The 1,115,278-nt window shown below is 44.7% G+C and overlaps 4 protein-coding genes across 5 annotated transcripts; 1 reads left to right on the forward strand and 3 right to left on the reverse strand.

Moving 5' to 3' along the window:
* Nucleotides 1-696: 696 nt before the first annotated feature.
* On the reverse strand, nt 697-18,362 carry LANCL1 (LanC like glutathione S-transferase 1). Its single transcript, XM_084289683.1, has 9 exons — nt 18,246-18,362; nt 17,264-17,381; nt 9,634-9,841; nt 5,738-5,873; nt 5,222-5,368; nt 3,340-3,522; nt 2,676-2,852; nt 2,317-2,389; nt 697-1,475 (listed from the first exon to the last, which is right to left on the reverse strand). Exons 1-9 carry the CDS (start codon nt 18,327-18,329, stop codon nt 1,399-1,401), a joined length of 1,203 nt encoding a protein of 400 aa, XP_084145809.1. The 5' UTR covers nt 18,330-18,362; the 3' UTR covers nt 697-1,398.
* A 21,289-nt stretch (nt 18,363-39,651) lies between these two features.
* On the forward strand, nt 39,652-128,089 carry CPS1 (carbamoyl-phosphate synthase 1; the record flags this gene model as incomplete). Its single annotated transcript, XM_084289676.1, has 38 exons — nt 39,652-39,774; nt 47,767-47,876; nt 51,953-52,097; nt 53,185-53,274; nt 53,936-53,992; nt 56,384-56,476; nt 60,543-60,632; nt 61,632-61,760; nt 62,168-62,274; nt 62,626-62,767; nt 64,906-64,983; nt 66,411-66,509; nt 67,187-67,282; nt 70,782-70,971; nt 71,535-71,692; nt 72,457-72,585; nt 75,170-75,314; nt 75,688-75,898; nt 78,553-78,751; nt 80,941-81,117; nt 84,845-84,963; nt 93,647-93,788; nt 95,628-95,693; nt 96,256-96,319; nt 99,248-99,429; nt 104,800-104,994; nt 105,531-105,598; nt 107,694-107,769; nt 110,727-110,804; nt 111,779-111,886; nt 113,026-113,115; nt 114,533-114,703; nt 117,303-117,377; nt 120,303-120,401; nt 124,913-124,972; nt 125,938-126,050; nt 126,613-126,742; nt 127,991-128,089. The coding sequence occupies 38 exons, from the start codon at nt 39,652-39,654 to the stop codon at nt 128,087-128,089; spliced, it is 4,503 nt and encodes a 1,500-aa protein (XP_084145802.1).
* A 181,640-nt stretch (nt 128,090-309,729) lies between these two features.
* On the reverse strand, nt 309,730-871,264 carry ERBB4 (erb-b2 receptor tyrosine kinase 4; the record flags this gene model as incomplete). Its single annotated transcript, XM_084289162.1, has 27 exons — nt 309,730-310,166; nt 312,298-312,595; nt 329,400-329,570; nt 331,235-331,332; nt 334,051-334,197; nt 336,114-336,189; nt 338,910-339,065; nt 401,295-401,480; nt 419,900-419,998; nt 421,134-421,256; nt 423,914-424,046; nt 441,003-441,077; nt 447,149-447,303; nt 448,801-448,894; nt 451,317-451,449; nt 460,601-460,800; nt 462,246-462,336; nt 463,296-463,369; nt 467,785-467,911; nt 469,598-469,711; nt 471,277-471,418; nt 475,117-475,235; nt 482,229-482,294; nt 501,031-501,165; nt 588,328-588,514; nt 667,360-667,511; nt 871,174-871,264. The coding sequence occupies 27 exons, from the start codon at nt 871,262-871,264 to the stop codon at nt 309,730-309,732; spliced, it is 3,879 nt and encodes a 1,292-aa protein (XP_084145288.1).
* A 96,614-nt stretch (nt 871,265-967,878) lies between these two features.
* IKZF2 (IKAROS family zinc finger 2) lies at nt 967,879-1,074,318 on the reverse strand (the record flags this gene model as incomplete). 2 transcript variants are annotated; one of them, XM_084288924.1, is made up of 8 exons in its annotated part: nt 1,074,190-1,074,318; nt 1,071,536-1,071,584; nt 1,070,705-1,070,809; nt 1,015,924-1,016,190; nt 1,005,639-1,005,806; nt 982,081-982,218; nt 974,529-974,672; nt 967,879-968,603 (listed from the first exon to the last, which is right to left on the reverse strand). In XM_084288924.1, exons 2-8 carry the CDS (start codon nt 1,071,567-1,071,569, stop codon nt 967,879-967,881), a joined length of 1,581 nt encoding a protein of 526 aa, XP_084145050.1. In that variant the 5' UTR covers nt 1,071,570-1,071,584; nt 1,074,190-1,074,318. The 2 variants fall into 2 exon arrangements, with proteins under 2 accessions (XP_084145050.1, XP_084145049.1); XM_084288923.1 differs by lacking the exon at nt 1,074,190-1,074,318 and having other exon boundaries at nt 1,070,705-1,070,812.
* Between the last annotated feature and the right edge of the window lie 40,960 nt (nt 1,074,319-1,115,278).

A 1,115,278-nucleotide genomic window follows, 5' to 3' on the forward strand; every position in this document is an offset into this window, starting at 1 on the left:
AGTGCACTACGCTGGCTGGAGAGGGCTCGGCCTGCTGCTGCTGCATGCCCCTCTGTAGCCACTCACCTGCTTGTCAGTGCCCTCAGGCACTCACCAACTGCACCCTTGAAAGATCAAACCCACGTCCACCCCTGTGCGGGCCATGGAGCTGCCATCAAACAGCACAAGGGAGTGAAGTGGAGTCAGTAAGGTGCCCTGTGCTCAGTACTTGGGTCATGCTTGGTGCTAAGAACATGATTGAAGGGGTCAGGTCCCCAACTGCTGCAAATTAGCGTAGCATCAGCAAAGGACAAGGAAGCATATTTACCCCTTGCGAGTATACGGTGTGCTGACAGGTCAAGCCTATTTAACCTAGGGCGGATTTTCCAGTTGGATGGGTACACTTTGCATACTGAACTCCAGGAAGCAGTAACAAGTGACTCAAATTAACCAGGTTCAGGAAAGCTTATTAAAAGAAAGCCTTGAAACAACAGCTACACAGGCAACAGGCTAAACACTGAGAGGACTCAGTGGAATACATTTCTTTTCCTATGCTGCTGCTGGCAGCCACCTGTAATATTCACATACAGTTTTAAATAAGGACTGCAAAATAAGTTTTCAAAGCTAAGCAGCAGCAACCACAGCAGCAAGCAGTCTTAGCTTACTTAAATTGGAGTTTTCCATTAAATGATCAATGGACTTCTGCAAGACAGCAAGTAAGCACAAAAACTAGTGGATTATTTATTCGTCTGTCACTGGAAAAAAATGCACAAAGGAGCTATACATAATAGCCTTTGCCTATAAAGCACAGGTGTAAATTTTGGACGAAGCTTTGGCTTGTCAGTTCCAGCTGCGCCACTTGCAATCTGACATTAAAAAAAACATATATAAAGACTCCACAGCCCGTCATACTCACTTCTTATGGAGCAGCCCAGCTCCTAAACTACCTACTCCATGGATAGTCAGAAAGAAAACACTTAAAAGCATATTGCAGGGCAATGGTCTCAGTATTTCATCTTTTGTTTTCCAAAGGCAAACATCCTGCAACTATTTGTCAGCACAAAAGAAAAAAAAATAAATTAAATAGGCAAAGTTACATTCAATATAAATCTTTCTCCCAGAAAATGGGATACAGAAAATAGCAAAACTTTGTAGCCAACAAAATACTGTACATTTTCCCCCAGCTCCCGACTGCAGCCCCACATTTTCAAGAGACACCAGCAAACCCTGCATTCTGTGTTTTAAACTGAAACAACGCAATGAGATGACTGGAAATATTAGAGAACTTAGCGTGCCCTCTGAGGGATGGGTGGATGTTCGGTTAGGTAAACAACAATGAGTTTGGAAGGAGGAGAAAGCAGCGCTGAACTGCTCTTCCTAGTGCAGAAGGATTCAGGCAAAGAGCTGCCAAGCTCAGGTTTAGAGTTCAAATGCCGGGAACTTGGCCTTGGTTGGCACCAGCAGGTCAGCAAGAAAGTAAATGGTTCCAGCCATTCCTGAGAAGAAAAAAACAGGCAATGAGCTTCGGGAGATTCTGTATGAGCACCAATGCTATTGGTTATCCAGGGTGTGAATGAGTCAGGAAGACGGAAGAAAGGGAAATGTTTTCAGAAGGACCTAAAATAATTTCCAAAGTTTCCCAAGCAGCTTATGTACTTCTGTAGGTAGAGCCACCTACATTTAACATAAATCAAATGTTAAAAAACACCTGGGAAAACATGATGGGTCTCCCCACTTCCAGCCCCATCCCTTCTGGCTTTGCCTGGCTTAAGAATCTGAACATCTTTGCAAAACTTTGGACCCTGTGATATCCTCACTGATGCAGCTGCCCTTGTTTGCTGGCCTGCAGCGAAGCTGGGGAGACTTAGGTTACCTGGGGAACCAGTTCTTTCAGCCTTTAGCAGGAGTGACAAAGTGCTACAGGAGCCAAAAAGGCCTAAAAATGCAGCCTCACTTGTTCTTCACTCATGTTTGAAATAGAACTAGAAAGCCCATGGAGAATTTTCATCCTTAAAAAGGCACAGAGGAGAGATTGCCTGAGAAGCCAGGCTACCATAAGGCAGACTTTGACCTGCATCCATTAATGAATTCCCCTTGACATATGCATGCAGAATCTGTGCAGGAGGCCCAAGGGGACAAGATGCTCCCTCTAGCTGGAGCTCCTGGCCTGTCTTACAAGAATCTGCTTCTGGGAAAGAGTAAAATCAGTGAACACAATTTCCCTCCCATTCTTTATCGAGTTTTGCAAAGCCCTCAGTGGATCATGCATTCAGTTTTTTTCTGTGCAGGACTGGCTCAGGCCCAGGAGCAAAACACAAGCTCAGAAAAGGAGGTTACCTTCAAAGAGTGAGAACGGCGTATCTGGAGTCCGACACCCGTGCTGACCATAGCTTAAACACCACTCGGCAAACTGGGAAAAGAGGAACAAAAAGCGTATAAATTTTCCTGGAGATGTGTCGTAAAACAAATACCACCCTCATCTTCACATTAACCCTTTGCAGAACAAGGCTTCTGCAGGACATTCCTTCTGTGCAGGCTGTCAGGCAATGACTGCACTGCTCGAGGACTATGCTGGTGGAACTGGTCAGAGCTAGCTGCACCTCTGCCATGCTGGAAATGAGGTTTCAGAGGAAAAGGCCATGATGTAAAATATGCAAAAGAGAATAATCCTCTCCCTTCCTCACGCAGGCTCTCACCTTGCAGGCCCTGTACAAGTATTTCATGTTCTGAGTGAGGTTGTACAGTGCTAGGAAACCATAGGCATTGCCGGCCGTCCCGTGACAGAGCCCGTAGCCCTTCTTCAGTAACCCGTACTGCCAGATCACTTCTGCACACTGCAGGGCATCATTTAGGTACTGCTGCTCCCCAAACACCTGTAGAGACACAAAATATTCCCCCACGCTGAGGCAATTTCCTCCACACAGAGAGAGCAGCCCTGTGTGAGCGGGGTGGCCTGGGTTAATTAGCTCCTCTCCTGCCTACCAGTGTGACTTTACTGCCTGTTTTGGAGGATGTTTGGATGTGATGGATGGAGCTGTGTGACTGTTACTTACCACTCAATTAGCTACCACCATCAGCCACCTGCAACGGGACACCCTGCAAGACTGATGGGTTATTTTCAGAAATAAATTTAAAAACGTTAACTTAATAATTTTTAAAACAATTTAATTATAAAAATAATTAACAAAAATGAAGTCTTTAAAACATGAACTGGGTCAGTCAGTGGGCCCTGCGGGGTGATGATGTTATTTCTTTGTAAGAAGCCATCCTGCTTTCAGGCAGGAGGGTCTCGCATGTTTTCTGCATGATGAAATTCCACATTTAGGGGCCCCCAAAGGATCTTTGCAAGATTTCCGGTACCTTGTAGGCCTGGAGAAGCATGTAGATAACACCCGGTGCCCCATGGCACCAGTGGACGAGCAGGTCTCTGGTATCATCGATGCAGGGAGGGTAATTGCCCGATGGGAACTTGAGCTGGCAGACGTAATCCACACTGGGTTTGACTGCATTGTGCAGCTTTACTTGGCTCACTCCCAGGCCAGGCTAAAAGAGAGAAAGTGTTAAATCCGGGAGACCTTTCTGTCTCTCCCTAAAAGGTCCAAAATCCACTTAAAAGATAGAAACAAAGCCACCTATGTCCCTTCTTGCTCCTTGTAAATGACGTGTTTTCTTTAGCCCAGACTTTCACGTGTCCCAGGTACCTGCCTGGCCCCAGGCTGCCCTTCAGCAGGGACTCGTTCCCAGATACCTCGTGTATCCCCAAAACAAAGACTTCTCCAAGAGTGTAATGCAGCCCTCAAAGCAAGAGAAGAAAAGTCTTTTCCTGAAGATAAGGAAGAATAGTCTCAGGTACCCAGCTTTGGAGTAAAGAGGTAAATTGTATAAAATAAATTGTATAAAAACAGCAGGAAGGGTGAATACAAGGAATGATTCCAAGCACCTCAGCTCAGAGCTGCTGGGCCACCCCTCCAGAGGGGTGATGTTGTGTTTTCACAGATGTTTCTAGGTAATTGCAAGGCCTCAGATGAGAGCAAGGGAGGGGCTTCGGTTTCCCCTCCAAATGACACTGCCTGGTACGAAAACTGCACAGCTCTGACCTCCTGTGGCAGGCTGCAAGGAGGACTCCAATCTAGGGATCACGCTGTTCCCAGGCTGATGCCTTGGAAATAAGAAGTCAATACTTGTGCTGTAAAAGCACTGGAGACAGGAGTCCAACATCCTCCTCTGTGTGCCCCTTGTCTGCTTCCCCCAAGGGTTTCTGTACGTTATGCTCAGCTCGTCTAGGCTCCTTGTGCTTCACACAGCACGGCATTTTATGGGAGACTCAGACTTTACAATTTTTAAAACAGCCTAAAACTCAGTGCAAATCTGAGCGCACAGCAGCACACTGCTGTCTTCCTTGCCCCCAGTCAGCTGTTCTTTACTCCTGGGCAATAATCACCTCCCATCCTCTTCTGCAAAGCTCCTTCTGCTTCAAAAGCACCAACCACCCCTTACTCTCTGAGTCATGTTAGAGACTTAAATTCACAGGAACTCCGCTCCTGCATACAGGCATTAACTTTGAGGCTCCTACTTCAAACGTGAAAAAAAGCTCAAGCCCTGGTGAATTTTTTCCACCTGCTGTGAGTTAGGTCTAAAAAAATATACTCCAAACCCCCCACACCTATATCTATGAACCTTGCTATGTTAAAATAATTTGCATTGCTCAGTGGGCACTCTTAATGCTTTGAAGATGCAATGTTGTTTATTGCTGTTATTACAGAGCTTAAGCACTGTAAATTTATGCACAAGGTGACCCACACAGGGGAATTATCACGCTGATTTCAGAGCTAGGGCAGGGAAGATTCCCAGAACTCTGCTGAGTTGTATAAAACTGTAAGAAAGGCAGCTTCAAAGCAAAAAGGCACCGCAGCTCCCAGCTGCTTTATGGAAGTAAAAAGTCCCACAACTTTAACATTTAGATAGAAGGCCTGACCTTGGAAGGCATTTCCCACTGTTCTTCTATGCATATGATCTCTTTCACCATGTTTTTGTTACAGGTTATTGTTCTGTAACGATCTGAGATTGCTCCAAGTAACCAACTCAACAAAATAACGCAGAAAGCCCCCAGATACCAACAAAGGGAAATACATTATAAAGATGTCTTGCCTAGCCTGACACCGCCCTGAGCCTATTCAGAAGCCCCTCCTTGTAGGAAAGTGAAACAAGTGCTACCAGCCTCTCCCCTCCAAGTGCCTCTTACCTGCATGAGATAGTAGTAAATGCCAGCCAAGCCGTGGGCTGCCCCGACGTAGTACTCCTGGTACCACTCGTACATCAGCGGGCTCTTAGTAGTAAAATTCCTCCTTTTGGCCAAGCTCTCTCCAGAGGCCACAACTGCTTCGCAGACCTGTGGGTGGGAAGAGATGTGGGTGAGGGAAATGCTGCTGTCTTGGAGCCAGCACAATGGGTATCCTGATAAAAAACAAAGCTGCTTTACTCCCCTGGTGCAGTGGGGAGCACGGTTGAAGGAGTGAGAGTGATGTCAATTCAGTCCGGGCATTTACATAGAGAGAGGGGGGGAGGAGGGGGATGTACTGCTGCTTCTCTTAAAAAGAACAGCAGGAGGGAAACCTCAAGGTGGTTTCTCACTTGTTGCCAGAATTGTCTGCATCTGGCACTGATTTTTTACCTGCTCAAAGGTGAGTGGGATGGGAAGAGACAGCTAACGAATCAGCAGGTGGCTAATTCAGCCTCTGCTGTTGAGAAGCCGCAGTACCTGCTGGATGTGACTTTGAGGGATCTTTTCCTCTCCGAAGTGCTTGTTCACAAAAAGCAGTGCATACAGGTAGCCCATGCGGCCATACAGCAGTTCGTCTGGCACTCGGGGGTCAACCTTGTGTAGGTGGAGCAAACTATAAAGAAAAATTCACGAGGGTGATCAGAGGACAATCAAAGCCATGTACTCAAGTTGTAAGACTGGAACTAAAAACAAACAAACACCAAAAAAAACACAACACAAAACAAAACAGTTTGTCCCCCACTCCTGCCCACGCCCTGAGATCTGTCAGACAAGTCCCCGTGTCTCAGCATCCCAGTTATGCAGGGTACAAAATCTCTCCTTCTCCTCTGCTTTTTGTTTGGCTTAATGCTTTAGTCTGTTTAGTTCCCTGCAATGCTGCATGCTGGCAAGTCAGGCTAGTGCTGCAGGTATGTGAGAAAAGCTCACCCCTTATTCTCCAAAGTCCTGACAGCAAAGCCTCTTTACTGCCATGCCTGCAGGGCTCCAGAGCTACGCTGTCAGTGGCGGGAGCTAGAAATCTAGGTAAGAGGTGGGGAGAAGCACCTGGACATGCTGTTTAACATCAAGCTTCTGTAGGACACGGAAGAAGCCTTCTCTAGGAAGAGTTAAACAACAGTGGGCAGCTCAGGGGAGCGTGAGTGCTGTGGGCTGCCTGTGGGGCAGCCCCACGATGACAACTGCTGGGTTGGCACCAGGCTTTAGCCCACAGCTGCAGAGTGGGAGCTCTGCTGGAGTCTGAAACTTTCTGAGCCATTTCAGTTATGGTGTTGCGAAGCTGGTGATATTCCCGTTGTGCTAATGGTGACAGAGCTCTTCAGGATGGTACTCCATAGTCCAATTCACTCTCAGCACAAATCTTCCTTTTTGCCCCTCTGCACACTGCCCTCAGGGCTGGAGGTCCTGCCGTGTCAGAGCAGCAGGCAGGGCTGGGACTGGTTCTGGCTTTATTTTCCTGTTCGTCTCCAAGAAATGATGGCAGAGAAATGATGGCACTCCGAAAAACGCCATCACTTTTGAAACACCACCAAAAGCAGCTCCAAGGCTGCTTCTTCAGCTGATTCCTGCTACAGCTGCAAGAGGGAAAGGGCTAAAACAGGAGAGCACTGTGTGCAGGGTTTCCCCATCACAGCAGCGTGAGGAACAGAAGATGCACTTTGGCAGCCCTTGCTCCCAGGCAGAACGAGGTGCTGCGAGGGGAAGAGGCAAGCAAATGTCCCAGGTACCCTCAGAGCAGAGAGAGGACACTGGGCTCTGTCTCCTTTTGGCAGGAGGGTTTCCCTTGGCACTGGACTCAAAGTGAGCAGAGATATCAGAGGAGAAAGGAGAGAACAACATCTCGAGGTGGATTGGCCCTGTCTCCTCTTGCATCGCTCCCTGGGGAGGTTTCTTACGGATTAAACCCAAGAGACAGCTTTTGCACACGAGGCTAGGAATAACCAGGGGCCTGGCAAGCCTGTCTGGCAGGGATCCTGCTCCCAGCTGCGTGGGCTGAAGGGAAAGCCCTGCTGCTTCCCCATGTCCTCTGTCCCCACATCCAAGGAAAGCAGATAACAAGGAGGGCTTCCAAGGAGGAAGGCGGCGCTTCAGCAGACAGGCAGTGCCCAGCAGCAGGCTGGCAGGAACAGATGCTGGCTGGTGATGATGCTCAGCTCCGAGGATGTCAGGAAAATGTCAGGTGCAACAGCAGCAATGGGTGGCTGGATAAAAAGTAACACCCATGCTAAGGATTTTCAGCAGTGTGGATGTAAAATCTCCTCTTACTGAGGAAATCTGGAGCAGCTGGAGCTACTGTTCTTGCTCCCTTCACGTTTCTGCTTCTAGCTGCCTTCCCAGCCAGGGCCATCAGGGGAGAAGCTTGCCAGCAGTTGCTGTCCTTTTAGATCCACGGGGCAGGGCTGCACAGCATGTGTGCAGTGAGATACCCAGGCTGCTGCTGTACAGACTACAGTCCGAACGTGTTTCTCAGGTGTGAGGGGGATAAAAAAAAAAAAAAAAAAGGGCCCTGAAAGAAAGAGCCACTGCTCGCAGATCAGGCTGTTATCTCAACTGCCAGAAATCACTAGTGTCTGGTCAGAGGGAAAGTGAGGCAGCTGCAAAGCAAGAGGGGGGATTTATAAGCCACTGGCTCTAAAAGCACACCGCTGACCTGCTGAATTGGGGGGGACAGCAGGGAAAAGAGCTCCTGGAACACAGCTCCGATTTTCACACGGTCTCGGAAAATGGGCTGCCCTGAAACGTTACTCTCCTGAGCATAAAAGCACATTTCTTGGTCACAAACTCATTTAGGCAAGAGCAAGGCAGAAAAGTAAGCTCCTGTCTTTCCCACTGCAGGGAGAACCTGGCTGGTGAATTCTCTCCTCAGCACCTGAAGATGAGGCGCTTTAAAAGGCAGAACACAATGGAGAGAGGCTCTCCTTCCCCACAGCGGTAACAGAAGGCCACTTTCCAGGCACTGCATAACTTAGCAACCCTTCTGTAACTAAACAGCATATTCAAAACCCACTGAAGAGCTTTGATCAAGGGAACTACTTCTCAAAGAGAAATACTCTCTTTTTAAAGGTAGCATGGTCAGGCTAACTGCTCTGGGAATTGGTGGTAGAGCAAGGACAGCGTAAATGTTCCTTCAAAAATGCCACAATTTTCTCTTTCTTCCTCTCAGATGTATGAAGAAACCCATTTTCAAGGCTCTGCCCTCATTATGCCATTAGATGGCAGTGCAGGATTAATCACCAGTTTCCATTCTGCCACAACACTGTAAGCAGAACAGCAGGAATATGTGAGGGGGAGATTACAGCAAGAAAGATCACGGATTTTCCATAACTTGGGGCTCATGTACTGACCACAACTGGCTGCTAATAGTTGGCAGATCAGTTGCCTTGTTAGCAAATACATTAATCACAGTGAGATTCATCACTTGGACACAGTCTTAAGGAAAATCCAAAGCACAGAGTATTTTAAGAATAAAAAAGGGAGATCTGTCTTCAGACTGACCACATCTGTGTAAATGAGAAGCTATTCTTAGTTGAAGGAGTGGGAACGGGGTGCTCAAGTCATACTGGACCCTCAGATAGCCATTCCTGACGTTTTTAATCCGTATCATGCATGATGTGCTCATGGCTGTTTTAAGGACATTCAGCGTCATTCTGAAGTGCCTGGGTTTTGTCTTGTTTGTGTGCTGACCACTCATGAACAGCACCTCTGTGCAGGGCTGTTTCTCACCCTCTCAAACTTATCTCCCTTAAGCAAGAAAAGCTTGCAACTGCAATCTCCTCCTCTCTTTTTCTTTCCTTCCTCTGCCATTTGCTGATCTGATTGTAGGACTGCTTCTATGTCCTGTTTTTTCTTAAGTATCCAACAAAAATACATCTGAAAACAGTTGAAGGAAGGCAGGAAATAGAAATAAATGAATCATAACCAGCTGCATTCAGCAGTTGAAAAGGATGCTGTCAATCGTAGGTCTAAGTCAAAGCCAATTAACAAATAGTAAGTGGAAGCAAGTGACACATTTCTCCTTTTCCTCAAAATGGCAGTAAAACTAAATTTAATAAGGGTTCCAAAAAAATCCCAAACCTCCCGTTAGTTTTATTTATTTATTTTTTAATTTGGGCAATTTTTTCCCAGTGTTACCTGAATTATTTCTGAAGTGGCAATGCCAGCTAAGCACTATCCTTGCTCCCCTACCTGCAGCCCCAGCCAGGCAAGCTTCTTCAGGGCAGACGTTTGCGTTGCCTTGCTATGTGAATGGATTCCCTGCCTCTAAGACTGCCAAAATCTACTCAGGCTTGGAGGAGAGGGCCTGGAACAAGCCCAGACCAGTTCTACAAGCAAGTGCAGGATGAACGTCAGGTCGAAGACATAACCAGGCATTTTACCGAGTGATGCAGTCTTCTGACTGCTTCTGGTTCTGCAGTTTGTGGTAGACGACAGCAGCCACTGCCAGAGGCCCGGCATCGCCACACAGGAACGTGATGGATCGTTTCGTCAGGCAGCTCAGGCTCTTCTTCACGTACTCCTGGGCCACCTGGAGGTAGGCTGGGTCTCCGTACACATCGTAGAGGTGCAAGTACAGCAAGGCAATGCCTGCGGAAGGAACACTAAGATTGTAACCCTCAGAAAAGTTTGCATCTTGGTTGTTTTAACACTAAAAGCCTGGCCCTCAGCCTCATCTTAGGCATAACCCCCGGCGGCAGCATCCACACCTTCTTTTCCTGCTTTGTGCCTCATGCAACTCGTGAGTGGGCTGCAAGTGGAGACAAACAGCAGTGTCTGACCCAGGAAGGCCTGGAGGACAGCAGAGCCTCTGAAACACAGGTTACATGCTGTTTTAGTAGTTGGGAGCAGAAGAGGAGACCTAGGCAAAGCCACCTAAACCTACAAACTGTGCCTGGGACTGTGGTGCAATACAGTGAAATTAAAACAAAACAAGCCACCAGAACAGCAGAAAACATCAGGCAAGACAGGACTTGTGGCAGAGTGGTGCTGAGCTGTTTGCCTGTCTCAGCTGCTCCTTCCCATGCCAGGAGGTGAAGGGCTGGGTCCCTTAGCTTGGATCTGATTAAAGTGACACATCATCAGCACTGAGAAGCATCCTATTGGGCTCTATTTTTTTTAATTTTATTATTATTATTATTATTTTTTCCCTTCCCACTGGGAAGCATGAGCAAGACTGCTACACATCTGTGGAGACCAGCTGCTGATGAGCAGGTCCCAAGCCCTACTAGAGGGGCTGGTGCATCCTACAAAAGAGAAGAGGCTGCACATTGTTGTCAAGAGTAGCCCTGGTCTGAAAAAGATAAGCTACCTGGAACGCTGGAAATGGCTGCGTGGTCTTCCCTGGATGTTTTGAGTGGGGTGGGCAGTTACAGAAAGAGCTCTGCTACTAAGAAGTCGCAGCAATTGCTGTCCCTGGGCTCTGCCTGCCCTGCCTTCATCCAGCTCTTGAAGCTTTTAGTATGTAGCTGCATTTGAAAGGTCTGCCACGTTCAAACATCCTTCTGATCTGGAAAGCATCCTCAAACATGCACTGGAGAAAGCTACTGGTCTGTATCCCTCTGAGAAAGGCTCCTTTCTCTCCTCACCAGCAACTATTTCTGTGAAGCCACAGATTCTGTGTTTAAGCCTAAATTAATTGAGCCAACCTCTGCAGATTTTGGTGTTGCAAGAGGGGTAGGGTAGGAAGAAACATGCTGCACAATTACTTTCTACGGTACCGAGGACAATTTTAAATTTAGATCACTTTCTCATTTTGCACAGGTAATCTCCAAAGCTTCGTGCTACAGACAATTCAATTTCACATGTATATTAAGGGCAAATTTCCATTTCCCGCTGAAGTTAATAACCTTGTCCTCTCTCAAAGCAGTTTCGTGTCAGTATTTCCAGGGAGAGAAGCCCAGCTGCATGGTACCATCACTCAGCTTTATAAGGACGTGGACACGAAGCCTTGCTTTAAGGAGAACCCTCCTCCTTCAGCCAGCAAATGCAAAGCAACTCTCCTTGATTTATTTAGCACCTAGCACAGCCTCTAGGCTCTTAATAGGCCTGATAGCTGTCTGAGCACAACTTGCACTCTTGAGTTATCTGCTTTAATATACAACTTTTTGCTTTCTAAGTAGCTTCTATTCCCACCGCCATCATACCACCCTAATTACGTACGTAACCCACACCAAGAATGATGCTAGGACCGAATTCTGAGAAAGTAAATGTCTCACCATTGTTTTCCTCTGACTTCCTCGCCTCTCCTCTTTTAAACATTTCTCATCCTCCTTCCCTCCCAGCCCAAGCATTCTCTAACAATCGCTCTTTTGGAAAAGACTCCAAAAAACATTCATCTACGTTAAGGGATGGGAGTAAAAGCTTTGCTTGCCCAAATCATTTGTCTTTCCTTCTTCTTTAAAAAAGAAAAGCTGTCAAACTGCATCTAAAGACAATTTTCTCAACTCATGCCTCAAGGAACTCATGCTCCCAGGACGATCAGCAGGGCACGAGGCAGTGCTACCTGCGAGCCCACAAGTAGGGAAAACCAGCAGAGAGCAGAAGCACGCACAAAACCATGGTATTTACAGATGCACGTAGAAGGATACCAAACGCAGCCACCTGTGTGGGAAATGTTGCACACTGACCTGCCTGCCAAGATGCAGATGGTCATTTCAGAGGCAGTGCGGTTTGCAGACAGAGTTTCCCCTGATGGAATTGGCTCAAGTAAGCTGTGCTGCTCTGCAGAAGTTAACCCACAACTCTGCCTCAAGCCCTCTCCGCTACCTTCCTCACCCCAGCTGTGAGGTTTGTAGGGTTGGCAGGCTTACATGATGGGTTTTTGGTATGCTTTCTGTGCCATACACACATCGCATCCTTGATCATCGCATCCCTGTAGACAGTGGATCTGCTCCACTACCATGCACCTTGGAGGTCTGTGCTCAGTGTCACAGCTGGAAGTGCCTGTGACCTGTTTTTGTGACCTCTGAGACCCCCGATTGTTCCCAGCAGAATTGCCACACTGCAGCTGTCATCTGCTGCTATTGCCAAAAATTTATGGGCTTTGTTCTGTGTTATCATTAGTCTTTCCTCTCTCTAGTTTCTCCAGACTACATTTTTTTCTCCTTGCAGTGTAAGGCCTTGCTGCATACCCACAAGTGACAGAGAATGCATCAGACATCACTTGGTGGTGCAGGACAGCGGTGAACATGTGAGTTATTGACAGCACATCCTTTTAGCAGGGCTCTGATCACCAAAACTGCCATCCCTAGGGTGCAGGGAGCCAATGCACTGGAGAAAGAATGACCGAGACACCTGCTGGCTGCAGAGAATCACAAGGCAAAAATCAGTTTTGTATCTCACATCAAAGCCTCTTTATTTAACATCTTCACTAGGACTGTAAGCAGCATCTCCCTCCTCTCGCCATCCGGTATCAGCAGATGTAGAGGGTTGCTTTGTGTTAAAGGCTTCTTTTGGGGAGGCATAGGAGGAGACTTAAACGCACACAGTGGGAACAGATGTGTTTGCATCAATCACCTAATGCTGATGGTCCTGATTTTAGAAGCCATTGCCTCCAGCAGAGCAGACATTGCTGTAGACAGAAGACAAGTTCTTGCTGGAGAGCTAAAGTGCTGCAACAGGCTGAAAAAAAAAATCTCTCTCTACCATATGACCATTCTGTTGGTCAAAACGAAGTAAAGCTCTGTCTGGACTTGCCCCCAGGCTCCTTCTGTTGGGTTGCACCACCACTGCCAACCGTTCTGCTGGCAGGAGACAGCAGTGAGACAAAGCTTCCCCCTCGTGCTGGATGAAGGTGAGAAGGAAGCACTGCTGGGTGTCAGCTCTGCTGCAGTCCCCTTGTTGACAACAGCAGGGGGACGCCCATGAGACTGCTCTGTACGTGCCTCCTTCCCTTTGTGGGGAAGCTGCTGCCCGTTCAGGTGCTGGACAACACCAGCAGCTGACCCAGCGTGGGCCTTTCCCAGAGGTCCCCAGGTTGGTACAGGAGGAGATTTCTGGGTCACTCAGCCAGGCAGTACCCTTAAAGCAGGATGTCAAATCTAGAGGGAAGAAGCACAACATGATCTCTGCACGGAGCAAGAAAGCCTGATGGTTTGTAGTGGGAAACCTGATGACATTTTAATGAGTCAGGCATGGGGTAAAAGTTACGGAGGGGGTGGAAAAGCTCTACTGCCCAGCTCAAAGGATAATGAGCATCTTTTCTGGTGCAGAGGTGTGGGATGTCATTTCACACTCACAAATTCATGTCAAAGGCGTGTTGAATGGGAAAATGAGCTGTCTTCTATAGAGGGTCTATTGTCCTGTGTTTGAAACTGCCTGGGGGCTCACAGGTGCATTTTATTGCAGCTTGCCTTCCTAGTGTGTTGTGGGATATGGGGTGTCTCTCAGGATGCCTCAGATTCTCCGACAAGAAAACCTGGTAATAACGCTTTTGTAAAACTTACTTTTCTCCTTCTGAGAAAAAATCAAAAAAATAAACAACCCAGCCCAAACCGAAATACCCTTTACCTCATCACCAAATCCTAGAAGAGGCTGGGTTAGAAGAGACATACAGAGGTCATCTGATCCAACACCCGGAATTAAAGCCAACTTCAAAATTACACCTCATTGCTCAGAGCCTTGCCCAGTCTAACACTTAGCATCTCCAAGAATGGAGACTGCACAAAAACTGCCCACCAGGCACCTGGCAGGATGTGGCTTATGAGGGGGACACAAAGCATTTTCTCTCCTCAAATGTAGCCCCACTGCATTTTACTCTGTAGGGATTGTCTGAGCATTTCTGTTTTTCTCAACAGAGCTGTAAAGGGATGCAAGTTCTCCGGGTTATGAGGTTAAAACTAGGATATCACATTGAAGTGAACAAAAGGCATTTTCCCAGAACCTCTCTTGAACTGGTACAGTCAGAATTTCTACTCGTTCTTAAGTGGCTTTTCTTTCATCTGGCGTGTCCTTTGAAGAGTCCTTTCAAAAGGCAGCTCAGCCCTTCTCTGCTCCACTTGCCCAGAGGCCAGCTGAAAGCTGCGGCAGGGGCAAGCCACCTGGACTCACTGGTTTGGTTCAAAGGCCCTCAAGCTCTTAAAGCCATGACTAGTACATGGCTCAGGAAGGGAATGCTTGCATGGGAAACAAATCCCAAAAGCACTGGCAAAATGGGCGGGCAGGAGAATCTCTCCCTTCCACAGCATTTCAGAGGGCAGACCACCCCATCATCTTGGGACATCAACAGCCAACAGGGAGCAGACTCAAGAGCTTCCCAGCTTTTGCAGTCAGCAAAGAGGTGCCAGCAGTGAAGTCAGACTTGTTCCATTTCTTTTCCACCATCTGTCCTGCCAGTCTAGCTGGTCTTTCAAGCACAGCCTCCTGCGCTACAAGGAGACCACCACATACCTGTAACTCTTAGGCATCATCATGTTTGACAACAGGCAAGAGCAGCATACTTCTGCAAGGATTTGAACCGCTTCTGATTCAAAACTAACTTCGGGCAGTTTACCTTCCCTCGGTCAATACTTTGGTACCAGTGAAACAGATTAAGACCGCAAAAACTTTTGCAGCAGTCTAGCTAAGCTGATTATAAGAGAAAACAACACAACAGCTGAGCCTGCTCTACAGCCAGGCACGTACCAGGCTTTGCCTACAGGGCCCTGATCTCTCCGGGGAACTGAATGAAACCGTAACAAGCAGATTCAAACGTGTTTTGAGGGCATTCAGCTGTACACTGCATAATCTGGATCCAAAGTGCACTGTCACTGCCTCTGAGCTGAAAATGCAAGTCCTACCTTCCCTCCGCTCCAACTTCACGTGCCAAGAAGCTGTGGCTGTGTGGGGGAACAGGGCTCTCAAGTGTGTTGGGAAAGAAATAGGCACCAAAGCAAAATGCCAGCATATGCTGTGTATTACAGGGTGTAATGTAGTACGCTCAAGTATGTTACATTTCACACAGAGTTTACGCTAAGAGAGGCACATTTCAAATCTCCCTTATTAGCGGCCACAAGAGTGCGGGTTGATTTCAGACTGCTGGGCAATGATTTACATGAGAAGATACTCAACAAGCCTCTTCTACTTAAGCAATTAAGGGAAAAAGCTGCTGTCTTGGCCCAATTAATTTGCTCTCTGGAAACCAGCACTGAATAAATTAATATAGCTAGGATTAGAAAAGAAAGGAGGATGACTCACATACAGCGTAATATCTGCAAACTTCACTTCTCTGGCTGTGACCCGCAGGAAATCTGTCCACAGGCTTTTTCTAATCCTATTAGCCAAGGCAAGAATGTTGTATGCCCAATGAGGAATGATCCCAGGGAGGAAAAAAAAAAGAGAAATGCCTCTCAAGAAACCGCTTTCCAAAATAATAAAAAAAATAAATTAAAAAAAAAAAAAAAGAGAGCAGAAATCCTACCAGAACTCAGCCACTGTCACTTTCCAACATGAGGCTCCTTAAGGCCACCCTATGAAAAGGGAAGTGTTTACCTTCCCCTGCAGACTTCCAGCTGGCTGTCCTGCTTTACCTCCTGAATTCCTCTGGCCAGAGGTAGACTGCTGCCAAGCCAAGCAGCATCATCATACCTGAAGGCCATCATCACATCCAGAGTGCTCTTCACACAAAGGGAGCTGAGGGAAGGCTGAACTCCTCTCTCCCAGATTAAGCTCAGCCAGTACTGAACAGAAATTCACACACAGCAGCAGCAAAGTGCTGCCAAGCAGCAAATGAAAAGAAAAAAAAAAAAAAAAAAAAAAGAAAAACACGCAATAGTCTTCTCCCACGCTGGAATTCAACAGCGGCATGGTAGCATTTCTTATGAACTGTGTTGGAGTGGTCTTACTGCTTGTTTACCTTACCAAAATTTTCAAGCAGCCATTTCTGGCACTGCTTTCACCAAGCTGCAACATTAGCTTAGCATCAACACAATGATCACTGTTCTTCTAGCAAAATGTTGGCATCAAGTTCCATTGCATCTAAGCACAAACCAGCCATGCCCAGATTACAGCATGGAAAATTGCCATTTAGGATCACAATGTATTGAGGAAAATAAAGAAAAAAGCCATGACAGCAAAAAAAAATAATAAATCCTTCAGCAGTCACAAAAGTAACTGCACCTATCCCAAGATCCCTCCCTAGAGCCTGGCACAGCGCAGAAAGAAGCGCCTTGAAAGCTGACAAAGCACACAGCAGAATCCAAAAGCCAAAAAGGATGAGGCAGAGAAATGTGTCCTCCCTGCCTCCAGGGGGTAGGAATAGGGTGGGGAAGGTAGGGCACGCTCCTAAAGTAGGAAGAACAGGTTGAAAATGCACCACGGGAAAAAGACAAACTCCTGGAAGCTTAGGATAGAAGGGTTTGTGCGAAGAAGGCTTCCATTCATAGTTATATTTGCATTTCTGCTCCCTCTAACAGCTCCTAGAGCAGAACAAGCCCTGGCTGAGTGGAGGGACACTACCTGGGGAGAAGGAATAGTGCAATTTGACAATCAAACATCGTCACAAGATAAAACTCAGCCCAAGCCAAAAAGATGGACTGGACATTAGTTCAGGCTCTAAGGTCATGCCTGCCACTCTGCAAGAAGCCCTTACAGGAAAATGGCCTGCTATGCACATAGGCGTACTTCACAGAGTAGTAGTTATAAACACCCTCAGCACAGCCATATTTGGAGCCAGTCTCTTCGAAGGCTCCAATATTTGCTCTCAAGAAGATGCATCTCAATCCTCTCGCTTTATTTGTTGCAGAAGTGTGGCACTGTTACTCAAGATCTAGTCTTACTTACCTTGCAATGCTATGGTCCTCCCTTTGCAGTTTGAGTTCTGCTGCCAAAAAAAGGTGAGTCACTGAACGACAACCCCTTGGTTTAACAGATTAAACCATCATGCGGGAGAAGTGCCATTCACGATACAAATCTGCTGTCGTCAAACTACAAAGAAACAGGGGCTGACTTAGCCTAACCTTGAGGACAGTTTCAGAGGGGTTGAGCTCCCTTCTGAGCAGATGGCTGATTTTTGTGCCCAGGGGGCCACCCTACCTGTCCAGCCAGTGTAAGCCGTGCAGTCATGGGGGTCAGCACACTTGAGGCCCCTCTCCATCTGCTGGAGCAGCTCCCTTATTTTGTTGTTCAGACGCTGCGTGAACTCAGGCGTCAGCTGTGCAGAATCAAGAAACACCAGAGAAAGGCAACATCAGCACACCGGGAAGGTCTTGGTAAATGGCTGAACGCGTGTGAAAGCGCCTGGGGGCACACACCAGGAATTTTCTCCAGCTGCTGGCAGCATTCACCTCCTAGCAAATATCCAAGAAGTCTTTGCCAGCAACTGCTACCCCACCACCACCAGGGCCATGCCCTGCCCTGAGGCTGCAGTGCCAGCACCTGTAAGGCCTCAAAGCCATGCTGGAGGAAGATAATTTCTTGTCCTGGCTTTAAACCACGGCCAGAGATGGGCAGGTTGGAAGCTATCTTAGAAGTCCTGGGCACCTTCTTCTTTCTGGAAAGCTCTGCTGGGATAGGATTGTCAGGTCTTTAACCTCTCAGGAACAGCTGGGCCACCACACCAGAAAGAGCAAAAAACCTGCAAAGGGTTTCTGTGACCTCAGGTTTTGCCAGTGCCACAGGAGATGCTCCGATAACCATCCACCTTGGAGGAGGACACAGCGGCCGAGCTCTCACCTTACCACGGGCATACGAGGACCACGACACCACACACCCTCACCCGCTGCCACCCCCTGCCACACAGCCCCTCGGTACAAAACACAGTCACCGAGATCACCCCAAAACCTTTTATTTTGCTTTAAAAAAAAGACCAGAAAGCCCACTTCTTTTTTTGCTGTTGCTTAAGAAAGCCCACCCTGGGAGCCCCCCCAGGGCACCCCCCAGCCTGAGGGGCCTCTCCCCGCAGCCCCCGCCAGGCGCGGGGCCGCGCTGGGAGGGACTCGGCGGGCGGCCGGGGCAAAGCGGCAACCCCCGGCCGCTCCCCCCCCTCACCCAGCCCGGTCACCGCGGCCCCACTCACCCGCCCGGCGGCATCGAAGTAGCCGGTGGCCAGGGATTTATCGTAGTCCGCGTAGGGGTTGGGCAGAGCCCGCTGCGCCATCATGGTGCCCGCCGCTCGCTGCCCGCCCCGCCCAAATGGCGGCGGCCGCCGGGAGGCTGCAGGAGGCCGGGCCGGGGAACGCCGCCCCACAGCGCCCAGCCCCAGTCCCAGCCCTATAGCGAGGTGTGGGGCTTGGGTCGTGGTCTGAGTCCCCGTGTGGGGCCGGATCGCAGGGTTTTAGGGGTCCTCTGAGGCTTTGGGAGCCATTTTGGCTGGCTCTGAGGGACGTAGGACGGGGGAGTTTGTGGGTGCCTTGCTGCTGGCTCTGGGGGGTTTTAAGGATCCTCTGGGACTCCCTGCAAATGTTCCTGTGGGGTTTGGGAACTCTGTGAGGTTTAGGGGATGCCTTTTTGCTGGAGCTGTGTGATTTCAGGGCCCTGTCTACCTGGTTGCCTGGAGTTTGTAGGTGCTGTGTGGTTTAGGACACCGTTTGGCTGGCCCTGTGGTGTTTAGGGGGCCCTGTGAGGCTTAGGCTGTGTGGTAGCTGCATGAGGTTAAGGGTCCTGGTGGGGTTTAGGGATCCCATGTGTTGGGCCCTGTGGGGTTTGCAATTCCTGTGGGGCTTGAGGCTCCTTTCAGTTAATGCCAAGGGACTCTGAGGGCCCTGTGAGGGTTTGGGAGCCATTTTGTGTCTCTGAGGGATGTGGGGAGTTCATGGGCACCTTGCACCTGTCCCTGTGGCGCTTAGGGGCTCTGTGGGACTGAGGGGTTCCCTGCAGCAGTTCCTGTGGGGTTTGAGGTATATTTTGATTGTTTCAGTGGAGTCTGGGGACCCTGGGGGGTTTGGGCAATACCTTTTTGCTGGACCTGTGTGATTTGGGGGCAGTGTCTATTTAGCTGTGTAGGGCTTGCAGCTGCTGTGAGGTTTGGGGCACCTTTTGGCTGGCCCCAAGGGGTTTAGGGGGTTCCACTGGGTTTAGGGATCCCCTTTTGTCTGGACCTGTGTATTTTGTGGGTATTATGTTGCGTATCCTGTGGCATTTAGGGGGTCTTGTGAGGCTTATAGCTGCATGAGGTTACGAGGCCCGGTGGGGTTTAGGGGCCCCATGTGGCTGTCCCTGTGGGGCTTGGGGTTCTTGTGGGGTTTAGGGAATCCCTTGTGGCTGGCTCTGTGGTATATGGGGCCTGTTGTAACTGATCCTGGTATTTAGGGGACTCTTGGGGGGCTTAGAGGCCCTGCGTGGCTGGCCCTGTGGATTTTGCAGGCCTTGTGAGATTTGGGGCTCCTTTTGGCTGACCCTGAGTGGTTTAGGGGCCCTACAGGGCTTAGAGCCCCCATGTGGCTGCCCCTGTAGGGTTTCGGGCTCCTTTTGGCTGGCTCTGAGGAGTTTGGGGGCCCAGAGAGTCAGGCCTTGTGGCATTTAGGAGTCCCTGTAGTGTTTAGGCTGCATAGGCAGCTGCATGAGGGGGTCCTGTGGGGTTTGCATGCCCTACTGGGTTTTAGGGGCCCAGTGGGGTTTAGGATTCCATTATGGCTGTCCCTGTGGGACTTGCAGGCCTTGTGGAATTTAGAGGCCCCTTGTGGCTGGCCCTGCAAGATTTATAGGCCTCCTGTGACTCCGTCTTTGAAGCTTGAGCCCTGTGGGGTTTCAGGGGCCCCAGTGGGGTTTTGGGCCCCACATAGTTAACGCAATGGAGCTGGAGGCCCTGTGGATGTGGTGCCTGCCTGGTGCAGGTGGTGGCAGAGAGTCTGCCCCAGGAGCACGCGTTGGGCCCTGCTTCCCTCTAGCAGCAGCACTTTACCCGGCTGTGAGGCCTGACACAGCACAGATCTGCACTTGCTGCTCACCTCCAGTGCCGCTGCTTTTTGCCTGTGCCAGCTGAGCTGCTTCAGCTCTGTGACAGAAGGGTAGGTGACCATGACTTCCAGCCCTGAGCAGTGCCACCTGGCCTGCTTTTTATCCCAAATGCCCCATAGCAGCAGTGTCCTGGTGTTTGGGGTCTCCCTGCAGCCCTCCTGTGATGTGTCCCCCTGTGTACCAGCTGTGTAAAGCAGAAGTCTGTGGGACGGTGTTCATTAGCCTGAATTGGGCTAAGTTGCCCTTACATGCTGTGTTTCTGATTCTGTCTGGGGTCATGCTATGCCCCATTCCCTTTTTAACCCCGCAGGCCTTTGGCACAGTGTGGGAGCCCTGCTTAGGATCTGGCTTGCTGAAGTGCACAACTTGTTGGGGGCTTCTAGAGAGGTCTAAGTGCAGTGGCATGCTCCGGTGTGGGAGCTGAACCCATCTGGGTGGGTTGGGGGAAAACATCTGCTTTAAGAATTTTCCTTTCGGTGGTGGTCAGGAACACCCATGGGAATTCATTAGGTGGTTGCATTCATGTTTGGGGCAACTGCTTTATGTTAGGGATTCTGGTTTTCTGACCATAAGCCTGCTTATTTTATTTGTAAAATCAGAGCTCAAAGAAAAAAAAATAAATTGCAGGGAATGTTGAGAAACAAGCACAAAATAATGTGGGGCCAGGCTCATAGCCTGTGTTAGTCTTCCATCTGCAGGTCAAAATTATATTTCCAATTATATTTCCTACCTTCCTTCCCCCAGGCACATTTCAATATAAACTTCTAGTGTAAAGTATGCTACTTCAGCTTTAGAATCTTTTTGTCTTTGATTCCTTCCGTATTTTCTTTTCTCTTCAGATCACTTCAAGAAAAAGATGCTTCTCCCCTACTATACTGCCTGTTCTCCTCACCACCACCCCCAAAGAATTTTGTTTCAGTGTTGTTTTCTAAACGTCTGTGGTCGCTTTGGGCTTTGATGGAGTTCTTGCCCAGGATACATCCAGAGCATCTCACTGTTGCTGTCACCTGGAGCCCAGGTAAGTGACTCTTAGTAACTTGTCTGTGCAGAACAGGACAGGAAAGAAGCAAATGAGCCGGTGAGGGAATCTGTTCCCGTGTTCTCACTGCAATTTCAGTCTTTTTGGGGTGTTTGGGTGTGGAGGGGGGGGACTTTCTTGTTGCATCTGTAAAAGATTATGCTGGATTCACTGGGAAAAAGTGATGAGAGGAAATATGTTCAGAACACATCTAGAAACTACTTTTGTGTGGAAGCAGCTGTCAGAGTAGACAGAGGAAATGGAAAGAAAACAGGCTTCAGTTGGTCTTCCTTGCAGTCCCATCCCAAAGTTGTTCTTAGAAAAAGTCTCTGTTCCTGAAGTGACTTGCAATCGGTGGCTGAAAAGATGTCCCAGAATCTTTCTACAAGTGAGAAAAGAACAGTGTGTAATATTTCCTTGTCCACTGCAACAGCTAAAATACAAATCTTTACCACATTTTAGCAGCATAAGGGTCCTGGCTGTTGGTGGTCCCTACTAGCCTGGTAGCATGCCTGTGGGTCCTGTAGTTACGTGACTAAAATTCATATTTCATGGCTCTCCCTGAAGAAAGCATCAGGATGCCTGAGTGTGTTCCTTCCTTATCCCGCGATGATGCAAATTCCAAGCCTTTGCAGTTGCTCCAGCTGCCTGCGGACTGCCTGGCGCCCTGCCTGAGGACTTGCTGGCCCACCTCCTGCCAGAGTGGAAGTGGCTCCTCCTGGGGGCTCTGCTGGTAGGGTAGGGTTTGTAACCTCACCTACAGCTCATCTCCGGTCAGCAGGTGCCAGCTTGGGCAGAGTAGATGCAGACTCGCACGTGGCCTTTCCAAAACGGTGCTTTGGCATCTACCCCTCCTGTCAGGGTCAGGCTGACCTCAGACAGCGGCCTCCCTGCTGTGGAGCAGATGGGCTTGGCGTGGTAACCCCGTAACAATAATGCAAGGCTTGCTTGTTCTGGTTTTGCTACTGTGTGCTGGATGTGAGGGAGTGCTGCGAGCAAGGATAACTTGTCCTTCGGGGCCTCCTGAGACAGAAAAGGGGATTTGGGAAGCTGCATGTGGAAGTGCCTCACAGAGGTCTGTGTATTTGGGGGGGGTATCACAGAAAACTGCCGAGATGAAGCACTTGGGTGGTGGGAGAACATTCACCTGCTGAAAATCACCCCGGGGATGTCTCGGGGCTTTAGGAGAACTGCACTACAAAATTTTGTAGTTAAGGGATGGGATCAAGGTTGTATTCATCCCTCCATCTATGTTTTTTTTTTTTTTTTCATTTTTGTATTGGCTCCTTTGTGCTCAAGCTTCAGACAGTACGTGGTAACATCACAAAGCTTCCCATCTGCATTGATCAGCCTCTCTTACACATTATTTATTAAGCATCATGGATAAAGTTACTACATAATTAGGCTTGGAGTCCAAAGTGTACAAAGAAAGATATGAAAGATCAAAACCAGAGATGTCCTTTTCTTCCTTAAAAATTACAATAAAGAATATCGGACATTGTTTTCTGTGCATAAATACTGTGTATAAAACAGTGATAATTCTAGAAAAATTCTATTCTTTAATACTAGAGTTCTGGCTCACTGTATTTGATCTCAGTAAAAACCTCAAAATTATGTGAAGAGACTGAAAATTGTAATGCCATTCTGAAGCTGAAAAGAGTTGCTTTTGGAAGGTAAAGCAAGTATTGTATCTTGGCTTTGTGATGACAAAATTTTTCACTTTAGAAAGACATCCAGAAGGGGGAAAACTATATTTTATTCTGTTAGTTCGTTCTTTCCGAGTACACTGTAAGCATGATTGCAGATAGCATTGATTATTTTGTTTTAGCAGCTTCTGTAAAGAGATCAAAGCTTGAGTATCGGTCAGAGAAGCTGAGTGAAGCTAGTTGATTATATTGATAGTATATCTGGGGCAAACCCCGCCATATCCTGCCCCCATTTATTGGGGCCAGATGGTAAGCTGAGAATTTGGTTTTAAAAAACAATCCTGTCTCTGTGCACACACAGTGGTGGGCTTTGAGCAGTGATTATCATCCAGAAAAGAGACCTCAGAGATGTAGTAGGTGGTTCTGCTGCTCAGCAGAAAGTCAGTTCTTATTAGGAAGGGAAAAGAGAACAAATCTGAGAGCGGTGTTATGTGTGTCGGCGGCTCACCTGCTTCTGAAATACCGCATTTACTTCTCATCTCAAAATGCATGGCAGAACTAGAAGAGAGGTGCAAATTACAGAACTGAGCAGGCCAAAAATAAGCTGTGTGGAATGGCTTTATGTACACAGAGTAAGTAGCTGTGCTTAGGGCTGTTCAGACTGGAAGAGACATCTCAAGAGGGGTCTAGGAGATGTCTGTGGGCTTTGAACAGTGTTGCAGACCTAATGGGGAAAGGTGGCAGGCTGGCTTTCAAAGCTGACAGACGTCAGCTGAAATGACGGGGCAGCCTTCCAAGGTGAAGATTATTCACGTTGTTAAGCCGTGGCAGGTTGTTCAGTAAAAAGATACCTCTGTGCCCATGCACAGGAGGTCCTGAGCCACGGAGTTAGGGGGTATTGCTGTGTGCCTTCACTGTCCTGTTCCCTGAGCATCTGGCGTGGAAGCTGCTCTGGGAGAGTTTCGGTATGCCTGATGCTGTGTGCTTGTATTTTGCTTTACGTGTTAGAGCAGGTAATAGCCTGAGGGCCCTGTAACGTCTCCGTGCCAGCAGCAGCCGCCTCTCAGTCCAGCTACAACACATCCCTCATCGCAGTGTGGGCAGCTGCTACCTGCGGTGCCGTGGCTATGCCCTGCTCTTCGGGGGCTCAGCCACTAGGTGCCCCTGTCCCCCAAGCAGGAAACCGGAGGAGACTTTGCAGCAGGAAAGCAGCTGCTTCGTGTGGCTGTTTTCGCAGTGAGCAACGAGTGGAGATGAGTGGTTCTGTGCATCGAGCCACGGCTCTTCGGAGATCGCAGGTTGTGATGCTCCGGGACATTTTGTCGTTTGTCATTTCCACCTCTCTGAGGCATCAGCCTGCAGCGCACCCTTCGGCTGCGGTGGGAACCCATCCTTTCTTGGTTAAGGAGAGAGTTTGGAGAGCAGACCTGGGTGAGAAGAGATCAGGAAGGGCTACGTGTGGGCAGAAGCAAGGAGAAGCAGGCAGAAAGCTGCCAAGAGCTGGATTGAGCTCTCTGTTTTGGTGGTGAGGTCAAAGCCAAATACATCTGGAAGGCAGTGAGTCTTGCTGTGGCTTTAATCAACTCTGCTCCCCGGACAGAACTGACATCACATCAGATTTATTTTGCTTTGCTGTAATGACTCACACGGTTCTGCATCAGGCACTTGCATCTTCAGTGATGTCTTCAAAGTTCAGTGTCAGGATTGGGTGTGATCACCGATGAAAACATGGTGTGGATATGGCTCACTGCTTAGCCTGACTCTGTATTTGACATCTGTCTGTACCCGTGCTCACCTTTGCACGTCTGGAGGGTGAGCAGTGCACGAGCATGACTATTGTCTTGTTTGCTTAGCTGTATGGACAGTTTAGGGTGGCAGTGACCAGGGTCTTCACGACATTGAGCAATAAAATTAAGCTTGGCAGGTGACCTAAGGTCTCTGAGTAGTGCTAAAAGCCCCTGGTGTTTCATTTGGTGCACTATGAAGGTACCTGATACCTTATACCTTGTAAAATAGTGCATTGCTCACAGTGTGCAAAGAATTTGGGAGTCATGTTTTTAATGAACCTTCAATATGGAGTGCCTGCCTCCCGGGACACCCTGGCAATGTTGCAGGGCCCTCTCTGATGCAGCAATTCTTCGGCACCCGTGCCAGTATCTTGATGTTCATTCTCCACAGCCACCACTAGGGCAGTAGGTTTGCCTGGACGTGTCCTGATCAGTAAATTTGTGCTCTGCTGGGGTTGTGTCCAGGGAAGGAGCTGCCCCTGACCAAAGCACTGCTGAAATGCCAGCATGACTGTGACGTGACCTTGGAGAACGTGGCCATACCTCAGCTGTGCTGTAACCCCGTGTGGTTTTTTCTCCTCACGACAAGCAAGCTGCTGGGCTGAGGCTTTCAGGGGCCTGGTCCTGGCTGGCACGCGGCCATCCCAGCTGCCTGCAGCTCGGCCCCGAGCCGTGCTGCCTGTGCCAGGGTGCAGCACCAGCGGGACATCTGCTGATGGGTCACTGCCTGGAACACAGGGACAGGGATTACTCTGTGCTGGAGAGCTGCTTGCTGCTCGTCTTTTATGTATTTTGCTATGTTTTTGTATTCCGACAGGCTTTTCAAAGCTAAGCTTTTAAGGATTGAAAATATTTGGCAGCTCATAACATTGCTTGAAGCAAAGGGGCAGTTTCCTTGCAAAGTTTCCATCCTCATGGCTTTCAACCTGACACAAGTAATGTTTCATCTCAGTTCACTTGCTTGTGGCCTCTTCTTACGATGGAGATGAATCGAAATGAACTGCTTGTGGTGTAGGTGGACATGTAGTAATGAAGATATTTCTCCTTTAGGATTTCTGCATCCCTCCCAAGGTGTTTTCAAATCAGCAAGCTAACAAGAAACCTGGTGCATATGGACGTACTCTTCCCAAAGAAGGCTCCTGGATTCAGGGGGCAGCAGAGCTCAGATTTTGGACCCTTAAAATGTGAGCCCGTCTGCAGGTTATCGTTCGTTCACTTGACTAGGTTGGTTGATATCATTTCCTTTTGGAATGAGGAAGGTACAGCGACGTGGTCCTTTGCTGGCAGGCTTGGAGCAATCTGATGGAATCATCCCATGCGTGTTATTTTAGGCACATATAGGGCGGGAAAAGGGAGTGTGCAACACCACAGCAATTCCAGTGTGGTGGGTCTGAAAGCTGATGACTGTCACAACGTGAAGAATTTCTCAGTCCTTAGTTTTCTTGGGTGATTTTTAGTTGTTATTTATTTGCCCGTTGGAGAAGCCTAAAATAAAAGTTGCATTGTGACATTTCTGGGGGGATGCAAGCGAGGAAAGCGGGAAATTCATCTCACTTCCCCTCCTGGCCATCTGTGAAATGGGGGAGAATATCTGTTAGCTGACTGGCAGGATGGATGAAGATGTTGTTAGGGACCTTTACTGGGGATCTCTGTGGCTAATGTTAGTAAAATGGATGTGACCCCTACTGAAGGAATGTAGTTTGAGGTTTAGCACATCTTTAGCTGCATCTTATGTATCCCATTTCCCTAGAAAACGCAGAACTAGCTGCAGAAGGCAGTCTGAATGGGCTGAAGTAGAGGTATATTCACAGCTGATGCTGGGCTGGATGCTCAAGCACAACTCTTCATGCTTCTTCTGAAATCCTTGGGATTTTTTTTTCCCTCTGGGTTCTTGCTACTGAAGCAGCAGCCCTCCCCGCTTCTCCCACCCAGTTACTGCATCTTCTTGTGCCTACGAAATCTCCGTGTGTCTGTTGTAGGAAACTCATGGAGGGATGACTGTGGTAAACACAAAACTAGAAGCATTTGGGGTGTACCAGCACTGCTGTTCTACTTGCTGAATCACACAGGTAAGTGTGTTAGGGGCAGAGCTCTGATGAAAAGTGTGTTTTGCCAGGACAAGGTGTTGTGGCAAGGATCAGGAGAGGAGCAGGGCTGGGGCAAAGCCAGGAACTGGGATGAGCGGAGTTGCTAAGCTTCATGCAGATCAGCAGAGGAAAAAGTTTGGGTCTTTTCCAAGGTCATTCTGAGCCTGGCTTGAGACCAATTTCTTCTGTTTTTGATGCTGGAAATCAGACCCATGCTGCCCGAAACAAGCTTCCAGATTCTTCAAAGCATGCTCCTGGGGGTGCTACAGCTGCCGGGGGGTTGTGAGAGGTGGAAGAGAAGGATAGAGAGGATTGGGTTGACTGGAAAAGTTAAATGTGATTGCAGGAGTGTGTCACTGGCTGACTCCCTGACTGGAACAGGAAAGAGCTAACACTCATGTAAAGCACTCCTGCAGCTGGTGTTCCTGATGACATTGTTACCCACACTGCCTAGTGCCTGTTGCAGTCTTTCCCCCGTGTCCTTTCTAAATATTGTGTGCTTAGTTCAGATGCTGATTTCTGTTCCCTGGACTTGTTGCTCGCAGGCAATTTGCTATTCAAGTGCTCCCACTTCTGAGGGATCCACATTTTTCAGCCTTCATTTCCTTCCTTTATTTCCCAGAAATCACAAACTGAGGCTCTTCCTAACCGTGTAGCCTGTGTAAGCCAGTCCTGATCTTTGCTGAGGTCTCACAAGCACACACTGTCGTTGAGACCTCTGGGGTTGGACTAACGAGATGAAAACTTTCTGCGTACATTTAGCTCTTGTGGATTTTGTCACCTTACTGCATTGGATGTGGTAGCTGATGATTGCTTTGGCTATAATGGGTTGTAGCATGGTGGAATCCATAGGAAGTGGAAATAAATTAATGAAATCGATTTTATTTATGGCAGTAGATAAACATGAAAATCTGAGTATTTAGATGACTTAAATCAATACAGGAAAGTGAATGTGCTACTTTGGTTCTGCTTTCCTTTACAATTTGATTGCTTATTTGCTAATATCTGCTAGTGGTTTAATTGCACCAGTTCGTGAAGTTAACTAGCTGAACACTTGACTCCTGTGTTCAGAGCTCTCAACTGAAGTAGGCATGGACCAGCAGTTTCAGTCAGTGTGAATTTGATATATTCACACCACAGCTTTGACTCTCACGAGGTGGAACGAATCCCAGACTTCTTTAGCTTTTGGTTTTTTCCTGCTAGTACCGTACCGTGTTGATACTGTCGGGAGTGGCTGTGTAAGGAGTTCAGGTGGCTGTTGGGGGAGCATTCACAGGTGGGCCTCTTCGATGTCTCCAGCTCTGTGGAAGGAGTTGCTGTGCTCTTGTGTGGGGAGCTCTGTGTGCTCGGAGGGAGAAGAGGCACTGTGCTGCTTCAGCCTTATGAGTTGGGACTGGCGTTTCCTGGTTTTGCTCTGTGATCATCTGCTTTGTCTGTCCTGAAGGTGAACGCGACGACGTGGTTGAGTATTTCAGATCCTGCCTGCCTCAAATGAACAAAGACCTAGGACCCTGCTGCCTTTGGGTATAAAAGGGGTTTCTTCCCATGGGGTGGTTAATTTAAATCCTGCTGAACATTTCTTAGTGCCAGAGTGAAAGGAGTGACAAGGACGCCCCAGTGTCTCTTGTCCCCATGGATGATGATGCCATTACACAATTCATTCCCTTACCCTTAAAATTTCTTCATTATTATAAAGATATATTAAAGATATATTAAAAAAGAATAAATTATTATAAAGATATTAGCTGAATAGACAGAATTGGGGTTCTTGGGTTAAAGTCCTGAAAGCTTGCTTGAGAGCATCAGTTATTTTTTCAAACTTCTTTGCTCTTCTGCTCTTAAAAAACATTTTCCAGTTTGTCAAAATCGTGTTCCTTCTCTGCTAAATGGCATTATAGATCCGTATCGCCTAAGTTTGCTGTCCTGTTTAAAGAGAGCCAACCTCGAGCAAATGTATCTGCTTAGTGCTTATCTATCTGTAAGTTGAAGCAAATGCTTCTATGCATAGCCCTGTGTGCAGCATTTGAAGCTTTTTATCCATTTTTTCCTCCCCCAGGGTAACCATAGGAAGGGGGAGGGAGTAGAAACAAGAAGAATTAAAAAAAAATCAGTCAAACAAACAAACAAAAAAAAAAAAAAAAAGAATTTTGCAAATCCTTCCAGTCTGGGGCACCAGGCATGAAGCAACAAGGCAAGTGCTGATTGATCAGGGATGCTGTATATATGGTGAGAGGCCAAGGCCACGTTAAATAACACCTATGAAATGTTAACTTCTGCTCCTACCAAACCCAGGAACATCCAGCACTGCCTGGATGCTAAAGGGGGTAAAAGGGAGGAAAAAAAAAAAAAAAAAGATATGAAACTAGGCCGGAGAGATGATGTGTATTTCCTTTTCAAAGAGTAACTATTTCTAAAAGGGAAGATTAAATGACTCTTAAGCCGTTCAACTTTGGGAAGAAACTTTTTGTGGAGAGCTTTCTGTACCTTCTCACATGACATTTGTTGCAGTAAAAGAAATGTGAAAACCTATTAATAGCAGAGTATTTCCTGCTTAGGATGAGTTAGATTAAATAAGGCTGGGAGACAGAACTGTTACCCAAATATTCAAGGTATTAGCCCAGCCATAGTGACTGGACACGTGTTCCACTGTTTCAGTGGAGCTGATGTTTTCCTGAGCCTAGCTTTATGCCCGGCCTGTCAATATGAGCTGGGACCAGCAAGCATGTTGTTTTGGGAGTGGTTTTGTTTTTGTTTTAGCATAGGGACTAGGTAGCAATATAACTGTCCTAGCAGTAGCAGTACTCATGAATTGGATTTCAGAGCTGGTCACGAAGCCCTGTTGTTCCAGGAAACGTGTCCGTCTGTGACCTTCTGATCTGGTGCTTCTCTCTTCTGATGGATGCTTGCTTGCTCTTCTCAATTCCTGGCTTCCCTCTTGGGTCCTCCAGAGTCCTGAGGTCCCAGCCCCAGGAGCTAGTGAAGGGCCTTGCCAACATCCTCTGTAGGTGTCCACCGTGAGGTAGTACTGAGCGGTCTGTCCCACATCAAAACGTCCATGAAAACAATTTGGTCAGAAAAGTTTTGCTTTCAGTGAAGTTCTATTTAATCGGGGAAAAACGATTATCAAGTCAAAAAAAAAAAAAAAAAAAAAAAAAAAAAAAAACCAACACAAAACTGTCCCGTGTTGTCCCACAGCGTGTGCTGGTGTGAATGCAAGTACAAAATTTTGAGTGCATAAATTAGCAGCTAAGGGACTGTTTACATTGTGGCCTTTATTCTAGATAAAAATCTATTTATTTACAGTCTAATCAAGGGCATGGCAGTTTTGTTTTCCTTTCCTGGAGCAAACACCGGGGTATGATAACCTATCAAATATTCACCTCTGATGGGACAGCCACAGAAGGCAGCGAGCGTAGCACGGATCTTGAGCAAATGTAGCTAATCTTGCGTTGTAAGGTCATGTTATTTTTAAACTGGGTGAAGAATGAGTAGTGCAGGGGAGACGGTGTTTGTGCAGCCCTTTTGATTTGTTCCTATTTCTTAAAGCCAGTTTGGCCTTTTTAGTGATCCGTGGGAACAAGCCGGTGGAGTGGCTGAGTCTCTGTAACCACAAGGGAAAAGGGATGACTCCGAATCCTAGCCCTCATCTGTAAAAAATGTCTTTTTACAAAATGTCAAGGAAGGACAAATCTTGTGGGCTCCAAACATCATCCAGTAAGTTGAGTTCAGCTCTGGACTGAAGTCAGATGCTGCAGGACTCCTGTCTGGGTGGCTGTAGGGCTCCTGGGGCTGGGCTCCCTTAGTTGTATTGCCATGAAAATAAGAGTTGTGTTTGAGGTGTGGTGCTCAGCCGGGCGCTGGGAGCAAACTGAACTTTGTATGGTCATTATTACCTTCTCTTCTGGATGCCCTCACTTTTAGCAAAGTAAGGGTTTTCTGAAGCTGGCCTTTTGGAATAATTTCAGACGCTCTAAGGGTTTTCTTTATTTTTTTTCCAAGTCAGCTGATCTAAAAGGAGCTGCTAATCCCAGTGGCAATGGAATTCGACCCATTTTCAAGACTTTGATTCTTTTTCTCTTGCTGAAGATAAGAGCCTTATCTTCTGAGTTTGGGTGAGGCATAGACTCCATATTCCAGACAGCAGATCAGCACGCCCTGAGATACTCAAGCCTGAAAGAAAAGTTCAATCTCCTTGAAAATGGATTTTCTCTAACCTGAGAATAGATATAACAGTCTTGTTGTCGAGCATTATATAAACCTTCCCGGTCAGAAGCTGTCTGGATCACAGCTTGTATGCAAAATTTGGAAAAGAAGAGAGGTGCCATGGTGGGTGCAGTTAACAAGAAATTTACCCTTTATTGTTTTGTAAAAGCTGTCTCTTTATGTGATTTTGGTTTGAGATTTTCAATTATTTTGTCACAGTTTTGTTTTTCCTTTTACAAAGTCAGAAGTCTTTGTTGTTGTTTAAAAGCATCACGTAAGATGTTAAGTGAAAGTGTCACAGGGCCCTGGTGATCAATGACTGTGTCCTGAATCCCTTTCCTATTTGCAGCTGCCCCTGGATACTTTGGTTATTTGGAGGCACGTTTCCTTCATGTTGTGAAACCGTGCATTGGCCATGAGAGTACGTTTCCAGAGCTGTTTACCTTGCAGACCTAGGTTACTACCCGCTGCCAGCTAGGCCAAACCAGTGTTTTTGAAGAGAAGTGGAACTGCATTCCAGGTTGGTTCTGATGCTTTTTGACACGTCAGTTTAAATAAAAATAAAAATAAAAATCTTCATTGATTTCTTAACTTGCTTTTTTGGTTTCTATTTTGTAAACAAAAAATGGAAGGAAAAATTTAATTTAAAAGGAAAATTATGTTTCTCCATTAGAAAAGAAAAGAAGTTCAGCAGAAGTTCAAGTAACTGCTTGTCCAAAATCTGATTTTAATGAAATGTGACAGTTCCCTTTTAAACATTTGTTGTTGTTGCTCTGTTTCTTTGGGTTCCCAAACTTTCAGTCAGAACAAGAAATATGGTTTGAGTTACAGTTGCTGTGTTTTCCATCCAAAAGTATGAAGGTATCCCTGTTTTCCTCAGACTAAGGCATCTGAGGCAAAGACCTATGAGGAAAAACAAGCTGAATTTTGCACTGGATCTCAAACACTTGCCAACCTGAGCTTCGTGCATCTTATTGAGAGAATAATTGCACGTTGTGTTTTCCATTAATGTAAGTTGTCTCAAGGCTCGGCTCTGTAAGTTCTCCTTCACTCAGACACGCATGTTGTTGTCAGTGAGAACTGCAGGATTGGGATTTAGGAATAAGATTTCTTTGTGCTATTAAAACTGGATTTTGCGCTCTTTCATATTGAGTATTCCCTTCTGCATTGAGCTGTTATGCTTCAGTAGGATTCCTGCCATTTCTCGTGCAAGGTCTGCTCAGCAGAGACGGGTGGTCGGAATCTGTCCTTGCAGGGAAAAGCATAAAATAAAAGGAATATGAAAACAAGGGGAAAAGGTGGGAGTCAGTTCTGCTGGTGAACTTGTACAAGCCAGTTACAGCTGTCAATAAAAGCTTTACATCTTTGTCTTTGGAAGCAGGTAAACTGCCCTTTTGTTCTCTCCATATTTAGCTGTCTTTCGCTAGTAAATACAGGTGATAGGAAATAAATGAGAGTAAAGGTATAAAAAGGCAAACAAAAATTAAACACCTGATCATGTAACTGATCTGAACTTGCTATCGTTATGATGGCTAGGAGTAAGATTTTTCCAGATGGTTCTCCCTAACAATTTTTACTCAACCATGTTATTTAGTAGCTGCTTTTCTTCAACAGGAGGGCCTTTCTCAGAGACACTCAACTGAAAAGAGCAGAACAGATTTTTTGAAACTCTCACGAAGTAAAACACTTGTTGTGAGGAAACAATGAAGTGGACTTGTGGAGGACTGCAGAGGGTGGTGCCCTGATGCATTTTAATCTGGTGGGTGAAAAGCTGTGTTTAAAAGTTTACGGTTAAATGCTGCTGTGCTTACAAAGTCGTACATGACTTTAAAGACTAGACCTGGTGAAGGCAGCATGCTTATTCGTAAAGTAAGACATCAGCTGCCCTGTCAGGCTGATGTGTTATTGATTAACAGATCAGAGGGATCACAGAAATTTTTGAGGAATAACAGAAATGTGCTGTAAAGCACCAAGGCCATCACTATGCAGGCAAAGTCCAGAAAAAAGAAAAAGCAACATCTCATTTGTTCATTTTTACTTTGTGTCGTGTTCCTGTAAGTGGGAAGTATCTGGGGAAACTGAATACCTGCAGACAGGGAGGGAGACTTTTCCTCTGACTCACAGGACCATTTAGTTGGGACAGACCTCTAATATCATCTAGTCCAACCATGAAGTGTGCTCAAGGGAAAGAAGCTTTCAATGCCCATAAAAAATAAAATAAAATGTGGTGGTCCGGAGGGTCCCATCAAGTAGCTGGGAGAAGGTTATTCGTGCAGAGAAACCGCAGAAGGAAGCAGAGAGCAAAAATCCAGGTCTCGGGCTGAAAGGACTAGGGAGAGGACAGGGCAGTTTGCAGCAGCACAACAACAGAATGGGGTAGCTGGAAAACAACCCGCAAGCAAGAGTGCAGCTGGAAGGACATGGTGGGAAGCCAGGTGTAGGGGCAGTCCCTTTTTAATTCCTGTTCTCGATTTCCTTAATGCCTGGAATTGTTTCCAACTAAAAAATATAAATCATCATGGTTTCTGTAAATTCCTGTTTGTTTTTTTTTAATCAATTTAGAGTTAATTTGGTTGTCTTTAGGAAGCTCAGGGAAGAGTAAAGTTTCAAGAGAGTCCTAGGTTATTTGGGCTGTTGTTGCATCCACTCTCTGCTCTGCTGAAACTGGAATAGTGCAAGGAAGGCTCACACTTTACCCAAATGCAGTCAGGTCAATGGTAGGATAATAAGTAAAAGAAAGGTCAACAATCAGCAATGTTTGGCTTTTTGGATAACTGTCATTCTCTCCATCTCTGAGGAACAAGCAGGTGGAATTTTAATAAGCTTTGTTTGGCTTGTTACTAAGTTAGGCAAGCGAAGGCAATGGTTATCAATTTTTTATGCCACATGAAGGCACTCTGAAACAATAAGAGAGCACACAGGCTTCAGTGTGTGCTGGTTGCTCAAGATGCCACTGAAATGGAAGAGGAATTGCTACAGCCAGACTTTCATCTCTCTTTTTAATCTGTGTGTATTAACTTCTGTCGAAGGACCAGTTGTCAGGAGCTGTCGGGTCCTAGGTGTTGCAGAGGCCTGATGCTTCCACAAAACTTGAATCACCATGTGCTAGTTCTAGCCAGTCATTCTGTGCAGGCAGAGGATATAGTTGGTATTTCTAGCTGTGCAGAGATCCTGAACGAGTATATAAAATCGTCAGCTTCTGCTAATGCAGGATTTTCGTCTAGAAAAAAAAGAGGATCTGGCAAGACTTGAATGTGCAATCATTTGAAATGTAACTTTTTTTTTTTTTTTAATTAATCTTCTATGCTGTGGTTGGAACTGTCCCAAAATTCTTTCTCACATCTACAAACCATTTTTACCTCTTCTATGAGGGCATAAGTTCTCTAATACCAAACTGATACTGAATGGCTGGACTTCAGGAAAAAGGAAAAACATCAGGTGAGTTGGGAAGGGTGAATCAGAATGCAGCTCCCAGATCTGAAGGTTTTCTTTTGATCTACTGTGAACTTCTGCCATTAAATTTTAAGATGATATTTTCCCCAGACCTCGTCTGAAAAAAAATAAAAATAAAAAAAAAACCTACATGGGGGAGAAACATTCTGGCTGTGGCTTAAATAACAGAAGTCAGGAGAGCCAAGGGGTAGGGCTTGTACTCGATTCTTATTCCTTTCAGCTTCTCTTCATACACTCAGGTGAAGATCAGCCCTAGTTTTTGAAATTCTTGGCTTGTGGCACTTTGCATCACAATTACTGTGGTTTTTAAACATTGTGGGTTGTGCTTGAAATGCCTCATTTGATCTGAGATCGACTGAGAGCAGCAGATCTGCAAGTGTGACTGAGCACGCTTTCTCTCCTGCAGCAGTCCAAGAGGAACAGGTGACAAGGGATGTCTGGATGCTCTTAGTTCGTTTGTAAGGGAACAAGATCATTTTAGGTTAGTTCCCCCCTCTGCTATACCAAAAATAAAAAGTTGTGGTTTCTGAGGTAACGGGTTTGATAGAGCTGTCAGCAGTATGTTGTGGGGGAAAAAAATGTTACCCATCTTAAACTTAGTGTTGCATCCACTGCACCGATCTTGTTTGATAAACACCTGATAAGAAAATGGATGGGAACGTTAGCATAATTCCCGTGCTTCTGTAACTTTTCCTCCAAGTTCCTTGGGAAGCAATTGGACCTTCCCTTGAAATGGAAGGCAGCATTTCCAAATCACTTTGAGGGCTTTTCTGCTAGCTGAGGGAAGGAGAGCATTTGTCTTGCTCCCTGTGGCAGCAGAGAATTTCAGTTTTGCTGCCACCTTCAACTACTCTGCTTTTCCCCTCACGATTTCTGGAGTGTGTTTTAGTCAGGGCAAGGCAGGGCGGTCAGAAATCAGACGTGGCCTGACAGATGGCTGGGGAGATTTTCAAAAGCATCTGAAGGACACTTGGAAAAAAACTCCCGTCTGATCTCAGCTGCAAGGAGGGAAGTCCAAGCAATTCCTGTGGGCTGCTTTTTCCACTGATCCCAATCCAGGGGAGATCTGTGCCACCGGAGCTCTGCTGAGTTGGAGGCAGTTACCTGGGACTTGCACTGGTGTGGAGCTGGGCCAGCGTGCCTACAAATGAGCTCTGGTCTCCTGTCTTTCAGTGAGAACAGAACGGGTTGGGGGTTTATTTATTTACTTACTTTACAGAGAACTTGGGAAGGACAGTCTTGTTATTGTGATGGCTGTAAAAGTTGACATGGATGTGTGGATGGATCTGTTACTGGGTTCTGCGAAGGCAGCTAGAAATTGCTAACCGTGGGTGGGGAGTGTGTGGTAATTGCTGGGCCAGGTACGGTCTGGAGAGTCTCAGCTTTTTTCCCCTTCTGTCACGGACTTGAAAAGTTGCTCAAAATTTAGGAATTCATAGAATTACCCTGCCTTCGTTTTCAGAGTCGTAATCCAAATTTGTCCTTTCAGCATTAGGAATCTCCATGCATTTGGAGAACTTCCTCTGAGTTCTTCCAGAAGAAAGCAGTGGGCTGTCCCTGCACATCGCTGTGGTGCTGGCTGTGCAGAAGTGTCTTGCTGCTCTTCTGCTCATGGGTTTGCTGCAAAGCACCACGCCGACGTGGAATAAAACAGTGATAAGCCACAGCAAGGGATGTCCCCTGATGGGCACAAAAATTACAGAGGGCAAGCTACTCCTGTTTCCCATTGCCAACATCTGCCAACGTGATGCCAGGCCTGATGTGATCTGCTGCTACTTCTGCTGCAGGGAGCGTTGCAAAATGGCAGGCTTGCAGCATTTCCCTCCGTGGAGGGCTGTTTAATTTGGCCTGGTGATACGTTCTTCCCTTTCCTTTACCAGACACTTCCTACTCCCCAGGAGATAAGCACGTGCAGCATGGAAGTCCTGCAGAGCTTGATGGCTTCTAGCAGAGCCTCCCAGCTGGGACAAGCAGCTTCAGGAGCTCCCTTTTTTTGGGGTGCCACCTAAGCAGGACCTCAAATACTGTCTGAGCACTTCTTTTCTGAAAATCAGGCAGTTGGTTTTAAGCCTCTGAAAGCGTAGGCACTTAGTTTTCTTTGAATATCTTAGCCTTGGGGATTTACAAAGCTACAGACCATTGACTTTGATTTTACGGTACAGTGGTACTGTATGATGAATTTCATTTCTGGTGTTTTTCACTTGTAAACAGTAAGAAAAAACCTTCATTTTAATGAGCACTTTCCTCTCTCTGCCCTATTCCCTATCTGTGTAGGATATAGAACAAGTGAATTTGAAACAAAATGCAGTCTGCCTTTCTCTAAACAGCTATGCCAAATAAATCCAATGGTTAGGAAGCCTAACTTTTGTTTACTTTTTAATGTAATTTCCTAGCATCCGAGCTGTTCTTGTCTGAGTGATCATCTGCCTTCATGGCTTTACATTCCTGGCTTCTCTGATATGTGTCCTTCCTCCACAGCCCCTGTCCAAGCTTCATTTCCTGAAGAGATGATACAAATTCAAGTCATGTACTGGCAGGCAAGTTTAAAGCCTATGTGCTCTGGTTGCATTTCCAGTAAAACCATTGGTCCCTGTTTTCCTTTCTCCACTCATCTATGTGGTTTTTTGTTTGTTTGTTTTTGTTTGTTTGTTTGTTTGTTTGTTTTTACCATCAGCTCAACCTCTACAGAAGGTATCTGTTAAATGCAGCACATATTTAAGATCTGTAGCCACAGAAGGCCTGCTTGTACATTGACAGGCTTTTCTGAACTGAGGTTTCTGTCGGGAATACCTAATACGTAAACTGTTGACTCTAAGGCCAGTAAATTAATCTCTTTTTTAGTGCGCTGGCATGGCTTGCATGTTTTTTCCTGGTTTTGGTAGAAGTTCCTTTTGCCTTGCGTTGGTGGTGGAAGCTTTGGAACGTGGTTCTTGCACTGAAGGAATAACCTTTCTGATCTCAGAAGGTCTGAGGTGGGCTTTATCAATCAATTCTCATACAACATGGTTGATGAAAGGGAAAAACAGCAGGGTAGAACCCATAGCAGTAGGGAATGTGGCATCCTTGCTGTGGAGGTGATAAAGGGAAGTATTTTTTTTGGCTGTTCCCCCATACAGCACTTCATCTATAATATATGGCTGCCACAAGAGATCTGAGCGTGTACTGCAGATCCCTGACATATTGAACCCAGTTCATGATGTGGTCTTACAGCTGTTTTCACCTGCCAAAAGGTGCTGCTGTGCCCTTTTTCTGCTCACTCCCGTCCCTCTGTTTCATGAACGGCCTCACAACAAAAGGAAGGGGCTTTTTAGCTCGATCTGTCTGCCTCGTGCACCCGCATTAAAGCTCCTGTGGTGGAAGGAGAAGAAAGTGAGGATTTGACAGTCAGGGTGTTTAAACTAGTAGCGTGGGCTGATTCTGGCTCAAATCCACGTGTACTGGTGCTCAGTGTGACTTCTCTGCTGGTAAAAAGGGAGTGCAGGATTAGTGTTTGGTATCGCCATAACAAAGGGCAGTGATCGTAACCTTCCAAACACCGTGTGTAGCAGCATAAAGCCGACGTAACGTGAATTGTGGTTTTAAAAGAAAACTAGTTTCTGACTTGCATGTGTGAATGCACGTGTGTTTGGATATTAAGCTGACTTCTCTTGTGCGGGGTGTTGTTGCAGTCCATTCACTTACAGCTGTACCTCTGCTCTTTGTACATCCATTCTCCCAAGTCTGTCTCCAACCTGGATCACTACAGGCTAGAGCCAGGCACGTAGAGGACTATTTAGCAAAAAAACAATTCCCCGTAGATCTTTGCTAAAGAAATAAATTCCATGTTTCCATGTCTCTCAAGCTTCTTCTATGAGTCGGAACGTTTGTCAGGTATCTTCCTGTTGGAATAAAGTTTCTTTCCTAAACCATGCTCTGGTCCCCAGGAAACGTTGTTGGCTTGCTTCTCTCAGCTCTGCACACTTGTGAAGCTCATGGTAAATCTGAAGTCTTCTACAGTCTGTCTTCAACTATATTCTGTCCATCTCTTTCCATCGTCTGGATTCAGGCTTTTCCTATGCTTTTCTCGTCCAAGTCTCCAGTATGCTCTCCATCACAGAGGGCACCCATGCCCACGGTCCTCTCTCTGTCTCTTATTCTGTGTGCCATGGTGCAGCTTGGTGCTGTAACGAGCTGTGCAGGAAATGCTTTCAAGTGATGCTGGCATCAGCTCAGGCTAATCTCAACTGTGTTCAGAGAAGTCCTAGTTGGTACTGTTAGTGATGAAAAAAGGTTTCCTAAATCCTTAAAGCAGTATATGTCTGGCTGAAAATAAAATGCAAAAGAAAAAGGTTTTTTTTTTCTTTTTTTTTTTTTCTCTGTGCTAATTGAAGCTTCAATCAGTCGGGTTTCAGAAGGTGGTGCTCCATTTTAGTTCATAAAGAATAATAATGTGCATGCTTCTCCCCTAGCCTTTGTCTTCATTAGGCGTTTTCCTCTCTGGCTAACGATGACCATGATTCTGAAGACTGCAGTGTAGGGTTGTAGGAACTGTGATAGTTACAAAGGCCTGTGGTCAGCTAGGAGATGGAACATTTTGCCTTATTTCAGCTATTGTCCAGTAGCATTTTGCCAAAAGGTGTTTTTCCTGTTGCAGCTGTTTGTTTTTCCCATTGATGTCTTTTTCATTTTCTTGGGGAGAGGGGGCAGTACTTTGGGACCTGCGCTGGGGCTGCAGGTGACTGTGTAGTCAGAATAAAAAGACTCCAGCTTTCTGCAGGACTTAGTCCTCCTGTTCTCCACCTTCCAGTACAAGAACTGGACAGCCCCAGCCTGTCCCACTAGCTAACGGTGGACCCCAGCTCACATGTTGGAAGCACACTATGGAGAGAGACTCCGAATTTGCACAGACCACGGGCTGTTACAGGTTCTTGGTCTCTTACCAAGATGTAAGGTGTGAGTTCTGGTGCGTGAGGACTGTCTTCATTGCTGTGGGTGCAGTTTCTCAGCAAGCTTTGCTGTCTTCCAGTAGGTGAAGCTTGTACCTGGCCTATGACGCAACCCCTGCTCACAGACAGACCTAAAGAAAAGTGTTGCAAGGGCTCTAAGCGAGCACCCCTCCAAGGAGGGGCAGGAGGAGGTGGGTCTACAGCAGAGACTTTTAATGGCAGAATAAATGGGAAGGTGGAGGTCAGTGCTGTTCGGTCAGTCCAGCACAGCAGCTCTCTCTGTTCTCTTCCCCGCATTCTGCAGGAGCATATTATCTGCACTAAATCTTGAAGAAACACATACAGGTGGACTTTTTTTTACTCTTTTGTTTTCCCAAAACTTCAGCTACCCATCAGCAACTCTCAAGATGACAAGAATTTTGACAGCTTGCAAAGTGGTGAAGACTTTGAAAGGCAGGTTGGAGTTTTGCAAAGTGTCTGCTGATCACTGGAGTTTCTCAAGGACTGGTACCAGGTTGTTGAGCATCAAGGTAACAGTAACTGCTAACAGGGAGCTACTGTGGTCTGATAGAGGTGTTTGGCATGCCGAGAGATAGCTCGCTGCAGATAACAGGGTTTACCTAGGCATGTAAAACTAAACTGAAGGAGATTTGTCTGAACCTGAAGCAAGGGGTTTGCTTGGCTAAACAGTTCTATTAGATAAGCCAACACTTTTGTGTAGTCTGGAATGAAAATTATAGGGTAAATAGCACCAAAAGGTGGAAGTTCAAGGTTTCGGTTAATTATTATATAGTATTTTCTCTACAAACACCCCACCTTTCTATAGGACTGATAGCTAACAGAGCAATTCTTTCATCCCATGTCATCATGAATCAATGAGGTATTTAAAAGCAAGCGTCACTTGAAGCATGTGAGCAATCCCAATGGGTCTGTGTGGGATCCATTGTCAGTGTATTGCAAACCAAGCTGGCTCAGCTTAATCAGAGAGGTAGATGGCTCTTTTTGGACACATCATGGTATCAGCCCTTGATTTTAGGGGCTTGAACCCCTCGGTTCACATCCCCACTTTCTTCAAATGCAAAAGCTGCATTTGAGCAGCTTTGCTAGTGCAACGCAGGCGGGTGCAGCCTGGCACAGGGGGGAGCTAGGACTTTGCCAGTTCCACAGGACTTGAGGTGCTTTGGCTCTTTGCATGGAAAAGGGGCTCTTGCACGTTGCTGTTTGTGGATCACCGGTGTAATAGGATTAACAACGTGAGGAGTGATGTTTCAGTGGGTAGTGGGGAAAAGCTCTGGGAGATTTGGGCTGTGGATACCCAGAGGGTGCCACCTTAGCTGGCTGGTGGAGTAGAGGACTGATTAATATCACTTCTGTCCACTGAGGACTCAGGTTTCTCTTGTTTATCCCATGGCCACTGATTTGCAATAAAAAGTTCTCTGAGCTCCTGGCAAAAGACCCATTATTTCTTAAACAAAAATTGGCTGCAGAGAAAAACTGAATTGGGAAGGAGGCATCCCTGTTCTTATCTCTTTTTTCCAGTGTGTGAGTTCTCAGTTCAATTTTGCCTCGTGCTTTTAAAGACAGAGGCTGTTTTGTGACTGGTGTACTTGTTACTGGACCCTTCTTCCCCTCCCAAAGAGTGCACAGCAGTCGTGAAACTGTTGCCTCGTTCACCATCTTAAAGCACAGCTTGGTAATCTTCCCCTTCCTCTGAATTCAGATCTGGCTGAGGAGGATGTTTTTCCTCCTTGTGATTACAACAGGAGTCCTGTTTGGGAACTGTAAAGCCACCGTGGGTACCAGTCTCCCCTGCCACACTATTTGAAGGTGAAGTAGGTCTCTGACATGGGAAGCAAGTTCTTCTGCAGTTCCTTGGGCTGCTGGAGCTATGTTGATTTGACAAAAACACGTTAAGATAATTCAGTCCCTCATGTGGGGCAGTTCCATTTCTTACATCAGCTCTTCCAGGGCAGATGCCAGCTTCTGTGCCATTTTGAAATCTCAGCACTGAGCTCAAAAATGTCTGTTGGTGTGACAGAGCAACACACTTCCAGCCACCTCTCCTCTCTGGGCTTTTTGCTTCAAATTGGAATGCGCCAGGAGAAAATGGAGACACTTCTACTGCCAGTGTTGCTGGATAAGAGGAACTGTGTATGCACTGAGAGGTGCTGTTGGCAAAAATCAGTGTCTGAAGTATAGGAGGCCAGGTTTCCTACTTTGTAGCTTGGTTTATCCCTGCTGACAGAGTAGAGCATCAGTATGCTGATGTTGTGCCTCTCAGAACAGGTGTCCATGCGGATGCACTTAAGTCCCTGCAGATACACAAGGGTTTTAGACACTGTCTAGCCATCTAAGCAGGACTGAAGAGCTCTGCTGGAAGGCCATCCCTGCTTGTCTCTTGCCTTTGATAGCTATCTCGCTGCTTGGAGCTGCTTCAGTCACTTCTGCCGTGTTCTGTAGAGTGCAGCAGCTGGAAGTCCTGTGATGCAGAGAGAGGTGAGTTCAAAGGCACTTCAGCCTGTGGCTGTAACAGTCTGTTACAGGAAGAGGTGTCTTCTGCTGGTAAAGCTGTGTAGCCCCTGGTTAGGATTGCTGGTTCAGATTTTGATGAGATACCATCTTTATACATCCCAGGATAATCCTGGCAGGAATCTGTAGCGGGCTGGATCTGATGTGTTTTTCTACTGATGGATTAGGACGTGAAGTTTGGATTTGGCATCTTAAATGACAGATTGATACGTTAGGTGGATGCTTTGTCGCTCATTCAAGGACTGCACAGTGACAGACCCACAAGGTCATACCTCGTAATGCTGAGGCGCCCAGTTAAGAAGTTTCAGGCTCATGGAAAATTGCTGCCCAACTCTGATGGAGTTACAGCACCAGCTGGTCTAGCATCTACCTAATTCTGTGCTCGTGAAGTGAGTGCTCAAAGCCAACACCACCAATTTCAGTGGCGAGGAGAATGAATATATGTTTTAAAACCAAAAGACAAGGCCAATGAAACCCTTGGGAGCTACTTAACCTCAGTGCCAGTGATAGCAAATGCCCTCCCCAGAAGCATGAGACTGAATGGGGTCCATTTGTATTTCACAGCGTGTGACAGGACCTACTGCAGGGTATCCAAAACCTAACGTGCACTACAAGTGCTGAGTCCAGTGGAGTACCTGCACAGTGGCTGGCTGTGGTGCTAGCCAGCCAGCCCCAGAGGTGTCTTTCTGACATTCTGTGCCTTGGCATTGACCCTGGGGAAAGCTGTTTCCATATCGGACTTGATTTTTTGAGTTTAATGCTTAAAGGAGTTTGTGCCGCCCAAGTGGATGCTTGAACTCACAGAAAGCAACGGGGTTGACAAGTAGTTTAATCTGAGAGCTCAGTTCTTATTTCTAACTCCACCTTTGCCAGGGGCCACACGTGTGTTTGAATTCAGCATCTGGTACACAAACTGTTGAACCTTTCCTGCTCGGGGCTTTTCTTTAAGGCAGTGCCAGGCTCATACACCTCCTTCTATGGCACGTACAGAAGCAGAAGTCAGAGACTCTCTAATATACATATGCAAGCAGTAAAGCAGCAGGCCTGAGGGAGAGTTTAAGGATAAGTGGTCCTAAAAGGCCGACCTGTTGCCTAAGTTTGCCTAGGAGCAAGGTGGCTGGCTGGGCTTGTGGCACAAGGGGCTGGGTTTGGTGTTCAGCCATCATTAAGGGTAATGGATAGAGGTAAGAAATTTGGAGAAGGTTTGAAATGCAGAGTAATTAGGGTGTGTGGGCTAATGGCAGTATAGGTAATGATCCTATTCTTGCATTATTGTAGGCTTAAATGAGTGTTTAGTTGCCTTTGATTGCTCTTTCTCAGTAGGCTATTCTAGGGAGCAAAATAAATGCAATGAAAACATATTTCTGATCTATGTATGAGCTAAGTAGAGTATTAGAGAACGTGAGGGAGAGGTGGTAGCTTTAGTAGAGTGCCTAATATTTATTCTCCCAGGTCTGTTTTCTGTCCGGTTAAGCTCAGCGTATGTGAGGAAACATCACTGTACATGAGCAGTCTGAGGTACGGGGACTCAGAGGTTCCTATTCCCCTGCTGCGTCCCATCCGTCAGTTCTGCAGGAGAGATGGAGCATCCATGGGTGGAAGGGGGCACGGGGAGCAGAGCTGAGACCCCTGTGGGCTCTCGGTAGGGCTGCTTAGCATCACTGGTTTCAAGGTAATCACGCTTCTTTGTAATTCAGTAATGGGCAGAGAGACCGTAGCTCGAAGCTCGTATCATTTAATGCTCATCTGAGGCCCGTGTAGTTATATGGGGGTGTAAAGAGCGGTAGGAGCAATAAATAGGTGGCTTGTAACAGTATAGCTGGCTCAGTAAGGAGGGGATTGGGAGAGCTATAAAAAAGAAAAAAAAAAACACACACACACACCAGGAGCAAGCTAAAAATATAGCTAGAAATGAGAGAGAGCAAATTTTTGAGCACTGGCTTTAGAAACTATTTTAGATGAGTGTAAAAGGATGCTTCAAATACGTTCTGAGGCAGGTGGAAAGTAACTGAGAAAATGACTGGGAAGCAGAGAGGTGGGTGAGGAGGTAAAAGATCACTCGTAATTCTGCTCCTCTCCCTTTGGAGGTGAAAGTGAAGGGCTGTGTGTGAAGTGGGGCCCATTCCTCCAGAGATGGGGAGAAAAGGGGGATGCTCATTTCCTCAGGTGCTTCACGACTTCCACTAGCTGCCTTGCCCATCTTGGTTCCCCTTCCCCCTCTGATTTTTGTCAGGACCAACTATCCGTGGCATTGTTGTGAACAGCCTTAAGAAGTTTTAAGAGTTCAAATTGTAGGAAAGGAGACTTTTCTGCCCTGGTGTCTTTGGGGTGGTTCTGGTGTTGCTTTCTCTTTGACACGGACAGTGATGGAGCTAATCCAAAGCTTCTCCCTGAATGTAGCCTGAGTGTGAATCATCTTGGGGATATACAAGACCTTGAATTGGTTCTTTATTCATTTTTTTTTGTTCCTTTCTACTTGTTAATTTTAGCTAGAAGCAAATGTGATAATATGTATTTAAAGGAGAAAAAAAAAATGCTGGCAAAGGAAGCCAACTGTTAGCAACGTCCAGCTGGATCTCCAGCCTGTGGTGACAGTACACACAAGAAGACATTTCTCTAGCTAAGGCTGTTGCTGGTTATTTGGTCTGGAGAGAGTGCAACACAACCCTGGCCCCAGCCCTCTGCTGTGCTGGGAATCGGGTGGCTTTGGGCTGCTTCTGCACTTGTTGATCCACTGCCCATTATGCAGCCAGCCTGATCTGTGCACCGAGAAGTGTGCCAGAGGGGTTGTGCTGGGTGGAATTGCGGCCTGCCTGAGGAAGGAAGGAGGCATTTCCCCTGCCACACACCAGTGCCCTCTGTTCCGGGGATCCATCTTCTGCAGCAGCCCAGCGTGCAGGGCTCAGCTTGGCCTTGCCGTGACAAGCTGAGGGATTTCTTTGGAGAGGAAAAACTTGACTTCTTTGACTGTTTACTCTGTGAGGCAAGTGTGAAAGAAAGAATATTACCTGCTTGCTTCCCAGAACAGGCGTTTATGGCAGACACGCTTCAAAAAGCAAATCACACTGCAGAACTTTTTGGATTCAGCAGATCTTTATCATCTATTTTGGAGATGGGAAGGGCTGCTAGAGCAGGGCACCCACCAGAACTAAATTCATTTATTTGTTTATTTTTAACTGCCACAGTGCTTTTACCTTGTGTGTGAAGTGCTTAGTGAAGTGGGACCTGAGCCAGTGAACTCTTCAAGCTGCTTTGGAAAGATGCACCAAATCTTGCAGCAGTCCCCCTTTCTGTTAGCCACCTTTGTTCTTCAAGGGCTCTGCAGCCTCTCTGGAGAACAGGGACCTCTGCTGAGTTCCAGCCTCTGGTGTGTAGGGAAGAAATGGGATTGCAGTGGGGCTGTGCGTGGAGGAAACATTTAAGCTGGGACTACAGCAGAGATCTGTGTTAGACGACATAGGGATGCTTCTGAGGAGTGGAGACAAAACGACCCCGAGGCAACTCTGGAATATTTGTTTATTTCTTGCCTTTTTTTGTTTGTTTGTTTGGTTTGGTTTGGTTTCAAATGAAAATCTCTCCAGCTAATCCCTGATGGAGCCAATTGGCCTTTTTTATAGCCTGTAAATCACTTTTCACATTAAAAACAAAACTGAAAAGACAAGGTAGGCTGGCAGCTGAGGGATACGGTAACACCTCTGCTGGATATGTAGGCAAGAATAATTGCTTCAGAAATGCTCAACAAACAAACTAAGCTCTTAATTAAGAATAATAAATCAAGGAGAGGGGGGATCCATCTGAACATCTATCCCTTCTGTAGCTGAACTTGCAGGCAGGTTATGGTAGCTCAGGGACATCCCTCTGCATTACTTGAACACGGTGTAGGGGCTGTGATAGTACAGCGGGGCTTCTGTTCGGCAGAAATGATTTCTCTGCTGGTCTGGTGCAGAGAAGGGCAGGAGGTCTGCGGGAGATTCCTGCGAACTGCCACGATAAGGGCGAGACTCGAAGGTCATGGTAATTGTGCTGGATTTTAGCCCTCAGGAGCTAGATGAGTTTTAGATTTCCTGGCTATTCCCCCATTGTTGAGGATCCTGCCAGGCTGTGTTTGCAGCTGTGGCTGCTTCACGCGATGACCCGACTGGCTCTGGGTGGTGGGACTTGCCTGAAACCGGAGCTGATATTTGGGTGGGCTTCAAATACTTGCTCTGCTGAGGGGAAGGATCTGTCTCTTGAAGCCAAGGCTGAGGGAAGCTGGTTCTTACAGTCGCTCTCCCGTGTTTGTAATGTGGGCTGGATTTTGAGCAGGCTTCAGAAGGGGCAGAAGTCCCATCCAAAGCTCAGTCTGAGGCACTCGGGTGCTTTTCCTTCGTAACACCTTCAGTGTGTGGCAGCTTTCTGTGGTGAGAGGCTTTTAAAGAGATTAGGGGGCTGGCCAAACTGTAACTCTTATTTGGGCTAGATCTAGGGCCATCAAAATTGTATAAATAACTGTGGGAGGATCGTGGTGTTGCTGACTGTCCCATCCAATCATACGAGAAGGCTCAGAAAGTGATGGCTAAACGTTTTGAGAATGACTCTATGTTTGACGTTAATGAGGAAAAAATGCAAGGCTAAAACCATCCCAGATGCACAGAATTCAATTACTTGGCAGTGTAGTTTGATTCTTTTTTAGTGTATTTTGCAGTACATTAGTAACTGATCTGTGCAGTATTTATAACTGCAGAAGAGCTGGAGATGAATGTTTGCTGTGATTGTTACAAAATGTTCAATGCTGGGGCTGAAATGTCTCCTTGCTGAGATTGTTCAGCTGATTTACAGCTAATGGAAAGTAGCTCTCCTGCTCCTTTCTACAGCAAACTGAACCTGATTCTTTTTAATAAGATCCCAACATAAGGAGTTCTGTTTTTAACAACAACAACAAAATAGCTACAAAAAAAGAAACCCAGACACACCCTGAATATGCAGGTAAGAGCTACTGCCTGGTGGACAAACTTGGTGGATGATCGAGGAGATTGAGCCCCTCCTTCCCTGGCTGGTGCTTGCTGGAGGGGGGAAAAAAATAAAAATAAATAAATAAAAGTGATCTACAGAGCTGGTTTCAGTAACTTGCTGCCTCACAGCATTTATTTTAAATTCAGGCACTGTACCTGTGTCTCCTTGCATGACAGGGAACCTGATGCTGATCAGCAAAAAGCAAAAGCTGCTCCTGCCTTCAGCTTCCAACAGCACTGCTAATTTTGTTAGGGTTACCAAATTCTGGCAGATTATCCCATCAGAACCCAGCATCCCTGCTTCTTGGTTGGGACTCCGCTCTGCTAAACGCTCTTTGAAAGTGTTGCTGCTTATGGGAAGCTTTCCTCTAGGCTGCTCGTTAGGTAGCTCCCTCTGCCAGGACAATTTAATCCTGTCCCTGAGGTAACTGGGACCGTGAGCGTCTGATCTGGGAGCTCCTCTCTTCCCGTGTCCTACAGCAGGATGGACTTGTATCATGAATTTTGCCTCCTGACACCAGTCCGCCTATGCATGCACTGCTTTTTGATGGCTTAGCTGTATGGTTACAACAAAAGTTAAAAGTAGAAACCCATGGCTGGATGAGAACCAGTGTACTCAGCAGCTAGCCTTGAGCAAACACTGAGGAGAGGCAACTCTTTTCCTACAGAGTTAAAATATTGGTTAATTGCAAGATATGCTGAATAAAATGAACAAAGCGATGTGGAAAGAGCCAGGGTTATCCAGTAGTAAAAGGAACACATGCTTTGCTCATGGTGAGGTTTGCCAGCTTCCTTGCCACCTCTAGGAGCACAATGTTTAAGTGTTAGAAAGAAAAAGAGCATTAGACCAGTAAAAGAGACAGTACCTTGGCGGCTGGGAATGGGAGAGGGGCAAAAATACCCAGAGCACAAGGCAGGAAAGGCAGGTGTCCTCGGTGTGACTTGTGTAAACATCAAGCCTTTTCCTCCTGTGTTTGAGTCTCTTCATGTGCCTTTCTCTAGGCGCAGACAGCGAACTTGGTGCTGAAAGATGGAACGAAGATGAAGGGCTATTCTTTTGGCTATCCATCCTCCACAGCAGGGGAAGTCGTATTCAACACTGGTATTTCTGGGTAAGGCAAAAGCAATTGAGAAATAAGGAAGAAAACTGTTTTGGGAGCTTGTACAAGTGTGCAAGGGGTAGTTGGTGCGGATGCTTTTCTCCAGATCATAGGGTCCCAATCCAAGGAAATGATGTGCTGTGCAGAAAACACCGTGCTCTAGGGATGCAGAGAGGGAGCCAGTTACCAGAATGACTTCAGGCATCATCACGTTTGTGCTGATGGGCAGCTTGAAGGACTCGTATAGCTAACTGTGACAGTGAGGTGTGGAGAGATCTGCTCGTCTCCCCACAAAATGCAGCCCCTGCTGAGTCAGAGCAGAGCTGCTGCTGAGTGACACAGAACCAGGACAGCAAGAACCTTCATCTGATGTGTCGTTGTTCTCCCTCCCATTTCCAGATCGAGAGTAAAGGTTTGAAGTATCTGCAGCCTCCTGAGTGATGTGACACGGCCTCTGAGTGCAAAGTTCTTAACTCCTAATGTTCCTAAATTGGGTTCTCACATGTGAACCATCCTTCTTGGTGTGTGGGGGCTCAAAGCACGGCTGAGGATGTGTTCGAGCCCTCTGCCCTTCCCAGGGATAGGGGAGGATCAGGTTTGTTGCTAACCTGGCATGGCTGCGTGTCCTCTCAAGTGACAGAAGCTGATAGCTGGCTTAGGATTGCAACCCAGGGCTGCAAAGTTGAACTGCTTGAGCAGAGAAAAAGCTGCCCAGAGGATTGAGGCTGTGGGTTAGGAGAGGGATATGTTCCGGGGAGGTGACACAGCTCTGAAGCTGCTGGTGCTTGAGCTTTTTCTGCAGCTATCCATAGCTGTCTTTGCCTGCAGACTTTCATAATGGTCTTTGCCCAGCTGCCTTGTATTCCCCAAATTCTGCTCTCCTTTGGAGAAAACAGTGCTCACAGGATGAGTTTTAAATGATCTCATTGGTGAGGATGTTAAATTGCTGCAGAGGGGAATCTGTTTGCAAAGTTTTGCATTAGGAGGCAATTATTTAAGTATTTTGACAGCACTAATTACTTGCTGTGTTAATATACCTGCCAACAAACAACTGTTTAATATAGATCAGAGTGATGGAGGGCACCCGAGTTCTCTTCTCTGTGATGGATTATGGGCAATAAATCTTGTCACATCACAAAAGTCAAGGAGGACCTGATGGATTAATTTCCCCTCCACATGTTTCTGTGGCAGCAGAAGCTGTTTGCTCATTTCCTAGTGATTTGGAGAGGATGCCTGTGAAAGGAGAGATCTCTTCTGGGCTGGGGAGCATATGGGGATGGAGAGAAGATTCGAAACATCAGGCTGTGTCTTCAGAGCGCTCTCCAAGAATGTGAACTCGGTTGGCTTAGAGAAGAGGAGGATAAGAGCTTGAGCATTGCTGTAGATCGTAAAAGTGACAGGATTTGCTACCAGCCATGGCATTGCTGGCCAGTGAAAGAAACCCTCCAGCTCTGCCTCGTGGTCTTGAGCACAGCGATCAGGACCTCACGTATCTGAAGGACCCCACTGCCTCTCCTCCCCTTAGCAGGAGGCCTATGGGAAGGAGGTGCTGCACTAGGGCTGGGGCCTTTTGCAGGCTGTCTGGGCTCGTAGCAATTAGCGCAGCCAGCAGGAGGCTAGCGCAGGGGTGGTTTTTTAGGTCTCAGACCACTGCTTTCTGTGAACTGGGCGTTTCTAGACCCTGAGCAGGGGCAGTGTGAGCTCTGTGTGCAGACAACCAGTGTGCTGCTCTGCACCTCGTCTGCTTGGCTGGACTCCCACATCCTGATCCGTGCCAGAACGGGGAGCCTAAGCACTTGGTGTACACCCAGCTTTCAGGGCTGAAGTAGCTAAAGCTGGCAGATTTTGTCAGATTGTTGTCAGATTACCCTAGAAGAGAGGCCAGAGAGCGATGTTTTTGGGGTGCAATGTTGAATTTTCATTAGAAGAGCACGAGGATGAACTTCTCAGAAAGGTTTGAAATAACAAATCCTAGCATTTAGAATGGGGCAGAGAGAGGAAGGGGGGAGGTTTTCAGTTACGGGTTGCAATTCTTCCCTCAAAATGTTACCGTGCTTGTATCAGCTCAGTAACTGCATTTGCCTCCAACGTGCCTGTGTGTGTGCCTCACAGGATGCTCTGGTGAGAGCACTGATTGATGGGAGTTTACTGAAGTCAGGCAGGGCCGTGGGCAGGCACAGCAGGGGTTGGACCTTGCAGCATCTTTGGAGCTCCTGCTCCCATCTGCTCCTCTCTGCCCCACGAGCGTTGTGCCTGCTTAAAGGGCATTTTGTCTTAACGCAGAGCTGCGCCTTCACAGCCTAGCTAAACCCAGTGGCTCTCTGTCCTTGTTTGCTGATTACAAATAACATGCAAAGGTTAATTACATTGCCTTTGTCATTACCAGAGGCTTTGGGAAGCATAACCAATTGACTTGGAAGGAAGGAGATGCTAAATGTGCACGTTGTGCGCTTGCTGCAGTTCTGTGATCGCGCTGCACTTTGTGTGGCTGTTCACCTGCAGCAGGAGGTATAGATCTGAACAGCAAGGGAGGCCTACCTGGAAATACCTCATGGCCATTGTTGATTCGATGTGTCATTCCTTAGAGCTGGCTGCTGTGCTGCGTTGTCTGTATCTGCCTGCAGCCACTCCGGGTTTTGTGAAGAGTTTCCCAGTGTTTGACAATTAATCTGCTGGCAGTAAGTCTGAAGCACCATAAAAATGTCTCTTGTGACTTGCTGATATCTGGTAGACGGCTGGAGTTGCCAGTTATGTATTGTTTAAACAGTGATGGCAGTAATAAATTATGTTTTGTATGGGTCAGATTAATTCTGCAGTGTCTTGATGCATTTGGCTTAATATCTATATGGATAAGTTCATCTGTTGCTAAATTACAGCTGCTTTTGAGTTGAAAGACAGCAAATGCTTAACAGATTGGTGCAACAGTATGCTAGAGTGTAAGGGAGAAAGTGAAAGGCTGCTCACTTTGAAGCTGCAGAATTAGGAGCACGAGTAAGTAGAACGTATTTACCCTGTTTGGGGTTGGAAGTGAGCCAGGATCAACTGGATCCACTGATCAAGAGCTGATCCAGTAGACTATGCGAAAATTGTAGGTTTGATCCTCCATTAAATTCCAAAGATCTTAGGTTCAGTCCTCCATTGCAGGAGGACGTTCCACTGCACTTGCAGATCTGTCCTTGCTGGGAACAGTGCTCAGGTGGGTGCTGGAATGGAGTCGCAGTCTCTGGGGCTTCTTCCTCTGGCTAAAGGTGAGGGCTTTGGGGCTATGGGACCAGCATGGGCTGCTGAACCCCAAAGCATTGTCTTCAGCCTGCCTTTTTTCAGAGAGACACAAACTGCCTTCAAAGCACATAGGGATCTGGTCAGGTGGTACGTGGGGTGTCCTGCAGATGGGATCCAGGAGTTCGCCTGGAAGGGATGGCAGGCCTCTGTGCTGGGAGAAGCTGCAGAATTGGTGCCCTGGCAGAGCTTGCTGGCAGAACAGGTAGGAGGAAAGAACCCAGAGAAGTAGTAAGGAATCATAAGGATGATTGTAGCTGCTTCCCTGAGCCCAGAGAAAAAGGTAGATGTTAATTAATCTACCTGTTCCCTCACGGAAAGGGCAGTTACAGCCCCAGACATCTGAAGACTACAGGCTGGGGAAGGGAGCAAGACTGGGCAAACAGCTGTGTTGTCAGCTGGCTTTTCAGTTTGAGCTTTCTACCCTTACTGAGAGGGAAGTTCTTACACCACGTGGAAGGAAGGGATGGTGATGATGGGTGCCCAGGGAATGGCCAAGCCCCAGCTGTCATCTGTGGTTCAAGTGATACGTCAAATCGTAAGGGGTCTGAGTTGAACAGCTCTCGTGCTTTTCTTCAGTGAAGCAGGAGAAGCAAAAGCCTTTCCTTGTTCTCTGTGTTGAATGCTTAATTGCAGATAGCAAGGATGAGGTGTATTCACAAATGTGCTTGCTACGAAGGATGTTTTCACATAACTACTGGTTTTGCCTTTTGTCACATGGGAAATCAGAGCTGTCCTCTCACTGCCTCTTTTATTTTCTGTTCAACTTCAGAACAACGTACTTTTTCTTCTGTTGCTTCTTCACCTAGATACACCAAAGCCTTGACAGACCCCAGCTACAAAGGACAGATTCTTACTCTGGCTAACCCCATTGTTGGGAACAGTGGGGTGCCTGACACAGCTGCCGTGGACGAAATGGGCCTCAGGAGGTTTCTGGAGTCCGATGGAGTCAAGGTAATGGTGGCAACACAGGAGCTGAGCAGAGGACAGTGCTAGCAGCCTGAGTGTGTGTGAATGTGTGTGTGTGTGCAAGAACTTACTGGCACTTCATAGAAGTTAAAAGGAGGCAGTAATACTCAACCTTTCTCTTTCTTCCTCTGGGTGTTGTCTTCTGGAGAAATGGTGGCAAAAGGTAATCACTGTGCTTTCTGCACCTGGCTATGCGCTGTCTGGAAGTGGTGCCTTTCCCCTCGGTGGTACACATGACACAGTTTTTCTGAACTGCTCCCCTTGTTTACTTTTTTTTCTTCACATTCCTATCTGCTTCATATTTGTCTGGGTTTGGCCAGGACTGGTTTCCACAGGGAGAGCAAATGCTGTTGAGAATGAGAAGTTTCTCTGTGCAGAAACTCTCTTCTATATGCCTGTTCTGCCACAAACAGGGGAGGTGACAGCTGTGTGAAGAAGGCTGCCCTTACTAGTGCAGGAACTAGTTTGTGTTTTGGCAACAGGGCACATAGGCTAAGACCAGGACTGTGTCCGTGCTGTTGTGGCAGTACTGAAAAATGAAATAAAACCCATGTAATTGCAGAGCCAGTGAAATGTTTTATCTGTCCTGAGGTGAAATGACTCCTTTATAAACTATCTAACTCCACTGGAAAATGAAGTTGACTTTTGAAATGAAATGTCACTAAGAAAGTGAAAAGCTTTCTTAAACAAAAAAATGAATCAAAATGGAACATTCTGTCTTGTCTTAAACTTTCATTTTCTTTCTAACAAGAACTGTTTTCTCCATTCAATGCAATTTGCAGCTTTAGTCAATTGGAAGCCACACTATTCTATGGATTTCATAAGTAAAATGGTCTGGGTACATTAATGACAAACTGCTGATGTCTTTACCCCTCTGCCTGATATCTCTTCTGTGCTCTCCCACTGTGCAGTATCAGGTTTGCTGTCTTCTCGTTCTGTCAGAGCAGCCACGCCGAGTCTGCCTGGCGTTGTGTCTCATGTGATACGGTTTGCAGCAGATGAATGTACCAGAAGGCACAGGGCTAGTCCAGAGTCATTCTTCAGTGCAAAATTCCATTTCTTCTCTCTGCAGGTTTCAGGTTTGCTGGTGCTGGATTACAGCAATGAGTACAGTCACTGGCAGGCTACAAGGAGTCTTGGGGAGTGGTTGCAGGAAGAAAAGGTGAGAAATAGTGGGATAGCTACATGAAGAGAACAGGCCTGCGTGTCTGGGAACAGGGGAAAGAACAACCAGCTTTGAGTTGCTAACCACTTTTCTCTTGAGATGTCTTCACCAGTCTGTACTGCACTTGTTCTGTGTTCCTTAGTTCTCATTCTTTGGGGATGTTTGGTTCTTATTAAAAAAGATCCATGTTAGATTATATTCCAGCATCTCATCAGATGTTTCTGTAGTGCTGCTCCTAGTGACTGCCACAGTGCTAACCTCAAGAGCTGTTAGCTGCAGGAACCCCTCTGACATGAAGTGGCGGGAGTCGAGGATATGCCAGTAGAGTGCAACTGACCTGTAGCAGCTGGGAGGGTTAGGTGCTCAGGAGGAAGGCAAAACGTGGCTCAGAAATGAGACCAATATTTGCCAGATAAGCTGTTTATTTTGAGCTCTCTAATGCAGAAACTAGAAGTCTTAAAGAACCAAGCTATTTATGAGTGGGGTGTGGGGAGGAAAGGTGAAGAACTGCAAGTGGGGCAGCCTTGGCAACAGAGCTGCTAAGAGCCAAAGCCCTTTACCAACAAGCATGTTCTTCTCAGCAAAGTGATCTGGCTGTTGGCTTCACGTGCCTTAGCTGCTTGTTCTCTAACTTATACTTACCTTGTGATTTCTTCAGGTGCCTGCTCTCTATGGGATTGATACCAGAATGCTGTCCAAATTAATTCGTGACAAGGTATGATCCCCTTTCCTCGACCCAGTTCCATTAACCTTGCCGTTTTCTGGGACGTTTTTCTAACAGCGCAGCAAACCTGAGGTAGCAATGCTACTGCTGGGTTGCCTTGACCTCAGGTGCTGCTCAGATCCTCATCCCCTTTGGAAGACTAAAGGTTCTGGGTTTCCTATTCCACATGAGTGAACCAGCACGTGCTGATGTACATGAAACTCCTTTGGTAGTGGTGTCAAACACAACAGGCTGTTGTGTCACTTGCCTGTTGCCTCAGGTAGTAACAGAGATGGCAACAAATCTGTGACATCTTGTGCATATTGGTTCATAGACAGCACCAGCTTTGGTCAGTGGAAACTTTCCAGTTCCTCAGAGACTTAAGGAGTGGCTACGTTAATCTAACCTGGATTCCTAACACAGGCTGGTTTTCTTTGACTGAAACCTTTCATTATTTTTAATAGCCATTACTTTTCTCTGCTTTCTGAGAGCTGACAATTGAAGGACATCAGCAAGATTACATTACTGAATGAAAGGTAGTGTTAAGGTACTTTCACATCTGCTCAAACGGTGATCAAAGCCATTCCGAAGGTAAATTGTTGTGCCTCGGAGGCTTTTCTTTTCTAATGGATTATTTGAAGCTGCTCTATTCTTCAGTTGACCAGTCTGCAATCTGTAGTGCAAGCCCACTCCCCCATTCATTCCACAACCAAAATACGAATGATCCAGCCTGAATAGAGGAATATTTGTAGAAATTAATTCTTATGGGAAGATAAGGGTTTGTCCTGCTCTTACAGACAGCAGACAAGTGCAGTTTAATGCAATGGGAAATGGCAATACATTTTTCTGCTTTCTTGAGACATTTCGTTTAATGGATCAGTGTTCCTTTCATCCAAAGTAAATACACTTTCAGTATTTATCCAGTAGCTTATCAGACAGTGTAGAGCAGTAATGCCCATTATACTGGGACTGAGTGGTATAGGTTTATGGCTTTTAAAATAGTGGATAATGTAGCTTTGTCTCCTAGACTTCTTAGTCAGACTGGGAGGAAAAAAAAACAAGAAACACAACACTTTATAAACAGACATGGAATGAAATATTAATTGGGGGAGAGAATGGGGCTTTACTGTGATAAATGCAGAAATGACCAATGACTTGTTAAAGCAACTCTAAAGATAAATTCAGGGCAGCATTTGGCTGAGTAATCCAGTGGCAAGGTAAGACAGAGTTCCTATTTGTAAGTAAGGCTTTAGGGCTTTGTCATCAGCTTTTATGGGACTGGCTACTCAGTGGCACTTGGCAGTTTCTGTGGCTCCCAAGAACCCGACTTATTTAAGGTGATGCTGACTTGTTCAGCTCTGCTGCACACAAAGCATTCTGGAGCACCTTGTGGTGTAAGGTGCAACCTCAAGGTGAGGAAGGATGTCAGTCGCTGTTAAGATCTGTCTTCAAAACTTACCCTTAATAGTGCACATGGCAATGCACGATGATGACACTTCCCTGTCTCTAAAGAAGATGACAAGGATACTTCAGGTGTGGCCGACCATGGAAGTATCTCAAGGAAGTATCAGTAGAGCCAGTGAGCAGTCCCAGCCTTCACAGGGCAAGCTGAACGTTGTGTTTTATCTTGATAGTGTCATGTGTTGAGAGTTATCACAAAACGTTGACTTCCTCTGCTTCACCATCCCCTTCCATCCTTGGAAAGTTCTGAATTGCACCCCCTGTCCCCATGCTGCAAAGAGTTTAGCCCTAGGTTAATCCCACTTATTCCAGGAGTGGAGCAAAGCCAAAATGGGGATTTTTTCCACCGAACTTTAATGAACAGAGCACAGAGTAGGATATGCTGCTGGCAGATCAAGGGTGTCCTAGCTTCTGTGAGGTGATAACAGCAGTAAAGAGCAGAGCTTGCTGGAGGTGATTTTTTTTTTTTTTTTTTTTTTTTAACAGATTATTCAGCGAACAGCTGTGCTGACCTGCCTCCCACACAGCGTTGCTTTACAGCTCTGCTGCCTTATAGCTATCCACAGTATGTGGCTGAAGACCTCACAGTGGGTGTCTAAAACCAAAAAGCTGCAAACTGCCTTGGGGATTACTCCCAGATCTTATTTGGGGATCTGAAACCTGATCCTCTTGGAAGGCAACCTGTTTTACTGTCATTAGACAGCTTGCCAAGCTGTTCACAGATTTTACTGGTGGCACTGCCTCTCCCTCAGAAGAAGGATGTTGAGACTTGTTTTTAATACTAGGAAGGGATCATAACTTCTGAAGATGCTGGAAGTGGCTATAAGCTGTCAAGAAACCATCTCTAAACAGCTGTTCAGGTTGCTGTGCCTGTCAGCACCTTGCCCCAGTGTTCACAGTTTCTTTACTTGTGCTTCTTTGTTTACTGGTGTATTTCCACAGGGCACAGTACTTGGGAAGATTGAATTTGAAGGTCAACCCACAGAGTTTGCAGACCCAAATAAGCAGAACTTAATTGCAGAAGTTTCAACAAAGGTGAGAACTTCCTTTAGTCCTAGGTCTGTACACTCCAGGTATTAACTGCTCCCCATTTGCTCTGGGGATCACCCAGTTTTTCTAAATAATCTCGGGACCTCTTTTAAACCATTCACCTTTCTAGAGCTTTGGAAGGCTGTGAACTCAACATGGGCCTTGTATGGTCCCTGTGGCTTACTAGGTGCTGTGCTGAAGCTGTAAAATAGGCTACGTTGAGCTGGATGTACTCTGAACAGTGCTCGGATCAGGGGATTGTCTGTTCCAAAGACAGGAAGTCTTTGAAACAAAGAAGTATTGGGGATACAGTTAGAGCTGGTGTGGGTGGCTCACTTTCAAAAAAATAACCAAAAGAACAGTTGCTTTACTTGAATGAATTTCAGGAAAGCTCACATTTGATAACTTAGGCTCAGGCTTAATTCTGTTGAGGTGATTCCAGAAGGTATTTGTAGGCCTCAAAAAGAGACCAGCGTAGGAGTTCCCTGGCTCTAATATTGCTGGCATTAGCTGCTTTTTGTGTGTCTGTGGACTGAACAGCAGCTATGTTTGTACTCCTGTTAGCAGGGCATGCAAACTGTGCTCAACCACAAGAGAAGAGCACTGTAACTCACCAGGTCATAGTAAACCAGGCTTACACTAAAAATGGTAACCATTCTTCTACCAATGCAAGGGCCAGTGTCTTGAGTCATGGACCCTTTGGGGTTTTAGTTATAGGATATAGTGCCATAGGGGCATTGACTGAGATGACAACTGAGCATGAGTCCCATTTGCAAATTCCATGCTTACTGCGATGCTTGCAATTCCTTTAAGATCAGGGAGGCTGTGGAAGAGCTCTGCAAATAATTACTTGTGTACGATTCCTCACACAACCTGGTGTGTGAGTGGCATGGGTGGGAAATGGAAGCGCAAGCCTGAAGCCAGGCTTGGATTTCCAATTGTAACAGGTTACCTGAAATGCTACTGGAATGCATAGGCAGCCTTGCAAGTCAGGGATCTCGCCAACTTCTGCTATGCTTCCACTGTGTTTTGAATTAGTCCTTGTTGCTACACAGAAGGATGGCAGTTGCTTCTTGAGGTGTTTGTGATCTGCAATTGCAAGATGCAGGTGAAGTCATTTTGAGCAGTAACTCAGCAATAGGTAAGGTTGCTGGTGCTAAACTCCGCAATTACTAAGACAGAATTGCTCTGAAGATGCTGAAAATGGCTTCTAAAAGGGCGATATAATAAGATTAATGGAGCTTCGGTGATCTCGTTATGTTTATAACTTCATTTTGTAGGCTTAAAAAGCAACATCACAAATGAAGCTGACAATGAAGTAAGCTGTTCAGTGTTGGTAGTTAGTGGCCAGGATAATCTATCTGTTTCTAAACAGCTATTTTTGTGTTAATTCGAATACAGTAAGACCTGCTCATCAATTGCACCTTTGGAGTGATTTTAATCATTTATTTTTTCTTCCTGTCCCCCACATCCTTAGGTATTAGTGATAGAGATTCTATAGACTAACACTACTTCTACAGGGCAGGGAGTGTAGAAAATTGCCAATGTTTCGCGGGAACTTTTGTTGGAGATTTATTTTGGTGCCTGTGATGTTCGGGGTCCTGGACCATATGAGAGGTATATAAATGCTCGAAACTGATAGGTCACTTCTATCTAAACATAGAGTCCCATGTAGTTTTTTGCTGTCACCACTGTTGTCAGCAGTTTCTCTTCTCCCTGACTGCTGACTCAGAACCTTCCTGCATCATCCTCAGACTGGGAGGCTTCTTATAGGTTGTGCTGTGACCACACGAGGGAAATCCTCTGGCTTTTAACAGTTCCCTGATTGAGCTTCTGGTCTAGCTTCTCTGTAGACATACTCTTGACCAGATGGAGGGGTCAGTGCTCTGCAGTACAGAGGAAGAGTAAGTGAGAGAAGTGGGGGAAGGCTTGTGAAGACAGCAGCACCTAAAATCAGTTGGGAAAGGTGTTAACAAATCATAGCCTAATTAATTGGACAGGGCGAAGTTTTGAGGAGGAGGCAATTAAAATAACTCAAAGAAGTTTTGTTCCACAATTCTCCCTGGCCCTTAGAACAGCCAAGGAGAACATTTGAGGGAGATCTCTGGTTCGTAATGTTTCACAGATTTTTTTAGTAGGGGTGTTGTGAGGAACTGAGGCGTCCCCAAAAGCCCTTCTAAAAAGGTGGGTGAGTTTTTCTTAAGGGACTCTGACACATAGCACAAAGTTAATTTCTGTGAAAACTGGGTGCATCGATTCTCTTGAGACTGTTGAACTCCACTTCCTAGAAGCTTGAAGGGCAGCAGGTAGAAGACCCTTGCAGTTGCTTTGCAGCAATGCAGTTCCACCAGCCTGTGCACGAAGAATCTGCTTGTGTACTCCTGACTGAAGGTACTGTCATACCTCTCAAGACCAAGTTTCAATAGCAGATTCACTGTGCTCGTTCTCAAAAAAGGGATTGTGAGGCACTTTGCCATTGCTTTATGTGGTGTGAGCTATGAGATGTTCTGATACAAAATCCCTTTTCAGTGTTGCAGAGCAGGAGTCACGACATCAGTGGTAACACTGCTGGCTCTGTGCTGATTCTTGTCCCGTTTAAAGGAGGAGTACAGACCAACTGCTGGCTCTTGAGCGGCAGCTAGAAACCTTGCAGTGAAGGGAGATGGCTTCTCGCAGCCCAGCTCTTTCACCTCTGCTCCTGAAACGGCAGGCAGTCACTCCTGATGATGATCTGAGACGTCCTCACACAGGACATGCTCTTGCTTACATCATTAAAAATCTATTCTTGTTTTGTTTTCTTTTGAGTAGAAAACAATTCAAACAAGAACTTAATTAGGATAACAGAAAGGGAAGGACTGTATTATTCTGCTAAAACTTCATTTTATGCTCCCTGTAGAGGGGATGTTTTTTCCTTCTGGCTGGTCCTAATCTTCCTTGAAAAGATTGTTTGTCACCAGTACCACGGCATATTGGGAATGGATTTTAGCATCTCTTCATAAAGGGGCCCAGCTGTGAAATTTGAATGCCAGGGAAGCCGATTAAAAGGGAGTTGTTTAGCTTACAAAAAAAAAAAAAAAGCGGTGTATTGCACAAGAGAAAGGACACTTTATCTAAAGTACACTTACGAATATCAACTTTCAGAGTTTGCTTTTAGAAAGCAGAAGCCCACCTTATGTGGTTATTGATGAGCGGCATCCCATGCTGGCACTAACTGCAGTTACATAACCAGTAAGATAATTCAGCAAGCTTCAGAAAGAAGCCATCCATAAAGAGCCCTATATCAGTGCCAGAGCCATCTCTTAATGTCTCCGTGTTGCAGTATCAAGATTCATAAAATAGACAGTGGTTTGGCTCCACCATCTTCCATCCTGGTGGCAACCAGGAAGGATAAGTGGGTGTACTGAAATGGTCCAGAGGCAGGGGATGTGCAGGGACAATTTACTTTGCGGGATGGGAACAGCAGCTGGAAGAGAAGGTGCCAGAAGTGTAGAACTGTGCACAACTGCTGGTGCCACATGAACATACGTGATGCTCAGTGGCACCCATCGCAGGTCTATCACAGACTGTATCACATCCAGCCACACTGGGCTTCGGTCCTGCTGTGACTGGAAGCTCAGGGTTGTGTTTAATGTGAGGGAGCCATAGCTGGTTGGCGTGAAGCAGCCTTGCTCCACTGGCATCAGCAAGATGACTTCCCTTCAGCTGGAAACCTCTCCCCATGTGTCTGGCAATTCTCTTGGGCTGCAATGATCTGTGAGAGTTGACATGCTGCTTCACTGCTAATGAGGTGAAACACTGGAAAAAAGGTTGTCATTAGCTATGGAAACAAGTGGTTTCTTAGGGATTGCTGTTACTGCTGTAATCAACGGTATATAAAATGGTGTTGTAACTTTTATTTTAACAAAAAAATGAAGTGTTAACATCTGTGGTACTTCTGGAGATTTCTCTGTAAGTTGACTGTGAAGCACCAGTTGCTGCACGTTGGTGAAGAGTTATTTTGCTGGCCACCTTCCCTGTGTTTTGGGGGGCAGGAGGTGATCTGTCACTTACAGCACGGCCTTTCTTTTTGTAGGAAGTCAAGGTATATGGCAGAGGGAATCCAATTAAAGTTGTAGCAGTTGACTGTGGGTTGAAGTACAATGTTATTCGTCTGCTGGTAAAGGTAGGTCAGTGCTTTATATCCTTCTCTCCTGTTCTGCTTGGTAAGAACCTTGCCTGTACTCGGTAGCCTTCTTTTCAGCTGTACACATTCATACCAGTAGCAGTTTCCCTCCTAAAATGAGGTACAGGTGTTTTTGTTTTTAGGATGATTTTTATGGACTGTGAGATGTTTTCTGAAATTGATGCATGGTATTGAGGGGGGTGAGGAAGAGGAATTGTGCAGCAACCTTTCGGCCTTGAAGAATTCCAAAAGGTGATCTTTAGAGAAGCTGTGGTGCCAACATGGCCGAAAATGAATAAATGGGAAAAATTTTGCAGTGAGAGTGGTTGGTGAATGGCTGAAACAGGGAACCAGAGAAGTTGTGGAATGTCTGTCCCCGAAGATGCTGAAAACTGCCCTACAGTGGAAGTCCCTGCTTTGAGCAGGAATTGGACCAGATGATCTCCTGAGCTCCCTCCAGCCAAAGGGATTCTTTAATTCTAGGATTCTTTGAAAATCTTTTCCTGTTGTTAGCACTGAGATGGAGCAGTCCTTACTTCTCTAGCCATACTGGAGGAACGAAGGTGGTGTCCTCTCATTCTCAAGATGCACAAGGTTCACGTGTTTCAGTTTTCTGGTTAATGTGTATGTTCATCCCCTTATAGGCATTCAGGACTATTGCTGGCATGTTGAAGAGGCTGAGATCCCTGTGTTAGCAGTTAGGATGAATACATTGTGTGACAGTGAATGTATTACTTGTGTATATACACACCTATTATGCATTCAATTACTAACTTTCAATCTCATTAGTGAATTTCAGAAATACTTGGCAAACACTGAGGTGGCTCAAAGATGAAAAATCCTAGCAGGCTTGTGGAAATAATCTGGACATAATTAATGATAGCCTTGTTATCGTTCCTGACAAGGGAACGGCTGAAATCCCAGTTCAGCCTCCAGACATGCATTCATTTGTTCCTTTGCTCCGCTCATTGCTTGTCTTTCCCTCTGATTTTCTCCCAGCGGGGTGCTGAGGTACATCTGGTTCCATGGGACCATGATTTTACCAGCATGGACTATGATGGGCTCGTAATTTCTGGAGGTCCAGGGGATCCGATGAAGGCCCAGGAGGTGATTCAGAACGTCAGAAAGGTAGAGTATGATAGCCACAGGCCATTTTTTCATGTTTATTTGTCATCTTTTCCTAGTTGTCTGAGTTTGGTCCTTCAGCACCTTTGTGACCTTGTGAAGGAATAGCCTTGATTTCACAGTGCTCCCATTTGAAATAATGTCATGTGTTAATATAAAGCACCCCTGCTCATTCCCCTTGAGTAGACCGAGACAGCAAGCTGTGCTCTGAGCTTTTTCCCTGAGGAGAGGAGGAATCTGTCCTTTGTAGGCTGTTGCCAGCCTTGCATTCCACCTGTCCCCTCCCCAGCTCCCAAACTCTGTGTGGCTGCTGTGAGGGAACTGCAGCAGGGCTAGGAGCATAGCATGGGTTATGCTGGAATTGCTGAACAGTGACACTCCAATAGCTTTTGAAAACCTTTTCATTGTAGGTGCTGGAGAGCAATCGCCCAGAGCCTTTGTTTGGAATTAGCATGGGGCACGTAATCACTGGAATAGCAGCCGGAGCCACTTCCTACAAGATGCAGGTGGCCAACAGGTACAGCAGCTCTTCTGCTCCCCAGGGCCCAGACAGACCAGTTCAGTGCTTTGCAGTTATTTCTTCATTCTTGCCATTCTCCTTTCTTTAATTTAAACTACCATGGTGTGCATTGTTTTTTTTTGAAGGTGCCTCAAAGAGTTTGAGTAACTGGTCCCCCACCAAACTGAAGGACAGCAAAGTTTTTTCCCAGGATTTATCATTTTGAGATTGGTTACCAGTAGCAGTTCAGCAGTAGCTGTTCAATATGTATAGTTCCTCAGCTATGAGCTCCTCCACATTGTGGCATTTGGACACATCCAGCACTTCTGTCCCGTTCTCTGACCCTTTCCTTCTCCCTTTCTCTTTCAGAGGGCAGAACCAGCCTGTCCTGAATGCAGTGAATGGACAGGCTGTCATCACTGCTCAGAACCACAGTTATGCCATCGACAGCTCTACCCTCCCACCTGGCTGGAAACCTCTCTTTGTCAATGCCAATGACCAAACAAACGAGGTGAGTGCATACTTTCTAGATACCTATACGTAGCAGCCTCCAGTAAAGAAAGACTATCTCATTTTATTTTCCCTCCTGGAAGCTTGCAGTCAGGTTACAATTAGTCAGCAAAACTAAACTTGATGACGTGGCCATCTCCTTTACTCGGGGTCCTTCCTTACAGCCAAAAAGGGGGTGAGCCATTACCTCTGTCCATGCTAGCCCAAAGCAAAGGACTGCAGCAGTGACCTCACGATTTCCCTGGAATTGTTGCCTTATTAACTTCTGTGACTTCCCCACTGCAAGGGTGCTAGCCTGTGCCACTGTAATGTGTTGGTTTTGTGTTATACAGCACAGAAAAGGGATATTACCGGAGTCTGATCTATTTTGTTAATGTAAATAGAATCCCAAGGCGTAAAGGTCAGGGAGGAGACAGGCAACTGCCTCTAGAGAACAACTTACAGGATCTGATGTAGAGGCCTCATGCCAAGTAACACTCCACGTGGGGGGGTCTTCTGTTTCATATAAATGCCCCACACTGAGTCTGGCAGAATGGACAGTGCTGTTCTGGCATATCCTGGCTATAGTTTGCAGGATCAAGTAGCGGTAATTTCCAGCTGATGGTTCGAGAGTAAGTTCGTTGTTCATCAGTTCCTGTTGTCTTTGTCCTTGCAGGTGTATTTAAGCAGAGATAAATGTTGCCAAACAAGGTATTAATACAAAGGATTTACAAGTGTCGTTCAGTTTTTGAAGTGACTTTGGTTTGGCTGTGTTGGCACACTGAACCCTTCCATTCTCAGGCCTTCCATGCTTGCTTTAGCTAAATTATGGGAGCAAGTGTGATGGTGTTTTTGCCTAAATCAGGTGGTAAGGCTGGACATGAGTCTTCTGGATCTAGAAGCATGATATTCTTTCATGTGACCTGAAGAAAACATTTCTGCTACCCCCAAAGCAGCATCAGGCTCCTAAACCTTTATAGATTTGTCCATACACTGGAGAGGGACAAGAAACATGGCAGTTCTAGCATGGGGTGCACCAGCAGGAACAGGACTGGATGGGCTCTCCTCTGCAGTCCTCTATTTGGAAGAGAAGAAGCACTTCCCGTGACCGACCTGACACAACACAGTTGGACAGGGCCAGCACAGGTTTCCAAATACTGACACGCTATGGAGCGAATATATTTTGAAAAGGTGTTAGTACGTAACTAGAAATAACATGAGCATTCAGGGAAAATGTGGCAGACTCAGGATGCTCTTTACTCTGAGGGCAGAAACTCTTACTGTGGGCAGGAGCTCATCTCCTGTCCCTGTCCCATCCCTGCAGCCCGGGATGGCACTGTTACTCTGTAGGAGCTGATGTGGCTCCTGTGCCCATTTGTGGGAGAAACAGGTTTATATCTGAGCTATTTTTCTGGGATTCTCTCTTAAGGGAATCTTGGTTTCCTCCATCTGGAATTGGGCCATGAGCAGTGACAGCTACAATGTAGTCTGCCAGTGGCCTGCACTGCCTGGTGCTGTCAGGCCGTGCAAATGAGAGATTTGTTTTGCCTGGCTCCAAGTAGAAATACAAGCACCATCTCCAAACTCAGCTTAGGTCTTTCATACCATCCAGAGCAGTTCGTCACAGACCTGCAAATGACCCAGGGCATGGCCTTGTGTCAGCATTTGAAGTGAGTTATGGAAGTAAAGAGCATGACCAACATTTCTTTCTTCTGTAACAGCACGAGTCAGATCAGAGCAGTAAAAACAATGAAACAGCATTCTTCAAAGTGATCTTTTACTTGCTCTGTATGGTTTTGCTTCTTTGCCTGGTCCAGGATCTCCTCTGGAGGGAGACCAGCCTATCTGCTCTGCTAAGTGCAATTTAATAGGGTTTGCTACTGTAATGAAGGTGATGTCTCTACCATGTTTCTCAGCCACGCACAGCTCAGTGGGTAATGCACGCACTGGAACATTAGCAGAAGATAAAAAGGCTCCATAGTAAGGCTCCTCAAGTAAGACATAGTTTGAAGACTGTGCATGAAACAGGTTTCAATTTAGCAGCCACTAAAAACATCTCAGCCCCTTGGCCTTCAGTGCTTGCAGGGATAACATCTGGCTTTCTGTTCCCTTGCCTACTTTCAAGGAGTCATCTACGCTGATTTTTTTTTATTCCCATAGGGAATTATGCATGAGACCAGACCAATTTTCACAGCACAGTTCTACCCAGACGCCAATCCCGGGCCAACAGACACAGAGGTATTGTATGAGGATTGATCTGGGCTTACTTTTAGGTGACCTGGGGAGTGCAGATACGTATCAGCTACAATAACAAGTCTTTATGTTGTTGATGGTCCTAAATCTTGTTTTCGGAGAAGTCAGAATCCTCACAGAGGACCCAGTCATGCATAGGCTTGTGTCTGCTTAGCTTGATCCACAGCTAATTACAATCAGCAGCAAGGCGTCTATTGACTTCTGTGTGCTTTGGATCAATGATTCCATTCACATGATGCGCATGCTTTGAGTCCTGGTGGGATTATTTGTGTGTTGGAAGTTACTGAAGTGCTTAAGGCTTTGCAGGATCAGGCTCAACTATCTTGTACCTGGGGTGATTGCAAAAGGAAAAGGATTTCATCTTACAGAAAAAACACTAGCCAGATGTTTTGTAATAAAATCATTAACTTTCTAATACATTTTAGTTCCACTTTCAAATTTTATAATTACTGTAGAGTTATGTAAATGAATGCATACTTCTTCACTCTGGTTCTCCTAAGTGAAATGAAATTTTAATCCCCCATCTGTGACTTCGCACAAATTCTATAACAACTGATTGCGTAGTCACAGACTATGACTAAGCAGCAGCAGGGGATGTGGAAGGCAGAGAAAGCACGTCTGAACAGAAATACACTTAGCGTTTCTTGAGAAGGTGGAAGAATACATGGAAGTGCTTATTTTATTCTTAATTTGATGTTGTTGATTAAACCTGCAAGTAAATCTCTTGATATCAAGACGTTTCCTACCAATCTGACCTGTAAATCTCACAGAATGTGAAACAACCCTCGGCTCTGGCTTCTCCAAGTATGTGCACTTCCACTGCTTGGATGGATTTGGGAACCTGGACCCCTTGCGGACCCCATCAGTTGGGTGCAGTCACAGCCTGCCTCGCTCGCTGTATCCTGCTGCTGCCTGGGATGAGGCACATGGAAGCCAGAAAAAACTTTCCTCACAGCTGCTCTGGGATCTCTGGAGGGACCAGCCAGCTGACACTTAGACACACCTGTTCAGACCCCAGCTCTGTAGCGGGCTCCATTCCACATGGCTCACTGGAGCTAGTTAAGCATCTGCTCTTCTGTATTTTAGCTTTCAATGCACGCTCTTTCCTTATGCTGCCAGCCATATATAAGCAGAGCTCACAGACATGATTTATAAGCGTTTTCTCCCTGATATGACCGCACTTTCTTGAATGCAGCTTTGTCAGATACAGCAAAGTCATTATAAATAACGGTCCCCTCTTCTCTGGTGGTGTGAATGTGCCTTCAGAAGGCAGCGGAGCAGAGTTGATAGCTGGAGCTTGCAAATGGCCTGTTTGGTTTTTTTGTTTTGTTTTGTTTTGTTTTTTCCCTTCTTTGCATATTATTTGTTTAGTTCTGCTTTGGAGATTAAATTCATGTGTTTATTTTTCCTAGTTCCTGTTTGACTCATTTATTTCACTGGTTAAGAGAGGGAAAGGCACTACCATTGCTTCGGTCCTGCCCAAGGCTGGAGCAGCAGCTTCTAGAGTGGAGGTCAGTGCACAGATGCTCTTTGTTCCTGCCTGTCAGTAAGGCTAGGAGCTTGCTGACTCCTGCTGAACCCACTGTGCAAAATGGCATAAAAAGCAGGCCATGGAGGTCAAAGGATTCCTCCCTGTACAAAAGGCCTGTCCTAGAGTTGTCTAGCTCTTCTTGTGTTGTTGACTCCCTTTTCTTTTGGAAATTTGTAAGATCTGACATTTTATGTATTTTTCTCTCAAGTTCTCCCAAGAAAGGTGCTCTCACAGCAGTATAGGAGGTGCCCAGGGATAATCCAGCCATGAGATCTCGTGCCAGCATCATAATATTGCTGCCCTGTTGCTTGGCAAATAAGTCTGAAATTCCTAGCGGGAGCTGAATTTCAGACAGTTTTGCTATCTTAGAAGGCAGCTGGACTTTGTAGGCAGCCAAAATGAGGCATGGTTGTCTATGAGCACATGATAAAATCAACACATGTATTGCATGCCTTATGCATGAGCTGTGTTTCTCTAACCAGAGAGATATGGGACAATTCCTGTAGAAATATTCTTAGACGTAAAAACTTCAGAGTTCTTGGAGGTGACTTTTATTCTCTTTTTGGAACTTAAGATTTGTTCTGTGCTGCATTCTCTGTTTATTTTGCTATCCACCACCACGGGACTGACTTTTTCTATACTCTTTCACACCTCCAGGTCTCCAAAGTTCTCATTCTTGGATCCGGGGGCTTGTCCATCGGTCAGGCAGGGGAATTCGATTACTCTGGATCTCAGGCTGTGAAAGCCATGAAGGTGAGACAGATACTTCGGAAATGCTAACTTTATTTATTTTATTTTCCTTTGTCACAGTGAATGTTTGCCCAACTCTTTCATTGCAGGGGCAGGGAAGCTGGTAGAATAAATAATAAAATTACCCATTTTTGGTTTGAGTTTGTTGGTTGTGTGATATGAGTTAACCACTCGGAATTATCGACTGGAGAGTGACATTCTTGAGGTTTCCATTGCAGCCTTCAGCTGGTTTGTTATTTTAGTTGTGTGACTGAGCACTCCAGGCTTGTCATATCGTCCTGCACTCTGGTCGAATGAAGAGGAGGAAGATGGTTAGTGACACCTGAGCTGAAATCACTGAAACTTGTGGAGTGCTGGCATTGCAAGGCAGACAAATAATAACGCCAGCAGAGCAGTTGGCTGCTATCAAGACAATTATGCAAAAGATTTTGAACCTCTTATCAAAACAGGTTTTCTAAATGTGTTTATTTCAAATGGAATGAGGGTTTTAAAGTTCACATATGCCAAGTTTTGTTTCCAGAGTGAATTCATAATTTTGAAAGGAATATATGAAAAGTCATCCTTTTGGATGACTATTGTCCAATAAACTTAATGTCCCACTTCTGAAGTCCCCTTTCTGAAGCCTGGAGGGCTGTGTTATTCTCCTAATTTGTAGAAGGAGAGATTGTAGGGGTCCGTCTGACAGAATCAGAGCAGTTATAGCTGCTCTGACAAGGTGAGTATTGTGATCTGCACTGAAGCTAACCAAAGTCAGGGCCATTCTATTCCTGTGCTGACCCCAGAGTCAGCAAAGGGGAAAAAATCAATTACAGTAATCTTAAATACAGTCTGGGGTAGGTCTGCATCGGTCCTAATGTTACAACACATCTTGTATTGGATGTGTTTTGTGTCCTGTATTGCTATTGCTGGCTGCTAGCTTGAAGTGGCCATGTTGTCAAGATGATGACAAGGTAGGAGTGGAGGATCCCAGAGCTGGTGAGTGCCAATAATGACCTGGGTTGGAAAAGAGGCCTCTCTGTCCCTTCTTCCCCTTTTCTCTCTCGTCCTTCAAACTCAGCTCCAGTTTGTGGGGAAAAAAATAAGTGTTTTTTTTATGTGTGTATGTGCGTGTATTTTATTTTTTATTTTTTTAATGATAAATCTTCCTAGCTTGACCTCCCACAGTGCTCTTTCCCTTCCTGTGGCCATCAGCCAGCTGCTCTGATCTGCTGCAGGCTAATCAGCCATTCCAGCAGCAGCGCTTGCTCTTCCTGACCTTGCCTCTGGCAGTGTGATTTACAGCTGCATGCAGGAGAGAAGGCAGTTGGTCAGTAGCTGCCAGGAGAAAGCTGCAGAGCAGGGATGGGAGAGAACAGGGACAATTAACAGGAGACAAAAAAAAGAGATTTCTTTCCCCTTAGACATCTTAGTTTTATTTTCGTTTAAAAAATCGATACTGGTTCTCACTGCTGGATGTTCTGATTCACTCTGCGACGCATTGCTGTTCTTCCTAGTCTACTGGATGCCGGGTCCTTACAAGAAGGTGCTGCAGTTCACATCCAGTCCTACGCAGTTACGTGTGTGCCTCTTTCTAGAGTAAGACCCCATGGAGCTGGGGCTGCCCCAGTCGGTGAATTTGTATTTGCAAGAATATTCATCGAAGGCAGGAACAAACTGTGAAGCGGGAGGCCAGGAAGCATCTGTGAACAGCGGAGAATGGCTTGTGGCCATCTGAAAAATCTTCATGATTGCTTGGGCTGGGGATTCTCCCAGCTGTTCTGTGTACAGGTGGCTATTGCACAAAAGGAAGAATCTTTCAGGAAGACTCCATTATTAATTCTCTGTTTTAATTAAGTTGTGATAAAGATCTCCAGCTAGGATGGGTGGACATTGTGCGTAGTGTGTACAACAGCAACAACAAAGAAAATTAAAAAGGCAGAAGTTGAAGGAAAGGGTTACAAGAGCAAACACCAAGTGGATTAAAATCTAGAATCCCAAATAACTAGGCCTGGGGATGTGATATCAGTAAAAACTTCTCTCTTAGCACAGCGTGCGTTAATTCTGCTCATTAATTATGTTCCTCATCACTGCCAGCTGGTCCTTCAGATACCTTGCCCCAGATAAGTAGGAAAGAAAAGGCTGAGATGTACAGATACGCTTGCTTATTGGAAAGTGCTGAACCTTTCCCCTCCCTTGTTCATTGCAGCAGAACTGTAGCTCTGAATTTCTGAGCATATTTATTATAGAAGAATGTTGTGGTCAGTGAGCTACCCTTCTCCCTCAGCACCTGCAAGAAAACTACTCAGTTTGGAGTCCTCAGTCTAAAACTGAAATCTTCTCTGTAAGGATTTTCTGTTTATTCCTTTCCCTGCTATGCACGTTTTCAAGGAAAGCAGAGTTTTCTGTTCAGTGGAAAAAAATCCAACTTTTCTTGGGGAAAAAGTGTCAACAGAAATTTACAGTCAGTCTTTAAAGCAGTATTTTAAGTTATCAAGAGAGAAAGAAGAAATGTTATCCAGTAACTGAAATAAGTAATCAGAGAGAGCACTGAGGAAGAATCCCACTGCTCCAGGTGAGCTGTGTATTTGTTTCCCCAAACCAGTGGGTCAAGCAATCACAAAATGTTCTCGTGTTTTCTGTGAACAGAAGAAAAATAGTAATTTCTATACCAGTCCCAGCAACTCTTCCATACCATTTGCTTGAGGAATGGTGGCTTACTTAATCTATCAACCCTTTTCCTCTTTCTTCTTTTCTTTATTTCTGCTCACAGTTCCTGTTTGTTCTGAAAGTTTCTTCTCTTGTTTTTCCTTCTCTCTAAGAAGCCTCCACTATTCCTATATGGCAAATATTTCTCTTAAAATGTATTTTGCATCCATAGTTAGCATTGTTTGTAAAGGGTTTATTCATCTGTAGAAGTTTATTGCCTTATCAGACGTTGATGGAGATTATAATGAGTTCCCATAAAAATGAGGCGTGTGTCCCAGTACACCTTTTCAACAAAGCAGTAATGTGTCGCTCTTTATCTGCCTGTGGTTGATGTGTTGGCCTTTTTTGGGGGTTGGTTGGGTTTTGTTTTTTCTTTTAGGCATGACCATATTCTGGCCTCTTTAGCAAAACTTGGTTGGCATCCTCTTTATGCATTAATATTTTGAGAGTGAGAGGAGTTGCTCTGCCCAGCTCTGTCTCAAACTTTTCCACTGTTGGGCAAACTGTAGTGAAATTCCATCTGCAGCCCAAAGAGCTGTAAACCTCTTACTGTTATAGCAGGAAACATGATAAACTTTACTATCTCTTTATCTCAGTTTCTCATATGTGACAGAGAAAAAAGTGTATAAAGTTTTGGCTAACCTTCCTCTTGCATATAGAGGCAGAGTTTATACAATATCATGAGGAACCAGGCTTTCTACATTCTGCTGTTGATGAAGCTGCTTGTTGAACACCTTCTGTCCTTGCTGCTGCTGTTAGCTCTTTTTCCATGTAGGCCTAGCTTTAATGCAGATTTCGTTGTGTTTTTTTTTTTCAGGAAGAAAATGTGAAGACTGTCCTCATGAATCCTAACATCGCTTCAGTGCAGACCAATGAGACTGGCATAAAGCAGGCTGATGCTGTCTACTTCCTCCCCATCACTCCCCACTTTGTCACGGAGGTCATCAAGGCAGAACGCCCTGATGGATTAATTTTGGGCATGGGTGGCCAAACAGCTCTCAACTGCGGTGAGTACAGTGCAGATAGATGCCTTGGCAGCCCTTGCAGACCAGCTCATTGCTCTCACCACACGTTCAGCAGACTCCTCGTATGCAAATGTGCAAGACCTGTGTCTTGCTGTGTTGCCTAGAGGCACAGGCAGAGATGCTGACCATGGCAGAATGAGTAATTGCTAAGCTATGGACATAGCATCTAATCACTGTTTTCAGCACTTGAAAGTAAATCATTCTGGAAGCTCATCTCCTGGTTACCGTAGCTGAATTGGGGGTACTCACACCACCCAGACAGAGATCAAAAGGAAAAGTTAGCTTCATTTAACCTTCTTGCAGTAGTACCTACCTGTACTGCTTTGTCTCTGAGATGACTGCCAAGTAGCAACTTTAGTAGTAATCCAGTGGTTCTTAGATTTTAGGGAAGAAATGTCTGTGTAGTGGTTCTGAGTTCTAATATTGGCAAAGAATAAGAACTGTTGATTACGCCAGACAAGTGGTCAGGTAGTCAGATATCTTCTGAACACTTTCTTCTTCATTTACCATCAGCCCTCAAAGCTGTGGCTTTGTTTGCTCTGCAGGAGTGGAACTCTTCAAGCAAGGAGTCCTGCAGCAGTATGGTGTGAAGGTCCTAGGTACATCAGTTGAATCCATCATGGCTACAGAGGATAGAAAGCTTTTTTCTGATAAACTGACTGAGCTAAATGAAATGATTGCTCCTAGCTTTGCAGTGGAATCGGTAAATCAGACAATTTTGAAGATGTGATTACTTTTATTGTTGCTAGAGTTATTTAAAAATAAATATTTCTAGTTTTGTTCAGTGAAAGCTAAATACAACTGTGGATACTGTAGCTTGTACACTTTCATTGGCACTTCATGGGGATTGGTGCTGGTTCACAGTGATTTAAAATGGATGAAAGTGCAGTTAAGCACTTGGAAGGCCTAAGCTAATTTATCCATTGAAAGGAAGAGTAAATTCAAGTTGGGTGACTTCTGTGCTGCAGTACAAAGGTTTATAAAATTTCAGTGGCCACTTTTTTTTTTTAAATCTTATACAAGCCATTTAGGCTTAGTATTTCAAGTCCTCAAAAATCCCTAGTTCTGAAATCCCTCTTGAGGATGAGAGTGTGAAAAAGTAATTAGTTAGTGGAAGGGTGGAAGGTATGTTTGAGTTTGGAGGAAACAGTCTCAAAGCAGGATGTCTGTCGGAGGGGTTATTTGATGCTATAGTCTGTGAAGACAGACCAGGTAAGAACACGAGAAATCAGTGAGGAAGGCCATGGTGAGGACAGAAGTCACCTTCTTGAGCCTATGTTCAATTTTTCTGCTGTTGGGCAGAACAAAGTAATGTTAAAATGCCAACATCATTCTTTTCATTTTGTCTTCAGACAGCTGAATGTCTTATTGATGGGATTTCCAGTTAACAGAGTAACCTGAGTTGGTTGACTTTATTCATCTGAGTTGTTCTCATTGTCTCTGAAATGTATTCCCATCTCCTTTAAGATTGAAGATGCTTTGAAGGCAGCTGAGAAGATCAGCTACCCAGTCATGATACGTTCTGCTTATGCCCTTGGTGGTCTGGGGTCGGGCATATGTCCTGATGAGGAAAGCTTGCTGGACCTTGGTACAAAGGTAAGTCTGCGATTGCAAGCTAGAGGAATAGTCTGGACATGTGAGTTTTATTTTTATTTTTAAATGGATATTAACCTGATAGTCACAGATACTGGAATTGTACATACCCTGCCTTTCATCTTACCTGTAAAACGTTATCCTGATTCCTTCTAATGCCCTTCTTTTTTTTTTTGTTTTGTTTTGTAATTCCTGCTACTGACTTGGGTAATAAAAATGATTAAACTAGTGTTCATCTGAGCAAGTGTTTCAGCAGTTTTAGTCTGGAAAGAATCATAGTGAATTATTTTCACCTGCTTTCAGGAGTGAGTGGCACATGGCAGATGTCAAGGAAGTTGAAACCTTTGAAGAGCTCAGTGATAATGTAGTGTCAGAGTCAGAAGAGCTGAGAGACTTGGGCCTCTGCTGTATTTCAGTCTAAAGTATTTTTGCTAAGTCAAAAGCTCATGTAAAAATTTAATGGGATTATGCTCTTCGTAATTTGACATCTACCAGCTGTGTCTGGCTGTGAAGAAACAACTTTCTGTAGGAAATCTGGGATTGTTTTCTTTATATTTGCTGTGAAAAGTAAAATAATTTGGGAAGATCAAAAAAAAGAATGCTTTTTTCTTCCTGCCCCGAATCCTGAATTTTAGGAAATAAGTCTCCACCAATGTCTTTAAAATTCCTGTTTTTCTCTTTTCCTGAATTTCTAACTACCTTAATCTTTCATGTATCTCTAGAAAGAAATACTGCTGATAGCTTTAGGAGCAGTAAATGAAAATAGCTTTTTTTCTCCTTCACACTGTTGTCATGCAAACAAATTCTGGGGCCAGAGCAGACAGTGTTTAGCAAACATCTGCTTAGGCAATGCCTGTCCCCGGGAGGCTCAGTGGACAGGACTGACAGATGCAGGAGGTGGCAGCGGGTACTGTAACCCTATCTTACAGATTGATGGCTGAGGTTGGAAACACTTCACTCACCCAAGCTTATACACGGTCTTCTGTTTAGAGGAAGCAGAAATTCACCCAGAAAGCTTGTGAGTGCAGCTGTCTGGAAGGTTTATATCAAAAAATCTGTTTCAGTAAGAGAATGTGGTTTTGATTGGCACTTTTTTATTTGTGGTTCAGAACGTCTCCGCTTTTCCATGACCAAATGTAAAGCAATAGCTTTTCATAAGCATCTTGCTTTTGTAAAATTTGAGGAATGGGGCAATGTCATATTTTAGGAAAATTTTGGTCTTTCTGAAACTTTATTTTTACCAAAAGTCTGATTCTGTTTTACTTGAAATATTTTTATTTTATTTGTTTTCAAAATTGATACTGAGAGCTTCAGCATTCTGAATGAAGAACGATGTTTCAAAGTTGACAGTGAAAAACAGTTTGAGTGGGTTTGGATTAGCTCAGCTTTCGGTTCTCATTTCAGCAGCTCAGCAGAAATACTCTTCTTTCCATTTCAGCTATGGAGATGGTCTGCAGTAATTCTGTGAACCACATTATCAGACACTGGACTCTGGGCACGTTCAGACAACTGAACACCTGTAGGTGTATTTCTTCACAGCACAGCTAGCTCAAGTAACCTGGCCTTGAGTTCATGTCTCCTGCATCAGTTCATTTTGAGTGAGGGGAGGCAGTAGACAGTACCAGAGGAGAAGCACAGATTGTTCTACAGGCACTGTTAGGTGTTCCTGATACATCACCACAAACTCAGTGCCTCCTCAGACTGGGTGAGGTGCCACTCTTCAAACTGTTTCTTTTTTTTCTTGTGCATGAGTTTGGCAACTGTCCTAAGGGTAGCATTTGAATAACAGCTTGAGCTGACTGCAGAGGGGACAAGGCTGAAAACTGATTCATGTGCTGCATTAAAAGAAGAAGCTTTCCTAAAGGATGGATTGATAATGTGCCCGTTACTTTTGAAGTTTTTAAGCGAGATGTGATTAATGTTTTCTATCTGCTAATATTAAGGCCATTTATTCACTTAGATTATGCTCATTTACCAACAAACTGTATTTTTCATTTTTGTCTCTTGTGCTGAGGAGTGCTTGCAAGATTAGTTTCAGAATAAATCACGGATCTTGCTTCTGGTTAGTATGCCAATGATAAGCAACATTATTAGTGCTATTAATTAAGTAGTGTTTGCTGGCACCCACACTTCCCATCACTTAGTCATTTAGCATTCTGCAGAGTTATCCCACTGAATTCCCATGAATATCCCATGGGGCTGCCCATATGCACAAACAAAAGCATGTGTCTATTGTGTGATTGGAGCCTTAGATAGTTTTGTACTCCTATTTGTTATTTACATGCCATTGCGAGCCCACATGCCCTGCTTTTTTAACCATCTGATCACATAAATATTTTCTGTGCCTTTCAAATAAAGCTAATGATTTTTTTTTTCCTGAAATAAAGCATGGAGTGCTTGTCATGGGTGCTATGAACTTCGCTTATATTCATCTTTCAATTTTCATGTTGGCCTGGGTTGTCTGGAGAAGAACAGAAGCCTTAAATATGTTCTAACAAGGTGTAACAAAGCAAGTTCTAACAAAGTTTTCTTTTCTATTGTTTTTTTTTTTTTTTTTTTTTTTTTTTTTTTTTTAACCTATTCCTAGGCATTTGCAATGACTAACCAAATTCTGGTGGAAAAGTCGGTTGTTGGCTGGAAGGAGATAGAGTATGAAGTTGTGAGAGATGCTGCTGATAACTGTATTGCTGTCTGCAGTATGGAAAACATCGATGCCATGGGAGTCCACACAGGTAGGCTTGGACATAGAGTGACTCACTGGAAATTGGGCTTTTTTATTTTTATGCAGTAGTTTATGTAGTTGTGTCAATGAAGTGGGCTCTAGAAATGCTCTTCAGGTCTCTGATGCAACCAATTAGTGTGTAAAACAGATATTGTTAGGCTGAACCTGTCCCCATGATCTCATTTTTCTTAAGATGGCTTTTGGCTTCTCCAAAATCCAGTTCTGGGACTCTATCTGTGTTTTTCATTGCATCCACATTTTTGAATGTTTGTGATAACTTCGTTACTGGCAATGGGTTAGCAAAGAAAGTGACCTATGTGGCTAGAATTTTCTGCTGCCGAACCGCTTCTCATTTTCCTCCTCTGCTGCCTTGTGACAAACAGGGGATTCTGTCGTAGTGGCGCCAAGCCAGACACTCGCTAATGAGGAATTTCAGATGCTGAGGGATCGTGCCATCAAGGTTGTCCGACATCTGGGTATTGTGGGAGAGTGCAATATCCAGTTTGCTCTGCATCCAACTTCCCTGGAGTACTACATCATTGAAGTTAATGCCAGACTCTCGAGAAGTTCGGCTTTGGCATCCAAGGCAACAGGGTAAGTTTATGTAAAGAACAATCACAAAACAAACAAATGAGCAAACAAAAACTGAGTGGAGAAGATCAGAAAGAGAGTTAAGGCAATGACTTGGATTGGGGTATTTTTTAAATACATAAGTGACAGCTGCAAGGAGGAGGAGCTCTTGAGTCTGTTGTCCATGCCATTAAGACAAGGAGGTGCAAGCTTAATTTGCAGCACAGAAGACTAAAGGTGGCTATTAGGGGTAACTCTGGAGCAGTCAGAGCAGTGAGATGTAGATTCCTGCATGGGAAGTTGCTAAGGATGGTGGTTCCTGTCAGCACTTCCTGGGAATGAGATGGGAGAATCAGTCCTGCAGGGAGGTGGAAGAAGGGGTTAGTGAGCTCTCCAGGTCCATTCCTGCCTGCTGATGCTGCTGCTGCAAATGGAAAAACTCTCAGGAGGCGTGTGGGAGGGGAGCCCACTAGCTCTCCTTACAAAGCATATCCACTGTATCCATATGTTGGCTGCAAATCATCTCTGGGACCCAGAGGACACAGTTATTAACGAGCTGTCTGTCAGATTGATGCAAATGGTATTGCTAGCTGCTTTGTTTTGTTGGCTAATCATAAACTAATCAAGATAAGGATGGTCAGAGCAGGCAGTTTAAAAATTGGCTTCCTAATTGCACTTTGCAGATGCTGTTGAGAGGTGCAAATTAATCTGTAATTTGCAGTTTTCAACAACTCCTGTGTTGTTGAAGCGCCATAGCAGAGCGGAGATAAGCCATGATGCTGGACGGTGGGCGTTGCATTGTTTTCTTTTTGGATGACAGACTCACAGCAAAACATACCTGTTTGTGTGGTCTCGCTGCGGGCACGATACATCTTTAAAATGGTGGCTTTGTGGATAATAAAGCGAGATCCAGGCCTAGGTAGGTAGCTCTGCAATGTATTAGGGTAGGAAGTAGTACCCATCTGTTGCGTTGAGGAGGGACAACCACCAGCCAGCTGGGATTCTCAAAAACCAACACGGATCTCTCTTTTGAATGATGCACTGGAAAGGCTGAAGCCACTTGGGTTCCAGGCAGCTTTGTGCTGAGAGCTTGGGCTCACTTTGGGTGTGATGAAGCACTGGGAGATTTCCGAAGAGCTGTTGCAGATGGATTGTGTGTGGCTGGAAGCACCTCCAACAAGTCATTGTGAAACTGGCTTTGATGGAAATGTTGTAGGAAAACCCTCCTGAGGGAGGGAAGGGTTTGTGCTGAGGAAGGTTCTGAAAAGCACGTTTGGATTAGGCCTGTGACCCAACGCGATACCTGGATTCAGCAACCCAGGGGCTTCTTGCAGATTGTGCTGCTGACTGGTTACCTCAAATATCCTTTCCAGTGAATGAGCAAAAGACTCTGGAAGATTTATGGGGAAGGAAATGCTTACGGTATCATAGTTAGGAAGTTAGGCTGCTTGATGTATACAGCACCTGATACAGAAGTGCTCTGGCTGCTTACGCAGTGTGTATTGTATAATGGAGTGGTTCAGCTGTCAGTACCCATCATGAAAAAGTATGGGGCGTAAGGAGAAGATGTGGGGAATATTGCAGGTGATTTTTCAAGATGAGACTTTCCTTCTAATATTGGAATAAAACATCTTGTTTGCTGATGAGGCTTTTCCAGACGACTGAAAATTGTGAAGGATGACATCCCTAGCAAAATGAGAATAACAGGCAGGTTTACAGGCTGACTGCATTCCCTCCGCTCCAGCTAGGCCAGCTTTGCAGACCAGTCATCTCCGTTCCTATTGCCATCCTTGAACTAAGTCTAATTCTTTGCAGACTGTTGAAGCCCCCAGTATCATTTTTTTCCTCTTGTGATTCCTGTGTTCAAATGATAAGTAACATTTTTGAGGCTTGGAAGAACTCTACAATTTTCTGCAACAGTGTGGGGAAGCCACTTTTCCTTTTGAGGAAAAAGAAAAGGGAGAAGAAAGAAGGGGAAAAAAGTGAAGTTCAATTCCTTCATCTGCTAAATGAAAAACATGAAAGGAGAAACACTGATCTTCCACTTCTGGGGGTCGGTCAGCCATGGTACCACACCAGGTTGCATGTGGTTGGTTATAGGACTGTGTATCAGACACCTTTTAGCTGGGACACGGGGCATCCTGTTTATGGGGTCTCTCTTTAGGACTCTGAAGCAATTAGTCTAAATGTTTTTACTGGTAGACTGCCTGTGACCCCAACCAAGCAGGGATTAAGTCACCTAGCCACCTGCAAAGCATAGTCCAGGCCCTCAGAAGCTCAATGTTTGAAGAAAGGAGAATAAAACGAAACAACTCAGTTCTAATTTTACATGTGCAGAGTGATGCAGAGGAGAATTGAGAAGTTGGTAGCAAAACCCAGGAACCTGATCCAAACATCCTGAGCTTTAGGGCTGCAGCTTAAACTCAGGGCTCTGCTTTCTTTTCAAGAGAGTGAAGGCATGCAGGGTGAAATTCTCCCGGTAAGCTGATCTAGGAAGACAGGCTGAGTTTACACTTAACAGAAATGTGCCAGGAACAGGGAACAAAAAGTATAGTTGCAAATACTTTAAATAAAGCAGGTTGAGGGGTTTATGAAGTTTCCTTGTCATTTGTAGTACAAGCAAATTGCAAAAGCAAGTACTTCCCACTCTACTGTTCTCTACCTTTCCTCTGTGGCAGGTATCCATTAGCATTCATTGCTGCCAAAATTGCCTTGGGGATCCCCTTACCCGAAATCAAAAACGTGATGACAGGAAACACCTCGGCCTGCTTTGAGCCCAGCCTGGATTATGTTGTTACCAAGATACCCCGCTGGGATCTGGACCGCTTTCAGGGCACCTCCAACCGGATTGGAAGCTCCATGAAGAGTGTGGGAGAGGTGAGTGTGAGATCCTCCCCTTCCCTTCCCCTCTACCACTTGGGAAAGACATTTCTCTTTCTGGAAAGTCCTCAGGATCTCTGTCTTCCTGGGCCCAATGGCTTTTGAAGACGTCAGTTCTATTCAGACAATTTGTATCCAGTACTGTATTTAACTGAAAGGAGTTTGGGCTGTGTAATCTTAGATATCACAGCGAGGATTCATAAATGGTTTGACTATGAAAGGAAGAGACCGCTTTGGATCACCTGAGGTTTGCTTCATTCTTGACACTTGTGACAGGACTCCCAGAGTTATTCTTTGTTTGGAGTTCTGTAGTGATGGTTCATTTGAGTATAACTTCAAGAACTGTAGTTTAAGATTTTCAGTGATGTAGAAGAACAGCAGCTCACAGTTGTTCCCGTAGTTATTTGTCCTCCCTGTTAAATCCACATGGCAAACATTGGCCTACTTCTGCTCTTGAAATCCAAGCACGACACGTGATATGGCTCTGAAGTTCTGACTTACTTATCTTGATGATTAAGTCTCCTGTGTCTGGAACATGACAGTGGGACTTTTAAACGCTGATTTTGAGGTGTCTGGAACAATAGCAGCATTTTCAGACCAAGTTTTAAGAGGGAGGGAAATGGATAAATTACCCTCTTAATTAGTTAATTACATACCAGCTACCAAAGCAAAATAATTAATTTTGTGTTTTTTTTCGGCTGCCTTTTTCTCCTAATGCTTTTCAAGTAGCTATTTTATTAAATTATTTTGACATGAGACCTTCCTAACATCAATTCTACCTTGCTCACACAATGAGCCTTCATCACAATTAGAAGGATTAATTAGAACTTCGTTTTTCATTTGCAGTTTTGGCTTTTAATGTCAATGAGCTTTTTTTTTTTTTCAGTGAGCTGATGCTTACTGATATTAATCCTTCCTGCTTAAGGGTTTTTTGGACCGTTCTGTAGAGCTGGAGCTCCCAAATGCAGTTGTCTTATGAACCATCAGCTGTATGGCCATCGCTTGCTGGCCATAGCCACTTGCAGGGAGAAAATACGGAGCCCTTCCTGTGGCTGTCTGTCACAAAAGCAGAACAACGTGAATCCCCCGTGCTTCTCATCCTTCTTGAAACAGGATGCTGGGTAAAGAGAGAGGGGAAAGAGCCCCAACTGTTCCAGTCTACCATTGCCAGGGGTGAACTGACACAAGGACGGAGAAGCATAGGAGAGACAGCTTGCTGCTGGCAGAGGCACTCACCAAAAAGATTAGTCTCCAGGAGACGAGGGTGTCTGTGAAGCAAAGGGCTTCTTGCAGCTTTGTCTCGATTAGTATGTCACGATCATCTTCCTAGGCCTGAACCTGAAAGCAGATGGCAGCACCTGCTGCATTTTTATTAATTGAACAGTCTGGCTTTGCCTGTTTTTTGTTTTTGTTTTTGTTTTTTCTCCAGAGCTCTGTTGTGCTGGGCAATGGGCTCGGAGCTGTGAGAAAAGAGAAAACAATGTTATTTTTTTCTTTGACATTTTTCAACATTGTGTTTGGGAAGACTTTTATGTTGTTAGGGTTTTGCTGTGCTGGGAAATACAAATGTAGAAATTTGAGAAAGGGCTCTGTTACCTCACAGATTTCCACAGAGAAAATCTCTTTTTCTTACTGGACGTGAAGTCAAGATTGAAGGTGGGAAACCCCAATGCTGCTGTGCCAAGGAGGAATAATGCTTTAAGAGAGCCCTCACAGGGGAGTGTCACTGTTAAATGTAATTTACAGGAAGAGGAGCAGATTTCTTCTGAACCTTAAAATTCCCACTGTGAGTTTCTCTCTCTAACAGGTTGTTAAACAGAAATATCCTTCTGTATTACTACACCCGTGCTGCTGCATAATGCTCTCCATACTGCAGCGCTTCAAAGCAGTTTCCGAGGAGAGCAGCGATTGCCTGTATTTTACAGGTAGGGAGACAAAACCAGATAGGAGTCACTTGTCCAAAACTCCCTGTTGGTGATTACTGGCAGAGGCAGGCCTAGCAGTGGGACTCCCAAGGCTCAGGCAGCTGCGCCTGTTTTAAAGCCAATGTGGCTATCTTAGGGAGCGGGTTGAAGGCTGTGAGCTTTCTCTGGCTGTCCGTCCTTGTGGTTTCAACTTGCACCCATCTGTTACTCAGGGGAGAGCTGGGCAGCAGCTCACCGTACCTGATGTGCTCTCCCTTACAGGTTATGGCTATCGGACGCACTTTTGAAGAGAGCTTCCAAAAAGCCCTGAGAATGTGCCACCCCTCTGTAGATGGCTTCACTTCACGCCTGCCCCTGAATAAAGCCTGGCCAGCCAGCACAGATCTCCAGAAGGAACTCGCTGAGCCATCCAGCACTCGGATATATGCAATGGCCAAGGTAACAAAAGATCAAAAGCCCTTGACCATGTGCCTTGAATGATTGCTAACAGCTTGGGTCCCCTGGTCTAGTGTTCCTCACCCCCTTGCTTTCCTCTGTCAAGCACACTTGAGCTGTTTGTGTAGTACCTTCACTGCTGTTCAAGTCCAGGTAATCTCTATCACGTGTAATTTCCCTTGTAGAGCACAACAGCTGGGGGGATATATTTACTTTTTCTTGCTGACATCTGTGTTCTCTTGGATCTTCTGTATTCAGGAACATGTTTGCCTTTTGATGCAATCCAAGTCCGTGCTTGTTGTGTTCCTGTGTCCTGGCAGATCAGTCTGTGGCAGTGTTGGTGGAAATCTGGATCGCTTGCTTTTGTTTATTCCTATAATGCACTTGCTTGCTAAATGCTGGCCAGTATTCAGCCTTTATTTGCACTGGCGGTAGCTACAGTCAAGTTGGCCAGTTTGGCAGGTTGCCATTAGTTTTATGGGAAGGGATGAAGGAAAAAAATGAAGTGAACTGAAACGAAGGGTGATAGAATGATAAGCTGCAGGCTGAGAGTAATGTCTTTTTGCAACTGTTGCATTGGTATGGGCTTGAAACTTGAAAGCAATTAAGACTCCACGTTAAATTCAGCATCCAGGAATCCCCAGTTCTTTGAAACAGGCTCAACTTCTCCCCTAGCATTCTTTAACCTGTCTCCTGTCACAGAAGGCAAATCACTTCATCTTTCAGGGTTTCTGGGTAAGAGTTCCTGTTACTGTAAGAGGAGCAAGGGTCCGAAATTATTTCTGCCTTCAGTTCCATGGTGTTTGCCTGTCTGTATCTCAGGGTAAGTGTGGGGTTAGTCCATGTACAGAGTAGGGGCAATTTCCTGGTAGGAAACCCCACTTACTGTGTTTTCTGTCACTGACTTTGCATGGCAGAGTCTTTAAGACCCTTGTGCTCATGTAAATAACTCATTACTGCAGTGGGGAGCTGGGGTTGTACCGTGGTGTCTGTAAAAAGGTTTTCACGTCGCTGTCCCTCTTATAAATGATCTGAATGAAAAGCACAAGATGTTCTGTGAGTGTACGGCTTGTCCAGCTGTTGACTCTTGCTTTTCAAGCTGGGGAAATATGCATCTTCATAAGTGCAGAACATCCTTCAGCAGCTGCGCTTGGTCTCTATTACAGCTTTCTCTTGCAACTGAGGGAAAATCTTTTCTCATCTCTCTGAGTGGCTCAGGGGGCTTTTATAAAGGTTAATCTGAGCCCCATGTTAACACAGGGGATTTAGGCAGATAAAGGTGAGTTAGGGCCATGCTTAACACTCTGGGTGTTCCCAGCTGGTGGCATTTTCACTGTCAGCTATCAAAAAAAGCCAGATCAAAGTCTTAATCCCTCCCTGTAAAGAGCTGCCTCTGTCTGACACTGTGCACTAATTCGTCTCCATTAATAACTGAGGCGAGCAATATCAGGAAGGGGCACCTCCAGCAGCTGGGGCAGAGGGCCTGGAAATCCCTTTCCATCTTGCTGACATTTAAAAGCCAACAGCTAGTCCCTATTAGCCCTCAGCTTTGTTTGAAACTGGATGGAGCCTCATTGTGTCTTCTCCTCCCCCCCCCACAAGCCCCATTGCCAGCTCTCCAAGGCTTTTTGCTCTTTCTCTCTCTCCTTTTTCTCCTTGACTGATGAAAACAGTAACTGTTCAGGTGAAAGAGAAGGCAGTTCAGCTGTCATTCAGAGTTACTGCTGTTGTAGTGAGACTCCCTGTTGTAATGTGTTTTTTTCAAAAAAAAAAAAAGAAAAAAAAAAAAAGAAAAAAAAAAGGCCACTGGAGAGAGGCTGAAATAGATGACAGTTGCTCTTTGAGCAGTGGCCAAGTGCTGCAAGAGTGTAGCTGCACCTGATGGGCAAGAAGGGCTGTAGCTTATTTTTGGGTTATAGCTTATTTTTTTGGTGACTCTTAGGGTTTGTATGTAAGTGGGTTTACGCTGTGGACTTGATCTGCACGCTTTCACCCTGGGGTCATGGTCTCCTAGATGTCCCCACTGCAGACACGTTAGCTTACACTCGTGCTCCCAGCCACAGCCAGCCAAATACCTCCTCTGGGGAGCAGGCATGAGACAGAAGGAACAAAGGGGCCTTAAAGACAGCACGGGTGGCTGAGCTAAGCTACTAAGGTAGCTTAGTTTCTCCTCCCCTCCTCTGCTGAAAGGGAGGTAGGCATTTGTTTTCTTCAGTTTCCCATGAGGACTTTTAAATGAAGCATTCTAAGCAGAATAAGTGTGTGTGGTCACGTTACCTGCGTGTGTGTGGCTCAGCGACCCGTGACTGAAGGTTGGAGGTCCCCAAACCATGCCCATACTTTGTGAAACCAGGCAGGCAAAAGGAATCCCACTAATGTTGCAGCGTGACCGTGCTCTCCCAACACCCCATGGCTGCTGGGTGCTGAGGGCAGGCTGGTCATTCAGTCAGCAGCTTACTGCCTCTCAGGACAAGAGAAGGAGCCCTGGGCGAGCAACCTGGGAATCCTTAGAGAAAGCAGAAGGTGCTTTGAGGTGGTGTCAGTATTTTGCAGTGCCCTGGGAGAGGACTGTCCCCATCCCAAATTAAATTTAGCCACTTAATGTCGCTGTGGAACACAGCAGTGACGTGGCCCACATTTCTCTCTGCTGCCATAAAATCACCCTAAGCAAAGCGGTGGCAGTACGGCGTCGTGTCTGCAGCCTGGTGACTGGGAGGAAAGCTGCTGGTGTGCAGTGGCTGAGCTCATCCCCGCATTAATGCTGGAGTTTTCTTCAGTGGCGTTGCTCTGGCTTTGTTCCAGGGATGTTGCCCTGCAAGAAAACAATTAAGCACGGTAACAAATTAATGAGCCTGATTTCTTCATCTCAGCGAAGATAGCGTGCTGGTATTATCATCATGGTTGATTATGGCTGTTTTATCAGGAGAGTTGTACCCGTACACCGCTGCTGAGACCCAGGAAGTAGCAGTGATAGAAGATAAAACTGTATCCATGCTGGGGCACTGTCTAGCAAATTTCTGAGATATTTTTTAAAATAGTGTGGTGTCCTGTCAAATGCTGTCTTCTGCATAGCTCCATGAGGATCCTTTTAACCCCATTGTGTGGGTAGTTGGATAAAAAGTAGAAATAAATAAAAGAGCTCCAGCAGGATAGCCGCAGTTACGCTGTAGCTGCAGAGTGTCACCTAGGACTGGACTCTCCACTTCAGAGGTATTTCAAGGCCATGTGTTCCGAGTCAGTCTAGTTTTTCAAAGGTGAATTGAGACTTATGCTCCCAAGCAGTGAGTTGCTCCACAGCTGAGAATCTGGACCTTCCTGCTTAATATTTGCAGGTATGAGGTGACAGTGGGATGGAGATTTAAGTGACCTGGGTGTAAGGGGTACAGTTGTGGAGTTGGTTCTGCAGACTGAATGTGCCTGGTAGTTAAGACACATATTCAGTGGCACCAGGCCTTGCTGCCATCAGTTGAAGTTTGGCTGCTGGCTCTGTAAAATGCAGATTCTCCAGCTCTTCAAACAGGAGCCAGCTCTCGTTACCAGAGGGTGTGCAGCAGTGGCTTGGTCCCTCCCTATGTCCTGCTTGAGGGGCACATTTTGGGTTCCCCTGGCAGACCTTTGATCTGTTGATCTGTGCTGCTACCTATGTCTCCGTTCCATGGCTGCTGCTGCTGTTTGCTCTATTTGCAGAGCGTGCATTCATGCATGGTTGGTGCTCTCCTCTTTTTGGCAGGCTCTGACTAACAAAGTCCCTGTGGATGTCATTCACAAGCTCACGGCCATCGACAAGTGGTTCCTGTATAAGATGCGTGGCATTGTGAACATGGAGAAGATCCTGAAGGAAGCAAACAGGTAAGAGAAAACAGCTTTGTCCTAGGACACATTGTTCTTACTAGGGGTCTTTCTGCTGGGAAAACCATGGCAGGCCCTGAGCACTGATGCAGTTGATGCTGAGAAGTTTATTTTGGCACTCGGCGTGAGTGGAGTTCCCTTAAACCCCATCTGACTGCCTCACTCGAACCAAGGAAGTGCCTGAGAATGCTCTTTTGGGGAAAATAACTTCGAGCGTACAGGCATCTTGCTGCCCGTGGGGATTTTGTAAGTTCTGGTTTATGTAGGAAAACCCTTACTGCATCTCTGAGGCTGGGGCTGGGGCTGTGGATGGCATGCAGTAATACCAGCAGGCTGCACTCACATACCTAGGACAGTTTCCTTCAAACATGGGACTCATACCAGCTTACTACACCCGAGGGTCAAATGCAGGACTTTTTTTGGGCCTGTCTGATGGATTTTTAATTTTTTCTGCCATGCTGTGATCATGTGGTATGTGTTCATGTGGTACGTGTTGCTTTAGCACTGCACTTTCAAACACCTATAATTTCAGACATATTTAAATATAAATCTTCCTTCCTTAAGAAAAATGACCATCTAAAGCTAAGTCGGAAAGATAGCAGTAAATTAGGGCGCTCAGCTATATATTTCGGTTCCAGCCTCTTGCTGACTTGAGCTTTCCCTTCATGGTTTATGAGGTTGGGAGCACCTCCTCGCTGAGTTATTGGCTGCGTGTCGGCCAGCTTTTCTGCTTCGCGTTTTTGGTGTCTTAACCACGATTCACCACATGATGGCACTGGGAGCGCACTGTAGCCAGCACGTCCCTAACTTCATCTCCTGTGATTTCTGCTTCTTTAACCAGCTGCACGGTTTTAATTGAGCAGCTCTTGGTCTCCTTTGCCCCCCGGAACAAGCTGGATCTGGAGCTAAACAGAAATGAATGTGGAGGGAGATGTCGAAGAGAAGGAGTAGCTTGATTATTTACAGAAGTCTGTTGTTCAGCTGCACAAGCTTTTGCCCTCTAACATCTGTGTCATGTTGCATTTGTCTTGAATGCCTTAAAAACATACATGCAGCTCCTTGATGAAGAAGAAAAAGAAAAAGAAAAGCCCCAGATCAGTTTGAGTTCCTTGCTGTTGGAGTGGCACGCTCTGAATGGTGCACTCTGGACCCCAGAGGTTGGTCCCAGCCTCAGCTGCTCTAAATCCAGCATCACTCCACAGATGCTAATCGTGCCAAACTGCTCTTTATCACTAAGGTTCCTTTCCCTTTCTCTGCTATGGGTGGCAGGAAATAATAGCTCTAGTAATGCGACCAGTAGCCGGTGCCATCCCACACTGTTTTTCATCCTCCTGGTGACTAAGCAACAGGCTGCAGGGCCGACCTGCTCCACCAAGCCCTTTTGTGGTATCCAGCCCTGCCTTTGTCTCACGCAGCCAGTGTTGTGTCCTCTGTAAGTGGATTCATGCAACGCGGCTCAGGTGTATGAATGTAGTTCAGTGGTCAGTGCAGCTTTTCAGTCTGGCATCCCTACTCAAACCTTCCCAAGGAAACTCTTAGCTCCCAGGCTGCCCCGAGAGGCAGGGACGGGCTGTCCGGCTGCCTTATGCTGAAGGCACGTTGGAACAGAGACAACGAGCTGGGAAAAAGCACTCCTGACCCGAGCTAAGAGGCTGGTCCAGCAGGCCACAGCAGGAAGCACATCTCCGCAATAGCCACGGGAAAGCTAATTGAGTGATGCAAATGAGCCTTGGCATTCCTGTGCTCCTCCTGCAGCCAGCTGTTTCCAGTCCCCAGCGTGCCTGGCACCGTGTTACCTGTGCTGTGGGATTATTTCCAATGGAAAAGAATGGGCTGTGATACAATCGTCGCTCCAAATCTTTGTTGCTGAAATGCAGTTAGCATCAGCAAAAGCGTTTTGCTGTTCCCAGGCACTGCTGCTGGTTACAGGCAACACTTCTTGTTCAGTCAAGCCCATCCCTTGCTCTTTGTCTCCCGGTTGGTTTGGGGGTGCCCTGCGGCAAGATTTTGGATGTAGCTGGAGGAACAGCTCTGTCCGGAGTCTTGGTTTGGGCCCTGCAGAGCTGTTGTAGAAACTGGTAGCAAGGAGATGGTCTCTGCCAAGAGGAAATCCAGAGCTAGAACAAGCAGGTATGGCAGGCAGCTGGGGAAGGGGGGTTGGAAGCAGAGGGAGACCTTTGCGAGCAGTTCAGCAGGCAGCACTCTCACTGCGTGCTGCCGGGCCAGGCCTCGCTGCTTTGTGCAGGGAAGCTGTTTCCATGTGTGAAATGTTATATGGAATAACGATGGGGGAGCAACAGACCTAACTTACAACCATTTGTCTGTTCTCACTGTTGTCCTGGCAAGGCCAATCATTTGCAGAAACAGCAGAGACTGGGAAGGGCACCCATTGCCTCGCTTCTGTTTGTCCCAGCAGACTTCTTTCCAGGGAGGATTGGACCCGGTGCTTAAGAGACTGTGTAGGTTGGGTCATGCTGCAGCCGTGTTTCAGTTCACCTTTGCTTCTGGGGTCCTCTAAGATGGAGGAAGTGTTGCTTCAGTTGCATTGTTGCATTTTTTTATGTGTTAACTTCGTACCTTCAGTAAAGAAATCTTAAGAGCAGCCTGCCCACTGCACTTAGCCGTGTACACACGCACATGGCAAGAAAAAGCCTGGTCTCGTGCTGCCAGTCCGTGACTGGACAGTGGTGGGCTGAGCAGTGGTGTGCAACAGGATGTGCTGTTACCAGGAAATCCTTTCCCTAGATTTGGCCTTGCCTGTCTCATGAAAGCAGATGGAGGGGAGGGCCCTGGAGTGACCCCACCGGCTGTTTGTCACACTGTCAGCTTGTGATCGAGAAGGAAATCTGAACAGATGACATCTGGGTGTCTGAGACAACCAGGAGTGAGATGGGACTTCAAGGCCTGGCTGGATGGGTGAAAAGAAGGGATAGTGGGGTCCAGTTCTCTCCTGGGGGAAATCTGAATGAGATCTAGGGGAGGTTGGGCCGTCTTGCAGCACTCGGAAGTGAGCATAGTGCCCCAAAAGGAATGTCTTGGTATCGATAAGAGACTGTCTCGCCGAATTCCAGTGAGAGAAGAGGAGCATGGTAAACCCCCACTTTGCAGGGGAGCTGAGCATACAGGCGGTAAGGCTTACCCAAAGTCTGGCAGAGCAGGGAGCTGAACTGTCTCCTTACAGCTCAGTTTCTCAGGTGAATGTTAGTAGGAAGAACAGCTCCTCCATTTTGGTGGATACCAAATTTGCTAGCCTGCTAGCAGTGGGGAATGCTGACACCACCATAGTTTATAGTGTTACACTTCAGAGCTTGGTCCTGGTGGAGAGCGTGTCCTTGCTCTGTGGACAGGGCATAAAAACCCCTCCTGGCCTGTGGGGTGTTAGAAAGGGGTAGGTGCAGCCCCGATCATTGCCCTTCTCCTTCCTCAGGAGGCGCAGGCTGGGAGGTGGGGAAGCAGAGGAGAGTGGGAGCCCTGCCTCAGCGGCCCGTGGTTCATTGTGAATTCCTGTTCGAAGCCCCTGTCTGTGAAAGGTGTGTTTTGAAAGCATGACTTGATTTCAGAACACAGCCCCAGCACTACAGGTGCTGGAATTCAAGCCCAGCTCCAGCAGGTGACCCAGGAAGAAGCAGACAGGCCATCAATAAACCGTGCAGCTCCGCAGGGAGTGTTGCACATCTGCTCTCCTCAGGAGCAGTTTTTTCTGCTGACTTGGGTGTTTTTGGGACAGGTCGGAGAGCCCAGCTCAGATCTTGCGTGGGTACGCAGCAGAGCAGTACCAGTGCCTTGACACGAGGCTGCGTGGGTTCGTGCTGTTTGAGGAGCTGTCGCTGACATATTTGTTGTTAAACTAACTGGGAAGATGGCTTTCGTCTTCCGAGTGAACTGGAGGGCAGGGCAGACCGAGGAACAAACGAGGAGTTCAGTGCGTGAGGGGAATACAGTACCAGCACTCATTCTGCACTGGTTGTGCTTTGTAGGATCCAGCGCAGGAAACTTTCTATTTGTCTTACAGAGCCACTGGTAACTTCACAGCTGTATTTTCCTTTAAAGCACCTGCAGGTCTGTGGAAGCTCAGCATGCATTTTCTTCCCTGATGCACACGATAGCCTGGCGCTGCTCTCCAAAAGCCTGGGGGGGATCTCTGCTTCCAGTACTGCTGTGGCGAGTCTGTCGGGCAGCATCCCAGCAAACACCCCAAAGATCTCTCCTCAGCTGGGGTGGGAAACAAGCTTGGAGGAAGCATCTAGGGCCCGTCCGTGGCAGTGCTGCTGCTTGAGCTGCTGCTTCAGCACATTGCTTAATTGTAGGTGAGAGTTGTTCGGGTCTTAGGGCACAATGTGAGGCTGTAACATTACTTACATCAAGGGTCTCCACGAGATTTATTAGCCAAAGATGTGAGCATTAAAGATGCAGAGAGCTGAAGTGGTGGAGCTTGGTCAGTGGGTGAAGCTTGGTGGTTTACAGCTCCTGCTTTCCTGAACCCCCCTTTGGCAGCTTTTTGAGTTCCTCAGGAGGGGAAAGGTGGTGACAATCTGTCTCCTTGAGAAGAGCAGCAGGGAGGGAATTTACACACCAGTCTCATTATTTGAGTTGTAGCATGTTCAAAATCGTGTAAGAACATCAGGAGCAATCAAGGAAGTCATTAGGAAGCCATGAGGAGTCTTTAGTGGAGCGGGACAGAGGGAAAGAGGAAGAAGATGCCCAAACGTGTCCGGGATGCTCACAGCCCAGGCTTTGCCCCTCAGTTCACAAACTGATCCCAATTTTTATTTTTAAATTTCATTTTATTTTGCTTCAGGCTCACTAGCATGCGCCTAAGTAATGTGCAGGATGGGCGTTAACACGACAACGTACCTCAGATGAAGCAGAGCTTGTTCTGGGGGCTAAGAAGAGCTCTGCTTTCCAAATGGAGCCGGGGCTTTCTGCCAGCCCGTTTATTTAGCTGTACTCCTAAACTGGTGGATCAGATGAAAGCCAGTCAAGTGGAAGAGAGGGCCGTGCTGGAGCGAGCCGCCTCTCCCGGTAATTGCAATGCTGCCAGCGTTCTTCCAGGCAGTTAAGAGATTTCCCCAGGTCCTCTGTGCCAGGTGAAAATTTCCTCATTAAGGGGAATTTATTCCGTTTCCTCTTATCGTTTGTTACTGAAGAAGAAAGGGGTGGATGGCGTTCCAAAGATGCCAGGGTAGGATTTTAAACAAAAAGCACCAACAAGTCAACACTGGGAGCTGAAAAGGGGCACGAGCAAGGTTTGGGAAAGGCTTATATTGTTTATAAACTGAGAAACGTGGGGGGGACTTGGCTTTTTGAGGAAGTGAACAGCCACTGAATGACTGTGGCAGCGTGGAAAAAGGACAATCATCTGGTTCTGAAGCTCTGACGCTCCTGCCACTTTGCAAAGGTGGATGTTAGGAGAAGAAGTGGTAGAGGAATGGTGGCCGTTTCATCTTCCCTTGTTTCATAATGATGAATTAGCAAGGAAGTTCAATCTTTGCAAGGCTTTTGGCCTGTATTTGAAGAGTAAGTGATGCTCCAAGGGAAGGTGGGAGGCGCTTATGTAGGACTAGGTCATGCTTTTGGGAACAGCCAGGGCTGAGATATTCTCACCTTGTTTTAGTGGGGGATTTCTGGTGAGCTCTTGGAAGGAGCTCTAATCAAAGAGATCAGCCTGGTAGTGCCCCTGTTGGCTTTAGTGTCCCCAGCAAGTCTAAAGGGTGGGAGTGGAGGCTGTGGGGACAGAACAAGGTCAATGCTGGATCTGGAAAATCACCGCTCCTTAACCTCTGCGTGTCTTAGTCTTGCTATTGGCAATATAATCATCACTCTACCTACTGTTCGCATGGTTTTTTTTTTATTCTTTGGATGAAAGTTGGGCTATAAATGATAAAAATCAGTATTAGGAAATGGACATCTCATGGCAGATCATGGTTTCAAGTAGTTGGAAAGCAGCACTGCTGGGTGTTTGGCTTGTGCTGATTTTCTCTGACTGTTATACGGCAAAACTCTTGCTTATATCCACGGGGTTGGGTTGTCACTTCTGACCTCTCCTGCCTCATGGTGATCCTCGTGTGTTTCCTCCATATTAAGCTGCCTTCGTGGCAGTGGGAAAAGAGGAAACCCTTCCTGCCTAGGTGCTGCTTGAACAGACCTTCCCACCACATCCCTTGTATTAAGGATGTGTTGAAAGCCACATCTCTTACCTTCATCATGCACTGGGACTACAAGAGGAAAAATTCAGTTTTATTTCCCCTTTAGGTACTCAGCTTTTCTCTTGTAAGCTGATTGTCCTGTGCAAAACCAGTTCCCTTTTTGCATGGACACCCTAACCCGACTAGGATGTGCCAGTAAATGCCCTGACCCCATTTGAGCTGCTAGCCCAAGGCAGGGGAATCATGTTGCAAAATTATCTGCCCACCCTGCTGATGGGGAGGGCAATGAAGGATATTGTTATAATGATACATTTTTTTTAAAAAAGAGTTGAAACCAGCTGCAAATGAAGGCAATTTTCTTTCTGTTGCTAATCAGATGGCAGCCAGCAATGTGTGTTTCTGAGACAGACAGGAGGGGAGAGCAAGGGAGCAAACACACGTTGGAACTGACTCGTTTTCTGGGGATCATCAGGTCTGCTCATTTGTACTTAAGGAATGCCAAATCTAGGAGAGGAATCAAACACGGCTGCATCCTTCCGAACAGCTGGCGATGGCTAGCATCTGCTTTGCCAGGGAGTTGGCAGATTTTGCTTGCTGTGTTTCCTCCTGTAAAGCACTCACCCATGCCTTCAGTTCTGGCGTTCACACTTCACGCAAGAAGCCCTGCCTCTGAGCTGTAATCAGGAAGGAGGAAGGGCTCAGGAGAAGCAGGGCAGTTGTTGTAGCGGAGGAGTCCGTGCGTGGAAACTGCAGGCTTTAATTGCTGGGGTGCTGGAAAGCAGCTCTGTCTGTGGGTAAACCTTTCTGCTTTTAGGACTGGATCCCAAACCTGGGAAGCTCACGCTGCTGGGTTAGGCAGGACCCGTTCCTTCTGAGAGCAGCAAGGAGCAGGATCTGTTGGAGTAAGGAGTGATGTGATGGGGGCAGTTGGAGTTCCTACCCAGGAGCTGAACTCCAAAGTTTCTGGTCCCCAGTTCTGCTCTCAGAATTAGCTGGCTTGACACTTCTGTGCCTCCCACCTGCTTTGCCTGGCTTCGCTGAGGGCAGTGGAGCTGCTCCATAAGCCAAAGTGGAAAATCCAATGACTCTTTCATGCTTCAGCTTCCTGACACGTTCCAATAAAGCGGCCTTACCCCTCTCCTCCTGCTCAAATAACATAATGCTATTTATTTAAAAATACCATCAAGCAAAGGACATAATTCAAAAGCTCTGATTTAGGAAAATTGCTTGTTTGTTAATCATTTCCTTTTTCCTGATTCAGAGCTTGCTTGCTCATAAAATATTGATTTATTGGGCAGGCAAGGATGCTCTTGGCAATGAAGATGAAAAGCAGAAGTGCTGATAAAAATACATGGGCTTTTTATGTTTTTCCAAAAGCTAAGCTTAGGAAAGGTAGCTTAGAAACAGAGAGAGGCAGGAACTACCAGGGGTATAGGTGGAGTCAAAACAAAGTGAAACAAAAAGAGCGTGGGAGGAAAAAGCGTGAGATGGAGGGAATAAAGAGGGGATGGGGAAGGTGGAAAAATCAAAACGGACAAGAAACCATTGAGCTGCAGAGATGTCTGGGGGAAAGCAATGCATGTGAAATAAACAGCAAAAGTTAGGAGTGCTAAAAAGTGGGAGAACAAGAACGTGAAGTGATGAGGGACCCTGAACACAGATATGAAACCAAAAAAAAGTGCCATGGTTGACCCTGCCTATTTCCCTCTCCCCCTTTTCATAATTCAAGAAGTAGCACAGATGACACGGGGGGAAAAAGCCTGTTTGAGACTGGCAAAATGGAAGAAACTACCTCTGCGCGTGAGCAGATGAAGGCCAGTTTTGCTATGCGTCTCTGAAGTGACTTGGTTTTTCAAAGCAGTGGCCGTATCTGAATGCAGAGCAGCCCAAAGAGCAGAAAGAAGGGCGTGTTTGGGATGAATTGAGGTGCTTTGAGGCAAGTTGTCCCACAGCTCAGCAGGGGTATCTGAGTGGGCTTGTCCCAGAGCTTCAGGAATTGCTGCGAGCAATCACGGTTAGGGAGCCAGCCCAGTGGGGTGAGGCCTGTGTTTTAAAATTTGGATTGGGAGGAGGAAAGTGAGGGAGAGATTCAGTTAAAGTTTAGACATGGAGATGTGGGGATAAGGAATCCAAGAAAGGAGCCGCTGCGAGTCTTCTGTGGAGGCTGTAACGGTAAAAGACCACACAGACATGGAGATGGTGTCCTTAGAGTAGCTTGGTGGAGAATGCTGCCGGGGAGATCCCGGGCCCAGTGTGAACCGCTCTTGTCTCAAAGCGAAAGAAACTCTTTTCTTCTCAGCATCACTAGTCTGCCTGTGGGCTTTACCTACTAGGTACGTGCATAGGACGTCCAGCCCAAGAAAAGATCTTTTGTGTATGAGGAGTGCATGGCTTACTGGGGTCGGCTTCCTTTTCTTGCCTTCAAGTGCATGCTCCTGTAGCAACTGCCCCTCAGTGCAGTACGGGAGACACGAGTACTCGTGTGTCTTTTAAGCGTTGCTGTAAAGCTTCATGTGTTTTTCTTTGTTTCACACCAGTGAAGCCGTTCCAGAAGAGGCCCTGAGGAGGGCCAAGCAGCTCGGCTTCTCAGACAAGCAAGTTGGGAAGTGCCTGGGGCTGAGTGAACTGCAGTGCCGGCAGCTGAGACTGAGGAAGAACATAGCTCCCTGGGTGAAAAAGGTACCGGGAGAAACCTCGCTCTCTGGGGCGAGGACTTCAAAGGGGGCAAGGAGCAGGAGGCTTGTCTGCCCTTAGACACGGTCAAGGAAAACAAAGTGAAAACCTTGGCTCTGTCGTCATCAATGGGAGTTTTGACATTGACGTTAGAGGAGAACAAATTTCACCCATCTAGCTGTTACCTCTGTACTGCACGCCTCAGCGTAGTGACATCAATCTATCGACTGAACATCCCCAAAGAGAAACAAACTATTTTTCATTTTCTGTGTGGCTGAGGTGGAACCACAGCTACCTGGCTTCAGGAAAAGGCTGAGAAGATGGATACTGGCCCACCATGGGGTGACAATGAAAGATGTAATATGTCTTTTGTCTTGGTAGTAACTTTTTACAGGGTAGCACTTTATTTGAAGCGCCCTATTGTTTATGGGTTCATTTGCTATTCATTGTAATAGTACTGAGTGTAATGAGCTCATCTAGTATTCATGGCAGTGTCACAAATGCTTTGCTAGGTGTTCTGTCGCTGCATTTAAGGTACTAAGGTACTAAACTGCCACCAGCTGGGATTTCGTCCTTAAAGGGCGCGGAAAAACAAACCAAGCTAGTCAATGTTTCTGAAAAAGCCCATCTGTATCCTCAGGCCCAATTCCAGATGCCAAATCTCCTTCTGTTCCCCAGCTGCTGTTTTCCTTCTATGTCCTCACCTGGCCTGCAGGAACGTGCCTGCTCTCGCACTGCGTTCCTTCTTGCACATGGCACTGCGGTGCAGGATTGATTTGTGTGCCAAGGTACCCTTAATAAGGTCATTTGACTTATGCAGCAGTTGTGGCATCAAAGCATATGTTTCTTCCTGAGCCATGAAGTACAAGTTGCAGCATTAGCAGCAGTAATGAGCAGCAGACACTTACACAGCACTAATGACGTAAGGTCACATTCTTCATTATTCACAAGGATTTGCACTGCCAGTGGGGATTCATGAAAGTACTTGACAACTGGAAAGATTTTTAAGTGGTAGCATGTAAAAATTCATGTCAGGGCTGCTTTAACATTGTTCCCTGCTCAGTATGCTGTGTAGAAATGTTTCAGCTGTTCATTCAGGGAACATGAGCAGTAGGGTGACCTAGATGGACCGGTTACTGTGTATAACATGCAGTGAGGAGTTGACACAAACAGTTTGAGCAGCCCGGTAGGCAAATAATTCTTCTGGACTCTCTGGTGACTAATTACATAGGAGATTGTTGAAAACAACATATAAGGGGTGGCTGAAAATCACTCTTGCTTTGTGCACCATTTAATTACCAAAGCAAGAGGGATGTTGTAACATAACTATGGAGTACTTACGGCTGTCCTCTACACAGGGTGATCTCAGAGTGTTATTGTGTGTATGTTTGTGGTTAGTGTGTGAACAAATGGAGCCAGGTGTGGAATGGGGAGATCCAAGCTGGCATAGCTAAAGAAGACAAAAGACCTGGAGGAATGGAGGTCTTTGTAATTAATACTGCCAAACTATCCAGAGAACGAGGAAGGCAGAGACAAGAAGGGATGGCTAGAAAAAACGTCTGGGCTGTGAAGATGTTTTACCAAGCAGGTGCAGCACCAAGTTTGCAGCTTAGAAAGAGAAGTCAGAGCCTTCTGTTGGCTGAACTGCAAGGCCTGGGGGCAGGGCAGGCATTTGCTGCATTGCCAGCACATCGCAGTTAGGGTCACCTTCTGAGGAAAGGCACAGCAGGAAAAATAGTAAGTCAAAAATATGAAAAGATGGGGGCGGGGCGGGGAAGGAAACAGTACATAAAAAGACTCTTGCACTGGACAAGTAACAGCCCCTGCTCTCCTTCTGCCCTGCAGATCGATACGCTGGCGGCAGAGTACCCTGCGGTAACTAATTACCTGTACGTCACCTACAGCGGGCAGGTAGGTGTGTTTGGGAACAACGCTCTGTTGCTATCCAGTTTGATCTCTTCCCACTGTACTGCAGTTTTTCTGGAGATCTTGCAAATGCCTCGTTCTCTGTAGCAATTATTTTGAATGCTATTACATAGAGTCCCCTTTCAGCAGGCCTGGTACTGTCTCTTGCCTGGTGATCCAGTGCATTTGGTGTTAATGCTCCTGTGTTGTTATGACTCTGTCTTGTAAAACCTGTACTGACATCCTCTGGGCACAGGTCAGGCGCTAGGAATGCAGAACTTGTCTCACTCACCTCGTTCTAGCATTTTTTTTTATGAAAACTTGTAGCTCCTTGGGCTGCTTGGATAGCCAAGTCAAAGGTGCTGCGTCTCCCTTGGTTTGGGTGCAGCACCACCAGCTCCAGTGCAGTAGCACTTCATTTACACTGCCGTAAATTAGATCAGACATGAGCCCTGAAGGATCAGGCTGTTGGGTACGGGCTGAATGCCAGAAACTGTTTGTTCTGAGAAGCACGGAGTTAGGTGCTGCTGAGTGTAGACCCTAATGACTTTTCTCCCTCCCTCCTCAGGAACACGATGTAAAATTTGATGACTGTGGAGTGATGGTGTTGGGCTGCGGACCGTATCACATAGGTAAATCTTTCTTACAGCTCCTCTGTTTTCCTTGCACCCTCGAGCCTTCTTTGGATATTCCTGTGGTTCATTTGTTCCTCTTCTCATATGGTGACAAAACCCTCTGGAGCACGGTGCACAGGACATCAATTCCTAGCAGAAGGTTTGCTTTTTACACTTGCTTGGAGACTTCATTTCACGCCCTGGAAAAACAGGATACTTTTTATTACTTGAAACGCAGGAGCATGTCACCTGGTTGTGATTTCCACAAAGTTTTAGGGAATTTTTTTAACCTTACTTTTGGCAAATGTTGAGGCATTCAGAATCTGATACCTCATGTGGAAGTTTGCTGCTGCTGCACACATCTTAGATAAGTATTCTGTCAGCTCGTGACTACATTGTTGTACGTTATGCATTTTAATGTTGTAAGTATAGGTGGCTACAATAAAGATTTGGGTAACTTTAGCTACTTTTGAGTAAGCAGTTCTCTGTATGCAGCTTGTTTCAGTCCACTCAGATGATTATGCAGCATAAGAGTTTCCAAATGGCTATGGATATTAGGTAGACAGACCATGCTGAATTCTTTATGTGACTACTTTTTTCTTTTCATGGATCCTTCCAAATAGCTCACTGTCATTGACAAGAAAAAGATTGGCTGTTCCTCAGAAATATTTTTGCCCTGCGTCTCACAAGTAATGGTGATGGGTTTTGAAAGCTGAAACACAAACTGTTTTTTTTGAAACACAAACTGTCCATTTGTTTTGCTTGGATGGATGGGCCATGTGGTACGCTCCTGGTGCTGTTGGTAGGATGTGTCTTTTTTAACTCAGTTTCCAGTGTGAATGTTGAGATGAGTGAAATCAGGAGGAACGCTTCAAGATTGCACTTATTTTGTTGTGAGTGCTTCTGCCAGTCAACAGGCTGTGTACGATGGCTGCAAAATGTGAACACACAAAGTGTGGCAGTATTGTTTAATAACTTGATCAAATTTATGCAAATGCATTTTGCGCTGTTCGCATAAAGCTTGTAATTGTTTAGATCAACCATTCAGATCCGATACTGGTCTTATCTGCTCTGTAGCTGATTAGATCAGGACTTTGAAACAAGATCAGATCAATCTTTGAAAGAGATTGCAACTAAATAAGGCCTGCTAATAGGGGAAGCCACTACTTACACCTCTAAAAGATTTTTTCTAGGTGCTCTAGTCAAGTTGATTCTTTTTCTTTGTTACCCTTTGAAGGCAAGTGAGCAGCATGTTTGGCTTTGCTCTGCACCTGCTGAACTACAGCCATAATTGAGTGGGATCAGCTGAGCGTTAGCTGGGGATTGCTTGCCCCTCACTTCCTGCCGGGAGGGTACCTCCTGTCCTCTGCAGGGAACAACCTGATCAAGCTTTGTGTCACAGGCAGCCCTGAAAAGCGAACAAATAAGCAATTGCACTGAGCCCCTTGACCAGCAGAATGCTCTGCTAATTGTATGATGTACTCAAACTTAACACAATCGAAACCTGAAAGTGTGTTCAAAACCAGGCCTGCATTGTAGTAATTATCTTCTCCAGAGCAGCGTCTGGTTATGTTACACCAGCCATTACCAGCATTACTAAGGATTTGTTGTCTTCACTTTTCCCACTGCTTGGATATGGCCCTTACTTGATGCAGCTGGATTTGACCTCTGCGTGTTCAGCTGTATTCCCAGGTAGCATCCAAGGCAGCCTGCTGGGGACTGCAGGTTACCATCTTGACCTATATTTGAGGTTTCTGATGTATAAGAATGCCTGAATAATTGAGGTGGAATAAAAAAGGTGAACGGTGACTGTTCTGGGAAACATCCTGTTTCAAATTTGATTTCCCCGTCTTTTCTGCAGGGTTTTTGCTGAGGCCCAGGCATGTTTGGAGATCCCTGTTTGACAGTAGCAGGGAAATAAATAGTGTGCTTGTCAGTGAGTGACCTGTGCCAGCCATCTGTTTGTAACTAGGTGTTGTGGAGGCAGCAATTAAGCACAGCTTGAGTTTCCAATGCATCTTGTCACACAATTATATATATATATATAAAAAAAATTATATCAGTGGTTAACGATCATGTAATGACTGTGAACACATCACGATGAGGTCAAGGTTTTCTTGTAGACCGTTAGCATAACCATTTAATGATGTTCTTTAGTATGCATCGTTCTCTGTTTATGGTACCTCTCTTGGATGTTTGTGTGCAGAAATTTATGGGATGGTGGCTGTTACCTCATGTCTGGACTCTGGCACTGCCTGAAGCCTGCAGCATTGCCAAAAGTTGTGTAGAGCAGGGAACTTGCAGAGTGCCAGTTGATTTCCTCTTTCTCCCTTTCCTTTAGAGGCAGGCAGAGTGCTTACTCAGAGCTCAGGACAGTTAGGATGTGCCTGCCACAGCGATGCCACAGCTGCTGAGGCATTTAAACCACGGTAAAAGGATCGCAGAGTGGCTCCAAAAGTTCATCCATCAATTTGCCCTACCTAGAGTCAGTGTGTGGGAAAGTCAAAGCTTGTCACTTCTCTGCTTGGTTAAGCACACTCTGCTTTTCTGAGAGGCAAAAACCACTTCAGTCTTCCGTTTTTCAAACAGCAGCTATACAAATACTTCGTGTTTCCTGAAGTAAACAGCACTGCCTCGTAATGCGCGCTCATTTTGGTCACCTCTAGGTTCTGCCTAGAGTCCTTCTCAAAGTGTGTCGGCTGAGAGGCAGCAAGAGCTGGAGGAGCTGAGCCAGCTTACCTGATGCTCTTGGAGAACCATGTTTGGGGCTGATTACTTTCCATGGGAGGACAATCGGGTTGCTTGCTCTGAGCTGACAGGAAGCACCGTTGGCTTTTTTTTCCTCTTTTTTTTTTTTTTTTTTATTCAGCGTGAATGCTGAGAACGTCTGTTTGTTTTCTTCTGTGCATCCGTCCTTTCCTTGCCCACTTCTCTGTCTCCTGGCAGGCAGCAGCGTGGAGTTTGACTGGTGTGCTGTCTCCAGCATCCGCACGCTGCGTCAGCTTGGCAACAAGACCGTGGTGGTGAATTGCAACCCGGAGACGGTGAGCACGGATTTTGATGAGTGTGACAGACTGTACTTCGAGGAGCTGTCGTTGGAAAGGATCCTGGACATCTACCAATATGAGGTAAAGAAAAGCAGAAGCAGCAACAAAAAGCCACAAAGTGGCCCAAACTTCTCAAAATTCATGTCACCAGCTCGCTTTGGCGGAACAGCTGTGGGCGAGGAGGGGAGAGCACGCTAGCTAAAGCTGTTTGGGTTGGATCCCAGTGTTGCATTTTACACATCGTTGATGTTCCTAGCAGACTGCTCAATAATGAATGCCAAATAAATATTAAATTATTTTGCAAGATGCCATATTGTGCAATATTTACAAGCAGATTTAATTTGCTGCACAGTCATTTATCGCACAAATTGTTCTGCCCTTGCAGTGCTGAGCTTTAGCACTTAAGCATATCCTTGACTTTAAGCACAAGTGCTCCCCCTGAAGCAAACAGAACAGCACTTCTGCGTGCTCAGGAGCTTGCAGTCTTGGGCCTTACAGTACGGTGGCAGTGTGGTGAACGTTGTTCGCGTGCAGGCAGGCCAGAAGGGCATTTGATTTGCCATCAAACTGGAAGATGGGCTGGCTCCTGATCCAGACATCGCCCTTGCCTGCTGGGAGTTTTCAGGTGCTCAGAGCTGCCAATACTAAGAAGCAAAGAGGACTCCCAAGGAGATTTGATGATGGGAGGTTCCACTACGGAAACTGAAGTTATCAGAGGTGCTTACAGGAACTGTAATCTTCCTTGAAATTCAGTGTGAGTTGTAACTTGCTGAAGTGACTTTGAGGAGCCCAAGTTATATTAAACTTGTGATTTTTCTTGTCTCTTTCCCAGCACAAGCCAATTTGAGCTCAGCCCTTTTGTGACTGGGAGGTAGTTCTCAAAAACGTTTTATAACCTGGCTATGTTTTGATCATTCCCAAATATAGGACCAAGCAAAAGCCCATCGCAAGTCAAGTCCCAGTCCCTAGGCTCTGTTCTTAAGCCATTTGCAAAATACTTTAGGGGGACCATTTTTAGATTGCATCTTCATACTTTCTTTTTTTCCATGTTGTTTTACCTCTTCTTTAAATTTTCATAAAGACAGATGCAGTTACTGCAGTGTCGACTTAGGGAGGGTTAAAAGACTCTGGTGGCTCACTGGAGTCTGAAAGGCTAATTTTTGAATGCTTTAGGAGTATCCCCAAGGCCCAGCTCTATAAACATTGAACTCTTGTTTATTTAACCAAAACTGAACTTCTGAACTTGGGGTGTGGAGCAAATTGGTGTGACAGTTTGTCAGAGAAATAACACTGATGAAACACAGCATCTAATTACTGCAGGATCAAAAGAGAAGGTAGGCATAGGTGATGAGGAGCAACTACTCATTTAAACACACAGTGCTGGCAATTAGCAAGTCGGGTAAGAAAAATATGTGAAAAGAATAATGCATGGGTATTGAAGCTTGCAGCATCCTGCTAGTTGCAGCAGGGTTTGGTGACTTGGAATTCACATTTCTCAGTCTGTAGGCTGACCTTGCTTGTGCTGGGATGTGCTGTGGATCTCAAGGTCTAATAGCAGCATCCTGTGCTACCTGGAACTGAAGGGGTTTGCTCTGAAGACATGAAACACATGAGGCTCTGAGCCTAAACATCCAAAGTTAGGCTGTGCTGTCTAGTAAATCCCATGAAGAAGAGTAAGTACTTAACTGTTTTAGAGCACTTCTCAAGTAGTGGCCACAGGGAATGGCATCGTTATGCCTAATTTGCAAGTGAGGAAACTGAATCTCTGAGGAGGGGAGAAACTGCGCAGTCTGCCAAAGGATGTGGGCAGACCTGGGGACAGACTCCAGACCTCCAGCAAAGTACTAAAATACACTATTTGCTGTGTCATTTTTTAAACATGAGTGAGCCACTTGCTAATGCACTGTAAACAGAGTATTTCCTCAGGCAAGTGCAACTGGAAGTTGGTCCCTAAGGAAACAACCAAGTTCAAAACTTAGGATTTGATTCTGAGATCCCTCAGAGATCCTGCAAATAACCTCCTCGTTATCCCAGTTTAGTATGGAACACAGGAATAATGCCAGGATTTCAGTCCAGGCTTTTAAGCTTTGCTGCTAATTAGCTTCCTCTAGTTTTTCCGTGCACAATGAGTAGTGTCAGTGGGGCAAATACTCTAAAAGCCCCGGAGCATTGCTGCACCCTAGGTAAAACCACCAGCAAACAAAGGACAGCCCTCATCCCCCAATAGAGGTGATGCATCAACACTAAACGTTGTTAGGATTAACATCAAACTTTGGGCAACGACTCTGTGTTCTAATTAGACAAATTAGACTATGTCAAAAGGTGGGTTGACTAACGAGATGATGGGGACCCCAACCTGCCTGCCAAGTACTGCTCGTAGCTTGGCACGGCGCTGTCCCAGGGACGTCCTCAGCTGCCCCTTCTCTTTCTGTCCCTTGTGTCCCCACCTCTCCTTCTCTAGTTGACATCCACAGCTGCTCAGGCACCAGAGACCGGGCTCTGCAGATGGAGCTGTGCTTGGAGGGAAGTTTAATGTACTGGGAAGGTGCAAAGTTAGGTGGTAGTCTGTGAGGACGACAATTAAAAAAAAAAAAAAAGAAAAAAATCCCTTCCCTCAGATTTATTGTTTTTTTGTTTCCAGAGAAGATGTTCCCTTTTTATTTTAATATCTCTCTGCTTGAGGGCCTCTTCTGATTCTTTTTTAGTTTCTAGGATCATTCTGAAACAATTCATAAAACTAAAGGAGGCTCTTAGGTACAATTTTAATGGTCTAATTTGTTTTCAAACTCAGGGAAAAAGAAAACCCAACTCTATTACTAATGACATAAAAGCAAGGTAGTAATAAAAAGAGTGATTTTTATAATAAAGGGGAAAATAATTCTCCCCAGACTTCTTTCACTAGATTATGTACAGTGTATATTTTAAGGCTTTCTGTTGGCAAGGATGTTATTCATTTTCTTTATAATTAAAATATGGCTGATGACAAAGTGATATGCGGCCGAGTCCGTTTTCAGTCTGCCCACGTTCCTCAGCAGTGCAGACCTGTTCCCTGCCTGGGCAACGGGCTGCTCCTTGGGCAAAGGTATTCTTTGGGAAAGAAAAGCAGAATTTTAAAAGAAAAAATACACAGCAGCTGGGTCTCGATTTATGGTTCTTTTTGAGTGAAAATGAGCATGTGATTCTTTGCTATCTGCTCGAGAAGCCATCTCCTCTGTCTCTTCGGAGACCCTGATGCCATCCCAGCTTGGACGTGGGCAGCGTTTTGATTTTCGGGGCCCAGAGGCTGGAATTGGTTTAAAGGAAGAAATAAGCAGCAGCTGAAGAGAGGCTGTTAGCTGGGAAATTTGTGGCTGAAATACGTTTGGGATACGTTGTGGTGATGGTCGACCTTGGCATCAAAGCTGGGTTGGGACGTTATCAAACTGGACTCGTTCCAAGCTGTGAGAAGGGGTTTGCTTATTCACGGTCTGGTTCTCCTCCATCTGGGATGCTGACGAGTCCAGGGGCTGGAGATAAATTCTGTATTTTGGATGGCTCTGGAAACTTCAGGGGGTTTTAGACCCAGAAATGAACGGATTTTTCTTCAGAGCTGGAGAAGGAGAGCTCTGATGCCATGGGATAGCCCCAAGTGGGCACCAAACAGCTTCTGTCCCTGCCCCACCCTCTGCTAACAGAGTTTTTCCCTCCCAGGACTAAGCTCCTTCAGATGGCTGCCCTTGGCTGGCAGCTGTACGTCATCCCACAAACGAATGCATGGAGAGTAGGAAAAAACATCAGCTCCGTCACTGTGGATTATTAGCATGCGAGGCAAATGAGTAATCTTGTAGACCTTGGGATAATAAGTGCTGTTTAAATGCCAGGCTTTTTTAGTGGATCCTTATTACGGTAGGAAATTATCCACATTAAAGTTAAGCAGGGTTTGTTCTAGCATTTATCATCTGTTTCTTTCTGAGTCACTTCTAGTCCATCCTGCTCGCGGCTCACGGATCTCCCACTCTAAATCCCTTTCAATCCCTCATTAAGAAGTTCCTCTTCCAGGAAGGCCAGCGGGGTTAGCCTTCTTCAGGAAAAACACACTTGTTAATTAAAAGAACATTGATACTCTAAAGGATAGAGCCAAACCGTGTATCACTGCGCTCTGGATGTTGATTTATGCTTCTCATTTGCTGGAGGTGGGTGAAACTGTGTAAAACACATTTGGTTCAAAGGAGCCCATCACTGCAGCTGTACTGCAGGCCGGATTCTCCTTTGGGCAAAGTTTCACCAGCTTTAATTTGGAATTAAAGCGCCCGTTATTTAATTACCCCGAATTATTAAATGATCTAAATGTAATTCACATCCTTATAATTGTTGCAGCTTCTCCAAAGCCTGTTATTTTTACTGCTGAAAATTTCCTCGCCAAACTCTGCTGTACTGGAAAGCCTTCAGGGGTTTATGTAAGGAAAAAAGAGGAAAAAAAAAAGCCATATTTGCACCTGAAGGAGGCCGTACGTTTATGAGGAAGCTCAGCTGTCTCCTTGTTATTTGACGTTTATTATTTCCTTGCTTAAAACGTTGTGGTTACCCAGCCACAAACACAAAACGTGCCTTTGAGGCTGGAGGATGCTGTGTCACCTGTCCTAACTCATCTGCTTCGGGAATTTAAGTGCTCGCAAACAACCTGCAAACAATGAGCATGTGGGAGAGTTCGGCTGAAATATTTGTTGCTGTCGAGTGTGCTACAAGAAATGAAGAGCTAGGCACAAATAATGAAGACAAATTAAAATAAAGAGCTGAATGTATCCTGACTCACCACCACGGGCTGCCTGCTGGGTTGGGCTCTGGTGAGCTCGGCTCTGCTCTGTGCAGGGCAGCAAGGGGTCAGCATGAGGGCCCCCTAAAACATCTCGTGTGGTCGTGCTGGGTGTCCAGTGGCTGCAGCAGGGCTCGGTCTCCATGCCCATGCATGCAGGAGGAAGGGAGGGAGACCTGCCCCCAGTGAGCAGAGCTGTGAGTTTTCTTGCAGGCCGTGATATTTTTGTAGCACGGCTCCTTTCCTCTGCAAAGCGAGAGAGCGTGTGTCAGCTCTGTGCTTATCCTCCCTGGGAAAGCAGAAGACCCCAGACATGACATGAAAATAAGGTAGTAGTCTGTGCCTCTGACAGAAACGAGAAAATCTTGGTCTGATATCAAAGGGGATGTGAACACTGCAGACTCCTTTGGTTTCCTGGGGAATTTGACCTCAAGTTACTGCTGCGTGTTGATGACATCAAGGAGGACAGTGTGTTTTAGAGAGGCTGCGCTCTGAATCAGACTTCGAAATCTGGGTACCTCCGGATCAGAAAAGTTGTCATCTGCCTTTACACATAACAATCTAAAAATGAGTGATCTGTACGCTGGCTCCCTAATTATAACAGTTTTTAATGTTAAGCTAACTTGGACGTGACTGTGCTTCTTTCTCTCTGCCAACAGGGATGCAGTGGCTGCATTATTTCTGTAGGTGGGCAGATTCCCAATAACTTGGCAGTGCCGCTGTACCAGAGTGGAGTGAAGATTCTTGGCACGAATCCTTTGCAGATTGACCGGGCAGAAGACCGCTCTGTTTTCTCAGCTGTTCTGGATGAGCTGCGTGTGGCCCAGGCTCCCTGGAAGGCAGTCAGCACTCTGGTAAGTTGGGAAATGGTCTGGGAAATAACCAAGTGCCTAGGTGTTGTGAGCATCTGCTGGAGATAATGTACTGCTAACGTTTCAAGATTCTGAAGACATTTGACAGCTTTTTACTATCCATGTTGAAGAACTTTTTGGTCCTTGTGGAATGATGCTGTAGCTCAGGTATGGGAGTGGAATGGGAAGTGGCTTCATATTATCCTCACACATCATGGGATATATAACCAGCAAATGTTAGCACCACTGTCAGGCTACTCTGGTTTATTCTGCTAGCCTTGAAAACTGCTCTATTGTGTGGAGATTGCCAAGGAATAGAGACATGGCAGCACCTTTTTTTCCCAGTGACGCTGTATGGACAGGGAGGTTCTGAGGAGGACAACTCTGGAACAGTGGAGCTGTGCATTCTGTTCAGCCCAGCCTGTAGTCCCCTACATCTTTCTTTCTATATTTCAAATGCAAATGCAGTCAGAGTGATATTTTGGAATGACTTTAAAATATGTTCTTGTTCACAGCATGTTTTCCCTCCCTGTCTTTAGAGAGATGCAGTTGAATTTGCAGGCTCTGTGAGTTACCCATGTTTGCTGAGGCCTTCCTATGTTCTGAGGTAAGGCTCAAACATCAGAGCTCATCAAGCTGGGGGGTATGAAGTAAAAAAACCTTTTGGAGGCAAGGGAGAGAGTCATTTTAGGGTCCTTGGAATACGCTGTGCTGGGTGCGTGCAGCAGAAAGCTGCCAGTCTTAACAGGTTGAACGACTGCCTGTACCAGTAAAGGGAGCCAATGGTTCCCTTCTGTCCATCAGGCACAGATCAAAGGCAGAACACATTCCTAAGAACGTCTCTTTAGCTGAATTGCCTTTTTCATGTATGAAGACCAAAAACAGGAGCCATCTGGGATACTCCTTAAGGTTCCTGAGCCTACCTGTACAATTAAGCCAGAAAATTGTTTGCCACCAGGAAAAACAGAAGGCAGTGTGCTGAGGCCATTTATTGGGGTTGGCATCTGTTATCAGAAAATGACAGTGTGTCTTTTGAATTCAGCTTCTTATTTGCCAAGCTTCTCTGCTTACAGGCATGTTTTATGTCCCTGCGCTGTGGCAGCTGTTTTTCTTTAAATCGACATTGTACAGAACTGCACATTTCCGACAGCTAGACTTTTTGAAGAAGTTACATCAGTGCTCACACAGGTTTTGAATGATCACTCTTCTCGGTGAGGAGTTTCTTCATAGCTGACTAGGCACAAAGAGGCAGTTTGCCGGGCACAATTTACAAGTGCAAATAAATTGGAGACAGGATCCTTTTCATATGAAAAGAAACATATCAAAATGAGGAGACACAATATTCATTTTCAGGGGAGTGAAAAAAATCTTTTCATTTAAAACAGGAGAAAAAAGAAACAGTTCATATATGCTCAACTTCAAGGAAATATCTTTTAGAAGACTGCTGATGGTGACTTTTCTATTCAGTTTCTGAAGCTTGCAGTGGAGTTGCAAAGCAAAGTTAAAAGCCAGCACTCTGATCAGGAGGACAACTTAGAAAGTGCTCCTGATGTCACTTGCTAGATTTTTAGGGCACACTCCTTTTAGCCTGTTGTTTCCATTTCTATTAAATTAAGCATAGCCCCTTGCCATGTAAGTATTTCTTAACACAGTATTTCCAAGGTATTTTGAGCATTTCAAGGTTAGGGGAACTTCAGGACAGATTAGGGGAATTTCAGGGAGATGAAACTGCAGGATGTCAAACTTGAAGAAATATAAAGTGAAAAGCCCTTGCACAGCATACTGCCTGGCCTCTATTTGCAGAACGGCAGCAGGTCCACAGCTAGACTTCTTCATCCTTTGTACAGATCTGGCCTTTAATATTTGCCGGTTGCCTTTGAAAACTAAATGCATTTCCTCACCATTTATGTACCGTGTGCACCCGTTCACATCCTCAGTGGTGCAGCTGACACAGGTCCCTGGATTTAATTGAACTCTATTGATCTACATCAGCTGAAGTTGTAGTCCAATAAAGTGTAAGCATGTAGGTACTTGGGGCTATTTATCTTAGGTTCGAGGGCCTGATTTCATGGGATAGGTCCTTCCTTCACTTTTCCCCACAGCCTCTGTGGGCTTGCCCACCAAAGCAAAGGGGACACCGAGTGACAGTAGTAGAAGTGAGCAATGTTAGATCTTAAGAAATAAATTTTAAAAGGTCCTGCCTTTCAAAGGGACTGAATTACTGTCAGCCCATATTGCAGCCCATTGTCACCTTCATTTGCACTGTCACAACCATCACCAACGGCACTGAAGAGCAGTCGGGCTGACAATATGGTAAAGGAGGCTGGGTCTGGAGTAGGGATATCTGGCTGACTTGCCACGTCCTCCAGCTTAGGGGGGCTTCAAAAGCTTGGGCCAGGAAGGGGATTTCCCAGCAGTGCTAAGGCTGCACAGCCCCAGTTCATTGCTTGATTTTTCATCGTAGTTCTGGAGGTCACCTGTCGTCTCTGGAAGGCTGGTGGAGGTTCGTGAGGTACCAGCTCTGCCTTTCTTTCAGTCCAGAGTAGAACGAGTGGGTGGCTTAAGCCAGGGTCTTGCTCAGCCTGTCACATAAAGGTGGTTGTGCTGGTGTGTCTAATGCTGTAATGTCTCCCTTACCGTCATGAGGGAAGATTATCTGGTTTGGGTTTACCTTTTTTTTTTTTTTTATGTCATTCTTACAGTGGGTCTGCAATGAATGTAGTATTCACCGAAGATGAAATGAAGAAGTTCTTAGCAGAAGCCACCAGAGTCTCTCAGGTACCAGTATTTGCCCTACCACTGCTTTTGCTTTTTGTGTTTGCTGTGTTTGTTCCACCTGAGCTGTGCTTTCCCTCTGTTTCTATATTGCTTTTTCCCAGCTCTCTTCCTTGCCTGGGGAGGAGCCAGGGAAATTCAAGTTTAACCCCTCCATTCATTCCCTAAAGGGTGCATCTTCTGTGCAGGAACCTTTGCAAGCTTTTGCTATGACATTTAGCTCTCCAAATCACGTACTGATTTTCGTTTGGTACAGAAGCAGACTGGTGCTTGCTTACTGTTAATCCAGTGGGATTACTGATCTGCAGAGTATGTAAAGCAGAAGATGAAAGGTGTCAGTTTAAAATGTTTTAAAAGTTATTTTGGCTTTTTTAGTGTCTTTTTTTTTTTTTTTTTTTCCAGCAAGGGGAAAGTTTTGGTCTAGAACACTGAAATTTAGAAAAGGAAAAATCTGAGCAATTTCCTGAAGACCCGAGTGCTTCAAAACATAGTAAACAGCTCAAGGCCTGAGGTTTTTTTTTTTTTTTTTTTTTTTTTTTTCCATCCTTGCTATTGTTGTTAGTGTGTAAGGGATGTTTGGAGAGCTGGGAGTGTAGGAGGAGGAAAAAGTGAAATGATTGAGCTCAAATGAACGACATACAGAATTTGGAGTCTGACCTTTCAGCAGCCTCTGAGTTTGGCTTGGCCTTTTGGCCTGTTTTCTTGTTCCTCTCAACCTCTCCCCCATTTCTTATTTTTATTTTTTTTTGGAATGATCCCTGTTCAGAAAAGTGCTGTAATGCCATAAGCACTGCTCTCATGGGGAATCTCGGAGTGAAGTAGTTAGAGGAGCTCTCTGAATACACAACTGGCTAAGGCAGCAGGCACATTGCTGCTTACTCAGAGGATTTCTTAGGTGATGGATTTCTTAAGTTTGAGCAAGAAGAAAAAAAGAAACAAACAAACGTGTTTTTTAAATGTATGAGGCAAATGATGGAAGTTTAACCTTTTGGTAAGAAAAGAGCTAGTCAAATGGAGAGACCTTGCAAAGTAGTAACATCCTGAAGGATAAGTTAATGTGGAGGAAAGAAGACCACTCGGTATCATTTGCGAACAATTTTAAAGGGGTTTTTGAAAGCGGGATACTACCTCTGTTACTTCTATGGGGAGAAGTCATGGAATTAATTCTTGAAAGGCTTGCAGGGTCAACTGGCGCTGAAAAACAGGCTTTCAGTGATGCTCAGCCACCTAAAACACAGAGCTTCTCTCTGTACTTCATTTGTATTTCCCCGTGTGCTCACAGAGGCAAAGCACACAGCAGTGCTCAGTGGGACAGAACACTTGCTGTGGGCATCTTTATGATGGTAGTGCCCAGGAAAGTAACCTTTGGTCAGCTTAACTTGTCACAGCTTGATAAACTTGAATTGGGCAATGATGCTCTTCCTTGCTGAGAGGTCTGAGCCCTGGCACAGGAGGCCCTGTGGGGAGCTGAAGGAGAGGAGCCGTGAATTTTTGGGTACTCTGGCCTTGATCCTGCAGAGAAGTATGCTAGACTTACATGCTAAATTTTTGCGAGTGTAGCCAGACTGCAAAGGGAGGACTTCCTTCTTCATGCAGTGTGTTTGTACTGACAACAGCCTTAGCACAGTAGAAGCTAAGCAGGCAAAAAGCACAACAGAAAAAAAAGTACTGTATTTTGCTGCTAAATTAAGGAGGTTTTTTAACTTTGTCAAGGCTTTATGGGCCATGACTGGTTCCACTGAATTACCTGTGAGCATAGAACTGAATGTGAGCATCTGTGTGGGACACAGAGTTCATTTTTCTCGTTACAAACCCTTATCTATTTTTGCTCCACCCAACAAAGCATCTCCAGCTAAAGTGCCTGACCTGCAGGGTTGTGTTGTTTTAGCCACTTTGCGGTGACGGTGTTGTCTCATTATGGTGTTTATGTTGTCAATAACCGTCTAAATTTCTTGCGAGAGTTGAGACAGACTGGAACAGACAAGGTTGTGTGCACATATAAAATCTCCTGGTGAAAAACTGCAGCAAGACGGAAAGTTACACGACACAGGCCACTAAATTTATGAAACAACATAGGCTGTGGCATTGTCCTTGCCTGTGAATTTACCCTTGCACTGATAGATGTAAGGAATTGTGTCTTGTAACTTTTGGAGTTGCTTTGTATTTTTTCAAGAGGAGCCTTTTGAGCATGCATAGGCTGTCATTTATTCCATTTTATTCTCTAATAAATAACAGGCAGTTAATAGTGGATGGGACAGGTAAAATGTTGAGACATAAAGCTGGCCTGGAAGAGTGCGGATTAGATTTTTAAGCATCTGTTGGAGTGAGTGCCTGGGAGAAGAAAGCATTGGAGAAGTGTGCTCTGGCATCCCAGAGACAGGCAGAAGGAAGAGGAAGGAAAACTCTGTATACCAGGGAATGTGTTGAGACTCAAGGGTAGGTCGTTCCTGGCCAGCTATAATTAGTGGCAATTTCTCCCTGGGAGACTTAGGAAACCAGGCAGAGAAATGAGAAAGGAATAGGTAGGTTGACTGAAATATGTGACTTAACTGAAATAGCAAAAGGCAAGTGAGGTGCCCGTGAGGCTCACAGACAAACTGAAGATCTCAGAGGTAAGGAACATCTCTAGAAGACAAGATCAGAGGTCCCTGGATGCTTGCAGGTATAACACTATCTTCTTTCTGTCGTGGTCTCACCTAAAAGCTCTTTGCATTTTTCCCCAAATATTCACTGTCATGGTGACACTTTATGGAGTGCTTGAGTGGCTTTGGGGAAATTATGCCAAGTTTCCCCCTATTATTTCCTTGGCAAAGATCACTAATCTTTAGAAATAAGGATATTAATAGATTGGCCTTGTGGGATTCTGCTTCCAAAGGTTTTACAGTGATGAATAGTGAGCACTTGGATGATCCACAAATACTCTCAACTAAAAGCTTTCTTTTGGTTTGTCATCATGACAGGATCACCCTGTGGTACTCACTAAGTTTATTGAAGATGCCCGTGAGGTGGAAATGGATGCTGTAGCCAAGGCAGGAAGAGTAAGAACTTTTGCTTTTCATTAATATTAAACTTTTTTTTTTTTTAATTGCAAAAAAAATGTGGGTTTTAATGATTTATTTTATACAGCCATGGATTTGTGCCTAGAAGAGAAGAGAAACAAGAAAAGATGAATTCCTCTGAGGTTCAAAAACATCGTGCTTGAAAAGCTCAGCCTACCTTATTGTATACACCTAAATAATTTTTTTAAACATTGCTTAACCACATGCCTGAATCCTTTAGGATATAACTTCTATTGGATTCACAAATCACTGGCTTCGCAAATGACTCGTATCAGAATTGTCAGCATGTTTTACAGCATTACCACAGTTATATTACTACAGCTTCGCCTTGCATGTCGTTACTAATCAAATACAGGTTTCACAAAAAACACAAACTTGTCATTTAATAGAAATACTGTTTTCAATATTCATTTTTAACCAATAGACAAGATCATTGTCTTTTCTGGATATCAAGGTAGTGCACCTTGATACAATTCATTTAGCTTAAAACCTTAGGGCCTGAGTTTCCCCTACTTGGTTCTCTCCACAATTAAAACACCATGAAAGAGTAAGCAAATGTTTACAAATGATGGGGAATGACAACTCGTTTGTGTTTGTAGCAAGGAGAACTTAAAGAGCTGGTTTAAAGCCTAATGGGGCCTTACCTTCTGAGTCAGCAGTGTTAGAGGGGGTCATAGGATCTCCAGACTGTGGTAGCTTCTATCATTTTCAGTTTGCTTAACCACAGAATGAAAGACACTAACACGATTCCCTTTTTCATATGCCCTGTGTCTGCTGTAGGCTGTTCTTCCCAAAATCTTGGGAGATTCCCTTTTTGACCCATCTCTTTTGACTTCTGGATAGAGCTCTCTTCAGGAGACTGCTGGTCTGTACACAGCAGAGGGTTTGGACTTGGGGGCGCAGTTCATGGGAGCGTGTGAGGTGACTAATTCCTATATAATTATTGTCTGCAGGTTATCTCACATGCTATTTCAGAGCACGTGGAGGATGCAGGCGTTCACTCTGGAGATGCCACTCTCATGTTACCCACACAGACTATTAGCCAGGGAGCCTTGGAGAAGGTATGTTTTGCTCTTGCACTGAAAAGAAAAGGAAAATAAGAGTTGGAATCACCTTTCTCCTTGCTTGAGGAATTCAGGAGAAATCAAATCATCAGTGTTTTTTAAATGTCAGTGTAATTTGTGCAAATGTAGGATTTAAGTGTGTACCCTTTGGCTCTGCTGTACATACTGTACTGTGCTGATCATCTGAACTGTACGCTGTTAATTTAAGAAGTAGAGGTACACGCTTTTAGATTTTTTTTTTAATTATTATTTTTGTTTCATCCTTTTTAGGACAAACTTTCATAGCAGTGGAGGAGTGTCTAATTGAGTATGCTGTTGTCCACTTCTCCCAATCTTTAAGTGATTAGGTCAGATGTGTGAGTGTATAGCTGCCTGCCTTTTCTGGAAGGGATTTTGGAATGAACAAACCTCACCTAATTTTGACTTGTTCCTCTTTGAAGAATAAACCTAGGAATACAGAGTTAGCTGTCAACGTGCATTTTCAAAACAAAATGTGCAGTCCTCCATGATGTCATCCTGCCTGTGTTCCAACTCTGTGAAAATATTCAAGGCCTTGCTTCTGAAAATAGCCATCTTCTGGAGCCAAGCTATTCAAACACTCGTACTGAAATGGTGTGGTTTCTTGACAACCTGGAAAATATGGCCATAGTGTTTTCTCCCAATTTGTTCCAGAGTATTTCTGCTGACACACCTTCCACTTATCTGTGATGGGACAGGCTTGTTGGTGGAAGACTCTTGGGATGCCTGTAATAGCAAGTAGTTAATCTCAAATGGCAAAACATCATTATTCATTATTTCACAAAGAGAGTTATACAGGCTCCAGTGTGCAACGTAGGAATTACAACAGACAGGACAGGCTTTTATTTTGTCTTTCTCTCTCCTTCTCACATGCACATGAAGCTGTGTTTTTACTTCTGCCCTCAAATGGAGCCCTGGGCTCTGGATTACCAGACAGATTTAACACTGTTTGCTTCTGAAAGATAATGCTCTTGCCAAAATGAGGGTATAGTGAAAAGCTATGCTATAGCAGAGAGATGGGATTTAAAGGAATACACGTGAGGTGATTTATTGATGTGGGGCTATTTTGTAGGATTTTATTTCATATATAATAACCACACACATACTGTTTTTTGTAGGTAAAAGCTGCTACAAAAAAGATTGCAAACGCCTTTGCCATCTCTGGTCCGTTCAACATTCAGTTCTTGGTGCGAGGCAATGATGTGCTGGTAAGTGCTCTCATGACTGTTGGAGGAAATCAGACTCTGCTCTGGCTAGCTTGGTGCATGGTTCCTGTAGTCCCTGGCACGGAAGCTCTGTGGCAGTCTCAGCTGTGGGTTTCTAACCTGCTTTGTCTGGTGTGTGGCTCACCTGTGCCATCCGTGTGACACACAGCTCCCCTTGCCTGGCTGGGAGAGAGCAGCCTTCCCTGCCTGTGCAGTGCTGCCACTGAGAGTGAAGTGGGTCTGCTTGCGTTGTCTGTCAGCAATAGCTTTGTTTCACTGTAGGCTTCCACAAATCATCAGTGTTTAATGTGATGGACAGCACCGAGACCTGTGTCTCATCCTATAAACTGCATATCATTGCTTTCAGCTCTGTTATCCTCTCTGATCTTTAGTTATTTTGATTGTTAAGATAAGTCTTCCATGTCAATGGAGAGAAAGAAAGACAATTTCAGTGCTTAAGCCTTTAATATAAGCTGTTAAGATAGTTTCCTACGTAGTATGGTCTTAGTAGCTATCAGTAAGAGCAGCATGGCAGACGTCTGACCCTTTACAGGTAACAGTTAGTGCTCTGTGGCTAATGGAGGAAGGTCAGAGGAATGAGAACAGTTTGACTGAGGAAGCAGCGAGTGGAAGGAAATTCTGCCATGGTATAGAAGAGTATGTTAGTGGTGAAAGATTCTGTTTGGGCTATTAGTTGAGAAGAATGTTCTTAACTCATCTTCACCTTTCTGAATAACCATGAAACAGAAGAAACTCCACAGAGGGACAGAATGGAGTCTTTCCTTCCTTGCTGTCCCTCAGTGGTGTTTGCCTTTTCCCTGGATAACCCCTCTTTTTCCTCCTGTCCTGGCTTACATAGTCTTGCCCTGGTTCGTTACCCCTTAGATCTAACTTACAGCAATTTCTCTCTTGCTAATGAACTCCATGGTGTGCTTCTCAGCAGGGTGCAGAACTTCTGTTTCTTGCTTGGGTCACTGAATGACTCCCAAAAGTAGATAAGGAAAGTCAGTAATGAGTGGTGGCCCGGGCGTTTGGGAAGTGACATTACTATGGAAAAAGAAGGTGGACTTCTAAAGCTTGTATCTAATACAGGTGCATCAATTCCCTTGCTTCTTGTGCACTAATTGAATTGTGTACAACACAATTTCCAGAGTGATTTATAAATTAATCTGGGGTCTAATTTTCAGAAGATAGAGCTGAATCTCAGCTGTGGAACCCCGGAGTCCTTCTGTCTCAGACTGTACTTCTCATTCCTCATTGGTGTCTGTAATACCAAACGCCATTTCTGTGCCTCTTATTTGACAATCTGAAGAGCACCTCTGCCAAGAGGAGTAAGGACTGATTTCCAGAACCATGAAGTAATCTGTTTTTTCACTGCACAGTGCCTGACCCTGGTATTTCTCCTTTATAATCCCATCAGGTGATAGAGTGCAACTTGCGGGCTTCACGCTCTTTCCCTTTTGTATCCAAGACTCTGGGTGTGGATTTCATCGACGTGGCCACAAAAGTGATGATTGGAAAAGAGGTTAACGAGTCAACCCTCCCCACGCTGGAGCAGCCCATTATTCCCTCCAAATACATTGGGATTAAGGTATGGTTTCAAAAAGCACACAAAAGAAGAACAAAACTGTGTCAGCACTTACCACATTAATAGGTTATAGTATCTTAATGCCTGGAGAACAATTTACTCATTAGCCAAGGGCCAAATTGACCCTTTCCAGTTTCTGTTACAACGTACGTTGGGAATTTTAGAGACATCAAAGGAAAAATTTCCAGTGCTTATTAACAAAATCAATCTCCTTTTATTTCTTGCTTTGACCCCACTCAATTATGTTTCTAAACAACCTGAAAAATACGTACTTGTGGGATTGAATGCTGAAGTTCAGGCTTTTTTGTAACACTGTCTGAAATATGTTTGGACATGCACAAATTTATGTTTTGAGTACCCCTAGATTTTATGTTCAAGATTTAGGGCGTGGGCTATTGGATGCACAGAATCTCCTTTATATTCATGACTAATTAGTTAAAGGGGGTGAAAGTCTTGGATCCTTTGATTTCAGTGGGGCCAAGTTTTCCTTCTTCTTAATTACTGAGTTTATACGGGACCCAAGATACCAAGGTATCCTTTAGATGTTTTTGAAAGCTTGGTGGAAGAAAAAGAATTAGTTGAAGTACCTAATCATAAAAATCTAGAACAGCAGTGCAGAAAATATGATTGATAATGAAAATTGTTCATACAGACACTTTCCAGCTTTAATAGTTCCCATAGTAAGTGAAAACTGAGGAAACAGAAAATAGCTAACATCTTTCTGCTAACAAAATCTTCAGACCTATTAAAATACAAGCCATGTCCATGACCATCTCAGGTTATTTGCAAGCCAGTTAGCCTGGAAGTAATTTTACATTTGATTTTGGTGCCACAGATGAGTATTTTTCTGAAATTCTAATCTGAGATTTTTTTTTATTCTTGAGTCTGGTTTCTATAGATTTCAATTATTTAGGCTTAGGGCTCCTGTGCTGTTGTTAGCTAACCAGTCAAGAGTTTGGTCTCTCCTGGGAGTGTGGGCTACAGAGTGGAAAACCTAGCTATGTTCTTGAAAACTTCACTACAAAGGCTTTTGTACTGCTGGTGTTCTGTATGGATTTGTCAGATGTAAAAACCTGATAATGCCTTTGGAAATGCTAAACTTTGAAAAATATTCCTGTTAAACCCTGTTCTCGTTATTTGAGTGTCGTATTTTTTGTCCTCTAACGGTTTTATTGCTAGGAATATTTGCATGGAAATGGGATTTTGTTTCTCCAGCAGTTCTTAAGTGCTCTGAAAGGGGAGAATATGAAACTGGTTTCTTTCTCGACGTAGCTACTCCTTTGTGAATTTGAACTCCCACTGTCTTGTCATGTTTGCTTTCAGAGTGACACAAGTACAGCCTGACCAAGTTTAAATCCTGGGTAGAGCATCTCTGACTACGTTTTTAAATGAGATTTATTTGCAGTACCAGTCTGTTCCTGCTGATTCACGTTCATGCTTGTGGCAGACAAAAGTTCAGGCAACTAGTTGGAAGGCTTTTCTTGATTGTTCCCTTTCAAGACAAACTATGCATTAAAAATGATCCACCTTGACTGTCAGAGCTTAGCTTAAGAACATAGAGTTGGCTACTGTGAAAATTTTCTCTTACAGGAGAAACAAAACTGGTCTAAAATTCACCAAGGCAGGTGACGTTTATTGAAAAACCTTTCTCAGAGAAATTCTGCTGTCACGTTTTAGTTGGTCATTGTTAGGTGTCGTGAAACAGCAGCTGTCTTGTCTGCAGCATTACCTCAGAGACTTCCAAGCACAGAATTGTGTCTCTGGATTTAAAAGCAAAATATTTTCTAAGCATCAAGGATGTTGTCCGAATGTAAATACCCACAGTAATTTAGGATAGAGAAGCCCTATAGGAAGTTATTTGCTAGCAGACAGTTGTTTTGGAATGTCTGCAACATGTAGTCATTGGCTCTTTATGAGGGAGTTGTTTTGGCTTTTTTCTTTGTTTGTTTTATAGTCAAGTTAGATGAGATCTCAGAGGCTAACGAAGACTGCAGTGTCCTATATCCTCAGAATAATCATGAAGATAACCAGGAGTTACAACATATCCTTATGAAAGGTCACAAAAGTAGTGATGTGTATTTTTTGGAGGAGAGAAGAAAAAGATGTGAAAATTATTTGCCAAGATTCAGCTACTTTCCACCAAAAGAGTGTGTTCTTGTGGAATGGTTTGATCCTGTGGATGAAATGTTTTGTCAGAAGAGCTGACTTGCTTCAGATAGTATCTCTTCTTGTTTCATGAATTAAACACTTCACACACTTTCAGTTTTAAAATGTGTCTTAAAAATGATAGTGGGTTATCACAGATCAGAAATCTGCCGTCAGGATGTGAGTGAGAGAGCAAGATTGCAAGAGTTAAGAGGAAGATTTATTGGTGAAATAGGTGTTTATTTGTTCCAGTCCATCGAGATGCTGGGGAAGCTCCTTTGCCAAGTATTCCTTTGCTTATCAGCCTTGACCAGTGCTTCTTTTGGATTAATTCACGTCTGTCTTTCTGTTGCTTAAAATGTAGCTCTTTTTTTTTTTTTTTTTTTTTTTTTTTTTTGTACTGATCTATTAAATATGGTTCATCCCCTTCTCACACCCACCCTCTTTCTCTTACCAGGCCCCGATGTTTTCCTGGACCCGACTGAGAGATGCTGACCCTGTTCTGCGATGTGAAATGGCCTCGACTGGGGAGGTATCTTTTAGATTTATTTATTTTTAACAAGTTGTCTGTAAACATGAATCTTTGAAAGTGATCTTATTGCTGCCTGAATCACAATGGCATCTGTAGCTTCTTCAGAAAATTGAAAACATCTTTCTTATCTGTACAAACACATTGTTCTGGAAAACCCGATTGATTCAGCCACTGGATGTCCCTCTTTACCTGCATGTCGGCTCCCTGACTTGGACCTGGTTGGTGTGACAGCCTGAAATGAGTTTGTCTGAGAGCTGTCGGGTTCTGGGAGGTTCTCAGTGCATCAGGCCATTTTATGAATCACCTGCTTCTTGACAGACACGCATGTTCAGCTTTCCAGCCCCTCATTGGCACGTACCAGAATAGCAATATCGAGATTCCAGGTCACGAGCCTTTGGTCTTGGAACGTGCTAGTTACTTAAAGGCAACAACTACATGTGGGGATATTTTTGTTGTTGCCTGGTAACCATCAAGACATGTCCCAAGGCGCAAAAGGTGAGAAAGAACAAATAAAATGCAGTGGTTGCAGTGTTGGCTGTCAGCAGGACGAGGGGGAGACGGGGCTGCTTTACCCACTCTTTCTGCAGCAGGGCTGTGAGGTGTTTCTGAAACGTGTCTGCCATACAAACAGCACACTGTAAAGGCACAGGGCTGGTCCTCTTCCTGCGTAGGCTCAGCGCTGATGGGAGCCCTTACCCTTCAAGAGAGACATGTTTCTGCATACACCTTTTGAAGGGTTACTAGTTCACATGGAACAAAGAGGTTTGGTTGAGTTCTTCCTGATCTTCCAAGAGCTTCTGCAGACATATCCAAGATATCTCTGAACTTGCTTGCTCAGTTACTTCTTGAGAAGATTGCAATAACAGATTTTTCTCTGGAAAGCCCACTTGGGAAGCGATTAAATCGTGAAGCTATTACATTAGGCTTAACTCTGCTCTGCCATAGCTGGGCAGGTAGCAGAACCTGGGCAGCTTCATTTGACATGAGCTTGGGAATGTCTCCATGGGCTGTTTTCGTTAGAAAAGGCTTACCCTTTTAGTATGAAAAAGCATTAGACCCAAATAAATGGTTAGAACAGCCTTAGGTCTCCTACATCTCTCCAGAATTACTTTATTTTGCTCTTTTTAACATGTGGGAAAGCAGTATTGTGGAAGATTTCCTTTAATGTAGTTAATGCACAGAAAAATGCCAAGTGACTTCCTTATTTTCAGAACAATGATGACTACACAGAAAACATTTGCCCCCATCCACCCCCCAAAAATGAATAAAAATGTGACTAAGGGCAAGAATTATCCTTCTGTGCTTTATATGGAGTCAGAGATTACCTTGGTCATAAGGGAGGGATTATTAACTTTTATGAGTTGGAAAGATCCATATTCACAAATGCCATAAAATGTGACAGTTATGAAGGTCTTTCTTATGAGTGAAGGAAGGATAATAACTCTCCTCGGGTAAAATGCTCAATTATTCCTCAAAGACATTTTTAACACATGGCTTGATTTGGGCTGGAATTTGTCACATCTACCTGGGAGAGATGTGTTTTACTGGAAGTCTCGTTCCTATAACAGTAGCAGACACAGTCCTGGGGGTTCCTTCAAGTTTTGTGGATATTTTGGTCCCACTGTAATATTAGGTAATCCTCTCCTGGCAGGGTGAAAACCCCTGGCCCAAGCGTATAGGGTAGGACTCTCCACCATGTAGAAAGTCTAGGAGATGCATAACCCCTCAGGGAATCAGCACAGGAGAACATACTGAACACTCAAGGGTGAGTTTTTAGAGAGAAGCTGAGAAACAAGTTGTCATGACTTTTTTTTTTTTTTTTTTTCCCTTGTGGTATTTTTGTTTGTATAGTTGTGTTTTTTTTTTTTTTCCACTTCAGAAGATCTGGCAAATCACCATTTGTTCTTTGTACGTGACATTCTGGTTTTTGCTCACCATGGTAACAGGGAGACCATGAATGTGAGGGCTCACTCTGTGATGGGAAGGACCATAAGAGGAAAATGGGAGAGCAATTCTCAATCAGCCTCTTTATCTCATCTGTATATGTGTGTCGATTTGTTATTTCAAAGAGAAAAAGCTGGGATGCTTTCTGCTTCTGCCTGTTTTTCAACAAGTGTGGAGTTGGCAAGGGCTGTTTTCTTTTCCTAAACTTTCAAAAAACCTCTTTCTGTCATCAGAATTCTGGATTTGGATAAGGAACACAGTTCAGTTCTTGCAGAAATCATTATCATCTGATGGTCTGTAAGCAACTGAGCTCCACAGGCAGTTCTGAGTGATGGAGAACTGCTAAATGACTTTTAATGATTTATCAGGTTTTTACTTGTAAAAAAAAAAAATGTTATGAATTGGCACATTTCTTTTTGTTATTTTCTTCAGTACATACTGGCATTTTGCTTGAATTCCATGAGTTTTTGAAATTCTAATGGAAAAACATCTTTATTTATTGTGGCTTATCTTTACAAGAAACTTCCAGGAGTGCATGACAGCACAGGTGCAGTTTTATCAGAGTTTGCTGTGTCCACACACAGAAGCATGCCTGCATGCAGAACACTTGCGGGTATTTAAGCATTATATAATGTTAGGCACTTTTAATGCACTTACAAACACTGGAGCAGAAGCTGTGTGCAGCATTCACATAACTCAGCAAAATCAATTGCTGTTACTCCTTGGTGTGCCGTTTGAAACTAAAGTGTTGCCTATTCCTTCGTTATTGCTTCATTAAAATTGAGATTTGTCTGCAATGATTTTCTGATTTATTTTTTTCCCATGCCTGCAGACTCTGTGCAAAAGCAGTCTTACTGTGCCTGAAGAAGTCAAAAGAGCATATTTAAATATTTTCTTGTTTTTTTAAAGCACTGTCCTTGGGTTGTTTTTGTATTTATTTTTTTTCCCCCCTCATGCCTTGTTCTTTGTGCCTTTTCCTAGGTTGCGTGCTTCGGGGAGGATGTGTACTCTGCCTTCCAGAAAGCAATGCTTGCCACTGGGTTTACGTTTCCCAAGAAAGGAATTTTGATCGGAATCCAGGTAATTCCTAAAACCAAAGTTGAGGAAGGATTGACAGAGGAACTGATTGTTGTCTTGTTTTCGTTCACACGTCTGTGAATGTGTTCCTCTGCAATCTGTCTGGAAGTGCATTGAGACAAAGGAACAAACACAATAGGGAGATCTGTACTGGGGCTGGCCCAGTGTTTTTTCTTCTGTCTCCTGGTAGTTTCTACTGGAAGCTGCAGGAATCTGCTGAGGGCAGGACCCTCAGATTGCTACAAGCAGAGGCTTTGGCAAGTTAGAAGCCACCTTTCTGCAGGGAATAATGCATGTAGATGATCAGTTCATTGAAACCCATTGAAACCACTTCCTCTCAATGCACCATTTGCATATCACGAGGCTGGACCTGCTAAGTTATCCCCATATATGGCAGATTTAATCCCAGGCAGAGCTGTAATGTCATCCCACAGTGCAAAAAATATGCTGCTGCTAGGTTATTATGTTGCTATAACACTGTCAAGCCACTAGACCACTACCAGGTATGGTACTATTGCATTCCACTCCCCATTGGAGTCACGATGGGAATTTCGGGACTGCATCTTGGGTATGTACCCTACAGGTCTAGTGACTCCATATCAGAGCAGACCTTGGAGTCTAGGGATTCATCTTTTGCTGTCTACATCCCTCATCGTTGCTATACATGACAACAAATTAAAACAGTGTAATTTCAAGAACGTCCTCCAGTGCAATGGCTACTGCAGAGAGCCTTTACTTGAGTGAATTCCCAATGGGTTAGCTTTAGGAACAGCCCTGTTCCCTTCATAGTGCTGTGTCAATAAAGAGGATATGCATTTCAAGTGGCCAGGCAGAAAAGCAAAAAGGGTTAAATCCTTATCGAGGCATGGTTACCAATGGTAGGGGGTGCTGGGGGTAGATAAAGTTATAAACTTTGAGGTGTATGTATGTTACTCAAAAAAAAAACAACACAAAAACAGACATTTCCTCTGTAACTATAACTTAGGCCACTTAAAGCCAACTAAATGCCTCCTTCCATATCTCTGTTGTGCTGGTAATAATTTTATGCCATGATTGCATAAAGCCAATAACCGAAAAAGTAGAGCCCATGAATTCTCCTGTCAGACAGCGGGGGTTTGAAAAATGTGTTGGGCTGTCCGTTCCAGCAGGGGATGTAAGGGACGTGTGTGAAAAGTGGCCAGGAAGGAACATAACTTCTGCTAACACAGATAACCACTTAGTCCTCTAAAAAAAAAAAAAAAAAAGAAGATACACAGATTGAAACCCTTGCTCTAAGTTACATCAAATTAGCATAAAAGTCTTTGCTTGCTACCTGCTTTAAAACTTCAGTACAAGACTGGGTAGTTGATACGTGTATATCTAATCACTGCAGTACTAAAAAAAAAAAAAGGCCAGGAGAAGGAAGAGCCCAGTGTCTAAAATTTAAGCTTATTTTCCTGATAGCAGCTAAAAGGGAACAGGCAGCAGAGAGTAATTTTTAGCTGTGGAAAGCATTTATGTAGCTTCAGTGTCAGTGTCTCTTAAACTGAGCCAAATGTTCTTTGTACAAAGGTCTTAAGGAAAAAGTAATAAAAAAATCAACCCCAAAAGCTCAAGCCCACAAACCTTTTAAAAATAACAAGATTCTGTCTTTTGTAATGAGTGGTTTACAGTTCATTTTCTTGGGAAAGAGTCTGAAAAACAACAGATCAATTGATGAAACGTCTCTTTCCATCTCGGCATACTTCTTACATAATTAAACTCTGAAACAAGAAGTGTAAAGGCAGTGCTGAGAAGCAGCTATTGCTCCTTCACCACTCTTGAGTTTGTCGCCTACCTGCTTTTCAGTGGTTTGCTTGAAAATCTGCCAGCTCTGCAGACAGAGAGGAGAAATTAAACCTTGTAAGAAGGGAAGGTTGACATCCTGACCTGGACCTAACGCATAAGCTATGAGTGGTCTTCTCTCAGTAAAGGCTGGAGAAAAGAGAAGCCCCTTGCTTCACAGACAAGAGGCACAGGTTGGGCAGAGACCACCAGCAGCCTGGCTCTTGTTTTAATCCCAAACATGAGGTCATATGCTTCAAACTGTAAAGGTGGCAGTGCATCCTCAGAAGGGAAATCCAGGTTCAGAAGGGCAGATACCAGGACACTGCTCTCCATGACCGCTCAATATTTAAAACTGCATGGCTCTGAGGGCTGATGAGGTGGAGGCCCTGGCTTTCAAGCTGCAGGTGCTGTTATTTCCTCTGCTGTGGATGGTCAGCTGAAAACTCCCCTTCTGAAGACTTCATTGCTTTATAATTAGTTGCTTTCTTTGTTTCTTAGGCTGGATTTTTAGGTCTTGCAGAAAGAGAAAGAAGCCAAATGGTGGTAAATTCTGCTTCCCTCAGTAGTGTCTGGTTCAACATACTGAAGTTATTCAGTGTAGTGTATTTTTGTCCTCAGTTTTAATTACGTAGGGCTGGGAGGCAGCTGTCTAAACGAGGACAAAAGTCACATAGATGCAGGTAACAATGGTAGAGAGGAAGATCTTTGCTTCCTTGCAAATGTTCTGCTCTTGGGTATTTTGCAGATCAAGAGTAGTGAACTCAGGTAGCGCACCCAGCCTTGCTGAGGGCTTTCTGTGCTGGTGTACTCACAGTTTGCGATTCCAGCGGTAATCCTGTTTCAGTAGCCACTCAAAGGTATTGCTAACAAAGCAATCATCCTCAAGATCGAGTGGGCAAGCACTCCTTCACATCTGCTGGCCAGCACCAGTTGGATTGGCAGCCAGCCTGGCCCATGAGCCCCCTGGATTGTCCCTGGGTTGTGAGCATTGCAAGCATCAAGGTTCCCCAGAATTTTAGAGGCCTTGTGCCCTCCCAGGTTAAATGGGGCATGGCTTTCTTGTTAGACGAAAGAACTGCTGCCAGTTTATGAGAGCTGATAAACTCTCATATTTGACCTCTTTTCTTTTCACAATTTGGAGAAATCTGTGATGCTAAAACCCTGAGTCTGCCATCAGATAATTTATATTTTACGCAAGAGGAGTTGAAAAGCTCATTTTATTTTCTTTCCTGATTGGGCTATTCAGCGCTATCTCTGGGAGGGAGTGCATCTGTCTTACATCTGTGCTGGTGACCACGAGATGCGGAAAACGCTAATGGAGTATTTTATTTTTAAATCCCAGCACTCCGAGTCTGTTGTTTCAAGGTAACCTTCTCCCTTGGTTCCTTAGGTACGGAAAGCATAGCATGCTCCGTGGTGGATTTGGATACAGAATTCAAGATGAGCACAGAAGATGAGCTGGCTTCATTTTGAGCCTGATCTTAGTGAGAACTGGCGTAGTGGTGTTTAAAGGACTGAGGATGTAGCCCTCTACAAATAGCAAGGTGTGCTAGCAAACATGAGAGAGAGGTTATAACAGAACTTTTGCTATAATGGAAAAAGAATATAATTCTTCTGCAATAAATATCTTCCACTAAATAAATCTGCTTGTACTTTTCACCTTTAGTAACTAATGGCTTCTTACACAAGTTCTCTCAGTCAGCTTGTAAATCTGAGGCTGCTCGGATGCGAGCTGACAGCTGTAATTTCTTTTCATGGAGAGGCTGTTTTATGTGTCACAAGTGTTCAGTACATGTTTGATATAAGTTTATAATACTGTTGTGAAAGCCAGCCCCCTGACCAGAAGGCAGAACGGTTCTCTCTCACTGGGAAGCTGCCAACCCTGTCATATTGTATATTTATATTCTCCAGTTAGTGTAGAAAGCAGGATGGCTTCAGAATGAGGTTCTTTCCAAAGCCTGTACTGCTCAAATAAAACCCTCTTGACTCCTTTTCTTTGTAGGAAATAGTTCACCCTTCAAAACGTTGCACTCAGCCATAAAGGTTAAGCCCTCAGTAGCTTGAGAAGGGAGCTTGCAGTAATCTGACTTGCAAAATGGCCAGATGAGGCTAAAGTTGTAAGCGAGGTTCAGCCAGCCTTGGCAGTGAGTAGGGCATGTGCTGCTTCTGATCTTTTCATTGCTGTACCTTCAACATCCAGGCAAAAGTTGTGCTGGGATCAAATGTTTGCTCATCAGTTGCTCTGGAATGGCTTGCTCATGTACAGGTGTCTACAGGAGGTCGTCTTATCTCTATTTTTTCTAGGTGATGTTAGATCTAGGTGTGCAGCCTGAATATTTCCTGGGTGCCTGAAATACCTGGCATCCACGTTCTCATGGGAACAGGGCATTCCAGTCTCCTGAGTGGTGTATTTCAGAAGAAATTGCCCTAATATTTCATATACAGGGATGTTTTGTAATTGCAGTGGAAATTAATATGGGAACACCCTGGTGTTGTAATGAGGTATGTCTCAGCTGAGAGTGACTTTGGGCTTTTCAGGATCCAGACGGTTTTCTTGGAGTGGCAGTGGACAGGCATGTTCAGCCATGTGCTGAGTACAGAAAGGTGTATTTGTTTCTGCACAGGCTGGAGGAGCTCTGTGTTGGTATACAAAATCCTGTTTCTAAAGCCTAGCTTTGATACTTTATCTAATTATTTTCCTTTTTCAGAAGTCCTTCCGCCCCAAATTCCTCAGTGTAGCAGAACTGCTGTGTGAGGAGGGCTTCAAGGTAGGTGGTTTCAGTTATTTAAAGTGTGGTGGTTTTATAACACATAAAGCTAGAGAGTTTTCAAAATTTGAGATGTACTCAGCCTGCCATAGGAGCGGGAGAACTTTGGAGTTCATTTGGAGACAGAAAAAAAGGAAATTTTCAAAGTACAACAGGGACTTTTGGCTGAGTGATCTGCCAAGTCACTAGGTATCACACAACTAAAAGTTTCCGTGATCGTTTAATTGAACAAGCAGGCCTAAGTCACGAGTCGTGGCAAGAACAACCCTGGCTCTACTATCAGCCAGCAGCCAGGATGTCACTCTGTAAAAATGAATTTTCCAAGAAACAAACAAACAAACAAGCCAGGAAGAGGAAGAAAGACTTCCTTGTTATAAGGAGAGAAAGTCTTCACAGTGCTTCATCTTCAGTGACACTCACAAGCTGCAGACGTAGGAAATTTGAGGTGTTTACATCCCTTTTGTAATTCTTGCATCATTTTGAATCCACATACTTACTGAAAGTTAACAACGTGACCACAGAAGACTGGGGAGGGGTTTATAGTATTAAGTATTTAAGCACTATTTTCCTCAGTGGCATTAGTGTAACTACTGGATTTACAGTTTTGCCTTTCAAAACTTAGTGCCAGGCAGGAAAAAAAAGGGCAAAAAAATCATAAGCAGTTGAAAGTAAGCCCTGTTGAAATTCAGAGGGATTTAAGTATTCCTAAGCCACTTACCAGTTTCTGGATGTGTTACTACTATTCACTGACTCATCCATCAGCAGACAATAGATAACAGAAAGTTGGGAAAGTCGTGCTGTTCGTGTGTGTCTCTCTTTATGTGGAGAGATGCCCTTGTGATGAAAAATGCCATCCGAAATCACCTCTGACAACAAGATTTGTGTGTTGGGTCATACTCACACGAGTTAAATGAAACGTTTCCATATTATGAGGCACATGGTAACCTTTTCTTTTCCCTCAACAGCTTTATGCCACAGAAGCAACCTCTGACTGGCTCAATGCAAACAGTATCTCAGCAAACCCTGTGGCATGGCCATCACAGGAAAGCCAGAATCCCAGCCTCCCATCAGTCAGGAGGTAAGAGCGGTTCTCATCTTGTTGAAATTGCATTAACATCCAGGATATCAAATACAAGGGGCAGATTTCTGGTCCTGTTGGGATCACTAATAGTGATTTAATGGGACTTCAGGATTCAGTGCAAAAATCTTATCTGATTTTGCCCAGAATTGCAACAGCAGGGAGGTTTTACTATAATTAACGAATATCTCGTTGAACAGTCCTATTTAATACAGCATGGATGTATTGTTCCACGTTACCTTTTCATGCAAGAATACGTGGGATCTGGATATGTAGCGTGTAGTAACAGTCTATCACACCTTTAAAAGAGTTGTGCTGAGCTGTATGAAGGCTGAATATTACTTTGTGTTAATGAATACAACAGAAATAAAACCCCAATTCTCGAGGCCTAGCTTAGCACCTCAACCCCCCAGCCCTCCCTTCTTGGGGTGTAAGACTTGACATCAAAAACTAAATGCAAATGAAAATTTTCAGTGTTGTTTACCTGCATGATTTTGTATTCATCACATATTTTCGTTAAGCAAGATACGCTGTGATACTATCTTGGGAATTGTTTCTTCAGGCTGATAAGGGATGGGAAAATAGATCTGGTGATTAACTTGTCCAACAGCAACACCAAGTTTGTCCATGATAATTACATGATCCGGAGGATGGCTATTGACAGCGGGATTGCTCTACTCACTAACTTCCAGGTACTTCCCATGTTGTTCTTAATCACAGGAGCTTTCAGAGCTTTGAAGCACTTGGAGCGCTAGGTGCCAGTGTATTTGGACCCTCGTTATTTCTGATAAATAATAATGTGCCAGAAAATCAGGGCAACACAATTGTTTGAGTGTATTTTCCTTTTGTTATTGTGCAAAATAACATTGCTTAAAATGGAATATAGAAGGAAAAAAATATCTTGGGTCCTGTAATGTAGCTGAAATTGTTGCTGTGTCATTTTCAATTCAGAGCAAACTCCTTGCACTGGATTCCCTGCAACGTTTAAATTATGCACGGAAAGATCTTTTTAGTGGGGTGTTTTTGTAGTTCATGGTTCTTAAAGCTTCAAGCAGGACATAGTTGGGCTTTCTTGAATGACCCATGGGTCAATCCAGTTCCAGAGTACCATCCAAATGGAATTGCAGCCTGTGTATTTAGTCCTGTTGTCCCCAGTTGCAAGTCGTTATGTGTTTGTAGCTCCTGACAAAGCCCATTCACATACTGATAGGGGAAGGGATATTTAGAAATGAAAGTAGGACTCCTGCTGCCAGTGGTAGCTTGACTTCCTTTGCAAGTGGCTTCAACTGTCACAAAAGGGCCTCATCTGGCTCTCATTAAACAGAGCGGCCAAATTCCCCTTGATTTCACTGGGCACTGATGTAGAACCCAGTGACTTGAGCTGGTGTCCAGCTGTGCAAAATCTTCTGCTGTGATTGGAGTGAGTGGAAAGCAAAGAGTGCCAAGCTCCAAGTTCCTAGACAGGATGATGCCAAACATAATTAGCAGGAACGGGGAGCTGAAGACCCATCCTCTGCCTCCTAGCAGAACACACACTGACAGCCAGAACAGGGCTTCTAGCCAAAATTTATTACCACAGCTGCTTGATGCAGGTGAACACTTCTGATTGCAGAGTTTGACTGAGTTTTAAAAGAACAGCCCTGTGTTCTCTTAAAGGCTTGGGTGGTAGGGAGAACAACAGCTCTCCCAGGACAGAACCATCTTGCCAAAGAAGCCCAGCAGCTCTACATCCCTCCAGGTGGGCAGGAGAGCTCCAGCGTGCTACAGCCAACAGCTACATGAAGCCACCTTGAAATTGGTATCGATGTGGATGGACTTACAGGAGTGGACCTGCCCAGGGCAGCTCCAGGGTGACGGTGTAGAAGTGTTCCAGGCAGTTCCAGGGTGACTTCTGCAGAAGGCTTTGCAATGCTCAGTCTTCCTCTGCTTTGTATTGACAGGTGACAAAGCTTTTTGCTGAAGCTGTCAAGTACTCTGGGAAATTGGACTCCAAGAGTCTCTTCCACTACAGACAGTTTGACAATGGAAATGCTGCATAGAAGAGCTATGTCCAGCCTGCAATCTTACTGCTTCTGGCACCACGGGAGAGGGGATCTCAGATCATCCACCTAACTGTGCATGTTATAGCATCTGCACTGTTTGTCTTTCCAGCTTACACGAGCTAATTCCCAGTGAATACTGCTGATTGTTCATTGGAAACCCGTCCTCCCCTCAGCCTTTCCACCATCTTGTCTCCATTTCCACTTAGGAACAACTATTACTTACTCGAGGGGTAGATCTGGCCACCACCATAGCAGAGGAGATGGAAGGAGATACAAATGCTCCTATGAGGGAGTAGCTCCTTCTTTTGATAACCAAGACTGTTCCTTCTTAGAAAGACCTTTTTTGGGTTCATACTTCCAGCTGTTCCCATGCTGGACTGCCGGAGCCTGGCCCCAAACTCCCATAGCAAGATGTGTAGCTTCCTTTCCATTGCTAATTGTTGAGGATTTTACAATTTTATATAATGATTAGACATCCTCCTGTTCAACTTACCCAACGATACCACCTGTCATGGTACAGAACTGCTGAGGGTGTTGGGGTGTGATAGAAGCTCTTTAAAGAGAAAGGAACACAAATTCCCCACGATTCCCTGCAGTAGCTCTAGCTAAGGGGCATGATTCACTTACTTTTGTTTGTTTTATTAACCCTGGCTAAGCATCTTCTTCTGCAGCCTACAGATCTGATGAGAGACAGAGGCTACGTGTGTGTACTGAATTTCTTCCACATTTTGATCAGTCCTTCGGGCTTTTATCATTACTGTTTTTAAAATTCTGGCTCATCATTCTGAATTCAAGCTGCCATCGCTGTATTGTAAAAGCCCTCAGCATTGTGTCTGGCTTCAAAAATGGGGAACTCCCTAAAGATGTCTTTGTACTGTGATTGTGGGCATTAAAATCGAATCTTTTCAGAATAAGGTGAAAGCGTTGCAGTACTTTAATCCTTCCAAACAAGTGACCCCTTCATTTTCACTCCAGCTTCTCTGCTGCTTTTTCAGCGCTAGCAATGCCTGCAAATGCTGCCCACGGAGCAGACTCCTCCTGTGCCACATGTTGCACATTGCCACGAACTGGTAGTATAGCAGAAGACTTCAGCAGCTCCATGGCCAACAGGACTGCGTGCTGTAAATGTAGGCAGCAGACAGTGTAACTGCCCCTAAGTGTTCACCAGCTAGGGACCACACGCTTGTCTTTTTTCCCCCATGTTGCAGCATGTGCACAGTCTACCTTGGAGCTGGAAGATTCAAAGTAGGACTGATGCTAAACCATTTCAGGAATGTTACTAAATCTGATGAGAGCTGTTATTGAAAGGTGTAAAGGAAGGGACAGAGGTTGTGATGACTTTTTGTACTCTGGGAATCCGTGAACAATCACTGATGTGTGCCAGGACCAAATTTAGAGCTAGGTGTAGACTTAATTCCTGATCCGGTTGATGTTCCAAGTGCTCTGATCGTGGGCATGTCATCAGGACTAACTTCTGCAGTGAACACAATCCTGCCTGCTGTGCGTAGGGAGAGCTTTTGCACTTGTAGGGTAGAAATGTTATTAAACAAACAAACAAAATCAAAAAACAAACCCACCCATCCAGAAGAGGCCAGAGCCATCAACTGCTCACCCATTCAGCTGTGAAAGGAATGACTAACAGTGCTTAATGAAGCAGTACTTCTCTAAATGCATCCTGCACTTTTTTTTTCCAGTGGCAAAAATCCCATTAACAACTGGTGTCATCTCACATCTTCCCCTCCTGCCTTTACCTCTAGTACTGAACAAAGTGATGTCTTCAAATGTCTGTATTCTTGTGTTCTTCTTTTTCTATTTTGTAACTTTCCTCATGAGCTGAAAATGAAATAAATGCCCTGGATTGTCACAGCCACTCATTCTTGAAGTCGTCATTTTTTAATAAAATAGTTTGTTGGGTTTTTTTTAAGCACTGATGACAAAGCTCTACGTGTACCTCTATGTATACAGTCCTGTTATTTATTGCAGCAGCTGTAGGTACTTAAACCACAGTTGCTTTGGTGTCTACAGGCTCTCATAAAATTAGAGTGGAATTTCGTAGAGAAACACACCACTACTGACTATATGCTGAGTACTCTGTAATTATGCATTAGGGTTACCATTTTGCTGCTGGTGCTAAACACCAGTCCCTTCCCTGCTCCTCCAAAGCAGGCATCACTAATACACTCCCCGCTTAAGCAGACCCATACATCATCCTGAGCTGTCCTTCCCTACATCTCCTTTTGGTGCCTCTTCTTCCCCTGCTGAAGAAAAAAGTTCTTGTTTCCCCCAACTGATGGAAGATAAACTGTACCTCGTATAAAGGTCAAGAGGAGCCAGGAAGTCATCCCCATGCTTACCTTGTGCCAACACTGAACGCTAATTTTTTCTCTGTATCCTTTTCTTCTTTGCAATAATGAAGGGGCCAACATGATAGGAAAATTTTTAAATACCTACAGCTGTTGGGATCAATGCAGATGTGTAAAAAAAAGTTACAATTAGTATCTTTTCTACCATGCTTATCTCTGCTTTCAACAGATTCTGCCTTATAAATGTCTCTCTTATTAATCTTGTGGAGAGTGACAATGACTGATGAAAGAAGATACTGTTCAGAGCAAGAAAAGGCCATTTGCTAATCTATGAGCTGTCAAATCGTTTTATGCTTTTTTAGTGTCTTCAAAAAAGGGTTGATAAAGAGACAGACGAAGGTATAAGAGACTGTGAAGCCCAACTTCTGAGATCAGCACAAGAAAAGGTGGCAAGAGCCATGCTGAAATAAGAAGGAACCTAATTTTAATAACAGGGATGTGTTTTTCTCAGTAGTCATGAGTCGTTCCCTGGAGCTGTGTTCCAAGGGTGCTGAGTGCTAGGAAGCTCTGGAGGCTCGACTTAGGGAGGTCAGGGTTGTTCAGCTCCCTGAATTTACTCCTCTGCAGTTAGCATCATTTAAATCACTTGGAGATTGGAGCAAAGATAGCTTGGCATATTGAAAGGAAGAAGAAAAGAATGTAAGAGAGGGAAGACAACTCAGTGCTGTTACTTTCTGCTTTCTTGGCAGAGGTCTTAGAAGACAGGGAGAGGAAGGTGTACACTTTATGTAAGTGAAACAAGCAGTGGAAAGCTTGGGAAACTTATTTGCTCCGTTTGTAAGTATCAAAATCAGGTTTCTGAAAGTCATAGGAAGTACACAAGTAGGAAAGACTTCATGATCTAAAAAAGCTCTTGGCAGCGAGCAGAGCAATGCTTTGTTTGGCTTGCAGGTTTTGCTGGGCTGGATGTTGGGTTAAAAAGCCTGTTTGTGCATGGGTTCTCTCTGCTTCCATCAGAGGCATCTTGCAGTCTGGCTAGGAGCTTACCACCTCTGTGTCTGTATGGTAAAGCGATTCCTAAAAGCAGGGAAGGGATTGTTAGCACTACACCAAAACCCACAGCTGCAGCGTGCAGTATCAGCAGCTCAGGGCCTGCCTTCTGCCTGCATCCCAGCCAGATGCAAACAACCACGAGCAGGAAGTCGGGCTCGTGCAACAGCTGAGATGAGGTGGTAAAAGGAAAGGGCACCTCTGTCTCCTCCTGCTTATAGCATTTATAACACCAAATCGTAGTTAGAGCAGCCCTTGACCTTGGGAGGCTTTCAGCAGACATAATTACTGCTGTTGTCTCTGCAAGGACAGGAGGCACTGCAATGCCATATGAAGCATGCGAGTGCTACTGCTGTAGCCATCTGCAGGACGCTGAGATCTGCTGCCAAATATTACCCAAAGCTTCTGGGTTTGTTCCTACTGCATCTTAATATGTAACACTGCATAATGCAATTTATAGGGAATAATCTAGTTACAGTGGAACATTTGTTTCACTCTTACCGTTGAATAGAATTTAAATACGAACCTTTTAATTTGTCCTAATTAAATGGAGAGCATGATATTTTGTCATTAGCTAGGTAGGCTAAACTCTACCTCATCCTCATAATTAAAATGTATTGAATTCAGCAGAGTGATAATACCAGTTGAGATAAACTCTTTTAATTCAGGGAAGTTTGCAAAGATGAAACTGGGAGACAAAAGCATTTGTTGCAAATTACGTTTGAACATTTTGATAATGTACTTTGGGGAAATGACAAATATTTGCCAGGGAGTAAACTAGTGCTTTGGGGTTATCACAATCTTGGATGAATGCTCTGGTTCATCTAAAGTGGTATCCAAGAGCAGCAAGTGCCAACTTTTTTACAGGGAGCTGCGAGGAGTGCTGAGAGTTTGTAGTTCTGGCACAACTCATTTTACCGGGGTAAGTTTCTTGTTATTAAAGGTCAAGCTTTTACTCCTGAAGCATGAAATTTCTTAAACACTCCAGATCTGGTTTCTGTCAGTCTCTACTGAGTTGCTAACACTGGTGCAAAGCCAGCATAATGTGCTGATTTTATGCTGCTTTTAGCCTCTGGTGTAAATGATTGCCCAAGTTATTTATTAAAGGGAATCAGATGCTGTTTTTTCAGGAAAAAAAACATTCGCTCTTCCAGTTCTAGACAATCTTGTTCTTTTTTTCTGACTTCCTGAGCATTACTAAATACTGCCAAGCTCTTGTACTCCAAGATCTCTTATAGTAATGAGACCTCATTAGAGCTTAAAATGGCCTTCTGCTATTCACCATCTCTGAGAGAGAGGCATTGCAGTCTGTCCCCTTACAACAGAAGCATCTTAGAGCAACTTTTGGAAAAGTGGGTTATATTTTGACTAAGCATCACATGGCATGGGATGAAATGTTTGCTACCTTTTGTGATTTATTGGAGACAGAATGGTGAAGATGGGAAATACGATGACATGGTCAAAAGCTGACCTTTGCTGAGGATCAGACCTGAGCCCTTAGTCAAATTTTAAATGTATTGATGTGGCCAACTGAAAGCAAATACATAGTGTGTTTTTACTGCAGGCAGGTCTGAGTTCTTAGTGTATCCTAAAATAAGTGTTAAATTCCTTCATAGTGTTCTTCCAGTGACTATAAGGGTACCAGTCTTTATCTGTTTTGCAGCTTAGCCTGCTAATCCTGAACTGAAGGCCTCAGCAGTCCTGTATCATTGACATCTCCTTCTAAGATGCTACATGGACACCCAGCACACAGTGCCTCAGTAACATGGGGAGTGTCTCCTGTGCAGTGTTGGTGCGGACAGCAAAATACAGCTGTTAGATCTTGGCAGAGGTAAGCAAAGAAGTTCTGTAATGGTGGAGAGGAGGAGGTATGTGCCCGTGTTATCACAGACACTGGTAACGTGTAGTACAGTAATTAACTATCTGAACCCTGTGCAGGCAGAGAGAATGCAGACTCCTAAGGGCACTTAGGCACAGGTCCCAGTGGGCATAGATAAAAAGTACTGGGGAAGAAGGCCTGGTGTTTAAGCTACTGGGCAGATTCCAGATTTGTTAGCTTACATTAATTACTAAACGCTTTTAAGTCATTTCTGATAGATACCTTAGCATTACAGGTTGTTAGCCTTTGAAAGGGCTGGGAGATGCCTCAAGTGCAAGAGAAGTCAGGCTCTGTAGGGAGGCCACAGCCCTGTGAGACCAGAGCAGGAGCTGCTTGGCTTTGCTGTGTTCCAGGCTAGCAGCACTGTTACTCCCCAACCAGAACTCTCCTACAGCTCCAAAATGAGTGCATGACGAAAAAACCACTTGCAATTTCTGTTCTTACTAGCATGAATGTAGCTGAAATGAAGCTGGAGACATCCAGCTGTTCTGAGATGGGAGGAGAGTACCTCTGAACACATAATAAAGATCTGAAACCTCGGCAGAAAGGAAAATGCCAATTATACGAAAGCATATCCAAGAGCCGAGTTGGTCAAAGATTGTTTTTTCTGTCCTGTGGAATCTAAACTGAGTGCAGTAGCACCATTTCATGTATCGGTGTAAGCGTAGGCATCCTTAACTAAAAGATGACTTTTTTTTTTAATTAACTGCAGGAAAAACAGCCTCAACAAATTCTGTTCGCTATCTGCCATCAGGAAAAGCCTATTAACAATAATTGTTGGGTTTTTCATTTTCAAAGAACCCATAATTAAATTTTATTGTCTCATAAGTGATTAGAATTAATTGCTTCCACACGAGCTCTGGTGCTCATTATCTGCTTTAAATTGGGAGTGGCTTTTTGCAGGATTCCTTCATTTACCACAATCCCTTTCTGTTATGTTCCTGACAGAGTAAATCCATTGCTCTGAGGAGTTACAAAAAAGTGACAGGTGTTGATTCATCTTCTTCAACAGATGAGGATTAAGTGAACAGAATGGCTTCTCCCAGTGTTTAAACAGAAATATTTTGTTTCGCAGGGAAGGTGATGGAGAAATCCACTGCCACATGGGCTGGGTTTTCACACTCATACATTAGGGCTGAGTGCCATATTTGAGTTCTCTTTTAAGTGGTTTTGTGGTGCTAATCTGAGGATTAATCCTGCATAGAGGAGAGGATGTTTTACACATCTGCTCATGCACTGCAGTGTAGTAGTTGGCTTTAGTTGCTGTCACACCGATTTAAGTCCCCTTTCTCACTGGTGTGCTGGGCTTGACTTTGCCCTTCCAATCCTCAGAGTTGTGCCTTTATTAAACTCTATTTTGGCTACTGGGTGGGACTTGCAAATCCTCCAGCCCTCCCGTGGCACCAAAGTATGCTTGGGAGACCAGCCACATCTCATTCTTTGTCCATACTCATCCCTTGCCTGTCGGGGTTTGCCTGAGAAAGCTCCCACTGCCCCTTGATTCGCAGTGTCCAGGGCCCTTCTAGCCACCATGAAGGGATTAGGCTGTAAGTCCTGGTCTTCCCCTGTTGCATGGCATTCATTCGTGTTCCCTTCCCACTCAGTATCTATTTGTATTGGAAGGTGTCTGGAGAAGGAACTTGCTTTTATCCTACATTAGCTGTCTCTAGCACTATCTGGGCAGGCCAGGGTCCCAAGCCTCCTGTCCAAGAGTCTCTAACCCACGTTGCAGCTTCCCAAAGCTGCGGGCTGAGGGCAGTGCTCACAGCAGTGCTGCTGGGGCTCAGATGAAGAGGAGGGCTCCTCGCCCTCATGTTTCTTCATGGGTTGCTCTCCAAAACACACATCCTGCAGCCTTTCCCTCCATGCATAGTGGACCTGTTTTGCCTTACCTCTCTGATATTAAGGTGTAGCAACAAGCAGCTGTATCAAAGCCATTTAGACAGAGAACCCAATCCAAATCCACCCCGAGGCTACTCACATGTGGTTGTTCTCCACTGCGGGAGGACAACTTAAGGATGCCTGAGTCATTAGAGGGCACTGCGTAAGGCATCTGGTGAAGGGGGTTGTATAAGAACTGTATAAAATAGAATATTACAGTGTTTAATACAGTGTGACTTCACTCTTAGACTGTATTTTTAGAGGGTTAGAGTGCTTTAGAGGATGAATTTAGACAGAGATGTTTTCTCTCAATCCAGGATGCTGCTCTTATGGAAAAATCCTGCACAATTTTCATACGCTTGTCATTAGAGGAATTATATGGGCTCTTTGTTACAAACAAGGAAAATATAGCAATGACTTCCTTCCTCTGAATTGTGATAACTTCTGGAATTGAGTGGATTTAATTTTATTATCTGTCCTGTAGAAAGTTATCACTGTCTGTTCAGCTCCAGGACACGGCAGAAGGTGTGAGTGATTTGCTCTGTAGAAATGGGAGTATTAGGGGGTAAGTAGCGTAGTCACAGAGAATTTATGTGGACAGCTTCCAGTCCAACTGAATTACTTATGTGAAGATATTAATAAAACTGGTTTCATTATGTGTAAAAGGCAGCGAGGAGTGCCCTCAATTGCTCAGTTCAGCCACTAATCTGTCGGCAGGGGCTTGGGTAGGAAGGAGCCTCAGGAAGACCAGGAGGTGATGTTCTGTAGGGAACCTTACAAGGCCGTGTGTGGAACATGTATTTACAGCACTTTGTGATTTAGCAGCATCACACAATCACTTTGATCCCTGCGGGAGGGGAGAGAATGACAACCTTGAGCTCCTCCACTAGTCCTCTGCACTGAACTGAGGTCTGCAGAAGTTACCAAGCATCATCTGGAGACAGCCTGGCCTTTGTTGCAATGCAGTAGCTGGTGGAGTGTGCGTGCCTCACCCATGGAAGTGCCACGGAAAATGAGCCAGCTTCATGGACTGATTGATGTCTTTGGGGAACACACTGGCAGTTGGGATGTGGCTCTGACTCAGTGTCCTCAAGGCCACTTAGGTCTCAGGGCCAGCTCAGAGTTACTCCAAGCTCACTCCCTGGTGATTCCCCATCCCTTTTCCATGCTCCCACCTTTTTTTCCCCTTCCCTAGGTCTGTCGGTTGTACCACCAACAGCAATTCACCTTTCACTTCCCTGCAAACCTTGCTGCAGGCAAGAGACTGCTGGCATCAGCTGAAAGAGCGAGGTGTTGTTCCTAGGGCAGCGGGCACAGCCCAGCAGCTTGGCTGCCAAGAGGGGGCAATCTCTTTGATGACTTCGTTGCCTTAAGCAGGTCAAACATTTCCATTCTTACCTGGGGTCACAGGGATCTTTGTTACCCTGGAGCAGGATCCCCGAGCAAAGCTGTTTTTCTGTTTTGCTGGCTGTCCTCAGGCGCCCAGGGCACATCTCTGTGGTCTTTCCTCTAGGCTGCAGTGCTGGAATGCCACAGCAGGCTCTGACGGGGGGAAAAAGATTCACACAGAAATCTTAACTCCTTTCAACGATTTTCTTTTTTTCCTCCAGTGTCTCTGTTTTTAAAGAACACAAGAAAACCAGGAAAATATTTAAGTCATCTTCTGAGGATCGTTTTTGTTTACATTTGTCTTAAAAACATAAAGAAAGAAGCTCCTAAAACCAGGCTCTTCACAGCAAAATGGGTAGCAAATAGTGCCACTTTAGTAAATGTTGCCATTCATTTTTCAATAAATTACCAATTTATACTTCTGAATGCGGTAATAAAAAGAGATAAAAGGCCAGAAGAAGGAGGAAAAACTTGGGAGGTTTATGTTTACTGCCAGGCATTTGGTTTTATGTTTATCTCATGGAAAGTAACTCCATATATCATGATAATTGACTTCACCAAGTACCTTGGGGGGGGAAACAAACCTGCTACAAAACAATATCTTGTGTGAGAGGAGACCGTGCATGGTTTTTCCACTAAGTAGAACATTCTCCTTTGAATCAATAGTTTAAGCTTTTTACAATGTTCCTATTTTGTGGTTCATTTGCCCAGTTGGTGGCTGAGAACAAGCAAGGTCATGGCATAAATAAAAGCAAAATGTTTATGGTTCCCTTAAACCCCAAACAAATCATCACTTATCTACCATCACTCCAGACTAATTGATTCCTGAGAACTTTATGGAGCGAAGGCATTTTCCCCTCACTGCTTGCTTCCAGCAATTTGCCTGTTCCCATTTCAGCTGCAGTGATTTGCAGGCAGCTCTTCGGTGCTCCCGACCAGGAATTTCGGACCAGAGTTGGCAGGGGCCACTCGATTTCTCCTTGGTGTCGTGGGGCTGGAAACGAGAATTGTTGAGCAGCTGAGACTGAATTTTTCCACTGCTCAACGCAACAAAAGCAAGATTCGTTGCTGAGCTATTTTGGAAACAACATTTGTGGCAGCTCCTCTCTGAGCCAGGCAGGAGAGCAAGAGGATGGGATTGTGGCAGGCAATAAAAAATCCCTGCTGCTCCAATAAGGACTTTAATTACTCACCTCGTTACAGGTGAGACCAAGGGAGGCTGGCAGCAATGCCAGCTCCAGCACAGCTGTGGAGGATTTATTTTTCTCAATGATGAGTGGAAAAGGCTGTAAAAATACTGTACAAGCTTGGCTAATAAACTGTATTTTATTAGCCATACTTATTATGAGTGTTTACGGGCTAGTGTGCTGATAGGCATTTTGATGAGGTAGTACTCCTTAATTGCAATCATTCTGGGATTGCAAAACAAAGGCTGGAAAGCCAGAAAGCTGGAAAACATAGCACATGCATATGTCAGGTCAAGATTTATAGCCAGATAGTGAATAGCTAGCTTGGCAGCAGGTGTTTTAAATTGTTACAGCATTGGCTTCGTCAAGTCATTTGTGGCTTGTTTAAAACAGATTGATGGTGCTGATGGGCAGATATGTGTGACTGCAAGGAAAATGCATTTATCTGTGGGTCTCCTTGGAGCATCCCCTGGGGTCTCGTAGCAGACCAGTGAGCTGCTGGTGCTCCCTTGTTGTTTGGCTTCTGGCCTCCCCCTGGTTTCCCTGGGTGCTGTTGGGGAATGCTGGGCAGCCTCCCAGCCCGCCTGATGCAATGAACCCCTTGCAAAGTTGAGAGTTAATTTTTATTTTTTTGGGTTCTAGTCCAACACCACTGAGTTCTACCCTGGTTTTCCTTGTCTGGATTTATGGTACCATTTACCTCTCCTAATTCCTGCTAGCGAGCTGGCCTCTTGCAGGTTGGAAGCGTTTTCTAGAGTGCTTCCAGCCCATAATAGCAGCGAGCTTCCTGGAAGCACCACTTGGTGAGGGGTTGTGGCGTCTTCACGTGTTGGCAGCGTTTTGTCTCAGGCTATGATATACCAGTAGCAGCAGTCCTCTAATCAAAGTAATGACAATCTAGTGGGAAATGAAGATTAATCTGAGAAGAGGCTCTGTGAAAACACCTTCCTGCTCATTGTCTTTGGCTCTCTGCTTATTGCCTCTCAGTCACACAACCAAAAACGCACTCTGCTTACAAGCACGAAGGTTTTACTGATTTTTTCTCATTGTGCATCCTTTGTGCCCTCCCTCTTTGCTGGCAATCCTGCAAATCCAACCTGAGCCGCCAGGCTCCTGCTGCTGTCTCTACTCTTTATTCCTAATCTCCGGTAGTAAATGTCTTGCAGGCAAGTGACGTCCTTGGTGGCATCTCTGCAAGCCCGTCGCAGGCTGACAATTCACCCAGTGCCCCCGCATGGTGCTTAGGGACGAGCTGTGGCCACGGAGCAGCTCCCTGCTGCTGTCTTGGCCGAGGCAGTCCTGCGCTTCTGTCAGCTGGCCAGGGAAAAGTGCTGCGGAAGCAGGTAGCACTCGGGGCAGTAGTCACCTAGGACCACAATTTTAAAGAAATGAGGTATCGAAAGATGCAGATCGGTGGAAGTTGCATACTTTTGTAAATCTTAATTTGTATCAAAAGCTATTTGGGGATTCTTAATCCCATTCAGATCTGTCTTTTCATCTCTGCTCCTCCCTGATACAGAGGACAAAGCAGGTGTTCCCTGTTCTGCTGCAGAATGCATCTGTGAATATCTGTACTGGGGATGCAGTTTCTGACCTGAAGCCTGGTAAATCTCTGTGGAAGATTTTCCATTAATTTCTTTGGGTTTGATAGAGATCTCGGAGGGAGACGTCCCCAGATCTGAAGGGATCAAACAGATTTACAGCTCCTCTTCTTCTCCCCCTGACCTGACCCTCCTTTCACTGTTTGCATCTGGGAAAAGAAGCAGGAACATATATACATATATATATATACATATATCTATACACGTATGTCCTAATATTTTAGGATGTAAGCAGTGGCTTTAGGCTGTCATGGGAACATAGTGCATTTATGAATGGTGCAGTAGGTGCTCGGTGTACTTTGCTGTGAAGCACGGAGCACGAAAGAGGTACTCATCCAGGTAAAGATGTGGCCATGCTACCAAACATCCCTGTGCTAAGACAGGACAGGCAGCACCCAATTTCTGGTTGAGCTCGTGAGGAAGTTTGCTCAGGGTGTAATTATGCTAAGCAGATTTTCACCAGAAACGCTTCTGCAGTGTTCAAGTGGCTGATCGATAGGATTTGTGTTGTGAGGGCTTTTTTGTGTGTCTAGTTTTGGCAACATCTTAGAGATTGCATGTGACTACTCTTATTTTGAAAAGAAATTGCTGTTCTCATTAAACTTCAGAAAGTGGTCTGGAAAGTGTTTTTGGTTTTACAAACGCAGCAGAAAAGTTCTCAAATCTCTTAGTAAGAGTGCTGCAAGATGGACTATTTCGAAAGCTGACAAATTAAAGAGAATCTTCAACAGCTTTATTAAAATTATTTCTTTTGTCCTAGCGCTTTAGCATCAGATCCTCAAACAGTACAAATAAGTAGAACAGCTGAACCATCTCGCTGCCACTGTACCAAAACCAACCTCTTCCCTCCAGTCAACTGCAGAACGGGCTATTGTTCGTCATTAACTCTGAAAGGGAAGGAGACACTTCATTGAATCATTGGTACTCCATCTTTTCTTAAAGGTCACCTATCTAAATATGGAGTAAGTACAACCCTGTGCATTTGTAGGGCAGCTGGAAGTTATTTTTTTTGTGAGAACAATTCATAAAAAAAAATAAATCCAGAACTGTCTCCATTCCTCACAAATCATGCTTGTTTCCAAATGGACAGTTGTTGTGCTTCTCTTTTCAGTTCAGAGAGTGCAGTGGTCATTTGTCTAGCTGAACAGAGAAGGAAAATAACAAGAAGGGGAATTAGGGTTAGGTCTGTCACCCTGGAAGTACTCTAAAACTTGAAGTTACAAGCAAGTTGGTTTTGCTTGTGTGATGAGCACGAGAGGATAGTGGCCATATGTGTTAACATCTGCATGGGAAGATCAAGGACTTATCAAGCTGAATGAATGAGACTCATACAAGTGCAACTCCATCTCCCTCTGTATGTTGTGTGTAAAATTGCAGGGGGCCATTATGTAGGATGTGCAGTAAGACTCAGTGATCTGCAGAGAAAGGGTTTGTCAGACTTTACATTTGAGAGAAGGAAAAGATTGAGACTAAACATCCAAAAATGTAGCTACCTTGTGGGAAAGTGGACGTTGCATGTCCACGGAGTATGCTGTACTGTATCTTGTGGTTTTCAGCACTGTTGACAGCAAGGGAAGAGAAGGAAGAAGTCTGCATGGCAAAACCTCAGAGGGAGCTTGTCCTTTGCCTAGAGGAGGTTGTGCTGCTCTATGAGGTTCACACATGTGTAGTAAGTTGGTGATTTATAGTCCATAGTCCTAGAAACCTTGGCACCCAACTATGTGTCTGACTTCACTGAACTGCTTAAAACCTCAGCAGAATTCTCCCCATAAGGTCTCAAACCTGTCAAACTGAGCTGAGCTCTTCTAGTAGGCCACATTCTTTATAACCCAGCCTGTGCCTGCAGATTCACAATGATAGTGCTAAAAATATCATGCCTCTTTCTAGAAAGTATTGTCTTAAGGAAAAATAATACTGTTGAAGCCATGCTAGGATGTGTGCAGTGAAGGCAGGTATCTAAGATAAAACCTCCTGAGTGTAGCTTGCAGTCATTCACAATCGTTTTCAGCGAGATATGAAAGAGGAATTTGACTGGGGTTGGTGCAGTGCTTTGAGGCTACAAGTGGAGGAGAGATATTGAGAGACCGAATCTTGGGGCTGCTAGGAGTTATTACAGAGATGTCACGATTGACATTGGCCTAGCGGGACAAACTGTGGTGTAATGGGACGGATTTCTTCTTCCAAGCATGTGTGACTTCCACAACAGTCAACGTGTGAGGACAGGACTTTACCTCTACAATCAAGGTTATATACCGAACAGCAAGAGATGCACTGCTATAAACACTGAGGATTTGGAGAAAGTACAGAGCAGGTCAGAGCCTGGCCCCTAGGCTGCAGCAGCCTTCTCTCTCTGTCACTCCAATGTTCAGAAGAGGCTTGGGACTACGGAGAAATTTTGATGCTGGTGGTCTGATGAGCTTGAAATCCCTCCCCCAGCAGTGTCCCTGCTTATGCTTACAATTCCTAGCTATCCAACAGCCACTTCCTCACAGATTATTGGCTTTTCGTGTTGCTCAAGTGCAGCCTTTTCATCAGATCGCATATGTTCTGATCACTTTCTGGCAGTTTTTCTTATCGTAAATAGAGCCCATTCAGCCACGATTTATGTAACCACCATCCAGATAATACCCTCCTAATGACCACTTTCCCTGGAGAAACACAATTGTATCTCTTTCCCCCTTTCTGCCAATTGCATGTGAGTTTGCCACAGAGCCAGACGTGGCCCCACTATTGTCCTAGTGCAGATGGGTGGGAGCCACAAAAGCCCCAACTGGAAAATTCCCAATCTCTGGGCAAGAACATTGGTTTCCTTCTTCCCCCTTTTGGGGTTCCCACTGAACGAGCTGAACAGAAAAAACGTTCTGTACTTGCAGACTTCCTCACATGCTTGAAGGGACATGATTTCAGGGGGGGTGTGGAAATTAGAGGGTTTGTGTGTAGTCAGCATGCAAACAGGAAGCATGCCCCAAAATCTGATGGTGTTGTTTGCACGGACTGCGGGCTTACTTTTGCCATGGGAATGCACTGCTCGCTTTTAAGGTGACTGCCAAATTCCTCGCCTGTAGATTTTGGCTGCTTCAGAAGGGAGGTGAAATACTCCTGGGACTTCTGCTGAAACCCGTGTGATCTCAGGTCACCCAGAAAGTAGTGATAATTAGCCAAAATATCAAAAGAGGTGCAAGAATTTAATTCTGTAACTTTCATGCACAGCCAGGACAATTGAAGGAGGAGGGCCAGAAAAGGCTGAGCAAGGGCAGTGCCTTCCCACGAGCAGTGCTGGGTGTGCTGGTACTGGCCTAATGCCATCCTTGCACAGGTAAATGACATTTGGCTGGTTTTGGAATAGGCACAGTGGCCTTTTGTCTGCTTGCAAACGGTGATACAAATATTTTCTAAGAAAGAAAATGCATGTGTAGAGATACAGACACATAATTGTGGACATTCAGAAAGTGAAGTGCCTCTCAGAGGAATATTGGTGTGTTTAGATGTTATTTTGGTTCTAGAGAAGCAAGGCAAATTGGGCATTTTTTCCCCTCTCAAGTCACTAAGTGTCCCTGCTTAGAAAGTGCAAAGGCAAGCTCTCAGATAAAGCCGAACAGAAAGGAAGCGGGGAGAACCCAAAATGTCTTTCAAATGCCTTCATGTCAATCAGACAAAGTTCATTATCCTTCTGTTGTTTTCTGGTGAGAATAACTTCTTTGCTACCTTTTTTTTTGTGGGAAACCTGTTGCAGACAGTGCTTGTTGTCCTTGCTAGAAGAGCACAGATGGCTCGTTTCAGCAGGAAGCACGTGGACGAGGTGGAGCTCTTTGCCTCAGCCTGTGGATGCATGGCCCAAGGCTCTCTGTTTTGGCAGAGGGACCACAGGAACCATGGTACAACCAGGACTGACAGCCTGGCTGGAAGTAACACACGGCAGAGCTTTCCAGGTAGGCAGTGAGAGAGACAAAGGAGAATCACATCTTGATGTCTTCACCAGTTCGTCATGAGAGCCTGCTCTTCTGCTGCTGCTCTTCCTCACGTGTGTTTCTTAGCACTCCATTAGTACTGTGCTGTGTGCCATGCCTGTGCCCCTGGGGATGGCCATCACTGCCCACAACACAGGGGTAATCTGGGAATTACATGACCAGACAAACGTTCCCCCAAACTGAGCAAAGTGAATCACCTATCGACTGCTTTAGGCTGCAGCAGGAGGCTCGCAAACGGTCACCAATGAATTTTAATGTGAAATATTTATAAATTCTTTTATATCTTTAATATTCTGTGGAGATGTGGCTGATGCTGCAGTTCTTAAAATTGCACTGAAACGTGATATATGGCATACACAATGGTCCAGAATATTTCAGTGTGTCTCTCCGAGTCACTGCCAGCATGCTGGGGATGTTTTCAAGGTAAGTCTGTGTGGGAAAAGCACTGCTGGCTCGGTGGTGTGGGTGTCAATGCCAAGCCTTGTGACATTGGATCACAGCTTGCATTGCTTCCAAATGTCCTCTTTCTGCTTTGTTGCATTTCCAGTGATGCCCATGTGAAGAGAAATCAAGCCCATGGCTCCTTCTTGGGCCAGATGGCCTCTCAGACCTGAGGGTCGGGCTCTGATCTCGTTGCCACAAGGCTGGATCCACCGCAGTGTCACGTCACCCTTCGTCTTGCTTGAGTCCCTCAGCTGATGCAGGTAGGTGACAGAGAGCCCTAGGTTTGGCTAAATGGTCAATGAGGCCTTTGTGGCTTGCTGTAAAGCTTTAAATCCGTCTGTGGGTCTTGCAGTGAATAAAACCCTGGCAGGAATTAGCCCCAAATGACTAATAGCAGCTGGCTCAGACAAAGGAGTCGGCAGCACTCGGGCTCGCAGAGAAACAGCAGCAGGTTTCTGGTCCAGAAAAAAAAAAGAGCGAAAGTGAACCACAGGGCTCCGAGTAACAGGCTGGCAGAGAAAATATATCCCCAACAGCAAATGATTTAAACAGGCGCACTGATTTTGCTGCTCTCCTGTGTCAGCGTCATCTATCTGTTGCTTTAGTTATTTATTTATAAGGAAGGGGGTTGCAGGATAGCAGCCAAGTTGCAGAAGCTCCCGAAACCCAGGGGATTGATTTTTATACTGCAAAGGTTGCTCCCGGCAGTGGGTCCCCCTGGTTGGATCAGCCTCTGGCCAGCGAGCTCCTGAGCAGTGTGAGCAGGATCCGACCTCGGGTTAGCGAGGCTACAGCATCTCGCTCTGGGATTCCCATCACGCTGGGCAGAAGCTCCCCCCTGGTTAGCAGATGACTTACTGCATGCCTTGTGAAACCCTCACATGGCTTTGTTCCCAGCAGCTGCCCAAATTTCAGGTAGAAGTGGAGGTAGGAGAACTTCTGAGCCCTAATGTTGGTGGATGGATGCCCCTGGTCGAGGCTGTCCCTACCCAGGTGACTTGGGCACAGTCACAGCTCTGTGCAGTGACTCCCCAGGTTAGGGTGGAAGATGCTGGGCAGTGCTTTCCAAAATTTTTCAGTGTTTTCAGATCCTGTTCTGCACTCACATGGCTCTATGGCAGAATAACCCTATCTGGTCCTCTTCTAGCCACCCCCAGGCTGGCTGTAACAAACCAACTTCACATGTTGCTACCAGTTAACACAGCAGTCCTGGAACTGCTAGAACAAGGTTTAACCTTAATTTACCCTTTATTTTATAAACTTTTACCTCTTACCATAGTCAGAGTACAAAGCCCTGAGTACAAGACCTCCAATAAATCCTGTTTAAGATAGGCACCTCTTCCCAGCCCAGCCCTGGCTGTAAGAGAAACGGGTGATGATGAAGCCTTGTGTTTGTTCAGCCCTGTTTGGAATTTACAGCACTATGTAAATGATTTATTGCAGCCGTAAATAATTGATGCCTCTGGAAATGGATTCCTGTCAACAATACATTCAGACCCAGGCCTTCATTTCAGCCTCATGGTGGCAATATGCATTTAATGGGGAAATTGGCCTGCTTGCTTTAGGTTCTTATTTATGTCTCGAGATGTAGTGCTTATGGAGCTGCTGGTGGTTCTGTCTCATGGAAAAGGCAAGCTGTGGGGTGGGTGAACATCCGGAGCCTGGGATGTCCCGTGGGTCATGGCCTGCTTTGTGGAGGGCTCACACAGCTGCTGCGTGGGCTTCTGGCTGTTCTGGGAGCCTGAAAAGTGGAGTCTGCCCAGGAGAAGAGCAACCCCAGAAAGTCCTGACTGATGGGGGTGCACATGAACAGGGGAAATCCTTAAAGAAAATCCTTAAAGAAAATCTCTTCTACTTTCGACTCAGCCAGCCTAAGCTTGAGGTGGAGACTCCTTTGCTTGTGTTTCCCCTAAAAAACTTCTAGTTTTGAGATCATTTCCTTTCATATTTGTATTTTGCTTTGGTCATCTCGTGTTAAGGAGGTTGGAGAAACATCTTCTACTCTGTAGACCACAGCATGTCAGTGGGAGCTTCTGGACAGGAGACTTTGTCTTGCAGGCCCAGAGCTGTTGCCCTGTTGCTAGATTTGGTTCCCATCTGCTTCTGCTGGTGCCAGCAACTTCTCTTCTGTCGGCAGGCACTGGATGCTTCCTGCAGCATGAAACCAGGACTCTTGAGGGCTGCGGAGGAGCTGGCTGTTCCCCTCTAGGGCAGCCACAGTCACTCCCACCAGGGAAAACATCAGCGTGGAAAATACAGGAACGTTGAACTCCTTCAGGAGTGGGCATTCGTCTGCCAACTCCCTGCCACCATGTGAACTTAATGCAGAGGAGGAATTCAAGGAAGGAAAGGTTCCTGGCTGGGAAGCACAGATGTGCTGGGTAAGTTTGGGTTTTGATATTTTTTATTTTCAGCCACATTGACCTGTGGTCTCAGCTGTGGCAGTAAGTGTAGTTCTGTGAAGTGAAACACACTGCTTATGTGATTTGGAAGCTAGTATAAAAAGCTTGTGTGGATGTATGAATAAACATAATAGAAAAATAATTCAACTCGTCCTCTGGAGTCAGTAATCCCAAATAGCCAGAGGTTAGGCATTTCACCTAGTTCCTGTTTTCCATCATCTCATTAAGTGCCTGGTTTTGTGGTGACTGCAACACATTATCTCCAAGGGGATTAGCACACTGAATACAGAGTAACCGAGACCTTGCAATCATTCTATCACAAATACCAATGGAAGGAAGGAAAAACTGTTATTTTTTTTTTTAAACAAGATGCTCCAAGGGAAGGAATTGCCTTCCAAAAATAGAAGCCAACACTTTCAGAAGACACTTGTGATTTTAAGATGTCACTGTTTGATATGTAGCTTGGTACATCGTAAGGGCCGCAGATTTTAGAGAAGTGATGCCTGTCTTCACTGTGCTATTTACTGAGTTGCACATAGGGACCAGCAAACAGTGCAGAGGGAATATAAACTTCACATTCTCTGATCCAAGGGCCCAGCTGGGAAGGGATGAGGTCTTCCCTGGGTGTGCCCCTGGAACGTGCCCTTGGACAAGCTGGCCTGGCCTTCTGAGGTAGCACGATACCTTTTCTGGAGTTGGCCTGAAACAAGGTGGAACAGACTTGATGCTCCAGGTGGCTTTTTTGCTTTCTTCTTAGGCACTCCTGAAGAGAGGATTATTTTTTTTTTTTTTAATTTCATTTTGCTTGCGGCTCAAAGCAAAGCCACGTTTGAGCCCAAGGCATGAATAGATCAGCTGAGATTGGTCTGCTGGGGGCTATTCTCTGAACCCTTAGCCCTCCTTTTCCTTCGGGTAATTTTCTGGCTGACTAAGATCCAGTTTTCATTATTTTCTGTCATATGCATCATGCTGGTGGGTTTGTCTTTATTACAGGTCTTTCTTCTTGACCTCTAGGAACACTGAGGCACAGCGAAATGCTGCTAAATCTCTGCTAATCATATCATGTCTACAGCACCTGCTGAAAATCCCTCCAATTTCTAGCAAGGAGAGTCAAAGGGAATTCAGTACATTACCCCAGTCCTAGCTGTAAAACAAGCAGGGTAAGCAATGCCTCACTAACTCGAGCAGAGGCAAAGCAGGACATTTCATGGCATTGCCACCCGTGCAGCCAGCTTCTGACAGCTCACAGCCTTGCTGTTGTGTTTCACTGTTTGCCATGTTGTTTGCTTGGTTGGTTGGTTGGTTTTTGCTTCCAGAGATAGCTCTGTAATTGTAAGCCTGTGCTTCCCCTGGGTGTTAGGTGCTCACATGTGTGCTTTTTGCTCCCGTCTGCAGTGAGAAGACAGCCGTGTCAATCCCAGCAGACAGCTCCATGCAGGTACGGAGTGAACATGAAGCAAATCCATGAACGAGGCTTCCCCGAGCCATGCTGGTGGCTCAGCAACTGCAGCTTGGAGCCACCGTGCTGCTGATAGCTCGGTGACAGTTTCACAGGCTGTCAGTGACCGTCATGCCTGAGTGGGCCAGCTGAAGGGTAATGGGATTTAATTGCTCTTTGGAGCAGAGGAGAGAGGGATTTTTCTTTTTTTTTTTAAGTTTTGGCACTGTGGGATGCATTTAAAAAACTCTTAATGAGGGGAGGTTAGAAGGGGAGAGGGAGTGGAAATGGAGATATACCTTTGTGGAGTGGGATGGAGCATCTTCAGAAAGCAAAGAGAATTTTTCGATGCACTTGTAAGTGGTTTTTGGGCTGCAGGATTGATGTCCAGCTGATGCAATTGGACTTGGGGAGTGAAGCAAGGTGGGTTTGTCCTGTTGAGAATCTGCCCCTCTTCTCTTTGTATGCCCACTCCTCCTTCCCACGCCCCATGGCTCCCAGGGACCAGGCTTTCACCATAGGCACTGTATCAAGGCTGCAGGGGCCCTGCTGCCTTTGGGCTCCCCGCTGGTTTGACGTCTGGGGGACTCCGTGGGCCTGTTTTACTCCCATCCCACAGACCGTCTGTGCAAACCGAAGAAACCACACGGTAATTTAATTTGACTCCGTCTCATGTGGTTTGGGTCTGTCTGTGCAGGGAGGAAATGCTGAGGGCATTGGCAAGGCAGCACAGAAGTGAATCCGACCCGGCGGTAGCACAGAGCCCCTGTCCATGCAGAGTCTGGCACCAGCACAAGCTTTCAGCCTGCCCCTTAAAACTTCATCTTGAGGAAATAAAAAGAGATGTCTTGGCTCCTTTCTCCCCCAGCAAGCATCCTGGCAATGTTGAAAGGTCAGTAAGGGTTTTCCCTTCCCTTCGTCTTTCCTCTTCTTCTTGTTTGGCACAAGCAGCCCTGGCAAATCCAGTTCATTTTTTCATTTTTCATTCTTGGTGGTGCAGTCGAAGCACTAACTACTGCCACGGGAAACGAGCAGTGGTAGAAGCCTGTGGGGACCTGGGGCCACTGGCAGATTGTGCAAGTCGGGAGAGTAAAGGAGCAATGCTTTCCATATTTAAAGGTACCACAAAACACACTGCTTGGGATGAAAGCATCCACAGAGGTTTGTTATCGGAGAAATGTTCATCTGTGTGATGAATATTCGTGCTTCTGTGTTTTTCAAAACCCTTGCAATTTCCCGTTTTTAAGAGCGGAGTAAAAGAAGTCTATTATCTGTGTTTAAACATTTCTTCCAAAAGCACCTTTTGAAATGCAAGGCTGCATTTAGCTTCACCCCCTGGCTTCTAGGTAATGGTTGTATTGTGTTTTGTTTTGTGCTTTTAAAAAAATAATTTCTACCAAATTAATCTCTTATGTTTCCATCTAGCCAGGAGATAATGAACTTGTATGATGGTGTCTGTTAAATACTACTTTTGAAGCAAACTGTGCTAATGACAATGGTAATTAAACCTCACGCATCAGGATATAAGATGACTGGTGGCAGGCTCCGCATGGCTTTATTCCCACTGTCCCTGAGCCAGCGTGGCTATGCACAGATGCCTGGAGCCAGTATATGGAGAAATGTCACCTTTCTCTGGAGCAGTGAGCTTTAGAAGAAAGTCTGGGGTTAACAGGGGCTAAGACATAACCCTGATCTGTCCCTGTGTGCCAGATGCCTTGAGTGAAGGTCTAGGTGTCTCTACAAACCTTGGTTCCCCAAAATGTTAGTCTGGGTCCTGGCAAGGGCATGCTCCTGCCTGGAGCAATTCCTGCACACTTAACTGCCACAAAGCATCTTTGGCAGGGCCTTGAAATTAAAGGGTGGCTCTCTCCATGTGAATATTAAAGTCATCAACTCATTTAGTCTATAGGAGCTGAAACAGTCTCCTTGGCCAAAATTAATGTTCACAGCCACACAGGCACTGATGGGCACCAGGAGCATCCCTGCGCAGGTCAGGGATCAGTTGGCCCTTTGCTGTCAAGAGCAGAGGGATGACAGTAATGAGAACTGGTGGAAAAATCTCACCCTGGATCTTCTGTTTCCTAGCTTTTTTGGCTGTAAAAAGAAAGTGGAGCTCACTTTTTTTTTTTTTTTTTTTTTTTTTAATATTGCCTAGTAAATAGGTAGAGATTATTTCCCATCCCACAAAAGACAGAGCTTCAGCTTCAGAGAAGAGCAAGCAGATCATGAGCTGCTAGGGATGGGATACATGACTTGTTGGGGAGTGATAATGTTTCTTTCTTGACCATTTGCACACTTTTCCTCCTACCCCAGCCTTCCTCCCCCACATAGTTAAGACTGTTTAAGGGCAATTTGTGTCACCCTTGTATGTCATTGATCCATGCTTGCTAGCACTGTGGGGCATCTATACATAACATAAATATGGGGCATCTATACACTAGCTTATTTTACACAATTCAGACTAACACCACTCTGGCTGGGGGTATCTGTATCAAGTGGGCACTAAAGATATCATCATTTAATTGTCTGGAGCAAAGAGAAAAGCAATGAAAAAAGCAACCCAAGGGAAAAGATGAACTGTAGATAAGTTTATATTTTCTATTCTGAACAATAGATCAGAGACCTTCTGTAACAACTACATCAGCATTTATTGCGTCTCTGATCCAAAAGCTGTCTGATAAATTCTAGCTAATTTCCAGACTTGCTTTAGAATGAAGCAGCGAGCTCTTCTGAACCTCTTTTATATGCTCATTTTTATTGTAAAGCTGTACAGTAATTTCTTTTAAATTATTTTTATGATTTGCCTTCTAATGTCCTCCAGCATTATGCCTTTGCCCATCACATTAACTGCCACCCCGGGTTGCCACCCTGCAGCGTAGTCCTGAATACTGAAAGGCAGCACCAGGCGGTGCCTCGGGAGCCACAGGGCTGAAGGAAGCTGTCACCCCTGTGCTACAGAAGGTGGGTAGCCCTGGGCCCGTGTTTTCTGCAGGACTGGACAGCAGGCTTTCCCTGGCAAGGCCGTTGTGGCTGTATCTTTGAAGATACTGGATGGAGTGGGAATTAGGCATGTAGATACCTTGAGGCGTAATGTTCTTTCCTTTGTAATTGAGTCCTGCCCCAGATGAAGCTGCTAGACACTGTCCTCGTAAGAACTCAATAATATTTTCTAATAAAAATAGCTGCGGTTTTATCTTGTCATTATTTTATTACAAGTTCTTGCAGCAAGCGTTTTTAGACCATATTCTGCTTTATTTGCAGGAATTCATTATTAATGTTGGGTATTAACTCTTGCAATGTATTTCCTTAAAATATTTTGCTTTTCATAGTTATATGCCCTACACCTTTAAACTGCCATTGTGCTTTCAGTCAACAAATCTAACCGAACCCTGCCTGTTGCTTGTGAGCCTCGTGCATCAGCCCCTGCTTCGGGAGCCAAGGGAATGTGATATTGTAGCGTAAGTGAGGCAAACCCAAAGCCCCAGAGGCATGGATGGGTGCAAACTTGCATCCTACCTGAGAACACAGTTGTAGGGTCAGCTCTTCCTTGTCCTGCCAGGCAGAAAGATGGGATGTAGAAAGGAAAGACTTACCCACTTTGGAAGCCAGGGACAGACATGAGCCTTCCCTGAAGCAAACCAGTGGGTTGTGGCCTTCATTCTAAGCCCCAAGCCTGCAAGCTGAACGTTGGCAATGCTGTGTGAACCACCTCTGAAGAGCTGAAGTCTAAAAACCAGCAAAGCAAGATGCTCTCCTTCCTCCCACTCCCACAGGGTCTCTGAATAGTGTTATAGGGAATTCTTCAACACTAGGAAAAAAAAGGAAAAGAGCAGGAGCCCTTTCAAGGTCTTTGTTAATGGCCCAGGGACTGAGCTATGCCCCAAGAGACAGAGCTGTCGTTCTTACACAAGAACTGCAAAGGCTGCTGGAAAAGCACATGTAGCCAAGAATATATTCATTATGGCTTTATTAAGCTCATATGTTGAAAGGTAAGGACAGAGTTGTACCAGTTGTGATTTCTTATCCTTTTTTCCCCTTCCTCCCACCTCTAACCTTCCACATTGTAACCTGGAGTTCCTGGTGCCCACCAGCTTGGTGAACTTGAGAAAGTAGAAAAAGTGATCCTGTGTCAAACAGAAAAAATCACCTTCCCCCAGTGGGAACTGCTGAGGATCTCCTGTAAGAGAGTGTGTGTTTGGTGAAGAAACAGCCCCAGTGGTTTTATAATATTTTGTTGGGAGAAGGGAGACCCAGCCCAGTGATGCATCTCTAAGGACATGTAGCCTAATTAACCCCACGTCTTTCATGCCATCTGCTGAGCTGCAAAGGCGCTGAAGCATTTTTATTTCCTCCTTCATGTTGCTTTGCAGAATTCATGGAGCCCCTTTGGACCTGGTGCTGGTGGCTGACAGTATGGGAGCACAAGCCTCCACCTTATGGCTACAAGCCCAGGGAGAGGTGTGTGATAGTTTTCTTCAGCTGTATAAGTGAGAGAGAAGTTATCTATTAGAAAATCAGAGTGCTGGATGTTGTGAAGGTGGTGTCGCTTTGTGGTGAAGCCACTTCTGCTCTCAGGAAGGGAGGGCAGATTTTCTGCAGTGCTGAGCAAGGTCATACATAACATCTGGTACTGGTGGCTGTCACAGAGCTGTGCTTGTGCTTCTGGCACCCTCTGCGTGCAGGACCCCTGGAAACTCCCGGAGAAAATGGGGCACCTGTGGGTTGGGATACTCCAAGGATGAAGTCAGCGTAGGATGCAGAGGCTGGGAGACAACAACTTTGCATAACTCGATGTTAATTTTGTTTGCAGTGTTCTTTGCACACAGCGTAGTGTCCGGTTGATGAACCAGAAGTGGCACCTTCTCAAGCTTAACTTAGAAGACTTGAACTCAGTGGAATCAAGTAGAAGTTTCCTCAGCTCTCAGCAGCGAAGAGCAGATGTTCACAGCTCAATCTAGGTATCAGCCATCTCTGCCTGGATCAGAGGCCTGTGGCCAGGTGTTTCAGAGAGGTAGTCTATAACTAGAAAACTCTTTTCTTCCCTTCATTGTGCTGCGGGTTAATCAGAATAGCAAAAGGAGAAGCAGTTTGAAATGCAGTTTGAAATGCTTTAGGCTGTTTTGTCATCATCAGTGGCGGCAATAAGATACCTACTGGGAAAAAAAATGGGTTAGGGGGACACTAAAAAGCCACATGGTGGAGGAGAGGAGAGTTTCTGTTTTGGAGCATGGTAGTTTGGCCCCAGTGCTGTGTCCCTAAACTCAGGAGGGTGAGGCTTAGAGACTCGCTATTTATCTGTGTGTCTCATGAGCATTTTAAAGTGGAATTAGTGCTGGGGCCGCTTCCAATGGTGGGTCTTGGTTGCATAGCGCTAAGGGCGGGATGGGAGCTCCAGTTTTGGGGATGCAGTCTTGTTTCCAGCTGAAGTTTAGGAAGCAGGGTATGCTTCCTGAAGCCGTTCCTTCAGTAGATAATGACCAGGTCTCCCCCAGCTGAAACCTCCTCGTGCCTCAGCAGCTGCCTTCCCTTCGCGGGAAATGATGAATTGAGTAATCTGCGTTGCTGTGCTGCTGGCTGCCAGGTTGTAAATCGCACGCGCGTGCTCCCAGAAAGATGAGATCCCACATCGGTTTTTAAAGAAGTGCCGCAACAGTGCCGCTGATAAAATCTGCCTCTCGCGGGCTGAGCGCTGAGCCAGTCTGTGCTCAGACAGCCCCATGCATCAGCGGGTGACGAGCACACGCCTCCGACGGCAGGCGCTTCCCTGCAAGGGCTGCTGAGCTGAGTGAAATATCTCTCCCCGAGACGTTCTGCGGTAGGTTGGCGTGTTACTGTACGTGAACTATCGCCGGCAAACAGGAGCCATTTAGAAATGAAACGGGAAGGAAACAAATCATAGAAACAAAGGCTTCCCGATCCAAAAGGATGCCTTCGGCTCTCGGCCCTGAGCGTCACCGCGGATCGAGCAGGTAGCTGCTGCCCTGTCCATCTTCCTGCTTGGCTTGGCACCAGTCGAGACCCGAGGTCAGAAATTCACATCAGCAAAGCCGCAGACATCGCAGTGCAAGAGCAGCAAGCTCATTTTTATCACCCTCAGCAGCGACTTAGTGGGAAGTCGGCAATGTCTGCCTGGCAAGGCAGAGCCTCTGCCTCTGAGCGTGTGCCTCGTGCTGACGGCTGGGCTGCTCCGGCAGTAAAAATGAGCCTTGCTGCCTCCCACTTGGCCTCCAGGGGCCATGCTCTCCACTCATAACAGCTCAGTGATGAGGGGTGGGGGCGTTTCAGTGACTTCCAAAGGCTTGTTGTTTTAGTTTCGTTGTTCTGGTTGGGGAAAACCCAGCAAGATGTTGTACTGGGATAACTGGGGGGACTGGGAAGGGTTTGCCATGCCATCCCGGTGCCAGCAAGAGCATCAAACACCGACATGAGCCCAAAGGGAACACATGAGGAGTGCTTAGCCCTGCAAGCCTTTCTCCTGGGATGGAGTAGCCCATTTCTGATGCAAGAGCTCTCGATTTGAAATGAGCTCCTCTTCCAGAGTTGCCTGTTTGGGTTTCCTGTTCATGGCTACCTCCACTTTTGTCAATGTGCTCGGTCTCCTAGTGGGGCTAAATGCCCTGTGGTTCCTGCCTGCAGTCTAGCTAGGGCAGGTTTGTGTTCCAGAGGGAAGAGAAAAGCAGCAGTAACCCAAAAGTGGGGATGTGATTTCACTCTTCTTGGGCTGATAGAACTGTGTTTGAGAGCTGCTGATCTAGAAGAGAGCCCATCTCCATTTTGGAGGCCTGCAGGAGCCCTGACCTGGCTCTGCTTCTGCTGGAGATGGTGTCGTGGGCTGGCAGCTGGAACATGGCACACCTGGCAGTGGGGGGAAAGGTCCCCTCCTGGCACTAATTTCTGCAGAGAGGCTTTTCAGAAATGAAAAAATAAAGTAGCAGCAAAGAGAATTGGCTCCATCCTAGCTCACGGTCACCACAAAGCCGGGCTGCAGCTAAGGGAGGAGCCTGGGACCTGGACTAACAGGGAAAGGGAGGCGACACCGTACTTGGGGCTGCACGGCGTTGTTTGCACTGGAGGCTCGGCCTCACCTTATTCCTCTGGGAAGCCACAATTGGTGGTGTGATCTTGAACAAGGGCTCCCAGAGGCTGGCCATCACCACCCAAGCGTGGCTGGAGTCCTCCTGCTGCGTCAGTCCCCCGAGGAGAAGCCCAGGCAGCCTCTTCAATGCTGATCTGGCGCTACAGTCCGGAGGGGGACTGAAGGAGCCCAACAAACTCATTGCCTGCCTTAGCAGCGCGGGGTGGAGCCTGCTCTCAAACCACCGCCTGCCCCGTCTGACCGCTGGAGAAGCCGCCTTAGCACTGCTAGAGGGAACAGTGACAAAGCCCCCATCAAAATGTGGCTTTTTCAAGCTCTCTGAATGACAGAAAACACCTGACATCCCGCGCTGGGGAAGGCTGCCGCACTCTTTCAGCATTCTGACAGGGGCATTAAAATGTATTTATAACAGCTGGGGAAGGCTTGCCCTGAGGAGTGAACTTAATTCTTAGTCTGCCAGGCACTCCGTTGTGAGTGACAGTGATTTGTCCCCTGTGTGTTCATTCTCCTCCTTGCCCTCTTGCGTTTTATAAAGCTGTATTTGACAGTCTAATTTCATATAACTAATAACATTATGTAGTGAAATGAGCTTGAATGTCCGTTTCTCTTTTCGGCACTGCACTACTTGATGAACACTGGATTTCCCACCTCTCCTGTAGAGTCATTGCCATGGTTAAGTTTTCTGATCTCCCTTTAAAGCAAATATTTGGATGAAAGAAGTGCTTTGACTTCTTTCTTCCGCACAACTGAGCCAGGGATGTGCCTCACACAGCTGAGAGAGGTGTGAGCTTTGGTGACAAGCTGCAAAAAGTAACTTAACACAAAGCAAACCTAAAATTGGTTATTTTAATTTTTCAGGTAGAAATTTTGACAGAACACCACAACCCTACCAGATCTCGACGTCCAAACAAAATGAATGCAGAAACCCACTGAAAGCAGAGAGAGGGCTGATGCTGGCATTGATAGGCAGCAGGCTGTGCCTCTGCAGCTTCTGGTTCCTGGTCACCCCATCCTGCAGCCGCAGAGATCTGGAGTGTTTCACCCAGGTGAGAGCGACCTTTCTTTACTGGGATATGTGGTGTTACAGCCCCTGGGGAGCAGAGGAACAGCTGCGGCAATGCAGAGCTTCAGGTTGGTGTGGGATGCCCGAGACAACTGACACTTCTGGTTGCCTAATTTAGAGGGATTTTCTTAATAAGACTCACCAGGAGGTTTGTTGCTGAGGATATATATTCCACACAGGCTCTAACTGCAGAGAAATGAGTAATGGTTTTTGTAACGGCTTTTTAAAAAGATTTTGCTCTTGGCCACCAAAATACCTTGGGGCAGTCCATTCCACTGACTGAGTCTATGGGGAGAAATTTCCTTTCAGTAGCTCATCTTAATATAGCAGGGAGATGAATCTCCTTCGTATTGTGTGCAAAAGGTGCTAGCAAGAGCATATGTGTCATCATCAACTTCTTTATCCTGCTCTTGATGCTCTAAACCTCTATCGCTCCCTTATTGTCCTCTTTAGAAATCCCATCTGCATCCACTGTCCCTGCAAGGAAGTTCCAAATGCAGGTCACTTCTGAGGAATCAGAACTTGCCAGACCCATTTTGAAGCTAATGCTTTTAAAATCCACCCCTTCCCCCACTTTTTTTAATCCCTGAATCTTTACTTTTCTCATCACATTGCACCTATGAATAATTTGTTTTGATCAAATCTTCCATCAAATTCTTTTTAGCTAGGTGCAACAAAGCTCTTTGAGTGAAAAATGCATCTTTTACAATGTAACCTTGGCCCCTGGCCTCCTTGTTTCCCAGCCTGGCTCAACCATGGTTTCTGAAAGTTAGCATGGATTTTCCTGACAAAATACAGAGAGGAGGCACAGTTCAAAGTCGGCAGCCTCACAGACCTCTTCCATTCAACAGAGCAGGGCAAATGACTCTGCTTATTACCTGTTTTGCAGGATATTATGGCACATCCTTCAGAAATGGGAGAAAGATGTGGCTTTCTGCTTATTGCCTGTACCTTTCCATGAGAACACAAAGGGGGGAGGCTGGTAACACTCCAACACTCCAGGAGAGTTGTATCCAAGTGTCTGCCACACTTGGATATCCACACTTGGATATACAAGTTGGGCTGTGTACAGCATGTGATAAAGAGCATTAAAAGCATGGAGGAGGGGATGGATGGGAGCATCCCAGCAGCAAAGCCATTTGCTCTCTGCCTTGGCCTTGGTAAATGGCTTTACCTGAGAAAGAAGATCCCGTTTGCTAGGCATGCTCTAAACAAGTACCTTCTCCTGCACCTGGAGATTTACAGGTAGCCCAGGGCTAGAAGGGGGAGAAACTACCCCAGTTTATGGTGAGGAAGCAGAATCTTAGAAAGAACAAGCAGTATTTTTAATAATAAATATGGCCATGTGGAGTAATTATAAAGATGGCAAGTGCTAGACTGTGAAGAGGTTACTTTCTGATGTTTCCACTGACATCAGTTCTTTTGGCTGGCCTCAAAATCACAGTTTATACGGCCTAAATTAGCAGAATTGAGCTGCAAAACTGAGAAAAGCTGCAGATCTTTTTTTTTTTTCCCGTTCTAGCATTCTCTATAAAATTGGCTCAATGGTTTTTTCCTCTCACGTTCATTAATATACATTCTAAATGCTTAATTTAGAAACAGACACAGTCCTTGATCACCGTCCTGTTTACATTTCGACATTACACTCGGAGCAAAGGGACCCCTCTTGTACTTCTTCTCCCTCCTCCCCTCTCCAAGCTTTGTCACCCTCCTTCGGGATCTCTTTTCAAAAGATCAAGAGTAGAGAAAAGGCTTCAGATGCCATAAATATTGCAGGAACCAGTGTTCATCAGAGAATGGCCCCCTTCAAGATCAATATGTCTTCCTGAGGGGGCATTCAGTCCTTCAAAGTAAACAAGCTGGGAACATTAATTCAAATGCTTTTATACTAAATACATATACATGAATTAGCCTGTGTGGCTGTGATAAATAAGTGTTATATAAGCGAGGTATAAAACAAACCACACATGCGAAAAAAAGCAGACTCTGCAAATTCACTAGGCACAAGCCAATTTCTACTGTAGATCTCATGACCGAGTTTATTTTGTTAAGGGGCTAAAGAGAAGTTCTCTTAACCTTTGTGAACAGATTGATCTGGGCCATCAGAATCTTTTCCTGAGAAAAGGAAAGCCATTATGCTGACGTGTAAGTTGGGATATTTGGCAAAATGTGCAGAATCCACATTTTGCAGACTATCATTGTCCGTGTTTGGAAATGTGGTCGTTTCTCGGAGGGAGGATGGATATGGGGTTAACTCAAGGAGGGAAGGAAGAGCCTATGTGTCTTTATTTCTTTCTGTGCCACAATGGAAAAGTTGTTCAGACTGAAGTCAGGGATTTTGAGCAGGTTTTTAGGCTGCCAGTCCTCCTGTGTGACTGCCCTGGGATCAGAACAGGGGCCTGGCATAAAGATTTGGCTTGAATTGGAGTTGGGCTGTATCTTTAGATCCTTTCTTGATTGTAATAGCAACTTCCCTCCTCCTGGGGTCACAAAGTACCAGGACAAACGAAACTTGATGGAGAAGGCATCCCTGGAAACTCAGGAAAAACAGAATGGTCCTGAATGGACTATTTGGGCCTGTTTGTGTTCAGGGTGCTGCATGTCCCTCAGTTAATCCCCAGTCTCCTGCAGCTGTGGAGGGGGTAAGTGTTCTTGGGCTCTGTGTTATTAACCCTAGGTAATTGTTTCAAGAAATCGTCTCCCTTCTAAAGTATTACAGGGGAGAAAACAAAGAGAAATGTTTTGATAGGGACAATAGGTCAGCCTGAAAAAAATGTTATTAATTATGACACATTAAAAACAAACAAACAAACAAATATTTTAGACATTAATCTAAATGAGTATGGGAATTAGCAGGAAAATAGTCTTGTGGCCATTACTTCAGATCAGACACAGCTGTTTATTAAAAAAAAACCTCACTTCATATGTTAGAAAACATGCTGGCTGGTGGCTAAGCATGGGGCAAAAGGGGTATTTGTTGTTGTTTTTACACTGCTGTGGTCTGTGCCTTTTTTGGCACCCCTAGATTTACTTAACGAGCCACTAAAATGGGAGTTTCAATTCAACTTAACTCTACCTTTAAACTGATGGGCTGAAATCTCCAAGAAGCTTTCTGCTAGTGTTTCCAGTTCAGGGCTGTAACTCTCTGAAAGGAAGACTGAGTGGATGTGAAGCTGCGAGCCAGGAGAGTCAGTTTTCATGTGGACATTCTGGTCGTGACATGCAACAGATACAATTCAAAGGAGTTTCATACAGAAGGGATAGAGAAACAAGCAGTAAATCCAGCAGGTCTGGTAAAGCTGCTGTGAGTTATTCTTTGGCCTTGGGCAGCTCCACAATATTGATGTGCGTTTTGTTCATGGCCTTCCATCTCACAGATCCATCTGCGCTGCCTACTGCGATGGGGATAATAAAGGCTCCTCAGACATTTCCCAGGGTCTGCGATACAAAAAGGCAAACACTCCTTCTCTCCATCAGCCTCGTTCAACACCAGTTTGTTGGAATTGGTGTTTGTTTAGGACCGTGTCCACTCTCTGCTTCTGAAAATGTTTGACAGTAGTGTTCCTCTGAAGAGTGTAGAAACAGCCGTGTGTGCAGAATATGTGGAGGAGTATCAATTCAGACTAAAACCAGCATAATTACATATATTTCAATCAAGAACTCAGAAAATATTTGCAGTGTTGTAAAAAAGTGGGAGGGGATATTTGACTAGCTTTTGGACTTACTGAATGGACATATTTTACACTCTCTATGTGCATCTCTGGGAGATCGCTTGCTGAATTTACATCGTTCTCCTGCTAATAAGCCTTGAGACAAATGAAAATAAACTAAAAGCATCCAAACAACCTGGAAGGGAAGTGTCTACTGCACAACTTATTGTGCAGAATAGGCATACGTGTCTTGCCAAGCAGTGCACCATCATTTGTTCTTTTGTTAACTCTAGCTCTTGTTCTGTAATCACTGTTTTACTTTAATGAAAGCCCTTGATAGCTGCAATTCTTCCTTCCCAAATCAAATTTTGATACAAAGCCTCCTGCAGCAAAAACTCTTGCTGACTTCAAGGGTTTTGAGTCAGACTGTAGTGAGGTTTCCAGACAGAGAGAAAAGCAGTTACAGCTTCTCCATCCCACTCTTCTCCCATTCTTTCTCTTGGCTTTCACATTGATGAGCCCGCAGGTGCTTTTCCGATGTGATTTTTTCTTTTCAGAGGAGGAATTCCCTGTGCTTCATCCAAGGACGAAGAAACATGACATGTCCGTATGGTCAGTACTGGCATGGAAAGCCGACTCTACCTGAGCAATGCGCTAATAAAATGCAAGCCACCTGCCTGGAAGCTGTGAAGCAGGTTAGGCTGGGTTTGTGCCCAAGTGATTTAATTTGCTGCTAAAAATCTGTTCTTCAGGTTTAGCAGAGCAGTGGGTTACTGGTGCCAGTCCAGCAGGGAGCACATCAGGCTGCTGAAGGCAAAATGAGGCTCTGGAGAGGCTGAAAGCTTGATGACAACAGGTCAGATCCCCACCTGGATTAGCTCTGCACAATGCTGCCCTCAAAAGTTAGTTTTGTCTTTTCAGTTTAGGATTTTCAGTCTATAGAAAGCTGGGCTCACCCAGTCCTCTGAGGCTATGTAAGCCAGGCCATTGCTTGGCAAATGGGACAGAGGAAATAAAAATGCAGCAAAGGGTTTCCTGGAACTTCACATTCTTTTGCAGTTCTGGTTTCTTCAGTCGGCTCCTGCTACGTCAGTGCTGTGGCTACAGGTGTGGGAGACACAAGCAGGCAGGCTGCAATTTAAAAGGTTAGCTGCAGAAAGAGGTGCTGGTGTATGGACGAGCAGAAGCCCACACTAAAAAAGGTCAGCTATTTAAATGGCCTGATTTAAATAAGGCACACATCAGGCTGTACTGCCCCCAGAGGAGATTCCTTGTGTGGGTTTATGAACTCTGGGAAAGGGGCCAAGTTAGCCCTAATTATATTTTGTTTAATCAGCTCTTTAAATAGTGAACTGTTTTCTTGGCTCTCTTCCCCCAGCGAGATCACATCTTTATACTCTTGACCTTTTTATTTTATGCGAGAGGCTCTCTTGTTGGTTTGGACCATGCTTCTGAATCCAGACAAGTCAGCTGCACTTAGCTTGCTCTTATATCACTTCTCTTCTTGGAGGAGAGAAAGCCCAAGGTTATTTATTTCCCATGTTCTCACTATTCAAAAATACAGAATTTCATTTTTTTCCCATTTTCACTATGCAAACTTAGGAAGGCCCTCTGGATTAAAGGGCAGGATGTCTGAAGTTGTAAGGTAAGTAGATTTCCAGACAATACCAGGAGCATCCCCTATCTTTTGCTTTGAGCATTATTTCGAGAAAACCACAGCTCAGCTATGCTAAAATTAAGCATTATGCCTCCATTCCAAAGCTTCATCCAGCTGTGAAGAAATGACAGGAGAGTGAAGGAATTAACTCTCTGCGAGGTCCATGCAGTGTGCTTCATGGGAGTGTTCTCCACCACGAATACCAAGTTCCACCCAAATTCGGCAGGGCCTAGAGGTGTACTGGTTGAAGAATAGAAGATGGAAGTGATGGTCTTGCCTTTTCCACTCCCTGGTTTGGGAAGAGGTCAGACCTGGTGCCTGTGTAGCTTTCTTTCCAATGAGCTTGATATTGCAGGTTTTATTCTGGAACCCACCCAGTGGCAGCTAGAGATCTTCGTGTTATATCTTCATGTTACATCTTCATGTTTGGAAGACGGAGACAGTCCTATCACTGTTGTTGTAATTTCCTTTATAGTATTTCATTTACTTCTCAAGAGCTTGGAACACAATTTAATAACAATTGTGGATTCAACAAGAACAAGAAACTACAGAACAGCAGCCAGGTGGATTTTAATCTGGTCCTTCAGTTTATCTTATAGCTGGACTCTTCCTTAGCAATTGGAAGTGTTAGCAATGGCCTTTTAGGTTTTTTTGCCCTTGACTGGGAGCAGTTCCTCTGGCTTTCTTTCTTTAAAAGACCTCCTTACAACAATTTAGTCCTCAAACACCCATCTCATCTGGCGTTTAGTCCTCAAACCACCCAAAGAGATCTTTGCTATCTCACCTCTGTTATGATGCACTTCTGGTTACAGAAATTTTGAAAATAGAATTGTCAGAAAAAGCCAACAGCCACCACTGATGCTGTGGAAACATGTCCAGCCGAACTCTGTGCCCTCTCTCTGCTGCCCTCTCTGCATTGCATGGTGTCGGGGAGGTCAGGCTGCTGTCTGGGAAGGCCACCACTCCGAGTGCTGTTCTCTCTGTGAGCTCCTTGCTGGACTCAGCAGCTCACGTGCATTACATCTTCCCCTCCGCAGTGCTGCAGGATGCTGAGTGGGGTGGTTTTGCCTCTGCTCTGGCAGCAGGGTGGGATCCTGCTTGCTCAGGAGGGGAGGCCACGGCTTGCTCGTGCACCAAAGCGATGCCCTGAGAAGTAAGCAGGTTTTTGAGGAGGAATGGGCATCACCCTTTTAATGCAGGACACTGAGGTGCTCGTGGTACAAGTGCTGCTTTCTCAGCTCAAGGACCTAGGGTGTGCCATACAGAACAGTGAGACACCTGGGAGCAGAGGGGCCATACATACCTGGTGCTTGCCCAGAAGGCCCTGATTTCCCCCTGTGCTTCCAAGAGGGAGCAGAAAGCTGAGAAATGCAGCAGTGGCCTCCATTTGTAGGCAGTTACTGCCTTTCTTCTCCTTCCTCCTTGCCCTTCCTCTCGTGCTGAGGGGCACCTTTGGGAGGCATCTCAGGGAAAGGCAGTGTTGTTTCCACAGGACTGGTAAATGCAGCTTTCCTAAGGGAGATGCCTGCAACTCTTCAGTACCAGGTGCCCCCGGCCCCTTGCCTGCACACATCCCATTTGCACTCCGAGGGGACAGACGGGCTGAAGGGAAGGGGCAAAGCAGCACCGACCTGTACTTCAGCAAGAATAGTGGAAAACAAAACCAGCCTGCACTGAAGGGGTCTCCAGGCAGGGGAGGGAAGTATTAGTAAAACCAGCAGCTTTGGAAAACAGCAGAGTTGCCCTGCACCACACATTCCCTTCCCTGTGTCTCCGTGTCCCAGAGGAAAGGGGCTCCACAAGGCTGAGCCTGACTGTGCCAGGCCTTCCTCTCCCTCCTCAGCGAGGCAGGGCAGGCTCCAGGATTAGTTATGCGTCTGACTGTGCCTCTAATAAACTAAATGTAATTAAAAAATAGAGCAGGGCCATTGCATTTTAACAGCTTGGAGCTTTCCCTGTGGAAGGATCAGCAAACAGTGAAGGAATATGAAGATTCAGCTCCCCGGCACCTGCTGGGCAGCCTCTGTCAAGATTAACAGCATCTCGCCAGGTTATTAGAGTGAACATGAATACTTCGGAGGCTCTGTGGGTAGTTATGGTATCACGTTTTATTATCTTCCACTGAAATGAAATTACTTATTGTAATTGCTTGTCAGTCACAGGCCAACAAATCTGACAAAGGGAAGCTTTTGTGAGCGGGGAGCGGGAGACAGAAGGAAAAAGATGGACTGAGCCAAATTCTGCTCTCATTTTTTTGTGGCAAGTGGGGAGAAAATATAACCAGGGAGGGAGGGGAAGGGGGACTCTTCCTTTCTTTACATAGTGAACTGAGATGATTCTGACCAAATGACCTAAACTGAGCAAGCATCCGTGGGAGCTGGGAAGGGAAAGAGCAAGCTAACCCTAGGCTGGGCGTTAGGCTGGGTGGGAGCAGCTGCTTTGTGGGGAGTGCATCAGCCACGGCAGCCCAGCAGAGTTTCCTGACAACATCAAATATTGTGTCTCTTGGAGGCACTGCTGTGGTTCAATGCTGGGGGAACACCAGGCAGCGGGAGGTGCATGCCTCGCACATTGCAGAAATCCAAGTCAGACAAGAAAATGATCCATTTGGGGTCGCTTTTGGATGACTTGGTCCATCTGGTCAGACTTAAAGGAGGGAACAGCAACTGGGAACAAAGGTATTGGAGGCAAAGGGGAGAGCCAGGGAGCGCTGCAAGTATTTGGGAGTGAAGATTGCTGCTCCAGCAGATCCACGCACTCCTTTGAAAATAGCTCAGGGAGCCAAGATTGCAGGAGCCCAATAATCACGCATTATCTGCTACGGTGCAAGGGAGAGATGCGATCGTTTTAGCTGCAGGCAGTCAGCAGTTCCAGCCCTACCTGGAGAGCAGAGCTTGCCGCAGCTGTGGAGGCAGCAGTCACCTCTGCCGTGTGAAAAGCGTCTCCAGGAATTGCCCCAGCAGAAGGCAAAGGCCTCAAGGTGCAGTTAAGATGAAAATGTGCTGCTGTCAAGGCTGGTGGCTGCAGTGCTAGCCGTTTGCCAAGAAATTGCATAAATCTGCCAAGTGAGTAACCATGTTACTCCAGCCTTTTGAAATCGTTATAGTGAATTCTGATTTGTTATAACAAAAAAAAAAAAAATAATAAAGATTCGGAGGGATGTAATAAAGACAGGCTCTCCCTCCAAATCTCTAAGTAAAAGGGTGGCCTTAAAAGGGCCCTGTGCCTTGTGTGCCAGCAGTAGGCACAGAAAAGGGATAGGCCACAGGAACAAGGCAGTCATTTAGTACTTCCTGAGTCTTCATGCTGTTTTTTGCCACTTGCAGCTCCAACTTCCAAGTCAGAAGTATTATGTTTTTGATGCTGATACCCCTTTATCCAGTCACCATTGGAATGGGTTTCAGTTGTAGGATCTGTAGCTTTCTGCAGTATTTGAAGTACACGTCTCTGTTTATTCTAAGCTTGTTACTTCCTGACTTCATTTGATGCCTTTTAATTCCTTCTGCTGTGGCTCACGCTACTCTCAAAAGTAGCAATGGTCACCGAACTCTTGAACCGGTGAGATCAAATCAGTTTTAACTATGGGAAATGGCCGCTTCTGGCTTCTTCACATGCATAGATGCAAAACATAGCAGTGCACCTCACAGATTGTGTTGGAAGCGCAGCATCACGTAGATCACCAGCCCGGATGGTTCTTCTGTGCCACAGCTGAAGGATGCAGTCCTGCATTTACAGAAATGTACATGTACTAGATGCTGTTCCAGAAGCAATGTTCCAGAAGCTCTTTAATTATTGTTTTGTCTACTGTATTTAATTTCCTAGTGCATGAATCCCTGTCTTGAGATAGTTTTTGTTATGTAATTGCTGTTAACGATTAGAGCTCAGCATTAATTAAACAGATCAGTTTTCATTCTCAGACATTTTAGTTAAGATGCCTTAAGGCTATTAGACTGGGAGGGGGTTCGTTTGTTTTTTTTTTAAGCATGTCTTCATTAGAGCTTATGTTTCTTTTATCTGCAGATGAGGCTTCCCTGCTTTGCACTGTGACATCAACCAGAGTACTATCACATCCCTCCCCAGCAGAAACCTAAGCTCCAGTGTTTTATTAGAGGCATAAAGGGTGCCTCGTGATACAGTTACAGCTCATACATTTGTTATTTTGGTTCCTGTCCTACTGGCTGATTTTTGAATCATGAATGATCATAGGATATCGACATACCAATTTTACGTCTTAATCTTAAAACCAGCTGTATGACATGCACTGGTGTCTTCAGCTGAGCTCTGTTTAACAACATCATTTCCGCTAAGGTTTATTCTATGATAAAGTCTCTAAATTGACTGCATATAGTAACAATTGCATTTTTTTTTTAAATAAAAGCAGAGGAAGTCATTGCAGATGTTTGGATGTCATGTATAACACAATACGAAAAACGTTCATTTATAACACAATACGAAAAATGTCATTTGCTAACTCCTACTTGCTGCATGGGACTTGCGTGTGAGCTACAGCAGGCCCTGACAAAAGTCATTCAATTCTGCTATGAAGTGGTGGTAAATCCATCCCATTCCTGTGTTCCTGTAGTTAATTATCTTCATTGCTGAAATTGTGAATCTTATTTTGAATCAGAGCCTATACGTTTTCAATTTTTTGGTCCCTGGATCTTGTAATCTCTCTGTCCGATATATGTAAAGTTCCCTAACCTAATGGAAATCTTCACTAGCAGAAATAATTGTAGGTGTTCAGAGGATCTCACTGAATGAGCAGGGCCAGGTTGTTTACATATGTCCTATGCTGCTTAGTGTGAAAAACTGTCCTGCTTTTCCAGGAATGTAGGCTGTTGTTACTGCTGCTTGTTGTCTTAATATCCTGTTGATCTTTGGGGTAAAGATGTTAAGGTTTGATGGATCATTTTGTGCTGGATAAAGTATATAGCAATGCAGACATCTTGTTAACTATGGGTATTGCGCTTAATAAGGTGATCTGATAGCCTGTTTGGTGTGAACCTGTTGACCATGCTGTGCATGGCTGCTTAGAGTCTTGCCTTAAGTTGACTTTGAAGAAACTTGTAAGAGCCTGGGTGTGGCTGTAAGTGTAGAAATGGGTCCAGATTTTCTGCTCTTTGCAGCAATATTTATCCTAAGAGTTCTCCAGCTGACACCAGATTCCACGAAGTGCCTTATGTCTTGTGGCTCACAGGATTTGGGGAAAGGAAAAAATATAAAAGCAGCAACAAAATGCAACCTTTCCTTGGTTTTCTGAATATCAGGTGACAGAGGCCACCAGCAAGAAACAAATAAGAGAGCTGACAAAGTACTCCTGAATGCCACTGTCCAGCCAGTTCTAAAAGTGAAGGGTTGTCCTTGGCATTACACAATTGTAAGTACCTTGTCTTCCTTTGGATGCTTGTAAATCATTTGGCATTATTTTTTTTCCATTTCCTTACTGATAAGGCAGTTGGACTAGATGATCTTTGAAGGTCTCTTCCAACTGAACTCTCCTCTCCTCTTCTCTCCTATCCTCTCCTCTCCTCTCTCTGGCTAAACGTTGGGTTTGTTTTTGTTTGTGTGGGACAAATATCCACACTACAAGGCTGGGTTACAATTTCATCTCTCTCATTAATGACAGTCCTTATGTTCACACTTTCTTCATTAGCAAACAAGCATGTGGTACAGTAAAGTTGAAAAAGAGCTAGGATGGGATTCTGGTCCTTGCTTTGCCCAAACGCCATAACCAGGGCAGCCTTCACCATCATAGTCTAACCCCGGGGGCCTTTTTTAAGGCTCAATTAAGTCAACTGGGACCATTGATTTAAAGTGATGAATTGGCTTTTCATTGCTCATGTGGGCAAGGTTATTCAACTGCTTTGCAAAATAAAGTCCTCTGGATGGAAGTAATGTCCAGGAATATAATCTCATCCTGATTCCCCAGTATCTCTTTCCTTATTTGAAAAGATTTATGTGATTTTTTTTTTCTTAATATCATTTCCCTCAGAAATGAAATTGTAACCAAATACATTGTGATACAGGTTTCAAGGCTCATTTCCTTGGTGGATAATCTTAAATCTCCATTGCTCTAATTCTTTAACACTTTCAGAGTCAGTAAATTACAATTTGGTGACAGCAGTTTTTGCTGAGATCTTTTTTTTTTTACTGTAAGGTGTCTTCATAATAAGGGGACTGCAATGATAAAATAGTTATCTGGTATTTTAAAATGATCGTTTGTATGTGTTTTACTGCATATTCAAATGAATTGATATAAACAGTGTTCTCTGTTTGAAAGGAGATATTTAAAGCTTTTAGGAGCACAGCTGGCTTTTTTTTTTTTTTTTTTCCCTACCTAATCAGATTAAGTGTAATATACAATGCTTTTCTGTAAAGAAAATTGGAATGCACTTCTCATCAATTTAAGAGGAGCCTGTGGCAGTGTTTAAAAAAATTAATTAAAAGTTGTTCTGTTTTGAGGAGCCAGCCTGAAGCGTGGATCCTCCTACACACGTTTACATTTTCTAAAGCCTGCCTGTGAGACAAGCAAGTACTTCTCTGAAATGCTGCAATCCTGCTCATTCACACCAGTGGTTTACACTGTTGGCAGAGCAACTGAGAGTAGTGGGGGACTGGCCATACTTGAGAACACTCCAGTGTTACTGATTTGGTATTTATTATAAGGCTCCACATTGAGTTCCCCTCTTGGATCAGGAAATTTCATCAGGGGAAATCAGAGCATTTCTAATTAAGCCTCTTTAATGAGATCTATTGCATGGGTTTCTAGGTGTTTGCTATATCACAAAAGCAAACTACACAGTAGACCAGGCAGAAGAACCAGGGAGGAAAAGGCAAGTCCAAAGAACAATGCAAGTTGCATGTACCTTTGGAAAATCAGGGGGACTTTGAAGATCTGCATTTCTAGTCTCAGTGCTTCTAGGACATGGGCAAAGCATTTGCTGCCACTGCTTTCAGTAGTATCTGTCTCACTGAAGATTGTGAGAAGCCATTGCTACCCTGTCAGATGACCATTTGGTGGCCAGAAAAAAAAATAATAATAAAATAAAATAAAAAAGTTGTTCGTAAGAGCACAAAAGGAACTACTGCTTTCACAGGTAGTCATTGGTTATTAAGAAACAACATCTCTACTTTTTTACAGGGCTTGATGCTCTTTACTTGCCTGAAGACTTTTCCTTTCTTCCTTTTTTTTCCCAAGGAGTGATTGTGTAGTTGAAATGTGTGACATCTTGCTGAGAGCAAGGGGACTAGGCTATGTTTTCATGCAGACAATGCAAAGAATGCATGAAATGAGAAATCAAATAGGTGCTCTGTCTAAATTCTGTAGGTCTAGTGAAGGATCCTTCTTAAAGAGCAGTAGGTAAGGGAACAAAGTAAAAGCCAAAGAAATTGAGCAGCCTTGAAATTGCTCTACTCTCCTCTTCATGTTCCTGGGGCTAGGGACACTACATTTATACCGAGCGGTGTTCTCTCTAAAAGAAAACTAAATGGGGCATGAACAGCAATTCAAGTCCCCGGGGAAATATAAGGAAACTAAATCAGATTGAGCATGTAGGAAAGAATTGTCAAAACCATCCCAGGTGATAGAGTTATGGGAGAACAAGGAAGGACATAGACAAATGTGGAAAGGAGAAATAAATGTTGGGTGCTGGGAAGACTCCTGTGTCAATCCAATTGGTACCAAGGTCATCCTGACCTTCCACCGAAGGAAGGAAGTTGTTGCAGAGACTGGTGGCTGCTTGTCCTCAGCATCTTCAAAAAACAAAGCTGAAATAGAGGTAGGTAGCTAAAAATTACAGCTAGGTAATTCTGACTGCTTACTAAATGAATGTCCTAGCCCATGATTTGCATGTGCCAGGTGAAGAAGCAGATGAGCATATTTTCTGGTTACTGAGGGAATGAGATGTTACGTGGTGTCACACTGGCCATGCCAATATGCGAATGTGCACTCTCAAGTCAAGTAAACCCAGCCAAAACAGGCTCACTCCTCTGCAGTCATTTCTGGTTTAGAAAAACGACTATTTTATGTTCCAGACAGGGATCTCAGTTAAGGACTTCCTACTCATATGCTATCCACAGATCCAGAAATTGAGATCAGTGCATCATTTGTAGCTATGACTGTCAGCAAGTCAGATTGCACAACTGTAAGAAATGAATTCTTTGTCAGTGAAATGTATCCCTTTTTACTGGGCTATCTCAAGATCTGTATCTCATGTAAGTGCCGCCTGTCTTTTTGGCTTTTGCCAGTGGTGCGAATTTTCCAACAAATGCAGCTGTGAGTATTATAATTCAGAAAAAAAATACTTTCTGGGGAATGAGAAATCCCCCAGATGGATGACAATAGGTAGTCTGTTTTGTGGGAAGAGCATCACTAAATCCTAAGGGAAACCTTTAAATGGTATCTTTGGATGAGAGGAATGCAGGGAACAAAAGCAGCTATGCCCTCCTTGTGAGGCTACTTAGAGATGACATTTTGAAGAAAACTGCCTATAATTGAAAGAGACATAAGAGAATGATCATGAAAAAGGAGCACCCTGTACGTGTAAGCAAGCAGGTGCAAAAATGAGTGGCAAACTCTCTGCTCCTTCATCCACAAATAAGTTAAAAGATAAATTGTTTAGAAGGAAATAATGGACATGATGAATTAAAATCAAAGTAACAAAGATTAGAGAAACAGTGCACAGAGAGAAAAAATAAATTAAAAATACAGCTGACTGCAATTGTGTGAAGATCAAGATCCATCATCTAATTGTGTACTCTCTGATATGTGTAAGGGGTGGTATTGCAGGTAGGTCTCCAAGTTAGCTTTGTGGTTATGTTCAGAGCTGGCTGCAAGCTGGGAAACCCCTCTTGCAACCAAGTCCATCTACACTGAGTTTGTATGGGATAGGTAAGTTTTTCTTTTCCATCTGAACTTGAATACATTATCCGACCTATTATGGAAATGGAAAGGGAATCCCATTCCATTCCAAAAAGAAGCATCTAATCATCTCGGATGAACTGCAGTGACAGTTTACAGCTTTATGGCTCTCTTCCTGTGTCATGGCTTTAGGCAGTGTATGAGCAAGCCTTCTCCAGAATCTGCTTCTTGTCCAAAAGGACTTGTTTTGTTCCCCACAGGAAATGGGAGAGTGGGGGGAAAAAAGTTACATTTGGCAGGGGAAAAAAAAAATGACAACAGGGGGAGCTCCTCATTCCAGAGTAGCTATTTAAATTCAGGGCAAGAGAAGCCCAAAATCCAGAAAGGAAACTCTTGTTTTTCTCTGGTCAGGACACAGCATGGAATGGAAGAGGTAATGAAAAGGCAGAGAATATATACAGTTCCTGCAGGATAAAGGTCTTGTCTCAGTCAACATTTACTCTCTGGATGAAGGAGATGAAATCATCCCAAATGTACACAGTGCTCTGTCTCTTCTTTATACCCTTTCCCAGAGGTGCAGTCTGAGGTGTTTCAACCTGCAATGGTGGTATTAAATTGCAGAGTACAAGGATTTTCCTGTGCTTCCTTCTCTGGCAGAGAACAGTAGGCCACTGAGTAGAGGGGGAATCACTTTAATTGTGTTCCTTGTCCCAGGTGGTTGATTGATTTACAAACACAGCAGATCATGTCTGCCAATGCCAGCCCAACAAGCAGTTGATCTAGTTAGATGTAGAAGTGGCTCAAAATTACCAGTCTTCATGTTTACAGTGATGGGTTTTGTTAAATACTTATGTCCAAGATGCTGTCCTCCTCCAGAAAACAAAACAAAACAAAACAAAACAAAAATCAGCTGTCATTTTGATTGAAAAGAGCGGGGGACTACTGCCATTAACTGATGATTTGGCTAAGCAAATTTAACAGTAAAATTTTTTATAATACTTCAACTTTTAATTAAAAAGTGGGAAATTAAAGGTGATGAAAGCCTGCAGAACTTCTCCCCGGCGTTGCTGCTGTATTGCTTGGTTCTAGGAATTGTAGCAAAAGTTCCAGAAAGCCCTCACACCACAGGGCTGGTGCAGGGCTTGTGTGTTCACCTCTTGCCTTGTGTAAGATAACTGCTGAACTCAAAGTCGTGGAAGCATGGTTAGAAAAAATAACTTTTATATGTTTAGTGTAAATCTGTGAACCAAATGCCCTTTCAACTATGTGTTGTCCAGGTATTTTAATGCTTTCATTGTATTTGATCTTGCGATGCAGTGCCTTGCTACTTCTTTGTTGCTATAGCTGTTTTGAAGAAGAATTCAATCCAGCCTAAATTCTGGCTGTTGGTACATTGCTGATTTCTAAGAGGAGGGAGCAAAGGTTGTTTTCAGAGAGGTTTCAGAGGAGTGTGTTTATTACATGTATTTCAAGCAGATATTTGCAGCCAGTAATGCACCTGCTTACCATAAATACTGAAGTAACAAGATGTCCATAAGGCAGCATGATTTTTTTTGTCCATAGCATTGTATAGTCATAGAATGGAGTGGCTTGGCATGGTCTGTAAAGATCATCGAGTTCCAACTCCCCTGCCATTGGCAGGGACACCCTCCACTAGATCAGATTGCCCAGAGCCCCATCCAACCTGGCCTTGACCAATTCCAGAGATGGAAGTGTTCTCCTAGACCATGACTGTAACAGTGCAAAAGTGGCTGCCCTGGTGTTTGGGTAAAAACAGTATTTCAGCAAATGGTTTTCCTGAGAGCCCCAGTATTATATAATTAGTCCCTACCAAATCTCTGAGATTTTGTATATGCACAGATGCCTTTCAAAAAAAAAAAACACAATCCCCCCCCTGAAACTCTGTCTAAATATTTCCCATGCTTGCTACTTCCCACATCCAGCCAGCCACTAATGCACTCTCCCGCACATCACCATGTTTATTGCAGCCAGTCTCCAGACTTCATCCAGAGAGAACATGCTGAGAACAGACTGAAATATTTTGGAATGTGTACAGAGACATGTGAATTAGATTGAACCAGACTATGCAATAGGAATGACCCTTCTCTTAGAGAAAAGGGCTAACTGCTGTCTGTGCTGAGATCAAACAGCAAGAAGAGGGGTTAAGAAAGATGATTTTTGAAGTAATGGGGTAATAGGAAAATATATTCAGAATTAATGTATTCATATAAATATTGTACAGTAAATTATTTGCCAAATAGCATTCATTACTCTGCAGCAGAGGTCAAATAATGGAGAAAATGTATTTGTGAATAAATTATTCAACAATTAATGCAAAATATAGCGGCTAAATTATTCACAGAGACTAATTCAACCAGTTCTAATTCATTTCCACTTTGAAAGTGTTTCTAGGTACATCTACATGAGCATTTCAGCTGGGGTCGTCAGTACTTTTATGAAGCATGCAGTTCCAGCACGCATTGCTGCATGGTCTCAGAAGCTGGATTTGGGGCAAGGTGAACTGGGAGATGCCCTGTTTTACCCACCCCAGCACGGTGAGCCCAAGTGGTGGGAAGAGAGTTTGAATGGGAGCCACTGTCTGGAGCACTGCTGTGATATCAATCCATTACCACTGCCTCTGCATACTGCAGATTGCTGAATTTCATTCGCTAAGACCTGTGTGGAGCCTGATAACTTTTGTTTAACTACATAAATCCATAAAAGTGTTTATTCTTGACTTTAAGACACAAATAACCTATTGCTTTCCTGGGCCATTTCTCCTAGTGTTTGACTACCTTTGTATTGAAAAAGAAATCTGCATTTTAATCTTAAACATAATTTTGTTTCAGGAACAGCTTCACTGGAAGTTATTATGCTCCTTCTTGTGAACCAAATGGTTTTTTAGTGAACCAAACCCTCTCTGCTTGTGGATCTTAATATACCTTTGCAGTTCAATAAGTGGTTTGACTTCTGTCAACTTCAGCCTGCCAGATCATTTCTCGGTCCCCAAAATCATGGATCCTCTTTGCTGTGTGTGTTAGAAGAGAAGGTAAGCAGACCTCTGCGGGGTATTTAATTACCAGTTTGACTAATAACATAGACCTGGAGTAGTGGCACTGCTTTTATTCTAAATAGCCTCTTTGTTTTTTTCTAAGGCGGGGAATCCTCAGTCCCATTTTGGATGGTGTTGTAGCCAATCCTCTCACACAGAGCCCCCTGACTTCAGGTTGATTTTCAGGGGCTGGTGGAAAAATGCGTGTCTGAAGGGCTGTGGGAGGCGTGAGGATTCTCTGCTGCTGCTGTGATGTCAGTCAAGTTAATAGGAGTGCAAGATGGAGATAAAAATTACATGCGTATTAAGGAGGTTAAGACATGTCAGCAAAGATGACTTAAAAAATGTCATTTTCCACAGTTAATTGCAGTTTATAGTAACAAGAAGCAATTCGTGCTTCCTTGAGGTAAAATCTGAAGGCAGAGGAACACAAAAGACAAGCGCTTTGTATTCACACATTTCAACACCCTGTTTCCCTGGGTAGCAGTGAGCAGGCCGTCCCACCAGCCGTGCCCACAGCTCATGGGCCTACAGCCCGCACGGGTCACTGGTGGACTCTGTCTGGCTTGAGGCCATTTTTTGGTTTGAATTTGGTTGTGGTGAGTCAGGGTTTCTGAGCACCCCGCTGAGGATTTGGGCTCAGAAGGGGTCTGTGCACAGGTAGGCCCCACCACAAGGCTGGTGGCCATTTTGTGCTCCGCGCAGGGGCAGGCTGAAGGCCAGGCCTGTCTGAGGAGGGAGGAACATGGGGAAGGCACTCCTGAGGTAAATGGGCACTTCGGGCAGCCCATGCCCCGTCTGTGGCCACTCCAGTGTGGTTGTAGGGCTGCTGGAAAGAAGCAGAGTGAGAATTGACAGGTTATCTAATGCTGCATATTAAAACACAGAGCTCTGCAAGGTCCGGGAGCAGGCTGCCGTTGAAGGCATGAGGAAAATGGCATCGAAAGAGGTAAATTTCTTTCTGTTTGTGTTGGTTTCCTTCCTCGGGAAATCATCAGCGACCTGTGGTGGCTGCTATCAACAAGCTTTGTTTTCCTTTGAAATCTGCCTACTAACACTGTTTCCAAGTGTTAAGTACTCCTAAAACCCCAACATTTTTAAACCTGACGTTTTGCCAGAACCACATGTGCATGTTCAGAAGGGCCTGGAAACCAGAATCTTTGTGAATTTTTGGCCAACAGCACAACGTTGCGAGCATTTGTTGATAGCTGCTTCCAACACAGACAGGGCCTGGTGAGTTACAGCAAAATACCCTGGCTTTCAGGAACTGAATCTGTGGCATTTATTTGGATTTACTTTTGGGATACAGGATTTAACATAGTCTTTGTTTGATATAGTGGGAATCTTACCTGAAGTGAATGAATGATTTTATCTTATTCTCTATTTCAAGGGCATACCATCTTAAAATGGCTGCAGTCTTTCAATTTTCCTTAATAGACATATTTTTAATTTCTACCATACATCATAACAGAAATTTGGAACAGGTCACTTGTTCCATTGACACAATTTCTTATTCCCACTGAACTAGAATCCCCAAATTTGCAGTATTCATTTAGGCCTTCATTATGTGCCACTGAAGTATAATGAATACACGGATGCCTCAGCAGCAGACCCAGATGCCTTGCAAAATAATCATGGAAATTAACCAGCCCAGGCAGGAAATCTACTCTTGCCCTTACCATGATCGTATTGGTATTAATCAGGGGGAAAAGAAGCTATTAACTGGCTCACAAAGAGTATGAAAGAAATTATTCATTTCCAGTGAGTGAGATGCTGGAGTTTTCACTAGAAATCTGTGTTTTATGGTCTCAGAAGAACCGCAGTTTGTGCTGCTGCCCAGAAGCTACTCCCATAGCCACTGTGGGCCTGGGGTGAAGCTTTTCAGTGGGAAAGCCCGAGGACGGGGTCTCAGCACTTAGAGACACAGAGGCACCAGCACCTGCTCAGGACGTGCTGCTTTGTTCAATGCTTTTACAGGAAACTTTTGCATGAAGAAAATGCATTAGGCTTCATAGCGTTTCGTGCTGCATTTCTCAGAGGTTTCCCAGCACTGAATCTGCTTTTGTGTTGCAGGTATTGGGAGTAACTGCTGAAGTCTCTAGTGCTACAGCAATGAAATACTGGAATTGGGTGTCTGAAAGAAATCTGTTTCAACTGAGCTCTGGCTCAAAAGCAGGTTACTGTGGCTTAATGAATTATCCTGTGTTCGCTGAACAACATGTGTCCTTACATAAAAGGTGAGATAAAGCTACGTTAGAGAAAGTCTATTTCATTAAGGTTTAAAGCAGCTAACCTGTGTTTGCCACATTCTGAGTGTATGTCTGGCTGCACTCGGGTGTCTGCCTGGTGATCAACAAGAGATGGCAGTGTTTCTGTGCGGTGGCAGCGATTCTATTGCTGGATCTTCATTTACCACAGTGTCTGACAGAAGGGTGCTCTGACTACACAGAAATATACTTTTTATAATCAACTCTAAGAATATTATGACAGACGATTAATAATCTGACAGCAAAGTAACTATTTTTAATGGCTTTAACTGAACACTTTATTTCATCTTTGAACCAATCCTCCCTGTAATCCCATTACTGCAATAAAAGTTTGGGTAGCAGAATACGTACTGCCTTGCTCTGCCTGCTGTGCCTTGATGAGACCTGTGCTGGCAGGAGCAACGTGTTCAGCACTGACACAAAAGCCGCAGGGTAGAATTGACCTGCTGGAACACTTCAAAATTTATTTGAGGTGGTTCAGAATTTATTTTTTATACTTTTACCTTTACTGCTGAAATTTGGCAAGTGTGTCAGCAGCTTGGTTAAAGACATCTTAATTAGCCTTGAAGCAATGTCTGTTTCATTTGGTGATTTTTGTTTGTCGATGCCAGAGGTGTGAGGATGTACACCTGTTTTTGAAATGGGGACACTGAGGTGTACACAGTTTGCTCCAGAGTGCTGTTTTTTTGTTACTCGAGACATAAGATTTCATGCAGATTCTGCTGACTGAATGTGAATAGTTAGTGAAGTGAACGTGGAGCATTCCCAGCAACTTCTGTGAGCTTTAGATGTGATTTTGCATAGCCAAAACCTGCCCATTGATATTCTCGGTAAGGCATCTTCTACTAGTCTGATCACTGGTATGGGCTTCTTTGCTCCTGGTTTCCGCAGTTTGCACTTGAGAATCTAAAACCAAGTCCAGGGGAAACTTGTATTCTGATCCTTGGATAGAGCTTTTGAAAAATTATAAACAAAGCCACTCCTTGTCTTTAGAGACTTTTGTACCTTTCAGCTAAAACTATGGCTCTTTACCAAGAGGCTGAACTCTCCAATAAATTCTTTTTTTTTTTCCTGTATTGTGTGCCAGCATATAATGTGTGTATTTGAAGGGGGGGGGGGGCAATGGAATATTTTGAATGATCATTGGTAAATGTTACATTGTACATGGCTTAAATCTAGAATGTGACAGATACTGCAGCTGGCTGTGATTCAGGTAAGGAACATGAATGATTCACGAGGTTGGTAGAAGTGGAGTAGGTAATTCTTTCATCTTGATCATTTTCTCCCTGAAGCCAAATATCTCGCATACAGTGACAGCTTTGTAAAATAGTGTGATGGCCAGTAAGGATAGGGGGAGCTTAGAAGAGACCTGCTAAAACAGATTTGATTTGGATTTAAGAGATGAATCCTGCCTCTCTTTGTCTTGCTCTTTTTTTTTTTTTTTTCTTTTTTTTTCTTCCCTTCTCCTAGCATTCTCACTGGGCACGCAGGGAATTGTTAGGAAGGAAAGGTAGCTGGCCTAGAATGCTAATATCTCTGCTTTGATAAGTCTGAGAGATGTTTTAATTAGGAAGAGGATGCGAAGACTTAGAAGAACGTTGTTACTCATGTAATTTGAAAACCCTGGAAACAATCCTGAGGGGCAATAGCCTGAGGAATAAATACAGTTTATTTATTTGGCAAAATGTAGCCAGATGTAGCAGATATGTGGGGGTTTATGAGGAGGCTCAATAGGAAAATACCTGTGTGATTCTCTTTCAGTTGGCTGTTTTCCAGACAGAAGAGCCCTAATATGCACTTAGCATGTTTTTAACTGCTGCCGCCCTGAACCTCCTCACTTGCTTTAACAGTGTAGATAAAGAGCATCTTGTTAAGATGAGCAAAGCCCATAATCTAGCAGACATGAGATGTAATCCACGCAGGAGTCCCTGTGGTTAGCTGGAGGAGAGGGGATCACTTGTTACATGGCTGAACATCAGTACAATTCATTGCTGGAAGCCGAATCTCGCCAGAGAGGCTTCTTCATGCCAAACCTTGCCATACCAGCCCACGAGGGGATTGCCGGGCACATCAAGAAAGAAGGACTGCCTCTGTGCCAGCCTTAGTGTAAATGGCATGTTTGGTTAAAGGCTCTGACGTCAGAGGCATCTTGTTTTGTGATCTCCTCAGAATCGCTGATAGACTCAGTACTCTTGATAGGATGATTTAACAGGACTTAAAATTTACCTCATCCTCTGTCTCCAGCTCCTTTTTCTTTGCTTCTCTTTTTCTGCCTTTCTTAAGTCACCCCTCCTTCTTTTCATTTTGTTTTGTTTTGTTTTGATTTGTTTTGTTTTGTTCTCATGTCCTGTGTTTTCCTTAGATCTAACTGCAGGTCACCAGCACAAGGCTTTCCCCAGGTCACCTTCTTTGCATCAGAAAGAGGAGCTTCATGAGCCAGTGCAAGGGAGGCATTGTTGCCTTCCCTCTTGCCTGCAGTGAGCTCCTCAATACAATGATAAACTACTTGTATTAAACAAGAGAATAAGAATTTTAAGGCAATAAATAAATCATCTCCCTGCAGAGCAAATCGGTAAACGTGAACAGGGTAAGCTTTAAGCACTTCCAACCTCAGAAACCACGGTGTGAATAAGGATTTGATCCAACCCTGCTGAAGTCAGTGAAAAGAATCCTACAGGCTTCTGGGAGCTTTGGATGGGGATTTGTGATTTTTGGAGAAATGTGGACTATCAGTATTCTTATTCCCCCAGCTGCCTCCTATAAAAAGCTAAGCAAATCTCGCATGGTCTGGTTTCCCTCTGATCCTCAGCTGGCACTCTGATCCTGCAGTGGCAGTAGGGCGAGTGGCAAGGTGGATGTTTACAAATACCAGTAATACCACTTCTCCCTCTTTCCAAATGTTCAGTGGGTTATTTAAAATATTTGGCTTTCTGCTGCTTGTTAAGTTTTACATTTTGGCAATTTACATTTTGACAATTACTTTCAGTGACAGCACTTCAATCAATAGCGTTTACTGTAATTATGAGCTTTGTGAGCCTGTAATCCACAATTTTGCATTTATTCCACCAGACGTTTGTTGGTCATGTCATTTATAACGATAATCAGAAACTCAGGTTTTCTTTTGGACAGGGAAAAAACTAGCAGAGGTATTTTGAGAGCTTTGGCCTTTAAGGTTACCTTACTTTATCTCCTTTATTGGCTCTGGTCACAGAACTTTTGTAGTGGGATGAAAGCAGACCTTACTAGAGGGAAAGGCATGTTTCTCAGCAAATCCACTTGCAAGAAAGCTCAAAAGCAATTACACTAGGTAAACAAGAAAGGGTGTTGTAGATCTTGTCCCTTTTTCTAGCTGGGTTCTAAATGCAAAGCTGATGGGATTATTTGATTTCACCCTTCCAAATCCTACTGTGTGTTATCTTTGCAGAATGACTTCTATGTAATCTTTAGTGTGCATAAATACATATTAACAAAACTGGTGCAATGAAAGCAAAATGGCAAGCATCGAAAGCAAAGCATTATCATGCAAACATCATGATTTATTTTTTGTGTACTGCAGGAATTTATTATGTTCTTTTTCCAGAGTGCAGATTCATAAGAAATCTAATGTGGTACGGAAGCTGAACACATATTATTGGCTTAAGGGAATGAGGAAAGCTTTGTGTGGTTATGATCATGATTTTCACCTGATCTAGTTGCATTTGTTCTCCTGATTTCTGTCAGATGTTAATCATAGAGCAGACTGGAGGGATTCCCTGCTTTGAGAGCTCCACCTCTGTTTTCTTGCATGTGTCTATCCTTGTGAGTCTTGCAGTCAAAATATACCATGAATTTCCCCACCCAGTAATAAAATGCATGCCATGTTCTAGAGGGCATGATGAGGACTTTAATCAGACTTTTTTTACATACTTCCATGTAAAAGTTGAGGGAATAGTGCCTTACACGGTTTGAGTCTTGCATTTCTGATTGTGGATTGGCTTTTATGTTGGTGGAATATATTGAGGTTTAAAGGCTTGAAAAACGCCCTCTCCTCTGGATTTGCTTGCACATTCATTGCTCACCACCTCGTGGTACGCAGTTTGCTGTATGGAGTAGCAGTAGTGCTAGCAGTAATATCTAGTGTAATTAGCATTTAAAGATAGGAATGCTGGATTCAGGCCAAGCCACTCCAATTTTGCATCATGGCAGTGATAAACACGAACACTGCACACGCATGAGATAATTTCACATTAGGACCGGGCAGCTTTCTAACTCCAGCACGATGGACCTTCTGCTGTCGGGGTGGATGAGGAGTGCAGGTCCACCTCACGGGCAGGAAACACCACAAGCACCTCTCTGCAGCAGTGGCACCGCCATGCTCGCTCACGTCATTCATAACCCTGCTGTCCAACTGCATTTCAATTCAGCCCCGTTTGACATTTAAACATCTCACAATAGGAAATTCTATAAGGTGCCTGCATGCTGCATAAAGTGGCGTCTTTCATTTGTTTGACTCTGGCACGCTGGTAATTTTATTGCCTGAACTCCTGCTCTCGTATTATGAATCAGAAGAAAAAAGGAGAGATAGATCATTTCCATATTATGCCTTTCATAATCATAAATACTTTAATAATATTGCTTCTAACTGTACTATAAAGTGAGAATGCAGATTTAACAGTGATTTACAAAAGAATTGAACAAAAAAGACCGTGTCTTTCTTTTTTTAAAATTCTTTATGATGGTTAGAAAACAGGAGAAAGGATTGGAGATGTAATGTTTTTTAACTTAATTGTAGCTGGAATGGAGTTAGAGAGAACACTGTGGGTAAAATAACAATTCAGTCAAAATGTTATTGTATCAAAGCTGGAGGGTTTTGCAGAGGCATATTTATTTCTAGGATCTTCTTGCTGGGGACTCTTGGGTCTGCGGCAGAAAGCAGTGTTTTACACGCTGACCTCAGATGCAGAGAACTTGTGTTGAAATTCTTTTTTTAGGATGAAGGAAAAATAAGAGAAGTGAAAAGGCCTTTTAATTTGCAGTCCTGGAACTTTGGACCTGGGATTTTTTCACTGCAGATGTTCATACGTGTTATTTTAGGAAAACAGGCAAATGTACGTGTCCTCTAGTCTGGCAGCAAGGCACATTTTGGCATCTTAACTCTCACCTGGAAACAGCCATTACTGCCTTCTGCTCTGAGCCCGTCATCTTCTCTGGCTGTGCTGGGAAGTTTGGGGAGCTCTGGGGGGTGGCTGCAGAGGGTGCCCAGTACCTCAGGGGATCAGCCAGTTGTTTAGGAAAGATTTCTGTTGGTATTTGTTTTAAAATAGGGGACTGGTCACAATTTGGATTCTGTGGTGTGGAAAGGGGGGCCCTTTCCCTGCAGAACCTGAGTCGTAAAGTAGGTGAGGCAGAAAGTGCATGGGAGGAGGGAAATGCTCTCCTAGTTTTATAGAGGGGAAATGGAGATGCAGAGATATACAACGATCACCTCGGGCTTGACGGGAGCCAGCAGCTGAGTCAGAACTGCAGGTCTAAAATTGGCCAAGGCTCAGAGGAGTCCTTCAGCTCCTCCTTGAGCCTGGGGAGCCCCTCTGCCTGCCCCCTCCAGAGACAGCCAGGAGGTGTCTTGCAGTCAGCCAAGGCAGGTCTGGGGGCAGTAGATGCTCCTTTTATGTTCTGGTTTATTTTCTTCTGCCAAATGGAGGTAAGCCATGCTGACGGCCCTAATGAAATATACCCACCAGGTAGTAGCTGTGGCACCGTGGAGATGAAGAGCTGAGGGTCCTATGTCTGTGCCAGCTAAGGATGGGGTTTCAGAGAAGTGGAGGACATGGCAGGGTCCTCCCCTCTTCTTGCCTGGGAGAGCACAAGGCAACGTAACGTGGTGAATCCTAACTATGAAATGCAGAAGTCTTTGCTGAGCCCTTCTGAAAATAATTGCTGGGAGTTCTTTGTAGGCAAGTGCCAGAGAGTGGTGCTCAGTATAGTAGGATATTATTGGTATGGTAGTAAACTATGAATATAATGCAAATAATATTCATATAATAAAATGAGTGAAGAATGGAATAGGAAGTAAAGACACAAGCATGAATCCCCAGCCTGTTTTCACCCCCAGGTATTGGTACACTTAGGTATTTACTCACACCTGCAGCCCACCAGGGCATGCATCTGACTATGAGCCCCCTTTTAGTGGGCTTGGCAGCTGGCACCAGAAGGACTTTGGACTTCTCCTCTCAGCTCAGCAAGAGTTTGCAGTGACTTCCCTGCAGCCAAGACTGCCGCTGGCACTGGTGGTTCGTGGCACTGCCAGAAATCCTTAAGCTGGGTCCAGAAGTGCCTTGCCAGAGCCACAGCGCTTCCAGGTCAGGAACAAGGATTATGATGCAGGATGACGCCAAGCAAGGAGGCTCTTTGTGCTTTCCCAAGAGCAGGGAAAGCAGCAGCTCGTTGGTACTGCTGCGTTAGCCCAGATCTGAGTGTTGATGGAGGGGGGAGGACTTTGTGCCCCTTCATTGCGTTTTCATTCTGCTCTGATTGCTTGGCGTGAACTTCGGCTCCGCTGCAGTTCGTGGGGCTGTTACTACTGATAATAACATTTCACCCCTGATACTTTGAGGGTGACCAAGGTTTGTGTTTGGTTTCTATGCAGAGATTTGAAGGACACAAGAGCTGGAAGGTAGGCCTGTAGCTCACTTTCCTTTTCCTTTCTGTGGGGCTTAAAAGAAACAGCTCCTCCTCGAGACACCAGCTCTTCAGATTCTTTGGCTCTTTGCTTACCGTGAAATAGTCTTGATTTAAGGGACATTGAAGCAGCTGGAGTCAGGTTGATTTTAGACCTTTCTGAATTGTTTCCTAAATGTAATGTAAGTTGCAGGGAGAAATTTACAGCTGTATGAGAACAGGCATTTCAAAATGTCAGATTGTGTCTGTAAATTGCCATCTCTGGTAATAAACCCACCTGTCAAGTAACTGGCAATCGTAGCCTACTGGTGAATCTGATTTTGCTGTATGCCGTTTCTTGAATGAATCACAGACTGAGCAAAACTAGCAATTCCTCCTCATATTCTCGACAAATTTTTGGAAATTCAGGTGAGAGAGCAAAACTGGAGCTATTAAGTTAAATTCCCCAACTACAACTCTAGGGAAATAAAATTATAAAGCTATACCGTTAAGCACTTAAATCAGAAACTCTTTAAAGCAAGATTTATTCTTCAAACCGTCTTCTTAGCCTGGTTGTATGCATAAGAAACAGTAGCCTACAAAATCGTCCTTTAAATATTTGGTTCACCCTGGGTTATTATTCTTCCCGAGCATTTTGGGCACACGCATGCAGTGCGATGTCTGATGGGCTTTAATTCTTTCAGCTCAACCATCTGATCTGAAGAGGGAAGCAAAATTACAGCCGTAAAACTGTACCCTCTGATTCACCTTCCTGTTCTATTTATGATTTTTGCAAGTGGGATGAATAAACTCCGTAGTCAGCTTTCAGATGGGCGGGTGTATGGTGAGCTCATTTCTCTGCACGTGTCCTCCAAACAGAATAGTAAATCTGCCTATTTTTGAAAACACTTCATTGCAATATTGTAATTATCATTCTTTTGGCGTGTTTGTGTTTAAATGTGGTACGCTGGAGGTGAACGGGACTGAAAGGCACTCAGAGTGGTACCCATGAAGGTCATGTGTAAGTTAATTAGAAGTCAATTACATTAAAACACTGTTACACTAAAAGATAGCAGAGGTGCAAGTCCTCTGCATTGGTAATTACCCAAATCTGCTACTGGTTTTGCTTCCTCTCACCAGCATACCCAAAAAAAGGTAACCAGGAGAATTTGCAATGGGCTGGGTTTTTTAAAAGAGCAACAATATTCCCCCAAAATGGGTGACTTTCAGAAAGAGCATGCCTGTCTCTATGCTTTAATGGTTGCTGGAGCATCTGCCGCCCAAATTGCAAAAAATAAAAATAAATATAAATATTGACCCTGAAGTTCTGCCAGCATCCTAAAAAAAGTGATCTACAACTTGCCCAGATAGGTGGGCATTTGTTTACTAGTTTTGTTATTTTTGATTTCATTGCTTATTTATTTATTTAGCAAGTATTCAAGCTCAAGCATTGGCACTGCTTCCTTGGCAAGGAAAACCATAGCAAAAAACATTGTCCCAGGATGGAAGTGCTACTGGCTGCATGTCAGGTGCCAGCAGCCAGAGGGGGTCAGCCCTGTGGTTTGCAGCTCTTTGTCCTCTTCGAGGATTCACCCGACTGGTGAATCTTACAGTGTGTATCAGTAAGTGGTGGAGACTCCAATATGCAAGGATTTATCTTCTTAATCATACCTTGTTTCAGCATATATTAGTCCCTGAGACTTTCTGCAAAATTGGGTGACTTCATTATTTATTTTAGCCTCCAACCACCCCTTGCATGGTGATACTTTCTAGAGCTCTTAAATTTCCATCAATAGGTCTGTGGCGAAATCTTTGTAGGGAAAGGGAGAAAATATATTTTTTCTTTATGCCTTTGCATCAAATTTGGTAAGGAAAATTGATGTTTAACTTTATTTCTCGGGTTTTTCCCACTAAACTTCAGGGGCATCCTGCAGTGCTGTTGATCCTCTTGTGCAGTGGAGGAAACTGAGCCAGGGGAACTGAGCACATACAGGAGGCCAGGGAGGTCACTGAGCTGTGAGCTGCTTGTCAGCCCCATCCAGGTGCTCCCCAAAAGGACGTTCATTTGGGCAGAAGGAACATCAAGATGTAGCAAATAATACATAAAACAGGGGCTGAGGGATTTAACCAGATAGCATCTTGTATAATCACTAATTGCAATATATCCACAGCCTAATAAAGAACCAGATTGAACAGAATTGGGAGACACGCCAGCTCGGTGCTGTGCCAAAAATCAGCCTGGCATTTTAAACCCCATTTCGGTCATTCTTTTCCACTCAACAAAGCACTTTTACATGTGTTTACAAAACGCTTTGTTGCTGTGGGACGTTAAATATCCGTGCCCGTGGTACGCGCCTATCCGCTCTCCTGTACACGGTGCTTCACCTGCTGTGGCATGCTGGGGGACTGCTTTAGCACAGTTGTGTTGCTGCAGAAAATGATAAATCCGGCCTCTTTAGGAGTGTTATAAAAGCACTTACACAGGTGACATTCCTGAAGCTCAGTAATAGCACAAATGTATGGAGAATGTTTCTCAAGTATTTAATGATCTCATAGATCCCCCTCCTCCATCTCCTCTCGCACCCTCTACTTGTAACGTCTATGATGGGGATGGCTGCGACAAAAGAAAACAGATTTTTCCCTATTCATGATAGAGCATGAAAATCCAACTCACCCAAGGGAACCTATGAAATCACATAAGCTTCAGACATCTAAAGATGCTACACATTTTACTGAGAATGCAAATGCTCTGGTGAAGCTGTTTTAGATGTTCATAACAGCAGCTTAATTCAATTAGCAGAGCTGGGAGATGCTGCCACAGCCGGAGAATGCTCCTAACAGGCACGCTGCCATTTCTTATGGGAAACCTAGTGGGCTGGGGGTAAAGGATCCTTTAGGGGAGTTCCTCTAGGAAAGCTGCTGATCTGTCACGTACATTTGTCCCCTGTTTGCAGCCCAGCCTGAGAGGCTGTCAGCTATTGAGTTGTTTGGGGAGTGGGAAAGGAAAGGTTGGGGAACGGCATTTGTACTGGCAGTGAGCCTAGAGAATATCCTAATTCTAGCAGGGTGTGCTTGCTAGTGCCTCTCTTCAGAGCCACAAAGGTGTGCCTGGTAGACACACCTGACGTGGCATGTGTACGTAATAATCCCGAGCACATGCTGGCCGGTGTGTTTGCTAGACATGCACGCTGCTGTGCATGCACAGCAAAATAGATAACGTCCTTAAGCTGCTTGTAGCGGTAAGGCTGTAAAGAATGAAATCAGTTCTTCTCTTTTAAGCGACTCCACTTTAATCCAGCTGCAAAACAATAGCAGGCTTTATTGGTGCAAAGGGACTTCCCTTGCTCCTTGCCCGTGTAGTTCCTGTTCTACAAATCAATAGGAGACTGCAATATTTATGTGACATCTTGAAGTCCTCTATACAAAAGCTCACTCCAAAACCAAATGTATGAATATTCCCTCCACTTTATGACCATTAGAGCCTTCAGCTGGGAAATGTCAGGAAAGGACTGCTCAGCTGAAATACGACCTGCAGTTTTTCTTGAATGAAAGAGACATTGATGTTGCTCAGTATTGATGCCCTCAGAAAGATGTAGCTAAAGAGCATTTTTATTTACTTCACAATGTCAGCCTCTGTGCCAAGTGAATGCCCACAAATTAAGTCATCGTTTACTAATGACTCTAACACAGAAATAACCAGATCCTGCACCAAGTCTCACCTCTAAGATTTGGGGAAGATCTCTGTTATCTCCGCTGGAATAGCACTGAGAAAATGGGAGGTTGGTTTTTGCAGGTCTTCTTGGTAAAGACCTAGATTTACTAAAGCTGTGCCAAACGTTCTTGGTAAGGTTATTTTGGTCACCTGCTGTGTCTGTTACCCGACTCCCAGTGTATAATTTCTCTTGTAGATTAACATTAACTAGTGCTGATTCCATTTTTTACTGAGACATTCCCAGAAAAGAGGGAATGGGTGGAAACCCCGTCCTGCCCTCATATCTTGCACTTAACTTAGACCTTTAATTCTAGTATTGTTATGTGTTTTTAGACCTAGATGAGAACCAGCCATTAGTGAGTGAAATACAGCTATCGCAGAAGAGAGATGTAATATTCCTGTTCGCTCTTTTGCAAATGCTGTGGCATCTCAATTAAAGATGGTGGTGTTTTTTCAAAAGCTGCTGAACAGACTATTTTTAGATCCAGAATCTGGCACAGCCCACTAATGAGAAGTTTGTTTCTTGCTGCTGCTAGCCATGGCCTTTTTTTTCCCCCTCAAAATTTTGTTTAAAAGCCAAGTAAGTAAATATTGCCGGGCTCTTGCCTTTTTAATCTGAATATCAAATCATTCCCATGAGGAGCTTCTGTGTCTTCTTGTACAGCTGTACTCCTTAATAATCAAGGACCAGCATTTTCAAGTGACTGTTACTCTACGTGCTCTAAAATCTGGGTGCTTAGTTTGATGTGTTTTAAAGGGCTTTTCAGATTAAAGCGATTTTCAGAACGTCCCAAGCCACCCACTATTGAAAAACGAGGTTCTGACTGCACAAAATTCCTAGCCAAACACTGCTGCTTTTTGTTGTTGTTGTCTTATTTCATTTTCTCTCTTCTTGAGCGTACCAAGCAGATAAACTCACAGATATATATATTTACTGCTCTGCTACTTTAAAGTAGAGATGCTGTAGAGATACTTTACCATGCCCAGAAGCTTGGCAGAAGAAGTGAACTCCAAACTGCCACTGAGCAAGAGGTGGTCACAGCAAAACTCATTTCCGAGAGCAGAACATTTTGGGGTCAGGGTATGGCCCTACCAGTCTCTGCCAGTTTTGCCATCAGCTTCTGAGGCATCTGGCAATGCCTTCAGTGGAGCAGAACTACTTTCAGCCAGCTGATGCAGTTTGCTGGGCACCTTTCTTTGCAAACCAGAAAAACATCTGCAACACGAGGACGCTCTTCCCCCTGGATTTTCACCCCTAGTAAATCCCTGCACCCCCATGAAAGTCAGCAGAGCTGTGCTGATTAATGCTGGCTGAGCATCTGACCTTTACGGTACAACCTGCTGAATTCCTGGGCAGCGCCGTGATGCTGAGGGGACATTCAGCAGCTGCAGCAGATGAGGGATATGGCTAATGGGCTGTCGTAAAGACTCCAAAGCTTGCCAGAGAAAAGTGCTTAATTTCAATCACTCTCATGTTTAATACTGCATAATGGAGACAGTCTATCACCGGTGAGGCTTTTTACTAGTCCGCTGCTGTTTCAGTGCTAGAGAAAGTATGGTTCGTAGAAAGAGGCTTCTGCTGATTTTTCAGACTGTATGTGTTAAGATGAACTGCTTTTGATTTGTCGTGGAATTAGTCATTTAAAATAGATGGTTTCATAGTTAAGTGGCCTTTCTCAGCGTGGATCGCTGTGTGAAAAGCCACACAGAGCCAGCCTCACGTGGTGCTCCATGTGAGTCTGGAGCAACACTTCATCAAAGTCGGTAAATTTAATTTAAATAAAGTAAATCCAACGTGAACGAGTCTGGAATCGAGGCTCATGTTTTCAGACATCTGTGGTGGTTTCAGACCCGGCTGGAGGCAGCGGAGAGACTGCCACTGGGTGATTTTAACGGCCCACAGGAGAGCACATCTATAAAAATGATGGAGTGGCACTACTCATTATCTGCAAGCTCTGAAGGTGAAATAGATAAACTTCACAGCAAAAAAAGAGAGCGGGGCCGCGAGCTGTTTGTGGGATGTGTTTGATGCAAAGGGAGGTTTCCCAGGTACTCCACCCTGGGTACAGCACGGCCCTGCCCTAGCCTCGTGCCCTGGAGGGTTTGTGTGGGTACCACAGGGGCCCTGCCCAGGCGCATGGGCCGCATTCCTAACGGGAACGGGAAGAAAGCAAGAAAAGCAGCTGGTTATCCAAGCAAGAGGTCACTTCAAAAATTTGGGTATGTGTTTGAAAATGTCTGTTAGCGCCTTTTCTCCGCATAGCTCCTGCTGCCTGGCCAGATGGCAGGTTGATTAGTAGCCCAAGCAGCTCTGAGGGCTTTTGCCAGGAGCTCAGGAGCGAAGCAGTGCTGTGGTTTTGCATTCCTTTTTTCCTGCCCTCACTGGATGCAGTAGCAGAGAGCTGATAGCAAGGCAAAGCGAAGCACATTCATATGTCCTCTTTTCTTTGAGCAAAACTGTGTTGCCAATTTGTTGGAGGATTTCTGATTGGCAGATGCTGGCAAGAATGACTTGGACCTTGGAATACAATTTGGGGCCTTGTTTGCAAGTGGAGAGGTGTGGAAAACCCTGATGGCATTCAGTTCTGTTGATTTAAATTTAACCTTTATTAATTTTTTGTAAGCGATGCCCATTTACTGTGGAGGAGCAGAGCCTGAATTGCCTTAGCATGCTGGGCTAGGTATAAATCAGCTTGCCTCCCCGACAGCTAATATCCACCAGCCAAGGCTCTGGCACATGCTGCTTTATTACCTTCCGACTCTCCTGTGATAGCCAGATCCTGCAGAAGCAGCAAGCTCTCTGCTGGGCTCAGGCAAAGCAGGTCCTTCTGGAAACGTTGCTTGGCAGGTGATGGCTGGCACAGTTCTTCCCCAGCGTTCCCCGTGCTGACCCCACAAGTGCTCCAGGTGGGGTTGCCGGGACGGACAGAGCTGCTGCTGGTTCTTCTGTGGCCAGCAGAGACCTCAGAACCCTCCGTGACTGGAAAATAACGAGGAGTGGCTGTGCATCGCCAGCACTGGATGCAGCATGTGCTGCCGATGTGGCTGCTACCTCTCAGCACTGCGAGTTAATGACAGGGGGCCAGAGGGTGAGGTTTGCTGGTTGTGGCCCCATCACTGGTGTTAGCCATGCTGTGGAGACCTTCTTCGGGCACTGGCTGGTCATCCGGACAGAGGGTGCGAAGGTCCAAGTTGTTTTCTCCTTATTCGTGAGTGTTTCTTAGTACACAAGTCCAAACCTTGCACGCCTGGGTGCCCGGTGACTCCAGCGAGTGATCGAGGAGCGGTGAGGGTTGGCTGCTGCCCTTGCATCTTCCACTGCTTTTTCGCTGTCAGTGTTGAAGGCGTGGTGCTAAGGTAAGCAGCTCCAGGGAAATCACTGTTCCCTATTTTCTTCCCTCTCACTTATAAAATTAAAAGGCTCTTGAAGCTTCTGATCCTGCAAATGAGAGCACTGCTGGGAATTTGAGTGCATCATTGGCTTTATTAGAGCTAGTCCTGAAAGTAAATTTACTTAGGTGTAGTTAGTGTTTGCAAAGGGAGGTTTTGCTCCTGTAAACTGTCACGCAGGGGGAAGAGGACTTGGGAAACATTTTGAGGTGGAAATGAGTCCACAACAAGTGCACCTCTAAGTCATCTAGAAGCTCGTAGCCTTCCTTAAAGGCTAGCACACCTTCGGCGCAGCGAGCTTCCCCCGCACCGTGTCAGCCAGCACCTCGTGCAGGGCCCAGCTAAGTGAGGCAGGGAGGAGCTGGCTGGAAACGTCGGCTCAAAAACTGCAAACGCTGCGTTCAGTCTGGGTATTGCTGACATAAATAAGGCTGATGAGCATCTCTGCAGCTGCCAGTGCATTTACCCCAAATCCGCACAGCCAGCGCGACAGGGCTGCGTCTGGTGTCTGTCCTGAGTCACGTTGCTTCATCTTTTCATGTCAGGACTGTTTTCTTTTCATTCCGTTTTAGGTTAGTGTGCCAAGCGTTTCAGCACGTGTAATTTATTCCAAAAAAAAAAAAAAAAACACAGCACTTGGATGATGAAGATGTGGTCCTAAGTGATTTTGAAGTGTGAGGTATAGCAAAAGCAGCGTAGTCGGTGACTGCGATGCTGCTGACTCTTCTGGGTCACTGTGGCATTTCTCGGGAGTTGTATGCGGGCTGAAAGCAAGCAGGTGTTCAGTCCGTTTTGATAAGGAAATGTCAGCTTCAGCCTGTGGCAGACAATGGAATCAATAAGCTCCACAAAGCACCGAGCCCAGGAGCTGGCCGAATAAGCAGAGGGTTGAATCCCACGGCTCCGCTTGTGCCATCGGAGCCGCTCTCCAGCCCTGCGAGGGCGAGGCGGGCGCTGGGTGCTGCCGAGGGGCTGCGGGACGCTGGGCACAGCCCTGGGCAGCTCCAGCTCGGCTGGCACAGACCTCTGCAGCTCGGACGTTTCTTCAAAGCCAGCGCAAACTTCAAGGCGCTCGGGGCCGTTCTGTGCAGGAGGAGGGCAGGAGTGCTTCACAGACGTCTGCTGCGAGGCCTTTGTGTCCCTGGAAAGCCGGGAAGTGCGCAGGCTTTTCAAGTGGGATCTTTTCAGGGGGGTTTGACTATGTTCATTAAAGCTTCCTAGAAAATTCACAGGTAGGGGTTTTTGAGTCACTTGGAGTCGGTTACACAATGAAGATCAGATACACATTTTTTCCTTAGTCCTCCCGTTTTAGCATTTTCCCCACTGCCTTTGCTTTCCAGCACTCTGTAGCTTTGGGGACGTGGGGTGGGGCAGAGGGACGCCCCAGTTTTGCCAACCTCGTGGGTCTGGTGAAGTCAGGGCACTTCTGTTCTGCTCCTGTGCTGCACGTATCAGTGAGCAATGGGCAGTGATACCATTAGGCACTCCAGCTGCTCCTGCCCTGCCAAGGGGACGTGACCAAGTTCTTGTCTCCAAATCTTCCCAAGGGTGGCACATCTCCGGGTGCAAGCAAGGGGACGGCCAGCTCTGAGGATCAGTGAAGATCGTTTTAAAGTTTAGGGGAAAGGGTTTGTTCATCCTGTACTCGGCATGGCTGGTGCCCCTGCCTGGGCTGTGTTTTTGCCTGCCTTGCTACTCCGCGTGCTTCTCCTCCCAGCCCAAACAGCAGGTCAGAGAGGAGGTGAGGAACAGAGGGAGCTGCTAACCAGAGATGATGCTGCCCTTCTGCACGGTGTGGTGCTTGGGGAGGGCTGTTTGGGATCCAGGCACCTGGTCCTTCCCTTGTACAGATCTGAGCACTGGAGCAATTTGCATCCCGTATAGTAAGCCAAGGGGATTTCAGGAAAACTACTGAAGTGTGTAGGAGGATTTTGATGTAGGGGGTATTACAGGGTCAGCTGGCCCTTTCTGTCTGCAGTGTGGCTGTCTCCCACGAATGTTCTTTGAGTTTCACACAACGCCTTCAAAGTGTGGATACAACTTCTTCTTTGTTGGCATTTTTTTCCCCCTCCATTCTTCTTCCTTTGATAAAGCCACTGGCTGGGTGGACTCTGGGCTGCGTTCTGTTCTCCTGCTCATGAGATTCACACTTCCCTTACTGCATGGATGCCAGTAGCATTGCTCTGGTTCACCCTCGTGAACTGGGAACAAAATCAAGCCTTTTATCTATAGCGAGGCTGTGGACTCCTTTCAAAATAATCTATTTATTTTTTATTAAATTGCAGTTCAGGGCTAAATGCTGGGATTACTTTTTCCCTTTTTCTTTCTTGCTGGCCCTAGGGTCAGAGGTTCCTGTCTGAGGAGAGCTTCTTGAAACAGCAGCCTCTGGTGAGTGGCTCCTGCTGCCTGCACAGAGAGCACTCAGCAGCGCCTCTCCTGATGCTCTGTGGTCTCCTGCCTCTTCCAAACCTCCACTGCATGGATCAGTGCACGTGCGAGCATGTTTGCAGTGCCACCAGGCCCTGGGGAACCACCGCCTGCAGCAGCACCTCTGCTGAATCTGCTGATGGGTAGGAAATGCTGCAGTGGCGTGCAGTGTCCTTTGTATTGATGGGCTGATGGATGTGTGTACACAGGGCTTGGGGCTGGCCAGCCTGCCGCTGCTAGAAGCACAAACCCCCCAAGGTTCATGTTCCTCATAGGAAGGACAGGCTGCATACAGGGTCATCCTAGTTTCTGCTTCTTATGTTCCCTGCTCTGTGGGAGTGTGTGCAGTTTCATTAAATGCAGCGTTGCATCTGGTGTTCCTCATGTGACGCACCCACATGCCCACAGAAGTGCCGTGCTCGTGGCAGGCTGATGAAACGCAGCCGAGCAGATGAGATGCCTCAGTGTTCGTGTGATGCAGTCTGCTTTCCTTCCAGCTCCTCGGCTGCTGTGGGGGACCCCAAAGAAATTTCCAGGCTTGTTTCCTATACTTTCATCTACCTTAGGGTGTTTGTTTGTTTACTAGCCATTGTTCCTCTCAACAGGACTGTCTGAGGCTGGATTAAGTAATACTGAGGACTCTTAATACCAGGAAGTATTACAGTTCCAAAATTATTTTCTGACATTAAATGTGTTATAACCTCATTTAAATTTAGTTCCACCTTATTCTCTTTTCTCTTTCCCCTTCCCACCCTTCTCCCCCTTCTTATAATCTCCAGTATTCTCCTTACACATGAAAATGTGCGTGATCTTGTCAAAACCAATTTCTTCTTTTCGGACGATAGAATAGTAAGAGTTCCTTCCGCATCTGAAATAATAACATAATAAAATAAAGTAATAATCATAATAATTCTGGTGTTTTGCTGTGATAATATGATGGCCATTGCTAGTGTGATCAGCATGGAGATGTCTCACTGCTAGTAAATATTTGCAATTAGCGTGGAGCTCTGTTTTTCTTTGTGCTGTTTTGTTGGTTTTTTGTTTACCGACTTTTTTTTTTTTTAATTCTATTTCAAAGAAATGTAGAAAGGGCCACCGGAAAACTTCCTGTACCTGAAACTTCATTACCCACATTACTCAACCTGCGAAAATTGAATTCCAGCCAGGTTCCTTCTGTCTGTCATACTTGCTGGCTGTTCGTGGACCTTTGTGGCTTGAGGTCTTAGGCATCGACATGCTGAAATTTGTAATGAACAGCCATTACTTATGGATGGCCTGGATGTTTTTCTCACACCAGAAGGCTTCAGTCATTCATGTTTCACGTCCTTCTCCAGGGACGATGGGCTGGAGTGACCTCGGGCAGTGTGTACTCTTTGCTGCTGGAAAGGTAATTAAAAATGAGAGCTGGTAAACAGAGCTGTGGCAGACTCTCAGTCGCACAGGAAGGCAGCCACCACTCCTGGATTGGATTTCTTCCTGGCTAGGGAGGATGTGCACAAGCGGGAGCTTAAGCTCAGCGTGTTCTGCTCAATCCTCACAGATCATCAGCAAAAGTCCTCTCCTTGCTGTCTGCTGAGATGGGTGTGAGGTGGTAGGACACAGGAGCGTGCCTGTCTTCTGTTTCAGCTCATCCAGCAGCAAAAAGCAGTACACGTTGGAGCTAATACCTGTGTCCAGCTTTTGTTTTGTTTTTCAGCTGTTGTTATCTGAGCTGGAAGGAGTCAGATGGGGACAGTGTTTCCCAGAAGCTCTTCTGGCACAGTCTAATTAAGTCATAATGCAAAAGGGACGGAAAGGAAGTGATGGGCATTGCTCCCACTAGGGCTTGTGGTGAAGATGAAGCGCCCTCAGCACTTGTGCTAGCTGGGTACCGAGCTGCTGCTGTTAGTGGGGACATGCAAGGTGGATGGGGGCTTGGACACTGCTTGCGTGGTGAGGGGCATGGCCTGCAGCTGGGGGGGGCCTCAGGGCAGGAGTGGAACGGGCACCTTTTGGCTGCCGTTGTCCTTCTGCAGTTTGTTCACTTATTGACTTATTAACTTGCAAAAAATGTGCTTTGTGTCACGCATCTCTGCTTGGAAAGAGGCACAGCCAAGACCGCTTCTGCCCCAAATGTTGCAGCTCCTCTCAGCTCCCACGGAAACAGCAGGAGCCCGGTACCACTCTGCCCAGAGGTACTTCAGTTTAAGTGTGTCCACCTAGCTTGGATTCCTGGAGATGCTGAATCTCCAGGTTCAGGTTCCCAGCAATGCTTCCCGAGTGCTTTCGTGGCTCGGCACCTTGTCAGAAAAAGCCAACACAGGGACAAACAGTCTGTGTGTTGTTTTCTCTCCCATCATGCAGGCGAGATGCACTGCAGCATCAAGGGGAAGCACATATCTCAATGGGGTAGTGGGCACCAGCTGCCTGGCACCCCCTTCCTCCTGCCCCAGCGCCCACCAGAGTGCCAGTGCCATGGAAGCAGCTCTCTGGCCCCATAATTAAACCTCAGCAACTGCCCGGTGGTCTAGAGCCCGTCCTCCCAGCCCATCAAAACCCCATCACTCAAGAGGGATCCTATTAATTGCCTGTGGAGATAAGCAAGAGGCATATGCGGCAAGGCGTGTCAAGCTTGCTGCTCCCAGCCCGCTGAAATGTGCTTCCAGAAGGCTGCATTTAGTGAAAGCGATGTGTGGGGCCAGCGAGGACTTGCAGCTGTAATTTGCACCGCCTAGCATGAGTCAACGATGATGGGATGAAATGTTACGGCAGGGTATTGACCTCTCGCTGCCGCAGTTGCTCTGGCGTTTGGAGTAAACAAATGTTACCGTGGAGGTGGTGATTCTCTCATAAACAGGCAGCAGGGATGCTCGGATGCTGTTTTGTGACAATGAATAGATCACGCTGAAAACAACAGATGCTGATTTCAATAAAATAATAGCATTTTCAGGCAATGGGTTTCTGCAACTTGAAAGTGCTTTGCAGGCCAGAATTAATAAGCTGATGTTACTGAGGGTTGTTGCTGCACAGCACAGCAATAGACCTGTTTCATTGCTCACTTCCAGCTTAGCCCCTGTTCTTTACTTCAGCTACCATAAACTACTTTGCACAAAGGTGGCTTAAAAAACCCATTGTACTGGCTTTTATGAATGGGCAGAACTCGGAATGACAGGGGTTCCAGCTGCATTATCGGATCGGTTATTTAGTAATCTGGCTGATGGACAGCCCAGCGTGGTACTGAGCACAATGTATGATCTGCAATTAATAGAGAGGTCTTTTTCAAGTCCTTGCAGTTGGAGAATGCTGATTGTTCCAGCTTCTGGCTCGAGCTGCAATCTCGGCACTGCTCTCAGCTGGGTGAATTTGTGTACTAAAATTGCTCCCTGCCCTGATTCGCTATTCCAAGATCTCTGAATCTCAGACATTCCCTGAAGAGCAACAAAAAGCTAAAATGCAAAATTGAACAGGACAGTAGACCTGAGAATACAGAATGAGAATTTTCTTTTTCCTGGTAGCAACATGGCAGCAGATATCTCTGTCTCTATTTTTCTATTACGTTGGGGAAAGAAGAGAAGAGCCATTCTTTTGGGGTTACACTGTAAACACACTGCAGATTGAACAATTGTTTGGTAAGTAATTTGGTACAGAAGTCTGGTGGAAGACAAACAGTTTAAAGCTGCGTATCATTGCACAAAAGAAAAGCATCAGTTAATGTTTCCTTTTCCTTCCACCATTTTACTTTTCTCAGGGGTCTGGGAGCCCTCTATCCTCAGTGCCAGTCATTTTCCAATACTCACACCTCCTGGTTAGCAAGTCTTCATCGCCTGGGAAGTGCCTTTTCCTCCCAAATCTGTTCTACAACATAAACATTGCATGTAATTGAATAAAGGAGTCTGTGAGAGGTTTTGGATCAACAAGTAAAACCTGTTTGTAATACAAGCTCTGTGTTTTGCAGTCCCTTTTCCTGGCAGTGAGGTGGATTTCCTGACCCTCCCTGTGTGAGGTTGTTCCAGATCCTTGCTGCTCCAACAACTGGAGAGGCTTTCCCATTCTTCCTAAGCGTAAATGTTGCTGGGCAGGTAGAGCCATAGTGAAGTTGTGACCTGTGAGATGGTCTGAGGTCCAAATTAACTTGTTACTTCAGTGGTGAAGGGTCTCATGCTCATTGTGTAGTGGCATCTCTCTTTCCTTGTTTCATTTTTTTGTTGTTGTTGCTGAAAGTTCTTTTATTATTTATCTCCATTTCCTCTAGAAGATGTGCCCAGCTTTATTGGTTGGACAGCCCGGGCTCTGTAGGGGGGAGTGCTCCTGCCCTGCAGCAACAACAGCTTTATTGGCTTTAGAAATAGAAAAGGCTCAAATGTTCTCGGAGACCTGCAGATGGCACTGCCTTATTGGGCTATTTTTGCGCGGGTCGCATGTCCCCTCTGACAGGCTCTGTGTAATCTTCAGTCAAAACGGCTCTTCTTGCAGCTGTAGTAAATAGTTCAAAAGCTCTGGCTGTGGGATGTTTTTCGTTAACAATGAAAAATAACATGGAAATTGCTAGGCACCTTTCCCCTTCCTCTTCTTCAGGTGGTTTTGTTTTCTGGCCTCCTGTTCTTTTTGAGGTTTATCTTCAAAGGGTTTTCAACAACTTCTCTGTACAGCTATTTTCTTCTCCCCCTGACATTTCCCTGTGCCAATTAAGTACCAAACTGGCTGCGGAGTTATAACCTCTCCCTAGGAGGACCCTGCTAGCAGGGATCAGGGGAGGGAGCTTTTTTGTTATCAGTGGTTCCTGGAAAATTCCCTCCACCCGAGGCAGAAATGCCCTCCTTGAAATGGCAACATCAAGGACAGAGTGGTAGGGATGCATCTCACGTTGCCGGTGCCTGGTTCCTACTGTTGTAATTGCTTTGTTTGCACACATTATTTGGTTCCTGCAGATTTTCCTGCAGGTTTGCTAGGTTTTGGGGCCATACATGAAGGGTATCCCCGACACACGGAGCACTGCTGGCCTCGTGCTTGCAGCTCCCTGACCTGCAGCAGCACCCTGCTGATACACCTTGGTTTCCTGGGGTGCTCGCCCAGCCTGCGGGAAGCTGCTGGCTGTGGTGCTTGCTTCTCCACAGGGCAGTCCTGCACCCTCCAGGATGCTTATCCTGGTGTTTCCCAGCCCATTTTGATGTTGCCTTGTGTCCTGCACTGTTTGCAACACGGGGAGACCGTGACTTGCTCGAAACATGCTGACAGTGCTGAAGTCTGACAAGCAAATGGAGGTCTATTTTCTGTGATTGCTCTCTCTGGGATTTCATGGCGGCCAAAATGATTTGTTTGCTGCTGCAGCATTTAACAGAGGCAGCAGCTATCACATGTGAGGGATCTGCCATATTTCCCGAGAGTCGAAATAAAATTCATCCATGGTGAGGTGTTCTTGGTTGCTCTCCGTGCATAAATCCTCCGCTACCTTGCTTCAAGGTCAATCGGGTATTTCATGCCTCATAAGTGGTTTGCTTTGTCAAGCGACTGGGAAGTAATGCTGCCCAGACATATCAAATCTCTGATTTCAGTGCTTATATTTCTTCTGAATGGAAACACTTGAATTCTGCTTTGCTTCATCACCGCTATGACTAATAACATATGCACACGAGCGGCTCCGGACAAGCTGCTTTTGGGATGACGGCCCCACAGCCGTTTATAGGGAACTCCATTTTGTGATTGCGGGTGGAGAGCTGCTGCCTGCATGTATCCTGTTTTTTCATGTCCAGCTGTCTGGTGTGGAATAAATGTTTGAAATGCGCTGGGGCTCTATTAGCACTCCTCACTTGGAGGATTTGAAAGGGAAGTTTCATTTCTGTGCTGCCAACAAACTCGGTGAAGTTGGCTGTTACGCCAACAGTTTAACCTGCAGCATGAAAGGCAAACTTTCCGCTTTTGATGCTTTAACGATTTTCTTGATTTCTAAACATATTTAGAGGGGTTTTGTACAGTTGTACGCGCAAACTTAGGTTGGAGATTTTTTGCAAATCTCAGCTCCTGGAGACAAGTGATCAATGTGCAAACATCAGGTTCAGAACAAAAGGAGACTAAATCCCTGGGCTGTGAAGAAAAGCCTGAAAGCCAACAAATGGTTCAAGATCCAGAAGGCAGTCATCGGTAAACGCAGAAGTCATATTTTGGTCTGAGTGTTACAGTACCGGCAGCATCAAGTTGTTGAAAATTTTTCATTTGGACGTGGCTTTCTTAGGCAGCCAGTCATTTTCATGATTGCCAGGAGTTAGAAGGTAGGTCCCTATTAAATAACTGAGTTTTATTTCAAAGATTTCTTGTAGCTTTGCCAAAGTTAGGTGGGCGGTAAGCTGTCCGTCCCTGCCACAGCGTCTGCAGGATATCAAATCCACATTCTTGCGATGGCGATGACAGAATTTTCTGCAGGCGAAAGAACCATCTCCAGAATCATCACTGTTATTTTTTAATCTTTAAAACAGCTTTTCCCCCCTTGCTTTATTTTGGGAGTAGCTAAACCCTTACAACTGAAATCCCCTCTCTTCCTCCAGCTAAAAATGCTGCCTTGCACAGCACCTGTCACAGAAGGCTTCAGTCTGAATGGGAGTAGACGAACAGCTAATAACTCAATCAGGACACCGTAATATCATGGGAAAATTTTCCATAACAGTAGTAATCACTGAACTTTGCCTTCAGTTGTATGGGGTCAGGCATTAAAATACTTTTTAGCTACTTGAGCCTTTCAAAAAAAGCCCTTCACATAATTTTGTCATCCTATTTCTGAGTACTAGAATGCAGAGATACAGAGAGGAGTAGGTGAAAGACATCCAGAAATGTGAGCATGTGTAAATGCATTTTTAGGGGCTCGATGCCTTTAATTCTGTCTCTTTTCTGCTGTTAACCTCACTTGTCCCATCTTTACTTAGGCAAGACCTGGGGCACAGATCTTTTTTCTACTCTTCTCAGTGTGTACACTTAAATTTGTAGGAATTTAAGGTGGGAACAACAACCACAACACTCTCATCTCCACACTGCTTCCTCGTTGTCCTTCCTTTTTTTCTGAGGCACGCAGAAATGCTCAGCATTGAGCAGTCTGCTGCTTCGGCAGCCAGTGGCCCTCCTGCAATGCTTCTTCCCATCATAGCTGCTACGCAGAAGCAGCCAGGTTTCGTGTAGGTAAATTGAGCTGGGGAAGGAGTTGGGAGGCACAGGGCTGTTTCTCAGCAAGTTCTGCAGCACCAGGTCCTGGCAATCAGGCACTGGCAGAGAAGGCCTCCTTATAACCAGCAGGGAACTTCCCCCAAGGAATGGTAGGTGGAGATGTTGGTGTGCAAGGAGTGTTTGTTGCTGTGCTCCTGTGAAATTCAAGACACTTCTGCCTGTGAATATTTTCTTGGAGTCATCTAATTGTATATGAAAGCACAAGGAGGGGGACAATGCTGCTTCACCCTCCTTCACAGGGTCTGGGCTCCAGCGCTTGGAGGCTTGGAAGATTTGGGGTCAAGAGCACCATGTCAGAAATGCCAAGCCTCAAAGCTTGGGGTGACCCACAAGGGTCTCCTTCCTAGCAAGTAAAAGTGGGCAGAGTTGCAGCAGGGCAGCAGGACCCTTTGCACAGCCCAGGAGTGTGCAATCCTGCCTTGGAGGATTTTCATTGTAACGCTTTGGGAGATTCCTGGCTTGGGAAAAATTTTGAAGGGCTGCAAGTGGTAAGAAGATGCCAACAACACTGGCATGTTTTCTCTCCTGGCTTTAAGCTAAAGTCAACAAGAAATATTGTTTTGAAGGGCCACGCTTGATTTTTATATCTGCTTAAAATCTTGACTTACAAATGGGTCCCTGTTATATGCTTCTCTAAAAATTAGATTTAAAAAAAAAATACCTTTTGAAGTTATTGACTTGCCAGCCCTGTCACTAAAGCCGAATTGAATCTAGCACCTCCTGATTGTTATCAACTGTTCTTGGTTGGCTACAGTGCATGATTGGTATCGATCTTGTGGGAATAAAACTAACAATGCTTTTGTTTTTGGATCCGGAGAGATATTTATCTTTTCATCTGTGACTATCATTTTCTATAAAAGAAAAATTCAGGTCTGTAAATTCACGCTGCAGTTATACATTGTATTATTTTCTACCAATGATTTTCACTGGAAGTATTGAGCAAGGTGCTGTGTTTTTTTGTCGTACAACTTCCCACTCTGGTTTTGTCTGGTAATGTTCCCAAGAGCTAATGGATATCGATACGTAGGATTCTGGGAGATGGAGAGGGGTGAAATCCTTTTAAAGCCTCAGTCTTCATCATCTATCAGAACTATATGATGATTTAGTTTTTATTGCATATATATTTTATTTGTATGTAGTATTTAGGTCAAATGCACAGCTCTTTAATGAGTGTATTGATTATCAGGTTTATGAACCTATCAGAAGGGGAGAAGAGACATAAATGTAATAAATAAACATTGCTCTTAGTTCATCCTTTCCCATCATGTCTATTCAGATGGCTTTTCTGCACCAAGCTCTATTTGCAAAAGGGGAAAATGGTCAGACCCCCGCAAATTGCCAGGGCAGGAGGTGGACTGGGGCAGGGAAGTCCTGCCTGGAGCCAGAAAAGAAACCAGAAGGTAGGGAGCTGAACATATAGATCAATTCAATCTGATGATGTTGTCTGTGCTGTAGAATAAAAAAATAGGTTGTTTTCCTTTCAGGCTGGGTGTGGAAATTACCAAAGATAATTTGTTGTATCATTCATTGTAGTGTTTGTTGCTCTGCACTCTTGAAGTTTCATAGCACCAGTCTGAGTTTCATTTAAAATAGTCCAAGAGAAGCCCATGGAGCAAGCTGAACCTTCCGTGAAATATATCGATTTAATGGGGTCAGTTGGATTTACTTTCCTTTCATTAAGACGTGCTCTGCCCAATATGGCTTAATGGTTATTTACATATTAGGAAATAATATGTTATTTCTAAATTCATTCATGGCATTTCTCGATTCATGCATGTGTAATAATAACTTTTAACTCATCTTATGTCATTTCCAGTGAATAGGAATTTAAACCTTGCCTCCCAAGATGCCAGTGCAGTTTTGCTCGTTGACCTAAATGCTGTACATTGAGAGGAAGTGTAGACAGCGGTTTTCTGAGATAATTTTTTTTCCCATCCAAACGAACTTTTCTAAATAATTTTTCTGGGAAAGTACTGGACCACAAAATTATCCCTGAAGTGCCACTGTCCTGGAAAGATGGGTTTTTGATAGCACATTATGAAAAAATATTATCAAGTGAACTTCATGTGGCGCCAAATGAAAGCACCTTGAAAATGTTGTGCTATTTTGTGGTCCGGGTGAACACCTGTAAAATTGTCAGCAGGTCAGGAACTGACTGGAAGCGTCCTCTGAATTCTTACTACCGAAGGGACAGTGACAATGGAAAATAAAGGCTGTGCTCACAGTGCAGCGGTGTACCTTTTTGCACTGCATAATGCCATAAGAGACTGTGAATGATAGGGAAATCTGAGAGGGGAAAAAAAAATGGAAACTGCCTGGAGGAGGCTGCGATAAGAGTTTCAAAACACCTCACTGAATTCTGCATTGCTAATTTCTTCGGTTTGTTTGTATGCACAGAGAGAGCTGGTAAAACAAGACAGAATAATCTGAATAATTGCCGCGAATGGAAAAACATGCAGTGAGGAGATATAATGAGAGATAGATGGTACATTAATGTGTGAGTTGCAAATGTTATCAAAAGGTTATCTTCAGCTGCTGGTGCAAGCAGACAATGGGAACAGCAGCAGTGGCTCTGAAAGGAGGGCTCGCGCAGGAGAAGAAATGAAAAGAAATTCCAAGTTCCTGGTTTTCTGAGCTTTGCATATGGACTTTGGGAATTCAGACAGCTTTCCCCATGTGAAAGGTTTGAATGAGCAGTAGGAGATACGGAGTCGATCTTGTAGGCTGCTAGGAGAAATTCTGGAGGGGTAATATTGTGCTCTCTGCTGCAAGTACACAAAGGTCGTTAGTTGGTAAGCACTGTGAACATTTAAAGACGTAACTTGATGGTAGTTTCATTGCCTTTTGGTGGAGGAATGGGTTCTTGGGATATGAGATAATTACACTTCTAGGTTTTCCTTCATCATCACGGATGTTTGAAACTACCTTTTAATGAAAATGTAATTTCCTAATCCTGTGAGTCTAGGAGCTGACGTTCCCAAACTGTTTTGAGAGCCAGTATTAAGTCTGTAGCAATCAGGAGTGCTGACGAGGAGCTGTGGTCACTTTGTGCCTCTTCAGCCCTTAGAAAAAGCAACCTTCCCTGTAAGAGACCTGTGTATAACTCATAGTACAGTCTGATAAACCAACGGCTGTCCCTGCCTTGAAAACACTTATGTCTCAGGCAGCAAAAAAAGTGGCTGGAAATAAGGCAATAGAAGAAGCCAGAAGGAAAACCAGGTATAACTGGTGTTTGGCATAATGGCAATTCTTATTTTTTTTTCTTCTTTTTCCTTTGACCAAAGAAAACCATACTGAGTCGTGTGGCTACAGCTGAGGACCAAGGCTGCTGTAACAGCAGTGAGAGATCTGAGAACAAAAGTTCCAAGGAAACAGAAGCTTCAGGGGAGGCTGTTGGCAGGTACCTTGATGTTCTGGTCTCCCAAGACCACTTGGTCGTGGCTATACATGCCTGTGTTTCCTCATTCCCTCAACATTGCCTTCTCACATATATATATGTATTTATATATATATATATGTATTATTTTTTGCTACTGATTGTCATCAGGATTAATTTCCCCCAGTCACAGAATCACAGAGATGACAGTGTTAGGGATGGGAAGGGACCTTGAAAGATCATGTAGACCAGTCCCCACGCTAGAGCAGGAAAGAAGCAGAACTTTCAGTTCTGATAGTTTGTGACTGTTTAACACAGGCAGGCAGCTATATTGTGGGGCAAATGTTAAGTGCAATTTCAGTCAACCTGAAGCTGAGTTTGGGTTTGTTTTTCTTTGAACTAGATACACGAAATTCTAGAGCAAATAACCTGCTGGGAAGTTTAGCAGTTAGCATATTTACTCAGTCTCAGCAAGTCTTAGGTTGGTTTCTAGCTTGTTGGGAATCCTCCTTTGCCTGTCCCTACCAGAGGAATTCATTTTCCTAAGGCAAGGTGTCCTCACTCTGTCTCTCTGGCGTTGTTTCTTCAGTAAATCAGCGGGCAGTCATTGCAGTCGATGCATTCAGTGACGTGTCCTACTCACACTGCAGCGAATCCTTCCCATGCCCTCTCTGTCTGCACGCTTTTTTCCATCACACTGACCGGCACAGTGGCCAGAGGTGGTGGAGAAGACTCTCTCCAGTGGCCCCTTGCAGAAGAGGGCTGTCATTCACACAGTGGTTAAAGCAGGCTCCCAGCCTTAAATCAGGCAGCAGGTTTCCCCAATCCACTTTATTAAAGGTAGTATTGCCTTTTCTTTACACGCGAGCACGCGGAACAAAGCATTTCATTTCCGAGCAAATGGAATGTCAAGTGAAATGATGTGGTGGGGGGATTCAGTTCTGCAGAGATAAAATAAATAAATAAAGTTCGATCCAGGGCTGTTTGTTTAATTTTTTATTTTCTCTCTGTATTTTTTGGTTCAGCATCTGAACCAAAAAGCCAATTCTTCCTACAGCCGTTGCATTGGAGGGGAAAACAGATAAAACAACAACCATATCATTTTAATCTGAGCTTGTGATTTAGAGGTGGCAGTGGCAATTCCTGCAATGTATGCAGATGTCTAAATGCTGTTTTAAAGACTGTGATAGAAACATGAGTTTCTGGATGTTTGTCATTTGTTCATAGGTTAATTGCACAGAAAAATGCAGGCAGAGAATTATACATTTTAAAATAGGAATTATGGCGTTTGAACATGGAAGTTTAAATTAGTTTCACACACTCCGTTATCTGACTTGCTTGTGATCACACGCATGGCTTGGCCCACGCAGCACCACAGTAGACTGGGTATTTTGGTGGTGATTTACAGTGTGTTTTGGAGCAGTTTGTGCCCTCTGGATGGGAGACTGCAGCCCTGCTCCTGGGGCTGGCCTCGTGCAGTGTGTCCCTGGGGAAGGCAGCTCTGCTCCACGTGCGGCAGCAGCGCCCAGCCCTGGGCAGGTCACTTCTGCCACCTCGTGCCTCAAGTCTCGGTCTGTAGAATAGGCTTCAGCTCCCTGGCACACTAGGTGAGAAATCCAGTAGGCCTTCAAATATACAGAAAGTGGCCTGCTTCTTTGGGTTTAAGGCAAAACTGGTTTATTAGTTCGAGTGCAGATATCCTGCCTCCCTGGCCTTGCTGCGTGCCACGGGGAAAAGCAGGGGGCTCCCTGCAGGGCGCGACCCACAGTTAGTCCTGCCCGCGGGGCTGTGCGGAGATGAGGTGCCATACTGTAACTGCTGCTAGCTCCTTTTCAGCCATCAGGCTACTCTGTAATTCAGCCTAATTCTTGGGTTTTGTTTTTATTATTTTTATTTTTATCTTTATTTTTGTCAATTATTGTTGCCGGAAGGCATTATGGCACTCCAAAAAAAAGGGGATAGGCGGCCTGGGGATTGTTAGCCTATGTCTGTAAATCCGAGTTGAATACAGGGTTGTAAGAGACTGAAAGCATGTGCTTCTGCAGAATGTGCCGTGATTTAGCTCTTTATGCAGCAAAGGGAGCCCAGAGGCCAAGCAAGCAGGGATCCGTCCCCTGCCCACTATGTTTGCGACCAGAAGTGGGACCCTGGCCAGGTAAAGGATGAGGGTGTCGAGGCAGCTGCTTAGGTGGGATTCCGGGGAGGAAAGAAACACAAAAAAAGTATTGAGTTGCGAGTAATGGGAAAACTAAGGCTGGGAGCAGCGTGGGGTTGTGGATTAGGGGTAGAGTTGGAGCTGTTGGGAGTTCCCCAAGTGCTGTTAAGGGGCTGATAAGTTTCCGAGAGAGGATCAGGGTTGGCCTTGCATAGATTTTGCTGTTAGTTTCGTAATTGCTCTGTAATTATTACAAAGAAGCTGTAATATTCATTTGTAAAAGCCCGGTAACCTGAAGAGCTAAGTGATGCAGCCTTGCAGCAACCCTGGAGCAGTGAGAGTCAAGAGTTATTGATCCAGACATCCCAGAGGCATTGCTCCCGTGTTAATCAATGACAACTTGATTTCACAGGGTCCGTGGCTTCATTGCAAGCGCACAGATGTTTAGCCCTCTTTTACAGCTGCTTTGTGACCAGTTTCGAGGCTCTTCTCTTTAGGTTTATCATGTAATCTTTGGAGAGAGCATCCTCCAGAAGGCAATCTGGGGCTGAGTCATCCCAGAATGAAGCTCGTTTCTGTCCGCCAGCGATGGAGGGAGCCCAGGGGATAGCATCGAGTCAGGCTGAGTGAGTGCTCCCTAGAGCAGCCTTCTCCTGCTCCTTGCTCTGTTAGTTTCCCGTGAACTTTCATGAACAGTTTTACCAGTACAGGATGGAGCAGGCCAAGCAGGCTTTATGTCAATATACTTGGTATTTTTTGTAGTTTTGTTGAATGTTTTGCTGCCAGGGAGCTCTTCACATTCCAGTTTGGGTGAGATGTAGTCTAAATCATAATGACTCTCCCTTCATCCTGGTAGTCCCAACGGCTGATTTGGGCTTTTGGGAGCAGCCTGTAAGTGTTGCAGGCTGGTCCCAAAGCTGCTGGAAGCTGAGATTTATCCTTAGACCCTTCTCGTGTTTATCAAGCACCTATCTCCAAGTGGCCAGTTGTTGACCAACTTCAGACAGCTGTCATGGCTAAAAGTGCTTCTACAGATGCGTGCAGGCAGTGGTGTGGGCACTGGGTGTCCCTCCCGGGCTACTTTGGTCTCAGTTAAACTTCACCCTCTTCTCTGCCAGGAAATGGACACTTGAGCAAATAAGGGAGCATTTGGAAGCTCAGCTCTTGTTTTTCTTGGCATTTCCCAGCTGCAGTTGAGCTATGTCTGAGGAAAGCATGTAGCTCTCTGCTATTTTCTGAGGTGGCTGGGCTTTAGTCAATGGCTTGTCACAGAAGCAATGCCAACTTAAATTTTTCTTATGAGTCCAGAAACTTTTGTTTAATTAAATATTCCAAAGCAACTACTGAAATCTTTAGAGGCCATTCCTGTTTCTAAGACATACTTAGTGCAGTCTAGTATTCCCACTTATGGGAAAACGCACTGTAGGCAGCTCTTCTTTAACTTCTAAAAGGGTCTTGTTCCTTTTAAAAACCTTCCATTACTGTCTAACTGCACTGAAAAATTCTCACTCTTCAGAATTATTTGCAGTGTATTTCAGAAGAATACTATGTCATTTATAATCCAATGAAAGCCCTACTATTGACTCAGGGGTAGTCTCCATTAAAATATTAAATTATAGAACCTGTCTAAAAAATCACTAGGCGAGCTGCATTAACTCCGACTATTTCGATAGGTCACTGTGACTCTAGTTACAGTGGTGGGGCACTGCAGTCCTGATGCCATCCCATGGCTTTTAGTGCCAGCAGTCCTGCTCCCACACAAACGAAAAGTAAAATCTCAGCGTTTCCAAAACTCGGAGCCCCTGGGAATTTTACCGGGCTCAGTGAGTTCAGAAGTTGGCATCTGTTGTTCCTAATTATTCCATAATAATTAGTGATGCAAATCCCACTTGGGGAGGATCTTCCCTGTGCTTTTAGAAACTAACAACAGAAGACAGAGCCCTCGGAGCCGAGGTTCAATGCTCAGTGAGGTGATTATGCAGTTACGTTAGTAAGGAATAGAAAGAGTGAGCCAGCTGCCTCCGCCATTCCTGATAACACAAAGAATGATATTTTCTACTTGTTGTGACTTCAAGACAAAATGCAAAGTACTATCTGATGCATCAGTGATTTACAGCTGAGAAAGTCTATGTAGACTTAATAATTTTTGTTTTTAAATACCCAGCTCCCCCCCCAGAAAATGCTAACTACGTTAACACAGCTGAATATTAGGATGATTTCAGATGAAAATTATTTTCAGTATGTTGACAAAATTATTCCAGCAACTCTGTTCTGGATGATCTTATCTCAGATTATGTCTGTCAAGCCTTACCGTGAGAGAAGATTTGGGCCCTCCAATTCCAGCCTTTGCAGTAAATGTTTACCTCAACTTTAACGTTCCAGTAAGATACAAAATTATATCTTTATTGTGGAGTTACAGTAATTACAGCATATCTCCAGAGATTGTGAATTGTTGCAAAGAGGACATATGCTATCTGAATAACACTTATCCTTAGTGCAGGGTCAGAATAGCCTGGGTAGCACTGGAGGACCATGCAATTTGGATCATGACATTAAAAAACTGTTCTGCTGTTATTCCTATTCCCAAGAAGAGGTGGATCTGATTTTGGGCTACAACTTCCAGGGGATATCTGCACTGTCTCATCTCCGATGCAGTGGCCAAATTTTACTCTTGTTGAGGAATGGCTGTTGGGCTTGCAAATAGGGAGGCGTTGCTATCTCATTGTGCCAACCCATCCCTCTGCCCCCTTTTTGTGGCTCTTTTTAAAATTGTCTCTCAGTAATATGTAAAGTCTGATTAGCCCCAGAAGTGATCAACTGTCTAGATTGCATCAGTAAATTTCATATTCATGCAAAAAACTTAAAGCACGTTTCTTACTCTCCCAGATGATTCAGTTTCAGTGCACAGTGTATCTTCACAGTGTGTGATTGTTGCTGTCTCATGAAAAAACAAGAGGTCACAGAATGACAGCAGTGTCAGCTCGGGGAGCTCTCCAGATCTCTCTAGTCCAGCCTCCCACGTGGAGCAGGACCGTCACTAAGTCAGCCCTGGCTTTCTCCAGCCAACTCGTAGAAATCTCCAAGGGAGGGCTTTCCACCACCTTTCCGGTAGCTGTTTCAGGGCTGCACTACTCTCTTGGTGAAACAACTTTTTCGAGCATCCAGTCTTGACCTCCTTATCTACTTCTTGCGGCCTCCATCCCATCTTTAACTATTTGCTCCTGCCAGGAAGAGTTTGGCTCTGTTACCTTCATAACTCCATTCAGGTGGCTCTAGACATCTCTCTGTCAGACTGAACAAGGCTCTCCTGCTTAGGTCTTGTTCCATGAACCCTTCTCCCCAGTTGACATCCCAGCACTGCCTGCCATTTGCATTTCCATGGTACAGGAAGTATTTATAGGCCAAAAAAAAGTATACAAGAAACAAATGCTTAGTACTGTCTGCAAAGAAGAGAACCTGAAATGCAAACCATGGCTATAAAAAAAGGGAAAGAAAAGAAAAAGAAAAAAGAAAGGGGGGGGGAGGGATGGACACCTTTGAATATCTTTGACCTGCTGAAGTTACTGGAAAAGCCTGAAAAGCCTGCAATTGACTTTGGTGGCTTTTAAGCCATGCCTGTGCAAGACCACTGCATGGGGGCCTGTTTTCCCATTCTTTATGACTTCCTAGCATGTTGTAAATCCCTTAATTCTGCATGCAGACAACAACAGGACATTGAGCTTCTTTCATTTGGACCCTGAACAAGATGTCAGTCGCAGTGATCATGCAAGCAAAGCCCTTTGCCTGAAGGTTATTCAGTGAAATTCAACTTTCTTACCTGCCTGTGTCAGCCCAGGCTTAGGATTTTGGTTCCTACACAGCAGGTAAGTGCTTTATCTGGTTAGCCAGGCTAACTCCTGCTTCTGCTCTGCAACTGTCTGTTTTTCACCAGATATTTCATTCAGGACTTGAGGAATGCAGACCACAATGAACGCTGTTCAAACTTTTAGCAGTAAATAACAGATGCAATTTCAGTGAGTCAACATTTTCTGACAGAAGTAAAATGTGATCAGGAAATCCCTGACCTGATCTAAACCTTACTGAAGTTTTGTTCAGTGTGTAAATTTTCTTCATTGCAGAGTTGTAAATCATCATTTTACTACAGACATTGACAAATTCTGCTCTCCTGATGCAGAAACAGTGTTGCCATCTCTTCCAATTAATTTTCATAATCTTTCTCATAGTAATTGTTGTTTTAAATCTCCTTCACCTAAATTCCTCTGAATATTGCCTTGGGGTTTGTTTGGTTTTGATTGTTTGTTTGTTTGGGGAGTTGTTTTCTTTTGTTTTAAGCATGTTTTCTACCCATAAAAGAGAAAAACTTTAAAACCCAGTTGAACTGTAAGAAGCAAAAAACAAAGTGTAAATGAAAAGAACAAATACCAACGTTCCCCCTCATTTTTTCAGCCAATTTCAGCTAGCTTTAGAACATTTCCGTGTAGATGCTGGTATCCTCAGACCTCCTGCTGGGAGTCAGTGTAGGAGTCAGGGGATGGCATGCTATGTGTGTCATCTGCATCATCTACCTCTTCCTAGATTGATGTTTTATTTCCCATGGAAGTACTGTGACGTTTTCCCTCTCTTCCCTATTCTTGCTTGGTGCTGGCTGTTTTGGTTATGTAATTAATTGCAGAGGTATTTATTAAACGAGGGCTTTTCTTTCGAGGTACTTGGTCCAACCTTTGCTCTCCCCTGCTGTTGTCGCAGCAAAGCGCACTTCCACAATTAACCATTAAGTGGGGATGTAAATTAAGCTGCTGGACTCGCAGATAAATGAAACTGTCACATGTATAATTGCTAGGCAAAGTGGCTACAATTTTAGCCATTTTCATTGGCCTATTATTGCGGTTTTGTATTGCTAAAATAATAAATCATTGTTTCGAAAGAGGTATGTTCCATGTGAGAGAGGGGGAGAGAACTATTGCATATGCAATCAGGTAGGATGTTGGGAGATTTTTAAGCAGCGCTTTTGTATAAGAGGGCTTTGGCAAGGCCCCAGGCCCATTGTAAGTTAGAAAAGAATTGTTTCAATGGGATGCAGTGCTGTGCTGGGTGCTCTGCCAGGGTGCTCGAAGGAGATGCAGAGTGAGCGCGGCGTGTAGGCAGGCTGGGGAAGCACCTCATGCTCTACCAATGCCTGCTCCCAGCTGGCGCCCAGGCTGGGTCTGTAGCTCCACGGAAAGTGTTCCTCAGCCTTGTCTGCTCAACTGTGAGCTTCCTTCAGGGTCTGGATCTTACCACGCGCCTGTGCCGTAGTTCATTTGGTGATTTGCACTGGGACATACGGCAGCACCGTGGTATAAAACACAGCAAATGACTTTAAAAAGTCTTGGCAAGCTTTCATTTTTCCCCCCAGAGTAATTCTTCCGTAAGGTTTGTTTCCGCTTGAAAGCAAGTGTGGGTGTATTTGATGATTTCCTTTCTTGTGCGACATCCAAGAGACTTATTCATATGCCAGGTGACTAGAACATATCTTTCACTTAGAAGTGAAATAGAACAGTTTGGTACCTGCTTTTAATGCCTTTTTCAGACCACTGTGTGTAACTTTAGTCTCTGTTATTGCACAGGTATTTGAAGCACTCGGTAGTGCTTTCCTCGGTATATCAACTGGATGTTTTGATTAGTTAAAACTTCCATTTGAGGAAAACCCGAGATTAGAAATTCAAGTTTCATTAACTCTGCCTACAGCAGAAAGTCATCAGAGTTTCAAATAGGTCTCAGGAGCACAAGAAGCTATAAATCATTCAAGCTCGTTAGAAAGTTGTTTAAGCTCTTTTGTTTACTATCCTAAAATTCTCTATTATGCAGTATTTTATCCCCTATGTAAGATCCCTGAAACTCCACATTATTATGGAAAACAAATGCAGGACTTTGTAATTATTTGATCTGTTTCATGGGGGAAACTTTTGAGATGTCATATGAAGGACCTATATTGCACATCAAAAAAAAAAAAAAAAAAGACATTAGGCAGCTTTTGGCAAAATTATTGAGGATATTCAATCCCTCAAAGAGAGAGATGTTAGGGAAGTGATGGAAGCCCATTGTTTAGAAAAGTATGCCACTTGAAGGAGTCTCCAGGGGGTCACTCCAGCATACTGTTTGCTTCTAAAAGACCTTAGTGTACCTGTTTACCTGATAACTAAAATTTAAACCGTAAACCTTATCAGTAGTATTGATAAAGGAACCCTATCCCAGATTGCAATTCCTACTTTTAATTGGGGAATATTGCATCCTATAGGCTCTGAATAGGTCCAACGCAGTTGCAGATCCAATTCGATATGTGAAGTGTTTGGTCTTTCTGCAATTTCCCAATATTGCAATTTTCCCAGAAATACTAACAGATAAAGATAAAGCAATTTTAGCTATTCCTCAGTGGCATTCTCTGTACTGATTTCAGGCTCTTCTTGAAATGCTAATATATCATCCTCACTGCTGTACTCTTGCAGCCTGTTCCCCGAAGGGGATTCGGATTGCCTTCTTAGTAGCAGATTATTTCCTGATCACATTTCTCATATCAGGGAATCCATGTATTCAGCAAGAGACTGAAGCACAGTGATCATTTTACAATTTAGCTTTATCTAGTCATCTATTAGCAAGTCATATGATATTTCAAGTCATTTTAGCTTTGATGAGGGAAAGAGCTCACCAAGACATTAATCACTCAGTAGTTTGTATACAAAGCAAATCAGTGCCTCAAAGCATCTGAATAAACTACTGTCTTTGCCTAAAAACCTGATATTTTTTCTATCAAGGGCACTGGAGGATGTTAACAGGTGCCTTCATGTGTCTACTTTGCTGGACCATTTAATGCTAATCTAGTGTTAGATTACCTTTCTGAAACTGCTAATAAAATCTGTTACATTACTGTGTTTAGCTGAGGCCCCAGGGCTTCGGAGATGAGATTTCTATCCACTGACAAATCATGGCTGGGTGAAAACTCAAAGCAGATACTTTTCTGCATCAGGTGTGAAACACACTCGCATCCTAATCCTCCCAAATGATACGGTAATGGAGAGATGTATAAAACGTTTGTTTATTCCACAGAAATGATTTCATGTGGGGATGAGGGCAGGGGAATACATATCCTTGAGCTATATGCAATTGCAGGAAGGCCAAAGTGGATGTCAAATGCTTTCTTTCTGGTATGTTAGTACTTGGCACCCAGGCAATGCAGATTTTAAGGTCCATATACCATACAAAGTGGTAAAAGCTCAGACCCTATTTGCTTTTCCAGCCCTGCTGGTCTCGCTGGTGCAAGCAGTCCAGGGAATTCAAAAACCCCAAATGGAAGAGGGTCTTGGTAAGAGATTTTCAGCTGCCATAAAGCACTCTCATGCCTCAGTGTAATTATGGCTGTTAAACTTTTGGGGCAAGTACTGCAAGAGTCAGTAAGTAAAATGGACCCTGGTGAACATCTCTCCATATGGCAGCATGACTGGAAGACTGAGATTTTTCCAGGACTAATGTGACCCATCAGAGCTTTGTGCTCACGTTATTGATGGAGTTACTGTATTGCATGAACTGCCAAAACGTCTTCCCGCTTAACAAATGACAAACTGCATTTTACAATATTGGTATTCTTGGACGCTTCTCCTGGAAAACATCTCAGATTCCTTCGTGCAGGGTGCCTTTGGGGGTCTTTAATGTTTTGGATGGCTAGTGCTGGCTAGAGCCCAACAGGAATGCAATTTGGAAGAAAGCTCCCGGGTTTGATTTTTCACAGCGTTGTGCCTCGTGCAGCCCTTTAAACCTGGGTTCTGAGAGCAGGGAACAACAAAACACTTCCCAGGCAGAAAGTCAGGACACCACACTGCCTTTGTTCACTCCGTGCCTTTGGAGTGCCACCCGAAACTGGAAACCAGCAGGAAAGAAAGGCTGCTCTTTCTGCTTTCCAAGCGATGCATCCAGTTCCTTCTACTTCAGGTGGCGGCAGATGAGTTACTCATCCAGACCTTCTTTATAATCTCTGCTAAGAAACAGGCATTTCTACAGCGTGATTCATCTGATCTGCCTCAGATGCCTGCACCAGGAGGAGGTGGGACACACTGCTTCCCCCTGCCACCTGTGAAGGGAGGCTCTGCATGCCGAGGTCAGAGGTAGGCGTCTAATCTCCTCTGACAGATCTTAGCCCATATGTTCAGCCCCTTCCCCTCACTATCTTTCACAGAATTTCACAGAATTTTCTAGGTTGGAAGAGACCTCAAGATCATCGAGTCCAACCTCTGACCTAACGCTAACAGTCCCCACTAAACCATTTCCCTAAGCTCTACATCTAAACGTCTTTTGAAGACTTCCAGGGATGGTGACTCCACCACTTCCCTGGGCAGCCTGTTCCAATGCCTCACAACCCTTTCAGTGAAGAAGTTCTTCCTAACATCCAACCTAAAACTCCCCTGGCTCAACTTAAGCCCATTCCCCCTCGTCCTGTCACCAGGCACGTGGGAGAACAGGCCAACCCCCACCTCGCTACAGCCTCCCTTGAGGTACCCATAGAGAGCGATAAGGTCGCCCCTGAGCCTCCTCTTCTCCAGGCTGAACAAGCCCAGCTCCCTCAGCCGCTCATCGTAGGACTTGTTCTCCAGGCCCCTCACCAGCTTCGTCACCCTTCTCTGAACCCGCTCTTGGCCCTTTCAGAGAAATAGGCCTTTTCTGAGTCAGACTGTACGTGTGTTTTTTGGCAGTGGAGCACTCTGAAACACAAAGCCCAGTGCAGGGTCCTCAGACTTAGAAGAGGAAATTCCCAAATGAAAACCCACGTTTCTAAGGCTTGCTTCTTTCGGAGGAGATGTGCCTATCCCGGTAGCATCAAGGAGCCTGGCTGATGTTCAGTGATGCTCTTCCAGCAGAAGCTCTGAGCTCTGCTGTGGGTGAATTGCCCTCCAACAAAGGGGGACCCCACACCTGGTGGGATTTGGGTTCCCACTGGGTGCTTCCACAAGGAGAGAGCAACTTCCTTTCAGGAGTGCGTGTGATAAGTACGGCTGTGGGCCTGATTCCCTGTTGTCCGCCCTCGTTGCAGCAAGGATCAATCCTACACGTGGCAGTTTTCTGCCAGACATTCTGCATCAGCAGCCCAGCCCTCTCTCGGGATGGTTTGCCTGGGTGGCCAGGCTTTCAGCTGGTTGGCAGACTTGCCCTTTGCTGTGACTGTAATGGGAGAAAAATGAAGAATGACTCAAAGGCACCCGCTGAAATAAAGAGCCAAATAGCTTTGTTTGTAGAGGGGGAAGGAAATTAAGGGTTGGTGTGAAAAAAGCCTGGGAAATGAAGTGAAGATAAACTAGAAAAAGGCAAGCAATCAGTAGACTGGATGGTCTTTTTTTTTTTTGTTCTTGAAAAGTCTTTGCTCTTATGAATACCGGTGACCCTTGAAGGATCTCTCTGATTGATGGGACAACTCCAGCTAAGTGGGGAACACAGCTGTACATTTTTCATAGATCCTAGAGACAGGCCTGCTAGCAAAGGCTCAGTAGCAGCTTGGATGGCTCTTTCCTAACCCTTTTGCACTGCTAATAGACGTTCTGCAGGCTGCCAAAGGAGCGATAATGAAAATCAAGCCAAGGGAGGTCTAAAAACCTCACTCCATCAAGGACAGTGTCTGCTGTGTGAATTGTCAGGAAAGGTTTAGATATTGGCGCAGCCTGCTCTCCTGGAGGCAGGACAGTCAGGCAACTGAATTCTCCATAAATTTTCCTGTCATTCATCTGCCAGGAGTATTTTTCAGAAAGGCTGCTGTTCCATCCATGTACTCCCCTTTTGTAATCGAATGATGATTTATTATCCAAGCAATGAAGAAAAATATATTGCCTTGGAATTTATGAATGCGTAATGATATGTAAGCCATAATAATGAATCACTCCTTTCCCTCCCCTCCCTTCCCCATGTATATTTGGATGTTTATTTCCATATAAATTTCCATTTATTTATGTCCTCCTAAGTTCTCCTTCACAAAGGGGAATTCCCAAGTTAAGGTGTTGGAGAGTTTGAGATACCTGAGTTAAAGAACAAACAAACTGCCTGCCTGCCAGTTTTCTACTTCCCTCTGTACTTGTTTCCCAATTCCTGATCCTCATCTGAGCTATTGCTGTCGTGTCTCCCTTGCCGATGTCATTTTGACTCATGCAACTATTTTTTGGAGGTGTGGGTGCAGAGCATTGCCCAAGCGTGAGCGCAGACTAGGGTGAGCCACGCTCCTTCACCACTTGGCTGCCATTGCATGGTCCAGCAAGGACCAGCACAGGAACAGCCAAGTGCTGGCTCCCCCGCAGGCTGTCCTGGCAAGAGGTGCCCATTGTGTGTGTCCTCTGTGCCACAGTGTCACATGCCTCAAAGGCTGTCTAGTCCAGAGTCTTAGGTATTGCTTGTACTTGTAGCAAGACTGACGGAGCCAAGAGCGCAACATAGCCCAGGTTGTGAGGAGTAAGAGAAGAAACCTCCTCTAACACCCTCGAGGGACCAGTGTTCGAGAGAAACTGAAGCCTGCCGTGAAGTGGTATGACCTGGTGATGTGACTCGAAGTAACTCCAAATTACGCGCTGTATTCAGGTGTTGAACTCAGCTATCATGAAGCCTAGCCTTCAGTGCAGGGCTATTTTTTTCCACTTTAATGCATTATTCCAACTGGACCCATTTTGGAAGAAGAGGCAGCGTTCAATGGCAGAGCCATTACGAAAGAAGGAATCTATCTGCATTAGGCTGAAAATTGAGGAGGTCGATTCAGTGCAATGGCCTTGGCCAATGCTGTGCTCCGCAAGATGGGGTACATCAGAGTAATTCTGTGATGGGAAGAAGTGACACTAGTGAAACCATACCCGATTTCCCCTCTGCACACAGTCCCCAACCTCTGCTACTGCTTGCCAGGGAAGTTTCTAGCTAGACTGACTCTTGTGTTTATTTTCTATTTATTTTCGCAAAGTTTTGTGTGCTATTTACGAGCTTCCCCAGTTGGTTACTGTTATGTTGGGCTTGAAATTTAGTTAGTAAAATGTATTCTTTTATGCTGCAGATGTCAAAAGAGCTTCATGGAGGTTAGAGACCAAGATCTACCAAAATTCAGAAGGAGCTAGGTATCTAGCACAGAGAAATTTCATTGGCAGTCCCTGGTTAGGCCATTTTGTTGTAGTTGGTATATACAGAACATGTCACAGATTTAAAAAAAATTGTCATCCATAAGAGCTGTAGGGAATAATCCCACAGTTTTGGCTGCTCTGTTAAAGTCTCATAAGGCAGGATAGACAATGGAGCAAGCTTCACCCCTGGGGGGCTACAACATGTGGTTCTGAAGGGATTAATAAACCCACTGTATTTCAATGAGTGCTGTAACAAGATGGTATTGCAAAAGTGTCTCAAATACTGAGTAGGACTTTGGCCAGAGGCAGGCTCTTCAGTGTCTGGAAGCACACACACACAGGCGCTCTTAGCTTGCTCAAGACTAAGTCAGTCTTTAGCAAAATGAAGACGTTACTGGAAAAACATAAAACTTTATCCATCCTTGCAGGCTGCATTTGCATTTGAATGGGTTTTATTCTTTTCATGCTCATAAAAAGTGTTATATTAAATATTAATATGGTATTTTTCTTGTGTTACTGTACACTTTCCACACACCTGGAAATTAACTCCATTGTAACCACAATAACCTCCCAAAAGAAGACAAAAAAAACCTGTTTATAGTAGTGGAAGAATATTGCAAAAGCAGATTGAAGAGTTTCATTTTTCCACCGGCCTGCCAAATTCCTTGACTGACATTACTAAAGATATAGGCATGACTATCTCTATGTTCCTTTATTATTAAAATGCAGCAGAACAACAGGGCAGGCAGCACTTGGTAGAGCACAGCGATAGGACTCCTAAAACCTGATTAACAGCCTTATCTCATCTCAGGGAGCTTCGCTTTCTGGAGGTGAGCTCAAATGAGTGTGAACGTTTTGAGTCGTGCTGCAGGGTGCCTTGTCCCTGGCTTTTCTGCGGGCCTGGGACCTGTGCATGTGTGAGATGGGACAGGGACCACGTGAATTCACAGGCTGGCATGCTGAAGGCACACCAGACATCCTCGTTCATGCTGCCATGATCTCCATGGCAGGCAGTTGCTGTTGGTTCTGGTGCGGTGCCTTTTGTGCTTTATGCCGGCTTGAGCAGAATTCAGTGCACTTTGCTCCCCACAGCAATCCCAGTGCTCTGATTGTTTTTCAGCATTAGGTTCTCGTATTTCCAAGCAAGACACAAATATGTACATTTATACTTGAATTTGGAGCAGCACGGAAAATGAAGAAGGCAATTTTCCATAGGTATAATGGACTTTGGACACATGGTATCTAGAAGTACAGTAATAGCATTTTCATGCTCTCATTATAAAATCTACCAAGGTATCTCAGGTGTCGTCCCTCATTAAAGTGCTATTTTATCTGAATGTTGGCCATGGAAACTCCGTGTCAAACTTTAGGCCTATGGATGAAGCCTCTCTCCTTCTCAGGAAAGGACTGATTTGTTTAGGCTTGCTACATTCCTGTTCTGTGACATTCTTCCTGCCAATTTTGCACTGATTAAATAAAAATAGGGAAAAGATTCTCTTGAGTGGGCCTGGTTTGCAGTTTATGCATTGCATACCGGCTGACTGGTCTTGTTGGGTTGACCTCGCAGAGAAGGGAAAAGCTGAAACAATCAAGACTACCCCTGCCTGATAAGAGAGGAACTGCTGACTCGGCTCAGCCACATGTTTGAATTGCACATGCTAAGCTAACAGACTATGGTATTTACATGACTTCACTAAACACTTAAATCTATTTTGTGGACAAAAGGATTTTAAGTTAATTTATTTTGTTGAGAGAATAATTTAAGCAAGTTAGCATTTTGTTGACAGAATTATGATGAAATTCATTTTGTCTACATAACTGATTGGACAGTTAGCAGAATGCATTTTCTCCACAGAATCCAGTATGTGCCAGGACTGTCAAATACGGTTTCCTCCACGGTTTCAAGTTATTCTGTCAACAGAATGAATACAAAATCCTTTTGTCTACAAAATGAACTTAGGTGTTAATTGTTTGTCAATAAGGAGCGCAAAGCCAAATGATCCTCTGTTGAACACTGATAAAAATGTACAGGGGTGTGTGCATGCTGACACGCACAGCTGTGCCCCTCGCTTTGTTGTCAGAGTCCAAATGTCACAAAGCAAGAGCCTGGCAGGGAACGGCATCTGATCCACGCCGGGTCTAGGCATGGTCTCGGTATCACAGTCATGTTGGGAGCATTGTGAGGAATTAAGTGGTGTAGAAATGCAGAGCACGGGGGCTGGAGAGCTGTCAATATTGTTTCTAGCAGGGATTCAAATCCTCTCTCTGTGAGCGTTGATTCTGGTTGTTCTTGGTATGGTACAGCACACGCGGGATGCAGCAGTTTTCCTACCTGGAGGAAGAGTATCACAAATAGATATGGCAGATGAGGAGCAGGGAGAGGATGTGTTGTATTCAGATCATGCCGGCTGGGAGCTGAGGCTTAATGAAATGAACTCATTAGTTTGAAGTCCTATGGGGAAACACCTCTTAGAGACCATGAATTGATTTGAATCCTGTTGACTGCACAAACCATGCTCTCCTTCTGGACAGACACAAATTAAGGAGGTACACCATGAACTTTGTGCCCATAAAAGATGGAAATTTCACTTAAATCCTGATTTTAAACACATTTGGGCTCATCTGAAGCCCACTGATGGCTTTCATTTTATTTTTGCCGTTTTCTTTTTTTCTTAGTTTTGAAGACACACTGTGTTAGCAAGTATTCGTATACTCAGTTTTGAAGGTGCCATCTGGGATGTCAGCTCTCAGCACCTCTTGGGTAGACCAGGGAACATAATGGAGAAAATGTTGTGTGGCTTTCTCTGAAAATACTATATTTTTGGAGCAGCCTGCCTAGCAATAAATATCTGGAAAGGAGCAAGAAAAAAAAAAAAAAAGAAAAAAAAAAAGGAAACATTCCCTCATTAAAAGTATCATAAAAATTGCACAAAATTTTTTTTTTTCCTTCTCCTCTCCTCCTTTGTGCTTTTAAGAGGGTTAAAGTTAATGGAGGGTAGAAAAAATATGAAATAAAGCTATGAAGAAATATGACAGTGTCATAGTGCAACATCAAAGTTCAGCCCTCTAATATGTTTTCATGTTCAATCAGGAGAAAACAACCAACTAATCCCCAAGTTCATTTATACTGCTTAAAGTACCCTGGCTTTCAGCTCTGCTAATTGTCAGAAAAGCCAAAAGGAAAGAAAAGCAGTCCCTTTTCAGCTGTGTTTTGTCTAAATATTCTAGTCACTGCCAGGGTTTTGAGGTTAAGGAGAGGTACATCGGGTATGGAGAGGCGAGGTTAAAGGCATGAAGGTTGTTTCTCCTAATGAGGTTTGTCATTTACAAGGGCATAATCATCTCTGTTTTCTGCAAGGGAACATTTATGTCAAGAGCACTATGCGAGACACTGTTTTCACGTTCTTTTGCAGAATGTGACCTTTCAGAGAAATGCAGCCCCATACCTGACAGTTTAGGGCTGCTCAGGCACGGCACACGTTGCAGCGATGCTGGCGGGGGCTCAGCTGACGGTGGGACCTTCCAGCTAACGTTGGACACAAAGAGCAACTGACCTCGTGTCTCAAGGTGACAACTCCAGTGGGGCTCAAGTGCCCACTGCTATTTATTAGGTGCATTCTTTACAGAGCTTCCAAAACATTTTGTTACTGGCTTTTGCCTTTTGCGCCCTGGTGTGAACAACTGGTCTGTGGGGCTGAGCAGGAGCAACAGCTGGGGTTTTGCAGTTTGATTATACCATTTACTCACACTTCTTCGGTTGAGTGCATTATGCTGCGTCCTGCAAAGAGGCACAATTGCTCTTGCTGCAGAAGGTAAAGCAAATCAGACATGTCAGTCTCCCTTGTTGCTCAACACAGCCACTAATGACTGCAGCATATGTAGCTGCTTCCCAGGCCACTAGGAGCTCGATGCATCTGTTACTCCTGCGGGAGCAAAGCCTGATTGTCAATACCATCATCCCCATGCTCTTGAGTCAGCAGAACCATGGTGATGTTAGCCCTCGTGTTAGCTGGTCCCAGGGTGGCAGCTCAAGAAGGATTGTGTTGGAGAGGGAGCGCTGGGAAACCCATGGAGTATTAGGTAGCAGCTGGGGACCATGACACACTCATCTGTAATACACAAATGATGTAAGCACCTCGCAGAAATCCCAGCCCAGAAATAAAATGGTTGCAAATTGCAGATGTTATATTAACATAGGTTTGCAAAGCACTCACTGGGGGCTGCAGGCATAAACTGTCCAGGTAATAAAAAAACACAGTGCTAGCGCTGAGGGACCTCTTGCAAGCCAGGATTTTCAAAACCATGTGGCACCTGTCACGTGGGGTGTCTGTAAATCCGGTCAGTGTGTTATGAACTTAACACCGCAAGACCGCATGCTTAAAATGGCCCATTCAATACCAAATGACGAAAAGGGCTTTAGTCACCTCTGTATTTCACATACCTCCTCGCTGCTCACCGACTCACATATTTGCATACTTACCAGCAGATCACACTGCATTTCCTTTTTGCCCTGAGGTCAAGTCTGCAGTGTAGGCAAAGTCACACCTATTCATAAAACTGATTTTGCAGCCTGGTAACTCTTCAGGGAGAGTTGGATTTTAATGCAGGCAAAAGCAGGACACTTGGAAAAATAATAAAAAATCTGTACAATGTGCTGTAAGGAGGAGAGAAGGGAGTACTTGCTATTAAACTGATGTTATACCTTATAATGAAAACAAAATTTAAGCCACTAGAAAGGGCAAACACTGCTCTCTTTTGCCTACATGATTTTTTGCTAGTGGCTCCAGCATAATCATCTCCTAAATGACTTGGCCTACATTACATCTCACTTTCTAGGTGAAACCATAAGTGGCACTTTTGTACGTGGAGGTGGTGTAACAGACCTCCTCAGTATATAAATTATTACCAGCTTCTTTTAAGGCCCTAATAACTAAGTGCACAAATGACTACAGCTTCTTAGCAAGGTCTACCTGCAAAGGTCACGCAGCATTATTTTGAGTGTAAACCACAGAAGTGGTTCCTGGAAAGGCTGTGTGGTATTTTGATATGAAGAGCATAAATGGCAGTAGTTATTCTGTGTGTACCAGAAAGAATGGAGATGCATGTGGTTAACAGCTTCGTGTGCAGCAGAGTGGTTAGATCACCCTGGCTGCAGGCAGGCCACCAGTGGTTTCTGCTTTTCAGGGCATTTGCTCTTGTTTTGTCCGACAGAATCTCAAACTAATGGAGCTGTCACTGCAATCTGACAGGTAGCTAACATAAAAAGGGGGCAAGATACATGACTCAGAGAAGCACTCGGTTGGAGCTATCTCATTATTCACATGCAGGAAATCAATCAGAGAGTGCTGTAATTCAAAGGAAAATAAAATAAAATATATATACTTCACAGTCTGTACAGGTGAGCATTTTAAACCTGTGCTGGAGAGCTTTTCTTGCTCTGAGGCAATTTTTTGTGGTGTTACCACAGGGAATACCACAGGTTCCACTTACCTGGAGCTGTCTGCCTGCCAGGACCATCTCTCCATTAAACACTCACAGCACCCTCACAAAGCAGCTGACTCCCTCTCTGGACTGCTCAGCACCAGATGAGAGTCCTGCCACCAGCTCCCTGTGTTTGAAAGGTCGTGGGTGCACACCTGGCAACTGAGGGGCTGGAAATGTACCACATCAAACTCTTATTAAAGCAAATCACATTTTCAAGCACACTTTTAGCTTGATTGAGGCCCCACTATACCCACTTTTGGGAACATTTTTCATTCTTAATGACCAGAGGAATATCCTACCTTCCTTTTTTTTTGGTAAAGAGGGCTCAATTATTTCAGTGAGAGGGGCAGCATCAGCAGTGTTAGCTTTCTTCTCTTTTTATAGCCTAATGAAAAAGCGTAAGAATGATGCTTAGAAACAATGGGGTTGACTCATAAGGGATGACTGTATGTGACTCATAAGATATGAACTTATTCCAGAAACTTGATGTATATGTACATGTGCTGAGACTTGGGCTTGGGAGGGTTATTTTTTGTGACTGGAAGAATACTTACTGTGTATTTTGAGATGTGCCTGACATACAGCAACATGTTCTGTACAATTGTATACGTGACTAATAAGATTCAGTGGCCTTTCTATGATATTCCCAGTCCTTGAGGGAACTGAGCATTAATGATGCTTTCCTCATCCTTTGCTTTAACGTGGAAGACTACTGCGGATGGCTGGTACAGGAGGGACTGTAAGTTTCTAAAGAAACTTCTTTTGATGCGGATAGCATGAGAAGGAAGTTCCCAAACCAAGAGTTAACCTAGGAGGATCCACAGAGTTGTCCTAGGGTTTTTGCACTGATTGGCACCAACTTTGCCAGTTTGCTTTGGAAGCTAGGAAAGCCTGACTGAGATGTCTGTGCAAGGAAAGTCACACCCTGAGGGTTAACTGCTGATCCCTTTAAGCAGCACAATTAAGCACCAAGCATCCCTGAGTGACAAAGATACCTTTTCACTGTTGCAGCCTAACAAACCTTTTTGATCCATTATCTTGTTCAATTAGAAAAGAAAGATGCTACTTGCTTTCCCTCTGCCGAGCATGTCCTTGCGGTCAGTTGGCTGCAAACACTTCCCTGACATCCTTGGAGCAAGACTTGGGGTCTGTGCTGGACAAGCAGTTACCCAGGGAGCTTCATTGGTTTTCCAGCCCAAAGAAGGCATTTGCAGCTCTTCACCATGTGTTGGCAAGAAAATGGCATTGGGATAGATTAATGAAATAAGTCTGCTTCAATGGGGCTACTAAACTATCGATCAGTTTCCCCTATATCTGCTTGGTTTTCCTGGGTCATAACTGAAGCTACTTTTTCCTTAAGATGAGGAAAGCTCACGGGATTCCATCTGCCAACATTATTTTAAAATACTGTGACAGGTGGTGGCATCTTGTCCCATTAATTTGCAACTTGGAGAACATAAAGATGTTAAAAGAATAGGTCACAGTAAAAGGGATAGTTCATAACACATCTGAATTTCAGGAACCTGTTATTCCACTCCTCTCAGCTTGATGGCTTCCTTTATTTGGCTGCACATGACACAAACAGCAGCTTTTCCTCATGTGCATATAGGTCCTTACTTACTGCCCTTGGACTCTGCGCCAAGGTCCTGTTATTGAGGTGCACAAACAACCTAACCTAAGGCAGCCTGTCTTTGGTATGGTTTTGATTTTAAATTAATGCCTCCTGTGCTGCATACAATTGTTTAATGTGGGCTGTGGGGTTGCCATCCAACCAGCTTTGCAGTTAATGCAAGCAGCTGAGTTACCTTCTCTCCTTTTTTGAAGAGCAATCAGGTGGGCTGGGAGGGAGACCATCGGTGAAACTCAGGTGGTCTTTAGGCCACATCCCAGATGATGGTCTTTTCCAAGATGCCCTTTGTATGTTGGGCTGTGCACATCCTTGGGTGTGAGGAGGGCACACAGCGTTTTCCTGCAGTGCCAGAGGAGCTGATGTGAAATCAGAGGTTGGAGGATTTTATTGGGAAAGTTGCACCCTGTGCCTGCCCAAAGAGCCTCAGCCTGGCTGAGGTGGTTCTCAGCATGCCACGGATGTGTGTTCAAGCACTGGTCACCTCCTCTCTGTACTCCACTTGCAATTGCTTATGAAAAGGAACATGAAGAGGCTGTTGCAGTAGCATGCCATGCTATAAATAATGGCTTTGCTGTGCCGAATATGAGCCTTTCAGTGACTGGAGCAGAGACAGCTGCTGACAGAAGGCTGAATTGTTCAGCAACAGCAGACACCAGGATTAAGTGTGAGATTTGGAAACTGCCTCATAACTTGCACGGGAACGTTAATGTGTGACATCAAAGATTATCCGTGTTGTCAGGCATGCATTCTCACAGTGAACTTGCTGTAGGTAGGATTTTCCTCCTGGAAAAAAAAAAATTAAGAACACAGATTTGTGTAACTCTTTCCAAGTTCCTAGCCTATTTTAAAGTTACGGTCTGTCGCTCCCCTTTATTGCATGCAGCCCTTATCCCAGCTCTAGTCTGGCTCCATGCAGCAATGTTTATCATCAGGTGGGCACGCACCCAATGCAGATGGTGTTTTAAAGAGCGAGGTGTCTTCTGAAAAAGTGTGTGTCCAGCACTTGACTTGTCCACCAAATGCATGTCATGCAAAGAAACCTGTGCTCACGTTGGGATTTAGCCTGCACTGGAGAGCTCAGGACACCTAGATTTGCACTTTGAGGTACGGACATCTGGGGCACAAGAAGGGGGGAACCTGGCAGCCCTGCTCTTGGCAAGGAAAATGCCCCAGACTCTATCTGGGGTGATTTGCTCCGGGGCATCCAGCCTGCAAGGTGCAAGTACCAGCATGGCTACCACTGATCTGCTCAGTGTTAACTCTGTGCTAACAACACTGACTCTGAAGATCTGCTTAGATGGAAGAGGGTGGGATGTGACATGAAAAGACCAATTTCCTTGGTGCTGTTTTGTGGGTGTGGGGGGGTGATATTGTTTTGATTTTTATAAGTAGCAAATCTAATGTCTTGGAGACTTTGCAGGACACAAAAAAAGTAGCTTTCAGTGGTAACTTGTTTGGAAAAAGTGACCAACGTTAGATCCCCATGGCAGAAAAAGCAGCAGTGCAACAGCTTGATACAGTGCTTACAACCGCAGGTTCGTTCCTTCTCGCCTGTACCAAAATCAATAAACAAAGTCTATATCAACAGCATAAAAGATATTTGGCAGCAGATCCAGCGGGTTTTAAAACCTTGGCAGGAGTTTAAAACCAATCAAAGCGAGTCCACTTTTTTTTTTTTTTCAGGAAGGCATTCATTTTAATTGTCTCAACATACATTTGTACATGTATGGTGGGGGAAAAGAAATGTTATCCTCCATTTTCCCTTGCCTAATTCCAGCCCATTATTCATCATTAGCCTTGGTTAAAGAAAAAAAAAAAAAGTTATTTGTTTCAGGGAATTTGTTGAAAATCCAGTCATGCTATTCATTGTTTTTAAAGGCTAATCAGCAGCATCAGATTTGATAAAATATTTTGGATATTTTGTTGAAGTTTTAAACAAGCAGATACTCTGATCGGTGATGGGTTTTGTAACTGCGCCACCTTCTTTCCCTCCTCTTCACCAGAGGCTTTTAGCAAGCACTTAACTTTCCCTACAGCCTAATTTCTCTGTTGGTTTCCTTGAAGGCTGTCCTCTCCTGGTACAACTTTAGCAGACCAGCCCCTTCCCCACACAGGGTCCTCCACCATCGTTACGGCAGGTAGCACCGGGTTTATTTTCAGGTGCCTCAGTTCGTTGGATACTCAAAACAAGAGCATTCAAAGTGGGTTTACGGATTTAGACGCGAGCCCTTGGCTGCATCAGGCTTTGCAGCCCCGAGGGCAGGGCTCGCCTCAGGGCCGCCATTTGGGAGCGCTCACGCGCCTCCCCTCAGGGGCCGCAGGGCGGGAAAGCGTGGCCCCTGCTGGCCGCCACCGGTTCTGGAGGGTTCTGGAAGGTTCTGTCCGGTTCTGGACGGTTTGGGGCAATTCTGGGCGGTTCTGTCCAATTCTAGGCAGTTTGGGGCAATTCTGGGTGGTTCTGTTCAGTTTTGGTTGCTTTCAGGTGGTTCTGGGTGGTTCCAGCCAGCTCCAGAGTGGTGGCTGACGCCTCTGGGAAAAGGTCTTGGAGAAAGGGCCCCAAAAAAGCCACCCAAACCAGCAGGAAACAGCCGAGGTGTTATGTATGGAGTGGTAATTCGTGTAGAGAAAATGGTTGATATTAATAAAGAAGGGGGAGATTTGGGAGTGTGGCCATGGGGGTTGGAAAGCCCCGTGGTTGAGATAACATTAGGCTCTTAACGATGAGGCCATCAGGAATGTAAAAGAGTTTAGAGGGAACAAAGAAGGGTGATTCAGGAGACTCCATGCAGTCTCCGATTTCTTGTTCTCCAGCCATTAAGGCCTGGATGTTTCTGGGTGTTTGCTGTTGTTGTTACATTTAAAGTTGTTTGACCAATGAAAAGTTGTTTTGAAAAGAACTGCTGTGGAGAGAAGGGTATAAGAGGGGAGCCTGCCCTCAAGATTAAAAAAAAAAAAAAAAAAAAAAGAAAAGAAAAAGGCGATGTGATGAAGTTATGTCATCAATAAAGAAGCAGAAAGAAGGAATGAAAAGGAACTGGCTAGCAGAACACAGACCAGGACGGGAGCAGGCACACTGATTGCCTCATGAAGATAGGCTCGGCCAGACTCAGCAAACTGCTCAGAGAAGCTCGTACAGAAAGTCGCTGGAAATGGGCACACCGGAGCTGGGAAGAAGCTCAAGCTGAGAGAAGCGGAGCCTCACACACAATTGCCCCTCGCTGGTAAGCAGCTGCGCTTTTTGGGGAATCATACATCCTTAGGAACAAAGACTGTCCTGGTAACCTTGCAGCTCATTCTCCTTCTATGCCTCCAGATAATTTAATGATGTATTTACCATCTTAGCATAACTGAGTAGAAGATCCTAATATAAAGGGTGAATAGAGGTGAAACTTGAACAGAGAAGTCTTGGAGGGAAGGAGGAGGGTGGACAGATGACTCAGGTGTTTTTAATCACAAGAGGAGGAGGACAGATGGCACTGAAGGCCTGGCCAGGTGTGCCTGGTCCCAGTTACGAGTGTCTGGTCTCAGCACAGTGGAAGGGAATATACGATAGCAGGGAAGTGATTTTATTCAGATCGGATCTGACCATGCAGTGAACAAGAGGAAGGTGCGGAGCCATGGAAGAAAGCCTGGATGAGAAGTGACCCACAGGTAATTCCAGGGCTCCTGCCTCCACTTGCGGAGTCGAGCTAAATGTTGCTGATCCTGTGCAGGGCCTGACCCTGTAAGAGAGGATTGGAGCTGCAGGTAGCTCATTAAGGATTTGTTTCCTGCTTTTTACAATGGGTACAGTGTTTTGTTTGTTTGTTTTTTAATATATACGTATATTTTTTAAAAGTGCAATGGATGATGGGAAGGGTTAGGCTGTTCCTTGGGCAGTGGCATAGCGTGGGATGCTGGAGGGGCCAAGAAACATGTTGAGATGTTACTGTGGGGCAAGGAGGAACGAATTGTTACCTGCCATCCTGCAGGAAGAAGTACATGCCTCCCTCATAGCTCTCCTTTTGCCTGCTCTCTGAGGTTTGAGGATAATTTCTCAATTTAAGGGGATTCAACTGTCACTTGTGTCAGGGAAGATTGAATTTTGATGTTATGTATATCGAGTATCTTACCTGTAAGGGATATGTTGTCTTGTTTTCATGCCAAAATGAGAAAGACGCGGGTAAGTGCGGAGGTAAGAAAACTTGCATAGGCAAAAATAGGCTTGGTATTTATCCAGTGTGGGCAGAGCGCTGGGAACAACTGCATGTGAATTACAATAGATGTGTCAGTGCTTTCTTCACTATGGTTTCCTGGAACTCACAAGCTGTTTTTAGTTGGTGGTAATTTTGCCAGACTTTAATTGCTTGGGTTGATCTTTTCTACAAACACAGCCTTAGGCTCGTATTCTAAAATTCCTCTTATTTTAGTCAAGGCTGTTCACCTGTTTTTAAAAACAGGGCATTGAGAATACTGCTCTGAGCTACTGCACATCCTGAAAGATTCTGGAAGCTTGTTTCTCAGCATCTTAGTTGGTGGTGGCTGTGGCAGCCAGCGTGTGGCTTTCTGCTTTGCTGTGCAAAGTCAGACTAAACTTGATGAAGTGTTAGGGGAATAAAGTTTGCGTGAGGGGGAAAGACCTGTTGGTTTAACAGGGAAAACCTCTGAAGAGTCGAAACTGTAGGAACACATGCTATCCTTTTCCGTCTGTTGGCAGTACCTGCAGGTGCAGGGTTCACTGCCACCAAGTGACTGCCTGGCCCAGGACTACAGCACTCGGTCAGGCTCTGAAAATGCTGCAGCCGCCTGCCCCAGGAGCCACCTTCAGTGCCCTGTGGGTCTGCATTTGTGGGTCCTGCTTGTGTTTGCATAGTTCCAGCGTAGAGTGGAGGTAGGGCAAATAAAACTAGGCTTTAGTGCTGGTGTGCCGTGACCTCTGAGTGCATAATACTGCAGTACTAATAATGATAGTTACCGTGATCCCGAGCTTGTGCACAGAGTTGCACTGGGGTCAGCTTTCAGCAAAGCTGCTCTGGTGCTAAAGTTCCTTTTTAAGATAGCTTGGACTGGAAAAGGGTCAGTCGCTCACAGCTTCAGTACAGCATTTCGCTCTCAGAAGGGTTCGCTTGTGCTGTATCAAATAGGAAAACAGTTTGAAATATGCAGTGGATTTTGAATTATAGATGTCCAAAGCCTGCAGAAACCACTGAACCCCTCTCACTTATCATTTATAGCATCAGATCAGAATGCTTTGATTCCCCAGAGAAGGTCCTGAACATACCATGCTTAAAATTTAAAGACATCAGGAAGGTGTCCAGAGTCTCTATCTTCTTGCTTCTGTTCGTTACTGATTTGCTTGTTAACACTGGAGATGGATTGAACCGAACCCAAACACACTTGCACTGTGGATCCTAAGCGCCGTGTGCCCTGGGGTGGGATGGGTGTGCTAATTGCTGCCGTGGGCTCCTGGCTGCCATCTCCTAGTGGGCTGGTTGTTCCAGATCAGCTTGAGCTGAGTGGTGCCAGTGCCACTTCTGCAGCTGGAAAAGGTCCTGAAGGCAGTAATATGCAGACTGTACGCAGTGCCAGGACCAGAAAAGATCCTCTGTAGGGCAGTAGGACTTTGTCTTGGATAGCGTTCCCCATATCTGTGGGTTCACTTGCCAGGGTTCTTGACTGCATGCTTGTGGCTAGCTGGGTGGCCTCTGAGGGCACATATTTCTATAAAGGGAGCAGATGAGAGAAAACTTAACCTAGCTTGAGGAGGGGGAGAGTTAATTACTTTCTGGAAAATATGCAGAATGGAGGTGCTGGCCTGACATTGCGCATCCTAAAGCTCTGAGCAACCTCATTGCACATCCTTGCTGACCCTGCTTTGAGCAGGGGTTGGACTGGAGAGCTTCTGAGGTCCCTTTTACCCTAAATGATCCTGTGATGCTGCCTGCCTCCCAGAAGTTTCTGTTCCACATCACTCACCCTTTCTGCCACAGGCTTTGCATACTGAATGGGACTGGTACTGAGGAGAGCTGGAAATATAGCCATTATGGGTATGAGGGACTTTCACCAGGTCCTGGATGTCCTGGCACCCAGACCCATGGAGCATCCCACAGCCTGTGTTTCCCTCTGCAGGGCCGGGTTCACAGCAGGGGTCGATAGTGAGAAGTTCCTGTGTTTCTCAGAGCCCTAGGAGGGAATGGGTTTCCTCTTCGGTACAGCCTCTCTTTCCTTTCCCTCCCATGGGCTTGGTCTGATCTTGGCAATGCAGCTGGAGAAAGGCCTGCACGCTGTGATTATTACCTGCGATTAAACCCTGAAGGAAAAGGACAGCTTTTCCACATGGGATGCTGGTATCATCTGCTGTGAACAAAAGGTAAAAGTCAACCTGTTCAGGAGCAAATCAGTCTGGATATTTGTCACCCTTCCTGAATTCTAAATTCTGTCTTTGTGCCTGCAGTTTATTCGTTCCTTTAGTCCCTATTCATGTTCCCTCCTTCCCCCTTTTTAAAACTGTTTTTCAGATGCCTAAATGAGCGGTTTTGCAAAACACACAGTGTGTTTTCCTTATGTTTTTGCCCAGTCTAAGAATAAATTATAGCTTAAACTTGGGAATGCTACATCTGTCACTGGTTGTAAAGCGGCCTTGAAGAATTTTGCCTTGGCAAGCCATAATTGCTGATAACTGCTCCTTTTATGCAAATCTCGGCACGCGTGGGACTGCTAATGTGGTGGTGGGCTCAGCAGAGGCACGCAGCTGCAGCAGGCAGGACAGCTTCGCGGGCGCCGCTCTGCATTGCAATGGGATGCCCCAGGAAGCTGGTTTTCAAATGATTGTTAGGTTAGATATCTGTAAACAAGCTCTGTGGTGTTGAATCCAGTCCAGAAAAGCTGACTTGTTTAAGTTCCTCCTCATCCCTAAATTGGTCTTCTGCCTTTTAAAAAAAGGCAAGGAAATTACCTTTTGAGCTGTGGTTGCTTTTATTGCCTGGCTCCCTTGCCTTTGGTGGTAAATACAACTGCAGAACGATCACGCTGCCTGCCAGCTCGGCTTGTGGAGCTCTCACTGAATTACTACTCCCATCTTACCTGCTGCTCCCTCATCGTGGGAGCACTTACTGCTTGGCAGAAGCTGGAGGTATTAAGTCGTAAGGCTGCCAGTCCTATCCTTGGCCTCCAGATGTGGTTAAGGTGCCGAGCGCGTGGCCTCACAGCCTCTGAGCTGCAGTAACCCCTGCATACCCTGCAAGAAATAAGGTGACTCGACCTCTTTCTGCTCCTTCAGCAAAAGAGTGACTGCTTAAGGGGTGGTAGCTGGAAAGAGCATAAGATAAGGCTGTGGGCTTTGCGGAACATCCTTTCAAGCAGTCTCTTCTTGCTTTTGTGCTTTGCTGAAGCATATTGCTGGGAAGCTGACCACGTGGTTAGCAGGCTCAGAGACAGGTCCTGTCGCAGTAACATCTCTGAGCATGGTGTGCAAACCATTAGCTGGCATCTAGCTGCCGAGGTTTGCACTACCAAAACTGGAGTGATTACAGAGCACAGGGGGGCTCAGTGCGGCGCACGAAGCATATGTTCAATGCTACATAGCTAATAGTACAAATTGTAAAACCTGAGTTATCTGGAAGGGTCAGCAAGCAAGGCAGCTGGGCAGCTGCCTGGCAGTTGTGTGGCTGTGTCTCTGCAGCCTCTTGTCAAAGGCTGATTCCAGCACGTGGATGCTCCGCTGGGGCTGGCACTTAGCAGACTTCTCCCCTTCCTCTTGCAGGGTACAACAGAGCTCCTAGTTGCCCTGCTGGGAAGGCTGCTGAGTGAAACTGCTGCACCATTACAACCACTTGTAACCTGGAGTATGACAGAAAACACTGCTGCAAATCTGTGTGGAGCGGTTGCCACAGGGAGGGAGGTGGGGAGCTCCCAGAGGAAGCCTGAAATTAGGCATCACCCAGATGTTCTGAATGAGTCCAAGCCACGTGGTAAGCAAGCCATTTAAAAATACTTCAGGAGAGAGAGGCTATCCTTCCTTTTTACGGAAAATGTGGCGGCACTCAATGGGGCACAAGGTAGCACTGACCAGGAGCAGCTCAGTGCGTGCATCTGCTGTACAGGGAGATGTGTTACCAGCTTGCACCCCTGGCTCTACTGGCTTTACCAGCAGCTTGCAAGAGCGGAGGCAGTATTTTGTTGCTGTAGTTGAGTTTGGCAGGTAGGGTTATCAATGCCACCATGTCTGTGTCTTCTTGTTTATCTGTTCATGGCCAGGCTCCTCCTACTTTGTCAGATTTCACTTGGTGAAGAAGAAATAGGGTCTTGATTGTACTCTGGTGTTTGCAGGGAGCATATCGGCCTGGGGAGTTCCTGCTGGCTCCTGCTCTGTTTCCATCGCCTGTGCTGCAGCGAGCTCTTTGCTCCTGTTTGCTGGCACACGTGTGTGTGATACCACTGCTGCAGGCCGAGCTGGGGTACAAAGGCCACAGTAAAACACAAATAGCACACCTTACTTTTCCCTGCCTCTTTGCGTCCATCTGGGGGGTGGTTTTCATCTGTCTGTTTACAGCACAGCTCTGTGAAAACTTTGGAGCAGAATTGCTGTACAGCAGCACGGCGTGCGGGGCAAGGATGGAGGATTAAGATTAAATTAGGATGTTACCCCCATCTGGTTCTTGTTCTGCCTACAGTGCTTTCGGGGTTTGGGCCACTAACTTAGCTCTTGCCTGTGGAATTGAAAGAAGGTACAGGTCTTACCACTGCGCTGTTGCATCTGTCAGACTTCATACAGTGTGCCTTGCCTTCTTTGGAGGCAAGCTGCACAGAGTTTGAACCATGCCCTTGCAAAATATAAAGCAAAGGTGACATTGGGGTCATCCTTGTGAACCCTGCTAACGATCTGATTACTGCCTTTCTAGTAGCTAGAATAGCAATGGAGGAAAAAAATCTGTTTAAAAGCTTGGAGACAAAAATCCCCTGAAAGCAGGGTTTTCACAGGAAAGGCTGAATATGAGGTGAAATACATTTTACTGTGATTCTCTCCACTTGTTCTAGACATATAAATATTGTATGGGTAGTCCATATTAATTTCTTAGGGGTCTTCATTATACATGTAGTCTGAGGAGACCAGGAATAGTTGGTAGGATTATGCCCGTTAAGGAATGATTATACCCATTCTACAGATGTGCAGTATAGATTAACAAAAGTTCTGAGGTTATGGTAGTTTGGCATCCTTGCTCTTCCCAGCAATATCTCCCTAGCACAGGAATGCACCCAGCATTTTGCTTGGAGACTAAAGGAGAGCATTAAGGGAAAAGGAGAATTTAAGCTTGCCAACCAGAAATGGTGTCTCACGTAGCTGAGAGCAGTCAGTGCCATCAGATGTCTTGGCTGGCAAGCACACAGCAAGATAAAGAGAACAATCAGATCTTTGTGTGGTTAACAAAACGGTCAGCAGTGAAAGGGGGAGGACTTGGGGGAATTTTGGAGGGACAACCCTCATGGTTAAGGCTACCAAACAGCTTGCAAAGGAAGAATGTTCCTTTGTAAGGAAGAAATTTCCCCCAACAGCTTTTTCTGCAGCACTTCTTTCACTTCTTTTGCTCTGGAGAAGCTGGTGTGTGTGCTAGCTCCACCAGTGTTTGTTCTGAGTCACAGTGGTGCTCCCTGGGCCTGGCATTTCAAAGCCTTGCACCGCTGCCTTTACAGCATGCGATATATTTGCCTGGAGGAAAACATTGCATGGGCATACACTGGTGTGTGACTCCAAAACGCTGTGTTTAATACTGTCTAAGACCCCTGCAAAATATTATGAGAGCAGCTAGCACAACTAGTCTGTTCCCCTGATAACCACGTATTCTTCAGCTAGCAGTAGCTCTGAGGCAGGTTACTGCAGGATGATGAAATTAAATAGATAGTTTAAAATTCCTGGTGTAATCATTGATTTTTCCTGTTGAGACAGTCCTGGTTTAGACCAGGAAACAAGGGAGGTGGGAGCCTTTGTGAGCTCCCGTGGCAATTAGCAGAACAGCCAGGGCACCCGTGTGTAAGTGGCGATTACCTCTGAGCCCGGAAGATCACCACAGACCTTCCTGGGAGCTCAGTCCTGTCGCCCACGCTGTGTTTAGTGAAGAGGCTCAGTCAAGCAAGACAGAGGAAAAGATGCTCTCGACAGTCTAGCTCCCTGGCTACAGTAGTGCATGTAATTACCTGGAAACAAATAGGACTGTAGATACCTCCCATAGTCACAGGCAATATTGAACAAGTGGTCTGCTTAACAGGGGCTGTACATACAAAACCATCAGCCTATTCAGCTACGTGGATGACTGGGCCCTTTTTATGTATATAAATCAGAAAATGTGTAGTAGGTTGTAAAATTTATGAGCACTTCAGCCCTTATAAATTTTTATCAAGTGTGGCCTTTAAAACCAAAGGTTTTTATTAGTATTACATGCACATTTTCATTATTGTTAACCCTCTGCTCACTCTTAGCATTATATGGAGGGAGTGGGAGTAGGGAGAGAAAATAAACCCTAAAGAAAAGGTAAAGAGAAGATTTAGTTCATTGTATGATAGTAGTGTAACCACTTTCAGGCCCACAGATCGGTGGACTGAGGCCTGATATTAAAGATTATATAATCCAGATGGGAAGAGTTTGGAGGAGAACATTCCCATTAAATTTTAACTGCCCAATGTAGTGTCACTAAACTAAAATGTGTATCAAATAAATCACTGTTTACTACAGCTAGATGGAAATCTAATGCTTTTTTTTTTTTTGGCCAGAATTTAACCCAATAAAGAATGTAAGACATGATGTTGAAATATGCTGGCCTGACATTTTGAGGAATGGAGTAGTAATGTAAGCCTTAATTCTGCATCTTGTTGCTCCTCCTTACCTTTATCTGTGACTTGGATGTTGCCCAAAGGAGTACAGCCAAAGCAAAGTGCAGGGTTGGGGGGTGCCTGAGACCCGGTGGGGATGAAGCAATGTAGAGCAGGGCTGCAGGGCAAAGGCACTGCAGATCTCCAGCGACCCTGGGGAGAGTCACAGGGGGGGTACACAGGACATTGCATTCTCACAGACTTGTTGATGGGACACGAAACCTTATGCCAGTGCAGTGGGAGGATATCCATGCTCTGTTGCAGGCTTTTGGATCAGTCCTCATTTAAAAAAAAAAAAAAAAAAAAAAAAGTTTAAACTGCTAGGATTATGTCCTATTACTTAAAGTGCTTGTTCTGCTACATGTACACGTAAATTTAATTATATTGGCCATATGAAAGATGCATGAATGTTCGGTTTTGGGAAGTATGCCAAGGATATCTTCTGCATGTGTAGCTGTTTGATGTAGGCTTGTTGCATGGTAATTGAATTACTGATCAAGTACTGTATCAATGAAATAATCTTGGTAAATTCTGTGTACTTAAGTAACTATAGCCTTGAGGCTGTAGTAATGGGAGTAACCCTGTTACTGATTTCTGTTGTTGAATATGCATATTTCATACCTTTTAATAAGAATGCCCTTTTCTAGCTGCTTCCGTGCCCTTCAGAACTCAGGTTTTTCTTTCAGTCACTTGTGAAGGGTTTTCCTGTCACTGCTTATACTGAGGGACTTCTCAGATGGCCTTCTCACAGCCTGCTGCTGCCTTCCTCTTCAGCCACAGGGAATTGTGCTGCAATACTGCTCCGGTTAAACACTCCCTCTGCTTCCCCCCTCCCCATCCCACAGCCCTTGTGGGACAGGAAAAGCAGGACATTCTCTTTTTCTTCTCACTGCTTTCCATACAAAAAGTCCTTGCTCTAATTCTGCAGGGTTTTGTGGGAAAGTCCATTTACATCTTCATTCTTTCTGCTCCATCTGTCCTTATCTACCCTTCATGTTGTCAGGGAGACTTCCTGTTACAGGACAGGGACATGGCAGTCGCAAATATAATCCGTCCTCAATGTGTCCCGGGAGAATTATTCCAGGCCAGAAGTGTGCATTGTGCCAGATACAGGCTCACAGAGAAGTGTGTAACTCCTTACTTAATCTCTAACAGACAAATGGGACCAGGAGAAGTGAGTCCATGAGGATACTGTTATTATTATTATGGTTTCAAAAGTAATTAGTTTGTCTTCCCCCTCCTTTCTTGTATGTTATTTCTCTCCTCTCCACTAGGCTGCTCAGTAGGTAGGCTCTGGTTCAAGCTAACCTGATGTTCTTCACAATGTCACTATCTAACTGCAGAAAAAAACATCTGAAGGAACAGTGAGCGTCATCCTGGGATCACTCTCTGCAAACTATTCTTGAAGATGCTCCCAGACAGCATAGGATGGCAAAAAAGCTCACGACAGTAAACCCATGTAGATAAGATGCAGCCCTCTTCTATATGAGGTATGGTATGCAGTGGATAGACTTGTGTAGAAGTTATTTTGCAGGCCTTCATCACGGAGTTGGTCCAAATCCCAAAGTGAGGTCTGAGCACTTTGCACTTTTCTTAGAGCAAAGCTGTTTACTTCACCCTTGTCAGTACTAGACATGACTTACAGTATAAATGGCAATAAACTAAATGACTGATAAAGGTCATTCAAACTCAGTTTTGGACATAGGCATTACACATGAATTCCTATGGTATGCCATTGGCAAGAAAAGCGGTCTTTAAAAATGGACCCAGAGCTCCTGTCTTGAAATGCATGATTCATGAAATGCACTTAGTCGATTCCTTTTGATATTTTAGAGACTGAAGATTTGAAAGAAAATGTCAGACTTCTTGAGATCATTCATTGTTCATTGCGCTATGCATTGTATTGTTACAAGTTGGATCTGATACACTCCTTTAGCAGCTATAGTCCCTGGTGGCGTGTTCCAGCAATTTCTTCATGCTTTCAGGAGGTTTTCCAGTAAAACTGAACCTCAGCATCATGCTCAAGAGATGTGGTGTGCCGAACCTGCCTTTGCTCAGCTGGAGCAACAGCTTGGGGATGTATTAAGAATTTCTCTTGGATGCACCACTCTTCAGGTTTCATGAGCAAAAACTTGCCAGTGGATGAGAGCCACCTGATCCCCGGTCACTGAAATAAATCCTTCAGTGATTGGAGTCTCCTGGCAAGAGCTGAGCAGGTCTTGGACTGCACAGCCTGGCTTAGGTGGGAGGAAGAACGTCAGGGGGATGTGGTGAGACCTCCACTTAGCATTGTGCTGCCCCGTCCAAGGGAGAACCGCACGCTTCCCTTTGCATGTTGCTAATAGATCTTTTACAGCAGTTGCAGCTGCCAAAACCATAGGGTTGGGTTTTATTCTTTCTCTGGGATCTTGTTGCTTTCGTGTTCTTCATTTTTTTATTTTTTCTTTTCTTTTTTCCATTTAAATAAAAGAGGAAAAAGAAAAATCGAAATAAGCAATTACCAGACATTAGTATGCTTCCACTTGCTGCTTCTGTCCACATTTTTGAGAACTCAGATGCAAATCCCCCGCTAGCAAGAAGAATCCACTGTTAGTTCTTTGATCCCTATTAGGGCTGATGTGTGAAACAAAAGAGGGAGGAATGTTTGATTTTCTTGAACTTGGTTGACCCTATAAAAGAGACACTAGAAACAATGTCTTCACTAATAAACTGAACAAAAGTGATGTAAATACTTGCAAACACCAGTTTCTAGATAGTTATCAAGCAAGCTGAACACTGCAACTGTTTGTTCTATGAGGTGAGAAAAGCCAACATTTGACATCACATTCATAAAAATAACATCCTGTTTCTTGTCACTGATAGTAGGTGGTGCAGGAACTTAAATTTCAAACTCTTTTTTTCCACCTTCTTTTTTTTTTTTTTTCCCAAACTGCTTTTTGTGGCATTCCACCTTGATGCAATGAAACTATAGTTTCCTTTACTTCTTTTTAATGTTTCATATTAAGTAGAGCAGCCAAGGAAGAAAAACAGCCATCTGAGGCTGTAGTGTATCACTCTTGGCCAACTCCTTTAAATCTTTGTTTTTTTCAAATCTTCAGAATATTTAATTGTGTTTTCAGGTCAGGATGTTGTTAGGACAGAACCCGTAGTGGTAGCTTGAGTGTGGAGGACGCTGAACGTGACAGGACGTCTTGCCTTCCTTGACAAAGGTGCAGGCATGAGCCTCCCAAGCATCCATCAGCACTCGCCCTCTCCCTGCTTCCACAGACTGGATCACGTCTCTGTTTTCTCCCGCTGCTTGCGTCTCCCAAAATGTAAATGAACACAAATTTCTTGCGAGGGAGCGAGTGCTGCACAGGCCAGCTGCATCACCAGCATCTCTAACTGCTGTGAGGATGCCTGACCTCAGAGGAATGTGTTGACTCAGAGCAGCTGGGGGCACAACCTAGCTCTCTGTGCTTTCTCTGTTTGCCGTATTAACTTGATTCAGAGTGGCAAGGGTTATGGTTCGGGGACTGCAGCCTAAACACCAGGCAGAAGGCAGTAACAAAAATGCATTTATGGTTATTTTTACACAATTTCGTGGCCAATGAAAATTTCTGAAGTCTGTATAATGCTTTTCACCCAGGGTCACTGATGTACAGATTCTGCTAGACCTTTAAAATCAGCAGTGCCTCGGGCTTAGTGGTGCTGTCACTTCCCTTTACCCCTGGCTTTTTCCCAGTCTCATACAGTTCAATACTTGCATCTCCCTCACCGCTGCTGTGCAATTTGGCTCTAGTTGCACTAAAGCCCTGAGGCCAATTCTTTATAAAAATCAGCCAGTAGTACCACTGGGTACTCTTAGTTAAAATGCAGCCTTGGCTAGCTTTTTGCCGCAAGAAAACATCCCTGTATGACCTGGACCTGGGAAAGGGTGGTTGTGCAGCTTCCCCTGGACTTCTGTGCCATCTGGGAAAGGGGAGTGAGACTGCGCCAGACTTGTGCCCTCTTCATTACCTCTGTCCTCTTGCTTGGAAGAGGGGTGGTGCCCCTTGCAGGTAGGCAATCTTGCTCCTGCAACAGGGAAAAAAAATTTCTCAGTGTTAATCAGATTTTGAGTCCCTTTCAAGTCATGGGATGTAATTTTAATAGCACACAATTATCTGTTTTTAAAGATGCCTTTTAAACTATGCTTTCTCTAGAGGTTTTAAAGAGGCCTCCTAAAAGGCTGTGTTTTTTACTTCTAATAAAATGAAAGTTACCTTACACTCCTGAAAATGCTCTCATTTCCTATTGCCTCCCACCTAGAGAAGATGGAGAAGAGATGCCCAAGAAGATGAGCTCTGTTTCCTCCTTTGGGAGCATGGTGAAGGACTGGGTAGAGCTGGCGCTGCTGGAGCACCCTGTGCTGGCCTGTGGGGAACATGTCCGTGTCCTGCGGTGGCCAGGCCACAGGGGCAGCGGAGATGGGCTGGTGTTAGACTGCCCTCAAATCACGGCGTACCTGGTTATTATTTGCAGGGTTTTCCAAGAGTCAGGATGTTTCCAGTGCACAAAACTGGCGCTGAAGATGTGTTAACTTCACTAACTATTTTCAGATTCATGGCAGGTGTTTTAAAAAGAGAAATACATAGCAAAAATAACCAGTGAGAAAGGAAAGGAAGAAGAGCTCCCCACACCACCCAAGAAGTTAAATTGTTCATGCAGAGCTATGAATAGATTTCAGGGAATTGCCCATTCGAGGGATCTGCATTATTCTGAAATTAGAAAAAGCAGTAAATGAGTTCGTTAAATTTCTTGGAGATTCTGTTGTTCTATATGTTAATTTCAATTTCTAATCTAATTAAAGTATCTAAAGTGCCGTAAAAGGAATTCTTGAAATGCTTTTCAAGGCATATTTAAACATTAAAGAAAACAAAAGGACAAACCTTGTGATGCAGCGTGTCAGATACGTTGTCTCAGAAGGAGTATTTCAAATAAGTGGTCATGTTTAGAAACCTGTATGAACAGCACCCTTCAAAAGCCTGTGGTAGAAAGGTAGTCCATGGAGATTGCTACTGTAGAAAATATTGTGCTGCTGACGCTTGCTTACACTTTCCTCAGCAAAATGAGCTAATGAGACTGCTTCAGCTTTCTGTGCTCTTATGAATGCTAACTTAATTATTTAAAACATAAATAAGAGTGGGAGTGGTATTAAATAAACATGGTAAACAGTTTGGCTGTCCCTTAGGGAGTGGTTGCTACTGCAGTGTCCAAGTGGAGGTAATGGGCAGGTTTAGTGAAGGGAAGCTATCATCAGTGGTTTCATTTCACTTGGAGATTAATAACCATACTTTCTATTCCCTTCTTGTTACATTAAAATTTAGTTACAGAAGCAAATAATAGTATGTTAATAATCTGTTTTTATGGGATAAAAACACAGGAGAATAGAAGCTCAGGAGCAACTGTCTTGAGGTAACATGCAGAAGGACGCAGTTCCTAATGCAGATAGAGGAAAACATTTATTGGTTTCTTGACCCTAGAGCTGACTCAGTAGAAAAGTCTTGGCTAAATACGTGCTTGTTTGTGTATATGTGTTCTTAATAAAATCTTCGCTGATTCTATTCTCCTTGCAGTTGTGGACTGAAGACAAATATCAGTGATAAAATGAAGGTCAGCGATTTAATAGCTTCTTGCAGAAAAGATTTTGAGGTGAGTGAAATTAACAGTTATCTGAATGAGATATTTTGCCCGTGAGGAGCTAAAAGCTCAAAAACTGTAATGTCACCCATAGGCACAGTCAGGATTTTCCAGAGTAGCAGAATTCATAATTTTGGGAACAAACAGAGCAAGTGGGAGCTCTTTGAAAACTCACGGAGATCTGAACTGATAGAGGGGCCAGTTGTGCAAGATCATGCTCTAGTCCTGATTTACCAGGGAGATCAACTGAAGTGCCAAAGGATTTTCTTTCTATTCAGTGGATGGGAAATACTTAGAGCTAAGCTAAGTTTCAGATCTGCTGGCTCTGAGGGTACAGGGACAAAAAGTGGGAAATTGTAACAGCAGCTGGACTGGGACAGATCAGAGGTACCCCAGAAAGACCCAGGGAACTACAGAGTGGTGAGTTTCACCTCTGTGCCTGGGCAGATCCTCCTGCGAGCAGTGATAAAGGCACATGTAGGACAAGGAGGTGACCAGAGACAGCCAGCATGGCTTCACCAAGAGCAAATTGTGCCTGACCAATCTGGTAGCCTTTTATGATGGATCAACTGCATCAGTTGACAAGGGCAGGCTGACTGATGTCATCTCCCTAGACTTCTGTAAGGCTTTTGATACTGTCCCACGTGGCATCTTGATCCCTAAATTGGAAAGATAGGGATTTGAAGGGTGGGCCATTTGGTGGATAAGGAATTGGCTTGAAGGCTGCACCCAGAGAGGGGTGGTCAATGATTCTATGTCCAAGTGGAGGCCGGTGGTGAGTGGTGTCCCTCAGGGGTCTGTCCTGGGACTGGTACTGTTTAATACCTATCAACAACATAGGCTGTGGGATCGAGTGCACCCTCAGCAAGTTTGCAGATGACACCAAGCTGAGTGGTGTGGTTGATAACACCAGAAGGAGGGGATGCCATCCAAAGGGACCTGGACAAGTAGGAGAAGTGGGCCCATGTGAACCTAATGAGGTTCAACAAGTCCAAGTGCAAGGTGCTGCACTTGGGCTGGGGCAGTTGGGGATGTGAGCACAGACTGGGTGAAGAATTCATTTAGAGCAGCCCTGCAGAGGACTTGGGGGTTCTCGTGGATGAAAAGCTTGACATGAGCCACCAGTGCATGCATGCTGGGGTTGTTCAGCCTGAACAAGAGAAGGCTCTGGGTTGACCTCATTGCAGCCTTTCAGTACTTAAAGAGGGCTTATAGAAAAGATGGAGAGCAATTTACACAGGCAGATAGCGATAGGAGAAGGGGAAATTACTTTAAACTAAAAGAGGGGAGATTTAGATTAGATGTTAGGAGGAAATTCTTTACTTAGAGAGTGGTGAGGCCCTGGCACAGGCTGCCCAGAGAAGCTGTGGCTGCCCCATCCCTGGAGGTGTTCAAGGCCAGGCTGGATGGGGCCCTGGGCACCCTGGTCTGGTGGCAGGTGTCCCTGCCCACAGCCTGGGGTTGGAACTGGGTGGGCTTTAAGGGCCCTTCCAACCCAAGATACTCTGTAATTCTCTAATGCCTGTCTGGGCTGCCACTGTCTGGGGTCAGAGCTAAAGGGCACGCAGTAAACATGACTTTGGGGAAAGTCACAAGTGGGAGATTCTGTTCTGAAGTCTTTCTTGTTGACCACAGCCTGCAGAATTTGAGTGATGCTTCATCCATCTGGGACAAAAATTGTTACTGGAAAAAATTATATTACCTGTAGCAAAACAGCGGCTCGCAGAGGATAGTAAAGGCAAATGTAAAACTGGTTTAACATATGATATGAGATGGTTAGCAGGAGAGAGTTCTGTGTGAGCAGACACTAAAGGTGGATGGTGCTCCAGGCCAGGACTTGGTCTCTGACACCAAACGGTGCTTTTCTTTGGGTGACTTCTCCAGCTCTCTGGCTGCAGCTCCACACTCTCACTTGCTCAGACTGTCATCTGGTACTGTAAGCTGCTTTTTGGGAAAGAGAGGAAACAAATTCTTCAAATATAAAAGAAAGCAGAAATGTCCTGCGGCTTCCAAACATTTGTGCTGTGCCGTATGGGAGGATTAGTGCTGTCTGGGTGTATGCCACCAACTGGTGTTTTTACTTTGTTTTTACATTTGTTTTTCTGAGTGTGTGAGCAGGCTGTGACTCCTGGGAAGCAGTGCTGCCTTGTTGGCTTTCGGTTACAGCTTTGGGAGATACAGGCCTGTGTGAACAGCAGGAGTGCTGCTTGTTCTGGCTGTAGTTTGTTTTTAAGATGAGGTTATCCCAGGAGAGGCAAACACTGGTATGGGCTGAAGTTTCTTCAAAGAAAGACTGGCTTGTATGTGGTTGGAAATGTGGGCTGATGTAGTCGTGTAACGTGTTTGTGTGTGAGGAGTCTGCTGTGCTGTATCTCTGTTTGCAGAACCGTGTCTGCTACCAGCTGGAAGACAGGCAGCATTTGTAACACAAGAACATATGAAACTGGCTTAAACTGAGGTGGCTCTTAGCCCATAAACTCAGATATGAATTAAAATCAAAACTTGGAGTATTTTAGCATGGTCAGGCCTCCGGTTTTACTAAGAATTTTAGGACTGCTGTAATAGAGGCAACGTCAAGGGGCTAAATTTTCGAAAAGTGCTCTCAATGTGTCCTCTCAGTTTCACTATTTAAAAACTTCTCTGTTTAAAAAGCTTCTTGAATGAGGGTCTCAAAAGATTTGAAAAAAACAATCAAAGTAGCAAAATTCTCAGTAATGTTTTCATCATTTTAGGCAACTCCAAATCTCCGGGGTACTATAGTTACTGCTCAGGTCTAGGTCCAACCACTGATTATCTGGATTCAGTAACTGCTGATCAATACAGTATGTGGCTCTTGTGCATTATTGTGCTGAATAATAACAGTTCATAATCTGTATAGCTCAGTTCTCTATTTTGTGGCTCTAAAAATTAATACAGCTTTCTGCTCAGTAAATGCTATCATCACCTAGTTGTCAGAGTAGTTTATCTGCTACTAGAGTAGGATACATGCAGAAATGTTATTAAAAATCTGGCATCTTCAAAGAGAACCACAGAACAAATGTAATGACAGTCATAAGCATTTGATATTTTCAATACAGCCTTCACAAATAAGCTGCTCAAACACCATTTTGCTGCAAAACTGTAAATGTTATGAAGTGCAAACGTTACATCTCTAAGTAATGAAAGGGAAAAAAAGAGAAAAGAAGATAATCAGATCCAGCAACGCATGTCAGATAAAACATTAAAAGGATTAAACATCACCTGTATAATAAATCCTATTTATTAAAGTTTTAGATAAATAGCCTGGCCCAATATGAGCTAACTGGGGTCTTAAAACACATCTAAAGTTGTTTTTTTTTTCTTTTTCCTGTCTATATGACACTTAATGAGAGTGCAGCAGCTTTTTATAAATATCTCTCAGAGGGCTATCAGTAAAGGGCCACAGTATTCAAATTTGTAGTTGTTGTGTCCCTAAACCCATCCATAACGTCGTCTACCGCTGTCTGCCACATGCCTTGCTGGCCTGCAGAGTCCCTTAGCCATTAATGACCTCTTAGGGAGGGATCCCTTGCCTGCAGCAGGCTCCTTCCCTGGGAGCCCCATTCTGTATAGGGTAGCAAAGCTGCACCCAGGGAAAATTGAGTCTGAATTTGTTCAGAGCCTCTTGGATAACAGCAGACCAGAGAAAACAAAAATCCCTGTCTGCAGAAAGCATGCGGCTGAGCAAATGGCGTTTACAGACTCTTGTAGCCTTTCTTCATGGTTTCAAGCTTGAAAAGAAGCGTACAACGTTATTTCAGTGTGAAGTAAGAGAGACCATTTCCTTTCCAATGTGGTCTGCATATCTGTTGGCTTCATATAAAATGCTGGGCGCAAGTTTGTAAGCCTAGTGGGAAGGGTTTACTACTGAAAGGTTGTAAAAATAAAAGGATTCGTAAAGATTCTGTCCTCTCATGTGAACTCACTGGCTTTGTGATCGATGTGCTTTACTTTCACGGCATGCTGTAGTGATTTGTAAACATTGGGATTGCTTATTGGATCAAGGCCCATCAATTTTTGCCAGATGAAATGAGAACTGAGCAGGTTTCGGCCAGTCCTTGCAAGGAGGTGAAGGGGGTTCTCTGCGCAGTCCTGTTACCTAGCCGGGCAGAGGGCTGAAGTGGTAGGACTTGGTCCTGCCTCCCCTGAGAAGGGAGCAGCCAAAGGCCCTCTGCGAGGAGCTCTGCTAGCCAATTTCCCTCTCCCAGTTAATTACTGGGAGAAAGAGAAATGACAAGAGCTGCCTGATGTTTAACTCTAAACTAACCGGCTAGGAAGCCCGCCGTCAGTTTGTCCTGCATTCTCCGTGTATTTTCTTGACTGCTTTATCTGGTGATGCTTAGTATTCTTCATTCCTCTGTCATCTGATCTGTTGGATGATACTAGCAGACATCAAAAGCGAGGATTTTCTCTCAGAAACCCTATCGAGGACAGCACTGGCTTGATGTGGCAGAAGCAATAATCTCTGCATCTGCTGGCGCGCCAGGAGAACTCTCTTATCAATTAGTCCGTCACTTGCAGCTTTGTGCTGGCTTCCCAGCCCTGCGGCGTGTGCTGGTAATAGCAAAGTAACGATGGAGATAACTCTGCTTTCTGCACTGGTAAGGTTGTTTTGCTGTAACTTTCTCCCCCTCTGTATTTCTCGGCACCCGTTTTCTCATCATCTGTACAGCTCTTTGGACAAGGACCATCTTAGAATTGCACAGAGGGCAGTGGTCATATGCTAAGAGCTGGGTGAAAATCACTACGGTGGAGCTGAAGTGTTGACATGTGCAGGGCTTCTGTCCAGTTAAGTAGTCCCAGTCCCTCCTTGTTTAACACACCACACGGTACAAACAGTCTTAATCCCCCACTTAGCATGCAGGTGCAGGAGTTTTGCTGCCTGGGTCTTGGTTCTCTTTCTGATGGAAATGGCCACGTCCAAATACACAACACAGCTGTAGCAGAGGCCAGGCAGGTGTCCCTCTGAGTGTTTCTGCCTGGAGGACGGCAGGACAAGGGTGGGCTGCGTTGTGCCCCTGCATGAGGTGCTTGGAGAGGCTGGTGGGCTGCTGGTGCATCCTGGGCAGCGTCCTCCAGCCCCAGTGGTGCTGGTCCAGAAGCCCTTCTCTGGGCATTAGGGACTGGAGGGGAAGGAGACCGTCACCCTGCTCCTCCCTGCAAGTGCCCCGCGTTGGAAGGGCTCAGGGGGTGTTGGGTGGCTGCGTGGTGGAGAAGGGCGGTCATTAATCCCAGCCGTAACAACAGCATCCATTTCTATTTTGAGCAAACAGATATATTGAAAATAGATTTTTTCAGCTTTTAGAAAATTGGCCAGTTTTCTGACCCGTCCCTTGACAGTTACAACCTAGTAACTGTTTTTTGTGGCCTTCTTAGAAGTAACCTGGTCCTACCCCAGGTTTCACTCCCAGGCAGCTGAAAACCGTGGCTGTCAGCGTTGCTGCATGTGAGAACAGGATTTCTTCGTAACTGAAAACAAGGGGCTGGAGGCCTGGGACTACAAAGTGGCCTATTTAGAGTGTACTGAGCTCCCTGAAAAACAGTGTTTTATAGAGTTGGTCAATAATAAAAAAAGCCCCAGCATAACACTATTAACTGCCGCTTGGAACTGAGCATTATGGGTTGCAGTCTAGACAAGCTCGCAGACTTCCCCAGATCAATCCCATTCAATTCCGTGCTGTTTTACAATGATTCTTGTAGTTCCCACAGATTTATGTGTTTAAATCCTTTTTCAAAACACATTAAAAGCTGAGCTCAGCCTGGGTGAAGGTAGACAGAGTTCCCACTGGAGTTTTTAGTAAGTACATTGCCCTGGCTTACAGGCCTGTCTGCAGGAAAATGCTGCAAAGCGTTCAGCCTGATGCGTATAATACTAAAAGTGCCATGGACGGGATTCTCACAGTATACACACACGTGTCTTGGGATGGTTATCCCCATCTCGTTTCAGGTAGAGAGCCAGTCAGGTCAACATACTGCTTGTTTGCTTCTTTACACTGGAAGCATTTGCACAACATGCTCGTCATGTAGGCTGGCAGGGGTCATCCCTGCTGTGTGGCGGGGAAGGTCAGGCTGCCTGCACACAGGTTGCTGTTTCATCCCCTGTACAGCTTTGTTTTAAGGACATTGATGCTGGTTAAACATGTCCAGTGGAGTGCTGGATGTTCCATGATGATCAACAGGATTTACACAATCCTTTCTAGAACACCTGCATTTAATGCCTTATGTATAACACAATTCTAGTAATGCATCTTTGTCTTATTGTCTAAAATGCATCTTTTTTGTTTTATTTGCCTATTGTGCAGTGGTAACACTATTTCAGTTCTCAAAGCAACAGGGTGTCTGGCTCTCTTTACTAGAAAAGCAGGTATTTGAGGAAAAGTCCTGTGTTCACTGGCTGCCCTGTGCCCCTGGCAATTCAGCCCATACTCCTTGCCAGCCTCTGGCCAAAGTTAATGCAGCTCCTCCACTAGCTATTGCAAACTTGCTGACAGGGAAGCTGAGGTGAGGGCAGTCCTCCCAGAGAGTGTTCCCTGGGGCTGCATCAGTGTCTTGTCTTGTCCCATCTGTACCAGTGCTGTCCTGTTGCATTGTGCGGATGCCTGCTACACTAATTACTGTAGACCAGAGCTCCTATAAAGGTCCTCATTTGCTTTGGGACTGGAAAATCGTCTCTCTGGGATACAGTGCAAAGCACTGCCTCAAAGGCAAGCATGTTATTTCAAGATGGAGAGGCTCAAAGCCCGCTGTGAACTCAGATGGCCACGTTCTGTTCATTGGAAAGGAAAGTGGGAGAGGGGAAGAGAGACTCTGGTTGGCAGCTTTGAATGGCTCAGCTTAAAGTCCTGCTAATGAAATGGGTGGCATCTGTCGGTGTGGAAAATAAGAATTTTATTTTTGAACTAGCATTCTTTGACTAACATAACATGTGCTTCCAAACCTTTTTTTTTTTTTCTTTTTTTCTTTTTTTTTCTGAATAGCCAAATAAAGTGACATTTCCCAGGAACAAGTGTGACTTTCTCAAAGTTCTCATGTTCTTCATATTTTCAGCCTATTTCCCCTTTCAGGCCTGTATTATTTGTCAGACTTGTCTCGAAGCCTTTCTCTGTCTTAGATTCTCTGTGTGCTAGTAGTACCGTTATTTAACAAGCATGGTATTTGTTTGTGTCTGAACCTCGAATGCTTTCCTGGCATGGGAAAAAGCTCTGCCCCGAGGAGTTCAAAGACTAAGACTAGAAAGGCTGGACTATGAAGATAATAGACTGTTAGTCATTTCAGTGTTACAGCCTGACTCGGGTGACCAGATTATATTCTCCTGCAGCTGCAAACCTCCTGCTTGATCTTGGACAGGTGATGCAGATCCAAATTGTCACAGATAGGCAGACAGCAGTGATGTGGGCATTATATAGCCCCACTCATCTCTGTAAGAGGGCTCTGCTCCCACCTTCTTGGAGCACTTCAGAAATAAAGAGGTTTCATATAGCCAGACCTCCAGATACTGTAGCAACAAGGAACAGATGAACAGCATTAGCTGGCATCAGGGAAAGGGAATCTCCTATGTGAAGGGCCATCATTTGTTGCTAGCTGGAATTAATTTTTAAAACACGAGAGGTGGTTATGCTGCGAGCTCCTTCACAAAGCAAATTGGCATGTACTGAACCTCTGCTGGCACAGCTGAACAGCTTCCTCAGCCCGACCTTCCCCTCGGTGCTGACGGATTAGCTCTTGCAGTCAGTGCAGGGGTTTTGTACCACATCGGCTGGCCAGATAGAAAGAGGAGATTGCAAAAAAAAAGTGTCAGAGGTATGAAGAAGAGAAGTTCAGGTAAGACGTGAACATTTACAAGACATGCTAAGGAGGGAGACAAAAAGGAGACCAGTAACTTTAATCCACAAAGAAGCTTTGTGGGGTGTTCGAGTATGTAGTCCATGCTGTATATTCAGCAGAGGTAAAATCTTTTTCTGCAATCCTCTATATTTCAGTGATTGCCTCACTAAATTTGGGTGGGTGTAATGCTGTGTTCCCTGCCAGTCAGCCTGGAATTGGCCATCTATCCACTGGAAAATGACCACCAAGCAACAGCATTGTCTTTCCAAACTAGGGGGACTGCCTGGGCTTTGAATTCGCACGACAGGCAAGATGCCCTTTTCTTAATCAGGCAGCCTCAGTTCAGAAGGAACAGGATTAAAATGAAGGCCAAACATCAGGGAGTGAATATGTTCCTTTCCTGTAATACAGTCTGTCCTGCAAATCTCTTGGGGTGAATGATAGACAAAACTGGCAACATAACAGAGCAGTAAAGGACTACTTAACCCAAGTAAAGTGGCAGAGCAAGTAGGTCCAGGGCTCATTCTCTGCATTTTGCATGTATACTGAGAATCAAACCCTCAGGACTAGCAGGAATAGCACGTAGGAGATGTATCAGTATTACAGTGTTCCTCTGAGCATCCAAAAGCTGCCATACATTGACCACACAGCTGGGTAGATGCTGGCTGTGGTGAGTACGCTGGAGGGGGCTGTGGAAGTTGCCATTAACAATTGGTATTTACAGTGCACTGTTCCCTCTTGTCCTCTGTCCAACAGCTCTGAGAATTAAATGGTTTTAAGCAATCGCCTGGTCTGTAACAATTGATTAAGCATTTATTAAAACATTTATTAAGCATGTGTTACCTCTTCGTAAACCATTTATTGAAGGGCTGCTTGTGCACTGTGTGTGTGTTACTGTTGCTCTCCATCTACTCCATCGGAGTTCTTTTGGGCGTAAAGAAGCACAGATGATAAAACGTCTCATTATATATTAGCCACATACATCTGGGTTGTTTCTTCTACAAGGAAGACAAGTAGCAGAAGAGTGGTTCAAAGAAAATGTGCCTGTAGCAAGCTGTCTCAGAGAACATTTTCTGTGAAAGGGGCCTTCAGTTTTCATTTTAGTGCAGCATATGTATGCAGTGAATGAAATAAAACTTTGGGGAATGGTCCATTTAAAGAGTTAAAAAGGACCAGAAGGTCGAACTAATTTTTAGGTGACATATTGGATTTCTACCTTATGTTATTTAATTAAACACAGTATTTTTGTAATGCCATTGTATACTCTTTAACTACCATTAACTTGGTTATAGGAACCTTTGAAACATGCTGGCATAATCTGATGAGAAGACCGTAGCGTGCTTGAAGCAGAAATTCCAAGAATGAAACTGTAGCCATTTCCAAGAGATGGTAAGAAGATGCAGCTGAGGAGGAACAAGTGAGGTAATGGGCTGTTTGTGAGGCTCATTGTTACTGCTTTAAGATACAGGTCCAATGCCATTGCATAAGCCATGATCTCTGCAGCCTGATGAAAGCAGGGACCCCCTTCACACATCTTTAGCCTCTGGGAGTCCTCTGCTTCTGTTGGCACTAAACAGTGGGTCAGTTTGAAGTGCTTCTTTTTCTCAGAGTTTGGTTGTGACTAATAGTGTAATATTAACTGACGTCTCCTGTAGAAGCTGTGATTTTTGTTGTGATGAGTATTTGCACATGGAAATGGCCAAAGTACCCCTCAACAGAAGGTTTTCTGCACTTCTGATGGTCAAAATACGCTCTAGGGGCAGCAATGCCCATTCACTCCTGGATGAGACCCTGGAGCCTATCCGGTATGCCTTCCCTCGGGGTCCTCTGGTGCTCCATTGCCTTCTCACTCTCTCTTCCCCTGGTGACTGCCTGCAGGAGGCTCTGACTCACTCCCTGTCTTTGCCCTTCTCCATGAAAAAACACACCTTCAGGAGTCACGGGGTCGATCCTTGGCTGCCGTATAATGTTAGTGATTTCAGGGGGGCGGCTGTATGCCACCATGGGCCCTCCGTGTCCTGTGGCATGGGAGCACGGTCATACCAGCTGGGCTGAGCTCTAAGTCACAATTTCTCTGTCGTACTGCCCCAGCTGCTGACGGGCTGCTGCAGAGGGAGCTAACCTAAGGAAACAAGGAGAAACATGTTGCTTGCTCCCTCAGAATTTTATCTTAACTCTTAACAGAGACTAGACTCACTCTGGACATTCTGTGTGAAGTGATTGCTATAATGGGGAATGCTCTCCGTACCACACAGCCTGTGCAAGGGTGTGGTACGCCTGGCAAGGTGGAGGTGAAAAGAACCTCCTGGTTTGTCCATCCTGCATGGGCTGGGGCTGTCAGGAGCCATCCCTCTCTGCTGTTGGGCAAGAGGGGAATCTCTGTCATAATTAGATCCTCATTAGCCTTTGGCACAGCAGAACTTGATGTATTCTGCGTGGAAGCATGTGAATTTGCACGAGGGGTTGTTCTTGAACTTCACTGTGACTTTACACCTATCTTACTCTCTGAAAGTCTTCCACAAACATATGGCAGAAATCTGGAAGATTCTGTTTTCAAGTAAATAGCAATATGAGGTGTTAGAGTACTGAATGCACTCTGTGATGAGGCCAGCAGTGAATGTTCACAGGTCTCTGGTATTTCCATTTGAATCCTTATTCAGGTGGCTTTGAGGGAACCATCCATAATGTGCCTGAATTTCCAGTGTGGCCTAAATAAAAGAGAAAAAAAAAAGTTGGAAGCTGAAGTAATTAAAGTGATAGTTAAGTCCACACTGAAGGAAGTGTGGGGTGCAGAAAGTCTTGTGCCTTTTTTATATTTTCTGGAATTTTCCTTTTGTTGCTTTCTTTCAAGTGATTTCAAAGGCTTTTCAAAGGGAAGATAAGTGCTGTTCCTGAGTTATCCTCCAAGTTAGGGCAGTTGTGGGGGATTTGTTTCACCTGGAGTTCCTCGCCCAGCCTCCCAGCGCTCAGGCCCTCTGCCTCAAAACCTGCTGCCCACTGGGGTGTCCATCCATGGCATGAATGCTGCTGTCTCTGTCTCCCTACTGTCAGGGTCAAAAGCAAAGACTGCAAATCTCTCTCTAGTCTGGCCATGCCTCTTTGAAAGGAAGCTGAAAACAAGTTTATTACTGCCTTTTATGTTTTCGAATCATAGATCCAACATCCTCCTCTGACCTCCTCCTTTTGCCTGCTGTGCAATAGGCTTTGCTAAGTAGTAGCTGGCACCCTTCAAAAAAATGCAAAACAATATTCCCCTTGGCTTCCTCGCTGGGGCTGCCCACGTGGGTAGTGCTGGGGCTTAAGGCATGGCAGTCACAGGGGAGAGGAAAGAGACTGAAATGTTTCTTGGGCTTTAGGACTCACTGTGCTCTCAAGGAAAAAAAAAAAAAAAAGCATCAGCAAAGCAGGAAGAACAGTTAATAGAATTTGTAGGGGAGGCTTACAGAGTACAAATTAGCCATTGCGCCAAATATCTCATTTGATTGTTTTGTCATGCACTAGTTTTTAGTATTGCTGTTGCTGGAACCAAGCAGGAAATAAATGAAAACAAAGATGCAAAAGGAACATTTGTGTATGAATTAATTCAGTTGTCTCCAAAGCGGCGTCTGTTCTTATATTTCAAAAGCTGCAAAAAGTGCCTGAATTTTTCTTTTCCCCCCCTACTTCTACAAGGTCATTCAGGCTCCCCTCTTTGTTGTTTCCTACCCCATTTGTATGAGTGAGCAGTGTACTGCTTGGGCAATATGTGGGAGTGCAGCTCTTAGTGGAGACAACTCAAAAGAAGCTGGTATGATATTTTTTCCCTGAAGCCAAACACTTTGCATTGAACTAACATCATTTTACTAGTTTTTGGTGCCAAAGAAATGGAGAAGTAATTAGGGGCAAAACCACAAAACCTTTTGCAGACTCTCAAGTCATTGAGCTCAAAAAAGTATGAACTGAAATGAACAGAAGCTCAGCATTTCTTTCTCAATGAAGTGTCAGTGCCTCCACACGATCCTGCAGGACCTGTGCACAGAGACTCATGTAGGAAGGGCAGCAGCCTGCTGTGGACGGTAACGTTAGGGTAGGGCTGTGGAGGTGATGGCACCAAAGTGAGTGTGGGTGGTGCTTTTTTTTTCCTTTTTGCTTGGAGGAGGAGGAAGAGAGGCAGATAATCACCTCATTCCTGGTATTGTTAATGGTATTCTAGAGTCAAAGACATCAGTCCAGAAAAACAACCAAGCAGATAATAATAAATAGCTCATGTTGGTGGTGGCAGGAGTATTTGTTTACTGTGAAGTTGAGCATGGGCTCTTCTCGCTGGCTGTATTCAGGCTTACTTTAAAATGTAAAGCATGTGCAAGTACAGTTATACAGAGCTTCTGCTGAGGAAGGGTTGGGAGCTGAACCAGAAAGCTTAGAAATTTGTCTTTTATTTATTTCTTGTGTGTTTTTTAGGTAGTCGTACATTACTTTGTGTCATAGCGTAATAGAATTGATGTATTTTTATTTTCAGCTCTCTGTAGAGAGTTGGAATTTAGTGATGATTGAAATATTTAAGTAGTAGCTGCCAAAAATTGTTTTAAAGAAAATTATTTAAATAGAGCATCGTTTCATTCCAGTAAAACATGCCAGTAATGGTTGTGTATATTTTGTAGAATGCACGTATAAATACAGACGTGAAGGAGAAGCATGTTATTCTGAAACTCATAATCTTTGGATGTGTTTGTTTTCAATCTGTATGGGAAAGAAAGGAAATGTTGACATATCCGGATACTCAGCAGACCAGAAATCCTATCATCTAGCCAAGTCTACTGGTTAAAAGGAAAAGAACAGTGAAAGACAAAAAGTAGAAAGCAAAGTTTACTGAGAAAAAAACAAAGTCTGAGGAAAGATGAGAGAGAGGTAACAGAGCTTTTTTGAAAATTAATATTCAGTGTTAGGCAAAACAGTCTGTGAAAGAACAGCGTGGTATTCCCAGAAGGAATCCAGAGAAGTTCAGTTCCGCATATTGTACCTTTTCAAGTCATAGTCAAAGCAGATATTTATCATATATATTTATTTTTTATTAATAAATGATGGCTGGATCCTGCCACTTCACTTGCAGCAGGTGAACAGTTTTACTGAAGTTGCTTCTCACTGAGTGTAAGGTCTGTTTACATCAACCTGGGAGAGTGTAACAGCCCTCGAAGTTACTCAGATCCACACAATACGGGTGCGGGAAGCAACTTCAGATGGATTTTAAGCCAGATGTTCTCTACGTCAGCCTGGCAGAGTGTAAAATAGCATTAAGGGCAGGAATTCAGTGCCCAGGGTGGGTGTTTGTGGATCTGCACGTCTCGAGGTCTCTCACTCTCAAAATGTCCCCAGGAGAGGTTGCTGTCAGCCTTCACACAGGGCAGTGTCGGGAGAGCAGAGCCCGTTTCAGCAAGTCATCCTTTCCAGTTCAGGTCACTAGTGGGACTCACAGAAGTACATGTTAAAAAAAACCACACTACTGATCTGTCTAATTCCAGACTTCCAAGTGAAAGTTGAGGTCAGTTATGAATTAGCCTGGTTGCTTGTGTCCAGTTGTCTTCATCCAAGAGAAACAAATGGCTATCATCACTAGGGGCTTTCTTTCTGCTCAGTGAGAGTCTCCTGTCTGTGTTAGGCATTGCTGGAGGAGAGGGCAGAGGCACTGCAGAGGGATGTTGGTCGGGATGGTGTGTAGTGATCCAGGGTGACAGCTCCTGCCTAGAAATCTCAGCGATACGTGCTTCTGCTGCCTCGGAGTACGCAAGTTTGAACTGTGTTATTAGAGGAAGGGGTGGAAACCTCTCGGTAATATTGACAGTGCTGATTACTCTGAATGCAGGTTAAATAGACAAGTACTCCCTCCCCATTCAGAGCCCTGTTCCTTGCTTTTCTTTCTTTGTCCCCATTTCTTTCTCTCCGCCTCTTAACTGAGGCTGGTGTTAGAGAAGCACTTTGATTGAGCAGCCATGCAGTTTGTGAAGAACAGTGGGGTTTCTGGAACATCTTTCTTCTTGGAACATTACAAATTAATCGCCGCAAGATTCAATGATTTCAGCTGAACTTCACATCTTTCCACTTCATGGATAGCAAATAATGGTCAAAACAGGAATAAAAAGATTAGTTTGACTCTCACTGAAGTTTCTCCTACATTCCTTCACCTAGAATTTAATCGGGGACCAGACTGAAAACTCAGCGAGCTGACATGAAACACTGACTTCGCTTGAGTTGTCCTCAAGCCCTGGTATTATTGCACCCTTGTAAATGAAATTTGAAGCCTGAGTTTGAGGACAAACAGGAGGAGCACTGTAGAAATTGGAGAGGTAGGCCTCAATGTCTGTGCCATTACTACTTGTTATGACAATGTTTATGGTTTCCCTTCATTCCTGTAGTCTTAGTTAACTCACCCACCCTTTCTTCTGTATGTTATTACCCTCTTTTGCACCCAGATTTATTTATTTTTTTTCAGTTGTTCTTTTGATCTGAAGGTAGGGTTGATAGACATCATTCATCCAGGGAAGAGACAGACACTGAAGTCTACAGAGAGCTCCACGCATCTGTCTCTCTCTGTAGAAGTACAGATACACTGCACCTCTATGTTGTGTGGCTTGGAGATTTCAAAGACCATATTTCCATTCTTTACAGCCCCTCTTTTTTGCCATGCCTTTCTCTTGCCCTTCACTGTCACCTGGGACCTCCTGCCTGCTCCTGGGAGCACACAGGGAAATGCTGTGGGCTCAGTCTGGGAGGTGGCTGCTGCCAGGCAGCTGAGTGGGGTCTGTGGGGTGATGGAGCACCGTGGGAAAACTTCTGTGGTTCGTGCTTACTCAGGGAGGGATGAGGTGCTTGTTTCTCCTGGGGCAGGCCCCGGATCCCCCATCCTCTCCTTCTCCGCAGGCCCAAAGTCAGCGTAGCTGCAACAAATGTGAGTGAGTTTTATCAGCTGCAGCCAGCTGGAGGCCTGGCCTTGTACCAGATAACCACGGTATAACTCAGGCTGCTTTCCATTCTCCCCTGCCTCTCCCTCCGTGAATTAGTAGCCGTAAAGCACAGCTATGGGCAGCAGCAAATCTTTCCATAATTTCTGCCTTCCAAAGCCAGGTAACGGTCCAGGTTTCTCATCCCCTTTCTCTCCCCCTCTTTCTTGCTCTCTTTTAGGGACAGGTAACAATAATACTACACATTACATGTCCTCCTTACAGCTAGATAACTAATGATTGCCATTATATCTCTGTCAGAACTAGGTAACTGCAATACTCTTCATTATATATCTGTCTTAAAGCCAGTAACAGCAGTACTCTAAATTATGTACCTTTCTTCCTTTTTCTCTGTCAGGCAGGTAATTGTTATGCTCATCTTTATGTGTCTTTCCTGGAGCTGTAATAGTTTTCATTGTATCTCCTCAGAGCTTATTATGGTAATGTTCCTTACTGTATATTTCGGAGTTAGAAGCTGATATTTTTCAGAGTCACCTCTGTAGTATTTTGCCTTCTGTATTTCTTAAAATTTGAGTAATTAAAATACTACTCTTAGATTAACAACTTTGAGAAGGATTCTGCTTTTCCTCTCAGGATCTTTCTAGGGACTGTCTTGGGGTTGGAGGAGTGTCCTGTAAAGTGGTGTCTGCCCCCTCTTGATCCCAGGGCTGGGCGGTGCCTTTCCCCCTTTGGATTTCAGCAATGCCAAGTTGCTGGGACTGGGAGTCCAGCCATGGAAGATGCTGAAAAGGCTTGGCATCTCCTGGTACTCGGGGACCACCCTTGGATATTGCCATCTCATGTCTCCACACTTCCATGCCCAGCATTTTGCAAATGGAGATGCTGAGTTCTCTGAGGAACAGCTTGCTCCTCTATAGTGCCTACCACAGTTTCTCCTGATTTTGATTTCTTTCTTATGTCATAATATAAAACCTGCTATGCATGGGTAACTGACACAAATTTCACAAACTTGGCTATGACTCCTTGATTATTATTAAGAATTATCTTTCTGGGATTTCAGTGTTTGCTCTTCATTTTTCTTCTGACAGTATGATGTCTCCTGTGAGGACCTGACGGAGCAGAAATAATACTGTGTGTTTTAGGAGATCTTCCTCCTTGTAGCATGTATACTAAACAGGTTAATAAACCAGTAGCTGGTGATCAATTTATGTAAAATAAGCAGCAAGCCCAATCTGAAAATCACTTGATAAACTATTCAGTAAATGTATCTGCATAAATAACACACAGGAATAAATTGGAACCAGTTTGAGAGCATAAAAGGAGGGCTACATTTGCAGCATGGTTCAGAGACTGTAAATCAAATCAAACCAATTTTGTCTCCTGTTCCACCTTTTATTAGATAATCAAAATTCAGATCAGTCTCATGAAAAGATTTCCTTGTACTGCTTGAATCTCATAAGTAAGCCTGGCTCTGCTTGCAAGTGAGCACCACCTCTAAAAGAGTGGAAACACTGCCTGCTCACATCCCAAGTGTGAAATAGCTGGAAAGTAAAATACATTTCAAGAAACATTTTGTTTGAATTTTGAGATGAACTGGAGGAGAAGGTGCTTAGAAAAGTGATGGGAAGTGGCTCTGTGTTAGAGGCATAACACATGGAGAACTCTTAAACTTCATGGGAAATTAACAGGTGTAGCTGGAGTGGGTAATTTCAAGAATGCAGCCCTAGGAGTTGATGCAGACCTGTGAATAGCATTACATCCAAGAGCTGTGTTATTGAAATTAACACATTATTGACTAGCATGGAAAAAAAAAAGACAGAGGAAACCTGTCAGCAGCATGGAAGTCTGATCATGACAGGCGGCTCAAATGGCGGGCGTTGTGCAATATGGAAAGAAGCTGCAGGATCTCGGGGACAGCTTGGAGAAAAGAGCTGCTGAAGAAGAAACAAGTTCACTGCGAAGAGCACTGCACGTAGGAGAAGGGCCTCTAGCAGAGGCAATCTCGTGAAGCCGACTTCAGCTTAGACAAAAAAGATGTACTGGCAATATTTTGTCATACAGAAGAAAATTGAATTCTTACCCAGAATAAGGAGAAAAATAATTGGAATCTAGTGTGATTGTGAAATTCCCTGTGTGGTAATCCGGTCTGGAGACAATCAGCCAGGTACAGCTTTATCTGTCATTGCCTGACAAGCAGAATTTCCAAAGCAAGATTTCCAAAGGAGCCAGCAGAGATTGCTGTTAGCAGCAGAAGTCCATCAGCTGTCGTAAGGGCAGAGCTGAGCACCTCCTGTGGCAACTGTTCACGCATAAACTCATGTCCTTGGGACATAAAGGCGTTTGCTGTAAATTGCTGTTGGTTTCACTGGGAGTAAAGCCAGCCTTTATAAAGTTGCTAATAGACCTCACGTTGACCAACTGTAACTTCCTTGGCTCTGTTTGCTTACACCATCAGCTGAAGACTCCACATTAGACAAATTTTAATATGAAGTGGCCAGCTGGGATCTCTAGTGGACAGGGCTGTAGATGTGATGAGCTTGAAAGTAAGGTAACTACCTGCTGCCAAGATGCTGCGCTTGTCTGTGCCTCTCTTTCTTGAATGAGATGTTTCGTTGTCTTATTAGCCCATCGGTAAGGAATGCAGGCACTCACTCCTGTTGTGATTGGCAGCAAGAGGCTGCCTGCTTGCAACAGAACTTTCTATGTGAAATGCTCAATTTATCAAACGGAATCAGAGTGTGAGTGATAGGAAGTATCTGCAGTACAGTTCTGCACAGTGCTCTGCACAGCCTATACCAGGCCAGTTTTATGTTCCCCAGAAACTAAACCGGCCATGAGTTCACCAGGCCTGGGGGCTTCTAGGGTGTGTGGTACATGGCACCAAACAAGGAGGTTCTCTGCCTCAGAAGAAGCCCTGTTATGTTACAAAAAAAAAAAAAAAAGTGCTTAGTACTTGTTATGTTACATTGACTACATTAAAGGAATGATTTATAGGTAGAGAAAAAAAAAAATGCAAAGTATGCATCTTACCAAGGTCTACCAAGGTTACAAATCCTGATAAAAAGAAATCATTTACATTGAGGCATTTGTTTAATTTATTTCAGGTGAGGTCAGATCTTTGATTCTTTCTTTAAATAACTGGGAAGTTTTTACAGATTCCATAATGTGTTCAAGGTAGGTTATGCTTTTGCAAGAGAGCTGCTTTCAGAGAGCTGCAAATACTTATGTTCTGATGGAGGTGGTACTAAACAAAGAAGAGTTACATAAATGCCTTGTAGCATAGGCTTCATGTGTTAGGAATATTAAAAATAACTCCTCAATGCTCACAGGGTCTTATTTCAGTAAAGCGTGCTGTTTTCCATCCTTTTATGCATGACTTCAACTACAAAACCATTATGGAATTGATACGTATCTGAATATCCAATCTACAATGCCCCTTGGCAAAACCCAAGTGAAAATAAGAGGTCTAAAGAGGGAAAATGCATTTAATATTCATATACGGATTGACTATATAGTCAATACACTGGCTTGCCTTGTTGCTTAGCCTTCAGTTAAGTGTAACTGTTTTGTGTCCAATGTCCATTAAACATCAGTGAAGCAGCAGACAAGAAATGACATTTTCCTAAGCAGAGAAGTGGTCCCAAATGTAAATCTGACTTCTCAGTCCTGTTAACGAGACCAGGCCCAGCTTCGAACACCTGCATGCAGTCTTCCTGAGGATTCAGGGAGGGTCTTGAAGTCACGCTCTCTTAACTCTGCTTTCCAATTTTATATGGAATCATAGCAAATCTCTTCCTGCCCTTTTAGCCTGGCTTCTTGTGTAAAATGCCTGTGCGTATGACGGAGTCTGTCGTACACATTGTTCGTTGCACAATAACTTCTGAAGTGGTCCAGCTTCAGTGACATTTTCCCAGGAATCAGAAGCCTCAAAACATAATATTCTTACAAGCATAATGAATATAAACAGATGGATGAGGAAAGAAGTGTCCTCCACTGAAAAAAAAATGGTTGCAGTGCAAATTCCTCATAGGCATCCAGGAGTTAGTAACCATGAGAAAAGTTCAGGATAGAGCCCTTTTCTTCATAGGCATCAAAAATTTTAACCACCAGACATAGACTTACAGTAAAATAGGCTGTTATACAGCTGTATGGGATCTTTTACCTGTTTTCTTCGCTAGTCTAGGAAAATATTTTTCAGGTTTCAGCACAAGATTTGCTCCTATCTGAGATGAGCAAAGAGGATTTTCCAGAGTGGGATAGGAACCCAGTACCTTTGAAGATTGATGTGCATATGCAAACCAGTTCCTCAAAAACTCAGTAGACACCTGATTCACAGAGCATGCAGGAGTAATTGCAGCTGGATTGTAGTCCTGAAGAAAATAAAATGATTCCGTTGAAGAGTTGGGTTTTGCTTTTTTGTTTTTCTGGTATCGATTTTTTAAATCTAATAAATTGGGAGGAAGAGAACAGAGAAAGATCTCTCAGGGCCTTTCGACCCTGTGTGGAGATGAGGAACAAAACCTAAGTAAGTAAAAAATGTTGACTATTAAAGATGTTTTTAGGAGTTACTGGAAAATTTGAATACCACAAATTACTTATGGGCAACACAAATTCCCATGTTTTTATATTCACAAAGGCCATAAAACTAACGCAGGAAACTTAATTTTTCTTAATCTCACATACAGTGTGTAAATCAAATACTTTTAACAGGAACACTGTTTTTAGCACATAAAAGCCTCTGAGAACTTCTGACTGTTTAAAATCTCCAAGGTGCATGTACCTGTGCTTCCCGTTATCTTTCTCCTCTGCATGGCAAGCACGGGGTGCAGACTTCCAGTTTTCATCAGACATCTCTGAGCCAAAATACACTGAGCTGGTGTCAGCGTAGATGATGGTTGGCTCACCTTTAACATTGCAGCAGAACATGTAATTATATTAGTTTGAAGTTTTATGAACAAGGCAGTGTTAATAGATGTTTCGTCTTAATTGCTGCCAGGACGTGAGAATGGATGAAGAATATCGGGGGAAGGAGCAGCCTTGGGACCGTTGTGGTGGAGGTAGCGCTTGGCTGACATAGTTTATGTCATTCAAGTCAGATTTCAGTAAAAGGTTTCCAATTCTGTTAAATGGGTCCAGCAACCAACAGTAAGGCTGAATCTGTGTAAGGGGAAATCTCTTGAGATTAGTGTTGCAGTGGAAAGTAGATCATGAAGATATTTCAGATGAGGAGTATGGTAAGTTTATGATTCCAGAAGGGAAGGACTGAAGAGAGTAGTTTTCTTCTGGATCTGTCATAGCCCACAGCGAGGAGAGACAGGCTTTTTCTAAAGTTATGGCAGACGCTTCTTTTCCATGTGTCCCTCATGGTAAGGCTAGGGTTTCTAAAAGAAAGAAATGAGAAAAAAAATTGTGAATAATTTTTTCTGTGACCCTAAAAGCTAAGCTGGGAAATGACATTTTTGAGAGAGAATGGCTTTATATGAAGTAAATTGTCAAACAGGACTGTTCACTTAGGTGCAATTTACCTCGTTTTAAGGTCTTGGGTGGGATTTCTAAAAGAAAACAGCACATTTTTATTCTGTATATGTATGTTTGTACTTCTATATGGAATTCTCTCTCTCTATATATATTTCAAGCATACATAAATATATATTTATAGGTATGTGTTTAGTCTTTAGAGTTGCAATGAGAAGGGCCATTTTTCTGGAACATTTTTCTTGCTGTTGTTTCAGAGGCTGTCGGTCACGATGTAGTCGAAGATAAGGATGAAGAGGAGACTTGCTCCTCCAGCAAGGCACACAAAGAGTGCTGCTAGAGGTGAGTTTACCAGCTGTGAAGATAGCACAAAAAAAAGCACACTTATGGAAGGGAAAGACTTAGACGTTTTTGTAGAGGCAATGCCAGCCCAGATTTTTTTTTTCCTAGGGTTATGGTTAGGGATTTAAAATGAAAGCAGATGTGATCATTGTCTACAGATCCTGTTGTCACCAAATAAGATGAAATAGGGTTCTGTTGGTCTAGATACAGATACTGCTATTGCGAATACATTTTTCACTGTAATTAGAAATAAATTTTTTAAAATAATGTGATGTGTGGAGCAGTTTTCATCTATGCATGGTACGATTTAGAGAAAGAGCAATTCTTGTAGGATTAAATGCATTTATATTATTTTTTGTGGGGGCACTCCTTACCTGGATATGTTTTTTGCCAGGGATTTAGAAGGAAAGCAATGAGGTGTGAAGTTTCCTACTGATTATTTTATGGCCCATGGAATTAGGGAGAAAAATGGTGTTTGGTAGGAGCAAGCGGCCTCAGATTAGTTTTGATGCAGGGACTGCATAACTGAGTATAGTTTTCTTGGGGATTGCAGAGACAGGTGGAGTGCAGCTTTCTGAGAGAAAGGTGATCTTCTGTGACTTCTGCTGTGCCCAGGGTTTTGTTAGGAGCTCTGCTGACACAGGGTAGGGGTTTCCAAAGGGGAGGAGAGTATTTTTCTTCTGACACTGTTGGAATTGGATCAAGAGGACTTGTAGGAGCAAATGGTGAATTGCCCTGGTGCTTAGAGAGAGGAGAGAAAGGGACAGATACAGGAATGGTTTCATCATTCTGCTGGGGCAAAACTGTTGTGGTTTTGGTTTGCTTGGCTTGCATTAGCTTTCTGGTCTTAGAAAAGGACCTCTTAGCTGTAGCAAGTGCTTGAAAATTCTTTTATGGTCTATATAGATTCATAGACTGGGAGCACATCTGTAGGAGTGCATGGCTTCGTATTGGTGTAGGCACTGTTTAGTTTAGGTTTGCTTTCATTAAGTTTCACACACATCAGGTTAGGATTTCAGAAAGGAATCATCATGCAATTTTCCTCTTACATTTTTCTGTACTCTGGTTGTTAGAATGCAGAACAATGCTTTGTAGGGTTGAATAGATATTCTTTCTTTATTATGTGTACTATCCATGCAGGTATATTTTGGTCAAACTTCGGAAAGAATCAATTAGGAGAATGGTTCTCCACTGATGCTGTTTGACCCACAGCAGGTACCAGTTCTGAACGAGGTGATGTTTTTGGCAAACTGTAGTTACTTAAGTTTTGTTTTCCTCAGGATTTAGGTTACATGCATTAACCTGTAACACTATGAAAAGCAAATATTAAAGGAAGATGGTTGGAATGAAAAATTGTATTGGAAGAAATGAATAGTTTTGATTCAGCTCCGTGAGCCATACTTCTTATGCCAAGTTTATGATTGACATTGGAGTTTCAGAAGGGGAGCAGGGAAAACTTCATTTTCTTAGAGTTGAGCGTTCCACCCAGTTCAGATAAGGACCACTGTTCACAGGGTAAATGGCATTTACTTCATTTGAAGTAAATACCAGCCAGCCAGGTTTAAAAGTATCATAGGATTTAGGTCCTAGAAATAATAAAAGAAAACTCTGGTTTCCTGCTGCTTCTTGTATGGGATAGGCTGTTTGGTAGAAAGCTTCTCCCAGTGCATTCTGTTGAATATGTGCTTGAGGATTTGGGGTTATTTCATAGCAGAACAGGACTAAGGGAGCACCTATATTTTTTGTAAGTCCCACTATTGCACTGCAGTTTGTGGCACCTCCATCTGACTGAAGCAGATCACCTTTGAGAGAAAAGGCAAGAGGAGGAAAACCAAGCTGGTATGTTTCCAAGGAAAGCCATAGTGCTTGAGGCTTTCAGGCATCTCTGAAGGCTGGGCAACCAAGGCACGTAGAAAACCAGGAGCACCGGGCCAGGGAATGACCCCTGCTCCCCAGAAAGCCGAGTCGTACTCTAAGTGAGACCCAGGGGTCAGACTCAGTGTGTTTGCCCCGTGTCTTTCTTAAAGCTGTCTGGAGGAAGCATTGGGGTGGGGGTTGCCCTGCTATCGTGGAGTCCTAAAGTGACAGAAAAGCAGGTGAGCTCTGTGTGGCCTTGCAAGCTCAGTGGCATGATGAAGGCTGGTAGGAGCATGCAGCATCCAGAAACATTGTGTGCAGAGAGGAGGTTATGAAGAGTCACTAAGAAGTTGCTCTATAAGCTAAAGGCAAAGCCCAGAGAATAGAAAATACGATAGCAATGTGGCATGGTTGCACCCAGGGGCTCATTCCAGGACATTTACTAGAATGTAATTGGCTCTAGGGTTATTAATGGGGTAGTGTGGCTTAGTAACTCCTAACACACTTGAGCAGGGACTGTGTGAGACCTTGCAGACTGTCTTGCCATCACAGCTATGCTTAAAGGCTTAAAGGCAGTAAAGCTTCCACATTGGCAGCAGATTTCTAAAAGTCCATCAATGAACAAAGCCAGTGAAGCAGCTGAGTTCACCCCTGTCCTAATCCCCGTGATTACAGCAGAGTAGCACCGAGATGTGCTGGAGTGAAATGAGATCATTAAAAAAATAGCAGTAACTGAGCAGCAGCAGATGTGTCAGCCCAGGGAGGTAGCAAGAGCTACAGCAAGGAAAGGCAGGGTGGTTTGGGGACAAAGCCTGTGATATCCAGAGCTCTCACAAATGCTGGTCATTTTAATGGAAGCTGCTGGAGCTCAGCAGCAGTAGAGCTTGTCATTTCAAAAATAAATGTTGTAAAGGTAACGTTATGCCCTGTTTCAGAAGGAAATGACAACAGTTTCCCCTTTGGAAGACTTCCCAGAGCCGAGCCGACGATTCAGTTTTGCATGAATTAAAGCATATACAGATTCATTCAGAGGGGCAGTGAAGGTGAGAAATAAATGCCTCAGAGACAGAAAAAAGCAGAGACAGATGTGGTGTGTATGAGGTTGGCAGCCCTGCACAATGCAGCAGTGTAGGCACGTGGCCTGCCCAGAAATATAGAGACTGAGTCAGAAAGCTATCAGAGCAGTCCTCGTCATCCCTTGGAGGTCAGAGAGGCTCTTAAGGATGGAGCTAAGCAGTGGACTTGCCTGCCAGCTACATCCTGCTATACCACAACAGCTGGCAGGAGGCAAATAGCATTGCAAAATTATCTCTGAAGGGGAACCATCTGAGCAAGGAGTTTAGAGACAAAGTGTCGGACATACAGGCCAGGTCTGAAAGAGAGCCCTCAGCCTCCTTTCACATTGTACTGGGTGAGATTCCTGTTAGAAGTAGCCCTATGGTGGATCCGCTAGGTATTGCAAAAAATGCTGAATCCATCTGCAGCCTTTACTGCAACAAAGTTCTCTTAATCTTTTTTTTATGCGTTTTATGGGAATTTGCAAGGACTGTTCCAAAAAGCACGAGCAAGGCAGATAAATCTGTCTGTGGTTTTGTGTAGTGTATGCAGTTGGTTTTCTGTAGAGGTTTCTAGTTGGATGTTATTTTGGGTAATATTGATTGGTGTTATTTTCCTTTTGAGCCTGGCCGGGGTTTTGTAAAATCATACCTGTGTGAATTGAAGTCCCTTCTTTAAGGCTGAGAAGGGCAGGAACAATGATGGAAGAAAAGAGCTTTATGATTTTATTTTTTCCACACATCTGGAAAGCACCTTGTGCTTTTCTAAGTGGAATGTTCTTATAAGAGCAGTGCTGTGGGGACAAAAGACAAGCCTGGAGGGCAGCGACCCAGCAGCAGCCCCGCTTGCTGCTCCAGGGGCTGGTGAACTCCACAGGGAGCCTTCCCTGAGCAGAGCTGTTCACTGTCCCCAGTACAGGGCACTCGGGGACACTTCACCTCCCCCTGTTCCCCACACTGCACTTTCTTAGTCTTTTTGCACCATTTCCTTCTTCAGGGCACACACAGATGAGGCTCTGTTTTGTTAGCGGCGCCACATCCTGCTTCAGCATCTACCATCTGACCACATCTTTGTGGAGGGGTAAATATATTTTATTTCTGGATGGAGAACTCTTTTAGATGCTTCTTGAATTACTGGAAGGTACTGCTTACCAGTAACAAAATGCATTAGTCGTATGTACAGCCAGTTCTGCTTCAGAGATTTCTCATTTGGCTATGATCATTTGGGTAAGTGATCTGTGATATGTACCTGAAGAGTCCTAGAAAATCTTTTACTGGCAAATAAGACGTAGCTCTGACCTTCAGCAATTGGGAAAAATAGGGAAATGGAACTTAACAAATCTATATGTGTTTTTACAGTGGCTCTCTTTTTATTAACTCAGTGAAGCCATTTTCAAAATTACATTTCAGAGCTTTTAAATGACCATAGTCTCTGGACATGTCGTTATTTTTTGGCTTTTCAATACATATGTACTGTATTTTCTCCACAATATACGTTTTTCGGTCCTTTTTTCCTCTTGTTGTGAGAAATTTTGATTTATTCAATGAAAGCTAATTGATTTAGGGAAAAAAAAAACGTGTCATCCACAAGGGAAGAACAGAAAGCAGGAGTATTTGGGGAGTGCATGTTTAATACAAATCATTCTTTGTGTGGTTGATTACATTGAGGTTAAAGGGAATAGAATTTGGACATCAATTTGATCACTGAGTGAGGATAAGGTTTCCTGAATTTTTCTACACACCAGCAGCTGTATGGACATTGAAATGCTGCTGGTCTTCTGACGCCAGTCTGGGTGTCAGGGTATGGTCACAAACGCACTACACTGTATTTGTGCATTTGGTGCCCACAGCGTGTTTCATGCAGGATTTCAGCAAATGTCTTGAGAAGGAAAGAGTGAAGAAATCTCTCCCATGACATGCAAAACTCCTGGCATGATGAGCACCCCATGCTTGCTCTGGGGTAAGAGATCTGCCACTCTTGTGCTCATTGCAGCCACACAAGCCCCCTTGTGTGGTCCTGCCTCTTGCAGGTTGAGTGATGCTCTGAGGTTGGTTATTCTTTGCGTGTTTGTGCCTTCTAGTGGTTTGGGGTGGAAATGAGGCAGGCAGGGAGGTGCTGGGAAGGGGGTTTGACTGCAACCAGTTGGCTGCACTGTGCAGAGGGGTTGGGAAGTGCTGCTGAGCTGCAGTGCTTTGGAGTTTGAATTCACCTCCTTGGGCTGGAAATGGCTGTAGCACTCACAAGACTTTGGTTCTGAGGATTAAAATAAATATTCTGTTCTATACGGTTCTCTTCCTGGGGGCCAGACAGATGTTTATCCCCCATGAGGGCTTGTTTCCCCTTGCTCTGCTGTGCTGATACGGTGAGTTGTGAGGCTGTGCTGTGAACCAGACCACCAAAACCTGGGTGAAAAGACAACCTCCTTGCCTGCACCTCCTTTTGTAGCACGTGTTGTTCCCATAGACATGGTGGGTGTAGACAGATAGCAGCCTTTTGAAGGCAGTGAGGCGTTATTGCTCTGAAATACTGATAATGCATGATACAACAAGAATCTTACTGGTTAGCATGTATGTTTGTATTCTAACACACACATATAGTTTATACGTCCATTCCTAGATTTGCATCAAGCCTGGGGCTCACACAATAGCCAAAAGATGGTTAGTCCAAGATCCCCTTGGACTGTAGGGCCTTGGAAGCAGCCAGCACCAACACAGCTCATCTACCCTGGGAAATGACCGTCTCGTTTGCACGCAGTAAAGCTGCAGTTCCTGTAAAACTTGAGCACAGATCCTGTTTGTTTGTTTTATCAGTGTAAGTGGGGTTGGCACTGGAGTCAGTACTACCTGCCTGCTTTGGAGGTGTGCATAGTTTCCACTGGGGGACTTTGGGAGAAAGATATGAAAAAAGGGGCATGGAGGTCATGAAAAAGGGTCATGAGGTCTTGAAAAATCCTCTTTCCTTAGCAACCTGGATGTTAGATCCTGAGGCTTACCCAGGCTCGAAGGTGCTAAGTGGGTCTCTGAGTGCTCTGGGCACAGCCTGCCCCAGCACAGTGCTGTGCCTGCCCCACTGCTGGCAGCCCACCTCGTGAGGAGAGACATCCAGCTTCAGAGAGCCTGTGGTGGGAGAAGAGGGTGATGTTTAGTTGGATAAATCCCCACTCTGCCCCCTCATGAAGGCAGCCTGCACAGCAGGCTGATAGGCAGCCGGAGGCAGGGAGAGGAAATATTCTTGTGCCCCTCCTGTGGCGGAGCCCCCATCATCAGAAGCCACCCTATTCCCCAGACCCTGCATCTGAGCTACACAGGTGCCTTTGCTGTCGCAGGAAGTGCTGGGAAGGTATATTTGTCTTTCATTTTGTGTGTGGGTTTTTTTTTTTCTTATTTTAAGTATTAGTGTTTGTTCTGCTTTTCCTTTTTGAGGGGGGAAATTCTGTCTCGCGGAGAGATGAAACTTGACATGCTGCAATAAACAGCCGGTGGGCTAGCTATAAATTTAGACAATTTTGAAAACTTGTCATACCGCTTGTATTCTGAAGTTGTGCTATCTATCGCGCTGGGTTAACAGAGAGCTGTAATAAGGGCTAGCTGCACACCGGGTGATCACAGGAAAAATACCACAGTGACAGTGGGCACCACAACATTTTCTAATGCAGTGTTTTGTGTCTTATTTTAAGGTGACCTCAAAACCAAGCCTGTGTGAGGGAATGTGTAGGTTTAACGCAAAGTGTGACTGAAATGGATGGATGTTTAAGAAGCTCCTTAGCCCTGCCAGGTGGCCCCTTACTGCCCAGCAGTTATATGGGCAACCTCATCTTCTTCATCTTTGTCACTGCTCTTGAATCCATCGAGTTTTGGTCCACAGTATAATAGCAGCCTAAGGGGACTGTCTCTGGAAAGTATTTCATTTTATTCTCTGAATCCAGGTGGGCTTTTTTTTTCAGCATGACCTCTGGAGCATAGTACAAAGATTGAGGTAAGTTTTCTCATCTAAAAGACCAATATAAGGTCTTTGTTTGTGGCCAGAACAGTTCTTTCTATTCCTACCTCCTTCGCTGTCTGCTGGAAATGCCCCCATGCTGCACCATTGTTAAAGCAGTTTTTTGCCAGTACTTGCTGATGGGAACCACACCAATTATCACCTGAGTACCTGGGATTGTTCAGGGAATCTCCTGGCTAGGTCAGTAACTGCAGTGGAGCTGGGCAGGGAGGGGGAACACTTTGAATTCTTGGTGAACTTTATTGTTTTGGATGATCCGAAAAGGCCAGTCCCCCTCACTTCTTCGTCAGGTCATATTTTTAATTCCATCTGTTTTTATCGTGATTTATTTTGGAAGACATAGAGAGGCATTTTGGAAAAGATGAGGAGGGATTCAGCAAGCCAATATGGTTCTATTCCTCTGGTTTTCTTGCAGGCCTGCTCATTTTGAGGGGAAAAAGTAGAAAAAGGCCGTTCTCCAGGAAACAGATTTACCCTGCAAGACCTGAGACATTTTAGAGAAGGGGTCGGTGAGTTGTAGAAATGTTTGCATTTTGTGTACAGGCTTGGCAAAAGTAGAGTGAATTATTTTAGGCCCCAAGATGAGAATATATGTGTGAGAGCTGGTCCCAGAGTTCATGAGTAGTGGTGCTTAGGTTAAGGAGCTAATGCAGAGCTTCTTTCAGAACTGTATTTGCAGTATTTGTTACGACAGGATGTGGTACTGAAAGGTCTACAGGGTTTCTAAGGCTGCATGTATCTTTTTTTTTTTTTTTTTTTTTTTGTGCCGTATGTGAGACAAAGCTATTAAAACCCATTTCTATCACAGTCTGTTCCCAGCATAACAATGTGGAAATACTGCTGCAGCTAAATTCGATATCCAGTATTTTGGTGGTGTGAAGAGGGCTGTTTTACCTGCTTCTTCTTGACTCTGAAACAGCACCATGAGAGCCATACAGTCCTCTGCCAAAGTCTAGTTTAGAACTGTGAGAAGAAAGAAATTATCCTTTTCTTTCCTTTACTGAGATGCCTTTAAAATGCCTTTCTCCAAATGGCTCGAGACAGTTTCCCTACAAACAATTAAAATAAAAAGGAAACCAGCAAGTCTTGAAACACAAAGGCTAACCAAAATAAATCAAAACGCATCTGCCTATGCAAAATAGCCTTGACTAAAGCACATACTTTCTTATGAAGTGTAATTTACCAAATACTTAGATAAACAGCAGTAGTTTGCCTATTTGGCAGCATCAAAGGATTTCCTATGTTTCTTGATCTTACTTCAGCTAGTACCAACTCCTCTCATTAGTTTAAACCTGAAGGGGGTACTTCTCAGAATTGAGGAATACACTTGAAATGGTTTGAAATAAGTGCAGGAGATCACTTTACTTTTTAGCTCTGTGTATATAAGAGATACCCAGTAGTATATAAACCATCCTCCAGACGTGTCCAGCACCTGATGAATCTGGGTTGAACAGAGCAGCCTGGACACGCTAGGAGGGAAAGCAGCATGTCGGGGGGAGCCCGGGCCTCCTCTGCTTTCAGTAAAGCTCGAATACTCGTCTGCTTTCCAGGGGAGAGAGGAGAATGCACTGGGAAGATGAAAAATTTTGATGTATATGGAGAATAATAATATTTTTCTTCTCCCTAGGCCTAGGCAGCTTGGGTAAAGGGGAGGAATTTGGACATTAGCGAGAGCCCAGCTGATGTTAACAATGGCTGCTCTCTTGACTTCCATCACAACAGATAGTGCCAGCTGAGAACGGAGGCTGTGCTTGTAGCTCTTTGAAGGATATAAACCGGCCATTTTCTCTCAGTGCTGCTCCCGTCATGAGAAACCATCTCCCAGAGAACAGCTGGGAAAAGCCACAAATGGGAAGGACAACGGGGTGAAAGGAGGGGAGGCTGTTCTGTCACCAGTGCAGAGGAGCTGCTCTGTCATCAAGGGTGGCCGTGCAGGGAATGGGATTTCTCTAAGCTGAGACGTGGTCAGCCCCTTCGTGCCACATGGGACAGGGAGGCACAGCTGAAGCCTTTCTCCACGTGGTTCTTGTGATATGGGTGAGCTGAGCTTTAGAAGTATAATAAGTTACTTGTGGCAGCCAGCAGCACAGGAAGCAGAGGGAGATCAGGCTCACAGGTTTGACTGTATTATCACTAAATACTGTGCCCTCAATTATGTATGTAGTGCAGAAGGGAAAGCAAGTCCATTTTGTTTTCCTCCTTAGTGTGAAGAGAGCCTTCATTAGCTGTGCCTTGACATGGTGATTTCAGCACCAGTGCCTGCATTAAGATTTCAGATTTTACTGGGGCATCAAGCAAAGACAGTAAGCCAAAGGATTTTATTTTTTTTTTTTAATTTAAAAATTAGATGCAAATGCCTTTATGGCAGTATCAAAATGTGTTGCAGTTACAGTATTTCCCAAGTGGAGGGTAGAAGTTATTTACAAAAGCTTGTTTCAAAGGCTAAGGGCTCTGCACCTATTATCTTGTGAACTTCCTTAGATGACAACAATAAAAAAGGACAGACTCCTTTGTTCGGCAACAACCTGTGAATGGAATGAATTCAGGAGAGACACTTTGCTAAGGCAGCAAAGTCCTCAAATATTACAGGCAGTGTGCCAAGTTCAGTACAGCAATTGCATTCACAAAGGCTACTAAGAAACAAAGATAAATGATCACTTAGTGCACCAGAAGTGCTTATTTTCTCTTTCCCTTTCCCTCTCTTTCCCATGAAGTGTGAAGAAATGCTCTCACTTTAGCATTTCTGCTGGTTGTTTTAGTTTCCATATGGAAATCTACAGGTGTAAGGATATTCCTTCTGCTTTTCCTCCTGCTGTCAGTGAGGCTGTCAACTTGGAGAACATTGGGGTAGGAGTGGATCCTTTCTCTGTAATTAAAAAATAGGCTACAGGAAGGCTGCAGCTCTATAATGTGCTCCGTGTTGTGCTCCCATGTATTTTGCAAGAAGATGCTGGTCATTAATTGGAAAACATTAAAAAACAGAAAGACCACTCACTGCTTGCCCCAGACATTTCTTATGGTAAATATTGTAAGTTCTAAAGATGTGTTTCTTTACAGTTTGAAATAGGTGTTTCAAACTCCAGATCGTTGTTCTACCTTTTACCATTAGTTAAAAGAGTCCCTTAGTGCCTCATGTTTTCTTCCAATTAAGTGCCCCTTTCACATTCCTGGGACAGTTGTGAAGTTAAAGGGGAGAGCACTTCTGCCAAGGGATCCTCCCCTTTGGTTCTGGGTGAAGATGTGGCAATAGAGAGTGCCACTTGCCTGAAAATGCCTCTGAATTGGTTCAGATGCCTGGCACATAACAGAAGAATCCCACTGGATCCTTTGGGTGAACAACCCTGCTCCTCTTTTTTTTGGCAAAACGAATCCTGTTCTTAGTGGACGGGTTAATAATTCATTCTTTGAACCTAATTTTGCTTTTGCTTAAGCCCTTCTCCTGCTCAAGGAAAGATGTATTATTTTCTAGTAGCTACCCTATCCTATCCCAACCTATGTATTCCAATATGGAACAGGTGAGACCTGTATTCATTTTGTGTGTGGTAGTCATAAAGGCAACGCGTGGCTTTGGGACATGCTTCTCAAAGAGCACATTCCCAAATGAGCCCATAAATTCTGTATCTTAAATCCTTTAGCATGTGGCAAATTTCCTCTCCTAGGCAGGTAGAAAGATGGGTCATAGGGTTTGAAAATGTAGACTGCAATTAATTAGGACTGGCAGAGAATTATTTGAATTTCTCACCTTTTGTTGGGTTGAGTTGGTGAGTTTTGGGTTTGATAATGAAAGATCATGAGGTGTCTCACCCACGTGTTTGGGTATTTGATGTTTCAGCCATCCTTGAGAAACACTATCAGAAATTGGTCTGTATGGGGACGTCTGGTTTGGAGATCACAAGAGAGCTGTTGCCAAGCTGGAGCAGCTTCTAGATCCTTCTTACAGAAACCACCCCTATGGCCCCCTGCTACCAAAACCTTGCCACGTAAACCCACTACAACAAGACAAGAGGCAGCAGGCACAGGTTGCAGCAAGAGCAATTCTCGTTGGGTCAGTGAGAAAACTGTTCACAGTGGGAGTGGTTAGGCAAGGGAGCAGGTTGTTGTACCTGTTGGTCCCAGTTCCCCTACCTGCTGCGACTTCCATCGCAGATTTTGAGTACTCGTCCAGAGGAGGTGCTGAGCAGTCGGGTCCCGGTCTGAAGTTAGCCCTGCTCCAAGCAGAGGTTTGACTGGAGACCTCCGGAGGCCCCTTCCAACCTGAATTGCTCCGTGCTCACTTGGCTGCATGCAGTGAGTGCGCTGCACATTACTGTAATGCATGCTTTAGACAATGGTTACAGCCCTTGAGCAAAGGCAAATACATGTAAGATCTTAAAGCAATATTATCATCACTCCTAATGAATTCACTGGCTGTGTAAATATTTATAAACACGCAGCTTCCACAATGTAGTGTTGTAGTTTCCTAAAGATCTCTGGCTAGAAACAAAAGCCTTAAGAGCTCCCCTGTCCCTACTTAGCACGGCACTCTTGGCTTGATGGCGAAACCTGCCCGTTGAGTGCCCATCTGTATTCGTTTTGTCCCCCTGAAGTGCTAATCCTGTTTATCCTGTTGCCATAACCCCACTAAGTCTATTTATTTGCTGATTAGCACTAGGCTTGATTATTTCCTTTAAGTACTGACAAAACATGCTGAAAACAAGGTGTACACACGGCAAAATTTGGATAAACAGAATTATCAAGGAAATGCTAGAGAAAGTCCAGGACACAGCACCGAAGATGCTGAGGGAGGGAGGGAGAGATGTCTGTACACAGCTATTAGTCTTAGCTGGAAATCAAGGGGAGATTTAAGTGAATAATGTGGGAAAACTGGGAATTACATAGGTGCCTGAGATAAGGGACTGAGATTTTTCACCTCATGACAGCTGATCAAACTCCACTTACTTCAGTGGAACTGCACTGATATATTATAGCTGAGGATCTGCCCTTGTGGTTTGCAAAATCAGCTGCAAATATGTAATGGGGATGGCTTGTGTTCCTTCCGAAAATCTGAGACCTTTGAAATAAATCTTCAGCACACTTCATCTGTTGCTAGAGGACGACCAGTTGCAGGAGAACGGAAGGACCTCATGCGGCGTCAGAAAAGACAGCTCGTACCAGTGGTGCCCTGTGGCTTCAGAGTGACCTGGAGGACAAAGCAGCACGTAGCATTTTGTCCTGTGCTCATTCCTGTGTCGAGCTGATAACCTTTTCTGAGATACCACAGAGCTTTTAACAGGCAGATGCCCCACCTAGTTTTAAAGACATCAGGTGATTGTATCAAGTCCCTAGTCCAATTTTTTCAATGCTTAATTACTCCTCACTATTAAAGGAAGATAATGCTTAATGAGGCCTGAATTTATGTGGCATCATCCCCTGCCCACTGGACCTTTTTATGTCTTTGTGTGCTAGGTTACGGAATTGCTGGTGTCTGAAATGTTCCCCCTGGACGGTTGGTTAGAGACCAGCAAGATTTGGTTAAGATTTTAGGATTCAGTTGTGGCTTTCTTACCAACGTTTATGTCTCCCAAGACAACAGGCTATACAGCTTTAAAGTTGTTTATGCAGCCCGTATTTACCTGGCTGAATTCGACCCAAACCCTTGTTTCCATTGGCTTCAGCCACCTCTGGCCCTGCAGGTCGAATTAATGACAACCACAAACATGGCTGGAGACAGAATATAAACTCGTGTCATCCAAAATAAACCCTAAACAAGGATGTCAGGGTCTACTCAAGACAGGATTGTCATAGCTTGTTTGGGGATTTCATTTGCCTGTTATCTCTAATTCAGCTACAAATAACAATTTCCTAAAATCAGTTCATGGGAACATACAGAGACGCTGTGCAGTAGTAATGAATTCACCTCATTAGTGCAATGAAAATAGCAGTTGTCTTAATGAATATGGAAACATATTTATTTAATGCAGACTTCTGGTGTCAGACTTCTGCACTTTTTGGAAGTAGATAATAGATGTGTTATCTGCCCAACTTATTCTCTCTTCTGTTTTTCACTCTTGTGGTTTCTTTGGTAAATGTATGGCATTAAATGATTGGAACAGCTTCAGTCTGACCCACAGAGCCAAGCTGAACCTTACAGCTGTTCTGTCTTGCTAGCTCCCCACAGACCAATCCGAGGGTATCAGTGCCTGTCTCCTGCTACACTCGTGTTGTCTGCTAATGCAATTAACAAACGTCAAAGGATGGTCCCTGCATATGGTACTGCCCTTGGTGGCAGTACTCAAGCCTGTTCCTATTCAGATATTCATATTTATTGAGTTTTACGCCTGGCTTCACTCTCAGTGCCTCAAACTCATCTTTGGGGAGGCTCGTCTTTCACATGAAAAAGCATAAAGTGCTTTTTCTCCATTTCCACAATTCGAAAATGGTCAGCTAGATTGAAATGTGGGCCCAAATTGGACACAAATATATCACCTGCAAATACATCTCTTAGGAAGTACAGCTTCGTGTTGGGCATGGAGGGGTCAGACAAATTTTAGATCATATCCAATTTAGATCATATCCAAGTATCCGGAAACAAAGGAAAAATGAGATGAGTGAGAGGCAGGGACAGGCAGGGAAAAAAGATTTGCTTCTGTCCTCTCTCAGGCAGCATGCTGCCTCTGAAGGTACTGAGTTACTAGAGTTCAAGCCAGGGTTGCAAGATATATATATATATATATATATATATATGCGGGAGGATATTTTGCACCCTCGAGCTCACTGGACCTTCTGTGTGGCACCTTACTTGTAGACCAGCAGATAAATACCACCATGTATTTTTAGCATCTTCTGCCATCGTGGATACGAGGCAAGAGCAGGCCCATTTGCTTTCTGCACAGCAGTAGTTCCCCCCGGTGAGGGTTAGGAGTAATTAAAATGGCTGCTCCACAATGAAAAACGCATCGTAATGCCTAATTACAAGAACTTCTGAACTAGGAGCCATAAAATGCCTGCTGCTCCCCACCACCCTCTGACAAAGGTGTTACTGTGGGACAGGCTTTGCTGCCTTTCAACTTCCATGGGGAAGTCTTATCCTAATTGCCCCGATGCGTGCAGCGGTGTTTTCCCTGTGGGAAGCTTCGTGCCTTCATTTCGCTGGCGGTCAGTAGGGACCTGCTGGGGCTGAGGAGGTGATAAGAGGGAACGTGAAAGGCCCACATCGTGCTGTCCTGCTGTCCGTCAGTCTGGGAGGCACTTGCTGGCCTCCTTTCCAGCCTCACGGGTTAATGAGGCAGTGGTCTGGCTGCCCGCAGTACCCAGCTTCCTCTAACTCTTAAAGAATGCAGCAGAGTGCGATAACTTCCAGTGCTAATTGCTGACACAACCTGAATTATGGAGTCATAAACAGAGAACTTTTAGTATTGCATGGGGGATTATTTACAGTGGAGAAGTGTGTGAATACTGAATTCTCTGAGTGATTTCTGGGAGGATTTCACATTTAACTTACGATAACCACCTTGATAAAAGCCCTGAGAGAATAATTCCATCTTGTAGCTTTTTCATGATTGCTATTGTACGGGTTATAGATCTTACACTTTTCATTTAGATATGCTAAATAGGTTTTTTCTTCCATTAATAATGAGAAAATTTCCCCTTTTTGTATGCTTTTCAGAATTAAAATTAGTATTAACATTATTTGGCTATCAGGTTGTGAAGGGAATTTCAATGATATGAGCAAGAAAGTTAATTTCATTTTTAAAAGGATATTACTGGGTGAAGAGCCACGCAAAGGAGAATTTGTGGGATCAGTCTTCTCTCCAACAGTTTCGTGAGTGGTCTACAATTCTTTTCTTTTTGTAGAAGATGAGTTTTGGACAACCCCAGCAAGCTCAGTGTTTAAGTTGAAGCTGCTGAAAGAAGCGCATTTTTGTAGGCTGTTTAGAGACCTCAGAGGAATGGTGATGGAAGGGCCAAGCCATGCCCTGCCTCAGTTTCTCCTGAACCACAGCACAAATGAGTGCAGCAACTTTCAAGTGGTCCCTGCTGGATCACAGCAGCTCTTTCTGGAGCTTCCCAAACTGACTGGGCAGCTGATTTTGTGTTTCATGGCTGCTTTGTGTCGCTGTCCCCACTGCCCTCAATGGACATCTGGCTTCCTGTGATGTGCCTGGCAACTGTTTTCAATGTTTTTTTAAACAGCAGTTAGCAAATATGGCACATTATGGCTCTCTGGCATTAAACAACGAACTCCTTTCCCTGGCCTTTGTTCCTTGGGTTCTCCTTTCAGCTCCCACCCACAGTGCAAAACGTGGGCTCTCCCTGGGGAGCCCAGAGGGGACTGGTTCCTGGGTCAGTAGTTACCATGTTAGTCCAGTGCCAGAGCCTCTCCTGTCCATTCTCAGCCTTGCTCTGAAAGGCCTTGTCCCATCCATCACAGTAGAAAACAGGCTTTTTGCATCTGTTAATGCATCCTGCCTTTCTTTCCCCCTTTTAGGGTAAGCTGTTCAAATTCTAGCAGTCCTTTCCTCTGAAGGAAAGGAAAAAAGTATATATATATATATATATATAAAATATATAAAAGTATATATATATATAGTATATAGTATATAGTAAAAGTATATATATATTTATTTTTTTTCCTGTATTTTTTCCTGGACCTCTTAATCTTGCTTGGCACTCCCAGGTGGCATCCTATTTGCTAGAAATGCAGAGCCCAAATCTGGTGCTTCAGCCAGTGCTTTCACCCTGCTGGCGAGAGCAGAAGGATTGCTTCATGTACCTCACAGGCAAAACAAACCCTCATTCCTGTTAAAGAGCATTCTGGTGTTTGGGACTAGAGCTCTCATTTGTTAAATCATTTTCAATTCCAGGTCTGTTCTCCAAAGGATGTGTTGCTCTTCCTCTATTGGCATCATCTGCAGACTTAATAAGCACACTCTGTTTTATCATCCAGATCATTAGTGGAAGTGTTGAATAGTCCTAGACCCAGGGCAGCTCCCCGTGGAGCACAGGTCCATCCCGCTGTTTCGTCAGTGAAACACTGGTAACAGCTTTCCATGTACTGCTTCCCAACCACTTTTGCATTCTTCAGCAGTGTGAAACTCCCTAGCTTCCTTAATTCAGCTATGAGAATGCTTTAAAAAACAGTGTCTAAAGTTAGGATATATGACATCTGCTGCTGTTCTTCTATCTACAAAACCTATCACCCTCTCACAGGAAGAAATTACATTGTTTTGACACAATTTGTTCTTTAGAAACCCATGGTGGCTGCTACCCAAGTCCTTCTTTCTCCTAGGTACATACAGTGCAATGTGTTCAACTATTTATTCCAGTTTGGTTTTTCATTTTCTTTTCCCAGGATTTCATGTTACTTCTATGTCATTTTTCCTCTCAGAGAAGGAGCCAAAATCAAAGATTTGGAGGAATGGATGCTGACAACGCCTGTCCCACACGTCAGTGCTGTTTGAGGTAGGAAAAGGGATGGTTTTGTGCAAGGGCCTGAGGTAGAAGCTCTCTGTATGAGTTTGCCACATTTCATGGGTGACAAATCTGAGTGACCTAAGGCTCTTTGCAGAAGGTTCGCAGATAGCCTCCCCTGCTCACACAATTCTCGCTAGCGTTTTCCTTTTTTTTTTTTTTTTTTTTTTTCGCACTCAAACTGTGAGTCAAGGACTACCAGCACAAGAACTCAAAACTGACCCTGATTTTTAAGTGTGATTTAGTTTCAGGTATAAACTTCACAGGCAGTTACAAAATGAAAGCTATCTGTTACAGAAAATGGTGCTGTTTTCTCTCTTTTCCTCAATTCCCTCCCCTGTAAACGAGGTCAGGAATGTTATGAAGCTAACATCATTAATGGTTGCAAAGTGTTTTGAGATCCCTGAATGGAAGGGCTTATATAAGCGGGAAAGTCTTATTAGGATAATTATAATTGCTAACCGTGGTGGCACAATATAGATCACTTAATGAATTATTTGGCTTTTCCTTTCTTTCTCTCTCTCCCCCTCGGCTCCCCAAAGCAACATAAACAGACCGATTTTAATTGGCAACCTTCATTTCTAGCAAATGGATTTTTCACTGAAGTTCAAACACAGCAGCAGCATTTAGAAAATGCAAGTTGGTTTCAGATCAATTGGAATTTGCAGGGCCACAATGAAGAGGAAAATTTCCACACCCTTTCAACTAGAGAAGCACACACTGAACTTGCCTTTTGAATTATGAGCACTTCTCTCTCCATTACCTTGCGGTGTGTTCACTGCAAGAGCTGTCTGTGCTCAGCTGTTGACAGATGCTTGTGGCTAATATGATGAAGGTGAATTGATGGCTTAGGCTGGTGACTAACATGATATAGCTAATGGTCTCTGTGGAGGAAAAGAAATCCCCTTTATAGCTTGATCTCCCACTGCTGTGATTTACTCCCTCAGCTTCACCAGCATTTCGCTTGTGTTGGTTTGAATGTGTGGTCTTCTAGAATTGACCTAGAAGTGGAATGAGGAAACCAGCCGCTGCTGTTTTGTCAGGACTTACACGACTATTGGTAATTAGCTACTTTCCTTCCTGTAAGACAAAAGGCTCAGCTGCAGTAATCGCTCATGTTCATCCCTATGACCAAGAAGTGCCAACTTAAAGCTGTATAAAAATGGCTTAAGAAAGCCATTAAGTTTTAGGAAATTATGATTCCCCTTGTAGGTATTGCTGCCTTGCAATCAGTAATATCGGTGCTTAAATCAGTAAGGGTTTACTTGTTGTTGAGCCCTGAAAATTGTTTGTAATGTGCAGTGTGGACCCATTTGGAAATGTGAAGTGCTTTGACTGCTGTAGAGATCACCTTTCTTTACTTTCTTACTTCTCATGGGTTCATTAGGAGTGGTTTCAGTGTTGGTTGGCCCATCCATTGAAGCACAATGCATGCAACTTGTACAATTGCCATAACAAGTAATTCAGTACTTCATTATTGCAACTATGATGCAATATCTAGCTGGAACTTACAGCTACAGATTTGTCCCTTTCAGCTAAATGGCTTTCAAATGTGCAAGGAGTGAAATCTCCACTCTATAAAACAAATAATGTGGCACAAGAGGTTGTTCCCTAGCTTTTCAAATTCCCCTTCATTCCTCCTGTCAGCATGGGGGGAATCACAGCTCTTACAGCATGAACCAGGGGCTCCTGGGCTGGGCTGTGAATCCTGGTGTTGAGAAAGTGCCTTTGCTCAGCTGTGAAACCATGAGGAATGGGTTACTTTGTTTGTCACCACCTGTCCGGGCTTAACACTCAAGGAGCTGTGAAAGAACTCAGCACCCATGAGCAGCCCGAGGGACTGCGCGGCCCCGCTCTGCCTGCGTTTAACCAGCAAGCTGAGAAACCCCTGTGGAATGCCTTAAGGTGAGGTGACGTGCAAATGAGCTCATTTATGGCAACGTCAAAGGGTGGTGATGTCAATTTTATATGTCCCGAGTGGTGTGGCATAGCCCTGTAGGAGGCTGGGGGAGGAGGCAAGTCCCAGTCTGTGTTTGCTGTGGTATCAGTGTTTCGTTTTGCACAGCGCTGACCACCTGTCTGCCCTGCACAAAGTGAAGCCACGGCTACTAGTTAGTTCAGCTTGCAAGAGCAGATCGAGTTGTTCGTGCACTTTTCTTTAGGATGTTGTGTTTGCCTCTGGATAAATCCCAGCGGGCTGGGTCATGCTTTTAGAACACGGGAGATGTCAGATGGCTTAATGCTGAATTGTGTCTCAGGGCCCTCCTGAAGCAGCAAAATGCGCTGGGTTTTGCCTGGTCCCCTTCCCACCCCAAGCACATGCTCGGCAGAGAGGACAGTTTACGCTGTAGAGCTGCTGTCAGGTTTTTCCTAAGACAAGTTAAAAATTTAAATCTCGCTGTCTTCCTTCTTAAAGATAAAGCTGATGTTTACAGCCCCTGGAAGCCCTTAGATAAATGTACTCTGCCCGTGTTGCCTGCCCTGAATCCAAAATGCTACAGCAGGAATCACATCCCACACAAGCCTGTCTTGCTACAGCAGAGCCCTGTTGCATGTCTAATTAGCTTTGTATCTCACTTGTACGTGTGTGTGTGTCAAAAAATGTCCTGACATGGAAGTCCCAGAATATCACTGGGTCTCTGGGTGGTGCTGCCTCATCTCTGCTCTCTGTTCAGCCTCACACTTCCCACCCTGTGCATGCTATTCCCTGTAATGTTCCTGTTGGGCTGTGGTATTGTCCGGACCCCTTGGCAGGGTTTAGCCGAACATCTCAGGCACAGCTTTGGGGACGTTCGCTTCATGTACCTGTGTCTGCAGTGAGCTGTTGGCTGGGGAGACGCGTAGTGCCACTGTGTGCTGCTCTGCTTCGTGTGCCCTGGCTGTGGCTCAGTGCTGCCCAGCAGCCCCATCTCCCTCCAGCCCTCCTCAGCTACCCAGAGGGACGTGCATCTGCAAGGCAGCCCTCAGCGAGGACTTTGGGTACCTCGAGATACCCAGTCTGAGGTACCCTTGCTCTGATCAGCTATGCCAAGTAACAGGAGGAAAAACAAGACTGGAAGCTCCAGCTCTTCATGTCTCAGAGGGGTGCACAACGTGGCTTCACCTTCACTAGGCCAGGTGGCAGCAACCAGCCCAGGACCCTCCTTACTCACTCGGGAGTTTCAGTCATCACTCCATCTGCAGGAGCGTGCAGCCAGCTCCATCGCCACACTCCCAGGGTCACGCAGACACACGCCGTGGTGGAGCACCGCAAACTGGGCAAGGGTTGGAGCCCCCACCTTATATCCTGAGGGTGTTATCCCCAGTGTTATCCCTGAGACCCCTTACAGTGGCTGGCTGGATAGCTTGAGAGAACATAGCCTGTGTGTTTCTGGCTGCCTCTTGTGACTGAGATCATGGAGGGATAGCGAAATAAGGAACTGAAGTTAAGTGGTTAAGTTGCACCACAAAACAGCAGAATCCACTTTCTGTTGCATTCAGAATAACCACAGCATCCGTTTTTGGATGGGGTCAGGTCTCCATCCTCATAACATAACTGTGAGCATTCTTTTTGGCGAGCTGAGCACGTCTCTCCCCATATACCCCATGTGCTAGTTTCTTCCGAAGAATGTGGAAGTGGATTTGGGTGGTTCCCACTGCTGCTAGTCAGCCTGTTTCCATGTAGGTTGAGTGTCAAGGTGGGGTGCAGAGCTACATAAGCAGCACTGTGCCTGGCATGGGCAACGCTTCTTTGTGTGAGAGGTTGCCAGGCATGGTGACAGCTCTCAGGTTTTCTCAACGAAAGGTTATTTTTAAAGCCTATCCCTCCAGTGGGAACAGAAGGTTTTAAAATTGAAGATACATTGCAGTTTTTAGAAGCAGAGGAAGAAAGGGCTTTGAATGGCCAGTGGTGGCATTGTGCACTGCAGCCAGTGCCGCCAGTCTCTGTGCTGAGCTTGTTTTCCATTAACTGCTTCATCCTCCCCATGGCTCAGCGGCACGGGGACCCGTGTGGCAGAGTAGATTGCTGTGGTTACAGTCTCAGTGCCAGTCCTGGTGGCTCCAAGCACTGTGAAAGAGAACGAGGAGGCTTTTAATCAATTTGGGGACATGCTGCCTTCTCTTAGCATGGAATATTCCTGAACCCTTAAAATACTTTATTTATTTATTTATTTTTTTAACATTGGTTCTTTCACTGAGAACTCTGGTGGCTTTGAAAGGAAGGTTTGGCTTCTGCTGTACTGCAGAGATGTGCTCATAACATCCCTTTTCACCTCCTTGCCCAGCTTTTAGGGCTTTCAGGAGGAAATCGGACCAGGACTGTGCATCAGAGGTGGGAGGTGGGTGGCAGATCTGTGTGGTCCTGCTGCTGCTGGCCAGAGACTGCCCGGAGTAGCTGCAGGAAGAAAACTGACATCATTTACTGGTTCAGTGGGGACCTGGCAAGCCCCAAAAAGGGAAGGAGAATTTTTTGAAATTTCAGGTCTTTCTGATATTCCCCTTTTTATTGATTACTGTTAAAGAAATAGGAAAAGCCTAGCCAATTCATTCGGTTTGCAAACACAAGTTGTTCGTTGTTTTGCTTTCCTTTCAGAAAGAGCATTTCTTTATTTAAATATTGACCTACCGATTTACAAGGAGAAGAGGTTTAGAAAAAAAAATCAATAATTTGAAATTGAGATGAAGGATTTTGCATTGGACTGAATGGAGCATTTTACCCAAAATGACATTTTGAGGTGTATTTCTTTTCCTTTGGTTGGCTGAAAGATCATTCTTGTTTGGGCTGGAGTTAATTGTTTTGTTTCAGCATTACAGACTGCTGCCTAATTCCAGAGAGACGCAAGCAGGGGAGACTCCGATAATTGTTTATTAGCTATGGACACTGAAGCTGAGGGAATTAATTCTTAGACTGGGATTTTTTTTCAGCTATTTTCCCATGCTTTATGCGTTTTGGCTAATCTCTGTTTCTTGCTCCCTTGCACTAACCTTCCCCCTTTAAGTACCTGCTGTAACACTGCCTATGGTTTAATTGTGAACCATGCAGCATTTTTTTGTTTTCTCTGTGCTTATTTTTATTGCTCCAAATGCAAGCTGGTGAAACTGAGGTATCTTCAAGGAGAGGGAGGCAGGGATCAGGAATGGGTAGCAAGTGCTGCTGGCTCATCTGTGGCATTCCTGAAGTCGTAGCAAACTGGACACAAGTGAAAGTAAAGGTAAATTATGAATGTTAGATGCATTGCCATGGCACTTGGGGCCAAAATTCAGTTCAGGGCAGTGTTGTGCCCAGCAGGAGTGCAAGAATTAGTCCCTGTTGTGGACACCTCGTACTCTAGGTAGGTGCTTTGGGATGAATATGTGAAGGGAGTGTATTAGACAGGTGGAGCTGCAGTACTGGGATCTGGAGGCACTTACTGGGAGTTCGGGGGTCATCAGCAGTGCGATGCCGGCCGCAGGGCGCAGGGTGTGTGTGCCTGTGCTGCCAGGAGGGACGAGATGCTGGGAAGGCGCTGCGGGAGATCCCCACTGTCCTCACCAGTTGCAAGCAGAAAGCCAGAAGGCAGCGTGCCATTTCGTACAGTCAGCCTGCTGTTCTCCTGATCTAGCATGACAAATTGGTGTTCCCAGAGTGGCAGCAGAGTAATCAGACTGTGACAAATGGTTTACTTAGAGCAATTTGTTTTCATTTTACTGAAAATTTCCGCAGTCTTAACAAAAGGTTCCCCCCTCCCTCCCCACTCCCACCACCTCCCTTCTTCCTTTAATGGCATTTGCATGATGTTGAGAGGGGGCTTTGGATCTGACCTGCGAGAGGGGAGCGTGGCAACTGGCAGGTCACGATTCTGGGGACCCCAAACTTCCCGGGGCTGGAAGCAGTTGCTGGAGGCATCATGCTGGCAGGGACAAAGCTCCCTGTCCCTTTGCTGCAGGGCTGTACGTGCACTTTCATCTGCCTGTCTCTCATGGGAGCTGAGCTGCCTCTCACCTTCATCGGGTCGGTTCCTGGTAAACGAAGGAGGTGTGTGAGCGTGGGTCCTGAGGGTCCGAAAAAGGTGTCTGCCAGTCTGGCACCTTTCACAAGCTCGAAAAGCCAGGCACGGCACCACAGCAGTGATGTAGCTGGGAAAGGGGAGCTGTGTCTACCTGAAGTGTGGCCAGCCGAATCTGCCCCATCCCCATTCATGGCACGGCTGGATCTGACTGCTTTAATGCGCATCCAGAAGCCGGGAGGGGAAAACGGCTGCAATAAAACAGTGCCCCAAAAGCCCTGCTTAATTGGAGGAATTAGGGAGGGAGTGTGTGGGTCCCTGTCTTGCTGGTGCCTCCAGCTGGCCCTGGTCCTGGGCACGTCTCTGCCTTTTCTGCCCAGTCTTATGTGGGATTTTTCAGTGCCACGGTGCCACTGCAAGGTTAAAACTGGGCTGGATCCACCTGCAAGCCCTTCTGGCAGAGATGAGCAGCGAGTAACCTGCACTGCCCATGTAGCAGGGCTCCACCCTGTCCTGCTGCAGGGAAGTGATTGCCTCCAGCCTGACCCAAGAACAGGCTGAACTCAGGCTCCTTGCCTTCTGCCTGCTCCAGTGGCTGTAATTTATAACTACCTGCTGGTTCCTGGCACAGCTCTTGCAGTTCCAGCAGCCGGTGCTTTCCGTGGGCTGCAGAGAAGGGAGGCGTGCTGGGGCTGGGGGCTCTGTGCTGTGGGGAAAGCGGCCGGGAGGACAGGGCAGGGTCAGGCCGGTGGCAGGGGACGGTACTGCCGTGGGGGTCTTAGGACATGGGGCATTGATACGACTGTTCAGTGCCCACCCAGTCCTGTTCCCTGCGATCACGCACCAGGATGAGCTTGGAGGCAGTTAGACCTCTGCCATCCAGCTCTTCTCGGGTTCTGGCTTCTTTCCTGCCTGGTCCTTTCCCAAAATGTGTCACTGCCCAGGGCAGGGTACTTGTGGCTCTGCAGATGTGACGTGTTGCTGCATACCTTTGAAGCAACACCTGAACTCCCCAAACTAATGATTTGGGGCACGCTGGGGTGCAAACCTTGCTTCTAGACAAGTGGTGGGCGTGGAGCACTGTGACGTGTTGGAGCCATGGATTTTTTCCCTCACACTGCCTGTAGTTGCTGCTTTTTTTGTGCAAGCTAATGGGATGAAATGCTCAGGCCACTCGTATGAGTAGTTGGCCATGATGGTCTGTCGTGCTTTCTTTTGGCTCCAACATCTGCCCGTAGCCTCAAGGGCTTGAGTGGGCAACGTGCTGCACTAGGTGCTGGTCCCACGGCAGGAGCCTGGCAGTGCAACGGCTTTCCTTGAGTGAAATTCCCATTCTGCTGGCAGCTTGTTCTTTGCAGAAACCCTTGGAAATAGTGCAGCGGTGTGTGACTGACTGTTGCCCACTGGAACGTGTCCCCGGCCTCGGGTGGAATGAGCTTTCTGGTATTTGCTCATTCCACGAAATGACTGAAGTAAGACCATTATCGCAGCACGGATTTCGTCATGTATTAGCAAACATAATAAAGCGATGGAAAATTACTTGCGCTAATCGGACATCCATAAATAGGCTCAAATAGTATGTTTGACTCTCAATTGGAGTGAATAATTTATCAGCTGATTAAATCTGATCATTTTGCACAACCTGCCAGTAGTTTTCCAGTGCATGTTTTTACTGTCCATATATCTCCATTAGATTGACAGATTTGGGTGGTTCGGAATGGTAATAGTCAGGGAAATGCCGTGTGTAAGTAAATAAGGCTGGATTTACAGCACCGGGGCACCGCGCTCGGGTAGCTTAAGCCAATGTGGGGCGATGGTACACATTTAAATAATAGTGGCTCTGCATCTCACGTATGATCTCTTAAGACCTAGAGAGAAAGAAGGAAAAAAAGAAAACAAACAAAACAGGCACAGAATGTAACCTGCTGTAGGTCGGGCAGGAAAGCTGCCTGGAGCTCCTGTGGTATTTGCTGGGTATGAGAAGAGCAATGGGGTGTAGTGGCAAGCAGAGCAGCTCACAGCGCTCAGTGTTTGAGTCCCACCTTGCTGGTGGCAATATGTCCTGGTGGTGAACATCCTTCAGATGCTGTCTGTCTGCCTCTGTGCTCCTCTGTCCCCCTCTTCTCTCACTCCACCTGCTCCCATCCACGCTTGCACACTATCTGCACCTGCATGGGGATTTTCTGAATGGCGTGGTGTTTGCTTTCTTGCCTTGATGTTAAACTCTAGTTCTCTTTTGCTGTTTGAATATAAAACGTTTCCCTTGATGACACAGCAAAGCCTGTATTTGGGCACAGAATCCCACATGGATGCAAAATTTCCAAGGAGATAGGATTAAAAAGAAATGACATCTGCGAACAGAATGAATATTGGATGGCTGCGGAGTCCTTAAACAAAGTCTTCTGAAAAGTACGGCTTTACTGCAGGCCAAATCCGAGTGCCTGTGCCCTGGTTTGCTCTGTGTGGCCACCCCATCCCTCAGCAGGCAGCCCTAAAGCTGATGCACAGCTTTAGAGGCTGGCGCAGGATCTTGGGGCGCTGGTCCTGCTCTGGTGCTCTCCAGAGCTGGCATCATGCCCTGGTGTGGGCTGGTGCTGGGGAGCAGCGTGGGGGCAGCGAGGGGAGGTGGAGGCCCCTCTCCCCAAATACGCGCAGCTTGCATTCGGTCCGTGAGATCGCAGGGCAGTCAGTCAAAAAGGGTGATGTCAATGCTTAATTGGTCTTTACTCGTACAGAAATGCAAATACAAGTGCTCTCCAGATCTGTCTGGGACCTGTCATGACCCAAGGAACACCGGTTGCAGTGCTTGGTGTGATTGTCCCAGTTCCGAGCTCCTTTGAGAACCCTATCAATGAAACTCCCACTGCCTTCCCTTGGAGGAACGGGAGAAACTCAGCATCAGACAGTTTGCAGGGTCGCTTAGCAGTAATTTAAGGGAATTAAAAGGAAAAGCACCAATGGGATGAACCAGTCAGCCAGGGAGCATTTGTACTGCAGGGCCAGCTGCATGGGAAGCAGGGCTAATAACTGTTGTCTTTCCCCTTCACATTTGTAGCTGAAATTTCCCCGCTAGCCCCAAAGGCCATCAATTCAGTTTATGACTAAGAAAGGAGAACTGGGAGAAAAAAAGCAAATTTTCAGCAGCAGATCAGTACTTTACTTAGGGACTTTCCTGCAGGCAGATAGAAGTGCGGGTATAGACTTAAGTCTAAAAGTCACTGGGTATCATTGTATAAAAGCAAGCGTATGAAATACACAGCTTTGGCAGGTTGATAAGTTAATGCTGGCATTATTATTTAGTACTGGGAATATTTCCTGTGCCTGCTTCAGAGCGGTGGCAGGTTAGTACCCATAACAAGCAACATTCTGTAGGAAGAAAATGCTTTTTTTTTTTTTTTTTTTTTCCTGTATTACATTGCTGCAAAATTAGATCCCAGCCAGGACTGGCACAGAGCAGGGAAATCCCGGGGAGCTCCTAGGAAGGCACAGTGGTTTTTAAAGGGAGGGAGGGTCTGGGGACGCCAGGAACAAAATTGATTTGCACTCAGTGAGAGGGTTGCGTAGTTAGAAACCCAGCGTAGTTTCTGTAGCATTTCCTTTTCCTTTCGAAAACAGTCACTGCTCAGAGCAGCCCAAGGCACAGCGTGGGTGAGGGATGTGGCCAAGCAGGGAAGGAAAGGCCAAAGCTGAGGAGCTGGCAGAGCATTGTGCTGCTTGCATTTCTTCAGCACAGTCCTGGCCCCAGCCTGCCGGAGGGAGTGCTGCTGCTGCCTTCAGCAGGCCTAGCTTTTGTCCAAGCCTCTGGATAATTAGCACCGCTGACAGCATTATTCTCCTCATGTACACAAGCCAAATAATCACTGTCGTGCGGCTTTGGGCTGGCAAGCTGGGACACTCTGGGGATGTTATTCAGAGTCTGGAGTTGTGTCTTGCCTCTTGCCAGTCCTCACACAAGAAGAATTTGTTCAAACCCAGATTCACTGGATCAGGTCTTCCAGGAAAGCACAGAAGCAGTGATGCAGAGCAGTTTCTGTTCCCCCCTCCCTGGCTTTGTGTACCCTAATGAAGCTGAGGGGGGTGTTAGCCCTAGCACATGCCTCTGTGTCTTCTGGCCATGATTACCGTGAAACGAGGGCTGGTTCTTCCAAAATGGCTTTCTTGGCTTGAAGTGGACAGTGTGGATCATCTCTTCCCTCTTACGTGGAGATTAAAAAACGTTATCTTTTCCAGTTGATGGAGTGGAATGGCATGTGGGAGTATGTGCCAAGCAGGTCTTGAAAGAATGCCTCAGAGTTCAGGGGCAGGGTTCACAAGCTCCAGCATTTTCTTTGCATCATTAAATATCAATCTTGAGGATGCTCCCTGGGTTTTGTTGCTTATGCATTGCTAGGATGACATTTGACACTTCAAGTAGGAAAGACAAATTGCAGTCTTTGGCGAAGCTGCTAAATGTTCATCAGTTAGTGATGAACTAGGTAGTGATAAGAAATGGATGCTCAGATGTTTGGGTAGTATCCAAAGCAAATGGATAAGATCAAATCCTTTACCCGTCCACCTCAGCACACCTCTGTTGACTTAAGTAAGTGGGGTTAAGGCAATTTACCTGCTCTGTACCTCCAAAGAGTATTTATTTCCTGATATGTTAGCAGCAAGACCAGAGTCTACAGAGGAGTGACTTCGCTGTGAATATGCAGTGTGTTCAGTGCTGACTCCCTGCAGGCTGCCACGTGCATGGAGGCAGAGCTCACTGCTCCCTCACAGCCCAAGGACCCAACGTGCATTTCAGCGTCTGTTTGCTGTGTGCTTTTCTCCTTCAAGCCTACTGGTGGGTTTACATGCCCCTCTCTTTCTACCCCGCATAAGGAGACCACAAGCTTCAAAATCAACTGTGTTTTGTTACCTTCATTTAGAAAACAGAGAGCAGCTGCAGGTAGTGCCACAGCACGTTCAGACTCCTTTCAACATGACACCATTTGAAACTGGAAAGGCAGGTGGTTATGTGAGGAAAAGCACTCGGTTTTGGTTTGTGGCATCGTTTCCCCAAGGAAGATACTGCTTTTGAAACCCAAGGGTAATGTTGCCAGTTACTACAGGTGTAGAGCACAAAACCTGAGCCATTTAGCACAGCCGAAATAAACTCACGGGACTGAGGCAGAGGAGAAGGAAGGTGCCATCCATCTCCTACCCCAGGATGCTTGGGGAGAGGTGGACCAGGGAATGGGAATACGGAAAAGTGTATTTCATCTCAGTCACAGCCCAGTTATCATTGACTTGAGAGCTGTGGCAGTACACAAATGCGTTTGCTCCAGAGACAAAACAGAAAAGGTACATTTTTGGAGAGCAGCATTGGTGCTTTTGCCCAGCATTTGCTACGGCGGGGCTCTGACCTGCCTCTGATACAGGAACAGCTGGAGAAGGAGGCTGATGTTTAATTTCACTTGTTACCCAAGGCTTGAATCCTCTTCTTCAGCCTTGTATACCTGTCCATTATACGAGCTACAGCCTGGTCCCTCCAGTGACCTGCTGAAGCCACATTGGCTTTAACACAGCATTGCTGTCTTCTAACATTGCTTTTAGGATCATGCAAGAAGGGATGAGGGTATCACAGGAAGGCCTGATTTCCAAAACCTGAAGCAGCATTACCGGAGAGCTCCAGAGGTAACTGTGGTACTGAGTGAGCCTGGGAGTTTGCTGTTTGAGCCTGCACCCCCTGAGGTGCCTGAGCGTGCCTGGTAGGGAGAAGCAGCGGCTGGGTGTGCAGTGTGGGATTTGTGTCTCCTAAAGACTTGAGAACATACCAACCATCAAATCCAGAGAAGTATAAATAACACTGAAAAATGTAGACAAATAGTTGTCTTCATTCCCTCCAAGGCGGGGAGGACTGAATGTCTGAAATGTGGTCTGAAAGAAAAAAAATCTTCATTTTTACTCTTTAATACAATAAAACTGAAAGCAGCCCACATTGTCTCTGAAATGGGAAGCATGAGACAGTCAGTATTACATTTTCTTTCTGGATGCAAGAAAATGACCTTCATAGCTCACTTGAGGCTTTGTCTCTTTAGAATTATGGGCCATTTCCTTGTTAGTGGTAATAAACTACATTATATTCCACTTCACACTGATGGGGTCTTTCTACATAAAGCCAGGGAACTTCAAAAAAAAAAAAAAAAAAAGGAAAAGGAAAAAAGGTCAGTGAATTTCAAAATGTGCTTTATTAAAAAGGATATAAAAGGGAGAGAGCTCGTATCACTTCTCAAATGTTATGTGTTATATTAATAAGCCATTATGTTTTAAACACTATTTGTAAGCACACAGTTTGGGGTGTTAGGACACCGTGCACATGGGGACCAGATGTTCAGCATGCAGAATAAGCTGGGACAAAGACCAGAGGGGTCAGAAGCAGTGGCAGCTCCCAGTACTGCAGCCTCTCCCAGATTTTGGGCCCTGTTTTTCAAAGACCCTGCCTGGTTAGCAGAGACCAGGACAGCATGTTAGCACAAGCCAGAAACCCTGGTGAGTCGGTGCTGTGCCTTTAAATGATGTTCAGAGATCCCCTTATTTCCCCTCTGCACTTTTGGCCTCCCGACAGGCCTGTAATTAGCACAGATTTTTCACATTCGTGGATAGATTGGAAATTTGGAAGCACTTAATGGAAGAGGTCAGTCACCTTGACCAGGCTGAAATTGCCATTAGAGGACGTCTGCGTGCTCCCAGGGCTGGCAGCACACAAACACATGAATATTCACGTGCCGCATGCAAAAATGCAAACACCGTTGGCAACATGGGCAGGGCTAGGACCTTGCATCCAGCGTGACACCAGCCCAAGGGCTTTCACATCTTCTGGGGACGCTTCCTCATAGCCTTACACAGGCAGGGCTTGCACACAAACCCAGTTCCTTCGTAGTACTGCCAGCACCTTACCCAGCTGAGCTTCTGCGTGGATCCCAAGGGTGGTGGTGCCAGAGCCTGTTTGCCAACAGGATTTTGCTTTGGGGAGCTAGTTCTGCTGGGCAGCCAGGCCGTGCTTTGGTTTGCAGGCAGAACCAGGAGGCTGGTTTTCCCGCTGCAGATAGACCAACCTGCCTCTCTGCTTGGCCTGGGACATCATTTTTTGTGTTCCCTTTGGTTTGCTGGCAACTGCTGGGGTTTCCATTTGTGTAGCATCGGTAGGGGAAGCTGCCTCCAGAGCCTTACTTGTAGGCTGGGAAGTGATTAAAGGAGACCTGTGAATATAGAAGGAGCTATGGGAAGCATAATGTGATTTCCTTTCTGTCCCTATAGTTCATGAGTTTAATGCAGATTTCTAAGACACTGGGCAGTAAGTGTACAATGCATTTTTATTTATCTGTTTTAATCTCTCAGACCATTTTAAATTATGATGGAAGTAAAATAAGAAACCCACACAGCAAATCCTCCAAACAACCGTTAAGTTAGGAGAGCTCGGATCCTTTCATTTCCGGATCTCCTAGGTGCAGTTAATACTTAATGGGAGAAGAAGCAGGTCCCTGGCAATAATTATGCAGTTTTGAATTGAAGCTTATGATCCTAGCAGCAAGGATTCTTACAGTAAGGTGCAAAACAACAAGCCCCATTCTTGTAAAAAAACAACACAAAAAAAAGCCCATGCCTTTTAAACATTTACTGTGTGTGTTTAATACTAAAAGTGATTATAGCACATTGCTCTTCACCTTAATTGTTTGGCAAATGTCACACCGTAAAAGCAAATCCCTCTCTTGCACTTCTAGAATACCGTGACATTCTCGTGCTGCCAAGGAGCCCCTGCAAGATGCTTACGAGGGCCCCTTCCCTGTAGCACGGTTTGTGAGCATTTCATAAACCTTTCTACACCAAAGCGTCTGTCGGGGATGAGGAGATTATTTTATTCCCACTTTTTTTCCTGCTGGAGAACCAAAGGACGGAACGAGCCGCAGATCCCTTAAGGTCTTCAGGTGCATAAATCTCCTGTGACCAAGCCCGAAGTTCAGCGCACCTGACTTTCAGGATGCGTCTGACTAGAGGGTTATGCTGGAAGTTTAATCGCCCTTAAAAATCAATCTTTAACCAACCGACCACTTTGTTGCTTCCCCTTCCAGCTCTCTGCAGCCCTAAAGCTGGCTCGCCCATCAAACGCAGAGCTGGAGCTCCAGCAACACACGGCCAGGTTTCCACAAGCCATCAGTGCCAGTTACTTGAACATCTGGCACCATTTGGATCTAGTGTTTGTTTTGCTTTATTTTGGTTCTTGTTTTTAAAGTAATTGTTCACGGCAAGCACACCATGTTTTCGTTACAATAGAAGAAAACCAAGTGTCATGAGCTGCTCTTCTTAGCGAGGAGTGAAGCAGAGCAGAGTAATGCCCGCAGCTCGGCATGGCCAGAGCTGTCAGAGCAGAACCAGCAGCGTTGTGATGAACTGGATCGCAGGGCAGGGCCAGGGGCTTCTCCAGGGCTGGCTTCTCCTCTGACTGCCTGTGAGGGTGCAGGGGTGGAACGCAGTGATGTGGTAGGTCACCACCAGGAAAGGAAATTCACGACCTTCAAACTCATTGCACGTGTGAAAGTTACTGCCTGGCTAGCGGTGCTCTTTGCTGTTGTTTGCTGGTTGTCATTTATAGAGGAGAGCAAATAATCAGAGCTAGCACTGTCTCAGGAGATGCCTGATTCCTTGCAAGATCAGGTTCTGAGAACAAGGAAAGGACTTTATATCACATTGACTGTCATCTGCACTCTCCGCTCCACTAACTGGATTTATTGTAAGGCTGCATCAAACAAATGGAGTCATAAGCTGCACCAGCCCCAAGGCGCCTGGATGAATTAAAACATCCAAGACAATGACGAATGCTGCCAAAGGGTGTTGATATTGGGCTGCCAGACCTGTGGTCTCTGGCAAAGCCCAAGAAACAGCCTTGTCACACAGGGACTCCAGAGTTACCACTCTCAGCACTGGGTGGGGACCGAATTCCCTTCTCCTCTGCCTTTTCTATCCAAGTGGCAGCCACGCTCTGCGGTACAGCGTGCTGCCTCTCGCCATGCTGTAGAGAATGAAAAGCTTTACGTCTCGAAATTTAGCTTTCACAGGTCTCACTGCCTCCTTCCCTCCGCTGCTCCAAAATTCAGCAAAACAAAATACAGTTCAGAACACACGGCAAAATACGGAGGGCCCGATGTGGTTCCTGCTGAAATCAGCCATGACAGAGAGAGCTCCTTGTTGCTGAAATGCCATGACGTGGGGCACGTGCTTGCACGCTGTGGCTGGGCATTGTTATAACACTCTTGTTTGTCCATGCACGTGCACTGTGTGCTGCATGTGCTTGTTATGCAGGTATGTGCACTTAAAGGAGACGAGTGTCTGTTAATCTCCAGACAGCAAATACATATACATACATGTAGGTCTGTGCACATATGCATATATGTGTGTACGTGCACTGCTACCATATGTTTAAACTGGCATCAGGCCAGGCCCACGCGTCTTCATAAAGTCTGGATCCCTGCGTGTGTACCTGAAAAGCCAGCCTCTCTCCAACCGCAGGAGCCAGCTCTAGATGTGAGCTGTACTGGAGGCCTTTGATTCATAAGACCTTCTCTCTTGGTGGCTCTTTGCGTAGGATTTCCGTGCGAGGCGAAATCTGAAATTGGTGATGGATTGTTATCTGCCAGGCTGCAAGGAGAGAGCACCACGTGTCGCCCCGTCGGGTACAAGCTCCTTGTGCAGCGCCGGTTTATTTGACAGGTGGCAGCCATCCGAGGGGAGACTTTAATTTGAGAGTCTGTACTTAATAGTAGTGGTCCAGAGCCCTGCCATGTCCTTTCCATTGACCCCTTTTGTTTCTTTCTGAAAAAAAAAAAAGATTGGGAAGCTTTTTGTAGTGCTGGGGGAATGCCACTCTCAGGCACGTGGCTCTCACCGTGAAGCAGTGACCCCAGGGAGGCCGAGAGTGGGCTCCCAGTCTGAGGAGGGAGCAGGGCTCACGCATGGTCCCCGATCCTTGGAGAATTTCTCAGTGTAACAGCGAGGTGGGCAGAGCATCAGCTCCTACCCAGACGAAGTGCCATCCATTGCACCTATGTCAGCTCTTCTGAACTGGACATGCACCCACGGCCACAGGGCGCTGCACGCTCATACACAGCCCCGTTCGCACCTGGTGTGCATCTTCCCCATCCCCAGCCTCCTGTTTGCCTTTCTCTGGTTACAAAGAAGTCACTAAAGGAGAGATACATTTCTTACCAGCATCATGCTGACCCCCTTTCTCCTCCCCCCAAGCCTTGAAATTAATTAAATGATGTCACGCTTGATTTTATCTGATTTGGAAGCAATTCATCACCCTTTTGCTGGTTCTATTAGTCCAGGCGATCAGCACATTAATTCATTTGTGAGACTAAGCTCAAGGGTAATTACAGTGAGGAAGCTTAATGCCTAAACGTGTTAATGTCTGTAATCAGAACTATTTTCTCAGTGCGGAACAATTGTTAGACAATTACACTTGGATATGATTGCCCTGGTAGGCAACAGACGCTGTGTCAAGAGGGGAATAGCAGAAGCTTGTTTTGCAAGTACTGTGTTATCAGCAAATTCGTCTCTTTGCAATCTCTCTCCTCCTGGATTCTGCGCAGCTCGCCCCTCTCTCAGGTTTCGCATTAGCAATTAAGTTGAAAAGTCAGCTCTGCCTCTTTTTCAGACTGCGTAGTGTGGGGCACAGAGGAAAATAGACACCTTTGCTTTTTTGTAACATAAATGTCACAGGCTTTGGCTTCTGGTGTCCTTGTTTATGTCTGCAGAGAGAAAGCATGGCTTTCATAGGCTGCCCTTTGCCTCCCAGTAGGCCTGATGTGCCTTTTTTAAATTTTTTTTTTCCATCCAGCAATCACTGCTTTCCAGTCAAAAGAAGTCTAGGTCTGGATGAACTTTGGGGTTGAGATTCTCCCTCTCCTGTCCCTCTCCTGCCCTTACAGAGGGCTTTTTGTTGACTTCATGGTGGGGAAGCATCCTGCCAGGGTGATCCTGGACCTGCCTTAAATGAAAAGGTGATTGAGGGACCCGTATGGGCACAGTGGGACCACGCAAGCATAGCAAGGGGGCACAAAATCTCTGTTAGGTTGGTTTTCTCTGCTCTCCCCTCCTCTGCCTGAGCTGTTGGTGCATTTGTCTGACCAGAAAGCTTCTAGTTTTGTGTCAGGCTCCCTAAACATGTTTTTGCCCTTCATGCGTAGCTCTGTGCTGCACAGCAGGCACGTATGCTATCCATGTGTACGTGTGACATGTGCAGGGCAGTGACAGGGCCACGGCTTGGGGAGAGGCTCAGGAGCGTGGCCGTGAGCACGCGGTGCACACAGCATGGATCCAGGGAAGGTGGGGGAGTCACCAGCCAGCTCAAGGTAATTCAGCTTCGTGGGACTGCTGATCCCCACCCCTTTATCCCCTCCTCAGGCTGGTGTGTGCCATGTGCAGGCAGGTTTCGTTCAGCCTCTCTGCTCCTGGCGTGTTCCCCTCTCACAGTGAGGATAAATGTGCTGCAGCCGGGTGGTGTGGCCGGGCAGCAGGACGCCGGGGGCCCCACAAAGTCATTCCTCTTCCTCCCCGGGTGCCCACGGTGACCTCCGCTGTCACCAAGCGAGTGCGAGCACTTGTGCTGTGCCGCTGGGGAGAGATTGTATTCCAGCTCACCCTGGAGGCCCTCCAATGCGCCGGGCACTGTACCTTGCAGAAATTCTCATTTGGGGTAATGTCCCATACACCGGTGGCCTTGAAAAATGCATTTCTTGGTGTTTGAAGAAAAGCCTCCAGTGGTGCTGTGGAGTGGCAGCGTCCTCAGAGGCCCCTGGGAGGAAACGAGTTGGCCACGATGTGTTTTGCAGATACGGTGAAGCTGTGCCAGTGACAACCACAAGAAGAGCTCTCTGATCGGATGGTTTCAGAGGCTGTCTACATCCAGAGAAAGGTAAGAATAAATGTAAAGTGCCTGTTGCCATTAGAGATGAAGAACAAATGTTTGAGAGAAATCCTCGCTGGTCTCCAGCTGGACAGGGGCTGTGGCTGTGACCTTCTCCTGTCTCCATGCCCAAATTACCAGGCCTGGAATTAGCACCTCCACCCTTTTCCAAAGCCTGGGATCTAACAAAACCATTCTGGGGTGTTCCAGAGAGGTCTGAGCCCTCTCCCAGCAGCACAAGAGCAGATGGGAAAGATGGCACGGCCCAGGCTGTTGCAGACCGAGCCCTTTCCCTGCCACTGACTTGCTTCAGTGTCCTGCCTTGCCTTCCCCATCTGCGCTTGTCCCTCCTCCAGTCTTTGGGCTGTTTCACGTAGGAGCTTCCCAGGAAACACGAGCAGCGTGCTGAAGGTCTCCGGGTGGGAAACCAGCCTGGAGGGGGCAAGGGGGCACAGCTTCGCTGGTGCAGCATCCTGGGGACAGTGGATGCTCAGTTGCTGTCTGTCACCCCAGCGCAGCCTTCTGGGGCTGGCTGCAGGTTTGTCAAGGAGCGTGGCACAGCAGGCACGATTTGTCAAAATGGTCTGAAAACTGACAACGTATCTGTGGCATTGAGTGAGTTTGTAAAAAAGTAACATCCAGGGTAATCTGACATCTGTTCTCAGCCAGCTATCGTGTCTGACAATAGGGAACGTAAGCACAATAGGATGGCACATGAAGAGGTCTGAATTTCGCGTTGTTTCTTCTCCTTTGTGCTGGAATAACTTCTTAGCAGTGTAGAAAACCTATTTCTCACCCTTTCACATTCTCCTGGCAGATCTTTGAATATTAATGCTGTCTCTGGCATCCGTGAGTCAAAGCACTCTGCGCTGGGCTGATGAGGGTTGTAGGGCACGAGCAACATCCCCGTCTCCTGCACGGGTGATGAGCAAAGCCCCCGGGCTGCGGTGGCACCTCGTGCTGCGGTACAGGGTGGCACTCACTCGGCAGGACCTGGCCTGGCCATCAGGAGGTCAGGATTTATCGAGCAGCTCTGGCACTGGCTTCCCTTTTGTCCGCGCTCTGCTGGTGACGTCAAAAGCACGGTGACTTGTTCAGAGGAGTGCTGAAGCTCGGGATGGCTGAGCCCATTGTACCATCCAAGGCCTTTGACTTCCTCTGCTGTACCAAATGGCGAACAGGAACAAGAGATGTAGCCCCATCATCGTGTTAGGGACCCTAATCCTCAAAATTAGTCCCAAGTTACTGTAGGTACCATTTAAAACTACAATATTCAAACAATAGCTTCTAAAATATTCACCTCCTCCTCCTCCTCTTTTTGTCCTTATTAAAAGCTATGGAATATTTCTAATGTGACAGGAAACATCCTCCATTGTTTCGCCATTATATTTGACTGAAGTGAAGCTGCTTGCCTGCACAGACGTACCCACCTCTGAATGCTTTGCTATTCTGGGCCCTGTACAGGTTGGAGCCTAACTTATTTTAACTATTGCAGTCTCGGCTGCCTTGTAGAGTTCTTGCAGGCCATTAAAGCTTGATGTGGTTTTACCCTCTCAGCTAACAGAGACCCCAAACAGTACATGGATTCTGTTAAAGTACAAAATGCAATCATTGTAGGCAATTAGGAGATAAACTTCCTTCTCTCTTCTGTGTTTGGAGGTCAGATGCTTTGAGATCCTTGCTGCCCACCAGGACATACTCTCTGCCACCCTTTTAGCCAGAGGTCATGGACAACAGATGTGGTAAGGAAACAAAAATTGAAAGCTCCAGATTTGCAGCACTCGAAGTGAAGCCTTCTGAGCCCTGCTGTGCCTGGCGAGGCTCATCCCATGGCCCCATCCCCGGGCATGGCTCATGCCCCAGGGCTGAAATGAAAATCCTTGCTCCCATGCCTTTCTATGATGCAGGAACAGTGATGTTGCTGAAACTGAATTGTTCTTGCTGCTCACACGACTGCAAGTGCAGTAGGACCTCACCAGCTTCAGTACTGAAACGCTGTTGGGCTAAAAGCTAATCTGCTGAGTCCCCTGTGGATGGAGGAGTGAGATGAAAGACAGCTCCAACTGTGCAGTGGCAGAGCTTGGCATTCCTGAGCCACTCCCAGCTAAAATGATCCTCACCTCCATCTCTCCCAGCTCACCAGTGTGTAGTATTTCACCCATGAAAGGTTCATCCATCCAGCCACGCACCGTTCGGCATGGCGTACTGATATATCTGCCCGGGCCCTGTTCCTGAAGTCACCGAGCACCTGTAGGTGTTTTGCTGAGAGCAAGCAGGGGCTGCCTTGTAGCCCTCCTGATTTCCCGAAGGACCTGGGGGCAGCTCAAGCCGTAGTAAGTCTGCATTCGATCAGCACTGGAAAATCCCCCAGTCGTTACTCCTGCCTTCCATGCACGATCATTTTCTCCCTTGCAGTTACAAATACGTTCAATCAAAACGAGCGTGTTTTACTCCTCTTTGTAAACAATGCAAATGCAACGCAAACATTTCACTGTTTGCTGCTCAGTATTTCTGCATAATCTGGCAATCCTGCACAGAGCAGATAAAATGGTAGGGAAGGAAAGTTCTTAGCTCATTTCTCTTTTCTGGCAAAAGCATTCTGTCTAATGGCAGGCCACTCCATCTGCCTGCCCCACATATGCAAACATCTCATGTCTGTCTTGCTGTAGTGTCACCTCTGTTGGGGTCCTGGGAGGTGTCGCAGCCTCTGGTTCCTGCCCAACTCCCTGTTCCTGGTTGGAAGCCATCACCACCCCATCAAACACCAGTTTTAGCAAATCAGCAAATTCAGACAGGAAAGTCTTGAACATTTACCCCTTTCCTGCTGCTGTAGGAAATCCTGTATTTCCTATAGAATCATAGCGGGCTTGTTTCTACTCAGCCTTAAACCACGTTCAGCACACAGTCCTTACGTTCATTTTCCTTGGTTTGACAGGACTCTGGGGTGCCACAACTCTTGTTTGAAACTTCAAGCAGCGACGTGGCATTCAGTGCAGCTAACGACGGGCAGCCCGACCCTACCAACTGCTATGCTAAAAAGTAACGGAGGAAGGAGAACAAACACCTGCAGAAGCTGTTCCATGTGTAGCAGAGGCACAGAGCGCATAAAAGTAGTATGGTAAGCTGCCATGCAAGTCACCCGTTAAGTGCCATAAAGATGGGCCAGTCTGCATGTTCCCCAGCTCCTGCAGCAGTAGCATGGGCCACCAGTTTGCACTGGGAGGTATCCAGCTCCCTCCTGCTGCAGATGGCTCATGGCACAGCACCAAGCCCAGAGACCGGTGTGGTGTGCCCTGGGCAGGCTGTGCTTTCCTGGCCAGGTCTCTCTATACCCAGTGCTGCTCCACGCTCCTCAGAGCCTGCTCAGGACTGCTCACGGCTCACCAAAGCAGTATGGGAGCAGATCAGCTGAAAGAGATCAGCTGGCTCTTCACGCGGTACAGCTGTTTCTTTATCCCTCCTGTCCTCCCCTGGGTCTGTCCCCTCCCCAGTCCCTGTCCCTGCCTTGCCAGGAGCACACTTTGGTAGAAAAGTCTGAAAAATCAGGGCCATTTCTGTTCTGTGGGACCAAAGGGTTTCCTTTGTTATAATTCCTCTGTTCAGCTCTGTGCAAGGCCCTCACATGGGGCACTGCGACACACGCCCTGGATAATGGAGACAAAAGCAGATTACTGTGGGGATGCCTGAAAAGAAACCGTGACTTGTTCCCTTGTTGCTACAATCTTGTTTACTTGCTGTGCTTTGCAGGAAGCAATTCATACAGGTTTCTTTTGCATAACAATAGTAAAGGCTTTTCGTGGTGAAAGAAAAACAAACCACAAACAAAATAGGGAAAAAACGGGTGAGAATTTATCACAGAGATGAACACAGCCTTGCCTGAAAGAGTTTATGCCGTTCATGCCATTTATGCCAAATGAAATGTTCAGTTTCTGCTTCCTTAATGTTGTCTCCCAGTGTCATGGCCCTGATGCAGTGTGACAGAGGGCTTGAGAGGAAGGCTGGAGGCTCAAAGGCAGTGTTAAACTCATTTCTCTGCTGGCCCATGGCAGGAGATAGCAGGGAGAGAGGACAGCAGCTGGGCTTTGCTAAGGCTGGGCTGCTGCATGTCTTGGCTTGGTGTTGGTGGTTTGGGTTTATTTGTTTGGCAAATACTTGGAAGAAAGTAGGCCCAGGTTAAAGGTCAGGTTTAACATGCTCTTGGTGTCTCTTGTGTTTCTGTAGCCTCACCTTGCTGCCTCCATCTCAGCCTGGCCATTTTCTGCACTGAAACGAGGCTTTTGCAGTTGTGTTGGGTGTTCGTCAGCTGTTCCCCCCGGAGAGGTGAGCACACACAGGAGGTCGGTGGCACAGAGTGGGCATCCCTTCTGGAGGTGCTCCCTGAAACGAGGACCTCAGCAGGTGCTCTGTCAGCTGGGGTTAAACCCAGCTGTGCCCTGCTCTGGCCCATGCTGCTGCTTTGCAAAAGTAAGGGGAAGACAGGTTTGAGTCGACAGTTGCAGATAACATGGAAAAAGGTTTTTAAGTCTTGCCATGTGATCATTTTTAAATAGAGACACACAAAGACTCAGGTTGGCTCCCTGAGCTGGGCTAAGTGCATCAGAGGCTGCACCCAGCTGCCTGTTTTTGGCAGCATCCCCTCTGGGAAGATGCACAGTCCCCCTGTGGTCCTGGGGCTCTTCCAGGGGCACATCATTGCTCTCAGGGGCATTCAAGGCTCTGCCCATGCAATTTGGTTTAACCTCATCATGCTGTAACCCCCTTCTCCCGCTTTGTTCCTCTAGCTGCTGTTTCTCTGGTTGCTGGGACAAGTTGAGGCTGTCCCCATGCCAGTCTGGGTGTTACATAGTGACCCCTGGCCTGGTGGCTGAGCTGGGGGTCAGGTTTGGAAACAGCACTCAGCAGGTGAGCACCAGAGATCAGTAAGGAGCAAAGGCCAGAGCTGTTTGGCCACCACCACCAACCACCAGGGCACTGTAGCCTCTCGGTTAAATACAAACATACGTGGGAGGCTCAGGCCTTGATGCTCCTGGGGTCCACTGTGCCACTGGGCCCCACAAGGCGCCCATGCTCCCCATCCCAGGTCCAGCTCTGGGTAGAACCCCCAGCCTTCACTGAACACTGAAGGCGCTGGCATTTGAGGCTGGTTAAAAGCTGAAGAGCTGAGGCATTTCCTGGGAGTGAGTGCTTTGCACAGCCTGAATCTGCCTGTGTGATAGGCACTTTGTAATCCTGGCAGAGGAATTTAGTTGAGAGAGCATTATGGGCAGATTAAAGTAGCCAAGGGGCAGTTCATTTGCTGCCCTCTGCTCTTCTGGTTTGACTTTTTCTAGCGTCAGGCAGCAATGTACAAAATATTTCCTGGGCCACTCAGAGATCTACACGAGATGTATTCAGCCCCGTGACTTAGCAGTAGCTGCTGTGACTTCAGTGCTGCTGTTTATTTTTCAAAAAAGTCTTCTGATGTTTTTTTTACTTGGTACAATCTTCTGTACATGAGGAGTGTTTTCTTTGTTTTAAATGGGATATTCAGCGACTTCTTTGCAGCTTTCCAGTTGTATATTTTGTAAATTGAGTGCAAGCTTTAAAGAGCTTTGTCTGACTTCTGGGGCTGTTCCATGGCTACTGAAATGTTGACCCAACCTCTCCTGCCTACGTGGTCCCAGACTTTACCAGCGGTGGTACGGGGCCTGCAGCTGCTGCTCGCTTTGCTCTTGGCGAGCCCAAAGATTGGCAGCGCACCGCCCGCCTGCGCTCAGCACCCAGGGGTGCAGCTGAGCCCTGCTGGGACAAAATGCTGCTGCTGCTGCAAGCCCCAGCCACCCGCTGGGCAGAGCTCCAAAGCCTGCTGCTGCTGTGGTTGTGGTGGGTCATCCAGCCCTGCAGATAGTTTTTTTTTTCTTTTCTTTTACGGCACGATCAACCTTTATTCTGAAATGAGTCTTCATGTCTGAATAATTTCATATGCACTTGCCCATCTGTTTCATGAAAGACACAGATAACCTCGTGCAGCATGAAACTGCCTGCAAAAGCTAAATTGTGCTTTTCAGCAGCAGCTTAAACACCTGAATTTAATAGCCTTTGCAGGGCTTGTCTGAATGAGTGGCAGAGGGCTTTAAATTAATATTGTTTCACAGGAAAATAGCTGGTTGATTAATCCTTTTTTTTCTTTTTTTTTTTTTGGGGGGGAGGGGGCAGGTAAATCAAACCCACCTGGGGACAGTAAATTGGGGTGGGGAGGGTGCATTTAATAGCACGCTTCTCTTGTCTGTCTCGTGTCTGGAATTTATTTGTGCTGAAGCATCGCTAAAGTTTTACAGCAATGATATCAGGAGTTTTTAGTGCCATATCTCAGACTTTGCATCAGACACCATTTCCTCCGCGCCGTATTAGCTCAGCCGCAGTCTGTGTCGGTGCACGTCCTGGTGTGCAGAAAGGACTCGGTGCTGCTGCAGCAGCCAGGGCTTGGTGCTGGAGCCCCGCTGGGTGCCAGGAGGCCACCCTGTCTCCAGAGCCCCCCCGGGAAGGCAGGGGCCTGTGGCAGCACACCTGTCTGCTGGGGAGCCAGACTTCATCTGTCCCTGCCGAAAATGCGGGTCATAATCCCTCATAATTCGTGGAGCATGCGTGCTTAATAACATCAAACTGGCAGCTTTGCAGCAAACAGCGCTGGTACTAAGAGCTGTGTTCCTGATGCTCTCCAGCTGAAGCCTTCGTCTGCCTTTGTGACCATTCAGAGGGGCTCCATGTGCACACCCGGCACAGCAAAGAGAATTGTACGTGGCTGTGAAATGACCTTTCCAGACTACTGGGTATAAAATGTTGAGGTCATTCCTGAAACAAATAGTTGCAATCCAGGGAGACTGGAGTATTTTAAAATGTGCCTCAAAGAGCCAAATGACCTTTACTGTTTCGCACTAAATTTAAAACGCTCTCTGGAGTCCTGGTAATGCGGTTAGCCAGAGAGGCAGATCCAGGGCAGTGAGAGCGTTTTGATGTGGGGTGCGTGCCAGAACCCGAGGGATTAACCCCGGCACTCGCAGCAGGCAAGGTGCTGGGAACGGGCCGTGGGACCCTATGGGGTGGGGCTTGGCTGGGGGTGTGCCTCGGGTCAGCCCCTCATGTTGGGGTTTTGTGTTTTAGTAAACTGCACCCCAGCCCCCAGAGAAGCTGTACACCAACCTGACCCCGGCTGGGGCTGCCCTGGGGTTGAGGAGCCGCAGCAGGACCCCATGCAGGTGAGCTGGCACACACGGCAGCAGGACTGAGACCATTCACAGGCTTTGTGCACATCCCACGATGGTCACAGCACAGAGCCCTGTGACATAACCAGGGGGTGTCGGTGTTCCAGGCACCGAGCAGCAGGGAAGAAGGGGGTTGCTGCTGGAGATGGTCCCTGCCTGCAGCTGTGGAGGCTGCCCCAAAGCTTGCTGGCCTTCACCTGGCTCCGGGCCATCCCGTGTGCGGGTGCCTTTCCATTTTGCCAGGGGTAGCCCCGAGCTCCCAGCAGCCCCCCAGGCAGTGCCGCCTGCAGGTAGGGACGGGGCTGCCCCAGCCCAGGTGCCCTGCGCAAGGTTTCAGCACACGAGGCCAGGACGGGCGCGGGGGTCGTGTTGCTGGAAGTGCTCGATCCCTGGGAAGAAATTCCACACGGACACAGAGGCGTTTTGTTTCATATTTTATTGAATTTCATTTATATTAAATTAAAAATATATTTCTGACAGATTCATGTAACAAAAAGGCAGAACAGTTTTCAAATTGTTCAGCTGGGATGAGCATGGGTTGATGCAAGGTGGGTCGCAGTCTACATTTGCCTTAACAAACAGATAAAGCTCTACCCCAAGGACCATGAGGAGAAACTCGGGACTGCACACGGGGGGAAAAAGTATAACCACACAAAAGAGAAGATCCACAGGCTTCTCCCCAGCCTCCAAACAAGACAAAAGGGGAGGGAAGGGGAAAAAAAAGAAAAAACAAGAAACCATGAAAAGAAGGGAAATTATGCTAAAATATGTACCTAATATTAACCCAGGTCAGTAAGTATTTTAACAGTGCGTAATCCTCAATAGCTAAAATATGAGAAACAAAAGGTTAAAGTAACATTACGCCACACACAATTGGCATACCCTACTGTGTAAGCAAGTGCAGAAAGTCTGAACACACCACAATAGTGCTAAAACACAGAATCACACAGAATGCCAAAAATGGTATTTCTAATCAAAACCAGAGGGTGGGAAGGGAAAGAAAGAAAAGGGGAGGAGCGGCATAAATCACAAGCAAATTACCTATATACAAATCAACCCTAAGGACAATTATGTTCCAAATAATGGTGTCCACAAGGAAAATAAAAGCAACATTATCCTTATTTACAAATGCAACTAGCTGTGTCTTTAACAAGCTATAAAAATACTATTCACATTTTCAAAGTAACATACAGTAGTTTTTGTATTTTTGTTTCAGAAAGGCAGCTAACTCTGAATGCATCACTCTGCACGAAATGAGTGTCTTCCCCAACATGCTGATGCTTCTCTTCTTCCAAAGGTACTTCATAAGGCAGAAGTAGTTAGTATGTAACACCTCTGTGCACTATAAACACATGGAGAATTCCCCAAAACCCTCCTCACCTCTGCCTCGCCTACCTCCTGGCAGGCAGCTGTGCTGGTTTGGGAGGCGCTGCGAGGGGCACCCACCTCGCAGGAACCCTGTGCTCCTCCTGGTTCGCCTCCCAGACCGGGCCCAGCCTTGGATTTTGAGGGGGCAGCAGTGTCGTCCTCCAGGCTTGGGAATTTGAGCCTCACCAGGAGGAATACGTAGTTTGAGACTGCAAGGTAAAGAAATCTATTTTGGATAGGTTGTTTTGGATAGTCTGTTCTTAGAAACAGACTTCTTTTTCCCCTCAGTTTCCCCTCCATACACTAGGGCTGCTACCTCTTTAGAAATTCCAACTTAGGATGTTGGGGAAATTTCAAAAACTGGGCCAAAAAAAATAGGTGAAAACCACTGTGGATAATGTACGGAATGTGCACCAATTTCCAACACGAAATGCTATTAAATAACTGTGATTTTTCTTTGATCTGCATTTTCTCCTCAACATACCCCACCATGAAGACACGTACCCAGCAAATACCTTCAGTCCCTGTCTCCAAAGGAACATTGGTTGTAGTGCATTCAAAGTTAGCTACCCCTTACACAGCTGCTCAGTTAATAATCGACCCATTTAACAACAGTACCAGTTTATGCTACATATGTCATAGTACCTTACCTCAAAAGAACGGCATACATATCTACACTTACTTATAAAATACCATTCACAGTTTCTTACTGTGGTTATCCCAAAAGGGTTAGTCTTCGGAGTGCTATGGACAATACAGTGCTTTTATCCCTAAGAGGGCTCAAAGCCTGGGCAGGGCGTGGGGACAGTGGCGCTGCGGTGGCAGCCGAAGCTGGATGTACACATGTGCCCTGGTTGCAGCAACCGCCCTGAGCTGTCAGCAAGAGGGTGCTGTGCAAGGTGCACCTCTGCCCCGGTGGCTTCGTGCACGATGCGCTTGGAGCACAACTTCATGGCTTTTTTTTTTTTTTTTTTACTGGGGAGGGGAAAGAACTGGGACATAACTACTCACATGGTGTAATACCTTAGAAACCTCTCTTTAAAACCCCTCTCTACCAAAGTCCAAAGGGCTCTCTCAAAATAAAGGAGAAAAAAAGACATAGCACTGACTGCTCTCACTTCCTCATTGGGGAAGCAACCTTAGCTGCTGCTCTCACACCTCCTCCTTCTTTCTCAGCACAGCCCCTAACTGGAGGATGACTTGGGTGGGACCGCTTCTTCAGCCTGGTGCTGGTCACGAGAGGCACCTGCCTGCAGTTCAGGTAAGTCCCACCGTGTCCCAGCACCACCAGTTGGGCTTTGACACCTGCCAGCTTCCCCAGAAGATGCTCTGCATTGCCCAGACCTACACACTGATCCCAGCTGACGCCACAGGGCAATGCAGAGAGCCTTACCTTCAGTCCTCTCCCCAAGAGCAGTGAGCCTACTAGCAGCATCAGGTCCTAATGCACAGAATGGCAGGAGTATGACCTTGTGCTAAAATGAAACGAGGGTGGACACAAATCATTTTTGCACATTTCAAAGTGGTGCTTCTAACTGTGGGACTTCGCTATTTATTCCTGGTTTGTAACGGTGGCCATTTCTACTCGCATACCACTTAGCAAAAGAGAAAAAAATGAAGTGGGGGCATGCTCCAAGCAGCCAAGCTGCAGAGGCTGCCCTGGTGGATGACTGTGCTTCCTGCCCCGTGAGGAAGCGTGAACCCTGCAGCCCCCCAAGCCCTCCCCATGCACAGCCCTGGCTTTCTGAAGTCACATCCGAACCCAAATCCAGGACGTGTAACAGACGAGCTGTTTTGTCAGCAGCAGAGGTTTACAATCCAGGGTAATGGGAACATTACAACTGACAGATCTAGAAATGAACAGTCTTTTTATGTTATTGCATGTAAAAACATCTTGTAGAAAATACAGAAGAACTCCGGGTGATGCTGTCTCCTTTAAGGTGATCTTTAAGAGCCAGAGGTTACCAATAACCTGAGGCCTGACTCCGGTTCTTGCTAAAACCTATTTTGTACCAGTCCCCCTCATGCTAAAGAGCCTTTGAAGCAGAACACCTACTTGAGCTTCCGAATTTTGAAATCTGATTGGGTGGAAAACCTGATTCCCCACTTGTGCAGAACAAGGGAGAATAGAGCCCGACGGGAGAGCGGTGCCCCTTTGCACTGAAGCAGATGCCCCAGCTGCTGGTCCTTGGGACTGTGACATTAATTCCCACTCCCTGCCACCAAAAGGGTGGACGGACAGACTTGTGTGCTGCAGTGGCTGTTGGTTTCTGGAGAGATTCCTGCCCAGGGTGCACAGGGCTCCTCGAGGCAGCCACGCTTTGTTACCTTGGGAATTGCAGGACCAGGAGAACCTAGCGCTGCCTTGTAGCAAAGCCTCATCTCCTTCACAGCCCAACAGAGCCCACGTAGGCCCTTTGTTTGCACCACCACCGTGACACAGGACACCACGCCTCCACAGACACCCCATCAGAAAAACAATACCAGATTTTTTGTTAACACCTGAGTTTCCCATGTAGGTCTAGCCTCAAAAAAAAAAAAAAAAAGGACAAGAAACAATCAAGAACATATGCACCAAAAAACCCACCCCAGGCTTTATTTCCAGGCCCATGTCACAGCTGGCACTCCCCACCTGGACTGCCCAGCTCCAGCAGGTTTTGGAGCAGTCGGGGCCACGCTGGTCTTTCAGAGCTGCTGTTTTCCTTGTGTCAAGGCTGGGCCTGGTGGTGGCTGAGGGCAGAGGAATTCTCCTGTGTAATTCCAACCCAAATCTCAATTGGAAATAAGCCTGCATGTGTGCAGGCTGCCTGGCCCCCGCAGCACATAAACACAACTGCCCCTCACACCCAATTTCTGGGCTTACCAGAAGTTGCCCTTTGGACAGGAAGGGAACACCTCTCCTCATTAACCCAGAGAAACACAAGAAATGAGATCACTGCATACAACTCCCACAGCCAAGAATGCATTTTCTACTAAGTGGTAAAAAAAAAAAACAGGGTCAACACAACTTTTTTTTTTCTGTAGAAAGATCTCTGGGCTGAGCTTAAGGTACCTGACACAGCTCCTACCGCTGATACACACTCAGATTTATTTCCATTGCTTGCTACCTGGGAGGGATGACCTGTTTGAAAACAAGTTGTAAATACTCTGCTACATCTGAGCAAATGGCCATGTAAGCACATCTCCTTAGCTATTGTACAGAAAAATTTGAAAAAGAACTGAAAAAGGAAGTTAGGAGAAGTTGATTTCAGTCAATTACGTTACAGCAGATCAATCCAGCTTCCACATCTGTTTGAAATAGCCCTCAGCTAGGCAGGTAACATCTAAGACAAGTATCACTGCAAGAGATTAGGTAAAATAAGCTGTTGTTCTCCTTCATTTAGCACGTGTGCTTTGTGACTTGGACAAAGGCTGATACACATGCAGGTATCTACTCTTGAAAAGTTATTCACTGCTCTTCCATTGTACGTGCTATGATAAGCGAAAGGAAAACATTTATAAATAGGTGTCTGCATTATAAAATCCATAAAAACTGACAGTGGTGTGTATAGATACCATTATAGAACCAGAGAATTTATCAGAGCTGGAGAAAATAATTCTGCCCATGCTCTCACCTACTGCTTTGTGCTGACAAAATGCAGTTTGTGGCTGAAAATACCCCGTTTCTTCCCACAAACCTGTGAATATTCCTTACAAAGCCTGAACTTCATCTTTCACAATATAATAGTTGAATATTGGCCCTGATCTTTCATGTATATTTGTCTGAGTTCCTTGCTCCAAAATGGCAGCTATAACCACTAATGCAAACACACGAGTTACGGCCAGGCGGGTATTTTTGCTGATTAGATTAAAAAAGACAGTTTTGCTCTTAGTTTAGCTGTTTCTCCTTTAACCATGGTTCAACGCAATTTTTGGCAAAGGGACAAAAACCTACCAGTTCTGAAGAACTCCCGTTTCAATGGACAGGCATATGCTTAGGGGCTGTGTTACTCTTAGTGGGAGGAAGAAAACGGTTAACCAGGTGCTCAGCACCATGCACGTCCATACACTGCAACAAAGGACAACTATAGGCGCAGCAGGAAATGCAAGGAACATTTTTGGTAATTGCAACTCAAACCAAAAGCTTGGAAAAAGAATGCCCATTTGTTACGCTGCAGCGTGTTGAGTTTTCCATCATCACAGACTGCTGTGTTCATTGATCCCTTGTGTGCCCTCTGCATCGAGCACTACTCAGCCTCACTTCAAGGAACCGCTGTGTTTCCACACTACCTAATATACTACAACATACCCACAGTCAATGATTAAATTGAATAAATAATTCAAGTTTTCTAAGACATGTTAAATTGTTAAAGAACACAATATTTACATATTGACTATTCTAATACCGGTACTACTTAATTACCCGAGAAACAAGCAGGCCTTCACCTTCCATTAGCAGCTACACCCTAGCACCATCCTTTCGGGTTTTGGGGATTTGAGCACGTCTCCCCAGTAGCCTTTGCATGCCCCTCTTTGAATTCAGACACAAGCTTACCACCAGGTTCTTTCTCCATTAGGAGTTACTCTTGCTGAGGGACAAACCATCCCGTGCCTTCTCTCCTCTACTCCACCCACCTATATCACCTAAGCTGCTGCCGCACTGCCAGGCATCCGTGCTCGTGCCGGTCCTTGTCCCCAAGCAGCTTGGCAATTGTTGCCCAACCTCCTGTACCTTTGGCCGTACTTCAGATGACACCATGAGCACTACCAGCAAACCTTCTGGGAGTGACATCTGCAGGACTTCATGCCACACCTCTGCCACCCAGCCCCTGCCTCTGTCTCCTATCACAAATAATGAGTGGTTACGGGAGGGCGTTGGGAGGAGACAAGGCCTCTGGGACGCGTGATGCTCACAGGCCATCGATCCCACCTCAGTGCTCCGCAGGTCACTTTGTTCCACCACCACGCACCGCCTTGGTAGCACCTGACCCAACATCTCCTTCCAATAGCTTCAAAGCCCCATACTTGCCCTTGCAGTTTTCGGGCTCCCCAGCTCCGTACTGCATTTACAGGTCTAGCACCTGCCCCGCAGCTGGAGTGCAGCTCAGCTGGCTCGAGCTGGCCTCAACACACGTGGCACAGAAGCAGGTTGTTGGCAGAACCAACCCTGACTGATGACACACATTTGCTTTCCACCTCCAAGCCTACCAACCAACCCAGGTTTGAAATCTCTTCATACCTTTATCAAGCTGACCCTGAGCCACCAAGATTTGGGTAAATAGTGCATGTCTCTTACTCCTTCCTCTGTTCCCTTATGGTTAAAGGTGGCAAGCTGTTCATATGGCAGGATTCTAGAGGAACTTGGTACAATTCCCAGACCACCAGATATTGCTGGTTTTGTTTCCAGATTACCCTAAGGTCTTGACTTTAATAGTAGTGAAGTGCATAAACTGAAATACTGTTGCATCATTTAACACTGCTCTCCAACTGGTATTACTCGCTTAAGATTGCCCTCCAACAGGTATTATTTCTTCCCCTTTAAAAGCCTTAATGGATAGAGACACAGACAGATCTACAGGGGTACTTAATATGTCCTTAAGGTTTTCAGTGGGAACTAGGTATGCGAATGCTTTTATGCACAGGTCTCGGCACATCAGGAGCCAGCCATCAGTGTCACTGGCCCCTTCTGCACCCTTCCCAGCTCCATCTGCCTCAGGTCGCTAAAAACATCCAGGACTGTGGCTGAAAGTTACTCCCAAACAGAGGAGGGTGTGTGTGCGGGGTGTCTGCCTAAAAACTGAGGCTGATGAAAGCAGATCTAAGTGCAAGGAGACTGAATTATACTTATTTACACTTTTTGACTGAAAGCTCTGCAAGTCATGCACATTTTGACTTCTCAAACCTCGTATGCACTTTCTTCTGTGCAAGAGTAAGCCTCCTGTTAGAAAAAAGCATTCTGTGCTGTACTGCAAGCCAGAGCAAGGCATTCATCTCCACCGATCCCTTTCAGGGCTTGCTCTGCTGTCACTTGGCAGCAGTAAGGTGGTTGCTCTGTCACTGTATTCTCTGAAGCAGTCAATGCAATGGCCTCTCAGAACGGGTGGACATTGTTCCAAAGACTCGGTTTGCTTCATTTTGGCATTTCCACAGTCATCCTTTACATATAATTCACTTTTTTTTTTTTTTAACTTAAAATTATTATTTTGTATTTTGCTGGTCACTTCCATATTGCTTCATTCAAAATCCAGAAAACAGTTCAAATAAAATCGGAGCTTAAGTGCAAACTAACTTTCCAGTGAACTGCTATGTGCATTTTCTCCAGTCCAGTGTCTTTCTTCCAGTTTGAAGGACCCTTCCCACCGCCACCCCACAGAACACCTGCAGGCTTCGTGACCCACACCAAACTCTCCAGTTCTCCATCTGGTCCTCAGTGTTGCCTGACAGCATCCCCTACTCCCATCATGATCGTGAAGAAGAAAAAGAGGGAAGAATTTGTTTGGGTCTGTTTACGTACCTATGTTCAGCAGGTATAAACAGGAAAACAAAACTTTTTACATACAGATCTTGATTTCTTGGCCTGTCTTTTAACTTCAAGAAGAACAGGTTGGAGATGGGGTCTTCTTACTCCTTTCTGAAAGGATTTTTCTCTTTAAAACGTTTGTCCTGTTGGCAGATACACAAAAATGGTCATGTCATGCACCAGTTCTGAGCTGGAGTCCCTGTGGTTACCGAAGTGGCACAAAATCATGGTGTGGCTCAGAATAAGGGTTTAGCCGGCTATTAGAGTCACATCATCATTTCTTGGAAAGCCACAGTGAAGATCTGAATGATTATGAAAAGCCAGGTTAGCCATTTCTGGTCGCTGGGATAGAAAGTGTTAGAGAAAGAAACTGGATTCTCAATCTCAATTAATATGCTACCACACATGATATAAAAAATGTCCGTTTTTTCCCCCAGTGGAAACTGCATTGAAATTTCCAGGAATGCTGTACAGACTCTCATCAGTTCCTCCTGACAGAGACAGCTTCTCTGCGGCTTTCCCTGCAGTGGCTGGGCTGAATCACTGAGAACCAGCGCGACAGTGGGAACGCTGCCACTGCCCTTACTGTACCGCCTGGCTTTCTCCGACCGTCTGACCCTCAGATCTGCAGGAAGCGAGAAGCGCCAGGCTGTACACTCCTCCTTTCAGTCTCTTTCCTTCCTTCCTTTCAGGTTCCCAACCCAATCTGCGAATGACTCCAAGACATCCTTTGACTTGGAAATATCAAAAATGAGTGAACTGGCAAGTAGAGGAAGCTCATGGGAGAAAGAAAGGGAGGTAGGGAGGGGAGAAGGGAAAAGGAGAGAGAAAAAGAGTGAGGCAGCTAGAAGGGGTTGCCTTTCCACTTCTGTAAGACCGTGGTTACTACACCACTGTATTTCTGTGTCTGTAGGGTGGCGGGGGCAGCACAGTGCCAGGCTTCAGGGAGAACTCAGAGAGGTATTCAGGATTTTCTGCCACAATGGGCCGGATCCGTCCATTCTGTTTGTAAAAGTATTTTGTGCTGTACTCTTGCAGGTAGTCCGGGTGGTGGAGGGTGCTTCGAGGGGGCAGGCTGTGATTCCAGTAGTCTGGGTTGTCGAAGGCCTTCTTGGCTTTCTCTGGCAAATTGTTCTTCAGGTACTCAGCGTTCTCCAAGGTGTTTGCAAAAGTGTTGAGGTACAATGGCTCATTCACGTACTCATCCTCAGCTTTGGGCTGCCCGTTTGGAGTGTTGTGGTACTCTGGGTTGTCCACAGCTTGGAGATCTCCGTTCTTTCGTCGGGAGACAAATGGGTTCTCTTCCACTGGGTTTAGGTAATCTGAGGAAATATAAAAATATCAATAAGCAAAGAGGGAGAGTTGTCCATCCATGTAGCAAGCCACGTTTTTATATAACTGTGAGACTGCACAGGAAGAAGTCTGGGGACTAGCGCATCCTTCCACCCAGCCATCCCTCCAACAACAGATGACATCAGGCACCAACTATGTTGAACACATACTTGCTAGAAGTGAAAAATTTACAACCTAAACAGACAATATGGGTTAAAGTGAAGATCCAGGACCCTGGAAGATGGAGTGACTCATCAAAATGACTTACAAAGCTGGAAACTGAACTACAGCTCGTGCTGAGCCAGAGCCCATGCCTCATCTGATCCTGGCCTTCCTGTCCGAGTAAGAACTACAGAGCCAAACACGCAGAGACACTTCGTCTTTGTGGCTGACTCTCCATGAAGCCTTGGATATGTCTTCCGTCCAGAAGGCTGTACAGAGATCTTAGTTAAGCCTCTCTGCACAAAGAGCATCTCCAAGGGCTAACTTCTAAGACAGCTTCATTTCTAACAGAACAATTTGCCTGATTAAAAACCTTCCATTCCTGAAGGACAAAGGGCCTTGAAGCATTATGAAAAAAATGATTCAGATGGGTCCTGGAAAGGGTATAAAAGCGACATCAGCTCCAGAAGAAGAGCTGGAGCAGGTTACATACAGCTCCTTCAAAGCACTTGCTGTGGATTAACACCACAAAAAGCTCTGGAGACAGGTCCACACAGTGCCCTGCCCTGTAAGGAAATGGACCCCTGCCTGCAGCTACTGTGGCCAGAGGGTCAAGGAAATGCCTGAGAAAGGACAGAGGTGACAGTACTCCCCTTCTACATACAGCGCTGCTGTACTGCATGGAGATGAGAAGGTGGCTGTGGTCTTCACTTCAACTCTGGTTTTATTCAGGAAGGGGCCAGAAACATTAAATGCCAATGTTCAAGGCTCAGCAAGATTATTTTGAAAATGTAGCTAAAACTTTGCTGAATCAGTAAGGGGGAACAGGCACATACGGCTTGCCAACAGTGCAGTAGGAACTCTGAAGCAATGCCAACCACGTTGTGCTTTTATCTGAGTCTCCCAAATGGCAGAGCGTATGCAGCATCATGACCACACCGTGACATCCCTGAGTTTGTGCCCGGTGAGACAGGAAGGAGGTGCTTTCTCCTGGGCCGCCACTACTGCCTTCCTGGGGGCTTGGGCAGCTCCTGTGAAATGTTATGCTCTGTGTACACCACCACCTGCGTACGCTGATGCTGCAACAAACTCAGGCATCCAGTCCTTTATTGCAAGGCCGACTGCTGAAGTGCAGAGCCATGAGTGCACTCCAATTGCTACTGCCCTGGGTCAGTCCCAGAACTCCCTCTATTTCCACCATGTAACATAATGTGGCTTCCAAATTCTGAAGCAGTAGTTACTTGGCATTTACATTTGCATTAATTAATTTCTTTAAAGCTAATGCAAATGTTTGAAAGCAAATTACTAATGACACATCCCCTTACAGCAAAATGACTGCTGTCACTATTTACAAAGACAGAAATGAATGAAGGCCAAGTGGGAAGTGTAACACTCTGAGCTGGCACAGATGTAGGCAAACTTCACCTTGCAGTGATGGTCTCTCTGAAGCACATCATGTTCTTTCAATCCTAAACTTCCCCTGGGTATAAAATGCCAACTGTGTGTATTGGTTCTGTGATATGTTCAACATGACATTTACCAAGCACAATGCCATGAAGATAAAGAAGATCAATAAACAAAGCAACGTGGAGACTATGGCTGGCCAAAGAAAGATTCTTCTCTTGGAGATAACCAAATATTTGTTCTTGGATAAGAAGTGGGTTTGTTGTTTGTTTTTTGTTTTTAAATTCTTCCTCGTTCCTCTCGTTCCTTCCCAGAAACAAAGTATAAAGGGGGAAATACCAAAGCTAACATTATAGCACAGTTCAGTCTTTCTAAGTTGAAAATTAAGCAAAGAAAAGGGAATCCCCCTGCAAAGAAACATTCACCAGATCAGAACGTTTCAGTCTTGCTGGGTTAGTTGATAAATCCATTTTTTGGTGAGAAGGTCCTGATACAGAAAAACAGAAAATGCAGTCAGGCTAGACTAGGATCTTTTCTGGAAAGACACATTTTTACCTGTTTTAGGTTTGTCTCGCATCGGCGTCATGTACCCATCCTCATCCAGCTCTCCCCGGATGACCCGCTCAGGTATGAAGACTGTGGGATCAGCGCTGTACCTCTGGGTGCTGCTGTCCTCTTTTGCCAGGGTGGCCACTTGTTTTCGCAGCGTGCCGTTACAGCAGCTGTCTTCAAAGATCTCTGCTGTGGCCCCTTGAGCAACTGGGGCTTCTGGGATTATGCAGCCAGGAGCTCTGTATGGCATCGGCACTCCTTGCTCTGCAGCATAGCCGCCATCTCTATACACAAACTGGTTCTGTAGGAAAAGAAAAGACAGCATGAGAAAGGAAGCTCCGAAGGGAGGGAAGATTCAACAGCAAGTCGTGCCTGCAGCTCCCGTGGCCTTCCTGTCACATCTGCCCAATGATGCATTTCACCAGGCAGGAGAAGCCCCATCCATCCTGCAGGCTGCTGCATTTCCAGTGCTGCGGGACCAGCAGCAGCACAGGCTCCACTGCAGGCCAGCAAAGCATCTGCCTGCCCAGTGCTGCTGAGCTGGCTTCCCCCCAGGGAGGCACCACCACTGCAGCAAGGGCAGCAGGGAAGTGAGCTGGCTGGAAATGGGGCTAGAAAACTTGTCTCCTACCCAGACCTGGAGGTCGGAGATGAACAGCTGCAAGAGGCAAATGCAGTTTCTCCTCTTCTATTATTTTGGCAGCTTCCCAGAACAAAAACCTTAAACCTTATGGTAAGGAAATATTCTGCAAAGGGGGCCAGGGATAGAGGACACCATCGTTGACTTGTTTATTCCCAGGGGGCTCCTTTTAGGGTGTCCTGCAGCACCAGTCACCACCCAAACACTATGTAATCCCATCAGGCAGGGCATTTCGGGCTGGTGAGCTGTGCTCTCACTGGCACCTCGATGCAATGGTTTGACGCCACCTACCATATTGCTTGTCAGCAGGGGTGTGCAAGGAAATTTTGACATCGTGACCTATAAATAAGAAGGAAAAATGGACAGATTCATCCACGTGTGTTTCCTAAATGCTTTTTCAAGAAATGTTGGCAGTCATTTTGCGTGTGGGTCCATAGAGCTTGTGGATGAATCCAGGCGGAGTTCAGAGACCCCTGACTATTTGGTGGCTTACACACCCACACTGCATTCACTGTTGGCTTTTGAGCTGTGTGTGTGGGAATAAGGAGCTGGAAACAGACAACAGGTAGTGAAGGAAGGACGAAAACCTAAAGGATGAAGGTTGAATGTGAAATACTTACTCCTGACATAGGGGTGTAGGCAGGAGGAGGGCTGTGTCCAATTTCACTCTAATAAGAGAGAAAAATGGAATGATGGATACATAAAAAGAGATCACATGAATGAAACAAGTCACATGAGCTGTATGAGGTAACGGGGAGAAACATGCACATCAGGTTTCCTAACTGAATCCAAAATCCAAAGAATTAAATGATGACAAATGTCTCACCGATGCCAGCAAGATGTGGTAGCCCACCTGCCTCAGGGAGGGCTACCACATTCCCCTTGATGACTAATAGCAAGTGCCGCGTTAACACCTACTGACAGCCGTCTGTATATGCTGCAAATATCTCCTAGCTCATTTTGGGAAAAGCAGGAAGAATGACAGATGGACAGGGCAGCAAAAGTGCAGAAAGCACCTAGCTCCAAGCAATGCTTCCTATCCCAGGGACAAAGCAGGGAGGGCACAGGACTGTCATTAGTCTGTTGCAGCTAGTTTGAGTATTACTGGGAAAATAATCCTGAAGAGCTTTGGGAAGCCCAAATAGCACAACATCCCCTGGACTTCCACTTGCCAATGTCCCATGGTCCTGCCTTCAGCCTTTTAACTTTAGCTCTGTATCACATGCTAACAGATTTTACTGAGAATTATAGAGGCTGCAAATCAATGTCTCCATGCAGAGATCATCATTTTGAGATTGTGTTTTTGGAACCATCTTACAATGCCCTGTGGACCTTGAACTGCTGTAACATCAACAGCACAGAGGCTGTATTTATATCTATTAGTGCTGCTCAGAACTGACCTCTTTCTCACCGAGAAAATGCTGATTTTTGGAGGTAAATCAAAATAAAAACTTTTATTATCCCGTGTTTTTGCTACTGACAAAATGCTCATTTTTAGATTACGAGATCTGTTCTTCATAACTACTTTGTTTCTGATTTTGCTTCAAAAACTTCATTGCATTTCCCTTATGTCCTAATTTGGGGAAAGAAAAAGCCAGAATTCAAGAAAAAAAAAAAACACTCCACTTCAGAAAAAAAAAAAGATTTCAAAAACAATATCCACACAAGAAACATACCCAAGTTAGAATACATACTTCCTCAGTTTGTAAGGATGGGAGATAACACAGTCAAGCTTTCCCTTATAAACTTCTTGCTAGAACATCGGGATGGAGATGATGGTGCCTATTATCTTCCTTTATTTAAAAAGGGTTCTGGTTTAAGCTAAGTATCTGCATCAGGGAAAACCTTTAAAAAGAAACTTTTTTTTTAAATGCTTGCTGGCTACCTGCCTGAAGCCCCATTTCTATTGATCAAACATGCTCATTTGCCAATATCAGAAAAATTCCCACAGCCATTTTGTTACTTGGATCTAGCACCTGATGTCTGAGGCATTAGTGTGGTGGACAAGCCCTAGTTAGGGATACACTTTTCTCCATTTTCATGAAAATTCATTGGTGTTTAGCCAAACTATGACCTTCTAAAAAATGCTCCAAGGTGCAAAATACAAAAGTGCAGGAAAACGTCTGTTAGGTGAATTGCCTGTCTGCCTCTTGTTGTCAAAGCCTAAACAGGACTCTCTCCATATGTTTTGACCTAGGGAAATAAGGTTCTGGAAGGAAGTGATGGAGAGGATCTTGCCTGCAGTCTCAGAGAACCCCTGCCAGTGCCCAGGGAGGAGGAGGAGGAAGAGCTGAGAAGCTCTCAAGGAAAAATGATGCTGGAAGAGCTGGCACCAGGTAAGTACAGTGATGGTCAGAAACAAAGGAACGGGGGCTTGCAGAAGATCATAAAGCAATGGCCAGAGAGAGACTGGGAGTCTCCTATGATTTCCAAGGTGGCTATGGACCTCTAGAGAGCGCGAAGAGCTGTGGCAGTGCTGTGGTAGTATCGAACGCAGGTCAGCAGAGTTTGCTGCTGCACAAATGATTAGCACGCATCTACTTTTCACAGACACTAAACAAGTGAATATAACCACTCCTTTCCCATTTGGTACTACACAAGCTGTCTTAATCACCTTTAGCTTACATCCCTCTGTTTTCACGGAGGCACCCCCATGAATTTCCACTTGCGGTTCACGGATTCTGGATGAGTAAGGGAAGGCTGTCTTGAACTACGTTTAGTTCACAGCCCACAGGGATCTCTTAAAGGCAACTTAGAAAAGGAAGTCTTTTGTCAACAGCCTTGACTTTGATACGTAGAGCTATGTGCCTCTGCCAGTAAATATTTAGATGATTAAAAACTTAAAATAAATTCTGTGCTAGGATGGCCACATCATCTATCTGTGGACATGCTTTGCTCCACCCTCATCACAAAAGGCTAAACCCACCGTCCTATCTTTAGATTTTCTTGGCCATGATTATAACATTTAAGTACACACTATGCAAGTGTAACAACATAATAACATGCCCTCTCAGAATAGCCCTGTCCCAAGACATCAGGAGAGAATGGACCGGCATTAACGCACTTAATCTATTTTTGCTGATAAGACCCTCCCCAGCCAGTGAGCTGCCAACTGAGATCAGGATAATGGTATTTTCTTCATGCCTCCCCTTTAGCTCTGTACTAAACATAGCTGTCTTGCAACAGCTTCTCCTAACACAGAACCTTACAGCTTGGCTCTTCTCAAAACCGCTGGTGTCTGCACCCATTTTAATTCTCTACTGTTTTTCCCCATGAGCTAATACCCTGTGGCCACCGTTCCAAAAAGAGGAGGCAAAGAAAACAGCTGCAGTGCCAATTAGTGGGGCTGAAAATGTGATATAATTGTTTAAATGTCTTTAAATTGCTTGCTAATTGCAACGTGATGTCATCATTTTGTAGGCTTCCAAGATAAGTACTGAAAGCCCCAGCCAACTTTTATTGGTCAGTGCATGAATCACACTGTGAGCAGAAAATGCATCTGGATCTTAGCAAAAAAAAGCTTAAATAGCTTGATTTGTATGTGTGAACCAGTTTACTTTGTTCTTTTTTTTTTTATTTTTTGATTCAGTTGCTTTTGCATTTTAAGTGCTATCTTGAAAGAGTAGCATATGTTCCTTTACTGGGAAGACCTTGGTTTTTGGATTTCTGATGCTGAAATTCTGACCTGAATGATCACTGTCTCTAGCTTGTTGTGATGGACAAGGACTTCAAAAAAAAAAAAAAAAAAAAGGAATCAATAATCACCCTTTTGATAGTGTAATATGCGTTGTATCTGTTAGCTCCAGAGTGCACACATCCACTGACACTAAAGCTCTACGCAGCCTCCAAAAGGAGCCCAGCATTTTTAACTGCTCATGAGCAGCCCTAACCAGAAATGCCTGAGATTTCTTTCTTTATACTACATGATTCAATTTTCGGCACAAACGTGACATCGGGGAGAAACGATTAAAAACAAGCAAGCGTGCCCTAAAGCCTTTTTAAAGGCCCTTTGGTATTAAACACCAGCGATGTGTCAACTACTGTAACAGCTAATGCACGTGTAAAATGAGCCTTGATAAAAGAGAGGTAAATAACACTTGAATATTGGCTTGTGTTATTGCTTTCTATTCATTAATTGCATTTTCCAATTCCTTGCTTCTAAAGTCTCCCAAAAGTAAATACCTCCTCCTTCATAGCAAGGACATAACATTGCTGGCTGCCTATTAAACCGCAATGAAATCAAAGCCACGTTGGGTCCTGCCGCTCATGTGTACGCGGTTGTGTGCCTCTGCCTTGCCTCTTTTCACTCAGGACCAGCGTTGTGCCTGCAGGAGGGCACCCAGGGCCGCGCTCCCGCTCCTGCCTGCAGCAGCCTGACAGTGACCACAGCCTCCTCCAAAGCTGCACCTGCCGCACACTTCAGCTGGAGGAAGTGCTGAAGGTGAGTGACAGCGCTACTGTGGGACTGTGGATGGCTGGGACTGTCACCCAACAGGTGACAACTCTGCTCTCCAGCAGGATCTGGCACCCCCACGACTTGCTTGCTAGCACAGCCTCCCAGCAGCACCCTTAGTGCTGTGAGCATGTTTTCCCCGAACCTGCTGAGATTATTATAATTCCTTGTTCGCTAAGCAATCTGCTAAGCTCATGTGACTGACAAATTTCTCTTTACTCAAGGCAAGGCTTTAGTAAACTGCACACACACACGCCTGAACCCAGATAGTGCTCCTGGTCACACAAGCACCCAGCTCCCTTTCACTCCATCTGCTCTCGTACACGAAAAGCACCAAAGCAGGCAGCAGGAGCAGAACACTCCCCCCACCTTCTAAGTCCCCACATGTACTGTCCAGGGGCATCTTGTGGCCCTCGCTTCAGGCAACTCAGTGACCACCTGTTTTGATTGAGCTCTGCGTGCACTTACAAGTAACTCACTTTCCTCCTTACCTGATTAGAAACCAAGCCAAACCAGGTTTACCTGATTTAAAACCAAGTCAGTATCCAGACAAAGTCGCCACACTGCAGCCTCCTAGCAAGCATAGCAGGTCGAGTAGATCTTGCTGCAGCAGTTTGCCCAGAAAGAGGACAGCTGATTTATGCAAGTGGGTCTGAATAATATGCTGGGGATGCTCTGGTGGGGCTGCAGGCAGAACACACCACGCAGAGCTGTACCACCAGCCCTGAGCAAACTCCAGTTACATTTCAAGGGAGCTGTCTGGTATTTACAACTGATCTGAACTGAAATTCAAATAGGAAAGACCACTGCAGGAGAGCAGCCACCTCTGCTCAGGAACAGTCCTGCTTCCCTCTGCCCTGCCTCTGAGAGCAAACATGTCTGAGATGAAAATCAAAGGAAAAAAAAACCCTGTACCACAAGACTGTTGTGTAATGCTACACAGAAATTAAATGCCGTTTGTATAGTGATGGCTAGAGGGCTTTGCAGAGCTCTGGAGGTTTCTGGTCCTAGCCCCTGCTCAGAGCCAAGCTGTATGTAAAATGTAAAGTGCAGCCTGGCTTGACAAATCCAGCACACCACTCACATTTGCAGTCACACACGTTTGTTGCTCCACCAGCACTCATGCTGCTTCCTCAGGTCTGGAGAGAACAGGTTCAGGGAACCTTTCTCAAGAGGAAAGTTTTGCTTCCTGGTGTCAGAGCAGCAGTGAGCAGAGGCAGGAATGCAATACACGCAGGACAGCTTACCCCACACCAGAAGACCCCCTTGCTTGCGAACAGCTGGTGCACAGGTAAAACGGATGGAGCACCCTGGTGATCCCTGTACGGGTCCTACAGGATCTGAGGGTGCTTGAACTTTGGATGCTACCACTCGGTATCTTCAAGCAAGCCTCAGGGTGCACGTACAATTAAATCTATTGACTTCTACAGGGATGGACAACTACCCTGACTTAAGGAGCACCCATGAGACTGCGAGCTTTGTAGTTTATCCTCTCCTCTTCTGAATCAGGGAAGTTTAATGTTCTACAAAGGTTTCCCACCACTCGTTCCTAAAGATGGGTAAGTCTGGAGCATGAGGCAAACCAGAGAATCCTCAGTGCTACTGGAAAGGATTGCTGTCTGCGGGTATGGTTGGAAGTGGTTCTGGGAACACTGAGGTCTGTGTTTTTTCCTTCATCAGCCTGCTCTTTCCATGCCCCCACTGTGGAAACTCAGGCACTGCTCAACTGGTACGTGCAATGCGACTGACCGAGGGGCCCTGGGCTGAGAAGCTGTCACTTTGCTGGCTGGACAAAAAAGTTCACGAGTCTGGTATTCCTCATGCTCTCTCTTCTGTCCAGCCCAGGCTCCTCATTGTACTTAGGAAAACTCCCTTCCCCACTGGGCACTTTCTCTAGGCCTGTGAAGAAAAGTCCCCAGGTGACACAGCTTGGCACCAGGTATGGGTCAGTGCTGGCACCCTGCAGCACTTTAGCACAGAGAAAAAAAATCACAACATACTGGAGACATACGTCTTCCGAAACCAGTTTGGGATCTGTGCATGTCTCACATCGGTTTTCTCAAGCACACAAACAGAAATATGTCCTTGGCTCAATGGTCATGAAGTCCCATGGGGAGCAATGAATGTGTTGGAAATTACAAGTTCCCAGCCACTTTTCCAGCATTAGCCTTTTTCAGAATATGGGTAAACGTTTTAACTTAAGTATCTATGCACTACAAGTATAAAAAAACACGTAAAGCACCATTCTGTGTGAGCTCTCATCTCTGATATCTGCCCCTTCCACGACCAAGGTATGATCCATCCAGTTTAGATCAGTGAGATGAAATGGGAAAACAAAACAAAACAGAAAAGGAATAAGTCTTTTCTGTATGTACGCTTTTTCTGCTTGCCATTTATCAGAAAAAAGGTGAGATGTGCAGGCAGTGTAAGCTCACAGAGGCTGTGGGTATGACAGAAATATGCCAGAGCATGTCCAGGCAGTATGGCGGGTTTATGACATTCCTGAACTTGTTCAATATCAGTACAGGCAGTTCACTGGTGACCTGGATTCAGTTCAGTACTGACTTAATTAATAGCTGCAGGTGACTCGTAGATAACATCTGTCTGTTTTCAGACTTCCAGGTTCTTTTAGAGCAATCCTTGCACAGTGGGATGCCCAAATTTCAACAGAGCCTTCCAGGAGTAATATGGCACAGACTGTGAACAGTAAATGGTGTAAATCATAAATGAAACATGCCTAACATTCTTGGCATAGGTCTATAGGAAATGAGATACCTAAATACTGCACAGACTATTTCCTGTGCTATTACTGGAAAATACCAGACATACACCCTCCTTTTTCTGTCTAAAACCTCACCAAGTAAGGGACTCAAGGATTAGCAGACGGCTGATGAAAATAGCCCGTTAAGAGGTGCAAGATGTGGCCACAAAATCAAGTTTCCTAGCACACCAGCACGGAAACATAGGTGAAGTGCTCTGCCATAGACCCACCTTCTGTACCTGGCTTGTGAATAAAAGCTGTGCTCTGCTATATTGCACCAAAAATCCTCCATGGAACCATCCCCCAACCTCCAAACTTCCCAAACCTTGCACCTTGCACTGAGCTTCAGGAGGGTTGACAAACAGACTTCAGCTGGCAAAATCTGCAATTTGACATAAGCATGGCACAAGAGCGAAAATGCAAAAATTTGTTTCCCCTGCTATTTTATATGAACACACGGGAGTGTCAAGCAGACAGGAGAGCAGGAAGAGAGGCAGCTTGCATGAGTCTGTCTTCCTCCTTCAATCCCTTTTACTCCCGTATCCTCTCTGTCACCACTGACTAGTTTTCTGTCACTGCTTTTCTTTAATACACACTCCAAGATGTTTTGCAGTAAACGGCCCCTTTTAACACTGGGCCAGTTCCCCACCGTTGGGAGGAGACGATGTACCATCGCCTAGCTACTCGCACGGTTCCCTGAGGGAGAGAAGGGTCCAGGCACTGCTCCTGCTCATGTAGCATCTGTCCAAAACACAGGAGCAGCGGCATCTCTTCTTCTGTACAAACCTCGAGCTTCAAATCCCCAAACAGGGAAAGGACGGGGAATGGGACCTTAAAGCCGACAACAGGGCCATGATTTGTGATTGCGATATGGCAGACCAAAAAAAAAAAAAAAAAGCACAAAAGAAAGTTGATGAGCAACACTCTGAGCAGCAGCCCCCTCCTATGCTGCACGCTGCATCGCCATCTTCCCCAGTCTGTTTTATACAGTAATCAAAGGATATTCTGAGCCTCTCAAAATGCCATCAGCCCTCATTGAGAATGAAATAGAGCACATCTCCACTGAAGCCTTTACAGCAGTAATCATTACAGCATGCTGGCCTGAACAGGGAGCTCTTACAGACAAAGATGGGTTTTAAAAATAAAATAAAAAAGCCTCCCTAAAATCTGAATAGAAACTTGATGATAATCTCCCAATTTTATTATGCAAGGGGGAAAAGAAACCCGTAATTGTGCACTCTTGGTCTCTTATAGTGAAGAATAGGCTTCTTGATGAAATGCTGAGTTGATTTAGAGCAGGGCTGAGGTTCGGGTGGCAATAATACTCTAGAAGAAATAACCATCCAACTGATTTGGATAAAATAATCATTTTTTAACATTCTAAATCTAAACTTCATCTGTGCCTCCTCCCACTTCTCCCCACCACATCTTTTGGAGAGTCTTTTTATAGCTTCCATAATTTTTCCTCCCCCCCTTCCAAACGACAGCATTTAACAAGAAAGGCAGACTCTTTACTCTGGCTAACAAAAGGAATTTTAGGCTGTGTTGGCATTTATCCCCACTGAACGTATGTTTAGAAAGTACAGTGTTTGGCACAGGACGCTCCCGAATCCTCCTGCTACCTTATGCTCCAGGCGTTACCACACGAGTCCCGTCGCCGTGGGATGCTGTGGATGTTGCTCTCCGGCTCGTGAGCCCCAACCATCAAGGGCAGACAGGTGTTTAAATGACAACTTCTTGGAGCCTTGCCAGGTGCACTTCCAAATCACAATCCCTTGTATTTTCAGGTGTGGTTATTGTTTTAACAAAACCACAAACACGATTCCACAGAAGCAGAGGTTTTTCACTAGCAGTTTCTGTTTCAAACCCGGGCACTGAAGGAAAATTTTCTCCCAGCTCTCATAATTATTTCCTGACTCTTAGTCCATTTTTCCAACTACTGAATTATGTAGAGTTGTTTAGCTTGCTTTTTTCCAAGAATGCCTCATCAGTGAAGTGTAGAAATATTTATTACTTATTCTCTTTATATCTATTGACTTTTTTCTTTTTGGGAAAGAAAATGGATCAGCTGTGAGCTCTCTTGACTGTTAACAGAGCCAGCAGCTATTCATGGATTACGCAGATGCTGCCTGATTTTAAACCAGTTTATACTGAAGCTCAGTAAATTTACATGTCAGATATCAAGGTTTGAAGCAACAGACAGCTACCATCTCTTCCAGTGATTCCACTGAGTGTTAACTTGCATTAGGTCTCACCAGGAGTACTGTGAGCTAGTGACTTGTTTTTAAACATGCATTAAATTAATAGAAAAGGTATGCTCAACCCCAAATGCCAGCCAGCACTTTGAGATTGTCTGACTCTGTATGCCTGTATTCAGGAGCCTGAGTTTGACAGAAAATAACTAACACGTTTTAAAAATCCTGTTAAAAATTCCTGTTTTAAGGCACTTGACCTCCAAATCATGAGGCAATTTAAGAAGTTGGTCCTGATATTCTATTCAGGTTGAGAAGGGCTTGGTCCTTGAGAAATTTCATTTATTTCAGCTGGTCTGGCTGCAAAGCAAGAGACTAATTGCCATAAAACAGTTTCAAAGATTTCTCTGTGAAGAGCTGGGCATCATGTATTCTCTTTGAGTTCTCCATATGAATTTTCTTCCTTTTTCCTCTGGCAAACTTAGCACACTTTAAACAGGTATTTAAATACTCGTATTCTAAATATACACATTTTGAGAGAAGCTTTCCTTTTTCATATAAATTATTAAGACTGACATAATTTTTCACCTAATGTATTTTATGGCCTATTTTTGCATGTTTATTCTTCCTACTTCATTCACCGTGAGCAATGAAATAATGCTGACTAGTGCCACTCTGGTATTAGTCCTGCTTATCATGGACTATAAAATGGCCTGGTGCTATCTACATTTCTAACAAAGACTAGAAATAGACACACTTCAGAGAATACTTCCCAGAAGAAAATACTTGCAAGAAGAAAGTTATTGTAGGTAACACATTTGTGATGGTTGACTAGGCACCAACAAAACACGAACAGCTACTGAGAACTTCATAATGGAAAAGGCAGAGCAGAACAGACAGGAGCCTCCCACCACCAGGATGTCATTAAAACTTAGGGAAGCACAAAAGAGGAATGAGATCTTCCAGGAAAGCTTGGTGGGACTTGCAGAATTACTTTGAAGGTTTGATGGCAGCAATTGCAGTATCTGGTACACTGTTACATAGGCTCTACTAGGAAAATAAACCAAACATAGTATTTACTGAAAGATACAGAATGGATTCATACGGAGTTAGAATATTCCTAATAAACCAAGCAGTTTTTCATCATTTATTCCAACACCTGCCTAAGGAAGAGAGATCCTTGCAGAAATGCTAAAGAAAGACTCCCAACATTTTCAATATTTTTGATGACCTTTTAAGGAGAAGGAATTAAAGACACTGGATAGAAAGTAAAACAACAAAAATAACAACAAAACCAACAAACAAAAAAGCCCACAACCCAACCCAACATGAAGCATGAAATCTGAGGAAAGATTTGGTTATTATTTGGGGGAAGATATTGCAGAAGCAGAAGGATGGCAAATGACACAAACAAACCTAATAAAAAGGAGACATCAGTGGTGTTCTGCCCTAACACCAAACGTGTACAAATGATGCTATCCTACTCAGCCCCTTAGGCAGAAGAGATATCTGGTAACTGGCAGCTCCTTAATCTAGCACTAAAAGGTGTGTGGTGGACACTTTCAAGATCCAAACCCTGCTTAAGTCCGTGTTAAATGCCCACTGAGACTCTTCTAAACTGTGATGTATTTTCCATCCCAAATGATACGATCAAGATAATCTTTTGGGAAGACAAACTGCACCTCAAAGAGCATTTCTGCACTTGAAGCAGAAATTAGGAGACGAATCCCTGGCTGATGTTATGCCAGGAGGTTAGACAAAATACTTGTATGGCCCCATCTAGCCTTGATACCTCTTCACACAAATTATCTATTGACTTTGGGATGAAGTAGTTTTACTGCTATCAGCCCCACATGGCCAGGACATGTCTGGAGAAAAAGTCTACTCAAGATCAGGGTCAATTAACTGCCTTTTCTTACAGAAAAAGAAGTGAGGACTAAGAAGAAAGTGATGTAGAAAGCTACACCAAAGCCCTGGGCACAAGGAGAATCACAAACAAATCATGACTCCCTCCTGAATTTTCTCTTTGCCAAGAGAAAGGGATGCTAGCTTTCCCCACCAGCAAGGACAGTACCCCTCATACAAGCTCACCTGTGCTGGCACACTGGGAAGTGCCCCTCCAAATCCTGACTGCTCTCCGAAATCTCTCCTTCCAGCTCTAATTGAGCAGAGTGGTGCTTACTGTTCCCACCTGCTGGATTTCAGTCTGTAAAGGAGGTCATTTTTAGTCCTCAGATCTGATCCACCACTGGAGCACTACAGGTACCTTGGAAATTCACCCATTACTTAAGAGCCTAATTAATGCCGCTGAATTCCGGCAGCCATCTCGTTGGATGAACAGTCCCTGTTGTCTGTGATAAGCTTTGGAAGGGAAGATGCCACACTGACGTGAAATGCATCTAAAAATCACTAACAGCCTTCTCCTTTATAATTCTGTAATTTGGAAATGGCTACTTCTCAAATTCAGAAACCAGATCAAATTAATCGTAAAGGTAACTCCTTGCCCAGTTTCTCTCTGGAATGATCTTTTTATGTACAGACACGTACAGATGTTCAGCCGTGAGACATTCCCAGCCCTAGCGCTGTGCCAGGACTGCTGGGGTGGCATACCAGACACTACTCAGGGAACTAAAAGCTGGCTTTTGGCATACCAGACCCTGCTGTAGCCAAGCGGAACAGTCTCCCTGGACATACGAATTAGACCCCTCTCCTAAAAAACTAGCTTGATATTAATTGCAGGGTTGGCAGACATTCCATGATATACAGCGAATGGAGTAGAATTACAGAGACAGCATCAGCGAGTAACAAACAGTATAGACGTTTTTCAGGAGGAATTAGCCAAGGATTTAGAGCAAAAAGCACCACTGGGTACACAGAGTGCTTTCTGTATTAGTATTATCTCTGTGCACACAGGACAGTACTTGTTACAAATACCTGAATGAATCATCTAATGGCTGTGAATGTAGGACACTCAAGCACTAACTGGGGTACCGTGCTCCTGGAAACACTGCTGAGGATTCAGTTTATCTCTCAGAAGCACAGACCTTCTAAAACTCCATGTTTCTAGAATATCTCTAGACAAGGGAAAATAAAAGCTGGAAAAAGCCAAAGAGCTGAAATTGCAACTGAAGAGTTCAGATGCCATGAAAGAATTCAATTTAGTTTAGGATGCTAATTTTTACTTCAAAACTGCATCAGTCTTGGGATGGACTTTGTAACACAGGGCACTGCTATAGGCTTAGAGTATGGGCAAGCTTCTGCTCCCGGCAGCACAGGTCCTAAAGAAATGCTGGTACAAAGCCAGACTGGGTGTGATACAAGTACTGAAGCTGTGTCTGCACCTTGCACCTTCAGTACATCTCTAATCCCTGGAGGAAGAAGGATGTGACACTTGCTGTGGAGCTGGAAACTTGCCTTGAGGTTTCCCTCTTTCCAGCCCTCTTGCTGTGAGCCACAGCTCTGTGCTATCGATTCACATCCAAATAGCTCTCACGTGGGAGGGAACAGGCACATGCTGCTTTATGCATCCAACCAGTGCTTTATGCTCAACCAGCGGCGCCTCTCCCGGGCAAAAGCTGCAAGGATTTAGGGCTGAGATCAACCCAGAGAAACTTTAGCACTTTCTTTAGAAAGTAAATGCCCTCTCTCAGGCCTTTGAAGCCTAAGAGTTGGAGGGCTCATCATCTCACTGCAAACTCTTGTCCCCAGCCTGTGGTCCTGTAATGTTAGACTCCAGCCGTCAGAGGAGTACAACACCCTGCCACCGCATAGCCTGCTCCTCCCTCACTAAAATGACAATCCGAACAACTACGATGGGAAACACAGTATCTTTCAAGCTTCTCATCTCTGAAAATGACAAGAAGATTATGTAGCTCTTTGTGTGTTTTACTTCACCAAATTGCCTGGCAATCTCCCCATAAAATTTAATTTGCCAGACGCAGTGAACACAAACTACCTAAGCTGTATCAATTCATTTGGCATTTATGGCTGCAGCGGTACCATAATGAGTTTGTGTAATATTAACGTTCACTATACCAAACAAGCACGAATTGTAAACTATCCAAAGGAAACACAAAGAAAGACATAATCAGGCAACTGCAGGTGGAGGGATCTGCCCACACGTCAGTTCTGTGTGATTCTTGTCACTGACATCCCCTGTACTGCACTATATACAGTAAGTGCACAAGTACCTTATAGGACCTACCAGGTATTTTGTTTGAAACCAACACTAATCTTCACAGGAAGAACTGTTAACACACCAAGAACTGAGTGTTTTCAAAAAAAAAAAACAACACAGAGGCATGTAGCTTTCTGTACAGAGGGAACACAAATGTAGTACATCCAAAAAGAAACTCCCAGCAAAGGAAACCATGAATGCAAAGATGCTGTGGGGCTTTCAATGCAGCCCCAAGCCCCTCCAACAACTTCATGCTGCGGCCTTCCTGCAGTTTGGATGTGCATGCCTGTGTGGCAGTCCTAGCAGTGCATTCAGGAGATGCAGGGCTGTTAGCAAATAGAACTGAGACTTATACTAATCTGAGACACTGGACTAGCCCCTCTATATTATAAAGGTTGATATTGTTACAGGTCAGAAATCGGTCTGCAGCCACTCCAGCAAGCGCTATTATAAATCAGCTGCGAATTCAGTGGCAACTTCTTTGCCCATCTGTTCTTTCTGCCTTAAAAATTACCCCTCCGTAAGGAGGCTTCTGCAAAGAAGAAAAACGCTACAAAGCTGGAGGGGGTGCAGAGCCACAGAGCTGAGTGTGAGCCTCCTGTCCCCCAGCTGCCCTCTGTGAGCTAGAAAACCTGGCTCAGAATCTGGAAACTTTTGGCAAAGGGTAATTCCAGATTTAAGTGTTAGATTGTCATATGATTCCAGAGAAAAATTCCCAGCAGTAGGAGCTACTGAAAGCAGGATACAGACTTGCTACTGTCATTAAATTGAACTGCAAAGCAAAGCTCCCACTGACTAAGTGGGACAAGATCACAGTCTCAAACCAAGATGGGAAATTGTGAGCTGCAGAGAAGAGACATCACATCAAGAATGCGATGGAGCCTCTCTGTGTGACAAAATGAAGGCGTGGGGTCTCCTTCTGCAGTTCTGCTGACTTCAGGGGGATCACGTGTGCAAGCAGTGTGGCTGCAAGTTGGACAGAGGCTGTGAGAAAGTTATTTAAATTTTTGCACAATAATAGTAATACATATCTGGGTTTGCTTGCCATGAATTTCTCAGTGGGAGTGTTGGCTACCCTGTGTTGGTCTAAGTGTTGGCTGTGTAAAACAAAGTTACAGTGATCCACAGCGGTACACAAGTGAGCAACTTTTGAAGGTAACTATTGCCATTTCCTCCTTTTCTTAGAAGCTGGCAGCAAAGGAAACAGAACCTCTCCAGAGACAGGTGAAGTAAAACTGACTTATTTCAGATGAGCGTCAGCCCTAAAAACTCTCGTTGCAATAAACGGGAAGTTTCTTGTTTATTGCTAAATCATGCATCATTCCCCTCTGCACTGCTGTCTAGTGATGCAGGAAATGCACTGGGTGAATCCAGCTTAGCCACTGGGACTACAACCCAGCCTCTTCCAAACACTTCTCGAGTCTCCTTGCCTTTAAAAACAGTAGCAATTTCCTTATGAATTTATCGGATATTGTTTAAGGCTAGGTTTTGTCTTCCTTATTCCAGAATAATTTACTCGGGAGAGATGAAATAGCATCATGCAGCGTACAGTTAGGACACGAAAACTGACCTGGTTCCAGCACTCTTTGCTCCATCACTTACCTCCTCCCTTCCACACGTGGTGTAATCAATGCATGATGGTTTGGGTTGGATTCAGACCAGGGTGTGAATTTGGAGCTATCTACACTATGGATAAATGTTTGATAGAATTCTAACCCAAACAGAATAAATACCAGCATCTCAATGAGACTGCACTTAGTGGTTCAAAATGGGACTTTCCACTAAAAGCAGAGTGGAGAGAAAAATCCAGCCCAACAAGGGAAGTCCCTAATTACTGAATACATCTGATGCTTGTGCAAATGTCCTGGCATCAGCAATGACATTTCACCATTTCTTAGTTTTGTGAGAAGGGGGGGCATCTACTAACTATAAACTATTAAAAGGCCAGAGCCAAATGCAGCACTGCGCAGAGGTCAGAGCTGCAGACAGGGAACTCTAGAGTGAAAAGGAATTCAGGAAACCTGCACTCAGGTCCCACATACAGCAGGGCTCCTCCTGTGCTGAGGCATTTATGGCAGAGTTCATTTCACCAGACCTCGTGCACCAGGTCTGAGACTGTTCTGGAGCTGTCAGCAGTCAACGGATAGAGAGAGACACCTCCAGAATGTGACTTATCCCACTGTAAATGTCCAAAGCGGGCAGAAATCATTACCCCCTGAATGTTCAGGTGAAGAGCTTAGATTGTATCTCAATCTTTTTGATGGTTACAGTTAAACAAGCTGAATTCCACCTGAATCCTCTCTGTGCCTCAGTTGTTCCTGTAAAATGAATATCATTTCCTTCCTTAACAGGGATGTTACAAAGATCAACATGCCAAAATCTCTGATATGCTCAGCCAAAACCCATGCTTGTGAAGGCGGGCCCTGAAAGCATCACATATAACAGGGAAAGGGGCTGGGTCTGAAATCTGGCTTGAGACACAAAAGCAGCATTATCTATATATTCCAGCTGCCCTCAGTTACATCAGTGCCAACCCTGTCAAGACGAAAGGATTGCAGGGACAGAGAATGAGAGCTATGTTCTTCCTGCCCAGGATGGTACACAACTGAGAAACAACACTGCCTGACTTCAAAAGCTTCAGCTGTGCTTTCAGGACAGGCAGTTCAAGTCGAGCCTTTGTTCACTCAAGGCTGAGCTATTAATTCAAAATTCACTTGGGCACAATGAACAGGGAACCCAGTGACAACATTTTTATAGTCACTTTCCTTACAATGGAAGCTTGTAATTCCCAAGGCAACTCTCACCTGTGTTTGATTAGTGTACTTAAATCTCCACCTGTGCTTTTATAATAACCAGTATTTTCTGTCAGAGCTTGCTCTTACCCTGTTGGAATCAATTCTTGTCCTGGAAGTGTAGATGGGAGGAGGGATATTGAAGGCTTGAGGAACAAGATACTCTTCAGCATCCATCATATCTTCCAGGTCTTCTTCATCGAGAAGGTTTTGAAAGAACTTACTGTCATTTGGGCTTGGTAGTTTCATACGATCATCTCCCTGAATAGGTTGTATGGAGAGAGGAAAACAGCAAAGAGATGGATTATTTTCCCAACAGGAAACTTAGGCCTTCTTCATGCCCTAGCAGCCAGGCTGCAGGGACTGCACATGCTGTTTTATTTGTTCTAAAGCACCACATCCACGTCATTTGATTTTTTTACTGGGAGTATGATGACAGAAAGGGAATAAGTGCATAAATCAAGCAAAGCCTTTTTACTTTTTTTTCTTTTCTTTCTTTTGGCATTCTTGTGACTAAGCTTTTATTCTTTCTTCCTTTTCCCATCCAAGCTCAGTTTCTGACCCAAATTCTGTCAAGGTCTGATGTATTTTGTGAAATATCTCAGCTATTTAGGCTTGCGTGTTGGGGAAAATAACATGGCAACTGCTGTGTTTGGATGTTTGCTTTATTTTCATTTGTATTTTTAGGGACTTGGTGGGCTAAATTTCCCTCTCATCCATATGGAAAGTTCTGCGGAACGTAACAGAGCTGAAAGCAATAAAAATCAAACTGGGTAACAACAGCAGCAACAACAATAAGTATTTTTTACTGAAACGGCATTTACAAGCCAGAGAGGCAAATCATGGCTGTGCTTTGCTCAGTGCCAAAAACCATCAGAAAAGGCAGCTCATGCCCTAAACGCCTAACTGCCCATAGAAATGATACTAAATTTAACTGCATGGATCAAGAGTGGCCTCCCCCTCCTCAAGAATTACTCTACCACGTGTGAATTCAGCAGGGAGTCATGGCTGCACTACAGCATTCATACAGACCTGTTTAAAAGCTCAACAGCAAGCTCATCATTCTTGATGGCCTCTGGAGGGAAGGGGGAATCACAATGGCAGAGATACCAGTGCAGTGGAGCTACCCCGGTTTCTCTTCAGGATGTACATGGCCCATATTGTCTGCAAGGATCACTGGAGAAGAAGCCTAGCGGGAAGGAATACCCACTAGACTATGTGTAGTTGTAACAAGGGAGGGAAGGGCAGAGGAAAGGGAGGCAGGGAAAAGAGATTTTGAATGGGGAAATGTGTCCTATTTAATGAAGTATTTAAATCAGACTGATTTTTTCAGAGTCACTCATAACAGCTGAACCTACAATTTAGCACAGTGGGGAATACCACGGGAGAAATAAAGCACCGTAATTCTTCTTGACCAGCATTGTACTTTCCAAATGTATTTTACTTCTCAAGTTGCAGGAGAGTAGCATATGTTGGCGCTGTGCAGTAATACACCTCGTGCAGGCTAGCATGCCTACACAGTGAAATGAAACACTGTGTGATGAGACTACCTCTAGTCCCAGAAGCAGTCAGGAGGCATGCAAGTGGCAGCCTGTGCTTCTGGAGAATCTTCAGCTAGGAAATCTTACCTCAGTGTGAAGCTAAGAACCAGCTGGACTTCCCTCCACACTGTACTCCATGATGTGGAGGTGATATGAGTGTGAGAGTACCTGTGTCAAACTGATTTCACGCTTTTGTCTCTGGTGTTTCTCCTAACTTCTGAGATACAGACACTGGCTATTCTACTTTACTACTGTATAGTACTACAGTCACGGCGTTTGATTTAAGTTCAAGAGCATTCTGAACTCCCAAAATTCAAAGGCGATCCCCTTAATAATCTGGTTTGATAGGCAGATTTTTTTTTCTTTTCCCCTAATGTTGCTTACCTGAATTACCAGGTACCTTTGAGGGTCTCGAGCCATTCTAGAGAATTCAGCAGCCAGCTCCTTGAATTTAGGCCGACTGTCAGCATCAATCATCCAGCCTGGGGATAGATCAAAGACAATAAAGTAAGTGGTTACTTGTCAAGAAAAAAAAAGCATTAAGTTTTTAAAAATGCACAAGTTTGAAGTGAAATGATGTCCTTGATAGTTCTTGCCTAGAGAAAAAATGCAATAAGGAGCCTGGGAAAACCAGAAAGATGGAACTCTGATGCCTCTAAAGTTAAAACATCTGGTCCCAGCCAGAGGAGACTGGATGTTCCACACTGCAAGGGTTTCTTAATTTGCTCTGAGTTCCTGTTCCCCATCCCAAAAAACAGAGTTAGTAACAAGGCCTTGTAATTTTTTGTATTTGGCCATTTAGATGGCAATTCTGACCATCTTTTATTATGGATCTGCCTTATCTGTAATATAATTAATCTCCGATCTCATCTGAGCCTAGTGGGTTTATTACAAAGTCACTGCTAAACACATTTCTTTTAACTGAACTACTGTTCCACAGTGGTTTACGTTACAAAGAGCTGTTTGACAGTTCTACAGGACGACTGACTTCCCATCCTGCCTTTCAGTTAATTCTGCATTCATGTATCTGCATCATTAACACAGACCTCACACAAAGCATTAGAAGCTATTTTAATTGTGCAAGGGTGATTCTCCGCTCCTTCGTTCTCCCACAAACATTCATTAGGAACAACAGTTCTCAATCCCTTCAAGTGTTTTCTGCAAAACAAGCAAGTAGCATAGGCAGTCACTACTAGCAACTAGTTTATCTCAGCGTCAGCTTTTTCTAAGGGAAGATTCTCTCAGCAACTCCCCAAGAACGCGTTCTCATTTGTCAGGGAGGCAAAATGAAGCAGGCCTTATCTCCTTCATAGCGTTTAACTGAAGAAGCGATCAAAGCAACAACAACAACAAAAGCTATTATAAAGAACTCCACACATGCATTACAGGACTAAGCCTGTACATCTAGCTGGGACTTTCCATCTTCCAGAACAGTCAGTCTGCTAGGACTTCTTTTGTTCTCTGAGAATAACCTCATACTCATTAGAAATCCCACCAGCTTCAGTATATTTGCACTTGACCAACATGAACCCCTTGTACTGTTCTGGTGATTTCCCTACCTGCATGCACTTATGTTAAAAGGTCTGTGATAATTCAAGCACCTTTCCTCTCTGTTTCCCAGATCTACCTGAACATGTCGAGACTGCTAATTGTTGTATGCATGGTTCTGCAGCATTTATTCATAAGTAACAGGAAAGTACCGGTGTACTAGTCTCCATCCCAAAGTCACCAAGACATGGTTTAATTATTTGGTTTCTTTAGTAAGACTCACAGAATTGTCTTTAGGGTAGGAATGTGATATGAAGGAGAACTGATCTATTAACTAATACAAACAACTCTTTTCTAAGTAACATTGGAGGTTAGCAAACGTCTCCTGTCCTTGTATCAGTATGTAACAGAATGGATAGCTGATGTTGAAAAGAAAATCCCTCTCTACCTCCCTATCACAACTACCTGGCTGTAGGAACCCAAGGGGATTGGCAGGCACCAGGCAGTGCTGGTGATTCAAATCTTGCCCATTTTTGGTATGCAGAGCCCGAATTACATTAAACCACACTGAAAATTCCCCCACAGTACTCTACTTAAGTGTTTGATGGAGTCACGTTATTCCCCAGTCTTCAAACTACCCTGAGAACAGGGTAGAACATAGGCTATGGGCAGTTCTTCACTGTCTTAAACTTCGACATGTCCAGAACTGAACCAGCCCATACTATCGATGTGGTGTTCAAATTCTTCACCACTACTAAGCAGTGTAGAGCTCAATACTTTAACAAAGGGTTGGGGTAGGAAAAAAAGAGATGAAGTACTGCACATTCCAAATGCAAACTCCTGAATGCATGAGGGCGTTCACACTACCAGCTTCATGAACTGCTAGCAACTCTAGCTGTATTCAGAAAAAGCTTATTTACCTCTGTTAGTGTTATTTTCTTTGTGTTTTTGTGTACAAGGCAAAAGGGAAAGGTCCATAGAAGATGGATGAGATAGCTGTACATTAATCTCACTTAAATTAAGTCAGAAACACCAGAGAGATGTCCCTAATTCTTTTTAAATTAGAAGCATAGCCTTAGAGAATATAGTCACTAGTGTAGGTATCTTGAAGATAAAAAGGGTAGGAAGAAACCAACTACAAGTTGGTTTCCTTTTTTGCTGAAGTAAAAATATTCATAAATTATTATACTGGACTAAGAATGACAAATCTCCTTTCTGTATCATTCCTTATATTAATTTTGTTTTTTATTATTACTATTACAATCATCAATTCTTTACTAACAATAAAACATTCATGCTTTCTTTCCTCAGTATTTGGAACTAGCATTTCTCCTCCCAACCTTCACTGGCTTAGTATCCATGTACCATAATTATGTTTAATACTATCTTTTTTAACATCAAAATCAATTGTCATGGAAATGACAAGGGTTTACAATAACAATGACACAATTTTGACTTCACAGCAAGAATTTGAGATAGCATCTGACAGTAATAAGAAGCTAACTCAACTCTTCATGGCTGAATTCTTATATTTTGCAACTGCAAAAAAATGTGTACACACTATTTAAATGGAATTTACAGTATCTTGGGAAGCTTTTGTTTTGAAACAGCTTGCACTATTACCCAGCACTGTCAAAAAATATAGATGCAAATATTCTAAAATAGCATTCTTCTCGCACTGAGCATGGATATTAAAAACTGCAATTACTTACATTTCACCATCACCATATAAACGTCAATAGTGCAGATTGGAGGCTGGGGCAACCGCTCTCCCTTCTCCAGGAGGTCAGGGATCTCTCGAGTCGGGATCCCATCGTATGGCTTTCCACCAAAGGTCATAAGCTCCCAGATAGTGACTCCTAGACAGAAGAGTGATAATATTTGAAGTCATACTACTCAGATTGCTACACAATTTCTTACAGCTCGGTATTGTGGCCCAGTTCTGGACCGCAATCTCTTCATTACCAGGGCCTGTGAAAATACTCAAAGTTTGGTTTGCCATTTAACAAGCTCCAGAAAATGGTGAAATGGCACTTACTGTTAGGCTACAAAAGCAAATTCCCTCATTTTTATTGGCATAAAAAGCAGCATGATAGATATGAGGCACAACAGAAAGGTCTAAGACAAATAAACATTGGGAAAGTAAATGGATGCAATATTAAAATAATGTATCTTGCTCTTTTATCATATCAAAAAGGCAAATGAATAGCTGATGTACTCTGTTATTTTCAAGGGAAAAAAAAACAAAGATGTTCCCTAACTCAGAGCATCATAGTGTTATGTCATTGTCTTTGCCTTCTAAGTCATTCACAGCCACTTGTATTATTATTTTTCCTTAAAACACCTTATGGATTTGAGTTATGATACTGCTGTGCTTCAAAACCAAGATTCTCTTTTTGAATAGCCATAGGATTGGTTTTGGCATCATAGCTGGAAATAAAGGTCATATATCATAAGCAACAATTTGTCACCAAACAAAATCTTAAATATTGAAAATGCTTCTTTCACACCTGTTTCTTTGGTTTTGCTCTTATTTTATTGCAAAGGTCATTTAAAACATGCCTCCAGATCAGTAGCCATATTTTGACAGCTGTCATACTAATGTGAAAAGCAGTGGGCAAAAATACATTATGTATAAAACACGTACGTAGTTCAGCCTCATTCACCTCTTTGCTGATGTTCAATAACTGTAACTTGTCAAGTCTTTCTGGTTTTGTCCTTTCTGATTATAAATATTCTAGGCTTCCTGCATTTAAAATGAATTTCATAAATGGAGGCGTATTTTTTCTTAAGTGATATAGGTTGTGCAGAATTTGAGTAGAAACAGCAGCTTTACATGATCAATTTAATTCTCATATATTTTTCTTAGCTGAATAGAAGAGGGCAGCTACTCAGTCACAGCAAACAGTGTCTTTTGCTGCTACCCACAGGTAGAAGTGAGTAATGAATAGAGGAGTTGCATGGCTTTTTGTTTCAAAATGATATGGCAACAAGAAATGCAAATAGGAGTCTGTAAGCCCCAGATACATTCCACTTACAAAGGTATATGAGATTTTATTAGTAATACCTGTGTGAAATAAACAGGCAGGGAGCTAAACACATACGGCATAGAAGTTCATCAGGATAACACCGTTTCCAACATTAAATGAACATCTAATTCTCAAATGTTATTTTTGTGTGTGTGTGGAGTTCACATGAACTGACCTGACTAACCAATTCCAAAGTTATCTGTGAAATTAAACCCATGCGTGTTTTAGTTAGCTTGGAGATACTGTCTCTTTCTCTTCTTTCTCTTACTATATTTGCTCTGTATTATGGCAAATTCCCTTTTATCTGACTGTAGGTACAGAAATTCCCATAAGTCTGAAAATATTTTTTTGACATTCATGACTTTTATAGTTAAGATTTTCAAAGGACTGCTGGAAATTATGACCTGCAGCTGTATTTTTATGAATCTGTGGCTAAGCTGAAAGAAGCCTTCTTCTGTCATAATAATCATCCAAATTTCTACCAGTCCAGACCTTACGGCAGTCATCCCAGCAGGGACATCATGATAATGTATTTTTGTAAGCAGGGAAGTAAGGTAGGAGACAAGTAACAATTGCTGTTTAGAGTTACACATTATTAAAAAAAAAAAAAAAAAAAAAGAAAAGTAAAAACTACTAGAATTAACTCTTCTTTCTGAAAGAAAAAAGGCTATCTGTAACACAGTAACACAGCTTGGTTTAACACACTACAAGATACACATATTTAAACTAATCACGTGAAGATTTACCGTAGCTCCAAACATCGCTCTGATGGGTAAATTTCCTGTAGTGTATACACTCCAGAGCCATCCACTTAATTGGCATCTAGGAAAAGACAAGAAAAATGCAAGCTTAGAAATACAATATTAAAACAATAAAGCTGGATCGTGTACATACATAACAGCTTTCTCCCCATTTTTTCTTTCAAGTGCAAGCTTAGAAAAAAAACAGCACTACCCCACAGCAGAGGAAGTGGTCGTCCCTGGGCTCTAGAATGGACTTTGACTCAGTGAGCATACAGAGGTGAGAAATGCAAACCAGTTACCTGCAGAACTTTTCACACCATCTGAATTTCATTGATTCAGGTAGAGAACAACTCACTTTTTCATCATGCCTGTGTAAAGTTGGGACCTATGTAAAAATTCCATCCAATCCCCTTAAAAAGCGCAGCAGAAGGTAGAACACAGAAGCTCTTCTGCCCAACAGTTTGCAAAACCTGGCTCTGCTATCTTGATTGCTCTCTAATGAGGCTAGTTAATAATGCAACGTCCATAATACTTCACAGTCCACATAATCATCATCAGGGTAAACAGGCAATAGGGAGGATTTACTGTGCTTAATTTCTAACTTGTAATATTCATTAGGAACTTAGCCTTCCCAATTGTCTGTATCATTACTGCAGTGAGAACTGTTGCTCTAGAAAACAAGTCAGAAGTCCCAAGATAGCCTCTGGCTGTGAATCATCACTGTGGGGAGCTTATCTCTTTCCTGATAGGAAAGGGTGTGTAGGCAAATGCAAACCCCGGTTTGGAATTAGGGTTCTCCCTCCGGAGTTTGTGTTAAAATGAAATTCCTCGTGTTTTATATTTCTGACCTGGGCCTTTGAGGCTCAGTCTTGAAGTCCAGTTATTTCTAATAGACGGACGCTTAAGTGAATCTTACCTGGCATGGACCTGTACAGGTCCCCTCTGATTTGGAGCTATGCAACATGTAGTGGAATAAATTGAAGAGAGATGTAACTGCATGCAAAATCTGAACAGATGGTGGGTGTAAAAGCAGAGGATGTGTCTTCGTTCAAACCCTTATGAAAACACCTTCCATGAAGTTGACTAATGAACATAACCTATACAGTTATGGCAAAAATAGCGCTCTATTAAATGGTGGCTCAGCACTTGTAAAGACAGTTCATCCTCCTCCACCAAGTTCCACAGAAGCGTACTGCTTTCATTCCCATTAAACATGGTTGGGTTGTTTTAAACTGGAACAAGTGTTAGAAAAAGCAAAGCTGCATTGTTCATCACGGGATAACTTGGCCTGGAAGGGACCTCAGGAAGTGTTGAACCTCAGGCTCAGAGCAGGGTCAGCAATGAGATCAGACCAAGTTACTCAGGGCTTTAGCCAGTCTAGTCGGAAAAATCTCCAAGAATGGAAACTGAGCCGAATCTCTCTTAGTATGCTTACAAGACAATGTTAAACTGCAAGTGTTTTCTGGATCTAACAGCATGTTTCTGTGGAACTGGGAAGTGAAACATCTGATGTGTAAATCCAGCTCCAGAACGCCCAGCAGCGTGACTGGTCTCACAAGTCCAGGACAGGATCTAACAGCTGTCAGGGAACAGCTGGTTTGGAAGGACCTGCTCATTTTCTGTCATTCACTGCCTGATGGAGGCAAGAGACAGAGAAGAGGCAGAAGGGTTACTGAAGAGGGGATGAGAGAACTGAAAGCATCAGGGAAGAACGCCAGAACTCCACCTTCCTTGCCAGGAGGTCTCTTTACTGGGGGAAATGGGGAAGCACTGGTGACTCCTCTCAACCTCTCCTTGTTGACTGAAGTGCTGATGTAACCCATGCAACAGCTGCCAGGGGCAGCAGCCACACAAATAAGGCAGCAGCCCAGCCAGGAAAAAAAGCATGAACTGGCAACAGCTGTTTTTCTCACACAAGGGCATAAATGAGCACAGAAAAACACAGATAGAAAGTACATAGAAAGCAAAATGAACACTGGGGAAAAGGAACGACAGGAGAGGCAGAACCCCTTGGGATTTTGTGACAGGTTGATTTGTGGAATTTCAAAATGTTGAGGGAGCAGCTGACATCAGTATGCAACTTCAGCCTTCCGAAATTTATAATGTATCAATCTGAAAGCATTAAAGCTGGGGCAAGGCACTGTATGGAAGTTCTGCTGTATGCAGAAAAGTAATATGTATTTTTACAGAAAAGTAAAAATACCTGGTTTCAAAATTATCCTGAGGAAAGCTTTTTAGTAGCCTGGCATCCGGCATGGTATTGCAGACTTGAACTTGGATGTGAGAAACAGCATCCACAGGCTCTTCCATGGTGACAGAAGGGGTGGCTCTTTGCTAAGCAGATGTAATTCTCATATGCTACAAAAACAAGCATGGGCTGTGGCCTTCCTATTTGTTTTCTGTAAAATAACCTGTCTGGGAACCTGGGACTGCAAGTTGTTGAAGTCCATACTGACCAAAGAAAGGGACTTGGCAGAAGTGCCCTAGAACATCAGTCACTCACTGAACTGACTTCAGAAGTCTTTAGGACAAGATACAAAATGGAACTTAGGAGCAAAAGCTAATTCAGGGTGTGGAAACTGTTCTGACAATTTTATTTCTGGACCTGGAGAAGCTTACTGAGGAAAAATGAGCAGATTTCACACGTACAGTTCACTGCCAGAAGACAGGGCTTTGCTAAGTCACTGTCAGACTTCCTTACAAAGATACAGTCTGCTAAAGATACACTGTCCTAACAAGTAACTTCAGCAGATTTGTAACAGTGGCATACGTTTAATTCCAGACAAGGAAAATCCTCACCTTCCCTCCATCAGCATTATATTCCTTCTCATCCCCTTCCAGAAGTCTTGCCAGGCCAAAGTCAGTGATCTTCACGTGGTTTGGTGATTTCACCAAGACGTTACGGGCTGCCAAGTCCCGGTGCACAAGTCTCCTCTCTTCCAGGTACATCATTCCCTGAAGGACAAAGAACAGTAAAATAATCTTACTTTTTTCTTTCTTTTTTTTTTTTTTTTGGTCACAGTGATTAAGTAACAAAGAGAAATTCAGCATTGCCCTTGCTCTGAGCAGGAGGTGAGATCACACGACTCTAGGTTCCTTCCGATTTGAACAATTTTATGGTAATTGCCAAAAACTAACAAAACAATCAAAAAACAGCCACTGGTATCTTACTCAATCAAGTTTAGAACCTGAGAAGGTGAGACAAAGGAACTAAGTATTACAGCCCCTAGTTTTCAGACAGGAAATCTGAAGACCAGAAAGATTAAGTGACTTAGCCAAAGCCCCAGGGAAATTTGGCCAGACTGGGAGATAATCCCAGATCTTCCAAGTTCCAGGCAAGTACCCTCAATTCAAGACAAAGCTTCTTACCAAATATTTTGAGATGGACACAAATTTTCAGTACTCAAAGTGGATTATAAGGAAAACAATTTCTTGTCCAAGGGTTGCAATCTACTTGCCTTTTTTACTTCCTTTTACTTTTGCATGTAGTAGTATGGTAAATCACTAGATCAACAGATGTTTGTTTTTTCTTTTTTTTTTTTTTTTTTTGAGCATATACGTTCAGGTACAAGTACTTTCGTTAACAAGCCCATCCAGCTGCCTGTACGTGTAAGGAAATATGCCTGGCCTTAACCTTTTTCTTACTGTGATGAAAGACAAGCCACGTACTGTCAGTATGGCACACAGTTGAGCACCACAGCTTGGTCTTACTAATTATATGACACATAAAGGATAGTCAGGTAGGGTTACAAGCCTGTTATTTTATTAAAAGGCATTTATGACATTAACCATCATTATAAGAACCTACAGATGAAATTACACACTTGATAATTACCCTTAAGGTATCTCTTAATATATTAGCTCTGTATAATATATATGGTAATTTTAAAAAAGTCCTTGTTGAATACCAGAGAGATCATATTAGCCCGTAATACAGATGATAATTCAAAAAGTCACAGGCAGTGATTAAAATAACCAGATTACTCAGTGTCATGGGCCAGATTTTATTCCCTCTAGCAACGAAAGAAGCTCACACATCCCTATCCCTCTAGATGTTAGAAGGACAGTGCATATGAGTAAGCCGCTGTTCATGGTCACCAGGCCAGAATGCAGCTCGTTCTGACAGACCGTGGATGTCTTTATGAAAAGCATCAAGTGGAGTTCTGAACTGCTCTGGCATTTAGGTGAAATATTTCAATGCAAACACCACTGAAAGATTTAAGAATGTGTGGGAGATCATTTGGCATAAACACTATTTCACTGAAAGGGGACACGGGCTCTTTGGCACACAGCAAACAGAACTGTTTTCAAAAGCACTGCTTGTTGAAGCAAACGCCCTCTTGCCAACTGCAAATCAATGCTTTTGGCTGGTTCTGCTCTGAGAACATCACAACTCTACGTCTTTGAAAGCTTAATGGTTTTTGACATCAAATTAAAACCTGTAGGAAAAGGACAAATCTTAGGGGTCAAACAGTTGTGAGTTACACAAACACCACATCATGAAACCAGAGGAACCAATGGCTTAGCAGAACAATTGCCAGCTGAAGAAATCCAACCAGAAAAAGACCACGCGGTCAAACAGCAACAACACAGTGTAACAGAGGAATGACAACCACAAAAGTGGTCCCATAAAATCCAGATGAGAATTCGTATGAGTCCTGGTTTCACATCTCTGATGCCATGCAGTAGCCAGAAATGCCTCAAGGCAGCATCAGCACTGCTCAGAAGTACTTTGTGAGGCAGGTAGAGGACAGTGGCCTCCCAGCCTCACGTCCCTGCCTGGCATCTTTCACTGCAAAAACAGAGCTTGTCCCAGTGCATCACGTCCAAGGTGCTGCTTACACTTCCTTTCTACTTAGTTTGGAAAAGAACTCACATTGTTAGAATGAACAGAAGAATCTCTAAAGCATCAAAGGCTTGAGAGAACTTCCCAAACCCTAATTTGGTCAAAATTCTCAGAAAAGCCTCAAAATGAGGGGGAAGAAAATGAAAGGCCCAAACTTGTAGAATGGTATTTGCGAGCAGAACTTGATGAGGACACAAGACCCTGGAGAATCTAATGAGAGAGTTCTGTTGATATCAGAGCACACTGGAAGCAAATAAAATTGACATTTTTAATAAATTAATTTGTACCTAGCATCATTGAAATTATACGAAGATATTGCAGATTTCTTCTGGCAGAAAAGAAGAAACAGTACTTCACTTTTGTTCAAATAGATGGCTTCTGCCAAGGTTTACCCTCTTTATCTTTAGCTAATGATGACAGGAATGGATGATAAGGTGTCTAGAAACATCCTTCACTGAATGAGTTAAACAACCAAACCCTTAAGCATGCCTTCTTAGCCTGATTTTACCATCTTTACATACTTAATTGTCGAGCACGTCTTAAACCTGTAGAGTAACACTTTAAGATGTTTTACTGTTTATTCTACTCATTCATTTCAATCGTACACTATTATTAAGTACTTCCTTAGTAAAACTACATTTATTCAATCTAATATCATATGATGTTATGAACTAGACAGATTTCTCATCAGCAACCTGAATACTGTTCCTAACCAATACCACACCTGGTTTTCTTCTTCTGTGCAGGAGGGAAGAAATATCTGTGTATCATCTTCCTTACAGTTTACTTCACCTCTGTCAAACAAGCTTCTCGGGACTTCTTCCCACCTGTGTTATTTGCAAAGCCAAAAACAAGCTGTGTGGAGTTGACAGCTACAAAATCCTCTGCAGGTCCACGACCTGCAGAAATGTAAATGCTCTTAGGAATATCCTGTTGTGAACATGTTTGATTTTCCTGCTATCCTACCAACAAGCTCTAAAGGTGGATGGTGTAGGTGGAAGAGAAGAAGTGTAGCTATAATTGTTTTCAATAAATGAAATTATACAAGCAGAATGAAAACAATCTAAAACCAGAAAGCTTACAGTATTCACCGCAGCAATAGTGTCAAAACATATACTGTGACAAGAATCATCATTTGAAAGCATTTTCAAACCTAGCAGGAAAAATGCTCTATACATATCTGTAATCTTTTTACATGACAGACTGAAAGGGTAATGAAAAAATACCATCCGTATTACACAGCTGGTGCCACCACCACCCAGCAAGCCCATGATCAAATACCAACAGGACACTTAGTGAGAGTTACAAGTAACCTTAGCCCCAGACGATGAAAAGGGATCTGTTTGTAAAAATGACACTTTACAGCCTGATCCAAAGCACACCATGCCGTGCAATTTGCAGTGTGATCTGCGAGGCTGGGGTTCTCCAGCTCCGCTCACGACTTGGTACATCCAAATTAGAGCTATGCAGATCTCAGAATTATTGAAGTATAAAATGTCCAGACAGTGATAAATGTCACACCAGTAGATTAATCAGAGTGTCCACAGCAGAGCGGGACTTTTTTGTTGAAACCACCAAGAGGCAAAAATTGAGCGTTAAGCCATTTGGGATCAATTGTCCCCTTACCTCTGAGGCCAGATTCATCTCGCACAACCGCAGCCATCAGCCATGACCCACCCATTGCCGGTACTTCCCCATCCCCTTCATGACACAAGTTTCCTTGCAGAAGATGTCACCAGAAATGTAATTACTGCTAGGACGCCTTAACATGAAATCGCTCTCTGAATCAGCACCTACTGCTATTAAGAAGTCAAACAGCCACTGCAAACAGCTGAAACATAGATAAGTTGAGGAAGCCCCTTTGGAATTGCAGTACGAACAAGGAATAGCCTTTTATCTTCCTCAGCTGCACCCCACTGCCAGAGTCATGTATGATGACAAACCTGTGCTATACAAATCCTTACCTGATATATGTAGCATTAAAAACACCCAGATCCTTTCTATTCACGTGATAATGCAACTGTGAAAATGTAAATTCTCCTTTCAGAAACAGACACAGATGCTTTTGCCAAGGCTTCAATTAGTGCTAAAGGTCTTTTGTCCTTGCCTGCACAATTACTAACCTGACCTGGCTGGCCCACGTGTTATACGTTTCACACTGCAGCAGAGAAACTAATAGCAATGCTGAGGGGCAGAAAAACAGGCTTCAAGTGAAGGCAGCTTTGTTCCAAGAAGGGAGGTGGACAGGAAAGATGTAAATGGCCACTGGGAGCTTACCTCCACTAAGAGTTTCCCTCCTATCACTCTGCAGCCTTGATAATTTTCTATATAATAGCCAGGGGAAAAAATCAGCAGTAAAACTAGCTGAGGTGAATCCTGCTCTCTTCCCACTGGCTTACTCTCAGAGCTGGCTAGGAATAATACAGAACAGAAATTGCCTTGTTGAACAGACAATGAGTTAGTAACTGAGCTATAGGAGAAGAAAGACTTTCTGATTTTGTTATGGCTCTTTGTGAAGTCTCCAGGACTGTGGACAAACAGATCACGTATGGTCATTTCAGGACAGTCAGGCACGGCCATGCTCTTTCCACAAGAAAAATGACAGCCTGGAAAATGAGGTAATATGTAAATGGCAAAAAACTGAGGTGGGACAGTGGAAAGGAGACTGTGTGTCAAAAAAAAATCTGAGGGAAGAGAGAAAAAAACATGATGGGACAGCTCTGTGACCTACCAAGTGCTGCACTGAAGCAAGAAGTATCAAATCGGTTCATAAAATACAAGGCCTTCTAGTGCTGCGGGCATCTATAGAAGACTATCACCAACATGGAGTTAGTGGTGGAAATAAAAGAATGAAAGGACTTTTTAAAAAAGCACAATGAAGCTTTTCTGGGAAGTTATGGCTCTGTTCCCTAGGATCTCTTGCCTTTAAAATGTGGTCACAATTTGCTGTTTTCTTACTTTACCACCAACATTATTTTCTGCTGCTGTCATTTGTCTCCCAGTTCCTGAGGGCAGTTTTTGAGCGCAGCCTCCATTTGTACAGCTCGCAGTGCTAAGAGCTGCAAGTACAGACTGTTTCAGATGCTGGTTTTTGATTTCTTTCACTTTCCTGGACTTTTCAGAGTCCCACGCTCCAGCTGAGGATGCTTCTGGATTCCTTACAAAGGTTGCAGCTGTAGTTCAGGGGATGTCCAACTCTCTGAACTGACTGAGCCTCGCCTGAGAGCTCTTTCCATGAAGCTCATTTCAGGAAAAAGGGTATTCATTCAACAGATTTCAAGCAGGTATGTACTTTCATTAAATGCAAAGTCCCTTTGGGATAATTACCAGAGAAGAACTGAAGTGTATTGAATCACTAACTAAAGTTTAAGCATATACATATGGCTTTGCAAGATGCAAGATTTAATTTTGCAAGACAATTCCACTGAACAAAATAAGTATAAAGAGATTCACCTACCCCAAGAACTGTAGCAATCAATACTAGCAGTCAGGTATACTGTAAACACTTCCTTTGTGTGGCTTTTCGCCGATTTCAACAATAAACATTATTTTCTCTCTACACAGAGAGAATGTTGATCTTAACCCATCTTCAGCAAGCATAAAGAAATTAAGAACAGACTTTCTTCAATAATAACTTCCACCCACCAAAGCCAGCACACATGGCAGATCCATCAAACAGGTAATGCGAAGAAGAAAATTTCAAGCCCAACTCAAATCTCACGGACATTAATCTCCAGCCTTGGAGACTGCCCTCTTTTCATCCTAATAACTTGAGGCTAGCTTAATAACAGGAATCACTACAGAAAGCTTGAAATGATCATCTTTCCCCCTGCTCACCCCATGGAAGAAGTATAATTTTACCCGGGGCTAAATATGCTTTCAAGGAAAACGCGGTGCCCTTTGTTGTCATGAGCAACCAGAATCATCTAAGTAGCTGTTACTCCAGAGATAGCTGTGGGAGGGAAAAACTGACACTGCTCTGAAATACACTGACTCAGCTGCAGAGGTGTGATTTGTTATGTAGGTCTGCTTGTGAAGCTGGGTCTGAAGGCCATCCTCACAGCCAAGGGGAAGCGAGGGATGCTAACAACTTCAGTCCAAAGCTGGCAGACTGAGCTGGGGACTCGCACCTTCTGCTATGTGCTCTTCCACCGGATTAGGTGCCAAGGTTTTCTGAAAATGTACAGAGTTCAGCGAACTCAGGTAAATTGGCGAGGGAGATCCACTGCTGTATCCTGGCCTGGGTTGTTGGCCTTTTTGGTAAATGGTAGACAAAGAAAACTTCTGTCTAGCATATGACATAGCCCTGGCCAGGAGCAGGCAGTGAAACTTTGCAAGGCCTGCATGCCAAGCTGTGTGACAAGAGCAGTGTAAAAGCTGTGTGTTCATAGCCACTGATAATCCCTTTTCTCAGAGGCCTGCAGTGGCTTTGCTAAATGGCTTCTGGACTACATAGTTCAGAGAACAGAAAAGCTATCTCAAACCTATCTGTATTTGACTTAGGAGACAGGATGCCAGCACAGCTGGATTATTACCCCTATGGAAAGATAACTAGTATGAATACGACTCCTGGGCATCTAACTCAAGCTGGTTCTGCCATGAGAAATTAGCGGTGATGTTCTGCACACAGGTTAATCCTGTATCTCTCTTCTGTCTGCTCACACACAGGAGTATGATTGCACATCACCCAACTCAGCCGAAGCACAAAATCAACACGAGCTGGCTTCTTACCAACCACAGGAGGTCACATGCTACCTGTGGCAGTATAAACACGCATCAAAAGAACAAACTTTTTGGGGGAAGAAAAGTCTGTACCAGGTCTATGCTCTGCATCATGCACCTGCTGCGGTATATCCGATCCAGAAATAGGATTCCTAAAGCATGATTTACTGCTTTGCTGAGCTATGGCCCAACACACAGAATAAAAAAGATACTAAGGCATAACACATCAAAACAAAGTCAAGAAGCAAAAAGGAAAGGAAAGAGACGATGAGGCTAAAATTTAGATGAGAATTACAGGACAAATGCAGGCTACTCCACAGTGACGTGTGATTCATAAAGGGGAATGAGGAGAAAGAAAAAAGAGAAGCAAGTTCATAAGCTTATGGCATTTCCAAGCATAACTGACTGGGCTGAGAAGCCATTCTGATGGGCCCAGACCCCCTTCAACCCTAAATTAAAATCTCAGGAGTGTCTTCTCAGCCCCTTCAAAGCACAGATAAATGGGTTACCACTGAACTGAGGTTGTAGCATCCTTAAAACTAAGCTATCTGTCCCGGGTGGGTGTTGAGTTCCTAAGGTGTCACCAGAAGGAGAGATTGTTCCACTGTCATCATCAAACATCTCCCTTGCCTGACCTGCTGTGAGAAGTATGAGTTGTCTCCCTGCCTCCCTCAAATTATGCAGATATCTAGATGAGCTGGTGCTGAACATAAGAAGTCTGCAAAGCACTTCATGTTCCTCCCATGAAAGATGTTACATAAATATATAAAGCAGCATAAGTAATGAGAGACAAGGCAAGCATTTCAATACTGCCCGCATTTTGTCTCCGAGTTCTGGTCCCATGTACAGGCACAGCTGCACAGCTGCTACATGGGCTTTTAGGAGAAAATTCACTCTTACACATGAAATTCCTCAGGGAGGCAGCTGTGGGGTTGTATCCAATCTCTGTTTTGTAGTTGACCCAGACACCGCAGTGGTTCCTTAAGACAGCTGAGCCCAAGGTGCTCCCCTACAGCAGTTTTAGAGCCTCCACCCTGAGCAAGCTGTGTATGTGACATGTCCCAGCCTCCTGGGCTGAGTGGACACAGGCTACAGCAGTCTCCTATTCCCAATGTGCTCAAGAGGACAGGGATGTTCTCCTTTAACCTCTGAAGAAAATGACCAGGGCTCAGCTTACTGCACTGCAGCCCCAAGAGGTGAGAGAAACTGCAGGCTGTGGCTCTGCTTATAATAAGGGTATCACCAGTAAGGACACAGTAATGTGGATACAGCTCTGCAGCTCCTCCACACCCTCGCTAGGCCAACAAAGATGAGATGCACAAATGTGCTGTGCAGCAGAGACACGCCAAGAGAGTTTCTGACCCTCCAATTACTGCCCAGGACCAACAGCTGTAATAGCAAAAACTTAATAAAGTCAGGGACTCGTGAGTAAAGGGTCACCCCGGCACTTTGATAAAGTACTTAGCATCTGATGCCTCCCTGCTAGCTCTGCAGTATCTGCTTCTCACAAGGGCCTATGAAGGTGACCACACAAACCAGTCAGGTGTTTTCAAGAGACTGTCCTTTGCGTGCACTGCCCATGCAAGAGGCGAAAAAAAGCAAGACAAATGTACCAAGGGTCCCTGCGTAAGCAGAGGGCCAACTGCTCAGATTTCTGTTCTACCACGGGGATGCCCTTCCCTAGATGTACCGAAGGACCTGGGCTCTGCGAGTCAGAATTTAATGCCTGCTGTGTCTGGTAACACTGCCACAACTCACCTTCATCCAGCAAGCCAAGAAGTACTTAGCACTGCTTCAGCTGCTATGTGTTGCCAACATCCTTCACTGTAAAAAAAGCCTTTAAGTAAGAACTGCCTAAAAACAAACTTACCACTGCAAAACTCCCCTTGCTGGGTAATAAACACTCACTGCCAAGTAACTCCAGCTAAGAGGCTGGCAGGAACACAGACCCTATGACAAAGATTGGGAATTACTGTTTCCCAAGTGAATCCTGGTAACCTGGGCTACACATGCCAGCAGCAGAATGTACCTGTCCTCTGATCTGGGGAGCGCTCGGAGACTTTCAGGTGTCAGCTCGCAGTGGGTCACCAACTCCTGACAAGTGTCTGATGTTTTTCAAAGGGGCAGCCAAAGGGAGAGGTATCAGTGCATTAATGGTTTCAAAGAGTTTCCGACTGCTGTTCTCTCATCCCCAGTGCTAGGGCTAGCTGAGCTCCAGCTTCTTGCTCTGAAGCAGCAGACAGACTGAGCTTGGAGAGTTGGCAGCATCCGGAACAACGCCTTTCCCACCCCTACGCTGCCCTCCTGCCAATACAATTACAGTCGGGAGAGTATATTGTGTAGTGCGTTCACTCTCTCCAAGAAAGTGTATTTAAAATGGATTACTTCTGCTCCTTAGGCAGGCGATCAATAGAGATGTGTAGTGCAATAAGTACAGAGATGTCTGTGGGCTGCAGCACTTATCCTTTGTGTCTCTTCAGAAATTAATTAAAAATCAATGAAGTGTGCAGCCTATTAATAAGGAGCCTCCACATTAACCAGTACAAGCCCAGCCTTCTCTCAGTTTCAGAAAGAACGCAGCCACCACGCAAACACATCAGAAACTCGGCAGTGCTTCAGACAGCACGGCGAGGACTGTGACCTTGCACTGCTGCGCCCTGCGATATTCTCAGCTTTATGCACCCCTAATAAACTATTGGTGATGTGTTTCAAGCTGGTTAAACAGGCAGACTTGGGGCAAGCATTTAGTCTTGAGAGATACCGTGCTGGCTTTCTAGCTAATGGTTGTGACAAAGCACAGTCAGCAGCACAGAGATCCAGCAAGCACCTAACGGAGGGCTAACTGCACCTTGTAATTCCTGGAGGTCACTCGTGGGATCCGAGAGTACCTGACACATTCAGCTCTCTGACTTCTTTTCCAGCAACCTGAGGACTACTCCTTGCCACCTGCTCAGTGCTTAATTACAGCGAAGGATGGAATTTGCCTGGGCTTAAAAGCATCTGGGCAGGGGCTGGAGAAAGGCACTCCTGTCTCTGGTTTCCAACAGTCAGGCCCCTAACTCTGCTACTCCTTCACAGCCCAGTGTGTGCAGCGGTAGCACACAGGGCACAAAATACAGAGCAACTTGTAATGAAACCAGCAGTGCCAGCCCAGCCCAGGGGCCCTGTACAGCAAAGAGCAACACATAATCAGAGCACCAGCTTTTCCCTGCTTCCTTGAGATGAGCTTCTAATTATAAACTGTGTTAATAAACACAGTAGTATAATAAATAAACACAAACTTTAATAAACAAGGTTTTAGAAGGTGAGAGACCGAACAGCTTAATGAGACACAGCCTGGGACTGCTCCTAGGTCTTGGGAACCCCTAGTCCAACACCTACCTTCTCTTATTTACGAGCCCACCTTTTGCAGACAGGTTTTTGGGAAACAAGCACTAACCCAGTGTCAGGTAATCATTTTGCACTGGAAGTGCACTGATGGAATGACAGTATCATTTGGATGCAACGTCTTCCAGCACTCACCTTAAGCTGCATGTTATGGTAATAAATATGTGACAGAACAGGTCTTTCCTACACTCCATGTACTCTGCCCATTCAGATGAGACGTTTTTGGACAGCTGAACTACTTATTTTCCCCATCTCTTGGGCAGTGCCCACTGAGCACACAGGGAACGCTGCTACCTTGTGTGTTCAGATGAAAATCCTGCAACAGGAGCACACAGCAGCTCCCAGCTTTGCACAAAGCAAATATGCACATAATTCCACCAATGCCGCTGGAATACCCGAGAGGGGGATTTTTTAACCTTTTTTTTTCTCATTAAGCCCTACTGATTTTTTTTCCCCTTCGCAGACACAGCATAGTTGGGGCTGAATTTCTGAGGCTGGCTCCTTTGCTTGAGAGATGCCCCTGAAGCACATCCTGCTGCAAGGGCTTTGTATGACCACTTCTGAAGGCATCATTTCTGCATAAGCAGGCACCCAATAGAAGGGAAGGGCTGCTTCTGGAGGAAACCACCGTCTTCACAAGCTATTCCCCTGCAAGGGCTGCCGGGCTCTTCAGGAAGAAAACTGGACCGGGGCATGTTTACCCTCTGCTGATACCATTTTCTTCTCACGTGAGCACAGAACAGTCAGACTACTCTATATGATGGCTTCTGCTTAGGATCCCAATATTGTTTTACAAAAGAAAATGGTCTGAATTTATTGCAGATGCTTTTGATACTCTGATTCGAGTGAGTTCTTGAATAAATTAAAGCTTTGAACTTCCAAACTCTGTTGCCACTGGGTTTCTGAGCACTTCTTAAAAACCCACATCACAGGTAACCATAGTTACCTATTTCATACTTTTTTTTTTTCTTTTCTAATTGAGAAGCTTATGACAGCTGACAGAACTGGAGAGGCCAGCTACATAAACAGAGTGTGCTAGCTGATAATGGCTGGAGAAAACTGCTAAATAATCCATTAATATTATTCAATAAATCCAGATGAATGCTAGAGTGGGGTGGGTGGAAGACAGAAATTTGGTTTTGAGAGACAGGTATTTGCCCCCAGCTAAAACGTCACATTATTATTAATGCTTCGCAGCATCGCTGTGTTGACAACGAGAGCCCACAGAGCGTGAGTCAAACTGCCACTGAGCCCCGTGAGCTACGTGCGCTCAGCCTGAGCATCCTTTACAGTGTGGGGGGGTTAATCATTAAATACGGCTTGTCACTTTTCACTTCAGGATGCTGGGGAAGATGTTTGTAACAGATAATTCATCAAGAGCTATATGAAATGGCCATATCCTCCCTGTACTTACCAAAGCAAGGCACAGTGACTTTGCACTTGGGAAGGAAGCTAGAGCCGAGCACTGCCCCTTCCCTGCTTACCTGCACCATGGCAGCTCAGCCCTCCCTACGCGGTAACACCCCCTCCATGAACGTGTGGGGATAAAGCATCCAAAGCAAGGTTAGAGAAGCCCTTACAGTACGGCAGGCATACCTCACTCACACTAAGTGAAACCTACTTCTATGCTTTAGAAATACGGCGTGACACGGGGAAGCACAGAGCATGGACTGCAGCAATGTTCTGTGCTGTACAGTTGCTTCTGTGAAGTGGGTCTGGTCTACAGCTTTACCAGGAGACCATGATTCTACACAGGCGAGAAAATACTTCTTAACTTGTAAAACCCTAAAAAAAAGCCTTCATAAAGTCTTCAAAACAAAACTGGTTATCCTTTTGCCTACATCCCAGAAATACATAAATGCGGTTTGACTCAGGCTTTCAAAAGCCATTCCCTTTTACGGTGAAACCCAGCACTACAGATTTCAGTTCCCAAATTTGAGAAACTTCTTAGGAGTGAGAACTGGCTCCTTCAGTTGATCTCTGTACGCTTCCTGGCTACAGCAAGTACTTCAGGTAAAGCTCCATTTTTGTCAAGCTGTCTCAGAAATCATGGATGCCATGATGTATTCAGAAAGAAAGAAGACAGACTCATGGCTTTGACATCTCCAGATTTCAGCACGTGGGTGGGTGAATACATTGGAAATGTGAGAGCTGCTGAGCTGAAGCAGGTGACCTGAGTAGAACGAAGCGAAATGAGAGCAGGTGCATTTCCACTGATGCTAACGTCCCTAGTGTCTCAAGACTCAGATCCTGGTTCACTGAACTTAAAAGGGAGCTTTGCCTTTTATTGCAACAGAGGCAGGTTCAAGCCCTGGGCCGGTGCTGTTCCCACTGTGCAGCACCAAGCTAGAACCTGCCAAATGTATCAAAGTGGTTTTTAACCACTGCCAAAGTAATTCACCGGGGAAGCAGAGGAAATCTCCCTCCCCTGGGGACCTCTAGAGTCCCAAATTCTGAGAAGACCGCAAAAACTCCTATTTGACCTTTCTCCTCAGCAGTAAATCTGTACCTTTTTGCCACTTGTTCTAAACCACAGCCAAGAATTTGTGTATGATTACGATGACAAACTGCTAGACCTGCCTGCAGAGTCTGTGTATCCTCAAGCAGTCAAAGGCCTTTTAACAGGAATCAACTTCTGTCACCAAGACCTTGTGGGACCAGCTGCTAACACCCAGTCTAACAAGCTGTCCCTGCTCCTCCTGCGGTTCTGCAGCAGCATTTCCATGCTCGGACTCCTGCACTGCCGATCTGCCATACCGCCAGGCATTTTACACGAAGATTCTTCGTTAACTATTTTCTTACTACTGAAATGAGCAGATTCATAAGAACGGGTTCGCTTACAATAAAATTATTGCAGTGAGTAAAAAACACTCCTGTTGATTTTGTTTCATTTGCATCAGATCCAAATACATAGGAAATCTCTGGGCAGTTTCCACATCTCTCCTGGCTCCAATTTTTCTGCCATACCCCTGCCTCTTGGCTGCTCCCCTCAGTTTCCTCCCTCTCTCTCTCTAACTGTCTGGGCGTTTTGAAGGCTTGCCTGTAGAAACTCACCATTTCCCCAAGGACCCAATCATGCTGGTTTATTTTTTCCTCTTCAATTAAAACTAACTGGCACCAGGCTTAAAATGTTTCTGTATCTTGACAGAAACACATTGATTAAAACAGAGGCAAAGGTGCAACATGACTCTTGAACAGAAACACCTTAGAAAAGCTCTTTATGCTAAGGATTCTTTAGACACATGGCAAGGAAAATTCATCTATCACTGAGGAAAGTATTAAAAAATCACGTCAATAAATGCTGCGCAGTCACCAGGTGCCACGGATTGTGATTGTGAGAGCTTCTTTTCTAGAGGCACTGAGAACGCCTGGAACCACATATGCACACCTATCATCTGCCTCCTTGCACGTGAGATTATTATTAAAACTCATCTACATATGATTCAGGCTCTGCCTCTCTAGAAAACTCACACGAGCCCTCCAAATTGCACCACTAAGAAAAATCACTTTCAACACATCAGTGCGCATAGCACAGGTCATACATGCACCTCCAGTCCCAGACCCTAGTAATAATTATGACTCATTTAATAATTTCTAGCCAAACACATAGAATGAATGGTACCAACAACTTCCCCAAACCCCCACTACATCTGCTGAGAGTCACAGCAATGGGTTGGGATGGAATGCAGCGGCTGGATTTCTCTCAGAGCTCAGAAATGACCACTATCCATTTTCACGTGAATTGATATTTACAATTTTTTCCCCATTTGATCTACTTTTAGCTTGATTCTCTGAGGAATCGGGCTGGTGCCATCACGATGTGTGTGCCTCTCTCTGTCCCTCTGCAGGAATTTTTGATGCTTTCGATGTTTTTCAGCCTGATTTGGCATGACACTCGTCTCAAAAGTTTTGCATTCTTATGAGTTTCCTGAAAGCAGATAAGCAAGGAGAGAAGAAAGACTGCAACAGTTTTCCTGCTATTGCGATTGCAGTCTTTCTCGGGCACTTGAGACTCCATGTAAGAGAGAGACATTATTGGGGATACTTTAACTAGCACTAGGAACATATTAAATTCCAGATAACCTAATCATGAGCCATAAATCATAGGCAACCAGCTCTCAGCAGCTCTACTGCTCATAAAACTGCTTTTCTTAAGAGCTCCAGGGGGCCTCGTTGATCACAAATTCCATGAAGTTCTTCTGGAAGAAAAAAATACAACCCTATTTACATACACTTACCTAGACTAAAGCTAGGGCTCGGTGTACCTACTCTGGGGAGCTGCAGGCCAGCACTCAACTCTCCACAGGACACTGACCCCTCTTTCCTTTCAGTTGTTAATGACATCAAAGGACAGCTACAGAGATGCTAGCAATGGGGTCAGGGAGTGCTTTTTTTCAGGGTAGTTTTCCTGAAAAACTTTGCCCTTTATGAGGCAATTTGTCATCCTCACCCACGTTGTCCGAGCTGTTGCTGTACGATAACAAGGTATAGTCCCTTATGTGGTGGTATTCCACATGGACAGTGTATGTTCAGGAGCACAAAGATACAACCATGCACTGCTTCCAGTTATGAACTCTAAAGCTGAAAGGACCGGGTGGGCCATGCAGCTTAGGAAAGCCAAGGCTGGATGCAGTGCAGCTGGTTTAGCCTCATACAGTGTATAGGTACAGAAGGAGCCCAGGTCTTCTTAGCCTGGGTACACCACGGCAGCCAGACAGGAGCCTGCCGCTGGATCAAGCCAGGAAGTCCTTCACAGTGCCCTATTGCACTGCACAGTCTTGCCTGATGGTCACGGTTCCCACTGACTTGTGCCTTTCTGCACTGTCTGCCAGATTGCAGAGGGGATACGACCTGCAGACCTTATGCCCTGCAGCATGGTAACATCCCCAGACCACAGAAAGGCTTCATGAAGCTTATCACATATTTAGTCCTCCTTAAAAGCCTCAAAGCCTCTTCCAAAGCCAGCTCAAAGCCCCTTGTGAATGTTAGTAGGCTTGGGATCAGTCAGTTTTGGAAGAATTAGATAGACTTCTTAAAGTGAGGCCTGTCTAAAGGTCCTGATACGTCACATTGATGCTGCAGGTGCTCTGGTATCCTCCTCTAACAGAGAGGCAGAAGTTCATTCAACTCTGCTGCTCTTACCACTGGGCAACCTGGGTAGGGAAAGAAGTGGAAGAAGGAGCAGGTGGGACTCTGAGTCCACCTGGAGGCAGGTTTTCCATGGCAGTCCCCCACGTGGACTCTCAGCTGTTTAATAACGTGGTTGAGCCTACAGTGTCTGTCTTTCTTTTAGCGGGAGTACTAATCACAGTCTCATCTATCTAGATACCTATTTTTATGAAACTCATACAAAGATAATATCTTTGAGACCTTTTCTCCCTTGTCAAATCTGAATAAATTCAAACAACATTTTGAAAAGTTATTGCAAGGGAAACTGAAGACAGATATTGAGATTGCAATGAGGCTAATTTCCATAGAAAACCATGCTAAGCCCAGAAAGTTTTAAGAAAACTCAAGCCCTCAGACCTTCCTTTCTTTTAATGGAAAACATTTTCCCTTCAGTTCTTTTAAAAGAGATTTACAATAACCATCAAGTGCTGTCCCAAGAAGGAAAAAGTCTGAGCTATATACATACACTTGGGGTCTTATTTTATGGCTGACATATATCACATGGCTCTGGTAACTTCCATTGCTTCATCTCAACTGTGAACTGCTGTTCAGGAGAGACCATGCTGGAGCATCTGTGTGTCACAGACTGGACCAGAAAATCTCTGGCAGGTCCAGGCCTGTGAACTTGGGCAGCATCTACTGTTTTTCTGTTGTCTTGTTCTGTTCTGCCAGGAACAGCTCCCCGATCCTTTCACTAAGTGCAGCAGTGCTGTAAATCCCCAGCAGTGAGGCCTTCAAAGAATGAAGTCCCTCAGTACTGCAGGAGGTTGAGCAACACACTTATTTGGGTAAGTTTCACATCTCGCTGTGCTGGGTAATTACAGCCAACGTAACAGACACAACACTGCTGACCTTAAAAACCAAGGGTCAGAGCCTCTAAAAAAAAATCAATGTTTACACTTCCAAAATCCTGGTATTGGAAGTACTTTGGGGGTTCTGTTCTTATTTGCCCTTTGGCCTACAAGACTTCAGGGCATACTTTCACCCTGTTTGCAGGCTCATCCGATGATTGATTTTACTTTAAAAGAAAGCAGAAAATCTCAGCATGACTGGCTAGAGGCCTCAGAATATCTTGACGAACGGTGATGTATGACACAACCATTGGCAAGAGGGTGGATGAGCAAGCAGACACACACAGATAAAGACACTCCCCAAATGACTGACTCTCAAACTTCTTGAAAGATCCAGAAGTTTAGTCCATCTTTTAAACCTGTTATAATTCACACTGCAGTATTCATGCTATCTATTTCCAGTTTCTATCTCCTAGCCTAGCAGCCTTTTTCCAACAATGAGAATATAATCCCAGGCCAATACTAACGCATTTGTTTACATTTCAACATGCAAATAGCTGAGACTTGGTATGTGTTGGACAAACAACAGGTAAATCACAATGAGCAGCAGACCCAGCAAACGCTAAATGTTTTGGAAGCATCACGTTGTGTGCATTTTGAGAAAGAAGTTGGTTTTGCACAGTTCTTAGGAGCGTATTAAGTGAGGAAAGGAGAATGGTAATACTATCCCAGGAGCTGCGTGAAGCAGCACAGAAAACAGCTTTCGTTCAGTATGAGTGTGAGAAGGGGTTCAGTCCGCTGAATGGATCAGACGGCTGAAACAACAGAGGCCACCATGAGGAGCAGAGCCAGGATGCTCAAATGTTTCCTGCAGGGTCAAAAATAGCCGTGGATCCATGAAACTGCCTGAACTCCAGCTGGCTTTCCACAGGACAGTAGGGATGCTACAGGATGACACTCAGAAGGACAAAGAAAGTTCGAACAAAGACTTCTAGCATGAATCAAAGGGAAAACCTGAGGATGACTGCTTCTGCACTGAATTCAAGACTGGAAGAAGCCAGGGACTATCTCCAGGGCAGGAGGGCCTTTCCATATATTCCCAAAATCAAGTAAAACTCATTAGGAAAAACTTTAACATCTCTCTCCACTATACTCATGAAGAAAACACAAGAGATCTCGATTGGTGTACGTCACTAATTACTAGTGTTCAGTCTTTGCATGTCCCCGAGGTTATGAGGCACCCTGACACAATGAGAAACACCGTTCTTGGCGGAGGGGTCACAAATGTTTCTCAGAGACCCATAGGAGAAACACGTGCATACAAACTGCCCGAGCTGCCAAAGGGTGTGGGATTTCTCAAATGCAAACCCAAACTTCACAGTCAACTGCTATTTCTAGTTCTGACGACACAAGTGGGGTAATCATAGTTCTTTTCTGCCAGCTTCATTTATTCTCCTACCTTGAGTGCCTAGCCTCCTGCGGGTCCTGCCATACGGCTGTATTTTCTACTGTGGGCAGCCCTGCACCTGCTTATCCTGCAAGGTGCATCAGTCCCTTCGGAGACAGGGAAAGCGAAACAACAAACGGCAAATGAAGGGCTGGGGTGGGGAAAAGTTCAGTGGTTTTGGCAGAACTCATTTGGCTACAGGAATGTTTTTTCAGTAACAGCCAGCAGGATAGACTGTAACATCTGGTTACAAGTTCCTAGGTGAAAAGAAAGAAGGCAGAAGATGGGAAGGGAGGCAGAAGGAGGTGAATTTACAAGGGCAGCACCTTCGGTTTTCGAAGGATGTCAGGTAAGGTCATTTTAAATGATTGCCACTGTGAAACTAATCGTTGTATTTTCTGCTGTAATTAGCTGAGTGTTGGAATCAAAGCCACACAACTTCCACAGTTGCAATGCGTTTGCTGTTCTGTTTATTTGTTTTAAATATGTCTAATGCAGTTGTAATACTTTTATCTTTTTTGACATGACTTGTTTCAGACCAAAATAATCACTGTATTAGCATTTTTTTCTTACCCATTCAAAGTACTTCATTACTGCAGAAACAGCAAGCTTCCCCAGTTCGTCATTAATTTCTACTGTTTTAATTATGAGAAAGAAAAAAAATTCTCTATGGAAGACTTTATGCATAATGACACTGTAAATACAAATCTTAACGCAAAGCTATAAAATACAAACCGGACAAGTCAGCTGCTAAAGTAAGATTCTGGTAAATATCCACACATTTTATTTAGTAGGAACTTCATTTTTCACTCTGCCAAACCATTCTTATGTTGCTCTAAACCCTCTCAAATTAAGTGCATCACATCTGCCTTGAGAAGAACGAAGCCCTTAAAGCTGTCCTAACAATGAGTTCAAACTACATCCCCATACCTTAATTTGACAAAGTTCAGGGAAATGTCAGCTCCGAATGGTGTGGAGAAGACCTATTTCTATAATGAGCATGAATCAGGATTCGAATTCCAAACAACTCTTCAACGTGGGGAAAGTTTTGATGAAGATCTGAACTTGGACTCATTTCTAGTTTGGGCTAGTTTCTTTGGGTACTTTCACAACGGGAGACGAACCAATAAACCCACCACTTGCAGACCACATCTATAATAATACAGATAAGCTGCACATCTCAGGTGGATGGGATTGTCATAGGTATGAACAGACTTGATTATGAGTATTTTAACCTAAATGCTTTTGGATCCAAAAACGAAGCATAAGACAAGCGCCATAACATAGAAACCGCAGGTCCATATTTGCAAAATGGAATATTTAAAGTAAAGCACATACATAATTGGTAGCTCAGAGAAAACAAGTTTGCTTGCAAACTAGGAAATTCAGGAAGCTTAAGCTGATGTGGATGGACGCACTACACAGATCTAAAAACATGTGAAAAGCTGGACTTTTTTTTTTTAATTTATTTTTGACAGTAAGTGGCATAAACACCATGATATTTCACATTTCAAAGTGGTGAAAATTAGCTAAAAGAAGATAATGTGGGGAAAAAAGAAGAAAAAAAAAAACACAACACAAACAAACACAATGTTACACTGAAGTTCAACAATTCCTCTATGTCTAGATTTCCATTAACACTGGCCTCTGAATCTTCCAAAAGGAAACACAAATGACCACAGATAACTAACACGCAACCCCACAAGACAAAGATACAAACTGAAATGCTTTGTGTGTCCATTCCTAATCCAGCCCTGCAACCTTCTTGCTGAGAGTTACACCTGACCCAAATTTATTTGCTTCCAGCCACCATCAAGTCCTCCAATACTGGGAAATGGACAAATACATAAGATCCTCAAGGGATCTTGTGAATGGCTGTTTTTATTCTGCTTACTCTTGACTACTTTAAAAGCATACCAGCAGAAGCAAAGAGGACAGCAAGAACACCTGACATGCACATTCATAATAATAAAAAATTAAGCAAAATCAAATAATAAATTAAAGCAAAACCAGTGTCAGAGAAAAACTCTGATCTTAAAAGAAATAAAATTTTGTTCTACTATCTGAAGTTCATTACTTTTTATAACTAACAACTGCTTGCACCAGGCCGCTTTCTTTGCTTATACCCTCATTACACCATGTTCAGCCGACCTGCCGAATGAGTTAGCAAGCTAATGTTACTGGAAGCATTACAGTTTTCTTCAGCTGACAGAAGGGAAAAAGCTTCTGGCATACATTCATCTTTCCTGATCAACTGGTCCTAGCAGCAGTATCTGGAGCAACAGTGACCATTCCAAATAACTCCCTGAATAATTATTTTCTCATATATATGCACTAAAACATCCCCAAACAACTATGAAATGTTTACTGTGACACAGAAAAGCTCTTGAGAACCTGATCTGACATCAGTGAAAAGACTTTTTAACTCCTGTGGCCTTTGGATTAAAGTGAGTAAAGTGAAAAAGCTAGAGAGCAGCTGAGAAAACGCATAATGCGCTGTCACAATGACCTTCAAATGCTGCATAATTATCAGGTTCAGCTTTGACAGATCAATACTTGAAAATAAAAAATCTCAAATTCTGCATTGCTACTGGATACTTGCTGACAAGTCCACAGCAGATTTTGCCACAGGGCTTTACCACTTATATGAAAATCATCATTCAAGCTTGACTGTATCACCAGTGACCAAAACCATTAATGGAAATTGCTGCATGAGGAATGAGCATCTTCATGGCTTTTGGCATCTTTGCTGGTGATGTGAATTGAATTTGGCCTCTGTACTCAGCCCCTACCCCTTTGGCAAACACCTGGGGAACGTGGGCAAAATGAAACTTGAATCTCTACTGGGCATGAGGACAACAGCCCCCAAATCCTACACTCTTCTAACAGTTACCATAGGTCCTTCCTTTGGCTTCATGAGGTGGAGCCAAATCAGACGTCGTTTCTGCTTCTGCATAAAGCCCAGGTAGACGTCCCCAGTGCATAAAGCAGCATCTCTTGGTCTGGGTTTCATTTCTGGCCTCAGGCACAGCTGAACAGCAAGGCTCAGGAGCATAGGCTGGCTGCAGTCAAGCTGGCCAAGAGCTTGGTCTGGTAGGACTACAGTTGGATCTGCCAGTAAAGCATGCCATGAAAGGGATGTTTTCTAACAAAAACAATAACAACAAAAAACATAAACAGTTTGTACACAGATGTGAGGACTAGGGCTGACTACCTCCTGCCTGGAGTGTTACCCTCCTTCCTGATCCTAATTAGTAGTAATTATGTGATCAAGAGGCCAATCAGACCCAAGACTCCAACAGAGCCTATTTGAGTGCATTTCCAGCATGGATGCAATGCCAATCAAAACTATGGAACAAAACCCGTCCCCAGTTGGACAGAAAATAAAATTCTGCAGCCCAGACCAATTTCTGGACAATACTTTTCATGGAACATGCAGTTGATGATGAAGTTAGTACAGACACTTACTGCATAAAAAGCAATAGCTTGTACAGAGAGACCACCACACTTGGAAAGAAGCAATTTAAAACCAACCAACCAACCACAACAAAGAAAAATCAGTGTTCTGGCCTTGAGCTGTCCCTGTCAGCCTGGCTGTATTTCAGACCTCTTTCCACAGACACTCTCTTCCACAATATCTAGAGACACTGTTCACAAACATGCAGTCACTGTGAAAGCTGGCATGGAACAGAACTTGGGAGACTATTTCTGAAATCCTGGAGCCCAAGATATCAATAGAAAAATGCTGTTAAGATATAGTTATAAGCAGTCCCTATTTTTTTCAGCAATAGCAAAAAAAATTGCAGAAGAGAACCTTCCAAAGATACATTCATAACTGCATTTATTAAATACAACAGTTACAGTTATGTATCTTTATCGTAGACTTTCTTTTCATCCTTCTCTTGTAAAGCACGTTTTCTTTCTTACTTTGTATTTACCATCTGAAGGCTCAGAAGCAGTTTTCAGCTTGATGAAGAGTACTGTTTTTCCTCGTGACTGTCCAGGGGACCTTCCAAGGCCCTGTCTCCCTTTTCTAGCAGCGTCACACAGCTACTGTGAAGGCACGCCAGGCTAAAGCCTAGCACGGGCATTAACACCCTGCCATTTCAGACAAGGAAGCCCATTCACTGAGAGAGGCCCATTTCCAGTTCATGTCTTAATTTATGTTTTGAGCTGCTATTCACAAACAAACATTGAAACAGAATTTCAAGGCCGAACAAGTCAATAGGAAAGGTAACGGATCAGGACTTAATTCATTTCCAGGGGCCTCTTCTTCTCCCCTTGCCCCGGTTCTAATTGCGACCATGGTAAATGCCACTGTGCAGTGGGGAGGCATCCTCAGGGGTGCCATTAGCTTTTTGGGATGAGTGGCAGAAGCAATCACGTCAGCTATTAGGGGAACAGAAAGAGCAGCCAGTTCTCACAATGCTTGTCAAAGCCACCTGAGCTGCTCTGTCCCCATCCTTTGCTCAAGCTATTTGCTGGCTGGCTGGCAGAAGTATACCACTGACGCTTGCTAGCTGGTTTGAAAACATTTTTCCAAAGGGAAAAAGCAAGCTCCCTTCACCTCTTCCCCGCCACGGCTGCCCCCAGCTCCCAGGCAGCCATTCAGCTGCCGGGCTGCCTGCTCTCCCCTCTCCTGCCCCCCTCTGCTTCTCTTTGACGGGTTTTTAAATCCCCTTTAGTGTGTTTCCTTAATGCACTGTCACACATTTTAATTCCAGTTCTTAGTCTGTCAACAATGAACTCTGCCAGCTAAACAGAGCTGAAAGTGCTTGCAGTTGGCGGTAAAGATCTATTGAAGTGGGGGGTAACATTTTTTCAATAGCAGGCTTTCATGTAAAATACCAAACTGTAGTGCAGTCTTTCTACTATAGGCTGCGATTAAACTGTAATTCCCTGATAGACTTATAGCCATGATTTCTTACCAGCTGCTCTGGGAAATTATTTCTGTACTTCACCCAACAGAGCTGTTATTTAGATGGCGCACACCACAAATGCACATTCAGTTTTGCAGTGCCAGTGGCCGGAGGGCAGCCAGGGCAGGTTTCTACAGTAGATGGCAGCAGCCAGGAGCTCTGAGGCTTTCCTGGCCCCGTCTGCTGCCTTACTTCACTTCCATACATCCCCATGCGGAGATGTGCTCCTCCTGCCCGGTCCCGGCTTTCAGCAAACAACTCAGACTGCAGGCCGAAGGCAATGAGATGTGAGGAAGGAAAGAGCAGCAGACAACTGCTCCCCACTTTGCCACCTCCTTCCTGAAAGACTCCCACACTTGGCTGATTGACACCGACACAGGTTAGGAAATCAGCACCAGTGGCAGGGTGACAGCCCCAGGGCAGGTGACCCTTTCTGACAGCACAGGCACAGTCCCCCCCCCATGCACACCTGCAGCAACCCCACTGATGCTCTGCTATGCGCATTCCAAGTGGCAGTAACCAAGGGATCGTCACGCTCCCCCAGCGCGGCACCCCTACGTTTTTAACATAGAGATAAGAGTACTGAGGTCCTCAGCAAGAAGGAAGGGATGGAAAGGAAAAGAGCAGAAAAGAAAACACGGTGATGAACATACAGTTCCAAAGCCAGAAACACCAAGGCATGCTGCTGCACAGCAACTGTCTGCTGGGCACCTCCGCACTACAAGGCAAAGGGCTGTCAGCACAAACCTGCCGTGAACCACATCACATCTAACAATGGCCACCACATGAGGCAGATTTTAATGGGAGAGTAAGAAGACCCAGAACTGTAATTTTAACAATACCTATTTATCCAGATCTTTTCCCCCTACTACTGCCTTTTCAAACCTCAGTGCCCCAGTTCGTGCTGATGTGGCAGCACAGGTGTTAAGAGATGTGTAGTCACGCTGATATGTGTTTAGAGCAATACTGGGTGTTTGCTTTGTCCTCCAGATTGCTGTGGTGCAGTAATACAGCTAAGGAAAGTACTGTAACACAAGACCAGCATGACTAGGGAAGGTTAGGACTACCAATTTAAGTGTGTATAAACTGACTTCTTGGTACAAATGCAGAAGCCATCCCTCCTGCAAATGAAGACCTGTGACTGTTTTCCCAGCGCATACCTGCTGATTTCATTTTAGGCCTTAGATTCTGTGAGGGTACTTTTAAACCTTGTTTTAAGTGCTCAGACCTCTTTTCTGTCCTCTGCATTCAAAGGTGGTAGCGTAGAGACTGAGGACACAGAAGAAAGGGAACAGAGTGCTGTATGCTGTGGCTTTCATTCTGCTCCATTCTCAGATGAATGCAATAACTTTCACTGCCACTTTGTCACTGAGACAGAAATATGCAGCATCAAACATGCCATGTTAAAGTGGTGTCTGGGATATGAGCTGAGGGAGCTTGAGTCTTTGCTTGTGTCAACAGCATCTTTCACATCTCACAGGCATAGAAGATGAAGGTCACTGAGGAAGAGCACTTGAATCAACAGAAACCCAACTGACAAAGTCAAGCCAGAAATAAAAAAAAATACTCGATTTTTTTCCTAATTTCTGAACAAAAAGAATAGAACAAAAATACCTGTTTAAAAATATCCTACTGCTAACAGCATCTCACCCCCAAAACACTTGCACCCTTACGATAACCACAGTACTCTTCCTCCCCAGTACCTTAGCAAATGTAAAAGCTCCCAACTCACCAGCCATAGCTGGCACTGCACACAACGGAGCGTCTGGGACTGGAATGTAGTTTTCCTTCTCTTTAAAGCCACCTTGCCAGCCAGACATTCATTGCCACTGAGAGAAGTCTCTGTATGATATATCCAGTGGATTATCAGAGTGACACTGGAGGAGTGGAATGCACGTTCCAGAACGGTTCCGTTCCGGAATGGTGCCGAACACCATTCAAACAGGGAGGCACATGCTGAATGAACAGAAGATCAAGTTCTTTTTTTTTCCTGTGTGCTTGGAGGTGAGTTTTATGGTTGAGGTCCAAATATGTATCTAGTTTTAAAATATACATATATATACGTACTCATTTTTAAAATATGCAGATAATATCATTGAGCAGTAATAATATATACCTACAATATCTTCCACAAATGAGTTAATATAAAAAACATAAAAAAACACGCAATGCATCACTACCGTTGTTTATAAATTAAGTAGATAAGGACTGCTACTGGCATTGCACAGAGGGGACTGAAACACAGAAGGAATTAGAAGGCCTGCAAAAGGTGAGACAAAGTCCACGAATTAATCAGAAACACTGCGCCCAATCTTGTGCTGTTATCGCTGCCTGAGGGCATCCCACACTTGCTGGACATTATGATCTGCTCTTGATACAGCACAATGTTAACAATGTCAGCTCAAGAGTGGGAATATCTGTCTTCTGAAGCACTGGGAGTTTACTCCCCTCCCTTACAATAATCAGCACAATAGCTGCTTGAACGTACCATCAGAAGATTGTAAATCCTAGCACACTACTTCAAGAGAAGGCTAGATCACAGCTAAAAAAGGAAAATTTCATGTTTACAAGATATTTTCAGGCATAGCTGGCTCTGTGGAATATGATCTCTTGTTAGTGTTTAGCATGGAAAAAATGTACAGTCTCTGTCACATACCTTCAGCATCCATCACAGTAATGGGGGTAGTTACATTTATTTTTGCATTATAAAACTCTTCATTTGCCACAAAACCAGATATAATCAAGTGCAACTCTACACAATGTTGCCCACAGAGTTGGGGATTTCCTTTTCTTCCAATGCATTCTCTTATAAGATCCATGCTTACTGGGAGCCCAAAGCTGGGGAAGGCATCTGGACTGGACTGTCAGGGATCCCCACCCAGAATCAGACAATCCTGCACCATAGACAGAGGATGACAATTACAGCTCAATAGTAGATTCCAGCTCCCTGTTTTTTCATTCCCTTTACCAAAGGAATATATCCCAAAGCATGTTCCTTACCTAAATATTAAGTGGTGACTGGAAGACAGAAAAGCAACATGCTGTCAAGAGAGTTTTGTTATCAGGGCAATGTCCCAACACCATCTGGACCTCATCATCACAGTTCTGCTCCCCTCCAGATGAAAGGAGACAACATACAACCTCAAGGCATGAAATCACAATCCTTTGCACATTTCTCACCTGAAGGAAAATTCACATTGCAAAGAAATGCCAAATTGCGAAACTGAGTTTGGAAATGCTTGGTTCAGATAGCAGGACTCTGTAGTGTTTGTCTGAACATGACACTGAACACCAGTCAGCACTGCACCCTTGTAGCAGACCAACCACAAACTGGGCTGTATGAGCAAGAGACAGCCAACAGGTCAAGAACAGACATTATTCCTCTCTACTCATTTGAAATTTCTTAAGAAATCTCAGATACCTCTCTCACAGATCACGAGAGAACTGCCAACAGACAGGAGAGAGTCCAGCAGAGGACTGCTAACATGGCTGGGGAACGGACTCGATAGACCACTGAGAGACCGAAGAAACTGGGTTTGCTGTACCCTGGTGAGAAGGCTGATGGGGGAATCTAACTGCACACTTACAGTACCAAAAGGAAGGTCACAGAGGAAAACAAAGCCCAGTGTTTCGCAAGCCAACTCTGGTACCACCTGGATTACAAGAAGAGAAATACTGCAGGGCCCAAGTTATTGCATATGAAGAAACTACAACTAAACTATAGCCTCTGACATAGGGAGTGGCTGTCAACACGCAAACCTGTTAAGGTATCAGTTTATTACCACTATTATAAACCAAACACCCACTTGCGTATCCATGAGGTATGCTTGTATATCCTATTAAAAAACTAACAGGAGGATTCCATGTAATCTGCAAACAGTAATGCAATACTTTGCAGAGAGAACCTGGTAGGAAGATGTCCTGTTAGAAAGCTACTGGCCAAAGTAGCTAAATGATGGCCTACTCCAAGACAATGTGAACTGTGCAGTGCACTTCAGCTTTCTACCTCCAAGGAAGGACACTTCTTTGAAATACAAATATTCTCAAAAGCAACGCAATGTCTGTTAATATGAAAACAAGAGAGCTCAGAAAAGCAACAAGAAAATAAGATTCTGTCATTACGATCTCAGGTGCCACTGTTTACAAGTTTGGCTTCAGCCACTGATGCTCTATTCCCTTTTCTTGGAAATGTCTTCTTCAGTACCCCTGCACAGGGTACTGAACTATGCAAACATGTTTTTCCTGACATTTTGCAAAAGACTGAAAGCTGCAAGGTTGAGTCACATGTGAGAATATGGGTCATCATAAAAGCATGTGGGGGTTCTTCTCATCTTGCCACGAATAAAAAACATTTCAGCAAGTGAGGCTGAGCAGCCCCTGAGAAAGGTTTTATAAAACCTTTGCACAGAATCACTTTCCCGTAGTAAGTTAGCATTGTTGTCCAACACAATGGCCTTCACTTAGCAGGAGCCAAGGGTCAGCAGTCTTTTTGTGGAAGGTAAGGAAGGTGCCTCAGCTCTACAAGCAGTTAAGTAGATAAAACATTTTAGTTGAAAGAGGAAAATACCCGCTTGCAATGACATATGAATGGTTTTATAGCTGGTATTTTGTGTGCAGCTATACTGCAACGTTGGGTTCTTCTGAATGCTCCTTCAGTGCTTAACACAAGGGAAAGGGGCAAGTTCATAGCTTCCTCGACTTCAAGAGCTCATCTCAGCTGGGTCGGAGATTACACGGTCAGCGTACAGCAATGATGTGACTGCAGCCAGGTTTGCCTTATGCCTGCTCCTCCACTGGCTCCCTGCAGTTTCTGTGGTGTCATGGCATCTCCTTGTCAGAAGTGCAAGGTTTGACAAGGCCTGGATTTCACCTTACCTTTTTCAGCAACTCAAGTTTTGTTCTGTTCCCACTTCCAGAATCCCTCAGTTCTTAAAATCAGGAAAAAGAGAGGCTGAAATAATTAGGCCACTATCACAGTTACACTTTGGTGGAGAAGGCAGAGCCTTTTAACTATCACCCTACATAAGATTCTAAATTCAAAAAATGCACTAGAGTATTTTAATAGTGTTATCTTGGGTATGCTAGTCCCTTTCTCTGGGAGGAGCTGGTCTATCAGCAGGCTCCCTGAAAAGATGACTAATCTGAAACAGTTTCTGAGTTTTGCTTCTGCAAATCCAGTAATCCAAGTAGCAGGTTCTGTGAAGAGTTACAGCATGAAACAGCATCTTCATATCAGCATTTCCCCCTCCCCTCTTTTAATTACTGCACTCTGATCCCATGCATCTGAACTTTATAAACACCCTGCAGAATGACTTTGCATTACCTACATAAATGTGTTTTAGCAACTTGAGTGATACACAGCAGACAAGAGACTTCCCAAGGAGAGACAAAAGGCTATTAATTCTATTTAGTTGCACATATAAAATATGCAGCAAATAACAAACGTGTGCACATACACAGCCCTCCCAGAGGACAACACTCAAAAGTAAAAAACAGGAATGACAGGAAAAATATAGTACTGCTGAAAAAACATTAAGATTTAGAAGTAAAGATCAAATGTTTACCTGTGAGAATAGGAGAAAAAAAACAACACAGCAGGATCAGAGAACGCTCTCTTGTGTGTGAGGCTCCTGCCGTGATACGGAGCAAGGAGATGATGTTCAAATGAGATGGTTATTTTGACAATAAGGAGTATTGTGCTAGTAGGTGTTACATATGGAAAGCAGGACGTACTCTCCAAACAACAACAACTTCAGGTGCCTGGTGGCTAGCACTAACATTTTCCTTGGTATGAAGGAACATATGGATGCCTGCTTTTATGATTATTTGTTAGGAAGGAAAGGTGTCCAGGATACCCACTGATAAAAAAAAAAAAAAAAAAAAAAAAAAGGTATCATGGAAGAAGCTGTCATTATCCACAAAATGACAAAGATGGTCAATGATAGTGACTGACCAATTGAAAAAAGAGATTTATAACAAAGAATCAGATGGATAGCTTGTACAGATGAAATACTGCAAACAACACATAACACACCAGGGGATTTATTAGTAAAAACCAATTTAATTTTCTAAGCCTTAGGTAATTTAGAACCTGCAAGTGAATAAGAAAAAGGTTCTTCTCCTCAATGAAGTATTTATTCTGACAAAAATAGAAAAGGGAGAAAAAAAAAAAAAAAAAGAAAAAGCCCACTAAACATCCCCCACGCAAAAACCAAAACAGAAAAGGAAACGGGGAAAAAAAAAACCCTTAAGGTAGCAGAGCTCTATGCTTCATAACTTCATGTACTGTGTTGTCAACCAGACTGGCAGATATGAGAAAGCTGACAGCTCTCCAGAGGACCCTGGCTGAAGCCGCTGCGCAGAAGTCTGGAACGGCACAGACCTGATCCCGCATGTAATGAGACTGCAGAGAGCTGGAAGGTAAACTCCCTCCCCCGGCTGCGGGAAGGAGCAGACAGGCTGTCTGCCAGAGCCTCCCGCATGCCCCCTGCACACGCAAACGCACGGGCCCTCCTTCCAGGGTGGCTTTGCCTGGGAGAGGCGTCCTTGTGGGTAGGGCCAACAGGGAGGTTTGGGTTCTGCTCGTCAGGAACGCGCTGCAAAAAGCACTGAATTACATTACATTAAAAAAACTTGCACTCACAGCATCTGACACACGGATCCAGAGAATATACAGTCAAATCAAGGAAACACTGACATGTCTGCAACTCCTCCTTTATGCCCTAGGTTAAGCACACTGGAAAAGCCTCATTAACTGGTGACAGTTTTAGCTGAAGGTCCTGTGCACCAGGCTGGCTGAGAATATTAGGCCTCATTAAATTAAAAAAAAAAAAAAAAAGGAACAAACATAGCTGCTCTAATACTCCAGTCAGTTTGTCTAATTCCACTTTAGTCAGTACCTATGTACGTGATCACTTGCAGACATTGAGGAACCATCCCAAACACAGACATTTCATGCAACTGAGTAACTGAACGCAGTCCACACAACCCATCAACACATCTTTTTTTTTCCCCCCTTCTTGCAGATGTTAGCCCTTCAGGGCTGTGGCTGATGATTTGGTGGCAAATCTGGAGGTGCACAGCTCAAAGTGAGGTGTCGGAGGAGCAATGGACAGTCAGTAGCTAATAATTTCCCCTACTTGTGGTATGACACAACATACAAGTGCTTTCCCCCTTGCTGCAAATTCACCACCACCACCTATAATGAACAACCAAATCCTAGCAACACTACGCGACTTCTCTTATTGAACGCATCCCACTGCTGTGCTGAGGTCAGCTCACAGCACTCTCAGACTCTCTCTGATCTATATTGGAAATAAATGGCCTGCCTCTGCAGGCCAGCTACTCTGTAAATCCAGAGTAAAGCTGCTGAGGAGGCCGAGGGTGCTTGTGGCAAGCTAAAGAGAGAGTGAGCCACAAGTTGATGCCGAGTTTTGTGTTTGATGCCTACAGCAGGGACTATCTTGCCGTATCTGCTCATCATTTCTGACTTAATGGGATGGAGGCTCAACAAAGGAGGCTGCAAAGGACAGCTGCCACCCCAGTGTAATGCAGGTATCAGATCACTCCTACTTCAGTGAAACACTTTGTATTTCCAGGGGTGTGCTGGCGTAAAAGGCACAGAATGGGAATGGGTTTGCAATCTTTATGCTCGTTTCTGACAGAGAACCAGCTTTTTTTTACAGGAGGGTCACACTACCTCCGCATATGATGGAATTCATAAACAGAGCTGTGTATTAATATACATACACACCTAGACAGCACGAGCACAAGACAGAAGACACAGAAGAACATCTGATTCTTTGCGTAACACAACCCGCACAGATGTGACTGCATTGTACCTCCCTTGACATGCGACCTCTCTGACTGCATCGCAGAGTCGTACCTTCCTTTAAGGTGTGGGAGTTCCTTAGGAGAGGGGAGCAGGGCAGGAAGAAGCCAAAGAAATCAGCATCAAATGGAGACAGTGCTAGCTTGGAGCTTTTTAAAGTATCTCATTGGCATTCCTTTGTGTCCAGTATCCTTCAATTAAAATCACTCACCATGCAAAAATGAAAAAGAATAGAAATATCAACAGGAAAAAAAAAAAAAAAAAAAAAAAAGACTTCATACCCTCATGCTTCTGGTGAGTGGGATGTATGTGAGGATTATGGTAATTCTAACAAAATTAATATGAATCAGCCCTCTGCAATTTGGGAAAAGGTAACATATTACTAAAATATACTGCAGATGACACTAATAGACCATGCTGGCACCTTGGAACAATGGGTGGAAAGGTTACGGGCAGGTCTGTGCCCCTCCCTCAGGGCTCTGAGGGCTGAGTGGCCCTGCCTGGCCGCACTGCAGGACAGCCAGGCTGATCCCTCTGATGCAGGCAGCCAGGCCTCAGGCTTGTAGGGTTTGACTATCAGATGTCTTTACAGGCAGTAGGAGGAAGAGTCCTTTTATTCATCAAGAGTTTAAGCTCGTAAAGAAACACTTGAGGAAGAGAAAGGAAGCAGAACTTCACTTTTCAAAGTGCTGAGACAGAATCTTTTATTCCCATTAAAGAGAACTTCAGTGGCATTGCCGAATGACTTGAACAGGGGAGGGAGTGCGAATTTTCCCTCTGCTTGTCCTGACAGACATAAGGAAGGTAGGCGACCCAGCACATGCTTTTTACTGCACATCATGAAACCAGACCCCGCAGCTTCCATTCACGTGCTCATTCTTGCTAACGTGCCACATTCTCTTTTTCTATCCTACTGTTCTAATGTGTTGTTGTTGCCTTTTCCAGGAGATAATTAATGCATGAATTATAGCAAAATTAAGCAATCAGAATACAAACACAGAAATAACAGTGCACTGGAAGATATTAGTTATTCCTTTTAAACATCCATCTGCACATTTATCTGGCTTCCACCGGCCAGAGCCAGCCTGGCCTCTAGCACCTGGAGCAAGAAGACACTTCTTTGGAGCAGAGGTTCCCAGGAGGGAGAACCCACTAACGGTGATGACAAGGTTTTGACAGATACAATGCTTCTGTGGTGTCACCATCACCCTCAGCCAAGTGATCTCAGACACTCAGGCACAGCATCCCCTGAACCGATCGCAGAAGTCGTAATGCTCCTCCTCTTCTCGCTTTCCCTGCGCCCAAACAGACCACCTCCTGTGTATGGGAGCGTTTGGGCAGCACTGGGTGAAACCACCAGCCTGGGGAGACTGCAGCTTACTCACCTCCATCACGCTGCTCTCTGCCTTCCCTTGAGCTCATCACTTAGCAAGTCACTCACAAAAACTGACAGTGGCTTAAAGGGCTTTCTGTCTCTTTGCTTTCCTCAAAGGCACCAGAGAGACAGGCTCATTCAAAGGACTGCTCAGAGCATGCCCCTGCTACCTGTGTTCTTCCTGCCCCTCTGCAAGCGTGCTTCCTCCATCAGTTACACAGGGCCAAGAGGGCTCTGAGCCTCTAGGAGCAACCTTTTGTGACACCCTCCTGTACCGTTTGGGCACCTGCACAGCTCTATCTGCCCTGATGCGACCCTCCCTGCTCCACCCCTACGTACTGAGGCGTGCACACAGACACATGTAAGCATTCCCAGTTTCACTGCTGCAGCTTAGGCTGATGAAAAGAGCAGCTTTACAGAAAACCCCTCTGGGACTGACTGTACATTTCTGCAAAACTGCCTCTACAGCGCGTAAATAAATAAATAATGCGGCCCTTGTTTTTGATTTAGACAGTAATTTCCTTTTTAATAACTATCTGCTTTCACAGCACACTCACCAGCTCAACAGTATTTAACAGGAGGCTTGTACTATTTTCAGGGGACTTCAATTATGAATTAGACTGTAAACTTTTTTTTTTTTCCCCTTTTCTCTAACACTTCACCAAGTGCCAGCATATTCAAATTCCTCTTCAAACAGATGTATTGCTTCAAGTTTTACATAAGGGAATGGGGCTATTCTCTCCCTGCCTGATTTTACTGTTCTCCTCAAGACCATCAGATTTGAAAAAAACCAAAAAACAAAACCAACAAAATGAGCAAAACAAAAGAGCATGCTAAAAAGCCCAGGTACCAAACAAACACTGAGATGAATCCCTTGTTTCAATCATCCAATGTTCCTTCATCTGGCTACGTACAGTGTATTTGGTTGAAATGATCAGAAATACTTTAATATCTGTCACCTCTGCCCATTTTAAATGCGAAAACATATTTGACTTTGTAATGAACTGCAGAGCTGTTTATATAACCTCCATGTTTTAGAATTAAGCTATCAGCCCCACAAAATCACTCATTACCAACAAGTTTGGTCATTAGAATCTATGGCAAGCATGAGGACAGTTAACTCTCTAACAACACGACTGCTACGTCCATAAATGACTTATTCCCAGAGCCTTTTCCTGATAGATGCTCCATTCCTTATAGAAGAAAGTTCTATAAAACACTTCAGATGTTACATCTCTGACTAATCGGGAATTAGTTAACATCAAAACTAGATGGCATAAAGTTCCCAGGAGAAAGCTGTACCCTAAAAGGGCCAAACAAGAGGACAAGCCTCATTTAGATGTCAGTCACCACCTGCAGAGCAGTAACAACAAAACCTGGTGAAGGGGAAATGCTGTCACAGAGAACCACCCACAACACATCCCAGTCTGGCAAGACAGGTCAGGAGTGAAGCGATGCTCTCACAACACCACTGCCAACGAGCACTGGTCAGGCACAATGGGGAGCCAGCCAAATCCTCTGGCTTTCCACTCCTATAGAAGGCTATTGACAGCAGACACAGAAAGCACAGATATTCTCAGCCATTTCAGCTCCTGTCATGTGAGCAATGCACAATCTGCTGGTTAAAAATGTTCAGCTGACTGTCTCCCTGGAGGCCAAAGCAATAAACCTTACTCTCGGTTTAGGAAGAGTGCAGAGGTGTATTCTGACACTGAAAATGAAGCAGAGATGAGTTACGCTTCAGGACCTCATTCGTCACGTGGTCCGAGTTTTGAGGAGAGAAATGTGAACGGGCTTGTATTTTGCTTCAAACTCTAGCAGCATCCATCTGATTAAAGGGGAATCTGTCATCAGGTGTCACTGTGGGCCACGTGGTTGGAGCTGACTGCAGGTAACAGGCCAAATTCATGCTGCATTTATGAGGATGGAACTCAAGACAAAGAGATGTTTCCAGTTGAAGTTGGTCTGAATTTTGTTTCCCACTCTTCATGAATCACAGGGGTTTCGATGGCAACAAAGGATGCTGGCTTCCTTGCACAGGGAACTTTACCTCCATTCTACCACTTACTGAAGAGAAGGGCTGGGTTTCGCTGGGTTTCCCACAGCCCTGACCTTTGGTCAGTCATTGGCAGGACTGCAGAACTGTGTCCTGGTGCGGCAGGATATCCTAAAAAGTCAAATATGCCTCGATTTTTCTGCTTGTATGAATATCTCATTAGCCAGCGAATGCTTCAGTACATGCTACAAAAAGGGGCTTCTTCTCTGAAGTCTACTGGGAAGTGTGGGGAAAAGGCAACCCATGTTTTCAAACATGGCAAGACATAAGCTGCACTTGCATGTAAAGCAAACTGCTGTAAAACAGATTTATAAGACTATCTTCAGAAAAGGAGTCAGAGGCTGCTGCTTCGCTACTTAAACACATTTCTAGGCAGTGAATATGTTTATAATTTTGTTCATCTTATGTTCAGTTAACAGGTATATATAATTATACTGTTACATAAATTTCAATATTTGTATACTATTTATATTTTGTAAATAAACGTATGTTACAAAAATATTCTGTGTTAAGTTCATTTAACCAAGAAGGAAGATTTGCCTTTCAATTTTAATTTTTACGCTCTCAAAGTTCTTCTAATATTAATATTGGATCTGAGTGACTCTGCTGGAGAATGCAGTGCTGAAGAACTACCAGGCTTTTAAGATGATGGCTCCACATCTGCAGCTACCAAGCTTTTAAGACCTTGGTTTTCTGTAAGTCTATTTTCAGTTTTTGTGTTATACACCCGGAATCAACCATATTTCACAGTCCTGATACTAGCGCTCAGACTTCTTATCAGCTCAAAGTTTAATATCACGCGATAACATCAGTGTGTGCTGTCAATGGAGTCAAAATATGAATATATTGCTAGACAGCAGGAGGATTTATTTTCATCCTCTCTGAAAACAAGCAAGCACAGCTATATGTATGGTACAGACAGGTAGGGAGGGAAGAGTGCTTTTTCAAAGATAAAAAGGGAAACTAGTTGCCCAGTGCCTTCCCATTATATAAGGTATGCATTTTGTGTATGTTACTGACACATCTCTGTATTTAGCTGCTCTAGAGAGAACAACATATGCACTGCCACTCCCCACCCCTCCAAGACAGTGTCTGTAACACCTCCACTGTACTAGCACTTTCAAATTTTTCTGATAGGAAATGAAACTCAGGTAGTAGTAGGAACTCTTAAGAAAAAAAAAAAAAAAAAGAAAGAAAGAAAGTCTATTTTTACTCTACTACTGATGTGGAAAAGAACAGCTTAGAGCAGAAACACGGTAGAAACAAACCCATCAGGCAGTGACAGAAACAAAATTACTCGATCTCTTTCTGGTAGACTGCAACTTCAAGGAGTCACCAGTATTAAGTGGCGTTTGTACATTTTCACCAGCCACGTATGCAGGTTGCCACTCACTTGAACTGTTGATCTGGTAGCTGAGCTTGATAGAAGAACAATGGAGCCTTTTAATTCCACGTGGGCCGAAGTCGAGCAGCAAGAGAGCATTATGCTATTACTGTAAATTACACTGACAGTGGAGGGCTGCTGGGGTTATACGGAATAAACAGTGCTGCACAGCCACCAGTAGTAGAAGTAATTAGCTGGTGTAATGAAGAGCGAGAAAACGTAAGAGAGCGTTGGGCAGCAGCGTTGTGCTGTCAGCATTATCATTCTCCAAGGCTTCAACAGAACAATGCACTGCTGAGCCTCTGGTAATCTCTACACATGGCTACCCATGAAGATAGTAATTAAGAAATGTCATTGCCTCCTTGGGAAAACACCATCGCGTCTCAAAAGAATGATGATAATCTCCGTAACAGCCCTGTTCTCTCTTGCTCCTCTTTGTTTTGGTGGGGAGTAAGAATGCATGACAATGCACTCTAAGCTAAATGTGCTTTTGTTCTTCCCTTTGTTACACATCAACCCAAACAAAGTGCGTTGAGCCAAAACAAAGCTAGATTTAGAAGCAAGTGCATGCACCCTCAAAGCCCATATTACCAGGCAAAGCCAAATCTGTGGTGGGCATCCCTACTAGAAAGGGAAAAGAAATTCTAAACTCCTGAAGAAGGAATTCAGCATCTTAGCCAAGAGAGGCAAGACCTTACAGGGTTAATTCCCTGAAAGCAAGGCCTTTAAAGGTACTTCTGGATGTGACTAGGACTGAACAATTTGGAGAAAGAGGGAGAGCCACAGCCTTCATCCAAGGGCCAGAGGAGTCAATGCAGGACCCTTGTTTCAGGCCTGACTCCAACTGAAGAGAAGCAGCCCTGCAGTAGTGTTCTGTGGCATTCCCCAGGAAAAAGATCTGTACTTCCAGGCCAACACAAACAAGGTGATGGCTAGTTTTCCAGTGCTGGTCCAGAACCACACCATCCTTTACTAAGCCACCTTTGTATCATACTCAGTTTTTGTCAATCTGTCACGCAGTGCCTGAAAACCTCTAGATAAAATTGATCTTAGAAGTTACTACCTAAAGTTTTTTCACGTGAATTTTTAAAAGAACCTCCATACTACTTGGGAACAAAGCAGGAGGCTGTGTACTGCCACAGAGCAAAGCAAGGCCATCGTCAGGATTCGCTGAGGGAGCTAAAAACATCTCTGCCATCCTGCCTCTCCCTGCCTACTTGTTATAAACCACTGGAAATGCATCAGAACTGACACATATCTTCCTTGTCACAGTTGTGCTTGTATAAATATCAGAAATCCCCTTACAAAAGGTATGATTAATTACACAAGCAAGGATTTCAGAGAAAATCAGAGAAAAAGCTTTAGTGCAGCAGTCTGCTAATGAGGCTGATCAATCCAAATACTTTTTTCCTCCCTCAAAATTTCATTCCGGGTTGTTTACTCTGCTCTCTGAAATTAAGCAGTTGTGTCTACACAGCTAACATACCTTTGATTCTCCAGTTCACTGCTCATTTGGATTGTACTGGAGGTAAATATTTGTGGCTGGAAAGTAGACAGTTGAGAGTTGAAATGTAACAATTGCTATTTCTGTGTATTCCAGCTTGCTTCTCAGAGAAAATGGAAAAGGTGAGATTAGAAACACTTTCACGTAAAAGGTTGCTTTCAGGTTCCGTTACACAGTGCAAAAGGTCCTGGTTCCTCACTTGGGCTTCTCAAACACTTCTACAACTCACGATCAGTACTGCTACTCTCACATCTTATTCTGCAAACCTTTGGGCAGAAACACAGCACGGGTTGGTGTGTTCTGAGATTCTGGGCAGTTTTTCTGCAAGTGCGATTACATACAGAATGTTGGTGACATGCTGAAGGAATAAATGAGGGGAAAAAAAATAAATAATATTTCATTTTCCAGCCTCAACTGATTGTGGTAACTGTCATTCTCCAAAGGAGCCTGATGCAGCCCTGTTAGCTATCTCTAGCTTCCTAATTTCAAGACATTATCCAGTGACACTGCTGGTTTAGTCCGGTATTCCCCCTCAGGATACATCTGAAACCAATCAGGTAAGTAACTAAGCAAAAGATAATCACAGCGAGGTTAAAAATATAATGGAAAAATGAATATTTAAAAAGAGCTGAATATACAGTTTGGAGAATGATGGAAAATGACATATCCTCATGGGCAGATTCAGAAAGAAGGGGTAGAAAAAAGCAAGACTTTTTTTGATGGCTATTGGAAGAGAGGCCAAGTATTTTTAATTTTGACATTAAATTATTGCAGGTATAGTTAAAATGTTTTTTTTTTTTTTTTTTTTTTTTATAAAAAAAAGAATAAAATCTATTAAAAAGTCCAAATGGAGAATTGCTACCGCAGTAGACTCATAACTTTGCCTTATAAAGAGTTGCAATCCCTGCAAAAGCTGTATTAAGGGCCCTCTTCTGTATTTTTTCTTTCCCTCTATCTATAACAAATACCATTTTTTCTTCAGCTACAAATTATTGATTTGTACGTACACAGAAAGCATTTGGCACGCAATTCCCATATGTTAATGTCTCTGACACTTTTCCTGTGAAAGCTGCATAAAAATATAGGTATGACAAGGACTTACTGAACTGATAAAGGCTGAAAAAGCTGCAAGGATCCTAAAGCTCCCTTTGATTTCATGTACAACATAAATGCTAAAGCAGGGGGCTATGTACCTTCCTGCCCATTTCCACAGATCTCCGTTGTTCTGCCATTGACTTCAATGGAACCCTCATCTTAATCCAGGAATGTCCAGATACGGAAAAAGGAAAACCATTTTTCCTCGGATTACTAAGCCTAAAAGTGAAAAATCTCCCCAAGAATTCACGTGCTTAAGGCCCCGAGCCTGGTTCTGAAAGCCAGCCCAGGCAGTCTGGATGAATACTTATAAAGCACACTTTCCTGATCAGTTGTGCTTCACAGTAAGCCACATGCTTTAACACCTCTGGCAGGCCTAACCTCTAGTAGTACTTTCTTAGCTTGTGCAAATCCCCACAGATGCTTTGACTCCAGTGAATTTGCACCTACAAGGAACTCACATTATTTTAACGGGGATTTACAATAAGACGTAAAGCCCTGAGTCTGCATTATTTTGACTAAATACCAGACTGAATGGAAGATCCAACTTGATGCTCACCGTTCTGTAAAGCCACTCCATTTGCTGTGATGGCTCCCCAGCAGCAAAGAAACAGACAGCTTCAAAACGATGCAGAAACACTTATCTTAAATACTCCAGGCCCCAGTGAAACTGACTTATTTTGTGGGCTACTTCACTATGATGCTATAAAATGGAGAAAAGAGAGAAGGCTAAAAAATGCATGTGGTGGAAGGGGGCAGAGGGGAGTTACATTTAATAGGCTATAAAATTCTGCCTGACTCAGATCAAATGCTTCTGTCATTGCTGTCAGGGAAAATTACAGCAGATCAGTATTAACAGTTCATTCTTCTGAAGCTACAGTCCTGCTTCTTATATTGATTTGTGGCAACGGGTCAATACAGAAACCGCTACAAAATGCATTTACATGTGCGTATATGAATCGCAGCCAACAACGTTAAGTCTGTGTGCATGCATGTGAGCATTTTGTTTCATTTTTCTCCTATTTGCCACATGAATGTCTTTTCAAATACATTCATTATTGTGACAACAGGTTGAATCTGCAATTCACCATCTGCCTAAAGAGCATTAACCTTCATGCAACCTCACATTATCATTGTTAGGCTTTGTCTGAAATTTAAAATCTTCCTAATATAAGCTGGGGGCAGCCCTTCCCTTAGCATTGTCCCTTCTATGCTATGCACAACCATCCCTGAGTGCAACTGGAAACCTGCATTTGAGGTTGATTTGATTTACAGAAATGTGCTGGGTGTTAGTTATTGCCTTGTACCACTGGACGGTCTTCGCACACCCAACTCTGCCTTGCAGTGGCTGCAGCTTCTGAGCAGTGCTGCTGGGCTGCAGAAGCACATCACCTAATTTCCTTTCCTCCCCTTCTGGAGACACAGGTACAAAGATTTGCCAACCACTTTAAATAGCACAGTGCTATTCCTACCAAATCTTTTCAAAAGACTGCAACTAGTTCTGGCCATTTGGAGTGCCCTCTGAAAGACAGAGTGAAGCCCCCCTAGTGGGAGCATTAGCACAGCTTTGGGATGCAAGGTTAAGCACTGTAAGGCAGTGGGCACCGCAGCCTGTGTCATTCTTTGCCAGCAACAATACAGAAAGAGCCTGAGAAATTTCAGGGAGCACTGAACTCACCCCACCTTTTTTCACATGAGCACAAAGCCAGACCTAAATCTAACCCACCTGACTAAAAAGTGATGACAGAAGCACTTAAAGCATGTGCACAGCTGAGTAAAGGATCAGCTTTATTACTTTACAAAAAAACCAACACCTTGTATCAAAGACAGTATTTTAAATCAAAATCCAATTCAGAAATGTGTCTCTAAAAGTGCCTCATAGTTTAATAAGCCAGGTTATAGCATCTCTGCATCACTGTTTGAGAGGGGGAAAACGGTAAGCACCTTCTGTGTTTCAGACATACAGCATGTGCGTGGCCCAACCTGCAGCTGGCATGTTTGCATCTGCCATTCACTCCCAGCACGATCCAGTCAGCACAGATTCCAGGTCAGATAAACACCCTGTATGTGAAGGGGCACATCAAGCACATGCTTAAGTTTGAGCACTTGCTCAAGGCCCCTTCCTCAATCCCACCCAAAGTCAAAGCTCACTTTTCAGTTAGTGAATTTAGAAGCACGTGAGGTGGGAGCACAGCTTTCTCTGACCTTCAGCCAGCCAAAAGGCTTCACAGCTCCACCTTCCTGGATTCAGTACACAACGAGACAGAGACAACCCTGCACACTGCTACCTGCTATTGCTCCATGTCTTTCCTACTCAAATTGCCTACACAAGGTAGCACTGGAGATTGATTTTTTTATGGTCCTGGGCACTGTAGCTGAAGAACCACTGACAGAGCAAGCAGCAAACATTAACATTAGAGACACATTTCTGAATAATGTTTGCATAATCCCCAGCCATGATGCTGCTAGTCCCCTGCTCAGTTCTAAGCAGTCCTTTCCACTGTTGCTACCAAAATCCATTAGCAAAATATTGCACTACTTACTGTACAATTTACTTGCACTGTCCATTACTAGCCTGTACTTTGCATTCAGAAATTAAGCTGGTAGCGAATGGCCCCCGTTCACACTACCTTTGAAATCTAATCTTTAATCAGTGTGTGCCTTGGATGGATTTTTTCCACTGATGAGGTATGATCCTAACTGCTCCAATTTTACCATTTTTCCCCTTTGTAATTTTATTGCTGTAAGCAAACACTGCTATGGAAATAAAATAAAAGTTAGCCACTAGAATCGATCTCTCAGACATTCCTGGATCTTTGGGAAAACTGGATCTGGGTCCAAATTCAGCAATTTCTGCTCTTTGGCCTTGATCAGAGCTAAGTCTTCCTGCACTGAATGGAAGTAATCACACCTACCAGTAATTAGTGCTGCACAGGGAATGCTGGGGCCCCGGTCCTGCAGAGGCTGAAGGACGTATCTGAGCATTTGGATACCAATGATGGCAAAGATGTGTCATTTTGAAAATAAACATCTTTGTTTTGTTTCTGCATGCTTGTTGTCTATAAATGCTTTAGCTAAGCCTCAATAGCTATATTTCAGTGGGAGAACATTATCTGTTGACAATTATGCAATTCTATTAACATCATTGCCTTTTTAATCTATGAAAGGTTACATTAAACAGAAAGAAGGCACACAGGAGACTACAGAAAGGAAAGTACCTACCCTTTTAGGAAAAAGAAGATTATTCAAATGATCATCCTGACATTTATTTTTATATGAAGGAAAATAGAACAAGAAACACAGCAGGGTATTTTGGTGACCTGAATACCAACAGAAAGTAAATTAAAACTCACGCAATAAATGCAAATGACAGGACAGACTCTTTCCTCTGCTCAGAATTGTTTACAAGGGTGGGGTGAATAAGGCAAAGTGAAAAATGATTATTTTGTAGACTTGTCTGCACCAGCTATGGCTGGAACTGCATGACAAAATAGGATGAAGATTGAAGGTGAAGGTCTAATGCAAGCTACCTTATTGCAATCCCTTAACCGTTCACAGAAGCTAGGAAAACCAAAAGCAACAGCTACTTTTGAACTATTAGTAGTCTATGAACACATGGAAAGATACACAGCTACCAGCTGACACACACACCCTGCAGTGGTTGGGATTTCCAGCAGCAAAGTCAGGAACACAGCCCTTCCCATGGGCACAAGCCCTGGAACCAGCTCTCCAAATCCAGGTACCTAAGGAAGCCTCCCAGAGCAAAGATGAGCTGCAGGGTTTATCTGCACCTGGAGCTGATGTGTTATACTGCTGATGGAAACATGATGTGAACAGAAAGTTTTGCTTCTTAGTTCACAGAAAGGTGGGAAAACAAGATTGTAATTAATCTAATAGGTCATACAGTCTGAATACCGCGCTCAATTCTACCCAGAAGGCTCCCTAATCACGATTAGGATTCAAAATTGTCTTGGTGTCCGAAAAAAACAGTTTTAATTGCTTCCAAAATGTTGCCTTTCATCTGGAGTCTCTGTCTGCAACAGCACACTAAGTTCTGGAAAGCGGTAAATGCCACCCTTACTGAGTACTGGTGGCTTGCAGTTGTTAATCAACTCTGGGGGGAAGAATGGGCAAATATACGGAGAAGAATGGTGCGTTCTCCTTTCCAAAACTGAAATTCATGTGCACATGTATGTATGTTTTTCATCAAGCACAGGCAAACAACAACTGAGACAGCAGAGAATTTACTGATGCTTAGGACACTCTGCAACTGACTGACTTTCCTACCTTAGAGACCCCATTAGTTATTAGCGAGATTTTAGAAAAATCTGTTTACTACCATTATCTATTCAAGTACATCTGGATAAGCTTGTGACCTATAGTTAAATGGCTCTTTGCATCACTCAAGTACTCTTTATCTTCCCTTTCCAACGCTATGCTTCCTATTGTACTCAGTACAGGAGGGATTTGTAATCACCACCCAGACAGTAGAGAGAAGGGGGTTATTTTTTGCACGTTCTGCAAGTGCTTGAAAGGCTGTATGCTGAACAGAGGGGGCACCTGAAGCAAAACATGAGGACATCTTTCTTGAGAGCTGAGACTGTGTTTTGCAAAAGTTGAATGATGACAAAACTTCTAAAGAATTCTAGCAACCGCACCCCCTTTCAACAGTAGGGCAAAATCACTAAAAGCCAGATGTAGGCGGCTTCCTACGGATGGAAAACACTCTGCTCCACGGGTATGAGCAGAAGCATTATAAGCTGGTTCTTGGAATTCACACCCCTACCAAGGAAATCACATCTGTAAAAATGTGCGCATGCAGACCTTAGATTTTTCACCGTCCCTCCCCTGCCCTTTTCCTACTTCTCATCTTCCAACTTGTACTCCGGCACGTGGCTACTGTCAGACAGAGACAAAGAAGGATTAGTAGTTCAGTATACAGAGCTAAGGAAAGGCGGGAAAGTAGAGGAGTATTTTTTTAATACTTCATTTGGTAGCTATCATGGCTATTTCTAATGGTGCTCCTCACAGAAGCTTTTGCTTGCCTTTTACTTAGCAGTTAGAATTACTCAGCCTGGAACTGCACTTTCTTGTCCATTGCTACTCTACCTGAAATGACTGTTTAAACCTATTTGTAATATAAATGATGGGTAATGCCTGCTGGAAGTCAGTATCTACATGGACCCAGTACTCAGAAAAAGCCTGCACAGAATCTTATTTCATTTTTGACCGGAGGAAATAGGATTCAGGCTTATAATAAAAGCAATTACACAACTGAAAAAACTTACATTGGCATGCATGTTCTTCCCTAAGTGCTCAGAGGTGGTAAACATCGATTAAGTCATAGAAACATCAGTTAGAAGGGAGGTCTGGACATCCACTACTCCTATCTCCTTCTCAAGCCACGACTCTTACCAGTGCTCGCTAGTTCTCCAGACCAAACTACTAATTTGCAAACACTGTTTTATAAGCAATTCATTTTTTTCACAGATAAGTAAAACAATTATAAATAAAACCATCCCTGAAGAAAGGCCACGCTCCAGCACAGTGAACACCCTCCCTTTATCATTACACAAGCACAGAATGGTCTAATATTGGTCTAAGATTTCAGAAAACATTGAATTTGGCTTACCATTGTCTTTACCAGAAAGGCAGCATTGATACTGCCCTCACCTTACACAAGCCTGAGCGAGGGCCAAGCCCTTGAGATTTCTGCAGTTCCCAGGAATGGGTTCTCCTTGGGTGCTGTAGCAACAATCTAGGATTGCTGCTTTACGAAAAGGAAGGATATAGTCATTAATAAGTTTTAAAAAAAGGTACTAGAGATTACACATCACTGTCTAACTACGAAAATGCCTTTTACCAGTTCTTTGAATGAACTAATTGCTGCCACTACTTTAACTTAAATTGGCTGAAATCATAATCCAGTCTCTCTCTGGTCCTAAACACAGAGAAACTTGGCTGAGGCACACAGCTGTGTTCAAGTGAACAGTCCCATGCTTCTCCGTGAAGAAGACAAGGCTACACCACTGAGCCTTGCTTATGTTCTGGTCAATACCTACCAAGCAGACCCCATATAACCAGGTCACTGCGTAGTGGGCTGTTTCTATGAACTTAACTTTTTCTATGAAAAACAGCATTCCCACTTGCATTCATGCTATTTCTAACAAAGTCTGCTCTGAATAAAACAGAGAAACTACTGGCTGCATCAAACAACAAAGCAGCGTTTAAGACCAACAAAGACAAGTAAGCTCTGGCAAACAGGTTTAGCTTCCACTAGTGGCTGCCACATTTTCTGTGGCTCTAAGCTAATATTTTCACCCAAGTCGAGGCTACTTAGGCACTGAAATTCCAACAACTGTGTTGGAGAAGTGTCACTAACTTGCCAGCACCACCTACACAAGCCAGTGGCCAATAATCATACACTTAGGCAACATTAATACAGCCTGTAACTATAGAAAAAATAATTTAGTCCCTGTGGGGGTATTAGGGGGCTATAATTCCATTTCAAGTTTCTATGACAATAACAGCCAGGAGACTGAAGCCTGAATCAGACTGAACCTAACTGAAAGTGACGTGCTTTGGAAAGCCGTCTATAACTTTTCTTTTAAATGGCTCGCTGTACTAACAAATGAAATAGTTTTATATGCCTTTTACCAGTTTCCACTAAGGCTACTTCAATTTCAGAACTCATTCTTTAATTGTGATGCTATCTGAGAAGAAGCCTTTCCAAACACCAAGATAAATGAGCATCAGCAACATGATGGATGAAAAACGGAACTTGCTCTGTAGAAAGACATCAGTGTATGGATACAGATTTAATTAAATTACATTCACCCGCTCTCTTATGTTCCAGTCTTGCTATTAGGTCACCATATTTCCGCCTGAACACCTACAAAGGATTGTAGCTGGCCAGGAAAATCTGCTCCATGGAACAGGAAAAACTTTGGATACATAAAATTACAGATTAAGTTTTCCTCTGATTGCTAACTAGCCATCCAGCTCCATACGCTATCCAAGCGCATGAGCAGCCTTGCAGCAGGACTGCCAGACTGGTGTAGTAGAAAGCGTGACTCTTCTGGAGATTGCTCATGTTCAAAATGAAGGGTTGTCTTCCCCTCCCACCCCCCAACCCTTTTTTCCCCCTTTCTTCCTAAAACAATCAGGAAAAGTACTTGGCAATAAGCCAGGGACTCTGTTTTAGAAACTGTACAGAAGACACCCACATGAAGATGTGTTTTTCATTACTGAACCTGTACTGACTTTTAGTAACTTGGAAAAAAAATAAGTGTATTGCAAATCTACTGAAGCTAAAATACCTGTTGCTCCTAACAACCTCCAATTTTCTGTTTGGCTCAAAATATACATTAGCAATCCCTCTTCAGGGCACTACAATTCAGACTATCTATTACAAAGTAGACTCCTTTTTAATATCTGCTATCCATTTGTGGTAAGTATGTTTTTTGGCTTTATAAGCCAACAATAGACTGCAAATGATGTATTATGTCAACTGTATCTGGAAAACCAAAGGTGGTGCAGCACCACAGATAAGTGTCTGTGTTGCTAATCGTTCTTACCCACAGCATTTGTAAGCTGGCTCAAACAGTTTTGATTTTATCTAGTGGGAATAGAGAGAGAGAGAATGAGATTTTAACAAATGGCTGAGATAGAAATAAAAGTATGTCCATGTAGACTTTTATTCATATTCCACATTTTTAATACAAATACTAGTACATCTCAGACTTACCACCTCTCAGTTCCGATTTAACCTCACATAATCACTTTGCTGTGCGAGTAAAGAAACGTATAGTTGGTTACCATATGTCAGCTAACAGGTCAGCAGACAAATGTCTGAAGATGTGCCAATTCATATACTTCAGGGTAATATCAAAGGTAAATGATTTGTCTTTAAAATGGAACCTAATCACCACACTTATCTCAGGTTAAGTTAAATGAAACAAACTTGTGACAGGTCTGTGATCCATAATATTATGAAATTCTCTTAATTTGAAACAGTCAAGCAGTAACACCTGGCACTTTCACAGTGTTTGTCATGACAGGACCTCCAAATGCTTTGCTTCATTATGGGCTGCAAGCTAATATGCTGGAAAGAATTTTACTGATGTCTCAAACCTCATACCAAAAAATCCATGGAAAGGCAAGGAATAGAAGCCAGTCCATCCTAACTCTGCCCTGCCTTTTAACACAAAATGACTCCTATTTGAATCACTTTGCCTTCCAAATCAACTCTGAGTGCAAGTGCCAAATACGAACACCAGCAACTGGCTAGAGTAGGCTTCTGCCTAAGAATCAATGGCATTTTGCTACCCCACTGCTTTAATTTAGTGATCTTTTATTCACCTTAATCTACTCTGGAGCAAAAACATTCATGTGGAAGATTAAACGTCTCTCTCTTTTCACTGCATGCAGCCTGGACAGAGTGAATGATTTTCATTCATGAAAATAATGAGAAACTGGAAAGCACTTCCCAACAGGTTCTGCACACAAACAGACTGAAATCAAAAATGGGCTAAGGTTACCTTTACTGTAAGGGCCCGATGACTTCACCTGGTTTACTCTTCAACTGCAAGCCACTATCCATGAATCTGTAGCGTAATTCCGATACAGCATAAGCAGGCAGCATACACTTAGCATTTATGCAAAGTACTCTGTACTGCACCTGCTTTTCTGCTTCTCATTTTGCAGATTTCCAGTTTAGACCTATTCATTGTATCAATCAACAGAACATCCGATCTTACCAAGAAAGTTCAGGAATGTCATATGTAATTTCTTTCTTCATTTGCTGAGCAAAAAAACAAGATATCTAACACTTTGCTAACAAAAGCATGTGCATGTACACACACTTAAAGGAAAGGAGAAAGGTAAATGAATGCATCAGGAAAAAAAAAACAAAACAAACACCAGAGCTTGAAACATACGGTTAATTAGCAAGTTGTAAGAGGATACGGACATAAGCTACATCATCCTAATGCATCCTGTGTGTCCATCAGGATTTTCTAGATAATAATATAGGTAAACGTGCTCCGGAGAACAAATATGGTAAATCGGGTATGCCCCATATACATCATCCATACGTGTTCATATCAACACTGTTGATCGGACACATCCGGAATGTGTTGCAGCCTTGGGCATGCTGTGCAGTCTGCACGTGTCCAGAAGTACAGGATTTCTGGACTCACACAACCTGGAGGTGAGCTGGCCCCACAGAGCACCCACTCTGCAGTGGCTGAGGACTTCAGCCTCCCTCAGGATATTGCTGCAGGGTTTTTTGATGCTCCACACAGCTTTTGGTGTAATTATTACAACTATTCTGGCATACAGTACATCATTGTTAAATCCTGGTATTAGTCCACATCATTGTTAAATCCTGGTATTAGTCCTTCATATGCTTAAGCACTTTCAACGATTTTTATTTCTCTCCCTTTCATCAAGTAATTGTGTATCAATTTCACATTGCTATGACACATCACAATGTGACATCGTATCATAGCAAGTAATGATAAAATGTAATAGTTAAAGTATCAGCTTCTTTTTATGAAATTTTACAATATTAGCAAGCATAAAAGGCAGCTGCTACTTAAAGCAAATTGCAAAAGCTTATTTCTTTGATCAAAGCATCCCCTTGTTTATGTTGCAACAAAATAGGATCTAATCAAAAGTGTCTTCAAAAGTTTTTCAGGTATTATGTCAGAATCAAATGTGTTATTGCACGATACACATGACATACCGTATTATACCTTCCAGGCAATAAAGTAAAAATATGAAATGAAGGTATTTTAAATGAATTTTCTTGAGTTTATTTCAAGATGAGATATGCTAAATGCATTTTTGAAGCTTCATTTTCAAACTGTAATCTTGCTCATTATTCAGATGTTGAAATGCTGTAATTGGCCAGCTCTATCAGGAAGGAGCTTCCTCATATGTTTTTCATCATTTTTTTTAAACCCATGCATGCAGCGGCCAAAGTAAAGCCTAGAAGTCAAATCAAAACCAGCTCCAAACAAGGTCAAACAGTATGCAAGCCATCTTTGAGACTTCTATAAAAACAAAACCAGCAGCTGAACTGGATAAAACCACAAGCTACTTAAAAAGAACAGTTCCTAAGTCTTAGGTAACATTTTATTCCATAGAGCAGGCCTTTATAACTCACTTTTAAGAGAGAGAGGGAACACAGAAAATAGGCCTCGTGTAGGACTGCATTAGACAAAGGGTCAAAAGCCTGCTTTACAGTTGACTTATTTATTACCATTTTCTGCAATTTAATCCTGAAATAAGTGTGTTTCATGAAATCACTGGCTGGCCATCATTTAACTCTGTCACAGTCCCTGAGAAAGAACAGTGCTAAACCAAAAACAGTCTCTACAAATACAGAAAAGCAGCTGAAAGTCTTATCCTAGCAAAGGGGATCCCAAATCTCCACCTAATAAGCAGGGAAGGTGGGGGGTCGGGGGACTGCTGTGACTATGTCACAGATGTATTTCACCATCAACCTCTAATAAAGGGGAGGGAGAGGAATCACTGCTCAGTATGAAAGGTAACCTCCTGGGGGTAAAATCCCGCCTCGTTTGAAGGAAATGAGACAGAGCTGGGTCTGCTTGTGGGGCTGGGATTTCACAGAGATAAAAACCCCAAGAATGCTTCCCCTGGTGCAAAAGACAACTCTGGAAAAGCAAAAACAGGCTGTTAGTGGGTAACTGAGCTATTTCAGCAGCTTCTTTCTGCAGGACTGCATTACAATAGTACAGATCAGTTCTCCCTAAAGACAAAATAAAAACTTCCTAAAAACTGTCACCTCAAGATTAGTTAAAGCACGGTGAGGAAAGTGACTGATTCAAAGGTAGATAAAGTATAAAAAGAAACAAAGTAAAATGGTTGAACTTCGATCATAAACTCTGTTTTAGCATGTAACTGAGACAAACCAATGAAAGGAAGCTCTGACGAATTAGATTAAAATAACAAGACTTGGCACTTTTTGAACAAATGTACTGTTGCTCTTCAACTATCAATTTCTCTAACGTGGATGATCCTAAGGAGGCTCACAATGCCTGGCTTGTACTAGAACAGAGGCTGATGAGAAAAAGCTTCATCTATCATGAGTCTAAGATTCAAGTCGAAATGTACCTTTAAATAAGGTTTATTTAATGCACAGGTACCAGGCAGTCCTTCCTGCTAGTGTCCTCTTATTTCTTTTTCTTTCCTTCTTATGTTTACATGAAACAGGTTTAAAGAAAAAGTAGCTTACTTAGAACATATGGAAAAAAAAAAACTTGGATCCTAGCCCCTCAGGCAGCATGGGACATGGCCTCAGGTGACATTGCCCCCACCACATACAGGCGTCTGTATCTAGCCCCTGGAAGTAACATCACGCAACAAGACTGAGCTGTGTCTGTGTGAGGTACCAAGGAATCTGGAATATTTTCCTCTTTCTCAACTCTAAGTTCATCTGCTTCAGAAGCACAGGATGCAATTCGAAGACACGGGATGCGTTGCTTTGTTTATTGTAGTGATGACTGCAAATGAATTTGCAATTCTCTATGAAAAAAATCACACAAATTAAATCAATGCTTACCTCAGTTTGGGAGAAAAAGCAAAACAATCACAACATAATACCAGTATAGAGCTGTCAAAACAAAGGTTTTTCACTGTTTCTAGGATTACATTTCTTTTCTTTGTGACAGTCATGGTTTTGAAACGAGACGTAAAAAGAATTATTTTTAGTCTTGCAGTTCAAGATACACAGCGCTGCACAGAACACAACACCATTATTAACGTTTTCGTCTTAAAAAGACATAACAGTATATGGGAAAGAAAGTCAAAGTAAGAGCAAAATTGGAAAGATTACAGAGTAGGAGGTAACAAGGTGTACTTGTAAGAAGAAGAGTAGAAAAAAATCATAACTAATGGGAGGGAGGTAAGAACTATGGCAGACAAAATACGAGTCATTATTCTGTGAATGCTAGTATTCCATGAAGATGTGTAGGACTGAATATCTTATGAGGAAAATGAAGAGAGCTGGAAGGCAAGATACGAAGGAAAAGACTGGGAGAACATGCGATAAATTCTCTCTTCAATAAAAAATACTGTCCAGGTGGGTGAGCTCCAAACTATAATGAAAAGTTTTTCAATATAGACAAAACCAAAGGCACTCTGAATCTTTTGTGAATCTTTTTCCTGAACCACCAGTTTTGCAAAAGAAATGCTGTGGGTCATTAGTTACTGACACAAACTAGAACACTTATGTTTAAAAGTAATAAAGTCTTCATTAAATACTTCCATTATGAGTGTTTTCCACCTACTGTACACATACCATGAATTACTGATAGCAAGCCCTAGGCAAAGGGGAAAAGAGGAGAGAAGAACTGAAAACTTCATTTTTTCTTTCTTAGGGTGAAGCAGGCTGAACACACAGGAGATTGATTCCGATATGTTTACTCACAAGAATAGCATCATCATTGCATGAATAGGCTTGCTGATTTCAATGAAAACTCAGAGTAATGCATTATTCAGTTCAGCTAATGGAATCAGCATCTGATTTAATTTGAATTAAGAATGAATAAGGTGAGCAAATAAGAAAAGGAAAACAAGAAACAATCCAAAGCGAAAAGCACAACTCGATCTCTATCTCCCGAAGTCCCACATCTCAGGCCTGGGCTGTCTCCCAGCAAAGCATGGGAACATTGCCTGTCCTTGTTCATTCTTGCCAGGTTATTCAGCTTCAAAGCAGGGAACTAAAAGCTACCATGTCACCAAACTCAGCCCCTTGAAAACAACCACCCCATTCAGTCCACATCTGCTTCATCAACACAGCAAGCTCCATCTTAAAAGCCATCCATTATTTTGTCTGCAGTATTTCTACCTGAAGGTTTGAGAACCTTACTGCTACAGTAGTTAGTAACTTTCTTTTAATCTCCATTCTAATTTGATTCATAGTCAATTAAAACTCATTCATTCTCATGTCAGTGTCATCCCTCACCTTACATACTTGTTTTCCTCTTGGGTGTTTGACCATGCTAGGTTTATAGCTAACACTCAGCACACAAAGCCTTATCCAGGTAAGCTAAATATACACAAATGTTTTTTTTCTCATATGATGAACTTGGTATACTCCCAAAACACTAGAACTACTGCAATTTGATTCTCTTTTTGGGTAATGAGATGACAATCTAGAGAAAGTAGAGTCAGAGCTTCATATAGTGACAATGACACATACTGCCTCTATCAGAAGAGACCTGGCTGGCATATTTTAAAGATATTAGCTTTATATGGAACTCCAACATTTGTATTTAAATCCAAACACAGAATGGGTTTGCCATTTTGGGGGGTACTCTATGTCAAATACCCTCACCAAGAGAACCAGCAGGGTGCACGAAGGCAGTGCACAGAGCCCCAACCCCACCGAAGTACTATGTGCTCCACCATGCGTGCTGGCAGCCCGAGATGCCACAGTAATTCAAGGAGGCAGCACACCACGGCACCACACTCTTATTCCCGCCACCTCCGAACCTTCCATGTAAAAATTCCTGACACCTGCTATTTGTAGCGTTGCACTGTACTGTTCCAGCCCACTTGTGATGCCAAACTCCTCCTTCATTGACTACTAGGTCTTCAACTTTCTGCATTCCTACACCTATGGAAATTCAGGTACTCCCTGCCTTTTCAAGTCCAATTCAGATAGCTCACGCTTCATTTCTTTCTCCCTATCTAATAAATAGTGCTACCACACAATTTGCATTTGGTTATGGGTGCTGACAGGGGAGACATTGCTGTAGAGAGGTCCCTAAGTAAAAGAATTCACAATGCAAGTAATGTATCTTGAGCGTAGAAACAAAACCAAATTCTATTAGCGTAGCATTTTACTTTTGTACATAGGCTCCTAGGAAATGCTGGTCAAAACAATTTTTTTTGAAAAAATAAAGCAGCTTTCACTAAAATTGACTTTTGCTATTTTTTGAAATATTCTTACAAACTAACATTGGAAAAAAAAAAAAAAACAACAAAAAACAACACACACAAACCTTTATGAAAGTCAAATGGATTTCTGTTTCAAAACAATTTGCTTTAGAATTAAAAAAAGAAAAGAAATTAAGTGTGAAGCCAAAGCTAACATTTCAAAGGTTTTGGACAAATGGCTTAATTTGAAACTATTCAGCACTGTTTTCAGTTCACGGCACTGCATTTCATTCTTTCTGTAAAGCACAAGATATTTTTTTTTTTTATGGGATAGATAACCCCGTCTTCTATCACCTCCTCCAATCGGAAGATATTAAAGCACTGCAGGCCTGAATTGTGCACTGGGCAGAATATGATCCCCTGTGTTTCTTTACTAACACGGGCAGTTAGTAAATAAACAGAAGCAACACAGATTTTCCTCTGGCACACAGACAAGGGTAAAGTCTGAGGAACCAAGAAGGTCACAGGATGAAGAAAGAAAACCAACCTACAGTGAGAACTGCTGCATACTGAGAGCTCATTTGCACAAACAGGCTGGACAGAAACAGATGGGAAGTGGGAAAGAGGGAGAGCATTGACTAATGACACCCGACTGCCAGATGACCCTGCAGGTTTGAGGGCTGGCACGGCATCTGAAACCATGCCAGCAGCCCCCAGAACTGCCCTCTCCCCTCTCACATTTCATGAAACAGACTAACCTTGGTCCTCTGCATTGCACAGAGATCACACAGCATCCTGGGAAGCGTATTATTCGTCCAGCTACGCTACCCCTTCGTAGGGGAGCTGTGTAACTGAGCGCCGTTCATTGCTGCTCGATTCACCAGCATGTCTCAGAGGATGGACGCATCCTGCTCTGGTGTGTCTGTGGAACTTTACTTTGGGACGGATACAGTTTACCCGCAGAAGTACCAAGACATAAGGTGCCAGCTTCAGAACCCATCCATGGCTTGAGATGTGCCTCAGAAAGGTTTCATGAAGGGGTAGCGCGTGACTGCTGTTCCTGTACTTTGTTCACAGGCTTCTGATACAGCAGGTCACACTGGGGCAGGGCAACAGGCTTCAGCCCACTACTACTCCTGGCTCCCACTGTTCTGATTTTTAAGACATCTGAATTTTGGACACAGGCAGTAGCTCTTCTGCTAACAGTCATCTGCTAGGTTTGATCTTACTTTTATAGACTGCAGCCCTCATATGGACTGGCTTCTTCAGGGCGTCTCCCTTCCCTTTCTGCAGGCAAGCTCTTTCCTTTCCTTCTTTCTGAGCACCGGATTGCACAGGAGAACTCTGAAATGCAGCTCCTCATGAAAGCTAACCTTCACTCAAATGTGGGCACATACTGCACAACCCCACTACTTTTTTCAAATGGCCTGGCAGAGCTTCCTCAAGACTCTTAAGTAGTTTTAGGAGCACAGTACTGTTTTTGTGGGGCATGTGCACACTGTGTCACTTTGTAAAAACAAAGTGACTGTGTGTCTTAACTTTAAATATCAATGCCTTGGCCATTCAGTTTTTGTAGTTATCCAAGCAGGATAAGTTACTTTATAAAATCAGATGTTGAAAGAAAGGCATTCACTAGGGGAAAAAAGGAGTTTTAATTTATGTATATAAAAAGAAAGAGACCCAGCTTTTGTTTCTCAACTCCACCAACTTAAAAATAGTCAAATACATATATTTCTTGAATAATAATAAAAAATATGCTTGGGGCTGAGACAGTTTATGCCAAGTCACAGTCCAGAGCAGAATTTTATGGTTGAGTTATAAACCTGAAAAATATGGCTTTATAATGGAAATCCTGACAGACCCTAGTAGGTGCTCCTATAATATCCTGAATCTGATTTAGGAGAGGTTTTCAATAATGCTTTCCCAAGCCGGTCTGTTGGGGACTGATAGGAAAAAAATCTAATGGCTTTTTTGTTGTTGTTGTTTTTTTTCCCCCCTCCTTTTTTCCCCAGTGGAGCTGAGTGTACTTGATGAGAGTGCTCATCTGGTCAGGCCAAGTCAGCCTTTGGGCTTTTGTAGCCTGCAGCTGTCAGGTCCCCAATATCAGAGACCCTATAACTGTCAGTGCTTAAGTGTACCTTTCATTTAACAAAACAATAAATTGTCTATCTCTGTGCAATAGATTGCCCATTTCTGTGCCTTTGCAATGGCTGATGTGATTTGTAAATGGCTGAAAAATCTCTTTGCTGTTTTTCTAACAACCATGAACTGTGGAAATGCTTTTGTGAACACGGGAATTTCAGGGGAGTGGGAAGCCTCAATAATCCACAAGGGGTCGGATCAGGGCTGAAAACAGGATGACTGCTGCTCCTTATAAACCCCTTCCAGTCACTGGCAAGCTGAAAGCAAGACATCATCGCTCCTCACAGGCCCTTACACAGCACAGCTGGGTACAGCTCCCTAACACAGTATCTACCACACTGTGCAGAAAAGAAATCAATCCAGCAGCTCTTACGTTGGCTCTAAGTTCAGACCTTAGCTTAGTGCTCTGCTACGTGCCTTGTCCCAGATTCCCTGTGTGTTCCTGTCATCCTCATCAGCCTGCACATTTATCCCCCCCAAATTAAGCTGTCGGAGAGCTGCAAGGTTAGCCCACGCTTGTCTCCTAGACTCCCTCTGTAGTCACTGGAGAGAGACATTCACCTTCAGAGGTTGAGTCATTCCACCCAACGCAGATTCCTCTGGAGCTAATGAGCAAATATATATGTGTCTATATTATACACACAGACATGAACAACTTGAACACCACCGTCCGGATATTACTACAGTATGCAGTACAGTGTTAGAGAGTCAGATGTCTGAGCACAAAGCTATGAAAAAGATGTCTCTAAATTTATTTTTTTTTTTATACGTAAGCCCTATCTTTCAATTTTGCCCAATGCAACCTTACAGACTCAAATATCCCTCCCCCACAGGCTGCAGTCATCAGCTAGCTGGCACCGAACCCTGAAAACCGAAAGCATTGTTATGAAAGAAATGAAGAAATTTAGGTCCTCTCCTAACCCTCTAATGAGACGTGACAATGTTGAAACTGGTGGCGGACATCATGCTGCTCCTGTGCTTGTTTCAGAGCACTGAATGGCCACCAGTTAGAGGGAGCCAGGCAGCCAGAGAACAAGGGATAAGTGATGACACTATGGAAAGAGCAACAGCAATCAGGTTGATACGAAACTGTGGAAGCTGAGCAAAGAAGTAACAAAACAGAAGGTCAAAAACACAGAGAAAAAGTGAATTTGGTGCGCAGACAGTATGAGATGGAGGGGGAAAGAAAGGAAAAAAATGTGCTCTAAAATTTACTAACTGAATTGTATTGAGTGTTCCTTTGTTTTAAGGCTTTTCACAAGGAACTTGTCCCATGGACAAGTAGATTTGTTAAAAAACATTTAGAAGTTTCTAAAATGGCTTAGAACTCTTCAATAAGCTCAATGAAACAACTGGTGGGGAAAAAGTGGAAGAACTGCATGAAATTCTCCATAAATATGTACATAATCATGCAGGGAAAGGAGGAATACTGTGCTGGCCGATGAAACATGCAATTAAAGTGCAGAGATGCTGTAATTATTTTTAATGGGATCCAATTCCCTGATTTATTTGGAGAATTATTTCCAGAAGAAATGCAGAACAGCCATGGTAGCAGTCACGTGAAGTCACCAGGCCTTAAGCCCACGCCTCCGTGCACCAGCAGTGGCTGCACACAGTGTCCACCCACATTCATCTGAGCATGGCAGATTGGACAAAATTACTGAAGTCCTAATGTTTATTCCCTGTCTTTGATTAAAAACAAACAAACAAACAACAACAACAAAAAACACTTTATTATCTAAGAGGACTGAAAGGAACTTCTTCAGCCTCTCACAAAACTCCAGGCACTCCAAATGACCACAGCAGGGAAGAAATCTGTCCCCTTCTACCAGTCACGAGCTAAGAGGACTCAGAACACTTCTGCAAAGTCCACCTGAATTTTGTTCTAAGGGCTTCTCAAGTTTGTATGAATCTTTACAACCCAGTGAGCGACCCAGCAGTGTACCAAAAAAGGCCCAGGAAATGGACAGGGTGGGGTCATTCCCCTCTGAGCCATGACGACAGATCCTCCTTCAGTGACAACTCTCCAGCAACACCAGAATTGTCCTCAATTTCAATCTGCCATCTGCATCCAAGCTTTCCAGCAAGCATGAAAACGTCATGATAAATAGCGAAAAGGAAAGGAAACTGCACAGAGAGATTCAGGAGAGTAAAATCATGCTTTCCCCACCTATTTTGATTTTGCTCTTCCACACAATTAAAGTCTTGTCTCAATATGGCTTTAATTTCATACTCCTTGGTTTAGATCCTACTCTTCTACGCACTGCACTTCCTAATAGAGCAGCCCCATTAGTAAACTACATTTATGCTAATGTACTTGCTTGCAGTGATAATTATCACAGCCCTTAGCCCTGGTCCTTGCCAGTGTGAGCACGTCAGGAGGGGTTGGTATAGCATTATAATTATACAATTAGCCTTGTCATGGCACGGAGCTTTGGGAATAGAGACATCTTGAAGCTTAAAATGTGGACAGCTGATAGATGACTGTCATTAAGCTCCTTTGTTCACTCCGTGATGGAGTAGTCGCTGAGCTCTAGGGTAGGCTTCTTTAATGAAGAAGAAAGACCTTGAACCACAGCCACTATCCTCCACCTCTTCCCAACCTGTCCAGCCATCCCCATTGCCTCCCACTTCACGCAGACTCCATCTCGCGCCCCGTCTGCAGGAGAATAACAAAAGCTGTCTCCAGCAAGTCACTCCTAATCCATCACGGCCTGATGGAGGAAAAAGGCTCTGCTCCTCGCAGTGCAGCTGAATGGACCTCATTTGCCTCCGGCTCTCCCTGTTTAGAGCCTCTCTCCCCCTGCATGTGAGGAGTGCAGGCTGGAACCAGTTTAATTTAGGATGTGAGGTGAGCCCTGCACCAGCTTCTGGGGCAGCTTCTCAATTGCATAAATCAGCATAGATCCTTTGAATTTCACACAGCCTGCGAATTTACATCCAGCTGAGAAGCACTGCCCTGGGCAATAATAAAGTATGCCTTTCTAAAAAGCCTGGCATGGAGAGAGGCTTCAGGAGCAGACAGGCTATCCTTCTTGCCAAGAGAACCACAGAAGGCCACAGAGGCCTGTAATGTGAACCAGCTAAAGGGAGAGATAACAGAGAGGCACACAAAGCAGCAGCGAGGCAGCTTTGCAAGTGCCTTTGCTTGGATAGCTCCTGTAGACTGCTCCCCCAGCAGCAGATCTGCACTGCTGGTAGAAAATCCTTGAAGAGAGCAGTGAGTGCAAGCGTGCTGGAATAACACGTGGCAGACAGACGTGCATCTGCACTTCCCCTCATAAGCACCATTAAAACTCCATCCCTGAGTTCCCCTCCCTTCTTTCCTACAGTGTTTCCAAACATTGTTTTCTTGCATACCTGGATAAGTGATGCCATGCAGGGCTTTAGTTAAGGTAATTTGAGAGTTCTTTTATATTGAAAAAGTATAAAAAGTAATCCCCCTTAAGTACTTGATTTTCTTTCCATGACATCCCACTGTATCAACCTACTTTTGCCTTACCTCATTAATATTCTGAGGTGATGTGAATGAATTATAATAGCTCACAGCACCAAAAGCAGATCTAGCAGTCCAAAGGAGGAGTCGGGACCTAACAGAATGGGGTACCGGCTAAGACCCAAGAGAGCTGAGCTCCTTCCAAATGGTAGGTGACCTTAGGTGTGCTGCTTTGTTTTAGGAACATTGCTTCCTTTCTCCCAGGGCAGAAAAAGTTCCTCTGCATTCCAACACTGCTCAGCAGAACTGGTGCACATGTAATGTAAGTCACCAGCAGCTGAACAAAACCTTAATTTTTGCCATACAGGAATAGTAGGGCAATAGATGGGGCTACCTGGGTTGAACTCCTATGTTGAATTTAGCAGGCTTTGCATGCCAAGTTACAGTACCAAAAATCTGTTTCTATTTGCTCAGGAGACAGCCTAGCACAGCACAAAGGCCCACTGTAATAATCACAACAGACACAGGCTTATTTTGCCATTAGAATACCAGTGAGAGGTTACAGGCTTAAACAGATGCATCTTAAAGGTAACCTCCCTTGGGGGCACGGTGTAACCAACTCTTTCTGACCAGAAACCCCAAGTTCATCTATTCTGGAATGTGTTTGTTTCTCTAAGAACCACCTCATTGCACCAAGGTGTTAGGCAGAGGGTTTAGGCAGCCCTTGTTGACACAAATTGTATCAAACACTGAAATATGAATGCATAAAGTACTTTTCTCTTTTTTTTTTTTTTTTGTTTGCTTGTTTAAAGTCTTCCTGATTTGCATGCATCTGTCATACACTGGATGGCAAGGTCAGAATTTATCTACTGAGAATTCACTAACCTTGCAAGATTTGATTCTCTATCAGTTTCTCAAGCAGCCAACACTATGGATGTTCATGAAGCATTCCTCCATCCTCCTGTACCATAAGGCTACCAAACTTGTCACTGTTACTCCCACTCTAAGGGTCATCTTGACTTGCACAGGTAGCTTACTGCCTTACTGGACACCAACTCCAGACAAAATCACTGAGCTAAACTCAGCCAAACTCTTGAGCTATAAGGTTAAATGTTCAGTTCCTAAGCTAGACGCCATACATGTAAGCTAGACACACGGAGATGCCTTGTGTCTCTGCAAAGCAGAAGGGAAGAACCCCCTCAGACACAGCTGCTGTCTAACAACCATGTTTTATGCAGAATGCTTGGGGGCTACTCTATTTTTATAACTTTCATCCATAAAATAAGAAGCTAAAGCTTCTGGAAAGAGAACACAATTACCCTACAATGATCTAACAGTCAGAATAAATTCAACACAATCTGTATAAGCAAAATGAAAAAGTCACCCAAGCTTTTTTTCAACTGGCAGTAGATAATACTTAATAACTGCCCTATCGTCAACCTTCAGAAATGATCTCCAGAGCCATACGCAGGTTGGCAACCAGGCATAGTGCCTAACTAGTTTTTGTATCTAGTTTTACAGAAGTAGAGACATATGGAAATGAACAGCCTGGCAGAACAAGTGAACTCTGAAGCAATGACTTCGATAAATAAAAGCCTGCATACTGGCAGATGGAGAAAAGCGCAGTAGGGAGGAACTGTATTGCAGCAGCAACTTGATTTTAAACGATTCACAAAAAAATCAACCTCAACTTCGGAAACAAGGCATTTCCAATTCCTCCCATCCTACCCTTGCTGGGGAAAATTCTCACCAGAAAAGGAGGGAAGGGGAAGGTAGAACAATGTTTCAAACAAAGGGCAGGTACCAGGAGATGTTTCAGGAAGCAGAGAACAGAACTGGGAGAACACTAATCACTTTCACCTCTTATTATGCTGCTAACCACGTTTTAGGTGCCTTTCTCAAAGCTACAACCAACAACTCCCCAAAGCAAGACGTGGTGATGCATTCTTAAGCCGAATGCTGGAAACCAGAACGTGAGCACAGAGGGGACAGGTACACAGGATACACAGACCTCTCCCTCAGCAAACCACAACTTGTGCTCAACGCAACCACCACCTCCTGCACTCACTCCTGTAGAGACTGGTCTGTTTGCAGGCAAATCGAGTCTTTCCTATTGGCAGGCTGCAAAGTGATTCCTAGTCATTGTTAACTGTGACAGATGAGTGGAGAATCAAGCATTACTACTCCCCCGCTGCTAGACTCCAACCAGCATGCTTATTCCACCTTTTTGGGATAAGGGGACTCCTTGTCTGGTGATCTCAAAGACTGTTCTCCTCACTCCTTCTGAAACACCTTTCCACGGACTTAGCACCAATCCATATTACAGTCTGGGAGCTAGCAAGGGAAAAGGCATCCCTGTATCCCACCAGGAAGTGCAATGTAATGCAGATAATTCTGTGCAACCTTCTGTGCACATCCCTATCTCTTTCCTAGCTTCACCGATAGCTTCCTATATAATAATTAAAATAAGTTCAATCTATACATAAAGATACATGATGGGGAAGATTTTCAACACCCAACTGTCACTTAACGTCTCCAAAGACAAGAATAAAATAAAGGAACTCATTCTTTGAAGTCTACTTCTGCAATAAGATTGTATCACAGTGTGCAAGTACTTGTGGTGACCTTGTCAACCCTAACAAGTCATCCCCACTAAATATCACTGATCTGTATGCAAAAGCAGCAGAACATCCCCGTGTGATAGGTACTGATTCTCTTCATGCCCACTACAGACCACTGCAATAAAAATAAGAGAAGGGAAAGAGACATTAAGAAGCTGAGGAAAAATCCCCAATTGTGATTGTCCAGAACTAAGGAGCCTGCCATAGGTCCCAAGTACTGCAGCTGTTCAGTAACACAGTCACTCGTGCTGTCCCCAGGTAGCTGGGGACAAGCTTTAGGATGTAACACAAGGCCAAGACAGAATTAACCTCCAGACTATTGTGATGCAGAAGAAGATGAACTTAATTGAATTTCAATGAGCTAACTGAACTTCACTGAACTTCCCCTCAACAATAGGCCACCGTTTCCTATAAAGCATCTCCCTTTCTCATCCTGACAGTCCATCAGTTGGTCTTAGGCACGTGATCTCACTTCTTCACACCATTTGGTTACCCACCACCTCAAAACTCAAACATCTCTAACGCCTCACCTGCTTCACCCACAGCCCACGCAGATCAAGACCACCTGCAGGCAGATTTACAAACGAGTGTAACCACAGATCTGTTGGCTCTATAAGCCTCTAGTATATAGCAGGGCTTCTCTCCTTCCCTGATCAGCTGCCCACAAAGTCCAGAGCAAAGCTAGCACAGTTACTAGCACAACAAGTCAATGGCTGTATGTATGCACAAACGGAAAATAAAGGTGGATTAGCTTTTCGTGTGTGGCACTGGGTAAATGTTTTGGAATAAACAATAATGGCCACTATCCATCAAGAGAGCAGCGAACAGATGGCAAGGAGGTTGTGTTGCAGGAGAGGTCTCAAACAGGAGTATGTATTTTCTCCCCTACCTTCCTTGTTCTGGTAACAGTTTCTGTCTGCTCTTGCACATCTCCAGATACAGGCAATCCCCATTACCATGTCCTAACATACCGTGCAACTCTTGCTGCTTTACCATCCTAGCACTGCAGAATCACAGAGAGAGCACACATACAAAATGCTGCAACCTCAGAATGGGGGCATTTTTTGCCCTAGTCATTTATTTCAGTGCTTTTCTTTCTTCCCGAATTACTATCTTCCATCTCCCCATGCGAACTCTGAAAGTTTCACAAGTTAGTGACAGACCACTGCTACGGATCAACCCCTCTACCAACCATTATGGTCATTTAATCTACTGTCACCTTCAGGATGTGACAATAAGGTGTAATCCTGGGGTTTTTCTTTTTTTTTCCCCCCCAAACACCTATTAACAATGAGCCTCAAATGCACCTCCTCCTCTTGAGCAAAACCTCAGAGTGAGCTGAATTTCTCTTTTTTTTTTTTTTTTTTTTTTCCTTTTGTAAGGAAGTTTTTTGAAAAAAAGTGAATGCTGACTTGACGGCTACCACCCTGTCTAGCAAAACAGCTGCTCAATCTCCATTTTTTTCTCCAGTGTTAGAAGCTTAACACTACAACTTGAATTAAGAATCCTTAATGGATATTATAACATTCACTTAAGGCCACAGATTTAATATATGAAGGCATGAATATGTGAATATGTGTGGCATGTTTGTATGGAACAAGCATTCTCACCAAAGCAGTCCAAAAATATTAGTGATTTCTAAGCAGTTGTAAGTGAGAAGTGAGTTCTAGATTTCCATTCATGGTAACTCTATTGTATGCAATTCTGGTTGGACAGAAGAGCCTTTAAAATGGATAAAAACTGCAGCCCTCTACACTTCCAGAACTTGTCATTTTTTGCAACCGATTATCAGTAACTTGTTAGTACAGCACTGAGTATCTAAACATACACAAAAACACACATTGAAGTCTGTGCAAGGATTACACCGGGACTGGTTTTGTGACCTGTTTTGCTGTTCCACCTCAGCTGGTGTACAGCCTCTATCTGAATGGTAGCAGCTGAACTCTTGCTCCTAAAACTCCCCAGGAAGGCAGAGAACATTATGCTAGGGCACGCAAAGCAGGATCTGGCCCCTGAGCATTCCCATTCTGCAAAGACAAGTGATATTACCCTCCAGCCTCAGCTGTTGCGATAGGTCTTAAACACAGCAGAACCACGGTGGTTCCCTAAGGACTGACATGAAGTAACTGTTTATCTTCTCAGCAGTGTGTGGGCAGACAATAGATGGCATATCAGAATTTAACTGATTCAGAAAGGTTGAAAACTACAATGTACAATATACTACAGTATCTACAAGCAATCAACAGGAGAAGAGGCTGAAAAATATTTCCGTGCTCAACCCCAGACATTATCATAGCAGGGATTTCTTTCCTCACCTTTTTTTCCTCAAAGGTCCCCTTAGCACTGAGCTGGAAAGGCAGTCAATAAAAACACTTTGGTTTACGTATTAATGAGTAATCTACAGTATTGTAGAGGCAGCCAAAACAGTACACATTTCCAAGACTATACACACATGAAAAAAACAATCTTTTTTTCCCCCCCGTGGTATGCCATTTGGCTAGTTATGAAAATAAAAGAGAAAAACAAAAAAACATCATCAATTACATACCTTGGCTATTTGGACACACCAGTTTAGCAGAAGCTGGGAGCCAATATTATCCTTATGTTCATGAACATAATCCAACAGGCAGCCATGAGGCATCAGCTGAGTGACTAGTTGAATGGTCGGGCTCAAGCAGACACCCAGAAGTCTCACCAGGTGGGGGTGGTCCATGCTAGCCATGATCAGAGCTTCCTGTAACAACAAAAGTGACCCAGTTACTCCAGTGTGCTTAGAAACCTTATGCATAGATTTCCCAGACAGCACCTGAAAGGGATCAGTGACCTCTAAACACCATAAATGTTTGTTGTCTATCCAGCGTGAAGCATACCTAGACAAAATCCAGTCTGATGTGATGTATGCTTGATATAATGAGCCCCAAGTGATAGAGCTCAGACTATCCAGACAGATCCAGGGAAGGCTCAGATCAGAAGTTCTGCACTGCCTTAACATTCCCCATTCTGTTACAGCCCCAGAACCAAAAATGTATGACACACTTGACTTTGTTTGAAGATCTCATTTTTCTTATTTCCCACTTAGTTTCTTGAATTTATTTTTCCAACTGATGGTCAATGCATTAGGTACCAATTTTTTATTTTTTGTTTTGTGCAAGCAAACTATGCCACTCGTATATAGTTACATCCCCAGTTTGGCCTTCTCTGTTAAGGCTTTTGATTAAGCTGCGTTGATGTGCTCCACAGGATCAGAAATTTTAATGGTTAGTATTTTACAGGCTTAAGTATTAACGTTTAACTAGAAGCACTTAATGTTGTCTAAGGTATGCAGAGTCCTAAAGTGCCACAAACAAGTGGCACAGGAACTCCTTACAAAAAAATGAACATCTGCTCATCCAGGTAATGCTGCCATCACAAACAACTGGCACTGCAAAAAAACACAGGGGGAAAGCTTTTCTCCCTCATTCACAGAGCTGAGTCCTCCATTTCAAGACCACTTCATCATGGCAACAGAACAATGAAAAGTGAGATGAAACTGCAGCTTTGTAAAGCTATTTTGGTTCTCTTTCTCCAAAAAAACCTGTGACATCCTTCTGACAATTTAACAGCTATAATAGTGCCAAAGAAGGAAATAAAAAAAGGCTAAGAAAGTTGGCATCAGAGGAACACAGCATCTTCCCCAAGTCCTAAGTCTCTTTTTTCTTCCCTGTATTAAGGGGAAAAAAGTCCTGGCAAGTAGGCTGAGTTTGTATTAAAGGAAATTGCTCATCATAGTACAAAGAATATTTGAAACCAAATTGCAGAGTATTTGCATAATAGTTGCCTTTCTTTCTCTCTCTTTTTCTTAAAACCAAAAGATGAACGAGACGCTAATTGTAGGTTCGCCCCCCACCCCGCCCAATAAGAAAAGAGCAGATGGACTCCATTGGGGAACATCTCTTTCGTTTTTCTTCCTAAACATATGCGAAGAAGTAAATCAATCAATAGCAGCTATGTGATTGGAAGACTGGAGGAAGAATTCTGAGGAAAATTCCAATGAAACTGAGATAAGGAATCATCATTTAAGAACTTTTGCTCTAATTCAAATTAATACAGTCCCGTCTTATTCAAGTAGCATGTGTGGGGTCTCCTTCAAGCAGTTTTAGCCTCTTCTGTGATCACCAGAAAGTGTCAGTGAAGGCCACCAGAATAAATGTGTGTTGACAGGTGCATCATCCATTTTCAGAGAGCAGAATGACTGCCTCTTTTTATTTATTTTAATTCATTCCATTTTTCCCCTGCAGATGCATAAGGGGATAGCACTTGTTGCCCTCTCCCTCAGAGTGAAGTTTCTCCAGAATTTCCAGTGGGAGCATTTTTCTTTATAATGAAGACTGATTAGAACAGAGACAATATATTATTTTTCCTCACCAAGGGACCAGATGGAAAGCTTTGAAGCATGTGCTCCATTAGTCTCCAGCTACTTGCCATTTATAAGTCTATCTGAATCCAAAGGAAAGCCACTTCTGTACAATAATAAAAGCAAGCAGTGCCATTTGTCTCATTCTGGTGATACAGGAAAGCACATATCCCTTCCAATAGTTTCGGGCAACAGTTCCACAAAAAAAAAAAAATAATCAAAATACATGTATCATTAATAAAATATTATAGACTGCTCTGTAATAAATTAAGACACATGACAGAGCAGCGAAACCTTCATTATGGATCTAAGTCACTAATGGGTATTAATTTAGCATGAATCCTGGCTTCACATAGTTCACATTCTCATTAGTAAAAGTATTGTTGTTTTTATTGCACTAGCTTCTACAAGAGAACTAAATTCAGGGTTATGTCTATCTGGCACAGCATAAACACAAAGTAAGAGAGATTGTCTGTTTTGTCTAATTAGACTCTAGGAGAACAATTACAAACAACAATAGAAACATTACGACTTAGTAGCATTTTAATAATCTGTTCACCAAGTAGGGAGTAAGAGTCCCCCTTTTTGGACACTAAAGACCCTAAAACCACATTTTCCATGACACTTAGGCACCTTGCACCATGGTTCCCAATCACGTTTTTAAAACATTTATAAGGTAAGGCACCTAACTCACAGACTTGGCTGCCTGACATCAGCACCTCCGAAAACCAGCCTCTGGTTTCCCATATTTCTTGGTAGCCTTGTCTGCAGATCTTGTCTCTGTACTCAACTGGAAGAATTGCACAAATGATTTTGAAAACCGTACCTAATAACATAATTTAAAGGAGAGGAAACTGAGGTACAAAAAAGCACAACCTACTATCCAGTCACGTAGGAAATCTAGAGCAGAATGGGAAATTGAGCCCCAGAACACTTTATCTTTCTTTCCTGATACAAAAAGAAAACCTTTGAAGCTTGACATACAGAAGGGGTGAGGGGAGAAAAATGATAAAAAATACTTTATATTTCCTCCAGAAGTCAGAGTCTTTCTAACATTGCATCAGCATCTGCGAAATGGCAGGAGAGGGGACTGTTTTGAAAGGCTCCTATCAAACATCAGGCACTCTCTATCTGCAGATGCACAAAATCTTATCACAAGAGGAACTCCTCAGCCAGACCAGATCTCTTCCTGGAGATTGTTTACACGCCTGTTCCTTCTTAGGTATCAATTATCGCAGCAGCACGTGGCAGTCAGACTCAGGACAGCTGTAAGCCAGCCAGCCTGGACACAGGTAGCACTTGTGGAGCTCAGCTTGCTCTTACCTCTAAGATGCATTTTGCCTTCTGCAGTGAGCCCCGACCAGCTGAGGCTAGGGTACTGCAATATGCCAGGTATGTTACTTACAACCAAAGCTATGTATGTATATTCTACTCACGGTATTAATGTATCTGCGGGGAAGGGGGATAAAGAGAGGCTTTGATGCAGAAGGCCTCAGGTAGCTATGGTATTTTAAAGAAATCTCACGTCATGTTGGTCATTCCTCTCCTCTGTCCCTTTTGAATGTGTTTATACTATTTCCACCAGATACATTAAACTCAGCTCCTATGATTTATATTCACAAGCCCATATTAAACAGTTACAGAAACATTATTTTAATGCTGTACACTGCTCCGTCTGTCACACGCATTCAGTAACACAGTGTAGTACCCAACAAGAAAGGTGAGCATGTAGGCTCCGGGGAGCCATCGCCAGACCTATGCCTGATTTCTCTGTGAAGGTCTGAGGAGGGCAATTGCTCATCGACAGAGGCCAGAAGCAGCCCTCTGAGCACATGTCATTAGAACAGCCAAAATACTCTTAGACAGGTAGAGCTTATTTAAGTCACGTGAGCCAGCCATCACTGTAAGGATACAGTGCATAGTTACATCCAGGCTAAAAGCACCTGTCAACACAGGTGATGAAAGGAATTAGCTGCTCACATCTCACAGGTCACTCAAGTCACCTTTATTCCTTAGATAGCTTTGAAAATCCCAGCTAAAATGGTTTTTTGATCTATCCACACAGTGCAGTCCTGTTTGAAGTGCCATTTCAGAAAAGTAACTGAAAATCCAACTAAAGGATTTTTATTTTGGCCTTCCATGTGGAGGAAGACCAATTCCTGAGGCTGTGGGAAGGAGGTATTTCCACTGCGCACCAACACCTACAGGACATCTTACAAAACATTATTTAACTTCCTCCTTTCATTCTCTGAGGTGTTTTTGTTAACATTTGCAGCTCACAAGTAACTGTAAGTACTAGCCAGCATACTGCCTCCTGAAGAGCATGCTTTGCCACTGGCTTTGTTTCTCTGACCTCTGAATTCATAAAGCAATGACTCAGCAAGGTGCCCTGGGCCACTAGTGGTAAAAATAATGCCATACTCATAGCCATGTTGAAGATTTATTCTCCACCCAGACTGGTCCAGGACACAAACCTCCTCCAGTACTAACTTCTCCATTAGTACACCAGGAAGCAGCTCACTACACGGTCGGGCATCCCCAGCCAGACTGTTCCCAAGGTGCCAGAGATGCCATAAAGGCCATGCAGAGCTGACAGCAAGCTACCCCTTATCAAGTGCAAAACCTGGCTTGGAAGGCAATATGATCATTTTAGTAAGTCAGAAGACCTCCCCTCAGCTGCTTGGGGAGGGTCTGAATCCTGTAAACAGGCTGCCTCTTAAGACAGCCTTGCACCTCTTGGTGGATCCCAGCACTTCCTAATGCAATGCTTGATGACCTTGTTTTCTTGGTTGTCAAGACTTCACCTAAAAACAGAATCCACAGGTGAAGCAATATTTGTTTCCTTATATCAGACTTAAATACCCGGCAGAGGAGAAAAGCTATTCTTTCTGGAGACTTGTTCTTTAACACAAGCTTCCTGAGTGCTGATGGCCATGCAATCCAGAGCACTGGGAGGAGCTCGCTGGCATTGAGCCCGTGTCCCCTTCCAGTGCTCCACACACACCCACCACATGCCATCCCTCTGGGTCAGTGCTGGAGAAACATGGTCCCCATTCCAAACGAGTGTCAGGGGTGTGCTGCCCCAAGCTCAGCAAGCTGAGAGCAAATTCTGCTGCTCCAGATGAACACGTGCACCCAATGGGGTTTGGTAAGCTGGGCCAAAGTCTAAGAAATCTTTGGTTTCCTTCTAACTGTTCTTGCCTTAAAATGCCCCAAAAGAAAACAAGATAAAAAAAAAAAAAAAAAAAAGAACAAACACCCCCTGGTTTTCCTCATCATCGCCGAGTACATAAAAGTACTTAAAAGCTTGCTTCTTACTGTGTTGTGCATTTTTCTGAAATCATAAACTGTGCTCTGGTAACAGGAGAGATACTATTGTGAATACATTGCTTTTTTTCCATTCGTTTTACAATGCTCCTAATGGCTAGAGCAAAAACCTGCCTGGAATGCACGTCTGACCTGCTTCAGGGCAGATCCAATTACAGTCCAACGTATTTTCGATGCATTTTGTTTGTCTGCTAGGCCTCACAGATTTCTTAGGTTACAGCCAACTTAGCATATGCAGTCTGCACAAATATTTAAGCTGAGAGACAGCACAAGACATATGTTCAAAAACATATATGCCCATGTTTATCGTTTGACAATGATACCCATTGTTCTATTTCCCCTATGCCAGACGTAGCTTTCAATTCCTTTGCAGCACTGCTACACATTCAACCCCTGGGCTTCCGTTTTTCACCAGTCAGGTAAATCCTCTCTGCAAAGCTCCTGTCGAAACACCTCGGCCAGTTCTGAAAATGAAATCAGAGATGCAGCAACAGGAACCAACAAAGGCTGTCAGAGTCCCACGGAGGGACAGTAGCAAGCAGAGGGAGCACACTAACATCATTAACTGCCACAGCTATTTTTCCAGGAACTGCTCTACGGTCATTAGAAACAGATGCATTTAACAGGGCACTTAGGGGCAAAAACTCTTATTTGGAACCTGACAACAGCTTATATAACCAACACGACTGCTCCATGACACAGTCAACAGCACTTCAGTGCTTCGAGGGCAGACTAAGCCCCGAGGTTTCTAGGGCAGGACCGAGCTACATGCTTGAACTTGGATCATGCGAGTACAGTGGCGTGTCCTGTGCCCCGCGACGGAACAAGTTTCTGGCCTGAAGAGATGGTGACAACACATGGCCAGTAAAACACATTCTCTCAACTGCAGCACACACTGGAGGACAAGTGTATCACACCACAAAATGGTGAGATTAACTTACTCCTTCAGAAAAGTCAAAAAATACAGCTGACAGGTCTGCCATTACACCAAAAACTTCCAAGGGTAAAAATTAACAATGCAAAAAAAAAAAAAAAAAAAAAAAAAAGCACAGCAGGAACCACACAGTGCAGTACACCACACAGCAATGTGATGGAAACACAGCATCCAGCAAGAATTGCTCAGCTGACCAAGGCCCTGACCAAGGTAGTGCTGCAGCGTGGGTGGGGGCGCAGCGTTGTGCAACGTGATAGGAAGGGCGCTCCTACGTCCAGGAGCAGAGCTGGTTTCCAGCTGGGGCACTGCTGTAGGGGTGCACAGCCTTTTCTGGAAGTGGTATGTGCCTACGTGTGCTGTATTTCTCAGTGCAGTCACACCCTCTGAGTCTCCTGCGATAGCACTCTCGCACAGCAGAGAGGGTACATAGTCTTACTGCCGCAACACCACAGAGGCTCGGCCTGCACTGTTGATGATGAATGCATCTGATCACCCCATGCAATTCAAACCCATGGCAGAGATGCCCCACTTGCCTCCAGACACTGAGCTGAAAGTGACCAGAAGTATCTCCCTCGTGAAGGTGATGATTACAGACTGCTGGGTCAAATGTTCTGTGTTTGCCTCAGAAGAGCAGCAGGTCCCATCCTTACAGTAACAGATACGTTCACGTGTTTGTAGAAGCCAATCTGGCTCACTACATATTTTTCAGACGTTAAATAAGTAGTACGGCGATCCCTGTCCTGCTGATACTGAGGGCACAGACAACCATGCTGATCCCAACAGGGCTCAAGTGCTTAGAGTTACGCGCATGCTTAAATGTTTGATAGGGTAGGAGATGCATTTTGTAAAACCCACACACCATATGCTTCTGACTTCTCCCTGCTGCCTTTGTACCAATTAATTCTCCCGATTCATCAGAGCCTGTGTTAAGACAGCTGAGGAGGAATCTCGAGCCTAAAGGAGCAGACCTCTCTGTGCACAAGCTAAGTGAGGATTTTCCATCTAACATCTGGTCAGGAGACAACTCCCACCAGCCTTTCTGTGAGCCTCACCTGTAAACGTTTATTTCTGGCAATTAGAAAGTAAAATCGTGCCTGCTTTCAGTTCAGTTTCATGCATAGATGGCCATGAGTTCAAGACCTTAGCAACCTGAACAAACCCTTATTTAAAAATTTCCTTGGATAGCAGTTCAGAAGTAACAGCGGATTTCAGACTGGCAATCCTCCTGGCAGATCACGTGCAAGAGGTTTAACAGCATGCACACCTCTCTGCACGGATACCGTTTCATTCTGACATGTTTTACTTAGCTTATGACATGCATCATTATTTGAGAATAGTCTGTCAAAAGTGTTTTGTTTCTTACTATTTTCATGCAACTAAAAAAAAAAGTAGTTTTAAAAGAACACTAAAAAAAATAATCATTTCAGCATTATTGGAACAGGAGGGTAAATCAACCTAAACACAGACCAGCTGAAAAACATTTCCAGCCTTAACTGCAGATTCCTTTCAGAAGAAGGGAGTTATTGCTTTGATTTTTGATGCAAGATGATTGATGGCAAGGCCTCAAGAATGAGTGATAGAGGGCGAAAAAAATCAAGTTCTCTCCTTTCTGAAGAGTCTTAGGACATTGCTTTGAAATTTTCTAATATCACTGCAAAGCTAGACTTTATAATCACACACTTAAAGCCCTTTCCTCCTTCAGGATCAATTTAAAGGGACAGCATCAGACTGAAACCTAATTTCATCAAGTGTACTATCAACAGTAAGAGTTGTTTTAATCAAAGATACATTTTACCAATAACCAAGGTAGTTCATCGATCACAATTGAGAATTCAAAACAGACTACTCATTTTCATGTTTCCCCTTCATCTGTATTCAGTTGTGTAAGAGCGTCACACTTAGGACTCAAGTGCTGCAAAAGGAAGATGATATTTAAACAAACAAAAAAAGGTTTAAATAGACTGTTCGGTTCACTGTAGTGATTTATTTTTTTTTGGCCATCCTGGCATCACTGAACCACAAGCTCATCAAAAGCTGACACACACTTCTTGTCTTACATGTCCACATGGAGCCACGTGTGGACTGCCACCCACTTTTTCTCCACTAACCCAACGAAACGTGCTTATGGTGTCACAATGTGCTACACAACACTTTCTGAAGCTTTAGGACACACCGAGATCTTGCCAAGCCGTCACGTAAACATCAACATTGGTAACCTTTGGTAATCTACAGTTTCATGTGCATCTACGTTCTCATCTGAATGACAGCACTGTCAAGAACGCAATTGTCCTCTCAACTGAAAGATTAGAATTAGAGAGGGACAAGAAGCACCTCCCGGCTCTGCTTAAAATCAGACAGGATGCTACATTCAGATCCTCAAAAGTGACCTAATACTGAAAATAGCTCCCATCCCTTACTCAGCTTCATGAATACTCCCCATACTTCTCCCTGTTGTCCACAACTCATTCACACAAGAAAAAAATATTCAACATTCCAATTTGGATTTGACCACATTTTTGTCTTTATAATATACGTCGTTTTAATTTTGAAACAGCTGATGACCACAAAAGGGAAATCCACCAGGGTTCATTCAGAAAAGGTCAAAAACATTTTTTCAGTCACTGTGGTATATTTCTAAAGCAACTTCTAGCTGAGGAATTCACTGGAATTTCTGACTGAAAAGCTTCAACAGAAACGGTTATGTTTAGTTTGAGCAATTTAATGTATTTTAACCCCCCAATTTATTTATTTTTAATTTTTCCAAGAAAACATTTCACCAAAGAAACCCGCTTTCTTGCCCCATTTCAAATGCTTTCTCTTTCCAAACATCTCCCAAACACTTTTATTACTTAAGTAACTTACCCGATGAAGTTCCTTATATTTTCATCCAATCTACCAAAGGTTCATTTATAAACCAACTGTTTTGCCTGGTTTCAGGGAACATACAAAAAGCTAAATTCCACTTTTATATCCACATATAAATCATCCCACCAACCTCCAAAGGATACCACCTAGTTAGAAAAAGCATCCTCAACACCAGGAACATTTCCAAGTAGATTCAACCTGGTTACCCATCTGCTGACGTTACCTCCAGTCAGTACTAATGCCTGGGAACCGTCCTTAGCAGGTCCCAGTTCATCGTACCCCTCTTGCACTGAAGTCTCACATTTCCTTCAGATAAAGTGCTGCATGACTGCACCTCAGCTGTTTCCTTGATACTGTTCTGTATCATAGGATATACCTCCGCAAGTCAATCAACAAACACTTTTGAAGCTAGTATTGAACAAATTCAGCACAGCTGCCATTTGTTAACATAGCTGAAAACTTGACAAAATTATTTCCTCAAACATTTTAGATCATCTGGCTTGCAAAGCATTAAGAAAATAGTAAACCCTGGTCCATGTGAACACTAATTGTGTTTCTTGCAATGCTGATTTATCTATGCATTTTAAAACCTCATATTCTATATAAAGCAGAATCTTTTATGAAACAATCATAATCACCTTGTAAGTAACTAAGAGGTGAGGATACCTGATTTCTCTTCTGTTCCTAATACATGATTTGCCTTCTATCAAGTGTAATCTAACTTCTTTAAAATACCTGACTTGTTGGCAAGCACTGACTGATAACAAGAGGCATTTCAAAAGAACATCTCAGACACGTTCTCGGTGGGTAATTAGAGAAAACAGCTTTGTTTGAAAACAAACCTCATATCTGCTTTTCTAGGCAAACAATCCAAGCCAATTTAAAACCAGAATCTAATTAAAAAGAAAAGATAATAATAACCATTAAAGAATTTGCTCTGAGATTGTGAGCTCTATCTTGCAATTCACAGAGTCCCATCTATGAATGGTGGATAATAATACCAATAATCATTCCTCTGCCTGTTATCTGTTTTGTCCATCTTGACTCAAAGTCTTTCAGGGTAGGGACAAGCTCACCATGGTTTCACAGCACAAAAGGTTTCAGATCTTAATAGGGCCAAGCAATGCTGTATGTTGCAATAAGCATCAACGCCAAAGTTAATATAGAAAATACTGCTGTGTAAAATCTTTTTATTTTTGGAACTATAGTTTCAGTACTGGAGGACCAAGCGTTTCAAGCCAGCAATTACTGCTCTGTGATCTCACAGCCACATTGCGACCTTAACTCCAGCTCTGTTTATCCTGGTTATTGCACTGAAGTCTGAAAGGTACTGACTGAATATTACAAAGATCATCAACAACCCAGTCATGCACCAGATTTGCTCATCTTATTTCTTACAATACAACTATGTGACAAGCAGCGACAGGGACAGTTGACTACCTCCTGTAAATAATATGTAGAATATTAATATGAGCAGATGTTAATTATTCCATTTTTGTCAGTCCGTGACAGTTGCTGATGTATCTGAGGTGTCAGGATCAGCACTGAGACATGGAAAACAATTTAACAATTTAACTACAATGAAGAAATAAAGGAGAAATTCCAAACTTAATTTTCTTAGCAGATTTTAAGACAAAACTTACTTGATCGGTGATACATCAAGTTCAGTTCTTACAAGCCTGCACTTCCCTACTCTTACACTTCTATTAAAAACGGACACAGCATGAGTATTTGTTTTTATAAAACTGTCTTGTTTTCCTCCTGCCCCTCACTTCAGCACAAAAAAAAAAACCAACACACCTTGTTAATCCTTAACTTAAAGTTGACTTGGCAGCATAAAACTAAGTATGACAAATACAATGCATTGATCCTTCAGGGCCCTTAGCCCTCGCTCAGGTTGTGCCTTGCTGCTGATCTGTGAGCTGCAGCATGTGCTAGTGCTCACACCGCCTCATCAGCCAGTTTTCATGAGAAGTCTGATATGTAATAGCCTACCCATCTGGCACCGAAGTAAATCACAAACAAGTATACTTCAAAAATGATCAACCAGCATATACATACAGTTTTACAGCCAGCTCCTTTGACTTAAATCTCAAGATATTTCTTATTCAGTCTTTCCAACAAACCTAATTAGGCTCACTGTTAACCTTGAGCTAGAGATGGCTTGCTGAGGGTGTAGTACAGTTAAGTCTGTGGAAGCAGTACCTCCTTTTTATTGGCAGAGGTCCCACAAAAGCCAGGTTTTATATGGGGGTATTTCTGTGTGTGCTTTTGTTTTGTTTTAAATCAGTGTGGCAACGTTCTGACATATGCACTGCACTTCAGAACTTAATGTGTGCTTGTCTTATATTGTTAATGAGCAGGAGGCACAAAGAAAAAAACGTAAAGCAACAGGAAGCATCTTAAATAAAAGCTTTCAGTTTCTTTTAGTCTTAGGTCAGCATTAATTGGCCAGTTTTTGGCACTGAAGTCTGCTTTAAAATCTGCTAGGTGGATCAGCTTTTAATAACGTGTCACATTATTCTATAATCTTATCTTCTATTTTACCAAGTTTTGTCATAGTTTTTTTCTGCACTTGGCATTTGAAGATGTCTGAAAGGCCCCGCAAAGAACTCCAGTGGTCCCAGTCACTTTGCGTATCTTTCAGGCAGGCTGCTTTGCACATGTGCAAGTATATTTTTTAAAGCTGATTTTTTTTGGACACACCCACTTTGTTCAATTTTAAAATGCTTTTTAACAGAAGGGTCTCCTCTCATCCTCTCATGATTTTCGTAACACATGCAGCTACGCAAAAAACTGTCTTTAATGTACACTCCAAGGAAAACATACACTCCAAAAAAGAAAGAGCAACATGTTACTGGCGTACCTCTTACCTTTTAAAAGACATCACTACAAAATGTTTCCATCACACATGCCCTTTATAGACAATACTACTACTTGAATTTCATTATAATTTTTAATAGTTTCAATTAACATACATCTGTGTTTTTCAGCAAATAAACTAAACTAGCATGCCTACCTTATTTTCTCCCTACTCCCACGTTTACCCAACCATATGCAAGGTTTCCAAGTTATTCTGCAATGCAAACATTAAATAAGGAGTTCTGCCGTTGCCATCAACCAAAACCTTCTGAAGGTACTTCCGAAAGCATTCAGGAATACCTTGTAACATCAGCCACTCGCTAAAGCACGTGATTTTCCCTTCAACTTGGAAGCCTTCTCAGAAGGATGACTGCAGAGGCCAAGACCTGGCCCTGCTGAATTCACCGGCAAATTCACAGCTCCATTCATTTCAACTGCGCTCACTTCCTCCCCCCATCAGCAGGAGCAGGCAAACTCTCCCCCTCTCACTGCATTTTTCAGTTACAGTGTTATGCCAGCAGGATTGTTTCCAAACAGCCTGGCTTGTCTGGCTATGCTTATAAGCTCAGCTTGTCTGGCTGTGCTTATACTTCATCTTTTCTCTGTACTGACACATGTTCTTGCATATGGAAAATTAACACACACCCCCACAGACGCACACACATCTTACCCTCACATACTGTGGAAGGAAAAATTACCGAAGTAAATACTTAAACAGAAAATTGTTACTTAAGATGGAAATTAAAGTTAACATGGTCTTGAAACAGTTAAACTTCAGATGACTAAAAGCAGTTAACCTTCAGTAGTGATCAGATTTCCAGCTTCTGTGGAGCCTGATCACTCTCGGGGCCTGTGCACGGTATGCAGAGTTCTCAAGGACAGCTTGATTTCTGGCATCTCTGGACAAGTTGGAAATTGTAATTGCAATCACAGTGAGCTTCTGTGCCTGGAACTGACAGGCAGGCAGGTCCCCCTCCTAAGAGGCTACACTTACAGTGTACGTTAAGTGAGAAGAAGAGGGGAGACTGCACAAAAGGGAATCTACAATCAGATGAGCTAGGTCACCCTTTTGCCCCCCCATTCCCAGCAACTTAATGTGATGGAGAGGAAACTGTTCGAACTGCAGCTGAAGCACGCTGCCAGGCAGGTGCAGCAACACCACTGTTCATTAGCCGCTATTTTTACAGAGACCCCTTATGCCAGTTGGAAAGAAGGATGTTTACATAAATGACAGCAGAGGAGAGTAAGGAAAAATGTCTTGCTACTGCCATAAAGAATTTCATTTGATCCTAAAGCTGCCCTTTAAACTGAGGTTCAAGATTAACTCAGTGGTATTTCCCAAGCAGCCCTGCAGTCAGTAGAATGACTACGGAGTGAGTGTCTGCACGTACCACCCAACCACCATGACCTGTACTCACTTTTTTGGTCTTTCTGAAGCCCCTACAGGCACTGTTGAAGACCAGGGTCAAACACTTTGCTAGGCAGCAAGAGATGCATGTAAGAAATTAAATGTAATCCAGCAGATAGACAAGACTACTTCCACCATCACCCATATACTCAAAAGACAGGACCATACAAGGGTCCCCAGTGTAAAGGCACTGGTATTGACAGAGAAACTTCACATCCTGGCATGTCTGGGGGAGCCCTAATAATTCTGTGAAAGCTGCCAAGGGCCAGGGAAAGGAACCAGGAGCTTCAGCTTAGAAACCTGCTCTGTCTGATGGCCACAGCAGAAACCAAGGGAAGTCTTCTCTTGCCTTCGCCACCTGACAAGCTGCTGTACTTTCTACAAGGCCTCCAGACATGCCTGATGAAACAATGTCAGAAAACAAACCTACCCAGATCTCACCCGGTTTCCAGCTGAACCTTTTTGGCTGGTCAGCTATGTGACCAGTTCTCTTGAAGCCTCTGAGCCATAGGTAAGTTTGGTATGTCTTTAGTTGTCTTAATTTTAAGAGGGGTTCACAATTTAGGAAAAGCTACTTTACCTTTGTGCAGTATGTGAAGACTGACTGCTTTGTTCGTTTAGTTAATTAGGTCATATATACAAACACAATGAAATAAAAGATGTGGGTATCAGCCCAACATATGCAGCTTTAATTTGTTTGCTGCACGCCTGGTGGAGGTCATTGTCACTTATTACCTTTATACTTTGCTTGACAAATGCTCTCCTGCTCCATGAACGCTGCTACCAGGGACGGCAGGGAACTACACTAAGTCCAGGCGAAGTCAAGAAGCCCCCTGGATCTTAATTATAAAACCATAAAAGAAACCAACTGCCTTTGAAGCTCTCTACCAGGAAACAAATGAGAATGGGAAATTTATTTCCAACCATAAATCCCAAACCCTTCAGTTTAATTTTTCCCAAGTTAACTTTCTCACCTAGCTAAGCAGCGCTGCCTGCTATTATTAGCTTCTGGCCCAGTATCAGCTGACCACCATTAGTCAAACTGTCTTCATCTCAATGAGCTCAGGGACTCCCAAGGAACTCTGTGTATGCAGACTTGTGCTTGCAGCCTCTAATTATTTTCTAACAGATAATGGAGCATTTAAGTTCAGAGAGAATAGATTAAACTTGTAAGTGGATCAAAACCCTGGACAGAATCAGAGCTCACAAGATTACTTCCTGGAAACACCAAGCTTAGAGGGCCACAAAAGAAAGGCCTTCATCACTTGTCTGTTTCCTCAGGACACGTTAGTTTTAGGATATTTTTTAGCCTCAAAGACGGTTTGTTACACTTTCCAATTTCCGCATGTCTCTCGAATGTATTACATGATTAGCTGAGCATTTGGTTTGATGTTAAACCATCTGATCAGGCCAATGGCTACTTGACTTACCAGATAATCGTAGCAGTCAAATAATTTGAGGTTAAGGAGGAGAAATCGTTTTCAAAAGTGAAATTACAACTCCCTGTTCAACCGTCAAGTAGCCTCTTAGCTGCTTATTTGACTTTTCTCACAATAAGCATCCTCTTATACCTCCTCAGAAGCCAGGACCTTCCATCTTTCCTTACAGCTGCAGGTCTCAGGGTGAGGAGCAGGATATCCCTCCCTCCAGATACCCCTGCATCCATCCACTCGTGAATCTCCTCGCGAACATGCTTGCAGGCGGGCCAGTAGCAAGAATGGCTGCACTCTGAATTCCAGCTCCAGGGCCCTTCTGGGGACCGTGAAGTGTGATTAGCTAGGCAGTGAGGAGAAATAACACCCCACAAATTAAGCACCCAACCATTTCAACACCTGAATGAAATGCTTTAGACTGTGAAATTATTCCAGACCTAAATGACCACAGATTTGAACAACTTCAGAAGGAACTGGAAAGAAACACAGGCCTAAATATACAGAACAGTGGCAACAACAATGGCAAGGTTAAAAGAAAACCAAAACACACAAGTAAAACTAAAAAAAAATTCTCTTAGATCACATGTACATTCTGTTTCTTCCCTGGAGAAGGCAATATGGGCTATGTAGTAGACTTTGGACTGCTTTATTTTAACAGACTACTACAGTAAAAAAAAAAAAACAAAAAAACAAAAGAGGGCAAGGAGCAGAGTAAGAGCAAGATGTAGTTGGGGTTTCTGGAGAATGCACGGAAAACAGACTCTGCTGCAATTCTGTGAAGAAAAAATCCAAATAGGGGATGTACTTTTTGATGACGGCCCATTCATCATCCCCTGATGGGAGGGTGGGAGGTGTTTGGCCATAGCAGGTGCTAACATCATGCATTGTATCATTATAGTCATTACAGATCCATTAGTGGGTGTTCAAGGTGCTGAAATGACAGCCCAGTAGCCAAATTGTTGTTCTTTACTCTTTTAGCATAACATTTAACAGAATTTCAGCAGCTCCCAGAGCACTTTAAGCACTTAAATTCCACCAATGTTACAAGTTTAAACCAGAGCCTATGCACTATGTCACCAACTTCTCTCCCATCTATTTCTGCAGATGGTGCAGAGTAAGCATCCCAAGTACCCTACATGTACGCAAACTGGTGTGTACAAGAGGCTTTACATTTTCCAGAGCCTCTCTGAAAGGAATACCAAGTTCTAGTTGCAAGTACAAGGACATATACAACTGGGTAGAGTTATCAACAAAAGCTCATCTGTATTTGACAAGTTCAAAAAAATGAAAGTCAACTGAGTGAGACTCATAACATCTTCCCAATGACCTCCCCTTTCCATTAATAACTGTGTCAGACATTTAAGTCAACGTCCACTGTGCTCCTAAGCACCATTAGCCACCTATACATCTTTAACAAGAATCTGATACGACTGCTTTTGACCAGCAAAGACCATTCATAACATTCGTCTTACTGGAAGAACAACCGATGGATTTTGTTCTCACATGTACTTATGAATGTTCCTAATAAAACAATGCCAATGAACAGTTTCAAGTTTTATCAAGCATGCTTATGCATTGTTTCTATGAGGCTTTGGTCAGTATAAAACAGTTTCCTGCTACACCTTACTCTTCAATGAACGATAGACATCTCCTCATAGTATCTCATCAATTTAAAACTATGCCGTTTGTAGGACAGAAAGGAGTGGTCACACTGAAAGCAACTATCCCAGGGCCCTTCTTTTACATAAACATTATCTCTTAAAATGATGGTTGTTTCAAGAAATATATGACTGGGTTAGGAGGTGAGTAAGGCAGAAACTTCTGTATGATTGCATGAAAAATTATTTCAAAAGAGTAAAATTAAATCTGCCCTCTCATCAGTTCTGTACAGCAAAAGATGTTACAGACCACTGCACATATATCAAATGCAGCACTGATACAAAACATCTTATTCCTTCTTATTGTCACTTACACCAACTGATGATGAAGTCCAATTCTCTTTTATTATTATCAAAATAACCTCTAGGTTGTTATTAACCTTTAGGACTCACAATGAACTTCACTATTCCCCCAACTTGTTACAACTGGATCAGAGGCTTACGAGAGAATGTTAATTTAAAGAGAAACTTCTCCTAGCATAGCTGTATGTTACACAGTTAAAATCCCCATAGCATCCAAAAATACCATAATTTCTGGGCTGCTCATCAGATGCATGAACTGGAGGGAAAAGAAGTCCAGTGAATTAAGTCAGCAGATCAAGCTGAGCTACGAAACCTCACACTAGCAACTGTGCCTTTTAACAAGGACCTTACCTTTTCTCTGTACAGTGCATCAACATTAATATCAAGTAAGGAGCCATTGCTACTAACCCCTTGATCAGAGAACCAGATCCTCCTCTGGCAGAAAGAGCACAGTTCCAGTGACTTTCATACAGTGACATCAATTCCCTCTGTATCAGTGTCCGCTGCCATCACAGTGCATCACAGCTCACAGTCAGTGGTCTTCTACTCCCTGCACATTCGCTTCAACAGACTGCTGAATACCAGTTCTCTATCTGGAGCTCTACCACTAACAATGCTCTTCACCATTATTTTGTCCATTAAGTAAATATATGTAATCCTCTTTATCCGTTTAGGGCAACTCATCTCATCCAAACAGAGCCATCTTTTAATTTGTGCAAAATTATTCAGTGTTATCAACATAAATGTGTAGAGCTCTGTAAAATGCAGAGGAAGCACCTTGATCTATACAGCGCCAGGTCAACTGCCTGACAACTCACGTATGATCATTTACCTGAAACAGCTAAAGCCATAGCTGTATGTTCCTATTAACTTCTAGATGTAGGAGTAGATTATACAATGGGAGTACTGTCTCCTTGTGCTTTATACCCTCATTAATGCTAATCTAATTAAGCCTATACACTGAAGAGACCTTCAAGATTTGAAAGTCCTACGTAATTTTCAAGTTCATGAGAGCAATTTACAAAAAAGTACAAATTTCTGATTTGTTTAGAAACTGAAACTGAATAGCACACAAAGTTTCAGCATCAATGAGGCTTGTTTTTTGACACAGAGCTCAGGACTCGACATAAAACATCCAAGAAAATGATCTTGACCTCTTGTTAAAAAGTATTTTAGATTAGTAAGGCAAAAGGGATTTTATATCCAGCATATTTTTTTTTCTCCCTGTTATGCTTTATTTCTGCTGACAGCTCCCAGACTCTCAGTGCTTAGTTCCCAGGGAAACTGAAGCAGAAAACAGTTAAGTTTCTGTCCCTGCACCAGTGGAGACCCACAGATGGCAAGATTTTCTCCCACAACTGCTCTCATCTCTACACTCTGCCACAGAAGTGGAAAATATCTGGCACACGAGACATAGTTGTTTCAGCTTTCCACTGATGGGATGGCCACCTGTAAGAAAACTCCCAACGGCCTACAGTCCATGCCCTGCACACTGAAAAACCCAGCCCTACATCATTTTGGCACTGAAGTTACCCTGGTAGTCCATATACCTGCGGTTCTGGAATGCGATGATCTACATGCAGCAAGCTGAACAGGGCACAGCACTGCCTTATACTGATTTGTCTAGTTCTTCAACTTCAGAGAAATAGCACTGACCAGATGAGGTGTAACCTTGTTTTTCCGTTAGCATTGCTACCACAGAAAATGCTACGGATATGCATTAACACGGCTTGTCAAGGACTAACAGAAGAAAGGAGACTGACGACATGAAAAATCCCAGCAACTGGTTTTCTAGGGACACTGTGTTGTAGCACTCGTTAAACATCAGCATGATATTGGTACTGTGTACAAATCTCCTTGTAATATTTAAATATAAGGAAAAAGAACTGACAGGAATTCTTCTTTACAACCTCTGTGGACTGAAGAAAGATCCCCCCAAGACTCAAAGTAGCTGATCAGCTCCTACTTACATCCATAAACTCCACATTGGCTTTGGGACCAGTGGTCTCGTTAAGGATCTTAATGGCCACAGGAATCTTTACAGTTTCTCCTTCGGGGACCCAAATACCCTAGAAAGACACAGAAAAGTGACAGAAGACTAATAAGACAACAATCATAAAGATTTCACTCAGTTACATTTCTTTTTGATGTATTTTGTCACATTATGCATCATTATGCAGTTCAGTTGCAAACATCGGAACTGAGAATACACAAAACAAGCTATAAAAGAAACAAGGAAAAAAATCTCACAATACTACTTCTTACACCAAAACTCAACCCTTATGTAAAGTGGAATGTTAATTAAAAGCTGAGATAGCTAAGAAGCAAACCTTGTAATTACAATTCAGCCTGTCTCTTGGGCTACTTTACCATCGCTCTTATCTAATCTATTCTGTGTTCCTGGGAATCTTGTGTTACCTGTCTCTATCATTTTATAATTTTCAAATTTATTATTTGAAAAGTGTTGTGGTGACATTGTTGTAGTCATCTGATCTGTACTTCTTCCATTGCCGCCCCCACTTTGGAGACAGACACCATATCTATGCTCCTCCAATGCCCTGGACTATCACCTTTATTTGACAGGTATGGGTTCCTCCCAGAGGGTTTAGTGATTGGTTTGACTTGCTCCTTAAGCCCTACTTCGTGCCTTTTGAAATTGAACAGGACCAACAGATCTAAAAAAAAAAAGAGTAAATAAAGTCTTTTTCCCTTTGGGTTCTGCTTCTTTATCCAGATTGTTCTGGAGTGCATTAACATAACCAGTATTTCCTACGAAACTGGAAGAAACAGAAGGTACTAAAATTTAGATAATACTGTATAACATCATATAACAGCTATTACATGACCTATTTGTGAAATGAGAGACAAAGTTTATCTAACTTCTTAGAACTGTACTGTAAAGCCATCACGTAAGAACAGAACAGCCAACATCAATACTGCATTTAAAATCAGCAGCAAGATGTTCTGGCTTGTGTGGTCCTTTTGCATGCAAGTATGCTCATGGCTGACACTCCTTTTCTCACCAAGCAGTCATGTACATGAGCCTGCCTAACATTGAAGTCTTAAGCCCACTGTTCTATCAGTCTCCCAAATACATAGGGCTCATGAATCTACCCACAGTAGAAGATGCCTTGCTGCAATGCAGAACTTGACTGTTCCCAAGTTAAATGAGGCCAGTCACCACTCCACAGAGGGGTCTCTTACCTTGTATACAGTTCCGAAGGCTCCAGAGCCAAGAACTTTGACTCGTTTCAGTTCAGTTTCCTTCAGGATACGAAGCTGTGCTTGGTTGGGTGCTGTGCCACTTGGAGTTAAGGGTTCCACAAGCTATGAAAGGAAGTCCTACAATGTTAAGTATCTTAAAGTGTGAAAACCCATCAGAAGTTTACACTGAAAACAATCAAGCCAGTTTAACACTGAAGTAAGACAGTGAGGACTACTGATCTGCCAACTTCTGCAGGAGTCTCACCTTTAAAAGTAAATCAATCAAATGCTAAGAAACTGAGTGACACGATAAAGAAAGTCCTCACTCACCATGTGATAATTTCCACCAGGAATTGCATGATGGAATTACGAACCGGAAATTGAATTGGTGTCACAGTAATGCACCCAAGGACTTTCACTAATGGAGGCAGTATAAATATTTTCCACATGACAGAAATACAGCATTTATTATCAGCACACCACATTCTATTTTTGCCTATTTTAGTGCCTTTTAAGTTGGCCATATTTCTTCTAAATAACTCTGACTTAATGGATCATCACATTCTCACTCTGTTCTGGAGAAGGGACTACTCTTCTGAACTTCTGCTATACTGTATAAGAGGACAACTTTAAGGAGAAAGCAACTTAAAGCAGACAAGCAATTGTAACAACCACTAATTTACTGGGGGGGCAGGGGGAGAAAGGCACAATTAAGCAATTTGCCCAAGATGACAATCATGTCCCAAGAAATCTTTATAAATGAACCACAATATCACATTCAGTTAAAAATGCTCTCAGAAATCAACATGGTAGCGTGTCTGCCAGGAAAAAAAAAAAACAAAACAAAACACCAACCTATGGTTCTTTAAAAATAAATTAAAAGTAAATGAAAAGGACAACATTCTAAACAATGAAAAATAGCCTGTTCCTTTACAGGATGAGAAAAATAATTCAGGGCTACTCCTACTCAAATTGGTTTCACACTGCTGCAGTATTTCAAAGTTGTCTGTTTACAAGGCTAAATGCTCTGTGCTCTGCAGTTTTCCAACTGCTGCTATGGCTCTTTGAGTATCGTGGACTACTTCATCAGTTGACCAGATTACTCTGGCTCAGGTAGGAAGACTGTTAACTGGAAATTACTGGAGTATGGAAACATAACAAAACCAAACAGAAACAAGACAGGTCATCATAGAAATAATTTTTGAGATGCCTTTTTTTTTTTTTATATAAATAAAATAATTCTCTTTTGTCCTTCCTGTTTAGACACCCAATACTAATGCAATGAAGGAAAGAGGGCTCACTATAAAAGAGAACCAGGCAGACTGGAGGAATGCTTCGGTACTTTCAGTTTGTGAAGAGTGAAAACAGCTTCTGTGCTACAGGCCACCAACACACGTATGGCTGGGAGAAGTAGTATTGTGTGCCCTAAAAGAATTCCTTGTAGAGTATTACTGAGAATGACTGATAGAAAGATAGGTCTGTCATAGCCTGCAGCTAGAAACAGAGACTCTAGCTGAAGCTTTGTGTGTTTATTTCAGGATACTCCTGATTTAATTTTCCATTTCTAAGCCAAGACAACAGCCTCCCCACAAATTCAGTAGAAGACCGTAGTCCCTCAGTAAACATCATCAGCCACAGCTTTTATCTGATCAGAGAACGAGGACTTCAAAGCCAGTACCTCACTTATGCAACACAGTCTACTTGCTTTTGCTTAAATAGGGGCTGATATGATGTCAACATTTACCTATCTAAAAGCACTTAGTTAAGCGTTCCATAAACCTGAACAGTATTTAACAAACAACACAAATTCTAGGCAGGCGTAAAGGTATTTAGGAAAACAGATTAGGGATGCATAAATCATTTGCTCCAAGGCGCTACAGTGGAATTAAGTGGAAGCAGGACCCTTAAAATAACAGAGAACAGCACTGTTAACAAAACCCTATTGAAGTATCAGTCGTTAACAGTATTTCCAAGCTTTATCATCTCGCAGGCAGGAACCCTTATTTAATATCATCATCAAAGTGTCTCAAAGTACAGGACTGTGTAGATGGTAGTAACCACTTTTGCTGTAACTGACAAAGACTAAGTATTATGGTTAAGAATATTTCCTAGATTGCCTCCTCCACTACCTGCAAATTGAAGAGCAGAACAGAATGGACGCAGCTTTCTGTCCTATATAACTGTTACGTGCTTTTGGCAGCAGAACTGTGAATCTTACTTGTAAAGTGTCTTGGCTTATTAAAGCACATTATTACTACTGAACGGAACTAGAGGCTTTGACAAAATTTGGACCACAAAGGCAATACAAGTACTGGAGCAAAGAGTGAGTGGCAATACCAGCAACTAAGCATTCCTAATGAACTTAAGTTATTACCAGACATCATTAAAGTAACCTACTTCAATCAAAGTTGACTTCAGTATGCACTGGATGAAATCTTGTCATTTTAAAGCATAAGAGCTACTGAATATATTGATGAACTGGGACAGAATTTCAACAGAGAGCAGGATAAGAGCTTAAAAATCTGGTGGAAAATGGCTATGTGATCACGTGGATCTTTTTTAGATATGAAAAGCCACAGATCCGTGTATGTACGGAAAATTAGCGTGTTGAAATAGCATCATTCACTTCATCAGTTTAGTCCTGCACAAGTTAGCAAAAGATTTCTACAGACCTTTACGGTAACTGGATTAGAGACCTCAACATCCTTAGTACAGAAGCAGAACAGTTTTGCACACCTTCCCAAATTTAAAGTATTTTGTGAGAAGGAAATCATGCTCACCTCAGTCTCCAGGAACCTTCGCAACGCTCTCTTCTTCTTAATGCTCTTGCGCCGAACATACACAGCAAATGTCAGGCCCACAATGACGATGATGAAGAGGCCACCAATAACTCCAGCAGCAATCAGAGGGGTTCTAGCAATCAGAATCAGAGACTTCATTATTAGGTAGGTGACAGACCAAAGAATGGCTAGGTACATAAAATATAATCACTCGGAAAACAACTTATGTTGTAACTGTTTTATGACAGTTACTTAGTCCAAATAGCAAGTCAGGGGAAACACATTAACATGTGTTACAACTATTCTTGTTTTTTAATCTATATACCAGGTTCACTTTTTTCAAACTGCCATGCACATGTGAAGAGTTGTGTGGACAAGGAGACACAACATGCACTTTGATGGCAAACGCAAATCTGCAATGGCAAAATGAGGATACAAGCATCTGGAGTTCTCCTGCAAGAGGTTTACCCATGCTTACTTTTGGGTCCAACTAGATTAACTCGTGGAATTGTGCATTTAGAAAACCAACAACCAACTAACAAAAATTGCCTAACCTACAAAAACACGATGTGCCTTCCTCAGTCTAGGGAAGCAAGGAGCATCATACACAGACCCTTTACTCAAATGGAGGATATTCACACTTGAACAAAGTAATTCATTACTAGTACCACACGCCCTCAGTTCACTACCATTGCACAGGACTATTTTGGTGATGGTTGCACCCATCTGGTTCTGCCATTAGCAAAGCCAAATCCCATATCAGAAGACAGCTGCATGGGAGCCAAAAAACTTCCGTGTGTAACAAGCTAGGGTCAGCTTTCCCACAGAAAAAGTAGTCGTTCCCCCACAACTCCTGCAACACCTTTCATCTCTCCAGGACCTTGAGCAGCATCAGCTGCAACTACCAGCTTGTTTTTTCCCCCAGACATAAGATATAATAGGCTGGCATGGTGGTAGATACTCCACAAGCACAAAATAAAAACCGTCTCAGAGATTCATGCTGACTTAGTTGTGCACATTTGGAAATCCCCCCCACACTCAGTGGAGAAGAACAGGCTCCTGACAAAGAAAAAGTGAAAGCAGCATGTGCTCTCAGTTTTGTTTGTCTCCCCTTCCTCTACAGGTTGTACAGCAGCCTCCAAACCAACACCTTAAATTAGGCATTTTCACAGAATGCCAGCAACTTACTAACATAAACACTTAGTGTTTAACATCCCAATAATGATGGCTGGACAGCAGCTGAAAAGATGGCTAAAAAGGAGACGGTATGACAACTGCAGAACATAAGTGGTGCAGAAATCACTGCCTTTCAACCATAGGAAATAGGTTAACAATTGTCAAGATTGTGGAACTATCACTGCTGTGGTTTAACAGTCTCCCCCTGTTAAGCCTGGATGATGATGAAAGATACATTATAGATTATTAATATTAAAAAAAAAAAAAAAAAGTAGCACACAGGTATTGAAAATTTGAAGGAGTCACTGACAGAAATAGTAAATTGATTTACCTGACCCTTATTGTTCTTTTATGTCCTATCACACAGCTGAGCAGTGGGACACAAAGCCATCTTACCTGGTTTGCCCTATGAAGGTGCATTACCACTGCGGACCATTCTGAAGCCCACGTCTGAACTGTCCTAATTGCCTGTCATTACTGCACTTTGCTTCAGAGAGATCTCAAAGCACTCAACCTGGATTCCTTTCAGATACCAACCAGAAACGTATTTCTGGAGTGTATTTAACATGCTCCAACTCCTAACTGCCCTTAAGCCCACAGGATCCAACCAGAGCTTACACAAAGAAAGACGCCCAGAAGCAAATGTAGGCTAGAGATTCGGTCAACCACCTGTTTAGTAGTCCAGATCCAATCCTGTTGTGGCATTCACTTCATGTTAACCCAGAAAAAGCCTTATAATGGCGCACCTAGTTATTACAACACTCTGTTTGAAGCACCATTACCACGTTTTCTCAGGTAAAATGCATTAGCAACATGGAATGCTTTAAGGCCTATTATAGTTCCAAGACTACTATGGAAACTGTAATGCCTGCAAATATGGAAGCTGAATGTTGTTTAGGTATAAAACAGATTATGATGTTCGGGAAGTACAAATCCAGTACTGCTAGATACTGCTTCTTCACCTAGTCTGGCCTTAAGACACATCTTCCTTTTTAGTCTCATCGATTACTCTGCCAGTGGAGTGCAGAACCCAGGTTAAAGGTCTTGGCATAGCCACCCGAAACAACACGCCTCTCTTCATTTTCCATCTTCTTTCCATGATACTGATGCCAGGAACTTGTTAATATGAACAAGACAGGCCACCAAAAGACTTTTATGAAGCCACTACTAATGCTCTTGAGCAGCATTCTTTTCAAACAATGTATGAACAATCATAGATTTTTTTTTTAACACTACCAAACCAGAGTGGCAAAACCAGGAGACCTCCTGACTTTGAAGTGCATTAATAGTAACCATCGTACCAGCTGCCAAAAAATAGTTTTATGATACTATATACACCAAAAATGCTCCAAAACAATGTTTAAATGAAAGACTATAAATAAACAATTCCTAAGAGGACATAATGCCTAGTCAAGAAAATAAAAGGAAGTTACACATTTCTTGCGTCCCTTTTATTGTTATAAAGTACAAAAGTTCAATATGAATCTTTCATGATTCATCATGTCAACTCTTGCTGACTTAAGAAGGAAATCATTATTTTTAATGGTGAATTGAAAAAAAGCTAGTGTTTGTTGTTTTTTTTTTTTTTTTTTTTTAAAAAAGAACAAACTTCAAACAAACAAGCCTTTAGTCACTAACACAAAATATGCTCTAATTGTTTATTGCATCTGAATTTTCAGGAGCTACCATCTAAACACACTATTAAGCTTAAAAAGGCAGCAAGAGGGGAATGAAACAGCATATCAGTAAAGATGTTTTTCAATGCTGGAAGAACTAAAAAAAAGTTCTATGTTTAGCTCAAACAATGACCAGCTGCCTTCACTCCTAGGTCCACCATCCTTGCATAGAAATCATGACACATACAAACATCACAGACCTAGAGGGATGCAATTGTACACCATGCAACTTCTCCTCGCCCTACCAACACTGAGCTAAGTCCCAAAGTCAACAGCCATGAATTTTAGTTGATACACTAGCAAATGTCAAGTCACTGGCCTGAAGCTTTCTGGTATCATCAGCACGCTTCAGTACCACATCTCACTGGTGTTTCCAACCACACACAGAGATTATTTTCTAAGCATTTAAGCTTTTCAGTTGTCACTTTCCCCATTTGGGTTATTTTTACTTATGTTAATTAGGCTGAGTTTGCTTTTTATATTTTCTGCTAACATTTTCTGCTCTCCTGTATAATTTCTCCAGTGTTTTTGTGTGTGCAGTATCTCACGTTTAATACCCTGCTGAATTTCATTAAAATGCTGTTTACTTCTCTTTTAGATAATTGTTAAAGTTGTTTAACAGGGATCCTTGCAAGGTGTTACTGACCAGTGAGACAACTGAAGAAACAAAACCTTTCTCCCATTCTTTTTTCTTTTTTCTGTTTTTTTTTTTTTCCACATGCACCTAACCATCAGTTCAGCTTCACAAACAAGCTGGACACGCACAAAGCTCCTTATCTCCAGTGGCATTAAGGATTTAATCCATTTATATTACTATTACTGCCCCACAGCCACCTCTGTGAATCCAAGCGGCTCCGTTAGACCAATGCTAACTACTTTCCACTTAAAATTACTTCTATGAAAATTTACAGGAGCAATGTTAATGTTGTGACAAAAGCATCACCCTCAAAAAAGACATTTTTTTAAAGTCACCTTTAAAAGCAGAGAGGCCGTATTTCTCTGTTAGGACTCAGAAAGTCTAAAATCAAGTAAAGGGAGTAGTCATTTGCTGGTCCTGCCCATCCAACATGGATATGGACAGCCAGAGGTTGAATCTAGCTCATGTTTCTTTCAGCTTCACTATGGACTCACCAACAGAAACTGCTGATACAGAGGCCACCTTCCTTTACAAAATGAAAATCTACCCCAGAGGGCATAAAAAACCCTCTCTGCTAAGTGTTTCTGGATTTTATGCTCATCAAAATAGACTTACAAGTCCAAGAAATAGGGCCCTGAATTGCAATTCAAACCCACATGATTTGCTATCCCTCACCCCTCCACCAGCTGAGGACAGAATACCCAATTAATGACTGGAAAAGAAGGCAGCATGGGAGGTGGTGAGAGGGGGAAAAAAATTCACTACATGTGAAAAACTCAGCCTTCTCAACTGGAAGCTGCATCTATCTGTGGCTGAAATTTGAAAGTAAGATTATAATATTCCCTTAGGAGAAATAAATAATATATTTTTCTTTTTAAATGTATACGGTGTTTTCATATTTAGAAGCATGTAATATGAACTCCTGCGCATCAAATTTGAGACAAGAAGTTCAAAGTTAGCGTTCCAAGATGGACAAGGATGCTCAACAGGGGAGCTTGTATCATTTTACTCCAAAACATCAAGACATCTGCTATTCCCAAAGCGCAGAGAGTCAGGTATTAAAGCCTAATTACTGATTTCGATGAGTACATGGTCTCATACTCTAGACTGGAGAACACAACAGCAGGAGGAAAGGAAATAGTACTGTGGTCCACAAAATAAAGCTGAGAAAGAACACCTGTTTTTGTACCTTTGGCATTAACCCATGTAATACAACATGTAAATGAACTGAGCTTGGAAGCCAAGCTGTTAGAGAGCTTCCAGTTCCCACCTCAACCTTCCCAGCCTTCCCCACTTTAAGATTTTTTTATCTATACATCCAGACAGAAATCATTCTAACTTTGAATATTTGTGAAGTGGTTGCTGCTGGGAAATTTTCAAGGTAATATTTTTTTTTTCTGATGGACAATTCACACATTCTGCATTCCTATCCCCTTCCCTCAGAAGGGAATTCAGGCAACTTTCAAGCTGCACTTTCAGAGATTTAACAGATTCTGCTAATCCTGGAACGATAATCTTTGTATTTAAAACATACAAGATAAACAACCAGAGTGAGAAGCAAATCTGAATATGTTTTAAGAGCTTCTCTCTGCTGTGCAACACTTCTCTGGCAGACCTCTACAACTGCAATTGCTCACAAAACAGTGCTCCTCAGGGCAGGAAGAATGCATCTACTATTCTTCACATCAAGATGTGCTCTGCTTTACATCTTTCCTTTCCAAGAACAAGACTCACTTCTCCCTTTCTCCGTGTAATCCGAGGATGTTTAAACACTGAACAAAATGTTCTCTTATGTTCAGATTAGCTTTTATCTTGTGTAAACACAAATTATAACAGCTGATCTCAGGATGACTACCAAATCTGACATTTAAATGTAGATATTAAAATCTAGATATGGCCTAAATGTATTCCATCATACCATCAACTAGCTGTAGTTAAACTCTGGTGCCAGGTAGTTTTACCCACAACTTTTCAGCATAAGCACAATGTTGTAGTCCCCATCTAGGTCCATTCAGTAGTTGTACGTTTCTAGATCACTCAAATCGTGCACTTCAAAATTGTCACCACCTTTTTCAGCTGAGAGCCAGAGTTCTCAGCTACGTGCAGAACAGATGTGCCACAGATTGAGATGTCTTGTTGAGAGCAACTGAGATATAAGGATGTATCAAAACGCTTAATGCTGTGAGTGACATAATTTTCTGAAGGCTTGTGCATATTTTGGTTATCAGAAAGCGTTTGCTGAAATGACGGTCAAAAGACAAGTAAATACATTGTGTCAATTCCTTGAATTGTAAAAGTATATCCTACTCAATTCTCAGTGTGTTTTTATTTCATTTAAGCAAAGATACGTTTCCTTATTTCACTCAGCAAAATAAATGGTGGAAAAATAAAAATTGAGGATAGCTTTTAAAATGAATTAGGGCTAGAATTCTGAGAATTCTAGTGTATTCTGAGAATTCTCGTGTATTGAGAATAATTTTTTGACATCTTTATTATCCTTAAGCACACATAGTACACACTGCATTTCTTGAAAACTAGTTTTAAATCCAAATGGTGATTTAAGTATTTTAGGAGAACAACGATGTTTCTCTTTTCACCTTAAGTTACTAAGAACTGTTTTACCTCCCTGTTAATATAGCTGACTGGGAATAAATACTGAGATCGCTCTAACTGCAGTAGTAATACAGAGCCTTTTTGAGAGCTTCTCTCTCCCTATGACTGAAAGTCTGACATCTCTTGCATCCCTGATATTTTCATCCTGAGATTTTTATCTTTTGCTACAACAACAAAGGAATGCTATTGTTAGGAACTTGCACAGTGACTTTGTTTTGAGGCTTGTGCTTTAAGTAAACGGATTAATGTTCCTTGTAAAATATGCCAAGTCAGGTCCCACATAATGTGGATTGATTTATCTGTGACAGAAAGCCGGTTAAATCCACTAGACCGGACTCACAGGTGAAGCCAGTTCATCAAGTAAAAGAACAATCCTCTTTATAAACTTGTCATATTTCCCATTTTCATTGCAAAGAGTAATATTTTGCTTCAAATAAAGAAAACCAGACCTGTAATGACCATGGGCACTGATGGACTGCTCTGAAAGTAAAACCATTGACATTAGCTTAAGGAGTCTCTCTCTGCATAAAGCATTCCTGTTAGAGGCAATAAACTCAGGCAGCAGCACACAGGCTGCCCTGCAACCGGCTGTAGTCAACAGGTTCTACAATTATTTCTGTGTGCACACAATTATTAATAAAAACACAGGCTTTTCTCAAACAGAAGCATAAGGTGCATTCTCCTGTATGATATGACTAGACACCAGTCTGTCTGGCAGCACTGCTTTCTGTTCACAAACTGTCAAAGCTAAAAGCACCACAGAGCTGAAGCCAAACACACCACATGGCTCGGGGAGCTGAGGAATACAATGCATTACATCAGGAGGTAGCCAAACTTTCAACGGGGGCTGGCTGGGTCAGACAGAGAATAGAAATCTTTGCACAAATTTGGCCACTGAAACCAGGCAGGAACACTCCTTCACTGTGCAACTGGCATTCAGGGCATATTTTATCATGTTTGTATCATGGTTATGTTTTGGTACCTATTGCATGTTCTAGCAGACACTGGAGGCCCATTACTGTCACCCTACACCTGTACAACTTTTCAAGCAGACAGCCAAACTCAAGCCTTGGTAAGCTCAATGTATCTCAACTTGCTTTTCAGTTTTGCTCCGCTAGTGACAGTACAGAGGAGTGAATACTGCAGCCAGCACTAACAGCAATTCATTAGCATTTCAGGTGATAGTTTGATTCAGTCTTCTGTGCTCTTTTGTCTTTACACTTAACAAACAATCACAGAAGTGTCTGCTCACACAAATATGTGGGAAACAATGCGTGGGGAAAAAAAAAAAAAAAAAAAGAGAGAGATCCCTGAGGACATGCACTCATGATGAATTAGTCATTCACTACGTGATTCTCTACAATATCTGGAACCCATCAGGAGAAAGTCACTTCAGTTAGGTGGTAACTCAAACTGTAAAGACCGGAGACCAAAAAGAAACATTTGAGAGTATTTTAACTAACCAAGACAAGTAAACCCATACGAATACTGTGCTCGTATTTTTCCTCAACACTTTGCAAATTCCACTGGTAAGTGGAGTTCCAAGTGAACCTTAGCTGTAATTGAGCCATTCAATACATGAAATACCCAAATCCACACATGACAAAGTGAAATTTTGCTTCTAAGACTGCAGCGGTCTTTCAGAAGATTTAAGTAGCACAGCACAGTTTCAGTAGGTATTTGGCTCAGCGGTTGTGCACAGCAGATTCTTTCCTGTTTTGCTTTGAATCATCTGGGGCAGTGTTTGCTTGCACAAGCTGCAAGAATCTTTCATGGCAGCGAACTTTTACGGACTGTATTTGGGGATCAGGTCCGAGATTCCGTCATTGATTGCCTCTTTCTGAAGACTTCATGACTTCATGTTTCTCAGAGTCTGCTCATAAAAGACAGCCCCAACTCCCACCAGACCATTTCTGGTCCAGCAGTGCATCTACACTTCTCTGAGCAAGCCTCTTCACATGAGCGAGCAGACTGAGGTAGTACTAAGCTCAGCACTGGACACTGGCAGAGGGGGAAAAAAGTCAAAACAAAATGGGACATGATAAACCGATGAGAGCAGAACAGTCACACTGTGTTCCTGATCTTCAAGCATCATGTCATATCCAATCACTTGTTCTGTGATAAATGGAGAGCTTACACGGGTTTCAGCTGAGTTCTTTTTTAACAAGGGATGACATTAGATCATCTTTGAAACATATGTTCAAGATTGAAGTTAGAGTGCATGAAGATTTGTAGGTTCCTTTTTAACTGTGTTTGGAAATTTGCACCCATTTATTGTGCATGTATTACATATATAAAGGACTAAGACTTTCCTTCAAAGTTTAGAGCAAAATACTAACACTTGATTCCACATTGGCATAAATGTTCTCTCGTATTTGAGGCAAAAATGCCTCAAAAATGGCCATGTTCCTGCTGTTAACTTGAACAAGTTATTTTAGCCTCTCCTCATTAAAGTTTCTAAATATGCAAAATTTATCTTTGTGGAGCATGGGAGGGAATAAATGCGGCCAGTGCTCATAAATATCAAGCAAAATCCAAGGTAGATAAAGATCGGGGCATAAGGAATTTTTATTTGAATATTCCTGATGCTGCTTTGGGATTTATAACAGTAATATTACAAGGATACTATCATGTCTGTTTAAATGCCCTACATAAATTACATCAATCATTGGAAAATCCCACTTGATTATGAGGAAAAAGTGGTAGAAGAAAACTGAGATCCTAATTTTGACACAAGGCTTAAACAGGACCACCCCCTACACCAGGATATATAACATACCAGCCCTCTCCAGGAGTTCTTCCATTGTCAAGAGGAACAAGGATAAACAAGTAAAACCTGCAACTCCTCTTCTAGTCATCATCACACCATCACCATTTCCCTACAGACTACTCAAAAAAAAAAAAAAAAAAGTTCAGCTTAGAAGCTCCAAACCCACCCATCTTCACTTATCTGCTCTGACTGCACAGCCACCCAAAGGGATCTATTTCACTTCACTGTCTGTAAAGGCTGCTAAGGGAAACCAGTCCGTGAATATTATCCCTACCTTCTATTCTCAGCCCTACCAGTGAGTTTTGTGTCCATGTACACAGCAACCTCCTATCACCCTGATAGTCACAGATGTGACTTGATTAGAAAAACAGCTTGTGTCCATGGTGAGGATACTGCTGAGCATAACCTAGACTCTGAAACAGCTGTTTTATTATGATTAGTTTGCAGTACAGTATGGCCCACATAAAGGCCAATGATGATTTAGTACAACAGCTCTCCTTTCTCCCTAATTTCACTACAATACAACATTGCAGAATTTATTGCAGATACTGCCTTATCTATGCATCTTCCAAATATTTAAAGTACTTCTCTTCCGATAGCTGTTAAATGCTCTGAATAGAGCACACCAGCATCTGGGGAAAAAGCGATCCACATGAACACTCAAAATCCTGTACAAGATGCACAGAAACCTGCACATCACTGATGCTGCTTTTGAATGCTTCACAACTGCAAGCGTTTTTTGCAAGGGACTGACCAGAATCAAGAGCACATAGAAACCATGTTGCAGAAACAACAGAAGAACACCACATTATTGCTTGGGTGAAGCAATTTTAGGGCGTTAAGATTTCATTAAAATTTATGTCAGACTGGAAAACAGCATCAAGCTGGTTTTTTGCTGTTGTTTGTTTGTTTTGACAGAAGTATAGTCATCCCAAAAGGAAGCTTCATTTTCATAAGTTACATATAAACTAAAAATAATCCATTATCTAAATGCTGTGTTTCCTAAACTTCACGTTACCAAAGATGCTACAAAGCATCTATTCCAGGAAAAGTGGGGAAAGATGTTAAGAAGAGAAAGAAAAAAAAAAGGGGGAGGGAAGGGGGAAGTCTGTACTGCAAAGAAGGATTAGATGCTTAGTACCTCGCTAGCATCTAAGGCTTAGAAAACCTGATAGAGATAAAAACGTGAAGATCTCCTTCGTCTACGTTATTAATGCCAAAAATTAGTCGTGGAAAGCAACTTGCCTTCAGTTGTACCACACTAAATAAAAATGCCGAAACACTAGCATGTAAAAACACTGCTACCTTTATTCAAAATAAACGCACGGTTGAAGTGAAAAGTCACAACGCAAGAGAGCTCAGTCAAACAATGACCATCTCAATCAATTTCTCCCCTCCCCTAGCAAAGGTTAGTTTGAAAAGTCAGAAGTCCTTTAACTGACCTAACTGTTAATCATCAAGAATACGGCCAGTACAACAGAACCCCTGTGTACAGTCATTCGGAGCTCTCATTCTCTGCCTCAAAGCTGACAGGAATCAAACCGAAGCATTCAGTAGCTAGAGCTGCCAATTCCAGCAATCAAAATTCAAAGAGGAACCCTGGGTGGTAGGCTTAGAACACGAGCCAAGAGAGGAGCAGAGCAGGAAGCGATCATTGCATACCTGCAACTGTCCTGGCACACGCTGTAAACAAGGACAGAAGGAACCAGCGGAAACAGAGGAAACAAATCCTCCACCCTGATACCTGCACAGCCTACAGGCTTGGCACAGATCAGTTCTTTCCAACAGCACACACCCGCAAGGAAAAGCTCTAGTTTTGATTTTAAAAGCCTAATGCTAGAAAATTGAATGCTACCAGGGAAAAATCACTCCAGGGATTAATAATCCTTAATAAAAATACATTGGCATGTCGCTACTTTGAACACGTCTGTCTTCAGATTTCAGCCATTTTATTTTCTCACAGATTCCCTGTCCTTTTCCCTCTGCTAGACTAGTGCCATTTGGTTTATATACTACTACCACTTGGTTTATCTAACCTGCAGAAAAGATGGCCATGAGGCAAGCTTACGGCTCTGCCCAGTCCTGAGGACGGAAGCACCAGTTTCTGCTCCCTGGTGTCTGATGACAGCATGTGCAAGAACAGCACAAAGCTGCATCAGGGCTACTTCAGACCAGATACAAGGAAAAAATCCTTTAGTCTGAGGTTTGTCAAATGCTACAACAGGCTGTTCAAGAGACATTCGGACAATGCCCTCAATAATGTGTTGTCATTTCCATTTCTGCACAAACGAACAAGATGGACTATGAGCTATCATCACTGACAAGTTATCCACTAGTTCTGATACTGCACTGGAAAAGCTCTTGCAAATTAACTGAGAAACAGAACATACACTTGTGTAAGGAAAAAAAAGTGACGTGACATATTTTGCAAACTTCTTTCCATACAAATTGTCACCTGCATTAAGTGCTCTAGGTTTGATCATTCCAAGAAGTACTTAACTGGTTTTAAATAGGCAATGGAAAAGTATGCATGTGGGTAATTAATTCCCAGAAAGGAATAAATCTACCCCAGCTCAAACACAGACCCCCCTCCTACAGTGGATTATGTGGTAGGAGTTACTAACTGATCTGAAGTGACGCTATTAAGCAGACTTTCACTGTACGCATGCTTCCAACACAGGTACAGCACCACCAGCGTACCGTCCTAAAGAACCCCTACCAAGACTTTGCCATTTATTGTAAGAATTGCAGCTCCTTTATTACCTGATGGGGCACGGTGAGTAAGCCAGAATGCGAAGAATTAAGTCTTGTCTGGACTCTGAACTGAAATATGTTTGTCATGTAAATTATCTAAATATGAAAGAGCGACAAATCCTGCATTATGCAGGTAGATTGGAAGTAAGACCGCGAGCTTTAGTTCTAATTTATTATATATTAAATATTAATGATTTATTAAGAAACCATTCACTGAGGTTTAAACAACTCTACATCTTACATATTTCGAAAGCTCTACAAATGTATTTTTAATAATAGATAATTAATTTATAACAACATTAAATCTAAATTAAATCCTCATTTCAAGCCATAAAAGAAACCCACTGGAGAGTGGTGACATATATACTGTTGCTCTATAATAAGGTCACTTTTTCACGATACCATTTTATTTCTCCATCATATATTATTTGCGGAGCCAAGCCAGTACAGACACACCACACAAAGCTTACGTAGCTTGATGAGTACGACAGACAAAAAAATCTCTGCAATAGGACTGTGCATTGTTTTCCATTCTAACAAACCATCTGCAATCTGGAGTTCCCTAAACGCTTGCCTTTCAGCAGTGACCTATTTGGTCTAGTATTTCTTATTTCTTCTGCTCCAAGTTTCAGTACAGTAATTTGCCCAGTTTTTAGAACAAAGACTTTCCTTATTTTAAATGTATTTTAAAATATATTTTGCAACTCATGGTAGTATAATCAAAGAGCACAAAAAAACAAACAAAAAAAGCCACAAACCACTTTATCACCACATCTGAAACAGACCAAATGCATGTCACTGTACATTTCTGCAAGAAATCTGCTTGCTTTTTAAGACTGAATGGTGCACTTAACGTTCTTTCAGAGCTCATCAGCTGAAGAAGACTAATGCTGGGATGCACTGCACGATACAGTAAGGACTGCTCTACCTATATCCACAAAGTGACATGCTAAGACAACTTCTATACCCTCGCTGTAGTGTTTCTGTTAGGCATGCACCACTACGCATTAACAAATTATTACTCAAACCCACTAAACAACAGCTCTGCTGCTGAGAAACCTGAACTTTGGCAGCAACAATCTCAACAGGCAGCAAGAGCATTCCACTCATATTCTATTGCTTGTAGAACTACAACAAACACTGAATTTCTTGCCTTATTCCATCTTATGCAGTCTAAACAGGATCCTCAAACTACGGGAGCCACTGAACGGATTTTAAAAGGCACGTGCATGATGACAGTTGCGTCTGGTTCCTTCACATGGGGAGATGACAATGAAGGTGCCCACAGCAAAGGTATGTTTGAAAAACAGTTTAGTAGCAGCAGTTCTCACACAACAGAGGGATTTCTCTATCCAGCTGTCTCATATGGATCAACTGTGAGCTCTATTCAACCCACAGAGACAAGACAAAACCCAGTAATGTTTCTAGTCTTGCTTCTTAAAATAATATAGTTTTTTAAAAATAGAAATTCTTTCTTATCTGCTCTGTTCTGATACAGCAGAGACCTCTGTATTACAAGTGTCTAAAGAGCAGCATCTTTTACCACTCAAGTTAAGTAAAGCAGCTTAGTTCGTACTCACAGATCCAATATTCCCTCTTATTTTATACAGAAATTCTCCTCCTCTTCCCCTCCAGAAGTTACTATAATTATTCTATCAAAATACAGAGCATATGGAATGCTTTCCTCCAAGCAATGGAACAGAGCTCCATAAAATGAGCATTACCAGTTTATTAGAGGTGTTTCCCTTCCCCACCATCTAGTGAGAACGGCTGCAAAATTCTATTGAAGTCATACTGTGCGTGGGTACAAAACAGCTATGAAAGGATTTGCCTGCATTACATAGGGTTTATTGTTAATTAGCTCTTGTACACACACACGTTTTTTCTTTTTGCTTAGGAAGTGATGATTTGTTTAGAGAACGTCCTTTGTTGATACAAAGCTAGCATTAGGATTGCAATTTGAGTTAACATCTACACTTCATTTTATGTAACCATTTGACAAAGGTGGTTCTGGCTAATTAAGTTTCTGTTAGTTAAAAACAAAACGGGAAGTTATCTTGGGACATGAGTCAATAGAGACATCAGCTTACTTAGACCAGGGCCATTAAGGTGCTAGTTCGTTCCCATCATAACCACCACATGCTTCCCATTATGCCTTCAGATTTACAACCTCACACACACCAGAAAAAAAAAAAAAAATTACTCCTGCTTTAATAATCTCTTCCTAGCTTTAAGTTCTATGAATTACTGAAGGATAAACATATTTGGAATTCATACTTTAAGTCAGAAACACTGTCCACAGCCCAGCTTACACAACCAAGTTAGACAATTTTCTGGATCTGGGGTGCACAGAAGAATCAACCTTATGTGAGCAACTACAGTCATTTTCTTAATGGATGGTAGAGCACTAACAGTTTTTCAGTCTTCCTTTCAGACAATAGTTATCCAGCTCTTTGAGGCAGACTCCTCTTTTTGTTCTCTGTGCTGCACTCACTGTGGCTCGTGCTGTATCCAGAGCCTCTAACAACTATGCTATTCCACTCAGAGAAACCATCGAGTGCAACTGCCAGAAGGTATGGAATGGCATGTCATAATAGTGACGGGTGGGAAAAGAGGAGTGCTAACTCCTCTGGGCACCCTGGGAGATTCCAGCCTCCACCTGCTCCTTTTGCGCCACAAATGTGAGCAAAGGTTTTCTCTACCAAGAGTGTAACAACAGCTGGAATTTGCAACTAACTACAAGCAAACGACGCGCTTGGTTGTCCCGCACTTCTGACCATGTACTGGTTCTCTTATGAAGACTTTTACTTATTCACAGTTTGCACTTTTCCTGGCAGTTAAGAATACTGTAAAAGCCTTTGTGATGAAAAACTTATACCGAAAGTAAACGCGAGTTCTCACAGGAAAAAAATAAGAGCATGGGATCTGACAAGTCACCTAAGAGTCATCTGAGAAATCTATCACGTTGTGTAGAGGAAACGAGGTCTAACAGCCCTTTTAAATTGCACTAACGTGGAAATAGGGAAATAAAAGGGTTTCTTCATCCTGTGAACTGCACTCCACTGTTGTTAAGGGTTAAAAAATAAAAAGCTATGCAGGAAGACGTGGAATAGCAAAAGTAAGGATTTTTTCTACAGCACATAACAGACAAAACATAAGCAGAAAAACTCAAGTTTCACCTGTCATTGGGAAACAGGCCACGTGATGCACATCTGATTAAACTTCATTAAACATGACAGTAAAAATTCCTCTGCTATTCTACCATGCTCTTACAAAAGCCCTCATGTCCATGGATCATGGCAAAACCAATTTGCAAAGCGCAAAACTGTAAAAGAAAAATGGAAGAAATTCTAGTCAGTGGGACACAGATGAAACTAATGATTAATTTTAAAGTCTGTTAGTCTAGGGAGGTCCCACAACTTTTAAAGGGATCCAAAAAACATTCTGTTTAAGTAGAACATATCCTTTTTTTGATTTACATCCCTTCACTCATAATAAAAGGTATCACTTTTGCCAGTGCAGTTTTGCCTGTTTTCAGCCCAAACACAATGAACCATTTTCACAAAAAAAATGTGAAATTTTACAGATCTAATAAATACCGAAGTGTGAAAGCCCTAAAACCTCCTTCATTGTTCTGAAAGGGAATAATGCACACGTACTAATATTTAGTCACATTTACAGTGCACTAGTTTTCCTACAATAAATTCAGCAAAGTCAAAACAAATGAAATCCATGAGATCTAAATGCACATTTGAGGGTCCCTCCCTTCTCATACTGAATCAAGCAGGAAACGCTTTGCTTGAGCAGAATAAAACATTTGCTTTCCTACCTGGACAGCAGATTCAAGACAAAAACCAGAATTTGCACAACATAAAATGCAAAACAAACCCTGTCTGTTAACACATGGCTTCAGCCTAAAACCCTATAGCCAACACTATCTTTAGTTTTGTGGTATCGTGTCCAAGGTCCCAAGGGCCAAGGTAACATTCACTGTGATTAATGGGAGTCTTCCCCTTAACTTCAGCAAATACTTGTGGCACCCAGAGACTTCGCTGCTACCTGACCATTTTCAGAACAAAGTTCTGGAGTTGTACCAGAGGAATTAAACAGTGGATAAGCTCTCACTACTTTTGGGCTAACAAAGGAAGCTAGAGCAAGCAGACCATAACACTAAGTTACAAAAATGTTGTCTTCCTAGTATTAAGCCCTTAATATTCTTTCAATAGCTGACTGAAATCCAATTGATGAAATACGTGTTGTTTTTAAATTGATTACTAAAGCAAAAATTGTCAGCATGGTCCTCATTCCCTATAGTATGGTACACCCCTTAAACTTACACAATTAATACATTTTCTATATTTGTGCTTTGAGTAAAGTTGACAAGGTGAAGACGTTTAAAACTGATAGCGGGTTTTCAGTAACTCGTACTCAATGAGTACATCTGAAAATGAGTCCCACACAGAAGTATCTCAAACTAGACACCCCAAAAGAAGAACGATTAAAAAAAATACTATAATAGGAAAAAAAAAACTTCAGTCTTCTTCCATTGCCTAAACATGTTCTCCCTCAACAACTAGAAAACAGGTATCTTCACGTTAGGTATGAAACTAGAAAGGAAAAGTAACTTCAAAATCTTTTCTTAAAGAAAATAAAAACAAAATAAAATGCTCAGTGAGATGAAGCTGATTGAAAGGATATATTTCTTATCTAATCCTAACTCATGACAGTAACCCCAAAGCCTGGAAGTCATACTACCCAGTTTGATTTTAAAAATTAACAAACTCCATGGCATTGAATGGCTTTCACAAAAATGAATGTGGAATATAAATGCAGTGTTTTGGGATTCCTCTTGCATTAATTTGATAATCATTACTGGAAAACAAAATTGCTGCAAGGACAGGTTTTTGTTTTTTTAGTATATATATATATATATATATATACACACTAAATATATATATATAAATATATATATATATATAAAAAAAACAAAAAATTGAAACAAAAAAATCAAGACTTACATAAATTGAGGGAGAAATTAAGTTTTACTTAAACATTTATTTTTCCCCCCACAGGAAAGTATGGAAGAAAAAGCTTTGTTAAGTTCTGTCTTTAAAAAATGCCAAACAGAAAAAAAAAATCAACTTTAACCAGAGGTTTTCACTGTGTTTATCTTCTAGTAAAATTTCATCAAGAAACACGTATTTCTGCTTAAAACTCCAGAATTGAATTGTTTCTGCTTTAACCTTAGGGAAAAAAAAAAAAAAAAGCTAAGATAAACATGTAAGATATTCAATTGGCTTTCAAATAGAGAAGCAAATTTGGGTGTTCAGAGGCATAAATTACTTAAGAACACATTATATTCGTCTCATACTCCTCATTTCTGAACAAACTGGACAGTATAACGTTCCTATGGTAACTAGGGAAGGACCTGGTGTACAAAAATGGAGAAGTGGTGGATGTTACCTAGCATGTTGTGGTAAAGTGGACTGTCGTGTCCATGGATAGTAAATGCAGTCATGACTAGCGGGACCTCTACACCTGCAGGCAATTACAGAACAAAAGACGTCATTTGCCATTCACAAGGACATGCACACGCATGCGCCCTTGTCCACACGTGGAAGATGGAAGACACACAGGGAACGATCACTCAGCAAGTACCTATCCATCAGGCCGATGCAGTCTTCAATACGCGGACCTATGCACCTGCAGCAAATCCAAATTGAGAACAAGGAGAGAAAGAGAAAAAAAAAATTGTTATTTGCAAATACAAGGAAGCAGGAATCCCCTTTGTGCCACATTCTTAATTATAATTCTCAAGACAGACCCAAGTCACCACTAAATTATAGCTTGTGACAAAAACAAGCTTGTGATGGGAACAATAATAGTAACATAAACAGCATTCCAAGGTTGGACGAATCTTGACTCAAACAATACTTAATATAGGTTTCACCTGCATACATGGGCGGCCTGACAATAGAGTTGCTTTTTCTGGATGTTTTTTGAATCATCAAACCAGTGATTACTGCACAGAAGCAGTTGATTCGCAACACGAGACCTCTGGGAGCAAAATGCAAAACTTTTTTTTTTTTTTTTCATTCTTTCTGTAATTGATGCAACTGTTCATTCTGTTCTAAGTTTCCAGCTAGGGCATATATTTTGGAAGCTGACTGTACTCATCAAGGAAGCTGAAGATTCACATAAAAAAAAAAAAAGAATCAACAAAGAACATCAGAGCAAAATGCTGTGTGCTGATTTAGGCACTTCATTCTGCTGTCTGTAGATGCTGCCAGAAGTCCTCCACCTGCAAATTCAGCAGGTGCTCACCAAAGGCAATGGAATTACAGGGAATCACTTCATGCAGCAGCAATGAAGCATAGCCATGGGGAAAAGAGCCTGTGTGCAAAACACAGGTATTCAGGTATTCGTGGACTTTCCATGTTCTCATGAAGAACGGTAATTGAAATGGTGTGCTAGGCCCGCTCTGCATTCACAGAGAAAGCCAATTATACCTTTCACAGAGCAGTTAAGATTATCAAAGACAGATGAAATTAAGCTTTCAGGGTCTGAGACAAACTGACACCCTTTAGTGCCAAATGCCCAGCCAGTCCCCCCTTATCCATAGCAAGCCTCTAGCCCTCACAATTTTATGGAAGACAAACCACTAATTTCAACTCTTTAACAAGACCTCAGGACCATGTTATTAACAGGCCCTTCAGCTGTGAGGCTACTGACATGTCAGATAACCTGTTCCTGTGGAAGATGGGTAATCCCTTCAGTTGAGGCATTTTAAATTTAAGGCATAATCCCCAATTCTTTTTTAATGTCTCCGGCTTCCAGTTAGGCTTTGATAAAGGGAGATGTCAGAATCTCTAAGAGTTCAAATATGCTCCCGAGAGATCTCCATTCCACTTCACCATCACTTGCCACGCATCAGCTTTAGCTGCATTTAAATTAAGCTATCACTCTGCCCTTACAACACAAATTCAGCAGATTCAGTTTCACCATCTTCCTTCTCCTAATCTGCCCATCAGGGAGAGCAGAACAATAGTGAACCTTACCTCGTTTGTTTAGTTGAATTTTTATTTTTATATAAAAGCTGAGACGTGCAAACACACTTTGTATTTCCTCAATAATGTTTTCCTTCAGCAAATGCGTGGGCAAAATGGATTCGTTAAACACCCACGTGGCCAGGTAACGCATGAAGTGGAAAGGGTAGATTAAAAGACAGTTCAAAAACATAGAACTTTTGACAGTTTTTTTTTTTTTCTTTTTTTTTTTTTTTGAAATTTCAGCTGTTCTGGGCTTTACAAGTCTGACTTCACTCTCAGACATGCCCAGCATTCTTTCTTTATGGCATTCTCAGCAATTTGCAGAAAACCAGTTCAGAAATGAAGGAGGCAGAAAAAGTTGTTCAAGATCTTCCATTTCCTAGCATGTCTCAAGAAGCTGAGTTCAGACTCTTAAAAATAAATAAAAAGAAGGTCCTCTTCAAATTAGAGGTCGGAGAGCCCCATTACTAGTTCAGATAACTAGCAGATACAAAGAGCCTATTGTTTTGAAGTCATTTCACATCTGCACGTTTGTTCTCACAGACTTTTGGAGAATAGGACTTGAATCTAGAAGAGGAGAGGTGTTTGGACCTTGCCCACCCAAAGCTGAAATACTATTGATTTTTATTTAAACCTGTAATCGTCTTCAGTGGATTTCCCAACCTCAAACAGAAAACTCCGTCCAGGTGCAATTTCTGTTACTCCTAGTCATGGTGAATAGCTACATACTCTATTCTGGCTGTCCTGATTTAAATGCAGTAAATACGATGTGAGTAATGGCAGCAGACATTTAGTTCTATTAACAAGTTAATTTTCACCATGAAGTCATCAGTTATTTTTCCTCTGGAAATAATTTCCTTGGTTTCAGGCTTTTTGACACATGGAAGTACAAGTGTGACACAATCATGCATCACACTGGTGCTCCACTGACCCCCAGGCTTCCTCCTTCTGCTTGGAGTCTGGATGGAATGTTTATTTTCCAAGTTCTCTCTGTAAAATGAACTGGTTAATTGATATGTTACAATTTATTAACGAGATATTCAGTAACTTACAATAGTCCAATACAGCTTATAAGAAAGTTACACTTGGAGCTCACCTTACCTTTACAAAATCATTTTCTGAAAGAAAAATAGTTAAAACCATTTTGAAAATTAGAATAATAATCATTTTGTCCTAAAATAACCCTTTTTATCTCCAGCTTTCGTAAATATTGTCTCATCAGTTTTCCTTAACGTTGAGGTAGGGACTTAGCTTTTCTCAGATTTGGAGCAGCAAAGCCATTTTTAGTCAAGTGAATTCTCAAAAATCTTTGTTATTAAAAACAAACAAAATTGATTGTGAGATAATATAAATGGATTAACTCTGGACAGAAGAAAACCTTAGTTATGGCAATGACCTGCTCATCCAACTATTGCTATGGATAAAGCTGGATGAATCAAAACCATGGGTCTATTTAGGTAACAGGGAGTAAGCATATGCTGACAGTGATAGGAAGGAAGTTGAACTGGGAGAGGGAGAGAATTTTCATCAACAAAACAGTAACAGCATCTTAGCTAGAATTTGTTGCCATTGAACTTGCACTATGGTGCCAATTGGAATTTAAAACGCCTTTGGGGCAAGACGATCCTTGTGCCTTAAAATCCCTTCCGGACTGTGCATATGTTGACCAAAGCTCCCATGCCTTCTCTAGTTTTGGTTTAAGAAGGATAATAAACTCTTGGTGAAGAGTAATACCTTTCCTTCCAAAAAACAGGAAGAAAATGTCTGATGAGAGGAGGTGTCCAGTGAAATCTCCTGTTTGTGTCTTGTCCAGGGAGGAAGCAGACTGTCAGATGCCATTATATAATTAGTATTTTATTTCTGTGAAAGTGTTCCATTTTGGCTAGCTCAGCAAGGAAAAGTGCCAAATGCTTTCTGACTCTCTTGAATTAAATGGGATAGCTGTCCTATGGGCCTCAGATCTGCTCCAAACTGGCTTCAGAGTAGCTGATGTTTATCATGGGAATGCAAAGCCAAAAAAGCAAAGTTGTTGCATCCAAGGAAGCCACTCCTCGACAGTTTTCTTAGTCAATGCAAGATCATTAACAGGACTGCATAATGACACACCTATTAATGGAAGCAGTCACTACACTTGAATAAAGGAGGAGAACGGTGTTACCTAATTCCATGCTCTAGTGAGCGATCATCTACAAGTACTACTAAAAAACTGCCAAAACATTCACAGAAAACACGAAGGTGGGACAGGTATCTTTTCCTGTGACAGCAACAGCTGGAGATGACAAAAAAAATCTTACGGGGACTAACTACGCATTTTAGCAAAGACCCTGATTCACAGAGTAGCACTGCAGGACTTCGACAGCACTGCACTGGCAGCAGTGCTCTGCAGCAGCTCAAGACTTTTTGACAAGTACCTAGCCTGTACTGCTAGGGCACTGGTTTTATTCCACCAATTGGTCTGACAGAGGAGAACGCACACGGTAGATGAAGTAAATTTATGGTTTCTCTGTACCATTCAGTTGTGAGTCAAATATCAAGGTATGTTCCCTCCACAACCTATTTCACTGAGGAATCCTGATTGAGGGGAACTTAAATATTAATTTCTAAAGGAGGATACGAAACTCGAGAATGCAGCATTGCAGGAGAGACTGACTTCCTTTTTCTCTGTGGGCACATTCAGTCCCTGACAACCTTGGCAAGAAGATGGAAAACCCATAAACCCCAAGCATCTGGGGCAATCATTAACAGATTAACATAATCACATGCCAGAAAGTCTTTAGAAATACTGGAAGAGAATATCTGTGCTTACCCAGACTGGGGCATACGTGTGTTGTTTTCACGAGGGGTAACAAAACAGCTAAGAACAGACCCACCAACCTTTTAGTAAAGAGGACGAGGATTTCTGTGAGGAATGGTCTGTGACTCACAGTAAAGGTAGAGCTCTTCATCTGGGAGATAACTACATTTTTGTGTATGTAACCCAGGAGAAATCTTTCGCCCTATTACCAGCGTGGCTCTGTCATTTCTCTGGGGATTGGCATACTAAGCTAAATGAGACATTCTTTCAACAATCAGCTGGACCAGACTTCTGCACAAAGAAGGGGAAACAAAGTTCAAGGATTATATGATATCAGAGCTTAGCATAAAGGAACCCTATGAACTAGAATGTCAGACTTCCACCAGAATGTGTATAAACCTCGCTTCTTGATCCCATTCTATCCAGTGAGACAAAACCAACCACAATATTGATGTATATAAAGAAGCGATAACGAATGGAAAACTTTCTGCTCCCTTCCTGGTCTCCAGGAAACACAGCTACTCCTGGACAATTAATTACATTTAGATCTTCCCAGAAAAGAGGATGGAACGGGAAGAAGGGTCACATCCTATTCTTCTGAGAGGCCAGCAAAGTTGCAAGGTGCTTCTTATGCAGGGCAGACAGTAAATCTGTCATCCATAGCTGGGCCTGTCAGACTCCCTCAGAACTGGCATTTCCACCACCTCTTAAAGCCAGGACCAGAGCTCCTGAAATGAGCTCATCTTTTCAAATAGTTTCTTCTTACACTCTTCATCTACAGCGGCAGCATTTCCCTTTTATTGCGTAACTGATTTAAAGGGTCTGAGGGGAAGACAAATGTGCAACAGATCCTGGCTGTGTCTTTGCGATCTCACTTTCATTTCCCTAATGGCTCTATTGTAATTAGATTTGCAAAACCAGCAAAAGGTCTCATTTTGAATGGCAACAGCTGTTGACATCAAGATTACATTGAATAATTTACTGGTTTAATTTTAGCTGCTAAACAGTAAGAGCCTCTTGTGGAAGATTATTTCACTGGTTGAAGTTTTCTCTTTTCCCTCTGGCTGCCTCTTGCTTTCTTTGTATGCTGGACACCACTAACCACCTCATCAAAAAGACACTTCTTACTGATGCAGCCCATGCAAAACAACGGTTATGTATTTGACTACTGTTATTTTGTTACACGTTCTTAGTTCTCACTCAGATATGTGGTCTATATACTTCCAAGTGTAAAAAAGTGATCGTGGAGATACTTAGACAGGACTTGAGAAATTGATCATCAGATTCAGGTTTCCGATAAACCCATCTCATCAGTCCCCCTATGAAAAAAGGTGACACTATCATTTCAGTCTCATGGAAGTGATGCAGGTTTATTTCAGCAATACCAAGGAACTGAAATGAAAATTCCATCTACAAACAAATACTAAAAGTAAAGTAATTGTACATGCCTACACTTAGGTGCAAATGGAAGCATTTGTTACAAAGCAGAGCTAGCTGGTAGGAAAGCTAATTGTGCATTGCTTTAAAAAGAAAAAAAAAAAAAAAGTTCTCTGTGGTTTTCCAGAGAGGCGTAAACTTATTTTCTGATAAGCTGCTGGAATTTTATGACTGGAACCTGAATGTCATGAGAAATCCTGGAAATCAAGCTACATACACTGCTGTACACACTCCATTTTCAGGAGTGGAACAAGTGCTTTAACAAGCCAAACTGTCAGTGGTCTATGAACAGTGAATAGGATGGCTCACTTCACAGAGTTTGTACTTACCCTTGGGTGCAGTTTGGATGACACGGATGGCACTCACGATCCTCATCGGCATATTTGAAAATGAAACTGTTTGCTCCCTGTAAGCCATCAGGACATTTCTCCACACAGTTTGGACCATCCTTAAAATGGAAACACTTTGTGCAGTGGTCAGGTCCCTGGAGAATATGGAAGAAAGGCAGCACATGCTCAAGTTACTCTGTCTTCTCCTGCTGCACTAGAATTGCAGATCCTAGCATGACAGCACATTCAGCAGTAACTCCAGCAGCATTTCTTTCCCAATGAACAGTGAGTTACCTGCATGGCCCCAGTCACTGTTCAGGAGCAGCACGCGTAAATCCCGGCAGCTCTGGACAGAAACTTATTCTGTTGAGTTTAAGACTTAAATTCTAGGCTTCTGAACAGGTTTCTCCATATTACCGGTGTGCTTAACACAACAAACTTCATGCCCACTTTAAATCTACATGAGAAAAGTTTCCTGCAACACTAATCAGTACTGAACTGGGCTTGCAAAGCAAGTGCTATGGTCTTACAGTAGGATACGCTACCTCTGCAAGCCAGAATTATTCTCCAAACTGCATTCTCCCTGCAGCATCTCGTCACAACAATGCTGAAGGACTACAAAGTCTCCTTCTTAATACATACATAGACCGGACTATGAAAAGCTACAAACCAAGGTTCCTGGAACAATGTAAATTGAACATTTTAAGCCAGTGGAATGAAACAAATCTGGTGTTCAGTTTGGGCAACGGTTTATGATTTTACATCCAGAAGTCCTACTACAAATCCAAATTCCCCTCGTTGGCTGAAAACTTGCAACATTAGCTTCTTGCTTTGTAGTATCAGAAAGCACAGTAGTGCAACAAAAATGATGATGAGAATAATTAGTAGTGTAATGCCATTGTTTTGTTTCTAATCTGTAGGTTAAGCCACGCAAACAAAGAAATAAGCTACAGGTTAAGTTTTCTCAGTGATGAAGAGCCTAAAATACAACTCCTCACTATCCTGCATGTTTCTTTTAATCTTGGCAATATACAGAAGACCAAAAGAAAGGAACAATTTCTGTCTAAAAATGAGCAATAGTCCTTGAAACAGGACTCACTGGACATATAAAGGTGACAGCTCCAGTTAACATTCATTTTAGGATGCATGCAAAAAAAAGCTGTATCAAAACAACGTCAAAGGCTGGCCTATGTAGGAAAAAAAAACACGTCGCTCAAGCTTTCTGAGAGATTGTGACAAATTTCCACACTTTTTGTGAAAAAAGGCAACTGAAATTATAGTAAACAGCACAGAATTGAATATAATGAATAAAAACAGTGATAAAAGAGGATGCTCAAATTGCAACTGAATACCTTCTGTCATTTAAAGACCTTGTGCATTTACACCGCTAAGGCATTAAGACAACTCATGAAAGAAAAGGGCACACACTTTTAAACCATCTTAAGGAGTCAAGGGAGTTTACTCCTAGCATCTGTTTAACATGTGCAGAATTCTGTCCCACAAGCAGAGTGTGCATATATATATTTATTTATTTTACTTTTGTTAACATTGGTTTTCAACAGCCACTCTAAATTCTCCATGCAAAAAAATGTCTGTGCTTTAGCACACTCTAACAACCAGCTAGGCCACAATACACCAAAGGTTGCTCTTACCGGCCCGTAGCATGTGATCATGTTGTCTTCCATCTTTTCACACTGGGGATCACACTCCACACAGACAGATCCATTTGCAAACTCACGAAATTCCCTAGAGAAATATTTTGCAGGCAGGTTAGGAAAAAGCAGAAGTGAGACAGAAACTGAGCTAAAATGGCTGCCTCTTCACCTGGTAGAAAACAGCTTCACTAAGGCCAGTGGACTACACCAGCTGAGATCACTTCTAATTGCATTTTGCTGCTTTACAACAGCTGAAAATCGTGCATCATCAGCAACATCACTCACAGGCAGGTGAAACAGTAGACATCTTGTTTACCAGTATCAAACCTCGGTGTTTTTCTCCTTTTCCCTTAAGAAATAAGATCCTCACTCACACTAGGGAATGTAGTATATGAAGTAACTCATTTCTGTTTTTATCTAAGGTTCAGGAAGATATTCGTTACGTGTAAGACATTGCTATCAGATAGGAAAACATTAGGAAGTGCATCGATTACAGTGCTCTTTATGTTCTTTTAGTTAAGTCTCTGCAAACACTCATACTTCAAAGCCTTTCTCCAAAAAGCTCATAACTTTGTTTTCATAAACAACAATTCTAGACTGAGGTCTGAATCCAAAAATGTCAAAAAAATAGTTTTGCTCATTTATTTCATGCATTCAGACACAACTATCAGCTAAGGGATCTTTTTTTTTTGTCCTTTTAAAATTATTATTATTAGTAACCACTTAGAAGGGGGAAAAGAAAATGTTCTGCTAATAGCTGGATGGGGATTTCTTCCATCAAACATCAGGTGTCTCAATTCAGCTGCCAGCTGCCTTTTACAAAAAGCTCCAGCACCTTCTCAACACTATTCACCTCACCTTATTCTAGACTGAAACGAGGTAACACCTGAGAGGTAGCCTCCCTCCCCACTAACTGCAGAGAAAACCTACATGATAAACTCAGACTGGACACCTAAGCTTTGCAGATGGATCCCATCTTGTTGCACTATCCATTTATAACATTTGTGTTAATTAAAGATGTGCTGCCCACTCATGCCCATGGGTGAAGGCCTTTGTGCTTAGTTTACTGATGCCTTTCCTCTGCCTCTCTACAACCATCAGGATCTACTGCACCAATACAGCTAAGGAAAACCTCACTTGACCATTCCGATTAAACTCATCCTTCTCTAGCTTTGGAGACAGGGCTTTCCTGCTGAGGACTTAAAGAAGTCAAATACATTTGACCCTACCCTGAAATACTGTTGTTATCCTTCAAGATGAACATGCAGAGCTCTCAATCAAACAAGAATACTTCTCCCCAAGCCCAGGTCACACATCTCATATTGACTGAGGAGCTGAGCCTGTGTGAAGTGCAAATACCATTCCCTAGTCAATACAGTTCAGAACATCTCAACTAAAGGGCTGGTTAAGCCATCCAAACACAGAGCCTCCTTGCAATCTTAGCGAGACAGGCACCATGGCAGGACCAGCCACCAACTGCCCCAGAATTTGTGCTCAAATATGTTCTGGTGCATATAACACACTTGTGATCTGCAACTGTTTTTTTTTTATTATTATTTTTTAAGCATATAAAATGGTAATCTGTCAATGCTTTTTGCATGCCTTGTCTAGATAGAAGAATTTAGATTATTTTCATGTATTTATGGGAGTTCATTTCATACTCTCCCCATAACAGTTCCATGAGTTGGCATCCAAGGCAGGAAAAGAAAGAAACCATGCAGTGATATTATTTTCAATTAGCACCTTGAATGAAAAGATGTAATTACAATCATTTTTCTCTTTTTTATTTATCTTTATTATAAAAGAAACTCTAGGGACCTTGCTATACTGTTATTCAGGTAAGTCAAATTCTACCTGCTTCCCTCCACAAACTAATTATGAAATTCTTCTGCTGCAAGTCACATAAACAGCTTAGCTCTACCTCCCTGTCATAAGGCAGACTCTGCCGGCTTTGTCTGTGCAGCATGTAGACTATCCACCCTTTGGAAAAGATGGTGCACGTGCACAAATGGAAGGAAAAAAAAAAGAATTCATTTTGGTTGTATTATTGCTATTTATGTGTAGCATACAGAATGTTTCATTAAAAAAAAAAAAAGAAAAGTTGTCCTACTTTGGGGTCCTTACTCAGAATTTCCTGACTACATGCCTAAATCTAACTCATCTGAAAGAACGTAACTTATGTTTTTCTGAATAGGGGTGTCAATATTCAACTAGGGCTAAATGTTTTAAGTCTTCATCTAAATCAAATTGTTCACATTATCAGGAGTGTAACAGGTGAAACAAACTAATGTTGTATGAAAACTTGAGGAAGCACAATACTAGATAAATCCTTCTACACAAGTTCACATTACGAAATACTTAAAACTTATCCCATAGTATATTTGCAACAATATTGGCAGAGGAACAGATACTGCTTATTGTACGAACAAGTCAACTTACACATTAGAATCCTGAACAATGTAATCAAGCAGCTTCAGGGAAAAGTGCAAGGGAAATAAAAGGAAATATCTTACCCATCATACAGGTTACAAGACTCTATGCAGGTCCTTCCCCTGATGAAACGCTTGCAGGAGAGACACTGGTCTGGCCCTGGTCCCCAGCAGCCGTCACTTGAGCATAACTCATTACACACCATCCCATCGGCAGCTGCAGAGAGAGAGGATACTGCCATTAAATTACACAGTCCTCTAAAATCCAAGGGACAGTTCATCCACCATTCAAAAAACCACGATATTCCCCTCCGAAACATGGCAGCAAAATCCCTCATAAACAAAGACCCAACTCTTCCTGCGCGTAGCATAAGCCAGTACACACAGTACACAGACATGCTGCAAAATTCCACTTGGATTCTGACTGTGTTTGCAGAGGGTAAAAAGCCTCTGACTTCAACAGCCTTGAAGATGTTACTAAATTGCAGTCTCTGAAAAGGAAACACATCGTCCAACCGCATCACTGTTCCTCCAGAGTAACGATCTTTCTTTTGCCCTGATGAACAGTCTTCTCAAATCAGACCTGGAGTAAAATTAGCAGAACTATTCAGCACTGAACCCTTACAATAAAGGAGCAATGATGGGTCAACACCACTGTTATTAAAGTGACCATTCTAACTCAAGCTGTCTGCTGACAATCCATCAGAAAATGAGTTTTCATTGTTTTTGCAATTTTAGAAAATGATTCTAGAGAGAAGGTTGAGGGACACATGGATGTATATCACAGAAAAATAGTGATGACTTCAGTAATCAGAAGTCATGCCTCACAAAACAGAAAACTTGCTCTCTGAAGCAGTCATATAGGCAAGAAGACCTGCTTAATATAGAGTGGTAAATGCGAACTGATGCAGATGGGAAGAAGAAGAAAAAAAAAAAGATATTTTCCATACAGAATAATGCTAGATTAAGTGTTTTTCTCTGAGCTGACTACTACAGCTGAACACAAGAATTTAGGATTAACATCAGTAGTGCTATGAAACACCAATCTGATACGCCATGCTCAGTAAAGCATACCCAATGTTCACATTTTCTAGTAACAGGACAAAAGGAAAAAAACAGAAGTTAACATCTTACCGCTACAGAAACCTGATCTGCACTCACAGTCTGAGTACTACACCCCATTATGGTCTGTTCCTCTGAGAAAGGATAAAGTGAGAAAAATGGCGCTGCAGGGCTGATCAGAACTAAGGAATAAACAGACTAGTAGCCCGAAACACAGATGAAGAAGGACATAATAAAGCCCTATGAAAACACGAACAAGAAGAAGATAGACACAAAACAATTGTCCACTGCTTCTTCCAAGTCCCTCAGGAACATTCAAAAAGACAGGAATCCAATAGGGTTCAAAACAGATATTTTTCTTACTACCAAGTATAGATCAAGCTGCAGAATTCCCTGACACAGGACACGGTAAATGCCAAAGACTTGCAAGATTTGAAAAGTTAATTATCCAAGTCCACAGAAAAGCTGTTAAACTAAAATATAAAGCACTACAGCTGAACCAAGAACTCCCTGAAATTAAGTTTATGGATGGTGGGGAAGAAGTTGAAGTATCACTATTAATTGTGTCTTTTAAAATTCTTTTGTGTAAAAGTACCTGAATAGGCAAAGAGCTTTTTATATTAAACACACACACACACAAAAAAATTGTCCCTGTCTCAAAACCAAAATTTAGCTTAAATAAACAGAATGAATGAGGGGTGAGGGAAAGGTGGTTTCAAACAGAAATATAAATATCTCACTTTGTAAATGAAAGACTGAGAAAATGAGCAAACAGCAAAAGCAAAACCCTCTCTCTCTCTCTCCAGAATTTGGATGTCCATTTAGCAAAACAGTAGCACGTGGAAGTAAAGACGTCTTAATTGGACTTTACTCTTCCATGAGGTAGCATTGTATGCAAGTAGCTTATATACTAGACTGCGTAGATTAAAGATATAAAAATCTCCTAAACACCAGAGATGGCAAATACACATACACCTATAAAACAGCAACAACATACACCCAGCACGCCTTTGCAGCGGGGCAGTAGCATAACCAACAGCAATTTCTCTCACAAAAGACAGAAAGCCCTCCGTCACCTTTTATTCAATAAAAAGACAGTCTTTTTGTACACTGTTTTTCTGCACTTCTTCCAGTACAGCAGCACACCTGGGTGATGGGAAAAAAAATACCCTATTTTCATTTCAGAATACCTGATGGTCTTGTGTCAAGGCTGGAATAGGGCAGGTAAGTACTAGCTGGCCATGCAGTCTACCTTAACAATTAAAGAGTTTACTGAGTTTTATTACCTGAGAGACAGTACGTCCTTATAGACCATTAAAGAAACAGCAGAAGATGCTTCCTACACTCTGCAGCATGTTTTCACACTGGTTGTTCTGTGCTATGGTGTATAACATACCACATTTGATCCAACTGAATACCTGCCATAGCATCTAACTGTACAGGAGAGCACACTGCTCCTTAATCGCTGTGTTTCATCATGTAGCATTGTTTGATGCTGGCACAAGGTTCATCAGGCCCATCTTTCTGATCTATACAGCATGCCTCTGTCTTCTTCTGTTCCTTCCAAGGGAACTCGTACACCTTCTTTTGCCTGCTGAGATGCAAGAAGTTCATGTAACACTGGTGGGACGCTCTCTTTTGATATACACTACTTGTCCTGTCTCTCACTGTCACCCTGCTTCTGACCACTGAATTTACTGGAAAGCACTTCTTAGGAAGAAACACACAACAACTGTGTGTGTGGCACATTTAAATATTTCTCTGGCAGCCCCTGTAGCAAGTAGGCAAGAGGCATCTTCCTTATTTCCTTTCATCTTGCAGTCGGGTATTTTGCTTTATGCAGATTGAGAATGCCAGCTTCTCTCTTCTTTTTCTTCCCTGAACGCTTTCATAGTTCAGTGCCAAAAAGGACATCTCACCTTTACTTTGTAGAAAGAAGTATAGGAACCCAAAGATTTGTTGTCCTCTGGCCCTTGCAGGAAAACTGACCCAAAAAAAGCAGATTCATACTTTCTACTTGTGCAGCACTGCTGTTGACCCTTTGGAGCTCTGCTACACAACATAGTAATTCAACAGGTAGATGAACACTACTACATGGTCACTACAGTACCGCAAGTAACCTAGGATATGACAAGTCTGCACACTCCTGTCCTTTACACACACACACACATATATATAGATATACATGTAAATATAAATATCAAGGCTGGTGTGCCAAAATACATATCACATTTTCTTAATGACAACAAAAAGGATAATTCTGCATGTTTTCTGGTTGTCGTTCTTTTGCATCAAAACTCAAGTCTGTCATAGCCAAAGGAAAAAAAAATTAGGAGTAACTAATTTTGCAGGTGGTCATTTAATTTCTTTTGGGTTGAACTAATTCCTGGAGATAGCAACACAGCAAGAGACCGGAGCTATTTAGCTTTGTGCCACTGCATAAAGACATCTCATTCTCTTTGCCTGAACTCTGCTGTAAATCAGGAGTCATTCTGCTGAAGTGAAAGGAACCAAACCACACAAAGCCAGCGTGAGCACAGATGAAAAATGCAGATTCACAATACTGTCCTAAACCATTTATTTATTTATTTTACTTCATGACAACATTTATAGAAACTAGAAGTCAATAATTCCACTATGTTGCTTCTGACTGAACTTCACAGAAGCTGGCATTTGGCAAAAGTTTTACATCTGTAAATGCTACATCTAGCCAACATTTCCTTTTTCACCTACTTTTAGACATTTCAGTCTGATGCTGGCTTTGTACAGTTGGTCCGCACAGGCACTGACTTGGTACTGAAGGCCAGTTTGGTCCTCATGTTCATTGCCTGCAGAAGCACCCAGCAAAAAGCTCAATGTGACGCAGCTGGTCATTTCAGGGGAACCCCAGTCATGCCATGGGATTTCGGGCACACTTGAGGTCTCCCTTAGAGTAGACTCCAGGGCTTCATGCCTGGTCTGCCCATCTCCCTTGATCTCATACAGGCAGGTGGTGATGTGTGACAGACCCTGACCAGACAAAGAAATGAGCCCTGCCTCACACTGTCTGCCACAAGGACATCTGGGATTACCAGACAGCTTCAGGCTCAATCCACAGAAAAAAAGGAACTGCTGCAATCCAGCCCCCACCTGCCCTGAGCCCAGAAACTATCACAATTCAAAATAAGCAAACCTTTTGTAAAAATAGTCTCATTTTTCAGTCAATGACTGGCTATAAGTAGTAGTCAGGCAAGTAAAAAAAAAATTGCTTTAGAGATACCTTTGTTCTCCTTTTTAATCCTAAGAATATTTTAAGTTCTAATACTGTTTTATAAACTCTTGTCATTAAAAGGCAGTTTCCTATTTTTCTCAATTTTTTAGTAACTTGAAATCATGTTTTTATTACTAGCCATTTCTTTTCCCCCCCTCGACTATTAGAGTACTCTGAATCAAGAATTTATTTACAAAGTGTTGCACTAAAATATTCCTTGAAATAGCAAGGAACGCTATTACAAGATCACTCAAAGTATACTGAGTGAACGTTATGCAAATGAAACGAGAGCTATTCAGTAAAGAAAATCAAGATTATCCTATCGAAATCTAGCCAACAGTAGCTGTAGTCTATGAAAAAAGCAACAGTAGAAAATAATAATCAGAAAACACTATATCCTTCTGTTTATTTCTAAATCTTTTAGAAATCTTTTCATAAAAAAATCCTGGCAAAAGGAGAATCTTTTTTTTTTTTTTTTTTTTTGTTGGACATCTTATAAAATCCACTATGCTTGCGGATATGCTTTCTTCCTCATCTTTAAGTATATGGTTAAAGAGATGTTCCAATTTTAGATATATTATTTGGCATTTTCACGCACTGAGAAAGTTCTAAAGCACCAGCATATCACACGGCCATAGGTGCAAGGAAAGAACAATAAAGCTTTTGACAGGAACTCATTTTGATTGGGAGTTTTAGAACAAATGCTCATTCTTTATCAATGGGGTCACACAGGTTAGAAGTAAAAAGGCTCATTGTTTTTTCACCAAACCAGTTAGAACTGAAGAAATTCAGCTAAAAAAAAAAAAAAAAAAAGATAGTTTTTTTGGCTATATAGTTAGGGACCTGATCCAAAGCTCCTTGAACTCGACAGAAAAACTCCTGCAGACTTCAGTTAGTTTTGCATCAAGCCTGACAATGACTGGAATCATTTATTCAAGTTGTTAATTGGTGGCTAAATTGACATAATTCATAACAACCACATTTGTAACAACCTTTGCCTGGAAAGGTTTCTCCACAAACTGCAGGTGTCAGCGGAGCTGAAAGCAATTATTTAAATAACTTGGTAAAAAAACACATTTTTTCTGGATTTATTTTGTGTGCTCTCATATTTAACATGAGTCACCTCTGACTGTTCCATAAAATAACCACGCTGGGCAAAAAAGGCCGATTTTTGACTTCAGCACAAAGTAACAGTAAAATCTAACCACCAGAGCACATTCCCTAACAAGTAACTTTAAGTCCGCATTAATTATCTTCATAACACATTAAGGTTTATTAACATCACAGGCTATAGCAGGAAACAATTAAAATTACACATTAGATGAGAAGACCCAAGAGAACGGAATGGAGCTGTGATGGGAGGTTCAGGCTGGGTGTGAGGAAAAGGGTCTTCACCAAGAGCTGGCCGGGCACTGAACAGGCTCCCCAGGGCAGCAGTCATGGCCCCGAGCCTGATGGAGTTCAAGCAGTGTTTGGACAACGCTCCCAGATATCTGGTTTAATTTTTAGGTAGTCCTGTATGCAGCCAAGAGTTAGACTCAATATTACGTGCAGGTCCCTTCCTACCAGAGAAATTCTGTGCTTCTCTGAGAGCTCCATGCACTGTATTTGACAAATACATTTCAAATAATTTCCTCTATGGTTATCCATTTAAAGATACTCATTTGCCATATGAATTCTTAAACAACTTTGGGAGACACTGTCAGACCGTGCTAGAAGTGCAACGGCTGTCAGAGCCTCAACTTATCCTTCCCTCTTCTCTTGTAACCAGCCTCCATGCCTAGGAATCTCTCAGGGTCCATGTAGTCCACAAGTCCCTCACTGCTAATCACACCCTGCAGCATTTTCCACTCACTGAAGTCCGTTGTCATCATTCTGACTGAAAGAAACCAGACTTGCACCAAACTGTTGGGCCAGCGCTAGCTCACAGATGAAGCACTACTGTAGACTGAACTTTTATATGAATATTTAACTTCCTCAATAATTCTTCAGTGTTCAGCAGAACACAATATTAAATGGTATCAAAAAGACGCATCACCATCTTGTGATGCATAATAAAAGCCACTTATTGTATCAGGCTGACCAGATGATCTTAGGAGCACTCACATGGGTTTTAAGAAAAGCTACATGTGTATTAAATGTTTGCTGTCATTTGTTTTAAGGCAGTAATAATCACTAGGCAGTGAGGAAAGCAATAACAAGCTGACAGTGCCTCAAAATATACAAAGGATTAATAATAAGCACACCAGAATGTGGCTGTAATAATTAACATGGTCTGTATTGGTTTGTTTTGTGGGAAACCATATGAAAAACAATCTTTAATAGTTATTTTTATTAATAATTGACGCACCGCTTGATACCACACAAACAGACAGCATTTCCACCACAGAAGCTAGATTTGAATCCTGCAAATACTTAGAGATTTACATTTGCATTTACCCCCCCCCCCTACCCCCCCCCATTCTGATTAGCCTTGTTTGTCACTCAGAGAAGCACATGCATATGCATATGCACAAGCACCCGTTCAGGATCAGGGCCTGAAACAGGCAAAACAACCAGAAGGCAGACATGGAAACCCTAGCGGCTTGCCCTCAGCTAAGAAACATTCAGGCAGTGGAAGATTCGGAGAAAACTCCCCAAAACCCCAGTCTGTTGCCCTACCCTGAAAACCACAGATGTTTCAAAGAATGCTGGAGAAATGCATCTGGCTCTAAGGAACACTTCTGTCTTACTCAAAGTAATTGTGAGGATTTTAGTTAGACATCTAACCTGCAGCAGAACCTATTTAACCCCAGAGAGGTGCTGACTGACAGGCGGAGTTGAAGCAGCAGGATAGCTCTTCTCATCTACTGCTGACTCTCAGAAGGCCACAAAACATTAATCAATTCATTCACACAGACGTTCACAGAGAGCACCGCTGCTCCCTTTTAGGATTCAGGAAGTAAGCAGTCTAAGACGTTGCTTTCTGACCTGAGTAGCCTGGCCTGCATCCTATGTTCATTAAATACAGTCTGTTTAATAAACACAGGTTAGAGTCCATTTTCAGAACTAATCCCTTGGTAGTGTAGCTTACACTACGGCTTCTTACGGAGAAATAAAAGAGATTTGTTTTCCTCAGGAAGATTCTCTTGGCGTTAAATTTCGTAAAACATCTTTAGTAGTAGTTTTTTCCCTAACAAGTAAAAGCCTCTACTATAGCAAATCCTCAAGAAGCTGAAAGTCAAATAAAGTTTACATTTTCCGTTTGTGTTCAACTGTACTGACAAGACACAGTGTAAGAGGATGATTTGACAGTCTCTTCTCATTTCCATTTGCTCAGCAAGTCTGTGTTTCAACAGCTGGGGGCACTTCAGAGACACCCAAACTTAGTGATCATAGTAAAGGGCAAAGATATTTGACAAAGCAATCCTGACAACTAGTACAGGACTATACTCCTAACTGTTGTTTTCAGCTAGGTCTCCAAGCTCTCCAAACCAGTCAAGTAAAACACTGCTCCATGAAGGGAAAAGCACTGTACAAAGTTCACTTCTGAGTAGTTTTTCATTGTCTTCTAACATGTAGTTAGCTTCAAGTTCTGTACAGAACTTGAAGCGAAGAGGAAGTGCTACTGTATGAGACACAAAGACTATGCTCTACTCTATTACTGCTTTATTTTCATACTGAATTTCTCTGGACAGAAGAGAGCCACTTTTGTTGTTTCCTTCAATGATGCATCATTATCAGACAGCTAGCGCCAATCTTGCTATAAACAAGCAAAGATGTGAAAACAGCAGAAAGCACCAGGAACAAGACGCTTCTCTCCTAGTTAGCAGTTTTTCACACGGTGGAAAGGAATCCTGCACCTTCCTCTGGAAGGTTCATAGGTTCTTATCTCTCACAGCAAGATTGGACCACTAAGATCCTACTGGAATATATTTCAGCAGCAAAAGGCATTTATTTAACTCATTGGTAGAAAAAAATGGTAAATAACAGCCAACAAAATCCCACGTAGAGACATACCAAACAAGGCTTTACGCTTCGTGAAGCTCTCACCCAGCAGAAGAAATGAGAAAAATAACCAAGCAGAGGCGATAGATATTGGAACCTAGCCTCATACTACAGCGACGAGCACAGCCACGAAGTCTTTCAAAGCAGAACAGAATAGCACTTCAAAGGGAGGAGAAAAAAAAAAAAAAAAAAAAAAAGAACTTAAAGGCTAACTTGAAAGTGAGACCACAGCCTGAAAAAAACCCAAAACACACACTTCTGGCTGGCCAAACCCCAAAGAACAGACATATCATTTATACATATACAGCAATTTAATGAACTTCCTCTCTGGCAGCCTAACAGATGCTCAAAATGAACTGCGTTGCTGCTACAACATGACTGCATTAATGCAAGTCATTGTGTCATTTCTGTGTCATTTCAAATTATTTCATCTGCTACACAGCACTGTTTTTCAGTACAGTGACCTTAGGCCAGGTGTTAGCTCATAAGCCTTCCTGAAAGACAAGCTGCCCCAGCTGAAAGTCTGCTAGTAACCCAGTATCAGATAGGCTGAGTACAGAAAGGAGAATTCAGTTACCAAAAAGAGTCCCAAAAGTGGCCTTTCTGGAGTAAGATAGGACCACTCTGACAAAGCAGAATAGGAGAAGCAAGAGATGCTAAACTCACCCCCATAAAAAGAGGGCTATAATTTTCAAAACTGTCAAATCAATGCCTTCCATGAACACCATATTTGCTACACATTTATAGCCTTCAGAATCCCCATTTAGGAAACTGGATCTCTTCTCTCCAACGTTCACACCACAGCAAGGAAGCGGTGCTTTCTCTCCCCTCTCATTCCTTCATACTTTAAAAAACTTTATTTGCCTATAAATCTTCTCAGAAAGGCTGGGCCCTATTTACAGATTCTGTAAATGATCACAGATCCACTGATGTTCACAGAGCTCATGCCAGGTGACACCAGGTGAATTCTGGCCTGCCCACAACAGCCTATCCTCAGTAGCTCCACCATTTTCACCCCAATCATAGCCAGTTATAAGCAAGAAGGCCTGCACTGAGCGGCAGTACTTACTGCAGTTCTCTGCTTTTTTATTTCGGTGAATCACCGTCTTTTGACTGGGCGTACTGAAAAGGCTGGTCCAGTTGACTGTGTGGTAGTAGCACAGATTGCTGTTGTCTGTTATGTAGATGTTGCCAGCGCTGATTTGCTTCAAGGACTGGAACTGCAAAGAGGTAATGCCTTGTTGCTTTAGGATGAGTAAGGAAAGGCCACTGTGACAAAAACAAAAGAACAGGAATGAGCCCCAGGAGGTGGAACTTACAAAGGCTGGTTGAGAACTTCCCACTAGAATTAGTTTCTAATGGCAAAATGACCTTTTTTTGCAAAGCTGAAATTTGGTCAGATAAACATTTCTTTAAGGGTGACATAAACGTTCTGTGAGTCAAAACCCTTTTTTTTTTTTCCCAGAAAATTACAAGCCCTGTCAGAATCATGATAGCACAAACTGTGAGGCTCGGGATGCAGCCAGCAAAACCACTCGATTAAGTCAAACACAGTTCAATTTTGCATGTTAACTTTTTTTTTTTTGAATGAAGTGCAGTTAAGAAAATTTTAGAAAAATCTGTTCCTCCCCCAAGACAACAGAATTAATACTGTGATAGTTTATGTGCTAAGGAAAAATTGACAAAGTCACGCAAAATGTATTAACATCTTCTGTCAGGCATCAAATTAACATCATTTATAGTAATACAGGCAGAAACTGTTACTTCCAAGGAAATTTTTCCACCCACTTTCTATATTTCATTTTTCTTTTATTGTAATATACGGTTATCTCCTTTCTTCATCAAAGGAAGAGGCAAATGATTGTGTGTATAATCTGTGAATGACTGCACATATTTTATGACTGATGATGAGTAAAGACAACAGCCAGTTTCTGGGCAACCTTTAAGTTATTGTATTTTAATGATTGTAATTGTTTTCCAGCTGTTCTAAATAAAAACTGCTGCTTGCAAACAAACGCTGGGCTGTAATTCAATCTCAAGGTTTCACTGCTATTCATAATCTGCTTGGCCTGCTGTTTAAGATGCCAGCAGAATCCCATGACTGATTTACTACATTTACACAACTGGGAACCAGAGTTTGCTCTATACATCATCCCGCTATCTTGTGCTCCTCCATTACTTTTCACTGCATTTTCTTCTCTTCAAGATCAATTCTTCTGTACGAGTGTTCATATTGAAACATCGCTGGTAAAAGTGGCACTACACAGCTAACACGTGCCCCATCTGTGAAGTACTTCAGTGTTCTTCCATGTATTTATTATCTTTTACGGCTCCTTAAGAGCAGATTGTTCCTTGGACGCGTGAGCCTGCACCTCCGTTCGCACCCATAGAATCTTCCAGATAATGAGGCTAAGTAGTTTCTTTCAGTTTACATTTCACATTCATAACATATTTTAATATTGTAAGAAGTATTTGCTGGACAATGATTTAAGAGCTACAACAATGACCCAAGACATTCTAATTTTTTTTTGTTTTCTTTATATTTTTTTAAAACCATTATAAACAAGTGCTTATCAAAGATACTGTTAACGAATAACTTGGTAACACAGAAAACATACCAGTTTATGATGCCTTTCCAGAAGGATGTCGCAGTCTGGGCTACCAAATAAAAGGCTAATAAAAAAACTATTCCATGAACAGAGAGAGTACCTTACCTATACAGAGCTCTTCCACCAATTGTAACCAAGTTAGAAAACACCCTGAAATCCGTCATATTCTCAGGCCACGACTGTATATTCAAATACCCTGGAGGAGGTAAAGGCAAATGGGAACATCAGTCATTTCAGACATAAAGACCACTTGATCACGTAGATGAATTAAGACAGGCCTAACCTGTAACTGAAAGACAGTGCTGGCCTGAGTAAAAGAAAGAAATAAGTAATGAATGCTGCACAGTACGGTGTGGGAATTCATCAGCCTGCTCCGCACTCTCCTCCAGGAAGGCAAAGGAAGACTTCAGCAGTGTCACAGCAGCAGTGTCATAGCACTAAGTCCACTTCCAACAGCCAGACTTTCAACAGCCTAAACACAAGCTGCAATCTGCAAGGCCCGCCAGCCACTTCTTAGAATTTGACAGAATTAGGATTTGCCTTAATTAAGAAGGATCAGTTTAAAATGTATTGCATACTTCGGACAGAAGTTGAGAGATCCTTTTTGAAGCATACAAAGATAAGACTTCCCTGAAACAAAGAACTTGGCATTCCTTTCTGAGTGTGCGTGAGTCACCACTGGAAAGCAGTCTCTGCATAGGCAGAAAGTGGAACTACGTATTTTGTTCTACAAAGACATCTATACATGTAGTTCCCCATGATTTTTCAGTACAGGACTGAAATGCAGTACATCTGTAAGCACAGGGATAATGCCACTTAAGTGGTAGAGCAGACGCTGTCACAACTGCTGTCTGCAACACTTGTCCCACTTGGCTAGCACTGTGCCAAGACCCCCAGCCCACTCAACAATAAGGTCTTGGTATTCTGGTGTCTGTGTACCCCAAATGCAATGCTCACTCTGTACTCATTAGGAAAGGACAATACACTTTTTAATAATATGTGATACTGGAGTTGTTCTGTATTAAACTTTGTTAAATTGACAATATGCTGACTTTTAAGAAAAAAGCATGGTATCTTCAGAAAAAACACCAAATCACAACCATAAATGCAAAATGAGAAGAAATTCATATTGTACGAATCAGAAGTATTTGTTACCTGTTATTTCTCTCACTGTTTGGAAGATATTTAATTTCTCCGGATTAATAGCGGCAATTGTGTGGTATGGATCCCTGAAAGATTAAACGGACAAAATGTGATACAATGAATAAACAAAAAAGTCACGTTCACAAAGCTATGCCATGTAGAAATTATTATTCTTTCAGAAAAGGAAGTCAACATTTGGCTTTTCGGTAGCATATGTGGCAGGTTTCTCCAGACCGTTTTCAATTTTTTCAGACTGTTGATTCTACAGAATCTGTAGAAACTTCTCCTAAGTCATCCTGAGGGGAAATAATGGTGCTCACTATCTTGAAGGATCAAATCATCAATATTTGAGTAAATACTTATGCTCTTGGAGAATTAATGGATTCTGAACAACTATGGATGATATCCCTAAAGGAAAAGATGCATGTTTTCAACATTTTTTCCAGGAAGGCCAACTTAAATAATAGTTTTAATACCACACTGCCAGGACTGTACTTATAAAATTGCTACTGAAACAAGTAACAAGCTAAAACCAGAAGAAAACTAAGAGCATGCTGGCAGTGCCTGACCTTGGACATTACAAGGATGCACTGTTTAGAAGGTGTAAAATGGGACATCAAGAAGCACACACAGATCTTTGCCAAGCTAGTTGGTCATTAGAGAACTGAAATACCCCCATCAAACACGAAAATCTCTAAGTTAGGCATGCTATAACATGAAAAGATGAAACTGACTGATTTGACAGTGACATCATTTAGCTTTTCTTGTTTATTTTTGTTTTAAATTTTAAAGAACGAAGAGCATTTGACTGGACAATGTCCACTAGGAGGAAACATACTGCGACACTCCCGTTATTTAATGAATAAAAGCCTAACTCAAACAAAAAAACTCCTTTAAAACTCAATACCACAACGTTATGGTATTTTTATAGGGTTTGTGAGGGTAGCAAACATCTTCAGTAAAGGTGGAACATGCATTTCCATCTCTCCTCCTTCTGCTTTCCAAGAGCAGAACTCCTGGAATTGGAACACACTGGTAATCAACCAAGCTGTCTCTGGGGACAGGTCTCATGAGACTGTGCTGTGGCAGACTAATGGGGTCACTTCAACTATTGTGGAGGTGACTCCAGGATCGTAAAAAACAAAATAAATTCTTAAACCTCAATATAAAGCCCAGTGGACCACAGAAGCATCGTATAAATGTAATTCTAACAATTTGGGGCTCTCAAAAGTAGGTAACAAATTTGTACTACCTAACAGAAACACAACACTTTGCTTTCAAAATGCATTCCTAAAAAAGGAAACACCACAACTGTACTGAACTTGAGGCTGCTGAATTTTGCCTCCAAATCCTAAGATAAGGTAGTCTTTAAGGATACAAATTTAAACCCCCTTAACAGGCAAATGCCTGACATGTTTTTATCAACTTCTAAAACTGCAGACTAATGCAGTTATCTACCATTCTTATTAGCAGAGACAAGATTTCTCAGTTGAACAGGCTCAGCTGGACTTCACAGCTCCAAGAATAAGCGTTTCAGCTGATTGTGGAACTGTAGACAGACAACGAAAGGGAAGATAAAAAGCTGGCTAGCACTGAGGGCTTGTTGCTCCTGCTGCAACAAGGAGCATTTGCTGTTAGTTAAGGCTGTCTGTCCCCAAACTACACCCCCTCACAGGCAGCAGCCCATCCAAAAGGCAGCTTGGCTTTTTAGGACCCCAACCACAAAAAACAATCGAAAGAAAATTGCACCTGAGCTGTAGGGTTCCTCCCCATTTTCTAGCCAACGTGCCCTGTCTCAGGTCAGAGATGTGGATCTTTAAGAAGATCCCTTCATCCACACGCTTTGGCAGAGTACTACCTCAAAAGAACGAGCACTACCAACTCACCAAAATTTAAGGCCTACCTTTATCCCACTTCACATTCAGACTCTAATTAAAGTCAATTCATAATTATATAATTTCTACATAAATAACCATTAATAGTTAACCCTGGAAACAGTTGCTACTTGAACACATAGTTTGCATACACATTGTAACAAAGGCATAGAGACTAAGTTTAAGAGCTCAGACAACAGAAAGGCTACAAAATGATAGGATCAAAAACATGACAGCATCAATTGTAAGTATGAAGTTACGAATCAAAACAACAAAATCCACTCTTAGCATCTTTCACTGACTTCTCTGCTACTACAAAACATCTCTCAGTTCCCCAGGCAGCTAGACTTGAAGTCCCTACAATCTGAAATGCTGAAAATTCACACAAAGAAGCAGCAGTTCACTGCGTAAACAACTTTGTAACAGAAGTTAACTAGAAGTTCAAATGGACGTATTTAAAAAAAAAAAAAAATATTGTTTTTGTTGATCTGCTCATCTATATAATAAACTGCTTCTGTAGGTAGCTAGTGCTTTTTTATTTATTTTGTGTACTACTCATTTGCAAAATTTACAGGAATATTAAACAAAATTCTGCCCCAGAGATGCAAAGTTATTTTAGCACTCATATTTTTTTTTTAGTACACACTACCACAATTTATGCTGTGGAACAATTCAGGTTTGCAGAACTTGGTGTCTTCATGCTTAAGACTGGTTGGAGTGAGTTTTGTTCATGAAGAATGAGACAAAGTTCTGCACAATTTCAATATTAACTGACCTAAAAGGTTTTCTTCTATTAAAATACAGCAACATATTTTAACTCCCTGCTTTATAGTCTGTAATTTATTTTTTCTTTTTTCCCAAGGGACATGGTTTTATTCAAGATTGGTTTTGCTCCTTTTAATTTCAACAGATTTGTTAATGTGACCCACCTTGTAACTCTACAATTAATGCAACTTTTGCAACAAGTGCTCATCTAATTCTGAAACTTGCATTTCACTTAGTACACAGAGAACTGCTCAATCCCTCCAGCTGCCTACCTTGCGTTTACTGCGTACTCCCTGCCAGGTAGGATTCAACAGATTTACAGCCAACCTCATGGCCAGTCATCGGGACAGATGAGGAAGCATTAAGGTGCAAGCACCGACTCCTGCGTGACCTTCTCCAGGCTTCCCCAGGTCCAAAGCAGCTTTTCCTTAAACCATTCAAGCAGCTTTTCCTTAAACCATTCAAACTAAAGTGTTTCAAACTATGCTACGTTAACCTTCCACACTGTACTCCCTGCTGGAGAGATGAGAAGGCCAACTATACAGCCAAAGCCCACATTTGCTGGCCTTTTGAAAATGAGCGAGCTGCAGAGCCCCCACTGAAGCAGATTTTCAACCTTCACATGGCTGGAGTCAAGCTGTAGGTGAAGAAGCATTACAACCAATCACCACATCAAATCTAGGAAATGAGACCTTTCTTTCCACCTCATCTAGTAGGTAAATTTGAGCCATACTACCTAGTGTCAACCACCTTAACACACCTGAACCTAAGACCAACAAAAGATCTGCCACCAGAATTCCACTTAAGATCTGCGTGCAGAAGTTCAGTTCATCACTCTCACACTACGCCATGAAACTGCAAACATGGAGTTAGTCTGGGAATTTATTTAGTATCACACATCTGGACAACCAATTGCAACCAGTACGGAAAGCTCTGAGAAGCCTAAAAAGCATGGTAAAACTTCAAGGCTATACAGTGGTAGAAGTAATTGAATACTTTGTACTGTTAGTGTACAACAAGACGTGTATACCTATTACATATGGAGGAAAAAAAGGGTTTCATCTTGTTAGCATGTTTTGAGAATTCTGCCCATTTTAAAACGACCTGGAATGCCTCAAAGCATCACATATAATTTACCATGGCCAATTACATTATGAAGGATGAAGGCTTGAATTAGTCAGAAAATGCAGTCGCATGTGCGATCTCAGTGACAAAGAATGCAAAGCAAGAAAGTGGCTGCTTGCACTAGGCCTCCCGTGATCAAAATAAATTAACCCTGCTCTCCCTGGACACATCCCATCCTTTCAGAATTTGTACCATGCATTCAATTCTGATACAATGACACAAAGTGCAAACTATAAACAGCAAGAGGCTGGGTATTTGGCTGGACTCTTTCTTTCCAAAAGAGACATTGGTGAGACTTCCAAATACTGGTTCTGTACCTCCACATGACCTGTAATTAAGACTTATTCAACATACAAAGATATTTAAACCAAAACACCGTAGTTGAGTACCCCTGAGTTTTGCACATCTCTGCAATCAAACCTTTAATATATGTAATTTAAACCAATTGACTGTTTTTTCATACATGAGCAACAACCACCAGCCAGGCTCTGACAATTTATGGTACCCAAAGATCACAGTAGGCTTTTCTCCTTCTAGTGCCATCTACTTCATCCTTTCTCTTCCTATAGGTTGAATCATAAGAACGCCATTAACAGTTCCCTTCCTAACTAAGTCAGAAAACTTATTTACCCTGGATCTGCTGTTCAGCACAAGAAGCCTGCAGCCATAAGTAAGAGGTGTACATTCCTGGTTTTGGCTGGCACCATGCCATAACATCTTTCCATTTTGTCACTTACCCATGAATCCCAGTAACGAGGAAGATAAGGTTGCCATTGATCTTGGTACAGTTTATGAACTTGTCAATATTGCTGGAATCCACCGTCTGAGCTGACACTAAACTCCCTGTTCCAATGCCATCACATGCTGCCAAAACAAGGAGTTGGTGTCAACAATTAGGAAAAATGATTACTGACCCAGAACACACTGGTCTTGTAAGTGCAAGACTTTGTTTCTTTCAGAGATAAAGCTGAAGAGATGTGTCAAAATGGTACTCCACCCATATTCCCCCAAACCATGTGTCCATTCAAAACAGTAAGTCTAAGTACCTGCCACAGAATGGCATCCCGGCAAACACCTTGTTTCACAGTGCTCTCAAGGCCAGTATGAACCCCAAAAACTCCCTCTTGAGCCCTCTGTGAACACAGGCATGAGGACTTGGCTTAAAGCAGCTGGCTGGGTGGTCTATCTGCACGCTACTCACTGCAGAAGGAAGGGGTCCCACACTGCTAGCTCAGTGGGTCCCTTGGCTCTGACGGACCTGGGAATTTCACCATTCGCATGCTAGAAAGCGCCTTATACAGGAAGTATGAAAAGTTCTTTCCTCATCAGCTCATTAAATAAATTGAGAGGCCTGAAGAAATGTTGGTACTGTGTGACAGATCTCTGTCTGGCCTTCAAATGTAATTCAATTGCATTTTCTGGGACACGTGATGCACGAAAGAATAAAACCTTTACAACTTCTGTAAGATAATACATCTATCTCCCTAATGAAGTCCTCAAATGGCAACTATTAACACCACACCTGAACCTTTTACACACATGTAATAGCTTTCCTCTGTCCCATTAAGCAAGGCTAAGAGCTTGGCAAGAACAATACATATGTACTGACGTGCATGAACATGTACCTTTCTGGAGGGGGGCGGGGGTGGATCTGTTTACTGCAATTAGGTTGAAGGACAGAACACTACACACACTTAGAATTCAGTGTGTAATTCCCCAGCCTTGGCAGAAATATCTGTGTTTGTCTGTCTCAGCCATGTGGAGTGACTGCTGATTTACAGGGTTTTCGTAGCTTCATTGTGAATTCCTTTTCAGACAGGGCTTCCACTAGGACTGAAAAACAGCATAAGCCCATGCGGGAAAAGTGATGGTGTTTTGCTCCTGAGACATTCAAGCAGGGAGCAGAAAGCCTCCCCTAGAGCTCAGGACAGCAAAGTAATCTGTAGTACTGATGAGGACTGACACCTGTCACTGAAAAACTTCTACTCCTCTCGAAAGACTAGAAAACAGTCTTCTGTTTTCCAGGAGAAGAAAGAAGAAAAACATAGATGTTCTGGGTAAACACAGATATTCTGGGAAAACAGAGATATTTTTAGAGAACAGACAAAGTAAATGGAAACCTAATGCTGTAGTGACAAGTGGGAGACACACCACACACTGAAGGCAAAATTTTAGTGTAGCCTCCTTTGGGATGACAAAAGGAGAGCTCTGAAACTCCTCCAGGAAATACAAGTCATTAAAATGATATAATAAAGAATTCCTTCAGATTTCTCTAAAACCAATGAAGAAATCCCCCTCATTTTTATCTAAGCAAAAGTAATTGGCTTAGTTATATTACCATTATAACTGAATAAATTTTCATTCCGTTGTATTTAGGAACACATTTCACACACAGCCTACACAGTTCAAAGTTTTGTGGATATCCAAAGGCTATTAATATCAAGTATTCTACAGCATACTCATCCATATTTCATTCCAAACTAACACCCTGCTTTGGTCTACTAAGGTATAGACTACATTCAAGAAAATTTATACCAAATTACTGCCTACCTTTAGGACAAATGTCAGTGCAGGGCTTGCACATCTTAATACCATTTTCTTCAACCTCCATCTTAGAGCTTGGACACGCACGAACACAAGAACTGGAATCGACCACAAAGTTGTCTGAGCAGAAAAAAGAAAGATATTGGTAGAAAGTGAACCACTGGGCTAAACAATACTGGAACATATGGGTTTGGACTCTACTATGTCAATACATATTCTTATTTACCTCAGCACTTCCACATAAACACCAACGTTTAATATTCAGTGTTTTCAAAAGCATCTAAATAAGGCAGTTAGGCATGGCTTTGGTCACTCACGAAAATCTGTGAACTGTCAGTTCATAATACCCCCCTGTCCACTCCCTGTCCCCCCCAATTTGTTTTTATTATCATCTGTGAAAAAAAAAAATAAAAAAAAAAAATAAGTTATGGGAATTGGAGAGAAATAAAACAAGATGCTCTGCCCTCTTTCACACACACAGAAGTATATTTGTCTGGGGTAACACTCCATGGGACAATGACAACTATTTCAATTTTGCCTTGTCAAACAACTGCCAAAGGGGCTTTAGACTGATCCTACTTGATTGAAAGCTTAATGTCAAGAGGGAAAAATAAGTCAGAAAGTTCAATGACGTATTTAGACAAAGGATCACATCCCTTAAGTAGTACAAGATATACCAGTGTTGTTAAAAATAAATATAAATTTGGCTTGCTTAGAAGTCCAACACTATTATTAGAGACAGAATTAAGCCTTGACAGTCCTAGCCTCATCCTACTGTCAGTGAGAATTTTGTCACAGAGATTCGAAGTTTGGACTTAGCTTTGTGTTGAATTATGACACTATTTTTTTTTTATATATTACCCATTTTTCTCACAGATAAATTACACATAAGCAATGCACACCACAACCAGAAATCATGGTGGAAATTAAAGGGAGAGCAAGAATACTGTCTCCCTTATTTTTCTATCTAAAATGTCTATATCAGACTGTATCAATCAACTCTGTAAGTATTTGGGACTCATCATCTGGCTTGCAATTCAGAAGCATGTGTTTTTCACATGTATGGATTTTTTTTTTAAACACCCCCCTCCTCCCTGCTACTGTAATTTTACTTGTGGCATTATTAGTATAGCATGTCTTCTTCCTCACGGGGAAAAACTGCAGAAAATATTTATGGTAACTTGATGTTAGTCCATCATCATTCCAAGAAGAGGGCATCAGCATCATGAAAGTGTTTGCTACCAGGTAGTACTGGTGGTGGACTAGTTATTTTTCTGAAACTGTGATTTCTACACTTTTACAATCCCACTAATAAATACAGCATTTGGCGCTATTTTAACACTTCATTTCTAAACATACAAGGGCTAATCAAAACCATGACTATAACAAATAGTTCTGTCTTCATGACTATAACAAATAGTCATGAAGAGAGAAACTCAGTGAATTCCCTTTCTTAAAAAAAAAAATCACTCTAGTATAAGACACTTGGAAAGTGTCAGCAACCCAGAACATCTCTGTCTTCAGTTAACATGTGACTGAGTTACTAAAGACTGCATGCACACGCAGAGCTATTTAAGACTGCACTATTCACTTAGCTCTCGTTCTCTCATTGTTTTGTGAGGTTCTTGAAATGCAACTCAAAATTTTCCATCCCTGGAGGAAAAGGCAGATAACACAGCACTTACGTGGGCATTTCTTGACGCAAAAAGCCCCATACGTGTACTTGGCATTGTGATTATGTTCCAGTTGGAAGGTGGTAGGATTGTACACAAATGTCTGCGGGCACTGCGTCACACATGCACCACTGTCATTGAAATTCATGCAGGCCTGCAAAGCAAGAGAGAAGAAAAAAATCACCTTGATTAAATCATATAGTTGGTTGTGGTTTGTTTTGTTTTTTTAGCTTACCAGTCCTGATTACTCAGAAGTGTTGCGACAGTGAGAGTTAAGACGCATGTTTTTCTAACCCCCGTTTTGTCTACTTAGATTTCTTGCTAGGACCTTGGCAAATACATGGCACATAAAGGAGGGCTCACAGAGACCCCTTAATTTGAAACACTGCTGCCTGTTACAGCACTTCATACAGAAACATAACAGAACCGTAATTTGTTTCATAACTATTGTTACTACTACTAATCAACTAATTCACAACTCGATGGGACATTCTAAAACTGCCAAGAGTGAACAGCTATTTATCTTAGTCAGTCTAAACAAATGCTAATGACTTTTCCTTAGAGGTCCAACCTTTTGATTTCTTACAGCATGAGTCCATAGTCCAGCTGAAAACTGAAATTCCCAATTAGAAAGCAAGAGGGATAAGAACTTCTTTTGAGCCAGCACAGGAGGGGGTCATTTCCCTAAGTGGCAAGTTTAACAAGGTCAGTTGCTTCACACACTGGGAAAGGAAAATAGGACTTTGTATCACTTAGTATTCAAGCTCAGCCACCCACAGCTGACAGAGGACAGGGCCCTGACAAATGAAGAGGAAAGTGTGTGGATAAAAAGAGTAATGGTATGCAAGGAAAATAATTGACTGTGAAAGGTTGATAATTAGTAATATTAAAAAAAAACAAACATACCACACCACTGATTTTGACATTCCTTATCACCGTGAATCGTATCTATGGTTTTAACCACAGCTTAAAAAAAACCTGTTGGGAGTAGCAATCACAAAGCAAACTGCAAATGTCTAGTGTCAAATCTCATATGAATATGAAAGCTGTAGCCTGGCTTGCATCCCACTAGCATTTTAAGCAACCACTGCTACTGGATTCTGCCTCCCCACTTACCAGTCTCTAGCAGCCACACTGCCTTAGAAATTTCAGTCTAGGGATGAATCTGGGAATTTTCCTGGTAGTCAGAAATACCGAGGTGAACCTGAATCTTTAAAGAGTCAGCAAGCACACCAGTGAGACCCTCCCACCCCACCAAAGGCTGGAAGTTAAAGAAAAGTGAAAAAATTCCCCTGTTCTTCAGCTTATCTCCATTCAGGTCATGACAGAGGTTACCTGTCAGGTCAGGAGATTTCAGGAAGTTAAGGCTAACAAAGTAACAGAAGAGAAGGACACACACTGCTGAAGAACGGGACAAATAGGGAGTTCCATGATGAAGGCACCATCCTAGCCTGAGTATGAACTTCCACTGTCCTCAGGAGCTTGCAGGTAGGCCAAACCAGTCCTGTCTTTGCTGGTTCATTAAAAGTTGTATTCAAAAAAATCGTAGTTCCTCAGAGAACCAGAACTATGATAAACACAGTCAGTTTCTTCCTCATCAAGAACCAGACAGGAAGTCCACTCTATCAATAGGGATTTCTGAGTATTTAGCCAGGCCCTGCTATGCATTTCAAGCTTTAGATCCAGTTAGGTTTTGAATACAAAATAGAAGAACATGTCTAAAACGTTGTTTTAGCATGTTTGTTTGCAGTTATGTCGGATGATGATTATTGTCTTGCTTTTATATAACTGAATATCCAAATGATCGCATTGCAGCATATGGAGGAGGAAGATAATTTTATTTAGAAATAATAAAGCCATATTTAAAACGGGATGCTGTTACAAGCTGCCATACACTGAAGGATTTTTAATGTTTCATAAGCTGTGCTTTTGCCTATCAATAAATATTATTTTAGTTTGTTTCCTCAACTTTACATCCATGTTGACTTAGGAAGTGCTTTGTCAAGTACATGACAATCCTCTGATGATTGTGTAGCAAATGCAAAAAGCCAAGCACATCAGTGCTCTTCACAGAGATGGTACTTCTCAGGAAAAGCCCACATGGAAGACTGGAGAACTTTTAATTCACGACCGTAATATTTCATACACATTTGTAATTGCTTTAGTAACAAACTTCTAGGATGTGGTGCTAGATGTTGCTAATATGTGAATGAAAGTACGTACATAGGGAAAAAACAAGTTAAATGAGTTGTGTCCTTCAGCTGAAAACTAAGCACAGCTTTCACTGCCTAAAGGGTTCCACTTTTCACCCAGTGTGGTGTAAGCAAGTAATGGCTAGTCTTGAAAGACCCCTGCTGAATTTCGTTTACATTGCTCTGGGGCCAGGAGCGAATGAGACCGATGCCCTGGGTACTTCTCTGCAGGAGCAGAACAAACACGCTAGCGTGATTTTTAGCATACACATTTCCACAGCTGCCACTATTCAGGAAATCTAATTCATTTCCTTTTCTGCTGGGCTATTATAGAACACGGATACACAAGTTGTGGGTTCAACACCTCAGCACTGGAAATGTTCCTTAGCTGTCATTATGGAAGCAGTAGCTGCATTTTTACCTCTTTCCTTTACATACATGTATTGACGTTATATGATGACACGGGCAGGATGTTTTTTTCATCTCTCTTCTCCAAACCATTACAGAAGTTCCAACAAGCTTTGAATCAAGCCTACAACACACACTGATTACATATGGTAAAGTCCCAATTACAGACTTGACAGTGATTGAAGGCCACCACTGCATTTCCTCAGCAGTAAAAGAATACCATTGAGAACGTGTTTTGGGAGCACCGCACCTACCACTATCAAACGGTATCTGAATAGTGAGAAAGTTTGGGTTACAGATAGAAGAAGATTCATTTTTGCCTGTTCGCTGCGATCCTCTTGCCTAGAGTAGCAAAACATTTGCAATTGTCCAAACCATATGATCTCTCCTCCCAGTCCTATCTGGCAGATTTTAGAAGGAGCCCACCCAAGCTGGTAGATGTTTGTCTCCTCAATCACTTGGGTACTTCCGAAGATCCACTTCTCTGAACCCATTCTAGTTCTTGGCTTTTTCAGACCTAGGTTTGCTACCCCTGAAAACATGAGCAAAACTTGCCTCTGTAACACAGAGATGAGCTGCATGTTTTTTGAGATCAGTGTGGGGAGCTGAAGCTGCTGACACTACTACAAATACAAACGGTAAACAAAATAAATATGGCTAAAGGCCTCTATGTACAGAATGCTTGTTTTTTAAGGAAAAAATAGCCTTTCATTTTTTCTTTTTAATCTTACGCACATGTAGTAGAATACATACATTGGGGTAGAGTATTTTGGGAACTGCTTTTCTTCCCAGTACGGCTAGTAAAAAAACACTGAGTTTAAATCAAGCCTGGCAGTAATAGGGAACATCTTTCACAAAGAAGCTAAATTGTATTCTTGACTTTCAAATAAAAAGCACACCAAGCAACAATAAAAGCTATGCTCAAATGTAATGATAAATACTTCTAAAAATTCCCTATCACCTCTAAAAGTTAATTTTAGGAAAGCAAAAGATAAAAATCACAGAGATTAGCATATTAATGTTTCCCAATCTATATTTACAAATCTCATAAATCTTTTAATGGGGAATATTAAGTAGATAAGTGATGCTAATATAACGTGAAAAATATTAAATGCTAGAGTTCACAGTCAAAATCTGGGAGTGTGCATGCAATACATTATAAGGGGCAGAACTGTGAATTTCATGGATTAAAGCATTAAGAACTTTCACTGTGACTGCCAGAAACAAGAAAAATGGGAAGTCTCACACATACAAAGCAATCAGTGTCTTTAGGTCCGGAACAGCCTCCAGCACATTCCCGGTGGCAGCAGTCGCTGACGTAGGGCCCATAGCACCGTCCATCACACTGCTCTGCGCACACTGTCTTGGTTACTAGGAGGAGAAAGGAAAAATTATCGTGTCAGCATCAGAACCAAGGAGACAGCTTTTCAGCTGCACACTGAGGAAAACAAGCAGAACAACGCCGTACTGAAAAAAAATACAAGCTTTAAGGCAATTTTTTTCAATGGCAGGCAGTAGTAACTGTTTTCCTCCATTATACCTTTACAATACCTTCTTCAAGAATGTACCATTGCCAGAAGACTGCAAAGGAAGATTTTTTTACAGTTGTTTATTTTCACCCTTGGAACATAATGTAGAATACTATTTTCAAATGACTGGAGCTTAATAAATAGCTGATGGACAGATATGGAGAGAAAAATAATAATAATAACAGAAGAGCTCACCAGTTCCACATGAGTTTTTCCCCATGAAAAACTGCGACACTGAGTAAAAAGCATGTAGAAATTCAATGAGGCTAGCAATCTCTGAGCCAAAAGCTGTTCTTGATGGCAATCAATTTGAACAAATTGGGAATGAGAACAGAATACAACCTTCAGACTGGAACATATTTGGAAATACCACTCATCTTTTTCTAGTAACACGATCCAGCCTTCACTCACAGGTAAACAACTACAGTCTACCCACTGGCAGGTGCAGCAATTTAAGTGGAACCACACTGCTGTACCTCAGGGCTTAGTCTTGGACAAAGAATGGTCAGCAAGTGGAGTAACTTCTTCCCCTCAGCCATCTTTATCTTCCGTCTTTATTTTACAGGAAAGGGAATGAAAAGTTTCTGCAGGACTATACCAACCTAAGGAAATTTGAGGAAGCTGTGCTGTCAGCTCTTTTGATAAGGAGCAAGGAAGTTACACTTCTGTAATTAAACTTAACCAATTATTTTGTTAAAAGCATTTCACTAGTTCTCTATAGAAAACATTTTTCAAGAGGCCAAAGAACACAAAATTTCGTCCAACTTCTTGCTCCATTCTAACGTGATGCATTGGTGATTCCTTTTTATTAATGCTTCCAAACTGAATTCCCTCCACCACTTGCTGGAAGTACTTAAGGTAACACCAAAGCTTCTTAATATACACAGTATTTATTTAGGAGATTAAAAATGTAAATAACGAAAGAGAAGTCATCATTTATAGTCTACAGAATAAAGTAATGCACTTCAAGAGTAATTCCAACTTGCTGATACCAGAGACTGCACTAGAAAACACTTCTATGCCTCACACAGTAAGATTTTAAAAGTAAGGGAATTTTTTGTAAATGCACTGACTGCCAACATCACTAAAGAAACAGATTGAAGGCTTTTACTTAATAACTGTACTGATACAATGTTAGGACTGATAGGAAACAGTATCATAAGGTAACCAGGACAGACACAGACTCTCCTCATGAAAATTAAGGACTCAGTAAGTCAGCGTCTGCACATTGTTCAGACAGTTCAGTTCAGAACCTGGTCTATTGCATTTGGGTTTAGACTGGATTAGGCTCTATCTGTCTTAACTGCGAATGGAGGTGAAGCCTCCTGACTTAACACAGAGCCATGTTTGCTAGAGCCTGTTTGGGTCCCAGGGTCCCCCCAGTTGGAAAGGAGAGGACATCGTGGCACGGCATGGCCACTTTCCTCACTGCTGCTCCACTGCGATTTAATGTTTTGTTTAAATCTGGAAAGTTTTGGTGTATGGTACCTCTGTGTAGAAAATTATTTTGAATACCTAATTAGCTCAGTTATAATTTCTTCCCCTGAGTGCAGCTGCTGTTGGGATGCCCACCAGGACTCCGCAGCCATTGCTTCCATGGGCAGACAGCCTCCGGGCTGGCTTCTCCAAGGGCTGCTGCAAGTGCCACCCTGTCAGCTACAGAGAGTGCCAGGAATCTGCAGCATCACCCCAAAACAGGCCGGGAGGAGATGAATCCCCACCTTGGCCATGCCAGGTGTCCCGTCACCACGCCATGCAGTGTATCTAGAGAACTCGTCAGCTCACTGGCTCCTACATTGAGCAAGCCCAGATCTGCATTTTAAAGGATTTCACGATTCCATCAAGCTGTGCCACAGGTCCCAGCGCTTCCCAAGGCTGCGTAGTTTAAACAGCAGTAGGAAGTGATCTCCAGTAACAGCAATAGATTTAAGCAATTTACTGGCACCTTTTCAGCAGTTTTTAACCTACTAGTCTAGGCTCACCTAAACTATTCACCCTCTTCGAGAGCCCCCCGTAAGTCTTCTGTCATGTCTAAATTTCCAGATACTGATTTATTTATTTATTTATTTACAGTCCTTAGCATTTTAAGAGACTACAATTTATTCCAGAACATGTTTCCTTCTAAAAAGAAGAGCAGGAGCACGAAGACTGATGTGGTGGAGCACAGCCCCTTTCCAGCAGAAAAGTTCGTGCCCTCACGAACTCTGCTCCTCTGCGTGTGAGCAGGCACTGGTTTCACGCAGCCTCTAGCAAGCTGTTCAGGATAGGGCACGTGTTTGAGTTTTCCTGAACACTGCAAAGATGTAAAGTGGTTTGCAAAATATATAGTTGTCAAGGCTTGTTGCTGCTTCTCCCTAATTGTTTATTTCATGTTTATTTGACTGGGAAAGCAAACAGTGCCAACAGAACTGCCAACATTTCATTATAGGAAAAGGACACAGCACACCTTATTTACCTTTTGGAGAAGGAGCCATAAGGCATCTTTAGTGGCAACATACAAAGACAGAAAAAAAAAACAAAATTTAGCTCTGAATTTTTTTGAAGGACTCACTCAAGACAGTTCACAGCAAAGGGTGTTCCCCAAAACAAAACAACTACAGGGCAATACTATGTAATAATAATAATAATAATCTGATTGTTCAGACTCCAGTAAACATAGCTCAACAGTTCAACTTCCTGCTATCACTATCACAGTGTAACCCTGCAGAAAATGAACTTTGCTGCACACATTTAAAACAATGGCAACTTTTCCCCAAAAACTTCCTCCAAACACAGACAATTTATGGTACAGCTGCAACTCAAGACCTATCATGACAAAATGTGCCATGCATTGGGGCTGGTTTCTGAAGAGAAGAACAGAATGCTGACTGCCAATCTGCACTGGTGTTTCACTACAATAGCCAAAAGTTGTGCTGGTCACGGGGTGGAATGGGCACTTCAAGTGTGTGTGCTCAATTAATCAGTCTCTCTTATTGTTTCCCTTCATCTTTAATTATGTCAGGGCACTATAAATCTATGAAGGAAAAAATGGAAAGTAACTGAAATCAATGAAAAACTCTTATGAACATGCAAAGTTATTAGTGAAATACAAGGATTTTAATTAAAGATGCTGGCTCCAAGCAAAAATGCTGGGTTACCCTGATTGATCTAAGCTGCTGGTTCAGCTCTTTCCATCTCCCTCACCAGGCTCCCGCTTGCCTTTTGCTGCTCTAATTGGGTACTTCCTGCCTCGGCACCTTCTTTTTCTCAGCAACATCAGCTGCAGAAAGACTGTATAAATACAGTAATGCTCAGGCCAATCTCCTGTACATATACACAGTCACACGGTGTTTTACGTTTGCTGAATGCTTAGGTTTGGGGCCTGATTTAAAGGTTATTTCCCTTTTTTTGCCTCCCCGTAGTTTTAATTTAAATTGTTCTCTTTCAGTTTCATTCCTCTAGGACAAAGTGCATAATCTGTCATTTTAATAAAATAATGCAGTCAATTTATAAAGCTTTCAATTTCTTTTCATATGAAAAAGAAAAAAACCCTTATCAGAGATATCAACAGCAAAAGCAGTAACAGTCTAACCGCAGATTTTCAAATTTGACTACTAACTTCCAAAAGCTTTTGTTCTTGTGCTTATTTTAAAAAGTGGTTTACATAGTGGGTGTGCCCAATACCCTGAAAAACATGCTTTTTAAGAGCTATTCCACATTAGCCTTTCCTGACACTAAAACAAAGAACACTCTCTAGCTTTTAAGTGTTTCATATTAATATTTACTAATATTTTAATTGTAAAAGAAAAATGGGTTGTTAGCTGCATAATACAGTATCCTGAAATTATCTCTGTTCTAAATCCTAATGGAACAGCTTATTTAAATTTTCCCATTAATTGCCTTCCTAAATGCATAAATTTTCTTGTCACATTTAGAGAGATGTTAGGATAGAGTTAGATGCAGGTGGTGTTTCAGACAGAGTTATACATACAGAGAGACATAGCTGGAAGGCAACATAAGAAGATAGGTAGATGATACTCATGCAAAAACAAAAGGATCTTTGTTTTTTTTTTTTTTTTCCATATGTAATTTGAAATGAAAGACACGGATTAAGATCTTTCATTTTTTATCCTTTTCCTAGGAAAATAATTTAAATCTTATCTTGGGAGGGGGGCTCATCAGAATTTTTTGCTTCAATGACTGGATAAAAAAATGCAATTATTAAATACAGACATGGTTATGTTCCTTCTGGTCCTAGGAACAAAACTTTTTGATGCTGGGAAGTAATAAGGTCAAATTCTTTTCCTGCAGGTGTTTGACGGCTGCCCATCCTCAAGGTGAATACGTGAAGGTATAGGCTGTTTGCAATACCGTTCTTCCCATCTCCAGCTTGTGTCTAAGAATCACATTAATTAGACTGAAAGCCAGGGCAGAACAAGTCAGAAATGAAGGCAGCAAAAGCTTAACACCACTTGGATTTTTATGTTTTGATTTCCTACTCATACTCTAATTCTTTGCTTTAATGTTTTTAAGAAAAACAAGTTTTGTGAAAATGCGATGAAGAAATGCTCATTGCTAGCCCAATATTCACTCTTTTTATTAAATCCTGCTCTTTACCCAAGGCAGCACAAGGTCAGGTAGGCAAAAGGAAAGCACACAACCTAAAATTAACTCCTGTACCTGGCAATTGCTGCAGGAACTATACTGACAGTGTGTTTCAAGGTAAAAGGCTGTAAGTAGCTATTTCAAATTAGGAATGTGTGATCCGTGCATCTCCCTGGAACTTAGATAACATATGTCTTTGATAGTTTATTAATCCATGGTCATGCCTTAGCCTGTCCCCACTGTTTGGATATGAGAGGGCAGTCACTGTGAAGAAAGTGAGAGCTGTCACTCTGGGAGCAAAGCTACTGTGCAGCTCTGCTAAGCTTCTGACTTTGCAACACTGCAGATAAGTTTTGCTCTCTCTGGTATTATTACATTAATCCACCAAATCAGTTTGGTTATCTGAGAGCAGCGCTCTGGGGAGGTTGAGGCCATGTGAGCTGATCCTGCCACGTGGGCTTCTGCAGCCACGCGGAGTCCAGCTGGGCTGTCCAACACTGCATACGGCTGGAGCCTCAGCCTGCTCGAACCAAGGCTTGAGCCAGGATCAGATCATCCTTATCCAGCAGAATCGCCAAGGTTTTGCACTATTCCCTAGTGAGATAACCACGTAAGGCCCAAATAAGTCTGTCCAACTTGGGAAGAATTACCCACATCCTTACAGAGATGGACAAACAGACCTAAGAACCATCATTAATTAATTCTAATCTGGCCATGATATAAAATAATTCTAGCCAACTAGATTTCCGTCTCTTTCCTCTATGTGCTTCAGTACATAACCTTGCTGTACGGAGGTTACCACTGAATTCTTTGCAGCATTCATAGACTGCTAGAAAGAAAGGAGAGGTACTAGCTCAATTCAGACAAACAAGAATACACTTCATTATACAGTTATTCCTGCAACCTGTCCTGAAGTACTTTTAATCACACCCGCAGATAAAGTTCAATATGAAAGAGCAATATAAGAACATGTTAGCTTTAGCAGAGCTATAATTGTCAGCAGCTTTGCCAGCAACATCAGCTGATGCACCTGAATGCAAAGGAGCACAGGAGAGCAGAGCCTCAGCAAGCACGCAGCTCTGTCACCCGCACCCTGTGCTTTGTCACGGGCAGGAGGTCGGATTGGATTTCCTCATCGTGGTAAACCCTAAAATGTTCACGTCAAGCTCTCTGCTGTTTCCAGTTTCCCACAATTTCTTGCTCTGAATGGTGGGGGAAAAAGGCATTGTTGCTCTGTTTCTAATATTTCCAATGAAAAACATGGCTAACGTTGGGCTATCATAAGTTCAGAGAGTTAGCTGGTACATCTGCTTGGTAGCAGTTAAATCCCAGCTACAACACAGCCAAGAAAATGAGCACAAGCCAGAGCAGTGCTAACTCAGGGGTGTGAAGGTCTCAGCAACCATTTCATTTCCTGGGGGGAGAGACTCCAGTAAACCCAACCAATTTGCACCATCCTGAATTTCAAAGAAGGAAAATGTAAAGGATAGCTCTATTGCTGCAAGAGGAAAAAGGGAGAAACATGTAGGAAAAGACAGCTCTCAATTTTCTCCTCTTTTCTATTTGCTAATATTGTAACTGCACTTCTAACTCCTTAGTGCCTGTCTGGAGGAGCTGAAAGCACACAAAGAATCTCAATATAGTTCTTTTTTCTTATTCATTTTAATGCTGTCTAAATTCAAGAGGACAGACAGACATTGTGAACAACCCTTCACTTGCTACTTCCTTCACAAAAAATCATTATTCTCTTTCAGTATAACTCAACTACGTTCTGAGTTATTATAAAGAGAACAATTCTGCAAGATAATTAATACTCCCAGGCTCCCACTGAAATAAACAGAGTACTCTGGCATTAGGAACTTTGCAGCATCAGGCCATCATTAAACATCTCCAAATCCGCCTTGTAGACTTTTCTATTCCTGCAGTATTCATTTCAGTGTATTCCAAAATAACCATCAATATTCTCAGGAGCCATGCTCCATGTTGCCGCCAAGAAGTGAAAAGAAAATTCAAGTTAGCTTAAGCATTTTTAGAAAGCACAAGGGAGGAAAGAAAAACATAAATTCACATGGGGGGAAAAAAACAAGATCATCAGTTGGCAAAAATATACAGAAAAAACCTTGAAATGTTTCAGAACTGCGCTAAAAAGAAAATTTATAGTATCTCTTCACAATAATAGTAATAAAAAAAAAGTAGGATCCCTGTTGCATCATTTTTCAGTCCTTTGTTTCTCAGGGTCTTGCATACTTACAGGTCTGGCAGTGATTCTCTGTGGGTCCCCAGCATCGGCCTGTGCAGGATTTGTGGCATCGACCACCTTCGGGAACGAAAGAAAACAGGGAGATTAGAAATGTGGCTTCCTTTCATTTCTTCACCCTTCGACAACCACTGAAGAGAAGGGTCCATCTTCCCTTTGGAGAGCTTCTATGCTTTACTAAGTTTGAAACCATGCCTGTAAAAAAGTCCAGATACACAGCCAGAATGGGTAGCAAACGTATGGGTACTTATCTAAGTGCTTTATACCCTAAATCCCTGTGTGCTACAAATAATGGCTGGCACATTGTAAAACCAAAAAAGATGAAGTGTGGAGGAGCAAGGAACAATTTCACCACCCAGTGCTGTTGCTCTGTACATCCTCCATAAGACCTGCTCATTCCTCCCATGGGATGAGAACAGGCTGAGCAAATATCCATCTCATCTTGTGTTCAATTTCACCTGCACAATGGGGCACTAAACTCAGTGCCTTGGCAGGAAAGTGATCCAAAACCAATCCTTCCCCCTAAAAGACTGTACAGTCTTCATGTCCAAAATCACAGTGAAGGAAATTTGCTCTGTGCAGCCACTTCTCCACAGTGACAGCTGAACTCACAGGACCTTGCCTTTTCTGACTGCAGAGTCTCTAGCTGCTTGTGGTTGTGGTTCTGCTTCTGAAGGAGCCTCGTGGAGGAGATGCTCTGCATCGTCCTTCCACGTGCTGACAGGCTTAATCCCTCAAGACAAAAGGGAACAGAAAGTGCCTGCATTGCAAATACATATGGGGGAGGAAGAGTTAGCAACAGTACCTTTTCTAAACTTTCACAAACTACCTGGTAATCTTGCACTGAGGAGGGAGAGCAATTCACACCTTCCATTTCACGGCTAACCACTAACCACTGTGCAAGGAAGTGAAAGCGTTGGAATGACTGGCACATACTCTCGCTGCATCTTTTGTTACCTGAGAAAACACCCGGCCAGTCCCACGCCAGTTCTGACGGTGAGCGAAGGAGATCTCATCCTGCAATTCCATGGCCAGAGCTCAGCCATGCTCCTTCCTCCCTCCTGAAGTGCAGGAGCCTTAGAGCACCGCATGTCCCAACGGCTATAACATGGGTGCTGCTGGAGCAAAGCCCCTTACAGGGAACCAGACCTGAAGTGATGAACTGAGAAAGCTAACACAAGCACCGGAAACGCCGCCGCACAGCCCTTCCTGAAGCTCTTCTGACCTCAGTAACCTGACCTCGCCTCGGATTAAACTTTTATTCATCACTGAATACTGCTGAGAACCTATTAAGTGAATTTCCACTTTGGACCTGATCCAGAAGCTTACTGAAGTCATCAGGAACCTTTCAATCCTGTACTAGCAGCAGTAGCTGTTAATGCTGCTCTGCTGCACCCTGCACTAAACCACATACTGTCCACAAGCTCCCACTTGGGAAACAAGGTTGGAGAAAACACAAAAGCAAAGGTTGGATCACCCCAAAAGACGAGTGTACCTACCAGATGTTACACAGTTAAACGGAACCACAGTCAGAGTAGCGTAAAGTCAGACTTTGTGTCGCTACTTCTGTAAAGCCAGTGCTCTCCTCTCGGGTCTCACGCAGCACTGAAGGTGCTATTGATTATGTTGTGCAGTAATTACGTGCTGTGTGCCAACTACCTTGTTAAAACCACCGGCTCCTCACTGCACTCGTGTTCGTTTCAAGCAATTATACTGGGGGAGCGCTGGTGCTGACATCACCAGCACATAATTTGCTGTCACATGCTGCCATCTGTTTATTTAGTTCAGAGATACACTATAACTACTTAATGCAAACTCATTCTGGCTGACAGAGAGGGGACTCCATCTGGCATGAATAATGCAACTTTAATCAGTAATAACGATTATTATGATTATTAAGAGGCTACTGGAGCTCCGTGCAGAAAGCTAACACATCCGTATTGATTTATAAGAATGGAAGTTTAAAAAAAAAACAACAGGTGAGGTAAACAACAAATTCAAGGAAGAACTTCCACAGAAGAGAGCCTTGAAATGACACAGTTTGCTTGCTGGGTTTGGTGCTCACTTTGCTGAATAAAAATGATGCCCAGGAACTGGGTTGTTATAAGCCCTGACCAACTGAACAAGCAGGAAGGAGAAAGGGCACGGCAGGGAGTGCACATTTCTGTACCTGCCGCAGCATGGCCCTCACCAGAGCATCATGGCTGGGGGAAGGCAGGGAGGAACCACAACCCAAGGACCGCAGAGCTGCCACCTCCTGCAAGGCTCCATTTTATGCCTGACCCTAACTTACGGTCAAATCTGACATCTGTCCTGCTCAAGGGGGCTGGGATTCAGGGAGAAAGCTCCAAGGCTGGCAGGCAGACACAGGGAAAAGCGTTGCACAGACCACTCGCAGCCACGTATTCCTGAGGCAGAAGAAGGCACCAGTTCAGCTCTTTCTGCCCCAGACTTCTGCCCTCTTCCAAAATTTACTGCAGGCACTGGGCTTTCCTTTGCAGTTTCTGCACTGAGATAACAGAAGATACTTCAAGCATCCTTCCAAGATACCTCTTACTAGAGAGGCCTCCCACACTTCTGCACAAACAACATTTAAAATGAAAATCTTCACACTTCAAACTCCTAGATGCTGAGCTGATCCTCAGCAGGCAACCAAAATGTGCTCAGCCAACTCTACTCCTCCTGGAAATAAAAGTGATCCAGCATCTTCAATAATCATTATTTTTTTATTTAAAATCTTGCACGCCTGCTTCCTGGTACATGACTTTGTTTATCAGTGTCAGATGATCATTTGCATTTAAATAGAGATATTTAACAAAATAGCAAGAAAAGGCTGCCAGCTTTCCTTTTTCTCATTGGGAACTCAAAGTCTGTGCTTCATTGTTTTCACTTTTCTCAGCTGCATAGACACAACAAGGAGCCGAGCTTGTAGGCAGCACACCTCTGAATTACATTACATGTCCTTTTGAAGGTCAAATATACCGAGAATTAAAATCAAAAAACAAACTCCCTCCGAACAGTGTCTCTATATTGGTCTGTTTGTTCAAAAAGAAAAATAACTTTCTTTGCTCTCAGCAGGAACTGGTCCAGATTCTGCTCTCACATAACTCACTATTTCACCTGGCTTTCCCACCATAATAAGGACAGATTGCAACCCATTAAAGATCAGCTCTGTAAATCTTATCACAAAAATAGTCCCATGGAAGTCAACATAAGTAGCCAGGAGCATAAGGAACATCCATGTGAGGAACAGTTTTCATGATGAGATCTATATGCCAGGCTTAAACAATAATAAATCGATCAGCTCCGAGACTAATAAAGTCTTTACAAAAACTGTACTACTTCTCACAAATCTTTCCATATGTATTTCTTCTGATTTTTAGATTGTAGCAAGCCAACAGAGATTTGAGAAAAAGAAAATCAAACAATTCCTGGCATAAAATAGATGATTCCTTTTATTCTTTGTGTCTCTAAAATATGCCAAAACCTACTAACGTATAGAAGCAAGGTGTAGGCGAAAGAAATAATGAAGAAACGGCAAACTGCACAAGTATTTTTCCTTTCATCTTGAGACAACAGCTAATAAAGACAGAGGATTCCTTCCTACGATTTCCACTGCTGGTTCTTGGCATCAAGATGCTGAGCAAACTGCAGTCTTAATGGCAACCAGGGGGACCCAGGAACACTCACCACTAGTAGTGGAGCAGCCCAAACCACCCAAAAGGAGCACGAGTTCACCTGTAACAATTCCTCATGCATAGTCTTACTATAATCAAATAATGAGTCAAGAATTAACTGGAATTTGCCCAAAGGCAGATTTCTAATGGACTCTATCTTGTAAGCGCAACCTTACCCATTTGCTAAATTCTTGTACATTAGTGAAGGCACATAAGCAAAGAATTTTTTTCTTTCCTAGTGACATACGGAAAGGAAGAACCTTGCTCATTCTCCTGCCCTCTTTACAGAAGCAATGCTAGAGTACAGTTCTGCTCCTGAACAGTAGCACTGCTTGGAATACGTGATGACATTTGATTCAATAGAATGCAGAGGAGGAGGGAAGGAGTTAACAGGAGGCTTACATAATTTTTACAGACTTTGTTATGAAATCTAAACTTAGAAATGGAAAATTTCCACTGGAACATAAGAATTAGTTTTGCTTTGGCAAATTTCATGCAGACAACCAATGGCTCATCTCCTGGGCTCACCTTCCCTTGGCCGACACTAATGCGACTTACCTTCATTGTGGAGTCCATTGCAGACTACCAGTTGTAACTTCCAGGGTATTTTATTTTTTTATTTTATTTGTGAAAGATGCCTCTACTCTCCCTGCCTCTGCTGGAGAAAGTCACAAGCAGAAAGCATTTGCTCGCTAGGCTGAGAAAGACCAAGGTTACTTTATCCTTGTGCTTTCCCAAGAATTGAGAACGGCTTTCCTTTGTCTCCAGACTGACTTTATTATTTGAGGAGCAGTAAAACCGCAGAGGATTAAGTTACTGACAACACAAGAAAAATGAAGTCCTCCTCTTAACTCTTAGCTCAGTGTAGTACAGAGAACGCTGCTTCTCCCTCATCAGCTATCCCAGCTGCTTTAAGCAGACCTCTGTCAAGAGGCCTGGAAGGAAAGCATAAGTAAAACAAAAAATGGTCTCACCTTGTACAATGCTTGCATCTATGGATGGCTTCTACCAGGTTAATAAATCATTAATAGATGTTAGCATATCTGTAACACACTGATATTGGAAGTGTGAATAAACAGACCAAAAAAAAAAAAAAAAAAAAGTGGTTTTCACGGTTACATGCCATGGTTATAAGCCATGGTTATAAGCAGGCTCTTTACTCGTCCAGCAGTCTAAAATAATTAACTATCAAAACATCTATACATCATTTATTAGCTTCTGTAAGCTACTTGTAGTCTCATCCTTAACCTAAAAAATCGGTCTTGCAAAAACGCTAGAGACATCCCACAGATGCATCTGGATTTAACTCCCTCTAAGATGTGCAAAGTTCCAGGTACACTCTGCAGTAAGACCCAGTCTCCTTTCTCCATTGCTTAGGTGGGACAGAGGGTTTAAATAGGCTCGCATGTTGTATTTCTAAGCAGCTAAAACTCCTCAGTTATGTGTGAAAAGATAACACAATCAAAATATAATTCAAACACCACGGCACAGCATTAACAAGAATTAAAGATACTATTGTTGTGATGGATTGTTCTGCCTTTATCAGGCTGTAATGCCTTCCGTGTCCTTGTCTGGCAATTCCTATTGTCACACGCTCATTCATTCACACTTCTTTGTTAAGTAAAAATCATTTTACATTTCCTACCAGCCCTACGCTAGCCATCAGATCTCTTCTATTGATTTGAAAGTTAATTACCTAACACAGACTCACACGTTTCAGGATTTCCTTCCTTTATGGCAGAAGAGAGATGCCTCGTAAGAGAAAGTATAGCTTTCAGTAAAAGAAGAAAGCATCTGATAGGAATATCTAGCGCTCATTTTCTCCTCCTCTCTGTGGAAGAGTTATGGGATATAGAAATCTAAGGGCCCGATCCTCTACTGCCATCAAATTATGTTGCTTTCATTCATTTCACATGAGCTCACCTCGGGGTATTACCACTAATAGTTTTCCAACACGGGATTAGAAAATCCCATAAAATCCAGGCTTTTCTCTAACAAGCTGTTCTTGCACTGAAATTGTTATTTTGTTGTGGTAAATGGCAGCACATCGACTGACCTTTCCATCTCACAGCTGTATCACTGCTACCCCAAAGTCTTCATGCCCAGTGCAGGTACCCTGCACAAATGCTGGAGGCGTCCCTTTACGGTGAAAACTTGTTTGGACCCATGAGCTGAAAGCAAACTGCTAACGATCATTTCCACTGGGGACTTCCAAATCTGCCATTCAGCCCCATTCGACACCTTTATCTTTCCCTTGGCTTCCTCTGCAGATAGGAAGAGAGATGCACACAAACGGAGAGGGACTTGGGTACAGACAGCTGAAAAGAAAGCGGCATGGGAAATAGGTCTGTGAAATGAAAACAGTCCAAGAGATAGGCACTGAAAGAGCACGGCGAGAGATATGGGGACAGCACAAGGGAAGGCAGGGGGGAGGAAGCAGAGATAAACACGAACCAGCCCAGAAGAAAACAAAACCTCTGAAGGGGGATGCATTTTCAAGAGTAACGTCTGATGGAGACAATGCTCGCATGCGCACAGGGACTGGGAATCGGTAGAGAACTCTGAAATTACAGAGTATCGCTGGATACGCTGGTGGCAGGCACTTTTGATTTTAAGAGAGATTGGCCACCAGAGGTAAAGGAATAAATGGAAAGCCAAGAAGAGCGTGTCAGCAGCACTGAACGGGCTCAGGCCAGTGAATTTGTATTTATCACTGACAGCTCCGAGCTGATAGCAAGCTCTCTGTAATGTGACTTCAGCTGCTACAGAAAAATGTCTTCGGGCCACAGTAACGACTACAGGAAGGGACCTGAGGGGGGTAATGAAGACACTAGTTATTTTTCTCCGCCTGGAACTGACAGCGCTGGTAAGGCTGTGCAACTTGATGCATTAATTGGAGGTTTACTCAGCCACACAACATAAAAACGTTCACATATGACATAGTGTAAAACTTTACACTGATTAAGCAATTAGGAGCTATTAATTATCACTGCTTATAGCTGTTAGCACAGAGCAATGTAAGTGAATTCCCCCCACTGTGGTGCTGAATTAGCTCCAATCAGCATCAAATGCATTTCTGAACACACACATAGGGATCCCGAGCAAATTGGGAGACACAGCCAGAAGGCAAAAAGGATAGGTCAAGTTATACCTGCTGCTTGGCAGGCTCATCAAGAACAACAAGCCCTCAGGAATCTTCCCTTGTAATCATTACTGTTAAGAAAATATATTCCCCTCCGTGAGCCATAGACAAAGAGCCTTGCACACTTGCAGCAGGACTTCTGCTACTAAACGGCCGGGCAGCCCCGTCCCTGGCTAACAGGGGCCTACACTGGGATGGCCGTGCAGCACCACCCCTCATCAGGCCACCCCTCAGCACATGGAGCAGCAGTCGTGGATCCCTTCAAAACCCAGGGGGATTGCTCGTTTTGCCTCTCCTCTGCACAGAAGGAGGGTGATGTTCCTGCAGCTGCAGCCACTACCCTCACTGGCCCAAAAGCAGGGAGCTGGTACAGTACACGGCCGCGCAGTCCTTACGTGCACAGGTTGCCCATCTACAAGGCATCCAACGCAATGCCTGACTTGGGGCACCCTCACCCCTCCTTGCTCCAAGATACAGCCGGTGGCTCGCAGCCCCGCTGCTTCTTATTCTGGCCCACAGCAAGGGCTGCTTCAGTCTGTGGCACGGCAAGGCACGATTTAAAAACCACAAACAAGCCAGGCAGCAGCAGACTCCTACTGACAGCAATCACCTGTGCCCATCATCACGCTCTTACACCATTTTAACACGGAAAGCTGAGGTGCAAGTTTATGATGTCCGCTTGTGCCTACCTTAGCGTCTGTAATAAATCTTAAGCCAGATCTCTTTTCTCAGGTGCAGCAGCAGACTTGCTGCCTGATGCCTAATCTTGGCTGAAAGCTGAAGGACACAAATACAGGTTTCTTTTTGGATGCAGTGCGTAACACTGGGAGAGAAATCTTGGTGCTGTTAGAGGGGATTTTTCAAAGGAGGTGCTCAGCAAACTCAAGACACATTAAAAAGTAAATGCCAAAGCTGGGGGTGTTCAAGTGCTTGTTTAATACCAACTCCTCCACCCCTCAAACAGATCAACTAAGTCAATACCGCATAAATCAAAATAATGCCCTGTAATAATGTTCCTGTAATGCTGCCAAAGCAGTAATAAAGTTTGAACAGAGGGGCATACAGCTTTCATTTTTTAAACAAAGTAATAACCTCGGAGAAAGGAAATGAGAAGTTAGAATTGAATTGGCTTTTAAAATTCATTTTACTTTTTCTTGATGCCATGTAATACTTGGAGAGTCTGACTGGGGGCAGTTAGGTGCACTGACATTTTAACTAACTTTTGACTCAGCCAGATGGAAATACTACAAAGGAAGTCCCCAGTCCCACGAAATTTGGAGTCCAGTTTTAGACAAATTCTGGATAAATATCATAGTATGCTTATTCAAACATCGTTGTTTATTCAAACTGTATCTCTGGCTGTCTAAACAAAAGTGATTATTGCAAAACAATAACTGGACAACAGAAGCCCTTTCTTTGTAGGAAAACAATGCTTGGGTATATACTCTACTGCTTACATTCAGTGTTTGCAATCCACAAATGTACAATGAAAATAATCATGCAAACAGATTTCAGCCTGCAATTTCCTGGATAATCTTCAGGTACCAGAGCTCTGCACAGAGGTGACCCTGTGGACATCCTACAACTGTCACAGAGATGTAACACGATGAATTGGGTAGGAAGCCAGAGTTTATACATAGCCATTTGTAGAAAACAACTTGAAAACCCTGAATTATCTTATTCTGCAACTATTCTACTCTTTTTGACTATACTGTAACACTTCACTAATGATACCTTTTATGAGGTTTTGAAAGTAAATTACAAGTTCCTACAAGGGGACCGGAAAGAAGACTTAGAGCTGTGAAGGACTCGTTGAATACAGGCCCACAGAGATGCAAGCATGGAGATCCTACACACAGGCACAGTGTGTGTGACGGGCTGCAGGAGCACAAAATACACTCCTTTTTTTTGCTTTCCTACTTTGTACACCGTGCCCATTGCTTAGACACAAACTTCCCTCCAAGTCACTCAGGATGTGAACGCACAGCACTGCCCACTTTTCTGCAGGAGGCTGAGCGGATCAGAAGGAACCTCCCGAAACAGCCATGGGTTTGTGCAGCCGGCTGGTCCAAGCTCTTGAACCAGGCTGTCCACGAAGGCTGGACAGGAAGGTTAGTGACAGCGCTGAGAACTTCTACTAAAACAGACGCATGGGACAAAATCCTACAAAAATGCAAATGTGACAGCAGCAAAAGCTTGGGGCGTTTATGTGTGTCATGTGAGCAGCAGCCTGCTGGGAGATGGCCATCACGAGGCCAGCCGGCCAGCCCCCATGGCAGCCCCCGGTGCCATCGAGCAGCACGCCTCTCCTGGCGCCCCGCGCAGCAGCATGAAGCGAGCCGGCTGAGCTGGTGCCTGGGACACGCATCTTGCTCAGTGAACAACAGACAACTTCAAAAGGGTGGGAGGCGCACAGCAGCTTCAAGAACTGGTAGATGCAATTAAGCAACTGATTTTATAGACTTTCTTTTCTTCCTCTTTCCCTAAGCAGCTCTTCAAAGGCAGCTAGCTAGAGCAGCTGCAGCTTGCTGTGAAAGACCAATTCCACCCACCCACCCACTCACTATAAATCTGCCAATTACCATTCAATTAGACTATTTTAACTATTCCGAGTATTTGGGGTTTATTTCCTACTTTCAAGAAACACCGGTGTTTGTGATAAAGCAAGCTGCTTATAATGGAAAGGGATGCTTTCATTTAAACTGAAAGTCTCCCCCTTGCGTAATACAGTGTTTAAATGCCAATCTGCTTACAAACAGGTGGCATACAGTAATATGTTAAACACACACAGGTTGCCCTTAAAAGATAAGTATTTACCAAGAGTTGCCACACGCTACTACGTGGAGCACTACTTAAATCCTGTAGCTACAGAGCAAGTACCACTTCATAATATTTTTTATACAGTGGCATAATAAGCTGTCCTGAGTGATGGGTGACTTTCTCCCCACAGCTGCGGTAAGGAGGGAAGATTGTTCATTGCAAAGAGATGCTTGTGTCAGAGCTTCTTTGGAAACTGTTAATTGTGTCTTTCTCAGTGCTGTCCTTTCTGCGCCCATTACTCCTTAAGATCCCTGGCTTTGTAGCAGTTCCCTTGCTAGATCCCAGGATTAGGCTCTGACAGCCTGAGGACTGCTGTCCCTCATGGCATTATTTATTCGCATTAGCCAGGTATGCTTGTGTTCGTTACTTCTTATTCAGCCAACTCAACTGTTAGAGGCATCGTATTTCCATTAAATGCCATGTCGGCATGCCTTTCAAATCTGTTTCAAGGACGTTCGCCAATTGACAAATCCCTTCTGAAAACACAGGCTGAGGTATTTATTAGGAAACTAAACTGATTCCCTTTATTCAAAACACACTGTTCTGAGTTGATGAAAACATTACCATCACCTTCAGGCAGTTCAGCTTGCTATACCAAAGCAAAACCAGTCCTACATTCTCATGTATTCCTCTGTCTTCAGTTGTATAACCTGGCAAATGCTGTTCTTTAAAATAAATTCCTTCTGTTACTATATTTGTCTTTCATTTCCAGGTAAATAAACAAATTCTGTTCTGACTAGAGATTCCTTAATGGTAGGAAAAGCAACCTCCACGTACAGCGAAAAAAAGTGGTTGCAGGACTTGCTGGCTGCCTACATTCAGCTCTGATTTAAATTTTCTTTCCAGCTGAGATATCCATGAAACTGTAACTGCTGCTTAAATGCCATGTTGCAAGCCTTTGAAGCGTGCTCCACACAGAAGGAGCTTTCACAAAACGGTTTAGTTATTTGTGGCTTTTTACCTGAAAGAACAGCTTCTCCTCCTGGCTTTGCCCTGGTGACACCTGCAGCAAGGAATGTATTCTGTGCCGAGACCACCTCTCTGCAGAGGCCCCATTCGCTGGTCTCCAAACATACATTTAAAATGTTAATTGAACTTCAAGTAATAACCTCAGTGAAAGGTTATAATTTAACCAGCTCCGCAGTAACAAAAGTCTTCAGTGCATACTTTCTGGAATGCCATTTACTCTGTAGGTAGTTTCCAATTTAGATGTACACCAGAAATGATACGCTAGCTGTTCTGAAAGCTGGCTTTAAGCATGAATTAGTCACTTCCCTTCCTTCCTTTAGCCAGGACACAGAAACATACTGTGGTTATTCTGGCCTTCTTCACAGCAAAATCACTGTGCTTCGAAGAAGAACACAAAGCATTGCAGGGCTGACTGGACAAAAGGCAGTTAGCTGACGTGTGCCTCGGTACCAAGGGCTAGGGGGTTGATTTACGTGGATTCACAACAGAACATGAGGCACCTCCTGGTCTAAAGGAAAGTTTTCCACGTTCTTGTATCCATACTGCATTCAGCTCTCCCGAGTCTTTACTAACCAACAGCATTTTTGCTGTGACACCTGAGGAAATGGGCCCCATCCTTGCTCCCGCACTGCCACCTGGCTCCCAGGGTTACCAGGGTGGCTTCCATATGGCATTGAATGAGGACTGGTCCTGCCCGAGAGCGTTCTGGACAGTCCACATGGGAAAGCTGGTGTGCACACATCTAACTTGTCACACAATTCAGCCACAACATACCTGAGAACTTGTGGAAGGGCAGTATTTTTGGGAGAGATTGCAAGGATCTGAGGTAACCCTGTTCTTTGTTACTAGCACATAATTAATTCAGAATTAATTACTCCATGGTTTGAACCAAGTATAAATTTCCAGATACACCACTGAGGTAAAAATAATCCTCTAACATTGAGACTACTTGTACCAAAAGTGAGTTAGTGTGCCCTGTAACCAACAAGGCCACTGCTGAACACTACGCCACGGCTGGACACAAATCCACCCACTTCCCTTGCCGGCCACTCCAAACAGTGATTTTTATTACCTGATGGAGAACAGGGCTTTAGCACTTACACAAAATCCCATGCAAATATTAACTCCTGCATTTTGGTGAAACACCGTATAAGAATACACAGTGTATGCTGAAAGGCATGTACAGTAACTATGTGGCTGATTTTCTCCTACATGGATTTAAAAACAGTACAGGACTTTTGGCCTCAAAGTAGGCTGGCATAGAGAGACAATTTTACCAAACTAAGTTTTTACACTATTTCTCCCATTTCTGCAATATTTTTAGGTATCCTTTTGAAGCTGTATTACTCTTTTTGCTAGCATGTGGGAAACTCACAGGAGAACACGGTCCAGCAAACCCTCCGGTATCAAGGCCAATGACATAACAGGTTAACCTAAATAAAACAACTCACAAAGAGAGTAAAAAAGAGTAAAAGAGGAAGGAAGAAAAAAAAAATATTTATGGAGCCAGCACTGATTTAAATCAATTGAATGCACCCTGTACAGAGCCGGGTACATCGAACAGCTGTACTGCTGCCAAACTCACGTGCACCCAGGTAAGGTCAGTCTCAGCCTGGGGTGGCTGCTGCAGGAGGACGGAGAGCTGACTTCAGAAGCCACCGTGCAACTGGCTAGTCCATTTTCTGTTCCTTTAATTAAAATGCAAAGCACTGTCTAACTGGTAAACATCTAATTAGATTTTTGTCTATGTTTCAACATTAATAAAACACGTGAAAATGCATTTAAGAGCCAGCTAACTGGGGACTCTCCACAAGTAGCTGTAAATGAGCAATTACAATGCAATTGGGGTGTGGTTCCCCAGGGATCACCCAGCACAGGACTGATGCTTTTTAATATTCCAGACAAAAGTTCAGAAATTATTAGAAAACCCCAGGCAATAAAACATACAGGTGACAGGAAGACCAAAAGCCCAGCAAATGACAGTGAAGAGCATCCAGTCCTGCAGAGGCAGCCAGGCTGGCTGCTGGTAAGCTGGGGTCCCTCACACCAAATGTCTTTCCTACAGCCAACTGTAAGCCTGCACATTTTAGAATGAAGTGTACAGGCTACATTTTCTGGAAAATAGGGAGTCTCTAAAACACACAGGTATCACAACAGACTGTCAGGATCCTCACGTGAAGCTCAAACACAAAGGATACAATTTTAACTTCCACAGGGTATTTGGTTAAATCACTAACAAAACACTTTGCATGCTTTGCTTTCCCCGTTCTGAAAGAACATCGGGAAATATTTTACATCGAAGGGCAACTGAAATTATACTAGAGTTGGAAAGAAATTCCTCACAGTGTGAGCCACGAGACCCTCTATCTGTTTAGCTTATGAAAAAAAGATCAAGAAGTGAGCTGATTATGCTGTACATGCCGCTACTGCAGGGAGAAAACGCCAGGTACTTGAGACTCATTGAGCTAGTGAAGGTGTAACACGCAATAACATCTGGAACTTAAAACTGTGTTCAAATCAGACGTAAAGGCACCTAGTGTTATTTCTTTTAACAGTAGGGAAGTAATAAACTTCTTGAGGGACAACTGTGACTTCTGCAAAGCCTCAGAGCAGTGCCAGGAGGATGCACAGGGCTGAAGCCCCACGCTCGTGCAGCCAGGGGCTGTGGGATCTTTGGCACCTCCTGGGGCTGGGGCTGCAACTCAAAGCCAAGTTGGAAGTTATGCCGGGCTTCAGAAAGCTACTGTGCTCAATGCCAGGCAAACAGATGGCATTCCAGGTCCTCTGCAGAAAGGAAATCAGAGCTAGTGATGTTTCAAGGCTTCTTTTGCCCTTAAGAAATCTATGAATCAATAAGTAAAAGAGAGGAGAGAAATTTTAAAGGAGTGTTTCCCTTGAATACAACATGGGATTTATTGAATCACAGGTACACAGCTGAAGACTAAGATTTTTCTTCCCATGCATCATGTTAAGAATGTAGAACTACTGCTGCATAACTCAGAAGTTGTGGTTTTATGGTATCAGGTGGAATTAGAAGGCAGTGACAGAGAAGGACGATGTTATGAATAACAAGTGACTGAAGTTTCTGCTTGAAAAAAGTTCTGCAGATCTCAGGGCACTTCAGAACCTGAGCAGAAACTCCAGTTCAGGTCAATACTTGAAATTGGGCCCAATTTTCAGAATTTGTTTGAAGCTGGACATTAGTTAACTTTTGTCTTGCGTTTTTCTGAATAGTTTGTTATAAAGCAGCAATTTAAACTTGAAAATGGCAGATAATCTTTTAATCTTTATTGCCCAGACAGTTACCAGCTCCATCATGAATACGCAGCCATGGATTTCAGTATTTTTAAATGCATTGTTGATTTTTTTTCAATCTATGCTATTAGCTACACCCAGTGACCTCAAGTTGGTAATTCAAACCCTCCGGGCTTTTCTGTGAAACAAGAGCTCCACATAAAGCTGTGCTGAAAATTCTGATTTAATACTACAGTCCCTGTCAAAACCTGCAAAGGAGCTCAGCTGGCGCAATGGGGTTCTAGCGCGCGTCCTGCTCCAAGCCAGCCAAGGAGGTCAGTGAGGATGCTGAGGACACGGATCAAAGCAGCCGAGTTTTCAGACGTGCTGTGCTTAGTCTCAGGCTGATCAGAGAGGAGGAGTTCTACCACTCTCGAGTCATTTCAGGCAAGAAGTTTACTCCTTATTCCCTGCTTTATTTCTTGCACCATCGCGGGTGAGCTGCACCTTGGGTTTCCAGCTCCGAAGGGCAGATCCCTACCTCTTTAACTACGGGACCAAATCCAATATCTGGATGTGGTAACAGTCTTGGATGTGGGTCTTGGAAATCTGGCTTCAGCATGCCTGGCTAATGCCTGAATTCATGGCTTACTTTTGGAAGGAGAGAAGACATTTTCTGCACTGAAGAAACAAACTGAGTAACATACACCTAACAGGAAAACTTTGTTCCATGGACTGTTAAGCATTTTTGAGATTCCCAGTGCCACACATGCTTAGCTTAGAAACCTCAGGTTGAAAACACTGATTTCAGTAAATAGAAGCGAAGGCTATTTTCAATTACAATTATCTGTAAGATACCAGTCTGGAAAGGCTCTGCAAACAGTAAATACTTGTAATATCTCAGCACATGAGTCAAAATGCCAGGCACAGAGGAACCTGTCCTCAGAGAGCTGAAGTACACGTGGTCCCTGGTACAACATTTGTTTATGACACTGCAGCAGTACACACTGAGCTTTCTGCCCGCAGCCACCGGCTCTACTCATCTTAGCAGTAAGACCGTGTAAATTCCAGGGCTTCTAACACGAGCCTTTCTGCATGCATTTGATCAGAACATGGAGCAACGTGTAGAATGCATTTTGGGTTAAAGAACAAGAAAAAGGCGAAGCAGCATTTAGGATTCAGATGTCTACAGCACTTCTACTATTGTGGATAAGACACTAAGGCTTTTTCAGCTGGCTTCTTAACACTGATGTGACAATGAAAGGAGGGAATTGGAAGAATCTGTATCCCTGGAGTTCACTGGCCATATCCTCTTCTGCCTAGCATTGATCTAAATGAAGGGGAGTGCCAGAGAGCTGGCAGATCCAAGGTATGAAACAAGCACAGAGACAGGGGACTGATTTTATTTCAAAGCGTTTTCATTCCTCTCCACCCTTTTGTCTTCCTCCTCTGCTGATTGCTGTGGAGCAGCAGGGAAGGCTGCAAGTGAAATTATCCCTGAAGTGGGACCATTATCAGCTGTTCGTTTGGCTGGGGAAGAGAACACCGGCAGGCAGCTTGCAGCACCGGCTGCCGCAGCAGGGATGAGGCAGAAGGAGCATGGCTGAGGCCAGGCACATGCAGGCTGGTGCACCAGTGCTCCTGGTAGGACTGGAGTCCAGTCTGGCAAGGTAGAAAACCCAGCAGGTGTTGCCAGGCTCCTCTCTGAAGGCGAGTTCTTATTCTGGAGGACCTCAGGGGAGATTTCATGTCTGTTACTTATGGCTGGAAGCAAAACTAACAACGCTCCAACACTAAATCGTGTTTTTAGGACCTGCCCAAAGTATTAAGCATCTGACTCTGATGCTCATGCCAGTTAGCATCCTTTTGTCCCTACAATATTCTCTGCCAGGGAGGACTACAGAGGTGGTCACTGTGAAATAGCCCTAACAATTTCTGGGGCGAATGCTATTCCTCTATTCATAGCAGACAGGGCTAAACATGACACGTAGGTTGGTCCATCTACCCGGGTCTTATGCCAGCACATGTTTACAAAGACTTTCCTAAATGACTACTAGTACTGATTTTGTTGAGCTTGACACGCAAGATCTGGCTGGTTTACATTCACAGATGGATGAAGCCCCTCTGACAGACCTCTTCCCTCTCCTGTGAAGGTTTTCAGAAAAGCAGTAAAAAAACCACTCATTCTTTTCAAGATACTCTGACAGAGAATGCCCCAGAGGGCCTTCCCTGACATCTTTTGCACTTAGTGATTCTCAGTAACACCAAACAACATGTGCTTACTAAATTCCAGCGGACTTAGTCAAGATTTGCATTTGATAGAGGCACCTGAGACTTCAGGCAATTTAATGTTTGTGTAAAATAAACAGTAAAACTATATGCTGGATCCAAAAAGCATGACTCAGTCTATGTAGGAAAGTACCAAAGACTTTGTGATGCACTGAGCATCACTTGCTGCAGTGGAAAAATAGTGAGGCTGGGCTCAGCAAGCACCCACACCGCTTCACAGGTTTTGAAAAGTGACATGTGAGCCAAATTTGAAAAGCATGTACCTTACTTAATGATACTCTATAGAGATTTCCATTCTAGGGTTATAATTCAATGTTCATTTCTCTAAATCCTTTCTGTACCAGCAAAAGTAACTTGCCTTTATTGTTTCATAAACTACCATTGTAACGTATTCCCTTTCTCCTACTTCTTGACAGGTAGTAATAAGGTTCCACCACTCTTTGAGTGATTTTATTTGAAGGCTTTATTATATACATGTGTATATAAACGCACACACATGAGAAATACATGCACACACATGGACAGCTATTTAATTTTAGGTGTTTCTAAATGGTGATCCCTGTGCCTAAATTCTTTGTTTCCCAAAGCCTTAACAACTTTGTTAAACCATCTTACCCATTTTTGGACTTCTGTGTAGCAGGGTTTAGATCTTCACCTATGTAAGTTGTGAAGACAAAAATAGTTTGGATAAGCTAATTAAATAAAATTTCACGACTCTTGAATAGTATTGAAATAGAATCCAGTTTCTTGGAGAAGGAGATTTTTACTTATTAAATTAAATACAGTCCAACTGGGCTCTTCTCGATCCCAAATAAGGGAAATAAAATTTGGGTAGCTGTCTTAAAGAAGTTGCCTTACTACATAGCCCTCAGTGAATAATGCTGCTTATCAGGATTATCAAACACAAATGGCAAAGCACAAAACGTTGCTCCTTATGTTTCAAAGCAGCTCAAAAGGAATGATTTAAAAAAAAAATTGTCTCCAGAAAACTGGACTGAGATACATACATTCTTTCATCCTGCTGGGGGAGCTAGCATTTGCCTTTATTACTTTCTCGTTGTGATTCCAAAAGTACTCAGCGCTGACCTTGTTCTGATTCCTCTGGTGCTACCAGCAAAACTTTTGCTAGCTCAGAAAAAAAGTATTGATGTTGGTTGCTTTTTTAAAAGAGCTTATTACCTTGGTATTGCAAAAGCATTTGTCTTGAGCTGGCAAAGGTTAAAAGAAAACCCAATAACAGAACAAAACAGAACAACCAAGTCTTTTTCGTGTTGAAGTAATGATTCATAAAAGGCTACATACCAGCATTCCTTAACCTTCAAAGGCTTTATTAGTTCTGCTTAGAACTGATCATCACCAGCGATGAGATTTTTAATATGCAAATAAGATATCTGGCTGTGTTACAACTATGTCAGGTTTCCAGCCAGAAGGCAGAGGAGTTGAGCCTCAGCTCCGGAGCTGGCAGACCCAGGACAAGTGGAGTTTGGCAGGCTCCCGCAGGAAGCTGTGTCTCAAGTAGCTCTGCTCCTTATTTGAGGGTAGCAGGTGAGACATACAAAAGCAAGCTGTCCTTACGGAAAACAATTATACCATCAAGCGATCGGTTAAAAATCAGTTGCTGCTTACAAATTATGGGGATTCATCCGATGGCCTCTACCCAGCGTTTTATGTTTTTGCTGAATTCCTAACATAGTACTGAAGGATTTAAATTCTTGCTTGGTTGTTGTGGCAGCTAGAGGCACAATCAGCAATTCATACATCCTTGAGGGACACCTCAGGATATGGCAAGCAACCCAGAATGTTCCTTTAGCCAGAATGCCCAGAACAATGTCTGCTGTGGTATCACGCCTGACATCAGATATAAACTTCTTCCCAGCCTATACCTGAACTTCAACCTCAATACATCCTGAGGGTACTGTTTAATGGCATGGTAATCATTCTGAATGCACTTTGCTGTACCAGGGAATATTTAACCTAAACACTTCATATCACTGTATCACTCATGAATTCACTATTGCTCCAAAAATCAGCAAAATACTACTGGAGGTGAGTAACTCCAGGGAATGGAAACAGACCAAACAGATTAATGAAATTATATAGATACTAGGAGTTTGAAAAAGAGAGCATTAAAACAGAGAACACACTAAAACCAGAAATATTGGCTGTATTCTGTTTCTTTACCAATACACACAACACAACAGGCTAGCCATTTCTTTGAGGTTCATTTCTTATCTAAAGTCAGAATAGCCGTGAGCTTGTACCATAATTACTCCAGCAGCTAATTATGATGCCATAGGCAGAACACTGTGACTCAAGGACCAGACTGAGCAGCAGGAACAAATGCAAAACAAACAATAACGTCTGTGCTTCCACGGTAGCACAGTGGCTTTAGCAATAAATAGAAAAAAAGAATCTGCAGAAGAGAGAAAGCAGATGAGAGAAAATTCAGAAAATGCATGATGTTCACAAACACGCTCTACAAAGTGTTTTTAAGATTAGACTAAGTGTTCCCTATATGCAGCACACAAGCTTTGAAGAATGCAGTAGGTGGGGAAATATTCAAATACAATTCTCCATAACAGAGTATCAGGGAAAAACTTGTGGTCATATTTATACCGTGTCATGCTGTGCTGATGACAAGACAAAGAATTAAACTGGTACTTACATCCCGAGCTGCCATTCGTTGGAACCAAAGTGAAGTTGGAGGCCCAGGGGTTACGCACAATATCCTGCCAATGAATGGTGTCTGCGAAGCAAAGAAATTTGTTCTGGCCAACATACACCCCTCCATTCAGTATTTCTGCACAAAAGAACAAGAGAACATGGTTATAAAGCTTTAGACGTACAGCAAATTAGGTTTTTTGCTGCTGTGTGTACTGGAGAGAGAGGGCACAACATTCAAATGCAAAGATTCTTATGGTAACCTCACCTAAGACTCTGAAAACCGGATGGCAAGTAACATACAGTATTTGTAAACAGGAACCATTTATTTATACACCAAAGAAACCTGATGAAGACAGCCACACAACTGCTAGATGATTTACTGGGCTTACTTGTTGCTCCAGTGTAATTGTGTGTAAGGGTATTGTTATTCGTGGGTAAAATAACTCTCAAGATTTAACTGCCTTTAAAAAGCACAAGCAGTCAATTGCACTATGCTGTATTGCATTAATACATCTGGATACTTAAAGCACACAGTAAACTGATATGCTCTCCTGGGGTAGGAATTTTCTGATCTCAGAGTAAGTAAGTAAGGAGGGTTCATTTGTCAGGATGTTTGGGAAAGCACCCTCCCTGACCACACTGCCCTGCTAGCCAGCTCTGCAGTCTACTCTCTTCTGCACTAGCTCACACATTTTTTATATCAACGAATCACTATCAACCTTTAAAATTTCGTAGGACTCCCTTCTCATCAAACTTTTAGTCATAAATCCTATTTGAAAAGTCAATACAGGGACCATGTTCTTCTATTAATCCCAGCCGTCCATCTATGCAGGTAATAGCGACAGAGCGAGTAAGGGCGACCAACAATCACAGCCAAAGCAGGACCCAAACTCGCATCCTAATTTTCCTTAATGCTACAGCATCTATATTCCTTCTTCACAGGACGCAGGCATTTCAATTTCCTGCCTCTTCAGCCACGAATCTACTTTCTGAATGCCTAGACTACTGACCATGAGTAGTTTCAAAACTGCAAAAGGGACTCAAATTTAAACATGAAATGCCTGTTTTCCAAAGAAAACTTTTTTTTTTTTTTTTTTTTTTTTAAGTTCCCTCTTCCCAAATACTGTGATCCCAAACCCCCACTGGCACATCTTGCTGGGAGCTTTGCATCTGAGGGAGACGGATTCTGAGCAGATGGAAGTTCCCATGATATACCCTAACTGGAAAGGTGGAGGCCATCACAAATTGGGGTGGTTTCTTTGAAGGAAATTTTAAAATCTGATAAATATGGGAAGATATTAGTGACCATTCCTCTATTTCAATGTGGATTTTCTTTCCTTTTTTTTCTAAATCATGTTTATCATGGTTATATCAGTTGGCTTTTAAAAAATGGCTTGTTGCCCTACCTCAAAGACTTCATTTGTCAAATCTCAACATAAAAATGATCTTATGGTTGTTAGATGTAGCACTGGGGTCTCCTTCGGAGCAGTAACGTTTTTTTCTTCACCCTCTACACTCTTGTTCATATTCAGCATTCCTCTTTTGAACCTGGCTCCTTTACTTCCAAAGTAGAGGATAATCCTTGTGTCTTTCATTGAGGTTAACAGGAGCAATGCAGCTAAAACCTCACACACCACTTAGCGTCAGAGATTCCAGCCTCAGCTAAGAAATGTTGAAGGTTAGCTACTAATGGCACTTTGCAATGACATTAAGTGGTGCTATACAGCCAGGAGTGTCACACTTCTTACAGAGACATTTAGAGTGAATCTTGACTACCAGTGGCAATGACTAGGTTGTCTGATAGTCCTCACCACCCACAAAAACCTTTAAAAGCTGTAGAGGGAATACCGAATACCAACACTGACAAACAAGTAAGGAATGACTGTGTTTTTCTTTTAACATTTGAGTTTACAGAATGTGGAGTAGGTAGCCCCTAAGAAAAGAATTATTAAATAAAGGATCATCTGTAAATACATCTTTCCACCATATTAATCAGTTCACAGCATTAATACCTATTTCTGAGAAACCTCTGGTTTAAAAGCTTGGCTTTTCATTGAAAAGGGGCTTAAAACCAAAACCCATAATAATAATCTCGTACAGAAGAGAGTCCACATTAGAGATATAGCAATGATCTGTCTGTATGATATTCTTATGATCCCCGAAGAAAAAAAAAAAAAAACACAACCCCATACAGCATCTGTTCGCAATTCTGCTCAGGGGAAAAAGTGGGACTCAGAAGCACACTTGAAAACATGATTAGTGATGATTTCTCTGTGTCGTCCCAGCTACACAGGATTAGCTAATCCATGATGGCCCAGATTTTGATTAAAAATAACATCTAACAAGCCATGAAAAACTGAGAAATCTACATTCAGAGCTTCTTAACCACTTGCACATGATTCCAAATAGTGTCACTATCAGTTGGTACATCTGAACACCTGCCGCTGGCATAATTTCTGCTTTTTAGAGCATTCACTCATGACAATACCTATCAAATTTTCTCTTTTCTCCAAGGAACTTTGATGTATTCTCGTATATCAGGCACCATCTCACTCTAAAAATAATTCTAATAGTTTCAGTTTGTGGAGAAATATGTTTTTCAGCATAAAAGTGACCAGAAACTGGCCCCTCTTTACTGGAAGCTTTCCTTGTGGTTTACTAGGAGCAAACATGGGAAATGCTCTGACTTCCCTCATCACTGATTAAGAAGCATCGTAGCTGTTGTTTGAGTCACAAAACCTAATGTGATGTATTTTTCCCAAACAGTACCATTTTTTACAGGTGACAGGATTAAAGTTTACAGGTCTATTCACATGGTGGTGTTCTGAGAAACCTGGGTTCTTACAGGTTTATTAAATAACCAGGAACTCAACGTTTAGTACAATCCTTAAGGTGCTTTTGCTCAACTCTTCCCATTCTGTTGGATCCAAATCCAGTTTCCTTCTGCCTTCCTTCCCTGCTTGCTATTCCACTTTGCTTTATGCAGAGTCCTCGGCATGTGTAAATCAGCACAGATGTATTGGCTACACTGAATTAACAAACTCAAATGCATTTTGCACTTCTCTGCCCTCTCTTAGCAAGAACAATGCCTGGAAAGACCTAATAAACCCCATTACATGTTAAGCAAATGAAGCACAAATGTAATCAATATACAATAGAGTTACTGTATAATGAACTCATCATCATAAAGTCATCATCTCCTTTTAATTTACAGCACTGCAAGCGAGAGATAAAGTTAAACAATAAACAGGAGGAGAAAGGCAGGGATCTCTGACTACGCAGCTGAGCTAGGGAACAAAGCCAGCAGAAGAGCACTTCCTTCTCACACAACAGCAGAGGAGCCTTCCTGCCTTCAGAGGCTGCAGGAGGAACCAGAACAAATCTACCACTGGATTTTCTGATTTCTCCTGCAAAGGAAGAAGCCAGTTCCTGCCCAGAAGCACAAAAAAGGAACAATTTGCAGCGATATATACCTTAAATATCATTCTAGGGAGAGTATTTTTGTCTTCTAACACATTTTTTGTGACTTTGGAGAACTGCTAATCTAAGTCCACCACCGCTGCCTGGGATGGACGTCAGGCAGAGCACTCAGCTCTAGAAACTGCTGCCTGAAATACCACCTGCTGCCTGCAAATGTTACCTTAGGGCTTCCTCACTTCTTGAGGACACAGAGTTATAAAGGGGGATTTTGAAGCACAGGTCCTACTGGCTTTCATTGGGAAAGGAGCTCCCAGAGGTGGCAGATGATTCTGGAAGCCTTCTTTCTAAGCTTCTGATAGCCACACTTGAGTCTCACCACCTCCCATTTTGGCACCAAAGCTGCAGCTGGTGCTCTGAGCAAAGGAGTAGCTCCAAGGTCTTTTGCCACTTGGTTCTGAAGTGAATGCAAAATCTTACCATCTTCCTTATTAGAGCTACTTCCCTGGCTTAAAAGCAGTATAATTCTGTCACCCAAGTTATGTGAAAATAAAGCAGCAAATGCACTCGCCACTGACTTGTGCCATTATTTTGCTTACTGTGTGGAGAGCTGCCAAATGATTCTGGGCAACTTACATCTGCATATTATTAGAATTCTATTAAATGGTCATTTATCCAGAGACTTGAATCAGAAATGCATTAACTATTTTATCTGCTATTTCCATGCTTCCATTAGCCAAGTGATGAAGCAGAGCTATTACCACATAACTGTGGTAGCCTACCATACAATACCTAAAATACTGACACCAGAGCAGTGATACATACAGGTCTCTGGCAGTCATCAAACATGAGTATCTTACATTTCCCATAAAGTGACAAGCAACATGGAGAGATACAGCATGTACAACTTATACTTAGTCTGCTAAGTTCAAAAAGGGGCAAAGCCCATAGCATTTGTTGCAATGAGATGAAGGGTTTGGGTGGGGTCGGTGAAACGGGGGTTATCAGCCACCAGAAACTTAAGATCATTGTAAATAAGGCAAAAAGACAGTAGCTCTGCATGTGCTTTCTCTGTTTAGACCAGACATGGAGAAAACTTTTATTCATCCATTTGTCAAAAGGGCATTTTCTTCAGCTTCTTTTTTTTTTTCTGTACAGTGTAATCCCTCAGGGTCTGTTATCTAACTTCTAACGTGGATTAAATTGGCAAAACATGTTCACATTCTGCAGTGTATCCTTAAGTGCAAATAACTTGCACGTTGATCTGACGTGGGGGCTGTTGGCAATTATTTCACAACATAATCTGGTTCTAAAAGTGTTCTAAAATTGGTTATAAAATTGCTACTGCAGCTGAAGGTTACAAATTAAAAGCTCCTCTCCAGGGGTATGAAGCCAGCAGCCACCATGAACTGGAAGAAGGCACAGAGAGAGGGAAAAGAACTAGCTCCAAGGTGGGCAGAGAAAGGGGAAGGAGCTGATTAGGAGCCCTGTTACGAACATCCACTATAACTACCTCAAAAGCAAAACAGAAGATACCTGACACTTTTCCACAGTGATTGTCTGCTAAGAAAACAGCTGTTACACTACACCATACACAGGTGTACCCTGCACATACCTATAATATAAGGCACGTTGACGATACCTTAATTTCCAAGGTCAGACTCTGTTAGAGCCGAGACATCTTTGCATGCTGGCAGTGCTTCCCCACCATCGGCCAGATGACAGGGACCTCTTGTCAGATACTGTACCACTCTCAAAACACTGTCAAATTTCACTCTGGATGCTCAATGCATTACCTAAAAATGGCTTTGGCCCGGAAATTTCATGCCAAACCAAGTCTTTTGATCTCTTAGCACAGTAGATTGCGCTGATGACCCACTGGGAAGGCACTTCAGGTCTCTCATTAATAAGCTATGTCTTAAAGGGTAATGAGAACTGGGTGCTTTAGCAGACAATAGCTCATCCATCATCAATCAAGATCTGAAGTTTTTATACAGATGATTTAAGAAGAGTTGGACTGTGTAAAATTGAAATGTCACATTTGTATTGGGAGATGGGGGGAGCTTGATAATGAAAATGAGAGTTTTAACCTTCTCCATTTCAGCTCAATGACCATACTCAAAAGCTCAGGGATGTAGAATCTGTGTACCAGCTAGAAGCCCCAGACAGCCTTCGATCTCAATTATACAATTTCAAGCAAAGATTATTTGGGTCATTAGCTGGAAGTCAGTTTCAAGGCTTGATGGTAACAGCAAAATACTCTTTATTTCTATCAAAAGCATTTGGTGTTATGTGCGGGCTGCGGGTCTGTACTTCTAAGTGCTCAATAACTAAGGACACTGGATTGTAGCACCTGAGCATAAATCTTCAAAATCTACCTACCTATTTTGCTACAGAAATAAGAATGGGGTAATCTTATTCCTTTTCATTGAGTTTGATGGGGTACCTTTTCAGCATTTCACTGCAAAAGTGTGTGACGATGGATTCATATAGTCCTTGTGAGTCATTTAGCTACTTCATTTAAAAACAGGCCTGGCCAACTCTTCTTTAGCAATCTCCCCAAAGCAAGTTTCTTTCATTAACAGGTTTAACCATATTAAACCAACTCAAAGAAGACATTTGTATCCAACTCAGATTATTCCTGATTTGGTGCATGCTCCGAGTTCTTCTTTCTCACAGACTTACAGATTTTAAAGTGTCATAGCATATAACTGGTTACTTCCTAAAAGGAAACAACAGTGCAGATTATTCCAGCCCCTGGGGGCAAACACACCGGATTTACAATACACGTCCCATGCCTACCCTACTCCCAGGGAACCACAAGTCAGCATGTGGCTCAGTGTCAGGGTGATGGGTTGCATCTTTCCCTGTGCCCTAAGCAGCCACTGACCACTGGGCACACAAAACACAGCCAGATGGCCCCAAGAGCTTCAGTGCATGGAGAAGGGCACCCATGGAGGACAGTAGAAACAGCTAAATGAAATAAGTCACTCAAAAAAAACTCATCTATTCAAAAGGAAAGAAAACATTTGGATATAATCTCAATTTAAGATGTCCTTTTATCATAAAAAGTGAAAGTCTTGTTCTTAGGTATAAATTGCTTTACTAAGCACACTTGTCTTGTGCTAAAAGAAAGGGTATGTCTCCGTAATCCAGCTAGACTGACTTGGACTAGTGGCCGCTGAATTAAATACATTTCACAATGATCACTGCTGCTTCTGCCTACTTTGATCTCGATTCCTCAAAGTGTTTAAACCCAAGTTTAAATTTAAATCAACTCCTTCCCCTTCATTCTGGAGGAGTTATCCTGCTCCTGTAATCATTTCTCGGCTTTGATAATGGAGAATAAAAGGATGTACTGACTCCAACCAACACAGCTTTCCTTAAGCGTGTACCTGCCCTTGATGCTAACTCACAAGAGGGTAGGCATAAAGCTGCATGCTCAGCCTTAGCTCTGGCGTTTCCTTTGCAGATGTTATCTGCAGAAGCAGCGGGAGCTGTTTACGATGTTACCCACCTCACTTGTTTGGTTCTGTTCCCATCACTCGCTTCTGAAAGCTGTTTGACCCTGTTGACTTTGCAGGTGAGCAGCTTTAATGGAGCACATTGACTCTGTTACAAGGATATTAATTTTCAGGAGATGATAACTGCATCACTTTGCCGTCCAGTCAAATCCTAGTCGTGGGGTTAGCAGCCAAGTGCTTGATTTACTGCTTTCTTAATATAATTTTGGGGGAGAGCAGATTTACAGTATAAAACATACCATTGTAACAAATCACACAACTTCTTGTGGTGTCACCAAGTCAGGGAGAGAGGCGGAAAAGGGCCTGGCAGCCTTTGTGGTGGACTTGTCAGCAATGCCCCATGCATGAAGGGTAACCATGCAGCGGGTGCATCAGTAGGAGAGGGAGCTTGTTATGCCCCTCTTCTGGGTGCTCACAAAGGTTCATCTCAAGCACTGGGGCCATTTTGGGGTACCCCAACACTACACAGCTGCTGCCAAACTGGGGAGAGCCCAGGGAAGGGCCACTACGATATTTAGGGGCTGGAGGACTTGACATATGAAGAGATGTGAATGGACTTCACCTCGTCTGGCTGGAAGAAGGCAACTGGGGAGGCAGAACACCTGCCCGCATACTGCCTCTACGTAACAGAGGGCTACAGGGGAAAAATGAGCCAGACTCGTCCCAGAAGTGCTAAGTGAAAGGACAAGAAGCACTGGGCACAAGCTGCAACACAGGAAACACTAACCAGACATCAGAATAACACGTTCTTCACTGCAAGGCTGGTTAGGCACAGGAGCAGAGTGACCAGGAAGTGGTGCTTTCTCCGTCTGTGGAGATTTTCGGAACTTGATTAAAGAAGACCCTGAGCCATTTCATTTGATCCTTATCTGATGTTGGTCCTACTCTGAGCAGAAGGGTGGAATGGATGATTTCCAGATACCCCTTCCAACCCTCATTATTTTGTCATTCCATGATTATTAGCCATCTATTACCACCATTCTTACACTGTTCCACAAGAAAATCTACTGATGAAAAAGCACGTGATGACGCAAAACACCCATCCAGAGTAAACCATGTATTTAAAAGCACGCCATGTGTGTGTACAAACAAGTGCTACAGTATTTGAAACACAGAACCTATGCCAGTGTCACCTGCCCCGTTTCATGCAGAGGGGACATCTGGACCTGGACGCATTTTAGTTTTCGTTACAAAAGAAGAGCTGCCCTTTGATTTTTAGATTTGTTAGCAAGAAAAAGAAGACCGTCTTCACTTAAGTCACCAAGTCACCATACTGAATTAGTGATGAATTTCAAAGGACTGTCTATGGAACGACACAGTGCTGGCTCACCCCAGAAGACACACTCCTGCACTCAGCGAGAGCAGCTACACCCAGCGGCCAGCAGTGAGCAGCCATTTCGCTTGCAGGCCCCGTGGCTGCACACGCAGGTGCCAGAGCACTCCCTGATGGGAACAGCTGCGTCCCGATTAGCAGTGACTGTGTGCTCAGGAAGAGGTGACGAGTCCTGCAGTGCACTGCTATGTGCCTACACAGCCTGATAACGTGCCACCGTTTGGTAGCTCTTGCCTTCTGGTTGTTCAGAAAGCCTTACCTTGGATTTCAGCAAGGGAACAGCCGTGGGCATGTGATGATTCAAAAGGTACTAAAACCTGCAGAATCCTAAATAAATCTCCCTTCCTCCCCACTCTTCAGCAGAAAGCCAGCAGAAGGTGCAGAAGGGAGGATGATGTACCGAGTGCTGGCTGCATCACCAGGGCAAATACCAGCCTCCCTGGTGCCCCAGCTGCCTCGGTGTGCTCCAGAAAGCCAGGAGGCTCTGCTGGATATCGCAGTACTGGAATTAATTTCTGCTGCCTGATCAGCTTTAACAGGGAGCGTCCTGTGGGACATAATCTACTGTAATGGCCCAAAGCAGCTGTATCAAGGCTTGCCTTTCGTAACACAGCCCCTGCTTTGTGTCAGGCACCCTCCAAAGGGAAGCCTGAGCAGACCCCAGCGTCGTTTCTTCTGTTCTCTAGAAATGTGAGCTGCGCCCAGAGGCTGTACAGCGGCATCAGCTCCCTCCTCAGTCACCCTGATCAGCCTCTGTGGCAGTGCAGTGACAGTCCATGGCCAAGGCACCCCTCCTGCCTCACCGTGTTGGTTCCACAGCCATCTCTCCTCACCACTTCTCCACAGCTTGCGCTGCAATTGAAGCGTTTCTGCAGATGAATGCTTTCTGCTCCTGAGGGGCAGTACATTCATTCAACAACACTACAAGACTCAGGAGTGGCTCCCAGAAGGGTTTCCACAGGCATGCAGGGTTTCTCTAGCAGCCAGAGATTTACTCACAAACTCTAGAGAGCCACCAGTCAAGACTTCTTGGGGGTAAGACTGCAAACTGATCCTCCAACCATCCTCCTTCACCTACAACCACTGTTTCACTGATTCAGAGCCATGGTGTATGACGCTGGGACCAAAACCTTACTGCCCCACTGCTCCACCTGGGGCTCATCCCACCTCCTCCCTTCCCCTTTCTCAAGGACAGGCTGCCAGTGCTGAAGGGGGCCTGAAGAAATGTGGGGCAGTGATGGAGAATGTCCTATTTCAGGGCAGAAAAACTGGCAGCTGCTGCTCAGAGCATTACCTTTCATTTCATACCAACTATGTGAACCAAATTTGAGAAACAGCACTCAGCACTTACTTTTATTCTTTTCCCTAAACTTATTCCAAATTTCTCTATGCATAGGATGTTCATATCATTTCTCCACCCAGGATAAGGATGTGTACTTTGATTGATTCAGTTCTGTGTTGCCAAGACAGACACAAGCATTTTAAATGCCTCTCCTTGTCAGGACATTTGGTGTATAATATTTTGATCAAACCTGAAATGTTTCATGTCTGCTGGTGGCAGCTCTCAATTTATCTTTCCCATCTGCAGAGATGTGTAACTGTGAGACTACCGCGTCCCTGTTCTCCTGGCATCAGCTCTTTATAGGAGGCATCTTGCGAGTAAATGTTGCATGACAGTTTGTATGCCACTGCTGCACCCTTTCCAAGCGTGCTTTTCACGGGGAAGCTGTGCAGTAGCATGAACAGAAACTTCATCAGGGCCAGGGGCATCTGAACACAGCAGGGTTTCCCTGAAGCATCCCCAGAAGCTTCAACTCTGGCATTATTTGGTGGTATATTTTTTAATTCTTTTCATCCAACCACTGACAAATTCAAGAAGCTTGCTTTCTATCCCAAGCACATCTGGCACTCAGGCCGCATGCTTGGCAAACAGACTGATGGCCTTCTGTCTTGGAGTGTTAGTGCCTCAAGTACATCCTGATTGGCATCAACATGCAGAAATTCCTTCTCCCTTCAAAAAAAAAATAGTTAAGATCTGGATGTAGTGGTAATTTCCGCCATTTTCTAAAAGGCTGTAAAAAATTACTGGCTCCATAGAGCCCTTCTCTTTCAAAACTGTCATAATGTGGCTTGGAATAATCCTGGAAGAGTGCCCAGACCCGGGTCCAGCTGCATCCTGCGTTTCAGTACAAGCATTTGCATAGGGGCTGGTAATTGGCATGCAGCTAGTTTGATGCCAGCTACAGCAATTGCATAACCTAACTAATCTTTTTTCTGGGCTTGGAAGAGAAGCCTGTGTCCACTGAGCTTAAAATTTCTATGTGGGATCTGTTCAAGTATGCTCTCACATTTCTATGCCACGTTGTTAACCTCTCCTGAGATACAACATCGACTCTTCGAAGAGGAATTTTAATTGAAATCTGTCTGAGGTGGGAAGTGCCTGTGCCTTTTCCTGGCTTTCCTGTGCTGAAGCTGTGCGAATGACATGCTGACAATCCTCCTCCTGCACACAGGGCTGCCAAGTGACTCTTGTGTGGCTCCTACGAGCCCTAAGGACCTTGGATTGCATTCGCCCTCGCACTGCTGGGACTGGGGACAGGCAGGTAGCTGAGAGAAAGTCTGTAAGCTGAGGAGCACGAACGTTAATTACAGCAATCAGGAAAGCCTGCTTTGTAAGTTAATGAGTTTGATAAGGTCTGAGCCTCAAGTATCCCAACTCACTCTTTTTTCTCCCTTTTCTCTTTTGCTTCTGTAATTGCTAAGAGGTCACTGTCAGCCCTGCTTCTTGCTTTTGCGCACACACTAAATTCAGGTTTCGAATCTGACAGGCCGTCAGGGAACCCATCCATGCTGCTGAGCCACCGACCCTGCGGGCATGCAGCTGACATGTTCCTGCTAACCCTTCTCCAGCCCCAGAACTCACAGGCTTTCTGGGATCGCCACATTTGGCCACAGCCCTTTTGACCTCAGTTACACCCATGTTCTGTGTACCTGTGGGAATCTGATAGCGAAACAGTGGCACCACCTGAACTGTGGCTGTTACAGGAAAAAAAATATACAGAATTCAGGTTAATTTTCCTTAAACTATTAACCATAAACCAGATGCTTAGGGGAGGCAAATAAGCATGTTATTCATGCCTATATAACCCTATCGTCAGCAGGAGATACAGCAACAGGTGACAAAGTTGTCAGTACAAAGGATAGCTCAGGGTTAGTTCATTCACTTTCTTAAGACTACCGTCTCTCTCCTAGAGTGTTCTGCATTTCTTCTGCCTGCTCTTAAAGAAGGGCCCTTCTCACCTCCCACCAGTCCTTTTTATGAACGCCTCAACCTACCTATCCAGCTTCCTAAAAGCCACAGTGAAACCGTCCTCTTCTTTCTTTCCCTCCACCAATACTGTGACTGCAACCCATGCGGCTGAAGCCATTCCCAGCACACATCTTTCACTCTTCCCAGCAGATGAACTGCGCCGAACCCGACCTGCTCTCCGTTATGATGCAGTAGATCACAAGTGAGCCAGTGGCCCAGAGCGACATGGAAGTAAAACCGCAGCAAGATCTGTGCCTGCATTAGCAGGGGACATCCTCTGCTCACAGCAGCGGCTTGTGGCACGGCAGACAGTTCCTTTTCTCATTTCTTTCTGCTCTGTGCCTATGCAACCTTGGCAGTACCGAGGGTTGCTTTCGTTGTCATATTTGATAGCAAAGCAGTGCTTTCTTCCTGGAAAAAGGATGGGTTTGCCTTCAGCACTTTCCCACTCTGCAGTTAAAGTAGCCCAACCAGTTTCTATCTGCAGGCAGCGGAAGTGCACCGTTTGTCCTTGTCTCCACTCTAGCTAAACTGCGCCTGGCACTGATTAATGATATCTATTTCAATGAGATCATTTTTAATAATGTAGACAACAGGAGGGAAGAGTAAGTGCCCAGACCCACCAATTCTGTTGTTACAACTGCTATCCTTAGCATTAAGAACAAGTCTCAGCAATTTTTTGCCAAAGAGCTTCCCAGCAAACGACGCGCTGAGCAGAGAGGAGCTGAGGGCTGATTAGAGAAGCTGTTCTCCTACCTTTTCAGGGCTCAGCTCCGTGGTGTTCCAGACTGACTCTCTGCACCCTGCACTGCCCATGTGTAGCTTTGTGGCTTTTCTTCCCATTGGCTTTTAAGGTCAACACATCACAGACGCAAATTGGAAATTAATAAATTAGCAGAAGAGATATCCTGAATGATAGTTTATATCTTGATCCACTGAGCGCTGTGGCCCAGAACCACATAAATTCTGGTCAAATTTAATCAAATTCGGGGTGAAGGGATATATTCTTCTGAGATGTTTTAACTCCCTCTTTGGCTTTAATAGCTTTTCTTTCTCTCAAGCTTCTTGCTCAAATTGTGCATGAAGTCAGTGTAATGCTGCAGAAGTTACATACCTGGCTATTCCTGGTCTTCAAAGGCTACAAAACATCTGTTGGTTGGCAAGAGCAATTAATTAGTGAAAGGGAAAAGATGGTTCTTTTGTACAAAGGCTTGGATGGAGCAGAGGAGGGAGAGACAACTCCAGGGAAGCCAAGCTTTGTGAAGGCCTATAAGCTGTGTGCCTCTGGGCAAATTCCCAAGGCTGAAATCTCAATGCATTTAATGGTTCTTAATTCCACAGGATTTCTAATTACAGCCAAAGAAGGTAATGAGATGTGATGTCAATGTTTAAATGAAAATAAATAAAATAAAAAAGCCTGTCAAGCTTGCTAGCCAGTCTCAGACACACGGCAGCACTGGCTGTGCTGGGCAGCCTGTGCGAGCAGCCAGGCAGAGCCCCGTGGCAGATGCCCACGGGCACAGCACATATCCCAGAGCACCTCCCCACGCCACCTTGGAGGCCAGTTCCTAACCAAGAAGGCTTTCTCTGCCCATCTGCCTCTGGATCTAACAAATTTTGGTGGCTACAACAGCTCTAGCCTAGCGCCTCCTTATGTTCCTAGGAAAAGTTCCTTCCCATCCCAAATCTCGCTGCACGCCAGCTCCCTGCTCTCCCCTAGGGCCTTCTCCTGGCTTCGGGGCTCCCTCACAGCCTCCCTGCCTGCTCCACACCCCGCTCCTGCAAGGCGAGGGACCTTACAGCAATTTGGGGAATCCCAGCGCTGCCGAGCACATCAGACAAAAGCCTGAACTCCATGAAGCATTTGTCAGGGAACGGATGGGAAAGGGCAGTGAGGCTGAACGCTGTGGTCTGTGCTAAATTTATTTCAGGGCTGTAAGCCTGTTCATTCCTTCACTAGCTTTCATTTTTTAACATGCGGGAGGATCTTGCCCTTGCCTTTTCCCTGTTTTCCACCATTCGAGAATTAAATGTGCAGAGAAGGCTCCTGCCAACAGTCCACGCATTGGATGGAAACATCTGTACATCACCAGCAACTACTGATTGGTGACAAGCAATCAATCCCCAAGCCCTGACATCTCTTCAGACACGAACCACTGTGGAGGAATCCCCCTGGGAGCCCAGCCTGTGGTGAATACGATGGCACAGCACTGCTGCTGTCCCCCGACAGAGCAGACAACGCATCTGCACCATGCAGCAGCTTGCAGGACTGGTAAAAAAGGGTCCAAGAGGTGCACCATTAAATCTGACCTTGGTTTTCTGGGCTGTGCCATCAGCACAAATCCCAGTCTGGAAAAAAATAAAAATAAAAAATAAAAAGAAATAAAAATCTCTCTTTGCAAATAATAAGAGGGGGTGTGTAACATCCTAAAATGTGTAAGATGCAGGAACCTCTCGTGTTACACCAGAGTGAGAGGTACTACACACAGAGGCAAGGACATGTCTGAATGGTCTCTGGAAAGCACACTGCTGGTATTTTGGAAAGACCAGCTACCCTCAGGTGAGTTAGCCCAACATTCACTTACAATCACCATGGGATTATGGACTTGGTTACAGGTTTAGAAGGTCAGCACTTCTTTTTCTTTTTGGTTTCTTTTTTCCATTTTCTCCCACAGAAAATCTACCCACTCATGACTGTCCATCTCCTGCCTCTGCACCCTTCTACCAGCACACCACCCAGTGCCCCCACAAAGCTCCCCCGTGGGCACTGCAGGGGATGCACACGCGTTGTCATCTCTCTCTGCAGCTGTTAGATGCTGTTTCGTCACTCAGAAGCTGCCAGGTGCTTTCCAGGGGAGTTTAGAACTGCTGCTAACAGGAAAAGGAGTTCTTGCAAGCAACAAACAGGATTTCTTCTCCCCGCCTTCCCAAGGAAAGACCAAGAGATTCTCAGGATCGTGTTCTTTACAACACAGCGCAGCCAAAGCTGAGCCCAGCTGAGGACATCCAAAAGGGGAAGAGCGCCGTCTCCACCACATCCATCTCTCCCCTCAAGTTGCCTTGAGTAAGGCTGGCTCTGCGGGGACAGGCTGGACAGCTGGAGAAGGAGGACTTGACCACAAGAAGAATTTAGACAATGCAAGCTCAGCCCAGGTTTGTGTCTCTCCTTGAGCCCATGAAGCACTCCAACTGAGTGAATGTCAGCTCAGCCTGAGCCATCTCAAGCCTTGCTCCTTCCCATAATGTGAAGAGAGAGGAGAAAGAGTCCTTGACTGCCTGCCAACACTTGTCACAAGAGGGACAAAGTACTCAGGGCTCCGACAGGCACTCTAAGATCTCTGGATTCACACATTTACTGGCCTGGGTTGCAAAACACAGCTCCTGCTCCAAGCAGCTCTAAGCATAGGCTGTCAGCATCATCAGGACCCAAGGGCTGCTGCCACAGGCACTGATGCCCCGCTTGCACTTGCTGTTCTTTGCCTGCTTCTGAGTTACAAGAAACGGAGATTTAAGTCCAAGCAAGCCTGAACTTGAACTTTCTGTTTGCATTTCCCTGAATCTGACAAGAGATGAGATCTGTTTCAAGAGACAAACGCAGCTGCTTCTGCACCAGCTGCCTTCCCCAAGCCCAGCGTGTGCCATACTGGATGCGAACTGCAACAGGCTGAACCCTCCTGAGTGCTGCCCACCTCGTCGTGCACCACACAGCATACTAGGAACTGCCTCTTTGCCAGGAGCCAAATCCTCTGTTTTACCTCTCTGGCAGAGCAGACAGACATCGCAAGTCCTGGCAGCATCTAACTCGCGGCGTGCCCTGTTGAGACTTAAACTCACACCCTCCAACAGGGCAGCACCAGCAGGCTGCAGTAGCATCCCGCACTGTAAATTAAACCTGCCATATGGCACACGGACACTTGGAGGGTCTTAAAGAAATCTCAGCTACAAAAAAACACAAAGGTACTTACTGCACTCATTTATACGAAGGCAGGAGGAGAATATAGCCACGCACCATATATACAAGAGAACAACCTTATGATGATGAAACCTTTAATTACAAATTTAGTTGCTTTTTTAATTTGGTGATTTTGATTCCCTTTCAGGAATAATTAACCTTTCCCAGCATATGAAATGCTTCTTGCCAGACAAGAATAAACAGGAGATTGAATATGTCTCAAGGCTGAAAAAAAATCGTATGCTTCTGTTCAAGCATGGGATTCCTGTACGTTTTCCCTTTAAACACATAACTCAGTTTTATATTTACTTTGTTAATTAAAACTGAGATTTATTAAATTTGTAACTTAAAAATCCAATAAAGAAGAAACCACAATAGGCAAAAGGATTTCCCTTGGTAAAGCTGTTACAGAAGTCTATCAGTCTGCTATGAACATGGATACACAAATTGACTGTGCCTATCAGAAAATGATAAAAAAAAACCATCCCGCTGATGTAGGAAAGTTTTGCTTATCAGCAGCATGTGTCATTATTGCCATATAATACAGAACCATGTTCCATACAAGCAAATTCAAGGATGAGATCTTTTTCCTCTAAGGTACTTCCTAGGCTGTGTTATTATTCCAGTAATAACTATCTCAGAAATTAATTCAGTGCAGGCACCCTGGATGTGGGGAAGTGGGAGTAGATAGCACTCTATATACATAAGGGATACTGAAAGCATGATGTTCGTTACCTCAGAATTTTTTCAATAATCTTGAATTGTTCATTAAATAACCAATACTCTTTACCTGAGAGAGTAAGACAACGGAACTAAAAAGAAACCCTGAAGAGAAACAGCGTAAACCTGCCCTCAGAGCTTTCATGTGCTTCCCAATGCCAAGGGGGTACGGTGAGTGCTTGCTCGGGATGAACGTATCGCTGGGCTAGACAGGAGGCATGGCAGGAACTGGACGGGATATTAAGAAGTATTTCTTCCGTGCTCTGCCTTCACTGCTTGGAAAATACTAAGAAAGAGAGAGGAATCTTCAACTTTTAACCTCGCTATATATTGCAGAAAGGTGTACCGGCCTCTGAAGTTTCTGGTTGTTGAACCCTTGTGTAATTAACCTTCTGCTTACAATTCACTGAATTGCAATAAATCCTGCAGATATGAAAGCGCCTTGCTAACTAAAATACATTCAATGTTCTTAAATGGTATAGTACAAGCTGCAGTGGAAACCAAAGCCTGGCCTAATCATACCAATTATTAGAGGAAATGTTTAGGACTGAGTATGGCATTTGTGTGGTACTCAACAGTGGCTGAAACCCTTAACAAGCTTTACCCATCCTCTTGCATGAAGAACTAACTTCTAGGCTTAGAGTTTTTTCACTCCCCATGCAAGTAAGGTTTCTCAAAGACCACGAATGTGTTTTTCTGTAGCTCCCAAATGCTCTCATTCATTTGTTGTGATTGTTTGTGCAAGTAAATTTCTGCTCCAGAGAAAACCAGATAGTCTCACATAGACCCCCATAAAAGAGCCTGTGTCTCAGTTTAAACCAGACCAATTCATGTGGCTGCCCTCAAATGTCAGTGACTGCCGGTTCCTACTCATGGGACTTACGATCCCGCCACTAAGCACCAGAAATAAATGCCGTGACCAACATGACCAGTCCCCACGCCCATCAAATGCCTGCTAGATTTAACTGAAGCACAATGACTTCATTAGCACCTCCTAGTTAAACCTGATCAGCAAAAATCTGATGTGTCATTATGACTGAAAGATAAAATCATGTTTAAAGAAGTTTTACAGGGATACACCACAGGGCATCAACCTGGGTGTAAACTATTCCAAGCCACAGTTGCATCACATCTTCACGTATTCTTGATCAGGGGGTCTCAAGCCTAATTGCACAGCTCAGGCACACCCCTCTTACCACTTTAAATGCCCTTTATCTTTTCATCTGAAATGAATATAAAAAACTCCTGGGTAACTTAAAAATACTTCTACCACCAATGAAGATTTCATTTGCTGAAATGCATCACTGCCTAGGTGTTGTACTAATAGATTGCTTATTAAAAATGAACTTAAAGGCCAATAAATGGGTGGACCCATTTAAAGGCTAATAAAACACACCAAGGCAAATAAAGATACAAGGAACTCATGTCAGTTTTTAAATAATCAAGGCTTTCAGGAAAACAAATTAATACCCAAATAACTGTCATTCCTCAACTGTTTCTTAGCCAAGATGACTTACTGACTCAGCTCCCAGACTGGCAATTAGAAATTGGCAAAGTACTTGATTGATACAATAACAGTACTTAAATTAATGAAGCAGATAACGCCTATAATCAAGGAGAAAAACCTAGAAAGGGTGTAGGTAGTATGTTATTACACCACAAAAGAGTTGATTTGTTTTGATTTCAGTTGTGCGTCAGTATGTTTACTAAATGTGTTTCATTTTATAGGGACTTGCATCTATTTATGCACGCTGCAGTTTCCATTAAAATGCCAACTTAGTTGATGATAAATCCCAGAGAATCTGCAAGTTTATGGGATGAGACTTACAGAAAATTTTGGTTGCCTCTCCCTAAAAGGCACTGCTGACTAGTTGATGGCAATCAACTTGCAGACCAGAATTTCAGAAATGCTTGGATCTGGTGGAGATCGAAGATGCACTGATTGATCTATAAGTCAAAATGACATCTCTGGAAATTGTCCCTTTTTCTCAGTGACTTCAAATTCTGTTCCCAAATGTTTCCGACAACTTAGCACACCCACAAATCTCTGTAAGCTTGCTGTATTTTCATTTACAACGGGTTTTAACCCTTGCCTCGTCTCAGGGATGGGAACTTTCTGTAGATTCTTGCTGCTGACTACTCCAGGGCTTATTGCAATTGGCCTTTTGCCAGCTTCCCACAGGGGAAGGGGACTAACTGGGAGATAAGTCACCAGGCCCTGTCACTTCGTATTTCTCCATCACTTGCAGGACCATCATCCTTCAAAAGTCTATTTCCAGCTGAGCTGTCTGAGAAGAATGAAAAATCATTCTTCTAAAAAGTCTAAGCAAGTAAAAAAAGATAAATGGATTTGATCTAATTTACCAGTTGTCAAAGATGTACAATGACATGAGAAGACATGAGTCCTGGTTCATTTAGTACAGCGCTTAAATGCCCATCTTTGGTACGCGCAGGCAAGTGGTCTTTTCCAAAGCTTTGCTTCTGTGTGGGGTTCATTATTGTAGAGATAACCTTGGTATAGATACCGTGTCCTTTGCTCTAGCACCTGTCACAGACCCACTTTCTTGTCTTGCCAAGCTCTCGAGGGGCATGCCTGCTCCCTGGAGTAGCAAACATAAGGCATCTGTCAGAGTGCCAGACGATGTCATTAAACACAAACAGAAAAATAATGGCAAAAGAGAGAAACACCTACTGTTGGGTAAGCCCTCTAGTTTAAGATGTCACTCCTGCTGTAACAAAAGGACTAGATGGAACGCACATTCCTGTTTTGCTACCTCCCTAAATTGCTGGATTCATTCCTGGTTTTATTAATAATCTAGCGCTCTGCTATATTCATAGATTAAATACCACTGCTCAACTCCCCCCCAAAAGTCATAACCCCTATTGAAAGTTTATTCCTCAAAGGATGCAAACTCATGCCTTTCTCAAGTAGGTAAACCAAGTATGTCACGTAAGCTTTTAAAATCTAATGTTACCCTTTTCTTTAGTTTATTTATATCCAGAAACATAACCAGCAACATGTATTTACCAAAAAAAAAAAAAGAAATTGTGAGAGAAAAGAGCAGTTGTACAGCCACTCAGAGCTTTGAAATACTCCACCTTTATATTATGCAGACAGAGCAAACCCAAAGGATTCAAACTAACAATGGCCCTTCCTGTAATCCAGGCAGATTACACGATCAACACCGTCTAACAGGAAGGATCCATTCAGATCACGTCTGCCAAAAACACAGGGATATGCAGCACCATCACATTAGCTATATGATCTGTGTATTTTTTTCCTCCTGCCATCACTCAGCTGCCAGAGGCCAGAGCCCTGACATTCCTCTAGAGTTGCTCAAGTCCCCCCTCCACTCCGTGCCTCCAGCAGCAGGAGCAAATACCCGCACGACTGAGGCAGCTGGGCTGTATGGGCTAGTGCTGAAACACTACCGTGCACAGGCTCTGCTCTCTGGGGAAGCTCCCTTTCCCTCAGCGGATGCAAAGTGTTAGCTTCAAAAGACTGAGATGAAACCTGAGGTCTCTGAAGCACATTCCAGAAGCTGGCATCAATACTGCGGTCAATAAGGAGAGGACCAGTTCCCTCTCCCCATCAGTAACACGCCGTACTTTCAACTCACCCTGCGTGCCTCGCCGACGCATGTCCAGAATGAAGCTCCCATTGATTCCCACTTTCTACAGGCTGCTGAATCAAACACTGCACCTACTTATTTATGACCAAACGGTTGTAGGTAATAAAGTGAAGCAAAAGAAAATAAAACTCAAAAACCATTACATGTCCTCTTTTCTCCTTCTCCCTTATACACACTCACTTAGCAAAACTTGAGCCCAGGGGATCTGAAATCCATTCCTCCAAGCATCACCTAAGCCAGCATGTTTAAAACAGGAAGGCAATAGCTACTGTATTCTGCAGTGTAACACTTCTTGCTTAACACTACTTTGGGCAGACTTCCTAGTCCAGAAAGCTAAACTAGAAGCCATTTACCTGTGGTGGGTCTGGTGCAAAGGCCACAAAAAAGTTGGTGAGAAGACCTACTGTGAAGCAATTTCTAACATTACTGTCTCATTTCAGCGTTCTTCAACCATTTCAAAGTAGTACACATTAATGAACAACCGAAGAAGTTAGAGCTGTAGGATCACAATGAGATCATGAGAAAAAAACACATTCTACAAAGAGTAGTTTCTGCACGGTATTTCCCTTCTCCCTCTACAATTCAGACTGAAGTTTATACTCTGAGGCAAGTAAAAGAGCCTCTAAAAGAACCTGTCTTGGAGTGCCAAGAATATCAATGTGCACACAGTGAGGAAGCCATCTCCTCCATCCTCCAGACTCAAAATGGCAAGTTTTATTAACGGGTGATGTACAGTATTTTCATAAAGGTACAGCTGTCTGAAGTAAATAAAGCTGGTTGTACCTTGTATGATTTTAATTTCTTGTTATATGAGGCAGAAGTAGTTATGATTTGTACACTGATTTTATCCTTTCCTCAGAAGTAGGCATAGGAAAGGTAGCAGCACCAGAAATTTGTAACTTTCTGCAGCTCAGGAAGAGGTGAAACAGCTGATGCAGCCATGGAACCAGATGTTCTTGAGAGTACTAGTAAAACTGAGCCGAAGCCATCTGGTCTCAGTGCTTTGCCACTTGGAAGATGTGATACTGCATTCTCAATTTCCTCTCTTGATATCATTGCTTCTAATTGAGATTTCTACTCCTCTGAGGGTCATGGGGTGTTAAGTTTCTCCCAGAAATTACGCCCTGGTTCAGTAATGACACTTTCTAATGTAAAACAAAGTTTGAATAAAAATGAACTAAGACCCCTGTCGTCCTCTTAATCTCCATCCGCCCTAGAGCAGGTACCGCTGGTAGAATTGGAAAGGGATAGCAAAATACCAGTAACAGACTGGCTTTTGCTCCAAACCTCACCGCCTGCTTTTGCAACTTGAACTGCAGTTCAAGTTGACACTTTGTGGTCTTGACATCCCGAGGTTGGGAAGCAATGAACTTTGGCTCACAAAGCCTAGAGAGTTATTTTAAGACCTTCTGCTCTGTGTCCAGGCCGCCCTTAAACACTTCTGGCTGCCAGGGCTGTCCTGGTGGAGTTTGTTATCTCATACCAGAGTCCTCTTCCACAGGGATTCCTCGTGTGACATAACACTCCCAGGGCAGCCCTACCCTTCACCTTCCCGTACGCCAGCCGAGGATTATCACCAGATAAAGGACCTGCGGAGGGGCTGTGGTGGCTACCACCTAGCTCACTGGAGGCCATCAACGCGCAGCTTTAATCAGAGCATCTCTGCAGCCAGGAGGACCTGCATGCCTTTATTTTATCAGTGCTGGGGCCGTAGCATGGCTGAGGGTCACACTGCAGACCGTGGAACCATGGTGATCTACAGTATTTGCAAACTGCACCTTATTTCTTTTTCTGTGTCCTTCGAGCACACATTTTCGCCTTCTAATGCCCTTCTCTGTGATAGCTCGCAGGCTCCCACTCAGGAGGAAGATGCTCAGTGAGGATAAATGCCAACTGTCCTTTGCAGGTACTTGTCACAGAGCAGCTTTCATGCTGGATGTTCCCCAGCTCCGGTCCAGACGTGGACTCTGACTCAGGACTGCCTGACACGACACCGGGGCCCGTCAGAGGCTGTGCTGAATTGCAACCTCTCGCAATATGCTATGCTTCGAGCAGTGCTTTTGATTTGTGTTTCTTTCACAACTGAATGGGCTGCACAAAATAAGTGTCAACCTAATGGTTCATAAAAACACTTTTCTAGAGAACAAACATTAACCGTTCATCACCACTCAGCACAAAAAGTTCCTGCTTTGCATCTGCACAGGCTTCAGATGCTGGGCTCCACGGAAAGGCCCTTCAGGAGCTGGAGTCTGCAGCACGCTGACACTGGTAAAAAACAACCCACTCCCCAGGTGCTTTTCTCTGGGTTAACTTCAAGTGAATCAGGACAAAGGATTTTTGACACTTGTGGAGTCTGTATCACTGCCTAGCAGGCTTTATGATTGGAAAATTTTTTTCCTACTGAGATATTTTCATGGCCAGTTGATTCTGATACTTCTAGTTACAGTTCATTCCCTGTGCCCAGGCTTTATCTTGCTGAATTTCAGTGAAGAAACAAGCTAAGCTTTCATTGCCACGGCATTCACAGCCCTCCACAGTAATTCATGCAAAATTGAAGACCTTCCAAATGCGGATTCTTTTTGAGCTGGAAAAGTTCTACCAACATGAAGCATTTTCTAATACTCCCTGCTGCCACCCCCTTTCTGTAATGGCAGGCTTCCTTCCTTTGTAGTTCCTTATAACAAGGCAGAACAAAAACCACAGCACGTCAGGACGAGAAGTGTTGCCCATGTACTAAGAACATGCTGCTGTTCCCACATGAGTGCATATTGTTTCAGAAGAGCTTTGATGACATGGTGTCAGAAATAAACCAGCGGAGAGATTGCTCCTGTCAAGTAATCACAAATACCTAATTTTAGTGCTGCAGGATGTTTCAGCTCTAACAAGCCCCTGGACCAACCAGAGCGAAAGCTGTACCGCTGGAGGCTCTGCCCCTGCGAAGTTTCGAAGACAAAGGTGAAATCTAAGGTGAGCTGAGGTCGCTGGCAGAAAGGATCCGTGCTGAATGTCAGAACTGCAGCTTCCTGAGAGTCAAAAAGCTGATGAGCACCCCTTGAAAATATTAAGTGCTGTGTGCATTGTGCCTAACTGTAGCTTTCTCTAGGTAAATAGGCTGGGGAGGGAGGAGAGCGTTGTGGTAAAAGCTGAAGACCTGGTAAAATGAAACCACATTTTTTGAATGCCACTGGAATTTAGCGCAATTCTGCAAAATATGAGGAGCCATGGGCTTGGATAGCCTGCTCAAGGCCTCTCCAAGCTCCAGCGGTGTGCCACGTGCTGCAGAGGAAGGGGAAATATCACCATTAGCATGCTGCCTGCGTGCTCACTTCTCATGGCAGAAGGGAGCACACTTGGGATGAACTCCTCATTAACTTCTTCAATGTTACATCACATAACATTCAAATCCACCGCATCACTCAGATGACAAACTACCCTTGAGATGATTAATTCCTGAAATCAATTACAATACTGGGGGGAAAGAAAAAGGATGTAAGAAAATTGAAACTCTTAGAGGAGAATTTCTCTCCTAGACCAAGAAATAGCAGAGGCAAATGAAAAATGCTTACATGAACAACAGGTTAGAAAAGCAGGAGGAGCTGATAGAAGAGGCATAATCATACCTACATCCATGAGGTTAGATGCTTAGCAGAGAAGCACAGAGGTCTAGATCCTCTCTCAGAAATATCAGATCAAAGCACAGAAAGATCTGATCGATTGAGTGCAGTATAAAACCCATGAGATTTAAAAAAAAAAAAAAAAAAAAAAAAAAAGCCAGATGAACTGTTCTTTCTGGGCTTACCCCCTTGTGGTAAATTGCAAAGTAAGTTTCACTCATTTGTATTGGGCAGGTGAATTTTAACATAAGCATAACCAGCAACTGGTATTTAATTTATTCACTAGCACTCATCAGCAATCTACCAATATTCAGTATGTAGCACCCATCTCTGGTACTACTGCAGTACAAATAAAGAAATCACCATATCACATTTTCTGGATGCTTTACATTGAAAACAGTATAGCTATAATGGAAGAACAGCCCCATCTGTACAGGCACAGGTCAACACTGACTGCTGGATGCTGCAACATGGGAGCAGAAAGCAAGGAGGTTTATACAAACACCTCCGAGGGTCTGGCCAAGGCAATAAACCAGTGCAGGAACTTTATTTCATGGTATTTCCAAGAACTCCCAGGCTGGCCATCTCAGCAAGAAATATGGAGTTTTATTGTTACCAGCACTGTGCAATCACATGAAGGGCGCCTGATTTAAAAATGCTGGGAGATACAGAGTTGGCCAAAGCCCCAGCGAACTCTAGTGGTGCACCATGAGGTCCCAAAGGAAAGAGAGTTGTTTTTACCATAATATGTATTTATAAGCTCTTTTAACAAATCCTGCTGCATTCAGACAACGCCAAAAGTGCTGTCTTAATTCTATTTGCCCATTACTTTTTCTATGCTAACGGGTTTGGCTAATGAAATATCCACTGCACAGGACTGCTGCAGGATGGAGATAAATCTTTGAGTGATATTTTGATTTGGGATTAAATCATCATCATTATCTGGCCTAGTTTTCTGAACCAGTAAGTGAAGAGATGTTGGTTTAGATCAGAAAATAATCCAGCTCTAGAGCTGCAACATAGAGGAAACATGGCAAAGCATTTCAGAAGCACGTTATGTGAAGGCTGCAAGACCCGTTTTCAGAGGATTTGAAATTCTGAAGTGAGACTTCATTGTCTTTTAAGCTAAAAGTCAAAATTTTTAATTCCTCTGACAGAAAGATCTCTGTCTTGGACTACTTAAAGCATTTCACTTCAGAAAATGTAAATATTTCCTTTTGATTTGCCCTTGGAAAAATTTAGAATATATTACAAAGGAAAATATTCAAAGCTGTACGTATTTTTAAAATGAAAAGTTGAAACGGTACTTCATCAAAACTATCTCCGGAGACTCAGGAAATCCCCAAAGTTACTTCTGCTGAAACAGCCGCCCTTAAAAAACCACTGCGGCTCTGATGGAGGCACCTCCTGACACTCAACGTGATTCAGCCGCAGCTTTGCCAACGAAGTCCCACTTAGACACGTCCCAGGCATTTACAATGTCCATGGGACGAGCTCTGAAAAGATGTGTCCTTCCATCAGTTAGGCTGAAAACATTCCCTAGAGCACAGTGAAGAACAGCAGAACACGTTCCCAGGGAAGGTCGAACAAAAGAGGTAACTTCTAAAGTGGGCTACTGTAAAGCAAGACGTAAATATCTTACGCAATTAGAAGAGTATTTCCTACTATTTCTTAATATTTTTTTTTTAATTCTCGAAGTGTCTTGCAAAAGACTGAAGCATATGAAATCTGAAATGAACAGGTTTTACATTTTCATCATGTCCAGAAATAATTCTAATTAAAACCTTGTCTCAAAATATGCAGAATCTAAGAAGAAAACATGTATTATCTAGGGAACCTAAAAATATGCTTCCCCAGGCAATAGCAAAGTTGTGCTGTCAGAAAGCTCCCTCCTGCCTTGGAATCTTGACAAGAGAATGTGATGATGAACAGGATATTAGCAAATGCATAATAGTAGCAAAGATGACTGAAGTAAATTGTGTTAGAAGAGCGTCAACTACTCTTTCACATTATCACATCAATTAGAACTGCATAAAAAGCCTGGAAATGTTTACCTCATCACCTTCACAAGAGAGGTCGTGAAAAAGCTTTCCATAGCCTTTAAAATGAGGGAAGGCAGTGCTGTGTGAGAAATGCTTATTTTCAAGATGTTGTTCGGGATATTTGCCTGAAACTTTTGCATCTTTGTGAAGTTGGGCATGTTCACTCTGGGTAAATTCCAAGCTGCTAGTTACAGGTAATACACAACAATTTTGCACAGCAAGGTTTCGAGTTTTCAAGAAGATACCGTTTTCAGAACATTACTACATGTCTTCGTTATCCCTGAAGTGAGGAGAGACGCCAGAATAGCTGTCATGACACCTAAGAAGCGTTCCTCACGTGATGATGCCTTTTGGGCCATAACAACTTGCAGAGTAACTTGTTCTCACTACCAGTAAATTCACCTCCCTTTTTACTAAATGAACGGGAGCTGCAGTTGCCAGATTTGGCAGCTGTAGTTGCCTGAGAGAGCCGTAAGTAACTCCTGCTCCCCAAGCGGGTGGCTGGAACACTTCTGCCAAAAGAGGTTAACGGATAGCAGCTTCCCGGATGAGCTCAGGAATGAATAATCCCTTACGCAGAAAATCATTGAACTTTCAGAATTCCTGAACAGTTTCAGTCTCCCTCCCAGAGCAAAACGAACAGTACAACCTCCCAAAGAAACCACAATGGGAAGTAGCTCATGGATTTGCAATGTTACTCATGACTAACAGCGTGGCCTGCAGGCTGCCCTCCAGCCACAGCCACTCTCCTGGGGCTGCCAGCTCCCTGCCTACCTGCCTGGGGACCTGCTCTCCAGGACTTTGTCCAAGCCCTTCTGAGCCTCCACCTCCGGGTCTGCCTGTCTCCCCAAGTGTTTGTCACCTCCTAAGTAAATAATTTCTTCTTTATACTCTTCTAAAGCAACCTCGTGCTCATTTCACCAAGTGCCCCTTGCTTCAGTATTGTCGGGTTTGGTGAACGACTGTTCCACATCCACTTACACAGAGCCTTCATGATTTTACAGATCTCAATCACGATCCCCCTACAGCCTTGACATTTTTTTGTTGTTTCCATTTGCTTCCCTACACATCTTGTCAACAAGCAGCTCCAGAAATCATGCTGCAAGAGGAGAGGAGATGTGTAATCGGGAGAAGAGAATGTGTTGGTGGCTGGAGGAAGGTCTTGACCCAGAAGATCCTGATGTAATTTCCTTGCCAGCCCACAAAGTATTCTGTGCCCTTGGGCAAGCCAACCTTGTCCTGGTTGTCCAACAGAGACAGTAGCAAATCCCTGACTCCTAAGGATACTGTAAAGCCACAGACATTAACAGCTGGAAGATCCTCCATTAGCCAAATCCATACGAGCACATTAAAAAACAAAAACAAACAACAACAACAACAACAACAACAACAACAACAACAAAAAACAACAACAACAAAAAAAAAAAAAAAAAAAAAACAAAACAAAAAAAAAAAAAAAACAAACAAAAAAACCAACAACACCACCGCTGCTTCATCAGAGAAGCAAGGACCAACCTCCTGCCTACAAGACCATTTTAAGCCCTTTGTCAAACATGTAGGACAGCTCCATGGGGCCTGGAGAACAAAGAACATTATCTTAACCTCAAATCATCAAGTGCTCCTTTACTTTCGGGCTGTAGGAAGGCTGTACCACAGGCTACCGAAGATCTGGAAGAAGAAATATGCCTCACTGTGTGTGTGACGGGTGGGCGAACAAAATCTATCTCCTGTTCTTTATGAAGCACTTGGATATCTCTACACCAAGCACCTACTAATTATTTATTGTTCCCATTCTCCAAGTGCACATCACAGTGGCTCTGGGGAAGATCTTTCATCTTCAGTGCTGTATATTCCTCTGAGGGCAGAGGCTTTAGTACCGCAGCGCCTCGAGACCTTGGTGCTCCCACAAGTGCAACAGAGGTTCAGCACTAAAACAGAATTATTAAGTGGTCTTATTAACTTGCAAGTTTGCTCATTGGCTAAACAACTAATATGCACCTTGGCTCCTTCCCCCCAGGGGTTCTTGCTGTCTTCAGTTCCCTAAGAAACTGGTTTATTCATACCCACATTGTTCTGGGAAGGCAATTGTGATTGCTTTTAATATAACATTAATGTTATGAAGTTTTGATTAAAGCTAACTACCATTACAGGAAGATCACTGATTTATTTTTTTTTAAATATGTTGATTACTTGTCTGCGTGCACAGCCTGTGAAGAGTGTAATGGCGAGCAATTTTAGAAACCATACTTCCACTTACTCAGTACAGGGCTTATCAAATTTTCACAATCGAAAGAGAAAAAGCAGTCAACACCTTTCAAAACAACTTACCATAAAACAGCCTATGAGATCGTTATTGCCCAATACCAATAATGGGAAATAATGCACCTCTTGCACTTTTAGTTAACAAGCAATATCCCCTTAACTTCCTCTGCCAAATAGGCACCCAGCAAAATGTTTTGCAGTTTTTCTCAAAGGCTAATTTCCATCTCAAAGCAGGCTGCAACCCAATATACGCATAAACATTCAGTTTCTGAAGATGTTCTTACAAGAAGTGGGGAAATGCAGGATTATTTACTGTAGCAAGAGGTAATGAAATAAAAATACATAAGGAAATATTCTTTTCATAAAGCTGGATTTAAATTAGGACTGTTGTGTTTCATAATATACCCTACTCCTTTTCACATTTAACATGTTTTTTATTTAGTTGAAGGCTTTGAGCTCTTTGTTTTTTTTAAAGCAGAATGACGACTGATTCATATTTCTCAGTATCTCAATTCAATGATTCAGTCCAAAAACCACTGAAACTCCCCTTGGCAATTTCAGAACTTTTTCTTCTTTAATTGAAGACAATATTCTGTATCTACCCTATAGGCTAGAGTTTGAAATTAATGCTTTTGTCTTTTTTTTTTTTTCCCTGCTTCTAGCAGAAAACACTAGAACAGAATTTGGAAACAGAGGAATAACTTCCCAACAGGTCAAAGAGAATTGTTTACCCAAGAAACAAAAATTGCTCATATTGTACGTGTATGATTTATAACATCATTGACTTCCCAACCTGTAATTAAATCTTACTAAGTGTAATTAAATCTTACTAAGATTGTTTAACTTTTTTGCTGTATACAGGAAATCCTCTGCTGCTTCTTCAGAAAATCAAGACTAATCAGAAACAGAAAAAAAACCTCCAGGGAAGAAAAGGTACTCAAACTAAAACTAAACCATAAAATAAACCCCCAAAGCCAAATAACTACAGTTTGTTTGCCGTAGCTCAGTACAACATCAGCTGCATTAGTAAGAGCACACAATCTGTGTGCTGCTCCTGCTCCAGTAGTATTCACCAACGTTATTAGATAGTAATACGAGATGTAAGTGGAAGTGAATTCCCTTCCAGACAGAAAATCTCTATATTCCCCTCCTCTCCTGCTTCCTTACCAGAGCCTTACTAGCAGCATATGTGAAAAACCCTGTATGTGCCGTGACAGCATATGCACAAGAACTAACTGGAAGTGCTGCACCAGTGCTGACGAGCAGGTCTGGATGCTGAGAAGAGCTGGAGACTGCGCAGCCACCACCTCTGTATTTCCCCACCTCTAACCACAGTATCAATACCCAGAGGGTGTCCCTCAAAAGCAAAAAGCACCTGCAATTAAGCTTGTTCACTAGATAAACATATTTCAATGTCACCATCAGAAATGGATATGGCAAGACAGCAAACCCTGCAGGCTTGGTGAGCCATGAGATGCATGTCTGCAGGACTGCTGCATTCCTCACTCAACACAGCTCTGCAAATCCAGCTGCAAAATTTTCACCAGCAACTGTCTAGAAGCAATGCTCACTCTGCTTCCAGATCAGGGCCACCACAGTCCTTGAAATTACTGGCCTAAGGATTTAAGAAATAATAATAATTGCATTCTACACAAATAAATCATTTTACACTGACAGTGGCAGAGCACAAAAGCACTTTGGGAGGCAGCAAACACCAGGCAGTGGCTGGGCTGCATTACTTGCCTTCAGCTTCTTCCTCGTTCAACAATTCCAAAGGAGCTCTGCTTCCTTAACCTGCTATTGACAGAAGACACTTTTCATTTGCAGGATCCAATGTTGAGAAATATCCAGTTCTGGAGCAGTTCTGGAGCCTCATCAAGTCCAAAGTGGGGAAATATTTCCCCCCCTGAAGGAATTCAGCATTGATAACTATAACTCACCATCAAACAGAAGTAGCAAACCAGCAAGCAGAAGTAGGCATGTCACAGACCTCATATTTTCAACTACACACATTTTCTTCAAGTAGTTGTACCCAGCTGGCACAGCAGCATTGCACCATACACACCAAAATAATCAATTTTTCCTACCGGGGCTAAATGCAGTGAAGTTAACAGCCTGCCTGCCTGTGTTTACAAAGCTTGCAGCACAATTTCTAACACAGAGCCAGTATCTCAATTTTCTGGTAGGATCTATGGAGTAGCAGCCTTCACCTCAACTGTCTGAAGTTGGCTTCTTCTGTTTCTTACCATGCAAAAAGTCTTTACGACAGTAATATTTACCACAGAGAAGCCTCTGTGTTGTCCCTTGCTGGGAGAAAATCAGCTCTGGCTGCTCCAATGTGGTCGTGTACTAGCTGTGGGAAGAGGTGCCTCAAGCTCTCACAAGCCGGTGAGAAAAGCTTGGTGTCAACACTGCCCTCCCAGTGCAGACAGAAGCAACACTTGTAGCTTGACTTTTCACACAGACTGATGCTTCTGAGGACCATTGGGTCTGTCAAATCATGCTCGCCACCTCAATTAGGATTGCTGCTCTGTGGGAGATCAGAAGCACTGATTCCAGACTGGCGCTCTACCAACGCGCTCCTTTCTTCCGCCTTGATTAAAGCATTTCTATTCCCTGTAAGTACCTAAGGGAAGAGCTGCTGTGCCTGGAGCACTGCCTCCCGCCAGCCAGCACGGCAGGAGAGAGCGAAACATCACCAAGGTGTTCACCTCAGGAGTTAGTGGCTCGTTTCAGAAGGCTGAAACTTGAAAAAACACAAGCATCTTTTTTACAAAATATACATTCTTTTACCCCAGGTGGAACATACAGTTGTCCTGCATAATATTCTCATAAGCAAGCTAGAGAAAAACAGTCCTGGGAGAACTTGGAGGTGGGTGAAAGCTGGTTGAATAGCTATGCAAAGAGAATAGCTACTGCTGGCTTCAGGTCAAAACTGAGCGATGTCATGGAGCCTGTCCGATTCTCTACAAGTACAGCCCAAGTGATGGATGACAATGTATGCTCATATGTTTGCAGACAACGTCAAGCTGTGAGAGACTTCAAAGAAATGGGGGAATAAAATTAGAATTTGAATGGTCCCAACAAATTGAAAAAACGATCTGAAAAGAACAAAATTTCCACGGGACAAGTGCCAGAGACTATCCTCAGACAGAAGTAATCCACTATACAAACACTGAATGACAAAAACAGACAGGAAGAAGTTCTTCAGAAGATTTTGATGCACAGCCCTAAAGTATTGCTGCGAGCCAGCTGTGACACCTTGTCACAAAAATCAGCCAAGCCCATATTGCAGCACCCAGAGAGGCACAGAGCCTGCAGTGCTTACTAGTTAAGGCTCCGATGCTGCCCAGCCCCACCAAGCCTGCAGCCCAAATACAAGGCGGAGGTTTTAAGGGAGAGAATTATCTCCTCTCATTTGCCATGGACAGACATGGAGTAAAGAGTGACAGCAGAGAGAAGGGTTCAGGAAGAGCAAAGCGCTGAGATGATCTCCAGTTTGCCTGGAGGAATCATTTGGGATCCATGAGCATCTTCCATGTGTACCGCTGTCAAGGTGATTTCCTCCATACAACCTCCGCTAAATCACTGCTAATTGCACAAGATGCTTCCTCAGCCCACTTCTAGCCAGGAGACTCAGATCTCTTAGCTGAGGAGACGTGGTGCCTGGCTCTGGAGATGTGAAACGCTTGTCTTCCCATCCTCTTCGATTTAAAATGATGCAAAACTAACGCAAAACAGAAAAACAATGCTCCCAGTGAATGAAACCTCACCCATCAAAAGACTGAAATTGAATGAATCACGTCATCTGTGAATAACAAGAGTACAAACCTGGTTGGCAAACTCGGATGTTCTACCTTGAGTCTCCCATACTTGCAAATAATAAAATAAACGAAAAAAGGAAAATAATGTATGTATAGCTAAGGTAGCTTTTTCCACATGCTTTGTCAAAGCCTTCAGATGTTTTTTGACAGCTATCAATTACTGTATCACCTGATCCAGACAGCAGCTCTGCAAAGCCAGGAGACAAGTGGCAGGCCCTAGGAGGGCACTGACTGCAGCCCACAGTTCATGCCCCTTACGGATACGTACCACAAGTGCAAGGCTTCATTCAGCACAAACAAGTCCAAAAGGTTACAGTCACCAAGCAGAAGGGGGACTGTTACAAGCCCTTTATGTAAGAGTACTTTTCAAAGCCACCTGCAGTGATGGGTTCTTTTCTTGCTTGAACTTTATTCAAATTTCAATTAGTTATTATTTGCTTGGTTAATTTGTTTTCCTTAATCTCTTTTGAAATTAGAATAGCTTAAGGCTAAATTTCCCATATTGTTTAGTACCCCTAATTAAAAGCCAAGGTTTCAAAAGAAGTCTTGTTTATGCCACTGGGCCAAGCTTCAGCAGTGATAAATAACAGTGGAAGGGGTAAACTGACGCACTGAGAGGGGGACCAGTTTTTAGCAGGCTACTTTGAGGAACTGACATTCCTCAAAGTAGCCTAAAATGCAAAGCTCCTAAAATGCAAGCACCTTAGGAAAACAGGAGCCCAAAATAAGTCAGTGTGTTATTTGAAAAGACCTGTTTTGTGACAGGAGACGCTTGCTGAATGTTTCTGCAAAGAATACTGTTATTTACATGCCTAAACAAGAAAGGAAATCTACTGAAAACATCACTTCAATCCTGAATGATGAACAACTGATATTCCAAGTACAACAATTTTAAAAATCACACTTCTGCAACCATTCCTTTAAACAAGCCAGCTTGAGGTAAGCGGGGACAAAGCACAGCAGTATCACAATACTATTCAGGCACAGTAATTGAAGTAAATCATACAGGACTAGTAAAAAGGCATTTTAGTTTCCTTCTGCTGTTAAATGTTTATAACTAAACTCATTTTCAATGGCTACAAGATGTATTAGCACAAAAGTATTAAATATATAGCCCTTCAAATGATTTGAAAACCCAAGGTCCTGGCAAATTAACCTTCATCAAAAAACAATCCTCCAGCAATTTCCCTCAACCCAGAAATACCACACGCTCCCGCCCCTCCACTGATTACGCTCTGTTCGAGAGGATTTCTGCACTTCCACGTGGTGTGATTCTCTTCCACAGCAGAGGTAAACAAACAACTCCCCCTCCCATGTAATTGCATTTCAGCCTTTTGCGGTGAACCCTTTTAGGGGATCAAGGCTAGCACCCTCAGAAAACATGGGCCCGGTGCCAACACCTCATCTCCCAGCAGCAGGTTTTTATCCTTCCTGTAAACCAAATTGCATTTAGGACTGAAATATGCTACCTGTGGAGCTGTTATTCATACATTTTTTTACTGAAGCAAATTATAGAAGCAAAAGGAACCTGCATATAAGTAAGATATCTGATTAATCGTATCTATGGGAGCAACAAAGGCTTTAAAGGAGAAACTGGTTTCATGTATAACAGTCCCCAGAACTCCTAAAATATTCTGATTCCTGGAAATTTATTATAGTGCAGTAATTAAATGTTCTTCCTTCTTTTCACCCTAACTGTATTATAATTTGTGAAATAAAAAGACAGGAGAAGGACAAATACCACACGGCCTGTCACAGCTGAGGAGAAGGCCAGTTGGAGAAAGGTTGTTTTGCCAAGCTGATGTTTTGAAGATTTCAGACTAAATGTGAGGGCAGGCATCAAATCTGCAGAGAACTGATAGGCACCGCTACCTCTTCCCTTCCCAGTGAGACCGTAGCTCCCTTCTCTTCTCCTAGAGAGATATTCTCCTTTGGCCCGCTTCATTTCCTCCCTTCCTGCTAAACGAGATAAGCCTGGGGAGCAACAATATCCATTAACAGGGTGAGCAAGGCCAAGCTCAACTTTGCAGTGCAAAAAGGCCCCCAAACTCCCAGAAACGGTTCAAAATTTAGGAGCGCTTTGCTCTGTTCTTTTTTTTTTTTTTTCCTTTTCACTAAAGACAGAATGTGTTTGTCATCTTGTTTGTGAGCCATTGAGATATATGCTGCTTTGTTTCTTCTGCACCACAGAGCCTGCTCCTGCTTTTAACACGAAAACCAAGCGTCACCACCAGGGCCCCAGCACTGCTGCCTGGCCACCCGGGCTACAGCCATGCCCCAAACCAGCATCAGCACAGTACTTGTGTAAAATCATGGGGCCTGGGCAACAAGCTGGGGAAATTGCTTTTGGAAAGCACCCCTAGACCCAACTTCACAGCTCCCTCACAGCCAACTTTGGCTTGAATATGTATCACGCTGTTTAAAAATGGCAGAATTTGGGCACCCTTCCCGTGTTCCCCCCTTCACGTTTCCATATGAAATTAATAAAATGCATTCACTGCCTGACTGCAATGATTTGCAACCCCAAATTACACACTAGGTTTACTTGTTGGTTTAATGCAAGCATCTAATTATATTTGGGAAAAGTTGAACATTAGCCTGGGCAAATCTTAATTTTTAATGCATGTCAGAGTGCCAGCTGTGCATTCCCAACCTAGCAGTGATTATTCCGCACGGCATTAATATCCGCAAAAGAACCTGCAGTATTATGCTGAACACACTGAAAAGCAGTACAATTCTCACATTTGACCACTATCTACTGGAAATTGCTTATTATCAGGGAATTGCCGCTAAGGGAATTGGCTGTTTCAAAAGCAAACCTATCTGACCCATCAGAATTAGGGAATTAGCTGATTTGGTTTGCTACGAGCCGCTGCTGCAAGCGGAGTGAAGTTTCAGAGCAGGCTGGCCCCTCTGCCTCCAGGAGCAGCGGGATCACTGGGCTGGCTTTGGGCTGAGCACAACGCCGACAGCTCAGCCCTCACATACATACATCCCAGAATGGAGCAACACCCGCAGTTATCTCCCTTTTCTGCCCTTTATTTCCCATCACAGCAGAGCAGAGAAGAGGTCAAGAAAATGTAAAACTCTCGCTAGAAAATTATTGCCCAAGGACCTCAGTGATTTGCTTTTGTGACTGCTGCTAGCAATGAAGGGATGGCAGGATTAATGGATTTTTTTCCAGGCGAAAATAATTATGCTCCTGTATTTTTTCAATCTTTAGCTCCTATGAATTACACGAGTTCATTTAAATACAAGGGGCTTAAGGATCTTTTTATTCTAACAAAAAGATACCGCTAAGCTCCATCTCCATAAGCACTATTATTGTAAGCAAAGCAATGCCAGGCACAAGCAAATCCAAATATGAATTATTGGAGCCCAGCAGAGGACCATGGCTGTCCCCAGCCGCATTCTCAGTGATTTGTAGAGCTCTGACTTCATACTGCCCTATCCTTGCATACTGGCCAGGAAAAGCAGACAGTTTCACCCCTGTGGTGGAAGGAGAATACAGAATGATGGGGGGAAAAAGCGATGAAAGAATTACTGATTTGAAACAAACAAACAAACTTCACTCCATTTGTTTACAGGCAAGACTGATGAATGGGTCTAGAAAAATGGCTTGCCTAGGTACTACCACTGGCTTGATGGCATGGCATTTTTTCCACTCTACCAACAAGAAAAATGTCAGCCTTTGCATCTGAAGCCTGAAGTTTTTTTGAGCTGAATGCTTACATCCACCAACACCCTCAGAAATGAAGATTATAAATGCACTCAGTCCCTGTGGGTCCCTGTGCATACCAGCTGCAAGGGGCTGATCCACCAGGCCCAGATGGCAGAAAGGTGGTTAGTGAAGATGGCAGCTCTTACGCCAGGATGTAAGTGCTGCGGGTGAGAGTGGCAGATCAAACCGGGCCTTTTTAGCCCTTTCATTTGGTGCAGCGCTCCATGTGAACAGTTTCAAAGGCATCCACCACTTCCTACTGTATATGGATAAAAAGAGCAAATAAAGATTCCAAGTGCCAGAGCACTTCATCAAACAGAAGATATCTGATTAGATATAATGACAGCTGAAAAACATTCCCAGCACAGGCTCAGCTTGGTTCAAGGCTAAGAGCACACAGAAACCCACTTTAAATTCCTGCAGTTGGCTTGGAAAGACCTTCCCATGACTACAGCATTTAAGATTCCAGTTACAACCAAAGCAGTCCCTTTTTTCAGGCTGTATCTGTCACTCTGCTGCTGGAAAACAATGAACGAGCCCAAATAATGTAGCCAAGGATATGAGATTTCCTCCAAGTCAAACGTATTTGGAATGACTCCTCCGGATGTCTCCGTTATACAGAGAACTCCAAATTTCAAGACACATCTAAATACCCCATGGGATTATTAAGAAATAAAGGGAGGAATGGATACGGATCTGCAGATTTGACTACAAGTTCTGCCTAACTTGTACTATACAGAAAGGTAAAAATGTTTTGCTCCAACCTGGTTTTAAACCAAGCCAAAGGTTTTGCACAGGCATCAGCTTTTCTCCTGCAGTGTCTTGCTGCTGCCTAGATACATCACAAAGGATTTCCACCCCCAGGCCCCAGGTCTTCAGGGCTTCTTTATCCTGAACAAAATTTGGACTTTGCAGCGTTCCAGGGGGAATTCACCTGCCTGCTACAGATTTGGAAAAGGCTGGCATCTAGAAATAGCAGCCAACCTGATACACCTACTCTAGACTTAGAGAAAAAACCTCTCCCCCACCCCATGTTGTGTGTCTAATCAAAGGCACTAGATAGAAGTAAAAGAAATTAAAAAGTTCTTTCCCCAGGCGTTTTTTTTCTAATGCTGCTTTTGTTGTTCAGCTCTTTAGTTCTGTTCTCACTTTTAATGGTTTGTGAAGCTTTGACTAGCATAGAAATTATGTTAAGCATACTTTAAAGCGGTGGTACCTACAAAATGTTACATTTACAGTTTTGGAACACTGGGAGTAAATAGTTTGTACTATCTGAAAACAAGAAAACAATTACTATTTTATTTTGTACCTGGCTGAGTCACACATCTCAGCCCTAACAGCGTGTGATGACCTGTTGCTTAACAGATCAAAAAATATTAGCCAAACATTCCCCATTAGCACTGCTGAGATTACCCCCTGCGTACCAAAGGCGTCCCTAAAAGTGCACCCTGATCCAAAATGATTTTAGTCACTCCCCTTGGCTAAACCCATCTCTTACTCTGTGCTGTACAGAAGGTGCTTGCTGGAGCACGGCTGAAACCTGCCATGCAAATGGAGCTACTGTCTCCAGGGCTCCTGTGAGAGCCTCACTTTTAGGGGTTAGGAGTCCGTGATTCTGTGCGTACAGGCTCCAGCGTGTTGTTCACGCTCCTCACCACCAAGGAGAACAGAAGTGATCGACTCTCCTGATACTGCTCACACTTTCAACTTCATCAGAAAAGCCAGAGAGAAAAGAAACAAAGGAAAACCTCTGTCCTCCCCCATAATCACTGCAGATGAACTCTTTTTTAGTTACAGCACTGTGTTGTACAGCTCCTGCTAATACCCTGCAGTTTGTTCACCTGTAGAAGCAATTGTCCCTTAGATCTCTTCTCTCTTGTCCCCCCTTCCCCTGGGCTATTTTGACTTAAGACATATCGCTTGCTAGAACAGACAAGATTAATATAGCTTTCCTACCAAATTTAGGCAAGAATATTCAGATGCTTTAGCAGCTGCCTGGGCTTCTTAAGAACTCAGTAATCCTTTAATCTCCAGACACTTTTTTTTTTTTTTTTTCCATAAAAGATTCACAAGCAAAACAAATGCAATATGGATCAAAAATTCAATCAGAATGCTTAAAATGCAATTACATTCATCAGGGTGTTCTGTTAGGTTGGGTATTAAATCTGGGTTTTATTCAATATCCTCCTTTTATTATAAAGCAATATTTTTCCACTCTGTAAATCATCTGATCCCTAGGCTAAAGTCCTCTTTGCCCAAAACATATATAAAAAATAGAGTGGGGTGGGGGGGGGAAGAGGTGGGGTGGTTAGAGATTCCTGCACAAGACCGCTTCAGTGGATGCGTAAGATACAGACAAATAAGATGGTGAGCAAAGACATTTCTACTGAAGCAGGGAGGCTAATTTCAGAACCTGAGATTCTGCAGTTATGGCTTTAATAAGTAGTTGTCAAATGAGTTCCTTCTTTAACTCCATTTTCAAAGCAAATCCATGTGCCTGCTTGCACCTCTCTGTGCACATTTTCCCCTTCTTATGGTTTTAAAGCAGTTCTGAAATTTAATCACATTGTTTTGCACCCGAGCTGTTTGGAAATTTTCCAACCCAATGGATTTTTCTTGGGGAAATGCCAACCTGTTTAAACCAGAACTTGTTGTGAAAATACAACTCCAACCAAGTCTTTCAGCTCTTCAGACTTGGGAGGGAGCTCCCACAGAGACCTCCCCTACCCAGGCAGTACTTTCACAGGCAGCTTGGGTTCAGGCTTGAGGGCAAGGGGACCCAGCCCCCTCTCCTGGGACAGTGCTCCCACGTTCAGACCCACAGCTGGGACACGGAGCTATCTGGGGAGCAGGCAGTAACACATCTGCCTTCACTTCCCCTCCTGCCCCGTCCTCCCGTCATTCCTGCTACCAGACAGGAGCACTGGGAAGGCTCTACGCTTCGAGAATCTACAGCTAAAGAACTCTGCAGAGTTCCCAACAACAGCCTGAAATGTCTTTTCCCGTCCCTGAGGAGGAAAGCATTTACAGATGCCCTGCAGGCTGTCACCATTAGCTTCCCGCAGAGCCTCCAGCGCAGCCAGCCCCAACCTGCTGCACACACACAGCTGCTTTCCTGTCCTGCACTTGAGTTCCTCGGCATTCAAACACAACCAAAAGCTTGCAAGTAAAAAGGATGACCAGACCCCTATGCTAGAAACAAAACAAACAAAAAAAAAAGGGAAAACATCTTCCTCTCACCTCAACAGTATCTCAGAATAGATAGTCTTGCAGAAAAAAATCTGCTCTGGATTTCCAGGAGGAGGAAGTCAATCCCCAGGCTGAACAGCAGCATTCTCCCAGAGAAGTGGCTCTACCTCAGGGCTATAAACATCCCACAAAGTTGGTGTTGAAGCGCACTGTTTCTTCCCTCAGTATCCAGGGAAGCCCTGACAGCTGCCTGTGGCTAGCAGACCTGACTCCTCCTTGGGGTTTGTGATACCCAAATGAAGGCACGCTCAGACATCTTAGCTGGAAAGGGTCACAAGGAAACACAGGCCAGGTCTTAACCTACCTCCTTCTTAAGGACAGTGGGATCACTGGTTTTCCTTTGTATCAATCAATGCACACAGGTCGCTTTGATGACACTACTACTTCTCCCATGCTAGCTGATAGACCTTCAGCAGCTCTTTGCCATGCTCAGTGCATCAACAAGGAGGTTTGAGTGCTCAATAGCTTGCTGTGCACGAAGAGAAGGCCAGGGATGGTGCTGGCTTAATGACTTGGATAATCTGCAAATTAGGGCTCAGAAATTAATCTAATTAACATTGCACTGGTCTCTTCAGTGCTTTGAGACAGGCTGGGTTGGTGTTTTATGACTGGATTAGGCAACATCCTGCAAAGTATGGGTGGGATTCCCCATAAAGAAGTCCACTGAGCCTTGAGTGGCTCCGAGGTGCAGCAGTTAGAGGCAGTAACCTGTAAAGCCTTGGGAGCTTTGCATGCTGCCCTCCCACAGTTTCTGTATAAAATTATGCTGTGACGCTGTCAGATGGCTGAAATTTGCTGTCTTCTGTGACAGGTGGGCAAAATTCAGTACAGCTACATACAGCAAAGCACAATGGTGTTTTACTAGCTGACATTCATCTCAGTTTGACTGGCAGCTGTCACAGTCCGGTGTCTGTAATATCTCAGCTTGGCACCACGGAAGCGACAGGGATCTCTGAGAAACAGTTGTGTCTGAGCACACTTCACCAACCTGCTTCCATCCTTTGTACAAGCCACCGATCAGCAGTTTTGAGGCACAAGATATCAGCATCCTAAAAGCTCCTTCAAAAAGCTCTAGAATTGTATTTTAAACTCTCCAGATACACACTGAAGTACCTTCTTCCAGCTGAGACAACCTGCGCTTCTCTTCATAGCTGCCTACTGTAACTCTATGAGCAAGGGGAACTGGGTAAAGACTCCTGGAGATTTTAGAGGTATCCCAAAATACATCATTGCTGTGATTAAAAATTGAAGATTCTGTGCCATCTGCAAGACCATTTTTGAAATAAATTGTTTTGAAATGAATATACCAAGTGTTTTGTTAACCTGAACTATGATAATTGGCATTTCCAGTTCATCTACTTAATAAATTTTCATTCAAAACAGAAGGGTCATTTTGGGTGACAACAATTTTCTCCATTTAAATTTCCTGTTGACAACAATTAAATGAGGGAAATCCATCAAAATCAACCCTAACCTACACAAAATTTTGGTTTAGTCACATTGACAGCTTTGAGGAAGACACTTTATCCCCCTGCTGCTGGGCATGCTGCTCTCCTGGCTGCAGGGCAGGGCCACGCCGTAGCTGCTACAGCCCAAAGCTGCCCTGAAGCCCTGGGAGACCTGGGCTTCCTTGTCAGCTATTCTGTCAAGAAGGATGAGAGATTCTGCACAAGGGAACTGTGAGTCTCATTTCCAAATGAACGATAAACTATAAAAAGGTGTCAGTGTAGCCAGATGGAACAATTTGTATGATGCTTCCAGTTAAAGAAACTACTGCTGTTCTGTAATTCTCTTCTGTTTATCTCTTTTTCCCCTTTTGTTTGTTCCAGAAGATGCAAAGACACTGAATTAGAAAAAGAACTTAGGTCTCCAAACAAATAGCTCTGCAAGGAGCATAATAAAGATGCTTTTCTCTTTTCATAGCTGAACTCATACATAGAGAAGATGGAAAATGCCTGCTTTCCAACACAGATGTATTAGTGATCAGTAACAGTGTGAAACACAGAAAAAAATAATATTAATTATAAATATGCTGGAGAATATATATACGGTATAACAGAAAATCAGTTAAATATGGATAGAGTTCTTTGATAAACTAGTTGCTAGTAGACTTAAAATGAACTCAGCTAAAACCAATAGCTTAGAGAGTCTGACTTGTTTCTCTTATAATGAAAATTTTAACTCTTTTTTCAGCTGGTAGGTTGTTACTGTCACACATGGGAAAGGATACTCCAGATTTACAGATGTGGTACAGTACTTATTGCTTTTAAAAACTTGCTTTACAGAAACAATCAATGTCTTAAATTAAATATATATATATATATATATATTCCATGAATGTAACTGAAGAAGGTCATAGAGTTTGGAAAAGCATATGTAAAATAGTGTCTCAGAAACATGAATATTACACTAGGTCCCTTCGATAAGGTCGGTGGATCACCAGTATGGCAGAACAAATTGCAAATCTTCATGACGTTGTTACGAGAGATAAGGATGTCCTAGAACAGCTAACGCTTCAAATTCAAGGATTCACATGATGTGAATCATCGCCCTCTGTACTGGGTTTCAAGCCAGTCTCAAACATGAGTGAAAGTTACTAGATGTCAGCGTCAAGTCAAGGGGAAATCATCCGAGTTCAGTGAGAGGTGGTGCACCAGAACCCAGTTTGCTAATCAGCCTGCCTCGTGGAGCCAGATATTACCAATGCTTTTAATACGCACATTTCCTACAGCGCAGCTTTAGCTGTTCACCTGCATAACCTTACAAGATGCAGCAAGTTCCCTTTGCTTCATTTTACCTTTGCCTGCACCATTTCCTTCCCTGTTGATTTACAGCTACTTCAATAAGGAGGCAATCAAGGTCCATCAGGAGGTGAGCTCTCCCACTTTCCTGACCCTGCTGTAGGTGTTTCCACACTGATCGCAGAGCAAGCGATTAGGCAGTGCTACAGGCCCCCTTCATGCTGTTTTAGTGAGGTCTAAATGCACACAAGGTCAGCGTTCGCGCACACCACAGCTCAGTTGCTCTCTGACCTTCACTCCTGTAGTCTCTTCACAGCCCCTGCAAACTGGAAAATGATCTTAAACCTGGAAAGTAGAACTCACATTAACCTAATTCACCAGCAGCAAAAATCCCTGCACAAGATGCAGGCAGAAGCAGTCCTGACCCAACATGCTGTTCTTGCCATGGAGTCCGAACTGGGAGGGTGATTCTGCCGTGCTCCTGAAAGCTGGTCTCCAAGAGTCTCATCTCCCTGACAGACAAGTTTCTACCACTCAGAGGTATTACGATACACACAATGGGCCCTGCAAAATAGCTTCAGTGTTAATGACAATCACATTTGTTAAAATTTAGTAAGCAGCTGAAGAATGAAATCAGATGTTCCCTGGCAAACTAACTTGCTTACATTTCACCTTCTGTGGCATCCAATTTACAGAACTTCCTTTATACTGTGCTTCATTTTCACAAACCTTTCTTTCTCCTGCCTGAATCTTTCTCTTCATATCCGTCAGGGTCGTTGCTGAATTCCAATTAAATCATAAAAAAGAGAGAGAACAAAAGGAAGAGCAACATAACCAATGCAGACCTGAGCAGGTGACGATGACTGCAGACTGGAGCTATCACAGGACGGTAGTTTAAAAGTATGGTGTCAAACAAATGAAGTAATTACAACATGCCTTCAATGAACGTGGGACAGAATTTCATGGCAAAAAACACCAGGTCTAGCATAAATCTGAAGGCAGGAAGAATAGTTTGTACCCAAACCAATGTTCTTGCAGCTACCCCTGGAAAACAACCTAGCTTGAGTTAAAGGAATACTCTCAGAAGGTCAAACAGGTGCAAATACAAAAATTTGGTCACAGAGTACTAGACGTATACGAGCACAAAAGCAGTCAACACAGCTTACACTGACTAGGTTTTCTCCTATGTCCTTCCTCCTTGTGATGTTACACTGTTGTTACACTGTGCTCCAAATAAATAACATTTTTCTGGGGGGAAAAAAAAACAGAGCTGTGACAGTTTCATGCTCTGAAGAGCACTTTAATGGTGAAAACTGGTATTACTGACACCAGTGGCTGCCCCATTATCAAGCCTGCTACGGTCTGGACTGCAGCAGGCATTGCAGCAGTTAGCTCCATACATAAGTGATTTGTCTACAAAAGTGTTTATTATTCCCTGTTTCATATTTGTGGTATAATTCTTTCTAATCTAGATTGTGAAAAAAATTGTGACTAGGAGTGTTAGAGAGCACAGTAGTCTTAGGTGCTTGGTCCATCACTAAATCGAAGAATTACCCCAGTACTTCCAGAGGAAGCCTCCCTCCATGCAAGTTTCTTGGCTATACTCAGCCTATAATATAAAACAGAACAAAATACAAATCTTCAGTCTCCATTGGACTGTGGCCAGATTTGTATGAGGTGCCTGGAACAACGCACACCTTTCTAGGTAAGAGTGACCACTTGGGGATGGTACAGCCACTGATCAGCACTGTAATCAGCTCAGTACAAGAGCTGTAGCGCTTTCTGAACTACTCAAGTAGATGTTCTTTACACACGTCCTGATTTTTTTTTCCCCTTAGAATAGCTTTGGGTTAAAAAAAAAAAAAAAAAAAAAAAGCAAACAACAACAAAAACCAACATGGATGTCTTCACTGAATCGTTGATCCTTTGATAACAAAGCAAGTGATTCCTGCAACAGCCTCGGGGAAATTCACATTAGTTTTTAAGCAATAAAGCAAATTAGTACCATAGCTTTAAAGGTTAAGAGAGAATAATCCGATTCAATAATGAGGGAAAAAGATGAAATGATTTTAAAAATCAATTTGTAGTTGTGTTGTGATGTTTATCATCAATAACAGCATAAAATTGTCTCCTCTACGTTGCATAAGGACCTGATTCCTGCACATGCAGTTACACAGAACAGACTCTGCTCTGCACAGCTCACACAGGGAATGGCAACGAAAGGGGAGAAAGGCACAGAGGCACAGGAGAGCATCGCACGGTGGTCAGAGTGGCAGTAGCAACACTGCCTTTGGATGAACCCCTCAAGAGACAACTGAAACCCCACAAAATGCCTGTCTTCTGTATCCACAAAGAGCAGCGTAGTACAGACAGAATGCTGTTTCTCGAACTGCCGCACAGCATCAGAAAAGATCGTGTGGTCCCTGAACTGAGAAACACCCGCGGCTCTCAGGGGCTGGCGTGGAGGAACTCGCTCAGGGGGACTGTGAGGCGGCAAGCCGGCGCACAGCCAGGCGCTTCAAATGGGATGATTTACTTGTTGCAACAGCGTGGCTGGGCTTGGTAGCTAAGCTGGTTCATTTAGAGCTAGTTCATGCACTTTTCTTAGTACTCCCCAATACAGATGAGCAAGCTTTACCCATGCTCCAAGTCCCCTAAAAGCTGCACAGTGCCAGACCTGGGCTAATACATTCTGACGCACAGCTCAGCACGCTGTTACTGAAGGGAGACAGCTCAAACTCGGCCGCAGGCATGAGTGAAGCAAACTCATAGTGACCCGTAAAAGACTGCAGACGTAACTTGAGCAACCCCACAGTTAGCAGCATAAGCAGATCCCCTCCTAAGAAGTCAAGTCTGATTAATTCTCTAGCACTCTTTTACTGAAACACCAGGCATAAAAAGAGAGGACATTCTCCTCCAAAAAGCACACAACCCCCTCCCATATTACCCTAAACACCTTTGGAGCATCACCTCAGCTCTAACGCATGGACATACCCACCACTGCAGCCTCTCAGAAAAGGCACATGCACAAGAACAAAAAAGGAAGAACCACAAATACCAAGGAATCTCCCTTTTCTTCTAGTGCACAGCAAATACACCGTGGAGCAGACCCCTTCCTTTTTCCCACCACAGCTCACAAAGCGGCTTCTGACTGTAAGGCAACACCACATTTCCATCTCCTTTCCCTCAGGCCCCGATTCTTCTTCCCCTTCCACCACCAAGCGCTAGAAAAGGGGACGCTGGGGCACAAAAACCACAGCGCTGCTGTTCACCGCCTGCCGTGCAGGGAGCAGCATGAGGCTGAGCTACACCACTGCTCCTTGACAGCTTTGGGGAGCCAAAAGGGAGGGCCTGCTCCGTCTGACTGCTGTAATTGCTGGCCGTCCTCACGCAGCGCCCTGCAGCACCCGGCCTTTCTTTGCTGCTCCCCACGTGCTGACCGCGCTTGGGCTCAGTGCCCTTGGGCACTGCTGAGCCTCAGGGGCCGTAGCTCCTGGCAGCGCAGCAGCGTGTTCCTTTCTGCAGCGTTGCCTCTGAGATACCAACCAGCTCAGGAAATTCTCACCTGTGCTGCAGCTTTTATTTCTTTTGGTCCCTTGATAAGCAGCAGCAGTTCCAAGTTAAAATGAATAGCTCCATCAGAGTTTGGGAGCTCCCAGGCCCTTGCACGGGGACCTGCAACATCTCCATGGCCCAGCGTCCCTTTAAGGCAAGAAGGTGCTGTACACTTCCACCCAACAACCTGTGGTCCCAGAATGGCCGCTTGTTTACTGGTCTGCAGGTCAGGGGTTTGAAAAGTTATCCCTTCTGGAACATTTAACAGCCTTGGTCTTCCACACTGATGATTTTACCATAGCTGAAAACTGCTTCTTCCATCATCCCACAGCAGCTTGCAAGTCACAGTGTAAAATAAAGTTATCTTCTTCCTTCATGGATAAAATATGCTTGTCTTGAGGAGTAAGTTTGTATAACACAAAGTGCCAAAACATACTTTCTTTTCCTTTTTAGGATTTATTTTTTACAAGTAGAGAACTACTAGCATTGCCTCATATGGCGTAAAAAGGAAAGAAATAAGAAAAGGGCGGCAAAGAGAGCAGAAAATGCCACGTACGGGAGAAAAGAAAATGTTTCCTTTGGCAAAACCAAGACTAAGTACAAAGAATGAGAAGAGATGAATGACAGATCTCAAAATGCAATGTGATGGGCACGGTGACATAGCTTATAGAAACCATTAGCTTTAGGAATGGAAAACTGCCAGGAGCCTCGGCCGGCTCCACACCCATGAACAAAGAGAGTTCAGAGCCAGCTTGGTGCAGATCTGCTGGGTCTGAGAAAACCAGAGCTGCTACCTCTGACTGCAGGAGGAAGAGCTCAAACACAGTGCAAGGTACCTTACCTTACACCCAACCCATCGGGAATGGAAAAAAGGAAACACAATTTGCCTGAAAGTTACACTTACACATCCCTTCCCCCCTCACCACAGGCACGCTTTTGGACATAAACGTTTTTCTGAAGGAGTTACTGTTTTTACCCTGCTGTTTCTATACCTCTGATTAAGAGGACAAAGGATGAGACCTTGCGTGAAACTGGTGGCAGCTGGGACCGGATCGTCCTCTCTCCAGGTGCCCTTTCTGCCCGGGATGTTTAAAGCTGCATTTGCAGAAGTAGATGAGGAGTCCCAGAGACTGAGAAAGCCCTGGCAGGAACAGCACTGGGGCATGTAGTTCAATGCACCTGGGACTCTCTCCCTCCTCAGTTTGGGCACTGAGCTACCTGGAAACGGGCAGAAGAGACCAAGAGCGAGTCAGTGGCAGCTGAGAGTGGTGCCTGGCCTCACCTTGTCCCTGGTTGTACTGGGGCCAGTTTGACATCTTGCCACTCCTTCCTTCGCCTTAGGGCTGTTTGCCATGATGCCTGCATACTTGATAGACTTTTGTGGTAGGATCCTGCACCAAACCACACTGTTATGTGACTCCCTGCTCTACTGGCACACCTTCAAAGTCTTCCACACCGAAATGTGTAGGGAAATCCTTTTCTGAACACATATTATGAGATAAGCTGTCTGCATACACCACCTTCTAAGTTTTCATTTAAGCTACTACCACAGAGTTTGTAGTAGTAGTTGTGTTCTTCTGGTACCTTTGAAATCAATGGAGTTGAGCCACCCTCTCTGCACTCAGCATTTGTTTAGTGCCTTCAGCATTACCTGCCCTTGCCAAGCCCAGGGGCCTCTCCCCCTGCTCCCCAGCACCACTTCTCCTGCCCCTCCACCGGGCTCCCAGCTGCGGGGAAGAAGAAAGATCGTACTGAAGCTCCTGGATGCCCCATGGCACCCAACAGAAACCATGCCCACAGGCAGAGTCTGGTACTCCCCTCACACTTGTTGTGGTAAAACAGCATTGGGATTATTTGGATTTCTAGGATGGAACTGAAGGTAAGATTGCCCCACATGAGAAACTCTGTATGTGACAAATCCACTGCAAAAAGCCATGCCAAGGATTGGTCTGCTCTTTTTGTTTTTAATCTGCAATGAGCAAAGGTGTTAAAAAATAAAGCACAGTAGGAATAATACAATGTTTCTAAGCTAGCTTTTTGCCATCTGTCAATTTAGTAATATTTTCAAACTACTCTCAAGCGAATTACTAATTCATCACAACATCTCTCCCCCTGTCATATGATAAAATAGAATACAATTGCTAATGCAGTATATTTAACCTCTGTCAGGAGTTTGTGTATTTGTGCAGAACCATAAACTGGTTGTTAGCGTGTGCCAGGAGGCTTCTGGCAGGCTTCCTAAGGATTTGTCAAAAACCAATTTGGATCCCCATTCCAGTAAATATGGAGGCACAGACCAATTGTCTGTGTATGTCATAATCTTGTCAAAAGCAGCCTGTTGCGATAACACCAACCTAACATGGTGGATTCGGCGCAGTGGACAAAAGCATCATGTCTTTTCCCAGTGTCTCCACGACTTGATAAATACCACAGTTTTTTCCTCAATTACCCAAATTACCTCCTGATAGTTTGGCAGGTTGCTGATTGCTTTACAGTGAGCAGGCACAGGTCTTACCTCTTGTTTTACGTCTAGCGAGACGGTCGGAGGATGCTCTGATATACCAGTGATCCAAGCGAGACCGGAATAACACCCCTTAAATCTCGAGCGGAGGAATTAAAGTGGCATCCTCCTTGAGAGGAAGAGCCGAGCTCATCGCTTTTTGTTTTCTTTTACATTAAACTAATGGAAGCAGTTTATTTGTGTCAAATTTCCCATTAAAAAAAAGATTGTTCTTTTTAAGTGTTAACAACGCAAATGTAGAATGAATCACCCCAATTATTGTTATCTGTGGATTTTACATCATCCTACCTATCTAAGATAAATAATTAACTAGCCCTCCTATTCTGTAAGCTTTTCACAGATCTTAGTCTGCAATTTTCTGCTTTTCTGCCCCCTTGCTGATACAATTAAAGTTTACTGACAGTAAATACCATAAATTTTTATTTTCTCAGAAGAAACCTCTGGTGCTTTGGACCCTACTAAAGCTGTGGTTCTGAAGGATGATATAAACTTTGCATAATGAGTTACTATTGAATATTAACAATTGAAATATTAATAATTAAAGCAATGCCAAGCAATAGCAGCATTTTCCAGATTAGAGCCACCTAAGGACCACCACTGAATAGAAAGGAAATTTGGTGGCCATGGGAGCTTGAATAGAAGCAAAGCTGTGAAAATGCGGAGTGTGGCGATGGTGAGAAGGGTGGGAAAATTGATTCAAGGTAATAAAAGAAAAATCCGGCAGCGTGATTGAAGGAGAAATGCGAAAGCTAATCCGATACAGAGCACGCTTCAGTTTTGCTTTAAACATTTAAATATTTAAACATAAGGGCGTGCTTTCTCTCAGTACATCCCCAAATGCTTTATTTCTTATCGTAAGAGAAAATGCAATATGTTGCACGTTACAGCTTTAGCTTAGAGAGCGGGCCAGACTGACAGATATCAAAACCACATTTGACCACTGGACTATTCCAGTAAGCAAGACTATTTCACTAGTGAGACTGTGAAAAAGAGATGAAAATGAAAGCCAACGTGCCTAACTGACAGGGCAGGGGGTGCTAAAGCTGAAGCAAAGCTGAGTTAGAAACTGACAAAGTACTACGTTTACGGAAAAGTTGGTAGAGGGCTAAGATTAGCTAGCTTAAGGAGCAGGAAACGGGCAGGAGGCTGCTGAGGATTGAAGCCAGGCCTGGTAAGTGAAAGAAGAGAATACAAATGCTTAAGCTAGGAACAGAGAAACAACTTAGCATGGATGTCAAGCATTAGTCCACTGCTTTTAACAAAGTGCTGTTTGCATCAGTTAAGGGTCTGCTCCGGAATTTCAAGGTCCAGAATTAAAACAGCCAAATTCCCACACACACTAAACCAATTTTGGTTCCTGTCACGTCAGTTTGAAGATGAAGAGTTGGCCTTGCCTCCATGCCATCAAGACAGCCACCACCGAATGGTGCAGCCACAAGAAGTCCACTTGTTCACTGAAAGCTGTTTCACATCAACTTACAAAACACCACAGGTCAGCTTCAAATTTCCTATTGTTCCTGAGATCTTCCAAAAGCTTTTTAAAAACAGCAGACACCTTGGGACCATACTGCATTTGCAAATACCACCCAGCCTGCCCCATGACAGTCAGGATGGAGCACGAGACATGAGTCAAGAAGCCTTTTAAAGTCTCAGCACGCTCACCTCCACAAGCTAACGCGGTGCCTCTGGTGGCTGTCTCATGATTGAGGTTGGCACTAGGGAAAGAGCACAGAGCAGATGGCACCGATGCTGCCACCACCTCCATGTTGCCTCTGCCTTAAGGGCAGTGCCCCCAGGGTGCCTCGGCTGGTTCTTCCAGCTGGATTACCAAAAGAGGTGCCATTCGCAGCAGCAGCTCATTGCCTGGCAGCCTGAGGATGGACGAACAGCAGCAGCCAGCCTTCTCCAAGCGTGAACACTAACGGGGACATCTGGTGGAATAAGGCCGTGAAGATGCAGGCACCAGCTAAGAGCACCGACCTTCTGCTTGCTGCTGACCTGCGGTGAACGTGACCCAACTGCTGAGAAATAAACAGCTCCCTCACCCTTCCTTTGGTCTCCGCAGGTTCTTTTTTAGAAGTTACAGGCTGCATCTTCAGCAGATATAACTTTGCATAGTCCCCTTATAATCAGCAAACCATGTCAGTTCACACCAGATGAATACCTTGTCCTACACTTTCAGTGGCTTTCCACATTCAGATGTGCTGCAAAATTCAGATTTTTCAGTTCTGAATGCATTCCCAAACCTCTCTTCTTTCTAACGCGTTCCCCCCCACTTCCCTTCCATTTTAACCTACATTTTTTCAGGTCATTTAGTTCAGAATGCAAACACAGATGACTTATTAGGAGCTGAATATTGCCAACTGTGCATGTAATGTGACTTTGTTTCACAAGGCGTAATAAGCATATCTGCCCTGACACAAATAAGGACTCACAGTTCAGAAAGACATGATACAATGGAAGAGGATTAAGCAATCTCACAAGCAAGTGCTCTTTTGCCTAAATGCTTTAGGAACTTTTTTTCTGTAATTCTAAACAGAGGCTATAAGATGAGGGCAGCAGAAAGGGCCAGACCTGTGGAATTAGCTATAATTTCATGTACTGCCACCACTACATCGTTGGGATGAAAAAAAGATCATTTAAAGGGGAAAGGGTAATAATGAGGGTTCTTTAACACGTCAACTACAAAATCCTGCAGAAATGTTGAGGCCTGGAAAAGGGCTAAGCTAAAAGGAAAAGGGCGATGGTCTCACAGGACTGAAGGTAGTAAAAGCTGACCCCTAAAATAGTGTCATTTATTTTAGACAAGCTGATCCTCCGGGCTCAAAATTTAACTTGTTTTTACTGCTGTTTTATTACTTTTTCCATTTTGCCATGACAAGCTAATGATTTTTGCAAAAATGTGCCATGACAAATCTGCCCCTGCAGGTGGTTTTACACACACGCTGTTCACAAAAGACTTTGATCCCCCTTCTCTTTTAATTTTTCTCCTTGTGTTATGGGTTTGTGAGTTTGTTGTGTGCGTGTGTGGTTTTTTTCTTCCAAAGACAGATTGAAGGTGGGAAAAGCAGACCCTGAGGAATTTGCAGGTAGGACACAACCCAACACAGTCCACCTAAACCAAGAGACACAGGCTACAGGAAGCCCTGCAGCTGGACTTCCCTCTGCATCCCCTCCTGTTAAACGGCAGAGGGCCATTTGCAGACCTGCTTGCCAAGGACCCTCGGCGCGACACGTGTAGGTCACAAGGCACTGAAGAGAGGAGCCAATCCCTCTGAGGAAGAATAATGTTGCTACCTGTCCAAGGTTCTCCCATGTGCTGTCAGGATGGCTGAAAACACAGGCAGGACAGCTCTACCGAATGAAGTCATCTCCGGGAAACCTCCAGTAAGCCCTTTTGTTGGGGGAGCTCTGAGTGCACATCCGTGGCATGCCCCGTGCATTTCTGATCTCTGTGCAACACGCCCAGCACCGGCGCAGGAGCTGCGGTACTCCACCTCAGAAGCTCCGCATTACGCCGCCGTCAGGACATCCAGCCCAGCCTCCCACCAAGCCCCAGGCAGCCGAGCACCAGCCCCACTAAGGCAGCGTGAGCTGCCCACCTCCTCAGAAACCCAGGCTCTAACACCCTGCGTCATATTCCCTAATATAATTATTACCTGATACCTCTGAATGGCAATAACAACAGCTGTTGCGCAGAGGCTGGAAAGGGAAAAGGGAGGGAGGGAGGGAAGATGGACTTTATAAACACTTATAACTTCTAAAGATTATTCCTTTTGAAGCTAGACATACATTTTAATCAGCTACTTTCATCATTATTCATGAATGAATTATTAATTAGTCCTCTTGACTAAAAATATCATTTCCAGCTTGCTGCAAAAATACACGCACACACACACAAACATGAAAAAATAATACAAGAAAAGGAAGATATTCCACATCATTAGCACTGGTGTAAAGGATGGCTATTTGATCTTGGTTTAATTATGAATGCCTAGTTTGAAAGAACACTTCCACATCACCAGTCAATAACACTGATGTGTGCACTTGGGTGTAAGATACGTAAGAGGCGGTATTGGCACTGACTTATTTTGCAGCAACTTTGTTGACTGACTGTGCTGCAAATATGTGCATGTGCTAAGACCTGCACTAATGTATCTGTTGTTAAATTGCCCTTTGTCTCGTGACTTCATATTCACAATTGGGAAAAACCCAACTACTCACCCTTGTGGTTATTCCTGGTTACACAGCAATCCAAGCCTACAGCTGTTGCAAGAACCCTGAAGAAAAAGACAAACTTTGTCCCCAGACTTAAGTGAGGACAAGGAAAAGAACAGGAAAGTCACAAGAGGAGTACCACCATTTCCCTTTACAGATGGGGAAGCAAGGTGACAATAGTGGAGATAACTTATCCAAGTCAGAAGTGATGCCTGAGTCCAGATATCCCAAGGAAAGCCTTTTAAGCTGCATGATTCCTTTGATATTCCTACCTACTTACACCATTCAGGGAGGGAAACCTCTCCACAACACGCATATTCCGACCTCTCCTTTTATCCACAGGAGTGTGGCTGTCTGGAAGCTGCGTTTTGCCAAGAGGGAACCCCAGATGGCTCTGTAATGACCAATGTCACGTTTCCTATCGCACACCGGTACACCATAAGGAAGCACCTCCATGGTGGTGTTGCTCACACAGCTGCTGGGAAAGAGAGAGCAGGGAGAAGAGGGCAGAAGGTGGTATCTGGGAGCCAGCAGCCAGGGATCAGCTTGCAGGATCTTTTTTTTTCCCCCCCCGTAAAGGCAGAGACAACTAACAATCACACCTTTTTGTTACCTGAATTGGTTTCCTTGATGAACACATCTCTTCAGAGTCTCTGCAATGTTAATTTCCTAAATGATCAAAAAGCTTCTAAACTAAGAAAATGCTGTATACTCAGTAAAAGAGGGGAAGGGTTCAGAGGAATAGGAAATGACTTGTTATTCTTCAAAAATCTGGGGCATCCTCTGAATGCTGTTATTTTTAAACAGCTTGTGTTGTACATATGTGAAAGTATATAAACGCTTACAGAGCTAATGAGGTTGAATGACTCGGAAACACTCCTGTTTTGCCAGAGGCCTAGAAAAAAAATTAACTAACAGGTTTCATGAACCTTGTTTGGGCTACGTTAACTGTTACTGTAGTATGTTTGTATCAAGCCTATGGAAGTCTCCAGTAAAGTAGCAGGTTCTTAACATTTATTTATCATGACCAGGGCAAATGATCTGACGTTACCAATCAAGACCACATCCAGGATGCTGCTTTCACCTCAAGTTCTGTTAAGAGTCCAAGGCCAGAGAAGTACTGAGATAAACACACCCATGGGGGAGAGATTTGGCGTGTCTCCTGGAACAGCAACTGTTCACCTGCACAGCACTGGGCACTGGCTGCTCTGGGGGGGCAGACCATTTCTAAGCTCTGCCTGCGGACAGTAACAAGCAAAAACTACCTCTGCGCCTTCCCAGGTCCTGAAGTTGCAACTCATCCTATGCTGGACTGCAATTTAGGGCAGCCTCGTTGCAGCTCCAGTATTGTTATGTATGAAGACTTCTCAATTTTCAAAAAGTTGAAGAAAAAAAAACAAAACACAACAGCAGATGGAGAAAGTACTGCCCAAAAATGCAAAAGCAAGGGTAGTAAACAGATCAATAAATGAATATTTGCCTAACTGTACAATTGTTATTGAGTTCCCAGAAAGAACTCTAAATATTTAGGGAAGGTGCTTCAAGCAGAAGTTACTGAACTTATGTCCTCCCCAGACCGAGACAGGCTTCTCTGGCAGTTCCAGCTCTTTCAACTCATGTTTACAGTTCTCTCCCTTTTCCCCCAGACCTCGGAGGAGATTTTGTTCATTTAGGTTTAATCTTGCCTGGCGTGCTCTTTCAGGTCCATTTTCGGCTCAGCAGGTTTGCACATCGTGCTCCACTGCCCACACCTGACTCTGCTCTACCTGTGGATTCGTACTTGCTAACCCAGAAAAATCCCTCCCTGGGGCCCTGGACTTGGCACGCTCGTGCCAGCGTGGGGCACGCACGCTCTGCCCTGACTACTCCACTCGCAGAGCACAGTAAGTGCAGAGCATTCAGGTCAGGTTTTTCCAAAGTGGAATCATACACATCGCTTTGGTTGTTATTAATATTTCATTAATTTCCCAGCTACAGTAGCTCTCCCTTGAGAGATCATTAATAAAATACCACCCATATCAGCAAGATAGCAGGCAAAGTGACCAAACTGCAAAACAAGTTTAATTACCTTGGTGTTATACCTTTGCGAGCCCTAGCTTTAATTTAAAGAATTGTATAAACTGAAGCTTTGATGATTATGAGGTCTTCGCTTCCTGTCTTGTCATTTTAATTACTTCTCTAATTTTGCCCCACTTCCCCTATTTTGTTTGGAAGAAGAATGAAAGCGCCTGTGTAAGTTAATGGAGGGTTGCTGGGGGATTTGAGCAAAACTTCCCCGGCACAAAAGGCTGACAATGGAGCCACCTCGCCCACACGCAAACATCACCCTGAGCTCAGCGCTGCCCAAAGCAGCAGCTCTTTCAGGGGTAAAGAAAAAGATCAAACTGCTCAACAACTTAAACCCTATTTCCCCTGAGATTATATTTGCCAGATTTAAAAGTAACCTGACCAAAAAAAAAAAAAAAAGGGGGGGGGGGCCAAGAACATTTCTTTGGTCTCCTCCCAGAAATGACACGGCAACTGACCAACTAATGAGCAGGGGCTACACAAAAGAACTGCAGCAACGGGATGAAACAGCACAAGATAATTACTGCTTCCTTAAAAATACATCAAAATAGTGGCAGTACCACACTCTAACAAACCTGCAGGAGATGCATGCTCCTTCTGGCAGGCTTTGGGCTACAGCATATATGAACAGTCTTTATGAAACTGAGTTCTTCACAGGAGTCAAATCAAGTACGTATGGAAATGCTTCAAAAAGCTCCCATTTCTTTATTTGCAGATTTTCCCCAGTTTCCTCTCCCCACTGGTCCCTTCTTCAGTTACTAACAAAAAACGATCTCATACAAATTAGTTACCTATCTCGTATTATTTCTATGTCTCTCTCTCCAACAAATATTTTCACATTTTAATTTTTGAGTCCTATCTACTTGTGGAATACTCAAAACTGTATGGGTCTTTGTCCGAAAGTAACCTACCACATAAAATTACACACCGTATGGAGCAGTGCTGCAGACTGGATTTTACAGGTTTACAGCTGAGGCCCTGCTGCTGTGACAACCTGAAGCAGCTGCATCTTTCCACTAAGGAGGGAGCTCCATCTCTCCAAAGGAACTTGTGGGTCGGAACAGAGTAAAACAGAAGTGATTCCCTGGCACACTCGCATTACCTGTGTTTAAAAATAAATTTAGATGGAAACCATTTCACATCATATTTACTAATCACTAAAGAAAAAAACACTTTACCTATCATGCATTAAATCCTCACAATGCAAAATATCATCAGCATAAGCAAAATTGTCAGAATTTGGCCTACAATCATTCTAATGCTAATTCCTTTTGTGAAAAAATAAGCAAGAGAAATGCATTACGCACTGATTCCTTCTAAACCTAAATAGCACTGTTTGTAAGTATCATAAAAAACACACGCCATGTACGTGCATGCACCTGGCTGCGTGGGAAGTTTATTTTATAGAAAGTTCTATTGAATCTGAAACGGAAATAAACATGTAATGCTGAGATCAAGCCATGCCTTAACAGGGAGAGGGAAGAGGAATATACACCGATGTGGATCTCTCTTACAATTTCTTTCCTGTTGGAAGCGTTCTCTGTTTCAGCCTGGAATTAATTTACCACAAAGTAGTCCCCACCAAAAGGTACGCTATTCAAGCCTAGCAAAGGAAAAATAAAGTACATTTGTTATACACAGAAGAAGCTGAAAGGTAAGCGCTTCTTCTGCCAAGATGGAAAGAAAGTCAGTAAGAGAATCTTTGATGGTTTACTAAAAGAGCTGAAACTTCAGTGACAGAATGGTGAAACCATTTTGAAATTGTACAGATTTCAATAGAGGCAGCTAGAACAAAGAACAATAAGAGATTGACAGATGAAATAAAGAAATAATTGTTGTAATCTTCTCTAATGTTTAGCGTGACTTTGATCATTTTCAGTAACTCTAGTAACTCTTGTGATGCAAAGCAAAATCATTTCCAAAACAAATTTGCATACAGGAACTTTTTTTTTTTTTTTTTTTTTTACAGTGCTCAAGATGCATTTCTTGAGCTAGACCAAAACCAATGGCAACAATTTAAAGAAGGGAGCAAATACATGGCAGCAACCAAGCACAAGGAGATACCACCAAGCAGAGCTGTGTTAAATTTTGCTTGCCCCAAAGAGGACATTAACTAGGTGGTTGCACAGTGCTGAGGCTCCAGAAGACTACCAGTCAAACACACATTAAAAATCTGACAGATTGCTCCCTAAACAACTTTAGTATAGCCCAAAATGTCAAAGGATGAAGAAACAGGGCTCTGTGCACAGAGGGGGCTGCTGGAAGCCAGGCTTTCAGCATGACCAAGGGCTCACGCAGGAGCCAAAGGCAAGTTCTCCACTGAGGGCTTTGCTTCAAACAGCTAATGAGTAGGTGCTGGGCTTGGCCCAGTGGGTCCTTGCAGCTCTGGGCTCATTTCTGGTGACCAAATTGGAATAAAGACAGAGTGGATAAGGTTCAGAAACAAGCCATAATGGTTAGAAAGCATAATTCATAGTGAAAGGCTTCTGGATCTCCATCTAGTCTCTCAAGTAGAGCTAAGCACTGACTTTATCACAATCCGTGCACGCGAACACAGGGAACAAGCACTTGGTCAGAAAAGGCTCTTCACACTCTAGCAGACGAGCATCGTGGACATGATGAGTGACGCTACAGGCATTCGCACAAGCAGCACTGCTCGTGCTCCAAACAGGACAAGCTACTGACCAGCCACGCAGCCGGCCAAGGCTGTAGCAGCACTCCGCTGAGGATGTCTGCTTGCGAAAGGCAGAGGGACCACCTCCAGCACACACACACCCACAGATGTGTTCTGGACTGTTCATCTACAAGATCTCATAACATAACCAAACACACTTTGCAGGCTTCAAAACATGGTCATCCTTGGGAACCATGGGGGGAAACGGGGCTTAGAAGTCCAAGTGCTTAAGCATTTGAAACAAAATACACAAATAACATGGAAATCTATGGTCCTGGTCCTAGAGGCAGATCTTTGCTAGACTGTGCTCATACCCTGCAGGAATCACTGGGGCCAGCACGTAAATCCTCTCTGTTTCCAGCTCCTTTACTGCAATAAGAAGCTAATGATACAATAATTATTTTTTCTAATACTGCTGCTGTGGTCTGAAGGGTGATATTTAAGGGACTGACCCATAGGACTATGGCTGCAAAGGGAGATGATTACTGAGCAAGACTCATTAAGGTAGAAAGGAGAGATCCTGACAAAGAAAAAACAGTCTTGCATCCCATAATATGGTCTCACAGGAACTGCCATGCCTGAAAATACAACCACAGCAAGAAGTTGCTTTCTTTTCCCCATTGCGATCACTGTGCAGGTGTTTGCATCTATGCTGGGAAGGGAAATACAGGCTGCTTTTGGAGTCAAGAGAACAACAAATCACCTGATATACTTATTCTAATCTTGTCCTTCGAGATGCCAATGGTTCTACCCTCTCATTAAAAAGGGTGACTACATCCCAAGAGGCTGTGGGTGGCTGGAGGGCGACTCCTGTGCCAGCTCAGCCCGCACCCATAGATCCCCGTGCTGTAGGGGCAGCATTCCTAGCAGGGATGTAGTGAGATTTTCACCAGGGACTTCAGCGCAGCAAAATCCTGCCATTATGACACCAACACTGATCTGCTTCAAAAATCCTGCAAGAACATAAATTTGTTTCATCCTGCTTTCACTATGTAACATGCCTTAAAACATTACCTTGGAGAGCCTGAAAAAATATTGCAGTGATTACACATTAATTTATGCAAATTGCTATGTTAATTTTGAAATCATTTCATTCTATAAAATGCCTGGAGTTTTTAGTGTCCCATTCTGAGCTGGCTCTCGAAACACTTCTCCCCAGGCGTGAACAAGTGAAGGTGTGTGAGCACCCCTGCAGCGCAGTGCCTCACACAATGCTGCAGAAGCAGTGAGGGAAGGAAGCAGATTCAACACATCCTCAAAGAAGGAGGCCCGAAGCATTTCCAGCAGAGAAGAAACCACAGCTGCTCTTTAGGGTCCCACAGTGTAAGAGAAATGAGGAGCAACAGTACAGTGAGTTGGGAGCAGGAATGCACAGGGCTCGGTGACTTGTCTGCTGTCATCACACAACCAGTGCCACAGCAAGGTGGCATTTCTCTAACAGAAGAAATCCCTTTTCTGCACCTCTTCCCACTGATTTCCTAACTCCTCTGGAAAAAAGAAAGAAAACTAAATCCACCTCTTGCTTAATCGGACTGAAGTCTGTAACAGAAGCTTTTACTTGTACTTTGTCTATCATTATAACCAGATCTACTTATACCAATTGTATTCCCCATTCAGCAGCCCCCCCTGCAGCACACAGGACTTGGGGAACTCCAAGGGGAATGCCACTCCCTCAGCAAGGAGTGGAAACTTCTGCCTGCTTTTAGTGAAGAAGAACGAATGAAGGGGATGCCCCAGTCTGCTGCAATGAGTTGGTCTTAATCACTGGGAGAGGCTCCATGTCCAGCAGCCAGAGACCAGTGGACAGAGCAATTCCCTTCAGTCTTGATTTCTGTGAAGTCCAAATTCTAATTAACGCTGGTTAAATGATAAACTCACTAATTATAACTACTTAGTCATTGCCTTGATGGAAAAAAAAAACAACTCAAAGCATGCAAGAAGCATTCACATGCTTTGAATAAGTCAGTTAAGAATAGAGATTTTACTGAGCAGCACATTAAAGCAGATGGACATAATGAAATAAGCTTCCTGCCTTAATTAGTAAGGAAAACAGTGACCTGCTTTCAATTTAAAAAATATACATAGCAATAATTTACAGGACACAGAGCATTCCATGGCCTAAGTAAACTCCAGGTCTGGCTGACAGTGAACCATCAGTACAGTATGACTTGCTAATGCTCAGAATATGCTTTTAATATGCTAAATGTATCCCTAAAAGGATACTAAAAGCCTTGCATTAGCATATTCTAGATGATCTTTGAATATGCGATCACTGCAAGACAGGCAGAGACTCACTGTCATGGCCTAATTAAAAATGAATGGTATAGCATATTGACCTAACAAAAGTAATTTCTTCATCTCAACTTACTTCTCCTGTTCTTTCGAGGTCTTTGGTTGGAGCCGGTGCAGAAAGTCAACCTGAACTCCCACTAATAGCCAGCAGCTTTGGGGCGTGAATTTTTCATCTCAAACCATCTTCGCATTTTGCTAAAACCATCTTGTGTAAACTAACTGAACGTATCGTAACTTCCATTGCGAGCAATATTCAGTGCACTCATCAGACACCCCCCGGCTGTGCTTGCAGCACTCGGGAATGAGGATGCTTTCCTCAGCCAAGGACCAATGCTTAATCCATCCCAGCAGATGCATAATAGATTACCTCTAAAGTGCCTATGCATCATCATAAATGGAAATTGAGTAACAAATGGCTGTCAAAAGCAATTCACCCCAAGTTATTTGGAAGCAGTTTCTCCAGCCACTACAAATAGCAATGTTGTTTCTGCCTAAGTTCTGGTGACCAAGCACACCTTTTTTAACTTGCACAACTCCCTCAATGTCAAATCTCCTAAATGTGCTGCTGTGCGTGGTAGGAAAACCCCACGAGCCCTTTGTGTATGTCCCATTTCCTCGCTGTATGGGTGACTACAGTGATAGGGGAAAGTGCAGGAAAGCAAGACAGAAAAACCACCTGCCCCTTCCCTCAGCTGCATGGACGGATGGAGCAAGGACCATCTCTCAGGCTTCAGCTTAGTCTCACCACTACGCATTGTCTCGAGGCACAGACAGATACCCTACGTGGGGAAATATCACTTTATAGTGATAAGATGGGGAGTAAAACCAAGTCTCATTTGACATGGTGACACTCCTGAATTTTCCCCACTCCATAAAGCATTTTTTTAATTAAATTATAAAACAGTAAAGGTGAGAAAAGTAAATTATCCAGTTTATAGCTACCTATTCACAGGACTAGAATTTGTAACTACTTCTTCTCCTTTGCTCTTATGCTCTACTTTTTCATCTCACAGCCAGCCACTTGCATCTTCATTATACACCCATCATTACACAACAGAAGAGTGAAACCCAGACAAGACTTTGTCTTTTTTCTTAAACAGGGTCATGATGTAGAGGTGCATTAGGTTTCACAAATGTCTTACCAGTCCCTAGTACTTTCTGCAACTTGGTTTTGAAGCTCAGTTCATTTAAATGTCAGTCCTTCCATTTGCATCCTGTCATATTGACAAACACTGGGATGAATGCTGACATGAAACATAAAGAAAAAAAGTTGCAAACTTATTATTAGGTACCTGTTTCTTAAGTTAACCAGAACCAAGCCACCAGTTTTTGCTAAGTGACATCTTTGCCTTCCTGCTAAGAAGAGAACAGCTAAGCTAGCCAGGTACCATGATCCATGTAATTCAGGTCTGGCTCCATCTGCTGAACTGCTCTCAAGGTGTTGGAACTTCTGTGTCGCAAATTAAGCTTTCAGGGATATTCAAACACCAGATCCCAGGTTTCTCACATACCAGAGCTGGCTGAGAATGAACTGTTCCTCCACAGCTCAGTACTATCAGACACTGAAATCATAGCCAACTATAATCTTCAACCCCTGGGAAAGAAAAACACATTTTAATTTCCTGCCAATAGTACTACTCCTTGCCAGCACTCCAGTAGTGGTTGTGGCACTGTCTTCCACACACCAAGTTGTTTTTCATTCTATTTTAAAATAAAAACTTGCCAGCTTCCCATGTCTGAGGAAAGTATCACACCTTAAAGGGCTTAATCCTGCTCAAGAAGGCAAAATATACATTGCATTCAATGGAGTAGAGAGAAAGCCTCTAATATTTAGGTTCACGTTGTACCTGGGGAGCTACAGCTGGGTCCCTTGGCTTCATGTAGCATCTATCACCACTGTGGTTTAAGCTTTGCAAAGAGTAAGGCTGAAATGCTGTTACCTGCAAATAAGCAAGGAGCATGGAAGCAAGTAACAAGGGGCACCTTGAAATACTCCAGTCCTATTCCCAGAAACCACCACGGAGCTTTCCAGCCTGCAAAGAGGAGGGGGGAGCACCCCATAATAAACTAACGTTGCATGATGAGGAAAAGGAGTACAAGTCTGATTCCTAGGCAGCTCTTTGGTGGGCACGGCTCCTTTCCAAACTGCTTCTGGAAGAGCTGAGGACAGTAATTCATGATTTTGTACTCGCAATGCAAGTATTTTTTAGAGCTTCAAGCCTGAAAACCTACCAGGCTCCCCGCACGCAGAAGATACAATGCCCTATTTCAGATTCAAGCACCTCCCTGTACATGGTTTTACATAAACATCTGACGCCACTTTCAGAATCCAAACTGCACCTCATGTAGGTACCACACACGCCCACACGCAGGTCTCTGGCTTGCCTAAAATCAGAGGTCCAGAGCTCAGCCACAGGGACACACGGGGATACTGACACAGATGCTGTGGGGACAAGAAGGCTGGCCCTTCCCACTGCGCTACCCAGGCGTGAGCTGACAGCCTCTCCCCTCACAGGCAGTGACCAAGGAACCAGGTGGGCACTGACCTGACACATTTCCTATTTTGATAGTTATACATAGCACAGTGGCACTCCATAGGCAATGCAAAGAATAACATAGTGTCTGTGACAAGGAACAGGAAAAGAGGATGCATTTTCTGCACATGTCGTCAAAAAGCCACAGCATAAACAGCTCTGACACAGGTATGAAAGCTGAGGAAGTGTTACAGTTGTGGAGATATTTTTTCTTCTCCCTGACACAATGAGCTCGGCTGGGCTGGTTTGAATTTAGCAGGACCTGTCAAAGAAGTACAAAAGTGCTGTTCGCACTAGAATCACCTGGTAAGTGACTGGGCTTAACGTGTCACGAGCGATAAAATGCAGACAAATTCAGTCTGCTTACGAGCAGGATGCATGCTCCACGGTGGCAAAGAAGCCCATGCAGACACGGCAAAGGCACACTTAGCTTCACTCCGCTTGGCCTGGGAAATAGCTCCCCCGACCTCAGCAAAGCCCTGGGTTTTTGTGAGAGCAGGTTTCCGTCCCTCGTCCCTTCCCCGAGCCGCTGTGGTTCAGCCTGTGCTCCAGAAGGTGCTGCTCTGCGCCCGCTGCTCCGCACCGGGGTCACCATCCTGACCGCCAGCAGCCACAAGTGTCCTTGGGCTGAAAGCGATCTCACCAACGAAATGCCTGCGAAGAGTGGGAATTCCTGAAAAAGACCCTTCTCTTGGCTTAGCACTCTTGTTAAGTGGCATCTATTTCTGGGCAGATTACAAACAGCAAGGACAGTTGTTGCCACATTTAAAAATAGCCCTGGAAGAAGGCTTAACTGTTCCTTGACCAGCAGTAAATTGTAATCGCTATTCCTAGATCAAAGAGACAATTATTTAGTGCATCTTAGAGAGGAATGAATGGATCAGGAACATCTCCATGTGAGATTCTCTCAGGAGTTTCTCACCCCACCTAACCCTGAGTCTGCACCCAAACGACTGTCTCAGCACCTGAGCCCCAGAATCAAATCCTCAGCTCCTGACAAGGCTGTAGCTACACTCGTCGCAGTCCACCATTCACGCTTACAGTATTTATAAACCTTTGAGAACAGCAGGAAAAGTTCCTCGTGTCTGAAGCCCGCTGTACCTTACATCCATCTGGTATTTTACTTTGCAAATCATTTAAGCTGTGGCTTTAATACCAACCATTTGGTTCGTAATCCTCGTTTATAAGCAAAAGGCTTTACCTGTCTTAAAAACTAACGCTTAGTGGAGCTGCACCACTGCACATGGGCAAGGGCAGCATCCTGAGCAAGAGTTTGTATACGCACAGTGTTAGCTCCATTTGAACTATGAAGTGAAGTGAGGGTGGTACCAAAGCAGAGCATGGTCGCTGTGGATAGTCTTACAGAGCATACAAGTAGCATCTTTCACTATGTATTTAAGAAATCGGGAACCATTTTTATCTGTTAAACAAGCCCCTCTCCTATTGAAATTGCAGTGACTGTATGGTCTTACACAAGTCTACCTCCAATAATTTAAAAGCTTATCTAAATTACAGCAGTCGCCGCACTGCAAAATCTTACTTCCGAGCTCAGTGTCAAGTACCAAGATCACATTTACAGCAGAGCAGCACGCCGTGCATGGTTAACTACACTAGTACATCCGTGGAAGGTGGGAACCCAAAGCAAGCATCTCCCAGCTCCACGCTCTTGAAATTCCTGCCAGCCTCACATGAAGCTGCTTGACCAAACAGATAAATCCAACCCCTTCAGCTTGCTGTGTGAGCAACATGAGCCTGCATCTGTGAGCCAGCATGCAGTCTTCTCTGTTCTTCCCTCTCTTTACATTAAACATAATGGAACTCCACACTGAGGGACTATTCAAAATACCTTTCCAGGAATAGGCTCAAATAAATGCTTCCCTTCCTATGATCGGATTTTAGAAGGCCTTCTTGAGCTACGAGTTGAAAAGCTTGGTCCCTGCCTAGTGCTGCAGGAGGCAGAGCTCCACAGCACATGGGCATCACGCAGCCCCAGACACAGCCCACCCCGCAGCTCCCACCCCAGCCCCGTGCAGCACCCAGAAACCACAAGAGGAAACAGCTTCCTCACAAGAGAATGACTAAAAACTAGCAGCAAGCTTTTCCATAACAAGCCGTGGTACGCGGGCTACCTCTAACAAAGGGCACTTCGGAATACTGCTTTACTTTTAATTAGAGCCTTCACATTTCATGTGTCTTTTGATTTCAGGAAGTGTATATACAAAAAAGGGAAAATATGCATGTAAAGCATACCTATACTTGTAATAGATATTAAAGTTTTTTATGCAAGTACTATCAGTAAGAAAAAAACTTAAAAGTGTGTAAGCAGATACACGAACCTTCCTTTGGCGCAAATATTGGCCTGCCTTGCTTCACACTGTAACTCCACCTCGTTTTCACAGAGCACATCACTGAAAGATGTGAGGCTGTATAAGAACATCCTTCTTGTTCATTTTAAATCATTCTTTTCACATGGGAAATGTAAAACAATTTATGGAACTCAAATATATAGTAGACTAATGATGAAAGGTCTCACCCGAAGTCAATGAAAGAGCCAGTTGATTTCATTTTGCTTTGCATTTATCTCAGACGTGTCACTCTGCTTCGGGTGTGACCCACTGCCACCCGGAGCAGAGCAGAGGGCTGGGCGTGTGCGGGTGGCAGCGGCCATGGCCTGATGGGAGGGGGCTGGAACCGGGCTCAGGCCATTCACAGGCAAGACTTGCTGGCAAGCAAGAGTGCTCCTGACATGGAAACCAACCCAGCTCAGACTGGTTTCCTTAAAGGAAAGTAAACGTAAGCACAGAGACCTGCAACAAAATGAGCTCATATATATGCCACGACACTAACGATGGGACCTTGCAGTCCCAGAGACTGTAGGAACGCTACACAGAGCTGGGGAAAGTTTAGAGTAATAGATGCAAGAAAGGAAGAGATGCAATCCTGAAAGCAAGAGGTCCTTTGTGCACACAAATGGTGTGGTCAACTGGACACAGCTTTACTAAACATTGAAACACTCCAGAGATCACAAAGACTGGATCAGAAGAAAATCATGCCTCTGAGCATGAAATGCCCCAAGGCTCTGAGGTCTCCGTTTTTAACACAAACGTAACACCAGGCCAGAAACATGCAAGTAATCTGCTTGATATGTACTGAAAGCGGGTTTAACAGCAAGCTCCTCTTCTGGAGCATGAATTCCACAATCAATGATGGTTATGAAGTATTGGGCTGAGGTTCTGCTACCCATTTCATACCCTGGGAATACAACCAAGGTACTGCCACTGAGTTCCTCCTGCTGCAGGCAGGACAGCATCTCACTGCGGGAGCTGACAAGTAGATAGGACTGAGAAACTGCTTCTTCAGAGCAGGAGAGAAAAGAGAAAGGCATAATCCTGCTACCGGCAAAGGCAGTGCTACACGCGTCTGGAACTGCAACACGAGTCAGAGAGCTCTTCGTTTCTTCTGTGCAACTTCACTGCTATTCTGGGACAGAGTGTAGTGCTCAGCAATAGCGCTGGTGACATGCAGGAAATAATTTCCATGGCAGTAATCTGAGCAGACTACTTGAGCAGGGATGATACATTTGTCCCTCTTCTGAAGATAAGTCTATACTCTGAGATACCAGCTTTAAAATATATTAGGCTAGCTGTGGACCACACTGGATTAAACTAGTTTTGAGCCATTTGTGAATTTGTAATCCCTTTGATACAGCCATATTTATCCTTTCTTCACACTGCTTTGGCAATCGAGGAAGGTTTAGTACACTGCTGCATATTTTCAGGAAAACTCTGGGTTTTCCCAAGAGCTGGGTGCCACAATCTGTTTGCAGGAATAGGCATTCTCCCACCCAGTGTAACACCTTTATTTGTCAACATGAGTTTAGGAGAACCAGAGAAGAAACACGCTGTTGTCATTAAGCACTTACCCTACAGAAGGTCAGTGCCTGCACAATGCTGGTACACACCTGCATTGTGGCAACCTCACAGGAAACTTGCTTTTAATTAACACACAGGCTAAATGTACTCTAGTGGCTAAATGTAAGGCCCAATAAAGAGAGGCAGCTTGCCAAAGGCTGTACAGAAAATGGGGGTGCATGCCCACTACAGCAGCCTGGGCACTGCTGCCTGACACACCTGATTGCCAGCCCCTGCACAGTTTTCAGCCGCAGGCGAGATGAATTGGCAGAGTATGCTGGAGTAGCTCTGAGCATATACGCAGCCCACAAATCTGGGAAACAATGTGGTCAGGTGATTTCCAAATAAAACAGGTTTTATAAAACCTGTCCTTTAGCCAAACAACTGCAAATGAGCATTTTCTGGTGACATTTTATTACGTTTTCCATTACTGTGCTTTCATGGTAAATTGTTCTTGCCAATCAGTGTTACAGCATCAAAGAGACTGTTAAAGACATCCACCTGGAGAAACTAGAGATAAAAGATTTGACCATCTGCATCTACAAAATGGGCTCGTTTTCATTTTTCAGTGCAGCTTAGCGTCCTGATTAAAATAATAAACCAATACAATGATCAATGAAGAGAATGGAGAAGTAAATATGCCAGTCAACACTAAAAGCCGTGCTACAGAAATAACTCAAAGTAACAGCAGCACTACGGAGCAGCCTACCCTGAATGTTATACCAAGGAATCCTGAGATTTGTTTTACAGTGGCACTATTAAGCATTTTTAGACCATCCTGATAAGGAAGAAAAGACCATCAAGGGTATTGTTCCCCACCTGCATTCTGTAACAGCATGAATTACCCAATTTATTAATTTACAATTACCCCTATGTCACAGAATAGTATCCTCCCACAGAAACACCGATGTTTGCACCTTCACAAAGTTTCCAAAGATAGGAAAAACCTGATGCCTAAAAACAAAGTATGTTTACATTGCCCTCCTGTACATTTTGGTTTATTGCTTGTCAACATAATTGCCCAAGAGAATGCCAGTGGAATACACACTTTATTTCCACTTCTAAGAGACTACCCCAGGGTCACTCATTTTGCCAGGCATGTGGGCCTGCTCAGCGAACACTAGGAACCTCTCGCCGTGCCCTCCTTCTCTCTCATACACTGCTTTGGAGCTGGCAGGCCCTGTTAACCATTTGGAAAGCAAGCCTATCGCGAGGTTAGCAGCTCATTAACTGCTGTTCCTCAGAGCTAATAAACGCGCATTAGCTGAATCCTGCATTGCGAGTGACTGGCAAAGCTCAGCGCTCCCTGTTGCATTCCCTGGCCATCGCACAGCACGGTGCACTAGAGTAATTAACGCGAAAACACACGCTAATTCTGTTGATATTTGATATAGAGCAGCGTTGCCTCAAAGTGGTTGTCAAAACCATGTTTGCTGATAATAAACTGTTCCTATGCGAGTGAGTGCTGCAGCCTCCAGCCGCGGTGTTTATCATATTACAGTGTTACAGGCTCTCAACTCTGAATATTCATGGTCAGAAATTAAGCCATATTTTTTGAATGCTAACTGTAGTTGATGCTTAGCATCACTGGGTTTTGGCAATGCTTTATGTTGCATGAGAAATAATAAGCTAGACACATGATCCTTTTCTAAAATAGTAACTGAAAGCCAGCCACTTAACAGGTCACGTTTAGGTACCAAAATAAAAAGCACCCAGCCACACATACAAACAACCACATATTTGTAGGGTTTAAAAATAAACAAAATAAAATAGTTGGGAAACTACTATTGCATTTCAGTGCCTTGCTTTCAGCACTCAGTTTTCTAAACCCTAGCCCCACAGTCAGTTCAAATACACCTAAGCAAATAACAAAACAACAGAAGAGGATGCTATTTCCTCTGGGGATGGGTTTATGGCCTGTTTACAAATGGAAAGGCCCACATTCCTCCAGACTGTGTTTGTTAAATGCTTTGAAAAGATTCACTTTAAACAAACTGTAAGCAGGATAAATCAGATTTGATGCCTGACATGTCCTTTTGGGACAGAATCCTCAGGGAGGAGGATGGCACACACAGCAAAGACCTGCAGTTCTTCACGGTGGTCAGAAGAAGGTCAGAAGAGGAGTGCTCCCATAGGAAGGGCTTCCCTACCGCTCTAGGATATTTGACAGATCCGTGTGTTATCTGAGTGGCTGGGAACTACCCTACACCCTTTAAACAAGCACTGTACATGCACATACAATGAGGTTTTGTCTATTTGGCTCAGTGTCAATCACTAGATGATAGCAGAACTGGCACAGCAACAGAAAAGGAGAAGACAGAGTGGACCTTGTAAAGCATGAACACTCACAAAAGGTGCTAAGTCTGCTGTCCATTTTATGAGCCTCAACAGTTCACTGACCTTCTGGTGTGCCTGTCCTCCCTGGCCCTAAAAGTAGCTAAAACATCCATATATCCAAAATATCCAATATTTCAAATGCCTGCGAAATAGCATCCCTGAGAAACAGTTCCTAAAATTAGGAAACAGACATTTTCCATAAAGCAGGTTCTCCAGGAAGCCAGTCCCATCCCATCTCATTCTTCCCTCGTGTCCTCAAGAACGTGGCCTGGACGTGGTGTTGTTGCTTTACGGAGCTTGTTGCTCTGGTACCATCCCAGAGCAACAAGTCTGTGGCTTTCAGTTGCTATGCAATTTCTAATCGTAATAAGGGGGTCCTTTTCTGGCATTGCCGTGTTGCTAAGGAATGTATGGTTCCTATCCTAGACCACAGTTTCTCACAACAATCCTATATTCCCTTGGACAAACACATTAATTAAAATGTCATTGTGACATTTCTTTCTGCATGAGCTCACGGTTTTGTTTGTGAGAAGCACGCAGCAACAGGGTGGGAGAAAAGCAAAAGTGGGCTACGGGATGATAAGAGCATTGCTAATTACATCTTTCACCTGCCTGCAATACCGCGATACTACTGCAATGTAGGCAGGAGAGCCAGCACAAGCAAGAGGCTGCGTATGGGATCCTGGACACAGTCCAGCTCCCCGTGTTCCAGAGCCACTGATCTGGATGACTTTATAAGTTGTTCATGCCTTTCAGCTCTTAGTCACAAGGTGCGGACAGAAGACAGAGATTGATTTAATGGAGAATGAATGTAATGCTCTGCAAGTAGCTTAGGCTGCATCAATTAATCAATTATCCGAGTACATTCCACTTTAAAATATTCATTACTATTCTCATCTTTAATCAACTGCTTGCTCCACACACTGTGCGCTCCTGTGTTTCTGTCTGTGAGAAGAACAATATTCACTTTGCAAAGGAAAAACACCTTTTCTAGTGCCAACCACAGAAAACCAGAAGTGCACTGGCTGCCGTGTAATGTGAACCATCTCCTAACGAACAGCTTCCAGACTACACTGGCACTTGCTGTGCCTTTGGTTGCTACGACCCTTACAAATTTTTATTGAAGAGTTATAGCAGAAACTGATCTCAAGGATGTTTTCACCTTCTTGTCTCTGCTTGGCATATGCAGCACAAACTTCTACTACCAGCTACCCTGTTTCTGCAAGCCACAAGAGCTTTCCAGCTGTGATTTTATTTTATTCTTGAAAAGGAGAAGGAAAGTTTGAAAACTGTATCACCTGCAAGTCCTCAGCTATAGCACTACCCAGTCTCCCCCTCTTCTCGCTGCACTGTAAGGTAACTCCACTCCCAGAGGAGACAGCCCACCCCAGCAGGGCCTGATCCAAAGCCTGAGGAAGGTCTTTCTGTAGGACAACAACATCAGTATGCAATGAAGGAGTGCTGGTGACAGAAGACCTGCAGGTGGGCTGGGAGGAAAGGAAAGAACTCAGACTGAAGGTAACGTGGATCAAAAATATCTGCAACAGTGAGACAAATGCAGTTGTTGATAAGTCTGGTGTTTGATGTGCATACATACTTTATTATCTAGCCTTTCATCAAAAGCCAGAGGATTTATCCTTCAGGGATGAGAGATCGAACAGCTTAAAATGGTCAGTGACCACAGAATGGATTAGCACATTATTATCTTTTTAATCCACAACATTTACTTTTTCAGGATTTATTGGAGCTAATACAAAAGTGATTAGTGTTCTGGTTTTGCCAAAGTGAGGGGTTGTTTATGACTCCATTCCCACACATGGCCTGTAATAAACAGATAGTGCTGACTGGAAAGTGGCCAACTGGAAAGTTTCATCATCTATGAAATATTCACAGAAATAGACATGACTTGTACAAGTCCTAATAAGCACCTGGACCTCCTAAAAGTGAAGCACGAGCATGTTGCATTACACCATCCTGCAAGCACACAATAAAAGGTTGTGTGCAAACTTCTTGCCTTTGCTAGACTTGTGCTATTTTTAAAAATGCGGGATAACCAGCCCCCAGCATTCCAGGGTCTTAGTCAACCCCCAAGAAGTCATGACTAAAAAATGCTGAGATGTTAAAAATAATCAATGTTATTTTTTGTATGTCTATCCTAGCTTCTGAGAATTCAGGATTCAGATTTTTATTTTCAATCCACATCTGCAGTGGCTGGAAATGGTTATTTGCTCTTAACGGAAGCTGAAATTCTCAGGCCATCGCAAAACTTGAACACCTAAGGCTTTAAGAAGAATTGACAAAAAATGACAGTCTCAAGCATGTCTATATAATTTAAGATATTAAACCTTTTTTTCAGAATAACATAGGAATCCAGGACTTTAGGGTTGTGTATCCCACCCTTTCCAAATTGGATTTGTGTTCCTAGAATGCGTACTATTTTAAAAGATATTTACATGGCTAAATCCTACTGCTGAGTAGCTGCTTCTCTCTTTTTTTTTTTTTTTTTTTTTAATACTTCGCATACTAACTTTTGAAAACAGAGTGTATTATTTTAGGTCTTTGGCTGCTTTTGAAAGTTGTACCTAAAATATTGTAACATTAGCAATAAAGTAGAACAATGCTGTTAAACTGGACGGATTGACAGACAGGCATATTTAGAAAAGTAACAGAACATTTTCTTCTTCCCATCCTTTTATTTACACTGATTAAATTTAGTGCATGTGTTTGGAGCAGTCTTAGAGAAGCAGAATTTGTTCTTGTTTTGGATTTCAAGCAGAAGTTAAGTCTTCTGTAGCTTCTACACCAACCTGCAGAGTCTCTGGTTAAGTTCTGGATATTTCCCTAACTTTTCCTAATGCTTCACACAATCCAACCAAATTCCACAAGTGTAACAACAGCCTTCCATGTATTAGTACATCTCAGCTTAAAAGTACATCTCACTTACAAGAGTGAGACGTAGAAATGCCCTTTACTCTTGCAAATGGCAGGAAGTTAAACCAGGCAAATAGCACAGCTTACCCCTACAAATCTTAGGCTGTGATAGCTTTGTCTTGCGATCGATCCTCTTTGGTGTGTGATAAAAACAAGGACTGTGTGCCTCCACATACACAAGCCAGTCAGAATTCTTACTGCACCTGGTATTTTAAAACATCGCCCTTAGCGAATTTGCAGTGAGTACCTCTATTAAACCTCTCCAGCACGTAAATGTTCCTTCCTTAAGAAAGACGCTAAAATTAAAGGTGAAGAAATTTAACTGTGGGGCTGATTTTGCTTTAGTTCCTCATTCACCTTGAGGCTGAAAGGACAAAAGACAAGCTTGTGAGAGCTGTCTTTTCTTCCTCGGCTTGAACTGCAGATCAAATGTGAATTGCTACAGAACTTTGAAGCAGATTAGGATTTCAGAATGCCTTGTTCTCATTTACAGGTTACCTCTGTATTGCAATCACAGTATCTCAAGTAGATGTTCTGGGCTGACTTCAGACCACTTAGATCTCCTACTGTGAACAGTGTGACTCGGGTAGCCTGGGGATGGCTTTAGGCCAGCAGCCCAAATGTTTACTTAGTATCTGGGGAAACTTTTGTGAACTGTGCTGGGTTCCCTTGCTCCACTGCAAGAGCAACTGAGCCAGGCAGATAGCTGGGGTTTAAATCCCTGGCTTCCGTAGCGTAGACGTGCACTTCAGCACTTGTGCTGACAAGACAGAGCACACAGGCACCTTGCAACTATCAGGCCACAGAAATACAAGATCTTTCATACGTGAAAGACAACAACAAATGCCCTTCTTCTGCTCGCTATCATGGGATCCAAGTTCACCATTCCCATCTTTAACCTGGCCATGTGCTTTGTGTCATGTATGCTGATGTTCCACGTGAGCAAACACCTCTGTCAACCGCACACATTAGTGAGTCTCAGTTTGGACAAGCCTTGCATGGTGCTGGATGAACACATGGTGGTTGTGCTGCCAGGACACTGCCTGCTCAGCACTAATCTTCCCTCTCCCTCCTTGGTGCTGGTGCAAGGCATCCGACTCAAACGGAACTCTGCTGTGCTGGGCAGCTGCCAGTTCATCACTGCCACAGCTGCCCAAAGGGGCCAGGCAGGTGCCGAGCCATCCCTGGACATCAAATGTAAGAATATTTATAAAGGATTTAAACTATATTTAAATCAGGTGTCACTCTCTTTATAGCCCCTACATTTCTGACTGCACCCCAGTTTCCATTAGGATCATTTCTTGCAGAGCGAGGTTTTTAAGACAATAGCACAAAAGCCTCTCGCAAGGATCCAGGTAATACACTTCTCAATCACACAGCAGACAGGTGGAAAACATGAAAGAAGAACAGTCAATAGCTGCTTGCTGTCTCACCCCCTCTGAACTGCAGAAATGTCTTAGGGAGCTGTGAATTACTCCCCTATTGTTCTTGCTATATCATTATTTTGAAGTGGCTCATGCCTGTGTCATTTGGTTGCCTGCTTTGTTTCCTTTATCAGTTTGCTGGGTGATGTATAATTAAAAAAGCCCTGTTTTACCACCTCACTCACAGATCTCTTTAGATAATACAACAAATGTGATAGCAAGAAAATCACAATATACACCTCAAGTTCTGCAGCTTCCCTGTGAATTTATTGAAACTTTCCCCTCTGGGATATGTGCCTTTCATCAGAAACGGGCCTGTGCTCCGAAAGCCAGTATTTATTTCCTGGTGACATCAGTGAACATGACAGTTTGTTGACATAAGAAAGCACAGATTCAGATAGCAGGTGAGACTGGACAATCCTCCCCAAACATTCACCATCTGCAGCTCCTGACAAAACCTCCCTGGAGGTACTTTGAGTTTGGAAATACACCTGGAGATTGTGATCACAGCTTAGAGCCGGACCGTACATGTCTAAGCGCAGACACTCCACAGATGCCTGCTCCAGAGACCAAGCTCTGCAGCCCCCCTCCCACCGACGCTCTCTGCTTCACCCTTGCAGCCTCAGCAACCAGCACTGCCAACTGCCCCACCGCCTCAGCCAGCCCTCCAGAGTCACTTTTTCTTTTGACCTTTTCTCAGCTTGGGAAACCCTGTCGACACCACCTCTGCTCTATCATGGCCATTTTGTCTGTCATTGCATCTACAGCTCCTGTCCAGGCTCCTCTCATGTCTTGACAACACCAGCTCTGCTTTAAAAAAACAGTTTTACCCTTCTCAGTTTCCTTCTGTATTCCACTTCTCTAGCTCACCACTCCAACTCTGCCTTTTTCTTCTCCCCCCATTTCGTATCTCCTCATCACATCAAATAAAAGTGAATTTTATTCACTCCCCAGATCTTCCAAGGCCTCTCATTCTCTCATACACTATTTATGCCTTCTCGCACCTTCAATAAGCCCGTCATGCCACCTTTCATCACACACAAGACATTTTCAAACATCTTTTGTTCTTTCTCTGTGCTGTATCTTATACAAAGATGTGGACAGCCAGCAAGTTATCTCATTGACCTCTTTGAAATACTTCCCTCAAACCTTTCCCTTCACACAGAAGCGAGAGTTGGCTGCCTCGGTAGCTGTGGATGTGCAGATCTGATACTACCCTGAGAAGCTGCTCTGTCTCCTTAGATTTGCTTGGCCCACCCCTCCGAGTCCACTGGTGGCCACCAGCCTTAATCACGCTCAGCTATTTAGGGCAGAGGCTATTTTTGTCACTCTTCGCTAAGTTTATGAGCCATGACTGGGAAATTATGTGCTGCTTACAGACAGAAAACTAAATGATAAGCTGTGTTCCAGGAAAAAAAAAAAAATAAAAAAATAAAGAGGTCTATAGATAAATATTTACAGAAGTTTATGTTTACTTATGGACTTGTTACTTAAAATATGAACACTGTCCCTAACTTAGAAATGTCTGTACAGAAACACTATTTTTCAGTAGGTAAAAGAAAACTCAATGTTTATCAGAGTAGTTTCAAGAGCTTTTACTGCTGCAGTTTAACACCATCCCATCATCAAGCCTTGGTAATGTCATAAAGCTATGCAAAAATAAGGCAAAACTCATTTCTGTAAGACATTTGGGGAGTAAAGAGCATACACATTACCTGTTACCAGTGCTCAGCTGTCATAAGATAACTTAAAAGCAAGCAACCTGTGAACCTGCGATAACTTGCACACCTGCAGCCATCTTCTGCATCTGATCTTCGAGCAGCATGAAGGGGAAGCGTGACCCTTGCTCCAGGCCCAGTGGCCAGCTCAGGAAGATGATGGTTAGTTTTTAGTTCCCTGCCAGGAGAGCAGTTTTGGTCACAGTCTTCTCAAGCGCCAGTTGGGGCACTTAAGATTAGCTCATGGTGGCCAAGATAAAAGCAGCCTGTCAGCTAAATGGTTGGAGGAACTCTGGTGTATATAGGATGAGGAGTACATAAGCACACCAAAGCTGAAGGACACTGTATGGCAAGGGGAAGAAACATTTGCTTAAGGGCTCTTAACTATTCTTCCTGGCTTCAGGGGCATGAGGTAAGACTGCAGAGAAGTAGGTTTGCAAGTCTTTGTTTCCATTCCTCTCTCCGGGCACTTTGGTAACAGGGCACAGGAGAGCAAAAGGATTAAATAAACGGTCTTTTTCCAATAGCTGCCTTGAAGAAAGAAGGCTGATACTCAGCCATGTGGGCAACACTAGCACCACTTCAAGTTGAAAATAAGGGGCAAGGTTAGTAGGGCATCAGAGCGTTACAGTCAGCAGGGCAGGAGACACATTTTTCCCCTTCAGTTGCATTTAATTTTCCCCTAAGTTGTCACATAGCTCTTGGTCAAAGCAGTAGCAACAAGTAAGAAAGGCCGATTCCTCACACAAAGCTTGCACTGGTTTAACTATAATCAGTTTTGAAGCCAAGTCAGTTCAGTAGGTATGAAATCCCAAGTGAATGCACTCAACTTAGTGCACAGACATCAATTTAGCTCATCCGAGTGACTGAAGTAGGCTAAATCAATACAAGGCACTTGTAAATGGATATAAAAGTACATCCATGTGGGGCTTGTTTCAATTTAGCAAGTTGTGTTAAGGAGCAATTTTAGTTAAACCCAGGTAAATTTTCTTTGCTGGCTATCGCTAAACCCTAGATTATGACACTAATCTCTCACAGCAGAAAGCAACCCTTGCACCTCCAAGCAGGCTACCCCGAGTCTCTGCAGCACAGCCAAGGAAGGTGGATGTGCAACCTGCCCTCTGAGCCTTGTAGCACAACCCCTCACTGCTGGGGCAGCAAAGGCACCAGCATGCAGCACCATGGCATGTCAACACCAGTCACATGCTAACACTGGGACAGGACCAGCAACCTCCTCCAGCAACCTTTGAGATGCCACCAACAGTGCAGCTTCCTTCTTTGAGGCTATCTATCTGAGCTCAGGAGGCAGCAGCTTTCTCATGCTGATCTCGAAAAGGCCTCGGACTTGGTTTGGACACCAACAACAGATAGGAACAAAAGCTTTGAAATGGTCTCGTAAGGCATGGGCAAGCAACACCCCCACCTTGCTGTAAACTGCTGCTCACAGGGACTCAGCACCGATCTGAATGGTCTCTGCAAGCACAGAGCTGTCAGCGTGCCATATAGCACATGAACTCTTCGTCCCCACCTTTGGAAAGTGTGAAGGAGGCTCCAATTCCTTTTGCCTGGCTCGCTACTCCCCTCCGTGAATCCATGCCTGGCCTTTGAGAAGGTTATAACGGGATTGTAGATGACACAATGCTTATCTGAACCTGACCAGCCCCTTCCAGCCCTCCTTTTCTCAGTAAGAGCATTCCTTCCAAATCCCTTAGTTTCCTTCTGAGGACTGAAACAGTAAGGTAACCTGTGACAATGTGTCTCCACACAAGCTTCATCTCTCTTTCCAGAAACACCCGAAGAAAAATAAGATGGAGGACTGCGGACTCCAGGCAAGGATGCAAGAAAGAAGAAAAATTACCAAACAGGGATGCTGGAGGACATTCCTCATGGCCAGGAAGCAGGTGCCCCACCGGACCCACCTGCTGTGCCAAGCAAGCAGTGATCTGTCCCACCCAAACACTGCGGGATGGACAGAGCCCTGAGCACAGAAACACACGGGATTTGTGGCCACTTCTTTCTCAGAAGCAGAGCAGTATGGTTGGACAGGCCCACTGGTAAACCAGTGACGGCAATTATATGTTTTTTCTATTTATATCAGAAGCTACATTAGCAGATTAATGTTTACTTGCAGCCACTGCTACCATCCTGAAGGGGAAATGGAGCAGAATGAGGTCGGCAGAGGTCATAGCTCATTCAACCCATCAGTACAGTTATATTTGCTCAGCAGAGCTTTGATTACTTCTCCAAACTTTGAGGGTGGTTTATGGTAAGATTTGTTTTTTAAAGAAAAGGAAGAAGAAAAAGGCTAAAGCTAAGGCCAAGTTAAGATATTAATAAATCTCTCAACTAGCAAAAATATTACCTTTATTTGGGAAGCTGAAGGCTTCTGAATATTAAATCAAAACCATTCAGCTCTGTACATGCAGAAGTCTTGCTCCTGAATGAAACTGGGGCTGCAGTGAGATTTACTGAGCTCGCATGGGGCTAACCGTACAGCCCTTGGGATTACTCCATTATGTAGTCACAGCCATTAAAATATCCCTCTCAGCTCTTCTTCCCACATACACTGAGGAGGAAGATGCCCTTGCAACCTTACCCTATGCATATTTTAGCTCAATGCTTGCTTTTAAGTCTCACTTAAAGCCTCATTTAAAGATCAGCCTCTGAGTCCAGTCATTGCTAAAGCTTTTCATCACCATCACCTTTATCTCACAACTACACTGCAGTGCACACCTGCACCTGGCCTGGATCACCACCTCAGCGTGGCCACCAGAAGCATGGTTTCCGTAAGTAATCATTAACTCAGCAGGAGAGGAAAACCCCTGCCCCGTGGCCATAATAGCATCATTTAAAAACTCCTACATAACCCTGCAAGGGCAAAGGAAAAGAATAAAAAAAAAAAGACAAGTTTAGTCCTGATCCACTCAATCCATCTTGTAGTGTTTCTGACCAACCATCCACCTCTGACCGCCCTACATCTCCCTGGCACAGACTCAGCTAGAGCTCAGACAACCTCACTGTCAGCGCTGGTCGAAGGTGGCTGCCTGTCCCCGCATAGAACTGCTAGCAACAGCCAGCCGGAGACAACCCTTGGTAGCAGGGCTTTTACACCTACCTGTAGGGCAGCATAGCCCTAAGAAATAAAGAAATAAATAAGCAGTGTTGTAGTCTGTAAGAAGAGCCAGCAGTGTGCTTAACATTTTCTGCAGTACGTTTTATTTAATTACTATTACCATTGCTTGCAACAGTGTGCAAAGGATCTGTAGCTGACTAAAGCTTGTAAGGAATTCAAATATTAGGGGAAACGAATCATTATTATTTCATGGAAATGAAACACAGTTGTTTTAGCTCTAGCAGAGAGGAGAAACCTGGCTCCTCTTTTTTCCACTTAGCTTCTCGTATAAAACAAGTAAAGAACAATTTCAGCAGGATATGGACTGGGCTCTCAGACCAGGAAATAAACTCAGCCATGACCTAAATCTCAGCACAAAGTTTGCCACTATCTCAAGGGTACTTCTCTGATGTTGCTTTGGCTAAAACCAAACCAAACCGAATCAGTAACAACCACTCCCTACTCCAGAACCAGAGACACACTGGGATCCCAGTGTGAGAAGCACGTACATGAGGGCTCTGCATCCACAAGTAACCCCATGAGTGATTACAGCACGCTCTAGGGACACCACAGTAGTCTGAAGCAAGAACACTGGGGTAAGTTCAGACACCACAGCACGCAGCCCTGTTAAAAGACAATTATCCCTGCCAAAAAGCAGGTAGCTCATATAAAACTTCAAGTCAATACACCGGCACCACAACCTGTGGCCAAACTCACTCATTTAAAACTTGCTCTGTATGTCTGTGCCATTGGACACACTCTTACAAGAAAGCAAGGATCTTATGACTGATGTTGGGATGAAATATGAGCAGAAAACCACTTTTCCAGCCTCTAAATGCTTTCAAGGATTACAAAAACCCTTCATTCCTTAAGCCAGGTAAAGAAGCCAACACTGGATACTTTTGCAAGCTGAAATCTGACAGAAAACAGTCTACAAAAGATTCAGTTACTTTTCACCAAAAGTTTCAATTTGGTTGAAAATGCAAATTAAACTATATTAAAAAGCATGAAAAGCCATTTACTATTATAAGCCATGTGTGCTCATTTTAAAATACATGTAAAAGATGGTGTCTGACTATTTCATCATTTTTCCCTCCTTTCTAAGATCCTCCATTCTTGCAGAAAACTTCCCCGATAACAGATTTCTATTTTTTAAAAAAGTGTCCAAAAATACTTTTGGCAAAAACATCTTGAATTCTCCAGGCCCAGTCAGCCTCTGCGTCCTGCCCTCAGCTACCCGTGGCCCCTTACCCATTTTTGAAGCTGACTGACTGCAGCACTCTGTTCAGACACTGGTGACAGAACCAGCTCCCAGAGCTGTTGCAGCCTTTACCATCCATCTGAATGCATGCCTAGCTGATCCATTTAACAACAAACACACACACAAAAACCACCCAGCAACACAATCTCATCTCTCCAGCAAGGCAGAAAGAACCGTGTTTGATGCTGCCCTTCACTCCGTGCTCCCACATCAGGGGTACCTGTGGTTTCAAACTCAAAGCATGTGGCTACGTTACTTCTGAGGGGCAGAAGCAGAAGCCAGCTCCCAGGGGAACCCCAGCGTAAGTACGGTGTTTGTAGGATGATCGGCCGGATGGACACCCTCTCTTCTAAACCTTAAAGAAATGAAAGCACATCTATGAAAGTTTCACCAAGGGGGAAAAAAAGGAAAAGGAAAAAAAAAAAAAAAAAGAAGAAAAGAAGAAGAAAAAAGAAAGCAAAAGGGTTTTAGAGAAGACAGCCCCTAGAGCAATTTCCAAACATCAAAGAAAAAGGCCTCCAGCGTGTTCTCCTCATATGATACCTTTGTTCCTCCCTCCCCGCCTGCAGGCGGGTCCCTACAGCCCCCCCGACAGCTCCGCATCCACACCCATTACCTGCCTCCTGCTCTGATTGCCTCCCGCTGTCACCTCACACCAATCAAGGTTCATTCTGCATGGAAAGAAGCCCTCACAAAGCAGGTGGGACCAACTGGGGTGTAGCAGAGAACTACAGCAGTTTTGTCTCAGCCATGTTCCTAAGCAGCCTGCCTGTTCCTTCATCCGTAACGCAGTTACTGCTAAGGTGGGTGCTTCTGCTTCCCCATTAGGCTGTGGGGCCATGGTTGGGTGTTTGCCACTTTCTCACCTCTCTTCATGTGGTGACTTCCCTTCTTCTACACGACAGTATTTCTGGTTTTATGTTGCCCTCAAGGTTATCTTTTCCTGGACATCTCTGCATTTGTCTTAGCAGCTTTGCAGAGGTGCAGGGCAGCTGGCTCTGTGTTTCAGTGTTTAGAAAGCAGAGCCTCAACCACAGCACTCCAAACTGTCCAGAACTGCTGCCCCTGTTAGCCTTCCACTGCTGCGGGCAGGGCGGGGAACACAAAGGAGGCAGGCCAAAAAGGGGCTCTGGAAACAACTGTAACTGTCAGTTACACAACACAACCCCCTAATAGCAGCATTTGCCTTTTGCAGCCCAATATCCAAAGCTTGTATGATCAAACTCAGTGCTGGATAAACTTTTAACGACCTGCTGCTCGCTCCTGCCCCTGCGCTGCCATACTTTGTGGCTGCTGCAGAACCACCCGTGTTAAAACCTTCCCCACTGGTTTAGACAAGACCCGTCCTAGGCTGAGATTTGTGACACTGCATGGGCTAGGTGTGTGTGCAGGGAAGGAAAAGGCAGCCTGGGATGGAGCTGGCCAAGCAGAAGGTGAGTGTTTGCCTCCTTCAACCAGTGAAGGCTCCATGATAGCCTCGTCCTTGTACAAGTGTACAGGAGGGCTTTTTGCCTCATCTGTCTGCAGGGGCTTCACGGGAGCTAGATGCAGTAAATTAAACAGTCTTCTGTTCATCACCTCTATGGTCTCTACCCTATAAAGTTTCTAGGGAACCTCCCTCAGTAAATGACAAGAAAATAGACAGCCTCTGATCCTAGGAACATCAATTATTTCCACACTGCAAACCTAGGGGCCCAATCCCATCTTTTTTGAATTTGATGAATGCTTTAAAGAATGGTGTCCTAAACCCCAGCTCCTATAGGTTCCTGGAGAAGCTAGATAAGGGAGCTCACACTCTTGGACCAGGTTTAAATCCAGCTCTGTAGGCATACGCTGCTTTGTATGATGCAACGCCACTGAAATGCTTTCTGCTGAGGCCCAGATCTTTACTTAAATACATGAAACTTGGCATCTGACTCCCAGAGCTTCATTCCCATTTTGAGCCCTAGACCCCACAGCCCCACTGCCATACCAGTGGCTCAGAGCTCCCAGCCCTGCGGCAGCACAACTTGCCTACTCTACAACCTGCCCTTTAGCTAGGGAGCGCCAGCAGGTTACGTTCACCACGTAACACAAGGCTTTCGTTATGCTACAGAAGCACCAAATTCCTTGTCAGCTGTGGCCTGTCAGAAGGAAGTAAGAAAATCAATGAATTCAAGAGACTGTAGAGAGAAGAAAAAAAGAACAAGACAAAAACTACTAAAAAAATTAAAGCGCTGAAATTAATGCTTCTTTTCTTCTCCAAACTGAAGAAGATAAACCACTGGAGTGACAAGGATTTCCATTTCAAAAGACCTAGTCTAGATCAGACCCTGGCCTGAGCTGTGGCATACAGCTCCTTTCTGTCCCACGCAGGAGCTGGGATGCATCTTTCCAGCAGTGCTGCCACTACAAACCACACAATTCCTTCCTGTCTGCAATGCTTATTGCATTTTACTGAAGTTATAGTGTAGCTCAGCACAGATCTGTCTGCCAAACTTGGATGTTTTGAAATGCCACCCATTCCTGACCCGTGTGATTGAAATGGAGGGATTACTCTGTTCAGATGTTTAACTCCCTGCAAAGCATGTGGCCAGAGAAGTCCCTGTGCTTTTAAAGCTCTCAAGTCACTGAAGTCAGGCAAAGCTACTACATTACTAGAAGGTTTCAGCATTACTGGATTTATCTTGATTGCCCATATTTCTAAAAAAGCTAAAGGGTGTTTCACACATCCAAAATCTGGAGAATTTCTTACCTCATAATTGAAAAATGCACAGATAGAGAACTACTGCAGAGAGGTAAAAAGGAAAAACTGCCAAGAAAGACGGAACGAATGACATTATTATTTTACATGGCATTTTCAGGTGACAATAGCAGCACACCTGGATGTACTGTGTAGTAACATTGAAACTAGCATTTGACGGTGTTACAAGCTAAATTCCACATCACCTCAGCTCCTCCCTGACTAACATTTTCATACCAAACTCTCAAAAGCAGCCTAATTAAAGTGGCAAACGTTATTGGCTCTATTGTAAAGATGGTGATTCACAACAGAAAGCAGCAGAGGTGCAGGTTACCATAGCACTGGGAAGGCTTTCCTCTATCTGCTCTAGTCTCCCCATCCTTCTACCCACTCCACTCCCCTTCACGCAGCAGCCATTTAATTAAGATCCAGGACAAGGTGCTTCTGTTTCCAGGGACCATACTCAGGCAGGAGCAACCTGCTGGGTCCACCCTGCTGGGTTATTTAGCCCAGGCACAGGACCCCAGTGATGCAGCTACGCTAATTCTAAAGCCAGCCAGCCTGATGCTAGCTCCAGGTCCTACACAGAGCTCCGCGGCATGGTGCAGACATGCCTTGAGTCAGCTATCATTAGCTGGTATTAATCCTGACAGAGCATCCTGAATACAACATCCTTAAAAGGGCTTAAGTGGGAGTTAGGCACTAGTTAACCTATAAATTAAAGCGTGAATTAAATTATCCAGTGAAGAAAGCAAGGGGCAATTTGAATTTCATTTCATTACAAAGTCAAAGGAACCATGCCACTTTACACCAGCTAAGGATTTGGCCTAGCTTCTCCTCCCCGTAATTTTAAGCCCTGTTTTGGCTGCAGGAGGGGCTGTGTGATGTGACCTTACCCTGTTGTGTGATACTGGAGACTTGCAGGGAACAATCTGCAAACGACTTGCAATAAACTGTTTTAGCCTGCTTACAACACGCAATGTGCATTTCACAGTTTATGTGAAAATATTGGTTGGGCTGGGGGGAAGCAGCAAACAGCAAAGGCAGGAGTTTAAGACAATCCTGTCACTGGAATCCTTTGAGCATCTGATCAGAACACATTTACCAATAAATCATTACTATAAGCTTTTACTTTTCTTTTAATTCCTTGCCATAATCATTCCAAACAAGGTCGCACATTTCTAACATCAGAGACAGAACTAAAAACAATAAAGTGCTTTGAAATAAAGCTGAGCATAAATTAGCGAACAACAGGTTGCAAAAAATCAGACATTAGTTATACCATTTAGCATGACAAAAGCATATCTGAATCCTTTAGAGACTGTAAAATTCTAGCCTTGCTGAAATTAAAAATCCAAAGCTCAGCCATTGTTACTGAACATAATCAACTCATGAGTATAAATCTCATGGAGCTCAAAATCAGTATTTATTTCTGGCCGGGTCCAATATGCCTACGTGCCTCGATAGCACCTATGAGCCATCTTCTGCTGGCTTGCGGGGGTTACACCTCAGCCCCGTGGGTCCCTTATCTGGGACTCCTCGGGGCCACGTCTGCAGCCGTGCAGCGAGGAGAGCCTGGAAGAGCTGCCAGGCACTGATGCCAACTGGCACGGCGCAGGCTGGATCCACGCTGGTCGGAGTTTCTGTGCTCGGCACGAGGTGCCTGCACGCTCCTGCCAGCAGAGATCCATCTCCGGACTCCCCTGGCTACATGCGACAGTGTCAGGGGAGAGCACTACCTGCAGTGGGGCAATTTTTTTCCAAGACAGTCTAACAGTGTCCCAGGGGAAACGGCTGCTTGCTAGCTGGCACATTTATTAGCATAAGGGCAGTCACAAGCCTCGGCCCTTCTTTCCATACGGGTGAGACAGGGGAACCTGTAGCAGGTCCTGCACCGTGCCCCCAGGGGCTGTGCCGCAGCACTGAAGAGCTTTCCTTTCCCAGGGGAAGAACAGCCGTGCTCAAGGTGTTCCTCTCTTTTCTTCTACCTGCTGGAGAGTCAGCAAAGATGTGCTGGGACACAAATGCCTCCATGGTCTGTGCAACTCCAAGGCCACAGAGAAAGCAGCACTCCTGGGCAGTCGCTGAGCCACTGCAGCTTCTTCTGGGCAAAACATTTTAACTCCTGCAGCAGCCCTGACTGCAGAGGGTACCAAAGGGATTTTTTAAACAAATTTCTCATTCCTTCACGTATCCTAGCAACACCTCTCCGAGGTTAGAGATGCGATGCCTTGCCCACCTGTTGTATAGGAAGCCTGAGGCAAATTACATATTGCTTTCTTCCCAGCTCGCCCAGCTAGTAGGAAGCTGCAGCAATTAAGGAGTACACCACAACCAGCACACCCCAGCCTCATCTGCTCAGGCCAGGTGTCATGCTCAGGCCTTTGTACCTCTAAGCACTGTGAACTCAGCAGTGGCTCATGCAACGTGCATGCGCTCCAAGGAGAGGCACTAGAAAGGCAGAGGTCTTACCCCTCCGAAAGAACGCTTGATGTGCAGTCACATGGGGCTAAAGGAGCTCAGGCCCTGGGCAGGTATCTAAGTAAGATTCCCAAAAGCACCTTTGGTTCCAAATGTGCAGAGTCAACAAAACCAAAAGAAAACATGACTCCTCCCGTGCCCTTCCCTCAATCTCGACTGAGCTGCAGTGTAATGATAGTAAATGAACAGTCCTTGTTTAAAAAAAAAAAAAAAAAAGGAAGATAGAAAATCACTGACAAGTAACCTTTACCAGAGAAGTGGTCGTTCTTTTTTTCTCCCCCCTCCAAAGCACCCTTTAGCATTTTTGATTTCTTGAGGAAAAAATATATTGAAAATATACTGAAAATTATCACAGAATGTTCAATTTTTTTTTACAGAACGATTAAAAATGTAATCAAAACTTAAAACAAACAAACAAAAATATTACAAAGACCTGCAGGAGAAGGGAAAATTTACAATGGATCACTTTCTACACCCAGTGAAAACCATCCTTTCCCCTGTGACTTTCTTTCCAATCAAATGAGATTTCCTTGGCTATCACTGGCCAAATCCTTTGGGCTACAACACGCGTTTGCCACTTGAACCACAGTTGCCTTAATTTAGCTTTTATCTCCATTCCTGAAAGCTAGCAAGTAAGAAACTCCAAATTTTCCTGCTTTTACATGTTATCAAACTAAGCACTCCTAAATCTGCTTTAGTCTAATACATTTAAGGAATTCCAGGGGAACTTCTATTTCCAAGGCCAATAGAGGAGATGATGACGTTATCTCCGCTCATTCAAAGATGCATCATTTGCTGTAGATCTCTGCTACTCATCTTCACTCAGAAGAAAATATGGGATGCTTCATAAGTGGTTCTGGCACTTGTGAGTTATCCCTCCTTCCCAGCTCATGAAGATAAATGCCATAATGAAATGCAGCCATCAGGTATTCTCTATATTTGGAGTACTCAAAGTGTGAACAATGATTATGCCCTTTCATTGGATAAGTTAAGGTTGACTGCCTAGCTACATGGGAAAGACAGGAATGATTTGCACTAGCTCATAGGCAGTAAATGGAAGAAGGTGGCATACCCTCAGCATCAGTTATTCTGCTAATCTCAGCCTGAATAATACGTTCAGTATGTCAAAACTGCATTTTATTTTAAGGCTACTTGGCAGCTGAATCTGCAAGCTGAGATGAGTCCAGCTGAGATGACAGCAGCCTCTTCATTAGTTCAATGTCTTTTTGTTTTTGACACTTGTGGAATCGTTGACTAAGTTATTATAATAAGTGAGAAATTGATTTTTATAGGCAAGACTTTCTGGAAGTGTCACATGAATTTTAGGATCTGCTCCTGACCTGTGCTGCACAAACAAAACTCCCTCTCAGGATGACAGACATCATGAGTGAGAACTGCATCGTGCTTTCTGTGCAAGATAAAACTTACTGCCTTCACAGTTGTCTTTTATACATACACATATATAGCTTAAGGGGAAAAATTCAAGCATTTAAAGTTACATTTAAATATGAAAGCATGATAGACATATCTGACAATAAAAACACAGCTGTTAACAACACACTAAAAATAATGCAATGGTACGTCACAAGGGGATGAAATCCTGCCTCTGGTTAAGTCATAGGATAACCTGCAGGTGAGAACAGCCTCTGCATTTATTTGACACAGGGGTAGCGTTTGTATTTGAACACTGTGCAGTAACAGACTGAAATAGCATCAGGAACCCTGCATCCAGACAATGCACAAATAAGAACAGAACCTCCCGAGCTTTTGTGAACGTAAGCCCTGGAAAGATAGTTCTGGGCATGCAAGGCAGTAGTTACGTTTATATTTTACTCTGGTGGAAGGAATGCACCATTCACAGCCAGTCTCTTTAAATCTGTAGTGGACTAGAAGCTTGATGGATGCAAGTTCATGGGAACCATAAACTTCATCTTAAATTCAATGCAAATCACTGGCTGTTTCTGATGTAAATACGGAGCGGTTGGTAGGCACAGGGAAGACCCAGACACAGCTGATCTTTTGTGGCCTTGCAACATCACTGACTCCTGCAACCACCACTTATTTTTATGTAGTTATTAAGGCTGTGTTACAAAAATGACTTAACTATTAATACGCTCCAGGGAGAGCATTTGCAACAAGAAGCAGGTTGTGGGTTAAAATAGCCAGGTGCATCTTAAACAGTATATAAAATGGTCAAAGAACAGCTGCTGTAGGGACTCACAGGGCCCTGGCACATGCTATCTAGAAAATATTAGAGTATTTTTAAGTACGCACTAGCTCATACGCAGTACCCGGTAGCTATTTTAAGCACTCAGCAGAGACAAGCTAGTGTTATTAGGGAACTTTTCTTCCAAGAGACAACAATAGGTTTTGAGCCAAATAATCCCATCAGAGGGCTTTGTAAACACCTAAATCAGATGAAGTGGCTGTGATGATCTCATGTTAGGGAAGATTCAAAGGCTGGGCTAAGGCAGACTTTCTCACAACACCTGAAAAGACAGTCAAGCTATTTGCTGGATGGTTTTGGTGTTATGCCTATCACATAAAAACAGCTTCCAGAGAGAACCTCTGGAGTCAGACGAACTGTTCATTGGCACAGGGCAGCTAGTTCATGAACAAAATCTTGAGCCGGGGCCTAAAAGATAAGGTTTTTCATGTTACTGAGCAGTAAAGCCATGGATAAACAAGCACTGAAAATACAACCCTTGCTTCCTGGCAGAACAGCCTCTAGCCCAAGAGAAAAGGGTTCCAGTCCTTTCCTGGCCTTGGCCTCACATCACCTCTCAGTCTCAGTTTCATCCAGCCTAGTGTCTTTTACAAAGCATTTTGAGACTCATAGACAAGAAAAGTATCCGAAGAAGTAGAAAATTAGTACATGATGCTGTAGCTGTGCTATGGGAAGGCACAGGCAGCCATAATGAATACCCTAAATCATAAGTGTAGGGAAAATGTGGGAACAGAATAGGAGAAAATTGGATTATGACAATGATAGAGAGAAGCACAGCAGGGATTTAGAGACTTTGGGAAGTGCACTGGTATCAGCATGATGGCCTCAGTAAGCAAAAGTGTTAGAAGTCCGACCAGAAGAATGAACCTGATCAGAAAGTCTGCTAAAATTGTGTTTTATTCTGTAAAACAGTCAAAATCTCCTTTTCTTTCCTATTTTTGAAAGCATCTCTGTACAACCCAGAGAGGCTTGAACAGAAGGGAACTGCAGGCACTTTTGTATCACTGAATACACCAACACAAAAAAAGTCAGGAGTGAAGGGTGCCTTAATACAGTTCAAAATGCTCCCACCTCCCTGTACTCAGGTTCAAGTCCAGCTCACATCAGTGTTTGCACTCAGCATGTAGCCACTTGTAGAAATAAGGCCATTTCACAAACTCCAAAACTTAAAAGTACAAATGATCATAGCAGACAACCCTCCCTTCACAAGGAACCATGTACAAATAAAACACTTCTCGTGAACTCCCTAAAGAAACTTTGCCACTGCCTGGCCTTTATTAAGTTACAGTGCAATATATGATATGATATTTAGCCAGCATTTAATCTCTCAAACCAGTTACTGCAGACCCTCATTTGGGAGATATGAAATGCTGACCTACCCCACATCATTATCCATCCAGCCCTAAACTTACAGATGACCACGGAAACATAGACTTAGTTTACATTTTTGCCTCAAAAAAATATCACTATATATAATAAACTTTTTTATTTGAAAGCGGACATCTTAAATTAAATACACCAAAGATCCAGTGTCCCCTCTCACCCACCTCTCTTTCCCCCACCTCTGTGAGAGCAGCAGCAATGGTGACACAGCAGCAAGAGCTGAGGCTGAGGAAGCCAAAGCTAACTTGCCAGAAAATAGGTAGCACCTGAAGCAACATAATAATAACCAAATTTGTGTTCTCAAAACTAAGAAAAAAGTGTGTTGTTTCTTTCAACAATTCTTTTTGTTGCAAATACGCTCTTGGCATGAATTTCATACATAGCATTTGAGCAGTACTGGAAAAAGTTCAGCTGTGATTCTGAAAAGGAATGAAATTAAGTACCAACGAGCCTTTCAAACAGTGTAGAACTGCCAGCCCCTCATGGTACCTGTTATTTGCACAATGTAAATGACTGAGGACATTGATGCACATGTTCAACAAGCTCTTTTTTTCCCAACTAATCCACTGCATTTAAAAGTTTCACTTACCTGTCAAGTTCTTCAAGCCAAGTTCCCTGAGTCCAAAATTGCCATCCTTTCTGTAGTTAAGAAATATCGCCAGAGCATATCGGTCTTCATAGAGTTTGGTCCCACGAACGATGCGCAGGTTCTCCAATGGCAGGTATTCAAATTGATTCAAAGCCACCAAAACATAGCCTGTGACTTCTCTGATAGACTGAAAGACAAAAATGAAATAAACACATTAGAAACGGTCAATTTTTAATCGTTCTGATTTTTTCTCATAGCAGTTGCTTTAGTATGTGATAGTCATGCCAGAAAAACAAACAAACAAACAAACAAACCTTCCCCAAAGAATTCTGTTTCAACTTCTTGAATTTAACCACATTTCTCTTCCAATGCAACATGCAACTGAGCTTATTAGACATACTGGCTTGAAAAGTAGAGAACAAAGGGGTAGCCAATCTTTCCAGTTTTATTAAACTCGAGCAGAAATTCACAGTAAGCATAAAAGATGCATGAAAGGATGACTTTGCATGACTCAAAGCAGGCAGCAGGTCAATGGTCTCTTTAGCATATACGAGCAGAAACCAGCATAGCAACACCACAGGTCAGATAAGGTAGTCTGTCTGTGAGTAACTCCATTGTACAGGATATTCCAGGGTATGAGTGAAGGACACAACATGGGGTAAGGGAGAGACCACTGGAAGAGCTCACCGTCAAACAGGAATACATGATAGAAATGGAGGGCACGTTTGAAAGAGAAAATACAAAGCACGTAAGTCATATCACCACCTGGTACTTCCAAATAAATCAGATCAATCACTGAACATTTGTAAAGATTCAAGTTTGATTTTGAAGTGCTGGTATCACAGATATACCCAGATTTTGATCAAAGGTAGTATCAAAACCATTAGCAAAATTACTGTTGCACTTCGGGGCTGGCTGAATACTTTGTTTGCTTTAGATAAGCTATACAACAATTCTCTCCTGCTCATACTCAACACTTGATTGTCTGGGTTGTAAAGGTAAAAACAAACAAACAAACACAGTTTTTCAGAGTCCGAAAGATTAACAGTACTAAGATGTTTTTTAAAAAGAAAAATGTTTTAGAAAACTAAGTTATTCCAAATAATTCAAATAAATGGCCTAGAAATCTGAGAAGTGTCATTTCAACATTCACCTAGAGGCTCACTGTCCTTAGCAGGAGGGAGAGGTTGGAGGATGCTCCAGCCCAGAGCTACTCCCAGAAACAAAACCTTTGTGTTAGAAAGTGTCTCTCGAATACAGTTTTCATATCTCACTTAACTCCATACCTGCAACACCTTGCAATCACTGCGTATGTTTATATACCTATGTGTGTTTGTGTATTTAATGGACAGAAATTGACGTAACTATCCATCTGCTTAAGTAGATGCAAGCACTTTTTTCTTCCCTTCGGCAAAGTAAATACCTTAAACAATACACAGAAATAAAAAATTCTACTTAGAATAACATGCCTGAACTATGAGTAACACAACAGGGATGCCAGTCAATGCCAGAACAAAAAACACACAGGCAAACAATGACAAGAATTGAATTAAACGTGTTGCGCATGTATCGTTAGTAAGGAAAGACAACAGATTTGCAGAACAAAGGACAGCTTTTGTTTCGCTGGTTCAGCACTGCTGCCATGATTTTGCCTGGAAGTGTGCAAGAACCTTTTAATTAGGTTTATAAAAGTTCATAAGATTATTGCCGAGTGTGGCAGTATACATAATGAAAGATATATATATATGCCGCGGCAGTAGCTGTCCTTCTAATGTCTGATGTCTCTACTCAGCTGAAGCTGCTAAAAAAGATCTGGAGCTATTTCAAGAGTTGCTTGGCATCTAAACAGAGCACAGTGTCATTACAGCACTTTGATGAGAACCCAGTGAGTTTAGCTAGGTTGAGATGTACGGTTCAGTAGCTCAATATTAAATGCAGAGCTGCATTATTCCCTGGGACACTGATTCCATTATAATCAGAAGCTTTCTAGCACTTTCATGATAGCTCTTTTACTTTCAGACATTTCAGATTAGCCAGTTTGGTCAGGAGTTTGTTTTCATCATATACAAAAATTTCCGTAAGCTGGCTTTTCTAGCTTCTCTTCAGAATTCAGGACATATTAAAATTATACTCAAGACATGAATTTCTCCACTGATGTTCCAGAGATACTGTGATTATTCTAATTATTTTAAAGGGACATTCTAAACTTGGAATAGAATTAAAAATAAAAAATAAAAGCAATTCCAGAACTGAATCTGACCAAGTCCTCCCTGCCAATTTTTGTCACTTACACACATCTTTTCTATTTTAAGGTTATGTATTATTTCCTCCGTACAACAAGCACACCTGAAATGACACTAATTTCGCATGGCACTGAAGTTACACACACACACTCACCAGCAATTTTCATCACAAAGTTTGGAAAATAAAAAACAGAGGACAAAATAATAAAGTTCTGTTGTTGATATTTGTGGCCTACTGCCCCATTTGGTTTATCCAACTGAAATGACAAATTATGGCAATTATTTCAACAAGAGCCAGAGGGTTCTTTCCTAACCCATCAGTGTTACAATACCTTTTTCTCCCCAACAAACGTATTTGCTGGAGAAACAGCCATATTAATTTAATTCTTGGGGAAATACAAAAGAGGGTGGCAAAAAAAAAAAAAAAAACATGGAGGGAGGTTGTATTTGCTAGAACGCAGCCTTCTGACTAAGTTTAGAGCCACAGTATTTCAATTTGGAGTTTCTTTCTGTATTCAGATTTGAATAAAAAAGAGTAATGACATGCTTTGCAGGATGTTTTGTTTTTTTTTGACTGGTTCAGCTTGAAAAAACATACTGGGAGCGCAGCAGGCGGCCCAGGGTTTAGCCACTTTTTGCCAACACTGTCAGTTTGCAGTCGCTGCTAGTTTTGACGTGATGCCTACTGAAAGTGGACACCTGCCTGCTTGGAGCTCACTGCAGGCACTGTTGGAGTCACTGCAAAGATATCTGCTGGCCTCCACACAGACTCTCAAATCCTCATGTCAGAAAGGGTCTTCCAAGTCTTACCCCCTGCCCTGCAAGTCATGCCAAACCTAGGCATGTTTTGAACATTCCATCCTTTGATTTTGCACAATTTTCCCTTTCTTCCCCGTTACAGCATCACTGTGGCTGGAAATTCCCTGATGGTATTACCTTGCCTTTCTTTGCCATCCTTCCAGTTCTCAGAATAATGACTTCCAACCAGCATGCAAATTGCCACACCTCAGGGGCCGCCCCGAAACCACAATGTCCACGCCTCAGGAACCGCCCCAAAATGGCGGCCGTCGCGCCTCAGGAACTACCCCAAAATGGCGGCTTTCATGCCTCAGGAACTGCCCCAAAATGGCGGCCGCCGCGCCTCAGGAACCGCCCCAAAATGGCGGCCGTCGCGCCTCAGGACCTGCCCCAAAATGGCGGCTGCCCCATCTCAATGGCAGCTCCAAGATGGCGGCTGTTGTGCCCTTCAGCCAGGCCCAGCAAAGCATAAGAAAGCGTGCAGCAAACACTGCCGCTGTATGTTCAGGGGACAGCTTTTCCTCTCTAATGTAAGCATTTTTCCTCCATCTGAAAAAAAAAAAGCTAAACAGCTTTAATTGTGTGAGTTCTGGGTTGTACTGTCTGGAATTTGGGTCTTTTCATCAATGAGAGCACATGGAAACACTAGCCTGGCTCTCTTCAAGGACAGTTTTGCATGTATGTCCTGTTTAATTTCTCAGCAGCTAATGCTGGCACATTATACCATGCACAAGGTGAACAGAGAAATGGGATCTCAAAATGAAAAACACAGGGTTATTTTCAGAGATACCTTTCTAGAGGATGACCTGTAAAAACGAGCTCCAGACAACCCATTCCTTTGCAACGTATAACCTAGGAGCTTTAATTACAAATAATACTAGCTGAGCACAGGTAAAGCATTTTAAGCTCCCAACAGCCAGGCCAGAATTATCCTGTCAGCAGGGATGGAACGACACGATTGTTACTAGTGACCTTAAATTGGCGTCTGGTTCAAGTCAAATGAACCTGAGTGAAGCGCAGCAAAATAACGGGTAACTTCATTGTTCTGCCCAGAAACACAGATCAATGACTGATGAAGGAACCTGGGGCTTCTCATAAATGCTACCATGTCCTTTAAACATCTATCATGGAGGCTGTGTGTTTTGTTTTTTTTCTTTTTCCACTGGGAGAAATAGAAAGGGTGGATAACTGTAAATGAGATATATGTCGGGAATAAGCCAAGGGCCCACTTTTAACACCATCAGTTGCCAAGTACAGTAAGCTCTATTTTGAGGGAATATCCATTTCATGACGCATCGGCAAGGCTCCTCACACGCCTCAGCTGCCAGCAGACAACAGACGTCTGCTGAGCCTGGTCCAAGGAGCTTGACTGACCCTCCAATGTGGCCCATGCATTTTGTCACATTATGTTAAATCCCAAGAAAGCTTGATTTCTAAGTGACACAAAGGGGAAAATATTTCCTAAGTGCAGAGACCTTTTTTTTTCCATGTTAATCACAGTTAATATGCCACAGCAGAGTTGTGAGCACAACTACTGTGAATAGTTACCACATCATCTGTTTCAGAAGCTTTTCACATCTCAAGCTAACTTGAACAGCATATTCCACATTTTTCTTTTCGATCAATTAAAAGGTAAGTGTTATATCTGTTAGAACAAAACCAAACAGCATGAATTTGTTTCCTGTAACAGGGAAATTCAGTAGTGCCATAAAGAGAACACTCGCTTAACTTTAAACAAGTTCCCAGGGCAATCATAACAGCCACGTTCACAAAATGCAGTCAAGCATGTTAGTGAGTGTGCTGATAACCTGAAATGCCATCAATTAATATTTTTTTCCCCATACATTTTCACTGATGCAACGCACTGTCTTCAATTGTGACAATTAAAAAAATTAGCATTTACTGAATTAGCAAAAAGTGGTCTCTAAGCAGCTACAGCAGTTACAGTACTCCAAGGGAAAAAATAATAACTGAAATGTAGCCATGTGGAAATAACCAGCCTATTGCAATTTATGGAGCTCAATTAGCTGTTCCATGCATTGCTCATTGACAATTATAAATATTAATGGCAAGATAAACTGAGATTTTCAAAAGAGTTCAGGAGACATCTTTTATGGGATTCAGGCACACGGCTGCTTCCAGCTTCTCTCAAAGCCGTTCACAACCATGAGAAATATTTAGCACATACTGATGTTTCTCATGTCTAAGAGGACACTCCATTTTGAGACAATGTCAAAACTAACACAGAGCATGCACGTCAGGAATTTTGTTCCAGAACAAGCTAATGTCTTGTCTCCTTCCACATCTTGTATTCTTCAATTACGTCAACATTTGTGAAATTGTGATGTTAAGCCCTTCTGAGCACCAGTGGTTTTTCTGATATGCAGTACGAGCTTCAACAAAAATCCCTCAAGTTTGAGCATACTGACAAGTATCAGAACATGGATAGTGAAAAACAGTTTTCTGGTTCCTGATCTGGAAGCAAGTAGTGTATCGCAACTGGAGTTGCCTTGGCAGCTGCAGAAAATTTATTGTCCAAACACTAAAGTTGCACTTTAGATTCAGATTTGTTACACACACACACACAAACAAACAAACAACAACAACAACAAAAAAAAAACAAACTAGTAGTAGAGTAGTCTTTTAGTTTGCTTTAAGTTGTACTAAAGGAAAAGGATGGGCTTGGCTGTAATTTTGAAAAGAGCTGTACCTGAGGAGCCTTGGGCTGCTGCATAACTGCAGAACTGAACTGTGACTGAACATTTAAGACAGACGGTAGAAACTTTAAATCACTCTTGTCCTCACAGACACCTAGACTTCGTTGTTAATATGCATAATAATATTTTGAGCAACAAATCAATGGATTGGAAGTAAAATCAGCCTTCCTGAAATTTAAAGTGGCAGTCAGTGAGGAGCATCTTTTGTTAAGTCCTTGGAAATTTCTAAGTGAATTTTTTCGTGACAACTTATAGAAGCCACCCTTGGAGTGTTTCAACTGAAGTTTTGTTTTCTGAATGGCTGGTCTTAACATATCATTTTTTTCAGGAGTAGGCTTCTTCATACACAAAAACTGGAGAATTAACTGTATGGTCATTATGTAGTTATTGAGTGTAAGAGAGAAATCATATTGCTGCATAGGTGAAGCAAGTGAGGCTGGGACTGAGCTAATATACATTACAAAAAAGGTGATGGAGGTCTTGGACACAAAGCAAATGCCAATTTTATACCCACTAAACTGCAGATCAATGTCCAACTCTGGCATTTGGAAAGGAAGCTCCATAAATAATGTATAAGCGACAGTGATGGATAAAAATGTAGGGGGGAGCCTTTGAAACGTGTATCTTGACTCAATTTGCAAAGCTTTCCTGGGAAAATAATGTGGGATGTGGAAAGCTAAAATAATAACAAAATAGTAATGTGGGAATGGGAACAGTAAATCTAAATAACAGATAAATAGCATGATTAAAAAAAAACTCTAGCTTTCAAATTTTTAAATATAGGTTCTAGAGACATAGTCAAATGTTATTCCTATTGACTGAGCTAGACTTAAGCTCATGTCAGCTGTCACCATGTGTCTATATCTATTTTTCAGCTAAAAATATTGTATGACTAAAGAAACTGATTAGGTTTACATCAACATCTGAGTGTCTTTCTAACATTTTCTGTCTAAAACACAATTCCTCTGTTAGTGTATCCGCTTAGGAGGCGTCTGACTTTCAGGTATACAGGCTGCCTGAGCACATACAATAAATTCTAAGCTGTTTAAATTGAACTACATTATGACCAAGACAAAGCTTCCACTCTGTAACAACCTAATCTTCAAAGCTAACATCTTACTGTCCTGAGGAAAGCTAAGGATGACTACGTATTTAGCAAGTCAATAAGAATTTTGACATTATATCTGTAATACCTGTTTGGCCTTCAACATATTTGCGAAGTGGTTTCCAGGAGAGTTTATTGTATCATCTCCCAAGGGAAAATTTAGTCATAAATTAGATCGGAAAGATTAAAATGAGAACATTATACTGCTACAAAATGCTTTACCATTTGGGCTGTTTAGCAGTAGCTACATTTTGCAGAAACTCAAAGCACATCAGCTTATAGCTGCCCAGTTACAGAATTTCCAATTGGAGAGATTAATGCCTTTTGCTTTCTTTGCATTTGGGAGCTTCAATCAAGTAAATCTTGCTTTCGAGGCAACATAAATGTGCACAAACTACTACCTCATAAACAAAATAATGCCAACAGTCTGGAAGGATTTTAGGAAAGTAATAACCATGGGAAAACACATTGCCTTTTATCCATTTGCCTTAGACAGCTATAGCCTATAAGAAGCTGAGAGCACGTTCAAGGGTCTTGGGACACTCACCAGGAAAGACAAAGTGACGGCTGGCTCACTGAGCGGATGGGCTCAAACTGCTTTAGAGAGGCACAGCGGGCTAGCAGAGCGAGCACTGCACTGGGAAGTCTGCATCCCCTACAAGCACTGACGTTCCTGTTTTGCAGTTGGACTGCACAGTCCTCGGAGCTGAGGGGTTTTCCTAACAATACAAGGAGCCTTAACCAGAGTTGTAACTTTCACCATACAAGGTTTCATGGTTGCATTTACACCAAATGCTCTCTGCACTGCTACAGGTATCTCGAGATGATGTCAGTGCACTGAACCAGGTTGATGTATTTATTTTGGCATTACAAGATGTCATCTACAAAAAGAGAAGAAAAAAAAGTATTTGATTCCTCATTGCTCTTAACTATGAGGCTATACATCCCCGTGAGATTTCTGCTTGTGTCTAAGCTGAACTAATCGTCAGAAGCTTGACTATTTGGTCCTCCAGGTCAGGAAATGGTTGAAGCACACCAGGGAGCCCATCCAACTGGCATCCCCGACCCTCCTTCCCAGGGAAAGAGTGGGAGGACAGAGAAGGAGGAGGAGGACCAATGCTCACAAAGTCCCTCCCAGCAAGTGGATGAAATTTTACACAGACAATAAAAAGAAGAAATGAAAAAGGATGTTTTTCCCACAATGGTTATGAAAGGTCAAGGTACTGATCAGAAGTCAAAGGGAAGAATACACAAAACAAATACAGTACAGGCTGTAACAGTGTGTCCAGAATTACATGCTCCTTAATGGAAGCTGCCTGCAGAAATCCAAGAAATGTTTTGTGTGCATTTAACAGTAGAAGGTGGTTTTATTTATTCATCTAATAGATGATGAGCAACAGGCTTTGTGCATCAGACATTGTGATTTGTTTTTTCCTTGTATACAGCCAGGTTAGTTGGTATGAATTACTGTCAAGGCTATAGTTAGCTTGATAAATTAAATACATTTATTAAAATTTCTCCACCACCTACTGTGGAAACAACAGGAGCCACTGGTTGGCAAGATTCCCACTCCTTGGACTGATGCAGAGTGAATTAAACATCCCTGAGCTGAACAACAGGACTGTCACATTTTCCTAGTCAAAGTGCAGGCGAAGGTGCCAGGCCACTCCACAAAGCAAAACGCTGTTTCTATTTCTGAACACAGGAAGCAACTGCATGTAGTGAAGATGTGGCAACCTTGTCAAATTTCAGCTAAAACATCCTCAGTCTGAGCTCTGGGGCTTTTTGCAAGAAGCAAACGACTGGCTGTCCAATCCCAAAAAAAGCAGTTGCTTTTTCTTGGAGTGGTTTTCTTTTCTTTCCCAAGAAAATACTTCCTTAAAAACAAGCTTTCAGCGTGTTTCCTATGTGCAACAATCACCCCTTAATGAGTATTTTAAATGCATTTCCTGGGAGGAACCAACTTTATTGGCACTGCAGGACATTTTTGCACACATAAATTACCGAATATTGGAGTTGCTGCTGTTTGTCTCGTTTTGTCGAAGAAGAGAATCTTCATCCAAAAATTGGATTTTAGCAACTCTGTTTCTAGCTGAGCACATACAAATAACACAATCTGAGCTCAGCATCACACCTTCCTATTGAAACTATTTCAGCCTTTGTGACTCTCTAATCTTCAAGAATAGAAACCCTGGAGAGATCCATTAATCGCTGGCTTTTGATTAGGTTTATTTCCATTAAGATAAAAAGTGAAGAGGCTTCTTGTTTTTAAAGACGTGGCTTTGTTTTGTTTAGAAGTGGGAGAATAGCTCTGTTATTCAGGCTTTAATGGATTGTTAAAGTCTCCTTCAAGGATAGATCCCTAATTTCTATGAGGTAAGGAATTAGAAAATGCAACTGAATTCAAATTCTGAAGTATTCTTCAGGAAGGACATGTAAACTTCAGATTTTGAGATTACGAAGGGTGACAGCAACCAGGAAAACAACCTCTAATCTTCAGTGACTGAGCAAACTATCAAGATAAGATATTTGTCTGCATTAATTTCACTACTTTTATTCAAGGGGGCATGTTACAGACTTCTCCTGCTCAGTAATTTCAATGCGTTCCTGAACAATGCAAGATGCATAACCTTAGAAACAATGGGGATCTTTATTATTTTTTATTTTTGCTATGTCCAATTTTTTTAATAACCAGATACCTTAAATATACCATTATTACTACATACAGTTATTGAAGCAATGAAGAAATTGTGCTTCCCTCAAGGTTCACAAATAGCATTTTCATTTAAATTATACGTGAGTTTATGGGGATGGAAGGCACTGGAAAAATTCTGAATAACATTATTTCGCTCTTGTCAGGAACAAGACCAGAAAACATTGTTTGCTCTTGATATAAAAATTTCTAAACATCATAAGCATTGGGATTCCAGAATAAATGGTAATTTTACCATCACATTACTGGGATTTTAAAATTCTGTAATTTTATTATGGGGAAGAGGTCAAGAGACAGGGAGGGAAGGGGAACTGCACGTGATCAGGAGCAGAGAAGGAGACAATTTATGGTTCATAACAAGCCAGGAAAATTCAGGTAGGCATAATTCTGGCATTATCTATTTTTGAGCGCTTGAGTTTGCAATCTTACTGCTTTATTTTTGTAACATTTCGTTCTTTTGTTTCTCTCTCTTTTTTTTTTTTTTTCTTGGAGCCTGGCGGGAAAAGTGTAATACTCAATGTAAGATATAATTTCTTTCAATACTTATCACCAGCAAATGATTGGACCAGCAATTTCTTTCCAACGGCTTAATTAGAGGAAACATCTATATTTAATAATGTTCCTTAATGTACTGAACCACACACAATAGCTTGTTGAAGGAGAAAAAGCAGAGTGGTTATTGTCATAGCTAAGGATGGAAGAAAGGTTCAGACATTAAAGTCATCACAGAAACAATGTTATTAAACTGCACAGGAATAATCTCAAAGGAGATCCCAGGTGATTGACAATGATAAAATAATGCAGCAAGTTAAAAGGGCCCTTCTCTCTTCACCTGTTTTTTATTAATACCCTTATTACCTTTCCCTCAAAGGCAGCTTTTCAAGAGCTATTATTGTACTTAATAATAAATAAAGTTATCTACCCCCTAAATTGAGGGCAGTCTCCCGTGTACCCCCCAGCTGGAAGCTGCCCTCCAGCAGGAGAGGTCCTGCAGACAGACCCCCCAAAACCCTCCTTCCATTCGTGACCCTGAGATGCTGAGAGCATCTGAGAGAGCCGGGCTATGGCCAAAATCCTCAAAACCAGCAGAGTCTGGGCTGAGTGGACTGAACTTGGCCACTTAAGCCCACAGAGCACACTGGGGACATATCCTCCCCAGAAAGCGGACTTGGGGTTGAGTGGTCATCCAAGACCAGGCTTAAGCATACACAGTGGAGACTACATCAGAATGGTATTTCATTGCTATTAATTACTTTACAGTCCATAGAATATATAGAAAGTGCCAGCTGCTGTAAACTAGGACCATGAAAGGTCAGATTATCATGAAATCATTAAGGCAACACTGCTTTCACTTAGCATATAATTGCTGAACCTAAGCGTACTCCGTAGAACCAGTAGGAAAATTAATTATTTAAATACTCTTAACAAATAGTGCTACCATTTAATTACATTAGTATTAATTTAACTCTAAAAAGTGCCTTAGGATTTTGCAGAATTAAATTTTGTTTCTCTGGAGTTTTTATGAATTTCAGAGCTTCTACAGGACATACATGTATGTGCATATATATAGCTTTTATATGTATTTACACATATATATTTATATGTTTTTTAAAAAGTGCGTTTGCATTCCTGCAGGATTTCTTCTCTTCAGATATTTTGGGTGTCTAAAAATGCAATCCTTTGGTAGTTTCCTCACTGAGCTGCACGCTGCTGCGAGACGAGAAAAATCCTGGATAAAAATGACAGCTTTTTCTCACTTGAGCAAACCCAGCTCTCATTCTCACAGCACCCTGCCTGACTTTAAGGCTAAATAGGCAGGTATAATACCAAGTTGAAGTTGCAGGCATTTCTGGCTCCAAAGGATTTTTTTTTTTCTTTTTCCCCAATTCTCTTCTAACTTGTAGCAACCAGTGCATTTGAACGCCAACTGGGAAAACAGAAAATGGTAGGTCAGGGTGTTTTACTCCTGAAGATGCAACGTGAGCACATATTGAGCACACTCGGTGCCAGCCCCGTGTCCATACATGCCGTTTCCTAGATAACTGTAAGATTCCAGAAGATGCAGCCAGACAACTGCTCTCTCCATATTGCTCCACAGCCTCCATTTACCCCATTATTTTTAGCCAGTTTTGATCCTCCCTCTTTTCTCATGTGGCCCTTGAGAGAAGAAATGCTTTGATTTCTAATAGCTCTTTGTTCACAGCTTCTCTGAATTTTGGTTGCCTTCTTGTTTATATATGTAACTTTACAACCAGCCAAACGCTGGCATGTTTGGTTGTCTGCTCATCCGAAACACTGCGTGTGGCTGAGCTTGAGCACTTGTGCATGTTGCACTTGATACTTCCAAAGTCCTACATGCTGGGGGCAGAAGTGGCTCGCGTTTAGCCCTGTAACTCACAGATGCAGCAATGTATTCACAGTATTTTTCCTAACAGGTTTCCGTGGATGGCTGACCTTTCAGCTGAATACTTTGACATCCCACTTTCCTCATGTTTGTTATAATACTTTCCTATCCCCATTTGACCCTGGCAGTCCATGAATATTTGATACTAAATTAAAGCATTACAAACCAAGAGATAAATTCTGTTCAGGATGCTACCCTTGCAGCCCTTAATTACATTCGCCAGTGTGAATGTCATTGCAAGAGCTCTTGGCTTTGGCTACTGTTGAACCAGAGCTTGAGAAAGTAGGGTACTGTCACCTGCCCACACCTTCTCAATACCAAGCGTTTTTTAATTTACTTGACATTTGCTTGTGTGCCAGCACTTTCCTTTAGTTTGAACTGCTCCCGAGTACATGCAGCAATTAAGACACAATTTGGGGTCTTGTTTTGCTAACTAAACAAGCCCAGCTTAGTCCTTCTAGTCTCTTCTTTGAGAGACTCTCTATTCCATTCAATCAGCCAAGTAGCTCATCTCCCTGATTCTCTATTCCCCATCTATGAAAAAGATTTCATGACATATCCACTGCTTAAAATTGCCTCTTTTTTTCCCTCTCTCTTGTCCATTTAGGCTGTAAAAGGGAAAGATCTGTGTCATATGATGTCCTTACACTACATAATGAAATTCTTAGCTGAAAATAAGTTGCAAAGTCAGGAGTAAAACATGAATTATCAGTAGTTACAGAAAAAGAGTCGTGATCTTTGCAAGTCAATGCTTAAAGCTTAGTAAAATGAGCTGGAAAGTGGCAGTTCTGTATAAGCATTTATGTCAAATTATTCATCAAAACAGAGCCTACCATGATGCCTGCACACCCTGTACTCCAAATGCCAGCAATTCCGCAATTTCATTTCATTGTGAAAGTTCATTGGCTTTCCCATCTTGTCTTTCTAGCCCTTCACGTTGGGCTCATGTGGAGCCCAAAGAGTAAGATCAGCTTGTCTCACCAGCAGTTAAAAATATGATCAAAGTGGTACAAATGGTAATCCATGACTCCAATAACCCAAAAGACCAGATTCACAGCAAATTTCAGGGAACAAAGAAGTGACCCCCTGGCTCTCAACACAGCACTGTAATCTAAAGGATAACATCTGCTGGAGAAACTTCACTACAGCCGCCTTTGCCACTCTCATTGCAAATATTAGACTGAAGATACAGATGAGATACGAAGATCTGGAAGACACTGGAGGCTAAACCTCCAGCTCATTCTTGCACCATTTCCCATTCTGCTGTTTCCAGCACGGCAGTCTGCATTTTCCTTTTCCTTGCAGGAGACAAAGTTAATTCACAGGATGCCTACAAATTAACACTTGTCCTTTACTTTAACTGTTCTCAATGAGATATATAACTAAAGCTGAATCAATTAAAACAGACAGAACTCTAATAAAGCATAGCTCTAAGCCAGAATTTTATCATTCCTCCCCTAGGGACTAAGAAGCAGGGGGAGATACCTGAGGCCAAATTTACCTAATTGTTCCACAATAAATCCTTATGTTTAATCACAGGCTGCTTCAAAGGAATTCCCAATAGCTTTAATTAATTAGCTTCACGCTATGTCCTTTCATGGAACTGGAAATATTTCACCGCTGCCATCTCCGCCAGCAAACCACCACTGTTTGGCACTGCAGGATACCTGCAGGACCGGGACTGGATCGAGTGGACAATGGGATCACTCGTGTCTACACCGGTGTGCCTGCGACGGGGAGCGCTATGGGACAGGCAGCTGGAAAAGAGTTCTACTTGCTTTCACTGCTCCGCACAGCAGGCATTCTCCTTCTAGGAACATTATGCTAGGATTAATTTCAACTGTACCTACAACACTGCATTTGTGGTTCAGTACGAGCAGTTACATGGCATGTCATTAGAAGGAAATGTTCTTCTTTCAGAGAAGCAACCAGGCTCAGGACTGATCCAGAGAGCTCCTGAACTGCCGTGTAAAATCAGGAACCCCCTTGCCTGTCCCCAGCCCTTTGCTGCACTTACCAAGGCTGTAGCCAGCTGCTCCACAATGACATTTGTCTTTATCAGCAACATCTCGTTCTCAAATTGGGTAGGAGGACAAAAAAATGCATTAAGGCCAGCTACAGCCACATTACTTCAGCTGAGGTTTTCAATAGGAAAAGAGTGGACCTGAACCTCCAGTACTGTGGGATGGAGGTATGAAGCATTGGCATGGACTGGAAAGTCTTTGTAAGGTGAAGGATGTGCTTAAATGCTTTCTCAGTTGAGCACTGGGCTTGGGTTCAGCTGTGCCTTTAAAAACGTGCTCCAAACCACACAAGTCTTGGGGCTGTCCCTGCTCTGCAAGGTACATAACCACACGCAGCTGCTGCTGTCGTAACGCAGATGGAAATGTCTTCTTTTCTGCCTCAGGATGCCCTCCCTGGGTGATGTCAGCATGTCAAACTCCATCAGCCTTTCCAAGCTAACAGCATTTTGAAGGGAAAATGATTTAGTTGGAATAGCAGCATCTCTGGGTAAAAGGTTTGTGATACCTTTCTTTGAAGCTCTGCTTTAACGCTGAACTCCAGCTGACTCCTGCTTTGGAGGCAAATGTCTCAGAAGACTGCCATGGTGCAGAGGTTTGGGGTTAGCCCTTCCTTGTACTGCCAATAGGCAACAAGAAAAAGGTTGGAGAAAAAAAAATGTCGGAGCCTTCCTTCTTTAATACCAAGATTCATTTGCATTTTGTATCTAACAGAGCTGACCTTAGCCTACCTGTAGTCTCTTCCCTGTCTGAGCACACCTCCTGCTTTGTTGGGAAGCAATTTTTGGTGGCAGCCTGGAACGAGTCTGGAGGGCAGCTCTGGCTTTAGGCTTGGAACATCCCAAGTCGCACACTGCCAGAATCCAACTTGGCCTGTGCAGCGGAAGAACTACTGCTTTACTCCCTGAAATTTAACTATTAATCACAGCCTAGCACAGAGCATTGTTGTGGGGCATAATCAACCAGGCTCCAGGCCACGAGCATCAAGTTTTGCTACGGGTCAAGGTGTAAGCAAATTATCAGGGTCACAACTCTGCCTGAAGGCACATTCAAAGCCAATATGATCAGCTCTAGAAATCACCATGAAACACTCACCTCTCTAAACACACTAATCACAGAAAATCAGGAGATAGCAAAGGACGATGAGGGTGCTGAATTGCTGCCTGCTCCTTGGCTCCCAACACTTGTTCAGCATGCTTAGAAATTTATGGAGACAAAGTAAAGGATCCAGAAACTGCCAGATGAGGTTTAGGAAGCATGAACACAGGCACCAGAAAGATGCTCTACTGGCTATGTGTCTTCATCTTTTACAATTATTGACTGCTATTCCTGGTCCTGCTTTTCTGAGCATTAGCAGGAATCTCTCTGCTAGCTGTTGAAGAGCTGATCGTGCATGGCGCTGCCAAAATTCTCCCTGTTCTGATTGAACTTTTCTCCTCAAACCATGACACCTGGCTAATCAGCATCATTTACATTTCCATATATATAACACTTGCTAGTTCTCAGGCACAGCTGAGAATGCATCTCCTTATCAAAGCTACTTGTGTACGCAAGGAAACCCGCTGCAAGGAAGACAGGGGTAGGATAAGGAAGGAGGGGAAGAACATTGCCTTCTAGGTGGGCAAAAAGGCTGATGTGACAAATCTTCCCCCTTAATCAACTTATTTACTTTCCTGAAAACTTACGATGACAAAGTATCTGAATCAGAGCAGCTTGGGAGCTGATATCCCTCAGTGTCCATTGCAGTAAATTATTGCCTGGCTCTGCTGATGGAGATAGAGGTGATAGAGCTCCGTAACAAAGGATAAATGGTAATGCCCACCATTTCTTTCCACTCTGCAACCAAGCTGCTAGTACAGAGTGCTTAGATTAGGAAGTCACGGCTATTAAAATAAAATGGCTTTCTCCCTTTTTTATTCTCTCCCTAAGGTGAACAATAGCTATAAAAAAAGCCATAGATTTCCCAATAAATACTAAACCATGCTAGAATCAGATAACTGAGTTTATGCTAACTTCTAAAATACATTTTTGGCAACAAATAGTCATTCAGATATCAATAAACATTGTGCACTTTATCATCACCCTGCTGGCATTTCAGCTGGCAAAAGAGCTGTTTATGTAATGCATCTTCAACTCCCAATTTCTCAGTATCCTGCTGCTGCTATTCCCACCTTCTCCTCATCTCGGAGATGATTTTTGAACAGCACACGTGATGCTACTGAGACAACTCTGCTCCTTTGTACTTTCTCTGCACATCACTCAGCAAATAAGCTTCTGCTCATCACGTCACGGCCGCAGGCTGGGGAGAAAGTATTGGAAACCGTGAACAGTTCCTACCAGTCTGGAAATACTGATGTAACTAGAGATAGCTCCATGATGTGGTTCCACTTTGGTAGCTAAGGATTTAATTACACACTCCAGAAGGACACAACCATTAGCACATCCATGAAATGCCGTATGTAGCCTTTTACGAGATGTCTGTAACTACTGCAAGGTGGGGAACATGTTTCAGGGAGTGGGGTGCAAGGGAAAAAGGGAGGTGATGCCAATGCAATGTCAAAGTAGCAAAAGGAAACGGGGATCGTGATCCCTCCAGTCTGCAATGCTGCATGGAGCTCAGCACAATAAAAAGGATGCAGTGAAAATGTTGATTAGAACAGTGCACACATCTCGTTCCCAAAAAAAACCAAACTGATGCTTACAGAGAGCGAGCTGAGAATCTGCTTGTTGTGCATAATGCAGTCTATCAGCAGGGGAAAAGTGCTGGAAAACCTGTTTTGATCCTCTGTGGTGTAAATTCTGAACATCCCTTGAGGTTGGTGGCCACGCTGGCCATCCCCTGCTCACCACCACAGCCGACAGCTCCTTCGCTGCCACACTTGAGTGTGTCGAGTTGCAGCACGGCAGCTCCTGGCAGCAGCACAGAAGGATTGCACTGACTGCTGGTCTGCACCGGACCACCCCGCAGTCTTGTGCCATGTGGCTGTCACCAAGAGGACACACTGTCTTCGGAGCCAGAAACGTGAGATTACTGAAGGCACTGGTGACTTACTTGCTGGGCAGGTACGGAGTAACAGGGACCCTCTACAAAGAGCAAAGCAGAGTGGCACTGACTTATCCGCCCAGGTGGTCGTTTCCACAGTCCTTGTCAGAACACAGTACCACCAGAAACTCTGCCTGTCCAACAAATGTGCTTGAGACCAGACAACAGGAGTTAAAAGGGATGGAGACTGAATAACACGTGCTTGTAACCCCTTAAGAAATCAAGCTGTCGAGGGGCTGGGTAAGGAAAGCAGAACTAAAGGCACGAGTTTCTCTACCCAATTACTTTTCTCCCTCTTCACATGGCCAGAAGCCAACACGTACTGGAGTGAGCTGACTCAAGGTCGTTTACAGTCTTGACCTCCAGCTTGGAATGAAATTCCATTCCAATACCATGCTAACAACGAGGAATATTAAACCCATAAACTGAATCTCCTTGGACAATGAGGATGACCAGTCCCAGAAAACTACTGCAAATAGATGCAGATGACCTGACTCGAGGCTTTGAGCAACTGACAGTGTCAATGGTGATGTGATTATGCGATGGAGGTCATCCAGCTCTTTCTGCAGGCACTTCAGACAGCAGAAGGTTGCAGAAACAAGGCAGGACCTGGAGGAGAAATACTTGGAAAGCAACAAGCACCTGCCTATAGTACACGCTGGAGTCGTGATGACGTGGTGGCAAGACACAGTCTTGTATCATCAAAGCCCATAAAAGCATAAAAACCCATCCACAAAATAACCTCTGGATCAGGACCGGCCCCAGGAACCAGGGTGTCCCCGACCCTAAGCCTAACGCCACGGGTGCAGAGGGGAAAGGCAAAGGCAGTGTGGCTGAAAATGGCACAACACCATCACGCAATGCTGGAGCCAAGGTGTCAGCGCAACAACCCTGTGGTTACTTCTAGCCTACGTCTGGCCCTTGCATTCCTCAAATGCCAGATTTATTTGGATGCCTTCAAAACACGTTGACTATAAAAAATGTCAGCGTGATTGACTGACCAGAAAAATGTAAATAAAAGAGCCCTAAATTGCATCATTTGGGTAAATATGTATTTATACAGTTCGGAAAGAAAAGCCTTGTTATTCAACTGTTGGACCGCAACAGCGACACAGGAGCTGTTCTGGTTTATAATGCAAATCATGTAATTTAGGACACGCATTATGTGTATTAAAAATGCAAAGTAAGATCCATGTGAAATGCTGTTAATTTGCAGTAGCCACTTTTCAAAGTATAATTTCTCAGGCATTTACATATTTTTTCAGTAAAAAAAATAAATTAAACAGTATTTAGAACATTTGCCATATCTCATTTGTTGGATCAAGATACTTTTGAGCTACAGAAACACAAAAATGGCAATAGAATCTGGTAAATTACTAATTTCCTGCTATTTTTTTTAAATCAAATATAAATTAAATATAGGATCCTCATTTTCTAATAGGCCAAACATTTTTAATTACAAACAATCTGATTCCAATTGAATTATATGATCTTCTTTGCCAAATTCCAGCCCCTGGAATAATATTTATGGAGATAAAAGAGAGGCATAGAGCATCCTGGAACAACAACCAGTACAAGAAATTTCAGTTCAAGGCAGAGTCGGGTGCTGCAGGTCAGCTCCAGACCAAGCAACCTCATGTGGGGACCATGGGGGATGAGGACTGGTTTTGACCTCCCTAATAGCAGGACTTGGTCCTAGCAGGCATCTTGCAGTGGCTCCAAACCATTGCTGTAATTCTGCATGGTTTGGCTCCGCTCCTTCCTCTCCCCATTGAAGGAGCTTCCAAAGAGGACGAGCTGGAGGTGCACATAGCCATGCCATGCTGTGGCTGCACATTTTTTCCTACAGTTACCTCAAAAACCTCTGAGCTTTTTCATGGCAGGGACACCCCCACTGCTGTTTCCTGCAGGGGTGGCTGTCTTCTCTCTTCCTACAGAAGCAGCAGGTTTAATCCCTACATTTGCAGATCCTTACACATATCACAGAGGTGCTTCTGAAGGATCCAGAGGTCCACCCTGGGCTGCTCCTTGCAAATAAATAAATGTGCACCAGCTCTGTGAGGCTGCTCTCCCTGGTCTCGGGGCGAGTCTGAAGTCTGGGTGTGCTCCCCAAGGCAGCTTGCAAGCCACAGGGTGAGAAGGGGTGTCCAGAGAAAATAAAGGTCAAAGAAATGAAAATAGTAGGTTCCCACTGCAATGCCTTTCCAGGACATTACATTTAAGAACGTAATTTTACATTGCCATAAAATGTGAAAACAATTCATATAAATAAAGTTTAAAGAGATTTTTTTACTTTCAGGTATTTTTCTTCTCGTTAATTTTGCTGGAATTGCTCACAACTGTTCTGAACAAGCTGGCTCGCCAGCCTGCCTGTAAACCTCCTCTCGTAGCAAAACTGGAGGGCTGCGACCGTCAGGGCCCTCCCTGCACTCGCAAGCAGCCAGAGGCTGGTCCTTCTCCCGCGTGATACTAATTCCCTCGGCCGAGCCGCAGCATGGAAATAGGATCTCTGCGCCTGAGCCCTAGCCCAGCTCTGCCGTGACCCAAGGCAAGCTGTTTTGGCTCGTGCCCCAAATTGCACGCTCTCTAATCCAAATCCCGCCGTACTCGCTGGGGAGCAAGGGAATCCACAGGCTTTAACAACGCTTGGATCGTGCCCAGTAATACTTGGGAGCACTCTTGGAGGTTATCACAGAGAAAGTATTATTTAAAACTAACTACTTTATTATTTTCCCAGCAGCACGTCGAACAATAACCCTTGAAGTGGTGAAGCCAAGCCATAGTCTTTGTCAGATTAACCTTCCTAGAGGCCTTCTAAAATCAATTGTAAATGTTAGCTCTGAAGGAGCAGGCAGATAAAAACCAGTTTCTATCCCCCCCACTAACTTTCATTTCAAGTTGCAAAACCAATCCACAGTCCCTTTACAAATCAGATCTGAAAAATGCTGCTTGATTATTTTTTAAAGAGCTCAAACTAGGTCACCAAAAATAGAGTCTCTAATGGGCTAAATGTGGAAAATGACTGCTCAAAATTAACAAGTTCCTGGGCTCCAGGACTACACAAAAGCTTTTTGAGTAGATTGCTTGCAACTACACAAACTGTATCCTCTGCCACACATGGCAGAAGCCCAGCCTGCCAGATGCTAAGTGATCGTTTTCGCAAAACATAGTTTTCAAAAAACCATAACGGAATTTTTATTCTTAGAAAATAGCTCTCTAACCTCTTTTCCCTTCACGAGGAAGCATTTTACCAGCGCCGGTCCTGAGGCTGGCTGCCTGGGCCACCGCTGGGCAGAGGCTCGCGGCTCCCGCTGCTGCTCCCAGCCTGCTCTCAAACGCGTGGCAGGAGACAGCTTTCGGGCCCTGGCACGGCAGACCCCCCCAGGTGTCCCTAGGAACACGACTTCCCAGGCAGCAAGAGGTCATCGGGGACAATTTTGCAGGGCAGCTCTAAACAGAAGCCCCCATAAAACGGTTAGCAAGCCCTACAACATCGCTTTGGCTCCTTGCAGCCTTGACTTTGGCCCCGTGCTTACACCCTACGTTATTTTCAAGAGCGATAAAGAAATGTCCTGCTCTGGGGACAACCTCTGGCCTCCATTTTGCTAGCACCCCCGTGGTGGTGCACAGCATCTGCAGTCTTCCCAGCTTGTCTATTTCTAATCTGATGTAATGCAGAAAGGGATGATAAAGACCCTCAAAGCACCAGCGTGAGAAGCTCTGATAATAAGTAAAAAAATGTTACGTACCCTGACTTCTTACTCCCAGGAACCTTCCATCTTTTGAACAAACACTTCCACAGATAAAAGCAAGTCTTGCCAAGTTAATGGAAACAGCAAACACCCTTCTGGGAAGTACACGCAGGCCTCAGCAGTAAATAGATGTGCTCATGTTTTGGCCATGAGTCACCCTCTGCACAAAGCTCCTCAAAAATTGATTGAAGACGAGGACAGTCTTCCTTCAGGAAGAGCCTGGGTTAGACACGTGTTTTGGAGAGGCTGTCTAGCAAGGCCTGAAAGCCAGGAAGCTGCAGTGGTACTTCACGGCCCCACCTTTGCCAAACAGCCAAAACACTGAGTCTCTGTTTGCGTGTTTCTTCTCAACGTGAGAACTTGGTATAACAGCCTATACCTTTGGATAAGGGATGCTTCAGCACATAGCAAACAGGATCATGACTTCTGCATGGCCCACCTGTTCAGAGGATCTGATTTGGAGGCTCTCGAGGCTGGGCTTATTCACTCAAGAGCACGAGTGGGGCTGATCTGGTTTGTGCTGCGCTTTGTTTTTGCTGTACTTGCCTTCTACGGGACTGCATCTGTCACAGAAATGTCACTTTCCTGCAGATAGACTGACCTTTGAAAAAAAGTGAAGCATTTCAAAAATATATAAAAATCTCTGATTAAAGCCCAACCATATGTTTCAGAGAACTCCATCTCTTCAGATTTTCCACCTACACAGTGAACACCTTACTGCACTTGTCCTCTTGCATTACGCTCCGTGACATGATGGAACAAGACATCGATAACAGCATGATGTGAAGTGTAAAACAAAATGAGAAAGCTCTAAACGCATCTTTCTTTCCAAAGGCTTTTGTATGTAGAAAGTGGTGAGCTCGGGGTACTGAAACACAGAGCGCTTTCCCACCTCTGGGTAGGTGGCATGAAAACAAACCGGGGAAGCAATGTGAAAAATTTGATGCCCCCTGCTCACAGCGTGGGGGTGGAATGAAGTGGCAGACTCTGGTGTTACCCACGGGTGAGCCCAAACGACCCCGAGTATGAGCAAGCCGGCAGCTGGTCTCGGGATGGAGGCGAGGAATAGGGCACACGTTGATCTGCTCGCTCCTGCTGCTGGTACCTGCACGCAACATCCCAGCCGGGAGGAAGGCTGCGGGACAGCGGCCACGGGTCGGTGTGGGCTCGTGCAGCTGGCGGTGGAAAAGGACAGGGACGTGGGTGGGTGAGACTTGCCTTGTTCTTTTTATAGCAGCTACGAAATTAGAAAGGCACTGGAAAAATAAGATGGTTTTGCTATTGTTTTGAAGGCCCATCACCCTAAATTGATGCCTGTTAGCTCACATTGCAATTTTATCTTTAACTAGGTCAGTAGAAATACTGTGTTATTAAAATTACTGAGACGTGCAGACACTTTTGTCTTCAATCCCTGCAGTACTGTCAGCTGTCTCTCGCCGCACAGGGTGTAGGAGGCCGGACAGCTTCCCCCCAGTAAACATCAGTGTGGCTTTCCAGTGTGGGCAGCGCCCTGCAGAGCTCTGCAGAAATTCATGAAGGGTTAGTGTGATACATTTCCATCAAAAATGTCTGTGGGATTAACATAGTTTACACTGTAGGCATTAGTGTCACTTCAACATACTTGCATGGGAATGTGAATACCGTTCAGCTGGCACTCATTTTCTGTACGTGGCCGTAGGAGTTTGTACAGGGGTAGATTAATTTCTACAGGACCAGAGCCTCCAGGCAAACCACCCACTGGACTCAGGGAAAGGACAGCCTGCTTTGCAAGGGCTGTCATCTTCAGATTTTTGCTCAAAGACCCCTCTGTCTTTCTATGAAACTCCTGCCTTTCAGTATACAGTAAGTGTACCCCGATTTGTACTCTGCTTTTACACTGCTGGTTCCACAAAGCATCACCGTGCTCAGGCTCCCAGCCTGCTGCACACAGGCACTGCTACTGAAGAGGAAGATGGGCTGGAGTTTTGCCAGCCAGAGTACACGGCTCACCTGGTAGTTCCAGACACCGACGTTAAACTGGTTATAAATAGCTAAATTTTACAGGGACCTAAAATCAGGAACTATGACTCAAATCGCTCCTAGATTGCACATGAGGACTGAGACTTCAGGTGGGGACCCACAGACATGTCATGGTGCCAGAACTGCTTGTCAGACACTGGGTATAGCAAATTTTAATAAGTACTCAATTTGTCAACTAGATTAAAAATTAGCAGATTCTCTTTTGCCCCTAAGCAGATCTCCTGGCTCCTGCTGCAGAGGCGAGCAGAGGGCTTTAGGAGAGGCAGAGCCCAAGAGGCTGGCCTGGCACCTCTGGCTGGGAGGGATGGGTTGGCCGGGACAGGGCTGGTGACCACCAAATGCCTTCCAGCCACGTCCACGGTCATTTCCAGCACCAGAGACTTGAAGCACGCAAGCTTTTACTGTATGGCAACACGGACAAGGGCTCGCCGAACAACCTTCTCTCCTCTCGTGACTCCTTCCCTGACAGCTGTACAACGAAGCTGCACTTTCAACTCTCAAAAAAGAGACACGGGGAGAGCATCAGTGCTTTCATTAGCCATTTTACTCGCAGAAATACTCATCAAGAGCTGCACAGGCAGCTCTGAACTCGGGCAAAGCATGCCCTCTCCATAAAAGAGTAAATAAATTAGCTTTTCCATCAATGCCTCTTGTTTTCCTGCTTTACAAAGAGTGGTTGTTCATTACTCAAACTGCTTTGTGCATTAGTCAATGAAGTTCCAAACATTAAATTCTGCTCAGGAGTAAGAAAAATGCCGCCCAGATAACTTTTCTTTTGCAGCCTCTTTTGTCAGAGCAGCAATGTGCTTTCCCGGAGTTCTGGTAGGCGCGGGCATTACGGCACGCTCCCATCTCCCTGCCACAACAACGCCGCAAGGTCTGTATCCATTTCTCATCGCTGCCATCATTAACCTCGAGCAGATCATTAGATAACAAAATACCAGAGTCCCCAACACCTGCACGTTGCTGACACACAGCAGACATCCGCGTCCTTTTCTAGACAGCAGTACAACATCTTCCTTTCTAATGCAAACTTCCACCCACCCACATACCGCACATAATGACTCAAAAGCAAAGGCACCGGATTAATTATGCCTCTGATGTTCTACATTTTTTGTTCTCACCATTATCCAATTCAAAAGATTGGCATCCCTAAATTCGCAAAAAGCCTCTTGCAGGGGATGGCTGCGTCTGTCAGATGGCGGGCGACGGAGAAACACCACGGATGCCAAGAGAGCCGCGCGGAGATGTTCCCCCGCAAGATCCAGCCCCGTGGCTTCGCGTACTGCGTTCAGTCAGATTTCTACTGACCCCATTTTTGTTAAACTTTTGTTAAACTGTGAGCTTTCTCTTTTCTTTCTGCCTTTAGAAACCTGATTACTCCAAGATTAGGACCAAAGGTGCATGAACCGCCTCGCCTGTAAGTCTCTTTAGCTGTGCAGAATATAAAGACAGCGCGTTTTTGTTTAAAGGGATGATGAAATAGCCAAGATTAAATGTCCCTTTATGACATCCCTTTAAAAGCAGAATAACCAAAAAACTGAAAAAGGGATTTTTTTAAATTAAGGTGAAAATTATCTCCGAAACATGTAAACAGATAAAAAAATATATATATAAAAAGCTTTCTTCTCTTTTGCAAAGAAGCTTCTGCTTTCATGCTTTCGCTGTGGGCTCTGATTTTTTCATACAAATAACAGCCAATTCAGTCTTGGTGCTGAACCATTTGGGGCTTCAGTTCTTATCAGAGGTTAATTTTGGAGTTTTGCCATCATTGTGCTGTATCTACAGTTTATCTGATTTTATCGACCCCTTTAATTAAAGTGACTCGCCGCACAATGCTAATTGATTTTGCGATAAAACAATTAATAGCAATTAATTCATTTTTGTAGTAATTAGCAGATGTAATTTTCCTCCAGCTGTCATTTTCTGCCTCTCAGAAGCCATGCCCTTAGGGCAGGAGAGGTAAAACAGCGAAGTTTCTTTATCCAGATGTCCACAGAGGAAGCAAATCTCTCCCCCTCATCCGAGCGCCTTTTGTGAGCACTCTTTGGTATTCTGATCACTCCTGCATCATCCACAAATATTATCTGTGTCTCTATCCAGTGCTCATCAGGCAAGTTTCCCAACCTCTCTCTGAAAGAAATGGAGAGGTTTTCAGTAGATGCGTTGCCCAGGAACTGCTAAGACACTGCATTTTAATTACCCACTCTTAAACTATAATCATTTGCCTATTGAGAAAATCATACACGCGCTATAAAATGAAGGTAATTTTCCCCCTGCTCCCAGCATCTTTCTCTCTCCCTGCCCTTCACTTCAGTATATGCACTGTAAGTCACGGATGAAGCAAGCATCCCTATGAAGCACGTCAGGATCCTCCTGAAGAGAGACCACACGGTGCAAGCTCATGTCAAGTGCTTCTTACGGGCCTAAGACTACATGTTCCCCAGCGTCTTATTTTCAGAGTGAACTCCCCAGTCCCACCCCAAATAACCTATAACTTAGAGTTGAACTCCAGCTTCTTGCTCGCTTTTGGCAACAGGAGCTGCACACCCCATGTATTTCACACGTGAGCGAGGCAGGAGATGTGCCTGCACCTGCCACGATGCCCAACGTGAATAATATTCAGAAGCCAGTTTGTTGGTACCTGTGGACCCTGGTTGTGGACCCCAAAAATTTCCAAAACTTGTAACATGCTGAAGAAGAAGGCAGGGGACTCAAAGGTGCCAAACAGCCCTCAGCCCCCAGAGTCACCAGCGGAAGGAATTAAATGCATTGCCAGGCCCCATGGCACTGCCAAAAAAACACGGAGAAAACACTGCCAAAAATGCTGCCCCAGAGGCTGTGAAGGATGGAGAATAAATAGAGCTGGCCCCACCAGCAGCTGCTTCTTTAGAGAGACTGGTGGGGTGGCTGTGGGCCCCTTACTGACAGCACCCACATCTGGCCCCTAGACCCATCTTTGACCAGCTACCTAAAAGCAAAGCAAATTAAATGACAAATTTAGGCATTACGGTAAAATAATCTTCTACCCTGCACATTCCTCCTCCAAGATAACACAGAAAGCAGCTCATTATTTTCAGATTGTAGAAAACCTCAGTCCCATCCCTGGTGTAGAACACTTTCTCCAGCACATTACTCCACAATTACACGGCAACTCGGTGCTTTAAAACATTAAGTAGGATAAAGCATGGCAACAAATTCACTACTGTGCAACTTCTTACTGCTTAATCAAATTATTTAAAGGAGATTTTATTCTTCTGCCACCTTTTCCCACACTTTTTTCTAGACAGTTTTAATAACCACGGCGAGCACTTCGCAGTTTTCAGAAGCTGGTATCAACCCCCGTGCATACAGAGATGTTTTTAAAGGGCTGTTGTCTCCAGAAAACAACGTGCCGTCTTCAGAATAGCTGCCTTGGTGTCTCAGCCAACTCCTGTTGTCGACGGAAGGAAGACACAGACGCTCAATATGAGTGAACAATGAACTTCAACTTTAATGGATAGCTCAGTCGCCTTTTATCTAGTTTGAACATAATCAACTCATACATATTGCAAAAACTAAGCTCAGGATTGGCTAACATTTCCCGCTCTTTTCAGGTAGTTCCTCCTTCTTTTAGCCACCGTCCCGCCTTAGGGACTGTCCCCATCGCTCAAGGGCATCGTGTCCTTGAGCCTGATTGGCTCTCAGCCAGCTGTGTACGTGCCAGACTCATGTGAGTTGAGTATGGTACTTCACTAGCCCATTGCCTCTTAACTGCCCAACATCCACGTGTCCTATTTCACTTAACCATTCCTCCACAATTCCCCCGTTTTTATTTTGCGCTACAAATACCTTCTCTGTGAGTTGCTCTAGTTTCTTAGTTAGGCAGTTAAAGATTATACGTGCAGCAACTATAATCAATATAATTATAAGTAGAAAGCGAAGTCCCTCTTTAACTAACAAAACCCATCCACCCATGTTCCCAAAAACAGATTTAAGCCAACCTTCAAACCAACTATCTTGTACTACAATTTTTTGCATATGATCCCTTAACCATTTCAACTGGTCGTGAATTGACTAACCATGGTCGGAAAGATAAAAGCAACACATTCCTTCTACATCTTCACACCCATGTCCCTGAGCCAGCAGTAAGAAATCAATAGCGGCCCTATTTTGCAATACAGCATGTCTTAGACTCTCCATATATTGTGACATTTCAGAAAGAACTTGTGTTGTTACATTTGATTGTTTAACAGCCCAACAAGCAAGCTTATTAATGTTAGTCAAAGCGTGTGCAGTTCCCACACCAGGCACCAAAGAAGCAAAGAATCTTTCTGCTGGACCCCACAATTCTACATCATCATTACAGTCAGAACCCAAAGTTTTTAGTTCTCGTTTAATTCTTCTGCTCCTTGTCGAGTTCTGCCACGAGTGTAAATCTGGAGTGAAAAGTGTGAGTCGCCCTAGGTAACACGGTCCTCCAAAAGCATTGGCTGGTACTCCTTGCCATGCACGGTCTCCACAGATCAAAAACATGCCTGAGAGAAGCAGCACAGCCGCCGCTGCTTCCATGGTTACGTCAGACAGGCTGCAGGGTCCTGATGTCCGTCCCTCTGCTCTGTGCCGACTCGCCACACGGTGAGCTCCAAGCGCAGCGCTGCTCGTGGCGGTGACTGAGGGGGGTGGGGAGGCTCCCATTGCCCCGTAGCCCCAAGGCAGCGTTATCATTCTCTCTGAAGGCGGCAGTGGGCAATGCCCAGCTCCAGCACTTCCCGGCAATCCCAGTTGCTCTGTAGCGGCAACAGCGACTCTCTGCTCAGCCTGATGTGTAGCTAAAGCGCTAGTGACTGTTCTCCAAGGCTTCAATAAATTTTTTAGCAGACTTAATATCATTAATAACATCACCAAACAATTTATCTCCAAATTTACGCCACTCTGTTTGTTCAAAAAACTGTATCAGGATTTGTAAAACAACCCTGCGCTACTGCATATGCTAATAACCCTGGCAAATCTTTTTCTACAATCTATATCTAAAATACTCCGCTTTTCTAAAAAGCATCTGAGCAAATTATACGCCGCTTGTTTTTCATACCTTTATATATACAGTTACAGCCTTTCCAAAGACCTCGGTGGCGCTTTTCCGGCGGGACCCTTTATAGGCTCATCCTGGGTGCGGGGACTCCCTCCCACCTTCCGAGCTGCGGGTGCGGGGACTCCTGTCCCTTTCACCTTTCAGACCTTGGCGACGCGTGACCGTCGGGATCCTCTCCCGGGTGCGGGGACTCCACGTCCCTTTCACCTTCCCGACGCGGGTGCGGGGATTCTTGTCCCTTCCACCTCCTGGGCTGCGTTGCAGGACCAGTTCCTCCCTTATTCCGTCGAACACGTGGCCCAGGATCACTGCCAGCAGTGTCCAAATCCCGTTCAGACTGGTCCCTGTTCCCGTTCAGATAGGTCCCTGTTCGGGCGCCAAATGTTGTCGACGGAAGGAAGACACAGACGCTCAATATGAGTGAACAATGAACTTCAACACACAGTAACTTGCAGCCCCAAATGGGGTGGGGACAGGAGCCCAGTGCAAAGAGATGGAGGCACCATCGGATGGGGGTGCTGACCACCCTGCTGGCACCGAGTGAGGGACACACAAGTTGGCGAGGGCAATCGTGCCTCTTAGCTCTCAGAAGGCTAAACTGGGATTTTGGCACTGGACCATCTACGTAAAAGACTGGTGGGGTGTGGGAATGCAGCAGGTATTTAAGAGACAGGGAACTGAGGGGCTCCACGCCCCGTTTCTTGATACTGCGCCCTACAGCTTGTGAAAGCCAGGAGATGACTAATTGGCTGTAATAGGGCATTTGCGGTCCTCTCGCCTGCTGCACTGATTGCTGTGATTGAATGCCTGGTGTTTTAGAAAGGGCTCATTAAAAATAACTTATAAAGACATATATTGCTTGAAGAGAGTGCCTACAGTCTCCCTCTTTATAATCTCCATTACAACTGGAAATCTGGACTGTTACTGCCCTTCTATGCTTCTCTCTGTGATGATGTGTGACCACAGATTTCATTTCATCAACAGACTTGGTACCTTTGGAATGGAAGAGACACACACATAGATACTGACATTTAGATAGATCTCTCTCCTATAGAAGACAAACATTTTCCTTTTAACTGTTCTCCCACCTTACCAATTAATTTTATTGCATATTTTTTGTATATTCTAAGAATTTGTTTTCAAGCTTCTACTGTTTCATTTCTGTGTGTTGTCTAGATCTAGAGTTGCCTTTGCCCACTACTGCAAACTTTTGACACCACAAAGCTGAATTATAATTGCTCTGGACACTGTTTCTCACACCAACTCACGTCTTTCCACACACCTTATAAATTCCCTTTTTGACTGCTTTTCTCAAAATGCCCTCGTGTTTGTGTCCAGCTCTCTTGTACCCACACATCTCAAAAAGTTGTCCCCTTCAGAAAACCACTTGTTATCTTCAGAATAGCTGTCTTGGAGAACTTCATCCAGATTTATGACAGAGGAATTCACAGCCCAAAGGATTTGCTTGCAATTTTAGATGAACAAAACCCCAGGCTCTGGGCACTTTCGAGTCACGACATCATGAAGACAGGCAGATTTACAGAGAACTGAGAAATCCATTGCCCTTTGTGCCACAAGCTTCATATTCCTTCATTATGTGCATTGACTTTCTGCAGAGGGGGGAGAAAAGGGCTCGAGCCTGGCACTGTGTGGTCTCTCAGCATTTTGCAGGGGGATGAACTATGATTTCACCTTCCAGTTTTGTAATTCTTTCTGCTCAGTTTTGATTCCCTCCCAAATTTTCCTGTGAATGACAAGTATAAAACCTCTTCCCACTTTGTTACAGATTATGTAAAACAGCGCTAAAGTGACAGGAGCCTCATACCCTGAAATTGCAGCAACCACGTCACGCGTATTTAGCCCAGAAATGACAGTTCCCCATTTCCTTAAGGAAGGAAAAGGCAGGGGAGGTGGATTTCAAGCTCTGAGCCAAACAAGCTCCACTGACCCAAATCTAGCTTCTCAGCTGTGTCTCTTTCTCTCCCTTTTATCCTTTTATTTACCTGATAACGTTTATTTTCTACATTTTTCTCTTTTGCAGTAATTTTGTAAACTCCAAAGGGAAAATTAATGTTTTGGCTGAACTCAGCCTGAAATATTGCTGACGAGCTGGACTGGACTACCCTGCTTCAGCTCAGTTCACCCCTAACTGACCAACGTGTTGCCTCATGGCATTTGAGATCCAGAGCTTTGCTCATTTTTATGCTGAACTCGCTATTTAAACAACATCGTGATGCAGCGGGTACCATCACACCTCGCAATACAATTTATTTTGTCATTGTCAGTACGCTTCTGTATGGGCATTTCGTTTTGCCAAATTCCTGCATATTTTAATTTGTCATCCCAAATCAGGATCACCATATATGTTGAGAGAGACGAGGTTCCCCATTAGGCTGGAATGCCAATGCTGCATTTAGCCTTGCAGCTAACGCTGCCACCGTTAGTGGAGAAGTCTTCTGCTGCTGCTCAATATCTCATTATATCAAAATCGTTCGGCAATGCGTACTTTAAAAAAAAAATAAAAAAAAAAAAATCACCCTTCCAAGATTGAAAGACCAAAGAACTGAAAGAAAAAAGCCATTTGGTGTTGCTGACCCTGCAGCTAGTGAAAATCAACACCAAGGTGATGGAAGGAGGAATGAGTTGTGACAAGATGAGAAAGTACCTCTCCCTTAGTTATAGGAGAAAATCTATGAAATGCCCAAGGAGATAAATAAAATCTGCTTCACGCAAGAATTATCAAGGGCTTATTATGTCAGAAAAAAAGAATAATTCTCTTCTGCTTTCCTCCCCATCTCCACCCTGACTGCCTAAAATACAGAAACACAAACTAATGATGCACTGACCTGAAATGGAGGGCTTTTGGCCAGCTCAACAAACAGAAGCATTTTAACTGCGGACTGACCCAAAATAAATCTTTCCTTATTTCAGTTTTTCAAACTACTCTTTAATGAGATTACAGGAAATGAATGGACTTCAGACTCTTCCTTCAAGCAGAAGTGACATGAAAAAAAGGCATCAGGACAATAATACAGACACTGTGTCTTCTTCCCTTCACACAGCTTCCCGACCAAAAATGTATAAATACATTTTATATAATACAGACATAATTGCCATTTTTGGGCCTTACTCAGCTGTCCTTTTTCAAGAAGGCTCTCACCAAGTCACCAGAGAGCCCTGAGTAGGGACCATGCAGATACTACTGAGCCTGTACCATGCACTGGCTGAGCTATGTTACATCTTGAGAGAATACACGAGGAAGACCATGTTTTGCACCAGATTAATTGAAATGTATTGAAATACTTAAAAAGAGCTAAAGGGAGAGAGAGATTGAAAGGAATATAACCAGCTGACACACTGGATGGCAAGCTATAGGTAGAGCAAGGACAAAGGCAGGAGAGCTGTGAAAGAAGAGGGAAATGCTACTAGCAAGCTTGGAAACATCACAAAATTCACACGTCCATAATTTATTCACCTTTTCAGTGTTAAGATTTAGGTTTAATATTACCAGACAGCAACAAGTGATTGCCATTCATTTATTTATGCCACCCTTAAACACTGATCTTCGCAGACTGATTTACAGAGGAAGTTTGACAGGCTAAGTCACCTCTGTTCAAGGGAGAAGGACAAGCTTGAAGCCATCTTCTCTTGGGCTCCATTCCCCTGCCCATAGGGGACCATTTAAAACACAGACTCTATATTGCAGTAGATGGTGTGAGGCATTTAAATCTACGTTTACAGGCTCAAGAAAATGACTGAAAATTTAAGGAGCGGAACAACTTGAAAAGCTCCCGAATTTTACACTCAAGACTCAGAAGATCGACCAACCTACGTGAGCACTCCCGGCAGCGAGCGGGGCCTCGCCAGGCCAGCCAGGTTGAGACTGCTTGTGCTCCACAGCATACTGGAAATATTTATATACTGAAATACATACCGAAAATATATGCTAGAGGATACAGACACAGGGTGCCTTCCCCAGCCCAGCAGCCCCACAGGAATCCAGCCCAGCCCTTGCCAACCTGCAGCGCGTTTTTGCCGATCCCCTCGCAACCGCCTGGGCAAGCCTCCAGCTCCATCCCAGCTCCCTGGAAATCCATTTGCAAACCCGCTTTGTGATTTCTATCCCTAACAGCAGACACAGTTTTAAAATGTAACGAGAGGTTCCCGTGTACTTTTGTGAATCAGAACAGCGAGTTTGATTCACCTTCATTTATTGAGTCAAGTTTAAAGAGCGTTTGAATAATGCTCAAAAAACTATTTGCATACTCAATAGTTACATGCATTTTAGTGCACATGAGTCTCCATTTGACGATTCACACAATAAACACGTTATTTGTCTTCAGCAATTTATGAAAACTGTTTTAAAAAACAGTTTCAGTCCTCCAGGGAGAGAACAAAAATGATAAAGGAAGGCATATGTAGACAGCAACAAAGATTGGTGTGATTGAACACACCTTGCCAGAAAAAAAAGCCACAGTTAAATATCCCTCAGAATAGATTGTTGCCAACTCTCAGTACATGAAATATTTTTCCAAAATGCAGTATGTGGCAATTTCGTATAAGTACCAGGAATGTGTGAAGAATATGGAATTGGCCATCAGCAATTTGCTAAGCACATCAGGAGCAGAAATCTCAGACCATTCAGGAATGATCTTTTGTAATAAGCAAGTGCTTAAATTCATCTTTAGTTAGCATCGTGAAGCATGTTCCTGGGTCCCAAAGGACAAAGAAATCTACCTGCAGGCTCGGGGTTAAATAAATGTCAAAACACTCTGCAGAACGGTCTGCCACTGAGCCCAGGCAGGAACGAATGGCCAGCACATCCACGAGATGGACTTGGGGTATGACCAGAGATACGAAACAGAAACATGATGACAAATACATGCAGCAGTGGAGATAACGTGAAAATGGTGTCAAAGAGCCAAATGTGTTGGGTAAGTTCCTGGTGATCTACCTGTTCTACTACTTTACTCATTTTTAAAATGGATCTAATTCATACAGGAGCCTTAGCTCCAAGTGATACCACTCTCACCTGCCCAGAAAACATTTGGGATCAAATTAATGAAGCCTTGCAGCAGTATAGCAGATCAAGACTTGGCACCTCAGCAAGTCCTCTGTTTAACATTTTGTTTCAGTAACGTGGGGAGGAGATGGGCTAGGCAGTCCAGCCGACATGCTGCAACAGAAAAGCTCTTTCCACCTTAGAAATAACTGCAACCAGGGAAAATCCTTCCTCAAATCTACTTTTCCATTTCTGGACACGTATGCCCAAGTCCTTAACGTAACGTAGAGCCTTACCAAGTCGGATTTCCCGTGGTCTCCTTGCCCATAGCAGGGATCTCACACAGCATTTCAAGAAGCTTTGCAAAGGTCAGTAATATTCAACAGCAGGGATAAAGCATCAAGGTTTCTTGCTCTAGAGAATAGATGTTCTCTCTAAAAATTAGCATGTGAATAACAAAGTACTGTAGCTTGTCAGAAGGAAAAGGTTCATTTGGAATGGAATTAGCAATGCCTGTTTCAGCACCACACTGTGCCTTCCCTCCCCGCTTCTCAGGGATGTGGCCCATTCCTAAGCAAGAAACAATCCTACCAATTTCAGCCAGCAGAGACTCGTACGTAGGGCCACAGCTCTTCCTAAGTGCCTCGCACTGCCTCTCAACACCATCATTTCTTTCAGACAGTGCAAGGGGAAAGCACAGATTGGGGAAATGTTCACTGCCCACCGGTTCCTTGAAACATTTCAAGGCACTACGTTTGCTCTCTGAATCTTCTTTCCCATTTTTCTTTATGTTTTAATCTATGGGAAAAGAAAGCTGTCTTAAATGTTTTGATATTAAACACTCAAAGGCTGTTTATCTGTGTCATTATAGCGCAGCTTTAAAATCTTTGCATATTTTTTTAAAAAAAAAAAGGATCCACCAACAGCAACTGGATTTATGAGGCTGGCATAGGTTCAAAGCCAAAGTTGATCAGAAAAAGCTTTGAATGCAAGGCATAATAACTAAGCCAGTCTTGAGAAGCTTTTGATAGATGTGGTCTTCCCTCAAGCCATGAAATCCTACCGGAGAAACTTCAGCTTGTCATGCTCTTTTAGCAAATATCCAGATGCTCCCGAGGCCCAAATCCCTTTGGAGCGGTTTGAGAGCATCACCCATGCTACGCGTTATCTTCTGCTCCGTGCCTCTACCTCGAGCTGCTCGGTGGTTATCTCAGCACTGCAAAGAGGCACTCGGACATGAACTCCGGGCTGGAAGGCGAGCAACTTCTCTGGGACACATGTCTGGCACGGTGCAGCAAGTCGCGTCAGGTGCAGCCAGCTCCCCTTTGGCAGTTTTGGGGAAAGATCGTGCTTTAAAACAACAGGGGTCACTCCAGTGCTCAATTCCTTCCAAGCGCCAAAAATAAGCACCGGCCAATGAATAAGCCATGTCAGAGCTGGGTTCCTTTGTGCTGATTTACCATCGTGCAAAACAAGTCCTGACCGAGGCGTGCTGAAATCAGCCAGATCGGGGCTGACACCGCACCATGCATCTTCTCCCTGGTCTTGCCGGAAAGTCTGGAGATGCTTTCCTTTGGGAAGAGCCGATTTGACTGTGAACATGAATGACTTTGCACGATTCACTGCACCTTCTCTTCCCAAACTCTACATCAGTTTGCAAAACGAACATGGGGAATTGCATTTTACTCTGTTCCTAGGCTTGTTAACTTGTTACAAGAGCGTAAAAAGGAGCGCTGGCAGTCAGCTACATCCCCACATCATTCAAAGTCACACACCTCCTCTGCTCGCAAGTTTTTCTTTACCAGTGAAACAGGGGCAGAGAGTCTTCTCCAAATTTCTTCAGGGAATGACCCGGAAGGCTGTAGTTATACCTGGCTGCACAAGTACCATAAGGACCTGAGGTTTGCTTTGCACCTTGTCATACCACTTCCAACTCCCAGAAAGAATACGGAGGTAAAGGTAAATCATCTCATTTGTTACAACCCCAAGAAGTTCCACATGAGCTCAGATCAGCAAGAACAGGCCTTCCCCGCCTACCCTAGCTGTTTGCCTAGCCTTGGTATGGACACAGCGTGGCCAACGTGCACCCGTGGGCCTCTCAGACCTGCTGGCTATTTGCCCTGCACAGAGCACAAACACAGAAGGCACTTTGGTGCTTGCCATGAGCAAACAGCTCATCCAAGGCTTACACAGCACATGGGAATGCAACAGAACCGGGGGAGTTTCAGCCCAAGCACAAAGCCACCAGCACAGGTGAAGGGAAATAAAGTCAGCGACAAGGAAGTCTTTCCAAAAACACCGTCTGATCAGCCAAGCTTAATAAAAACTGGACGGCTGCTGAGCCCTAAGTTGTCACCAAAGCCAAGCAGGCAGAGGCCAGTAAGGCTGTGACACAACAGTACAGAAAGAAAGCCAAAGAACATCGAAACCACTCTCACAGCAAAACACCCACCGCACAGCTCTTTGCTGGCAGCTTGGTGAGCTCTCATCTTTTCTTGCCTTTTTTTACAGGGATGCATGAGATCTAATGCACAAAGACGGTGCCTATAAAAAAAGTAAAACTAAAAGAGGTTTAGCATATAGCTCACTTTTTCATAGGCTGATCTATTTCCCTGATTGGAATACACCTTTTGCACTGTTACTGTCAACTGGAGTAACAGTTATACCTAAGTCAATGAATTACAATGACACAAATTAATTAGAGAATGAATTAAAGCAGCATCAGGCAAAGAAACATCAGAAAAAAAATAAAATCAATTAAAAAAGCTCCCCCTTGTACAATACATTTGTAAGGTGATTCAAGCTGCCTAACACAATCTAGCATAGCTACTCTGAGTCCTCCTCCAAAGGAATTCAGCCTCCAATGCAGAAACAAACCTGCATTTGCCACCAGCACCCTCTTTGTCTTCATATGCACCAAACACGAGCACCACAGGTCCCTGTTCAACACAATTATCAGAGCTGATGCAAACACTAAACCATGGATTAGAAAACTGCAAACAGATCTTGTTTAAAGGAAAAGGAAAAGGAAAAGGAAAAGGAAAAAAGGAAAAGGAAAAGGAAAAGGAAAAGGAAAAGGAAAAGGAAAAGGAAAAGGAAAAGGAAAAGGAAAAGGAAAAGGAAAAGGAAAAGGAAAAGGAAAAGGAAAAGGAAAAGGTCAAGCAAAGATTTTTCTCCATTGCTATCCAGAGTTTTGAATAAACATTTTTATTGCTCCCTGGGCAAATTGTGCCTGCCTTGGAAATTAGTGACTCTGAACTAGAATGCTTTAAAAAGAAAACAAAAATGACTGAAGCAAGGTTTTGGGGTTTGTTTCCTAGTTTTTTTCTTGGCTTTAAAATCTGTGGAGACTTGAGTGGTGAATTTTTGCTTTTCATATTTTTTTTTCAGTGCTTTTGTTTGCCTTTTTTTTTTCTTTTTTTTTAAAGAGTGTATATATCACTCAGACTTTCCAGATATTCACTGATTTCACTGAAATCCGTTCTCTGATCACTACAATCGACACAAGCTCTAATCTGCTCCACTCTTTAATAATGTAGAGATCTCTTTGTGCCCACAGGAACAGACTTTTCAAAGACAGACTCTTTGGAGACTCCTTCATTGCCCGTATCTTCAGCAGACACATTTCTAACCTATTCCTAAACCCCCTAACAGCGTCTTCTACGGACCTGATACAGAGATAACTGAACTGTCAGCATTTATAAAGAAACTTTTTTGTAGCACGAAGGCTTGCATACGAAAAGACACCAAAGAAAGTGAAAATAAAGTCACCCAGTCTACAAAATTCAGTTAAAGCATGTTAAATCCTCACGTAGATGCTTTTATTTGTAGAAGGGCAGGCTTGAGTTTGGGCACTGTGACTCTGTGCCAAAGTGATGGCTGAGATCCCTGCCTCCTGCTCCTCTGCCAGCTTTCAGGGAATTATAATTTCTAAGACTGTAATTTCAGAAGGAAGGGTGGAAAGTTGTGTGTCCCACACCACTGTGAAATCCTGGGCAAAACAGCCCTGCAGAAGGTTTCATTGATGCAAGGAAGAAAAAGAGGAGTTAAAAATTTCAGCACTCGTAGAAAGTTTCATTTCTGCGTCCTGATTCAAGGTTCTTGATAACAAAGCCTCGCTTGCTCATCCTCCCTTAAATGCTGCCTGCTCACAGCATAGTGTCGGAAAAAAATAGTGAAACTGGAGAAAGTGATGTAAATACACTTCATTTGGAGTAGTTTCCTGAAAAAGCAACCCAAACCAGTCATTTATTCTATTTTCAAAATGCAACACTTCCTGGCAAATGCCAGGGATTGACAGGATGAGGTTTAAAAAGGTAAAAGCAATATTTAACCACAGAAAAACATACACACTGCCAGAAAACTGAGCAAGAAATGCCGGGTTTTAGAAACACAGACTTGTAAACCACAAAGACCTTCAAAAGGAAGAGTAAAAAGCAATATTTTCCTGGTGAAGAGAAAATCTGCACCAAAAGAGGATTTGGTAAGAACCTTTGTTTTGCTCCAAAAAATAAGTTTCATTTAAAACATCTGGGGGAAAAAAAAGAAGAAAAAAACAAAAAACAAAAAACAAAACAAAACAAACAAACAAAAACAAAAACAAAAACAAAAACAAGTGGATAGTCTCTATTTTGCATTGTTTTTTCAACTAGAGATCACTTAATCAGCTTCAAGCATGTGCAGTGCCCAGGGCTGGTTCTGGGGACACTGAGCCAGGTACGAGGTGAGGGCGCTGCCTTCCCCCACGCTGCCTGCAGTTGGCCCGTGCCTGGGAAGAGCTGGAAAGCTTTTCCCTACCCTTTAGCTGAGAACCAAGGAAAGCGTTCTGCATCACACAGAACAAGCAGGATCACTAAGTGCTGTCTGCACTATTAAACCCTGAGGTCCTTTTCCTCAGTGCTCAGCATCCTCTAAGTGCCTCCTCTGCGAACAGAGAGCTTGCGGTTGCTGAATCCTGACTGCTCTGAACCTTTAACTGACCCATTTTAGTTATTACACCGTGTCCTCTCACAGTAGCAAAGAAAATTATCAAATTTACTGCTTTTGGTAAGTATTTCTTACCCACCCAGACGAGGAAAAAGGTGCTTGAAAGAAGAAGATGATCACGTCTCTGTTACATTACGCTGCTACGAAGCGTTCCTCACCATTCATCTTTCCATAAAGTTCTCCTCTCTGCCTTTGCAAAACGCTGGCTTTTAAATTGCACGTTCTTTGCAATTACTGGTTATTGTTGTACACTACACAAGCTAGGTTGGATGGCCGCAGCATTATTTGGTAAGTTTTGCAAGCCCTGACCCTGACAAAGGAACATTTTATGAAGCCAACAAAGTGCCACTGGTCTGCGGGGACACGGGGCCCACTGGTGAAGGAGCACTCACAGCCCTCTTTGATCCTCAAGTGGAGTAGCTCCGATGTTGCTCCCAGCCTTTGCAGGACACAGACACAGCTGGCTGGGGGGGAGAAATACCAGGAGTTATCCACAAAAAGCATGTTTGAGGTGAGTGGCAATCCAGCTTACCATTTGCACGCAAGTCCCATGGCTCAGGTAGTGCCCAGCTCGCCGTTGCTTCCATTAACCATTTTCCCAAACTATTTGCGGGTGCATGCAGGTGCCTGCTTGGGTACCAGCCTGTCACCGAAGCTAAGTGGATTTCAGCCGGCTTGGTCACAGTCAGAGGCAAAGCAAAGGAAAAGATATCTAAGGGCACAAAGGAAACTAATGGAGAAATTCCCCTGGACAGCTCCAACGCTGCTGTAATTTTAGTGGAGAAAGCAGCCAGGACTGTGGCCATGCACGGCACCAGCCCCTATAGCATGCAATGGGATAGCAGAGCAGCACATCACCTCACTCCACTCACCTATTTATTCCCCCCCCACCCAATATTTACTGAAATGGGTGCACTGGGCAGCTGCCGCAGGGCTACCTGTTGTGCTTTTTCACACCGAGGAATGCTCTCAGTTTGCATCCTTGCAGATTTTGGAAACCATCGCAGCTCTCCAGCACACTGGGCAAACCATAGCTTTAAAGAAACAGCTCTGGTGCCTGTGAGCTCCTGCTCTTACAGCAGGGATGAGTTCAGTCTACTGCAATCTAATGTTGGCTCTTTCACACCAATAGCAGTTAAGCCTCTGTGAGGTTCAAAGTTGAGAGAGATCCCTGTGTTTTAGGTGCTTACCTGAATTACCCTGGCCTCTGCTGTCTGCAGCAGAAGCTTTTCATGAGCAATTTTTGGTATATATTCTGCTACTCCTGACAGTTTTTACTATACTGGGTATTTTTGAAAGGGGCAGGAAAAAAAAAAAAAAAGGGAAGAAGAAAAAAAGAAAAAACCTACTCCAGCCTGTTGCTGCATTCTGTATTTCTCCTGGATGCTATTTATCACCTGCACTGCAGCAGTGGATGGGAGCAACATCAACCCAAAGAGTCCCCCCCATGGGGGGGGGGACTGAGTTTGGACTGACAGCCAAACTCAGGAGATGCAGCGATCTCTCGAGAGAAGCAGAAGGAGAGCTCAGGGATGAACCCAAAAAGCACCAAGGCCACAGAGAAAGTGCCCACATGCCCCCGTGTGTAGGGAACTTCCCTGCCAGCCTCCTGGTGGAGGTGAGCCTTACGGAGGGGTCAGAATTAAGGTGAGATTGAAGTCTTTTGGGGATTTCACCAAGAGCTCCTCTGCCACCAAGAGGGTGGGAGGCAGCACCTGAAGGACACGCGGATGGAAGGGCTGGTGGGTTACAAAGCACAGTAAAGTGAAAAGCAATGGGAAAAGGGAGGTTAATTAAATGCTTTCCAGCCTTTGGAAAGGCTGGGGTTCCCTGTTCAGCAGAGGCAATGCTTTGGGATGGAGCAAACCACATCTCTCCTGCTCCTGAGCTGGCTTCCAGCCTTACTTGGCGTTGGTGTGCGCTAGTTCTTCTAAAGTATTTAGCTAAGCGGCAGCCCTGGCACCTTCTCACACAGCACGTTGTTCTAACAGACCAAAAACTTGTTGTTTTTAAACTCCCATTAAATATAAATTCAGCTGTCAGGCATTAGTGCACGTAACAAAGCCCAACCTGATGTCTGAGACTGGAAACCCAGCCCGCTGTGCTCGCCGTGCTGTCCCCTGGCTTCTCCAGAGGAGTCCCGGGAGCAGGTGATGTGCTGCAACACCGCAACGCAACGACGGCATGAGTCAAAGGCAGAATGTCAGGTCACATTTTTCAGGCTTAGCTCAGGATTTAATTGCATTTAGAGGTTTAAGGCAGACTTTTACAACTGCCTCGAATGTAATCTCCTCAAGTGGGAGGGAGCATGCATGTCCCACAGCCAGGTACACCTGCTAGGGCGCTCTGCTGCTCACCATCATGTGGGGAGACCCCTTTCCTTTCCTCCTCTTTTACTGACTGCTGCTAAATTGTCACGCTGCAGCCCGTAAGCCTGCTGAGGTGTGTCTGTCCATCCTAACCCTCACAACAGCCGTGTTTGTCCACGTTTGGCACATTATCTGTCTGCAGCCATGGTGCTGGCACCCTCCTGCTCAACCTACCTAGCGTTCAGCCCGTCCTCTCCCGGAGTTTTCTGACCCTCCCTAGCACTCGCATGCACACGCTCACCTATAAAGAAAATAAATCATAAAACAAAAGAATAACTGAATACAACAGCTCTTTGCCCCAGTACTGCCACTCAGACATCCCTGCCAGGTCTTCTGCACATCCCGGGGCCTCCCACCAGCACCCAGCCCCTCCAGCTCCCTGGACTACTTAGCTGGGAACACCCCAGAGCACAACTCCCCCTCCAACAGCTGTGTTCACTGTAACGATACACAGGTGAGGCTCTTTGGACTGCATCCTCATGTGAAAACTCTCCAAGTCATTACAGACCCAAAGTATTATTTGATGCTTTTTCCCATTTTAAAAATCCAGGTTCTCCCACTCAACCTCTAACTCCTCACAATAAGAATTGTACAACAAAAAAGGAAGAGCCTCCTTTGGATGTCTGGACCAACTAGCTCAGCAAAAACTGTAATTTCTTCTCTCGATCTTCAAATAGCCTTTGAATTAAATGCTTGCTGCAGCGTGAGGAAGTTTGGTTTGGTTTTTGTCATCAGATTTGAGATCAAGAAGAGATGGGATGCTTGAGGATGAAAGGTGGAAATGCCAGATGAAAGACAGAAACCCAAAAAGGTTCAAAACAACTCCACAAAGGTGCTGGGAGGAAAACACGGATAACTCCGTAGCACTGGGCTTGGCACCACCACATGGGCTCTCCATCCCTTGGGCAGGTTGGGACGGACACCCCCTGCCCTAAGTGCCAGCTTCAGCTTGCCCAGCCCCAGCCCTAACCCAAGATTTACGGTGTGGGGGATTTCCAGCAGCAGCTCCCCTTTGCCTTTGGCAGCCCGTCCTGAGCAAGGGTTTCGTTGAAGCTCTCTCATTTTGGCAAGCTCCATCCTCATCAGGTGTCTGTGCCGAGGTGATGCACAGGCTCCTGGGCTCCAGCCCCTTCTCTCCTGTGCTGCTCCTTGGTGGCCTTGTCCCGGCACCCAAGGGATCTGCAATTATGGCTGGGACAGAGGTGCAGCTGGGTGCCGTGCCCACAAGAGCTGTGTTACTCCCTTTCTCCCAAGTCACTTGGTTGGCTGGATTGAACAGATCCACCCTGCTGGCACCCGGGATGCCGCAGAGGAGATTACGCAAAGCTCGTTTCCATCGGTGATGAAATGTGCTCTGTCTGGGCTGATAAAGGGAGTACAGCGTAAACGCCTTTTAAATGCTCAATATTCTTGTCGTGCAGAGCATGCTCTGTTTTGGGGAGTTTGTTTTAAAGTTCATTTTTCAATTTACAAGCCCCCTACCTGCTTTTCATCAGGATCACATCAGGGACACCCTCAGTTAATCAGAAAGAAATGGGTTCAGCCAAGGAAAAGCTCTGATAACCTGTGGGAAGTAGCCTAAAGTCCATAATAACCACACACACACACACACAAAACTCAAATCAAGGTAAATCAACAAAAATCATAAAAGATTCAGATTAGAAATAATCACTTATTATTGTAGAGAAACAATTTCATGCCAATGAAAGAGAGAAAGGAAGATTTAAAGAAGAAAAAAACAGCCTCCAACTTTCAAAGATTTGATTCAGTTTGTGTGGGTTCAGCATCTTAACTGCTGACCCGGACTGAAACCTTTCCTCAATCTGGGATAAAACACCCCAAATCACACCAAAATCTCTTGCTGAGGTGCACAGGGCCCCAGAGCGGCTCCAGGTGGTGCTCACAGCCCTGGGCTGGGGCACGCAGGGAAAGCCTGGGGCTAATGGGACAGGGCCTGAAACGCCTTGCAAGCACTGCTTCTTCCTTCCTTTGCTTCTTTATTACAGTATAAACCTGTTGTTCTTGAGTAACTACGCCCAAAAATCTCTTAAGACAGCCAAACAGTGTGTGTTTTTTTTTTTTGTCTGGGCTTTTTCTTCTGTGATTCACTCAGTACCACTGGTAAATTCAATGGAGGTGCCTAAAATGCTGTTAAAAATTGCTCTTAGGGGTGTCTAAACATCAGCCCACACTCTGTTCCTTGCAAAACCCCACTACTGGAGGGAACAACGTGCCTAAGAGCCTGCTAATTCTCATCTGCCTGAAGAAGTTAAACAAACAAAATCACAGCACCCAAATACTCCAACTTATGAGCAAACAAACATTATAGAATTAACAAAGAGGTGCCAATCTAATTAAAATCAATCCACTGATACCTCTACGCACCGAGGGAGCCTGATTAGTAGCTGTTTATAGTAACTGCTTAAGCAAATTGTGGAGGAGTAATAAAACGGATCTCTTCACTTGCCAGGAAGGTTTCTCTCACCTCCAAAACATGCTTTCAGCTCTGGTTGAAGCCCACATTTAAATCAATCCAGCACCTTCAGGGCCACAGCTCCTTGTGTCAGAGTGAAGGCGTGCCTGCGTTGCTGGAAGGCCGTGGCAATGCTCTTTGGAGGTGGTTGGGCACGGTTTGTCTGCTGCCCTTGCTGTTCCCAGCCACCACGTGCCTCTGGTAGCAGGGTTTGGGCACGGGGAGATGCCACACACAGGGATGAAGATGTCCCTTGATGGATGTGGCAGCACGTGGGCTTGGAAATCAGGCTGCTAGAAAGCCCTGCACCCTCCTGCTGTGTTACCCTCCGAACTCTCCCCATTTTTATCACCCGTGCACCTCTTTTACTGCCTTTGCACTCTGAGCTGTCTGGGTCAAGGCAGCAAGGAGAGAGGAGGAGCCTTTGAATCATGCTGTCTGGCTGCAGAACTAGAGCACAGAGCAGATCTGGCTGCCTGGAAACACAGCACACATCACACCCCAAACAAAACGAGCTTCTTCCCCCCAGGCCCTTTTCAGGGGTTTCAAGCAGAGCACCTGCTCAGCAAAGGGAAGGCATGAGCCCCAAACCCTAAGAGAGAAGAAATTGGGGCTGAGGGAAGGAAAGTGTTTTTTTATCTGGACACCCAGTTCAGGCTGGGAAATAAGGGTTTGCTGGACAGAGATGGACTCTGTAAGTCAAGAGGAAAGCAATGAGCCACAGGGAAACTTCCAGACACCCCTAAGATCAGCAAATCCTCAAAACTCCTATGAGACGTGACAAAGCTGAGATCGAGCACAAGGGGAAGGTGTTCTCCCCTTGCATGACCTGGGTATTTCATGACACGGCTAAAGACAGATTGCATTAAAAATCCCTTTGGCAAAAACACCGAAGGGAGCAAGAACAGAAGTGGGAAACAGAACTTGCGCTACATCCTCTTCAGGACCACCACATCCCTAGAAAAGGTGGGGATCAAAACGCAGCACCCTCTGGGTTGTGTGACCTGGAGATTTCACCTGGCCCAGCTGATCCCCAGGACCTTCTGGGGCTGAGATGAACACAAGAACACGTGGACACTTCAGCACTCACATCCCATTTCTGCTGTGCACAGCAAGACTTTGCAGCCTACAAAGCCTGTTGGGAGAGCAGACAGCAGAGCTCCTCCAGCACACGGACCCGCTCACAGCCCCGTAATCCCCACTGCAGCTGCCTCCCGTATCCGTGACCGAGCTGCTTTATGTCTGACCACCCCCAGGACCAGCAGCCCGTGGAGATGCTCCAGAGATGCCCGTGCTCTCCCACCTCGGTCGGCCAAGCCAAAAGGCAGCAGCAGCAGAACGTGCGTGCTGCGGCGACGCGGGCCATCTGCAGCCGCGAACAATACCCAGCTGAACAAATCATCCACTGCTGCTCTTTTCGGCGCTGAGTGGGAAAGCGAAGTCTACGGGCTCAATCTGTGGGTGCTGCCCCTCCCCTGCAAATGGCACAGCTGCTGAAATTCATTTGTTTTTAGAAAGAGGGAAGGGGAGAAAAGAGTTTTTTCGGTATCCAATTCACAGAGCTCTGCTTTTTCTCCCCCCCCCCCGCTTTTTTTTTCTAATGTGAAAAGTGCTTTGTGAATGGGCCAGCTAAAATTATTTATAATGAGCTGATTTCCATAAAATTGGGCTAATTAATTTCCATGCTGCCTGATGAAAATTGCTAACATCGGCTTTTTACTGACAATCGAGGTCCTGCAGGCAGTCTCACACCCATCTGACTGGTGGAAGTCCAGGCTGGATCCTCAGCTCGTGTAAATCAGCAGATTGCAACCAAAACAAGTAGAGCTGGGGGCTGATTTACTCAGGAGCAACTTAGTCCGGTTTGTTTTACCATTTATATGGGGTTAATGGTGTGTGATCTTCAATTATGGGCATAGGGAGGTGAAGAGGAGGAGGAAGCTCGTTCTTCAAGCTCCTGAAATCCAGGCAAAGACTCAGCCCAAGTAAAGCTGTGTTCCCCCACTGGATTTTGGGACAATATCAGCTCAATGACAGATCTGGAGTGACACGTTGCAGGAGGACGCCTCCCTGGAAGTACTCGAGACACACAAATCATTTCCAAACATTTCCCCTCTCAGAATACCCGAGTATTCCCACCTACACGGCAGCACCTGCTCACAGCTCCACGGACTGCTCTCGGCCGGGTCCATCAGCCCTGTGGCACCAGTCGGCTGGCAAGTGACAGCAAGGGCAGCTCGAGGGGAAAATAAAACCCGACCTTACCGAAACGCTGCAGTGGCTCAGGGTTTCACAGACAGTCAAGGGGGATCCGTGCTCCTAAGGGATTTACATGTGAAAATTACCACCAAAAGGATTAGGACTACCCTCCTAAAAGCCTTTCACGCAGCTTTAGAGGACTGGAGTCCACCCATGGCCACTCCTGCAGAGAGCAGTTGACTTGGCAAAACAACACGATGATGTCCTGCATCAATGAGATTTCACAGGTATAACCCAAGGCACGATCTGACTGGCTGTAGAGGCAGAAAAGTGCTCCTCACAGCATCTCCGTGTTGTGGGCTACACTTTGACAATATTTTCTAAATCACGTTAGGCAGTAAGTCCCTAAGCCCACGCGCCACCGAAGGGAACTCCTGTTGGCGTTTAGAAAGGCAGTGTCATCAAGCTGCAGCACGGGCTTGCAATGCTTCTTGGACTCCTAGGAAATATTCTGCTGATACTCTCGAATTATTCCCATCTGCACTCTCCTGTTAGCCCAGGGCTGTACGTCTGCCATCATCATACCTCCTGTAATGTTGGTGTCCGTACCTGCAGCCTCTCTGACCACAGAGATGATCCTTCCCTGATAGAAAATCTTTCTCATGAACACTGTGGATCAACTTGTTTATCATACTGTAGTAATCCAAAGCAAAGCTAAACCAAACAACTTGTTTTTCATGTCTAAATACTGCTAAATGGTAATGTATCAAGCTAATTTTGCCTTAGGCTTATTAACACAAATTGAATTTGCCACTAATCAGATATGAAGTTGGTATGCAATATGGAAATGAGTGATTTGCACTGACTGCTGTAAAATGTAATAATTGTATTTGTGCAAGGCACGTATCTTGCAAAAACCACACAATTATTAGTAGTCACACAGTGGCTGTGACTTACTGGATACCATCTGAGTGATTTATCTGCTCTTCGCCTCAGGACTACGCTTTCAAGCCACCTACACAAAGCGTAGGGCAAACATTTCAGGTTTTGAGTTTACCTTGTGCCCCCTCATCTTCCAGACCTTCGGCTCTGCATAGGGACCTGTGGCTTCCAGGACACTTCTTTCCATCCTGAGAAACCTGGGGGGGTCTCACCGGGGGTACCACGGTCACTTTTACAGCGAGAACCTCTGAAATACTCCAGGCTGGTTGGTGCACTGCAAGCCTCACACCTTTGGGGCTTTTAGAGCCATTTGAGATGTTATCCTCTGTTGTCAACAATACACTTCTCTAACCACCTCCACCTCCACTAGAAATTGCTCATAACTCTTCCTGAAAAGCTTTTAAAAGCAGAGTGCAAGCATACACAAAGATTTTAACCAACAAACCCTTGGAAACTGCAAGCGATTGGGAGCACAGGGTGAGCTGGTGTTACACTGTGCTGGTGGTACATAGAGCAGACCTATGTCAGAGGAAAAACACGATGACAAGGACCCAAGGAACCTGCAGGTGCATTACCCACAGCCTGGAGATCTCCCAAGTCCCCAGCACTGTGTCCTGAGAGTGCTGTGGAAACCCCAAAGCTGTGTCTTTTGGAAACTCCGTAAGACCTCATTCAGAAGCTTCTCTCCCGTACTGCCTTTATGCTCCCTATTAGTCGGACGTGCATACTAGGCACAAATGCAGTATAGATTTATGTGAATATATATCATATAGCTAAAACCTTGATATATGTCAAGCTAATATCTCTTTCTCCTTTTATTTCCACTCTTGTCCTTATAGAGACACTTTATTCTCCTGAAATATTAATTACGATTTTTCTTTCCCTGGATGTGCCCACATTTATCTTTTGCTTCTATTTACTGCTTCGTGACAGCTCCTGAAAAGACAGTCAATAACTCTGTTTTCCACTCCCAGGCAATTTGAATGGATGGCTTATAAGAAAAGAAATTAAAAAGGTGTATGGTGGTGGCAGTGGGGAAGAGGACATGAATATTAGGCCACGGTTGTGCCAGATGACATTTTCCAAAGGGGCTCCTCTAATTGCTTTTTAGCTTTTAATTCAGCAAGGCATAGTCTCAGCCCTGCTTTGGTGTCAATAGCAGATGAACACTCTTCTAGAGAGGGAAATAATGCCCGCCAACGTGTTTGTGTTCCTGCCTCAACATAAAAGCTCCCTGGCTGATCTTTTAAACTCCGCATATGGATCAGTCAGGAAAAAAATAAATAGGGTGGAACAAAGCAGTACTGGGGAAAAGACAGCGTTCTGATCACTGTCACCTGCGAAGAAAACGCTCTGTGAATGCGGCCAAAAATGGCCAAAACCACACAAAGATTTTAAGCACCCACTGGATTAAGTCTGGGAAGTCTGCAATACCTCTAGTCCTGGATGGGGACAGGGATGCTACATCAGCCAAACCAGTCACAACACGACAGACCCCTAGACTAAGAGCAGATCCTCGACTCAGCACGAGCCAGGGCAGTCCTCAAGGGGCCGGATCCTGAGCGAAGAACGGGATTCCCACTACTGGCAACACTGCACATGCTGAGCCCTGAGCTCTCTGCACAGCTTCAGCCACAATCCAGCCAAAGGCTTGCTCCAGCTCGACACTGAGCAGCCTAGACAAGACGTGACATCCTACGGTGTTCCTCGTTTACATGAAAGGAACTTTTCTAGAGTGCTCTTAGCGTCACACACAGCCTAAACAGACTTGTTAAAATAGCACATTGTCCATGTCTGCACCTGAGGTGCTCGCAGCCAAACAACACAGTTGTTCAAGACAGAAATAGGTTTGTATCAGGGAACAAGCCTCCCAAAATTCGAGCAGGAGTGGGACAAACAAAAGAATATGTCATTCTGTTCAATAAATGTGTTTTTTGCATATTACCAAAATATTCCCAAAATATTAGCTAGAGTATATTAAAACCCTTTTTTGATGCAATAGTTCATTTCCATTTCACCTGCAGTATGCGCCACCTTATTTCAAGGGTAATCCTTTCCAAAGATGTAAGTATCTGATTTTCATTCATTTTTAAGAGGACCAAAACTCCACCTTCAGCCACCCTGACGTGCTCAGTCAGAAAGCACACTGTGCTGGGCCTGGGAGCATTCCCCGCGAGGCAGCACGCTGTGAAAGCCCACTCAGTGCCATGCCCAGAAGGCTGCTGCAAAGCCTCTGCCATCTGACGCTGACACCTTGTCCTAACCTACACTTTGTCCATGCACCCTTACTCAAACTCTGCCCTTTTAGCCTTTTTTTTTTTTTTTTTTTTTTTTAACTCTTCCTCCTGCACCAGCAATCTTATTTCCTTTCAGCCCTCTCTGCACTGCACTGAAGTAACCTAATTCAGCTCAGTAGGCTCCCAGCCTGCACTCCCCATGCTGCCTGTCTTTCAGCCCATTCAAACTTCTGAGCTCCTTACAGCTCAACTCATCCAAATCTCACTTGTTTAGGCTTATTCCATCTCTGTTACCACACAGTACCTATTTCCATGTCCTTCACCAAAAGTGCAACACCCTTCATTCTGCTGCATGCCATTATTTGCATTAAGATAATAATTTAACATCCTCACTTCTTCATCTCCATGTTTTGGTGCTATGCCATCGTGCCCGTAAAGCCTATAAAGGGCAGAAGGGCGCAACCCTCATAAATAAAATGTAGGAGGGCAGGGAAGTTCATAAATGATTTCCTAACTGCATGGCATAGCAGCAGGTCACTACATGAGCTGACCAAAGCAGCCCCACCGCTGCCCTAATTTCATCAGAAACTGCACTGTTGATGATGCCAATCAGTGTGAGGCGGCTTGATTTTCAGTAGAAAACTATCCTGAGGTGAAGAAGGTAGGTTAAGCTAAAGAGGAAGAAATAATAATTAAAAAAAAAGATGTTGTTAACACTACCATGAGCTCTGCGGGGAGCCGGGCAGGCTGCAGGCTTGCAGATGGCGCCGGGGTCCTGCTGGACCAAGGGCAGTGGTCAAGCCCGCCGTGTGCCATCAGTGGCTTCTTCGTGTGCCATGGGTTGGGTTTAGATGGGACTGGGAGACACCTTGACCAAAATTACTGACAGCAACATTTTCACATTGAGAAGGGAATAAACTCTTCCAAAGTTAATATGCATACTATGAAGACAAATGTTTGTGGTCAAGCGCAGCTGCGTACGTATGGCATTGCTCTAGTACCTAGAGTGCTCCTTAGGGGTGCAGAAGACAGGTAGAAACTCCTAATATGTTTGTTGTCTTTTGGGTAAAAGACAGAAAAGCGAGTATTTTATGTTGCTGTGACGAGCTGGAGTCGCACCCCAAGATACAAAGGCCCTTCTTATTAGCCCTGTACAAAGCTGAACCCAACACTCGGGCTGTTTCACCAGCACATCAAAAACCAAGCCCAGACCCCTCACTCCCCCCGGGGCACTGCTGTTTGGCCTGCCTTCATCCCGAGGGGTTTTTCACTACAGCACACAGCCAGCGGGACAGAGCTTACATCCCTCCCCAGGGCACATCAGCAGCACTCCTTACTGCCCGTGGTGCTGGGGACAAGCGGCAGCTCAGCAGCGGCCCTGCTTGAGACCCTGATGCTGGGTGGATTGAAGCAGATTAAGTAAAATCTCCAGGCTGAGAACTTTGTAGTGGGAGCCAAGCCAGCACCACTCTTCCCCAGGATTTTGGGGACAGCAGGAGCAGGATGCGGGCACAGAAAGAGCAGAGGTGCAGGGCACCAGCTCAGCATCCCCACGGGCACCCCGCAGGCACAGCCTCAGCACCCCGCGAGCATTTCCACAGCGAGGAGAAACCCGTACGCGCTCTGGGCAGTGGTTTCGCTCCAGTGCTCCCGCGAATGAGTTCTGACTGTGCTGAAGAGGTGTCTTTGATGGGAGGTTAATCTGCAGCAGCAGCCGCTGCCCTCTAGTCCCAGAGAGCCGCCTGCGCATCGATTGCCTCCAGCGCAAGGAGGATCCGGCGGGGTCCGCAGGGTAAATGCCTCGAAATACCGATTGCCAGAGCGCCGTGCCGCACGCTGCCTGGCCCCTTTCCCCCACCCGTAAAAACACACGAAAAGGAAATAAGAAAATAACAGTATCAATACGGAGTATCACCTTCTGCCGCAAGCGCGGGCCGGCAGCCCCAGAGCGTGGAAGGCATGTCCTTCAATATTTAACTTCTTCACTCTTTGTTCTCCGTCTCAAGTTGAACAATACGTTAATTACCTGATGAAGCGTTATAATTACTCTAACAGCTCTACTCTTAGTTATAATTACTGCATCAACACTTTCCTTTTCATATGCTTCAATCTATACCTATTACATTGTCATGATGAAGACACATTAACATTATAATACCGTATAATTAGCTGATGAGCAATTAAATTATTCCACTGCTCTTGTTCCTCTTTGCCAAGAGGTTGCTTTCCAAGCGCTATTATCTTCTTTTTCTCTGGCTTGCTTTAGAGGTTGTTTTTTTCTTCCTTTTTTTTTTTTTTTTTTAAAGGACCTCATATACTTTATTCAAACAATTTCATTTAAAATTCCAAGCGAGTGCTGTGCTCAAGGTCCTAGAAGAAGCTAATTTGTTCAAAATATTTTAAACTTCTTTCCACTCAAGTTGAAACTGGTTTTGTTTGTCGAAAGCTGCCTAGAAGAGGAACGTGTCAGAGAAATATTTGTGCAAAAAATAAATGACTCGTTAATCGCTCCTTTAGAACACTTAGAGCCGCACCGCGGAATTATGCTAATGAGAAGGAAAAAGGGAAAAAAAATCACATTATTTATGTTACTTTATGCCTGAAGGAAAAGATCAGAAATAGTTTTCCACTGTTTTTGGTAACATCCTAGAGAAAAATGGTGTCAATAAGCTCGGCGTAACTATTTGAGGATCTGGACTCAATCTAGACAGCGGCAGCAGCGAATTCTCCCGGTGTATAGGAAATCTCCTTACAAATACTCTGCAGCACACGATAATGCTGTGCTAGACTTTTTTATCTCTAGCACTTATCTTGATTATTAGCCTGCCGTGTAGGTCTCGTTTGCTTTGTCCTCTCACTTGGTTTTTGCGGCTGAAAATCGCTCATTTGCTTTCCCATCAGTGCGGGCGATTCTTGGGTTGTTAGACACCCTTTCCCCTCTCCTTCTCCTGGCTAAAATCATTTTAATATGGCTGTAAAATATCAACAGCGCTGCCTTTGTGGGAACACCGGGCCCATCGCTTTTACACAGCCCTGGGCTGTCTGGTTCCGGGGATTATTTCTGACTTTCTTTTCTCCACGCTGTTCTGCCGTGGCTGTTGCTCTTCAATCAATGCTTTGTAATCAGACGGCTCTTTCCATGTAATAACACAGAAAGATGAGCAAAATGCCTCGGGATGACAGCAGGACTGACCCAGGTGACGCAGTCTGACCCCAGAAGGCTGGGGAGCAGCCCAGCAGCCCTATTTTCCCCATCTACCTACTAAGTTTTGCATGGGGGCTTTCCCCACCTCGCTCTTTGATTTTTAGTATCAGAACCCCTCCGTTTGCGTTTGAAGATAGTGGCAACTGTGATGAATCCCACCTGTCATTTACTTGATTAAATTCCTCAATTTCAGAGCTACTCACCACGTCTTCTGCCACCTCCCACAGCAAACCTGAATTTCCCATCCTTGTGCTCAAGCTGTTACGGGGCAAAATTCCTCATTTGCTGTCCGCACCATCCCTGGAGGCACTCAGGCCTGTGCTTGCACTCCTCTCTACCCAAGAAAACCCTGAAGGACCTCACTAAATTTGTCCTGGTGAGGATTACTAAAAACATATGGCATCCAAACAAACATCCGGAGGACTCAAAGCTGTCAGGAAGGGTTTGGGGCTTTTTCCCGATGGCTCCCTGTCTCTGCAATACCTGCACCAACCTCGCTGCTAATAATGCACTCGGCAGTTTCCAGCCTCTGCCCGGGCTCTGCCAGCCTCCGTCCCTGCCTCCTGCTCTTCCCCCTCCAAGGCAGGTCCAGGTTTCCATGCGAGTGGCCTTGCCCACACCACGGTGTCCAGGTTCTCCTCCCTGCGGAAGTCCTAGCACTTTGGGGTGAGGTGCAAGACTTTGACAGCTTTGTCAGATGGGAAAACGCCGGGACAGTCAGCACTGCTCCTCTCCGATAGGCAGCATTTATCCCTGCTGCTGCTGCTTCCCGCAGAGCTCGCTGCGGGCTGCGTTAGCGCCGGACAAAGGGACGGACAGCTCGGGTCTTGCAGCCACGGAAACACACGAGCACTTCTCAAACTTTCATCTACTGCCAATTCTCCTGTATTTAAGGTATTTTAAAACTGTACATATCAAGTACTTGCTGTTTAATCACCCTCTTACTTTCCAAGAAAACTCCCATTTATTTTCTGCAAAGTTCTTTGCATAGACACCGTGAAAGCACAGAGCTGCCAGACAATAAACCAAACTTAAAAGAAACACACTGGTGCTGACGATTCCCATCCTCTGATTTTGTATTCCCCTGGGAGGATTATTTGGGAGGAAGTGGGTCTAAAATGGGCGTGCTAAACAGCCATTTACTTCTGCAGAGGGCTGCAGAGAATTGCTGTGTGTGATTAAGACAGAAATAAGGCAGTACCAGAATGACCTTTTTCCCCACCGTTTTCACGCAGCAGGTAGCGGTGGCATCACGTGCTATCTCCACTGCTTGGAGCAGGGACAGAAAGCCCAGCATCTTGGCAAACTCTTGGTGTTTTGGGCTTTTTTTGGCCATGACTTTTCCCCTAAAAAAAGCCCTTTGCCAGATGCGATGCACATGCGCTGCCAGCCAGGTCATTCATTTTTCCTCAGTCCTTCCTTGTCCTCCAAGGGCTTTGCAAGAGCAAAAGCTCAGCCTGCGAGGCTTTATCGCCCCAATTTTGTGTCTAGCAGAGCTTCCAGAGGGAATGCCCCGATACGTGGAGCTTCCCACGGAGCCAGGACGTTCATGCAAACACCTCTCTGCTACCTGCACCGAGGAGAAAAGCTCCACTCTCATATTTTTTTTCTCATCTCCTCCCCGAGCATCCTCCTGCAGGGCTGGGGTCTTGCTCCCACACAAGGTCACGGATTCGGCTTTTGCTCTGGTAGCTGCTCGATTTGGGGACATCTTTACAAGTACCCCTGCCAGCCGAAGGGCTGAACTTTACCTTACCTTACTTTACCTCTCCTTATTTCTGGAAGAAGCACCAGCTCCAACCTCTGCTGCTTTGCAGGACTGATCCCGCCTCCCTCCCTCCCTCCCTCCCTCCCTCCCTCCCTCCCTCCCTCCCTCCCTCCCTCCCTCCCCACAACGCGCTTGTTGTTCAGCCATCGCAGCTTTTCGGCTTTAAAAAGCATCTCATCATTTCTGCCCATACTGTTTATTTCCTGATGTTGTTTTAAACTGTTTGCACATGGCCCCTGGTATCTCAGCGGGGGAGCACTTTACAAATAAAATGATGAGGAGGGTTAAAAGGATGCGACTTGCTAATACGCACTAGTAGCAGCCAGATGTCTTATTGCCTTGGAAAGAAACAAAAAGGAGAAAAACTGATCATCCTCGTGTGGATTTAGTTGTATGTAGAACACTTTAAAAATGAAAGCCAAATAATATAGCAGATGCAAAAACTGAAAAAGCTTAACAGAAGTGGGTCTGAAAAGCAGACGTGAAGGGAGACGTGCTTCCTCGCGCTGCTCTCCACAATTGTACTGAATTCTGTAGGATTTTGGTAGTCTAAATCTTCTAAACTGTGCCATTTAAAATAAAACTACCACACGTTGTATCAAGCCAAGTATGTAAGAGCAGGGGCCCCACACACGAGGCAGGACCAGCCAAGCAGCAGCCACCTGAGCAGAGGGCTCCGGGCTCCATGGAGAAGCACGAGAGGGTCCTTGGCATTTTTATGTGATCCTCTGACACCGAGCCGACCCCACGGGACAAAAAGCCTCACCTCAAGACCACACAACCCAAACAACGAGACCAAACCCTAGGGAACTCTCTGAATGGCAGCACTCCCCACGCCTGCTCTTTGGGCATGACGTCCAACACCCAATACAGGGGGTGTTGGTGGCTTGTCAGCAGCCCCCGGAGGCCTAGATGAGAATATTTTGGCTTCTCCCACCTCCCCACGGACCACACAGCAAAGCTGGGCCTGGCCACAGGGCTGCCCATCACCCCCTGTGCCACCAAATAGCACAGATGTGCTGGGAAAAGTTTCACTGCCATCTTATGCCAGCAAGGGGAAAGGTGCTGGAGGCAAAGACTGTGCCCAAGGCACTGCAGAAAACCAGCCCTGTTCCTCGGGAGGAGCTGCGAGATGCCATAAAGCATCCCCAGCAGCACGCGTGGCAGGGAGCTGGGTTTGGCTGTAAGGCACGAGGGGGGAGAGGTCTCGTAACTGTAAATTTGATCACCTTCTAAAAACCAGCTGGAGCCTAGCGCTAAGCCGAAATCTAGTTCTGCCTCAGTGGCAATAAATAAAATAGTAAAATACTCCAGGTAGTGGACAAGTTTAAACCCAGAGCGAGAATAAAAAAGTGGCTTTAGCATCTAAAGGTGTTCTTTTTTTCTATTTTTTTTCCCCATGTTAATAAAGAAGAAAGACGTTCACCAAGAACCTGAGTTAATGCTCCTTGAAGCCAATTTTCCACTGAATTTCACAAAGCTGTGGATTTTGCTCCTCTGAACCTGGTGGTAGTTTCAAGATAGGTCTCTTCAAATACACAGGTTGCAGGCTGAAATGTGCCTCTGCATTTACTTAACCCTTTGACACAACACTTAGGAAAGTTCAGGTCGGTACTCACAGATGAAGCGTGACCACGGTCCCTCTGAAGTCACACCTAAGATTAGTTTGTGGGGTCTCAATGCCAAGAAACCAGCTGCTGAGCGGATAAAAGCTTGCACAGCACCAGCAGCATCGGTTGAGCAAATCTGTACTAGCAGCAGAGCTGGCCTTTAGCACCTGATGGTATTTGCTGAAATCCTAGCGATCGCTTGGTTTGGGCAGAGCTCGTGTGCCTGGTATCGATAGTAGGACAGGGGCTGTAACACAGCCCAGTAAAATCAGGACTCCTGCCTTTGCTGTTCTGGAAATTATTTAGGTTGGACAGGGTTAACATGCTTGCTACTAGGATCAGGGTTGCTACACACCCAAATAAAATTAGGAAATGCTCAATTTTGGTGATTCATCCTGAAAGGATCTTGATGAAACAGTAAATTTTCAGCTTTTAGCGTGTGTCACCCCAAATGCAATTCCTGCACCATAGCTGGCTGGGGCCACGTAGCCAGCGAGGCACTGCTGGAGGAAGCACTCACAGATACAGCCCTAGAGCTGAGGCCATCTCCCACAGCTATTCATTTTGAACAGAAATCACAGAAAGGTTTGGGTTGGAAGGGACCTTACAGACCATCCAGTCCAACGCCCTGCCATGGGCAGGGACACCTCATGCTATGTCAGGCTGCCCAAAACCTCATCCAGCATGGCCTCGACCACTCCCAGATCTCATCCTTTACCCAGGACAATTAAAAAGAAAACAGCTGCCAAAACCTCGGCCACCTTGACGCAGACACCTATGTTCTGCTGGGAGTTTTTTCACCAGAAAGGGGAGCGATCCCCAAATGTGACAGAGCTAACACCACAAGCAGTACCTGCACGCCCACTGCAGGCCATTTCTCCAGTGACCAAGGCTTGCTGAGTGCCCTGAGCAGCACCTCCATCCCCTACACACCGACACTCGCCCACAAGCAGCAGCTGGCATGGGCACGCTCCCACCCGGCTTTCACAGCCGGACTTTCAGAGCACGGCTTTACTCCATCCTTCCCTTAACATTCAGCATTATTTCTACCAGATCGAGGCCCCAGCAGCGTGCCAGACATTGCTGTTTTCCAAGGCGAAGGAATTCATCGCCCGTTCGGTCTCCGGATTGTGCAGGGAGCTGCAGATCGAGGCAGCTGTCGGGCCTTTCTTCCCACCCCTGCCATTTAATGCATGGCAGCGTGCCTTCGCCACTGCGTCCAGCCCCCACCACACGGGAGGCGAGAGGTCTGCAGACAATAAATGCCGAGAGCGGTGGGGCCAGACGCTTCCCCTCCGTTGGGATAAACGGGAAAACCAACTGGGGCCGGCGACCGGAGCGCAGCAGATGCCACGGACTGAAACAAAAGGCGCAGGCAGGCGTGTCTTGGCTGCGAGGAGAAAGCAGAAATACCAGAAAAGAGCCCCTGTAATTAGAGAAAGCCCGGCCCCACGCAAGGCCAGCACGTGCTGGGCTGAGCAGCGACTGCTGGGTGAAGCTTGGAAGAGGAACTAAAGCGATTACCTCCTCTGAAGCTTGAAATTCCTCCCGCCTTCAGGGGAACGGGGCTTTGGGCAGCGACAGATGGCCCCTCGCGAGCCTTGCTGTGGTGGCTGGAGGCTTTGGACGCATCCAGCCTGCCCTTCTGTGCCACGGCCCTGCAGCAGCAGCGGCAGCAGAAGGTGACCGGGGACCAGAGCTCGTGGCCCAGACACTTCCCAGGAGGAGACCGCGGGTGCTTGACTTCAGCTGCCAGCGGAGGTGGGCTCTAGCTCACGGCTCGGCCAACAAAGCAGCCCAGGGACCAGGCTGCTGGTGGACACGGCTTAAAGCTCCGCGCAACAAACTGCACCAAAGTGGGGCTGCCCGAATCCTCTCTCATTTCCACATGGATAAATGTAACCAGGAAATACAGGCCTGTCTTCAAGAACTATTTCTCTTCTTGAATAAAAGCATCACCAGACAGAAATCTGGGCTCCGGACACCTTTTTTCCTGGCACCTCCAGACCTAAACGCCTACCTTCAGCTGCATCTCCTGGAGCAAGCTGCTGGTGTGCAGGGGTGCACACTCAGGCACGCACAAAGCACCACCTGCTTTATGCCAGGAAGCCTCTGGGCAGCGTTATAAGCAAAATGCTCCACTTGAGGAAGCTAATAACAAGGAGCTTGGCACCTCTCTGAACCTGCCATGTCAGTCCCTCGTCAAACGGCGCACCCTAATCAGCGTTCTTCCTGATGGGTTTATGCTGTAATTGATAAAATTAGACGGAGTACTGTTGTGCCAAACAGCAGTATAATTTAACTTCCCTCTATTTAAACAACTGCTAGCTCTTGCACGGAAAGCACCGTGCTTGAGGTAAGCACGTTACTTTTAATTCCCTACTTACCCATTGTGTCAAGTATTTTTTTGTGGGTAAGATGACTCCCAGGTCTATTCTGCTCTGTAACCCTTCTAGTTTCATTCATCATCATAAATCTGAAATGAGGCACTTGAATGTCAGATTACTCGATATGGCATCTTCATTTACACATGCTTATGCGTAACTCCCCCAGCAATCCAAACAGTGCTCTTCAAGTAGCACATACCAACACGTACCTGGAATTGAAAACTCAGCAGTAGAAAAAGAGAGAACTGACAGTGCCCAGAATCACGAAACAACAGGAAATATTGGTAGTGGCAAGCTACCTCCATGAGAAGTACAGCGGAAATGTTGCCTTCACCATCAGAGCCATGCTCGTAACACAGACAGTGCTGACGCTTTCCTGGGGACAAAGAGCCCCAGAACTGTGACTTTGTGCGAAGACCATCAGCTCATCTATTACGCAGGGAAAATAAAAAAAATTCTACAGAAACTGTGACTAACCAGTAAGGAGTATGCTGCACAGATCTAGAATTTTCCTTCCTTATTAGCCATCCACTTCTGGGTCTCATCTATAGTCAGAAATAAATGTATTTCACGTCATGCCAGCTAACGGCACTACTCAAAATACCTACCCAGCACACATCACTGAATTAACTGTTACAGCCTTTTCCTATGTTTTAACATCATATTAGGGCTGCTGTGTGCCTATAACCTGGCTGGAAAACAGCATTTCTATTTTTTGGAGACCAAAAACATCTGTTTGCAGTTCGCACTGGCACAATATCCCAAGCCCATATTGATAGGCTTTATGTGGAAGATGTCAATTAGAAAAGCCCAATATTTTCTAACAACAATAATAAAAATAAATCAATCCCCAACCCTCCACTTCGTGGGAGGAAACAGAAGCAGTGAACTGGAATGGAAACAGCCTCGTAGGCATCAACCCCATGGTGTGGTGTAAGCCTTCAAGAAGCTGCACACCACATTCAGCAGGGAAGTTCGGCAACTGTTTGGAAATGCACCTTTTCAGCATGCTCACTGAAACAGCTGTGTCTTTGTCAAAGGCACAGATTAAAAAAACAAACCAAAAAAACCGTAAAACTTAGCTCACAAAATGCCGACAGCCTCCCTAGCTCCGGACAGCCACGCTCACTCTGCTGCAAAGGCAGCCCCGGGGCACAGAGGAGGAGGAGATGAGCCCCTCCGATGCCACAGCCAAATCCCCGTGACTGTGCACTGGCCCCTGCACAGACACAGAGCTCTCGGCATCCCTGTAGGTCTCCAGATAACCAGGCTTTATCCTGACTTATTGTACAGCGCTGACATACGAGCCCAGAAGCGAGCTGGAGAACAGTGAAGTGCTCTTTTCTAATCTTGCTAGCTTGCTAAGGACACTTCACTCTAAGTGATAAGACAAGATCAGTGGTGACATTATTCATAACTGAAACCAAACATCCATTATCTGGCTTTCAGTGCCTTCCTTGGCACGGCTGTTAGGTTTCCCTCATACCTTCACAGAGCAATCTAAACTTAAGATGCTATTTCAAGCAGCTCAATGTTAAAAGTGTTTTTACAATCAAAAAGAGCAACGCCGCGCAGCAGCTGTTAAAAGCTCTGCCCATAGGACACAGCAAAGAGAGTTACGGTGATGAAAAACACCCCTGACGCTCCACGGAAGGTGAAACTTTGCTTATTGATCACAGAGAGCCTCCAGTGCTGAGCTGAAATAAAACTGTGCAGGCGCTGTGCAATACAGCAAAGGGAGCTGCAGCTGTGTAACAGGGCAAACTTCTTCACTAAGGAGCTTAGTGAGAAAATCCAGGTCGCAGGAGCATCGTGCAGGGTCCCTCTGTGTGACTCAAGCCAAGTACCTGCTCCCAGACACCCCGCACAAAAAGCCTCCCAAATGTTAAACGTTGCCTAAACGCAGATAAATTTAGGTGCACAGATTGACTGCTCTCCACCACGGGATGACTGACAGCTTACAGAAACTAAGGAGAGAATTAATGTGTATAAAAGTGCCAGAGTAATCACAATATATTTACATTTTTCTGACACATTAGTCAAACATTTATCATTTCTTAAAATGTGGCTATTATACTTTGTCTAAACTGTCATGAGTCACAATGTAATTACATGGTAATCATATGGCAATTAATTTATATGATATTCATTTGAAACAGAGAAGAATTAGGCTTGTGATAGCATGCAAAATTAACAGGCACACCAGACAAGGAATAGAAATTAAGGCACTGGAAAAAAAAAGTCAGAAAATAAATGTTAAAATCAATGTTAAAACAAATTGCTCCAAGCTTCGGGGAAAAGCTACGAGAATAAACCAATCAATTCTATGTTTCCAAATTTCTTTACCACACTCTCCCAAAAGTTGTTTTTCCACTTCATTTTAACCCCTTCCATCCATCCTAAGGGCCATTTCAATCTTCCCACAATCCGTACACTAAGTTTCCAACCAACAAACAAGAGACCAAAAGCAAAGGACCTCTGCTTTTGTCTGTGCCCTGCTTCGGCTGAGGTTTCGGGTCTCCAGATCGCCGCCAGGGCTTCTGAGCGCTGATGCTACGATACGGCACGCTCCGGTGATGCTCACAAGCTAATAGAAAACCAGTGGCAATCCCAAGCTCTCCTTGCTTCAGAGACCTCCAGCCCTGTAATCTCTTCTCATGTATTAGGTTAACTCCAGGGTAAGGCTGGGCACCGAGCAAAACCCTACAGCAAGGGGAAACAGCGAGGGCTGGGGCCGGAGGGAGACGGGGACGATTTGGGCACGGTTATACCCTTGGAGGTGTTCAAAACACCCCAGCGGGCTGCTGGATGAGCGGGGAGCAAAGGAGAGTGGCAAGAAACATCTGCCGAACAGAGAAGCTGGAAAACCAGAGTGCCCCCCTAAAAAAACAACTGAGCCTCAGAAAAGGTTTTAAGAACAACGGAGAGTAAACAATAAAAAAAAAAAAAAAAGAAACCTATTCCACAGCAAAGAAAATTAAGATGCTATACACGGTGAATTATTCCATTTACAGTTTCCTTTTAAAAAGTCATCCTAATTAATGGCTTTAACTAATCTCATTCTTATTCACAAGACAGCCTGTATTTATTTTGCAAAGAAAATGTTTAACTGGCATAGCCTGTTGAGGTCTTCCTAACTCATCCTCAGCAGTTGTCTGGGGAAACAGCACTGTAGTCATATTTAATACATGCACTGTGTACAGCAACTTTGATGAAAAGAGGAATAAAATTACACAATTATTGCATTAATTATACATTATACATTTTTGTTCAGTGGCCCTTAGTGCCTTGCAGCCTAGCTGGGTCACCTGGAGAAAGGCTGCACGGAAAAGCTGTCCCGCTAACACCACGAAGGCGGTGCCTGGGACGCTGTGAGCAGCTGGAAAAATGAAACCCAGCCTCTACCTCAGAATAAAAGCAGCTAAGGAGCAGGGCTGGGGGACCAGGGTCACGCAGGCAGCTGCAGCATGGCCTTCCCTCTTAGTCTGCCTGGGTCAGTGTCTTGAAAATGCCCCAAAACACACCCTGAGCCTCACCTTGGGATGCTCTTCAAGCATGCCTGAAGCCGCTGCTTTCTGTAGGGCACTTTGAGTCGTTCTGGCACGGTGCTGCTGTCGCTCTGGCCTCCTGCCCAGCCCCTCTGCCCTCGCCCACTGTGACCCAACAATGGGGTCAGGCCCTGCTGCCCCGCTGCCGGGGCAAACGGGAGCCAGCCTGCACAAACACCCCCAAACCCTTTTTGAGAAAGGTGCAGAGGAACAGTGGCTGGTGCCACCCTGGGATTCAACATCCACATCCTCCTCTGGGGTGGTGGAGCTGGAGCTGGACACCTGCTGCAACAGGACGCTAACCAAGGTGCAGGGAACCCCAGGAAATGAGGGGCTGAGGGGGTCCAAAGCTGCTCCAGGGGAGCTGACTTACAATTACGTGGTGCCTGGCTTGCACGCATGTGGAACGGGGCACAAATCATCTCTGACCATCCACCAGCACGGAGCAGAGGATCTCCTTCGTGGCCGCAGATGATGATAAATGACACGCGACAGCACCCCGCCACTTCTTATACATCCTAACTTCACTGCTAGCTGCCGTACTCTGAGGCTGCTCGCGGGCTCCTCCTCTGTGCTACGCGGAAGAAAATGGGCATGCCAAGTTCCTGATCCCATTTACTACGTGGCTGTCATGTTTGTATGGGGTAAATACACCACGGCTTAGGCAAATAATGAAAAAATAATAATTACCTAATGAATTCTCTGATTGACTTGATAAATGCTCTTCAAACATATAGAGAGGAAAATGGAATCATAAATAATGCACCCCTCGCTGATGGAAACAGTTTTGAATAAACTTGCACACGTCTGGCAGTGTTTGCTGAGAGGGCTCCAGCATGTTCCCAGGCACGGTGCCTGCCAGGAGCCACCGACGGGAGTTTGGGCGTGCTGTTACTCCGTCTGATGCTAAGTCTGGGATTTTAGGGAGCAAAGAGGAGGGCGTGTGAGGGAGGTGATATCCTGAACCCCAGGCAAAGAGGCCTGCTGGCCTGTAGAGCTGAGACGTTGCACCTCCTGCCCACCAACATCCATGTGTACAGGCATGCACATATTAAATTGTGCCGAGTTTGTGCTTACAGATGGGCAGAGAAAGATTTACAGTGGCTATGACTGGTCTAAAACCTGCAATCCCAGCCGGCTGAAGCTCAGACACACCAGAGAGCTGCTGTGTGCAGGCGCAAGCTGGTTCCTCCCCGCAGCACTGTGTGCCTAGCTGTGGCCCAGGCAGGTCTCCCCGATATCCCCAGCCTTCTCCAGGCTCTGCGACAGATCCGCTCTCACCTCCTTGGTGCACGCCTGAGGCAGCCAAGCTCAGAGGACAGGCTCCAGCTGAAGGTGGTGTTTGTGCCTTGCTGCCCTCCCTGTCTGCAAAGCCGACGTCAGGGAAGCAGGTGCTCAGCTCTCACTTGTACCTACACGAGGTGCATACAGAGCAGGCTGGGAAAAGCGTCAGCAAATACATTATTTATGCATTTATTGAACGGGTTTGGCTCGGGTGATCAATGCAAAGAAACCCCCAAATGTTCTGAAAAGCTCAAGAAGCCAAGATCCGTGGATCTGCTGGATCAGTCCGTGTCAGCCTTTGAAGGACTGGATTCTACTCGAGCACTTTTGAGATCTCAGGTAGGAAATAAATGAAGACCTCTTCCATCTCCTGTGCTTCCTGCCCCCTTTCCTGCAGGGGTGACTTGCAAGGACGGGACACTGCGCACGTTTCTGCCCATGGACTCATCCCGCTAAGCAACTCCCAGCTCTTTCTCAGCTCTCTGAGAGAAGCCGTGAAGCCTTCCGACAGCAAGACCAAAATATTGCCTTTCCCAGGTTGTCAGGAGAAGGATTCTCAACGCGTGTATACATAAATTGAGTGTTGCTGATTTCTTCTGTACAACTCCCCAGAGCTTTACCATGCTGGCAGGCTGTGGGCCAGACGAAAAGTATTTTCAAGACTTACCAAAACTACATTCATCTTACTCGTGCTTCATATGCCCAAAACAGTTCTCACAGATGACACTTGACGGAAAATGCTTTAATGGACTATAAATTCTGCCAGCTCCTCTATGCCTGCTGCAGGCTCCGGTTAAATATAGCAAAGAAGAACTATTTGTACGTAAATAAATTATTCTTCTATGGATAAAACCAGTCAATGTGGGAGATCGGATCCAGTTCAATTAGTGCCTCCATGACAGTAATGAGAAAAATACTCTACCATGACCTATTGTAAATCTAAGAGAAAAGGCTCCAGCAGGGAGTTGGCAATTCCAGTGCTAATTGTACATAATTAAACAATGTAACAGCACCATTTACAATAATTTCAATGAAGTTCAGTGATACACAAATTTACTAATTTTATTACAACATCTGTGTATCTTCGTTTGGCTTCATTTATTATATTTCTTATGGAGGAAACAGATCTTTTCAGTAAAATAAGGATTGACCTGCATTTCTATGAGTAACTTGTTTCCGTCAAACTGCAGCCCAGCAAAGGGAAGGCAGATTTGATGAAATATCATGAAAAAAAAATCTATCCTTATTAGGTTGGAGAAAGTTCTCAAAGAATAAACATAGCAGCAAAGGGAGAGAAGGATCAATTTTTGGTTGACCGAAGTAAATCGAATATTCATCCTGAGTGCGGCTCCATCTGGGAAGGGGAGGGAAAATGCACTCAAAAAAAAAAAAAAAAAAAAAAGAAGCTGCTCACTGTTTTGCAGTTCTCCAGCACGTACTGGTGCTCATACTTGTCTCTCCAGCAGTTCTGGGCTCGGCTTCGCCTTGGTCTGGCCTCAGTGACAACTTTCAGCAAACAGCCCTGACAGTCCCCTGAGGCTCTGGAGTGCTCATGGAGAGCTCAGAGTCAGAGCTAAAATGGAATCATTCCTTTGACTTGTAGCACAGGATTTCCCTGCTCACGTTAATATCTGGTTGCTGTATTTGTAGCACTTCTCTGTTTCAGCCTGCATCAGTGGCTCCTAAAATGTGCTTAAGAAAAACAGCTTTCTGGTTAAATTTGCCATTGCTCCAGTGGAAAAGTTTTAGAGGTCTCCCGAGGAGGATTAGGAAAAAAAATAGTAAGGTGGAAACCCCTGAATGAAAACAAGAGGAATTAAATTAGGAATCTTAAACGTAACGATGATTAGACGCCCTCTTCTATTTACAGGATGCAAACCTTTTTCTGGGCACTCGGAAAGGATCAGAGGTCTGAATGTAAGAGGAAATCGTGTGCTAAAGGTGAACGAGACGGTGAGACCTGGATTTCTGCCTCTGAAAAGTCCTCACAGACCCCAAACACATGCAGGACCAAAGCTGTGTGTGAAGCACAGTCAGATATCTCATTTGTTGTGATCCCTGGGAGAGGAATCTGCATTTGGCCACCATCCCAGGCAAACCATGAAGAAACCAAGTAAATGCTCTTTAGCAGAGGGCAAAGCAGTTTCGCACTGACAGCTCCAACTTAAGGGACTGCATTTTGACTCCTCTTGTATTTGGGGAACCAGCACGTACATCCTACCTGCTCTACTGTTCTCCTACCAGCCTTGTTGGAGCTTGCCCAGCTTCCTGCCTCTCCTTGAAGGCAGCAGACCTCTGGGGAAGCGTATGGATCAAACTGCAATTAGTCTCCATCATAAATAATAATAATAAAGCAAAAAATCATGGCTACCCACAACAGCTGGCAACTCTTCCTGCAAGTACCTCCACCAGCTGCACCACGCAGACCTTCTGCCTCCTCAGCTTTCTCTCTCTTTATCCTGAGAAGCAAGCCAGAAAAACGAGCAGTCCAAGAGGAAAAGCGAAGCTCAGAAGTAATAGGCAATGAAACGTGAAGAATAGGCTTTTTTTTTTTTTTTTTTTCCCCTGGTACTATTGTCCCAAGGAGCGCGGGCTTGTACAATTCGAATCCCTTCCAGTTCGGCTCATCAGTCACCCGGGGACACCGCCCCCCTCGCACAACAGAGCGAGCTTCAAATTGGCTCCCACCAATAATAGAAGGTAGTGAAGAGGGACATTCCCTTTTGAGCATCGTTTAATAAATCTCACCCAGACAGGGAACGTGAGAAATGGAAAAGATTTCTTGGAAGACCACGGCCGCTCTGTCCTGTGCCGCTTGTATTACTGACGCATGCTTTCTGCAACTGGTACTTTAATGTGAATTTTATTAGTCTGACTCTTGTTAGCTGGTGTCATCCAAAATTAACCATTAAACTTGAAATATTTAAAAACAGGCAAAGGTAATGAGTTATGCTGATGGAAACTGCATGCTGGCACCGTTCCTGCTGCTTGTGCTTGCCTGGCTGCAAAAACACCTAAGAGACCCTGTTGATACTCCTCTATTTTCAGCAGTTGCTGACATTTTGCTGTAATTTATTCTCATTTTCCCCTCTTCTTCTTAAAAATAACACCACCGCTACTCTTCTAACAATAAACCAACAGCTCTCAAGTCCGAAAGACCTTTCCGCAGAGGACCATTTCTGCTGGTAAACAGTGACTAAGTGCAGTTTGTGGAGCATCTCCAGCATAAAACCCCCCAGGCTGCTCATAATATTATGCCTAGCATCGCGTTACCCTTGGGCTTCTTACTCATAGGTAGCCTGTCCTTTCCAATGTAGGCTTCCAAGCGTCAGCAGCCAGCAGAAAGCCCGTTCCAGCCTGGATCTGGTGTATTTTTGATGGCTTCCTCCTCCGCTTTTATCTGTCAGAAGCGCTGAAGGCTCCCACAAGCTGCGAAGCGTTTCTGACATTCATGGCTTTTAGATCCAGGGTTTCAAAGAAGCGCTGAAGGTTATGTTGATTAAGCCCAAAGATATATTTTCAGAAAGCTGTAGCTTAAATAAAAAAGGTGTTTTGCTGTCACAGTGATCAGCCAAAACTGTTACTGAACCAGAGCACATGGGAGACGAAAGCCATCAGAGGAACGTGTGATGTTACACGCTGCTAAGATTTGCTCTCTCCAGCAGAGATCAGACGCAGCATTAAGGCAGAAGAGACATTTAGCTCAATTAAAAAATAAATAAAAACAAAGACCTGCATTGAGCTAGATGGCAGCCGATTACCCGCCAGTTAAGTGAGGGCTGAGAAAAATCATTGCCTCTTAAAAGCGCCATCAGACAAGAGACCTTTTTGTTTTGAGAGCCCCAGAGGGGCACTGAGAGATGTGCCTGGAGGATGGAGCCGGAGATGTTTATTTAAGGGAACAAGAGGAGCCTTCGCTGATACCTTCCCTGAAATCCAAAATGCAACCTCCTCCTTTTGCTTCTGGGAAGTTCATGCTAACCAGGCACAACGGGATTCATCGTTCTGGCAAATTAACATCCAGTGGACACCGGCTGCAGCAGATACGACAAATATTTGCATCGGCTTTGAATTCGCAGAGTGATGCAGCATTAAAATTTCATGGGAAAAAATATAAAAATTGCTCAAGGAGCTGTCGGTTCTGGGCTCCTCACAGTTGCTCTAACAGTTACAGGCAGCAGCCATTGTAAAATGACTAGCAAAACTTAACAGACGTAAAAAGGTGGTGTGTAATTCCTCTGCAGAGGTCACAGCTACAACCCAATGTTTTAGGTACAGCGAAACAAAACTTTAGAAGAAATGAAAACAAGAAATGAGATTGTGGCTCAAACTGGAGGCACGTTTGGAGGAAGGTGAGATTTTATGGGAGGAGCCAAGGTGCAGAATTGCCATCCAAATTATTTCTTTTCAAGCCAAAGTCTCAGGGAATGTATGAACTCTATTCAAAGTCATTTTAGTAAATAGGAATTTTAAAACTCCTGACTGCAGGCTTAGCTGGCTCTGATGTGTCTGTGCACTCAGATCACCTCATTTGAAATGATTTCCATCCAGTGCTGGTCTTTCTGCATGCACATTGTCAGGCTGACCAAGGGGAGGACATGAGCCCCAGGACTGAGCAGCACCATGAAGCCTCTTGTAAACAGCTGCTCAGCACCTCCCGAAATGGGGCCACAGAAACCACCCTTAAAACACTCCCCTCTCCCATCACTCTGCCTAAGGACAGAGAGAAAAACTCCCAGTGCAGGTTGCTTCAAATGCCACCTGAGAAATCCCTCTTCAGAAAACCAATCTGCCCGAGGGTGGTTTGACATCTCCCTAGCGTGCACGTGGCAGCCACTGATCCTGCTGGATCTCTGCTGAACAAATCAGGGGACTCGCTGCTGTGACGGTCATCTAACAAAACCAAGAAATTGTGTTAAGAACATCATACCAGTGCAAAACAGTGCGATGGAGAGGGATTTATACATGTATATATATATTTAATTTACAGAGGTTGGTTGTACTCCCTAGTAGGATGTGCCCTGAACTCCTGCCTTGAGCCCTCTGCTCTCTATTGCCCGACCGAAGTCAGACCCCACAGGCCAGCTCTCAGGGCAGTGTGAACACCCTTCTTGTTCCTGTAGCACCCCTCGGTGTCCTCACACACTGCTTCCACCAGAAGCTGAAAAAGGAAAAGGTTATCACAAGTACGCAGAACCGAACACGCACAAAGGCCAGGAACTACATTCATTAAACCTCTGCCTACTGAATACGTAACACCGAGGTAAATGAGACATAAAAAGAGCACTGCTGTTGAAGCTGAATAAGCATTTCATCCAATCTCAGGAACAGCGGAGGAAAGGACAGGCATAAGGAGCCAGCCCCGTCGGGCAGGAAGGGGAACCTTGCTCCAGAAGTGAGAGCACGCGTACAAGAGTGCACTTGACCTGCAGGTGCCCGGTTCTGATGCTCTCGGTGTACAGCATGTATAAGGAAATCCATTGACATAACCTTATTTTTTCATTGGGACTGAAAGCCTGGAAAACTTTTTCATGCATATCAGCACACGGTGTGCTGTATTACCACAACCCGTTAGGGGACGAACAGTGGTTACCTCTTCTATTAAACAGAGAGCGATTGGGAAACTCCACATTTTGGTATTACAGGCCAAAGCAAAACACCTTTTTATTTTAATAAAATCTGAATCTGAAATAAAATCTGAAATAAAATCTGAATCTGAAATCTGCATTTTGAATACCTGCAGTCAGCTCTCTTCAGCCCTACACTGCCTGGCCAACACACACCGACACAAGCTGAACTGATCCTGAGGCAGGGCTGCCACGGGGGGTGCAAACGTATTGATGTGGGTGTAGATTTAAGTCTGCCAGGCCTACTCAGCCCAAGAAACACCAGCTTGCCTATTAGGGACACCTGTAGCAACATGTTATTTCAACATTTCGGGAATTTGTCATTTCATCAGCCTAGGCTAGGCATGTGCCAGATGGATAGATCTGCAAGGTGAGGGGATCAAGACCAAGGGGTTGGAGGATGAAAAAAATTAGACTAACTCTTCAGAAAGGATGATTTTTTTCTTAATTAGGACTGCACGACTGCCAACTAAGATCCTCCCTTCCCTGACCCTGAAGGAAATGCCTGCTGCAAAGAGGAGAGGAGCAGAGCTTGTGCTTCGCTACCACCAGCTTTCCATCACACCTTCCCGAACTCCTAAAGAGCTTCCCAAACTGTTCTTTCTCTTTGGGGGCTGGGGGAAGATATTTTTGATTAAAAGGTCATAACAGCACTAAGAAAAAAAAAAAAAACATCATGAAAACACTTTCTTTGGTAGGACTGAATTGCCTCAAACATGATCAACATCGCCTCCCAACAGGCTCTAACCATACGTATTTGATTCTGCATTTGATCAGTTTGACTGATTTTGGTGTCACCCAACCAGGGACACTTATAGGCAGCACAAGAAATAAATGTCCTTTTAGCCACATTTTATTCTTATATATGCATTGTTCTGTTAAAATAATTCATTGTATCCTAATGAAATGAGCATGACTGGCTGGAGGAATGAACGAGCGCTCGCTCCCCGGTGATGGATATTTATGCGCCTGGATGGAGGATCCGTAATGGAAGATCTATCGTTAGTGCCTCCATCGGTTTTGTCTTCATTCCACATGCTACGAGCGAGCCGAGTGTTGTTTTTGGGGTGTAATTGATCTATAGCCGAAACAAATCAGCTCCGCAGCTAAGTGAGGAGATGAAGTGGTGGATAATCTGTAGTTTAAAACCAGCTGTTCTGCTGAGATCAAATGATTGCTTTGGCACTGAACTGATTAGCTGACAAGGGAGCGTGTTTCAGCATCCGCCGTCATTACCGGGCATCGCCTCCAGAACCTCCGGCCACGCCGACGCCGAGCACCGGAGCTCATCGACAGCACGGCTGGGGTCGGCTCGCCGTTTGCTAAATGGGCAGACCTCACCTGGCCTCAATGACAAATATCTGCATTTTCAGGCAATGGGCAGGCAGGAGGATATCAGCCAGCAGTCAGATAACCGCAACAGCAACAAAGCCCAGCAAAACGTTCCGGGTTTAAGCTGCGCGGCTGTCGCTGTTCTCTGTTGGTTTAAAGGCAGCACAAATATTTGCTAATATTTCCTTCGTATTTCTTTCTGCTTGCACATCTCTGTCAGTTACTGAGCACTGCAATTCATCCCATCCCTTGCTGCACCATCCTTGCATGGAGATGGCTGCAGTAGCTGTTTGCAATAGGCTTCCCTTTTTCAGGTAAGGCACTTCTCTACCGGAGCATCTCATAAAAGGGACAGAAATAAAAGGAGGACGAGGGGCTACAGGCGCTGAAATTTTTCCTTAATCACCTTCTATACTTCTAACTACAAGAGCCTTTTCCCAATCACTTGCAGATCCCCGAGGCTGCACAGCAGCTGAGATATAAACATTTTCACAGAGCCCGGCTGTCCCAGATGCACGTACGCTTCGCCCTGAGCTCACTGGCAAGGAGAGTGGGAAGGCAACACACCTGGAGAATACCCTTCCTTCTTTTACCTAAAACTCCCCTGTCTCCAGAGAAATTAAAAAATGTTATTTTAAAAGTGAGAGCAATCTAAGGCCTATTAGGTCATGTTTCCCACACCCTTATCAAAGCCAGGCTGTTCCTCGCATCAGACACATTTTCTGGTTGATCACTCCGTGGGCTTGAAAGGAATCCAGCAACATCGCCTGCTTCCTGAAGAGGTTATTCTACAGTTTTGCAGAGACAGCTATTAATTCCCTGATACTCATTATAGATTTTCCTTTCTCGGCCCTTCACTCTGCACGGTGTTTTTGAAGGATGAACTGCCACTATTATTCCTGAGGTACGTATCACACGGGGTTGCGGCTTCTGATTAATAGCAGCCACAGGACGCGTGCCTTGCCGTCCCTCTGCTCTCCCCTGCCCGTTGGTCCTTTCTGGAGAGGACTCTGCTTGCAAAAGCCCCCTTCCAAACTCAAGGCAGGAGGGGTCTTTCTACTTGTAAGCAAGGCTGGTATGAAAAGGAGTTTAAAGAGGGGGGGTGGGTGTTAAAGCAGGAGTTTGAAGCAGTAGCCAACATCTCAAGCTTTCCCATTTTGAGGGAGCGATATGCCACGGTCACTCGGATTACCCAGACTTATAAAAACAATAAATCACGTTTCACAACTCCCTTGGTGGCATTTAAGCCCTGAATCAGTCCCAAAACACCAGACATCAGAGGGAGCCCTGGCCACTCTTCAAGCTCCTGAATCATTCAGTTACCTCTTGCAATCCTTTTCAAACTGAACAGCATTTACTTCAAGGGTCTCTTGTCTCCCTTTTGGGCTTGTTAAGGTTGTCTTCTTAGTGCGTGAGCATAAACTCTTTTACAAAATGCATTGTTGGGATAACCTCTCCTTCCATGGAGCAACATTAAGCGATCATTTACTTTCCCTGCACTAAACAGTGCAGGTGTTTCAAAATCAGCATGATATTTCCACCCTCCTTTTGACATTTTCCCGTTTATTATGTTCTCACAGTACCTCGAAGCACTTCACTCTTCCTTTCTGGCAGCACTAATCACCACAAAAGGGGGAAAAGGAACCTGGTGGCCAATACAGCACGCAGGCGCTACCAGCCTCCTACTAAACTTCAAACCCAAGCAGGAGAAGGCAACAGGGATGGTTGTGCTTAGCCACCTGCACAACTACTGCCTCGCACTAGATCCTCAGCGTGTTAACCAAAACCTCCCAATTCGACCTCTCTGTGATGACGTTTGCCACCAGGGACGTCTCATCTCAGAAGCACATCACCTCATACCCCGTGGTTCAGCAGGCAGGGCCACCGCCACCCCTGGAAGCTGCAGCCCCCCGACTCCCCAAACCAGCCCAGCACAACAGAGCAGCTACTGCGAGGACACGACCTTGGGAACACCCAAAATGCCCCCGCTGGGCACTCAGGAAAGCTGCTTCTGCCTCCACCCACAGCCTTCCCACACAGGATGCTGCACGACACACGTGGCTCTGCAATCAGGTGGCCTGGTGCTCATATCGGGGTTGGGGTGGGAGTGCTAATGCTGCTAAATGCTGCAATCTGCACAATTGTGCTGACATTTCTGAACCATAAAAGCCCTCCGGCAGGCATCTACAGAGGAAACCTTTAAAATTGATCTGGGTTAGTACAAAAACTGTTGGCTAAGCCTCCATCCATCCCTCTGCTCCTCCACCCCTTGACACAGCTTACAGCAAAAGACTTTGCTTTCCCTTTCATATAGCTTTTAGCGGCAATTCAAGCCCATTGATCCAGGACTCTGAGTCGGTGTGTTACAATGCAAGATTATTCAGCTCTCTGACAGTCAGTTGGTTAAATTTCATTTTGTTCCATAGTAAAATGGGATGGGAGGGAGGGAGAACTAAAGGAAAAATTGGCAATTCATTTCCTAAATGCTGAGGAAAATGGAAACATATCACTCAAAGGAAAGCACAAAATGCTTTCACTTACAGCATCCCACTATAAAACAATTATACATGTCTGTACCTACACATACCTTGTCTGGGCCTCTCTTGACTTCAGCCTCCGTGGAGAAGATCTGAGAGGGTGGGTGGAGAAAGAGGAGAAGAAATAAACCTTAAAGACACCTGAGCAGAGTTCGTCAGGGAAAGGTGTGAAGAGGCGGAGTTTACTCCAGCCCCAAATTAGAGTTAAGATTAGACTTGAAAACTCATTACAGTCACCACTGATGCCAAGTGCGGATAACCTCTTTCTGTGGTTGGAAGATAAGTATTCATTTGCTTTATAACCTAATAAATCCATTTAGAATTTAAAAGTGTTTGCAACTAGTCTTTTGTTGTTAGTTAGCTTAACTTTACCTCCTTGGTTGATTTCGTCCAGCTTCAATGAGGCCAGCACTTCCCAGCGCATAGCTAGGGGAGAGGTTTACATTTACAAGAGTAAGATCATTAGCAGCATAAGGTGGTTGAAAGGGAAGGCATAATTGCTTTCACTTGCCTAGAGGGCAGATCAGCTTCTAAGAGAAACACCACCTAATTAAGAAGGTTTGCACTGTTTTATTTTTAATACCGTTTTCCTTCCAACACCGGTGTTTTCATAGTACCTGTCCCAGCAATGCTGGGATGCTGGCTGAACCAAATGCACTTTGCAGATATGCAGGAGCTGACAGCATCAAAACCCACCAAGGAGAGGCAGAAGAGTGTGAAGAGACACCAAGCAATTGGGAAAAAAAGAAATTAGCAGTCTATAGCGAATAAAATAACAACAAGCCTGAGCAGTGATGAATCTCAACAGTTGCATTCGTTTGAGTTATGAATCTGGACAAGGACAAGGGTGATGCTGCCCTGCATCGCCTCCCCGGTGCTCTGCGCAACCAAGGGCGGCTTCGCTGCAGCCACGAGAACAGGACAGCAAGAGCAAAAGGTATTACTGATGTTGAGCATGTGCGTGGGCTTGGGTTACTCTGAATAATTTAAGTCAGGCTTCTTTTATCTCTCAAGAGTTGCTATCGCTGCCACGCACATGAATCAGACAGGCTTCCCGGGCGGCAGGAGGTGGGGCGCCTCCACTACAATGGGAACCGAAAGGGAAAAACTACAGAAAATTTAAAGAGACTCCATAATCACCCTGGACTTCAAATCTCCATGTGTGATACAGCTGAAGGATGCTCACCAAACTGAAGGCTCCACAAAGACAGGAGCTGCTGGAGAGCTGGGGAAGCTCTCGACCAACACGGGTGGTGGGGAAACGAAACCCCAGGTTCAGATCTGTCCCTGCGCCCTCCCGGAGCCTCTCCAAAACCTCCACGAGCAGATGCGCATGCTGCTGACAGGCTCATAGATGCCACCTGCTAGTTGCTCCACACAGACAGCAGCTCGTGCCTTGTACAGCAGATTGGTCCCAGCAAAGCAGGAACAAGCAAACAGCACCGCCCTGGCCTCCAGCCCTGTGGCAGCGCCATCCAAAGGATGGTGCCGTCCTCAGCAGGGCCACGTGCCCCTGGAGAGGCACCACCTGCAGCCCTGCACCTCCCCAGAAAGCTCTGCCCGGGGAGCTGCACAGCACCTGATGCACACGCAGCCAAGGAGGGCAGCTTGACAGTCCCTGGATCAGAACAGGAGCCTGCGTTTATGCAGCACAGCGCTCTTCTTGCAAACAAGTGGTTATTTCAAGCTGTATCTTTCAGACGAAGCCACCAAAAGTAATTGCTAAATTAATGGGGCAATAACAAATGTACATATATTTGGTTATGGCTTGGCAAACTCAGCTCGAGAATTAATTGTACATTAATTCTCTTCTCTGTTTGTTCTGCAGAAGCTAAAACTTTAATTCAAAACAGAAGACTACCGGCTTGTACAGTCTGTACATTACACTTCCAGCCTCAACACCAAGCCAAGAACTACACTGCAGAGCACTTCCAGTTGGGTTTTGCGTTGCTGGTGGGGAAAGGAGAGAGGAAAGAGAGGTTCCAGTGGTGGGTTTTTCAGTTCATTGTAGGGACGCGAGGTTGGATTGTGTATGGAAGAGAAGCGATCCTCCCAGCCCGTTACTCTGCCTGCTGCAATGCCCCGGACAGCTCCAAAAATAAAAGAACAGAGATGGGAGGAGTATAAAAACAGAGCTAAAACCTGGCTGGGGGGAACTACCGACAGTATGAACCACGCGGAGAGACGGAGCTGCTGGGTTTGTACACAACACGCAGAAAAGGTTCTGCGAGAGCCAGCCAGGGATAGCTGCATGCCATGGAGTTAGGAGCCAGAGCGAATGCATTTGTACCTGTATGACACGCACCTGGCCTGGACAGCACAGGAAAGCAGATGCTGCGGGGATGTGGATGCTCACCTATCGATGCCTCGTGAGGGGGGGAAAGCACAGGACTAACACAGTGCCTCTGTGCACACTGAGAGCACCTGGTGCCTTCACCTACCTGCTGGTGAGGCTCCAGGAGCGGTGGGGTTGGGATGAAGCTGGCAGAAGTTATGTCAGGGACTACACGGCTGTAATATTGGTCTTTGGAGCAGGCAGCAAGCACCCAGGCGCTGGCTCACTCACCTAGGGACAGGGGCAGCGTGAACACTGCTGGCTGGCGAGGGACAGGAGCAGGACAGCATGGCGCTTCAAGAGGGGATGAGCACAGCTTTGGAAATGCCAATCCCTCCCCTGAGGTTGGTAGCACTAAATTATTATTATTTTTTATCACCTCTCTTCTTACTGTACCAAGGCACTGCACCGTGCTCTTTGCAGTGGCTGCAGCACGGACTTGCCACTTGACCACCCATTTCTGCAGGCAGGATGGGTCTGGAGGGCCACACGAACCCGAGCCCTGAGGAAGGGCCCTTTGCAATCGATACTCCCTGGCTGGTTTGAGATCAGCTTATACTGCCGAGACTATTTTAAGCCATGGTTTCTGCAAAAGCAAAGGGAAATGAAGAAAAAGGCATCCTCCCGGAGAGGAGCTGGATCACAGATGCACCGCGCAGCTGGCCTCTGCTCCCACTCCACCCTCTGAATTTGGGATCCAACTCGCTTCAAACACGGCTCGGGTTCATCCACCACAGTTGGCAGCTGATCACGGCCGGTGTAAAACATTTTGTCCATGCCAGGAGCACGGCCTGGCATGCCCCTGGCCTCCTGTAACCCCCCCGGCACAGCAGCTGCTTTTGTTGCCGCGTGTGCAGGACGCCTCGGCCAGATTTAAGCAGCAAGTTGGAGGTGTCCTCTTTCCTCCGAGATAGTGTGTGCATGGCGCATGCAGCCCTGCCCATCACACCGCTGCCGGCACACTGTTGGGCTCTTTGTGCTTTATTTCTTATGGGTGAGGTCCTGGGAGGGCAATTACAAATAAATCAGGACGTGTATTTGACTTCCAGGTCTGTAATGACCTGGTACTGTCCAGCCAAGGACGACGCGTGCTGGTGAGGCTGTCCTGATGCAGCTCACTGCGGGAGAGGTGCCATGGGGCAGCTTTGCCCAGCAAATCCTCCTCCCTCCAGATCTACCAGGGCCAACGTGCAATACTTCCCAAGCACTGCTGAGGAAAATCCCCCTCCATAAAGGCAGAGCCACCCTAGAGCCTCTCCTTTCTAGGGACTACTAGGCACTACTCCCTGTCCTGCTCCCTTTCTGCTGAGCTGGGACCTCCTCCAAGCCTGTCAGCTGGGAATTAAGATACCATTTTGTTGCATGAGAGGACGCGGGCTGTTCTGCCAGGCCTTCAGGAGCTGTATCCATCACTGCTGGGACCTGCTGAGCAACCTGGCCGTGGCACTGCACTCCTGTCTCTGCGTTCCTCAGCCCAACGCGTCCGCTCTGACTGCAGGCTCTGTCCCCGCTCCATCACCGGCTCAGCAAGGCAGCCAGAGCTTTCAGAAGGGACTTGATTTGTTGTAAGAGACCAGAAAGCTTTCTAAAAATACAGAATACTTATTTTTTAACCGGAAGCAGCCCCAAACACCCAGGGGCCAGGCAGTGAGGTTTGCAACCAACTCTTCCCTCGCCTGCTCACGCAAGCTCCCTTCCTCAGAGGGGCTCTGTCTGACCCAGTCCTCCTCCTGGACTGTAGCAAAGCCAGAAGCAAAAATTACATATATTCTTGATATAACACCCAAACCCTCACACTCCACCTGCCACGAAGTCAAAGGGTCCTGGATTTCACAGCCCACCCCGTTCTGTGTGTCGGCACGGGGACGACGTGGCCGAACATTGCTGCACACCGACAGCAGCTATCAAGCTGCCTGCTGAGCTCAGTTAATCGACGCGCAGATATAACTGCTAACGCTGCTGTGGGTAAGGGAACTACAGAGGTAAATGAACACGGAATTTATCAAGCGATGGTAGATCATTTCTGAAGGCCGTTGATTGCAGTTAGAAATAAGTTTCATAATCATTTGGGAGAGTTATGGCAGCGAGCAGCGCAGAACTTCAGTCATGTCGTCAAAAATAAATAATCTGAATTGGTTAAATAAAATCCAGGGACAAGAAAACAATTTACTGCCTGCGAATTGCTAAAAGGCTGAGGATTAGTCTAAGATAACTCTTGTTTACTAAATGTGTTTAACAGAAGAAGAGTGCCTGCAGAAGATGATTTTGTGGTATACTAATTGTGTTTTTCATTCAGAAAATTAAACACAGAGATGCCATTAAGAAGTAAGAACTGCCCACAATACAAGCTGTCAGCTTTGCCACGTGAAACTAGAATAAGGTCCTTGTCTCCAAAACCAAACCATCACTTCCAATATGAACCAGAGCACAGCTGATCTTTTCCGAAATCCCAACCAGGGAGGTAAATCTCCACTCTGGCCTCAGCAAGACTCAAGGAGCAGAGCTGCTGGAGCCGGAGGCTGGCACACGCAAAGGACAACCTCGAGCTGCAGTTGCTCTCCCTCCTTTTGGCCACCCACAAGCAGGGGATACCAAGCTCCCAAAATGGCAGGATGAGAGCATGCAGGAGTGCTGGGAAAAACTGGGGGAATACGCAAACCCTTCTGAGGTGAGGGAAGCTGCTTGCGGTCTCGATGCCATGCACACGCTGTCGGGCTTCAAAGTGTGGTGGCTGAACGTTTCGCTCAGGTGCCAGGCAGCCCTTCTTAGTCTTAATCAGCACATGAAGTGAGCTAACTCGTACACGTAAAGCAAATTTACTTAGGGAATAAATGTCTGAATAAATATGAAAGATGGGATGCTGATCTTTTAATCTTCCTTGGCACAAATAAAATTCTCTGTTTTTCCCCCCACACACTTGAATTCATTTATGATTGCATGATAAGAAGGTGAGCAGGCCCAGTTTGCTAGGTCTTCCCTGTAAGCTGGGGGCTACTGAGAAGGCAGGTGGGCACAGAGCCACGGTACTCCTCAGAGAGATGCACAGACAACACCAACCCACAAACCATCGACTGACTGCTCAAAGTCCACGTGGTGGAGAAAGAGGGCAATTTTTGCAAGAAACTGGGAAAAAAGGCGAGTAGGCCAGAGGAGCATCATACGAGTTGCAGGATGAGTTCACCACGCTGAAGTCTAGGAGAGATAAATAGCCCTTCATTTAGTTATCTCCCATCTGCCACCTTCATTTGGCGGTTAAAATCACTTTTAAAATGATAAAACAAGTAACATTGCCTAACTAATGAATGTTGAATTATCGGCATAAATATGCCAACATTTGTTTATTTACTTGCCTCACCGAGAACACATTCTCCTCTGTTTGGTTTTCTATTTTAATGACCACAATTTATCACATTACACAGACTTGCGGTTTGCTGGGGTTTGTTTCAAGTTCTGCTTTCTGCTGAGATTTCAGTGAGAGCGCAGTCCTAGGTACGATAAGCAATAATGCTAATGAAAATGCAATGGTAACTCTTCCAAGAAGCAAGCGTAACCAGACAACCTTCCTTTGCTACACAGGATCCTTTTTTGCTCTCATTTGCTGCTTTTACCCCCTCTCGTTTGCTGATTTCCCTCTGCTTGCAGCAGCTCCCCACGAGGAACAGTGACTCCCTAATTCCCCGCTAATTTGCTCTCCCCACCTACCTGCTGGTCAGACTGAGAAGGACGGGAAGCCGAAGCGGGTGAACTATCTGCGATGAATTTAATCAATTCAGAGGCATGCACGATGGCCCCGGTGGGAGTTTCAGGAAGCATCTGAAACTCCAGCGCTGCCCAAAGCAGCGCAGGGACCCTGCCCTTGCACGAGGACACCGCTGCCTGTGCAGCACAGTGGGAACCGTTAGTCCAGCTGCCCCAGGGCTATCTATTTCGGAGCTCAGGCACATATGTGTTTTCCCCACCTGTCACAACTGTGAAATGTACAGATAGCATTCACTTCCTAGGCATTCGTCGCTCAAATTAACAGGCAACCTGTTAGTCTGAGTGCAATTAGCACCCCAAACTTCACTCCAGACGCGTATCTGGTAGCTGAATTTTGCTTGCAGATCTTTTCACAGCCTGGTGTACGCTTTGAGTAAATATAGGCTGATGTATAGAGCAGAAATCCTGAGAAACCCCCAACAAATTTAACACGAAGCAATGTTAAGCACGCTGTCAGAGGCTCTGCTTGCCTTTGTTAGATGCCGTAATGGAAAGTTCAAGTTTTTGTGAACTGAAATTGAGCACGAGGCTCTCCCGAGACCCAGCAAACTGAACGCCTGAGTGTAACACAACCTGCGGGGCTGCCGGATAAGAACTCCGCTGCTCCCCTACGTGCTTTTTACGAAAATGCGACTTACATGCAGACACGTACCTTGCCACGTGACAGGAACGTTTTGCAGAATGATATGGGAGTGATACCACACGATACAGGCAGCACAAATCCTCATCCATGTCACGGCATGATGTCTATTTGAGAGCACAACCCGTGCAGTCTGTAACCACACCACTGCGGGCTGTTTTCAAACATGGTTCTCGCACCAATTTCATCTATGTGCATTGGACCACTCCTTTACCAGGCATTTTTGTCAAACATAACGAGTTTTGGCATGCCAAATCACGATGGGTTTAAATTCTTTCCATTTGGCATTCACCTCCTACTCCTTGTAGTTGCTACCAAGTTAACAGGTAATGCACAAACCACGTCTAAATACTCCTTCACAAACACAAAGGCTAGAAGCACAGTATTTAAACAAAATAGGAAAACCTCTAAAGCAAGAAGCTGGAGGATCACACAACCCAGGCTCCACCGTGAAGAGGGTTTTATGTTAATTCAATAAACACCTTTTGTTTCAGGGTTCTTCCCTTGTTTACCCTACTAACCAGTCCAGGCATCACATTTTATCAGGGCAAGCTTGCCCAAGCCACCAGTGCTTACCTGCACTGCTCCAACCTCCCTACATGCTACCCTAAGAGCTCCAGACCTGCTGGCAGCACGCAGCCAAAGAGGCCAGCAAGGTGTCACCCTCCTGTGGCGTGACACAGCTTTCTCCCTCACGTCCTGGACGCATGTAAATGCCATACTCAGAGCACCTGTCACAGCCACGACATCGCTCTTGTGCTCTGTGCATCCGTGACATTTTATTAGCCTCTTCTCCTGCAGGCTCTGGGAGTTGGTGGGCAGGAGCCCTGCCATCCTCCAGCCCAGCATTGTGGCTACTCCCCTGTACACAGAAGGTGGAGAGGAAATAAAGAGGAGGTTGCTTACCCGCAGGAAGGAGAGGTCTCGGTTGTGCTCGATGCTGGTGATTTCCAGGTTGCCCATAACTACCTCGCAGTTCTCATAGTACTTGCGCAGGGCCCGGTACTGCTGCTCCAGGTCCGAGAGGGAGCTCAGCTTGTTCTCGGTGCCAGCACACACTGCAAGAAAACACAGGACAAGTGCAATCAGAGCAAGTAAGGAAGAAAACAGGAGCAGAGAAGGAATGAAGATTTACATCCAGGAATACAGGTATCTGGAATAATAATTCTGAGTTAATTACAGGATTGGGTATCAGCAGCAGAGGTGGGAAGGTCCATGATCATCTCAGCAATTTAAGTATCTCTTACCAAAGGGACCAGGTGCTGGTATGTACCACTGAACATCCAGAAATGTGGAAAATGCAAACATGTAGGACAAATGGAAAACAAGTTGACTGCAGCACATTAAGAGCAAAAACCAGGACCACGTGAAGTCTCTGGATACAGGATGCTGAACACTGAGTGCTTACAAATTTAAGGATAAGAGACCAGAGAGACCTGCGCATCTCAGCTGACCTGTGCAATCCAGCATTTTCCCTATTCATCTGACACCTAGAAGGACCCGTCAAGAAACCAAGAGCAACCCGGCCAGAAGGCTTGTACCCAGCATCACTTTTCCTCCTCTTTCCTGAAGTCCCCAGCTCTTCCGAGCTCTGCACAATTAAATAATAAAAGACAGAGCAAAAGCCTACTGTCTTTCTGCAAGTCACCAGACTGTGATCTGAATGCACAAGGGAGCTGTGTCAGACGAGTTAGGAAATACCAGCCAAATACAGTCAGTTTTCAGAAGATGTTCTTTAATATTACAGTACTCTGTTCTGAATCTTCAAGTCCCGTTCAAAGCCAGTGCCAAATCACAGCTCTGCTCAGTCTATTAGATTGCCGCGCATCAAGCAGCGACAAAAATGAATCCGGGAAAGAAACACAGAAGCGGGATTTTACAGCAGCATTTTTTCATGCAGCTCTCAGCCTGTCATAAGAGCAATGCTACTTAAATGTTTGAGCATGGGGCTGGCCTTTTTTTTTGCACACGCTTACTTTTCCTCTCTACTGACAGCTTGTGGGCTGTTCTTATCTGCGAACAAATTAATCTGAATCTACCCGAACTTTTGAAATGGGCATTATATTATGCAAAACATGAGCCAGACCAGAAGAGCATTTCTGGAGCCATTCCCACTGCTGGATTAGATCAATACAAACAAAACCCTCTATGACTGGAGGCCTAATCAGTAAAATTGGCTAAAATATGCTCTTCTGAATGATGCAGGTCCTTTTTCCTTTAAAAGAACAAAAAGCGATTAGGTTTTGGAGTACTACTATTATCGAGTATTTACTTACTACACCCTTTTTGTTTTGCTTTTTTAACAGAAAGAGGAACAATTCTCATCTGCATCCTCCGCTGCGCATCTTGCCTGCCGCAGAGCAATCTGCTCCGGTGCCAGGGCGATGCGAGCCCCCGACAGCCGGCTGGTGAAGGGCTGCAGGAGGCAGCCCAGAGCCCCCCGACTGCTCCAAGTTTGCTCCCAAGGAAACTCCCCCTGCCCTCCAAATGGCAGCAGAAAGCTGTTCCTCCTCAGCTGGAACGCCCCACCGGGGAGCAATCCCGGGGCTGGCATAGCTCTGAGCCGTTTGTGGGCTCGGGGGTTAGCAGATGATTCTCTTCTCTTGCGTTGCTAGCAGCTGAAGCGCAGACGAAAGCAGAAGAGGCACTACATGGGACTGCTTCACCATGTACGTGTGTGGTCTTATTACCAAAGGAAATAAGGCACGGGATGTAGGTTTTTAACACTTTCTGTGACTTACTCAAATTACAATTTTGAAGTCCCCACCAGGTTTATAAACTTGAAGTGTTTGAAATACATTACAATGTGCTGCCAAATGAAAAGTAAAAATACTGTCTGGTTTACATGGATTTTAAAATAAATACTACCTGATTTCAAGCTGTGATTTAAAGCACGAACATTCCTGGTTTCTCACAAAACCTTACCACGTGAGTAAAACACTCCAAGGCAGGATTTTGTTTGTAACATTTAAGGGGTATTTTTGAGGACTCCCAGCTTGGTAAGTGTGAACAGCCGGAAAGATCAACCGCTGCTGCATCGTCCTTTCTGAAATACAAAGCCCCATCCTAGCGCGTACATAAAGCTTCGTTCAGATCCAGGGATCTCAGAGTCGGAGAGCGGTTTGGGTTGGAAGGGACCTCAGAGACCATGAAGTCCCAACCCCGCTGCCACAGGCATCAAAACCCTTCAGGAAGCTGCCCGCATGTCCCTGCCAGAAGCCTTCGGAAAATGTTTGTTACCGATTACAAAATCACTTTGTTTGCTTTTTCCTTGAAAGCAGCAGCATCTATAACACTAAGACTGACTGTGTTTCCAGCCGAATAAGTATTATTCTGTCTTAAGGCTCCTGAGGACTAATAAATAATTTCTGTTCCATTTCGCAATCGGTGCTAAGGATCAACATAGCTCAGAAAACAATTCCAGCAGCTCAGCTAATAAAGCTATCCACCGCAACACTGGTATTTCATGTCGCACGCACATTAAATGTTTCACAAAAGCTAATTTAGCCATTTTTTGCTGTAAGGAGGCAGAACATTTGGAGCCTGCACTTGCAGCAACAGGAGTGAAACCAGCCGAGATGTAAACCGGGGCTGGAAGTTTTATTAGAGGAAGATTAATTTTGTACAACTAAACCTTGCAGTAACTACTGCTGGCTTTTGATAATGCTATGGAAATCAATTCTTTCAGATGAATAAAATCTTAAAAGCAAATTTAGAAGAGCTCACGTTGTTCTTCTAAATTTATCTCGCAGTGATTCCAAGCATTTAATTTCTGTCTTAGAAAAAAGAAATCCCCTCTGGTGCATAAAGCCTCTCCTTGTGCCAGCTCACACCTGGGCCTCTGCTGCTGGGAGATGCATGGCAAAAGGTGGCCATCTCCCCTGCCAAGGGAGGAAAATCGGTCACAGACTGCCTCAAACCAAGCAGTAGTACCAGGCAGACCCTCCTGCATGGAAAGGGGATGTAACAGAGCTAATATCCTGCAATATGTACCCGAGCTGGGGAGAGCACCTCCAGCCTGTGCAGTCTTTTGAAACAGTACTGGCACTCGTGTGTTGTCTCAGCTCTTTAAAACAAAGTGCCAAAAGAAACACGAGCACAACAGAACATCGTGCCACATGCCTTGTTGTGCCATACAAACCACTGTCATCTCAGTTCTGTAGAGAAGCACCTCTTCAAGGCACTTGGTTGTACGCTGCTTATCTTATATGGGCCCAGAACCTGATGAACAGCATGAAAACAAAGACCACATGTTGAAAGCAGTCCCTGCACCGGGTCCTCTCTTGGTTCACAAAAAAAAAAAAATACTAATTGGCCTGTCTCTAACAGGGTCAGCAAAGTACTAGCTCAGATGCCTCTCCAGCCTGTAGCTTCTCCCAGTGGGGAATGTGAATGTAAATCTGCCTTGGCCTCTGAGCAGGAGCACTCCTGACTTGCTCAGATTTTGCACAGGCAGCTCGGAGAGGAAAGCCCTTCAGAGCCATTTCAGTGCTGCACACAGAAAAATCTGACAACCCCATACATTTTCTCAGACAGAAACCCAGGGAGCAGCTGACCTGTGCCAGGCTACCCCAATGCCACGATGCTCACAAGTACATTTCTCTACAAACACGCTATCTGCAAGCCCTTTGCCATGCCCTCTCCTAGAATTATGGTAACAAACCTTGCCAAGTGCTCATACACAGGTGTGGAGAGCCACCACTATCAGCATCCGAAAGCTAAGGGAGTATCCACCTTCGTATCTGGGAAGCCTTGTGCCTGCTTCTCACCTAACCCCCAAACCTGGGTGGTTTGGGGAACTGCACCCTCCTGCAGTGCAGAGTGCAGCCAGTGGAAACAAACCCAGAAAACTTACAGATTCCTGTTCCCGGTGACCTGGAGTAAATCTCTGGCTTTTTATCCTAATTCGTTTTATTGACTTCTAACTCTGAGGACCCTTTCCCATGCTCTGCTGCAATCCAGAAGCCAGCTCATCTTGCAGTAGGAGCTAGGGAGCTGAGAGCTGCCTCCCTGCAGAGGAGGGTGGAAATGGGCATCCTCCTCCCGTATGCAGGTCTCATTGGCAGAGCCACTAATTCTCACTGAAAAGGGTATTTTAAGAAGGAAAAAAAAAAAAAAAAACACGCACAAAAAAAAACCAAACACAGCATCTCTCTTATTTTGTGCCCACTCTGATTGTTGTGATGGCTTTTCCCTGTCCTACCCCTCTCCTTTGGGCACCTGTGCAGAAGGGAGCAGCCGGGAGGGCTGGGCACATCGGGTGGGCACAGCACTCTTGGTCATCACAGCGCTGGACCCACAGCGTTCCCCACACATTAGTGCTTCAGGTTCAGTTGCTTCCTTCTCCCCAGCTACCTCAAGTGACAGAGAACTGCTTCAGCTCCTAATGGCCCCAATTACAGCAGTCATAATTGTCCGTATTGAAGTGAGTTTACATTTTTCATCAATATTCATGCATATGACTCTGAAATTAATTTCCCATTGACATTTTTTTTCCTAACGAAGCCACACCATTTGGATGCTCACTCAGAGGCAGGAAATAGTGGAGGCATTTAAAAATGTCCTTTAGTTTCTGCTTTTTAGGCCATTATTGTGCTCAGCTCCGCTGATGACAAATCTCTGTGTTATATTACAAACTCATTTCGACTCAGTCTAATTCTGGTTCTTGCAATTCTAATTGATTTTACAATCCTCTCAGCGCAACAGATGAGCTAACTTTTGGAAGGAGGGCAACCTGTTTCATTTTTTTATGCAGCCCCTCTCTGGATTTGCCTACGGTTTGAGTTATCCAGGAGAAAATACTGCCACCTCCATGCAGCCACCCCGGTGTCAAGAGGGCCAAAAACACGAGACAAGGCTTAAATGCTCCCAGTCACTCTTTTTTTTTTTTTTTAGGAGCATGGAATTATACGTTCCTTTATCACAGCCAGGAGGAGCCTACCAACATTTAGCACCTCTTCTTCCTAATGCAGCCTTTTTGTACTTCCCCCTCATTTATTTACTTAATTAGCTGTCTTTATACAGACGGCACCATTACCAGGGTTTCTTGAAGGACAGCTGAAGTAACTGTTTATTAATAATTGCAAACACTCCTGGCAACTTGCTAGACCCCCCAGCTGGGGGGGAAATACTGGAGCCCCTTAACGAACAGCTAATTACCAGCAATTTCACAGCAGCCCCCATTCATTTCCTTCGGCTCCCTGCTCCCAGCACAAGCCTGGGTACCCTGCGCCCAGTACAGAAGAAGGGGAAAACAGTTTTAATCCTTTCATTACCTTACAGCTCTCCTTAAACGAGCTGCAAGCCCTGCATTTTCTTGCAATTAGGCACATCCTAATGAAGGGAGAGCCTGCCTGCCCTCACAGCCCTGCAGATGGCTCCTGGGAGAAGGCAAACACCTACTGGAGGTCGCCACCTCTCCTCCCTTGACCCCATCAGCTTCCAGAGAGCATCTTCAAACTGGAAGCTTCCCTTCCCTAGGTGAGAGGCTGTCATGAAGGAAAGCATCATTTTCTCTCTACACCTAATTAAAAGCTCAGCTGACACAAGCATTTTCCTTCCACAAGGCCTGCTCCGTGCTACAACACGGCCATCCCCTTCAAATCCCGCCAGCTACCACGGCCCCTGGGTCTGGAAACGTGCTGCAAGCCCCCAAATCTTGTGTCCCATGGTGCTGTCACACAAGGAGCAGGGCCGTGCTTTATGAGGGTGGCCCCACCTCCGACGGAGGCTCATCAGGAGCCATCTGCAACGGGCAGAGCTCTCCCAGTGTTACAAGCACAGAACTGAACAGGCGTAGTGGAGACTGCCAGGGACTGTAACTTCATCGAGAGGGATTATTTATGTGCCATGACACCTTCCCGAGCTGGTGGCACCCTGTCTTTGCACCGAGCTCTCCAAAATCTGTTCGGTTGCTGCTACGCAGCGTTATTTCACTGATGTAGCGCTTGCATCAACCAAAAAATGGCATCAAAACTTTGACTAGATTGATACTGCGGCATTTCAAGGATAATTGCCTGTGCCGACCGTGTCGAGCCACTGTCAGCTGCTTGTTTTATGCTAACATCTCCAGCGTTGTTTCTCCTCGTGTCCATGCTGCAATCGGGAAGGACAACATGGGGAAGATGCGCTGCAGGACCTAAGTCACATAGCAACCACTCAAAAAAAGCCAAAAATAATACACGAGGCTTTGCCAATGCTGTTGTTTTTTTCCACGGGTGCATACCCATTTCTTTTCCCTGGGTACTTCCCCTTCCCTTCTTCTCCCTGCTCTTCACAGACATCCACACGCACACGCACACACACTCTCTTTCCTCATTTCATCATATTTCCAGGGTAAATAGTTGCTCCTTAACTATAATGTAGGTACCGGACTTGACAAGCAATTAAAGCAAACAATTTCCACTCGTCTAACTTTGCCAAATTAGTCATCTGCCATCTGCTCCATCATCTGGCTCTCCTTGAGGTCTTGCTGGGAATCTGGAAGCGCTCGCTCCGACGAGGAGGCAGCAGCAAAGCCTCCAAGCTGGTCGGAGCCTGAGGGATATGGGGGACACGGGGGGGACACGGGGGGGACACGTGGCCCCACGCCGCTCGCTGCCACCCCCGACCAGGAGCCCCATCCCTGCTGCAAGCAGCTCGCTGGCGCCGGCCATCAAACCGGCGAGTTGTGTTAGAAAAGCATTTAAAATTCAAGATTTCTTTTTACAGCCATGCAAATAAATGCCTAGTGAGGATGAATGCACGGCATAGAGGGAGCGTGGCATTTTCTTACCAGCTGCAGGATGCAAAAAATAACTTACTTCACTGAGTGTTTTCAGCCTTTACAGTTTTTCTCCTGATGAAGCGCCGGGCCAAAACGAGCAATTAATAGACATTATCTAAGAGAGGTTGGAGCAGTCTCTGCTTCCAGCACCAGGCTTAGTCTGGTCTTAGATCTACAGCCTGCCTGTTCCCACCTCATTTTCTGTGCAGTGCCCAAAATTAAGCTTGTGAATGCAGCTTCTAACACCAAGAACCCAAATCCTCTCCTACAGCACCAAAACACAGGCTTTGGGGCGTTTCTTCAATGCTAGTACGTTTCCAGAGGAAGGCCAGGTCGGCGGGGGGAGATGATGGAGCACAAGCACACGGGCAGGAGCTGAAGGGAGGGAAGCACTTGGGTTGGTTTTGCACCTCTGCCTTTACCACAACTCGATTTAGGGACACCAAAGCCATCTGCTGCCAGGTTGGCCCCAGACCTCCTCCCCGCCCATGGAGTGGGGACACGCAGGAGCTCTCCTGGGACCGGGGGCTGGCACAGAGCAGTGCCTGCTGCTAAGAAGCAGCCGCCCTCGCCGGCAGCTCCGGCTGCCCTGCTGGGACTCGCCAACAGCCGGGGGCTCTGCTCGCCTGGCTGCCTGCTCCTTCCCCAGAGGGGCCCCGAGTGCCACAAGCATTCGCTCAACTTAAATGCATTTTAATTAACGCTGTACAAACACACCGAGCTGGTGCGGGCACGAGGGAGCGCATTCATTCAGCGTGGGCCGGATCCTCATCCCCAGGAATCCAGCAGGAGCCCTGGCGGCCGCTGCAACGAGAAGGGGATCTCAGTCCTTGCTGCCAGTAGGATATTGAAACACTCGGCCAAATGGGAACCAGCCCTCGGGTCCTGCTTACTGCTACTTAAGCACTGTCTGTATAACAGATGACGCTCAGGAGGGGTAGGTGGGCCGGGTGCTTTTATATCTACCCACGTAAGCGGGGCAATTGCTCACCACTGAAGCACACAGCAACTGCCCCGTCGTTACAGGGTGTGCATGAGCCACTGAAATCTCCCTGGAAATTCCCCTGACATCTCCCATTGAAGTCATTCTCCCTTTGCATCGGGAATTATCGCATAATCCAAAGACCACCTATTAAAGTTATTAAGGTAACTATGGAATCGTAGCACACAAAGTAGACTGCTTCGGAATGATCAACCTCCCCAGATTTTGGCAACTCCACAAGACAAAACACAAGAGGGGGTTAAACAAAGCCCCTGGACAAACATTTGGGGAGTAAGGAAACCCAGCACCCCTCTGGAAGCGTGCTGGGACTGGGAGCCCCCATCCAAGGGGCAAAAGTGAGCCCAGCTTGCTTCAAGGGGACGGGGTAATGCAGGAGATTGCAATTAAACCAAAAAAAAATTGCACTATTTTAGCAAATATGCACCTGTCTATTAAGCTGAAGCTGCACACAGTTTATTTTCATTGATGAAAATAACAGGTTCTCAAGCAACTCCTTGTCAAACAGACAGGAGAATTCAGCTCGTGGAAGACAGCTGAAATGGTAATTACTGAAAGCTGCAAGGCAGGGAAGGTTTCGCCGTGTTGATGCTGGGGAGCTGCGGGGGCTGATGGCACCGACTGCCCAGAGCCAAAATGCTGGACCCCGGCTGTAGGGAGGTCACCAAGTTGAAGCACTGGTCTCAAGGGCTCCTTCCAGAAGCCTTCCTTGAACTGGTGGCTGTGTTTTCCTAATTGCCTGTGGCCACGCAGAGCAACAAAAACCGTGTGTTATTAAACCAAGTTCAGGTATCAGTTTATAGGCAGGAAAAACAAACTTTCAGTAATGGTTCTATGCAAGAACCTTTTTTTCTTCCTATACTGTGTATGTAAAACACACAGCCTGGTCTTAAGCTAGTGTTTTAAGCTGGTATCTTCTGGCACACGCACCCTTCCCCAGTTGTACTTCCCGCACAGCTTCGCGTGCATCGCTGCGCCTCCCCTGCATGGCACCCTCACTCACCAAGCTCCTGCTTTCTCACACCTGCGTGCTTGGAACTGAGAGCCCGGTCCCACAACATAAATACAATCAAAATAAAAAGCTAAACAACCCACCCGCCTATCCTTCAGATGTGCTGAGCACCCAGTCAGGTCTTTTGAGGCCTCTGAGGGCTTCAGCTCTGCCAAACACAATGTATAAAACCTTACCGCTACTGATGAGAAGCCTTTGTCCCTAGTAAGAAGTAAAGGGACTGGTTTTTAATTTTATATCTGTACAGAGGAACATATTTCAATTTATGACTTCCTTGTATAAGAGCAGCGTATTCAGCGCGGTGCTGAAGCTTCCTCCTATTTTACCTGGGAAGCAAGGGCTGCAGGGCTGTGTTGGATGAGCTCCTCCCTCTGTCTCCCTGACTACTCAGAGAACACACAAGCTGGTTCCTGAAATCACAGTCGGGCTGACTTACCCCTTCTCATGGAATTTCTATTGAGTCTCCTCAAGCAGCTTCATTTTTCTGAAGCTATAAGGAGGCGGGGGTGTCGCAGGTGCTGGGAAATTGCTTCCCAAATGCACTTCACCTGTAGTCGATTAAGGCAAAGCACCTTCAAAACCTCCAATTGTTTTCCAAGCCCAACATATCATTTGTTCTGGATTTCCTATAAGGCACATTTATTATTTTTTTTGTCTCGTGTACTTTCAGAAATCATCCCAAAAGACAAGCTCTAAGTAACTGTAGTCAAAACTGTGTATTATGAATTCTTTACGGATCAGTTTTCTCCAATACGCTCTCTGTTAACGTTGCTTGTTCTTTCTGTTGGGCTTCTTAAAATGCACTCCATATATATTTTATAAAGGTCTGGGTTTCTTCCCCACCCCCCCCCCAGAGACTGCCCTTAAACTTCTGGCCATTGATTGTGCCGGTATCAATTTGTAAAGGTCAACAGAAAGCTGCTCTGACAGCCCAACTCAGAAAGCAGTTTTTAAATGAGCTGTTTCTCTTCCTCTACAAAGAGAGATGCCAAGAAAATCACAACTTGAGCTCTTTATTTCACTGGCCTGACCGGTGGCTTTGATAGGCTTTGCAACTCTGATGGCCGCCGACCGCTCCTCGGGAACCTCAGCTTGTTTGAGGGTTTTAAACAACATCATCTGAACAGGCAGGACTATGATGAAAAGAAGCACATTAATTTGCTGCTCCTCCGAAAACCCCTTGCAGGCCTCGGTTAACAGAGCTCCGAGGCTTCGCCGTAAAAACGCCACCGCCGTGTGGGTTTGGCCTTGTGCATCCTGTTACCAGACACCGACACCTCGCATTTCACCCCACAAATGCCCCACAGCTGGCTGCATGCAAGAAGCAGGCTGCCCCAACCTATTGGGATGCTCGCTTCGGATTTGCACCGAAAGAACTGGTTATTTTGTCTGGGGCTGTGATCAAAAGCCTCTTCAAAAGGCTTCCGCCCTTTTTCCCCCATCCCATAGTTTACCGAACTCCTCAAATTTATAACCTCCGAAAGTAGGGCTGCACAATTTATGTCACCACTACACATGGAGAAAACCGGCCGTAAATCAAGGACAACAGTTATATAAATGAGCATAAAAGTGCAGGGAAATGTCACAAGATAGCAATAAAATACCCTCCAAATGGTAAATCCCGGGAGCAGGAGCACCATTAGCTTGAATCCCCCGCTCCCCAGCAGTAGGAGTGTTTCATCAACGGAGGCATCAGTGCTGGAGCTCGCCTCCCTTAATAACGGGAGGGCCTTGGGAAGGCAGGGGGAAGCGAAGACACTGCGCAGACACAAAATCACCAGCCCGTGCTCCTTGCCCTGCATGTATTTTGGCATATATGTATGCACACACACATAATAAAGTTGGTCTGTTGGGATTCTCTCTCTTTTCCTAGCTCTTTTCCCTAAAGTGAGGAACCCGTGGAGGGCTGATCCTTGCTTTACCCGAGATGCTCACCCCACAGCGGCCACCCAGGTCTCCTCTGCAGACGTTGCAAAGCAGCTTTAGCAGACACAGACGGGACACACGCCTTGCCTGGGGAACAACCAGCCCAAATCTGCCAGCCAGACCTCCCCGGGGTCCGTACCGCAGCCAGGGAGGGAGTCAGACACAGCGCTCTGGAGAAGACTGGAGTGAGGCCTTTGTCCCGGTAAGCGGCCTTAAAGCCTTCCACTGCCTTCCCATGAGATTCTGGCCTTTTCCACAAATGCTTCCAGCAGGAGAATGGGCATTTCACAGCAAAACATCCAGAGCTTTGTTGGGATGAAGGCAAGGCGATGCCTCGTACACACCTGGGGCAGCTCCAGGAACAGACTAAACATGAGCCACCGCCGCCCCGTACCCCTGGGCAAATCTCCTAGCTCTGTGCACAAGCTGTTCCCCTGATCCTTTTCGACTACAGCTAGGAAAAATCCCCAACCTATTTCTGACTTCATAAGAGGCCATTTACAAGCACCTTTACCCTGCAAATGGAAACTGTTAGCTCTCTGTTAAAATAACATGTCCCAGTGATGTGCCAAAATAACCTGTTTTCTGGTTCTTAACCTAACGCAAGGGTGAAAAAAAAAAATCAAGGAAAAGGCACAGCAGATGTCTGCTTGCTTTTTTTGAAGACACAGATGACATATTCCCGCAGCCCGAGAGCAGCTTTATATTCCCGTATCCCACAAGACGACATGGTGTTTCTGCCCAAAGCTCTCCCCACCCCATTTTATTTTCGCAAACAAACAGGGAGAAAGGTGGCTGAGTGACAAGCGCCCTGCTCCTCGTGGCCGGGTGGGAAGCAATGGGCACGTTATCAGCAGCCTCATTAAGGAGAAAAGGCCAAGAAGCAATTTTCCAGTGCCGACAACACCGCTCCCGGGGTCCCCGATTCATTAATACCTTCCTCCTCGCTCACTCCACTTGATGATCCCATTAAATTGAACCTGGGAAAGGGGAGGAAGGCGGGAGGGGGAGCCCGGTGGGATGCACAGGGCTCCCGGCATGTGATCCCATCCAAAACTTGTGACCGGGGCTTTGGCCGCGGCCGCACGCTTAAGTGATGCAGGAGCACGTGCGGGGAGAGCGGCTCAGTGCAAATTTCCCCGCTGCGAAATGCCCTTGGAGCTGCCTGCCTGTGACGGGTAAATGGCATGGAAGGTCAGCGAATCTCATTTGGCAGCAACGAGCCCGGCTCTGCATGGCTTCAAAACCCCCTTAAAAACACACACGCCCACCCCAAAACCAGCAAAACCATCTCACGGGGTGCGGAGAAGTTCCTGGGAACAGGGTTCCCTTGTTTTCCCTCCTTAATACCAGCAACCGCTGCGCTTACAGAATGTGTTTGCTTTTTATTACAGGCAAAAAAAAAAAAAAAAAGAAAAAAAAAAAGAAAAAAAAGAAAGAGCACAGCTAGGACCGCTAGGAACAGCTTAATTAATAACAATTAGCTGCAGCACAATTGTGATTCAGGTGGCGTTTTGGAGCATGAAGGAGAAACTTGACACTTCTGCTTGTGTGCACGGCCATAAGAAATTCCGGGCAAAGTTAATGGAAAGTGAGAGGCTGAGCAACGCCGAAATTCAAATGTACTGTAAAATTACTAAATGATTTCAATGTCACAGGAACGCGCCGCGCTGCTTCTGGGATTATCAGCCCTTGCCGAGTTTTAATAACATTTGGTCAAACACCTCGGCAGCACGTCGCTGGGAAACGTCCACGTTTCCCGAGGGAGGGGAAAATCCCTTTTGTTCCTTACAAAGGGAGAGGACAGCCTGCAGAAGATGCCCCGGGGGTCCGACGCCAAAGGGTCGGGGGCCAGCCCCGTGCCCCCCGAAGCCACGAGGCCCCCGCCAAGGGGAAGGACGCCTGTAGGAAATTGCAGTTGTCTGAAGCGGTCGAAACACCTGCCAGTTACGGCGGGTTTCTTGGCCACACTCCCCGCGAGGGGGGCTGCCTCCCAGCGATAATACTCCCCGCCGTAATTAGTGTCACCGCAGTCAGATGCAATTTATGGTTAAATATACACGGGGAATACGAAGACAGTCCCAGCGCCTGCTTTCAAATGAGAGGAGAAAGGTAGAGGCTTCAAAGTGTTCGAGGGGAACAAGGGGAAGGTCTTGGCTGGCAAATAAATGGGGCCTGCTGTTAACGAAGGGAGTGCGGCACCAAGGGTGCCCTTGCCTCACCGCCGCTGCCTTCCTCCTGCTGAGAAATAAACACATCAGGACAAAATGAAGCTAAAAGAGCAAGTTTTAAAAGCAGGAAGAGAGCCGACATGGGAAGATCCATCCAGAGTTGCACCTTGTTGTCAGCACACAACCTGTTTGTGCAGAGCAGCCCGGGGAGCTTGGCACGTGCTGCACAGCCGGCTGCGATGCTGGGCCAGGACAGTCTGGGAGGCAGCCGCGGTACAGGTGTGAGGCCACTCGAAAACCAAGTGTTTCGGGCTCCTTGCCAAGAGCAAAACTGGCATTTTCTAAAATAGGCAGACCTGGAAAGGGGGGGGCTAAAACTGGAGAGGAAGGCGGGTGGCCCCTGCCCCAGCAGAGCACCACCCCCCGGGAGAAGCTGCCACGTTCGCTGCCATCCACTGCCCTCACGTTTAAAAAATCTAAGCCACATTGTTGGAAAACCGCGTCTCAAAGTAGGAAAACTGTTCCAGGGTTTCTGGCAGAGCCTGCAGACAGATGGGCCAAAAATACACTTGTAGCAGTGGGAACACATCCCGCTCCTTAGTCACGTGCAGTGAGAGCGCGGCCCCCAGTATTTAATTCCTGTGGGTTATCTGCAAGACCCCTCCCTTGGCCATGACACATTGCCATCAAACTGAAGTTTGACACGAGAGGTCATCGAGAGTGCCGCCTGGGGCATCGGCCCCTTTCCCACTGCTCGTGTGGGATGAGAAATGCAGCATTTGAAAACCAGCTTTGGACCCCGCTGCATTACCTACATTGGTCTGAAACGTTTGTGGCTCTCCAGACCCAAGGAAGAATGAAACAAAAATACCCCTTCCAGATCATCTGGACACAGAGATCCCAAGAAAACCTCTCAGGCACTCCTCCAACTCGACATACTGCTTGCACATCACCAGACATTTATGCAGGTGGTATTCCTCCTTAAGAAAAGCATCGCTTTCGGCTTAGCTGACTGGCTTGTCCTCAGAGGACAAGGAAAGGAAAGGTCGGGCCTGAACCTGAAACTAATTGCCCCTGCGGTCTCAGATCTTAATGAAACAGATGAAGTTCAAAATCAGGTTTAATGCTTGCTCAGCTTTAGCCTGACGTGCTTCTTCCCAGCAGAGATTACAACTGTTTGTTGTTTAAAATACGGAGCCCCTAATCCTCCTGAAAGGTTGCAGAAATCATCCAGTGTAGACACCATGCTCTGCAAATTTGCCACCTGGGAACTACAGGCACTTACGGAAATGACTAATCCTCTGCTGCCCTTGTCTCTAGATGAAGGGAGGCAAACGTCTCCCACAGGGCCTGGAGACAGTTGGAAGCATCAGCTAGGAATTAAGGACCTGATAGGCCCACCTACGACTGGCACCCCAGCCTGGGTTCAAGCTCGATGTGCCCGGCTCACCTGAGAGTGGGTTTTCATCCCGTCCTTAAAAGCAGAAGACACTTTCCAAGTCCTACAGGGACGTACTGAGCTGAATTCTTCCTCCTGCTCTTCCTTCTGCTCAGGCTGGCGGTACATGATTAATATCGCATCAAATTTGTCTTTTTATAATATCCCACCGATCTTTCTTTTTGTAATGTTCGCTTTCCATCAGGTGACAGTTTTAGTGATTCCTCCTTTATTTGCATGTCCCCTTGAAGAAGCTTCATTTCTCCTTCTAATCAAGTCATTAATTTTCACAAAAATCATTCCCACCCCGAGATGGCTGGATTCTAATTTGTCTCTGTCACACAAATGACAAGTATCACCTCATTGCCATGCTGTGATGTTCCTCCACATACCTGTATCTGAGCAGGAAAAGCACCAAGATTATTTTTCCACAGCCATAACTGCTTTTCTCTGTGGCAGTTTGATTCCATCATGATCCTTCCTTTGGGTACTTTGTAGTAATATTATACAGCTGCTTGCTTTTTATTTCAAAGCAGATCTTGTTCATGACTTTTTTTTTTTTTTTCCTAATGGGAGAAGCAGAAGTGATGGTGGAAAAATTACTTCTCCTTTTTATCTTCTCTGCATCCTGTTTACAAACAGGGGCTCGTGCACGTCTCTGCCCCGGTGCCTGCTCCTCAGCCAGGCTCAGCAGCTGGGGACAAAGGGAACGAAGCTCATCGGGGATCTGCATACAGGGGGCCTGTCACCACCGAACCAGGAGAATTAATACCTCCACCTCCCCTCCCTACAACACGCAGACACCTCAGTCATGAACGTGTAAGAAACACAGGGCTGAGAAACCAAACTCCTTTGCCACTGTCCCATCCCTAATCTCTTTTTGTCCGTGGAAACTTTCTTCTGATAAACTCCCTCCACAAGTGCCAAGCCTGCCTACGGATGGGAACTTTTCCAGGGGAAAATCTTGCTTCGTGACTCGAAGCGTATCTGTGATTTTCTTCTGCCATTTACTAAGGCACTAACTCGATGTTAACATCAAAAAAACCCCGGCCTCTCAGAGATTTGAGGAGCACTGATCAAATTCTCTCTCATCCAGCCCTTCTCCTTGCGTAAGCAAGCCTCAGAGCCACCCCCAAAATCACATTTGGAAAAAGGCTGGGGCTGCAACTCCTGCACCAGCTACTCCCGGCCCGCAGGATATTAGATATCAACAAATTCCAATCCAATACCATTGAATAAATCAAATCCCTCTCTTAAAGAAAGCTTACTCGTGCCTCATTAAAGCTGCAGCATGGTGTGCACACCCTTGAGGACTGCCCTGCCTTTTTGATGTCCTCTCAGCTGTTTTGCTTACCGTAGTGCCTCGCACTGAGCACCACCAGAAGCAGTGGGAAAAGAAAACCGGAATTATTCACAGAGGATCTGAAGACCTTGCAAGTTTCTTTTACTGGCAGCTCAGCAGATAATTTCCACCAGTGGGGCTGGACTGCCTGGTTATACATTCACGTGCTGCCCGGGGTTCGTGCCCTTGCTGTGCATTACCAGCGAGTACAGCACCCCAGGGAGAGGGTTACCTCCCAGTGCAACCGCCCAGTCTTCGCCCTCAAGGTTTCTCAAGACAAGGCCTCTCCTTCCCCACCTGCCTCCTCACTGATATCCTTTCTAGAAAGTGAGGCCCAAGCATTGGGTCCACCCAAATCCTCTGCAGCTGTAAAACACGAGGCTGCCCCGCTTGATCATACCCCTCCCAACACCCCGCGTCTCCTCTCATCAAGCCAAATCTGCCGGGGTGAAGAAAGAAATCTGGCAAGCAACAGCAACGACCCAAGGCACCCGAATTATGCAGCGCTGTCGGGTCGGAGAACTCCTCCAGCAGCCCCGCTCCTTAGGATGCAAATTCAAACAGCCGCTGGTGCTCGCTGTGCTGGCAGGAGCAAGCTCCGAGGCACCAATTCCGCAAATTACAGAAGCATATATTCAATTGCAAGTGTTCAAGACTCAGCTAATGGGGGGTGAACTGTGACTGAAAGGATTGATTTTGTGCAATACCATCTCCCTCCCTCTCCCTCTGTTACAGGCTGTTATTACTTAGTGGGCAAACATTGGTCAAATTTTGCCAACGTGGTAATTGCATAAATCAATGGGAGTTTCAGCCATAAAATGGGAAAGCAGAGGAGAGTTGCTTAATGTGTTTCATCGCTAAAGAAACCAGAGATCAAACCGTGGCATTATCTCAAATCCTAACTGCATTAAAGAAATTATTATTGTTTTTTAAATCAGAATAAAATTGACAGCAATGGTTGTGTTTTGTATTTCTACTGGGAGATGCTCAGAAGGCACTTAATGTTTGGTCTGAGCTGTGATGCAATAGAGGTAAAGCAGGTGGGCAAGGGCAACGCGTATACTTTTTAATATTCCTGAAATAAGACAGGTGGCCACATGCAGAACAGCAGGAAAAAAAAAAAAAAAAAAAAAAAGATTTCTAGATCCGGAGATAACTGCGTTATTTGAAAAGGTTCAATCAGTCTTGAAAAGAAATGTATGAACTTCAGGAAATCTCTTTTTTTCCCAGCTGGGAGAAATTGCTATAATTCTTATAAAGTCTTGTAAGAAATAATGCGAAACAACACCGAGCAACACTACCCGGCAAAAATTCAGATTCATTTTGTATGATGGATTTATCTTGTTGGTCCCCAGATTAAAAACTTTTCATCAGCTCTAATTTACTCAGCCTGACTGCTGGTTTTATAGACACGCAGCAAACTCGGTACAGATGAATCACCTCGCAAAGAGCAGACTGGAGCACAGGCAGGATCAGTCTTTGTACCGGCGTAAAAGCAAGAAGAGAGGTTTCCATGTTTTGCAGACCACTGCATTTAATCCAAAGAAAGTTGAATTGAAATGCAGACATTTCTGCTGTCCTCTCCACCCAATCATTGTTACTGGCTATGTCACTTAATTCTACAGTAGTATGCAGCTGCGGGGAAATCATCTCTGCTAACACATTTATCACTTCAGGTATATTCTGGGGTACCAATATCTACTGACGGTATTTTGCCTTCAGGGCACCTGACTACAGATTACTGCTCCCTTTCCTGTGTGCAAATAGAGGAGCGCTGTCTCAGCAGGGATGTGTTTCACAAAAAATCAACAACAGCATCTCACCCGGGACCAAATTTTGTGCTGAATTCAAGCCCTCTCCCTGGATGGCTCAAACTTGTCTCCTGAGTGCTGAAATCAACCTCTGCTCCTAGGACAATCCTGGCAAAACCCCACATTCAAGTGCTCTGAATTCAAGAAATCTCCAAAATACTAGAGGAAGTAGAAAGCTAATGCCAAGGGGAGAATCACAGGTCCAAAACCATCCCCCCTGGAAAAGTGTTCAGGGGACAGACTTGGGATTCTCGGTAACAAGCCATCAAAGATGTGGGGTGTCTACGCAGGAGGAAAATAAAACAATCCGTGGAGGAATAACCCCATAAGAAAGCAAGCAGGACCAGCAAGGTGGCTTTAAGGTTGAGAAAGAGCAGGCTGGCACCACATCTGAAATGAAGGCATTTTAGTTACTGTTTTTGAAGCCTTTTATTCAGTGACCTGGCAATCAGTGATAACAACAGGGTTTCTTTTCTTATTTTAAACAACATCAACTAAATTAACCTCCCTGTAAGAATTCACACCTCATTTTAAAACTTGAAGCCTTTCTGTGTGTACTTAAGGAGCAGTCAGGCATTTAATCACTGTCTGGATTTCAAGTAGTGCAAAAAAGCTGTGTCCCATTGATTGAAGCGTGGCGTATCTGAAAATACGTTTGATGGAAAGCAAGAGAAAGCATAGAATTTAGGTCCTATAATACCTGCCTCAGAGTGTCAGATCTTAATGAGTTATACAGATAAAAGCATTTTGCAAATGTGATAGAAAATCTCAATGAAAGGAAGGAGATCTTTGAGAAAATCTGAGTCAACTGCTTCCCAAAATTAAAAAAAAATGCTGAAAACCATCAAATCTTATTCATTTTCGGGAGGGTATGGAATTGGATAAATGCCTGAAAGTGTTCTTTTTGATGAAATTAGTGAAAAGAAAGAAAAATATATAACTACGAATTAAAAAGAGTCTCTCATTGAAAAATACAGAATCTTGTGTTCATGTCAGCAAGAAATTTCTTAGGGATTAAGGTTACATTCTGTTTGGGATTATGTGAACTCACTGCTCTGTATCATCTGCACAGCACTGTCACTGTCACCAGGTAAGCAGCATCCCTACCACCCTGTTTTAACTTCAGGTTGTTTGGCGAGTGGATGGAATATACATTTTTTCCTCCACTGAGGGTAATAACAGGAAAAATAGACACATTTCATCTTTGCCTATGCCTGCAGTTTGATTTGGTGTTGCTGTTTGCTTGCTTTGGGCTGCCACAGAAGCGACGCGCCCTCAGATTAAGTTGCGAGCCCTCTGTCGTCGGTGGTGATTGATTTCAACTCCACCACCTCCGAGATCCCCACGCCCAAAAGCAGCCACTTACGTTTTTCATCTCGTCCTCAGCAGAAGTTGTCTGGGGGAGAGAGAAGGACGGGGCTGGATAGAGATTGATCAGCCTGGCGGTGGCATCTGAAGCTTCAAGCTGTGCCTTATCGCCAGGCGCAGCAGGGAGGATGCAGCAGCGGCGGCTTTGCAGACATCAGCAGGGGCTACCTGTTCGGCTAGCGAGTTTTCAAGGGGTTTGAAATGCCTTCGGAGCACTGCTCATTAGCAGAGCGGGTAGCCTTGACTGCAGCCCCTCTGGAAGCAAATCAAACCAACATCTCAAAGAGAGATGTAACAGCACCTGCCAACGTCCACCTGTTTGGGAGGGGATGTGATAAGGAAAAATCAGAATTGAGGCTCCGTTAGGCATCAGCCAGGGCTACTGAAATGAGCTGGGCACACCGATGATGATTTTCTTACACATATTGCTTTAGAGGAGGGCTGGGACCAAATAAGCTGAAATTGGGTTTTTCAAGAGTTGCTCCCAAACTGAAAACATGCATGCTTTTCTGCGTTTGCAAATGAGGGAGAAAAGTTCTTTTCCATCAACAATTCGGTGCTTGTGCCAGCGCGCTGAGGTCGCTAGGAACGGAGCAGTGCTCAGAGCCGACCCTGTTGGAGCGGTTTGTGGAACTGGGTCAAACGCCTCTGACCATGAGTCGCTCGGAGATGAACTTCCCTTATCAGATGCTACGGAGAGGCTCAAGGGAGAAAGAGAGAACAATGCAAGCACAGAGCAGGTAAAAGCCTTGCTTTGGACTAATTTCTAGCAAATCACAGCTCCCACTGCCCATCAGTAAGCATGAAGCCATTTAGCTGGACAGTGTCCACAGGGAACTGCTGAAATCAGGTTTACAACAAGAGTTTTGAGTGAACTGCACATCTTCCACGCCTGACACTCTAAAACAAGCTGCTCCAGTGCTGTTTACAGTCAGCAGCAATAAGTCTATAGCCTCCAAGTCAGAGCACCGAGGAAATAATATCTCGCTCATCACTGCATCAAGGACAGAAGTGAATTTGTGCTGGACCAGCATGTATTTCCATTCTGTGACCGCAACAAAGGTGAGTGCCCTTGAGCTGGTGCAAGGAAAGCCTTTCCATTCTGAAATTCAGATTCAGACAATAAATAAAGCACAGGATTGCTCTATCTCCTGAACGATCCTGAAGTTCAAGCACGCTTTCTACAAGAGCATGAACATCTCAGCCTGTGGATCCTTAAGCTGCTAACTTGGTGAAATAGTGGAGAGGGAGGCACTCAGCACTAAGGTTAAATAAGCTGCTTGGGTGGACGTGGAAGCACACAGAGCACAGCAAGACACGCAAAACCAGGACATTTTGCAGCACAATAACCCCCAGGAGCTTTTTCATCACAGAATCAGAAGAGTGGGTCCAGAAGGGGGCCCAGGAGGTCACTATGCACAGCTACATAATCGCCCCCCAGTATGACCTGCAATGACCTGTGTACTCATACGTACTTTTGAAGATCACGATGACTGCTGGACACATCTCGTCCTCAGGCCGTGTGAGCACCTGAGGCCACTGACTGCACTGTTAAACGAACCTAAGAGCCCACACCTCTCTGTCACAACCCTGCCGACTTCTGCTGGCCATCCCACTCGCCCCTATTTCCTTGTTGCTGCCCTACCTGCTGCTCTGCAGGTTGCTGAGGACCGGGAGCACCATTATTTGTTTGCAGAGCACCTGTGACACCTATTCCCTCGATCTGTAACGCATCACAGGACATTGCAGTGAAAGCATTGGCAACCAAACCATTTCTCTTCTCCCTTCTGTAAGCACAAAGAAGGATGTGCTACCTGCTCATCCCCACCCCACCGCTTTTCTGCAGCTACCTTCTTACCGGCAGACACAGTGAGAAAACCTTCCCCTGCTTCTCTGTTCCCTGGCTTTTGTGCTGGTGACTCCCTCCTGCCCGCCAGACAGCAGCTGAGGACAAAAGGTGCCACAGGTTTTGCTCTGATGTGCACAGTAACACTGCCCAGCTCTTTGCATCAATCCACACATTTTAGAACCTTAAAAGTTAATCCCAGTTAAGTAACATTTGGGTGCAGGTAGGGATCACCAAGGTCGTCCTCATAGCTTCATTTGCCTCCAAGTGCAGCCTGGTGCAACTCCACCATAGTTAATGCCCGAAATTATTTTGTGCCAAGAAGGAATTTTTCTTGGCTGAAGCCTTTTTGGGCAGTCAGAGCCACGGGGAACCTGACATTTGCTGGTATTTACCCAAAGCACCTCTATTTATCAGTCACCGACCTAGAGGAAAACACACAACAGAAATAAGCAACAGGCTACATCCAAGCAAATAACTCAGAGATGAAAGATGCAAAAGCTGGGAGAGCCTCGGGAAACTCCCTGTCAGCTGCCGGGGGAGCAAAACCCGCAGCCTGTGCAGGGGTGAAGGCTGTGCTCAGGCAGATACACGCGTGGCCGTGCCTTCCCACGTGCCCAGCGGCAGCCAGAGAGGGGGAACAGCACGGCCGAGAGCGCAGAGCAGCGTCTGAAGTCTTTCCCAGGTAGCCAGGGAGATAAAAGACGACAGCTACAAAGCACGCAGCCTGAACGGTGAAGGTTAAATATGGGCTCCCACTGCCATTATTTATCCCCTGAAACAGCTGGGAAACTTCCGAAGTAGTTAATATATCACAGGAGCGGAGGAAGCGAGACCGACTGTATAAACACACCTCGGGGCCTGCTACTGTTCCCATTAACTGCCTGTCTCTGTAAAGGTCTGCTATTAGACAGCCTCCCGCTGCCGCCGCTCTGATTGAACGCTGCAGGTAGGGCAGGGAATCAGAGTGAAGCGCGGCTCTAAAGATGACTCACAGGAGGCTTTTTGGGGAAACAACACTGATGTGGCAGTTTGGGGAAGGGCTGAGCAAAGCTGCGGCCACTCGCATGCTCAAGCCCCTTGTTCTCCATCCATGCCCCTGGCAAAGCTGCCAGCGTCACGTCGGCACATGGAGGGGACGCAGATGCGCATTAAACAGTAGGAAAAGTGCTAGAAGCCGAGAGCTGAAATACCTTTTCTTGGTGTTCCCATCACACTGCCCACCAATGCAAGAGGGGGAAGCTGCAGAGCAGACCTCACCTTGCAAAAGCTGAGGGGTAACACTCCTGGCATGCTGGTGCTGCGACCTCAAACACCGAATAGGGTTAAGGTAAACCAGCAAGTTTTGCCTCCCTTTGGGACAAAGCCTGGTGGGATTATTGGAAACACAGTCTGACCTCACACCATAGCATCTAGTGTCAGCAAAAATGCCCATCCCAATCTCACATGTTGCTTGTTTGCCTTCTTTTTGTGTAGCAAGTACCATAATCTTTCTGCTGTGTTGTTTGAGGACAAGCTCATCAACTCAGTTGACCAAAGCTCCCAACAGAGACAAAATACATGGTGGCGTGGCGACGCATCTAAGAGGTAAAAGCAAGTCAGAAAAGCTCTGGAGATGCCGGAGCTGTACATCTGCCCAGCCCTTTGCCCTGGGGCAGCTCCCAAACAGCATGAACCACTCAGCCTTATGCCCACAGGTCTGCATCCATGCAGGTTCTCCTGAGGGCTTACCAGCTACTTGACCTGCCTGAGAAAAATGCCTGAAGCAATTCAAGGAAATTCAAAAGGAAAATATGGCAAAGCTTAAAGCACCTGAACTGAGCAGAAACCTTCCTGCAACCTTTACTCTGGAAGTCACTATTACTCTTGTTTTAGAGAACAAAAGGCAATGCAAACGGTAATACAACACATCACGATGTGGCTACGCCAGACAGATGCCTTTGAAATGAAGGAATGGTGATAATTACTGTGTATAAGCAAAAAATTTGGTTTTACTGTTCAGAAATCTTCTTCCCTTTTAGATGAGGGAATGTAGCATCTGCTCCTAATATAATGCACCAATAATTGAGCCATATAGCATATACTCACGGGAACCATCAGGCTGCTTTATTTATTCTTGGCCAACTGCGTAGATAAACAGATTTCACCGAAAGCGGTGCATACGGAATCCCATCTTCATGGAGAGCCTCTATATGTCTGCAGGGAGGTAAGTACTGAAATGCAACAGAGTCTCCATTGTGAATGCTAATGGCACGAGCAGAAAATGAGGTAGTACCATCAAAATTAACCTTGAATCTTCCCTCTGTACAGGGGACTGGCATTCTGGCTGTCCCAGTGCCTGTGAAGGGAAGGGTTTTAAGGCTCCTTAAGAGCCCAAGCTCCCCAAGTCAAAACTCAAGCTGGGAAGTCCAAAAGAAACATTGGCTCTTGCTTGAAATGCTACCAAAGGGGGCTAGATTCAAGTTAAACAACCAACGAGTGAATACAAGTCCCATGCCCTGCCACTGCCTTGTGCACAGACCATACATTCATATACTGCTTAGCCCTTACTAGAGAGGGCTCAAAAAGATGCAAAAAGGCATTAAAATAAATACAAGCACACAAAGAAATGCAAGTTCATAGCAAGTGGCAGGTGGTTGTTGCCACGGAAGCCTAGCTAGTGCTCATACCCATGAATTTATCTTGCATACAGGTGTTCCGTTTTGTATTTGATGGCCAGCCAAAGGTGGACATATTTTGGGGGGATCCCTCACAGTTGTTGCACAGGGCCACCGGGAGGCAGAGCTGCCTGCATCACCTGGCACTAACTGCAGTAGCCCTACTACAAGCCCTTGTTGCAGGCTTCTGCCAGACCTCTCTTCACTCTCATGCAATGTGATTAAAACCACATCAGTTAGGTAATCTTTCAGACGATAACCCTAACCCAGTCTTTGCTTTCTCCTCTCCCTGTTGAGCTAAATGCTGCTGTCCTCACCTGATGTGCCCAGCTTTCTGCTTACCATCCGTGAGAGCTGCCCCGCTCACAGTGGCTGTTACAGGGAAACCCTTTGCTTTCTCACCCGTTCCAACGCAAGGCGCCAGATGTTTTACAGAAAGGTCCTGCCTCAGACAGGATTTGGTCCAATCGTGAAATTTGCTCTGTATAATGGATTTTTGATCTGTCAGGCTGAATACACCTGCAGCAGCAGTACCTCAAGGAACCGCTTCCATTAACACGGCAAAGGCTGTAAGGTAAAGAGTTTACCGGGTGAATCCCCTCGTGGGTGCTTCAAAAACTAGTTCAAGCTGCCCAATTTAGAGATGATGCATCGGTTCCCTCCAACCTCACCTAAGAGTCAAGAAGCTCCCCTTGCTCCGCGGCTAATGTGCTCCTGGTGCCAGCAAGGGAACAGAAAGTGGAGGGAACGGCGCGGCCACTGCCATCGCTCACCGCCACCGGCCTCGGCTCCTCTGCCCGCTGCCGCCTCGGCTCCATCCCTCCACCAGCAGGTCTTATCTGATTTACTGATCTATTACCCATTTATATTAGGAGCTTCTTCAGGACAAAATTGAAGCCTGCGTCTCCGTGAAAGGCTATAAAGAAACCCACACACATTCAAGAATCATTACAGGGTGATATTTTACTCTGTTAGACCATTAAACAACAGATGAAATACTAGGCTACTGAAATCACAGCAGCAGGGTGATTTCCAAGACACAGCCCTTAACAGGCCATGTTTCTTTTATTCTCAGGATTCTCAGCAACTGTATTTTTTTTTTATGTATTTCAGAAGCCATCATCTGCAGAAAAGATTTTATCTTATCGCCTTGCAATGGCAAATCTATTTTCAGTAAAGAATGGGTGTTCGGAGGCTACCAGTATCACTACTGCTTGCAAATAGTGGTGCTACAACGGTAATTCCTCTCTGAGCGGAAGGATGAATTACATTTAGATTAACAACTGAGGCTCCAAAGAACTTTAAAGTGCATTTCCTGGGCGTTAGTTAAACTCGCTTTGTGGCTTGGATCTGTTCTCCGTTCCCTGGAACTGTGCATCAAGGCCTGTCTGTGCCAAGGGAACGCTTCACACGGCTTCTGCGCTAAAGCAAAAATCACGTAACGCAGCCTAATTGTTTCACAGGAGCATCCTTAGGATGATGCATGGTTTTCTTCCCCAAAGTCCCTGGAAAATAGCTCAAGATAAATTGCCCTGCTCTCGCCAACAAGAGGCAGGCAGCCCCCCGCCGCGCAGCACCCGCCTCGCTGCCGCCGAACCACCCTGCCAGTGGCAGCCGCGGCGCGGGGGCACTCAGGGCAGCTTGGGAGGACCTACAGAGGACACTGAATTTGTGCAGCTTGGAAAAAGAAGGAAAAAGAAAAAAACATTTTGGCTGCAAGCAGCCCCAGGTCCCAAAGCTGAAACTGCATCTCCTGCAGCCCCCAGTAAACACAGCCTCCAAGAAGCTGTGTAGCTCTGCCATGCCCATAAATCACTTGAACCAAGCTGGCTTGGAAATCGGGAAAGCTTCCTGTTGAGGGTAGGACTGGTTACATTCACAGTCAATCCAACCCATAAATACATCATGTTCTCCATCCAATTCCTTCCTGAGGTCCCGATGCTTTAGAGAAGCTTTTATAGGCTCGTTTTACATCCAAACAAAAGCGGTACCTTCCAGGAATCCTTAAATACCTACAGCGAGGATTTATTCAGAGAAGTTTTTACACAACTAACCTTCCTGCATTTCCTCTCTCCCTGCCTCCTGCAAACTTTTGTCTCTACTCAGATGTGTTACAGCAGTTATGTTTCGTGACTGACAATTATCTCATAATGAAAAACAAGTCACAATTAATAAAGCTCAAAACTAATACCTGCTAAACTCATTTAATGATTTAATGAAGTAGGAGAGAGCCTTATGAAAAGATTTTAAAAGCAAGGGACTCAATTTCCAATTAGAGCTAACACTCATTTGAGAGCCTGCAGGCTCCCAAGGTAAGAGATGAGGAAGAAAGGGAGGGAAAAAATGTGTTTTTTTCCGTTGTTTTTCTCCGTGTACTTCCGAAAGGGAAGACTGACTTCTGAGTGTCTCTCCGTGAACTGGTGTCTTCAGGTGGGACCATGTGGGCCACTGGTTTTAAGAGCTCCACACACACACAGAGCACATTGCCATGGTTAGAAACACTCCGGGCTTTTCCTGCGGGTACTTGTGGGATCCAAAACATGGACATGTGAACTGAACCCTTGCTGTAAGCACATCCAGCCTCCTGCCCTCATGCCCTGCCAGGCTGTTGTAACCTCAGCACGAGGTGACACAACGAGCAGACACCCGCTCCGCAGGAGCAGGAAGCACAGCACCAGCAAGTTTAAGCAAATTACTGGCTGGCACGTAACTCCAAAGACAATGCAAGTTCAATTTACGATGGTAAATTTGATTGCCGAACGCTGATACACCTTTAAACATCTCTGCACTCAACCAGCTCCACTAATAAGCCTAAAACTAATTTAATGTTGTGCTATTCATTAATCACTATTATGGAAGGGAAGCACAGAAAGCAGCAGGGAAGGGCACACCCTACAGAGGATTTTTCACAGTGGTACTCTTCTACCAAGAAGTCTGCAACATTATCCCAGACACTACAGCTTAAGCACCAAAAAAACCCTCTCATTTCAGAAAAAAAAAAAAAAAAAGCAGAACTGAAGGAAAATAGCAAACAGTGGGCTCCCAAATAACAGCCAGAAAAGGGACCCAGCTCTGTACCACAGTTTCAATACATAATGGACCCATTTATTCTTTTCAAACCATCACACCTACAAGTGTACCCTATCCAGGATATATCCCATTCTCCATCTGCAATGGTAACCCTCATACTTACCTACTAATTTTCCCCTAAAAAGCTAGTGACTACTTCTGATGATTAGTTCTTCAGGTCTCACTTCCAGACCTGTCAGGTGTCACCTCTCTGCTGTCTTGTTATAACAGGAGTGACGGTCTCTAGCTGAGCATCACAAAGCTTCATAGCCCTACAAGTTCAAAGCAGTTAAATGACTAAATCCCTCTTATCTGCCACAAAACTCTGAACTGCTGGTAGTTTCTTGGGTGAGAAATGCTCCCATTCATGCCCGGGAACCAAGTCCAAGAAGACTTAGTTCCAAGTCCAAGAAGATGAACAGAGGATCTGCAGGATTTTTACAAAGGGAAAAATAATGACCAGAGAGAAATTTGCCAAGATTGAATCAAATCTCACCTTCCATTCCTAACAGACCCACAAACCTCCCCTTGTTTGCTGCCTTGTGCTCCTGCCAGGCAGGAGCTGCGGGGCTGTTCCCACCTGTGCTGGGGCGTCACCAGCAGGGAGCCGCTCTCTGCAGTGCTTAACAGGGTCAGCAGCGACAGAGGGGCCAAGTGCACTCAGCCTGTTGAGAGCTGGGGCTCCCTTCCCTTTTCAGCAGCGATGCTCTATTTTCTACTTCTCACCTCCTGTGCCCACCGAGTCCCCTCCCACAGGGGCAGCCACCAGCAGCAGCCAACTTTCCACGGCGCAGCTCTGAGCTGGGAGCGTGCTCTTCACCAGCCTGACGTTCAGAGGAGCTCCCTGCCATTCAGACCATTATATTTATTATCTGGCTCTGTTATATAGCTCAAAAAAAAATGAAAAATCATTTGACGCTCCTTCATTTTGAGGCTGCTAAAGGTCACCCTGCCTTGCGGGCTGAGAAAATCCTGGAAAGCACAACAGAAATGGCACATGCAGTACTCCCTGTCCACTCTTGCCCACCTTCTCCCTTAAAAAAAAAACACGTTTGAAAAGTTCACAACTCTTCTCCGTGACAAATGCTAGGGCTCCAAGCTCTGAAAGAGAGCAGACGAGCCGCCCGCGCTCCCGCAGTTATTACAAAGCCTGGGGAACCACGGTGCTCCTCACAGACCTGCGGGTGCACGCCGGTGATTGAGCCGAGCTGTAAATTGCTGGAAACTCCATTTACTCGGATGGCTCTCGTCTGGCTCTACAATGATTCAGGCTGCCTCTGTCTTGCCAAGTGACACAGGATTTTATTTGTAGTGGACCTACAGGAGCTTCATAGACTTAAAAATAGAAAATGCTTCCATGCTTTTAGCCGGCGCCACATATATGCAGCTCCTGTATGTGTGTACCCCCACAGCGAAGCCCACCTGCTCCCCACCACACACAAACCAAGCTGTGAAGCCAGCCTTGCTTTGCTCGTTCTTTCCTCTCATTACCCTTTTCCCAAAGTTTTTTATTGCTAGTTCTGTTAATTCCAGCTGCCACCAGGGGGGAAGACAGCTTCAGACCTGTGCAACACGATGCTGCCAGACTCACTTTCCCACCAATTTTCAAGGGCTTGAAGAAATCAGGTGAGTTACAAACACGAATGTTTGCTAACTAAAATGCAAACTTCCCAGCCCAAGGCTCTCACAAGGCTTGGCAACAGAAGTCAAAGCTGCCAAAACAGCAGGTGTAACCTTTTCCAGTCTGGGGCTCCAGAAACTCCACAGGGGAGGTTTGCAGTCACAGACAGGGTTTGCCTGTTAACAGGAAAGCTCTTACTTGTATTTAATGCCCCACCTTGGAAATAACAGATGGGGCGCTACAAAGACAGGCCACAATTTGAGAATCTTGTTGTAGACGGATCCTCAGCTGTTTACAGGGCTACTGTCCTGTGTGTACTGGGTGTCATATATACAACCTTTATATCAAGTGCTTATTTTACCGCATACAACCCTGAATCCCATTCTTCTCTCTGAAGCCAGATGTCCTCCAGAAGAAAAGAACTCCAAGCAAATTCAAAATCTGTTACCCACAGCTACCCTGAACTTTCTCAGCTGACAGAAGCTCAGCACCGAGTACTACGCTGGATGGTGGCAACGCTGGATGCCTTGGACCCCTTCAGCTCAAGGGGAGAAATCGTCTCCCCTTCCTCAGTCTGCAACAAGTAAGACTCGGGGAAGTCTTTATATGGTTTAATCACGTCCTTACTCTACACCTAAGAGAATAAGACCACAAAACCATACATTACCAAAGGTCAGGCAGAGTCAGGAGGAAAGCTGACTCTCAGGAGGAAAGCGTTTTGCCAGTGAAGCAGGGCAGGCACGTTCAGGTGAGAGCTCTGAAGGTTTTTCATCCTGGCTGGCACTGAACACAGCAAGACAGCACCACAAACCTCATGTGCAATAGATTGATGTTTCTAATGCCTTCCACAGCTCCTAGCTGCTCAGAAAGGGGGACACCGTGATTCCACACCCCTCTGCCCCATAATAAAGGTGAACTTTATGCATTGCTTCACTTTGGAGCTTCATTGAATTGCTGACCCAGGATGATTTAAGCATTGAGATGTCGCTGCTTAACTGAAGTCTGTGTGGGATTGGAATCATTACAGAAACATTTCCGTGGTGCCCCAAGTCCCCAAATGAAAGCACCGCCTGGGTCTCCTGCCTGCTCTTCCAAAGCTGTCTGAGGATCAACAAGAAATATTTTAAGAAGTTATTTTCCTTCCCTTTTTAATAAAATGTTCTCTCCCCTCTACCCTCAAATCAAATTTAAATACACAACAATAAAACATGCATTAGTCTTCCTGTCAAAAACTGCAATCACATCTCAGGTAAAGAATAGAGACTCAGCCCCAAGGCTGTAGTTAGCAAGGTTTCATTTGACTATTATGTTCTTCGGGAAAACAGAAGGAAATCCATCTATGCTGACACCATCGAGATTGCAATAGCCAAAACAACACAGCTGTTCTTAGAATATTTCAGATAATGCTCTGCCATTGCTGATGATATTAGGACTGCCTGTCTCTTCCCATGCTCTGCCACAATAACCCGCATGCCAACAGGAATGTTCACCACCCCTCCAGTTGGTGAGCAGCTCCTAAAGATGTCAGTTTGATTACTTCCTCTCTGTGACACTGTATTTGTGCATCGCAGGCACTAGAAACAGAGGCTACTCGAGATAAGTGAAGAATTTGGCTATCCAAATGTAACTGAAAAGGAGGGCAAACTTGGACTCCATACACTGACCTCTCGATACAATAAAGTATGTCAGCACATGCTTACATAGAACTATGCGAGTGGTTTCTGCAGCTTCCAAGTGGCTTTCAAATAGTGGCTTTAAACCAGGCAGACATTTAGGACCAGATCTGCAGACACATCAAGTCCCACAGCACCAAAAAACACAGCTCTGCATCTCAGGCGCAGCATTAGAGCAGAGCATGGATGCAAAAAGTAGTGGTTCACACACCTGTGTTCAGATGTCACTATGAAAACGTTACCTATTAAAAGTGGTTTTTGTTTGTTTCAACAAAAACTAAATCTGCCTGTATTTTAACTCAAATTACAGGTTTGAGCAAAAATTAAACATGTCCAATTTGGGGGGATTTCCCCAAAACCACCACCTCATTTGTTGCAGAAAGTAAAGGTATACACCTCAAATTTCTGTTCCCCTTCTTTTTTTTAGCCAATAACCACAAAGACATAAATACTTTATCAGTTATAGGACTGGTTTTGTCACTTTGGTTTCTTCTGCAAAACCATGGTGAAACTGAGAACATAAGGGACACTTCAGAACAACAAAAGGAAAAGAATATTAAGAAATAATTTATTACATTGCCTTCACTATTAAAGGCGAAGTTATAAAGAGGAAGAGTTCAAATTTAAAACAACGCTCTGAAAGTGATGCCATCAAAACTGGATCTTCAGGTGTGAGATGTCCTTGTGTCCAGCGTTTTCAAGGCCCAAATATTCGCGAGATCAGTGATACTTATAAAAGGCCTATTTGATCTATGACATCTTTCCCAGTGGCATGCCAAAGTTATTGCCCGTGTCACTCTCAGGGGCTTGCTGAAGCCTGAATTTTTGTCTCGAAATAGCGTGCTGTAGTATTTAGAAATGCACCAACAGCCTGGGCTGAACACGCATGACAAAGAAAAGGAGGTTTAAAGAAACAGTCATGTAAGATGCCTCTCCTTTAGATGTAAGCCCTCCTGGCTTGCAGTGAATGATGCTAAATTGCAGCCTCAGACGGTATTTCCCTCAGCTCTACCCTATTGCACAAATGCCAATGAGTTCACTGCACACAAACCAGCAGATTACTCTGCAGTATTTAAGCGTGCCTTGAGAAACCACAGAAACCCATAATATATTACTATAATCCATACAAAGCCTTCAGTAAAGAGGTTAATTATGGATTAAGCGGTCATGCTTGCTCGTGTATCTTTAGGCTAGTAATTCTTGAAACACAATAATACAATCGCAGAGATCTTAACGGGAGGAAGAGCGGGACTCCTCCTGCCCAGTGTTAGCCATCCAAACGTGCAACAGCTCTGCTAGTCAGTTTTGCCTAGTCTGGGAGGGCATGAGCTACCAAAAGTGAACAATTCAACTTAAAATGATGGGTTTAGTGGGGATAAAATCACCCCTAGAGGTATCAACAGGTAAGGGAGGGAGCCAGGCATGCTATCCTAGCTGAAGTACATAAGCAAAATTACACTTCAGCATCTTCTACACATAATTGAACTCAGCCTTCCTCGTTTTTGAATATAGGTTTATGTAGATGGCAGCTTTTCCTTGAAAGGAAGCTGCCAAAAATCCTCATGAGCTGTAAAGGCTGGGATTCAAAGTCCATCCTCCTGCAGCATCCCCCTGCACCCTACGAGTTTCATCCCCCTCCTCAGTTTACCAGGTGGTGAACAGGGAGCAGGGGGCTCATCCCGAGCGAGGTGGCCCTGCCAGGACAGGCTGCGCCCAGGGGACTGCTTTCACGTCCTTTCCAGCTCCAGACTCACCACCCCAATTTGCAGAGGGAAACAAATGCTGCACGAGTTAGGTCACTTTAATGAGTTAGTAGTAATTTGTAATTAACTTTGTACTCGCTGCAAACCATTAATTTGCATCTTTCAAACAGCACTTTCTGAGTACGGACTCGCAGCTGAACGGTGATAGCTTCCCCGTAAGCTGATTTAACACCCTGCTCTGCCGTGCGATACCAGACCCGCAGCAATCTCACATCCAGAGGCCTGGAGGCTGCTTCAGTAAATGCACGCTCTCCGATGTGCTCAGCCCAGAGACATTTACATTCCTAGGCCTGAGATGCCACAGTTTCTTTCCTGGTCAAGACAAAGACCACTTTCATCACCCTGACATTTTCATTTGGGATCCTATTGGCAATACCCATTAAAATAAGCGGTGTATTCAGCACTGGCAAGGTGAGACAGAAATAGGAGAAGTTCAGCATGGTTTGGATGCTGCTCTCAGAAAATCCTCTTTACCTGGAAGCAATTAATAAATAAAATATAATACACATAATAATAAATAATAAATTAACCAAAAAATAAGCCACTGAGGCAACTCACACATTGCTTCCCACACCTACAACTGACCACACCAATTCCCACAAGCCAAATTCACGCAGCAAAATCAGTATTGCTCTCACCCTGTCCTCAACACATTTTTCCTGAAAACCATTTGTGCGCTGTGAAGGAATGTCTTATGATATGGAGTCAACAGTTTAGAACTTATGCGTTTGTCTTCTTAAATTAATTAGGTACCAGAAAGGAAGTCTACAGACCTTAATCCTGGAGAAGCCCAATGAGTGGCAAGGCTGGGATCTTCTAGGAAGGCTCTTACGGTACTGTGCTAACGAGTGCATGCAACAAATACTCGTACTTTTGCTAGTGAACACAGATGTAATGTTTGTATCTGACTGTCAAAGACAGGTTGACTGAACCATTTCTGTGGGCCTTCTGCTCCTTTGCAGCAGAGAAACAGTCACATTGCAATAAATACCCCATTTCTGAACCAGTCTGTATTTCAAAATGTAAGACAGACTATCGGACTGAAATACTGAACCCTACAGTATTCTTGGAAACAGGATTGCAATGATAGAAGGGGAAACGCACAGCAGTACGAGGAAGTCTAACCTTGAAGAGCAAGAGGAGATGAAACACACAAAGATTACTCCAGAAACGCCAAAGCAAAATACCTCAGGAACGTTTCACTTAGCCCCGTTTAAGTGCTCCATGTGTTTTAACCATGCAGAAGATCAGATGTCCCCCTTTTTCCTAACTTTCTCCTTGATCTAGGGCTAGGCTACCCATGTCATTTCAGTTTGGGTCTCTCTGAATGTGAACTGTGTTGTTATCATGGATGCTTTCTTGAAATCAGCTTCTGACTTACCTGAGAAATTGCTCTGATCTGAGAGTGCGAGAGAAATGAGAAGAGAACATTAATGGAAAGAGAAACGCAACAGCACTGCACTGGGAGAGGCATCTACTGGCTGTCATCGACTCCCTGCCTCCTACCCCAAAAGCAGGTGACTGTCTCATTTGTGGAGGTCCCATGGCAGCTCGCCCAGGAGGGCCGAGGAACGCCGCAGGTAGCAGCTTGCAGAGCGGCTCTATTTATATTCCCAGCCAGTGCACCTGGTTTCTGCAAATTTTGCAGTTACACTGCAGACAGATCAATGCCGTGATTTGCTTTCAGCAGGGAGGTGGGAACCCCCTCTGGCACTTCCTATTTTTAAACAACTGAAGTTGTTTTGTATTTCCTAAACCATATTGATCCAAAGGCTAATGACGGTTTTTATTAAAACTCCCTTTTGTTCACTCAGTCACAGAGGAAACCTTGGAAATTACAATTAGCGATATGGAAAATGTTTGAAATCTATTTTACTGTACACGTCTGCTGCCAGCTACTACGTGCAAAACAGAGTGACAGCCACAAAATCTGTCCGTCCTGCATGGAAGCATGGATGGGCTGCTACAGATGTAATAGAGAGAGCTCATCAAGAGTGCAACAGCTACAGACTGGCACGTGCCTTTCATTTACACCATCCTTTCCATCTTATAAATGAACAGTAAGAATTAGATAGGCATTTCAAATATACTGAAAATATTAATGAAGAGCAGGTGTTGTTTTTGGTATGCTCTCGCTGTTCTGTGTGCTTAGGGAAAAGGACACCCTGTTGATCATGTCCTTAGGGCTGGAAGGTAGCTCCTCACAAAAATGACTTAGTTTTCAGTTTGCTGATGGAATGGAAAAAGACATTTGAAAAATAATTTCTCACCCTCACAGCACGAAAAAGTTTAGATCAATCAAAGCATTTTGTGATCATAAAGGGCATTTGTCAAAGTAAAGGCACGGGGAAAGGAGCGCGTCTCTGACGGATCGACCGACGCAAAAAGAACCAAGTGCTGCTGAAGCGGCCGCACCGACTCCAAAACGACGCCCGAACCTGGCTGAGATCTGGCAGAAAGCAGAAGAGAACGAGCAGGTCTGGGACACCAAAAGGCTTTTTGTTGTTCGTTCCCGCTGTGCACAGCAACGTTCACGTCTGCCCAGTGCTCAGGCATGGGCTGTGCTGAAAAAAGGATGACCCCGAGTGTCTGCTCCTGTCACCGTCTGCTGTCACCTGGAGCTGTGAAACACACTTGCAAGACAACTATAGAAGTCACGTCTGGGTGAGTACAAATGAAGAATTACCCTCTCCCCCCCCCAAAAAAAAAAAAAAATAGTTTTCCTAGTCCAGACCTAAAGCACTGTTTCGCCTCCAAAGCAAATGTAACACACATCTCAGTAAAAGGGTACGGCTGGGAATTAACAAGCTAATAAAAGGGACTTTAAGGATGCATTAAACTTGCATTGGGGAGCTCTCTTGTATTTGCAGCATAAATGCTAATAAAATTATAAATCTGTTATTAACTTTTTATATCCCTGCCAAGTGATAAAGACTTGAAAAAAGGCATTAAAAAGTCTATAGATTTAAGTTTTAAGATGAAAAACCGAATAGCCCATACGATGCAAAAATTACTCACACCATATCAATTCTTTGTGCGATTCCCTTCCCCTGAAAAAACACACGCTTGTCTCCCCAGGGAAATCTGAGATTGGTATCTGATACGTTGTGAGGACAAGGGAAGAGGAAAAAAATAAATAAAAATACTAAGTTGACTCTTCCTTTTATAGCTGCTTAAAGCAGGATCCCGGCAGTCGGTGCCGGAGGGGCAGCGCTCCTCCATGCCTTGTTTACCTGGCAAGCCCTGCTCCCCCCCCCTTGCAGCCCTACAACTTTCCTGCTGTACCGAACACCCCAACCTATTCAGCGTGCTCATTGTTTCAGCCGCTAACAACAGGCATCTAAGTCCTACACGTGGAAGGGAAATTAAAAGGACGGCCCTTTGGGACTGCTACGTCTGCTTCCAAACGAATTTAATTAGCAGAGGAGTGGAAAATATTGTAATTGCTTCAGACTTACTGGGATTGGAAGGATTTACAGATGAATATTTCAGGGAACAAACAGTCTGCTGGCTCTGTTTGGGAATGCAGAGTGACAACAGGCAAAGGACAGGGCACTCCAAACCTTGCCGTCCTTTAGGATGGTAAGAGCAAGGCAAGTTGCCAGAAACACAACTAGAGAAATTCATCGGGGAGATGAGCTCGTGGTGCTTTTGGGTAGCTTCTGGCAGGGGCTGGGACCTCCCTGCAGTGTCAGCTGAAGCACCTCATCCAGTATAGCAAAAAACATGTTGCTACTAGAGATGGAAAACTCCACAAGAAACTCTTTCCAGCACTGAAAGACCTCATCGTGCTCATTCGGTAGCGCAGGTGGCACACAGATGGGCACCTCACAAAGCCCCAGACAGAATCCAGCATCAAGAACCAAGAATTCAGCATCAGAAGAGCTCCTCTCTGCTGCAGGAGGTAGCAATGCTATAAACCACACTCCAAAGCTCTTTTGCAGAGGAAATTTTGCTGATTCCAGGGTTTGCAATACATGCTAGCAGCTCCTTATCACATCTCTCAGGGGCTGGAGAGCTCTGCTGCCGCTGGGACCCCTCTCGTCCCACCCTGAGCACACACTTCTGCTTCAGCCCAAGCCATGCTGCCAGGAAGAACTAAGCCAGAACACATCCCCAGACAGGATAAACGCCTATTTGGGCACCAGAGTAAAAAGCTGTATTTTTTTTTTTTTTTAAAGTCCTTATTAGCAGAGAGCTGTCTGAGATCTGGGAACTGCTGAGAGCCATGCAATTTTGAAAAATCAGCTCGTTTAAGTGAATTAATGGCTGCTGAGTAGCTGTTCAATCTGACCTCAAAAGTGTGTGCTGAGGTTTTCAGCTTCTACCCAACAGTAAAAATAGCGGGGCCTTTAATGGACCAACTGATAACAGGAGGAAAAAGTAGACAGTGAGTTGGGAAAGGAAGGCTCAGCCCCGAGTTGAGTCCATTTCCTCTAACTACTCCGGCTGCCTTGAAACGCTGCCCCCTTCCCACTTGAACTGCTTCCTTCATAGCCCCCAGCCATCACAATTAGCTTCCAAATCTGATACTGAATTAGCACATTCATGATTTCACAATGAAAATGAGTTAAACGGGATTATTTTACTCCGCATTTCCCCTGCAGTCATCCAACTAGAACCCAACCGTAACATGCTGCAGACACTGTGCGGGTATTTGTCTCCACGCAGCTCATATACCTACCATACAAATCTGGCTGAAAACCACTTGTGCCTAAAACTAGCTTAATTTTTTATTAGCCTGCTGAAACATCCCTTCTGCTGAGCCCCCTGCTGACACAGCCGGTACCACTCCACCCCGTATCTCAAGCCACACACAGCATGCTGCCAGGGAAAGACAAAACTAACCGAAAGGGGCACTCACGTGGTCACAACGCCCCCATTCCACCACGGTGCTTCCTTCACCTTTCCTTCCTTCAGAAAAGAGGGGAAAAAACGTGCTGGTATTGTGATTTGGCCAAGCGTGGATGTCTACAGCTGTTCCTCTCCCCTCCCCACTCTTCAAAAGGCCCCCAGACCTGCGCTGAGACAAGTCAACATCCAGGGTGGCTCCGCAGCAGTCCCACCAGGCAGGGTTTCTCCAAGGCTTAAGACTCTCATCAGGTGAATGGGAATTTGTCCCTGAGTTTCCTTCAAATTATGTGTATACGTACACGAATAAAAACGTGTCTGCACTTGGACTGCTAAGGAAATGGCGCAGCACAGACTACACATCCTTTTCAGCACTCCCATGCTTGTTTTCCATCACAATATTCTGAAGGCTTGCCAAGGCACCAAAGAACTAGGGAATTAAAGGACTACATTTTATTTACGCTGCATATCTGTATGTAAAAATCACGTAAGAAATCAAGAAGCCACCAAGAGCAACTGGCCTCAGGTCAGTGCCCCCAGAGCTGTGCAAATCCCTGCGCCGAGCCCCGCCATGCAGCAGTGCCTTTCGGGCTTCTGGCTCCCTCCTTTTGGCTGACACCACTGAGAAGTGCCAGTCAAACTCCATTTCTCAATTCAAGATCTTCATATAAATGCACAGCTAAAGAATGCAATAAAAATGACACAACCAAGCCAATAAAAGATTGCTCGATTTTCTTTTTATTTATTTATTTATTCTATGACTCTAGGTCATGTTAAATCACCGGTGGCTTCTCAAAAACCACACACACAAGCAAAATTACCTCCCTCCTTCTGCTTACTCCCCACTAAATGATTGCCCTGCGTTGCTCTGTTTTAAACAGACTTCAAAGAAAGCAGCGTCCAGCCCAGAAGTGTTTGAATATCTAAATATACCATTATTTTGCCTACAGGCTGGTTAAATGGCAAATTAACTAGTGCTTCACAAAACCACGCATTACACACACAGCAACAGTAGATTACTGCTTCAAAGAGCTTCAAGCATATGAAGCTCCTAGTCCCGTAGTAAATACAGACTTTGGCTCAAAAATGTTGAGCGTGAAACACTACACAGCTTTACAACCTGATAACTGATCGTAGGGTAACTGTACAATGAGGCACGGCATCACACCGCGTCCTCTCCAACACCAGCTCCTCATGGCAGCGTGGTCCACAACCTGGGGACTGAGCTAAAAGGTAGCAGGAGTCACCAGCTCTCCACCTGGATGGGTGTCTGCCTGATACCGTGTCTGTTACACTCCTCAGTGCCGTCCCCATGAAAACAAATGCAGAAATGGACAAAAATTACCTGGTTCCCAGGATTAAATTAAACAAAGTTGGAGCTCCACATTGCCAAATACTAATTACATTACTACTTACATAGGCTCGGTGTTAAAGGGGATACTTCTCTGTAATACATACAAAATAAGCTTTCAGGGTTGCATGTTTTTAATCTAATCTAATTTCATCGACAGTGTTTGTTTTCAACAGAAACAAGCAACCACAGGAAGACGGAATTAAAACAAAACAACACAAGGCACAGGAAAGAGGACTCTTGACTTTCCTCCTTAAGTTCCTGTCTCTCTTCACTTGTCATAATGTTTAATTACCTCGTGTCTGTTGATAAATTTCCCTCTTTATTATCAGCTAATCAACATGCAGCACTGACTATGCCAAATTACCTTAAAATGGTTAAAATCAATGGAGTGTGTTGTTTTTCCCCTTTACAGTACATGAAATCCTACCTGAGGACAGTATCAGAACAACTTCAGAAGACACTGGAGATAGCCACCCAGTGCAAAGGATCAATTACACATTTTGATCATGGTCATGTTCTGGAAAGCCTTTGGACCAAACTTCTCAAGCGTCCTGAGGACCAAGTGGTTTCCCTCCACAAACTTACCACCCTCTGCTGAGCAGACAGCATCACCAGGTCACCACTAAGTGCAGCACTTAGATCATATAGGTATGATCACTGAAGAAAAACACCACCACAGAAGCCTGGACAAAGTTTTTCAAGTTGAGTTCCTTCTCTCTTTGACCACTCTCAGAAGCAAAATAGCGCACGTTATCACATAATGTCATTCAGATTTAAGTTAAGTCCTTCAAGTAAATCAGAAATAAATATATTGATGTTAGAAAATTCGTTGCACAACATGTGACAGCAAAATTTCAGAGAGTTCTTGCTGCAAAACAGCTGCAGCACTGCAGACCCTGTTTTGATATGAGATAAATTGACCATAACTAATGTAGTTATTATGCTAACTCTTCTATTTCAACTAATTCGCAAGAAGAGAAAAGTAACGCAGCCCAAATAGGGAGTTTGTTTGTGGTGCTTTCTATTAAAAGAGATTAGAAAGCAGCAATATTCCTATTAATGAGATTATGCGACAGATATGCATTCTTACTCTGCTGACAACAGATATAAAGGCGCATTTAAAATGACTTAGGGCTGCTATGAGAACAGGGGGGGAAAACAACAGACAATCAAGGCTCCTTCACCTTAGTTCTGGGATTGAGCAGTGCTGGGATTGCAGTACACCCTGACAGGATAAGCGGACAGCTCCAGAAAGGGGGAAAAAAAAAAAAAAAGGCAAAAAAAAAAAAGCCTTCTAAGAGAGATTTTCATGGGAAAAAAAAAGGCACTAAACTGTTAACATGCAGTTTCCCTAAAATACCCCAGCTTTTCTCTCGAGAGGAAAAACAGCAGCATTATGTCAGACACTGCCAGCATGCAACTCACTCTGCCTCGTGTTCTCCGCAGCATGAGTGAGCCACACAGCCATCATCGATACGGAGTAAAACACATCCTAGCAGATAAAACCTTGAATATTCTCATTTTTTCCACTGCTTTTGTATTCCAAGACTAATGGATTTACTAGATCAATAAATGGCATAGCACTTGATAAGTCTTTTCCTTTAGAGTTTGTAATTCATTATCAGACAATCTGGCTGATCTGCAGAAACATATGCAGGTGTTTACCAAGCACTCTTCCAAGACTGCTGGTAGTTAAAGAAGACCAGAAAAGAGTTATTTACCTATATGGTCTATTTTCAAGCACATCTTAGAAAAGGGAGTAGTAAAGCTATAATATATCTAAACGAGTATTGTATCCCTGTGACTATGCCACAGACATGGAGAAGTGTTGCAGACCTCATGCAACAGAGTGGCACAATCCTAAGGTCTTGGGGACAGATACACACGCATATATATGTATATATATATAAATATATATATAAATATATATATAAATATAATAAACACTGATTATCTTATGAGAGCATTTTAAATGAACTTGAGATGTCTGCAGGCAGCCGTTACATTTTTATTTCCCCAGACTAGCCCATTTGATGTCCTGCCACCCAAGGCCCATGTTAGATAGGGCACACTATTGGGCAGTTCCTATGTTGTGAATCCACTTGTGCATCACAGAGCAGAAGTTGTGTGTAAAGACTCAACCAGTACCCTCAATCAAGCCACATCAGTTTTCCATCTGAGTCAGGGTAAAGCTACAGTAGACATCTTCAGAAGCAGCCTCGAAGGCGGAACAAAGCTTTGCCCAGCAGCACTGCTGCTCCCAGGCTTGCAGCTCGCTGGATCCGTCTCCCCGGTGGCTGGTGGGAGATTAATTTCCCCGTTCCACTTCGCCAAGTCCACGGCAGTCTCCACAACCACCTCGCCAAAAGCCCAGAAGAAAACCAGAGTAACAGAAATGAATATGAGCACAGGAGACACGAGAACCATACATCAGTGCCAAGATGCTAGCAGTCGCGCAGCCCTCACCATTTCATCATCCCGACTCCCAGCTCGGAGCTGCTTTCAGATACGTGGCGGGCCTTGCCTTTGGTGTCCTGGCCAGGTTATTTTGGCAGGACTGGGCCTGGCTCCATGCCAAGGCATTGCTCGGCCTTGAGATCAAGGCACGATGATATTTGTTTTTCTGCCATGTAGTACCAGCTTAAAAATAAAAATACGCAGACAATTTCTGCCTTTTTCTAATCAGATGAAAACAAGCAAAACTCCCACGCAGATCACACATGAGACTTTGTGGGGTATTAGAGACTTTGCCTTTCATTCTGCTTTTTTAGTTTATTTTCCTTTTCTATGAAAATACTGTCACCTATGTCAACAGACTTTGGCCAAAAGCAACCAACTGTGAAATCCTCGCCGAGCTGTTTTCAAACAGCATTCTTCACATGTTACCTTGCCAGATAAGACACTCAGACTACTGCAGTTCAAGAACCACTGAACTCAGGGGCCAGGGGTTAAGTGTGGGAGCACGCTTCTTCTTAGGGATAAATAAACTCTTCCACCCCAGCCACCCTAACTAAGGATGTTCTAATGCAGCACAATTTGTGGATGAAAAGATTTAAGTAAAATCAGAGCACGCACTGGCATCGCCTGCCAAATACCAAGGGAAGAAAAATTAGATGGGAAACTGTAACAGACTTAGCACGTTGGACACCAAACTGATCCCCACAACAACTGGCCTGGTGCGCCAGCGAGGCAGAAAACACACCGCAGGCTCTTGTCCTCCTGGTCAGCAGGCCAGAAAACTAATCAACAATGAACCAGGAAAGGTCATTCCAGAAATAACTATAAATCCTTTAAAAGACCTTAATAAACCTCCCGAAGCAGCAGCAACAGCCAGAAACTGTAAAACTGCGCGGCTGCTTTATTGGGATATAAAACTGGAGAGGAGTCAGGGCAGGAGGCGAGCGATGGGTCAGGATAAGCAATGGCAGGTGCTGCTGCTTGGTGTTTTAAAAGGCTGCTTCTAACCGTGCCACTCGTGGAGCTTTTGGGCACCTGAACTATGCACAGCGGTTAAATTGTGTCCGTGGGACTCCGGAGGTTAGGGCTGAGGGGCTGCTCCAGTGCTGGGGGCTTCCCTGCAGAGGTCTGGAGCCCACGGCCTCCGCCCCAGGTCTCTGATTGGGGCCATACAAACACAACCACAAATCTCCTCCACGTGTCCATCAACTTCGCTATCAATAAGCCACGGCACGCAAGGGCTGGGGAAGTAAATACCCATTTCTAGACGTATTTGATTAGGACCGGTCAGACTAACTTGGACAAAGACCTTTACACCCCAAAGACCCAGCATTTCATCCGAAACATCACAGGTCGACAACGGGGAATTTCCCAAGGAAATGGCAAGCTACATAGTCCCAGGGCACAAAAATTCCATTAAAAGCTGCCAAATCAGGCAAGCCAGAAACTTGAACTTTGGTCCTTTCTATCCCAGATCATTATTCGGGTTACGAAGGCACAGTTACTTCAGAATAGTTTTGTAGTAAGTCCTATGTCTCCGTAAAGTCTTTAGGCTTAAACAAAATGACAGATAAAGCAGCTTCTACCTACATGAGCTACTTCTAAACACAACATTAAGGAGCTTTTGAAGAGCTTAGGAGAGTTTTCAACAGAGAAAGAAGAAAGCTTTGTGGCTCAGAGGGGTGACGTTGAACAGTTTTGCTGATACAAGAGGCCAGGTTGTTCCTGAAGTGACCAAATGAGCAGAATAATTTAAATTGCCCACCAGAACCCCCAGGTTTTTCATCTGACAGCAGCAAATAGCAGCATGCTTGCTTGCTTGCTTGGACAACGTTACCTTTTACCGTGTCGTTTTGGCAGAAAACAGGTTAAATAAATCTTGACTCTCCGTTGAGTTCATTGCAGCTAATGACTTTGAACTTGAAGGCCTGCTAATGCTAAACAGCTATCATCAGGCAAACGTGCTGAATTGCCACAGGAAGGAAAAGGTGCCTTGAAAGAAGGAACGGCACGGATTGATGCCAAGAAAACTGGACGTCAATGAATATTGTTGGACTGGTCTGCGCAACACCAGGTTTCTGGCCCAGACAAACATGTTTCCCATCTACAGTATTTATCTCCTGCCAATATAAATCCAGCCAAACTGGCTCCATTTAATTCTCACTCAATATGTCCTTGCAGAAACAAACAGAGAGAAGAGAAGTCTTTATCAAGAAATAGGCCTGCATAAAGCAGAGTGACTATCAGTCTTGTTTGAGGTAATTATCTCACCATTTCAGGCACTTCCCTTTTATCGACAACTCAGAGGCACTACTTACACAGTAAGGACCGATGACACAAGGACCGTAGGGCTCAAAATTTAACAAATCCTCAAGCACAGCCAAAATCACTTGACATCTGTTGGTTGCTCTGGGTTTCTGAAAGGCAGCACAAAATGTGCCCTCACTCAAAACGCCAGGAGTGTTGTCTTTTCCACCAAGGCAAAGATTTCAGGCACAGCTCTCAGAAGCTGTTGAAAAACACATGGATTAGAAGGACAGGGCATATTTTGCTCTCTGATCACTTACGGTCGGTACCATCCTGCCAGCTGCAGTCACACGTGGGCTATGTGAAGACTTACCCCAACATAAGCCAAAAAAGAAACACAGTTCCACTATGCACAGAGGTCGAGAAGCTCCACCAGTGTTTAAAATGTATCTTCAGGACAATGCTTCAAATCCTATCTCAGAACTGACAGTTTCTAAATGAATGAAAATGATTTCATCAGTTGTAAAAACATGCAGTACACAGCCAGCGATGCACACAAATGACACAAGCATTTCTGAAGTGTGAAGGCGACATTTCCAAAGTGCTCCCCATCAACTCCACAGCATTTTTCTGAAATCCACAGCACATTCTGAGAAATGAGAGAACATTGAGGCCCCGTCCATGCTACTGAACAGCACAGTATTTATTTCTGACATTGTGTTAAATAAACTCTCATAACCGTTGTTTCTATCATAAAGAAAAACCAAACACATCAATGGATCCCTAGTGGATAGAAAACTCAGCCACAAGGAGCAGGTAAATAGAAACTGTGAATTAAATAAAATTACTTTCTCCCCCTCTTCACATTTATTTTTTCACTAAGGCATAAAAAAAAAAAAAGCTTGCTTTTTACCACTTTTGTCTTGTTAAATCCTCCCAGAGGAGGCAGAGGGAGCAGCACAGCAATAATCCTAAACGTGGTGACGTTCCTTTGGCTTCCTCCTCTCATTACCCAACGCCAGAGATCATACCAAGGATTCGGGGACAAAGCACCCTTTTTTTGAAACAACCATCCCTGTCAGTAATTTGAATGAACAAGGCAACAGAGATCCCTCCAAACCTGTGAAGTTTTTACAAATTTAGCTTCAAGTTTCCTGCAGGTAGGTGGGCGTGTGCCTGCTTCCACAAGGACACTTTCGGTACCCTCTTTGCTACGTTATCACCGGCGTGCCCCTGAGAGGTTTCAATGCCCCGACAGTTTGGGAAAGACTAGATTGAGAATTGTCTCGAATGAGTCACCCTTGCTTACAAGTGGGGGTCCAACGCTTCACTGGGCATATCTCAATGGAAAACATGGTTTGAGAGCCAGTACTTGCACCACCTGTAGTGTCAGCCCATTTTAATCAAATGAAACGTGTTCCATGATTTTCTAAGAGATCACTACTCACAAAGAAGTTTTCTGCTTGGTAACTTTGCTGCCACTCCGCAGCACCATGCTTCAGCAAGTGCTCTGACTGTGAGGTTAGCAGTGAAATTGTTCGTAAGTGGATGTAATACATTCTGGGACACGTACTATCGGCTCTTCTCTTTGTGGAGAGGCAAACACAATTTTTCTGCTGGAGCTACGCTTGGAAGACTTTCTGAAAAATCTTACAGCAATTAAGCTAATTTATCCCTGCCAAGCAGATGCCAGAAATTAAAACTTGCAAGAATGACAGACTTGCATGATAGCTAAAGACAGAAGAAAATTGCAAGATCCGAGATTATCATTCTCTTGCCTGTATAGAAATGATTGTAATTATTGTTTGGTTCCCAACTATTCTGGGGCAGGCACCAAGGAAAGACATCTATCAAGACATTTGGATTCATTTAGGAGCCCTGCTCTAAGGGGTAATAAACGCGAGGCTAAAAATACCATTGACATTTCAATATTAATAATGATGTGTGCTCAAGTATCACTGTAGTGATCCTTCTGCAATAGCGTCGCAGTGTCTCTGTTTACTGCTGGCTTTCGTTTACCTTGCAGCTTCAGGAAGGTAATCGGCACGGTGTAGGAGTCTGAACCACCGCTTGTCCCAAGATTGTCACTCAATCTGATTCCGGAGTACAAATGCCTTTTAACTTGCCTGTTCAGTCTGTACTTTACATAGTATCTATCGTACAAGATTGTAAGAAATTAGAAACCGATACAAGATACGCAAGTCGCTGCTGTAGCTACTCCCAAGATTGGTATTACCCGTTCAACCTTGCAAAGCAACATGAAGTATGAGGAAGCAAAGATCCCAGTACTTCTGACTCCTTAAAATGACTACCAAAAGCATCCCTCTTGTATTCAACTTTCCCTGAGCTTTGAGGAAGTGCTTGAAAGGTGCTACAGATGCTGATCTGAACACATGCTGGTTGAGCACTATGTGCAACCGTAGCTCCTATTGAAATAAAAACCCTCTCCTAACAGCAGAATTTCATTGACCCCTCACAATATTGCCTAGCACTCAGTAAATAAAGATAGCCATCTTCTGACCTGCCCCAAACCACTATATTCTGACTTTCATCCCCTGCACCAAAAACAACAGGTGTAATATTACTATTTTTCATCTTCGCCCATTCTACGAGAACCAGGCATCCACAAGGCAAGAGGTAGCCGCAGGGGTGCGATGCCAGCACACTCAGCACCTCCTGTAAAGGTGATGCGGGACAGCAGTAGGTTAAACTCTGCCACTTTCGAGTCCAAACCTTCCTCCTCCCCTCCCAGGTCCAGGCACATCAGGTACGCTAATCGTTCAGAAAGAATCAACGTGGAGCTTGATGCTGCCACCATCAGACCGGTGCCTTTCCACATACTTTAATGAAGAAGCCCCTGGACTTAACATTGATTGAGCAGTTTCTAGAGCGGGGATGACAAAAGCGTATTTATTCCCCGCTGCCTTATTTTAATCCCTGCGTTTTGCAAATTCTTTGTAATTATGTATGCGGTTCAGTTTTAACTGTATCACCCTCTCCCAGAACTGTGAGCATATTAATAAAAATAAATAAGCCTGGCTTGCGAAAGGAGCTTTAAAGAGGTGGATGTCCAATTAAATTCCCAGGCTCCTTTGAAAATCCTAGCATTTTTCACTGTCAGGTGCCATTAGAATAAGAAAGGTCAGAGCCAAAACAGGATCTCGTGTAATTCCTTGTGAAGAACGGAGTCTGCGACCAGAAAGCGTTAGGGGATGCGGCACTGAATGCTCCCCAGTAGAAATCCAAATTTGCTTTGCTAAAATAGATTCATTCCACTGTAACAATTATTTGCCACAGCTAGGTGAGGACAAAGTTTTTGGAACATTTTCTGAAACTTTTGCCAACGTATTGTTCAAAGGCAGACCGACAGAGGTTGCTTCTCGATTCCTGTATTAACAAGCACAAAGACAGCGCTAATTCCGTCCGTCTGAACGGCATACACTTGGCAACCAGGAAAATAAATGTAGACAGAAACGGGGACAGGAAGACAGATGTTTTGTATTTATCAGCTCAAAGAAATGCTTCATGCGACCCGATCAACAAAGCCTTGTGGGCTGTTTTTATAGTGTAGATCTATCTGGAAGGTTAAGTGAGAAAATGAGCTTTAGAAATATTACTGCTCAGTGCGCTGCCGCGGCGCAGCCACCGAGCAGGATTACGCTGCGCCGAGCAAACAACATCAGCACAGGAGAGAATCCCATTAGCAAGTGAGAACCCGTGGCCTTGTTGCGGGTGCTGTTTGCATATATTGCAATTGCACAACCTTTAAAACTGCAAATTGGATTTAGTTCTCCCCTGGCTACCTGCCCATTTTTTTTTTTCAAATTGATTTATTAATGTCCACTGTTGCTTTGCAGTTTTATCCTTTTAGCAATAATAGATGTAATATATCACAAAAACAAATTTTTAAGAGTACATCATTAGAGTGATGTAGCGCTGGTAATAAACCCCTTCACACTTGGATGAACTTAAATCAGTTTCTCTTTATTGATTTTTGGTCATAACATAATTTTAAAGTTCAACTCAGTTAATAAAAAAAAGATTTGCTCTGGTGTTGCGCGTAAAATACTTGTGTTGTAAGTTTTCGCGTCATCTGTTGTAAAGGGCTTTACGGATTTATACGTTCCCTCAAATGAGGGTTCGTCACTACACAGCCTGCCTTATCTTCTTCTCACTGACCTGCATTTATCTGCCCAGCTTTATCGCCGCACAGCTTAGCGCACAATAGATCTTTGCTCTGCAACCATCCATTTGAACACACGCAGGCATTTTATCTTTCTAGCAGTATTTTGAATAATGGTCATTTGCATTTTTACCCAACTGCTACTTTTCCAAGCGCTGTGTGTGGATAAAACCAATTGTGTTGGGACCCTTATTTTTGTTTTCTTCCAGTAGAAAAGAAACAATTCATTTTTTCCACTTAGCTATTTTGAGATTTTTGTATATTTTATATGTAAACATAAAATAGATATTTTTTTTAAAAGAGTAGAATATTTGCAAACTGTTTTTTAGTCTTTCAAAAGTACAGTCACCCAGACAGAGTACGTTCAGGACAGCTGACCTTCAGGATTTATCGGCGAGGGAGCATACGGTTTGCTATGGGCATATAGTGCACCACCTTCGAACAGAGCTCATGGGTCTTTATGCTCTCCACCTTGCCCATCAGCAGCTCTGAGCTGTAATTTGGGGGCCTCTGAGCCCTCCCCTCACTTAAAATCACACTGGACGAGCAATCTGCAAGGCTGGCTATTGCTCAGAATACTGCACAAGCACGGTACTTAATTAGTTTCCATTCTCTCTCGTTTAACACATCACAGAGAGTCTCCAGACTGGTTTCTTACAGACATGAAAAGAGGGTGATTGGTGCTGGGCAAGACTGCAAAATTGGTGAAGACTGATAAGGGATGTTGTGGTTGAAAAGAAAGGCCAGACTGTGACCCCAGATCACTTCAAACAGATGCTGTGCGACAAATTTATCAGCCCAAGGGCTTACCTAATCCAGCGTTTTGTCTCCAGATATCCTTGAAGTTTTTGGAGTCGGCCGATACATAAAGCAAGCAAAAATGAGATCACTTGGAACCGGTGGCCCATAAGGAGCCTGTGATTAATGAAGCGAGTGGGTTGCCTACATCCTGGATGGTGAATTAGTCACATATACATTCATCTAAAGGGAAACCTTGGGCCAGGGACTTACACATTTACAGGGGCTTCATTTACAAAATTTGTGTACTTAATAACCAAAGAAATTAATAGCCAAATCGTTATCATCCATCTTAGGTGCCACCCACCTGAACAAACTACTCTGGTAGCAGTAAGGGAAGTCTCACCTCAATACATTAGTGCTAACCTCAACTCAAGAAGAATAATTCATCAGCCAGTAAGCACATACTTTTGTTTCTCTTTCACTAAAAGGGCTGTTTGTGTACGATCTTAACAAAAACATGCACACAGATCCATGCACACCAAAGAGCTGTATGCAATATTCAAATCAGTACCACGTACACGTAGTGACATACAGGGAAACTCTGGGAAGAGAAATAGCTTGTCCTAAGGTGCCTTGACTGGTTAAACAAGGGCAGAAGGAAAATTAAAAAATAAAAAAGTTTTTTTTAAGTTTTATCTTTCTAATTTCCAGTCTGCACCGCTCTTCTCTAAATGCATTTAGGCTTCATTCCTGCCTAGGGTTATCCTGGAAGATTTAGAACTGGAGCCTGTAAGAAAAAAACATCCCCTACATGGCACATAGCATACAACAAGAACGAACACTTCGGACACAGCCTTAAAAATGAAAGCCACAAAGCACCAGGTGGGTGCGTGCCCGATTCCCCCCAAGCAGGGTGCTGCAGTCACCAGAGCCCGCGCCCCGCTCCTTCCCAGCCAGCTCCGTGACGAACTGCTGCTAATGAGGAAATCCATAACCTTCCCGCAGCAGATGCTGAGGAAACACTCTTTCTTGATATGTAATGGTGTATTGATTTTTAATTTAAAAATATGCAAACATGACATTTGCAATAGTGACTCCGCAGACACAAAAGCTGTATTTTTGGACTTTTCGATCTGTATCAAGGTTTGCAAGCTCTTGCCATCAATAACTAGGCTAAAGAAACCCAACCCTGCACGAGGGGCCGTTTGCCTACAAAAGTAGTACTCGCCAGGGATTTCTCCCAGAACAAAAACACTCATGAAAAGCGGATGTAAACAGGCGCACGTAATGAACACGTCAAAGCTGAAGGTTAATTTGACAGCGCTGTGATAAAGGCATTGCCGATGGGGCAGTATCTCTACCTTGCCTTTAAGGCAACATCTCCTGTTATAAAACAGGATCGAACAGCATCACTCAGGATCCTACCTCCCTTGCTGGATGTATGCCCCCAACATGGGTTGCTTCCCCCTCACCCCTCCCCTCTTTTTTTGGAAAGGTGATGGTGGAAATGCCAAAGTGGATTTGTCATTAGCAAGAATGAGACTTAAAAAAGTATGCTTTGCACCTGTAAAAATAATTCGTATGACTGACTCACTGCAAAAACGAAAAAAAAATTATCATCACATCCATTTTCTGGAACGGGTCCTTAAAAGCGGGGAGGAAGGAGGGCACAGAAGGAGCGCAGAGGTCACTGCAGCGCCAGCAATGCGTTTTCAATTAAAGAAATCATTCTGGCCACGCTGTACAGCACGACCTATGCCCGCTGGAAAGATGCACCAAGTCAGGGGAGATGAATTAGAGGCTCCCGGAGCAGCACAGCAGGGAATAAACAGGGCCAGAAGAGACGGTGGTACCAAATCCTTGCCCAGGGCTGAGACAAGCCACTTTTGTGCGTACAAGCCCGGGTTTGTGAGCAGCACAGTCCCAGACCCATTCCCTCTGCCAGGGGGATGCTCAGAATTAGGAGGAAGGGGTTGCTGCCCCCTGGCTGGGCACAGCTTCTACCCGAGCCATCACCTGCTAAATACAGGCGGGTGGAAATGCCTTATCCCCACTGAGCACCACTGCTGTCAACGCAAAAAGCAAGCTAGGTAATTATTTTTTTCTGCATTCTGGATAAATCCCATAATAAGTGCTTGGGAAACCACTGAGGAAATACCCATTAATTCAGTTCATTAAATGATATCTTGATTTCTTACGAACAATCATTATTAGCTCAAAGACACGTGGGGGAAAAGAAGCAGTGAGCTACTCCTGAACGTCGCCCTCACCGCTACCTTACAATGCAGAGGCAAATATTCAAGTGCCTTTTGGAGTCCCCTTCCCATTTCACATCACTGAACCTCTTCTTTCCTCCAGCACATACAGATTCGTACCTACAGTAGCAAAGACAGCTCTGCCCTGTGGCAAACACCAGCCCGACCATCGTATTTACAAAGAAAAACAGTCCAACAGAAATAATGGGGCTGCTTTGGGGCAGCCCCCCAAGTGCCACTGCAGCAGGATGACAGGAGGAGGTAAAACACAAGTGCATATGGGACAACCAAAAATAACAATGCTCAGAGAAGCCCACAGAGGAAACCTGTGCCTATCTATAAACTCGCTGCTTTCTGAGCACACCGTTTGCTTGCAGGCAAAAACCTGGAAGAGGTGGCTGGGTTAGTGGCAAACCACCGAAATATGGCAGAACAGAAGAAATACCCATAGGGGACATCTGCAGCTGGGATAAACTGGCTCGGCTTCCCTGGCTTCAAAGGAGTGCCATCCGTTACACCAGCTGAGGATCTGGCCACACATTTATTTTTCAATTCTTTGCTAACGTACTGAAAATATCTTCTTGGAATCAATGTCCTGTAATAAAACACCATCCCAAGAGCGCACACTCTGAATGTCAAGGAGAGGAAAAAAATACATCTTGCACAGACTTATGCCATGTTCATAATCATTCGCTTAATTTTTAAGCAATTCAAAAGGAAAAATATGCTGAATATTTCTAACGATGTACCCTATAATCTTACAACATATTTAGAATAGGAAATTAAAGCTGAGCTAAACTACCAATTGTGTCAGCAAAAACAGCCTTTCATGGCAAAATGACAATTTTCTGTCTTTGAAAGCTGCCTTTTCCAGTTCAAAAAAATAAAAAAAATATAATCAAGCAGGAATGAAAAGTGTTTTGCCCTTTTATTGTGCAAACCAGCAAAAAATACATTCCCTCCCTGCAAGAGCTTTTCCAAGCCAAATCTGTATTTTTTACTGTAACTCTCCTAGAGATCACTCATTTGGTTGCAAAACATGAAAAAAAGAAAAAAAAAAAAGCATTTAACTCGACAAAGGCAAATAATCAAGCTATCGTCATTTTAAACAGCTACAGGTTCATCCAAATATTCAGCGGGTTTATTTTTACCTTCCTCTAAATGCTCTCACTGCGTGCAGCTTGACCCCATTGTGTAAAATGGCACGAGTCCATCTGACTTTAGCACAGCTCGTGCTCAATTTGTAAGTCGCCGGCCCTCACTACGAGGAATGTTGAAGGACTCCTTTAAATGCTGCAAAGTACAAGGTATCAGCATGGCACAAGCGATTTAAAAGGAGCATCGCGTTAAACAGCTTGGTAACCCCGTCATTCTCAGCTCTGCCCCATGCCCCTGTGGCACCACAAGCATTTCGGTGCAAACCTTGAGGCTTTTACAGTCTGGCAGGGAATTCAGTTTTGTTTCATTCCCGAGATTCTTTGGGTTATTCTGTACGAACAGAGACCCTCACCCCAGGCACACGACTCAACAGGAGACGTAAGAGCACGGTTTCGTAGGATGATTTCCCCAAAATGCTTCTGCACAGCTGTGTATTTAAATGATTTTCACTGCGAGCTCATGATACTCTCTCATTTACGTCCTAGCATGCTGCCGAAATCACAGCGCCTGTGACCCAGGTGCCTGTGAGCAAGGTCTGGTACCAGCACTCTTTAGGTGCTGGAGGCTCTAAAACAGAGCAACAAGTGTACAGAGCAGCCAGTTACTCGCAGTACACAGATAATGCTCTGTTAGGCTCCTGCAAGACCCGAGCAGCAACACTTCTAGCCGAGCTGTGAGTCAGTGAGAATGGAGAGCAACTCACAGAGCCAAGGCTGTCGATAGAAATAAAAATCGAGTGACCTTCAATTGCTAACTCAGCACAGGGGGGCATAAAAATTGGGGAGAGCAGAGTCCAAAGCATTAACCTCTTTCCAAGGAAGAGCAAGCAAAGAAAAGGCAAAACAAGCACTCGGATCTTGCTGTCCTGCCAGGGCCGGCTGACCACAGCACCAGGAGAGGCAGGGACCATGGCGAGGGCCATCCAGAGGGTGCAGGAGGTGGCAGTGACAGATGGCTCACCTGTGTGTGGCTCTGAAGAAGATGCAAATGTATTAGGGAAGGGGTGGCAGGGGGTTCCGTGCGTGCTGCATGGGCAAAGAGCAAAGCTTGGGGCAATCGTGACCTCCTGCCCTTTATTTTGGGCTAGTGGTTTTGCTACCACACCTGCCAGCAGCATGCCTGTGCCCTGTGGGTAAAGCACGAAAAGAAGCAGCTTTTAGCCTGGCTCTGCGTGGGTCTCCTTTAGCTTAATTCAGGAATAAGAAGGTCAGACCCTAACAAAAGCAGGTATTTCTTCGCCTGGACAGCATTTACTCCTGTCCTTTAGCACCACTTAACGAACCACAGCCGAGACTCCACAGCATTACAGGGGTCCTGAGGGCACACCACGTCTGAACTGCTGAAAACAGAAAAGCAGCAACATCACTTCATCATTTGAGATGTGCTCTGCCCCCCGTGTTATCCTTAACTTTGGGCTAGCATAGTTCCCAGTGTGATGGGCGTGTGAGCTTGGTCTATTCCACCAGCTGCATTTCAGGATTCAAACGCCAGGAATGCCAGAGGAACAGAGGACAGAGAAAAAGAAAAGCCGTTTCAGACAGTTGTGCCAATATGCAAATCCCAAATTTGTTTTAATGACTTATTAAGAACAAACACTGGGGGGAAAAAAGTTGAATCATGGAAAAAAAAAAAAAACAAAAAACCAGCATCATCAAGTCAAATAAGCAAGCTTTAGTATCAATGTCCACCTATTAAAATACTGAATTGAGCATACAAGAAAGAGCTGACAAGCCCAAACCCAGGCCCAGGCTGACAAGCGGTTTCTACTTGGAAAAAAGTCATGGTGAAACCAGAAATTCAAACTAAAAAAATAATAATAATTAAAAAAATCAATGTCTATGTTACCGCATCAACATTAAATGATAGAGAAGAAGAAGAAAAGAAAGAAGCTGTTTCCAACTGGGAGCAGGAAACCTCCCCTCCCAAGACGTTCCCACCGAGCCCTGCACCATGCAGCAGGTCCCTCCTGCAGAGGACCGATGTGCTGCTGACCCCATAGAGCCGAAGCTGGCTGCGCCGAGCAGAAGGGACGCTGCGTAACCTCCCCGTGCCACCCAGCCAAGCACTTAAATCTCCAGCAGTACTTCTAAAAGACCCCGAGGTTCAAGAGCAGCTCACGGCAAGTATGCAGATAATACAAGGACGTGACTGCGATAACGAGCTAAGCCAAATCAAGGTCGGGGAAGCACTCTCTTCCCCAGAGGTCTCTGGCTTGGCCATGGCCTGCTTTCTGTCCCCAGCATGTCCTGTTACCCACTGCCCCACACCACGTCCCTCCGCATACCTGAGAAATCCCAACCCCTCAGGCCTCACAGGCTATTGGCATGCTTCCTTCCCCATGCACACGCTGTACATGTGGAAACGTAAATTATCTGGCGAGAGGAGGTTTGTGCTGTATCAGATGGGATCGCGACAATTAAACTTGTTCCAACGCGTTGGAGCCGTCCTACTGAACAGCAAAGTTTCAGAGTCCCCACTCTGCCGAGTACCTGTACCTAGCCGAGGAGATTTGCTGCTGATTGGATTAGAACATAAGTGAAAATTCATGCATATTAATGATAAAATCCATTATTAGGGGTAAAGATGAATGTACAGTCATGGGGCATATTAGTAACTAACTTTTAAATGGAGATTATTTCTCCAAAGGAAAAGACAGAAATAATCCTCCCTAAGCCTGCTTCATTTTAAATATGGGCTGCCAGCAGCTAGATCTGCTCGCTTCCCCTCCTGATATCCCCTAAAACCTTCCAGCTTGTAATACACCCTGTGCGCTTGTCGCATCACTCACCCAACAAAAACAAGGGAATAAATCCAAACGTGTAAAACTGAAAACAGGAAAATCATCTGGGGGGAAAAAAACAACTAAGGCTCAGGGGAGGTCCCTGACACCTGGGGAAAGGCAGGAGGGACAGGGGGGGGACTGGGGAGCCCTGGGCTCACCCATTGCTGGATGTGGTGCTACCCCCAGACCTGTCTCCCTGGGGAGGGGATGAGGGACGAGGTAGTCCCCAGAGAGCCCCTGCAGCCCAGAAGGTAAAGGCTTTAACGGTGGCTCTGTGAACTCACTCTAGGACTGATGCTCTCTATCACAGCCAGGCAAGAGAGTGAATAAATCTGCCTTCTGCCAGGCAGCGTCAGAGATATGAATAAAGCATTACAAGGCAATTTCAGTACCGCGCAGCTTTGAACTGGGCTCCGTTTTCCCATCGCTATGCCCCTGCCCACCGCAGTGCAAGCGAAAATCCCCATTCATCGCGCTGGGACTTCTTTTTGATGTTGACTGCAGATAGAAGAGAGCACATGCAGACCTCGTGGATTATTGGCCAGTATCTAAAAAACTCCTTACGGAAGATGACTTCTGCCTGAAGCCCCGCACAGGGTAGAGCAGGATAAAGAGCGAGATTTGTGGCAATGAGACCCCCGTCCTCTGACATCGCGCTGCCCAAGTGAGGACGAGAGGGAGCTGGTGGCTCCATGCCAGGCCCCCCTTACACTGACAAGGGGCTGCATGCAAAAGAGGAAACTGCCCACCACTTGATCTGTCTAAAAACTAGCAGAAAAAACATTCCTTTGTGTCTTCTGTATTTTTTTTTCTCCTTTCTTTTTCCCTTGGATTTCTTCCCCAGCTGACTCCCCATCTCTCCCCCCTTTTCCCCAGGGCCTCACCCCGCACTAACATTCCCACACAGCCCCTGTGCGATGTAACAGGACCGCTTGCAGCAGCAGCAGATATCTGTTTCCCAGACCAGGTTTCCTCTCGGGTCTCAGTCCTGTAAACATTCAGAGCACGTGAGCAGTGCCCTTGATTTCAGGGAGCTGCTCACATGCTTAGAGATGCACAAATACCTCGGAGCTGGCGGGAGCCAGACGTGAACAGGCATAGGGCAAGCTTGGAAAAGAGGAAAAACCCTGTCAGTTAATAAATTACTGGTTAAGTGATCCCCCGGTTCAAAACACAATGACTCGAGGGATTTAACTCCAAAACACCACCAGAAAACGTGCACTGAGGGTCCAGCTCTGCAAGACCTCCGGCCCTTCCACTAAGAGCCACTCCAGGAACAGTGCACAAGGTGCCCACAGCCTGACCCACGGCCAGGTGCTCTGCACCAAATGGGATCACCCTTTAATCCCTCCAATCATCTCAGTAACCAAAAGTATCTCTGAATCTGCCCGGCTTCAGACAGCAATCGACACACTTCCTGCAGCAAACCCAGTCACTCTTCACCCAGGAATTGCTCTTAAGGACGTCCCACAGCATCTCTGCGTCTTTGTTGCCAGAGGCAAAGTCTGCCCACATCGGGATCCAAGCCCACGGGGTGGATGCCCCAGCATCACTTACTCCACGTGCACATATAAGTCGGAGTTTCTCTTGGCTTGGTTTAGACATTTGATGTTTACATTTTCCTGTTCCTCTGCGATTTTCTGTTTTATCAAAGCTGAGATTCTCATAAATCACACAGTTCCCGGCGTTGGGGTTTTAAGAATGCAAAACACCACAACATTGATTTTAAGATGAAATAAAACACCAGCTGGAGTTAGGGGAATCTGCAGCTACTAGCATCCGAGCATCAGACCCGGCGCTTTGCCACAGCACAGCTTACGCAACCATTTCATGCGGTTAAATAAGAGGCCACGTGGTACCTTGGAAATAATTTTAAAAGAAAAAAAAAAAAAAAAAAAAAAAAAAAAACAAACAGGCATTGTACTCCATGGCTGTTTAGAGTTACAGAAACTTTTACCATCACTGCACCCAAATCTCCTTCCTCAGAAAAGCAGTAGCTTTTTTGGCTGTGAAGTGACAATGTGAGCTCTGTGATGGGCAGGGCCTCCTTTTGTAAGAGCCAGGTCCCCCAGCACACAGCACAACCACCAGCGGCAGTCGGTATTTCTTCTGCTCTCCTCGACTCCCCTCAGCATCCTGCCTAAAACCGTGCACTCCCAGCGACAGCTCCGCTCGTCAGTCACAGCTCAGGGCAGATCCCCTTCCGTGGGAAATGGCCAACCCTGGCTTTAGCGGCACTTCTGACAAGCCGAAAGGTTTTCCAGAGGGAAGGGAGTGGTGAGATAAAGGACCCCACCAGCACCCCTTATCTAAAAATAAAAGCACTGGGGGAAACGATAACAAAATGCTATCGAGACCATTGGGCTGTTCGCTGATCTTCCCAGCACATACGGCACCACCCAGCCATGGCACAGAGGGAAAAGGTGGCTGTAGGGCAACACAGAGGTGCTGGGCGTAGCTGAGAAATACTTGAAGAAGGTTTTGTGCTACAGGACTGGGCCTCCCTACGTTTCCTCTCTCCAAAAATTCAGGGTTCTCTGGCCAGAGAGTCCTTGTCCCCATGACACCTGCCTGGCTGCCTTGGAAAGGACACAGGAGCAGGCAGGATTTGCTGAACGGGGCAATAATGTCTGGCAGCTTTTAAAAAACAGAGAGGGAATAACAGTGGAGACTCCCCAGTCCCCATGCCTGAAGGGCCAGGACTCCGCTCCTCCCATTCCTTCGATTAAATAAAATGCCACTTACGGATAATAAAATCTTGCTGTTGCGCACAGTCTCAGTGCCTGATTGCCAAGTATAAACACGTAATTCTCAGTCTTAAATAGCCAATTTCAGTTTGTAAAAAGCATTGCCAACAATAACCAGAAAGTCTAGCTTTCAGAGCAAGCACTCTTGGCAATTATTTGTGATAATCATGTCTCAAGCTGGTACGATTTCATAAGCACAGACATCTCTTGCACAGCAAGGAGTAAGGCTTTTTTTTTTTAATACCCCTCATGCAAACAGGGTAAAAATTATAAAGAACCTCTGAGGGCTACGCTAACCAAAGATGATGGAAGGGTAAAATAACTGAACACCTTTTGGGCGCTACATAAAAGGCTCTGGTAACAAACTGTAAGAGCACAAGAGCTTTATCTGCTGGGGGTCTGGGCTTCTGTAAGACTGAAGCAATGGGTAAATTGCAGAAACTTCTCAAGGATACTTACAGTGAACATGCAGACGTCCACATCTACCATACCAAGTCCACCCACACATCTGAAGGTTGAACACCCAGCCACTGCCTAAGGACCATTCAGCAAGCCCTAAGTCTTCCCAGCTGTATACATGGCCCCGTTCCTTCTCCCTGCTCCCGTATTCCAGCTTCTCTGCTAAGGATGCCGTGCCCCAAGCACCAAGCACCAAGCAAAGCCCAGCGGTGCTGAGCGTCCTGCAAGTCTCTGTCCACCTCCCGCTGGCTGGAGGAGCCGGGCCACCTCATCCTGCAGAGGTGCTGGCAAGGCAGGACACACTCGTGGTCAACACGAGCCCCTTTGTATGGACCGGTGCTCTACAACCCACCGAGCTCTCCCATTCTCCTTCCACACCTAGTTTCCACTTGGCTACTTCATAAAGACGAAGGAGGTCTTTATGCAGGTCTTATGGAGGTCTTTTACAGCCCCCTGTGCGATGATTTTAAAGGGGTTATTCTCCAACACCAAGATCAAACAGCCCCTGAAGCCCTAAAAACTTTCCTGGTGCTGGCTGGCTGTGAGACCAGGGTGCTGCAAAAGGCCAAGCTGGCACCCAGTACCCCTCAGCTAGCAGCCCTCACGGCTGCATCACTCACACACAAAATACTCACCACCTTCGCAAAACACAGGCAGGTGTCAAGTTCACAGCCGACATCCCCTCTTCTCCCTGCAAAGCACATTTCCCACCCAGCTGAGAGTGCCTTAAACCACAAGCATATTTACTTAGCTGGAATTTAGTTGCAAGCACAACTGAAAGGATGTTCAGCACAGTTAGTAAGTGAATGCTATAATTCCCACGGTGAGTGTGTGTAGTCATATATAAATTATATATGATCATAAAACCTTATTTATACATGCACATATGCAAACTACTTTTTCAGGAATTCCTTCTGTCATTCCCTTGTAAAGCTGGAGAGTCTCTCTCCTCCATCATTGTTTAAGTTTATTAAACCAAATGCTTCCAAGATGTCATAAGGATAGATAATAAAAACAAATGGATATAAACGTTACTTAAAAAGAAATGAAAAATAAAAATCAGAATACTTCCCTCATTTTGGTGTCATTTTTGAGCTTTCAGAGCAGAGCCCAGCCGCACCCTGGGGGCACAGGGAAGAGGCACATGGGCACAACCATGTGGGGACACGGTGACAAAGTGGCTTGCAAAGTTCAGGTGACAGCAGGGTGCATGGATACAGGCACGTGGCGACATTTTAGGTGCTCTCAGACACTGGGCCTGGCCTCCCCCATCACCACAGAAAGGTACAGGCCCTCCTATGGGTCCTGGGCCACGTTTCTGGGTGCTCTGCCAGTGGCTGGGCACCCCGAGATGCCTAGCAGGCAGCAGAAGCTTGTTTTAGCCTCCTCAGTCTCTCCAAACCCCAAAAATCAGATCTGCCAGGGATGCTGGGTGGCCCGGCCGGTCCTTAACTGTATTTCCGCTCCTCCCTCCGTGTGCCACAACAACGTGGCACAGGAAGGCTCCTCGTTGACTCAGCTCTTCGACAGCGAGAAGCCTCACGTCAGTTCTCTGCGCAATTTATTTGGTGATAACGCAGCAGTGGGCGGTAGGCTCACCAAAAGCAGCTCAGTATCTCTCACCCAGGCCCAAGAGATTTTCAGAAACTAAACTCTCCTAAGCCAGCCTACCTCGCAGGACAGCCCGTGTGTCCACAACGGATAATTTCACTTAGGGCTGGCGTGCTCAGAATGCTTAGCACAGAGATTGCTCTGACGGGCTGCGTCTGTGGGCTCCTGAATTAGTAGGAATACAAGGAGAACGTGTATCAATTATTCAATATTTGCTGGAAATACTGAAACAAATTACTATCAGTAGAGGTCAATTTACATGTTTACGTTTTTAAGAAAGACACTAGATTATTTATCTTCCTACTAACATCAAGGGAACGAAGCTTGCACGTCGCTCAGTTAGTGTCTCTGCAGCTGCACGCGACAGACCCTAGGGTAGTCCGTACAGAAAGCTGTGTCGGATCTAATTGGTAGCACTAAGAGGCAACACACGAGGTGCTAGAACACGAGCTGGTGCTCCGGCTCCCCTTCTCGCTTGCAACATGCGCACGGAGTTTGGGGGCAGCAGAGCCTGTTACCGCAAGACAAATTCAGAGCTAAAAGGATATGGCAGCACTCCACACTGTAGTCTGATTGCATTAGACTGAGCACAGCACAAGAAATAAATATTTAGACAGGGTAGATGGCACCCTGAACACATCGGAGTGTCAGTTCCGATCTCCAGCAGCTGAGAAGCACCCTCCTCTTCCTGCGCTCACGTGAAGCTCGCCACCTCTCGCTGCCTCGGCCAGATGGTGCGCGGGGAGCTCTTCTGCTCCGTTCCTCGACAGCTAAAGCCCCAGCCAATCTGCCACGTTATTTCTGTCGCTGCTCTGGCTCATCTATCAACGCCAGTGCATCTACTGGAGAACACGCTCCTGCTCTGCTGCTGTTTACAATTAAAAAAAATGAAAAGAGAAGGAAAAAAAAACCTCCAAACCCTAAATTACAATTGTGCTTCAGCTGCACAGTAGGTAATTAAGAAATCCGGGAGCTTGCAACTTCCCAGGAGGTAGTGGACTTAATTAAAATTAAAGCATTTCATTTGAAGAGGGTGGTGTGACCCTCTTTTCTGCCAGACTTGAGGCCCATGGAAACCCCTCACTGGTAGCTATGTAAGCTCCAAGTATTAGGATAAATGTTTTCATATGCAAATTGAGCAAGCATTCCTCAGCGCCCTGCCTACGGAGCCCCTTTATGGCTTCTGCCATACAGTGGTGACCAGCACACAACAAAAGGCAACCTGTGTTTATAGGGCACCGGCCTGGCATTCAAGAAATCCACATGCAAAATACTCAGCTTTGCCAAATGTCAGCAATGCGATGTGGGCAGGTCAAACACTGCTCTGTCTCATAGTTCCCCCATCGGGAAAAATGGGAACAATCTGTGCTTCTCTCCCACTTCACCGATACAAACCCATGCACTTTTCAGCACAGGGACGGACAATAATTACACAGAAACCCCGTAGCAAATGACATGGGCGTCCTTTTGTCTTGGTGCTGTTTCACAGAAGGGAAAGAGCAAATAAAGGCACCGGACCGGGTGCCCCATCCTCCCCCTCCTGCTCCTCGGGCTGCCACACAGCCAACTCACACCGGAGGGTGCAACGTGCAGTCCTGCCTGCTTCGTGGGGGCTCGGCCAAGCGGGAAGCGAGGCCCCATGGTCCCATCCATGCGGCAGCGTTTGACCCAATTACAGCTGCTGACAGCGGGACGAAGGAAAGAAAGCAAAGCTGCAATTTGTGACAGCAGAGCTTATGCAGGATTCCAGCTAATTGCCCACCATTAGCCGGACCTGGTGCACATCCTCCGATGCATACAAAGCCTGGTTTTATTTCCGAAGGAGAAGCAGCCACAGCAACAAGGGGTAAAGCAGCCACAGGTAACATCTGGATGGGCAAGCACAGTGCCCTCAAGGATGCCACAGCAGTGCCAGCCACTCTTCCTCCTCCGCTTGCCCTACCCACATCATACCCTTCATCACCCGCAGCAGAAGACAACACAAAGTTGTACCTCCTAAAATCACCAGCTCTGAGCAGGAAACAAACAGGTAAGGAGCCGAGCACTGCCCATCAGCTCAGGTGAAGCCCAGTGCCCCTTGAGGCAGTGGACAGCCTAAAAAAGCACTGGAGAAAGATGGCCAAGTGGTGAGATGATGTCTCACAATGCTGACTTTGATCAAAAAACAGAAATCACAGACTGTAAAAAGGGCTAATGAGACATGTGGGCAAGGATTTTCACAAGGAACCCTGCCTGCTTGAACACGACACAACCCAAAATGGAAGCTGACAGCACGAAAGGAAGAAAAATGATCACAGTGACACAACCTGAGGTTGGGGCTGCCGAGCTCCTGTTCTGACATCTGAAAAAGCACTGGCCCAAAACAGCAAACCAGGACAACTTAATTGCTGCTTCAAGGTAATCACTATCAGTTGGCTGTTCCTCCTTCAATTCGCATTAGCCCATCTGAGCCATTTTGATTCCCCTTCGCAGCCTCCTGGGCTCTCCAGCACCGCCCCATTACAGCTTAGCAACAACAGGGTCATCTCAAAAATCATGGCAAAATAACAGGATCAGGCAGCGCGGTGAAATACCCAGCATCCATAACGATGTCTTTCCACGCAGCTTTCGGCTGTCACTCAACTTTCTTGGCAGCCGTTCAAGTGTTCTCGCAGCTCAGCTATTGCTAGGCAAGAGCTCTATGGTGGAAAGCAGAAAAGATTAAAATTTTGGGAAGAGAGAGTAGTCAAGTTAAACATAAGTACTCTGAGTACCAAGAGAGGGAAAAAAAAAAAAAAAAGAAAAAGAAAAGACATTTCCAAATCATGTTGGTGGTGTTAAGAAAAACTGTAACAGAAGGAGGGGCTTCTCCTAAATTAGCAGCGTCAGCTTCTTGCAGCTTGCAGAGCTGACCGAGGGAACTCAGCCGTTCCTGCCCGTTCCCAGTAGCAACAGCGTGAAGCTGCCAGCCCGGGAATTTGTTCTTCAGGAAAACACCCGAGTCTTGGATAACCTGAGGCACTGCCATCGCCAGGACGCTGGGTGTTTGCTTGCCTGCTTCCACGTGGTTTAGGGACGGGATGAAAGGCCAGCTGGACTCTCAGATGCGATCCACCTCCACTGTTCTTACTCCGTGCACATGAAGCAACTCAGCACCAGCAGCAGATGTCTGAGTGACGAGGAGCCTGCGGTCACTACATCCAAGGAAGGGGCCTTTCTCCTTACCAGCAAATTACAAGAGAAATAGACTGGATGAAGGGACATCTCCACTCAGGATTGAAATCTTCATTGGGCAGAGCACATGAAGGGTGCAAGGTATGCCCCTTCCCAGGAGGTCTCAAAAGAAAAGGTTTGTTTCCGCAGTGCCTGGTGGTGGCTGCTCAGGCTGATCCAGGATCCCCCACCCGGTCCTGAAGGCACAGCAGCTTCTTTTAAGTTATTTTTGCAACACGAAAACTGTAACAACGAAGGTTGTAAAAGCCCTTCCTGCACACAACGGGTCAGCACAACCCACCAGGGAAGCTCTCCTCTGAGAAAGGCCGGCTCCCTGACCAGAGCCCCAACCAGCCCAGTGAATTACCCATCTCACTACCTGCAGTCTGTCCCATCTCAGTTCTGCAGCGTCGTTTTCCCTGCTCTGCTGCAGTTACCCAGCAGGCCAGACTCTTTCACCAGGGATGAAGGCCACTGACCTTGGACCTTCACCTGCCGTCACTCAAAGACAAGGAAAAAAGTTTTGCTTCTGCCTAATTTGTGCTGTGACTGAAGTCATCACGAATTGAGACAGATTTTCCATCTCCAGTTCCATGTTAGGCATCTTAAATAGACAAGAACATATAGGAAGGAGACTATGCATAAACCCACAAAGCATTAGTGGAAGAAATTGAAAGAAAACAGGCTAATTCATGCTAATAAAATCATTCAAACAAAGCAGGTAGCTGCCAATTGCTCTTGTTTAATAAAGCCCCAATTAAATGTGGCAATTTTTCATTTGCAGTATTTTGATTGCGACGACGTGCACTGGCACCTGAATTTCTGCAAGGATGGAACCGCTCGTTTTGTCAGTGCTTGTGTGTGAGAAAGAAAAAGGAAGCAAACCCCAGGCTTTCTTTCAGCATGTTTCTACTCAGCTAAGTGCTTCGTTATTGTTTCAGACCGCTGAAGTCCTCTTCAGTCTTCAGAAGGCCATTTATTCCATGATGTTCCCACGATTTTGGCATGACCACTTTTCCTGCATTGCATTCTGCTTTTCATGGGGTACACGATACAGAAGCCATCTGAGAAAACCTTCCCGAGGCACTGCTGAGCACAGGCGAAGGAAGCAATGCCGCCTCATAGAAGGGACCAGTCAAGTCTGCATTTTCAGGTGCTCACCTCCAGTCTGGTGTCTTCACAGGACATTTTCCCTTCCGGACTGAGGTTGGAACAAGCCCACATCACCAAGCAAGTTGTCTGACAAGGCCGCGTCTTCCACTTCTGTCTCAAAGCATGTCACGTAAAGCAAATTTGACAAAATTACAATGGCAACTCTGAAGCTCGTCCCCCAGGCACATCATGGACGCAGGGAACACTCAAGGACAAATTTCTGACAAAACAGCACAATCCTGCATGGTGTCTGGCTGCAGTTTTCAACAGTTTCCAGCACAACCGCTGCAGGGCTGCAGGAGCAGATTTTGTGGCTACCGAGCCAGAGGGAAGGCTGGATGGCTACCTGAACTCAGGACAAGGATTTATTTCTTGCCTAAGGGCCACTTGTGACCTCCAGCTCCAGCTGCCTTGCTCGCCCAGCTATTTGCCTCCTCTGAGGCACTGGGGCTGGTGCGTCTTCCCAAAGGGCTACAAGCGTATTAAAGAGCAAGAGACAAATTACTAACCAGCATTAATCCTCCTTATCTGCTTATAATTAGCAGAGTTTGCTTCAGAGAGATAAAAAGAGTTGCTTTGAACACAGCTAGGACTGAGATCGTTTACCTCAGACAAGAGGCTTGGTCTTGATGATCAAAATCCCTGAAACATAAGGACAGAGTGGTGAGACAGAAATGCAAAACCTGGCGAGGGGCTCATTTACAGGGATGCTTACTTCAATTCACCGGTGGCCCCAATTAGCCCGCAGGCCGAGGAAATGTCTTCAGAGAGCACACTTTTTTTTTATTGCCATCTCCAAAGGAGCACGATTAAAAGAGTTCAGAGTCGCTTTGCCACAGTGGGAGCGCCAAGTCAAACATGAAATATGCAGGGAAGGCAAGCGGATCACGTATTTCCCCAGAGAGAAAATGATGCACACTGACAGGCTGATAAACCCGCTAAAATCTGATCCCGGTAGCCACATGGCAGGGCCAAACAAATCCGATGCAAATCTCTTTGGCATTTCCTACAGCTGTACGCCAGGCGAAGCAATGTCAGGTACGGATTAAAAGAAGAAATTAACTCTCTGACACGGTAGGAGCTGAAGGCTGTAATGTTTAGGAAGTCTTTGAAATAGACCCAGGTACCGAAAGCCAAAGATCCCTTCCAGGAAGCCTCACACACCACACAGGGGTTCACAGACCAGAGAAAGTCAATGCACACAAGCAGGTCGCCGTAAAAGAGAAAATAAAAATGCAGCTGTGTGGAGGGAGACATCTCACTGACCACACTGACATTTTTCACAAGGCTGCCTTCACTGTGACCATCACAGGAGCCCGTGCTGCCCATCTGAATGGAGACAGAGCTCGGGCTCCTTGATAATCCCTCACGTGCAGCAGCAGTATTTCTGTTCCTTTAGGCTTTGACACTTACAAAGCAGCTTCAGGTGAGCTGCCCACCCACACTACACCTGCTGTTCATTCTCCCCATCGAGGCACTGGGGTTTGGGCTCTCTTTGTACCTTGACCACTGGTTGAAGCGCAAGGATTTAGGCTGCAAGGCACAGCTCCCAGCTGCCTGCTGGCCCATGGGCCCCATCCGACCCGTGCTGAGGGCCTGGACCACCTCACCTCACCCCAGACATCTGCCCAAGGCAAAGGGGACTGTGCTGAAAGCCACAGCCTGCCTCACTGGTCCCTGGAGAGACAGCACTGCACCGCCACCCCAGCAGGTGCTGATGGAGGCAGCACGTTTCAGAGCTCCTTGTTGCTGTTCGGCAAGTGTTGCTGCTCATTTTTGGCATCCCCCTTCAGCCAAACCTCGCCACGCAGAGCTTGCTTCTCTGTGCTACTGCCCTCCCAACTTTCCTGCTTTAGAGTCACCTCATTAACTGCGTTCAGAAAACCAATAGTGGCATTTCACCAACGCCAGTGCTGGGTATTCAGCTCGGAGAGCTGGCTCTTTGCTCTGTCTTCAAGACTCAAGAGCCACGATCTTCCCCTTTGGGGTCTCTGCTAAATGCAGAGAGGAAGAGGACAGGACTAGCACTGGATCCCAGAGTCATACATGTGTGGTGGATGGCACAGGACAGCCCTTGGGAAGCTGGTGAGCACTGCAGAAACAGCCCTGGTCCCCCAGCACCGCTGTGAGGCACCAACCACAGCACCAGCACCTGTGAGCAGATGGGATGCAGGAACTCCATCCACACACTGGGTACACGAATACTGACTGCAAACACTGCCTGTGACACTGAGCAAACTGCCTGGACTTTGGGCATCGACTTCTCGGTTTTCCTTCCAACCAGTCTGCCAGGCACTTAGCAATACAGGCTGCCTGTGCTAGGTGCCCACACACACCTTGGTTAGGGTGCTCACCTGGGATTTTTAGAACAGGTAATGTACTTCTCAATCCTTCACATTCATCTTACAGATTTTCCAGAACCCAGCCTTGATTTGCTGAACTGTCAGGTTTGCAGACCCTCCAGACAGGCAGCGCAGTTGCTCTAGACCATTATTAGCCATTTTCAGGGCTGGGACCTGCAACAAAGAGGAAACCTCCCCGTGGCCTTTCAGATTCCTGCTCTGCAAGGAGCTGCGAGTGCTGAACTTCTCGCGCAGACCCCTGCAACAAGCACACCTTGTCGGAGAGGAACAAGCAAAGTCGCCTGCTCGCTCTCCTGCAGGCTGCTCTGAATATGACACGCTCTCAATTTTCAAGGAGCCAAATTGGCTGCGAAGGCTGAAAGCCAGGGCCTGCAGCTCAGCTGGAAGGGCTGGCGCTGACGCGCTCGGCCAAGGAAGCCGTGTGCATCTGAGGTTTACTCGGGCTCATTTTTCATCGTCAGGCTGCCGGGAGAAGGGGACGCTGCTGCCTCCCGCGCGAGCTGCCAGGGGAGGCCGTGTACTTGGCCGGCGTCTCAGCACAAGCAAAATGGCACCGGCCAGGCGAGAACCAAAGAAACGCGATTTAAAATGGATTTTTTCCTTCGCTGCCCCCAGCACCCCAGCAGCCATGCCCACCCTGGCCCCACCGCCACCAGCACGCTGTGCCCATGCCTCTCCCTCTCAGCTGGCACCAATGGAGCATTTAAACAGGAGCATCCCTTTCCTTTTGGGCAGATGCAAAGCTACAGGGCAGGAAAAAACCGCCCTTCTCCCTCTATTGCAGGTCCCCCAGACTCCTTCCCAAAAACGCAGACAGCCTTTTAATTCACACACTCAGTGCTTGGAGGCAACACGGCGCACAACTAATAAAAAAAATGTTTCAATTAACTTTTTACGACTTCTTGAAAACCATCTGTGTAATTTTGCAGCATTTCCCTTTTAATCCCACTGACAGAATTATGTTCATCTGCCTGAAACCCCGCATTTGTTGTGACTATCACAAGACCTCATTTGGTGGACGTCACGGCCCATTACCTGTTCTTAATAGCGGGCGGCCGCCTCGCCTGGTGGAGCTGCTCTCACGTGATGGCCGGGAGCTGGAGCTGGAGCAGCCCCACGGCTCTCCCACAGCCCCTGCTCGCTGGCCCCGAGCCTCAGCACTGGCTGCGGGGAGTAAGGAGAGTTTTCCCAGGCAGCTGGGTGCAGGTGCTCTCAAGTTATGGATCTGCTTCGTTCCTCTGGGCAGCGATTTATGCCCCTGCCAATGGAGTTTGCTGTGTTTCTCACCCAATTTAAATGAATGCCCTGGGACCGCAGCAGCCTGGTTGGGACCTGCTAAGCCATGAGTAGAGGAAGCAGGCTGCCTGCGCTCCCTCCAGCTCTCCTGCTGAAAAGGCTTCACCCCCCGATTTATTTTTCCAGCAGCAGGGCTGTCCTTGAGGGGCTGCTTTTCATTTTAGTAGTCCTCTGCTGGGTTTTCGGTCTTCACAAGGAGGCTAACAGCAGGACAATAGTTTTGAAGCCATATTAAAGGGCCAATTTCAGGATCGGTCCACCTGCTACTCCGGGAGGCGTTTCGGCATCGCTAAATAGTGCGGATAGCGCAAGTGCCTCCGCGGAAAGCCAGCCGCCAGCTGACAGAAGGAGTTAGAGGACTGACGTGGGCTTCAGCCGGTTCCGCCTGTCCCTGGGCTGCTCCGGCAGTTTGTCAGAGCGCGCCTGACACCCTCTGATCGGCCTCCCCGCATCTCTCTCTCTGCCTGTCAGGGGGAATAGCGGGATGATTTTTTCAAGTGTCTGTCTCCCTGGCTCGCATAATCACGCAGCCGGCTGCTACGCCAGGGTTTACCCGCAAACAATTAGGTGGCTGTTGTTGCTCTGTGTGAACCTTTGAAATGGAGATTTCTTGAGAAAGTGTGGTGGTGGTGTGTTGTTTTTTTTTTTTTTCTTTTTACAAATCCAAATGCCGTCTGAATGGCATGTCATAAAAATCAGCGATAAAAAATTCATAACAACCCCTCCAGGCTAGAAGAGCGGCTGCTTATTGTATTTACTAAGCCGCTGTCTGGGAGCCCGAAGCCTGATTTCACACCAATCCACTCATTAAACATCTAGATCAACATTGCACAGATTAGGGTGAAACGCAGACAGCAGCACTGGATCTGCCTGCAGAGATCGCGGCACAAAGGAAACAAAAGCCCTGTGTGTTTGTCTTTAAAAAAAAAAAAAAAAAAAAAAAAAAAAAAATCAGCATTTCAGCAGTACCAACAAACATCTTGCTCTTCCTTGCTGCGTTGTTTCCTCTCCCCCACCTGCTCTGCCAGGTTTTGCTGGCTCGGGCCCCTCTGCTGACGGCCCACCAGCCCCATCCCGAGCCTGCAGGTGACATCTGAGCCAGCCAGGGCTACCAACGCAGCACGTGACACTGACTTTTCATGAATCCAGTCTCGTTTAGTCAGCGGCTGAGCAGTTTCTCTTTCTAGAGACGAAGGACTCCTTGCTGAAAGCTGAGAGCTGTGCGGTTTCCCCTGTGTGTGTTTTCTCCATCTTAATGAGCTTATGCAGTAAAGGCTGAAGCTAATATGAGAGATACCAATCGCTCAGAATCATCATCTGATAGGGAGAGATTATCACTCTGAAATGGCTTGTTTAAAAGGAAGCAGCTAATAGCCTTACTAGAAAAAAAAAAAAAAAAAGAAAAGGAAATTATTTCAGAATACATCCTATCTTTAACATTGACAACCCTTAGAAAACAAAACGGAAAATAAACACGTAGCCTCAGCTTGAAACTACTCGGTTTGAGGCACTGAGGGTGTCAGCAGCTTGACTTCTACGTTCACGGTTCACTGCTTTTACAGGGTACTTTTTCCTCCTCTGTGCTGCAGCCTGGAAGAGCACAACAAACACCAGGAAAACTTACTTGGCCACCTCGCACAGAGAGAGAAGAGTGAAGCTTCCTCTGCCCTAGGACCTCCAGGACTGCGCTGTCCTATGTACGTGGAGAGGAGACTCCTCGCAACCCATAACCACCTCGACAGCAGAAAGGAAGCCTGAGTGCTAAAAAGCAAGAAGGGTCAATAAAATGAGATAATAAAATGAGATACTATGCGCATATTTTCTCCTAAAAAGGCCCAGCTTTCGCTTGGAAACCCACGGGGCTGTTTTCAGGCTGAGGTACCACCCACGACAAAACAGGGCTCTGACTGTCCATGTCCAATACCTCCAGCAGCTGCGACACCGACCAGCTTGCAGAGCGGCTGGCACACGGTATCCATCCACCTCCGCGGCACCTGCAAGCCTCCCTTCCTGCAGCGGCTCAGTGCTCGCAGCCCCTGCCAGGCCGTTCCCCTGGGACAGCACAAAGCCACTTGTTCTCTCAGTAACAAAGGCCCAGAGAGGTTTTGCAACTTTCCCAAAATAAACCCTACAGCCAGCCCTGCAGCTTCCGAGCTGAAACCAGGCGCAGGCAGCAATCAAACGCCAGAGCCCACCCCCAGCGCTCGCTGTCAGCGGCGCGCCTGTGATCCGCTGCACACAGGAGCACGTAAATGTGGTGCTCAAGATGCAAAAGCAGGCTCACCCCGTGTGACCTCCTAATTGTGCGTGCCTTCGCTTGGATAAGAGGAGAAAGGGAGCTGATTGCCACTGCACTAACAGCCGTACGGTGATGTTACAGACAGGGCTCTCCTGTTTGCATATCCCGTTACACACACGTATATCCCATTCACACACACACATATATGAACTCCTTCCTCCAAGAGCTTTAAGTGTCACTGCAGGACTAGTGTAAGCGACACCTCAGTCTGAGAGGACTGGGCCCTGGAACAAAGATGCGCTGCATCAGGCATTAGCAGCGAAACCTGCCACACAGTCCGACAGAGACAATGCAACAGAAGCCTGCTGCCATAAAAATAAATAGATCAATGAACGCTTCAAAGAGCGCAATGAAAGCAGACTGATGATCCAGGTTTCCTAGAAACCCATCATCGGAGAGCCCGGCGCTGGCAGAAGCATTCGCAGCCGCATGGGGGGGCACCTCCCAGGACCCAAAATGCACGCGGCTGCTCCTGGGAAGGGGCTGGCAGGCACAGCCGGCTCCCTGCAAAGCCCCGTCCTGGCAGCTCCTGTCCTCCTGTAGAGCTGCTGGCGCTGTTTTTAAGAGAGAAAAGGTGAGCACATATCATGAGTAAACAAGGGCTTTGCACCACCCCTTCCTACCCGTTTCCCCCACAAAATTTCTCTGCACCCCAGGACCAGCAGCTGTCCTCCAGCAGCGCTCAGCAGCAGCCTGCCTCCCTGCAAACACGCTCAAGCGCTTGCATTTTAGCCAGAAAGTGCTCCATCACTCCTCACCACAGCAGTTCTCATTTTTCAGACTGGGGTCTCCAAAACACTCCACTGCATAAAATCCCAGGAAGTACTGTGGGCTCTCTTTAATTGAGCACGTTGGGCTGTGGGTGGAAGGAGAAAGGCTCCATCTCTCTCGAGTCCTGATTTGGGGCACTGTTCATCCAACTGATGAGATTTTTAGACCTACCCTCCCCACAGGCCTCACAGCCTTCCAAGCTAGCCACGGACATCTGACATTGTCTGAAAGAGCGGCGGAAGGACAAGATGCATCTCCTCCTTGGTAGCAAGGACAGCAGCTACTTGACAGGTACCAAAACAAAAGACCTCCATGTACTGCCAAACAAAAAAATCCTCTTTGTCTCTTGAAGCCTTCAGCCTGCAGATCCTCCTCCTTCCCTAATTGTATTTGTTTCCACATTTGTGCTTGTCTGAAGATGTGTGCAACACCTCATTATCAAGACAAATGACCTATAGCACAAACCTCCCCAAGTGACAGCAGCGAAGGTCACACAGTGCTGTACACCAAGCCACGCTCCTCTGCCAGACGAGACAAGACAGCAAGGTGGCAAACCAAGTCCCGGGTCATTTCATGGTTGGTGCAGGTTCCTTCCACGCCAGCACCAGGCCGGATAAAAGCAGAGCAGGTTTCTTGCAGAGGTTCACGGGCCCCGTGCTCAGGTTGAGCAGAGGCAGCACTTCCCCAGCCCAACCCCAGGCTGCCTCATTAAGTGTGTCCGCGTGCTGCTCCGAGTCCCCGTTGTGCAGCTCCAGGAAACGCAGGCTCGCCTGCCTTCTGAACGTCTCACTTCTTTAAAACCAGCTGCTCGTGTTTTTTAGGAGGGCAGAGATACTATTGATTCATCAACCCAGGATTTTGGAGTCATTGCTGGGGGTTTACTTTTCCTTGCCCTGAGAAAGAAAAATATAAACACAGCAGCACCAGCAGAAGGAAAGAAACCGACCTCTCCCAACTCCACAGTGAGGGAAGCATCAAGAATGTGGCGTGCAACACCACTTCCACAGCATCTGCAGCTTCTTTAATCATCCTCTCGTTTCCACAATTGTATTTCAAGCCTGAAGCACCACTCTCCAGTAAACTTCCATTTCTCCCTTGAGCATCCCAAGCCGTGCTTTTTGGCACAGGTCAGAACCTCCAACGGCACAGACTTGCCGTCGTGGTGCACCTGAAGGCAGGTGATTTCCTCACACACAGCAAGGGGCTGGCTCACACTCCAGCTCTGAGTGAAGACCAAGGTTGGGTTACGGCACTTCTTATTTCCCATGCAGTGGCTCACTGTCCCTTAGTCACGGGAGGACTGAAATAAACTCAAATCACCATTTTATCTTACAAGTCAATGGAGCTCTAAATTGCCTTTAAATCTGAGGTCTGGTCTACTCTTACTTCCTACTCCTCGTACAAGAGCTTCGAAATTTCCTTGCCGATTCTCTTCCCGAGGGCCCACGAGACCGTGTGCAGCAGAAGTGAGTAATTATTTCTGCTATACTTGTTGTTCTGCGGTGAAGTACAAAGATTTGCACGGAGGCTTCCCAGCAAGGATCCTGACAGCGTGGGGAAGGAAGGTGTGCTGGGCCCTGCAGCTCGCTCAGCCTTGCAGCTCAGGCGCGCTCTGACCTTCCTTCTTGCAGCAGCCTTCTCCCAGGGATGGGGCCGTGGGTGCGGGACACTCACTCGTACACGTGCTGGAGGCAGCAGGAAAACCCACACCTTTCGGTTCGCTGCTTGTTGCAGGGAAGCTTAAGCACCGATTAACGCCGCTGGAACTCTCTGCATTTCCCTGCCAGGTCTAGTTATTAAAGATATTTTACACATTTGATGAAGGATTATTATTTTTTCCCTAGAAAATATTAAATCCTCTTTGCAGCTCATGTCATTTCCATGTCTAATCTGTTCCCTCCTGCCCACCAGCTCAGCCCAGCATGCCCATTATAGCTGAACTGCCTGGTGACAAGAGCCAGACAAAAGGCACTTATTTATTGTTGGGAAAATTCAGATTACACATACGAGGATGCCTCGAGATTGTTTTTCTTGCTTGTTTGTATACACAGTGAGACGCGAAGCCTCGGTTTATATTTTACCATGTGCCATTTATGGTTTTGCTGCAGGTTTAAGTAAGAAAGCAGCAAGAAAAGTGGCGTTCAATCCCCTTGCATCACATGCAATTAACACATTGGCTAAAACAACACAGGGTTGCAATTTTATATTCAGCATTATTCCTCTGAACAAAATGTTGCTACTGAAGAAATCCATGGTCTGTTTTTTATTATTTTATTTTGCTTTACCCATTGAGAAACATGCTGGAGATGGCAAAGCACCAGCAAAAACACCATGAAAACAAACCCCCAGGTAACGTGATAAATCCCTGCTGGTAACACTCAAGAGATGCCTCCAGCCGGGGCTGGGAGAAGGATTAACCACGATCATTTCACAATATTTGATGGAAGAACGCACGCGTGTCTAACAGCACATGTAAATAAACGAGGAACCACAACCCTTATAAAAACACTTTCCATTACAGACCCTGCGTAAGGGGTCAAGCACCATCAGGATGTTTGTGTACTTATTTCAGCAGGCTCCTTCATCTGCTGTCGTCTCATCAATGCCTTTGCCAGTAATTTTCTACGTCTTGCTGCATTAAAGCCTGCCCAAGTAAGAAGTTTCTCAAGAGACAAGACTCACGCAGTCAAAAACCACCTCACACTGCATTCGTTAAAAAATAAAAATTAGAACTTCACGGTCAATCCAGTCCCTCAAATATTTTCCAAATGCTCACCACCACAGCCCTAGTGCTCTTTTAATACGGTTCATGGGGTGGATTTGTTCCATTGCACACCCTCCCTCCATTCACTTAAACAAAATCAAGCAAAAAACCGTCCTGGCACGATTCATCGATTCGTTCCCCCAGCTCCATCCTGTTCAGAGCACGCGATGGGACCAACCCCGTTACCACCTCCACGTTGCCCTCCTGCTAGCTGGGAAGCCCCCACACCCACATGGAGGGGAAAGGGGCCTGGGCAGCAAGGGGAAGCTGAGTTTCAACACAGAAGTCTCTCCCCTCCATCTCCTAGACCAGAAGTTTGCCAGGAACACGTTACCATTTTCCGATGTGCTCGTCACATAGAAAAACACTGAGTTTTTCTGGAAAGCTATTGCAAAAGGTTGGCTCTTTAGGGAAAGGGGTACTGCTGCCCAGAAATAAAGAAGAAAAAGTAAAAAGCTGGTTACAGACTGACCACTACCAGCCCAAGCCGTGGAAGTGGTGACTCATCCCTCTGGCCAGATCCCGAGGGAGGTGTGGGGGTTAAAACAACCGGCGTCGGCATTTCCCCGAAGTGATCCACACATGGCAGCAGCAAGGAGGAGCTGCTCCTTGGACCGCAGCCTTTTAATAAAATTTAAATATTGTTTGTTTTCAGGAATTGCAACTCAGCCAAATACCTCCTAAATTATTCAAAGATCTTAAGCCCTGGAGCCTTTCATGGTGCTGTGGTATTGCAACCATTTTCTTTTGTTAATTTTATTAATAATTAGCCAATTTGTTAAGTAGAAATGACAGAAAGTAAAGGCCAAACTTGAACTACCCCAAAACATTTAATTCTTTCTAAATTAGTAGCTTTGATTAGAAACATGGACAAAGCTGAAGCACAGAGCACCTCGACGTGCCCCTCTGAAACAGCCACAAAACCTCCCCCAGCAGCCACCCGACATGTTAGCACGTCCCACAAACCTCGTGCCATACTCACTCACACCAGCAGCCCGGCAGGCTGCATGCTATCATGGTATAATGTGGCTGGATAGAGCCCCTGCACGCAGGCAGTGTGTGTGCCGTGCTACAAAGTGCCATTTCCTTGGGCTCCACATTGGCTCCCTGAAAAGCCCTGGGGCCAGCAGGCATCCAGGGAACATCAGACAAACACAAGCAGCAAATCCCTCAAGAAACTCTTCCGTGCAACTGATATGAACAGCAAAACTCAGTCAGATTGCTTTAAACTGATACCATCTGCTTTTTTTTTTTTTTTTTTTTTTTTAAACAAACCAAGCGCCTCACTCCCATGCAGATGCCCAGCTGAGTAACCGCACAGTTTCCACACATCACACCCCGCTCGGTAGCCACGGGGCTCGTGCCATTTCCCATTGCACATGACTGAAACCTGCTGTAGCTTCAGGTTGCTTCCCCTCTTTCATGCAATTAAAAGCATACACTGAAAACCAGCTTGCTCACAGATAATTTTCTCTAATGGCCAGAGCAGGGGTCTATAAATTACAGGATCAAGCCAAGGAGATCAATAGGCCCACTGAGATGAGATGGGGCAGTGAGAGGAGGAGGAGGACTTCTCCCACTGTATTATCAATACTCAGACGAATTCGCATCGCACGCTCTGGCAGGACTGGCTCTCTTGATTCTGGCACTCCTGCTCTGGCACAAGAGAGGGCACGTCCACTGCTGGATGCATCGCTCCTCCACGCAGGGCAGCGCCTTCGGACACAACAGGCAGCAACTTTCATCTTCTTTAAAAGCAAATGTTGGGGCCATGCAATCAGCTACAGGATCTTGTAGCAGCATCACAACTTACTCTGGAAGGCTTGCGAAAGGCTAAATGTCAAAACTGAATGTTAATTTCCTAGCGCAGACAAACAAGGATTAAAGCACACGTTGAGCTGTATACAGTAACTCCCCCTGCACTTATCACAAGCATTAATCACGAGGCAGGGATGATAAAAACTTCCCCACAAATAAAGCAAAGCAAGGCGGCGCTGCTCACAATCTGATTTGTTTTGACACGACCGCATTGTTGAACATTTGCCATTGTGCTTTTGTACGACGAGGCGTTTAGCGCTCGGCTCACTGTGCTCATGTGCCCCTGCGCTCTCTCCCTGACATTACACTGCTGTTCAATGGCAAGCAAGCACTCAACAAAATGTTTAATTTGCAGGCACGTGCGATTCCCTTTTTGATTATCCATCTCCCCACACAATAAAATCCAGCTGATGCAGAACTCCACAAGTGCTGCCAAGTCAAACTGCAGGGAAAGGTTCATTTAGCAGTGCAGAAACACCTCTGAAATTCTCATTTATTGGATTCTGCTGCCAATCACGTTAATTCAGCACAAATGTCAAAATAAGATTAAAAAAAGTTGCATGATTAAAGGAGTGAGCAACATGGATGGCTCTCTACATATAGTTTTTAAAAAGGGTGTTTTGTTGTGTTTTTTTTGTTTTTTTTTTCCCTCCCCAGTTTAAATGAAGCAACTTCTTTCCTGTGCCTGCATCTGCAGGCACATGCAAACTCTTGAAAACAAGAGGCAATTATTGAGTCTGGATAAATCAGCAAGAGCTCAGCATGGCCAGCTTCAGCTGCTTGTGGTAACTCCAGTCTGGTACAAGAAGTTCCTCGCAGCATTTCAGTCTGACCGAGACTAAAAGGAAACAAACATCTAACCTCCCAAGCACGTATTGAGACACACATCCTCTGCATCCCAAGCCCATCTCAGCAAAACCTCAAGTATTTAACGCTGAGTTTCACACCTTTGACACACCTATAGCTGAGCAAATACCAGCCTGCACCTTCGTCACACTGACTATAACTGGATCCAGCAGCTTGGTGGAACTGGCACCTACCACGCAGCCCACTAAAACATGAGGGAGGCGATGGGAAGGGTCTGAGCCTCTTCTGCTGGCATTTTAGTGGTTTCAGCACGCTCCTGATATCATTTTATCTGTATCACCATCATACCCTGTATAGGTTTGGGTTATTTTTGACATGTATCGGGTCACTGACTTTGTGACCCAGAAAATACAAGGAGGTCTGTTCCTGAGCAGAGCCTACGTGCCTCTGTGCCAGTGAAATCTCCAAAAACAACCCCGTAAGCAGAGCCTGTGATGCCTGCGCAGAGTACATAAACAGTAGCAGGCCTTTTTCTGCAGTATAAATGCATATATTTCCTGTGTGTTTTTGCATTCATGTCTTTGTTTTTATGCATGCGTTACTAATATTCCTCACTGAAAGAGACATTTTGCTAAGGTCAGGTCACGAGGCAGTATAATTAAGGTAGCGCATCCAGCCACAATCTCTTCCTCTTCTGCATATATGTTCTGATGCCCCTCTGCTAATAAAATCAAACTCATTTATAGGATTCATCTCCTGCAGGCAGGTCCTGCCCAAACCCGGGGCTGCTCAGGGAGATGCCCCACAGCTGCCCATGTTTCTCAGATGCACATGATCTCACTGCACATACAAGTCCCCTTTTCAGCTGCCAGCTTTCCGACAGGTGTGGGTGGACACAGCTCCCTGGCACAGAGTGCCTGACCAAGTGCTTCCCCAGAGGTGACATCTCGTGGAAGCCCTGCACATCTGGCTCCTGCTCTGCTTCAAAGGAAAAAAAAGGTTCAAAGCCTCTATTTACCACCTAAATGAGTAGTTTAAAGGTGGTTCTCCTCGTCAGTATTTCTTATTTAACTCTTGTTTTATGATCACTAGTGAGATCAGGTTTGTGTTGCTAAACAAGACAACTGTTTCAGAAAAAATAATAAACAAGGCTTCTTCTTGAGTGCAAAATTCCCATCCAAGTCAACATCAGTACTCTGAAATAACAGGATGCCAGATGCCAGAAGGACAATTCCAGTCTCCTCAAAGACGTGAGCAGGGATGCTCTGGGCCTGATTTGGAGTCATCTGCTTGTTCCTAAGCTGAGGGCTCGCTCTAGCACCAGTGGGAATTAAGGCAGTCTCTGAACTAAATGCCATCCCTACCTGCAGGAAACACAGCATCCCCCATCCACACCCAGAATCCCATCGCCTTTGCCCCCTTTGCGAGTGATTCAAAATTCACCCCATTCCTTCTGCCTCCCCCCACTATGGGGGAGGACTACAGCAGACCATTATCCCAGCAGTTCTGCCTACATACATTTCGTCAATGGAAAATAAGCAGTTTCCCGTGTCACAGCTGCATAAAAACGCCCCATGAAGTTAAGAGCAGTTCAACAACAACACAAAGAATCCTCTACATTAAACTGCCCGACTGATCGATCGCTGTCTTTGCCAATTAAGTAAAACCAGAGCTCTGCTATCTTTTAATATAATTATAACTGCGAACCACAGGACCTCAAGCAAAGCTCAACTTCTCTCACCTTCATATCCCATCTTACAGTAACCACTGAAGCAGCATTTACTATATAGGACAGAGCCATCGTGCTAATCGGTCCCTGCAGGCCTTAGGGTGCACTTTGCTGCAAAAGCAATTTGAATTTTTTAACTCCAACACCCTCGACATGAACAATGTGCTTTTGAGGTTGTTTCACACCCCAAGTCATGCGGAGCAGGTGGCATTTCCAGTTCCTTCCTTCTTTTCCTCTCCTCTTCCTTGAAACACTTGAGCTGGATACGTCTACCACTGCAAGAGCAAGAACTGCAGAGAGCACTTCAGAGGCTTCCCTACCTGCGTCTTCTCCCTTTAGAAACAAAGATGTGACACCGAGGGGCTTGGGTAGCAGGAAGATCAGATCCCATTCGTTAGGGTGAGGAGCTCTGAGAGACCCAGTCAGTATGGGAACGTGCTTTGGGGCACAGGAGGAGTCAGACTCAGCTGGTCTGTTCACAAGTGTTTTGACACAGAGCAAGTTTTAGTTGAAATGAAGCAATTTTCTTCTTTTACCATGCAGTTAGCGCACTTAATCAAAGCTGTAAATTAGTTCAGTAGACATAAGCCCCACAAGACTGACAACTTTAAGTGAAGAATAATGGCATTTTAAAGCACATCTGTCCCCGCTGTCTTAGCACTTGATTTTTTTTTATGAACAGTTTGACTTCTACAAAAACCAGGAACAACATCATTTCTCTTTCATTTTGCAACTTTTTTGTCTAGCCTTTTTCCTCCTCTCATCCCTTTAACTCATTTCCAAGAAATGCAGGTAGATCAGGCAACAAAGTCGATGTTTTGGCCCTTCCTCTGAGGCCCCCCAGAAGAGATACTCACATGCTTATCCACAGCCTTTGCAGCACAGGGAGAAGAATTATGATAAAAACACAGCCAGCCCCAATTTCTGGTAGTCTGGCACAGGGGTCTGGCTGCTGGGGGAGTGCTTGCCAGAATACGGTCATCTAAACCTGTCCCTAAATGCCTCTGCAATATTGTTACACGGTGAAACAGGAGCGTGGCATTTCTCCTGATTTAGCAGACAACAAAACAAAGCTCAAATTCAAACCACATAGGAAGATAATTTTTCCTTAACAAATCACTTTCCAAACCAAATCTTTTGCTGCTAAAACAAGCTGATATCACAAGACCTTCCATGCCCCGACAAGTGCCATTAGAGCTAGATTTGTCATAGCTACATTTATCTCATAGATATTGGAGAAGAAATCACAGATGTGCTTCCCACAGTGGTGACAGGCGTTATTTTCCCTATAATGCTGTGATAATGCAACAGTGCAGACAGTTACTAGTTCACTGAACTTAGGCTGGTGGGAGACTGAACCTGAGCAGAGGTGATAATATTGTTATTTTCAAAACACTTCCAATTAAGCTGCCTACTCACACAGCGCAGATTCATTTAGAACAATGCTGAAGGCTTAAAATATATATATATTTAAGAGTTCCTTGGACAGTCAAGTATGGGAAATCTATTGGCTTAACAGAACTTCGTATCTGCCTTTTTTTTTTTCATTAGGAAAATGACAGCAGTGATTCATTTATTTCTGCTCACTGCAAACACCCCGTGCCTAGTGTATGATCCAGCACTCAGATACCGCAGTGACAGATCCTGATCTGTGCCTCCGAGTCACTGACAGCTGACAGAGCAAGCACTAACTGATTCACAGTCGGTACTGAGAAGTTTTTAGCAACTGCAGTTTCAGACTGAACAGATTAGCTTTGGTACATTTTAAAAGGCATTTTGCACTTGGTTTTTGAAAGGCCAGATACACACTGCTTGCGCCTGCCTGTTTCATGCCTCGTTTTGCATGTAGCAGTTGCATTTATGACCTCCAGGAGAGAAACCAAGGCAGGGACCCCCACGAGCCTGGCAGGAGCTGCCATACTCCAGCTACGACAGCAGCAGGGAAGTTTGGGAAACACGTCAGAGGAGACGGTGTCTGTGCAGGACCACGCTCTCCCTGCAGCACCGCTGACAGGAGACATCCCCGTCAGCACGTCGCACTGGTGCTTCTGCACTCTCTCCTGTCTGAATCTGTGCCACGAGCAGAGTCTCTCCTCTCCTTCCTAATTAGACGGAGGGTTTTGGCCAGCACCGCACGCACATGGGTGCCGTAACAGTCAGCAGCTCTATGTACGACCCTGGAAAAAATTCAATTATTTGCGTTACCTCTTCAGCAGGGCCTTTGTCTTTGCTTAGTGGGCTTGGGAGAGAGTGGGCCCTGCGTGTTATTCAGAGCATGACCGCTTCGCGCCGGCTGGCTTCTGGGCCTCACATAATGCCTTTCTTCATGAAGAACACTTTTCTTTTCAAAGCATGCTTTCGAGTACCAGGCAGAAGAGGGAGGGGGAGTACAGTTCTCTAACACAGGCCTTGCTTGCTTCAACTGTAAAACCTGACGGTATTCTGAGCACACAACTGACAGATCAGCTTGTCTCATCTGCAACACCCACATTAACTTTCATATACTGCTAGAAAAATAAAGACTCAGCTGGCTGAAGAGCTCTCAGGTAGCTACTACCAAAATATACCAGATACCCACTTTCTCTTTTCATTATTAGCAAGTCTGAGACTCCCCCCTCCCACTGCAGCCAACAAAAACACAACTGCTCCAACACAAGCCCTGTTCAGCCCCTTTAGGGACTTTTTTTTTTTGTATGCAGACTGAACTCAGAATTTGTGCATCAATCACCAGCCTTTGAGCCAAGCAGCCACGGAGCCATCACAGGAGGCTCTGCTCACCAAAAAGCCCCCCAAGGACGCTTAGGTAGGAAACTGAAATCTCTTGCAGCATGGCCGGACAGCACAAGATAAATAAAAGCAAAACTCAAGGTCAGCCTTTTTCAGGCTACTGAACTGAGCCTACAGCTAGAAGGAAACCCAAGGTCCAAGAAATTCTCCTCGTGACCTCCCAGATGCAGCAGGGAACAGTTCCCCAACCGCAGAGGGGCTTTAGGATGCACAGCTAGCACCGGCACGCTGCCGCAGGACTCTCTTCTCCTCTCTCCCCTTCCTGGAGCTGAGCGAAAAAGCGTCCAAGGTTGGCCTGAGCCTCGGGGAACTCACGTGCATACCACATTCCTGTACAGTAGAGGATTTTTTAACAACAAAGCCAGCGCCTGAGCCTGCAGCCCTTTACCAGCACACACCTTCCACGCGTCAAGGCAGCGAGCACTTACCCTTCAGGAGGAAGCACCAGCCAGCCCCACAGGGCATCCCCACACTGCTGGGCCTTCACCAGCCAGCCCTGCTCTCTCAAAGCCTGCCACCCCAAAGAGCTGCCCCAAGCCCTTCCCAGCTCTTCCCTTACCCTCGCCCCCGGGGGGCTCGGTCTCTGCTTAATTTTTTGGTTTTACTATTTATTTAGTTTAATTTCTTAGAAAAGCTAGGTCATAAGCCATCTGATGACTTTGTAAATGCAAAGGGCCAATGTTGTGGAACAGACAATCTAATGACATAGTGTTTAGTGTTCCCTAAAGCGGGAGACAGATGAAGAGAAACGGTGAACCGGCAACCTTAGCATAATTAAGACAAGCCTGAGTGCTTGCTGTAGTGCCATTACATTAATCTCACATCGGTGGCACCTGGCTAAAATTTATGAGATATGTAAAAAGGGCCTCTCTGACTGACCTTGATAAGACAGTGTTATTTATCACGTGAGGGAGCAGGCAAGGATGCGAGGTGGGAGGGGGCGGACGAGAAACGAGCCAGGAGGGAGATGAGAAGCCACGGACTAAAATCTGCTTACGAGTGAAATTTTAAACAGGAATATGCCTGTACAGTACCCGCATCTGGCAACCACAATCAATCAATGCAATTCTGTATTGCTACACCACCACTGCAGATAACACCAGGGCAACTCCGGCCTCTGGCACATCACGGCCTTCTGAGGTCGAGCCCCAAAGTGGGCAGATTTTTCAAACTGGCAGATTTCACACCCAAAAATTTACTCCTACTTTTCAAAGTTCCACTATCAGAAGGCAAAATGAATCTTGCACATAAAATAGCAACCTCATGTTGGAAAAATATTTCTGCATGAAAATTATATAGCGTATAGAGCAGCACAAAAGTAATAAAAATACGTATATATTTCTTGATGCTTTTCATGATGTGCTAAACGTACAAAAACTGAGGATGAAACTTTAGGACGTATTTACTTCCCACGGAAATGGTCCATATAAAACCTCAAAGCATTGTTGTAAAACAACTTGAGAGTCCCCAGGAACCTGCCATAGCCAGCGCCTGCGGCTGCAAACAGGGGCTGTGGGCAAAGCTGAGCGTGAGATCTCGACGCAGCTCCCTGCAAGAACAACACGTGCCTCTCATTGCACAGAATGAGCTGACCAAGAGGTTATTTCAGTCCCAAAGATGTGTCCGTCCAGAGCAGGCCCAAGATTAAATGCTGCATTTTTAGAGAAGACAATAGGTAAAACCACAAGGGATGCCTAGGCCAAACCTACTTCCTTGAAGCAGAGTTTTCAAGTTGGGCTCTGAAAGCCAGAAGGTTACAAAAATACTGCTCTTTATTTTGGCTAGTACTTTTGCAGACTTCAAAAGAGGCTGTTCATGTAAAGCCTTTCAGACGAGGCATTCAGCACATGATGAGAAGCTGCACAGAGCAGAGTTGCAGTCACCACTAATGCTTCCCATCAGACACAAAGAGCAACACGTATGGTCCTGCACAGTCACAGCACAGGGCAACATGGTACAAGAGATGCTGTGTCCGGACAGCAAGGCCAGCAGGGGATAGTGAGAAAGTGGTCATTGCACCTCAAGTTCAGAGATGGTAACTCTTCCAAAAAATCATCATCAGAGAGCTTTCACTCTTCCTAAAAATAAGAAATGAAAACCACCAGGCACTAATATATTTATCCACATCTTTCCAGCAAACAATAGCAGATTGCTGTGAAAAGATGTAGTTGTAGTGAAACACCCTCAAAAAAAAAAAAAAAAAAAAAAAATCATTTGAATCATTTGTCCCCAGCTGAAACAGGATAAAAGGGTGTGTGATTTTCATCCTTCTGCAGTCAATCACAGGCTGGGTGACAGTCACCAGTTCAGTAACAGCCTATGCCAAAGCTTCTGCCAAATTTACACTGCACAACTAGCACTGTCCACTTTCACAGGTTCACCACGTATTAAGTTTCAGCTTCTAACCTGATGATTCTTTCTTTTTTCTATTTGAGCACAGACACCATTTCCCAAATGGCGCTTCTTCAGACGAGGTTGCCCAAGGACTTGGCAAATCTAAGTGCCCACCTGCCTTATCTCAGTGAGCTTTCTCCTCCCCACCTTCCTTTCAGGCAGGGCACTTGTACCCCCACGGCTCCCTAATGAAAGCCTGGGCCCATCGAGCCTGTCAAACACACCATCTTCCCTTTCTCTTCTTCCATTAAAGCGACGTGGTCAGAAGTGTCCATGTGCTTTTATTGTTGGTGCTGAAATGCAGACTTTTCGTTTTTTAACTGCAATCAAAAAAATGTGAAAGTCGATAGTTTCTCACAGACCTTTTCAAATGCAAGGACGCTGCTCTCGTGCAGTAAAGGTAAAGGAAACTACCTGTGACCCGCACTTGTCAAAACACTTAGTGGGGGAAAAGAAAGTAATCGATTTCTGATGGGTAACTACCATGCCCAAGCAATGTTACTTTCCCTGGGGAGGTCATTCATGCAGGTGAAATAAGAGCAACCTAATTTTAAGCCTTGAAGTGGTATCACCAGGGACAGAAGACGGTTGTAGCATTTTGCTTAACTTGAACCTCTCGACAGCATGGGTGTACAGCAACACAAGATATTAAGTTACTTAAAAACAAATAAAACACTCCAGAATCACCTCCTGTAGACCAGTTCATTATGGTACACACATCATAACCCAGTTTGCTCTCACGCAGAAGTACTACTGGGATGGAGAAAGGAGAGTGAAACGTGCCCTCTGCTTTCCTGCCCAACGAAAACAGCCCAAAGTGAGCTTGCCAAAACCAGTGTTCTTCCCTAAGAGTGCTGCTTCCTTTGAGTATTTTCCAGTGAAATATTTGCTAACTGAAGTCTGGTATTCAGGCAGCTCCTGCCCACCTGTTTCTAAGGTGAAAGGAAGAAATGCAGGACAAAGTGCTGGAGGAGCCCTGTGGGGTGAGTGCCCCAAGCTGACCCCATGCCTTCCCCACCCCATGGCTCAGGGACCCAGCAAGGGCACAAACCTGGCCTTGCTTCATCAAAGAGATTCCGGGCAGGGGACAAGAACACTGCCTCCCAGAGTCAGCACATCTGAGCAAACAAGGCAAGGCTCCAGTGTATTTCTGCTGAAACTGGAGTTACGCTGTCAGATGCTTCACGCACTTGGAGATCCCGGCTCCAACCTGATCCGACCTCCAGAGTGGCTGGCTTTGGTTCCAGGCGACACGCACACATTTCAGGAAGCAGCTCTGAGACACGGCGCTGCCTTTTCCTGCTTCACCAACCCCTCGTAACAAGGTTTTGCAGCTCCCTCCACAAAATGACACTTTGTCAGATCAGCCAGCGTGGCTTCTGGTCCACGTTCGTACACGCTTACAGTCCCAGATCTGGCGTTGGAAGGAAGAGGATGATTCTCTCATTTTAAACAAAACCCAAAAAAGTACTGGGACTTTTCTGATCCCCTCTCAGTATGATCATCATTGCACAACATCCACCAGCAAAATTCAACAAGGCACAACTATTTTCAGCGTCAAGAAATATAAGTTTAAAAAATAGAACATAATAAACCCAAACTGGGATTTACCAAAGATGACAGAAATGCCTTGGCCTGCCCCGAGCTACCCTTCGATAAATGTAAAACACAACAGAGTTACCGTGTTATCTCTTGCCCTGAGGGAGAACTTCTTAAGCTGCATTTGAGGAAAGAAGTTAAGACTAAGCAAAAGTTACTGAAATACTGTTATTATTCAAGTCTGTTAATACTTTTGCATGTTTCCTTGCAATGAATCAATCTTAATCCCTTTTTGGTTCCACTGAATTTAGGGACTGGCCTTCATGAATTACACACAGTCTTTTTGTGTTGTACTCAAGCAGCTATAGCTTCCTTCATCCGACAACAGGAGCCCACAGAAGGCAGCAGCTGTGCCAAGCGCAGCAATGATGGCAGACACCATACCTGACTGCACGACAGGCAAACAGGATCCTCCACGTGCCACGTTTGCCCTCCTGCGGACACATTGTTCTCACCCCATCGCTGCCCACAAGGATATTTCCTCTGGGGAGGCCTAATCCTTTCTCCTCTTCCCTCGTCTGCTCTCTGGACTCCTTCCTGCTGCTGAAACACCTTGGCCAAAGCCTGTTTTTAACTGGTGTCTGAGAGAGGCTGGACGGCAGATGGAAACATCATACTGTGGTGAAAAGTCTATCCCAGGAAGATACCGTGAATAGCAAATCGCAACAAAGAGGAACTATTTACACATAAAAGGGCTTTATCAGAAGTTGCCGTTCAACTTGCCTTGGACAACAGGTTCAGATAAGACTAAGCCCTTCTCACGGGCTAGGCTCCATCAGACCTTCCAGTTTAAATAACCTTGTTTGTAACTCCTTTTCATCACCACACAAAGATCCCATTTTCTTTCTCGCTCTCCTTCTCTCTTTGTTGGTGCTGTTTACTCCCAAGTCTGTCTCTGAACTCTGTCTAATTAGCTCTTGATAGATCTGCTGCCCTGTTTCCACAAACATTTAATTCTGCCGTCAGTCCCATTTACATTACAGCATGTTGCATTGTCTTTTACCAACCTAATTTTGTTTGAGTGAATGTAAATCCCATTAAGCAGTCACTATGTACCTATTAGACTGTGGCATATAAACTCCAAACCCTCCTTATTTACAAGAGTGAACATAAGGCCCAATTCATAAAGGATTTCTAGGACACTGCAATTTGTGCTTTCTTCCGAACTACAGAAAATTCTTAAAGGCTGCAAAACTCTTTTCTTCAAGGTAGCATTGTTGGACTGCCCAAAACTCGACATGTTCCAACCACTGCATAACCGACAATAATGCTTTTATAATTCTAATGAGTCCCCAGGGAGTGCTCACTAATTAGAGCACTGATTTAAAGTTGTCATTATGAGTGCTCTACATCTATTCTGGATTTTACTTCATTTTTTTGTTTTGAGAAGAATGCTCGAGTAAGCTGCCCAACTGTAACGAAACAAACCCCGACACATCGCTCTTTTTCCTCAGCTAACTACCGTAACACGAGGAAAGAAAAGTCTGCATGAAACTCTAGGAGGTGATCAGTATGGGACTGAGGTTTCACCTGGGGTGAACTCTCATTCAGAACCTAATCTCCCTCTTGCCAAAAGTCCTAAAAGCTCAGCTGGAGTCAACTCTTCCTCGAGTTTTGCCTCTGGAAGAGAAACATTGCCTGCCCCCAAGACAATCCAGGGTATTCCCAAAACGCCAAACCAATCTAGTTATAACCATTTCCTCTGTTAGAAGCCAACCTTGAGAGGGTAAAAAGCACAGAAAATTGCTAAGTCTAATACTAGAGAAAAAATGCAAGTCTTATGCAGTGACAAGTCCGTGTTACTTAATGGAACTACAGTTTATTTACGAAAACTGGCTCAGCAAGCACAAAGCCCAGACAGCAATAGTATTCCCCTCAGAGTAATCTGGGAGAACTGGTTTCATCTATCAACACTTCTTACTCACATTCAAACCTCTGAATCACAACTCAGAAGTAGCTAGAGACAGAAATATTCACAGACAGCTACCGAGTTCAGCATGCTAAGAAATGCAGTTCAGTCCCAAAGACAGCACAATATTTTTTTTCCAGTTGTGATTTAGTTCCACCTGAAAACGAACAAAACAAGCAAACCTATCCGATTATGGTCTCTTCTAATTGCGAAATTCAGTAAAAGTGTTTTACTGTGACCAACAAAATAAACATTTTAAGAAGTTGTAATTAGATACAGAAAAAAAAGCAGTTTCAGGTTGAATTAATTAAACAGGAAGAATATAATGAAGGAATTGTAAAATTGCCAAAGTGTTTCAAGTACACGAGTTTTGATTTTCTAAATATTGAAGCATTAAAATATTTACAAACAGGTTTGCTTTTTTGATTTCCTTAGGAACTGACACATTTAAGAAACAAAGATAGGACCGAGTAACTTCAAAATGAAACTGCATCAGAAAATAAGCCAGTATTAAAAGTAAGTAAACTTCTCCTCGACCACAGCACAGCAGTTCCATTACCCACCTCGTGCTCGAAAGGCAGCAAAGCGAGCATTTCAGATGCGGGTATTTTCAAGTAGGGTTTACGGCACTTCGACGCACAGCTGTTATTGACCTTCATCAAGGGTAAGAAGCACAATTCCTCTCCTGAATAAAGCTTAGAACAAGTGCTTTCTCGATCTCTGCCACCTCTTAGATTATCTGAAAGGAGGATGATACAACTTGAAGCATTAACCGCCAGGGCAGTAGGTACAAAGGAAGAGCGTACCTAGTGGCTAAGGCTTTTGCCTATGACTTGCATGCAGTCAGATGTACCGTGGTGCAGTTAAACCAAATACAAACTGATTTTTTTTAATGCAGACAAAATATTTCATTCCAGCATCAGAGATAACTGAACACCCTCAACAAGATGTTTTGAGCCCGTGTCCACATTTTTCAGGCTACTCACTGCCTAATTTGAAAGCCCAGAACACAAGAGGCAGATAACATCTCCAGGTGTATGGTACGAGCGTGTGTTTCCGTGGCAGACTGCTAATTTCTTTGCCACATATGCTTTAATTTTGGATAATGGCCTGGCTTGAAATTACAGCTCACATTTGATGGATCTAGCTGATCAGCGTTTTCCCACTGTTTATGCTGTGAGAAGCAGGAGGGAGAGAAACAGAAAAAAGAAACGGGAGGGAAGGGTCACCTCAGCCACAGGCTTCACAGATAACTCAAGTGAAAGCTGCCCCAGTGCAGTTTTGGGAACAAGCAGCTACTGACAAAATCCTACAACTCTCCATACTTTGCTGGGAACTCTGCTGCGCGAAGGCCTTCAGCTGCTAAATGAAATACCAGGACTCAGAAGCACGATGTCAATCCCGACGCTAATTGATCACTAATGGCCAAACAGGGCGTTGATTGGCACTAATTTGTTAGTTATAGATTACCAAATCCTTCGGGATACTAAATCAGCATGATGTACTTTGCCATGCTGTAACAGCACAGTCTTTAAAAGCTTACCTGACCCTGACACAGCCGTCACAAACGTTATAGTCAAGACACTTGGTCAGCCAAGTAACACATATAAGAGATGTATGCTGGAATCGAGAGAAATATTACCCCTAAAAGCAGACAGAAAAGCTGTTCTTATCCCATCTGCAGCTCCCTGCAAGTGGCTGTTCTGCAAACGGAAATTGGATGCTGTTTACCTCCTGCACAGAAATATTCAAGAATCCATAAAAATCGAAGCTTGCAACTTCCCAACTCTGTTCCCCTGGTGCAGAAAGGAACTTGAGTGTTTATGTCACTGGAAGAGGAGCTGAAGTACCGCATTCTGTTTCCCTGGCATGTTAAGCAAAGATACTCATCATATATTCAGGCAGGAGTTGTCTCCGTTAAACATTTATCCAGTCCAACGAGATGCTCACCTCTGGGTGTAAGCCCTCATGATCACAGGGGATAATTTTGTAAGAAACATCCAAATCAAAGCCTTTATCTTTAATCTCAATTTGGAAAATAATTGGAATTTGAATGGTTCTTTGGTCTACCTCTCATTCTTAACTACTTCTAAACTAGTACAAAATGTTAGGAAGTGATGACGAAACAGTCTGGGGCTCCAATTCACTGAAATCTTAAGGGATCAAGACATCCTTCCCAGTCATCCCTTGAATGTCACGTTTCATACATGGCCCTCTGGGCGTTCCCTGCTCTGGGACCAAAGGGAGCTGCTCTGCACCCTCAGAGGGTGAAGCTTTTCTTCCAGAAGCAGGCTGGGATAACACAAACGGATGTTATCTCAGCACACCCTGATACAGTGGTGTTTCCTCCCTTCCAGCACACACACATCCCCAGTTGGTTACCTTTCCACAGTCCAAGAGGATTGTTCTACGACAAACTGCATTCTATCTTATTTAAATTATGGCTTTAAAGACAAACACAAAACTCCAGTTTTTCTGGTCTAGTTGCCTGGCATCAATAAAAGCTAGTCCTAATCCCATCAAGACTTCTCAGACTCTGTATCTGATGCCATAAAACAAAACACATTTTAAAGGCTTTCCACACAGTAGTTTGTTTGTAGTGAAGTCAGTGAAGCCCTGATAGAACAGTAAGAAATTATGGACCTCATATTTCCTATGCCTCAGAAAAATAAAACTGTTGTATTTTTATTGGGATCATACCTTGAAATACTAAGTTTCTGATGTGAAAAATGTGTTTCATCTACCAACAAACATAGCTTTTAGCTTTCCACCCCAGACCTTTCCTGCCTGACTGCGTTTCAGAAAATGTTTTTTTCAGCAAGCATTTGAAGTCCTACTTCATTCTCTATTCTTTTATCCCTGCTATCATCTACGTATAATTTACAATGTCACTATTTATTGTCTCTCCCACATGCATTCTTAATTTTTTCTGCTATTAAAGATACACCTTTCAAATAGACACCTTTCAGTGATCCCTACCCATTCTATGTTTTTTAAGAAATGGACGCTATGTAGGTGTTTTGCATCTTGCCTTTTTTTTTTTTTTTTTTTAAACCACATTTGCGCAGACAGAGAGTAGAGGACACTACAAGGAGAGAACCCCACTCTGCAAGCTGCACATGTGCACAGCGCACGACTAGGAGCAAACTCTTTGGTTACACTCACGCAGCTCAAAGAGAGCGGTCAGCAAGCGAACAGCCAGAAGGGCATGGTAGGGTGCTAAGTCTTGGAAACCTCTTCAAGGCAGTCCTTTAGCAGATTGATTTTCATGTGCCTTCAGGCTGACACAAAGCCACGTGTGAGAACCTCTCTCGGTTACCCAGTCAACTGGGTCGTGTGTGACAGTATTAGTTAGATGGTCCTAGGATGTGACAGCAGAGAGGGAACCAGCTGTCCAAGGCTAATGTGCCATCTGTGCCTAAAATATTCTGCCAATTGTGTTGGCAGAACATAAAAAGTGTGTCCCTTTATCGGGCTGTAAATCACAAGCAGGTCTTGCGCGTTGTCAATTAAATGCTGATATATTGAGCAGCCTAGATGCTTCATTGACTTCCAGGCTTCTGAGTGTGACATTTGGTGGTACGACCACTGCAGAGGTCGTTAGCTGCAAGCTTGAAGCACCAAAGCAGCCTGAGCAACTCCCCTGGTGACAGGTCCATGGTTTACCGACATCCAGGAAAACATTCAGACACATTTGGTTTAACAACTTGAGGGAAGAAAAAAAAGCAGCATTTATGGCAAAACAAGTTATTATAGACTTCATTACTGTATTTCCCTTACTCCCAGGAGAGTAGGTAGAAAAAAAACAACTCAATCTTTCTAACTATAGCCAAGGGTAGAGACATCCAAGCTGCTTTCTCACAACTGGTGTTTTGGGGAGCAGCTGCCAGTACTGCAACTCGGGGCCCTGAGGCTGAACAACTCAGGTAAGCTGGGTTTCACATACTCCATGGCATTCTTCCACCAAAGCCTTACCAGTCCTTAACCCAGGTCAAACCATGCAACGCAGCTGAGGAACCAACGACAGCAGAGGCCGAGCACCACGTACTCAGCTTGTCACTGCACAGCAGCCCCTGTGCAGGGTCAGAGGAAAGGGCCAGCTAGCCTTTCTCTCTCTGACCACAATGAGGCAGATGCCTACAGAGAACAGAGCATGGCAAGCACACAGCTCTCCCTTCCCCGCAGTGAGCCCCAAGCTCTGGAGCCAGACGTGGGTTTGTACTCATTTGTCATTGCTGTGTTACGTTGTGTGATCACTGCCTTCCACCTAACTCATACTGCATGTAACTGGCATCACTGCTAATAAGATACGCAGGTATTTCTGAACAGAAGTGCTGGGGATTCACTTTGAGTTATCAATAGAAAGAAAAAGGAGGAAAAAGCAAAAACTGAAGTCAGTTTCTGTAAGACAATACCCCAGTGAACAGCAACCAAGTTGGGCAAACAAGGCACTTCTATCTTTCCAGCTGCTGACTGCAGTATGTTAGGTAGATAACAAAGCCTTGACACCCAGAACAAGGCACATTTTACAGCACTGCCCTTGCAATTGACAACGCCATAAAATACAGGACCAAAATCAGTGATCCTTAACTTGCAGGTACTGAGTATCTGAATGGCTGGCTAATATGCCCTTTCTTTTAAGTTGCTGATAGAAAACATGAAGCGATCCTGTGTTGCCCTTTTTAAATAAGGAAACAACACAAAGAAGTTCAAAAGCAAGTTGGCAGTATTACTTAAGTCTCGCTTTTAACAGGAAGAAATATTTTGACATATTTTGTAACTAGGTCCCTAATCCTCATCTCTCTGCACACAGAAGCAAGAAGCAATCACCCAAAGAAGCGCATTTTTCAGACCCTCAGAAACTAACCAGCCCTAGTGCAGATTAATATACCACTTGTATATTGCTTTGTCATGAGCTACTGCTAAAGAGAAGTGGCATCTCTAATTGGAAGAAGCTTTGATATCTCCCGAGAGAAGCAATTTAGCATACATCAAAATAAATATGAGATGCCACTGCCTTAACTACAATGAATTTAAAAAAAGAAAAACCAAACTTTCAGGTACAGTATACACCTGATGACTCCAATAGTGCTATTTCTGTGCACTGAGCTGCAAACCTTCAGAATATTTTCTTACCAAAAGGCAAGACCAAGGGAAATTCATAATAAAAGATATCAGTAGAACAAAAAAAAATATCTATTAACTGTTGATGGACATATCACAGTATTTTTCTTTTCTTTTATTCTCTTTGTCCATGCTTGGTCTGCTCACAACAGACTCAAAATACGCTGTTGGACTTGGAATTAATCTACTGAATGTTCATTTTCACCTTATCTTTCTATTTTCCCTTGTGCTTTTTCTGCCAGCTTCCTGTTTTTCCTTGCAGAGTTAATTCATATCTCTAGGCCTTTTAACAAAGATGCAAAAAAAAAATAAATAAAAATCTGAAAAAAAAGAATTAGGGATGAGTTTACAGAACATAAAGGCTGTATAGGCTTACAACACCTACTGCCAAAATCACTCCAGAGATCTAACATTACGATGCTGTCTGGCATTCCCTAGCAAGCCCCTAGGCTAAGCACAGAGATCTGCGGTAACGTCATCTGCTGGCAAACAGAAAAACCACAAAGACTTTAATTGAGAATTAAATGTCATTGAATACTCCAAAGGTTGCTGAGAGGTCATCATCATCTTCCGTATGCCAGGAGGTAGAAGAAACCGAGTCCAGCCTTGAGCAGAACGTTTTTCAAAGGCTCACTCACATGAGGTTAACTAATGCTTTCCAAGTTCTCCTGTGTGGCACAACTAAGAGGAGCAGAAGAGCGAATGTCTATATTTGGCTTTTGCTAACACCACAGCAGAAGCCGTAGTGCTAAATCATGGAGAGCTCTGTTCTATTTTGGAAGGAGAAGTATGTAATTTTGATACAGAAACATATTGAATAATGAAAAACCAAAATATTAGTGGTATAGTTATGCCAGAGGATGGCATTACAAAAACATTCTGGTTAGTTATTAATGGCAGTAGTCACCCAAATGGAATCAATGAAAGAGGTAAGCGAGAGATAGCACAAGTGATTACAGCAGATGCATTTTTCTGAAACAGATGATTGTTTCAAATTAGGAGGTTTCACCAGAAGACATGCAATCCCAGGGAGGTGGTACAATATTTGCCACTGGTATATACCAGGGAATGGTATATTTTGGCTTTATAACCAGTAGACACAGTAGTTTCAAACCAAACACTGTGTTGTAGATCCGAGTTGCACAGTTACATCAAGGGGCTCAAGCACATCAGAAACCACTACACACTGATTTTAGTCTGCTCCAGTACTTAGGGAAATCAGAACTATAACCCTAATCCCATTATTTTACAAGGATTTGTTAAGAGGCCAAACTGCACTCCTCTTTCAGAGGAGCCTTTAATTAACCAGAGGGAAAAAAGATTCACTTACTATCAAGCAAATAGTAATCAACCTGTGTTTCTGGGGAAAGAATTCTATTAAGAGAGCCATGGCAGCTGGGCACTGAGTTCCCACCACCACTCAAGCCTAACGCCCTCCCACCTGACTTGTTATGCTGGACCACTACTTCCTTTCCAGTTAAATTTCAGAGGAGTTTATAGGTTTTGTTGCATTTGTTGCCGTCACACTCACACATCAGGCAATCAGGCCCATGTTAAAAAAAAAAAAAAAAAGCCATTTAAATAAAGAAGAAATTCAGGCCTTTTATAGGCAGTTCAACATCAGATTCACCTAAAACCACTATAATGTGCTTCTCTGCTGTGGTCAGGCTTGAATAGCCAACAGCACCTGCCTAAACGTGCTATATGTTCCCATATTAATTGCAGGCCCTTCCCAAGATAGTGAGTGATTCCTCTGGAGAGCTCAAATCAGGGCTTATTATTGCCAGCTACATGAACCAGTGTTATATACCCATCAGTAATGACACGGCATTATTCTGAGATAACATCACCAGTACTATCTGTGCCCAAGCAGTGCAGCAGGCCACGAGGACGAACAATGGGCTGTGAAAATCCTGGACTCCAGGCACAAACGAGCAGGGAGAGCTGACGGACGTTTCTGTTGTGTGAAAAGATCAGGGAGTATTTGCAGTAATTCTTTTTTCTTCCCCCAGGAAGCATGCTGTTCTTCCAGTTGAGCTAACTTTATTTACAGTAGTTTCTTTATACCCAGCATTGCACGTTTGTTTTTAGCCTCACTGTTTAGCTACAGTAGGTCCTAGATTAGATCAGCTTGTTTGCTACTTACATCTGATTTACAGGTAACAACTCTTCTCCTATGTGCATACATACTCTGCGTCGTCTACCTTGGCTGCTGGAGCAAGCTGGGGGTTGTCTTTACATCAGCAAATTGTTTCCCCTAAATAGCAGCCTCAAAAAGCAGGTTAATTTGCACTGCTCAAACATAATCGCTCTAAAAAAGGAAAGGACTCATTACTTTAGTGATGTTTCCTGGTCCATTGCACCATTGTTAGAAACTGTCAGTAAACAAATTACATGTAACACTGTGCCCTTTCTCTAAACAGATCTCCTGAGAATATCTTGTTATGCATAATGCTTTCTTTCACTCCTGTGCATCCGGCAGAGGAACACAAGTGTCTCTCCAGAAATGCTTGACGCTTTTCTCCCATATTTTCCATCTAAAAAGGGTAAATAAAGTGGGAAATAACTAAAGCTCAATAATGCAAACTCGCTTTCAAATGGCAATATAAAAGAGAAGGATTTTTTCCAATAGTAGCAGCAACTTTTGATACTTAAACAGACACAGTCTTCAGAAAGTGCTCAAGATCTCCTGCCTAAAAAAATAAAGCAGACATTTTCTTAACGTCTCCGCATTTGGGTGATGCTGCATTTGGGAGTATTCGCACATTTCAGAACCACTGACCAGATCAAACCACCAGGTTCACCTGAGAAGAAAGCTAAACCCCAACATTATGTGCAACTTCCCTGTTCACTGATGGCCAAGACTCTGGAAATAGCTAACTTTCTGGGAAAGACACTACTGCAACGCTACCTTAAGTACTGTTACGGTTTGAAGATGATTTTAAAGGACAGGTGGAATTTGCAAGATGTGCTGAAAGCTTTGTTGGCAACCAACAAAGCTTCCCCCATAAGCTCTCCTCTGACCCAGAGGTTTCAACAGCACAGGGTTTTCACATATTGTTAGGATATTGAAATTACAGCAGTTAGTTATAATGGACTAATGCAATTTCTTTGGACTCCAGTAGGCTTGTGCCAGTGGCTCAGATCACTGCAGTTGCAGCCATTTAAACGGATTATCCCATAGGGTGTTTTACATCAAATCCAGCACCCATCAGAGGTTACTAGATGGAGGCTGTACCATGAGGCTCATCCCATACGTGACACCACAGACGGCACTGCTGACCCTCTTGCTGGCCCCAGAGGGACCCCTCTCCCCCTCTGCCCACCACTGATCCCAGCAGGAGCAGGGCGATGCCAAATGCTTTGGGACATCCAGCCCAAACAAGTGCCAGACAGATCTTTAAAACAGGAACTCCCGAGAGTCCATAAAACAAACGTGTGGCAGTAATGCTTCCCAAGACAACCATATTTTTTCAAAAGCAAATGCATTAGAAAACTCCTCTCTCCTCCCGTTCCCTTTGTGCAACACACCTGGATTTCAAATTAATAGTATTGCCTGCAGCCACTGCTGATATCACACAAAATATAAAAACTCTATACGCGAACCAGGGATGGAGGGGAAGGGAGAAACGTCTTGAAGCTATTGCACACAAAAATGACTAATGTGGGACCTGGGTAAGAAAAAAAATTAACTTATGAAGAAAAATTATTGAACTACAGACTTTTCACTACACAATAGGGAAAAACTTGCTTCCCCAACTCGTCTCTCAGTTTTTGTCTTTCCCACTGTACCTCCACTCAGTGTGTCACCACAGCAATCTTTCAGACCAGCAAGAAACGGTAGACAACCTGGAAACACCATAATCTGGAAACACCACCAGCAGTTCTGGCCAGAACATCACTGCATGCAAAGCATTTTGTTGCGTGGAAAGTTTATTTGAAGCCCTGCTCAGAGGGCTCAGGGAAGACCCAAGGCTGAGTTTGATGTCCGGATGGAAGCTCTGCTGGAGAACACAGCAGAGCTGGCCATTTGCATAACAATTTCAGACAAGAATCAGTCATCAGGAAAAACAAGTTGGTAAGTTGGGAAGGGGAAACAGGAAAGGAAAAACAGGGAAAGGTTGGTTGGGAAGCAGAAGCAGTTTTGCCATACTTAGCAAGCAGGACACTACTACAGGAAACAGCAAGGGCAATGAAAACGCCACTCGAGTCCAAATGTTCCTAATGGGGGGAAAAAAACTACAACAGACAAAAAAAAAACTTTAGCACCGGCAGGTGAAAAGAGCTGCATTTTACTCATCGTTGTAATTCATCACAGAAAGCAATAAAACATCAGCAGGGCTCTGTAGGCTTTATCTGAGCCTCAGCTGCCAGCCCGCAAGGCATTCCGAGTGACCTTTCTGCTTGCTGGAGCCGCAAGGAAAGCCTGTTTCCAGCTGTTCTTCAAGACATAATGGGAAGCCCATGGTAAACTTCATAAACGCTCACCCGAATTCTCACAATTTCACTAGCTCCCCCGGAAAATGGAGGATCAGCACCAGAGCAGCACAAACTGCCCAAGATCCTCCAGCTCAGAAGCCAACAGAGAGCTGCTGAAATGAGAAGTGATGTTCACAAATGGGCACACCATCATCTGAACATGATTTCTGCACTGATTTGTGAAGCAAGCCTGTGGTTTAGGAGAAAGTGAGCCACTAATTATTATTATTATATCCATCAGTAGTTTAGAACAACCTGTAATAAGGCTCAGGAAAGAAATCAGACAGGACTGAGGCAGGAGAGAAGGATGAAATTACTTCCCAAACAGACCTTTTCAGCGTTTTGCCTCTAACTTTTGCAAAAGAGAGCCTAGGTAATTAAGGAGTGAATTAACGTTCCACGGTGTTGGGCTAGACAAAATAGGAAACGAATGCAGTGTTGTGCAAGTGTACCCCAGTGGGTTCTTATATCACAGCCATCATCACTGGTTTTGTTCCAGCCACAGAAGGTGCTTTTTGGAAACGGGCATTTCAAAGCAAGCATCAATCATTTTTAATTGAGTCAGGCTCATTTTATTGACTCTGTACTTTGAGTTTCCCTTGGACATGCACATTACTTAAAACAAGAGAAACTGAAAAATGCTGCCTTTCTGCTAGGGTGAGTAATCCCGCATATATTCACAACGTATCCATCCAATTCCTCTGACAAGACGCATTGACGCAAGAGTAATCAAAACATACAACGATGTCCCTTAACCTCTTTGACACCGGTCCTCAGTTTTATTTCAATATGTTGTGAGCTAAAAATGATGAACGCCAGAACTGCAAACGCTGAACAGGATAACTAACACTACTAGTGAAAAGCAAAACACATCTGAATATGAATTGGCATTCTCAAATTAAATAGCTCTGATTTTGATAGCTAGTAAACATATTTATAATCATTCAGATGCTAAAATATGTGCTCTAGTCCTTGGATGAATAAACATGAAAGCTGTGCCTGTTGATAAGTACTTACACATTCATTTCTTTAGTTGGAATACAAATCATACTTTTAACTTTTTTTTTTTTTTTTTTTAAATGGGCTAGGTTTCCTTCAGCAAGTCTATCAGCAAGTCTATGCCATTGTAACTCCAACTATGAAAAGGTACACAAAACCATTATACAACTCCACTAGCATTTTGATAAAAGCCTCTCACGCAGGGATAAACCCTCTTGAGAGCATTTGCTACTTGGGTTGAAAAAGGACTGGTTAATTCTCTATTATTTTTTAAATGAATATGCATTCTCAATTCAGCACCTTGTTTATGTACAAAACCCATGCTTTTCATTATATCCATAAAGAATATCAGTTTTGACCAATATATGGTTAGAAGCTTAGGGAGCAGAAATTAAAAAAAAAAAAAAAAAAAAAAAAAACAACCCAAGCAAGACATAGTTCATTCCAATATTTAAAGACATCAGTTTCCAGTGGTTAAAGGGAAGAGGAGGGGAAAAAAAGGGGGCAGAACAGAGAAGTAGGGCTGCAGCACTGAAAACCTAGAAGCAGTTGGAAGAAGAAATCACTTGGCATGATTCTGCTTTCCTCTGAGTCCGAGCAGGCTGAGTTTTACCTCCCGTGAGTTTTGTAAGTGGCAGAGCTGACAGGGGAGGCAAAATATAGCAATCCAAATACATACTTGGATGCAAGGATTTATCTAAAGAATAGAGCACAAAGACATAACTGCTCCAACAACTGCTCCATGATCCCCTAAGAAGGTGAGCAGAGGGAGGACCATCTCCCCATGCAGACATCCACGTGTCCCGGTCCTAACCGAGTCGATGGACATGGTCTGAGGCACTCATCCCTTGCTCCTAGAAGCAGAAAACCAAGGCATTACAGAGGAGCTGGCAAGTACTTATCAGAGATATAAGAGGCAGTGCTAAACTTCTTAATGAAGTCAGAAGAGGGCCACCTTAGATGATCAGGAGCAGAAAAAAAAAAAAAAAAAAAGGAAAAGGAAAAAGAAAAGGAGAAATTATGAAAGAGCTAAAAAAAAAAAAAAAAATGGCAGTTCACAAAGCAGCCAAATGATGCTCTGACTACTGGAACATCTCTCCTCTTCTTCACTCTCATGAGAGCCTAGATGCTTTGCTCTCCTCCCTAGGCAAAACAGGGAAATAGAGTACCTAAAAGTCCCCCTCAGCATCTATCCCTGTCTAACTTTCTGAATTTTTGGAAGAATTGCAGACATTACTGAATATTATGCAATAATTATGCTACTATTCAGAGGTTTCTAAAGGCACGGTCTTACAAATAGATAGTCTGCAAAACAGTAGTCAAGCTGTTCAAAAATAAAATTAAACTGACCCTAAAATGATGAGATTAGAAACATCACTGACAATATTCGTTTAGTGTCGTCCCCTCCCTTTTTTTTTTTTTTTTTTTCCTTTTTTGCCATATGGTTTTGGAGCCTTTCATTTTCATCTGTCATATTTTCCCCATAACCACAAAGTCCAGAAATGAGTTTCAAGAGAAAGAAAGTGGAAGCAGAGATTGCCACATAGAGAAACAAATCCAAGAGCAAAGATCTCCAGGAAAATTAAATGTTGTGAGATGTAGGAAAAAGACAGAATGGAAAACAGTAACAGAATTACATATGACTAATACTTAGTTGCAACAACACTTGTATGAAACTGTAATTTTGTCAAGGATGCAGTGACTATCACCTCTCACTGCTCCCCCAAAGCATTAAACCAGCAGTAAATCCAGAAGCAATTCAGGCTCCGTCACTTCTCTTTTAAAGCTCCTGCAGGACTCATGACGATGCTGCTACCTGTTTCATCACACATTGCTTTTGACTCGTACATGTCTGCAGTCAAAAGGTACCTGAACAACCTCAAACAAGAGAAGCATGCCAAAAATTTAAACCAACTCTGGTATTCGGAAAAACAGCCTCTCATTCCTGTCCTTGCATCCCAACAGAAAACCCCACTGGCAAACTCATGTCAGGCTCAGATTTGGCCCCAATGCTGCTTCTTTGCTTGGACGAGAGGCTTGAGGAGAACAATAGTCTATGTAAAGACACGGATGTTTTGAAAACTGGTTCCTCTTTCTCCAAATGGCATGATTAATATGAAGACAAATGCAAAACTTTACAGCCTAAATTAAAATTCAAGAGGAGAAGGAAAATATGACACCCTGTATTTTACAGCATAATGTTATGCAGGGACTGGACCACTTTCACCAGCCAAGCAAGACATGACATGAAGTTTAATAAATATTCAATAAAAAAAAGGGAAGAAATATGAATTTGATGAAGTTTGCAGGCAATTAGAGCAATTTATTTCACTATTAACATGACAGACTAAATGGAAATCAGCTATGGGTGAAAATGCAGTTTTATTGCCCAGCATTCAGACCACCATGTAATTAATAACGAAACAGGGGTGAGGGGCAGCCACAATTGACTCCTCCAGCAAGGCGACCATCCATCACAGCCTTACCTCCTGCCAGCGCAACACCGAGACAGTGTTTGGGGTGGGGGCGGGCGTCTGCCTGCATCTAACACTGCACAGGGGATTTCTTTCCACTGTGCAAATGACATTTCCCATGTGGCTAGGTTATTCCTGCTTCCGCTGCACAGAATCCAGTACTTCGGGATAATTTTCACTCTTTATGCATGTTAGACAGTGCCCACTTACTTCCTTACCCTCCTAGTAGCTGGTAGTGCTCTGAACACTTCTAGCGAGATGGTCACAGCCAACGAGTTGCTGTTCCTGAAAGACTCTCCAGCAACAGAGTTCGCAGTCAGTTGTATTTGACAGGTTGTAGATCTGTTTGAGATTAATAAAATGTTTCCTTTCTAAAATAGCTGCTTTGTCTGGCAGCACATACAGTGATAGATGTGTAAAATGTTTGCTCTAAATAATTCCTCCCTTTGCCCATCTTCCACTCAATGCTGCCTCTTTGCAAAAGACTTTTAAAAAACTTGTATACAAGCCTGCTTGTGGGCTTACATCATAAAAATAAAATAGGCATGTTTAAAAGGTTTGATTTTTTTTTTTTTTTAAGAAACTTTAAAAGGATTTTCTTTCAGTAAATCTGCACAGCATCGAGGATTCTGCAAATAATGTCTCTTTGCAGTGACTCCAACTGGCCACCCAAAAATTGCAGATACATTTTAAAATCTGTTACTAAACTACTCTATCTTGCAACATATTACACACAACTCAGTTATTATTACTTACAACTTCAGAGTCGGTCTATCCACTACTAGCCATCACCATGGGAACAAGGAAACAAGCACCAGTGAGAGGGAAAATATTTTCTTAATCCTTGAAAACCTACAGAGATGTGCCTACCCTGTCTTGGTTGCATTTCAGCAATTGATTTATTACTGAAGCAACGTGCAACACTGAAATCAATGGTATTCCATCTAAAATGAAGAATATTTTTCTGGACCAGAATTTCTGTTTGAATAAAGACACCCGTTTCTGCTTCCAGGACAGCAAACATGCTTTATGGATCAATTTCAGATTCAGTTTCAAAAGGAAGGAGAGAACCCTGAAAGCTTTGATCTGGCAGATCCTGAGAAAACAAGTATTCTGTGGTGTCAATACTCCCATTTATTTTACCTTATATTTTTTTTCAGGAAAGGAACAAAAAAAAAATGAAGGAAACCATCCCAATTAAATCTACTCCAATTAGCTTAACTTCAGCTATGAATGTAACAAATTCACCTATGCAGCAAATAATGCAGCCAAGCCAACGCAGCATTAATACATCCCTACAGCAGACAGTGCCATATCATTGATTTACAAGACCTGACACGGTTGACTTATTATGTGTATTGGTATATACAGTGGCAAAGGACATGCACATGATCAAAGAACATTTGTATGTTTCTACAGTGAAGAGCCAGCATACTAATTTGTAATAACAATAGGTAAGAACCTGGCCCTTTTGTAGTCAATGGGAAGCTTATGACAGTCTTCATCGTGGCCAGAACTACAGCCTGGCATGTTCTCAAGAGGCATGCACGGTACCAAAACCTCCATCATCTCCTCAAATCAGACGAGCTCCTTAGAAGGTCCACTTTAATTAAACCCATTAAGGAGTAAGAAAATGATTTGATGCACAAACCAACTCATGAAGGATCTATGACGCCGCCATTAGACAAAGTTGTATTATTGTTTAAGAAGTGTATGGCACTGATGCATTAATTACACTTTAGAAGAAAAAAAAAGAGCAAGACAGGCAGCCATCTTCTATATCAAGAGGAATGCCTTGATCCTGACTTGCAGCTTCAGTGCCTGTTAGCTGCTACGTTTTTCCCTTGTCAGGACATCAGAAAGCTGCCACAGTAGCAACGAGCTCATAGCTATTAATTTTTCATAGGGAATACATATCACCAGAGCACTGTGAGGAGTTATTGATAAGGAGAAATGAAAAATCAAAGAGAAAGCGAAGCATCTTTAATTCTCCCCTCGGTCTCTGGTTGCAAACTGAGAGTCCCTCAGTAAGACGGAAGGCAACACTGCACAGGTAACGCTGTGGGAAGTTCCCTGGTGCTGCTCCATGAACTCAGCAAAGATGACGAGGCAGCGTTATGGACAGCGCTTACACACGGCTGAGCACAACATAGCAGGCTGCTTTGAGTGGGAGGATAACAAAATGCTCTGTCTGTGGTAAAGAAAAACAGGCACCTGCTCTCAACAAACCCATCTTGTTACCAAATATTTTAAAAGACTGCAATGGAGCAGGGCAGCAAAATAACACACACCAGCCCTTTTCATATTGACTGTGTATGAGCACACAACTCATTAGCAATCTCAGGAGACATCTTCCCCCCCTGCTATTAAGAGAATGCATTAATAATGACATTATTTTAATGCTTTTTCAATTTGCATTTACCCAAATGCCATCATGTTAAGCGGTGTTAATTACATGGTTTTGTCTGGGACATAACATTTACAGTAGCATCTGTTGAGCTCCTGACATGCGAGACCTGTCACATTTCAATTTTTTGACAACCATCATGCTAAAACGGTGGCAATAATTCATTAGAGCTTCTCCAAAGCTGTAGAGATGCAGCAGCTCCTGCTTTGCATACCCTTTTTACGTCCCCTCCATGTTTTTCTGAGCTATAGAAAAGGCTACATGCGAGAAAGATCTCATCTCTAAAGCTCTTTATTATTATTTTTTTTGTTTCAACTAACGGCAGACCTTTGTGCCTGTGAACCCAACTTCAGGTACTCAGTACCTGACCACAGCATCACATGCTTAGGCACCTTACCATGAGGTATCCAGGCTGCAAAAAAAAGTAGCAATTTTATTAGGGTTTTGGCTGAGGGGGAAACAAGCAGTAGCACCAAGGGCAGCGAAGTGACAGCACCATGTTTTCTCCATCAATATACATTCTCCAGAATGGATTCAAACAATTTCCTTCCCCTGTGGACCAACAAAGGTGATTTTTATACCGGGCTCCAGTTTTGCTTGTTTTAAACTCAATCCTCCCAAAGCTCCTCAGGCCTGGGGGCTGCCCACCACAGACATTTTCCTCAGTAACTTACCTCAAAAACACCTCAAAAAAGCCCCCAAACCGACATGTCCCTTCAGGGGAGGCCAATGCCTGATCACTGCAACACTCTCCATGGGGAAGGGGGGCTGTGGGACCCACTTTCTGCCCCTATGGGGCAGCCCCTGGCCCTGCTGAACCCCCCAGGAGAGCATGGAAGCCACCCACCATTTCCTCCCCAAGAACCCCACTTTACTGAGTGGCCCTTTCACAGGAAAAAATGCAAAGAAAAGGGACTAGCGACATACCTGAAGAAGAAGGGAATCTTGCAAATGCTCCCAAAGTCTGTGGAAGGCACTGGCCTGCCTTGTTGTATGTAAATATTTGGTGGTTACCACTGAGGGGTCACTGCAGTGGGCTAGGGGAGCTGCCCAGATGCACACCAAAAAACTCAACGCGAGCATCAGCCATGAGCCAGACATCACTGGTGGATACAACCCCTGCTCTCTGTCAACATTTTGAGGCAAAAATACTTTCTGAGGAGAACGGGGTGCTACCCCTGAGGCGGAGACCTCCTGCCTCCTCCCAGCTCCTCCATGAGGAGAGCCCGGCACTGCACCTGAGGGCAGCCCCTCAGCAGGGCCGCCCAGAGGCAGGGAGAAGCTGCAGAAAATGGTGGGGCCGGGTCAGGGCTGGAAAAGCAGCACTCGGGGATGGTGGGGCCAAAAAGAGCTCACAAAAGCCCCTGCACCGTCCATAGCCACTGAAGATATTAAGGAAAATCCCACACCCACCATTTAATTTGTGGCAGATGGATCAGAAAAGCTACCTTGAAGCAAAAAGAGTTTACAGCAGGCAGCTTGAGGCCATGGTGGTATTCACCCCACAGTTGTGGAGGAACTGGAATGGGAAAACACACGAGAGCAGCCCAAAGGGTGCAGCCCCAGCACCAGCAGCTGCTGGGCCACGTAATGGCGGCCGGACAGAACGAGTCCCTCCTCCAAAATGGCCGCCAGGGAGCTGGAGAGCTCTGAGCCCTGCTGAGGTGGTAGAGCTCTTTGTAAAGAATAAAACCCTGGTCACACAGAAAGAAACTTGTGGGGAAACAAGTTTCCTGTCTCTCAAAACGGGAAATTCTGCCTTAAGAACCTGGATGCATATGAGATGATCAGTTGGAGTATAGATGAAAGGAATTTTCAAAAGGCCTTTGACAAAGCCCCAGATGAAAAATAATTTTAAATATTTCTTAATTTCAAACTGTTTCTAAATATTTTATATGTTATTTTATTATATTATTAAATTAAGCTAGCATGGGCCTGAAGGAAAGACTCTTTTATGGACTAAAAGCTAGTTAAGAAGCAAAAGGTTTTGGGATAAAGTAAAGCTGGCACTGCGGTTTCCAGGGATACATATTTGCAAGGACTTAATTCAACACCTTCCGTCAGAGACATGGAGAAGGAAGTAAACTGTGAAATCTTAAACTAAACCATTCCGGGTAGAGAAATGCTGCACCAACAGTGAGGAACTCCAGCAGAAACCCAAAGCTGAGTGAGTGAGCAAGAAGGAAACAGCTGAGCCTGACTGGATAAGGTCATTAATCCTTACGTGCATTACCTTTAATCTAAACAATGCTTATGTGATGCTGAAAATAAGGGCAGTCACACCTTCAGATCTTGGAGTCATCTCTGACAGTTATCTGAAATCATCAGCTCATTGTGCAGTGGCCTCCAAAAAAAAAGTCAACAAAATGCTGTGAATCATCTGGAGGGATACTGTGAAAGGGCCAGGTGTTGTTCTGCCACTTCACAAACCCCCCGCATGCCCCCATCCTGTACGCAGTCCTGGTCTCGGGAAGGTTGCAGCAGTTAGCCAAGGGCAACTGATGTGGTAAAGGCAATGGAGCTGCTGGCTTGAGCGAGGAGATGCTACCCAGCTTAGTAATGAATTATTAGGAGAATAATTCTTTATTATTATATGAAGAGAAACATGAATTATATGAGGAAAAAACTGAAGTGGAATTGTGGTTTTAAGGTTTACAGAAATCATGAATACAGTGGATAAGCTTAAGGAACTACACTTTGCTAAGTGCTACAGAACGAGAAGCGAGGGGAATTGGTAAAAACTTTTAGAATATTTATTTTCTAAGAGAGAAAAAAAAAAATATTTGCTCGGGAGGTGGTGAACACCTAGGACTTGTTGCCTGCCCCACAAGGCTGAGGAAACAGGCAATACCAGGGGATTCAAAATGGTTCAGACAATAGGTCCACAGGCACATATTGGGAGGGTAGGCAGGGACCTGACCTCCCCACAGTAACTGTGGGTGGTACTGAGGAGCTCTCCCAAAGCACCATCCCTTTTAACATGCTGAGGGACAGCAAAGTGGGCTGGCTGGATCACTGGTCTGACTCAGCAGGCACACCGATGGAAATGCACAGCGCTATACGAAGGACCTTGTAAGATCCTCCTAAATGCTTAAAAAAAAAAAAAAAAAAAAGCCATTTGAAAGATTTTCCTGCTAACCAAATCTTTGCACAAGCCTCCTATTTTTCAGTAGTGATGTGTAAACAGAACATTAGTGTGTCAGGGCACTTTAAAACTCATTTGTGCCATGGAGGTAAGGAGGGAAAAAAAGGGTTAGAGAAAAACTAAAGGAAGAACAAGAAAGAAGAACAATGCCCAAATAATTGCTTCGTTCCAAATGTTCAGCTGAAGTCTCCAGCCAGGTCTTCAGTGCCCTGAGTGCTTTCCTCATCCTCGGTGTGTCAGTATAAATTATCATCAACATTAATTCTTCTGTTTCTTCCCTTTCCTAACAGATGTAGTAATCACGCTTTTGGACACTGGCAATATTTCTAACTGTATGATGGGAGCAGAGTTAGAATGAATTAATGATCCAAGTTAGATAGGAAATCCGAGTTAATTTTGTGCAGTTTTTTTGAGGGGTTACTTATGGCTGGAGGTGTTCTTGTAGGCTTCCAGCTTTGTCACAGGATCTAGCTATGCATGCCAATGAGAAAACAGGCATTGCAGGAAGAGAATAGGCCGGATATTGAAGGACCCACTGCCACAAAAGTACTTTCTTAGTGGCAACAGGCCTCGGATAGTAGCTGGAGTCAATGCAAAGTAGTACTGCCAGAAATTAAATTTCCCTGCTGGGAGCATGGTAGAGTGATTCCATTTCAGCATTTCCTGGTCTCCCCACACAGCCCGTTTTTCCCTGTCTATTCACCTATCTGACTGCTTCCTGCATATCAAGAGACAGCTGCTTTCCAGAAAACAACATGAACAAGTCACACATGCACAAAAACACAGAATATTTCAAGCACAATTAAAATGATCAAGACCACCCCAGTCTTTAGGCAACTGTGCAAGTAAACTGCTAACTGGGAGATACAAGCTCCGGAGCTGATGTGGATCAGATGCCCTGGGCCTGTGAGGAATGAGTATATAGCTCAAATTATGCACTTGGCCACTGGGGAGACAGTCACATAACACCTAGCTAATCTATACAAGCACACTGCCAGCTTTTACAGCCGGACACTTGCTGGAGGTATTGTAAGCTGTCACAAAAGAGGCTGACACAAAGGAAAGGGAAGGAGCAGGGCACATGTGAATACAGCTTGGTTTCATTCAGGATTACGACCCCTGTTCGACTCCAGAAGTTTTAAAACTAGTTAAATTAATCCACCATAAACCTAGCAAAATTGCAATTGGTCAGCTAATACTGGAGCCTCAAATGAAGCTGTTAAAAAGGCTATAATTCTCAAGAGAGATCATTACGTTCACAGTTCTCCAGATTAATAACGAGATTTAAAAATTTTCCGTGTTTAACTATTTTGGGTGGCTTCAGTTTAGGGTATGAAATTTGCCCAAGAGGCAAACTTCTCCACAAAGGGTTGTGTCCCGTATCTGAACTGACAGTTTCTTTCTCGAGTCTGAATTCACCACTAATATATATGCGTTTTAGAATTACTCCTGCTATATTTCTGCATGTGTTTCCTTAAGCCATTACCAAGACTTCTAGAAGAAAAGACCACACACACAATGTTGCAATGCAAATACAAGCTTTAGAATGGATATAGAGTCTTAATCTGATGTAGCAAAAAAAGACTCCGTCTTATCCACCATCATTCACTGGAGTTATTGTTACTCATCAGTCAAGAGCATTTAAACAGCACAAAACCAACCCAAATGCTTTCTCCACATAACCAGTACAAAAAAAGTCCTATCCACATGACATGCCACTTGTATGTAAAAGACTGACCCGAACCCAAGGCTTCTCCAACCTGCAGGGAGCCTTGGCTAAGCTGACCCCAGCTCCAAGTCCTGGAGCAGTCACCCAAGCTCTGAAAAATAGTATTTAATGCTCCTAATGTAGTGCCAGTCGTGTACGCTAGTTAGCAACAAGCTGAATCAACTCGAAGCATGCACAAACTGGCAGGGCTCAGCTTTTACAAGGGATGAGAGGTCCCCTGAGGGCTCTATGTATATTTTATGATTCAACTTCTCTAGTTCGGGTCTTGAATTCCTATTTTTACCGCCATGACAATTTTTTTTTAAATAAGCAAAAGCAGTTGACAAACGCTGTGCTCACTGCCTTGCTCAGCAAACTACTGCGCTTAAATAACTCTCACCACATCTCAACTTTTAAGCAAGACACAGGTGAGAAGAACCCTTCTGGCTCAGACACCAGCACCACCTCTCTTGACAGAAGTCAGTTGGCCAGCCTTTTGCTATGACAAACATCAAGGCTCCTCAGCATTGCCTTTCAACAGATTCAGCTACTACATACTTGCAGCAAGCAAATACTCGCTCCAATTCCCAGTTCACACTCTTTCCTTTATCATTAGATTTCTCCTACTCCGTGTACACAAGCTGCATGGCAACTCTCACTCACACCGAAATAAGCTTGCAGGTGATTTTACCTTGGAGTCCCTCGTGACTGTGAGCAAGTTCCCAATCACTCTCTCGGAATTGCACCCACACTGCCCCTGGCATTTGGATAAAAGTGGTTTGTCAATAAAGCGCTGAAAGAAATTGCCTGCTTGGAGTGCGTAGCGTCAGCTGACGGACAGGAACTGAGCAACAAGCTTCTCCTTAAAAAACAAGATAATTTTTAAGTGTCACGAAAAGAATGCAGGCCCATTTGCTTCCTTTTAAAAAACACCAAACAAAAAATTCATTTTTCTTTCAGCATTCCAGCTTGGCCTCTCTGAAGAGGCGCAGGAGATTTTTCTTTTTGGTTTGAAAGCGGATGGTGATGTTTAGCAGGTTATGTAGCTGCAGGCATTATTATTTTTCAAGCTATTGGCGGCTTCAATGTGCCTTTCCTTTCACTGTGGCATTCCAGAAATGCCGAGCTTTAACCTTACACACTGAGACAACAGACCTGTGTCTCTGCATTAACTCGGAGTTACAGCTGCTGCTGAGTTACAGGAGTATTAAAGATTATGGTTACCATGTCAGCTGGCCACAAGTCTAACTAGTGACAGCTTACTGTCTCTTTATAATTAGAATTGCCTAGAACCCTTGCAAGGAGCATCACCTGCAATTTTTGCCTTTTTTTTTTTTTTTTTTTTTTTAAAAATCACCTTTTCATTTATTCTATATATACATACACACAAAATGCACATGTGTATGGAAGAGTCATCTTCCTACTGCTGGTACTGAGACAGTGCAGCTAATAATCTTGTTGAGACATAAGCTCACTGATTTCAGTTATTTACCACAGTGAGAAGACAACTATGAGAAGACAACTGATTGTCTTATATGAAGGAGACAAATGCTGAAGGGATATATAATGTCATTTCTCTCAAACTGGAAAATTATACGTGGAATACACAACTACATACCAAGCAGGGCATGACTGAAAGTGTCAGACCTCTAGAGGAACAGCTTGCAAATCACAGGCATAATATGAAAGAACTTCATATAGAAAAACAAATCTGAAAAATCAGGTAAAAAACAAACTCAGTTGCCTCAGATAACTCAGCAGGGTTAAGTTTGTGCACATCATTTCAGGCAGGACCAAGACGATAGCAGCTCTCTGAATTTCTCTTTACACCTTGTAAGATTTATCCCACTAAACCCCATTTAGCAAAAGCAAAACAAGAGAATTTTGAAGAGTAATGAACACCTTTTTCCAACGCCCCAGTCCACTCTGTCCTTCACTTTTACTGCTGTACTTCTTTCCATCATGCTTGTACTGCTTACTGTTAGCATACAGAAAGCAAACAGTGAGCTAAATCGACCTCTACCTGACATTAGGGAAGTCAATGACATTCCCTATCATGCAAGAAGTAAGATCCATGTTGATGGCCATCCTTCATCCCTTCGGATGCAGCAGACGGCTGGAAGAAGGGTGTCTCAATTCCATCTCCATCACCGATCCGAGGTCAGAAGAGCAGCTATGCCTGGGCTCCCTGGCATTCAAACGCGGGAGCCCTGAACAGAGGGGGCACGTGGTGACTTGACAACACTCACCTCTGTCTTCCCCAAAGAATATGAAAAGATAGACTAAGACGAGCCTTGTGCCAAGCTCTATAATGCATTTCTAATGACATACGCTGAAAATCAATGCTTCTCCAATGTCCTGCCATCTCCCCGGGCTTGCCAGCGGAGTGGAAAGCAGATATTCAATACTTGACACAGATTACTTCTGAATGTTAAAATATATTAACAAATATATCCTGCTGACATAGCATATCCAGTTTCGGGTGTTTGCTATAAGAACACAGCAGTGTTAAAAAAAACAACCGCACACACCGCTCCACAGCCCATCACTAAGTTCAAGTGTTTTATGCAGAGATTTGACACATCCACAGACACCAAGAAATTCTTGGCTCACTCAATTCATCTAGTTAGCCCCTTTATTTCAGCATATGTAATTTTTTTTCTTTATTTTTCCTCTGTTGTGCCCCTTTCTACCTCACACACTTCATCCAGCTTCTAGGAACAATGCAGAAGATTTTTTTCCCCCTTTTTAGAGAACTCTGTTGTCACAGTTCATTTGATCACTGGGGATAAATATATCAGAGATGGGACCCAAGAAATGTCAAGTCTTCTTAACCTATCACGACCTTTGAGTTAAACACAGCACATGCAAACCTTTTACTCTTAATTTGGGACAGTCACAGAAGTCCCTCATAAAAAATGAAAGATAGTTACTCTAAATAGGATGCCAGCTCCAAATTTCAACACGAGGACTACTCTCTAATGGGCATTTGAGCCCATTATTGGCAGTTTTAAACTGCATAGCCACCAGCTGGACTCCAAACCCACAGGTACAGGTGGATGCATGTCTGCACAGGCGTGCACATAACTGCAATTTGTGCAGAACCAGAATTACAGCCACATGACAGGTTAATTCTCGTGAAAGCAGCAACCAAGGAGCTGGCAAGGGGACGAGAGCTGTGGGGTGCTGCCATGGGCGAGGGGGTGGCAGTGCTGGGGCTGGGGCAGCAGCTGGTGCAGAGCGGAACAGCCAAGCAGCCCAGATGTCTCCTGCCACAGGAGGAAGGTGACTGCGGGGAAGGAACAGAGCCAGCTGCCTCACGTCTCGCCCTGTCGGATGGAAAGGTCCCTGGGATTTTCGGCACACTGCCCCCTCCCCAGGCAAGGCCTGAGAGGGGGAGGAGGGCACAGAAAAGCAGAAGAGACCTCAAGATCACCATCACCTTCAAAGGCTCCTGCGGAGCAAGTGACACTTGTCCAAAAAAAACAAGCATTCCACTAAAAAATAAGTCGATCCTTCCACAAAACCATTTTGTAAAGATTGGTAGCAATGGATTGCCTACACCAACAGACAGGAGCCACAGCACACACTGAGAAAAACACCAGCATTGCTGACAGGAAGAATGAGGGAAAGCCCCCGTTGGGAAAAACTGCAGCTTGGCTTCTGCAGCTTACCCTCTGCTTTGCATGAAGTGCTACCTTTGGTATTAGTTAAATATTTATGATCCCACATACACACATACCTGCACGGGAGACATCAGGAGTTTGTTCTGCCATCCAATAAAGTGAGGCAGGAAACATAAAATAAATATGCCACGGATATACATATATATAATTATATTTTTTTGTATATATAAATGAATGTGATCTTGCCAAGGGCATTTATGACCAGCAGAAGAAAGGCAACGCAGAAACTGAAGGCGACTTCAACTGATAGGAGCAGAAGAGAAGTGCCTCGATACCCAGCCGCTCACCCCTGTATCACATTAATCCAACCCACCAAGCGGAAATGTAATAGCAAGGTGGTGGCTAGGTACCTGTAATGTATTTTCCTTGCTTTTGTTTTTACATATCAGATTTTCTGCCCTTGGCTTTCAGCCTCTCGTCCTGTTGTGCCTCATACACCGAGGGACCTAGATGGGATCAGGCAGGGGCGTTAGGTATAGAGGCATAGATTTGCCATTGCATACAGTTGAATCACTTCTTTGTGCTTCAGTCAGAAACTGAGGGAACTCTTATTTCAGATTTTCTTGGGGGAAATCAACCCCTTTCAGCCACACAGCCTGACATCCCTTTTGCTTCCTTGCTGTGCAAAACCCCACATCATCAGCAAACAAACATGAGCGGCTTCCACATCGCTGCAGACACAGCTGAAGATGAATGCACACCACTGCATGAAAGCTCCACAGGGTACAAAAGCAAACATCAAGAACTCTGAAGAAAGCTGTTCTGTGTTACAGGGCAAAGTGCTGTTACTCTTTGTGCACAGACTCTAGGTGGGGACCCAAATCCTACCTCCCCTGTCTAAGGGGTTAGACAGCGTTTTCCATGAAGAAATGGCACTAAGACTAGCAAGCACAGGGGTCTGGACCTGCTTTTCCCATGCACTAGGTGCCAGACTTTAAAAACAGGTTGATAAAGAAGACTTTCCCCTGCTGCTGCTTGAAATGTTTACTATGGAAGTAAGACTCTTTCCTTAATAAGGGCTGATTGAACCAACTGAAAATTTCAGCTACTCAGTATTGGGGTGTGTGTATGGGAAAAGAGAAGCAGAAGGTGGTAGTCATCCTGAACAAAGACTTGCACATCCAATTTTCCTAGGAAATCCTGATGCCCAGAAATATCACTTACCTGACTGTCAAGAAATCAGTTCTGTATGAAACATTCCAGCTATTGGATTACTGTGCGAAACCTCTACAGCAGCTACTTGTAAATAACCAAACGCTCATACTGCTGTGCCGCATAGCTGTTGACATACACCAACTATTTATGGAGTCATGCATCCACAGACTGTGCCGTCCTTCACAGAAAGCAGGGGTGCAGCATGTCTGAAGAGATCTTTCATTGTCAACTAGCTCTGCAGCCCTACAGTACTTCAGTCCCACTGTGGGCCCTACTTTTAATGTCTTATCCCTTATGTTGATTCAAGTCATTTGATTTCTTCCGTATCCTTCGGTCTCGTTAAGTCCATCAAGCTACAAAACACACATGAAATGAGAATGGGCCCAAAACACCATTTGGGATCATGAGAGATGCATATTTACACAATCCAGTCATTTTCAATGGGAGTTGGCCACCCAGCTCTTCTGAAAACACAAGATTATGCCACTTGACCTTATTAAGAGAAGAAAAACATCATATCTAGATACATGAGACAAGTATCAACTCTGTCTCCCTATCAGGGATCCCTGCTAATTACCTCACTTCACATCTCCCATTATTTACGCATCCAATTCACCAAAGACTCCAGTAGGTAAAGTGACAGAGGAACAACAACAAAAAGAATGGGGACAGGAATTCCAGCAACCCGAAACGCAGCAGGCCCATCGATCGCCAGCTGCAGGCCCAGAGCTCAGCAGCACTAATTAATAAGGTAACGCTCAAGGTTTGAAAACTGTTCTCTAGGCACCTCACATGATAGCAGCATCTGCTACTTGGTCTGCACGTACACAGACATTCCTTGTAGGCAACACCCTTAAGGAGAAAAAAAAAAAAAAAAAAAAAAGCAATATTTGATGCCATCCTGAACTGCTAAGCTCAATTACCTAGTCAAGCCAGACTCTTGCTCTAAACCAGACAGGGCTGTCGCTGCAGCTTTACAGCCTGGCACGATGGATCACGGTTTATATCCTGTTATCAAACACCAGCAGGTTTGTATCCTCTGTTATCAAACACCAGTAACTGCGACCTGGCAAGGTGGGAACTCAGCTCTGCCACTAGCCTGCTGGGTGACACTGGTGGAGCTCTCACCTCTCTGGGCTTGTTTCTCCTCTCCCTCCTTGCCTTTCTGAGCTGTAAGCTCTTTGTGAAGCCTGCTGGTGTTTGCCCTATACCCAGCAGAAGAAGGCCTCAGCTTCATTTGGAGAATGAAATGCAACTTTTACTCTAACACGCGTGAATACATGCTATACACACAAATCCTGTGGGCAGAAGTTGTCAGTTTTCCTCTCAGCCCCCTTGCCTTTACCACCTAAAATTGTCACGAGAAAAGATACAGAATGCTAAACGGTTAAACAACAATCTTTAAGCACTTATAAAAAAATAAACAAGAGATCTTAGCATGTTAAAATTCATATTTGCACACGCAAACACAGACGCGCACTACAGAGCTCGCATCATATTCATGGCATGCAGTGTAACCATTGGGGAAGGCTTTATTAGATGAAAATAGGCCTGTTGTAAGAGATTTCCTTGCAATTATTCTGCTGCCATTATCCTGGCCAGGCATTCATGCAGCTTTTCAAATTAATATGCTTAGTTTTCTGAGCAGGAGATCAGAATACTGGAATTCTATGGGGAACTCAATTACCAAAGAAAATGATTGCTTGAGCATTCAAGAAATTGGAACTACATCTAATTGTGAATAGTAGATTATTATCTGGATTATGGAAGACACTTTGAAATGAACTCAGACATATAGCTACACACACGTCGCAAGGATGGTACCTGCTAGGATTTCTAGGACTACTATCAGACACAGGGGCTGGCTCTCCAACAGCAAACCGAAGCTACCAAAGCGTTTTGTTGGCTTTCAGGCAGGAATGCAAAAAGCCAATATCCCTGCTGAGAAGTTAAAAAGCAGAGAACAACAACAACAAAAAATCACCGAGGGAGTTTGCCTGGGACTTGTTCCTTTCCCGTTTTGTATTCCTTTGGTGTGGATGCATGTTAGCACGTTTCTGTTGCTGTAGGGTTGGTGGTGTTGCTTTTGGAAGCCTGCAGATTGCTGGGTGAGTTCAGGTGGTGGCCGCAGTGCGAGCAGCACGGCTCTACTGCCTGATGTTACAGTGCAGAGATGAGCTTAAATGGTGGAACCGAGGGCAAGAAGAAAAGGGCTTAAGCCCAAGAAGCTTGGGATTGTTCAGAGTGCAAAATGGGACACACTGTAGGGGAAAGAGATCTGAGGATTCTGTTCAATTTCTCTCTGAAGATAAGCAAGTACCACAAGGGAGAAAAAGATGATAGCATTGAGAAAACATTTGAGAATTACAGCAGACATGAAAGGATAAAGAGCCTATAGGATGCATACTGAGTAAATATCTGGCAGAAACGATGCGTGAAGCATACCTTGCAGATTAACATCAAACAAGTATGAAGACTACAGAAAGAGCTGGGAACGACGCTGGAGCTCAGACAGTGGGAGTAAGGCTATAACAGCAGAGAGGCAACGTGGACAACTGGAGACCTGCAGGTACTTATGTGCAGACTAGATAAGCAGAATATCTGTGGCACAAAGCAAAACAAACAAACAAAAGCGCCAGTCCCCTGTTCCCTACATCCAGGCAATGGGAAACTGAATTGAGGAGCAAGCTGGCTGCACAGGAGAGCACGCTGAAAAGCCAACATGAAGTAAGCATTTTTTTATTTTTTTATTTTTTTTTTTCCCCACAAGAACTCTGTGAAGAATCTAGTTGCATCACAAAGCGACTCTCCAGAGATGGGGTAAGACCTTTATTCCCAGCCTGGTGAGAAAGGCACAGGCTCCTCCTCAGCACTGATCATGCCATGCAGGAAGAGGCTCAGAGGCAGCCTATCCAGGTAGCAGGGGAGCCCGTTTTCAGAGGGGACACTCAGAAACTGAGCTCATTCAGCCTCAGAGAATACAGGCTGAGGGAACATTTAGCGTTTACTACACAGATATTAAGAAGAATATGTGTATTTCCAAAAAAACAACCAGACAGAAACAGAGTAGTTGTTTAATACAATCCTCTCACACAAACAAACAAGAGTAAGGCTGTGAGAGTAACGCCCAGGCTGGAAATAAGGGTTTCCTAACACCCCAGGAACCCCTGATCTTTCCTACCAGACAAAGCAAAACCAGCAGCCCAGTGCTGTAAGAGGTCACAATGAACGTGTGGAAGGGATTGAGTGATACAACAGCTGGAAACTTTAACTCAAACTGGGTAGCCTTATGGTTGGTCCATCTGCATCAGGAAACATCTCAGATTTTTCATACGTAAATACATTTTTAGCACCATAACCTGGGTTTTGTTCACAGAAGAAAGCAAACTCTCTGCCTTGTAATTTTGCCCACCAACTCGTAATACAGAAACCCACGATTTACTATTCAAAACAGAGCTTAATCTCCTTAAAAATACCTTCTGGATGATCTTCTCTCTATCACGCTTCCAGGTATACAACTGAGCACCTGTTTTTTTCACAGCTGGTCAAAAACAGAAGTGCATTTCAATACAACATCACCCGTCCAGAGACACTTTCCAGACTTGGCTTTGTAGTACCACGCAGACTCGTCAGTAACTCACTCCACTCCACCAGCCCTTAAAATCCATCAGAGAGCGCTCTATTCTTTTTACACCCCTATAAAACTTGAGTTGTGACCCACCGCATTTTGTCTGCACTCTGACTGCAGGTAGTTTGACCGAGCCATTTAGGCTATATGGCTTTCTGACAAAAAACTGGTGTTACTCATACATTTTGAAGGTTACTGCATCACTGCCTGCCATTTCCTACTGCAGGAAAAAATGACTTCAGCCTTGAGACTTCAAGCAGGGTGCCATGAGAGATCTCGGAGGAGTTTAATGCAGGGGCCAGCTCAGAAGGAGAGCAAGGCCTGCTTGTGAAGTTACTCAACAGCAAGCACCTACTTTGAGGCAAATTCTTTGGATTTGGTGAGCTTGGTTCTTCGTTTAATTGCTGATAGGTATCAAGGCTGGTGACACCAGAAGCAGGACCTCCTAAATTTGTTTTAATTTCTAACATTGCCCCCAGTTTCATCACCCACTGAGCTACACTTCAGAGGCCAGTTGTAGCCATACCACGAAACACAAACAGTCTGTGACCACAGTCCATCACCACACAGCCGAGCAAGAAACCAGCTCTTCCTCAGCTCTGCAAACATCTCCCACTTGCCCACAGAGCTCTCAGCTCCGCGGCAGCTGGGACTTACCTCCACTCCAAGCGAGTCTGCTGCCTCTTTCTCCTTTCCATGCTTTCCACCAGGATAATTTCCCTTTGCTTCAAAGCACAGAGTGATTCGATGAAGTCTTCTCCATATTTTTTCTCCATTCCTTTAGGGAACATCTCCCAGCCTGCCCACAGCCTAGGAACAAGGGCTTCTGGCACAACTGGGCTGAGTTAAAGGTTCCCACAGTCACAGGAATTGCCCCCAGCTGAGCCTAGGGCTCTGCCCTGCTGCAGGTGTACTGCAGCACCAACCCTCTTAGAAGAGCAATCACTCCCTGTGCCAAAAGCAGTGGTTTTCCAGCCTTTTTTCTTACATGAGGAGGCTGGACTGGCTGCAAGGAAGGGAGCTTGGCAAGGAGAGTGCATCCCATGGGCTACTCAGCAGAGCTCAGAGCAATCGGTCTGCACATAAGGTTCTCACCCCACAACAGCCACCCAGTGCCAAAATACCCAGCCAACCCCTCCCTCACCCCCCTCTGAATGCTTCAGGGACAGCAGTGCCAGCCTCACACACCTTCGGGGGGCATTATGAGCAGGGTGATGGAACACAGAACACCCTCAGCAAGTCTGCTGACGGCACAAAGCTGGGAGGAGTCGCTGGTACCCCAAAGGGACCTCGACAGGCTGGAGGGATGGGCTGAGAGGAACCTCGTCAAGTTCAACAAGGGCAAGTGCAGGGTCCTGCACCCAGGGAGGAATAACCCCAAGCACCATGACAGGCTGGGGGCTGACCTGCTGGAGAGCAGCTCTGCAGAGAGGGACCTGGGGGTCCTGGTGGACAGCAGGCTGACCACGAGCCAGCAACGTGCCCTTGTGGCCAAGAAGGCCGATGGGATCCTGGGCTGCATTCAGAGTGCTGCCAGCAGGTCAAGGGAGGTGATCCTGCCCCTCTACTAAGCCCCGGTGAGGCCACACCTGGGGTATTGTGTCCAGGCCTGGGCTCCCTGGTACAAGAGGGGCATGGGGCTGCTGGAGCGAGTCCAGAGGAGGGCTACGAAGATGATGAGGAGCCTGGAGCACATCTTGTACGAGGATAGTGCTGCCTTCACCGTCTGGGAAATCGCTTAGCTCGTGCCTCGCTCCTCTGCCTGTAGCAGCACTGGATGTGTAGGCTCACATTTTAATTACTGGAAGAGATTAAGATGCCATTGCAATTACTTCTTTCAGCTTAAGAAACAACTTGCCACTGTCCCACTACCATGACCAAGGACTTCAACCACGTAGTCACGTGTGGACACTGCAAACATCTTTGGCATACTCAAACTGCAGAGAGAAAATACACTGACTTTGTAAATGAATTCAAATAAAACATAATGACTTCGGTATCAAACTGGATGGAATTAGGTAATTATGCAGATTGTTCTGCTGAGCCAGAATTTCTGTTTCTTGGACTGAATGATGCTTCTGCATACTTATGTGACTAGCCCGTCACTTAGGGAGACTTTTCGGAAGGCTTGCAGGAACGTTTAAGTCCAACAATTACTGGGTGCAAGTGGCCTTGTCCACTCCTGGTCCATGAAAGGCAATCACCAGTTGTTTTTACATGGGCAAAATGGACTTATCCATATTTCTTGCAGGTGTGCCACCAGCTGTGGCCGCTGTCCCCCACCAAGAAAGTCCTCCACCCACAGTGGGCTGAAAGCTAAGCTCCACTTCCAAAGCCTGTTCACCTTCTGCCCCATTTTGCCTCCTAGCACACTGTCCTCACAGTTTCAAACCTGGTTTCCCACTCTGAGTGACATGATCCTTGCTCTTACACTTCTTGAGATCAAAAAGGTAGAAGATGGATGGGATATTTGTCGTGTAGGCTCCACAGAGACAGAAAATATTGCTCCATAACACTCTATGACCCTTGTTATTTTCTTTGACATATCCAATGGGCGATCAGAACCTACAGCAGGTAAATTGTACATAAGCCCTTGTGCAGGAAATCGCCCGTCGAGATCACAGAACAAGGTCTGAAAGACAACCCAAGGAATCAAGAGCATCAATTTTCATGGTATCATGGCATAAGATGGTGAGCAGAGAGAAATTTTGCATCCCCCAGAAGCACATTTAACACTGGCTACTGAAAGGAGTGTCATTTTCCCCACGTCACTAATTGTAAGTAGGCTCTATTCATTTTTCATCACTCATGTTTCATACAGTAGCAGTGCAGTAGAAATGCAGGAGGTCTGCCCCGTCTCTCTCCAGCTGATGGAGCATGAGGATCTATGTCCTGAAGTAAATGCCATCTCTCTGATGCCATGAAAGTTTTAGTTTCTAGCCTACAAACACTGAGAGTCCTCAAAGTGTCCCGAATATAAAACAAGACGCAAGATTTAGTTCCAAAGTCATGGCTAATGACAGCACGTCTTGGAAGGGATATTAAACTGCAAACCTTGGCAGCGAAGCCAGTCTCTTGCTATTAGGGATCAGGGTGAAGCCTATGGAGATATTAGCTGATACGTCAGCTCCACAGGTCGAACGCTTTCCTCCAAGCCTCTGGCACGCTGTCTCTGAGAGACAGGGAATTGGATTTAATAGACTTACATGTGACACAGGTTGGCAAAAATCCTATATTCTAATGCCTTTGAAACTTAAAAAATAAAATAAAATAAAAATCTAGTAAATAACAGATCCTTGGCATCAATCTTAAGAGAAGATGCTAACACTGCCAGGTTATTTCCAAAGGAACGAACTGATTTTACAGATCCATGGAGTGTCACATAACAGTGCTCTATTTATAATCCTTATTTCCTTAGCCTACTAAATCCGTGTCTCTAAACAGTTTTCGAACCCGAGCTTTTGACTCCTTCCAATTACAACATTAACTGACTTCAAAATTTTGAGTAACTTGCAAGGGTTTCCAGAATCTCACACAAATCTGCGGAGTGTCACAGGAATCACGTGGCTTCCAAGAAGCTGAAGGGAAAACACCCAGAAATAACCCACTTTGTTACTAATGCTCCTGTTTGGAAAGCGGGACAGAGCACGGTTCGCTGAGAGAAGGGCTGGCTTTTCAGCTAGCTGCTTGTTCGTGTCCATTTTTCTGTCCTCCCACTCCAACAAATTCAACTAGCAACCTTTATAAACCCGCCAGTGAATTACTGTAAAAGGAGAATATACTTCCTGCCTCAGCAAATAATAGCTGAAAAGTTCCTAATGGGCCTTTTACGTGGGAAGAAACCGGCTTTGTTCGACACACTGCATGTTTTTTTCGTAAAAAACAGAGGCTTCATTCACCCGGGCTCCTTATCTGCACCTGTGGTCGCTGCAGCTTGGCAGCTTTTCCGCGGTGGTGTGCCGTACGTTATTTTCTTCCGAGAGCTAGAGGTCAAGCCTGCCCAGGGGGTGCCAACGGGAGGTGGCTGCTGCCGTGGCTCAGCATCCCTCCCCTGATCTCAGCATCCCTGCCCCGATCTGGCATCACATCTCCCAGCCCCTGCCGGGCGCCAGCCGCTGTCTGTCCCAACCCAGGCGCTGAGCTCCAGCCTCCCGCGATGCCCAGTTGCCCACGGGCTCATCTCAGCACAAGTAGTGCTCGACACCGGTCCCCTGGAGTCCCCTGGGCTCACCCTCCTCCCTCAGTGATGCAATTCCCACATCTGTATTTCGACAGTTTTGAGATTTTCTCCTTCTGTAACTGCGCTGCCTACTGCTCCAGCACCTTAGGAACAGCCCCAGTGGGCAAATACACCAAAAAAATAACAGGCATCTACACCGTTGTTTTAACTCCCATGATTTTCTTGACAATAAGCAGAAATTAATCCTGCAAATGCTTTCACACAAGTCACCTTATCCTGAGAGGGGTACGTGGCCCAAGCTGAGCAAAGTCTTTGATGATAAGAGAGGCTCAGAAAGTGAAAATGCTGGCAATTAGGCTGCCTGTATTTTCGAGCTGTATCTGGTCTGCTGGTAATTATACCACACTCAGCTCTGCACCAGCTTGGCCCTTAAAAAAGCCCTGCCTTTCACACATCATTAACATTGCTCATGTCATGTGCCAATGCAGGCTACACATGCAGGATAAACAACATTAATGCAATGCAACAGCTACACTTAAAAATATACATTTATTGTCAGATTAGCCTCGCTCCCTGGCTGAGTAGCATACGCTGTAATCTACTACAGCAGTTGCAGACAGTGCAAATGCCAAAGGACCCTAAGTGGAGCACATCACGGGGCACTGACTTCTAGACTTACAGCAGGCACAGACATCGAAAAGTTTGCAGGAAAAAGTGGTCAAAGGCATTTGTGTGGTTGACACAACGTACGACTCCTTCGGTGACATCACTGGTTTCACACTCTCTCTAGTCACCTAGCTAAAACTTCCTATTTTCAACGGAGCAGCAAGATTTAGCAGACTCTACAACAGTTGCAGTAAAGGAAACCTACAATTTAGGAGCCTCCCACCAGGAGCAGATGTCACCGTCGGGAGGTTTGCAAAAATCTTCGTCAAGACATCTCAAAAAGCATCCGTAATTAGGAGAAGGGATGAAAAGAATGACTACACCCCTCCTATTAATGTCAGCGTGAGCTGGCTTAATCTCCACGTACAGTCTTCAAGAGGTACTCCTACGATTCTTACTCAGCTTATATTTTTCCCCTGATTATTGTGTTTGCAAATGATCGCAATTCTGGCTCCGTACGCACACCCAGGTTACAAAATACAGGGCACATTCACCAAGGCGGGGATGATCTCGCATCGCCTTGTCTCACGTACAAGTTACCTCCAAACCGAAGCGATGACACCTCGGTGCCAAGCACGCTCAGCACCTCATTTTGGCTCCGGGTACGTCTGAAAGCAGCGTGTCACCCTACCCCCGGCTCCTTTATCACTTGGCGTATCACCTGGCACCAACAGCTTCTCCTCTCAACCTTGTTCGCGAGCCTTCACAAACGCTTCATTATCTCTTCTGAAATAGAAATTGGTACAGTAATACAGCTGTTCACCGTGTCAGCAAGCCGTGTCGACCTTCGACTGTACGCAGCCAGTGCTTGCAGAGCGTTGTCTGCTAATACAGCACATAGCACACAGCATGGTTCAGACCAGGTGGTGAACTCTGCTTCAGAGCAAATAGGAAATTGCAGCTTCGGGAGCCCCAGTTCTCCTCCACAGCTTTTTTCTCCATGTTTTTTCCCCCCATCTAATCTACTCCATTCCTAGGATGCCTGTTCTCTGACTCCCTTTGGTCCTTACCTTGCCTTTGGCACATTTGTGAGATGCTACTCTCATTTGATGTGGGTTGCTAGAAAAAGATGAGGAAATATATTTTGGAAAGAAGAAATCCCTGCATATGACTATCATCATCGCTTAGCCAAGTACAGTAACAACCACAGACCGCTAGGGAAGGAGAAACCCTGTGAGATTCCTTAAGGCAACAGGAAAACTCGTGTCTTTTCTCAAGTGTAAAGACTAAAGATTTGTCAAAAAGTGGAATTTCTTCCTAAAGCCCTATTTTGGCACTTAATAAATGAAAAATGCTGGTCTTCTTTAGGAAGAAATAGAAATGAGTCCCATCCTGTTGTCTGTTAAACCCAAAGCCCCAGTATCCAAGCATCTGTGCAGGCTCCAGATCCAGATCCAGGGTCCCTGTCACCCACTGGGATGGCAGGGCGTGAGGTTTGGCCATGGGACAGCCAGCACCTGCAGCCGCCCTGGGACAGACCTCTGTGTTGCTGGGAATTCATCACAAGCAATGCCCTGCCACAAAACAGCTGGCTTCAAAAAAAAAACACAAAACAAAACAAACAGGTGTTTCAAAAAAAAAAAAAAAAAAAAAAAAAAACTAAAAACTAGAATTTGATCAAAAATGCCTTTGAGGACAGAACACCTGAATGATAAGCGTGGGCTTCCACACTTCCCTGCTGCAATCAGCGCTGCCCAGGCTAAATCTCCTCTTCAACCTTTCCTCTTCAGTGCTCTTCTGCAATACAAATATGTTCATAATGGGACACTCCAATTTCATGCTCTTTCATTAGCAGCCAGGAACTGACAACAATTAAAACTATGAGTAATACTTCAAAAAGTATAAAAAAAGTTGTTTCATTTTATACTGAAAACTGCAGGTAAATTTCAGAGCAAGCAAAAGGGCTAATATGATGATTGCAGCATTTCTTCAAACAGACGACTGCCTACAAAACTCACCAAAATTCAGAGTTTAATCTCTTGATCACATATAAGAATGGATGTGTGCGTCCAAACACCCAGCTCAATAGCATTTGGACAAGAAAGTGCCTTTACGATGTGGCTGGCGGGCCCTGCAGTCCTATTTTTGTCATTAGAAAATTCACTGCGCCGCTCAGAGGATGGGGCAGCTCCGAGAGGAAATGCCCTGTGTTGGAACAACAAAAACACCTCGTGTGAAAGCAGTGAACTTTAAAAGCCTTTGAGAAATGCAGAGTCTTATTTAGTCAATCATACACCACGGCGCTGCCCCCAGAGCTGTATGTCATTTTGATAAATTAGCTCGAGAGACGTGGAGCATAATAAAGTTAAAGCCAGACCCCGGACTCCAGCAATCACGCCTGAATGTGGCGTAAAGTACTTCCCACAATAAAAGTCACTCTTGCTACTGTTTAATGGTTAAAATAATTTTGAACCTGATCAAGGTCAGCGGCTGCATAATGTGTTTGGGCTTCTTTTGTTTTCACTGCGTGTGGTTGCTTAGAATAGGAGCCATGCTAAAAACATCGACCTGGAGGGAATTCCTGCCTCTCCCATGAATGCAGCTGAGGACTCAGCATCCTTGCAAGACAGCTTGCTAAAAAAAAAAACACACTTTTTTTTTTTTTTCCAGAAGTATTCAGGAAAAATATGACATTTTATTCCCTTGAATTTCTCCATAGACTAAAGTTATGCTGCACCACACATGAAAAGCGAGACGTGCTGCAGACAGCATGGCACTAATTTAACTCGGGGAACAAAGTAAGATTGCTGAGAGGACAGCACATACCTCCATAAGGAACAGAATAAATATACGAGAAGTACATAGATGAGGCAGAAAACTGGAGGTGCAGAGCCCCTCGTGCCAAGCACCCTGCATCTCTCCAGGAACCACTGAGTCCAGAACAAGGCAGCTCTGCGAGCCCTCCTGCCCTTGTCAAGGCACCGTGCCCTTGGTCTACCTTTGTTGGGGTGTTTCTTTCAGCCATTAAGAGATTAGTAAGTAAAAAATATTTACTCAAAACGTATGCAACCAAAGAAAGAAAAGCTATGTCTGCAGAGCACTCACACATCCGACTGCTTCTCCACCTCCTGGTCTTTCTGCATCCTGCACTTCAAAGAACCTAAGGGACATGAGGGTGATATATTTTCTAAGGTTTCCTGATGCTGTTTGTGATGAAAACAAACAATTACATCAGATTTACTTGAACAAGACTACTCTAGAGGGATGCCATTAGCCTCTGCAAACAGAGGGTGCTCTGCACAGTTTAGATTTGCGCTGCTGCTCTTGGCCAGGAACGTGGCTGCCTGAAATATCTGAAAACAGCATGACCACATCAAGCTGCCTTTGGCATTTTTATTTGACTTCGCTAAATACACTGGTTTACTAAAAAAAAAAAAAAAAAAAAAAAAAAAAAAAAAGCCACCCAAAACCAAGGAAGTGAAATTAATCTGCCCGGAGTCACAAGGAAACCCTTCTTGCACACTTTTAACACACAAACACCCCCATACTGGGGCTTCTGTTTCCCTGACCCTCAGCTGCGGTGGGATGTGCAGCCCTTTGAAGAGGATTTTCCCAGCGGGGACGATACCGAGGGCGGGTGCACCCGCACTGCCAAGGGGCTTCTCCCTGGCTCACATCCAGCCCCTTCCACGTGAATCAGCATCTGTGCTGGCCACATCAATAGCGCCTGTGTCAGCCCAAATTCACTATTGAGCCCCAGGGAGGTTAAAACAGAGCCTGGCTGAGGCAGGGAGGAGGGTGGCAGGCACTACACAAATATGTGCATTGCCCCCGCGACAAGGGATGCCTGTCTCCCGTCCGTGGGAGATTACAGCTATAGGGTGGGCTGTTTTTCCAGGTTTTATCTCGGTTCCAGAAAACTGGTTTGCGAAGGTCTCAGCCTGCGTGTTATTCCTAGTATTACAGATCTGGATCTGTGGTCCTATTTGAGAAAGGTTAGTGCTACATAAAGGTTAGTACCACAATGAGCCTCTTGTTCTGACTACCCCGAAGGGGACACGTTTTAATTTGCTACTGATGAAATAAGGGACGGGCCATTTCTATAGGAAATCACAAGAATTAATTAACCAGAACTCAGGACCCCTGCTTCCAAGCAACAATTTCTCTTTGAACTCAAGGACATCCTGATTCCTGTGCCTTGACCACCAAGTCTCTGAAGAAATGAGTCTATTTTGGGTATGCGCAGAAAGAGGCAGCGATACTCAACATACACATTAGGAAGAGAATTCACACCCAGCAAAGTAATGTTAGTTTATTAGCGTGCACTCCTTCCCAAAGCATGCCTGTTGAAGGCTTTCCAGCCACTCCTGGTTGTTCCAAATAAACAAGAAGGCTGAATGCTGCAGTGCTGGAGCTAACCACAAAATAAGGTGCATGGGCCAGGATCTGAAGGCTGTCTATAGCTTGGTTTAAGCTACTGAGTAGAAAATATTACTTTTAATAAGCTTTATTGAATTGTGGGCACAGTATTCACCCCCAGATTCTGGGTTCTGCACAGTTCGCAGCTCTAAACCTCTTTAAAGGCAGCAAGAGCCTAGTATTTGTGCAACAGCTTTAAAAAGCCAACATTTGTTTGAGCTGACAAACATACTTAAGTCTGTTCTTCAAACAGCAGTTGATGGAAACAGCACTTCTCAATTAAACTAGCATATATTAACATTTATTAATTTCCTCTCGCTCCTTAGGCTCAGGCTTGGGGGGACAGCCACGAAGACATTGACCATGGCTGCAGGGGAAGCCCAGGAGGTGCACTGCTCCTTGCTCCACAACATCAGCCCCTCTCACCTGGAAAAAAAAATAATAAAAAAATCCTTCTGCTGCAATTCAGGGGGTTCTGGTTTCTGTGGGTGCACAGCATGTCCTCAACAAGAAATCCAACCTGTGCCACAGCTGCACGCACCAGTTCTCTTGTACCTTGAATAGCCCCAAAGAAAAACACAGTGCAGACAGGAGCACACACATTTTTGCAGTGTTGTGCAACAACCTCTGAATAATCAAAATGACTTCTTAATAGCACGGTCTGACTCTATGGCACAGAGGGAGAGAGGCTCCCTCCCACCAGCCCAGCATTTCCAATGCAGCCCCCCTGCTGTGGGTCAGCAGAAGGTGGGTTTGGGACTCCCTTGCCCTGAGGCTCTGTTGGCTGGTGAGCGAATGGCTTTTCCATTTCTCAAGCACCCCCAAGCAGGATGAATTTTTCAAGCACAGAAGAAAGAGGGAAAAACCTTTCTGCGTAGTCTGAAAGCATCTTACACCTGAAAAGACTTCACATCACACTCAGCAAACAAATAAATGCTCCACGCTGTGCTGTGTCACGTAGGCACTCCCCTGCCCTGCCACCAGACACCCCACACGGCTCATTTGAACGCCCCAGGGCAGCGAAGGAAAGCCCAGATTGCTGTGACATCGACATCCAGAAACCTGGCTGACATGCCTCGAAAGACAGAAACGGCACAGAAAGAGATGCTAAGGCATCCCCAGTGGGTGATGAGGTGCTCCACAAAGCACCCCAGCAACACAATTTCTTCTTCTTTTCTATTTGATGAGGTCATGGGAACATGACAAAGTCAAGAAGCATGCTAGGGAGAAAAAAAATATCTGTGATGTGCTCCAGATCACAATGGCTGCACAAATACACAAGTGAAAGGTTTGCCCTTTCCTTTGTCTACCCAAGAGTCTACAATTCAGCTTCAGCGTTGCCTCAAGTTCATTGTTGTTTTCAGAACAAAGATGATCTAGTGTGGAGTGCCAAAAACACTTCCACCACTGAAAGGGAAAGGCGTTTCGGGAGCAGAAGCGAATAACACATTACTGCATAATGACACGGCACATGCTGAAGAGGAAAAGAAAACCGAGAACTCTGTTTTCTTTTTTCTCCTGAAGTCAAGAACGACGGAAACCCTCGATCAACATAAGTAGCCTTGCTTTCCAGACAGCACCAAAAACTGCAGTCACTGAAAAATGTACACTTGTAGATGACCAGAATAAATCTTGTCCTCCAGGAAAAGAGAGTGCCAGAGAGTTTTAAGGTCTTGTTGAGGGAGTCATGAGAGCATGTTCTCCCTTTCCTTTAAACTACCAAGAGAACCGTAAAGCTGATATATAGCATCATCTACAAAACCGAATGCTTCCAGCCATCAGAAGTAGTGCAATGTAAACTTAAATATTTGATTCCTAGGAGCAGCCGTATAACAAGATAAGGGAACATACCTATGAGTGCAGAGTAAACTCATAACCACATCATTTACAATTCTGCCCCCGAGCTCCTCTATTTCAATATATAAAACAGAAAGGTAATTTCCATATGGCTTTCTCCTCAGAACTTAAACAAAAAAATGTCATAGCCAAATGAACGCATTTTATACCCACCCGGTATGTTATTTCCCATCTCGGATTGCAGAGTTTCTTTTTATTTCCCCTGTTGGAGGTGGTGCTTCCCCACATTAGCTCCATCGAGGAGGTCCCTGGCCCATAGCCATAAAACTTCCCCAACCATTAAACCAACAAAAAGGGAAGGTTTTGGCCTGCTGGCCCGACTGCTCCTCATATAAATTGCAAAAGCCCAGTTATTAATGATAATAAAGAAGCAATGTGAAGTCAGGGGGAGCAGTGCTTTGTTCCCAATTAAGTCGATAGCCATTTTATCACTGACCATGGTGGAATAAGGACGCGGGTCACTGTAATTAAATTCTTTTTTCCCTTTTTGAAGTTTGGGCTGCAATATATCAATTTACTGTTCATCTGACAGGACATTCCAGCTGCAATTTATTTAATGAGGAGAATCAGAGGAAGAAACAAATGAGGCAGGACAGCAGCAGCAGAATCACGGTGGGTTGAAAAGAGAAGAGGAAAGAAAGCAGAGATGTGATTATCTTGCTACTGTAAGAAGAACTAAAAATTTGAGCAAAAAGAAAGGCTTAAGAAACAGATGGAGGTGTAAGAGGGGAAGCAGTTGGTTTTCCCCAAACAAAATCAAACCAGATGGATTTAATATGGACGTTTTCTTACGATCTTGCAGGAAAGCAGTAATAAGCAGTGAAACACCGCCCACAGTGAAAAGACAGCATAAAAAGATCTTCCTTCATCCTGCCACAACACACTGGAGGGAAATGCCTAGCACAAGAGCGGCAGAGACAGCCCGAGCCACTCCTTTCCCTCCTCAGACTCACCGCATGTCCTGGGCTGCAGGAACAAAAAACAGCACCCAGCACCTGACCCCAGAGTTCATGCACATCACCTGGGAGATAAGGGAGATTTGGAGCACATCACCTGGTGGAGTTTCACCCAAAAAAAAACAGCACAAGCACCTGGTCCCAGCTCTGTGATACCAACCAACTCACAGTGAGCGGGGACAGCCTGCAAATTCACTTCAAAAAAGACACTCCAGATGTGACCTGGAAGAGGAACAAGCAAATTCCTTTCCCTCGAAAAAAATACAGATGCATCGCCACAAAGACATTAATTTATCCTAAGATATTCATCCCCAAAGGCACATTGTTTTCTCCACGCAGCTCGCCGAGCTATCAGAACAACATGCAAACAAATGCTCTCCATTACGAGTGCAACCAACCCCGTTAAAAACAACAGAACCCTGCACCTTACATTTCTTACATATGTTTTCACATATGCTACCGCCCTGCATGTTCAAGAAGCAAATAAATTAAATTGGGCTGTTCCTCACACAGAGGTTTCAGTGCAGGAAGGCACTAAGAGAGAATTTACTCAGCACAGGGTCTCTGAAGTCAAAGACATGCCAAAGCAGGCTCTATTTCCATGGTTTGCTTCCCTCAGGGACTGGCACTACACAGCAGCAGGGCACGTGGTGCTGGGGAATATTAGCTTGGTGGATGGATGATATTCGGCAGCACGGTCACTACATTGGCAAGGGAAACGGAGGGATCTCTGCTTTGCTCCTGCCCCAGCTCTGAGGCTGAGAAGTTCTCTCTCAGGTACAGACCAAATCACGTATTGCTAGGGGAAACAGATCTTCTAAATCTTCACATCCCATACCAACTCCAGAACAGTGGGACAACACTCAAAACATCCTCCACGAAACGTTTTGGGCGGTGGTTATTTGGATGCTTGTGCGTCTGGTTTGTTTAGCCTTTCATGCTAAAGTTCCCAGAAGAGTGTTAGGAAAAAGATTTCGGTACGTTACTGCATACCTGCACATTGCTTTTCCGGGGAACCCCTGCCTAAGAGCAATGCCAGTACAGCACTAAACGCAACCTAGAGGTACAAAAATACAGTAACATAAAATACACTAAGTAAAGAAATACATTATCTGAGGTTGCATTGAAAATATATATTTGTTAGCGGGGCGTTAGATGGGAAAATCTTCTTTAGAGCTGAGTAGATGAAAGGTTTATGTACTCACGTACAAAAGGTAAGGGTAGATACTGCCTGGTTTTCATGAAACCAGAGTCCTCGTTCCGACACTATCATCTCACCCACTTTTCCTCCCAGCTGGCACATCATTTAACTCCATTATCTTTTCTTACAAAGAGGTTTCTAACAAAGGAGCTGCTGAATGCCTTTGTAGGAGAAGCAGCTAATAAGAGAATGCGAGCAACCGGCGTTCAAGTTTTTATCCATTTTGTTTACAGTTAGTAAAGAACATGGAAGAGCAATTACCCCCATGCCGCATCTCCTCCAGCAGCCCTGCCTGACAGCCCGCCTGTGCTCCGTCTTTGCAAACCAACGTGATGGAAATCACAGCAAGCACACCCCAACAGCGAATGCTTTCTGTGCTGGGAACATCTGAGACGTGCTGATGCCAGCAGCAAGGTAAGTTAGCGCTATCTTTAATTCCTGCCGGGCAAAATATTAGAGACAATGAGGATCGAATGGGCAGCCCGCGACTGGCAGGCAAACAGACGTGTGATTCACTGGCCCAGCAGAGACTCTCCAAATTGTGCCTGAAATTTCTCCCAGGGATGGATCTTCTGCCCTGCCAGGATCTCCCAAACAGGTTTTTCTGCCAAAGTAAGCCAGGTCTACGCTGGAGCATGAAAAATATCCTCGGCCAGACAATTCGCCCACAACTTTCTGGAAAAACACAGATTTACCCCTGTGGTTGAACAGCTTTCACTGTAGATCTTCAGTAGTGCCAGAAAGTAACCACCTCAGAGTACATCTTCAAAATAATTGCTCGATGGAGATGAGTTATAGAAGCAGGACCCCACCATAAGTACTGCAGCTGACAAGCAAGAGGAATGAAAGCTCTGATAGCACAAGCAACGCCCATCACGCAGCAAAACCAAGATATCCATGCACCAGCAAAAGAGCCAAAATGTGGGAACATGACCCTACAGGAGAACCCTCCCAAATATCACTCACACTGCTTTGCTATGGAGCAAAGGGACATGGACACATGGGGGGCACCTTCTTCCTGCAGCATTAGAAAACAGCAGTGCTTGGGTTTTGTCCTTGGGAGAAGGCACCTTCAGGAGATGATGGCATACATTACCACCGCCACCACCACGAACCTTTGCTTGAAGGCTTGGGAAAAAACCTTTCTGGTGTGCCCCAAGCAGACTACTGGACCATCACGGCTTGGAAAGAGCAGGACAGCTGAGATCAACTAACTGCTTTCCACCTAGATGCTCCTGTGAGCAGTTTTGTCGTCAAAAACTAAATATAGTGACTTTGCACAGATTTGTCGACAGTTGGCTTTCCGTGCTCAAAAATTATTAAAACTGCAAAACGGAAAAGCCAATTGCTTAGGAAGAAAAATGCCCTTTATGCAATCACTTAAGACTAAAAAAAAAAAAAAAAGCCTCTAAATTTTGAGCAAAGCACAAGTAGGTGCTGTGCCAGTTTTGAGGAACCACCAACCAGGATCTATTGTGGGTGTCGCAGCTCCATCAGCAGTGACTTCTCCAGGATCTGCCTCTTGTTCATCTCCCTTTTAGCACACGCAGCCTCTGGCATCACGTCAGCCCAGGGTCTGGCAGAGGCACCTCTTATTTCCTCTTTCTTGCACCCTCCTCTCTTCTGTTTCTCCCCCTTCCCTCTTCTCCGGTTTTCTCCCCATAGCTTTTCTTGCTCTGTCTTTCTTCCCTTGCTCTTCCCAGCACAAGTCCAGCCAATGCATTGCACTCAGCCAAAAACTATCCTCCCCTCGTTAGGAACATGGGATTAGGCCTCTGTTATTCTGTGTTTACTTTAATTATATTATTTAGCAACCAGATGTCTTTGCAAGATGCAAATTCGTCCACGCAGAATATATTCCTTGATAATCAAGGGAGAAAAAGTTGCAGCTCCAGCTGTGACTCAAGGAACTCAATTTGTTTACATTGGTAGGTACTTATTAAACACCTCCTTACTAAAGAAATCTCCAAATCAACACTTCAGAACATTTATTTTCATTGCTTACGGGGGCGTCTCAGCGAAAATACAATTTGGCCAGCAAGCTACCACCCAGGATTTCTGCGCTGTACTACGAGGATGCCACAGCCAATGATGCTGACAGCAAGCGCGAGGAAGAAAGCTGCTGCGTGTAATCAAATACTACAACCGAATGCCGAAATTTTTAGTCAACTGAATATTGATCACATTTTTTATGCTGTCATTAAACCTCTTGAAGAGGCTGCAACACTACCCGGGGTTCCCAGAGCACATACTGCCAGCGATTACCCACACACCAGCACGTACCAGGTTCAGACAGAGCACCGCTCGCTTACCCCCTCCCGGCGCGAGCACAGCAGGGGAAGAGCCCCTCTTTTGCTAAGTGCTAATTTGGGTAATGGATACAGACATCAGCGGCTTAGGAAGCAGCTTCTACCTGATGCACTCTGTGGCTTTACGCGTGAGCTGACTTTCTGGATGCTCTTGTTGCATTATTACTTTCAGAACAAATTGGCTTGTTTTTATACAGAGGTCAGACCCTGATGGCCTTAGTTCAGTTGTTTTTTTTTTTTTTAATAGTTACTCCTTGCTTCTCAGGTTAAAAAACAAAGCCAAGTCCTAGGATCCAGCCTTAGATGCAGTCAGGAGCAGCAGCTCTGTCCGACCCACAAGCAACCCAGGCAAAACCACACTGCAAGCACCGAGGCCAAGTGCTGCCTTTCCCCCACAGCCCTCGTGCTCTGCAGGGACGACCGCTGTGGCCCACTATTTACAAGGTGCAGGAGGATGCAGCTGTATTATTAGTTGGTTTTTAACATGCTCTCTGAGCACACAACTTGGCACACATGAGCAGGCCACGTAGCCCATCTGCTGCAAAGCAGCTAACTTATCACAGCTAGGTCTAGAGATCGAGAAAAATTAGCACCATTTCCACTGCAAACAGGGATGGCACCTTCCAGATTGGGGCTGCTGCCGTGGAATCAAGCAGATGCTTTCAGAAGACACGGCAGAGACTGACCCGCAGTAGAATGAAGATGAAATCACTTCCCTTCTCCTGACTGCTGTAGGAAGGGGTGCAAGCACGGTGTGTTTCTAATGGGGATCAGCCTGTGCCACACGCAGGTTGAGGGACCAGAGAGCGAGACATCTACTACATGTGGGCCATGAGACAGCCAAGGACTGAGGATGAGGCACTTCCCACCTGGGCAGCAGTCGTGGGGTGCTCATGTGGTCCTTGCTCACCTGCAGGATGCTGCCAGAGGGCACCCTGATTCCCGGGCGACACCACGCGAGGCACCACACAGCCTCTGCCTCCATCGGGGGCGATGCAGGACCATAAAACAACCCCGGCCTTTACATGAGCTGGGAAGACAGAAGCAAGGAGCGTGACTGACAAGATTACAAAAGGAACAGACAGAGAAGATGACAACAGCAGCTGTGTGCGCCCAGGAGCCCTGGGCAGCATCTCCTGGAGCACTTGGCTCACAAAGTGCCGGAGCGGCCGAGCCCCACGCACCGCGCCGAGCCCCGGCCCCGTGCAGCAGCGAAGCTCTCTGTGGCCGCTCCTCGCTGGGGCCTCCTGTCAGGAGGCTTATTTACTAAAACGGGGAATAATACATCTCGTCTAACTTAATTTACTGCACAATTTCACAGCACATCTAGAAAAACTCGTCCTGGTGTCACTATGATTACCAGCCATGATTTCTGCGTCTGGCGTTTTAGTTGGATGCTGCTTTTTTGCTATTTCATCCATAATTGGAGCAGAAGAGAAATCAGTTGTTTCACTTATTTATTTGTTGGTTTTGTGTGTTTTTTTTTTTATTCCCAAAGCTAATATCCCACTACTCTTCCCCATCATTTCATAAATCCACAGACACAGGTCTCTTACACTGATTAAATTACAACACGTAGCCATGGACTTTTTTCAGCACAGGAGGAGTCGAAACACGGCCTACAATTGCTGGGCAATTCTCTCCCCTACCTGGAGGTTTCTGCAAGCTAGGTATCTGCACCCAGCAGCGAGGACACGCTAACAAGCCAAAGAAATAATACACACCAAATTGCTGAACATGGATTTCCACGGTTTCCTGTTGGCTCGCACAACCCCGTTCCCCACTTTCCAGCAATTCAGCGAAGAAGAGCAGAGGGCTGGAAAGCACTGCTTTAATTATCACCATCAGTCTCAGAGACAAGGCATTTAAGAGCTTTAGCTGCTGTAAACACTCCCTTGATAGCAGATAAGGAATCTGCTGAAAGAGGGTTTTGTGGGGGGAAACCTCAGGGGCATACCAGTTAATCACTGCTGCGGGATGGATGCACAGGGCACCAGCCCAGCCAGGCAGGCAGCAGAGCCCACCTAGGGAATACAAAATGGGCATAAAAGGTGGCAAAAGGGTGTGTGAGGAATATTGGCTGGCTTTACCCTGTTGTAATGACCCTGAAGTCAATGAAAGTCCACCGGGGATGCGTTTGGAGCAGGTATTGTCATTCATCTCCTTCTAAGGAAAAAATAAAAATGAAAATAAAAGAACGTGTTTTCTTTTTGGCAAGGCCAGCCTTCCAGGGGCACGTCACAGAAGGAATCAAAGTTAATGTAAGAACATAATTCCGCTATATATTACAGCTGGGAGAGGCCCAAGGAAAGACTACACAATCAGGTCAGAAATGCTGTATTTCTGCAGATCCTCTCCTGGTCCCCAGCAGCTCGTGCTGAGGGAGCTCCCGAGCCACAGGTAGTTTCTCCACATTTAATAACCCTCTATGGATTTTTCTTCTATGAATGTGTTCCTTGCTATATTTCAAAACATGTCATTGATTTGAGTGGTGTTTAAATGAACTCGAGAACTCGGGCTTAAAGCTGTCACCAACACAAATAACTGATTGATACCAGCGATGAGTTGTGCCTACTCCTGTTAGAGATTAATTTGGCCCATGCCATTCACCGCAGACAGACAAGCCAGCTTTCCTGCAAGAAGCGGCTGAACTTCGTGGCTTTCCATGCCTGGAGGTCAAACCTTGCTTTTGGCAGACAGAGCCCGAGCTCCTGGGCTGCCCAGCCTGCAGCTCCCCACCCCACAAAGTCACGGGGCCCTGGGGAAGGAGCCGGCTTTCACTGAAAAGCCATTTCCTTGCACAGGTCTGGACAGTTATTCCACAGACCTCTTTATTTGGATGATACAATTAACCATTCAATTACAGGATGCTGAAAGATGCTTAAGCACTGCTTTGCATGTAGCACTGCAGTCCCACCTTTACCCACTTGAGAACATGAAGACTTCAGCACAAAACTCTGGAAGCAGTCAACGAGCCGTGGCTGAAGAAACCAGTCTCTAAATCTCCTCTTCTCTATTCACTCCCCTTGTTTTGCACCTTTCTTTGAATAATTAACGTATTAACTTCCCTGGTAAAGGAGTTAAAAAGGAATAGTTACGCATCAACAGCAGGGACGTTTTACATAAACATATTTTTATGCCAGTTTCTACATGCCAGCCACCAGACAGCTTCTCACTGGGCGAACACCACAGGGATTAAGAGCCTCAAAATATCGCCCGTCCACTGCCAGCCTTGGAGGGCTGGGATTTTTCTGCTGGTGAAACCTCCCTCGAAGTCCTGTGAGCGTATGCATGTTTTTAACCCTCCTGCAACATGGCTGCACGTGCCTGCATGCCCACACGCAGCAGGTTTCAGCACAACAGCAGTAGCAGCTCGTAGGGTAACTCTTCCACAGACCTCAGCAGCTTTTTTCCTTTGTATTTTGAAGGAGAGCAGCTGGAGATGAATGGTTAGGAGCAGGAAAGGAGAGCCACCAGATCCTGCTGCTGTCGAACTTGCCGGTGGCACATTTTTAATGACTAGCACCTCAGGTACAGTTTGACTTTTTATATGGAAAGCACATAAAACAGTTCAACCAGGCTCTAAAACAACGGAGTAGAGGCAGCACCATGGTGCATCTCAAAGGAGGGCTCAAAAACCAGATCCTGGGCTGCAGCCACTCCATGCCTGCTGTCCTCACACGTTCCTGGCGCCAGGGACTGCTCCTTCCCAGTTGTTTCCAACCAGACCTCCTATTTCCATTTATTAAACACAACACCACCACGCATTTCTGTCCCAATCCCCCTGACTCCTGCTAATAAAGCAGCCTCGTCAGCAGTCTTGCAGGCTGGGGCAGCCTGCTTTTATGGAGGGGAAAAGAAGAAACAGAAAGGAGGACTAAAAAGGCAGATGAACAAACAAATACATATCCTCCCCTGAGATTCCTCTTTTGTTTTTCCCTTAAAAGAAGAACAAAAGAACCAACAAAACCACCTATTTTCTTCTGCAGCTGAATCAGCTCCTCCAGTGCATCACCCCCATTTATTACGGCAAAATACACTGTTAACTGTCTACAAGGCGTGGAGAGAAGAGCTGCGTGGCTTTTTAGATGGGACGGGGCTGAAATATGACCACGATGACAATTACAAGGCTGGGTGCAGGCTCTGCTCAGCCCGCCAGCTCGCTTCTCCTGCCAGGCAGCGAGGTGCAGGAGGGTGGGAAGCTCAGCAGCTTTTCATGCATGCCTGCAAAGACCACCACTCCTGCAGCCACCCCATCACACGGGCTGGGAAAAAGGCTCTCAACCTCTGCAGAAGAGATTAGAAACGAGGTTTTCCTTTTTCCTCCAGAGACCCTGTGAGCAGCTGGGCTATCCCCTCTATTTTTGCAGGGGCTGGATGTCTTGTCTGAAAGCACCACAGCAGCTGATGAACTGCTCCCAGTAAAATTTAAGGCACGAGCACGTGAGTCAGGCATGAACAGCCTGACCATTCGTGCTGCTTACCCCCACACGTGGCAAAGCCTTCACCTGAGTTAGCGCTCAGTCCATAGCTGATTCAGACACCTCAACATGACAAAAATTCCCTGATTTTGCCCTCACTTACCTTAAAGTGAGAGCAAACATCCTAAACTGCTGCCAGGGGACAGCTTAATGGGTACAGGTTGCCCCATAAAATTGCCATAGCAAGAGAGCTAAAGCACAGGTGCATTTACACAACACTGTCCTGAGCACCAGCAGGCAGCCAGATTTTTTTTTTTTTTTTTTGCCATAAAATTGCCTTTGAGAAAAGCAATTATTTATCCCAGACGTAAAACACCTTGCTTCCTCCACGTTCCCTGATAATTTGATGCCACAAGGTAATAATAAAGCATCTCCACACTTTAGACAGCAGCGTAAAAATTTACAAATGAAAAAGAAAACCCACTGCGGTGGCAGGGATGCCTAGTAAAACAAGTGGGCTGTTTTAACATTTCTGGGCTCCTCTACGCCGCCGCACCGCGTTCGTGTTGTTTCAATGCACCCAAGGCCCACACGCCTCATGCAGGTCAGGTGCTCCTCACATTTCACGCGCTAGCAGATATTACCAGGTGCACAGCTCGCCTTGGCTGGCTGGAGCAGCTCGGTGTGAACAAGGCTGCTGGTATCACTTTCACGAGTAATTTCATCTATTTTGTAAAAGGTTAGGACAAAATTAAGATTAAACTTTGATGCTCTCGACACTTCTCTTCTCTCTCTCTTTTTTTTTTTTTTTTTTTTGAAGAAGGTATTTTGAAGAAATTATTACGGTAATAAAGGAAAGGACAAATATATGTCAGTAATAGAAAACAACTTTATCCTCCTGCTAGGAGAAATGGGCCGTGCAGCAGCGAGCAGCCCCGTGCCCTGGTCGGAGGGGACACCCTGGCCTGGCCTCGCTTAATGGGAACTTCTCATTGACTGCTGCCGGGCCAAGTGTCCACCTAGAGATTTGATATTTGCCTTCATGGCTGCTTCTTAATCAAATAGGGTACTTTTAGAACAAAATTACCGTGGCTGTATTACGGAGAGAAGACATCTCACTTCAAGGGCATAAGCCAAGCATTAAGTGATGGACATTAGAGAGAAACTTCTTCTGGTGAGCAACTTACTGCACCCCCACGGCGCTGCACGCGTTCCTGCTTCCAGAATGACGGCTTTGCTTCGCGCTGCCTGCCTCCTCCCAGGCCCACGGGCTTTGGTCCTTCCTCGTCATCTCCTTCCCTGGGGAAGGCCAGCAGGATCCCCAGGCACAGCATCCTGTGCTCCTCTCCCCTTCTAGGAAGCAAGCAAGGGCTGTGCGAAGGCCTCAGCGGTCCTCTCGATGGAGGGACAGGAGGGTGGCCTTCACCCCAAGGCCCTGGGGTGGTCTGTGAGGGGGTTTCTCCTCTGTGTGGCCTGGCCTCCCAGGAGACTGCTGGGGGGGTATTTTGGGTTGAGGAAGGCTCACAATCATGACAGGAATCATGGCAGAGGACTCAGTGTTTATAGAGAGCAGCTCAGACCCTGCAGCCCCCAAAGGCTGATATTATTCCAGCCTGGACAGATCCTGAGGGAGCCCCAAGAGCTTCCTCACTGCCTTGGGCCCCAGGGGTAGGAAGCACATCCCTCACTTCTGGCCCTGAGGCACAAGCACCTACTTGTATCCCCAGGGACAGGAGCAGCCCTTCTCTCTTCCCCTGCTCTTCTGTAGCCACACATCTTGGCTCTTCTTGGTCTCTGACACTTCATAGGGTCATGAAACCACCCAAAGCTTTCACCCAGCAGCTCCACAGCATCAATTCTGGGTTCTGCATGTGGGCTGGTTTCTGGACAAGATTGGCTGAAATTAGAGCAAGCAGTACCCTTCTGCAGCATCTTCCTTCAGACTACCTTCAAATGCCCACCTTGTGACAGATTCCAGCTCGATAAGGTCCCACTGCAGGCAAAAGCAAAACCAAGTGGTTTGCTGAGAAGGTAAGGACAGTGCTGTACACGATGAAGTTATGGGCCATCATTTGTAGTGGCGTTTCTGTGTAGTTACTTTCAAATGATTCATTATCCTAAGTTTTCTTATTCTCCTAGCTTGAAGATAATTCAGAAATAACTTGATTACATACACTTCCCATCAGTGGAAACAGTACTAGAAAAAAAAAAATGTTTTACTTGTTACTGTCTAGTGCTCAATTTTCTGATTTGATTTTTTTTTCCCCACAAATTTAATTCAGCTTGTTAAGTAGTAATATAATCAAGAATGGCAAGTATGGATGCCAGTTTTACAGAGATTAAATCATCTCTAAAGAAACTAGCAACAAAAGAGTCAAAAAGAAAATTCGATCCTGCTGGAAATCCATTAGTTTTAAAAAGGACACACTTGCTCGAAAGGGCACTGATTAAATCAACTGAAGCATTGTATAAAATAATTGGGTGGGAGGAAAGGGACGGTTAATTATTATGCTATAAACATGGTTATTGCTAACCTGAGTAGTTGCACGGATTACAAAGTCAGGTGGTTTATTTTCCAGTGATCAATCTCTGAGATTTCTGCCTGAAACAACAGATGTATATACAGAATGCACACACATACACTGTGTTTATATATATATATATATATAATAGTTTTTATATATATTATATATAAACAGTTTGCATATATATATAAACAGATTAATTAATTAATAAAATACAGAAACAGCAAACAAAAATCCAAGGCTAATGCCCTCCAGCAGTAACTGGCATGACAGTGGTTACCAACACCTGCAGGAAAAGTCCTGCTGCATGCGGTGATATCCTGGGACATGGAGCAAGACACAGTGGGAACGGGGCAGCTTTTCCTTCTCCAACACCCCTGGGACCTGTGCCCCAACCTCAGCAACAGCATTTAAGCTCTGATCTCAAGGCTAGTGGACAGCTACGACTCCGAGGTCTGCCGTGGAGAGAGGTCAGTGTGTTGCACTGGAAAATTTTCCATGGTTCCCAAAGCTTCGTACAGCTAGTTCTCTATGAAACATACTGTGTTTTCATAATAGTAGCATCACTGTCACTGCATTGCATGCTATTTTGGCTTTCTGTAATGCAAATCCTTTTCCAAACCTGAGGGGTTCCCAAAGGCACCTTGGGACATTCGCAACCTAAAAGCTAAGGGGAGAGGCAAAGGCACCACAAAGGACATAAAAATACCCCTTAGCTTCACATTGCTGACCTCTTAATAAAAAACAACTTGAAAATTATATATATATATGTGGTGAATTTCTACCACAGCCCAAGAATAAAACCACAGTAAAGAGAGAAACAGAAAGGTAACAGTGGACCTGAGTAAAACTGCACAGGGCCGGGCAGGGATGCTCCCCCAGCAGGGCACCCAGCCTGCAGCTCCTCGTCGGGAGGAGACACCTTTGGCAGGTTGTCATTAGCACCCTGATCCTGCTTTCTTTCCTCTGGTTGCCGTATATCTAGGTCATTAGCTTCAAAAATACAGCATGCAGCATAGGGAAAGGGCTTATAAGAAAAACAAACACATCTTTGTTTGCTCCGAAAATGGCAACTCTAGGATTAAAGGTATCTGTATAAGAACTAATATCACAGATGAGCTGAAAGCTTTTTTGTTTTTCAAATCAAGAGAGCGAAGGCCCAAAGGTATGCACTGTGCCCTGTTAATCCACCAGCTACTTGAATACCCGAATCCTTTCCCCTGTTCACCCCTTTCTTTTATTTTCTTACCCTAGCTACTTTCTGTCTCTTCACAAGCAGCAATCTTTGCCACAGCAGATCTCCTTCCTGCTGCCTGCAGTATTTACCCTGCAACTTCTTGCTGCTACGAGTTAGCTGCAAAGATGCTCCTCAGCCCAAAATCCGGATAATTGCAGAAGACCAAAGTGAATGAGCAAACACTGCCTTGGATTACACGGGCTGGCTTATCCTCAAACATGCTGAAATCCAGCAGCAACTGGAAGCCTGAGGCAAAATTATTCAAGTCCCAGTCCCAGTTTGACTGGCATAGTGTTGTCTTCAAGGGCATTAAGCCCTGCTGCCCACTCAGGGGAAGGGAAGAAAGAGCCACAGGTTCAAAGGTGCTGTGCTACCAAGTTGTTATTCCAATTTGGAGACTGCTGCCTTTTCTTCTTTCCCCCCCTCCTTGTTATTTTGGTTATTCCCCCTTCAGTCATTTCACAGTGAGATGCTAACAGGCTGCCAAATAAACCCTTTGGAGAACATAAGGATGTTACATGCTTCATGATTCCTAAAGAAAACATCCAGTACTGTATTAGGGATTTTACATAGTTCGATTTAACTCTTGTGCACTTGCACTAGGCACCCACGAACAGGGGCTGTCCATCTGCATATTGCAAAGCTGCGCCCTCTGCTCACTTTTTTTCAATTCTTCCCCCAAAATGCCTCCATCAAACCCTGGACCGGAGCAATCCTTAATCCAATGATCCACAGAGGACAGCGCTGCCCAACCCTGGCAGCTTCAAGCTCTAAACAAATGCACGAGCTGCCTCTCCTTCCCCACGAAGCAAAAACATCTTAAAAGGCAAGTGACAGCCATTCTGACCCCACATACAGGTTTTTGTTGTTGTTGTTGTTTTGTTTTTTTACCTTTTTCCTTTTCTCTTTTAAGGCACATTTTGCAGACAGATGGAGCCACGACGCTACTGCGGCACCTCATCGAAATTCTCACCCAGTTTCGCAGCAGCTTGAGGCTGCCCCCGATGAACAGGAGCAGCCCCCACCGAGGCACCCCGGCACCCTCCAGGTCCCCTCCACTACTCCTTCCCCACCCCAGGGGCAGCCAGAAGAGCACAGAGGCAAGGAGCACCTTGGGCACCTGTGGGGCTGGCCCTGCTTGCTCCTGCAAGATGCTTCCCAGCCCTCTGAGGAAGTTCAGGTTTCTGCCTTGATTTTTGCTTGATTTTTTTTTTCCACTTCACTTTGGAAAAGCCATGAAAAATCCCTTCCCTCCCTGAATTCAGAAGCGATGCTTTTGAACTGCTACTATTATTTTTTAATAAACTGCGCTTGTCCAAAATGGCAGGGTATTTAAGAGAAAATGACACTAATTTATGCGAAAGTAAATGATATAATTGCAATATTCATTTCCACCTCGAGTCAATTTTCAAGGTGGTAATGGAAACCAATATGGCTTGAATGGGAAACATCTGGCAGGCAAATCCAAGGAGAGATGCTCAGCACTAAGAAAATGCAATGACTGCAAAGAGACTTGGTGAAGTCTGCTGCAGGGGCAAAGGCAGCCACAGCCTTGTTCACAGGCTGTCTGGGAAACACGGCTCGCTTCACCAGCCTTCCTCCCAGATTTAGTCCAGGAAGGAGAGAAATGCAACACAGACTCAGATGTGGCCCAGAGATCAGCACAAGACACAGCCAGGGAGCTAACCACATCAAGCAGAAGAAAGATGATAAAGTTTCAGTAGTGTACCAGATTTTTTCTTCTAAGTATCACCCTGCAAATACCGTGGATAGCCAAATAAACAGCACTAAGCAGAAAAGGGACATAGAAAGGACCTGAAGCCTGGCCACAATGAAGGAAGACCATTTCTACTACAGTCATAACCGATAAAAGAGGTTGCTGGAAAGAGAAGTCTTGATGCCTTTTGTTGAGGAAACACCAGTTTGTGATTAATACATTGCAGAAGCTGTTCAAGAACACTGCGCCCAGCTGAAAATCCGGACTCTGTAGTGTTTTACTACCAAAGTTAGAGAAAGCTGCAAGGAATCAATATTCTTTGCGCATCCACTGCACAGTTCAAAGCTGCCTGTCTGCCGATTTCAGACTGTATACAGGGCTTTCAAGAACTCTAAAAACTGCTCAGAAAAAAAAAATAGTATAAAAAGTTTTAAGTCTGAATCAGTTTTCTCCCCCTTTTCTTTTTTCTTTGTTTTTAGACCATCCCAAACATCCCTGCAGCACTCCCTCCATGCATCTAAGGGTTTGGTTCCTTATAAAAAAAGAAAATCTAGCATTTCTCACTTATTTCAGGCAGCATAATATTGGAAATTGCCTGAAAGTCACCAAGACTCCTGGGGAAATCCTACACTGGGCTCCTCTGGCCTTAACAGCTGCATAAAGGTCCTTGCCAGCAGATTCCTGAGAAGCCTAACTTGTATCACCTTGATCTGGAGCATCACCTCAAAGCCCACAGACAAGAGGTTTGTTTTAATAAGTTACTTTTCCCAGGTCAAAAAACTATCAAAGCATATGGTTCATACAGGCATGGAAATTCAAGGTCAAGAATGTAGATGACAGTAAAAACAATTAAAAAAAAAAAAAAAAAAACAACTTTGGGGATTCTCTGCTTTCCGAGAGCACAAAGCAAATCTTGTGGCTGACACAAGATGACAGGATCCAAGACACTTGTTGCGACAACAATGTGAGCAATTAAATCAGCTTTATCCTTCGGAAATAACTTGGTATGATCTGTGGAAATGTCACACAGGATTTCAACTCAGCGACTATGCCAGCAAAACATTTTTTGGATTAATTATAGGAACGAGTCAATCAATCTGATGTTGCTCACAGGGAGAAAATAAACATAGAAAGCATTGAGGTGTACTCTGATCTAGCATGGCTGCCTCTGTGTTAACTGTCCAAAGGCTGAAAAAGCTCTTTGACATCTATTGCAGCGAGGGATACCATGTGAAACTCGGATTTACAGTCACCACAGACACAGAACAGTAACAGAGCTTTGATTTACAATGCATATTGGATTAAAGAAAGAATTCTGAGTATGAAAACTTTCCAAAGCTTCACAGCCACTGAGGGATTGAAGCAAAACTTTTTTTTTTTTTTTTCCTAAAGTGACATTTTTCATGAACACCACCAAAACACAATCCAAAAAAAAATAAAAAATCCATCATCATGTTGTATTTTTGTAGGGAACTCAGCTTCAGTTAGCTGAGAAAGCCGCAGCAGCATTTGCAATTAGCCAAGACAAGAGGCTGTCTGTGGGATGGCTGCTGGGCTGGGTTACGGCACCAGCTTCTCTGTTTCCAGCATTAGCAGGATTGTTCCGCTCCGTGATGGGCTCGCTGACTTCCACACCCTGCAAATCACAGCAGTTAGGAACTTAGATCACAAAAAAGTACCAATACTCAGAGTTTCTGACTTGCCGTTTCCTTGGGAAAAGCCTGAACCTCAGCCTCAGCCCTGCATCCCAGCTAGCCGTAATTACATTACAAACACAGGAGGAAAGCACACACTCTGCTTCACTCTGTTCTCCTTAGCAAAGCACAGGATTTGCAATTGTGCTTACAGTACACTAAAAAGAGGCTGAATTGTTCAGGTAAACACAAATCCTGAACACAGAGAGTTTAAAAAGGACACGATCAGCAGTTCACATCAGGCGATTAGGAAACGCAGGCGCTGATCACCGGCATATTACAGCCCAGACTAGATTTAGCAGTACAGATTTTTTGTCTTTACCTAGTTTTCAATTGCACAAACAGACCCTGTTTGCTTTACTACCTGAGGATGCCCTTGGCAAACTACACTGGAGATGGTGGTGTGTCTTTACTTATGAATAATTATTTATTTATAAATAATAAAAAAGGCACTAACACATGTGGTCTGGGACCAATCCAATGGTCCCCACTGCATGGCTCAGCCAACAACCCGAAAGCCATCAACTGGTTAAAATGGGGGCTTAAAAAAACATTTTTTTTTTAATTTATTTATTTTTTTTAAACAGGAAACTATGCAGCACAGACAGTAATTGTGTTCATGTTATGGTTTCAGAGGAGTCACTTGGATCTGGACGCATCCCCAGACCTGCCTTTATCTCAGAGTTACGCAGTGACCAGCAGGACCCAAGCAATGCAATGCCATGTCCATGTTGGCCCCACTGAGGGCCAGGGTTGGACCAGATGACGTCCTGTGGTCCTGTCCAAGGATGTTATTTTACTACTCTGAGTACAGGAGCAAGCCCAGCTCGTACCTCAAACCCACGGGGCCATCACCGATGCTCCACTCCTTCACCATCCAAAAGCTGAAGCTCTCCGAGGGCTCTGAGCCTCCCTGGTTTTCTCCCAGCTACTTATGGGAGAATCCGTGCATCTCGCCGCAAACAAGAGTAGATCTGGGGGCGTTACTAAAGGATTTCCATCATTTCATTATTGTAGAGCACAAAACCACACCTAACACATTAAACTACCAGCCAGAAAGACAACTTTTGTAGGACTTGACCCAGTACTCCCAGAGAGACTGGTCATCTCCTTGGTGCAAGACTAGAGGGAAAGAGGGACAGAGGCAAACCCTGGTTGAGGACTCCCATGTAGTAGTTTGAGGAGAAGACAGCTGAAATGTCTCTGACTCGAATACTCAAAACAGCTTCCACATCACAGAGCGTTTGTGCTAACTGCAGGCTCAGTCAGGTGCTGTTTTGACAGCTTAAAACAAGAGAAAACATTCTTCATGAAGGAATTCAAGCTGTACGCACTGAATCAAAACCCAGCTCTTTCACACTTTGCATGCTGCCAATCCTACCAGTCCGCCCAGGCCTTCAAAATAAAGGAGAAAACGAGGGTAGTGTGACATGCTATGATATTTTTTGATTATTAAATTCATGCCACATTGTTGATTCATCTCTAATTCATTGCAAATATTCAGCAAAAGTGCCATGATCTTGGGAAAGACACCTCTTTATTTTTTCTTTAAACAAACCAAGACCAGAAATAAGCAATTCACACCTAGTCCATCACGCAGGAATGAGAAATAGTTATTGGCTGATTAAATTCATCCAAATCTACTGAGCTCCAGTTCTAGGTATTTGGGACTCGGTTCCCAGATCCTGTGGATTTGGGGTAAGAACTAGAGGACAAACAAGTCTCCAAAACTGGGAGGATTCCTTCAGGAAATGCATGTAATTGGTGCACGTCATTACAAATGGCAGAATGGCTTCACACATTCAGGCATGCTGAATTAATCCATTAATTAATTAATTAAGATTTAATCCATTGAAACAGTCTGCAGAACTGCTTTATGGCTGAGCAAGGCGTAAAACACAGTCGGGTCAAACAAAAATAAATATTCAGTAGCTAATTCCCCCCAAGTACATCATCTGGACGTTCAGGCAGGTGGTTTACTGGGAGACTCAGACTTGAATGAAAAGGAAAACTTGTCTGAAGTGTTGCTGAAAGCCATTTTCCAGACTATACAGGCTGAAAGGTGGCCCAGAGAGCTTTCTTTCTGTCTTTAGAGGTCAACGCCCGCCAGCGAAATCTGTGACATTATTATCTGTAGCCTACAGAGACCGCCAGCTACACTCACTACCAAGCCGAAATGGAACTAGCTATAATCTCGTCCCCTGCAGGAATGGTATCCTTTAATTTTTAACCTCCTGTAAGTTAGATTTTGCTTAATTATGTTTATCATTGCTCTCTGTATGCTCTGGTGCTGTCGAGCTGTTGAACTGAAAGAACAGGCATGACTTCAAAAACAAGTAACACCTGAAAAGGGCTGTCTTAGAGGTTTGCTGGTGTAGTTGCAGGCTTAGACTTGGCCATTGAAGTTAATTTTGGACACGGGAGACGAAGCAAGACGTTATCCCTGACCTTCCCTCCCTGCTGGGCATGCCAGCCCACCTGAGCACAGGCTGAAAATCAGCTCCAGCTCCTGACAGGAGTCCTGGGGAAAGCCCTGTCTGTGCCATCCAGCTCCCACTGTAACGGGGCCAGGATTTTCCCTGCTGTATTTGAAGCAGAAATGTGCAGAGTGGACTTTCCCACTTGGGGCAGCACTGCTGCAGCAAAATCGGCAGGATCTGTCCCACATCAGAGGCTGCCTTCATTCAGAGGGGCATGCAGATGTCCCCCATCACCACCCAAAGGGTGCCAGCTGTGCTGATGCTGGCCAAGGACCCACAGTCCTGCATCAGGCATCCTGGCACCCACGGGGGCTGCCCAGCACAGCCCAAAAAAAACCCCCGAGCCTCACCAGCCCCAAACCTGCATCAGGTGCTTTAGGGATGCTCAGAGGTGTCTGCAAGTGGGACACGAGTGGCAGGAGGTCCAGGAGAGACCTGGCACCCACCAGCTGGATGCTCACGGAGGACAAACTGTGTGCGTGTGTGTGTGCTTCTTGCTAACACACCCCCTGGTTATGGTAGAGGACTTGGTGCCACCGTGCTGCTGATTTTGGCCGCCTTGACGAAATGCTTACTTAATACAATCCGTCAGATATCCTGAACTAGGTAGACAGAAAATGGGTTCTCTGCTAAATAAGTTATAGCAGATAGGTTATTGCTGCCTTACTGGCAGCTTTTGCGGGATAGACTGACAAACCAAAAATAATTGGATTCCTCTCATTTATTGTCTATCCAAACAAAATTTGATTTTCATACACATCTTAGCTGGTGGAGTGAAATATTTCCCATCTCTGAATGCTCTGCAATGGATCAGTCCTATGCATGCTCAGGGTCCACTCCTGGAAGATAAATGTACGTAGTGGCATATACATGCTTGGTCACACTCAGGCTGTGCCAATGTCCCTGTGCAGACGATGCCTGCTAAGAAGATAAAGCATTTAATAGGTAATGGCCCAACAGTGGAGCAATCACCTGCAGAAACTGCACAGAACATAAACCATGTGCCACTGTATTTGCTCAGAATAATCAGTGCCACCTTCTTTTATATATATATTGATATCTATATAATATATAGAGACATATAGAACACGCTTCTGGCTGTATAAATATTACTCTCATTTTTAAACTAAGGCTCAGATAAGGAATACTTGCTTTTGCCTACAATTATTTGAGGGTTTGGGTTTTTTTTTTTCCTACAGAATGACAGATTATACTGTCTTTTCAAACTGACAGAGCAAAAGAGATTACCGTGATAATCAGGTTACCTTACAGATAGATAGAAAGAAAAGAGAGATTCAGAGATATTCTTCCGCCTAACAATCCCCAGACTTAATATTTTCATCTGCTGGGTGAGCACTATCTCTGTAAGGTTTATTTGAACATATCACTTTCCTACTAAAGCATTTTCTTGCTTTTTTAGACTTTCTCTAAGGATTTTCAGCTAAAAATAGATTAGAGTTTTAGTTTCAAAGCACAATCCTAACTGAAATTGGAGAAGATAGATCATAGTAATTTTGTTTACCTTATAATAAAAGAAAATGGGGAATATTCCACCTACTTGAATAAGAATTTAAAAACCTACCAACACTAAAAGACAAAGCAACACCTGTCCAGCAAGTCTGTAACCAACCTCTGCATTAATTACCCAGAAGAATTTTTACGCCACGAGCTAAGTGGGACACCAGAAAGTCCTGGACATTCCTATTGATAAAGATGGTCACGACAGGAAAAATTATGAAAGAGCCTCTGAAATTAAACATTATGAAAGGGTCTCTCAAAATTAAATCAATAAATAAGTAATAAAAACCCCAACCTGATTCCCCAATATTAACATTTTGTTTTGCTTTGTTTTTAAACCGTTGCTCATGAGGTACTAACATGATGACACAGTAATGATACAGGATGTCCAGAAGAGCACACCATGAGAAACTGGGAAAACACGGTAAAAATACTGCAGCAGAAATTCAAGTTCCTGAGGCTCATATAGAGTCTGTGGACCTTTGTGCCACGAAAAAGGGGAGTTCCCAAACACCAAACGACTACTTTGGATAGCCTCCTCCCAGTCCCACAGCCACAGTCAGGGTTCAGTTTTCCTTTTTTATGTTTCAGGTGATGACTTCCAAGCTCAAGTCTCAAAGTTTCACCAAACTGGGCCTTTTTTATTATTATTTTTATTTTTATCAGACAACTCAGCTGTAACTGCTGCCACAAGTTCCTCCCTAATAGATATCTGATAAGCAGGGGGTAGTATTGGAGCAGCAACTATAGACCTCTAGGATTGGGTTAGACCCCAAAGCATATAAAGGGCTAAAATAAAAGACTATGCCGATCCCCAAAACCCAATTAAGTTTCTCAGCTAGTGTGTCTGACAAAATGCTTTCAGAGCAGCTGCAGATCCCAAAAGGAAATATAGAGCAATGAGGAGATCCTAGTTGGAATTTCATTTTTCCAGGCTCAGCAACTCCCTTCCGGATCTAACACCAAAATGGAAGCAGAGATTTGGCACCCACTGGCATCAGTTTCAGCCTGGGGAGGATCTGATTCTTTCAGATTTGATATCTTAATCAGCCCAGCCACAATGCTCAGCAATTAACAAATGCATTGTTCAAATGAGAACCCTCTGCTATCATCCAATTAAAAACACAACTGGAGAACAGGGAAGCCATCTGCATGCATCTTCACAACCAGGACAATCCACAGAAGCTTAAGCCCATTCCCAGCCAACATTCCCAGACCTGGTAAGGCTTGCTCACCTGAAGGGAACTTGCCTTGGACTTCAAAAATAGACCTGTCCTCAAGCACAAACTTCTAGGGCACGTCACTCACAGGACCAGATGCCACAGTAATGCTTAGCAAATTCAAGATAGAGTTAAATGAACCTCTCAAGTACATTCGATCTGCAGCACCAAAATTTACAAAAAAGCAAAGGCTTTCCTGATATAACACCGGGTTGAGTTCACAATCAGGTATAATTTATCAATGATACATATGCAAATCTCAATACTGTGGGGCTGATCCAAACAAATTGGGTAAAATGGATCATCATTCAAATTATCATCATTTTAAAAGTTAAAAAAAAATATAATAAAGTGTATAAGTATTGAGTTTCAAATCTTTAAAATGGGGTGGAAGCTAGTTGATAGCAAAATACCAAGCCAGAGCCCTAACCTGAGAACAGCCATGGGTTAAGCCCTGTTCCACAGACTTGGATGTCAATGAGCATTAAGCCCCTCAAGACTTCTCTTTTTGCCCATCAGCAGCTTCGAGGGAAGGGGATTGCACCACCAGCCACTGGGAGAGCCATGGCAATGGGCACAAGGAGATGCACAGCTGAGAGCTGGAGAACAGCAGGTCTTTAGTTTGCCTTTATTTTCCTTTTCCTCTCCAAGACATATGACAAACTCATCAGCTTCAATTTCTTGTTTCCCTTTGCTGAATTTATGAGCACATTATTTGTATTCATAAAGGTTGCAGGAAAGTCAGCCTCAGAAACGCAGCTCGTGAAGTATTGATGTAGAGGTCTAACCTAAAGAACACCTCCAAGGAAAGCGTCCCAGGGCTGCCAAGATTCAGTCTGTAGCTCTAAACTAGACCGAGATCTTTTTAGACAAAACATTTTTTTTTCCTTTTGCTGAAAATGCAGATTCCTCAAAACCCAAGCACGCTGGGTGTGAGGAAAACTTCATCAGAAAAAGCCCATAATTTCAGTACTGCAGTGTGTGGTCAAAACCAGAGTGGAGATGAAAAGCCTCTGCGTGCCAAGAAATGATGTGGGATAGCAAAAGTAATGCCTGCTGCAGGAAATGAAGGTGAGACAGCTCCAGGCCATGGGGCTCCCTGTGCTATTGGGGTGCCAGTTCCCAAACCAGCCCCCATGTCCCCTCTGAAACCCTGGCACTGCAAGCAACGCCCAAGGGGAAACCATTAACATCGTGATTTAATGACTCGCTATGAGTGCCGCTCTTCTGATTCCAGAGATTAAACTTTCTGCACTCATAAAACCTCTTTTCTTCACTTGGCTGCTGCTTTTGGTGTCTTTTGGTGAGTGGTGGACAGTGTTATCCTAAAGGGGATCCAGTAATTTCCAAACAAAACACGCGACTGATGCCGACTACGTGATGTGAAAAAACGCTAAATCAGATGAAGCCAAACGACCAAAAAATTATTTCTTATTAAATTTCATATTACATTTCTTCATATGGTAATTAAAAAGCTTATGGCCAAAGATATGGAAAGCACTAAAAATGATGTATACGAAAAGATCTTACTGAACTTAACGCACCGTGAAATTATTCAACGGGCCGGTTTAAATACTTTGCTGTAAAAATACACAGCATAAAAGCATGTTTCACTGCTCTTTGTTTAATAGTTGAGATAATTAAAAAAAAGACAGTATTTCCAAATATAAAAATCATGTATTTATGTTCTCAGAGAGTTCCTCGAAGTACAATTTAGAGAATATAACAGCACTAGACACATGGAAAATGCCAGGGACTCACTTGTATTTTGTAATTCTCTGAAACCATCCTTTTCAGAATAATATAAAATACTAGAAATCACATTTCTATTCTGATTGACTTTTCATTTTACCAGGCTCAACATGTTTAAACTACCATCTTGTTGCGACCTGAAATATTTCAGGGTTATGGTTATTTTACAAATGATTGTCAAGAGCAAATTTACAAATTAATCCTAAAGTAGCAAAAAATGACTGCTGAATAATTTCAGCGACTCTCCCCAATGTTTGCACAACTCTTTGCTTAATTCCCACTAGCCGCATGCCTCCGCTGGCGCAAAAAACTGGAGCTGTAGCACAGACTGTGTCTACATCGCATATTCTTGCCAAGTAAAGAATTTTCATTTTTTTCCTTTTTTAAACCCCATCTTATTAACTCCTCCAGTGCTGGCACAAAGACATATATTCCCATTAAATGTTCCTTTTTCAAGCTTAACTGGCTCTTCTTCAAATAGCCCGCTGGCCACCCTGTTACCATCTCAAAAGGCCAACATCCGACATCGCTTTTCCCACCAGCGCGGATGTTTGCAGAAGCAGAACATCTGCCCACAAGAAAACCAAGCGTCTTTCTTCTTCTGAAAACCCAGACAAAGGGAGCGTGCTGCCCACCTCCACGAGGGTAAAAGGTGTCTACTGCCCTTGCTCCAAACACAATATTTACATGGAAATTAATTCAAACACCAAAAACTGCCTTGAAACGCCAATTAGGTGACAAGTCAACCAGCAAGGGAAAGCACCCACCTTCCTACCTCAAACTTTCAGCTCAAATTTTTATGACTTAAAAAAAAAAAACAAACTGTTCTTTTGTGGACTGCATAGTACATGACGGGTTCGATGGGGAGACACATTTTCTTGATTTCCTCTGGATGTAAACCATTGCATTCAAGGGAGGACTCAAGCACCAACCAATGTGGAATTATATGTATTTTGACAGCAATGATCATAATTCATTTCCTATCTTGCACCATGTCAGATGGCTGGTGCGGCCGCATACTAATGCATGTTCCCTGCCATTTGCAATGCATCTCGTCCTTCTGACGTGCTCAGCCACGAGAACATTCACGATGAAGTGAACAACATTTCTACAATTCAGGAGAAAAGCGGATGTAAAATAATTATTAAGGAACCAAATTAAGGAGGCAGAATGTGAGTTTTGCCACGGAGCACTTCAGCAGCAATTTTAAATGCGGCAAAAGCTGTCAAATATTATGTTCATCTTAATTTAAAAAAAAAAAAAAAAAAGAAAGAAAATAAACTTTCTGTGGATAGAATACTGAAATTGCAGCTTGATCCATGTTGTTGGCATCATTCCCCGCGCCACTGTGTGCACCAACAGCTTCCTTTTCATTTAAAGCACTTCAATATGCTGTTCTACTGTACCTTTTTTTTTTTTTTCAGTGGGACAGGGAGGGAAAATAACACTATGGATACCTATTTTCCAAAATACTCTAATGAAGTCAGTAGAGAATCCAGGAGCTCAATACCATAAATAGAGAAAAGAAACAGAACATACCAATCAAGCAAACCCAGCTTGAACTGCATCTATAACAAAAATAAGGAAGGAAACAACAACATATTCAGCAGGGGAATAGCTGAGAAAATATTGACTTGTTAAAGAGAAGCTACAGACATATTTTGAGCTCTGAGGAGGCTGTAATTGTTTCTAAATAAAGCTAGAAGCCCAACTGCATGGTCAGCTAGCTCCTGAATGGATTCGTAATTCTGAACTACAAACGTTAGGTGGGATTTTTATCATCGTTTCTGCTCAGATTCTTTCTTGGAACAAAAATACCAATCCCCACTAATTTTCAAAAGGAAATATAATGTGTGCAATTGGCGCTCTGTTAATGGCCATTGATGCTTCTGTACTAATACTGCATTTCTTTCTGCTTTTGCTGACCTGCTTGGGTGGCCTTAAAAAAGCCAAAAGCATAACTAAAGCTGTGACACAAGCCCATGGGTTTCCAGCACCCATCCCCAAAATCTGCCCCAAGCAGCCAAACCCACCCATACCAGCTTGGGTAGAGGAGCACCATGAAAACCCAGTGGGGACCATCCCCGAACAGCACTGTACTGCTGGGGAAGGTACCTGCCCACTCCCAGGGCAATGCTTTCACAGTGCTCACACATGCAACATCCACAACGGCCTCTCTAAATGAACCTGGTTTTGTTTTTGGCAGGGTCTATGTTAATTACTGGTATGACAAACACTGTGGCACTCCCTCCCCTCCCCAGCACCATCTTCTCATGCTCAGTGCTGGGCTGCAGCAGCCGTGTGCCGGCTGAGAGGCAGGAAAACCTCTCCTTGTTCAAGTGGTAATTATAATTCTCCTTGTTACAATAAAATCCGTTCTGTGATTAAATTTCACTCTGAGAAGGTTCATTTTCCCATTTGTGGAGATTTTATTAGTTTGTGGCAGCGTCTGCTTTTCTTCCTTTGAATCTATTCTGAAATTGCTCTCTTTTTTCCTTTTTTTTTTTTCCCCTCCAAAATCCCTCTCTTTCAAGTGACATTTGCCAACATTAGTCTGATTTAAGACCTTTTATCCAACCCATTGCCTTTTACTTAAGTATATTGCTTCCAAGACCACTGGGATCCCCAGGCATTAATCGCTAGCACTCCTACTGAAGCTGGCTTTAGGCAACGAGTTACCATTTCTTTGGGGAACACCGTGCACCATCAGCTGAAGTGCACCGAACGGTTTGCTCTGTTAAATTAACTCTAAAAGCTAACTCTTCCCCTGCCCATAAATGCCCATCTTCTGAAGGTGTCATTTCTGCAGCACTGCCAACCAACTGCATGACTGAGCTTTATACCAAGGAAAACAAACCCAACTGCATTTTGTCCCTTCATTTAGGCTGAACTTTCCCCCACAGGACACGGGACCCAGTCTAGGAGCAACAGGTCAACCCCGCTTGCTTGGCCAAACCAGCTGATGCATCTAGGGCCTGCATCCGATAGCTGGATAATCCTGGCTGCAGCCCAGTGGGGTTGGAAAGCCCACAAACCCTTTGATGGGAAGGGCAACATGCTACCAACAGCTGTTGAACTTGCAAAAATTGCTTTACAAGCTCAACAAGGTCACTCAGCCAGGCAGCAAGGAGACAGGGACAGGGATTAGCATTGCCTAACGAGCGCGAGGGAGACAGAGCAGCAGCTCTGAATGCAAATTCATGTCTGGCCAGTAACCAAGCACTCCCAACTGGGCACCCCACGCACGGCCCTACACCATCAGCTCCTCCTAAGTGAGGGAGCACCACATTTTGGACCTTCCTAGACCCAAAAGGATGAACAAATAAAGCCAAAATCACAACGCTGCTTTTAAGACATTTCACATAAAACACAAGTTGTCCAAGACTGGCAACAGAGACAAGTTGTGCTTGAGCAAGATTGCAAGAGCAGAGCCCAGATTCCCACATTTTGCAGAACTGCTTTGCCTCCACCACCTTGTACAACACGCTGCATCTTTTGTTTTTCCGAAGACGGAAATTTCCTTCATCTTCTTGCCTATTTTGGGTGGCACTGGGAAATGAAACAGGAATAAGGCACATCAACATTAACCTCACTCAATTCTGTTGACACCCACCCCATCGCAAGGGCCTTGCACGAGCAGCATTTGGCTCTGTTCTCCTGCAACCCCGCGGACAAGCGGCGTTGGGTTTGTTTGTTCCCTGGGTGTTTGCCGAGGTCACTTTCTCAGTTACAGTAAATCAGCGCGGCTCCGCTGCTTCCAGGGGAGGCGAGCACCTAAGGTCGTCTGTGCAAAGGCAGCAGGTGGAGGTAAGGGAGGGGGTGCGGGCAGGCGCCCAAGCAAGGTTTCCCAAATGGCACGAGCTCGTCTACAAGGTGAAATTAGCGCGGGGTAAGTCAGTGCAGGAATTGAACATGCATTTGTAATTCCACGCAAATTCCCTATGTGAACAGATTTAATCTGCATTACAAATGGCTTTTCATGGCTGAAGTCAACCCAGAGCTATTCTTTCAGGAGGAGCAGAAATCTAAGGCTCTATTATTGTACGTTTCAGCTCGCGTTTCTGGCATATTTTTCTTGACCTAGGAATGTGGATTTATAAATATGCTCCCGATTTCCGCGAGTCTGAGCCAATGCATAACTAATATTCCCAGGCATCCAATAATGCAACTCAGACATGCTACCTACAGGAGGAGTTTTTTCGAAATGTCATTAGGCGGCTTTGAACCTAATAGCCGTGTCTCTGTTCAGTTTTTGTGTCTTTCCTCTGCGATTGCGGCGTGAGGTTCAAAGCAGCTCTCAGCAAACTCAGCTACTTCAAGAAAATCAGCTGTACAGGCCCCACGTACACATACACACACACACGCAATTAAAATCAAATGCCTAGATGATCATTTCAGTTTTAATTAGATTTTACCGGGACTACGAGTTAAGTCAAGACTGCAGGCTGAGATGTCGATTTAAAGCTGTAGCTAATGTGTTTTATTGCCAGATTTGCTCATAGTCAAAGCTAATTATCCCCATTATGTTTACATGATTTTTCAAACAACAACAAAAAAAAACATTAAACGGGCAAGCATGTAGAAAGCAGATTGGCGTGCTGGTGTCTGTGCATACATGCACGTCTGTGTGTGATTTTACCAACTATTTAAAACCTCTCAAACAATTAAAAAAAAATAAATTAATTAAAAAAAGAAGGTAGCAAATGAAATAAGCACGGTACAGTTAAACAAACATCTCATTGCATGAAATGGTTCCTGGTGGGCCTTGGAAATGAGAACGTCCTACGTTACGCCCAAATACATCGGTATTGGGGACTGAAAAGCGTGAGGCTTTTAAGTTGACTAAGAAATGCCGGGTAATTTTTCACAATTATGTCTGGGAAAGTAAGAGGAAGCTAAAGAGCATTTTCTGTGGTTTCCTACCTGGAATATCAAATACTGATTTTCTTAAACAGGTTCTCACTATTCATATTTCTTAATTTTATCTCCAGGGAAAGGACGAGTGGAAATGTTATATAAAACGCAAATTTGAAACTTTTTTCATTTTTATGCTTCTTAAGAAAAAATAAATAAAAGAAAAAGAAATCAAAAAAAAAAAAAAGAACTCATTTTGACGTAAAGCCTTGCCTCACTACCTCAAGAATGAGTTTGGATACAGCCTGAAGAAACCTTCTCCGTTGCTTTTCCCCCCGTCCCTGAGCAAGGACCAGGAGCATTCCCTCTGTTTCACCTCTCTACCCATGGCTCAATACCCTGAGCAGAGCCCAGTGCCTGCCACTCGCTTCCTCCGCCGCGATCTCCAGCTACCAGGGATCCTCCGGTGACACACAGGGCGTCTGAGGAGACGCCCAGAAGCTCATCTTCCACGTGTTAAATCAAAACCAGCGCGCATACAGTCAGCCAATTTTTTTTTTCCCTCTCCTGTCAGAACAGATTTCATTTTGCTTTTGTTTTGATTTTAAAAGGAAAACATTCTGGAGGGAAAAAAAAAATGCTTAAACATTGGAAAATGACAGCTTATTTGGAATAAAAAATAAATAAAGAACAAAAACACCCTGAAACCCAACTACTGAGACTTCAACATGGGTTTGCACAGCCCATCGGTCCCATTCAACCCACCCAAGCTAACGCAAGGAAGCCCACAGGAGGGTCTCCAGGGACCAAAGCCCCAAACGCTCACCCCATCACCCACCAGGTACGACACAGGCTCCGTGGTGCTGCCAAGGCAGCAATTAGCTGTCATTAGGTAAGCAAATGGCTTTCTTGGCATCATTAATCCAGCAGCAAAGTATGGACTACCTGTATATCCTGAATAACCTCATGTGCACAGCCTTACAAGACATCCGGAGAACATCATGGTAGTTTGCAAAAGCTTCGTGAAAGGCTAAAAAGAGAGCTGCCTTTAATAGTTTCAGTGCTTTCACATTTGCTAAGTTCAGGCTTTGGCTAGCAGGAGGACCCGATACACATTCCTGCTATTAATTGCTTCTGAATTTACAATCGCAAATCTCTTAAAAGCAACACTCCAAACAAAACACTTCTGGCTTTCTTAGCATTAAGCAAGAAGAGGGTGGGAAAGCGCTCACAACCCTCAGATGTTTTGCTAAAACCATCTGCTGTGCTGCTTCAGGTCAGCCCCAACACCAGAACTGAGGCATGGCACTGAGGTCCGGCCTTGGGGTATGCCCAGAAAATTATTATTTCTCCTTTCCCCAGGGGTTTAAGCGTGGTCACAGCAGGCAGGAGCATCACTGGGAGGCAGCCCAGGTGCATCTGCAAGGCTGTGGCCATACCTGGAGGCTGCTGGGCCATTCTACTTCATCTTCACTGCGGCAGCTGCTCTTGCTGTCACTCGCTTTGAGGGAACAGATGGGCTTGCTCGCTCTGTCTGCGGATTTCCAAGCCCATCAGCCAAGAGGGGCCAGTGAATACAGCAAAGGAAGACCCCTCTTGGAGAGCCTCTCCTTGGGCATCCAACAAAAGGGAAAAAGAAGAGCTAACGCTGGACAAGACCCAAGAGCTCTTTGTGTGAAGAGCTACTGGTGGGAAAAACATGCCCTGGAGAGGCCGAGCCGGAGGCGAGCGGTGGCAATGGCTAATAACCCCCCAGGCTGGAAGGGCTGGGGCTTATACGACAGCCCAGCATGCTCATGGCATCGGATGGACGGAAATCCTGGCGGATTTTGCTCAGCCCGTTCAGAAACCACACCTGCATGTGGAGACGGAGCTTTTTGTTCTTCTGCTCGCAAACAAAATGTCCTTTCAGCAGCACCTGGCCGGGGCTCCTGCTTCTGTTTCGCTCTCCTGGTATTTTCTCAGTCGCACTGAAGCCCACAAGCCCTTTAGCTTTCAGTCCGCACATGGAAGGTCAGCCACTGTTCACAGAGGCCAAGGTCTTTGTTTGCAGCCCCAAAGAGGATTGCATTACTTAAGCCTTAGCTGCCGTTCTCAGTTTTCTTCATTCACACTACACACTGGCAGCCGATTCGGTTGAAAGAAATTTGGCAAGTGCTCTTGGACCTTGGTCCTCCACTGTTCCCTTTTCCCCAAACAGTTAAACCAACTGTTTTCCTTTGCTATTAATGAAAGATACGAAAGCATCTCGCTAGCGCATAAGTAGAGCAAACAAACGCGTGCCTGTTCAGGAACCACTTGGCTCGCACCGCGAGGACCTGATAGCAATTAATGCCTCTGCACTGCTTAACTCCTCCTTTTTCTTTCAGCTTTTTCAGATGTATCACTGAGCACATCACCACCCAGCAGCCTAGGCGTAAGCGACAAGGTGCACAGGATTAGCTATCCGATACCCGCGCTACACAAAACCCAACTTCAAACTCATCTCCTGCAATTGCAGGTGCACTGTTTAAAGGCTGCAGCATGAAAATACACAAAACCCTCTGGGGATGCTTCCCACTGGAGGAGATCTCTGCAGTGACAAAGAGCTTTCCTCCCCATTAAGTGACAGCTTTCCCTGGATAGCTTCATCTGATGGCATTCGCCAGCACCAAGCCTCGCGAGTACCTGGCGAGACACAACGGATGCGCCAGCTCACGGCCTGCGCCACCAGCACTCGCTTCTTACTAATATTTGTTTCTAATGAGTAAACCAGACCCTGTGTAAGTTGGCACACACACCTAACGCGTGTAGGTGGCGATCCCCTGGCACCACAGGCTGACTCACCGACACGAAAGGCACACGCCAACGCCTCTGCACCCCGGGGCCCTCAGGCCTGTCTCGCTGGGAGGGGAAGGCAGGCAGACCGAAGGCAGTCACAGCTTTAATTTAGGATATTCTGTTCAAAAGCTGTCCCAAGTTGGGTTAGTCCAAATCACGCTGCCTGCATGGTTTTGTACGTTGCCGATGTTTTATTTATACCTCTTCTGTTAGCAGAACGTATACTGGGTTATCCATGGGTCCCCGGTGCCAATAAATGTCAGGACTGGAAGTTGCATTGTTTGTTCAGCTCGGTAATGAGAGGTTTGTAACACAATCATTCAACGCTGACACCATTTATTGACTCTGTAAAACAACCACTTTTCGAACTCGTTATCATTAATTGATCCCATGAAAGTCAAGCTCAAAAGAAAGAAAAAGTCATATTAGCAAGGCGCTGATGAATCACCCATTGGATTACTTCCCGGCTCAACCACTGGAGTTCAGAAATCCTTTCGCACCCAGGACTGATAGCAAGGGTGAGCCAAAACATGTTGCTGACTGCTGGCCCGTCCCAGGGAGCTCCCCCAGCACCAGCTCTCCAGGGCGAGGATGCACCGGCACTGGAGGGATTTGGAAATGTGAAACGCAACCTGATTCATTCAGGATTTAGTTCAGAATTTGTTTTCAAAATCAGAAACTCAGTTCAGACCACAGGAAGTTAAGATCTAAGGCAGAATGCACTCAGCAACAGTGGGATTCAGGAAAGCGTTCTTCCTTCCTTCCATTTTTGAGGACAAGATTTTAAAAACATTCAGATGCCTAAGGATGCTGATATACCTACAGCAGGATAACCACCATGCTTCGAAAGTCCATTAAGTACCTGACTGCATCTCAAGGTAGCAAAGACAAACTTCAAGTGTCCCATTAAAATCTTCATGGAAAAGGGGTTGCACTTGACTCTTAAACTTCTCCCTCAATCAACAACATTATTAAAGAGGTAAAGAGATGCTGATCCATATCCAGATGTCTCCAAAGACTTGGCTAAATGTTACTACAGGTCCAACGCCTGTTGCTACCTGAAAATACTGATGATACGATGATAACCGTATTTCATGTTTTGTAATGGCAGAGATTCACTGGCAATCCTGCACAGGGTTATGAGACTTGCAGCAGAACTTTAATATGCCTAAAATGCTTAAAATCCTACCAGCGTTGTTGGAATTTTAATATCGTACCCACTGGAAAACAACGCACCTTCACCAAAACGCAAGGAGTTCAGTGGTATATAGAATCTCAGCAAGAAAAAAAACGTACCGGGTAGGAGTCCAAGGTCATTGTTTCTACTTTTTCATTTCCCTACTGTCAAAACATGTCTTTTCAGTAAGAACAGAGTAGCTTTGTTTCAACTTTGCCATTTTATTTAGACAAGTACATTACTTGAATTATATTTCTATTTATTTTACTCAATACTGTTCCGTTTATATACACACCTATGATTTTCAAATTATTTTTTTAATACTTGCTATTCCGTATATTTTAAAAATACTGCATTTGCTTTCCAACCTTGAAGCCTCATTTAATATCTAAATACGTATCACAGAGCAGAAACTACAGCCCTCTGCCAGCTCTAGCTCCTCAGCTTTATCCAGTGCATGCTACATTGTTGGTTTTTTTAGTAAAAATAAAACCGATTGTGGGGCTGCACCACGAAAAGGCAGTTCTCTTTGCTATTTGACAAGTATTGAAGATGTAGAGGCTACCGAAAGGTAGAAACAGGAAAGCATAAAATCAACAGCAAAGGATTTAAAGACCTCTTAGGGGTCTTGAGAGCAAAATGAAGCAGTGCTCTCTGGACATGTGCATGGGCGTCCTGTGTAAAATGGCCCTGGCTGATGGGCAGCGAGCTGTCTGTCTTAAGGCACATCCGAGTGGGATCCCCAAACCCGCACGGAGACTGCAGCCTTCCACAAAAGGACTGCGAATTTATTCATGTAATGCTTCCCAGCACCATGCCAGGATCAAAAGGCCCAGCCCAAGGGCTATTGCTCATTTTAAATGAGCACACTGTGCTTTTTGTCTCTTTTTTTTTTGTATGTGTGTGTGTACAGTGAGAGCTGGGCATGAGATTTATGCTGAAGGAGGAGCTGAGTTAATGTGTCAATGACTTCACTAAGTTATTAAAGGGTCTCATCTGTGACACGGGACCATCTTGAAGGCCTCTCCCAACCCAGCAGATTCCATCACTCTACAATCCCACCACAGCTCACGGCAGCATCCCACAGGCAATGAGCACAGGCCGTACTAATACATGTTTCTGCCACTCCTGCCAGCACCTTGTAGGGACCTGCCACTATACCCAGCAGCCTCACCCTGCTGAGCCCGTTTCCTAATTTTAAACAAAACCTAAACATGGGGTGCTTTTTACCTTTGCAAAGTCAGAAAAACATCATTCTGATTGCAAGGCATGGGCTTCTAACCCTAGGAAAATGGGTATCTTGGCATCCAAGGTCTGCCATATAAAGACTTCATGCTTTTCTTGAAGGGAGAGCCAGAATTAAATGTTTTGGGTTTTGTTTAGAAAAAATAAAAAGCTCCATAAGTCATCTGTATTATTATAAAAATATATTCCTATCATTTTTTCTTTAACCACCAAAGTAAATGTTATGTACACAGAGGATAAAAAAAAGAAAAAGAGATGCATATAAAATAAACAACGCTGACACAAAATAAATACTCCAGAAATACAATGATGTGATGAGGCATCTTCCTGGCTACTTTTTAAGATGTCAAGTGTAATTCAGACTTGACTTCCTCCTACAACCAGAAATTTTCATCAAGAAAAAATGTAGACCACACCACCTAAAGCTCCCCACATATAAACACTCAGAGAACGCGCAAACGGGATTATAAAAATTTAGTGCTCTCAAATTCCAGTGCTGCAGCCAGCCAGCCAGACACAGGGCGTATATCCTGGACAGAGACCGCAACGTCAAATTACACTAATTATTTTCTTGGAACAAAAGTTCTAAAGAGTCCTGGTTATGAAATGTTGAGGCGTTTCGTTCCCCTCTGACAGGCAGTTGGCCTGATGCCACCAGGGAGAGAGGGAAGGCTCTTTCAGCCAAAATCTCGGCTGGTTGTAAATGCTGCGCCGTGTTTATCACAACATCCACCGAGTGCCTCGAACAGAGCATACTGGGAGATGCTTTCACCCTATAAAACAAAGAAGAGGCATGATACTAGCTCTTTTCTTCCTCTGTTTATTACAGGCGCCAGAAACCAAAAACCACGAGCCTGGACAGTGGAGGTCATAGCCATACGTGCCAGCAGTTGGGCACAAGAGGAGCAGATCAGTAGGTTCAAACCACGGAACACCTCCCTGCATAGGGAGCCCATCAGTCTCACTGTGCATGTGGACTGCAGCTGCCTGCAGGACGGGTTTGGTCTCTCTCCATCATGGAGCACATCTTTGGGGGGTCCCAAAGTGGAGCATCAAAGCTTCTTGCCTCCAAAAGCAGTTTAGCACCACGGACAGGCTGCGAAACAAACTAGCATGCTGTAAGCAGAGGTGCTGGAAGGATCTGCCTTACAACTATCCTTCTGCTCTGAAGCAAAATGCTACCCCAAGTGCTACTGGAATACGAACCAGGGAGGTGGTGTAAAAAGCAAAATGTAAGCCGAAAGCTACAGCATAGCAGGAAAACCAAACGGGCTCACCAAGTACATCGAGGAAACAGATTTATAGCTTCACACAGGCTTGCAAAGTCGTTAGAGACCCAAATGCGTTACAAAACAGAAATATAGAGCCAAAATGATCCTCGGGGCTGAAAAGGTATCTTTACTTTTTGGCTTTATTAAAAAATATATATTCTAGCTGCTGATTCTCCTTCTCTCCAATTTCATTTCTGGCTTTCCCCTCCCACAGAGGAAAACTCCTCCGGATACAGAGGCACCACTGCCAGCAAGCTCACGTGTGAGCCTGGCCCTTCACTGCCTTCATTCACTGTTCTGCTCCTCGTGAAGCCGAAACCAAAGGATGCGAACGGTGCACCCAATTCATTTGTTTTCTCTCAGAGTCTTGGTTTCTATTTTTTTTTCCCCTCCAATTTATGAAGACCTGAATCATCGCATGAATCAAGTGACGGCAGAACAGAAAGGGTTTCCTTTGTTTTTACCCAAATATGTGGAAATGTTGCGCAGTGCTGAGCTCTGCCCAGTACCTCCCACCAAGCTATGTCAATCCCAGTCCTAAAGCAAGCCCCAGCCAGCGGCACCAGGGAGTGCCAACGCCAGGGACAACTCTTAGTAAGGACTAGTTTTCCATCAGAAAAAAAAAAAAAAAAAAAAGAAACCAAAAGTTAAAACCATAAAAGAATTGAAGGGTGGGACAAGGAGAGCAGACATCCAGCTCCCTGGCCCTGTTTTCCTGAGCTTTTACCTAAGCAGTAAGAGGGGAAGATGAGAGGGAAAAACCACCCCTAATTCTCGGTGAAATCTAGTTCTATGTGAAGCACCAGGAGAGTTTTCCAGGGGGCCCCAGCAGCTGAGCTCAGTAATGATACCTGCCTGCATCAAACGCCACCAGCACGACTTCCTTTCTTAAGGGTACATTTTGTAAAATTTCACGAGTGACAGGTTCATAGCCCTATTCACAAAAGGTCATAAAAACCTGTATTCTCATTTTCCAGTGCTCTAACCGATAGCTAAAACAGCCGGCGTGATTTAGGGGCTGCAGTTTGCCGGTGTGATTGCTGCTGAGCCGAGGAAGAGCCTTCGTGCATACCGATACCGGAACTCCAATTTGGCAGGCTAAAAGTCCCCTAAAATTGTAAAGTGCTGCAATAACTTTATGTGACTTTATAGGACTGCGTTCCAAAACCCCAGCCATTCCTAAAATAAAGCGCCTGAAGAAATTTCAGGGCTCCAATTACAGTATTTAAAAGGAAATGTACCGCTCAAGACCTTGCAGCGCTCCAACTCGGATGAAGCACTCAAAAGCCTCCAAATTGGTTCCCACAGAGTGAAGTTACTGGAAATCAGTGCAGCATTTTTCACTCCATTTTCCAGTGACTTTATGTGGCTGGGAAGGGAGAAGCACGTTGAATGGATTTACCTGGAAGGTAAGGGAAGCCCAGGGAAGGAGCCTGGTGGAGGACACAGCAGGACACACTGACTGAAGCAGTGGCAAGGCAGAGCCCTCCTGGGGCTGGTGGGCTTCTGGTGGGCACTGCAGGATGGGGATCCCATGGGGCACAGAGCTGCCAAGCTGTACGCAAAGGAAATACAGAGGGACAGAACACAAACCTTTCATAACGTCCTAAAAAAGACTATTGTGGCATAAAAGAGGCTCTAGAAGCCGGGAGCAGCCCCTGAAAGTAGTCGTGTTTCTGAGCAGTGCCATCTGCTGAGGTTTTGCTCCTGATGGACTCTCTGCCAGGATAAGGCTCTTCTTCAGCCTCAGCCTCGCAGCAAGTTGCACATATCTATTTTAATCCCTGAGTAAAAATACCTACACGCACGGAGCTTAAAGTGGGAGAAATTGCCCAAATCCTTTGTTGGTAGAGATTATATGAATACCTACAGGGAACGTACAGCAGGTATTAATTTACCATAAAATATAGTTACTTGATTGAGAAGAAAATTTCCGTCAAGCCTTTCATCCTGTAAAAGTTGTTTTTTCCTTTTTTTTTTTTTTTTTTTTTTAAATAAAGGGAAAAAAACAGTCCTATTGTAGCTGAAAATGCTTGGTTCCTAGAAAGGGAGTATAAGGAGCCCTAAACCAAAGGCCCTGACAGGTTTGACATGTGAAAAATAAAAATAAAAACAGGAAGATGTGTTGGGGGAGGGGGGGTCTCAACAGAACTTCAGTCTTTTCAAGGGAACCTCTCCTGCCAGATGTTTGTTCTTCCACCTTACCACCTCTCGGATGGGGTCAGCAATCTGAATACCAGCAGCTACACTAACAAATACAAATCCCTATAATTCTACAAAAGCATCAGCAGAATGTAATCCGAAATTGGCTTAAAGCTATCCTGCTAACCCCACTGCACAACACCTTTGCACGAGCACACCGTGCCCTCCACCCCTTTTGCTCCACACCTGCAGGCTGGGCTGATGCTGAAAAATGCTGTCGTTAAATGGTGTGCTGGTGGTGGGAAGCCCCCTCCTCGACAGCTCAAATCGTGATGCTCAGTCACAGCAGAAATAAATGCAACTCCTAAACGATGGCTAGAGGATCTGCTTTCTAGCAGCATTTCTGAGTTTCTTTAATGCACAAGATAAAAATGGGCATATTGGCATCCTGCACTTCACTGATTCTGAACCGGGAATAAAAAGCTGGATTGGTTTCAGGTTCCTCTGGCCCAGGCACTGCTTGGAAAAGTCCCGATAAGATTTTACTGCAGATTATTTTTCCTGCAGGGAAAGCAAGGCTGCCAGAGAAAAATACGGCGTTGTTTGTGCTAACAGGAAAATTAAAAACTTGTAATTCTCACAAGATAACATCCAAGGGACATACTCGGAGACACAGAGAGCTGCTGAACACATGGGGAGCCACGCATTTGTGGCTTAAAGGTTATCAAGACCTAAAGTAACGTCAACTGCACCTCCTTCTCTTTCCTGTATGGCCTTACCAACTACTACTGCTCCTGTAGTACATGCTACTCCTGTAGCAAGGGTGTCCGACCGGCTGCTACAAAAATCATAGTACACAATGCAAAGGAGCATCTGACATTATAACAATTTAAGGATTATTAAATCTGATCCAGGTATTGTCCTAAGCCCCATCTTGGGTTAAAAGACAGCATCCCTGCTGCTAACATCCACCAAAGAGTTACAACAGATGCATGGTTTATATTAAATATGCTTTTTAAGCTGTTCCTAGGAAACCCCATTAAACATGCAGAGAAATGCGCAGGTCAGCCCATAAACTCCTTCCTAGCAGTCCCTGCTCACTGATACTGAAATCAAGGTGTTTCTGCAGAGCGCTGCGTTTGGTTACAGCAGATTTTAGGGGGGAAGATGCACATGGTGCGAGCAATTATCACTGCCAGGCTGCTCCTGACCCACAGCTAAGAGAAGGGTGAGGGAATACGTTGGTTTTATATACATGGATGAGGTTTCTCCACTGGGGTGCAGATGTTTTCCTCTCTATGTGCACATTTGGTCTTTTTCACTACTTGTCTTCATTTTCATTAAACAGCATCATTTGCCTCTTGTTCTTCAACGCACCCGTTCAATCTCTCCCCGCCACACTGCCTACCACAGAGAGCCCCATCCAAACGCTGCTGAAGCTGGATTCTCATCCGCCTTTTTTTCCTACTAAAAGCAGTAGGCTAACTGGCAGAAAAAAAATATTTCTCAGAAGAAAATTTAAGCAACTGTCCTGGTTCCTCCTGATTAATGAAGTCTTTTATTTATTCAGCAAATCATTTTAAGAAATGCGTTTACTTCCCTCTCTCTGTTCGAGACCTCAGATCTATGGTGCAAGGCAGCAGCAGCATTTGTGGGTCGGGTGTTTACCTCGTTAGATGCAGTTTATGAAAACTTTTATATCAAGTTGTTATATATCAAGCCCTTGCCCGATTCTGATACTTCCACAACAAGATCCTTCAAATTCACCTGCTTAAGAGGCGATGAAGTGATTTACCCAACCTCTTTGAGTCTGACACCTTGCAGGTGGTTGTTTTTTTTGTTTGTTTGTTTTCTTAAAACAAAAAAAAAAAAAAGCAAACAAAAAGAAAACAACAACAACAGGCAGCTTGGCAGTTTAATGTGCAGAACAGATCTGGCGTTAAAGGAACCTGTGTGTGACTCCATCGCCTTTCAGTCCTGCTGTACTAACGTGAAGAAGGGACAACGTAGTTAGACAACTATAACAAAAACCGTGATTAAAAGCAAATGCTCTGCTTATGAAATGAATGTAATTTGGTAAGAAAGTGTGTGGGTTGAAAAGATCAAATTCCTTCACGTTGGTTTTGAGGATACACGTAAAGCCTTCCGACTCCATGTTCAGCTAGAGAAGCATGGCCGGGCTCCTATGTTTGCCATGGCAAATAGCATTTCTGTTCTACATTGCTTCAGAAGTACCCCCCTGTATCATTATACCACAGGACAAATGTTTATTGACATTTCAACTGTACTCCACTGGGTGTTTTAATAACAAAGTATGTTTATTTCGTTCACAGTAATAGTCACACTGAGTCATTGTCTCCTGTTCACATAAGGAGCTGTGAAGCCAAATGGGGGAGAAAAAGGAAAAAGCTCCACACAGCATGTTACAGTAATTATAATAGTTGTCCTATAATACCTATTTGTTCTGTGTTATTTCTCCTCTAGATCATTTCCATTTCAAAATATAATGTTCCCATCACATTTGGAATATATATATGTATATAATTTCCGTGTTTTGTACAAAAAGTATGTAACAAATAATACCCATGGTAAAGATGGCCCTGGGATCTTGGGGAATTAATTGTGCTAGGAAGTCACAGCAACAACTTCTCTTTTCTACCTTAACATCTTTATTTTCTGTCTTGTTTTGCCACTGTTTGCTTCCTTGGGTCATTTGGAACTGGATTCTCTGATTCTGATCACGAGATGCCCTGCACGGTTACCACTCACTGACTGCACAGGTTAGCAGCTCGCTGCCCAGCACACCCTGCAGCAGTCAGCTCACCTCCCCTGGTGCATCGAGCACCGCGGAGCTCCAACGGGGTGGTTTGCTCAGAGGAAGCCTGAGATGCATGCTACTCCTTTGCTCTGTTCTTCCTTAATGCCACCTTTGGGATTGCTTTCTTGGTCTGCCACCAACTCACCAGCTCCCCGCCTCACCTCTCCTCATCTGTTAGTAATGCTTAAATTGCATCCCATCACCACAGAAATCCAACACCAAGTGCCAGGAAACTGCTGTCCCCACGACATTCCCTAGCTGCCTGAAGATAAATCTCCACCTTTCCCTGTATTACTCCCTCTAAGCCTTAAATAACAAGGGCATATAGAGTCATTTAGGACAGTCCTGGAAGGGGCACCAAGACAAGGGCTGCTTTGACCTCCCCGACTGACAGCTGCTGCCCCCATCCCCGAGCCCCCAAGGTCTGACCACCCCCCTCTGACAAAATCCATGAGGGTATTGACACCAGGTGGGGCTTCACAAGCCACCAGGTCACTGCCCATCTTGGCTCTGGCACTCCTGCATTAAACTCCTATCATTCATCCTCTTAAGAAGAAAAAAAAAAAAAAAAAAAAAGCTTCTGCTTTGATGCCAAGCTCTCGTTGAGTACCAAGAACAGCAGCAGGATCTCAGCTGCTCCTGGTACAGCTACTCGAGGAATAATTAATGGGAGCTGGTCGTACACTCAACTGGTATGAATCACTGCCACTCCAGGGAAGTCAAGAGGCCAGAACCTCGCCGGCATTAAAAATATATAGATCCCCAGAGTCCCCTGCTGACTTTTATCTGCTAGCGATCTAGAACAGCATTTTCTGACTAATCCTTCAAAGTCATGCCTGTTTTCAGCCTCATCAAATTCCTCGCACCCATTGTGCTGCTGGGACTTGGTAGCTCACCCCAAGTCTTCGCTCGCTCAAGACATGATTCATCCGCAGCCCCTTCCTCCTCCCTTTGTCTGGTTCCCCAACGATTCAAAGCAGAAGCCAAAACAAACACAAAGCTTTTCCATTAACCACTTTGGGTAAGTACCGTCCTGCCACAAGTTTTTATTTGAAGGCATTGGTCTAGCTGGACCAATTGAGATGGAAATGAGCGTAATTACCAGCGTAAACAATCTGTTATTTTCCATACAAGTCAGAGCATAAATCACCACTGGTCCACCCCATTACCATCTGAATAGGAGGAGGTAGCTAATGGCCCATATGCTAAAAAGCAGGTTACTCGCATCTTCATTTGCAAATGAAAAGCAAGAATGACAGCTGGAGAGTACAGATATGACCACTGATCCTATTGCCATTCCCAGGACCCCCACGTAGCAAACCCACCTACCGAACCACCATAAAGGCTGTCTGCTCTGAGCACTGCCTGCTTCCCGACGAGGCTCCAAAAATTGCCTGTAAGACACCAAGTGCGTAACCCAACCCAGCCCCAGCTCCATCTAGAAGTTTTCTGAATTTGTTTCATCCACATCACAAGATGACACTCGATAAATTTGACTGAAAGAAACTCCGTGTTCACCTTCCCAGGTTGTGGGGTATGCCATCGGACCACAGCTTCCCAGGAGAAGCATGGGGATGATGCAGAACAAACCCCGTGCATGGGCTGGGGGGCTTGTAGGGACCACCAGTAACACCACAGGTATGCCCCATCTCCAGCCCTCAGCCTCAAACCCTCCCCAGGAGCTACATGATGCCTTCAGAAGACCAGGCACAGCAGATGGGCGAAGAGAAGCACGCAGACAGCAGCTACAAAAGCTGACTGTGCACAGGGAGAAGCACCAGGAAACCCTTGCTTAAGCAGGTGTTTACCACCAGGTTCAGATGCCACAAGCGAGCAGGGGCAGAAACACCCTCAGTTCCACAGCAGGAGATGTGCAATGGCAACGCTGAATCAAGGACTTACCCATCCCTGCCCTGAGCTGCTTGTTTGCAACAGATGTGGTAAAACAAAGAAGGAAAAAAGGGTTATTTTTTCAGCCTGGTTAGCTCACGCACCAAGTTCCCAGAGCAGCCCCATGAAGAGCTCCATGGACACAATGGCATGATAACTGAAGACCCAAACACCACCAAACCCAGCTTTTAACCCTAAAACACCACCACCTACTTCCTAATGGCTTAAAACAGCACAGAGCAAGGTGTCAGGTTTGTTCTTCTGCCTCAGCAGCGCTGCTGCCACCAGCGCCGTTTTCCTACATCCTCACAAAGACGTTGCTTTGCTCCTCGGCAGCAGGACTTTCTCCCCTCGGTCTGCTGGTTGTGCCCTGCCCGTCAACGCATGCTCCTGACTTAGTGCTTTAAAAAATAAAAATGAGAAGCCTTAAATCTGAGAAGTCAAGCTGCTCTTAAGTGCGCAAGCAATAGGGCTCCCAGAAAGCAAACTAATTACACTGGAAACGATGAGCTAAACAGAAGCAGCGTGACGCCAGAAACAACCACTGGAGGTGCACTAATAAGCTTCACCAGGCGCTTTATTTCTCGCTCTCGAGGGTACCATTTTGTCCCATGCCACCAGCTGCAGCCCACAGCCCCGTCCCCACACCACGTGCTCTGTAGGATGCTCCCGAGAGCCGCCAGTCCCACCCCAGAGGGCAACCTCACTGATAACCCTGGGGGAAAACTAAACCTAGCTACCAACTCCGTGGTATTTTCCTCCTAAAGAAATTTTTCCTCCTTCTTCACCGACTTCAGAAATGATCTAACACATCCTCCCTCGGCAAGGAAGAATGAGGCAGTCAAATCACAACATCCTGGCATTTGTAGCGGCTAATGGATATAAACAGCATCTTCAGATCTGTCAAAATAATTTACGGTATCTCCCAAAGTTTCCTCGCCGTACGCACGGTTGCCGAGTTAAATGGTTTCACAATTGCAAATCATTTTTTGGGAACAGTCTAAAGAATGAGGGCATTCATCAATAGGTTTATTAATACGGGTGGAAAGAATAATGGATGCAATATCTGCTACGGGGACATCACATTATGATACATGCTTTAACTAATCTGCAATCTAAAAAAAAAAAAAAAAAAAAAGAAAGAAAAGAAAAAGAGCATCGCATCCCAGGGAGGCTCTTATCATTTGCCTACTGCTCTCTCTTTAGGCACTTTCAGCACCTGATTAATTAATAATTGTTGCCTGGCTTATGCTGCTCGCCAACTTCTGTACCCTGGCTGTGAATCATAATCTGGCACTAAAAATTTAATAGGTGCATTGCCACGCTATCTGAGATGCACCCTGTTGAGTGTTAAATAACTTATTTTTTGTAAATATAGTGGGTTTTTTTGTTTTGTTTTTTTTAAGCCTGAAAGCAGCATTATGCTTTAATAATTCTACCTGTCACCAATAGCAGTAATTAGCATTTGTGTTGCTTCACTGGGAGATTACCTGATAAGATCTAATTAGGGATTTTTTTTTTCCCATTGTTTTTCTTCCAAAGCCATCATCTACAGCGCTGGTTTTCGCCTGAACAACCAGGTTCATTAAACACAAGTGGTCAGTTGGGTTTTTTGGTGCCATCTGTAAGGGCTGAGCCCTGTGTTTGGGGCAGCAACAGCTTCAAAGCCCTCCCGCTACTGGACACTGCTGAGCTTCAGGTAACAAGGCTCTCGAGGAAAAAACACCTAAAATAACCACAACAACCAATTCTTGAATAACATCAACCTCTTCTCCCCAGTGCCTGGCGTGAGTGCTGCTTGCTGCAGCCTTTCTGGACAGAGCTGAGCACTGCACAGCACAGCTTTGCCATCACTTGTGCGGAAAGAGAACAGGAAAAAGAGAAATAAAGGTTTTAGTAGAACTAATTAAAATTAAATTACTCACAATTTACAGCCTTCTATATGCCCAAAAATAATAGCAGTTAAAAGACAGATTCTGAAATATTAAATAAAAAAATATTCCTGGCTTTTCCTTGCTTTTATGTCAGCCAAGAAAAAATTAAAAATACTGCCAGTACGCCTGCATCATCATCAGCAGTAATTCTTGACAAAACCATTAATCATGAAACATTTATTCAACATTTTGCCTTTTCTACCTACATGAGAATAATCTACAAATTAAAAGGAGACCACGCAGGGTTACCACCACGATGATTAAAAGCTTTGGAAGAAATACAAACGCCTGCACTTCGGGGTATAAGCTGACCTCCGGTACACTGGAAGAGCTGAGCCAAAACTGCAGTGAGTTGAACCAAAGCTGCCTTCAGGAGAAAGGCTGCCCCGAGCTGCCAGCACTGCCCCGTGCCAGGCAGACCCCAACTTCAGAGCTATTTGGGCAGGCATTTGTACCACGCACAAGAGACGCCTTGTCTCTGGGTGACAAGGTAAGTGCGAATTTTGGATAATTCAGAAAAAAAAAAAAAAAAGCTGGAACCCAGTAAGAGGATGGGATCAGCTGCTCGACAGAAATGCTTCTAGGTGCATTTAGGAGACAAGCAAATCGGTGAAAAAGTGAACTCTCATCATCTCCAGGAACATTTTCCTGACTTGCAGCCAAAATATAATAATAATAATAGTCCATGATGCATGAAAATCTCGCAGAACACATAACTCACAGATCTGTACAAAGCCAGAAAAATCCCTCTGATTCTGCAAGTGCTTTTCAAAGCAGCAACAGAGCAAGGAGGAAGCACACAAATGTGGCAGAGCTGACAGGAACTCATGATAAATGCTAAATATCGATACAACGACTGAGGACCCGAGCAAAACCATGAGGAAAAGGGACCTACGATGAAGAGCCCCCTGTTTCCTGCTCCGACAGACATCCCATCGATGCTGCAAACACTGCCAGGCACCTTGCAGGGCATTACCAGGAATATGATCTGTCCTGGGAAAGGCACAGCTTTCCTTCTGCAACCACACTAGGAGCACAGGCACTTGGGGTAGGTTTTCGAGGGCTTCAGCTCCACTCCCAGATGTTTCTCTTTTTTTTTTTTTTTCCCCTTGATGGGTACAGTCAGGTATTTCCTTCTGTCTCACTGCAGCAACACCACCGAGCCTGTTAGGGAAAGCATCCAAAAGCCCATTGCTCAAGAAGCCTGTATTATTTTACAGATGGGGAAACAGAGTCACTCCTGCTTGCACCAGTAAAACCCCAGGCACTGAGCCATGGGCTCCTCTAATTTAAACCCTCCCCTTTCATGGAAAACACAGCAATATCTAGCCCAAGAGATGTTTTCTACTGACTTTAAAGCTGCCAGGAATTCACTCCCAGACCTCAGCTTTCTTGGTTTTGCAGCCTGCAAATGGTGTGTGCTGCGTCCTGGCACAGAGCAGGGACCCAAAACCACGACTTCAGAAGACAGAAGTTTGTTTGTCACGGCTCTTAAAGCAGACACGGGCTGACCTCTTCAGCAGCACTGGAGTATTTTTCTTTTCTGATCTATTTGCTGCACTATTATCTTCCCACTTATTTTAAGTTCTGCTAAGCCCAGTGCAGAAGGTTCGCAGTTTATATTGCACTTCACTGGTCCTCCTGTTTTGTTTTTCCCCCTGTAAGATATGGCCACTGAGGTGATAGCTCTCTTTCACTTCTGTGCCTTGTTTTACCACCTTACATTTTTTTAATACCAAAATCTATACGACACTTATCTCTTCAGGCATCTCCTGCGTGAGAATAGCAGTTTTATCTTCACCTTCCCCCCGCTCCCCAGACTGCTCTGGATGCCCACCCCGTACCAGTGCAAGACTGTGACAGCACTGGAGGCTTCTGGTGCACAAAGGAGAAACGAGTGCTTGTGCTCAGGATGGTATTTTAGGCATTGCTAAAGTTTAGTAACAACGCAATCTTATCCTCCTTTACCTTCACTCCACATCTTGGCAGTATAAGAAAATCCCACTTGATTTTCCACGTCTTTTTTTCCAAGCAATTTTCCCTTCTGTTTCTCCACATGTTGTTCAGTAACAACACTTTCCACCTGTGTTCATGTTCTGATTCCCTGCTCTTCCATCACTTCCATTTGCTGGACACGTTGCTCCTTCATTTACAACTGCCCTACTGCAACCCGCCCCATCTATCACGTTACCTCTATGCTGAGCTACAGAGCTGGTTTTCATGTTCCTCCCGAAGAGCTGCCTCACACATCGTCTCACCCACTGACGGGGTCCTGCCAGCCCTGCCAAAGGCATATATTGTTTATAGGTAGCAAAAATGGGTGAGGAAGAGCACAAGAAGTGCTCTGTGGGCACTACCTGCTAGGCTGAGCACAGGTACCCGGGTGGAGAAGAGCTCCTTTTATTCCCTTCCCTGTAGAGGAGTGCAAGCTGAAGACAACCATTTTAACGCCTGTTAAAGAAGTGAGAAATGATGCAGCTTAGAACTAGGGGGAAAAAAACACTTTCTGTCTACAAAATGTCAAAGGTGGAAGGATGCTGTCCTTTTCATTTCCTTTCTTCTCTTGTAATGAACAGGAATTTATCACCAAGTGCTATTTTTAAACAGAAGTACAGGAGTTAAACAAACAGTTAAGGTTTGATCTCCAGGTAATGTAAATCAGAGCAGCTCCATCAAAGTAAAATCTATTTATACCAGCTGCGGTCCTTGTAATGTAATTTCAAAGCATTCTTGTCATCTGCTACTGGCTTTACCAGGAGGAAGGCAGAAAATGTACCGAAAGCCAAAGCAAAAAGATAGTAATAGAGATGTGTTAGCGATGATTGCAGAATCAATACGACGGCGCTGGAGACTAAACGGCTATGAATCATCTCGTTAAGCCCGGTCTGCAGGACTACCAAAAATAAATAAAAATAAATAAGTAAGCCACCAAACGACCCCAAAACCGACTCGATGGAGTGGCTCCTCCCAGCCCCGCAGCCGCCCAAGAGGGAGCGCGGGACAAGGGGGACATTGTTCCCCCCGGGCTGGTTATTGGGGGCAGCTACAGTCATTCATTTCGACTTAAAAAAAATAAAATAAAACAACAACAATGCAGGAGGAGCGAGGGAGAGCGCCCAGCAATGACATGGGCACAAGGGTATGCGGGGAATGAGGAGGAGGAGGGACGGGCCCAGGTCTGTAAATCACACAGGCTGCATGACCTTTGGGGCGCTGGTGGAGGTTTCTGGCAGGCAAAGTTCCCCTCTCTGCTCGGATGGAAGAGGCAAAAACAAAGTGCCAGGCTCATGAGTTATTAAAACAGGGCCTGATCGCCAGTCAGAATGAATAAAGCTGTTTGGAAAAGAGGGGTGGAGGGGAAAGGTATGGGAACTTTACATAAGCAAGGACGCAGGTCAAAAGCTTCCTGAAGGGATGTGAGGCACAGGGCACGTCTGCATGCCTGCTGCTACGGAGGGAGGGCTGCTAACACCACGTACCGTGCTCACGCCGGGCCCAGAAAGGGCAACAGCTCTGGGCAGAGGGGTTATTTGTTTGCAAAGAGCAAGCAACGGGAATTTCATTGGCAGTACTTCGTAGGACAGCCTTTCGGGCTTTTTTCTCCTTGCCTTTTGCCCCCCCCCGCCGAACCATTTCAGCCTGTTCTGGAGGAAGATTATGAAACTCAAACCACTGGACTATATAAATTGCTCTTTATCTGTATCAAGCATCTTTGGTGCCAAACTGGAGCAGCTCCAACAAAAGAAACTGAAGTTCCTTGTGCACAGTATAAAAACGAGCTCTTTCCCCTTTATACATACATGTAAACATATACATTTCATTTGTGCATGTATATACATTAGTTATCATTTAAAAAGACCACATTTTCCTTTCAGAGCAAAGCAGGGGCTTTCTGGCTTCCCAATTTTCATTTCACAGCAGGGAGATTTTCTGCAGAGACTTGCATCTGGCCGACGACTTCTCGTAGGAAGAAGCTAAGCTTCTCAACAGGAAGGGTTGGCGGGGCTGGGTCCCCGCATAACAAACAGATGGGCACAATTTTCTGGTTGGACATTATTTTTAAACGTGACGGGATCATCGAGACATTATATAGTAATTGTCACACCATGAGTTCTTTGCCTGCCACAGATCAGGAACTGTAAATAAACTCCCAAGGCAACAGATACCCTGGTGCGGGCTTTAATCTATCAAATCTGGTAATTGTTAGCACAACCTAACGACTCGCTGGCTTGCAAATTAATCACTCAGTCTTAGCAGCAAGGTGCAGCTCTTTATAGGTAATGCTTGGCAGGTGAAGTGTGGCTAATCAGATGCCTCTCATTTCAGAGTCTCACCAGACCCCCTCAGGGAGATAATTGCCCTCGCTGATGGCCTCCCTCCCAAAAAGGCTGCAGAGCCCTGGAGAGAAGAGCGGGGCAGGACAGCAACTTGCCAGTATCCGTGTCCCATGGGACCAGCAAGGTCATGGCTGTAACATGAGCTCTGACCCAGCATTTGTCCTCTGGGAGGTCAAAATTAATACATGAAAATCCATTTGAACAATGCATTCCCATCCATACGGGTTCAAAACCCATCGGGTTTGACCATGCTTGCAGCTACTCCTAGCAGCGTCTTACCCAATACCTTATAACTTATGTATCACTGTGTATGAACACGAAATTTAATAACTACCATGCAAAACTCAACCCCACTGTACTATTTTCAGCATATAACTGCTTGTTTAGGAAAAGAATAGTGAATCTTAATCAAGTCAGTTTAAAGGACAAGCCCACTGTCAGCTGAGGCTGCAGCTATTCAGTTGGCATTTGCATTTTCAATTTAGCGTTCCACTTCTTAGTTAAACTTTATAGGCTACATAAATAAGCTTTGTATCTTCTTGAAAAACAAGGGGTACCTCTTCAGTAAGACTTATTTTCTTAGATTACCATTGCTCCTGGCTTCTCCTGACAACCTTTCTTCTGACACCAGCTCCAGAACTTCACACCTGCGTCTCCCTGCCAGGAGGTCAGTTTTACGGGCTCCAGCAAGGGAGAAGAAAAGCCCGGGCACAGTTCTGTCAAACTGAGGACAACAGCCACTGTGGATACTGCACCCTGTAAGAGGCAATTCCCAAATTGTTGACAAAGCAGGTGAGACAGCACACAACTCTCCTCCAGGACCAGTGCAGCCACACGCCACGTACTGGTGCTGATAGGACAAGAGAGCACACAAGCCAAATGTCACACCGCGCCGGAATGCCTCATCCGACCTCTTTGTTCAGAAACGTTGCTTCAGGTAAATCTGAAAAAGGGAAAAGCTGTAGTCCCTGCAAGGGCAGGATCCCACTGCCTTGGTGACCTTTCCAGGAGAAGCACGGAAGAAAACACACGTCCCTCTTCTGCTCGCAGCCCAATCCCCTAAAGCCTTTCCACACGCTTAAACACATCCTTGCTCATACAAAGCGCTTACGCTGAGCTTCAAGCACCATCTTGCGTACCGTGGAGGCTTCACAAGGTGCCTCTGGAGAAACCGCTCCTTGACTGAACTGGGATGGAGGATGGGTTTGGAGTATGTTCAACCCCAGAAGGATTGCCACCAGCAGAACCAGCCTAAACACAGCAAATCTGATGTGTGCAGTTCGATATGATCAATTTTTTTCCTCCAAGATAAATCCCCAATGTCCTGTCCCAGTGCTTTCAGACACCTTCTAGCACAGAGTGCTCCATGCAGGCTATTCCTAACCTCACAGATCCCAATCTCGTGGACAACAACATTCAAGTCCATCCACTGGAGAGGGCAGGACCATAGAGCAATCAGCTGAAGACACCCCAGCGTGGGTTATCCCACGGGTATCTGCTCATCTCACACTGAAGACAGGTCATCCCTCTCCATGTGAAGCTCTGGCACGCTGCTCCTATACGACGAAGTGGTATTTAGTCACTAATTGCTCCAATTTATTACTGCTGCGCCATTTCATTCAAAACATCATTTAGACCCAAGTTAGGAGCTAGACTGCTAAATATGCTTTAATCATAGTATTCTTCAAAGAACAAAACACAGGCAGACAGCAGCCATTTTGCCATCATCTGTCTTCTCCTGTTGCCAAAGCCCTTCCAGCAGCTCCTCCATTTATCACTTAGATAGCAATCGTTAGCTCTTTTCAATCCCAACTCCTACAGACTGATGAGGGTTGTTAGACTTCTTTATTTACTTTTTTTTCTAAGTATGCACGGAGCAAGCTCCATAATAACTTCTGTCCTTTTATGAAAGTTATCGTTTAGAAACAGGAGCACTGAAAATCATACATAGCCACATGCAGGCTGTATGGATACACGCCCCTGGCTAATGAACAAACAAGCAGATTTTAAATTAAATTACCTTTAAATTAAAAGGTAAGCGGTCAAATACTGCAAGTTCATCCTGTTGACAAAACACCGACATCATGGCATTTCAGTACTCTTCCTGAATACACACATCTAAACAAGTCATTCTGGGTTAGGGTTGTAGTTATTTTCTCAAACTTGAGAAGCATTTAAATTTAAGCTTCAAAGCATGTGTGAAGCATAGAGATGTAGCTGTGTTCCACAAGGATAGATAAATTATTTTTTCCCCCTTTTAAAAGAAAAAGGTGTCTTCACAACCTAAGTTTATGTTCAAACATCACTTGCTATCCAATTTCGTGAAACATTTGGATGTCCATTTCAGAATGTAAAGATGCCTTATTTTGCTTCTGTTTAAGAACAAAGATTCAAAGTTGACTGAAAAGGGTAAACACCAGTAGTTCCCTTCCAGTTGTTAAACTAGGTCTGAAAACTCAACTGTTGGGGAAAAAATGAAAAACAAACGCAAGAAGAGAAGTTTCCTAGAAGACAATAATTTAAACCTAACAAGATATCCTTAGAGGAGAAGTTATTCATGCAAAGAAGTTTGACCAGCTCCAGAAATAATTGAAATATGGCAACAGACCATTGAAGTGAGCCAACAAGGCAGACAGCATTCTCTAAATACAGATTTATGGACATCAACTTATTCAAGGTCATGAAAATACACAACCTGAATGCTCAGTACCCTCAACACCTAACCCACTGCCTCTCATCCCATGGACCCATGGTAAGCCAGCAGCAAGTGGTCCTACTCAGGCACACCCCTCTTGCAAAAATTCTCTCTACCAAAAAACATCTCATCTGCCATAAAAAAGTGCTATATAGGCTGAAAACTGCTGACTTATACTTTGTTCGACTAATGTCTAATTATTATTACATGAAACTCTAGGCTTTTAAAAAAAACACATCCTTGCTCATACAAAGGATGTGTTTTAATCAGAAAGCTAATGAAAATTAAGTATTTTACAAGAAAATTATCTAAGCATAAAGTCAACTAAATAGCGCATCCATTTTCAAATCCAGGGGCAGCAACAACTTGGGAAAGTTGGCTTTTGCACAGGAGCAAGCTCTCAGATGTGGAAGAAATGGAGCAAGACAAAGTCTTCCAGACCACCACTCTTATTATCAGACCACAATCTCTTATTTTTTTTAATACAGCACAAGGCTTTCCATAAAGTACCTGAAAACAGTTCACTGTGCAATGCTTTGAATCAAAATTAATGCAAATAAACACTCAGGATGTGAACTATTAATTTGGGAGCGGGGGGGAGGTCTGAAGGACCATGAGCTGCAGCCCTGAATCCTTGAGGACGAGAGATGCTTCCGAGACTGGGATCCTCCACCTGTTTGCAGGTCCATGTCCTACACAAATGAAAGGGACAGCAAGTTGTTTTGCTGCTTGTAATTCACTGCTTTTTTTATTTTGACTTTTTCTTCTCGATAACCTCAATAAAAGCCTCTGCTGCGCTTGACTGTGGACAGATTTCACTGCTACTCTCTTCACCGACATGAGGCATAAAGCTACACTAATTGCTCCGAGAGGCTAATGGGAAGAAAAAGGGGGAAAAGGCACACACAGACACACACATACTCCTAGTGAACCGTCCTGGGTAAAAGCGGGATAGAGCCCCTCAGCTCAGCCAGCCCTATTGATACAACAAAGGAGCTTCTGGCTTGGCAGCGGACAGCCAGAACTGTATGGATGCAAAGAGCAGAATGGGGGGGAAAAAGAAAAAAGAAAGAAAAGGAAGTAACTCATTCTTGTGTTGTGAGGTCCTTACTATGCAAAGCTTTCATGCTGCAAAGAAAAGTGCTATTGAGGGAAGGTGAAGGGGACCAAAACGCTGGGAGGCAAATGAGCAAACACACTGCAGTGCGCACTGCGAGGGGCCAGACCCTCCAGCAGCGCTGGCAAACACAGAAATTACATAGTGCCTGCTTTTCAACGGAGGGAAACACTATTTTCCTGCCACTATCAGCCTGCAGGTGCACACCACCTCCGTGCTTCTTGAACAGAGCCCGCACATAGCCCAAGCCACCACAAGATGATCTACCACACACAGTCACAGTGTTGGGATAGTCACCTAGACTTGCTTTCCTATAAAAACTGAACGGAGAAATTGAGTTATGAGAGAATAGGATTCAGGCCAACAGGTAAAAGTGATATGAAGGCTCCACATTTCATCTAAGCCCTCGAGAAGCCACCGGCGTGCAGATTGCTTTGGAAGCACCTTTGGGAAGCCCTTCACAAAACGCGAGCCCTTCCTCCGCACGTGCAGCACTTCGCTCCCCATTTCTAAAACCCCGAAATCTTGACAAGTGACAACTAGCCATTTTCAGCACAAAGAAGGAAAACATTGCCTGGCTCTCCTTGCTAATTATACTTTAAAAATATGTAAAACGTAGCCACGGAAGGAAAAAAGTGATTAAAAAGAAGAAGCCCAGTTACAATAGCCACACACTGACAACCTAACAGACACAAACTAATTATTTTGTGTCTTTCCCAGCAAGTTTCATTCAATTAGCTGCACCGCCGAGTTCAAAAGGTGATTAATTGAGGCCTGTTCAGGTTTACGGAATCACTGCTGCACAATGATGTATGCAAAGACATGGGGAAAATCTTAGATTTCAGCTCAACCACCTTGACTAAATATTGAAAGAAAGAAGGCAGAGGAAGGAGGAAGGCACTCAGAAGAAATAATTTCCCACTCTGTGAGGACTGGCAGGGTGGTGTGGCATGCACAGAAATACCTGTCCATCAGCACTCCACACACCAAGCAGAAGAGTGCCGAAAACCCCCTCTATTTAACCTCCTGGTGCAATGCAGCGGGCACTGGAGATGCATTGAGCTCAGCCAGCATCCTCAGGACGGTCCCTGCTCCACAATCCTCAGTGGCATTCGAAACATTTAGTGACTAATTTTTCAGACTAGTAACATTTTTCTTGCTTGCAATGTTTTGTTTTTTCTTCAAGATTTTGCTATGTTATTCGGTGATTTCTTAACCTTCTTCCTTTGTTTATCCATCCCAGAGGGAAACACATGTATCTGGGAGCTTTCTGATAAGAAAGGCACTTGGGATGCTCGGGGCACTCCTTCCCCCTGCACTAAGGAACAGGAGGACCTTGCCAAGAGCCACCTCGCCTAGGAGCAGTGACATGGACTGAGCTGTTAGCTCTGGCAACGGCAGCCAAGACAGCAGAAGAATTAAAACAAAAAAATTACCCGGAGAAGAACCCTGAAAAAGAAACTCAACAAGGACTGAACTCAGTCTTGAGCTCTCCCAGGCTTTGGGGCTGGATGTTGGAGTAGCAGTGGGGCTGGGCTGAGCTTTCTCCCTCCTGGTAGCACTGGGTGCCTGTAGCCACAGGTTTTCCTTGGCATTTCACCAGCACAACCAAACCCAGACCTACAGCTGTGTTCAGAAGCACAGCAAATCCTCTTGGACACGAGAGCCCTGACTGCCACCGGCACCAGTCCCCAGGCAATGCCCAGTGCCCTGCTCTAATCGACACCAGATCACTGGAGTCTCACAATGGACAAGAGCAGCATGGCTCTGGGTATTTCCCAGGAGCTGCACGCATTTCTTGATGGGAAGCTCCTGTTAGCTCTTAAGGACTCTTGCGCATTATTATTGACTTGTGCATTATCGATTCTTACCCATAAAGCCAGAACCACCCCATAAATGCCTGTGCCTGCGGGGTAGCACCAAGACCAGGCACACCACACAGCCACATACATCACCCCAGGGCAGGGACATTGAACACAGCACAGCCACCACACAAATTCATCCAAAATAACCAGTGCTAACAGAGGTGAGCCTTATTTTCATTGCTTGTGATCTTGGTTCTCCTGCAAGAAGGCGTGGAGCATGCACAGGCATAACGCACCCACTGTATCTCAGATGATCTGATTCAGAATGCAGAACAATACTATAAACTTCAGGGTATTGCTCTAGCAAATTATTTAAAATCCAAACAACAGCCCATAATGAACGTAACGGGCTGACTCAATGGCAAACACATTTTTCCTTTATTCCTTTCTGTTAAAACACATGCAATGTTAAAAGCAACAGATGATTAAATAGATGAGCAATACGACGCTAGGTAAAAGGGAGCCACTTAATGTATCGGTAATTAAAGTCATCTTTTCATTATTCTTGTTTTATAAGTATCCTTGTCTTTGCTCTAGTAAGGCACATAGCTTTTGTATTCTGCAGCTTACCCGTTTGCTTCTTCTTTCTTTGCTAACAGCCAGTGGCACGTGCAGGCTCTATTTAGGCTATTACCTGCTTTTCAGATACAAGAAACTGCACACCAGATAATCAGAGGAGAACACGGATTGAGAAATCCACCTCCATGTGCAATGCTGACACACAGCCCTACCCTAGCATCTGAGACCACTTCTTTCCCCCTGGAAAGATTATGCTCAAGTAAAACGGAATAAGCACATCCAATTTTTTTTATTAGAAAAAAAAAAGCAATCATTACTCGCAATTAAAAACCACCAAGTTAACAGGCATGTTAGGATTCTTATCATGGCCAAATCTAGCAAATATAATTCACATCGAAATCAAAATAGTCCTTCCAATTACGCCAACCCTCAGCGCTCTTTGCAGCGCAATGCACTTTGATCAGCAAATTAGCGAGGCGCCTGCGTTCGATCCGCTGCGCACTTGAGAGCTCTCCCGACTGAACCATCCCAACCAGCCCCAAAGCTTCCTTCCACGCTTGTGCTTTATAAACTGGAGGAAAATAAGAAAATGAAACAGGGGAGCAACTAGGAAAAGGTCTGCAATAGCATGCAACAGGTCTGGGTGACAAGTTTTAGTGAAGTGCAGCAGAGGGACAACCCACAGCTTAAGGATGCTCTAGGATCTGCTAAGACAAGTGTCCAGATGAAGGAGATGATCACCACCGCAGCTGTAATAACAGATTGCTGTTTTCTGAAGTGAGTCCAGCCATGACAGCCCGCTGAATTCAAGGAGTGACCACGTGCCACAACCTGGGGCTTTCACCTGGGGAAAACCCAGCCCCACGCAGCTATGTGACCAGTCCTCCATCAGCACCTTCCAAAAGACGGACATGTACCTTACATTGTTTTAGAAACCAAAGAGGAAAAGGAGGCAGAAAAAATAAGGAAAATAGGGAGAATTGGAGAAGCCCCGTGGCACAGCCAGTGCCCAGGCAGGAGCAGAGCCTAGAGCATGGGGTAGGTGCAGCACACCACGCAGCAAGGCAAAGGGATGTTTACCAAGGAACTGTAACGAAATTGTGATGTAAATAGACGTGCAAATCTTTTGCTGGTGACAAAGGAAGCAATACAGTATTTTTCCACCTTTTTTCTTACGGTCAGAAGCTCTCTTTAAGGGCACCAAATAGCTACACCACAAGCAGCACCATCTCCCTTGCATTTAAATCCGTACGCATACCCCAGCGCACGTATACGCACTTTTCAGAAACCAAGTGCCACCTTCAAATATTTCCACTTTCCTTGCTTTGAATCGCCGGAGATCAAATGAGTCAATTAAGTGCTGTGTCTTTTTTGTTCGGAGGCGAGATGAAGGTAATTTGCTGCTCCGTGCATCTGTTTCCTCATCAGCACAGTAAGGACCAGGCTAATTAGGGGAGGAAAACAATATGGTCATATGGATAGGCCAGATTGCCTGTCACTCAGCAGTTCAGCGGGCAGGTTGTGCTGCGAGGACAGCCAGCAGACGAGGAGTCTTCGTCACCTTCCTCGCCGTGCCTCGGAAAAAAGGACTTCAGGCACTCAGATGGCCACCTGAATATTTTTAGCATAACCCCACGGGGTTCCTGCCATAACCCACGTGTCGGTAACAAACGTGGCCATGCTCTGCTCCAGCGAGGAGCTGAGCAGGCAGGTGCCGAGGTTTTTGGTTTAGCAGCTCACCAGCACCAAGGTGGGGCACCCATAGTTCACCTGTAAGCATCATTTGTTACCAATTAGCACAGAAATTTCCTAACATCTTCCCATTGTTGCTCCTTTCAATGGATTCAATCAGCTGTTCTAATTCATTCTCAAATGCCTCCGACTTCACAGCACTGCAGAGCTGCAGACCTCGATGCAACAACAATCACGTGGCTGAGCGCCTTGATTTAGCTGTAAATCACTAATCCCAGATCTTACGTCCGAAATGATTTTGCTGGTAAACTGCAAAACATGCGAGTGCATGAGGAGAGCAACTTTACGGAGACGAGCTAGCGATAAGTGATTCCCAGTCACTCGCATGCAATCCCACTGCGGCCTCGCTGTTTATTAGGAGGAGATATGGAATATCAGAGGAAGTTCATTTATTCGCTGGCCTGTAAAATCAAGCAGTAGTATACATTACGTTTACTACATCGAGGCTTTATTTGCTACCACAAAATGAAATGGTAGAAGGTAGAGAAAACAAGTTAACTCATATTGAGCACATCATAAAGGCAATCAACCTAACCAAGGGCTTTACATCTCCCTGTCAGCTACCACAAGACACGGACTGAGCACCACATACTGCAAATACAGCATTTATTTTATTTATTTATTTTCCTTTTTTTAGAGTATTCCCAGCAGATCTCTGGTCTTACATTGATCAGAAACACACCAACAAAGTCTGCTCCTCAAGCAGAGAGCAGTTCTGCAAGGTTTGCTAAAAAAGCAACCCAACCCAGAAGAGGATTTTAGTGGCCATCTCCCTTCTCCTCAGCTCACCCACAAGCCACCTAAAATCCTGCCAGGAAGCAGCTCAGTGCCTCAGCCCAAAATAAATCGAGTTTCATCCCAAATTTTGGCACAGGTCCCACCTTAGCCGTGACCCAACAGCTTCACTTAACAGAAGCAGCTTTTCACTCCCATTCAGAGGGCTGCGAAGCTTTGGGTGCATCACCAATTAACGTAGAGCCCTAAATCAGTAGGCATCTAAAAGCATGGATCAGACTGCAGAGATCCCTCTGAACTTCAAATCTTGACCTCACCAACCTCACAGAATCTGTGTTTTCTAATCATGAACCCTTCAGCTCATAATTTATGCAAAACCTACAGCTCCAACCCTGATGATGTACCTTGGTCAACTTCACATCAAGAGCCAGGGGCCGACACCTGAGAGTAGCTATGACTGTACTTACTTCTTTTCACATAGGCTGCTGTAAGTCACCTTGCTGCGTACCCTGTAGGAGCGCCCGCACTACTTTAACCACAGCTTTATTGCACCAGAACCCCCCAGAATTAAGGGCAGAAGCTACGTTTCATACCTTGCTGCTTCTTAAAGCCATTTACATTGTTCCTTCTAAGTGTGTAAATATTAAAACTTGTCCAAATGGCATCATCAAATTCAGCAAACTAAGCAGAAAACGTCAGCGGCTGGGACAGCAGCGCAGGCTGTGTGCTCCATTAAGCAAATCCAGGCAATAAAACGCGTCCTCCCTGGGAGCAAACACTCGCTCGGAGCGGGGCACATCAAAGACCAAAAAACTCAAAAACTCAGAGGTGCTGCATCCTGCTGGCAAGTGAAACCGAGGGGCTAAGATACTGAGCACGAGCCCTGGAAGCCCAAAAAGCGAGCCACAAATAGCAACTGGCTGAAAGGAGCGCCGGAGTTTTAGGAGACGCCTTCAGCCTGGCCAACACTGAAGGCATTTACATTCTGGCAGCTTCAGAAGCGAGTGCCAGCCTGAATTTAGATACTTGGAAACATTCAGAGTCTTCCAATTTCGGTTTCACCAGGAAATAATGAAAGCGTACACAATCAAATCATTATAAATAAAGTTTTTATGCTCAGTGGAAGACAACGCTGATGGATTCATGATCTGTGCTGTTGTAATAGAGATAGTAATAATTTTGATGTATTGATTTATTTTTCCTTTTTAAAAAAAAAAATAATAATCTCCATTTCTGTAAGGAATGCCTGCTCAGGAATTTCAGCCGAGCTGAACACTGTGTGTTGCTGACATTGTCACTATGCTTTAAGTCAATTAGGGAGACCAGAGCCAGATGGCTGAAAACGACCAAAATTACACAGTACATTCTGTTTATTAGTTAGGATTATTATTCAGGCCGTAATTGCTTTTAGCAGATTATTTATCATTATTAACATTACAACGACGTTTAAGAAAATTACGAAGTTATGAAAAACACGAGTTTTCAATTGCTTCCATCTCCATACTGGTCTAAACTTCTCTTAAATGCCTGAAACAATTCTTTAAAAAATAAATAAATAAAATACAACCTATTTTTATCAGCAAATCACACTGATTTGAAGACTTGACTGAAGACTGCAGAAGGATGCCAGCAGAGAGGAGTTTGCTGATGGGGGTTTGCAGTGCCTACAAAGGGAGGGGAGGATGCTCAGTGCCTGCAACTCCCCCAGGCCCACCTGAGCCCCTCCACAAACCTCGCTGAAAAGGGCACCCACGAGTCTTGCCTCCACGAGACTCATTCCTCATGCACTCCAGCCAAACAAGAGGCCACAGGAAAGCCAGCTTCCACAAGGACTAACAACAGAAAAACAATCAGCAGAGGCGTCCCAGACCTAATTTTACAACTGTGGCAAATACATTGCTCTGACAAAGACCAGGGCTCGCCCAAGGGAGCCACCAGTTATTTATACAGTAGATACCAGCTATCTCCATCCCTCCCGCCTTCACCAGCTGAGGCAGCCCCTCCAATTTATTTATTCGTTTTTAATGACTCCCTTGTAATATTCAAGCCATCACAGCCAAAGCAGGCTTTGAATCCCATAGGAATTCACTGCTGGGTGGATGTCACTGAGAAGGGAAACTCGACAGAGCTCTTTAATACCTGCAGGTAGCCACGAGCCCCAGTCCTTTGGTGCAGGGAATAGTACATTAAGGAAAAAGTACGTGCAAGTTGCTTTGTGTGTCAGAGATCCCAAGATTGTAGCTACAGCCATCACTTGTGACAATGAGAGTTATGTAAATCAAGTCTCTTAAGCTTTTAGCTGAACATACACACAGCAGTTATCTGAAGACTTGGTTCTTGGGGGACAAGTTCGGTTCAGCCTTCCACCGGAATCCCAAAACACGGTATACCACATGGCAACCACAGTTCAGCCTTGAAATACAATTCCCTTGCTACAGAAACAGGTACTCTAACACACTATTCATCATTTCCCAAGGTAATGACCCCGTTTTTAATGCCACTTTGGCAAGCACAACCTAGAAAACACACCTTTATTGAAGGGAGGCTTATCGATCTTGAGGGTCTTCAAACTCTCGTCCCCACCACCCACTCTGGAATCTCAACAGTTGACCCCATACTGAGCACACATTGCACTGACACAATGAGCAACTGCATCAAAACACGTTAAAAGTTGACTGATTCTTTTCAAAGTAAGAGTTTATTTTCCTCCCCCTACAATTCAAAACGCACACAGCAACTGCAATGTTGCCTCTTCTTGCTGACGTATACCCAGAAGCAAGGGCCTGCCACTTGAACCCCTCTAGTAATAAATCACATGAGCACCCATGGGTGGGGAGGGGACTCCGGCAGCACCTTCACCACCAAGGGCAGCACGTTGTGTTGCTGCAGCCCAAACCAGCGCTTGGCTCATGTGTGGGTTTTTCCAATAGCCCCTTCTCCTTCCTGATCATACAGACAACTAATTCAGCATCTCTTCCCACTGAGGAATAACACTCTGCACGGTTTTAGTTGCTGCTAGGTTGGGTTAAGCCCTCTAGTAAAGGGAAAAAGGAATTACCTTAGTAATACACATGAAGTGTCCTTCGAGCTGGACCAATGTATGAGGCACCATTAAGATCAGGGCACCAGATGAGAAAAGCATCACTGTGATCCTTGTCATTAAGCTTTGGACAGAAGAGTGAGAAATGAAGGGAAGTAGACTGGCTAATCAACAGGTATACCATGCTGACACCCATTAAAACTGTATTACCTTTTCTTGAAATCCATATTCTTCATGTTATTTCATCTCTCCCCCCACCTGCCTCCTCATTGCCCTCAACTTCTAATAGCAATGATGACCTTGGCACGTGGCATTTTCTTAGAATTAATAGTTGGCTGGTGTTAATGGCCCTTGGCTACACCTTGGGCCATCAACTCCTCCCAGACAGTCATTAATCCCAAGGAAATACCCTGCATCTCGATCATTATTACTTAATTAGCTTAGCACATCATCTCTGGAGCTGTAACACAACACCAAAGGCTCGACGCGTAAGTTATGAACAAGAAAACTTCCAAGTCAAAGGATTCAAGACACTGCACCAAAACCTAATTAAAGGAATTTTAACACGCTAATAAATAAAAGGATGATTATTTCAGGCCTGAATTGGCTACTTCTGTAAGTAGAACAACTCCTTGTGATTCAGCAGAGAGCCAGACGGGTTCCTTTATTTCGTGGCACCACAGTCCCTGCCACGTTGGCCAGCACATTTCCATCTGGAATTACAGCCAGGCTACTCTGGAGGGCCCCTCTGGTCTACCTTCAGGTCTCCCTGGCAGCCTTGTATACCACTAATCCTTAGAAATTCAAAGCCAGTCAAAGATTTTCAACCGTTAGAAGCTGTAGATCCAAAGACAGAAAAAAAAAAAGGTAGCCTTGCAAGTGGATTTATTTAAATCCCAGGACATGAGTTCAGCTTCATTCTGGCAGTCTTCCTTGCTGAAGATGACAACGCAACGTGAGCCCTGCTTTGAGCTGCTGCACTTCTGCACTGGAAATGTTAGATTAAGTTCACCGTAGCACAGGATGCTCCTGCTCCACTGCATGGGTTCCTTGCACATTGTGGACAAGATGAATAACCCCAGGTTACCAGAGAAAGCAGATGGATCGAACAGCGATGGTAGGAGCCCACATCCTGGCTTTATCCAGACACAGACAGGCTCGTGGAGTCTGTGTCCCCCAGCTCTCAAGGAAGAAGAGTTGTGTGTCCTCTCCGTGCCTCCAGAGCAAACGCACAACCCCAAGCTTGCACACCAGCAAAGTGATCACTTCTCACAAGTGGTAAATTGCACTGCTTAACAGCTGTTTGCTCTTGGGGGGAGATTTCGAGGAGGACGCACCCAGTGCTACAAAAAACCAACAAACTGAGGATTTGGGAGACATCTACAACATGCCAGGGCTTCGCACACAGCCTTGAAGTGGCTTAGAAAGAGGAAAAGAAAAAAACAAGCCAGCTAAGTGCCCCAACATGGAAGGCTACGCAGGGATGCAGGTGTACGACCTCCTTCCCAGGTAACTTGCAGAGCCCTTCTTTTCCCTGCTTTACCCCTGGTGTGCATGCCACTGCCCAACTGCTATTCTCAAGCTTATTAAAACCTCAAACACCCTCACTGAGCACGCCGTGGAACAAGGCAACATCAAAACACAACAAAGTCCTCACTGTCATTAAAGGCTCCCCAAAGCTTTCCCGAATACTTCTGTAGAAGTAGCCTGGGCTGCTGCAGCTCCTGTTCCTTTCATTGCTCCTATCACGTACTTCCACCACCTATAGGGCAGGTGTTTTTCCCAGATTACATATCCTTTGCAGAGCCAATTATGATTAATTATGTTCTTTCATTATCAGAGCCACCCAAAGTGAAGGCAGGCCTCATATTTCATGATGCTGCATTAATATCCCCGTCCCAAAGGGGACCCAACCTCATCACCAGCTAATTCAAGCCCAAAGCCTCTTCCATCTCCTTCCCCGCTCCTCGAGGACAACAGGGAACCCGGGCCTGGTAGCAGCAGAGCCGAGGGAAGACGAACGGTCTCGTCGAAATAAAATACAATAAAAGACCGATCCGCAGAGGAAGATAAGCTCGAGGAGACAACTCAGATGGAGAGGACGCCTGATGATTTAAACGCGTGGCTCAAAGGGAGCAGGAGATGTCTCGTTATGAAGGAAGTGTCTTTTCATTGCCTGGGCTCTTATTAGCTGGGACAGGAAGCAAGATGACAACCGAAGAACTCATCCATCACCTCCTTGGTGTTACACGAAGCCCTGCCTACACGTGCACCATTCAAGAAGCATGGGGCCAGCAGACCTCCAAACCACGCCACAACCCAGCAGCCGGGCGTTTTCAAGCTATTTATTATCACTCACACCAGCAGAAGAAGGGCTCATGCCTCGTGAGCCTTTCCTATGATAGAGGTTTTCCTTTCTGGCCTGTTTTTATGGGTTTTCCTAGCAAGGATGTGCCCATGCCGCAGAGCTTTCCTCCTCCCCGCAGCCTGGCCACCGGGCTGCCCTAATAGCTGCGTAATTAAAAGGAAAGCCACTCCAGGTAATTGGCAGGCTCTGCTAATTGAAAACTGTGTGGGTAATCATTTGGCCCAGGGAAAAGTCCCGCTCATACACCGTAATACGGACCACCATCTGTCTGTTAAATTAGTCACAGTGAAATATTAACATACAAATGACTGACACCAATTATTTCTAAGGAGGTCGCCTCAGCAGAGGATACTTCAGCACCTCTCTGAGGCCTCCCCCATGACAGGAGGCAATTTCTCTTCCAGGATACTCAGATACGGATGTCACCAAACTTTACTGAGCATAAAACCAGTAGCTTGCTGGCACTGGACCTTCCCAGTACCTAAAAGTTACTGGGATCAGCATCCTCAGCTCCCACGGCCTCGAACAAGCACTCGACCCTCCTGTAGGGCACAGGTCCTTCTGCCAGGGAGATGGACGGCCCTGTGCACAACGAGGGCAGCCTGACACCTGGGGTCACCTCTTAATTCACGGTGATTAACCAAATTTTAGGAGATTAAGGAGCTCTTGAGCTCCATCCAACTGTCAAACACTCACCTAGAAGACAGGACACTGTTTCTTCACCTCAGGGCCCACAGGACTGGAGCAAGTCATCCCCTGCCTTCAGCTGCCACCCAAGCCAACCCCTCCCCACCCCGGGCACCAACTCGACCACTCCAGCAGCTGGTGGCCAAACCCCAAATCCTCACAAACCCACGTGAGGAGCAGCTGAAGCCAGGACTGCCATAGTGACAGCAGGGAACGGGACGCTGGGACACACGGGGACCTGGGAGGACCAGCTCACGAGCATCAGCACAAAGGTACTGTGCTGAGAAACGGGAGGAAGGCCCCCCTCCTCTTCACCCCCTGCCCAACCCGCACGCACCAAGCGGAAGGCACGCCACAGTAAATTAAAGCAAGGATGCTATTCAAGCAAGGAATCTAATTTCGCTAATTAAAACTGTAACAACGGCTGTAAAACAAAACAACATTAAAACACGCAGTAGATTTGCCATTTACAAGTTCCTGGTGAAGGCCTCGCTTCTTCCCCAGTGCTGCTTATTCACTTAAGGGGAGCAAAATCGACAACTACAACCATTTTGTTTCCTCCTGGGGTTGTACCTCTGTGGTTTATCCCGTGTGGGAAGCTGAAGGACCAGAGCTACAGGAAGCACCCCAAACGCAGACCCCATCACTTGCCACGCTGACACACAGATGCTGTAGGGATGCACGCACAGCTGGATGCAAATAATCATGTAATATAAGACATAAAGAAATAAATAAATAAAATCAACCAAGAAATCCAACACAGAGCTCAGAATTAAAACCTGAGCACCCAGTACTTTAATTACCGCTGTCACATCACTGTCCCAAACGCTCACCCCGCCCTTTGTAAGAGGTCTATTTTTATTTTTTGCTTAAGCATCAGAACAAGTAATGGGCAAAAGTTTGAGGAGAGGACGGGCGAAGCTCCCGAGGCAAGAGCTCATTTGTGACTCACCGCAGTAATTAACAGTCGAGCTGGCCCCATCAGGAGTCAAAACGCATTTTTCTGATGGAAATGGAGCATGGCTCCAGAAGCCACACAGGTTCAGCGCGCACAACCACACGGGTGGCACCCCCGAGAAGCACGACCCATCAGTACAGACTGCATTTATATCGGGACACAGGTAAACAGCAGCAAATAAAGAAAATAATATCTGTGTGATGCCCTGATACATCTCCCTCAGACGTTTTCAGGTGTCAGCCGTAATAAATGAAGCGTTTAGTGGGTGCAGACGACACTTTAAACAAATCAGCGCAAGTCCCTAAAGGAAACAAGCAGCAGCATATTCTGTAGTGTTTCATCATTTTGGAGCCGGCAGAACGGAGCTGACAAGTACACAAGATAAATACTTTGTTCTGTCACGCTGTGTCATGTTGGGGAGAACAGAAAGTGTTATATGACCTTTGGAGGCACAGCCCAAAGAAGCCTTCCCGCTCGCTTCCATGCCAGCATTTTCAAAAGAGAAAATATATTAAAAAAAAAAAAAAAGAAAAAGCAGGAACACCCACCCCTCCCAAGGCGCTGCCTGGCAGCAGCTGCAGCTCAAGGTATGTCACAGCCACGTTCCTGGCAGATTTTGCTGCTGAAGCCTGAAAGGGAAGAGCAGCCCGGGCAGGAGGCAGCTCCACAGCATCTCCTGCTCGCTGCGGCCATACAAACCAGAGGGGGAAAAACAAGGTGATGCAAATTAGGTACCACTCATCACTATTTTCCGTCAACAGAATCAGCATCTGTGGGTGCTCAGTGTTTTGTTTTGTTGCTGTTGTTTTGTTTTTTCTTTTTATCAAACAAAACCGTTATGCTCTTGGTGGAGCACAGCCACAGCACAACCCATGCCTCTGCGCCTCAATCGTTTCACCAGACAAATCCACCCCAGGTCACCCCTGCTGCCCTTAGAGCTCCCATTTCTAAGACAAAAGGTGAGATAACGAATTCAATTAAAAAGAAAGGATGGCTGCAAAGACACCAACGTGGACTCAGAGGGGTTTGATGTGCAAAGCTAGTTTCAGGCGTTTAAAACAACACAACAGACGTATCAAATTTACAGTTTTACTTAAATGAAATCACTTTGTATTCTCAAATAGCTGTAATAACTAACCATAGATACTGTATTAAGCATAAGTGTGGGAATGTTTGACATTTCTCCCCTCCCCTTTCTCCCATGAAAGATGGCAAGCAAGAGCCCATCCTCATTAATTACTGTCACTTCTCCGTAATAACCTGCAGTTACGGGATCTCCGCTATAAATTACATACATTCACATCAACTTACTAGCTTTCACGCTTGTGTATCTACTTACTATGAACCAGACAAATAGGTAATTAAGCTATTTGCAGCCATAAGAGTCTGGAATTAGCGCTGTAAGGAGATAAGCAGGGGAAAGCCGGCCCAGCCCAGGTTTCCTCCAGTACGCGCAGTCGGAAGAAATAATATTAAAGGCAGACAAGGTAAAAGTGCATGCGTAATTATTAACAATATGCTTAACATTTGATTTTAAGTGTCACATTATTATGAATTAATTTAACATTCATTAGAGCCGCTCTGATCATAATGAATTCGTTTGCCAATTGCTGCGCCTTCAGATAAGGCTCCCGCAGTTCCGCCGGAGCCCAGTTGTTGAGCGATAATTAACAAACGCTCAACAATGGAGGGCTACAAGAGGAGATAGGTAACAAAAACAGGGTTCTGACCTGCCAAAAACACTGTAGAGCCCCAAATAAATAAATAATAAAGATCTGGGAGACATAAAAAACCTCTTCTGCTCCTTTCCGGGGGCCCAGCAGGACGCCAAGTTGGGAGAGGGTGAGGAAGAGCGGGGCTCTCAGGTCACAGCGACAGGACGGCCGTAAGCAGCATCCCTCCAGTACCAGCCCTGTGTGCTCACCCTGCACTCCCTGCAAATTGCCACCACGCCACGTCTGAAGTCTCCCACCAGGTAAAGCAGCACGATACCCTGCGTTACGAGAAAAACACTCGGTGGGAAGAAATGAGAGGCAGCCCCAGCGATAACAGCTTATTGTGAGCGCGCATTAACTAATGCTGAACTGTAATAAAACACTTCCAGAAGTGCACGTGGCATCCCCAGGAATGCTAAATGGCTTCATTATTTTCCACTGCTTACAGACCGAGTAACGAAGGAATTCACAACAAAGAGCTGCTGCAAGGAAGCACTGCCCCACAAGGGAACAGAAGCAGAGGGGGCTGGCTTGTACCGCACACCTTGCGGTCTCCTGCGCCTGGGAAAGCTCAGGAAGGAAGGTTAAACACCACTTCTAGCACTGGGGCTGCCTGCAGGTGAAATCTGCGGGTTGGTGGGTGCACACATTATTTCTGTAACCACCTGCTGCAGACCAGAGCACTGGTGCATGTTCCCACCCCTGCTGCGTCCTCGCATCCACCTCAATGTGCAGCACAGGGAAGTGATGGTGCTGGTGCTGCTTCTCCTCCTGCCTCCCTGTCCCCAGCCCCCAGCACCTTTTTCCTTCTGTCCCAGCAAGACAAACAGCCAGGAGCATCCAGACAGGCAGAGGGGAGGCACCTGCTGACACAAAGCCAGTGCAGAATAACCCTGGCAAAGTAAGATTTTCTCCCTCAGTGCCTCTTGGGAACTTCATAAACAATAATCAAATGCTCCAAAGAGAAAGTAAGGAAGAAAGCCAGCCACAGATTTAACAGAGTTTTGCAAGAAAACGTACAGAAGTACGTGTCCCATCAGTCTGTCTTCCACCAGCTCTCTTAAATGCCTTTTATTTTTTCCCCTTTAGTGTGTTAACTACTTCAATTTGCAAGAACGCTTCCACTTTATTTTAACTTCCTAATAAAACGTGACAACTCCAGGAAATAAAAAATAGATTGCAGCAAAGCAGCCTGACCACACCGTGCCTCCCTATTGTGAAAACCTTTCTTTATTTTTCCATTAAAATATTTAAGCCTTCCAAGCCTCTGTCTTTTGCCAATCAAGAGCTCTGCTAATACAGTTTCAGGCAGCAAGAGAAAGCCGGGGACCGTACTTCATGCTCTGCGGGCTGAATAGCTCGGAGTAACACAGGCAACACGCCGCCTGCAAGAACAGCCAGCGAAACTTCAATCTCTCGCAGGCAGCCTGTTCCCTGCGAGTACGAGGGCGACTGCAAGCCAAGGTCAATTCTTTGCTTTAATTCCCTTCTTTCTCCTTTTTTTCAAGGCATGGGAAGAGAGCTTAGTTATTTCTGCATGGATGCAAGGTGAATGAGGCTGTCGCTTCTCATTGCGGTGCTATTTATTACAGGTCGCTGACATAATACAGCTTTTTTTCCCCCCCCCCCCTCCCTCCAACACCAGAAAAAAAAAAAAAAGCAGCGGAGAGAGTTCTTCAGCATTGTCTCACTTACCGGCTTCTTTGAAGGGAATATATGAGCAGGTTTTATTTATTTATATAGTGATCTGACAACCCTGATGCATCAGCGTGTTTTCAGAGGCCTCCTGCTGAAGGAGGCGAGTCACTACCCCGTCATTATCAGGTTTAAGAAGCCGCACGCATAATGAAACGTAATAAAAGAAAGGAGCGCGCCGGGGGAAGGAACTGCAAGATTAACAGGAGGCACCAACAAAGAAAGGGAAATTTACCCTGAAATCAAAGGGGAGGCGGGGGGAGCTTTGCAGGCTCGCTCCTGCATTAACCAGGCTGATAATAGGGAAAGAAAGAGGGCAATAGGGGATTGGGTTCCTGTCCCTCCAACCACCTTGGCTGCAGCAGGAGACCGCTTCCCGAAAGCCTGCCTGCTGCAAGGGCCGGCTCCGGCCTCTCATCAGCAGTTCCTCCCAATTTAACTCATAGTTTCAGATGAAAAGATTTTATAGATCTCTGTTCTGTCCTGAGATGAGTTTGCCTAGAGCTCCGAGCAATAAATTGATGATAAATCAATTCTCCTGATCTGAGCCTTGGAGCCCGCTTCTCTTTTCCCACACAGTGCCGAGAGCTGCGTGTAAAGCACATCCCTTGTCCTTAAAGGCAGGCTAATGCCTTGAAGAGATTCAGGAATACCCACACTCTGTTTCCAGGCCACTAATGGCACGCCAGGACTACCTTAGGAAAAGAATACCAAGCATTAACAATCACATCTAATACTTCATTTCCCAGCCAGAACGGAAGGTAAGCAAGCCCACGCCCGCAGCTGGGAGCTGCGGCGGTGATTTCGGAGGAGGCAGAGGCAGGGACTGGCACATTAACATGAGAAGTCTCTCCCTACAGCTCCCAGCTTTCAGCCCTTCCAGTGATAATACAGGCTGCATAATTTACACAGCACGGTTTTTTATCCTTTCCTATGCAGAGATTCTTTCCCAGTTTATACCCTTCCTCACTGGGCCACCAGCCTGAAGCGAGGCTGTGGACCAGAACTCATACCTCTGGAGAGCTTGTGAGTCTTCAAGACCATTTCCCCATCCTCGGGACTCCCTCATCGGCCACCACCAGCCATGTCTACAGGCTCTCAGCAGCCCAGCAGCACCAGTGTCCCACTGGGGAGCCACCAGCTGCTGTCACACATCCCCTGCCAAGGCCCCATCCCCTCCAGAGCAGGGCAGGAGGATGGGTTTCTACACAGAGAAATGAAGAAAACCAGTCCCTTGCATCAGATTTCGGAAATACCCTGTTTGTCTCGTAAAGCACCTGCACAGTATCTATAGATGTATGCGTGTGTCAGCAGTTCCTGCAGAGCAGCTGGTGCACGGGGTGCTCAGGCAGACCTGAGCCAGGCTCACACATCCCAGCACTGCTCCCACCTGCCCTGTGTTTCAGCAGCAAACCTTCACCAGCACTCTGGGCTTGCAAACTGTGCTTCTCTGATGCCATCTCCTTCACCCCCTGCGGACACACGATCATCAGAGCCACTGCGAACACACAAGGAAGCGTTTGTGAGCTCTGGCTTTTATGCACACCAAGCCAGAACCATGCAAATCCTGCGCACAGCAACCTGCGACTCCCTGCGAGTCCTCCCCCGAACCTCCCCCGGCTGCCAGCCCAAACGAAGTAAATGGCAGGCTGGCATAAACAAACAGAATTACCTTTGGAAAGGCAACCCACGGCTTAAAGCCAGCCTTGCAGATAACATCTGTAGTGCTGCCTGCACGGAGGGAGCCGGGCGGTAACTCATTTTGGTCCCGCAAAGGCAGAATCAATAAGCCACAAGGAAGGCCGAGCCTTGCTGTTTACATTTCAAATTAAAAGGACAGCAGCTTGCAAGTGTGACTTGGGGACGGCACAGGGTTGCAGCTTGGATTTTCAGCGGGCCAAGTGGTGCAGGAGAGCAGCACCTGCAACCCAACAGCACCCAGGAAGCACCGAGGGATGCTGTGGGGGAAATCACATCCCAAAGCGACTGCCAGGGAAAACTGAGACTTGTTTATACACCACCAAGCAAAAAAACCTTGCTCACTGCAGCTTCAGGCTCGGAGCTTTTCACCGATTTCACAGCAGTTGTGTTCATGCAGTGTGGGAGGGGAAGGCTGCTTTCTAGTCCAGGCTCTCTCCCAGTCCCACATGCATTTGCTCTCCTTTCCACCACGTCCCAAGCTGTGAAATTAATATGCACAGAGGACATAAACCTCTCGCTCGGGAATAAAAAGCGACCTTAAAACGCTCCTGCTTAATCCTTCCTGGGCCGCAGCGCTGCTCTGGGAGAAGCCAGCTTTGGGCAGGAGGCTTTCACCTTCCTGAAGGTCTCCTCCTGCCCTGCTCCGTGGGCATCAGCGTTTCCCTCGGCCCAGCCAGGAGATGCACAAGCACCTGCCTTAGGCTAAAGGCATGGACGAGCACCCCTCCCTGGAAGCAGTGCCAAATTCTGATCACAGATCATCCCTGCTCATCTCAGGGGGCTAAAGCATGCACACATGGGCCAGTTACATGACTCACACCCGACAAACACGAAAACCAAATAACTCAAGTGCTCATACACAGCTCAAACAGCCGATTCCGCAGTGACAAAAGCATCACATTACTTTCTTTTTAAATAAGTAAAGTCCTGAACAATAAGTTACACGTCCAGTAGCAGGTCTTACGCCTGTGCCTATGTAGTAAATTTAAGACACACGCCCTTCGGGGCCTTTTTAAACAAGCATCACAGATTCAGACCACAATGCCAAGGTGAAAGCAAAACCCCAAAGGCACCAGACACCAGGAGAGTCAAATGCTTCTTTGGGCTTTGCCCCCTGCTTGTGCAACCATGGCTGTGCCCCCTCACTCCTCGGCATCTCTGATTTTTCTTTTGCTCTTTGGTTTTAAGCTTAGAAGCCTTTGGCACACGGGCTTTCTGTCCCTTGCCTCCAGCATTTCAGTGAAGAGAAGGGCACAAGGCTTGTTGGGGAGGACACCTCTGTTAGAGGAAGGTGAGAAGGCGTGACACAAGGCGGCCATGTCCAGAAAGCTGCCTTTTCTGCCATGAATATTCAGAACCCAATTTGCAGAATTGGTTAATTTTGCATGCAAATGGACAGTTACACATCTAACTGACCATTTGTGCAAGCAATTACACGCGCGATTACCTGATTGCGTAATTGTGTGGGCCTAATTTTGAAACTGGGTCTTACATTTTCTGTTGAACACGAGTGTATTTAATAGATAGATATTGACTACTTTCGAAGCAAAATCACGAGGACCTACTGACTCAAAACCAAATATTGACGAAATACATTCAAGCGTGTCTTTACCCAAAGCCTATCCTATCATGTCGCACGGGCACGGAGCAGCACACGCCTGACAAACTGAGCTGCAAACATCTCTGCAGAAACTTCTGGGCCTTCACATTGGGACTGCCAGCAAAATACAAATCCAACATCTGGACGCGTATCTGTACAAGCAAGTACCTTCATCCAAAGCACTGGGAAGTTTCTTGCTGTGGGTAATCTTTTCCGTGGAAGACTTGTTCTTGGGCATTCCTGCTGCTTCGGTAGTATTTGAGAAGAGAAATTCAAGTAAAACCACATTAAAAGAAGCCTCCCATTAGCTGTGGGGGTCAGCAACTCATGAGCGTTGTTTCAACAGGTGACCCCTGAAGATCAGGCAAAATTCAGGCTTGGAATTATTACTTGTCATGCTTTTTTTTTTTCTTTGCATGTGATCTGAGTGGTTAACATCCCAGGCCTTTGCATTGCTGACCCCTAAGGAAAGGTTTCCATGCAAACTTAATTATCCTCAAGTATTTCCAGCCAACGTAAGGAGTACTTTTCTTTCATGGAATAATCCTGAAGACCACCAATTTTCTCGTGAATGTCATCCACAACTCTCTATTTTACATGTCAAGCACAAGCTCTTTAAGATTAGCTGTCAGAGGCCTCCTGTTTTGGCCAAATATCAATTTTCTGTGTGGATGATGCATTAAATTTAAGACGCTCATTGCTACTGCAGGCAAAGCAATATAGCAATTACTAGGCTATTTCTGGCTTACAAATCCATAAGTAATCATATCGTTGGAAACCCAAACTTGGTGGGAAAGAAATGAAGTAGAGCGTTAAAAACAAAGCCTAACGCCGGCTCAGTAATTGCCAGCTCCCTCGGGATGCGTGGTGGTGAAAAGAAAAGCACCAGACCTGGTGTCACGGTCCTCAAGCCACACGTGTGTTTGCTGAAGCCTGAGAGGTTTAAAAAATAAAAAATAAAAATAAAAAGTGACTAATACTTTCTAGCCTGTATTTATGCCATCACACCTGTATTTAGGCTAGAGAGAAAATCGGTGGGACGGCAACAGGAGGAGATGTAACACAGCTGGCGGGGAAGGCAGAGATGGCCAGGGGATGGCTGCACGTGGTTTGCACCCACCAGCCCAGGGTTGGGCTCACACCACCCGTGCTGGCGCTTTTTTTGCCATCCCACTCATTGCTGCTGCCCCTCCAAGCTTAGTATCCCAAAGCCTTCAGGTTTTTAGGACCACTGAGCTCAACGGCAGCAATGCAGACCATGAACTACGACCTCTCCAGGACAAAGTGTGCTGACCTTCCTGGTACTCCAGCACCGTTCTTCGGGAAACCCAGGCAGGTCTCTTCCAGCTACAGCCTGAAGATGTCATTTCTGAGTAAAGGCAGCATGCTTTAAAGCCACGCAGACGTTTGCAGAAGAAGGGCTTTCTTTGGAGGGCTTGCTCCTTTGTGCACCCTTCCCTGCTGCTTCGGTTCCTGCCTCTTACATTTATTTCTCTTGCACCTCCGCAAGCCGCTGATGCCCTGTATTGCCTGGTGCCCCGATACATACAGCCTGCTAACAGAAGGCTGCTGTGATCTGAGAAGTGAAATTGTTCCAGCACCTTGTGCTCTTGACTCCTGAAAATAAGCCTTATCTCACCGGGCATAGTAAGACTTTGAGCCTGTGCCACCTGATAAGCACGGGTCTTATTCCAGATATTCCTAGAAATGCAGGAGTGCTCGCGTTCATCCAAGTTCTCAGAGAATTTCAGCAGAAATGAGGTTAAGAAAACACAAGGTTCAGTGATGCTAGGTGTGATCTGTGAGAGGGAGATGGGATCCCACACCACCGCAGCACTTTGGCCCACACATCAGCACTGTAGGCAGCACACATCCATCCCTGCTCCCTGCCCAGCACCGCCCCAGCACTCTGACCCACCACCAAACACCATCACATGCCAGGAAACCCTGGCACCATCAAGGCTCAGGACCCACAAGGCGAACCCTTAAGCTGGCCCCAGCAGATCAAGCAAGCAGACCTACACCCAGCACACGCTACCCAATGCGAAAGTTCCCTGGTTGCAGGAAGGAGCCAAAAAATCAATGAGCCAAAAAGAAGCTCTTGCAAGTAGCAATGCCATGAATGTACCAGCAGCTGATGTCATTTTGTCACATCACTGCATCAGTCAGGCTAGACCCAAAACAACAAATGGGAACGAGCATTGCAGCAGTTCCCACATAGCCTTGGACAACGTGGACACAGGAAAAGCCCAGGGCAGACACGGGTAGGGCCAAAAAGCTTTTACTCAAAGGGACAGGACCAGGCTGGGATAGACAGGCCCTACAGAACCCACACACCACAGGACAGCCCCTGCTTGGAGAGGGTCACTAGTTATAATGCCTCCTCCCACCCCATTTCTGTGGGCCTTCGGCATAGCTGAGATGATTCAAGCTGACAACAGAAGTTTGGCAGGATCACTTTCCAGTACTAAAGGACACCCACCCGGTAATTGCTCTACTGTAGCACGAGGCATAACCCACGTATTTTAATGCCTTAACCACACATCGGGGCAGCAGGCAGACTACAGCTCTTAGGCTCCTAATAAACCCAGGTTTCCATCCCCAAAGTCACCAGCAATGCTTGCCAGACACTGGAAAGCCACGAGACAACCGGCCCCTGCATTAAATCCCGTGAACGAGTTCAACACCGTGGGCTACAAGAACAGTAATTCTTGGACTCTCCCCCTCCTGTTTCTTAAGCTACAGGAGCTTTGACTCCTCTTCGCTTTTATTCCCCTCTGGGAGGATGAGATTCACACAGCCCCGAGATTTTAGGATAAAATTAACACCGAGAAACTTGCAGCCAACAACGCTGCGTGAATTGATTTGTAAATCTTCCAAAACGAGACGGGAGAAAAAAAAAACACACACCATATTCTCCTACTGTCCCCAATCCTTTGTTACTACAAGAACATAACCGCTCATAAGAGGCTATTTGAGAAGCTGCTGTATCAAGGGCTCCAGCTGCACACCGAGACCCTCAGGCAGCCAAAAAGACGCGGTACAGACCTGATTTCAACTCCTTTCTGGGGTGCTGGACCAAGGAACAGCAAACAAAGCACCCCTGCCCTTCTCAGAAACTCCCAAAAAGAAAAATCCCACCTGCACTGCATGCACCCCATTAACACCACAGCAGCTGCACCTTACAGCGCGGCGTAACGAGCTTTCACAGCAGCACTGGATGCACTGCTAGGAGCAAACCCAGCCCCTGACCTCAGGTGTGTCTGGCAGCGCCGGGACAATTAAAGTGCTGCAAAAGTTACAGCCACTCCTCGGACTTGAATAATGTCGTATTTTTCTAATATGACCTTCCCAGCAGAATATACAGCCCTGGATGATGACACCAGGGCTGCGTGGCTGTGCGAGCTGGTCCTGGCTTTGGCCACATTACCCGGGAGCACCCAAACATGCGTGATTTTAAGGGCTGCTTTAAAATCTGTAAACCAAAGAGGTGGCCCCGTGCTGTGAAGCATGGAGAGAAACCCGCAGCGATGCGGGTGCGCCGGCACGAAGGACGGGCTCGAGGAACAGACAAAAGGAGAGATGTTGACTTTGGCTTCCCATTGACTTTGAAATTTTTCGTTTTCTTGGAAAATTTCAGACCCCTGCTTGCCAAGCAGAAGCAGCCGCACACCACGTTGCTCGAGATTTGGTTTCTGCCGCTCGCGACGAGCTAATTCGGGCAGCAATCACTGCGATACGTACAGACAGAGTAACACGGGTGGCTTTCAAATAAAGCAGCCACATACATTATTTTTGCCTCCTTCCTACACAATTCCATGGCTTTTTCCATACTCTCCCGTGCATACATCCTCTAAGCATTATTAATAGCTACCAAAGAATATTATCTGCCTACCAATCACTTCAGCTTCCTACTTAATGGCAAGCACATTTTTAGAGCATCAAATATATCAACGGGGACAATGGTTGCTAAATTTGAAGTCAACAACAACTGGAAAACGCTCGCTGCTTCACTGATATTTTTATGCGCTACAGAAATATCTCTTGAAATAAATGAGCCCCTTTTTTTTTTTTTTTTTTTTTTACCCTTTCAAAGAGATAATAAAATAATGCTGAATTCTAAATACTGTCACATATCCTTAGCAAACAGAAATTCAAATTTAGATCTATACATTTTTGCTGCCAAAGGTAATGAGCAAAAATATCCACAGGGCAACTCTGCAGAGAGGATCAGGGATTTTGGAGTTGTAGCTGGATGGCGGCGGCAGCACAACGGATAAAGAGTCGCCAGCACATGGAAGCTCTTGGGAAAGGGGTTAAAGCAAAGAAACTCTCAGGAACGCTTACCCCTGCATCTCTCTCTGGCTGCTACACTAACCTTAAAGATTTCCGAAATACTCTATTAGTGTACTAACCATGCTCCATAAACTTTTACGCCCAAGACGTTCGATATTTCAGTGTAATTTAAATTAATGGAAATTGAACATTAGGATGGGTATCAAGTTAAGCATGATGATATTTTCTTCCTGTCCGTGTGCCAGAGCAGCTCCATCCTGAAGGTCCTGGGAAGACCAGATGGGAATGTGTGGGAACACCGCTTGGAAAGGAGCAGCGGGAGCCACGCCACGCTCCCGGTATCAGTGGGATGTGGGCACATCCTGGAGCTTTGCACCGTGCCCCAACCTTCAGGACCCTGTCCTGCAATGGGCAGCAAGGAAATCCCCTAAATGCCATGCTGCACGTGTACCCCATGGCCACACACCCCTATTTCTGGGAGAAAACTTCCCGAGCCAGTCCTCAGGACCCACGTACAGCCAGCTGGGTTTTGGGAGATGCCTACAGAAGGCACATCAGCATGCGACAAGAGCATGGGACACATTCCTGGTTTATTAGGAAAAATTTAAGGATGACCAAGTTATAAATGCCTCCTCGGGTACTGTACACCCAGCTGCACAGACATCAGGAGAAAGAGGAAACAAAATCAGTATGTTTTAGAAATCTCTGGCATTGACCTTAAAGAAAGCAGATACGGTGACTGAACGTTTTGTATAGCTCAGAGAACTGCATCTGCTGAAACTCAGGTGCTTGCTTTCCCGCTGTTTACTTCATTTGCCCATCCACTGCTCTGGCAGGAGCTAGATTCGATAGGCTTCAGAGATGGAAACAAAGAGCAGGTACCGCTGGAAAGCACAAACACACGTCGAAATCCTTACAGTTAGCATTTCCACTGTCGTATTTTAATTCTGGTTTTCTGACAGTGCCATTCGTACGTGCCTCTGTGGTTTGAATTACAGGCTTGGCTGCCCCAATGCCTGCCAGCGTGAGACCCCTGGTATCACCAACGCACACGTGAATGTTCATCTGCCCTGGACTCTGCATCCCATTTACGCAGTAGGGAGAGTTTTCCTGGCAGGCTGAGGGAAAAAAAAAAAAAAAAAAAAAAAAGGAGATATATATATATATAGCAGCTGTTCAAAGACTTCAGGAGGCTTGGCATCTGCCCGTGTGCCCAGCAGAGGTGCCGAAACGAGACCGCTCATTTATCACGTGGGCACGCAGGGAAGCTGCCACGGAGCACAGCCTATACGCAGCTCCTGCAAACTGAGGAGTTCCTGAACAAACATCACCTGAAGCTGCCGAAACGATGAATCTTCCTGGCAGAGCCCGGTCCTCCTGTGGGATAATTCGGCTGCGTGGGCACGCAAAGCCCAGCAGCAGCCTGTGCGTGTGTGCAGCAGGAGAAGCTTTGAGTCAACAAAAACAAGGGCCCGTTGTACGTGCCAGGGGTGCAGCCTGGCAGGGCTCACCTCCTGCAGAGAGGGCTCCTCGTGGTGCCACAGCACCTGCCCTTCCAGCAAAGGACCACTTCAAGCATTTAAAAAGGAAAAGGAGGAAGAAAAAGCTATACCCTCCTTTTGAGCAAGTGCATGCGTTTTTATTGCCCTTTCCTAGCTTGCCCCAGGAGTTATTACACCACTAAGAGCTCGCACTTGATGTGAACTTGCCCGCCCTCAGCAGCCAGACACCAGTCTGGTTCCAACTTACAGGGCAGTTCACGTCCCCTAGGATAAAACCCACCATCCTCACAGCCACCTGAGCTCCCTTTCCCACGTACTCAAAGCACTGCGCAGTCATTGAATTATCCTCCCAGCTCGGAGCTATGCTTTCCATGGGCGGTGGGGATGTGGCCCCAAGGGATACCCGGTTCCCTGAGCCCCCTACTCCATGCTGAGCCCCCCAGAGGGAATCTGGGGGGAATCAGGGCCGGGAAATCCCATCTCCAACTCCGGGCTGCGTGTCCCGCTGCCGGGGAGCTCCTGGGGGCTGCTGCCACCTAGAGCTGCTCGCACGGCACGGCTGCGGGCACGCTGCCCCGCGCACCCCACAGCACCCCACAGCACCCTATTACAAAGTTTGGCCACCCATACAAGCGGCTCTGTGTCACCAACAGTGACTTTTGGGGGAATTTTTCCACAAACCCATTGAACACATGCATGCTGCCAAACAGGTTGTGCTTTCTAGGCGCAACTGAGCTTGCTGTGGTTTGCTTAGATTTACTCAACTAAAAAATAATGGCAATTCTAGCATCCCCTAAAAACTAGAAGGGGAGCACTGCTTCTGAGCAGAGACAGGGCTTCTCCCTTTGCCAGCTGCTACTGCCAAGTCTCATTCCGCTCACTCGTAGGCATGTATTTCAGGTCCTTATTACTGTTTTCATGTTAATTACCAGCACGGCTCTTAGTGCCAGCATCCGTACACATATACATCAATTACCATCTCCTTAAAAAGAAAAGAAAAAAAAAGTCACGAGGAGGTCAGCGGGGCACTCTGCGGTGCCGGCGAGGCGGGCGCACGCGGGCAGGCTGCACGGCTGCCGGTTGTGTCCCCAGTCCCCAGGGATGCCCCGAACGGTGGGGCCGGACCCAATGTCCTGCGGTGAGCAGCACTGGATGGCAGCACCCTCGGGGGACACCTGGGGATAGTGCCAGCTTGGCCTGGCCACCACGCAGGGACCCCACAGAGCGGGGACCCCCCAGCATGACGCAGGGTCCCCACAGCGTCCCGCGGGACGTCCCCTGTGCAGGGACCGAGGCAGCCAGCGGCAGCGTGGGGCTGGAGCTCCCAGTCAGCGCTTATCGTGCCTCCGCAAAGGCACTCGGAGCTCAGCCTAATTTTAACCTCCGGACAGACATCGCGGCGGACGGGGCGGGAGGGGTGCCAGGAGGGCGGCTGCACCTCACCGAGGGCACACGCGAGGAGCAGCGGCTCCAAATTAAAGCCTGCACACGCACCAGCCCGAACGGGCTGAGGGGGGAGAGGAGGAAAAATAAAATAAAATAAAATAAAATAGTGCACTGCCAAAATATTTGAAGTACAATTAATTTCTCAGAGCAGTTGAATACTTCAAACGGCGCTAAGTTAATTTGGCTGTAATTATTTAACGACTCAACAGCCCCATATATCAGAAAAAGGAGTTAATTTATCAGCTATTTCCACGCAGAACAAAGACTCGCCAGCTTCCAGGTAACAGCCCAAGCTGTTTGGCTCACGTGACCCCAAGCTGTGCGCTGCAAACATTATATGCCCAAGCACGGAGAGAGCAGAAATTGGAAAAAAAACATGTATTCACGCCTTGGCCGACAGACTTGGGAGAAGGAAATGAAAAGTTTGGGTGAGAGCAGTGGTCCTCATCTCCCTCGATGCGCTGAAAACACAGGCGGCAGCCAGAGCCCCATCCTCGGGCCCCCGAAAGCTGGTGGAGCCCAGATTTTTGGGGGGCTCCTAAACGCTCCCAGATCGAAGCTCACCTGTCCAGCCCACGCTGCTGTTTTGGCTAGCACCGAGCAGCATGAGCCAAGCCTTACAAGCTGCTGTCACCCCGAGCAGCAGCCCTGAGCCCCTTGCCGTGCCGAGGGTCACGCCAGCCCTGGCATCCCTGCGGACGGGGCGGCTTTTTGCGCGGCGCAGGGACCGGAGGCTGTGCCGTGACCGGGATCCTGGCAGCCGAGCTCGCCCGGCTCGATGCTGTCTGCCTTTGGTGGGGTGTAAATCCAGCAGGGCTCGCTCGGAGCGGGAAGTCCTGGGAAAGGGGATGGGGAAAACGGGAGAGGAGCAAGGTAGCGGGTCAGGGGCTGAGGGAGGAAAGCCAGAGCGGGGCTTGGGGAAGCAGGCACGCAGCGCTCCTCCAGCTGGGGTTTCCCCGTTTAACACCACGGGAAAAAAAAAGCAAAAAAGAAAAAAAAAAAAAAAAAGACAGAGAAAAAGAGCAAGAGAAGAGGAAAGCAGCCTCCAGCCCCTGCCGATCTGAGGAACTGGGAAGCGATCGCGGGCAGGGAGGCGAGGGCCGGCCGCTTACATAAAGCCGAGCCCGGCGTGCGCCCTCAGCGCCCCGCGCCCGCCCGGCGGGCCGAAATTCCACAAAACCCCCCAAAAACAACCATAATTTCCCCCAGATCCCCCCCCCCAACCCCAACGACGGCCGGGACACCCCGCGGCACAGGGCGGACAGCGCGAACCGGGGGCCGAGCCGCGGGGTCCCCTCAGCGCGCTGCGCCCCCTCGGCTCGGGGCGAGCCCCCCCCGTCTCTACAGCCCCCCGGAGCGGCACCCCACAGCCTGGCCGGGGGGGGCTGGGAGCCTGGCTGCGCCGCTAAGTTTGGGAGCTCCCCTCCAGCCCCCGCAAACAGCCCGCAAACACCCACCTGCCTGCGCCGCAGCCGCCCGCGGAGCCCCGGCGGCCGCCGCCAGCACGCAGCAGCTCCACCACAGCAGCCCCCCGGCCGCCGCCGGCATCGCGCCGCCGCCTCCTCCTCCTCCTCCTCCTCCTCCTTCCTCCTCCTCCTCCTCCTCCTCCTCCTCCTTCAGCACCGCCTCAGCCTCAGCCTCGCCGCCATCCCCCGCGCAGCCTCCCCAAAAGTTGGCCCCGGCCCCTCCGCCGCCGCCGCCGCCGCCGCCGCCGCCCCCAGCGCCGCCCCTCCGCGGCCCGACGGGGCGGCCGCCGCTGCGGGACGCGCGGAGCGGAGCGCACCGAGAGCGCCGGCGGCAGCAGCAGCAGCAGCAGCAGGAGGAGGAGGAGGAGGAGGAGGACGGCGAGGAGGAGGAGGAAGGAGGAGGAGGAGGTAGAGAGGAGGAGGAGCGGTGGCGGCGGGACGGAGCTTTGGGGGGGGAGAGGGGGGGATCTGACATCCCCCCCCCCCCCCTCCCCAAGCCGCCGGTGTGCAATAGGGGCGCCCCGGCTAAAAGGGCTGGGAGGCGGCTGCGGGGTGAGGGGGGACTCGCCCTGCACCTGCTGTGGTCCCAGAGCACGGGCAACCCCTGTGGAGATGCTCGGAGCCCCCCCACGCTCGCATCGGGCCCGCTGCCCGGCCAGTGTCCCCCAGGAATTGCTGCCACCCTCCCTGCGCGGCCTCGTCGCCAGCCAAACCCCGCAGCCATCCCCAGCGCTTTCCCCAACCTCGCAGCTGGAAAAAAACCGAGCGGGACCCCGCCGAGGAGCGGCTGCGGGGTGCTGGCAGCCCCCAGCCCCCCAGCACTTGCAGCTCAACCACGGTTTGGGGCAGCGCAGCCCGGAGCCAGCGTCTTGCCCTAACCCCGCTCGCCCTGGGACGCATTGCTGGGGCTGCAAGGTGCAGCTCGCACACCGACGGCTCCTTCCAGACCGCCCCGGGTGCGTTAATGACCAATGCTCGCTATGCAAACCTTGTCATGCCGAGCAGTTTTTGCGCTGCCCATCCTGACCTCATGTTTATTTATTGCAGGAGCTCTTTCTCCGAACCTCGCCTGGGCTCCCTCACCGTAAGCCTGTTAGCGGGGGGCTCCCGAAAGCAGCCGGCTGAGAAATTGCAGCTTTACGGCGCGGCTCCGTTTGGTGGCCGGGGTGTCCTTAAGCCCCAAATATTCTCTCGCCACAGGAGTTTTCTCCGTGTGATTTAATATTGAGCAACAGTGGCATCCGGTGGGCAGCGGGCTGCCTCCCGAGCAGCTGGCAGCAGCACGCTCCCTCTGGTTCGTCGCACGCTTTCTCTAGGTGCTTATTAAATACAAGTTCCACTTTTATCCCAATTTCAAGGTCTTTCTCACCCAAAAGCTCACACGCTCCTGCCTGTCTGAAACATCTCCCCCCGCTCCACATAATTCCCTTTTATTGCGCTCCTGTAGCTTTTGCTAATTGTTCACGGGATGACATTTTTTCCTAAAGTAATATTCTTGAGAGGTTAAATTAAAAAGGGGCTATAAATGATTTCAAAGACCAATGGTAATTAATAAAAATGAAGCCATAATTGGGCAAATAATTGGGCAATATCTTTAAATGTGTATGCCTAAGGTCCTGCTTCCTAAATCCACATTTCATTTAGAGCAGCCTGGGATTTTTTTTTCTCCCCTGAAGGAGGGCAGGACACGAAGAACTGGATGGGAAATAGTGTGGGCAGTGGGGAAACCTCCAAAAGTCCTGAGGGATCAGCGACGGGAGGGCAGGGAGCTTGCTGCTGCCCCCTTCCCGTGCTGAGGTTTGGGGGGGGGCTGGTGGACACCTCGCTCCTGGAAGGCAGCACAGGGAGCCCACGGAGCACCACCTGAGCCCCGTGGCACCCCCAGGGAGCAGACGTTTAAGGGCAAGACGGTTACGCTGGAAAATAAAAATAGCAGCAATAAAAGTCTTTTGTGGCTCAGAGCATAAATCAGCCTTTTACTGCGTCCCCTTTTAGCGTGTTCAGCCACGGACATCTAGCTCAGGGGGGCTGCATCAGTTCGTCAGTACCTGTAAGAGGTCAGAGCACCGCATCCCCGGGTGCCACCCCGTGTCACTGCCCATGAGGAGGAGATTTACAGAAGGTGCCACGCTTTGGGAAGGAGAACACCGCAGAAACACACACTTCCCAACCCCCTGGCTTTGCACGTGCCCAAAGTGGCGCAGAGACACATCCTTGAGCCTTGCGGAAGGCACGAGGTAGCAAAACAAACACGCTGCACTGGGCCATGAGTTTGAGAGCGCAGAGCAGCTCCTGGAGACGTTTTGTGGAGTACACCTGAGTGGTACTTGGGTCAGGGCATCATCTTCTGCTCACCACTTGTTGCAATGTCAAGCGGCACAAAGAGGGCCACGCTGGTGAAAAACAGCACCAGCTCCAGAGGAGGAGGCAGGGTTCCTCTCCATCACGGGGCTGGAGGAGGACGTGTAAGTCACAGCAGCAAATTGTTCAGCTGCAAGCATGGGAGAGAACTTGTGCCTTGCACAGCAGCATCCTGTGTCGTCTAACAAAGCAGGCGTGTGGCAGCTGTGGGACAGAAACGCTCCTTGTCAGCCTCCTTGAACGAGGAGGGCTCAGCACCAGGCAGCACATGTGGGGCGGCGTGGGGCTGAAAGCGGGCAGCCTGCTGCAGACTACCAGACCCCCTCGAAGGAATGCAAGGCAGTTAATTATTGAGGGGTTTTAATAAGCGCAGGCCTTGTCCTTCACACACCAGGAAGCAGGACAATAAATTCAGGACCTACGCGCACATACCCGCATGAGCAGTGCCTTGAAGGCACATCGCCCTTGTGGATAACGGTGGCAAAAAAAAAAAACAAAAAAACAATAAAAACACAAAGTGGGAAGCGTGGCACCCCTCTGCTGGGGGAGGAAAGAAGCTCCCCCACTTGGCTGTTGTCCCCAGAGCCCACACGTGCGCCTCGAGGACCCACAAAGGGAGCAGTGTGGGGTCAGCTGTGCTCACAGGGCTTCGGAGATGATCTCACACCCCAAGGGGATGAGCAATACAGTGGCTGGTCGTCCCCAAACAATAGCTGCAGAGAAGAGGGAGAAGAAAAACTCCCCTAGAGCATGGGATGTATGCTGGGAACCTGAGACACGCCAGCCAGCTAGACCGTGGAAAAAATTATGCTAGTAGCATGAAATTTCAAAAGTAGTAGATAGCAAATACAACACAGGCTTAATAGCCATGTTTTCTGGAAGGACTCAGCTGAAGAAAGCATTTTAGGCCACGCTTGATTTTTAACGTTGTTTATATCACATTCACTGCAAGAGGATTCAAGTACACTCCCGGTTTTAAGGAGACCCAAAACAGGTCTACGAGGTCCTCTCTGAGTTAGGGCATCATGGTTTCTTTTTTTTTTTTTTCCCTCCTGCATGTGTAAGTCAGCTTGGGAGCCTGCTTTTACCAGCACCTCGCTCACACCTCACAGCTCCTCTCTGCTTCTCACCTCCATAAGAGATGCTGGCATTTTTTTATCCTTGTCCACATACAAAAAGTTGTGCTGGGGTTTTCCTCACACCAGGATCAAACGCAGCATCCTCTTATCTAGACCGTTCACGCATCCTCCTCTCCCACCCCTCCCTTGCCTGCTTCTTGAGCTTGATGGTGAGCCTGTGCTACTCACAGCCCTGCCAACTCCTTGCCCTTGCAGCCCAATGATTCCCTGCCATACTTCATGTCAAAAAAAAAAGAAAAGCCTTTTTTGTTCTTCAGAGTGCAGTATAGGCAATACAGAGGTCACCTACTTGACAACAGCAGAGCTTCTCCTTGCTCACTAGTTGGTGGATTGTGCTTCAGCCCGGTCCCAACACATCACTTTTGAAGTGATACATCGCAAGCATGTCAACATACTAACAGCATCTGTATTTGCTCAGGGGGGCCTCAATTTTGCAAGGCAACCAAAGCCAACACAAGCTGCAAGTCAGCGATTTGCAAGCCTGCTGCTCTCCACTGACAGGAGCGGGGCTGAGATTCCTCCTCTGGGGTCAAAGCACCCACTGTTCTCAGTGCATTCAGGATTGCACCTTGATCATATTAAAGGAGGGGATGACACCTAAAGGATACTCACCAATTCCCCAACGCACATTTGAAGCTCCCAGTCACTTATTTATGAAGTGTTCCGATGTTTTTTCCCCCTCATACAAAGTTTTCCTATGAAAAATTCATCTATACGGCACAGAACATGTCTATAAATAATAGACACCCCAGCTCACCTGCCTCTTTACATTTCTACGGGCAAGGTGAGCTCCACTTAGAGCACCGTAGAGGAAATTAACAACGGGGCACTATCAGCACAGGTTGCTGGTTGGGCACGATGTGCTGGGTGCTCACTGTCTCTATAGCAATCCCACAAAGAGGAGTTCTCCATTGTGCTTGAGGACAAGGGTGCTGCCAGGACCTCGGCAGCTGTATTGGCTCAGCATACCTACAGATGTCATCCTCATCGTCAAAAACCAGCTGCCAAAACCACTTCTCTCAAGTTTGGCCATAAAGATGTCCAGGACGAGGCGTTTGGTGGCTTCCAGGGAACCATCCCATTCGCTTATAGCAAGGCTGAGTTTAATTGCAGCAAAGAAGAGCTACCTTGACCAGCCCCATCCTTCTGGGCTGTTGTTCCAAGCAGTCCCATCAAGTCCTAATTTTTCACGTCATGAACCTGCTGAACACAATCAGCAGCAGTCCAACACCCAGCGGCGTCGCCAACCCCCCTGGGGAGGACCACAAAACGGGTTTATAGGTTTGCCATGGACGGTGCCATCAACGTGGCTGGGCTGACTTACACCGAGGCAAACGGGCAGCGAAGCCCGGCGGCAGCCTCGAGGTGCTGCTTAGCAGGCGGCTCACACGCGGGGTGCTTGCTCATGCAGAGCACCTCCACCGGCATCTTCCCGTCGCCCGAGCCCACCAGGAACCGCAGCACAAAGCCGAGGGGGATTTCGGCATGCCGCTGCCAAGGCCGTGGCAAAGCTTCCGCTGGCAGTCCAGGAGCAGGCACGAGGCCAGTGGGGCTCCTTGTCTGTAGGCAGCCGTGCAAATCCCCTCCCGAATTTCTTTAATTTCTTTTTTTTCCTGGAATCCAGCCATTTGAGAGGTGAATGCTCTCTTCTTGCACTGCCTTTTTTTTTTTTTTTTTTGAGGGCACTAGAAAAATAAAAGTTTTAGCAAACACTATGTACTACTTTTTATTATTATTATTTCACATCCTCTGCTGCTTGTCTGCTCATTTAGCAAGAAAAAAATAAAGAAGTGTGCTACTTCAGGCTATGCCAAAGGTCCCACCATCCTGACAACACCCAACAGAACAGATTTGGAACAAGCCATTACCAGAATTAGTCCTACTGCAGTTTGGGCCTCATCCTGTGCACAGAGATCCTGGCACATCCCTTAGAGAGATGCCGCCTTGTGCCTTATCCCCGACAAAGAGGAGAGGGAGGCGTACGACCACGGGTAATTCCGGCATCTTTTTTGCACTGACGAGGCTACCTGGTTGTTCTCAGAGGCGTTCTGTTTCTAGCAGGAACTTGTCAGCTACATTCTCATAAGGTAATGGATGGTCTGGTAACAAACCTTCCCGTGCTCACATGAAGAGGAACCCTGTCATTTAGCCTTTTTTTTTTTTTTTTTTTTAAACAAAAAAAATAAACAGCACACAACCTGAAAAGCTGACTACAGCAAAGCCAGCTGTGTGCATGTTGCTTTGGCAATGGAAAGAGGATGTTGGATTGACCGGCGGAGATGGTTTTCCAGCTCACATCATCTCTGACTTACTGTAGCCCCACTGAGATTGCCGCTAGCCACAGCCATGGACTCAGACCAAAGCAAATGAGCAATATCCTGCCCAGGACAATGAGGTGCTGCACATTTACCAACTATTTTATTATAATGCAGAGCCTATCACCTTTCTCCATGACTTTTCAGCTTAAAAATTTAACTCAAATTTAGTAACAGCAGTTTATTTCATCTCAACGGACAGACAACACGTGAGCCAGATTCCGAAGATTACACTTTTTCCTTTTTACAGCACAATTAGCAATGCCATCATTGGAAAATTGCCCAAGGTAAAAAACAACCAACCAAAAAAACCCCACCCAGATTTAGAATAAAACTCCCAAACTTGTTATGTTTCAACTCACCAAACCCTCCAGCCCAAACAATGTGCTCCGTGCCACTTTTTGCCAGGCAATAAAAAGGAGTGTTAAAATACTTAATAAATCATCCAAGGCAGTTGTGTTGCAGGCTGCATCTTAGAGCAAAGCAAGACCTCTAAACCCGCCAGTACCACCCTCCTCATTTCCTAATCAGCCAACCTTAATCATGTAAGAAGCGACTCGAGCCCAGACCTTACCTAACTACCCATCACACAACCCATTCACTTACAGCGCAATTTCTTGGAGGTTTTCTCCTTTATCTTCTACCACAAACCAGGCTCTGAGACCCCGACCGCACCAGTTTGCCAAAATGCAGCACGTGCCCGAAGCTCGGAGACACTTTCCTCCTCCGTGGTGAAATCCTGCCACAAATGCATCCATCTCTGCAAGCGGGGAATTGCTCCGCGCTTCCCTCCTAAGGTTTAAATTAAGTCTTAATGAAGACTCAGAATTTAAGATTAAACGTTCAGCCCCTGGCTAATTATGTTTGTAAGGTTCAATTTGCTTGGCAAGCATCTGAGTTGGAAAAAAAAGTACAGCCCCAAAACGTATTTACGTGATTGGAAATACTGGGAATCCTCCCTTGAAGTGGCACAAGAAATCCACGCAGAGCTCTGGCATGCTTTTGGGCAGCCTCTCTTTATTTTCAAGAATTTCGTTTACTCCCTGCTCAGGTCTTTCATTGCAATTCCAGCCATTGGCTGGATCAAATTTTTATTTTCATATTACTTCTTCCCCCTGTAGCAATGCCATGTAAACAGCCTGCTTATTTATGACTACAAACAAGATAGAAAAAAAACAGCAAATATCTTGCAGTATTAAAGAAAAATAGCAGTCGTTATTACCTCATACAATGCACATGATAAATTTGAATAATCTGAATTTTGATCGCAGTACTCTTTAAAATGAAGAGCTACGATTTCCCTTTTTTTTTTTTTTAAATAATGCACAAAAATTCTAATAAACAATTTAGTCTGAGCCATGGGGAGAAATGAGTGGCTGTTAAGATGTAGTGACTTGCTGCATTATTGAGAATGACGGTGGCTGCAGCTACTTTGACTTGCCAATACATCTTTTTTCTTTTTTTTTTTTTTTCTTTAAAAGTAACTGGGTCACTATAGAGCTTTTATCAAAAATGAAGTGTTTTTTCCCCCCCCCAAAGAACAGAAATATTCCTGTGGTTTGGAGAAGTACAACCAGAACAACGAGAGCTTCCACATAACTAGAGCCTACCACGTGCAGGTTTTACATTTAAGAGTTGCAGAAGTCTCTCTGCCTGTCTGAATTCTTGTGACTTATCCGCTAGCAAGATTTTTTTCCCCTTCTGCGGATCTGCCGATCAATTTTTCTCCTTCATTATTAATAAAACTCACTCAGAAATGAAACATGAAGCTTGAAGCATCTCTGGGAACCTCTGCTGCCACTGTGTATAAAACAGATGTAAATTTAAAGGCTGTCTGCTGTGTGACATTAAGCAGATTACGCCTCCCACTACGCAGAAAAGCACCAGCATCAACATTACACCAACTTTTTCATAATTTTTAAAGAAATGCTTGCTGGATTTATTGAAGTATCTATGGTTAAACACCAGGGAAAAGCCTACCACAAAGTGTTTCCCTCTAACTGGTGGCACCTCTGTTTACACACACTCAGCGTCTCTCCGTGGGTATGCAAAAGCCTAACGGTGACAACCAATCTCCCATACCACTCCTGACAACACATGATGTTTTAAATCAGTGAATGATTAGCTGCGGGATGCAAAAGGAGGTTTTGTGGTTTGTTGTTGCCTGACAAGCAGGTGAGAAATCTTGCTCTCCAAACACAGTTGTCTCTGTTGATAGAGGGATGCATTACGGAAAGGCATTAGCCACTGTAAATCCTTCCATACCCAACGAAGATGGATTTCAATAAAAGTCAGTAACCATTAAACTCACCCATCCTCTCTGCACAGGCTCAAGCTTTAAGATGAATGCTATGTGTTTCTGATACCACCTTGTTTCTTTCAACTGCCCTGCCAATACTGCCCAGGGCTGAACCCCACTGTCACTGCAATGCCCGTTTAGCATCTCTGAAGACCAGATATTACCTTCATTTTATTTTGAGGTAGGTGGTTTTTGTTTTTGTTTTTGTTTTGTTTTGTTTTTTGACAAAACAATTGTACCACAAACAAGCAGATCACTTTCTTCTGAAAGATTTACTAGACTTAAAGATGAAGACAACCAAGCTTTCCTTCCCCCTCTGCATCAGAGTCCAGGTAGAACAGCCCGTACCTGCCAGCAAAGGGGGCTGCTGTATAACTTGGTGCTGGAAGGGGCTTCCTTCAGAGCTGCTTCTGGTCTTTATGAGGCTTCACATCCTTTTTCTTGTGAGCCCTCAGTGCTGAGCTCTCTTGTGGGAGCAAGGCTGGGGTAGGCACCAAGGGCTGGACACGGCCCCAGCCTTCCAGAGCACCCTCTCTGCAGTGGGTTAATCTACTCAAAAACAAGATTTCAGCCCCAAAACAGCCCTTATCCTCTCCAAACTTTAACCTAAGAAAATTCAAGGCAGGAGGGAAGTCATTTTGCTTTGGTCATTCACTTCATCAGACAGCCATTGCAGAAAGGTACAATTTAGATGAGAAGCACCTTTAGACTCTCTCTTCAGTTCTGGGGCTGTTTAATCCTTCTTTTTTTCTGACATATTAAAGAAACCCTCTACAACACAGACGGCTGCAGGGAAAGATGAGATTGGTTTGAATATTAAGGTCCCCATGTAGCATTATGGGAACATGGGGAGATGGTCAGACCATCCACCTCGGTGAGACCTGCTCTTCCACCTTCCTGGCAGGCACCTCTCCAGCTGCTGCAAGGCACAGCAAAACTTGAGCTTTCCCTCTCACTCTTAATATTCTTGTCATACGGAGTAGAAATCTAAAATGAGCAGGTGGCTTTGCTACAATAGTACAAGAGAAATCATCAGCTCCTCATTGTTCGACCTTGTGAAAGAAGGGTGAAGTACCTGAGCTCCTGTTTCCCTGACTTGAGATGTCATTTGTACCAAGAAGTAAATTTTTGTGAAAGAAAGGTAATTATCTGCGAGTGCTACGGAGCGGCGTGGAGTCATCTGTCCTGCAATGTCAGATAAAGGTGAAGGCAGCCAGCTACCGCGTGCGGTCAGGTCCCGTATTTCACAGCTACTGCAAGTTTGGGGTTCCAGTTAATTAAAGGGAGGGCGGGAAGAGCAGATCACCATCACTTGGGTTTGAAAAGCCAGGCAAAGCACAGCCTTCCCGCAGCTCTCACAGGTTCTGCCCCGGCACACAAACATGCCCGCACGGCAAAACGCAGCCAAAGCCCTGGTGGAGGCTCCGGGGGTGCCGAGCCTGGGGGATTTTGCAGGTGCTTCCCCCCCTCCTCCGCAGCTTCCTCCTCCTGCAATACAACACTGCCCTCTCACGGCTCCTCCGCTGCCAAAGCTTCACATGCACGGGGGCAGACGTGCAAGCCCGACCCCAAAACCCGGGGTAAACCCCCCATTGCTCTGGCATTGCAGAGGGAGGCTCCTTTTTACCACCCCACTTTGCGTGGGGGGCAAGCACACCACGGGCATTCGTGCTCTGATTTGGCATCCAGCTGCTCCCTGGAGCAAAGGCAGGGTGTGGGGGGGGTGCAATTCCTTCATTTCTTTCTTAATTTACCTAAAAAATTCTCCCTGGCAGCACCGAGCCAGCACTAAGCCCAGGTCAGCAGGGATGTGTGTCTGGAGCAGGTGTCTGCTGCTGGTGGGTGCTGGCTGTGAAGGAAATGAACTAAAAAAAACAACCTGAACACCTCAGACACTTTCACCAAAGCAAAGGTGCAAGATACTATTTAAAATTGACCCTAGCAGATGACAGACGTGGTCACTGTCCCCTCCACAATGGCTCCAGCTGGATCATGCTCGAGCCATGGTGCTGGTGGAGCATCACCCACGAGCTGAGAACCAGCACCCACCTGAATGAACAACTCAGAGGGGGCTGGTAAGAGTAGGATCTCCCGGATTCATTCCTAATTAAAAACAAAACACGAGCAAAGAAGTCATGGGACAGCCTGTTCAGTTCTAGCTGTAACCCACGACCACACAACACGCTGGCAATGGCAGTAAAATGGATTGTGAGCTGAAGGGTGTATGATAAATAGGCTGTCACTCAATATTTACTTCACAAATAAGTCACCAATGCAAGCTAATGACGTTGCCTCAAGCCAAGTGGCTTGAAAGCATTTTCCAAAGGCAACCAATCTTGAAGTACTGAAAAAAAAGAAAGCTGGTGGGAGAATTCTCCAACCAGGCAGACAGCACCTCTATGTAACCAAACCGAGCAGAATTGGGGCATTTGGCAATCAATTTCACAATTACACTTCCATTTAGTACACAGGCAATCCTCTTTCTACCTCCCTTTGTGATGGATAAGGATGGAAGAGCTCCTGGAGGTCGCATCTGGGGGGTTCAGACCATTTGCACCCCATGGGGTGCAGCCAAACCGCTGCAGTCCCACCCCACAGCCACCAAGTCCTCCCACTCCTTTTTTCCAATAAAACTTCTTCTGCAGGTGTAATTATTCAGTGGCTGGGTTTAGCCCAATGCTCTGGAGGATGAAGGTAAGGTAATTGGCTGTATTCATCATTGTGTTTCTTCTGCAGCTCTCCGGGTTTATAAATACGTGATAAAATATTACTGCAAGAGACCAATATTTAGCAAGGTGTCAGGCAAAGCAGGGAGACTTCTGAACATGCAAGGATGCTGCTCCGGGAAGGCTGGGGAGCCCTGAGGTATTAAATAACCTTTTAGCATCAGGAATGGAGATTTGAAGAACAGATCCAAAGGGAAAAGATGGGAATTTTGTCTCCTGCAGCCCTCTCAAGCAACCCCCCCTCATGCTGCCACCCCATCAGTCACGCTGCCCGTCCGGGCGCTGCCCCCAGCCATTCCTCAGCCTAAATCTGGCTGCTGGCCCCACTGCTCGCCTTCTGTGTTTGACATTGCTGTTCTCCTCCCGCACAAACGGGGCCAGGTGACTTTCCTGACATCTCGCAGCTCTCAGATTAATTACACGGTGACGAGGGCAACGTCCCCACCAGGGCGCGTGGGACACGGCGCTGGTGCCGAGCTCCACGAGGAGCAGCAGAACAAATGTCACCACAGGGCCACGGGGCTGCCATGAAAGTCAAGCGTGCGTGGGGTTAGGGAAAAGAGGACACGTGCATTATAGGTATTCATGGTACGCCTGCTCTCCCATTTACACAGGAGGTGTTCAATTGGATCTAATGAAAAAACATTTTTGCTGCTTTTGGAGAAAGCCACAGGTCTCTGGAACAGGGAAATATTTGGTGTAAATGTTAGCACAGGACTTCTCAGCCAGCAAGAGAAATCTGCTGTACCGCTGGGAGACTCCCTGCAGGGAAAGTAAGGTTTAGAACTAACTTAGAAATGCAAAACCAGATTAAACAGATGACAACATCCAATTCCTGCTTTTAATGTAGGTAGCTCTTCAGCTTACATTCATCGCCTACTCTTTGTAAAGTTCTTTGCATTTATGGTGTCATATTTTCCCCATAGCTCTGTTCACAATCAATAAAAGCTGGGGGACATTTCTAAAACAAGAGATACCAGACCACGCTACCCAACTGAAACCAATGAGGTGCAATGCTTCAAGGTTTCCTCCACGGCTTCTCTTCTGGCAGACAAATCTCAGCCTCAGCTAACCCAGAAAAAAAAGGTCAGCCAAGCCATCAAACATTTCAAAGCACAATTAAGACCCTAAATGAGAGGAGTTAAAGTTTAATGCTGGAACTTCACTGCCGGTTGATGCTCACCAATTACAAGGGTCACTTGAAATACGATCGGCAGAGCCGCCGTGTGTCAGAAACCAGCCTCTGCTGATGGGAGTTAGGAAATGTTCTGGCGAGGCAAACAACCTTGCTCTAATAATATGAATACTGCCATAAAAAGAAAAAAAAAAAAAAAAAAAAGAAAGCCTGTTTCTGACAGCTGAGAGCTGCTTTGGGTCTGAAGAACTTGAATTTGATGCATTTTGAAACCCTTCAAGTAATTCAGCTCCCATATGGGTGTGGTTATCACAAAGAAGCCAGAAATTAACTCTCCATCCCAGGAATATAACATTAGAGGATGAATCTAAGACAGTGGGAATAACCCACAGAATAGTCTAATTCAAAAACATAATGCCATTCCTTTTTAATAATGCTGCAATTTTATATTGATCATCCTATTTCCCAACCCCATGAATTCTTCACTGTAATATCCTATACTTAATATTAAAACTAAAAGCACGAAGTCAAAACTAAATCAAAGAAAGTTCAAGAACAGCATTTCAACAGCAAAATGAACAGATAAGAAAATGAAGAGTGTCAAACATGCAATCTCCTCCAGCCTGTATGTTATTTAGTCTGACACACTCTTGTGTTGTATTTTATTTGAACAAATACCATTGTTTCCAACAGCAAAACAAAGCTCCTCACTGCCATCCCACCCATGCCCAATGAGAGCATTTTTTTCAGAGGGAAGACACTGAAACACTGTAGGAACAACATGGATTTCAGAACAGCGCCGTCATTACCAGCAAAACAGGAACAAGCTTGGACCTAACATCCCCTCCTGCCCAGTCACCGCAGCAGGGACTGTCTTCCGTTAAAAAACAGGGGTTTGCCAGGAGCTGGTTTTCCCCAGACCAGCCAAGGAAAGTATTTTAGGATTAAACCAGGCTTGCTCAGACTCTAGCTCCATTTCCCTAAGTCACACAAGTCAAGGGAGTGAGATAAGGAGTTGCCCTCTTCACGCACCAAAAATAAGTAGCCGACTGGTTTTGGCCAGCTGAAGACCAGCAGCTTCCTGAAAACATGCCAGGAGATAAACAGTGGCTATGCAGTGGCTTTTGCTATAGCACCACCTACCTCACACACCAGGAGTCGCCAGATCAAATCTAGATCTGTGTTTCTGGAGGGGTCAACCCTGATGCTGAGGGACACCCATAAACGCTACTTATTCCCAACGTTTTTTCCTCAAGAATGACTTCCCATGGGACATAACTTCATGGGAATAAGGTCTGAAGGGATTCCTTATAGTTACTAATAAAATCCTATTCAGAGAAGTTTGGACACCTGCTTACGGCCCCACAACACTCAAAAGCCTCTGTGGTCCAGTGGAAGATACTAGGAGAAGGAGAAAACAAGAAAGTCTCAATTGACATTGGTCACTTTTAGCTGCTATCAGACATCTGCTGTAATAGGGCAATATCTGCCACTGGGCACAGCCCTGTGGTGCATCAGATGCTATGGAGCCCCATGAGGGTGAGAGGCTGTTGCAGTGCTCTCCCTCTTCTGCTTCCTCTCCAGTCTTGGTACGTTTTCGGTGGGAGGGAAGATGAGGAAGGGTGGAGAGAAAACAGCAAAGGGAGACTTGAAATCAATGACCATCAGCCCCATGACTGAAGGGCAAACCCAACTTCAGGCTCTTCTCCTATCCAAAGGAGCATTGCCGGGGCCCACACCAACTCAATTTTCTTCTCAATGACGCATCAGACAGCATTTTATACCACACCTGCTTGAGATGCTATTAAAAAAAAAAAAATCAACAACAACAACAGCAAAAGGAATCAAAAGCAAATCCGAGCTTTACTGGCACCATTTCAGCTGACAGAGAATGAGCAAAACACCGTTGAAGACAATCATGTTTGGCTCCTTTTGTGCCGAGACAAAAAATCACGCTTAATTACTTCATGTTCCGAGACACATTGCAAAAAAAAAAGTCCTTACCTCAAATGCCACCTTGATACATTAGCTATCTACTTCCATTATATTCATCTTCATTTCTGGTGTATAATCTAAGTCATAACATAAAGGTTTCTCTGTGGTAGTAAGAGGTGACATTATAAGACATTACACTGCAGTTTATAATGCCAGTGGAATAATTTTGCATCAAGGGTTACAACAAAATTCTTGAAAGAGAAAGATGTTATGAGAAGTAATTACTTCCCCCCTCCACTAGCTATTAAACTTTAATAACTCAGCTATGATTTCAGGTTTCTTAGAAGACAGGTTTGCATAGAAAGTTTCCATAATTTATATTTTAGTGGCCAGAACAAGAATACCCAGCAAATATTCCCTATTTCATTTATGCAACAAGTAATAGTTGCAAACGAATCCAAAGGGGGTTGTTCATGGCAGACCAAAAGAAGGCCTTTTTCCTGAGCTTCGGTCCCAGATACCAAATCTCAGGTGATGGGCAGCTTATGTGTCAGCTAATCCCATAAATATAGTTATTTAGACTGGAAACTGCAAGTGACAGATGACTGCAGATGCACGAAGAGAAATCTAGGATGTACTTAATGGATTATATGAAAACCAGTGACAAACACTGTAATTATTCCAGGCAGTTGCACTGGCTCCTAAGTTGATTTAAAGTCTGAGCCACCTCCCCTGAAGAAATATGTATAGCTAACTACGGGTATATAGACTTATGAAAATAATCCACTAAATTTGGCTCCCTGCCCATGCTACAGCCTCATCTTGCTGCTTCTGACAGCTCAACAGCACAGCACAGTGTAAGTAAGGTGAGAGACATCTGTAATGTAGCATCTGGGAGGTCTGGTGAGCCTTTTTGGGGGACAGCATCTACACAAAAGGAGTTTGGCTTCATTCACCATCATACCAGAAACACCACAGTCGTCCGTAGGAATAACACCCGAGCTAACATTCTCCTGGCTCAGGAATAGCCACCCGCTCAGGAGCCTGCATCCTCCCCTGGGTGAGAAGCACTGGTGCAGGAGGGGACACAAAGCTGGTGGCAGTTCTGAAAGAATCGTGCAGAAACAGCAAGGACTAGCAAAAGTCAACTAAACTTGTGCTGAGAATACATGGTATTGAAGTTCTAAGAGTAGGAACCCTGTAATTTCCTACTCACATCACAACCAGCCCTTTTAAGACCAACTTCAGATGGTTTCTGTACATGGAAGTACTTGATATTTTTTTCCTGCCTCACTCAGCATTTGCAATGTAAGCTGTAATAAAATATTTAAGATGTATTATCAGCATGAATGTGAATTTCAAATTATGGTTTACGATCTGGGGTCTTTTGCAGGGGAAGAAGTGTTTTTATATGGTTCATTCACTACAACTCAACCTACAAGAAACAGCACCGCAAACCCCTGCTTTTCTCTCCCATGCTGGACTGAGCTGTGTGTATCTGCACCATCATCCTTGCAGAAGGACCAAAATTCTCATTAAGGATAAAAACAGGGGCACAAAGGGGAAGTGGTACCAAAGCGAAGTAGAGATTTCTTCTGCCATTTTAACGTTACCCTTAAAAGATGCTGTATTAAAGAAAAAAGTTAAATTTAAAATATTGGTTAAAACATAGTCAGCAGGTTAAGGGAGATACCTGTGCACAGACTGCTCTCCAAGCAAGCCCAATGCCCCAAACGAAACCAAGAACAGCTCATGGTGCCTGAGTCTCTGTAAGTTGAACTGGTTTCTGCAGGGGAAAGCACATGGGGAGGAGGAACTGGCTCTCCAGAAACAGGCAAACTTGTACCCACCTTAAAGGGAGGACTTGAGACCCTTCCTGTGAACTCCCTCCTACTATTAAGCTGTCTCAACAGGACCCTTCCATTCAGATAAATAAACCAGAAAAAGCTAGAGCAAAGCAAAAGAAACACAAGAAAAAGGCAAGGCATTTTAAATGACACACTTAACAAGAATAACACTTTTAGCAGACTTTACACAGGCTTTTTTGTAGCAGGAGAAATTACCAAATCTAGGAGCATAGCTGTAGTTAAGGATGATTTCTTTTTTTTGATGGGCAGTGTAAGGAATGCAGCTGAGAGGAGGAGCGCTGCTCGCAGGGCTGTTAGATCCTGAAAGCCTTGGTCCCTGGCACTGCGGGAGAGATTCTTTGGAAGGGTTTGCTGGAAGGCACCATTAGGGCAGATTAGCAGGAACAGAAGAAAAAAGCGATTCCAAAGACCCATGTAATAGTAAAGGCATAAATTATTACGATTTTAGTAACGACTGACAACTCTGCTGCTAACAGGAGCCCATCAGCTGGTAACAACTGAGAGGGGAAACCCGGTGAGACCTCCTAAGGAGCATTAGGAAATGCACACAGGGATGAACAAGCACACATTCACAGTTACTAGGAAGAGACAGAAAGGAGAAGACCATCTGAAGAAAACTTGTTAGGCTATTTATCTAGTAAAAAGGATGAGGTAAAATCAGGTCCCTTTAAGGAACTGTGTCTATCAGCTGATGTTTGGCTCAGCTTCTCCTTCTGTCTGCTGTAGAAAGTGAAGATTAGCAGTGGCACAAGAGCAAGTTCACATACACAGCCACAAATATGTTAATCCCGAACTTAGAAACAGATTAGAGAGCCATGAGAAGCATCTATTTATGGAGCAGCCCTCTAAGAGGAATAACACAGGACAGAGGAGAGCCACTTCTTATATGGAGCTGGACGTAGCCCCACGAGGAAGCGCTTGCTGGAGACTGACTGGCAGGTCCTAAGCTCTGGGAGATGAAAAATACCTCTTCATATATATACATAAACAAGGGGGAGCACTCCCCAAGCCATGACATCCCTTTTCTCTCCAAATACCAACCTGCAGGTGAAATCCCACTCAAACCTCCCTCTGAATACACCAGCCCCAGGCCTTCCAGAGCTGCCCTGCTCCTGGGACCCAGCACACAACGTGAGCAGGTCAGAGAGACCCGGCCAGCTTTACCTCCTGCACTGAGGGACTGGCAGACAGGAAGAAGGCTGCAGAACTGGAGAAAGTTTGTCTTTTGTTGGACACCGGCTACTTCCAGCTGGAAGTGACTCCAGCCAGCCCCAGTTTTTGAGCTGATGCAATGTTTCCGTCTGGGTATCAAGGCCCAGCACTGTGCGTTCTTAATGATACGCTGCTTATGATGCTGTGTCTCAGGCTCACCTCTCTCCTATGTGCTGGCTTCCCCAAAGCAGCCACAGGGATTTTACTTCAAATATTACAATGTTTCAGGAAAAGCCTCTGACACATGGGGTCACCAGCACCCAAGCCACCGTACAGTGAGGCATTGTCTCATAGAGGTCTGCAAACACGGGGCTGAAACCGAAGCGAGACATTTTGGTTGCCTTAAAATAAAAGTTCAAGTAGGAACATTAGCAGAGCCACCATTGCTTTAAAAATAAAAAAAGCAAAACCCCCTTTTTCCATTATGTTCACCACTGCAATGGGTGATGACAGACACCACCAGGTCAGTAATCATAAAGGACTTGCCCAAGGTTAGGTGAAGGGCATTGCTGACCCCTCAAAGTCACTCCTCCCTGCACCAGGCAAGGATTTCGCAGCTCTCAGACCTAGACCTGAAGGTTTATTTTCTAACTACAGCCATTTTTTGGTTAAGCACCTCAGCACTTATTAGCCTCAGCAGATTTGATGAGCAACCTGACCTGTAACTCCCTTGCATCTGGCTCAATTTCATCATCCTGAGCACTGTCCCTCCTTCCTCTTTATATCCCATGTTTAGACGTGCTATATTTCAGTTTTTTAACACAAGGAATCTGAGAGCACTGCAACAGATGCCACGTAGGTTTGGCTTTCCTGTTTGAACACCCCATCTCTGGGATCGCAGAGCAACCAGCTCCCAGCAGGCAGAGACCTTCCCTTCCCCTTTCACCCCTCCTCTGCCAGCCACCCTCCAGCTGCACTTTTATCCCATGGAGTGCACAAACCAACCCCTTCCTTGGCTGATCCAGGGCCAGCCCATAGTCATATATCCATAATACACTGTCCAGTCCGGAATATTGTTGGACAGCCAACCCTGTCTGTGATGGGAGGAACAGGACTGGAGTCTCTGTGCATGTTTGGATGCTTTGTTTTAGGCACTAGATGTCAGTGTTTTACCTACACTTATAGAAATTTCCAGTCAGAGTGGAAGGAGGATCACTAGTAAATAAACCTATGCATAAAAATCTAAGTGTCTTTTGTACCAAGGCCCCATCGCAACTGCAACAAACCCACCTTCCCTTCCAGAACTGAACAGTACTTCTCCCCACCCCAAATTTGCTTATGCATGTAAATAGTAGTTTAAAGCAAAGTAGCTGAGCCAAACAAATGCACGACCCCAAAGGTGTCTTAATTCTACTTCAGAGAGTACCTGCCAATATTATCTAGATCTAAAAAAAAAAGCATGTATTTGCTAAGAAATGCTTAACAGATCTAGCCAAATATTTTAATATAAGGAACGTAACATAAATTAAAAGAAAATAATCAAAGAAATGATATTACATTCATTAAAGTTTTGACCTAGAATAACAAAGTCAATATACATATACATTCTGTGAAGAAGTTCCACAATTTTGCCTGAGGCAATATTACCAAGACCTGAAATTGCTTTTAAATTCAGATAAGAATGCGGATTCAAAAAGCCATTAAAAATATTAACTGAAGCTGATATCTTCTAAATGTGAATTGAATTAGAAAAACAAATATTTTCCCTACCCAAATAATCCAAAACATTTAAGCCAAGTATATTGCAGCCCATCATCATCTCAGTACTAGATTAGCTCTACCTTAGCTGGTTTAAAATAGTCCTATTCCTTTTTGTGCACACACGGTCTGTCGGTGCAACCAGCTTTCAAAGAAACTTGTGTGTAAAAAAAGTGGGGAAAGCAGGGGAGGGAAGAAAAAAAAATAATTCATAAGCATCTGTCTCAAAAGGAAGAAAAACACTCTAGCAACACCAAACCCGTGCCATTATCTCAAAAACTAACTACTCCTTACACTTTTTAATTAATGTATCAGCACACCCTGCCTTCCCCTTCTTGGGAGCACATCCCACTTTTGCTCAGCTCAGGTCTCAGCCAAGATTTATAGCAGTTACAGATAGGAGAAGCACTGCATTAGCCCCCTGCTTGGGAGAAAGGAAATGGGAAAGGAAATGTCTTCACTCACCACCTGGAAGCTCAGGCAGGGTTTTGAAGAAGCTGCATGTGAGCTTCTGTGCAGAAAGCAGCAGCAGAACAGAGCCTGTGCCATCATGAGCCATGCAGAGCTCCAAGGTAGGTCTACCAAGACCTTTTCCCTTATGAAGGGCACCCCAAAAAACATCCATGGATGTGTGCCATCTGCTAAGCGTGTTGCCATTAGCCAGCATCAGCAATGGTACCTGGGGGCACAAAATCAAACTGGAATCCAAATATATGGAGCCAGCCTAAGTCCAAAGTTGGAAATTCTTATCAAAAAGAAGCTGGCAGCTACTGATGCTCACCCACCATGAGGTTACTGCTTAATTACACTTTCCTTGCAGAACATCCTGCGTATGGCAGTCTTACACCAGTTCAAGTCCCATCCTCCTGAAATCAAATTTTGCAGTCTTTTAAGACTAGGGGCTGGACTTCAGCCCAAGGCTATTATAAATAATAATAAATTAATATAAATAAATAAATTACCTGTACCATCCCCTGAGACACCAATAACTTCGGAAATTAGCAGATCCCCTGGGCTTCCAGGTGGGTTGCAGTCCTAGCTGACATGTCAGCTTTCTGTTCCTCTCCCCAGTTACTTTTCCTCCCCAACAAAGGGCTGAAGGGGATGGATTTCAGCTCCCTCTTTGACTGGACCAGCACCACAGACCACCAGCACTGAGTATTCAGATGCTGGACAAAATGTAGGACCTATAATGAGCTGCAAACCAACAAAAATACTCCACAAAAAAAAGTGAAGAAAACATGTCAATTTTAAGGGCAGCTTGTGTTATCTTTCATCCATCAGTACGTGTACGTGCTGTTTTGCTTTGCACCTGTTGATCTAACAATGAACAGTGCACCATCCAGTGAATATAACGACAAAATAAATAAGCCCCTTCAGTTTTATTTATTTATTTATTTTAAGGACTCCTATGCATTATGCTGAATATGGAACATCAAGTATGTGGTGCTAGCACTGAGCACAAGGGCCTCAGGGGAAAGGCAGGGGACTACCTTTGCTGCAGAAAGATCAATGTTAATCTTGTTATGTCACTACTCATAAACAAGGAGTTGCAGAGGTCATCCAGACTCCAAGCAAGTACAGAAAACTGGAAAACTTTACTGAAAGAACAGGGATAGCCTCATATTTGAAATTAAATCTCAGGCTAAGCTGCCCTCTAGAAGAATATATCAAGGACCTTTGCACTTCAGAGGTAGCTGGTAATGATACAACCAAATACAATGCTACACTTACGGCTTATTTTTAGATAAAGCCTAGCCAAAAGGAGAAAAAATTAAAGAAAATCCAATTTTCTGGTCTACTTCCTGAAGAATAAAAACTCCCCTATCAGTGACCATCTAATGATCCATCCCATCTCAAGCGCTGAAAGCTCATTAGTGTTCCTCCAGCCTCACGAATCCAGGCCTTGAACCAGTGCGGTATGAACAAGTCAAAGCCAATCTGATCACCCTGCGCGATATTGTATCCCGACACGTGTTGGGGGAGCTTGGGACCTATCACTGACACTTACCCGAGGAGCTTTTCAGAAAGGAAAGCTTATGCTGGGCAGGAAACAAGATACAGAGGCAGAAGAATGGGGAGGAAACAGCAAAACGGTATTTTTTTTTTTCCCTTTTTAACAGAGAGCACTGCTTTTGATTTAAAGAGCTCTTGACACAACGAAATTTCTCCAAAGACGTGGATGATCACCCCAAAAAGCATGCTGTATCGCTGTGTTGGAAGCCCAACGTCCCAGCTCCTGCAGCAGGTGGCTGGAGGTGGCTCCTGGCCGCTTTTGTTCTGCAGCTTTATCAGCGTCTCAAAGAGCTGCTATTAATTCAGGTTTGAAGGAAAGATAATATAAATTAGTGCTTCAACTTTCGTATCGGCTGGAGGCAATAAATCAAACAATCCACCATAAATCAACCTAAAATCGCAGGACAAAGTGTCCATTTGTTTTGGTGAAATCCATTCTCCTCAAACAGTCAAGTCAGCTTACTGGGAGAGAAAGAGAGAGCCAGAAGACAGATAGTGCAGGACTTTAACAATCCACAGGGAGTTTATTTTTAAACCACGTTGGGAACTGCTTGTCAGCACCTAGCTCGTGGCTTGCTACTGCTGCAACTCCCGCCACCAACCAAAAACACAAAAATCCAAGCAGAGTGCTGCTGAAAGCAAGCTGTGACCACATCAAGCTTTCTTTTTAAACCAAAGGACCCAGACCTCCTACGAGTGAGCCATCAGCTGTGCATCTTTGGTTTTGCAGCTACTGCTAGCAGGCAATGCAGAACTGATCTGCAGGTTGCTCGCTTGTCATAAGCTTTTCCTTGTGAGCAGGCTAGCTCAGCCATCCCACCACTTACAGACACTGTTTGCAGAAGCATCTCCTAGTCTGGAGACCACTAAAGTGCAGAAGAAATAGAATTTACTAAGCCCTGCATTGGCAAAAGGTAAAAATCAGCATTGCTCCATGCAACTCAAATTATGCTGGTATAAAAAGATACGCATCAGCCCCAGGATATTAACCTCTCCTTTCAAAGTGTTACTCAAGATTCAGTTCGAGCCTGTGGCAAACAGCAAGTGTTTTTCTTCATGCCTGGTCCCTGGGAAATCACTGATGATTTTGTCATTGATTTCAATGAGAGAACAATTACTGCAAGGCTGCTTAAGCAATGGATTCTCAATCATTTTACATAGGGCCATTAACAGCTGTAATTTCAGCTAACTGCTATGTATTTGCCAGAGTTTTATGCTTATATTTTAACTTTAAAGGTTATCTCCCTTTCTAGCACATTCAACACCATCTCTATTGCAGTACTTCAGACAGGGGCCACTTTCCATGTAGCCAGAGCTAATTAACACTGGATGAGCAGCCATTTTTCCTGCACGATAGCAGAAGAACAATGTGTTGTTACACATTCCTGCTGGAGAAACCCCGCTGACACCACACACACACACGCAGAGGTAGAAGATGTTGAGTCAGGAATAGCTGATGGGGGCTTAAAATAGGGTGGGAAAGGGACTACACGAAAGGCTGAGCTCAAAACCAGTATTCTGAAAACGTCTTCAAAGAGCCAGTGCTCAGATAGTCCTCTGGCTGGAGCCCACTATCTGTGTTCATACTCACCATTGCACTAATTTCAAGACCTTACCTTATTTTGAGTATTTTGGGAACCCATGACAAAGGATTTCTAATGAAGTCTCCAACAGAGGAGATAACCTTAGGAGAACAGCCTTGTTTGCATCGGCCATTGAAGAGTTTCAGCTCTTCAGTTTCAAAACTTGGCTGCAAGGGATCGTGTTTCCAGCCTTACATGCACGCCTCCCTGCAGGATGCGTACACACTCCTACCTCCTTCAGCCTGTTATACAGTTCTCCTTTCACTATCAGGTGCCTGCAAATGCAAGGTTTACCTGAAAATACGCGCACAGATTTCACTCTGAAAAGCTACCTGTGTGTTTTGTACAGCTCATTTGCTCTTGATTTTGGCAACTGTCACACACTGCAGCTTATTCTAAAAACAGAGCCAGATGTGCTCTTTCCTACTAGCTATGCTGGTGTTCATTTCACCTGGAGCACAGCACCTTTTGGGCAACTGCATAACGTAAGGCTAAGACCTACAGACCTTGCTGCAACCTGACCCCAAAGGTAGTAGAGCACCATCACCTGGCCCCATCCCTGCATCACGTTCCCAGGGCTGGCAATGGACACCCTGTGCAAACTCCAGTGATGCACACTCCAGTGCACAACAGAAGTTAACAGTCCACTGAAGTTTACTTTTTCTCTTTTCCTTTTTAATTCACAAGTCTCCTGCATATCTATCACTTCCTCAGATATGACCTGGGTTGGGAGTTACCCCGTGAATGCTCTGCCTGAACACCTTTTGACTTCACATTCGGTCACAAATCGACTGCAAGAGTCTGAGATTTCACTATTGATTGGACTGGGTGAACTGAGAGACCATTGTTTCTTAACTCATCCAATATCAGAGCTTCAAATATTCATGTAATCAGCTACATTTTAAGATTTCTTGGACATAAACAATTCTGCATTTGGGCAAATTTTCAACCATCTGAATGGGACAAAACAAGGATGCAGACACAGAAGTCTTTTTTAGTATTTACAGAAATATCGTACCGTTCCCATTTCTGTATGCCCAAAACAGTCCAGGATCCCAGCCTCTCTAAATATTAAAAACAGTTTCTTATAGCATCATATTATCACCAATCCATTTACTACCAGCTGCCATCCATCAGCTCCAGGAGAGCAGAGGAGGTTCTCATTTCCCATGCCTTAGGCTTTGGTGTTTGCAGGGGACAGATTCAGCATTTTCCAGATTCTCCATCTGGCTCTATCACCCTCACGCTGAGCAACGAGCGTTTCCTCCCACTTGCCACTCAGCCACCACCAGGCACAAGCAGAAAACACATTCTGGGGCCATTTCCACTTGCAGAAACCCCACATGCTTTGACAATATGCTTTATTCTTGGCAGTCTCCCAAACGCTCTGCCACAGGTATGATACACAGGTAAAGTGTTGTAGAAGAATAAGCTGGTGAGTTTTGCCCTTTTTGATGTCCAGGAGTGGATAATCTCCTCAAAGTCCTCCTGGAGCTACACATCAGAGTCCTACAGCCAAGGCAAACGTTTTCTGGTTTCTTGCATGGGCAACCCTGATGTAGTTTTATCAACCGTAGCAGACTATAGTACAAACTACAGTTAATTTTGAAGAAAACAAAATGGATAATTTCATGCCCCGTTAAACTAATAATTTCTTTCTGCATTGGTGGAATCGGGCAATGTTGTTCTCATCCCTGCTCAGCTTTCTACAGCCTCATACCCATTACTGTGGAGCAGTCTTAATTAAATACAAATGTTCTTCTCATCGAAGCACTAAGGAATGTCAAGCCTTGCCTCCTCAGATGCCATAAGGGGCCCACTAAGTTATCTAAACACTTCCACAAAGCATTGCAAGGCACTGCAAATCTCAGTTATGAACAGGCACTCAAGGTGCTCTCATCTGTAGGCTCCCAGCCCCATAAGATGCACCACCAGGATACATCCATAAGGGCAGATAGAGGCTCATCTCCCAACAACAGTGGCATAATGTAATATTTCTGTCAGCCTTAGCATAAGACCTACCTTGTTCCAGGCAAGAAGATGTCTTCTGTTTCACAGTCATACCTTCTGAGCAGGCTGCTGGCTCCGTATCAGCTTGTCCTCCTCAGCTGGAGATGCCTTTACAGCATGGCAGACTTGGTTTAAGAGATAAGGGCCTCGCGTTTCAGCAAGCTCTTCATAGCTTTGAAGCAATATATAAAAGTCTGAAAATCTTAGCATACATTCAAGAAAAAATACTCAGTCACATCCCCCAACCTAAAACTCACACAGGCAAACTTGAATGAACGACCACCTCCTCCTCCTTTTATCCACACACAACCCTTCCCATCAGGTAATGTGCAAACCATTTTCTCCTGCAGCCAGCTCCCAGTCAGGAGTCCTGGCCGTTCCTCCCCTTCTCCTGCCACAGAAGTCTCCTGTCACCTTGTTGCATGGTGCAGCAGTAAGGCCCAGTCAGAGTCACCCAAAGGGCCATGCATCCCTGGGATCTTCACCATCCTCTTGTCTCACCCTGGGGAGCACGGCAGTCCAGGAGACTTAATGGGGCAGCAGATATACATCTGGCAGAGTACGAAAAACGCCAATTGAAAGAGAAGGCAAAAGAAAACACCCTTGACAAAGTTATTCCCTGCAACTACAGACCTGTTTAGTTGCAAGCCTGGCACGTTCAGCATTAAAAGGTTCAGTGGGAAGGCTGTGAGCCCTTCTTGGGGCTTCAAGAAATTCTCCAGTATTTCTCCCAGGGGCTCAGGAGCGCTGTTGCAGAGAGGGCACTTGGTTTTCATAGAATCATAAAACATCCCGAGTTGGAAGGGACCCATGAGGATCATCGAGTCCAACTACTGTCACCAAACAAGTCTACCCAAAAATTCAGACCATGTAACTGAGAGCACAGTCCAAACGCTTCTTAAACACCAACAGCGAAGTCTTAAACTCTTCTTAAACTCTCAGTGAAGAACCTTTGCTCACTCATCACTCGATGTTTTTGTTTAGCTGTATGCTGGACATTTTGTCCGGTAGGATCCTATGGGAAGCTGTGGGTGGGACCGCTGGAGGACAGCCCTGAGGCGGCCACTGCCGCGCGCCCTTCCCGCGCAAATGGCCGCGCCGAGACCTGCCTCAGGCGCCCCGCCATGGCCGCCGCGCTGCCCCTCCGCTTCCCTCACAGGGCTGCCGGGCCCCGGCGGTTCCCTCGATGCCGAAAAAAATGCCCTGCCCGTCTCGATCCCCTGCTCTGCTTCACACCGCGTCTGCCCCGGAGCCCATCGCCTCGGCAAGAGGCGAATTTGCGTCTGAAAAAGTTCTGAATGCCTGCAACGCGGGGCAGCTGCAAGTTATTGAAACCACATAAGTAGCACTCAGCCTCCAGGGCTGGGAGCCAGGAGTGTCCCTCCAGCAGGTAACTGCACCTGGGAAACTTGTCAAGACCTCCAGGGACGTGCCAATGAAAATGTAGGGGTCTCAGTCCCAGGAAAACTGACTTCTCCAAGCCTTACCTTCTTACATGCTTCTTGTATCATTAGTAAATGCATACATATATACTTGGGTACCTCATCATATTATTTTTTTTTTTCTTCTGTCACTGGCCATTGAACTAGCTTCTCTGGTGCTGCAACACATCAGGGATAAGCCACCTTCATCTCCTCTCCACACCCTGGCACTACCCTGCACAGCTTCAGTTCTCCTTGATAGAAAGCTTTCCTTTGTCCTTCCAGGTTGAATTTCCCTCCCTCCAGGAAGATATTTGTGTGGGCTTCTATGACTCATCTCACTAACCAGAATTTCCCATCTGAATCCCGAAAGTCAAATTGAAAATTTAACACCCGCTTCCTGCTCCCAGAGTCAATGTGCCCATGGAAAAACCTCACAGGAGCTGGGCCTGCTTGTAGCACGGTCATGAAATGCTCTGGGAAGAGCTTCCAGAAGCAGAGAAAACAACTGGGAATATAATTCTCCTTCGGGAGCTTCTCCCCCCATCCAAAGTAGATAACCTATCTTGTCAACGTCTGAGGACAAACGTTTTTCCCTCCAAGAGTGTGGACATTCATTGCCAGTAACAAATATATGGACCTGCTGGCAGGCAACCATATAAATGACTGTTATAGCAGCATCCCATACATCCCTTGTAATAGAGGCTCTCAAAAAGGCTTTGTTTTTTACATCATTTCAGACCATCTGACATAAGATTCATTCCTGCTGCTATTTTTAGTAAACTAATCTGTGTTTGGAGGCAATTTTTCCCCTCGGATATTTCTGGGTGTTTGAGAAGTGACACAGCCTCCACAAGCTAATCATTTGTCATCCTTCACTAGAGAAGGTCACTTATGACCATTTTAGCACCTCCCAGTACTTAACTGTCATGAAGAAGTGATTGTTCTCATTGAAGTTCAGCAAATAAGTTGGCATTAAGTTTCCAAGACCAATTACTCCAGACTATTGGTTTCATACTAGGTCACAGGAAAGCAACAGCTCCTGGTTGGACTTTGGAGCGTGCTGAGGTGCCAAGGCACAGAATGAGATTGAAGGAAACCAGGCTCTTCTGGTTTCCATGGCCAACAGAGCCATCCATTTCATCCGCTAAGGTCTGTGTCACACCACTGAGATTCACACCCTGAAGTATTTTCTGCTTTATCTAAGTGCCACGTTTGATGAAAGCAGATATCAGGGATTCAGCCTACAGGAATTCAGCAGTGCAGAGCTTCTAACAGTGAAACAAAGCACGGCTGAGTTGGGTCCATGCTTATCCTCTTGTCCAGAGCACCAGGAAGGTTGCTGAAGATGTTTCCCCTGGCTTCTGCAAATGCATATCCCTCAGTCGCACAGCTTCTCTGTTGGGTTATTCTGTGGCACTGACTCCCAGGAGAATAAGGGCTACTCCAGACAGCAAGTCTCATGGTGGCCAACCGAGCTCAATCACACAAGACGGTAGTGGAAAGTACACTGAAGTATTTGTAGAACAAGGTTTTGAGCCCGTTCCTGGTCTGAACAAACTTTATGTTGGAGCCAGGAATTTCAGAGCAACTTTGAGACCTACCGGGTTCTGGAGAGACAGAATCCAAAGGGAGATTATAAAAATATTTGTAACAAAAATTTGGTACACAAAATGTATGCCAGCCAAGGTGGGTGCAAATGGGTGTGGATCCGCTTCATGCCCATGGTCAGGGAACACAGGAGACAGCAAATTCTGGTCTGCTGTATCAGTGTAGCTTAGCAGCCAGAGCACTGGCATCCGATTTTAAACCTCAGTCATTTAAAACTCAGCAAAACTCATACTGCTGTACTTCAGCCAGCCATGGTAAGTGGAAAAAGCTCCTAAATTATAGCTCAGGTGCCTCAGAATGATGACACAGCCCATCCCGATTTAAAGCCCTGGAGTGAGGAAACAGCTTACCTGAAAGGTTTGATGTCCTCGCAGTGCTCAGACAGTTGTAATTAGGGTCTCCATCCTATTTATCCTCCTAGTTTGTCTAGCGATTGAAAGAAATACTTAGTCTGTTTTTGAGCATTATTTCATGTGGCGCAAGAGAAATTGGTTCTGTAACTGTAAGAAGATTACTACTTACCAAGGACCTTGTGTAAAACCTCCGTGGCACTTGCTATTATCCCTAAGAGATGTTCATTTTACTTGTTATCCTGCATCCAAAATGCGGATCATTTTAAACATCCATGTTTAACTCGCGTACATAATTTTTCAGGATTTTAATAGGATTTCTCCTCCTCTGCGAAGCACCATGTAATGTGATATTTTCCCCAGAATGGGCTGTGAAATGTGTCTACCTTATCAGCAATTTGTGTAGAACTTACTTCTTGGATTGTTTGACTCGCTGCATGCCTCCTTCCTGCATTCATTCTGTTGGATTTGTGTTGGAAAACACAGAATTCATCCTTTTTTCTTTTTTTTTTTAACAGCAGTTGCAGTCTCAGAAGTGGTACATGGCATTTTAATGTGCGTGTAGATTAAAGCTGGAGCTTAAGGAAAGACACGATGTCTGTATTTCTGCTGGAGTGTTCTTGCTGCACTGTACACACAAGCACACAGCTATGATATCCTGATGGCTAGAAACCCCACATACACCTTGAGATCCCTGAACCAGAGGGTAAAAAGGACCCTGCTCCAGGAGTTTAGGATCAAAGCAAAGAATAAGGCCTCTTTGTTAGCCTAGACCAGCCAGTTCAAACAGGACCGTGTTGGTACCTGTTACCAGGAGCAATGCCAGAGCAGCAGCGACCTATAAATAGGAGATTTCCCCCACCCAGAACATCCCCAATATGTAAAATACCAGGTTATTCACGGATTTGAGGCTTGTTCTTCTGAAAGAGCAACCTCTAGGAAAAAAAAAAAAAAAGCGTCTTCTGATGATTGCCCCAGACTATAATTTAGTCTTGTATCTGCAAGTTTCAGGTTTTGTTCAAGTACATAATGGTTCAGTGGAATGCTTCCCAGCAGTCCCCCAATGCACACTCCTTAATAACAGAGAGATCATTTATTGGAGAGAATGAGCATATTCTTGCATAAGCCTCTTTTGTATGAGAAGTTTCAAGGATATGAAAGCAGCAATTATCCTCACCTTGGTTAATACAATTAAGAAATTCTGAAGTACCAAGAAAACTCCGGTGCAATTAGACTTGGAAAATTGTCTAACTATGAATTGTCATTTGCCAGTGAGCTATAGTTAGGTCAAATTAAACCTGAGATGCAGGGAATGATCTGAAAGCAGTCAAAGGCAGTGGGGTAGGATTTCCACTGCAGTTTGTCCAGGAGCAGGATCCAAACCCACTGCCAGCTACCAACATGAGTTACAGGCACTCAGGAGTATTAAGGGCATGAATCACATTCTTTTTTGCAAATTTAGGCAGAAACAATACATTTTTAGTGGTAAGCATGGAAGCAATTCTACTCCCAGTCCAAAGGAAAATTGTCCAAGGTAACAGGAAAAATGCTGCTTAACTTAAATCTTTCATGCTGACTCCAGCTTTAGTGAAAGAGGTAGGTTAGTCCTTACAACAGGATCACAATTTGAACAAATTGACTGTGATATCAGGCAGAAAAAGCTCTTGCAGGATTACTGTAGCTTAAGTATCATCATTGAGAAACAAAGCAGTCTTTGGATAAGCTCTGCGCTGAATTTAAGGCAGTAGAAGGCACAGACGTGGACTGCAGAGGAGCACAGGCAGGAGCAGGCATCCAGAACACAGGATCCATGAGAAGAAGGTGGAAGATGCGATCTGAAGAAAAGGAGACGATATAAAAAAATCCTTACATAACTGTTGTTGAGAAGAAGGGAATTACTTCAAGGTGCTTGCAGGTGGTTAGAAGTATGAGAAGCTTAAACTTACATTAGGAAACATATGTCTAATGAGGAGAAGGAGGAGGCATGGGGTGGCTGGGGATGGTGAGCAGCCTTCATCAGACCTTCTTCTGGGAGATGTGGCTGATTTTGCCTCAGCAGAGAGGGAGGGGGTGACCCTGGCGAGGCTGTGATTTCAGCGTCCTTGATCCCCAAAACACGGGGATAAAACACATCAAGCTTCAAGCCCTTTGAAAGAGGATTGGTATCCACTGTGTAAAACAAGCAGTATTTCCAATTAATTTTGAAAGACAATTAAGTGAAAAATAGGATGAGTCCTGTCTTCCTATTGGCTTAGTTATACTTGATTACATTTGCCGTGATATGCATGTAATTTCAGATCTCACCAGGCAGGGTAATGAATGCAAAGCTCGCTCTGCAGCCTGCTGACGCACAGCCCTGCCACTGGCAGAGCTCAGCAAGGGGATGTCCTGAGAGCCACGTGAAAGCTGTCCTTCCACCCTTTGCAAAGTTTCCTGCCTGCATGACTTGATCTGATGCTAATCAGAAGTGCTTTTTCAATGGAAACGTCTTTTTGTGCTTGGAGAACTGGGTAACACTGAACGCGTGGGGATACCACCAGCCCTTGGGATCCATCCAGCTCTCACGCTGAGAGCAGTTTACCCTCTGCTCATTCCCCCAGCCTCCCTGTTATCTTGGTGATAACATAACTTGTGAAGAACATTACATTATCGTTAGCAAGGGAGACCCAGGAGATCTGAACGTTTGTCCTGCATAATCTCCCTCCTTATTAACAGCAGACTTAGGCAGGCATCAGTGATTCACCTATAGTTAAATGGGTAAATGCTTTAATTTACAACAAGGGATTTATCTGGAAAGGAAGGAAAATAATTTCACGTCTCATTGTTTTTCCATGATCCCATTACACCAGGGAACGAGGCTTCCTTTATATCACTCAAATGTGAAATAGGAGCTGAGGAGCAGAGGAGGGATTGCTCTCGAGCCCCTGCTTACACAAGGATGGAGAGTCTGGCCCAGGCTTAGTTTCAGTGCTAAATACTTTCTTCCATCCCCCCAGCTACAGGCTCGTAAGCAGCTCTGTCCTCTGAGGAAGCCAGCCAGACACACCAGCTCCAGACTGATGCACAGGCAGTGCCAACAAGAGGAAACGGTAATGATAAAACCACCAAGTATGAAAGCTCTAGCTGCATACTCACAAACCAGAATCACAGTGTCACAAAGAAGGTGGACAGAAGGGGTAAAAAAAAATAAATAATAATAATAGGTGAGACATGCTGGGCTATGCACGGAGTTGCTGGGGAGTCACTGCAGCCAAGAAACCTGCGGTACCAAAGCAAGACAAGGACATCTGCAAGCACCTTCTTGCTCCTGCACCACCAGCGGTGAGTGCTCTTGGTGTATCCAGAGGGGCCACCTCCATGAACAAGTTCAACACGATGCAAGTTACAGGAAGACTGAGACTATCAGCCACTCCACACCAAGTCAGAGAAGATGCCCAGAGGCACAGCAGTGTATCTGGGTGTCATTAACAGCGAGAGAAGAGTTCAGATGGAAGGGGCCTACAAAGATCATCAAGTTAAAGGCTTTAGGGTGAGGCTTGAGATAAGCATGCCCCACTGAGGTCTGTTTGTTTTTTCTCTACAGTGCCAGAATAGGCAAGCGGTTAGAAGCAGAAGGATCCAAGCCTTTGATACGTCTTAAGCATGAAGAAATGCACTCACACCTGAACGAAGCAAGGGCCTGGAGGGGGCACAGCCGTCCACGGGCCAAGGGGAGCCGAGCAGTGCAGGAGAGAAAGGCAAGGCAGTGGAGTAGCCCCAGGACTACCCACTCTGAGCATCAAAGGCTCGCTGAAGAGCAGAGGCGTGAGAGCTTTTTACAGGAGAGGTTGTCGAGATCTTCCTATAGAAGGCAATCAACACAAAGAGGTTTTGAGCGTTATTTTTCCTCCTGTACAGTTATACAGTTTGCTCCTCGAGGTGAGGAGCCTGTTCCACAAGCAGCAAGATTCCTCAAGTCTCCGTTACTAAGTTGTTGTGTGTTGCTGAACTTCATGGAAGCTAAAGAAAGTGAAATCACCTTGGGAGCCTCTGTGGGGAGTGCTGCTTCGTTCAAACTGTTGTCATACGGCCTGGAGAAACCATAGATTTGACAAAAATCAGCCAACAGGTTGCAGCCTTCCTAAGAAATGACAGTGTGGCTGCATAAGGACACAAAACAACTTCTTTATTTACAAAAGTCCTAGCAGCAGGTGTTGCCCAAACACTGTAGCTCAATGGACAACCGCTCCTTTGTGGTAGCTGGAGCACTGTACGTTGACACAACACCATTGTGTGCATCCGTCAGCAGAAAATGTAGCACCTAAAATCTATTTTAAGAGATGAAAAAAAAAAAATCCCAAAGGCACCAAGCAGTTTGACACTTAAGTTATCTCTGTAAAACGAACGAGGCTGCAACCTTAAAATAGTTCATGGGCACTTGGCAAGATTTTTCCACTGCACCCAGATACACATCTCCTCGACAAGCGTGCTGCTGTCAGCAGAGCCCCACTTGGTTACACAGCACCCTGAGTGCTGAGGCTGATTTGTAGCTTTTATTTTTCCTTTCCTGTCTTCATTCGTGTATTTCTGCTGCTCTCATAGTCCCCAGAGCAAGTCTCAGCACTCGGGGGCCTCTCCGATGAGAGCACTGGTGGCCTTTGAGCATCTGAGGGCACCACCATCAGCACGTCGATCTGTAGGAGTAAAGAAATTTTAAAAATAAATAAAAATAACAATCACAGCCACCACCCACCTCCACCCTCATCCACACAGGCATTAGAAATGACTAAGAACAATCCGACTGCCCTTTCCAGTTTCAATGAAGAGGTTTTAGTCTTCAGTGTGGGCACCCTGCAGACCCAGTACCGGGTTCTTTTGGGTGCCAGAGCCCTTTCCATGATGAATCACCGTTTCCTGATTCAGCAGCAGCTGGGCTTTCTGCCAAAGGGATTACGAACGAGGAGGTGACACGGCTCACCTTTTAATTACCCTACTTCCCTGGGACGATTTGAGCCAGCCCACCTTCTGAAGCCAGCGTCCTCCTGAAAGGCACAGGACAGGGGAGCAGCCGCAGCTCTTGCTCACCATCTCCTTCAACCAAGGCCGTTCATCGGGCAGCCTCTGAAATTGTTCCTAAACCAAGACCTCATGCTGAGGGTAACGTGCAGCACCCTTACACAACGTCACCTTCTGACAAACACTGGGAAAGTCCCACAAAACTCCACAGCCCTCTTGAAGAGCTGCATGATGAGGCGAGGCACGGGCTGGAGCCCCTTTCCACAGCACTGGCCTCGTTTTCTGCTCAGCTCCGTTCACCCCAAACCCCCCAGGGATACTCCAAATTCAATTATATGGGCCATTTCCATTCCAGCGGAGGAAGACTTAGAGCAGCAAACCACCTGGATGTCTTTTGGAATTTGTATTTTATCGCAGCATGCATGGAGAAGGCAACTTTGATGTTCATTTTGAACCCACCCTTGCAGCTGCTGAGGCAGCTAAGGTTTTCCTGAGGACTTTCTGTGAAATTTCAGAGTTGAGGGATGCTGCCATGATACCGCAGGTTGCCACTGAAAGCTGAACTGTCCCACCAGACCCAGCATGGAGCTGCAGCTGTGCCCCATTTCTGGTTCAATCCAGCACCAGACTCCAACCCCATGGCCCCACAGGCACATCCAAATGAATGCACCAACCCTTGCCTACAACATTTATGAGCTATGACAGTGGTTTTGGGATAAAACCAGCATTTATTTTCTTCAAAAGACTGTTATCAGTCTTCCCCTCCCCACCTTCTATTCCCAGTCCTCTATCATTTCCACATTTTACCCGTCAGACCCAGGGGACATCATTTAACCTGCCAGGAGCCAACAGCTTCAGCCAGGCTCTTGGGTTTTATTTGTGATCAGACCGGGCTGGAAAAGGTAGTGATGAGCAGACTAAAACTTGTGTCTGGTTCACCAGCTGAAGCCAATTTCAGAAGTTTCTCCAACCTGAATAAAGGGTCAGAGGAGAAACCTGACAAGCTCCTACCTCATGTACAGGGGGACACTTCTTCCTACTTATCTGTGCAAAGCACAGGAAGGGCTGATAGACCTAAAATAGAAACCCAAGTCAATGAGGAAACCCCCATGGATGCGTAATGGCACGATGGCTGGGTAGGCAGGTGGCCTAGTTACGCTCCTCGCTGCTATTAATTTCATTCTGAGTGCAACGGGGCCCTCCCTTTCCACATGAAAGACAGAAGTCAGCATCACAAGCCATGCAAAACCACAGCCGCTCTTGTTTTTCTCACAGGGGTGCCCTAGGAGCAGTGGCATTGCTCAGCTGGACCCAGGCCCCCTCTGCCACGCAGCGGGACTCTTTCCATGAAGCGCTAGTGCAGCTCAAGCCTTCACACCCTGGTTGTTGTGCTGGGGCTCCATCGAGGTGCTCTGGAGCAGGACCACAGCCTGCCCTGCTTTTTTTTTTTTTTAGGGACATAAGCAATACTGGCTCTCTTGGGCAGCTGAAGGCAGTAACTACTGCTCCTGAGCCCCACCAGCCCTTCAACCCAGCATGTCCAGGAGGAGACCCCAGCAGTGGGAGCCTAAGCAGGACAGGACTGAAGTCCTGGGCTCCCCTGAAACACTTGAGCAACATGAATTAACTGTAATTTGCAAGCCTTTAGAGCTCCACACAAGACAGGTCTTTAAAAAGCACCTGAGGCTGTTTTGAACAGTCCCATTGACTTTCAAGAGCAATTTCTACTGCTGCACGCCTTAGGTGCAGAGAAATAAAGCAACACAGGTGGGACGGGAGCCCGCAGCTCAGCCTCCTGGTTTCTGCTCGCCATTACTTTAAGCTCAGCAGATGGATCTTGCGGGGCCCCATGCAAAGTTCCTTTATCTGTGCTGCACCTCGGAGCACGGCCTCCGTCTGGTGAGCCCTGCACTGCAGCATTGCTCCCTGCAAAGACTCAGAAAGAAACTCAGCTGCCGCCCTTTCACCTCGGTTCCAAAACGTGCTGAGTTTGCAGGAGTTTGGTGTAAAAATGGTCATAGTTCAACTCAGGCTACAGCTACGGGGGTGATACTGCAGCCCTTGTTTGGGACAAAATGCCAGTCTGCATCTCGAGACTTGATCTTCAGGCACACTGAGCCTTGGATGTGAGACAGACCATTTGCACTTGCATACTTATTAAAAATAAACAAATAAGTTACTCGTGTGCCTTTTTCTACAGAAAAAATGGGCGGAGTGCAGGTTTCCACAGTGCAGCCCGGAGTGATTTCAGTGCTTTGTAGCACTGACTAAAAGAGAAAAAGCTACCGGATGCAATAAGCAGGACTTTCTATCTTATCCTTTTCACTCCAACCCCATTCTGTTGTTGCCAAAAATCCTCCTGGCCCCTCCCTGTCCATCAGCTTCTGCCTTCCCTGTCCCATTTGCAAAGGAAATGCTGAGTGCTCCAGCTGGGCAGGGGAAATGGGGTTTCCCAGTGCCACACACTGCAGAGAAATGCACAGTTTGTCCCCTGTGTCACAGCCAGGTGGAAGGGCTCCCCAGAGGGCCCAAACCCTACCTCTGGGCTCGGCCAAGGCTCAGGGATGTAAGGCCAAGAGCCGTGCCCGTATGGCTGCTATAGGTGCCACGGGAGGGGAGGAAGCCGCGGCGTGCTCCCAGCACATGCAGCAGTGGCTGTGCAGCACAAGATGTCGTTGCTGTGCCACTTTTGTCCCTCCTGCTCAACACCTCGCAGGGAAACTCGGAGCCTTTCCCGTACAAACCCACGTGCTGGTGCTAGACAGAGGCTGGGGCTGGCTGCAAAGCCAGCCTTCAAGAGAGGGATCACCCAGCTCCACTGTTTGCTCTCCCTGCTCAGCCCAGCGCAGGATGCTGTAGGGTGGGTGCCTGTGTTTGCGCAGTGCCCACGGAGAGGGGTCAGGGACTGCACTTCATTACAGCACAGACAGCATGCCCCGAGAGCTGCCAGCCAGCTTCTGCTCAGCTTGGGAAGTCTGGAAGGCAAAGAAGAGGTGCCCACAAGGGTTGGCAGCTGGCTTCAGCTCAGAGGAGAGAAAACAGGGTTGCTACATAGGCTTCTGCAGAGCTTATGGTCTCCTGTAGCTGCCCTATGACCTTTCATGTCCTACCTCTGGATAAAATCTCATTTTTTTCAGTATCATAAATATAATCCATGTAAGTGGTATTTGGCAGTGCTCAACACGAGGTTTTTCTGGGATGAAATGCCCTGTGGTGTAAATTCAGACAGCACTAAAAAAACCACACAGGTCCCCTGAATCCCTGGCAGCCACCATCCTCTCAAAACCCGACCGCCTGGGGGGGATTTTACCCATTTCAGAGCAAAACCCACACAGCCGAAACCACTGCAGATCTGACAGTATTTGGGATATCTATTAGTCATATTGATGTTTTTCCCTCTGTAATATTCATACCAGAATTTCTTTGTAAGAGCCACCTGGCAGATGGTATTAGTTACTGTTAGAAGAATTTGTACAGCAGCTAGGCTAAAGCCCAGCAATAATTATTCCATAAAATGAGTTTCAACCACAGAAAAACCTCTTTCCTCCCAGGAAGTCACCAGCTTTAACTCAGGTCAGGGAAGTTTTTCTGCATGGATATAATCCAGAGATTGTAACTCCAGCACAAGGGCTGACTGCAAGATTGCACTGGACTTCTACTAAATTCACATCAAGAGGTTTTAACAAGCTATGTATTCATTTATTTTAACGCTTGAGTGGACTTCTGGGATGTCTCATACAGATCCTTCCCCAGGGACTTTCAGGGCAGAGAACTCCCTAAGGACCAGCACGAGGTTTGGTTGATCTTCACGTGCTACATTAAAAAAATACATCCAGATATATTCAGGATTTTCCTTCAGCTGTTTCAGGCACCTTTTAGCGAGCTCCCCTTCCAAACCTTCAGTGGTGCTGCAGCTCACTCACCTGTAAATCTTGTTTACACCTGGTGAATTCAGCACTGCTCAACTTTATCCCATTCACTTGTTTTCTGGGTTCCCAGCTCCCTTTACGCAGCAGGAGAAAGCTCCTTACCCTTCCTGCTCCTCTGAATCCCTTCTCAAAGGAAATAAGCATCAATTTGGTATCCTTTATTTATTATTATTATTATTTTTTTTTTTTTTACGGCACACCAAAATCCTAGAGACACTTCACATCCTCGGTCCCCCTTGGGCAACTGGCATGAAATAAAACCGATCGTAATCGCATCCGTGGCCCAGCGCAACGAGACAGACAGAGCCCCTTGCAGGTTCAGCGTTGCACTGCTGCCAACAGCAGCCATCTCGGAAAGCTCGTTGGAAATAAATGAGATTCCCTGGCTTGCTCTGCTGGGAGCAAGAAGTTTGAGACACGGAGCAGCCTCTGCAAAGCCACCCGAGGCTGCCTGGTTAAATTCAGGGGGCTGCGTGCCCGTTCCCGAGGTGCTTTCTGCAAACCTCACGCCGAAACGTGAAGTCACCCCCGTGTGTGTGCTGCCATCCCCAGATCAGAGGAGAGCACGTCGTAAATGCTGCCAGTGCCTATTAAGGGGTTTCGCTTTACTGAACCTGGCAAACACAAATAAGCATTTGAGAGCTGAACTAGCTCAGAGAGCTTTAGCCTTTGGATTACTTACTAATGAACTCCCCCTAGTCAAGCCATTTAATTTCATTAAATTGCCAAGACAGTTCCAGTTAAAGGCTCGGGTCAAGCGACATACTGCTGTTTTTTCAAAGCGACCTCATCAGGAAAAAGCGTATTCCTCTGTTTAAATAGATACAATTTTATAAACACCTGCATCGAGCAGTAGCCTGCACAGGCTATTTTCCCTCTGCACATCACTGGAAAACCCAGCGGGAATCACCTAGAGGCAGGAGCAAGCATTGTACCTTTATTTTTTTTTAAATTTCTGCTCCTCAGGCCAGAAACTCCGCTCAGACCCTGCCTACTCAGCAATGCTCTCCCATCTCCAGTTATTGCTCACATTTTCCTCCACTCATTCCACCTGCATGGACTTCAGCCCCAGAACCAGGATATGGTAACGGGGATCTGCACCCTGGTTCAAGGAGAGACACTCAACCCTTTGGCTCATTTCAGGACCCTTGAGCATTCAGAGGGTTTGGGCTTTTTGTCGTGTCTCCCAGGGGAGAAGGACCTTTCTTTGGGGTCCTGCCAGAGCCCTTTCTCACTGATCTCACAGGTTTTGGCCTCAGCCCACAATAACCTGCACGGTCAGCAATCCTTTGGCAAGCAAGCAGCAGGGCTGCCAGCCGAGGACAACCGAGGGGAATGAAATTTAATTTCCAGAAGGGATGGCTGTCAGCATCATGTCCCACCCAGCTGCATCCCAAGAGGGATGCACAACGCCCCGGCTCCAGGCACGATGCTACCGCAGCGCTGCCCTGCCTAGACTAAGCACACACAGCATCAACTCCACTTAACAATGCTGATTTCTCTCTTTTTTTTTTTAACCTCCAGTTTCAGGATCTTTCCCTTAAAACAGAGTCAGCCTGGCTGTTCCAGCCCTCAGTGAGCTGCAGAAGAGTTTCACTGCCTGGTCAGGTGCTTCTGGGTCCCCTGGGGAGGAAGGACCTGGGCAGCAGCAGGGAAATAAACCCCCTTCGTCCCACCCTTGGCCACTCAGGGCTTGCTGCCCATATGGTCAGGGATTGCCCTCTGTAAATGAGTGCAGTGAGCAGAAAATTAGGGTTGAGACTGGTGTAACACCATGCATGCATACACACAGCAATGAGATGTTTGTCCCAGCACAGTAAAGGAAACCCTAAAAGACAAGGCTTAATAAAAGAAGGAAAGGACCTCACTGGGTCCTGTAAATCCCATACAGTTCCCACCACAACATGAAACAATTACCCAGCAAAGCCAACATCAGCCAGACCCACCCACCCACCCTACTTCAGCAGGCTTCAAGCCCCTTTCCATCAACAGTTTTGGCCCAGGAGGCTGCTAGACACCCACGTTCATATGGTGCTTTAAGACACTGGTGTTGAAAGGTAACCTTAAAAAAAAAAGTTTTAAAGTTTTAAGATGACAAAACAAACATCTAAATTCATGGTAGACATTTCTATTAGCAGGGACAGGGCTTGAATTTAGGTTCAGAAACAGGACAACATCACCTTCAAATAACTGTTTCCAGATGTTAATCTTGCTCTTTCCAGATGTTAATGTTGCATACAGAGCCATGCACTGTAGAAATACAGAGGGAAAAAAAAGGGCAGTCAGGAATAAATTGCAGCACGCTAGAGTGTGCCTTCCTCAAAGATATGCTCTGGTTCAGCCACAAGTTATTCAACTGAAGCTTTGCATCCTGTGCTGTGCAAGGAGTGCAACGAGCTGAGCGTGGTGCTCCCTTCACCCTGGCAATCCCCAGGCTCCCTGCAGCCTCCCACTGCTGTGGGACCGCTGTCAGCAGTGGCAGAAGTCCTGAACACCCCCTGTCAAGGTTCTCAGATGTGGATCTCTCCCTTGCAATTACAAAAGTGGTGCAAAGAACGGAAATAAAAGTCAAAAAGTCAAACAACAACAACCAAACAACCCTCATGGCTGTTGCAGTCTCCTCTTGGAAGTGAAAAATCAATAGCTGGCTTTTAAAAAAATGATTAAAGGTGAAATACAGAAACTGCTTCTGTGGTGTCCAGCCTCCAGCCCCAGCACAGGGATGCTTGTTCCTGTGGAGGTGTCACCACCAATTTTGGTAAAACCACTTGAAAAGCATGGCTTTGTACAAGGAGGCAATGTGAGTCTCAGCACAGAAAATGGCTTGGACTGATCGTGAGTTCAATCCTTATTGTAAAAGTTTGCTTGGGATGGAATTACCTTTGAGGTAGCTCTGTTACTTCCTTATTTACAGCTTTCAAATATTCACAGAAAGCTTCTCCTGGGTCAGTGTGTGATGTCTGAATAACACCACTCTGTACACACCCTCTGCGTGAAAAAATGAGTGGAGCTCTTGCATCAGTCACACTCATCCTCGGTCTGGTAAATTTGAACAGGGAGGAGCTTGGAGACTGCTGACAGAAGTTATTTGGACACAGAGAGATTTCCATACGGAGACACCGGTCAGATCACCTTCAGTACAGTTGGAGAAGAACTTCATACCTTGAGAGCCACATGGGAATGACCAACACAGTGCATCTTGGCCCACTGCTGGAAGCTCCTTGCCCAATTTCATGTCCTCTGCATTAGCATCCACTATTTCTTAAATACCCAGGAAAGGAAAAGCAGGGCTTTGCCACTCCATTTTAACAGAGCCAGTTAAAGTCTAGCAGGGGTAAGCAGATCTTCCCTTAGCACAACCCTACAGAGCCAGCAACTCCTGTCAGTGAACTATGCGAAGTCCCCAGTCCATTGTTCACCAATCCGGGACGGGATTTAGTTCATTAAAAATAGTTAATGGAATGTTAATGGCACTTAATTGTATGCATTGTGCTGGTTTTGCAGCGATTTTTTTTCCCCTTGATTCACAAAGATGGGATTAAGTGCTAATGTATTGCAGGCTGCTGAAATGTATAACCTGCGGTCATGATTTTAAACACATGTAAAGGTGCTAATTGCATTCAGTTGACACAACTGTAGATGGGAAGATCATTTTTCGCACCTTATCAGCACTGGTGAGGCGCTAACTGCATTCAGAAGACACCACTGCTGTTACAAAGGTAATTTCTTGCACTTCATCAGAGCTTAACACATGCTTAGCAATGCGGCTAGCCAAAAATATCATACCATCGGAGTTAATGAGGTGCTTGCACATTCCTAACGAATGGGAATTGTAAGAAAAAAAAATCACTTTTTTTTTTTTTTTTTTAAATAAAGAGTAACAAATTCCTGCAGATGCCACGTTTTTGGAGTTGGTGGTTGCCTACCTTGGTGTGATTTCTGAGCATGCTGCTAATGCCTTCTGGTGGATGGATGCCAACGCCAATCAGGTGCAACTCTCCTTCTGCGAACTGTGGAGTCCTGCAGCCCAGCAGAGCAGGTGAAATGGTCGCTCCCCAACTTCTGAGCCTGAAAAGAAACTCTTGTTAACAAACTCTTGTTAATCCCTTAAGTCTGGGCTGTCCATGCAGCGTGTTTTACCAAGCCAGCCCATCCTGGGCACTAGACCCAGCGGAGCTCTGATCTTTGCACCTTGAAGAAGGACAACACACACACACCTTTACGGCCTCACCTCACCATACCAAGGAGGTTTCTGTGGTGCCCAGTATTGCCTTCATGGCAATAGCCCACTCCATATCATCTCTTGTTTTACTCTACCATCTCTAGCACCTCTCTTTGAAATGCTGCTGGTAAAAAAAGATGAAACTTGATTTTCCAGGTAGCCAAAGGTTGTTTTGAGATCCCAGCTCATCATTTTATGCAAATTCAACTTATTTTACTATGGAATGAAACCCATTAATTGTTCTCCTCCCCTTTGAAGATGTCCCTTGACTATACTCTGAATCTGCCCATGGTCTTCGACTGAAACCTTCCTGTTCCCAAGGTGCTGAGGCCATTTGGCTGCGGCTTGGTGTGCAGCTCATTTCCCAGCCCCATGGGGAGGGCTGATCCGAGGCAAAAACCTCCTATGGAGAGGAATCTCTTTCTGCTTTAAATGAAGAAGCCTATGATGAACCAGTATCTTATACTGAGAATAAATAAAACTGGCTGGTGGGAGAGCTTCCTAGGGTTCCTCTGGCACAGGGTGACCAGGGACCTCCTGCTTCCCTCCCTCCAAGCTTCGACAGGGCAGGTAGTCAGCTTCTGTTACTTGCTTCATTCCCCAAATTACAACGCTGGCTTACATATAAACGCAAGCAGCAAGAAATGATACTTTAGCCTTCACGGCCACACATCACATGCTATCAGACTCAATGCAGGACAAACTTGTGCTTGCAGGAGCTCAGAGGGTGCACCACCAGCCATGCTAGCAGAGGACAGCACACTGCACAGCACAAGCACACCCACACAGGGGGTGCTGAGGGGGTGCAATGGTTGCACGTGTCCTCGGATGACTCTCCTCTACCTATAAGACAGAGAATTTTTGGCAGTGCTGCTGAGCAGCACCCACCTAGCCAAAGCAGGGTCTGATGGCCAGCAGTCAGGGCAGTGAGCAGCAGAGACCTGCCTACAGCAGGGTCACTAGCTTTGAGAGAAAGGATCTAAAAGCAAAAATAAATAAAAACGATAAAAAAACAATGTGTCAGCTATCCTGAAAATACCCACTTTGTGTGCTTGCCTTGAGTGACGTGCTGGCACGATGGTAACGAAAAGCAGAAATTCCAACTAATAGAAACATGAATATTCCCCCACATTACCTCCAAAAATCCCTTAGCAAACAAAGCTAATCTGAAGACACAAAGGTAGATTTGCAAAGCAAATTTACCCCGACAATGCACACAAGCCACTCCCGGGGAGGGCAACGTGAGCAAGCGGGGCGAGCACTCACCCTGAGCGGCTGACACCCAGCTCCCCAGTGCTGAGCCTGGGTAAAAGTCACAGCCTCCAGCCACAGCCAGGGTCTTTTTATTTTGCCTCGTAAGGCTTCCTCAAGCTCTCCTTACAGTCAGGCAGTATGTATCCTGATCTCTCTCTCTCTCTATTTTTTTTTTTTTTTTTTTTTAATAAATAGCTTTTCTTTGCAGCCTGGTAGCTCCAGAGCTGCATTTTTTTTTTCCATCCACCTGATGAAAGGTTCCTTTAAACGCGCCCCGTCTGATGAAAGGTTGTCTTGGAAAGCGGCTGGGGCTAAACAAAGCCAGGCAGATTAATCCCAAGGCTCTGGGTGTAACATGTCCCATGCAATTACCTCCCAGGGCAGCAGCCTGTCTAACCAGCTGGTTTGGTGGCTGGAGGACCCTCACCATCACACCAGATCCCAGGGAACCTTTCTGCTGCTCTCCCGAGTGTCCCCGCACACCCTGAGCCCTTACAGCTGGCAATAATCAGGGTACCCTTTCTGCACATCCCTCTTTGCTTCTGAAGACACCGCATTTAGAGAGGTCCGAGCATGGCCACGCATCGGTCAACACGTTTTTGGTTGCACAGTGCGTTCAGCAGATAAAAGGGATTTGCTCTGTAGCATAAATTAGCCCAGTCCTAAGGCAGCGTTCATTTGCATTCAATGCCACACCTTCCCAGGGAAAGGCTTTTCTTACTAAGCATGTTTTGGGTGGCAAAGCTTGACTTGCACTGCGTTTGCAGCTCCGAATTCAGACGCAGACGGGGAGGATGGGGAGATGCCGTCATCCCGGGGTGGCGAGCGGGGAAGCTTGTCGCGGAGCCTGCCCGCAGCACGGCACATCTTGCAGCTGCTCAATTCTTCTGCCGGAGACGGCACAGGGACGTGGCACCGTGAGCAGGCAGCTGGAGGGGATCCTCGTGTCCCAAAGTGGGCTGGCAGCACCCAACCCAGGGAGACCCCTTGCCTCCTGCTCCTGCTCCGCTCCCAATATTGACACTACATCGGTCACCCGGTGCAAAGAGCTTCCTTTCCCCACGTTACAATGGGAAGAAGCCTCCTGCTTTCCTCTATTATCCTTAGCCACATCTGTATCTCGATATCTATTCTTTATCTATTTATAATAGGAGGCAGGATTATTCTGAGGCAGTTGCACACTGCCTGGCCAACCCAACCTCTTTGGGATCATCAACAAGGCCATCGCAGAGATCCTTGTCACCGTCTTTGCTTGGGATCTGCCGGCATTTCCCAGCACAACTAGTAACTAACAACGGGGGGGGGAGCTGAGGACTCTTCCTCCGGGGGAAGAGACGCAACCCAGCTGACTGCAGGATGAAATTTACTGCGATATGAAGGGATCACCATGGAAACCTCTTTATTTTATTTCAGCCAATCTTTCTGTGCTGTCACTAACAATATCACCTTCTCACTAGCCATAAAGCAAGGATTCCCAAAGAGGTTTGTAATCCTTGCTGGCTGGCTGAGCCATCTGCCCAGGAAGACAGTTTTTCTCCAGAAAAACCATTCTCGTGGTTTCCTCTCCTCTCCTCTCCAGATGTAACCTTGCCAGCTCACCACGCAAAGGATAAGGCACTGCTCCTGTGCTGTGCTGCTCCTCGAGCCCCTCTTTTGTGGTGCTCTCAGGGTCCTCGTTTCTGACTTTCACCAATTTTTGCTGAATTGGCGCTGCCCTCTCCGTGTCCCTAGTCCTGCCACCAAGCTCTAGTAAGCCAGGCGTCCCCAGCACCTCCATCTCAGGGGACAAATGTCCAGCTGGGGTAAGATGCCGTTTTACCAGCTCAGATCAGCACTGCTCACCCACCAGATCTGGCACCTGAGAGGATGTCAGATCATAAATGTTAGGTATTTAACCTGCAGAATAAGAAAAAGTATAAGCAGGAAAACCCACTGTGTTACTGCCACCAGTTCCCTCTGTCCCCACACCTCCTGGCAAAGAAAGCTGTTGCCTTGCCGTGCATCTGCCCTTGAGCAGCTGCACACCTCAAAAGACAGCTCCATCAACCTGCGATGCTCCGGGGCTAAACCGAGCACTGACAACCTTTGGGTGAGCGGGGATGGAGGATAAAACCAGCAGCTTCTCCATGGACAACCCAAAATGAGACCATGTGGAGAAGTCACAGCAAGTGAAGCTCCACATGTGGCTTCTTTGCAGGAACTTACTATTGAAAAGAAAAAGAAATAATCCAGTTTATCTTCCAGCTGTAGGGGGAACAAAACCGCTGTCTCTTTAGACAAACTTCATCTCCATATACAAATATGCATCAGAAAAGAAAATCTTCGCATGGCACAGATGTATCGTGGTCCTATGGCTGCAGACACACAGCAGTTTCAAACTCCATGTCTTGTTTGGTAGTGCTCAGGATTTTGGGAAAGATCATGTCCCTTCAATTAGAGCACAAACCCTACTGGCGAAGCCCCTTGTTCTGGGGAAGATATCGCTCTGTCTCTCTCTGGGATGAGCAGAAGCACCTATTTGCAAACTAACATCCCACCAGATGAGCTCACATCCCCAGGCTCCACCAGGTGGACACCGAGTGGCCTCCTGCAGCCCGCAGGACACTGCACGCAGCCTCAGGGACGTGTCGTGGTGTGCCACCTTATTGAGCTGCATGGAGGAGTGCAGATCTCAGTGACCCGATTTGCTCCAAGAAACAAAACTCCCAACAGCAAGGACGGGTTTGTCAGCAAGCACAGCACTTGAGGAGGCTGCGATTAGCCAGCATCCCCATGCCTTCCGCTGCAAAACTGCCTTGCTTTGTACCAAGTAACAGCCTCCAATGTAACAGAAGAAGCAGAGTCCTGAAGAGAGCTTACTTACCAACAAAGCCTTCAGATAACTTCTAAGAACAGCGGCTGCTGAAGCAACATTGCCTTGTCTTTTAGGCAGGAACACGTTATTTGCAAGTTGTACAAGCTCTCCAGTGAGTTCATAGCAGGGAGGTTCCAGCTGCAACATGAAGCAGGGCAGAAGAAACTCAAGTCCAGAGCACTTACACAGGGTGGCATCTGGAAGATGATACTGACGAGGAGAAATGATGAAGTATGTTAATCAATTCTGGGTATTTGGCACGCAGCAGAGCCCTAAAGGTGCAAAATCCAAGGGCAGGCTGGGGGCAGCCCAGTGAGGGCTACAGCAGCACCTTGGTGGACCAGCCCCAGCACCAGCCCCAGGTCTTACCTCTGCCTCCACATGCCAACCCATTCAAGGTTGTGGCCCAAATCTTGGTCATTATTTTGGCTGTATTCCGCTGAAAAGTAAAATATAAAACAAACAAACAAATAAATAAATGAAATGGAAAATAAATAAAATAACAGCTACAGGTGCAGACCCAGTGCTAGGTGTGCATCCCCACAAAGAAACATAGCATAACGTATTGAAACTTACTCCAGTGCTCTGGAAAAACTGCACGTTTTCAGTTATTTCCCCCCCAAATAAATAAAACATGGTAGACACCTTTAAATAAAATGAGCCTGTAAGTTTGCCTTCTTAGCTTCAGCCCTAAAGGACTAGCCTCACTAGCTCTGCCTATGAAAAGGGTAACTAAAGCCATCACCCGGCCAGTGGGCCAGCCTGACCTCGAACCCTGCACAGATGCATCATTTCAGACGTGCAGGAGGTGTTTCAGTTTGTATTTGCTAAACAACAATTTAATAGCCCAGCTTTTTATGATGGATCTGTCATTGTGGTTTGCAAGACAGGAATGTCCACCCACTAAATGAATAAATTTAGTCATCCCCATTCCCTGTTGGCTCATCTTCTGCTGAGTTGCAACATACAACCTGGGGCACTTTTGGATCTGCTTCCTTAATAAGCTCATTTCTCATTACAAACACTGAAGTAAAGCAGGAATTTTCTACCTCTCGTCCCCAGGCCAGAGAGGGAAAGATGGGGATGAATAAACAAAAAACAGTGAGATACTTTGGAAGACAGCTTAGATTTGTCACTCGTATTCCACCACTTCCTTCTGGTGGTCTTGGGATGTCCCCTACTCCTAGTTTTGTTTGCCTCGAGTGTCAGTTCTTCACAGCAAAGCCCATCTCCCGTCACAACTTGGTACTCTACTTCACGCTGGAACAGCCTGTTCCCAGGCAAGGCCATCCAGTACTTCAGTAATATAAATAACGGGATCTCAAGTCTGTTTTTGACATGATGTTATATTGTGTAGGAAGTCAAAGAACCATTATTCCCTATGAAGTGCCGTTAAATAATTTAGAGAAAAGATGATAAAATCACAGACAGCAAACACATCTGTTTAAAGAGTTCCTACAGAAGAGACGGACAGAATTTGATAGGCACGGGCTTGTAGTCAGATCCGGTGGAGTGGTCTCTCCTAAAGCCTTTTTCTCCAACAGAAGAAATCTTTTTGGACTGGAAATATCAGCAAATCATTTCTTGATTAAGAAGCACAAACAAGCTTTTCAAAATCTTACATTTTGCAGAAACTGCAAATTTTATTTGCAGAGTTTTGCATTTTGGTATTCAATTGTGAAACTTTTTTTTTTTTTTAATTATAAGTTATATTTTAATGTAATACCACTGCCATGAAAAATCTGATGTAGAAATTATTTAATGAAAAAAGACTATTGCAAAACGCAAGTCGATGTAAGCTTTCAGGAGTTTCTGGCATCAATTTGGATCTACATATCTTGGAAAACTTTAAAAGAACGTTTCACTTCCCAGTTTAATATGTGTTAAAAGGTTTTTCATATACATCAATCACTGTGTTATAGAGGCATCAGACAGAAATCAGTAGAAAGGAATAGAGATATATTATAGGCTTGCTTACTATGATACTTACCCCTATGCCATGGATTTATAGTGCTGTTACCACAAGCTTATTTTGTCATAGGTTTCTTCCTGTCTCAGGAAGTGTAGAAGTTTATTGGGAAACAACTTGAGGACAAAATCTACCATAACACAATTCATAATAAAATAAAATATACAAAAGCATGCTTCAAAATCAGTAAAGGCTGCATATATTCATGAGCCCGTCACACTTCATTTTTTTAAGATGGAAAAATGGTGGAAACGTTATTTGTTCAATGTTTTATTTTAAAAATGTTTGTTAAATTATGCCATCGTGGTTAATCTATCATCACCAATCTGGATGCTATGAATATTAATAATTATTCTTCAATAATTCAATTAGTAGTTCAATAATTAATGGGAATTCTAACCTTCATTAATATTTTCATCATTTGTTCAGTTTCTCCATTCTCCCATCTGCATAGCTGTGCAAAGATCCTGCAGGGCAGCCATGCATGGACCTGAAATGATACATTATGTGAGGGCAGATGCAGAACATCCCAGCTCGTGCCTTACCCCAAGGTCCCAGCCCACCAAAGCATTTATCTGCACTCTTGGCTCTAGCAGCAAGAGCAGCTCAGAGCTACCTTCGTACTCTGGGTGTTGGAGCCTGGTCCAAGCTCTCACCACAGCTTTTGGAAGCATTCCTTCTGCTTTTGCCAACCTATCTGCAAAAAAATTGTCTGAAATACTGTTTTTGCAGCCTAAAAGGTCACAACTTCATACAATAGCTTGTTCAGAAGTGTGGAGGGGAACACAGAAACTGTGCATCCTTACCACACGTATCATTACTTTTGGTCTGCTCCTGAAACAACGCAAATCTCCGAGGGGACTCCTGGAGGAGGATTGCTATGGGGAGCTGTCACAGAGGGCAGCATTCAAATATTTGCCAATTTCTCCTTTTCGCTCTCCTTGCACATTCCAAGCGTTGTAGTGAAGATCAAAGCCTGCAAACTGGTTGCTTTCCCCCAAAAGGCAAACCAACCGGTTTGGTTCCCCGGCTAAATTTATCTCAGGTAGTTGTTAGTGGAGACACAGGGGGGAAATTTGGCAGGGTTCTCGTACTCTCTTAGAAGAGAGAGGAAAGAAAGAAAGAAGGTAGCTCACCAAGTGTGTTAGCCCAAGGAGTGTTCAGGAAAAGTTAACTCTCACTATTGTCCTGCACTGTCCCTTCCCAGCATCCAAACATCCTTCCCATTGCTGCTAAATGGCATGAGAAGCAAGCACAGCAGTAGCATCTGCCAAGTGGATCTAGAGATTGCCTGGAAAATAAATTTATTAAGTGTAAAAATAGTGAAAAGTTGTGCAGAGAAAGCCGATCAATCAGAGGCTATTGTAGAATCTAGTTTATAGCCAACAGCAAGCACTAAGCCTCCCTAGGAGACGACTCGTGGCATCACCCCATGGTAAATCTCCACAGGAGGTGCCTCTCCCTCTGTGCACAGCCCATGGGAGCCTGAGGACTGTGCTTGACCAGACACTGTGGTTTTAGACAGCTCCCACTAGGAAAAGCGAAGCCCACCTGTTAAAGGCTCACATCAGGATTCATCAGAGTCCTCCAGCTTGCATGCATGTAAGTTAACTTGTGAAGTTACTCTGTCCTCTCCCTGTCTGAGGTTAACGTGTCAGGCAGGCAACCCAAAAGTTGCCAAAGCCCATGTGAAGTCTGCATGGCTAAAGTTAGATGTCTGGAAATTCAAGAATTAGCAGTTGTCTGACAAATTTATTAAAGCTTACCCACCTGTCACAATATAATGAACATATTATGCATTGGTTGGGCATATAAATGGTAGCCATGGAGAAACAATCCCACATCTCTCCAGAATAAACAACATTTCACAGTTTTAATTGTGTCCTGATGTTATAACGATCACAAGTAAACTGGGTAATCATTCATTAAACATGAGCTAATTCTATGTCCTGCTATAATTATTATTGTTTCCTGAAAATATAATGTGTAGTACAAGTACAATAAGTGCAAACTGAAATATTGCTTTTGGAAGGTTATTTATTACTACCTTCAGCTGTAAACATTTATAACTGAAATTTATTGGTCCACGGTCTCTTCATATAAATATTTTATGTTCAGCCTCAGGGATCTGCATCTTCTCGTTTAAATGTCTCAGTCCTGGTGTCTGCACCAGCAAAATAATCTCAGGGGAGAAAGTTTGCTGTCCTACATTATTTGGCCATCCTGCTGTTAACATAAGGCAGCATTACTTGTGTTATATATTACCTTGCATAGGTGCATGCAGATGTGAGGCAGCAGCAGCCTTGGTGCACTACTCCGGCTTGCTCGTTTGTTAGCATATCACTTGCAGCACTCCTACGTGCCATAGGGTAGCACCCAGTTGTTATTTCCAAGCCTTTTATTGAAATAAATAGTCCTGAGAGGAGTAGAAGGAAATGTCAGAGGTGACCAGAAAAGATCTGTAAACAGCAGTGAAGGGGGAGGGCTCATTGAGAGGAAGCTGATGTGCAATCAGCCCCTCTCTGCTCTCATTCCTACTCCCATGCCAACAGGACAGCAAGAAGGCCCCCAGAGCAGAGAAGTGAGGGTTATGGAGATGATGGGAAACAAGTTTCAGACCTGGTCCTATGTCAGCTTTACAGGGAAGGCTCAGAGCCAGCTAGACATGGGGCATTGAGGGTACCTCAGCATGATACCAAAATGACTAATGCCAAGAGTACAGTTGTGTGACCACAAACATGAATGTGCTCATCAGGCAGCACACAAAAGGAGAGGTACCTCACCTTCACCACTCCAATCCATAAACCCAACACACTTAAGGAAGACATGAAGCAGAGACAGAGCTTCCCTACTTCACCTTGACCTGCTGCCTTCATTCCACAGCCACACACCTCCAGCGGGTGATGCTGATCACGCTGCCCCATCCCACTGCCTGGGTCCCACCGTCCCTCCTGCACCCGACGTGGGACTGGGCTGCTCCTGCTGATGGAGATGTACAGATAGCAATAAAGAGGAGCCTGCTCAATCCCCACCACTGAATTATAATAAATCATTTGGGTTTCCATGGCACCCGTCCAGAAAAGTTGAAGGAACAGAGAATGAAGTAGCTGAACGGCTCGCAAAAATAATGTATGCTTTTTAGTGATAAATTACAGTTTCTACAGTAGAGGACTGGAAGGGGGCCAAGTCCATATCAATCCTTTCAAAAGGAACTAATGGTTCTCCCAGGACTCCCGAGCCCTCCCCACACTACCAGGAAAAATAGCAGCAAGGATCCTTAGAGAAAGCTGTAGAGTCTCCTGATGAATATAATATGTGAAGGGTGAGCCAGCATGAGATTTGCTAGGGAAAAAAATCACTCTGTCGTAAATAATAAAAATTTACTGAAAGAAGAAACAAAGTAATGGCTGAGGGACAGGCAGGAGACATGGTGTGGACTCTTGCAGGGATTTCATCTTAAGTGCCCCAAAAGACTATTAACCCTTGGAGCATAACACGTAAGCTCATGTTTTCAGCTCTCGTTTTCAATTACCTGCACTGGGGGACTGCTGAGCACATTTGTCTCTGGATTCCTGATTTTCATAAACGGATAAACACCCACACGGGTGCCTCTCTCCAGTGCCTGTCCCCATCTCTGCATGGGGAGACTTTCCATCCCTACAGCCACCGCGTGGGGTGCTTTGCCCTCCTTAATTTCTGAGCTTCCAGCAAGCCATCCTTTATCACAGAATTTTTAACGGCCCTGAAGTACTCGGTGCTACATCACTTATGGCATGTAACAGTTATTGATCTCTTCAGTTCATCCTTCTAAGTGGCTCCCATCGAGTGCCGGGAAGTCAACCAGCTTGAGCTGTGCAGCCCATCCACCAAACTCGGAATGAGACGACTGAGCCTACTCAGAAAATGTTTTTTTTCTTCTTTTTATTTTTTCTCCCTTCCACTGGGAACCGGAGTGCGTGTAATGCTGTTAACACACTGTGCTTGTGTGCCCTTAAAAATAATTTTATGGCCATACTGAGTGCCTCCAAACATTAAATACGTTTTGTAAGTAGTTAGCTAACTAGCTGGGTGCGCTCTAAATGCGGCAGTAAATAAAACAATAAGAATCTAAATATCAGCTGTATTTCATCATCAGGGGTACTTCTCAGCACTGAAGTAATTCTCAATGTTAAAAACCCTGATTTCTATTTTTGAAGCTATGTTGTGACTAGAATTCACACCTAATCTTTCCAAGTTATGCTGACTCTCTCTCACCTGCTTAATCTGATTATGCTCCCATGAAGAGGGGACGTATTTTGTACCGAGTGGGTAGAAACGGTTTCTTATGCTGGAAATTCACTTTCCAGGTTTCTAAATGCAGCAGCAGTGTTAACCCTGATGCTGCTTGCTTTAGGTCCAGGTGGCACTAGAAAATCCTGCTTGTCTGATGTTTTCACTTACTGTATGATCGCAAATTCTGCTGGCATCACTCATTTCACAAAGCTGTGCTCTGCAGTCAGCATAAAATGCATCTGTAAGAAGAGGGATGACAGGTAGAGCATGAAGAGGACTGGTCCAGATTAACTCATCCCAAGATTTTCTGTTACGTTCAGAGGTTGACATCAAATGCAGCTACACCCTTCACCAAACGTCTGTGACTCTGCAATCTGTTGGCTGAAGACAAGTGCTCCCAGTGAGGAGGAGGAAGAGGCAGAATAAAGAAGAGATGAAGAAAAATTCACCCATGGGTTGATTTCCCTCCCACAATTTCTTTCTGCCCATTCTGTGATGTTTTCTGGAAGCCAGAAGGGCGAGGAGCAGCCGAACAGCATAAGGTGACTCCTGCCCATCCCACACTGCACACCCATCACCACCTTGCTCAGACCCATCCTGCTGTTTGGGTGCAGATGATGTGCTCAGGACAAGCACCCCAACATCTCCGCTGAGCTGCCTGTTGAGCGGCTCCTCTGCTGCCAAATGCAGCCCGTAAATCAGAGCGCGAGGATATGAACCAGGACCGAGGCACGACTGCAGAGTGCCTGAGATCCGAGATCAATATTCATTTTGCAAACCTCTCTGGAAGAGTTCCTTAATTAATTGTTGGAATTAAAGTCAAAATTGACCCCTCGATTTGTTCCTGTGGCCTTTAAATCAATTTTCTTCTCTTTGCAAAACGTCATTTTAGGACTGGCAAATAAAACAGTGCATTTTTTAACAAAGTGTCCTTCTCTGTAGATGCCATACCCATGTTCGCTGCTCACCCCTCAGGGAGGCTGGCACATGCTGAGCTCTTAGCTGTGGAAGAGCTGCTGGCAGCAGCATGGCTTTTTGGTAGGAATGGCTGAGGCTGATTGGCAATTTCACCCTGTAATCAGAACCATGGCTTCCTGAGCAGCCTCTATGATCTATTTCTTTACCAAACTTTAAATGACAGCAGCTCACACCTCAGGTTACTGAGGTCACGGACTCCCTTATTTCATATCTCCAAATAACTGCTAGAACTCTATAAGCTCCCACTGAATTTATCCTCGCCCTGCAATCCACGAGGCAGGGAAGGGAGAAGATATGATTGAGGAGATGCAGGGATTTTTCCTGCTGTCACCGAAGTCCCAGCTCATGCAGGCACTACAACTGTAATTTCCCTAGCTTGTAACGCAAGCTTCATAATCCATATATCACCACCTCCTTGTGATGTTTCCTGGATTCCCTAACGTTCATTATTTTTCTGACACTTTCAGGGAATTGCTAGGAAAAAAAAAAAAAAAAAAAAAAACAACAAAAAAAAAACTGCCCAAGTTCAATAAAGCTGGGGCTTAACCCTGTAGATTACGTGCTGGTTACACCCTCTTGGCATTTCATAGCTGGGTCCCTGTATAACATTTTTCTCTGGGAGAGCAGGTGGTACCCAGCCATCAGCTGGGGATGCTTTCTCCCTGATGGGACTCTTATCTTGCATACCCAAGACCAGATAAAGACGGGTTATTTTTCCATCCATTGTCCCCCCAGCCATAGGAATTACCTGCAAGGCCCCGCTCAGGATGATGAGGATGGGTTTCGTGTCAAAAGGAGACTTCATCCTGATCTGCAGCTGTAACACGGGCTGTTTCCTCAGACATATGTGGGCCAAAAGCCCTCTAAAACCTAGGATGAAAGGTGTGTGAGCTCAACATAATGTGTTCTTCTCTGAAGGAATTTAAGTTGGCAGTAAGATCAGAGTTAATCAGTTCTGATGGATTTTTAAAATGTTATTCAGAATCCACCTATTTAGTTGCACTTCCTCACTATAATTAAGAGAATTACTAAGTAAATACACACATAATCCGCTGAGTCAAATTTTCAGAGGCTGTGGTGGGGTTGCCAGGTCGGCTCTGGAGGCACCCAGAGGTGCTGGCGCGTGGCACCAAGTCACCTGCGACTTGCCAAGGCACCACGGAGATGGGCAGTGGAAACGGGCAGATATCATGCCTGCCTTTTTTTCCCTATGCAATTTTTTTTTAAATTGATAGCTCTGCACAGAATTCACAGATGAATACCATCTGGTGTGGTGATTTATTGCCCCTGAATTTCTCAAGTTACTTTTTTTTTTTTTTTAGTTTTTAGTTTTTTTTCAAACTTTTCTCATCTTACCTTTTCCTTATATTTTCTCTCTACAAAAACATTTTCTATAGAAATGCAGTTGAGGGAGGCATTTCCCTAACACGCTATTTTATCATAAGATAAACAGTGGCCTGTCACTAGACAGACAAACAAACAACTGATGTATGGGATGTATTTAATATCTCTGCAACTCCAGAGGCCTTCTAGACATATATGTTGTTGCTTTCCAATACTCTAAGAGATGCCCATAACTGGTCATGTGAGAAAAATAATATATAATGATAGCATTAAAAAACATGTTTTAATGCATATACACAAGGAGAGAGAAGTTCCACAAGCAGTCCTGGCCCTGGCTCCTCCTAACTTTTAAAAGGCTGAGGAACACAGTAAACTACTTCTGTTTTAACTTTGCTCATTGTAGTGCATATCAAAATTTTATTGTAATCTTCCTAACGTTTATTTATACTTTATTTCCAGCTCACATATTACTACTTGCAGTATGTACGCTGTCCATCACCACAGTTTCCAAGTTCTTTGCAACCCTTAATGGACTTGGTCTCCTACCTGTTCTGCAAGAGGAATGTGAGGACCAGCACAATGGTACCAAGAATCAGCAGGGATGGGAAGGAAAGCCTGTGTTTTGGGAAGGAAAAAGGCATTTGTGTAAAAGCTTTAGATTTTGGGAAATGAATGTCATGGTGAATTAGTAATTGCCCATGATTCAAGGTGTTTTAGCTTGGTCAATTATAGAAACAGGATCAAGAATCTGAAGTAGGCTTATCACCATCAATGAGCCCACACTCCCAGAACACCAAAGCATGGACATGTGGTCTGGAAAAGGAAACTTGAGGCATGGTGAAGCTCTCTGCCTGATCCACGTAAGCATAAGGTAACCAAGCGCCAGACCTTTCTGCATGACACTCTCCTGCCCTTCACTCTTCTTTCAAGAGCTGTGTCATCCTGCACAGGATAAACTGTTTCATTAGACATTTCATTTCTGATCTCACAGAAAATGAAACATTGTTTTGGCCTGGACTTTATCGGATTACCTTGGAACCAGCCCCTGGGTATGTCTTTGACATAATACATCATAGCTTTAATGAGACGATTTTCTCTGTGTGCTAAACAGACCCTAGAAAAACCCGATACTTTAAGCCTTAGCAGGACCTGTATGGTGGGGAAGGGCTGGGAAAGACACCTGGGGCTTAAACCTGAGCTGGGCAGTTTTAAGCAGTGGGTTTTAGCTAACAACTTGCCTGGAGTGAGTTAACAGGAGGGGTGGGCACTGCAGGGTACCTGGGAGCGGAGTGGGCTGGGCGGGCAGCTCTGTTCGTTTTTCACTAGGGAAAAATCAATGCTGCTTTAGGATTTTATGGTGCTTGGCTGCACTTCAAATACTTCTTTTAACCACCGGTTGAAAGCTTTCTATGCTACTTAAGTGGTAGGGGCGCACATCACCCCTTACTGGATCTGCGCTTCAGAGCAGTAGGGTGGAGTCCAGCTGTTGTAGGAAAAGCCCATGAACTCCAGCTGGACTCCATGGGGTATGGGAAGACCTGTACATTGCTCCTTTCACATCAAAGGTCTTTTAAGAACATCTTCATGCAATTTTTTTCTTTTTATCACTGGAGACTAATGAGCTAGATTTATGGGAAGCAACTACTGTTACACTGAGGAACCTCACACACGTTTGGGATTGGGTGAGAAACCCAAACACCTACCAAGTTCACCAAAGGCAATTTTCTCGCACCATGAAAATAATCCTGCTGTCTCTGGAGAGGGCTCTGAGCCTGCCTAGCCTCGTGGGACCACCCATACCTACATATCCAACACAGAACTGAGCACCTCATGTCCTCCCTGCACCCCTACTCCTTCCCACCCCAGTCAGGAGCTACCTTTAATTAACAAAACTCAGATCTCTATGAGCAAACACAGGCATAGCAAAGTCAAATCGGGTTGACCACCAAGAGGAGAAGCCCCACCACATAGCTGGTGGCAAGAAAAGGGAGGTGAGGGAAGAGAAACTCCAGCCAACTTCTGCAGGGCAAAGGCTGTCAGCTCCAGGTCCTCAGCAATAGAAAATCCTTGTAACAAAGTGACTCCATCCTCTTCATTAAACTCTGCTAAGGTTAGAAAGTCACCCCCAAATCATGCTTGAGGACTAAGGGCTGTGCTTTCACTTACAGGACTGCTCTCCTCCACGAGATGCCTTTCACATAGCCTTGTCTGAAGTCCGTCAGGGAGCTCCAGCACAAAGAAGGACTTGATGCTGAAAGCCCACATGTCTGGGTCACAGCACATGCCCGCAAAGAAGGGGCATGGGACAGTCCTGCAGATTATTTTCTTCTAGGACTGAGGGAAAATGACCTGAGCAAAAGCAGATACACATTTTTAAGTAACAGAAAAGATGGAAGGACTGCTTCTGTCCCTGTTGGTCTTTCAATACCAAAATATTAATATGAAGAACAAGACTTGAACTATTTCTATTTTTTTTTTTGTATACAGCTACCATATTAGACAACCAAATCACACTTTTAGCCCTACTAGGAGGAAAAGGTTCCCTTATTGTTTAAATACGTTGGACATGAACGAAAACCAGACTATAGGTTGTTTGTCCTTTTACTAATAAGAAAGTGTAATTAAAAGTCATGTTAAAGTTGGAAGATCAAGAGAGTTTGTGATAGATAACAAGCTCGGAGCTGTCAAAACTGTCAGGCCATTAAAAAAAACAAAATAATTCACACCCCAGTAATTGCTTTTATGCTCTTTTTCTTATAAATCCATGAGACATGAGTCATTAGTCCCTACAAAAGAGCCTTGTTTATTAGCCTTCAGTATGCTATATTGCACTTTTACTTTCTGGGAGTGTTTGCCATAGGTATTGTCCTCTGAAGGCTTAAAGAAAGTGAAGGGGCTGTGTTCGGTCTCATTTGAGGAGACTCTGGGGGCTTTCATTGTCAATGAAGTTTAACAGACCTCCGAGCTGAAATCCTCTCTATTAATGCCCAGGCAATTGCAGTGCTTAGCATTACTGCGCTGTCCCCAGCAGGTTTTGTCCTGAATCCCTGCAGCAAGCTACAAACGTTTGGCTTTGCAAAACAGCGTGCAAAGATTTTCCTTCCTCCTGCCCAGTTCTGTGATTTCTTTGCTCTGTTTGAGCTGAGACATGCCTGAGCTAAATAAATCATGCAAGCAAACATTTGGGAGTAATAGCAAGATTTTTCCAAACTTTTGGTTGCCTCCAGGCTTCCCCTTAGCAGCTCTGGAGTCAGGTGTGTTCAAGGGAGACAGGCTGATTTACGAAGTTATGCTCCCCCACTAAGAATTAATTCCACATATTTAACAGGACAAGGAATGAAGTCATCAGCCAAGTTTTGCTTTTTATCCAAAACTGTTATTTGGGGACAGGGAGGGGAGGAAGTGGAGTGAGAGATACCTCTTACATCGGGTTATTGGCAGTGGTTCTGACCTCCAGGTTTGCTCCTGTGGGTTTCTTTGTGTGATGATGGAGATGAACCTGTTTGAGACAAGAAGTCTGATTTACGCTGATGAGATTACCGTGTATGAAACGTGTTGTAATGCCACACTTACTCATATATTATTCAGCCACTAGATGCCCCTGCAAGCCACACAGTCTTCTGGGCACAGTGTGCGTTTTGGCAGGCAGAAGAGACAAAGCTGAGACTCAACATGAGAAGAAGGTGGATTTTCTTTTTCTTTGCCAGGGCTTTGGACAGTGAGCAGTGCCCATTTAGCCAGCACTGCTGTGTTATATCGAGGGACATGGGATGAGCGTGCAAGGGGACTTCAGAATAGACCAGAAATCCTAACAGCACTTCACCTTCACCTGCACCGGTAGCTGTGCTATTGCACAGGTGAAGGTATGACTCCCTTTTCACCAGCTGGTTTGCATGGTGCAGAAGAGCGATATGGGGATATGCAAAAACCCATCTCATGCTGTGAAAGGCTCCGGGTGTCATTTACTTACTGTGCTGCACTGTGTAGCATCAGCTCGTTTCCTCAGACGCTCTCGATGCTGCCTGTTCAGGGAGAATGATGTTGTAGCACAGACTGATGATTACTTTCAACTCAATGGTTCCCAGGTCCCCATCTGTTTTCCATACCGTTTGCAGGGTAACAAAGCCCCTCCAGCTTTAACTGTCACCTTCCTCCATTAGGCAGGATTGACTGCGTGCTCCAGAAGAAAAATTAAGGAAAAGTGAGCAGAGCACCTAAACACACAGGTATTTATGGACCAAGGTGCTGCCATCATCGGGAGCGAGGCTGTGCCAAAGCTGGGACAGGCTGTCCCTAGACCACACATTGAGCTGCTGCTTTCCCAAAGCCTTTTTTTTTTTTTTTTTTTTTTTTAATAAAATAAATATTTTTCTGCAATTCCTTTGAGGGTCTCTGTATTCTCTGCAGAGACCATCTCAGCACACCCCGTTCCCCCTTGCGCAGGGCGCACTCCGGTGCCTCGCACCCCTGGGTTTTGCTGTGAATTTCAGCTGCAGACCTGGCCACCGGGCTCTGTGCACTTACAGCAACTGAGATTTGGGGTTTGGATCTGAAGGCTGATCTGTATCAACACATACCTCCCGCGGATGAAGAGGCTGAGGCAGGAAGCACCTGGTGACTAATTTAGACTCTCGCCAGCCTGCCCAACGCAGCACTGCCAGAACCATCTTTCATCGGCTGCTCAAGCTTTTCTCACAGTCTCATGCTTTGAACGGTTTTGCCAAATCTCAGCAGCACTGTGTGCGCATCACGTCCTTGACCCTGAAGCCCAGACCTTCTCCTATGGGTACTGCTTTCGGGACAGTACCATAGCCATCCCCTTATCATTTGTAACAATGCAGGTCCTTCCTGCAGATGCCACCAAAGAATGTGAAATCCCACCAGGAGCTGCTTGCCCCGCTCACACCTTCACTTTGCTCAGGTGGCTTCACCTTCAAGACACCTCTTAGCCCACAGACAAGTAAAAATGCATTTACTTGAGATTCTCTAGAATCATCACCAACATGCAAGAGTTAGGTCAAGACCAACAGCACACATGGGAGAGGTATGGAGGTCTCACCCGCTGCTTGCTGTGTTGGGAGGATGAGTTTTTCATCCACCTCCTCGGGGTTTTGCTGCTGTGTGGATAGCTTAAAAGCTAGATTTTGTTTTTTTGGTGGGTCTTAAATCCAAACAAACCCACCACAACCAAACACAGGAGCCTGATGCTGCTGGCTCCACGAGGCCACCTCGTGTCCCCTGGCTCCCCGCCCCTCTGGTCGAGCTGCCAGGAGCAGCCTCCCGTAAATATTTGCTCAAGGGAGATCCTCGCTGATAAGAGAGCTGGGAGGCTGCTCGGGGTGACCGCAAGGGGAGGATTAGGGCTGGCTGGGGAGGGATGGGCGCTCTGGGAGGTGGTTTCCATGGGGAGCAGGAATCCGGCCCTGCTGGTGCCCGGCCATCCCACGGCATCCCGCTGCAGCCAAGACCTGCTCGCAACGCATCCCCCAAAGGCCGGGACACACTCAACACCACTCAATACACCTTGAGAAGAAAAACGTAACTGCATTCCTTCCCCCGCCCTTTTTTTTTTTTTTTTTCTTCAGTTTTATTTTGTTTTTTAGAACAAGGGCTCTCCCAGGCAGAAACTGCCCTCTCCCGTTTGCACAACCCGCCCTGTCCCCCAGGCTGGCGGTGACGGCGCTGGGGCAGAGCAGTGCCACCGGCGACGGGGAACAATGTGGCTTTGAGGCTCCCGGTGCGTGCAGGGCAGGGGAACCGGGCTCCCCCCTGCCTGTAATCCCCCTTTAATTGCTGTACAAACACAGCGAGCGGGCGGTGATTTCCATGGATTCACGTAGCAGCTCATCACCACAGGCAGAACATGCTTTCTGAACGTTTTTGCTCAAAAAAAAAAAAAAAAAAAAAAAAGATCTCACATTTTTCCTCAGGTGGGACTAACATACGCCCAGCTTTCGGTATTTCAGCAGAGATGCTATAATTTACAGAACGTCGTTAGTATCAGCAAACCACTAATGCCAACATATTTACATTAAAAACAACAACAACAACCAAACAAAATGAACAAAACCCCGTTCATTCATAGAAATAAACACATCTATATAAACAGTCACAGCCCTGTTGTGCCGCTTTTCCCGTATGGATGAACAAAAGCAGCGCAAGCAACATGTACTAAGCAGCCCCCAATTACCCTGTGGTTCTGCAAATTAACAAACTTCTCAGGTATAGAAATGTATATCCAAGTTTTAGAGCGCTGGGCAGGCATCACAGAGCTATAGATAGAGCCCTCAGATTATGAAACTGGAGAGATTTCTTTCTTAAGAAATTGGCTTTTAGAGCATTCAGGTGGGCTCTCAAAATCCCACTTAAGCTGGCTACAGTCAAAACTTCTTTTCTTGCAATTTGGGTTTTGTCAGAATTTTCCACAGAATAAATATATTTTTCAGTGAAATCTCTCTCTCGAGCAATGAAACAGCATGACTCAAAACTGTGTCACTGTGTCTCATTTTTTGTCCCTTAAGGCTTTTTTTTTTTTTTTTTTAATTTTTATTTTTCCCCCACATTTTGTTCTGTAGCCTGAGGTTTTGCATGGGAATTCAGCAGACCTCGAAAGCACGAGACTCCTCTAGCTTACACACAGCCTCTCTCTGTCCGCGCACATCCTGGGAGCTGCAGGTGGCAACAAAACCTGGCCCAGAAAGGAGAATGGAAGCAGAAGGTACTGAAAAGCACCATTCCCACGAGACGTGCTAATGCCATTGTGCCTCAAAACACTTTGGTTGTCAGCCAGAACAGCCTGGTTGCCAGTAGTATGATAATACAAACACTAAGATACAGGGTGAAAAGCTGATGCACGCGTGAAAAAGGTCGCTTTTAGTCAAAAACCCAACTTTGTGCCCAAACAAAAAAGAAGGTTGGACCACAAATTTTGCAAGCTATACGTCTGGGTGAGTCCCTGTGATGCCTGAGCCCCAAGGGATGTTTGCTGTTCACCACGCTGGGCTCAGGACATCAGGACATTTAGGACTTTAAACCCTGCTCTGTGCTCACCGAAAGTTGTGCTATCAAGCTGTCCCTCCAGCTTGTTGCACTTTGCACATGGAGCAAGAGAAACATCCCGTCACAACCTGCTCATGACATAACTACAACTAGGACCAACATGTTTGCATTTTGCTGCTCTCACATCATGAGCTCTTTAAAACCTGCGAATCTGTAATGGATATGGAGAGGAAATAGAAAACAGACAAGTCCAAGGCGATGCTTTTTTTTATTTATACACATCCCCGCTCATCTCAGGCCTCAGAGCAACCTGTTCAGGGCAACCAGCTCCTACTGGAAAGCCTTGTGTCCCTATCCATCCCCTTACTTAATTTAAGTTTTTTGAAGTTACTATGATTTTCTGTAGCAATAAGTGTTGCTGCAAGGGTTGGTAGTGGCTTGCGATGCATGCCTACTGTGGTAGCTCAGGGGGAAAATTACTTTGATTTAAATAAAAAAAAAATCAGGCATTGTAGGAAGTTGCTTACAAAAGCTGAGCGAAGCACAGTTAGGTTTGCACAGGTTAATACTCAGATTCGAAGCCCAGGGATACACAGGGAAATCCATTTTCAAAGGTGAAACAGCCAAACACCATTTCCCATACAACATAACCCGTTCTGAACACCTGCCCCATAGCCTCGTGCTGAGGGTCTCTCCAGGACAGGACCAACACCTTGGGTCTTGGCCCTCGCTGTGGCGAGACCAGCCCAAGCACACAGGGCCGGGTACAAGGCGTGCCCTTTCCATTTGAATTATTCCACCTAGATGCTCCAAAAGAAGTCGAGGACACACCTTCTTCATGAGTCACCAGCAGGAAAAGTCATTGCATGTACGGCCTGTACGATGCCAAGCTACATTTTCGTACCCAAGAACTGTTCCTTGGACTCTGCAGAAACACTTTTAGTTGGACAGGAAGATCGATATAACAAACCAGAGAGGATGTCAGCTCCTGATACAGACACTCTCAGAGTTTAGGATGCAGCTGGTGTGTTACTAAAGGACAGATTTTGGCTACCTTGCAGGAAGCCTATGAGAAAATCTGTCTTCCTTTCCTGCTGTTGCTGCAAGGAGGGACGCTGAGAGTCCCTGCTCGTGATCATGCCTCACACACACACAAAGTCCATCAAAAAGTCCCAATACCTTCTGATAAGCAAGTCATTACCTACTGGTGAGTCACACCTCTGCCCGGCCTTGGCAAACAGCTCTGTGGACAGGCTTTGTCATATAAACCGTACGCTGATACTGATTGCACCAAAAAGTGTCTTGTGCTCAAAACAGAGAGCAAAGTGTAGTTGGCTATCGTCCTCATACACTTCTACAGGTTTCATGGAAAACTGCCACAAGTGAGAAGCATTAAATCACAGTGTGCCATTAATCCATAACCAAACCATAACCATTAGACCATGAAACCATAAATTTGGAGGGATGAAGGCCTCAGTCTGAGTTTTTGGAAGAACTGCACACATGAACACAGGCTGCAAGTGCTGTGAGGGTGCAACAAGCAGCATCCATCCTTACCAGGGGCTGGTAGAGACACAAAAGAGACAACACAAACCATGTTAGCGCTTCGAGGAGCTGACAGAAGGCAGAAAGGATGAACAGCAATGTATCTTCTGCTATACTTCAGGAGAGGGACCGTTCTGAAACATAATTCACGTGCTGCTCCCAGAAACCAGACACCGTGTGGGACTGGGCTGCCTGCAGCTCCCATGGGCATGAAGGACGGCACTGGCATGTTCCCTCCTCTCCTTCTCTGCAGATGAGGCTTTTAAGGATGGACTGGAGACAACATTGCTACACAGCTCCCCTGCACATTTCCATTCATAAACCAGCGAGCTGGTAATTTTATAAGCCATAATTAGACGTTTTCTGACACCTAATCTGCTCATGCATCTATTTTAACTTTCAGCACTGAACATGCAGGACAGGACGATAACCTCCTTGCTTGCTGCTCACCAACCCCACAAGGAGAGCAGTTCTCCAGCCACTAGTCCTCTAGTTCTCTAGCTGGATCACCCTGTTATAAAAAGCAGAAACTTGGGAAACCCCTCCTTTCCAGCAAGTTCCTTCTTTTTTCTCTCTTTTGTTTTTTTTTTTTTTCCCTTTTAAAAAGCAAACCCAGCTTGCAAAACATGCTTTGCCAAGCTCGAGCAGACTTGGTGAGCCACCTCTCCTGCAGCTTCTTGCAGCCCCTGGGTTCTCCAGGGCCCCGGCTCCATCCTGGCGACCCGAGCACGTCCCTAACCGCGGAGGCTTTGCCGCAGACGCTGGCGGCACATGTCCCAGCGCTGCACTGGGTCAGGGCTGTGCAAAGTAAATACAACTGACAATGTAATTGATGTGGGTTGTTGTTTTTTATCCTTTTTTTCCAAGTGAGTCAAGAGAATTTTGTTTGTCTGGGTTTGAACGTCAGATGGCTGCAGCTCGTTTCATCGGTGCGTTATCAAATTCCTTTCTTCCAGGTAAGAGGGTGCAACCAAATCATGGCTAAGAGGATTACTGAACATGTGTGGCACCTGAGTCTAAATTAAATTCAGGTGAGAATGAACTGAAAAAATACCTTCATCATCTAATGACCAGGTATCCACAAAGCATTCACTATTTCTACCAGAGCAGCCAAAAGCCGGTGCCAGATGCCAGCAGTAGTCCATGTGAATCACCCCTGCGGTGAAGCTGTAGAACAAGATGTTGGTCTGCTGTGTTCCTGCTAGATAAATCACAGCATTACAAATCCAGAAAAAGGCAGGAAGGCTTGTCTGTCACTCAGCATCTCTTGATGTGGGGATTTGGAGGTCTGCAGCAGGAAGCACGTCTTTCTGGGAGCAGCACATGGGAAGGATGGTCTCACCGGACAGCAGTGCAGCCCAGAAGTCCTGTACCACCTGCAAACTCTCACATAACCTGGGTGATTCGCTTCTTTTAGCCTTTTCCTCTGAAAATGGAGGTAAATTTCCTCAATGACCTAATGATCTGATACCGACCAAAGTCAGTCTTGAAACCATGGTGATGTGGCTGTGCAAGGAACAGAAGAGATATGCTAAATAAATAGCTGAAGGATTCAGCCCAAGGAGAAGCACATCTGTGGAACAGACCAAGGGAGGCCACGGAAGCATCAGCAGAACTGCCAGCTGATGTAAGCCAGTGCTGACGGGTTGGCTTTTCCACTGGCAATTCGAGCCACGAGTAAGGTACCTGTATGTGAGCTCGGAGAAGGGAAAGCAGCTGGGATTTTATGAGGATAAAGCCCTTGTCCCCATGAGGCATTGCCTCTGCAACCAAGGAGGCAGGTTGGCCACGGGCACATGGGATTGGCACCTGCATTTACTGTAACCTGCAAGGGAGAGAGCTGTGGATGAGGAAGGAGATGTTAATTTACTCTGAGGCGAGCAGGGACCCACCCATGAAGTATCAGGTTGGTTTTCTGAAGGGATTAAGGTGTCCTCACCCTTTTGGGAATTCTCTGTGCTGTTTTTGTTGCTGTCATCCAACAAAGGTGCGGCAGCAGAGAGGTCACAGGAGAGGTGAGCAACGTGTTGAGAGCTCTGCTTCCCCCAGGATGGAGCAACACGTAGCAACCGAGCCAGGTGAGTCAGAACAGGGGGAAAACAGTAGGGAAGACTTCACTGCAGCACAGAAATTTGTGTCAGGGCTTCCTGATGAGAGCTCTGTCCCTTGTAATCCTTTACAATCAATTCTGGTAGCTACTGAGTTGCGTATTCCTGAAAGAAATGGAATTTTTCTTCAGCTAAAGAGCTTGCCCTGTGGGGCTTGCAAGGAAGCAGCTTTCTCCCCACTGAGAGCTATTCTGAGGGCTGCAAAGAGTCATTCTTGAACACAAACACAATAAAAAAAAAAAAAAAAAAAAGGAAATCCCAAACTCCTGCCCATATGACTTGAAGGGAAGTTGCTGTGATGATGGCCGAAATCTTCTTGGTAATGGCTGGTAGGGGTGATAGCCACTTCTTGTGGCTGGTAAGGTGCAGATGGGACACAAAGATAAAAAAAAAAAAAAAAAAAAAAAATGCACCTCTCCTGGTGTCATCCTGGGAAGCAACAGGGTCTGCTCTTCTCCAGTTCCTCCCAGTAGGCACAGAGTCCCCCTTCCAGCAGAGGGTTGTGCCCGGGGACCTGCTGGAAGGAGCTGAGCTGTGCAGGGGGCCCATTTTCTCCACTGGCAGGTCAGAAGGACAGAGCTGGGAGTTGAGCTTTGCAGCCATTATCCTCTTCTGACCACCTACAGGGAACCTCTTCTATGCAGCACTCAGCAAATTAAGAGGTTTCACCAGGAAACTCTGGGAACAACTTGTTTTGAGGCACAAGACGACCACCCACTGCCCTGCTGCCCCCACGCTGATGCTGCAGATAATGCCATTTCATAACTCCTAAGGATGCTCTTTTGCTGAGGCCACTAAAAAGGTGTACTTCAAGCCTTCAAATGGCAGGAAAAGAATGGCTTTCAGCACCAGAAAACTGATACATGCAGCAGCTAGTCACTGGGCACATGCTTGGCTGTTAGCAGCTCCGTGGAAGCCGCTGGAAATGGCTGTGGGATTTTTTAAGGGCACATCAAATTGATTTGGATCTGTTAAAACCTAACGCCTTGAGCTCCATCTGTGTTTCAAGTGTCCCTGCTGGAGGAGCAGAGGGAAGAACAAACACAAGCAGAGAACAGGATTTTCCTTGCCTTATCCCCAACCAAGTATGTTTGTTTAACAAGATGGGTGGAACCGAAGCCATGCATGGGTGAAGCTAAAAGGAGGCGATGTATGTGCCGTACTGCTTCACACTAGCACATTTGCACAAGCACATTTCCTTGCAGGACGAAAAAAAAACACAATGGAGTACACGCAGCTTGCCCAGCTCAACACCTAATTTCTCCTGAAAAAATCATTGCTTGCCATCGAGGCCTTCAAATTTAGCCTTTTTCCCCCCTCACTATTTCACTTCTTCCTGCTTTCAGTATCCCAGGCAGTGGGCTTACCCTCCCCGTGTCACACGCCACCTTTTAAAAGGGATGGTATGGGGTGGGGACGGCTCCGTGCCAGCACCCGGAGGGAACGCCCCAGCCTCGGCGCGATGCCTCAGCCCAGGGAGAGGGCGAACATGTCTGCTGCCCGTCCCCTGCCAATCCACGAGTCCACCCCTTGCACAACCTCGGTCTAAAAATGGGCTGAGCGATAGATGGCTTTGCACGGCATCAATACAATTAATGTCAGCAGTGAAGTAATTCTGCAGGAATTCAGCCCGGCGCAAAGCCTCCTTGGCACCCCTCTGCTTTCTGGGAGCAGGTCTTTGGACCGTATCAGATACCTAAGTCAGCCTCGCTGGAGCAAAGGCAGGAAAACATGTTCTGCACCCCTTGCCAAGAGCAGACCAGACATTATTTGCAGTAAGGGGGAGATGCCTCTGGTGTCCCTGGATCACAGCACTGCTCTTCAGAGCATCTTAAGCTATTTAAGACCTTTGAGAGCACCGAACCTAAGCCATGCCCAGCAGACTTCAGGTAAAGGGGCTGCTACACCAACCCAAGATGGGTGTGCTAAACCTGGAGTGACTCTCCTAGAACAATTTGTGAGTAAAGGGGTGATGTCCAGAGCAGACAGCATTGCTTCACCATGTCCCCAGAAAGCTCCATTGCCACCTGCACGTGCCTCCCCAGCACGTCCCAGCCTGCTGCTGAGCAGCCTGGCCCCCAGCAGCAGCACCACGCATGGCTGCGCAGGCACACGTGCACCGAGAGACCAGAAAACCAGGGCTAGAGTGGATGGAGAGTTTGGAAACATGTCCTCGGTGAGTAAACACTCCTTTCCTTGAAACAAAACCGAACCTAAAACAACAACAAAACAATTTATTCACACTCTTTGGAAGATGCTAATTAAAGTTTACTTTAAAATACTAGCAGACATGAGTGTGGGCTGTAACAGGAACATGCTGTGAAGTGACAGGTCTGCAATAATCCCATGCCTCAGCCAAGTCTAATTCATTCCGATCACACACAGGTCCGAAAATCCAGGGAGGCTCTCGGAGCAGGAGCATGTGCACTTGTGGGAGGTGCAAGAAGTGGCTCCGGAGCTCCGGAGGTGCGATAGCGAGAACAGGTGTGAGAGCAAGGGTTAATAAACAGGGGGTGCCAAGGAGCCCAGCTCTGCAGAAAGCAGAAGGAAAGCTCTCCCCGCCCCGGTGCAGCAGCACGGCACAGCTCTCCCTCGCTCGCCAGCTCGGAGGAGGCATCTCCTCCTGCAGCACTGATGCTGAGCAGCTCCATGCTGACTGACCACATGCTCCTCAGTGAGCCCCTACACTGGCCTGGAGATCAGGAGCTGGAGAAGGAAGTCACTGGCACCACAGGGCACGGGGCAAGGCTCACGCTTCCACCAGGCACAGAAGTCCTCCACGTGCTCCATCAGTTTCCCAAGGTCAAGCTTGGAATGAAACACCAAATGCTTACAGAGCAGCAAGGAAACCCCACTGCCCAAACGTGAGGGCAATATGGAAATAAAAATTAGTTTGTTCTGGGATGCACGTTCCAGCCAAGTCCCCTATCTCCAGAGTGGCACCTAAGCATTTACATCCAGACAGGTATAGGATGCTGAGGAGAAGGCTGATAAGAGATGGGTTCCACATCCCCAATCCACAATATGCTTGTCTAAACTCATCTAAAGGGTCCTCTACAGCACAAAAGGACAGGAAAAAACTCGTCACAAATTGGCCAGCTTGGGGATTACGCACGCAAAGCCCCAGACCTGCATTTATTCACCAGGAGTGGCGATGAGGAGAGAGACACTGGGCATAATAGGAAATCGTGTCACCTGCTCCCTGCAGCCAGCATCATTTATTTTCATTCCATCTTTCCCCCCCGGCTCTGCATGCCCTGGGAAGGCGTTGCAGGAGTCGGATTTCCCTGGGATCCCACCTGCGCTCGCTGCAGCGCTTCTCTCCCAGGCAGGCTTTAATTAGATGGGGCCCAATAAACCATATGTCAAAATGGGTGATTTCACTTTTAATTACATTTTCCAAAAGGTAATAAATAGCTCCACTACAGGGAACACAAGCAGCCAGGCGCCTGCTGCTGTTGTGTCGTTTCACTGGGCACTCAAAATCTTTTTTAAAAAAGGGGGTGCATCCCCTGAAATGACTCTGGGACTTGCAGCGTCAGAAAAAGGGGGTGTCTGAGTCTAAAAGCTGGCAGGACTAATGTGTCGATGAGCCTCTTAAGCAACTGGAAAAATCACAGCCTTTGTGCAGGGCTGGGGCTTGCTCAGGCTGATTGCTGCCCGGCACAACTTGCAGCCAGGACAGGGAATCACATCGTCATACGACATCTTTAGGAAGTTATCCTCACAGACACCGAGGGGAGAGGCTACCTCACCTCCTCCTGTTCTTCTTGCAACCTGCAGCCCAAAGGTTTTGACGCTTTTCAGCAGGTGAACCTGGCACCCCGCTTCTGGTTGTGCTGCTGGATGCAGCCACACGAGCAAGGAACAACCCTGACCTTGCCTGCGCGCCAGCAGCCCTCTCACCTGCAATTAAGTTTGTGCCCAGACGATACACAAAATCGTTCTCAGACCCTTCACTGATAAACAAAGTTTCATTCATGTTTTTTTTTTCTCCTGGTCTGTGAAATCCCCATTACTCCCTGAGAGATGAATACACATAAATCCTAAAAACTAACCCGACAGATGGGAAGCAGTATAATGAAGGAGCATTACTTCTTACAGAATCTCAAGCTTTCTCCTTGGGCCTCTGAAGAGCTGGAAAACAAGGTCAGTATAAATAATTTTGTATCCCAAAGCTGTTTAATAAAAACATTCCTCTGTTTACCAGACTGCTGCTCAGCCGATTGCGCTGACATCCCCCTAATTGGGGAGCAAGAATGTCAGGGTGGCTGCTTTGCACCGAGCAGGATTTCTGGCCAGAAATCCAGGTCAGATCAAATGTTGCATTTGCTGGGGTTGGACTCCTTTTTTTCCCATATTAGGAGCCTCCCGTTCAAGCCAAAGTATTGCATGTGAAAATAAATATTAGCGGCGAACGTCAAGTGGGAACTGCAACCCCCAGGGGAATTCTTCTTAAAAGCTGGGTTAGATCTGTATCAAATGCATGCTCCTGCGCGCGCTCCTCCCGTACCTTGTGGTCTTGGGGTGACAGGGATGGCTGCCTACAAAACCCAAATGAGCTGACTTCATTTCTGCCACCAGGTAACGGCGCTCAGTGACCAGGACTGTGCAGATAATATGGCCTGCCCTTGCAAAACGAGAAATAGGATTTGCACCATAGTTCCTGACCAGCGAGAGTCACAGACCTGGAAAGCTCCTGAGAAATGAAGCCCAGCAGCTCTCTCGCCCTCTGTGCTGATGTCACTTCAAGGTGGTTTTCCCCCTTGTGCGCAGCTGTGCGCAATGGAGGAGACACATCCCCAAGCATGGGCCCAAGCCCTCCTGAAATATTTCATCTTTTCCATCTCCTCAACTTTTAAGGTACCTGAGTAGCTTGTAACTACCTACAGCTATAGTTTATAACCATATGTAGCTTGTAATTATACCCAACTCTAAGGACAGGTACAACACGCCTTCAGAAGCATCTAGCAACGGGGAGACGGGATTTTGAGGCCAGGCTACATTCAGTTTCCCTAAGTAACATTATTACTGCACTTGGATGTGGCATTTTTGAGCCCTAGTCTCTGAAGGAGCACATGGAGAAATGCCTTCAGGTGCAAAAGCGCCGAGTTATACACCTGCACAGATCCCTGAAAGGTGGACATCAGCACTATCAGCTTCTTCATCTCTACCTGAGAAATGCCTTCATGTTTCATAACCATCACTTACACGTCTGACTAGCTTCCAATCTACAAAGTAGCTCAAAATCCAATTATTTTACACTTTAAAAGAAAACAAAAATGCACAGCTCACATTAGGCATGAAAACTCATAGTCAAAAGTACAGCCTGGTGCGGAAAAAGGGGATAAATACACATTTTGCTTAACCAGTGACAATGGGTAAATAAACTTAGCCAAATTTTAACCATCCAATTTCCAGTTATGTTAAATGACTATGAAAGCGCCCAAATGCCTGATGTTAATGGTCTTCTAGTTCAAGTGTCATTTTTTTTGTTCTTTCCTCATGCATCACCTTATCTAATTGGTCACCCATTTGTCCTTTATCTGGTTGGGAAGGCGTCCTCCCCCCCCCCCAGAACAAAGCTGCATAAAAATCACCTCAAGCTTTCCTCTATTTATGTTGCACTAGAGCCTAAACTGGCCCCAGATCACCTCTTTCTCTGAAGATTTATTAAAGTGTGAAGTTCTAAAACTCCAGTTGCAGTGCTACAGGAGCCTGCATGACAAGTCATTGCAAATGCACAGCACACATAGAGCTCCTCTCGAAAACAGCCACAAAAATCTATTCATCTTCCGTGGCAGGAAACCTCAGACAGTCAGGGTCTGGGTGTGCTTCAGACCAGCATCCCATACCTTAATTACCGGCACATATCTTGTAGCATCCACCCCTTCCACACGTCCAACTTCCCCCAAATGTTTCCTTGCCAAGACACGCTGAAGGCTTACCTGGCCTCTTGCTGTCCTTTTCATGGAAGAGGGGAGGAAAAAATCACTCTGGTATTTCCAGTTGCTGTCACCAGGAGCAGGGGACAGTATTCCTTTAGCATTTTCCACTGGCAAATCTTTGAAAAGATGAACTTTGTGGTCCCCTGAGGTCAGACCTCTCCATCCTAAGTGTCCTCCCAGTACCTGCAGCTCTTGCAGGTGAAGCAGAAGGAGGCAGAGGAAAGTTTCCTTTCCCGGACTCTTCATATCCCGCAGAGAACATGCTGTTAATGCTGACAGGGAAAACTGCTGCTCTCAAAGGGAAATCCAGTCCTCAGCTCCATCAGTAAAGAATAAGAGAGCAGGATTTGACGTGGCACATAGAAAATTCCCATCATCTGAGTTAGACAGGGCCATTGGCAGCTCTTTTCTCCCTAGTTTTGATGGCTCTCAGCTGTTGTCACACCTGGAACGAAGTCAAACGCACGTTATCCTGCTGTGCAAAGTCATTTCAGCTTCTATAATAAATCAAGGGCATTAGCAAACCCGTACACAGGCTGTAATAAAGAACCAGTCTGTATTTAACATGAAACAACTTCCAGCTGAGATTGATTGTGCTCCTTTTTATTTTTCAGTGCTTCGTTTTAGGCCAGCTCATCCCCTCTTCCTTCCAGGCCTGCTCATGCCAAGCACCAGCATCTGCTCCCCGGGGAACTGGTCTCACCTGGGTTGGTCCTACCCAGTTTGCTACTCACCTGGAGAAGCCAGCATGTGGCTTTGTGTTTTCAGAAAAGTCATTCTCAAAACCCTCCTGGCCAACCCCAAAGCACTTCTCTCACACCAGCCATGTGGCTTTGCCTCTCTTGCAGCTGCAGAAGAGATGCTGTGGGTGAAAAGGCGGCGATGCAGTGATCCCACGTGGCCCCACAGCCAGGAGCAGGTGAGCACATCAGCATTTCCACAGCAACACCACGATGCTCCGCACCGTAACATCAGAGAGAAATATGGGCAGGAGCAGAGCCTGAGACACACAGGAAGCAAATCTTCCTCCACAAAGATGGGTTCTTGCTCAAGTGTGTTTCATCTCAGACACCACGATCCAAAAAGGCCATTTCCCTCTGGGTGGGCATCCAAAGAAAGAGGAGGAAGCAGAGGTTGACTGAACATCACCTTGACATGAAGGATGAGAGACCTGGGATCGTTTAATTTAGGGAAGGGACTGAGCAAAGCTATACTGACACCACCCCCCAGCATAAAAGACATATAAAAAGAACAACTTGTTCCTCGCACATCCACTGCTGCTGGATCAAGGAGGAATGTACTTGGATTACGGCATGGGAGATGGTGGATGGGCATGAGGAAAACTCCCCTAGCAAGGAGCAGGGTGGGAGATGGGTCAGGGAGGCTGCAGGAGCTCCATCACTGGGATTTCCTGCAAGTGGGCTGGATAAAATCAGCTCACGGGGACACAGCGTCCGTGCTGGTCTGCTCTCTCCTCCTTCCTGCGCAGTATCGTGCCTCTGGGCCTTTTGACGTGGTCCTGTGCTCCAGGGATGGCAGCTGTTTAGAGGTGATTTCAGCTGTTGTGGGCACTGTTTGAAACAATATTGTAAACCAATTTCCATCCAAAACAGCTTTTACACATGCTCACTCCTCTCCACAAGTCACACGCTGTGGAGCTGCAATAGTTCCTTGGTGCTTCCAGTCAAGTTAGCCTGGAAAGTTTGAGCGAACCCTTTCAGGAAGTTTGGAGAATAATTAATTCGGCACATATTTAAAAAAAAAAGCCAGAGAAACAAAAAATCCCGAAGGCTGCCATTTCTGCAGTCGAGAAAAATGTTTCATTGGCGATCTAACATCACCTACAAAGAGTTGTGAAAATACTGTGCAGTTCTGAAAAATGGGGACTGATACACCGTAAGCTGCTGCTGCAAGAGGATGACGAACGCTTCCCCTTCAGGATGATGGCAGCAGTCCTATATTCTGGCTCAGGCCTGAGTATTTCAAATGAGTTGAGAAATCTGCTGCACGAAATAAAATCATAAATGAAGGACTGAGGAAAGTCTTGACCTTTTTATGTCCGTTTTTCTGTGAAATTTTGTCAACTTTATTAGAGGTAACTTCCTGCATTCACAGAAAGCTGCTTTTCTTTGTTAATACCCCAATAAGTCTGCAGAACTTCGTCAGAGCCAGAACTGCTGAAGAACTGCTTTTAACCGTTTCCTTTCTGATAAATGCGATCACCTGCTCAAGTGCATTTATCGTAAGTCAGCCGAAATCTTTTGCCATCTCTTCACAGGCTGTGTCCCCACTGCAGTATGAACAGTCACGTAACCAACTGGTGACAGCAGGAGATGCGAACTTCGAATAGGTTGACTGTGTCATCCCAAGTCCTAGCTCCATAGCACTAACTTTAATTGCCAGATATTTTCCACCTGCTCCTCTAAAATTTTGTATGAATATACAGAAGATTTCCACTATGAAGTAGCTTTCAACACCATATGGGAGACTAAGTTATTCCCATTTCAAAGATGAGTCTGTGAGACCAAGAAAAACAGCTTGTTGACACTTGAAAATTGACTGGAAGAGCTTTTCTGGATGCTCTTAAACTAGAATAAGAAAATAAATTAAGTCAAGTTAAAATAAATCAAGTCTTCTTCCATATAATGAGGGCTATTGTATTTTGCATTCAGTACATCAGTTATAATGGATGTACTCCTAGATATACATGTAGATGAGTCCTCCAGTTCCCAGAGGCAATGGTTGCACTTTCACTGACTTTGCTGTCAAGCTTTTGACAAAGGAACTGAAGGGCTGCAACCAAGAGCCTTTGGGAGAGCTTCCAGGAGGCTGGTCCTCATAGCAGAAACAGAGATGTCCTCTGTGCTGCAAACAGGTAGGAAGAGCTGCTTGTCTCAAAATGAGATCCTTTTAAGCATCACACCAAAGGGCAGATGACCCAGCTCAACAAAAGGAACAGGAAACCTGTGCGGGGGAATGATGAGGATGGAGGTATCTGTCATATCGCCTCGCCATAGCTCCGTGCTCCTGGGATTTTGTCTTGCTTGAGATTCACTCCTCAACATAGGACTTCCATCTTCCAGTTTAAGAATTTGAGCAGAGTAACTCTCCCTTGCAAAGGGGAAGAAAGAAGCTGTCATTCAGTATCTTACCGGTTAAAGCATTTTTGCCCAATATGAGACCTAATTTCAACCTCTGAATGAAGATCAGATGCATCTTTTCTGCACATTGTAAGAGTGAAATTATCACTCAAGGATAATTCATCCAGGAGAAAAGGTAACTTTCACGATGCAGCCTCCATCACTCAGTGAGACTTGAAGTTATCTGAGGATAATAACTTGAACATAAGTACTCATCATCCAGGCAAATTATAATAAAGTTCGCAGAAGGCTGAGAAGCTCAAAGATGACAAGATGAGCAAGACTGTGGTGCCCAAATCCCTAATAGGCTTTCGTACATCCCACCTACAGCTTATCATAGAAATACCCTATGGAGACTGTAAGCACCGTGTAGGTTTTCTAGCATTAACACTCCCCATTTTAACCACTTGTTCAACCATCAGCAAGGACAACCCCTTCAAACCTCATTTATGTGGTCTTTGACCACCCTGTTGGAGACTTTCTTGACAGAGTTGAGATCTTCCCCCCTCTAAAGAGCCCCACAACCTTAGAGAAAAGCTCTCCCTCAGTCCCAAGCGATGCAAAGCACCTCGGGGCCACCTCCCGTATGCTCAGCACCTGCCTGAAGTCAGACGCCAGCATTCACCACACACCTGCGATCGCTCCTGTCACAAACAAGATGAGCCTTCAAAATTCTTGCCAAGCACGAACGAGACAACGCTGATAAAATACCAACATTAGAAACCGGCTCTGTGATGACCACCTCACATGTGAGACAAAAAGCAGGTGGGGGAGAAATCAGCCAGCAAAACCCAAAGAAAATGGAGCGGTGAATGGCCAGCAGGAGCATCGGATGGCAGAGGAGAGCAAGGAGATGGCCCAAACCCTGACACAGCTCTGGGCAGTGCTATTAGCCCTGGTGCTTAATGAGCATGAAGCACACAAATGAGCAGGCTGGCAGTGGGACACGCGGCCTGATGGAGCAGCAAGCAGGTGAGCTCGGCTGCTCCTTACATAAGGACGCATCTCATGCCTCGGTGTGGGAGGGAGCACAATTTTTTTCTGCCAGAGAGAGTACTCCGTGAGAAATTACAGGTGTGTTTCTCATGCCCAGAGAGAATAATAATGATAGCTTTGGAATTCCTGAATTAGGCCAATCATTCATCCAGGCGGCAAAAAAAAATACAAATCCTGCCTGACAGGCTGCCACCTGAAACCAGAGGCAGGCTCTTGACCTAAAACCAGCCCTCTCCAGAAAGGCTGCTGAAGAAGGTAAAAGGAAGCTCTTTGTTTTTGGAAAGACTTCTTCTTTTTTTTTTTTTTTTTTAAAAAAAAAAAAAAAAAGACGACAAACCACATGGATCTTCAAAACAGCTGCATGACTGTTAGGGCAGTGTAATGTGAGGGGTTTCCACAGTACAACCAGAAAAGGATTGTGTCTTTGCTATCTACACACACATCAACAGAGTTCCTCTCCTAAAGCGCTCGCAAAGGCATTAGAATACTATCTGAAGGCCTAGAAGTGAAATGGGGTTTGAGTTTTTCTTTTCATCTCCACACAGCAGACCTTCGATGTACCTGGAAAATATTGCATCACCAGAGTTTCGTTTCCCCTTCTATTTCTTCAGCCACAGCTCTAAAGGCAGGGAAAACACTAGATAGCAAGCAAAAAGGAGAAATAAAACCATGGAAGAAAGGAAAATCACAGGCAGTAATTAGGCTGTTGTTAGTTTGTGTTTTCCTTCTGTGATGAACGGAAAGGAAAGTAAGAGATGGAGAAAAAATGTTATGCCAATTTTTTAAGAAGCCTGGGCCCTTAAAACTGCTGCATGTTTTAACCCCTGGAGAATAAGGCACCAGCTGAAGCCAACCACAGATTAATCTGCTGCAATTTGCAAACTTATTTTTCTAGCTATTTTGGTGAGCGCTGAATATAATTAGCAAGACAGCATCTGAAAGTACCCGTTTCAGGTATCCTGAGCCTTGTCCATTGTGGCACAGGAGCCCTCCACTGCAGCCATACTGAACAAAGGTTTGAATGTTTTCCAGATTATTTTATTTTTTAACTGTGAGGGTTAAAACTGTTCGTGCATCTGTGCAGTGGTGTTGGTCAGCTCGATCTCCTGCAGTCCATTTCAGCCCTGAACTTCTCTGCTTCTAACTTACTGTTGGAGCTAGGTAAAAAATTGTGTGGGGAGGCAAGGTGGTGGAACAACTTTTGTCACTTTTTATTTATTTATTTTATTTGGTGTGTGTGTGTGAGACTAGTCTTAAAATGATCTCACATCAAAATCTCCACTAAACCAACCCAGGTCCCTGGCTGACGCCTGCACCTCTGCATACAGCAGCACCGTAGGTCTTTCGGATGTAATAGATGTGTCGAGTCCTTTCCTCTCTGAGCACAGAGCAGGTTTTCCCCTCACTGCCTGCTCTCCCCTGTGCCTTTCATGAAACGCTGCCATACCATTGCCTCTTCTCACCCGAGAGTGCAATTGCATGCATGGGTGAATTAGCCAACCCCACCCAGTCTGCCGTGAGCAACCTTCAGCTATTAATCACCTACAGCTCTTTGGTGAACTTTGTGAAATTTGACTGTTTTCCTCCTCTCCTCGATTCAACTTTCTCGTGTGCTTGTGCCTGCCTGGGGGGAGTAAAAAGAAACCACCACTGCTGCTTTAAAATTCAACAGGGCTGCAAAACCCCAGCAGCAAACCTAACAGCACAGGGAAGGGCATCCTGCTTCTACTCTGGTGCGTGTCCTGGTCAGAGGAGGAAATTCAGGATCCACTCACCTGTGGAGCCAAGCCCAGGTCCTGCCCAAGGCGTGGTGTCTGAAGAGGCTGATGCCTTCAGCGGTGGCTCCTTCTCGCCCCAGCCTTTGGGACTTGGCATCTGCCAGCTGTTGGTCGAAGTACAGCCATGGTGTAGATGGACATAGGTGGACCTCTTTCATTATCATGTTTTTCATCAGGCTTGCCTGCAGGTAAAAGCAGAGGTTAATTATCAGATGAACACTAATCCAAAAAGTAAGCCTCCATTGGTAGAGTTACACAGCAGATTATACTGAGAAACAGCAACAATAATTTATTTCCTTTTATTTGAGGTCATTCAACAAATTTTTGTTTACCCTGTAGATGATGCGTCTAAATGTTGCAGACCCACTCAAGCCTTACAACAGGAAAGCGAGAACCTTTCAAGTTCTTCACAAGAACAACTTGAATCATGTCTTTGTCACCAGGATTATTCGATACTGACCTGTTTGGTGCCCAGGTGGGACAACACTTGTTGTCCAACCCAGTTCTCAGAAAACAGGGGTCCAAGTCACACATTAGGCATGTGACAGAGATAGTGGCATTGGAGAGGTGTGAGGCTGACTTCCCAACACAGATGCATTCAGGGACCAGAAGAGTAATGGCTGTTTTATTGGGATTGGACCACTTCAGCCTCAGAAGCCTTTTCACAACTACAAGTTCCCATTCACATGATGGAATCAATAGACAGATAAAATTCTTTCCAAGTTTAACCAAATTCCAGCCTATTTCAGCCCAAGCCCCAAGCAGATCACTTGATGAGGAGGGGCACGTACCACCACAGGAATCATCACATATGTCCCACTTCCTCTGCTCTTCACTGCTCACGAGATCTTTATCACAAGAGATTGCTTGCGCTGTGCTGTTTCCTCTTCTTGTCACAATCTCCTGCACAACAGGGATTTCTCAGAATTTTAATGCTTAATAATATATTTGACCTTTTCATTAATCCTGATTTTGGTTGGCTGTCACATTAGCTTCATTTCTTTGGGTGGCACACGTTGCAAACCAGGTACAAACAGGCACAGATACCAATTTGCATGAGCAAATACTGTAAAAAAACAATATCAGGTTGAGGTACTCCACAGTTAGGTTTCGAAGAATTTGTGAGACATGACGATTTGGAAATTGATACCACCTTTTATTCAAAATAAAAATGGAGCCAAGTGTGTCAGAGATGACTAAGTTTTGAAGAAAAGAAGACATACTTCTCACCTATTGGTAGAAGCTAGACTTAAACAAAATCATGTTATTTGGCATTGCTAGAGACCGCGCTCCCTCGCCGCCTCTGAAGAACAGAGCAAAGAGCAGCAGCACAAATGTCACCTGGTGCCAGGACACCACCACTTCTCACTTCACCGTTCTTGACAGCTCCTAAGAAACTAGCATTAACAGATACTTGGTGTGTGTCTCTGCAGCCTGGTTTTGCTCTTATCTATAAGCTGAACTTCTCTGATGGCAGTATTTCATGCATCAGTGTATTAAAATGCCTGCCTTTGGTTCTCTTTTGAAATACATTTTAAACTACGCTAAACCAAGATACATTTATTGATTCAATTAGTGTTGATTTACTCTGATTCAGGGGCTTATTTGGGACAAAGTAAAGCAAATCAGTTTTATTTGGACTACTGTAGCTTTTTAGATTAACCCATTCCACCTGTGGGTGGTTTCCTGGTTCTCCTTCCCTCACTCCTCCACAGAGATTCAATGCTCGGTCCATTATTTTGGTGAGGATAGCAGTGATGGCAGCCAACTGCCTGATGACGCGTGTGCAGCCCAGTCCAGCTTTTCTTCTGAAATACCCTTTCTGGATCACAATTTGTCTTCTCCGGGCATTTCCCACCATCTACATTTTTCTACAACTCCTCCACAAAAAAAAAAAAAAAAAAAAAAAAAAAAAAGGCATCCTTAGAGCAGAGGAAAGTGCTGCCTTTGGCTGGAGTTCACTTCTGTGCAGTGCCCAGCTTGAGGTGACACGTGAAACAAGTCCAACTAAGCCTTCAGCACCGCATCTCTGGATCCTGAGCGGTACCAGAGTGCTCCACACACCCAAAATACTTCTTTTGACTTCTCAGGCTGTGTTTCCATACCAGTGACCACTATTTTTGTGCACTGTGTTTCTCTCAGCGTGCACACAGACCCCCCAGGCTTTCTGCATATATGTACTTAAAAAAAATAATAGGTGTAGACGTGCATTAGGTTAGGAAACAAAACAATGAGGAGAGCTGAGAAATAGAGATGGCCCGTTCTTCCCACCCCGAAATAAGGGGATTAAAATTAATTGCCGTTACAGGGTCTGAGGTGCGCAAGGGACGAGCTGGGTGCCTTTATCTTGTCATCACCGGCTTACAGCTACCAGGACCTGTTACTCTCCTATTGTGCTTCCTCCGGGGGTGACAAAAATCTGTTTCAAAACGTTCCCAGCTGTGGTTTGAGGCTTTTCTTGCTCAGGGCCCGTAGATAAGAGGGCTCCCGGTCGCTACCACACGGCAAGCCGAGAGCAAGGCTGCGCGCTGCAGCTCTCCCCTCAGCTGGCGCCGAGCGGCACGAGGAGCTCGGCCCTGATCTTATCCCGCCGGCGCGTGCAGCTCCTCGTGGCCGTCCTCTTTCCCAACCCGCCGCTGTCAGTGCCCTGCTTGCCTGTGGTTTTGTTTCCTCACAGTCTTCTCCTCCACACGAGGTTTGTGGTCCTGGAGGGTCTTTTCCTGCTAAGCCTCTGGGAGGGAAACTCCAGCACAGGCAGGGAGTCACTCCCAGATCAAGGCCTGTCCCTCGAGGCGGCGTGACTGGTTCTGCTCACTCGGTTTTCACCAGAAACCCTTTATTTTTATTTTTACTGCATGGATGAGCAAACATATGGTGCCCAGAGAGGCCATGGTGTCCCCAAGCTTGGAGATACTCCAGGAGGACACAGCCCTCGTGGCCCAGCTTGAGCAGTGGGGCTGGACCAGGCCGCCCCCCTCATGCCCACCTCAACCACATCATGGTTCAGAGGACTCCAGCCTGCCTCAGAGCACAGCTGCCAAAAGTGGCCACAGGGAAGGTGGTTCCTCTTCAACATAATTACCATACCCATGGTTTTAATGCCAAACCACCTCAGGCATCCACCACGACCTGGGAGGGTTAGACCCTGTACAAACTCTGAAAGGAAGATTTTACACCTTTCCTCTTTCTACTCGCTCGTACAGACCAAATTACATTTTAATAAATGTAGAACCAATGCCTTGCTTAAAGAGATAGCTTCATTAATAAAAGTGTTTAAATTAAATGTCACGGATGGGATATACTAATCATACTGGTTGGCACAAGTGTCTGGTTTTGTTTTTCCCTCTTCATTGGTGGTGCCTTGTGAGCAGGAGATCTCTGGGTGGAGCAAGTAATTAGGTACAAATTAATTTTAAAGTGACAATGAATAGCAAGAACATGAGAGGTGACAAGCAAAAAATCTGTGACAACTGCAACTCAATATGCCAGCCTAGCGAAATCATAGCTCCACACTGGCTAAATAAAGCAGGTATCTTTCTTCCTCTCCATCCAAGAATGAATGAATACATGGAAAAAAATCAAAGATGACGTGGTGAAATTCTCTCTGGGAAGCAGTGGGTGTAATGGTGACGCTTGATACGATTACCGAAGTAATGAAGGTAAAGGCAAGAACGCCAAAGGCTGTGTGCCATGTAAAGATGCTCACTAACCAAATGCTTGTTTTGCCATTTCCCTAAAGCAAAACCTGGCGACAACCCTTACAGTTGGACGTGCCCATGATTGCATCCAACTCCTTCCTCTCCCTTGAGCTGAAACTAGAGGCCAACCAAGCATCTCATCACCTGCATCTTGGCAGCCACCCCACCAGCCCCTTAAATTTTGGGAGGAAAGGGAATGCCCTTGCGTTAGTCCCACTTCATAACTCTGTCTTCAAATGCTTGAGTTTCCATGGCTGTGTCCCAGCAGTCTATCCTGGACAGTCCAGAGCCTGCAATTCAATAATCTCACTCACAACTGCCAGAATTTTTATTGTACCTTGTTTTGCCAGGCCATCCAGGGGCGATGCACTAACAGAACCATCTCTATCACACCACTGCATTTATTTGCAGAAGAACATTTTCTGAGTGGTCCCAACCACGCTTTGTAGAGCTAAGAACTAATACATAAAATTAACAGTCAGATAGGAAACTGGACTGATTTTTACTTAACTACAAACATGGTATCTCTCCAAGAAGCTATCAGAATTAACACCAGTCAGCTACAGCTGATAAAAACATTTTGATAGATAATCATTCACTAGAAAATGGCTTAAATGTACCAGCTTAATTCTAAAAAGATTAACAAACAAGCCTGCATTGGCTGTAGCTACCAGGGGGCTGAGTTCAAACTGAAATTTGAGAGAAAAAGTATTTCACTGCCTTGATTACCTATATTCAGTCCTTATCTATTTTATTTCTTAGCCTCATAAGGTGAGCAGTAGTCGATTGCTGTTTTTGCTAAAATATTGATCTCCTAGAAATTTGCTTTGGCTATGGGAAAGAGAACACAATCCTGGTGCTATTATTATTATTTTTAAACAGGCAAAGAAAACAAGGTGGCAAGTGTCAAAGGGTTCAAAAAGTTGCTGGGAGATTTTGAAAAAAAATATCTTAAAACCCAGCAATGCCAGCCACATCAGAAATACATTCTCAAAGCTTTGTCCATAGATAATTTATCATCTGATTAAGAATAGAGATTTCACTCCTAATTATGTAAGTGGGGAGAACTTGAAGGGTTGTTCACATTAAAAGAAAGCGAATATTAATCATGAATCACATCCCCACCCCCACCCTGATCCTTACAGCTCTGCTAAAAGCAAGAAGTTAAGTGGGTCAGGAGAAGGGTTATGACAGATGCTGCAAGACCAGAGATAAGCCATCAGGCAGTTAGAAGGGAAAACATTTTATCTAGAAGAACAGGCCTGCCTTTCGTTCCATCTAGATAAGGGCTAGAGCTTCTCTACGTGGGGAAACAGCCCGAAATGTCTGTTGTGGAATACCCCTGCCCACACATCTCCCTGGGCAGATTCGCGGTGTTGAACTGCTTTTTGGTCCTGCACGCAACGGGATGAGCCAAATGTTGCAGTGAATCATTTTTTCCCTAAAAATAAACTTTTTGATGAGGGTTTCTGGCCATCTGCAAGCCTAGCAGAGCAATGGGGCAAGTGACTGAAGACAAAATCACACCAGAGGTCTTCTGCGACTCATTTAGCCTAGCTTAGGCTTGCACAGGTCAGCCTGAAGCAACAGCCAAGGTTCCCCTGCTAGCAGCCCAGGTGTCAAAGTAGTCTTGGTAATGCAGCAATACACGGGGTGAAATGAAGCACAGCAGTGCCTTCACCTGGATTTGGCAGGAGAGGAGAGTCAGAGGTCACTAACAGATCAGGAATTTCACATGAAGCTGAATGAGCCGGCTAGTGATGCTATCTTCAAAACCATACCTTCTCTAAGAGCTTAAGTTTTCTTTTATAACTCGGTCTGTCCCAAACGCAGAAAGCCCTTCACCTTTTACCTGTTACCGAAGGTTGTCTCCTAGGAGTGTCAGAAGTGTCTTGTACGGGATGCATCACATCAGCTTCGTCTTAAACACTTCCTTCCCGGCAGATATGACCGGCATAAGAATGGTATTCTATCAACACTGTTATCGCTTTCTCCCTCTGGAGAAAGCAAAATCAATTCTCACGTATTAAATGGATGGCAGCCCTTCTCTGTACCTGAGAGTTTTCAATAGGAACTGCAAAGGGCATTACCCAGCTGCAGTGTTTCTAGCAGGGTCCCATCTAGCTTTGGTTTTGACCCAGATCATTTAATATCTTATCAAAACATCTACCCAAAAATGGAGAAATAGAGCTGGCAACGTTCACAGATGAGACAGATCTGAGAGAACACGATAAAGACTAGGATAAGTCAGTTATCCAAACCCATCCGGATCTGTTGGGCAGTGGGACTCATTTGACCAACACGTGCTTCAGCACATCTCAGTTTCAGATCAGGCGCCAAAGGCCCAGAAATGTAGGTCACGTTTATAAGGAGGAAGGTTGTGTTCTGGAAAGCAGTTATTCAGGCAAAGCCTAGAGCTAAAATATACACACGTGGCACGTGATTGAAAGCACAGTGCCCTGATACACAAGAATTGAAAAGTAATTCATGGAAACACAAAGAGATTTCTCCATAGTTTTGTACTTCTGTATATACCTGTATATATTATGTATATATATAATGTATTTCTGTATAGTCTCAAGAAGCAGCAAGATGTTAGTTAGAGGGACAGTCACTGGCATACTGTTTCCAAGCCAAGTATCCATGCTTTAACAGATAAAGGATTTGGAATAGCATTACAAAATTCTTTTGACTTCTGAAAATGGGAAGGAACTTGGTTTCTTTTTATACTTAGATTATAAAACCTTTAGTGCTAGCTGGGGCCTATTTTTTGTTCGGTGCTAGTACACCACCTAGCTCTGAAGGCCTTCTAAGAACTAACATAAGGCAAATATAAATATCAGCCTGGATTGATTTAAACCTTGCTCTGTTCTAGTGTCCGCAGACAACTTGCTGTTTTCTTACTGGAGGAAAAGGAAAAAAGTTGAACAAAAAATGAGGAGATATTTGGGAATTTCTTGGGAAATTCCAGTGCTTTTTCTTGAGAATTATAATTCCCAAGAAAAAGCACTGTAAATGCCTCATCATGGCCTAAAAGCAGCACTATATCCTGCAGGCAGCTGAACTGTGCATTCACTGCTTGAGAAACGCAACCATTGCCCAAACACTACACACTTCTCCCACTTCAGCAAAAGGAGCAGCTTCTCGGGCTGGTAGGACTTGGCTTGCTGTCAGGTCAGCCATTAGAGCAAGATGCAGCTCAGCTTTCGTCTGCAGGCAAGTGAATCAACCCATGTGGGCTCATTGGCTTGTGACCCAGCCTCTGCTGTTACCCCGTTCTTCTTTTGGTCATACAACCTGCTGCGGTCATGCACTTATAACTGACAAGTGCCCACAATGCCTTTTTTTTTTTTTTTCCCTGCATTTTTCTCTAAGGCTGATGTTTGACATCTTTTAAGCATCTCTTTGCTGCACGACAAGATGCAGAGGTTGCCAAGGACAGGTAGATTGCATGCTGGCCACAATGGGCAAGCACAGCCACCAGTCTGGAACATACACCATGCGACACCTGAATTTAGGTATCAGGAAGAGCCAAAAGTGACACGAGGCACAACCTCAGGCACGAGCACACCGCAATGACCACAAAAATCTACACCAGGATTTATCCATAAACGGAGGTGTGGACTGAACTGACCGCTAGAAGTCAAGCTGCACTACCACAAGCCGACGCCATCTCCAGCTTTTGGTGGCTATAGTGGCTGTCACCAGAACAGACACACGTGCATATCCTGTGCATAAGAGCATACACATATGAGAGCGCATCCACAAGAACATGCGCAGAAAGATGAAGTTCCTGTGACAAGCAGATGATTGAAGAAGGGCCCAGAGAAGCACTCACACCTCACGGAGCCTTGGGCTGAGCGCTCACACAGCATAAATCAGCTTAGCTCCAGTAAGAGCAGATTTGCAGCAGCCGGGAATCTGGTGCTGTACACCAGCCCCAGGAGAGCTTCTGACCCCCAAGTGTGCCTTACACAACAGCTTGTACTTCGTGCGATGAGACCGGCTCAGGAAAGATGATTTTGGAGAGCCAGAGCTTTGGAGGTATCGCTGACAGAAGGCTGTGAAGTTGCCACTTTGCAGTTCATGCGAAATACAGCGGTGCTTCAGATGTGTCTACTACGACCATCTCAACAGCTTTACTCAAGCCCAGTAACAAGCACAGAGCTCAGTTATCCCTGTTTCTTTACTGTCATGAATCACATCCAAAGGCAAACCTTAAAGCTTTTTTTTTTTATATATATATGTATAAAGTCAGTTATCAAGAGACAGCCACTGGCAGGCTACCATCAGAGATGAATTTGAAAAGGCAGTCCAGTCACATTTTGCAACGAACTGATAAAAACAAATCAACCACAGAAACAAATTCCTCTACTCATTTCAAAGAATAGGAAAAAAATAAATAAAAGAAAAGCTTCAAGCAAGATCTCCCCCTACCCCCAGCCTCATAGATTTCAGGGACTGCTTTGAATGCTTTATTTTAGTAAGGAATAAAAGTCCCTGCTCCTGATAGATTGCAGTGCTCTCTGCCCTGAAGACAGATCAATATTACAGATCACAAATAAAATAGTCAGAAGGATTGAAAACAGGATTTACAACTGAATAGCTACCACACCTACATGAAAATAATAATTTACATTCCTTACCACACCCTATAAACTAGGCACAGGCAGCCTGAAACAGGAAAAGTAACAAAAATAATGGGAAAGAGCAGCAAATTGCGTCCTAACATTATTTGAACTGATATGAAAACAGCTGAGGGGAGGGAAGTATTTCCTCTTGAAACCAAACAAAATAACCCAGAAACCTTCGGAGGGTTTAGAGTTTCAGCCTTTCTTCCTGCGAAAAGAATCCCCAAATCCTCCCAAATCTATGAAAAGCAGACACTTTCCATAGAGAAGGCATTCACCAAAAAAAGCAATTTTCTGTTAAAAATCAGTTTTGACAGGGCAGCTTCATCCAGGCTCAGATGCTGGATGCGAGGGGAGCATTTGCCAGGAATAGAAATGGGATTTTGAGCGCCCAAGTGCCAGGCAGACGGGGTTAAGGACTTTTTCTTGCCCTGCGGAGAGGTTTCCTCCGTCCCAGGAATGGCCTTGGCTGCAGGAACAGCTCAGAAGGGATAGAGGTTCACGATTTGTGTGGGAGTCTTGAATAATCTGTTCCTATTTTAATGTGAACACGGGTGGTAACGTGGAATTACAGCATGTGGAGGCGGGCTGGCGCGCATGGATTAATGAAAAATAATGAGATAATATTGAGCATTCATGTCGTCTCATTAGAAGGGCTCAATTCCTCTACTAACAGAAATCTCTGGGAAATGTATTCTGAGACTCCATCCGTAATCTCTGTCGCAGGAATTAGTAGGACACGGGCCTATTAATTCACGAGTATATTCATTTGAGAAGAGCTTTCATTGTCAGCCTTAAATTTTAAGCAACCGAAGTACTTACACAGTAATCCTTTCACCTTGCATTTCATCGTATCCAGAAGTCATTGTGGCTCCTAAGGTGCTCTGCTGTGAAAAAAAAGAATAAATACTAATAACTGCATGCTGGAAATTATGCCATGCTTATGCGATGCACCAAGAGAGACAAAAATAAGCACCGAAGGGCAGGAGGGTAGAGCTGAGTTTACTGAGGACTAACTACATTAGGATTGACTAAAAAGAAATAATAAAAAAACATCAAGCACATTCAAAGTGCAATCTGAGCAAAAATTATTTTTAGCCCCTCAATTATTGTGAGTTTCATAATGCGATTTATAGGGCCTGGCGCTCCTGCACGCGAGCACCGTTGTGTCTTAGCGGGGAGTGATTCACTGGAGGGCTGGGATCGCACAGTCAGGCACAGAGATGGAGAAAGCCAGCTTTGATTCACCCGTTTCTAAGAACACAAATTCACCCTCAGATAGAGTTTCAGTAATTTCTTGAAAGTACTGCATAAAACTGGAGATATTAGAGCTATTGAGGGGAAAGCCAGGAACATGATATTTATTAACCAGGGAGATGATACTGGCTTCAGTAAAGCTGCAGAAGGCACGTGTCAAAACTCACTTGGGCCGTCACTGCCTCTTGGTGACAAGGTGAATTTGAGCTTAATCCCAGCGTGCTGGACACGTGGGTCAGAAACACACTGCTTACCTCACTACTAGGCTGGCCCAGTCAATGAACAGAGGGTGATGATGTAGTCACAGCAGGTCTTCTAACCTGCAGCATCTGATCCAGTAAAGACAACGCACAGAAAACCATGAAATATTTTGAAACTGCCTCACCTACACCAAATTAAGGCTTGGTAATTGCAGAACATGCAGACACTGGCTGCTAATAAAGCAGGAAAGGGCTATTTTCAATAGAACGAGGGCTTTTCCAGCAAAAGTACTGCAGGGAAAGGATTATGCATGATTTCCTGTTGCCTAAATAGAGCCAAATGAGTGAGATTGCCCTTTGCTTGAAGGGTGATTTTGAGACATAGGCAATGGTACACCTTTGTGTGACTTGTACCTGGACCATGCACAGAACCTTACTCCTGCAGACAAAGAGCTTGGTAGCCCTAATAATTATGGCTCATTTAGCTTCTGCCTATGGCTCCCCTCCTTGTCTTTGAATCTTCTCTGAAGAGTCTGAAGTCAAGGAAAAGATCACCACCATCTGCAGTAAGTCTTAGGGCAGGACCTCAAGTGGATCAAGTCCGTCTTTTCAGTCTTAAAACTTTACAGCACAACCTGATGTCTTGTCTATGCTTTAAATAATTGGATTGTCACGTTAGCTGAATCTTGGGTCTTTCTGTAGCAAAACCAGTGAGCTGGCACTCCCGAGTGAAGCAAAACGGGAATTTCTGCCCGGCAAGCAGAGGCATTCCTCAGAAACAACATACATCAAGCAACTTAAAGAAAGATTAAGTTTTATTCAGATGATATCTGAAGGAGTTTCCATTCTCACGTCAATGATGAACACTTTTATTACCAGGGAGAGGCTGGTTAATCTTTAACCAAGAATTTACAATTCTTAAAACAAACAACACAACTTCAGAAGCTTCATGAGATCTTCTTTTTATTCTGGAGTGTTGTTTTTTTTTTTTTTTCTTCTTTTTTCTTTTTCCCCTCCCTTTAAGCCATGAACACCACCAGATTGATGGCTGTGTTACGAAAGAAAGAATGAGTTGGGCAATGTGAACTACCCCATAAATCCATACGGCTAAGATCACCCCTGGACACGGCACAGGGGAACTCAGCCAAAAACCCAAGCTGAGGGAAGGGGTCAAAGTCATTGCCTACGTGATCTGAGCACTTTTCAGCACAAGTTGGACCTCAGGCCACTAATTTATTTCAAAACCAGGGTGGACCAAGTGGCAGGTACCTGATGCCACCATTTCACGTAACAGTACCTTAGAGGGAATACTACTCTAACTCATGCTGAAAAACTTGATGTGCTCAGCTGGTGGAAAGATCCTAAGTCTCAACATACTCTTAAAGTGGATCTTGGCCCCATTCCTCAGCCTCCTAATGCATACTCATAACCCCAACTCATAACTCGTTCAGCCTCTCTAGGTAGTTAATAGGATTTGTTACGAGGTAGAAATGTGATTCCTCCGAGGTGCAAAATTACCACTCACGGTTCCTGCTGTAAGAAAGAAAAATGTATGCATACACCAATGTTTCCAGAAAGCTTGAATGGAAAACCCTTTCATGTCAGAAGTTTATTTTTATTGGTAAAATATTAAATAATATACAGAATTAAAAACTGCACTTACACTTCTGAGAAGAAATAATTCTTGGACAAATTATATGCTTGTTCCTGAGATTCCCTACATTTATTCCAGTAGCTGTGCACTCAAGACAGTACAAACCTTTATAATATAATCCTTTTCACAAAGTATTACAAAGTTTCTGCAGCTTTTTTTATTTATACACACATACAGACTCACACTCTCACATGGCTGTACAACACTCACACATGTACAGAGTACACACATACAGATGTGGAACCATATGTATGCATGTACACTAAGGAGAAAAAAATAACAAGTCCCATAGTTCAGTCTACAGCGGCAAAACTCTTTAGCAGGGGGATGCAGGTTTACATTGGGGTTGCTCACATGCACCACTGTGATTGTTTCTGAACTCCAATTTAACAGCATGTCCCAAGGGTTTTGGAATGAAGTCGGATTTTTATTCTTTTAGATTCCTCAATTTGAGTTCAGAACATCTGTTGCAGAACTAAAAATCATAACCTGGGAGAAAACTTTTTTTTTTTTTGTGTTGTTTTTCATTTGCCAGATTACTCACCAAATCTTATCCTGCTCCAGAAATTGACCGATGTCCAGTTCGGCACTAGAGTGGGCAGAGTGCATCCCCGCACGAGTCACGAAGATGCTGACAAACGGGTCAAGACCTGACAGTCTGAAATAGTGCTCACAAGATCTCACATGCTTTGCTACAATCCCACTGCTTCAGTGCGGTCCCCGTTCGCGGGAGGACCTGAACAACCTGCGGGAGGTTGCCCGAATTTGGCCCTAGGAGTGTGACCCCGCGGGCAACTGCGACAGTCGCCCACTGAATACATTTTTCTGCTTGAACTCAAACAGTCCAATCTGGGAAATTATTTTGGCAATCTGTCAGAATGGGATATAGTCTCCTCACCTTTGCTGTTATTAAAAAGAAATAATCTTAAATAGAAATTTAGAAGACAAAAGTGGCCACTGTGCATGCGCAGTAACTGCCTTTCAAAGAATCTCAATGGGATTTTTATTACGTACCTAAATACATATTTACAGAACAGCGGTTTCAGTCTACTGGGGTGGAAAAAAAAGGCATTAAAAATACACTATATATAAATATGTATGATATGTAAAACAAGTCCCATCTAAACGTATATAAGACAAGGACAACTCTAAAGAAGCTTTTCTGGTCTCTCAGGTAGATAAAGGACACGAGTCCTGTAATTCTTACGCGGGCAAATCTCTCCCATCAGAGTAAATGGCAGTTTTGCCCTAGCTAAGAGCTTAGGCCTAATCCAAAATCCATCATCAAAGTCACAAGAGTCTCCACTGAGTGGGTTTTGGATCAGACCAACCGATCTTTTTATTTTTTGTTATTTTCAATAAACATCAATATTAAGTGCTTATTTAAGAGGAAAAAAAAAAAAAAAAAAAAAGAAAGCTGCAATTACAAAAGAAAATGAAGGAAGAGGCAAGAACACATTTGTCCTTATTTCAGACCACTGGATGTGTTTCAATGTCAAATAAAAGCCAGAGTTAAGGTCTGGGCTTTAGCCTTAACTTACAGTTTCTCACCTTTTGTCAGTCAATCTTAATTTACATGGTTACTTGATGCTTATCTTTGAATGTATTTAAGATACAGAATTTCATTTCAATGATTTGTATTGACTGAGGAAAGAGAAAATAAACCCTCATACATTAATAAGACGTCAGGGAAAGTATTGCACTTGAACAGAAAGATAACCCCAAAAGGTGGTTTTGTCTTTTTTTTTTTTTTTTAAACTAATGTAAGCAAATCATCCATGTCTGCAATGAGCATCTTTAGAAAGCAAGATCCAAGAATGAAGCATACGAAGGAAATTTGGGGTCGGTAACCCCCACCCTGGAATACAACAGTAGTAAAACTTTTTAAAGCATTTTCTTCCAACAGGAAAAAAAAGTTATATGACTTTTTTTTTTTTTTTTTTTTTTTGACTTTACAATTTTTAAATCTTTCTAAACATTTGCATTAAAAGTTTCCAGTTTCTCATAAAAAGATATACATTTTAGGAAAAAAAAATACAACCAGAAAATAAAACCAACTAAAAAGGCAAATATACAATATTATAATTACATCACTGTGGAGTCATCTCTGAAGGTACCCTAGGTCTTTAAAGTGTTACAAAGAGTACGTACCTTAATATTTTTTTCTCAAATCAACTATCTTTTTTTCTTTTTCCTGTTTTTAATATAAAACTACACTTGAGTACAAAAATATGTAAACAGACTGTACAGCCAATGAACAAAAAACCCCCAAAAAACAAAAAACCCTAGACAGCCCAAAGCTACAGGAGATAAGAGCAGGCCCAGACTTAAAGCTAAGAGAAGGAAAAGGGGGAGAAAGAGAAAACAATTGGAAACCGGAGGAAACTGCTACATGACAGAGGAAGTGAACACGTTCAAGCTCTGAGAACACTTGACAATTAGTCAAAGAATTGATCACAGTTTCAGAATCTGAACTACTACAAAAAATAACCAGAAGTCCTTCCCTTGTTACAGCGTGTTCAGAAGCGAACATCCATTTCCAGTAAGTAATGTCAAATCCCAGTAAGTGCATAGTCGGGGATTCAGTGACCTCTACCCCTTCAAGAAGCTTTTCTTATTCCATGTCACTTGAGGTAAAACTAAATGGCCCAATTTACTGCCAACTGGCCTCTTTGTGCCAACAGTGGAGTCATGCTGTCCCCTCTGCCTTGCAGGAGGCTCCCGTATTTTACCCTTGATGGATAATACAGACTACAGGCTACTGGTACGCACATACCGCCAAGCACGAGGGATTAAGGCTGCTACACCAACGCACGTGAATCCATGCTCACCGCCGAACCCCACTGCCAAGTGCTATCAACCTTGGACCTTGCCATGCTGTACCACGGAGCAAGTAAGGCCCTGATTTAACAAATTAAGCACATGGTTAATGGTAAAGCTGCCATGCACTTCGAAACTGAATCGAAAGGGTCCACATGGGGCTCATGGCGTGCTCCTATACTTGCTTGGTGCAGTGGGCTGAGTCAAATGGCTGCTGCAGGAAGGAAACGTCGGCCGCCTTCAGCAAGCTTTGGGTCAAGCTGCTGCCCTTCTCCCAGTGGAGAACATGTAACACAACACCCTCAAGACATGATCTGATTAACTTCATCATCATTCACTCTGTAAAATACTTCACGTACTGCTAGTGAATACACCATAGTATTTTTTTTTTTAATTGCAAATAATATTGGGATTTACTACAGCAGGGTACATCTTTGCTGAAATGGTTGCTGCTGTCCTCCCATCAATGAAGTCCCATGATTTTTATCTTAACTTTTTAGAGCATGGGGGTGCATGGACAGCTGTACTCCCAGATGGGGATCCACGTGAGACCAGTAACCACCTTTCCAAGGGCTGGAAGTGAACTGGAGTAAGTGGGAATGTTGTTGTTTGAGCCTAGAATAGAAACCAGCAATGTTCTCCTTGTCCTATCCTTCAGCACAATTCTTAATGGGATGAATGGGAACACATCTGTTGTCAAGCAGATTCTGCCTCCTCTCTACCTAGTTCCTGGTTCCTGCTCCCACGTCCTCACTGTGGCCGCCGTGACCCCAAGCCCAGAGGGATGGTGGGTGGCTTGGACCCCGTGGGAGATGCGCTGGGGACCGGACCTCCTCCCCTGCCCGCACCCTCGGATGCTGCACCCGTGCAGGGTAAATAACCAGACCTGAAAGTAGGTCACCAGCCTGCCAGGAAAGTACCAAAACAATACTGCACTTTTCACCCAAGCGTGCCAGCTAATAAAGCCCCGCAGAGGAGAACGAGCTCACCCCAGCCTCAGAGGTGAACCTGCCCCACAACATCACCCCCCGGCGGGTTTCTCTTTGCTCCATGTCAATGATTCAGGCGGCGTCACAGTCAAGCAAAGTCCAACGCTGCGTTGGTTGGGACCAGCGCCGAGACCAGCTCTGGCTGGAATGCACTTTGCTAGGGCAATGCCAGCCCTTCCCACTTCTAACGCCAGCTTTCTGCAGGAAATCTCATAGCTAAATACTAAGACAGCCTTCCCTCCCAGCTGAGCTGCAAAAAAGGGTGTGGGGGGGGACCGGGATCTGCCTTGCCGTGTCGTACAAGAAGGGATTTTTACTTTGGGTTGGTTTTTGTCGTGCATTCTGAAAGGGCAGGGAAAGATATCACGAATGACATCATGAACTTTCAAAATGCATTAGAAAAAGGCACATATACAATAAAGCATGTATCTAATTATACGATACCATATATATAAATATACTTTCTCAAAATCTCCAGCTGCTCTTGACCGCACGCCATCACTACCATCCACCTTTGTTCTGAAAGGACACTAAGCCGAGCTAACATGCACATTTCTAGCACCAAAGCCAATTTCATCACACTTTTCCTAAAAACCTCGAGTTTAGGTGATTCAGGTAACAGTGCAGACTCCCTTCTCCCTCATTATAATATAATGCACAGAAACAGGTAAGTAAAGGAGTATCATCTAGTGAAGGAACCTTATTACTGCTGCTCCTGTCCTTGGCTGAAATATGCACCTTTCCCTAAATTGTCTCCAAAGTTTCTCTCAGGAGGAAAGATTGTTTTCTGGCTTCTTTCAATGTATTCTCAAGTATGGAAAAAACAAAAAAAAAAAAAACAAAAAAAACCAAAACTGAAATAACAGCTCAGGACCCAGACAACATTAATAATATCCTATTAAAGATCATTTTTGAAGGGTTTGGTTGAATTCATGGCCGCCTCCTCCTCTGCCTGACAGCTGCAATTTAAGAACACCCTTGTAAACAGAGAAATTTTGAAACTCTTTAAAATTGAGAATTTCTTCACTTTTAAGTAAATATACTTTATTTCCACGTGGCTATTATGTGAGCTGTCCTCTCAGACCGCAGAAACTACCACCACCAAAAAAAAAAAAAAAAGGCCAATTTACAGATTTAGATTCTTTCTCTCTAATACAGACCAATAGAGGTTAATGCCTAGACACCTTTCACATCACTTCATAGATGGAAGCACTTTTTAAGGAGAAAAAAATTGTTTTAATCTCATAAGTTACTGAGTAAAGAGCTGGCTTTCCTGAAAAACGCTATATATTTTGATGTGCACTCCTAACTGATTGCAAAGAAAGGTGGCTGTAAAATTCATTGGCCATAACAGCAGATATATAGATAATGCCCTTTGCTCCAAGAACATGGATCATATCAAGAAGAGAATAAGCAGGCACACTTCTATTTAAATTAATAGGCTTGTACTACTCTAAATTGAGTCAGAATCTTGCCATTTTGGATGTAAAAAGAAGTGAAAGGGTTTACTGGCAGGGATGTTTGCAGAAATGGCTTTTTTTTTTTTATATAATGAAAATGGGGAATGTTTGCAGGAAGCCAATTCTAAATTTGCAAATGCATGTTTTTAACTGGAAACCCAATTCCAAGAATTTCAAGAGTCCAGTAAAAATCAGCCAGGTTTGATTTCAAGCACCAAATACTTAGAACAAATGGATCTGCAGGCCAAGGCTTATCTACTCAAATTCCTAGTACACTTTGACTAATGGATTTGACAAAACTCAAGAGCTTTTCTTAGCAAAGTGCAGAGAACGAGCAAGAAACAAAACAAAAAAAAAAACCACCAACTCAAAGGCCCCAAATTTGCACACGCCCATGTAGGGGCAAAGTGATTTGTACAAAACTCTATTAATTTTACCTAGATCAACTAGGCACCTGATTTTGAAGAACTGAGGACTGCCTTTTTTTCCCTACTCCTCTATCCCAACAAAAATGCCAAGTGGGAACTCAATGCTAAAAATATATACTAGATATACTAGTTGAAAGCTTGGTTCAAAACTTCAACTGGAATTTAGTCTTTCTTCCTTCCCTAGTTCTAGGATGAAAAACTTCAGTGAGCCTTAAGAAAACCCTAAAAAAAGGACACTGATACTAGAAATTAATGCAACCATTCAGCTTCTTGCTCTCTAAAAAATATAGCTTTTGGAAGGTGACAAACAGTGAGTGCCCTCCCCACTGTGTCTCCCGTCCTCTATTTCCGTGATACTAGGACAGGGCACTGCTCACAAACCGATCTTGAGTGCTGCCATTGGAACAAGAAGTTGGGCTTGACTGAAGCCAGCTACAAAACCACCGAGCCTCCCTGTCTCATCTTTTAAACATCTCCAGCATATACACTGCAGGAGGTATCAATGAATCATCAGTGACTGAAAGTGCACACTCACAAACTGTGGGTATAATCACAGTCAACGTATTTGTGGATACACAAACGTTGCTCCTCCTTTCCCTGTTCCTCTGGTTTTCCATACATAGGCTTTTTTTTTTTTTTTTTTTTTTTTTTAACACTTTCTCCCTAATGCTAGCTGTTCCAAGAAACCAAAGCCTGTTCTTTCCACTGACCAGAGGGAAGCATAGACTGTTACCCCCCGAGACTTTAAGTGATTCTTGGCCACCCTTTGCTCTCGCACATACATGGGGCTATCTGGAGTTCCATGCAAGCCTAGTGACCTTCAAGCCCAGCACCTTTCCCTTTGCACATGGTTCTTAGAAAACCCTTGCTGCCTTGGAAGAAGTCGCAACCACCTTCCCTCTCCCCAACCCTTGTTTTGTGACATGCTGTAAAAGCAACCCCCTTTTTTTTGATTTCCAACCAGGATGATGCAGAATGCAGCCAGCCACCTCCTAAGCCAACCTTCCTAGCTCTAGACAATCACCCATACAAAACCTAAGCGCTGCCCTCCAGCACGTACCCCTTTTTCTCCTGCACAATCTCCTTCAGTTACACCAAGTGCAAGAAAAGGAGAAAGGGCTGGAGGTTAGTTTGCCTGAGCTTCCTCTGCATTAGAAAGAAGAAAGAAGGAGGGGGAGGAACCCAACGACATTAAGAACAATGTTGGGAATAGGTCTTTAAATCTGTCTCTCCAAAGCCCGTATATTCCCAGCCTTGATAGCTCTCACATTACACAAGATGACATTTCTCTCCATATTGTATTATAATTAATAGGCTACTGCAAGACTTTACCAGCTCCTACTTAATAGCATTTCAGTGCTGGGAAGCAGTCATCAGGTAATCTGGCCATGATCTACTGTATCCTTTCTAAACACAGGTTCTAGCTGCCAAGAATGTCACCATAAAAAGATTTCAATCGATACCACTCAGCTCCTTACTTTCAAACGCTCCAGGTCTAGGAAGAGAAGAAAAAACCCAGTACCCTCAAAACAAACAGCAAACTGGCATGTGCATAGCGTATGCAGATTGAAGCGAGCAGATGGGAACTCATTATGGCCTGATCTTGCTCTCTTCTTTTATACTTTAGTAACTCCATACTTTGGAAAAGGTCTCGCCAAGTGCATGGGGACTACTTGCATGGAGGGGGTTAAACCCATGCATTTCTTTCCATTCTCAAGCTGTGCTCTTGTTGCCAAACAACAACATTTCAATTGTGATTGGTACAAACAGTTGGGTTGCAATGGCAATCTGTTACGTAGGTTTAAGCCCAGTTTTTACTGCTGCAACCTGCAACTTGGGTGGTTGCTGGCTTTGCTACTTTTTGGGAGAGAAAGAAAGGAAACAAAACAGATTGGTTGTTTTTCTTTCTTTTTTTTTTTTTTTTTTTCTTGTCCAGTCTGTAGCTCAAGGAATTGCTCTGGAGTTTGTTTCTTTATTTGTTTTCTCTACAGCGAAATTAATAAATTATAAATAAAAATGAAGTCTGTGAATTGAAATCAAAAGCACAGCACCTGCATATCTCCATGCATCAATTTCTAAAGAAGTAGGGAAGTTCATATGAGATCTGTTTGTTTGCAAGGCTTGTGGGCTCTCCAGGAGCAAAGGCTATCTAGCAAAACCTGCACTTTCACCCCTAAATTAAAGAAGAATTGATGACAAGAAAACAAAGGGAAATCACTGTTTCAGCAAATAAGATGTCAACAAGAGGAAAAAAAAAAAAAAACAATCGAGGCTCAGACCTTGACGTAGCTGAAATAGTTGGGTTAGTTCCATTAAATTCAATGGAGCTAAGAGGATTAATGCTGGCTGACGATCTGACTCCTAGCGTTTTCTCAGCTGCAAGTCTCAAGTTTAGGCTGTTGCCAAGAGGTTAACACTGTGATAATAGAATGAGAAAGTATTTATACAGGTATATATAGATATATAATTATATTTAAAGAACACTTTGCTACCAGTACTTTTGTCATTTTAAAATCTGTAATTTTAAAACAAAATTATTTTAGAAGAGCAGCAGAACCTCTTGAGTAAACTACAGACTCCCTCGCCCACTCCTAGGCAACTTACTGTCCTAGAAGCAACTTTAAATGTTATTTGCAAATGATATTTCTTAAACCATAGGGTGCAACTAAATATGTAAGGCTCCCAAGGGTCTCTAAGAAGCCAGTGAGTCAACACATAGGCATGGAGTAATGGCAAATCAACAATTCTAAAAAAGGTGCTTCATAAGTTAAGGAAAATAAAAGTACAGAGCCTCAGACTTACCACAGAAGGCCCTCAGGACTTATGAAACTAAACTGCTGTTACGTGGTACAGTGTTAAGACATACATTTCTTTTTTTTTTTCTTTTTTTTTTTTTCTATACCTTCTAGAGGGGCAATACACACTGAACCCAGAAAAGCAGCTCACCCTAGAAAGTAATTTTGAAAAGAATATTGACTTTGATTCGTGCTCCTAAATCCCTAAACAGTTTTGCTTTAAATGCAATTGTTCATTCTGTAGAATAAAGATCCCCCAGTCTTCTCCAACCACCAAACCCCCCACCGTATCTGCACATTTGAAAAAGGCTCTCCTCTGAAATGTTTCTACCTATTTGTCTGAAATTATAAATGAGCGGCAACTCATCGTGACTTTAAAGCACCTAGCAGGGTTGAGCAACATCCCAAAATAGGACATGATATACAGCTGATCGAGACAGAAACAGACTGCCTTTCAACTCCCACAGAAAGCAAGTCAGGTCACTCACCAAGAAGTGACAGCAACAACAAACCCTTCTTTTATCCCTTCCCTTCCTTCTTTCCATTCTTAAGCTGGGCAGAGCAAATGAGGTTGGGTCCACAAAAAAAAAAAAAAAAAAAGGTTAATAATAATAATTAAACAACAGCAACAACAACAACAGCAACAACAACAAAATAGGCGCATCAATGTCTGAGGAAAAGTGGGATTGTAAGTGCAGTATTTCTTCATGTGCAGTTCTTCTACTTCATAAGAGTCCCCTTTGGATGAGAAGGCCTAGTGGAATGTGTGCTCCCCTCGGACAATGTGCGACGAGAACTCATAGCGGTCCTGGCTTCGGTAGCCACAGATGTTGCACTCTAGCGGGTCCCGGTAGCCGTGGCAGCCCATGTGGATGGTGTACATGACATGGTCCAGGAAAAGAACGCGACAGTGCTCACATTTGAAAGCCCTAATCTGCTCCCCTTCTCCATTGATGACCTTGTAGATATCCTTTAAAGAGCCCTTAGAAGCTTTGGTGGCATCCAAAGCCTTGGCGTCCTCCTTCATATAAGCCGGGCTTGGCTTCCTCTTGGGATTTAAGGCAGAGTTTCCTTGGTAGGACTGGCGGTCTTCGTGGCTGCTCTCTGAGTCAGTAGAATCCAGGCAGCTATTGCTGGGGGAGCCCTCTCTATCCTGGGTTCGACTCTTTGGTCTGATGAGGGAGATCGGGCCATCCATGTTGTTCTCGTGACTGTCAGCTGTTTCCCTGCTGATGGGCCTTTCTATCCTGTTCGGATGATAGACCTGAGCGTAAGCCGAGCTGATGACCGGGGCCACCTCTGCAATTGTGCTTGGTGTGTGCTGCATCAGGGGGTGAAGTGCCTCAGCTCCAAGGTAGGTGATTGCATTGTTGATGGCTTGGTCCATCATGTGAGACTGCATCAGCTCAGCCTCCTTCTCATAGGGTAGGTTCATATCAAAGTGAATATCTGGATAGCCAAATCTCATGAGCTTTTCACCTAAGGGACAAGAGCAAATCAGTGAGAAACATCAATGCAATCGCTCCACGGTTTTACTGTACAAGGGGTGGGGAGGGACAGAAACACCTGGCTTGAAGTAGAATTCATTCCAGAGCCCAAAATTTGCCTCCTTCTTGTTAACAGAGCTCGTACAAAGTTTCTGTCTTGAGATGGGTAAAACAGCACCATCACCTACAGCTTTATTGTTATTCTGGGTGAAGCAAGCAGCTGCAGTGACCTCCAGACCGCTTCCAAACCTTCCAGTAGGCCTCCCTGTGCTCACGCTTCCAGTTAGAAAACACATGTGAACAGGGAGAAAATGGGATTGTAATGCTGAAGTCAATGAAGCTTTACCAGTTGATACCTTTAGACATAGTCTCCCCAAATTAAAGGAGGCAGTAACACCTGCCCCCCCCACTCTACAGTGCCTCATACCTACCTTACATCGGGGCTGCATAATCACAAGTTTAAGCAACAGCTACTGAGGGCTGGTAAGGCGGGGACCTAACAGCTTTAGAGCCACAGTTATGTAAATCCTTCATCCAACAGAAAAACAATATTAAAATGTGACTACACTTGATGACAGAATGCAGCAAATAATGTGATCACCTGACATCTTGCGTTCAGGGTAAAGCATTTTTGCAGCTCATCCCCTCAAAACAAGAAACAAAGCCTTTCCCAGCATTTGGGGATGAAGAAAAGGACAAAAAAAAAACGTTCAAGTGGCTGTCTAGGCAGGAAAGCAGAATAGAGAAACCACATGTACAGCTTAGTTTCATTTAGTAAAAGGCAAAAGCATCTTTCATTGACATCGGATAAATAAATATATAATGATGATGAAAGCTGGCTGATTCATTACTATGTGAATCCAAATTTAAATCTTTGTAGCCTTTTAAAATCAATGGCGTTACAGATAACAAAACCAGAACCACAAACTGGTAAATTATGCTAGTCACAGGGCACGTTGTGTATGGCAGATCTCCTTTGAAGTTACAAAATCACAGCTACTTACATCAGGGCTCAGCTTAGCAGCACTGCTTTTCCAGTGATGGCTTTAGTGTGTTAGTTAGTACAAGGAAAGTTCATTTAACAGCTCTTCTTAACTAAATATAAAAGATTATATGCTTACTGCATGCAAAAAAGATATACACACTCACATGTTCACGCATTAATATTAGTTAATTGTTAAGAGTTAATTTTTGAAACTGATTTTACAAGTCTGATAAATAATTTTGGTGGATTTTCATTGCCTTTGTTACTTTTTGGTGCCTTGGAACATAAGAGCACACTATTCTTCAATAGTGTAAGCTAATCAATTCAGGGAGTCACTACATACAATGGGTTTGGCTATCCAAGCATTACAAAAACTCAAAAATCTTGTGTTACCTTTTGCCAAAATTGCTTGGAACAAAATGTGTATAAACCAACATAAGACAGAAACAGAACTGTAATCCCAAATCTCTTCCAAATAGCATTAGTACATTTCAACATAGCTATCATTCAGCATTTTATTTTTGACTATAATAATTCATCCCATTTAGTATGGCTTATCTTAAAGTGATGCATGAAGAGGGAAATAATTTCACATTACCCATGGAACAATCAGGTTATCCTTGGAGATGATGCATCACTTTTGCTTGGGAACTCAGCCCTGATTAGCAAGGTAATTAAATGCAAGTTTAAAGTGAGGCACGTGAATATTCCTACTCTCTGGCAGCACTGTTCATGTGCTTCTGATTAGGGACCATGTTTGTATATCTCATTATAGTTCCCTACAGCCAGCTGTGTTACACTTATAGCTCAATGAAAGCAAGCATAACATAGAAAACCATTCCTTTGTTGCACATTAGACATTTGGAGAAAAATAGGGAAGGAAGAACCATACAGTATTGCAGTGATGGCCTTTGTTATCTAATGTGACTTAAGGATGATTCCTGTAGTCCAACATCCCCTTTTAGCATTTCTGTCTTGCTGTCAGTTGTGGCTGTCCTGCCACAGATAGGCTGGGTGACTCTTTAATGGGAGGTGGGTACAGCCCCACTCAAAAGAGAGCAGCTGCTTCCCAGGTAGGGCCAAAGTGTGGCTGGAGGAGAGTTGCAGGAGATGTCGGATGCCTCCGGCACAGTGAGAGAAAGAAAAGGAAATGGAAGAGGCTGCTGCACTCTGACACCCACTCAGGCCAACTGTATCGCTCCTGTGATGAATAGGTAATTGGATCTGGTGAAAAAGGGTCCAATCCAGTCTCCAAACATGCTGTCAGTCCTTTGTAAGCTAGATAGATCAAGAAATAGCACCTGTCCTTTACGGGCAACTTGGATGAACAATGCAGACCTTATTTTGATTCCTTTTACCTTCCATATTTAGCAACTCCACCAGACAGCAGAGTAGAGAAAATAGTAAGTTGCCAGTGATCTGAATTATTCATTCCTTTAATTATGCTTCAAAGATGTCAGAGCCTTAAAAATGGCATGTGACACACAACAGTAAAATAAATGCTAACATGGAGAGAAGGGGGCATAAAACAGAGAGCTCAGAAGAAACATTAGCAAACCAATCCAACATGGTTTTCTATTTCAGCTCCTCTTCAGCCAAAGCTGGACTTAAAACTAACTAATCAGATTCATCATTTTTAATTTCTTCAAAACAATGCTCAAATTCTACGCATCCTTATCCTACATTACTGAAATGGAAGAAGAAATTCTCCACTGTGGTCATCTTACCGTATGACATCCAAAAAAATACCCCACAAAACAGATACAGCAAGCTAGATCAAGGAATACAGACACATCTGTCCTGTGTACCTGCAGTCCATTTTGTCAAGTATCTACAGCAACTGCAGTGTCAGAAACTTTGGATAAAGCTGTAAGAAACCTTGGAGAAATCAGATACAGAATTTACCACTGGGTACATTTCTTCCTGACCCCCATTAACTAGAAGCTGACCAACTCTGAAGCAGGTTGATCTTCATCTCTTCTGAGATGCCTGCACATTTTTAATTCTTACTATAACAACTGTGGTCTTATCGTAAGATGTATAAATGTCTTCTTTTGTATCCTGCCAAGTTCTTAACCTCAATGACAGTCTAGGACTGTGAGTACAACATTCAAATTAAGAATACGTGAATCTGCTTCATGTGATCAGCTTGAAGATAGCTTTAAATGTCTGGCTCTCCATAGAAAGAGAGGCAAAAAGTATTCAGACTGCTGCGGATCTTAAGTTATATTTCTGCCTCCACTATCTCAACGGAGCTAGCAGGACTAGTACCTCAGTGACAGATATATAACCAAGTTCCTCAATCAGAAATTAACTCTCTTTGCCGTATGCTGCTTCCTCTCCTCCCGAAATTTCAGCAAAGAGTAGAGACTGTGGTCCATAACCAAGGTCCCTTGGAGACTGCTGATCAGAAAGAGCAGTAAAGCATTGATAGATGTAGCATGCAAAGATTTGAGCTTACGCTTACATGACCTTCTCATAAACACCATTAAGTTGTTTTGGACAAGTGCCATACTTGCAGTATGCACAGGAAAATTTCCTGCAAGCAAGAGAACCATTACAAGTTCTTCCTGATAGAGTTGAACAATATTTCATTGGGGAGAAAACGGGAAGAAAAGTGAGGTCATGGTGAAAAACAAAGGTAGCAAAGCAGAGAGACTGCTGGTTTTCAGCTCAGACAGTGCTGCCAGGAAAGATTAGAAATTGCAGAAAAATACAATACAGTAAATATGAAAGAGGACACTTTTCCCCTACAGCTGAATCTGGATAAAAAGCTGCATGCCAGGTGAAACCCCAAGTTCCTAGCCTCAGAAAAATGGAATAACAAAGTCATCTGTTATGCCTATAAATGAAACAGGTTCATCTTAAAACAAAGAAATATACCATACTGAAGAGAGTAATAAAAAGTTTTAGCATATCTCACACAAGGATTTCCGAGCAGTAAGTTTGCCTTTTAAGACAGTAACAACATATGGCCAAATGCACGTTGAGTGGACAAATAAAATAACCTTCCTGGTCTAAAAAAAGAGGTCATCATCTACAGCTTCCAAAAATTGATTGGATTTATATCATCCTCAGTTGTGAAGGACATTGTTAAAGTTTTACTTTAACAAGTAAAACTATGCTGCTTCTGACAGCAGCATAGCTACTCCAAAATTTAAGGGGGAAGGGAGAGAGGTCTCCAGTCCTCCCAGATGAATTCTGTAGCCCCAGAAAAGGTAACTTTTAGGAGGTGTTGTAAATACAATTATGTCTACATCTGTGGACAACTTGAAGGAAAAAAAGGGGGAAAAAAAGGCAAGAGTGAGAGGTGAGAACTGCCCTTCTTCCAAGGCTGCAGTGGGTCTGCTGTCTAGTACATCAATTTAAAGTCAGCATGGGTAACTATTTCACTGTTGATCACGATATGCAGGAAAGTACCGCACTTGCTGAGACAACACTAAGGAGATCTGTTATGATGGAGCTACGTTTACTGTATCATATAGCTGGATTGGGCTTGGCAGTATAGAGCCCCGCTCCTGTTGTCACCCTTTTCAACCATAACTAGTGCCACAGCAGTAGATTAAAGCATCCTCCAGTTCTTACTAGCTGTACAGTAACTCATTTCAGAGCACTCAAAGACAATAAAATAAGAACTAAGCTTTTATCTCAGGAGGGCTAATAACAATATAGGAAAAAAAAAAATGAACCCTCCTAGCATTTCTTGTGTGGGTTGGATTGTTCCTGACCTAAGCCAGGCTTAGAAGGAAAAGAAAGGACATGAAAATTTTTAATCAGTGCATGGAAGAAGCCTCGCACTGATATTTTTTGGCATGGGCAGATGACCGAGAGCAGCCAGGTCAGTGTGTCAGCACCCCTCAGGTGAGGAGCTGCATGCTGTTAGCCCCCTACAATTCAAAACCATGTGGGTTAGCTTAACATCACCCTCAGTGGTGATTTAACAAATCCATCTGAATCTCCATTTAACTGAGGGGCAATGACTTTCCCAAATTGCTGTCTTAATTGCCTACAGCCCTCTGGATCCTCTCTTCATAAGTGTCCTCAGTGTAGGCAGAATGAGTATTCGACACCTTTAAAATCTGTATGACTGTCCTTACAGGGAGTGAGTGTGGAAAACACACATTACATTAGGTCAGAGTCTAGCAGCATACACTTACCCCAAATAATTCTCTGTCCTACCTCCCCTCCTAAGTAGCTTAACACTGCCTCAATAGCTGTGAAAATTACCTTTAGCTGGACCTCAAGTAAAATTGTCAATACTGTCTCCTGTTACTAGCAGAACAATTCTAAGATGTCAAGATACAAAGCAAAATACAAACTTGGGGCTAGGATTCTAAATTTGGTAACCAAAAGTAATCCGATGCTGTTTTATATTCATTAAGTTTATCAGGTACACAACACTGCACTTGGAGCAAGCACTTCTTCCAATACAAGTGATGTGATTTTGCTTCCCCATGCTGATATTATCAGACCAGTTGTTTCCAACTCTCAGGAATTTAATACAAGTTACAAGTCTTGTGATACTTTTTTTTTTTTTTTAAACACACACACGTAGATGGATAATCATACGAGTTTTATATTTTACTTGCTGGGGTGAAGAGAGGGAAAGATGACAAGTCCTTGTCAAAAAGACAGAGGGTCAGAGAAATGTTTAAAAAAATTGACTTAAGGCACAGAGAAAAGCTCAAGACCTTCTAATCCATTTTTGTGATTATGGGGACCTCAATTTTGAATAGCCTGGGCTGGCAAAACTAATGCCACTGTTTGCATAATTTCTTGCTGTGATTTAACCATCTCAGGTGTTGCCCCTCCCCATCACATCCAAGTTCTGAGAGTGCTACTTTTCCCCTTGTTCTTTTGGCTATCGTTCACAAGTTACAAGCAACCTATACCTACAGGCTAAAAATAATAAAAGGCGTATCTCAAGCTTACCCACAAACTTCTGTGGGGTGGAGCTTTTACGCTTTCCCATGTTGCTTGTCAGCTTCTCTATAACAGCAGGTCTCTCAAAAGGCACCAGAGAAATATTGTTGTCCATCACAGGCTCTTGTTCCTTACAATCTTCCATAGGAGGTACTACATAAAACCAAAAAATCGTATCAGAGAAGTCCGGTCTACACTTCACAGACGACAACAAATCATTTGAGCCTTGTTGATCGCGCAACAAGTGCAACGCAAAACAAAGCAAGGTGCAAGAACACAACGGGCATCAAGACAGTATTTACCCTTGAGCAGTCAGAGCCAAGCTTTTCAATTCCCTCTCTTTGGGACCATCTTATTTTGCAGAAGCCCAGCTTTAAGCATTTATTAAAGAACTTATTTTGTTCTTAATACCGAAGATTCCCAGCAAGGTGGGAAGAGAGCACTAAGTAATGGTGCACGGCACTTCGGAAAATTCCCTCTGCAGATCTCCCATTTTCTGTTATTCTCCCTCTAGTACAGTCCCATGACAACCTTAAAGTTACACCAGTAACATTCTTCACGCATTCATTTAACATCAAGCTTATCACGTGCTATGTTTACCCATCTTATTTCCTTATCGCGCTAATCTCAATGACTAGAAAACATACAAGGAGTTAGTGATACGAGTTTCCTGGGCCTGGCTTTGCACTCCCCAAGACAAAGGCTTACAGAATGAACAACGTTTAAGGTGTGTTTCCCTTTTTCTAGACATGACACCAAAAATTCACCAAACACCACACTGAAATTGCAGGATTAACGTTATATGGAGATTCCCTCTAGAATCAGTGAAAGAAACTAACAAGTTTTTGAACTAACATTTTCCCCTTCACATGCAGACTTAACAGCTGGTAAATGCCACTCTTCTTCATCTGTCTTCTTGCTGTTTGGGACCAGCAGAGAGCATCCCTGTGCCACCTGTGCTTGAGGAACGCTCATATATTGTCTTTGAAACAATAACAAGAAATTAATGACCTCTTCTGTCTCCTCATTTCACTCCTCACTGCTTGCTGGGTTAGAAAATAAAGTGCTAGTGCAAAAAAATAGTACAGGAATTCCATGGGCTACCAACCAAGCTAGGGTCCAAACAGCACTTTATTTTTGTCACTTGCTGACATGTTGTTCGCTAAATATCTACAGAATATTGTTTTTGTTGAGCATCCTCTTACAAACACCAGAAGAGTCAGTGGTAACATGCTGAGGATTAAACTCAGAAACCCTGAGTCATTTGAAATATATGCCAAGTGTAGCTATTCCCACCACTCTGCAGCAAGGAATTTCATATACGGCCTGACCGTTCCTCACTCATCTCCAGAAAGTAGCGAGAGAAACATGAGAGGGATCATCCACTAATGTCTGCGGGCTAATAGGAAGGTCAAATAATAAGAAAATTATTTGAGAAGAATGGATGGCAGAGAAATAGGAATTGGGATAATGTGGCAAAGAGTTCCCATTTCTAAGCTGTGAACATCCCATCACATTCTCTCTATCAGGTCAAACTTCCAGTGAAGTCACAGGTGCTCTTGCAGAGGTAGTGAAGACTGACCACATCTTCTGCCAGTTCTTCCCTGCTGTTCCTGCAGCAGCCTCGCATGTCATTTCTCATTCAGTTACCTTATCCCCGAGATGGTGCCATAAGTGAGCACCGCCAGCCTGCTTTCCTCCCCTGGAACTCGGCTGCCTTTAGGATCCTAATAGGGAATAATCACTTGCCTGTTCTTGAACATGCAGCTGTTTGCTAGCACATAATATATGAAAAACGAGGTGATAAAAGCCTTGTCTTTGCCTTCTTTCTAGTAAGGAAGAGCAAATACCAGGCAATCACAAAACAAGAATATCTGCTCAGGTGAACTTCTCAGTTCAGACATTCATAATAAGAAAACATGGCAATTTATTCATTTGATTCCATTTGTGCCTCTGCTGCTAGGGAAAGCTGAGTACTTGGAGTTTTAGAATCTCCCATATGCTATAAAATGATTTACTCTGCTGCTTTTTTATTTGTACAGGATGCTCCCCCTGAGAAACACAATGGTTTCTCATTTACAAGGCAGTCCTGCTGGCATCAGTGAAAGAGAGGAAGAAAAAGCACAAATATGAAATGAATCTAATGTTGCAACAAACTGGGATGCAGCGTTCAAGTGACCTAATTAATACCCAGCACAGTCTGGGAGGTCTGAAATATTATAATAGATATGGCTAAATTCTTAAGGTTACGTAAACGCCCTGCTTGGGCCACAGCTCTCTGAGCTAGCCCTACTCAAGTATTTACCGAGGAGATTTGTAAGAAAGGAGTGATTACATCTGCTGATTTCCACTGGGAACTGGTGTCTGACTGTCTTTTTGGCTTAATAAAACTCAGCATATGCAGATGCACACATGCTCCATGTGAAACCCTGGATTCCTGCTCAGTGGCAATACCTGTCCTCGCTGTGATGGGAACAGGTCTGTACGCAAGGACCACGTCAAGGATTTCCAGCCCTTACCTGTAGAATGCACAGGACTTGTGGCGAGAACATAAGGAGGGGCAGAGGGCTCTAAATCTCTCCTATGAAGACCTGCAGGCTTTGTAGCACTGCATGCCCACAAAATCAATTGAAAGCCTCCTAATTACTTTCATTGCTGTGTGATTAAGCCCAAAATGTAGTGACATTTGTACGTCTTATAAAGATTAATAATTGAATAATTTGACTGTTGGGCATATGTGTGCAAAATTTCCTAGATGGAATTTGAAACCTTTCTTCCACAAAAATGAGTAGTGCTAAAAGAGACATCTGCTCTTCTCTAAGTCAGGCAAAAATTCTGCTAGGACTTCTAAAAGTAAAAGCATCACCAATAAAATCATTTTCTTTTCTGCATTTGATCCTGCAAGCTCTTTTTCCCACCTCAGAACTCAACTCTATAATCCAGGGCACGGTTCTTTTGCAAAAGAACTGCTCAATCACACCAATATTTGCGTTAGGATGGGAATAAGTTACCAGAAAGCATCTTGTTATGTAGATTTCCTGGAATCAGGGAGAGATGGAAATAGGCTACTTTCCAGAACTATTTAAAGCACATGCAAACCTGGACCAAACAGGTGAGATGTCACAACTTACAGACCCGAAGAGTTAAGCTAAAGATCACATTATCAATTCCACATGCATTAATTTTCATTTCAGTTCCAAAATATACAGATGAAGGTCAAGCAGGCCAGCCTGCATCATTTTTTGGAGGAAAAAAAAAAGCATTAAACCAACAGTTAACACTTATCAGCTGCTCTGTGATGGAAACTCACATGCACACGTTTACTCTGCAGTAAACGCAATTCCTTTTGCATTGCATTTTATTGTATTTCATCACTTTGGGTAGTGGGAGCTACTGAAGAACAACTGACACATTATAACTAGGTTTGATGCAACAACTTATTTTATCCTGTGAACTTATGGTCTCAGCTCAGGAGGGCTTTTTTATTACAAAAAAAAGAGAGTATCTAGTCCATGAAAAGCCCATGCCTGAGCCTGTTTCAGTTAAAGGATGTTCTTCCTTTATCAGGGGGCACTCCTGGACTGCCTGTGCAAATTTTCACTGACAATGCTGATGTCCTCAACTGCAGTTAACACCAAACAGGGTTTTTAAGCTCAAACTCTCCATACACAAATCTGGATGGTCTTCAGAACAAAATCTTAATTTTCCTGAAGAGATTGGTCTCAGGGTCGTAGTGCTCAAATTGGATTTTTTTTTTTTTAGTTTTTGCTTCCTCGTTGAAAAGAAACCATACACACTATTAACAAAAAAAAAAAAAAGTTTATGCTGTTCCAATGAGGAAAAAATAGGGAAAAAACAAGGCAAAACTTACCCAGCGTGTGTTTTGCTGATAAACATTTCTGTGTGCAGACAACAGACACTGGGCTACATCTCAGCTGGTACAAATTAGTATTACTCCACCACCCTCAGTTTCCTTTCTTAAGCTCACAATATTTGCTATTTTAAAAAGTTTGTGCGCACGCACTGAGAAATGACAGGCAATAATCCCATGGACCCTAGTGTGAAGTATCCTGTGGGACTAGCATTTTAACTACATTTTAAGCAAGTATGTAAGAGGGAAGGACACAAAGCCATTGTGTGTTTTATGTGGAGCTGGCCTTTGAGCCTTTCACAGCCTACGGCTAAACTCCTTTCTCCTTCTCCTAAAAGGAGTATTCTTCTCCACTTTGTTTTAAGAATTTCCCTGGACTTTTTGCTTTGTAGAGATGAAGAAGAATATATATCTGAGTATAAACCATAGCTGGCATTCACTTTTTTTCCCTATTTGTTCATGCAAAGATCACATTCTTTGCCTTCAGAGACTGTCACTTGTGTCACCCCCAACACACCGCTAGCTCGTAGACTGCAGACTAATTTCTACCCCAAGAGCCAGAGCTGCTTAGCTGAGAATTGCTGCCGACAATGTCACAGGAGCTCTCTTGCAGCAGGCAGCACGCGAGCGAGCCACGGTGCTGAGCTGGGACCGGGACCCAGCCACGAGGAGGGGCAGCTCAGCAAGCAGCCGGCACCCTGCAAAAGGATGGAGAGAGCCCTGGTGCCAGAAACTTGTACATTCCTACCCACACGCTGAAACTAAGCCTCTCTGCCTGCCTCTTGCTTCCCCTTGTGGCTTTGGTCAGGTGATCTAGCCATCTGCAAGGCAAAGATAATTGAAATCAAAGTAAATATTTGCAGCGTGCCTATAATTTGACCAAGCAGAATACAGTGCTTGAAAAAAAACCCTAACGCTCAAGGGGCTGCCCCAAGTCTATCGGAATGAATCTCTGCAAGAATAATTTAGCTGATGTTAAATGTTGACTGAAATGGTTGGGACCCAGCACTGCCGCCTGCACCCTTAAAGCAGAATGCTGGTAGGAACGAGCAAATCCCCAAGTTCACCCATTTTGTGCTTCACGGTGGTAAAGGTGTGAAGAGGAATCACACTGATGTGTTCAGAGCCTGGTGTGAACGTACAGATCCAGGTAATCCAATTCTAGGAATCGTTGCAAGTGGCTGGAGAACATCCTGCTCCCAGCTGGGCTCAGAGTGCTCAGTGAAAACAAGATTCTTCAAAAGAATTTAGAAAGAGAGTAAGGCCAGCTTAATGCTCGTATGATGTAAAATAAAGGAACGGCTGAAATCTCTAAGGCACACCCTCACTCAGCCTCAGGAATATCTTTTCAAAGTGTGACACGGGAGAGAAGGAAATTAAGGCATTTTTCAGAGGCAGACTGAGACCCAACTTCAAACAAAGAGCAGAGAAATCATTTGTGTGTCCTTCCCTGGTGATTTTATACTCCCCAGAGGAAGGACTCGGCTACAGATCCGTACGGTATGGTGCTCACAACCCTCTGGCACACACAGAGCTTCCCAGGCGGGAGTACAGGGATGTGAGGTGAGATTTATTACCGGTGCCCAGCCAGACCTGCGGCTCCCTGTCGCTGCCCATCCTCACTCTGCCCTCTCTAAGCAGCATGATGCGAAGTGTGGATCAAACATCCCTGAAACGTTCACCAGGGGACATTTAGGCATGTTTACCAAAGGGAGAAAGAGGCACTAGTGGAATTCAAAGTGCTGTTTTAAGCTAATTTTGCTGAGAAAAGTGAACTATTTGTGTGAAGGCTTCTATTTCAAGCCCCAGCAAAGGCAGTCAGGCTGTAAATAAAATAACTGTCCACATGGGGTTCACACTGGTTTAACTTCAGCTGGTGGAAAAATCAATGCAAGGTCAGCCATACCAGCTTCTCTGGGTGGACAAGGTTAGGGACTTAGCCCTCTTGTCACAGCATTAAGCAGCTTGGAAAAAGCTTTAGATTCCCTCAGAAGCACACTATCAACAACAGTAATCCCATTTTGAATAAATAACTTAACAATAAACCTAGAAGTTGAGTGGAATTTGGGCACAACTTCCATAAAGTGATCTCTGAAAGAGTCTGGCTGTCGCAACGCTGCTGATCGACTGTTATTTCCCTAAGAAAAGGCTGGCTGATACCATCACCTAGCTGGTTAATAAGACAGGCAGACCCGTGCAGAGCAACGAGCACATATTTTGTTGGGAATGGAGTAGGTGGCTAAACTCCTTCTATCACCTGAAGTGCTCTGTCTAACAGACGAAGCGTGCAACAGGTCCCTCCAAATAGTGGAGCCTTAAAATCAGTCTTCCCACTGACTTTTACAAGCATAAAGTAAGGCCTAAAGTAGATAATCACTACATTCAAGGACTTTGAAGTCATCCATTACATTTTAAGGGTTGATTTTAGTCCCCAGCCTACCTAAAAGGATAGTATTTACCTAATAGAGCCGTATGAACATTTTGAGTATATGTACAGCATGTATTTTGAATGCCTTTACAGATTTGAAATTTTCTCAGAAAGGTACTCTTTAAAATATTTTGGTGATTATTTTCATCAAAAAATACCTAACATTAGAAATGTCGAATAGGTTTTGTTTCAGCTTGTCTTTTTAGTTTGTTTGTTTTTTTTTTTAAAAAAAAATACCTCTCAGAACTTTTATCTAATTTCCAAATGATGCTAGATGACTACACTCTACAATGAAAGGCAAAATGAAAAAGTTTTCTCCTTTTTCATTCACCTACTGTCTAGCTTTTTGATATTCTAAGGTGTAAAGTATTTTCTACTCAAAATGGAAAAAGGATGTCATTTTTACATTTCTTTCAACGTGAAAATTTAAAATACTTCCATTACCAAATAAAGATAATCTTCAAAAGTTAAACAGACGTTCAATTTCCAAAACACTAATTTTGAATGAAAAGATAATTTTTGGACAGCTACTATTATTTAGCACTACAGATATACCTATAACCCCGCAGTCAGAGATGCTATGCTCATTACCCATACCAATAGCTACAGAGATTTCTGAAAACAAATTCACAGAGTTTGACATTTCTTGCTTTCAACAATCTTTTTGGCAATCTTCAGTCTTTCTGTATATTAACACATGTAGTGTTAGTTAGCATATTAATACCAACACATGTAAATGCATATAAACATTTTTTTATATATATAATTACTTTCAACACTGTTGACTTCCATGCTGCTCTGTAGGTTTTTACATCCAATTCCCCCCTCCTTTTTTTTTTTCCTTGATGGAATATGTTATTATAAGGAGTAGAAATAATGACCTCTGAGTACCTCCACTATCCTTACCTCTTAAAATTACCAGTCACCATCACAGCAGGGGGGAAGACAATTTATACATGCCTTAGTTTTTACAGTAACTTTGCACAGGTGACTTTGATCACTTAAAAGTCTGCATATTTGTACAACCAAAAAAGTGAAATACTGACTTCAAAGCAACAACAAAAAGCCAGCAAAAAATAGCTGTTAAATCAGAGTGGGGATTTTAGCCCATCTTTTTTCCTCTTGCATATCCAAGTGCAAGCAATCTATAAGACGGAAGCGATGCAAAGCGCAAAGGAAGGAAGAAAAACAGATGGAAAAAAAAAAAAAAACGCGAGAGATGCTCCAAGTCCAAGAGACCTCAAAACGCGGTTTCCACCCACCGTGGTGACTCATGACCTGCCCGGCAGCCTCCATGCTGACGTTCTGCAGATAGTTGTGGCAGCGTTCCTTGTGCTCTTCCAGCGAACTGCGCTGCTTGTAGCTCCGGCCGCAGTAGTTGCACTTGTGAGGCTTCCCCACTGTGGAAAGAACGAGAGCTTCAGGTCAAATCCACGGCAACCCACTTTTGCTATCGACATGGCATCTTCGCAACAAACCCACTCTCGAGATGGAAAGACACCTCAGAAAGGTTACTCAAGTCCCAGGCCTTCTTCCCAGCCCCGTTTTCCCACCACACACACCTCCTCCCACCCGCCGGGTACTTGGCCCCATCAGTTTTTCACACTAACGCCCGGTACCGGCAGAAGCCAAGAGAGGCGAACTCGCTGGTCGCAAAGCAAACAAACAGACTGCAAGAGGGGAAAGCAAACCAAACAGCTGAATCACACCCCGGTGCTGCCCGTGTGTCACCAAGCCTCGTGGGAAAGAGACTTCTGAGATGTTTTGCCCATGGTACGAGCGGCTGCCCTCGCAAAAACGTGCTGCCCCAGTGGCCTCATTCTGCTCCGAACCGGGAGAAGCCATCGTGGGGCACAGAGGGGTTCTTTCATCGAGACAACTTGGCCAAAATTACCAGGGGAAGGTTTAAAAAAAAAAACACAGAAGAGACAACAGAAAGTAACGTTGGTAACGGCCTCCGTTACACGCCAGGGCTGAGCTGTCACCAGTAATTCACAGAGACCGGATAATATTAAAAAAAAGGCCGAGTACAACAAAAACCGAGCCAGATGAACGCAAGACATAACTCCAATTCTTTTGTGTGTGTGTTTCACTCAGCAGCAATATGACTAAATGGCAAATGCCTCTTAATACATGCAAAACCTGGCACCAGATCCCCATAAAGTATATCCCTTTCATAGCATGTCATTAAGTAACCACAAGAATGGCCTAACCCAAGGCCAGAAAGCTAGCCAGAAGTGTAGTTTGCCAAGCCATGCTAATAAAGGTTTTTAATATAATTCCAACTCGTAGAACACAAGCATTTATTCTCTAATAACTAAAGAGCTATTAAGTCAGCGCTGCAAGTCCAGTAAAACACCACAGGCTGAGGTTTTCAGAGCTGCCTGAGGGATGGGGAAGGTCAAACTTCTCACAGAGTTTTGCAAGTCTTTGGTAAGAACTTCAGTTTCCAGCCAAAGAAATCGAGAATATCCTCTGTTGGATACTATACATGTTCCTACTGGGGTTTGTCCCAGTCCTGAAAGCTTTTTGCTGTCATTTACTTAATGAAACCCAAGCTGCACTGACAGCAGCCAAGAGGCACCGTCATCGGGGGCAGCCGGTCCCTTCCTCCTGCTGCGGGACACGGTGGCACGACGGGACCGACACCGCTCCCAGAGCCTCCAACCCAGCCAAAAGCTGACTCCGTTACCCCTCGATGCTGCTCTCCATGGGCTTCCAACCCAAAAAGCTTGGGGGTGCTTCCCTGCTGGGATGGGAGCTACAGGGGACACAGTGGGAGGACATCCATGACCAACAGCAAGTGGGACAGGGGATTTCTTGAGGTGGGGCTGAAGCCCTCAACATGGAAGGCCCAGAGGCAGGGAATTTTTTTTTTCCCCCCGCAGGGGAGAAAAAGCTGCTTTTAATAAGCAGCCAAACTGTGGATTTCTCTCTCTTTATTTGGAGATCAAGTTCACCCTCAGGGAAGCAATGTGTCTCAGACCAAAACAGTTCTTGCGGTCCATATTTTTCTCACATTGTTGCCCTAACTGGTATTGTTACTGGGAGACTCAGCTGAGGCCAAGGACGGGAGGCTCGTTATCATTCCCAGAGTAATTGCCCTTGATGTGAACAAGATCAAGCCTCAGCTCTTACATGCACGCCATCTTTCTCATCCTGCAGGCTCCTTCAGGAAAATGTACCGGTAGCTCCCTGGAATGGAAAAACTTTCATCATCACAATTAAAATGTTTCGTCATGCACCTAGATGGCTTCAATGTCCGTCAGTCTGATGCCTTTATTAGAAGCTAGCTTAATGTCTAATCAAGAAATCTAAAGCAGTTGGAGGGATTAAGTTAACAGAGCTGAAGCAGGGCCGAATTAGCCCACCCAGTTTGGCTACACCAGGTTCTCAAACAACTTAGACAAACTGTAAGACACAAGGGAAATGGATGATTGCTCTCAGTTATTCCAGAGGTAGCTGCTATTAATTAAACATATGATCACTTAGCACAGAGAAACATATTCTCCTGCAAACCTGCAGTACGAAAAAAAATGATTCAACACTAAAAAAACCACCTGATATTTTACCTCTACAAATGTCTGTTCCTTGCCTTGCAACCATTTCACGAACTGTTCACAGACAACAACACTGAGCTTCTCCAGTGGTATCTAGGAGAGCCAGCCATCCAAATTCCATCAAATTTCAAGGTTCATAGGAGATGATAAAAGCTAATGATAAAGGCAAGATTTCTACATGCAATATGGGATTTGAGGAACGTAACTCCCCAAGGAAAGAAATACTCCAGCACACAAGCTCCTTCCTCTGGGGAGAAGATAAGAGAATAAACAACATGTGACAAATATTAGTCATGTTGCCTAATACACAACTGGAAGTTGCTCAAACACAACAGGGAAGAGCGAAGTTTGTGCATTCCAGTTCAGTAGACTTGAATATAACTCCCTTGGGTTCACTCGCCAAGTTGGTCCCCTGGCTCTGTAGATGCAATCACACCATAGCACTGCACACGACACTGGGAAAAACGCGATTTACGCTACAAAATTACACAAAGTGTCTGCAACTTGGGCCATGGTACACTTGATCTAGACAGATCACAACGGAGTAGGTTTGAGTAGCAGCAGGTTGTGTCACCAGCCACGCTCGCAATCCAGTCGGTAAGAAGCGCGGCTAGCAGTGGAAGCAATTGCGGTCTAGATTTTAGGAACCTGGTCGTTGTGACAAATGCCAAGACATTGAAATAGCTGCAAATTTCCCCTCACACTCTCATCAAAGCAGCTCGCGACAAAAAAATACATGTTTGTGAATATGAACTTCGCCAGTGGGTGTACATTTTTCCATATTTTGTGTTACCCAACAGAAAGCTGTAAAAGCTTATTAGAGAATTCAGTTCTGGTGATCTCCTCAACAACAACAACAAAAAGTGTATTTTGTTCCACGTAACAAACCACCAAATGAAACCGCATAGCTGCTGAGAGAGTCTTCAGCCTTTGTTGTATATTATGTAGTAAGTAAATGCTAATGGGCACGAGTTGCCCCCAGAACATAAGGCTTATGCTACTGGGCTCAGGGGGTCCTGGTCTTTGGGCAATTGCCCTGAAGGCAAAGAGTTCCTCAGAGCCCACCAAAAACCTCCCTGAGCCCCACTGAAGGCAGCTCTTTCAACCATGTCCTTATGGAGCCACCCAATGTTTGGTTTAGCTTGCTTGGTACCAAGTTGCCTCCTCTGAGCTCCTGACTGAGGACCCTGGTGCCCGGACATCACGTTCAGTGCTGGACATCACTGCTGCTGCCAATGGCAGCGGCACGTCGGCAAACACAGTTTGGAAATCCCTGGCTTGGGGCAATTGTTCCTATACCACCTTTTCAGGGTAAGTAATCAGATAAAAAATTACCATCACTCATTCTCATAAAAATGACACAATACAGCGAAGGCAAACAAACCCAGAAATCTTGAGAAACCTTCGATTTGTTGTTGAACTGGGAAAGACCAGGGCACCGGGCAAAACCCAGCGGCCATACCTATGAAACAGCTGACTTAAGAATACAAAAAACACACTTCGTATTTCTTTCTAAAATGTCAGAGTTTCCATGCATTTAAGCTCAGATTCATACAGATGACAATGTGGCACAGAAAACCCACAGTGGAGTCTCAGCCTCAAGTGGAAAATATTATGACAGTCACAGTGAAAAAAGATATTTCAATTTGAAGTAGAATTTTTACCATGAAACAGGTAAACCACTCGCTGAAATTCACAGAGCAACCGAGTTTGCTCGTGAAATTAAAATGTTCGTGTGCAGAGAGGAGGGGGAAGAGGAGGAGGAGGACGCAACAGGCAAAGTGCTCATGAGTTAGGAATACTTTGAGTCCTGTGGGTGAACTTTGATAGCTGAGAAGTCTGCAAGCAGTGACAACGAGATGGTGCAACTCTCAGGTCAATATTCAAGACAGAAAGCAGACTTGGGCCTAGGGAAACTGCTTTTAAGTCATAAAAAAGGTCAGTGCAAGAAGAAGAGCCCGTAAGGCATTTGTGCAGCTTTTTGTTCTCAAAAGAGACGGGAGCACATAGCAGAATATAAAGTAAGTCAAAGGGAAATAACAAGGCATCCCAGGTAATACCTTGCCATGAGCAGACAACGTGAGAAAGGCTTACAGAACACGTTCACTAAGCTAAAACCCTGCCTTCATTAACACCAGTGACAAAACATTCACTGGTTTCAAAAACCAGGATTAACTACTCCCACATTCCCCTCTTTTGGGAATCACATGCTTCTCCACAGCAGTGTGGAGCAGGACTCCTTCCCATCCGTCTGTCCGCGTCCTGAGTCCCTGCAACAGCTCAACCACTAATAGCACCGGCTTGTGTAGGGAAATGCCTTACTACAGCTGTCTTGTGTGGGTCAGCCCAATTGAAGGGCTGTTAAAGCATCTTCCAACCTTTACACTGAGCTCTGTATCAGTATTTTTCAACTTTTTTCTCAGAAGGAAAGCCCGTTTTCTGGACTAAGTGTCCATCTTTGCACCTGATGGAGCCCTCCTGATGGCAGCACACCCAGCCTGATGCAGGTCTGTAAAATCTGAACTCCCACTCTGCCCCTAACACCTCAGGGCTGGAAGAAACCTCCATATTCCCCACAAGAAGCTTTCTGAAGCAGCTTCAAAGTAGTTTAAATGTTCTCTGGGGCTAAGACACACAAGAGCGAGGCTGTAGAATCCACTGTCACAACCATAACCAATATTGATTCATTAATTCTCCTTTCTTCCCTACATCTGGAAGCTGCCTGGGACAGAGGAGATGCCCTGCAGATGTGCACTACCTACCACAAAGCAGCCTTCAATGGGACTCGCCATACCAAGAGTAGTTTTAACGCAGCAGTAGGAAATATGATTAAGGCACTGGATTGGGACTCAGGAGCCTAGGGTTCAATTCTTAGGCTACAAATTTTGTGACTGCAGGCAAGTTACTCTGATTTCCCGTGCTTCAATTATTCATACGTATGATTAAGGCAATAATTCCCTTCTTTGCAGCATGTAAATGAATTCAGGCACTTTGCAAGATGCACAGAGGCTAATTCGGTGGAGCTCATACAAGTAGGTAGACATAGGAAAATATGGCCCATATCTCTACTGAGAAATTAAGGACTTAATAATACACTGATTTTATTAGATATGGGAGTGAACATTAAAGAGCAGGAGGAGATATTTAGGATAGCACAGAGTAGAGGATCAAGAGGGAATAAGAAAATCAAATCAGAGAAAAAAGTAGGTGGCATATTAGGCAATTTGCAAGCATGGTGTCCTTTTGGGCTGTGAAATGGTCAGCCTGGAGAAATGTAAAATGCCATTTAGCTTGGTGACTTTTACCACCACAAATGACAAAAAAAGAGTGCTGGGGTAGTATTAAGGTGTTGGCAGGAGAACTAAGGCAGCAGAGACACAGCAACAACTGGTCCCCTGGGTCACAGCTGCAATGAAACAGCGCACCTTCGCTTTTCTAAGTGTCCATCCCAAAGCTCGACACACAAAAACATTTACATGAGGAATAGACCCTTGAACTAATCAGAAAAAATAAAGTGAGACGTTAGCCTGTGCTGGCTCTGAGCAGCACGTAGCTTTACAAAGGAAACTGCCTCCCACTCCAATGCTGTATCTCACTGCTGTGCCTAATGACTGTAAATGTGTTCATTGAAATTCATGGGGGCTCTTTGTCTTGTTTTTTTGTTGTTGTGTGTTTTTTGCTTTTTTTTTTTTTTTTTTTTAACGTTTTTTGTTTTAACGTACAGGCACAAAATAATCAGTCTATACCCAAGTTCAGAAATAACAGCAAGTCCCACAACTAAACCAAGATCGTCCAAGACAACCTGCATGCAGAAGTCACAACATGTAAACATCTCACACAAGTCTGCAGGCTGCCAGAGCACACAAACACACAGACTTGAGACAGTGTCAGGTACCTCCACTTCTGAGCAACTCAACTTGTGACATCTTAACGCAGCCTGACTTTCAGAAAGAGCCCAATCTCTATTCATACTACGAAAACTTTGCTTTAACCTTTTAATGCTTGCCAGTCCAAACCAGCAAAAATTCTCGCGGTATGTGTTGATGTCTCAGCACCTGAGTGGCAGCTAAATGCAGAGATACTTTGCCTTATCATGGCTCAGAAATAAAGCTGTGCTTACTAATAAACTGTAGATCCACTGGAAGGAAGCCTCCTCCTATTGTGTGATGGGTGGGGAAGGGAAGAAAGACAAAACATAACAATAACTTGATTACAGGTAACACAACAGGGGTTGCTACTTCCAACTATTCCCCACCTTCAACAGCTGGTGAAGTTCAATCCTGATTTTTTTGCTTCTTTGACTTCTGGAAGCAGAAGCAAGCTTTATATCTTAAAGATTCACTGTCCTAAATGAGATGCAGACTCCCTTCTGGATCTCACGGAGTTCTGACATCTCTGTTTGCTAAGCGCTTTTTAAGATTATCATATTTTGGGCCAAGTGTCAGGGTTTGTGAGGACGTGCTAACAGACAGGCTCGCCAAGTCATGCAGTAGAGGAGAGACCATAGAGATAGATCTGCACCTCCAAACATTTTGGGATACTCTCGAAGCCTCAACAAACACAATGCAGCAGGATGACAGGAGAAGCCTCCACACACACCTTTCAGCAACTCGTACCTTCCTGACTTGGCACCTGAAATAGCCCATTTGACTCACTTCACAACCTCACGGCCCAATGCCTCTTAGTAAAGATTATCATCAATTGCCTATTGATACATAACGTGGCTGTTCAAGATTTTGGGAGCCTCCCAGCAACTGCAAAACAGCTCGCCCTGCATTTCTGCACAGTAGCAGCCAAGGGTAAGTTATTTCTGCCGACAGCCACCACGTACTATTACGGCAACCCCAGCCAGCTAGCAGTGAAACACCACTGGATGCTTATAGTACGTCAGCACGCAGTAAAACAATGGCAAAACATTACACCTACACACCCTTTGTTTTCTAGGCACGCCTGCCTTTCCTATAAATATCTCCGGGGCACAAAACAGCAGCATGACACCTGCACCTACCTGCCAGTTGTTTATGGTATTGTAAAGCAAGTGGCTAGCAGTGCAGTGCTGCGCTGCCATCCAGCTCTTCCTCAATCTTCTGTGGCAAGCAGCGTTAAACATCTGATTATATATAAACTCCAAAGACTTCATCCATGCTACATTCTGGCTAGAAGGAACCCAAGAAAACACGTACAGAGGACAAGCAAACACACTAGTCAGTGCAAACTTTGAAGCAACTATACCTTCTCTACGTATAACGCACGCCAGCCACAATGTGGTGTAAATCAGTGCCCGACAGCTACAGCATTGGGGTCCTTATTTGTACCTTCAGGATGGTTCTGTCTGCAGCTTTTTTATTACTTCACTAGTTCATTGCGATTTATCTCACAGCTACTGGCGGTTATTGGCTCTACTGTTTAATCTGATTCATCAGATTGTGTTTATTTATTAACTGATCTGCACAGTTTTACAGATAAAACAATGTTCCAATCTGCCACCAGGGTTATAAATAAGTAGGCAGCATTTTTTGTGCCAGGAGTTTAACAAACAAACAAACAAACTCCTGTTCCATTGGCACCATCACATAATTACTGAAATCTCCCTAGCCATCCAGACGCTTACAGGGCTCCTGTCACACTCTCTCAGCACCCATTCAATCAATCAAAACCAGGAAAGCAAAAAGCTTGCACCCCATTTTCTCCCTTTGCAACGCACAAGACAAATCGTTTACTTTGCAGGTTTGTATGCTGCATCTATGTAAATGTATGTATGAAAACAGAAGAAAAGTCTATTTGTCTAAGTGAAACCATGTAAATAAATTACACAGTAAATCAAGGAAAACACAGATAAGGACATCAGGGCTGTACTAAGCTCTGAAAAGGATGTAATCCACAGTTACTTGCTCTGAATTCATGTCCCATAAAACATCTATTGCAACAGATAGCAGCTCTCTTCACATATTTTTCTTGGCTTACCTCTCTTACCTTCAAAATAAGAGCTTCAAAGCTAGCAGAAAGGACCCAACCTGTTTAGCTGCTATTAATGGCAACGGAGCTCTAAGGTCCCCACTTTGTTTGGGAATCTCAGCACAGATGCCCTGCGAGCCCCCTGTCCTCACGCCCCACCAGCACGTCCCAATCCTTCGGGCACCCCTGGCACTGGGGGGGGTGTCCCCAGGAATTTTACAGCAACTCTGAAATGGTTAAACACTGTGTTGAAACAGCAGCGTGGCGGTGAGATAAATGGCAAAAACCAGGAAGTCCACAAATAACTGGATGTTTTTTTATCACCTTGCCAGCTTCAAAATTGCTTAAAGGCAATGAGGTTTGCTGCAGCTTACTTCTATGGGAGAGGCCCTGTAAAAAATGTGAGAGGGGGACTCCTCAAGTTTGATGGTCTGTTCAGGACAGGAGCCTTCCGCTCTATCTGGATGTGGGTGGAAGCGGGATGGGGGTTAAATCTTAACCGCATTTACGGGCTCTGTACTTTCCACTCTGCTACGGACCTTTACCATTATGTTAAAGTTGACTTGATATGCGGAGTGTTAATCCGTTTACGCAACAAAAGCCTTCCAAAATACGCTCTCTTCACTTCAACCTGCTCCAGCGACACAGCAAATAGGAAAAAAAAAAAAAAAAAAAAAAAAAAAGAAAAGAACAAGTTTAGGTGGGTCTGTTGTTCTCTGCCCTGTCCTGTCCACTCCCGTCAGCGGCACAGCGAAGCGGGAGCCGAAGGAGGGGGACCCAGACGTCACCGCGAGTCACGCTCGGCAGCGGCCGGCTCCGAGGGGAGAGGAGCAGCTCGCACACGCAGCACAGGGTGGGGATGCCTCACTTCAGAGCAGGAATGCTGCTGGACAAACACTCCCTCGAGAAGTGCTCGTTTGTTGTTTTTTTTTTTTTTCCCCCCCTTTGGGGAAAACAAGCGTAGACGTTAGGCTAGATTTATAGGTGGTGTAAATGGAAGTGATTCCCCGAAGCCAATTTACATCAGCTGCTTACAGTTTATAGTTGTTACAAGTGCAGCCCCTTTGCATATCTTGCAGAAGCCCTTCAGCATTTGACTGTAAAGTCAACACAAGCTATGAATTATCTGAAGCAAGCAGTGCCAAACATCGTGTTACCGGTTATTTTATACTGTACAAACAACGGGATGGGGAATACACAACATCTACCTTTCACTATAGCACTAGAGAGTTTTTTTTCCCCGCACAAAACCACCAAATGAGCCCTTAACTCTAGCCAACTCCTCATCCCATGGCAATGACTTCCACCTATACATTACTGCATGAGAGAAATCTATTTCTTTTAGACTTCTAGTTTTGTGTTCTTCCTATATCCTAATATGAGACAACTTCCCGTTTCCCTAAAGTTTTCTCTTTTCTTTTCAATGCCTTAACCAGAGCCTTGGAAGCAGCCCATTAACAGCAAGCTGTTGTGAACTTAATAGCGACAAGGGAGGAATAATACTGACAGCTCCTCTGCTTTTCCTAACCATTGAAGCTGGGAGTTTTCACTTATTTTGATCAAGGCCAGCAACGAAATGAACCTTGCTTCCAAAAAACAGGTCAGGCAGCAAAACTAATGGGTTCCTTTGGGACATGAAGGTTTTTAGTCATACTTTCCCTGTTGCCCAAGAACCAGTGCCACTGTGTTAGTCCTGTAAAGAGCTGCTGTTCAGAGGTTTTGTCATCTCTAGCACAGATGTCAAACGAGGGCAAACCGAAAATGAGCCGACCGACTCCTTTTACCTATGCAGCTTTCCTACCTGCTCGTGTTGCTTTCTGCCAGCGTGCCTGACAACATATATATTTAACACCAGCATTACAGAATAGCTTAAAATAGGGGGGTGAGACTTTCCTAAAACAGACAGTGCTAAGCCCAGCTGTGCTGCATTGGTGCTGAAAACCACGTGCTAAAGGCTCTTCCAGCTCACTGCTCTCAAAAACTCTTCCGACACCCAGAACACTTACTCCAGCTTCATTAAGACAAATGAGTTCAATGCCATGAGGGCTGGACAGACAGCTCCTCTCCCACCACGCTTGCCACCACCAGAGAGATGTGGAATTGTGCTGACACTCGTGGTGGTCACTGCTCCACGTTCCAAGACAGCCACAGCATTTAGCAGGGGGGAGAATCAGGATCATTTCTTTATGAGAACAACTTTCAGCACAACAAATATTAAAATACCTTTTAAAAGACAATGGATCCTTTAGCTGAGAAATGAACTGAGGCTCCTGGACAGTTTCTGTTCTACTGCAAACCTCTATACATCAAGTGCCTACATCTGACATCGAAATTACATTATTCTCTTTTGGGTATTAAAATCCAGCAATTCCTGTTAGTCTTGATATCTTCCCTAGACTTTTTATGTAGCAGAAAAAATAAATAATGACAGTTCCAGAGCACTTGCAGTTCCCTTGATTTTTTTTTTTTTTTAGGTTTGGTCAGCTGAGAGAATGAGAAAGGAGGGAGAGGAAGAAAGGAAAGATTTGGGGTTTTAGGGTGTTTCTTTTTTGGTGTGATTAGTTTTGCAATACAAGCCCTGGATAGATTCAAAAACTGTATCCTGGCTGAAAGAAAGGCAGGCAAAATGAAAGGAAATTAAATATGGGTGTGAAATTAAACCAAAAGAAAGTAAAAGAAAAGAATGAAAGCAAAAGCATCTACTTGGGTTGAAAGTAGACAGAAAAGCTGGAAAACACAAGACACAGCTCTCTAAACATCCAGAAATGCTTTAAAAAGGTTTCCTGTAAAAACAGGGAGTTTAGGAAACTCTGAATACATTTAATTGCATTCTTTGATGAAAGGAAAAAAAAATCATACTGACGGCTCCACTACACTATTCAAAACAAGCGATTTCTCTGAGAAATCTGAAGCAAGAATGAAAGGCAATAAAACTTCTTATTGCACAATATCTGGAAGAAAAAAATTTCTCATTTTCTTACATCTACTATTTTTTCCTTGGTGTGTGGAGAGCCTTGTAACAGAGTCAGGGACTGGAAATTTAGGACATCTGGGTTCATTCCCATCTGCAGCACTGGTATCTTGAATGTCTTTGGCAAGTCCCTTTTCGCCTGTATTCCAGGTTTGTCCTCTGCAGAATGTGGTCGGGCAGTAAGCCTTCCTGTCTTTTTGTCTCAGGCTTGAACTCTCAGAATTAACTGTTACAGATTACCTGACACAAAGCGGTCCTTTCCTGTCTCTTTACCAACTGTGCAATCCTGTCCCAGCAACTGCATGCCAGCCAGCTCAAATTCATCCTGGAGTTTACGCTGATGAAGGCAGAAATCTCATGCATCTGAACCAAATCTGCACTTGCAGTCTCTTGAAGTTGGCTCCTCATTAGCCCTTGGGACAAACTCATCGTTTGCAGAAGACTAATGACATGAACATAATGGATACATTTTTCACAATATAGCTACCGTGGACATTTTACTGTGGCACATAAAAGTCAAACGAAGCACTTTTTCTGGTGGATGATCTATTCTTTGAATTTGAGCAGCTTCATTCCAACAAAACATGCCAAAAATCCATCCTTTGGAGCTGCTCAGTAGTAATGTAGGTATGGATATTGATACAGATCTGACTCTACAGCGTTACCAACACCTGCAGTTCCTCTCCAAGTCAGATATGACACTGCTTTCCTTCAGCTTCCACCTCCTGGAGTCGGTTGACCAAAGGGAAAGGTTAGCTTGCATGTTTTCTCCCTCCCTCCCCACTCATGAAGTAAGTGTCTTCAGGTGAATAAAAAGGGCAATTTAGCACCTTGCACTCTCCTCATTTATAAGCCTCTGTGACCTGGAGGATCCAGATTCTTCTTTTTTTTTTTTTTTTTCTTTTTTTAATTCCTGGGGTTAGAAACACATCAATAATGTACACTCTGAGGAATTCTGCCAATATCAGCGGAGTTCCTTCAGATTACTACAGCTACAATTGATATCAAAGCACTGCCATTTATTTCAAAAGCACATTTGTGTACAACCTATTTTCTTGCTGGAATTTTCCACTCTCCTGTTGTTTTAAAATCCAGTGCAGCTGAGATGCCATTCTCCCTAAATGTGCTCTTACTTATGCCTCAAATCATTTCCCTGTTCCATCCTGGTGTTTTATAGGAAGAAAACTAATCTTATAAATGAATCACAGAATAAAGTGCCTCCTACAAAAGACATCACTCTATTAGGAACGCATTAAGTGGCACATTTACTGTGCATTTAATTTTCATTTACAGTATGTGCTCTATACCCAGCGCACTGCCTATATCAGCTTTTGTTTTCATAACCTATTCCTGACACCTAACAAGAACTGGGAGTGCTGCTCCAGGATTTGGCAAGAAGGAACAGGTTGTGGATGAGCAGGTTTCTCTGACTCACCTACACGGATCAACAAGGAAAAATAAAAAAAGGGAGAGGGTGGAGATTACAAAGGAAAAAAAAAAAAAAAAAAAAGAGAAGGGGGGGAGTGACGTGTTCCTGTGGATGCGGTGTGTAATGCAGCTGGCAGGCCGCCCGCTCGCAGTGCCACCGAGTTCCAGACGTGCCAGTCCAGCTGACTCAGCTCTTTGGAAGAAGGAAAAGGGAAGGGAGAAATTTCACAAACATTTCTGGTTGCTGAGGGACCGAGGTTGCTGGACTCTCCTCGAGGCTTTCACACCAGGGATTCACGCCGTGTCCCCAGAGAGGTACTGGGGACAGATGCTCACTCGATAACCTCACACAGAACCGCTTACACCGTTACCAAATGATGCCTGCACAGCCTCTGGAGAGCTCAGCAGCACAGCTTCGCCCCCCAGACCTGAGACGCCAGGCCTCTCCTCGCCAAGGCGAGCTGCTCTCAGACGAGCCACTGTCTCCAAGGAGACGAGCAAAGCGCATGCAGATGAAGGGTATCCAAGTGAGAGACAGCCTGTGGCCCGTGTCGCTTTTCCACACAAAAATCTCACCGTCACTTCTCAGCAGCAGGTCCTTGATACGTGGTTTATTTTCTAGCCCTTAAACAGCCCAGGCCCTGCCCACCTGCGGGAGCAGCTCTGTCCCACGTGTCTGAGGGCTGCCAGAAGGCACAGGCAGCCCCTGAATCTGACAGAAAACAAGAAGACCTCAGGGCTTTTACAAATGATGGCTGAGGTGAACTGGCCCCAAAACCAGCACTAGGCACTGAGCTTGTCTTAAATCCCCAGCCAGGATCCTCACCACAGGCCCTCAGAGCACGTGTGAGGAGCACGCTGCCCCGGCCTTCATACTGACCGCTGGCTCCCTGGGCACGAGGAGTCTTGGGACAGCAGCATCCTGAGGAAATCTGTGGCCTGACACCAAAAAGCCTCCCGAATAACACTGCCCCACCAACTCACAGCACAGATGTACGGCTACTCTTGCAGATTTAACGTGAACAGAAGGAACAACGTTAAAGCAGAGGCTTTCCCAAAAGCAAGAGCTTGTGAGCACACAGATAACTGTGCGGCCGAGCCAGGTGCTCTTTGTCAAAGTTTCAATAGGCAGGGCCTCGGCAGCATTTCTCCAGCTTCAGGAATGAAGATAGAGATCTTGTCTCTCTGTTGCAAAGCAAGGAGGGAACTTGGGGCACTCTGTCTGAAATCAACACAGCACAGTTATGCAAAACATGTGTGCAACTGGCATCTCTTGTGTAATCCTCGCTGTAATCAACTTCGCTAACTACTCCAGCAAAGAAGGAGGGGCAGAGGGTGGAGAAAGTTCACACTTAGATCAAATAAAAAATGGGAAAATATCCAGAGAGCTTTAGTCAGGTAAAAACACAGTTCCCTCTCATGGGAAACCTCCAGGACAAGTTTCCTTGAACTTCATACAGGGTTATAAATAGGAGGAGAGTCACTCAGAGTTCAGTACAGGTTCACTATAAAAAAAAAAGTAGACATTCTCATTTTCCTTCTTGAGTGATATCCATCAATATCTTAGCTGTAAGCCAATTCATAATTACAGGTTGCTGAGAGCTCAGAAGAATACAGCAGTAGCAGCTCTCTGCAGCTCTGCCGTGGTACAGTGTTAACCACGTTTGTTTTTTTTTTTTCCCTTCAGTTTCTTTTGGCTTCCTTTCCAGATGGCAAAAAAAAATAATCTCTTACACCTTGAAGCACTCATATATTTTCTAAATGTTGGTGGCAGTTTTCCATTTTACATTGCCCCATAAAAAATCTGAGATAGCAATGAAAGATGGCCTCAAACCAGTCCGTGGTTCCAAGCTCCAACTTTCTTAAGCTGGAGGGTTTCACAAGCTCCTTCGAGAACTGACAAAGGCCACTTCCAAACGCTGCATTTCCTTTCCTCAGAGGCAAAATGCAAAAGCTTCTCACCCCTGAAAATAGTTTTCTCAGGGGAAAGAAAAATAGGTTTTTCCTCCTTAGGGCTGCTGTGGTATTTTGCTGCTCAAACAGAGTACGTGCAAGCAGCGGTTGGTCTTGGTTTTGCTGCGATGTGGCTTCGTCAAGTCAAAAACCATGTTCTCAAGTGCACGAGAAAGCTCTGTCACCCCTTAGTCTTCTTGTTCTGCAAAAACAACCTCAGAAGGCTGCTTCTGGAGCAGGGGGACTCCTGATTCACTGTGCCATGTCCCTCAAGGGTATTGCAGTGCCATGAGACACCCAGCTCCCAGAGGAGGTCTGCAGGCTGGCTGTGCAATGCCTGCGTTTACAGCTGCACCTTCAATTCCAGTTTTGCCAATCGGAGCCTACAAATATAGGATTTGTGTAATAATCCCTGCTGACAGGGAAAACAAGGCCCAAAAGAGGCCTCTGGAGGTTGAGCTTAAAAGAACTAAGGGACTACCTATCTTTAAACATCTCAGCTATTAGACCATCACCTGACAGCCTGTCCATAGCAGTGCTGGTGCAGAAAGACAAGTAATCTAAATTAAGCTACCTCAGTGCTTAGATACCTGATTTTGCAAATTGGGTCTCCTAGGGCTTTTTCCTATTTCATTTTCCCATCATTGAAAAGCGAGGCAACAACACATACCCACTTCACACAGGCTTTGGGCTGATGAAATAGATAGGGTTCATAAAGGAAACAAGACGCAAAAATTGCAGGCTAAGTAGTAAGTCCTTTAGTATTATTAATAATCACCTTACTATTGTGTCTAAGATAATCACGCAGGTATCAGGGTATAATACCTCAGTGGTTGCGGTAACAATACAAAGTTATTATTCCTTCCACTTTGTAATTATCTCATTTCACTATTGAACAAAGGATACGTAAAACTAAGGAGATAATACGCAATGCTATGCAGCAGGGGCGCCAGCAGCGCTGGAGTACTCTGCTATGTACTTACATGACCTTCATTGCAGCAATATGCCTGAGCCTTGCAATCTCTCGTGCATCCTGCCCTCTCCCCATCATGACAAGGTTGAGAAGTTCTCGTATTTTGATTTCACTGATAGGCAACTGAGGCAGAGATGAGGTTAAGGGGTCTGCATCTGTACTCATTTTTGTTTCCCCAAGAGGAAAATGACTTCACAATTTAGGTCCCTCACAAATGAGTAGCAAAAAAAGAAAAAATCAAAATTAGTAATAAAAAGATGAGAGAATTAGAAAAATAAAGACAGTCTAGAACAGAATCAATATTGGACAGATGACTGTAGACTATAAATGCTGTCACAGTATAAAATGAGTACAGGAATTACTCAGTCACAGAAGACGGTGTTAGCAAGAGCAATAATCTGCAGCAGAAGAAAGGATAGTTTAGGTTAAGTATAAGGATGAGAGTCATAGCTATAAAAAGCAGATGGGAAGTGGAATTGTCTCCCAAGGGAGGCAATAGAAACACAGCCTCCCTGGATGTTTAAAGAACAGGTTAGGCGCGCTGCTTAGCGCTGCTGCTCTGTAAGCAGAAGCCTTATCATGTTCATCTGCCTTTTTGGTGCTAGTGAAATCCCACATGGTGTTGTGGCACAATCAATGCCTAGAGGAAAGAGAAAGTCACCATCGCATTTGCTGCTGCAATGCAAGATGACTGATATAAAGATTGGAATCACTCAGCAGTGGAGAAGCGTCCATTTTCTCTCTGGAGCACGCAAAAGTTGGCCTGTCCCACTAGAAGGATATGAACTGCTAGCACGGAGGGGAGACAGAAAACAGGCAGAAAAATGGACATCAGCAGTCCTGTACCAAACACACACTTGCATCTTGGCACTGGTGCTACACATGAAGAAGGAACAAACTGAAATTAATGAGGGATGATGCCACGTGAATCTTACACTGTGCTGCAGATGTCTAAACAGGGACCTTGAAACCCCCAAGTACTGTGGGGCTCTCCGACCTTCTGAATATGCTGATAGAAGGTTCAGGAAGTCTGATAAAAAGGGCAAAGGACATGCAGTCTCCTCCTTGTGAGCATCCTGTCACACTACAGAACAGAAATCTGCCCTAGGAACTTTCCCTCATGGTGAACCTGAAGCCCTGGGGACATTAATACTCCATTTTCTTCTCCAATTTGGGGTGCAGGATCTCCTACCTTGACAGTAAACTCTTCCTTGCTAAGGGTCCAGAGACTTACAGGTCCTGACACCACATGTACAACTCTGCAACCCTGGCTCATTAAGGAGAGGAAACTTGATCAGTGACAGGACGAGACAGGGAAACTTCTCTCCAGACCTTCTCTCTGCTGAAAAAGGGAGGGCTTGCTGGGAAACCTGCAGGTGGCAGAGACCTAGCACGGCCATGCTCCACCAAGATATGCCAGGAGGCACAAGACTCATTCCACAGATACAACAAATCTTAGCATCTAGCAATCTTACTGCAAACTGACATATGGAATGAGCATATCCCCCCGGTACCCGTGTCTCATCACTAGTAGGGGGGTGAGCCTTTCTTTATCCAGTCCCTTTAAAAGCAGCCCCAAAGCACTACAGGAACAGGGCATCCCCTGCTTACACACGGAAGAAGCAGGGAGCTGTACAGCATCTGTTCCCCTGTCATCTCAATTGCACACCCCGGGGAGAAAAAAAAAAAAAAAAAAAAAGGGAGAAAAGCTGATACCCATTGCTAAGAGAGATTCGTGATGCTGGTATACAGCACGTTCACCTTTGCTTACCATGACCACTTCTCCTATTTCTCCGTCTTATCTGCAGGAAACAGATCTCTTGGGTTGAACAGTCAAAGATTGATTCATAACTGCTGCAGATAAGAGGGAATCTTTATGGAATTTCAAGACTTTTAAAGGTCTGACTAGCAAAAAGTGAACGTTTCTTGCTTCGGGTGGAACCTTATCTTTTTAGTAGTTCCTCCTGAACACAAAGTCCAAATGTACTTTTTCTGGATAGAGCATGATGATCTTTCAGCATCTTGAAATCAAAGAGAGTTTCTCATTGATAATTACGCTCTGTAGAAAGGGCTTACCATGGCCAAGCTTCTACACTACGATAATTCTGAGCACATAAAGGATGATCTTTTCATATAACTTATACTGGTACTGGTCCAAGTAGTACTCTGGAGGTGAAAATGAGCCCCCCACTTCAAGGACCAGCTTCAGATGTAGTGAAGCATGGGATACAAGTTGGTTCTGCAGAAGATTAAGCTTCAAAGGAGGATGCCTAGGGGATGAAAGACCTTGCATACCAAACTCCTACCCTTGTATGTATTTTGATCTTCTCACCTTCCAGTGTTGCACATATAAACAACATGGAAAGCAGAATACTGCAGACTTCAGAGACTACAACACGGACTGAAGGCCTCTAGGTACTGGAGGCTTTAATGAGAAAGCAGAGCTGCTTCAGTACTGTCCACATGCTAAAAGCACTTCAGAACGTGGAGTCTGATAAGAAAATAACCAAATGATTTTGTGACGAGATTAATTCCACCAAGTTTAACTGAAGCAGTGTAAGTAAACCTGAGAGGAAGAGCAGCTCTGCCTGATTAAATAGAGCTCTAAGTATTGGATCAACACAACAAATGCCCACTGGCTCATCACATCTAAGCAAAGATGCTGTTTGCTAGCCTATTTGCACAACTGGGATTTGTATGCAAAATATTGCCTCCACCCCTTCACATACTTGTTTCATTTTTCAGACAGTGTCCTTCTTGATCACATTTAAATTTTTTCCCCATTCATGATGTGCTTGAGTCAGTCCAGCTCTGAGTATAATGAGAATTTCAGGTCCCAAGACTGTTGTAATTATGATGTTCTCATCATCGAAAATATGGTTACAGAATAGATACTGACTTTACCTGGGTCTTTTGAGAGCGGAGGTGTTAATAGTGATACAAGTCTTTTTAAGATGAAAAAAGCAATTTTAAACATAGACTTTTTACAATTCTCAATAGCCACCTTTGCCACTCTTTCAGTAATTCTCACTGGCTTTTGCCTGGCAGTGCCTCAAGCACAACAGCTTTTCAGCACTGTGCTTGTTCATCCGATTCTTTAGCTGGACTGAGACATGCACGGGTGGGATGTCTCTCCTAAACATCTCTTGAGTCAGGCGCTTCATAATAATTAGGAACCAGGTTCCTTCTGCCTCTAAGCAGCCACATGTGCGAATATCAGTGCTCCAGTCCTCTAAGAAAAGGATCTGCTGACACAAGCCATGCAATTGCAGGCATACAGGACACCTCACATGGCTTGCTACAACAAAAGGAGATGAGAAGCAAGCCCTTATAGATGAGAACTGCAAAACAAGAAATTTAAAAAGAGTTACTCAATTACCTTTCCATATACAGGGCATTTACCTTTTTAATTAGACACGTCTTGTGCACTGTACATAGTTTCCTAAGATTGTGCTTTTGGGAGTTTTTGCCTAAGCTTTGCTTTTCAAAACAAATGCTTCAGTGCTTTTCTTTTGCAAATAAAGTGATACCATTAGTTCAGTGCTATTGAAGAGCTGGGCAGTAACGAAGTGCAGCAGCAATGCAGGAAGAAGAGAGGGAAGAGAAAGCAAATATTTGTTACAAGCAGAAAAGGGAAAAATCATTTTCTAGACAGGAAAGAAGTAGCTTGGAAGAAAATTTTAAAATGTATTGTGAGGAAAAGCTTTTGTGACAGGAAAAAAAATAATGATCTGACTACCCAGTTTTTAGGAAAAAATAAACAGTAAAACTGCTTTCATATATGAATAACACTTACATACTCCCACAGTAAGGGAATGTGATTGAGGTTGCCAAGATAAAGACAGAAAAATCAGGAAGTTCCAGAATTAAGGATGCCTGAGAAGGCTTCATTTGGCCTGTCTGTGTATGCATGATGAGACACGGTCTTTTAATTACAAAAAACACAAAATAATTTGCCCACAGGACCACCCTTGCTTATTGCAAAGGATGGATGCATGCATCCCACTTTATGAAAACCTATTCCGTGTTTTGTTTTCCCCTTAGCAAGTGATCGTATCCTTCATTTACTGCTTACTGCCCAAGCCCTGCTCTGAAAACTAATGCACTAATGTTTTCAATGGGCTTTTCTGGTTTGCTCATCATTGCAGCCTTGACTTTTTTCATAACTATCAAAGCGTCTCTGTTTACAATAGCATTAGGAGGGAAAGGCTGACTTGGCTCCATTTTAGACAGGAGAAATTCATGTCAAAATGTAATTGATAATTGTACGTGTCCACCTGAGGATGCCTGGCTTTTCAGGATAAAAGAGCATCAGGTTGCACATCACATCTTTCAAAGCACAGAGGTCAACACCTAGGTGCTTTAACCATCAGATCCATCCATCTGAACAACTGTCCTCTTTAAAATTTATATTTTGTTCCTTAGTTGCCTACAGCAGAATTGGTCTCATTTGTGTTCTATCTGCCGTCGTTCAGTCGCGCAGTTCTAGAGATGATGGAGGGTATAGGCACGTCTCAGAGTGAGATGGCAGGCATTTTGTGACTTCCATCAGGACAGTGGCTTTGTCTGGGTATTTATCTAAAAGAACAGACGTGAGGCAAGGTGAAGCCAATGCCTGCTGTCTGGTCACACACACCCTGCTCAAAGAGGCCACCAGCTTTTGCCCCTGCCCTCTACAGCCTGTCCTTAGGCTCACGTCCTGGAAGCCCACTCAGGCACCTCTCCAATATCATCTGTGTTGTGGAGCTACAGAGTTAATTCTGAAAACAACATCTGAAATTCCTGTCAGTACCTCCAGGCTCAAGCCCACTCTTAGTGTAATTCTGTGCATGAATCTCTCCCCAGGCATTATCCCGCTGACGTCCTGAAGGCATCATTATATTGCTGAAATCAAAGAAGCTGCATGTGGGAGGAAAATATAGACACAAAGTTCATCAGAACTGCATATGTCAGTAAAAGGTAAATAATCGCAGGAGTAAATAACTGCAAGATAAGTCCTTAATTATTTAGGGTTAAACAGCAGCAGCATTACAGATGCAAAGTAATATTTTGCTAACCACTCATCCTGGGAACACTTACATAGAAAGATACTATTCTGTATGACAAAGGTAGGCAAAACATGGATTGTGATGGTTAGAAACACCTGAAATAAGTAGGAAATAGTATTAAGCGGCATGAGCAAAAAAATCCCTCTATAGCAAAAAAAAAAAAAAAAAAAAAAAAGAAAAGAAAAAGCTGTCAAATTATTTTTTTTTCTTAAGCTAATAGTAGTTTCAACTATTTCAAATCTCTCCAAGATGTTTCTGCTAATTTCTCTCCACAATTACATTTCCTTAGTTTTTCACCTTCCCTGTCTCACTGTATGAAAACTCTGCACTAAGCAGAGGAAAAATTGACTAACTGGCAGTACTGAGAGGGTGTAACTGACTAAGTGGTGACACAAACAAAGTGCTTTCAAATTCACAGATCAAACTAGCTGGCAGAAAAAAAGATAAATTCTTCGATTCCTTTCTTGCATACTCTGCCTTACATAAAGAACGAGCAGTTTAAAATTCTTGATTTTTTATTTTATTAATAGCACTCTCAAAATGGAAAGGGACATACAACAAAAAATGAATTAGTCTTGCATTTATGTAATCATGTGCCAGATTCTCAGCTAGTGCAAAATAACACTACTTGCCTTGCTTGGGAGATGTAATTACAATCTATATTAGCTAAGTATCTGATCTAAAGAGCTTTCCTTTTATACATATAAAAACATATTCAGACTCACCTCAATTCAGACATAAATGTACCAGATTAAAACTGGATTGAAGTCTCATATTTCAAAACAGTTCTCATCCTTTTAATAGTTTTTCTACTTGATATCCTCTTTTCTGGTCAGAAATAGCAGATGTACATATTCGATCAAGTTTACTACATTTTGCTCTGGTCTTCAAGATTTACCTGCCAGACTCTGATGTGTGTTTTATTAAAGCGGAAAGCGCTTGCATAGTACACTGATAAGAAATAGTACAAATCCCTAGGGAACATCTACACATCTCCATGAAGCAGGTTCACAGATGTGGGCATAAAACTAACCAATCTGTGTGTCAGGGATGGGCAGACACCTTAGCGTCCATGCTCACATTGGTCTGGTATTTCAGCTTTGTATAGGTGGCTGTAGGTTTGGGGGTAATATCCCAGGTTTTTAACTCTTCATCTGTGAGTGATATGCTGAGAATTGTCTTGGAGAGTACTGTGGGAGCTGAAATCCTCCTGGGCTTCTGCTCAAAACAGTTCTAACTTAGAGCGACGACTCTCTCTCCATTGAAATAAAACAAAATCAACAAGTGAGCACAACTACATCAGTTAGGAAAGGAGCTCCAGGGGGACTTGTATGCCAAAGCAGCTTAGATGCCTTCTGAAAATCCCACACCTTAACTGTGTTTCATCCTCATGCAAAAAGCAGAAAGATCAGCCATGCACTTTTCACACAGGAAGAGTGAAAAATTGCTATCAATGGCTGTATCTAGGTAACAAAAAATCTATATTCATAATATGAAAACAATCTTCAACCACAACGTTCGTGTCTTGTAATGTGGGTTATTTTATGTCACGATTCCCTTTTTAATTTAATTGTGAATATTTTTATCGTGTTCTCTTTTTTACTAAATTTCAAGTTGAAACTACAGTTATGGTCAGATGTGTGAAAATTACAACTCACTGTTCCACAGAGACATCTTCCCTTCTGACTTTCAGATCAAATCCTCTCAGCTGACAGCTCTCAGGCAATGCTCTTTCAGCCCAGTCCCATGCTTGCACTCACGTTCATGTTTTCCGTCAGAAGGATGTTTGCAATAATGCAGCCTCTTGTATACTCTGAAGCCTACCTGGAGAAGAAGTCTACCTGGAGAAACTTACTAGCTTATCCTTTATGATTCTCAGAAATGTAAAGGCAACTCTGGATCCTAAAACCAACCTAATACTCGTAAAACAGAAAGCTCCACAGAAGTGAGGCTGACCCTTAGAAGAAATGTGTATAAAGAGTCAGGAAGCTCCACAATGACATTTTCACATGCAGAGTTTCTGTCTGCAGCTGCACTTCAACCACCGTGTTTCAGTAGTCACACATTTGCTAACACCTTAAAAAAAGTTCATCTATAATCCTGTCACTTCTAACCAGTCCAATTATCTCTGCTCATTCAACAATGAAAAACATAGTCCCCTATTAATGGTCTGGACATAAAAGTTGAACATCCTAGGAAAAAAACACAGCAAGCTAAGATCTTACTCAAGTCCTACACAAATGAGTAAGTGGGCAGAATGCAGCCTACCTTGGGGTAGCATACAGAGACCAGAAACACCCCAGATCCTGACCATGAGGGCTATCAACGTGTCTAATAACATGCAATTATGTGACAGGTATTTTTTTAGATCCCATAAAAAAACTATACCAAGGAGACCCATGGCAAGGAAAACCCAGTCTCTTTTCCCCACCTTCTGCTCTCGGGTAAGTGCTGTGCCTGCCATGAATTAGGACTTCACAGCGAGAAATAACCGAACCAAAAATGCAATTAGGAGGATTTTGAAAGATGAACAAGTATGAACTCTACCAGCATATGGCATTTATTAGATGAAGAAATGGGTACAAACTGCAGAGCAGGCTTCCAAAAGCACAAATTCATTCTCAGAGATCTCTGGAATTTCACAGCCACTTTGGGGCCCAGTGTCAGAACAATCTGCCAGCCAAGTCTGGATACACCCAAGGAGACGTTCAAAGGGAAATGCGATAGCATCAGCAGAGGAGCTCAGTTACACAAAAGGCGAGGTGTGGCCGAACCACAACTTCACTGATTCACATCGAGGCTTTTCCAAAGTTCAGAGCTACGCTCTGTGAAGAGGCAGGTACAGAGCCACCAGGAACACACAGTTATTTTCACAACCTTCAACAGTGACGAGAAAGGAAACAACAGGATAGAAATGACACGGCGGGCTCACCGGAGTGCGTCCTGAGGTGTCCTGTGAGGGCGTCCCTCCGTCGGCAGGCATAGCTGCAGAAGGGACATTTGAACGGTTTCTCCCCAGAGTGCAACTTGATGTGCCTCAGCAGGTTCCCCTTCTGGGTAAAAGAAGCTCCACATTGGTTACAGTGGAAGGGGCGTTCACCTGGAAGGGAAAATGGAAGGAAGAAAGCTGTCAAGAAACGCCAGAAGGTGCAGGGAGCCCGTCACCCCACCCTGTGTAACAGCACCTCCTCACCCAGGCCCGCTCCCGCCACCACCATCTTGTGGCCCTACAACGGGCAAAGCCTCCGGCACCGACTCGGGGCTCTCCCCCTTATACTGCAGCACTCGAGGTAATCAGCACAGCCTGATTTTCCTCAAGTTCTCCACCTCAGAGGTTTCATCCCTCGTAAATGATGAGCTCTGCTCAAAATTTAGATCCATGACTGGGGTTTTGTGGTGTTCATCGCTATGGTTTTCCACTTATTTTTAGTATCGGTCTGATCTAGATGAGTATTTAGAACTCATCATGACAATTTGACCTGGACAGATATTAAGGTCTGCGCTTCAAACCAAATCTTTCACTTGCATTACAATTTAATTGACATCCCCTCTTAAAGGCTGCTTTTCCTTGCTGGAGTGGCATGAGGAGAATTAATGCAAGTGAGGATCAGGCCCACAAGCTTTGGGAAATGAAAACTGGTATTTTAAATAAAACTAATGGAGAAGACTTGCTAGGTGAAAAAAATCATTAGTAGTTTTAAGAGAAACTCTACCCCTTACCTGTTCCCTTCCCCCCAAGCATTCACACACACACACACACACACACAGATTAAGTTGATGTTAATCATTCATATTTGCCCTTGACAGTGGGGATTGGATCCATGAGCATCCATTTTTTATTTTTATTTCTTAATTTAAAGAGGCAAAAACATACAAGCTGACACAGATTTTGTAAAGTAATATTAAAACCATACTCTACGTCAACATTTGCTGAGGACGCTCGGGTCTGTCCCGGACCCTTAGGCCCACAGTCATCCGTAATCACCTACTTATATCTCACTGGGTGCAGTGTAAATCAACAGGGCCCAAGTATATGCTCACACTTGCTATGTGCCCAAGTGCTTTACTGAAGACAGGCTTTCAATGCTGAAATCATTTCACCAACCAGGGCCCCAGTTCAACAAGGTCTTGAACATCACATTTCAGACATAAGCAGAAATTCATTTTTTCATTCATTTTTTTTCAGTACATCACTTGTTATGGAGCCTCGGTCAAATCCTGGTGGGACTTTGAGGTTGAATTCACCGGCCTGAAGCACAGTTCTCATGAAAAATAAACATGCTCTGTGACCCGTCGCATCTCTCCAAACCCTTTTTCAATTGTCCTAAAATGGTTACTCCCTTACTGTACAAAAATAATGTTATGTTTTTATCAAAGTAGTTCACGTGTCTAGTGTAAACTCCAGCATCTGCCTTTTGATTCAAATGGAAACAGGGATGAAGGGAGATCTTACAGATATCCTCTAGCAATTCTTTGCAGTGGTTTAAACCACAGCGGTGTGGTCCTGCAAGGAGGGCACCAGAGGTAGGTGTGCCACATACATACCAACCCTCTGCAACTTCATTTCATGTGCATGAGCTGGAAACTACACCTGAAACCACTGCAGATGCACTGCAGAAAATGCTAAGGTTCCTACATTCTTGCCAAGAATATTATGGAGGAATAATAATAATTAAAAAAAAAAAAAAATCACGGCATAAAGCTTTTCTTCCAGTATACTGAACACGAGCTCATTGGAATTGATAAAGAGTTTGTGGTTTCCCTTTTAAACTCCCACAATACACTTAAAGGATCTGATTAGCTATTATCTTCTGTTATATCATTTAAAATGTCCATAACAGAGATATGTAAAGAGATTGCAGTAGACAAATACATGTGTTTTTTTTCTTTTTCTTTTCTGTTTTGCTTTCACTGTCTGAGAAAACAGGCAAAACCCCTTCCTTTGACACGTTTCTCAGGAATGATAGCTTCAGTTTCAGGATGACAACATTAAAGGCTGCAGCAGGTTTCTTACCAAGTCTAAAGACTTGCCTTTTACTCCTGCTGCATTTAAAGCTATGCAGTGAATGTGTTTTACCCAACTGATCTTTGATATTCTTGGAGGCCACATAAGAGCAGGTATTATTATTCCTCAATAAGCAGGCAGCTGAAGGAGGTGCTGAAAGCCTTCAGTCAGGAATTCAAATAACCACTGCACTACAGCTCAGTGGCCAAGATGACACAAGAACATCCTTCACAAAGTCACTAATAGTCTGTTCCTTTCTTGCCACATACACAGTCTGCTACAATAGCACGTTTTACCTTCAATAACCTTCAATAATCTATTTAAAACCAGCATGAATTCATTTTCCTTATTGGCTTAATTCTGAGTAAATAACTGCTTTGATCTGTTTATTGTACTTTCAGCCAATCACTTCTTTTCTGCTCCTTGATTAAACTGCAGGCTTCTGGGATGACCATTAATTTCAGTCATTCATGCTGTCAAGTAGCAGCTTTTGCATTTAGTACAGTTAATCTGAGACACAATTACCCAATAGAAAAGTGCCCCCCAAAAGTAAAAACTGAATAATCAGATGTTGCTGCCTTTCCAAGAACTCTGCTGTCTGATGCCCACTTCAGATAAGTAGTAAACCAACCGTCATCACTTTACTGCCTTATGAAGACTGTTCCTTATTTTTCCTGCTGCTTTCTCCTATTACATCTGTTTACAGTTCTCCAGCATTATTATTACTTCCTAGTAAAAAATAAATTAATTAAAAAAAATCCTGGCATCCTTATTCAGTTCCCTTACACTTCTGTATAAGGTTTGTTTATTTCTAAGCTGAAAATTGATCACATTTTTTTAAGTAAACGTCCACTTTTATAATAACTTTGATAATAACTCTGCTATATTCCCAGATTCAGTTAATAATAAATAAAGCACATCCTTTGCGAAGGATTATCAAACCAGATTTAGGTAGAGCTGTAAGTCTAGGATCAGACAGCAGCAATCTGGTCTCCCCGAGGTGTTGGTTTGTGCAGCAAGAGATCTTGGTGCAGCAGGGTCGCTCCTATTCTACTGCCCCAAGCCTCCACGGGCACTGCATGATGCGTGGGATAACCCACCTGACGCTGGCCTGGGCAGCTCCACCGCCCACTTGAAAAACTCTTGACTCACGAAAAATCTTCACCTAAATACATTTCCTCTCTATTTTGCACCCCCTGACTGTGTTTAAGGTATTTTCCAGTCCTTAGGGGTGACTGCAGCACAGATGTACTAGAAAGTACAGACCTATTAAACAGACTGTGTGCATGACTACAAGAGGCTATGGACTATTATAAGCACGGTGTATGTTTCACCGTTTATAGCTATCTATGTACTTGCCTTTTGACTCTATAAACTTGTACTGATTTATTAAAATAAGAACTCCTAAGAAGGGCAAGTACGGAAATGTAACTAAATGAGCTTTTTGCTTTTTAACACTGGAAACTACGTGACTGCAAAATATTTTTAGTCTACTGTTATGTTACTAAATCTTTTCTCTCTTACAAAGCTAAAATGGCTGAACCCCCCCCGAAACCTTAGTGATTAAAAAAGACCGAGTTGTGAGACTGAGAAGAACGGCTAACCGAAGAAAAAAAGATGTTTCCTTTCCAGTTCCAGATTTAAGACCTTAAGTCAGACAAAACCAAGAATGCCTAAAAAGCCCCTTTCTCCCGCACAGAGAATTTAATTATCTAAAGCTACTTCAGGAATGGACAAGGCAAGGTAAGGCAGAGCTGCCAAGTATTACCTTTCCTAAAGGCTTAGGAAGAGAGGCTTGTGCCAGGAAGCAGTGCTGATAATTAAAAAGAAAAACAGAACAAAACCCAAGGGAGTTTATCATTTCGTAGTTAAATAAAGTATTAATTAGCAGGTATGATTTCACATACTTACATCTAAGTTACAGTAAAATACTGATGAAATTTCACAGTGCATTGCTTAACATGCATCCATTACAGCTATTTCTTCTCTGGAAAAAAATTATAATGAAATATCACTGCTCTTTAGATACACTAGTGTCTAAAGTACACAAGTTGGCTTGCTGTGGTGTAAACAAATACTGAGACGAAAAATGACGTGGACAGATAGAGTCAGGGTTATTAGTAAGACGTGGTCCTTTGGCAAGTATCTTTAATATACGGCTCCTGGCTGGAGACGTCAGGGCAAAAGCTACATGTGCTTTCTAGCTGATACAACCTGAAACCAGGCGAATGAACTCATTAACTTCCTATTAATAGCTGCCATATTTTACCATGTATATGTCAAATGTTATTTCAAAAAGCAAACCAAGCCCTTTTTCTGCTTAATTGGAAGCTTCCCTGTACATTGATTCTCCTTTACCGCCTCAGCACGGAAGCGCTGCGTAGAAGTTTCGGTATGAGTTACCCTTCTCTGAATTTCGTACGGCTGCAAAATACACCAGTGACATTTTCTGTATCAAAACAGAAATCGAAGCGAGGACAAAGCGCGTCCAAAACCTTTCTAACACTTCTAAGGCAACTATCACAGGTACTTGGCAAAATCTGCACAAAAAAAACTTGTAACTCTCTTAAGATAGAGAAAATATTTGAAGTTACCTCCATTTTAAATGAATTGCTTCCTGCATCAGAGGTGTCCTGTTGTGCTTTCTACAGCTTAAAACCTTTAAAAGGTATAATTTGGGAAAGTGAACCACTTTTTCAAACACACAGACCTCCCAGGGAAGAAGACTTGGATTTTCATAACCCTCACCTGATAACTTCTGTTCCTTTGAAATCAAATGGAGTGGCTCACAGATTAATACACATTAGTATATAAATTTTTGTTAGAAGATAGGCCTGTTCACTTTCACAGCAGTGCACAAGCTCTTTCCTATGAATGTTTTAATTACAATTTTAAAAAACACTGTTTTTAAAGACTCATCACAATACGTATGAAAGCCAGGATGAAGTCTTTATAAATAAAAGAACCAGGTCCAATGGGACTATATTTAACATCTGTCCTAGCTAAATATATACCTAAGATCGTGGTCCTTTCTTTTTGGCATGCACTTTTTGATACATAAAATATAACTTAGGTACCTGTAAGACAGGAATTTAATTTTCTTTTAACTTCTTAAAGCACCATTACTATGCTCATGCTGCCATGAGAAAGTATTTAAGTATTTGCTCATACTAACAACAGAGATTTTCACCCTTCTGTAGCAGATTTTTTTCTTCATATTCTGGTAAAAGGAAACATTTCTTCAGATGCTGCATCTGTTAGGACTATGCTCTGTCCCAGGAGCACAAATGAAATATTAGTTGCACTGCTAACACCCTGGCAGGCAATGAGTTGCATCGTGCCTTCACCCGAACGAAATACAGAGCACCAGACTTGGCTCCATTTCTGTGTTTGTTATTCTGGGGACTGTCTCGTCTAAATACTTACTTACTCTTCTTTTAGAGTCACTTAACAGGCTGCACCTCACTTGCAATCAGGGATTTTACTAAGTTTTTCTGCTGTTGTTGTTGGGGAAAAAACTGCTTCCAGATAGGGCAATTTATTATAAAATGCTAGTGACGAATCTCTCAGGAAAAATTCCTGGGAAATCTTGGGTGATTTCCAAGCGTCCTCTGTACACAAATTTATGACCGCATTGTGACGGGAGAAAAATCCTTTAAGTGAATGGGCAAAAATATCTGAAGGGTTCAGCTACCAAGTACTGCAAGGAAAACACATCCTTATGAGGAGAGAAATTTCAGAAACCTAAGCTCTTCTTTCTTATGCCGAAGAACAAAATGAGACGTTATGAAAAGTTAGATTATTCATTTAGGAATGTAAGTAGAAAATATTACATTGAGAAATCTGGCCCTATGATTTTTGATTCAGTGCCAACAATTTGTACTGCAAGAGGTGGGAACCTGCAGTAGGCTACAAATCACAAATTAAAGCCAATAAAACTTTTCAACCAGAAGAATTAGTCAGTTTAAGGGAGTTAATCGTAAGGTGTTAATATGACCATTTGTTTAAATTTGTTCCTGGTTAGCTGCTTTAGGCAGAGAAGTTTTTGATCCTGAAAGGTATGACTGGGTTTTTCCTCATTATTGATGGTGACTTAAAATTTTACATGATTTTTTATTATTATTTTTAATTTAGAGTTCCAGTGTTGCCTATGTTTGATTATAACACGATGGATGTTAAGGTAGAACCTGGAGGTGCTCCTCATTGGCACGTAATGAATCCCATTTCACTGACTTGATGGTCCTGAAATGCATGTGGAAAGCAAGCAAAAATCTGAGATCTTCCTGCCGTTAGCACCCCACAAAAGCTTAAAAATAACACAACAGCAGCCAAAACAGAGAGCACAGTGAGAGCTACCACCTGTGCCTGCTGCGTCGTGTCCAGCACCCCAAGTCCTCTCCCCAAGGCTTGGGGTGCAGCGGCTGTCCTGTTGCATCAGCACAGCAAATCCCTTAACCTCCAGGTGTCTAACACTCCCAAATCTTACAACAATGAGGATGGTCCCAACCCTGCCTTAGAAATAAGAGGTGTTTCCAAATCCAGCAGTGGACTCAAGAAGGGGCTGGAAAAAAATCACTACTGACAGTGCAACATGTGGAGCTTACCTCTCATGGCCACAGCATGGCTGTAACAGTAAATAGTTGCTGCTTTGCCAAAAATGAGGAAATTTTAATTCAGACCCACTAGTAGAAAACCTGAAGAGGTGAGAAGTCTTCGGCGTTCCTTTTCATTATCTTGGACAAATTGGATTATTGAACTGAACTTTTTTCTCTCCCCGTTCCTCAACATGCCCCAGCACAAGCCCCTGGAGTATCCAGTGCCAATATTACTGATTTTGTTACCTCCTGCACTAACAAAAAACTCTGATAAAGATGCTGCAATCTGGGGCACTTGCTGTGGAGTATGAAAACTGGACCAAAAGGAGATAGTATGGGAGAGGAGGAAAGTAAATCGAACCTGACACTTGCTGTTTTTCCAACACGAGCCCGTGAGGAAGGGGGTGCAGAGTTACCCAGCTCCCTGAAGCAGGGAGTGCATCACACAATTCCCACATCGAGCACTTCATTTATTTCCTGTCAGCGATGACAAATAAATAGAAAGGCCTTCTGCTGATGGCCACGCAGATTACCCAAACGCTTCACCTGAACTGTCAGCATTTCAGAGAAATGTGTTCTGTGCTAGCAGGTGAGCAGCTCTGCTACGGAGGGGCCAGGGAGCAGAGCATCCCCTGCGCCACATGCCCAATGCTTCGAAGGATGAATAGGAAATCCCTGGCTCTATTAGGGGAAGGGGCGGCCACAGGCATCAAGGGAATGGATGCTCCAGCACATGAGGATGAAAGATGGGACACTGAACTCATCTGCTCTGACCTTACCCATGGCAGAGGTTATTTTTTCCATCCCTAGACGCGTTTGACTGAACTATCATAATGTGGCAGGGGAAAGACAACTGCTCCTCAGCAACAGATGAATAACGTCTGCAGAAAACCATCTCCCTTTACATGCACAACACAGCCAAAGCCATATGGCACAGCTTTTCACAAAGCCTCAGTCCCTGGTGTAAGGAAGCCACACTCTCGTCCCAGCATACATGCAAATTACAACCTCTACCGTGACCACAGCATTTTGGGTGATTTACATAGAATGCTGTCAGGCTTTTAGGGAAGGGAAAAGGACTTCAGTTTTTGCCAGTGCAAACAACTGGCCAGACCGTGCTTCGGCTGTGCACTGATAAAGAGGAGAGTGAGGCAGGATCCAGCTCCCAAGACACCCATGAACTGGCTTCAGAGGTAGGGATTTACATGCCAGTTGCATTAGCTGATAAAGAATATCATCCGTTTGCACTCACCAGGGACAACCTCCCTTCCCTCCACCATTCTCCCCTGGGCTGCAAAACCAGACTGCCCACAGGTCAGGGCTCATTCCAGAGCTGGGGCCAGCCCGCTTAGCCCAACTGCTGAGGAAGTGGCGATGTATTTTCAAATACTGCACTTTAAGAGAGAGATACCAGTAGGTTAAAAATACTCCTTAAAATCAAGGATGTGGAAATCCAAGCAAGCTTCTCCTTCTGTTGTGGACAGTGAAGTAGCAGCATGTATTAAAAAACAAACAAACAAAGCGGGGGAAAAAAAAAATCCCCCGCAAAATTTGCCAACTGGTTTACTGAGAGTAGAGCAGCAGGCGGCACACGGAAAGGGAGGCCACTTCTATAAAGCTTGAGATCATCTGTACAGAGCAGTGCACCGGAGCTCCTCTGCTCAGATGGGAAAAGTCATGGCTCAACGAAGTGCCACCAGAAGGAAAAAGCTCCTGGTTATGCAATTCCTATCAATTCACACATCTCTGGTGGTCATCGCCTGCACGCAGATGACATTTTGTCCTACTCGTTCAGAACTTGCTTGTTTTCTTTAAAATGCAAAGGCAGCTCGGCGGTATTTAAAGATAAAGCTATCTCCAAAAAACGCAGACTATTTAATTAAGTACCTACATCTAAATTTAGCAGGCCTAATTTATCTGTTCAGGTTCAAATACGTGGACTCTGATGCACCTACAATACATATGCTCAGATAGATGCGAGCACCAATGAAAAACTTTTCAGGAGGTTGAAAGCTGGGACTCAGTCTGCTGCCTTCTCTGCTCCCTTCCCCTCTCCTCGTAATAGCACGTCAAATTGTTAATCAAGATTTCGTTCCTACAGCTAATGCGTTTCCCCTGTCGTAATTGCTGTCTAAAATCATGACTGCATCATAAACGATACTGCAATGCTTTGCATTATACATTTATGTTAAGTTATTATCAATACAGCTTATATACAGGGCATTAACTATGTAATATATATTTATTATTCCTCCGTACAGAAATTCTATTGATTTCTTTCCCATCAAGCGCACGCTACTTGACTGCAAACTACCAGGTTTACAAAGGGATTAGACAAAGTCTTTTCCTACTCTACCTTAAAACCCCACTTTTCTTTTTATATCCTGGCAGATATCTCGCAGTTACAGTGGGAACCACTCACCCCAGTAAATAACAGCAGGGAGAGATTAAAAAAAAAATAAAAATCTTACATTTTGTCCACAAAAACATGGAGAACAAACACCCCCCAAGGCTCCAACATAAAATCCTGCCTAACCTTCGCAAGATTTAAGTGTGGGTCTCAATTTAAGCATATATTATAGCACTCCAGGTGACTTAAGCATGTCTTTTTATGTGGTTTAAGCATGGGTAAGTGCTTTTTTGCATCAAAGGCTCTGGCCAGGCAGATTCCACCAGACCCAAGTGCTGTCTTGAGGCAACGCCTGCACTTTTGTCCTGTCAGAGGCAGCTGCTGCTCCCACCTGAGCAGCAGCAGAGGTGAGTGTGTATCAGCCCCTGGGCACCCCAGGTTTGCTGGATTAGCCCCAAACTCTTCCAGAACTCCTCCAGTCCCAAAGACCCACTCAATCAGCACATGGCAAAGGTTTTCATCTGCCACTTGACTTCTCAAACCCTTAGGCCTAGTAAGATGTTTTGGTTTCCAACCAATAGTAGTACTACTACTAATAAAAATAAGCAAAAGGAGAATGTATGCACTGAAAGCTGCCACAAAAATGGTATCTGTATGGTCAGGGGGAGGAAGCACTAGCCCATGAGAGTGGTTCAAGTGAGGTTTCCCTGCTGGAGCTGTCACCTGATGAGCAGCAAGTCCACCCCAGCCCCAGGATCAGCATCCCAGCATGAGGTAACGTGTTCACCCCACGGGTTTGCTAAGCCTGGGTTTGGCCAGGTCACCCAGCAGCAAGCCCAGCCCCTTGTGCAGGACGTGTGTGTCCCCCAGGCTGCTGGTCTCATTCAACTGTGAGCAGCTCCAAGGGAAAGCTCTAAGACTCACTGTAAAGGGTCCATAACCTTGTACACACGAACACACACACACACACCCCATGCTGGAGAATTATTCTTGCCATCTTCCCCCAGTCAAGAACAGTAAAAAGACTGATTTCCAGACTTGTGTTGTGTTTTTAAGAACCAAGGGCTGGAAACCAACATCAGGAAGCACCACGACACAGCATCACCAGCATCCGAGGAGCAGAGGGAGAAGCGAAACAACCAAGCCCACCTTTCCCCTCCCCAGCCACCTGCTACCCCCTGAATGGAAAGGGAAGAGAGAAGAGTTGTCAGGTAACATCAACATCAGACGCCACGGGCAGTCATCAGATTTTCTTTCAGCTGCTTACCAGTGTGGCTCCTTTTATGTACCATTAGCACATTGGGCCCAATGCAAACCATGCCACAGACGTCACATTTCAGTTTACCATTCGGAAGCCGGATTCCTCCCTCGCTCGATAGCTCCTGGATCTTTCTGTTATCCGCCATCTCGTTATTCTCTGTGAGGGGCTCTTCCAGGCTGCTTCCTTCATCATGAGCCCTGACCTCATCTTCCTGACTCAGGGGCTTCCTGTCAGATTCCTCATCACTTTGCATTTCTAGCTTTACTGAATTTGCTGAAATAAAACAAAAATAAAAATAAAAAAACATTAAAAATGTGTACTTTCTAAGTTCCCAATTAAGGTACGTTGCTACTATTACCAGTACTGAAGCAGAGGCTGAAGGCTCAAAGCAACACGAAGGCCTTGCGGTGGTAACAGCTGCACACATTGTGACCCAATATTTCCTCAAGAAATTAAATTCCTGGTTTTCTATCCCTATTTTACAGCTTAGAGACTAAGACACGGAGCGATCCAGAGACCTACCAGAAGCTGCAGAGACATGACAGGCTTAAAAATTGACCTCCTGCTGCTCAACGTGAAACACAGGAGCCCCCCTTCCCTTCGAGGGACGCAAGCACATGGGCAGGACGGAGCCAGATGCCTCCCGCCCCGAGTTAGGGCAGCAAGCCCCAACCTTCCCAAAGCCACAGCTCACAGAAATGAGCACACTTTGCAGACAGAATCGTTCAAAACGCAGGGACCTGAGGGAGCAGGGCCGTGGCAGTAATCTCCACAGCACCCTGCCTGCACAGGCACGTCTCTGAGGGGAGAGCATCGCCACAGGAGCCCTGAGTGCTCTCCTGCCACCATCTTCTGATTCACCTAAATGGGACGCTGCCAAGGCAAACAGGTCTGAAGCGAGAGGTACACTGCTGGCTTACGTATATCTGTGAAATTAAGTGCAAGTCAAGAGCTTTCTTGTCTGCCCAGTCAGGCCCATGGGCGCCCCGCTGATTTCTGTGACCCTCATGTCACAGGGCAAGTCTCCTACAACTAGCAAGAGCTCGTGGGATCAGCAAGTCTTGAAGGAAAATCACGCTTTTTTTTTTTAAGCAGGGGGCCTCAATGCAGGGGTGTTTTAACCCCCCCGCCCCCAGCCACCCATGTTTCAACATTTCCACGGTCGGTGGAAACTGCCGAAAGGCCTGCCCCACAGTCACACTCTCCACCCGCACTGCCAGCCAGAAGGCGAGCCCACGTGCCACTTTCCATAAGCCTTGATCCTGCTGAGGGGTTTAAAAAGGAGGTGATTCAGCCCTCGTACCTAAGCAGCCTCTGACCTCGGTGCTAAGGCCATTAGCCGATGGCAGCAGGGGATCTGAGGGCAGGCGCGTGGCCTGGGAGCGCCTGGTGTCCCCCAGAGCCCTGCTACAAGTGCCCCAGAGCAGCACCCACCACATCTGAGAAATACACAGGAGAATTAGAAAGAAGTGTGTCTGATCACTGCGAGCCATCACGCTTTCAAACAACTGGCCTGATAGTGTCGGAAGAACTAACCCCACTGCTTCAAACTGCTCCTTCATCCCTTCTCCTCCTTCCTGCCCCCAAATTTATGGTTACAGAAAACACAAGGTTCAGAGACCGATGTTGCAATTCTAAACCATGGCTCTTACTACCAGACAGAGCGTAATGAAAGGGACGAAGGCACCAGAGACCAAACGACGTGAAGACGCTGCTTTTTAATCATAAAATGGTTGAAATTCATCTTCCACTACTCACTGAGGCGCTAATGGGAGCACAGGAATGGAAGCACGACTGCAGCAGAGCCCAGCCCAAAGGAGGCCGCGCATCACAGCACAGGCCCCGTCATCACAGCACTTTGCAAAGCTCTGGAGCAGGCCAAGGGGAGGCCGGGCACAATCTCCGCCGGTCTCCTGGCCAGGAGGCCGAGCAGAAGGGAGGACGCTGGCAGGGAGGCAGCCGAGGTCCTCACCCTGTCTCCCCGCACGAAGCACGTGTTGGTGATTTATGGACAGCCTGACTTTAGAGCTAAGGAATGGCAGTTCTCTCTAATAATAGCAGCCTTTTGGGGTATTCAGCAAATCGGAGAATGGAGCCTGAGTAAATGCCTCGCTGTCCTCAGGAGCAGGATTTAATACACTTGGCCACACAAGTAGCTACAGTAGGGCCAGGAGCAGTGTCGGCGCTGCTCACCCGAGATCCCGGCTTGCTTCTGCAGCACCGGGCATTCTCCTTGCACAGTAGTGCACAAAATAGCCGAAATACTTCATACCAACTGTGTATATTTATACGTACCCTCAAGAGAGAGAAAGCATCATATCTTACGTGTCTTCTTGCGTTACTTGCAGAAATTTTGAGCTCTGTTTCTGACATGGAATAATAATCACTTGCCTGCAGCCGTGCCCAGCACCAGTAGCTCCCATCCAAGCCTGCGGACCTCTGGCCACTCAGCCCCTACGAAAGTGAGGCTGTAAGAGCTTATAAAACTGGCAGATCGCTTACTTTATCTTGCCCCAGTGTTTCTCGCTGCCGAATGCTGGCGGCTGTCCAGCAGGACAAGCAGCACAACAAAGCGGAGCGAGCCGTTTGCTGCAATACGACCTTCCAAAAACACGCAGCGCTCCCAAAATCCAGCAGACTGAGCTCAAAAAGCCCACGGAGCTTCTGAAGCGCCTCTCTTAACATCCCAGCTATTGTGCAAGGTTTTGCAGGCTGGTTACCGTCCTCACTCCCCTCACCTTCACCCGCACGCCGAGCACTGCCTCTGCCATTCTCAAAAGCCCTCTGTTAGCTTGTTGCTGCGCGAAGGTTTCCTTGGGCTGGGACTGCTCGCAGGTCTCCAAGGAGGGGATCGCTGGTGCAGCAGGATCTCCTCGGCTCTTTGTCAGGGCTTGGCTAATCAGGTCATCCCCGCCGCCTTGCATCACACTGGTGCACGGCTGTACACAAATGGGCGCCTAAACTGCGCACACTATTTTCTCTGTTCTCAGCCAGCCTTTGAAACCAGTCGTTTTTACAGAACTGCCTTTGTTTTCACCTCCAGCCGCAAACTTAGAGAGCGGAATGAACCCTGCTACAAAGGGAGAAGAAATATGTAAGGGATGTTTACGGCTACGATGCATCTCTCGCTATCTCCACGTCAAGCTTCACCCCGGGTTCCCTTGCCTTTCTTGCTCACCCACTTGCTAAAAGTGGCAGGCTTTCTCATTCCTTGGCAGAGCAAAGCATAAATAAGTAAATGGAAAAAATTTAAAAATTTTTTGGCACCTTTCCTAAAAATCACAGCAAATGAGATAGCAGGGATGAACTCTAATCCAGCTTGCTGCAAAAGCATGAACTTGCAGTCAAACCATTTCCCTCCAGCTAATGCAAGTGCCTCCCACTTTTCCCCTGTCCAAGGCAACATCTCACAGAAAACACACACAGAAAGAGAGATGAGCAGTCTCAAAAGCTTCTACCTGTGGATAAGAGGCCAGTGGCAAACGTTCAGCAGACCACACGGCAGTATTTTTTTCCCTTTTTTGTTCCTTTTTCTTTTTTCCTATCCCAGAGCAGCAAGCAGATCCTGAATCACACCTTACCCTGAGCGGCCAAATTGAAAACAATTATTGTTAATGTCTCCTAAATGCTAATTGAACTGCAATTCCCTGTTAAACTGCATTTTGGCAAGTTTTCAGTACCCAAATTATTTACTTCACCCACAAATTGGCGTAGCTACACACCAGAAGCTAGAAGTTCCTCGTGTTTTGTCCTCTATCCTAGAAATTTGTTTCAGTCAAAAGTGAGATGTTTGTGGGGAAACCAAACCACCTCCCAGCTTTGCTGAGAGATGCGATGCCCAGGTGGGCAGTAAAGGACAACTCTGGTCACCTTGTCTTAAGCAAGCAAGGCAGAGGGCAATTCCTGCTCGGGAACAAAAATCCATCTGTCCAACACACCAGGGAGCACGCACGCAGCAGGACTGTGCCCCTCCGTCTCCTCCGCTGTCTGCTGTCCTAGGTCGTTGCTTATTTTGTCTGTGGGCTCGGAGAAGCAGGCTGGCCGCTGTCACCAAGGGACTGTGGTCTCCAGCTGGAGGTTAGCTTTCCTGGCAGCGGCAGCGCGCCACCGGCCTCTTCCTGCTGCCCCCGGAGCAGCAGAAAAAGCAAGCCTGACCCTTGCCTCTTCCCCAGCTCCTCTCCTCTCATCAGCAGGAAACAAAGCGTTGGCCTGGCTTCAGATCCTCATCCTTGAGGAGGCAAAATTCGAATCTGCCGCCCCCGAAGAGCCTTGGGGTGGCTCCGTGGGCGAAGGCAGCGAAGGACGGCTGCGGCTCAGGCGGACACGATGTGTTCTCTGCCCGGCCCCGTGGGACACAGGGGGCAGATGGCACAGCAGCTCTCCCAGGGGCTGCTGCAGATTCCCCGTCCATAACACAAAAAAACCACAATGTTTGCAGCCAGGGTCTGCCCTTAGCTTCAATGTCAGTCCCTCTGGAAAATGGGACCAGGCTCCAGCAGCTACAGGCAGGTACAGCACAACCTGCTGCACATCGCCTTGCCTGTGGCCAGCCAACCTCGCTGCTCCATTCACAAACTTCTCCTACATAGTAATTAACCACATGGCTAATTGGCAGCTCAACACAAACAGAAAGGACACAATTTCTTCCCCTTTTCCAACCTGGGTAGCTAGTTCCTAAACACAGCGACGCTCAGAAACACAGCCCCTCTTCCACACTACTAAAACCACATTTTTTTTTTGAAAATTCAAGGTAAGGAATGCCAAAACCTGGAAACAATGAGCCCCGACTCTTACTCTAAGAGCACTCCAGTAGCAAAAAGGGTCCTTAAGGAGGGTGTTTACACCTCTCTAGGAGCGAAGTGAGACTTCAAGGCATGTTTCAACATACTTTCCTCCTGGAAGGGTACAAAGGAGTCTCAGTGAATAGAAAACTCCATCGCTGAGTTCCTTGCTGCTGGTACAATTTGGCTCTTAATTAATGAGGCTTTTCAAGTCAATTTTGCTCATATTGGGAGCTATTAAACGTGTAAACAAGGGAGCACCGACACATCTACTGAAGTGAAGCTGTCTCTGGATGGAACAAATGAGGGTGAATGTCACCTGCAAAAGGAAGGGGAATTACCCGAGTCAAGTGACAAAAGCCTGAGCAGGGCCTCTTACGTTACACCTGGACATCCCCGATGCTGGGTGTCAAATTTGTTTGTCACGAGCTGCCAAAAGATCCAGCTTCTGGCCACCGAGCTACTGCGAATCCTAGCCGGTGACACCATGTTGTCACACCGACTGCAGCAGCGCTACGGCCGCTCCTACCAGTTAGATTGAGCCGAGGAGTTCACAGCTAATAAAAAGGAGGAAGGGGGAACACAAAGATCTGAAAGCACCGTGCCGACTCCCTTTCTGCATGCTACAAATGGGAGCCTTCAGGCATGCCCACATGGAGCTGGTTAACGTGCCAGAAATTCAGCGAGAAATCATCGGCTTATTTAGGCAACCTCAGAAATTTTTAGTTTCCCCGTTGAAGGATCTCAGCTTAAGCCTGCTACCTCTGAAACCCATTTAAACCTTCGCAGAGCGCGGCTGAGTAGTTATTTCATGTCTTCTGGAGGTGTTGCGTGCACCAAGTGTAGACTAACAGGTCTGTTACACCCAAGTGGAGCTTAAATTAGGATGTGGCTGCCTCGCTAAGCCAAGCTTCAGTCAGGCTTTAGCTGACACAAGCCGTGGTTGCCACGCTCCCGTTCCCCACCCCTTCCCCTGCTAATCCCTTCTGCTGGCACCAGCGCTCGGGGAACTGGGCGGTAAACCAACACCAACCCTCCCGAGGAAGCCACCTCTCTTCAGCTGGAGCGGGGCTCCTGTGCCACCACGGGAAAGGGGGGCTGTGGGAGGGCAGGGGGAGCCCACCTGGGCTTTGGGAATTTTCAAACCCTGATGGTTTCAATGATTTGAGCCTCATTCAGCGAGAACCCTGCTCCAGCCCAAAGGATGAGACGCTGCCTGAGCAGCACCTCGGTACCAGCGTGGACGGCGGTGTCTAGCCCACAACTTGCCCCGGATGGCCAGAGCTGAGGCATGACTGCCTGCTTGCTCACGGCGAGCCAGCCGTGCTGCATACCTGCACCTGGCAGGGGCACGAACTGCTAACCCAACAGACACGGCTGCTCCGTGTCGCAAGACTCCTCTCCAGAAGAACCTCGGGCCAAATTTCACCCGCAAATGCACTTATGCAACTTGTACTTACACGAGTGAGAGTCATGTATTCATATCCCAGGGTAGCAAAAGCACTTCTGGTGACCCATCCTCCCCCTCCCTCCTTTCCCTCTGCTTCCCAAGTAACTATGGTGCAACAAATATTGTGCTGAACACAACACCAGGCTGCTGCTGCCTGCCTTCGGGTGCAGGGAAGAGCCTCCTTGTCCCCACACCCTTGTAAATCCCTGTGCAATGTCAGAACCTGATCCCCAGGGAAGAAAAGCAGGACGCAGCGGTGCTCGGCTACAAGCTGCCGTGTCCTCTGCCGGTGCCTGAGCTCAGCCAGTTACTAGGGTTGGAGCTGTGGATGGTTTTTCCCTAAGGTCAAAACCTTGGATGCCTGTTTGCTCTGCTCCTTTTGGGGTTGTTTTGGTGGGGACAGAGGGACAGGGATTTTCTTTTTCCTTCTCTCTATGAAACATGCTTTTCTGGTTGACTGTCACCTAGCAAACTTTCTGCGTTTAAGCCAAACCTGGTCAGTGCCTGCGCTCCCCTGCGTACCGCAGCCACCAGGACTCGCTGCCGTTGTCTCGCTGCCCCGATGCTTGCTACCGGCAGGCAGGTGATGGCTGGGGGGCACAGGGGCTGCGGTGTGCAGCAGGTGTTCTCCGGGGCCCCTTTTCATTGTCAACTCTGGTTTCACAGCTCGGCTGAACTGCGGGAGGCCGGGCTCAGTGTCGTGGGTGGTCTCTCACAGCCCTTCCCCTGGCCGATCTACAGCCAGTCCCTCACTGCCCGCGGCACGCGCGATAAGTGCTGGAAGCCGGGCTCCTCTCTCAGCACTGCTCCTTCTGCCTGCAGTACAACTACCTCCAAAGTACTCTGGAAAGCAGGGATAGGAGGAAAAAAAAACAAAATCAGGCTCAGCCCTTTTGTGAAACTCTGTCTCTCATAGCATTAGGATCATGAACACCTTTTTATGTTTAAGGCTGCTTCAGACTCTACCGAGGGAACAGAAGAAACCCACACTCATTGAGCAGCAGCACAGCATTCACCTCTAAGAGGATTTTCTAAGAGCCCGCTGAGAGCTCTGCGTGGTACCCAAACCTGGAAGTTTGTAATGGAAAATGCTGACAAACTTCAGCTATATCTGGATCATCCCGTATAAACAAAAATAAAGTGATTTATAACATCCCTTCAAAGCGACCAAAACCTCATTGCTCACTCATTGTCATCTCTGCTTCTCAAAAAGTGCCCGACTTCCTAAAATGCTTTCCAACATACGCACGGAGTAGTAATTATAACAGTAATGGCTCTTTCATTTATAAGGAACTTTCCATCAGGGATCTGCACTAGATTTGAAAATAGAGCCGACAAAGTTCCTTGAAGCACATGGAATGACTTCCAGGGTCTGGACCAGGCCCTTTGCTTCATTTTCTGGCATTGTCGCTGCATTTTTAGCACCAGAGACATTACTTTAAACAAGAGAAAGGCTTTGATTACACAGCTACACTATTGGATCCTTCACGGCTTTCAGGAAAAGATGCATTTGTCTTTAATTGTACCAGCTCTAAATCATCTTAATGCAAGCTGACCTAGCCATGTCCTCCTCCTCCTCCTCCAAAGGAGGCGCCTCCCCTGACTCATCAGCCCATGGAAAATTATAGGATAAGCACCTGTCACAAAAATATTTTCTGTCTTTGTCACCGAATTGTAAAAAGAGGATTAACAAAGAAACCTGTCTCATTTATTTATTTGAGGCAGAGCCTTGTCTGTGCCCTTGGAGGCAGGTGACTGCTGCCAAGCCGGGGCAGCTCCCCAGGTACGGGAACCCTCTGGTGAGGGGAGCGACGACCCCTCGCAGCCCCAAAGCACCACACAGGGACTTCTCCCCCTGTGTTTCACAGTCACTGCCGTGTTGGGCTCCGCCGCGATGAAAAGCAAAGAGGGAAAACAGTTTTGCCTGAGCACGCTGTGACTGCGTGAAGTTGAATGAAAACTCTTAAAAGCCAACAGTGCCTTTGTAAGCGCCGCGCTCTGTCAGCACGGTGCTGCTTTGAGCCGGGTGTTTTCACTCGAGACACACCATCAAGTGCCTTTCCCTTATATCTTCTTCTTTGCTGGTTCAGATACCCGGCGGGGGCCGGGATTTTCAGCGGGACCCCCTCACATCCCGAGCCCCCAGCAGTATGCAGGCAGGACCCGGAGCACGCAATTCCCCTCCATCCAAGGGTGCACATCAAAGGGCTGCTCCTAGAGCCGGCCACCAGTGGTATTATATGGACTGCAGGACGCAGCTCAGTCCCTTGGCTCTTCCAGATTTAAAGGACAGAGCATTTTACAATCAATTTCCCTTTTCAGAAGTCACTTTATGAATCCAAATCCGTTTAAGCCCCAAATTTAATATATTAAACACGGGGGGAAGGGTATCTCTGGTGCCTCCTTCCCACAACTTAAAACACACCAGCTATTAAAGCAGCAAGATATTTAAATGACTATTCATTCTAATTTTTTTTATTTATTTTTTTTAAAGAAATGCTAGGCTTTCACCTGTATCATTATTATGTAGGCAGTGACAGATGGCAATGGAAAAATATAAAATAACTCTTAGAGTATTAACTTTTTTTCAGTACCGTATGTGTCAGATTCTTTAGCATAAATAAATGGCATTGCACAGTCTCATTAAATCTATACATCTGTGTAGTAACTTGCAATTTATGGATATTTTCTGACACAATGTTCAAACCAACAGGTTTAGCTCACATGTTTCTTTTCTCACCATGCCATCTCCAAGTCACCAGAAAAGCAAACAAAAGCAAAACCCTACAGTAAATATTCCCGAAGAACTCTACGAGAAGATTTGCCGTTCATCAGCTGCACACTTTTAAGGGAATGAGAAAGGAAGAGGGTGGTGGGGCCACGGGAAGGAAGGGGCTGGACGGAGGTGGCAAGTAAAGCCTCGTTCAGCCTGGACCTTGTCCCCAAAGGGAGTTTCACTGGGACACAATGAGCTGTCATTGGGAGCCCTGCCTTTAATGTGACAGCCCACTGGCACAGGGCGGTGAAACGAGATGCAGCACCATCAACTGTTGCTAAAGATTCATTAAAGACTTGATCAAAAGCTAAAATCCATGAACAGCCACAAGGATGGTCAGAGAACAAGCCCGTGCCCCAGAGGAGCACGGCAGCTCCACAACTTCATTCCCGACTGGTTTATTTTATAAGGTACCTCCTTTTTCACCTGCCACGGTAGCACCTTGGGAGCTGCTCTCCAAAGATCTCCAGCAGATCTGAGAACTGTTAATACCTCCAAAACAGCCCAAACAGCAGGAAATGCTCCTGCCGAAACATCAAGCCACATCTTGCAGACGAATGCAACGAAAGCTCCATTCTGGCATTAGCTGCAACTTGTGCACACCAACCTTTTGTCTCCCCGGGTGAAGGATCTGTTGGAAGCTATTTACGTACTGGCTCCTTTCCTCTAGGAGGAGCTGGTATCTCTGCCTAAAATTAAGACTGCTTGACACTTCCTACGATAAGGCCCTGTTTTTTACTTGCTTCTCTCTTTGCCAAAAATGATTTAGGCTGAAATTTGTAGGAAATATTTTTTTTTTTGTGTGCGTGAAATTGCCATCACAACAGCTCGCCTGGCTCTGACCAGATGGGAGCAGACACCACCGCTGGCTCTTCAGTTAAAGCGAGTTGGTCCATGACTGGCCAAATTAATGAATTTCTGCAGATTTGTACAGTCTCCTTCAACCCCTCTTACCCTGCACCAATCCCTCTTCAGGTACCTGCTACCAGACAGAACAAGTAGCATCCAAGCCTACCCTGTTTCCCCTCACTAACAAGGGCCAGCACTCCCAGGGGATCCTCCGACCGTTCCCCAAATCTCATCTCACCAGTACGCCTCTTCTACTCTATCAACGCAAGAAATGCGAGATCCAGAGACACGAAATGCCACCAACATACCTTACTTCGTTTTTGAGGATGGGTCATGTGCATTTAAAAATCATTATTCACTGCAATGAAAAGAGGGGGGGAAAAAAAAGGAAAGAATCTGGCATCGTAAGAGCCTCGCTAAAGCTCTTTAAAGTGCATAATTCCATCACCGTACTGTACATAGCACACAATCTCTGAGGGGTAATTATCCATGGCTTGGAAGCCAGTGTGAATATACGCACAGTAAGTCAATATGATGTTGTGCTTGCTGCTGCTGCTTCTCTTTTTTCTTTTCTTTTTTTTTTTTCTTCTTTTTTATATAAATCAATTTTAATTGTTGTGGATCTATTTCTGCTAATAAAAGAGAGTGAACCGATTCTGGTCGGATAGATTTCTGGATACGGAAAATGAGTGAGCAAAACATGTGAGAGTACTTACTGTATTACCAGAAATATTTATAAATGGCTCTTCCCTCCCTCGGCTGGCAGAATATCAAAGCAGCGAGGAAGCAGCACGGATGGCTTTTGAAGGGATGGAGAAAGCACAAGTCCACTCCTCCATCAACATGAGAAAGCGATGCCACAGGGCTCCAGCAGAAGCGCCGACTGGAACTGCTCTAGCAGTAACATCTCCCCCTTGACAAAGGGCGAGCGCTTGTCCGAGGGCAAGCTGCACTAGCAAGGATCACAACGAGCCTCTACGGGGAATATGCAACGTGCCTGCTGGGCTATGCCAACAGAGCTGGAGAGCAAGGCTTTTTCTCTTTTTTTCCTTTTTCATTTTGGATAAGATTCCCAGGACTGTCTGTCCTTCCAGCTGAGGACTGTGATATTCCACATAGGCTCGATGCCAGCAAGACCAACCTAGACTCTGGGCTTGACAGTAATGCCGCCTGTTCCACAACACACCACGCTCCCCCAGCACACTGACACCAGCAATATAAAAACACAGAGGTGTTTTCAAGAGGCACATTTTCAAGAGGCACGTGGAAAAGCATCCATGCCCTCATGTGAAACTTTGGCTGGGACAGAAATTTGCTCCAAATTTGGCTCTGCACCAGGCACTCCCGCAAACAGGGTTTGTGCACAGGTGTGCACACACACATCCCTATACAGGGATGCAGATTCCTGCCTTGGATGTGTGCTTTTGGATAACTGCACGCAAAGGGATGAAGCTTTCTGCAACTGGATTAACCACATGCAGACAGGCCAGCCGTGGCCTGCAGATCTACCTGGTGGGACCAGCCCCTTGTTGGGGGGCTGAGCTCCCAGCTGTCCCCGTGCCCAGCCAGGTAGCTGCAGACAGCTGGGCTGCAGCAGCGCCTTGTTCCCATCGGAAGAGAGAAGCAGCAAGGCACACCAATTCCCAAGTCAGCTCGTACATGTGAAAGTGCCTGGGGGGTCCTGATTCAGTGCAATACTTAAGCAATCACCGATCTTTAACGTTAAAGTCAACAGGACTTTGGTACATACATAGGTAATTACATGAATTCATCACTGGGCTGAACAGGCATGTTCCAGCTCACAAAAGCAATGAAAGGACATTGTGCAGGAAGAACGAAAAGCCTTGAGGAAAGGATTAGTAGTGTCACAAGTTAAACATCTCCTCCCTGATGACATACAGGATCGGGTCAACTGTGCAGACAAGCGAGAACACTGCAGCATGAAGCTAGAGGTGGTAATAGCCTGCTCCAACTACTGCCTGTAGTAGCAGTTCAGATAACAAACAATACTAACGTACAATAAACATTTTTAATAGCTTTCCTGCAGAGAGGAGGTTGAGATTTTTTGTGTGTTTAACTGCACATTGTTCTACTCCACATCTACTTGCCTATTTTAACTTACCTGGCAGATTTAAGTGTAAAAAATAACAATAATTTTCTCTCTATAACCAACCTCCGAAATCCTGCAGCTCTTGCTTTACAGTCCCAAAAATCATAACCTAGGAGGGCTATAACCTAATAGTGATATGCTGTCATTAACAGTCTGCTGAATTACAACAAATAACATAAAAGGACCTGAGTGGCAATGCTGCCCCACACTCTTAAAAATAGATCACAGAGGTTTGGTGACAGTATGAATGTTTTCCAGTTATATTGTACTAGGTAACCAACCATTAGTTATGACCAGTCTTGATCTTGGAAAAAAAAAAAGTATCAAAACGCGTTATTTAAAAACTCTTCTTAACCTGCACTAAATATCCAAGTTCCTCGGGTGATTGTCTTCTCCTAAGTCCAGGAAATATCAAGAATTTACAGTAGGTCATTTGAGCACCTTCGCTCACAGTGAGCACAAAGGAGTTCGGTGCCTGCTGAAATAATTGCCAAGCAAGGATGAGAAAAAGATATAAAACAGATTTATTGGCTGTCTAGCAGACTTTACATTCAATTTGCTCTTGTCACATTCTCATCAAGCATAGGTACCTGCACAACTCTAGTTGCAAAGGTTACAGCCAGAACCACGCCAGACCCAGCTAGCTCAGTGCCAGATTCGATCAGAGGGGTTCAGAAAGGCAGCACGCATACCCGCAGGTAGGACGTATAATTTTATATATCACATGTGATGCTTCATTTATCTGCTTTCATGTGTGTATCGGATTCATTGACTTCCTTTAATGTTCCCAAACATTCATAACCACTGTTATTCACGTGCATACGCTCAAGGCTCTTTGCAGAAAGTGACTTGTTCATATAACCAATTCCTTGTTACTACTCTGCTGTTTCTTGCCTGGGGCTTTGGGAGCACTGGCTTCCTTAAAGATATCGCCCACTGGGGATTCTCTCTCAAGGGAAAGAATAAAGCATCCACCATGAGGCAGAGCCTGAGACACTTAAAGCTCAGAGGTTTATTTTAGGCACCCGCACCCTGCGTGTACACGGAGGGGGAATGTCCCAGTCTCCAACTTTCAGTTCTGGTAGGAGACATAAGGGAAGAGGAGATTTTGCATCGACCACGGAAGGCAAAAAGAAAGAAGGAATCATATGGGTTAAAGCAAACATTTAGTTTGCTATTAAAATAACTTGAGTTGACTCAAGACATTTATTTGAGCAAAGAGAAAATAAAACATTTTGCAAATTGTGTAACCTCCCTTTCAAGGGCTGGCCCTTTAGAGCTCAAATAGATCATCTTCAAGCAAACATGGAAACATTTTCTACTTTTAAGCAGCAAAAGCCATTTCAATGTCAGGGAAGTGTTTTCTCCCCCAACGTTTTCATCAGACTTGACTCAAATTTCATTTTGGTCCCGCTTGCAGGCTGCCTTTTTGGACACATTGATTGCTTGTTGTTTCTACCTAGCAGTTACCACAGCAGGCTGGAAGGATGCAAACCACTCTCAAGCTAGTCTCCTGCATCAGGAGGTAGGGAATGCGTTTAAGTCTAGGAATTTTTGGAACAGGCATCGTATAAATAAATAAATAAAAAGAAAGAAAAATCACAGAAATACAACTAAAGCCACCAAAAACTGAAAAACAGACATGTGAAGCATCTCTGTGTCCTCAGCTATGATGACCATGGCACGGATATGTAATATCTGCATTTAGGAAAGCCCCTCACTTCTCTGAACCTTAAACCTCCACTGCAAGTCAGCTAAGGCACCTCTGTAAGCCTTACTCAGCACCTTGCTGCCCCTGGAGATGCCTAAACAAATCTTTACACCAGAATCTAGATCTCTTTGCAACTCAGATCATCTACAAAACAGGCTGTAACTCCTTACCTTATGGAGGTTCAGCGACAAACTGATTAACAGTGGAGATTAATGTTTGTGCACTGAAGTCACTGGAAGTAGAAACAAATCCTAAAGCAGCCCAAGTGGCACACACTGCTTAGAGGAATCCCAACATTTGTAAAGCAAGTGCCTTCTCCATCAGAGAGGAGATACATCTGCCTGCAAAGAAACTTGCACAATTTTCATTTCATATATTTTGGCTCAAGCTAGTAGTAGCAGCCTGCCTCTCCTATGAGCCCTTCAGAAAAAAATCTCTCTGTACATCCTTTAAGTTCTCCACTCTTGGGTTCAACAGAACTGATGAACAACTTGGAATGTAAATTCTTGCGACAACTGAAGTTTAACACAGGCTGCAAGGAAAAGAAAGAAAGGCAGGACTTCACATATGTTTGCACAAAAGAGAAATTGCTCAAATAAGTGGGAAAAAAATATATCTTCTAACACTAACATCTTATAACACGACCGTGCCCGTTGAAATGTCTTTCACAAAGACTGTGCTGAATCCACAAGTCACTATTTCCAGTGTTGGAAGCATGGCCAGATACTGCACGAAGGAAAATTAATTTGTGTCACTACAGCGAGTTTTTCTTACACTGCAAACAGAATATATTGATAAAAAACAGAATCTGGATGTTAATTTAAGACAAAATATGACATTAATAGTAATTTGGCAAGAAAAAACCACTACGTCTGCTAAAATATCTATTTCAATAGACATGGAACAAAATCCTACTTAGTCCTTAATACATTTTATCCTCTCCCTCTAGTTAAACACAGGGCATGACTAGCGCTGGCTTTAAACGGGGGTTTTATTACACAGAAAATGTCAAGGCTGTCATTGAGAAAATCCTGAAGATGTAAGGCAGGCCCCAGCTCCAGCAGAGTGAAGAACCCTACCCCCTTTGGGGTCTTCAGTGACACTTGAAGCATTTGCTCAGACTGAGTGAGCCCAAGCTCTCTGTGGCACTGCTACACCCCCTACCTTCTCAGCTGGCAAGGGCGTTTTGATCAGGAATTCCATCTGGATGTTAGAAATCTTCTCAATTTAGAACTCACCCAGACTTGCACACATCTGCAAGACGCTTTGATTTCTAGACACCAAAGGCTTCCTGCAGGAAAAAAAGCTTCTGCGAGTGGTTTCCCACCCACTCAAGCAGAATGGCTGGTAACAGACCCATTTCACCAGTGCTTTTGGGTAGAAAAGGTACTTTTATATATAGATAGATAATATAATATATACACACACACTATTTATATACATGCACACATGTTCCTGCTGGTGAAGCTACACTCTCTCCTTCATTTGGGTTTGGTTGTCCCTGCCCGAAAACATCACAGCATCCTGTACCCATCCACCTTACAGCCCAGCACTGCAGGCTTTCCTGAGAAATACCTGTGATGGTTCATTTGGCGTCTCTTCCTGCAGCCCTCCCGCTACCATCAAGAGGAATATTGCCAATGTACGTTATCAGAAAACACAAGCCTTGAAGAGCTGCCAGTTACTTTCCCTGGTGGCACCAGAAGTGCTGCCCCAGGGCTTTGTTCCTATCGCATCTTCATCTGCTGGCGAGAGACGTTTGTGCCAGAGCACTGCCTTTTGGTACCTGGCAGACGCCATCAGCCACTGGTGAGTCAAGCAAAAGGCAGGACTGAAAATGTTCTGGGTTCGACCAGAGGTTACCAACCTTCATTCAGCCAAACGCTCCATCTTTGCACAAGAAAATGGGATTATTATCCTATCTGCCTTCTTTTTTGGGGGAAAAAAGGGAGGGCAAACTTTCAACCTTCTTAAAAAGGCAGTGAGCTTTCTGCATTCCTGACCTTTCACTCGCAGAGGGAATGCTGATTTCTTGCTGAGCTATGGCTCTGATCATCCTTGCCAAAGCTAAGATGTACACGAGCTGGCTCACCCTTGTTTCCACTGGCTGCTGGAGCATGCCAAAGAGACTGTGTGCCCTACTGCCTTCAGCACTGAGCCAAGCAACGTGATACTTTTCAGAACCTTATATAGCACTTGAAGAGCTGTATAGGGGAGCTCTGCACAGGATGGCATAGAGGGCAGCGGTGCAGGGAAGTTGAGAAATGTCTTCTGCTTTTGCTGTCAGGAAGATCAAACGGTCAGTTTGAAAGTGGGGCATGATAAACTCCCTAAATTTTTGGAGTCAAAAGTTAGTTGAAAGACTAGAATAACACGGAGTAGGAGGGGGAAGTGGATGTGCTCACCCAGAGACAAAAAAAGCAGCTTTATTCAAGCACTGCAGTATGACAATCATGCATTGCAAATGCCCCAGTGAAGTGAAAATGTGCAGTCGATGCGGGAGGCCCGAGGTTTCAGCACTCACAACGTGAGCCAGCGAACAGAAGCCCTGTGGGAGCCGCGTTTGGCTGTGCCATTGCTCCAAAGAAGCCCAACAGGAAACACTCGTGCTGAGCTACTACCCAGGAACACCAAAGCTGCTGTTTGAAGGGCCGTGCTACCACCCCTTCCGTCAGAGCTGTGCCTAGGGCCCCCAAACGAGGCCAGGCTCCTATCCTGCTCAGGGAGCACGAAGAAAAAGTGCAGCAGCAGCAGCAAGGCAGGAGGTCTGTACCTGCAGTGCCCTGCCCATTTATCCATCCTGTTACTCACTGTGCTGCCAATACATGACATAACCCTACCGCTCCAATCTTTATTTCAAAATTAGTAAAGAAGCATCAGAGGTTCATGGCATGCTCCTTCCAGCACAGAGCTGGGGTGCTCTCTATCAATATCAGCACAGACAGGCTGTATCTTCAGAATTTGGCCCAAGATGTTAAAGGGTTATTTTAAGGAATGCTTCTTTTTTCCCCCCCTCTCCATTTGTTTGTTTTGGAATTGATACCAGGAAAAAAAAATGTAACTAGGAAACAGAATACATAACTGCCTGAGGTGATGTACAAGAAGTTTCTTCGCATTCTCTGACTCTTTCCTGGTTAAAACCAGTTCGCCTGGGGATGGGCCAGCTGGGTTTCTGCTTCCCTTGCTTTCCCAGCATCCCACACACTAACGTGACCTTCATTAACTCAACACAGCAACTGGATCCAGCTAACAAAATCCAACACATGTAGGCACTTGTCCCCCTTGTCCTCAAGGGTAGAGAAACAAGGATGCAGTTGTTCCCAAACTGGCCTCGCCGTTTCCAATCCTCATCCTCGCGTAACCGATGCTATCGGGGCTGCTCGCTGCTGGCCAAAGGCTGCAGCAGCTTCTTGGAACCAAACTCTGCTCGCTTTCTGCTCTCTGCAGAAGGATTAACCAGCAGCTGCTCTCTTGAGGAAGCGTGGACCTAGGGAGGGAGCTTCGTGCCAGCTTACAGCAAGGGATATGGAACTAGTAGCCAGGCTTCTGGTGGCTGGATGGCAGAGCGTTTGCTGGTGACAACATGGAGTTGTCCCAATTAACAAAACAACAACCAAGCGACAACAGAAAACCTCCGAACAGTAGCAACCTGGCAAAGCTGGAAGGAATTTGTGGGGTGAAGGAGGGAAAGATCCAGGCTGCAAAAAACTGCATGTCTTGAGATGCAGCAGAGATAGTGGGGAAGGTACTGCTTACAGACCGGCCTCACGTTATTTGTTCAATCTCTTCATGTTTTCAGCAGAAACTCCGCTAAAAAAAGGCCAGTAGCTATTGGCAGCAGACAGCAGGACACCATTAGGAGCTAAAATAAATAAAGTAAAAAAAATAAAAAGAAGGCTCTCTCTCTAGATCGTACCAATGCTCACGAGCACAGACCCAGCCGTGGCAGGTCGTGTATGCTGCCTGCAATGAAACTGCTCCTCTGCACTGACAGGCTGGTGAACCTGAGAAGCTTCAGCCCTAATAACTCAAATGTTGAAGTCTGCACCTGATCTAGAGCAGACCACTCCAGCTAAGCTCTGATAAGCTCTTTGCTGTATATCAGGCTGTGCTATTACTTGTTACAGGCCTCCTCCCAACAATCTTTAAACGCCAAATTGGATCTTCACCAGCACGCAGCCCGTCGGTGGAAGCGGCCCTTTGCACAGTGGCTGTGCTGTCCCAGCTACAGACCCGGAGGCAGAGCTGAAGTCTCGCTCCAGATGAAGCCTGAAGCCTTCCTGAATCGACTCGGCTGTAAATGGATCTCTGCTTTGTCCGAGCCAGAGGCAGCTGGGTGTGCTGCCAGCCCAGGCAGGAAGGAGACAAAAGCTGGCACAGCCCGTGCTTGGGGGCCAGGTGAGAATGAGGAGCACCCTCAGCATGTTACTGAGCACGATGCAGGTGTAAAACCCTCTCAGACTTAGGCTCTTTCTGGCATTCCCTCTTAAAAATCACTGAAAGCTCCACCAAGGCCACAGACCAAGTAACCAGAACAGAAACAGGCAATGGGAGATGGCAGAGGTATGAAGTACTTGCACAAGGAGCATTAGGGCTTCGGTGGGGTTGGTCAGCTCAGTTCATTGTTCCAGCAAAGAGACCAGTGAGAAGTAGAAGTGTTTCTTCATAACATTCAGTAAATACCTCTCACAGCTCTGATCCTTGGCAAGGACTGTATGTACCACAGCAAAACCAGAAGGAATAAAACAGTATCATCCGACTTGTGCAGCAGTAGCCTGGTAGGCGAGATGCCCACCTGCACCACTCCAACATCGCTGCTATCCCCTAAGCTTGCACCAACAACCCGCACCAGGGTCTTCCTCTCTGCCCCTCGCAGATGTATGCCAGAGTGACCAGACCCCAGACTGTGTCTCTGCCACCTGAAATGATGGAGAGTGCTGTCACCTTGATCCCCAGTTTCATCTCGGGTGCAATCATCTGGCGGTGCTCCTCCATCACGCGCAGGAGCTCCCCGCGCAGACAGTGCCCGGCTGAAGCCGTGAAGGTGGTTACTGCTACGAGCAACGAGCATATCAAAACAACCGCTGTATTTCAAGTTACCAACATGAGAGGTGGCCTCACCACGCTCAAATTCCAGAAGGGTTTTGTGCCTGCATTCCCATCTTTGTCCTTCCCCGTGGTGAGTTTAACCATCACCTCCCCGCTCCCTGCTGCCAGGGCAAATGTATGCCACCTCGCTTTACACATCTAACAGCCGGTTAGCCAAGTCCCCCCTAGCACTCTCTAGGCTCCCTGTGAAGTCAATCCAAATAAATGCGCATCTCCAGAGGGCAAATAATTTCATCCCACCTAATCTGCGAGATGATTTCTGGAGGAGCCTACCGGAGCTGATGAAACGACGAGTTTGAACCAGCCATCTAGCCTCTGCACCGCTGAGGCTCCTGGAGACAAATTCCACGCAGAGAGGACTCAGCTCAGCACACGACTCCACAGAGCCTCAGACAGAAAGGGGAAAAATCTTCCACTCATCGTGTCACCTGAAGCCCTTTATTTCTAAAACAACAGCCTTAAATCACCTTCAGAGCAAGCCATCCTCACTAGACAACGAGCAAAGCTGGGTCACATCCCTACGCCTTTGCACCTTCCAGGTGGCTGAGACTCCCCATCACCACCTCTCCTCTACTTTACCCCTGTTTTGTCCCCTCAAAAACCCTCAAGGACATGGCTCGCCCCTACCTTCATTTCTGTGTTTTGCACATGATGCTGAAGTCGAGCCCTTTTTACCTTATGATAAGCCCTGTTCAGATTTGAGGAAGTTTTAGGCAGAGTATTTTACGTTAATAGAATTGGTTACTCCTGATTCCCTATTAGGGATCAAGGGTGGATTTATGACAGAAAAAAGTATCTTGTACTTATTTCTATTACTTTATTGATTCTTGGAGGAATAAATAATAACTACCTCAAACTGGGACTAGGGAAAGGTGATGTGCATTTCTCTTCCACATACAGCCAAGTTCTCCAGCAATGCTGGTTTTAATAATGCCTGAGGTCTATTCTTCCGCTCTGCAGAAATAAAAAACAGACCCTTTTCTTTTCCCTATTTCCATGGGAGAAGCAACTACAGAGAAACAGAAGTGAAAAGCCATGGAGAGGCACACACTCATAGGAAAGCTTCAGTATACTCCAACTTCACAACGAGGTTCCAAGCATCCACACCACACACCGTATGATGGCACAGAAGCTCCCATCAGTGCTCTGTGAAACAGCACAAGGCAAACCACCAGTATCAAAGCAGGTATGGTGGTTTGAGAAGCCCAGAGCCAGGCAGGACTCAGACACACGGAGGTCAGAAGAGGTGTTTGTGATCTCGCCTGCCCTCTCTAGCCACAGAGCTTCTCCCACCCGTGCCTGCCCAGAAGCCCCAGCCCGCTGGCTGTCACCTTTCCCCAAACCACTCCGGTGCCACACGCAGGTAGTTCAAAGGTTTCTACCAACTCGCTTCCCTCCCTTGTAAATGACGAGCAGGTTACGTACACAGCTCCTCCAAGGACAGTCCCCAGCTCTAACGGTGTAACCACGGCAGTCAGCTCTGGATTCACTGCAGGCACCCCGAAAATACCAGCACGTGGCTGCTCCTGGCTGTCCACCACGCTTTCCACCCAGGACACCGAGCAAGGCAAGGTTTAATCCCAGGCTACAAGGGAGGAGGAGAGCTTGCTGCTGGAAAGCAGCACATCAGCAGGAGCTGGATTTTTTCCCAGCTCCACCAGCACTGCGAGGGCACAAGTCCTGCAAGCTGGCTCGCACAGCTTCCCTGCCCAACAGCAGCAACCCTGTAGAATGGACCCATAGACTGAATAGTGACGAAATACTCTGTGTTTCCTTAAAGGGGAAAAAAAGAAAAAGAGAAAAAAGGGTCCTAAAGAAACACATAGGGAATTATAGAAAATATCTAATCAATACCCAGGGCATGAAAAAAAATCTAGAAGAAAAATCTTCCTACAATGAAATGTGATGGAGCAACAGGTTTTCTGTGCTACTTAAAGGGGAAAAAAATGACTATTTGGCTTATATTAAGAATGGCTGGTCTTAGGTTAGATATTACTCTAATAGGCGTTACCACCAGTTGGTTTCAGTGCTGGAAAACAGATCCATGCTCCCTGCAATAAACTGACGGCTGTGACTCTCAGGAAGCCCGAGGTGTGGTCCTTGCTGGCAGGTGGTGAGGTGTTTGTTTGCCAGCCTGTACCCAGGTGGAGGAAAGGTGCTAATAAGGTAACGCTGCGGAAGAAGAGCAAAAAGTGAGAGACAGGATCCCCTGAAGTGAGTTTCCCACATTCAGTGGACATGAATGTTTCTGCCATGTGACCAAAGCGTGTGTCTGAGCAAAAGGAGACCCGCGGGCCAACGGGGCTCCTATCCCTCTGCAGTGGCAGGCACAGATTGCTGACCTTCGCTATATCTCCTTCTTCAGAGCTGCAGGTAAACAGATTTGGGAGCAAAGGAAGCACAGAGCACACATACATCCTCCGGACCAACTACGGAGTGAGTGAGGACAATCCATGCTTTCCTATCAGACTGCTAACAGCCACCAGAAGGTATTTACGTCCCGTGTGATGCCATGCGTCCAAAGATTTGGAAGGGATTTAATCAACTACTCTATCCAATGCTCGCCGTGTGAGGCAGGTGGGGAAACACTCGCCCTTTCCTTGCAGAGGCGAGAAAAATGAAACAGAAAGGTGAAGCAGCTCGCTGAAGTCTGCCCCATGAGCCAGAATGAGATTTCACCACCTCCTGCCTCCCAACCCTGTTTTCATTCCTGTAGACCACAGCACCTCTCAGATCTGCTCCAGGTGAGCAGATAACACACGTGTACTTCATACCACAGAGGAGGAAAAGTCATAGCGAGAAATGACTCAAGGATTCAAAGGTTTGGCGTGATTTACAGCTAAGCACCCTGGGAACGGTGGAGGCTGATGATACTCGAAAGTGAGTATGTAAAAGAAGAAAATGAGGACTGGGGCAGAGGTGCTGGGCTGAGCACAACAACCTGACTGCAAACAACTTTTCTCACTTCCCCAGCGCCCTCAGAAGCCTTCAGACACAAGGCAATTGGCATTTCATTCACAAATCCCTGGTACCATGCCCAGCTAACAACTCGGCACCCTCTCTCCATGGCCAAAGATCAGTTAGGATTTTCAGGGGTGGAAAAAAAAAAAAATCTTTATCAATGGCATCGTTCCTTAGGGCACTGCCAGCACAGACACCCAAGGGATGCACAATTAAATTCTATTGTCCATAAGTCTTTTATAGTGGATTTCCTATGGTTTTTGGTTGCTGAAAGGTTCAAGTGACAAAAGCCAGCTCAGACTTACCCTTTGTGCATGTTGTCCTGCTTCTGACCTCCTAAAACACAACTGCTAATTGCTCCTAGTTAGAAACAGGAAGCTTAATTAAACTGCCCAGCTCTACCTCAATAGCGAGGGGCACTGCTTTCCAGCAATATCTCCCCCAGCCTCACCAAGTTGGACTTAGAAAATAAGTCTCAGACTCTGGAAAGAGAAAGCTATCATGCCTAGACTTAGAGCAGTTGGAACAGCACAAATACTCCAAGGTGAAAGGCGGTATGGCCGGAGGCGCTGAAGAAGTTGCGATGCATGCTTAACTTACAAGCCCTGAAGTTACAGGCTAATTTCAGTACTTGGTGAATCTTAAAATAAAGCCTCCATGGAAGCCTTTTTAGGCTCGTGGCCCTCATTTGTGTCTAACTGAAGAAATGAAAACTATCATTATACGAGCCTCGCTCTGGAAAAGGCTTATTCCCAAATAGATCCTATTTACGGGCCAAGCTCTACCCTCCCATGTTTACACGCAACTCCTATAAAAAAATTAAACGCTGTCCCCTGAAGATCACGAGATCCTGCAAATACACCCAGCCTCCTGAGCACGCTGGGGCTGGCCGGAGCCAACTGGAAGGAAAAGCCTGGGAGCTTTACAGAGAGAGGCGGCAGCACCCACGGCTCCCTTTGCACCGAGCTGCTCTCGCGGGGTGGCTGCGGGCATCACAGCAGTGCCAGGGCATGGTGCTGTCCCCTTCCGTGCTGATACGTGGGCTAACTTAAAGGCAACCCAAGCAAACCTACAGCTGCTGTCAACCCTCCAACTGCAGGTGTGCTTTAACGGAGCAGAGGACCCCAAATTCCTTCAAAGAACTAGCCCTTAACGGCCTAATTTCAAATAGTAACATTTTTACCTATCACAGACTAAAATCTAGGGTTACAGCCAAATAACTGAGGTCCCATTGCCATAGGAAAGGTGCTGTATTTAGTTTAAGATGTTAAAGAGGACAAGCGTTTTCCTCGCCTCCCTGAAACACCAGCTCAGCCGTATCTTGGTGAGCCAACGTAGCTAAGACCCAAAGGGCATGCCAAAATTTTACATCGAAACCATCGCCTTTCAGAACAGCAGACTTCTTGCTGAAAATCATTTCCAGTTTCTGTAATTAAAAAAACAACGTATTTTTTTTAATGTAAGCCAAGCTGCCTGGTAGCCCTCCTCTCCACAGCACTGCCCAATTTTGATTACACGGGGAGGATGGGATGGCCGCTAACCTCTGTGTCGTTGGGTCAAAGTCGCAACAGGCAGCTCCTCCGACAATCCTACAGCTCCTCCTCTACCTCCACTTGTTTTTCCAAGTTTAATTAAAATCCACAGCACTTTCCCCCTGCTCTGTCGCGAGGGCTGAGTGTCTCTGCCTCGCTTCTGCTTCTGGAAAGCGGCAGGAAAGGAAGGGTTAACGCTATGCGTTCAGAACAAAAACCACAAGGCTGAGGCAAATCTGCACTCATCCAATCCATTCCCTGACAAAACTTGTTGCTAGTCCTGTCTGCACCATCCGAGATCTCCCAGGTTTCACTGGCCTCTAGCCAAAAGTGTCGTTTTACTCTCATAATGAAGGGGGCCAGAAGGATTTATCTTTCCCAACCTCTCCCTGCATTATGTCCATCCCTGCAGAGCAATCTTCTTGTTTTTCCACATTTTCTTGCAGTCTGAAACCCTCCCAAGGGCATATCCCCAAGGATCTGCTGAGATGGAGGGCTTCTCAGCTTACAGCTTCTGCCTACAATGCTGTATTTAGCCCATTAAAAATCCCAATAAGGTTACACATAAAAGCTTCTTCAAAGTTTTGGCCCTGACACTTTACTCCTCGCCTTCTAAATCAAGTTATGGCTTATTTGAAAATCTTTAGAAATTGTTTGGAGGAGCGAATGACCTATTCTGAGGCTTTAAAATTAGATCAGAAGTATAAAGTTGCTTCCTCCCAAGCCACTGTATTACTAAACAAGGAAATGGTCACACAATAAAATTTCCACAAAAAGAATGGAGTCTGTAAACTGAAGCTGTCACAGGTGATGTCGTAAAAGAGATGGAAGAATGAGGTTTCGATGTTTCTTAGGGTCCTGAAAGCTAATTCAACAGTATATAAATTACAGCTCCCAAACTGCAACTCACGTGGAGAACCCCTCCACGTGTAACAACCCCCCTCACAAAAAGGACGGACCCAAACCTCTGGGGTAAGCATGGGGTCTAAGTGCAGGCTGAGAAAGTAGGGTTAATGGGGGAGAAGCCAATTTTACCTTTGCCTGCTTAAGTAGTGTTGAGTAGTTATTTTGCCAGAGTTCGGGAATTACAAATACAAATAAAATCTGCCCACTGCATCTTTCCTTTTCCTTCCTTTTCAGCCTCTTTTGTCCCTACAATACATCATGACCAGGTTAGTCACAATAATCCCAATGACTCATTAAAAACCACAAAAAGCACTCCAAACACACCTGAAAAGCAACCAAAATCCAGCACAGCGCAATACTATGTTGGTGTTCTCCAGAATGATTCATTTCCCTGGGCCTGGAAGACGAAGATATAAACTGGTCTCCTCCCGGCCCACGAAGAAAACCCGGCCGTAAAGGCTCTGCAGCTGGAGTTTAACAAGCAATCCGAGGGATGAGGAACAAATACCTGTAACGTGGCAGGTGTGGCTGCACTGGCTCAGTCAATACTCTGGTTGGAGTAGAAACCTCCTTGATTTCTTAGGCAAAGCAAGCCAAGGCCAGTCTGCAAGCAAGGGGAAGGATCCTGAAGGCAGTGAGGGCTATTTTTACCCACTAATTGCTGATAAAACCACACTTAGGGAAAGAATGAACTTCAGCAGCACTTCCATTGTTCCCCATCGCCATGGTCTACTGAAGGGAATCTCAACTAGATTGAGCCTGCCTTCAGCTTTACTTTGTGTTTTGATTCCAGCTTTGATAAGGTCACACCTTAAAAGAGCCACGCACGGTGTAACAGATGGGAATAAAGCTTTCAGCTATTCCCAGACTCTGTTAATAGCATTTTTTAAGAGGAGAAAAATTAAAAAATAAATAAATAAAAATTGATGCCTGTATAAATAGGTCTGGGTTTTCAAGTTACTTTTGCTCCCACCTCATCCCGGCAGCCCACACAGGGATGGTTTCTGCTGCAGTGGAGGTGTAACAGCTGATGGTGCAGAGGCAAATACCCACTCAGGCAGGAGGATTGCCCACAGCTGCCCACCGGGCTGAGACCTTGCCTGGCCTCCTCGGTGCTTAGCCTGTCAGCAGGGCAGCAGCTCCCACCTGATCCCTAAATCCAACCTACTCCTCCAGTGTCAAAATGAGTTTGTACTCTGGCTTTTCCTCCCCAGATAACCCACTGGTCCTGCTGTTCCTCTGCTGGCACTGCCTTCACACAGTGAATTCACCCCTCCGAAGCTTCAGGCCGTCAGCCTCCTTCCTGCTGCCAGCTTGGGATCCAATCCATCTTTGGTGCTACCAGTAAAACAGCAACAGTGGCAACTACAGGAGATACTACAGGATTTAAAATTAAAAAAAATAAAAATAAGAGAATAGTGAGGTAATGGTGACCTAATTTCCTAAACTGTCTTTCTGCTAACCACAACTTTAAGGTTTCAGAGAGTTTGGCTCGCTATCAGCTTGCTCTAAAAATGCCTTCTCTGCAAACCAGAAATAACCATATTACATTGCTTTCAGATAATACCATCCAAAAAAAATGAAGAAATGCCACAAACTTGCATCCCCCTGAGTAAAAAGCCAAAACCTTTTTAATTCATGTCAAACTTTTATATAGAAAGGCTCCTATTTCTTTTAAAGTAGCTGAGCTCCTCTTAGTCTGTCGCAATAATGCACAAATGACCCTGTATCAAGATTTCTACAATGCAGACTTAATCTTTAGTGAATTATGTTAGAAAAGCCTTCATTTTAGTACCACTTTGTATCAGGTCAAGAAGTAAGCAGCAGCATTACTAGCCAGAAGGCTGAAAATCAACTGCGGGGAGAAAGCTTTGGAAGCTGCATGCCAGAAGAATGATACACCAGGAAAACGTGGAGAGCAACTTGCCCAAGACCGTGCCGGCTGGACGGAGGCAGAAGAGGTCACGCTTAGCAAAGCCTCTGGAATTCCCCGAGGACGGCACTGCAATGACGCGAAGGAATTTCGGGGGCTGTTGTATATTCACAGTGTTAAAAAGCATTTCACAAGGTTCTGCACCAGCCAGCAGGAGCTAAGGAGAAGAGCTTTGGAAGAAGATCTAAAGTGGGAGCCTATACAGTAAATAGAGTTAAGAGCAGCAGCCAAACGGTACCAGAAGCAAAAATACTTCAGGGTGGTATGAAATCAAAAGTACAGCACTCCAGAGGTCAGTTTAAATCTCTTAATAAGGCTCTTGTTGCATAGCTTTACATTTGATATAAGCAGAAGTGGTTGTGGTTTGCTCTTCCCTTCCATGTTTCAGTGCATTACATCTGCACATCATGATACCATTACTAAAAGGCAAAAATAATACAAATAAATTGGAACAGGACTAGATCAGTGAAGGAACAGAACCATCGTACCTCACATGATGTTTGACAGAGGCAAGCCTGAAGCAGTTGCATCAGTTCACAGCTACGTGCGCCTAACCCGTTGATACTTGGGGAGTTGTGCACACACAAGCACCCAAAACCATAATCCAGCATGCCGGTCAACAAAATAGATCAAGCTTTATGTACATGGGGCACAAAGACATTTCTACTGGAAACTAGACAAGTTCTAGATATGCTGGGGAGGAGAGGGAGCAAAAAGCCTCATCAGATTCAGTGTGGAGCTTAAGGAAACTGAGACACTGCTGCCTTCACAACAGCTGAGGACAATTTCACAACCAGAAGAGCACAGGAGACAGAAAGGCTCCTCCGATCCTAACTAGGGCTCATGACAGATGCATGACTGAGAAATTCCAGTGTGATGCACAGGAACCAGTAAAAAGCAGACAAGGTATTTGGTTATTCTTCTAGACGGCTTCACTCAACAAGGCTGTTGGGTGCACACTCAAATCCTGTTCACACCAAAGGGGTTTGTCAGCACCTACAGACCCATGGTGAATTACTCAAAGGGAGAATTGCTCAAAGTTGAACAAGTGCACAACTGCTTAATTAAACTGTGTGCTGCTGAATTCAGATCTAAGACATTTGAGGAATACCTGGGTTGATGAACTTGTCTACATCTCCGTCAGTTCCTTGAGGATGTTTTATCACTATCCTTCAAACAGTTCAATAAGAAGCAGGTCAGGAAGATGGCAAATACCACAATTCAGATGTTATGAAAAACAACTGAAGGAGCTAGCTTAAATCCCACAGAAAGAGAAGGTTTCTAGGACATGTTAGAAATGTTTATTGGTACAGGAGGGCCACACACCTTTCACATGCCAACTGTTTCACAGTGGTAAAAGGTTAGGAAACAAAGGAGCAATGCAGAAAGAAAAATAAAAGTAAATAGATTAGCTTCACTGCCTGCTTAACTCAGGCAAATGTAACCCTGAGAGGAGAATTGAAGTTTTTAACTCTGCTTAGAGGAAACTTACTACAGAGCAGGTCTGGCTGAATCCACCTAAGCTCCTGGATCAACAGTTTGCTGTTGGACCAGTCTCTTCTGAAAAGCCAGCTCCAACAGCTCAGAAAAAATAAAAGAGAGCACCCAGCCACCTGAAACTTTTTTCTTTGGGGAAAAAAGTGCAAAAAAGCCCTATTGCCAAGCCTGTCTCCTTCCCTCTGTTCTGGCAGTTCCACCACCACTACCAAGCAGACAAAAAGCATCAGCTTTCCTCATTCGCACTGGGTTAAGAGCCTCAAACGCTGCAGACCACTGACACGGCTTAATAGGAAACTTATGTCCTTATCACACAGCTTTTCTAACATCCAGCTAAAAGCCAGCAAAGCCTCCCAAAATACCCTATACCTAAATTGCAACTGTGAGCTTCTCCGACACGTCACTGCAGTTTGCCAAGTGATTATTCAGCAGAACTGCCATGAGAGCAGAGGAAGACACTTCTCTTGACTTCCTGGCTTTCAAACACACTTTTTTTTTTGTTGTTGTTGTTTTGGTTTTAAGTCAACTGTTTTGCTGTTCTCCAGCTTTACCGCAGGCCTAGGGCACAGAAAATCCTGGACCTGCCTATCACTAAAGCAATATTTAAAGGCTGCGGAATTAAACTGAGGCCTACTGGGCCCCACAGGCCCCAGACGCCATTTCATAGCTCGCCTCCAGCAACAAAGTTCGTTGATAAAAAGGAGCAGCATTAGGTTCACCTTTCCTATTAAAGGAAATGGGCAAGAACTCACTCAGTGCTAGTTTTTAACCAAAATGTATATTTCCTTCCCCTTGTCAGGCAGGCCTTGTAGAGATAGTAGCCCAGCAGTGGAAACAAGGCTAGATTTTGGACACAAATTTGCAAGAACTGAACCCTTTTTGTCACCTTGTCAGTGACACACTGAATTACCATATCCCAAGGGCCAACCTCAGTGCAAGCAGGTACTAACCTGTGGTGAACCTTACAAAAAAGAAAAAAAAACATACACCGAAATTATATTCAACACACATGCATGCAGAATTTCTTATTGTTCAGGTCTGAAAGACAAGATCTTGAGGTAAGGCTGATTAGAATAGCTTTTCTCCTGAAAAGCACTACAGATAACTTCTAAATACATACAATAAACGTATTTACCTCCTAGAAAAGCCCAGGATCTTCCACTGTCACATCAGGCAGCCCAGAAACACAAAGACTCTGCATTACAGGGTAATTTTGAGGTAGTCTAACATTTATTTCAACTACCTGTAGCAGTTTCTCCCAATATGCAGGTATGATAAGCATTGGGAAATTGCTATTTTTAGCCTTTAAAGAATGTAGTCAGTCTTAAACATGCATCCAGAAAACTTCTGACACTTCAAAGTATGTTTTCATACCAGCCCGTGGGAGGTACACACACAAATCCCATTATTTGTTAACAGGATTAGCAAACACTACCTAGAAAATATATCCCAGAGCGTTCTAGCATTTACAAAAAAATAATAATAAATACAAGTCTCAAAAAACATTATAATTAATTCTTTATAATAAAACTCTTGTCCAAAGATCCAGTTAGCCAGCCTCAATTAATCCCTCGTCTCATTTCCTATCTGGGCAGCATATTTGGTTTGTCTGTCAGACGTGGCACTACAGCATCCGACTTCACAGCAAAGGAGAGGTAGATTGTTCAACTGAATTTTGATCATTGGAGTGAATTCACAATTTCCAACACACAACAGAAAAATGGAATTCCGTTCCACGTGAGAAATATAAAGGAAAAGAAACCAACTAATCATTTATTATGGAGCTTTATGTCCAATAAAAATGATGTTGAGTTAGTACACTAAAAGTCAGGTGCTCTAAATCACAAGCCCTTTGCTGGATCTATACTTATGGCAGTTTACATCAGCTAAAATTTGGCACCAGCTGACATTTTGGTTCTGTACAGACATCTTGCATAAAAATCAAAGCAAATTTGCCAGAATATTTACACACATCTTACAGTAGGCTTATATATTTTTTTTTTTTAAAAAAAAAAAAAGTATATGGCTTGGCCAAAAGTTGAATGGACTCCAGAATTTCATTTATCCAAGGGAGAGTTAAATCTCCAGTGCTCCTGAGCCCTGATTTCTGCAGCTATTCATACATTTAAAAATCAAAGACAGGTCTAACCTTGCCCTTCACAGAGCGAGCAGGGAAAAAGCCTGCACCCAAGTGGACTAGAAACAGGGACACGCACTGCTTTCAGAACCTGCACCTACTGTCATGTGGCACCAGTGAGAAATATCTTGATCTAACTTCTTCCTCGTAAAGTACCCGAGACGAGGTTCTGAGTAGAGGGATACAGGAAATAACACGAAAGTAAGTAACCTAAAACATGCATAAGGGGCATAAAACACTAAGTTTGTAAGTTTCAAGGAAAAAAAAAAAAAAAAAGATAAAAATCTCTGCATTTTAATGGCATTTGTTAGGAAGAGACACGTTGCTGAAAACAATGATGTTCTCTCGTTTTCCCTCCTCAAAACGCTTGCTGCATGGCAAGTCTGAATAACATGGGTTATTACAGAGCAGCGAAGTCACACCCCACCTTGCTCGAAGTGGCTAACGAAAGAGGAGAACTGAGTGGTACCAAAAGGGCAGCACTTCGTTTAGACTCTTTACAGATGCTCAGTAAGATGACTTTCCTTAAGTAAGACCAAGGGGAAATGGAAGCATCTGAAGACTTCCATTTTTGCACTGCCTTGCCTGATGACACAACAAAAAATAAAAATAAATAAAATGACAACTCTTAAGTCCCGAGTTCCTCCAGCTCTGGAGTAAAACATGGGATGTGTCATCCAGCTGAGGGGAGCTCATAACCATGCCTGCAGGCAGCCCAGCGCTTTTTGTAGTCAACTGCTTCCCTTCTATGTATGTGGTGCAGTTTTTGCCATAAGGTTTTCCTGCTGGTGCTCACATCAATTGACAGGGTAAAAAACTCGTGCTAGAGCTGCATGAAGTCCTGAGAAGTATGTGAATATGATGGCCCTGTTGCTGCACAGTTAAACTGTGCGAGACCTTGTGTAAGCATACAGGCATCACAGGCCTGGGCGAGGAGTAGCAAGAGGCTGACACCAGCCGTGTTCAAGCGAGAATTTAAGATGAGGAAGGCATTCTCGTGGCTCCAGGCAGGCCACACGACTGGTGACCTCTATAAAGAGCACGGGTGCCTCGATGTGACATCTCCCCCTTCCTGTGTTGTTCAACAGGCACAACCCCCTGCCCTTTCTCAAGGCTGACCTTACCAGGCTGACAGGACTTGACCGAACGCATCTCCATTTCCAGACAGAGCAGAGAGATTCCCAAACTAGTCTGAGAAGGAGCTCACGAAGCGGAAGACGTCTAGTCACTGCGGCGCAGACCTCTGCGTGGGCCAGGCTACCTCAGTTCCCAGGCTTGTACGGCAGCGTCAGCATTTCCCATCCCCGCTGCAAACACTTCACCTGCGATATCGCAGCACGGCATGTGCCTTCTTCCTAACAGCATCATATCAGCACCTGGCAGACGTCTCAAGTCACCAAACCTTTCTGCCCCTTTCATTTCCAGCTCCCAGGCACGCAGGTTACAACAGATTCCTATAGTCCCAGTGTCTGCAGCCCTGCATGGTCACGTTGCAGCTTATTTTCACTGCCCAAGTGCCTCAACTCTTCCTGTGCAATTTTCTGACTCTCCTTCATGCCGATATCACCTTCTGATTTGACTTGGAAGTCAGATCAGTAACTCACCGTTTGTAATGGCAAATCATTAATGACTATTTGAAATAAATCAGTTCTGAGACTGAACCAGAAGGAACTTGCAACCTTCTTGTCGCCTGATAATTCCCGTCTATCAGAGCCTGCCATGATCTTCCATTTAGGCATTTTCTCCTGCACTTTATATGCATCAATTTATCTTCTCAGTTTAACTAACAGCTTTCCCAGTAATAGCATATCAGCTGCTCTAAAGAAACCCTAATAGATTAGCTATATTCTTTTTTTTTTTTTCTAATATATACACACATGTATATTATTAAAGAAGAAGACCTGATGAATCAGTTCATAATCGAGTCATTTGAGTCACCTTTTAAAGCTGGCGATTAAAAAGCAAGCAGAAAACTTCAGTTTAAATACCGTAGCATAACCTCGCCTCCCATTAGGTCTTCTCAGTTGTTTTCTAAACAAAAATTAACTATTAGCCACAGAAACCAATGATTTTGCAAGTAAATCAGCTCCATAGCAGATCAGACTTCTTTTTGTTACCACTTTGTGCTCATTTAAACAGCTTCGCTTTCCTTTAGTCACACATTTGTTTTACATGTTAATGCATTAAAATTAATTAACAATGTTTCCTAGAGGATTTTTAAAATTCATTACTTATGTTGTCTTCCTCCTGAACACAACCTGGCCTCAACCTCCCAAACCATATATTTTTTTTTTTTAATATTTTTTTAAATCTAACCGTTTCAGCTGCTTCAACTGAGTTCTGAATACAGTCAAGAAAATACCCCTGTACCACCAGAAAAAGCAGCAACTACAGCAATAAAGCATTTTCAGCAGCCAGCTCTGCTTTTAGGTGCTGATTTCGTGGCATCCCCACTTTTAGCAGCTAGACTTTCTTAAACATTTCAGCCAGAAATATTTAAGCAGCACTTCCACAGTTATTTATGTGATTTTTCTGTTAGAGCTGATTTATTAGAAGTAATTAGGTTATCTCCATTTCGAACTTAAGCGGGGTTTTAAAAAGTTATCGAATGGAACCTGAAAATCCAATCTAAACTTTAAAACTTGTTTTTGAACTATTGGATATTTATCTGTTGTAACATTTGGCCTGCTCACAGCCTGCCTTTGGCCAGCTGTGGGTGCATGCTGCTGAAGGCATCTTGAGGTGCTTCCCCCCACCTCGACCTCTCCCCCTCTTTTCTTTCCCCAATTCTTTGTGCTACTGTGGTCAAACTAATCCACCTGAGGCTGCCCACCTCACTTCTGTTCTGCAAAATGACAACAGATACTGTGCCATCGCTGTGAATGGTACTTTTTAAGTTACGCCTTCATCCCCATTTATTAATTAAAAAAAAAAAAAAAAAGCAACACAAGAGGGTTGTATAAAACACTATCAGCTAAGAGGAAGTACACAGAGTTTAATAGGCAGGGATGGGCATGTTTTGCTAACCGGCTAATCAGACCCAGAAGAGCATAAACCCATGGAAAACTTCCTGGTGCTGTCACAAGCAGGCAGGCAGTGGTGCACGGAGGAGTCGCTCCCGCGTTGCTCTCCCTTCTGCGTTTCTGCTCCCCTTGTGGTGCGGGGTCCTGCTCTGAGCAGAGCGGTGTTGGAGGCAGCACGAGCTGTGCCGGGTGGTCAGCTCAGCCGGCTTCGCAGGGACACGTAACATCCACCAGCCCAACGGGACAACCCTGGAGCCCTGCCCAGCATTCCTGCTCCCGCACGCGTTAGCATCCATAAATTAACTGGCGCTAATGAAACGCCCGTAACTGGACGAGAAATACTGTTGCGTGCCTAATGCCTACCTTCAGGTGCATAATTAATTGCTCAGCGAGGCACCGGGAGGCAGGGGGAATAAAAGCCCAGCTAAGTGCTGATACAACAGCCTGTACAGCCAGCGGACTCGAACAGAAAGGCCTCCGAGATCAGTCGCTTTCAGCTAAGACTCCCGCTAGCGATATGCAGAGGACTAATTAGGATATTATTTGTTACCATTTGGAGGAGCAGCTTCTCAGTTTGGTTAGAGGTGAGCACTAATCAGCTGCTGAAATCTAAACTGATTATGTCTGAAGTGTCGACAGATGCAGAACTCCCTGAGTGAAGAACGAACATGTGTCAGCTTTTTGTGACAAGCCAAGGGAATACTTGTTTAACAGAAAAAAACACCCCCCACATTATTTAATTCTGTGCAGCCGTCATGTACAAATAGAATGAATCATGTGAAGAGCAGTGGGATTGAATGTACCAGTCTAACACCCCAAAATAATTACATAAAATGTCCTTGTTCCTCTCAACAGAGCCCAACTCTTTCCCCACTGATGCTTTTATCTTAGTAGAGATCTAGGGGGTAAGCGAGGGCAGAAAGAAAGCAAAACCTCCCAGACTTGCCAGCAAAGCATCCTGGTTCACTGCTCTGCAGAACGCGAGTTAGCACTGTTGTTTAAACACGTGTTATAAATAAATTCTGCATTCCTAAAATACTAAGCTCAAATCCTTTTTCCCTGATCCCAACATCGTCTGTGCAGTCGCATTTCTACGCAGTAACCTATCACCACCCAATACACCTACAGACAACAAAAAGCAATCTTTGCCCTAAGGAGTTTACGAGGGAATTTAGCAGCAATGCCCCCATCCCTTCTCCCAGGCAGCTGGGAAGTAGCAGAAAGGTCCCCGTGCTAACAGGACAGCCACGAGGGCAGCCGGGGACGGACTGCCTGACTTGGCAGGCTTTAGAATTGATTTATTTTTCACATTTTGCCAGAGGGGCTCTCCATTCTGCTTTAAAAAAAAATGCTTTGAGACTGAAAGGGAGTTAAAACCAGCCCACTGCCTTTGATCTTCTCCCTCAGAGTCAGGACTGAAGAGCTCAGCTCCTTGCAGGAAGAAACATTGACACCCCACTTGTACCGAGTTAGGCAAATGTGTCAGCATTTGCAGGACTGGGGCTTCAAAGACAAGCTTTGAGAAGTGAAAGGAACAGAGGGATACAGCACCAAAATGCCATGTCGTAGCACAGTCACCTGTTTGCCGTTAGCCGATACAAGACGAAGCAGCTGCAGGAGTCACACCAAACGCATCAGACGAGCCAACAACTCGCAGGCTTACCCCGTCCACGTTTTGCTGGACCAGGTACCCAGTTAGTGTCATGCGACTGTCCAAACTGCTCCTTCCTAAGCAACACGGCTGTCGACGAATTACAAAGGCACTGCAAAAGCATCTCAACTACATAAGGTGCTGAGCATATATATGGAAAGAGACAGCCCATATCCCAAAAAGCTTTAATCCTCCTGAAAATTAAAATCCAAATGAACGTGTGGGTTTGAAATGTCATTGTTCAGCACCAGCCAATGAGATATTCCAGCCTGAGTTTCTGAACCATCTGGTAAAGCATCACAACAGCTTTAAGCATCCAAGGATCTGTCAGGGGCTTTAGTTTAGAAATACTAATAATCCCATCATGTGCAGCTCCTGCTGAATGGAAGATATACCTACTCAATGATTTACTCCCCCCTCCTCTTCCCAACTGAGCTGGCGAGAATTAGCCTGAATAAGATTGGTTACGATGCCTCCATCCGAACAGCACTGCTCATCTGGTGTGGAGCTCCTACCCTCCTCTGCCTTACGAGTCCTGTGGTGGGAAAGAACTGGAAGAACAATTTCCAGGACTAGCATTTAAGGAAGAAAAAGTATTTTGCTTTGAACTACTTAATTCTATTGATTTTATGTTACAGATTTTTTTTTTTTCTTTCTTACAATTTACCTTGACTTTTAGAGGTGACATTTGGAAAAAAAAAAAGTGGAGGAAGCTCTGTGAAACATACTTAACACGTGTGTGCAGCCCACGGGACAAGAAATGCTGGTCTGGTGAAGCCAGCTCCTGGCTGGCAGACAGGCATTTCAGCTTCTATTTGTGGCTCTGGCACTGACTCATGTGGCATGTCACTGACCGAGCCACTTTGGACCAACTCTTCAGGAGCTGTGTCCAGGCTGATGTGTTCCTGACCCATTTTCAGACCTTGTAGCAACCCATGCCATCTCAGGAAGCCTACAACACCCCTGGTAAGGCATCCCAAAACCAAGGGCTTTTGCCCAAAGAGCTCGGTTCCCACCTCTCTTTGCTGAAAGCACCAAGGCTACTGCCCTTTCACCATCAATGCCTTTGAGACCTCTGGGTGAAAGGCCCTTTCTGAACCATTGCCTGCTCACACTAGCGTGAGAGTTGGGGCTTCTTTGTCTCTTCATTCCAGTGTGGTTTGTTAAACCACGCACAGAAGCTTAACGTTCAATTAGCAGTGTAGGACCACTGGTCCTCACCCCCAGTCTGTGGTCAATGTGTTGCACTTGGGAGGTTTTGATAATGCCCACAGCAAGAGAAATTGAAAAATGAGGTGACACGGCACTGAATATGCTAAGTCTGCAGTCCTCTTGCTGCCCACGGGCTGAGAGTGGCTGGGGACTGTCCTCCAGAGCAGCAGTTTGCAGCCACCGGAGCATGGAATAATCCTAGGGGCACACAACAAAAGAAAAAAAAAAAAAAAAAAAAAGCAAAGCTGCTATTAAACAGTCTTAAATTCAGTTTGTGAGATCCATAGCTGAAATGCAGAACGTTTTAGGAAATTGAGGAAAATTGAATTAATTTTTTTATTTCAATAATCATTAAGAAAAATAATTGTTTTTGAAAACTGGCCTTTGAAAGTAGCTTAACAGTCCACTAGAAAGGCACTCTAAACCTAATATGCATAATCTTCAGGGGAATGGCTTAGAAATGCTTTGTACACAGCCAATTAACTCTAACTTATTGATTGAGACAACATCTCTTAATTGTTCACTTGGTTAAATGTTTCTCTTTGGAGAATTTGTTCCAAAGAACGACTTTCACCAATTTCTGTGAGCTGCCATTCAGGCTACAGGTGGACACACACAGTCATAGCAGTCACATAGATGGTAGTGAGTTGTTAGTAGTTCAAAAAATAGCAACAACAAAAGAAGCAGAAGAGGTTTGTCTCAGAAAACCACACTGGAAAATAAACACTTGCAGGTAATTCTAAATAGAGACTTGTGAAGTAAAGACAAATGCAGCTGAGCGCCAATAAAGCCGTATCTGTTAAACTCAGCATCCTGTGAGCCGATATTGGGCTTTTAGCACTCACCATTCTGCAACCACTGGAAAAAAATGGTCATGGGTAAAACCCAAAAAGATGTGATAAAGTCTTCCTATTTCGCTGAAAAGCCGCACGTCATTTGCATGAGCACTGGAGCAAATCATTGCAGAAAAATCAGCTGTCAATCAGCTGCTGCTTCTGCATCACCAATTGACCGGAGGGGGAGAAAAATAAATACATAAGGCAATTTTCAATAGTACGAACCGTGTTGATATATAAAAGACATTGATCGGTACGTGGGCCAATGGAGAAGAGGTATTGAACTAAGAGGAGTCAAAACCCACAGCAAAGTGCCAGCCCTTGCTAAACGCATATGCCACCAGCAGCTGAGCATCAGGGAGAGCTTTGCAGAAATGAAGAAGTATTCTCGGTTGATGGGAAAGTAGCCCAGAGCAGGGTTCGTGGCCTTAAACAAGAAAAAAAAAAAAAAAAAAAGTAATTCAACAGACAAAAAGCCGAAGCCTCTAAACGTCCAGTTTCTCTCACCAGCAGCTCCTCCACACATCTCTCATCTAGGACACAAGCCTGCGAACGCTGAAATACACAGAAAATTCTCCCCACGTAGGTATTCCTGTGGCTTGCTCTGCTCAGCCAAGGTAGCCATGAGTCAGATCTAAGGCCAAACCTCACACTTCGCACGTGCCAGCCTCTAGCCACAACCTGAGACTCTTATCTCCAAAGGAAAGGTGATGAACACTTTGGTCTTGATCTCCCTCTGAAAGCTGAAAAGGCTGGTGAACATCACGCGCTAGATGATGATGGTGTCAGAATAAAAAGCAGGTACCAAGTTATCACATCCTCCCCTCACACAGGGCTTTTGCTGGGGTAGATGAGAAAGCAGACGGGGAAATTAGAGCTGGACAACAAACACCATGGATGTAAGACACAAAGCTTATCGTTAATGAATGTTCCTGTTTGCAACAACAGTTGAGCTGGCTAAAAATAATCGTAATTTAAACTCAAAAGAAAAATGGAGGCGTTTTCCATTAAAATTGATTTTTCAACTTGTTCTAACAAAAAGTAGAGAAAGGTTGAAAACAAAGGACAAGGAAATTTAATATTAAAGTACTCCGATGCTTTGTAGCTCTTAGCTAAGGTCTGCCGAAGTCAGTAGGTAAGTGCCTTCTTACTGGTGTAATTGCATCTCCTTGCCCCATCCACAATTTCCTCTGCAAGATCAAAACTGGACCAGCTCAGCGCCTCGTGCTGTACAGCCCAGCCTTCCATGGCGAGGCAAAAACACCGCTCCCAGCGTCCCTTACGGAGTCTATTATTTATCAGCTACAAGCACCTGTACTCTGAGATTAAGCGGGTTTCCAGCTCTCGAGATCAGAGGATAACTTACAACAGCGTTTTTAAAACGCGTTTGCCCAACCGGGTGCAACTCGGAGCAAAAAGGGAAGCCCTGCAGGACGCGGTGGCCTCGGATGGTCCGACCCATGTAATGTTAAACGGAGACTGAGTGAGGAGGGGGAGCGAGGAAAAGGAAGTGTGCACACACCACGGCTTTGCACTTACATAACGTTTCCTCTCCAGAGTCCTCTACAGAGGAGCACCACCTGAATCTTCATCATCCCCACCTCGCAGGGATGAAACCGGGGCAGAAACCGGGGAATTTCCCAAGATCAAATGGGTGCTGCGGTAAAGGAGAGGTCACGCTACAAATCTTACAGGCTGATGCCACTCTTATCCCCGGGTCTTCCAGTGGGAAAGAAGGGTCCCACCGTGTAATTGCTTTTCCAACACGGCAAAGGACATCGAGCTTGGAGTTCAGGAAGAGGAGGGGGCGGCGAAGGGCAGACAAGCCGAGTTTCAAACCTTTGGTGCGCATTTATAACGCCGTACAGAAGCTGCATTTCAGGACGGAATGATTATTGATTTCTTAATGGATTACTGCTGCACAAATTTACACTCCCCCCAAAAACATCAATCTTAGGATAATAATTATAAACCTATCACGGGGTACAGAGCCTTCTGACTGAGTAGAAACTTATCGCTATCTGCCGGGAAATGGCCAGTTTTCTGTTTCTCCCGCTCCAACCACATTACAGCACAGTCAGGAGCTACTGAAAAATACATGCCACTATAAAACAAAGTTTGTCATAGCCACGGGACACGCCTCCAGTCAACTTTCATTAAACGGACTCTTTTAAACGGCCGCCCTTAAGACAGTGCTTGATCCATTAATGAACAAGTTAATTAGTTATTAGAATCCTTTTATGTTATTTTTACCATAGTAATGAAGCAGCCACAGCACAGAATGAGACTCCTTAATGGGCAACATACATTCACAAACCCACACACACTCACTTTTTCTGCTTGCCAGCCTGCAGTCAAATGTTTCTGTAGCTTTTTTATTTATTTTTTAGGGAAGGCACCCGTGGAACAGCTTTGCTACAAGCAGCATCACTGCAAAAACTACTGAATTATCAAAAGGACTCCCATCGACTTCAAGAGGGGACAGAACAAACCACTGGAAACGGGCACTACAGAAATTCATAAATGGTTCTAAAACAAACAAAAAAAAATAATCAAGATCCCACTTTGAATATCACCTACCTCCCGCCCCCTCTTTAACCAGAGACATCACACGAGGTTATAGCCCACCTGTGGCCCCCGGGCTGATGGTGATCTGTGAAGGGCTGGCTGTGAAACCAGTGCTGACCTGCTGCTGGCCCCATCTCTGCGAGGGGCAACCACCCCTCACCAGTGGGCAGAGGAGCAGAGCAGCCAATTCAGCACCTCCCTGCCCCACAGGGACATCTCCGAGCTGAGATCTCTGAGCTCCATCCAGCCACCTTTCCCTCTGCAGAAACATCAGCACCAGGAGCTCCCAGCCCTGCTCAGACATCACCTTGTCCCTGCGAGACCACGCAGGACACTGATTGATTCGAGCTAAAAATACCCCATTTCTGTTTCTTTATTTAATAACAACCAAACCAGCCAGCCTGCCAGAGAGCAAGGCATTTTACCTTGCATTTACCTTAAATGCAAGCCTTAAGGAGAGTCATCTCTGCTAGAAGTGCATACAGGCCATGTGGCAGCCATAACATCTTCAAACTGTCTTAGATGAATTGCTCAAAGTACTAAGTGACAGCCCTCAAGTCTGGTGCCATTAAATCAGGTTAAACCCTGGCACACATCAGCTTATTTTCAAGTGCCTGCCATGCTGTTTGACCACCGTTCACCCCAGTTACACCCTGTGCAGCACCAGGCCCGCTGCACCCAGTGCCGAGCCTCGCTGCAAGCAGGGGTAACGCCCGGGGAAGCCAAATGGCAGAAGTGAAATGGAAAGACAAGGTAGGACCTGATTGTAATCTGCCTGTTCCCTTCTGTGCCTAAAAATGTCACATACAAACATAGCCAGTTGAGGTTTCCCCCAGAGTAAGCTTGTCACTACCTACAACTTGCCTCCATGGTATGGGTCTGCTCCAAAGCGGGTGGAAACGGATGGAGAACCTCTAACCATGAGCTTGGGATCAGGTCCTCAGTTAGTCCTGAGGAAGCCCTCCAGCTACATGGCACAGGATTGTCACCTTAAGTCCCATTTACCTGAAAGGCTACAATTCAATTGCAGCAACTTCTTCACCTTTCTCATAGCCTCCCCTCACCCTGGACCCAGACACAGCCACCACAGGAAAGCAAGAACATCTCCAACACACATCATGTTCTGAAAAAGTGGTAAGCAAACAAACAAAAAAAAGTCACAGAAAGCAGCATTCTCCAAGGTGCACAGGCCACATAAAATAAAAGCAAAGGGCCCAAAGCGCAACACTTGCCATCAGCTTCAATTAGCAGCAAAGTGGGGTTTGGGAAAACAAGGGCCTCTTCAGAGCTGCTATAGGGCAAAGATGAAATCCCAGAATTAAAAACAAAATCCCCACATGCACATTAATATTCAGAGGCAATTACCTTTCAGCTTAAAGTCAGCCAACATGCATCTTACTACAGCAGCTCTTAAAGCAATCTTGTTTACAATTGGAAATGGATTACATTATCTCAGCTCCACCTATCCACATAATGCAGAGCAAACTGTCAAACATAAAATTACAAAATGGTTATTGTAAGGTATCCCCTTCAGCATAAGAATTAATTTGACCTATTTTATTACTAAATTATTACTCCCACACAAATTTTCTATCACAGATATCTATCAGCGCTGACATTTATATTCCAGTGAGGCACTCTCAGATGCATATTTTCTTCTTCTCCATCTCAAAGGTGTATTGAGCAGATTTGATGTAAACAGCCTCCTGCCAAGCTAGTTAAAATCTTTAAACTTTATACATACAATTAGATTGTGACAATAAGCATTTGCTTTTAACAAAAAGCGATCTACACAGCTTCAGATTCCGAAGTAAAATGCTTCACGAGAAATATTAATCTGCATTTAAGGAGGACCTAGAGATATTTTCCCTCCAGCTCCGGCAGGTTGTTCTCATTGTCACTGAGAGACATGATTTGACACAGTGGCCCTGATTAAGAATGTGCTTAAGTCCTATTAAAGCCAATGGGAGTTAATCAGCTGTTTAAGGGCTTTGCTAAATCAGGACCAGAACAGGAGACATTTCCAAAAAATCTGGGCCTAAACTGCACACGCACTAATTAGCTGCACACACCAATTACATGATTACGGATGAAACACAGTTGTTTAGCATTTACAACAACACACTTTGTGGGGAATCATTTGGAAATAACTTCTAATTACCATTCTGTAGCAGGTCCCACACTGCAGTATAACCCACATATACCGTGGTAATCGTAGTTGAGGGAATGCTTTTTTGCTGTTTGTTTGTTTTTAAATCCTGCCATTAATATTTGCCCAAATTCTCAAGTGGATCAAGATCTGACCCTTCTGGAACTGTGCCGTGCTCGTAGTGGGACCAGCTGAGCACTCAGGCTCTCCTTTCTTATTGCTACTTTTTTGCCTGCAGACAATATTCACTCTTGCATTTCCAAACATAAGATTTGTACTCTGTGCCGCCTAACGACTTAAGCCGGGCGCTCGGGAAACAAACAAATTGGCACAGATTTGCATATTGAGGATTACAGATACCAACAGTGAATTTCTAGCGAGTTACTGTTCCTACAAACCAGGAATTGCTAAAATTATCAATGATCATAGCAGTTGATCTGTCTGACATGAACCAGGATTGCCAAGTCTCACTTCAATGACCGCTAGGTACTGCTTTTTCTTAGCACCAAGTGACTATAAAAATTATCTAAATTAGGGAAAAAAAAGAAAAAGGCATTCCCAGCCCTAGAGGTTGCTGAATAGCCATGCCTCAGTGGAAAACAGCTCAGAGACGAGAAGATACACTGAAAATCACATTTATTAAAACAAACAAAAAAAATCTCATGGCATGTAAGGCAATCTTGCAATTTAAAACTTGACTCATGATTGTGAAAGTTTGGAGTTGGCATGCCAACTTGGTGAGCCATCTGCTCACCAACAATTTATAAACGAGACTGCTGCCAAAGCCACCCGATTACTCAGTTCTAATATTAGTGATGCAACTAAAACATGCTCGTAGGATTTTTCCCCCCCCGTGAACCAGGAAGCACAGGAAAAAAATTACATAGGAAAAGTTAAAAAGAAAATAGGGAAAATGTGTTTTTACTTCCTCAAATTTGATTATTGGGAACATTTAAGATTAAATCAGTCCTTCAGAACTGAAGGTACTCTAAAGCACTCAAAGAAATAAAAAAAAAAATCAGTAGAGATTAGAGCAAAAAGAAAAGGTAAATCATGTACTCTGTATCCAACGTCTATTTCTTTAGTGATTCAAATGATAGTTAAAATAAAACACATTATATGCTAAAAAGCAACTCAAAATAGTATTTAATACATTTGAACAAATGAAAAAATCCAACAAATTGTGTGTGCAGGCTAGCAGGTACAACTGCTGATTACTACTGATGCTAATTTTACCGTTAGGAACGGGCAATTCAGGATAAAAGCACCGCTTTAAACAATCCCTTTCTTATTAAAATTCCAGGTTACGTACAACAGTGAAAAAACTGCTGGAAGTTAACCTATGGCAAATAATCCTTGGGGCAAAAGATACCGTAATGAAACTGCATGGAAAATTACTCACTCGTTTTAAAACATGACTCACAATTCAGTTTTGTTGGCCTGAAACTCCAGATGCATCTCCATGGCAAGCCCGCAGCAAATCCCAAAGCACGGCCCCTATTCCCCGCGCTCGGGGATGCGCTGCTACAGCAGTAACCCAGGCACACGCAGCGCCAGCCCTGCCACACCGCGCCGTCCTCCCATCCAAGTCCCAGCACGGCTGAACCACCAGCATTATTGTCAGCAGAATTAGGACATTTCTGAGTGCTTTACAGGGCACAGAAGCAGGGCTGAAAGCACGGGGAACCATGGATGTATTAATTAATAGGACAACGGCAGCAACGAGCATCCTGCTTTACACCTTGCTCTGTCGCTGCCAAAAGGGGTAGCTTTCAAAGCTGCGTTTTGAAATTAAAATGCATCATCATTACACAATTACTGTTCTAATTAGCCTCCTCAACAACAGATCAGCTTTATTTACATTTAATTTGGGTTAATGAGTTAGTTGTAGTTTTATCTGAAGGATAATAGGGGAGAATTAATAATTGCTTAATCCACACGAAATTTTGTTGTTCACATAGTGCATGAAATTCTGAAAAACGCTTCTGAACCCTAGCCAACAACCACCAGCATATTTTCACTATCTGAAAGCAGCCAAAGCTCAGCAAATGTTACCACATTACATTAGATTAAACTATTTATGTATATAATTAGAATTATTATTATAAACTACCGTCGTAATTAGAAATTGACATTTCATCACCAGCTCCCACGAAAGCTTTCTCCCTTCCAAAACACCTGCCCAGGACGACTGATTCAGGTCATCCCCTCGCTGACCTACTGAGACTTACTCCCCTTGTCGCTGCACGAGGAGGTCTCACAGATGCCCAGGCTGGAGAAGAACTGGGCTACTTGCCTTCCCCATGAGTCCTGTACCTCTCATACCTTTCTCCCCAAGGAACCCTAGTCTGCCTCTGAGGCCACTTGAAGTCCTCGATGTTTAACCATGCATTGGTTCAAAAAAAGATTTTCAATTTTTGATTTACAGATGAAGTTTTGTGCTGCACTTTCTCAATTTGTCCAGGCTTCCCCTGCAATAAGGCAGACCTTACGGGCCGGCAGGTGGGAAGTTTTGCAAGAACCCTCCGGAGGTGAGTAGGAGAGCCTGAAGTCAGACCGCATGTCCTCGAAAACACTTTCCTGCTGGCAAGCCCAGCCTTCCTCCACCCAAATCTGAGTTCTGACCCCACCACAGGAAACCAGTCAGAAATTCCTTGGTGTATGAGGAGGGAATCTCTTACACCACTGATTTCGTAAGGGCATTCGGATGCCATAGTAAAGAGAACCAAGCAACAGTCGAGAACTTCAGGAAGCAGAGCAGAAGAGAAGGATCAACATCAGCAAAGCGGAGCAGGCACCCTAGCACACGGCAGCCCATCGCTGAAGCCTTGCGGAGCAGACACGGCATAGAAGTCAGGGATCTCCCTGCATATAATCACGAAAGAACCTGGGATATGGCAGCTCTCGTTCACGTTCCTCAATGAAAATGTTATTTTCACTCCTTTCCCAAGGCACTGGGTAGGCCCAGAAGAGGGTTCTGCTGCAGAAGGGGTTGCTTTTGGGACACAGCTAAAGCGTCTCGACGTGACGATGAGCAAGTGCTCCACAGAGCATCGTTATGGATTATTTCCTGGAATGCACTGCAGTTCGCTTTGGTTTTGAATACAGATGTGATATATATATTTACTACAGCAAAAATCTCACTACTATCGATCTCTTCATAAATATTTAATGGTTACCAGTCACAAGCTAAATTTAAATAACAATAGCACTAATGACATTAAATAAGTGAAACGCTTTAAAAGTGCGAGGCAAAAAGAAAAAAAAAAAAAAAAAGCAAATACTTTTTTTTCCAGGACTTTAACCCAAGAGCAGCAAGACGGCAACCTGAAACCACGTTACGTGCTGATGGGCTGACTCATGTCTGGTCTCACAGTCCCACCAGCGAGGTGATTTTGCACAAACATCTCACCAGAAGTAGGTTCTGCAAGCAGCAGCCTTCGCAGAGACTGGCTTCCAGCAACTTTTTCCCATGCAGATCCTTTGACATTAGAAAAGGGTGGTGCTTAATAGCTTTTCCTTCAGCGGAGGCAGAATTCACATCTCTCCTCTCTTTCTGGCTTCCTAATTTCATAAGGCTTGCATGATTGTAATGTTTTTCAAGCCCGTACATCTCTATTGTATTTGACCGAGACTCTCTAAAAGCGCTTTTACTGTGGATTCACACACATCACACATGCACAGGCTTGTCACAAACCAGGGCTGGACACATTTCAGATCGTTTTCGCCAGCTGCCTGCCAGCTCCTCTACCTGGTGTTATTTATGGGCAGCTGACTGGTGACAGCATTTACACCCTGAGAGTGCTCTGGCCTGGGATACATATATGAGCATGTGGGAATTTTGGAGAAATACAGACATCCTGCAGCTGATAGAATACAAATTTCAGAGGGCACAGGAATACACTAATTTCTCAAGTACTTGACCCTTCGATAGGCAGCTAGCACATCCTTCTCCTGAACCCCAGAGCTACCTATAATCTGCCATTTTAAAGTCACACACACGAATGATGAAGCTGTCTGCCTCCCACCTATAGGAGCTGAATTCATACTAACACTAATTTCTCTAATTTATCTCCACCTCTTCAGCCTATAATTTTGTTCGCCCATTTGTATCTCTTAAACTGGCACCCTTTGTGAAGCTCTGCAAGATTTATCGTTGAAAAGGCATGATATAATGAGGAGATATTACCTTAAACTCTAAAAGAATAGATTATCCAAAGGATAATACCTAACACTGCTGGAGAGAGAGGCCTGTGTATTTAGGCGAGAGGAAATTTTCAAGCAGGGTGTTTCAAGTAAAGCTGATACCACAGCTTGTTCCACTGCAGCTGTATGGAGATGCACTCGTCTCACCCAGGAGCCACCTGTGCTGGTTCAAGGTCAAAACACCTGGTAACGATGACCCAATTTGAGGAGACACAACCATGGAACTATTACATGCTGTGTCTAGAACACGTCTGCATCTGAAAGGCATTGAGGGTTAAGGCACAGTGTGAATATAAGGCACAAAGGTGTATTCCAAAATATTTCTGCACTCAGAGAAACGCAGCACACGTGCCAGATGATCGCAGACTCTCCGGAGAGAGAGGCCCCTCACCACAATATTGCACATGAAATACAACACCAAACCTAGGAAAAGACAATTAGAAGAGGTTTGCAAAACTGCTATTAAGATATGCTCCCCTTCTCAACTCATTACCTGGACAAAGCAAAACACACACTGCAGGATGTCAATTTCTTAAGAAACCATGATGTAAGTTTAAGAGATTATAAAAACAAACCACCACCAAGCACCAAAACCAAACCCAGTTGCCTGCTTTTGCCTGATCCTTCTCCCTTTGTCACACAACTTGTTTGCTAACCTGAGTAAGGTCTTGACTCTACTGCAACTCTTTCCTGGAAACTTTTTAAATCATCCATGACTTCAAGAGAACAGCTACTCTTCCTCAGATGAATAGACTTCGTGCCTCTTCTGTGTAAAAACACTTGCTGTTTTCATACAGAAAGAAGCAACCTCTTTCAGTTTCAAAAGAAGGGAATTCACACCACCGCACTCGCTGCTCTTTGGACAGAAGGGGGTGTTGAATTCACGCTGCTGGGTTTTAAAGGATGCCCAGATACTGTTACAAAAAATTCTCTCAGTTTGTGTTTTACCGCTGGACTGTTACTTAAGAGAGCACCGTTGCTTGCAGAGGTAATCACAAAATGTCTGGAGGCTGAGTTAGGAACTAGGAGACAGTAGGTGTGAATTCTCACTGCACGCACACACACCACACCTAAAAGTAATTACAGGAAAAATTAGTATGGATTTGGGCATATCAGAGGCTTCTCCAGGCAGCTTGCTGTGCTGCTCACCCCCATAACTTTCACGGACTGAGGGAACAGACATACCTTGAGAAAAAACAGGGCAACAACTTCTGATGCAATTAGGGCTTTTCAGAAGTTGAGGGAACGCAACAGAAACATGGCCAACAATGAACCAGGAAGGATCCATCCTACTGATGAAGGTCAGAGCACAGATATCTTCAGGATAACATTTGTTGTTGTTGTTCAAGGGGAAGAGAACAAAGGGGATAAAAAACAAAATTAAAATATTCCTCCTCAGAGACTCAGGTTTTGTCATGTTTGTGCTTTAAGTGCAGATGTATCACCTCTACGGTGAGCCCTCCACAGAGCTTCCATAGCTAGCAATGAAATACAGACTTGTCTTGCTGTCTCACGTGGGAAGAAACCTCATTAGAAAAAGGTGATAGACGGGACAGGAAGATAGGGTGATGATCTGCTGTGCTTCACTGCGCCCTACCTTCTTTGGGAACTGCTTCAGATCTGCCCGCAGGACAAAGGGTGACACCAGCAGCACCAAGGTGCAGCCGGGTCTGCACAAAGCTGCAGTTTGGACAGCAGAGCTGAGTCCTCAGAGTGCTGTCTCCAGCCCAGCAACACTGAGGGAAGAGATGTCAAGTTTTCCCTTCTCACAAGTGTAGTGGCTACACTTGTGGCCAGGACAGGTGGTACCAATGCTTAAGTAGAAAGAGGGGGACCAAAAAAAAAAAAAAAAACCTACAAAACAATAACAAAAATAACAAAAACAAACACAAAAAGGTCTTTTTCCAGCTTCTCCAGGTAACCCGAAGCCACGGTCTGTAGAGCATCACGCTTCTCTGCCCATGCCTCGTGCAAAACCCGCAGCCTGCTGAGGACAGGGATTCCTACCCATTTGGGGAGGTGATGCACTTCAACTCCACTGTCTTCTGTTCACCACCAGCTGGGGGATGCTGAATTTCACCGGCTCCACACCTGGAGCTGTGGGGCCCTAGGACTGACCTCCAATCGCCTCCAGATAATGAATATCCTGTTCCTAGGGCACAAGGGGATCTGCCCAGCAACTTCAGTTTCACCAGGAGGTGTCCCCACATGCACCACAGGGGCACCAAGAGCTCTGGGACCTCTCCGGATGTGCAGAGGACAGAGCAATTGTGAGCTAAAAGAGCAAATGCAATGCACACAGGTGGTGCGCTGCTTGGCCACAGCGGGGGAGTCAGAGAAGTAATGGAACATAAACCCCAAAACTGGAGTACAGAGCCTAAAAGAAGAGGTATGGAGAAAACAAAACCCAGTTAAAAACCAGGAGGTTCTAGTTCACAGAAGTTTAGCTGCCTGATCTGCACGCAGACGAGGGGGATGAATCAGCCCCGTGCTTTTCCAGGAACGGCGTCTCCTGCTTTACGACAGGCTCCAGCGTACCACCTGTAACACCGCTCGCAGGTGACCCTGCCAGCCGGGGCCGTGCTCGCAGCAGGAGCTCCTGCCAGCACCGCTCTGCCTCTGGGGGATTTGCAGCTCTCCGAAGCCACAGGCTGACACGGCGGTGCCAGCAGAGGCCGGTAATGTGGAGCTGGCTCCGGATCAAGGGCACGTTTTGCCGGGCAGTGTAATTGGGGTCTGTCCACGCACAGACCTGGTCAGGCTGAGCTGGATGAGAAGAGGTAAAATGCTGTGGCTGCTGCCATGGACGCAGACTGGAACAGGGGGCTTTAGGACTACCACAGTTACTCCTGTGTGGGACAGGAAATAAGCTCCACGGGTACTGAGGTACAGCTATCTGTGCCTAATTGTGAGGCTGTAGAAATGAAACTTAAATCAACACCTCAAAGGAGATACTGTAACAGAATTCCTGCTTCTGATGAGGTCTAACGGGTGCCCTCCAAACCTCCACCCTGAGCGATATATGGCCTCTGCAATTCAGGAAAAAGGAGACACAAGAACACGAGAGGAGTCCCCTGTGATGACAAGAGTTGGGAGAAAAACCAGGCCCCCCATCCCCTAGCCCTGAGCCGTGCCCGCCAAGCCTCGCTGCTCCTCGCTGACAGCCCTGGCTGTGCTCCCCTCCCTTGGGCTGAGCAGCCGGCTGCCAGCACGGCACGGCTCTGGGCGAGGGACAACACGCCGTTGCACAGGCTCAGCACCACAGGCTGGCGACTGGCCTCGTCCCTACAGGCGTGCTGCGCGCTCTCAAGTCTTCCCCGGAGCTGCCTCAAAGCAGCCCCCCTGCAAGAAGTTCCCTTCGCCACAATTCACCGAGGAAAATGAAGAGGAGGGGTACATCATTCCCGCCTGGATAAACACCACTCCTTCCAAACTCCCTCTCTGCAGTAGGAGGACAAGCTCTGCTCACCCTCAGCGACGTGTAAGGACTACGCAGGCAGCTGCATTGCCACCTGAAAAGCCTAGCCCAGCAAACAGCATTTAGCTCGTGAAGGAGACAGTGCCAACAGCCCGCAGGAATGGGAAAAGAGGCCTTGATCCAATTTCCCTAAGAGAAAATACCCACTGATTTCAACAGGAGCGGCACCTTCCCCCAGATTTGGGGATGGGAGGGACGGAGCGCTCCGTAGCGGGTATCAAGTCACCCAGCCGCTGTCGAAGCGCCGTGCTTCAAGGAAGAGGACTGCTCTTTTCGTTGGCATGTCTGAAAAGGAACTGAAATTCCAGAAGCAGATATTGAAAACATGCTGACTACGAAGCTACCCAGAGGAGCGAGTGTTGTAACAGGGTGTGTACCGAGGAAAGTTAACCGAACCTGACAGTCCCAGAGAATAACAGAAGCTCCCTCAGAAAGGTGTGTGCTGCAACAAAGCCCTGGCAGATGACCTCTCAAGAGAGTTCCATCAGAATGAATAAAAACCTATTTAATGAGATTAACTGATCAGTTCACTCCACCCTCATTATAACACTCACCGAGAGGGAGGAATGTTTTTACAGCCAAGTATCTGATCCCGTCGGGAATGCCAGAGACGCACTGACAAAAGAGACGAGAAATACACAGAAGTTTCAGCAGCTCCTTGGTGTTTGCCTACACGCAGGGCTTGTAGCACAGAAACTATGTCAAGATTTTAACCATACCCCTGTGAAGGATCGAAGCTGATGTGAATGAAACTACAGCCCAAACAGCATCCCAGCAAACGTTTCATTTCCTGGTACTTTTTCTTTTCTTTTTTTAATTTAAATGGGTTCAACGCAACTTTGGAGAGCTTCAGTTTCTTATATGAGGACAAATATTTAAAGCCCCATCCTCACTTTATCCCCCTCCCATTAAACTTCAAGAAAGGTAATTGGCTAAAGCTTTCATAAATATTATTCCCCTAAGCAATTCTCAGGGAGTCTGGGGTTACAAGACTGAAGCAAAGTCAATGCTCCTCTAAGTGTCAACGTAGCTCACTTCTTCCCATTCCCTGCTGCACTTTTATCGAGCTCTTCTCATGTCTAAGCTTGCCTTGGCGTAGCATGTCTTTGCCACCCTTCAACCTGAGAAGTCACAGGTACATCTGAATTTAGGCACCACTGTGGAATTCCCCAGCTGACCTCTCTGAACGTCACCCCACCAACGTTGGCAAGGCAGACACAAAGGTCTGGAGGATGCGTCGAGAGAGTCAGAAGCCCACCTCCTGCACTGACAGCCCAGACCAGCAGATGTTGCCTACCCTGCTCCTTAAAAAGGCCTCCGAGGAAAGAGATTCCTCAGCACCATGAGGTAATCCAGCCCGAGTTTTTAGCACCATATGCAGCGTTTCACACTTTGCATGTATTTGGAAGAACTGGAGACCCGAATCCCCACTTGAGAGCGCGACAGTCGGGCTGCCAGAATCCTTCACGCAGCGGTGCCTGTGTCAGGGGAATGACTGCCTCAAAGCACCAACTCGATTCCTCCCCCTGCAGCCCGGCCCCGACACCCCAGCCACCAGCCCCAAGGAAAATCCTCCTGCAGAGGCTCAGCCACCTCACGCACTGAAAAAACACTTGAGCCAAAAGGAATCCCAGCGCGAGGTCCAGCCTCACTTGCCTGGGCAGTAGTGCTGGCGATGGCAAGGCTTGCTTGCCGCGTAGCTGAGGCATAAAGCGATCTCTAATTTTACCCGGTTTCATCCCAAAAGGCGGACTCTGTAGTTGTGTTTCTTTATCAATACAGATGTGGTGCTGATACAGCGATGCCACATAAAATATTTTGCTCGGGGCAACACAAGTGTGACAAAACAGGGCTTGTATGACAGTTCACAGTGGAAAACCGAAAGTAGTCAAGAAAGACGTGGGGTTTTGAAGCTACAAAAAAAAAAATAAAAAGCAACTGAGAGTCCACCACAGTCCACCCTGACTGCTGGGAATCCAGCACTTGCTGCTTCATCATGAGACCTTGCCTGAGCTCCCTACAACAGATTCTGGCCGTGAATACTGATAGAGGAACCACTCACGCTTAACATGGCTGTCCCATCCGCGCTCTTGTCAGATAGCGCGATCATTCCCCACAACGCAGAAAATGGAATCGCCTCGTTACGTTCAGAAACTGAGTCAGCCAACAACGCTATTTTCTTAATAAATTATACCTCATAACTTAGTAACGCTTCTAAGCTATTATAAACACATCTTGAAAGCGTACCACAATTTTAATCAGTTCCAACCATCAGATGTTGGGTTTGATATTTATGATTGTTCTGCCTCCATTTTGTTTAAGGGCTCCTATTGTCTATGAAAGCAGAGATAAGAAAGTTATCTAGGACGCCCACTGTAAAGTCTCTAGTTTAAGAGGAAATTTCCTCAGTCCCTGACTGTCAGATACAACTAGCTGCTGTTACTTTCCATAGCATACCAAGCAAGTGGTCTTACGAGGAACAGCCTTTGCCCTACACAAGCGGTCACCAAGTGAAGTATCCAACAACAGAGCCTTGAGACTTCTACAGGGGACCCTCTAAGCCCATTTTAACCTACAGGGGGGAAAAAGTAATAACTAGTAAGAACTTCGTGTGCTATTAAATAAACGATTTCCAGCCACCTCCTGATAAAAGCCTCTTTTTTTAGAGACCCCCCCCATCAGCCTTTAAATTAGCATACCAGTTCCTACTCTGAGGTTCCTGATGGCTTGCAGCTCAGTTCAACACCAAGCAGAAGCAACAAGCCTGACTCCCTCGGGCTTTGTGGGGTCCAGAGGGCAGCTTAAGGGCACCCAGAGAGCTCCTCAGCACCCAACATAGAGTTAGTTGAGCAGCCCTTTGGCACCCAGCTCCTCGCATCACCCTTTGAAGGGAGTATTCCTACACAAGGTCCGAAGAAAATCTTGACTTCCAGATTCGGGGCTATGTGAATACATCATCTGTAATCAGCAGGTATAGCACTAATTTGTCTTTTGCTATACAAGAAAGCGAGATGATCCATCAACCTATTCAGTTTGACTATTTACACATATTTTAAATCTTTGCTTACATAAAACTACAATAAAGTATTTTAGAACAGAGCATCTGCCAACATGCATACAACGTTCTGCTAAAGGCAGATGCATACCGTAAGGTATATGTAAGATCATTAGTTAGCTATGACAGGCGATTTGCTGTGATTTATCTTTCAGGATCACCTCATTCACAAGGAAAATTGAGTGTCGGCCCCATCCATAACCTATACATGCAGTCTAGATACTTGAAAATGATAATAGGTTAAAGGATGCAGCAGACAACTCTCCACAGCGAGCCAAAATATTTAACCCGAAACCTTTTGGAATAGAACCTGAAAACATCAGTAGCCCAGCCAGAACTCCTACTAACATGGAATTGCCAGGGGCTAATGAGCATAGAAAACTCTTTACCTAGCACATAATTTTACTGTTGCTGGGAGAGCACTGCTCAATTGTTTCGGTACAGATCCAAGAAATTTGCTTCTTATGGTTTTGTCTCTGTTTGAGGCAGACACAAATTAAAGCTAAATTAAGAGCTGTGGTTCAAAGCGAGTCAATGGAACGCGAGAACAAAGGTCAGAGCTCCGAGCTCTGCCCTGCAGGTGCATATCCCGAACGCTCGGCGAGACAGGGCCGTCCACCTTCTGGGGACAGCTGGCAACAGAACCGGGAGCAAAGCCTTTGAGGCCCGATCTTCGTACCACCTCCTCCAGCAGCAAACCCTACACAGTTGGCCGGTGTGCCCTGGGCTTGCCAAGAATGGGAGGCTGACAGCAGGGCAGTGGCTGCGCTAGAAATTAAGGGGCACTGCATAGAGCACAGCCATTTCCTCCCCGCACGTCCCATCGCTGCTTCATGGGCCTCCTTGCAGCACCACAGCAGGATGGATGACGGCTCGTTCCTGTAGCAGTAACTGAAGTCATACTTAGTTTTACAAATTGCCTTTCCTCCTCACTCTCCTCTCTCTAAAAAGGTTTCCTGAAGCACAGCCTGGTGAGTTAGTCTGTGCATGCTAGATTCAAGATTTGCCCCAAACCCTTAAGTGAACCACCTTAACAGCTGCCACAAAAGCCAACAACCTCTAATCGATACCTTCCATGTTTAACACAGAAACTGCCTCTCCCCAAAACATTCCCATGCCTGCAAAGAACAGCTAAGTGACAACAAATTTAAGATGCTCTTGTTTTGCATGGCTTAAGAACCCCAGGCAGAGCCCATCATTTTCCAACAGCAGCATGTACTTAACAAAAAGCAGCAGCGATGAAGGCAATTGAGACACCTGCGAGATACCACAAGACACATTAAAAAAAAAGATATTCACCAAGGCTGTAAACGCATGTGTGTTGCATGAAGTAACGATGCTTAAAAATCATTGAAAACGTTAACACAATCAACATGAAAATATTGAATGCATTAGAGTATTTTTGCATGACTTCATCCTAGATCTTTTTATTCCCTAATTTGACTCTGGTTTTTAGTCTAGATTATAAAGAAGATTTAAAACAGGGAGCTTTTTTTTTCTCCCTTCCAATGAAGCCTTCCCATTAATAAAAAGGAAACAAAGAAAATGAAGAAAGTGAGTAGTAAAACTTTTACAACATAATAAAATATATCAGAATCCCAGTGCAGCAGGATTGGAATTGTCTAAAGATGCTGAATTATGATAGCTTGTCATATAAAGTTCAGTCCAGAGTATTAGCAATCATATTCTCTAGCAACATGTATATAATTGGTAGGTCTTCATTATAACCCTCAGTTTTAAAGGCTCATAAAAACTGCGTTTTACTCATAATTTGCAGGAGGAAAAAAGAAATTCTTAAAGGAAAGGAACATCTTTTTCTCAGTAAGAAAGACTTTGAAGGCAATGCACTGTATTTTAAAGCAAGCAACTCTAAGTGCGCTCTCTTTCTTTTGCATGCTTTGATGGGGTATTATACAGGCAGTTTAAAAAGATAAATACGTATCTATAGCACACAGACTAGAAAGAAAATCAGTATCACATGCTATAGAGAGGAACCTTCTGAAAGTATACTGTAAGCAAAGCACACCACATTATTTTTGAATACAAGTACTGGGATACTCTAAGGTAAGTATCTCAGTGCAAAATTGTAACCAGAAGTAAAACAAGCAAACACAAAAAGAAAGGAGGCTAGTTTACGAAACATATATAAACTACATTTATTTGCCTCAGTACTACAGCATGAAAAATAATTATGAAAGTATTACGAGCACTTGACACTCACAGAAGGCTCCTAAATCTCTTCGCATTTTCTGTTTCTTCCTCGACACTCTAAAACAAAATCCTCTCAGTTTGTTAGCGAGTCAGCTACTGAGTGCCATAAATTTCCAATTATCCCAGCCATCCCTGGACTCGCCAAGGCAAAGCTACGGTAATGAATAGGATGCTGAAGCTTCTATATAGAACAGTAAAACACAACCTGCCGTCAAACCCAGACATTTTAACTTTATACTTTTGCCAGAGTAAAGCCTTTTTGTAAACAGAGCGTGTTTGTTTTCAAATAAAACTACTTCAAGCTGTTTCTGGAAGCACGGTAAATAGTAAAAAATAATAACAGCAACAATTTGCATTTGGATTTCAAACCCTGATGAAACAAAGCCAGCACACGTCAAGCCTAGCGTTTTCCTACCTGGAACAGGTAAGGACCAGCTCTCAAATGCCACCTTGGGATAGCTCAGACTAGTAATCCCGTTCATGTTTAGATGAGACACCAGCATGAACAAGAAAAAAAAATAATCTACCCCGTCCTCTTCTTTTATTAGCAAAGCCTAGAGCGGCGGTTAAGACACAGAAAGCAAGCCGAGGACCCGGACTAACCCAAACACGCTGCTCAAGAGAAACACGTTTAAAAGAGACTTACTGCTTGCCATGTGACTTGGTGAGGTATGCTGCCCATTGGGTGTACTGGAGGTGAGGTCAATAGCCATGTTGGAGTGCTCCCTTTCGGGTGAAAGCTCATTGTCACCTGCTTTCACAAAACAAGTCACCCATGAGTTTCCATCCCGCTGTCCCGCAAAGAGACCCCCTGATTAAGAGCTATGCCTCGCTGCGCCCCTGCCCGTCCTCCCTCTGCGAGGGGAGCCTTCCAAAGCCTGTGCGAACTGGGTTCTCAGTGGCCACAAGTAAATATTTGACTGACTGATTTTAAGAACCCCCCTCAAACCTACTGTCACCAGTCTCTTATGAAAAATCCTGCCCCAGCTGCTTCATCTCAACAGAAGCGAGGATTGCTTCTCTGTTTGCAAACACTGAGAATCAGGACGGGGCAGGAACGGGCTGAAATATTACTTTACAGGACAGACTTTCCCTTCAGAGGCTCCAGCTAACTGACAGTTAAACAACGCACTCAGAAAGACGCTTTGCCCTGACACAGAAAACAGGAGAAATGCACAGTGAAAGGCATTAAAAGTTTCTGGCTGCAATGTGGATTTTTGAAAATGAGCTCTCTCTCTCTCTTTTGTAAAGTTCATTCATCCTCAGCAAATATTTAAATTGCGAGGTACTCACCCATGAGCCCATACCCACACATTTCTCAGCCATACACCAAGTTTATGTTTAAATGCCATTAATTCAGCGGCATCTCAAAGCAAAGCCCATACAGAAGCAAGCTAAAGTTTCAGGTGTCTGCATGACAAAAAGATAGTGGGAAAAGGAAAGTAATTCAGAATAATCAAATAAAATGACTACTTACATGTTATATATCCATCAGCAGCCTCTGCTTCCATAGTCAAAGTGCAGTGCTGCAAGGCAGAAAAGTACACCCTCAAAGACGCCTGTCAGTATCAACCATTAAATGATTAAACTTACTTAAAGCCCTAAGTAGTTACCCATTTTACTGCTGTTGCAACCATTGCCTAGAGAAACACACAAGTGTAGTGCATGTGCTCGTCTGCGAATCGCTGAACTCTTCCTGCAAATTATCTGAGCAGAGAAATCCAGCTGTCCCCTGGGCAGCCTGTGCTGGGATCTTCTTGGTCTGACCAAGAGCTGTCCCCCACTCGCCTTTTTACCTGATTTGAATTCTCCCTCCCCAGACTTTCCACTTGTTTTGTCCAAGACAGGATTGCAATTCTTTATCAATTATCAGCTCTCACAGCCAGCACAGACTTGGAGGAGATTGCTACTCTTAACAATTGCTCTTTTCACACGTACTCCGGGAGACTCCATCCTGTTCTGAACGAAATAAAGCCTTCTGTGCCCATGCCCCCTCAAGAGGGTCCTCACGAGCCTTTGTCTCACACCACCACACACACCTGTACACGCACCTGCTCCTTCTAACCTTACTGATCTGCCCCAGCACGGGGCTGAACGTCACACTGGATGCTCCCAGACCATGCATTTTTTGGCATGAAGCAATCTTAAAGTTTCTGGAAGCACTTTGCTGACACAGAACAAGCTATTACTTTCCAGAAACCCAAGTAACTGTATAGAATGACACCCCCTAGCTATCATTTGATATATATTGAGAAAAAGAAAGAAAGAGAGAGAGAGAGAGAGATCAATAATCATAACTATGTTCTTTTAAGTGGAAAAGTTAAGAAACTGACATGACCAGAGGAGAATTTTATTTCCTCTCTCCCTCCATGGCCTCTTTTTTGCCTTTAGTTTCAAAACTCTCACTGCACCAGGCAGCTAAATTATTCACAATGAGCCATTTCTGTATTGATCGCCAAGTATATTTAGCCCTGGCTCCTGGAATTTCTCCATTACTTACTGGAAAACAGGCAGCTTCACTTCTTGTCTCCAAAACCACTTCCCTCCCCCTCCCTTAACCCGCTTTCCTCCCTCCCCGACCCCCCCCCCCCCGCCTCTCCCCCAATAAATAAATACTTTTCTCTCTGTTCTTCCTTGGTATAAAGCAGATCAAATTCCCAAGGCATTCAGCACATAACACTTAAATTTCAACCTGCCCGGCTGCTACCAAACTCTCTTCAGTTACTGATTTTTCACACGACTTAAAAAAAAAAAAAAAAAATCTCCAAAAAGTTTCCAAAACAGGTAAGCCGCTTCCTCAAAGCCCTTCAAAATTACCTTATCTTCCCCCTAGTCCAGGTAGGCAGGCACACACTGAGAAAAAGAAAGAAACATCAGAAGCAACAGGGAAAGATCATCCCAGCCAATGAAGTGGAAGGAAAGAAATGGGAGGAAGGGAGGAGGAAGAGAAAGGAAGGCAAAAAAGAAACACAGAAACATCCGTAACCAAAATTAAAACACGGTTTGGCTTTTATTTTTTATTTCTCCAAGCGAGGGGGAGGAGGAGGAGGAGGAGAAGGGGAGGGGGGGGGGGAGAGGGAAAAAAAGTTCGGTCACCATTTTTAGGCTGCGATGGCAAATCCCGGCTGCTAAGCTCTCCTTTGCACGACGAATGAAGGGGAGGGGAGAGGGGGAAGAGACGGAGAGAGAGTTTTTGGGTGTGCTGAGGACACAGCGAGATGGGGAAAGTTTAAAAAAATAAGGAAAAGGTTGGGGGGGGGGAGGAAGAGAAAGCCGCCCCCGGCACTTACAGGTGGGGCATGCGGAGCCGGGCAGCCCGGGGTGAGGCGGCGGGGACGGGCGCTCAGGAATGGCACATAGTTTGAGGGAAGATGAAGAACAAAAAGGGAGAGGGAGGGAAGGAAGGGGAGAGGGAGGGAAGGGGAGAGAGGGAGGGAGGGAGGGGAGAGGGAGGGAGGTCAGCCGGTGCTACAGCAATGCGATTAACCAGGAGGGAGAGAGAAAAACTTGATCCACCGGTTCCTTCCCGATCGGCACGGCAACGGGAGGCGAGGGGGGGACCCGGGGAGGCTTTGGGGAAGGTTTGAGGGGTTTGGGATTTATTTATTATTTTTCTTTTTGGGTGGGGGGGTTCAGCGCCTCAGCGCCCGCACCCCGCCCTGCGAGCCCAGGCCAACTTCCCCGGAGCGTTTAAAAAAATATATAAATAAAATAAAAGCACCAAAAAAAAAAAAAAAAAAAAAAAATCCACCACAGGTCCTCATCCCTGCCTCTGGCAGCCCTCAGCACGACCTGTCAAAGTAACCCAAGTCCTGCCGGGGGGATTTTATTCATCGCCCCCCCCTCCCCAGAGGGCTCCTCAAGGCAGGTGGCGGAGGGAAATGGCAGTTGTGGCCGGGGAACGGCCACCGCTCCTCTGCTTTACCGTCGTATTTCTTTATTTTCGGGGACACACACACACACACACACAGCAACAAGTCGCCCCCTCAGCGACCGGCACTTGGGGGACCCCCTGGGCAGGGGGAGGAGGAGGGGGGGGGGGGAGGTGGAAAGGGGGGCAAGAAAAAAAAAAAAAAAGAGGAATGGAGGAGGAGGAGGAGGAGGAGGAGGAGAAGGCAGGCGCGGCTTTACCTCAGCGAGTCCCTTCCATCCCCCTTGTGTGTGTGTGCGGGTGTTTGTGCGGGGCACGGCGGCCGGCTATGGAAACTGAGGCAGCGGCGCCGTAGCTAGGGGCGATCCGCCGGGCGCTGCCGCCTCCATCTTCGGCGAGCGAGCCGGGGGTTAGCCCGGGACCGCCTGGTCAAACCCCGAGAAACCGATCCGCCGCCGGCCGCCACCGCCGCCGCGCTCCCCCCCCCCCCCTTCCCCTGCCTCACACGCGCCCTGACACGCTCACACGCAGCCCGGCCGGGGGCGCGCAGCGTGAGGGGAGAGGGTGAGGGAAAGGCGGGGAGGGGGGGGACCCACGCGCGTGCCCGCGCCGGCATGGCCGCTCAGCGCGCTCGGCAATCGATTAGGGGACGAGGAGCCGCGGAGGCGCGCACACGCGCACGCGCGCCGCCCCCTCAGGGCAGCGCGGCGGCAAGCGGGGCGCGCCCCCCCCCCCCCCCCTTTCCCTTCCCTCTCCTCAGCCGTCGTCGTGAGGGAGGGGTGGGTGGGTTGTCGTCGGAGTCATGATTCAGCACTTCTGGCTTTAACCCTCTTTCAAGTGTTTCCCTTCAGAGCCCTGCTGAAATAAATGCGTTTCCAAGCGGTTTTCAGTCAGAAATAAAGCGTTTCCCCCAGCAGCCACCCCAAAGACACTACCTCATGCCCCCACTGAGGACACAAGGGACATGCCGGGCCTCATGGAGGGCCCAGGCGGAGGTGTGGTGGTGAACACTTAGGGCACAGGCAGCCCACTGCCTTCATCGTGTCACCAGAGGCACCCCACTGCCTTCATCAAGTCACCACGGACACCCAACTGCCTTCATCGTGTCACCACAGGCACCCCACTGCCTTCATAGTATCACAACAGACACCCCGCTGCCTTCATCACGTTACAACAGGAACCCCTCTACCTTTGTCATGTCACCACAGGCACCCCACCGCCTTCATAACGTTTCGGTCCAGTGCCACAGGGTCGCCCCTCAACATCGAAGCTGAAGGGAGGGATGCGGGCGAGTGTGGGGTGCCAGAAGGCACCTGGGTTAACGCTCAGACACTCTGGTTGTGTGTCGTGTGTTACATACACAAATATTAAAGCCACTTAAATTTGGAAAGTCAAGTGCACAAGCATTAGGAAGCATCAGACTCTAGGCTGCATATACACTCCACCATTACACCCAACGGGAGCTGACAGGGAGTTATCCTGCACCTACGCTGGTCACCAAAGGGGAATACCACACGTTTTGCCAGAGTTTCAAACATTTTCTGACTGGAGTACCTCCACCACTACATAGCCATATTCTCTGCGTATTTATGGCATATTTATGAGCATGGCAAGGCTGTAGGTATCTACAAGTCTTGCGTTCAAACAAAATCTTACCTACATCCTCAACTCCTACTCCAGCTATGTGCAGGTGTAATGCTGAGATCCCATTGCAAGAGGCACTATAAACCCTCCCTTATTAGCTTGGCCACTTCGTATCGAATGACATCCTGCTCTGCAGTGACAGAGCCACCCTATCCTGAGAGAGGGAGACAAACTCCACTTTCAAAAATACATTAAATTATTCAGCGAGCCAAAAAGAGTGAAGTTAATAGCTCTCTCCACAGTGCTACAAATTTTAGCCAATTAGTCATTACGCCACATCTGTGAAGTGGGTTAATTTAACTCTTCTCATTTTGCATAGGAAGGAGGCAGAAAGGTTAGGGGACTGGCCCAAGGCCACAAAGAGCTGTACTCAGAGCTGAGCCTAGAAAGCAGACTTCTTGTTTCCCACGCCTACGTTTCAACAACTAGACTTGGCTTGCCTACATCAGAAAATAGACTGGCATAGCTATAGCTGTGTAATTATACCATAACAGCTCTGCCGGAATAACTCCCCTTGTGGACATTCTCCTCCAGATGGAAGGTGACTTCCCAAAAGCTGTCCAAATGAAGTCACTCAACGGCAAACACTTTGGTCTTGGCATTTTTTTTTTCTTTTTTGGGGGTCAAAATTCCTGAGGTACAGGTCTCAACAGCGCTTTGAAGACTTTGATAGCTTCTACAGGACATTGAAAAGTGGGAATAAATGCAAGAAGTGTCACTGAAATGCTAGAAGTTTTGTTGTTGGGATTTTTATGATGCTTTTCATCAAAATGTTGAAAGCTGAAAGCTTCCAGCTGGCTCTCCTTACAGGTAATAATTTAATAACTAACAGCTCTTCTCCCAAAGCTGCTGGAACCAGCTTGAGTCGTGGAAGCTGATGGGAAAAGCCAGACCCATCCTCTACAGTAATTATTTCTGGTTTTAATCCTGCTGCTCCGTAAGCTCTCAAAACCAAATGAAGCTGTGAAAGCAAGCAAGAGTGACCGAAGGAAAAGCAGGGGACAGGCAATAAAGTGAAAGAGTTCACCTTTAAAAATCAATATGTTAACTCCAAGGACTGCAGAGATGACAGCATCTTCACTACAGCAACACAGGCGTGGGGGCGAATCACTTTTTTTCATTGCAAAATTGAGCTCTGCCTCAGCTCGGGCTGCAGCGAGAGCTCCAGCGATTTACATCGACCACACACTCCTGCCTCCAAATTACACTTGCTGGAGTAGCTGTGATGATCTTGAGGACTAAGTGACGGTTGAGGGATCAGGAGAACAGCATTCACATCTGACTGTGGGCAGAGGTCCTCTGTGTAATTTCAGCCAGGTCATTATTCCTCTGCATCTCAGTTCTCTGTTTCTAAAATGCAGTGAATAATGCAATGAGAACATTATTCCCCCCATCTCATGGGGATGCTGGGAGGAGAAATTAATTCCTTATTGCTCATCAGTAACATGCTTTGATAGGCCAGTGATGGGCTTAGCCTGTTTTTGGCAAAGTATTTAACTTTACACGCATTTAACTCTTGTGTGTGCGTGCGTGCATTTATGTGTTAATTATTACTCAAAACAAAAAGGCTTTTATGTAAATTCTGGCTTAAATTATCTAATTCTCCTTTTTCATGGGCCTTTTTATAAAGCTCAAAGTCTTCGAGGACTTAGCTCCCAAAAACCTTGAGTTAGGTATTCACCTAAAGAACAGCTTATCACACCCGAAGCTCGCTCCAGGTTTATTTAGGTTTAGCAAAATTTTAAAAGGCGTATCTTACACTGTTGCCTATGAACACCACAAAGCTGCAGACCCCCGGATCAGCTTTCTTGCCTTTGGACTGAATCCTCTCTTCTCTGCCCACAGAAGGGGCACTTTGAAGACAGGCTGGACCAAATCCCAATATACTTTGAAGGGGACAAATGTAGACCGTTCTTTACTTAACTGTGTTGGGCAATCTAAAACCATATAAGCACTAAACTATTCATTATTCCATCTCCTCCTCTTTACTACAATAAGGCACTGTTTTATGCTTATACGCACCAATAAAGAGACCTATAAAGAAAATAATGAACATCCTTGAATATTTTCAGGCCATACCCTATTAATTTTAAAAGGGACTCAACATACTGCACCCCTTGTATTTCACCAAGATAAAAGCCTATAGATTAATTCCTATTAAAACAGTTGGTATTTTCAGGACATGCAGATGTAATTTATGGAGAAGCACAATACTCATAATAGCTCAAAGGCCACAGAAACTGTAGATCTGTGTCTGTTACTGTAGTTGTACAGGCATTCATTGTACAGAGAGCAGTTGAAAAGACAGAGTATGTAATCTGAATACTAAATTTGTGAATAGTTTCTCACTTGGGCTGGTTAGGCTTTTCAAGAGCAGCGGATGCTTTGTGGGGGACTTTGTAAAACATTCCGCTAATATATCACATGGTTGCTGTATTTTCTTCTCTTATCTTTACTGTTGGAGCTTTATTCACGGAGACACAGTATTTTATTCTTAGAAGGCACCAGCTCCTGCTCTGTACTCTCCACCTGAATTCAGCGTGCTCCGTGTGAGACAATTTTCACAACAAATACTGCTTCCTTCTACAAAGCGAACAGCTATAAGTGCACATAAACCAAAAGAAATCAAGATTCCCTCTCCTCCCCACCACATACTCAGAGTGCTTGATACTTATATCCAAGTTAACTTGTTACTTATATCCAGTAGCTGTTAACAATATCCAAGTTGCTTGGATAATAGTATAATATTTTACGTTTTACTATCAACAGTAAAAGTATACAGGTTTTCTCTTTTATTGTAGAGATATAAATGTATACAGATACATCACTTACCAGGTAGGTGGGACAATTCTTGTGTCCTAACATTTAATTATGACTCAAGCTACCAGCAGAGAATCCTTGAGCAAGGGATCATCTCTTTGCACAGCACCAAACACAGCGAGGATTTATGCGCGACCAAGCATCCCGCTTAATATTTCACCAAAATTAAAAGTCAAAGTGTGTTTTGCTTTTGACTGGAAATCTCAGTACCAACAGAACTACATCCACCCAGTATTGAGCAGAGAACAGCACAGCAGTATGACGTTCATTAAGCAGCTGATACAAAAGTATGCTGGATCTATTCAAATTACTGGCGGGTGAGGGCAGATGGCCAATTGCCTCTCAAGCTGAAATTTAGTACAAATCCCAGGTCTCTGTTATGTTTGGCATTGCAAAGTATCAGGGAACATTCAGGGACAAATGACTGGACTTATGGCTTTACAGCATCTGAAAATCTGTCAGGAAAGTACGTGTAGTCCTCCTGTTTCTCTGTGGCAGAATTCACATGAATCTCAAATGGCCCTGAGTTCCCAGTTGGGTTTGAAGGGACTTCTCCAGGACAGATGTCTTGGACTACCTGCCAGAGTTCAGCATGGGCCAGTGGCTCCTGAGGGGCCAGGAGGGAAACCCCAGGCAGGAACCCCATCAGCCAGGGCCCACCCCACAACCCACAGGAAGGGAAAAGGGGAGTTGGTCAAGTTTAACCAAGAGCCCTGGTCTCTGAGAAGGCCTGCAGGGGTGAGGCAGGTCGGGTGTCAAGCCAGAAAGTCAATCTGCAAGTTATTATCCGCAAGGTCCACAGCTGTGGCCAGGCTGGAGACCAGCAGAGCCCAAGCGAAGAACAATCTGAAGGTGCTCCTGGCCTGGTGGCAGGCGTGTGGGTGGAGGCCCCAGCCAAGGCTGGTCATGGCCCTTAGGACCTGTTAGTGCCTCCAGAGTGCTGACACCACACAGCCAGCTTCAACACCAAGCAACTTTGGGTATGAGCTTTCAGACAGGCTGCTGTGAAGGTAGATGCTCAAATAGATTGTGCATGCTTCTGCTCAGCTGTGGCTGTTGAGCATCCCACTCCTCCTTTGCTGGAGTGATGCTGTGCATGAGGGAAGTAACTGGCATCTTTTAGGTTCACATCTCACTTTACCCTGCAGGTGCTGGCCGACCTGCCTGGAAGTTAAACAGCCCATTTTCTACCTGGATGGTTGCATGATTTCCATCAGCGTCCCACAGCCTTACTTCCAAACACACAAGGGATGTCCTGGTTATTCATTTCGCTCTTCACTTGCCACCTTTGCAAAAACTACAACACCTTCAGCATGCACGGCCGAGGACAGGCAGGGATCAGCCCCCCCGTGCCTTCACCTTATACCAGTGCCACTCAGCACAGGACCGCATCTGCGTTAAACACCAGGGCTGAAAAGCTGCCATCCAGACCAGTCTGCTGATCACTGCAGAAACAGTATGTCGTCAGTCTCATGAGTAATGAAGTCAGAGCGTAAAATTGTCCAAGAAAACAAAACCGCCCAGCTCTCCACCTCCCGAAGAGGCACAGCTGAGCCAGGGGCTGACAGACACCATGTCATCTCGGAGGTGACGCACAGCCTGGAGACTGAACGTAAACCTCAGTGTGGGGGACTCAACATCAGCTCCTTGCTCTGGAGAAAGATTTTCATCTCCCCCTCCATTTCCAAGGGGCACACAGCTACAGGCACCTCGCTTGGCCTTGTATTCCCAGGCTGTTTCTGGAGTCCGTGGAAAAAGACTGATGCATCCAGCTTGCAACTCCAAGAACAAAAATTAGACTCCTGCCTGTAGTCACTCTCTAGAGAAGCATTTCTTTCCCCAGTGACTACACGGGGAGGCTGGAGATATCAGCTGGCTAAATTACACTTCCAGTGGGTGAACATCCTTGTTCATCCCTTAGCTCTTCACCTAGAAAATAAAGCTGATGATATTTCTTCTCCCCTGTCAACTGTGCTGAGAATCCTGCAACACCGCAGTGAGAGGGGCAAAGGCTTGAATACAGCTGTGATGGAGGCCAAAAGAGTATATAGGAGGAAAACATTTAAAAAACAGGGGTTTGTACTTTTTTTTTTCTTTTTTTTTTTTTTCTCCCATGTCATCATATAAGTGTCTTGATATTTGATTGTGAAAAGATGGTCACCTTAAATTAACTGGCCACATAATCAGTTTAAAGTGGAGTTGGGTTAACTTTGATTAACTCCGGGCAACAATTTAGATCATAAAAATAAAGCATTAGCATCTTTTTATGCTGCTCTCAGTGTTACATTAAGCAGTGTTTGACCACAGCCTTTTAGAGCTGCGTGTTAATTTTTATTGCGACGTGTTCTGCTGTCTCTCTCCAGCAGCAGAGCTGACGAGTGGCTCATGGCCTTTTTTCAGAGACCGTTTTGTTTGGTGGTAAGGATTTCTTCATTTCTCAAAGTTTTATTTATTATTCTTATTTTACTCCAGTAAAGGAACAACATTTCTCTACATCCAGACATTACCCGCACATAACTGCGCAAGCAAAGAAAACATAACTTCATTCTTGTGGTTTGAAAATGCCTCTTTTTTTCCTGTTTGTTTGTTTTTAAGAGGGAGGTGTTTCCATTTTTTTTTCCATTCTCCTTTAGGGATTTAAATCAATAAAGACATAATTCAGTCTATAGATTAAAAATAAAATCTTTCCCTCCTGGCTTCTGCTAAAACACTGTCATTCTTTCTGAGATCTGGAAGAACAAATGTTACTTTCTGTTTCCTGACAACATAAGGGAGTCTTTTAATTAAGATTTTGGTTGGTGGAACAATGGCTAAAGATGTCACGGTATCAGCTATCTTTTTTTTGCTGCACAGGCCTGAGCTTACACCACAAACGTCAATAGAAATTTTCTTACTGACTTCAGCTGAAAAGACCCAATCGAAAGCCTACAAAAGTGAAGAACAAAGACTCCCATTTTACAGGATTATGAATCAGGACATAAGTAGGAGAAAACTTTTGCAGATATTAAGATCATCATCACCTTCGTGTTAAGGATTCTTCCCTGAATTGCTTAGGCCAGCTTATTGCATCCTTATACTGCAAAAGACTTCTTCCCAGAAGAAAACTTTCCTGGTGCAAACCACTCACAGAGTTTATTGTGAAGCCATATAGAAGTATGGGTGTCAGCTTACTCACTGCATTAGAAAGTCAAATGCTTTCAGTAGTGGCTTGTTGCTGTTTGGGGATTGTTGGTTTTTAATTCAACAGGGGTATAATTTTGCATTCAGCTCAGAAGTTTGGTTAAAAATAGCCTTGAAAATGATCCTTAACATACAATGTTTTTCCATGGACATTGTATCCTAAGTTAGCCACAGGTCTTTAGCACTGACTCGATCATAAAGCGATTTCCACGCTGTGCTGAGCTGCCTTCGCTGGCCAACAACAGAATCACGACCCTCTTGCGAGGTTATCGTCACTGGTTCACGCAAGGTTTTGGAACATTTGCACATATGGCATTTTGAAATAAAGTGTTCTTCTGTCTGTGGATGGTGGCTTTTTCTTTGGAGAGCTGAAAGATCTCTGTTGAAAAACCCTCACTTAGTTGTCATCACCCTAAAATTGGAGGTTCTGAAAGAGGGAAAACTAAGACAAAGCCTTCCCTATGAACTGTTATTTGCGACTGCTTAAAGCAGATTGAGCTACGGCGAGAACACCAGGCATTTTCCCATTTCTCTATGGGAATGTTCTTCACATATATTTTTTTTTTCCCACTGCCTCCTTTAAGAAGTAGTTTCTTCCTTTAGATAAGGGAAGCTCCATCAGCTCCTGCATGGAGCAAAACTGACACCCACTGGCCACCCCCAGTACTTGAAACGCTGTGAGCCAGTGAGCAGACCTCGCCTCGGGGCGCAGCCGAGGTAGGAGGAGGTGGAAGAACCTCCTGGTGCACCTCAGCAGCTACAAGTCCAGCAGCAGCCCCAAAACCCCACCGCCGTGAAGTGGGACGATGGGCACCACGAGGCACAGGCTGCCCGTCCTTCTTCTCCTAGCGTTGGGGAATCAGCCAAACAAACTCCTGCTCCATGACAAAAATCCCTTTCTGTAGAAAGATGGACCAACATTACTGACTTTTTTTTTTTTTGTCAGTAATGACAAGAAATGACAAAATTCTGCTCCCACGGGGTCCCTCTCTTCTGCATCCCGAGCCTCTCTTCTTCCTCCTCACCCTGCAGCTTTATGTCCAAGGCTCCCAAAGGTAGCGTTGCAAACCCAGCACCATCCCTGTGCCTTGTGAAGAAGTGTCCCTTTCCGCCTCCCCGCCGCAGCACAGCCCAAACCACATTGGCATTTATACACTTATTTTTCAATCGCATCGCATGCTTATGTCTGATTTGCTATCCACTTAGGCACTTTCAACATGATTGCCTGGTAAGCAGCTCCTTCCTACCAAATATCTTTGTTTTAGATTATATTTATCTCCTTATGGAGAACTTCAATCTTCCCCGAGATTCAATCTAATTCTCTTATTTCCGCCACATGTCATATATCATCATGTGCTACCCTCTGGTATTATTCCCTGCTCCCGTCTGGTCTCGGGAACTCTCCTCACTCTGTTATATGTTACTGGATTCATATAGTACATTATCTTCTACATGGAACATGTCACCTCGCTGAACGGTACATTATTATATTTTATGTAACCAGCGTGCCCTTTTATGCCTGCGTGATCACTTTGCACTTTAGCTATTTTAAACATCACGGTAGTACATTATTCAAAATTTAATGCACGGCATCTCCAAAGCACTGTCCTGTTTCTTATCACCCTTCCCAGGCAGTAACTTCAGCTGTTAAACGGGGAGGAATTTTTGTTAACGCTAAGCAGCTTCAGCCCGTGTACTTTCCTTTTTTTTTTTTTTTTCCTTTTTTTTTTTTTTTTTTTTTCCTGTGCCACTAAGCTGGCTCAGCCTCAAGGGAAAAAGGAAACTGGGGTAAACTGTGCTCGCCTTTTCAGCACACTCACCCGTTTAGCTTTTCTCACAAGGGTTTTCAAGGATATGTGAGCTCCGCTCGTGTTTTAAATAATTGTATTTGGGGACTTCCAACAGAGCCTAGTGCTCTCACTTCGGTGTACATTTTTGATTTTAACTTCTCCAGGTGAGCAAAGCGTCACCTTGCTTTGCGTTATTTTAAAGGAAGCAGATGAGGTTACAAGATTATTCGGTGATGTTTGATAGCTGGTTAATTAATAATTTGAAGTCAACACGTGGCAGCAGCCTCTCTAAGAAGAACAGAGGCCACGGTGTTGCTCTGCAATTTGTACAATGCTATTTACATCCACTTCAGCCTCAACTTGTTCTCACCCATGGCCAGAGCGACATCAGAGGGAACCAACCAAAGGTTTTAGGGTCACCCATTGCCATGTGGTCAGCATAAACATTCTAAGGGAGAAGACCTCACCTTGATTTTCCAAGTCCAACTGCTTTGAGTGGGTCACGGCTACACGGTGTTACTTGTCAGCATGCAGGGATGCTCGGTCTGCTGAAGCCTTTGGGAGCAAAGGAGCTGGAAGGAGCTGGAGGGACAGCCACGTCCAAGCACTGATGTGCCAGGGGCCTCCAACGGCATCGTTCCTTATCACAGCTCACTTTGTTTTGGCTTGCCTAAATTACAGTTTCTCCCTGACTGAAACATGCAGCCCTGTGGTCAGAGGACCAGGTGGTTACTGGGAGAACACGGAGCCCTTCGATGCCCAGATGTCACCACTTCACAGAGGTGGTTCATGTAGAGGAACCTCAGGTTGTTTAACTTCCAAATTTCACTTTTCAATGCAATTGCTGAAAAGGGACCCACCCCATCACCCTCCTATTTGCTTACTCGTGGTCTGCAGAAAAGGATTATGTTCTCTAGCTCTCAGTGCAGGGGCACACAAATAGGTTACTTGTTTGCAAATTTGCCAATTCCCAAGCCCATAATACTAAGGATATTATGCTGATGTACCACCTTGATCTTGTTATGTTTGGCTTTTTAAAACCGTGCATCACATCCCCTCTGCCACATCCTGATGAGACTTCTTCACCAGAGAGGTTAGCATCTTACTACCTACCCATCCTTCCACCTTCTCATGTCAGTACTGAGCAATACATCGGCAGCAACAGAAACCATCATCTTTCCTACATAGCAACAACTGATTTGAGGACACTTCTGAAACGGGAGCCCTTTGCAAATTTACCCTGACACTTCTGAAGGTTTGGATTCTGAGAAATCTGTCAGAGAGGGAAAACGTGGAGAGCTTCAAAGTCACCTCTGAATATATTTCACTGGGATCACACACACAGGTGGAAGCAGTACGGTGGAGTTTATGCTGCGGGGTGAAGCCTAATCACCTTCTCTGTACTTTGTTGTATGTTTATATATGTTTACTTGTTGGCTCTATGAAACAAGAGGAACTTCAAGACTTGGAAACCCTGAAAAACATCAAGAGCTAACAGTGTTCTGACGTCCCATACCTTCAGCAAAATACCTCAAAACATGCACAGAAACCCAGACATCCAGACTAGAGGCACAATCCAGGCACTTCTTATAAGCGATGTGAATTCTTGGAGGAAATCCCAAGAGCCATTTTTAATGGTACTTTCAGCACAAACTTGTTTATAGAGGCACAACCAGTATTCCCATGATTTCACCAGCTACATTTCTGTCGTGAGACACCTGCTTGTGTTTTACTTTGATAACTATTAGTAAGAAGTATTAATATATATTTTTTCCTGGTCTTTCAGCTTTCCTGTCAGCTGAGTGAAACATATAGACCTTTTCCTTTCAATTTTTAGGTTCAGGTCCCAGTCCAACAAAGCGCTTAAACCAATAACTCCATTTACAGCTGGCCCTGTCTTGATCAGGATTATGGATTAGATGAGCTCCAGGACCATCCCTTCCAACCTAAATTCCCCCATTACTAATTCCACATTAGTACTAACAGTGCCTTATATTTTGAGTCCCCCAGGGCCCTCAGAGTGCTCCCGTGGCCATCAAAGACCAACCAGGCTCAAAGACATGACAGTCTATATATACAAGAAGCAACAGATATCAGAGGCAGCATAAGATACAGAAAAGGAGTTGATTTCCAGTGGTTGAATCATTTTTGCGCTATCACTGACATCAAAGAGTGGTTTCAAGGGAAGTTGTCTACTCATCCCAATTTTTTTTTGCCCTTCATGCATATTTAAAATCCATAGACAATTTCCAGTCTTTCAATGACTTCTCATTTTTTTAATTATTTTATTTTTAAAGGTATTTGAAAAATACACTGATCAAAGGGCTTTGTGAAATTGTAGCTTGCTTTCTACCTTTTCATAAATAATGGAAATACACAGCTGAGGCATAGCAAGCGTGTGGCTGTACTATTTATTGCTTTCCTCTGGGGAGCCATTTATCTTAAAACTACTACAGTTTACTTTCTAAAACGTGTCTGATTGTAACACTTGCAAATGTAGATTTCAAAAGTTGGCTCCGATAATTTATGCTCTCACGCTTCCAGATCACACGTTATTTTTGAAGCTTCCCTTTTCACAACGATGTTCCCCATTTTCACTAAAACAAAGCAGAGGAAAAAGAAAATAAGCCCACCTATGGTTTAGCTAAAATGACAGCTGTGGAGATGAAGTCAAATTTCTATCACGTTGCTCTCAGTGTCATATTATTCCTTTCGGGCCACAACCTATGCCACGTGTACAAAGACTGAAAATATAGGGGAAAGGTGGAAGTCTGTACTAACTACTATACATTTACTGATACTGTTAGTTCAGAATAGGAGAAATGTGGAAAATAAAAAACTAATCACACAAGCTTATAGTGCCTGAAGACACATCCTTTACAATTTACTGCAACAGAGAGAAAAACATGCAATGTGATGGACTGCTCACCATCAAAAAAAAAAAAACAACAACAACCTTTTTCTCCCCCCATTTTGGTTTCTACCAGTCAAACTTGAAGAAATATCTATCCCAAACTTAACTTTTCTACTTTTGGAAACATATTTCTGGATTTGGGATCTTCCGTTCTCTTAATAAAATTAAAAAAAAAAAAAAAAAGAATCATGCTGAGGGGAAATTATTTCACCGTCCATATTTTTTTAGTTGAAATTCAAGTTTTCTGTTAAAAAAGGATGGAAATGTTTTTGTCTAGTTTTTATCTTTGTTCTTGCTTTTAGTCCATAGCTGCAGGCGAGGCACCAGACAGCAGAGGACAGAAAGAAGAAGTCCCCAGCAAAGGTCCTGGGGAAGGAAAACAGATGCAGGATAATTAAGGAATAACATTATTTGCCTTATTCTGGCCAAGTTCCTTGTTCAGAGTTAACAACGCTCAAAATTCATGGATTTCCTGCCCCTGTGTTTAAGGAATGAAACCAAGGGCAGTGTCACAAATGTGGGGGCGTTGCAGATTTCCAACATGCTGGCTACCATGAGCTAATGGCAGATAATTTTTGGTGTGCATTTTGGAAGGGGCAAGAGCAGACAGCCACACGCTGCAGTTACACGTGCTTGCATGTGGTCTGCAGGCACGTGCATGGCATCAGATGTCCCCATCCCCATCCTTCCTGAGCTCTTCAGCATCCTCACCAGTGCCCCTGCTAAAACAAGAGCCTCTCGCAGAACAGAATTAGGGGCCTGGGGGCTGCTTGCTGCCTCCTCCAGTCGGAAATCTGCCCCCTTCAAAAGGCTTCTAGAGCAGGAAAGAGAGGGGTAGCTTGCACAACAGAAGCCAAAACTTTCCATTACCCTTCAGCTTTCTTCTTCTGTGGTGAAAGGCAGACGATTTTGATGTTTATTATCAGTTTTTCCTATTGTTACTGCACGGGCTTAATGTAACTGCCACGCTATAATAATATACATCTGCTCTTTGAAATGCACCGGTGAATGTCAGTTAGGCAGCATTTATGCTTCTCGTGGTGTCAGAGCAATTAACATCCCCTTCTTTTTAAGTAAGCGATGAAACAGTACATTAAAAGGCCCCGCAGAACAAGCCAGAAAGTGTTCAAACTGTAGCCAAAAATAAATAAATAAATAAAATCATAAAGAGGAGGCACAATGCTCTGGATACATAGCAGTTCAAACCCACGAACACGGGGGGCTTTAAGCAAGGGTGCCAGGGCTACACGTGGGTGAGGGATGGATGGTATACAGGTGAGGGGTGGATGATGTATGGATGTGGCCCCTTTCCATTCCCAGGACCTGGGAAGACTCGTGGTGGGGTGGGAAGGGAGAGCAAATCACCCGATGCCCCACGAGCAACTCCTGAAAGGGAAAATCCCCACTAAGGGAAGATCCATCCTGAAGCAGAGGCGCTCCCTGCACCAAATCCCGTTCGTAACAAAGCATGGGACATCACCTCTGGACTGGCGACCCCTGAGCTGCTTTGATTTCCTTTTGTTCTCCGATCCACTCGCCCACCCATAAACCTCTCTTGTGCTTTTTTTTTTTCTTATAGCATCGAGTTTCATTAAATGTTTACGATCCTATTACAGGATACTGCTTGAGATTACTATTATAAAAGGGAGTTGATAAAACTTCATTATCTGTGGTGGCAGAGGAAGAATAAAATCTTACACCTTCAAGTTTGTCCATAACATTTGTTGTAATGGCTTTTTTAAAAGCCAAAGCACACACACACAAAAATCCCCAGCAACCAAACCCGCCGTAGCTGACACCGGTGTCACGAAATGTCACGATGCTGGAAATTGGCTGCATCAAGCACATCAAGAAAACTTTACGAAAGCTACAATTTCATTGTCACTGCATATATTATTTCAGGGCAGCACTTTTTTCGTTTCCTGTGTTACTACAGTGGGAAGTACCCAGCTATTAAAGTACAGCAGCGTAACCTCAGCGAGGACCAATTTATACCCGAGCCTGGGTGCCGAGCTCTGCAATTCCTGTGATCTTTTCCTTTAAAAAATAAATTGCCGGTACTTTAATCATTTATCAGAAGGAAGAGAGTGTTTGTTTCAAAGGCGCAGAGTAAAGGCTTTAAAATTATACTCTGCTCAGCCTTGGCTTCTGAGTGAATGCAGAAGTAATAAGGATTTTAGGATCTGCAGAGATGTTTTAATTCCTTTACCTTCTGCAGGTAAGAAAAAAAAATAGCAAACACCTCTCTTCCTCCTTCCTACCAGGTGTACAAGAAGGGACATTTTAATAATAAAAACTGTTTTCAGTGTTGAGTTCTCTAAGAAAGAAAAAAAATACACCAACGCTAAAGCTCGGCACTGACAGCCCCTGCGAAATTCTTGCCTCTTCCCCACCCACGGCGTTTTAAGAGCCTGATTTCACTGCAGAGGGAAGGAGAAGCAGCAGGGCCAAGGGAGACGTCCCCGAGGCCTACGGGCGAGACCTGTCACCCCCTTGTATTTCTTGTGCTTCCTTCAGTTTCCCCCTTTCTCCCCCAAAACCGCCGCTGTGCGCTCCTTTGAAGGCAGGGCCCCGCTCGCCAGCTGTGGGCTCCAGATGTGCTGGGGGGTGGGCACCCACCTGGGGGCCTCTCCTCTCCCCACCTGCCCCAGTTCAGAGCCTGTTTCCTTTCTGCTATCTGAGAAGAAATGAGACCTGGCAAGGCCAGGAGCTCCCTGTTCATCCCCTCTTTTGCAGGAGAGGTTTAACGGGAAGGCAGGAGCGCCCCTGCTGCTGATGGCCCCCGTGCTCACGTCCCCGCCACACCTTGGGCATTAAATTCTTGTTTGATAGCTGGGATGGGAAGCACTGATGGAAAGCTTGAAAGAGGCATTATCACAGAGCTGCCACTATCAGGATTTGGGGCTTTCTGCCCACATGCAAGAGAGTGGGAAGGTGTTTTGAGACCGTCCTTGGACAGGTCTGTTTGAGAAGCAGCTTTGTGGGACCTCCTGGGCTTTAACCTGGTGCAGCTCAAGCCCTGGGGGTGGAGGGCTCAGCAAGCATCAGCCACAGCTCCTCAGAGCTAAAAACGAAGCTGGAGCCTATTAGTCAGAAACCACCTCAAAGCTGCCGAGCCGGAGGATGCTGAAGCCCCGAGTGTGCTATTTAACACCTGCCAGCTCGCGCTGCAACTGTATCCTACCGGGCTGTTTCCAGTTGCATTTGCGGTTAGCGAAGCAAAACCCCAAATCTTCAGCAATGACTTGAATGCCTTTTGGCTCAGGCTGCTGCTGAGAAGCTCCAACGCTTGGCCACCGATAGCCCCAGTGCAGAGCAGGCCCTGAGAAAAGCAGGGGTTGGATGCCCCAGCTCTGTTTTAGGGATGCTTTGGTTTGGGGAGTCCAAGGGGGTGAGGTTGGAAGGGAGCCCTGGGGGTCACCGAGCACGGGAAGACAAGCAGCAGAGCGATGGGTTATAGAAGGGAGAGGAAAATAAGCTGTAGGAGTAGGACACTGCTAGGAATGCATCATTTCCTAAAGTTCAAGTCACCCTGGATGCCCAAATTGCTGTGCAAACCCACAGCTGCCAGCCCAGGAATGCACCCACAGCCACGGGGACGTGGTTACGGGGCCGCTCCACAGCCCTGGTCCCTTCCAGCCCCTCTCCCTGCTCCAGAGCACGAGATGCTCCTGGCACCAGGTGGTTAACAAGCTGTGGAAACGGGGTGGTTTTATACCAAGCATCCCCTGGGTATTCCTCTTTTAAGAGAGAAACTAGAGGAATCAGCCACTGGGGACCAGAAGCAAATATTTATGGATGAGATGCACTTATTAAATTCCCTTTCATGGCTGACCTCTTTTTTTTTTTTTTTTTTTTTCTTTCCTTTAAGGGGTTAAACAGCTTAAAACCGAGCTATCTCCTGCCCATGTCCCCTGCTTCCCAAAGGGGACGGAGCCCTGGCTGTGCTGTGCTGCGAGACCTGCTGTATTCTCCCACGGCCGCTGGTGTAAGCTAGACTGCATTCCTGTCTTTCAGTTGTCAGGAGAGTGTGGAAAGAAGATATTTATCGCATTAGCCCTGCACGATCAAGGAGAAGGCTGGCTGTTTAAGGATGCTTTATTAATGAACGCTAGAGGACATCTACCCCTCCTAAGGTACGAGTGGCTCGTTACTGAAAAATGCAGGGAGATAAACAGCCCAGTCCTCTGTCTTCTGTGGCTCTCCAGTAGGTGTGTTACACTAGACATGGGTTATTTATGAGCCGCAGATAGTGCCCAAGGCTAAACCTACCACTGCCATTAAAAAATAAAAGCCGACGTAACTGACAGAGCGCTCTGCTGCTGCTGGTTTAATAACGCAGGTGTCTTTCACATGACTTGAAAGGCCCAATCCAAAGCGTATCAAAGTCGGGGATAATTTTCCTATTGACTTCAAAGACGGAGCAGCCCCAGGGGGCGCAGGGCTGAAACCCCCTCGCAGACTGCGTAAAGCCCCATGTCCCAGTGGAAGTTTTTCCCCCTCCAAAAGCAAGCATTCAGGAGCTCTGCCATCGGGGAAACCCCTCCTAAAGTTCACTACACCTGTTTTTTCCAGCCCTCCAAACCCTTCCACTGCATCTGACCCCCAGATAGAGGGGGGGAAAACCCACCTGGCTCGTAAATCCCACTTAGTGGGAAGCTATAGGATGAATTTACACCTAGGGCATTCCTGGTCCTGCTACAACTTGATGGAAGGCAAGTCGTTAGACTCATATAGCGACCTTATAGCCATTGAACACCATCCTATAGCACCATCCCACTCTGGCCAAGGGCAGCAGAGAGAGCAGGAGACCTTCTTGGGTCCAGCAGCAGGCTTTTTGGGACAGGAGCGTATCGCGGAGCACGGGACACCCAACTGCAGCAGCTTCCTTGGCAGAGCCGCTCACTCCCAAAAGCTCCGCGCACGCTCTGGCTGCTTGCTGCCAACACATTGCAGGCGCTCTGCAAAATGCTGCTCACTTGCTCTGCAGTTGCTCGCGACAGCTTGGTTTGGATGGGAAGAGGGAACAAGAAAGAAGCGCCTTCGGAAGGAGAGGAGCTACCTGCAGCCGATGCCACCTTGCTCCTTTTGCTCAGAGCCTTGCCGGGCTATCCCCGTGTGCCGGGCATGGGCACACGCAAGGGTTAATCCAGGCCTCCCTCCCTAAAATAGAGAGAAACTTGTTTTCCCCAGCACCAAACTCCTGCCGCGTACGGGTGCACAGACAGTCATTTTAATGACTATACGCTGTTGTAATGTTAGCAGATATTTTAAAGAGCATATCGCTCCAACAGAAGCCACTGCCATCTGTGCTTCCCCAATTAGGAATGCAAGCAAATATGTATTTTACAGTAACATCAATAAAATGTAACGCGCAAGTGATGCATCTTGCCTTTTTTTTTTTTTTTTTTAAAGCCACAAATTGGGGAAGCAGTCAGTCTTCAAGCCGTGGAATTCCCTCGCATGAAGAACGGGATTTTTAAAACCAAAAGCACCGTCCACGCAGGGATCATGCAAGGAATTTTATTTCTAAAACCAGGTGAACTAAGCAGAATAAAGGTTCTGTAATAGTTTATGCTTTTTTAAAGATTATCACTTTTAGAAGATGGCCTACACTTCTGCTGTTATTAAAAAAAAATGATTGCCAGGATGTTCATCAGCAAGCATCCCGTGCCATCCACCCCAAAGCTACCTGGTGCCAGCAGTCCCCCAAAACCCCAGCTTTCTTGCTCCAGTGAGGCACCCTCTGGCCCAAGCTGGCAGGGATCAGCCCTTGGGGGACACAAGAAGCTCCACGTGGAGCTGCTGCCAACCTCTTCACGAGTTCGCTTTTTTTTTTTTTTTTCCATGCAATTGCGTCTTGAGATTATTTTTTTCATCCTACACACCCTGAAGGGAAGGGGACGAACCCAAACAAAGTGAAAGGCAGAGCAGCTCGCCTGCCGCTGCCAGGCAGGCATCCCCTCCCTACCTGGTGCTTAATGCGATAATGAACCTTCCCCGAGGAGCTTTTGTGGTTTAGGGCTTGCTGCATAAGAACGCAACGCAGAACACACAAAGCCACATTTCTCTCTTCCCCCCCCCACCCCACACACATCTGATCAAAAGCCAGGCTGCAATTAAAACGCAGCACAGGTTTTTTTTTTTTTTTTTTTTTTTTTTTTTTTTTTTTTTCTCCTTATACCACTAGATGGTCTTTCATCAGCAAACGAAAACAGGGTAAATATTTTCTGTGCAGCAGTAAAGGTTATACTTCATAACTGTGCTTTGTGCTTCAACACCTCGTCCTTTTAAAAATAGTTTACATTAAAACACTGCCAGACAAGCCATTTGGTGCCACACAGGAGGATTACACCTGCTTCACAGCAAAGGCAGATGAGTGCAGGACCTGCCCTGCTCTGCCCCATGTTTCCCTTTCCAGTGGTCCCCAGCTCTGTCCCTAGCCCAGGGGTGGCCCAGTGGCACTCACATGCATCACCGCCACCAGCAGCACTCACCCATGGACGCTTTTGTCCTAAAAACGTGTTGGAGCATCTCTGGGTGACACCTCAGGGACCAGGAGCGTCTTGCAGTGTCAGGTGGAGCTTCCAAGCTGCTTCTGATTTTTTCCACATTTTTTTTTTAAGAGACCAACACAAAAGATGGACCTTCTAAGGCCTCTCCTCTGCACGCTCCAACTTGCTCTCCACATGCATGTTAAAGCACTTGAGAAACTCCTTGGAAGATTTGGAGTCTCTGTAACACAAAGAGGAACAGAGACCAGGTAAGGAGTGAATCCACCAGGTCCCCACATCTCCTTCAGGATGGCTGCTGCACATTGTGGCCATGGAGAAAATAGCCTGTGGGGTCAGAGCATTAAATGCATTTTCCACTTTTTTGTCTAAGTGTGGACAACCTATTGGGCTCTGGATCGAGTTGTAGAGGCCACAGATCCCACCCCTGGGCACAGAATGAGCTTCACTGTTTCCATCAGCTCAGAAATCTTCAGACGAAGTACTAAAGTAAAATAGGTCACCACAACTTCACTTTTTTACTTCACTGTACAACAACAGTCATGTTCCTCCTTGTGGGATGCAGATGCAGCATCTCACTTGAAACCCTGATAGGAGTCACTCGTACACATAATTAAAAATAATTACAGAGCTGTAGAGATGTCCCTGCGCCGTCATAATAAAGAAATAATTCAATTTGTCCATCATCTTAATTTCTATCTTAACCACAGTGTGTAAGACTGGAAATACATGTGTTTCACTCCCATTAATTACTCTGGGCACACACAGACATGTGCAATGCAATTAATTACTCAGAGCTCAACACCCTTCTGAGGGACTCCACCACAGCCTTTGGACCAACAAAAGGTCCATCTCCAGTGCTCAGCCATTGATTTCTGCCTGGGGCTGGGCAGATGTGGGCATGGGAGGGTTGGGTGTGCTGAGAGCCATGGGGAGAAAGTCATTTGGTGCTTGCCCTCCTTGCAGCCACCTCCAACCTCAGCTGAAGACAAAATACCTGTGAGAAGGGTAAAATAAGCTGCCCTTATCTCCTGGGCTGAGAAAGCCTTGGCAATGCTTGCTCTTCTACTCAAGCCCAGGTTGAAGACAACTATCAGGACATTGCAATATCCACGACTGAAGTCCTGTAGCTACCATTCAGAAGATGCTAGCTGCTGCTTTCTGTTTATTTTGAATCTAGAGGCTTGTGCTTAGCGACAGGTTGCCCGTGTCCATCTGTAGCTTGTTTTTTGTTTTCACGCACGCTGCACATTTGTGTGACAAGACGTGGGCACATTCAGCGCAGAACAAACCCGCTTGTTTTTCACCTACGGTCTGCCCACAGGGGGGGCTCGGCGGAGCCCAGGCCTGGCAGCGTTTCTTCTGAAGGCACCTGGATAAAAACAGTGTCCCCTCCACTGCCCACAGCATGGGGCAGGAGCAGGCCCTGCCTGCTGCAGGAAGCCTGGCCAGGAGGAGCAGCTCCCCTGATCCAAATGCTCTGGAGGCATTGGGATTGCATGTTCCTCGGGCTTCAGCCCTGACACACATCAGACCACTACACTTCTCATCACCTCTCACAGTGCAAGATAGCTTTACCACTGTTATTTAACAGCCAGGACCACATTTTGGGGGAAATTTGGGTGTTAAATGTGACCAGCCTCTCCCAGGCTCACAGGATCCCATAACTAGTGCCTCACAACCAGTGCCTGCCCATCCCAGAGGAGACTCAGCAGGATGAGCACAGGTGTAACACCTGCCAACCCTCACTTGGCTCTTCCCATTGACTCCAGTGACCCCCCAGCAGGCCTGAAGCTGGCCCTGCACCTGTTACCTTGGTCAGTTAATTAAGCATCCTAATTTACTTCCCTCTCTGAGTCCTTCTCTAGCACTTAGGAAAAACTCTTACACATCCTCATGTCCATCCCAGCCAGTCTCACCTGTTTGAGCTTCAGGCTGACCACAGGAGAGGAGACCAGGCTCGTTTCTGCAGCAGATTTTGGGGCTATCACCATCCTCTGAGCAAATTCAGGAGCTCACCAAGCGGAGACTTCACAGTTACTCATGAAAAACCCTGCCTAAAAGTCCTTCGGTGGGTGCCAAGCGCCGCACAAGGCGAGCGCTGCAATCAGATGGCAACGTAGGAGATCCAGAAGTTGTGCCAAGGCTTTGGCTGGGAGGGGGAAAGGGAAAAAAATATTGTAGTCACCCACGCTGTGCAGCCTTCCTTCTCATGCTCCCTGGCAAAGCATTTTTTGTGCCCTGAAACAGCCCCAGCAGCACCTGAGCATCCCCAAAGCAGCAGAGAGGAGCCCCACAGGCAGCTGCTTTGCCAGCTGTTGGCGTCGGTAGCACAGGCCTTCCTTGTGTGACAGGCAGTTCCCAAGGAAAACCTTAATCTCTGTCCCCGAGCACAGAAGCTGACACTTCTAAGGTTCTTTTCTAAGTTTTTTGCAGAAGTTCAGGTAGGGGAAAATATAAATTCACTGCCATCAAGATTTTCTATATCAAATCTCAAAGACTCCAGCCAAAACACCTCAAGGAGGTACAGAGGCCGTGCACCCCAATATTAGCAGGAGGTGAAGAGAAAGTACGAAAGCAAGAAAGAAAAAGGCAGAAAGAGAGGCCCTGGGTTGTTACAGGATGTCCCTCCCCTGTGTAGGCAATGCAAGAAATGGCCGCCCACTCTCCCCACAGCTGCTGTACATGCACATGGGTTTGTATGTATGTTTGTAGGTACTGCCAGGACAAAAACTCACAGCGCTGCTGTTCTTCAGGGCGGAGACTCTGTGTGTAGAGCATCTGGGAGAACAGGGCTGGGGAATATCACCTCAGCTGAGTTATTTTCCACAGTGACGATCATGTCCTGTGTCAGTCACAAGCTCTGTCTGGCCAGAAATCTGGTTTGCTGGCTGACACCCTGCCAGCTCCTACCTTTGGCATGGGGAGCTGCTCCCTTTGACCTACACACAGTGGGAACCCACCAATTTCAGAGGCTCTGAGTAAAATCCTCAGAAGGGTGACCAGCCCTGGGTGGGATGGAGAAGGCTGATGACCTTGGGAGCACCAGCAGGGCTTCGCTACCCAGAGTGTAAGTGGGCCAAAGTGTGGCTCCACAGCACAAGGAGATGAGAAAGCTGGGCTGGAGGCCTCTTCAGGAACCAGAGGGGCAAGTGCTAACCCAAGCCGGCACAAAAAATGGAATACAATTGTCTCTTACCATTCCCAGATGCCCACGATGAGGCTTAGGCCGCACTGCTGGAGGCAGGCCTTGTTGTGAAGGAGGCCAAGCCCAAGCCTAGGTGGAGGTGACACTTGGGCCATGCTGTACCTGCAGCCCCCAGAGCAGCGCTGCTGTCTCTCAGCTATCTCCAAAAGCAGGCAGTGATCCAACAGACACCCCAGCACCAAGAGCCCCATGTGCTTCAGGCACCGGCTGCACCCAGGAGCAGCCAGAGAACAGACAGCCACATTTCCAAAAGGACAAATACAACAGGACTCACCAAGCAGCTTCAGGACTTCAGGTGGATAAGAGCCTTGACATCACCATCAGAGCTCTCCTAAGTGGGATGCAGGGGGCTTTTAAACCAAAATACTCCTCCCTTAACAAGCCCCCGGCCTCACGACTTGGCTGGTTACCACAGAAAGCTGTTAACATGACCACCATCAGCAGCAGCGAGATCTCCACGTTGCCCCAGGTGAGTTTGTCAGTTTTCAGAGAGGCCAAATTGTAGCTCTTGTGGTTACGGAAAACCGTGGTGCAGCAAAACTTAACAGGCCCAAAAACCCAGAAAGGAAACAAAAGCCAGATCAGTGAGAAATCCTGCACTTGGGGGGTGCTTTTCTGTAAAACCACTGACCTAACCTGTGCAGCATTTGACTTGTGATTTTTGAACATCAGGAAGAGCCAAATTCTGCAGGTTTGGGAACCAAAACACGGGCACAAAGTTGACTGCCCCGGTCCCTGCCATCCCCCCATCCTGTGCTGCCTCTCATGCCCCAGAGCTCTTTCCAGCTATGGGGCCACAGCTATCACTCCCTCAGCAGGATGTGTGCCCATATATATAGCTATACCCACATACCACTTCTTGTTCATACCCCAGGTTCTTGAGAGGATTTTCTTCTGTGTTTGCACCCTTTTCCTGTCTCAGTGATGAAGGAGATATAAGTATATTGTGTGTTCTTATAACTGTCTTTGTTGTGCCCCTTGTTTTGCACTCATGGTAGCATTGCTTGACTGAGACTTGAGCCTGAATCTTGTGACACCCCCCCAGCTTCCCTGTTATCCCACTTTTTGTAGTGATAAACCCCATTTTCAATGTATTTTTACCTCCATTATTACTCTGAGACTGCAAAGTAAAAGCTAAGCACATTCAGGAGGGAAAAGCTCTTGAAAACCAAACTCCTAAAAGGTGATACGTTGGCACAAAGCAAAAAGGTGATTAAAATGGACTGTTTTCTAGTTTGTAACCTCTTGCTGCTTGGTGACTTATGCTTTGCTTGCTTTGAATGCTTGGTCTTGGCTGCACGCCCTGCTGTGCTGTTCAGGGTAGGAGATGGGGCAAAACCACTTTTTCTCCTTCTGCACATGGAGTCGGGCAGCAGCTGCAGCCCAAACTGCTCAGCAATAACAGCCCCACCAACATGAAGCTCGGTATAGGCACACAGAGCTCCTCACTTCAATACTTACTTAGAAATAACAGACACTGATCACATACTATCCCCCTATTTTTGACATGAAGAGCACAAAGCAGCTTTGGATTTCAGAAATGGCACTTGGGAGGCTGAAAAGCCTCAGGTCACAGCCTTGCTCTCACAAGGGAAATTGGTTCTTAGGGTTTTTTCCCTCCCTCACTTAAGTATGGTAGGCCAAACCCTGAGTTAAGAGTTTCAAACATTATTAACCTTTAGTTGCAAATGCTGTGAGCCAAGAGACATGCTTCAGGCAACATGTTTCCATTCCTGGACACTCAGGGCTTTTCCTAAGTTCACTGTAAATGCAGACTTCTTACAGGCTTTCAGTGTTGTAACTTTGGCTTTCATCAACAAAAACCCACACATTTCAGTGTAATAAGCTGGTTATTAGAGGAAATAAAACTTGAACACCCCAAGGATATGCCTGCAAATCTTGCTGCCCTGTTCATGGGAGAGACCCATGCAATGATCTGGCTTGCACCAGTAGGTATCAGTGTAGTTCTGGGCACCATTTCTTAGCCCTAGAAAGTTATCAGTGTTGGGGCTCCTGGGACACCTCACCAGGCATCAGGATGCATGCAAAATAACCCTGCTGACTTTATTTTCACCTTTTTTCATGTGTAGGACTGCCTAAGCTCTGCAAACCTAGTGGATTGTGCCCAGCTAGCCTACTTATGAGACAAACCACATGTCCAGCTCTCACCAAAATAGGTTTTGTTCACTCCTGCCCACAATAAAAAAGAAGGGAGCAAGCACCAGATTATGAAAGCCCTCTGTTCATTGAGCAACTTTTGGCAGAAGCTGTGCTCTGGCATGGTTCAGCTAAACCTCTCCCATTAGATTACCCAGCAATTTGATTACTGTTGCAGTTAACTTCTGAAAAATCTGGCCAAGCTGAAGAGCTGTGAACAGGCCTCGTGGTTAACATTCACGTGATGGCCCAGAAAACAGGTAAATCCCCTGCCCTGCTTTCACCCAACCTGCTCCATTCATCCCAATGCTCCCCCTTTGCCCCATGCCCAAGGTGTTATTCTTCAACTCATACTCCAAAGGCTGCCCTGCCTGCACCCCCTGCCAACACCATGCTCACACAGCCCTTGAAGTACCTGGGCCACATCAGCAGCAGCACAGGAGTTATAAATGGAGCCCACGGACAGAAAATCACTTCATTGGTAATTCTGTCCCAGGAGTTTCTGCCCTTGCCCCTTTTTTCCTGACGCACCTTGTTAAATACCTGCAGGAAATTGCCTGTTTCCCCAGGGTCTGGTTCTCCACCGCTTTACATGAAAGTAGAACAAGAATAAAAACAGTTATTAGGCTAACCTGGTTGTCTTTTCCACCTGCCTGCTTGAGTACATGCAACCACAGGAGGTGTGGGGCAACAGACCCAAGGTTCAGGGCTCATTTTACATAGTTTTAATCAACAAGAGGCAAAGCCTCTTAAAAAAAAGGTGAACCTGGCTGAGACCCAGAGCAAAACCCCACTGAAACAGGAATTAAGACTCGCTGCTGACCTCCAGCATTGCCCCGTCATTCCATGGGAGCAATCTGTTTTAGATATAATAATCCTCTTTTGCCTTCAAAAGTAGCACATCCCTCATCCTTCTGCACAAGCCAATGACTGGCATAATTAAAACCAAGCCAGACTCATCTAATTTGACACTCAAGCAGTTCAGACATAAAATATTCTCTTGAAAAAAATGCACTTTGCTGTTAAAAAAGCAGCACATATGTTTACATATGGATAATGAGCCTTGCTGGCAAGGACAATTAAGTCTCCTGTAAGCATCTGTGGTCATTCTCCACCTGCATTTCAGAGGAAGGCTGGCTGCAAGTTATTTGCCATCCGCTAAGGTAATTGTTGTGTCCCTTGTGCTTGGCTCCTGTGACTGCTACAGCAATTCCAGAGACTGTTCCTTGCCTTTTTCCTGATGCCCTACATGTCTCGAAGGAGGATATCTAACATCTGAAGAACTGGAGAGCATTTCCTCTTCTTCCTTCCTTTACATCACATTTCTGACTTGGAGCTAGTTCTCGTAAAATAACCTTGAAGACTGGTTTACCAAGTGTGACCAAAATATATCTTGTAGGAGCTCCTTTGACCCAGGTTTCTCCACCTTTTTCCCCTTTTTAGCTCTGCTGCTGGTGACCAGGCTCACATAGGAGCTTTTCTCCTTGCAAAGTGGGACTAAACAGGACCAGCCCTGGTCAGGGACAAGAGATCCCACGGTGCTTGGGTGATATCACCCATCATTGCTGCCAAGGACAGCCACATTTCTGGGTGCTTATGAAACTTCTTAGCCTATTAGGTAGGAAGCTTTCCCCTACACCTAGAAAAAAAAAAGTTATATTCAGTTCTCAAGCTATACCTGTACCTGACCTAACCGTCATTTAAGGAACAGCATAGCTAGATAGTGGCAAAGTAGCTCTGTGCAAGTCAACTTTATTTTTTTAATATTAAAAATATGTATGCACACATGTTTGGGGCAAAGAACAGTAGTGTGGTCATAAGCAGTCCCCTTCTGAAAGCCTTTGCTCACTCAGAGCTATTTTACAGTAATACCCTTCGGTGTTAAACACAGCAGGGGCTTAAAGCAAGCACACTTGAGAGCAATTATGCAGCTCTCAACCAAGCCATCCACCTACTTGCACTCATCTCCACTCCTCTCCCCCCATTATATTTTCAGCATCTCTACAACACACAGAATTATCAGCAGAAGAATGTAGTCCAGAGCAAGAAGCTTGCACACAGCAGCTGGGGTCATTATTAAAGGACCAACCTTGCAATGCTGCACAATGAGCACCCACACTTTCGTGCATGGGTGCATTATTACTTAAGTGTGCAGCATCCCCCCCACACCATTTTTTTCCAAGAGGATCCTATTATTCTCACTGTGAAAGCTGAAGCAACCCTAGGCTCAGGTGAAAGCAACAGGCAGCACTAAAATATCATTAAAAATGATAGAAAGTTCCGGGTCAAGTTGGCTATTGCAGATAAAGCTACTATCATCTACCCTTAGCGATTGGGACTGAGAGCCAAGTGTTTTCATTACACACTGAGTAAGAAGTACTTTATAAATCACAATAACTCCTGACATGCAATAACATCCAGTCTTATTAATATAAACTGCAGGGATTTTTTTTTTTTTTTTAAAGTCTGTTGGCAGTAAAACCACCCCTTCCATAAAACGTTGGCATTCGCACATGCCCTGCAGCTTCTCACAGCACCTTTAAGCACTAAAGATGTTCATTACCTCATACACACACAAAAAAAGGGCAGGATTATATCATCACTTAAAAACACCCTCCCCTGCTTCTCCCTAAATGCCAGGGAAGTCAGCAGGGCCAGATGTGGGCACCCCAAGCCCCGTGGTGGTACAGGACACAGGGCAGGACACCAGCCCAGCACCATGTTGTGCTCAGGCACCCAGGCAGGGCTCTGTGCTCTCACAGGGGGTGGAGGAGCATCCCTCTCAGGGCTTTTTTCCCCTCTCCATTTCACCACAACTGCATTTTATTGTTAGTTCTTGTCCCCCCCCCCCCCCCCGCAAACATGTCCCAGGAAGCAAACAGAGCTGAATTACAAGTATTAGGGTAGAGAAACACTCCACAAGATACCATTTTTCCATCTCATAAAGAGACTTTTTGTGGTTTCCCCTCCCTTTCTAACTCAGTCAGGCACAACAGCGTGGAAGCAGAAGGAAAAATGTTGCTCCTCAGGATTAGGCAACATTAAATAAAGCCAAAAAAAGAGATTATTTTTGCTCTGTTGAGCAAAACAGGGGCTTGGCTCAAACTCTCCAGCACAGCAGAAAGCACCACCATCACTATTACTTGCTTGAGAAGTTCTGCTTGTTGAGAAAACCTCTCATTAAGAAAAATTCTGACTGCCAACCCCCAGTACTGCTTTTCTCCCAGGACCATACCTGAGGATATGAGGCCAGCACCCCTGCCTAAATGCACCTTGCATTAGGGTGAAATGCCCATCAGGTGTTGATCTGATGCAGTTTCGTGCCACTGCACCACGGCTGTGCCTTGTGTAGCAGCTCTAGAGACTGGTAGGGGTGAGAGAGGAAAGACGAGACCACAGTTTGGCTTTTCCAAGTGACTTGTGATGAGACGCCCGAGAAGTGGCAGGATTGTTTTAGACGACCACTGAGTTTTGCACCAACAGCTGCTCGTTGTGTGCAATGCAGCGCTGGTGCTAAGGAGATGTGAGCGGGAATGGCTGCAGCACCTGCCTATAAAGAAATTAATTGCTCATAATTAGGGATGCTCCAATAAAAAAACGTCAGCAGGAATAACCCATTCCCCAATAAACTTTTGCAACTTTTTGATGCTTCCAGAGGCATCGCAGACACCCCTATGAGCATCTTTTTTAACTTTAAGTCTGTTTTTTCTTATTTATTTATTTTCTTATTTATTTATTTTCTTATTTATTTATTTATTTTGGTGTGCGTGTGGTGTTAAAGTTCCCATCTGCACTTGGAGGCTCTCGTGGAGGAAAAACAAAAAAAAAAAAAAAAAAAGGAAAAAAAAAAAAGGTTTTAGCGCTAATTGGGTGGAAGAGGAGCGCTTCGCGGCGCAGGCAGCAGATGTCAGCATTGCCATTCCCTGCCTCCGCCCGCAGCAAGCCTTCCTCGGAGGAGAGGGGCACCGGCGGGAGGCTGTCCGCACCGAGGAAATACTCAGGTGGTTGGGAAAAAACATTGATTTTCACTCTTCGACACGTTTCTGCGCGCTTTTAAAATATTCACGTTGCCTAATGCCTTAAGGCGTATTAAAACGACGGGGTGAAGCCTTTTTCCGTCGGTTTAATGCCCCGCTTGGCCTTCCTTTGAGGCTCTTTCCCAACAATTTTTCGTGCCACCCGACTTTGGGAAGGAGCACAGGAGAAGGGATCATCTCCTCGTTGGGCCACCGAGGCCCTTGGGAGGGCGAGCGGCATCCCTTCTCCCCCAGGCTGTGCCAATACCATCATGTGCTGTTTTTCCCCGCTTGGGATGCCTTTGGGATAACCCTCCGTGTGTTGCAAGAGAATGACTGTGCCTGCTCCCACATCCCCAAAAATCAGCAGATTAAACATCCCCGGCTCTGTGCCCCTGGCGCACATGCTGCGGGATGGATGCCATCCCCTCCTGCCCGCACATGTTCTGGGCTTTGCATTCGGGTGGCAGCATTGGCCGCGCAATGGGGATGTGCAGCAGCTCCAGCTGTGCTCCTGGGAGCTCTGCTTCCCAGCCTGGGCTGCATGGGCTGTAGGTGCCGGGCTGTAGGTGCTGGGCTATAGGTACAGGGGACCGCGGGGCTGTGTGTAGGGGTACAGAGCTGTCCGGTCCACCAGAGCCAACTTTTTGTCCTGTTGACATGACCAGCATTACTTTCTGATGTCTCTGAGATGTTTTATGGCATGAAGCAGCCCCAGGCAGCCCATGGATGTCCAGTTGGTCTTCACCCAGCTGAGTCTGAGCCCTCATCCTGTTTTTTTTTTTTGGGGGTGCAGGGTGAGATGGGACGGCTGCTAGGAGGAGAGGAGCTGGGGCAGTGGAGGAGAACCAGAAAGGATCCGCTCAGCTCTATGGGAGGCTTTGAAGTGGTGATGGAGCACACTCACTGGTACAGATGAGAAAGGATCACTCATCTGGGAAGATTTCTCCCCTCCCGATGTCTGCCACAGCCCTGCTGGTGGCAGCCACATTGTCAGGAAGGTGTCCCTCTGCACGTGGGCCTGGCACTGAGCTGTCCTGCCAGAGCTGCAGAGCCCCGCAGCAGGTGACACTTCCTTTTGATGCTGTATTCACAGAAACCACAACCCTTCAAGCGACCTGAGTCCTCAGGTGGTGCGTGGGGGATGAAAACCACAGAAAACTGTGAATTTTCCAATAACTGCACATGATGTTTGGACTAATCATAGCATCCTTCGTTTCTGTGGTAGTTACTCTGGCCTCTAACACCATGTACTAACATCAGGGTTCCCCCCTGATGCTTGGTGCCTGCTTCTGGTTGCTGCTGATGGGGATAAATGAAAGGCAAGGAGATTGTCTCCTGCTAGGGCAGGGTTGCCAGGATCTCTATTGCTCCTGCCAGCTGAGAGCCAGCCCAGGCAGGTGATTCCACTTTGCTGTGGGAAGAGACAGGATTTAAGGTCCTGGTGAGCAGGCTGGGTTTCCTCCTGGAGAGGGATGGTGGGTGGAGGAGGTAGGTGGTTGCATTTTGGGAGGGGTTTTTATTTATCCTCTTGCACTGAGGTTCTATACCTTTATGTTTTCCCAAAATTATCTTAATAGTTGGGGAAAACTTGCTGGTTAATGAGGTGCTAATACTGGTGTTAGTGTAGTTAGCATAGTGGCAGTGCTGCCCACATGTGATTTTGAAGGGATGTGCTAAGCGTTCTCATTAATATGATTGAAGAATATAGAATGGATTTTGGGAATCAAGACTTCAATTTCTCTTTCTGCAACAGAATAGAAAAAAGCACTGACTTCAATTTACGTTTATCTTTCTAATAGCTCATAATAGGATAGGTAGTTTTATGGAGAATACTGTAATGTGAAACCAGCAAAAAAAATAAAATGTTTTAAAAACCCTATATATGCATCTATAGTTCTTTCAAATTTTGGCATCTTAGTTGTTTGTTAAGATGACCCTGTGTTATGGCTTTATAAAGCAGGTGTGATGTCTGTTTTGTGTTTTCTGTAGGTAGTTGAAGCTGAAAATCCAAGGCATTGGTGAGAGCAATGTAGGACACCAGGCAGTGGCTCCCGTTCCTTGCTTGTATTCATCTTCTGGTTCAGTCCACTTGCAAACTGACAAAAGATATTGTTGCAAATCACTTCTTAGGCTGCATATGTGTTTAATTAGTCTCCAGTCTGCATAAGGAACTGCAAGGAGAAAGATAATTATGTGGGCTTCATGCTGTTTTGAGTTCTCGCACTTTGCAATTTCTTTTCCAGTGTTCAATTAAAAGTTAAGGACTTTCTGAGGCTATCCAAGTAGACTGCTATTGATTCTTCACTCTGGAGCAGAAGCCCTTCTTATAGTTTGTCAATTTGTAAAGTTGCTGGTTGGGATAGAAACCAGGTAGCATGACATCCCTGGGGAAATGCCACAGTAAATTCAAGGTGTCAGCTATGAGAAGGCTTTCCTACTTGAGACCCAAGTGTCTGGTAATTTAGAAGGTCCTTCTTATTATATTTTTAGATGTTTAAAACAATTTCATTGTTAAACGAAGGGACAGTATGCAGTGGATGGTGTTTTGAAGAAATCTTCCTACATGGAGAAGTGTGCTGAAAGCTGAGACAGGCAGACTTAAAAAACCTTTTTCTCCTTGTGCCTGGAGAATGCAATACAAGAATGAGTATCTACAGGCTGCTTGGGAAAAGCATGTCAAGATCCTTTATCAACAACAATTCCAGCAGTTATATTGCTAGGACACCAGTGAAACAGCACTCTGTGAAACAAGGAGCACTTGGGTTGTGTGGTGTATCTGGTGGGGTGCTTGGTCCTGTAGTGGATAAAATCCTGCAGGAAGGAGGGAATGGTATGTGGCTTAACATAATGCTTTGGAGAAAAGCATTTTGTTACAGATCTGCTGATTCCTCCTCCTTTGTGGGCAATATGTATGTGTGTCCTCAGTGCATGGGGCTTATCACTGCCACTGGTGTGGCACCTGAGATGAGAAGGGAAGAAAATCAGAAATGTTTTGCCCTAAGTGTGTTCCCTCAGTCTTGTTCAATCTGTGGACATTTTCTCTGCTCTGCTAGGAGGATAAAAGCTTCTATAGGGATTTAACCCAAAGAAAACTCTTGCCCATGGGATCTCTTCCTTTGTTTTAATGCCTCTCAGGCTCTCCCTCTGACAAAGGAGCAGCTGATATGCCATTAGAGGAACCGACACAGCTGGAATGCAAATACCCTGTGCAGGAGTGAAGATCCTTATGCAGAGAAGACTAGGGAGTACAGGGGATAGTTCAGACAAAGATTATAAATATCCCCATTAAAGGCTCTCATTTTCACTGAGATAATTACAGAAAAAGCAGGGAACACTTCTGGTCAAAGCCAACAGTCTTCATAGGGTGTTCCAGCCTTGACAATGGCACACAGCTTAATGGTGACAAAGTCAAATGGTCCCTTCTGTAAGCCTCCAGGTGTGGAGTCCTTCTGGTCTCCCTAGCAAGTTTTCATACTTGGTCTATCAGACATGGGCTGCTCTTCATCACAGCGGGGTACAAGCTCTGTCTGGAAGAGCCTGGCCCAGGTTTTGTGCAGTCTTTCCTCCCTGCTGGCTTTAGGGAGGCTGCAGTGGAGGGTCCTGCTTCTCCAGGAGGTTCCTCCGCCCATCTGGTGGTGGGGACATAGGCAGGAGGTGGCTGTGAGCTGCTGCCAGCATTGTTTTATATCTCTGTAGCATAGCTCACCCAGTCCTAATTAGCTGTGACCAGGGGAACCGTGAAGCTGATGCAGCACAGTGAAAGAAGCACAACTGCGTGTTTAGGAAGAAGGCTGCTATACAAAAATACTGTAGTAGATCTTTTTTGTTAAATTAACAGACTCATGGTGTGGTGGGTACATGATGAACTGAGATAACCGTGGTGAGCAAAGCTGCATCCCAACGACTTCGGGCTCTATAAAACCGCTTACACTCACGCTGCAATATCATTGTACTTAATAACTCCAATGTTGACTAAGCTGTGAAGATGAGTTCTAGATTGACACGCTTGTACAAGAACAAACATCCAGGCTTGAAGATTTTGGCTATCTTCAGAGTCTGTCTGTGAATTCTGGACCCAGTGCTGATTTCCAGTTTTCAGCACCAGTCTGACTGGGTTTCCCAGAACCAAGCTTTTGCCTTGTGTGTGCTGGCCCCGCTGTCATACCCAGATGTGGGACCAATGTCACTGGTGCTTTCTTAATAATTAGAATTGTTTCCACCTGTTAATATTAACACCTAATAGTAGGGTTAATCAAATGCTAATTAAGACTTTGTGTTCCAAGTGATAATGAAAGAGGCAAAGTGCCTTTGTGTGTCTTAATAGTCACAATACTTGTCACATATGTTAGACAACTTGGTGTGTGAAATAGAGGTTATTCCTCTATTCTTCTTGCTTTAAAAACTGCTTAGTTAAGTACAGTTTGTGGCAAAGGATAATATTTTTGCTTTGGACTAGCTGATATAATCAGAAAAAATGGGCAAGCTTTTGCTCATAACCACCCCCCTCCAGGTCTAAGAAGATTTGGGCTAGCACTGACTGAACTGAGTGTTCTCAGTATGAACAGAGGGGAGGGGAAAGGCTGTGGGTTGTTAGTTCCTCACCATTCATAGTCACGCACTACTTTTTCCTGTATAATTTAGCTGCCAATTTTTCAGCTGTTTCTTTTACACAAAGCAAGGTAACCCTTGGGATATTATACAGATGTAAGAAATAAGTTCTCTGTGCTATCTTAATATACTTACAACAGAGATTCACGCACAAATTAGGAGAAAACAGACTTAGCCATGTGTTTATGAAGTATGGCAAATCTCATTTTAAAAAACTGGAGAGATGAAAACATTGCTGACACCATTTACCTTCTTCAGCCTCGGATCTGCTGGGCAAAATCAGAAGTGCTATTTGTTACCGTTTTTATAAACTTTGTGAAAATTTATGTGCCCAGGGGCTGTTGAAAAGAAAATAACGAGTAGCTTCCAAAAAGCCAGTGATGTAACTCATGGTGAGAGCCTGTGAACAATGGATATGATGGGTTCATTTTGCTAGATTCAGTCCAGATCCATGTTAAGTTGATGGGAAAACCTCATCTGACTCTGCTGAGGGTTGGGCCAATGTGTTGCTCTTTGCCTTGAGCAATAAGTGAAATGCCTGGGTGATGCCTGCATGCACTAAGATTATTAAATTGTTAATGTCTGTAGTCAACATGTCTCATTAGGTTCAGTAGGTGCTTGTTAGACACAGTCTTGGGTTGGAAAAATGGATCAGGAACGTGATTATTTCTTTGAGAATTACTCACTGGGGAATCTTTGGCTTGTAAATGAGATAAATGTCTCTGACACATGACCTGACCACATGCCAGTCTGAATAATTGCCAGCCCACCACAGAATCACCAGGCATGGGCCAAGGGGGGTGAAGACCTGGCGAGGTGCTCTGAGAAAGCTGTTGTCTTAGAAGCGACCCAGCAGACAGGACAGCAGGGTCTGACACCATGTGAAGCCCTCTAGGACAGCGTGACACAGGCATACTTTGTATTGTAGTGGATGCACATGCTCCCCCTCCGAATGGGAGACTTGGCAGGAAAAAAGGGCTGGTGAAAAGGAAAGAGGGGTTCCTGGTAGTGCCCAGTGCCTACAGCAGGTCTGTCCTGTCCACCAAGAGCATCCCTGAGCACCTGTGACCAATTCCCTTTTCTTTCAGTGCTTTGGCTCCCTGAGGAACCGCAGCACCATTAGCTGGCATCCTCGTCTATTCCCCAGAGCAAACCAGGAGTTGTCATTGCAAAAACTTGTTGGCAGAAAAAATGAACAAAAAAGCGGCTGTTCACAGAGGATATCCTTGGGCTGAAATAGCAGATGATGGCTAATCTGTAGCCTACAGCTGCCTAGGGATGATTTGAAGATCTGGCATGGTTATGGGATGTGAGAGGGCTTATGAGGTGTGATGGGACCCTGCAATTCATGGGAATGATGCATACTGCCTGCATGCAGGGTATGGGGAGTGGCTGCATTAGGTTCTTGCAACCACAGTGCATGCCTGTGTGTGTCTGAGTTGCTCCCAAGTTCAGAGCAGCTGGTTGGCAAGTTTAGGACAGTCAGATGTGATGTTAGGGGGCACTGAAACACTTCTCCGGGCAGCTGTGCTTTTCCTTCTGCACTCCAGTTTGCCTCATGGTAACTAAGACTAACATCGTGAATCATTTTGACTGCTATGGCTTGTGTTCTGCTTTCCCACTCCACCACACCTATGTTTGGGACTTGTGCAAAAATATTTTTACATACGTACATGCATCGTGCATTTTGGTTCCCGTATTTTGTCTGAGTGCAGCTGCTTGTTGCCTGTTACCCATGGGCAAGATGGCCAACAAGTCACTTTTTCCTGTAATACACCATGAGGGAAAGCCATGCCATGGCTTTCTGGAACTAGAAACAACGCTCTTGGAAGAAATACAACTAATCCTGTCCAGAAATTAATTTTCGAAGTTTATTTAAAATATTACCAATAAACAGGATGTATATACTGTGATTTTTTTTTTTTTTTACTGATTGCAAGTAAATGCTAGATGATAAATGTGGATTTTCTCAACCTTTCTCACTGTGACTGTTTCCATATGCTGTGTTTCAATTAAACATTTGCATGGTTTCCATGGCACAGCTTTAATGCTGATAATCTCTGAAAAGTTTACTCAAAATTTGCTTATGCTTAGGATTTCTCCCTGCATGAGCAACTTAAACAGTCAAATTGGTATTTAATCATGTTTCTGTACAGTCTATCTTTTGAGGTGACTCTATCAAATTAGGCTCTTACTGAAAGGTAATTCTCCAGAAGCAGACATGAGGAGGATCTTAACTAGTTAGTAAGAGGAGTTTAATTGTTTGTGTACGTGGTTGGCCAGGTAGAAGATAAAAATTCAGTAATGGACTTGAGGCTTTCTCATCTGCCTAGCTGTATTCAGCCTCTTGCCCTGAAGGAACAGAAATAGAGGTTTATATTCTTACATGTTAAAACCCAGAGGGAAGCAAATTGGTCAGTGACTCTTCCCAGGGCAGAGCTTTTGTGTCCTGTGGGCACAGAGGAAGGCATAAAAGTCTGGTGGTGACTTGGATCCCAATGGAAGACACTTCCAGCACAATCTGTCCCCTTCATCACACCCGGAGTGCTCTGCAAGAGGCCCAAACCTGTGGTTTTGGTTTTAACCCCATCCTTCTGCATTCATCTCCCACCTAAGGACTCTGTTCAGGCCTCATCCTGCCAAGATGTGCCCTGGGGCACGTGGGTGGGCACCTTGCCTGCAGGGCCAGGATTGCTTCCCGTGCACTAGGTTTGTATTCCTGTGACAACTTCAGCTCACTGAGAACCAGCTCCATGCGTAGAGACATTTTTTGTCCACAAAGTTGTGTTCCTTAAAGCAAGCAATCTTCTCTTTGATAAAGAGTGGAATTTACAACTGTGGTCACTTGTCATATGTTCAAAAATGATTTGTAGGCCCTAGCTTGTGAAAACCACAATATTTCCTTCTGCTTTAAAAAAAAATATTCTCACTCTACGCTTAATATATATATTTGACATCTATGATGGAAGTGTCATAATGGAGATATATATATATAGAGAGAGAGAGAGAGACTATTCAGCTAACTTTGAGTTTTCTATGTTTTGCTTCAGATTTTCCACCATCATATGGAATGGACTCTAAGGAACTACACCAGTGTGGTGTATTTGAATTATGTTTGAATTACAACTCTCCTGGGAGAAGGCAATACTGCCCTGAATAATCATCTCTGAATAGGACCATTTCTTTTCAAGAGTGACCAACTCTACAAATTGCAGCAAAGGGAGCCATGGATCTTCTGTAACAGCAAAGGTGGGTAGACATGGTCACGCTGGCCTGTGAATTAACTTCTATTGCAATGCAGTAATAGACATTCTTGTTGAAACGTTATTAGAGGTAAATTTAGTTGAGTGCATTCTGATTCTTATCTTCTGAACCAGCTGTATATTTTGAAGAGTCAGAGAAGTGCCATTATGGTGAGGTATTCGTTCAAAATCTTTCTCAATTTAAAGAGATCTTATAGTCCTTAAATAGCTGTATCATCTTTACTTCTAGTGTAAAAAAGCTACTGTTAAAAGTAAGGCTACATTTTTCTGTATTCCTGACCAGTGGCAAAGATTCAGCAGCCCTCAGAGCAGCCTTGTAAATACATGTTTTGGACAGGTGCCTCAGGATGGTAGTTTAGTAATCAACACAGAGCAAAGAGCTGTCTCATCTGGTCAAAAAACAGCACTAAAGAGTACTATCTGAAATGACATCCTCCTTGAGGACTTGGGTACCTCATCGCAGACTGCAGGGAGTGGACAGTGTAGTGGGGGCTCATAGAGTAAGCTTCTGGGCACCGCAATTCCTCTTCTCAGGGTGCAAAGTTGCAAAGTCAGTTTTAAGGTGTCGTTAGTGAAAGCCTAGAGTTTTCCTCTTGGTTTCAGGTGCCTGAAACCTACTGGGACTCTCTTCATGCTACATTGGGGATTTGGCTTTAACTTACAGGGACATATTTGTATAATAAGAGAAAGCATGAATTATATTAAGCGGAGTTTATATTAAGTTAAGCTTCTAGCATGGGAGCTAGCACACTTTAAACCAGTTTGGATACCTCCAAACACAATGCAGGGTGCCTGAGATTGAGCTGTTCGAGATAAGCTGAGTTAGAACACTTATTCTTACCAAAGCAAGCAAATGGTTTGATAGCAAAAGCTAAGGCTGTGCTGAAAACAACATGAAGGTAAAAGCCAAGAACTTAAACATAGCATTTTCAGGTTGCAATTTTGTGATGCCTCAGTATTTAAATGAAATATTACAAAAACCACAAAGTAAAGATTTGACATTTAAGTATAGGGTGTCAATATTTTACTGTCTTCCATCAAAGATATGAAAATGAAAACCACAAAATACTTCATCTACATAAGTTGTAATGTGTTGTACATAAGACATTAAAAAAAAACAACACACACTATTTTGGACAGAGGATATACTTTCAGCAACAATTCCATAAAAATATTTGTTAATATAGGAAGCAAATGAGGTAGAGGTAATGACTGTAGTCACTGTTATATGAATATATGGAAGCATGCATACACTGCTGCTCTCAGCGAGCTAAGACAGATTAGAGGTTGATGATTTGACTTCTAATTATTTATATCTTCACATCCTGTATGTGAGAAAATTGCACTGCACTAAGAACAAACAAAACAGTACAGGGGAAATTAAAATTCCATGCTCAGTCTCAACTAATACAACTGGCTTTAAGCAGCTGCTGAAGGCTTGGCTAAATTCTCTGGTAGCAAACGTTGCTTTTGGCCACAACGCACCTGATAGTCATTGCCTGTCTTATATCAAATCTGGTGACCGTTCTCTGACCAGTTAAAAATTCCTGGCTGTGTTCTTGGAATAGGAATATGCAGTATCTTCTTGGTGTATCTTTGGGTGTTTCTGTTTCCTCAATGCATTGTCTTTTCAAAGATTGTCAAACATAAAAATGTAAATGGAGGAGGTCGGACTTCCAAGGAGGTTGGTCAGAATGGGGAAAACCGAAGCAAAAAGGAAGCTGTGAGTCCAAGTAAAGAAAGCAGCAGGGTGAAAGGAAGTCAAGTCTTCTGTGCTGAGGTGATTAGGATACGGTTGAGGACTGGGGCAGGGGAAAATCTGAAATGATTTTGTTGAAGCACCCTGCAGTTTAAAAAAATAAAAAAGTTTTTGCTAGATATATTCATTGCTGTCTATTTTTAAGCTGACAGACGGAAAACTTAGCTGTGTTGGGTCTTAATGTGTGCATACTTTCTTACTGGAAAAAAAAAGGCAAATTAAGCATGTAAAGAAGGGGAGCAGGAAACGAGCTGAAGTGATTCTGGCATGTGCTAATCAGTATGAGACTGAGACTTGTGAAGGGAAAATGTATTACCTGGGTAACAAGGAGTAGATTATTTGGAAGCATGGTAAAACAAAGTAATCATTTCTGTTAGCTTTTCTGTTGCTTGTCCTCTGGTTTATTCATTTTCTAACAAGATGATGTCTCTATTACTAAGTACAGATTAGGACAGCGTGGCTTGTTCTTTGTGCTTTTGTGTTAAGGATGGTGGTTTTCAGTCTTACAACTGTCACGTGCAGTTAAATGTTTCTTCAGGTTGTTGTAGGAGTAGATTAGCTGCTTTGTGGTCCAAGTCACCCAAACTTGAAAAGCATGCCAACTAAACATAGTTTCAAAGAGCGGAAGAAAATATAAGGAAAGCCTCTAATTATGGGGAACAGATGATCATTAGTTTGTGTAAGCTGGATAAATAACTCTGTGCTCATAAAACTAGAGCTTAGAGAGAACGTGGGTCACTTATATTTCTAAAATAAAGAGACTGTCAACTCTTGTCTCTTAGTACAGTTTATTCTTGTCTGTGATACAGAAATATACCCAATTCAGTACATGGAGAGCCAAAATGTACCATCTGTCCAATGCTCCTGAGAATTTTCAAAGGGAACAACCACAGAAGATGTAAAGGCAGTAGATCTTGGAAACAGCAGTGTCAGCACAGATAGAATAACTTTTATTATACAGTCTAGCCTGCACACTAATGTATATGTTTCATTTGCACTATAAAACCTGCACTTCACAGTACTGTGTCATGTAAAACCTGTGCTGTGATCACACTACCTATGTCACTCTGCTGTTGACAAAATGCCCAACTGTTCGTTCCTAAACTTCTGCGCAGGTGGAGTCAAGCGTCTTCATACTTCTGTTTGCACTCGTATTGTTTTTTGAGCAGAGGATTGTCTTGCACTCTTGCATATAAAAAAAAAAAAAAAACAAACAAAACACTGTGTGAAATTGAAACCAAACTGAACTTCAGAAATTCAAAGAAAAATAGCTTTTGGACCAGGTGATTGAATAGCATGAGTAGTATTCCAGCCGATGTTAATTATGACTTTAATGAAATGTTTAGAAGAAGACTGGCAGAACTGCTGATGGATTTGGAAACTGGAGTTCTTGTTTTTGACTTCAACTCAAACCCTTCTCTCCTACAAGGATCTTAGACCTAATCTCTAGAGATATCTGTAAATGTAGTAGAAGCTTAAACCTTGAATATTCTTCTGTAGAGACAAAATAATACTAGGTTTAATAACTTCAGCTTAACTCTGACTGCTAAATCTCTTGCATCTTAGATCTGCTCTTCCTGACATTCAAAAACCAACAAACAAAATAACCTAAACCCACCTCTTTTCCTTCTGGATTAGTTTTCAGCTGCTGTAAATTATGAGGATGTGAGACACCAGCAGTGTGCTCAGGTGGCCAAGAAGGCCAACGGCATCCTGGCTTGTATCAGGAACAGCGTGACCAGCAGGGCGAGGGAGGTGATCGTCCCCCTGTACTCAGCTCTGGTGAGGCCGCACCTCGAGTACTGTGTTCAGTTTTGGGCCCCTCGCTACAAGAAGGACATGGAGGTGCTTGAGCGGGTGCAGAGAAGGGCGACGAAGCTGGTGAGGGGCCTGGAGAACAAGTCCTACGAGGAGCGGCTGAGGGAGATGGGCTTGTTCAGCCTGGAGAAGAGGAGGCTCAGGGGTGACCTTATCGCTCTCTATAGGTACCTCAAGGGAGGCTGTAGCGAGGTGGGGGTTGGCCTGTTCTCCCACGTGCCTGGTGACAGGACGAGGGGGAATGGGCTTAAGTTGAGCCAGGGGAGTTTTAGGTTAGATGTTAGGAAGAATTTCTTCACTGAAAGGGTTGTTAGACATTGGAACAGGCTGCCCAGGGAAGTGGTGGAGTCACCATCCCTGGAAGTCTTCAAAAGACGTTTAGATGTAGAGCTTAGGGATATGGTTTAGTGGAGGGCTGTTAGCGTTAGGTTGGAGGTTGGACTCGATGACCTTGAGGTCTCTTCCAACCTAGAAATTCTGTGATTCTGTGATTCTGTGATTCTGTGAAATGGGGGTAGGAAAGAGGCAATGACGCACAGCAGGAAGTACAATAGGAAACATATGTTGATTTGTGTTGTCATAGAATAATTTATTGCAAATTCGGCTCCATGTCTTAAATCACTCCTTTCTCTTGCATTTAAGGTTACAGTGGCCCCATAGCTTTGCTAATTTGACATTCAGAAATATGAAGACCTGATGCTACAGCTACTAGACTGCACTGCATTTTCCAGGTGCACTGTACTTGACTTCAACAAATTCCATCTAAGTATTCAAATATTACTTTTTGAGACTTTTTTTGGTACTAATCAGTTATTATAATTTTTCTCTGTTAAACTGAACTTAAGCATATATCACTTCAAGGAAGAAAGTCCTGCTCCTTGGATTTTTGGGAAATTGAACTTTCACAGCATGATAAAAGTAATGATGCTTTCTGAGAAACTTTTAGTGCATGCAGTATTCACACCCTTTTGAAACTTCTATGGTATCAAGTATCCTTGATGTGATTCTTAAGATAACTGCTAGCCAAATTCTGAGTGTTGTTGTTGTACAAGCAGCTGCCAGATGGTGATACAGAGAAAATACATCTGATGTCAGTTGCCTAACTGGAAGCCAGACAGCACAGCAGAAGTTGGAACAAGGTGTTCACTCACTCATCCCAACTCCCAGCTGTGGTCCCATGCTGCCTCGTGGCCTCTTTGTTGTCACTGTCACATTCATGTAATGTTCCAGGCCATGCAGTGCTTGTTCAGAAAGGCGAATTCATGGTACTTTGTTGTTCTTTCTCCCCAAAAGCTGTACTGTAGAGCAATCTGCATGTGGAAGTCAGTGGGCCAGGTAATTCTTTGATGACTTGTCTATTGTGATAAAGCATGCGAACTGAACTTTTGGATGCATTTCTGCAAGGGCCTGAAAGTCAGTGGAAGTAGCTCGGACAGATGATGCTTTGTAACTCAGCTTAGCAAACTGACTACAGTTCTGACTGTTGGATTCTGTAGGAGGGGATATTTTGCTCTGAATGAGAGCAGTGTCTCGCGCTCCTTCAGGCAGTGGAAGAATATCTATCCCTTTGGGCTTGGAAGCAGATGCAATATTTCTGGAGTGTTCCAGGTTACCCGTGATTGATCTCTTCAAATAATGTAACTTGTCTGGCTGATAC

Source organism: Netta rufina (genome assembly GCF_964035555.1).
Source record: "Netta rufina genome assembly, chromosome: 6".
Lineage (NCBI taxonomy): Eukaryota > Metazoa > Chordata > Aves > Anseriformes > Anatidae > Netta > Netta rufina.

Bases quoted from the DNA above. Each gene is read 5' to 3' on its own strand.
- LANCL1 (XM_084289683.1), bottom strand. From the start codon at position 18,329: ATGATGGCGCAGCGGGCTCTGCCCAACCCCTACGCGGACTACGATAAA. The intron at 3,523-5,221 runs GTAAGAGGCACT...TCTCTCTTTTAG, and splicing joins TTTACTACTATCTCATGCAG to CCTGGCCTGGGAGTGAGCCA. The intron at 2,390-2,675 runs GTGAGAGCCTGC...CTCTTTTCCCAG, and splicing joins ACTTGTACAGGGCCTGCAAG to TTTGCCGAGTGGTGTTTAAG.